This window comes from Symphalangus syndactylus, chromosome 3 (assembly GCF_028878055.3).
Source record: "Symphalangus syndactylus isolate Jambi chromosome 3, NHGRI_mSymSyn1-v2.1_pri, whole genome shotgun sequence".
NCBI lineage: Eukaryota > Metazoa > Chordata > Mammalia > Primates > Hylobatidae > Symphalangus > Symphalangus syndactylus.
Window position 1 is genome coordinate 90,765,499 of NC_072425.2, and position 1,040,874 is coordinate 91,806,372.

The following is a 1,040,874-nucleotide window of genomic DNA, read 5'->3' on the forward strand; positions in this document are numbered from 1 at the left end:
GTTTGTTACATATGTATCCGTGTGCCATGTTGGTTTGCTGCATCCATTAACTCCTCATTTAGCATTAGGTATATCTCCTAACGCTGTCCCTCCCCCCTCCCCCCACCCCACAACAGTCCCGGGAGTGTGATGTTCCCCTTCCTGTGTCCATGAGTTCTCATTGTTCAATTCCCACCTATGAGTGAGAACATGCGGTGTTTGGTTTTTTGTTCTTGCGATAGTTTACTGAGAATGATGGTTTCCAGTTTCATCCATGTCCCTACAAAGGACATGAACTCATCATTTTTTATGGCTGCATAGTATTCCATGGTGTATATGTGCCACATTTTCTTAATCCAGTCTATTGTTGTTGGACATTTGGGTTGGTTCCAATTCTTTGCTATTGTGAATAGTGCCGCAATAAACATACATGTGCATGTGTCTTTATAGAAGCATGATGTATAGTCCTTTGGGTATATACCCAATAATGGGATGGCTGGGTCAAATGATATTTCTAGTTCTAGATCCCTGAGGAATCGCCACACTGTCTTCCACAATGGTTGAACTAGTTTACAGTCCCACCAACAGTGTAAAAATGTTCCTATTTCTCCACATCCTCTCCAGCACCTGTTGTTTCCTGACTTTTTAATGATGGCCATTCTAACTGGTGTGAGATGGTATCTCACTGTGGTTTTGATTTGCATTTCTCTGATGGCCAGTGATGATGAGCATTTTTTCATGTGTTTTTTGGCTGCATAAAGTTTCAGAAGCTAAAGTGTCAATTTTATACATATGAAGAATTCGCAGAATAACAGAGCTAAAGAGAACCCTAGAGATGTCCTTTCATGGCTAGAGACTGAGGCCACTTCCAATTCTCATCAATATGAAAGACCAGATAAACTGCAACACCCCTGCCATAATGTTCAGAGATGCGAGTGGAATATTCTTTTAAATGCATAGCTAAATTCAGTGCTAGAAATACCAGGAAGGAAGGCACTGAAAAAGAAAGTGGCATGTGGGAGAGCTGATGGTGTCATTGGCTTGGGATGGGGTTGTGGAGTAAAAGTTGCCAGTATAAGTAACCAAAGGGTTTGTGTTTTAATACCTACATAAAGACAGAAGATGAACTCTTGGACTTCTTGAGAGAGATAATTGAAAATGAGAAGCTCATCCTATCACAGGCATTCACAATTGATCAGGAACCTTGAAAGGCTGCTCCCAGGTGGGAGAGTAGAATGAAAAAATGTCTTCCCACTGATGTCAGAATGATGAGGAAGTTGGTTGTTTCTTTGTGCAGACTGGGTGGGTATAAAAAGTTTCTTCTGAGATTGTTAAGCCTGGACATAGATTTTTAAATTTAAATTTATATTAGTCATATGGCCAAATAATCCATAAGCAAAATAGTAATACTAAGCATTAAAGTGGTCCTAGGTAGTAAAACTACTGAAATGCCTGTCAGAAGCAAATAAAAAACTACCTGAGAGGGATACGTCTTCAATCCAGATAACATGTAATTCTCACAGATAAAAGCCCTACCAAAAATTAGCTCATGATAAAATAGTTTTAGAGGAGTAACCAAATTAATATAAGCAAGTACTTAAGTATGAGATCACAGAGAACTCTGATAGAGACTATAAACTAAATGTGTAGAAAATTATGAAAATATAAAGTAAGAAATCTAAGCAATAAAATAATACACTAGAATAGTGGAATATTTAAAAATTAAGTATGTCTTTAAAAATGAATAATGTTTTTGAAAGTTAAAATTTATAGTATAAAAATGCATAAAATTAGATCTGCAGTTTTAGAGGAAATTATTCAAAGACAGCATAAAGAAACAATGCAGTGGAAAATGTAAAAGACAAGTTTAATGACATAAAGTATAGAGTAAGTCTTATCTATATATATCTAACGAGACTTCTATCTAACAAGAATTAAGAAAAAATGGAATAGAAGACTAGGGGAGCTATTATCAATCATAGATAACTTAGAATTTTCCAGAATACAGGAAATAATGGAATTTTTACATTTAGGAAACACAGTCCCTTGCAGCTTACACACACACACAATCACACTTGCTCACAGAGAGGATCTTAAAATGCCGAGAGAAAAAAATTATTTTCAAAGGAACAATTATTAAGCAATTACAGACACCTTGGCAGTGAAAGTAGAGGCAAGAATACAATAAAGTGATGTTATCACAGTGCTGAGAAAAAATAATTGGCAATCTAGAATTTTATACCCAGCCACGATCATTCAAGAGTGAGGCTAAAAAATAAAAAATAAATTAATCTCAGACAGGCAAGCTAAAAGAAAGTTAATCACTCCCATCCTGAAAGAAGAAAGAAATGAGGTGTAACCAAAATTATTGAGCAAAGATATTAGCAATAATTATTGACAACCTTTGTATAATACCTTGATTTATATAGTCATACATATATATCAATAATTGCTCTAAATAAAATCAAGGTTTAAAACTAAAGTGAAACTAAATGCTAGGCAATAATGAGATGTAGGATAAAATAGAATATGTAGGACTCAATACAGTTTGTGGTCCTTGTTATCTGCAAGTGGAAAGTAGACGTGTAGTTAAGACAATTGACTTTTAAGTCAATTCTGCATTTGACTAGTTTGAGTAAAATAATAGACATATAATGTATATTTTTTAATAATAAAAGTTGGATGTATAACTTTCAAATCATTAAATAGGAAATAATAAAGAAATTAAGGCTATGAGAAGATAATGAACTTGCCAAATGTCACAAGCGAGATTGTTGCAGAAATAGGGCTGGAAACTAAAAGTCTGGATTCCCAGGCCTTCATTCTCTTCTCTGGAAATACTCTGGGAATACATCTACTAAACTTGAATATTGTTAGAGTATAAACAAGATTTGTAGATTTATCTGCTTTTAAAATTGTTTCTTTTCTTTTTTTTGAGATGGAGTTTCACTCTTGTTGCCCAGGCTGGAGTGCAATGGCGTGATCTTGGCTCACTGCAACCTCCGCCTCCCGGTTGCAAGCAATTCTCCTGCCTCAGCCTCCCAAGGAGCTGGGATTACAGGTATGCACCACCACACCCGGCTAATTTTTTGTATTTTTAGTAAAGACAGGGTTTCTCCATATTAGTCAGGCTGTTCTCGAACTCCTGACCTGGTGATCCACCCGCCTTGGCCTCCCAAAGTGCTGGGATTACAGGCGCGAGCCACTGTGCCTGGCCAAAATCGTTTCTTTTTTTTTTTTTTTTTTTTTTTTTTTTGAGACGGAGTCTTGCTCTTTAGCCCAGGCTGGAGTGCAGTGGCGCAATCTCGGCTCACTGCAAGCTCCGCCTCCCGGGTTCACGCCATTCTCCTGCCTCAGCCTCTCCAAGTAGCTGGGACTACAGGCGCCCGCCACCACGCCCGGCTAATTTTTTGTATTTTTTAGTAGAGACGGGGTTTCACCGTGGTCTCGATCTCCTGACCTTGTGATCCGCCCGCCTCGGCCTCCCAAAGTGCTGGGATTACAAGCGTGAGCCACCGCGCCCGGCCTCAAAATCGTTTCTTAAAGTTGTAAACATCTGACTTGGTTTGATCTCAACACCAAGGACAATGATTTTTTAACACAGATTATTATATGGGGCACTATATACTTTTCCATCCACTTTCCATTGAGCTTAAAAGAAGTAGTGACAAGAAATGACTACTTTATAGCATCTAGCCATCCTTTATAAACATGTACTAATTGCAAAGCAGTGTTTTTGGCTGTTTGGGACTTCTGAGCTAAATTTAATAGTCTAGTGGGAGAAAGGGCACTGTATGTAACCGTGAAAAAGTAGTTAAATGTATCTGGTTAAATACAGGCTGGATTTTAAAATAGGAAAACTAAAACTTCAAAATGGTAGCACAGCATTAATGGCCCAGAGACCACCTCTAAGTACAGTCTGCCTGATTGAGGGTGTTACAGTCTATCAGGATTTGGGGTCTGATGAACGAATTAAAAAAACTGCTTATTAAGATCAGTGCTTTCAAAAGTAAAAGAGTTTGGAAATTATGCTTTATTAAGGGGCAATGGAGTAAAGCCAAAATGGTTATTAACGAATTTGACTGTTGGGGACGTGTCTCTCCAGAAATTATAATCAACTAATTTTTTTAAAAGAAAATAATGGGAGAAAAGCAAATGACTGGAATTTAGAAAGCAATTTCCAAGTTTTTTTTTAAGTATTTCTACAAAATTAATCTCCTGTCTTTATACATCTTAACATGCTTTTAAATTGAATGTTTACATGCTTTTAAATTGAATGTTGATCTGGTAGACCTTAGGGATGAAAGGGACTTGAACAAATACTCTAATCATATCTACTTTCTTGATAGGGCGGTGCCCAAATCTTTCCATGAATATAATTATATGTAATTTAGACCACACATATTTCTTAAATCTATTGTATCTCTGTCTCTATATTATAATACTATGAAGAAAAAAGAGAAGTCATATTTTTTAGAAAGTCTTAGTGTCACACAATTCTAAAGCCAAACCTATTTTGTGGTAATATTTCTTTTGTAGTTATATCAGATGGAGATTTAATGAAATTTTCATTTCCTTTATATATATTGCCAATTTTCTTGCTATTTTCCATGCTATTCTGAGAACAAGTACTGAATACTTGTGACATATTGTAGGCCGTCAGTGAATGCTGATTACATTGTACGCACTAGTTGGATAGCAGTAAAGAAGATGAGCTTTGTTCTGGCATTTAAATTGTAATTTACTCATCCATTAAATTACCCCTCTCATGGGTTTGTTGTGAGATTTAAATAAGAGCACAGGGTAAGTGGTAAATAACTATTAATATTTTTATTTTTAGAATGAATAAAACAACCAAAACAAAACCTGTTTAACAAAGGAGAAAAAATAAAAATTGTGCACTAAAAATACACATTCTTAAAAGAAACAAGCTCATTTTACATGGATGTAAAGTCTTCACATTTGGTTAAGAATAAATCTTCAAAATACATAATTAATTTATTAAAAGATTTACTTTTTAGTGTACCATTAAATTGATTCACTTTATCACATCCTTAGTTTTTAAACCTTACTTTTTTGGAAAAAAATATTTTTTAGGAAAAAATATATATGGGATTATATTATATTTTAAATGCATAAGCTTTCATTATGGAGTTAATAATACCTTTTCTACATACACTAAGACCTTTAAATTTGATTTGATCTAAGGCGAATGCAATCTTTTAAAAAATCCTCTTATTTCTCCAGTTTTTTTTTTAAGATTACAGAAGGAATTCATTCATCTTTTCATCTATTTTCCTGAATCTTACTTTCCTTTTCTTAGGACATTTGAAAGAACAGCTGTCAGTCTTTTCCAAAGTAATTATTAGGACATGTGGGGAATTATCTATTTATGGTCAACCTGGAGGACCATAGGAATTTGTATAGCCTATTGATATTACAAAGTTGAGGGGTAATTACAGTATTCAGAAATATTTTGGGTTCAGTAACCCTAAAGCACCACAGAAGTGTTAAGTAGTGAAAGATATTCTTTAGGCTTTCTTTTTCAACTACAAACTACTCTTTTAAAATAACAATATGACATTCATTCTTAATTTTTAAACATAGGCTCCACTTTTTCAACTGTTCGCTTTTTACCGTGGAAACTTAAATGAAACAAAGAACTACAAAGTAACATTTGCCATTTGACAAATCTGATTAAACCAAAGGTGTTTACCATTGAAATCCAGTCTACCCACCCACTCCATCTCAAGTTTACCTTTTGTTAGACAAAATATTACTGTCTTTTCCCAGAAGGAACCCAAACCATTGTCCATTGAAAACAGTTATATTTTAGAATGTTAAACATGCAGGGGGTTATAAAATACAAAAATAAGTATTGGTCTTGGGATATTTAAACAGTTTTTGGAGTATGTGCTCTAAAGATATCTTAGGGTTCTTGGCTAGATTAGAGAAAGTTGTTGATATAAGAGTAGAAACAACCATTTTTTAACTTGTACTTACTGTACAAATCTAGCCACAATTACCAGATCCATTTAAATAACTTAATAAAACTTAGCAAAGACTGAGCATACAGTCTGTTCTGAAGGTTAATCATAGTTTTTTAGTCAAAGAATATCTTTAGTATGCTATCTTTGATGTGTCATATATACATTTGGAGAGGATAGACTTTAGAGATAGATACATGTAGATAAAGGGTCAAATCCTGTCTGTCACTGTAACAGTGCGTTAACCTTTTTAATGCTTGATGTTCTCATCTCTAAATGAGACTAATAACACCTATGATGCAGGGTTCATGTGATGGTTAAATATCATTCAGGTACAGTGTTCAGCAGAGTGACAGGCACATGGCAGGTACTTAATCAGTGGTAGTTATTATTGTTCTTTATTCAAACCATCAAGCTACAATCAAATAGCAACTCTTTTAATTTACTTCTTCTTTTGTGAATTTTCACATTATTGTAAGGGAGAGTTACTCACAAGTAAATCTTTTTTTTTAATGGAATAGCACATTTTATGGTAATTCATATTTCATAATATTTTATTTATCCAACAAATATTCGTCAAATATATGCTATCCAGAGTCTAATGGTAGGCACCAAGGACATAGAAAAATAAGAACACTTTTATTTCAAATATCTTTTATTCACATAGGACTAGAGGAAAATCTAATTCAGTAGAAAACACAAAACAAAAGGGGATCTTTTATTCTCTTCAAAGGAGAGTCATGACATTAACAACATCAACAATAATTTGGAACACATCATTGCATTTTCAAATACAAAAAAGGAATCAGAAGAAGGTGGACATTCCATGAGCATGTTCAACAATGGTATTGTTATTAGATATTAATCCTTTATTATTATTTTTCACATGTGGGAAAATACCACTGGCAGCACAATTTTAAGAAAAGTTTGGCAACATGTATTTTTCTCAGCAGCTCTGGATGACAGATCTTGGTGATGCTAGCCAAAAAAAATTAAGGGCAAAACCACTGGTGCACAGAGGACAACAAACTGATCTTATTACAGAAACAGATATCAGACCACAATAGAAAAGACATTTTTATTTTACACTAAGCCAAAAATTCTAGATTATTGGCATACACATCAACAAGCCTGGTCTAGAATGTTTAATCACAAAAGTAATAAATATTGGTTTCCTGCCTGCCCTGCCTACCTTATTTAAAAATATCAGGATATTTGCTTTCAAATGACACAGATTGCTGAGGCTGTAACCTACAAGATGGTCACTCATTTTTAACGGCTTGTTTGTTATACCTAGAAACCACTGAAAGGACAGTTTCCTATATCATAGTTATTGTGGAGGTAGACACTGCCGTTGCTTCCCCAGAAAGAATTTGAGAATATTAAAGTGTAGGAAGAACAAATGGGGAGTTTTATCCAAAAACAACACTTACATACCCAAATAAGTGCCATTCCACTTCAGATTTTGCAATTCTTCGTTTTTTTAAAAATTATTCCATTTCTGTTGAATTTTAAGTTAATAAAACCAATAGCCAAATATTGCTGCAAGATCTCTATGAATTGTCACAAAATGCCAACTCCAAGAAGGGGCATCACAATGAAGGATTAAGGACATGACCACAATGTCCCAGGAAACATTGAACTCTCCCTATTATATTTGATATTGCGACATTTGCTTCTATTGTGCCTAAGGCCCAAACAAACAAAAAAAAAGGATTCCAATTTTCTTTGAAAAGTCTGGAAATCTCTTCCTTTCAAAACATATTGATTTAAAGTTTCTCCTTTGCCAGTTTTCCTTCAGGTGAGAGTTCATGCTTGTGAGTTTGACTCAAAGACATCTTCCAAAGGACAAAGAAATGTATGTACAATTTTCTTTACACAATAACTAGTACAACATGATTAGGTAGTAGCAAGATGATGGGAAACTATGTTTGAAACAAAATGAATAATTCTGCATTAGTAAAACAAACTGCCAAGTCCAAAATTGTAGACCAAAATATAATAACTAAATCTATCTTTTAAGAATATTTGAAAAAGTCAAGTGACTCTTGAAAAGAGATAAAAAACAAAAGACAGAGTATCTATCAAAGTGTTTATATAAAATGGCATGAAAGACAGTAGACCTAGTGGTATCTCAGAAAATAAGTTGTCAAGGTCATTTCTACTAAGGAAACATAAAGTAGAGATTTCAGAAACTTTTGATTGCTTAGATATAGGCAATTTTGTATAGATTGTTAGGCAGAAAAAGTAGAGAAGAGTTGAAAGAAAATTATTTGTTAGATTGTAAGTTTACGCCAAATCCACCATGTATTTGCTAAATGTTTCAGTTTGAGAATTAAGATGGTTTGAGAAATTGCTACAACCTTATTACCTTATCATTGGATCAAGTCCAAACAGCCCCAATCAAAAGTCTAAGGTTTGTCTGACCTAGTTATTTCCAGCATAGTAATAACTGACTCAATTGTATTTAATGTATTTTACAAAACCATTATATGAAGGCAGGAATATCATAGATAAAACGGACTGCAGTTGATTTGGAGAAACTAAGTTATGTAGTACGAGTATAGCATGTGTGAGTATACCATGTTCACTGACAAATGTCATCCTCTGGCCACTTGACAATCATGCTCTGCTTCATGAAGCATTTAATGGAGTAAAAGCAAGCAAGGAGGCAGGCAAGGACTGTGATTTTCGATGCAAATGTGCCCCAAAAAAGAAGCCACACATAGGAACTTACATATTTAATGGTGGTGTTGATGAAGGTGACAAGATACATTATAATACTTTATTCCAAAGGCAGCACATCATACAAAATACTGCTGGAGACTGTACTATAATAGTGGCCTTTGGGAACACAAGAAATTTGATGATGATCATGACCATGTTGATCAGTTTTGAAAACACAATGCCTTCACTTCTTAGCATAGACCATCTGGTTTTCATTTCTTTTGAAAGCGAAAACGCCATCTTTATGAAAATAGTTGAACAGGTGTGTTGTTTTTTTACTTCTATCTTGTTTTCCCCTTATTTTCTCAGCAGGACAAGTGATTTCATTCCTGAAGCAGGAAAAGAATGTTAAGATACATGCCACTAGAAATGACAATGTCAAACACTGACAGAGTCATTTCAAGCTCAGAATGAATCACTTTTAAGACAGTAAGGTTTGGCTTGTTTCTTTTGGGGCCATAAGACTTTTAATATTTCTTTCATTGAGATAAGTTGAGAGTAAACATTCGACAGAGAAATAGTAAGAAATATTTAAATTAATTCTTCTAAACATAAATGCTGGGATTAAAACAATAAGTTTGGCCGGGCGCAGTGGCTCACACCTGTAATTTCAGCACTTTGGGAGGTCGAGGCGGGCGGATCACCTGAGGTCGGGAGTTCGAGACCAGCCTGACCAATATGGAGAAACCCCGTCTCTACTAAAAATACAAAAATTAGCCGGACGTGGTGGCGCATGCCCAGCTACTCGGCAGGAGAAATGCTTGAACCCGGGAGGCGGAGGTTGCAGTGAGCCGAGATTGTGCCATTGCACTCCAGCCTGGGCACCAAGAGCAAAACTCCGTCTCAAAAAAAAAAAGTTTTAAAATGCTGATTGAAGAGGAATTTTTTCCCAGGGGACTTTCCAAATGATCATTCTATTTTACTTCCATACGGAGTCTGTAAAGGAACCCAGTAAATCCACGAGGCTTTATAATTGACCTTTGGAAATAAAGCAGGATTAAACTATTAAGAGAGACCAGTCCCATAATTTCTGAAGCCTTTGTGGGAGGAGATCCCCTGCTTTCAAGGCCATGATGTTGTCAGTGAGAGGTTAGTGAGAGTGTCGTGTAGGGTTGGAGTAAAAACTGAAGGCAATATTTCCATCCCCAGGATTGGTAATGGAAATGTGATTTGTAGTGGTTTTTTCATAAATATCTCTCTTCTCCAAAGCTGACTTCCATCTCCACTATTGATGTTATAAACTTGGTAAAATATTTAAAGATAGTTCATCTCAAAATGTTCTTTCCATTTACTAAGCAATGGTAACATAGCCTCCGGTTTTATCTGAGTCCATTTTGGTTACTATTTAATAAAACTATCTGTGTTTTTTAGTTTAATATACAGCCCCAAATTATACAGTTGGGAATATTAATTTTTAAGCCTTCTTTTATACCTACATTTGACAGCTTATTAAATTCCTAGTATTATTTACTAGTAGATTTATCAAAAATCATTTTTATTCACCCTGTATGAGATATCATGAGACCGGGAGAGAGCATATGTGATTTTCCTTCAAAGTAAGGATCACAAAGAGTTGCAAAATTGATAATACTCTTCTAGCCTCTTATTCAGAACAATTGTGAGCCATACAATTTAAACGTGTAAGTGAAGAAAAACTATACCAAGTGAAACTACCCTTTCAAAAAGTGCTGGTCTATTTCAAAAGAAGTGTTGATATTTTCTGAAAGCCTCCATTCTGTCCCTCAGGGCTACGCTCCATCTTATAATGGTATAATCAAAAAGCACTGGCATTCTGTTCTTACAACTACATTCAGCTGTGAATAATCCACTCCCCAGTTCATTTGCTTCTCCAGGTATCTTAAAGACTCTAAGTGCAACCAATTGGGTATGGTGTCACATGGGAGAATGTGTGATTAACTCATTAATGTGTCAAGTTTTAAATCTAAATAACCATGGAGATGTCCTAGTGATTTGGCTTTATCGGATTAATGGCTTGGCATAAACATGTGGCTAAACTGTTGTAGGAAACTAGTAAATTAGTATGTTTGCGTTACACTGTTTTATTTTCTTATTCAACATCTAAAAAATATCTGGGAGGACTAAAAAGTAATGACAGAGATTTATAATTATGAAGTTGATTTTAAAACTATACAATTATTTTTCTAATTAAAACATGAGTTTCCTTTTTAAAATGGGGGAAGAGTCTTTTGTTAAGCCTTTGGCTCTACTATTTTTTTAAGTAAATATCCTCAAGCAATCACTGCAAAATAACATAAGCTAGCAAATATGATTGGTATGAATTTCTCATGAAAATATCATGAAAATAAAATTTATAAAAAATTGATTACTACTATGAATCTAGACTGAATTTGCCCTTATGCAATGAAAGCAATTTTTACCTAATACTAAGTTACATTCCATTTCAGATTTCCTATTTCAAAGGGTGTCTCAAATTTCTAACATGTTAAACCAAGTATTGAGCCATTTTTGTATATGTAATAAAAGTCTTTAAAATTAAAATGGTAATCCTAAAAAAACCAAATGCATGAAAAATATGGTCTGACTGTATAACAAAGGGAGTTATATAATTCTACTTGAGTGAAATCTTTCATCTTTGATTTACAGGTTAGAGTCCTCTCTAACTAAAACCACATTGTTCCATATCTCTCATATCATGGCCTTCCCTAAAACCTTGTTTTAATTAAGGTTTCTTTCAGATTTCTGAATAAAAGCATGACAGTCTTCACTTATGGCTTTAATATATCCTTTGAGTTAGAAAAATATATAAAAAGAAACATCAACTCTTTCAAAAGCATTGTCAGATATTAAATACTGTGAGATATTCTACCTCAATATGTCTAGGTGTTTGAGTTATATGTTGAAATCGAATTTTAGGAGGTAGGAGGATAACCTACTTATATTTAGTAAGTTACTTTTTATCTCAGAAATAAATGTCCTTTATTTTTAACTTTTGACACTAAGGAAACTTGTTTAAAGGCTGTTTTTTGTTTTTTTTTTTTTCACATGAAGGCACAACTTCTAGGTTAAGTCAATTCAAGGTGACTACAAATAAGCAGTGCCTTCATTAACACATTTCAAACACATAGAAAATTTAGCAACGTTACTTAATGATATTCGTCTCAGCGGCTTCACAGTTAATAAAACGCAATCAGACAAAACAACTGTGTTAACCTGGAAAGTAAACAAAATAAATAGGCAAGGCCCTCAAGTAATAGAGGAGATTATGGGTAATCTTCAGTTTTTCTAAAGGAAGGAATGAATGATGAAAGGTAAGAAGAAAGAAATTGATAGAGGGCAGAAAAGGAAAGGTGAGCGCATAAGTCCTTGATAGATATTCAACAAATTAAGACCACCTTTGAAAAGTTACTTGCTTTTCAAAGACACTGAAAATGCTTGGTGGAACATTTGCTCAGATCTACTGTCATGAGAACAAGGGATGTATGTGGGGCTGGGAGGTGGGGGGGACTTCATTCTGCAACACAATTGCAAAATTGCAAATCGCCTGTGTGTGAGAACACAAAGATGTTGGTGACGTTTTAAAAAAAGTGATGTAAAATATTGCGCTATTACAGTGTGTGAGGTTCCTTTGGCATTTGGACTTCGAGATACGGTGTGGTTTATTCCACTGAAAAAAGCTTCATGCTAGTTCCTCCATCTTGAACTTTTACTAGGAACAGTTGAACTGTGTGTTAAAGTTCAGATAAAAAACCTAACAAAACAAAACAAACGAACAAGAAACATTACATTCTGGGTGGAATTACGATCCGTTCATAGCTAAAAGCAAATCTTGTAAACAAGTTAAGACTGTTTGTTTGAAAAAAAAAATTACCCCCAAAAAAGCTGATCAGAATGTCAGGAATGAATATGTCTCAGGTTTTGCCCAAAATTTCACTGGCTTGTCATAGCTTCTGAAATTAACAATATCTAGGGCTGTACTGAATGTTTCTAGTTCAAACTTGGTGTCTAGGAGTGGGTCACCCAGCATACTAAAAGCATGCTGGAAGCAGTTTCTTCCAATCGTGGTTTACTGTAACTCTAGAATCACAGCGGTTACGTTTAAGGAATCTTTAATGCCCTTTCAAGTCCATCCAAAGAACAAGTGAAGCTGCTGTTCAGAATTTTGTGCCCAGTGTTTATGTTCCATTGAATCTGTGCCACCCAGGCAGCAGACAAGACATGTCTGAGGGTGCTGGGGTGGGGGGATACACAATGATGTCACACACAGGAAATATCAGAGGGGGACTTGGCACTTCACAAGGCTGGCTCCTCTTCCATAGGCTCACCAGCAGTTCTGTAAAAATAAACAGGCAATCAGAATACGGCATAAGAGTACACAATGACATTGTAGATTTTCATGCATAATCAAAGCTGATTTTTCAGCTCTCTCTGATGTTTATTTGTGTTATTCAGTTATCCATAAATAGAATTTCTTTCCTAGGAAGTATAAACAAATGTCAAGGGGAAAAACATTTTCGATCCAAGCAATCATTGGAAATGTTCCTGTTTATATTAAAACATGTCAGAATATTTTATAATTCTAGATTCCAAAATGTACATGTTTTGTGTCTAGTACAGTTCAATAATTTATTGAAAAAAATTAACTATGATATTTTATATTAGGAGCAATTGCAATGATTTCCTATGGAACCAGTTTGCTAATGAGAGCAAAGGACCCAGCTAGCTTCTGGAGGAGACTCACTAGGGCTCTGGTTTTTGCTTCTGTTCTTTCATAACTGGATTGGCTGCCTGCCAGAGGTATTTCAAATCAAATTCTGAATTTGATTAGCAAATCGTTGCTACAGACCCAATATTTTTACAAGAAATGCACTATGGTAGTGTGTAAATAGTTTTTATTCGGCATCATCTGCGGGGTGTTCTGTGCAGGCAAAACCAAAACTAATTGCTTGAAAATTTATACTTGAGATTTAACCTTAATTTAGTAACACTTTGAGGGTGTTTTAAGGCAAACTTTTAGAATGACTTTTTTAACTTAGTCAAAAGAATAAATTGTAGGAGGAATCCAAATACATGAGGTAGTTGGATTGTCATGGGAAGATTACTGGGATATGAGATGCCGGGTGAATTGAGTTTGCGTCGGAGCTCTGCGATTTGTTAATTTTGCAACTGCTGATTTAAACACACTTTTGTGAAGCTCTGGTTTCAGGTGTAAACCATGAACAAAATGACGTTCCTTATAGAATTAGCAAAGGTGGTTAAAAAATAAAGGAGGTAAAATTGACCTGTAAATAATAAACACTATGGGACATTACTTAATACTTTAGATTTGTCCCTTTGCTGTCTAACATGCATAAAATCATGTTGCCACACAAATGCAGAGTTATGCCTTTGCTACCAGAAGGAAACAATATTTGGATGATGCTTCTCTCCAGGTAGCGGAATAATAGGGGGGTGGTTTTCATTTTCTTCTTCATAATGTTTACCTACTTGCCAGGATTCTATAATGAATTACTTTCATATTAGGAAAAAATGCTATGTTTAAACCAGAGCTGTTTATGCAAACAAATAAAATATTTGGCCATGTTATTTTACAGATTTATAAGAAAAAAAGCCAAGATTTCAATGCATTTCTAAATAAAGGTGTTGACAAATAAAGTAGTAGCTTAGCATTTGTATAACAAATCTAAAACATTAAAAGAAAGATTTTATCCATAGGATGGTAATCAAAAATTTTTAAAGCATCCTTTTAAAAATAATGATAATCATTAAGTCTTCATTATTTATTGTTATCAAAAAAGAAAATTCTAAAAGAGTCAGTGTGGAATATTTAAAAAGTTGCTCCTTAAGAAGTTATAGCTTGTCCTAGAGTGTCTGGGATAAGGAGATTGTGAGAGAGTGTTTAGAGGTGGTACATAAGATAAATGAGTCATACTTCAGAAAAGTCTTTTCTATCAAAAATGATCAGCATTCAAAGAAGAAAGATTTTAAATTAAGACATTTAAGTTTTGAAACTAATTCATATGTAAATATATAGCCTTATTTACATCTGAGAATACGTGAATAACACAGTTATAGAACTCAAACTGGATATTCTAATGGAGACAGATTTTTCCAATTTCTAATCCAAGCTGCAGCAGGATAATCTTTTCCCCCAAATCCAGGATTCAGTGTGGCTGGAATTCCAGAGACAGTCATGTGTGGGAAATGTCTCAGAGGTCACAGATGTAAGGAATACACATGTCCCTGTGGTGGAGGATCTGTGAATTCTCCACATGTCCAACCTAGGCTTAAAGGATGTGAGTAGGCTGTGTACGCTGCAACCCACTCACTGCCAAAAATTAAGCCTCTTTGGTTGAAACAGGGCAACTTGCAGGTACAATAGAAAGCTTTCCATCAGATGCTTCTCTGCCTTTTCCTCTCTTTGAACTCATTTTATATTGACCTCTTTTTTTTTTTTGGAAATAAACCACATAGCTGCCCACCTTCTATGGAACCATCTACACATATGCATAATTAACCAATTCTCTCTCTCTCTCTCTTTCATTTATTATTTTTGAGACAGGGTCTCACTCTGTTGCCCAGGCTGGAGTGCAGTGGCACAATCACAGCTAACTGCAGCCTCTACCTCCTGGGCTCAAGCCATTCTCCTGCCTCAGTATCCCAAATAGCTGAGACTATAGGCATGTGCCACCATGCTGGGCTAATTAAAAAAAATTAATTATAGATGGGATCTTGCTGTGTTGCCCAGACTGGTTTTGAACTCCTGGGCTCAAGAGATCCTCCTGCTTTAGCCTTCCAAAATGCTGGGATTACAGGGGTAAGCCACCATGTCCAGCCTCAATTCTCCCCAGTGTCTTGCAGCATAGAAGTGTTAGTAGCATAGTAAGTAGGAAAATATCCTGGAGTTGAAGGTAGATGTTCTGGGTTCAAGTCCCAGCTGTTTTACTTTCGATAATTTGACTTTGAGTGAGTCTATTTCTCTAGATTGTCAATTTTATCTTTAAAATAGAAATAATAATCCCTTACCTGCCCTCAGGGTTATGAGAATTGAATGAGTTAATGTAAAAAAACATGATTTATAAACTGTAAAGTGTGAAATAATTGTAAAATAACTGGATTATTTATATCTGCCATTGGGACAATTTATAGTATCTCCCTTCTCATATCCCTAGCTCTCAGTAGAGGTGGCATTATCTTCATATAATCCCTGTCCCTAGGTCACTATTTTATATGTCTACATTTTTAAAAAAGATGATTTTTTTTTTATTATACTTTAGGTTTTAGGGTACATGTGCACAATGTGCAGGTTTGTTACATATGTATCCATGTGCCATGTTGGTTTGTTGCACCCATTAACTCGTCATTTAGCATTAGGTATATCTCCCAACGCTGTCCCTCCCCCCTCCCCCCACCCCCCAACAGTCCCCGGAGTGTGATGTTCCCCTTCCTGTGTCCATGAGTTCTCACTGTTCAATTCCCATCTATGAGTGAGAACATGCGGTGTTTGGCTTTTTTGTCCTTGCGATAGTTTACTGAGAATGATGGTTTCCAGTTTCATCCATGTCCCTACAAAGGACATGAACTCCTCATTTTTTTTTTTTTTATTATACTTTAGGTTTCAGGGTACATGTGCACAATGTGCAGGTTTGTTACATATGTATCCATGTGCCATGTTGATTTCCTGCACCCATTAACTCGTCATTTAGCATTAGGTATATCTCCTAATGCTGTCCCTCCCCCCTCCCCCCACCCCACAACAGTCCCCAGAGTGTGATGTTCCCCTTCCTGTGTCCATGAGTTCTCATTGTTCAATTCCCACCTATGAGTGAGAACATGCAGTGTTTGGTTTTTTGTTCTTGCGATAGTTTACTGAGAATGATGTTTTCCAGTTTCATCCATGTCCCTACAAAGGACATGAACTCATCATTTTTTATGGTTGCATAGTATTCCATGGTGTATATGTGCCACATTTTCTTAATCCAGTCTATTGTTGTTGGACATTTGGGTTGGTTCCAAGTCTTTGCTATCGTGAATAGTGCCGCAATAAACATACGTGTGCATGTGTCTTTATAGCAGCATGATGTATAGTCCTTTGGGTATATACCCAGTAATGGGATGGCTGGGTCAAATGGTATTTCTAGTTCTAGATCCCTGAGGAATCGCCACACTGATTTCCACAATGGTTGAACTAGTTTACAGTCCCACCAACAGTGTAAAAGTGTTCCTATTTCTCCACATCCTCTCCAGCACCTGTTGTTTGCTGCTTTTTTAATGATGGCCATTCTAACTGGTGTGAGATGGTATCTCACTGTGGTTTTGATTTGCATTTCTCTGATGGCCAGTGATGATGAGCATTTTTTCATGTGTTTTTTGGCTGCAGAAATGTCTTCTTTTGAGAAGTGTCTGTTCATGTCCTTTGCCCACTTTTTGATGGGGTTGTTTGTTTTTTTCTTGTAAATTTGTTTGAGTTCATTGTAGATTCTGGATATTAGCCCTTTGTCAGATGAGTAGGTTGCAAAAATTTCCTCCCATTCTGTAGGTTGCCTGTTCACTCTGATGGTAGTTTCTTTTGCTGTGCAGAAGCTCTTTAGTTTAATTAGATGCCATTTGTCAATTTTGGCTTTTGTTGCCATTGCTTTTGGTGTTTTAGACATGAAGTCCTTGCCCACGCCTATGTCCTGAATGGTATTGCCTAGGTTTTCTTGTAGGATTTTAATGGTTTTAGGTCTAACATTTAAGTCTTTAATCCATCTTGAATTAATTTTTGTATAAGGTGTAAGGAAGGGATCCAGTTGCAGCTTTCTACATATGGCTAGCCAGTTTTCCCAGCACCATTTATTAAATAGGGAATCCTTTCCCCATTTCTTGTTTTTGTCAGGTTTGTCAAAGATCAGATAGTTGTAGATATGCAGCATCATTTCTGAGGGCTCTGTTCTGTTCCATTGATCTATGTCTCTGTTGTGGTACCAGTACCATGCTGTTTTGGTTACTGTAGCCTTGTAGCATAGTTTGAAGTCAGGTAGCATGATGCCTCTAGCTTTGTTCTTTTGGCTTAGGATTGACTTGGCGATGCGGGCTCTTTTTTGATTCCATATGAACTTTAAAGTAGTTTTTTCCAATACTGTGAAGAAAGTCATTGGTAGCTTGATGGGGATGGCATTGAATCTATAAATTACCTTGGGCAGTATGGCCATTTTCACGATATTGATTCTCCCAACCCATGAGCATGGAATGTTCTTCCATTTGTTTGTATCCTCTTTTATTTCATTGAGCAGTGGTTTGTAGTTCTCCTTGAAGAGGTCCTTCACATCCCTTGTAACTTGGATTCCTAGGTATTTTATTCTCTTTGAAGCAATTGTGAATGGTAGTTCACTCATGATTTGGCTGTTTGTCTGTTATTGGTGTACAAGAATGCTTGTGATTTTTGTACATTGATTTTGTATCCTGAGACTTTGCTGAAGTTGCTAATCAGCTTAAGGAGATTTTGGGCTGAGACAATGGGGTTTTCTAGATATACAATCATGTCATCTGCAAACAGGGACAGTTTGACTTCCTCTTTTCCTAATTGAATACCCTTTATTTCCTTCTCCTGCCTGATTGCCCTGGCCAGAACTTCCAGCACTATGTTGAATAGGAGTGGTGAGAGAGGGCATCCCTGTCTTGTGCCAGTTTTCAGAGGGAATGCTTCCAGTTTTTGCCCATTCAGTATGATATTGGCTGTGGGTTTGTCATAGATAGCTCTTATTTTGAGATACGTCCCATCAATACCTAATTTATTGAGAGTTTTTAGCATGAAGGGCTGTTGAATTTTGTCAAAGGCCTTTTCTGCATCTATTGAGATAATCATGTGGTTTTTGTCTTTGGTTCTGTTTATATGCTGGATTACATTTATTGATTTGCGTATGTTGAGCCAGCCTTGCATCCCAGGGATGAAGCCCACTTGATTATGGTGGATAAGCTTTTTGATGTGCTGCTGGATTCGGTTTGCCAGTATTTTATTGAGGATTTTTGCATCAATGTTCATCAAGGATATTGGTCTGAAATTCTCTTTTTTGGTTATGTCTCTGCCAGGCTTTGGTATCAGGATGATGCTGGCTTCATAAAATGTGTTAGGGAGGATTCCCTCTTTTTCTATCGATTGGAATAATTTCAGAAGGAATGGTACCAGTTCTTCCTTGTACCTCTGGTAGAATTCAGCTGTGAATCCATCAGGTCCTGGACTCTTTTTGGTTGGTAAGCTATTGATTATTGCCACAATTTCAGAACCTGTTATCGGTCTATTCAGAGATTCAACTTCTTCCTGATTTAGTCTTGGGAGGGTGTATTTGTCGAGGAATTTATCCATTTCGTCTAGATTTTCTAGTTTATTTGCATAGAGGTGTTTGTAGTATTCTCTGATGGTAGATTGTATTTCTGTGGGATCAGTGGTGATATCCCCTTTTTCATTTTTTATTGCATCTATTTGATTCTTCTCTCTTTTCTTCTTTATTAGTCTTGCTAGCGGTCTATCAATTTTGTTGATCTTTTCAAAAAATCAGCTCCTGGATTCATTAATTTTTTGAAGGGTTTTTTGTGTCTCTATTTCCTTCAGTTCTGCTCTTAGTTATTTCTAGCCTTCTGCTACCTTTTGAATGTGTTTGCTCTTGCTTTTCTAGTTCTTTTAATTGTGATGTTAGAGTGTCAATTTTGGATCTTTCCTGCTTTCTCTTGTGGGCATTTAGTGCTATAAATTTCCCTCTACACACTGCTTTGAATGTGTCCCAGAGATTCTGGTATGTTGTGTGTTTGTTCTCGTTGGTTTCAAAGAACATCTTTATTTCTGCCTTCATTTCATTATGTACCCAATAGTCATTCAGGAGCAGGTTGTTCAGTTTCCATGTAGTTGAGTGGTTTTGACTGAGTTTCTTAATCCTGAGTTCTAGTTCGATTGCACTGTGGTCTGAGAGACAGTTTGTTATTATTTCTGTTCTTTTACATTTGCTGAGGAGAGCTTTACTTCCAACTATGTGGTCAATTTTGGAATAGGTGTGGTGTGGTGCTGAAAAAAATGTATATTCTGTTGATTTGGGGTGGAGAGTTCTGTAGATATCTATTAGGTCCACTTTGTGTAGAGCTGAGTTCAATTCCTGGATATCCTTGTTAACTTTCTGTCTCGTTGATCTGTCTAGTGTTGACAGTGGGGTGTTAAAATCTCCCATGATTATTGTGTGGGAGTTTAAGTCCCTTTGTAGGTCACTGAGGACTTGCTTTATGAATCTGGGTGCTCCTGTGTTGGGTGCATATATATTTAGGATAGTTAGCTCTTCTTGCTGAATTGATCCCTTTACCATTATGTAATGGCCTTCTTTGTCTCTTTTGATCTTTGTTGGTTTAAAGTCTATTTTATCAGAGACTAGGATTGCAACCCCTGCCTTTTTTTGTTTTCCATTTTCTTGATAGATCTGTCTCCATCCCTTTATTTTGAATCTATGTGTATCTCTGCACGTGAGATGGGTTTCCTGAATACAGCACACTGATGGGTCCTGACTCCTTATCCAGTTTGCCAGTCTGTGTCTTTTAATTGGAGCATTTAGCCCATTTACATTTAACGCTAATATTGTTATGTGTGAATCTGATCCTGTCATTATGATGTCAGTTGGTTATTTTGCTCGTTAGTTGCTGCAGCTTCTTCCTAGCCTCGATGGTCTTTACAATTTGATGTGTTTTTGCAGTGGCTGGTACTGGTTGTTCCTTTCCATGTTTAGTGCTTCCTTCAGGAGCTCTTGTAGGGCAGGCCTGGTGGTGACAAAATCACTCAGCGTTTGCTTGTCTGTAAAGTATTTTATTTCTCCTTCACTTATGAAGCTTAGTTTGGCTGGATATGAAATTCTGGGTTGAAAATTCTTTTCTCTAAGAATGTTGAATATCGGCCCCCACTCTCTTCTGGCTTGTAGAGTTTCTGCTGAGAGATCAGCTGTTAGTCTGATGGGCTTCCCTTTGTGGGTAACCCGACCTTTCTCTCTGGCTGCCCTTAACATTTTTTCCTTCATTTCAACTTTGGTGAATCTGAAAATTATGAGTCTTCGAGTTGCTCTTCTCGAGGAGTATCTTTGTGGCGTTCTCTGTATTTCCTGAATCTGAATGCTGGCCTGCCTTGCTAGATTGGGGAAGTTCTCCTGGATAATATCTTGCAGAGTGTTTTCCAACTTGGTTCCATTCTCCCCGTCATTTTCAGGTACACCAATCAGACGTAGGTTTGGTCTTTTCACATAGTCCCAAATTTCTTGGAGGCTTTGTTCATTTCTTTTATTCTTTTTTCTCTAAACTTCCCTTCTCTCTTCATTTCATTCATTTCATCTTCCATCAGCGATACCCTTTCTTCCAGTTGATCGCATCTGCTACTGAGGCTTCTGCAATCTTCGCGTAGTTCTCGAAACTTGGCTTTCAGCTCCATCAGCTCCTTTAAGCCCTTCTCTCCATTGGTTATTCTAGTTATCCATTCTTCTAATTTTTTTTCAAAGTTTTTAACTTCTTTGCTATTGTTTTGAATTTCCTCTCATAGCTCAGAGTAGTTTGATTGTCTGAAGCCTTCTTCTCTCAACTCATCAAAGTCATCCTCCATCCAGCTTTGTTCCATTGCTGGTGAGGAACTGCGTTCCTTTGGAGGAGGAGAGGTGCTCTGCTTTTTAGAGTTTCCAGTTTTTCTGCTCTGTTTTTTCCCCATATTTGTGGTTTTATCTACTTTTGTTTTTTGATGATGGTGATGTACAGATGGGTTTTTGGTGTGGATGTCCTTTCTGTTTGTTAGTTTTCCTCTACCAGACAGGACCCTCAGCTGCAGGTCTGTTGGAGTTTACTAGAGGTCCACTCCAGACCCTGTTTGGCTGGGTGTCAGCAGGGGTGGCTGCAGAACAGCGGATTTTCATGAGACCACAAATTCAGCTGTCTGATAGTTCCTCTGGAAGTTTTGTCTCAGAGGAGTACCTGGCTGAATGAGGTGTCAGTCTGTCCCTACTGGGGGGCTGCCTCCCAGTTAAGCTGCTCAGGGGTGAGGGACCCACTTTAGGAGGCAGTCTGTCCGTTCTCAGATCTCCAGCCGTGTGCTGGGAGAACCACTACTTACTTCAAAGCTGTCAGTCAGACAGGGACATTTAAGTCTGTGGAGGTTCCTGCTGAGTTTTTGTTTGTCTGTGCCCTGCCCTCAGAGGTGGAGCCTACAGAGGCAGGCAGGCCTCCTTGAGCTGTGGTGGGCTCCACCTAGTTCGAGCTTCCTGGCTGCTTTGTTTACCTAAGCAAGCCTGGGCAATGGTGGGTGCCCCTCCCCCAGCCTCACTGCCACCTTGCAGCTTGATCTCAGACTGCTGTGCTAGCAATCAGTGAGACTCCGTGGGCATAGGTCCCTCCGAGCCAGGTGCGGGACACAATCTCCTAGTGTGCCGTTTTCCAGGCCTGTTGGAAAAGCACAGTATTAGGGTGAGACAACCCGATATTCCAGGTGCCGTCTGTTACCCCTTTCTTTGACTAGGAAAGGGAACTCCCTGACCCCTTGCGCTTCCCAAGTGAGGCAATGCCTCGCCCTGCTTTGGCTCACGCACAGTGCGCTTCACCGACTGTCCTGCACCCACTGTTTGGCACTCCCTAGTGAGATGAAACCGGTACCTCAAGCAGAAATGCAGAAATCACTCGTCTTCTGTGTCGCTGGGGCTGGGAGCTGGAGACCGGAGCTGTTCTTATTCGGCCAGAACTCATCATTTTTTATGGCTGCATAGTATTCCATGGTGTATATGTGCCACATTTTCTTTATCCAGTCTATTGTTGTTGGACATTTGGGTTGGTTCCAAGTCTTTGCTATTGTGAATAGTGCCGCAGTAAACACACGTGTGCATGTGTCTTTATAGCAGCATGATTTATAGTCCTTTGGATATATACCCAGAAATGGGATGGCTGGGTCAAATGGTATTTCTAGTTCTAGATCCCTGAGGAATCCCCACACTGACTTCCACAATGGTTGAACTAGTTTACAGTCCCACCAACAGTGTAAAAGTGTTCCTATTTCTCCACATCCTCTCCAGCACCTGTTGTTTCCTGACTGACTTTTTAATGATGGCCATTCTAAATGGTGTGAGATGGTATCTCATTGTGGATTTGATTTGCATTTCTCTGATGGCCAGTGATGATGAGCATTTTTTCATGTGTTTTTTGGCTGCATAAATGTCTTCTTTTGAGAAGTGTCTGTTCATGTCCTTCGCCCACTTTTTGATGGGGTTTTTTTTTCTTGTAAATTTGTTTGAGTTCATTGTAGATTCTGGATATTAGCCCTTTGTCAGATGAGTAGGTTGCAAAAATTTTCCCCCATTCTGTAGGTTGCCTGTTCACTCTGATGGTAGTTTCTTTTGCTGTGCAGAAGCTCTTTAGTTTAATTAGATCCCATTTGTCAATTTTGGCTGTTGTTGCCATTACTTTTGGTGTTTTGGACATGAAGTCCTTGCCCACGCCTATGTCCTGAATGGTATTGCCTAGGTTTTCTTCTAGGGTTTTTATGGTTTTAGGTCTAACATGTAAGTCTTTAATCCAAAAAAAGATGATTTCTTTATGGAACATTTAGAAAGTAATCTGGTGAGTGATGACCCTTTAATGGCTGTGTTTGGAGGAATGAGAAGCAGTGCTCTGAAAATCTGGGGGCTTCCCACTTCAGCCATCCCTAGATACATGCCTACTTCACCTTGATTAACAAAGACACAAGGTAGGGGAAGGAAAGACATGCAGGGAGGTAAAGACAGTAAGTTCAGAGATAACTATAAAATCAACCTAGCAAAGATAAATTTTAGTATAATGGTTTAACGAATTGAAAGACATAAGCTTCCCTCCAGCAAGTCAATGTCACAGTGAACATTGATAGTTTTCTGTCAATGAAAATCAAAGATTTCACATCCTAAAGAAGGATCAATTCAGTCCAACAGTCATAAGATAAAAAACAAAGGAAGTAATTTCACTTGAGACAAGATGTAGTATTAAATTCTTGTATTCTCTCTTAAATCTTCTTTCTTGTGGTTTTAAAAATAGCATTTGTTAATTTATATTAATACTGTTATGTAGTAAAATATTTTCTCATTTTACTGATTTAATTTAATTCTTATTTCTTACTTCTACTCCTCTTCCTCCTGAAAGGCAAGCAATACAATGCCTGTTACTTTATTTTGTTTGCAGGTGTTCTTTAAAGCTGTGTATTATTGTTTTGTGGGTATTTTTATTTTATGTAAATTTTATCTTTATACACATGTGCATAATTTTCTCTCTCAGTACTGTATTTATTAGATCCATCATGCACTTACATTTATCTAGTTTGGAGCTGGTAACTTCTACGTGGCATCTCCATATGGTGCATCCACCACATTTTAACTATTAATTCTCCCAATAATGGACACTGGGCTTTACTCCAACTCTCTATTCACCATGAATAAAGCTGTAGTGAACCTCCTAGTACACGTACTCTAAAGACTTCTGCTGAGAATGCCTTTGGTATACATTCCCAAGAGCAAAATTACCAGGTATATATTTTGTGTATATAAAATGGTGCTAAATTAGTATGCAGCATGGCTGCCATAGTTTATCTTCCCAAAGCATTTAGGCTCTAAAGCCGCACATCTCCACCCATGCTAGCAATACTTAGTTTACTAATATTTTTCATTGATTCTAGAAAAAGTTGCTGAGTGTGTACTGTGTGCCCTGGTTCTGTTCTAGGCACTAGGAACATAGCAATGAACAAAATAGATAAACATCCCTGCTCTCATAGAACTCACATTCTCCATTGACCTTATATTCTAATTGAATATTTACCATCTAATATATGTAAAACAATACCTTGTTGTTATTCAGATTTGCATTTAACTAATCAGTTTGGACAAAGATTTGACTTTTAGTAAGCCACAAAAGCTAAAGTAAAAGACAGAGAATCAAATGACTTTCATAAGTATGTGTCATAAGTAAGTCAAGTCTGTTTATCTCACAGATGACTTTTTTTTTTTTTTTTTTTTTGAGACGGAGTCTCGCACTGTCACCCAGGCTGGAGTGCAGTGGCACGATCTCCACTCACTGCAAGCTCCGCCTCCTGGGTTCACGCCATTCTCCTGCTTCAGCCTCCCAAGTAGCTGGGACTACAGGTGCCTGCCACCAAGCCTGGCTAATTTTTTGTATTTTTAGTAGAGACAGGGTTTCACCATGTTAGCCAGGATGGTTTAGATCTGACCTCGTGATCTGCCCGCCTTGGCCTCCCAAAGTGTTGGGATTACAGGTGTGAGCCACTGTGCCTGGCCTGATGACTTCTTTATCTTTCCAGTATTCACAAACTGATTTTATATATAACTAATTCATTTATTAGTTCGTGTTTTATTAGTTCGTGTTTTGTGAATTATGTTTTATGTTCTGTCTTTCATTTCCTCATTTATTTTTCTTTTTCATCTTCCCCCTCCAATATTATACCATTTTGTATACATATAGACATCCCATAAATACTTTTTGAAATGTTTATATACATATGTTGGAATGATTTCAATGCTTTTTAGAAGTATGATAATTTAAATCAAGAACAAAATAAGAATTTGCAACAAAAGAGTAAAGATCCAGAAATATTCTCAGTAGAGACTTCCTGTGTAACAATTCTACACCTAAATGTGTGATTGGAAATATATTCCCTCATATCACAAGGCTATGCAGAAATAAAAGCCAAACAAAAGCAAACATATTTATACACACACACACACACACAAACTCACACCTACCATAACAATACAACTGGCAGCAAGTTTTTGTGGGGAATTGACATAGATTTTCTAACAGTACCATTACTCAACCCTAGTTTGCCTTATTACTTCCTTTTCTCCATGTTCGCCTCTTAATTCTACAATATATAGTCACCTTCAACCAACGTCTTCCTTTTTTCTCTCTCAGCTAATGGCATTATCATCCAGACTATTAATTTGGACTTCTTTCTCTCCCCTTTCATTGATATTTCATGAATTGCCAACTACTCACTATTTCTCAGCAATTTATCTACACTAAGTTTTCTTCCTCTCCATTTCCTCTACCATGATTAATTGGCTTCTTTACCACAATTACCATAAGGATTTCTTGGCTGTCCCTTTAGTAGTATGCTGGCCCCTCCTCCATGACACTCTCTGTTCAATGTATAGACCTAAGTTGTCTCTCTCTCTCTGTGAAAGCTTAATACTGAAAACAGGGTATAACTCAAATTCCAATGGCAATATTTTAATTCCCTTCCATTAAATTTTGTGCCATGATCCCTTTCTACCCATCCAGCTTACTCAACTCTGTGGCACCCCAACTGCCCCGAGAGTCCTTTCCTTTCCCAAAGTTTGCACTCATATACTCTCTGAACTTTTGCTCATCTGTTACTAACAAAATGGATCTTGAGTACCTAATTTGTGTCAGGTAATATACTGCTATTAAAAAAATAATGCTAAGCCAAAGGGATGCAGATTCTATTCATAAGGAGCTTACAGGAGAAAACATAAAGTAATCAAATAAGCACACAAACGTATCTAATTTTCAATTATGTCACGTGGAATAATGCAGAAGTGTAAGGAGACATGAGAAAGTGTGGAGGACCTGATCTAATTTGGGGGTTAGTGGTCAGTGAATATTTTTCAAGAAGAAGGGATATTTGATCTGAAATCTACAGGATATGATGAAAAGAATGGGAAGGCCAATAAAGGGTTGGTGGAAGAAGGTAGAGGACAGGATAAACATTCCAAACAGAAGAGAAGGCATGTGCCTCCACTTTGTGGAGGACCTGATCTAATTTGGGGGTTAGTGGTCAGTGAATATTTTTCAAGAAGAAGTGATATTTGATCTGAAATCTACAGGATATGATGAAAAGAATGGGAAGGCCAATAAAGGGTTGGTGGAAGAAGGTAGAGGACAGGATAAACATTCCAAACAGAAGAGAAGGCATGTGCCAAGGAAGCCCTGATATGGACATAAGTATGACTTTTTGGAGGAAAACTGAAGCCACAATGAAATATCATTCCACATCCACAATAAAAGGCTAAAATGATAAAGACTGATTTTACCAAGTGTAGGTGAGGCTATGATGCAACTGGAACTGTCATTCGTTGCTAGTGGGAATGAAAATGGTACAGCCACTTTGGAAAACAGTTTGGAAGTTTTTTATGAAGTAAAACATATGACTTCCCTACAACCCAGCAATTCTGCTTTTAGCTATCTTAGCTATCTATCCAAAAAAACTTAGTGCTGTGACCACAAAAAGAAGACTTCTATGAAAATTTCATTGAGATTTAGATTCCTCAAGAAATTAATTAAAAATAGAATTTCCATATGATCCAGAAATATCACTTCTGGGTATGTATCATCCAAAAAAACTGAAAATTAAAACTTAAAGAGTTACTTACACATCCACATTCACCACAGCATTCACTCACAATAGTCAAGAGGTGGAAGCAATCCAAGAGTCTATCAATGGATGAGTGGATAAAGAAAATGTGGCATATACATGCAATGGAATATTATTCAGCCTTAAAAAAGAAGGAAATGTTTTCATATGTTACCACATGGAGAAACCTTAAGGACATTACACTAAGTGAGGTAATCCAGTAGAAAAAGACAAAAGTTGCATGGTTCCAATTATATGAAGTATCTAAAGTAGTCAAACTCTGAAACAGAAAGCAGAATGATGGTTGACAGGGGCTGGAAGGATGAGGGGGGAAGAGGAAGGAGCTGGTCAATAGCTACAAGGTTTCCATTTTGCAAGATCAAGTTCCAGAAACTTGTTGCACAACAATACACATATAAACACTGCTGTACTGAAAACTTAACATGGTTAAGATGGTAAGTTTTACATGTGTTTTTAAACCACAATAATAATTAATTGATCAGCGTTATTCATAATAGCCCTCAAAGTGTAAGCAAGCCAAACATCCATCCGCAGGTATACGGATAAACAAATTAGGGTGTATTAATACACTGGAGTAATGTACAATAATAAAAATGAAGAAACTTCTGATTGTCAATGGCATGAATAGATCTCAAAAACATGCTTAATGAGGTGAAATAAGTCAGATTAAAAAATACAGTACACATGCATGATTCTATTTAAATGAAATTCAAGAGCAGGCAAACATAATTGACGGTGTTAAAAGTAAAATGGTAGTTACCTCTGGAGGGAGTGGCACCAACTGGGAAGTGGCAGAAGCAAACTTTTTGGAGGTAATAAAAATGTTCTTGAACTTGTTCTGGGTGGCATTTATATGAGTGTGGCATTGGTAAAAATCTTAGAACGTGTGCATGTTATTATATGTAAGCTATACTTCCATTAAAAATTAATTAGGGTCATTGTTGGAAACCACATCAGAAAAGAAAGAGGAAGAATGTTAGAAGTAAGGCAGGAATTATAGGTATGAGTCTACTAATACAGACCTTATGGAGCCTATTGAAGATGATGATCTTTATGTTAATGGAAATGGAAAAGTATTGAAGGGTTTCAAGCAGAGGCATGACCAGGTATGCTTTCTAGTTGTTTTGTTGTTTTTGATTGAGGTGTATAAAATGGATTAGAAAGAAGGTAAAACTGGATATGAAAACCAGTAAGGAAAGTACTGTAAAAGTTTGGATGAGAGATGAAGATACTTTTGACTGAGTGTCAGCAGTAGAAGTTAAAAATATATATATTGTCTCAAGTTATTGTCTTATAAAGTAAGGGCTTCTTAAATTGTCTTGTCAAAGTAAAGACATCTTGAATCCTTTTGTCCTATTTACTATGTGAAATCTACATATTCTTCCACCCTGATTCACTTCTCCCTGGTTCTGTGATTTGCTCCCCAGTCCTTGACCTATCAGGTGTTTTGTTTTTTTTTTGTTTTGTTTTTTTTTTTTCATTTTGCGGGACCCTATTTCAATCTTATCAAAGACTTGTCATTCATTATAGTTGATTGTTCATGTTTGTTTCTGTGGTAGGAAGAATAATAGTCCCCAAAGGTATCCATGTCCTAATCCTTGGAACGTGTGAGTATGTTACCTTACCTAGCAAAAGTGATTTTGTAGTTGTGATTAAAGTTATGGGTGATAAGGTGGAGAAATTAATCCTAAATTATCCTGGTGAGTCTAATCTAATCACATGAGCCCTTAATGGCAGAAACCCTTTCTCAGCTGAAGGCAGAGAGAGATATGATGACTGAAGAAAGGTCAGACAGATGTGCAGTTGCTGGCTTTAAAGATGGAGGAAGGGGTCATGAGCCAAGGAATGCAGGCAACCTCCAGGAGATGGAAAAGGCAAGGAAACCAATTTTCCCCCAGAGCCTCCACAAATGAAAGCAGCCTTGCCAATACATTGCTTTTAGCTCAGTGAGACCTGGGTTAGTTAGACTTCCGACGGACAGAAACTTTGTGTTGTTTTAAGCCATTAAATTTGCAGTATTCGACTGCTGCTGTAAAAAAGTATGTGAATGTTTTGAGGAATACAAGGCAGCTTTGTGATCCTGGCCCCTAACACTTTATCTGGCTCCTAGAAATAATCAAAGTGTTGAAAGAGTGAATGAACTTGATATTTTCACATGTTCTTCTTCCTCATTCTGCTGGTTGGAGGATAGTCCTGATTGATTTAACCTATGAGCAGCTAAAGGTATAGATGCCCAAGCATAGGCTCTATATTCTTATATTATAGATTACTGAATGATGGCCAATATATTAAAAGAAGAAACAGGCTGGGCACGGTGGCTTACGCCTGTAATCCCAGCACTTTGGGGGGCAGAAGTGGGCTGATCATGAGGCCAGGAGATTGAGACCATCTGGCTAACACAGTGAAACCCCGTCTCTACTAAAAATACAAAAAAATTAGCTGGGCATGGTGGCACGTGCCTGTAGTCCCAGCTACTCAAGAGGCTGAGGCAAGAGAATCGCTTGAACCCGGGAGGTGGAGGTTGCAGTGAGCTGAGATCATGCCACTGCACTCTAGCCTGGGCGACAGAGTGAGACTCCATTTCAAAAAAAAAAGAAGAAGGAGAAGGAGGAGGAAGAATAAGAGTAGGAGGAGGAGGAAGAAGAAGAAGTGTAACAAATTGAGGAAGAAGAAAAATGATAGAAAAATAATATAAATCAACCTTTATCAAGTTTTATCAAGTATTTACTACATGCTAGGTATTGTTTTAAGTTCTTGTGATGTGTCGATTCTCAAAACTATGAAATTTTTCTCTCATTTTAAAGATGAGGAAAATTAAACTCAGGGAGCTTAAGTAACTTGCCCTTGAGCAAACAACTGTGAAGTGTGGAGACTCTAGAGGCAAGCTCTACTCTTCCTCTGTAGTGGTAAAAGGATAGGATCGAAGGAGCGAAGAAAAAGATGAGATGGAAAGCTAAATTATGCATCTTATTTGATATATGTTTCTATTCAATTTTGTTTCTTTTTTCAAAGTAAACACTGTTTTATAAATAATACAGAACTGAACCCCAAAATACATAATTGGGCATTGGAGGATTGGAACATCCCTAATGTTCTAAGACTTCATATGAACCTCAAGACCACATGTTAGACACGTCGGGAAAATAGAGATAAAATGATGGCCCTGGGAAGAGAAGGAAAGATAAGTGAAGAGGGGGCAGATTGTTCTTTTTACCAGGAGCTTCTAAATCTCACCTCAGTTTTCAGCTAAGGCTTTGTTGACACTGGATGAAAATTAAAAACAAAATTTATATTGAAAGGTTTGCCTGCTAATACAGTTTGGATAAATGTTCCTGCCCAAATCTCATTTTGAAATATAATCCTCAGTGTTGGAGGTGGGGCCTCATGAGAGGTGTTTGGATCATGGAGGCAGATCCCTCACGAATGGCTTGCACCATCTCCATGGTGATAACTAAGCTCTTGCTCTGAGCTCACATGGGATCTGGCTGTTTAAAAGTGTGTGGCTTCTTCCCCTCCCCTCTCTCTCTTGTTTGCTTCTGCTTTTGCCATGTGATGTACCCGCTCCCTAATCACCTTCCTCCATGATTTTAAGCTTCCTGAGGCCTCTTGAGAAGCCACGCAGATGCCAGGAACTTGCTTCCTGAAAGGCCTGTGGAACTGTGAGCTAATTAAATCTCTTTTCTTTATAAATTACCCATTCTCAGTTATTTATATAATAGCAATGCAAGAACAGCCTAATGCACATACTTAGTTATCTAAGTTGTCTAAATAAGTTCTTAGTTACCTAAACAAGTGCTTAACATAATGGTATCATGGAATAAAATAAGAGGGGTGAATAATTGTGCAACATTTAGCTTCTAGAAGCCTTTGGAGACACAATCCCATTGGATGGGCTATTTGAGGAAAATCATGTTTCTAAGTACATTAGATATGAATGTACATTTAATAATGGTCTATATTTCTATATAAATCTTAAGATTCAGGAAAATGGAGTTTTTGATGTCCTTGGAACTATTGATTAGCTATTCAAAGGTCAGGTAGATGATACTTGGATTTAGCTGATTATTGCACTTTTATATTCACAAACTAGATAGTTACTCAAAAAACAAAGAGGTCAGACTTTGAATAATATGTTTTCTCATGTTTCTGTATTATCTAATGACATGAAACCATCACGTTCATGAGAAAGGTTGCCAAAAGTTGAAAGTTAAATGATTAACGAGACAACTATTCTGGATTTTGTTAAAAAAAAAATGTAACACGATTTACAGGTCAAAATGACAACTAACTTTCCAGTTTGTTTGGTTTTTGTGTTAGTTAAAAAAAAAAAAAACAAAGTCACAAAGTCAGGCATTCTAGAGTGCAAATGTGCTCCTAAAAACCTAATAGTTGATCATCTTAAAGTATTGATTGCCTTTCCAAATCTTTTCTTGATCTTCAGCAGAGCCTGAACTGGTATCCAAGAGTAAACCTGAGTACTGCACTGACCTTTCCAAAGTAGAAGCATTTTGAAACAGATATTCAACAAATGCAAACTACAATTGTTTAAAGGTACACATTCCTAGCAAACAAGAAGAAAACTTCTTGCTTCTAAGTAGTATGCTATATGTGACCAGGCCTATATATTTAATTTTCTTTGACTATATAACTTGGATCCCTTCAAGATTTTTTGTATTGTTTTGTTTTGTTGAGCCATCGATCATTTTTTTGATCAAGTCTTTTGCCCCCGGAAAATTATGTGTTATGTTTGAAAATGAACTATCCCCAAAATGAATTCCCACATATCAGCCTTTTCCTAGTAATTTATTCTTCAAGGCCCATCAATGTAGTTATAAAAATGAAATGACTATCTGCACTGTGTTGTCATCCCCTCCCCCATCCAAGAAAAATGAACAAAAAATACTTACAATGGTTCTTAGCCAGGAGCATTTTATCCCTTATTCACTAGTGGTAAATGAGTCAGATATGAGTTGGCCAGGAAAAGAGCTGCTTTGCCCAAAATCTTAGTATGAAATGAGTCATCTCACTCCAAACACCAATATGTTCTCCAAAACAACTGGCAAGAATTTCCTATGAAAAGAATCTTGCCTTCACTCTTTTCCATCCATTTAGCGCTCTGATTTTTCTAATTTTTCAATTTCCTGTGTGCTTATAATATTGCATTCATAAGAAAAGCCCAGAAACATTTCCGCCACTTTATCTCATTTTGAAAGTCATCTTTCCTGTATTGAGTAGGGGGACAATACTGATAGTATTCCCCTGAAAAGAGTAAATGCTCTGATGCTCTGTGGCTTTTCAGAGCATTCTCTCTCTCTCTTTCTGTGTGTGTGTGTGTGTGTGTGTGTCTGTCTGTCTCTGATGAAATTCATGCATGGTTCAGTTGAAATGCAAGAGCCAGTTCTAGAAGAATTTTTCTTTTCCTCTGCTGAAAAAGGGAGTTCAGTTCAAAGCCATCAAAAATATTTCAAGCAAAACTATTTTTCTTCCCACAAGAAAAATCAATCACAATAGATATAATCTGTCTAAAAGGGGTAAACGAACATGAAACCAGGCTACACGCTTTGACTCTGCTTTCCTGCACATCAGAACATTCACATTCTCTCTCTGCCATCAGATGAAGCTTAAAATAAAAATCACTGTGGACTGAAGCCAAGGTTAAATCTCTATAGACTATCATGAGTCAAGCACACTATTTACCTGAGGATAAACAAGTTTGCCTACAGGGCCAATTCCTGCCAAACTGCTGAGATTTTTATATTACTTGAGGCTCATAACATCACTTATTATTGTTAATTATTCTAAGTTCTGCAATTTAACAGGCAAAAATATTTACAATTCATTTCACTCAGGTTGGAATTTAGCTTCTTTTTTCTATATTAAATTAATTCTAAAGAATAGCTATGCTCCTTTTATATCCAACACTAACAGATGTTAGTTTCCTCAGTTTTATGGCCCTCAGATGACAGACAACTAACTGTTTTTGGCCTTGGGAATAATTGCAACACCTTTGGATTATGAACTTGGTTCAGTTCTTAGCTGGGAACGGCAGGGGGTTAGTTCATATTATCAAAGATGTAAAGTAAGTTTTCCCGTATGCTCTAGATATTCATATAAAGATATCTTTCAATAGAGTAATATACAACTTTTCCCCCTTATTGCTAATCTGCTGTTTAAGTGGTTATGGTAAGAGAAAATAACTGCATAAAAATAAAATCTCTTATTCATTTTATCTCCTGCTGTTGGCCAAAACAAGATGTTAAATCCATTAAACTCTGAGTATCCAGTAAAAGCAAGAAAGTAGAACTGTTCGTATTTGTGCATTCTTGGGAAAATTGCCAACCTGTGCACTAGTAGCAGGATCTGCGTAATTAATGGTGATGTTATTGACGGAGGGAGTCTGATTTCCTTCTCAGGAGCAATTTAAGAGTGCAAGCTGGCAGAGCTTTAGCAAAGCCTCACCTGATTTGTTTTTAAATTGAGGAAATGTGACCTTGAAGTCAGCCATAGAAATCACCAATATTTATGTACATTTGTGGTGGCTTTGGTAGACTTCAAAGAAATTCTGAATGTACCCTTTTCTGTAGAACTGAATGATGAACACCAAATGCACAAACTGACAAACATTCCTTAAAAAGAGAACAAGCGAACCAAATCTTAGTTTAACTGAATTTTTTTCTCCAGAAATCTATATTCATAAGAAGACACATTAAAACCAATTCTGTCTTATCAGAGGATAAAATAAAGTCAGCCCCAAGTTCACACAATCCTTTACACACAGCCTCTTGTCTCCTTTGCAGGCAACTTCCACCTTTATCCAGTTGTTGGACCTCAAGAACAGCCACGTAAGGAGTGTGTATGTATTTTGGCTATCCAACGGTCTAGCATTATTTCCATCTTCTACTCTCCTCTTTCTCTTTGTTATATCAGCAATTTCAAAATGATTAGAGAAAGAAAAAGAACATCTGGAAAAACAGAGATAACTAGGAAAAGGAGTTAAGCCCACAAGCAGCTCTTTCCATAACGATCTGCACTCAATTATCTGATAAGGCGTGATTTTTCTCACCATCTATCTCATCCCCTCTATTTCTCTGTGAACTGCAACCACATGCTCCAGCTCTGCATTTCGCCTGAAGAATGAAGCAATGAATTCTCAATAGCCTAAAGCATGTGCTGTGGCATCTGTGGCTTTGGAGAGGACAGGTGGTGGAAGTGGAGGAGACAGGTGAAGGAAAGCCAGGAGGAAGAGTCACAAACATCAACGATGAGCCTGGATATGACTGACCCGGATTATTCCCCCACGTTGGATTCATACCTGCTGTCTTCCTGAGCAAAGGGCTGTTCCACATCCACTGTTAGGGAGGCCAGGGCAGAAACGGTCTCTGTCTCCTCTTGCAACTGAGCACCAGCCAGAGCACAGCCCCTTGGCACAGCCACCATCCTTACTGACTTCCAATACTTGCCTAGGAAAAACATCCATCATACTTTATAAGAATTGTAATTACAGCAGTAATAATCAGAATACTCACATAAGTCCAACTCGGAGCAGTTGTCAAGTTAAAATTCCCCACGTTATACACAGTTGTAATTTGGTTTCTTAACTGTTATGATTAAGTCTTTTTCTCAATCTGAGAATGCCAAGTGGTGAAGTGTCCATATTCCCAAGCTGAGTCTCCCCCTTGCTTACACAGCAATAAAGTGAGGAATAATCCATGGCCTACTGAACTCACCCTCAGACTGACAGCTGTCTCTGCAACTAAGTAAGCAAACTCCGGGCTTCACGCTCCCTGGGAAACCCACAAGAGACCAGGAGGCAGCACTCTTACAGAGAAAATGAATGGAATCGTACTGTTAAACATTGCTACTTGAATCATTAACTTTAAGAAAATGAAGTTGGAATATTAAAGAAAAAGAAAAGCCCAGAAATGCCAGCATGAATTAAATGGCAACTTTGCCAGAACAATCAGGTTTGTTAGTCCTGGATGTTCTTTCTTTCTCAACCTCAGGGTGTGTACTAGAACAATAATTGATTTAAAACTTTAATATATATACTGGCTGATGTTGGAGCCCATCCATATGTCATACTGATGTTTCTTTTTTTGAGGCAGGAAAGGAGAAAGAGAGGAAAATAGAAGGTCATTTCATGAGAACATGCCAATGGGATAAATATGAAAGAGCAGAGTTAATGGCTTTCTTGCAGCCCTTAGGCTATTTTTTTGTGAAATGATGAGTAGCCCCAAATCAAAGTAAGAGAATCTCCCTAGGTGCTGACATGACTCACCAGGTTAGTACTATCTCTGCAGCCTGACTAGTTGGCAAGAACTTTGGTATGCAGTGTTTGCTTACTTCTTAGAAAAAAAGCCTTGTTTGAGTGGAAAAGGCAAATGGGTGAATGCTGGATTGGGCAGTAAGATAACAGGGTTCTGGACCCAGCACTGCCATCCCAATGACGTTAGTGAGGCTTCGCAGGACTTTATTTCTGTCTCTGAAATAGGGAGATGCCTCAAATCTCTTGCAACTGTAACATTTTATGATTGGCCTTTACTTCTTACTGTTTCGTAGAGGGACAGATGTCACATTAGGAGAGGATACTCAGTCTCCCCATCTGTTCCCCATGCCGAAAAGACCATCTGACATAGGTGTCCATTACTATTTAACTTGCTGTGATCCTTTATTCTGACCAAAGTCTGAGAAACATAAGGCTTTTAATTTTAACCAAACAATGACAATTCTGTCAATGAATCCAAAAACTAACATTTTTTGAAAGCTAAGGCTTTTCCACATGTCGAGGACACAAAGATGCTTCCCTAACACCAAGAAAGGCATGGTCCAGTTGAGTCAGCCCTGTTAGTTAAGAATTACAATTCTGTGTGTAAAATGCCCACAGTGACCTTGAATGGGAATAAGTAGAATATGTATTTGAGATGATGGGAAAGTATGGGAAGACACGCCAGGAAAAATAACACTTGACTGAGTATTTCAAAGATCATTAGAAATTAGAGTGCAAATGTGCTCCTAAAAACCTAATAGTTGATCATCCTGATGTCTTGATTGCCTTTCCAAATCTTTTCTTGATCTTCAGCAGAGTGAGGTGGTGGTCATGGGATATCCCTAGAAGGGGAAACAGCACATACAAATATACAAAGACTGGAGTCTCTGTGTTTTACTGGGTGACTGTCAACTGCTGGGAATGACTAGAACATAGGAAGAGTCTGGAGTGGGATGGATGAGACTGCTGTGGTAGGCAAGGGCTAATTAATACACACTCTTGAATGACAGACCGACGATCCTGGACTTCAGTCTGAGGATGATCAGGGGGCATTTTAAGCAGACAAGGTATAGAATCAGGCTTATGTTTTTAAAAGATCCCTTTGGAGAGATTATGGGTGATGGATTGAAAGGTGATAACAGTGGGGGCAGGAAGACCCATTTCACGTCTTGGCAAAAGTCCAAGTGGGAAACCATGATGTCTAATCCAAAAGGAAGTAACAGAATCGAAACAAGACGCTAAGAGAGATTTGAGAGGTTGAATATGTATCTTTGGCCTACCCTACATCTATCAACTTTGAAAGTTATCTCTGAATTAACAGTTCCATTCCCAGGGCCTAGTTCCCCTAGATCACAATGTCAAATATTATCCAGCTCTAATATTTCATGATTGGCCTTTCTTTAACTTGCTGTTTCACGAAGGAACAGATGTCACATTAGGGGTCGGAAATTCAGTCTCACCACCCACTTTCCATGCCAACAAGACCTTTTGACATAGGTGCCCACTACTATTAAACTTACTTTCAAGTTAGTGTTATTGTAGTATTACCCAAGTTGAAAATTCCATATACCATCTATAAGTACATATATTGTAATGAGTTACACAAAATATTATTATTAAACATTATTTTAGCAGATGACATTTGTAAAGCTAGTGATGCCTTATGACATCCTTTTCTTGTTTTCTATGGCGGCTAACATGGGGACTCTGACAAACACACTATAAGTGACTAGTGGCTTATGGGTCAAATTATAAAGACTATAGGAAAGACAAACTAGCATTATTGAGAACTAAATATGTACCAAGACTGTGCTAGGTGTTTCTACATTTATAATTTGTAATTTTATTTAACCCTGGTGACAACTATTTAGGCAATGTCAGGTAGTGTTTTTTAAGATCACATGGCTAATAGGCAGAGGAGCTAAAATCCTTACTCAGCACTAATTTTAAATTGCCTCTTCCTCTGCACTCTGCTGCACCCACCTTCCAGTAGACATAAAAATACCAAAAAGCTCAATTATAAAATTCTCAGCTTAAACGAATTATGCATATTGCAAATTATTTACTAAAGAAATAATCTTTGGAAATGATACGTTACCCTTGTACTTTCGATATGTGATTCAGTTGACCCACATTTTATTGACTTTATGGTTTATTTGGACAGTGTGAGACTATCATGTTGAAACTAGTTCATTCTACTCTTAATTTCTCATAAAATTGCACTGTTGCAAGTACCTTTTACCAGGTAAATAATTGAGGCTATCATAAAACTGGAGACAGGGCTAATTGAAGTGTATGAATAAGAACCTCATCAAAGGCCAGGCTGGGATTACACAAAGTGCTGTAAACCCAGCACTTTGGGAGGCTGAGGGGGGTGGATCACTTGAATTCAGGAATTTGAGACCAGCCTGGCCAACATAGTGAAACCCCGTCTCTACTAAAAATACAAAAAATATCCAGGCGTGGTGGTGCATGCCTATAATCCTGGCTACTCAGAAGGCTGAGGCAGGAGAATCCTTTGAACCTGGGAGGCCGAGTTTGCAGTGGGCTAAGATTGTGCCACTGCACTCCAGGCTGGGTGACAGGGCAAGACTCCATCTCAAAAAAAAAAAAAAAAAAAAAAAAAAAAAACACTCATCGAAAATTGAGCTAACTAAAAGTATTTCCAGATTGGAGATATTGGAGATCCCACACTAATCCGGGAGAAGTCACTGGATCACAATGGAGCACAATTTCCACATTTATAAATAATAGTGGTAGGCTTAATGATACGAAAGTTTTATTCCTGCTCTCATTCTCACTTATTGTGGTCCTTCTGATCACATGTTACATATCAATCTTGGATGTTACAATAAATTTGCTATGGCAGAAAACCTTTTCTTTTCTATGAGCCTACGAACTCTTGAAGAGGCCAGCAAACATTCTTTGCACATAATATGCACATCTAGAATAAGCAAGGGCTTTGATTTTCAAGCATTGGGTCTTATTTCTCAAGAAGAGAGGTCTAGGCCACAAACAAACATCTTTACTTCCATAACACAATCAGGACAGAAGGTATGCATGGTTAATAGCAATCTTTAAGAAGAATGACAATGATCCTTTAAATTTTGGCCCATATGTATGTCAGTACTAGGAAGGATTTAAAATAGTTGAGACCTTTCTGGATAAAATTTAGTGTGTATAAAATATCCTGCTAAGTTAAGATTAAATATTAGAAGTTTGGCTTTTATCCACATGTATGAGTTTCCTGACTCAGAAATAACCCAAAACTTTAAATGCTATTTGGCCTCTGGCAAAGTCTATAAAAACAAGGGAAATATTCTACATTAATAATGCATTTATAGACTACTATCTCTATTCATAGAGGAGAATAATTGAAATGGAAGTGGGTACAGCACCGTCTGTGCAATATGCAGACAATTCAAACCCCATAATTTATGGGTTACATTTTCATGTGATATGTAGGGTCTTTTCTTCCATTACAGAAACAGATGTGAAAGAAAGTCATATCTATTGGCATAGGAATAATATCACCATTATCACATACGAGAAATGAACCAAGGTTGACTGCGAGGGTTTTCAGGAGCTGTTATTCGTAAAGTCAACTATTAGTAATGAGCCACAACTGGGTTGCTCTCCTATGGCTATGCAACTGGCAAAAGAGAAGAGTTTTCCATTAAAATTGGACATGCACACTCCCTCTTCAGTCATATCCTCTATCCTTATTCATTTTTCCCACTATGTAAATCTTCCCACTTTTCAGCACTTTTTAAGGACTATCCAGTCTTCATCATTCTGTATTTTTATCTGGCAAAAGTAACACAAATAATGAATCTACAATAAAGACAAAAAGTAGAGAATGGAACGTAGAGAGTCAAGAGTTAGAGGTGAGGGCCATAGATGGGGTTTTACTGGGTCACACAAGACCCAGGAGAGGGCATCCTGCAGGTACTCTGTAAACGGACTTCAGTGTAAACCAGATTGTTCTTGGAAATGGACAATTTGGAAAAATAGGCAGTTGTTGACTCATGAAAATCTGTGTTACACAAGTCACCTATCTACCAAAAGTTTTCTCAATTCAAATCCCTTTGCTACTTTGAAAACTTCCTGACCCCAGAAATCCCCCATTCCATCATCATTTTGGAGACTTAGAGCTGTTACTTCTTCTCAAATTTGCTTTTTTTTACCTTCTTTCCATTTGCATGATGTTGCCTTTCATCTTTACATACCAGGTTATCATAGGAAAAGAAGCTGCTGCTAATCTTGATCTCTTGCTATCTCCCTCAACCACAGAGATTATTAACACCTGGGGCTTACAAGGAAACTAGGTCTATGGATTTTCTAAAATTTCTTAACACGTTTTTAAGATAAATTTTTTAGCTAAATAGAGAACTTTGGCATGATCGAAAACATTGTTTAAATGCAAAAATAAAGACACATTGAAAATTGGTGCATAAATTGAGTGACCAGGTAATTTTTCATCTAAATTGGGGCTATTTTGAGGCTACATGGGGATAAAAATAAAAATTATATGTTTTGGAAATATTTGTTGGCCAAGAAATTATTTTTATCAGTTGGCCTATAAAATAGTCCTATTCAAAATTTATTGTTACAACTAAAATTCATTTCAAAAAATAAAAATTGCATAATTCATGTTTGTCAAAGCATGGCTACCAGCTTCTTCTTTATATTGATTATCTGAGCCTTAGAAAATAACATGAGCAGAATTATTACTCCTGCTGAATATCACATATGTTAATGAGTTTTGTAGCTCTATCACTCACTGATACAATATACTGACGTTTTTATGAAAAATGTATTTTTTGTTTCAATGGGGTCTAAATACTTTAGGCTTTTTGATAGAATTGCCTATAATCTTGAAAACTTAATTGTATGGTTAATAAGTTTGAAATTTTTGGCATCTTTAATTTATCCTTCTCAAGAGACTGCAATATTTTTCATTGAGAAATAGTCTCTACAACTATGGTGCTACCTGGTAAGCTCAGAACAATTTCTGCTAAAAGCAGAATATTTTCACTTTTAATTTTTAAAATACTGAAATGAGTAACTATTTTATTCCAAATATCTCATGGTTACTGTCTTTTATCTCCTTTCAGCATACTCCACTTTGGCAAACATTTTATGTAACACAAACAAGTTAAATGTCAAAAAATTTTCGTTGTTTTTGACTCTTCAAAATTTTACCAAATTCAGATGCTGCTATGTCTTCAACTTCACTAATTTTCTTCTTCTGTATTGCATAATCTGCCATTAATCCATCCAAATTGCAGACTTTTAAAAATATCAAATGCTGTATGTTTTGTCTCTAAAATGTCAATTCGCATGGTTTTTATCTTTTTAATTTATCTCTTCATTATGTTCACACTTTCCTCTTCATATTGGAAGTACATTTTTAACGTTCTGAGTCAGTTTCTGTGTATTGATTTGCCTTGTGATCCCTTTCCTACATTTTTGCATGCCTAGTAATTTTCATTTGGATGCTTGACATTGGTAATTTGAACATTTTTTGGCTATTGGATTTTGTCATATTATTTGAGAGAGTATTGGACTTTGTTTTAGCATGAAATTAAGTTACTCACAATTAGCAAAATACTTTTGAGGCTCACTTGTACACTGTGTTAGGATGGCTAAAATGTAGCCTTTAGTGTAGGGCTAATTTAGTCCTATAACTAAGATGATACCATTTTGATGTCTCTGTGTGATGCCTTGTGTATTATAAGATCTCTCCACTCTGGCTAACGCAAACTATTCCCAGTTCTGTGTGAACTCCTTGAATTGTTTAACCTACTACTTTTCGTTGGTTATTTCCGCAGCTTTATAGAGTTTCACCTCACATATGTAAAGAAAACTATTCAAATGAAACATTAAGGAAACTCCTGTAGATGCAGCACTCTGTGTGCCGCGCGCATGCGTGTGTGTGTATGGCAACTTCCTCTCCAATATTTTGACTCACAAATTCTAGCCACTTTATCCTCCTTTATTTAGAGGATAAAGTAATTCTCTCTCTCTTTTTTTTTTTTTTTTTTTTGAGAGGGAGTCCTGCTGTGTCGCCCAGGCTGGAGTGCAGTGGCCTGATCTCTGCTCACTGCAAGCTCTGCTTCCTGGGTTCACGCCATTCTCCTGCCTCAGCCTCCCAAGTAGCTGGGACTACAGGCGCCTGCCACCACGCCTGGCTAATTTTTTGTATTTTTTAGTAGAGACGGGGTTTCACCATGTTAGCCAGGATGGTCTCGATCTCCTGACCTCCTGATCTGCCCTTCTCGGCCTCCCAAAGTGCTGGGATTACAGGCGTTAGCCGCCACGCACAGTGATAAAGTGATTCTCTAACTCTGATCTCTTTATTCTCAACTCAGTAATACCACTGGACCCTATTTGTGTTCTTTTTCCCTATGCTGCAGCCTGGAAACTTCCTCTAGTCAGTTACCCCTGGAATCTGCAGGACTCATTTTGTTTCTTCATTGCCTGCAGGCCAATGTCAGAAAGACAGTGTTCCATATATGTATGGAACATTAGATATCTCTCTATCTGTATCTATATAGTTTTCTCTTGTTTCTGATCAAAGGGCAACTTCTATAGCAGTTACTCTTTCATACATGGGGTCAGAGGTCCACTTATTGAATATTTTGATGAATGATTTCCAACCAATTGGAAAAATATAAAAATTCAGAAAGCGAATTTGCAAAATAGTTCAATATTACTGGAGATGTTCAAACATTCCTAAAGTATGGTTGATAAGGGGAAGCTAAGAGAGAAATTTTGAACTGTCTTGCTGAAGTTTCTTTCTTTCTTTCTTTTTTTTTGAGGCAGAGTTTTGCTCTTGTTGCCCAGGCTGGAGTGCAATGGCACTATCTCGGCTCACTGCATCCTCCGGCTCCCGGGTTCAAGCGGTTCTCTTGCCTCGGCCTCCCGAGTAGCTGGGATTACAGTCATGTGCCACCATGCCTGGCTAATTTTGTATTTTTAGTAGAGATGGGGTTTCTCCAAGTCGGTCAGGCTGGTCTCAAACTCCCAACCCCAGGTGATCCGCCCACCTCGGCCTTCTAAGGTGCTGCGATTATAGGCATGAGCCACCGTGCCGGCCTGAAGTTTCTTTTTTGTTTTTTTGACTGTCCTCATCAGTCACATATCTAAAACAGTGTATTTTATTTACCCTAACTATGTTTAAGTAAAGAATTTTAAAATTTTGACAGTAGCTTAGATTTTCATTGGTAGAATATCAAGCTTTTTTAGGTTTTTAAGAGATTGTTATTAAATGTTAACTTTATAATTAAGTCTTATTAAATTATTTATAAAAATGGTGTGCTGCATAAGTAATGCTAAGTACATTCCTGCTCTATAAGATGTTATGTTCCACCAAAATTTAAATTTGTATATCAATGCAAAACCAAATGATTTTGTTATCAGTGTTACACTTTTACCAACATTTATAACAAATAGCTTTCATAATAACGCCCTCCTTTTTTGGGGGGGCAACTTTATTTACAAAAGCTTTACTTTGATTCCATAAATTGAATGAAAAATATAGAAGAATTATTAGAATTTAGTGATTTTTCTGTTTGAAGCAATTAAGGACATTGTATCATTAGCAAGAAATTATGCTAATGGAATCAAGAAAGAAGAATTATTACCTCACTCCTGAACTTTTCAAAGTAATACTAGAAACTGAAAATTGATTTACAAAATTTTAAATCATAGTCGTTTTATCTAAATAAAAAGTAATGCTTCACAGAGTGTTACATAAATGCACCCTCTGCAACTGCACTTCTTAAATTGTTCCTTTTGGTTTTAGTTTTTATTTTTGTTTCGTTTTGGTCAATAATAAGTAAATTTTAAAGTAGAAACTGCTGCTTCTTTAACAGCATTGTGTCTTCAGTGTTCGTCTGTGATTTTACTCTGTCCCCTTGATGAATAATGAATATTGACAAACATTTTGTTCAAGTTACATATTCATTATCAGCTCGCTTGGGAAATAGAAGTAGAGCACTCATTTTTAAAATTCACATTCACACTTGTTTGTGAGCTCATTTCAGACAATAATGTTGATAGCGAAATTAATTAAAATATGTAACAAAACATAAAACAAATAAATACATAGTGAAGTTGCAATGTATAATAATTGACAAAATCTCTGTGGCAAAAGTATTGAGAGTGTAAATGCTGTAGTGTAAAGGCTGGTCCTTTCTATTTCCTGAACATATTTTATTCAAACCTAACTGCTGATTTCTCAAATTTTCCCCTAACTCTATCTTCTTTTTGGTTTGTTTTTTAGAGTCGGAGTCTCGCTCTGTCGCCCAGGCTGGAGCACAGTGGTGCAATCTCCGCTCACTGTAACCTCTGCCTCCCGAGTTCAAGCAATTCTCCTGCCTCAGCCTCATGAGTAGCTGGGATTACAGGTGCACACCACCATGCCCAGCTAATTTGCATTTTTTAGTAGAGACAGGGTTTCATCATATTGGCAGGCTGGTCTCGAACTCCTGACCTCATGATCTGCCTGCCACGGCCTCACAAAGTACTAGGATTACAGGCGTGAGCCACCGGCTCCCGGCCCCTAACTCTAGCTTCTAACAGCTTGGTAGCTTCATGCATGTCACGAGCTACAGCACTGACTACAGCACCCGTGACTGGTGTGCCAAGTGGCAGCAATGTTGAGTATTTCTTCCTTTACCTCCCAGATCAGAAATTTAGATGTCATTTACAACTGGTATCCATGAGGACCCTGCATGCTTTTCTTAAAAGGGAAGTGCTAGTTAAATCAGAAAAGGACCTGGAAAACAGAGATTGGTTATCAATTGTATTTCATATAGATTTAACCACGTGTTCAAAGTAAAAATTATATTTACTTTCCATGCATTTCTCATACAATCAAACGAAACAATGATAGAAGCTAAAGCAAAGTACAGGTGTAACCCATACATCCTTACTCACTTAATAAAACTATAGATAATAATATTTCATTCAGAATGAAAAATCTGAAACAAACGATATCTGGATGAGATGTTGAGACAACAGACATAAACCAAGACTGACTGTGGCAGACAAGAAAGAATTGTCATCGTAGCAGCCACTGTCAGGGCCTCATCCACATGTCCTGCCCCCTACTAACTCAGTGCACACAACCTCATTTCCATTCACCAGAACCAGCATGTCTTTTCAGGACAGCTTTCAGTGCCCCTGGAGCGTTTTTGCTCTATGACTGGCCAGGAATGTCAGGGTAATATTGTCCCCCAGGAGCAGTATTCAGGCAATAACTGTTTGGAGTTGGAGCATAAATTTCTCTGCTCCCTCGCAGCTCACATGAAATAACTCTGAGCTACGTGTTTTACATCAGCTCTCAGAATTTCCCCAGAGGAATTAAGCTCTAGATACCTACAAGGATAGTTGAACAAATGACACTTCATTTCTTTTCTTGTCACACTTCACTATTCCTCTTCCTTTTCTCCCTATGCCTGCACCTGCAAATAAATGACTTGTACATGACTCCTTGGGTATCAGGATCTGTTTCTGGTAGAAGCCAAACCAAGACAGTCTCCCAGCATGTAACAGATGTGAGGAAAACCTGGTAGAAATTGTTCCTTTCATACATCTCAAGCATCCTCTCTGTCAATGTTTTGATATATTCAAGCCCTGAGACACATATTACTAAAATGCATTGAATGTTGCATTAGAAACCAATCTTTTTTTGAAAATTAACTTTTATGGAGTAATAAACTATCCCATGTCCTGGAAATAATAGTGCCAACATGAATAGTGAATTATCTCCCTGTACATAGACAAACATAGATATTCCAGTTTTCCTAGCAAGCATGAAGCCAGATTAAGGGGTATTAGATGAAATGAATACTCACCTTCTGGGAAAGAGTCAGTCTCTTGGATATGGAGCTGTGAGTGCATTAATCAGAAGCTATTTATGAATAAACTGCAAAGCTAATTTGTTAACTCACCAAAGAAGTATAGCTTTTATGAGGGCTATACTATTACTGTCAGGATGACCAGTCCATTTTATCTCAATTTCCCTACATGGGAAACCAAATTGCATTCAAAGGATTGTTTCTGTCACTCAGTGATATGGTTAGGCTTTGTGCCCCCACCCAAATCTCACCTTGAATTGTAATCCTCATAATCCCCACGTGTTGAAGGAGAGACCTGGTGGGAGGTGATTGGATCATGGGGGTGTTGTCCCCTATGCTGTTCTCATGATAGTCAGTGAGTTCTCAGGAGATCTGATGGTTTTATGTGTCCGACAGTTCCTCCTTCACACATTTGCTCTCTCTCACCTGCCACCATGTAAAATATGTCTCTTTCCCTTCTATCATGATTATAAGTTTCCTGAGGCCTTCCCAGCCCCGTGGAACTCTGAGTCAATTAAATCTCTTTTCTTTATAAATTGCCCGGTGTTGGGCAGTTGTTTAAAGCAGTGTGAGAATGGAGTAATATACTCTTACTTTTCGCTTTTATTACCTACCAAGCATTCTGATATTGGAAATACAGGATGTGGATACTTTCATAGATCTTACAGGTTGCCATTAATCAAATGATCATGCTCTATGCGTACATGTCTCACACTGAAATAAGCTACTGAAATGAAGGTACTGCATTCTATGAAATTAAAAAAAATCTGATCTTAACTGATAATCAGAAGGTTTATATCTGATCAAGGGACAATTAAGCTGAGATATGAAGTATGTATAGGAGTTAAGTAGTCAAAGAGAGGAATAGCAGGAAAAAATATATGAAGGTCTTGAGGAAGGTGGAAAAATAGCACACTAAAAGAACTGAAAGAAGCTAAGTTGGGTCCAGAGTAGAAAGCAGTAGAATGGTAATGGGCCCATTTAGGTTTGGTAATTATAAGTTTCTAAGAGGTCAAACTGCTATACATCATGACAATCTCTTGAAGACTTGCATTGGGGAAATCTCTGGAAGACCAGCATCAGGGAAAATTGTTTGTCATGTATATCCAGGGTTGAGATTTTCTTAGATCGGTAAAGTTGAAGGGCAAGATTGTTGGTAAGGTAGACTGAAAGGTAGAAGGGCAAATGAATGTTATAATTTTAATGCTGAATGGAAAAAGAAGTGAAGACAGGAAAGCGCAATGAATGAGGAGAAATGAGGAATTAAAAACTAGACAATAAAACAGTGCCTTAGGTGTGCAAGTCAACAATTCCATGACATGGGTAAAATAATAGCCTGATGTATCCATCCCATCAGAGATATGCTTACTAGTATTGCTTTAGGATTCACCTTTTCTAGGTCTGCTAAGACAGTAACAGATGGTTTCCTTGCTCATTCTTTATCCATAGGAGTTTATGTCTTTAGGAAAAAAGAAAAGTCTATTATTGTTTTAGTGGGTTTCCACGAAGAAGTGAAAATAAATGAATATTCTTTATCTATTTTCAGTATTTGAAAGTAATCCTCCTTCTCCATTTTAACTCCACAAATAAGGCTTATTATTCTGATATATCTCATTTCTGCTGACTTTCCCTAGTGCCTTGTGTTATTGTGCATTGGATTTTATTCATTTATTTAAATATGTATGTATTTATGTCTTTGAGTTCATATTTTGTTGGGCTTGATCTCTGCATATATTGAGGGTCTAAATTAGAAATACATTCCCCCAGGAAGGAATTTTACTGGCTTCCTCCAGAACCCAGGAGTGGACAAAGATCAAAACTCTTTAGTATCTATCAAATTCATATCCCTTTGATGCAGATCTTGAGCTTTCTTGTGCATTATAGCACTGATGCCATTATTTGCTTCAGAGATATTCCCCTTTTTTGTGTTACTTACTGCTCCTTATTAAATTTCAGCTTATGTTTTTTCCCTTCTCCTATTTGCTGACATTCTAGCAAGTCCACTAATGTGTTACAATAGACTGTTTTAATGTATGCAAACTCTATTACATTTTAGGAGAGGCCTGTTAATAATGTCTATCCTGTTATACTTGGGAAGAGGAAATCTGGTAGAACACTGGTCTCATTTTTGACATGGAGTGAGAACAGGAAGGTCATATAGATGCTTTAATTGAAAGAAAGTGGGCTTTGACATCACAGTAAGACCAGGATTAAAATCTTAGTTTTACTGCTTACCAGTAGAAAGAACTTAAACAAGCTACCTAAACTTAGTAAGTCTCAAGTTATTCATGAACAAAATGAGGAAAGAACTGTGCATTACAGAATTATGTGAGGACTAGAGATAATACATATAAACACTTAGGAAACGATCTTCTCTTAAACCTGACTTTCTTCTAGTATGTCCTATTCTCAGTGAATGGTATCATGGTATCATGTGTGTGTGTGAGATTGATCTGGGTGCTAACAAACACCTGAGTATGTGATCACAAAGTATTCCTACTCTTTCGTAATCCACAAAGAGTTTTCAGTCCTAGAAGCATGCATAGTTTTATTTTATTTTCTTGGTTTAATTAGTTTTTCCTTGGTAGATGTGTGAGTGAAAAAAAAAAATTGCAGATGCAGTTGGAATAAAAAATATCCCCCAAAATTGTGTCTCATAGCAGATGGCAGATTTTTCTTTTTTATTCTGATACATTCTAGTATTAGGGTGCCACCAACACAACAACCAGACTTTCAACATTTGAAGAGAATGGTTAGAAGTTCAAAATCAACTTTCACAAAGCCATGTGTACAAGTCTGACCTAGCTGTGATACAAGCGAGGGTTGGCAGGGTTAATAGCGGGAAAATGCCTAACGCTGCTTTTCTTCAATGAAGGTCTGCCTGGCCCAGGACTTTAACGTCAAGGCCTCTGTCTAAAGCCAAAGAATATATGACAAATAGCAGCTCACACCTGACAACAGTCAGGGCTTTAAACTCAACAGGGCAGGGATTTGAAATTCTGCCAATCCTTGCATTTTTTTCTGATTAGATGTATTTTACAAGTTTATAAGGGGCTCAAAAGTGGACGCACAGCTCCATGGCTCCTTGTTATTTGGCACTGAGCTCCCAGAACTGACTGTGGCTAAATCTCAATCAGCCAGAACTTCCCAAATTCCTAATTTTAACTTAACTTAAATTTTGTCTAAATATGTCACTTTGGGAAGAAATGGGAAAAACTACACAAAAATTGCAAAAGGAATGAAGTTGTTTGTGACATAGTGTAACTTAGAGGCTAAGAGGGAAGACTGGATCTAGACTGCTTGGTTTATGATCTTGCTTTGCCCACTCAGCTGTGTAACCTTGGGGAATACAATGAACCTTGATGTGCCTCAGTTTACTTCGCTAGAAAATGGGAATGAAAATAGTAACTACTTTACAGGGTTGCAGAGAAGATTAAACGAATTAATTTTTAATAGTACCTCACACACTGTAAGTACTCAATATTTTACATTATTTTATTATGTAAGATGTTATGCTAACATCTTACAGGGTTTGTATTGTGTAAATAATTTCATGCAGTGCTCCTCTGTAACTTCAATACAGTGAAAATGTATATTCCAGAGGATACTGCCTTCTCCCTAAATCGTCAAGACTTTCAATTAGCAAAGTGTCTTTTTCTTAAGTCTAGTATTTTTCATTTCCTTTCAAACCTTTTCTTTCTTCGCAATTTCCTATCCTGGGAGCTCATCACCACCATCTTCTTAGTTTTCCAAGCCAGAAAGCCTAGAATTTGTTAATCCTCTCCCTGTCAGTTAATTACCATATTATACCAATTCTACTTCTGAATTAAACTGCTCACATCTGACAATAAGCCCTGCTAATCTGCTGTCTTTAGAGCAAGCACAGTGATCTTTCGATTTGCAGGCTTTATCAGGCTTCTTCTCTGCTTGAAATAAAACCTCAAATGGCTATGAGCTAAAAGCTCCTTTCCAATATTGGGAATATCTTTTTGTCCTTCTTCCCTGGATCTCAATAGGATGGAAATGGAAGAGAGAAGAGAAGAGACATATGAAAAAAAGGCAGAAAATCAAAATGAAATAGATGGGGACAAAAAGAAAGAAGAAAAACTGAGTTTGAGTTAGAATTTTGGTGTGGAGTCAAGAAGCTAGTAAAGTCTGTGAGATAATTTATGCAGCACACATTGCAATCTGGAGAAACAACGCTTTTAGTTGTGTATGTAGCCCCATGAGGTCAAAACTTTGGATAACTTCCCCCACAACAAGAGATGTATACAAATTCCTTTCAGCTTAGAAACAATTTGGGTTTTCTCCTGGATTATCTGATGTAAATGCCCCTTCTCCTTGGAGTGGGGTAGGTAGAGGATATTATAATGATGGGAGAGGATGGTATTTCAGATAAAAGAAGACAATAGTGGTTATCTTTATGGTAACATTACATAAAATATGGTCTTATTTTACTTTTATAGCCTTTTCCTTCAATTCATAACCAGTTCTCTTAATCGCCAAGAAAACTAGGTACCACATATTTTGATTATCCATTGTAATACATTGACAGTGTTTATTTAGTATTTTATTTTACCAGTGAGTTATCTCCCATTGGAAATATAGTAAAAAGTAAAATCAACAAAATTAGCATTCCTTTGTTCTTTTCTAGTATCAGTTGTTACTTCTAAGACTAGTTCCCAGAACTACAGATATAATAATAATATTAGTAATAATAATAGGAAGACAAGGAAGAATAAGAGTAAAGACTAACAATAACATAGGGGAAGAGGAGAAGGAAGACGTCATTCACTCAAAAACACACATACAAAATATAAATCAAGCACAGTTCTGACAAGAAGTACGTGTCAAATATACTTGCTTCTCATCTCCCAGGGAAAATCTGATTTCATTCTTATTACTCTAGAATGTGTGAGAGTGTGCTCTGTGCATTGCTGATATGGAACCATGAAGATAACTGATTATGCTTTAGTCAATTACATAGTTACTTGTAACATTCTCCTGCAACAAAGGAAATCATGTCCATTTTCAAATTGTCCTCAAAAGTTGGATAAATTCTGAGGACTATAAATTCACTTCTCTTTGCCCTAAATAATACTCTGTGTGTGTGTGTGTGTGTGTGTGTTTAAAACAATAGAGGATTAGTTATACTCACAAAGTTTATATACAAGAAATATGGAAATTACTCCTCTATTTATGTAAAACACATTTGACAAGAACATACGGTGAAATTGCAGGTACTGTCCATTCCTCATTCTTGCCTGTGCCACCATTTTGCCTTGGTTGGCATAATAAGAAATTCTAAAAAGACCTCAATTCACTAAATAAGGGATAATCCCTAGAGTGGGGAAAACTGAAAGTGGGGCTACAGGAGGAAAATTCCTACTGTTCTTTTAGGATTCTTCTGCCTATTTGCCACTTTGTTGTCACAGTAGCACCAACTTAGAAAGGCAATTCTAGTGATGTGCTATGTCATTCCTCAAACAAGTGGCTTGCTCATTGTCACATGGTTGCTGGGTGGAGGAGAGGATTACAATGGAATTCATATCATTTTAAAATCTCCTACACTGGTGTTTTTCAACTTATCAGAGGCAAACCACTGCAGCGTTGCAGCAAAATTGTGAAAGAATCCTCAAATCCTTGTGCATGTATATGTTTCCTTGATCCACAAAACAAAAGATGCTATGATTACCATTATTATCATTCAAGAAGTCTACAAAATTGGTTGACACTTAAAAGGAATACTCTTCTCACTAAGAAATTTAAATAAATAAAAGGAAACTATGGCTCTATACTTGTCGTTCTCATATTTTGGGGTTTCACAGATTAATATCAATATCATTATTTGTTTTTAGAACTTAAAGTGATAGTCTTTCAAACTAAATAAATTTACTTTTATAGAAAACTCACTTCATGGTTCCTCCCCTCCCAAATCTGTGAAAAAGTTATAATGGGCCAGCACTGGTATAAAGAGTGGTGTTTGAGAACCCTGGCGCCCACCATGCCATGCAGAAAAGTGAAAGAATTCAATGGCACATGGATGCCGCAAATCACTAGGGTGGGTTTCAGGAAAGGAAACATCCATATGAGAGTTCTTTATCTCACTCTGGGCTAACTCGTTACTGGCATCACTTGTTGATTATCACAGCCAGTTAGCCAAGTGCTAGATCCAGCTCTGGGAATTGTCACCCCAAGCTTACCCATGGAAATGGCAACTCACAAAAATAATCCATGTTCTTCCTAACTTAGAAATGACTCATCCTTGTGGGTCGTGAAGAAAAGAGAAGAAATGGACTCTCATGTATTTTGCTTGGTCTTCTTAATCCCTCATTCTGCATGAGTGTGCCAAGGAGTGTAAATATGTGAGGTTAGTTACAAAAATCAATCCAGGCTTAGAAGAAAAATGTGGCAAACACTGACAGACTAGCTGATTCATTCATTCAATACACATTTGCAGAGCACCTAATACATGCCAGAGACTGTGCTAAAGATACGGCAATTAAAAATAAACAGGAACACAGCAGAAATAATATCTGCCATCAAAAGATACTGTGCTAAGTTGCCAAGTATTGCAGAATTTCCTTTTGTAGGTCTAAATAATATTCTATTTTATGTCTATACAACATTTTCTTTACCCACTCATCCACTGATGGACACTTAGGTTGCTCCCATCTCTTGGCTATGGTCGATAGTGCCGCAACGTACATGGGAGTGCTAACATCTCTTTGAGATTCTAATTTAAATTCTTTCTGATAAGTCTTCAGAAAGTGAGATGGCTGAATCATATGGTAGTTCTATTTTTAATTTCTTAAGGAATAACATGAAACTTTTTTTCCATTTTGTCATCTCAAAGATAGTTGACCCTTGTATGCCATCTATCATGTTAAGATGGAACCAGACCCTCTCCTGTCAGGAAGGGTCTTCACCTGTCAGGAGAAATCACTGTCCTTCTGCGGCCTTGTAAGGCCTTTTCTCTTCAGCTAGATGAGCAACATAAACAAGGACAGGACAACATAAATGATCCTGTTGGAAAATATTCACATACATATGGCCAGGCAAGGAGCCAATGCACCTCCAGCACCTGCATACCCTCAGCTGGGGCGCTCAGTTCTCAAAAAGAAATTCACAGGAGACCTGTCAGCACCTTGCCATGTGCCTTGGGATAAGGCTATCTAGAAACTTGCCTGAATGTTTCCCACATGCTACAGGCCTGCTTCTCAACAGTAACATAGTTTTCTGATACTGTGGTTCCAAACTGCAGCACAAAAGAACCCTTCAGAACCTGGGCTAGGAGGTGGGCTGAAATCTGAACACCCCCCAAAGTTGAAAGGAGGCACTTGTGTGACACTCAGAGACGTATGTGAAAAGGAAGTGCTCCTGTTGAACAAAGACTACCTTCAGGGGCAGCTTCATAATGGGTAACCTGTGCACTTGTGAAGCACCCCACTCTCAGAAAGACCCCATGCTTGGTTCAGTGCTTTGCTGTTACCCTCTAGAAATTATTAATTTTTTAACAAGGAAGAGTTCACACAGTTTCATTTTGAACTGGGTCTCACAAATTAAGTAACCTGTCCCTACCACTTTCTCTGCCAAAGGGGAAATGAGGAACACAGTTAGGGTCCTGGAGTCCCAAAGGAGCAGGTGAAATGGAAGCACGGGTTATAAAACAGTGAGAAGCAAGAGTGCGATTTCATATCTTGTAAGGAAATCAAGCACCGTTTACTAATCAAGGAGCCCATAATTTTAATTTCCCAAGCCATTATGAAGTTTGAGACTCTGAAATACCCACTTGATTTTATTGCTCTGTGGACATTACAGGGCTCTTTTCTCTTCCTTTAGTATAGAAGAGTGGCCCCAAAGACACATAGTTATAACCACATAAAAATGCACCACACAGTGGTCAAAGCCACGGTGCTGAACCACTTTGTCTCTACCAGTTCTCACTCCACTTCTCAAATGGTGAGAGATTGCTTTCCGATCTTGTGTTTTCTTTCCCTTTACAACCTCAACCCACTATTCAGAGCCCTCTCAACTGACATTTAAGCTGTCCTTGTGGTGATGCTGCTATCATTCCTTCTTGGTAAACGTTTTCTGACATCACCATCACCTTGACTTTCATCAGTACTGGCTACAGAATTTATAGGGCCTGGTACAAAACGAAAATATGGGCTGCTTCTTTAAAACACAGTAAGAATTTTAGGCAGCAACAGCAAGAGCCTTACACTAAGGATAGGGCCCTTCTATGTGTGGGACCTGTGTGACCATGTAGGCTGAATACCCACCCATAAAGCTAGTCCCGATTTTCACTGACCTGAATTGAGTCATGTACCCATTTCTTAACCAATCACTGTTAAGTGGGTTGGCTGACTTAGACTAAAAACAGCTCCCCTGGAGTTGGAGCTAAGTTGAACTTCCCCTGAGTTGCACGGTATCTGGTGGCAAAGATTCATAAATAAAACCAGACTCCTTCTGAGTAGATGTGAAGAGTGCATTGTTTCTGGGTATACCAAAATCAGTGTCCACTACACCATATATCCTTGACTCAGAAGGAGGAGCTCTGGTTGCTTATGGCCTTTGTTGTTTATGGTCTTGAAGAGTTATTCAAGTCCTACCTACTCAAATCTGCCTACTTTCAATGGCCAGGCTCCCATGCACCTCACACCTGCTGTCGACCCTTCCTGGAGGGACATCCAGAGACAAAAAGATATGATCCCTGTCCTCCTGATGATTATCCTCTAATTTGGGAACCAGAGCTAACAAACATTTAAATATTTGATATTTTTAAGAGAAACATTGAAAATAAATGTATCACTGAACCAACACATATTGGTCTCGAGAAATTATGGCATTATTGGATCATCAGTAATGCTCCAAGCTGGGTGGGGTACTCATTAAGAGTTTAGAAGGAAATGGATTTCACAGACAAGTGATCAGTGTTGGGTGGTGTAAAATGCAGGTTGGGGCAGAAGAGTGGAATTGACAATCCTTAGTGGCAGGATACTCCTACAGCAAGCTTTGATGGTAGATTGAGTCCTTTTCAAGAGTCAAACAGGTTTGCTTGGCTAGAGCAGACTGCAGAGGTCACTTGAAAATATCAGTGGTGAAAGGAAAAAACTGTGCAGTGGAAAATCATTACTAGGAAATTAGATCCAATATAAAAGGCAACAGTAGAGTTTCTAAAGATGTACAGGAATTATGACTTTTTATACCTATGTGGAAATAGAGTCCTTCACTTCTGTTGTTCCTTTCAAAGCATTTTCACTCTTTCTTCAGTTATCCAACATGCTGTTCAGCCCTGATGAACAAAGCTCAGGCTACATCACTGTGAAGCAACCCTCCTTACTATCCAGTCGCTCTCACCCCCAGTTGAAAGGGACTGAAGAAACAGACCACCCCTTCTCCATGACCTCAGTGTACTCTGTGAATACTGTATTGCAATTATTTACTTGGTTGTCTCTCACTCATTGGACTGTTAGCTCCTTGATGCAGAAACTATGTCTTATTCCTCTTCATAACCTCTGTGCCTTGGTAATTGATCAACATGTAATAACTCAAAAATGCCTGTTGAAGTGATATGCTCAGAATATACATAGGAACAATCAATTTTAACACTCTGTGTATATAATGGCTAAACAATGCTCAGAAAAAGATAATAATATGTATAAAGACTGAGATATTTTCATTCTATTAATGACCTGAAAGCATACATTGGATTGCATGTGGATGAAGAGGAGAATGCTGTCAAAGATCACTTCAAGATTCCTTGCTTTGAAATCTAGAATGACATGGAATAGACCCTCTTTATCTAGCCCCAGTGGAAACAAGACAAAGACAGGACAATGACAGGATTTTCTTCTCAAGCTTATGAAATAATCTCCAGCCTTCCCTGCTTTGCCTCTGTCAGTTCCTGTACTTCAGGCTTATATCAGAGACTTGAAAGTGCACCCCAGCATTTGAGGGTTTATTTTTCTATTCCCTAAAAGTCTTCGAAATTCATGGTTTATTTCAGTTATGACATGTAGTCAATAAATGTTTATTGGGTATATATGGCCCTCAGTCACAGCATGAGTGAGATGAAGTGGAGAATTATTTTTAGTTCCTGTATGGCCTGATGTGTAAATATTCACAGTATCAAATAAATGGGTAATTTAACTCCAGTCAACCTATATCTCCAAATTGCTACTGAATAAGCAAAGGCAATGACCCAAAGAGATAGCTGGCAAGTGGCTTCTTAAGTGGCACTTAATAAACGCTTCTACAGGACAGTAGCAAACCTAAGGGGTTTCCTAATTCTCCTGGACACCTAATAGTGCCCTTTGGTTTTTCTCTTCTTGCTAATCTTCATGTTTGTGCTTGATTTCAGCATGTGTGTGCACCCATGCGTGCTTAAGTGTATGTATGTGTGTGAAGGGAATTGGATAATAAAAAAAGTCTATGACTTAACCCTGCTTTGTTAAGTTGGATTTTCCCATACAGAGGCTTTCTCATTAATTTTTTTTCCTCTCTTGACACATATAAATCAGTAAATGATTGCTGAATTCCAACATCATTAGGAGATAACTACCCTTCATTAAGATTGGATTACAAAATCACAATTTCTGCATTTATTTCATGGTTCTGGGTAAATGCTTAGTGATCATAATGGTAAAAACTCCAAATACCTGAAATACATGAGAAAAACAAGATTCTAAATCTAGAGTCTCTAAGTTTTGTCATCAGTGTAAGATAAGATTGCTGCATTAAGAGCAACACAGTAAGATATATACTTAAGAACACGTGCAAATTATGATAACTCTAAATGTTTCTTTGTACTATAATTCTCAATATAATTTTAGTTAGTTTTACCTGCTTAGAATTTTTAAGAAAACTTTAAAGACATACTTTGAATTTCGATGATCTTCTGTAAGGAAATAACAGCATTCATATTCGGGCTTTGGTGGAGAATATCTTCTGCAAGTGGCTCCAGCTGCAAGAATAGTAGATAATAGTATGAGCAGAATATTATGACTTCATAGTAAGTCTCACAGAAGCAAAGCAAACTGAAACAACCTAATCCTCAGGAAAAGCTTGCTCTGAGAACTAGTTAACATTTTGCTGATATTAATTCTAAAAGTGTAGCCAGTTTTATTTTCTGTTTTGCATCCGTGTAATTGAATTCCAAGGGGCTTTTCCATTGGTCACAAGACTAATCTATGAAGTCCCTGAAGCAGGTGCATGTCTGTGCATTATTCATTAAAAATCTGAGTTATTTGTGTAATTTTTGTAGGTTCCTGACAAACCAAATTCCATCATGTCTGTATATGCAGCTGGGCCCTGCAAACAAAACCTCAGGGAAGTTGCAATAGACAGAAAGTGGGCAGTCTATTATCCATACTTTCACACTGTTTTTACATCTAACCACCTTATACATTTGAACAGTTCACGACAGAAAGCCATGAGACACAGCTGCTTTTATTCAAAGGCCATTGAATAAAGTAGTAGAGAAAGGGTTCAAATAACCAAATGTAAAATAACTGTACAGTTTCATTTAACTTCTACTTTATTCATAACTATGCAGATGTCTGCGTGTAAGCACAGGCTAAATTCCTACCTTGCAAATCTATCATAATCTTCTGGAATTACACTAATTTTTCATGGAGAAGCTCAGCAAACATTGCTTTGCAAGAAATGAAGAGAAGCTTTAAATAATTTATAGAGCCTATTTGTCAGACCTAAGTCTGATAACGCATCCCTCAGAATGTTGTGGTGATTAGTTAGGCGTGTTGCAGCAGAAAGCACATGGCTAGGGCCCTTGCAAATAAAATAGTTGTCCAGCTATTGTGACCCAAAAAGCAAATAAAGTAATAGTAACAAAAGGATTAACAAAAAAGTAGTTTTCCTAGAAACGTTAAGGTTAATCATCTCAAATAAGAACTGGTGATCACACTATAATATGGCACGAATGGGAAGCGATGTCACTAGATGCATCAAAGCATGAACTCATCTATGTCTCTTCATCTGTAGGAAAACCTAAAAAAACACAGGGATTACAAGTTTCCACCGCATATGTGAGTGAATCTTCCCCTCAGGGTCCCTCTGAATTGATTATTCTATTCTTCAATCATGAAATCTAAAACAATAGCACCTTTATTCCAGATGCCACAGGATAACAGACTAGCTCAGGGATATTTATACACGGGTAAATTCACTAACTATAACTTTCCAGAGTGTTTTTCTTAGCTGCCAAAGAAAAACTTTTAAACATCAAAAGGTTTATTTGCAATACAGCTTGGTGAGAGGAAAAAAAAAAAACATCACCACCACCACTCTGTGGCAGTACAAGGTTCTGAAATAAACTCTTAAAACTTGTTAAAATCATTTTTTAAAATCTGGTATTTCAAATTGTATCTTCAAGAATATGTTAGTCTAGTAACACTCTCTTAACTCAGAGGGACTACTGAATCATAAACTGAAGCTTACTTGGAAAACTCTTATTCATTAGACAAGGTTCAGAGGGCTACTTTGCTTATAAATAATGTTTCACTGCTTTCTTGGAGCTTAGAGAAAATAATTTTTAATAGAAACCAGGTAGATTTTACTAATAAAATATCTTGAAATGACACTCTATGTTCCAATATTTAAGACTAAAAGCACAAGGCGATGTCAGCATATTTAGCTCTTCAAAAAGCTTCCCTGTGACCTTGGGGTAAAAATCCTGACACATTTAAAGGTGCTGGCTCCTGGAAAGAAAGCTATAGGCAGATCATATATGTAAAACATCTAACTTCTGGTCTCTTGCACACTGAGGTCTGGGCCATTTTAAAGACTCAGGTTATATAGAAAGCATACGTGATTCAGAGTATTGAGAGTAAAATACAAACACCCCTAAACCCCCAATTTAGAATCTTCAGTTAGATGCAAAAGGGTTGTGTCTATTTTAAAAAGCAATTCAGAGAATTAAGGCAATTAAATTGATCATTTAAACCTCCCAAACCATTTCCCTGCATGTTTTAGTTGAATGTCATTTAAAGGATTTAACCTGCAGTAAATTGCCCCAATTTGTTTCATTTTGAGTGTACACATACAGACAGAGCTGAATTCAGAAAGTTCTCAATGTAGGTTCTTTATTTTTTCTCTGGTAGCTATGCAATGGATAATATTCTCTCCGTTGGCAAGAAGGCAAGTGGCATTTAGAGTTTGTTTTTATAAAATTAAAATCTTGTATGGCGGGACCACAGAATTGGGTTGTCTTTTCTAGAGAGTTGTTTATTTAATCACTCACAATTATAAGCACTAACAACATCTGACTGAAGCATCCACTTAATAAATATTTATGAGTGTTGGTCATTATTCATAATTTAATAACCAATGAAATGATAATAAATATTCATTTTTTATAAATTTGTAGCAGGAAATAAGAATATGTGGTAAAGTTTTGCTATGTATTTAATTTAGGTGATTAGCTACAGCAAAAACATTGGCGACTGAGGTTAATCAGCATTACCAGAAGTTATTAAAAGATAAATAAGGAAGTAATTTATACAAACAAGACAACTTTTGCATGCAAAAATTACAGAAAGATAAAGCAGATGCAAATGTAGGAAATAGTACACACCCATCATGCCATTTCTGTCGAGCAATTCTGTTTAATAATGGTAATTATCATGGAGTTATAAGATACACTAGATAATTTTAACACAACCTCTTGACACTTAAAGCTCTCATCCAGCTTAATTGTATCTAAAGCTTAATCACAAGCATTACTCATAGCAATTCTTTACACAGATTTTCAGGCTCAGTGACAGGGAAATTTATTTTTCTACATCATTTTCAGAAAGTTGTCATAACGTATTGACATGATTCAGATGTTTGTTAAGTTGCATATACCATATACATTCTAAGTACCATAGCTATTTTAAAACACCGTAAAATTGTGGCCATTATCATCTTATAAGTAATTTCCAGGTTCTTTAGAATCAGATCATTTAAATCGTCAAAAATCATTTCAGTTTGCCTAAGATTCATCTATAGAAAGAGGCGAAGGATATTCTTGGAGAAGCTGTTGAGTAAGATTTTTAAAATTTACGCTGTACTGATGAGCTATGAAAAACAGCTCACTGATTTTTTTTATTTGCATGACTCAGAACAGAACATAAAAGAAGCTAAACAGAGCCTTTGCAAATGTAACAGGTGTGTGAGGATGGATGTATACATCAATCAAGCAAAGGATCTATCAGTCTTGTTAGCGTTTTTGTTATGCGTTGATGTTTCCCAAATATGCCAAGTATTTTAATATTTCTGTACCTTATCTATTCTGTTTCCGCTGAATTCTATTTTTTTCATTCTTCTTTGAATTGGTAAAACCTTACCAAGCATTCAAGGACCACCACAAATATTGCCTGCTCCTCAAATTCTCTACTAGAGCAAATTTCTTCCCCTCCTATGGCCCCTTCCCCCACAAATATTCTCATTTACTAAATACATTATGTAGTACAAAGTCATTTTATCCCACTCTCTACTTTGTTGTGAGCCATTTAAAGACAAAGATGGAGACTGTATATGAAAGACATTTTTAAAATGTTGAATAAATAGAGAAATAATTAATTGAAAAAGTAACACGAAGAGGTGGCCTTTATTCTGCTCACCATAGCTAACAAGACAAAATAAAATGGGTTCTTCCTTTTGGTTGCCTGCTGTAAACAGGATATGGTTTTAAGATGAAGAATTAGAATGGCAGTGATAATTCATTTTGTTTTCTAAGGTGAACTGCTCTTGCATAATTTCCAGACAATTATTTTCTCCTATGCATCGGCAAGGTTTCCTGACATGCAGGCAGATATTTCTATAGATCAGAAATGCAGGGAAATGCAAAAGAAAAAAAGACCCAGGGCAAGTAGAGGCAGAATGGCCGTGCCAATTATTAGAGGAGAAAAGGTCGCTTCCAATTGAGCAGGAAGAAAAAGCAACAGAATGACAATAAAATGGAATGAAATTTTGAAAGGCATTGAAATTAATCTTTAACCCAATTTGAGGAGAACTGGGATCATCTCAATACCTAGACCTCTAATCCATAACATAATATATTCTATAATTTATTTAGATGTTTGTTAACTTCTCTAAAAATATTCTACAATTTTGTGAATAGGGTCATATTTTCAGATAGATTTATTCTAGGTATTTGGTTTGTTTAATGCTTTTGATAATTATGTGTGTGTATATATTTACACTATATATATATAAAATATGTATATTTATAATTTAATTAAAAAATTTTCAATCCTGGTGTGATTCTGTCCTGTGTGTTTGTTCTCTGGAGTAGGAGTCATTTATCTCCATTCGCCTTCTATCCCACTTAAGTGGATGCCACAAACCCATGGAAGATTTGATGGACGTGGACATGAGCCCTCTAAGGCCTCAAAATTATCTTTTCAATTGTGAACTAAAGCTGACAAAGATTATCATTTTATTGTGGATGATGATGAAAATGAGCACCAGTTTTCTTTAAGAATGGCCAGTTCAGGAGCCGGTACCTATGATGAATTGCACATCGTTGAAGCAGTAGCAATGAAATATAAACGCAGTCCAAATAAAAGTAACACTGGAAACTTTGAAAATGTCTGTATAGCCAACAGTTTCCCTCGTGGGCTTTGACATACCACCACCTATGGTCTTATGGCTGAAGCATAGTTCAGGGCCAGTACATATTAATGGGCAGCACTTAATAGCTGTGGAGGAAGATGCACAGTGAGATGAAGAGGAGGAGGATGCAAAGCTCTTAAGTATGTCTGGAAAGCGATCTGCCTCTAGAGGTGGTAGTGAGGTTCCATAGAAAAAAAGTAAAAACTTTCTGCTGATGAAGATAATGATGATGACGAAGATGATGACGACGAGGGTGAGGAAGATGAAGAAAAAGCCCAGTGAAGAAATCTATACAAGATACTCCAGCCAAAGATGCATAAAAATCAAACCAGACTGAAAAAGACTCAAAACCATCAACATCAAGACCAAAAGGTCAAGAATCCTTCAAAAAACAGAAAAAAAAAAAAACCTTCCCAAAACACTAACAGGACCTAGTTCTGTAGAAAACATTAAAGCAAAAATGCAAGCAAATACAAAAAAAGGTGGTTCTCTTCCCAAATTGGAAACCAATTCCATCAACTATGTGAAAAGCTGTTTCCTAATGACTGACCAAGAGGCTATTCAAGATCTCTGGCAGTGGAGCAAGAAGTCTCCTTAATAGTTTAAACAGCTTGTTAGAAAATTTCTGTCTTATTTCATTTCTGTATCATGTGATATCCACCTGTCTTTTAGTAACGCAGAGTGAGAACTTTACATACCATGTCTGATAAATGTTGTCCAGGTTCCATTGCCAAGAATGTGTTGTCCAAAATGTCTGTTCAGTTTTTTAAGATGGAACTCCACTGTTTGCTTGGTTTTAAGTATGTATGGAATGTTACGATAGGATATAGTATAGTAGGGGTCAGACACGGAAATGGTGGGGATACAAAAATGTATGTGTGAAATAAACTCATTATTAAAATGTTTTCTGAAGTAATTTTATATTTATAGAAAGTTTCAAACATTGTACAGAATTCCCATGTACTCTTGACACAGTTTCCCTTAATGATAACTGGTTACATAAAACCAGTGTATTCTTAAACTCTTATTTTCTACAGTTATGACAGTTATATAGATATATAATTAATTTTTACTAAACCTTTTAAGTGAGTTTTAAATTTTCACTGATTTTTAACTACCCACCTTGTTAAATTTACACATTAATTCATAATTTAAATGAACATCTTTTAATAGATTTTCTTCATACTCAATTACAAATCATCTGTAAATAGTGAAAGATTTATTTATTTTTCTCCAATACTGATACTTTTTTTTCTTCCTGTATTGCACTGTCTAGGATTCCCTGAACAATGCTGAAATGAAGCAGTAAGAGTATCTTTGTCTTGTTTTTGATTTAAAAGAATAATTTCTATATTTCACTTTTAAACTTGATGTATACTGTGGAATTTATTTTGTAGCTATCCTTTATTGAGTTAATAAATATTTTTTATTCCTATTTGTAAAAATTGTTCATTATGATTGGGTAGTTTATCAGCTGCTCTTAAAACATTTATTGAAATAGTTACATTTCTTCTTCATTGTCTTAATGTGACGAATTATAATGAATTAGTTTGGAAAGTTAATATGTTATATTTCTAGAGTAAACCCAATTTTTATGAACATTTAAGATGTTGATGAACTGCTAATATTTTATTTAGGGTTTTAACTACTATGACTATAAGAAAGATTCTCCTATAATATTCCTTTCTTATGATATTCTCTTAAGTTCTTCGTATTGGTATTACATAGGCCTCAAAAAATTATTTGTCATGTATTCTTCCTACCCTCCACTTCTTTATTCTAAAACAATTTGTGATTGGTGTTATTTTTCCTTAAATTCCTGGTAGAATTCCCTGGTGAAGCTATATGGCTTTCGTGTTTTCTCCTGGTAAATTTAGTTTTAAAAACTCAGTTTTGTTAGTAATTAAAGAACCATTCAAATTTTCTGTATTTTTATTCAGTCTTGCAAGGTTGCATTTTTATTATTTTTCCATTTAATATATTCCATTTCATAAATTTTTGAAATGTTTACATAAAGTTGATTTTAATATTTTCTTGTCATCCTTTTAATAACATTACAATCTGTAGTGAAGTCCCCTTTTCTTTCCCAGTGCAGGGCATGCATGCTTTTTCTTTATTGGTCAGTCTTACTAGAGTTCGATCAATTTTACTACTTATTTCGAAGAACCAACCTCTGACTTTAAAAATCTTACATATTATCTGCTTGTTTTCTATTTTATCATTTTATTTACATCTTTGGTTTCTTTGCATTTAATTTGCTGCTTTGATTCTCTAATGAGATATACGCTTTAAAACATTAATTTTAAGCTTCTTTCTAATATATACATTTAAAACTATATATTTCTCTAAGTTCAGCTTTATGTATTACACAAGTTTTCACATGTTATATTTCATAATGCTTTATTTCAGAATACTTTCTAATATTTCACTGTGATTTCCTTGGACACATGAATTAGAGTATATTTGAAATCTCAAAATATATACAATTTTCGAATTACCTCACTGTGGTAAGAAATTATACTATGTATGAATTCAATTAGTTCAAATTTATTGAAACTGGCTTTAGGCTCCATATACGGTCTATTTTTTAAAATGTTAAGAATGTCCTTGAAAAGAATGATATTCTGTCATGTTAGGGGATATATATTCCATTATATATTTAAATTATACCAAGTTTATCAAGTGTTTAAATCTTCTACATCACCCTTCAGTTTTATTTTCTTCATGGTTTATCAGTTACCAAGAGACGTGTACTAAAATTTGTTATGATGATTGTGGTTTTGCCTATTTTTTCATTTGGTTCTTTCCATTTATACTTAATATGTTTTCATGCTGTCTTAGAAACAAAAGGTTTGAATTGTTTTATCTTCTTGGTTCATAGAATACTTTATCAGTATGAAACATCTCTTTTGATCTCTATTTTCTCTTTTTTCTTGCCTTAAAGTCCATTTTTATCTGATATTAATATGGTCACATGAATTTTCCTTCAGTTAGTTCTTGTGAATAAATTTTTTTTCATGTCCTTCATTCAAACTTTCCTTATAATTATATTACAGAAAGCTTCCCTTTTAAGAGCATCTGTTATTACAATGTAATAACCTTTGTCTTAATTGGTGAACTAAATCCATTTATATCCACTTATTGTGATTTGTACAACCACCCAAGCTGATTCTAAAATTTTATGTAAAAATGCAGTGGGGCCAAATGTAGCCAAGACTGTCTTGAAGAAGAAAAACAAACTGAAAGATTTGTTCTACCAGACATCAAGACGTTTTATAAAACTACATTGTTAAGACAGTCTGATAATATCACATAAAAAGAGAGAAACCTGTGAAATAGAATAGACTCCCCATGTATACATGGATAAAGTTAACACTACTGAGCCATAATGAATGGGTGGTCTTTTTTTTTTTTTTTTTTTTTTTAAGAAAGAGTCTTGTACTGTCACCCAGGCTGGAGTGCAGTGATGCTGTCTCGGCTCACTGCAACCTCTGCCTCCTGGGTTCAAGCAATTCGCTAGCCTCAGCCTCCTGAGTAGCTGGGATTACAGGTGCGTGCCACCACGCCCAGCTAATTTTTGCATTTTTAGTAGAGATGGGCTTTCACCATGTTGGCTAGGCTGGTCTCAAACTTCTGACCCCATGATTCACCCACCTTGGCCTCCCAAAGTGCTGGGATTACAGGCGTGAGCCACTGTGCCCGGCTGAATGGATGGTCTTTTCTATAAGTGGTACTTGATCAACTGTATATTCACATTGAAACAAACAAACAAACCTGACCTCTATATTATGCCATATACATATTCAATGCCAGATGAACTATGCGTCTAAATGTTGAAGTCAAAAAATAAACCTTTCAGAGAAGAGGAAGGAAAGAATAAAAATAATCTTTTCTTGACTTTGGGAATCCAGAAAGAATACTTCAACAGAATACAAAAGAACTAATCCTACAGGAAAAGATTGATAAATTATACCACATTAAACAGTTATTTTCAATTATCAAAGGTCACATTTAAGACGGTGAAAAGACAAGATATTTCAACACATGAAACCAACACTAGAACCTATAAAGAATTGCTAAATCAGTAAGGAAAAAGACAATATGAAGGTGGACAAAAGTTTTGAATAGATACTTCAAAAACAGTATGTACAAATGATCAATAAATAGATGAAGAACTGCTTTACCGCATTAGCATCTGGGCAAATCAAAACCATGGGGATATACCACTACACATCCAACGGAATGGCTAAGATTTTAAAAGACTGACAATATGGAGTATTAGAAGGATACAGAACTGTGTAAACACTTGTACGCCACTGGTAGGAGTACACATTGTAACTACCACTATGGAAAACAGTTTGGTGCTATCCACAAAATTTAAGCACATGCATATTTCAGGATTCAGCAATACCACTTGTAGAAATATATTCAACAAAAATATCAGTACAAGTGCACCAAGAAACACATATAAAATGTTCATCACAACATTAGATACAATAGCCCCCAAACTGGAAAAATTCCCCTTATCTGTCAAAAGTAGAATATGTAAATAAACTGTGACATTTTCCTAAAAATTATTTTTATAGAATGGAATACTACATGTTAATAAAAATGAATCAACTATAGCTAGCTGCAACAACATGGATAAATCTCACAAACATAATATTGAGCAAAATGAGTAAGAAAAGAATTATATATTGTATGATTTCATGGATATAAAGCTACAAATTAAAATATAGTGTTAGAAATCAGAAAATTGGTTACTTTCAGAAAAGAGAAAGGGGATACTAGTTAGAAAGGGAATGTGGGGTCTTTTGACAACACTGACATTACTCTATCTCTTGGTTGATCATTACATATGTGATCGCTGTGATATTTCATTGAGTTGTACATTTGTGTTTTGCATTTTTCCGTGTAAGTGTTATATTTTACAATGAAAAACAGTTTAGCAAAAATTAAAAATTCAAAAAAAATAAGCACTGTGACATAAGAGAATAGGGAAACAAAGTCTGGATCTTGACTTCATGTTCTTTCCACTGTATTATTGTCCTTCCAGGAAACAAAGTGAGATTATATATTTTGCATAAGAGCCACATGTTATATTCTTAGATACAAGGCCACAAATTCACTTACAAAGAAAGCTGAAAGTCCCCCTGCAACATGCAAAGCGACTCAGACAAAATGCAGAAAGGGTTCAGTTGTCAGGGTCAAAGATATTGTGGAACTTTGGAAGAATATGATAATCAAGACCAAGAGGACAAGGGAAGCAGATTGTAATGAAGACCTGGCTCTCCATGCTGATGAACTATTATCAATTCCCTAGTGAGGAGGGATTGGTGGTGGAAACTCAACTCTCATTTAAATAATTGTCTTAGAGAAGTCTGCAATTAGTTGTGTATGTTTAATTTGATTTTGTAAGTAAATCTGGTTATAATTTTATCCATATTGTGATTCATGAGTCATTCTCGAAATAACCTGTTTTATTTGTTTGAAGTCATTAAAATTCTTGACCAAATAGATTGGGGGAAATATCAGAATCAGGGTGATTGTATTGACAATCAAGTTATTACACTGACAAACTATTGAAATTATTCAGATTGGGTCTGCCTGCATCCTACCTACATGTGGATGACACAGGGTGATATCAACACAGCAATAAATATCTCTGGTCAATAGCAGTGACATAAGTCTTATGAGAGTAACAGGAAGACCAAGGGGTAAAGGGAACAGTCATGGTCATCAGCTCACATGAGATATTGCAGGAATTCCTTGAATAAGGTAAGAGGGACCAGTGAGCCAGACTCTGAGATTATTACTGTAGTTATTGTTCTGTTAACTGAGTTTAATCCAAAACTACTATGGCTTAGAGAAATGTAGGTTAAAACAATACATCAGCCAATGAATGAATGGAGGAAGGCTATGAGAAGATGCCTCTGTTCCATATGAAACCCAAATAGTATCCTATAATTTCCATGATGCTTAACCATGGACAGTTTGCACATGATATATTTAAACATCTATGGCAATCACCAACTAAGTAATTAAAAATAAACCTAAAAATAAATGGAAGAAGGAATAGCGGTCTATTGGAAAGAGGATAGTGAATGCAATTTGTTGGATAATTCAGATTATTGATATTCTTGTTTAATCATTAAGGTAAGTTTGTAGATATACAACATAATGAGAAAACAGTTAGAACCACACAGTAGAGTTAGGAAAATACTATATATGTTGAAAAGTGCATGTCAAACTGAAGTTCTAACAACATTGAAGGGAAGTTCGTTCAGGGCTGTATGTGTAGTTTTCTAACATAATGTCCGTAGTTTGGATATCAGTTGTTATGAAGAAGGCTTGGCTCACATTAAATGCCAAAAATCTTGTTTACTTGCCCCTGTTTCTGCAAGTAAGTTTAAATTTGACAGTCAAATTTGGTAAGTCCTGTTTCACTTTGTGTGCCTTAGTATTCTCTTTATTTGCTTTTTAAATCCCTTCTTCCTTTAATCTGCTAATTTCATATGTTTCAATATTTTCTTTTTTTTGTTTTATTAAAGAGATTTTGTATGATACTCTTTTCCAAATGTTGACCTTTCTGCTAACAAGACCTGTTTCACATTATGTAGCAGTGGTGTGCCGGTAAATATTGAACTGCTAACTGTCCAAGAAGTACTCCTAATTTGTAGCATTTGCTGATTTCTGTGGTGTAAATATTCCCACCATGGCCTGTTTCAAGCTACTAATGTGATGTTATTGAACTTAGATTTAAGCAGAGATACACACAATTGGCTTTCACAAGTCATTTACAGTCAGTTCCAGCATATTGTGGTTAGAGTATAATTTTGTTTATTGATTATCTGGGAAAATTGCTAATAGTTATTTTCATAGTAAGCTTTGTTTTCTTCTATAAGCTTCTGCCATCTCCACAACAAACAAACAAACAAACAAAACGCTGTTTTTTTGCTGTTGATGTTTTACACCAAAGCTTGGGATTCATTTATTCAAAGCTTCCATATTTTTTCACAGAAATTCTAATTCCTTATGATATTCCATTACCCAGATTCAGCCTCAGTATATACTTTTATTCTACTCAACATACCTCTCCTCTACCAAAAACAAAACAAACAAAGCCAAACAGAGCCATCCACAATTCCAAGAAGTCTTAATGTCTTTATCTATGCTTTCCCATTATATGATAATCTTAGATATTAGCTCATATTAGTCTGATTTTTTATTCAAGACCAATTAAATATTAAAATATTCTTCCATCTCTGTAGTTATAACAATGGTTTTATGTTACATTGCCAAAGCACTTTGTTTTAATTTTACTTATATTGAAACTTTTGGGCACAAAATACATGCCCAATAAAAGACTAATGAATGGTCAGATAAATGAATGTCATTACATGTTTGTTTCACCATGGCAAAGAACTGCTTTCTTTCTTTTATTGATTACCACAACCTGTGAAATATCCAGGTCCCTGGCCCATATTCTCCTTAACACCCTCTGAAAAACCTAAAGACTACACAGAAAATTTATATAATGGAATTTTGAATTATCCAAACAACCTCCACTTCATTTGGCATTTGACAAAACATATAAACAAAAAAAAAATCCACAACCAATTTGGCTCTGCCTTGTTGAATGTAAGAAATGCAACATCACAGGCCATATCTACACTGAAAAGTATCTTCAAATAATATTTTCCCCAAACAGTTTTATTCTCTTTAGATTATCCATACATTCTCTTTCAGAGTATGGAGAGCCTTCAAAGTTTAAAAGAAAACCGTTGAAAAACATTATTCTGACGTATCATACATTGTCCCTGTATTCAGTTCCTCCATCCTTTACTCATGAATGGCAACTATTTAGGAGCCTGTAAGCTTTCCCAGATTCACACCAATTCCCCAATGGACTAAGCCTCAGCCATACATAATCTAAAGGATGAAAAAGATGGCAAAACAACTTCCCCATTCGGAATCCAATGCAAACAAACCCCTGATGAGCAACTTGGACAACAACATCTCAAGAGTTCACCTCGGGGGTGGTTGTCAACACTTACTAGAGTCAATTCAAGAGACTATTTCAGCAGCTTTAGAGCAAAACGTCATCGTTAAAAGATGATCAACAAACACAATCACTAAGTTTAGCCACTGTTTGTGAAATTCAAGTCAAATAAAAGCAGCTGAGCATACTCAACAGGAGATAGCAGTTATTAAAAAGAAAGTGGAGAGAGGGAGGGAGAAAGGGAGAGAGGGTTGAAGGGAGTGAGGAAGTGAAGACTAACAGGAGGGAGGCAGGGAGGGAAAGAAAAAAAAAAGAAGAGACAAAAAAAAGAAATCAGAATCCAAATTTTAAAAAGAGTGAGGGAAATCAAAACATGCTACATGCTCCAAGTGTAAATGCTGAACTTGCAGTACTAGACGCTTTAGCATAATCTCAACAGCTTCCAGATCTATGACAATTTGTTTTGCTTTTTTCCTCTCACAAGCTTAGAAATCATCATTTATTCGGTATCGACAGGGGATCTTCTAATGGCCATGTTCTCAACTCACTACCCAAGGCTTCTGCTACTACATGTCCTCTCCTTTCTTTGACTTGCTTGAAGTTTTTCAATGTTTTTGTTTTAGATTCCATAGGAATGGCAACTGCTTAAAGCTTTTCTCACCTCTTGGGAAAATTTCTTTCAGAGGAAGTAACCCGGGGTGCCACTAATTGGCTTTGCATAACAGTAGGCAAATTTGGCCTTAAAGCAACTGTGACACTGTTTGCCAATCAGCTCAAATACAGATTACCAAAATGAGATTTTCTGGGAACCTCACAGATGTTTCTATTACGAATTCTAAAAACTATGTGGTTATTGACACAAGTATCCCTAATGCCTTTCCAAGCAACTTAAAGATTCTTCTCATTTAAATATTCACTTCAATTTCTTGCAAACCCCAAGCTGGTGTTTCTAAGTGCTTCATTGAAAAAGATCAAAAATACTCATCAGGCACTGATTGGACTGATAAATCTAAGTTCTAAACTTTGCCAAGAAAAAGAAAAAAATGGACTTCTGGTATGTCTTCAAAATCAGTTGCCTCTAGGAATTTCCTGTACCATGCTCAAATTAGTTTTAATCCAATAGTATATTATTTTGACTGACCTTGTACATATTTCTTAAAAGAATAGTTAAGAGATGTTTTGCTAAGTAGATCATTTTCATGATAAAGATATTTAAAAAGAAGAAAATGCCTGTTTTGGGTGCAACACTCAGATAACTAAGATTTTTAAAAATCCAGTTTTTTGGTACCCATCCATGTGTCTACACAGATGCAAAGCTAACGGTTCCTGCTGATTTTATAATTACTTTGGGTTATGTAATACATATTATTCTGCTGATAATAAGCCCTAAGAAGCAAATTTTGCTGTATTGACATGGCCTGGCCAAAAACAACAAGGGAAAGAAATAGCATTCAAAAAACTGGCAAAATGTTTATGAATTCTAATCCTCTGCACATGAATAAATACATCTGACAAAGAGCAGAGGCCCTCAGAAAGGCCCCTCTTGACCTTTCTAATGTGAGTTCAATTGCATGTTCAGTGTTGAGAAACTAAAGTGGGTTCTGCCAATGTTTTAAGTTCAAGCTTTACTACATTTTGTTATTTGTAAAAGTGAAATCCCAGATAATGAGTTATAATTGCTCTATTAATCATTGAATAAAGGGTTTGGAGGGAAACTGGGATTTGAAATCACAATCTGAAAGACATCCTTTTGTATTTTTTTACCTACAGCTTACCATATAAAACTACTGTGAAAACTACATATATGCACTTTTTAAAAAATGGCGAGGTACATGCAATATGTCTTATATATTATTTTTCTAAAAGAATGAAATTTAAAACTTCAGTGTAGTCATAATTATCTTTGACCTGGAAAAAAAAATACAGAAAACCAGGCCTTGGATTATAAATTATATTGTCAATGAAAGTGAGAACTCTCCATTCTTTAATGTGTTTTATGTATTATATTTTCATTTCCTTTTTCCAAATGAATTATAATGTACAACACACTTGTATTTTTCTTTAATTTTTCACTTTTAATAATCTTGCTTTTTCTTAACTTTGTTCTTCCATATACTGATAGACCTGACACAACAAAATTTACCTTTCAAAAATTCAATAATCCCATATTCATTGTTACCCTTAAAGTATTTGCTAGGAAATCTATATTCTTATTTATGTTCCCAAGAAAGTTTAATGCAAAAAATATAGAAAAGCATACATTATTTAAACCTCCCTTCCTTTAGTTTATATTGAAATAATTTCAGGTTGTGCTTATGCAACTGAAGATCACCAACCAAAAGGGACAAGCTGGTATTTAGGGCATCATAATAACTAACTCAAATTTACCATAAGACATACATATTAATTAGTAAGTTCAATAGTCAATATAGCCAAAAATAATCATTTCAGTTAGCACTTACTGGAAATTTTAGCAATCTAAACACTCACATGGTCAGGTTTAATATTGTCCAGCGATACCTTTATTCCTTTCTCTTTCTCAAGCCTGGTCTTTCTAAACATGTAGAGAAAAGGCACAGGTCTCCAACTTTAAATCAGGTGATATCATTGTCATTCTTTCTGCGTTCTGGTCTCCAATTAAATTCCCTTTCCTTCTTAGGCCCAAGGCTCTGACTATCTTTTGCAATATGCAGTAGATTATTAATGTTCAAATTCTGACCAACTGCTGATTTTCAAACAGATGCCTCCAAGGTAGCCAACAGTTGCAGTATTCACTCTCCTTTTTCTATCTTTTTGGAAGTCATTCATAAATTTAAAAGGGTGGTTTTAATATTTAATTCAGCATTTTGAGATTTTTTTTTGTTTGTTTTGTTTTTCTGAGACAGAGTCTCGTTCTGTCACCCAGGCTGGAGTGCAGTGGTGGGATCTCGGCTCTCTGCAAGCTCCGCCTCCTGGGTTCACGCCATTCTCCTGCCTCAGGCTCCGGAGTAGCTGGGACTACAGGCACCTGCCACCAGGCCCGGCTAATTTTTTGTATTTTTAGTAGAGACGGGGTTTCACCATGTTAGCCAGGATGGTTTCAATCTCCTGACCTCGTGATCCACCCGCCTTGGCCTCCCAAAGTGCTGGGATTACAGGCGTGAGACACTGCACCCGGCCAGCGAGATACTTTCATATAGGAGTATTTAAGAATATGTAATCTCTCATATTGCCATCAATTTTAAAGTCACTAAATTGCTCTACAAAAGCAGTCTATTTCATCTCCACGAAAAGCACGTGTACTAAAATGACCAGCGTTCTCCCAGTCAAAAGGGCATAGAATGGCAGCAAGGTACAAAACACACTTTGCTTTACAGTAAACACAGATAAATTAAGAAAAACATGTAACTCCACACAATTGAATCTGTTCTGAAACATAATCATTTCTTAAAGAAAGAGATCATAGGGGAGATCACTCCATCCTCATTGGAAATGTTGGGTTAAGAGCAAAAGATTATGAGTATAGAGACATTTGAATGCAAGTGTTCAAAGAAAGCCAGTAAAATCCCTGATTTCCTTCCACATAGGCAGAAAAGTAGTTGGCTTTTGCAATCAGGTAACATTTCTTTCTGGCTAGGTCAGTTATCCATGGAGCTACAAATCCACAACCTATTCTGATTGTCTGCACATCTGGTGTAAACTTTTATAATGCAAATATTAATATTATTATGCTTCTGTAACATGTTTCTATATTTAAAATCAAATAAGTGATTTCAGAATACAGGTGACTATGCAAAAAATGTTATCTAGGGGGCAAAAAAGCACCCCAACATCAACTTATAAAATAAAAATAGCATTTATTTCTTGCACTCCCTTACTGCCACAAAAAAATACTCAACATCCTGTTTGACATTACTGGCTTACAGGAATCACAGAAAGACAGTCACATTTTAGAAAATTTTACACACGTTGAATTGTGTGTGATCTGAAAGAGCAGTACTTTGTTGACACTAACCATTAGATAATTACATCCTTTGAGTTACTGTGCTGTCTAAAACTAACAAGACAGCCAGGCGCAGTGGTTCAGGCCTGTAATTCCAGCACTTTGGGAGGCCGAGGCAGACAGATCACGAGGTCAGGAGTTCGAGACCAGCCTAGCCAACATGGTGAAACCCCGTCTCTACTAAAAATACAAAAATTAGCTGGGCGTGATGGTGCACACCTGTAATCCCAGCTACTTGGGTGGCTGAGGCATGAGAATCACTTCAACCCCGGTGGCGGAGGTTGCAGTGAGCCGAGATGGCGCCACTGCACTCCAGCCAGGGCGACAGAGCGAGACTCTGTCTCAGAAAAAAAAAAAAAAATTAGCAAGAGTAAAGTACTTGAGCAATGCTTAAGTTTTCTCTCTCATATTTTTTCTTCAAATTAACAACATACATTTTTACTTCAATATATATGAAAAATAGTCATATGGAAACACTACAGGTTTGTAAAATAATGATTACAATAAGAACTATCTGTTCTATGTGCAGAAGAAAAGGTACATTTTGTTTCATAAATACTACAGGCAAAGGCATGCATTACAATTAAAAAATGATATGAATGATAGATTTTTAAAGAGATTTTGTATATGTTTAATAAGCAAAATCATATTGCAAATTCATAAAAAAAAGGCAAAATGCATATGGTAGTCCTAACACTACTGTATAATCACTATAGAAAATAGATTAATGGATAATATTAATTAATACATAGAAACTTAGAACTATTTGCTGAATTGCAACTAATTGGTTGAAAATGTTGCCATGAGCTGGAAGTGAACCTCATAGCAATTGGATCTGAATTCTGCAGAGCAGTCAGAAAATATGTTGCAATGTAGCCATGTGATGTGAAAGAAAAAATAATGGTCTTTGGCCATTTAGATTCACGTTCATGTCTTGGATCTTGTAATGCATTCTGACTGCATGACTTTGGGTCGATTTCTCAACATTTTTGAGACTCATTCTCACCATCTGTAAGATGGAAATACCTATCTCTTAGCATAAAGAATTCTTAAATGGTGACAAAAATAGTTTACCAATTTTTAAAATAGTTTTTTTTCCCAGAAATAACATAATCCTACAAGAAACCTCCAGACATTTTCTAAAGTTTTATTTCTTATTCAATGTTTCCATACTCATCGGTTGGGTCAGTAGACAAAACGTTCTTATTTTTGAGCTCCGTGGCTAACCTGATTGAAGGGAGCGAGTGCTATGTGGATTCTATACCTGGGATAACATTGTAGTATACGAGAACATGTAAACTTATCTTATCTAAGGCTTACCTTCTTTCTTAATGGTAAGAGCAATGTTAAGCTTTCTGAGTCTGCAGAATTTTTTTTTAGTTTAAAAATATGCATGCATACATCCCTGATTCTTTACCCCTGCCCTTTTGTACTTTCACTTTTTTACCTCATTTCCTAGAAGGGCATTTACACAGGCTTCTGATGCATCACAGATGGCTGTGAGATCATGTCCTCCTTCTAGAGCCAACACCACACGTCCATCAGCCAATGTCATCAATTGCTTCGTCAAATGACCAAAACCTACCATAATACAAACAGAACATTTCAAAGTATTAAATCAAGAGAAAATGATCACTAGAATCTAGTGTTGAGCACGTATTTTGAGTAAGTCATTACTAAGCATTTTCTGTGTGCTAACTCATCCAATACTCAAAATAACTTCATGGATTAGGTCCTGTTATTATCTCTATTTTACAGATAAGGGACCCAAAGCCCAAGATCCCACAGCTAAGAAGTATCACAACCAAGACTGTCACCAATCTGGCTCTTCACCAGTGCACAGGGCTGCTTTTCATAACATGGTCTGTATGTATCTGGATAAAAAAACTGAATACTATTCAGCGGGTGTTAACAAGGTAAATTGTTCCATTTGCTTACCATATGCTTCCTGTCGCTATCATTGGCCTTTATTATAGAAAGTTTTCTATGCCCAAAATTGCTATCTATTACAAATTTACATTATCTGATATAATTATTTACATTATCTAATGTAATGTAAAATCTATTACATTAGATTTTTATAAGCATTATTTTATTATGAAACATTTGATAAATGCAAAATATGAATAACATCTAAACGTGTTATAAAATACAATAATAAGACAAATATCTGCTTTTTTACCTTCCAACTTAAGGAAAATTAAGTTACCAACACTTTTAAACCCCCATGTGCCTCTCTCTGACGCAGCTATCCTCCTCCTTGTGGGAGATCAGGATCCTAAGTTTATAATTCCATTGCTTTCCTTTGTTTAATTTCCTTGTTTTTGAACTTTATAAAAATGGTTTTACACTTTTGCAACTTGCTATTTTCATGTATTTTGTTAGCTCATCTCTGTTGATGCCTGTAGCTATAGTTTTTTTGCTGTCTAGTAGGCCATTATATGTCAACAGAGGTTATCTACCCATTCTTCTATTGACAGAGAGTTGGTTTTCTTGTTATCACCAAATTCCAGTTTTTTTGCCATTACAAATAACGTCGCCATGAACATTCTTACATGGGTCTTCCGGTGCACATATGCACATTTGAAATGGAATTGTTGAGTCTTAAAAATCTGCTAAATAATGCCAGATTATTTCCAAAGGGCTATTACCAAGCCCCACCCTCAGAAACAGTATATGTAAGAATTCCAGTTAAGTCACATCCTTGCCAACATTTGGTATGATTTGGCAAGTGGGTGGTAAAAAAAATGGCATCTTATTGTGGTTTCATTCAGTGTAAGAGGGGAGTTTTCTATTTCTAATTTAACTTAGAAATTTCATTACAAATGTAATTTAATCTAATTATTTCTTTACACAGATAGACTTTTCCCCATAATTTCACAGTGTTGTTAGTTACATTAATTAATATTTCAAATATGAAGCCATCATTGCATTTAGGAAGTAAAATAAGCTTGGTCATAATGTATTATCTTTTTAGTACACACCTGGATTTGTTTTGCTAATGCTTTAAGATTTTTTTGAGTATGTTCATGAATGGGGTTAATCTGTACTTTACATTCTTGTACTGGCTATAATGAATTTTGATGTGGTTGGGACCCTCTGTTTTTATCTGATGCCAGAATGTTGGGGAGAAATCTCGTATGAAACCATTAAGGTCTTGTGCTCACTTTGAAGAATATTTTTAGTATTGATTGAATTTTTAAAGGGATTATATGACTACACCTGCTTTCTATATCGTCCTAAGTTATATTTTTATAGGCGTTTCCTTCTTTTATTTCAGTGTTTAAGTTTGCTGAAATAAAATGTTTATTATATTATTTTGAAATTCCACATAGATGTAGGTGGACATTGTCTGTAAATATTTCCTTGATCTCTTTTAAGTTCCCTTTCATATTTTCCATCTCTCTCTGTCCTGCATTATGTATATTTTTGATTCAGAGCTGTCTTCCAGACTTTCCCTCTTCAGACATCTCTAATCTGCTACATCACATCTTTAGTGATATTTTCATTTCTGTGATGGTATTATTTAACTCTAGAATTCTGATTTTGTTCTATTTCGTGACTTATTGGTCATTATGATACTTTCTTAACTCCTTGTTTATGTTTTTATTTCTTCTTTTATTTCTTTCAGCATAATTATTTTATATTCTGTAGCTGACATTTGAAATCTTTTGGTTTAGTTTACTGTTTGTTGTTTCTGCTGATTCATGTTCATGCTGCCTTAATTACCCCTTTTTAAAAAACTTTTATTAGTTTATTTAATTTGTGGAGTACTTTGAGCTCGTATTGATTGTAACTTTATATGTGAAAAATATTTGAAGCTTGGTGCAATGGACTGAATGTGACTACACCCCAAAATTTATATGTGGAAATGCTAAACTCCAAAGTGATGTTTTTGAGAGGCAGCCTTTGGTAATTAGGTAGAGTCCTCATGAATGAGATCAGTACCCTTAAAAAAGGGACCCCAGAGAGAGTCCTCTAGCTCTCTTGTTGTCTTCTAAGGATCTAAGGAGAAGTTGGCACTCTTTAATCCAGATGAGGTAGAGTCTTCGTAAATTAGATTTGTACCCTTACAAAAGGGACCCAGAGAGTCCTCTAGTTCTCTTGTTGCCTTCTAAGGGTCCAAGCCTTTACTTGGCAGTCTTTATTACAGAAGGCCCTGACCAGAACCTGACCATGCTGGCAAGCTGTTCTCAGACTTACAGCAACCAGAACTGTGAGAAATAAATTTCTGTTGTTTATAACCTATCAGTCTATTATATTTTGATACAGCAGCCTGAACTAAGACACCGGGGTTGAATGTGGTATCTGTCTTTCAAGTCTGGCTCAAGTGTGATATTGTTTGCTTTTGCTGGATACCTGGGACACTACCATCTAGGACCTATTTTAAATTCTTATATTGCAAGACTGGTTGTGGAGTTTGCTGTTGTTGTTTGCACATGTATATTATAAATATGGACCTTAAAACTTTATTACAAATCCTCATGGAGAAGAAAGTCAGGGCATCTTTCTTTCTTTCTTTCTTCTTTTTCTCTTTCTCTCTTACATTCTTTCTCTCTCTTTCTCTGAAACTTTCTTTTGGAAATTCCCTTTATTGGTGGCAAAAGCTAAGATAGATGTGATGTTTTATTTAGGAGTATTTTCTTTTCTCCTATTTATTCTTTTCCAAAGTGTTGGCCATTTGTCATTCTTTCTTTATTCTGGTCTCCAATTAAATTCCCTTCCCTTCTTAGGGCCAAGCCTCTGACCCTCTTTTGCAATATGCAGTAGATTATTAATGTTCCAACTCTGACCAATTGGAGATTTTGGTATAGATGCCCCCAGGGTAGTCAACAGCTTTAGGATTTATTCTCCTTTTTCTATCTTTTGGAAGTCAACCATAAATTTAAAAGGATGATTTTAATATTTAATTCAGCATTTTGAGATACTGTCACATAAAAGTGTTTAAGAATATGTAATGTCTCATATTGCCAAATTTGAATGTTTCTCATTCAACATTTAGAAAAAATTATCATGGCATCCAACCTGTCCAATTTCAGGGGCAATTGCCAAAAGGTAGGGTAAATAAAAATAAATAAAAATACGTGTTTCAATAGAACATTTCATTTTTTATATGCTTTATATAAAAAATTAAATTTTTTACAGCAAAAAAATAATTTTTAAATCAATTGAATTTTTTATAATTCATAGATTTTATTTTTAGAGCAGTTTTGTATTCACGGAAAAACTGAGCAGGAAGTACACAGCAAGTTCCCATATCCAATCTCTTTCTTTCCATATTAACATTTTGCATTATTTTGGTACATTTGTTGTGATTGATAAGCCAGTACCAATGCATTATTATTAACTAAAGTATAGCTGAGGTTCACACTGTGTTGTACATTCTGTGGGTTTTGACAAATGCATAATGTCATGTATCCACCATTATACTATCAGACAGAATCGTTGACTGCCCTGAAAATTTCCTGTGATTTACCTATTCATCCTCCCTCTCTGCCCCTCAACCCCTGGCAACCAATGATCTTTTAATTGTCATAGTCTTTTGTTTGAAAAGAAAATAAATTCTCAGGATGTATTCACTAGAATTTAATGAAAGCCTATAAAATCATCAGATAATAAGAACCTGAAACTAAATTACGTTGCTTCTATTTTGAACAATAAAATAATACATTAATCCTAGTAATGCATTAAAATAATCCACTTGGTAAACAACTGCCTAGATTTTCCCTTCTGGTCTAGCACTTGATGTTCACCACGAACAGGACGAGTTAATCGCCTCAATATCTTGAAGCACTTTAATATTGATTTTAACCACTTAACTACTATTTGGATGGAAGTCAAATTAGTCACTTTACAATTATCCCATGTTTTAAAATTCTTGACAAAAATTCATTTAAAAAGTATTTAAAAATTAGTTAAATACTGTTATCAAGCATTTTAGTGTTTCTCAATTCCTATGGACCTCATTATGATGCCAATAAGAATCTTTTACCCAGGCCATTTACGAATGAGGCTGTCCACACTAAACTACCTTATTACCGGATGACCATAAAAAGAATGATAAACATTCAGAAAATAAGTAATGCCAAATTTTGATCCTAGTGCTTAGAAATGTTCTTACCCTAAGCCAAGATTAATAGCACATAGTAATTAGTACCATTCTAGGAAATTTATGTAAAAAACCTAATAGGTAAGGACACATTTCTGTTAATCATATTATTAAATATTCTAGACAGCTTTTTCTGTAACCTAAACCAGGGCTACAGTTATAATTTTAAAAGATATAATAAATCAAGCCAGAAATCTTACTAATAATTTCTAGTAATTGAGAATTCAATTATCTAAAGTCACTATAGAACAAACCAAATCACTGGATTAAAGAAAGAGAGAGAGAGAGAGAGATCCAAATCTGGTTTAAGTTCACTCTTTCCTTTGGGAACGAAAAAAAGTCCCATAAAATGCCAAATTTAGATGGGATAGTAAAAAGTGGAAGGAAAGAGTGGAATGAAGTCAATCTTTGATCTCTATCCAAATTCCTCTTTCTTTTACCTACAGGGTTTATTTCCATTCACATGTTACCCATGTGATCTCTGCAGTCAGAGATTGAGGCAGCTGAACTCTGAGTTATGCATGCACAAAACATTCAAGTGATGTATAGAAATTTCTACAAGGCCCATGCCCTTTCTTCAAATCAAAATAAGCAATTCAGTGTTTTTTTTAATTTTATTATCCTGAATTCTGCTGTGTCCATTGTTACTGTACATATTAGAAACATTAAAGATGCCAGCTAAGTGTGACTACCAAGGTGAAGGTATTATTTTTCAGGACATATTAAAGGTTTCAGTGGCATGTGTATGCGTGTGTGTGTGTGTGTGTGTATATGTGTGTGTTAGATTAGAGCATATATAACATTTTTAGTAGGCATGATTGCAAGTTTCATGTAATCATATTTACTTCTAGCTTCACTAAAGACACAAAAGCTCATCCTACATTTGACAGTAAACTTAATAAAACCTTCAGAGTTGAAAAATTATAGCAGAGACCTTCCTCAAGGGGGGTTGAGCGTTTTGAGTGTGAGGGCTGATGGGCTAAGTGATTAAGTGGAAAACATATTCCTGTATGTACCATGGTACCTTGTAGGCTCAAGCAATCACTGGACATAGAGATGGAACGGGGTTCTCAACATCCACATAGGCCATCAGTTTCATAACTGAGTGCAGAACTGAAGGAGGAACTTGGATGCCTCAGAGCAGCCACATGTGCAGGCTCATATTGGGATGCACTGACTAAAAATCAGCCTTGACAGTCATCCCTATTACCTGCATTGACTACAAAAGAATCTGTATACTTTATAGGTGTTGGTTTCTGATAAGAAATCATATTGTTTCAGATACTTTTTTTTTTTTTTTTTTTTGAGGTGGCGTCTTGCTCTGTCACCTGGGCTACAGTGCAGTGGCGTGATCTCGGCTCACTGCAACCTCTGCCTCCCGGGTTCAAGCGATTCTCCGGCCTCAGCCTCCTGAGTAGCTGGGACTACAGGCGTGCACCACCACACCCAGCTAATTTTTGTATTTTTAGTAGAGACGGGGTTTCACCATGTTGGTTGGCCAGGATGGTCTTGATCTGTTGACCTCGGGATCCACCAGCCTTGGCCTCCCAAAGAGCTGGAATTACAGGCATAAGCCACCATGCCCAGCCGTGTCAGATACTTTTTAAAAGAGATTTGGTACTTTAAGCTTTTATTTTAGGAAATATTTTAGAATGAGGCATTAATCAAACACCACAACTACTACTAAAGAATCCTACATGTAGCCTGGTTGTTTTAAAAATTGTCTATCAGCATTAAATTATAAGCATGAGAAGGATTCTACACTGTAACAAATCATTTCTTTTGATGACCAAGTGGAGCTGAATTGGTAATTACCAAGACCTTGATACCATTGAGAAAGAGAATTAGAAGGGCCTTTTCAGAATGAAATCCTGTTTGGTTTCATTAATTTAGTACAAACAAATTTAATATTTTTGATTATAAAAACAGAATTAAATAAGATATCAATATGGTAATGGTTTCAAATTATCAATTTCAATTTGATTTCCTGATACTTTATAGGGGTTGGTTTCTGCTAAGAAATCATATTGTGTCAGTATTTTCTCTAGTTTAGAAGTTGTTTGAAATGAAAAGTTGCTCTAAGAAGGCTCAAAGATTAAGCCTTATATACATATTTAATAACTAAGTCAGATAACACAAAAGGATTCATCCTTCAAGGTGGCATGTCTCAAATGCTTCTCTCTAACATTTCCAAATAGTTCCCAGAGAATAGTGGTAGTGAAAGGAAACAACCTTAACTAGCTTTAATTTAAATTAAAAATAAAACTATATTAAAAAACCAAAATTATTGCATTCTCATTGTAAGAAATTTGGAAAATGATAGAAAATATTAAATAGTATAATAATATATAATAAATAGGCTCTATGTTGTGATATATCATATGAAGTGTTATCTTTTATTTGATAAATATATAAAATAAATGATCTTCAAATAATTATAAATAATAAATACATAGTTCCATCAACCAGAAATAGCCAATTCTACCTTTGTGTATTTCATGCTTCTTCTTGTATTTTCTAAATAAAACAGAATCATTCTGTTTTTTTTTTAAACTACATTTACAAATATCAAATAGTGGATAAATTTTTCATGTTCTCTACAATATCATTTAAAATGTATCCATGCACCAAGCAGTTCTGTTTTTAGATATTTAAGTGTGTTATTAGGTTTTTAGTTTAATATACAAGATAGCAAATAATAGCCTAGTGTATAATCAAAGTGACCAATGTATGTTAGTATTTATCTTATTCCAGTGTTATTATGTATTATTAGGGTTGGAAGAAGGCTTGCTCTTTTTATTGCTAACTTCTCTGTTTCACCAGAGCATGGGCTAGAACCTAAGTAGTAAAGCACATAAAGCCAAAATGAGAACAAAGTGCAGTCAGAACTGTATAAACTTTTTTTCTTTTAGAACCCATGTATATTTAGCAATGCCTATTGTGAATAACCTAATGTTTTGATAGAAGCTCAGAGAAATGAGAGATTCTCCCACAAAGTCTGTTTCTATTACAAAATTGCAAATGGTATTGGAAGTCTCTATGGAGGCCAAAACTGAGTTAATGCTGTAGTAGGTTGAACAGGGAATTCTCTCCAACCTACAATTTAGTTACTATTGCTATCCTGCCTCCCTGTAGTAAAATAGAACAGACTCTAGAATCAGCAGCCAATTCTCAGAGAAAGATATCTTGATCGTGATTCATTTGGTTAATAAAGAAATGGTGACACATTGTGATCTATTGGATAAGTCATTTTACTTCTACTTAAACATTTGTTGACGTTGCTGATGCCAGTCTCCCATTCATGACAAGTCTTCCCCCAACTATTATTTTCTTTCTATTGAGGAAAGCCTTCAGTTAAAAAAAGAAACAACAAAAATGATTCTGGCAACCTCCATCCTCACTCTGCCATTCAGCAGCAGAGGCACTGGCATCAAGATAAGCAGGAGTGAAAGCTTTTGAAATACTGACACCTATCTCATGATGATTTGTATTAATTTGTAACTCTTCTATGACTAAAAAGTCTCACTACCAATTTACTCATTTATTAACATGTCAATTACATTTGGGCCTGAAATATTTGTGAAGACTTCACCACACATTTAATATAGTAGGGATCAAAGGAATCACACATTGTTGCCCTATTTTCATTTGAAATTAAATTTTTCTCACCCATTGAACTATCTTCTGTAGTTATATCCAGAAAGGATTACTGAAGAATGCACATCCAGGAAAGTCTAATTATAAAAACTGTAGCCATTTTCCTCCCTCTCTAAACCCCCTGGTCATTAAGTTACCATGTTATTCTTTAGGAAAATGCAGTCAGGCTCAAGTAGAGAGAGAAATTTGGGTAGCATGTGGCCGTCTCATGTATTGTGAGGCTCTCCAGCAGGACTTCAAAGCAGAATCTGATTGTTGCAGATGGGAGGAATGCTTTCCACAGAAATACCTTTTTAAGACTCATGGTGCTGTAATTCATATGGTAGGCACTTGTGATTCATTCCTGATGATGTTGGGATCATTTAACTCACAGAACTATTGTTGCTACCATAAAGTCCTTTCATCTGTAGCCAAAAAGGTTTATTTCATGCAAATGAAAAAGTTTCATTAAAGTATCACCTTAATAATGGGTAAAGATACATATTTTCTGGTGATGTTTAAAATGTAAATTTATGAACATATTCTGAAGATTCATTTCATGTTAAGATCTTTACTTATTTGATGTCCCAGGATTCTTTCCAAGTTCATTGAATCCGGAAATCAATTTTAGAAGGAATATGGAGATTATTATCATTAAATCTTTCAATTGGCTTATTCCAAGCAGCCCTATAAATACTGCAAATGTTTTAAAGAAAGCATTTTCAATCACAGTAAAAATCCTTTTACTCTTCTAGTCAGTGATGCTCCAGGAGGTAAGTTTATATTCTCAGCACCTTTTGAAAGCAAATGAATATTTGGTTTGTATCCTAAACAAAGTCTGAAACAACGGAATACTTCAATGCCATTACTTTTGTAAGACAAAATTGATCCTCAGAAATTCCTGAGAAAATAAATGGCAAGAATGATTGACTGGAACTTTAGTTATCCATCAATCCATCCATCCATCCATTCACCCATCTCTCCATCCATCTATGATCCAACTACAAATCAACTATTATTTATGAAATACCTATCCTGTGCCACAGTTTTATACATAAATCTGATACTTCTATTAGATGTGAGTTATTACAAACTCTATTTAACCTCAGTTTTATTACCTATGAATAAAATTAAATACTACTTATTCTACCTCACAGGTTTGAAATGAATATTTAATTATTAAAGACCAACTGCAAAATGGATACACAGTTTATCAAACAGAGTCTGGCATATGGCAGGTGCTCAGTATTTATACTTTTTTTTTTAGAGATGAAGTCTCATTCTGTCATCCAGGCTGGAGTGCAGTGGCACCATCATAGCTCACTTAACCTAAAATTACAGGGCCCAAACAATCCTCCCACCTCAGTCTACTGACTGGCTAGGATTACATCACACTACCACACCCTACTAATTTTTCAATTTTTTTATAAGGGCAGGGTCTTACTATGTTGCCCAGGCTGGTCTAGAACTCCTGGCCTGAAGCAATCCTCTTGCCTCAGCCTCCCAGAGTTCTGGGATTACAGGTGTGAGCCACCATGCTTGGCCAGTATTTATACTTTTAATGAAAGCTTTTCATTTAACAATTATAGATCCAGATATTAATTGCAAGTTTACGTATTCCAATTCTATCATTTTAAGAAGTGGATGAGGAAACTAAGACCCATAGTGATACCAGAAGCAATTTTTTGAGGAAAAGTAAAGAAGAGCAAGTAAAACATGAAAAACGTTATGCTCTTATGATGTATCTGCTATAGGAGATCTATTTTCCTTTTTTGAAGAATGTTTTTAAAAAAGACATTATGGCCAATATAAGTAGAAAATCCTGTTCAAAGATGGGGGTGAGGGTGAGGAGTGAGAGATGTGTGGGGAAGAAGTTCAAGTCCAAATAAATACAATACACCAAATGAAAAAGTCTCAACTCTTTCTGGCCACAAACTCTTGCTTACATCGGTCTATGGGGAAAAAAAGATGTATTTAACTAAAAAAATTTAACTTATACAAAATTTCATTGATTTAGTTTTACACCGGGTAAAACTAAAACACCATGTATTCAAGAGGACTCAAACAATAATTGTGGTAGATCCATTCAATTAAGAGATACCTACTGAGAAGCTACTATGTGACCAAGGAACTGTGCAGGCAATGAAGGCATAGTTATGAGCCAAGCAAAGGTGTTCATCATCCTTATATGGTGTATAAACTAATGTTAGTGAGACCTAATATAACCAAGTACCATGCTAAGTGTTTGAAATGCATTATCTCATTTATTCATCACACAACTTCCCAAGTAACAAGAAAATTAACGTGCCCAAGCAACAATGACAAAGTTTGGATAAGAGGCTGGGTCAGCTGACTTTAGTGCCTGTCATCCAAACCACTCTTCTGTGGCTAAATCCAAGTAATATTGAAATGCAAATTTAATGTATTAGTACTACAATCACAGTGCCAGTTGTGCCTGAAAAATAATCCTCAAACGTTAATGACTGTAACCCATTCTTCTTACTCAAGCTACAACTTACAGTAGTTAAAACTGATTTTCGGGAAAATAAATATCCACTTCGATTTTTTTTGCCATTTCTTCAGTTTGAAAAGGAAATATATCACCCCCTCAAAAAACTGATTCCTTTTCAAACTAACCCTGGCATCTAAGCTTGCATTTTAACTTTGAGCATAGCATTAATTCATGGCAGTACTCCCAAAATTCAACTCAGGTTATGATGGCCATGGCAACACTTATAATTGACCATTGCCAAAAAGCTTATGCACTGATTTGCCATACTCATCCTCATGGTTTCTTCATGCCTAATTCCTTTTTATAAACTGATATTTTCAACTAGCATAATACCTGACACACAGTAAGTTATCTGGTCTTTAAAAAATCAAACAAACAACAACAAAAATATTACTATTGAATCTCAATGTGTATATTCTTCACAAACAGATGATCATTCATCTTTAAAGTGCTAGATAAGTATCAGCTAAATTACACAGATTTGTTAAATGGTAGAAAAACAAACTATTGCCTTCTAAGGAAAATGGGGACATGTCTCATTGCCAAAAACATTCCTTGGAATTGCATTTCCCAAATGACCTGGGTTTTTAATTTCAAGACCAAAATACCTGATTTTAAAAGATAAGTATCTACCCTCTGGGCAAAACTGACAACTTCTTATTTTTCCTGCCATAAGTCGAGGTTCAGGAACCCTCCGAATTATAGGGTACAAGCAACCATTTAATTTAGATTAAATTAGACAGCAATAGTATGTTAAATAAATATGAAATGGCTCTAAATGTATTTGTTAAAGATCAAGAATTCCGTAATACGTAAGCTTCTATTATACATTTGTTATTGATGATTTTTAAAATAAATCACCATTTAATTGAAATACTTAAAGAATATTTGCAAAAGAAAGCATAACATTTTGCAAACTTCATAAGCATCGTATAAGCCCAATAGGATAGTTAGGATAGTTTTTTTTTTTTCCTTCCTTTTTTTTTTAAATAGGCAATTCTCCAACATCAGGGCAGAAAATCTGCAGTACAAACATGGCCAAGATCCTACACCATCTTTACAAATGCCATGATTCAACCTGTCAATATGGATAAAATAAAGGCTTCTTTTCAAATACTTATCACAGTGGTTTTGTTCTGTTTTAAGTCTATTCCCTCCTGCCATTAAAAAAATCATTAATAGAAAATAAAGACTGCCTCCAATTTCCATGAAAGATTTCCATATAACTATAATTCTTTGGGGAATAACATTACATATTCCATAGCATATTGGATCATTGTTTTTATCTTGCATGATTTTCCTACCTTTCCAAGTTGGAGGTGTGGGACATGAAAAGGGAGTCTTTCCTTTATTATGCCAGAGGTCTTTCAACTTAAGCCATAGTCTATTTGTGAAGGAAGTCCAATATCCAACTTATATAAAATGCTATAAAACCTTCATAATGGTAAAAATAGAGTATTTCGGGTAAGGTGGTGACACTTTAGGTCAAACACTTCAAGACACTTAGGGGATCTGAAAGAAGATGACAAGATTGTGGAACTGAGTGATGAGATAGTGAGGTAAGCAGAGGCCAGATCCAGGGTGGGGAGATCAAAGATAAAGAGGAGTTGCTAGGACTTTGGGGAATAGCTGGGTATGTACCAGAATAAATAAAAAAGCACGATGCTGGCCATTCTAGAATCATTCAAACTGAGAGGTCATGCACATCTTTCAACGAGGGTCTGTAATGAGATTAGGCAACTACTTTTCAAACCAAAGAGGCTCACAAATGCATTAGACTGGGAGTCAAGCTGGAATACACTAGGGATACGCAGCTGTTGAGTCTATTGCTCTACCCTTAGAGTGTGAGTTCAGATTTTTAAAAAATAGTTAAAATTTCAGAATCTGGATATTAATGGATAGATGTATAAGATAAAAAAGTAGCACTTTATTAAAGTGGGACCATCAGTATTTCATTTATCCCAATCACAAGTGCTATGGCTTCAGAAAATAATAGCAACTGGGTGTTCAAAATTACCTAATTAATAATAGGTGACAAAAGAAATTCATACTGACTATTAAAGGAATAAAGCTTTTATCACTATCATCATGTGTCAAAAGAGTTGTGTAACTCATCCTAATAATTTCTAACTTCAGACAAATTCATTGAAGAGGCATTACTTCTCTTAGGAGACACCCAGGTGTTCTCTGCCAGCTGCTTAAACCCTCTCTAGACATTTGTCGATTTTTATTACCATAAAAATGTTAACTGCTTAGGAAAATTATCTAGTCTACCCTGGGAAGCATCATCAACAGAGCCAGGGTGGCACCACTGATTCTGAATTTGGATAAAATGAATCAATAATTACAAATGATATGAGTAACTAAATCTAACTCAGGTTCTATAGCCTACCGGATAATTGGACCTGCCAATTCCCATCTCTGGGCTTTGCTTTGTTTCTCTAAGGGTCAAATATAAGTGTTACACTAACTCATATTTCTTAAAGTGGAGTTTAACCTTTGGTTAATCAGAATCTTTTGGGTGTTTGTTAAAATGCAGATTCATGAGCCTCATCCCAGACCAAGTTTGAATCCAAATCTCTACATTTAAATTAAGTTCCTCTATTGGGGTTTGAGTGTTTCCACTGAGGTCCTTCTACCTGCATTGAGGTTTGAAGGTCATCTGACTACAAAATCTTGAAGGCTTCCTTCTAGCTGTGTTATTTGAGTTGATCCTTTGACAACTTTTATAACTTTTTAGTAGTCGACAACTTAAGCCCACCAGAACAAAAACAAAAAACAGTCAGGTTTTGATTTGTTTATCAACAAGATAAAAAATAGTATACATTGTTACTCCAGGTCTAGGACTTCCATGAAATTGTATGGGAGGTGGCATTTCATCCTGGTCTTTTACTTCTCCCCTGCATCCCATCTCCCTTTCAAGTGCTCTTTTCTTCTTCCCTCTAATCCCGTGAAATCTGCTTTGACACAATGAATTTACGTCAATGGGTTGTTTTTATCAGGTAGCTGTAGATTTGGGAGACACATCTCAACATTTAAATGCTAATACTTGCGAAACTCATAGAAAAGTGCCTAACATTGTAAGACTTATGTAACTGCTCATTAATTCTAGAAAGATACAATATTTTTTCTCCTCCAGGAAGATTGCTCAAGTGGACTTGTGTCCTGGCTCTCACAAAATATAGTCCTAAAGGAAACTATTTACTCACATTTAACACCAAACAGGTTACCATCATATTGGTTAGCTTTATGATGAATTATAAACAGTTACATGCCAACATGAAGAAAACTTTCCAAAAATAGTAAATAAATAGTTTAGGTATCATGATAAGGGACAACTCTTTGGAAATGATAATTTGCAAAATGATACATAAGCGCCCTCTGACTTTGTGTTTCCAAAAATTATAAATTTTCCTTGAAGTGCATTGGCTATTCTTTATAATTAGGCCTTTACATTAATTGTGGCTTATTATTGATTAACTCAAGTATTTATTGAAGAAAGTTTTCTATGTTGTAATTACCTCTTTATTACCAACAACTTAAAAGGGCAAAGACTTGATTTGCACAGGGGATCTGAAACATGTAATATTACTAAACAAAAGCAACTTGGGCTCTGTTGAACCAATCAGAGAACTAAATACGAGAGGCTGTGATTCTCAACAGAAAACAATTGTTCAGGCCCCTAGGATTAAAACTAAGTTTTTAAACAGGAGAACGCTCATTAATTCCACCGTAATCTTTAAACTACAAGGAAAAGCAGGTTCTTTGGATACTTCATCATTTCAGTTAGTTGATTCAGTAGAATAATTTCAAGTTTTGTTTCTGGTGAAAACAATGGAGGTGGCACCATTTGTAGGGCTATGCAGTCAAACTGTGTATGAATGCATTACCCAGGAGTATATTAATCTTTTAGTGGAGGAGAGACGGACAATAAACGTGAAAAGGTAGTAAGACTGTGGTTATTTTTGTGGCTTAACTTAGGGGCAACTTTTAATGATCACCTGAAAAAAGTCTAAAATTCTTATGTCTATTCTTAACCTGCGTAGTAAAAGCTATAAAAATTATATATTAAGTGCACTATATAAAATATTTCTAGAATAATACTCTGTTATTAACAGTTTTATCTCTCTTGCTTTATGAAACACTCTTCTCACCTGGCCTAGTGCCATCACATTCTTGGATTTCCCCCTTTCCCCTCCTTCCCCCCCATGTCAAGCTGCCAGCTCCTCTACCTCCTTCCACCTGAGAAACATGGGTACTCCTCAGAGACTGGCCTCAGCACTCCATTCTCCCTCTGCAAACACGGTTCATCAGTGAATGTTCTCACTGTCACAGTTATATCCATTATCACTGCACCAAAGACTGAAATCTCCTTTTCTTCCTACTCGCCTTTTCTAGCCCTTATCTCCAATCAGAAATGGCCAGAAATGCATTTCTTTGCACATCTACTTGATTTTAATTGAATGTGTTTAAATATTATCCATTATCCATCATCCTCAGTTTCTCCTCCTGATGTCCCTACTTTGGCCAATAGGTAATCAAGACTGTGAAACCTTAATGTCTGTCAACGCTAATGACACACTATCTCAAACTACCCAATGACAAATGAGCTTAAACTGCTCAGTTTGGTAATCAGGGCCCCAATATGCCATTATTGTCAAAATGACTGCACTGAATAGGCTTTCCTTCACATGTATTAGATAAGAGCATAGATTTGGGGGCCTGAATTTCATCTCTCTCACTGTCATCAGTGTCATCTCAGATATATTTTTAATTTCCCTGAGTCTCCCTTTCTTCTTCAATAAATCAGGTATAATAACACCCAAAGTTAAGGTGAATACATGAAAAAAATGTACTTATTTACTTTTCCCAATGCAAGGACACAGTAAAAGCAGCAAATGGCTGCTGGAGAACCAATGTGATCTCTTCATTCATGTCCTTCTTTCCATCTGCTTTTCCTCCTCCTCTCATCTATGTCTAACTTACCACTCAAGAGCAACTCTGCTGCCCCCACCACAACATTCAGACAAGTGTCTCTGATCACTAGACATTTTGCCTGCAGAATTTGCTCAGATACTATCTTTTTTCATATATACATGTCTTTTCTATTTTCAATTTATTTGTGAGATTTTGAAAGAGTAGTTCAGCATCCCAATTCTTGGCACATCAACCAATAAATAAACACAGTAGTATTTACTGGAAAAAAAATCCCAGTTTTTTTCAAATTCATATCCAGAGGTCCAGAGGGATGCTTCAATTGTGCAGTGCCCATGCTTGATCCTGAGTTCTTCCTCATGACTGACTGCAAAAACCATGACAGCGTCTGAGCAGAGAGATCAGTGCTTGGACCTTATCCTTGCTCTTTCCTAAGAAACATAAGACGATTTCATATTTGCCAGCTTTGAAAGCATTTCAGCTCGCGTTTACTATTTTCTCTCTACCACAAATATTCACAGAACTTCTAAGAGCATATTCAAACTGAAGTGTATCATCTCTGATTGGGCACAATATACTCTCAGAATGTCTTTTAACGTCAATAAAATGTGGACTCTTCCCAGCAATACTCAGCAAAGCCTCTTAGGTTCCGGAAATAAACATTCTGGGATGCTCTGCAGGCCAGATGTGCAGACTGTTGAGATGGCATTGTGGGAGAGAAAAGAAAGAACCCAAGCCCATTAAACTTAGGATATTCCCAGAGTGGCTTTACTTTTCTCTGCTTTTCTTTGCGAAGACATGGCCAGCAGGTCCTTTACTCCTGGTTTCTATGTATGTACACTTTTTGGTTGTTTATTAATATTGATTAAATGAGGAAGGCAGAGATGTTTGGGAGTAATGGCTCTGATAGGCGGGTAGAATGCAGCACTTAAATCCAAAGCGTTTGTGTGCCTGTTTCTCTCTGAAGCTCAATAGCTTCCATATCTATCTCATTAGCCACATAATAGAATTCATCAACATTTTACACCACTTTATGTGCCTGTTTCTCTCTGAAGCCCAGTAGCTTCTACCTGAAGTTTCAGTAGTTTCTCTCTGAAGCCCAATAGCTTCTATCTCTATCTCATTAGCCACATAATAGAATTCATCAAAATTTTACACCACTTTACTAACTGTATTATTTTGAGCAAAACACTTTGCCACCCGGAGACACACTGTCCTCACTTTCTCATTTGTAAAACTAAGAAATTATTGCAGATGATATCAAAGTCCCTTTGCATTTATGATTCTACATTAGTCAAAGATTCGTCTCTACCGCCACATCACAGAGCTCTGTGGGTCAAACTCTAATTATTCTCTTCAATGCTCCAAGAAATGGCTGCCAAATTTCTGGCTAGTGACTGACATTTCATATTCACGCTAGTGCACTTTCAAACACAAACCATCCCTGAGCCCTTCTTTGTTCTTTGGAGATGTCTGCTTCCGTCATCCCAAGAAAATGCAAGAACAGCCAAATGCAGGTGTTTGGGTATGGCCTAACGACTAAGGTTCTTTGTCTTTTTCCGTTTTGTTTTTTTTTTTCCAGCAGGGGGGTGGGAGGAGGGTCTGTTTTAATGTACAGAAAAAGTCACAAAGGCTGATGCGAAGCCTTAACATCTACTCTAGTTTCCTGAAATTCCCTCTGAAGTCTACGGGAACTCTGCACTCTAAGGGCCCAGTCCCATAATTGGTAAATGAGAAAATATCCAAAGGAACAAAATTTTAAAGTTTTAAAATTAACAAAGAAAAAAACCATAAATACAGAAAAAGTGATTTTGTTGTTGTTGTTGTTGTTATTAGGGAAAAAAAATAGGAGTTAAAACGCATATTTATTTCGTTTTAATTTCTGGGCTGTCAGACATCAGCTCTGAAGCCCTGATTCAGAACACATGCGGGGTCGCTTTGAAGTTCTGACTGCTTTTTCTTTAACAATGGCAGAAAGATATAAAGAAATTAAGCTGCAACATAATCATAAAACAAAACTTCTGGACTCCTGATTTGCAAACTGTCATTCTTTCATTTGTTCAATGCTTCATTTTCAAAACTTCATTGTGGCACATAATTTTTTGTAATTTTTTCCTTTAAGCTCAACCTTAGCTATTCTTTTCCTCTCCAAAGTGAGGCATTCTACTTTTATTTTATTCAACTAAAAAAAATAGTTTGTTGCGGTTTTCTGAAAACAAGAAAGGAACAGGAAAATCCAGAGCAATATAGTAAATGGAATCTTTTTGATAAAAAACATAGCAATATAGGGTTTAGCTCTTAAAGTAACCAGTTCTCTTGGCATAAAGACAAAAATGTACCTTAAATTTTCAGGCAATCTAAAGAAAACGTCTACTTGGTTTTCATGCTGTACTTATAAAAGATCCTTACAGAAGATTTTAGGATCCTTAATAAAAACTGTGCATTTCAAATATGGCCTGACAGATGCCACATTTGAAAACACACATCCCCCACATATACAGACACATGCACAAATGCATACAAATTGATTTATTGTTGTCAATCAGTGGTCATATATCTTTATTTGAACAAGATACACAAGATTTTGTAATCCAACCATCCCTTTTAAATCTTAATACCCGCAAACAAGCTACAAGTTTCTTAGTCCCCAAAATCATGTTTCTCATTCTGTTTTTCTCCTATAATCTCTTCTTGGTTTTATTATATAAAGTATTCCAATATTTATACTCTTTCCAAATACTGCTATACCAATTCTATAGTGTAACTTCTATTCCAGAGTTTTTTTCTGCTATATCTTTAACGGTCAAGATTTCAAAAATTATGTTTCTCATCCAGTGTAATGACCTTTAGCACACTTACAGTGACTACTAGTCATCTTTTACAGCAAGTTCCAACTCAATACATCAAAGTTAAGTGGGAAATTGAAATAACTATCCCATCAATGGTGTGCTAAAGCCAGCTCATACTGACTTGCAAGAATTGACAGCTAAATCTTCAGAAATTTGTGAGCCTGGTTTAAACACAGCCATTATAAATGTTAAATTATATAAACTTACAATTTAAAAATTATATTAGAAACAAAGCATTATGTACCCCAAATTCATGATTTCTGAATTATTTTACTATATTTGCTATTATTTATGCTATTGGGGTTACTTATGTCTATTGTATAGATAGAGTTGAAATACTGGACTACGGATTGCTGTTGCATGTCTTGTCTCGGCTGTGTTAGTGACTTCCACATTGGAAGCCTGAAACGAATGAATAGCCGGGTGGAATGCCTTAGTCTGTCTGGGCTGCTGTAACAAAATACCATAAACTGGGTACCTTACAAACAACAAAGACGTATTTCTCACATTTCTGGAGGGTGGGAAGTTCAAGATCAAGCAGAAGAAAATCAGGTTGATAGCTGATTCAGTATTTGGTGAAGGCCCACTTTCTGGTGCATAGACAGCACCTTGTCACCATGTCCGCACATGGTGGGAGAGGCAAGACAGCTCTCCATGGCCTCTTTACTGAGGGCACTAATCCCATTTATTTAGGGCTCTGCCACCCTCGTGACCTAATTAGCTCTCAAAAGCCCCACCTCCTAACATTATAACATTGTTGATAAGGTTTTAACATATCAATTTTGAGAGGACACAAACATTCAGACCATAGTAGTGTGGATATTTTCCTTGGTTTTGTTTTTTTGTTTTTGTTTTTTAAGAGCTACTTTTTAAATATTTACCTGCAAATTACTAATTGTCTTCTGTACCAGAATTATTCAAAGAGCTAATTTACAATTTACAATGAGTACTTATATTGAATCGTGGATATTTCATCCTTGACTTAATACTGTTTTTTAATCCATTCACTGCTAGTCAATATATTGATTATCTTTTTAAATTCTTATCTTCTAGGGTTTTAACTTCTCTTCTGCCTAGAATGAAACTGCATTTTCACATCTACTGAACCACCTCTCAGAGCTTTAATGAAAACTTACATATACTGTGATGTCAATATTAATTAGGAAGGTTGCTATAAGATTCTTCTTATTTTCTGGCACAGGGTCAGGCACATGGAGTCCAAAGGAAACAGAAAGAAAATTACGCATATTATTTGTTTAAAGGTGGGTGGAACAAATTGTGTATTGCTATGTCATTACCTTAGAATTTTGGACTGTAAATGTCTAGAAGGGAGGTACCACGTATGTCAAGTAGCCTGATTCCTTAAGCATTAAATAATCATCAGATAAATTGCCAAACATCCTCCCATTATATTTTGACAACAGCCTACATCTATAAATGAAAAACATTTCTGCATCAAGTAGTTTAAATTCTATTATTCTGACATGAGTGACTGTCTTGAATACAAACAGATTTTAGACATGGCGAATTAAGATATTTTTATCCAGAAGGGATGTGGAAGAGATTTGGATGAGAACTGGAGAAAGTTTAACCGTGGAAATTAGCCATGTGTTGAAAAGATTGCATTATTTATATACACTTATACAGTCTTTGTTCTAGTACTCAAAAATGCTAGATTCCTCTCTGACACAAAAGAGAAATAGAAAGTTTTTAAGCAGAGAAAATATCCATTTGTATGTGCTACAACTAAATGGCAACGTTTTCACTGAAAACTCTTTAGTTTTCTGATAGTTAAGATCAGTATTATTTACAGTGCAGTGAATTACTAAACACGTTATTTAAGCTCTAGCAGAACATACATTTCAAGGTGTATGAGCATATTCTTGGTGAAATTATAATACCTACCTCTCAAACCTTCTATAAGTTTAACAGAAATCTGTCTTACCCCAACTTCTAAGTAATAGGGGATTACTCTAATTTTTTGTTAGAATCCTTGCAATTTATGCAATTTACAGTTGTCTCATTTTTGTTTTTTAAAATTAAAATTAATGTCCATACTATTGAGATTTCAGAACAGATGATGCTTTGATATAGAGAACCATCCAGTGCACTGTAGAATGTTCAGCAATATCCTTGGGCACTACCCACTAGATGCTAGTGGGACCTTCAAGTTGTGGCAACCACAATGTCTCTAGACATTGCCAAATCCCCAGGAAAGCAAAATCACATCCATTTGAGAGCAACTAAATTAGGCTAATTTTCAGAGAAAGTGTTAATTCAATGCATAACATATTTTCAAATGTTTCTTATTTATTGATAAGACAAATTTAATATTAATACTTATACCCACTTATTGGATACTTTTATAGTTTTCTACAGTTTTAAAATATTATCTCATTTTATTCTTATAAAAACTTAGGGGTACAGGTTTTTATGTTCATTTTCACAGCTGAGAAAAGTGAACGTAAGAGAGGAAATAACTTCCTAAACCTCACTCATCTATAGTGCTGGTCATTACATATTGATAATAAGATCAATTGAGCAAACATATTTAACAATTGTAAATACTCAACACTGGAGCACCCAGATATGTAAAGCAATTATTATTATATGTAAAGAGAGAGAGAGATATCCCAATATGAAAATAGTTAGGGACTTCAATACCCCACTCTTAGCATTGAATGGATTATCTAGATAGAAAATCCACACAGAAACTTTGGATTTAATCTACAGTAGACCTAGCAGACATTTAAAGAATATTTTATCTGACAACTGCATAATACACATTCTTCTCATCAGTACATGGAACATTCTCTGGAGTAGATCATATAGTAGGCTACAAAACAAGCCTCAAAAGATTTTTAAAAACTGAAATCATATCAGATATCTTTTCTGACCACAATGGAATAAAATTAGAAATCAATAACAAGAGGAATTTTGGAAACTGTACAAATACATGGATATTAAACAACATGCTCCTGAATAACCAATGGGTCAATGAAGAATTTAAAAAGGAAATTTAAAAAATTCTTGGAACAAACGAAAATAGAAAAACAACACACCAAAACCCATGGGACACAGCAAAAACAGTACTAAGAGGGCAGTTTATAGCAATAAACAATAGATGTCAAATAAACAACCTAACAATGCATCTAAAAAAAACTAGAATAGCAAGAAAAACCAAACTCCAAATTAGTAAAAGTAAAGAAATAATGTTTTAGAGAAGAAATGAACAAAATACAGACCAAAAAATATAAAAGATGAACAAAATGAAAAGTTTTTAAAAATAAAAGATAAAATTGACAATTAACTAGACTAAGAAAAAGAGACGAGATCCAAATAAACAAAATCAGAAATGAAGAAGACATTACAAATGACACCAACTATACAACTAGATGACAAGACATTACAACTGATACCAACTATACAACTATACAACACCAAGACATTACAACTGACATCAACTAGACAACTATGCAACAACTAGAAAACGGACACAAGTATAAACCAACAAATTAGAAAACCTAGAGGAAATAGATACATTTCTGGATACATAAAACCTACCATGATTAAACCAGAAAAAAAAAAGCCTGAACAGACCAATAACAAATAACAAGATAGTATCAGTAATAAAAAGTCTCCCAACAAAGAGAAACCAATAACTGGAGGTCTTCAATGCTGAATTCTAACAAATATTGGAAGAATAAATAACACTAAGTCTTCTCAAACTATTCCAAGATATTAAAGGGGGGAAAATTCTTCCAAACTCATTCTTGAGGCCAGTATTACCCTGATAATAAAACCAAATAAGGACAAAACAAAATAAGAAAACTGTAGGCTCATACCCCCAATGAATACAGATGCAAAAAAATCCTCAACAAAGTACTAGCAAAACGAATACAAAAGCATATTAAAAAGATTATACACCATGATCAAGTGATCATGGATGCAAGGATGGTTCAACTTAGACAAAACAATAATCAAGATACATCACATCAACAGATTAAAAGATGAAAGACATATGATCATCACAATAGACACAGAAAGAGCATTTGAACCTGCAGCCAACTGTGATGAATACTGAATGCTGAAAGCTTTTTCTGTAAGAACTGGAATGATACAAGGATGCTGACTTTCACCATTCTTATTCAATCTAGTACTAGAAGTCCTAGTCAGAGCAATTAGGCAAGAAAAAAACATAAGAGGCATTCACATGGGAAAGGAGAAAGTCAAACTCCCTGCTTGCAGATAATATAATCCCATATAAAGACCTAAAGAATCCATCAAAGAATTCCTTGAATTGACAAATTCAGTAAAATTACAAGATACAAAATCAACATACAAAAAATCAGTAATCTTTCTGTATACCAATAGTGAGCTACCTGAAAAAGAAATCAAGAAAGCAATCCAATGGACAATAGATTCAAAAATATATGAGAAAATATTTAACCAAGGACGTCAAAGATTTCTATGATGAAAACTATAAAACACTGATGAAATAAATTGAAGAAGACACAGAAAGTAAAAAGACATCCCATGTTTATGAATTGGATGAATTAATATTGTTAAAATAGCCTTGTTACCCAAAGTAATCTACAGATTAAATGCAATCTCTATGAAGTTAATGTAAAGATGTAAAGAGAGAGATTGATCCCAATACAACAATAGTTGGGGACTTCAACACCCCACTCTCAGCATTAGACAGATCATCTAGATAGAAATATCATTCTCTGCACAAATAAAAAAAAATCCTAAAATTTATATGAAACCACAAAAGACCCCAAATAGCCAAAGAGTCCTGAGCAGAAAACCCCACAAAAGAACGAAAGCTAAAAGCATCAAACTACCTGACCTCAAAATATACTACAAGCCTATAAGAACCAACATATCTTGGCACCGGCATAAAAACAGACACATAGATCAATGGAACAGAAGAGAGGACCCAGAATAAACCCACATATATACAGTCAACTGATTTTTGACAGAAGTAGCAAGAACATACATTGGGGAAGGGACAGTCTCCACATCATGCATTATATCCATGCAATGAACCTGCACATAGTATGTCATGAATCTAAAATTTAAAAAATAAATAAATAGTGCTGGGAAAACTGAACATCCATGTGAAGAACAATGAAACTAGACTCCCATCTCTCACCATATACAAAATTCAACTCAAAATCGATTAATTACTTAAATGGAACACCCACAACTATGAAACTACTAAAAGAAAACACAGGGGAAATGCTTTGGGACATTCAGCTGGGCAAGAACTTTATGGATAAGGCTTCAAACACACAGGCAACAAAAGCAAAAATAAAACAATGAAATAATATACTAGAAAGCTGCAGAGCAAAGAAAACAATCAACAAAGTGAAAAGACAACTTGTAGAATGGAAGACAATGTTTGTAAACTATTAATTAATTTCCAGAATATATATACAAGGAACCTAAACAACTCAACAGCAAAATAAAACCAAATAATCTGATTTAAAAATGGACAGTTGTCGATCAAAATGATCATTTCTTAAAAGAAGACATACAAATGGCTAACAGGCATATGAAAATATTCTCAACCTCCCTAATCATCAGGAAAATGCAAGTCAAAACCACAATGAGATCTTGCTTCACTGCAGTTAGAATGGCTATTATCAAAAAGACAAACAATAACCAGTGCTGGTGAGGATGTAGAGAAAAATAAACTTTTATACACTGTTCATGGGAATGTAAATTAGTACAGCCAGTATGGAGGGTCCTCAAAAAGCCAAAAATAGAATGACTGTATGCTCCAGCCATCTCACAACTGAGTGTATATCCAAAGGAAGGAAATCAATGTGTTGAGGGAATATCTGTACTTTTGTATTTATTGCAGTACTATTCACAATAGCCAAGATATGGAATCAACCTATGTGTCCATTAACGGATGAATGGATAGAGAAAATGTGGTATAAATACACAATGGAATCTTATACAACCATTAAAAAAGAATGAAAGAATGAAATATTTTTTGTTGTCATTTGTGGCTCTAGATGAGCCAAGAGAACATTATGTTATGTAAAATAATGCAGGCACAAAAAAATAAATACTGCACAATCTCACTTACATGTGGAAGCCAAAACAGTTGATGTCACGGAAGTAGAGAGTAGAATAGTGTTTACCAGAAGTTGGGAAGTGAGTGGAGAGAGGGAGAAATAGGAAAAGTTTGGTTAACGGATACAAAATTACAGGTAGATAGGAGAAATACCTTCTAGTGTTTTACAACACTGTAGAGTGACTACAGTTAACAACAATTTATTCTGTTTTCCAATAGCTAGAAGACAGGATTTTGAATGTTCCCATCACAAAGAAATGATAAGCGCTTGAGGTGATGGATATGTTAATTTAATCATCGCACATGATTTAATCATTACACACTGTAGAGATGTATTGAAATATTACTCTGTACCATGTACAATTATGTCAATTAAAATTTTTTTTAAAGAGTACAAAGAATAAAAAAATTAAGCTCTGAATATATAAAGGCACTATAATTGATGTGGCTGGGAGCTTCTATATTATGCTTATTTTTAGAATTTTAATGTTTTTAAGGAATATACATAATTTGAGAAGTACTAACTATTCCATGTGACATTTAAAAATGGTCCATATAAAGTGTTTTTCTACTATATGGTGAGAGGCAGTACAATAAATTATGCCTTTTCCTTTAGAATATTGTATCTTGGAAAAATCACTGTAAAAATGGCTAAATATACGATATATACATAGTATGTGTACACAATAAAATACACTATGATGATACCAGAGGTATAAATTTAATCAGATCCAATTCTAGGTGAGTGGCTCCCTTTCAAACTTTTGCATATGGATAATGCTACAAATGACCAGACATTCTAAGCATTACTCTCAAGATGTCACTACCCTAACAAAAGTAAACTGTAAGAATGGCTCATGCTCTCTCAAGTTTGCTCTTTGGTGAGTTTTGTTTTCTTTCCAGAATTATCTGATTGTGCATTATTGGTGGTATGATACAGAGGATTATAGGTCCACCTTTGCCCAAGGAATTATCTAGCTATAGCTCCAAAGGCCTGTGGCCCTTCCCATAAAGCCTGTGGTCCTTCCTTTGACCTTTTGTCAAATTTTGCTTGTCGAATAATATGACATCACAAAATCTGTAGGGAATTCTTACACTGGCAATAAGGCTCAACTAGGAATAAAGCTAGGTGATATAATCTTGACATGCATCATAGCATCTTATAACGTGCCCCTCTTTAAAAAGTCATTGTAAACAAAACTTCATCACTCATGAATTAAGTAATTTAGAATTCCCATTCTAGCTCATCTAGTGACAAATGTGTTTAACAGTTGTTCTGGTCATTGTTCTATTTCACTTGGGAAACATTTTTCAAATCATAGAATTCCAGTGATTTATGTGAGAATCTCCCTTCTCTTCTACATTGAGCTGAATTGTTTTCCATTCAAAAAGAATTATAAAGAAAAAATACATCTTTCCATGCTCTGCATGGGACAACATCCTGCAGGATTGATTCCTACCCTCGAGATCATTTGGGTTTAATTGCAGCTGGTTTCCATAGTGCCTCCTTGTGGTTTGTATGCTTTTGGATGCACATAGAGCTGGTTTCTTCTTTTCTTGTGAGGGTGCTCCCAATGTGAAAAGAGAGATCTTCCTTCCATCTTGTGTTTTCTCTTTCCCCAAGTATGCTTCCAAACTGTTGTACCTCCAGCACAGGAGTTTCTGGAGAATCACAGGTTTAAATCAGGGCTTTCCAGAGCTTAAAAGCCTTATGAAAAGTGCAGTGTACTCATTACCATATCAGCTGTTATCACATTCCTTTGTCAGTGGTCCTCAAAATTGATTGTGTGTGTATTGAATAAAGAACAAGCGGATTGTAATCTCTAGCTGTCAAGACAAGGAATCTGCATTTTAAACAAGACTGCTCAGGTTAGTTGAATCTATTTGTAGGAGGCCGTCAAACAAGGTCTTCAGAATCACTGCTGTATATTTTCCGGAGCTGTGAAGGAGCAAACAAACTGGGCTTCCTTTGCCACTGTTGCATCGTGTAATCTCTTTACCATCATTTTCCCTACCATAGGTAAATCATATGTACCCTTGAAGATCCTTTACAAACTCTATTTCACCATTTCATGCATTTGTAGCAGGGCAGAAAACTATATTATCTTAACAACTCAAAATGTTTCTTGGCAGAGGAACTATCTGTACTTAGAAAAAGACATTTATATCTGTATTTAGAAAAAGACATTTGGCAACATGGCTCACGTCTGTAATCCCAGCACTTTGGGAGGCCGAGGCAGGTGGATCACGTGAGGTCAGGAGTTTAAGACCAGCTTGCCCAACACTGTGAAACCCTGTCTCTACTAAAAATACAAAAATTAGCCGGGCATGGTGGCAGGTGCCTGTAATCCCAGCTACTTGGGAGGCTGAGGCAGGAGAATCACTTGAGCCTGAGAGGCGTAGGTTGCAGTGAGTTGAGATTGTGCCACTACACTCCAGCCTGCCTGAAAGATAGAGTGAGACTCCGTCTCAAGGAAAAAAATAACATTAAAAAAAAGGAAAAAGATATTTGAAAGTGAAGAATTAGAAGCAGAGGTTCTGGGTCAATGAGACAAAGCAAAAGGAGAGAAAAGAAAGGACAGAAAAGAAAGAGAGAAAGAAAGCAAAAAGAAAGAATAAAGAAAGAGAGAAAAGGAAGGAAGGAAGGAAAGAAAGAAAGAAAAAGAAAGAAAGGAAAGAAAGAAAGAAGAGAAAGAAAGAGGAGAAAGAAAGAAAAGAAAGATGAGAAAGAAAGAAAAGAAAGAAAAGAAAAAGAAAGAGAAAAGAAAGAGAAAGAACTATTCAGCATTAGAAATAACTATAAAACTTGAGGATGAGGGAGAAGGAAGAAGGAGTGTGAGTGCTAAGTAATATGTTAAGAGGTTGTAGTTTAAAATGCACAGATGGCTGAAATACTTCTAGAAATTGGAATGTTACATTTCTGTCTCATCTGCAATGGAAATCCCTTCAATTTCCCTGCACACAATAAATGCTTTCACACACAAAAACTTGCAGGTTTGTTTCTTCACGAAAACATTTTAAAAGGGTTTAATTTTACATTAGCATTGATATTATGCAATGTAAAAATGGCACTGTTGAGCTGTGGCAATAATCTTTAACATAAAGTTATTAAGAGGAAGCAGGCACACAGAGCTACAACATTCGAGAAACTATAAATATCACACTATCCTCACCACCTCACTTGTACAATCTTGGGTAGAAAAATGGACTTTCAAAAATCTACATGAAGAAGCTTTGAATTTAGCTTATCTACCTTCTGAGGGACAACGTTGTCTTAATGAATATCTACTCTGTATAAAATGCCTTATTAAACCTTCAAGTGCCCGCAGGCTGGTAAGAGATATATGGCAAGGCCACAGCTTACAACAGCAAAAAAAAGAAGTGAGCAACAAGAGAGATTCTGACAGTGTCATGAGTAGTTAACAAGAAATGCGGAGGCGGGACCGGGCGCAGTGGCTCACGCTTGTAATCCCAGCACTTTGGGAGGCCGAGGCGGGTGGATCACTTGAGGCGAAGAGTTTGAGACCAACCTAGCCAACATGGTCAGGTTGCTAAAAAACCAAAAATTAGCCTGGCATGGTGGCTCATGACTGTAGGCCCAGCTACTCAGGAGGCTAAAGGAGTAGAATCCCTTGAACCTTGGAGGTGGATGTTGTAGTGAGTGGAGATCCCACCACTGAACTCCAGCCTGGGCAATAGAACAAGACTCTGAGAAAAAAAACAAAAAAAAACAAACTCATTAAAAAAAAGAAAAGAAGTGGCCATGTGCGGTGGCTCACGCCTGTAATCCCAGCACTTTGGGAGGCCGAGGCAGGCGGATCATGAGGTCAGGAGATCGAGACCATCCTGGCTAACATGGTGAAACCTCGTCTCTACTAAAAATACAAAAAATTAGCTGGGCGTGGTGGCGGGCGCCTGTAGTCCCAGCTACTCAGGAGGCTGAGGCAGGAGAATGGCGTGAACCTGGGAGGCGGAGCTTGCATCGAGCCAGTTGCGCCACTGCACTTCAGCCTGGGAGACAGCGAGACTCCGTCTCAAAAAAAAAAAAAAAAAAAAAAAACCAAAGGAAAAAAAAAGAAATGGGTGGGTAGAGGGTTCCCCATTAACTTATGTTGAGGATCAAGCAAGTAGGAAACTCAGATGATAAATAAGCCAATGCAATATTTTATGGATCTAAATGTTTTACAAAAAAATTCATTCCTGTGACATATTTCCATATAGATTTTAGCTTTCATGAGATTTAAGAGCACATCTTATGTTACGTATACTTTATCATTACAGTGGCAATGCAGCACCCTGATCATCATAGATACTCTGTGAATTCTTTCACCTGTTAGCTGCATTTTTTTAAATCCTCCTTTTATAACATGGTTGGACTGGGAAGAAGAACGTATCTCTCATAATTATCTTCTACTTTTATTGTATGAATATGTAAAGCAGAAAACCTTACTATTTCAGTAAATTCATACTTGTCACTAAAGTAGAAAGTAAACTTTATCTACTTAAAAGAAGTCGGGAAAATACATATTTTTAATCCAAGTAATGCTAAAGCTTGTACTTGTTCCAATTGTTGGGTGTTTTGGGAAGGACAGGAATTGTGTTTATTGTAATTATGACTATCGAAACTACAGACTTCCATCAGAATCTCTGTTCCCAATCGTAGCCAGCATTATTCTCATCCTAGATTTGTTGCCAGTTGTGTAAGGGTCATGTGGAGGTGAACAGAATATGAGGTATCTGGCTCCAATTCCATCTGGAACATTAAAGTGACTCCAGATTGATAAAATAGAGAGAGAGAACAGCATACTTGACTACAAAGATCCTGAGCCAGAGTGAGCCAAATGGTACATTCTCGACTAACGGTGACTGGCAATGAAAGAGAGAAGAGATCTTAGGAGTGGAATTGAAGCTCCATTTTATCAGGGCTTACTTTAGGATGTAGGTAAAATAAATGAGAGTGTTCGTCAGAAAGATAGTGAGGAGTAAATGGGAGTAAATAGCTGACACAAAGATAAGAAAGCTGTCAACATTTTCTGCAAGGGTATGAAAATTCATCTTTTCAGGATCACATGCTGGCTGCCAGTGAAACAATGGTAAAAAAGAAAGTTAAGGAAGCTAAAAACAGAAACTCTAGGGATGGCCTCAGAATGTGGAAGAGAGGAAATTCCACTAGATGTCTATTTGAAAGATTGACAAGAGGAAGGATATGTAATAAAGAAGTCAAAAAAGATGAAAATGGATTAAAACTTGAAAGGATTATTACCGATTCCCTGATTTTGTTCTAACACCATTGCTTGGGCGCCACACAAGTATTTTACATAAACTATGAATAAAATGCAGTTGTCGTCTATGTTTTACAAATGAGAAAACTGGGATTTAAAAAAATTAACAACTTGCCTAAAGTCCTGTTACTGCTTAGAAGTGCCAATTCAGGACCCAAATGCAGGTTTGTTTAGTCCCACAGCCCTTGCTATAGTTAACCATCAGGCTGAAATTCCATCATTTCTCAAAGCACCTCCTTTCTCCTACTGTGATCAAAACACGTATTCTCTGGCCTGAACATGTAAAATTGTTTTCAAATTGCTCATGCAAGAAAATTGCTGAATATATTTGTTCATATTCCCCTACATAACTGTGTATCATGCTTTATTATATCAGACTGACCTTTCCTACTAGGCAGGGAGTAGCTCTGCTCAATTTGTTTTGCTTACCCCTTAGCACAATACCATATGTAAATAAATGCTATTACTACAGATGACTATACTCATTAGAAAACACTCCTGGAATCAGAAAACTTGTACATTTAAGCTAGAGACATATTTCACTTATAGTGTGAAATTTTTTTCCAAACTTTTCCACTCCTCAGATATTAAAATCAAAAGTGTTCCTTATTTATGTGCTAATTCAAATACGCAGCTAAATAATCATATTTTAGGAAATCCAACAAGATGTCTCCTGAGGTAAGCATATTTTTATTTATTTCAGTGATGCAGTTCATTCAATCACTTCCCCCTGCCCTTGTCAATTGTTTCAGTTGCTCACAGGCAATTCTATTAGAAATAAAATATTGTTAGAGGGGGTTCTCGAAACTGCTTTATCTTCATTATATTGAAAATTCTATTCCAAACGAATCTTTGGGGAAATCTTTTTTACTCACATACTTTTCTTTCATAGTTTTGTTTCAAACACAGAGAGTTATTCCTGCCAAAGCCTCATTTTTCTCCTTCTTTTTTGGCTAAAAGCAATCTTCTGGAGCCTGTTCATTCCCCTACCCCTCCGCAGATCTCACCATGATGACTCTCCTAAGGACACATTAGAGGGCTTTGCCCTAATCCATATTTTACTAAATAGCCCCAGGAGTGAGAAGAACCTTCACTAGGATTTGATTAAACAAATTCTTAAAGCCAATAAAATGTTTTCAAGTTGTAAGAGAAAGCAGCATTAGTGCATGTTCCCAAGCAGGGCAGACATTTCACTGTTCAGTCATCCTTAAGGAAGACAGTTTGGGATGGAGTACATTCTCCCTGAGACTCCTTCCAGAGGCTTCAGCCTCCAGCAACAATTGCCTGTGAGGGTAGCTTTATTGCATAGCACAATGCAGTTGTGACTGAAGCTGTTTCCAAACACTTTAGGGCAATTTTATGTGTAACTTTTCCTCTGCCACTTTACAGGGTTACTGAAAGGGCAGAAGAAAATACGGTAGGTAAGGCCAGACAAAGCTTGTGACTAAATTGAATCTGGCATAAAATAATAATATGACATACTCTTGGGAGAACTAAAAAAGAAAGCTGCTTGTTAAATGCAGTAGATTAGAAATGTATATATGCAGATGTGAACATTTAAAAGATTAAATTAAAAATACTGGACTGATATATGGAAATAACTTTTATGATTAAATAAGATAGGTTATGAAAACAATCCTGTTGGATGTTCAGGAAATGGTTAAAACGAACCAAGTTGAGATATAGTTGGTTCATGGCCATATTTATACGTGGTAAAATACCCATACTATACAATGAGGTTGAGTCTAGCAATTATGTGGTTAATTTGGTCACTCTCCATAATCATAGAGATTCATTTGTTGGGGGTGGGATCCCCTACAGACATTGGATTCTCCCAGTTGACTGGTAATAATAACAAACAGGCTTACCAGAAACAAACAGTTGTAAAGTCTCCACTATATTACGTGTTCAATTGATGCAGTTGAAATATCAAACCTAGCTTTTCTTTTCCCTAATGTCAGCAATGCAGACAAATAAGAGGCCTTTGGAAAAAAAGGATTTTTTTTAACTTTGAGATATTTTAATTCTGTCCCAGCAGAGAGTCAAAGAATCACAGGAACAAAATATATTATTCATACAATTTTATATATATATGTATATATGTGTGTGTGTATATATATATATGTATATATATATATATATATATGTATATGTATTATATATACAGAGAGAGAGAGAGTCTGATCTGTTGCAGTATTGGAGCCTTGGGAATAAAGTATCTTTTTGGGAATCTCTGTAGTGTATTATTAGAAGATCATGATTAATGTCACAGGACTTAAGCAATCTTTGAAAACAAGTCAAAATGTGCCACAAAAATTCACTTGATTGTGCCAGTGGGAATATTTCCTAACATAGTCCCAAACTTCAAAAACAGTATAAAGCATGCAAATGGAGTAAGGGGCGGGGTCCATCCATTTCTTCCCAAGTATATTTAATCTATTTAACAGAAAAATGTTGGGAAAGTTGCGGCTCTCATTAGCATGAGAAAAGGGCATCCAGTGGTATCTATACACTAGACTGTTCACATGTCATTTTTCCCAGGGTAGGGGTGGTATTCGTATTTCTTATTGCTTTATGTCACCAGTCTGTAACCCAGATTGTAACTTTAAGATGTTATCTTCTGGCTGCTCAGATAAACAGCCCATTACGTTTTTATGGTGGGCAGTTCTGAATCCTCAGGGAATTAGAAGATATTGGCTAAAGTTTGTGGCTCCCTGCTAGACTATCAAGGGGTCCATGGGATCTTGTCCGGACTATGACTTTAAGCAAACACCTCTCTCATAATGGTATTCTCACACTGCCTTCTTGGCCATGGACTTCAAAAGTTGATTGCAGGGAGGGCCAGAAAGGCAATAACCCTTAATATAGCAGGACTAGCCTAGAGGGGACAGACAGGGCAAAGGTAAGGCGTCTCTGAGGTTGGCATTTGTGTGTTTAGCCACATGGGGTGATTAAGGGCCATCTGTTCTTCAATCGGCTAACTCATCATTTTTACACCATCCCAGGATCAAGTACATTTCATGCTTAGAAAGCGTGAAGAAGCACGCTAGAGCTTTCCCAGTCCTAATGAGACATATTTTAAATTTATTTATCTTTGATTTCTAAATAATGATAGTATGCATAGGTGCATTAGTGTTTGTGCACCTGTGTGTGCATGTATAGATTTAAGTTGTTTTTGTAGACTTGAAATTAAGAGTATCACAATTAAAGCAAAATTCTGGTATGTATTCATATATCTTTTGGACAGGGAAAAAAACCTCTGGAATGCTATGCTGATAGAAGTCTTTTGTTTTGAATATATTGTGTGACCAGTTTATTTTTTTTTAAATTAGAGAAACTCATTGTTTGAAATTCATGTACAGAGAAATCTCTATCATCTTTCTGTGTGTGTATTATCAAGTCTTTCAAACAACACTTTATTTCAGAAAATGCACATTATCAATTTGTGGAAATAGAAACTTGAATTTTTCTGACAGTATTTCCATACTGAAGATAATTTTTTTTATATTACAGGTCACAGATAGTATGAAGCTTGTTAAAAGTTAGATGTGATTAGTGTGGATATCTGTCTTTATCCATACTTCTAGGGTTATATAACCCTAGTTATATAACAAATTACACTGATAATTTGTTAAATAACAAATTACATTGAACAGTTCAAGGCTTATAGATTGATTTTTAAATACTGTATCATTAACTCACTGTATTCACATTATTTATAAGGTAAGCAAACCACCATGTCTTCTAAAGAAATAATTAATATACTATTAATTTTAATTGGACTAAACCAAATGATTAAAATCTGTAGATTTTGAATCTATAAAATTTTTGAAGTATGATTTATTTAATTGTTACATAGTTGAAACTTACTATTGGCAATCGATAGTCTTCCATCATATCAATATCTTTAACATGATCTAGCCTAGGTTGTCAGATTCTTCATCAATCTCAGAAAAGATAATAAAAAAGAAGACATCAAGTTCATGTTTGGGTATAGGGAGAGCGAGTAACTTAGGAAAAAAAAAAAAATTTACCAGTACATCAGGTGAGTAAACTCAGTCCTACTAATTACTAGTTACCACACAGGAGCTCACTTCAAATCTAAGCACTACAAGAAAAGTGCCCTCTATTGATAAGACACCCAAACAGCATTTTTATTAATAGGAATGACAGTCTAGTTTTCATCCAAAAGTTATGTTTTCAATCAGCCAAACCATAGCAAATATATCCTAAGATTAAAACATGTTTTTTCATTAATAACAGTTCGCTTAGTGGAGATTCCAAAACCTAAGCCATACTTTGGAAACTTTCCCTATGCAATAACTTCCTAACTCAGCAATCTTCATACTTTTTGGTAGCATAATCTTAACAGAATTTGAAAAACTATATACCTTCTTTCATCTTTTAAGGGGATGTCTAATATTTTTATGAGTTAGTATTTCTTAAAGGATATACTTTTAAGCATATTGTGTAAGTGATTTAAAAACATTTCCTCAAAATATTGGACCTCTGGATTTAGCTGATTCAATTTATGGTAAATGTCCACTGTACAATCAGATAGACAATACCAGTCTTCTTTGTCACACCAATCAACTAAATCAGACTCACTTATAAAAAAAAAGTTTTATCCTTTTTTTTCCAAATATTGTAAATGTGAATTCCAACATAAGCAGACTGATGATTGATGGATAGATAAGTAAGTAGATATATATTTACTGCATATATGTGTGTATATATATATACAGTATCTATATAGATACACAGTATATACAGATACACAGTATCTATATATATATACAGTAAACACCCTTTCTCTGAGTACATACCCTTTCTCAGAGTTTGTAACTTAGATAAAACGAGATACTGCCTCTCTCAATATTTCTTAATAAAACTCACAGTATTTTGTGGTCAAAGGAAATGCCTTCAGAAATAATATGTTCTCTTAATTACTCTCCTTCACATACCTCAAACACTATCAACATGAGGCCACTCATTATTTTTCTGAAAATATAACACGCTTTTAGAATTTTTAAAAAATTTATGTAAAAAATTTTTAGCTATTTGTTCCATTTGGCTGTGTACCACTCATCTTTTTATGCCATATTCGAGTTACCTTGTCAGTGAGCTCTTTACTCAACCAGGTAAACTGATGTACTTCTTCATCTGTGTTCCCATAGAATATTATAAGTATTTTACAAATATATTGTCATAATTGTGTATGTGTCTGTCTTAATACACCATGAATGCTTCCCATATGTTAAAAACTCAATAAATGTTTTAAAACAAAACAAATAAATCAATGAATGATTCAATAATTAAGAAATAATTCCACCAAGAAATGTCTAAAATGGTGCTTTACAAGGTCAGTAGCCATGTATGACTTTATGGTCCAGAGGAGATGATTAAAGAAATGTGTTAAATATATTTTACTATTCATGCATATACAAAAATGTGTTTGTTCCTGAAGAGATTGACTCATAGGGAACATTTTAAAAGTGACAGTAAAAAACTGTAACTAGAAAGATCACACGTGGACACAATATTTAAAAGCATTGGATCCATGCATGGTTCCCTGGCCTTAGCTGAAATGGAGGGATCTTTTTTTTTTTTTTTTAAGTAACCATATTTTAAAAGAGCAATTAGATAGAGAAAAACATAACATTTGTTTTATAACCACTTTTAAAATTTCATTATACTCATTCAACACATATAATGAGTAGCAAATAAAATTTTTAAGTAGAGTCCAATTCTTAAAATATTATGTAGAGAATTATAGCCCATTATTCACCCTTTTAGGTTGCCAAATCAAGCAGTTTAGCTAGACCTTCTCCAGTAGAACATGGTTGAATTGATGTGACCTACAAATCTGATTATTCGATATTCTGCAGATAAAGGTAGCAGAGCAAACAGGAAGGATCAGAAACCTGCGCATAGCATTCTTTAAACAATTTTTAGTAAATTGTAACACTGCATTTTAGGAGTCACATTATTTTTATTTATTATCTTATAGCTATATTCTAAGAAAACAAAGGAAAAAGTTGTAAAGTCCTAGAGTTTTGACAAATCATAAATTCTTCCAAGTCTTTGTTTAGATTTTCAAGAATTATTCAATAAGCGATCATTTGAAAGGCTTTATTATCTTTTCTTCAAAAGTCATCTTTAAATCAGATGTACACATTTCTTAGCCACAGTCTGTTACAAATAATTATGTAGAAAAATGTCACTAAAGCCATTTCTGAAAAATTTAGTCAGACCAGATTTTTTCAGCCTTTATTTTCCCCAAATTTAATTAAATTTTTTTTTCTATTTTTTTAATTTATTATATTCAGGAAATTCAAGGAAGATATAGGTTGTCGTTTTAAACTAGAAAAAATGAGCATACGCATACTCTAGACTTAATGAATACATATTGCTAAATCCCTTACAATGTCATTATATGCAGAAGTGGTTCAAAACACCTTATTTTTCTGTGTTCATGTTTACGGTCTCAGGAATTGAGAATGAATTTTCCTCAATGGAAAATTTAGAGTTTATTTACCTTCACTATTTCTCCATAGATACCCATTGTAGTAAAAGTTCCAACAGTAGAATTTGCAGTGTGAAGGAATTGGGTCTGAGACAATGTTCTTGCTAGTTCTCTAACAAGCCAGGTCCACAGGAGTGGCGTGTGACCCGATGTCACTATCATTAACAAAATGGCTTTTGCACAAAAAGAAAGACCTTTACATCTAAAAATAAAATCTTATAGCACATTGTGAAAATTATTGAGTCTGGCATGGAGTTTTATTATGCTTTGTGTTATTCAGGAGGGACAAAGAAGATCATGCCCAAGAATGAAAAAAAAAAAACCCTTAATGGGGTCTGGGCAGTTTTAACAGCGTAAGTGAAATACAACACCAAACAGGATGTCTCTCTTCCTTTGAACTTGAGGCATTCCATCGACCCTAAGCTACCGAATTCTCTGGTTAGTTATGTGGTGCCAGACATTCAGTGGCACTTAATGAAGATAAGTTTCTACCTTGTGCTTTTAAAGGTAATGGTGAATGAATCCTGCCTGACCAAATTGAGTGTTTCTTAAAAGTTACTGTAAAGTTGGAAAAAATATACATATTTTTCTTGGCTCTTAAAGCAATTAGCCTCTTTTCTATGTTTTTATGATCAAATGCTAATAAATCTTCAAATTAGTAAGTAGAAATATTTCTATATTTTTATCTTAAGCATAAATATAAATATTTGTCCATTTTTGAAACATAAATAAGACTAATGGAAAATAAAATTTACATTTAAACATCAACAGATCGTATTTCATAAAATAGTTTCTTCTTTCATAAATAACACTTGGAATTTAATGTACATTAGGAAAAGTATCTTCTTGATGTTTCCCTTTGGCATTAATGAAAACTGTAGCTGCTCCTTTTTGAGATTTTCTTGATTATCCAAATAAACAAATGTTTTCTTTATGCTTGTATAGTCAAGGAATACCAAATCCACACCTAAGAAACTGCTACCTCTCCCCTTTGGAAATATGTGCATTTAAAAAATGGTTAATCATGATTAAATAATGCCTTATTGTTACTAAGCTCCATTTCAAGTCTCTAAACAGGAAACTCTTGGAAATTGAGTAGAATAAGAAGCTTAAAGCCTCAGATCAAATGCGAACTCCAACTGTCTAACCTTACAAGAGAATAGACAGCCAAAGAGAGCTGTTCGATGCTGAGGGAAACATGCTGCCCTGTTGTTTTTTATTTTTAAATCTCAGCATTAACTGAAAGTATCAAGTCAAAACTTTCTTCTTTCATAAAGAGATAACACTCATATTCAAAGGAGGAGTACACTGACCTAATAAGAATTTAAAGTGACTCACTTCATGAGTTGATCTTTAGAATAGGATTTAGTGATTCACTTTTGTAATCATGCTCTCGTCCTTTTGATTAACAAAAATCAGAACTCTTTCATACTATCAATTCCAAGCATCCTCCTCTCTTATCACCTTCTAGCTTTTCAATTTACTCTTTATTGCCACACTGCAGTATTTCTAGGATCTACAATGCATTGATCCTACCAATTTTTCATTTCTCTTATCATCTTCATTGTCTCACTTTCTTTTTAAACCAGTTTAAAATCCTTGGTACATCAGATAATCACTTGTCTCTTTCACTCTAACTCAATCCTGGTTACATCCAGCTCTCTGCCTAGCGGGGCCTGAGCCCTATTGAATATGGCTGGTGAAATGGTATTGTTATTTGACATAGTTATTCTGACTGGTCTCACTTTAAACTGGTATGTGAAATTTACACGGGCTCGTAAGTTGTTCTAAGCTATTTTCCGCTAGTAGATCCCCTTTTTCACTCCTGTAGATAATTATGCCATACCTTCTCTCATGTTTTCAAGCCTCCAAAATGTTCTTGCCCATTCTAATTCTCAGTGATTACCTTGGTTCCTGTTTCACTGAGAAAAAAGTCTGAAGCACACTTCATAAATCTCCCACCATTACACCCATCACCTGCCAGCATCTGGACCCACATACTCTGCTTTTTCAACTGCTCCTGTGGATAAATTCTCCTGTATCTAAGACCAAGCCTTCTATCTGTGTCCTAGAGCTCAATCCTTTCACAAATTCAAGGACATTTCTATAGCTATTCTCTCCTCTCTTTACAGCAGCATCAATTTTCCCTCTGTACTAGAAGATTACCAGCATCACATAAATATGCTGTCATTTTATTAAGATTATTTTTTCAAGTACTCATCAGACCCTTTTCTCCCTCTACCTACTGCTCCATTTATCTCTTCCCCTTTAGAGTAAAATTCCTCAAGAGAAGCAGTCTATATATGCAATCTACAATTTCTCTCCTCCAATTTCTCCTCTAATCAGGCTTTTAACGCATCAAACTCCTTATCTTGTCTAGGTCAGAAGTGGCCTGCATGTTACTGAATCTAGTGGTCAGTTTTTTATCTTACTTGACCCTTTAACGACATTTGATAGAGCTAATGGTGTGCTCCTCTTTGAACAGCTTGCCTCCATTGGGTTACAGGACAGCACCCTCCGCCAGTGAAAATCAATCAGGCTTCATCTGGCTCCCCCTCATGGCTCCAATGTCATAATGTTAGAGTGTCCCAAGCCACAGTCTTTACATCTCTTTTCTACCTACACTTGTTCCCTAGGTGATCTCATCTGGGCTTATGGCTTTAAATACTGTCTATATGCTGATAACAACTAAATGTAACTCTCAGCTTAAACCTGCTTCCACATCTTTCCCCATTTCAGTTAAGAGCTACTCATTCCTCTCTGGTGCCCAGACCAAAAACCCTGAAGTCATCCTTTACTCCATTCCCACCTTCTGATCTTCTCTCATACCCAATCCAGCCCGCCAGCAAATCCAGTTCACTTACCTTTAAAATAAACCAAACTATGACTACTTTTCCCCACTTCTATCACCCCGTTCTCTTGAACATCTCACACTTGCCTTCTTCTTCCTTGAGCACTGTGGGCTTGGTCCTGCCTCAGGGCTATTGCCCTTTCTGTTCCCCATGCCTACAATGCTCCTCCCTGTGATAGTTTCACAGCTTGCTCCTTTATCACCTTCAGCTCTTCAGGCAAACATCATTTATAAGGGAGGCCATTTCTGATCACCCGTTTAAAAATCACAAACCTCCCTTGTCCCAGCAAAACCTGACCCTTTCCCTGCTTTAATTTTATTCATGAACTGCTAATGTACTCTATGTTTGCTTGTTTATTTTGCTTAGGCTTTAACCACTAGACAATGCTCCCCAAAAGAACTTTCGGTGATGACGCAAATGTTCTATATCTGCAATGTCCAATGTGGAAGCTGCTAGCTGTGAATGGCTATTGGGCAGTTGAAATACACAGTTTCATTAAGTTAAATTTAAATAACCACACATGGCCAGGGAGTACCATTTTAGACAGCACGGTTTAAATATAAGCCACATGCAAACAGAGAGTTTTGACTTCTTCAAACTGATGTAGCTCCAGCACTAGGTGCCTGATGTATACCTGTGAATTGAATTAGTCACTTTCTTTTCTTTCTGATTTTATTTCTCTGGTTGAATATTGCCCCAGGCCATGGTATTTGGTTGATAAGGAGAGCGAAGGTTATGTTATGTTCCTTCACGCTGCTGCCCCTTGTGTTAAAGCACAAACCACACAACTACAGGTTGTGACCCTGAGTAACTTGGTTTTGCAGATCTCCCAGTAGCTTACAGTTTACAGCTTTCTCTCTGCTTTTTAACACTAGTATCACTATCAATATGAAAAGAACGTTAAGAGTACAGTGAGAGATCTCTAGATATGAAGGTGTCTGCATGTCTGTTGTTCTCACTGCTGTAATGACAAAATTACTTAGGGTTCTTTTCTTTTTTTTTTTTTTTTTGGCCTATTACCTACTTGAAACGCTGTGTAGGCTCTCAACACAGCTGCAGAAGAAAGGCCAAATATGAGAAGCAACAAGTAACAACTTGGGAGGAAAAAAAAAATGATCTGACATAAACTTAAGCTCCTTAAACTCATAATTAATTATCGCTAGAATATAAATCACATCTCTCTATCAAGAAAGACGATTCATCCGTCTTACATGGGGTAGATTTAATTGCATTGTATGTCTGGGACAAAAACAAATACACCTTCCTGAGCCTTCAGAATTTATTTCTGGGCAATAATTCTCCTTTTCCCCACTTTGTATTACTTTTAAAAAGTTATCCTTTAATAAAGCATCATAAGATAATAGATACACAAGGAACCAAATTTACGTCTTTCTCTCTTTTCAGGGCAGGGCTCTAGACCTTACAGTGGAAGAGTTATGCTCTCCATAAACATACGACCTCCCAGGAGAGAAGAAAGAACAGCGGGAAGGACAGAGAGGGAGAGAGACTGCCTCTCTTTGTTTTCAAGGTCAATTTCTGATATAAATGTAGACAGAAAGTATATTCCACTAGCTCTGATGCCAGACCACCTGTGAATTCCATCTCTAGCTCTTTCATAAATTTGAGCCTTTCTTATCTTTTTCATGCTTTAGTTTCTTCATCTATAAAATGGGGATCATGGTGATATTGTTTATCTTATACCATTGTTATAAAGATTAAATAGTAAATGCAATGTGCTTACTATTGATTATAAACACGTTTTAAATGTTTGCAGCTCTTGATATTCTAGATGGAGAATTTTAAACCATTGTATGAGTTAGTCCAAATAGTTCATTTTCCAGATGAGGACTGAAGACATCAATTCTTTAAATAGATACTTCGTGTCTGTAGAACGCAGTTCTCCTATTTCCTAGTTTGTGTTTCTTCCAATAAACTCCTTGAAAGCTCACTATTTCCCCTCATTCTTTTTCATTCTTTTGTTGATTGTTACATGGGAGTAAATGAAGTAATCAGAGCTTGGAAATAAGTGGTAATTGTGCCTTTGGTTGCACGTAAAAAATTACTGATTTTACTCTCCAAGATTTATTTTTTATTTTTACTTTTTACCTACATGGGTGTCCTCAAATAGATAAGCTGGATCTAATCAAATAGACCACCCCTAGAGGGAATGAATCCATTCATACAAAGACCTGCCAGGCTGTTTGACACTAGTATCTCTGTCCTATGTGTCCTATGTGGAAGGTGGTTCTAGGGCTGCACTTAAATAGATGTGAATAGTATAGGACTTTTCAGGTTCCAAGTTGATGAAACTTCCAAACCTTTGGTGATCTATTGGGATTGAAAGTTGATTGCAACTTTCCCATTGCTAAATATCTGAACACCACCTCAAGTCAGTCACACGAGGAGCTAGGGCCCCAAGCACCCTGGAAAGACTAAGAAGCCAGACTTACCAACATCCTTAGGCTATTACTGTGGCCTGGTACTTACTAGCTCTTAAGCCTGGTACTCAATGATTTACTCTTCAAGTGCCTGCAGTGATTCTTCCTAATTGCTGATCTCATTTTGCACCCAGGTGCCAAATAGTCCCCTGGAGACTACTGAGTAAAACAACAGGAAAAGTTCCAATAACCATCAGGATCCTTAGTAAAATGCAGCTCTTGAAGTAGAGGACCTTCCTGGAACCATCCCAAGTAGCCTGACACTCCTGTTTTCTTTAGGCACTTCATGTGCCTGTCAGTTACTGAAATTAACTACATTTCATAAATGATTCCCTCTGCTGGCTACTTGGGCGACAAAGTGGTTTTAGGGACTCACTTTATTTAGATGATTACCCTAAGGCAGGAAGGAAATATTGTGCACAAGGACAGTGCTGTGGGGAGAAATCTTTGACTAAAGAGTAACAACATCTGAGAAAACTGTTTATAGTAGATCCAGAAAAGTGCAAACAAATGAACAGAGCTGGCAGCTCATTCTGAATCTGAGATAAGCAATTCTAAATGAGACAGCTGGATTTTATATAGCGCACAAATACGTGCTATGAAACCCAGATCAGACAGACTCGCCAAAATATCCTAGACTGCTGGAGGTCAGTACAGGTCAGCCAAATAAATTAAATCCTAAGTACACTACCTTGGTCTAATTGCCTGGTCTCTCTGGGCTTACCTTTGTCTTTTCATCGCTAGCTCCACCTATCCTTTCATCTATTTTCTACTTTCGCTTAAAGTTTATATTATGGTCCCATCAAAGATAAGTTTCTATGTTACAGCCCGAAAGTAAATATTAATACTTCTATGTTACACTGTAGTGAATTTCCTTACTTTTTAGTTTAAAATATCTGCTTTTCAAAAGGTAATCAACCACAATGGATGTGGTATAATTCCAATCATCAACAGAAATGTTCCCTCTGTTTCATTCTTTGTATTTATCTTGAGCAGCATAAAGTCTTCTTTCCCACATATGAAAATCTTTGAAATGTTTATGGAAATGCTTACTAAATGAAGAAGTTTGCTAAATGTCCCAAATATTATTAAACCTGTACTATCTACGTGTGCCTGGCTATCAAGACTGATTCCTTGTTATGTAGATGTCTGGGAGAGTCATCCTATGGGCAGATCTCCAAAACAAATCTCCAAAACTCTATGACTCATGTATTGTAGACTTTTGGTGGTTGCTCATAATAGCAGTTTTCATCTGTTAGGTGGTTTGAAGCATTTAAAAGTCAGATAGTTATATGCTGTTATCAAAACACAGATCTAGAACTGTTCAACTCTCATGCATTAAGAACAATATGCTGTGCAGGTGTTAGAGATGTTATAATCCAGAGCTCTTTTGAGGCACATGAAAATGATAAAACTATCTAATATTGGCTAACATTTGTTGAGTGCTTGCTAAATGTCAGGCTTTAGGTTGAGATGTTTAAATGAGTTGCTGTATTTAATCTTCACAAATCTATGAGATAGATAGTCCTATTTGCATATGAGGAAATTAAGGCCCACTAAAAGGGAAAGTAAGTTGCCCAAGGTCACTCAATTAGAAAAGTGGCAGCGGCCAGGGGCAGTGGCTCATGCCTGTAATCCCAACACTTTGGAAGGCTGAGACAAGAGGCTCACTTGAGCACAGGAGTTCAAGACCAGCCTGGGCAACACAGCAAGATCCTACCTCTACCAAAAAATTTTCACAGGAAAATGAGTTGGGCATGGTGTCACAGGCCTGTAGTGCTAGCTATGTAGAAGGCTGAGGTGGGAGCATCACTTGAGCCCAGGAGGTAAAGGCTGCAATGAGCCATAATTGCACCACTGCACTTCAGCCTGAGTGACAGAGCAAGACCCTATCTCAATGACAAAACAAAGAAGAAAAGTGGCAGAGCCATGTGGTGGTCCTATAAAGGTATATATACTGCAGAGCCTGCTTTTTGAACCACTGCCAAGTAATGGTCTGGCAGGCTAATCATTGTTTCCTTTTTTTTTTTTATAGCAACAAGCACAATACAACATGGATGCTTATTATGAAAATATCTTGAATAAACACCCATGCAGCAAACTTTTCAAGTAAAAGAAAAAATAAAGAGATTGACTTTAAATATATTTTTGAATAGATCATTTTTTTTAAAATCACTCCATACATGAAAGTAAATAAATATCTTTGGAGCTTAGACAATAGCTGAGGTGATATTTTAGCCCCTGGGGACACATAGTAGTTAACAACACACAGTAACGTCAAAGAAGTGATAGAGCATGATGGAGGATGGGTACACTAGTCAGGAAAATTGACCTGAGAAGGTGATATCTGAGCTGAGAAGATAACCAGGTTATCACTGAAGAAGAGATCCTTTGAATAGGATCTTTTCATGCGAAGACCCTGATGTGAGCCTGGTCTGTTAGAGAGACAGAAAGATTTTCCAGGCTGCAGAATAGTGAAAAAAGGGATGGCAGAGGAGCATAGAGTAGGGTAGAGAGTACACAGACATCACATGTGGTAAGAAGTATACATTATTGTAGTTGCAGGAAAAGAATATAAAGCAGAGGAATGATACACCACAGATAGTCAATTGTTTGCTAAAATAATTTCTGAAATAGGTAATTTCTCCAGCTTATAGACAAATTTCACCAAGGCAGAGAAAAGAGGAAAACAGCATGGAATAAAGACCTTATCTATAGACTCTATTGTTATATATGACTAGACAAAGCCATTCCTGAAAAAGGGTTGAACATTGCAAAAGCATGCAGCAATCAAAGCCAATATTTACAAAATTCATATTTATAACCCTAGGCATTTCTGTTTCACTTCTATCATTAAAATAAATATGTATCTTACAAAGGTGGCTCATTTAGATTAAAAAGTTACACACATTAAAAAGGTATAGAGAGGGTGGAGCCAAGATGGCCAAATAGGAACAGCTCCGGTCTATAGCTCCCAGCGTGAGCGACACAGAAGATGGGTGATTTCTGCATTTCCATTTGAGGTACCGGATTCATCTCACTAGGGAGTGCCAAACAGTGGGTGGAGGACAGTCAGTGCAGCGCACTGTGCACGAGCCAAAGCAGGGCGAGGCATTGCCTCACTTGGGAAGTGCAAGGGGTCAGGGAGTTCCCTTTCCTAGTCAAAGAAAGGGGTAACAAACGGCACCTGGAAAATTGGGTCAGTCCCACCCTAATACTGCGCTTTTCCAACGGGCCTGGAAAACGGCACACCAGGAGATTGTGTCCCGCACCTGGCTCAGAGGGTCCTATGCCCACGGAGTCTCGCTGATTGCTAGCACAGCAGTCTGAGATCAAACTGCAAGGCAGCAGCGAGGCTGGGGGAGAGGTGCCCGCCATTGCCCAGGCTTGCTTAGGTAAACAAAGCAGCCAGGAAGCTCGAACTGGGTGGAGCCCACCACAGCTCAAGGAGGCCTGCCTGCCTCTGTAGGCTCCACCTCTGGGGGCAGGGCACAGACAAACAAAAAGTCAGCAGGAACCTCTGCAGACTTAAATGTCCCTGTCTGACACCTTTGAAGAGAGGAGTGGTTCTCCCAGCACTCAGCTGGAGATCTGAGAATGGGCAGACTGCCTCCTAAAGTGGGTCCCTGACTCCTGAGCAGCCTAACTGGGAGGCACCCCCCAGTAGGGACAGACTGACACCTCACTTGGCCGGGTACTCCTCTGAGACAAAACTTCCAGAGGAACTATAAGACAGCTGAATTTGCGGTCTCATGAAAATCCGCTGTTCTGCAGCCACCGCTGCTGACACCCAGCCAAACAGGGTCTGGAGTGGACCTCTAGCAAACTCCAACAGACCTGCAGCTGAGGGTCCTGTCTGGTAGAAGGAAAACTAACAAACAGAAAGGACATCCACACCAAAAACCCATCTGTGCATCACCATCATCAAAGACCAAAAGTAGATAAAACCACAAAGATGGGGAAACAACAGAGCAAAAAAACTGGAAACTCTAAAAAGCAGAGCACCTCTCCTCCTCCAAAGGAACGCAGTTCCTCACCAGCAACGGAACAAAGCTGGATGGAGAATGACTTTGACGAGCTGAGAGAAGAAGGCTTCAGACGATCAAACTACTCTGAGCTACGGGAGGAAATTCAAAATAATGGCAAAGAAGTTAAAAACTTTGAAAAAAAATTAGACAAATGGATAACTAGAATAACCAATGCAGAGAAGGGCTTAAAGGAGCTGATGGAGCTGAAAGTCAAGTTTCGAGAACTACGCAAAGATTGCAGAAGCCTCAGTAGCCGATGCAATCAACTGGAAGAAAGGGTATCAGTAATGGAAGATGAAATGAATGAAATGAAGCAAGAAGGGAAGTTGAGAGAAAAAAGAATAAAAAGAAACGAACAAAGCCTCCAAGAAATATGGGACTATGTGAAAAGACCAAACCTACATCTGACTGGTGTACCTGAAAGTGACGGGGAGAATGGAACCAAGTTGGAAAACACACTGCAAGATATTATCCAGGAGAACTTCCCCAATCTAGCAAGGCCAACATTCAGATTCAGGAAATACAGAGAATGCCACAAAGATACTCCTCGAGAAGAGCAACTCCAAGACACATAATTGTCAGATTCACCAAAGTTGAAAAGAGGGAAAAAATGTTAAGGGCAGCCAGAGAGAAAGGTCAGGTTACGCACAAAGGGAAGCCCATCAGACTAACAGCAGATCTCTTGGCAGAAACTCTACAAGCCAGAAGAGAGTGGGGGCCGATATTCAACATTCTTAGAGAAAAGGATTTTCAACCCAGAATTTCATATCCAGCCAAACTAAGCTTCATAAGTGAAGGAGAAATAAAATACTTTACAGACAAGCAAATGCTGAGTGATTTTGTCACCACCAGGCCTGCCCTAAAAGAGCTCTTGAAGGAAGCACTAAACATTTCCATGTAAAGGAACAACCGGTACCAGCCACTGCAAAAACATGCCAAATTGTAAAGACCATCGAGGCTAGGAAGAAACTGTATCAACTAACGAGCAAAATAACCAACTAACATCATAATGACAGGATCAAATTCACACATAACAATATTAACTTTAAATGTAAATGGGCTAAATGCTCCAATTAAAAGACACAGACTGGCAAACTGGATAAGGAGTCAAGACCCATCAGTGTGCTGTATTCAGGAAACCCATCTCACGTGCAGAGACACACATAGACTCAAAATAAAGGGATGGAGGAAGATCTATCAAGCAAATGGAAAACAAAAAAAGGCAGGGGTTGCAATCCTAGTCTCTGATAAAATAGACTTTAAACCAACAAAGATCAAAAGAGACAAAGAAGGCCATTACATATGGTAAAGGGATCAATTCAACAAGAAGAGCTAACTATCCTAAATATATATGCACCCAATACAGGAGCACCCAGATTCATAAAGCAAGTCCTGAGTGACCTACAAAGGGACTTAAACTCCCACACAACAATAATGGGAGATTTTAACACCCCACTGTCAACATTAGACAGATCAACAAGACAGAAAGTTAACAAGGATATCCAGGAATTGAACTCAGCTCTGCACAAAGTGGACCTAATAGACATCTACAGAACTCTCCACCCCAAATCAACAGAATATACATTTTTTTCAGCATCACACGTATTCCAAAATTGACCACATAGTTGGAAGTAAAGCTCTCCTCAGCAAATGTAAAAGAACAGAAATTATAGCAAACTGTCTCTCAGACCACAGTGCAATCAAACTAGAACTCAGGATTAAGAAACTCACTCAAAACCGCTCAACTACATGGAAACTGAACAACCTGCTCCTGAATGACTACTGGGTACATAATGAAATGAAGGCAGAGAAATAAAGATGTTCTTTGAAACCAGTGAGAACAAAGGCACAAGATACCAGAATGTCTGGGACACATTCAAAGCAGTGTGTAGAGGGAAATTTATAGCACTAAATGCCCACAAGAGAAAGCAGGAAAGATCCAAAATTGACACCCTACCATCACAATTAAAAGAACTAGAAAAGCAAGAGCAAACACATTCCAAAGCTAGCAGAAGGCTAGAAATAACTAAAATCAGAGCAGAACTGAAGGAAATAGAGACACAAAAAACCCTTCAAAAAATTAATGAATCCAGGAGCTGGTTTTTTGAAAAGATCAACAAAATTGATAGACCACTAGCAAGACTAATAAAGAAGAAAAGAGAGAAGAATCAAATAGATGCAATAAAAAATGAAAAAGGGGATATCACCACTGATCCCACAGAAATACAATCTACCATCAGAGAATACTACAAGCACCTCTAGGCAAATAAACTAGAAAATCTAGAAGAAATGGATAAATTCCTCGACAAATACACCCTCCCAAGACTAAACCAGGAAGAAGTTGAATCTCTGAATAAACCAATAACAGGCTCTGAAATTGTGGCAATAATCAATAGCTTACCAACCATAAAGAGTCCAGGACCTGATGGATTCACAGCCGAATTCTACCAGAGGTACAAGGAGGAACTGGTACCATTCCTTCTGAAACTATTCCAATCAATAGAAAAAGAGGGAATCTTCCCTAACACATTTTATGAGGCCAGCATCATCCTGATACCAAAGCCTGGCAGAGACACAACCAAAAAAGAGAATTTCAGACCAATATCCTTGATGAACATTGATGCAAAAATCCTCAATAAAATACTGGCAAACCGAATCCAGCAGCACATCAAAAAGCTTATACACCATGATCAAGTGGGCTTCATCCCTGGGATGCAAGGCTGGTTCAACATATGCAAATCAATAAATGTAATCCAGCATATAAACAGAACCAAAGACAAAAACCACATGATTATCTCAATAGATGCAGAAAAGGCCTTTGACAAAATTCGACAACCCTCCATGCTAAAAACTCTCAATAAATTAGGTACTGATGGGACGTATCTCAAAATAATAAGAGCTATCTATGACAAACCCACAGCCAATATCATACTGAATGGGCAAAAACTGGAAGCATTCCCTTGGAAAACTGGCACAAGACAGGGATGCCCTCTCTCACCACTCCTATTCAACATAATGTTGGAAGTTCTGGCCAGGGCAATCAGGCAGGAGAAGGAAATAAAGGGTATTCAATTAGGAAAAGAGGAAGTCAAATTGTCCCTGTTTGCAGATGACATGATTGTATATCTAGAAAACCCCATTGTCTCAGCCCAATATCTCCTTAAGCTGATTAGCAACTTCAGCAAAGTGTCAGGATACAAAATCAATGTACAAAAATCACAAGCCTTCTTGTACACCAATCACAGGCAAACAGAGAGGCAAATCATCAGTGAACTCCCATTCACAATTGCTTCAAAGAGAATCAAATACCTAGGAATCCAACTTACAAGGGATGTGAAGGACCTCTTCAAGGAGAACTACAAACCACTGCTCAATGAAATAAAAGAGGATACAAACAAATGGAAGAACATTCCATGCTCATGGGTTGGAAGAATCAATATCATGAAAATGGCCATACTGCCCAAGGTAATTAATAGATTCAATGCCATCCCCATCAAGCTACCAATGACTTTCTTCACAGAATTGGAAAAAACTACTTTAAAGTTCATATGGAACCAAAAAAGAGCCCACATCGCCAAGTCAATCCTAAGCCAAAAGAACAAAGCTGGAGGCATCACGCTGCCTGACTTCAAACTATACTACAAGCCTACAGTAACCAAAACAGCATGGTACTGGTACCACAACAGAGACATAGATCAATGGAACAGAACAGAGCCCTCAGAAATAATTCCACATATCTACAACTATCTGATCTTTGACAAACCTGACAAAAACAAGCAATGGGGAAAGGATTCCCTATTTAATAAATGGTGCTGGGAAAACTGGCTAGCCATATGTAGAAAGCTGAAACTGGATCCCTTCCTTACACCTTATACAAAAATTAATTCAAGATGGATTAAAGACTTACATGTTAGACCTAAAACCATAAAAACCCTAGAAGAAAGCCTGGGCAATACCATTCAGGACATAGGCATGGGCAAGGGCTTCATGTCTAAAACACCAAAAGCAATGGCAACAAAAGCCAAAATTGACAAATGGGATCTCATTAAACTAAAGAGCTTCTGCACAGCAAAAGAAACTACCATCAGAGTGAACAGGCAACCTACAAAATGGGAGAAAATTTTCGCAACCTATTCATCTGACAAAGGGCTAATATCCAGAATCTACAATGAATTCAAACAAATTTACAAGAAAAAAACAACCCCATCAAAAAGTGGGCAAAGGACATGAACAGACACTTCTCAAAAGAAGACATTTATGCAGCCAAAAAACACATGAAAAAATGCTCATCATCACTGGCCATCAGAGAAATGCAAATCAAAACCACAATGAGATACCATCTCACACCAGTTAGAATGGCCATCTTTAAAAAGTCAGGAAACAACAGGTGCTGGAGAGGATGTGGAGAAATAGGAACACTCTTACACTGTTGGTGGGACTGTAAGGTAGTTCAACCATTGTGGAAGTCAGTGTGGCGATTCCTCAGGGATCTAGAACTAGAAATACCATTTGATCCAGCCATCCCATTACTGGGTATATACCCAAAGGACTATAAATCATGCTGCTATAAAGACACATGCACACGTATGTTTATTGTGGCACTATTCACAATAGCAAAGACTTGGAAGCAACCGAAATGCCCAACAATAGACTGGATTAAGAAAATGGGCCAGGCGCAGTGGTTCATGCTTGTAATCCCAGCACTTTGGGAGGCCAAGGCGGGTGGATCACGAGATCAGGAGATCGACACCACGGTGAAACCCCATCTCTACTAAAAATACAAAAAAATTAGCCAGGCGTGGTGGCGGGCACCTGTAGTCCCAGCTACTCTGAGAGGCCGAGGCAGGAGAATGGCGTGAACCCGGGAGGCGGAGCTTGCAGTGAGCCGAGATTGCGCCACTGCACTCCAGCCTGGGCGACAGAGCGAGACTCCATCTCAAAAAAAAAAAAAAAAAAGAAAAAGAAAATGTGGCACATATACACCATGGAATACTGTGCAGCCATAAAAAATGATGAGTTCATGTCCTTTCTAGGGACATGGATGAAACTGGAAACCATCATTCTCAGTAAACTATCACAAGGACAAAAAACCAAACACCGCATGTTCTCACTCATAGGTGGGAATTGAACAATGAAAACTCATGGACACAGGAAGGGGAACATCACACTCCGGGGACTGTTGTGGGGTGGGCGTAGGGGGGAGGGATAGCATTAGGAGATATACCTAATGCTAAATGACGAGTTAATGGGTGCAGCAAACCAACATGGCACATGGATACTTATCTAACAAACCTGCACATTGTGCACATATACCCTAAAACCTAAAGTATAATAATAAAAAAAAATAAAAAAATAAAATAAAAATGTATAGAGATGATAGGAGGAGAGAAATAATAGTTTTAATCTGGCTAGATCCACACAATTTCTCATGGAAGAAGCTGATACTAAGATCTGCGGATAGTGAAGGTGGGAGGTCAATAGGATAAGGACACTTCTAAGAGAAGTTTAGCATTTTAAAAACAACTTGGAGGAAAATTAATACATCTCTATTATGTCACTTTTCATATTGTTTATTGAAAATCTATCAAATCCTGAGAGCTAGTGAAAGCTCATTTCTTATTTTATTTTTTGAGACGGAGTCTCGCTCTGTTGCCCAGGCTGGAGCGCAGTGGCATGATCTCGGCTCACTGCAAGCTCCGCCTCCTGGGTTCACGCCATTCTCCTGCCTCAGCCCCCTGAGTAGCTGGGACTACAGGTGCCCGCCACCACGCCTGGCTAATTTTATTTTTTTATTTTTAGTAGAGACAGGGTTTCACCGTGTTAGCCAAGATGGTCTCGATCTCCTGACCTCGTGATCCGCCTGCCTCGGCCTCCCAAAGTGCTGGGATTACAGGCGGGAGCCACCGCTCCCGGCCCAGCGAAAGCTCATTTCTATACAGCTCTTTCTATTAATATTGACAGATCAGGAAGAATTTGTGGCACTTTACCAAGTAACAGGTTACTTGGGATAAGATAAAAGAGGGAGTTCATAAAAGCTACTCTTGGTCTGAAACTATGTGGGAGAAATATTGGGTAAAGGAGGCTAAATTTCTATCATTCTGAGGAATTGTAAGAGCTGTTGGTATGAGAACCACTGCAACTCCAGATGACTTATCTGTGGCCACGAATCTTGGTGCTGCATGGGACAAGTCTAGAGGTTCAGTTGGAAAGGGATGAGGTAGAGGCAGAAAATATATGTGGAATCCTAGCCACTTCCTATAAAAACCAACAAAAATAACTAAATATTTCAAATGTTTTTAGAAATATAAAAAATTATGTTAAACATTTTAAAATAAATAATTTAGTATTAATTCTCACATAAGATTGCAAATGTAGTTTGACATATGAATTCTGACCCCAGCTTATATGTATGAAAACAATAGTAGATTTGGTGGGGATGATATCATTTATACCTTATTATATGTAGAGTGTCACATTTTGCAAACCATTTTATTTAGGTCCATTACTTCATTTGATTCTCATAATGGCCCTATATTTAGCCAAAGCAGACATGATTTGTACTATTTCTGTTAGGAAAAAAAATAACATCAAGACACAAAAAAAGAAGTTAGTTGGTAGCCAATTAGACCCAAACTGCAGATTAACCAAGTCAAAATCCTGTTTTCTTTTTTTCAGTCACTAGCCCAGTGGTTCTCAAAGAGTGGTCCCTAGATCAGGAGTATCAGCATCACCTGAGAGCTTGTTGGAAATGCCAATTGCAGTACCCTCTCCAGACCTACTAAGTCAGAAATTCTGGAAGTGGAACCCAGCATGCCTAACAGGCCCTCCAGGTGATACTGATGCTTGCTAATTTGGAAACCGCTGTAATAGTCCATAGTGACTCTCCAGCCCATGACAGTAGTGTGAGCAGAACTTCCTATAGAGGGAAGCTGCACATCCATTCCCCAAGATTTCCTTGATTACTTCATCAGCCACACACATATTAATAGCTGATTCTTGGTCATATGCTATTCCATACACTTAACACCGTTGGCACCAGGCCATGACATTACTTAACAAAGGATTTGACTGATTCTTTTCCGTATTGATTTGATTTGTAAGATGAATCATAAACCAATTATTTTACTTATAGCAATCATCATAATAAAGGGTCAAAATCTATGGTTATGGAGATGTCAGGCCAAGGAAGAACCATTTTTTGTCTGAGCTCAAAGCAAACTCACAGTAAGAGAATCAACTATTATTTAAAATTTGTCCCTGGCAATATTTTTTGTTCATTTTGTTATTTTAATTTTTGCTTCTTTGGGATTCTATTCAGTCACTGGAAGTCTGTAAAGAAAATATAAAATAGAAATCTAAGCTATTAGATTAGGACGGCCATTGGCTGGGATTTTACAAATATCCCAAAGAACAAAATATTATTTCCATTGAATCTAAGATGCCATCAATTGTGGCACAAAATAAATGTAACAATTATTTTATATACCACTATGAAAATAAAAAAAACAGCTCCAATCTCATGATGAAATAGCATCAAGTGTGAGAGACATTCCAATTTCAGATATGTCAAAATATGAAAAAGTATATCTTAGTATTAATGGAATACAGTACACATTAGTTGCAGTTGGCATCTTCCTCTGGGGCAAACTCTGCTTACATATTTTCTTTTCATAAGCAATGTTCATCTGGCCCGTTATAGTACAGTTATAGTAACTTTGTTCTTCAAAGTTAAGCAGTAGTCATCCTAGCCTAAGAATTGTTTCATGGCATCAGTAACTAAACACTGCAGGTGGAAAATATTCTTCTAGAATTTGGTATCTGAGTTATCATGTGGTATGAGGAAATAGGCAATTGAACAAGAAAGTGAATGCAGAGTAATAGTGAACATGGAGCACTCATTCACTTGAATAAATCTTTTGGTTGTAATTTTAAAATAAAATCATTCTCAAATTTGTGTTTTTATATCCTGACAGGTTTGCCTTCTTAATCAGCCATGTTGCTTTATGTTAGCTGTTAAATATATATGAGCGAACTCTATTACATGCAATCATAAATGTCTTGCATATTCCCTTCCTCTGTCATTGCAGGAAGCCATGTACTTGCTTGAGAATATAACAAAGAGACATACTGGTTTGCAGGAGTTTTGAGTCAAAGAGTAAGTCCTTGACTCGTTCTTGTGAAAAATGCTCCATGAAAAATAGGAAACATGGTCTGTAAACTGCTAATATATTATAAAGCTTACTTTTTTGACCTGGAAAATTTTATTTAAATAAAAAGTCATTGTTGGAAAAATTTTCTTTTCGAAAAATATTTTCACAATTTAGAGAAGCTTCTACAGCAATTAAAAAGTGCGTACATATTTATTTGAGATATTTTTAATAACCCATTAAACCTAGTGAAAATAAATGAAGGCAGAAGTCTAGAGACACGAGATCTGGTTGTGATTTTGTTAGTCTTCATCTCTGTGACTTAAGCATAATTACTTAATTTTTCTGTTACTTTTAAAATTAGAAATTTAAATGGTTGTAAAATTTTGTAATGGTTTCAGAGGGATAAGAAAATCTTAAAAAATGATATTAATACAAAAAATACAAAAAGGTACTATGTATATAGTATCTCATTTAAGCATAAAAACAAAATAAGATAGTGCAGAATATGATTTTGTTTTAATCATAAAAACAAAATAAGCATTGAGGCATAGTGCCTAGTGCATAGAAAACATTCAACATCACTGGCAGGTATCATAATTCTATCATCAATAATAACAACACAGCCAGGATGAAGTTAATGTTCCCTTTTCAGTCAATATCTGATGGCCCAGGTCAGAATTATGTTTTCTGCTGGATGACCAGGTTGTGCGTTCATAGTTATGACCACAGTCCTTGATAACTTAAGCAGAATGTTTCGAGTAGAAAGTCATCTTTTCTATTTAAATCCTAAGTCCCAAAGTATTGCTTGAAAACACCTCAAAATGATATTTTACATATCTACCACATGACTTTTGACCTGCTTTTCCCCTAAAGTTTAGATTAAAGTTGAAGAATATCAGTATACAGAACCACCCTTTCTGCCAATTTTAACTGGAACCGAAGAGGTGTGATATACAGAGTATAAAACAGTAAAGAGAGGAGGAGAGATTTGTTGTGTGGGTGTGTGCCTGTGTATTGAGAAACAGGGATACAGACTGAAGTTTAAGGAATAGGTAAGGAAGGTCGAAAACATTCTTTCCTTATTTTCCTGCCTCCCTTCATATTTTCACGTGCTACATACTAAAAAAGAAACAGAAGCCCCAACTGACTAAAAACATCAGCCTAAGGTAACTTTAACACACATGCAGAGGGAGACTTGTAAAAGGATGTTCACTTCAACATTGTTTATAATAGTAACTATAGCCATAGATCTTTTCTGCTATGTTTTCTTCTATTAGTGTTACAATTTCAGGTCTTACACATAAATCTTTGCTCCATTTTGAGTTGATTTTTTTTACATGGTATAAGACGAGGGTCTAATTTCATTCCTCTGCATTTGGATATCTAGTTTTCCCAGCACCAATTATCAAAGACTGTCTTTTCCTCATAGAGTGTTCTTGCCATCTTTGTCAAAAATCAATTGACCACGGTGTGTGGGTTTATTTCTGGGTCCTCTATTCTGTTCCGTTGGTCTATGTGTCCGTTTTTATGCCATTGTCATGCTTTTATGATTACTACAGTTTTGTGGAAGCTGTTAACGCTGGAAAGTATGGTACCTCCAGCTTTGTGCTTTTTGATCAAGATTGCTTAGGCTGTTCAGGGTCTTGTGGTTCCACACAAATTTTGGGGTTGATTCTGCTATTTCTGTGAAAAATGTCATTGGGAATTTGACAGAGATTGAATTGAATCTGAAGATAGCTTTGGGCAGTATGTAAACTTTAACAATGTTCATTCTTCCAATTTATGAACAGGGGATATCTCTCCATTTACTTACATCTTCTTCAATTTTTTTCATCAACATTTTATAGTTTTCAATTTGGAGATCTTTCACCTCCTTGGTTAAATGTATTCCTAAGGTTTTTGCATTTTTTCCCTTTTGTAGCTATTGTACATGGGATTATTTTCTTAATCGTTTTTCAGATAGGTCATTGTTAGCATACAGAAATGCTATTGATTTTTGTATGTTAATATTATATTCTACGAGTTTACTGTATTCAGTTATTGGTTTTACCAGTTTTCATTTTTTGCTGGAATCTTTTGGATTTTCAATCTATAAAATCATGTCATTTGGAAACACAGACAATTTAACTTCTCCCTTTCCAATTTGGATGCCCCTCATTTCTTTTTCTTGTCTAATTTCTCTGAATAGAACTTCCATTAGTATGTTGAATAGAAGTGGCGAGAGTGAGCATCCTTATCTTGTTCCTGACCTTAGGAAAAAACCTTTTATTTTTTCACCATTGAGTATGATGTGTTTATAGCTTTATCATATATGGCTTTTATTTTGTTGAGGTACATTCCTTCCATACCTAATTTGTCGAGAGTTTTTATTATAAAAGGACACTGAATTTGTCAAATGCCTTTTCTGCATCTATTGAAGTGATCACATAGTTTTTGTCCTTGGCATACCGTTAATCAGGTATAACACATTTGTGGATTTGCCTATGTTGAATCATCTTTGCATCCCATAGATAAATCCCACTTGATCACGGTGAATGACACTTTTAATGTGTTTTTGAATTTGGTTTGGTAGTATTTTGTTGAGAAGTTTTTTCTGACTCTCAAGTGTGTTTCAGATAGTTAACTGTCAGTTAACTAAAATTGTAGTCAATTGCTAAAAAAGCATCACTGGACGATTTATTCTGCACTGGCATATTCATAATGTTAAGAGCAGAACATACCTCAATATATCGTAACAAAATGCACAGTTTTTAAGCAAGCAATGACTGAGGTATCCTCATCACAAAATAATAATGTTTTATTTTCTTTTAAAAACGTTACCACTTTTTCAATTGTCTCTGGATTTATTATAAAGTAGGAATACAAACAGATATAGAAATGTGAAATGCAGGCACTTATTTTGCTAAACTGACTTTTAATTAAATGGACAATACACTTACTATTTACCTAAAATCCTGCATTGCTTCCAAAGATGTCTGCCCATTCTCCTTCCATTGTCTTCAAATAGGAATGTAAAATACCTTCAAAAAAGCTACAGAATTTGTGTTGTATATTTTGTGCTCAAATATATCATCTAAACACCCAGACTTTCACTGAATATTTAGAATTGTTGAAATGATATGAATAAAATTCAAAACTATTAATTCACAACCTAATCATTTATTACGTAGGTTATAGGTAAAATTATTATCTCCCTTCCCCACCCACTTTTTTTTTTGGCTGATTAGGAAACTAACTTGATTACAAAATTAGTGAGAAACATATTTGAGATCTGAACATATATTTTCTGATACCAAAATTAGCTATTGTTTACTCTCCTTTAATTCTTACTGTTTATTTCAAGTTTAATAATTAAAGGACTCTATCAACTCCCACTGTCCTGCTTTTCTGAGCAGAGATTAAATGAGTTTCTCACCAATTAGATTCAAGCAGGTGTTAACAGCCAGGTCTCCACACTTTTGCCCAAGGCCCACTGTTACAAGGAAACCATGACTTCCCTGAATACAATTCCTATTAAAGGAAAATATTAAACAAGTGTCCATTGTCAGAAACAGTTTTCAGAAAAACAAGGTTTTGTTAATTAAAATATTGTAGGACACAGGAATATGTGATTCCAAAACTCAGAAAGAAATGACAGTGATGGGGAAGATAGCAATGGCAAAAAAGAAAAAAATTATGAACTATATCAAGAAACATTGAATATAGTGGAAGAAATCATCTGACTTAAAAAAAATCATGGATTCTTTTTAGCCTTATTCATTTTTAAAAATGCTATTTAGACTATGTTCCAGGCAGTTGGCCAGTTTTTGAAATACAGCACAGAAGCAGATGAAAGAGGTTAATCTGATGGTAACTGGATAAGACAATACTTTGAAGAATCAATGCTGCATAGTATTCTTCTGTGTTCACCCTAATCTAAAAGAACTGAAGCCCTTCAAGTTTAAGGTTGACCCTAATGAAGTGGTACCTGGTAGGTAGGTGACTTCTAGACACTCCTTTTCTCCATACCTGTTTGTTGTGGCCTGAAATGCCATTATGAGAAGACACGGCATTGAGTCCCTGATTACAGATAAGTAATAAAAAGTACAACTGCTAAACACAACTACTACGTTCTGAATAGTTACAGAAGTATTACAACCATAACATTAGCTGAAATACACTTACATTTAAAGACCATAATCAGGTAATTAGTGAAGCATTTAAGTAAATATGATTAGGTTCTTTATAGATTTTAATAATGTGGAAAAAATTAGACACTTAGGAGAGCCACGGACATTTTAAGATAGGTATAGAGTCATTAGTAAAAAAGAACAAGAAAAAAAGCAGTCAACTTCACCAAAACACACTTAGTTCTGGCTCAATCTATATTCAACTCTGTGGACACAAGAAATGGATAAGTGGAGGGTATTTGAGCTATATACCCATATATGACCTTTTATTGAGTATCTGCACCATGATAAAGAATAAATATCCATTGAGAAGAGAGGACCTTAGAATCCAAACAGATTGTAATCAAGGCTATCTAAAAAAGTTTATATGTCTCATAGATGAGGAAACTAATTTATCTTATTATCTGTAATAACTGGAGTTAAAACTGAAGTGCTTATTCAGAATTCGTAGTTAGGTAAAACTTCATGAGGCACCTGGGATAAAGCATGTACATGCATTGCTAGCAGACGACGTAGACAACATGGCCTTGTGTATTTGTCAGTTTGTTTCTTGGCATTTGTTTATTGGATTAGCACTCAAGCTTTTAAAGTCTTACTTTTGGATCATTGACTGACTAATCAAAGAATCTTTGTACTTCCCTAAGAATAACTCACTGTTAAGTCTAAATTCACTTATACAGGTATCTTCCCCCAAATTATGCTTTCTCATTGTTAAACAGACACTCAATGGGGAAAAGAGAATCAGAAGATACTAAAAAGAAGTACAATTTTCTATTAAAAAAAGATGGTAATTCAAGACTCTAGGCTTTGTTATTTGATTTCCCCCCTGGCAACTATTAACTTTTCTTTTTTAAATCCCTTAAAATTTTTTTTTTAACTTTTACATTCGGGGGTACATGTGAAGGTTTGTTACATAGGTAAATTCATGTCCCAGGTTTTTATTGTACAGATTATTTCATCACTTAGGAATTAAGCCCAATAGTTATCTTTTAAGCTCCTCTTCCTCCTTCCACCCTCCTCCCTCAGGTAGACCCCAGTATCTGTTATTTCCTTCTTTGTGTTCAGAAGTTCATCATTTAGCTCCCACTTGAAAGTGAGAACACACAGTATTTGGTTTTACATTCTGGCATTAATTTGCTGAGGATAATAGCCTCCAGCTCCATCCATGATTCCACAAAAGACATAAGCTTGTTCTTTTTATGGCTGCATAGTATAGTATATATGTACCACATTTTCTTTGTCCAGTCAATCATTGATGGGCACTTAAGTTGATTCCATGTCATTGCTATTGTGAATAGTGCTGCAGTGAACATTTGCGAGCATGTGTCTTTATGGTCAAATGATTTATATTCCTCTGGGTATATGCCCAGTAATGGGATTGCTGGGTCAAATGGTGTTTGTACTTTTAGCTCTTTGAGGAATTGCCACACTGCTTTCCACAATGGCTGAACTAATTTACACTCCCACCAACAGTGTCTAAGTGTTCCTTTTTCTCTGCAACCTCGCCAGCACCTGTTATTTTTTGACTTTTACATGGTAGCCATTCTGACCTGTGTGAGATGGTATCTCACTGTGGCTTTGATTGCATTTCTCTAATGATCAGTGATATTGAGCCTTTTTTCATATGCTTGTTGGCTGCAGGTATGTCTTCTTTTGAAAAATGTCTGTTCATGTCCTTTCCCCACTTTTTAATGGGGTTGTTTTTCTCTTGTAAATTTGTTTAAATTCCTTATATACGCTGGATGTTAGACTTTTGTCAGGTGCATAGTTTGCAAAAATTTTCTCCCATTCTGTAGGCTGTCCGTGAACACTGTTGATAGTTTCTTTTGCTGTGCAGAGGCTATTTAGCTTAATAAGATCTCACTTGTCAATTTTTGCTTTCGTTGGGATTGCTTTTGTGTCTTTGTCATAAAATCTTTATGAATACCTATGTCCAGGATGGTATTGCCTAGGATGTCTTCTAAGGTTTTATAGTTTTGGGTTTTACATTTAAGTCTTTAATCCATCTCGAGTTGATTTTTGTGTATGGTGTAAGGAAGGGGTTCAGCTTCAGTCTTCTGCATATTGCTAGTGAGTTATCTCAGTACCATTTACTGAATAGGGAGTCTTCTCCCCATTGCTTGTTTCTGGCAGTTTTGTCAAAGATCAGTTAGTCATAGGTGTGCAGCCTTATTTCTGGGTTCTCCATTCTGTTCCATTAGTCTATGTGCCTGTTTTTGTATCAGTACCATGCTGTTTTGGCTACTGTAGCCCTGAAGTATAGTTTGAAGTTGGATAACATGATGCCTCCAGCTACGCTCTTTTTGCTTAGGATTGCCTTGGCTATTTGGGCTCTTTTTTTGGTTCCATATGGATTTTAAAATAGTTTTCTTCTAGTTATGTGAAGAATGTCATTGGTGGTTTGAAAGAAATAGCATTGAATCTGTAAATTGCTTTGGGCAGTATGGCCATTTTAATTATATTGATTCTTCCTGTCTATGACCATGGGATGATTTTCCATTTGTTTATGTTTCCTGGTTTCTTTGAGCAGAGTTTTATAATTCTCATTGTAGAGATGTTTCACTTCCCTGATTAGTTGTATTCCTAGGTGTTTTATTCTTTCTGTGATAGTTTTGAATGGGATTGCCTTTCTAATTTGGCTCTAGGCTTAACAGTTGTTGGCGTGTAGGAATGCTACTGACTTTTGTGCATTAATTTTGCCTCCTGAAACTTTGATGAAGTTGTTTACCAGCCGAAGGAGCTTTTGGGCCAAGACTGTGGGGTTTTCTAACTATAGAATCATGTTGTCTGCAAACAGGGAGTTTGACTTCCTCTCTTCCTATTTGGATTCCTATTTATTTCCTTCTCTTGCCTGATTGCTCTCACTAGGACTTCTAAACTATGTTGAATAGGAGTGGTAGAGAGAAGGCATCTTTGTCTTATGCCGGTTTTCAAGTGGAATTCTTCCAACTTTTGCCCATTCAGTATAACGTTGGCTGTGGGTTTGGCATAGATGGGTCTTATTATTTTGAGGTATGTTCCTTCAACACCTAGTTTATTGAGAGTTTTTATCAAGAAGGGGTGTTGAATTTTATCGAAAGACTTTTCTACATCTATTGAGATATTCATGTGGTTTTTGTCTTTAGCTCTGTTTATGTGATGAATCACATTTATTGACTTACTTGTCAAAATTTGCTGAGAGAAATGGTTTCTGTCTCAAGGACTATAAAATGTTTATTAAAGGAATGTATTTCACATGTTTATAAAAGGAACATACTTTTTATGAGATATGGCTATCATCTCACAATGATTTTGCATAATTCCAAAGGAGAAACATATTCTTGTTCACATGACAAAAGCAATTTGAACATATGAATTCACTGCCTGACACCAACAAAAGTAGTGAACGCATGTATGTGTTGAAAGGGAAGAAAAAATATATGTTGTGGCAAAACGAGTTTAAACCAAAGAATCTTTTTTTTAAAAAAATGTTAACAACACTATAAAGCCAGGGGGTGGTAGTATATGGTGAATTCACTTTATTGTTTGAATATAGCACTTAGTTGTCATGGCAACCTGATTAAGCTGCAACCTGAAGACAATTATATCTGAATCAGCATATTTAGAAAGATAAACTGATAACTTCAAGGTAAAGTTTGATGCTGGGTTTAGGGCAGGTTAAAAAGCTATCTAGTCATTTCAGGTTGGGATTTAGCCTTGGTTCTTAAAGAGCAGCACTGATAGTAAGTAATTCAGATTGCTTATTAAAACTTCAGCAGAAACCAATGCCAAAAGTTTTGTAACAGAAAACACTTAACATATAAAGAAAGGAGAGAAGAAAAGAGGAAGAAAGAAAAACATCACTAGTGAAAGGAATTACCTTTAATTTTAAATCACCTCTATATTTGGGCTGAGATATTGGTGATTACGCCAACCTTTTATTATTATTTTTCAATCAGGTAACTAATATTTAAAAACAAACAAAAGGCCGGGCGCGGTGGCTCACGCCTGTAATCCCAGCACTTTGGGAAGCTGAGGCGGGCAGATCACGAGGTCAGGAGATCCAGACCATCCTGGCTAACAGGGTGAAACCCCGTCTCTACTAAAAATACAAAAAATTAGCCAGGTGAGGTGGAGGGCGCCTGTAGTCCCAGCTACTCGGGAGGCTGAAGCAGGAGAATGGCATGAACCCCGGGGGGTGAAGCCCGCAGTGAGCCGAGATCGCGCCACTGCACTCCAGCCTGGGTGACAGCGAGACTCGGTCTCAAAACAAACAAACAAACAAACAAACACCCTAATTATTCTGACTTCATTTCTCTTTTCCTTTCAGAGATAGCAAACAAAACTATTTTAAAAGATTGATTCAATGTGCTAAGAAAATATAATTTTAGCATCTCTGACATGGATAGCATCCTCAATACCACTCTCTATAATTATCAAATATTCTACTTGGAGCAGGAATGAGTTTTGCTAGAATTGGAAAACACGGGGAGAGGAACTTGGTTGTGTATCTTGTTCCTACTTTTTACTTTCGAATCTAGCCATCTCTAACTTCTTTTTGGGATCACCCTACTCCCACAATGAAGGATGACTTCCTGAACAAGACAGTGAAAGTCCAGTGTTAATTGCCTGTACAGAACTTTTGGACCAAAGCAATATGAATGCATCTGCCAGGTGGTTAGAAAGCAAAGATACCAGGTAGGGAGTCCTTTAGGGAACAACTATTGAGCTATCTAGTAATCCCAGCTTCTACCCAGTTGTTGTGACAGCATCTCTAGAAAGTACAGCTGACAAACTCAGGCTTCCATGAGATAATATATTCAGTTGCCCAGATGTGAGGCTTTGTTTTTCACTTAAGTATCACAAAACTAGTCAATGTCTGTCATAGACTATGTTTGGGGGATTAAGGGTCATGGGCACTAATATGGTCTCTGTAGTGTGCATCCACATTCTCTATTCTCAGCTGGGCGTGGTGGCTCATGCCTGTAATCCCAGCACTTTGGGAGGCCAAGGCAGGTGCATCACCTGAGGTCAGGAGTTGGAGACCAGCCTGACCAACATGATGAAACCCTGTCTCTACTAAAAATACAAAATTAGCTGGGCATGGTGGCACATGCCTGTAATCCTAGCTACTAGGAAGGCTGAGGCAGGGGAACTGCTTGAACCTGGGAGGCAGAGGTTGCAGTGAGCCGAGATCATCCCATTGTGCTCCAGCCTGGGCAACAAGAGTGAAACTCTGTCTCAAAAAAAAAAAAAAAAACCAAGATCTAGTCTCATACATTTTATGAAACATTTTCCTTTTAATGGAAAAAATACAGAAAATGCCTGATGCAATTTCACCTAACTACTGATTTAGGATAAGAACTTCGATTTCAACCCCAGTTATTTCAGATTTTAAAATAAATTAGTTTCCTTGTCTATAAGATATGTGAAGAGTTTCAACTACAGTCTGTTTAGATTCTAAGGACCTCTCTTCTCATTGTATATATTTTTCCTTATTAAACTGCAAATATGCAAAAGGTCACGTATTATATCACTTAAAACATGTCTGCTTGCTTTTCTTAGGAAATAGGCACCTAGCAGAGAACGTATGGTTCTTGAGTAGGAAAGATACACAAGGGAAGAAATGGGTACGGAGGGACTGGGAACGAGGGGAGGGGAGTTGGAGGCATTCTAGACAAACTGATTCTAAGATGGAACACAATGAAGAGCTTCCTCTCCAATGGATAAAGATATATGTAAATGGGTAAAAAATATATTGAAGACTCTATTGTACTCTACTAAACCTAGAAGTGGTAGAACCCACGTCTCCTATACCTAATGACCAAAAGAAACCATGCGACTATTCTCAAGGTAACATTTGAGATTTGAACTTGACTTGGCCAACAATGAAGACACAAGGGAACAAAATGATCAATCCCTTTAACTAGTTCTGACAAATAGTCTTGTTACAACCTTTTCCCGTGGCAAGGAGAAAGACCTAAACATAGACACTCCTCTCTTCTGAGTGAGATAATTGGATTTAATGGCAAGGAACACCTTTTCAAGAGTTCCTTCTTTCTTCGCTAGGTATTTTGTATTTTTGGGTTTATCTCAACTTGATGTGCAAACTCTCTTTTTCTTTGTTTATTTGGACAACTATTTACCAGTTTTGACCCACAAGTGAGGTTTATTTGTGATGGAAAGACTGACTTCCATTGAGTGGAGCTCCATGGATAATAATTTTTTAAAAAGGCCATACAGACATTTAATCTGAGCAAACATCTCTCTATTCAATTTTACCAAAATCATGAATTATTTTGCTTCGTTTGTCTTTGTGGAGTTTCCTGTTAAAATATATATATATTTTAAAAATAAATATATTAAATATATTAAAAATAAATATATTTTTAATCAATGTTGACCAGGTTGGCCTCGAACGTGTAGCCTCGCCTCTCCAAGTGCGAGGGCAACCGGCCTGAGCCACAGCGGCTCCCTTAATATGTTTTTAATAGACAACAAGGCACAAAGAATCCTGGGTAAATAATACATGTTAAAAATAGTTACTACCTAACAATGTTACTGGAACAATTAGAGTGCAGAAAACTCTTTCACATGAGAAGCCAACTAAAAACAAATGTTGGCATGATGCTCTTTGGTTTTTTTAAAATTAATACAGCACATTTGCTCCAAACTCATCTCTCCCACTTAAAAGTATTTGGGTTTTTTGTTGTTGTCTGCTTTGCAACTCTCCCTAAAATACACCATTGTGGGCCCTATTCTTTGTGTAATTTTACTTTTTTCTTCTATTTTTAAATAGATACCCCTGGTGCCAATGCACATTTATATGTGAGCTATATATATATACCTTTTTTCCCCACTCAGAGAGCAAGGGAATTATTTTTAAAGAAATCCTCTTTCTAGCCAGATTCCATTAGGTTGTGTTATTCAAATACACTGTAACATAAAATTTATTTCTTCATGTGGTGTCCAGTTGCTAAGGAACACAGCCAAAAAGTTCAACTTTGCAACACAACAGAACACGAGTAGAGATTATGAGGGTTGCCCATAGACACATACAGAGGCTCTGAGCAAGGGGAATTACACTTTTGTTTTCAAACCTGGAAGTGCATAATATTATTAACAAATAGCTATTTTTATCCCATGTACAATGGAACTTCCATTCTCCTTGGAAAAGCACAGTAGCTTTTCTAGACTCATGACCTCTGAAGTCATGCAGCGTATTTTAAACAGAAGCCCTATCACTTCTGCCTTTAAATGTAAAACAGGTCTCCTGAAAAGCATACAATTTCTGAAATGTGCTGTCACGTCCACCAAACGAAACACTTTAACTCCGTTTTTCTTAAAGGCAAATTTCTACAGAAACATGAATCTGACAGCAATAAATACCATCTGAATCATTTTTAAATGTCTCACCCAAGTTTACTGGACACATGTAAAAGGTGGTGTCTATCATAAAGACCTAAAAGAAGGTATGATATCAGAGCCTTTCATAAAGTCCTGAAAGAGGTACTTACATTTTGCCGTCACTTTGTACCCTCCTAGAGGAGGGGTGTGGCCTTCCAATGCATCAAATCCAGCAGATACTAAGACCATGTCTGGATCAAACTCTTTGGCCACAGGCTTCACGATGGTCCTGCACAGTAAAAATGCAACTGGTCACACGTGGGACTGGTGAATACCTTTACAAATCGTTCAGTGAAAACGAACTGGCACAACAATAGGAACCTCCCAAGAATAAAGAAAAGGGGAATAAAAACATTATTTGAATGGGACAAAAATGTATCACTTCCTTTATAATGAATCGCTGTTATTTCAGCATCCCTATTCAGGCTTTTTTTGGTTCATCTTTTTTCCTCCAAATGGAAAAAAAAAAAAAAAACTGCTTTGCAGGTACATTCTAAAGTCCATCATATTACACATAAGTCTGTGGCTGTTTTATCCCACCGCCTATAAAAAACTGCTTCTTCCAAGGGAGTGACTAATGTTTTACAGAAGAAAGTCAAAGCTTTAGTGAAAACCCGGCTTGCTCCAGTTAGTGAGAACTTGGTGTAAATTTGAACTATAAATTTCTTTTGGGAAAAGTTTGCTTTCCCAACTTAAAAAAAAAAAACATTTTTAAATATTTATCATGGTAGGGGGTGACTCTTGCAAAGGAGAAACACGAAGTTCCCTTAATAGAATCCAGACTACAATGTTAAGTGAGTCCAAAGTCAGACACACCAGGAATGTGGCAGCCTCATCCATGACAGCAACCCCTGCTGGCCCCAGTCAGACACTTCAACACTTCCCTTCCCAACTTCAGGGCTCCCAAACCCCTTTCTCATCATTGCTAGCTTTGAGAAAGAATGACTAATGGATGCAACTGGGCTTTATAAAATTTTTAACATAGGCTTGAAGACCAGTATGCCATCATAAAAATTCAAATTTCAAAAACTATTTACTGAAATGGGGAAACTGCACGCTATAATGAATTTAAAAAGTAGTACAATCACTCTTGTGTGTTTGTGAGAGATAACTAAAACAAATATTAAAATAGTTATCCTTCAATAATGACATAATTACTTTAATTTTTATGTTTGTAAGTTTTCCAGATTTTCTACAATGATTACATATTAATTTTATATTTAAAAAATGTTATTGCATATCATAAACAAGAAGTTGTTGCAGTTATACAATAAAAATATTTAGTTGAAACTTACCTAGAAATGTAAATAATTGAAATATTTTTCCTAATGAATCCACTACTGTCATAAAAATTCTATTCTTCAAGTTCATAAGTATACATGTAAGTGACTTCCACAGTAGTCCCTCCAACAACTGGTAAACCACATAAATCTGAATTGGCTCATCAGTAAAACTAAGTGAAAACCTAATTTTATTTACTATACACAATTATATCATGTTTTTTCTTCAATAAAATTAAAAATTTCGAATACAGCTACATTATCAGGAGATATACTAGATTCTTCCCCATCCCAGTAATTACAAACCTTACATTATGGTTGTCATTAAGTGTCACATATAATAAATTCACTGTTTTTCATGAGTGAAATAGTATTGTGGTGTATGTTGGGATATTAGAGATTGGAACAAGTTTTTTCAAAGAATTAAGAGTGCTTTATCAAGATACTCAATTTAATTTTATTAATCCTATGTACTCCCTTAGAGAATGGATGCTTCTACAAAATTCAGTAAGCAGATGATTGAACCAGATTGTCTATGCAATCATAAGTATCACAGTAATCAATTTTCCATCTCTTTTCCCTCTATCAGAAGGTCATCCTTCCCTTATTTTCCCCCCAGTATTTACCCATCCTTCAAGGCACAACTCATATACTATCTTCTCCATAAAGGCTTCTCTCTACCCACAGATATTAAATATAGGCGCATATTTTTGAAGTACAAGAAGACAGGAGAGGAGGCAAGATTGCCCACATAATTATAGAACATTGAAAACAGAGATGATCTACAGAGTATAAGTGCCTACAGAAAAGCCACAAAAAGCAAGTGAGGCCGGGCGCGGCGGCTCACGCTTGTAATCCCAGCACTTTGGGAGGCCGAGGCGGGCGGATCACGAGATCAGGAGATCGAGACCACAGTGAAACCCCGTCTCTACTAAAAATACAAAAAAAATTAGCCGGGCGTGGTGGCGGGCGCCTGTAGTCCCAGCTACTCGGAGAGGCTGAGGCAGGAGAATGGCGTGAACCCGGGAGGCGGAGCTTGCAGTGAGCCGAGATTGCGCCACTGCACTCCAGCCTGGGCGACAGAGCAAGACTCCGTCTCAAAAAAAAAAAAAAAAAAAAAAAAAAAAAGCAAGTGAATTATTCTCTCTCTTCTTGGAGAAACTAACTGAAAAAGCAGAAAATATCAATAGCTTATTTTTCCAAATCTTCCTATAGTGAATCAGTGGTCAAAAAGCCCCATTCACCTTTACAGTGCCCTTTTCTTAAATATGATGAATGCAAATATTTTGTTAATAAAGACATCTTACCCACTTACAGGGGAACTATATCTCTCTATGCCACATATCTCTGAATATACGGAATCTACTGGTTTCTATCTGAAGCAAATTGCACATTTGCTATGTAGGTCACTTCTGAATTCACAAACACAACGTGTTTTCTAATTTCTTGTGGGTTTTCAAATTCCTTCACCTTATAGGCCTAATCCTATACATTTTAACTCATTCTAAAAAGTAAGAAAAAGATGGGAAATTTAGAAAAAGGATACATCACCTGATAGAATCCTTTCACTTAAAAATATACATGCCTAGAATTATGTCTGGGTGGAAGCTGTTTGCTGAATCAATTAGTGAAGTATGATGAGAACAGAGGCATCATGCTGCAATGCATGCTGTGTGTTTTCCACTAAATTGAAGAACTACATAGCAACAGATGGTTACAGATGGTGACATTGGTAAGGTTCATTCATTCCTTTCAACAAATATATATTGAGTGTCTACTATGTTGCAAACACCATCTTGTTCTAAAGATGTGCTCAATTTTGAAGTGAATATTATTTATTTTCCTATTGTCAGCATTAAACTCTTACTCTCCTCTCTGATAAATGAATGAAACTGAGACTCCATAGATCTCTTTATTTTGGCAATGACTTTACGAGTGTCCATGGAAGTGTTCACTGTTTTATTTATGCCAGTCTAGATTAATTTGTATTCAAAAAGATCTATCGTGTCTGAAAGATTGAATAATGTATTTGAGAGTACGAAGTAGGAAAAACAATGTAATTTTTATTAAAACAAATCTTCGAAAGCACTGATTTAAAATTTTATCTGAAGAATTGGGATTTCTGATTAAAGTTAGCAAACAAAGAATACATGTTTGCCTCTCATCTTTTCCAATATCCCACTGAAAAGAAAGTATAGGAAGATACATATGAACTCATGGTTCTTAATACATAACAGATGAATAATTTAGATGACTGTATCCATGGGTTAGTATATATTTCCTAAAAGCAATGGCACCCCAGTGACAAGGAGCAGAGTTAATACCCAGATCTTGCTTTCTTATATCAATCTCCAATAAAAGGACCCAGAGATCCTTGGAGAGGTGGTTGATTCCAGCACTGCATCAGGGAAAATATTACATGACTCTGGAACATCTTGTGGTGACAGAAATCAACAAAATGCTTAAAAAGAGACATGGACATGTCAGTAGGACATGTGAACCAATCTGAAAGCACTTTCAATGGCCAAAGCTGAAACAATTTGATGAGCAAAATAAATAACGATAGTATTAGATTATAATCCAAACAATCAAACACCAAGTCCATAGTGAATACATAATAATTGAATAGAAAGGAGAGAAAATAGCTCTTTCTTACAGAAAAATATCATCTAATAAATGTAGAAGAATTGAGGAAAATATATAATTACCATTGGAACAAGAAAGAAATAATTGAGGCGGGCAAGATTCAAGGATGGATACCAAAATTAGTGTAGCCAGGCATTGTGGCTCATGGCTATAATCCCAGCACTTTGAGAAGCCAAGGCAGGAGAATTGCTTGAGCTTAGGGGTTCCACCCTGGGTAACACAGAGAGACCCCATCTCTCCAAAAAAGATTAGCCACACATGGTGGTATGTGCCTGTAGTTCCAATGACTCGGGAGATTGAGACAGGAGGATTGTTTGAGCCTAGGAGTTTGAGGCTGCAATGAGTTATGATCGTGCCACTGCACTCCAGCCCAGGTGACAGAGCAAGACCCTGTATCAAAAAATAGTAATAACAATAATAATGATAATAAATAAGATTAGCGGACAAAAGTTTGCAGACAATCATTATATTTGCATAACCCCAAAGTATCTTCTGCAAGGTAATAAGAAGGAAAATAATAGAAACTTTGAAATGAAGAAAACTTCAGACACGACCTGAATAAAGTTAACATCTCCTATGATTGGACATACCAGCATCAATACTCCCTGATATGATGCATTAAAGGCAAAGCACTCCTATGGCATTTTTGCTAAAAACATATAACTTCAAATCTCATGATGAGGAAATATTAAACAAATTTAAATTGAGGAATATTTGACAAAAATAAGTGACCAGTATTCTTCAAAAGTAATGGCCCTAAAAAACAAGGGAAGATTAAGGACTTGCTACAGATTGGAGGAGATTGAGGAGGCATGATGTCAAAGGGCAATGCAGTATGCTGGATTGGATTCTGGGACAGAAACAGGACATCAGTGGAAAATTTGCAGTCCCATATAAAATCTGTAGTTTAGATAAGAGCATTGTACACATATTACTTTCTTAATTTTGATTACTATGACTACGTAAGTTTTTAATATTAGGGTACACTGCGTGTTGGCGTACAGGAACTCTGTCCTATTTTGACAGCTTTTTCTGTAATTTCAATATTATTTCAAAATAAAATCCAACAAGTATCAGAATATCAAAATAAATAAAATTATAGCAATTAAAGAGGGTAGGACCACTGCTACCAAGCAAATTTCTAACAAATTTCCAGAATAAGGAAATTGACTGGAAGTACACTAAAAACAAAACAAAACAAAACAAAACAAAACAAAACAAAAAACAAAAAATAAAGCTACTGCTTTGCATATGCGTTCATGGGACCACAGAAGAGATGAGAGACACTCCATCCAATTGAGCCTGTGTCAGGAAAACTCTCTAAACCAGTGTTTTTTTCTCTGCTCTCACACGACCACAATAATCTTCAATACAGAAGACATCTGTGATCAAAGGTGGGTGCTTTTCTCCACACGCCAAACAGTGGATGTCTGCTGGGTGTCCTCCAATTCAGTTTCAGCACTATCTACCTGGAGATAGTGAAGATCCCACAAGTTGCGGACTCAGTCTCTTTATTAGTCTGTTCTTGCACTGCTATGAAGAAATACCTGAGACTGGGTAATTTATAAAGAAAAGGGCTTTAATTGGCTCACAGTTCTGCAGGCTGTACAGGAAGCATGACGCTGGCATCTGCTTGGCTTCTGGGGAGGCCTCAGGAAACTTACAAACATGGCAGAGTAGGAGGAAGAGAGAGAAGAAGGAGTTGCTACTTTTAAACAACCAGATTTCATGAGAACTCTATCATGAGAACAGCACTAGGTGAGTGGTGCTAAACCATAAGAAACCGCCCCCATGATCCAATCACCTCCCACCAAGCCCCACCTCCAGCATTGAGGATTACATTTTGACATGAGATTTGGTGGGACACAGATCCAGACCAAGACAACTCTCCCAAGGCCCTTCCCCCCACCTCAACACACACACACACACACACACACACACACACACACACACACACCAATTGTGAGTCCAGGAAATTCCCTTCAATTTGGGGTTCCCATGCCCCCTTCTTTGGGTTGGATTAATTTGCTAGAGCTGCTTCACAGAACTCAGAGAAGCACTTACTGACATTTACTTTATTATAAAGGACATTCAAAGGCTACAAATGAAGAGATGCATAAGACAAGGTATGGGGGAAGGCATATGGAGTCTCCATGCCCTCCCTGGGAACGCCACCCTCCAGGAACCTCTACATTTCCAGCTATCTGGAAGCTCTCCAAAGCAGTCCTCTTGAGTTTTTATGAAAGCTTCAGGACACTCAGCATTCCTTCATTCTAGAGAGAGTCTTAAGACCTACAATAAGAAGGGTGGGAAGAGTAGAGTCCTGCCTTGGGACAGATGAAAGGAGAGCAGAAGATCAGAGGCCCGCCTCTGAGGCCTAGCACACCCAATATTATATTACTTTTAATGACATTACTTTTAATGGCAAAAAACACAATTACTTTTGCACCAACCTACTAAGAAAAAAATCTGTAGCAAGAACTATGGGAGTTATGAGCCAGGAACTGTGGAAAAAAACTAATGTATATCCTAACACCATGTACTCCACTGAGGAAATGGGTATGGTGACGGAAAAGAGGCAGGACTTAAAACAAGAAATTAAAAAAGTGTCAGTCGGTTAAGAATATCAAACTACATCCCAACGCCTTAATTACCTTTCCTCGATGCCAGCAACCAAGCAACACAGTCGGATTGCCTCTTTCTTAAAGAAAAGTATGTATGTGTGTGAACAAAGCTAAGACTTCTAATGCAGATACTGGGACTCTAACATGCAGTCCTCCTTATTTTGTCATTTATGGGGATCCAGAGACCAAGAGCTGCTGTCTTCTAGAATGTTAACACTAAATTGGGGTTTGACAGTCCACACACACTCAATTGACCCATTTATACAACCACAGGGAAAACTGTTACCAGCTACTTTAATATGAGTGGAAAATCAGGGATTATCTGGCATATAAGAAGACCATGTTGTATGAAAGAAAAAAAAAAGATTAAAACAAACATATATATAGAAGACTCTAAATGAAACAGATAAAGTTCAGACAACAAACATAACAAACATAATAATTTCAAAGAAATGCTGGAAAATATTTTAGCCTTAAAACAAAGACATGCTGTTATGAAAAAGAACAATCAAAGAACAAGGGAAGTACTTAAAGATAAAAACTAAAATTGCATAACTTAAAAAATTAGTAGATGATCTGAAGAAATAAAATTGAAGAAATCGCCCAGAAGAGGAAGCAAATAGGTAAAGTATAAAATAATGGGAAAATATAAGACACAGAGGGTCATTGCAGAAGTCCTATATTTAAATAATAGGAGTCCCTGAGAGAGCCAAGAAAAGAGAGGAGAGGAAATGATCAACTTACAACAGAAGATAATTTTTCAGAACTAAAAATACTCAAGTATATGAATTTGATTAGTCCAACCAGTGTGAAGCTCTATGTATTTTTTTAAAAATACACACTTGTCAGATCCTAAGAGAGCCTTAAAAAGAAAAAACGTGTCCTCAAAGAATCAGAAAATGATATTGACAGCAAAGTCCTAATCAGTAACACTGAATGTTTTTACATTCTGAGGGAAAATTATTTTTAAACTTCAATGCTGCTTGCAGCCATCACACACTAGTATTTAAGTATGTGACTTAAATAAAAATACTTCAAAACATATTAGGGCTCAGAAATTTATTTTCAATGCTCCCTTTCTGAATAACTTACTTGACAATGTACTTTTGCAAAGCAAGAAAGTGTATCAAAGAAAGAATGAGGCATGGGACCAAGTAGTGGATATGCCATCATAGGAGAATATAGAGGATTCACTGGTGATTTGCACCTACACTGCTTTGCTAGAAAACACATGATTGAAGCAATAACAATGGCATATATGCTTTTTTGTCCTCACCTACCAATGGTTATTCTGTCATGTTCTTCTTGAAGAACAACCCTCTTCCTTCTTCCCTGCATGTCTCTACCCCTGGTGAAACCCATGCTAGTGAGAATAAACCAAACTTATAAAAATAAAAGGAGACAAAAAGAGTACTACCACTAACATAAAGAGATATCAATCATGTGACTAGATGCTAAACACAGTAAGCAGAAAAGAATTCCACTTTAAATTTCTTTCCATGAGATTTGGAACAATTGATTCTGATTCTGAACTTCCTCAGAATCAGATTTCTGGAACTATTTCATCTCTAGTCAATGGCCAAACAATTGGTTGCACTGACATTGAGTCAAATGTTGTCCTTAAGTTGAACCACACTAGTAATTTCCCATGACTCACCCCAGCATGTGCTGAGTGAACGGTATAAGACGCTACCCACTCATTTGACGTGCTCAGTTGCAAGAAGGGAATTCCCATAGGAGCAGAACTCTGGCTTGGTTCCACAGCCTGCAACTCAAAATTATAAAGCAAATTTCACAACATCTTAACCTATAAAGTTACTCAACAATATTTTTATATTCATTTAGAAGTAATTTATTGAGTCCCTGCCATATGGGAAGCACTGGGATGGTGCTGGGATTCAAAAATGCAAATATGTTGTAACTCTGCCTTCAAAAAGGTCATAGGTTAGAAGGAAAGGCAGGTGGAAAACAAACCCAGGCGCACACAATGTACTGAGGGACAGAGGACAGCGGGCAACCAACAAGGAAGAAACAATGTGAAAGTCCACCACAGAGGATGTGTAAAGTGAGTTAGGACATCAGTTATAGGCCAGGGTTCACAGCAAAGTCCCTGATCTCTTGCCTTCATGGCAAGACACTATATAAATAAACAGGTAAGCATGTAATAAGGACTAAGGTGAAAAACAAATTGTACAGAAAGTCATGGGGGTGGTGCACGTTGAGACAGGGGTACCTAGAGAAGGCCATTCTGAGGTGGACATAGCCCTGAAGTGGAAGGGTCTTCCACATATTCAGGACATCAAAAGAATGTCACTGTGGCTCACACAAAGTGAATGAAAGGAAAGATGGTTGGAAATGGGATCAGAAAGGTGGCATAAAGCCAGTTCATGTAGCATCTCGTAGGCCATTGTGAGGACACTGGATTTCATTCTGAACAAGAGTGGAAACTCAAAAGTTTTGAGTAGGCAGTTATATGATCTTATACGTCACCTCTGAGGCAGCAGATTCTGATCCCCTGTATAATTTATAATAGCATATTATAATCATGCAAATGTAAATTATAGGTGTAAATCCAAGCCTACCTTTTTTCTCTATAGTCTAATTGTATATCATTGCATGAAAGCATCATATTATAAAATTATACCTTTTCAAATGGTACAAGAACTTTTATTTCTTTTAGGTTTTTCTGGCAAAACCAAAAATGCACATTATAGACTGCACATTTTTTCATGCATTCACCTATGTTTGTGCATGAAGTACAAGGAAAAGATGCTTCCAAGCAAAGTGGTGAAGGCAGCACATCAAAGAACTGTTTCTATACAGATTCCAGGCAGCTGTTGTGGCTGCTGGTGCTGCAGAACAGCCCCCAGCGTCTCACCCACCACAGGCCCAGTAGGGTCCTTGTGGGGGGCACTAAATGAAGGTTTACCATGGGCATTTGTGGAAAAGCATCAGTGCTAGGAGCTCTAAGCACACCAGGTATAATTGATGTTCTCCTCTAGCTCCACCAGCCCAGACCTGAGTAAGTCCTGCTCTTCCTCCTTAGCATTCACCCTCCAACTCTTCACACCCCCAACACACACACATTGCCCCCTTCTCTCTTTTACCACCCCCTTTTTTATTGCCTCTATTTTTCATCTTTGGCAGCTCCCTGTCTCTTTCTCAACCCATAGCCAATCTTTCAAGGAATCCTATTGTCAAACTTTCAAAATATATCCAGAAATTTACCATGTTCCTACACCTCCACTGTTCTCACCCTGGCCTGTGCCAACTTTACTGCTCACCTGGATCACAGCTGTGGCCTCCTCGGAGGGGCCCATACTACATCTTTATCCCTGTACTCTGTTCTCAAAATGGCAGCCGGCCAGCTTAACATGTTTAATCAGATCCTCATCTGATTAACTAAAAATTAAAATCCCCCCCAAAAAACATAATGTTTTAAGAAAGTTTACGAATTTGTGTTGGGCCACATTCGAAGCCATTCTGGGCCACATTCAAAGCCATCCTGGGCCCCATGCGGCCCATGGGCCGTGGGTTGGACAAGCTAAAGTCTAGCACATAGTGGATACTCAATAAATAGTTGTTGAATGTTATACCCAGTGATGCCCTCTCTGGTTTTTCGTGTTTGCAGGTCAGATTTTCTTGGTGCCTCACTCTTCCTCAGCCTCTGCACATTTCACAAATGTATGTAAAATCCCTCTTGAGTGAAAGGCCATTCACATTTCTACTGTGGCTTCATTGTTTATGAGCCTTTGCTTTAAATGCAAACATCAGAAAATCGTCCTTTCCTCTCTTGTCCAGCTGGTTCCGAATCTCTCCAGACACAAAAGCAGAACGGGGACGATAATTACAAGAATATGCAAATGCTCATTTAATTCATTTTTAATCTAGAAATTATACTACTGTAATGAGGAGAAAAGGAAAAAATTGGGCTAAAAAACTTTCACACCTTCAGAAAATGTGACATATATATGATATGGCTTCTATTTTTTTATGTTTTGTTTATTGCCTTCTCCGAATCTACATAGCTTTTCTCGTTCTGTCTCCATAATTCTTCTCAAAATGAATTTCCTCTTATCTTGCCCTATTTTTATTCATTGATTTAGACATGCTTCTAAGCTAGCTAGGTTTTTTTTTTTTTTGTATTTTTACAAATTGATTATCCAAATTGGAACTCTGTCAGTATAAAGGAAAACATTATTCTCTAACCATTTTGCTTTGATGAGCATTGGAACACTGTATAAACCAGATGGAGAGGGGGAAAGGTGAGGTTTCTCCAAAAGTCTTCAAAAAGGGGGTTAAATTCTGCAATGATTTCTACTGTGTGCCATCTCAAAATTGAATTATCTGGCTTCAGTGTACAATTGTAGGGGGTTAGAAAAATCACTTGATTCCAACTCAAGATATTCAATTTCTGTTCTTGGCACTGCCTCCACTTGGGTAACCTTAGTAAATTGTCTTAGTTTCAACTATTATATGAGACTGGGGGGATTCATTTAGATTAACTCTAAAGTCATATGCGGCTCTATTATTCTACGATTTTTCTATGTTCCAGATCTAATACACCAAAGGGACACTTTTTCCCCCTTCATATGCTCTTTCTCTTGCATTTGATAAGAAAAGTTGTTGCCTGAAGCTCAGCATCCTTGCTGATCAAAATCTTTGCCTACATATCCACTGATTTGCCCCGGCCTTTCAGATCGATTCTAAAGTGTGTCTTTCCTTTGATGACGCTAGACCCTAGAGTGGAGAGCAAACTATTTCACTGCAAGAACAAAGTTTGTATGAGCTATATTTTAGGGGCAGAATTATCACTTCTAAAGAGATTGGAGCTCTAAATGGGACATTGTGAGTCCATATCATTTCACTACATCAAAATAGCAACCCTATAGTACTATGTGCTTTTAAATGAATCATTGATGAGAATAAGGAAACTACATACAAATAGCACATATATATCATAATATAATGCAATATATTATAACTAGGAATATGTATGTGTGTGCACTCATATATATTCCTGGTCCAGAAAGTGTATTCTTTGAATTAGAGTTTCAAATATGACATTTAATAAGTTTATATTGCTTTAGTGCTGAAGAAGCCAATGCTAATTTTAAATGCTATGTGTTTAAAAAATAATGAATACTTGAAGGCAATGAGGGACTTTCCTTGCCTAAGATGTGTCATGTAGCCAATAACATTTCTGACTAATTCTGAGATATTGCCCAATGTGTCTCTGAGCTAAGAGTTGAGAGAGAAATTTTTCTCAACAGTGTCTCTTCCTGACTTTGGGACATTGTCTGTGAGAATAGTATTAGTATATTTATATTATTACATTTGGAACGCCTCTGAATATAGAATGATGCCACCTCCCTAGGCAAAATGCTATATGCAAGCATAGGGAGCTGGACAAAATGGTAAGATTGCTAGTTTATCAAAACAGATAAACTGATTCTTATCTAATTACCATATATAAAACAATGACAATAGAATTAACAGATTTTGCTTTTGTTAAACTCTGTACTAAAATCTAGTCTAGAAAAACCAACAACAAAATGTTGAAACATGCTTAGTTTGGAGTTGCTAGAAGTCATTAAGAGTTAATATTAAAATTGTATTGAAGTAAACACTCTTTTGCTGAGAAATGTAGAATCTAATGTATATATGTCCCTTCCCAGTCATTATTATATAAAAGCATAGAAATACCGTGAATTTTAATATGCCAAAAATGTGTCTTTAAGTTTGCAACAGTGGTTCTCAAGAAATATTTTATTATGATTTCAAATGTGAGTCCAGTAACATAAGGGGGCTGTTATGTATTTGGTTTCATAAGCATTGCTAAATCAGTCTTTCCACATTTGTAAGTACTAGAGCTGGAAAGGGACAGTAGTCCCGACTTTGCTCTGCTACTATACAATTAACAAAAGACCAGGTCCTAGAGAACCGAGGCTGAGCTACAAGGGTGTGGGGAGCGGGCAAGGGTCTTTGCCAGCATAATGCACTAGAACTATTGATTCTTCTTGAACCCCTTCAAAATTGCCTGTGATTGCTCAATAAAATACACCCTTCCTTATAGTTCCAGTGGGTGCTGACAAGGAGGTCAGCTGTATAGCAACTTTTAGTTTTATCTTATGCCTACCTTATTACCCCTTCCTCTTTCCTTCCTTTCTTTCTTCCGTCTTCCTTTTTTTTCTTTCCTTTATTTCCTTCTAATTTTATCCTCTTTTAGCCCAATTTATTCTTAAAGGGCATGGAAAGAGTTTAAGACATTGAGAAAAACTTAACACAAGTCAGAACAAAGTATTTAACTTTGTTTCCTTATATTAAGATCAACTGGATAACCAAGGAAGAAAGTATATTTAAAGAATAACATAATCCTCATGGTTTAGGCAAGAGACGCAGAACAAGCCCCTGCAACATATATCTTTCCAAATCTTTGTTTATTTTCATTTCTATAGCAACCTGGTGGTTGTAAAACATTGCCATAATGAATAGAAAATAGAACACAAATGACAGTAAAATGTTCTTAAAACTTACATAGCAGAGAATTATTTAGAAAATTCGGAAAGGCTGTTTTTTTTTTTTTCTCAGATGGGCTCATAGCAGGAAAAATGTCTACCCAAGTCATTAGTAAATTTCCCCTCCAGAGGGACAATAAGATGCTGGTGACACGTGCACTTTGGAAACTTAATTATGTGCCTATTTTTTGTTATTACTTTCTTTATCCAAAAAATCCCTAAAGAGATTATACTACCATCAAATCAGTCATAGGGATTTCTCTCCTTTCGGTGGGGTGCAGTGTGTAGCTTAGTACACATATTGCATTTCCCATTACCCTATGAGCAGCATATACTTTTTGCAAAGTTTCAAATGAGCCTCTCTTTAGTCTTTTCACAAGTGATTGCATTCCATAAAATATTATTGCATAAAGCCAAAGGACTTTGGCTAAAAATTAAACTCAGTATTCCAATAAAATCATATATATATTTCTCTCTCTTTCTCTCACATACATATATATATACAAGAGTGTTAGCCTTTATATTTCTTCTCAAGAGGAGAGAAAAAGAAGCTTTGTAGGCATAAAAATAAGGAAAAAGAAAGGTCAAACATTACTGTAAGTAAATGTTCTGTGGTTTATAGAATTCACAAAACAAATTACAGCATGACATCCTTTTCAAGGAACTGTTTGTGTCTTTGGAAAAAGTGTGTATTATTTTTGGTGAACTCTACCTTTTGATGTGGCCTTTCTGAGGAAGGCAACATCATCAAGTTTTTTTTTTTTTTAATTGCGTAACAATGTGAGATGAACAAGACAAAAGGCAAGCTCATTTAGTAACACATTTTTCTTGTTCCCTGAGGCATAGCCAGAAAGAGACTGAGAAGAAAGAAAGAACTTGGGGCCTGAATAGAGTTCTGAAGTACAGAGTCAGGCTGTCTTCTCAATCAGGAGACCAGCCCAAGATCGAGGAGTGTTACATGTATTCATAGCTAAAATAACAGGAGAGTAGGATTAATTCCAAAGCTAAAAAAATAGCTTATTTATGTTGGAGGCAAGGAAACTCTTTTCTTCTAGCAGCAACGATAAAATTATCAACCATTTTGACAATGTACTAGGTGCCAGGCATGAAGTTAAGAAGTTTATAGATTCCTTCTAATGTTGCAATGATCACAATATACTTGAAATTATGTATTTTGATCCCAATGATAGATAGTAAGGCTAAGACTCAATGAAGGTAAGACATTCAGTCAAGTTGTTTCAGCAAATAACTGACTGACTTGGGATTCAAACTCAGATCTGTCTGAATCCAAAGATCATGTTCTCGGAAACTTGACAATTCCACCGCCTTTTAACTGCATTTTTGGATGAAAAATTACTGTTTCCAAGTGCTCTGATTCTATGAGGCAATTAAGGCATATCATGTGTACTGAAGCAATCACTTCAGTGTTTCTATGAGTTAGAAAGGAAGTAGGTATGCCACTCAAACTTCACAGGAGATCAGGACATGGTAAAAATGAGACACTGCTGTCAATATTTATTCAGCAGCAACTTATTTCCAGGTACAATTCCAACTGCAATGTTCACTCCACCAAGTATGAACGTTCCATGGGTACATGATAGAGTAGTTTTATTACTTAAGATAAAAATATACTCTGATTAGTTAGACTATGGATTGTCACTTGGATTAGGGTGAAAGCAATTTCTGAGTAAAGTATATTCAAACATTCTAGATAGGAAATGTTAAAATAAGCTGATTTGGTTACTCTGGTGTCCTCACCCAAATCTCATATTGAATTGTTTTCCCCTATCCTGTTCCTGTGATAGTGAGTTCTTATGAGATCTGATGGTTTTAAAGGGGCTTCTCCCTTTGCTGGACACTCATTCTCTCTCCTATTGCCTCGAGAAGACGTGCCTCCCACCATGATTGTAAGTTTCCTGAGGCTTCCCTAGCCATGCGGAACATGCAGCCACATGAGTCAATTAAACCTCTTTCCTTTATAAACTACCCAGTCTCAGGTATTTCTTCACAGCAGCCTAAGAATTGAGTAATACATTGATTATCCGTTTTTCCAAATATGCAACCATGTGGATCCATATGCACAGATAGCTAGCTTTCTCACTGATTATTTTCATTTTTTGAAAAGGGAATGTTATGGTGGTATGTCGACACTGCTGTCATGATACTGTGACATGCTAAATGAACCACTAAACAGTTGGCAGAATCCAAGATTTCAATGGATAAAACATTTGAAAACTAATTTTCTTTTGTGCATGTGTATTTGTTTTAGACCAAATAATACTCCACAGTTATTAGTACAGCAGTAATATACCCTCATATTTAAAAAAATTTGCTTGTTTTTAAAAATCTTTTCAAGTAGCAGATATTATATAAATATTTTCAAATTGGTCTGTATATATCACATTCCAATTTGGAAACAAAATAGCTGAACCCAACTTTGTCAAGTTTGTCTTTTCATAGATTTTTTCATTTATTAATTTATTCCTGGAACATTCATTGAGCATCTACAGTGAATCTCAACGCCAAGGTGCCAAGTGCTAGATTTCATACTGTCAGGACAGATTCCTATGATTCCTATACTTAACAAGTTCAGGTGGCATGGATGAAGCAACTCCATAAACAAATTTCTTCCAGTTCAAAGGGATGCGTTCGTTAATACAGATATTGATTTTTTTTCTCCCAGTTCAAAACAATAATTACTCTAAAAACTACAGCTATAAATGTGGACATAGAAAATGAACTTATTAATTATTCTGGAGAACAGAGACAAGGCTTTATAGATAAAATGATATTTTAATTTGCTGTTTAAACAGTGGCTTTCAAAATTCTTAAACCACAACAAACAGCAAAAAAAGTACATTCCACTCCAGGAACCAGTACATACACCACACACACACACACACACACACACACACACAGACACACACACACACCCCTAAAACATATTTTGTGAAACAATACATAACACTATTTTATCTTCTATTACATTCTATTAAAATGCCAGTCTTGACCCTCTAAATTGATTTCATAAACTTTTAATGTGCTGCAACACACAGTTAAAAAAAAAACTAAAAAAAGAGAAGCAATTATTCAATGAAAGAAAATAAATACTTCCAGACAAAAGAGCATGTTTTAGTCATAAAACTACCAAAACTACAACACATAGAGAAAATGATAAAAATTAAATGAAGTTGAATCATGACATATATGGGAGTGAAGAGTTGAAAGCTGGACTGAAGAAATCAGAGAAAGGAAAAGATAAAGCTGAGAGGTAGGAGAAGAATATATGAACAGACTGTGAATAACTGCACTGTGATTTCCTTCAAAGGCACTTTATGGTTTGACAACAGTGACTCAGCAGTGATCATTAAGGTGGCAAATGAATACTACCTATGCTTCAGGGAAAGACAGTAATTTGGAGAAAAGATAGGAAGGCACTGAGGTGACAGGGAAAATCACAGAGACCCAAATCGATGTTACATTTGATGTATTATTCACATCCACCAAAAAAAATGTTAATAGAAAGCAATTGACTAAATACATTGTGCTATTTCCAAAGCTAAATGCACACAAATGTTTTTCTTTCCTGCCATTTATATCACAAACTCATAAACTGAAATTAAGGGAAGCTGCTAATGCATTTGTACATTTGTAATGTATTTGTAATATACATTCATAATGTACACTTGCAATGTATTTGCAATATTTGTAATGCATTTGTAGGCTTCTTTATACCCACTCTAAGTTCAATGTAAGAAAAATAGAGGTTCTACCTACATAGTTTATAAAATCAATAATATTAACACCCTTTAGGGGCAATTTCTATGCAGCAGCCATGAGTGGTGGAGAGATAACCATGTGTTCAAGTCCCACTGTTCATTATAGTGACCAAAACAGCAAAATAGATTTTGATTTTTAGGGATAGATTCTTACTTTAGGGGTTTGATTTGCAGTTAAAAAATCTAATCAGTTACTCATGGTTTCTAAATAATACTCATAGTTTCTAAGATAAGAATAGATTCTTATTTTAGGGACTTGATCTGCAGTTTAAAAAATCTAATCAGTTACTCATAGTTTCTTAGGGGCTGTGAGCCTTTAGCATGAACCTATGATGCAGTATCTCTCAGGACCAAAACATTATAAGAGCATTCTTTTCAAAGCATGCGTTTTAAGGAAACAGCAGGATTCATCTCCCATAACTAAATCTCTGCTCCAAAGATCCAACAGATGTTGGGTCTGTGTGCAAAGCAAACACCAGCCCCACTAATGTGGTCTGTGCTGAATTCTTTATAATTAGACATCTATCCCAGTGCAGAGTCAAGGTCATTAAAGTAAAAGGCTGTAATGCTTACAATTATTTTGCTCCTTGTGTTTCTCTGCATGAAGTCAAGGAAGATGACGGTGCACAGAAGTAAAAGAAGGAATGTTTCCATTACTGCAAAAGTCTCTTGGTACCATAAAAGGCTGGGAAACAGAGACCAAGTCGGTAGTAGAATCAGCTACCGTTTGGTTAGACAGCTTGACCTGGATTTGGCTAAGAATCCCTTCTCCCTCTTTTCTTCCCCTCTCCACCTTCTGACCTATGCAAGGGAAACATTAACTGACAGAACAGCAAGCAGAAAAATAAGGGGCTAACAACCACAGCCTAATTAAATTTAACATATTAAGAAGTGGTGAAACCACAGGCAGCTGAAAAGGAGTGCTGAAGTTCAGCATGGCCACCATGCCTAAACACAGTCGGTGCCATGAACTGTGAACAGTGTTCTCAAAGGACAAGCAGGAAAGCCATGTTCATGATGAAGACTTAAAGCAAAAGACTCTAGCAATGATAGAAATGAGGTGGATAGAGCTACTGACCATGGGCCAGGATAAAAAATAATAAAATAACAATTGCAACTATTTTCTGTAAATAGAGGAAATGTGCATTTATGTCAGGTTTACAGAGAATGGCCACTAATCAATCAGTCAATCTTTCCAACTCCCTTCTCTGTAATAACACTACACTAGGTCGAGATAGATCTTTAGGGGGTGTATATTTGGAAAACGTCTGCTGCACGTAATTTAATTTAAAGCAAGTGCTGAGCTGGAAGTCTTGAAACCAGTCGGTGACATTCATTGGTTGTGTGATAGAGACATGTCCTATTACTGCTCTGGTTTCAGAGACGGCTTCTGGAGAGTAGAGTGCAGTGGGATTAAGGGATGCCTTCTAGCTAATTCTTACTACCTCTGAAATCTGACGCCAATCACTTAGCAGCCAATTGCATCCATTTTCCCATTATATTATAAAAGCATTATTTTAAACCTAGGTGATAATCAAAATATTTAACAATAACAACCCAAGCCCTGCCCAATTTATGCAGGCACTAACCATGTTGCCTGCCTTGGGGATTTAAGTACACTGTCAAAATATATAGACCATAAATGCTGTAACATCAATGACCGTGATAAAAATCCCATGTTCATAAATTTTAGCATTTATTGGAAATAATGGCATTTACTATTTTTGTTTTTTTTCTTGCTATAGTGGCTCCTTACTCCCACCCATTTAAAAAATCACCCCAATTTGATTATTTACTCTTCTATTAGACTTTTTATACTTTTCTCTATTCAGTATTTTTTTCTTTTAGCATCCCATACTAGTGTTTTTGTACTCTATTTCTCTTTGTTTCTTTCTCTTACAGCCATTTCTGTATTTTCTCTACCCTCCCTATTGACTATTCTTCTGATTCCCCTTTCTGTTTAATTGGAAATGCACCTGAATTACCATAAACTTATTTTCTTTGCAGTAAGATACACCGACAGCCTCTGTATTGATTAGATGACCATTATCAACATCATTACAATCATGATCACTACCTTGAACCCCATAAGAATATAATTTACATAATATCTGTAGCCAAGATAGCAAAAATAAAATTCAGTTTTTCAGCTGCCAATATATGACAGTAAATGATATATCACCTGGCAGATAGAGCTAAGCCTTTCTCAAGAACGTGTTTTAAAAGTACCCTCACATTTCATTTTCTTGTGCTGCATATTAGCAAGTATCTGCCCAGTGACATGCTTGCCGAATACCCACAGGTACATCACATTAAGCCAAATTTCTGGTACATTTCTGGTGAAGTCTTCCCACATAGCAATGAACAGGAAGATTTTTAAAATAGAAGTTTTATTGTATTACTTTCTTAACCTTGTTTTTAAAAAGTATTTCAAAAATAGATGTCTATTTATTTATACTAGAGGAATTAAGAGTATGTCACTATGTTCCAAGCAAGTAAACTACATTTTCCTTGGCTAATTCCACTTTTACTAAATATTATAGTCAGCTGGATAAATTACAATTCAATCAGCAGTTAAGATAACCAGACATGTGAATTATTCTTATGTCTAATGTTTGTCATCAGGTAACTTCTGAGAAAAATGCCAATCAACTAATTTTTAAAAATACATTCATTTGACTAATTTAATGTCCTTGAAATTTAATTATATAATCATGTTGTAAAGGCATAGGTAAATGCACGCTAATGAAATCTAAGAGTTGAAAAGATTCTGCTGCCCTTAAATTCTACTAAAATGACTAGTTCTGTATTAGTAGAACGGCTATGACAAACAATTAAAAGCTAAACTCTTAAATTATAACACTTTCAAATAGATACTTTAAAGATGGCACATGCTTAATTCTCATTAAGACAGTAAGAAGTCTGGTATTCGATTTATAAAGATGTTCTGAATATATTTTGTGAATCGTGATTTGGGGATTAAATTTTCAGAAGCCAAACAAAACAATATTCTGAATTACAGAACAAATTATCTTACAATTGATGCTCATTTTGTAACCTTCTATTATATTACTGAACTTAATGACTTTAAAAACTTTCATTTCAGAATTGGTAAGAAACCCCCAAACTCATTTTTTTTTTTCCTAATGGATTTAACCCTTCCCAGGGTCACCTACAAATTTATTCTGGTATGGATTGAAGTCTTCCATTTGTTTTAATAAATATAATCATGCAAAAGTCCTGGACATATTTATTTAATATTTTTAAGGAGACTAGGATGTCAAGGGTATATTTTCTGTTTCATTTCATTAACATAAATCACTCTGCTTAAGATGAAACACCATACACGTGAACCACATTAAAGCAACTCTACCCCTTCGGTGGAAAGTCGGAGCCAGGCCAACTCAGGGACTAGCCTCAGTCCACATTCTGAACACGTTCACAAACAGGTGCAGACCCTTCACACCAAACCCAAAAGAAGAGTGTGTGCTCCCCATGTAAATACTGGTTGCTCCCCGCACCCCTACTATGATTTGTTTGGTTTGGATTGACTTCATTATTTTTCCTCGATGGATCCTTTCTTCTTATATATATTTTTAAAAATCTACCTTAACATACACTGGAAACAAAGGGAAAAAAAAAAAAACTCCTTTACTCTGATCTCCTCAGCATGTGCCCTCAGATGAAAAATGTATCCCAGTTGAATTTTTATGTCAAGATCATTCCCTGTCAGTGCAGTTTCTCTAAGAAATCCCCCACCTTTGTAGAATTTCTCTCTCTTCACTACCCAGCATAGCCATTAATTTTACCTAAGGCTCATTCCATGGTGCAGTGTCCGTTGCTTCACTCCAATTAATGGCAATACAAGGCGTTAGGACTATATGTACCAAGGCATATTTACCATAAAGCTAATGAATCTGAATTTTCAAAGTCCCTCACTCACGTGGACCTTTTCCAAGTTCCTGTACCTATTTTTGAATTTTTGCCTTTGTATTACTTCTTTGAAAGAGAGTTCCTGTAATTGTACAAGATTAACACCCACAAATCAGGCCTGGCCTCAAAATAGGAATGATAGTATGTCTGTAATCATCCTCCTCCTCGCCTGACTCTAATCGTCCTCAAGTTCCTGGACATGCCAGGAGGACACTGGGCTACTCACAAGACTTGGATTAATAGTCCTTTCCCTTATCTCTGTTCTCCTAGTGCATGGTCAATATTTCAGGCTTTGCTCATTCTCTAATTGTAGTGATTCACACTCCCAGCCCCAACTGTTACATGCTTCTGCATTTTTCTCCACGACAGTTAAGTCACGACAGTTAAGTTACATGCTTCTGCATTTTTCTCCACGACAGCTCAGTTAAGCACGTGGGAGAAAGTCAGCTACTTGTAAGGCAGCTTTATGCACATTCATACTCATGAAAGATACCTCAAAGCACCAAAGGCTAAATTGAGACACTGATCAAGCAGCCAGAACAGAGGTGTACCATTTCGGCACCCCTCAGCAGCCTTGTTAGAAAGACTGTCTCTGAAGACAAGTTTCCAACAATCCTTGGTTCCTAAGGTATTTCCCACACAGGCACCTACCTGCCTGCAAGGAGGGAAGAAGGCATTGCTGAGTAGCTGCTCCTATATTTTTACAAATGAAGAAAGTCTAATGAATCTAAACATTCAGGAAACCAACTTTGATTGGATGTTTCCATAAAAGAAAGAAAATGGAAAATGGTTTGCTTTCCTAAATGCATTTTACAAGACAGGAATAATTAGACATTTGGTATTAATGGAATTTTAAAAAGTAGATTGGATGATGTAATATAAATCACTATACTAACTAACATTTCAGGAAAAGGACATCATACAAATGTAGTCTTAACCTTTCAAGTCCTTTCATTTTCAATTGCAAATTAAAAATGCAGTTTCATGGGAAGGCAAATAAAAGACGATAATTACTAAGAGGTAATACTAACGTAGAGCACCTGTATTAGTCCGTTTTCTCACTGCTATACAGAACTACCCGAGACTGGGTAATTTATAAAGAAAAGAGGTTTAATTGACTCACAGTTCCACATTGCTGGGGAGGCCTCAGGAAACTTACAATCACGGTGGAAGGTGAAGGAAAAGCAAGGCACAGCATACGTGGCAGCGGGAGAGGGGGAGAAGGGGAGAGGGGGAGAGGCGGGGAGAGGGAGAGAGGGAGAGAGGGAGAGGGGGGAGAGGGGGGAGAGGGGGGAGAGGGGGGAGAGGGGGAGAGGGGGAGAGGGGGAGAGGGGGGAGAGGGAGAGAGGGAAGCTGCCAAACACTTTTAAACCATTAGATTTCGTGAGAGCTCACGCAGAGAGAGAGAGAGAGAAGCTGCCGAACACTTTTAAACCATTAGATCTCGTGAGAGCTCACGCACTATAATGACATCAGCATGGGGAAATCGCCTCCATGATCCAATCACCTCCCACCAGGTCCCTCCCTCGACACGTGGGGATTACAATTCGAGATGAGATTTAGGTGGGGACTCAGAGCCAAACCATATCAGCACCCAAGAAAATAGAGCGAACAGATACTGCAGCGCAGCTGCTCCTCATGGAAATTTGGTGAGAGCAGAGGAGACCTGCTGCTGCTAGGCAAAGGGAAGCATTGCAACCATGAGAACTGGTTACTTCTCACTACTCTTCAAAATCCACTCATGTTTGTCTTGGAGGTTGCTATGGCCTAAATGTGTCCCCCATAAATTCACATGTCAAAATCCTCACGCAGAAGGATATTAGGAGGGGGGGCCTTTGGGAGGTGATTAGACCATGGGAACAGAGCCCTCAAGAATGGGATTAGTGCTCTTGTGAAAGAAAACCTAGAGTTGCCTCACTCTTTCACCATGTGAGGCTTCAGCTAGAAGGTGCCATCTATGAACCAGAAAGCAGCCCTCAACAGACATTGATTCTGCTGACACCTGAATCTTGGCCTTCTCAGCCTCCAGAACTGTACAAAATACATTTCTGTTGTTTATGGGCCATCCAGTCCATGATATGTTGTGACAGCAGCCTTAATGAAGCAAGACAGGAATGCACTCGGTTTCCCATTTTGAATTAATGGCGAGGGAAGCCTCTATTCTAGACATGTGACTGATTTCCTGTGTGATTTTCAAAAGTACCATGTCCAATTCATAAGGATATTTGAGGACAAATAAAATATGACAATAAATGCAGAGGTTTTGAGCTTTGAGTTAAAAAATACTTCATTATGTTTGGCTCAGGAAAAATCTACTAATGGTCCACAGAAGAAAGCATTCTGTGGGTTTATTCCAGGGAATAATCCTCCCCTACACTGTCACTTTTGGAAGGACATTGTCACACCTCTGCCTCTCCCAGAACAAGAAGAACAAGGGTCTGTGCCCCATAAATATTGCATATTTCAGCCACACCATCATTGCCCAAGCACAGCCCACATTCAGATTGTTGGAATAAGAATCAATGTGCTAAAGAAAGCTGCATGCTTTTGTGTTACTCAAGGAAAGTATTTTCTCTCTCTCTCTTTTTTGTGAACCTATAAAGTGTCATAACTCATTTGTGATAATGCTATTCATGATTTCTGAATGCTTCCATACAAATAATGTTTTGTGTTTGCTTATTTGTGTGTGTGTGTGTGTTTTTTTTTTTTTTTACTCAGGCTTTTAAAGACATTGGTTGAATATATATGCAGTAAAATGAAACAGCAATTTAAGCAAACTACTAAGGACTTTGCTGACATACTGCTTTGATAGCTGTAATATCTTTTGAATAAATATGTGATAACCACAGTTGCGTTTTAATAAAGTTCAGGACATGTGTACATCTCCAAATGTTATCTTTGGAAACAAAATGGCATTGCCACACCATGATATGAACAGGGTCCACTCCCAAAACCAAGTTCTTTTCTAACCAGGAAAAGTAATACATTCTAACATTTAATGTCTTATTTCAGGGTGTGCTTTCTCATCATGGAGAGTATGAACTTAATGGAAACTCTCTCCTTTTTGACATAAACAAGTATTTTTTTCCACAGCAAAATGTAGTTACGAATAACAAATGAAGTCTTAAAAGTTTGTAAGTCGACAAATTGATTTACCCATAAAACCAATTATATGTTCACACTGCCATTAGTTGCTAATTGTAAGAGTTTTTAAAAAAAACAAAGCCATCTTTTTAATGTGTCATATCTGATCTAAAAAAGTGTGGGAGATATGTGCCCATAGTTAAGCTGAAACAAAATATACTCAGCTGAAACAAAAAATATATGACTGTAAAATATTACCAATTTACTATAATTTTGAATGGCAGTAACTTTACCCTAAGAAAATTCACTGAGTCATTTAATAGTGATAGCAAAGGAAACTGACACTCTTTTCCCGCTCTTGTTAATTCTGTTTCTCTTCCTTTCTTTCTTTGTCTTTAGGGTGTGTTATCTAAGAACCACTCACATGTAACCAGTGGAAAATGGAGAAGACAGTCTGCAGAATATGGATTGTGGTATGCTCAGCTTATGTGATAACACAATATTATAATGACACGTAATATAATGTACTTATTTTATTAAAGTGACTGTGAGAATCTTAGGGGCAGATGTGTTTTACTTACTTTTATTTTGTCATGTTTACTGAATTAGTGATGGACTGTTTAAAATGCCCACTAAGTTTGCTACTTATATCTATCAGAATTTTTCAAACTGTGTTCTATAGAATGTTAGTTTTCATGATAGTTACAGATACTGGGTGAGGAGATGTGAGGAGCTGGGAGATTCATGTTCAAATAATTTGAGGAAGAATGCGTTAAATAATGTAAAATTACTACTGGAATTCCTGTAGTTGTTAATATGCATTTACATATTATATATCTTCAATAAGAGATTTTTCACTATAGGATATTCTTTATTGTTGAGAAATACTTATTAATACTTCTTGTATCTAGTGTTTAGCAAAATATGGTTTCTAAGATACTTTTTTGGTAATTTAATTCCATTAGTGCGTTGCTTGGTTTCTCATATTAAAGATCTTCATAGTGTCTGTCTTATTCTGCTCAGGTTGCCATTCAAAAAGAAATACCACCAAGTGAGTAGTTTAAACAACAGAAACTTATTTTCTCACAGTTCTGGTGGCTAGAAGTTTGAGGGCAGTGTGCCAGGATGGTTGGGCCCTGATGAGAGCACTTTCGCCGGATTGCAAACAGCCCTATCTCGCTGCGTGCACCCATGGCCTTGCCTCGGTGTGTGTGCATGGAGAAACAGCAAGGAAGCAAGCTCTCTGGTGTCGCTGCCCATAAGGGCACCTACCCTCAAGATTCCATCTAACCCTAATTACCACCCACAGGCCCCAACTCCAAACACCATCACATTGAGGGTTAGGGGTTCAACATACATGTTTTGGGGGAACACAAACATTTATTCCATAACAATGCCTAATGAAAAACATACATACTTAAAATGAGCTGAGTATGATCAGATTCTTCTTCTGATCAGAGCTGATATCACGTTCATCACTGGCAAAAATTTGTATAGGGCCTCCTTAATTCCGCTTAGGAGAGGTTAGGAAGCAGAAGCTCAGTTTTGTCTTCCTAATACTGGTCTCCCTGGGTTCCTAATGTGGTTCGTTAGGCCCAGACACACATCATCCTAGTGGAGACCTAGGACCCAGTCCACATGTACATAACAATACCCAGAAAGGAGTATTGGATAAATGGTTAGCAGGATCATGGATGAAATTGGATCATATTAATGTCAAGTTTACTTAAATAATGCAAAAAATACTCAACTTGTTCTTTCATAACGAGTTAAGTCTGATAGAATCGCTCATGACTTTCCTAACCAAAGGTGATAAATAGGGCAGGAAATAGGACTGGACTCTGTGTCCCTTGGCTTTCATAGCATAACCAGATCTCCTCATCTGAGAGGGGTAAGGGTTGAATAGTTACTAATTCATTTATATGCATAATCCATTTTACCAGTTGGACCAAAGGCAGAGCAGCGGCCAGACTGGGGAGGACAGAATCCTCAGTAACTCCACAGCTGACCCCTCAGGGGGAGACTTCCTCGTTTTTGCTTCTTGGCTTCAAACTGGATTGGGAGCACTTTTGTGTAACCACTTTGTGAGAGATTCTAGAAGCTGGGATTTAATTTTGTAGAGTCTCCTGAGGCGTCTTTATTCCTCAGGGTGTCAGGACAACTCTCACACCACAGGAGGGTTCCTCACTTATTTCCACTTCAAAGGGGCATTAATAATAATCCTCCTTATTACAGAATCCAACCAGACCTTCTGGTGTGATGATTAATTGGGAGGTGTTGTATTCTTTTCTTTTCAGTGTATCATGTGCAATCATTTCAGCCCTTAAACATAAACGTTCTCTCTAAAAAAAGGAAAGAAAGAAAAAAGAAAAAAAAGGCACAAACAAAAATGTTTTGAAAAGTAATCACTTGTTTAAAAAATGGAAATTGGGCTTCTGTGTTGTAAGGAATGTATGTGCATAACGGTGAAATTCAACACTGGTAAATGATCTGACTACCTCAAAGTGAAGTTTTTGCCTTCCTACAGTGGCCTTTAACCCTGCCCTTTCCTCCAATCTGAGAAGAGCTGATGTTGATGGAACATATAATGGCCCCTTTCCTGTGTAGTAAAGTCAGCAATAAAGCTTAGTAATTAAGGGTACCAGGGAGGCCCAGCCCAGCAGGCTAGTGGTGTGGCGAACACTTTTAGAACTTCAAACAATATCAAAGTCACTGAGAAACGGGCCTAGCTCAGTTCTGGTTTGAATTAAGCCTCACTTCCACACGCACTTTTCAAATCCAAGCTCAAACAAGAAAGCCAAGGCCTTCTGGATTTCATTAGAGCCAATTATCTTATCTGTTTCATCTCAGGCCTGACCCTAAGGCTGGCAAACAGCTATTCAGTGCATTTGTGTGGTTGTTTGAGAAAGCCTCTAGTCAGCCAATGGCCCGAGGACCTGCTAATTAAAACACCGTTGCCCCCCTGCCTCTAGTGATTAAATATTTTCAAGCTTTTGTAAATAATTTTTCCATTCTTTGCCCCAAGCCTCAAAGGTCCAATACATGCAGTAATTTATTTAGTTTGTCAGAGAATACTGTTGGAAATAGGGTTATAATGGAACCTTTGGAAACTTTTATAAGTCTTCGTACTTCTGAAAGTGACAGTTTATAAACCAGCCAAATGTGTATACTGTTTCTGATGTAATTATGTCCTAATGGCCTTTCTCCTTTTGAAGTGATACAGTCTATAATGGGCTTACATTTTGTCAATAATCATATTTCCTCAAATGTCTACATGAGATCTAGAGTTGGAATTTAATGAGGTCACATAAGTCCTAGAAATTATCTCAAGGTATATTGCCTTTAAGTTTTTTGTCTGAGGGTGGGTCCCAGTCACAAAGACTAGCTTGGGAAGTTAAGGACTAATCAAACTCTTGCTCGCTCTTTGTGGCAAGGAACTGCTAGGGAACATTATGAATTCTTTCCAGAGCCAACTTCTGAGGAATCGGTGAATGATATGGTGATACCGCTTCAGAAAAGAAAATATTCAGGGAGGAGAAGAGCATTTAGAATTAAAATCATTGAATTAAAAACTTTTCCTAGACCTAATTTATATTCAGAATGATCTAAGATAATTATCTTGCAATCAAATTGTGGGCAGAGGGAGGACATGAAGAACTTTGTAGTTCTGAGATCCACTTAAGCCTTCGTAGGCTTGGTACACACCCCAGGAAGCCCACTACGGCCCTTGTGACACAGGGGCTTCACTGCCTCCCAGCTCCTGAGGTTTGCTATGGCCTTGTGTACCACAGTGCATGTGACTCCAAGCAAACTCCTCCTGGAACAAAACACAGAGCAGATGCACGTCCACAGATACCTCTCTTCCTTGCAGGCCTGGGCACAGCCATGGAGACTCCTAGCTCTTCTAGCCAATCTGGTCATGTTTTATTGGAGGAAAATAAAAATCAAGGGTTTTGCTTGTTGTTGTTGTTGCTCTTTGTGAAGTATTACAAGAAAAATTTTCAGCCGATTCATTAGCTGTATCTAGTATTCACTAACACAACTATGAAAAAGAACTATGAGACCAAGCAGTTCTGCTTCTGTTGTTCTTAAAATGACACTTTGGTCTTATCCTAAATAATAAGCTTTTAAAAAAACATCCACCAGAGCAAACAATTAAACAATACATAAAGCACCAGGAGGCAACCTCGTGGTTCAGTTACACTCTGGAGCTATTCCAAAGGAGAACATGTGGGTATTTTATAAGGAACAATACAATTCTCCAAAGTTATTATAAAACAACAAAATTTTAAATTGGGCCACAAAAGCCCTTCAAACTTGGTGCAGATTTCATGCTCAGCTATGACAATGGGAGGATTTTTTTTCTTCTAAAGTATGTTTAGAGACCTGTGCCAAACTCACCCTCTCTCTCCCCTTCTGTGTGTATCTTAGAAGAGAGACAAAATAATATTAATTTGTTAATTAAAAAAATTGAGACTAGTAATTTAACAGGTGAGTGAGCCTTCCTTCATATTAATTTTTTTGATTCTACATACAATCATTTGATTTTTATTAATTGTCACACCCTCAAAAAACCAAACTAAATGTTATATATTAACAAACTTTTGGCAGACTTCAGTTCTTCTAATAATTTAGAATTTAATCAGTTCATTGAAACTGAGTCAGTAAAATATGACACGTCAGATTTTATTATTTCTGTTCCTGTCCTTTTCACCTATTATGACGGTGTCATATTTATTGGAAAGGAAGATGTCACTGAATAATTTCTACAATGCTGTTTTCATTTTAGAAGTACTGAAACATAAAAGAATTTACAGTGTCAGAAATTTCTACAGGGGAGACGACATGGGTCTATAAAGCAAAATCAGAGTCCTAATGAGGCAACTCTGACTTTCTGAAACTAAAAGTACAAAAGGATAAGAAACCCATATCTCTTTGGGTAACAAAACTTTTCAAATTGTAAATCTGTGCCCGTTCTATTCTTGCTCTTGGGTTTGAATGAACTCTTCTTCATTTATTTGCTTTTGGCTTCTGTTCCAGTAAAAATGCTCTTTTGTTTCTGAAATTGAGTCCATTTCAGTAACTCCAGCATCACTTTAATTTTAAAAGAGTTAAGAACCAACTAAAAATATACATCCTAGGTGAGCCAACATTTTATTTTCAAGTGCAACAATATGTTTCTTTAATGGGAAAGATAATGTGTACATGTTATTTTCTTGATGGCCTTTCATACAAGTGTTTTGGGATATAAAATATCTTCAAATTGAGATGCAGATTTACAATTCTGCTATGCTTAAATATTTCTCCTCTTCTCCTCTCCACTTTGAAGCTGAGATATGAGTGATAATGGGACAAATGCCATTTTGCTAAGTCTTTCCCACTAGAAGCTTTGTCGTTCTTAAGCTTACCACCCTCCCTATGGCTTTACGACAGTAGTGCTGCTCTTTGGAATAGATGTTTAGATAACCAATACCCAGTACTGCAGTGCCCACAAGAAAGATGGGCAGATTCCTAATGGATACAAGAACAAGCCATTACCCTTCTAGAATAGCGCCAGAAAAGTTTAAATTTCTGCCTAAACAAAAACAGATGTTGATTTATAAGTTTCATCTATATGACATCAAATCATTGGGATGAAATATGGAAAATTGAGTCTATCATCCACATGTTTGATGTCATGCAAAAACTTGAACTACTCTCTGAAAGTCCTGGCCACCAGAAAACAGTGTGAACTTCAGCTCTGCATCTGAGATGTAATATCTGAACAGACTTTCAGTCGAGCAAAGTTTTCATGAGAATGATTCCTCCACGTGGGAAAGTCAATATGTAAATTTTAATACCAGTAAGCCATTGTATTTATCTAGCTCTCAAAAACGGGACTATAAATTTATATTTACAGTATATTAAAACAAACATTCAATCTCTTTTTTTCCACATTATTTGTCATCTCAATAAGTCTAGTAGTAGTAAACTTTAGACGTAAAATCATAGAAAAAGAGGGTAATTGCTCAGTTTCAAGAAAAATTCACTCTATGACCCAAAGACATTGAAATTTGGTTAAAAAACAGCTGTTCAAAGAAGTAAAGGATAAGTAACTTTTAACTGAGGGAGAGCTTTATCTTACCAGTAAATGAAGCAAATTCTAAAATATTCACTAGAACTCTGAAGAAAAGTGTGACTCTATAATTTATTAATTATGTTTACCTTTCATTCTGGCCATCTCATATCATCATTAACTACACAACAATTCCATTATTACTAGATTAAATTATTTAAGTCAATGAATTGATGTAAGCTCCTTGACAGTCCAAAGGTCTGCTATTTCTGGCCTTAAAATGCTCCACAATAATATCTCATAAAAAGATTTGATTTCCTGATATTTCAAAGTATTACACATACATTGAGAGGATTTTGTGCAGGCAAGGGTTATATAATTCAGTGTTTCACCTGGAAAACAAAAACAAATCACTTCTAGGCATACAAATTACCTTTTTCTTAGAGAGAACTTCTAGAGAAAAGAATTAATTAAACAGATATCCTTTTAATTAGTCCCCATTATTTGGAAAATTGTTTAATTGCTATACAGATTCCAGAAAAGTTTTGGCTTTAGAACCAATTTAAGGCAGGGAAAAAATATTGTCTTAAAATTTTTATAGCCGATCTGACCTTTTAAAAATAATAATAAAAAGTAAGTTGTAGCATTTGATCTACTTTAAATAGCTCTTCACTGCAGATACCACTTCCCTTTCAAAACTTCAAGCACTTCAAGATACTTCCTGGACTTTTTACCTGAGCTCTATACTGTCTAATAATATCATATCTCTTTGATGCTTGGCTCAAAAATCAAGTTTCCAAGTTTCCCTAGGAAGACAGGTGTGCATAAGATCAATTTACTCTCAGGGTCAAAGAGCAGAAATTCTAAGGGTATCTAGAGACACACACCTAGAAATTGTAATTTTTTGATGAAAATTGGTACAATATGTTGAACAGATGAGAGAAAAAATGTCCTTAAACTATATTTATTTTTGAAGCTGAAAAGCAGATAGAGCTGACAGCTTTCTCAAATTTATTCCTATGGATTTTTTTCTTGTGACCCGCTTTGATAAAACTTTTTGAAACATCTCAACATACTGAAACTAGAGAACGGAATCTGGACAGTGAATAATTGTGGTTCACACTAGCAATAAATTCATATGTATTGCTTTTTATTGAAATAAAACATTAATAGATGAAAATCATTACTGCTTTTTTACTAAGATTGATTGACAAGTTCAGATTGAAGCCCACATCTTCTTTATTAGTCAAGTCTTTCAGAAAGAGAGAATGTGGGCTTGATTTGTGAGGTATGATAAATAGTCTGGGAAAGATGGTAGTAGGGCCAATTCGATATGTACAGTATTTCATATTGGCAAATTGTTTCAAGAAACTCCACCCTTTTTCTCAAACTGTCTTCAACATCCTTGGGAAAATACATAATATCATGAGCTTAATATATTTACTTGTCACTAACAATTGAGAATACATTGCAAGACTGGGAAGCATCAACCACAGCTCTCATTGACAAATTAAGATCCCAAATCATTTGACATTATTAAGTATGACTTTTAGATGACAACGAAATCATGCTTTATTTCAAAATTAAATCTAAATGTTCATTTATCACTATATATTCTATTAAAATTTGATTTGGTATTTTCAAGTTCTATTACATATCCCTTCCACAAAATCTAAATGCGTACATAAGAAGAATATTTCTTTTAACAAAGATGAAAACATTTATATCCCCGCTGTAATTAGATTGGTTATTAAAAGGAAAAAAAGAACCAAGGGTTTAATTTGATAGGCTCTCTTACTACGTCAGATGAGGAGAAGACACAAGGAGAAGTGGCTTGGAGATATCAAGGGTAGTGAAAGTCTAAATTTTCAAATTTGGGGCACTTACCAGTTTAGATGTCCAAGCCAAAGTTAAATAGACTAAAATGCATCACAAAGAATTTTTCGGTATATGATTGTTTTGTTATCCCATACTCTTGACACAGGAACTACAGTTCCTGTATGGTTTGGGACCAACAAAGTACTGTCTCCAAAATCACACTTGCTGCCTCAGAATCCCTGATCACCATATACCAGCTGTGTGACATCGGAAAACCTACCAAAGCTCAAGAAGCATGGTAACTGCCTGTGGAAAACAAGAGCACCTAACTCAAGGACTTGTAAAGCTTTTTAAAAAAATAAACTACTAGCAAAAATTAAAGCCTCAATGAATACTCTATATTACTATGTTATTATTATTATATTGTTGTTTTTACAATGGTATTATTCTACATTCACTTTTCATGAAATTACACAAAATATTAAAAATAAGAACAATAACAACAACAACAAAAAAAAAACAGTATTTACTTAGTTGTCATTACCAAAAGAATGAATGCAAATATTTACTTATGGTCCCATTTTATCTCTTAAATAGAATTTAGAAACCTCTTTTTCAGTTTATACACATAACAAGAATATTTAGAAGTTAATCTTCTAAGAATTAGCCAGAATAATGATGATATATTTTATAAAATAAGAATGAGAGGAAAATATATTTTACTTATTTATGGGCCCTGCCCCAAATTATCTACTATAGTTCCAAGGTAAACCCAACCATTCTAAGAAATCTCTAGGCTGACCATTATTGACTTGTCCAAGGAGCACTTGCAGTGTGCATATGACAATAAAAGGTTTTATTTCATTCTGCACTTGAGTTAAATGCCCTTTTTACATTTTTGTCACAAGCAGGGGAGGAATCCCAGGAAGCCATGATTCCTATATTAAAGACTCAGCATCAGGAACAGAATTGCCACTTTGACTGTGAACTAAGAATAGACGGGATATCTGGACAGATTTCCAATCACAATTTTGTATTAATGGACTTTAATTTTGCTTATGTCATTAAAGCAAACAGATGTGAACTCAAGACAGGAGAAAGAGATAGAAACTGGGCTGCTTGTGTGTGCTCAAATGGTTCAATGGCTTTGACTATGTAGCAAAAACATTAAGCTTCTAAAAATTCCAGTTAATGATATGTCCAAAATATTTTAGTAATGCCTAAATTTAGAAGCACATAGCATTTTGATTAAATACAGATACTACCTACATAAGTCAATAAAATAAAAATAGGTAGTTTTCAATAATAACCACAAAAATTTTGACTAAATATGTACTACCTCTACTAGACAACTCTCTCAAAGTCCCCTTTTCAGTTGGCATACTGACAACCTCAGTGCAAGAGAGTCCTTCAGAGTTTTCCCCTGAGATGAACTTCCCTGAAGAGCTGATATGTACAGATACATTGTCTATTGAAAATATGCATCAATAACAAATATTAATTAAGGTAGCTACATACTACAACATACTGACATGAAAAGATGATATTTAAAATTAGAACTTGTTTGCATCTAAAGAACCCAGATCAACAGCTCTATGACCTTTCTTTAGCTAGTCCTCAGTATATGCCAAATGGGTCACTTTAATTATTTCATTAAAACATGCTAAATTTAAGGGGCTTATATTTCTTTTCTTGAAATTAAAAGGGGCTACACAGGAATTGTCCTCCATTCACTCATTTGTTTATTTATTTAATAAAATACACATAATTTCAAGGACTACTAAAATCTTATTCATTGGAAATTGCTACTTATTTTTTAAACATTTGAAGATATTTTTCTCAGATTTAAACGGAAGCATGAGATTCATAATTGTCTCTTGCCCACTATAAAGAAACCACTTAAATGGTCTGACATAAATAATCACTTTAACATTTGCAGGACTCTTAAAAGAATTAGTCTTTAGAAAAAATAACGTGCCCAATCCTCATCAATGGACGGTAGAGAGTATAAAACCATTGGAACATCCTTTTGAAATGATTGAAACAGAGATTCCTTAGCAGGCATTCAGCAAAAGATTTGTTCAATAAAGACAAGTCTGACATTCTTATAACAAAACAAATAGATGTTCAGAGTTCTTTGTAGAGCATAGTTTTTAAGAAGCCAAGGTAGTTCCCATACCCGAGCTTGACAATGCTCCTATTGCCACCATTATTCCCTCTTTCTTCTCTGATTCATTCATGCATTCATTGACTCATTCAACCAAATATTATTGAATAGCTCTTCTCTGCCATGTTGTTCACTAGGCATTTGTGCCTCAGGTTGGGAGGCTATGTGGGCATGAAGGTCTTACACTTTGGTAAAAAGTCACTGTGCTTTATCACTCCTGAGTATTTTAAGTCATAAACAGAAGAGAGTAGCAACATGGTGTGACAAAAGGAGCATAGATTGTAGAGTTACAAACTAAGTTCAAATTATTGCCCTTCCAATTAGTAGTTCTGTGACTTATATAAAGCACTTAAGAATTAGCCATAACGTCTATAAAGTTTCTAATCTAGGACCTGGCATATAAGACCCCAATAAAAATAGTCATAATTATTTTATACAATGGTAACCTTGGAAATATATTTTAGTTGAACATAAAAGATCTTTGATACTGAATATTTTAAGAATTCCCATGAAGAATCTTAAGTATACCCTTCAATTATTTCAGAGATGAATGATAACTGCTTGGAAGAAATAACTAGTCATTTGAAATAATTTAGTTATTCTATTATATTTTTAAAATTCTATTTAAAGCTTATAGTAAACGTGAAATCTTTGGTTTGTCTATGATTTTTTTTTTGCTATAGAAAAAGCACATAATAGAAACCATGAAGGCAATATATGTGACAAATTCTGGCTGGTGAAATAAGCAGCCCTCTTATATCCCACTTTAAATGTAGCTTCACAGGGCGAGAGATTTTCCTTCAAAAGATACTTATAAGAGTCCAGAAACAATTAAAAACTAAGAGAAAAGAAAAGGCACCATTTACCCTTTCCCCCACCTCCATTTCCTGCACCCACACACAGATGCCAGAAAGATCTTCTGGTTCAATACTAGGAAAGAAGAAGTGTAGTAAAGATAAGCTTAGAAAATAATACTACATTAAAAATTATTTGGTAGTCTAGCTGACTAAGCCCAAATTGACAAAGGAGTATATACATATATAGATGGGCTATCCTTTGCCTGCATAAGAGTTTACAAGATATGATTCATTTTCTTTCTACCAATCCCACCCTCATGTCCTTGAGTCAATACAGAAAGATCATTTCATGGCTCCATGCATTTCACAGTTCACTCTCTCTGCCCAGTCAGTATGAATAACCCCGACTCCAATTCTGTTTTTCCCCTTGAAAGTTCCCACTCATCTTTAGAAGCACAGGTTGAACAATACTTGATGAAACCTTTCCTGAAACCATTGAGGACGAGTTAATCATTTTATCTGCTCTGAGCGCTTCTGTTCTCTAGAATAATAAGTATGACTTATATTATGATCCCTGAAAGTAACAACAGCTCTGAATTCCAAGTGCTTACCACAGTGCCCAGCATATAATATGTGTTCAATGCCGGTTTTTGAAATGAATGACTTACCTGTTTGACCTAGCCGTAACAAATTCACAAGTACCTGTAGTCATAAATGATGAATAGCAGACAGGCCATAGTTCAAAAGTGGCAGGATTCTTATAAATTAAATCTGGTTCTTAAATAAATATGGACACTGAAAGCCAGAAATTTACATTTCTGCAGCCTAGCTAAATAATGCCACTTCTCTAATTAAACTCAAGTAATGGAGATACACTGGGAAGCTTAGAAAAGTTTGCTAATCTAAAGTGTCCACCTTCCAGGCAAAGAGAAGGTGCCATTCTTGAGAACAGTCAACTCCATTCAGGAGTACTTCATTCATTTACCATTTAAATCACAAAACAATACATGCACTTAATATCTGCTTTTACATTATTTAATGAAATGGTTGTGTTCAAAGAGGTTCTTTAGAAAAAAATCTCATCCACCACTCACTTTGTGATGGGAAAACAAAGGCCCAAAATAGAAGTTGCCTTTCATTGCTGTGCATACCTGATTTATTTTTATATAAAGCTATAGTACCCTAAATTGAATTATAATAATTTTAAAAATCTATGAATTCTGCATCAAAGATAATGGATATGATTATATGAGATAGTAAGGTTGAGAATTTAATGTGTATTTAACGTGAATTTAATGTGTATCATGCAAGTTACCAGGTTAACTTGGGAGGCAGACAAATAAATTCATATGTGATATAATATTGAAATCTATTATCCTGTTAAAGTTCCTACAAGATATTAATAATGTTTGTGAAATTTACAAATGTAATAGTATTTGTGATGTTGAAAAAGAGAATTCATAACATTAAAACCTCTACTTCTTAACATAATTTTTTATTTTGCTCCTAATTAAAGCAAAATATCTTCACAATCAACCCAAGTTTACAGTAGAAAAATTTATTCCAGCCATTTTTTCCTACAATATTGTGGATATCTTTGTGTATATTTTTTCCCAAAGTACACATTCCAGAATGTGGGTAGAATTTTCCTTTGTATCTTGAATGCCAAGCCAAATATATTTATTTTAAATGTATTTTTTAAATAGCTATTTTTCTATCATTTTTCCTGGACCTGCTTTCTCATGAGAAATGAACTTCAAATGAGACAACGAAGTATGCGTGACACACAGGACAACAGGAACCCACCAAAACTTCATTAATTAAAAAATTTCCCCATTATTTCCCTAAGTTTCAAATATAGGGTATCAACAGGATTTTCTTCATAGGAACTTATAAATGGCAAATTTCAAAACTATGAACACATGTAAGTTTTTTAATGTGGTTGTTTTGCTTTCAAATAAATAAAAAATTCAAGAAATTATGCATTACCAATAGGCTAAAACCTCTTCCAAAAATCTTGCAAGGGAGGCTGCTCAGGTTTAATTAACTAGACTGATTGGCTTCTGAAAAAAGACTAATGTTTAAACTACAAACTAATATTTTCTTAATTCCAGAGAAGAAATGCTCATTTTTAAAATTCTCTCAAAGAGAAGCCTTTAATTTGTTTTTTCTTATTTATATTAATACTTAGTTATTCGCTTAGACAAAAGCAGAATGCTATGTGAATACATTGTATTTAAGGTTACATTTTGTAGATTTTGTTCCAGAGAAACTGGAAGCAACGAATTAATTAGTCACTGTTTTCATGTGAAAGGAAAACTATACAAAAGTCATTTACCCTACCATCAAATGAGATTGCCTTGGCCAATGTCATCAAAATGAGTGAGCTCCCCAGAACTAGGAATGCTAAATGGTGCTATGTAAAAAAGGGATTCTGTAGTCCAATGAAGTTTGAGAAATGCTTGTTCAACAAAATTAAATAGGTAATGAAGGACTTCTCAGGGCAATGAATATGCTAATGTCTACTGTAAAAATCACATCATATGTTATAATAGGCAGAATTTTCCAGATAGAACTATTTAATAATAAAATATTTTTTTCTCCTGATTTGGGAGGGAAGGGGGAAAATGGGCCATTGGCCAATATACCTGTATAATTAAAACCAGGTCTTGATATATCTTTTCTTCTTATACATATTCCTATGTGGCTTTGAGCGATAATTTACCTTAATTAGACATTTACATTTCTCTTTCATATTTGGTGTTATTTCAATGGACACTTATTTTCCAATTTGCCACTTTCAGAGAGAAAGAAGTACTAACCTGAATGCTTCAAGGTACTCAATATCTCCCATGGGAGGATCAAGGCCACCTGTCCAGGCAATATTTATATTGTACCCTTCTCCAAGGCCTGTTCCAACCTGGGAAGAGAAAGACACACCACGGTGGGCAGAGAAGAGGGCAAATGGAAGAAAGCAAGAAGAGAAGAAAACAAGCACATGGGAGCTCTTGAAATAAACATCAAACAACACATCAAATCAGCCCAACCTTCCCTGACAAACAATGCTCTGGGTTATGCACTTGTTCTGCACTGGTTCTTGGTCCCATGGGACAATTCAGTAATCTCGTGTAATTTAAAACACCAGCAAAGGACAAGAAAATTAGGGGTAATCATGCAATGCAATTACGTGAAAGATACAAATAAAAGTGGGGCTCTAAAGAAATAAACCGAACCTCATTTGGGGCTCCACTGCCAGGGAAAAAGTTCCCTTCATCATAGCGATGAAGTGAAATGTACAGGATGCTGGGGTCAGCATAAAAGGCCTGCTGGGTACCGTTTCCATGGTGAACATCCTACAGGGAAATGAAAACAGACGACAAATACAGTCATGTCTAACTTTGTGTGGAGACAACCTTTCTGATTTCTAGTTCCCTGTCTTTTTACCACTTTCTTTCTCATTTTCTGTCTTCTCACTATGTTCCTCTTTTCTTTCTCCCATTCAGCCTGCTTCCACACCACCCCCTTTACTTCCTGAACTTTCAGGCAAATTACCCTTTAATGCACTCATTTTTTAAACTGGCTTCTAAAAATCAGGAAACCACAGCGAGCATGCCCTGGAGACTCCAGATGAGCAGTCATTGAGAAAGCCCAGTCCTTTGGTACAATTAGATATTTATACACCGGCTCTTTGTACTCTTTGCTTCAGTGATGGAATCTTGCATCCTGTTTTATGGAGGAATTTTATGACTTATTAACTGCCAACAGTTCATAACCCCTTAGGCTTAATTAACTAGCCTCATTGGCCTCTGAAAAAAGACTAATGTTTAAACTAAACTACAAACTAGTATTTTGCAGAAGGATCTATGGCTTACAGAGCATTTTCGCAATTCTTGACAGAACACTAAACATACGTGTATGCATTGATTTGCCAAGTCCCACCATTAAGGTCAAAGGCTTTGCAACCAGCTGAATAAATTGGCTTTCTTGAAGCGTTCAGTTCAGTTAGCAATCCCTCTGCAGTTAGAATCACTTCAAAAGAGAAGCCAGATGCAAAAAAACTTCATACTTCATTTTGATAAAACGGTAACACAAGAATCGAAGATACAGGAGCATGAGCTCATTAGCTCTTAAATCATTTAGGCCAAAGCAGAAAGATGGCATGGGGTTTTATGCAATCTCGTGCAATCTGCCTAATTTTAATAACATATCATAGCTTTCTTTACAGCCTCCTTCCTGCATTTTTTTCCTTTCCCTACACCAGTCCTCTTTCTCGCTCAAAAAAAAAAAAAAAAAAAAGCCTGATATAAAACTTGACAGTTCTTTTTTCTCGCTGTTTTATGATACAGACACATGCCAGAATTGATATAAGAAATGAAAAATAGAACTAATAGCATTATTTTAAATGTCTTCACTGAAAGACCTCAAATGTAAAAAAAAAAAAAAAACTCAATTAATATGCTTCATAATATCTTCTGACCAAAAAAAAAAAAAAGAGCCACTCCAAAAGTGGATAATTTATGTATTTGTATTCAATAGAATATTACTGCTATACTTTAAACATACATAGTTTCTGGTTCTGTTATTTAAAAGTTTTAAAAACTTGTAACTATATACTTACTTTATATTAGCAAGATATAGAATCACACTATTTTCAACAATGATTTCTACAATTTTTAAGTCAGGCACTATATAAATATCTGGTATGGATTATTAGGTAAACTGAGGCTCAGAGAGTTTCAGTTACTAAGACTATACAGGAAATAAGTTGCAAGACTGGGTCTTGAATCTACTTCCTATTCCAAAGGCCAAACTCTTAACAATTACACAGTTAACTGAAACTTACGTTCATAATCTGTTTGATCCTCTTGGCAAACCTGTGAGGTGGGTTGTCAGTCATTATTGCTCCACAGGAGATTTATATGACCTGTCTTCATGCCAATCTCCAGCCCAGTACTCCTTCACTAGACACTATCATACCCTCCTTTTGGTGAATTCTGAAAACCTGCATTGATCTTGCCATCCATGGCGCAGACATACAATAATCCTTTCCCCTTTTTGAATGGTACACATATCCAAAATTAAGAAATCATAATGTTGGGGCAGATACACATCATCCCAGAAAGTTGTTTCAGCTAAAGACATACATCATCGGAAAAAAAAAAAAACTTAGTCAAATTATATCAATTCCTGGATTTCTGAATCTCCCAAGGAAGGGAAGGAGCAGACAAAAAAACTATTTCCCTGTATGTAAACAAGGGTGAAAAAATTAAAGCCACAATGTCTTTTGTGTTTGTTACTGGATATCTAGAAAATGGACAAATAAAATATTTTGAAAAACAACATTAAGGGGATATTTGTATTTCCCCTCTACAATAGTAATTTTAGTCAGTTCTAAGACACATTTGGTCTGAGCATAAATGCATCTGCAATTTAAACAGCAGAAAAATATTGCTTTGATTACTTTTGTTTCTCTGGGGACATTGTAAATGTTTACTTAAAACAATCAACTATAAAATGATATGTTCTCTCAGATATAAAATTATTCGTTCTTGAAAAATCTGTTGGGTACTTACTAGTGCATAAATTTCTGGGTAAGAAATAAAATCCTGTTCACAGCATAATAAGATTTTCAACAGACATTATTATTAAAATACAGAAATCCATTCTAATATGGGCAATTCTTGATTCTGTATTCATATTCACCAGATATTTAGTGATAAAGGTTAAATTCAATTATATCTTTTGTTTGGGGGAACAACTTACAGTATAGCCTTAAGAATATCATTTTTTTAAGGCTGGGCATGGTGACTCATGCCTGTAATCCCAGCACTTTGGGAGGCCGAGATGGGCAGATCACCTGAGGTTGGGAATTCGAGACCAGCCTGACCAACATGGAGAAACCCCGTCTCTAGTAAAAATACAAAAATTAGCCAGGTGTTGTGGCACATGCCTGTAATCCCAGCTACTCGGGAGGCTGAGGCAGGAGAATCGCTTGAACCTGGGAGGTGGAGGTTGCGGTGAGCCGAGATCGTGCCATTGCACTCCAGCCTGGGCAATAAGAGTGAAACTCCGTCTCAAGAAAAAAAAAAAAGAATATCTTTTTTTTTGTTTGTTTTCCTTTCTGTAAAATAGTCATACAAAGTACTGATTGGTCAGGTATGATCTAAAGCTTGTTTCTGCATGGCAACACATATATAATAAACTAAGATAAGAAAATTATTGGTGATTGTGAGAAATTACTATAGAAATGAAATAAAATGAAACATTAAAACTCCCAAAATAGACCTTGTATCTAAGATATGTGGGGAAATGCTGAAAAATCATTTAAATATTTTACTGGTTAAAAAGCATACTGCAAACATTGATGCTGTACAAGGATTTAGAACCTGTATATTTTCACTATTATGTTAAAATAACTTTGAGTAACCTTGAATAAATCATATATTCTACCAGCTAATGTTATCACTCCTAGTTACTTAGTATAGGGACTTGTAATAAAGATCTAAATGTACTTGATCAACAATGCAATTTCCCCAAATCTAAGGACATTTGGATTAACTTTCCTTTTACAAAGACAGCTTAAAAAGTACTATTGTCAAACTAAAAGTCACATTACCTAAAAGCTACCTGAGTCATACAGTCTTACTTGTAGGACAAGTTAATCCCCTGAACACAGTGGTCAGTCTCTTGCAAGTTGAAAAGCAAGTACACCTGCTCCCTCTCCACACCAGTCTGAATATGTTTGGGATCTGCCTCAGAAAGGAACATGGAATAAATGAGCTCCACAGATCAACTAGAATCATTCTTGCCTAAAATACTCAACGCTGCTGAATTTGGCTGTGACCCAAAGTAGTAGGCGAATTAGAACTCTAACTCTGTATTTACTAAGCATATAAAAATGCTGAAACTGCTGGACAAAGGCGTACCTTTGCCATCTATTGGCGCTGTAATTTGTGGAGTTAGTTCACACCTCCCAGCTAACATTAATGACTTTGGATTTGCAGGAATAACTTTTTTGTTGTTCTTTTTTTGGCTATTGAAAAGCCATCTATTGGCTTTTTCATTGCTAACTTGCGGAATAGACCTGTCAGCCAGGGAGAACGGATGTCTCAAGGCCACGTGGCACTTTAAAACTTCCTTCTCAGCAGCTGTAAGAAACAGGAATTTCCTCAAAGAAGCCCTGCAGCTGCAGAATTTGGAAGACTTGAAAGTAAGAATATGTGGGCTGGTGGTGATCTCAGAGGCAACCCTCTGGACAGAACTCCATATATTTAGAGAATTTGAAACAAAAACTTCTCGTCTACTACAGCCTGTTGGGAAATCAGTATCCTTTCTGATTGGATAATGGAGCAAATACATAATCAAAGGCCAGGAAGCTTACAGGAAACTCCTCGGAGCTACCAAGTAACTTATTTTATAAATCGTATCAGATTTTTCCAGCAGTCTTTTATTCCTATAATGTATTACTGTACAAAAACAAAACTTTACATATACATCCTCTGAAGTACAAAGTATCCATTTATCACAAGGGAGGCATTTTAGCTTTCAAGTCTCTTGTACAATTCCCTACTTTTGAGTCTAGATATCACAAACGTGTTTTCAAAGGGGACTCCTAACAGTTTTTGACTATCCTCCTAGAACCTTAAAAAGGTAGCGAGGAGATTCTTTAGAAAGTAAACACTAAAAGATCCTTAAGGATAGGACAAACAGTTGACCAATCACCTTCTTACATAATTTTGACAAATTTAGAAAGCTTAAAAAATTCTTTCCCTACAATCTTTGCTCTTTATCTGCTTTTCTTAAGTTTCTGGCTTATCTTCCTGGCATAGAACTTACAGAAAGAGTAGCATACTATTTTTAAAGTTTTAATGTCTTACAAATTATGCAGAACAGCAATTATTAATTACTTTAGCTGTCATTTTGCATATAAATGAGAAAATGGGTACTGATGTCTTGATTTTTATAAAATTGTAACGTCTTGCTGCTGCAGTATATCTAGGCCTTCAACACATTTCTTTAATGGTGAACTATGACTGACATTGAGACTCAGGCGTGTTTGGAAAATACATGGATAGTTAGGTTTCAATATTCTTCTCTCCAAAGTGCTTGCAGGAATGCTTCAATATAGTATGTGAAAAATACCCATTCCAACGAAGCACAACAAATGGGTATCGTTCTTCCATTTCTTTTATCTTCGTTTTAACTTAACTAAGCATTTCTTCACATGGCTTTGTTTGTGTTCTCTCAACCCTTTGGTGTGCCTGCTTAACTGAATTTGAAGGCTGGAGGGTGAGGCCGTGACTTCCAATAAGATTTAATTATGAGTGCAGATATGAACAAGATTTAGACTATTAAGGCTTGCACTTCAAAAAAAACCTTTAGCATATTTTGCCTTTAAATCTTCTATCACCTGCAAAAATTAATTAAGTGCAGATGTACCAGGTTCGGTTTGGATGCCAGGGTTCATTTCCTGTCTATGCTTTGTCAGACAACCTATTACACCTCCTCGAGAACTGGAGGCAAACCGAAAACGGGGCTCATAAATCACCATTCACTTCTCTTTCGCCCTTTCCTGGGTTGGTCCTTTTTGTATGGGGCAGATCTCCAGCTCATTATTCATGAATATACTGTGGACAATATGCCAAGTGTCATCTGCTTTTAAACAAACCATTTGTTAAACAAATTATAACTTTATTGTGTAAGAATGCATCATGTTAAAATACAAGACTAGTCTAATGCCTCTAACTTTTAATCACTCAGGGTTCCTGCAGAGAATCATCCCAAACTGGCATCTGAGATTGGAGATCTTTTCAGTAAGAGTGACATGCCGACTTGTTTTAATAATACCACTGTTGCGCAACAAGCAACGTGATTGCTAACCAGGGGAAGTGGCCAATTGGTTACCAAAGCAACAGCATTCTTTCCAGCACATCTGACTATTGAGTCTATATTCTGTAGGGAAAAGTAAATTCAGGTTCTGTTGGGTTATTTTAACTGTGGAAGTATCAATTCATTTAAGGATCATAAAAGTTGCCCTGATCTGCGCCTTCTTCTCATTAAATTGCAGTTAACACCATGAAAGTGAAACGTGAATGTTTATGGTTTCAGAACTGCAATCCTGAGTTTAATGAGTTTCCACATTCAAAGGAAAACACACCCTTCAGTTGTTTGCAAGTGCTAAAAGCAAGACAACCTAACAGAGAAATACAAATCCACTCCCTTTTATCTAGAATCACTGAAAATGCAGCTCTGGCCAGGAATACATACCAGATCTACAATCAATATCTTGCTTATATTTAGTTGGTCTCTCAAGTATTTGGCGGTAATTGCAACTGAATTAAAAAAGCAGAACCCCCTGCGGAATAGAGAAGAACAGAGAAATAAGAAAGCAAATCATCCAGGAAAACCATTATAAATAATGTTCAGAGCATTTTTTTAAATGCTATATGATCTCTGAAGCCATAAATCTGCTTCTGGGAGTACCTCGCAAGATTTTTCAGTCCATCTGCTAACAATTAGAGGCTTCAGAAACATGCACGGGGCAGGTGACCGCCAGGAACCGTGGTGCTTGGAGATGGGCAACAGTCCCCGGTACTTACATGGCTGTGGATTCTTCAGCGTGATGGCCAGGGGGCCTCACAACAGCAAACCCATTCTGTGAAAACAAGACAGGTTTTCAATGGTCAGATATAATGGAGAGAGTAGGAGAGGGATTGCTTGGCTCTCTAGGCACAACAGTGCCTCAGGCACACACACACAAAACTGAAGTCTCATGTGCTTCCAAGATTGTTTTTGTTCCCCCACTGCCAGTCATAGAATGAAGAGAAACAACACATATGATCACATTTTCTCAGGTCATGTCCCAAAAGAAGGCTCCGAGTCAGGGGAAGGGCAGGATTTGGGGAGGTGCACCTCGCTGGCAAACATGCATGTCACCTGTTAAACTAGCATGATTCATTTTCAAGAAGAACTTCTTATTTTATGACATCAACATCCTACAGAGGGAGAAGAAATTCACTTTTGGTGCAGGTTTGGGTCAAAGTTTGGAAAGACCAGAGAAGATCCTAAGTGAAAATTCTTTAACTGGATCTCCTTGATGGTTATTTACACTCCAATGTCAGTAAAATGATAAATTTACACTCACACACTCACACAGACACAAAAGAAATCCCAGAAAGGTGAAAAAGAGAACAATGGAAAGCCCATATTTCTTCCAGTCTATAAATTTAGCTTGGATGACCGCCAAGACTTGCAACTTTATTGGATTCCCTAAGTCAATTTCTAGCCCACATTCTGGAATTTTATAAAGAATTCCAGGGCTGAGAAGCAAGCAGATCTATCCATGATCAAGAAATGCCTTAACCTCCAGATTAGTTGGAATGCATCACGGAAAGCTGAAGTAACTCTGGCATGAAGGCAGGGAACTATAAATCCTTGCAAAGCCAGCATGCTCAGAAAAGTTGGGTTGTTTGACGTGAAGTAATCATTTATCACATGGTTCACACCACCTTTCATTTAACTATGGTTCAAGTAATATGCTCAAAAGAGCATGTTAATGCTGTTTTATACACAATCCTAAAACTTTTGAAATAATTTCAACATACCCCAAGGACTTTTTTTTCAAAACTTTTACTGCATATATAAAAATATTGAGAAAACTAATCTATTCGCTAGGTCTTTAAACACACACACATTTTTCCAGAATGTTATGGTCATTAACACACAATGAGTTAATTTGCTATATATTTTGTTGAATATATATAATAATACACTAAGAAGTAAATTAGAGTCATATAACATAATATCAATTAGAAATCTAGTAATGGTGATAAACACATTCTCTGTTCTTATTCTTAAGACACTATCTCTCTGATGGTAATATATTAATATGAAAGAAACTATCAATGAACAACACAAGATAATAGAGACTGAAATATTAAGATGGTAGATTGACACTATAGAGTGCCACGGGACTTCTGAGAACAGAGAATTTAGTAAAGATTATGACAGATGCACATAGTTCACTGGGAAACCAATAGTTAGGATGAAAATAACAATTATATACTACAAGAATATAATTAGCATGTAAAGAACTTTCATGTAGATCAACCACACTAAAAATCTTGTGATTCAACTAAAAATATGTTTAATGGGTTAAAGGTATGACATAACAACACAAAGAAGAAAACACCCAGTAACCAGTAGCTATTAAAAAATTCAACTTAATTAGCAATTAAATGAACATAGCTTAGAACCCAAAGAGAAGCCATTTTTCTACCCTGGAAATTAAATTTTTAGAAAATGTTCTATGCTGACAATGGAGTGGGTACGCTAAATGCTCACATGCTGCTTGTAGAAGGATAACTCATTAGAGCCTTTCTAGAAAATAATTCACCTCTATATATCCAGAGCCTTAAAAAAAATACGTATCTTCTGATTTAGTCATCTAGTTAAAAAATTTCTGCCTTAAGGGTGCCATTAACTATGTACACAAGCAATTATGTAAAAGATAGTGTCTTATTTATAACAAGGAAAACTAAATTACTTTAGTGAGCTAACATTAGGAGATTGGTTAATGACTTATGGTACATTTATAACATGGACTATTAGATAGTCTTTAACATTTTGTTATCAATATTTAGTGGAACCGAAAAGACTTTATAATTTTTGAAGTGTTAGTATTAATAATATACATAGTATAATATATATGAAGGAAGGTTTAACATGGGTTATTTTATTTTTAATTTACAATTTCATATATATATATATATATATATATATACAGTTTTTTTTTGTTTTTTTTTTTTTTTGAGACGAGGTCTCGCTATGCTGCCCTGGCTTGTCTTGAACTCCTGGGCTCAAGCATTCCACCCACCTTGGAGTCCCAAAGTGCGGGGATTACAGGTGTGCACCACTGCACCCGGCTAAATTTCACGTATTTTTCAAATAGTTTTACAACAAAAATGAATTATCTAACAGGGAAAAAATACATATAACAGATAATATTGAGAGGTAGGTGTTAATGGGTCTTACCAGAAAAGTTGTGTTTACAAAGGAAGAAAAAAAAATTTAAGGCATCCTAGGCAGGGGTTAAAGCATGAAAACAAAGAAGAAAGGATTTTAGAAAGCATTATGGAAGAAAGTCAATCTGACTCTAGAGTTCTTGTTAAGAAACAAAATGGAAATGAAATCTCATAGGTAATTAACTGGATCATAAAAAAAAAAACAAAACCAAAAAAAAAGAAAAACAGACTTGAATTCTGTCTTCCTCCTTTCACTTACAGCCAAATTCCTTGAACGAAGTATCTGCTTTTCACTTTATAATCCTTTGCGGGAACCTCCATCATTGTGCTAAACTATTTGTGAAACTGCTTAATCTTAGGTTGAAAATGATCTTCTTCTCGCCAAAATCAACAAACTTTTTCTCAGTCATCATGATCCACCCAAACCTTCCATTGTGCTCTCAGGAATATCAAACTCCTCCACAATTTCCATGTATTTTTCGAGTGCCCGACTTTCCTTAGCTGAAACCTCAAAAGGCTGCTCATTCCTTACCCTTTGCTGACGACTTTTCTTCTAATTTCACTAGATAATAGCAGCAATTCAAATACAATGTCTACATTCTTCCACCAGAAATTCTGCCCACCTACTCCACCATCCCTGACCCTATGTGAGAACAGTTAATTGGCATGTGCATTTAATCTTAGTCCCTCTCACCTATTCAAGGACATCTCACGCACAGCTTTCCTCTCTCCCTCTCTGAGAGCCTGTGTTTTCTTTTATTGGGTTATTTCCATCAGAATAAAAAACATATTAAGTCTTAATAAAAACAAAACAAAATGACAAAAGTATTATATCATAGTTACAGCAGAATATACAATACATAAATAACAAAATACAAATACTATGATACATAATAAAATCTAATATTTTATTGCCCATTTAATCCTAACAACTTGTGTTAGGCAGATAATATCATTATCCCCATTTCACAAATGAAGAAATTGAGGCACAGAAAGATGAAAGAACTTGCCTAAGGTTCATATCTAGCAAGTGACAGTGCTGGGATCCTATTCCAGGCAATCAGGCACATAAGAACAGTCATTTAAGACTAGTCAACTGCCTGATTTGGTCTCTGTTCACCTATGACATAAAAAAGAAATATGTGGCCAGGTGCGGTGGCTCACACCTGGAATCCCAGCACTTTGGGAGGCCAAGGCAGGTGGATCACCTGAGGTCAAGAGTTCAAGACAGCTTGGCCAATGTGGTGAAACCTCATCTCTACTAAAAATACAAAAATGAGCCAGGTACGCTGGCGGGCGCCTGTAATCCCAACTACTCAGGAGTCTGAGGCAGGAGAATCGCTTGAACCCGGGAGGCGGAGGTTGCAGTGCGCCGTGATTGCCCCAATGCACCCCAGCCTGGGCGACAAGAGTGAGACTCCATCTCAAAAAAAAAAAAAAAAAAAAAAAAAAAAAAAAAAAAACCACACAACAGCAACAACAACAAAACAAACAAACAAAAAAACAAACCCTTGGACTCTCTGAACTCTCTGAAGTGAAAGGTGTCTTTTTGTATGTTAATGAGATGGCTGGGGGCTGGGGGATCCTAGATAGCCTCAGGATGGTGGCTGGTTTCCAGAGGAACCAACAACATGATTAGAAGATTGAAATATTTACCCCCACACCCTAACCTCTGGGGAGGAGAGAGGGGCTGGAGGTAGAGTTGATTATTAAGGGCCAATAATTTGATCAATCTTGCCCATGTGATGGAACCTCCACAAAGAATAAAAAGATAAGGTTCAGAGAGTTTCCAGGCTGGTGAACATGAGGAGAAACTGCAGGGGTGGCACACTTGGAGAGGCAATGGAAGCTTTGTGCCCCTCCTCCATACCTCTTCCCATGCATCTCTTCCATCTGGCTGTTCCTGAGTTGTGTCTTTCATAGTAAAACCGTAGTCTAGTAGGTAAACTGATTTCCTGTTCTAGTAGGTAAACTGATTTCCTGAGTTCTGGACATGCAACCGGCATCTGAAGTGGGGACAGTCTTGTGGGACTGAGCCCTTAACTTGTGAGATCTGATTCTACCTACAGGTAGAGAGTGTCAGAATTAAGTTAAACTGTAGGACACCCAGTCAGTGTCTGCAGATAATTGAAGAATTGCTGGCTGCAGGAAAAAAACACATACATATTGTGTCTGAAGTGTTCTATGTTAATTGAATATACAGAATAACAGTTGATTTTCCTTTTACCACTGCATCAGTTGTATTTTGTACCACCACCCATCTTGCTTTCTCCACCCCAGTCACACTGGCCTTTTGGATCCTTCAGCCACAGGGCTCTGCCTATGCTCCTAGTTCTATGTGGGATGTCTTCCACTTACCCACTCCCTCCCTTTGCCTGGATAAATGCCTCCTTATCCACACACTTCAGCTCCAACATCATTTCACCAGAGAAACCATTCCTAAGCCTCTATCCGTCACCATCAAGTTCCTCTGTGTTCTGGTTTAAATGTGTTCCCTCCAAAATTCACGTGTTGAAACTTAAGGGTCAATATGATATTATTAAATGGTAGGGCCTTTAAGCAGTGATGAGGTCATGAGAGCATTTCCTATCATAAATCGGATAAGGCCATTATAAAATAGGCTTCATGCAGCCTTTGGTGGGCTTGCTCTTTCGCCTTCTACCCCATAAGGACACAGTGTCCCTCCCCTCAGGTGGCTGCAGCAACAAGGTGCCATTTTGGAAGCAGAGAAAGACCTCAAGACAACCAAATCTGCTGGCACCTTGATCTTGGACTTGATCCCAGCCTCCAGAACTGTGAGTAAATACATTTCTGTTTGTTATACATTAATGCATCTGTGGTATTTTGTTACAGCAGTACAAATGGACAAAGACACTCTATAATATGCTCTTAGAGATCTCCCAACCCCGATTTCTGAGAACTCATCTCTATTTGTAATGATATACCTCTTGGTGTGATTATTTAATACATTTGTTGTTATTATGTTTACTATATGATTAATGTCCTCCTCCCCACTCCCCAAAGTATCTACTTTTTGCTCACCATTTTATCTGCTAGATTTACATAGTATCTGACATATAGTGGCCAGTAAAGAATGATAAAATAGATTTATGAATAGCTACTACCCTGGCTTTTTTCCTCTCCCTCTGGCAATTCCTCTACTCTGGCCTTTGCTAGAAAATTTTCCTTCTCTCAAGGGCCCCCGATTTTGCACCCCAGGTTTTGGGAGAAGGTTGCTGTTTAGACTTGGGAGCACCTTCTTTCCTAAAACACATAAAATATTTTGTGCTTTATAATGAATAGAATCATTGATTTGACGAAACTGTGAAAATGTTTTAAAATAAGATTACTATTCTTACAGTATCTGCTTTTCACACTGAATTCTGAGTTCCTAACAGGGAATTTGTGTAGTATTTTTCTGACATAAAGATGTGTTGTATATTATACTAGAACCAAGTTTCTCCTTGGCTCAAGAACATGTCTCTCTTCAATGAGTATTTCTCAACAAGTTTTTTAAATAATTAATTTACTGTTTTTCAAAGAACTTGAAAATCTACTAGTCTCACAAAATATAACTATCAGAAAACATATGCAAGAAATAATTCAGTGACTTAATTTCTTATTTTCTTATTTAATGGTAATAAAAATAGAAAATTTTTTCATTTTATGAAAACAAATCTGTTTCTCAAACTTCGAAGTGAATATGATATTCATATTTAACCTTTTTAAACTTATGAGCATCTTAGATAGTTGTAGTAAAACCCACGAATGCCATATTATGCAATACAATTTAGATTTTTTTCTACTTAATAATATGGAAAAACTCTTTGCTTTATATTTTATTTTAAGTTACAAAGACCAAGCAGTTAATCTAAGCAATACATCCTATAGTACTTTTCTGTGGATTTCAGTCAACTTAATGGTGATATAGATTTTATTTTAATAAACTGATTTGTAACATTTCTTCTCAAGTTTTACTTTCTCTTCAGGCATGAACATGACTAATAATAAAACTTTGGCAGTATGTTAATGTCACCAAAAGTGACAATTAATGTTTCAAGGACTGAATACTCACATTCCTACTTTCTTGTTGTTGTTTAGACTGTTGTTATGGATGTTTCTCCTTAGTTTAAAGGGAAGAAATGATGTTTTCCAGTGGGACCACATGTGGAAGTACAAGAGAATATTTGATTGCCAAATATAGCCATGTGGTATCCAGGAAAGAAAATCTATGGCATCGTCTATGTGCAAAACTGGATTTGAAGAAAAAGAATCTGATCATTTTAGACTAGTCTATTTTCATAACTGATGAAATTCACATTTTCTGGGCAAATTTATCAAAATGTCAGATTTATTTTTGTGTTCCTTATATACATAGTGAAACTCTCCCTAGGCAAATAAAGGGCAGGCAGTAAGCAAATCACTGGAACCAATTTAAACATTTATTTTTTGTTGGTTTTTAAAATTCACTTATTATTATTATTATTTTTAGATGGAGTCTCGCTCTGTTGCTCAGGCTGGAGTACAGTGGTGCTATCTCAGCTTACTGCAACCTCTGCCTCCTGGGTTCAAGCGATTCTCCTGCCTCAGCCACCTGAGTAGCTGGGATTGCAAGTGCACGCCACAAAGCCCGTCTAATTTTTGTATTTTTAGTAGAGACAGAGTTTTGCCATGTTGGCCAGGCTGGTCTTGAACTCCTGACTTCAAGTGATCCACCCACCTCAGTCTCCTAAAGTGCTGGGATTACAGGCATGAGCCACTGTGCCTGGCTAAACATTTTTTTTTTTTTAATTTCACATAAACTAAGTCTATTGCTATGGCAATGATGGGTACAGAAAATAAGAAAGTGCAAATTAATATGATCATTTTACTTGCTGCATTCATTAAGATTGTCCCATGGGCAACAGAAATGTATATTTTCATTTCCCTAACATCCCCATAGCCAAATAGTTAGTATTTGGATGGTAAGAACTGCTACAATTCCAACCTAGATGGAGTAATTTAGGCTTCAAAATCATGAAAAATAAGGGTCAAATCTCCACTGATGAGAGTAAGAACACATCGTGTACCAGAATCAGCCAATAAATACAGAATGCAGAACAAAAAAGTCAAGATGATTCAGACTTTAACAAACATTAAGCAATGAGCCAGAGCTTCAATTAATACTACCTTTGATACCTAGCAGTCCTGCTAGCTACTTACTACTTTTTATATATTTATTCTTGGTAAAGGTATAGCTGCAGTGCAGAGAATAGTAAGTCTATGTGACATTTATAAACTGACAAGAGATGAGATGATTGTGTTTCTTTGTTGGAAGTAGTTGATCAAATACTAGAATTTTACTTAAGTTTTATAAATATAACTATTTTAGGAAACTATAACAAAATAAAAAATCACACAGAGAAAAATGTTTTATGTATAATATAACTGGCTACTGTCCAAAAACTAATTGAGCATATCAGACCAGCTGATTGGGATTCTGTTTTTAAAATTTCTCTTTGAATGTACTGGTAATTTAGAGCTCAGTAATTACCTCCCAATGCTTAAGTATCAGCACTAAAGTACTTCTAAATGTCCGAAAGTATCAATGCTCAGTAAAATAATATGTATCAAAAACAAGCACAGTATGGAAAAATTCTACAGCATGTATTTCCAAGTGAAGATGTGATGGTTGAATTACTACTTCCAATACATTTGCTGAATTCAAAATTCGCATGCAATGTTTTATGTGTGTGAACTATTTCACTGGAAGCCAAAATTTCAGCTACCCAAATTCGTATCGATGCATTATCAATTTTGAAAATGACTTTAAGAAGCATTTTTTACATAAATGTAGGTTGAGGTTTTTGTTTTTATTTTTTAAGAAGAATGAGGCTATTTAATCTACTTTGCTACTTAATGATAACTATAATTATTAAATATATTTGTGCATAGGCAATTTGGGTCTTTTAGAAAAGAAGTGTTGAAAGCAGCCAGAACCTGCAGTTTCTATGACTATGCTGGGATAGTACAGTTTTTCTCCCTCAAAAATAGGTTTGCTAGCAAGTGCCCTTTCTAACCTCCCGATCATCTTGCTTGCCATGTGTACAAGTCTCTTACCTGATGACAGAACAAAAGAGTAATGAAAATAAAGCATACATTAGCTAGCTTAACATATTTAAAAATATTTACAGCAATAAACTTCTGATTTTTTATATTAAGTTGTACAGAGGTCAAGAAATCAGAAACATGGTCAGGACATAATGCTTTTGAAAGATTTAACTGGAAAAAAGATCTAAATGTTCTCCTATTACACTAAAATTTTGTTTTGGAAAATCACTGCTTCAAGCATTTGTGTTATTGGTTGAACCCTCTTTGGGTTTTTTTGGTTGTTTTTGTTTTGGGGAGTGAGTGTGTAATGATATTTGTTGTAACAGGCTTTACAATATAAATAATACTTCTCGGCCGAGAGCGGTGGCTCACGCCTGTAATCCCAGCACTTTGGGAGGCCGAGGCAGGTGGATCACGAGGTCAGGAAATCGAGACCATCCTGGCTAACAAGGTGAAACCCGTCTCTACTAAAAAATACAAAAAATTAGCCGGGCGTGGTGGCGGCACCTGTAGTCCCAGCTACTCAGGAGGCTGAGGCAGAAGAATGGCGTGAACCCAGGAGGCGGAGCTTGCAGTGAGCCGAGATCGCACCACTGTACTCCAGCTTGGGCGACAGAGCGAGACTCCATTTCAAAAAAAAAAAAAACTTCTCACCTAGGTATATTAAGTAGTTTATTTATAAGGATTTCCCCCTTTTATTCAGGTAAAGTTGAATAGGGCCCAAAAAAATACAATCAAAATTCTTTAGGTCCTTGTGGAATACCTCTGATAGGTCATTTATACGTGACTGCTTCCCCATCAAAATGCTGTTGATTACACTTAACATAGTGATATGGGATACCATTTTTCTTTTTTTTTGTCTAAAGAAACTGAACATTGTTCAGTGGAAATTAAACACAGTGTCTTTGTTGATGTCACTGATATGTTAAAAATTGTTGAGTTAGATCGTGTATGAAAATTGGAATGAATGAATACTGCCTTCCCCTGCTCTCACTCTCTGGTAATGGATTGGGGGATTTAGATAACCAGAAACCAATTTAGGAGCAGAGAGAGAAAACGAAGTCTTTCCTCCTGCGTCACCTCCCTTGGTTTTGTTGACCTTGTAAGAGCTTGTGCAACAATTGGCTCAGATTCCTCTTTTCAGAAATGGCTCAGGTATACCTATAATGTTAATATCCTGTTAAATAACTGGCAATCTCAAATTAACCAGTATGAATATGATACAGTTCATCATTTATTCAATATGCCTATACTAGCTCACATTCAAAGTTCCTGTTCAATAGTAACTATGGATCCTTGATGTGTTCTAAAGTCTTCCTCTTTAGCTACACTAATCTCTGTGATGAAAAATAGTTCCACATGATTTATATTATGGCAACAATAATATGAAAGTTGAATGCTTCCTTCTTAATTTCAATTTATTGGAATTAAGCTTTATTTAGAAGTAAAAATAAATGCATATGTCTACTAAAGATTGTAGATAGTTGTTTTGCCTTAACACATAAATCTTTATGAGAAAGGGAAAGAGGATCATTCAGTCAATAGGCATCTCTTCATATCTGAACTATTGGTATTGACATTCAGATTAGTAAATAAAGCTCACTTATTTGTATTGCCTTTGTATTATATTGCTATGGTTTACCATATGCATAATATTTCAGAATATGCTAATATAGCCCCTAAACCCAGCTAACTTCAGCCTTAAAAAAGACCTTATAAAAAGACAGTTCTTAACAAGCCTGGCATCTGCAGCCCATCATGCCTGCGGCCTTCAGCCTGTCAAAACTGGGGCTACAGATAGGACTAAATGCATTCGTGAAAAACCAGGCTTCTGGTAGGAAGGAGACAGGGCCTCTGATGATGGCGCTTCTACTACATGTAATTTAAGTTGAGCCTTTTATGAAAATAATAACAATGGATCCACTATGAAGAAAGTCTTGTGAGAGGGGAAATCATCAGGATGTGGTCTTGGTAAGGCAATAATAACCCATTGAAAGCAATTTGTTTAGTTTATCAAGCAGTGGTTTTATTTGACACAAGGCCCAACAATTCAATTGGCCAAATTTTTTGAAACATGACTGATTTTTGGATCACATTGATCAAAAAACAAAATCAGATATTTTTCATCATATAAATATGGCCCAAGTACGCAAAACTTCAAAAAAAAATTAATTAGGGAAGAAGAATATTTGTTTTTGTTTTTAAGACACTATTTTTTAAGACAGATGTTCATAGCCTTTTTGGAGATCATAACTCACAATAATAGTAATAATCATGACTTGAACAAAGATTATACTGGGCTATAAAGACTGTATCAATGAATGCCCCATAGTAATAGCTCTTTGTCTTATATTTTACTATAATAGATGTGCCTTCACTCAACAGTAATACTAATATTTTCACCATCATTCGTTACCTATAAACATTTTCAATCAGATTTATAAAATTTCAAAAATTTGAAGAGTAACTAATTGCAATGTACATTGCATAAGTATTATCAAAATGTCTAGGTTCTTTGGATAGATGATTTTAGTTTTGACTATATTATTCTAATTGTAAACGTTCTTCCTGCATTAAGCTCGAATTTTCCATGGCTATACACTAGAAGAATAGCTACCAACAAGTAAATTTGATCAATTTAGTAAAAACTAGGCAATTGAATACAAATTTTGACCAAAGAAATTAAATTACGTGGCATTAGGTACATAACAGCATTTTATATATAAAGAACACCAAAGCAATTGACCAACCCTTTCACTTTATAGCAAGTTGGGGTGGGGGGTGAGCAGGCACATGTGAATGAAATTTACTGCCATATAAAATTACAGAGGTGAAAAATACTAATGTTCTCCAAGTGTGTATGATATGTACAATTTGAACACTGGTATCAAAAAAGCCAAACAATGTCTTTTGCAGAGATTGAAACAAAAAAGCAAGGAACCATCTGCAATATACATAAGCCAGCAGATATCAAATTTAATACTATCAAAGACAAAAACAAACAAATTATTTGGAAGATATTTTTCATTTTACATTAGTTATTTGTTCTATATTTTAAATATTCAGGTAAAAACATAGCAGTAGAAAACCTTGTAAGTAAATGCTAAAGACTGTAATTTATTTCGGGAACCATTCTTTCCCATTTATATTATTTTTAAAATACCAGGACTTTGTTTAAAAGTGTAAAGTAGGTGTCAGGTACTGAGAAAAGCTCAGCAAGGTTTAGAGCAGGGAATGATGTAGAGTCTGAAGAAAGATGCAGCAATATTTAGTCAGTATAAGCTAAAGCATATATAAGTAATGAAATCCCGACAGTCTGAAGCCAAAAGCCAGATGAAGAGGCTGGAAATAGGCAGATCCAATTACCATAAAGCAGGCAGTTAAAACTACAAATGAGAAACTGAAATTTTAGTTTTCAGAAATGCAGACCGAGGGACTAAAATCCTAGAAGGAAATGGACTGTGGTGTGGGAACACCATAGACCAGACAACTAACTGACAGGTCTTGGTACCTGAACAAAAAATCTTAGTAATAAGTAGACTCACCTTTTACTTCACCCAAAGTTTTTAAGCGTTTATTTGTTTGCAACTTTTCAGAGTTGTAAGTCAGTCCACAATTTGGCTAACTTAAGCTTTCAGAAAGAGTTGGAGCACTGGTACAACAGGAGGCAAGAAGGCTGAAAACAAGGCAGTTTCCCACAAAGTAAATGTATAACTGCCAAGATTTATTCCTTTCTCAGATATTTAGGTAGCTTTTCAGCAGTGGATGTGCAGAAAGTATTTACTAACGTATTTGTCCTTTCCTCCATTTAAGTTGAAGAAATACATAGATAAATAAATCAGTGTGCCACTGTTGTCATCACTTGACTTTGTCCTTTATGAGTATGACCATAAAATTGGAAACAACAAAGAACTTCAACACCCTCTCAAATATTAATCTGTTTTGGAGATCCACACTTGACTAGGAAGAAGAAGGATGCGCAAAACCTTCAGTCTGCCAAAGTAACAATAGATAACCAAAGAAGCCCCAGAGAAGCATGTTTTCCTTTAAATAATTGAATAACTTCACAAAGAAACTTTTAAAAGAATTAAACTCCAAAGAAACAAGCTCTTTTAAGCCTCCACTGTTTCTTTTTCTTTAACACAATGCCTAGAATGTGATCAAATATTACAAGACAGGCAAAGAAGCATAAAAAAGAGACTTGTAATCAAGTGAAAAATAAGATAATAGAAACAGACTCACAAATGACTCAGAAGTATAAGATAAAAATCTGAAAATAATTATAAGCATGTCAAATAATCTATAGGAAAAGATGAATATAATGGTGAAGTGACAAATAATTTCAAAAGAGAACTGGAAAGTGTAAAAAAGAACTAAATGGGAATCCTAGAAGTAAATAGTACAATGTGTGAAATGAAAAATTTTGGATGATATTAGCAGCAGGTTGAACATAACAGAGGTCAAGGACAAAGAATTTAAAGATAAGGCAAGAAAAACAAAAGTACAAAGAAGAAAATGAGACTCAAGAAAATGAACAGAGCCTTCAATGTCCAGTAGGCCATACCGAAGTGATGAAATAAACATGTAGTAGGAACCTCAGAAACAGGACATAAAAAAATGGGGCAGAAAAGTGTATTTGAAGAAATATTAGCTAAAAGTTCTCCAATTGTTATTAAAAACAGCAAGCCACACATTAAGCTCAATGTACTTCAACCAGAAAAAAAGAGGAAATCTACCTAATCATTAAACTATATAAAGAATCTTAAAAAGAACCGGAAAAAAATATACATCTTTTCAACAACAAGCATGACAGCTGATTTCTAATTTTCAAAAAAAGGAAAGACAAAAATAAAAAAATGACATTGAAAATATATCTTTAGAGTGTGAAATAACTGTCAACATAGTTTTATATATCAAATGATAATATTAACCAAATATTAAAGGAAAATAAAAATATTTTCTTATAAACAAAAGATGAGAGAATTTGTTGCTAGCAGAACAGTGGTGCAAGGGATGTTGAAAGAAATACCTCAGATTGAAAGGAAATGATACCAGATGGAAACCTGGATCGACTCAAATGAATACAGAACACTAGAAAGGTTAAATATGTGAGCAAATATAAAAGATATTGCATAAATTATCTTTATTTTATACATATACTGTTGACACTTGTATCCATGGGTTCTGTATCTGTGGATTATACCAACTGCAGATAAAATAGATTTAGAAAAACTAAAAAAGCAACAATATAAAATTTAAAAGTACAAATAGAAAACACAGCATAACAACTATTTACCTGACATTTACATTATATTAAGTATTATAAATAATCTAGAGATGACAAAATATATGGAGGATGGCATAAGCTACATGTGTATATTACAACATTTCATGTAAGGGATTTGAGCTATTTAAGAGGGGGTTCTAAAACCAATCCCCTGTGAATATTAAGGGATGACTATGCACATATTCTGTCTCTCTCTCTTGCTCTCTCTCCCTCTCCCTTTCTTTCCTTTACTCTCTCCTTCTCTCTCTCTCTCTCACACACACACACCCACAAACACATAGCACAAACACATATAAACGTATACCAACATTTAAACTTGTTTAAAATTTTTCAACTTTTTAAGAAAATTAATAATAATTAAATGTGAGAATCTACATATGCATAAAAGTAAATATACAATAAAGTAATACAAATTGTAGGAAGAGACAAAAAATTATACCATTATAAATATCAATAAATGTAAAAGAATTAAAGCCATACAAAAAATGTTTTCTGACCCCAGTGGAATTAAATTACATATCCATTAAAGAGAGATATCTGAAAAAATGCCCAAGAAATCAGACACTAAATAATATACTTTAAAATAACTCATGTGTCAAAAAAGAACTCAAAGAGAAAATCAGACAAATGAAAATGAAAATATAACGTAGCAAAATTTACAGAATGTAGATAAAGCTGTATTTAGAGGGAAATTTATAGCAATAAATGCTGTATTGGAAAGGAAGAAAAACCTGAAATCTATGACCTCAGCTTCCACTTTGAAAACTAGAAAAATAAGAGCAAATAAAACACACTGTCTGGAGAAAAAAAAGAAATAATAATGATGAAGTCAGTGAAATAGGAAACAGGAAAAAAGTAATGAATATTAACAAAACTAAAGGCTGGTAGAAGATCAATAAAATTGATAAACTTCTAGCCAGACTGATAAGGCAAAAAAATATATAGACCCAAACTACCACTCTCAGGAATAAGAAAGTTGACATTACAGATTCCACAAATAAAGTGGTAATTACTTTGGAAACTAGTTTGTCATTTTCTTATAAAATACACACACAGTTAGGCTGTAACATTGTTTTCTCTGATAGTCATTTACCCATATGAAATAAAAACATATGTCCAAAAACAGATTTGGAAAAGTTTCTTTATAGCAGTTTTTTTCATCATAGCCCAAAACTGGAATGAATCAACAAATTAGTTCGTGTTCATACAATACTTCTCAGCAGTAAAAGTTAACAAACTCCCATGCAAGAGTATGGATGTATCACATAAACATTTTGTTAAGTGAAAGAAGCCACATAGAAAAGACCATATACTCTATACTGCCATTTATATAAAGTTCTATAATAGGAACAAATAGATTATGATGAAAAAACAGATCAGTGTTTGCCTATGATCTAGGTCTACTACCAGGGACATGAAGGAACTTTCTGGGGTGATTTAAATATTTTATAATTTGTGGTGATAGTCAGGTATAGACATTTGTCAAAAGACATTATGTGTGTTTTATGAAAATCTGTGTGTTCTATTCAGTGTATATTACACCTTAATTTAAAAAATAAATGATATCATCGATTTCTGAAAAATATCAATGGATTGTTAAACTGCTTATAGCCATATACAGTGAGAATATTAAAGAAGAAATCGACCTTGAATCTTGGGTAACTGGTTGTGGTAGGCAGAATAGTTCCCCAAAGGTGTCCACATACTAATTCCCAGAATCTGTGAATGTTACCTTAAATAGCAAAGAAGACTTTGCAGATGTAATTGAGATTAAAGACTTTGAGATGGGAAGAATACTCTGAATTATGCACATGAGCTCAATAAAATCTTGTGTTTTCCTTTCTTTGTTTGTTTTTTGTTATTGTTGTTGTTTTTAATTTCATAACCTCTCCATTTCCTTCTCCCTGCAGTTTCTGGCAACCCCCAGTTTCTATGAGCTCAACTATTTTAGAACCCACATGTAAGTGTCTGGATTATTTCACTTAACGTATTGTCTTCCAGGAACATCTGCGTTGTTGAAAATGGCAAAATTTCCTTCTTTTTAAAGGCCGAATAAGATTCCATTGTATGTATAGGCTATATTTTATTTGTAGTTCATCTGCTAATGCACATTTAGGTTTTTTTCCGTATTTTGGCTATTGTGAGTAATGCTTCAATGAGCTTGAGAGGGCAGATGACACTTGAAGATCCTGATTTCAGTTCCTGTGTATGAACATTCAGAAGTTGGATTCTGGATCATATGGCAGTTCTATTTTTAATATTTTGTGGAAATTCCATACTGTTTTCCATAATGATAAATTTCCAATTTAGATTCCCATTAACAGTGTAACATCGTTCCCTTTTCTCCACATTTTTGCTAACACTTGTGTTTTGTTTTTAATTATACCCATCCTAACAGGTGTGAGGTACATCATTTTCATTTTCATTTACATTTCCCTGATAATTAGTGATGTTGAGTATCTTTTCATGTATCTGTTGGCCAGATATATGCCTTCTTTTATCTGGCCAGATATATGTCTGTATATCCTCTTTAAGAAATATTTATTAACGTTCTTTGCATGCCTTTTCATTAGGTTATTTTGTTTTTGTTTTTGCCATTGAGTTGTATGAATTTCTTATATAATGTGGACATTAACCTCTTATCATATATATGGTTTGTAACTATTTTCTCCCATTACACAGGTTGCCTTTTAATTTTGTCGATTGTTTGCTATGCAGAAGCTTTTTAGTTTAATATAATCCCTTTATCAACTTTTGCTTTTGTTGCCTGTGCTTTTTGTGTATAACCAAAAAATCATTGCCAAGACCCTGTTAAGGAGGGTTTCCCTAAGTTTTCCTCAAGTAGTTTTATAGTTTCATGTCTTATGTTTAGGATTTTAATAGATTTTGAGTTAAATTTGGTCTATAGTATAAAGTGAGGATCCAATTTTATATTATTCCATGTGGATATCCAGTTTTCCCAATTCATTTGTTGAAGAGATTATCCTTTCCCCATTTTGTATTCTTGATGCCCTTATTGAAGATTAACTAACCATATTTAGGTGGATTTTATTGCTGGGCTCTCTATTCTATTCCATTGGTCTATATGTTCATTTTTATGCCAGGATCATACTGTTTTGATTATTATAGCTCTGCCACAGAATTTGAAATCAAGAAGTGTGATGTCTCCATCTTTGTTTTTGTTGTTGTTGTTGTTTGTTTTGTTTTTTGGGCTTTTGTTTTGTTTTGTTTTTGGTTAATATTGCTTTGGCTATTCAGGGTCTTTTTTGGTTCCATATGAATTTTAGGATTTTTTTTCTCTTTCTGTGAAAAATGTCATTGAAATTTTGATAGGGATTGAATTGAATCCATAGATTATCTTGTATATTTTACCAATGTTAATTCCTCCAGTCCATGAACATGGGATATCGTTCCATTTATTTAAGTCTTTCAAAATTTCTCTCATCAATGTTTTACAGTTTTCAGTACACAAATTTTTTATCTCCTTGATTTAATTTTTTTCTAAGTATTTTCTGTAGCTATTGTAAGTGGGATTTTTTTTTGGACAGTTCATTGTTAGTATATTGAAACACTACTGATTTTTGCATGGTGATTTGTATCCTATAACTTTCCTGAATTTATTAGTTCTAACAGTATTTTGGTTGAGTCTTTAGGGTTTTCTATACATAGAACCATGTCGTCTTCAAACAGAGACAATTTACTACTTTCTTTCTAATTTGGATGCCTTTCGCTTCTTTTTCTTGTCTAATTTCTCTGACTAGGCTTCCAGTACAATGTTGGATAGAAATAGAAAGATTGGTATGTGAAAGCAATCTGACTGCAACATCTGTCAACTCATTGATCACCAGGGTTGATTTGGCAGATCACTGGCTATGCAGAGATCCCCTTCCTCCTTCACTGCTTCATGTGCTTTTCCTGAAGCTGAGCACTTAGTTGAAGAAGATGACATTCCTCAGTAGAGGAGTACCATTCTTCGATCAAGGGTATACAAATAGCTGCACTTCCCTGCTAGAATCTCCAAACATGATCTCAAGAAGTAGCAAGATTATCTTGTTACTGATCTTACAGAACAGATCATCCACAAAAAAAGAATCAATAAGAAAACAGTGGACTTGAAAAACACCACAGATCAAATGGACATAAAAGACAGATGCAGAACATTCCATCTAGCAGCAGCAGAATACACATTCTCCTCAAGTGCACACAGAACATTCTCCAGGACAGATTACACATTAGGTCACAAAACAAGTCTTCACAGATTTATGAAGACTGAAATCACACCAAGTATCTTTTCTGACCACAATAGTATGAAACTAGGAATCAATAACCAGAGGAAAATTGGAAAATTCACAAATATGTGAAAATTAAGCAACATATTTCTGGGAAACCAATGGGTCAAATAAGAAAACAAACAGAAATAAAAAATTAATCTAAATGAAAATGAACACACAATATGCCAAAACAAGGGATAAAGCAAAAGCAGTTCTAGGAAAGAAGTTTATAGCAATAAATGCCTATAGTACTAAAAAAGTAAGATCTCAAATAAACAACAAATCTTTACAAATAACTAAAAAAAGAAGAGTAAACTAAGCACAAAGTTAGCAGAAAGACGGAAATAATAAAGATTACAGCAGAAGTAAATGAAACAAAACCACTAAAAATTAGAAAAGGTCAACAAAACGGTTTCAGACAAGATGAATGAAATGGATAATCCTTCGACTAGATTAACTAATAAAAAAAGATATCAGACTCAAATAAAATCAGAATTGAACAAGGAGACTTAACAACTGATACCACAGAAATAAAAAGGATCATAAGAGACTATGAATAACTATATGTCAAAAATTGGATAGCCTACAGACACAGATAAATTCCTAGCCACATATAGCCTGCTGAGAAACAGTCTTCACGAAGAAATAGAAAATCTGAAGAAGGCAATAGCAAGGAGATTGAATCAAAAATTTAAAAATCCCAACAAAGTAAAACCCAGGACCAAAAAGCTTCATTGGTAAATTCTACCAAACATTTAAAGAATCAATGCTAATACTTCTCAAACCCTTTCAAAAATTAAAAAGAAGGGAGCATTTCTAACTAATTTTATGAGGCAAGCATTACTCTGATACCAAAACCAGGCCGGGACACTGCAAAAAAAGAAAACTACAGGCCAATATCCCTGATGAACATGGATGTAAAAATCAAAATACTAGCAAACCAAATTCAAAGCACATCATGATAAAGTGGGATTTATCCCTAAGTTGCAAGGTTGTTTCAACATATGCAAATCAATAAACGTGATATAACACAGTAACAGGATGGAGGATAAAATCATATGATCCTCTCAATAGATGCAGAAAAAGCATTTGACAAAATTCAGCATCCTTTCATGACAAAAATTCCCAACAAATTAGGTATACAATAAGTGTATTTTCATATAATGAAGACCATCTAAGAGCACAGCTAATATCATAATTACATGCATCCTTAAAAGCATAGAACCTTTTCCAACCATGGTCACAGAGAGACATAGTGACAGACGGGGTTAGAAAAAAGACAACATGAGAAGGATTCCATGCCATCTTTTTGGCTCTGAGATGTAGAGGTACAAAGAATGGGGAGAGTACTCTAGGAGCTAAGGGCAGCCTGCAGCTGACAGCTAGCGAGAAAATGAAGACCCCAGTCTTACAACCACAAGGAAAGGAATTCTGCCAACTCCTGAATAAGGACGGAATGTAGTCCTGCTGACATCTTGATTTGGCCCATTGAGTCCTGTCAAAAGACTTCCAGGACTGAAAAGAATAAATGTGCATTGTTTTAAGCCACTAAATTTGGGGTAATTTGTTATAGCAGCAATAGAAAGTTAATAATACACTGATATATTGAATGGGGTGAAATGGAAGCGGGATTATTTTTCTCCAAGCCCTAGTCTTTCTTTAGTTTTTATCTGATGTATTCCACAGCTTTTCAGGTTACTTTTACTATAGAAATAGTCTCATTTTTAGATGTTAAAAAGTCCAGTTCAGCCTCATTGAAAACTTTAATGTCACATTTTATTTGAGGCTTCCCCCACTCCTCCGCTGTCCCACGGGATCAGGGACCAGCAGTGGGCAAATGTGATGTGTACATCTGTGTGTGTTGGGGAGGGGAGGCTATATAATTTATAGTGTATATTTTTTCCTTCTTACTCCACTTCCTTCCTGCTTACTTTACAGATCCTACAGCTCTGGAGACTGGGAAGAAGGAAAAATCATAGACTTTGGATTAGCAGTGCAAGTTGATGATCTCTCTGGGTTCTTCAAAGGCCTTCAGTCACAGCAGACATCCAGACGCTGCTCCTTATGAATGGGAACAGTCTCAGGTCCACTGTCAGTAACCTGTATCTGCTAAGTTCACTGAGATGGGTCATGTACTCACTGGCTGACCTTGCAGGCCTTCATCAGCTCTTTCACATGCCTCCAGTCTCATTCTACTGGTGGCTTTTCCCTTGCAGGCAACCATTGTTGGTGAAATCCCTTCATAACGATTAAAATTGGCTTCTGCCCAGTGTCCACTGGCCCACAGGAGGAAAAATCCTTGCCCCACCAACAGTTTTTGCATCTGTGCAGCTGCTCACTTCTCTCTCTTGGACCTAGCCACATGGGCACGTTCAGCCAGCTCTCCACTTATCTCTTCTCCAGGTGACAAGCCTGAGTATTCCTCTATCTTTACATAAGCTCTCAAACTCCTGACACATTTATCAGGCCTTCTAGTGAACATCCTACCCCACTCTGGTAACAGTCTAAAGTGAACCTACAAATTCCTATAGCTCAACATGCAGCAAGTTAAAGACTGAAAAGCTACTCCTCCTGTTTGTGGGCATGAGTGATTTCCTTCCTGTCCTTCCCCTTCTCTCGCACATTTAGTTTAAGTGGGATCAAAGCTTAGGAAGGGAACTGAGCAGGATAGTCAGAATATTTAAATTCCTTTTAAGAATCTTCCATTGGGCCAGGCGCAGTGGCTCATGACTGTAATCCCAGCACTTTGGGAGGCCGAGGCAGGCAGATCTTTTTGAGCTCAGGAGTTCAAGACCAGCCTGGGCAACATGGCAAAACACCATCTCTTCAAAAAACACAAAAAATTAGCCAGGCGTGATGGCGGGCACCTGTAGTCCCAGCTACTCAGGGGGCTGAGGCTGGAGAATCACTTGAGCCTGGGAAGCAGAGGTTGCAGTGAGCAGAGATTACGCCACTTCACACCAGCCTGGGTGACAGAGTGAGACCATGTCTCAATAAAAAAGAAAAGAAAAGAATCTTCCATCAATCACATCTATGTTCTCTAGTCTTTTGTAATATGACCTGGATTAGGTACGATAATTGCAGTCTTCTTTGGCTGTTTTAAGGAATTCACTGAAGCAGCATATAGTATGCATGGTAAATATCCATTGTCCACAGTTTAGGATTTGGTCATAATTGGAGTCAACTCAAGTATTTCAACGCATACCTTATTTGTTGAACCATTTTAGGGTAGACAGCAATATAACATTTTAAGAAACGCCAAATGTGTGGCAAAATGTATATGAAATACAATGCAGCTTTCCTTATTCACAATCAGCACTTACCACCATCGTTATCCTTATGCCCTAGCTATTAGAAATAGACTCTTCATTTTTAATATTATTTACATATGCATACATGTGTGTATGCACCACAGCGTGTTTGTGTGTATGTGTGTGTGGATGTGCACATGCATCCCATCATGTAGCCCTTGACTATCTCTCTAACCTCATCTCCTGCAGATCACTCACTTTCAGACGCTCAGGCCTTGAAGTTTCTTAAACATGTCAAGACCTACTTACTTGCCCCATCCTGAGAGAGCTTCTGTATTTGCTTTTCTTCCTGTGTGGAATATTCTTTCCCCACATATCTACATAATTCTTCCCTTACTTCACTCAGCACAGATCTCTCCTTATCAGTAAAGCCTTTCTGATAAGCTAACAGAGCTAGCCTTCTTGTTCAGTCTTCCTCTAGCTCTCTTTCATCCTTTACTTTTATTCATAACACATTTTCACATGAACTTGTATCATATGTCTATTTGTTTATCTCTTTATCATTGTTCTTCAGTAGGAAACCTAATTTCCCTGTCTGGATCACCACAGTATTTTCAGTATTTATAGTAGTTTCTGGCATATGATAGGTACTTGAAACATGTTTTTTTAAAATAAATTAATCATTGATTATTGAAATCAGCAAGGTTGCTTGCAGTCTATTGCAAGGGACGTATCACAAATTATCATTGACTGGCTGCATTAAATTTTGATTTTCCTAATACATATGTATTTTAAACAACTTGACTGAGTGAAATCCACTAAAAATACATGGTAAGCAAGATACAGTATAACGAAGCCAAAAAGAAGACATTAAAAGAAATCCAAGAGAAAAAAAAATAGAAAATCTACAAGAAATGATCATCAGACTATCAGCTGATTTTTCCTCATTAAAATTGGAAGCCAGAAAAGCATAGAAGAAATTCAAAGTGCTGAGAGAAACTGTCAACTTTGAACTGTGTACTTAGCAAAACTGTCTTTCAAGAATGAGGGTAAAAGACATCATAGAAAAATAAAAACTGAGAAACCGTCAGTAAGGAAAATCCAAAAAAATGTCCTGGAAGAAAGAAAACAATCCCAGAACAGAGGTTTCAGATACAATGATAAATGGTGATAAGAAAAATGGTAAATAGCGGGCAAGTATAGAGAAACACTGATGGTTAAAACAGTACAATCATACCTCATCAGTGATGTTATTCTTTTATAAATACAACTAAAGTCCTAAGCATGTAAGTTAGGACATGACTATTGCTTTAAAATAGAAAGACAACATAAAGTTCTTGTATTGTTGGTGGGAAAAAAAAGATAGTGAAGTTTAGGATGTTTTATAAATAGGTTAAATTTTTAAAGGTAATTACTAAAATAATAGAAAAAAAAGTATGCATTTTCTGAAAAAAGAGGTCACATAGAGAAAAAATAAACTAATTCAATTAAAAATAAAGCAATGGGTGGGTGAAAGTAAGGGGACAAACCAATAATGGAACAAAAAGAAAAAACAAAATAAGATGATAGAGATATGTTTCAGTATATTATAAATCATAACACATATAAGTGAATTGAACTCCCCAATTAAAATACACAGTCATATTAGAAAACAAATCCAGACAAGCAATTTATAAGAGATAGACCTAGTATGTAATAAAGAGAAAGTCTGAAAGTAAAGGAATGGTAAATGATAAACCAGGAAAATACTAGAAAAGAAAAAAAGCTGTTTTTGCTATATTAATATCATAAATATAATTGAGGATAAAAATATTTACTTAAGATAATTATTAAATATTAATAAAGGATTATAAGCATATAATAGTCTTAATTTTACTGTACCTAATAACGGAGTTTTTAAATATCTAAAGCAAAAATTAACAGTTCCATAAAGATAAATAAAAAATCTATCATGATATTTAGAAACTTTAACACCACATTTTTAAATAGCCATTATAGAATCCTGCAAAAATCCTGCAGACAAATATGGACTATTTTAACAAAATAATTAATAAATTTGTGCTAATGGACATATAAAATATTACACTCAATAATATGTGGATGCCGATTCTATTCAAGCACACAACACTTTACAAATAGCAAGAACACTAGTCAATAAAGTGGGTCTCATAAACTTCCAAGAACTAGTATGATACAGACCAAATTTTATGAATATCTTATATTTAAATTGAGTCAATAACAAAAATTGTGACTAAAACAATCATACGTTTGGAAATTTAAAAATACACATTTAATACACTAATGGCTCAAAAAAGGAGATAATGGAAATAAAACATTTTAAAAACTAAACTCTCGAGAATTCTTTATAGAAAACAGTTAGCATGTAACTCAAATAGTACTTAAAGAAAAATTTATAGCTCTAATAGGTAGAAAAGACTACAGGTTGAAAAATAATGAGCTAAATACTTTAAGAAATTATTAAAAGAAATATATGGCCTCCTCCCAAATAAAACAAATAATAAAAATGGAAGAAATTCATAAAATATATGACATCTACAAAGGCCAAAGTTTGCTCTACAGGAATTAGAAAATTGTCAAACTTCTGACAGAATTGATCAAGAAAAAGAAGAAAGATAAGCAATATGATAATGAAAAAGATATATTGCTAAAGCTCCTGCAAACATTAAAGTGTTAAAAGAGGATATTATGAACAGATTCATATGAGTAATTTTGAAAATTTAGCTCCAATACGTAAATGTCAAGAAAAAATACAACACTCCTAAATTGACTCAAAAAGAAATACAAATTCCAAATAGTTTCATAATAATGAAAGAATTTGAATCAGTAGTTACAAATCTTCCTAAATAACAAGGCTCTATGACTTTAGAGGAAAGTTTTACCAAACACTGAAAAAACAAATTTCCCAATTTTACCGAACTATTACTCCAAAGTAGAGAAATATAGAGACAATCTCAAATTCACTTTATGAAGCCCTGATGCACTAGATTGATGGGTCTTTATAAGAATTACAGACCAATTTCAGTAATGAACATATATGCAAAAATTCCAACCAAACTATTATTAGCAAACCAAATGTGAAAATGTATAACAATGATAATAAATCATAACCAAGGTAGATTTATCTCAAGAATACAAAAATTTTTAATATTTAATTAATATAACTTATCACATTAATAAATTAAATACAATTCACTTCATAATACCAATAGCCACCTATAAAACATTTCACACAATGTAAAATTCTTTCACGGGAGAAAGAAAATTCTTAGAAAAGTAGAAATGAAAGGCAATTTCTTCCACAAAATATAAAATATTTACAATAGCCTGTAGTAAACATAATATTTAATGGTGAAACAGATAATCTAGAAAGACACAAGAATACTCACCATGATCAATTGTCTTCAGCATTATATCAGAGATTTTAGCCCATGTAATAAGGAAATACAAAATTTAAAATGGCATAATTATTGGAAAAAAAGAAATAAAATTGTCATTATTTGCAGATGATATTAGAAAGAAACTCCAAATGACTTATAAATTATTACTAGTTTTGCCATAATACTGATGTACAATGAGCAAAACATAAACAGCCCCTTTGTACATCAGAACAGAGAATGTAATTGTAATAAGATGCCACTAAAATTCTTTTCAAAAACATGAATTACCTACATATACATATTTTTTGTCTTTGGAGAAATTATTACTATTATTATTATTTTGAAACAAGGCCTCACTCTGTCTTCCAGGTTGGAATGAGATGGCACAATCTTGGCTCACTGCAGCTTTGACTTCCCTGGCTCAAGCAATCCTCCCATCTCAGCATCCTGAGTAGCTGGGACAACAGGTACATGCCACCCCACCTGGCTAATTTTTGTATTTTTTGTAGAGACAGGGTTTTGCCATATTGTCCAGGCAGATCTCAAACTCCTGAGCTCAAGTAATCCACCCACTTCAGCCTCCTTAAGTGCTGGGATTACAGGCATGCACCACCATGCCTTGCCCAAGAAGAAATATAAAACTTGATTAAGAAACTTCAAAGAAAGTATAGATAAATGTAAACATATGCTCAGAAACAAATAGAGTCAATCGTCTAAAAATGTTAATTCTCGTCAAACTCATCTGTAGATTCAAGGCAAAAAAAAAACCTCTCATGGAACGTTTCATGCAAAATGACAAGGTGAGTTTAAGCTATACATTTAAGAAAAAAGAAAATGTCAAGATCTAGTGAGGAAGAATAAGAAAGTGAAAAAATTTTTCCTATCAGATAGTCAAGACCTCTTATAAAGTTGAAGTTAATGAGTAGTATGTGGTACTAATTCAGAGATAGGTGAATGGACTAATGGGGTAAAACAGAGCATGTATTAAATTCACCATCATTTTTGAAGGACAGATTTGCTGGACATAGAATACTTGATTGATGGTCTTTTTCTTTCAGCACTTTGATGATGTCATCCCACTGCCTTCTGGCCTACATGGTTTATGATGAGACATAAGTTGTTGATTTTATTGAGGATTTTTAGAGGTGATGAGTTGCTTCTCTTTTGTTGTTTTTAAGATTTTTTACTCATCATTGGATTTCAATGGTTTCATTATGGTGTGTCTAGGTATGGATCTCTGAGTTTATCCTAGTTGGAGCACACTGAGCTTCATGAATATGTAGATTAATGTTTTTATTGAATTTGGGAAATATTCAGCCATAATTTCTTCAAATATTCTTTCTTCCCCTTTCTCTTTTCTTCTCTGAAACTTATTATGCATATGTTGGTACATTTGATCATGTCCTACAGGCCTTTGAAACTCTGTTCATTTTTCTTCATTCTCTTTTCTTCCTGGTCTTCAGACTAGGTATCTTCAGGTTTGCTGACATTTTCATCTGCCTGCTCACATTTCTACTAAGCCCCTCTAGTAAATTTTTCATTTGTTATTGTATTTTTCAAATCCAGAATTTTCTTTGGTTCTTTTATTTTAACAATGTCTGTGTCTTTATTAATATTCTGTTTATAGAGTCATACATCCTCATACAATCTTTAGACATGGCTTAACTTACTTCTTTAAATTATTAAAAATATCTAGCTTAAAGTTTTTGTCTAGTAAGTCTGACAACTGAGCTAACTCAGGGACAGTTATTATTGACTGATTTGTTTTTCCTCTGTGTGGGGCATTCTTTCTTGTTTCTTTGCTTGTCTCAAACATTTCTGTGGAAAACTGGACATTTTAAACAAAACAGTATGGCAAAACTAGAAATCATATTCTCACCTCTTTCCAGGATTTGTTGTTGTTCCTTTTGTTATTGTCATTTTCTTAGTGACTTTTCTGAAATAGTTGTGTAAAATCTGTGTTCTATGTTTTATATGCTACTGAAGTCTTTGCATTGTTAGCTTAGTGGTCAGTCAATGATTGGATAAATATATTTCTTTTAATGCTTAAAACCAGTACTCCCCCAGCCTTTGCCGAGGGGCTCTGTGTGTGTGTGTGAGTGTGTGTGTGTGTGTGTGTGTGTGTTAGGGCACATTTTAAATATTTAGCCAGGCAGCTGACAACTCCACCTGGACCTTCACTTCCTGTTTGAACAGAGCCTCAAAATCAGCTTGAGATAAGAGCTTAGGGCATTTTCAGGTCTTTCCTGAGTAGGAACACATACCTGAGTATATATATAGCCCTATCATACATGTGGCTTTCTAGATCCTTAGGAATCTGATGTGGCTTTTCATAGACTTATGCACATTCCTCAGTTTTTTCTTTGATGCTTTTGGCTAACCTATTGTTTGCCCCATTGTTATCCACCACCTCAAGCAGCCATAAAGTTAAGCGATCGCCACTAATTTTTCATAACAAATACTTCTAAGAAAAAGGCTTTCACACTATGTGAAAACCTCATGAGGCCAAATAAAGCCTTGCAAGTAAGTTATGCAGGGAAGCACTGGACAGGTCAAATAATAACAATTCTCTAGGACTGAGGCTTTGAAGGAGTTCCAATTCCATTATCCACTCCCTTATCTCCCTGTCAGAAGTTGCCAAGTTACTAGTTTATGCTAAGAATGCAGGCTGTGATTTGGTAAGGCTACCATGGACCTAGAAAGGGGAAGATGGAAATACAATGAGTTAAAACACCACAAATCTCTCTGTTCTCACCAAGATTCAGCTGGTTTGTTTTTTGAAACATGCTTCCTGAGTTGTTGGAAGACTTTGGTTACTTTCCTGAGTTTCGAAAAATTTCATCCTGACACATTTTGCCCGTTTTAACATTGTTTTTATGGAGAAAAGAATTTTTGAACGCTTAGACTGACACTTTGCTGATGTCATTGTGGTAAAATGACTTTGGAATTCCACTTAGCATTACCTCCTGAAATTTATTGTGAGAGTAGCCTAGGAGCTGACTGTTTAACTCTTTGTTATACTCTAGTGAAAGAGCAGCCATGTTCAAGGGTGTTCATATAGCATTATTCAAAAAAGCAAAAACCTGGAAACAACTACAATGTCCTGCAGAAGAATAAATATATAAATTATGGTGCAAAGGGAATATTTTATAGCAATGAAAATGAATTAATCATATATATATATATATATATCCACGTGGATAAATCCTCATAATATACCTTGTAGGGGAAACATGCTGAAGAAGAATATACTCGATAAGGTTCCATTTTTATAAAGAAAAATCATGTTTAAAGCTATTAACAAGACGAAAGGAATTTTTTTTTTTTTTTTTTTTCTGAGACAGAGTCTTACTCTGTCACCCAGGCTGGAGTGCAGCAGTGCAATCTCGGCTCACCGTAACCTCTGCCTCCTGGGTTCAAGCGATTCTCATGTCTCAGCCTCCCACATAGCTGGGATTACAGGCGCCTGCCACCATACCTGGCTAATTTTTTGTATTTTTAGTGAGCACAGGGTTTTGCCATGTTGGCCAGGCTGGTCTTGAACACTGGACCTCAAGTGATCCACCCACCTCAGCCTCCCAAAGTGCTGGGATTACAGGCATGAACCACTGCGCAGGGCCATAATTTAAAAAAATATAATAGATTAATGACTATCTATTTTTAAAATATAGGAATGAGATAAGTACTGAGAGAATTTTAATATTGTGAGCAAAGTTCAATTCTTAAATTGGACGAGGAGTTCGTGGGTATTTATTTTATTATGGTGTTTGTTAGGTAAGAATGTAACTTCTTGTCTTTTTGTATGTGTCAAATGTTTTATAGTAATAAAAAAGATAAAATTTTGCTTACTTAAAATAGTTTTAGCCCCTTTTTTTAAATGTATATTTGTGCTATCTGTAAAAGAATGTCCTGATAGAGTGGTTGAAAGAAAATAGAGGATTATCAGATTTACATATTTTATTATTTATTAACCTATCTACAGGATCTTAAAAGGTTACTTAATGTCTTTGAGCCAGTATCCTGTACTTACTTCAAGGGTACATTGTGAGAATAATAGTAAATTACATATAAATTGGCTGCCTATACAAGGCACTCAATGAGTAGCAGTTATTATTAGCAACATGACATCATAATACACACTCAAACTCATATTCATTCAGTATACACTCAAATTCATCCATCACTCAGATAACCAGGTGTTTAGGATTTTTTTGTTTTTGTTTGTTTTGATAAATATATCCAGAAGCTAAAAGCAATTTTGACTATTTTATGAAGACATGGTAGCATTGTCAAAAGAACATCAAAGCGAACCTTTATATTAAATTTCAATAAGTATGAATCCTTTTTTATTTATGATTACAAAATGTTCACCTTTTAGAGCTATTTCCATGTCTTTGACATACTTTCTAAAATGTCCTATAAAACAATAAAACCATTTTGAGATAATTGTTCTTCCAATTATGATTTCTAATATACCAAACATGCCAACAATTTCAGAATATTTTTGTTCCTTTGTAATAGAATCTGAGAAATAGCCAATTTGAATATCTATAAATTTGAGGAATTCCTTCCTATGTATTTTTAAAAATGTATTGTTTAAAAACTTGGAAAGCCTGAAAGTCCCCATGATTTTCACTGAGCTCCACTGAGCAGGTCTATGCTGTGCCAAAAAATATACCAATTTGCTGATATAGTTTGCTGCACATGTTCTATTTAAGCATTAACATGAAACCCACCCCCTGTGCCTGGTTCATTCTTCTAATTCCTTCAGCTCATCAATATCCCCTGGGGGAAGAAAGGAAAGGACCTATCAAAAGTTAGGAGGTTAGCCATGGTCAAGTTCAGCATCAAACAAAATTTCCAAGTCACACAATTTTTTCTGGCATTTTCTTTTTTTGTGCACATTTCTTATCTTTTAGGTCCTCATCCTCTACAAACTCAGAGACCTCCTCTAGCTAGCTCTCATCTCTCATTTCCACACTATATCCAGGCCCATCATATTTCAAATAAAGCTCTTAATTTTATTCTATTTTCCAAGAAAAATTAGTGCAATCTCATACGATGTGGTATCATAACATGCCAATGTTATTTAATTAAATGTTGATTTACTGGAAGAATGGGATAGAATATGTGAGAACTGAATGTAGCTGCAGAAAAATGAATAACAAAATGCTCAAGTCTTTTCTTTTCACGTTTCTTATTACTTACCAGTGTCCTTGAATAAGCTTCCCTATTTTCTTCCAAGTTCTGAATGAATCGAATCCACAAACCATGAGTAATAATGCTCCTGGCCTGCAGGTATATCAGCCCTGTCATATTTGAGTCTGGGACAAGTAGGCACTGGGTAGTCTTTGTGGTTGTTGAATAGTGGTCCACAAACATGGCTGTCTACATCAGTTACACGTGTTCTTTACTATGGCTCCAAATCATTTGTGAGTTCTACTCTTTCCCCATGGCATCTCTGTAGGCTTACCCAAATTATTAGCAACCCAGGGCTTCAGTCTCTTGACCTGTCAGCATAGTACCAGTGCCTCTGTTATGATTCTGCCTATCTTGGACTTTTACAATGGACTTGGCAATCAGAAAGATAACCCAGCTGCACAATCTGGAATGTTCATCAAAGCAAATTGAAATTTCAGAATATCTACTGCTTGGTATGCCATAGTGTGTATAATTGAGATTCATATCCACTTTTCATTTGCAAATAGCTCAAAATGCCAGTGCCATGGATGACCTTCAATATTATCAATTCAACTTAGATGATTGTGCAGAACAAGAAATTGAGCCCCAGAAAAGTTACAGATTTGCCACAAATGACACACTATTTAAGTGGCGGAACCTGGACTAACATTTCTTGATTCTTAGGCTGGCTTTTCTTCTTTTTCATTGTTTTGTTTTCTTTTTAAACCATGCCTGCTGATTCCTTAACCAGAGGAAGAGAAGACATTTGTACCAATCCTTGTTCTTAATATAAATACCTGATGTTACTACAGCTGGTGGTCAGCATGCCCATACTATGTGTTGTTGACACATTGTTTGTAACTGGCTATTTTAAATGGATAACTTCCAAACATGGAATTATGTTTTTATTCAACTATCTTCATGCATATATTTGGCAATTCTGCACACAGTGAAGCTAATAATGATGCTTCTGATGACTGAAACATGTGGGCATTCTACTTGAGAAGGTTTCTGAATTATTGCTTAAACTTACACAAACTTAAAACAATTAGAAATTGTGAAAGCTAACATAACAAGTATCTTTGTTATCAAAGAGCTGTGCCAGCATAATCTTTAAAATTATAATATTGTGGCCTGGCTGATTTCTGCTATTTGGATTCTTTTTAAAATAAGATGTTCAAATTTTCTTTTAAAGTGTTAATGTATTGCAGTAGTGCAAGTACAACACAAGTACTCAAATAGGAAGAATTTTTCCTCAGGTTCTACTGGGAGATAGCCAAAACCTCTCCACAGGCTGATTCCTTTCCTCTTTTTATTTGCTCATTTTCAAAAGTAAAGACTGAAGAGTAAGCACCACATTAATGACCCCATATATCCCCTGAGATGAGCAATGTCCTAATACTACTTATGTCAAATATATACAGGCACATCTACTTTTTAAATAGAGCTTACCCTATCAAAATTATATTTCCGTAGGCTCTGACTCTTTAAAGAGTTAAAGACTTCTTGGACAAACGTTGCATTGTGAAGTGCACATTTCTACACTACATTTTTAATCACAACTGGAAGAGTCCCATGTAATTGAATAAAAATTCACTAGACATAAAGAAAAGTAATCCTAATTACATTTTATCTTGGTTTAACAAAACTCACAGTGCATATGTTATTGGTCATAATATATTTCCCTAAGCCCCACAATTGCTAAAAATACCGAATCAATCACCACCCAGATTGCGTCATGAAGTGTGTGAACTAGTGCATTAAAAGGCCGTGTTAGCACCAACAAAGTTTATTGGGGTAACTGCATTCAAGACGCACATGGCATACCTTTAAATAGCACTGTTAAAATACCAAATAAAATGTCAATGTCTGTCAGGTCTCTGGCTTTTATAAATTGTTTAGACTGGGAAACGCTGGGGTTTGGACATTGTTCTTTTCATACGATGTAGAAAAGAAGAGACCATAAAAAGAAAAGAACAATAAAGCATAGCTCATTTTTTAAGTTCTTTCATGGAAAAACACACTCTGGATCATTACCCTTCTAATCAACAATTTCCTTCTTCCTCCCAATCCTTCCTGTCTGGTATTTACCTTTCTCTGCCTCTCTCTCTTTGGGTGGTATTCTGAGCTTATACACACTTCTCAGTAATCATATTTTTAAAAGTGCCTCAAAAGAGAATCTCAGGATGGCATGACAGATATGTATATACTAAAGATATTTTTAACCTGAAACATAGTTTTGCTTATTATCTCTATGCTCTTAAATGCACACCGGTGGGCCCTGACTGCAGAGTGTTCTCAGGGAGAAGAAGGCCCTGCGAGCAGGATGAGCTACTCCCTGCCTTCAGATGAGCTATTATCACACCTTAGTGGCCATCTCTACCCTTTTCCTTCTGCCCTTCCTTTTATTACCACACCACACTCCCCACAATTCCCACACAACAACATCTCTGTTTCAGTTTCTTCTCTGGATTTCCCACACTTAATGCAACCCAGACCTCACCTTCAGCTCTCCTGAGGCCACTTTGGAAGCCAGCTCGATGACACAGCCAACAGCCATGCGTGCAGCACCGGACGAGTGCAGCTCATTCCAAATGGTGTCACTGTCCACCTGAGCAAACAGTCAGCAGAGTCCGAAGACAGAAGAAGAAAGCAAAAGAGAAGGAAGAGATGAAAGGGGTAGAAGGGGAAGAGGTCGTGGGGGAAGAGGGACAGAGAGAGAAAGCAAATCTGTGAGGAAGGGCTGGCAGGGTAACAGCCTATGTACAATAACATTAGTCTTCCGTCTTGGCCAGCTGAAAAGGCCTTCTGGACATGGCTTTGCTTATACTTTTTCTCTACACTGACTTCTCCAATGGAAACACATTCCTGCCATGCCTCACTGCCATTCCCTGTTTAGATTTCTCATTACAAACAGCATTACCTAGGCCGGATCTGGCTTAGTTACAGGCCTGCTAGAAACCAGGCCCCGGTAGTAGATAGAGTAAAAACTAAGAGCACTTAGTTATACATAAAAATCGGATTTGCAAGTGCTAGAGGGGGAAAATTCAAATACCTTTCTGACTGCAGGTTTACAGGGAGCCAAAGACAATTATTAGGCAGGTAGCAGCAGCAGTCAGGGAGTAGAAAGTAGCAACCACAAGTCAGGTTCTCCAACTAAATGGAAGGAGTGTGTGGTCCTCACACTTAAAACAATAATAGCAAATTGCAAGGAGAAATTTGATGTTCAAAGTATAAGCTTAAGATTTCTAACTTTCAGTATAATTTGTCAGCTTGTTTCAGTTCAAACTGGTATTGTTAAAATTGGATAAGCTAGTAAAATACATGGTTGCTTATCTACTAGAGAACATTATTATCAAAACAAAGCATGTACCAATATTCTGGATTTCCCTTTATAAAATGCTGTTTACCCTTTTTCATGCATCAATGAAAACACATAATAATGCATACATGAAAAGAGCAACAATAGTGGTTTATAATTATCATATGTTATATTTTTAATGTACAAAATACTTCATAACATAAAAAAACAGTATCAGATGGTAGAAGCCTCTAATTTTAGGACACATAAGTTATTTGAAGCACCAGGAAATAGAATACAAAGTTTGTGACTGTAAATAGCAAGACTTCCCAAATGGATCAAAGGGGAGAAATTCTGCATAAACAAAGCTTTTTTTAAAAAAAAAAAAAAAGAAAAGAGAATTTAAAAAAAAACAGAATTAAATGCAAGGGGCCTAATCACATGGAACAAATACAATAAATAATAACAACACACATTCACAGTGTAATAAGCAGTTTTCCAAAAATATGCACATGCCTTTTTCTCATGAGGGTCTTACAGACTTAAATACTACCAAGAACAATGAATGCATAAATAATAAATGAGAACAGTAAATAAGTATACATAAAAAAAGAAAATTAAGATCCTATAAACAGCAGTATAGTAGTGAAGTTTCTGGAATCAAACTGGTGGGGTAAAATCATGGCTTCATCATTAAAACCTGAGTGATGTTGGGGAATCAATTAATTAATGGCTCTGTGCCTTGGTTCCTTTATCTGTGAAAATACCAACTTTTTAAAGTACCATCTGCATACGATTTTAGTGAGGATTAAATGAGTAAGTGGTAAGCAAAAGCTAGCTACTACCATTTCAGCTACTGTTATACCTGTTTTGTAAAGCCTGGCACATAGTAGAGGCCTATTTGTTGATTGAATGAGTACACTGTGGCTTAGAGAGGCTATTCTGAAGACCACAGGACCCTCACACAGAACTCTGACCCTGTCAGCACATGCCTTTCCATCACCCTCCTGAAGAAACCCGTGCTTTCTAGGAGCCAGCATCCCCTATCATAGTCGATACCATCATGGTCTACACTGTCAGCTAAAGAGTGAAGGAATCATTGAAATGGACAGTGAGACCTAATCATTTGCCCTCTCAATTGGAAGTTTTATTATTTTACTGAACCAATATAAATAAGTAGTTGTTTAAGCTTCGTGTAGCTATATTCTTAAGGAAGATGACTGCACAAGTTGAAAAATAAAAACCATTATTTGCCATGTATTATATAGGTTTTAGTCAGTTTTCCCACCACTACAGAGCTACTAGTACCAAAGAAAAGCCTGCATTAATCAGAATTTAAGTTACTGGGGAAGCAAGCAAAAAAATAAAATAAATAAATTCCAAAAGATGTATTCGGTGACTCAAGAACCATGTAAAATTCCTAACCCCTTTTTACTCAATTTTGGAGTACATCATAAGCTTTGTTTCTTTATTTCTTAAAGCAGTAGAAAATTTCCTTCCAAAAAATTATAAATACTGAACTTGATTAGAAAAACATTCCAGCAGCAGAGTGCTGTCTCTTTGACCATACTAAAGGGCATTAGGTAGCCACAAATACCTTTGTGTGATATCCATATGCCTGTCCATACCTTTCTATCTGCCTAAGATGTTTGTGATGTTAATTTTGGTGTCTAAACTTCTACTAATAATGGTAGTTTTGTTTTAATTCAGTTAACATTCATTGAGTACCTACTGTGAGTTGCTGGGTGGGGGTTGCTTTTAAAATAAAGCTATGTTTACTGATCATAAAGTATGTTGAGCACATAGGTATCCAGTGGATGATTGATATTTTGACTTATAACCAATATTTGGGCTTATCCCTAAAGAAGTTCTCTTTAGGAATCTATGGGATTTATCATGCATTAATTTACTTAAATTTAAACAAAAACAATATTTATCTCAATACTACCTCAACCTATGTTTTACTTACATTTAGTTTATAACTAAATGGTAATGGTCAAGTTTTATGGATATAATCTCTTCATAAATGGGTAATTGTACTTAATTCTGAATTTACAAACAGGTTTGTCTTTGTCAATTCAGGTTGCTATAACAAAATACCAAGGGGTAGGTAGCTTAAACAAAATAAATTTTATTTCTCACAATTCTGGAGGCTTTGAAGTTCAAGATCAAGGTGCCAACCCATTTGGTGACTGGTGAGGATTCTCCTCTGGCTTGCAGATGGCCACCTTTCTGCTACATCTTCACATGGCCTTTCCTTGTACTAAGGTTCCTGTTCATGTAAGGATATCAGTCCTACTGGATTAGCACACACTACCCTTATGACCTAATTTAATCTTAATTACTTTCTAAAGGTAGTCAAATATAATCAGATTAGCAATTTGAGCTTCAGTACATAAATTTTGAGGGCACACTCTTCAGTTCATAGTAAGATTAAATCCCAAAAGCTTGTTCATAAGTCAAATTACAAGCATACTTTCTTAAGGCATGATGTTCTAAATGGGGTTCAGGGCCAAATTAGCTGCCAAAAGCTCCCACATGTATTTTCCATGTTACAATTTCATAAGAACTTCAATGATAAAACAGGATGCATAACTCATGAATTCTGCTATAATCTGTGTCACTAGAAGAACGTCCATATCCACTTTCCAATATTCTCAATGGTAAAAGGTATTTTTCCTCCCTCTATGTCCCTCTCATTGGTTGGCAATCTCTCCAGCCAATTTCCCTATATTAGTGATAGCATCAAGAAGGCCACTTCCTTAAGAGAGCTCTGGTTTCAACTGCTGAAGAACATCTTGACAGTAGGAAAAAACTCTGGGTAAGAGAAAACAGTAGAGTTCATCAACTGTTAGTGGTTCCTTGCATAGAATAAGATATTTTGGAGCTGAAGGGGAAGAAAAAGGGGAAAGAAGGATTTGCTTGGAATGGATACAGATATGCAGGATTAAGGGGCTGAAATGGCAATGCAATAATGATGAAAGTAGAGACCAGAAGGGTTTGGAACTATAAGAAGACAGGCACCCTCACATTTGGAAGTTGAAGGACAGTGGCATAAAGTTGGCTCTGGAAATGGAAAAATAATGCAAGACATAATAGATGAGGCTGGAAAGGAAAGAAATGACAGTGGAGCAGGGAGCCACCCTGAGCACAGTGGCCTACTACTAAGGTCTTGCTAAAGTTGAGAAGACATGCAAGGCAAATTCTTAAAAATAGAACTACTATATTCTGAAAAAATATGCTTTGTCAATTTTCTTTCCATGCACATAAATTCTCCTTTGTCTCTCCAACAACTTATTCTTTTTCCCAGTGAGAGAGAGAAAGGGAGAAAGAGAGAGAGAGAGACTGTGTGTGTGCGTGTGTGTGTGTGTGTGTGCATTAAGGAGTAATAGTACATGAGCTGAAAGGGAGATTAGGATGGATATAGAAGAAAGGTAAACAAAATGATGATCAAAATAGGATTTTGCTTCAATATACCTAAAAATACAGATTTTGTGGTGAGAGATGATATTTTCCCAAATTCCTTTACATATCAAGAACTGAACCCGGTTGTCTCAGATCATGGTCCTGTGTTAGTGATAGCATTGAGAGAATATGATTATTTCTTCTCTGAATGATTCACAGTAGAGACCCCTTCTACCTGTGACAACCAGACATGCTTGTTGATTAGGGTACATATAGAATACATTGAGTGGAAGGAAAACCTAAAATCCATCTCTTCTGGTCCTGACAGACTGGAGAAAGCTGGACTCAAGGGGTGCAGCACAAACAAGGAACACAGAAAGCGACATGTGAGCAAACGAGAGAGGAAAATTGTTTCAGGTAAGTTGACAAAATGGTCGGTGAGCCTTCACTTTGGTTGATATTTGGGTCTTTTTTTGTTTGTTTTTTTCAGACATAGTCTCGCTCTGTCATCCAGGCTGGAATGCAGTAGCTTAATCTTGGCTCACTGCAACCTCTGCTTCCTGGGTTCAAGCTATTCTTCCGCCTCAGCCTCCCAAGTAGGTGGGATTTCAGGCACCCGCCACCACACCGAGTTAATTTTTGTATTTTTAGTAGAGATGGGGTTTCACCATGTTGGCCAGCCTAGTCTTGAACTCCTGACCTCAGGTGATCTGTCCGCCTCAGCCTCCCAAAGTGCTGGGATTACAGGTGTGAACCACCCCATTCAGCCAATATTTGGGACTTTTTGAAGTCATGTCTACACTAAACTGTGGGTACCACATAATAAAGTCTGCAGAGTGGTGTGAAAAACTAATGGAAGATTAGACTACAGCATTCCTGAGATGCTCTTGGTTCCCGTATAGTGCAGCTGGAAGCCTCAAGTTCTCACCATCCTCCAAGAGGTATGACATGGGAGAACCTTTGAAATGGTTTAACAATAGGTGGAGCCAAATGGAGTCCACAGAGGGGTTCAGAGGAACCCCAGTACCAATGTGAGCCAAAGGGAGGCTACTGGAGCCCGGGAACCCTGCCAAGCTCCAGCTGGCAGAGAAGTCAGTAATCGGGAGTTAATCTGCTGCCAACCTCAGCTCCAACTTCTGGGAGATTAGGAAGAGTCAGGTGGTGCAGAGAGGTTGCCATGGAACCCTGAGTGTTCAGAGGACAGCAAGAGGATCCAGGTACCCCTTCAGGTCTCCATCCTTCCCTCAGGTGCCCAAATGCCACCTTCGAAGAGCAATCTGAGAGGCTAAGAAATTACCTAAAGACATTAAGTCCAATAACAAGGTGATCTTGAACAGACAGTTTTTCTAAACTGAAGGGAAGTTATTCAAACTGGAAGAGGCTGATAGATTATTAATTGTAGAGAGGATCACTATAATTGGGAGAAAAAAGAAACAACATATTCATCACACATCTGAGGGAGCATGGGAAATATTGTGTCCCATTTATTTCCAAGGTCAGGAATTTATTTTGCCAAATGGCAGGGGTAAAAATCTAGCCAGGATTCTGTGCAGAAGTCTCTAAGGATGTGCCGTACACATGGGCTAGTGAGGTTTAATTGTATTTTACGGCATGGCAATATCTAAAGATTCCTACCTTCAGATTCCTCTGGAACCTTTACCAAGCCTTGCTTTATGTGCCATTCTAAAAACAGTATGTTTTTAACTTTCAAATGTTTCTAATGATGTAACTAGTGTACAAAGCATGAAGGCAGCTTTAGTAGTCTGCTGAGAAATAGGTCCACAGAGGCCTTGTTTTATTGCTGGAATTAAAGTCTATCAGTCTTGAAAGAGGCGTCCCAAAGTTCAACTCACTTTATAAATATGTAGGAGGATCTGGACCTAACACACATCCAAAACTAGGGTTGAGAAGTGTAAGTGAAGCTATTCCACAGAAAGTCTTTCTGTGTGAGGAAGCAAACACACTCGGTGAGATAGGGTAGAACCCCACTTTAGGGTGAGAGTCACAGGAGCTTGGCCAATAAGAAAGATTTAGTCATCAGAGGAGGAGGCACAATCTGAAGTAGCACGGAGTCTCTCACTGAGATTCTCTCTCAGCCCACACTCCCAGAGTCCTGTCTATTTAATAGGGTAGAAAAGGGTTGAGAAACACAGAAGATTGTAAGTAACTAAAACAGGCAAAACATTTTAAACGCTCTAAAAACATGAGAATTAAGTAGAACACTTTGGTATCAATTTGAAAAATTATGACCTTAAAAGAGGAAAGGAAGCACATTTTCTGTTTCTCTATAAACCTCAGAGAATCCTGAGCACTTGACAATGTGAAGACCCCAGAATATCGGTAATGTGCATCAGCAGGGGCCAGCAGAACTCACTGGTAACAAAGAAAGAAAAGACGAGGAAGGAAGGAAGGAAGAAAAGGAAGGAAGAAAAGAAAGAAAGAGAGAAAAAAGAAAAGGAAGGAAAGAAAGAAAGCCAGACTCAAGAGGTGCAACAGAAACAGAGGACACATAAAGTGATATGTGAGCAAAAAGAAAAGGAAGGAAGGGAGGAAGGGAGGAATGGAGGAAAGAAGGAGGGAAGAAAGGAAGGAAGGAGGGAGGGAGGGAAGGAAGGAAGGAAGGAAGGAAGGAAGGAAGGAAGGAAGGAAGCCATAACCAACAGGTGTGACAGAAACAGGGGACACAGAAAGTGTATGTGAGCAAAAAGTACATGAGAGAGAGGAAGGAAGGAAGGAAGGAAGGAAGGAAGGAAGGAAGGAAGGAAGGAAGGAAGGAAGGAAGGGGCGATGGGGAAAAACATCTTGCAGTCAGAAGCATATGGTACTATTCACATTAGGCATTATCTGAAGCTCCTAAAATAATTAGGAAGATGCTCTCTCTATGGAAGCATGGAGGAACTGCAAGAGGATAGAGTTAGGGCTGGTAAAGCACTAGTTATATATCTATTTATTAAAACTTAGCTACTAAATAATGCTGTTCACATTTTAAAGAAGAATAACATGTTGCAATCTCTTTTACTAGTGGTGATCCAGAATAAGGGATAAAAAGGATGAGTGCTGAGTTAAACATAACTTAGGGAACATGAATAGCACAAACATGATCTCATATACTCAGTCATAGCAGAATGCAATTCAGAAAATACATAGAGAAAGTAATAAAAAACTAAAATTTAACAGTCCACGTTTTCAGTTTTATTATATATTTCCCTACTCTATAAAGTCATTTTCTTTTTATTTAGAAATAATAATGACAATAACAATAATATCGTCTAGCAATTATTGAGTATTTACTAAGATCCAGGCACTGTGCAAACCTTTTGCTCACAGTAACTAATACAATTCTTACAGCGACCATTAATGCAGATGCTATTATTAAGCAGTTTTATATATGAAATTCAGAGGTTATTCAGCTAGTAATTAGAGAAGGTAGAAAAAGAACTGAGAAAAGTATGAGCTGTTTACCCATAGTAATTTTTATGCTAGTAAAATCAAAATCCAAAAAGTAAAATAAATAATAAAATGATATTTTAAAAAACAGATTCTAATCATATATGTATAAAGAGTTTTCTAATTAAATAAATTAGCTAAGACCTGCAAGAATGCTTTTTCTTTCAAGGTATTGAAACCCCACCCTGTTAAAAGTGCTATATTTTTTTAAAATCAAATGTTTCAAGTGGTACCTAGAAGAGTTGAGCTTTTCTTGAGTGTTGTGATTTGTCTGCTATTATGGTAGAGCAGTGGTTCTCAATGAAAGTGATTTTGTATCTAAGGGGTCATTTGGCACTTTCCGGAGACATTTTTTGTTGTCATGATTGAGTAAGGGAGGTGTGCTACTGGCTTCTAGTGCATAGAGCCAGGAATGCCACCACGCATCCTACGATGCATCTTTTTTTTTTTTTTTTTGGTATACAACCAAAAACAACTTTAATCAATGTCCTTTCCATGAATTTGTCCAAATAATTCTGTCTACTGAACAGAATCAATGCTGTTATATATTTATTTTTAAGCATTGTTCTGCCCTTGGTTTCTTAAGTGTCACAAATGTTAGTGACAGAACCAGTAAAAACTCTTCATAGTTCTTCCCATTCCTTTGCTTCATTCTCACCTTAGCATTCCTTAATACACCAAAGGAAAGGACTGCAATTTTATTTAATGATTTCAAAAAGAGATAATTATATAATATCATTGGCAAAATAGAGGGTCAAGGAACATCATATAATTTATGAGTTTATACAAAACACACACATGCACGCACAAACACACACACACAAGCAATTGCTACCTATTAAAAGCCAAGTTTTTGAGAAATTGTTGTTCATGAGAATGTTGGGTTCATACTATACATGTGGCAGGCTGGGAGTACATGGAATGTCTGCTGCCTTTGAGTGGCCATGATTCATTCTGTTAAGTGAAAAATATGTGGGCACTGATTCTGAGTAACCCACCCTTCTAATTATTCACTATCTTTGAAACAGATTCTGAGCAGCTGAGAGATGGGTATAACATTTCAAAACCATTGTTTACACCATTTATTTATTCCACTGTGAGTTAAGAACATGAATTAAAATGATAAAAACCCATGACCACCTCAGGATTTTGCAAGAACATAAAGATGCTTCCTGAGTGCTCTCCTATCCAGAAGCCTCTGTGCTTCTGCAAATGTCTGGGGCAAGCACCTAGTGGCCTTCAGTTTTTCTTTGTCCTCTTATTGTTCACACTGAGAGCAATAGTAGCAACCTTCTCTTCTAAAATGCCTCCTCGGATTTGAATCAGGAATAAATTAAATGTTTACTAGGTTGTAAAAAAAAAAATAAAATTCTTGAGCTAGCTTTGGTGGTGTGTGCCTACAGACCCAGCTACTCAGAAAGCTGAGCCGGGAGGATCACTTGAGTCCAGAAGTTTGAGGCCAGTCTGGGTAACAAGGTGAGACATGAAAGAAAAGAGAAGAAAAGGAGAGGAGAGGAGAGGATTTCCTTGGTGTTAAAGGGATTAATTGTCTTATATATATATAGGAATCAAGTAGTGTCCATGAGTCCACAGACAGAGACAAAGAACCAAAAAATAATAATAATAATAATACCCGGAAATGCTCAAATATAGAAGGGGCACAGATTAGGGCTAAAGAAGTAGCCATGTGTTCAAATGACACCGAAAGCCACAATGGTGACATAGACATAATGTCAGGTAACTGGGGATGAGGGACAGGCTCTCTGGTTGGAACTATGGTTGACTGGAGTGTTTGTGTCCCAGCTGAAAGGACAATGGCTACACAGTTCCAAACAATTTTTGTCTTAAGGAAATGATAGCATGGTATTTATTAGTAGCCCTAAATATTGTATTCTTAGGTGCAATTTTTCTATCTTAAATATTGACAATAATTCACTTAAAAATCCCCAGCCAGGCTAAGAGAAATCTATGTATGTGTTGAATATGACTTCTGGCCTGGCAGTGCATAACTTCTGCTACCCAAGGTGATTTATTTTTACACAAAGTTTGAAAATTCTAAAGCGGGGAAGGCAAAAAAAAAAAAAAAAAGTCTCAGCAGAACTAGTTGAGTTGATTCCTTGTGTGGTAACCATCAAAGCTTAATTCAAGGAGGTTTCTCAGGGCAGTGCCCTGGGAGAATAGAAGTCCTCTAACTCTTACAGAGGTGTGTTACTGAAGGATTCCAGCCTCTGCCTGAGGACAAGGCCAGGCATGATCTGTTGAATCTAATAAAAAATAACTGAAGTTTTTATGTTCTATGTCTTTCGTATCTCACTTTTAGTAATGTGTATTTATTGCCTCATATAAAAGTATTTCTTCACAACAGATAGGAAATGAAATGTAAGTAAACAAAACCTTGCCCCTTACCACATAATAATTTGAGAAGCATTAACTTCATAGAGAAATGATTTTCTTTGCAAACTGTTTAAAGAAAGAGTTCTATTTGGATAAAAGGATAGAAAGAAAAGGTGAAGCCAGAAGTAAAATTAGAATGCTTTAGGAATTTTTATAATAAGTTACACCTATCAAGACAAATTGTACCAAGAGAGAATTACTACCAATAATTTGTCTGAGTCATACACCAATATTTGGTACCTACAGACTGGTATAAACCCAGGATTTGGAGAAATTGTTAGGCTTTAAATATACTTTTAAACAGACATTAAAAGGAAGCAAGCTTTGGGCAAATCCTCCTCTACTTTATCCTTTTCTTTTAGGTGGTAGCATTGGCAAGGACATCATCGACATTTGGTGCAATGACACCTTATCTATTTTGTTACCTTAGCGTTAGAGACCTTGTAAACCAGCAGTTCCACTTGCAAACTATTCAAACATGGGCCAGTTCATTCACTGATCCAAGACCTAAGAAAAATGGAGATAATACTCTTTCCTCATAGGATTATTGTTAGCATTCAACTAGTCAATACATATAAAGTGCTTAACACAGCACAAGACAATGCTGGAAGCAGTAAGCTCTGAGTCAATGGTAACTAAGAAAAAAGAAATCCCCGCATTTTGTTTCTAACATTACTTTCTATTTAGCAGCACACCAAAGGACAAAAATCATCTGTGATAATGCTGGAAGCCAGGAACTACCTCCAATCGGAAAGCTACATGTTTTCTAGCCACATATGGATCTAGTTCAACTGCAGTTTCCTGAATGAATGTGGGTCTTTGCAGGCTTTTCCAAGCACATCCAGCATAGCTCAATCATTGGAACCTGAAACAAAGCTAATGCTCTGAAAAGCCGCACATGACAGAAATTAAGCTACCTGTCCTGAAAGTGGATGTGAAGGTATTTAAAATGGGAAGGGGATGACTTAAAAGAAAAGGAATTTAGGCACAGTCTCCTTTGTATAATCTAAATGCAGCCTGTTGCTTCCTTGTGGAAATATTCCCAGAGTTAAATATACTATTGTGCCCATTAACAAAACAGGTTTCATATGCACTGTGCATGTTTAATGTGGTACACTATCTTTCCTCAGATGCCTTGAACATTTCACCCTGAAAGTTGGGAAATGAAACTCTCCACCCAATTCTGAGCAGTTTAGTAAGCTCTTGCTGCTATGTTATGCTGATGCTAGGGCCACAGGGCATTTTCTGAATAATTGGGTTTAAGCTTAAATAATGATCAGATGCCCCTAGAAACCTACTGACAGACACCAGACTCAACAAAGAAACAGAGGTTTTTCATTGCAGTATTGATTCTGTGCCATTTTAGCATGTTGTATTAAAGCTAAACTGCAAAATAAAATAAAAATCATTTTAACTTTCGCACTGTGTCAGATAAAGTGTATTTTTTAAATGAATCATCTACTGTGGACCAAATATTTCTGCAAACAGCATCTTGATTTGGTAACTTAAAAATTATCTAATTTCATCTTCTAATGCCAAATTTCTTTTTGTGTTTGCTTTGGGAAACAAAATAATTACCTTTTCCCACCTAAGCGGTATTTGATAAGCTCAGCATTTTCCTATCCTTGATCCTTTACAATTAGGGCTGAAGCTGACGATTCCAGTAGATATTTTGGTTTTGGAAATGGTAAGAAAATGGGTGTGAGTTGCGAGGTTCCAAGAAAAAGAAAATCCTAATTTATTAGTAGAGTCACAAGAAGAGGTAATAAAGTCAAATCTATTGCCCAAAGAAAGCAAAAAGTAAGTATCTTTGGTCAGTATTTAAAGAACAGCATAGTGGGTAAGATTGGGGCACCTACTAGGTGCTGGACCCTATTGAGCACTTTACAAACACTACCAATTTAATTCCTCATGAGATCTTTATAAAAGTATTGTTAGTCACCTTTACAAAAGAGTAAACTGAGCTGTAAAGAGGTTAAGTAACTTGACCAAAGTTACATAGTTGATGAGATGAAGAGCTGGGGTTTCAACCAAAGCCAATCCTGGACATTAATATCGTTATAGACTGAATTGTGTTTCCTCAGAATTCATATATTGAAGTCCTAACCCCATTGTGACCGTATTCAGCAATAAGTCCTTTGAAAAGGTAATTAAGGTTAAATGAGATCATAAGGGTGGGTCCCTAATACAAAATGACTGATGTCCTTATAAGAAGAGAAAGACACAGCAGGGATGCGCGTGAACAGAGAAAAGCTATGTGAGGACACAATGAGAAGAAGTGCATCCAAAGACCCAGGAGAGAGGCCTTAGGAGAAATCAAATCTGCCAACATTTTGATATTGAACTTCTAGGCTCCAGAACTGTGAGAAAATTAATACTTGTTGCTTAAGCCACTCAATCTGTGGTATTGTGTTACAACAGCCCTAGCTAGCCAAATACAGACGTGAACTTTGAAAACATATTCTGTGTTGTTTATTCTTTTTTTTTTTTTTTTTTTTTTTTGAGACGGAGTCTCGCTCTGTCTCCCAGGCTGGAGTGCAGTGGTTCAATCTCTGCTCACTGCAAGCTCCGCCTCCCGGGTTCACGCCATTCTCCTGCCTCAGCCTCTCCGAGTAGCTGGGACTACAGGCGCCCACCACGACGCCCGGCTAATTTTTTGTATTTTTAGTAGAGACGGGGTTTCACCGTGGTCTCGATCTCCTGACCTTGTGATTCGCCCGCCTTGGCCTCCCAAAGTGCTGGGATTACAAGCTTGAGCCACCGCGCCCGGCCCTGTGTTGTTTATTCTTTAGAACACGATGGGCTAGTGCAAGTGTCATAGGCCTAGGGTTATGGGTGTCTCTCTTTACTGCTCTGTCTTTAAGGTCTGACACATAATAGATGCTTAACAAATTTTGTCGAGGGAATGAATTAATGGATGAGAACAAAAGAATCCTATAGTGATACTGTTCTTTGCAGGGCTTTACTGTGGCTAAACTATGTAAACTACAAACACCACCCCTGTTTGGATCTTGCAATACATCCATGATGTAGTGATGACTGCTTCTCTCATCTTCAGTCAGCACCATGTGTAGCCTCCCAGCTCTTGCTTGCCAGCATTCAGTGCTTCCTTTGGTGCATCATCCTACAATGATACTTCTTCACTGAATCATCCTCCAACATCTGTGATGTCCCCAGTGCCCTGGATTTCTGTTGTCATGCATCACCCCTGTCTCTCACAGAAGCTTCCCCACTCACTATTTTCCCAAGAGAGACAGACTGCCTAAGACTTAAGTCAACAAAAGATCGCCAGTGACAAGCTAACGGCAGCCTGCTATCTGATCTCTCAAGAAAAATGAATTTTGTAAAAAGCTGTTTTAAATTTGGATAAAGTACTATCACACAGTAATGACATATTTGATCCCCAGAGAAGACAATAAATCACATTTCATTTATCACCTTATTTCATAGGTGAAGGAACTGAGGCCCAGTCATTTCAATGATTTGTGAGTTCATGGTCTTACAGGATCTTACCACTCAAAATGTGGTCCACGGATGAGCAGCAATGCCATCCCTAAGTACTATGAGAAATGCAGAATCTCAGCTTGCATTTGGTCCTGCTGAATTGGAATCTGCACTTTAGAGTTGAAAAAGCGCTTTTGGAGCAGTAACAATGTAAAGACTTGAATCCAGATTCTGGAGTTCCTAAATGAAGGCTCTCTGCCTAGATGCTTAATCACTGGGACTCATGAAAACAATGTCCTCCCTCCCTTTATTTGTCTCCCTGCAGTGCCTTGATTCTAATGGTAGACTATTAGCTGGATAGGTAGGTCAGGTGAGACCTCAGGGTTGCAGGGCTTTGGAGAACCTTTAAATCAGGGAGTCTGTTTACCCTCTGGAGACCTGAATCTACTCAAGGTGACCCCACAGGGTGGTGCAGTGCTCATTACCACATATAGCTGCCAGTGATAACCTACATTATCACATTTGATCCTCACAATAATACCATGTGGGAGCCTTGCTTAGCCCTATTTCATTGATAAAGAAAGTGAGTCTCAGATAAGTGAAATAATAATTAACAGAGCCTTTGCATTGCTGGTTTCTCAGACTCAGGCTGGGCAGAAGGATACTTCTCCTAAAATCATAAAATGATTCCAAGCAGTTTTGTGGACACTTAGTGTCAACACTTCAAAACTTCTAGAGCCCTCTCTAATTCTGGGTGACTGTCCCTTTTCTCTTCCTGTGGGATAATAATGAGAATCATCATTCTGGTCTGAGAACCTCTGATATTCTTTATTGCATTCTTTTTCAATCAGCTCTGAGGTTGTAACAATGGGTGTTTTCCCTTCTCCCTTGTGATACAACATGCCAACTCCTTGAATGTATATATTCATTTCATGTTAGATGTTCTGCTGAAACCCTGAGAGTCTTGAAATGGAGCTGGGATGGATTTATGATAACAATGGGTGGGTGAACCCACATGCATTCTCTCTTTTGTTCAACACTGGAAGGAAGACGTGAATGACAGCCCATTCCTTTGGGATCACTTGTAGGTTATAATGCCCACACCTTAGCTTCTTTAGTCATGGTGAGATGAAAAAGAAACAGAGCAGCTACAGGGAAGACGTTCAGATTCCAAGTAAAGCCATGGATATGATGAATGAATACTGTGACTGATATTCCATATGGAAAGAAGGTGTGAACTATTAATGTGACAGCTGGAGGAGAAAAGGGGCATGCCGTGTGCATTAATGTTCTACCACAAACCATCTCCCGGTATGATCAACTGCTTTCTGGCAGCTCCATTGACCTTGCATGTGCAATTTCTAGTCACTCTTTATCTTCAGAAAAATCTCCCTTTTGCTATTTACTTCCCAGTAACAAGAATAAGGAGAGGAATATGTTTGCTCTGGCGAAAGGGCTACATCTTGAGACTCTAAGGATCCTTACTTAAGATCCGGGAGACTCATAGATTTACCAAGTAATATATGGATTCCTGCGAGTTACGTGGCCAGTAAAGGCCAGTAAAGGAATTTGAGAGTCCCTATTGTTATCCAATTTCAGTGAACTGCTGGTCAGTTCTACCAAGACTGAGTTAGAGACAGAGCCAAGAAATACCATTTTAGTACTTTCCTACTGTTTCTTCATTTAATCTGATGTCCACACTGTGTAAAGGGTACTTCAAAATATGCCAATCTTTTTATTCACTGGACAGTGCACATTAGAGCCTCATTCCTACAGAGTGCAGCTTAATAAAATTAACTCTGACTCAGTAGGTGTGTGAAATGAGATTCTCTCTATCTCATCCCACAGTGGTTTGGTCCAAGGACAGATTTTCAGTGTTCTAGTTAGGGTTGAAATACTGTGTATAGCTGTGTAATTTTTTTTTTACCCAAAATTGATGATGTTTGAGTGCATGGATTTAATACTTCATAGGAATTTCAATAAAAAAGAGAAGGCTCTTGGCAAAAATAGCAATTGTTTTTTTCTTATGGCTAGGGCTATTCTCACTTGGGAAAGGAGTGTTGACAATCATATGAGGTTGAAATTATGGTGAGTTGTGCTGTGTGTGCATGGTATTGCGGTTAAAAGCTTGGGAGTCAGGCCCTCTCTACTCCACGGCCTACTAATTCTATGACCTGAACAAGTTACTCACATCTCTGAGCCTTTGTTTCCTTTTCTGTAGAATAGGAAACCTCAATTGCATCTTTAGCAATAAAACCTCTGGGATTATTTGGGGTTTAAAAGATATTGAGGCAGGTTATCGTTGGAAGGTTTGTGTAAAGAATGGCTAGTCTCTGCTGTGAGGCTGTGAATCAGCCCTCTTGGTTCTGTAAGAATAAGGAGGGTATGTTTTACAGGATTCTCTATTGCCCAGCCTAATCTAGGGCACCTTACCTGTCCCTTTACTTGATGGATAATCCCATCATTAAGGTCGATCCTCTGAATACCACTGGAGTCAAAGCCGAGAATTATTATTTTGCTAAAATGGTTAAAGCATAATCCTAAAAAATTTAGCCAAGTTTTTTTTCTTGATTCTATTCATTTAATATTGAGGATGCTGAGGATCAGAAACTGATTACCAATAGTAAAAATATCCTGGAATTCAGACTTTTATCTCTCTTGCACTATATAAATACAACACGAAATTGGGCATATGGAAATTGAGACGTCATCATTATTTGGTCCATTCTATGCACCAACACAATGGGACTAACAAATCAGTTACCCCAAATCTCACAGTTCAGATATAAATCAGGATGGACCAGCCAGAGCAACTGAGGCCATAATGTGACAATGTCATTCAAGAAGACACTAAAATGCACAAGGAAAAAAACTCACTTGCAAAGGTCATGCAAATGTCAGGACATTTTTATTAGATTTGAAAATGGGCAGGTGTTGGAGTACTGTATATAATTTGCAGCTGCCCAATTTAAAAAGAAAAGCACGTCCACATAACATTCCAGGGACTTGGAACCCCAAAGCATACAGTGCTGCTAAGATCTGGAACTACCCAGAGAGATATCTTACAGCCCAGGGCCTGCTATTGAGTCCCAGATCTTTGAGTGCCTGGGTAAGTGTGCCCCCACCCCCAACCTTCTCCATACCTCCATAGCCAGCTCTGAAGAGAAATGTCAAGATCTCAGGGTGTGCTTAGAAATTCAACTTGCCCTCTCATCATCTATTGCCACACCTCAATCCAGTTATCAGAAGGAAGACCAGGAGCTCTATGTGTTCTGAATAGAACAACCCTACCTCTAGACACCCAGATCTTGACCAGTGAGAGTGAGATGGGGTCCCCAAACTGTGAGCAGTCTTGGCAAACCTCCTCTCCACCTCCTGAACTTCCCTTGCTTCCCCACCACTCTGCTTTGCACCCTCAGTATGGATCTCATTATTCTCTGTACCCCTCTTTAAGTCAGTCACCACAAGAAACCGGTGCTCCCAGGTCACCCCTCACCTGTCTATTCTAATATCCAAAAAGCAACACTTCTCATTAACCACTAGCTCTCTGCCCCAACCCTACAAGACTCCACACCCCTTCCTTGCTTCCTTTTCTCTACAGCATTCATCATCATCACATACACGCACATATATTTAAAGTCATTCATTCTTGCTTATTTGTCTCCTCAACTGGAATATAAGTTCCAGTAGGATAAAACATTTTCTGTTTTGTTCAGTACTGTATTTGCAGTTCCGGGCACACAATAAGCATTCAATAAACATTTGCTGTATAAATAAATTACTAAATAAGTGAGCAAATGAATTCTGCCCCAAGTTGTGAAAATTGGAAATTGTGAGTATAGTAACTTCAGAAGCACAGAGAATAGTCTGCACCAGTGAGCACTGGTCTTTGAATTTCTTCCACATTTGCTATTAATGGAGTTGTGGATTGATGCTGGATACTGCGCTTCCTAGCTCTTGGAATGAGAATTTGCCAGGCACAGTGGCTCAGGCCTGTAATCCTAGCAGTTTAGGAGGCCAAGGTGGCAGGATTTCTTGAGGCAGGGAGTTTGAGACTAGCCAGAGCAACATAGTGAGACCACATCTCTACAAAAAAAAAAAAAAAAAGAAAGCCAAATATGCATGGTGGTGTGCACCTGTGTTCCTAGCTCCTAGCTCTTAACAAAGCTCAACCAAGAGGATCTTTGGAGCCCAGGAGGTTGAGGCTGCAATGAGCTGTGATTGTGTCACTGTACTCCTGCCTGAGCAACAGAGCAAGACCCTGTCTCAAAGAAACAAACAAAAAATTGGCTGCCTCCATCAAAGAAAGCTGATACAAAAAGGCCATCTCGTAGAACTGTTTCATGAGACAACTGAATTTGAATCTTGTTCAACTGAGTATGGATATTCTGATTATCTTCTGTCCTTAGTCCTATGAACTCCCAGGCCTTTCCTACCAGAGCTGACAATTACGAATAGAAGAAAATCAATGCAGAGTCTAAGTGATAAGTATGATAAGATACATGAGTGGGAATTGAAAAGAAAAAAAAAACACAACATAAGAAAAAATGTGAGTCTACATGTTGCTTCACACTTAGCACATAGGATGGTACATACTTGGCACATAGGACAGTACATGTTTATTTAATAATGAATGAATGGATGGTAAATTGTCTTTAGAGGCAATAGATTAAGGAGAGAAAAGTAATCTATTTAGCAGCAAAGAATTTCACTACTTGTAGGTCTTGGTTTTTATTCCTTAAATGGTCACACTTCAAAATGATACAAGTCATTTTGAGAAGTGCTTACAGATTGTCAGGAAGATACTCTATACAGGCACACCTTGTTTTACTGTGCTTCACTTTATTACACTTTTCAGATACTTTGATTTTTTACAGATTGAAGGTTTGTGGCAACGCCAAGTTGAGCAAGTCTGTGGGTGTCATTTTTCCAGCAGCATGTGCTCACTTCCTGTCTCTGTGTCACATTTTGGTAATTCCTGCAATATTTCAAAAGTTTTTCATCATTATTTTATCTTTTATGCCCATCTGTGATCAGTCATCTTTGATATTACTATTATAATTGTTTTGGGGCACCATGAATCGTGCCCATATAAGACAGTGAACTTAATTGATAAATATTGTGTGTGATTTCTGCTCCACCAATCAGTCTTTCCTCCATCTCTTCTCTTTCTCAGGCCTCCCTATTCCCTAATATTCAGGAATATTGAAATTAGACAGTTAATAACCCTAAGATAGCCTCTAATCTTCAAGTAAAAGGAAGAGTTGCACGTCTCTCACTCTCAATCAAAAGCTAGAAATGATTAAGCTTAGTGAAGAAGGCATGTTGAAAGCTGAGATAGGCTGAAAACTAGACCTGTTGTGCCCAACAGTTAGCCAAGTTGTGAATGCAAAGGAAATGGTTTTAAAGGAAACTAAAAGTGCTACTGCAGTGAACACACAAATGCTAAGAAAGTGAAACAGATTTACTGCTGATACGGAGAAAGTTTGAGTGGTCTAGACAGGAGATCAACCCAACCACATTCCCTTGAGCCAAAGCTTTATCCAGAATAAGGCCCTCAATACTGAAGCAAAACCCTGCACCAGCAAAAAGATTACCACTCACTGAAGGCTCAGATGATCATTAGGATTTTTAAGCATAGTTTTAAAATTATGTACATTTTTAAAGATATAATGCTATCGTACACTTAATAGACTACAGGATAGTATAAACACAAGTTTAGTATGCACTGAGGAACAAAACATTTGTGTGACTCGCTTTATTGTGCTATTTGCTTTATTCTGTTGCTCTGGAACTGAATCTGCAATATTTCCAAGGTACGTCTGTTTGTATCTATAGTAAATATCAATTAGAGATTATATAAATCATAATATTTAGAATATAACAGAATAAATTCACCAAATGACTTCAGGTGCATATAAATATCAAATATATTAGTCCTTCAATAGTCTTATCAGTCTTCATAGAAACAATGACTCAATGCATGCTCTATTGCTAAGAGAATCATTGCTTAGTCATTTAATTCCTTTATTTTACCCATTATTTTTTATTTAAAGTTAAGACACTCAATAGCAATAACGATACTGCTAGCCTAAAACCCAGAAGCTATGGGTTTTTCTTGAGTTGGGGAATGATTAAATCCTAGGGATTCTGCTGTGAACTGCCTGCTTATGGCTCAAGCATTCAGTGAGCTAATTTATTTTGGTTTTGAATTTTGAAAAAAAACCTGTTGTTCTCCATTAATGAAAGTTTAGAAGTTATGGTTTACTAAATTTGTGGTAAAATACTTCATAAAGACAAATCGGATAACGACACATCAGTTTTACATATTGAATATTAGTTTGTTACGGGGGTGAATATCTAGATCTGGAACTAACTATTTGGAGCGGAAATATGACAGATGAAAATACAAATGCTGTTACTTCACATTAAAATGAAAAGCTTAGGTGTGCCTGAATGTAGCTGTATTTCAGGCTGTTACAAGAATTGTTTTTTTTTTAGGTAGTCCCATTTCCTTTGTCTACTCTAAATTTTCATTTGATTTAAGCCTAATGTCTCCTTGGCAGTCAGAAGTAGCAATCAGTAGATGATCATATTTTCAAATTTATTCAAGTATGTTTTACTTTCTCAGTTTTTATTTAATCGAGCCATAGATCTTCTAAGTTAGATAGAAATTTAAAGTTTGTCAAATCCATTTACCTTCAGCAACTACAGAGCCCAAGGCTCAATTTCTTCCTGTCTCAATGTTCATAATTGTTTTCTTCCTCCCTGTTATTGACATTACTTTGGTAGAAATAGTTGCTTTTATGTGTGTGTGTGTGTGCGCGTGCGCGTGTGTGCGTGTGCATGTGTGCGTGCGTGCGTGTGCGTGTGTGTGCGTGTGTGTGCGCACGCGTGTGTGCGTGCGTGCGTGTGTGTGTGCGTGTGTGTGCGTGTGCATGTGTGCGTGTGTGTGTGTGTGTGTGTAGTTTTTTAAAAAAATAGGTCTTATGGCCCCAATAATGTAAAAAACACACATAAAGCTTTGATGATGGCATTTTTTTAGCCATCTCATTTTGGCAACAGAAGAATTTTAACAGCTTTGTGATATTCATGCTTACTTTAAATAAGAAAATGAAGTATTCTTATTTCAAAATGCATCTTGTTGTACTTAGTCATAATATCAAAGCAATATAAAGAACTTAATCACAGATGAGATGCTGCAACTAAGTGAATTAAGGAGGAAATTAAGGTTTTCTTCTCTCGTTTTCTTCTTTCCTGCAATGGACATTAGATGCTTAATGATTCTATGTATTTTCACATTTTGTCCCATACACAGAGTAATGTATACATGCGTATCTCTGTAGGGAGTGTTGTCTACATCCCGACAACTATTACTGAGTATACACAATTAGCATAATCTATGCAATACTGGAAACTTCCTTTGCAATTTAGAAGGAATTCCCTGATTTTAATAACATTTCATACTTTTTTTCCAAGTCTGAGGCAACATAATCTTTTTATAGAATTTGCAGCATGAAACTAAATTCTCAGTTTCGTTAAGGCGGCTTATCAGTTTTAATTTTGCCAGGTGCCATGGGGTGTTCTTGCTAGTATCAATTGCATCAAGTCTGAAACTGATGAAAATCCAGATACAATTAGGAAGAGGAGATATAAAAAAGAGAGATTCCAAATCAGGGTGGATCCTTTTATTGTGCTGGAGGGAAAAAGTTTGTGATACTTCTTTGATAGCAACAGTGGAGGAAATGAAGTACTGATTGCAAGCCAGGTTTGAGTTGAACATTAATAGGAGGGAAATCAACATTACCCTGATTACTGCATGTGAGAAGCAGATGCTACCCCCTCCTCTTTCTGCTGATGCAACAAAAGGCATTGTGCTTGCTCAGGATAATTGGGTTGAAATAACATATGAAGAAAGAGGTTCCTAAGTCAATATCAAAACCTGAGGAATATGCAAAGTTTTGGCATAAACAGAAGGTGGGGTTTTTCCCTCCTTTTTTGGAAGAAAAAAATTCTCTACTAATTGGCAACAGCTTGGTGCAATTGTCAGAAATATGGTGTGTTCTATTGCCTGAACAGTCAATGCCTGGCTGCCTCCCCCATGACCTATCCTCATACCACCCCCAACACACAACTCACACACATTTATTACTAATTCTTCTTGAAGATTTAGCTTATAACTGCTTGAGTAACCTCCACACCCCTCTTCTTTCTTTGCTGTTTTAAAAGCTTCCTTCTCTGTGCTCTCATAGCTTAGCATTTTTCTAAACCAGCCCAATGGCTAGGCTGTGAGCAATTGAAATTGAGAGCAGTGGTCTTGTCTCATTGGTTTTTGCATGCTGCACCTTGTCTAGTCATCAGCAACAAGCCTTATCTTATTCTTTCTGCCCTTCATGCCTTATCTGATGACACACATTATGGCTTTGAAAATATTGGTTCTGTTTCAAAGATGACCATCCCAAATCACAGCATTAAAATGCATTATTAACCAAGCTTTTCTCACATTGAGTTTAACTATATGTCCATAGATTTGGTCATAAAACAAAATCCATTCCCTAGCATTATAATAGAGAGGGAAACACCAGAGCAGCTCTTTGTAGGGCTTGCCAATAGAATATTATTTACTGGTACTGGGGAGAATAAATGTGAAGGACCAATGTGGTGTAATAATTAGAAAAACAATACGAAGATATACATGTGGTGTAAAATAGATTTTTCTCCTGATTATGTATGTATATATACAATATTTCTTGCATATATATATATACACACACACACACATATATCTGTAAATTTATAAATAAGAGGAGAGAGCTTACATTTTAATTCTGACAAGATAAAAGAAAATTTAAGACATTTCATCCAAATCTGCCTCTCGCATAGTTAGTAGAGTTGGTATATAACTGAAACGTTTGCAGAAAACCTCAGAGCAATTGAAATGGGCCTTAAATTACTACCCTCTCACAATCACCTAATCCTTCTCCCCATCTCCCCTTCCCCAATCACAAAAATGACGTTCCTAAGTGTGTCAGTTCTAGGTATAATCAAACAGAATATGAACAGAGTAAAAGTTGTAATAAAAAGCTAGCTTTGTGTTCACAGATTGACTGAGTCGCTGCTGGAGAAGGTGCCTTCCTTAAACGTTTTAGAGCCTCTTTTTGCATATCTTCGACCACTTAGTCAGGTCCCAGTTCTGCCCGTGCCCTGCAAATCCTCATTCCTCTTAGGGGATTGTTCTCCCTCGTCCACAGCTCCTCCTCTTCCAATCAAGGGTCTGACACTGCCCATTGACCACGTTTATTTTTCTGCCTTTTGGCCCTGGGAGCTTGTCTACTGTAGGATAAAAGTGGAATTCTCTGCTGTCTGCAGGGCTTTCCCCAGGGAACAGAGCATGAAACCCAAACTTATATAAAATCATATCCTGTTTGCAAACATCATATTCCCTTTGCTTCTCACTGATCTGGTCCTGTAAACCCCAGCACAGCTTGAGAGCCCATTCCTCATCTAAACAAATGCCATAAGCCCCTTTATACTTTTACAACCATGTCAAAAAATAATATTGCCTGCCAATAGTGATGTGATTGGAGTTGCCTCCTCTGAGCCATAAAAGAAGCGCAGAGTCTGTTATCAATTTCTCTAAGTGTATCAGGGGAATTACGGGTCGATTCAGTTCCAAGTTATAAATGACAACTCAAAAGCCGCAGAAGCGTTTGAAGCTGGGAGCTGATGACGACATTATCATAAAAGCCTGCTCGTCCTTACTTTTGTGGGTTTTTCTGTGGCCTATCAAGTGAAGAGGAGAAAATGAGGCTGAGAAATGACTTCAAGATTTCTTCACACAGCAGCAGGTCAGATGGCCAGGAAAATGATCACTATTTTTAGTGATATACCCTGAGGAGTGAGAACTGAAGTGATCCTGCACTGGCTCTTGTTTCCAGAGTCCCTTAATTATCTATTTTACTACACAATGACCAAGTCCTGGGATTTGGTCAAATGTTCTTTTCAACTGGTGCATTTTCTTGTAGTGCAATCACACAGGAATCAGAAATGAGTCATGCCATAATAACTGAACAAAATGAAAAGCAAACACAAAGGAATTCAGAAACCTTGACATTGTTGCTCGAAATGCAATTCTGGAGAGTACATTTCACAGCACCTTAAATATCGTTTATCCACTGAGCTGCTTGACCAACACTAAATTACCATGTGCAATTTTAGGGGAAATTTTAATGAGAAGTAGAGATGTTCTGATTTCATAATGTCCCAGGTAGTGTCCTCAAAAGCCAATTAACCCATCAGTATTCTGTAGGTATATATTAAACCCCTCTAGAATGAAGTTATATATTCTAAGGAACTGGAGTTTACTTTAACAATTGGGGATCACTGAGTATTTCAGAATGGAAACCAACAGGTCCCTCTTAGGTAATTTGAGACAGAACCGTGCCTTAAGACAAAAGTCATTTCAGTAATTTCCAAAATCTCTAGGGTGCTCCCATGTTGCCAAGTTGGGGCCCTCTGAGATCATACTGGGGATCTTTTGTATAGATAATCTGTCTGGGATTGTCCTGGAGGCGAAAATTTAGACTGGCTTAAATCCAGAGGATCCGGGGTTTCTCCTAGGACTTGTACCAAAACCAAAAATCTGAGAGGGCAAGATGGCTTTTGAAAGGCTAAGAAAACTATTTCATTCCTGTAAACAAAAATACTGAGTCAAAATAGTTCACAAGAGCATCAGCAAGTGCAAACTTGCACGCACGCGCGCACACACATACACACACACACACACATTCACACCTACCCTGACCTACATAAGCATCACCTCTCTCCAACCTTCTCTAGCACTGATGGAGTCAAACTAACAATGCAGGACTCCTTCTCCTGCCTCTGCTGGCCTACCCTAGACTTACCCACCACCACTGCTGCCACCATCCAGGTGAGGTCAGCTCTAGGGACATTACTAAGGACTTACTCTATGACCCACACTGTGCATTGTGTTTGATATACTGGTCCAGAGGAAGCAGCCAATATTCACTCCTTGGTGATTTTGAAGAGTTTACTAAAGCAGTTCTAGGTGAGAAATAAGAAGTCAATTTGGGTTTAGAGCAGCTGAGTAGAGGAACGTCGCATTGAAGGGATAGTGAATTAAAAGCACATCCCAGGTCAGATTTGGGAGGTGAGTCCTAGGGAGATGGCCTCAATTCAGTCCTAGGTCATACATTAAATATACAGATGCTCTTTGACTTATGACAGAGTCCCGATAAACCTATTGTAATTTGAAAATGTCCTAAGTCAAAAAAGAATTTAATACACCTAACCTACCAAACATCATGGATTAGCCTAGCCTATCTTATTCATGCCAAACACTTACGTTAGCCTACAGTTTGGCAAAAGCATCTAACACAAAGCCTATTTTATAAAAAAGTGTTAAACATCACATGTAGTTTATTGAATACTGTACTGAAAGTAAAAAATAGAATGGCTGTATATTCAAAGGATAGTTTCTACTGAATGCATAACACTTTTGCACCATCATAAAATAAAAAAAATCGTAAATTGAACCATCATAACTCGGGGATCATCTATACTTCTAAATGAGTGGGGTTTGATGACTGCTACCCTTTTAATAGCTTTGATTTCCTCCACATCACTGTTTCCATTGAGTTGTCATTAGGTTTGTTTCATTTTTTGCCCCATTTACAGGTAGGCAGCCATTCTTATAAAACAGCCATTTGAGATGTTAGAAAGTAAGCACAAAGCCAACGAAACCCATTTTAAAAGTCAGCTTATCCTCTGCTTTCCAGAATTATTTTGCAAGCTCCCAGCTCCACAGGAGGTTGGCTAAAAATGAGCAAGGTTTAATGCGGGATGATGACTGTCCCATGCTTGTGGTCAAAAAGCAAAAGTCACTGGTGAGCTGTCACAAAGGGGTTATACTACATCAGCCACACTGCACTGCTGATCCAGAGGGAGTGGGGGAAAGCTGAGGCTAGTTTGTTAAAGATGAAAGCCATAGAAGTGTCTAGAAAGCTCTTTTGGAACTCCTCGACAAGGATGTGTACATCACCCCCATACTTTCAGCTTTTTACCCTTTACTGTGTGACTTCAGGAAAATAATTTAGCTTCTCCTAGCCTTCACTTTCTCATCTGCAAAATGGTGTTAATAACAATGACTATTTTACAAGGTTGTTTTGGAACTTAGTTGTTTGTTGGCAAACTGTAAAGTCCACACAGAGGCAAATGGATATAGCTACCATCTTGTTTTCCAGAGTAAGCAGAATCACAGGCAAAGGAACAAAAGGCTACAACTCACTAAATCTGGCATCATCGAAATGATAGAATAAACTGAAAATATTCAAGATTTCTTTGCATCAAATTTAGTTCTCGCAGAACAATTGTTTAAAACATGATATACATGTGACTAGTTTTGTTCTTTCCCTTCAACATCGAGTCAATTTAATTGACTTAAATATCTTAGTCTTTGAAAACTTCACCTAGAATTATGTTGTTCTAACATAACACTTAGTTCTACAGGATGATGGTTTGTTACTGGTAAGGGTTAACTTTAAATAGATTTCAGGTTATAGGGTATGTTGTAATCATCTAGAAAAATGTAGACATTTTTCTTCATGTGTTGCTGGGTTCTAACAAATTTTTCCTTGAAATGTGGTCTAAATATGTTAAGTCAAAAGGCTTCCTTCATTATTGAAGACAAAAATGTCCCCAAGGGGTTCACAAACAAAATGTCCCATAATGCAAAGCTCTTTGTGAAGTTTATGCCATTTTCACCAGGAATATAATGTATGTGCATACTTAATGTGATTCTATTGAAAATGGAATTCTGCTGCAAATCTGTGTTAAACCCTCTTACAGCACCTTTTCTCCAGCTATATAAAGGCCTAGCAAAGCTGGCTTCATGAGTGTGTGACCTGCGTAATCACACAGGAACTTACAGTTAGAAGGAAGGGCCTTGCTCTTGGTTTAATTCTGTATTGCCACCATCTTGAAATTCTTAAGAATTTTTTTTAACAAGTGCTGCCACAATTTTACTTGGCACTTAGCTCTGCAAATTATGTAGGCAGTCCTGAAGTCTACCATAACTTTTACTGAGAAATAACCTTAAACATAACTGAATAGATAAATCAAAAAAGAATTTTTTTGTAATTTTGTGTTATTTAAAGGCAGTAAACCAACTCGTACTTACCCCAAGTCCACCACAAGGTAATGAGGAAAAAAACTTCTGAGAGTCATCACCTATACAGTAAGAAGACATAAAAATATAGATAAATGGGGGTTATATAGTTTTTAAAACATTGGCATTTATTAACACATAATAATATGTCACGTGGTATTTATCATTTGATGCAAAATAAATTAATAAAACTTCAGACCAATTATTCAATACAGTTAATTTTCAGAATATCATTGATCTGCCTCTCTGTATACACAAATAAGAACTAAAGGCAAATCAATATAAATATTATTGCATGTAGAGTCTACTGCCCCACATGAATAAACACATGCTCATGAGATTTGGGTCACAAGATTTTTTTTTAAGTTGGCCTACATGTCTATATTATACATTACAATTTTTTAAATTTATGGTAACCAATTCAGCTATTCACTGAGTATATTCATTCAATGGGATGTTTTGAGCTACAAGGTTTATGCCATCGTATACTGTCATTTTAAAAATATTTCAAATATTAAAATATCTTCTCAAATGTACAGACTTATTCTTAATTTCTACTTCAGACATAACTAAGTATAGCTGGTTATAAGTAGCTGTATCAACTTTAAGATAGAGATAAAGCCAAATACACCATAAGCCACTTCTAACATCCACAATTTTTTCAACAGTACACTACGAAAAATAATCCCGTTTGGGGATCTATATAACATCAATATCAATATAAAATATCTTCTTTAAAAATATATGCCCAAAACTGAATTGTGAGTATCTCTTAGAACTGGTGTTTCATGGGATTTTTAGTAATCATTTTGTTTACCTGTGCTTTTATTTTCTACATTATCTACTACACAAATAGAGAAAAACAGTAGTAACTGCTACTAAATCTTTAACATTAAAATCTGCCTGTGGAGTAATCATGGGGAAAGGCAGTGAACATTTCTATTTCGTAGTCAAATGGTTCTGAAGGGACTCTGGCATGTCACTCAGCAGTTCAGTGGTAGAACCAAGTACAAATTTCCAATTCACCTATCTCACTAATTTGTTCTATTGATGGTCAATGAAATGAGAAATTAAAATTGAAAACAGGTTTGTAGTAGAATTCATATGCCATGTCAGTAAAATCTAAATAGCTTTTATTGTCACAGAAGAGAGTTTGTTTTGAAAACAATAAATCATATTAGTTGGTTTTTTAAATGCAATTACTAAAAGATGGAAAATGATAAAGAAAAATATATGTACAAATGAAGCCATCCAGTTATAAAGAGAGATCTTCATTTTAACAAAAAGATGTGAAGTGAACAGAATTAAAAATAAACATCATAAAATAATATTAAGACTGCAATATTGGCACCAGTAAAAGGCACATCAAAATTTCCGGGGAGGAGTAAAGTTTTCTTGTGTTGTTGCTCCTAACAAAAATATAACTGTATCCTTGAATATTTTGCAAGAGTATATTCATATATCACCTGTGAAATTAAAATACATATGTACGTTTTAGTGTCTGAATTCTTAATAGTCAACAAACAGGAATGAAGATAATATTATAACATAGTAAGTAAATTTTTTTTTTTTTTTGAGATGAAGTCTCACTCTGTTGCTTAGACTAGAGTGCAGTGGTGCAATCTCGGCTCACTGCAACCTCCACCGATTCTACTGCCTCAGCCTCCTGTCAGCTGGGACTACAGGTGCACGTCACCATGCCTGGCTAATTTTTGTATTTTTAGTAGAGAGGGGGTTTCACCATGTTGGCCAGGAAGGTCTCCATCTCCTGACCTCGTGATCCTCCTGTCTCGGCCTCCCAAAGTGCTGGGAATACAGGTATGAGCTGCTGTGCCCAGCCAATAAGTTAATTTTTAAGAGTAATTTAAAAAAAATTATTAACCCCCAAGAGAATTAGCAAAATAAGTATCCTACTTAGGAGAGTTTTATTTAATACTATTATTTAATACCGACTTAGGAGAGTTTTATTTAATACTATTATTTAATACCTACTTAGGAGAATGTTTACATAATACAAAACAGGCATATAATTGATAATTTAAATTTAGAAATGGGCAAGAAACGTTTATTTCACCAAACTGACTGGATTTATTTTTAATTATATTGTCTTATCAATGCACTGAAATTTGGCCAGCCTCAAGACAACTGGAAACTGGTCATAAGAGCGACAGGAATATTAATGCTAAGGAAAACCTTGCACCAGAAATAATTGGAGAGAATGTCTTCTCCATGTAACCTTACAGGGTCTAGCGTATTTAAAGAGATAAATGATGTTCATTTTCAAATCCAATTATTTTATCATCTATAGATGTCTTTCAAGATACAAAGACTGATAGGTCTGGTCATACTGAACTTTTATTTAAACCCTTCCTCCTAACTCTAGAACACAACTATCAAGGGAAATAGCATTAATTTAACTCAGAAAAGACATCTCCCATATGTGTTGGGAGGAACTGAGGGATGTAGTAAGATATATGGAAGTGAAAGGAATGGATAAACAGAGAGAAAACATCTTGACGATTATGAATTTCTATATATTCACACATGGCAGCTTCAATCCGGTCTTCCAGATACAAACAAACAAACAAACAAACAAACAACAGCAATAAGAAAAGCCAGAAGAATCCAAATTTCACAAAAAGCAAAAAAGTATTAAAAGTTAACCTTTAAAAAGAACAGAATTATTCACTTTGAACTGAGATTGAGAAAAATTAGCTAAACTTTTGGATACACTAGGGAAAGAGAAGTAGTTTTGAAGTGTTGATACAGTTGGATTTAGTGCTCTACCTTAAGGCCTGATAGAATGCAACATCCCTGTTTCTGTGTACTTATGTAGCCCACACACAATATTGAAATTGTTGCAGTGATCACTGAGAAGTGTATATGAAACTCCACACATGTATAGAATGCTAACTCTAAGATTATCAACTGTAGGAATATTATTTCACATCAAATGTTCAAAATTAATGAGATAAATGGCTAATTTATTTAGATTAAAATTTTAAACATTGAATCATAGGTACTTGCTGCTTTCATCACATACATACATGAAAAGAACCCTTGTCCAAGTTAAAATTATAAATGGAATTTCATTTTAACATCATCAAATTTAAAAATGATATGCACATCAAATATTTTACAAAAAATAGGTTTGTTCAAAAGAGTCAAATTTTTTTAAAAAAATCGCCATGTTTTATAAATAAAAGTTTGATGTTGCAAAAATTTAAACTTCATTTATCTTATAAATATGTCTTTTCTCTTAAAATGTGGAACAATGGTTGTTTAGGAGCACCTCTCAAATATCAAGTGTGTGTTTATATTCACAATTTGATCAATCCCAGCCTGTTCCAATAAAGTTGGAAGGTTGATTTATACTTTAGGACCAGAGATTTTTAAAAAGTGGGGGAGGTTTTCTACTTGTTTTTTCTTAACTCAATTAAAAAATAATAACATGGACACAGTCTCCTATGTTTAAATGCTTGAGTATTATGACCTCATAAAGTCATGACAATTAAAATGTCTGGTTTACTTCATCTTTTTGGTTAGTTGGGTAGGATTATTGATTCATGTTAAAATAAGAACATTTATTATACAATATTTGCAGCAAAAGAGGTATTTTATATAAAGTATCTGCATGTACAGAGACTGGTTTCTAAAATAGAAAGGAAAAAATAAGCATATATGTTTAGACTGATTTATTTGTATTCATATTAATACATAAAGTTAATTCGATAGTATACATTATTTTTTATCATCAAATATTAGCAATGTACTTTCTAAAAATTGGATAATCTTTATGTATTGCCCTTTGGTCTTACTTCTCCCCAAGCTACTGCTACCTATACTGTTACACGCATGTGTGGGCATATTTATGCTCACTCATATGCCTGCACTTCATAAACTTACAGAAGCTTGCCACTTGTTTAAAAAGGTATATGGTAAGTGTTATAATGAGTAACTGTTAATTCTTCCTTACAATTGCTTTCCAAGATACCTACCTACTATATGTTATCTACTTGCTTTCAAATTGTTTAGGACCAGTTAACATAAAACTATTTTGAAATAATATTGAATTAGGTGAAAGAGTTCAATAACTTAGAGCTGACACAATACATTCATTTGAAGGAAAAACTCCTAAAACGTCTTTTTTAGTTAAAACATTTAAAACATGATCCCGTCAGCATCTATTGCCAACGTTAGATATTGTTATTCACTTATACAAAGTTAAAAAAAAATATTATCATTTCAGCTAAAATAAGGTTTGTCACTAATTTTTCTTCCAGAAACCTGTTGTTTCTATCACTCATATAAAGCTTATATAAAGTTCTGCAACATAAATTTTATTTTAAAATCTGACGATAAAGTTTCAAAAAATCATACATTAACAAAAAAACTGTTTATTAGTTTTCTAGTTTTGCATTTAATGTATTATTTAATTCCAAAGGTAAGGCAATAAATAGATTTGCAATATTGCTATAAAATGTAGTGTGATGGGCATACTAGTAATGAGTTTTCACTTAATACAACTTGTACTATTTCCTTTGTTTCTTAAGGTCATAGAACAAAGAACTAAAAGAGAAAAAAAATGGGAACGGTGAAAATAAATTTGCATAAAGCATGTGTAAATCATTTCTACTTTAAGTTTGAAAACATAATAAACAAATTCAGCAATGTAGTTTTTTCTACATGCAAAAACACATTGTACAAATGTTTTTCAAATGAAGGTTAATTTTAAAGTAAACATCATGGAAACTACATTGTCATTTTCTAATGCAGGATTTTCTTAATCTACAGTGGCTTCTATTGCAAATGACTCATTCCACAGAGCAAAGCTGTTGGAAAAACTGATTTTTTGTTGCACTACTTGCCAAGTATTTCGAACTGACACCAGCATTGACTAATGATAGTGCTGGAATGTGCTGTTCCCAGTACAGTGGAGGCCCGTACAGACCTAGAAGTATCCTGGGGTCCAGCTTCTGTCCGTCCAGGGGGTTGGTGCCATACAACAGTGAGTGATGTTCAGAATGAACAAGCTGTATTTCCTCCAGGCTGGCTTTTCGACCTTGAATTCGCTGAAAGAAAATAGCAGAAGCCAACAGTACTCCACTGACAACATTTAGAAGAAAATGAGACCCCAAGTCACATTTAAGATGATTAATAATGAGCTGAATTTCATCATGTAGGAATGTGACACTGATTTGCTTAGTAAAGTACCATAATAATATTTGAAAAATGAGTGTATGGAAGGTTCAGATCCAACAGCTTGCTTATACCTAAATGGGCAACTGACATAAAGTATATTCTTATTTGGTATGGAAGAGAAAGCTATAACACAGAAATTAATAGTTAACTCTTTTGTAAAGTGTCAGTTTAAAAACCAACAGGGGCTACTATTTAGCTGATAATCAAATTTATTACAATCTTATTTTACACTTACCCAAAGAAGTTGTTAGAACACATTCCTTATTCTTTCTTGAAGGACATAAATAAATACCATTTCATTTTAATGAACTTGATGATCACAGATATGCTAATCACTTCCAATGTGTGCACCTCACAGTAGTATTAGTTTAAATCAATGTTCCTCAACCTGTGTCCCATGGGATCAATAACAGGTCAATATCTGTTTATTAATGGTCTGTAGTGAGGTCAGTACAGAAATTCAGATCAATATTTAGAAACTTTTATGGCAATTTGACAGTATTTTTATGTCTTTTGAATCTACTATAATCTTGTATCTCTTCAATATTTATTTCACTTTTGCCACATTTCATTTTTAACATTTTTTATGAGTATTAGTCTCTGACAGATTGGAAATTAAACAAAAACAAAACCTGCTGTTTAATCAGACACAGTTTGAGACACTCTAGACTCCATCAATTTTTTCCAAACAGGCTAGGCAGAGACCTTCACTCCATCTAACAAATTACAGCCCTTCAACATAGGCAAAACTGTTTATTAAGTCAAACCTCAATTATCCAATATGCAAAGTGTTCTTTCTGGCTACATTCCTCAGTTGGCACATCTGTGAGCCTGATAAATATTGTGCTGGTGCACGAAGTTAATTAGCCTTAACTTTTGGAAATGGCCGTGCCTTCTAGTATTACAGAGACAGTATTAATATTTCACTTAAAAATATATATAACCACAAGTCAGTTGTAAGTTAATATTTAAGTACAGAACAACAGTGAAATTCAAGGAGAATTTGTTCGGGGAATGCTGCCCTTTCATGTTCCTGACCAAGGAACCACCAGGTGACCTGGAAATATCAGGTGATAACACCTATCTCAGGATGAGGACAATTCCACATTCAGCCTCCCTAGTTTAAGGTGATGCAGCTGCTGCCAGACTCTTCAATGTTAATGTGTGGTTCACTGAAGGGGCAGGCCAGGAAAATGTCAATATCTGACAATTCTTCAGCATTTACTGGGCAGGAGGCAGAGCTGTGCTTGTCACTGAAAATAAATGATCAGGTCACAGTGAGGGAGGCTTGGTGGGGGTCTGCAGGGGTAACAGGAAGGGAGTGATTAAAGCAAAATCTCATTAACACTGCCTTTACGTGCTGAATAAACTCGTGAATACTTATGGAACTTTCTTTGTATATCATTGAAGTTCTCTGTTTTTGATGCTATCATTCAGCATTGTCTAACCCAATTCAAATTAGTATAAAAAATGATTTAGAGAAATTATTCCAGGTGGGTAAGATCAGAATTCTAATACTGAAGACTAAGAAAAATTTAATGATGGCCTTCTGGTCAGCTGTCTTTCTGATTGATAAGAAAACATCTTGAACCAAGTGGCTTGCTGGGAAACATTCAATATGGGAAAGTTTATGGAAGACCAGAACAACCAAAGAAGTAGGATGTCATGTAAAGAGACAAAATAAGCATGAGAAAATTCGAAGGCAACATTAAAGGGAAACATTTTAACTGTGAGATTTCAGGGTGTGGAGAATCCCTCAAGATAAATAATGGTAAGTCCATGGTTTGAGTCATCTAAAATTGGACTGAGCGGGGCATTGGAAAACAGAATGTGGCAACCAATCCTAGTCTGGCAGAATAATGAACACCATGAAATAAGAGGGCTTCGGGCTCTTCTTTCTATGGGTCTTTGAAATCCATAGCCACTAACATCATATATGCTGATACAGCGCAACATCAGTATCTTAAACAATGTCAGTTCTGCAGCTAATGATCAGACCCATGTTTTGATGACTATCATAAACTTTCATTGATTTTTTCCCCTTTCTTCATGTCTGTAAAGATTCTTTTCATCTATAAATTAAATTTTTACCTTTGGTATAACATTAAATACCATTAAGTATATCTTGATGTGTTCATACACTAGTCAGGTAAATTTGCATACCATGCACTCTATGCTTGTCCAACACCTTTTCTTATTCTCCCACAATCCCACTGATTCTAGCTGAATGCTCAGTCACACATTTGAACACTAATCTGCTAACAAGATTCACTGTAATTGACAGTAGCTGAAGTGCTAGTAAGTCATAATAACAGTGGTTTCCAATCTTTTTGGCACCAGAGACCAGTTTCGTGGAAGACAAAAAAGTGGGGGTGATGGCTTCAGGATGATTCAAGCACATTACATTTATTGTGCACTTTATTTCTATTATTATTACATTTTAATATGTAATGAAATAATTATACAACTCACCATAATGTAGAATCAGTGGGAGCCCTAAGCTTGCTTTCCTGCAACTAGATGGTCCCATCTGGGGGTGATAGGAGACAATGACAGATCATCAGACATTTGATCCTCATAAGGAGCGCTCAACCTAGATCCCGCACATGCGCAGTTCACAATAGGGTTAGCGCTCCTATGAGAATCTAATGCAGCTGCTGATCTCAGACAGTGATGTAAGCAACAGGGAGCAGCTGAAAATACAGATGAAGCTTCACTCACTCACCTGCCACTCATCTCCTGCTGTGCAGCCTGGTTCCTTACAGGCCGTGGACCAGTAATGGTCCATGGCCCAGGGTTTGGGGACCCCTGATAAGAGGAAACCTGCTGAATCGGTCATCCCCTTATGTAAGATCAGTCAACTAACATAAAGACAGCGCATTTGGCCCAGCTATCTAGCATTGACTTATTCTGACAGTTTTCTCTGCTAGCTATACTCTAGGCCCCATCCTTGCTATAAAAATGTACCACTATTCCTAAGTTTTCACTTTGATATATCTTTTTCTCCTTCTCCTTATTCTTTCTTTTGACTCTAAGCAACTATTTTACACTGGCTCTTATTATTATTATTAAAAATATTTTTTAAAAATATTTTCACTAAATATAAGGAAGTACTTATTCTTGGCAATCACCTTCTGCTTCTTTGGTTGCTAGAGAACAGCCCACAAACATTGTGCACATGTTTCTACAGAAAGAGAGCAGTGAAAACTAATTCAGTACCAAAAAAACAAAAAATGTTTCTACCTGTAGATAGGATCTGGAGAAAGCATGTTTTGAAATTTGTATCCCACAGAGACACTGCTAGGAGAACTTGGGGGGATGATTAAGCTGAAAATTCTGAAAGAGCAACAGCTTTCTTTATTCTTTAACACATAGGATCTCCTGGAGTAATTCAGTTTTGCCTCACTTGTATAAATGCCTTAAATTAGTCACATTCAACTTTTCCTTTTATATTGAGATCTTCACCAGTTCCCATTTTCTGGTATTACCATCAGTAATTTAGTATTTTATTTGTGTAGGCTTAAATATAGATATTCCCACTTAATCACTTATATTTTCTACTTCCTGCGTACCCTTTATTCTTTCGTTTCTGTCTCTCAATGGTCTCTTGAGTTAAAGGTCAATAGCACAATGAGTCAAAAAAATAGGCTAAAGTGTTCTGATAATCTTAATTTAGGGAGTACTGATTTCTATTCTCAGAGATACTTGTATCTATGTGAAGTTATCCATGATAGTCTGCCTGAAAAAGATTTTTAAGAATTCTGAGCATATTGGGACACTCAATGCAAATAAGGGATGGATTTCTCACTTGGAGTCAATACAGGTCTCAAATGCCTTACCAACACAGGCCTAGGAATGAAACCTCATAGCTTTTGTCACCTTCTTAATAAAGAAATTTGTGATGTAGGACTGTGTTCATTGTTACCTTATCATTCCCTGTGACGTGCACTTAGTTTCTTCCCTGAGAGTCTGAAAAGGAGCTATGTTCACTGAGCACTTACTCTGTGCTTCGGAATACGATCATGTTTAGTTCAGAGCCCTAAACAGTCTATATTCAGGTTGGAAGTTTGACCAAAGTCATTTAAAATGACCATGTCATTGAGTCTCACAACGCACCATGGTTCTTTCTTAAAGAAATAATCTTTCTGAAATAGAGCCCATTAATGCATCCCGATTATAGAAGAAATGTTCTGAACATGATCTACAAAGTCATACTGTGACAGGATAAAATGCAGCCTACCCACACCCACCCACACACAGAGCACACACACGGTATGGATTCGTATTTTTTTCTGCCAAGGAGCAGGGAAAAAAGGAAACAGTTCTATTCCTTTCCCTCCTGTGTTCAAAGCCTGGATTGAGGCCAGTGTCCTAATCAGTTCTCATTGGCCCTGGAGGAATCAGAACCTTTTGTAAAATATAATAAAGGGCATAAAATCATGATAAAATGCATGAAAAAGCAGTGCCTTTGGTTAGGGAACTAGAAATAATTTAGCAGAACAGATGGATTGCATTGGTTTGGTATTATTGAGGACATGAAAGGGCTCATTTTGTGGCAGTTCCAAACTAAGAGAAAATGTCCAACTTAAATTTGACAAGTCAAAGTACCTGCCTCCACTGGGGAAAATTCCATTTTCTTTAATCATTTTCAAAGTGGTGACATACTAGGCAAGAATTTCCACTGAAATATCCCATTTTCTGAAAATATTTCATCCATTGTCTCTAAATAAAGGGATGTGTTTTTATTTATTTTCTCCAAAAATCTGGGGCTGAAGAAATTCATAGGTTAAAAAAATGAAGAAAATAAAGAATCATAAATGACTTCTTAGCGTCAAAGTTACACTCTGCCACAAATACCATACTTAATATTTAATGAGTCAATTCATAGTCTTATTGATTTTTTTGATGTATCTTTCTTTCTTAAAAAAAACATAAAAATATGATCTCATTGCTTATGCCTAAGCACAACTACCGGAGTTTTAAGATGCTCCAACCAACTGCTTCTTAAAATGTTACATAAGAAATGGTTTTTAACTGCCCCTGCAACTGCACGATCTTCCTTACAACCCTCCTCGTGTAATAACCTGTACTTCTCAGAGTTTTTCTCATAAAAAAAAAAGGTGGGGGAGTGAAAGAAGGAAGGAGGCAATTAAGCAGGCAGGTGGCCTAACAGACTTTTGGTCCTTTCTGTGGGTCACATGGAAAAAAAGAGAATTGCAAGTTGGGAGCCTTGACTTCTGGTCCTGTCTACCACGTGTCCTTAATGTGCCTACAGTCAGCCATGAGATATCTCTATGGGCCTTTGTTTCTTCATTGATGAACATAAAGATGTTTGAGAAATTATGTCAAAGCTCATTTTTAGCCTTAAGATGATAAGATTCTATGTGAAATAACCTTACACACAATAGAAATGTAATAAAACATGCTTCACTTTGATTTATGCATTTGCCTTAGGCAAGCAAATAAAATAATTGCAATGATAAATTACTGAGGTTGAGGCTAAAGAGGAAACCTGAATAAGGATTTTCAAAAGGAGTCCAGCTATTCTGTGATGCTCATTTCTTATAAGCTTAATCATAATTGAAAAATCAGAGAATTTTTCACAGCTCATATTCCTATCCCATGACAACTTCAAAATAATAAACACTTTTAATAATTTTTGAAAATTATGTACGACACTTGTGAGTTAGTGTCATCTTTGTTTCTCAGCTTAATGCTTACTTCTGTTACTTTCCAATCTCCAGATATTTGAGTCACTTGCCTATTTGTCTCTATCTTGTTAAGATTATATTAAGAAGTTGTGTTTCTGTTTCAGTAGTTCTTATCATTGGCTGCACCTTGGAATCAGCTGGGGAAGTTTAAAAGGTACTGATGCCTGGGTCCTACCTTATTACCTTTGTCTGGGTGCAATTCAGGCACCCAGATGTTTCCAACCACCCAGAGGATTCTAATGGGTAGCTTAGGTCAAGAACCACATGTTAGAGGGAGCTGTCTATACTTACTGCTCATAAATGAGTGCAAGATACTGACACTGTACTGATCAACATTTGGGACTATGGAATGGTTAAAATATTGGTGGACAGAAGGTTGGTAAGTAAAAAATTATCAATCTTCAAAATGTTAAGTGCCTTTCATGTGTCTTAATAGTGCTTGATTCAGTCACTACGACTTATTTTAAAGTATTTTAGGACACAGAGCCATTTCTAAAGCACTTCAGAAAACAGCAAATCCCAGTTCAATAATAAAGCTCTGAAATGGTGACAAGCATATATACTCTCTATTTTTTTAAGTTTTACTTCCACCTATTTCAAATCACTGTCCTCATCAGAAAGCAAGAAAAAATGTTATCCTTTAGTCTAACTGCTCAATTTTCACAATCCTTTGTGCAACTGAACCCCCTACATTGCAATTATTCTTTTTAAAAATTGTAAATAAATATTTTAATGGTTGAATTTAAAGCTCTGCATTTTTAAACTGGCCATCATGTATGAAACAAACTTTCAACAAATATTTTTTGTTACTCAAAAACTGCAATTTTCAAATGGCTGAAAATTATATAACTCTTTTTAGTAACAAGCTTTAATGCTGCTGCTTCAAAAGCTCTGTATTCCTTTCCAAATGGACTCAGAAAAACAGCCTCTCTTATTTCCTTTTTGTTGGTTGTTTTCCACATTAATTCTTTCTGTTTAGCAGACGTTTTTAAAAGAAATCCTAAATCATTTGACTATAAGCTGCACAATTAGTTTTGGTAATATTTATCTGCCTGGGTCCACTCTGTGATATACAAATATCTTTTAGAACAATGACAATGTAGCCTGGTTTACTCATCAAATCTAGATCACTTGTACTTCTTCCCAAGACTGCCATATCCTTTAGAGACAATTCACAGGGCTCCCCATTTGAGTTTCTCTCTGTTTTGTGGTTAGATTCTAAGACATAAACACATAATTTTTTTTTGTTTTGCAAACTAAGCAAAACAGTACGCTGTTACGTGCTGCCATCTAGTTAGACTACTCTATAAAACAAATGTTTAATTGAATTTCCATTAACTTGCAGTTTTCAGTGCTTTGCAGTCTTGATGTCAGAAAACCTGCACATTCCAAAGTGTTTCACCACAGATGAATGTATTTCCTTACTTAGATTTGATTTAAAACAAAGAGGTATTTTACAGTCACCTATGTGTGCAAGAAGATATGCTGGAATCCCTGCTTCTTGGCATCATAAGATTCTACACTAAACTTGCTCTCCACTTTTCTCGTTGGAACTGCCGAGAAGTCCCTGAAGGGACAACAGTAGCTTGGTTTTGGGTCCCAGAATTGTTTTGTAATTACTTTGTGTTGGCACTTGAATAAACAAGTTAAACATTTCGGCACTGTGTGTTGCTTATGGTTCTTACTTATGAATTAAGCGAAGCAAAGTTATTCAATATTAGTCACAAAAAGGCAATGCAAATTTCACATAATGTGTAATCCAACAAAAGCATTATAAAATGTTATTATTCTCAAAACAAATGTGAGAGCAAGCAAATGTCTGTGGGTGGCTTGGTGGGGCTGGGAGTCATGAGCATTTCTGGAAAAAACAACTGCAAGTGCATTTCTAACAGATGATGGGTCAACCTCCACAATTTTTTTTGACCACAGAAGAGCACATTTCTTTTCTTCAGGAGCATGCACATCTTAGAAACCCAGCTACTTAATCAAATAGCTTGTGTCTGAAGAGGACACAAAATAACCACTCCAGATCCATTTCTCATGGTGATAAGAAAGCTGCTGGTTTTGCTCTTTGCTCCCAACAGAATCACTAAACTAAGTATGAATGATTCAGTAGGGGAAAAAATTAAATGGTATTGGCATGAAGGACTACTAACTGCCTCAACTTATTAAAAACAGTGCCACATCAGGCCAAAAAAAGTTAACCCATGTAACCACTGTAATCTAATATAATGAGGACTAATGTTTTCTCTGGCTACTAATCAGGATTAGTAAGCAGAGCCAATTTACACTATAGCTTACAAACTAAGAGCAATATGTTTACTGAAACATTCTAAAAATTTAGTCTACTCTTAACCAAAGAGAGTGTTATGTTCCAAAAGAACTGCTTAACAATTCTAGTGTCAGATAGTATTACAGCTATAAGAGATGCTAGCAAATATCTTGCCTAACACCCTCATCTAAACATAGGAAAACCAAAGATCAGCAAAGTTAAATGGTCTGACAAAAGCACACAGATAATTAATGGCAAAAATAAGGTCAAATCTAATATTGAATGATCATCTTTGAGAGAATACATTTTGATTAATTTGCGACATTGCTAAATGAATTGACATACACCAAAAGTTTGATTTGTGGATCAGTCTACTGTTTGGAAATGAAGGAATCCTTTTAGTGTTTTCAAAGTGCTATTTTTTCTATTATGTCATTTTTTATTTCATTAATTGTAAAATTGACTGCTGTCTTGGTTGAGGAAAGCTGACCCTTCTCTGTATGTCAGCAGAATTGAGATTCCTTACTTTTTGTCCTGGTCAAATAGTAACCCCAATAAACAAAGAACACAAATGAAAACACAAAGAGGGCAAGTTATTCGTCACAAGATCTAAGATATTTTCCTCTTCACACTCTCACATGTAACATTACCTCCTCTGTCTCTTGGTCATAGGGCCCCACTGATGCTCTCAAGACTATAGAGGCAGCTGACCACGATCTTCCTCATTTTTTTCTTTCTCAAGCACAATCAATAAGAGTCTTCAAAATCACAGCAATATAAAATGAATGACTCAAAACCCCTTTGAAATTTGTAATTTTGTATTTATTTGTATGATTGTTTAATTGATGCCTGCTGATTACACCATATAGTAACCTTCTTGAAGACAGGGGATGTATATTTTCTACTCAGTATTATATCCTCTACTTCTAACAAAGATTCCTGGAAAACTCAAATTCTTGATAAATATCACTGAATGGATACAGTGATACTGTTTTCAACGTGTGGTGTCCAGGCCAACAGTACCAGAATCACCCAGACACATGTTAGCAATGAGATTCTCCGACCCCACTCGAAACTTACTGAATTAGAAATTCTGAGTTTAGAGCTGAGCAATCTGTGTTTTACCATCCCCTCAGATGATTCTGAAATATGTCAACATTCAAGATATCCCTCTCACCAGAAGTGGTTACACAGACCTGGTAGGAAAATAGTTCCCAAAGATGGCAGATGACTATCTGGATACTGAAAAATAATGCACTGACCCAGCTTGTATGCATTTATATTCCTATTTGATTATACCCTTTCCTGTGGAATCTAATAAATCCTCTCTTTTGAAACAACTGAGTTCTTATTTCCCACAAAAAGAGAGGAAATTGTTCATACTGCTTAGGAGAGAATGATAACCTAAGACATCCGGCCTGGTACTCAAATCCCTGGAGTCCCAGTTAGCAGAGATTATACCTCCTCATGTTAGCATGTTTTAGACACAACTAGGCAAAGGAACAAAAGTTTAACTTCCTGATAGCCCCTTCTAGCCTATTTAGAAGTAATGCCCTTGAGCCTTGATTCTCTTTATTTGGGTCCTTGGGGGTATCTTGGTAAATAAGTTACTCACACCTGAGCTGGGACCCAGCTTCCTCTCTCGAGTGAATAAGTGAACTTCAGTGGGCAGATACTATCATTATCTTTGATTCCTTTAGAAGGCTGAGAAACACTAACCAGATAGGCTTTTGGGTAGGACCCTTCTTGCTCTTTCAACTAGCCTCAATACCCACCAGGCACACAGATCACTTGCCTCCACGGTGTGCTTTTCTCCTGATTCTTCAACAACTTTGATTCTTCAGACATGTGGCAAATTGCTAAAATATCTGTTGATAAATTTGTGTTGTATTTTTCATGGCATTCACATTTTGAAAATAATTTGGCATGAAATAGGAAGTTTAGCATCTTTGTAAGATGGCTTAATAACATACTAAAATATTTGCATATATACTTAATTTGTCAAATCAAAAATGTTAGAAGAAATCTACAAGGAACATATATCAATTGCCTCCATTGTGTTTAGTAAAAAAAATGGACTTGAGAGAGCACTAGGTAATATTCTACTATTTCTGAGGGGGCTAACCTGGTTTGGAATAATCTCTGTGTGTTCCATTTTTATTTACTCCCTTACTCTTCTGGTAAAACCAATCAGGAAGAGAAAATAAGTTATGAAAATAGTGTTTCCCTTTTAGTTCTATGTTTTATCTTATATTGAACAAAAGGTCTCTACACAAGGATAACATTTGTTTAGTTAATACTTTCTAAAATTTAATTTTGAATTTTTCTAATATCATTCACACATGGGCAGAGGGACATTAAATTCCTAGGTATCTTAAAAGTGAATTAATTTTTAGCGGTTTTAGAAATTCCATTTCATGTTTGGTTTAGGTTAGCATCTCATAATTTCATAAAGTAAATAAATTTATATGGGCAATAATTTCTTTGCTAATATGGGAGTTTTGATAATGTAGGAGCATTATCATATATAATGATAAATAATATGGGCAACAAAATCTTCACTTAAGAAAGCAAACGCCTGGTAAACTGCCATCAAACTATGTTAGGAAAAGTGGCTTCTATTGGCATTGTTGCAATGTTTTGGATATGATGTTTGTGCTTGATCTTAAGAGCAAATCTGCTGATCTGGGCTTGTGAGTGTATTATTTGTTAATCTTGTGATTGAGTGTTACCAAGGAGACTCTATTCTCCTCAAGCCCATAATTGTATGATAGTGGTTCTGACATCTCACCTTGTGTTTGATATTACATCGGTTAGTGCTATACAAACTGAATTGTATGGTTTCAAATAACAAAGAACTAAAATAATGTAATGTATATAAGCAACTGAAAAAGAAGACTAACCAGAAAAGGATGATAATAGACTTTCTAATTTTTAGACCAGTGTGAATCATATCAAATTCCATTTATTCCTGTACTCTGTTCCTTTCATAAACAGTTCTCCTTCAGGTAATAGGTTTTAGGAATACTACTATCTAACAATGCATTTGAAGGCTGTGATCAGCCACTGACAATTTGAAGTAGTTGGGACCAGGCCAGCTGCTGCAGGATATAACACAAACGTGAATGTGAAAAAATGTAAGCAGCAATGCCTCAGCTGGCAAAAGCACAGAAAAATTGCAGAGCAGATGAAAAGGTGAGACAGGAATGTTCACATGAATAAATGCATTTTGTCCATTAAGACCAGCCTACCACAAATAATTCTCCTTGATGGTCTACTTTATGGACTCCATATGGGATTGTGTAGAAAAGAGAATGGTTCGGCCTCCAAACTGCATTATCAGAAACATGAAATCCTTAAAGATAACTTTAAAATTGACCAGAGTATGAAAGCCTTCTGCCATACAATATGAATGCCACTGGCAAAAAAATGAATAATAGACTTGCACGCAGGAAAGGACCAGATAAATAAATCCAGCTCATTTTCCCTCACTTTGGGGTTTCTAGGTGAAGGATACATTCAATCAAAAGCAGAGCTTTAAATATGAAAACTGTTTGATAATTCTACCATAAATATATAATAAAACTTGTGAGACTAAATCTGTACATGGTGTTACGGTATATTCATTCACAATCTCAACTACTGAACGATCCATAAGACACTCCCACAATGTTTTGATGTTTTTAAAAACCAATTAATTTCCCTTGTAACACAGAATATATTATCCACCCTTTAAAGAAACAAATCCATAAAGAAAACTTTTTATCCATAGAAATGAACAAACTGAATGAATGGCTTTGCATCTTCAAAAGTCAATTATTTTTAGTAGTTTGCAGAGGAAGGGGATCAGATTGATGTAACTCACACTATCATATGCAGGCAAGTGCACTTGACCTGTAGAAAAATTCTGTCTGCTTTGGCATTTCTATTTCAAGTAAAATATTTTACAGACTCAGTTTAAACCTAAGTTGAATTTGAATAGCAATTTTGTTGACTACATTTTGGGACCGTATTTGTCTTGTGAAATTTTATAATTCCAGTACTTGAATCATGTTTAGAACCTAACCGAGACCCAGTAAAAGAAATAATTAGTCAATGTTAAAATAATGTGAGAAAACCCATGGAGGGCATTTTTCTTTTAAAAATGCCTTAGATTCAAATGCAGAATGTTACTGGATTTCAGACAACAATGGACATTTATAGCAACTAAATCAAATAGCAGCTAGTTGTTACATATTTTGAACATTTGACAATGGGAGCCTTTCTGAATTGATATGACTGTTGTTTTTAACCTTTGAAAGCATAAAAAAGATATATTTTTCCAAATAAAAATGGTATTCACCAAGCATCTACTGAAATGAGTTTAAAGAAATAATGATAAAATGAAAGTATTCAAATCCCTTCATCAAGTTATAAACACATCAATCATTTCAATAAAAAGAAATGACTTTTAGTGGTAAGAGGACAGTTGATATTTTAAATCTATTCATTTCCATATGGCGAAATTGGCATATATCTAAATTCATAGTTTAGTTTATAACCAAAAATAATAATTACTTAGCAAAGAGTTTCTCAGAAGATCAACTCAATAAATAGTGTCTATTTGCAAACAGTGCTACCATGTGTATATAATAATACTGCAACATTGGAACACACACATCAGGCAGCTGCTCAGCTCATCAACACTGAGTACTTACAGTGTGCCCCGCCCAGAGTCAGGTGGTAAGCTCTGTGCTACTTGAATCTATGATGGTTCATCAATCATGGTGTTTGCACTATACGGTTAAGATTTTTCTATTACTCCCCAAATGAATACTGGCCTCTTTACATGATTTATTTAAGTAAGTAAAAGAGTGTGTCCAATTCTGGATTACCTCACATTTATTTAGCAGCCCAGTTTCTTGCAGTCGTGACCAGATACTCTGTATTCGTCCAGCATGCTCAGGGTGGGTGGTGGAATTGCCACAAACGCACTGGTGTTTCAGCATCAAGGGATCATAGGCAATTCCTTCAAGACAAGGGAAATACAGGACAAGATTCAGTAATGATACAAGATAATGACACATGTTAGGAGATAATATGATAACTCCAAACAAGTCATTATTCTTAAAATAAATTTAACAAAGGGGGAAATAACACATAACAAATTCTCAGGAGCACATAAGAACTATTTAGACCTGTCTATCTGGATACTTACTCAAAAACATGAACTCATGCATTAACCAGTAACCAGACCCTAGTTTAGTAAATCTGTACAGTGATGAAGATGATGACATTTTAAGACACTTCAGATTTTAAAATATATATATTGTAATCTTACCAGTATTTTACATCATTATGAAAATGTTTTTAGGCAGATGATTTAATTCAGTAGAGGTTTTAATTTCACCACACCATTGGAGCCACAAAACAAGCTGGCTCTTTAAATCTTTCATGAGTAATTCTAGCCTGACTTTAGATCGGGGTTTCATTTTTGTAATAAAATGGAAGACTTTCCCACTCTGCCTATCCTGTTTAGTAATTTCTTCAAGGTTGTTCAAAAACAGTTTCTTTGTTTATTTGTGTTTCTCCCCACAATTTATGTCATTATGTAACCAATATGGATGTTGTAGATCTTATAATATTGTGGGGCATTTAAAGTGTTTCTTTTAAAAAATAAATGTAAATTACAATGCCATTACTAGAGATTATACAGATACTAAGGAATACAATCTTCTTTTAAATTATCAGGTATTAGCATATTTCATTTTCAGGCAAGCCTTACGATGGGAAAGATTTTATAATAACATGATAAGATGAATTATTAACAGAACTTAAAATAGGATTTTTTAAAGTAACAAGTTAGATGATAATTATAACTCTGGCTCATTTAAAGAAGATTTCTACCCGTAAACCTATTCCTTGAGGTGGAAACATGTTACTTGCAAAATTGCTTGACATAAGAAATTATTTAACAAATCAAATGGCTTCCAATAAATGACCATCGAAGTATATTTGTAGATGTGGAGAATACCCATTATAAGAAGTTTTACAACAACCACCAAAAAAAATCTTCAGGAATAGATAAGCACCAGTAATTTATGCTGTAAAGGAAGTTTAATTAAATACATTTTATTCTCCTTTTGGCTTACATTATTGTGTTAAAGAAATGTTACTCAAGAGAAGAAAATATTTTTCCTTGAGTGTGCTAAAATAATGCAGAAGAATGGCACATGCATTTTGAAACCATGTGGTAAAAATTATGTCTAACAAAAGAATATAATTTTACCATTCCAAATAATATCTATTCTTAGGACTCAAATGGCTTCAAACTCTATCCCTCTTCCCCTGATTCTCACAGATTTTCATCCTCAGGACTGACCTCCCTTATGAGCAGCTTACTTACACACTTACGCATTGAATGATCCATCCAAAATCTCCACTTAGTTGTCTCACGGTTTTCATAAAGTGAAAATGTCTCTGATTTTTAATTCACGATCTTAAACCACACACAATATTACTCATGTTTACAAAAGACATCAAGATCTGCCATTGTTCATACGAGAAACCTTAATGTCCCCTTGACGCTCCCCCTCCAAAGAACCAAAGTAGTGTCTGTTTTCCCTCCAAAACAGATCTTGAATCACTCATTCTCCTTATCTCCACTGCCAAAACCATACACAGTCCAAGGTTTTATTATCTCTAATCTGGACTCCTGAGATTGGATTGTAACGCACAATCTGACTTTCACTCTATTCCATTTGCCACACAACAGTGGCCACTTCTGTTTAAATCCTTCAGGGCCTTCACTAAAGAGACAGAAATTCCTCCAGGCCAGCATAAATAGGCCCCTCCCCATCTTTCCAGCTTCAATTCATATCCCTCCCTCTTTTGTTCTCTATTTCGCCTACAAAAGCCTTCCTTCCTTTCCTCAAAAAGATCAGAATCCTAGCAGCCTCATGATATTTATACATGCTATTCCCTCTATGCCAGAAATTCTTCCTTCTTGACCTCCGTAACTCCAGTCCTCATTTGGCTAATCTTTTTTCACTCTTCAAGCCTCAGTTTTTAATGTCACCTCCTCTACCAAGCATGCCCTGAGATCTCTAAATTAGGTCTCCTACTATATGCTCTCTTAGCATCCTCTAGATCTCCTTCAAGCATTTGTCACAATTATATAATTGTTGTATAATTTTGTTAAGTGTATCTTTTCTTCATTAGATGGTGAGATCTTTGAGAGCGCAGATTATAGTTGTATTTTTACCTCTGAAATTTCAGTGGCCATAAACATGCTTAAATAAAGCAGGTCCTCAAAAAATATTTTTTAATGAGTGAATGAAAACTGTAAATGAACGAATGTATCCCAAAAATAGGTCAGATATTTCCACTAAAGCTTTCCTCAATGAATCTAATTGGTGGATCTCCTTGGATACCTGAAGGGTAGTCTTACTGGTTTAATCTTCTACCTTTGATTTTATGTCCCTTATCTTCCTACCCTAAGTGCTTCTAATATAGGTATTTATTTTACTCAGCTTTATATTTCTACATGGAATTTCACAAAGTCCTCTTTTTACATTTTGTGTAAAGTCCAATATGGATAAATATTTTTAAATAAAGTCAGAAGGAAGACATTAAGGAAGGCAGAAAAGGAAGCAGGCAAGCAGGAAGGAAGAATAACATTTAAAATACAGAGATGTGTAAGACATGTCTTCACAATTTAAATATATCAAGTATTTATGAGTTACTACTATATAAGAAGAACCGTTGAACATTTTTTCAACTATAGTTTCATAAAATAAAAAGTGATTGTTTAATAATATGGAAACAAAAAGTATAACATCCGCCACATTTTGAAAATATATTTTTGGCCAAGTACAGTGTCTCACACCTGTAAGCCTAGCACTTTGGGAGGCTGAGGCAGGAGGATTGCTTGAGCCCAGGAATTTGAAATCAGCCTGAATAACATAGGGAAACCCTGTCTCTACAAAAATTTTTAAAAACTAGCCAGGAATGGTGGTGTGCCTGCTGCTGGTGGGAAAATTGCTTGAGCCCAGGACGTCAATGTGGCAGTGAGCAGTGATTGCGCCACTGCACTCCAGCCTGGGCCACAGGGTGAGAACTTGTATCTGGAAAAAAAAGAAGAAGAAGAAGAAGGAGAAGAAGAAATATATTCTTCAAGACTAGAGAGTCTAATCATTACATTGCTTAACTTTTTCACTCTTTCATCTCGACATATCAAAGCTTACCTCCGTAGTAATGTTTTCCCTTTTTAATGACATTTTCCCCATAATCCACTGCCAAGAAAAAAATTGTGAAACAGGTTATGGTAGCTGGGAATTATTGCCAGGTACCTGAAGATCATGATTCAAAGTCCAGGGGCTCTTGGAAAGCCATTTGAATTTAAAGGGAAATATATACAATCTGGAACCCCAAACTTCCACTGACTCATCCTAATGATGTATCACTGAGGTGTTAACAGGTACACTGGAAAATGAAACCTTAACCTCATCCTTCATCTCCATTCCTTTCTTCTCTCTTTCTTTCTCTCTCTGGCTTCTCAGAAACATGGACTTATAGGGTGAGAAATAAGCCTGCTCTTCTCTTTGCAATTCATATGGAATTCAACTTTTGTTTGACCCTTTCTGGCTCACGGATTACCATTTGCAATATAACATAAGCCAATAGATTAATTAATTTTTCTCCTGATCAGTGGGACAAGAATTAAAATTAGAATTTGAAAAATACACAAAGGAGTCTTAAGATATTTACCTGCATTTTAAACAATAGTTGTTTGTTTTCCACATGTATGTGTATATATGTAGAAAATATATATTATATATACATATTTTTACATACAAGAAATCCTTAAAATTTCTAGCTAAATTTTTTAGATAAACTTGGACTTTGTGCTTTGTCTGTGTCTCAGTCTTATTAAATGAGATAATGTATTTGTAGCATCTAGTGTAGTATCTTTCCTTCTTTATTGCATGTGGTTGTCATTTTTTAGCCATATAATCTATTTCTGTCTTCAAATTTACACTCAGTCTAGTAAGACCTGTTAGCCTGAGTCTATAGAGTCTTTACAGACAATTTATCTTGTCTATAAAGAAAGCTGAGTTTAGAACATTTAGACTAAAATTATTGATCCTGATTTCTAGTTCCTAACATTCAACTTCATATTGCATTTCTGGGAACTATCTGAGGTTTCACACCTTCCCAAGGTGTTTGCTAAACAACACTTATTAAACTCCTTCTAGGGCAAGGGACTGGACAAAGGACTAGCACAGTACAAATATATATGACATGGCATTCTCCTGGAAGATGCAGAATCAGTAGACAGTTATTGAATGCTCACTATGTTCCAGATTCTAGCAGCTTCATTTTACTACATTTAACTTAAAATCTAGTAGTAAAGGCCGGGCGTGGTGGCTCACACCTGTAATCCCAGCACTTTGGGTGGCCAAGGCGGGCAGATTACAAGAGGTCAGGAGTTCGAGACCAGCCTGACCAACATGGGGAAACCCCATCTCTACTAAAAATACAAAAAATTAGCCAGGCCTCGTGGCATATGCCTGTAATCCCAGCTACTCAGGAGGCTGAGGCAGGAGAATCGCTTGAATCTGGGAGGTGGAGGTTGCAAAGAGCCGAGGTTGCGCCATTGCACTCCAGCCTGGGTGACAAGAGTGAAACTCTATCTCAAAAAAAAAAAAAATCTAGTAGTAAAAGTGAGATGTAAAAATACGACACTTTTGAAAACTCTGCTAAAGAAAAAACTTGTGAGGCTAGAGAATCAAAGAAGATCTCCTAAAAACAAACAAAAAAAAATTTAAAGGTGGAATGATCTTCAAATGGTAGAATTACTAAAAAAAAAAAAAAGAAACTATTCTGAAACAAGGTTCATGTCTAATGACCTTCAAATCACACACATAGTGGCTGTTACTATTTCTATCCATAACGCTAATCTATCCATAAGACTTATGTTGTCTTTTTTTAATTTACTTTTTAATATTTTAATTTTTTTATTTTATGTTTTTAGAGACAGGTTCTCACTCTGTCGCCTAGGCTGGAGTGCAGTTTATATTTTACTATCTGTAATTTTTTTTTTTTTTGAGACGGAGTCTTGCTCTGTCGCCCAGGCTGCAGTGCAGTGGCCTGATTACTATCTGTAATATTTTTTAACAAGAACACATAACTCAAAGTACCAAACAGTGTAATTTTTAAATTATTTGTGAAACTTGATGTGTCCTGCAAGCAAATGATATAATGTCTAAAAAGTCTGTTTAAAAAAATTGAAAATTGTACCTCTCACTAGATGAGAAGCATTTTCTAAACCTTACAGCTTTGTGTTTTTCTGTTTGTTTTTTTCATGTAAGTCATCTTAACAGAGTATCAGACAGCTAGAAAGAAAGTGGGTAGAAGAAATTCCCAACATAAGCCTTCCAACTAACACTATATGAATGTCTGTTAAGGCCTAGGAATTAGATTAAGTGTTACCATTTAACTGTAAAGCCAGGAAGGAGATTCAACCAGCATGTAAGTTGGCAAAAAGTGAAGCCAAACACAATTCACTACACATTTGCTGGCAAAATATCTGGAAAGATTTTCTACATTCAAGAATGAGTGAGAAAAAAAAACAGGGCCTTTGAGAATATACTACAGATATTATGAAGGAAATATCATTCATACTGCTTAGTTCAGTGAACATGATTTACTATAGGAAGCAAAATAAGATTTTAGAAAATGTTTTGTTCTCTTCAAATGTCAAAAGACACTGGCCCTATAACATCAGAGAACAAAGCTAAAGGCAGAGATAGAACTAAATTAAAAAGACAATGGAATGAATAAAAATAAAACTGGATATGATAAACAGGGATTGCAAGGAAATTAAAGAGTAGAAAAACTAAAATCTATACTGGAGGCAACAAAGAAAGGAATTTACATTTCAGAAAGCCAGATCAGTGCTATTGAATACAAACTTCAGAAGCCTCCAGAATATAAAGGAAAGGACTACTAGATGTACATAATAAGATGAAAATACAGTGGTTGGAAAAAAAACAAATAAAAAGTTGTAATTGCTCCTGAGGAGGAAATCTGACTAACCAAATACAGGAATACCTGGGACATCTTGCTGGTTTGATTCCAGATCATCTGAATAAAGCAAATATCACAATAAAGCAAGTCACATGAGTTTTTTGGTTTGCTTATGCATGTAAAAGTTATGTTTACATTACACTGTAACCTATGAAGGGTGGAATCATTGTATCAAAGAAACCAATGTGCATACCTTCATTAAAAATTAATTTATTGCTAAAGTGCTAACAATCATCTGAGCTTTCAGTGGGTCATAATCTTTTTGCTTGTGGAGGGTCTTGCCTTGATATTGATGGCTGCTAACTGATTAGGGTAGTAGTTATTGAAGGCGGGAGTGGCTGTGGCAATTTCTTAAAATAAGAAAACAATGAAGTTTGCAACATCCATGAACTCTTCCTTTCACAAAACATTTCTCTGTAGCATGAAATGCTGCTTGGTATTATAGCATTTAACCCACAGTAGGCCTTCTTTCAAAACTGGAGGCAATCCTGTCCAACTCTGCTGCTGCTTTATCAACTAAGTTTATGTAATATTCTAAATCCTTTGTTGTCATTTCAACAATGCCCACTGCATCTTCACCAGGAGTAGACTCCATCCCAAGAAAACATTTTTCTTGCTCAACCTCTAAGAAATAACTCCTTATTAATTCAAGTTTTATAATGAGATTGGAGCAATTCAGTCATATATTGAGGTTCCACTTCTAATTCTAGTTCCCTTGCTACTTCCGCATTTAGTTCCTCCGTTGAAGTATTGAACACCTCGAAGTCATCCATGAGAACTGGAATCAACTTCTTTCAATCACTTGCCAATGTTGATATTCCTCCCATAAATCATGAATGTTCTTAACGGCATCTAGAATGGTGAATCCTTTCCAGAAGGTTTCAATGCACTTTGCTCAGATCCATCAGGGGAATCACTGTCTATGGCAGGTATAGCCTTATAGAATGTATTCTTAAATATTAAGACGTAAAAATTTAAAAGACCCCTTGGTCTGATGGCTGCAGAGTGGATGCTGTGTTAGCAGGTATGAAAACTTAATCTCCTTGCACATGTCCATCAGTGTTCGTGGGTAAGCAGGTACACAGTCAATTAGGCAGTAATATTTTGAAAGGGAACTTTTTTTTCCCCCTGAGCAGTAAGTCTAAAAATTGAGCTTAAAATGCTCAATAAACTACACTCTAAACAGATATGCTGTCACCCGGGCTTTGTGGTTCCATTTATAGAGCACAGGTAGAGTAGATTTAGCATAATTCTGAAGAGCACAGTATTTTGAGGAAGGGAAATGAGCACTGGCTTCAACTTAAAGCCACTAGCTGCATTAGCCTCTAACAAGAGAGTCAGCTTATCCTTTGAAGCCAGTCATTGACTATTTCTCTCTATCTCTTAAGGTTTTCTCTCTATCTCTTCTTCCAATGAAAGGCTGTTTCATCTACAATGAAATTATGTTGCTTAGTGTAGCCATCTTCATCAATGATCTTAGCTAGACTTTCTGGAAAACCTGTTGTAGCTTCTACATCAACACTTGCTGCTTTACCTTCCACTTTTCTGTTACGGAGATGGCTTCTTTCCTTAAACCTCAAGAGCCAACTTCTGCTGGCTTTCAACTTTTCTTCAGCAACTTCCTCACCTCTCTCAGCCCTCTTAGAATTGAAGAGTTAGGGACTTGCTCTGGATGAGGTTTTGGCTGAAGAAAATACTGTGGCTGGTTTGATCTACTGAGACCACTAAAAGTCTCTCCATATAAGCAATAGGGCTGTTTTGCTTTCTTATCATTTGTCTGTTCACTACAGTAGCAATTTTAATTTCCTTCGAGAGCTTTTCTTTTATATTCACACCTTGGGTAACCAGCCCAAGAGGCCTAGCTTTTGCCTATCTCAGCTTTTGATGTGACTTCCTCACTAAGCTTAATCATTTCTAGCTTTTGATAGAAATTAGGAGACATTGGCCTAATTTCAATATTGTAGTGTCTCTGGGAGTAGAGAGGGCCAAAAAGAGAAAGGAAGATGGGGCCATGCCCACTTAGTGGAGCAGTCAGAACACACACAATATTTATCTACTAAGTTCACTGTCTTGATTGAGTGTGGTTCATGGTTCCCCAAAACAATTACAAAAGTACTATAAAAATATCACTGATCGGGTCCATTCCAAAATGGCCAAATAGGAACAGCTCTGGTCTGCAAGTCCGAGTGTGATCAACACAGAAGACGGGGGATTTCTGCATTTCCAACTGAGGTGCCTGTTTCATCTCAATAGGACTGGTTGGACAGTGGGTGCAGCCCATGGAGGGCAAGCCGAAGCAGGGCAGGGCGTCACCTCACCCAGGAAGCACAAGGGGTTGGGGGATTTCCAACTGAGGTGCCTGTTTCATCTCAATAGGACTGGTTGGACAGTGGGTGCAGCCCATGGAGGGCGAGCCGAAGCAGGGCAGGGCGTCACCTCACCCAGGAAGCACAAGGGGTTGGGGGATTTCCCTTTCCAGGACAAGGCAAGCCATGACAGACTGTACCTGGAAAAACGGGACACTTCCGCCCAAATACTGCACTTTTCCCAAGGTCTTAGCAACCGGCAGACAAGAAGATTCTCTCCCACGCCTGGCTTGGCAGCTCCCACACTCACAGAGCCTTGCTCACTGCTAGCGGAGCAATCTGAGATGGAACTGCAAGGCAGCAGCCTGGTTGGGGAAGGGGCGTCCACCATTGCCGAGGCTTGAGTAGGTAAAACAAAGCAGCTGGGAAGCTCAAACTGGGCGGAGCCCACTGCAGCTCAGCAAGGCCTACTGCCTCCATAGACTCCACCTCTGCGGGCAGGACATAGCTGAACAAAAGGCAGCAGAAACTTCCACAGACTTCAACGTCCCTGTCTGACAGATCTGAAGAGAGCAGTGGTTCTCCCAGCACGGCGTTTGAGCTCTGAGAACAGACAGACTGCCTCCTCAAATGGGCCCCTGACACCCATGTAGCCAAACTGGGAGACACCTCCCAGTAGGGACCCACAGACACCTCATATAGGCAGCTGCCCCTCTGGGAAGAAGCTTCCAGAGGAAGGATCAGGCTGCTATTCTACAGCCGCCGCTGGTGATATCCAGGCAAACAGAGTCTGGAGTGGACCTCCAACAAACTCCAACAGACCTGCAGCTGAGGGACCTGACAGTTAGAAGGAAAACTAACAAACAGAAAGGAATAGCATCAACATCAACAAAAAGGACATCTACACCAAAACCCCATCTGTAGGTCACAAACATCAATGACCAAAGGTAGGTAAACCACAGAGATGGGGAGAAACCACAGCAGAAAAGCTGAAAATTCTAAAAACCTGAGTGCCTCTTCTCCTGCAAAGGATTGCAGCCCCTCACCAGCAATGGAACAAGGCTAGATGGAGAATGACTTGTCAAGTTGACAGAAGTAGGCTTCAGAAGGTTGGTAATAACAAACATCTCTGAGCTAAAGGAGCGTGTTCGAACCCATCGTAAGGAAACTAAAAACCTTGAAAAAAGATTAGATGAATGGCTAACTAGAATAAACAGTATAGGGAAGACCTTAAATGACCTGATGGAGCTGAAAACCATGGCACGAGAATTTTGTGACACATGCACAAGCTTCAATAGCTGATTTGATCAAGTGGAAGAAAGGGTATCAGTGATTGAAGACCAAATTAATGAAATAAAGCAAGAAGACAAGGTTAGAGAAAAAAGAGTAAAAAGAAATGAACAAAGCCTCCAAGAAATATGGGACTATATGAAAAGACCAAATCTATGCTTGATTGGCTTGATTGGTGTACCTGAAAGTGATGAGGAGAAGGGAACCAACTTGGAAAACACTCTTCAGGATATTATCCAGGAGAACGTCCCCAACCTCACAAGGCAGGCCAACATTCAAATTCAGGAAATACAGAGAACACCACAAAGATATTCCTCAAGAAGAGCAACCCCAAGACACATAATCATCAAATACACCAAGGTCGAAATGAAGGAAAAAATGTTAAGGGCAGCCGGAGAGAAAGGTCGGGTTACCCACAAAGGGAAGCCCATCAGACTAACAGTGGATCTCTTGGCCCTACAAGCCAGAAGAGAGTGGGGGCCGATATTCAACATTCTCAAAGAGAAGAATTTTCAACCCAGAATTTCATATCCAGCCAAATTACACTTCACAAGTGAAGGAGAAATAAACTCCATTATAGGCAAGCAAATGCTGAGAAATGTTGTCACCACCAGGCCTGCCTTACAAGAGCTCCCGAAGGAAGCACTAAACATGGAAAGAAACAACTGGTACCAGCCACTGCAAAAACATACCGAATTGTAAAGACCATCAATGCTATGAAGAAACTGCAACAATTAATGGGCAAAATAACCAGCTAACATCATAATGACAGGATCAAATTCACACATAACAATATTAGCCTTAAATTTAAATGTGCTAAATGCCCCAATTAAAAGACACAGACTGGCAAATTGGATAACGAGTCAAGACCCATCAGTGCGCTGTATTCAGCAGACCCATCTCACATGCAGAGACACACATAGGCTCAAAATAAAGGGATGGAGGAAGATCTACCAAGCAAATGGAAAGCAAAAAAAGCAGGGGTTGTGATCCTAGTCTCTGGTAAAACAGACTTTAAACCAACAAAGATCAAAAGAGACAAAGAAGGCCATTACATAATGGTAAAGGGATCAATTCAAGAAGAGCTAACTATCCTAAATATATATACACTCAATACAGGAGCACCCAGATTCATACAGCAAGTCCTTAGAGAGATACAAAGAGACTTAGACTCCCATACAATAATAATGGGAGAGTTTAACACCCCACTGTCAATATTAGACAGATGAATGAGATAGAAGGTTAAGAAGGATATCCAGGACTTGAACTCAGCTCTACACCAAGCAGACCTAATAGACATCTACAGAACTCTCCACCCCAAATCAACAGAATACACATTCTTCTCAGCACCACATCACACTTATTCTAAAATTGACCACATCATAGGGACTAAAGCACTCCTTAGCAAATGTAAAAGAACAGAAATCACAACAAACTGTCTGTCAGACCACAGTGCAATCAAATTAAAACTCAGGATTAAGTTCTAATTAATTCTAATGAAAACGAAGTTCTAATCAAAACTGCACAACTACATGGAAACTGAACAATCTGCTCCTGAATGACTGCTGGGTAAATAACGAAATGAAGGCAGAAATAAAGATGTTCTTTGAAACCAATGAGAACAAAGACCCAACTTACCAGAATCTCTGGGACACATTTAAAGCAGTGTGTAGAGGGAAATTTATAGCACTAAATGCCCACAAGAGAAGGCAGGAAAGATCTAAAATCGAGACCCTAACATCACAGTTAAATGAACTAGAGAAGAAAGAGCAAACAAATTCAAAAGCTAGCAGAAGGCAAGAAATAACTAAGATCAGAGCAGAACTGAAGGAGATACAGACACAAAAAGCCCTTCAAAAAATCAATGATCCAGGAGCTGGTTTTTTGAAAAGATCAACAAAATTGATAGACCGCTAGCAAGACTAACAAAGAAGAAAATAGAGAAGAATCAAATAGACACAATAAAAAATGATAAAGGGGATATCACCACCGATCCCACAGAAATACAAACTACCATCAGAGAATACTATGAACACCTCTACGCAAATAAACTAGAAAATCTAGAAGAAATGGATAAATTCCTCAACAAATACACCCTCTCAACACTAAGCCAGGAAGAAGTTGAATCTCTGAATAGACCAATAACAGGCTCTGAAATTGAGGCAATAATTAATAGCCTACCAACCAAAAAAAGTCCAGGACCAGATGGATTCACAGCCAAATTCTACCAGAGATACAAAGAGGAGCTGGTACCATTCCTTCTGAAACTATTCCAATAAATAGAAAAAGAGGGAATTCTCCCTAACTCATTTTATGAGGCCAGCTTCATCCTGATACCAAAGCCTGGCGGAGACACAGCAAAAAAAAAGAATTTTAGACCAATATTCCTGATGAACATTGATGTGAATACCCTCAATAAAATCCTGGCAAACCGAATCTAGCAGCACATCAAAAAGTTTATGCGCCACGATCAGGTCAGCTTCATCCCTGGGATGCAAGGCTGGTTCAACATACCCAAATCAATAAACGTAATCCATTGCATAAACAGAATCAACGACAAAACCACGTCATTATCTCAATAGATGCAGAAAAGGCCTTAGACAAAATTCGACAGCCCTTCATGCTAAAAACTCTCAATAAATTAGGTATTTATGGAATGTATCTCAAAATAATAAGAGCTATTGATGACAAACCCACAGCAAAAACCCAAATGGGCAAAAACTGGAAGCATTCCTTTTGAAAACCAGCACAAGACAAGGATGCCCTCTCTCACCACTCGTATTCAACATAGTGTTGGAAGTTCCGGCCAGGGCAACCAGGCAAGAGATAGAAATAAAGGGTATTCAATTAGAAAAAGAGGAAGTGAAATTGTCCCTGTTTGCAGATGACATGATTGTACATTTAGAAAACCCCATCGTCTCAGCCCAAAATCTCCTTAAGCTGATAAGCAACATCAGAAAAGTCTCAGGATACAAAATCAATGTGCAAAAATCACAAGCATTCCTATACACCAATAACAGACAAACAGAGAGCCTTAAGAATATCATTTTTTAAAGACTGGGCATGGTGGCTCACGCCAGTAATCCCAGCACTTTGGGAGGCCGAGATGGGCGGATCACCTGAGGTTGGGAGTTCAAGACCAGCCTGACCAACATGGAGAAACCCCGTCTCTACTAAAAATACAAAAATTAGCCGGGTGTGGTGGTGCATGCCTATAATCCCGGCTACCAGGGAGGCTGAGGCAGGAAAATCACTTGAACCTGGGAGGCGGAGGTCACGGTAAGCCGAGATCGCACCATTGCACTCCAGCCTAGGCAACAAGAGCAAAACTCCATCTCAAAAAAAAAATTATCTCTTAAAAATAATTTTATGCAATTTATGCCTACTTTCTACTCTCAGGAAATAGACTGAAGACGGCATCTTTCCAAAACTGACTAAACTCAGATAATATTTCTCCCTTGGAACATTTTTTGTTCTTGTCAAAAAGGGAGTTGTGTGGCTAATCCAGTGGGCTGCGGAGGATGCACATGGATGGTGAAGGTTTAAATAATGTGCATTGAACATTATGTGACTTTTGTGTTAAATAACTTTTTAGTAGCACCAAAAAGTATAGCTCTTAGAGGATAGATTTAAGCCAGCCGCCTAGCTTTATAATATATCTGTGTCCGCTACCTTGCTATTTAGTGGAACAGCTATTGAGAATGTGAGATCATATGAGTTTCTTTAAAAAAAAAAAAATACAAATACAATAGCCTCTCCTCTCCCCCATCTGCAGTTTCTCTTTCTACAGTTTCAACTACGGTTTGAGAATACTAACTGGAACATTCCAGAAATACACAATTATATAACAACCAAACTCTAAGTTTTAAGTTGTGCATCATGCTGAAGTCTTACACTGCACTCCAGCTTGCCCAGGATGTGAATTATCCCTTTGTCCAGCAGCTCCATGCTATGTCACCTGCCCATTAGTCATTTAGTAGCTGTCTTGATGATCAGGTTGACTGTGGCAGTGTCACCAGTGCATGCTTTTAATTATTTTTTACTTCATAATGGCTCCAAAGTGCAAGGGTAGTGATGGTAACAGTTTGGATATGCCAAAGACAAGCCTTAAAGGGCTTCCTTTAAATGAAAGGTTTAAGTTCTCAACTTAAGGAAATTAAAAAAAAAAATCATATGCTAAGGTTGCTAAGCTCTACAGTAAGAAGGAATCTTTTATCCCTGAAGTTGTGAAGAAGAAAAAAGAAATTTGTGATTGTTTTGCTGTCCCACCACACCTCACACTGCAAAAGTTATGGCCACAGTGTGTGAGAAGTGCTTAGTTAAGATGGAAAAGGCCATACGTTTATGGGTGGAAGACATGAACAGAAATGGGTTCCTGTTGACCTCAACTGGTTCAATACTATTGGCTGTTGTAGGCATTCCCTGGTAGTCTTAGAACAGTTCCCATGCAGATAAGAGGGTCTACTGTATTCCTAAAGAACATATGTGAATATTCCTTTAGCTTGTTTAACATTTCTGCAACAAATAGATATTAAAAAGCCAAAAGAAAGGAGATTAGTACTTAAATATATATTTTCAATCATACTAGAATGAAAACCTTACAGTTCTCATCTGAAATCAAGATCATTAGAAATACTAAAGTGATTTTTAAGATCATGTGAATTACAGTAGTATTCAGGATAAAGGGGAAATTTAAGATTGGATTAAAGCCAGAGCAATATATGGAATAGCAGAGTGAAGATGGTGCATTTCATTTCCGTAGGATTTAGAATAGTACTAAATGAATGTTACATATCAAGTATATATATATATTTTAATCCCAATGCCAGTGGAGAAGCTATTATTATAAATTACATATGCTGCGTTATTTTAAAATATTGTGCCTTTTTCTTGTAAGATTTTCAGTGTAAAGATGCAACATTCTTGTAAGTTCAAATAAGCTAACAAATATTCCTCTTAGTTATTGTAACTTGTAAATAACTTAGTTATCCTTTAGCAGAACAATAGTTACAATGTAATTTTACTTTCAGTGTATTCAAATTTGAACTAGTAAATTCGTGTTTATTATGAAATTAATATTGATTGATTCAACCAAAATGTTTATTGAATGCCTATTAAGTACAAAATCCTGTGTTTTCTAAAATAGTTTTATATAATCTCTCATGTGGACAAGGAATTGCCTCATCAAATCCGTTATATATAAAAAGAATCTTCAGTTCACTTTCCTATTTGTTTTTGGAATACATGCTTTGATAAATACTAAAATGCTGACATTATGAGGGGGAAAAAACCTAACTCTCTGAAATGACCTAGTCTTTGTTTGAATGATCAGGGTAGGATTATGTCCTGTTTATGTTACTGGGTTTACAGTCCACCCTTCCATCTGGATTCTTCTAAGGTCTACAAACCCTATCCATTTGGCAACACAGTTTCCTTAAACTCCAGATTCTCTCTAATATTCAGATATCTTGCTTCATTCATTCAAAGGAGCATATGAAAACTAGAAGACACTGAAGTATGTCAGAAAAGGGCCACCCCTCTTAACCAAGGAAAGAAACTTTATCCATAGGATTACAGTAATATACAGCAGCAAACTTGGGGACATCAACATGAAACTTTGTAGTTAAGCTTACTTAAGGAATTTTTAAATATTATTTTTAATTTTTAATATTATTATAATATTAAGGAAATTATTTCAGTCAATGGAAACAGTTATGATAGAATGGTTGTTACTCTGTATTTTCTGAAATATTAGGGTTGAATAAAATACACTTTCAGGAGAAAGAGTAGAAACTAGGTAATTATTAAAGGCTATTGCTCTTTCTACATGCAAAAAATTATTCTTCTGTATCATGTATCTGATTTTGAGCAAAAACTCTGTGAATCCACAGGGATAGCACCAGGCATGATTGATTCAAAAGGCTGCCACTAACACTGGGCAGTGTTCCTGGGTTTTCCGGAATATCTGGGCAGTTTTGCTATGCTCCTAGAAGTAGGAGAGTCAGAGGCAATGGCTAGTACGGAGAAAGAAATAGACCCAGCTCATAGCTCCTAGTACGGAATGTTTTCTTATGGCACAAGACATTATAAAAAGTAGCTCCTATGCATACTTATTAAAGATGCCTACCAAAGTTAATTAACTTGGCCATTTTATTCATTTGTTTTTAAATAAAAGATAATATCAGGGCTTGGGAATATGGTTTTAGAAAATAGATTTAACTTTTCCAAGCATAAAGGCTTGCATGAGGTCACAGAAGCCACAAAAACAAGCTCTGAATCCTGAAAATGGATTTTAAAATAAATTAGATAACTCAAAAGAGCCTTTGGGGAAGGTACATATAAATTCTCCTTCTGCAGTATCCAAGTTATGAGTCTCTTAGGGCTACAATATCTTTCATTTGATTAGCCACAGTTTGAGAACACGAAACTAGAATGGAGTAGAGTAGACAAAAAGAAATAATTATCCACGCATATATTTACAGCACTGTTCCTTTGCAGAGGAAATAGCACCCTTTGTGTGTGTGTGTGTGTGTGTTCCACGCTTAACCTTCCTTTGGCCTTGGAATTATCTGGCTTGTTTTCCTCTGTAGTCAGGTTCTGAAATATCAAACACAGCTGTAGACAAAGGAAGACGTTGGTCAAAAAGCCCACCCAGAGATTCCATAATAAATAGAAATGAAAGTAAGATACATAGAATCAAGTAAAGTTTGCTTTGGTACTATAGAATCCCATGAGTCATTTGCATGGGGAACCAGAAGAAAACAATGAAATAAAACAAACAAACAAACAAAAACCAAACTGGTTAAAGCGCACTCTTTGGAGTCAAATGAGGAAGCCAAGCATCATCAATTTCCTACTGACTGGGCAGAAGGTAAGAGATTGAGGAACACTGCTAAAGAATGTTGCAGGGATTTTCATTTCCAAAAAACTCATGCACCTGTTGATGTATTTTCCAGGCCCTTGGATGATAGCAATTTCTGAGGCTATTAGTACTAAGCCCAAGATTTATCAGATGTGCTGTTTGTCTTATAGCCAATATAACCTCATAAAATTTGGGTTGCACTGTGTTAAAATGGAGTGTTCTGCTATTGGAGTTATTCAGAGCATTTAAATCGGTTAATCCTACAAGAACGGTGCATTTAGCCTGCCTATTAGAGAGAGTCTTTAGGGATTCCTACCAGTTGCAGAGCCAGGCTGGAGGGGGCGGTCCATTGCTGGGTGAGGTAAAACAGAGGCAGCAGGGGAAGAGTGAGTCCTGGAGACAAGACGGTGTTTCTCTAATCCATCCATGCCAACCGCAGCCAGCGGAGCTTGGCGCACAGAGAGCGCACGTGTGTGCGGGGGTTCCAGAAAAGGCTGTTGCCAAGAAAAGAGCACAGTAGAAAGAAATGTGAGACAAGGATTGAAGGAGACACTGAGCGACATGTCAACAAATTAAGTTCATCAGGTCAGAGACATAATAAACGGTGTGAAGGAAAAAGAAAAAAAAAAATAGAGAAAGGGAGAGAAAAAACAAGACCCAGTCAATAAATCCATTCAACAGATGTTTTCACACTGACGGCCAGGGCCTGTCTGCCTGGCTAAGGAGGAGGTGATGGCAGGAGGCCTGTCAGTTTGAACTGATTGAAAGAAACAGACCTTTAACCTCAAGAGTAACGTCGACTTCGACTCATTTCCTACCTAGATACCAACGTTTTGAATACAGCCCCAGAACTGCCACACAACGTGGGAGAACAATTCAACACTTTCCAACTGCCAGTGAGGCCTAATTCTGAAAACTCTCCTGAATTTATTTCAGTGAATATTGTTTATGAATTCTATGGATGTCTCTAAAAATGACCAATTACAAGATTATATTTTGACACCTTTCAGTCTTCATATATTGGTATAGAAAAAAATGAATATTTCATAGTTTGTATGGTATAATTTCAACACTATAAAATTATTTGGTTTTTTAATATACTATTAAATATATCCTCAGTGATTTAACCCTGTTATTATTCTTCATCCTTCCCAACTTACCGAATCAGTGAATCACAGTTTGGAAGTTTATGGAAGATTCACTTAGTCTCTTCCTCTGTCTCCAAGAAAAGGTATTCTCAAACACAGATAGGCAACTTATTTAATCATCAATGCTACACAGCGAGCTTTGTGCAAAAAAAAGTATATATTTCAAAATATATATTTTAAATTATATTTATATAATTTATATATTTATATATAATTATATATATTTATATATTTATATATAAATATATATATTTATATAATTTATAATTTAAAATTATATTTTAAATATATATTCTTTCAAAATTTTATTTATTAATAAAGATTTATTTATTTATTAATAAAAATATTTATCAAAAATATATACTACACTGAATATTTTATCTTTAACATGTGGGAATTCATAATCTTTATGCTGTTTTTATTTATCTTTCCTAACGAATATGAAGAATAGCTCAACAGTGGTAAAAAAACATGATACTCTCTTGTCATGGATAAAGAAACTGTTGCTCCAAAGGTTACCAAACTATTTTTAAACAAGTCTAATTCTTGTAATTTTATAAACGTGTGTGCTCTTCTGCTTCTGCTTCCTACCTGACTAGTGTTTGTTCTTTCAAGACTTGAGGCAGACATTACTTCTCCTTAGTTAAGGCCTTGCCTTAACCTTCCTGCTAGACTAGGTGCTCCCCTTCTACCCAATATGTGCCATCACAGGTCATACTCATCCTGTATTTCCACCCAAGGCTTGGTACCTGCTAAGTGTACAAATTACACTGGCTGAGAAACTTACTGAGAAAGCTAACAAATCTGTATACAACACAACTGTACTCATTGCGTGTTATGTGGTTTTATGTAATTGTAGCTTTCTCTGTACATGATATGAGTTAATGCTGCATATAAATCTATAAATTGGGATTATAAATATAGATTTAATTACAGACCATAAGAGGAGATTTCTGAATTTAGAAAAAAGAATGATTTAAAATTAACTTTAAAATAGGTTATAATTAATGTATATGTTGTTACTTCTGTTTTGCTCTACAGAATAATCAAACCATCAATCAATTGGAAGGTATATGTCACATATTGAGGCTTTGGGCATTTGCTTTGATGATTGGGATGGATTGGTCAGGGACCTAGTTCTAGCTACAATGGTTTATACACTTTTACAAGAGTCTAACTCTCCTGTTTTCTTGAGTGTCTTGTGTTCAATGTCCTGAGGACACAGAAGTAAGATTAATATAGTCCTTCCTCATATGGAACTTACTGTTACAGGGAACACAAATATATAATTATGATTTGGGGGGTTCTGTCGGGAAAAGGAAGCTTTTCCACATATGATCTACAATTCCTGGGTACATGTTTATCTGATTTTTTGTAATATCCATCTCTTCCCTTTCTTTCTACTATAATTTCTTCAACTCCCATGTAAGACATGGCAAAAGGCTCCTAACTGATCACCCAACTTCTAATACCAACCAGTCCTATTCCTTCCTGCAAGAATTCGCTTCCTGAAGCCCTGTGGTAAGCAAGACATTAACACAAAAAGACTCCAAAGGTCAACCCAAATTTGAAGAATCTCTACAGCCTGTCATGTGTACTCTCCTTTACCTGAGGCTAACCTACATTTTAAGCCTTAGATTATTTTTTCTTTTCTAAGTTCTAGCCGAATACTATCTACTGAACATCAGATATCATTCCGAGGGCTGCAGTATGACTTTCAGGGGCCCTGTGCAATTTTACCTTTGTGGACTTCAAAAAAAGTATTAAAAACTACATTTTAAGGCTACATTGGCATATATTGGATTCATTATTATATATTCATATTATTAGATTCATTTTTTTCTGATTAGGAAATGTAAAATGTTCTGTGGGCCCCTAACAGCAAGCATATCATAGGCTTTGGGCACTGTGTCTGCTGTGTCTCATGGATATGTTGACCATGAACATTCATGCTTCTTCCAAGCCATCCTTTCTAGATCACCCCTCTATGTGTGGCTATGAAGCTCCACATTAAGCACTACACACATCCTCCAAGGTCTACTTAAAATTTCACAGTCTTTTTTTGAACACTCACATTAATTGTGCTTTCCCCTTCTGTTACATTCCCATCACATTTTGTTTTTCTCTCTCCTTTCCCTGCCATAGTCTTTTATATATTAGAGTTATTGCATGCAGTAACTATTTCCTGAGCTCACACTCCATGCCGGACACTCTGCTAGTGTGCAGAACCTTTTTTATGCTTATTCTCTAGTAAGGAGACAGATACTAAATACAGCCATGCATCCCATAACAATATTTTGGTCAAGGATAGACCGCATATATGACACTGGGCCCAGAAGATTATAATGGAGCGCAAAAATCCCTTTCACCTACTGACATATTAGCCTTCCAAATGTCATAGCACAATTACTTTATTTTTAATAATTTAGTGTAGCCTAAGTGTACAGCGTGTATGAAGTCTACAGTACCATGCAATAATGTCGTAGGCGTTCATGTTCCCTCATCAGCCACTCACTGACTCACCCAGAGCAACTTTCAGTTATGCAAGCTCCACTCACGGTAAGTGCCTTATCCAGGTATATTTTGTTTTACCTTTTATAATAAACTGTATTTATATTGTACCTTTTCTATGTTTATATACACAAATTGCCTACAGTATTCAGTATAGTAACATGCTGTACAGGTTTGTAGGCTAGGAAAAGTAAGCTATCCTATATGGCCTAGGTGCATAGTAGGGTATACCATCTAAGTTTGTGTAAAAATACTCTATGATGTTCGTACAACAATGTAAGTATAAATACAGTGAGTGCTATATAGGAAAAATTCAGGATGATATGAAAAACTTTTAAGAAAAACCTGATGAAGAGGTTCAGGGAAATTTTGTTTAAGAAAGTGATGTTTAATTTTAAATATAAAAGACAAATTGGAATTAACCAGGTGACAAATGCAAGGAGAAGCTCTAAATACATTTTGCATGTGTGTGTGCATGCACATTTGTGTGTGTGTAAAATGATCTTTCCTTGTATAATGTTGAAAGCTCGTTGAACCAGAAACTGGATATAACTCATCCTTTAACTTACTTTCTGCTGCATTTTATATATTTTCTCATACTTTCTAGAAGCTATATTATTATATTTGCATTAATAAAATGCAATAGATATTTGGAAATTAAAGGCCATGTTTCTTTTTTTAGCACATGACCATGTTTTAGATGACTAGGGTTACTAAATATTTTTTGTCTTAATGAGTAGTTTGATACTATAAGGACTCCATTTAAATAACACCACCTACTACCTTTCTTTTTTTTTTAATAGTAAATAAGTATTGCTTTACTTGAGATTCACTGAAACCCTGTAAGATAAAACAGTTTGCTAACTCAAAAGCATTTTATAAATGTTACATCATAGTATAAAATTTTACAATTCAGTAAGCAGCATCCTACCTGTCCAGCGTCTACCAGAAGGAATATGGCAATATAAGTAAGAAACAAATTAACTACTTCTTCAAAATTAATTTGTTCGTTACTTATAAATGTTCATCCAATATCTATAGCTCAACCAAAAGGCAACAGTCCTTGTGCTGCATTGTACAGTCAGCAAAGGAGATTAAGGATGTTGTGGGTTGACACCCAAAATTTAGGCACTTGCACCTTAACCGCAGTTAATAAGTTCCACAAAGAGATGACCTTTGGCTGTTATATATTCCCATGCATATCTTTCCCATCCAGTGTTTCAAACATAGTGGGCTTTAATAATATATATTTTTCAGTTTAAAATGACTGCATAATAAGGAGATATATATATATAAAATCATCCTTAAGATCTTATTATAAGGATAGGATAAAACAAGAAAACATATTATAAGCAATCACAACACAAAATAATCAAGAAATGGCTGAGAAAAAACTATGAGAAATAGAGTCCAGACAAAATGATTACCAAAGGGCGAAATCCTAAAATTATTTTGTGTTGGAGCCAAGAGATAATGTGAGAAAAGTTCCAATGATTTGAGGATTATTTTTCCTTTGTACTTTAATGTCGTTTCCAAGTTTTCTGCATATTACCTATATTAAAACTGTAATTAAGAAAAAATGGTAAATGTTATTTAAACTAAACAGCCAAATCTTCCAAACACTTTATTAGGACGGATTCATAATTATTGGAACTATGAACAGAGCTAGGCCAAACATTTTCGAACTTTCTTTCAAAATAGGACTGTAGAAGAGAGTAGTTTATTCACTTTCAAAGAGTTGATTGCAATTATACACTTTTACAAATGAAATATGGCTTTCAATGTATAAGGAGAGTTATAATAATCCAGTAAACCACATGTTATTATACTGCATATTAATAACTGAGTTATCATTAAATGCCAAGTCACTTTTATTTTAGGATAGATACCCAGCCTCATTAACAAAAGCATCCTTCTTGAGCTTGAAAGCTGAAATTACATTTTTCTGTTGTCTCTGGAACTGATTGAACTGTTTCACTAAACCAGTTTTTTTACTATTAGTAGTTTAAATGAGACATAATTTTATTCATGTTTATACTTCTAAGTAAGTATGAAACAGCATGTTTCTCTCTTACAGTGCCGAAAAATTAAAACGTCAAGCAGTTCAGAATCTACTGTTAATAAAAATTAGATGAATACCCAAGTTAACATTTTACTTGTTGAGCACCATTAGAAAATGTGTTATCCCCCCTTAAATGAATAGTTAACATGCTCCCCACAAAAGCATTTTTTATTAACATTTATTTTACATATTCTCTATGGAGTCTGTTTTTTATGCAGTAAAAGTATTCATCTTTCTTTTTCAGCTGATTCAACTGGGGACTTTGTTTTGATGGGTTATTTTGCCAGATGGTCATTCTGGAAAATACTCTCAGCTAACTGAGATGTGTAACACAACTTTTCATTATATGGTGTGGTCTAAGGCCACTGTGCTCAAACATCTGTCCACTCCCACTGATAAAATTCGTGTAATTACTTTGACAGAAGAGTTGTTACACACCTATTTTGTAAATTCCTCAATATTGCCTAGTAAAACATCAATGCCTTTGTGGCCCCCACCATTCTAAGTGGTAGGGCATAGGCATTGCCATCATTTGAAAGTGGGTAGGGATAGTTCTAGAAGGTCTTTGTATGACAAGCACAGTGTTCTGGCTTAGAATGAAATATTTTCTTGGGGGTGGACTGCTAATGGAGACTATGAGGTGCTAAAGTCCCCGGGTTAAGGAAATTACATGGTTCCATTTTTTATAATTACAGTGAATTTTTTTCTGTTTTGTTTTGTTTTGTTTTGCTTTCTTGTTGCTATCGCACAGGGACCAAATGTATAGCTTCTGGGTTTTCACTTTGCTCTGGATGATCACATTTGCTTCCTGACCTGTGGGTGGTTAGTTACTCATGGGCTATAATCAATATCATCGGGCAACTTTAGCAAGAGCATAACAGAAATCATAAACCATAATGCATACTCTGAAAATACAGAGCAAGAGACACTCATAGACTACTTGGAGGAGAGTAAACTGTTTTAACTCTTTAAAGAACAATTCACTAACATTTAGTACGAATAGTTTATATTTGCTGTAAACTATTGCAAATATGGTGAGTGAAAAAACAAGCAAAAGAATATATGAAAAATTTTTATTTCCAAAGTTTGCAAATTAATGTCACATATTAAGTATGTTAATGAAATTAATAAAAAGTAAAGACATGCATGAAAAATAAACAGCAAATTCAGAAGAGAAGGAATGGGAGGGGCAATAGGAGAGACATACATAGGAAACTTGAATTGTACCTGTAGCGTTTTATTTCTTAAGCTGGATGTTATGAGTGTTCATTGTTGTAATGTTTATACATGTTAATTGTTTAATAATTTTTCAAAAATAGAATTAATGCTTATGGCATGTTTGTCATATATAAAACACCAATATTATTATAATAACTAACCTTCCACATACAGATACCTTTATTGTAAACACTACATTTTTGTAGAAGAAAAAGAAATTAAGAGGGAAAAAGTAAAAATAAATGAAAAAAGACAATAAAAATAGGCTGGGCACAGCAGCTCACACTATAATCGCAGCACTTTGGGAGGCTGAGGCAGAGAAACGCTTGAGCCCAGGAGTTCAAGACCAGACTGGGCCACATAGGGAGATCCTATCTCTATAAAAAATTAAACAACGAAAAAATTAGTTGGCATGTTGTCACATGCCTGTAGTCTCAGGAGGCTGAGGTGGGAGGATCACTTGAGGGCAGCAGGTTGAGGCTGCAGTGAGCCATTATCAGGCCACTGGACTCCAGCCTGAGTGACAGAGCAAAACTCTGCCTCAAAAAAAAGAAAAAAAAAAGAGCGTAAAAATACGTTTGGTAACACATTTTTTTTTTTTCTACTAAGGTAAATTATGTGAATTTACTTTCAGGTCATATATTCATAAGATATACATTAAATGGTATCAACTATGAAATAATATCACTGATAAATGAACATGGTAATATTTATAATAAAGTATATTTTGTCTTTAAAATTTCAACATATTATCATTTTAAATTCACTCAGTAAGAAACCCATTAATGATACTACAGGGACTGAAAAATTAAGAAGATTATAAATTGGGAACTTAATATGATGATTTGAAACAAAAGAATAAATAAAACATTATTAAAATTAACTGTAATTACAATTAAAATTAAATAAATTAATTAAAATGCAAACTTTAAGAAAATAATTCAATTCAATAGTATGAGCCAATCTGTTCAGGTGCAGAAGAAACTACCAGAGCTTCTCATATTTAATTTTTAAGTTAAAATATAAGAAAGCAAATAAATTATACCAGTATTTGCTATATGGATAGACACCAGCATTTCTACCCAATTCCTGCATCAAAGGTCACATATATAAACTCTATGAAGATATTCTAATATAGGAAGAAGAGTCTAATTTCAAAACTTACTGTACTATACAGGTACACTAATTAAAACAGTGTGTTCCTTGCTTAAGGATAGACATGTAGATCAATGGAATTGAATTGAGAATCCAGAAATAAAACTCTTACACTTACAATGAATTGATTTTCAACAAAGGTGCCAGGATAACTCAATAGGGCAAAATATTTTTAAAATTCTTCCTCCATGAAGGACTTTGTAACAAATAGAACAGGGACAACCGCATAACCATCATGGCATTTTTTGCAAAGGAATACAATAAAACTCCATTCCTCATGCCATACACAAAAGTTAACTCCAAAGGGATCACAGAACTAAATGTAAGATCTAAAGCTATAATATTCTTAGACGAAATAGAGGAGTACATTTTCTTGCATATAAGACCAAAGGCAAAAGTGACCAAAAAAAAAAAATAGGTTACTTAAGCCAGGCGAGGTGGCTCACACCTGTAATCCCAGCACTTTGGGAGACCAAGGTGGGTGGATCACGTGAGGTCAGGAGTTTGAGACCAGCCTGGCCAACATGGTGAAACCACATCTCAACTAAAAATACAAAAATCAGCTGGGCGTGGTGGTGTGAGCCTGTAATCCTAGCTACTAGGGAGGCTGAGGAAAGAGAATCGTTTGAACCTGGGAGGTGGAGATTGCAGTGAGCCAAGATCGTGCCATTGCACTACAGTCTGGGTGACAAGACAAAACTCCATCTCAAAAAAGGAAAAAAAAAATAGGTTAATTGGGCTTCATCGAGGTTAAAAAATGTTGTGCTTTGAAGGACACCAAAAAGTAAGTGGAAAGATAACCCACAAGTTAGAGAAAATATCTGCAAATCATGTATCTGGTGAGAGACTTGTATCCAGAAAGTGGAAAGAATCCTTATAACACAGTAATCAATACTAAGAGGCAATCCAATTTAAATTGAGGTGAACAGGTAAAGATAACAGGCAACCCAAATTAAAAATGGGTAAAAGTTCTGAACAGACATTTGTCTAAAAAAGATAGGCTTGTTAATAGATGCTCACTTCATTAGCTATCAGGGATTTGTAAATCAAAACCCCAACAATTTACAACTTCACACCAATTAGAATGTTTATTATAAATAAAAGATAAAAAGCAAATGCTGTGGAAGATGCAGAGAAATTTTTCATACACTGCTGGTGGGGGTATAAAATGATGCAGCCACTTTGGAAACAGTTTGTGCTTTCTCAAAGGGTTAAATATAAAGTTACCATATGACCCAGCAATTTCAATAATATGTATACACCCAAGAAAAATGAAAAAATACTTCCACATAAAAACTTGTACTTGAGTGTTCATAGCAGCACTATTCGAGAAAGCCCGAAGTACAAACAAGCCCGATGTCCACCAATTGATAAATGGATAAAAAACTATGCTTTATCCATAAAATAGAATATTATCTAGCCATAAGAAGGAATGAAACACTGCTAGATGCTACAACATGGATGAACCTTGAAAACATGAGAGAATAGTCACAAAAGGCCACACACCTGCCAGGCACAGTGGCTCACACCTGTAATCCTAACACTTTGGGAGGCCGAGGCGGGTGGATTGCCTAACCTCAGGAGTTGGAGACCAGCCTGTGCAACACGGTGAAACCCCGTCTCTACTAAAATGCAAAAAAATTAGCTGGGCGTGGCACCGTGCACCTGTGATCCCAGTTACTTGGGAGGCTGAGGCAGGAGAATTGCTTCAACCTGGAAGGCAGAGATTGCAGTGAGCCAACATCGCGCCATTGCACTCCAGCCTAGGGGACAGAGCAGGACTCCATCTCAAAAACAAAAAACAAAAAACAAACAAAAAAAAACACATACCATACAATTTGATTTACATAAAATATGCAGAACACACAAACTTATGGAGGCAAAAAGTGGATTTGTGGTTGCCTAGGGTGGTAGGAGGATGAAGTTACTGCTAATGGGTACAGTTTCTTTTGGGGGGTGATGAAAATGTTCTAATATTGACTGTGGTGATGGTTGCACAACTCAGTGACTATACGAAAAACCACTGAATTGTACATAGAAATGAGTAAACCATATAGTATATATGAATATATTAATAAAGTTGTTAAAAACACTTTTTAAAATCATAGTAAAAAGTTTCTATCCCATTAACTCAGAATTAATTTTAAAATAATGTTTATTTCATTTTTATCTCCTTTCTTGATTTCTATTGGTGTGCATGTTTTGTAACATATCACATATTGATGTAGATACATTATATAGTTTGTAAATGTATTTTTTATATTTGTACGTCTGTACAATTATATGTGTGTGTGTTTATGCTAAAATATTTTTATCGCTTGTGATTTTAAGAAATTGCCCCAGCACTTTGGGAGGCCGAGGCAGGTGGATCACCTGAAGTCAGGAGTTCGAGACCAGCCTGACCAACATGGTGAAATCCCGTCTGTACTAAAAATACAAAGTTAGCCAGGCATGATGGCACATGCATGTAATCCCAGCTACTTGGGAGGCTGAGACAGGAGAATCACTTGAACCTGGGAGGTGGAGGTTGCAGTGAGCTGAGATCGTGCCATCGTACTCCAGCCTGGGCAACAAGAGCAAAATTCCATCTCAAAAAAAAAAAAAAGAAAATTGTAAATCAATCCATAAGAGGTGGAAGGTGAAGTGCTCAGTAAAAATTTGGTTAAGATAGAGGATATCTTTAACAAACGTGTGAGGATCTTTATTATCCCCCCTCCTCCCTAGCTATGGATAGCACTTCTGAATTCTAGTATGCAAGTGTGGTGCACAGTTCAGGGAAGCTGGATTAACAGGTGTATGCTCACCAGCAACAGAATGCGCTGTTTTCTACCAGACTTCCCTCTAGGGCCAAGTGGTGGCCCCTTGTAAAAGTGGTGAGCCTCTAAGGAGATAAAGTATTGCCCCCAGGTACTCACTGGTCACTTCCAGTGAGGGTAGGTGACTCTCTTCTTCTCAGGTTCTTCTCATTTTAAACAGGAGTTTTTGCCTAGCACATTTTTTGTGCCAGCGAACAAAATACCAAAAAAAAAAAAAAAAATGTGCTAATGAGAGGTAAAATTTTTGCAAATCAAATATTGTTGTTTTCAAATCATGAAGAATTCAAAACAATAATGTGACTTATAAGACAGGACTGTTGGTAGCTGAATGCTACAAAGCTTTCAGCTACAGTACCACCAACAGAAGCAGAGGGAATTGGATTCAAGAGTAACCAGTGTTTGTATGCACGCACAATGGGAGAGAGTGTGTATGTTTAGTTAACCCACGATTCTGGATTGAGGTTTAGGGACTTAGTTTAGTGTTGGCATTGACCTATGTGAAGCTGCACCTATTTAACAACACTGTTTCTCAACTGGGTAGGATGTTGGTAAAAGTTATTACCTATATACAGAATATTTAAATTGCTTCTGGTATCCTCAGACATAAAGGTTCCAGGAGAAAATAAATTACTAATTTGGTTGCACTATGCATTTATATATATATGAAAACTAGTTGCTTTAGAAATGTTTAAAATTCAGCTGCCTTGAAGCATTCTTGGAAAATGACCACTTTAAATCAATAGAAATTTTTCTGCAGTACAAAATACAAAAGAAGCTATATTCCAATTTTGAAATTAAATAAATAACAAGTCAACAATGAGTAATTTCTTTTGCAATAGAAAAGTAAAAGAAAACAAATTATATTTTTGTTCCTTCATTTGCTTTTTAACTTCTATATCTTTACAATTGCTTGTAGAAAAAAATGTTCAAGAGAGCACACTGAAATTATTCTAATTACATAACAATCCAGAGAGGGATTAAATTGTACAATGGCCTAGATAAGCATCCCTTGTCTGGTTGGCAGCCAATGGATAGCACAGGATGAACAATAGAGCTCTGGTCTAGAAATAATAGCCCGAAGAGAAGGAGGGGAAAAAGAGGTTTCATTTGAATATGATGGATCTCTTGAGCATTTCCTTTATTCCTCCCTTTTGATAATTAGAGTCTCGATATAAAATACCATAATGAGAGAGATGACAAGTAATATAAATCATTTCTATTTAAGACACATGAATTGGACAGATTTATCTTGAACAGATATTCTCAGTCTAGGATCTGTGGAAGAATTCTAGTGGATATAAGACTCCTGAAATTGTGTGTAAAATTATATGAGAATTTGCATCTCTGAATGTTTCTGAAGATTTAGTCCATAGTTTTCATCAGAGGTCATTAATTTAAAAAATAATATTATGAAGCACAGCTTTAAAGAAAAAATGGAGTAAGTGGCCATAATAAAATCTCACTAATTACAACTTTTAGATTTCTCTGTTAATATACTAGATTTAACATTGATAATACATCATGAATGGATTTTTTTAAAACCCATGGTTCAGACAAATCACATGTTGGGTCAAGTAAGTAGGATCCCAATTCTTTCAGGATCAGACATTAATCTTTATACCCTCTCATACCAAGAAAACATCTTACTAAACATAACATTAGAAGAATCACATTTTTCATCACTGGCATCTAGACCCAATTGCTTGTGTGCAAATTACCAAGCATGTCAAACTCAAGAAAAGTTTGACTTTATCTCTATTTTACCCTTCCTCCCAAAGCATGCATGGGTCAAAGCAAAGATATTCCAAATATCTTTTGTCATTGAACTAGGAGCCAATTACTGATAGTTTATGTTAAGATGTTTGGCTAACAAAAAATTTAAAAAATAAAAATAAGACAGAGAGAATATTGTTTAACATGTATTTATTTTGGCATTTACACAAAAGTATCTGCTTTAAGAAAAAACCACTTTCCCCTTAAAATAGATAAGTGTTTGAGGAAGCACACATCTCAACTCATAGCATGTAGGAAAATGTCTTAAATAGAATGAAAACTTGTCACTGTGGGTCAGAATTGAAAACTGTGGTTTTCTCAACAACCAAACCTTTAAACAATAATACTCTGGTGTATTTGCTAAGATGAATGTAACATAATATCTAAAAATACTTGGTTTTTGAAAAGAATGTCTTTTCTGAGTATTTCCTCGAACTTAAAAATAAATATCACAAAAAGGCATTGATAATTTAAAACACTTTTGTAATTATTTCTTGGCTTTCATGGAACTCATTCTTTCATTCGTATATCCATTATATTAAGAGCTTACTAGGTGTTAGGAATCGTAGTAGAAATTAGAAGATACCACGGTAAACTCAACAGATCGAGTTACTCTTCTTCTGAATTTACAATCTGGTGAGGGAGACAAATATTCATCCAGTTCCACACAAATAATTATAAAAGAGCAATGGAGGTAAGAGTTATGAAGAGTAGTACAGGGTCCTAAATTAGGAGCAACCAAGAAAAGCTCCTCTGAGCCAAGAGATGAAGAATGAGAAGGATTTAGCTTGGCAAAGAAAGAAAGAAGAACGTTCCAGGTAGACAGCATAGCATGTGGAAAGTCACTCTGGCGACAGAGCACCTGGTAAATGCCACAGAGCAGGTGCAGGTCAGCATGGCTATTCATAAGGGTGAATAGCCCTTACTCATAAGACTCCATAAGACTGCTGGTTATGGAGATACTGGGGAATGAATAGAATTGTGGAGGCCTTGCAGTACTTTCACCCTATCTAAAGAGGCTGACTCTCAAACCTAAGAGCAATAGCAAGTCAACAAATAGTTTTAGATTCCAGGAGTTTGGGCCTGAGGATTGAATGTTTGACAGGGTTGATAAGAACAAATTTGCATTAGAAATGATTATTCCAGCAGAAAAATAACCTATATTTTGTGTAGAGTAGGCAACTTAATCTTCACACACCTTGCTACGCAAATTAAATGACGTTATTAAAAAGTGCACAGGATTCAGAAAAAACAAATTCCTTGGTTTGTACTCCAGCTCTACCATTTTACAAAGACGCAAATTAAGAAAACTTTATTTGACCTCTCAGAGCACATCTATAAAATAAATGACAGTGTATTTGATAAGCACTTTTTCTTCCAGAATAAGTGGTTTATCTGCAAAAAAGACTAATCTAATTAGCATTGTTATTTAAACGTTCATAGTATCAGGTATTTCTCCAAATAGGACAAGGAAATTAATTATTAATATATCATTGTTATCAACGATTTATTTTTTAAAACTCAAATTGACTCTATTACCAAAATACGTTATAATGAGGTGTTATTGAGCCAAACTTCTGCCTTCTTTCTGATATCCATCACTGATGCCACAGTCATCAGTTATGACTAGTCACAACTAGATATTGTTTAACAGTCTTTAACTACCTCATTAACCATCTACTATGGTGCTTCTCAGCCTCCATGATCATTTAGCTCCTTATGCAGAATTATGCACATGTTGATTTTTCTTATATATATTTTTATTATAATTTACTAAGATTTTTATATTAGTAAATCTTGCATAAATGCCCTACACCCTTATGAGGATGACAACACAAATCTTTCTAAATCTGTTGTGATGGCTCTATTCTTTTGAAAAATTAATTGTAATTGCTAAATAAGAGTGGTATATATTCATGGTGTTAAACATGATGTTTGATCTATGTGTACATTGTGGAATGGCTAAATCAATCTAATTAACATATATATTACCTCACATACTTAATTGTTTTGTGTCTCTATTCTTATATATCTTCTAACAATTGGTTTTTGAAATAGTCCATGTATTTAGTCTCATGGGTCAATAATTTTTATCAACTCATCTGCAATGCTCATCACCAAACTATTATCCTAACAACACTGTTTAATAATTTGGCCTATAGCAACCAAAGGTATGCAGATTCTGCTAAGTGGTCTCATTAGTTGTCATAAATTGTCACATCTATCAACAGTCAAATTTTTCTTTATGACACTCATTTCTCACAATTATTTTTAGTGGTCACTGCCCACAAAATAGACTCTTCTGTTCTGCTATACAACTTGCATTGCTTTTGCGTCAAGTTATGTTAACTTCAGTTACCTGATTTTAACTACGCTCATCAAATGGAACAAAGAACAAATGGATAATATAATATGATTAGACAAGGCTTAACAATTTGGTTTAAGACCTTGTCTGGTATTATTTGGTTTTAGTGCTACAGACTCAGCTCTAAATAGAATCAATAGAAACAAAGTAAATCTCACTAAAATAGTTCCTGGCTTACATGAATAAACTCTTGCATGTAAAAGTTATTTCATCTCCCTGAAAAACATAAAATAATATTATTATGCACATTTATGCACATGCTATTATAATTTGTAAAGTATCAAAAATTGCTATTCAAAATTATACTTATGGGCCAAATAAGCAATATAAATAATATGTTAAAATGGTTATATTAAATTATTGGCAAGCTTAACTTTATTTGATTTATAACATGTCAATGGACCTGCAATACCTAGGATTTACTGGCATTGTTTATCATCTGCTTGGTTCTTCAGCAGAGTCATCATCATAATATTTGTTCACAACTTGAGTAAAGGCTAAAACAGTTCTCACCATTCTTAGATGTTAGCTAAGCTTGTTATTGCTTATACCTGCAGATTTAAAATCATGCTTTTAGTAATTAGTAGCTATTTGTAAATTGACACTGAAACAGGAATTATGGTAAACTTGAAGAATAAGTGACAATGGCATTCTACAGTAGCTCTATGTACTGCTATTTGCTTGTCATGCAATAGTCCCACATGCTAGAGCCCATCCCTTCGCTAGAACATGGAGTTTGAAGTAAGGTTGGTAGAGAAGGTTGTTGCCGCTGATGAAAGAGAAAAAACTGAAAGCAGTTAAATGAAAAATTTGTCAACATCTTTAGGGATTTTAACTTAATCAGAAAACAATGAGAAGTCACTGATGTATATTAAAGAATGAAAAAATGTGATTATATTTAAATTTAAGGAAAACTTAAAGTACCCCTATTTATTTAAATTGGGATTCAAAGACTGGCTATGGGCAAACCTGATGAGCCATGACCAGTGTGCCAAGGGGTTTACTACACGTCCTTCATCCTGCCCACAGGCCCACTACATCCACTGGGCATTTGCATTGATTGATATGAGTTTGATTTATCTTTGTTTGGTTGATTGTTTTCCTGAAGGAAAAAAAAAGAGTTATGGTGAGAAATGAGAGAAGAGATGGGAAAAAACAGGGAATGGAGAGCCCCGAACAAAGTGTGTTCTCTGTTGAGCCTGGTGAATGGCTATTTGAGCTCCAAGAGAAAAGGCCTTTAGGAAGAAGTAGAAAGAACTGTGTCATATGAGATTTATAGCACAAGTGCTGTTCTTTTGGGACTTTTGTGGCAAAATGAAACAGTGTCAAAGACAGTCTCCTTTGTGACAAAAAATATCATTGAGGGCTAAAAGGAATGAAGAGTCACTTTGCATTCTGAGGACTGTAAAGTTTTGAGAACTGTGAAGCAGCAACCCCAAGTGTGGGCAGGGCTGGTGGGTGTGGCAGATCACAGCTGGTATTGGTGGCTCTCAACTGAGCACAGACTTATTCCTCAACATGTGCAAGACTCCCTCAAGGAAGACCCGGAAGTACCTGAGAGGCACTGATTATGGTGTTAGGACTATTGTGACAGCAGGACGTTAGTAATCAAAACTAATATGAACTTATTTGTAAACACTAATCAACCACTTGGGTTATTAAACTCCAGTAGTCAGACTACCAGAGACTTTACATTAACTCAGTTGACAGTAGCCAGAACCAGAGTTGCAGCAGTGGGTTGGAGAGAGGAAGGCCGACCCCTGAGATATTTAGAAGGTAGAATCAAAATGATTTGTTGAATTGAGAAGATGTTCTCTCTACTTTGGGGCAATGAGGAGCAATGACGATGACAGATAAGTTACTTAATTCCTTAAAACCTCAGTTGTCCCATCTTTTGAATTTGTAAATTTTCAATAATAATACTATCTACTGCATAGAGATTGTTGTCAAAATTAAATGATGATCCACTTAAAATATTTAGAACAGTGCTAAGCATATTCTAGGCATCCAGACATACTGAAAATTATTACTACACCTGCAGAAGATATTCAGAAGATGAGTAAATCAAATTGCCAATTTTAGGAAGTACTATTTGTATGCAAATTTGAAATGTATGATATCCTTTGTGACTGTTAGTTTAAAATCTGTATTTATTTATATGGGTAAATACACACATGTATATACATATTCCCAATTGGCTAATCTTTATCACTGAATAATAAAGCAACAAAATGTTATGCATTAACTTTTTCTCTATCCATGTGCTCTTTTATGTTATTTAAATTCAAGAGGCTTTCCCTGTTAGGGGCATAGCACGTACATTTTCACTTTGCTTAGCTCATCAAAGAGCATTTGATGTACTTTCAACTCCTAGGTATGAATGCCAACCCTCTGTTAGATGAACGGAAACCATTAACATAGACATTATCTCCAATATGCTGAATGTTAATGAGCTAATATTCTGAATATTTAACCTCTTTTGGGCTTTGATTATGCGTGAATTTTTTTACCAGAATATGTGTGTGTATATATACATACGTATGTATGTGTGTATGCATATATGTGTGTTTGTGTACATATCTGTATATGTGTGCATGTGTGTACGAATGATAAAAGCATGTGAAAAATAATCATTTTGAAGTAAAATTATGAGCTTGCATTTAAGATTTTGAATAATTAAACCAATATCAAAGTAACATAAGATGAAACATTAACAAATTGTGATCACAGATAACCAAAATCCTTCTTCCCTGAGTGATATGGTTTAGCTGTGTCCCCACCCAAATCTCACCTTGAATTGTAGCTCTCATAATTCCCACATGTCACAGGAGGGACCTGGGGAGAGGTAACTGAATCATGGGGGTGGGTTTTTTCCATGCTGTTCTCGTGATAGTGAATAAGTCTCATGAGAGCTGATGGTTTTATATAGGGCAGGTCCCCTGCACACGCTCTTTTGCCTGCTGCCATGTAAGACGTGACTTTGCTCCTCTTTGCCTTCCACCATGATTGTGAGGCCTCTTCAGCCATGTGGAACTTTAAGTCCATTAAACCTGTTTTTCTTTATAAATTACCCAGTCTCGGGTATGTCTTTATCAGCAGCATGAGAACAAACTAATACACTGACATTTCTCAGAAGACACCCCTGAGCGTAGGAGGACCCTAGCAGAACTCTGGCTTAAGTCTTGGAAGAGGGTGAAGCATAGAATCACAGGGCAAGCTGAGTGTCATGGCTCATGTCTGTGATCCCAGCACTTCGGGAGGCCAAGGTGGAAGCATTGCTTGAGGCCAGGACAACACAGGGCAAGAAAGGTGCTTTATTATATGATAATCCCTTAAATTCCCCCATTTGATTCTAAACCTTTAAGGGAGAAGAACGTGTCTGGTTTATTCACAGTCACTTCCCCAAGCACAAGTACAAACATGTTGTAGTTCCCAATCAATCTTTGTTGAATAAGTGAATTAAGCTATAATATTTGGGGTTTCAAAAACTCCAAGATATGTTTCTAAATTTTAATCTAGTTCTTAAAAAATACTTGTTAAATAGATATAATTTAACCCATTTTGCCGATGAGAAAATTAAGTTTTCTGATGTGAAAGTGTCACGTTAAATCATAGAGCAATTAAATATCTGGAATTGAAACAAACTCCATACTACGCAGCCATAAAAAGGAATGAGATCATGTCCTTTGCAGGGACATGGATGAAGCTAGAAGCAATCCTCCTGAGCAAACTAACACAGGAACAGAAAACCAAACACTGCATGTTCTCACTCATAAGTGGGAGTTGAACCATGAGAACACATGGACACAGAGAGGAGAACAATACACACACACCAGGGCCTGCTAGGGGGATAAGGAGTGAAGGGAGAGAACCTAGAGAATGTGTCAGTAGGAGAAGCAAATCACCATGGCACACATATACCTATGTAACAAACCCGCACATTCTGCAATAAAATAAAGCAAAAAAGAAAAAAAAAAGAAACAAAGTCCAGTACTCTTTTTTCTTGGTTGGGAATCTGTTGTTAACATTTATGTTATTTTCTGTATAATATTTCAAGTCATATGTATGAATATATATTTATATGTATATGTGTGTATGAATTATGTGTGTGTGCACGTGTGTGTGGGTGTGTGGATAGAGGAGAAAGAATGAGTATGATTTAATCTACACAGAGGATTTTGCTTCTTTTTGTGAGTGTTTCTGTGTACCACATATGATAGGAAACTGTGTTTTCACTGTCCAGTAGCCACACTTGCTAGAAGAGTCCATAGAGACATCATCTAATGAGACCTCTCCCCTCCACCAAGCACTCTTTCATAACTAGAATCTTGCCATCCAATATTCCATTCATAGCCCAGACCTTTCGCCACTCAAGTTCTCTCACTCCCTGTCTCCCAGTACTGGGACTTGTAGACCTCATCTGGCTTCCATTCCCTTCAGCCTTCTTCTGGCTTATTTCTGTCCCTTTCCAGCACCAACTCTATTGTTTATTACTTCAGGCACTCAAAATAATCATGTTTCCACAGGGCCTTATGCAGAAAGCCCTTATGATCAGTCTCATTATTTCTGCAAAAACTGCAAGTTATGATCAGTCTCACTATTTGCTTTGTCTATTTTTAAACATGTGACAGTGTGCTGTTTGAGAAAGCCATGTGGGCACACAAATAGGTACTGTTTGTTAAAGATCCTGTCTTCAGCCTCAGCTGGCCTTTCAAGGCAGCTGGGCAATCTCTGTGTCCCAAGTCCCCTTCCTCCCTCTTTTTCTCCATAACCACCCTTCCAAATCTCCATCATTCTCCATTCTCTGTAAACCCTTGACCCCACTCAGCAAATGACCTCACCTTCTACTTCACAAAGGAAATAGACGCCAACAAACAGTAACTCCCTCAACTTCCTGCCCTCTCCTCTACACTCTTATCAGCACCCACATCCATCCTTACCTCTTTTCCTCATTTTTCAGTTGAAGCAATGTCTCTCCTCTTAGCCAAGGCTAATCCCACCACCTGTGATCTGGATTTCATCCCCTCCTGCTCCCTTACGGATGTGCTCCATCAATCATCCATGCTCCTGTATCTTCAGCCTCTCGGGGTGTACTGTCTGTCTCCCCTCAACATACAAAAATGCTCTCATCGCTTCCAACTCAAATACAGACACACATATGTATGCACGTGGATACACACACACACACACACACACACACACACTCCTTTCCCCTCCCTGTGTTCCCTTCAAGTTACTGGCAAAACTTTCTCTGTTCTTTCTCAGCCAAGTTTCTTTTTTTAAGAAAGTTTTCTTCTCATTTTAAAAGTATGATATGCTCATTTTAGAACATTTGGAGATTAATTTCCGAAGAGGAAAATAATAATTGCCCATATCCACCATGCATGAATAAACTGTTAATATTTAATATTTTGGATTTTTTGTAGTTTTGTTCTTCCCTACCTAAAAAAAGAGCAGGTGTCATACTGAATAATGGTTGGCATCTTGGTTTTTTTCATATACTCCGACTATATTCCCATCACCTTAAATGCTCCTGAAAAGTATGCCTGTTAGTGGCTGTATATTCCTGCATATATTTATAAAAATTGTAATACCTTTTTATTAGACTGTTGGGCTGTTTTCAATTTTTCTGTTCTATAAATAATCATAAGCATTCCTCCAGAAGATAAATCCACACTTTTTCTCTCCCCTCATTCACTTCTCTGCTTAGGACAATCTATCCTCCATCACTTCTAAGACTTCCTTCACTTATAATTTCTCTCTTTAAAGTGACTAGTGACCTCTTTACCTATGTTAAAGATACTTTTCTGTGTTTATCTCACTCAGCTTCTCTGAGGCGTATGACATTGTTAGTGATTTTCTCCTTCTTGAAACAGTCTCCTTTGCTGGCTTCCACGCCATCTCGCTGCTTTCCACCCTTCCAGTTCCTCCCTCTCTTTGTGGCTTGTCTTCCTGGGCTTCCTTTTGACAGTTGGCTTCTCTGGGGCTCCACCCCTAGCTCTTGGCTCTATTTCCACACTTTCTTCTTGGGGGTAACCAGTGCCTCATTCTTCACTCCTATGCTGCTGGCTCCCAAGCTGCATACCCAGCCTCCATAACCTTGTCTGGGGAGCCTTCTCTGTCTCTCAGCCATACACTTGGATTTATTTTTCCTTTTGTGAACTCTCAAGGTACCCTCGACCTAACTCTATCAAGGCGTACATCACTTTCCATTAAGCTGTCATCGGTTGATTTGTCCTTCTCTTCCGAAGCTTTCTCAAACTCAGCACTCTTGACATTCTAGTCCAAATAATTACTTGTTGGGCTGTGTCCTATATATTGTAAGATGTTTAGCAGCACCCTTCACCTCTACCCACTAGATGCCAGTAGCAACCCACCCCAATTGTGATAATTAAAAATGTCTCTAGACATGACTAGATGTCTCTCAGGACAAAGTCCTCCCCGGTTGAGAACTACTGCGCTCAACTGTGAGCATTGCAAGGGCAGGAGCTCTTTGTTTATCACATTTTGCCCAGAATCCTGTCCAGCGTCCAGCACATAAATGATGTCAAAGAAAGAATCATTTCTTTACTTGAGTGAAATACAAGCTGGGAAAAAGTTAAAATTAGTGGGAACAGCTTGTTGTATTATGAAAGCATTCAATTTTATTGTCAATCATTAAGCAAATATTTTATTACTAACAAATTTCCTTGATCCATGGTAGGTATTGAAAAAAATCAACGAAGTCTTTAACCTCAGAGTGCTTACAATTTTGCTGGAAAGAAATGAGGCAAACAAGCCATCAGCATACATATGGAAATTTAATTATGCAAACGAAATGTTTGGGTTTGCTGTGGAAATTTATTGCTGCTCAGGGAGAATAAAGCAAAAAAAAAAAAAAGGAAAACTTTCAGAGAGGATCAAAATTTTACCACATGTAAACAAATGACCTGGTTAGCATGAAGGCAAGAAAGATGGGATATTTTCTATTCGTGTGGGAAAGACTGGGGAAAGGATTCACATCTGTGGATCAGTATCTAGGTCTCCTAGGACACAAATCTGCCCAGACATCAATGAAAGGGTTCCTTTCTACTACAGGATTAATTTAGGTCCTGAATATATCTTCTTGTTTTGTTCTCATGAAACATATCATAATGCCTAGGGGTCGGAAACATTTCTTTTTTTTTTGAGACAGTGTCTCTCTTTCGCGCCCAGGCTGGAGTGCAATGGTGCCATCTGCCTCATCCTCCCAAGTAGCTGAGATTACAGGTATGTGCCACCGCGCCCAGCTAATTTTTGTATTTTTTTAGTAGAGACGGGGTTTCAGCATGCTGGCCAGGCTGCTCTCGAACCCCTGACCTCAAGCAATCTGCCCGTCTCGGCCTCCCAAAGTGCTAGGATTACAGGCATGAGCCACTGTGCCCAGCCTAAAACATTTCAAATTAATTCAATTCAGTTAATAAGCATAGGTACATAGGTTCAGTTAATCATTGGAATAGAATATGCACACCCATTTAGATCACCAGGTGTGAGCAAATGGGTGAAATCCTGCTCCACACTCTATCCCAGTGTGTGGCTCAGGTGGGAAGTGGAGGAGAATTTTGCACCACAGAGTACATTTGACAATGTCTAGAGACATTTCTCATTATCTCAGTGGGTGTGGGGTAGGGAAGAAGGGTATTACTAGCATTTAGTAAGGAGGAGTCAGGGATGCTGCTAAAATACTACAATAAACAGAAGAGCTCCCACAATGGGGAATTAATGGGCTGACATTTTGGCAAGTCAGTAGTGTCATTAGTGCTTAGGCTGAGAAACCCTACTCTAACCTGTTTATAGATGCACAACACAAATTAGCAAGTTAAGGATCCGGAAGCCCTGCGGGTAAATCAATCAATCCCCATTTAATGTGCTTAAACACAGGAACACATATTTAATGTAAAAAATCACATATTATTAAAAATAATTTTACTTGTCTCTTTATTTTTAATTGACTACTAGAAAGTTAAAAATCATATATGTGGCCCACATATTTCCATTAGACAGTACTGATGTATATCATTTCCTCATATCAATAAAACAAAATATTCCATTTCTGGTAAAATGCTGAAAACCGTTTTTAACTAATGACAATCGATATTTTACTTCTATTTCCTCTTCTCTTTTAGTTTATTGAAGTATAATTTAGTATTTAACTGCTTGTGATATGTAGGCTATGTGACCTATTTTTAAAAATTATTATCAAGTCTGTGTATATGCAAGAGAATACCTTTCCTGCTCCTCAGATGTTTAAAATCAAATTTAATTTTTCATCAGCTACTGAAATCAGCAGTATGTTTAAACTTCAAATTCTTCATTTTATCTTTGCTCCAAATCTTGTGTTTGTCCCAATTTTGAAGTACTAAAAGTAAGAGAATATCAAGGTCAAAGTAGATGAGAATGCCATTTGAGAATGTCCATTTGTGACTTAAGGATATGACTGTCAAAGGGAAGACGTCAGTCACTTGAGGAGATTCCAAAGATACAAATTCAGTTAAGTACCTGGAATGGCTTCTTAAAATATGGGAGGAAAATTGGATTGCAATAAGAGTTTTCTGTAGTACACAGAAGAATGCTGAAGCTTAAAGTCACTAAAGGTAAGGAAGAGCCCACGATACTTCTAATATTCCTAAACAAGGAAAAGTCTCAAATCCTCCAAAGTCAACAAGCCATGGAGGAAGAAGTGTGTAAGCAAAAGTAGAGACAGTATACACACTGTACCTTGGTGAATCTGATACTTTCTTCTTTTGGGTGTCACAAATTAAATCTGGCTAAGGCTGTGTTTTGCAGGCAGGCCAGAGTGCCCGGGTGCCACTGGGTCCTGATTATACCAAGAACATTTGCGAGCCCTCAAGAGAATCTAGCAAATGCCAGTTACATGGTAGTAGCAGAGTGTACTTCTTGTTTTTAAGAGCTGTTTTTGATACTGTTTTTCTCCAAGCCACGCTCCTCTTCTAGTCCAGGAATGGCGGGGATGCCACATTAGTCAAGGCAGGACAAGGTCAGGGCTTGGCCTAAGATCTGCTTGTGGGAGTATGCAAAAGGAAGCAGCTAAAATTAGTAATGGACTGAATGTGTGCCTGTGTTGTGGTGAAAAAGGCGAAAACAGAGGAGCCAACCCAGATCACACTTGCATAGTTCTGCCTGGAGGAAGAGGTAGGAATGTGACACAGCCCAGGGCCCTGGGGGACAGGGATGGGGATTGGGGGTTATTTCTGGAAGGAGAGGGGGAAATATCATAATTTCTCTTCCTTTTGTTTTCAGAACTGTGTGTTGATCTCTCTTCATTGTTTTCTAACTCTTCCAATTTGAAATCCTTCATAAATATGCATGCATTAGTTCACTATGTCTAAATAAAATGGAAAATGTTAAAATGATAGGATAGGAAACATACCAGATTGTGCTGCTATGCAGAAAGATAGAGAAGAAAGTCAGAGAGAAGTGCAAACTAGTTTTGCTGTCACATATATTTGTCTTCTTAAAGGTCAGTTATTAATATTAATTCATACAATCAGAAACTCACCAATGAGATTTTACCCTTATTGCTACTTTTGATATATTTTATTTAATTTAAAAAATTAATTATTTGGGGAAACTGTGCTTTTTGATATATGAATATCTATATTAATCTGATGGAAATAGGAAGTCAGGGTTATAATTACAACTTACAAAATACCATACTATCATTAATTTTTTTGTTTCCTTTGAGCGCCTGTTCAGAAATGAAACATTCAAAGTACTGTTTTATATAGAAGAAACATTAAAAATAAGAATTGTGTTACATTCATAAGGCAACTATATATACTCAGTGTATCTGTTTTCTTTGATTGGCTTTAAAGTTTCAGGAAAGAATAAAATGAAACAGGTTTTGAAGAAATCATTGAAACAGATGTTATTTACCATAAAATATTTAATATTCTCTTGATTCCTCATAGCATTTGCTATTCAAATAAAATGTTTAGGATTCATATAATAGTGTGGATTTCAAAATATGCAATTGTCATTCAAATGGAAACAGTGTAGGATTCATATGAGACATGAGAATTCAAAAGATGTAACTCTTTTTTACTCTTGAGGCAGAAAATGCATACCTTCCAAAGGATGCTTAAAGTTCAACAACAGCTTACTAAATGTTAAGACAAAACCACAGTTTTGGTTGCAAAGAGTAAAGTGTGGGCAGAGATTTTTGGTAAAGGCCAGAGGGAAATGGTAATTCTAATTGTTCCACCGAGTTGTCCTTGAATCGTGACAGGTTTGTTACTATGCAGATTTCCGAGCTGCCACCTCCCATGAGGGGATTTCACCCCATGAAGTTGCCCAGATACACCCTCTTCTCCATCTCTCCTCTTTATTCCTAATTAGCTTGTCCCTGGATTCTCTCAGGATAGCATTATGGTTGTCCCAAAGTGTTTTTGATTCTGATCCACTGACAAATTAAGCCATCTAATGTTTAGCAAAAACACAAATTAAAGTCACAGAAATGGTAAAGCCTTATAGGCAGCATCCCAAAATTATGCAGACTGGACAGTAGCCGGCTTTTATCCTCCTCACTCCATCCACTCTCTGGAGGTACTGCAGACACCAGTGCATCCATAAATCCACTCTAGATTTTGGCTTTTGTGCCTTAAGTTCTCCTTATGGCCCCCAAGTGCCTTTTCCTTGAAGTATAATAATAAGCACTAGAGGCAGAACAATTTGGTTGTCAGTATGCATGGAAATTTAGCAGGTCTCCAAAAAGCAGATGCAGGGAAATTGGAGAGAGGAGCAAACAACCATAGAAAGATGGGTCTGGTACAAGCGACAGCCTGTCCCTTTTCATGGGTCAGCGAGATCTGACTAACCCAGAGCCACACTCCCAGGCTGCTTCCTTGCTTCCAAATGGTGCCTAGCTTGCGACTTATCAGAAAGTGTTCAACTGCTGTTAGTAGCTGAAGTTAAACAGTAAGAAAAAGAGTGAAAGAGAGAAGGCAGGAAACTAACACTCAGGAGACCGTCTCTGTGCCTTATTTGACTCTATGTCATCCCTATGGAAACACAGAAAACTGGAGGATTTTGCTCAAGATTAAACAGTAATTGGTAGAGCAAGAATTTTAATCCAAGTGTGTCTCCAATATGGAAGATCCTTAGTTTACACTCTTTCCAGGTGAATTTATGGGAAATCATATGTACAAGACATCACAGATATGTGGGAATCTAAGGTGTCTTTGGACATCTAATGGATGTTCCCTATTCATTTCATGTGTGAATTAGGCGTGATATTGACAGATGAGTTTATCTAGTAATTATTCAAAGTTCTCTATTCCCAAGATGAAATTATTTATAATGGGCTCTGATTTTAAAGACAGAATTTTGAAACAGCATTGTATTTTCTATTAAAAATATGCAACATATGGGCATGTAGTATATGTCTAACGGACATTGACAAAAAATAACTCATCTTTAGGAAATTGCCTTTATCTGAAAATACATGTTAAAACTAACCAGTTGAGTTTCATAGTACTGGTGTACTGTGGTACTATTGTACCGTTGTGTTTTTTTTTTTTTTTTTTTTTTTTTTTTTTTTGAGACGGAGTCTTGCTCTGTCGCCCAGGCTGGAGTGCAGTGGCGCAATCTCCGCTCACTGCAAGCTCCGCCTCCCGGGTTCACGCCATTCTCCTGCCTCAGCCTCTCCGAGTAGCTGGGACTACAGGCGCCCGCCACCACGCCCGGCTAATTTTTTTTTTTGTATTTTTTTTAGTAGAGACGGGGTTTCACCGTGGTCTCGATCTCCTGACCTCGTGATCCGCCCGCCTCGGCCTCCCAAAGTGCTGGGATTACAGGCGTGAGCCACCGCGCCTGGCCCGTTTTTTTTTTTTTTAAAACAGACGCCATAATAGAATAAATGTCTGTATTGGACATGAGAATTTTAAAATGTCTTTTTGGCATGTCAGATCACAGTTTGTAAAACATGCATTTATTATTCTCCTAAATATCTCTAATGACTAGAATGATACACCAAAACTGGGAGAAGGTTTACTTATCTCAGAGAGTTGTTTTCTTGTTTGTTTTGTTTTGCTTAAGAGGAAAAAAACCTCACAGTGGCAAGGTTTTTTTTTTATGAACAAGTTTCTATGTATTCAGGTTTGTTGATTCTAATATGAATTTTGCAGAAACATAAATTATGCAGTAACAGTCATGAAAACTTTTTAATTTGGTCCTGTATCTGTCCAACTGAAAGGGATTTCAGAAATTAGGAAGAAAGTGGTAGTAAAGGTAGCAGTACAGGTACCCAATGAAGCATTCCTCTCTATACACAAGCTTTTAAGTAGCTCCCTCCCATGATAATTCTGAGCTTGGCCGTGGGAAGTGATTTGACCAATGAGATAATAGCAGGAGTAACAGAAGCAGACACTTGAAAAGTGCTTGCCATCTGGGGCCAGAGCCTTCTGGCTACTGGGAGCACTTGTGCCATGCCCTGTGAGCACACCGAGGCTAGTCTCCCGGAGGTGACAGCCATGTGGAGAGAGGCCCTCACATTCTCAGCCAGGCAAGCTTTCCCAGACATGTGAGCAAGGCCAGCCTAGCCCTAGCAGAGCAGACTCAGAACAGAAGAACCACCAGCTGATCAGTAGATTCCTGGGTAATAATGCATGTTTATTGTTTTCATTATGTTTTGGGCTGATTTGTTACAGAGCAAAAGGTTGCCAACTCAATACTGTTCCTCCAAAAATGTAAATATAAATCTAGCAAAGGCTCAGAGTGATTGAAAAGTGTTACCAACACACAGAGGTGAGAGAGAGCCTCACTCACAAACATATCTTGATAAACAGACCAACTGCCTCAGTTACTTCTGGGAAACTAAATTCTAGAACAGCAGTTGCATTGTCACCATTATTCACTCAAAAGGCCACTGGGGGCAGTGAGGGGTTACAGGGTTGGTCAAGTTAAGACAATAAGGACAAGACAGGCATTCATAAGATGCAACTGCATTTCACAGAAATTACAGGACTTCAAAACTACTTCTCTCCCTCTCCCCGTCACCATACACAAACACATGATTGTTGAAGTAGAGGAAACATCCAAATCTCATAATTGCGCTAAGATCTCAAAACCTTTAGAATCGTTACCTCTCCAAAAGGGAGACATTTTTTTTTTTCTTCTTGTAGCTTCCAATGCCAGGACAAGTGTGCCTGTTACTCTATAACCATCATCTATGAGACTAATTTTCATAAACAGGTATTCCTTTAACGTATTTTGGCTATTCCACAAAACATGGCTTTGAGGAATATTTAGGAACACAGAACAATGTTAACATGTCAATAGAAAAAAATCACTTTACAAAATTGTACATCTAATATGAATCAAATTTTTAAAAAATATACATATTTTATATATGTATGAAATACAAAAAAAAGACTTTGAAGAAAATGTACCAAATAGTAAAAGATTTTATGGAATTAGAGGAGATTTTTATTTTCTAGTCTTAATCCTCAGTAGTATTAAAATGCATATAAAATACAAAATACATTAGCATAAACTGGAATCGATAGGGAATATCTTAATATATAGATTTCTAAGAGCCATTTAGGAAAAATCAAGAAATTTAGACCAAATAACAGACAATGAACATTCCTAGGACTAACTGGGTGGGTGTTCACTCTAGTAGGAAAAACATGTTCAGATTTTATATACATAAATAAATAGATGGAATTGTATGATATACAAGAACTTCTAAAGTTCATTGTCATGTACTTCTGTACTGATTTTATACTTCTTACACTTCTTATTTGCATTAAGGAATTCTGATTGGAAACATATTAAATTGCCTCACAGGTTTTGCTAGTATTCTACATTATTTCGACACACACATACACACACACAAACACACATACACGCACACACACACACACACACGGACTCCCCTGCCCACACTGCTCTCTGTGCTTTTAAGATTCTAAGGCACAGAGGAGGTTTGGAAATGTTACCTGTTACCCAAACTTCCTGTCTAAACCATGGAAAGATATCCATTGGATCACCCTCTATTGACTGTGCACAAAGCTTAAAACATAATTATGTTGAGAAATGCAAATTTAGAATAAGGTGTGAATCAGAAGTCCTGGGTCTCAATGGTTGCCCCAGCTAGTTGACACAGTTATGGATAGATACTGTGGATTTGAGACCCCAGAATCACTGCTGTGTCACACTTTTTTGTGTGCTTTTGAGGTGATGAAGAGGAACAGAGTCTGAAGATGAATTATTGTGCATTGCTATAATCTCCCCCATCAAGTGTAAATGAAAAGTCTACTTTTCCCCAACAAATAGGATGACTTTATGAAGCTTGTTGCTAACCTTTCATGCTTAGAACATGACAAAGTGTACCATTTTTTGCCGAAATATTTTGCAAACAAAATGTGATTTAGATCTTTAATAACTAATGTGATACAAGAATAATTAATATTGTAAAAGAAAAAAATAGAGAAATCAGAGTTGCCTCCTCCCTGAATGCAATATCCACCTATTACAGACCACTGTGACCTTTCTGGGAAAAGTCACTTCCATTGGACAGGGCAGTGGCCGCAAGGCAGCAAAACACCACTTGGAATAATTCTTTACAGATGCCAGGAACTGGAAGTTTCAAGGGGAAAAATGAAAGCCATTCACTCTTCCAATGACACAGGCCTTTGATACCATAAAGCCATTTGGACTGAGAGCTCCAAGGTCAGGAAGGCACATAAAGATTGGTGATTAGAGAAATACTATATCAGCAAAGTGTGGCAAGCTATTAAAAGAAACTATAGCTTTTACGATTGTGTCGCTGAAGCTCCCCAGGGCTATTTGTATTAGATATTGAGTTAAGCATAACTTATTTAGTCCCAGCATTCCAGAAAACATTTTGATGTTTCCAGCTACTGCAGGAAAGTAAACACAAAGCAAAGGAGGAAACAGAACTGATCTCAAACAGATAAAAATGGCGTAATTTAATTTTCTGAACCCGGGTGTTTTAGAGCATTAAGAATGAGGAATTTTAGAACAGTCCTTTCAACTTGAAAAATAAAGTGTATTTAGGCATTTGGTGTAGGGGGAGAAAAGTAGCAGAGGGCTTACATAATCGACTCATTGAGCTTATATTAAATTGTGATCAAAAAGTATTTTTGATGTATTTAGTGAAGCATTTCCAGAGTTATAATCAGCGTTTATGATAACAGATAAGTTTCCTTCTTTTTCTCATAATCACACAATTTTTGTTCATGCATCTTCTCCTGGTGAGTCTAATTATAGCATTACTCATGATATCAGTGATTCATGAGTAGAGTTCACTGAACACTTCCATGACTACCATCAAAATTCTTTTTATTAAGACAAGGCTTTAGTACTGATCACCCTCATCATGCCTCCCTAAAATTCAACCCTAAAATAACATCCAACCCTAAAATTAAAATGTTGGCAGTCATGAGCATAACAAAAAAAATCTACTGTTTACTTCCATTTCGATCCAAAGTAAGAAATGTTTGAACTCTAAACTCTCGGCTCATGCCAAGACCCCTGAAAGGAATTTCCTCACAGGTCCCATGAAGACTGAGCAAACCACGGTGACTCAAGGGCTAAGAGCCATTTGAACACATTAGGAATATCAGTGTCTAAAAGATTAGCCACATTAAACAGTCTTAACATAGGTGGTATTACAGTTGGAAAGGGAGTGGGACAATATTTTTACGTAAAAGCTTCAGATGTTACCCAAAGGAAGAAATATTTACCATCTTTCCAAACAGCAAGATAATTTTCAGCAAAAAGAGAGAGACAGAGAAAGAGACAAAGAAAGAGAGATTGAGACTAGGGAAAAAACATGTAATAATGGGAATAGTGCTTGCTCTGGGTGATGGTTTTACGGGTGATGTTTCACCTGTTTTTTATACTTGTCAGCTTTTGCCAAATTTTCTACAAATATCATGCATTCCTGATTTAAAAAAAAATAAAAGAAGAAAACACATAGGCCATTTTAAAATGTAAAAACAGGCTAATGATCCCATCTCCCATGGGCTGGGCCTCGTCATGATGAGCATCTCATCTGCCAGGATGTGATCCTAGAGAAGCTCATCCAGATTTACTACTGCTGAGGGGAAACTGCTATGCCATCCTTACAAGGAGAGTCTTCCAAGTTAAGTATTTGGGACTTTGAATGCATTCCTCAGGCATCATTTACTCTTAGCTTAACTCTAAAAATTTGCATTTGTGTTTTCACTAGTAAAGGAAGTCTCTGGGTTACTTTTATTTATTTCTCTGTAGTAAGTTGTTTGTGCTTCTGTGTGGGAAGAATAATACCTCCAACAGATATCTTTGCAATCATATCCCTTCCTCAGCGCCAATGATGCTCAACGAGAATGTGATGATTGTTATCGCCACTATCTGTTCTGTTCTGTTTGATAAGTGCCAAACCAAATGTTTGTTCAATATTATGAATCTCACCTGTAATTGTACAGCCATAGATTCCTAAGTAATAATAAGAACAACTGGCTGGGCACGGTGGCTCACACCTGTAATCCCAGCACTTTGGGAGGCCGAGGTGGGCGGATCACAAGGTCAAGAGATGGAGACCATCCTGGCTAACATTGTGAAACCCCATCTCTACTAAAAATACAAAACAATTAGCTGGGCGTGGTGACGCGCACCTGTAGTCCCAGTTACTCGCGAGGCTGAGGCAAGAGAATAGCTTGAACCCAGGAGGTGGAGGTTGTAGTGAGCCAAGATCGCGCGAGCAAGACTCCGTCTCAAAACAAAACAAAACAAAACAAAACAAAACAAAAAAAACAACTGCAGATCATTACATAACTATAACTACATAATGTATAACACAAATTTTATACATTATATAGTATAATATGCGTTATTATACTATATAATTATAACATATATAACTATATAATATATACAAGTACATAATTATAATATGGTTATGTAATTATGCAGCTATAATGTAGTTTTGCATCTTGTGACAACATTTAAGATAACTATAATTTCACAGCCAATCTATTTCAGTGATTAGTTTGAATTAAAAGTCTATTTGGTTTAAAGAAGTCACCATTTTGGAATACTATATAAATGTATCCTATTAGTGGTCACTATCTGATTGACAATACTAAGGAAAAGACAAAAATGATATTAAAAGCAAGAGCATTCTATCACATTTTAACCGTTTCATACATACAGCATAGTGTTAGGACGAAAGATATTACAGATTTCAACTTTCAAAAATAAAGTAACAATTTGAGTTCACTTTGGAAAATAGTCATATGTGAAATAGTTACAGAAAACTTTTTACCATCTAGGTCCATTATATTCAAAATACTAGCCAGAAAATAAATAAAAATGTGTGACAAAACTGCATCTAGGTCCATTATATTCAAAATACTAGCCAGAAAATAAATAAAAATGTGTGAGAAAACTGAAAAACTGAGACACTATTCTCTAGGTATAGATTTTCCTTAAGAAAAAGGAAGAATCCTTAAAGTTGTGATCTTTTTTTGGTTGTTAAAGAAAGTTCAGGTGAGGATAAGCTCCTGTTGGACACTCATAAACCACCCGTTCTTTCTCAATTTAGAATACGACGGAACACAAACCTGACATCAAGGTCAAACTAAATCCTGTATCTCTAACCTTGGCAACATTTTGAAAACACCAGAGAGATTACCAAGTAAACTATTCATTCTTTAATGATTTCTTGCTCAGTCCCATTCTGGTCACTGATTGGAAGTGTCACTATGCTGTGTTAAGAAACTCTTTCTACTCTTTCAAATCAATCTCCAAAAATGTTGAGTCAACATGGCCCGTGTCATATAAACACAATCCTCATTTATTATCACGTTTATGTTGATATTATTTGTTAAATAATTAGCATAGTAGAAAAGATAGGGAAACACAACATTCCCACGATTCCAATATTCCCTCCTTGAGCATTATCTCATGTTCCCTCCCACAAAGAGTCCCTGAATAGACATAACATAATATTCTTTTCTAACTTGAGTGGTAACCCAAGGTACGACTGCAGATGTCATTGCTAATAGTGTTCTCATTTTTGCCCTGTTAGCCTAAGGGACACCTGTTCAGATGCAAGATTGACTTTCCTCCAGTCATCTTGATCCAGTCCCAAGATGTCCTAAAGTGTGTAACTTTGTTTAGAATAATGTTAAGTGTCACTTATGTCCTTACTAATTCCATGCAGCAACCTTCAGACTAAATACAATTTGACTTCCTTAGATAAAGCATCAGGAAAATTTAGGGTTTTAATGAAACAAAATAAAAAATGTCACCCCCACTCCTATGTAAATTAGAGAAAGTGAGGAGTAGGAGGGAGGAAATATCCAACACATTTTCTTTTATTAATACTTTGAAATAGTAAAGAAACTCTCCCAAGTATATTTCCCCTTTGAAGAAAAAGTTCCATTTGCATAAACTGGAGGGGCCCCTTTAAGGTAGTTTTCATTATCTTGACTCCAAAGTGACTGATGTCAAGATCAAGGGAGTCAATCAGGGCAGATACACTCCAGGACACCACAGAGAAATAAATCAGCCCATCCTCTCCACCCAGAAGAGTCCTGCTCTACGAAAGGGATTTGCGAGTCTCTTTTCTGAAGCAGGCATCCAAGTTCCATTACTATAAGGACTGACTCCCATCTCTTAGAAGTTTCTCATTCTTTAAGATAATTGGGGCGCCCTGCATCAGTTATCTAATAGGCTAATGAACTTTGGAGATAAACCAGTTCTTGACCATTTCTTGCCCTCTGAACACTCCCGAGACACCAACCCCATTTAGCCATTTATCTCATTATGTTAAGAAGAGAAAATTAACCCTAAAGAAAACGAGATAGCCCCTTGACTGTTGGCTGAATGTGGTATGGGTCATCTTGTGAGGAGAGAGGGACAAAGGAAGGAGAAGAAATCAACATATTCATTAGATCCTTTGTGACAATTAACCCTTTGCCTCTCTCAACCATTTTTTCCCATCTACAGTTGCATTTTAGCTATGGAGTTTCTGTCTACTGGTCTTTTCTTTTTTCAGCCTCAGTTATTCAATTTATTGCATGATGAGGCAGGTCTACTGGGTCATCATAGGTGTGGGTGAATTAAAAATGTCATCATTTGGTCTTTATTTCACAAGCTTGACTTCGGGCTGTTTTCACTTGCAAAATACAAATGTGAAAACTATAATTTATTACTGTACTAGCAATTCAAGATGTTTTGCTTGGATCCTGTGTGTACAATCGGTTACCAACATTCCAGCATGTTTTGCTTTAGTTGGCTACTAGTTTACTACCCTCAATTTCATTCTCTAAATCTGTGTTTAAAAACAATTTAACTACACTTTGATTCTGTTTGGAAAAGCAGTTATGAGCTCCCCTCACTAATGCACAGCAACATATTAAATGTGGTTTGTAAAATGTCATTTTAAGGCAGATGACAAGCTCCAAATGATTTATTTAGCGATTCTTTAATTTCACACATACTATTTTATCCTAATAGATATCAGAGGCTGGGTCACTTCCGGAGTACATAAAGAGGTTATTTCGACTAAGACACTTGAGTGGCCTTGAAATCCCAGTCTACTTGAAGTTGTGAAACTTGTAGTTGGAACAATCAGCCTTCCTGCTCTATGAGCAACCCCTACTGGACAATTGCTCAATTTGTGCTGCTGGACCACCAGAAGCATCTGTTCTCTCCTCTCTCCTCCCTACTGTGAAAATTTTTTTCGTTAAAAGTAAATTGTATAACTTCTTTTCTCATATTGAATATTTAGTTAAACAAACACACCAAATACGTCCTATACAAATGTTTTGACCTTCTTAAAATATGAAGAGTACTGTTTTCTCAATCTATTCTCCCATTCGAGGACATTTTCTGTATCTAATAATTAAAGAATTCCTTTAGCTTTATAAATGTACTCCGAATTTCAATAACTATTACAAAAACATTGTAATAGACTAAATAGAAATAATGCTATTTTTGTTTGGTTTGGTTATCTCTCCTTTTAACAATTAAGTATCGGCTATAATCTTATCTCAGTGTATTGTTTTCTGTGAGTCCCGGGACTTTAATAATATCTAAGTTGATCTAGTTTTTATTCTCAGCTACTATTTAAATTTTTTTCTTTTTAAAGTTTTATTTTATTTTTAATTAATACAAAATAATTGTCCATATTTATGGGGCACAATTAGTTTTTATGTTATTTAAATTTATCACAAAAAATTAAAAAGCCAAAAAATGGCTTAGTCTTTAAAACAGTATAGTATACAGAACAACACAAAAAATGTATTTATCATCAGCTGCTGAATATGACAATTTTCTTTTATTACAAACATCTGACTGAAATGTAATATTTTTCTTTCCACAAAAAAAAAACAGGACAAAACAAATCATTATTTAAGAGTGCCCAAAAAATGCACTTACTTTTTACCATAAAATATACATGGTCACTTTTATAAATGGCTGGTGAAAGACATTAGATTGTCAGAGCCCTATTTATATACAAGACTAGCAAACAACTAAACTTAGCCACATGATGCTGAGAAAGTATTATATACTAACTAGATCTCCATTAGTTTGTGTGGCCCACAAAATCTCTTTAAAGAGAAATTAACAAGAAATGCCAAACTTAGTCTGAGATAAATAGATTTACATCCAAATCTTATTTTTCTCAAATGCACAGAAAAAGGAAAGATGGTTTGTTTTACGTTACACTTCACTTCAGTTTCGTTACCTAAAGTCTGAGATGTGAGGAATTAAAAGCTTGTTATCTATGTCCTAGGTCAGTGTTTCAAAAAGTTTGTTCCATAGAAAAGTAACATTTTTAAAATGTCATGGTCATTTTTTTAATGTCAAGTTCAATAACGTAAATAAGTTGCTGTGCTGCAGGATTTCTCAGAGCCACCAATTTGCTAAAGTACTCTGGGTGTCTCCACAAAGCTTTCATAGAATGTGACGCTTACAAAACTCATCAGACAAGAGAACATCTCTCTGGACTGATGTTTTAAAACACAATTTGGAAAGTTTTCTCTTAAGTCATCCAGGCTTTTTCCTTCTGAGTATTCTTAAGAAAAGTAATGGTTCATTCCTTCCCAATCTGTAGCTATCACATTGAGCCTTAACTCTGTGAATGGGGCTGAAATATGCTGTCTTTTCTGAGACTCGTTAACCATTTACCCCAGGAGACAGGTATTATTAACTCCATCTCATAGATGAGGAACTTGAGACTTGTAAGTGGGCAAGGCAGGTCTCAAACACAAGATGTGATCACTGCAGGGTCTGCCCTCTTTCCTTTATGCTGTGTTACACAGACTGTTCTCTTTTGTTGACACTCTTTAGTGGCTTCTCTGGTACGCCAAGGTCATGTGACCTGATTGGGATCAATATGGGCTACCCCACATTGGCAATCTTGATGGTTTCGTCTTTGACCACTGCAGTCTATGTTAACTTGAATTCTATCTATTGTGGAAAAACAATTACACATTGGTTAATTTTATTTAGAACATTATCCATTCTAAAGGACTGCATTTATGACACACAGAGTAGGGTGGAGAATGCATAAATGTTAAAATTAATCACAGATAAATTTGGAAATAACTGAAAGGAATTTTGGTTAAAGAGCAATTGGAGGTCAACATTCATGTTACAGGTAGTCTACGTTTTCTTTCCCTTTACCTACAAGCCAAATATTACCAAGCCAGAAACCACGAAGCAGCCCTTTCCATCTCACAGTAACAAGACATTAATAGCCCATGGAAAAATCAACATATAATTTAGTTTTATACTGCTTACTAAAGTCCCTCTACTCTTTGGTACTTAAATGAATATAAGATCAGAAAGAGCAATACAAAGTGACCCACAAACCCTTCAGAAAAGTTTTGGTAAAACATATATTTAAACTTCTGGATCATCATCTGTTAGCATTAATGGGGACGTGCTAAATACTTAAATTGCAAATAATGTTTTTGTTAGGAAGTAACAGGTAACCCTCTTATGCAGAACATAAACTTGAGTGCACAAATTGATCTCAGTGGTCTGCCATGTCTCCTATCTCCTGAATGCACCGTCTCAGACACTTTTTCTTCGTCATTAATTAGATGGGTTTCATTCACAGTTAAGAAAAGACCTTCTATGCATGTGTAAATACTGCAAAGCAAATAAAATTAACATTTTGCTCAGAATTTTCCAAGACAGAAGAATTCCACAGAAGTCATTTATAAATAAATATACATTAAACAAATATCTGATAATGTTAGTATTTTTTTTGTTTTCCCTACAATCCCTTAGTGGAAAACTATAATCGCAAGGTATATGATCAAACAGAAATATGATTTTGTTTCTGAGTGAGGAGAGGCAAATTCCATAAAGGACATTAAGCAACTCTATTATCAAATCTAATATATCTTTTAACATTGTACAGAAAAAAGGCATAATGCCAAAATATGCTAGTTGCATGCCGTATGTCTTGTTTGCAAAATTGGTCACTTTGTCCTGTCTTTATTCAAATTTAGAGAGTATTTTCTCTCAAAATAATTAGTCTTCTCTTTTCTAGGAATAAATTCATGCACAATATATAATATAGCCATATTAAAAAAAATAAATGGTACTTTAGCAATTTGACCCTGGTGAAAATAGAAAGGGGGCTGCTTCTCATTTTCAGAACAGCAGAAAGAATACAAAAAGAGCTCTAATTCCAGAAAAGAAACAGGGACATAGATTGTACCAAACATTAAAGAAATGTCTGGAAGGGATTGTTGTCCCACAAAAGATGGATTGGCTAAAAAAGTTATGCTCACAGACACCTTTACAGCATCAATCTCTGCAAAGGAGAGTCAAAGTTTAAAAATACCAGTCTCTGCCAAAACAAAACCAAAATATACTTATACACCTATCATATAACCTATGAACAGTTATGGGATATAATTTACAAATATTTTAGTTTCATAAATGCAAATTGCAGTCTTTGCATCTTGGCATATTATAACCAGTAATATCTCTTCACTTTATCTACTCAAAGTTCACATCTAACATTCAGGAATATAAAATATGGATAAAAACCTCTTTAGTTACCATCAGATAAAGGGGCTCTTGCAAAAAGGGTTGAGAGACAAGCAGCAATATGCTGTCTGGAAACGCACCAGTGGGAATGCTCAACAAACTTTGTGCCTCATTCTACAGTCACCGCCTCTGTTCCTTTCCCAAGGATGCTTAGGCCATTTGATGAAACACCACTGTTTGATGTCAATAAATCTTGATTTCAGGCATAAAATTACCCATGGAAGAATATCTTCTACACATCATAATGGAATTTGTGTCCTGCCTTATAGATATATGCAAGAATGTGATTTCTCTTCTTAATAAAATTTGGACAGTTTGGATTATTCCCTCTCCCTAGATATAGTTGACAAGTACACTAAAAATGCTTACTTTAAGCCAACCGTAGCCACAGAAGAAATACGCCACCAACCAAACCAATGATATCCTGTTTAAATCAAAGGGAAACTAGGCTGCTAGTGATCCTAATGGCCGTAAGCCCAAAATGGACCATAAATCCATCATGCTAAGCACTAGGCCTTGTTGCTACCATGGTTGCATAAAACCAGTTAGAAACAACATTGCTGCAAAACCATAAGCCAACAAAACTTTACCTTTAGTTTGAAAATCTCCAAGACTATCAGGCACTATCTGGTTAAGAGAACTTTCTTGATTAAGAGAACTTCTAATATATTCCTAAAACATTCCTAAAAGGACTCTTCGGTTATAATTATTTCTCTTCCTCTTTGCCTTTAAATCATTCCTCTCAGACTAGATCCTCTGCAGCAATTACCATTGACCCTTGTGACATTGTTTCTTAGCCATATCCTACTAGAAAAGCCAATGGGTGTTTCTGAATTTTGAAAATTGTAAGGAAGGCTGTAGTACCTAAAATCTCTCTGTCTCCCATGTCTTAGTTTAAACTCATTATGTATCCTACATTGGGAGGGAAATAACGTATTCATTTGGAACTTGCAATGATGTTTAGAAAAGAAAGCTCTGCCAAATCCAAATTCAGGATTTCTTCTCCAAGGTTAGGCCAGTCTCTGGCAACCCATTTTAATATTTTAATGGTGTGTATGTTTGTAAGTTATTTTTCAATGTAAGTCTTTGTAAACTGTATTTTTAATTTATCTGCTCCCACTTGGTAGTTTTAACTTATGTAACAGAATACAGGTTCAGAAGCAATAAAGTTAAATCACTTTTAAAGTAGACTATAATTAAAACTTCCATTAAGTTAAACTGTCTTTCCTTTACTTTTTCTAAGTTAGTGATATTTTAATTTATTTCAATGGAAAATGGTTTTTACCAGGTAGCTAACAACGGCCCAAGTGTCTCATGGAAAGATATTTACTTGTCTTAACCTTTCTCTGTAACCATTAGGGTCCTTGTCATTTTGACTTCCTTTCAGCTAGTGACCTCTGCCCTGCTCCAATTTAAAGATAAACTAAAAGACATTTCCCGTGAATGTGTGTTTCTTCTAGTTTTTCGGTGGAAACAGTAGGATCTACTTGTCTAACCAATTATGTCCTATTTGAAAGGACATGTGGGGTGGGTAATTGTGTATTGGAAGAAGGCTTACAAAGAAGTAAACAGGAAAAAAAGGATGTGCCAACTATAAGTGAGCCCAGAAGTCAGTATCAAAATTGGAAAATGAAAACTATTAGAGAATAAACATGAAACCTTCAGGAGTCAGCTTTTATCAGCAATATAGAGGGCATATGTAAAAATATTTCTAAAATAATTGATTGGAAAATGTCACTGGAATTGGAGTAAAGCAAATCATCTTTTGCACATTTGCACATTATTCATAAAATTTGTATATAAATACACTAGAAATGGAACCTTCATTATTTAGAAGTTTAGAAATGCATTCCCAGTGTCAGTAGTCAAACTAAGACTAGACTAAACAGACTCAGCTTTATACAACAGCATTTTTCCTCCACCATTTCTTGCTCTCTGAGAATATTATTCTTTATGATATTGCTTTTGAAATCCTATTTTTTATTCCACTTGTTGAAAACTAAAAGAATAATAGAGTAGAACAAAGTGATGTATAGAAAAATAGTATTCTAAATAATACACACACATATAGACATAGCTCATATATAAGAGTGTGTGTGTGTGTGTGTGTATATATATATATATATATATAGTCATTTTGCTCAATTTTCAGGTTATATGGGCTGTTTGTGGAGTTTCCATGTTTTCAGTTAGCTTATAAATGGAAATCTGATAGCTACCTCACTCCTTCACACATTACATTAAGGAAAAATTCTATAAAGTAAAAAGTTATCTAGCCAGAGTTTATACTAGATAATGTGGAAATTTATTGGGTAAAGACTAAAACAATCTTTATTACAAGAGACCACACCTCAATATACAATGAAGAAAAATGTTTCCCTTGTGAAAAAACATAATAAAATATGCCCATCTAACTAGTCATGAAACCCTGCAGAAATACACAGCTTTCCCTCTTCTTCCCTTTCTGAATTCCTATTCATTTTGAGTCAGGATAGCCTATTCCACCAATTAACCTTCAGGTCTTTGAGGTCACCTCCTTAGATCTGTTCTCGATATGTTGAAATAATTTATTCCATAGTGAATATCAAAGATACCTGAATATTGCCAAAATAATGATGTCCTGCATCTACTACTATACCTGGAGTTGTGAAAAATGAAAGAATGCAAAATTCATTGAAGTACTTTTGAATAGCATAGATGTTATTTATCCCAATATAGACATTTATTTCCCATCAATGAGGGTTCTATGATAGTATCAATTATAACATAAAAATATTTTTGTAAATTATATCATACACCTTTGAATATCTGTTATTTCAAGAATAGTAAACTAGCTTGTGGTTTTGCAAGCAAATACACATAAAGGGATCTGGCATGACCAGTGAATTGGGTAGAAGATTTATTTAAATGGTATCTACTTAAATCAGTTGTACTATTTACTAGCTTGTGTTACATATTGAACAGCTTATTGCCTATGCTGGAAAATGTGCTGCTGTAGGAAATGTGTATATACAGAAATAACATTAACAAGCTACATTAAGAATTTTGATAGGATTAGAAAGCATAAATGTTTATTAACTATTTATGTAAAGCACAGGGTACTTGGAAAATTCAGACTTTAAACAATTATAAAAATATGAACTCTCAAAGCATACTGTATCTGTTCCTATCATGTAGTACCTAACATCTTTTATCTAATAATTTTATATATGTCTAATTTACCCTCTTCTTCTCAGGTTATAAGCTTATTGGAGCCAGGCGGGACCATGTCCAACATTTAAAATAATGCTTTGCACATTCTGATGTGCGATCTGCAATTAAAGAAATGAAGGTTTATATTAGTTTAGTTGAATTATTTTATGAGGCTTTTTATCTATGAAGGTGAGAGGATTCCAACCATTCTTTTAAACATAGTGTTTTACTGTAACTATGTACAGAGAAGAGGAAAAACTTTTGTATAAATGTTGATAGACAGAGTTAAAATTTCAGAATCCACCAGGTAGGTTAAGGAGACTTCAGCCATTTGTGAAGAATTTATGCCAGGTTATATATCTAAATTCCTGTTTTTCTAGATATTCTAAGAGGTGAAGGGAATGAATATATATTTAGACTTTAAAACATTAATACATAAGGCAAATTCCACATCAAGTATGTAATGTAAGAATGGAAGAGTTGGGGATTTCATAAATGACAATTGCAGTCTTCCAAGCCACGACCACAAGATGTAAGACTTATGAATTAGAAATGAATAGAATAATTAAAAATGCTAAGAAATGTGTTTAATATGAAGGAAAAAAGCAGAGCCACAACTGTGAAGCCATTCATACAGTGACTTCCTGACTGATGGGAGTTTTTCACATTCCACCTTTGCCTTTGCTTTCTACAAGTGCTGGAACATTACCATCAAAATAATTGGAGGGAGTAAAGGAGACTTGGTTGAAAAGTTAGCATAGTAGCAAATGGCTTTTCTGATTTGATGTTGAAAGTACTGTATTTTGAAGTTACATTGAATAATTTATGAGTCAGACCTGAGTGTCTGTTACTGTATCACCACGAATTGACTGAGACTCCAAGCCAGTCTCTCAACTTTTCTGGATATGGATCGGGGATGGAATCTGAGCTCTACCATAGTTCAGACATATGAGTTCTGCTTTACCACTCTGAAGTCTTCATTTTTTCTTTGGTAAATATGAAATGGTGAATACATGATAAACATAAATTACTGAGTATGTTGTTTGGCAATTAATTAGCTTTCAATCCCTACTACCTTTCATTGTTGTTACTGTTGTCATTATCTAACATTCCTACCAACAATAAAATTTTGCCATTCTACACTATTTTTAATAGGGTTTAAACTTTAAATACTGGCACACGCTGACTATTTCTGCATATATTTTATGACTAATTTAGTTAGATTATTTTCATTCCTGAGGAATATCAAAAACTCTGTCAGCATAGAATGTTTCTCCCATCTCACCCCACCCCCCTTAGAAGGAAATCTATTTGCCAATTCTAGTTCAAAAATAGTAAATCAGCATTCACTTGACATTTTCTTAAACACTCAACAAATCTTTTTCCTACTAGTTAGAATTTTGAAGGAAATTATATGAACATAAAAGAAAAAGAATTTTTAAAACTAAGACGGTCATTCAATATTGGTCTGTCTTCCTGATAACTGTCAAGAAAGCTGTGGCTATATGTCATCTTTACATGTCAGCATGAGTGAGCAAAACATAGTCTTTCAACGAAGATCAAGATTAACACTTTCAATTAACAAATGAGGAAACTGAGGCATAGAACATCTAGAAATCGTATAGCTGGCCAAGAACAAGAAAAAACTGGCTCTTCTGATCTTTGCTTCTCCATCACATAGGCCAGACTGGTTGGGTAAGCTGCTTCCCATGGGTAAGTGGAAAAGGGAGTGATACAGTTAGAACACACAGTGAATGGTATAGCACAGTGCATAATGACGCTTCATTTTATGAGCTTTCCAGCAAAACACCAGTAGATTCCATAGCTAAAGAATTGCTGTTTGACAGTCTTTTTTTATTTCAGTGTACTCCAACTAACCTTTCTAGAGGTTGTGGTAAGCCACAGTGAGGGTGGAGGACAGTTTCTCTCCATAAATTATCTTCAAAAAGAGGTTCAGACAAATTTTATTTAACAACAAAAAAAGTGGGAGGACCTTGAGGAGGAAAAGTAAGAAGGAAAAGAAAACCACATAAAACCGAATAGAGAGGATCATGTTACAGAAGAAACCATTTTCCTTCAAATTTCAAATGTTTAAAATCAAGAGAAATGATGTGATAAACAACTAGAAGATTGGCTTTAGAACATAACTTAGGTGGAGGGGAGTTTTCCATGACACCATTAGGAAAAGTGTGCAAAGAAAAAAGTTCACTCATAAATATACATATGCATATAAATATATGTGTATATATATTGTGTGTAGGGGGTTACTTCATAAACCAACTGTCTCTTGGGGTAGGAAATAAAGTTCCCAAGCTGTTGAAGAATCATCAGTCTATATCAAATTTTAGGACCTTGATCTTACATTTAAAGTTAAGAGATATGTCATTTTAAATCTGGGTACCTTGCTCAAAAGTATCCAATCACACTCATTAGGACACAGTTCATCAGAAGATGCCTTTAAACCATCTAAAAGTTATCAGTTGGTGTATTAAAGCCTTTTCAGTATAGTTTTATTGTTTGTTTGTTTGTGAGTTGTTGCACCTCAGGTTGGTTTTGAACTCCTGGGCTCAAGCAATCTGCCCACCTTGTCCTCCCAAAGTGCTGGGATTATAGGTGTGAGTCACCGCACCTGGCCTAACAGGATAGTTTTGATTAAAAGAAAGTTTTTGTTGTCAGTAAGATGGATCAAATATTGTTTTCTGGTCTTCATTAGTTAAATATTCTTACTTTTCTTTTTGAGACAGGGTCTGGCTCTGTTGCCAGGCTGGAGTGCAGTGGGATGATGGGTTCACTGAAATCTCTGCCTCCAGCCTCAAGTGATCCTCCTACCTCAGCCTCTGAAGTAGATGGGACTACAGGCATGCACCATCACACATGGCTTATTCTTGTATTTTTTTGTAGAGATGGGATTTTGCCTTGTAGAGATGGGATTTTGCCATGCTACTTAGGCTGGTCTTGCACTCCTGGGCTCAAGTGATCAGCTCATTTTGTCCTCCCAAAGTGCTGGGATTATAGATGTGAGCCACTGCGCCTGGCCTAACATGATAGTTTTGATTTTAAAAAGTAAGATGGATCAAATATTGTTTTCTGGTCTTCATGAGTTAAGTACTCTTACTTTTATTTTAGAGTAAATAAAACTTGAAAATTAAAAAAGTTTGAAAAATGGAAGCATATCATAGAAATCACACACAGAAAACTCAACTCCCAATATCTCAAACTTTGATGCCTCCAGTTTGTTAACAAGCAGAGTTGAAATAAAATAATGTAAAGATTGGTTTCTGCCAGCACTATCTTTCCATTTTGAGTGAAAAAATACAACAGCTCACTCAATATACCTATAAGAAGTAAGCAAGCTCTTCAATAAATTTTTTCCATTATCATAAAACAAACAAAAAATAAACTATGATAATTATCGGTGGAAGCTGTTCCTCAAAGTAACCCAGTGGATAACAGAGGTCATGAAACTGTAGTGTAGGGAAGTAAAGATCCCTCCTACTTTCAGTCTTTAGAAGAACCAGGGACAAGATGTCAAACCCTTTGCTGAACTGTGGGTTCTGCTCAGAAGTAGCGATGTTTAATGGAAAGAACATGGAACTGTATGTAGGTTTTGATCACAGTTCCGCAACTTAGAAGCTGGAAGATCTTGATCAAGACTGGTATGGGTTTTGTGCTTTATATATATTTTAACCATAGTGGCACAAATGACACTGTATTTTTAATCTTTTTCATTTAGAATTTTAGGACAATGTGCAAATAAAATTTGGAGTAATGTTTACTACAAGCCAAATTAATTTTTAAGTTTAATTATAATGACTTTTTCTATACAGCTTGCTGTTTCTAAATCTCTATTTGAAATTGCACAATTACTTTCACTATTGTTATTAGTTTTTTGTAAAACAACAAAAAAAGAAAAGATCAGAATTTCACAAGGATTACATTTTCTAGCAGAAACAAGGTTGTATCCTTTTAATACCTATATTCTAGGGCCTTACGTTTGGTTAACAAATAAACTGTCTTTAAATTTTTTTTTTTTGAGACAGTCTCCCTCTGTCGCCCAGGTTGGAGTGTAATGGCGTGATATCAGTTCACTGCAACCTCCACTTCCTAGGGTCATGCGATTCTCCTGCCTCAGCCTCCCAAGTAGCTGGGATCACAGGCGCCCACCACCATACCCAGCTAATTTTTGTATTTTTATTAGAGACGGGGTTTCACCATGTTGGCCAGGCTGGTCTCGAACTCCTGACCTCAAATGATCCACCCAACTCCACCTCCCAAAAAATTTTTAAGGAGATCTCTATTTCTGAATTAACTGTCACCTCATGATTAATTTGATTTCAAATTTTAGTCTTGTTATACTTTATAACATTTTCAACAAAACATCAATAGTGAAAAAAAGACCTTTATAAAAAAAGGACTGCATTTCTGCCGTGGCTACATTTTATTTAGAGAATATGGGTGTTTCCCAATATTAAAAATATATTCATTCTTTAAAAGTTACCAGCAAAACAAATTTTCTTGGATGGATACAACTTTATTCTAAAATCAGTATGTAGAGTGAGTGTGAATGTGTGTAGGCATGTGTGTACCCTCAGAAATATCACACTCTATACATATAAGGAAAATAAAAATGAAAAATTAATCATACACAGAGAACTATAAATTACAATAATGAATCCCAAAATGGATACAATGATTGAAGTTTTAAGTACAATTACACAGGAGAAATGATGATAGAAAGCATTAGAAGAGAAAAAGCACAATGTTCTCTTTGTTATTGATTGTTTACTCGCCCTTAAACAAAATGCAAAATCTATGCAGATCACAGGTTTGTAAGTAAGATTTATACTTTGCATGTGGCAACTATATTATAAGGTCATTATAAATGTCTGTATTGTGAATGTAAATGATGTTCTGAGAATTGCGTTGGTAAAGAGAATTTAAATTTTTAGGTTTTCATTTCCTTTTCTTAATAATTTAACCTTTTATTCTAAATTTAAAAATGCAATCAGAGGTAAGGGCTTTTCTTGCAAATGTTTATCAAAATGAAATAGATAATAATTTGCTTTAAAAATCCCAATCTATTGAGAAGGAAGGGTTCTATTAGCTTTAGACAAAGGATATTTTCTTTGGAACAGATTGTCATTTATTCAGTGTAGGTCCTATGAGTTACTCCAAAGGCCAAGAGATGTCACAGGGTGGGGCTGTATCTTGGCACCTGGGACAGTAGCTCATATGGAATGGATGCTCTGTGTGACTTAATCTAACTTTCTTAGTGCAGTATTAAGTCCATGGGCACATCTTCTTGAAGTTCTAAACTGTGCATTTATCTATAATTGGTTAAGAACCTCAAATCCGGGACAACTAATTTTAAAATCTGGATGCTCAAAGAAATTGATCACCTTGGACAAGTAACTTTGACTCATGGAAGTTGCTGTTAATTCTGCTGGAAATTTAGGCAGAAGTTCTTACTGCAAATCAAGTTCCTACGCTGCAGCATACATTTTCAAATCTTCTGTTTTTCTTCAAATGTTCTGTATTAATTTTAAAGCATTGAAACTAAAGAAATATAATAACAAATATTGTTAAAGAGAATTTTTAAAAACTGAACACATTGACTATAAAAGAAAAAAATTTTAAAAGTACTTTAACCTTAAAAGAAAGGCTAAAATATTGAGAACAATTCTGAAGGTGCCTAAATGTATTAATCACCATCTTTTTTATGAAAACAAGACAAAACTGGAATATTCTAATTCAAAAACCACACAAAATATTTTCTTTTTCAACAATGAATTCACTGAAAGATTTAGAGATTTGGCAAGATGAAGAAAATCACACAAAAATACACACATGAACCAAAGAAGGAGGCTTGAATTAGAATGACAATTTGTCAGCTAAGTTTAGGGCTAAAGTGATGCAATGAAAATTGTCCTGAGTTTTTACTAACAAAATAGTAGCAAACTAAAACTTTCTGATTATAAAATGATAATCATCTCAATCCTGTATTAAGCCATAGAAAGCAACAGCTCTTCTTCGTGTACTCAATATTTCTTTTTCACTTCCCTAAGGCCAAATGTCATCCTTTTTTGTAAGACAAAATCAAAGCCAAATGGTAAAAATGCAAAGATTTGGTTAAACAAACAGTCAGAATTTCAGTGGTTTTTATCTTAGCATCCCAAGCAACCAAACAAAGCCAAGATATTGTTCATCTCCTTGACAGACAAAGAGCCTCAGAGGTCCAGAGTGACATGCCCAAAGGCTGGCACGTGATTGGGCTAATTAAATTAAATAGCAGGAAACAGCTTTTCCATATGTCACTGCCTGGCCACACACAAACTGTAACAGTAAATCTTTTATACTAGTCAAGGAGAAGTGTAACCATTAAAAAATATACAGTATCAACACACCATCCACATATCCACATAACCTCCCTGGGCCTGAACTTTAATGCCAAATTTTGAAAACTTCCAAATTCACTTTAGGGACCATCTAAAAGTCCATGGTAATTAAAGAGGATGAAAAAGAAACACCTCCGTCCATCAAGGTTCACTAGCACTAACTTCAGCTAATATTCTGATTGCTTTAAGAACACATTTCTATACCAACTAAAATCAAAACCTGAATAGTTCTGAATCAAAGTTAAAATAAAATCTATTGCTCACTTTCCACCACTTTTAATTTCTTCCTCCTCATTACTCAATTGAAGATGAAGAGATAAATGTTTTAAAAGGCATAAAAGCCTTTGGAATCTTTTGAGAAAACTCTCCTAGTAGGCTCCCCACAATTTTTAGGTCAATGGCACAATTTTCTCTAAGTTTGCCACTGCAGTTCTAGGCTTTCGGTCAAGAACATTTTAAACATATCTATACTTTCATGTTTCTAGAAAAGTTCCCCTTGGTTGGTAGGTCGCATTCATTTTTATCAGTCATGGTTTATATTGGCATTGATTTCTAATGCAAAGAACATGAACTATGCCATAGCAATTGTCATCCTGGATAAAGAAACCAGGAACTAAGCACTGCAGTGGAGAACTAAATGCAAGAAAACTGCTTAACAGGGATCCCAAATTAGAAGACTGCAAGGCACTTTTAACTTAGAGACATAGAAAATGTAGAATCATTGCAGAACATCCATGGCTAACCTCTTTAAATAGAAGCATTAAAATATAATATACAAAATGTAAATAATACTCAATTTTTAAAATAAAATTACACTTCTGTTACCTAGTATTTAGATGTTATAAATAGTCCATTATCTATGCTTCATACTGGAATTAAAATTTTTCATAAGACATATTATTTCTTACAATATTAAAGTTACTGAATTAACAGAACATGGTCTAATAAATTTAGTAGGATCAATGTTACTCAGAGAAGAAAAGGAAAGAGAGAGAGAGAAAAGAGATGGAGAGAGAGAAGAAAGAGAAAGGGAAAGAAAGATGAAAAGAAAAAGGAAGAAAGGAAGAAAGAAAGGAAAGAAAAAGAAAAGAAAGGGAGGAAGGGTAGGAGGGAAGGAAGAAAGAAAGTCTAATTCTTTAAATGGAGATTAGAAAAAAATTTAAACTAGATCGTATTATTGTTTTCACATGGTTTAACCAACATGATTGTAGGATGCAGAAGTCCTCCGAAAAACTTGAGTAAAAATGTCCATTCAGTCTGTGTTTGTCTGTATATGTAAAAGCAATTGTTAATGGTTGTTCCCTCATATCTGCCTTTAAAGTTAATATTTGAATGTAAAGAGTACCAAAATCCAAGAAATTCAAAGCCTGGTTGAAAATGACCAAGCCACACTGGAGAACTGACTTGGTAGGACCCAGTAAGTGACTAGCTTCTAAAGTGAATACAGGACTAAGAATGAGTTGAAGCAGCTCATTCACCCCAAAATAGCTGGACTTATTTTTTCAGATCTTTACTAAATCCAATCCTTTCTCTCCATCTTCATTCTCACACCAGGGTCCTAGGCTAAGATTGATTACTCCCTGGGGTCATCCACTCCTGTTAAATGCTCCAGAGAACTCACAAATTAGTGAGCAAGAGAGAAACCAAGTTGAGTGTAAAGGTTATGATAGACTTGCACAAACAAAACTTTATAATAAGCCTTGAATGTTTTCAGTGAACATTCTTTAAAGAAAGACAACAAATTTAAATTGTCTAACATTGAATGGAAATTTACTAGAAATTAAACAGAACAAGAAAATATGAACCATATTCAAGAGAAAAATTAAGCAGTAGTAGCAGACCCCAAAATGGCAGAAAAGGACTTCAAAGTAAACAAAAATACACTCAAGGATTTAAAGAAAAATGTGAATATGTTGCAGAGATAAATGGAAAACATATCTATATTTCTAGATGTGAAAACCCCAAGATCTTAAATTAAAAATTTACTGGATGTGATTAACAGAAGTTCATCCACTAGGAAGAAAAGATGTGTACAGCAATAGAAAAGGTACAGAAGAAAACATTAAGAAAAAAATATGGAAACTTGATATGTGAGACAGTATCAAGCAGTCTACTCTATGTGTAATTGGAGCCCCAAAAGAAAGAGAGAGAAAATAATTAGCAGGAAAAATATCAGATGAAATAACACTTGACATTTTCTAAACTTTTAAAAAGTGCAAACCCACAAATATAAGAAGCTCAGTGAACCAAAGAAGGATGTACACAGAGAAAACCACATTAAGGGCCATCATAATCGATTTGCTAAAAACTAGTGTTAACCAAAAAATCTTACAAACAAGCAGAGAAAAATAAACTACCTAATGTTAAGAGTTACTAAATAGCAACAGTAATCAAGATTCTGTGGTATTGGTGTAAAGATAGAGATCAATGGAATAAAATAAAGAGTTCAGAAATCTGCTAACATTTATATGTTCAATTGATTTCTAACAAATAGACCAGAATAATTCAAAGGAGCAAGAATAATCTTTTCAAAAAAAGAGGTGCTGAAAAATATAATCCTGTAAGATAGTAAACCTCAACCTATCTTCACATCATATAAAAATTAATTCAAAATTGCTCTTTCATTTAAATGTTTAAACTGGAAGAAGAAAGCAGGAAAACAAATCATTCTTGAAAGGACACTAAAGCACTAACCATAGAAGAACAAATTGATAGAATGGAACACATCAAGTGCTAGTGTTAGTGCTTAAATATTCTGCTCTTCAAAATGGAAGGCCAACTACAAAGTAGGTGAAATTATTTGTAACATACATATGTAGAAATAGATTGTATCCAAAATATATAATTTGATAACCAACAATAAAAACACATGCTTCAATTTAAAAACTGAGCCACATAATGCAGTCATTAGCTGCATACAGTTAGAAAAACTCGACAATATCAACTGAGAACAAGAACGCAGAGTAACAGAAACTCATACATTGTTGATGAGAATGTCAAACAATAATTAATTACAAATAATTTGGCAGCTTCCTATAAAGTTAAACCTATACTTAGTGTACAACTCATTTTCACTCCTAAGTAATCACTCAAATGAAATAAAATAAATTTATACAGAAACTTGTATAAGATATTCATGGTAGTTTCATTCACAATTACTCACATCTGAAATTAACCTACATTTCCACCAACAGACAAATACATAAACAAATTGTGGCATATCTGTACAGTGGCTAACTATTCAGCAATATATAGGACCATTTCACTGGTACATACATGGATGGATCCCAGAAGCATTTTCTGATTGAAAAAAAAATTCAGACTGAAAATATCACAGACTCTTTTTTATATGATTCACCTAAATGAACTTCTAGAAAAATAAAAACTAATATATAATGTCAGAATAACAGATCAATAGTTGACTGGGGCTGGGAGGAGAATGAGGATGTGAGCCTGCGTATAAAGAGGGCAGGAGGGAATTCTCTGGAATGACATAAATATTCTCTATCTAGATAGTGGCATATACATTTCTCAAAGTTTATTAAACTGTATGTATACATATCAAGTGGAGTTTGTATGGATATTATAGTTCAAAAAGTAGATTAAAAATCACTAAGATTTAGGAAGTTGTGTGTAAACAAAAGTAAAAATATCATTTTAAAATTTTAATTTAAACAGTATGCCAAAAACCTCAGGACATTAAAAATTAGAATTTTTTTAATCCCTGAGAGAGTCCCTTTGTAAAGAAGAAAATATTATCTGCTTCTATATCCAGAAAAAGGTTATAATGAGATACAACTGACCACTGTAAACATATAAAGACATAAAATATATACATTTTAAGATTTGTATGTGATAAAGAAAATACAAAATAAAGGAACCAAGTCGGATATTTTTATGAGTTTGTCAGACAATTAAAATAATTAAGCAAAAGTCAAATAATTTATAATTTGCAGTAGAAAAATAAACAAATGTGCTATAATTCATAAAGTATAAGTTTTTTAAAAAAGGATTTGATAGCACCATCTTCATGACCAAAATACATCTAAGATGCTAAAAATATAGTGTAAAGTAGACTTATTCTTCACCACGTTAAATGAAGGTAATAGAGAGAGGACAAATGGCTATGCAAAATTATGCAGTCAAATTACTTAAGATCAAGAAATCATTGCAAGATTTCCCATTCTAAGTTCTTTGAGCATTTACCTAACTAGAGATAGTAGGTGGGGGAGGGGGGAAGTTTCCCAGAACATTTGTTAAAAAGCAGAGACAGAAAAATCTTAGCATTCTTTATTTCATGCTGATTCCAAAGAAAGACAGAGTCCATATACAACCCCACACTGCTAAATTTGACTGGCTTTAAAAATAAAAATTAAAAAAAAGAAAGAAAGGCAGAGTCCAATGCAAATATGACAAGAGAACCCCCTGTAGGCTACTAGGCAATGCCAATTTTCTGAGTTTTGCTTTCTGATTGATGGCTTTGGTGCTGATAATAGGGTGAGAATTAAAGTTAGAGGAGACCTGGGCACAGACATAGCTTATCTAAAGATCCTCGGTGATCAACACATATTCTTAATACATCCTTCGGAACAATCATCATGTTAATCATTCATACCTAGAGTTGTTTTAACATTGGTGAATCATTAGTTGAAATCTGGTGAAAAAAGATCCAGGATTCTTTCTATGGGAGGTAAGAGGAGACAGAAGAAAAGGCAGTGGAGAGGAAGAAGAGGAATAATGTACTCAACAGGGTCTCCCAGAGAACATTCCAGCCTGAGGACTTCCCTGTAAGTCATGAAAGGGCTGCAGCTGAATCAACCCTAGACGGTTCTCAACTCTTGGGGCAGGGAGGAGAGGCTGAGCAGCCTCCTGCAGTGACCTGGGCCGTATACATATTGCCATTTTTTATGCGTGCTAGGACATTAAAAAGGTGGGAAGTACTGTACTAGAGTTTTTTTTTTATTTACAGAAGAGAAAATTATTCATTATTAAAGACTGAAATTGAGTATAAGGTCAGATCCTACCAAGGAGAACAAAGTTACTAAAGTTCCAAGATATATTAATGTTACTTTTCACAACAATAGCTAATTTTTACTGTGTACCCATTATGCTAGTACTCATTACACTATTTACACACGTTAACACATTTAAAGCTCACAACTCCTCAACAGAAAAATTTAGAATTCCTGACCACATTTAACAAACAAGTAAACAGAGGCTTGGCAGAATTCGGTAATTTACTTCACATGGAGTTGCTAGTAGGTGGGGAAGTTGGAGTTGCAACTCCTGCAGCCTGACTATAAAATGAGTATTACTGTACAACCACTAGGTGATTACACCTACGAGGCATTTCCATGCATAGATCTCAAAGACAATGCAAAATGCCACTGTTTTTGACGCGTACATAGGGTTTGATGCATACCTAGTCAAAACAACACATCAATTTCCACATTTAGTTAGTTTTCTTTAAATATGCCTAAGGAGGAGGCTGATTCACTCTCTAAGAAAGATTAATATGAATCATTTTGTCTTCTTTTTAAGCTCTCACTTTAAAAATTATCTATAGAATACATGGAAATAGAAAAATTAATACTATAAAGAGGTCATTCAAATTAATCTAGATATTGTATTTTTATCTAAAAATGTATGCTAGATATTAGAAGTCATAGTCAATAATTCATATACAAATATAAATATGGTGTGAGTACTGTTAAATAATAAATTCATCAAGAAAAAAATTTCCATCATTTACCATTGGCTGAAAATGAAAAATAGTAGCTATTTTTACTAAAGCCAGTTTAAAACATATATTACTAAGGAGGACACTGAGGACAAGAAATAGTCCATCAAATAAAAAATGACTTTATATTTCACATCGAAAACAAAAGTGAGAATAAAATTATAGTATGGAAGAAAATGGCCTTTAACCATTTACATCTGAATAAGAACAATGTAAAACAAAAACCATTAAAATAAAGTTCAGCTGAACATTTCATAGGTTCCCTGAGTGGCTCTAGGAACAATGATGAACACAATAGAGTACATTTTCCCTGACCTCAAAAAGCAAAAAGATATAATGCCACACAGATAATGATTAAATAAGAATTACATGGGAAACTATGGAACTGATTTCAAGTTGGAGAGTTCAGAAGGGCTGGAGAAATCACAGATGGCATATGGGAGAAGTGAGTGCCTCGTCAGAGTATAAAGGTTGAATTATGAAGACTGTAGCTCTCTGATACCATTTAAGTGAAATATTAGAAAGAAATTACTGTAGGTTGTACCACAGAAAATGGGAAAATGGTATTGGTATTTTACAGTAAGTTAATTGAAGTAGTATAAATATCACACTGAAATAAAAGGGGGCTACTGCAATGAGAGAAGCATGGATTTGTTTTACTGTTCACTAGCAGCTGGAGAAAGCAAAGCCAAAGGTGAAGTAAAGAAATATGATGATCTGAAATCAGAAACAGGAGGACCAACTGCCTATAGGAGATAAAGGAAAGAAGATAATCAAAGATGACTACAAGATCATCTATCCCACTGTCTAAATGGTGGTCTCATCAACAACAACAACAACAAAAAGGAAAAGCAGGAAAAACCAGCACATATTATGGATGAATTTACTAACTTTGAGATGAGAATGGAGCAGTAAGTGAATTCTCCTTACAACTAATATTGGTAATGAAACATTTGGTAGACTCTGAGTTGTCTTTAAGGTAAAGGAGAAGGATCTTTAAACCCTTAAACCATTAAGATGCCTCAGGTCTCTGCTAACACTAACATTTTATGCCTCTATGTTAAGAGCAACAGAAAGATACTGGCAAGAGCAAATATTCATCTGTTCAAGTTTTATAGCCCATCTATTTTCAAATTGATGTGATGAGATCTATCGATTAACAAAATACAAAATGAGATGAAGATAATCTAAAGCAGAAACATAAATACAAATAAAAGTATGTGAGTCACAATTGCAAGCCATATATATTCTTTTCGAATAGCCACATTTAAAAAGTAAAACAGGTAAGATTAATTTTAATGATGTTATATGACTTAATATATATTTAAAATATTATTTCAATATGTAATCAATAGACATCATCCTCAATGAAATATTAATAAACTTTTTGTGCTATATCTTTGAAATATGCTGTGCATTTTCTATTTAGGTTGAACCTCAATTCTCACCAGCCACATTTAAATGTTCAATAGGTACATGTGGTTACTAGTTTGAACAAAGCAAATCCAGGGTTTTTTCTCCAGAAATTCTGTCAACAGAGGCATGAAGATCAAAGCGAAGACATGAACATTAGTTCCACATAATTTTTTTAAAGACATGCTCTTGTTTTGTCACTCAGGCTAGAGCACAGTAGCACGATCATAGCTCAGTGTAGCCTCAAACTCCTGGGCTCAACAACCCTCCTGCCCTAACCTCCCAGGTATCTAGGTCTACAGACATGCTTCCACACCTGGCTTCAACATAAAATTCAACTGTAATTAGTAAAAGTGAGTGACCAGGGTAGGATTTTAAAAGTAATATTCGTGAAGAAAAGTAATTGATTTAATTTTTAAAGAGCACCAGAAAAAAAGGAATAATAAACATCAAGATTGTAACATTTCAGTGATATTTTGGGAAGAAAAAAGTAACTATCAAAAGTTAGAAAGCAACAAGGGTCAGCCACAGATATATCAGAAAAGCAAGACCAAAATCAACTAGTAATTGCAACTAGTAATTGCAAAAACCACAATTACTTTTGCATCAACTAATATAAATAAGGAAAATGAAGATAATATATGAGAAAATGAAGTACAATAATCATGAAGTTCATATCTCTTTAAAAATATCTTAAATATAGTTCAACCATTGTGGAAGTCAGTGTGGCGATTCCTCAGGGATCTAGAACTAGAAATACCATTTGACCCAGCCAGCCCATTACTGGGTATATACCTAAAGGACTATAAATCATGCTGCTATAAAGACACATGCAGACGTATGTTTATTGCGGCACTATTCACAATAGCAAAGACTTGGAACCAACCCAAATGTCCAACAACGATAGACTGGATTAAGAAAATGTGGCACATATACACCATGGAATACTATGCAGCCATAAAAAATGATGAGTTCGTGTCCTTTGTAGGGACATGGATGAAACTGGAAAACATCATTCTCAGTAAACTATCGCAAGGACAAAAAACCAAACACCGCATGTTTTCACTCATAGGTGGGAATTGAACAATGAGAACTCATGGACACAGGAAGGGGAACATCACACTCCGGGGACTGTTGTGGGGTTGGGGAGGGGGGAGTGTCAGCATTAGGAGATATACCTAATGCTAAATGACGAGTTAATGGGTGCAGGAAATCAACATGGCACATGGATACATATGTAACAAACCTGCACATTGTGCACATGTACCCTAAAACCTAAAGTATAATAAAAAAAAAAAACTTAAATGAAGAGAAGAATATTATTTAAAAAACAATGTGTATGACACAAAATGGATCAAAGACCTAATATTAAGTGCTAAATTTATATTAATGAAACTCTAAGAAGGCAACGTAAGTGTAAATCTTTACAACCCTGGATTAGGTTACAGTTTTTTAAATATGCTACCAAGAGCACAAGAGCAAAAGGAAAAACAGATAAACTGGACTTCAGCAAAATTCAAAACTTTTGTGCATCAAAGAACACTTAAGAAAATGAAAAGAAAACTGACAGAATAGGAGAAAATATTTGCAACTTATATACCCGATAAAGGTCTACTACACAAAATATATCTAAAAGCACAACCCAACAACAAAAAGACAAGCAAGCCAACTAGAAAATGGGCAAAGGACTTGACTAGATGTTGCTCCTATGAAGTTATAGAAATGGCCAATAAGCAAATAAAAAGATGCTCAACATCATTAGTCACTAATAAAATAGAAATCAAAGCAACAATGATAGCACTGTATACTCACTAGGATGGCTACCATCAATAAAGCAGGGGAAGCAACAAATGGAGAAGATGTGGAGGAACTGGAACCCTCATACATTGCTAGCAGGAAAGTAAAATAGTTGTTATGTGGAAAACAGGTTGACAGTTCCTCAAAAAGTTAAACAGTTACCATATTACCCAGAAATTTCACTCCTAGATATATATCCAGGAGAAACGAAAATATATCTTCTCACAAAAGCCTTGTACACGAATGATCACAGCAGCATTATTCATAATAGACAAAAAAGTGAAAACTGTGTGTTCAACTGATGAATGAATAAGCAAAATGGTGTATAGCCATACAAGGGAATATTACTCAACCATAAGAAGGAATGAAGTACTGATGCTATGGATGAACTCTGAAAATCTTCTGCATAAGGAAAGAGGCCAGGCACAAAACGCCACATAATGCATGACTTCATTTATATGAAATATCCACTATAGGCAAATCCACAGAGATATAAAGCAGATTAGTGGTTGTCAGGGGCAAGAAGGAGCGTGGAGTGGGAGTGACTGCTTAGTAGGTACAAGATTTTGTTTTGAGTTGGGGTTAATGGAAGTGTTTTGGAATTAGATACTAGTGATGGCTGCACAGCACCACGAATATTCTAAAACTTATTGGAGTAATTCCAGTAAATATAGTGAGAATCGCCTATACTTGAGTTAAAATGCAGAAGAAGCCGAGAACAATATACAAAAATTGGAGACAGGATATTTTGAAAACTATGAATCAGAGAATCTGAGGAACTTAGGTAAAAGCTATTAAAAATTAGGCCAGATTTCAGGAAGTGGTTAGGGCACCTGCATCTCCAAAACATTATTTCTGAATCGGACTCTTCAAAAGGCTTGAAAAAGGTAGATGACTGAGCTCCCAGTCAGAACAACAGACTCAGAACCTCTAGGGGTGTGGTCAGAACCTGTTTCCCTCCAGAGGATTGTTATGCATCTTTCTATTAGAATAGCACTTAGGAGGTCTAGAATGTGACAACTGTCTCTATTTTTCCCTTCCACAACGTTTTATACAGACTATTTAAGTCAAAATTATTATCAAGTGTGTCCTTGATAGGTTTAAAAAGTCTGTAAAAGGCAGCGTCCTGATGGCTTAGAAATTGGACTTTCTTTGCATTAGCTGGGGAATGAAGGTAAGAAGTCAAGGAGAGCTCTGAACCTGCTGAAATCCTTTCTCCTTCCCCCTAAAAGTTAACCAAGTATGGCCACTCTGTTTCAGTCCCTCCTAGGACTGGCTATGGTCAGAAAAAAGAAGTCTACAAATTTTCACGATTAAAAACGGTTGAACAAAAAGTGTGCAGGATTAGAACCCTCATCTAACCCTAACCCTCATTAGAATTAGAAAAAAAAAAAGAGTAATAATCACTAATCTCATAATTTATAGAAGCTATTGAAAAAGATTATTGATCAAGACAGTTTGGTAAATGCTAATGAGGAGAGAGAGAGAAACAATTGAATAAATTGGACAGAAGCAAGCATATCGGGCAGATATAAAGAATCGTTGCACCAACAGAGCACAATGGTAAAGGTTGAGAACACGGACTCTGGTGCCGAAGTGCCTGGGTTCAAATTAAAGGTAGACCTCCTAAATCAGTGACCTTGACTTTAATTTCTCTGTTGCAGTGCTCTCATCTCTACAGTGGGATGATAATAATACCTCCTTCATCAGGTTATTGTGAGGACCAAATGAGCTAATAGGTATGAAATGCTTGCGCACTGTGTGTTTGTAATAGATAAAAGTAAACATCTTTTTCTAAATCAAAATGATCCCCAAAAGTTGCATTGCCTAAACACGGTTTATAGCCTCAAAGATGTTATTATAAAATTAGATGTAACAACAAGAATATAAACGTTTTGAAGCCTACATAGATATATTGTTGGCATGACTGAAAAGTCACATTCCCAATATCCTTTTTATTTGCCCAAATTCTTTGATTGCTTTCAATATTTTCTTCTTAAAACAGAGATGAAGGAATGATCAATAATAAAGGGAATAATAGTCTCAAACTCCTTCTTTTGTATCTCCAAGTTCCTGATATAATCAGTTACAATTGGAGACCTCAAATTATTTATCATTGTAAACCTTCAATCATACACCCACAATTTATACATATTAAAGCGATTCAAAATTGTACACTTCAATTATTGAAAACAAATTAAAAACAATACTCTCTATATATCTGTTAAGTACTAGGTTTCAACAAAAGGTTTAGTGTCTGAATTCCTTTTCAACATCCTTCAAAAAAAAGAAGCATAAAACAATATATAACAATTTCTAAAAGACTGTCTTTCTCAGATCTATGAAAAGTAGCAGTCTACACTTCATCAACCACCTTCACCAATGAGAAGGTGAATTTTTACTGCCAGAAGAAAAAAAATCTAATGATTATTTATTTCAAGACTTGGCAATAACTATTTTTTCTAATGAAAAGCATTCTAATGCTAGATTGATGCTTTGTATTAAAACAGTCACCCTATATAACACTTCAGAAATCAGATATACACTATAAAACCATTTTTTAATTGATTTCTCTAACTCGTATTTTAGGATCTCTGGTACCAAGTTAGTCCTGTAATTTTATAGTTCAAAGGCAGATTTCAGGAAATTATAATTAGCAATAATGGTATTTCCAGAATTCTTACTGTATTCTTAAATTTATGGCACTATAAAATGATAATCTATTCTGTAACAGTTAATAATTATAGCTCCAGATTTCTTGATACTCTAATGCAATACTGATGTGACTTAGAGTATGGCAGAATTGCCTTTACTTGAATCAGGCTCCTATTCCTCACACTGGTATTATAATAATTGTTACCATATAAGGGGAGATCATTTAATTACTATTTTCTCTTTAAATTTATGTGCTGTCACTTTCTACTTGTATTTCAAGATCTCACTGTAATAGACATAATTATTACGACACTTGGAGTATTATTCATTTTAATATTTATTGAGTGTTTGTTATGTTCAAGGGATTATGTTAAGCTTTTTAAAAATAATTTTTTAAGTTGAGCAAAGTTAGGAACTGACATCTATTTAGATAAAGTTTTATATTTAGAAGTTGACATTTTAATTTAAATACCAAACATGATAACATATCATGAAAAAATTTACACTGGCAAAAGGAAAATGAAACAAATTTTACATGTGTTAGCTATTTGATAATTTTGGATGTAAATAGTTGAAAGTCATTATTGCTGAATTTTTTGTTTTTAATGGTATTAGGTGTAACTGCTCAAAATGTCTTTATTTTCTTGTTTCAGCAAAGACTGGCAATGTATTTTGATATATGAGATCTAGTGTGCAAGCTTCAACTTCGATTAAATACGGCAAGTTTACACAAAGCCAAGTGTATGAAAGGGGATCTTTTAAAAAAAACTTTATTTGAGAAAGGAAGAGACTTATAACAGAAGGCAAGAAGGGAAACATACAAACAATATATTTACAACACAAAACAAGAGATCACCTTCAAGGGTGTAAATTATAATAAATACAGTAGATTTTAAAAGAGACATTTATCAATTAATTCTAAGATTATTTAAGTCCAGCTTTCCTTTTCACTGGTTCCAGGTAGTTTCTTGATCAAATTCAAACAATTAACGTCCACCAACTGTACTGATGAAACTCTCTCCAATGACATTATAAAAAATAGTTTTTTTTGTTTGTGATTACATATCTTTGAAGTAATATTATACAAAAGTCTGCTCAGCCACATGTTCCTCCCCAAATAAAATGTATTTTAAAAGATGCACTATCCCTTTTTTATGAGATTGAAAAAAGACTTTGAAGAAAATGAATATTTATGAGATGGAAAAAATATACAATTTTATCTTAGGCATGCCATATTTTTAATGCAAAACAACTGACAAAAAGTCATTTTAATATGAAGGAATATACTAACCAAAATATGTTGGTGATAGGGAGTGTTCCTATTATAGCTATTTGTCAAATTATCAGAAGGACTTTCATTATATGGAAAAGTTTTAAACTTTCTAACTTCTAGTTATGTTAATTTAATTTGAATGGAGACTTTTTAAAAAAGGATAATGTATCTTTAGCAGTAACATTTTTAAAGAAATATTTTTAAATGTCACAGCAAAATGTAAACAACACGTGCCAATAACATACAGTTGAACAATGTCTACATTTGGCAAAACTGCTATATCTCCTTTGAAATAGGATACTACACCTTGAAATACCTCGGATTTAGAAATATAAATATTTTAATAGAAAAAACCTCACAAAGATTCTAGGTCAATTTGGATTATCCATATTAAAGGGTCTTAATACAATGAACCTTTAACTAGCTTAACAAAAGTAAACCTATAAAACAAAGTAAACATATCAAAAGGGAATATGAAGGAAATGTTCCAGTGAAAAGCTTCCGTAACAATTTCCCTACTTCTGGTGTTATTTTCTTAGACAATAAATCAATTCATAGAGTGCCCTTTAAAAACAGAAAGAGTAAAACACTATCCTCAGATTTTTTTCCTACATTCCTCAGTACATGAATCACTTGGACTTCCTGTTTCCACAAGGCATTTCCTGTTCAGCCTCACAGAATCACTTTTCTGTAGGAGAACAGCAGGAACCTGACAAAGAACTGACTTGAATAAACAGTGTCTTCTGTTGCCTTCAAAGTTGTTTGTATTTTACAGCATCAAAGGACGTAGTCCTCCTGAAGGTGCATTATGTACAAGTAAATTCTTTTGTTAAACCTATCTTTTCTAATTCTTATTTGCCAGAATGTTATGGTATATGCCCATGTCATTATGGAATTATACTTAACAGATTCTAGTGACAATATAAAATATGATACACCTTCTTCTTTTCAAACTGATTTTGACTTGATATCAGATAATATTCATCCTGTTACTGTGTTTTTTGCAATTGTAGATACAATATTGTATCTGATTGGACCATAATGCTGCACATTACTTCTCACCAACATTTGCATCTGCTTCATTTGCTCTTTTTTGACAGACAGTGTCATCAAATTACACAAAATAAAAGTAAAATGAGCAGTGCTATGTGAGACATAATCTAATATTTAAAGTAGTGCTGCAATTTGCATCTATATATTTAAAGCCACCTGTATTCTTAATATGTTCAATTGCAACCTACACAATAACCTAGGACTACTGGCATGGTGACCAGAACACTTCTACTTAACTAAAAAAAGAGAGAGGAAGGAAGGGGCAGACTACCTTTAACAGTGTTCAAGACTATAGTATGATACATTATGTACAGTGATGTGAAAATTAAATTCTAGATGTTGCAAAAAAATCAAAAACTAATCGAATGCTTCATTGATCAGACTGGGAGATTATCCAGCAGTCACTGATCTCAACACATAAACTCAAAATAAAAGTGATTTCCTTTTCCTTAGAAGTAATTGGTGTTGCAGGCTTTGGGATAAATTTAAAGCCTATTAACTGTTCAGATATTACGTATCATAATTTTAGTGTAACAGGTATTTCCTTACCAGTGGATTTTCAATGAAACCTTGATATCTATATAGAGATCAGTATATAGAGAGACCTCTATATAGATATATACATATATCTGCATTAGTTAGAATCCTTAAACACTGAACTCAAATCATAGAGAAATATAAACTGATAGGAAATCATATCCATTTACCAAAACTGCAATGCATTTCATGTTCAGATAATGACTTTAATTACAAATCCTGGAGCTAAATCTTTGCCTATTACCTGTTGCATAAAAGCAGCCTGCTCCCCAGATTCCATTTCCTGGATCTGAGCATCTTCATCACTGTCCACTGGTTCCTCCTTGACCTTCACAGCCCCAACTTGTCCCAGTGTGTCATCCACACAAGCACTGCTGTCGCTCCTAGTGCTGTTGCCACTAGAGGGCGCTCTGTCTTCCTGCATCGCCTGGTCCCCCTGAAGCTCTTCCTCCGCTTCCTCAAGGTGACTGCCTGGTTGCTTCAGTTGTTCAATAGATTTCGAAAGCAGCTAGAAGAGAGTGTTCAGGGGTTCAAAATTCAGTAGTTCTTCATGGTAACAGAGAAGCAAATTACACTTTGATTTCTAATAACTCATACACTGTGATTTCTAATCATTTAACATAAATTTCAGAATGAACTTGTAGGCAACAAGTTTCCTCAGTAATACTAAATCTAAAGTAGTCCCATTATTCCATATTGTATGGGTCTAGTAGGCAGGGAATAAAGTCTTTAAGTGTTGGATTGTTTTTTTCTTTTTAATGGATCACTCTTTAATGCAGTTAGAACATGGTGTAGAAAAAGGTAAATAAACTATCCATGGAAACACTGAAACTTTCAAAAGGACAGGTTTTGAAAGTCGAACCTGGGAATAATACTTCTCTTAAAAGATAAAGGGGGTGATAAAAAATGTTGTCAATATCATTTTTCAATGAATGTTAAACGCTATGAAAGCCAGAACACAAATGCTAATAGTCTTTGTCTAATTTTCTTGTACCTATACAGAGAAACGATAGTCAAATGAAAACGCAACTTCTTATATATATTTGTAAGAACTAGAAATATTTATTTTGATATTCTGAACTTTAAAAAGGTGTATGATTTTTAAAAAATTACAATAAAATGTTTTATGAACAGATTCAAATGGAAATTAATTAGAAAAGAATCAGGAAATTATTTTTTTAACTTGAAAATCATTATTTAGACATTTTATTTATTTTATAAATTAGTGAACTTAGTTTTCAGAAGTCAATGAATTAACTGCTTAATGATTTTAAAAGACAATTGACAATATGCCTAACTTAAACAATAGGAAAATAACCATAACATGAAAGCTCAATAAATGGGGAAAATGTCTCAAGATTATTTCGTCTCACATTGGCTATTTGTTTTATTCACAATGGCCCTGTGGACCAAATCATCTGTAGACCTTGGACTGTGTTTTCAAGAGTTGTTAGTTATCTGCTAAGTCAGTGCCTATGTAAGCAACATGCCAATTATTGTAACTAGCAGCACACTTATAATACTACCCCCATAAACGTGAATGCAGATTTTTCTTTGTCAAATTCATGCTTACCTCCCACTCACATATAATTACAAAATACATGTTTTAAAACGTGAATATTTAAGTCCTCAGACTTGGACGGACACCTCTGCCTCTTTAGGCTTACAGACTTTCCTGCAGTCCACACAACCTCAAATGGCCCTGAACACACTAACATAGTCCTTCGATTTCACTGCAGGTAGATTTATTAGGAATTTTCATTCATTTGTTCAACAAATATTTGCTGAGTGCCAACTATGTTCAAGACACCATGCTAAGCATTAGAAAAATAGCCACTGCTCCGCCCTCATGGAGCTTTTAGTGAATGTCTGAGAAAGGCTTCAAATACTTATTCCTATTTTCAAGTATGATAAAATGCTTTGAAGAAAGAAACACAAGGTTTTATAAGAGCACATACTGCTTGGCATAGCAGTGGAAATGGGGATTGTTAAGGGAGTTAAGCTGAGGAAGTGTTATGTTTAGGTTCAGACACAAAGGATGAAGGATGGAAAGGAGTTAGTTACATGTGTGAGGGGTGGGAAGCAGGGGTGGAAATAAGGGTGGGGAGCATTTCTGGTAGAAGGCAGAGTTTGTGGGGACTTTGCATTGGAAAAGGAGAACAGCACATCTAAGTCACCAAAAGGCTAGTGGAGTTTGAAAACCAGAGGAACACGCTGCAAGATAATGTTAAAGTACATGATACAATTTATAATATATTTGGGTGAAGAGTAAGAACCTAGAGAAATAAAATCTAACTTAGGAAAAACACATATAAGACCTAAATATCACCAAAGTAAGTGAGACATGATCAAGCTAAGAAAACATATACCAATCAAAACTCATATCACAATGAAGAAATTTGAATATGAATTTCCTTTGTGCCTACCATCTAACATCCATTGTTACTGGGCAGTCAGGAGAAGGAGGACATTCATTTAGTCATGGTTTAGATGACTTTAAGTATATTTTAGGAAACTATTTGCAGGACTTTTGTCCCAATTCTGAATACTAATCAGATCTTCTTATATTTAATACATACTACTTTGGACACTACTGAGATTCTGGAGAAAAGAGACAATATAATAGTCCTAAATTTTGACTACAAAGTTGTAGGATCCCATTTAATTGGCTGTTTAAGAAAGAATATGCAACAGCATAGAAACAAGCAAGATATTAAAGAAAAATTCCTAGTTTTGGCTGGGATGCCAGGAATAAGGACACTGGGTAACAAACATCCACTCATTATTCAGAGAGAGAGAGGGAGAGAGACTATCAGTCAGTGCTGCAACCCTTACTCGTACCTCAGACTACAAATAAGGGCAGGTGAGGGGAGCTTGTGGGAAGAAGGGATTTATCTGAGAAAAGATGCAAGCCAGGTGAAGGAGGCCGCAGGAGCCCATCAGAGAAACCAACTGTAAGAAGACTGGACAAATGCTCACTGAGCTGTAGAAACTCTCCCTCTCACTAACACAGCATAGCTGAAAAGTTATTGGGAACCTGCTCAGTAGAGCTAGTGGACCAATGACTCTAAGGAATCAAGTAGATACCCAGAGAGGTGTTCAAAAGATCCTGCCAATAAGGGCCTCTTGAGGATAGCAGAAGAACTATATGGGATGTGTGACCATGGAATAGGAACTGAGTACCGGATGAAAGATTAGCCAGAGAGCCAGTGTCCAGGAAATGCTATGTCGGAAGTCCCTGCTTAATGGGGGGTGAGGGGAGGGGGCGTGCGACTTTGAACACTAGCTAGCTTCTGGATGTCTGACATTACAGGAAATATTCAATAACTAAGAGGAAGCCACAAATATCACCCACCAAGTAAAAAGACTATTCTGTTGCGATTCTTCTCCTTCCTAATCCCTGGCCACAACATGGCCTCTCAATGTCTCAACCCCCTAACCTCCAATGGTCTTGTCCTCCACTCGACCTTATTCCCCGACCTTATGACCTTACCTGAGACCTGATCTTTATCAGTAACCCTGCATTCTTCTAAATCTCAATTTCAAACATCATTCCTTTCTTCTGGCTCTTTCTCAGAATAGTCTGACTCCAACCATTCCTCATTCTAGTGGGTTTTCCAAGCCACATTCTCACTACATATTGTCCCATTCATTTGCTCACTTCTCTCCTTTCTGGACTAGGTTCCACACTTCATTGAAAACCACTCCTTTATATTACCATCAATGCTCCTGCCCATTTCCATATGTTTTACTGGACAAATGAGACTTCTAACCTTGGTCAATACTAAATCTCTGCCAAACCCAAGCAGCTGAATGAGCTAGGAAACAAATAAACAAATTACGATCATGCTGAGTGTTCTCCAAATTCATGACTACACCCTCCAATGGGGTCTCAGTGCTGCCTGGCAACCCTATTCCACTTTTCTAGTTAATTTACTCTCACTGTCTCATACTACCTCCTCTCCCTTTAAATCTCTAACATTCTCCCCTTTTCCTCACTCCCTGCTGATACCTTTGCTTCTCATTTCATTGAGAAAATGGAAGCATCAGAAGAGAAATTCAGCCTCCTGCTACCAGCACATTTATTAAGCAATCCCATCCACCCCTCCTGCTGTTGCAATGAATGAAATGTCTGCACTCCCATCTCAGTCAACCCCTTGGCTTACACTCTGGATCCCTTCCACTCCTACAATTATCCACTGTGTCCTCCATCACACAGATCCCCTCTCTGCTGGAATGCTCTCACTAGTACTCTTTCAGCAATATCATCCATCTTAAATAAAACTTTCCTTGACCTCCTCCCCCACCCACACCATTACATACCTCCCTTCACAATAAAATTCCTTGAGTTATCGCTCTTCAGTGTCTTCATTTCTCTTTTCCCCTTGTCTTTCGAATACAGCCAACTAGGCTTTCCTCCACACCATTTAACCAAAATCTCTAGTTAAGGTCAATAATGACTGCAATGATGCCAAATCCAGTGGCCATTTAAATATGATATTAATAGATGGCAGCAAACGTGAAACATTTTAGAAAGGGAAATAAGACAAAAATCATAGCATTTTTCAAAATAAGAGACTGTTATTACCATTGTAGCCAAAGACCAGACAAACTGAGAGTTAATTTACTAGAATATTATTTCCCATAGTTAGCAAGTTAAAGAAAATCTCTAATATTAACAAACCCCTGAGTTTTCATGGAACGTATCATATGTACATTTTAACAGAAGACCTTCTGAAATCTGACCTGTGAAGTCACTGAAGTACCCAGAAATCCATTGTTCAGTCCATTAATCAAATCTGGTCAGTATTTACAACCTCACTGACACAGATATGCATATGACAGTATATATAACAATTTTTGACATGCAATACAGAAATAATTATATTTGTTCCAGTCAGTTTCTTTGGCTTCATCTACACTTTTGATGTACCAAAGGAAACGTGGGGAAGAAAAAAGCCAGAATAAATAATGTTGTGATCACTTGGCAAGAAGAACAAATGGTAAAATTATCTTTTTCCAAGAGCAGAATTCCTTCATGGTTTGTAAAAGAAATGTTTCTTGACATAAAACAGTAACTTCTGAGTAGAAAACGTATAGATATAAAATGCTGGACTTGAAAATCTTTTAATAACATTCTTAAAAACCCTTATTTTTTAAAGAAGGAATCTCATGCCCAAAAAAGACAAGTCATCTCTAAGATTGTAAGATATGAATTTGATTTAAAAAAAAAGAGTAGAAACCTAGAACTTTTTATACCGTTCTACTCCATATTTTGCTCTGAAATAGTTATATATTCTGATGACAACTGGATTAATAGGGGCAGTTCCAATCTCTCCCCTGAGCTCCAAACTTGCATAGTTAGATGCGTAACTTCTTTTCTTAGATCTAGAATATCTAATAGACATCATAAACATTAAATACCTCAGAAATAACCTTTATTCCCATCTAACCCAATTGTATTGATCACCCAATCTTTCTCATTTGAGTAAACAGCTTTACCCAACTGCACAAGCCAAATATTTGGGATTTATCCTTGTTTCTCTATCACTCATATTTTTCATTTAATTTGTGAGCAAGCCCTGGCAATTCAACCTCCAAAAATAAAGCCTTTACCTTGACATGTTTCTCCACTTCTGCTGCTACCACTGTGCTCCTAAATACCATCATTTTCACCCTAAACTACCCAAAGGCCCTACTCTGGGCTCCCTGATTGCCCTCTTGGCCCTCAACAGTACAATCTCTTACAGTAGCTCTAATAATTATTTTTAAAATATAATTTAGGTAACATTAATTCTCCGCTTAGAATCCCCCACTGACTTCCTATTATGCTTATAATAAAATTCAAACCTCTTACCATGGTCCACAGACTTTCAACAACCTGGCACCACCGACTTCTCTGACCTTAGTTGGGATCTTGTTCTCTCTTTTTCACATGCTCCAGCTACCCTGGCCTCTGGCTGCCCCGTGAATAAAAACGTGCAGAGTTTGTTCGCCCACAAGGCCTGAGTCTATGCTGTGCTCTCTCTACTCCCTCAAATCTTTACATGCCTGACTGGCTCCTTCTTATCATATTTTACCTCTGTTATTATCTCATTAATATATTTTCTTTAGAGTCCTTATTGTTGTCTGGCATCATAGTGCTATCTTTGTTTACAATATAGTTATCTCCCAGACTATAATATAAATCTCATAGGGCATGAGCTTTATGTTTTTCATCATTTTATATCCCAGTACCTAATACATTGAATAACACCTCGTTGGAGCTTCATAAGTTTCTGAAAACATTATTAATGCTTAGTAACATGCTTTGACACTTTTTCTCCTATATTACAAAACAAAGTCAATGTCTAAAGGAGCAATAACCACCCATTTTTCATCTTCTCTGGAATAAAATATGCTCTTTGTAAAGATTCACAAAATACAAAAAAGACAAATGGGACATCCGGTGCCAGTGTTGCAAAATATAAATGCAGAAAGGGAGTTAATCTACACTTCTTATTTTATTTTAGGTATCTGACTAAGGCTGTTTTTGTTTAAGCAGTCAAATTTGTCACAGTGGAAAAATTTTCAATTAACTTCAGCAAGAAAATTTACAAACAAAAGTCACAGAGAAATTCTTGCCTGCCAGATTTGAATTATTTCCTATAAAAGTTACTTGGTGCTATTTGTAAATTTCCAACTATTTACTAGGAAAATGAGTATTTGGAATTTCTTGTTTTCTATGTGTTTCTCAACTACAAATATGACCACGGCAAAGCTGGTACAGGCTAACTCTTTTGTAATTTGTACTGTCACTGAGTGGCCCCAGATGTAGTGAGGAGATGTCTGCTTACTCTCAGTGGGGTGGCAGGGTCTCTCTTTGGTTGAACATCTGGAGGTGATCCCCTAGCAAAGTCGAGCTGTTGCCTTGCTGGCTAGAAAACAGAAGACGAAACATCTGTGGGACAGATAAATGTGCAAGCCTGTGTGAATCTCTGCTGAGGCCTCATCTGTAAAACACACTGTGTGCCACTCGTCTGACACCAGGTGAGTTACTTCGGTGGGGAACCCAGCAGAGATGAAGAAGAGGGCAGCTGCACAGCTTCTCCTTTGCCTTTTGTCTGTGCTCGTACTCATCTGTCAGGCTGTCTCTCTATCTATTCTCTGTGCTACTGTACAGCAATTGGGCCAAATGCTAAGCATGCCACGGGCAGCCTATGACCATTCTGAGTTTGTAACACACACACACTTATATATACTCAAACAGATGTTCTGTGTGCCAGATACCATGGTAATGTATCCAAATTTTGAATGTCTTCAAGGATTACAACTAAACTTCAATTCTTATCAATCCCTGCTCAGGTCATAATTATAGCAAATCCTTAATTTCAGAATCTCACATTCCATGTTTAACATCATATATTCTATTGGCACATGATGAAAAATTCATTAAATAATAATTAAAGACTGTCACTAATGTTTACGTGTTAGCACTTTAAGTTCACCTCTGTGTAAATTATATAACTTGATACAAGTCTGTAAGTCACTATAAGCATATGTACTTTTAAATAAAATATGCTTAAATTCTATAATTTTAATGTTTCCCATAGAAATCCTTTGCATCCCAACAAATATCTTCAGATACAAAATATCAACTAAGAACAGGATCATATAAAGAATAAATCTGTTCTTCACAGACATCTGATTTTCTGACATTGTCAACATACCATTAAATACAAGTGTTTGAATATGATTATTAAACTATGCAAAGTGGCCTTCAATACAACTCATCACTTTCTTATTTTGCCTCAGATTTTAAGACAGATTGTACTTGGGGAATGGCAATAGCACAAGTTGTTATTGTTGTTGTTTTTTATTTTTTTTTCTTTTAAGTAAATGTAATATTCTTCCTTTGGAAAATAAAACCTTTCCCTTAAGCTCCAAGGAAACTAGATTTAAAAATAATGTTAAAATTCTGTTTCAATTCACAAATAGATTAGGTATGGACCAACTGTTCTCAAAAGCAACATGCAGAGCTTGGAGGGCTTTCAAATTGAGAGGTCTACTTGGAGTAGAACTCCAACCTCAAGCCAAAATAATACTCCATGTCATTTTGCTTCTGTGCATTTTAGGGAAGTAATCAGATGAACCAAAATTAAATAACAAGAGAAGAAAGATTTTCTAAATATTCATTCATTATTCACACAAATTGAAGTCTAAACTGAAAAATACCATTTCTAAGCAATATTAAAGAGTTTCAAAATTAATCTAAGAATCAACTGAATTTTTAATAAATGCTGCTTTATCTTTTTAACTCTAAATGATTGTCCAAAACAATGCCTGCAATTAAATTTTTTTTTTCCTCTGGTTCTCAAAACTTCCTAATATTTCAGTAACTTCAGTAACTGTTCCCTTCTGGGAAGGAAACTAAAGGTTTGTTCCAACTAGTTTGAGAACATTGCCCACCCATTTTTTCAATCTTCCAACAATTTTTTATTCAGCGTTTACTATGTGCCAGGCCTCAGGAAAAGAACGGTCAATCAAGCAAGATCCCATCACACAGTAGGGGAGGCAGAAAATTAGCAACTGAAAAATGAAACTTGAAGTGATAGGGAACAATGAAGGAATGGGTGAGCAGGTGGGTGTACATGTTTACTCTCGTTTGAATGGGCAATAAAGACTGCTCTCAATAGATGAGGTTTGAGCTGAGACAGACCCCAAAACACAATTAAACCATGAGAAGAGGTGGAGGTTGAGCCTTCCACACAAAACAGTGGCTAGCGCAACTCCTGGAGGTGGAAGGAGATTCCCCAAAGATAAGAGAGGGGGCCAGTATGGCTGGAGGCTAGAGAGAGAGGGAAGGGAGGAGATGATGAAGGCAAGCGGAGGAGGCAAGAATCAGATCATGACAGCCTTGTAGGCCATGTAAAAGTGTTTGGATTTTTTTTTTTTTTTTATGCTTTAGGTTTTAGGGTACATGTGCACAATGTGCAGGTTTGTTACATATGTATCCATGTGCCACGTTTATTTCCTGCACCCATTAACTCGTCATTTAGCATTAGGTATATCTCCTAATGCTGTCCCTCCCCCCTCCCCCAACCCCACAACAGTCCCTGGGGTGTGATATTCCCCTTCCTGTGTCCATGAGTTCTCATTGTTCAATTCCCACCTATGAGTGAGAACATGTGGTGTTTGGTTTTTTGTCCTTGCGATAGTTTACTGAGAATGATGTTTTCCAGTTTCATCCATGTCCCTACAAAGGATATGAACTCATCATTTTTTATGGCTGCATAGTATTCCATGGTGTATATGTGCCACATTTTCTTAATCCAGCCTATCATTGTTGGACATTTGGGTTGGTTCCAACTCTTTGCTATTGTGAATAGTGCCGCAATAAACATACGTGTGCATGTGTCTTTATAGCAGCATGATTTATAGTCCTTTGAGTATATACCCAGTAATGGGATGGCTGGGTCAAATGGTATTTCTAGTTCTAGATCCCTGAGGAATCGCCACACTGACTTCCACAATGGTTGAACTAGTTTACAGTCCCACCAACAGTGTAAAAGTGTTCCTATTTCTCCACATCCTCTCCAGCACTTGTTGTTTCCTGATTTTTTAATGATGGCCATTCTAACTGGTGTGAGATGGTATCTCATTGTGGTTTTGATTTGCATTTCTCTGATGGCCAGTGATGATGAGCATTTCTTCATGTGTTTTTTGGCTGCATAAGTGTTTGGATTTTATCCTGCAAACAAGAGGGAGCAAGTAAGGTGTTTTAACCATAACATGATTTGATTTGCATTTAGAAATGATCATTCTGTCTGCTATGGAAGACTGGATTTAGGGAGGCAAAAGTAGAAAGAGGAAGACTGAATTTTCAAAACATACAATCCTCAGCAAGAGTGTGGAATTCTTAACCAAGATTTATTGGTGGGGGTTGGGGCAGTGTTCTTAACTAGGACACAAATAAGCAGTTTTCCCTTCTTTTATAGCACTGCATAATTTTATGTCCTTTAAAAAATTACCTAATAGGATTTTTTCCCTGATAATCTTTAGGATCCTTCAGGTGACAGTATACTTTCTGCCCAAGTTTTCCTCCTTTTCTCTTTAAGAGTAGAAAATAGAGGCACAGTGTGGAAAGCCATCCTTATTTTCTTTGCTAATGATTGATGGTTTGGGAATGGGTCTCAAAACAGACAAAATCTCACACCAGTGAATCACTCTCTCCCTACTCATAAACATCTCCCTTTTCCCCATTGACCAGTTCCTGACTTTGGTAAACTGGAAAGCAGGGTAAACCCAGTTAAACACAGTGACCGACAAAGGAAACAATCAGCAAAGTGAAGCTAAAACCCACAGGTTGGGAGAAAATGTTTGCAAATTACCCCTCTGACAAGGGATTAATAACCAGGATATATATGGAACCCAAATAACAGGAAAAAAAATCTAATAATCTGATTTTAAAATGGACAAAAGATCTGAATGGACACTTCTCAAAAGACATACAAATGGCCAACACTATATGAAAAAATGTTGAACATCATTAACCATCAGATAAATGAAAATCAAAATTACAATGAGACATCATCTCACCCCAGTTAAAATGCTTTTATCCAAAAGATGGACAGTAATGAATGCAGGTGAGCATGTGGAGCAAGGGGAACCCTCGTACACTGTTGGTGGGAATGTAAATTAGTACAGCCACTATGGAGAATAGTCTGGAGGTTCCTCAAGAAACTAAAAATAGAGCTACCATATGATCCAGCAATCCTACTGCTAGGCATATACCTAAAAGAAAGGAAATCAGTATATCAAAGAGATATCTGCACTCCTGTGTTTGTCACAGCACTGTCCACAATAGCTAAGATCTGGAAGAATATAAATACTGTATAAGATTTTAGTGATGCTTATCATGTTTACAAAGCACTTGCAGATATGTTCTTTCAAGTAATCCTCACTGTAAACCTCAAAACTTTGCAGTTTATGGAATTATTAAACAAAAGGTTGAATATCTTGACCAATATTGCAAAACAAATAATTGTGCAAGACCTCAGAAACTTCTCTTGAAAAATCTATCAAGATGATAGATTTTGCAATTCATGTGAGCTATGCATTTGATAGAATCATATTTGATTATAATGATCTGTTTACAGGTCTTTGAGCCACTCAAGGGAAAGAATATGGCTTCTTTATTTTCATTTCCAGAATGAAGTGTAATGGTTGTTAGTAGATAAGTCTTTGTGGAACATCGTCAATTATTCCATGACTGGTGACTGTTGTAGTTTATATTGCTAGCTGATACAACTAGGTTAATAGCAAGAGAGCAGCAGTACATTTAGGATATGAGAGCATAGATCTGGCCACAATTCTGCCTGCAGGAAGAGGAATACTCTAGACCAGATGACATTTCAGGGTCACTGTAGTTCCTCAGATTTCATAAGTAGTTAGAGGAAGAGCTGAAAGATACAGGAAAAAACGAACTAATACCAGGAGCTTGCAAGTTACCAAAACATGCAAAAAAAAAAAAAAAGACTGCTACCCACTGGCAGTTTTCATGTCTACAAATCACTTAACTATATTAAAAATTCCTTAGCAAGACCTAATTTTTTCATTCTGTCACATGAAACTACTTGTCAAGGTTGGGAAACAACCAAATTATTTAGCTTCCCTTTCCTTTTGAACTGCCTGGAATCAACATCAATCAAACAATTCACGTGGTTTAATTCCCCAGATATTTTTTTTCCCCTGTTTTCTTACCTCATAGTCATGTCCAACTATGGTTTTTCTCATTCAATAAAAGCGTCTCTGACTAGATTAACAGTGCAGAGTGAAAAGGAAAGGTCTAGGTCCCTTCCCTTGGTCTCCAAGTTATGAAAGCAGCACTGGGAATGTTTATGAATGCTGCACATTAATCCACTGAAATGGTCATTTTGTTTCTTTTCCAAACACAGGATTTCATCACATCTAATAATAAAGCAACAAGCCACTTTCTGTATATTAGAAACCATCAACTTGCAATTATATAGTGAAATACATCTATATGAATTCCTTGTGATGATATAAGCTGGTATTGTATAAGTGGATTTTTTTTGGAGACCACTATGTATTTAAAAGAATCGATTTATATTGGGCCAATTATCTCAGAATAACATCGATTTAAGGGTAAAGTCAAAGATTCTTTTATAAACTTCTATAGATACATAAATAATCTAGAAGGTTTTTTACTGTTATAAAATTAAGACTGCCTTTCAATGCTTGCTAAGGTTTTTGGACATACTATCCATGTAATGGGCAAAATGTAATCCTAAATTGGTGATTAAAAGGCCCTGCATGGAAACAAGCTGTCAAATGGATGGAAAGAAATTAAACCTGACAACAGTAATGCCTACTTTCCTAAATGAAAGCCCAGTTCCAGTTTCTACTCATCCATTTTTCAAAACATAAAACAAGGCATTTTCCAACCACCCATAGATGAGATGCCAACATTTGCATTTCAGTTGAACCTGATGAAGTCAGTAACTTCCAGCTTCAGGCTTGCCCAGAAATTCTGAGAGAAGATGTTTCTCCAATCTAAAACAATGGCAATGTGACAACATGCGAGAAAGGAATGAAATGTGGCCTGGCTGTAGTTGGCTCTGTACTGCATTCACTCTGCACCATTTGGAAAGCCTTATAATCCAACAGGATATCTGAATGTCTCACCGTCAGGTCCACATGCAAAGACTGCCAAGTGAGTAACTTGAAGGAGGGCAATGTGGGGAAAGTTGGGAGGCAGGGCTGGGAAAGGGGATTTCTTCATCGTGGCAAATCTAAACCAGTACAAAAGAAAAATAAGATCACCCTATTTTTTTAAATGTTTGTTTGCCTTGTTTTTAATTGTGAATTTCCTACTTTTAGACAAAAATAAAATTAGGAAAAGCCGGTTTCCTGCTTGGTCATAAAACAAGACTGTAATCATAAGCACAAATGGTTAAGGACAGGCTTTTGTGTCATACAACCTATGTCAAGATTTCAGCTCTGCACTAGCCCTGCCACCTTGCTCAATCTACTTCAGCCCTGTAAAATTAATTTTCTTGAACTAAGAGTGAGTTGTTAAGGTTGAAGGGATGATAGATGTAAGAATTCTGGTATGGAGTCCAGCTCATAGTAGATCCTCCATATAAAAGTGAGCTGATAGTTTTTAAATGACCCTACCCTAAGGTATCTATGGAGAAGGTGCTGAAAAGATGCACAGTGCCTAGAATAAGGGGAGAAAGAGGTACACTAGAAGAAATAGGTGCAGCAAAAAGTCAAAAGTGGGTAAATGGCCCTTGTGTAATTATACTTAACATTTAATTTGCTTACAATTAAGCCACAGATAGAATTACATTAGAATACAGCAAATATAAAGTGTCTGTTTGAGAATATGAAGTATAACTTTAAAAAATGTAAACTTTTGGAATATACACACATGTAAAGAATTGTTCTTCTAATTAATCTCCTTCTCAACATACATACTTTTTTCAATAGTGCACAGAATAGTTCTACATTATAACTGCCTTCAGGGACACTTTACAAGGCAACACATTAACACACACACAGGCATGCATGCTGTTTGTATGTGACCACAAGCATGAAAGAATATACACTCTTAGGTTGCCATGGATGGATGGTTGGGGACAGGCACTGGGTATAAATCAAGAGGATTTCAGAGAATACATAACATTTATGTTAGAAAATTATGTCAAAAAAGGAATAAAACAGATACTACTCAAATAAACAGTCAAATTCTCTTCCAAAAGCTAATGAAAGCTCCGCATTTGCTCAGATCCAGCATTTGAGCATAATTATATTCATGCCTTGCTTGTCAGAACATAACATCTACCTGTTTTAATAAGGGCAACACAGGACATCTGCTTGACCTCACATTTACTGGTCTTGTCTTAGATATATTTTTATTATGATAAAATAGCACTCATGTCAAAATGCCTAAGTATCACAGTAATAAATATATAATAAATACTTATATCTAGACCGAACCTTGGCATATATAAGATATCATCTCATAATTTATGTAAGTTTTTAAAAAAGTCTTGGCTGATAGCCAGTCATAGGAATGCACAAGATATTTATCACAGAGCATATAAGAAAGAAAGAGAAAAAAAGGAAGAAAGCAAGAGAACAAGCGAGCAAGCAAGAAAGAAAAAAAAAGAAAGGGGGTGAGATATAATAAGAACAAGATAATCCAGAGAAGTAATTAACTCAAGTTTTATTTCCTTAAAGATATCAGTTTTCTTTCTCATGTCTCCTTTCCTAATACTTAACACACTGTATTACTGTTTTTGTTTGTTTGTTTGTTTGTTTGTTTTGAGATGGAGTTTCGCTCTTGTGGCCCAGGTTTGGAGCACCATGGCAGGATCTCGGCTCACTGCAACCTCTGCCTCCTGGGTTCAAGCGATTCTCCTGCCTCAGCCTCCTGAGTAGCTGGGATTACAGGCATACACCACCACGCCCAGCTAATTTTCTGTATTTTTAGCAGAGATGGGGTTTCTCCATGTTGGTCAGGCTAGTCTCGAACTCCCCACCTCAGCTTATCCACCCACCTCGGCCTTCCAGAGTGCTGGGATTACAGACGTGAGCCACTGCACTCGGCCTGTATTACTGTTTATTTGAATGATTCACTCCCCGCTCCCCATCCTATAAGCTCCATGAGGACACTGAAGGTTGTTTTCGTAGTGCTTAAAACTGTGTCTGCACACAGTATTTAATGATTTGTTTAATGTACCCATACATAGATTAATAATTTATTAAAGTAAGTACTAAACAAAGTATAAATTTTCTTAAAATTTCTGCTCTTATGGATTTAATTGAATGAATATGAAAAACAGATATTAATAAAGATATTAATATTCTAGTCAAAATAGAGACTGTTAGGCATGAATCAGTGCAATTCTATTAATACTATAACAGAGAAATAAAGAATAATGTCAAGGGGATGCGGCATGGCAGAGATCTATGTCAAATTACCTCACAACAAAAATGCCTGAAGAGATTTTGAAAAATTTCTATACATCATTCAAATAGTGAAGTGACCAGAGATTTGCCCTTTTATTTTTTAGGCAGTGCTTAGAATACTTCTTTAAAATCATCAATATGTCTTATGTATTCTGTTTTAATCAATCACAGTTTTATTTCACCAGAAAAAAATCCTGTGGTAATACTTAAACTTGAAATGGGCCCAGGAGAAAATTACCAATACCTTATTACTTTTTGTTTGTTATTTTGTATTTGAGGGAAGTTCTACTTTAGAAACTCTTTTTTCCTCCGATGAGAAAAGCAAGGTGTACTGGCAAAAGCATCAGTCTTCCCTTGATGCTGGTATAAAGAAACTCTTGATTTTTTGAAAAGGTTCTTCCATGGTATTGGGGAAAAATGATATAAATGAATGTGCAATGACATCATTGCACAAAATATTAATACCATATATTAGCAATAGAAATTGTTTAATGCATTTCTGATTGTAAAATGTCTCAGAAAACAAAAGATCAAATGTTGTAAGCCCTGATTTCCTTATGATTAAACTTCTCAAAACAGTTTCAGTGAAAAATAGAATATTCAAACTCATGAGCAGAGATAAATCATTCTGACAGGGTTTCCTCTCCAGCCCAGCACTCTCCTTTCTGACTTTCCCCATTATTTACTGGCAGATATAACAGTATAAATACTATATAAGCCCATTCCAGGGATGTTTCTGCTAAGCCCTTGAACACTTACACCATAACTATAAGAGGCAAATAATCTTAGGACAAACAAATATCCCACAAATATCTTGAATATGATATTAAAGTATAAGGCAACAGGTAGGTAAATTATTTTGTATGATTAATAACAGTTACATTATGTAGTTACACTGAACGTGAATATTTTATAAACACATTAAAATAATAGCAAGATATGAAAAACTCTTTCAGATTTAATAAGTCAATCATTGCATCAGCTATGCCCCTAAAACTATAGATTTGTTTCTAATTCTTCTGAAGATTATTAGTAATTCAAACACATTACTACAAATTTTATACCAGGAAGCCCATCATATTTAATCTGATACAGGTTTAGAAATAATCCTACTTATATTTTTTTGTTCCCACTTCATTTTTTGTTTCTCTAAATTCCTCAAAAAAGAATCATAAAAAGGAAATAAAAGAAGACATATTTAAATATGTCATTTGTATTTCGACATCTTCATGCGTGCCTGTATTTCCTGCTATAAGTATCTCAAGAGTAAGGACCATCGCTTTAGTTTGAATGGGTTTCATAAAGGTTCATCCATGGAAATGGGGAAAAATGACAAAATTTCTGTGGTGATTTCTTACTAATGGGCATTCTAAATGGTTAAATCAAGTATGTAGCAATATATTATACAGAAACATGTTAGCTTTGGGCATCTAGGTTATGAATCTGACCCAATGTGTAATAAATATCCTTGTCACCTCATGGAAGCAGGTGAACACTAGCCATTCACTTCTTAAGGGTTCTATTGTGAATATTTCAGAATAGGACACGGGTTTGATATTTTCTTTAATAAGCTTCCTCTCTGTCCCCTCAGACAACTGAGGGCAGGTAAAATATTTTCAAAATCTGGAGAATAACCAACATGCCTATGCCAACTTGATTAAACATATGGAATACATACTTGGAGAAAAGCCAACTGGCGACCTGCTTGAGTCATCTAAACACCCAAGCTGAGAGAGGTTAACACATAAAGATCAGCTTTGGACTTTGAAGTTTTCTGGTCTTCATTTTGCCTAATTAAGACAAGATTTAATAATCAAACCACTGTACAAACATGTACCTAAAAGTATAGGTTTGTTTCTAATTTTGGAAAGAATTCTTAACAGATTCAAAGGAATCAGCTCCACATGGGAAAAGCTCTCTGATAAGATTTGCTTTTCTCATTGCTAAAATGCAAATGCCTGCTTTCCATCTGAGTTTTATCCAGTGTGACTGAGGTTAGCATTCGCCTGTCAAAATCTCGAGTTTGATACTGAAAAGGAAAGATTCTGATACTAGCATACCATCTGAATCTGAAACAGTGGCAATTAGTTAATAAAAAACTGTATTCCAAAGTATTCTTAAAGGTATTCATAGAAACCATTTGTAGATGGCAATTTCAAAGGGAGTAATTTACCTATTTTTCCATAGTGCAATATATACATCCATGTGTTTCTAGGAAATAGAACCAAGCATGGCAGAAAAGTCTATCTACTATCTAATATTGGTTTTATAAACAAACGTAACTCTAGATCAAAACACTATAAGGCAAAAAATAAGATCCCTAATCTTCCCTCCCACATATATTTCTTGCACTAAACACTGGACAATTTTTCAAGAATATCTAATAATTTTAAGTTGTGCTGAAAGGCCACAAAACAAATAAACAAACCTAACTCTACCATAATATAGAAAACATATGCAGAGTCACATACAAGTCAATGAGTATTATGCCATTAGTCAGAGAAGGAAATTGGCTCTCTCCTGAAGATACTGATTTGATATAAAATAATTTGATATGGAATAATTTGCTAAATTTAGAGAAGTGCAACAGCAATAAAATAGGCATTATTTAATGACACAGAAACGGTCTGCAATGTATAGTAAAAGGTTAGAGAGAGAGTTGCCCCTGCCAGCCACCCCATCTCTAGCACCCCAATCCCACACATACTTTTGCTACTTTGAGAGTAGCAAAGGGCTAGGCTGGAAAACCTTCTGTTCAGAAGCATGGTATCCAATCCATGCTTCCTTCATGGCTCTGCCCTTGTTACAATGGAAGCCAAAAGAAGAGAAAAACTCCAGCAACACTTGCCATAAAACCAGCAAGTGATGAAGATCCCTTTCCCCTACTGCCATTAGAAAGATGATTAAGCCTCTGCCCATGGGAGTTTATTTTGTTTTGTTTTGTTTGTTTCTTACATCACAGTACAACAAAGTTATTACTAAGCCAGGTTTTAGCTATCCATTTATCAGTAAACAAAGTATCAGTTTGCAATATCATGCCTCTCATCCCTCTGTAACATAACTTGTAGATGATACAGCACAAAGGCAAGGGAATAGAATTTTAATACTCAGGACCTTAATATTTTCCAGGAATTTTCCAGGAATGAGAAGATGGTGCCTTTTTAAGCAAAGAGTAGTGGAAAAGCTGTCCAGACCAGGTTCTTTCATATCATTTTGCTTACAAACTCATAGAAAATCCTTTACTGGCCTGTCTGATATTATGCTGCAATCACTGTTTCTTTGTAGTTGCCTCAGCAGGAGAGCTCCTAAGGATGTGGTATAGTAAAGACATCCGCTGTCCATTTTAGCAACATTAAGACTTCCAGGAAGAAATGATCACAAGTTTCTGAGAAACTACTCCAAACGCTTATTGGAATGAAGTGGGGCATTCGCAAAATAAATGTAACATAGATGCATACAAGTTGCTGAGAAGTGCCTTATTGGCTAATCTTGGCCTATCTGCCATCACCTGTACAAACTTTTTGACATGTCAACGCACCACATTCAAGTCTGCCTCAAATCTTTTCTGCAACACTAAAACATGAGGCTCCACATACATATGCCCATATGGGCTTGTGTACCAAAATAGATACCTGATCATAAAAGATCTTGTGAATGTATCATCTCAATTTTGCTACAAATGTCTCATGAACATAATGGTGGTTAAAACACTGATATTGTGAGGTGTCCTTGAGCCAAGAATGCAGGCTTAGGATGATCACATCCTTTTTGCTGTGACTCCCATCAACATTCCTCTTAGATACCCATATCAGTGAAGAGATCCCCAGTTTCCAAACCGGCAGTTAGAACATTTTGACTTGGCTTGGAGACTTACTTTGTTCATGTGGATCTGCTGCTGGTATTGCTTCTGCTTCTCCAAGAATTGCTGGTGTTGCTGTTGAATGACCAGCTGAGCCAACGTGCTCTGAGGCAAAGGTGCAGACTGGGTTCGGTTCAGGGGTCTGTGACGGGGCAATTTGTGAGTACCTCTAATGCCAGGTGAAATTCTCTCTTTTGTTGCCAAGGGAGACTGAGGATGTAAGGGAACTCCACCTGAAAAAAAAAAAATACATGTATATGTGTGTATACACACACACACACACACTTACACACACACACACTCACACACACACACAAATTTTAAGAAAAGATAAGAAGCCAAAGAAAACAGATACATGGTATAAACTATAAGAAAATTAGTGAATTAGTGATACTATCAGGCAAACAACAGAAGAATAGGTCAGGTGTGGGAAGAGAGAAATGTCAAGGCATTGGACAGGTATGCATCTGACCATATGACTTGCCACAGTCTAGTCTGGTATGAATAAAGGTTAAATGAGGTGAGTCCTCCTACTCCAAGTGGATCTGAAGGAATAAATAAAGATGATAGCCTTTCCCACAGTACCAGGTATCAGGGAGACTTTTGTATAGCACTGTGGATCTCTATCAGGGTCTTGAGTAAAAGAGACATTATTCTGGGTCACTAATAAAATAAAACCCTAAAATGACCCACAAACGGTGCCATAATGAATTACCAGCTACAAGAAGCTTTTGCTGTCGCATTTGTTCTTTCAATAATAAATGCTGCAGGAGAGCCTGGTGGCTGCTGTTGGGTGGCTTTCCCTCTAAAGTAACATGAGGATGGCTGGAAGATGCCGGGATGCTGCCCCCATACTGCCCAGGCAGAGGAACACCTTGCCTAAGCGTCTGCGTCTCACACTTCTGCTTTTCTTTGAGTGAATTCGAAGCCTGTGTTGAGAAATAACAAAGATGTTAATCCTCTTTCATCCATGTGGGTCACTGGGTCTCTAAATCATTAGACAAGTTTCCTATGCTGTAGCTTCCCAAAACAAAAGCCACATCTTACCCAATGGCTGAGTAGGGAAAATGGACTTTTTAAACTAACACAATTCAAAAAAGAAGGAATAAAAATAGGGTTGGAGCACTGAAGACAATTTAATATTGTCATTGTATTGAACATGAAAGTTTTTAAAATTAAAATCAGAAGTGATGCTACATACACAATTTTAGGTGGAAAGAATAAATTCAAAAGATCTATTGTACATGATGATGACTACGGTTAATATATTGTACATGTGAAAATTTCTCAGAGAATAGATTTTCACCAAAAAAAATAAGTATGTGAGACAATGCATATGTTAATTAGCTTAAGTCACTCCACAATGTATACATATATCAAATCATTATGTTGTAAACCACAAATATATGTACCTTTTATATGTCAATTAAAAAAACAAAAAATGCTTATTTCAGGCTTAATAAGTGGAAAGTACATTTCTAAAATATTTTATACACTGTTTAAGTTAAAGGCATACTGGAGAGGTAAAATTTATTCAAACACTATATCATGGGGATTAAGAAGCTGGAGATAAGATGGACTGTAATTTTGGAGCTGCAAGCAAAAGGAACAATTTACCCTTTCTCTAAATGGCTTCTAATAATTTCACGGAGCTGTAAGTGTCCAATGTTTAATTTTTTAAATTAAATTCTTAAAATAACCCAATGAAAGGAGGTAAAAATATGCAGAAATTTGATTTAAACATTTTATATTAATTCATAACAGATACCCAAATCTCTAAATATTGAAAATGACACTCTAGATATTTCGTATAATAAACTACAAGTGAAATAAGATATCAAATAAAAATGCTATTAAGAACTTGAAATGTATGATAACACAGTAATAAGGCAATAATAATTATATCATCAATAGCAATAATGAGTTATCCTATTCAAAGGATTTAATGAATGGTGGTCATTTTGCTATTACAAAAGCAGGGCTCTAATACCTCAAAATTATGTGGCATGTTTCTTTTCAAAACTCATGTTTCATCTTTCAAAATTGCTGTGCACCAGGGAGGCGAAGCAATTTTCAGCGTTGGAGAAACTGAAGGACAAAGAGGTAAGTGGTTTGTCTGAGTCACAGAGCAAGTCAATGCAATGTTTAATCTAGAAGTGATTCCTTGTCCTGGCCTCCTTTCCTTAAAATTTCCCAGTATTCAGTGGAGAAATGGAATACTACAGATCCCGTTGGCAAAGCAATGCTAAACTTGAAAAATTAATTGTGATGGCCTCATCCACACCAAAATGGAAGCAAAGAAAAATGAAACTTTAATCCAAACCACATTGGTTTATTCATCCAATGGTACCAAATCATATTACCTCTGAAACATTAAATGGTCTGGCTTTAGTACTGGGTCCTTTGGGAAAAAATTTTCCCTGACCACATTAAAAGTGGTACATGTGTGAGTTATTCAGAGGAGTGGCTTAGAACATACAAAAATAAGTAAAAATAAAATGCCTATTCATGTGTCATAAGAAGTTTTTGGGTTGGTATTTACTTATCATTAGAAGAGACAGAAAATAGAGAAGGAAAAATAATTTTTAATTAGTGATAACTGTAAAATATTATCCATGAATATTTATTTTTAGTTTCATTCCTAATTCCTTTTTGTTTTTCATTTCATTTACAAATGTTTCATGTAGAATTTTAAGAGCATAGCTGAATTCAGTATTTTCAATGCTTTCTTTTATAATCTCCAGATATAAGACAACATCCAAATTTTGTTTTTTCCTCATTGGTATAAGAACACAGTACCATATAAAATGACATTACAGTCTACTGACAATACCAGATATAATATCTCTTAGGTTGATTTTAAAATATGTATTGAAACTATGTATTGAACATACATATGAACTTGACACATTCAACTCAGTGGAAGACTTGAAGGTAAAGATTGGCCAAACTGGTGATGAGAGTTGGAATAAATTTCTCTCTAAACCTAATGTATCATATGACCCCTGTATACATACAATTTAATTAACTAACATTTCAGAGATGAATTATTCTGGATAAGGCCCACACATTTTTTACAACTAAAACTGACACTGTTTTAGGGAATATGCATAGAATAATTATTGCCATCTTCTGCTAGTATGACAATAACATTTCAAGTTTAGCACTGCTTTGGCAAAGAGATCTCTAGTATTCCATTTTCTCTGCTGAGTACTAGGAAATTTTAAGGCAAAGAGTCCAGAACAAGGAATCACTTCTAGACCTGCATGTAACAGTATGATACAGTGACTGCTTTCTTCCCGAAAGAGCCTATTTCAGTTGTCAGGACTTTTAAACTAATTGATTCACTTTGAATCTTCTGGGAATAGTTTAATACTTTTCTTAGAGAGTTTTTCCAGATACATATTCGCCAGTACCAGAGAGTCAGTAACTTAAATTCCCAAAATAAAGTCATTCACAAAATAAATGCTATAAGCATATGCTGCTGTGCTTTCGAAGCTGTAGCTCTCAGCACTGCCCTGGCTTGTGTTCCGGGTCTGCCACTTACTGGCTCTGTGATCTTGTGCTTTGAAACTCTCCAAGTCTCAGCTTCTCCTTCTGTAAAAACGTAGGCTGTAATCTCTGTTTCACAGGATGGCTGTGTGGAGCTATTAAAATAATATATCTGGAAAGTGCTTTTTTTTTTTAAAAGCTACAAACCATTATACAAATGTTAGTTATTATGTTTACATATGATTATGTGAACCAGGATAATTCTGATTTGAAGTAAGACTGAATGTCTTTGAACAACACAGCAAATAGCAAACAGTGAAGGAGATGCTGGCTCTGTCAAGTTTTTCTAAAGTCTAAATATATAAAACATGAAAGAGAGTTCCCCTATGGAAAGATATTGCTTAGGTTGATTTAGGCTGATGCCGTGCAATGACTTACATTGAGCTGGGATGGCACTGCGGGAAGCCCCAAGGTAATGTTGGGCAAAGAAGGAGAGGTATAAAGACTTAGCAGGTTCATGGAATCTTCATGAATTAGAATGCGTTGCTGTGAAACCATTTGCTGTTAAAAAAAGAGGAGTCTCAAAATACCACAGTATCACAAATTTTACTGTAAAATGTTCTTATTTCAGAAAATGGGTCTTACCATAATTAAGAAAAGATTTTAAGCATTTATTTTATGACTTCTGTATCCAAAAGTTATAATGTAAACTTTAAATAAAAAAGTTTCTTCTGAAGACATAGTTATAAAATCTGAATAAAAGGCATCTATGTTCATTTTTTGCAAATTCATTTATAAAATTCTGGCTATACAAAATACGGTCAGCATATTTGTCATCTGCTGATAAAGTACAATGATAAAATTGGATAATTCTGATTAGTATGTCTACTTCTTTTGTATTACTCAGTGAAAAAAATATGTATATAATGCCACCATAGTCATTATCTTCATCTGAGTCTTCATTTAATGTCATTTTATTGATGGGAAAACTGACACAAGAAAAATCTTAGATTAAATATCACCATATAGGGCTTCCATAGTAATCACATCTTTTTTACTTATAAACATTTATGAATAGACAATTCTGTGTGGTGTATTTTTAGATCATTCATATTCAGAAACTAAAGTAAATGTTAAGATGTTATGAGTCCTATGCCACAATAGGCTTCATTTACACTGAAATACCCTGAATGTTTTGGCATCACTGTGCTTTTTACAACAAATACCTTTTTTTAATCCATTACTAAGAGTCATGTTTTCCCACATGTGGCCTAATATGGTTGCTTGAATTACATTTTCTGTTTAACTCTTGCTTCCCTCCCAGAACTTTTATACAATAAGAGTTACAAAGGTCTTATTAGACTAAGGAACTCTGGCCTGATATGGTCCCCAAGGGAACAACATCCCTGAAAAAGAATACTCCATGTAACAGTATGACACAGTGACTGCTTTCTTCCCAAACAAAAAGCATATGGGACTCCAATAATAGACCACCTCCAAGAGGGATATTGCACACACGGGCTTTGACTAAAGTAAATATAATAACTTGTCAAGCATGTTTGGGGGAGCTGTAGATTTTCCCCTGGACAAACCTGGGATATCAATTAACTGGGGAAAATATCATGTGCTAATACAATGCAACCTCAGAATGTCACTGAAGAGTGATGCACCACCAAAACACAGGATGTTATTCCAAAACATCATCTCAATCATATGTTTGTTTGGAGATGAGTCCTAGTCTTAACATAATAAGAGCACAGGGTTAAATGTGGAGTTTTCTCATTGCAACTTGGAACTCAAAGCTAGTTCAGATTTTGTTACTTCTTAAAGGAACATGTCAGATATTTATGGGTGAAAATCAAGAGGTATGTTGAAAGCAATAACATTACATTGACTTTATATGCAGCCCTTTAAAAAATTAGTTGTCTAAGTGACATAGCATGAAGATTGTTGGGAAATATTTTAAAATTACAATGTGTGGGGTTGCTATTTTATTTTATGAGCTATCAGACAGAGTTGCATACTTGCTGTAAACAAAAAGGCAAGCTACTCTTTTACTCATACAAGTAATAAGCTTTTCATGAAAATTGTAAGTATAGAATACATACCTGTACAAGAACAAAAGGAACATATAAGGAAGTAAAAATATTTTAACTAGCTTATTGGCAGTAAATAGTAATTTAAAATAAAAGGATATGTTATTCACTTATCTGTATTCATTGAAGAGAAAATAAGTGTGGAAAAACAAGCATTTTAAACAGTGCATAATATTCATTCAAGGTTATATCTGCTTATCATAGCACTAAGATATGGACTAGGGGATTTGACATGGACTGGGAGAATGGCACAAAAAATACCACGGACCTCACAAAAGAGTTTTCTTTGTTTCCTAGAGAGAATTTCTGTGATATCCTCCCACCTCATCACAGGAACCAGACTTAAACTAAAATGAGAAATAAATTATCTTCTCAGACATAATAATGGCAGCAACACACTGGCTCCTCACACTGGCTTTGACTAAAGTTAAGAGATTTGGGGACAGTCTTACTCTGGGATTGCAGATCTTTGTAGTTTCCTATAAAACTTGAGGGGCTCCATTTCCTCCGTCAGGGTACTGATATTCGGCACCTACCATGGTGCCCTGGGCCAGAATTTTCTGGAGGTTAACCTATTCTACACAGGCACTCTCAAGCTACCATTATGCTCATGCTGTCGATGAGGAAACTGAGTCATTTCCCCAATTTTGCTTCCATGTGGGACCAGCAACAAAACCTTTAAACTGACCAAGGCTATGAGACTTGTTGACAGCTGCTGCTACAGGGAGTATGACTCTGCAGCCACTGCGGGAAGACAGTGGAGCCACAGAAAAGTACGGAGAATGGTGGTGGTTTTGGAGGAGAAGAGGAAGCAAACTCAGGCTCTGAGGCTCATGGCAGGAATAAAGGAGTGCAACTGGGAGTCAGGGGACTTGGGCACAAGAAAAAAGCTCCGGTAACTTTATAAATGTCAGGATCTTCAAGGCATGGAGACAATTCTTGATGAAGCAAGGACGGTTCTGTGTCCCTCACATCTACTAGGTATAGTCGGTTCTTCCCAAAGACTCTTAACTGGTATGTCATCTCATAGAAACTTCAGGGACCTGGACATTGCTTAGCTTATCTCCTTGGATTACAGATAAGGAAACAAGCAGAGCATTTATGTAGACTTTCAAGGTCTAGAATGACTTCAGAGAATTGAAAAACCATTTCCCTTGAATTATTTTCTTTAAATACAGCTTTCCTCAACTATGCTTTTTGATCGGAGCAATCTATCTGTTCCACGTTTATCTCTTAATAAGACCTGGAGTCATAGTCTACAATGCTAATTGAGTACAGACACACTTTAAAGTCAGACTAACAGATTGGGAGGGGTACCATTCACCTGACACAACGAAAGATCCTGACTAGTATTCTTGCAAGGCTGGAAGACCATCCCACCTTAGCACTGCAGTGAGCTCACAAGCGTTTTCAGACAAAGCCAAGATTTTTCCAAGAAGCAGTTTTGAATCTGGCCCAGCCCTTAAATCAGTGCTTTGCTATGATGCCAATACTTCGCAGTTTAGAACATGGGAATGACGGTTTTAATCTGAAAATTTTTCAGAACCAAAAATTTTTATTGTGGTTAGATAAAATGAATATAGTAAATATATGAATGGCTATTGTTTAACCTTCACAAAACAATTAACGAGTAACTTCTCTGTGTTAGAGTAATGGTGTTGGGTGCAAGGCGTACAAAGATGTCCTATAAAACACCAATTCACGTGATAGGTAGGTGCACAAAAAAGTAAAGAACTAACTCTTTGACTTGTGATAATTACTGTAATTAGAGGAAGGAGCATTATGTTAGGACATATGATATGAAATGGGCCAAGTGCTGGGGTAGGGGTGGCCTACTCACATTTTACTAAGGCTCTTCAAAATCTTATTTAATTTCTCTCCTGTTATGTCAATAGGAGGGGCATCTCATAAATAATATTTGTAATTCAAATGAATACAAAATACATAGACTGAAACATTATGTCTCTCAATAGAGCTATTTATGTGGAATTGAAATTAAGCCACTGATTTCAATTAAAGGACTCAGAATCTCTTCCAAAAGGGACACTGGCTAAAATTAGAAAAATGGACAATGTCAAATGTTACAGGGATTTAGAAAGGTAAAACCTCTCATATAATGCTGGTGGGACAGTAGCCTGGTACAGCAATTCTGTTGAACTATAAACCAAAATAATTATACTGTATACCATGACCCAGTGATGGCTCTGCTGGGAATTCTAACTTCGAGAAATTTTCTCATTAAGCTGTAGGATGATGGGCCATGGTATATATTGAAGGGCACCAGGACATCTACCTCGGGGAATCAGTATGCGGCAGCACCCATGATGGATTTTTATGGTGATTGAAAGCACACCGTTAGACTTCTGCATCCATAAAGACATGGTGTCTGGATCTAAAAACACATGCTTAGTGATAAAAGCAAAAAAATGGAATGATGCAGATAACATTGTGCCATTTATATCCCATTAAACTCATGGATGCAAAGTAAAAAATATATATGATGTAAAAATTCATATAAACAAGAAGACAGGAGAGAATGACGCCTACAGGAGCAAGGAAAATGAAAGTGGGGAAAGGAGACAGAGAGAAAGAACCAAGGAAGGAGGGAGGTAGGCAGGGAAAAAAGGAGGAAGGGAAAGAGAAGAAGATGAACAAATACTTTTCTTACTGTTTAAGAAGACAAAAAAGTCAATGATAGCCCTTGACAGAATGCTAGTTATACTAGTTATGTAAATAATTACCTACTTTTCCTTTTTTTATTTTTTAGACAGGATCTTGCTCTGCCACCCAGGCTGGAGTGCAGTGGTGCGATCAAGGCCCACTGTAACTTCAAACTCCTGGCTCAAACTCCTGGCTAATGTTTGCTAGTTTTTTTTTTTTCTTTCTTTCCTGTAGAGACAGGGTCTTTCTATGTTGCCCAGGCTGGTCTTAAACTCCAGGCCTCAAGTTATCCTCCCACCTCAGCCTCCCGACGTGCTGAGATTATAGGTGTGAGCCCCCATGCCCGGCCAGTAATCACTCACATTTTAAAAAGCTCACAGAAAATGTGGATATAGAATTTTCAGTTTACTGTATGTTCCAAATTATCTACAATATGCATGAGAATCAGAAAAAGAAAAAATATATATATACACACAGAATTTTGGTGAGGAGCAGCCTGGACTTGTGAAACTAAGTCTGGTCTAAGTGTCTTATACTTGAGCTCTCCCACTCATGGCTTGTAACCCTGGGCAGCACCCAACTTCCCTGGACTTCAGAACCTTCAGCCTGAGACTGATGCACCTCTGCCCAGCTCTATCAGGTAACGTGTGTCTATTAGAATGGCATACAGGAAGACATGCTTATGAGTGTCAATCAGCTTTGGCTTTACAAGGTCCCAAGTCCCTGAATCCAGGCTATCTAAAAAGAATATAGCCATGTTTTAAAAAAGAAAAGCCTCAATCATTTAATATGTGCCCATGGTTTTCATTGGATTTTCCAAGATTGTATTTATTTTCTACTCTTCTTTCAGAAAATTAAAATCTCCACGTAATTAAAAAAATTGTTGAAGCAGTAGAAATCTCTCAAGTTCTCATTTTACTGGACACCCAAGAAGGTGTTACTATAAAATGGTGAGACATATTGAGACCAAAAAACAAACAAAAAAAAAAACAAAAAAAAGGAAAAATCATTTGACAGAGTTTGCTTAGCATTTGAAAGGCACTGATGTTTTGTTAAAGATCTTACTTTAAAATATTGGCTCATGTTATTCCTAGTAAATGATTATTTTGTCATAGCAACCTCCTTTCCCTGAATCGGGGGTGGGGGGAATGTGTTTTATTTGCTGCTATCTAAAACCACAGCTCTACACCCACTCAGAAGGGAGCATAACATTTACAGCAACTGTCACAACAACTATTATGAAACAACAGGCAGATGAGTCATGTGAGATTGGGGCAAAACAAGTGACATTACAGATGATTTTAGAACGCTTAACCTTATTATTAGAATCCTTTCTTAAAAGCATTTGTATCTGCTGGAAAATTTATTTTAAAAAATAGCATAACAGAGACAGCCACTAATGTTCAACTAGAAATAAACCAGCAGCTTGGCTACTGTTAAAATAGCTATCAAATAAATCTACTGAATCTAAAGTAATAGTGGTGATATCCATGGAAACATATTTGAACCCACAGGCCCACAGTATTAACAATAAAGTAACTAGATAGGTAAAGACATCTTTGACTGGAGTTGGAAATAGAAACCCCTGAGGTTTCAGCTCCCCAACCAAGTTTACAAATGAGTAAAGCAAGTAGCTCCAACAATCTGAGTTCTGGGACTGAGCATATGTAGGAAATAGAAGAAATGGAACAGAAGTGGTCAGAGCAGATGGAGACTCACTCTCACATGAGAGCTGCTGGCGTGAAGACAAACATGCTAATGAGTTTTCCCTACCAGGAGTCAGCATTGATAATAACAAAAAATGAACTTGTTCCGAACTTCACAATTTACCACCTGCCTTCCAAACACTGATTCCTTAAAACGAAGCTGCTAGTGTAGGTATTACGGTACTACCTTCTCCTAGATCAGGAATCTGGGGGTCAGGGGAAGTCTAGCAACTTAACCAATGATGACAAGGTAGCCAGTTTTGGAACCAGGTTCAGACCAAGTCTTCTGAATGGAACACCCATACATTCCACTACAATGTGCTATTTCCTGAACCTCAATTTATGAGTAAATTCTCCTCCTACTTCTGTCTTCCCTTTATCTAAATTAGGCAGGACATATGAATTACAAGATAGAAAATTTTGTTTTCATCTAGAGCTCAAGACCTTTAGACACAGCCTGACTTTCCCATTCATTTACATGGGCTCTGAAAGAATTAGGTGACATGCTTTTCTACTTACAGGCCATGAAATAAAGACTTCATTCAAATATACATTATTTTAATATGAAAACTCACCAGTGTTGCCTAAGCAAAAATAGTAGAATAAGCCAATTTTGTAAACGGTAAGGTATGCAACCATTTTTTTAGAGTGCAATATATTATGCAAATAATTCATACCCCCAAAATATTTGTTGCTATGAAATCCCGTACTACTATTAATCTTAGAAGACATCTGTAAAAATCATCCTAAATTCTAAATGATGGTTACTCAAGTATGGCTGAGAATTTTTTTTTCTCTTTTCTCCAGTTTGGGTGGAAAAATTTAGTGCTAAAAAGCTAGGATATTAATTTGCTGACAGTCTTAGTCTAAATTCCACTGTCTCCTCACCTATCGAGAATGAATTACACTACAGATCTCTGTAAATGCAATACAGCAGAAAACCACATGTTAGCCATCAGGGTTGCATTTTTTGTTCTGGGCCACAGAGAGGCTACTCATCAGTGCATAAAGGTCTGCCCACCTGGCCTTTTGGATCATAGTTCAGGCACACAATTAATTCATTATGAAGTAAGTCACTGCTTGCTTTTGAACTCGTCTTTCCAGATTTGGAGGTGAATGTCCTGTCACTGACCTGAAGAAATACCTCTACCCTTTTAAACTCCATTAAATCACATTTCCTTCTGTTTTGTTTTGTTTTACTTTTTTTAACGGTGGGGGTGAAAGGAAAGGTTTGCAGCGAGAGAATATGTTTAACAATTAGCTGAAAAGCTAGGGTACCTAAACAGATGATTTGTGGCAAGTTATGGCTTTAGAAATATAAAACAGATTAAAATAGTAAAAGCAAAATCTTTTATTTACTTTCTTCACCAATGTATACTTATTGGTTGTTCCAATATGTCATACTAAATACTATATGCACATACATATGTATTTACAATGAAGGAATATATGTATCTTCTTTAGTAACTATCAAATCATGGTTTTCCTCTTCTTCCCTCCTGAAAGGTAATCATCATGCAAATTTTGTGTTCATCACTCTCTTGCCTCTTAAAAATATACTATTACTACATATTATCAAAGTATTGTATTACCATTTCTGAAGCTAATAAAATGCTCCCATGTTGTAAGTGGTCTTCTGAAACATTGCAATGACAATGCATTTCTCAGAATCATACATGCTGCTGAATGTAGTCTAGTGTGTTGTTTTCATTTTTCAATGGCACAAAATCCATCCGGGGAATGATTAGAACCCAGATCCTTTGATGTTTTTGCAATTACTAAGAATTACATTCTTCATACTGAGACATAATGACAATCTAAAGTTTTTTGAAAAAAAAATTGTAACCAAGTTGCTCTTGTCCTGGAAATTTACTAAACAGTTGCAGAGAATGGACCAACAACCAGATATAACTGCACTAACAAAAAGATGCTATCTACAACTAATAACCCAAGAACTCCACTTATGTCTCTGGTTGCAAATATAAATAAAGTATTTATTCCATCTGCTATCATGTTTTTGAAAGGATAATGAAAAAGAGAAAGAGGGATGACAGGATAGTAAGTAAGAAATAGATGAGGGACCTGAAGACCATGTAGAGGCCAGAATTACTATTCTTTAAATAGTTGAAAATGGTCAAATGACAACATCTAGATATTTTGCTCATGTTTCTTGGAAACTTATTTGAGGGAAATTTTTGAAATCTAGAAGGAAGGTATATTCTTCCGGAGTGGGGAGGGGGGTTTCTTTGCTTTGTGCAGACTCCTAATATGGGAACTACAAATGTGGCACCATGATAAGTCACGTTAACAGCTTGAGGTTATATGATTTGGGCTACAGATCTACACAAGAACTAGCTTGTGGTTACAACTTCTAAGACAGAGGATCTGCCCTCTGCTCTGTTCCACATCAGACAGCCCAGGGCAGGGGGGTCGGCAGGGGACACAGCAGTAAGAGGGGCAGTCAACTCACCAATGTAACATAGATACGAGCCTCTGGGGTGTCAGCTTAGTGTTTGCAGGGTCTCCTATTAGATTATCCTCCTTGGTCGGTACTAGGCTTTATCTTCTATCTCTTGAGTTTCTGAGGCCCTGAAAACCAAAGCTCAGAACTCAAGTGTGCAAATGTGCCTAGAGCAAAACTGACTTTACTGGCTTCAGTCCTTTGATCATCAGAGACAACTTCTGGATTTCTGCCTTCACTTATATTCTGACCTGATAATTTCATAACTTATAAATAATTTATTATACATATCATGTTTGTGTTTGTGTGTATAAAATATTTGAAACTGCAGAGCAATAGCTGTACAGAGACATTTCTATCAGTCAAAATAACTATTTAAAATCAACTGCGTTGCCTCAGGAGACAGTGAAGTGAGCTCCCTATACGCAGAAGCGTTCTAACAGAGGCTGGATAATCATATGGCAGAAAAGCTATGGAGATGATCCAAGTATAAGAGACTTGACCAGTCCCTTTCTGTCTCAAGGTACCATGACTCTATAAAATATAAAGAAAGAAGCATGTTATATATTAGAAGTTAACACACCAGCTCTCCTTGCACAGAGCAATGAACAGTGAAGAAGGCATAATAACAGAAACAAAAATAAGGCTTTCAGTCAATTGCTGATGACTCCAAAACAGGTGATTTCATGAGTGGCTATTTTCAGATTTTTGCCTTTGACAGCCTTATACAGAAACTACATAGACAAATTATTGCTGACTTTTATATTAACTTTCCTCTTAGTCGTGTATCATTGGTTACACTAAATCATGTGTTACTTTAAACTAATATCCTTTAATACGTCATTCTTCAAACATAGAGTTATATCTTGTCCATGTTTATATCCCTACTGTGAGGCAAAATGACTTGAATATAGCAGGTGCTCAAAAAATGTTTGCTCAGTGAAGCTTTACACCCTTCAACTATAATACTGCAATTATTTTTCATCACTTTTCAGTTCAAATGGATAAAATCCACCTCGTTAGGTTCTTCCTCTGAGAGGCCTGTATGAGTTGTTTTTACTTACTGATGTGTCCACTCACATCAGCATAACCAATAACCAAGCAGAGGGACTAGTAAGTTATATAATTGTCAGGCAGTATGCACTGAGGATCACTAAGAATGTTTGACTGAGGATTACATTTCAATATTCTTCAAGCCCGGATTGCCTTCCAAACATCTTTGGTTGTCTGATTTATAAATAAGATCAATTTTACTGAATTTCATACATAAGAAAAAAATCTATAAGAAAAAAATTGGTATTTATGTCAGCTGATAAATATAAGTTCATTTCTTATAGGTTTATAATATTTACATTAGTAAATATCAATTTTTTTCAATTGGTTTACAATATGTGGAAATGAGTAAACTTCAATTCATAAATATCATTTGGATATTAAAGGTCAACTCAGAAATATCACTTTGTATTAGGTAGCTAATCAGAAATTCAATTTTTAAAAGAAACAAAATAATAAAGGTCTTACCTCAGCATGAGGGGTAGGGGGCAAAACCGAAGTCTCATTTTCAGTAACACTTCCAGTTGGCCCATTGTTTGGTGAACTGGGACCAGAGCCTGGAGAACTGCTACTGACTGAGGATTCTGAAAAATATTGTGAAGTACAAATGTGTTCATGAGGAACATTCACAGATGAACTTTAGTTACTGTAACATGTAACACTGGGCATGTTATTTTCCCCTATGTAAATGCAAGCACTATTTCACGAAATAGACATAACTAAAAATTTCTGAAGTATCTCTGAATTTTCATATCACTTATTCCCCCTTTGTTTTCATGGCAAAAATACAACATAGTATTCAACAGTTTCTAGAGAAGTAAAGATATCGAGTTAGAGAGGGTCACAGGAGCTTTGAATGAGAAAAAAGAAAACTGAAGAAGGGAATCTTTTCTTACTTGCTCTTGGGCTATTACAGAAAATAACAGTAATGAAGATAATGAACTTGTGCACATCAAAAGACAGGTCGTTAACACATGAGGTTCAGACCCATTCCATTAGGTCTGAAAAAATTTGTTCAAATGCTGTGCTGTAAATTGTTTTTTATTTAATATACTAAGGCTATACCTTACTATAGTGTACACTAGTTAAAGTTATATGAAGAAAATACAATAGAATGTAAAATCTCAACATTGCACTAATGACCTTGTACAACACCATCTGACTTTATCTCTACTCAACTTATTCTCCAGAAGATGAGAAGTTGCCTACATTTAACATGTAGATTTTTAAATATCAATATAACAAGAAATTCCTTTTAGCAAAAGTCAGGCAACAACAAGACAGATTCCTTATTTAGCCCATCCTTTCCTCTTCAGATATGAAATTCACATGTACCTTAACCTAAGCAGAAACTAATGCATTTATTAAAACATTTAATTGAAAGTACAAATTTCCATTTCCTAGAAATATAGCTAGAGAAGTCATCTTATCAAGCTTTGGCAAATTATTTATTCAGCTCTAATTAATTCCCTACCACCTTCTACAGTTCACTCATTTCAAAAGTTTCCCAGCTGCCTCATCATTACACCTTGTCAACCCAACTCTGCACAAATGATCTTGCCTCATGCTTTTCAGAGACAGTACTTTTGACATGATTTCCACCAGCATCTTTTCTTTCTACTCATGATTATGTTATCTACATTCTCTTTTCCCATTTCAAATATAAGGCATTTCTCTTCCTCTCTAATGCTCACACATTTAGTCTTACCCATGATCCCATCCCCTTAAAAAAAATCCTAAAAGGATTAGTTAAGTGGAATCTTCAAGCCCTCCTCCTACACTGGAATTGCCCCTCTAGTCTGACAGCAGGCTAGTAATTCTTGAGAAGTGGTGTGCTCTCACAATGTCTACTCACTTCTTCAAGCCCCGGCAATATAGCTTACCCACTATAGCTGCAACTTTTCTCTCAAATGCCACCACACTTGAAGGCCTCTGAGAAAACATTCCTTTCCATATCCTTTCTACAGTGGCATTCTCTACATCCATGTTTGTCTTTCCACATCTTTGACTTTTCTTCCTCCTATCAATTCCTAAATTCAGATATTCACCTAAGTTTGTGGCTTTAACCCTTTTCTATTTCCCTTGTCAATATCACCCAATATCATGACTTCATATGTCATTTTGGGGCAGAATTATCTTAGGAAAGTCATATTTCTTGCCTTTAACTCATAAATTCCAGCCCAAATTCCTCTGAAAGCTGGACCTTTCAAGCTCCCCTACATATGTGTAAAACTCAATGTATATATTTTAATATTAACTGTTTCCTGCATATGTATATTTTTTCATCACCCTAGAGTCATCCTCACTCTCTCTTTACTGCAAATCTAATTAGTTACTAGGCCCTTTAATGTGATCTTTACACTATCTCTCCATCTATGTCTGACTACAATCATTTCAGTTTAAGGCCTTGTTATTCTGTCATGAACTATAGCAAAAGTCTGCTAATATTTCTGAGTCACTACAGTAGTCTCTTAAACCTTTCTTTCAAACTCTTGCAAAAGGATCATACAGAGAGATAACTCACACCATGTCCCTCTGCTCCAAAATGGAGCCTAATATTATTTCCACCATTGCCCTTTCTGTACTCTACACTCAGTCAAATTAAATCACCTGTTCTCCTTTCATGCCAAATACTTTTCCAGTTCATGCTTTTGTATCCTCCTTTCTTTCCATTTCATTGCAGGCTGAATCCCACCTATAAGGTCCAAGCCTGGCTCATATAACATATGTCCCTCAGAGAAAGGGAACACCCAGCTTCCAGGCATTATTTTCTTACTCTCTCTCAGAACACCTATAACTTTCAACTTGTATTATAATTATATCTCTACTCAGAAATACAGTACCACTGGAAAGAATGTGAGGTTAATATAAGAATTCTAATCCTACCACTTATTTACTGTGGGATTTGAGCAAATTATTAGTATCATAAAATACTTAAACACATTTTGCTCACTGCCTTTCTGTCTATATATCTTGTTTGTATTTTGATTAATCTGTTTTTTTTTAATCATCGCCTCTTGTTTTCCTTTAACAAACGAAATGTAGAATTTAAAAATTCTTACAGGAGCTTCTTTTTCCCAGCTCCTAACTCTCGTCTTTACAATATGACTGATTTCTTGTTAATGTCTCATTTCCATATCATTTCCATTTCCATATTTTTTAAAAACTACTTTCTTAAACATTCTGTCTTACCAATTTTAAATTATAATATTTATATTATCTTATGATATTAAGACTGAAGTATTTCCTTATGTAGAAATCACTGTGATAAGCACTAAAATTCAAGGCAGCAACTACTGTACCAGAGGATTCCATGACATGACACTAGTTGGGATCTGGGAGAAGGTAGCAACTGATTTTCTGAGATCTCTGATCTCAGTGTATGATGTTGGAACTGGAGCTTGAAGAAGGGTAGCCAATGAAATAAAGATGCTGGAGTGGGGAGAATGGAAGAGAAGGCATTGCAGGCACAGGGGGAGTCAATTTTAACATTTGAAAAGAACAGGACTTTTTGTAGGGGGCAGAAAATACTGGAATTTGAAAAAAAAAAGATGGCAAGTGGGTTCCCATGTCAATGAGGTGGAATGAGTTTGAAAAGAGCTTACACTTTAATGTATGAAATGGGGAAGAGAGAAAAGATATAGAGGTAAGAGGATAACAGCAACAGCAACTGAACTGCTATGATGTTATGACAGTCTCTGACTAGATACTAAAAATATTTAGTATTAAGATCCAAACAAATCTCATCCAAATTAGATGAAAGTTGGCAGAGCAACGGGAAGGAGTACAGGTGAAGAGAGCTGTGTGCCAGTAGTCCGGAGCCTCTAAAGACATTTCGAGTAAGTGCGGTATACCAGTTAAAAATATCTACTCAAAACATCCACAAGTCCACTCACCAGAAATGTCTTTCTAATAAATGTACAAGTCTCTCTTCCAATACATTGTTTCCTGAGATGAAAGGGTGAGTGCTTATCTCACAAAATTAAGAGGAGAAATATATTTTAAATTTAAGGAAATTTGACTAAAACTCTGGTAAATCATAATCCTTATAAATAAGAACCAATCATTACTGAGATGGGTATTGAGCTAAATGCCACTGCAATTTGGTATGGAAAAAAAAGTGACTGTGTAGAAAAAGCTATGATCAAGAAAACAGACTACAGGAAAACAGAAAAGCATATTGGGATAAATAAATATGACTTCGGACATTAAGACTATGAAGCAAAATAAAATAGCATTATATTCATTTTTTCTTTTCTAGAAGTATTTCTGTTAGAAGGGGCTTACTTCCTGCAGTTAGGAAAACCACCTATCTACATTTACATTAGACACCTGATATAGGTTTATAGTTCTTCACATTCATTAAAACAAATTCACTCCCCAACTGCCCACCCCTATCAAAGACCTCTATTAGAAAAACCTAAGATTTTTATTTACTTGCATACAATAGTATTTCCTGGGAAAAAAGTCTGTAACTCCAAACTTAGAATTCAATTCGTCTAAATTAGTGATTATTTTTAATGCTGGAAAATACATATAAACTCTAGTAAAATAATTGTATTTATTATTCACTGATTTAATATTTCTTATCCCAAGGAAATATTTTCCATTGAAATCACTAACACTTTTCTTCAGATAAGCATATAAAGGCATCCAGATTGAATAGAAGACTAAATATTTTTTTCCCAAAATTATCGGCCAAACTTTTAAGTTGCATTAGAACCTAAATACATGTTTCTACCACCACTTCCACAGTCTTCCTCTATATTGCCTTCCTGTAGACACTGTCATGGCCAAAAGAGATATATAGAAAATAAAGAATTTTTAAAAAGTTACTAAAAATAAGATCTGACCTTGGAGAACTAATACCAACTGCCCACATTGGTATAAGCACAGTTTTCCTTGGGAATGGGAAAAAAAGTGGTTGCAGATTACCACTTCTTTCTTCATGCAACCAAAGGAAACAACTAGATACATGACTCTTAAGTAGTTACTCAAAAAACAGTAGTAAGTAGTAGTATTTTGGCTAGTATTTTTGGTTCTTACAGCCTTAGGTCTTTCATTTCAAACCAGGTACAACTGGAACTAGGGGTGTTGTAAGACCTCAGGTTGAATTTCATAACCCCTCTACTAAAACAGGCAGCTAAAAAAATAATTCTTCCATTTGAGACCCATGAAAATGACAGTTTCTTCCCCTTCATAAAAAGCAATATATCCCCCTCCTGCCATAAGTCCCACTTCACTAGTAAACACATAAAGTCATTTATGAGTTCTGTAAATTTGTTGAAAAGTCAAGGTTTTGCTGTTCCATGTAGTTTAATTTTCCCAGATGTATTTTGTACATTCATGTCTGAGTACAGGGGAAAGTGTTCTTCTTGGACCTCCCTCTGCTCATTTCTGATCAAATTTCATTATAAATTATTTTCTCCTGGTTGGCATTCCCAAAATGGACTGCCTGTTTCTGAAAAGAATAAGGTGAGCTTTGGTGTTCCCTAGTTATGCCTTGATTGACACATAGTTCTGTTTTTTCATTCATTTCCTGTTTAACACAGTTGGTGAATGCATAGCAAGGTTTATTGAACTACTTGTGAGTTTTCAATATAATTTCCTTTCAAGAAATATTTCTCCTCAAAATAACTTTTAATATGCAGCAGGTATATTTATTCTAAACTATTTTTTTCATTCCTACTCCCAGCATTCATATGTCTGCCCAATCCTCAATTACCTGTCACCTCAAACATTCGCTTCTTGAATGAAGTGACAACATTTCCATCCTTCCGCCTGAGTAAGGGGCTGCTTCTCCTCTCTGCCACTTTCTGTTTTAACCTGGACCGCACCTTCAAGTTGGGCTCAGAGGCTGGGGATTGAGACAAAAAAAAATAGATAAAAATTAAAAAAATAGAGAGCCAATTGCTCATGTGTTAAAAAAAAAAAAAAAGTCTCACCCTTTTCTTGGTCCATTCTCATTCTCAAATGAAAAACTCAAGCACGTAAATGAGGCATTGACTCTACATTAATGAAACAGGCAAATGTTGCAATTATTTTTATGAAATGTGTGAAAGTTTTTTCAACTTCTCTAAATATGAAAGTAAAAAGTAAACAAAAATATAAGTTTTCTACTTATTTTATCTAGCAGATTTGGGATTGTTAATGGGAAGTTTAATTATTAATTGTGTTTGGGTCACAGTAAGATTTATTATACTTCATTGTCAGGCCTCTTAATTCTCTCAAGGGTGAAACTTAATAACCACTAAAACAGTAACTTAATGTGATTTTAGAGACTCTGACCTGGCTTGCGGTAATAAGAAGACACCTCTGCAGCATATAATTTATGTCTAATTCTGACTCCTGGAATATTTCTTTGTCAGTAGTTTCTAACCTAAAACCTTGGGGAAACATACTCAGTGTAATGACACCAAACCAACTAGAATCAATGCAAATAAGACATTGCATACATTCAGTATACTATCAGCTGGAAAGAAAAGGTGGCTAAGTCTTTGAATTGAAGGTGCTGGGTTAGGTTATATATTCCATAATACAAATGCACATTATTCACATGTATGTTAGCATTTATTTCATATTCTAAACAGTGAAGCTTATTACAGAGCTTCACTATTTTTAAAATAATACCACTTATTTCAAAATAATTATACTTTAGAAGAATGGAAACATTGGATTGCATCTCTGTGCAGCAGAAGTGGATGGTGATGATGGTGGTGGTAGTAGTGATGGTGATGATGGTGGTGGTAGTAGTGATGGCGATGATGGTGGTAATAGTAGTGATGGTGGTGGTGGTAGTGATGGTGATGGTGATGATCATCATGAAAAGAATATTTCTGATAACAATTAACATTTATATAGTCTTTTCTATGTTCCAGTACTATTCCAAATCTTTTATCAATATCAACTTGTTTAACCATAAAAACATCTGGAAAGCCTATGCCTATTTATAATTTGATTAGATCAATGAGGAAACCAAAACAGAGAGACAGGGTAAGTATTTTGCCCAAGGTTACAGAGGTAAAAGGAGATGAAGCCAGGCTCTGTACCCAGGTAGTCTGGCATAAGTCTATTCTAAATACTGAAAATGTTGCTCCTCCAGCTTTTCTTATGTATTATCATCATAAAAATTATAAAATAGTTTTTCCCAAAGCACCACTAATCATCTAGAGCAGATACAATGTTATAATGTAGCCAGATTTTATCAGTGAAAATATTTTTGAAGGAATTTATATTTTTGCCAGACTACAAGGGATATCAAAGGTAGAACTTACAATTCATCTCCACTTCTTTTTTGTCTTAGTCTTCAAATATCTATACTTTTTGCTTTATGCTTGGATGGAGAACTCTTGCATTGTATGTTTTCTTGGAATTGGCTTGGTGAAATAGGAACTTAAAAATGAAGTTCAGATACAAAAAATAAAGCTAGCTACTTTTTTGTATTGTAAACCTGATTTTATGCCTGAAAATACTGAAAAGATAAAAAAACCAAAAGCCTGAAAATGCTGTAAAAGTAGGGTGTCAAAAGGTGGGGCAGAGATCAGGGGTGAGCACAAGCTCAAAGTGATAGAGATCTGAAATGTATCACTTGCCGGGACTCCCACATGAAGGCAAACAAACCAACCAATTTGGGAAAGGATTAGGATTCTTGCCAGATCTTCCAGTAGTGGCAACACACTTCACCTTAGTGTAGGAATCTATCTCAGTTTCTAACCCCCAACTTACCCAGGAATAAAGTGAGATACTGGGACTGTATTAATGTACTTAGATATGTTTTCATGTACACATTTATTTTTAAATTACTTTAAAAATATTGATCTTGCCTCCAAAAAGTTATAGATAATAAATATATTTATCTAAAACCTAGAAAGGAAAAATAAAGAACCACGAATCCCTAGGTGCTAACTACACTGGTATCCTCTGTAGCCTTGCTAATAACCATATGAAATCACAGATTCTCAGAACTTAGATGGAGATATGATTTTATAATGCAACCTGATGGATTAAATGCTGCAAATTGGCAGTCCATAGAGAGTAAATCAATTGATCACTTCAAAAGGCAGTGGGTGGACTAGAAAAGACCAAGCATTTTCAGTGAGGGATGTGAATGCAGTCTGCATGGGACCACTTTCCCGCTATGAAATTTGCAGTGAGATTATAGTGCTTTCTAAGCTTGATTCTTCATTTGTGAAACATAGCTTAATGCCTTTCCAATTAGATACCTGAGAATAACTGTGAAGATCTGGGTGAATGTAGAAGGGAAGGGTTTATGAAACATATTATTGGTACTATTTCTGAAGGCTAGTTATACAGCTAAGAGGGGCTGATCCAGAACTGGGCCCCAAATCTCCTGATTCTCAGTCTTGTCCTCCTCCCTCTCCTAATATATTGCATCAGCTGGGGCTGAGTGTCTGCAATCAAGATAAAAATGTGCTGACAGACTGGAAAAATAGCATATGCCATTTAAACATTCTAGATGAAACCTAGAATTTTCCAAGATTTTCAGAAAGAAATGATTTCTAAGGTCAGCAGATAGCTTTCACTCCTGCTTGTCTACTTGAGAATCGGCCGGATATATAGCTGTCAGATTTCCTTCAATGGTCAACATAAAGAAAAAAACACCAGAAGAGGAATGAGAACTGGATTTTAGTCATGTATCTACCACCTACTAAAATCACTAACCTTGAATAATTCATAGTCTTGCTGAACATCAGTTCATTCACACAGACCAACTAAGATGATACCTTCATTGCGCCTGGAGTCAAATAGATGCCTGGATGAATTACTTTATATCATTAAACCTCGATTTCTCATGTTAAAATGGCGATGTTGGAGGGATTTTCTTCATTTTCCCCCCAATAGATTCAATTTGCCTTCCTTCTCTGAGCCCATGGCGGCTGAATCCTGGAGCTGCAACACTCTAGTTCTTTGCTGGTTGGATTTCACTTGGGCTTAATCTACTGGCAGGACAGGCTGGTGGCCAAAGAATTAAGGAGGGAGAGGCCAGGCTGTCCTACACTCTCCCTGTCACAATGCTGCATCACTGGCCATGGCTGTGTCTCTTCCTGACTTCATCTCCCTCTGGAAGCCACTATTCCATGGCTCCAGCTCTCCAGGAAAAATTTCCTCCCCTCTCTTCTTTGTGAGAATGACCTCCCACTATTGCTATTTTCTGGGTACCCCCACTTCCCTAAGCAGTTCATTTAACCTTACTCACTTTCTTTTTTTTTTTTTTTTTTTTTTTTTGAGACAGAGTCTTGCTCTGTCGCCCAGGCTGGAGTGCAGTGGTGCAATCTCGGCTCACTGCAAGCTCCGCCTCCCGGGTTCACGCCATTCTCCTGCCTCAGCCTCTCCGAGTAGCTGGGACTACAGGCACCCGCCACCACGCCTGGCTAATTTTTTGTATTTTTAGTAGAGACGGGGTTTCACCGTGGTCTCGATCTCCTGACCTCGTGATCCGCCCGCCTCAGCCTCCCAAAGTGCTGGGATTACAAGCGTGAGCCACCGCGCCCGGCACCTTACTCACTTTCTTGTTAAGTAGTCCCTTCATAAAAGTCTATGACCCACTCTGCAAAGATCTGTTCCCTGCCAGGATCCTGATTAATATAGTCCTACATATCTTTTTTTTTTGAGATGGAGTCTCGCTCCGTCGCCCAGGCTGGAGTGTAGTGGTGCGATCTTGGCTCACTGCTGCAACCTCTGCCTCCTGGGTTCCAGAGATTCTCCTGCCTCAGCCTCCCAGGTAGCTGGGACTACAGGCATGTGCCACCATGCCTGGCTAATTTTGTATTTTTAGTAAAGACAGGGTTTCACCATGTTGGCCAGGATGGTCTCGAACTCCTGACCTCAGGTGATCCACTCGCCTTGGCCTCCCAAAGTGCTGGGATTACAGGTGTGAGCCACTGCACCCAGCCAGTCCCACATATCTTGCAGCTACTATAGGATGAAATGAAATAATGACTAGTAGAGAATAGGCCAGTGGTTCACAACCAGGGAAGATTTCTCCTCCAGGGGACATTTGGCAATATCTGGAGACATTTTTGGTCATCAGTATGGAGAGCTGCTACAGGCATCTGGTATGGGTACAGGCCAGGGGTACTGCCAAACATCCTACAAAGCACAGGACAGCATCCCATGACAAAGTATTATCTTTACCCAAATGTTAATAGTGCCAAGTGTGAGAAACCCTGGGATAGGCAATCAGTCAATGGCAGCTGTTAATAATTGTACTGCTCTGGGATGACTAAAGAAAATAATATCTGTCAGAGATTCCCAAAGAAGCTAGAGAAGGCTAAGGGAAGAAAAGAAAAGAGAGATTATTAGAAATTGAGAGTACTCTATGTAGCTTGTATATATTAAATGTTTCAATAAATTTTATACTTGGAAGTTGATTTTAAAATATTTCCAATACCAGTAATATTTCTAAAAATAATAACACTAGGCAACTTTTATCATTAGTTGGTGGAGTTATGCAAAAAGGCATAATTCTCAGTTTTAGAAAGGATAGCATTTGAGGCACTGTGATGATCTGAGGACATAAGGTTTTGAAAATAAGGAATCTCTGACATACTGTAAAGCACAACATAGATTTACAGTATACAACTTCTCTAAAGAAAGTCCCCTACTTAATGTTTCTAGCAAAACCTTCTGCCTGTATTTCAGGTTTCGGGTCATGAGAGATATTAAAATCTCAGTAGTGAGGGTGAGAGACGAGATGATAGATAACTATCATTTAGTCCTGGCAATGCTCTATAAAACTCACTCCTAACATTTCAGAAGCCCACACACCAAAGCTCAGCATGATATATACCCAAGCAGAAGAATTAATGGCCTAGTGTGCTGACTCCGTTTGCAGTTAGAGTTAATCCTATTTTTAATGCTCTGGTCTCCCCAAAGGCTGAAGATTTCCATGCCAGTGACTTACTAATGGGATGCAAATCCTCAGAGCCCAGAAAAAGATCACTAGCTGGGGAGAGGTTCTGCTTGTATATGAATGTATTTCATGCCTAGTTGCACTAATTACCTTTCCATTTTTACCCCACACCCATCATTCTCTACATCTCAATTAATCATAGAAACAGAAGGCAAGCTTTTTAGTGTGTGTGCTTGTCTGAATACATTTGCCTGCTGAGATGAAAACTTTGTATAAAAATTGACTATCATTATTTAAGTGAAAACAACCAATAGTAAAATAAACAGAACAGACCCAATACCTTTTTCTCTTCTCACCTAAAAGAAAATATCCTCAATAAAAGGAAACAGAAAATATCTGAAGAATGCCTCATGAACTAAAGGTATTTCAAATCTTTATTCTCATACTAGTCTCCATGGTACACAATAAACTTAGAGTGGCAGGTATGAGAATAAAACATGGGAGAGGAATAGTAAACCTAGGTGGCGGAAGAAAGGTTAAAAAATTAGGATTCCAAGGTACCGTGAGTGACACTGCCCAGCCTTGCCATTTTACTACGAGATTGGTATGTGTGACTGTGTACATAATTGTGGGGTGTGATTTTTGCACACACATGCATGCAGACAGGCATACAAACTATCTTGTGTAGAAGCACACAGGACTCTGACACAAATAGACCAGACCTCTCATTCCAATGCTTTTTTTTTTTTTTTTCCCTGAGATGGAGTCTTGCTCTGTCGCCCATGCTGGAGTGCAGTGGCGTGATCTTGGCTCACTGTAACCTCTGCCTCCTGGGTTCAAGCCATTCTCCTGCCTGAGCCTCCCGAGTAGCTGGGATTACAGGGGCGTGCCACGACACCTGGCTAATTTTTGTATTTTTAGTGGAGACAGGGTTTCACCATGTTGGCCAGGATGGTCTGGAGCTCCTGACCTTGTAATCTGCCTGCCTTGGCCTCCCAAAGTGTTGGGATTACAAGCGTGAGCCACTGTGCCCAGCCACCAATGCTAACTCTTTGATGTAGTAACTGTAACCCCAGATAAGTGATTTCATCTCTGTGAATCATTTTATCATCTATAAAAGAATGGTAAGAATGCCTACCATACATCCTGGTTCTTGGCTCACCTGGTTGTCTATCATAAAAAAAAAGTTGTTCATTACATAGATGTCAAATGAATGTTTCATGAAGTGCACATGTAAGATGAAGTTATGTTAAAATTAAACAAAATAAAAAATAAGTAGAGAGAGAGAGATGGCTGCAATTGGTACACTCCTTTGCCTAGTGTAATGTTTGAAAACACCATAACCATAACAATAGCCGTTTTCTGAACTTTGACTCAGTATACTTAAAATAACTTTTGGTTAACAACTGACTTCACATATTTTTCTCACTTTTTAATTTGCCTGCTTATAAATTGTATTCTGTTTAGTTCTAAGTCTTAACTAGATCATCATCCACTTAAGAAGGACTACTATGTGTATTTTGCCCCTGTTCACTTTTTTTTTTTTTTTTTTTCCAGAGACCGGGTCTCACTCTGTCACCCAAGCTGGAGTGCAGTGGCATGATCTCAGCTCACTACAGCCTCAACTTCCTGGGCTCAAGAGATCCTCCTACCTCAGCCTCCTGGGTAGCTGGGACCACAGGCACGTGCCACCAAACCCAGCTAATTTTTGTATTTTTTATAGAGATGGGGTTTTGCCACATTGTCCAAGCTGGTCTCGAATTCCTGGGCTCAAGCGTTCTGCTTGCCTTGGCCTCCCAAAGTGCCAGGATTACAGATGTGAGCTACTGTACCCGGCCTCTGTTCACTCTTAATCCTAGGTTATGAATATTCTTTACAACAATAATTTAGATTAAAAAATTTCAATACCACATAGCGTGGTATGTAGAAGTTCTTCATTCTTATTGAAAATTATCATAAGGAAAAAAGGGAAATTTTTCCATTGTGTTAATATTATATATATTATTTTAACCTAATATTTCCTATATTAAGATGATTAATTATTAACCAAGATTGAGTACTAGATTAATTAATGTTTCTTTAGGCCGGGCATGGTAGCTCACACCTGTAATCCCAGCACTCTGGGAGGCCGAGGCGGGCAGATCATGAAGTCAGGAATTTGAGACCAGCCTGGCCAACATGGTGAAAACCCATCTCTATTAAAAATACAAAAAATTAGCCGGGTGTGGTGGCACACCCCTGTAATCCCAGCTACTTGGGAGCTGAGGCAGGAGAATGGCTTGAATCTGGGAGGCGGATGTTACAGTGAGCCGAGATCATGCCATTGCACTCCAACCTGGGTGACAGGGCGAGACTCCGTCTCTAAATAAATAAATAAATACATACATATATGTTTTTTTAAATAATGAATATTTGGGATATTCAATGATTCCACCTGTAGTGAACATTTAGCTCTGTAATCATAGGTGAAGGTCAAGTCTTCACCACCAGCTTCAGATCCCTTTCTGGCACTGTCTATTCTTCCCTGCATTACTTGATATCTGTCAACTTCTCCACACAGTTTCTCCCTCCCCTGGGTTTCTCCTGCTATCTCCTCCTCTCAGGGATCCCTTAGGAGCTGCCATATTTAAATGTTTTGTTACTTGGAACTAAATACTTATTATAATCTATCACCTATTCATTCACTCTGTGTCCTTTCTGAAGGTTAGATGTCCTGGCACAGTTCCTGCCCAAATCTCTCCTCTAACCCAGGCTGGCATTGTAGAAATCTAGAAACTGTTCAAATAAGTAAGCACTACAATTATGAAAGACACTTTGGGGACACAGTAGATGCTCCAGTCTAGTTAATCAAAATACACAGGTTACTCTAATTAAAAGTTTCATAATTATACAAAAGGTACATATTTTCAAAAGTACTATTCGGCATACTACAATAAATAACACAATGTATGCTTCTTCTGGCTGGGATAAAATGAACCTTTAATGTTATGAATTAGATTTTATATATTTTGACACTAAGGAGCAAAATTTCTAATGTAACTATTTCTAATTATAACCACTTTACAGTATGTAACTCATATATAAAGTTTTCAAAAAATAATTTTGGGGGAATTTCTAGCCACATGTATGGTAATATATGAATGCAATTTCCTAAAGACATTATAATACTATTTGTCTTTTTGAGAAATACTACTGCATCTATCCCTTCTCTTATTGCAAATATACCAATTTTGTCTACTTGTTAAGATTATCATTTTTCAAAATCCATATTGGTAAATGTTACTCAATTTATAATATGATCTTTTGAAAAGTGCTAATTTTATAATAAAGTTTATTGCTTGCTTCTGATTATGTAAGTCATACATATTTGAGATTTTTACGAATGGGAAAATTTGTGTATACTCTAAAATGTTCCCTTTGTTTTATAGGTAAAATTATTTGAAAATGAGAATCATTATATTTATGATTATATCCTATTTGTTCATTTAATAATATATTATGAGTCTTTTCCCAAGTAATTACATATTCCTTAAAATTATTGCATTTATTATGTTTTTCACTTAAAAATCTATTATGTGTTTCCCCAAGCAATTATATATTCTTTTAAAAATACATTATGAGGATATACTATATATTATATATCCACACTTACATATGAATACACAATATCTCATTTAAAAATAAGACAATGTTGGACACTACATTGTTTTGCTTCGAAAGACAGCACTGTTATGTACATCATTGTGTGAATTTTGTAGGAAGTTGTATTTCCTTCTATCAATGTAAATAGAAATTTAATTCTTAGGTTTATCACAGATGGAAACAACAATGATAACCTCTTTACATATAGGGAAAAAAATGGTCATACATGAGAAAGAGAACTACCAAGTCATTGGAAGCATCGCAGAGTAGCATGGGAAGACAATATCGGGGCTGTAAGTAACAGGAGCATGGTCTAGAAGGGGAAAGGTGGGCATTTTTCCTTAGCATCTAAAGCTCATGATAGTGCACTCAGTTCCCTCTAAGAGCAGCACTATATGCTGAGACCTGTTTCCTCCTCCTCACCAATGTGCCTCAAGAGTGCCTGGCACTCGGCTGGCTCAGGTAAAACTCGGTAAAAGTTTACTGAGTGAATGAATGAATGCACAAATTTGTAATTTTTTTCCTGTTTGTTCTAGTATTAAAAAAAAAACCAGTACCACTCAGTAGTAATACTGGTTTTTAGTACTACTTTTAGTACTACTCATTACTGTTTTTTTAATACTAGGACAAACAGGAAAAAATAACTTCCTAAAATTTTTATGGCATTTTAACAAATTATCATTTTTAACATAAAAATACATTAATCAATGTGATTCAGTATAAAAATAAATTTTAATAGTAAGTTATAAAATTCTAATTATTTTATAGTTAAAATTAAAACCTACTATTTAATTAGATCTATTGTTTAATTACATTCGATTAACAGCTATTGAATAATAATATTGAGAACCAAGGTTGCAAGTTTCATGCAGACTGGAAGCATGTGTAGCCATATTTCCATTGTTCAGGTACCTATACAGTGCCAACTATATGGAATAAATCCTTTAGCTATTTATTCAAACAAGGAATCAAGGAATGGGAAAAAGGGCATGTTAAGTGCTGAGGCAACTCCCCCAGAGAAAAGACAGACAGTCTTTTTCTCCTAGGTACTCATGGTCTCAAGAATGAATAATATACTAACTGGGATCAGTGCCACGTGATAGGTATAAGCAGAGTGTTGTGGCTGAAAGGCAGAGATTCATTTGCTTTGAAAGAGGATCCTCCAGGGCTCAGTGAGATGTTGACAGGTAAAGGTGGCAGAAGTGCAGTTCTATGCAGGGGAAATAACCACGTCCAAGGGCACAGTGCCCACACATTCAAAGAATGGAGATTAAGTATGCTGGTGAGGGAAGGAATACTAAATAAAAAATAAAACTTCTAAGATAAATATCAAACACATTTTAGTTAATCTATAAGATACTTATAGAGGTTATTCAACACGTATCTTCAAATTCCCTCTCTCTTCTGGCTCCTTCTCAGAATGTAGACAAGCTCAAATATTTCCCATTCAAATAAAAATAAGCCCCCATAGACACAGATCTTATGAGCTACTTCCTGCAACTGCACTTTCATAGTCAAGTTAAAGAAATAGCCTATACTTGCCACTACCACTTCGTAACCTCAAAACACTGCAATATGGCTCCAGCCCTCGATGCTTAGCAGAAATATAATGTAGTCATTGATTTTGTGTCTATTTCCAGTACTTAACAAGAACATAGGCTCAATGGGTCTCCATAAACAGTTACTGAATGAATAATACATGCCTGTATACATCCAAGCATGAAGGAAACTTACATTAAAAGACTGAGTTTCAAATATTGTTGAGAAGAGAACTAGATGAACCTCAACTACCCTAATTTCTAAGAATTTCTTGATGCTGAATGTTATGGCAGGAGGTCTCATAGATCAGATGTGGAATGCAGAAGGAATTTCTCTTTTCTGGCAAGCATCACAAATACTACATTTTGGAGTCAAGGAAATCCATATCTCATACAGGCTAGAATGCCTTCATATGCTAACTCCTTTATATGCTTTAATTTTTCAAATGTATTTTATTTACCTAAGACAAATTTAAAAATCTATCTAGCATCATTTTGAATTATCATTTTAATAAATCGAACTAGATTATAAACATGTTTCAGTCTTCAATCCAGTTTCTAAAATGATTTTCTTTTCTACCTGAATCCCGAAGTTTTATTATAAAGTATACTTCTGAATTGGTATTTCACAAATAACATGCTACTTTGGGGGAAATCTGAATTCATACATGTGTTTATATATCTTTTTTTTATAAACAAGTCCTGTTCACTCTAAAATTCTGTATAATTATTCTGCTATGAATCTTTCTGTAATAAACTAATTCCTACACACATATATATATACACACAAAATCCTGTACTAGATATATCTTTCATATATCATTTCAAATAGAAATGGCATGAAAAGTAATTTTATTATGGATATAAAATGTTTTAATGTCCCTCCTACTCAGACAGTTCATAAGAGCTACATGTGAACTGACTGCGTGAGAGAGTGGGGCCATTTTAGTCGGTGAGATCTATTTAGGGTGCAGCCCAGTGCTTGATAGGGACACACATGGAGACAGCATGGAATTTACTCCCAGAAAATGTTATAGGTCACGATTTCATGGTCCAGAAAGGTAATACCTATCCCCTGATAATATCCTGGGTATCATCATAAACCTAAACTTTATTGTACTTATTTGTTCTCTCAGAATGAACCTCATCTTGTTACCCTCCTAAGAGTCTAGAGTTGTTTTCCAGTCTTGACTCTACCACCATAACATCTGAGTAAAGTTTTATTTAATGTCTCTGTGCCTCGATTTTCTTGCCTGCAAATGCGGACAATAATAGCCATTCCTGACCTTAAAGAGTTCAGAAGTAATGAATGGAATACATTGACTACAGTAAGTATAGTAAATCACTGTCTAATTTGAAATGCCATACAATTATCTTCTTCAAATATATTACTTTAGGTTTTTTCTCTCTGATGTTTATCTGAAAATTTTTAGCCAATTCCCATTAAATTGCAAAATCATCCTCTAGCAAGTCATTTCATTCCACAAGAATTAAAATACAATAATATTTAAAAGACTATAACATCAACTTGCTAACATGAAAAATTTTGTTTCCTTGTTTTCTTCTGATATACCCAGTTACAGTCATCCAGAAGCAGTTAGTCTCTTACCTCCAAAATGTTACTGCAAATTAAATTCTTAAAAATTATTTAGTAAAATAACTTCTAGAATTTTAAATACCTAAATAAATGCATATTAGTTCCTATTTTAGTGCATATATTCATGTACTCATATAACAGAAATTTATTCAGTGCCAATTATGAGCTCTCTGAAGATGCTGGGGACACAATAATAAATAGGCTAAAGATATTGTCCTCAAGGATTCCTCAACTGAGTAGAATGTAATTTTAATATAGAGACATATGCACAGACATATGTCAGGGCATATTTGGGCATATACATTTGGCATAAAATATGAAGTGACTATTTGGGGTGGCCTGGTGGGTAGGAAGGTACCAGGTAAAGCTTAACAGAGAGGAAGTATATATCATTTGAGCATTTAAAGATGAGTATGAACTATTGAAGAGGGCAGTTTAAGAGCAAGGAACATTTGGAAAACCAGATGAGAATGGCTTGTGTGAATGGGAAACAGAAAGATTTGTTCATGGAATTTCAATTTTTTCAGTACTGCTAGGGCAAAGGGGTATGAGGTAGTGGAGTGGGGAGAGTTGAGAGAGGTCAGAGAGGGAATGAGGAGAGAGAGATCATGCTTGCGATGGAGGAGCTTTAGCCTTGTACATAACAGAAGAGGCAGTAAATGGCTCTTTTAGAGGGTAGGAAGACTAGATTTAAACTTTAGAAAGTCAAAGGATTGACTGGACAGGAGTATGATGGAATCAGTGGTTAATAACTGGAATGGAGGCTGAACAAAATAGGGAATGAACTATAACAGTAGGCCTGATAAGAAAGGGGAGATTTAACAGCAAGCAATAACAGAAGTTAGTATTGGATGAAATAAAGGAGAACTAGGCGCCTGGTGTGGTTCTGAGATTTCTGGACAGAACATGGTTCCATTTATTTCTTTAGGGAATCACATTGTTCAGCTTAATAAAGAGGCACATGTACATTTTTTAAAGGTCTAATTACTGTTATTAATAATTGTTATCTCTCGCAATATAATTTTAAGTCTTTAGGTGCAACTTCTAAGTCTATTCAACTCTTCACAGCCCCTCAGATACATTCAGGTACCATGGATCAGCAGCACCACTGACAAGGGGTCAGCAGTGACTTCTAGCCAACAGAAGACTGTCCTCTCCCCAGTTTAAATACCACCTTGCTTCCTGCTGTTGTCCTGTTTCAGAACCTTCCAAGTCACCTGGGCATCTGTTATTATTAATTTTGCTTTGCAAGTTTTGATTTTATAACCTTTAGACAACCTTTATGGTTTTGGAATGTTCTTGGTAATTCAATTCTACCTCAACAGCATTTATAACTTTACTGGACTATATCATAAATTTTCTTTATAATATATATTTATAAGGAAACACTATTACCTATTTTGAATGGATATAAAAGGCAAAATTTCACCTCTAGATTCATTCAGGCCTCCCCTGAATCCTTTTCTAGACAGATCATCAGTTAAACACCTTCTATTTAGTCACCTTTCTCTGGATGACTGTCTGGATAAAGGCATCGCAAATAAATTTCACATAAAATGGTAAAGGAGTAGTAAGTCAAAGTACACTGTAGAAAACACCATTTTAACGAAAACTCTAAGCAGTTGGGGTAGGCAGAACAATGCCCCGCTCCAAAGATGTCCATGTTCTATTCCCCAGACTTTGTGACTATATCACATTAGGTGGTAAAGGTAAAGGTAAAGTTACAAATGGATTTAAGGTTGCCCATCAACTGATTTAAAGAAGATTAACTTGGATTATCCAAGGGGTCCTTAAAAAATAAGGAAGAGAGAGGCAGAGGAGTGTCAGTGCAATGCCATTTGAGAAAGGCTTGGTTGGTCCTAGTGGCCACGAGGATGGGAGAGCCCATAGCTAGAGCTTGCAGGCAGCCTCCAGAAGCCAGAAGAAACAAGGAGAGGGATTTGTTCCCAGAGTCCCAGAGTCCCAGAAAGGAACATGCCAGGGTGATGCCTTCATTTTAGCCCAGTCAAAGCCATTTTGGACATATGACCTCCAGCACTGTAAAATAATAAATATAGATTGGTTTAGGCAACTAAGTTTGCGGTAATTTGTTACAGCATCCACAGGAAAATAATACAGTAGTTGAATGAATTCCAAGATTGGTGCTATTTTGGAAGTCTTAATATTCTGAAATACTGGTTCTGACTAGATCAGATTTTACTGGGCTGTATTTTTAATGCATTATTTTTAGGTAATGTAGTAGGATATTAAAGAGTAGTATTAATGATATATGATCACACAGCAAAAATGCCAGGACAAAAATTTATTTAATACTTAGCACTTTGCCACATTTAATTTTCCACGCTAAAGGTTTTATTAATGTATTTGTTTACTTGCAGAAGATCCAAAAGAGAAAAAAGACAAAAAGTATAATTTATTTCCTTTAAATATTTCTGTAAAAGTTCCATAGGGTATAAGTATATAAATTAAGGATTATTTAATTTAACCATAAAATACTAATACATTAAATAGCCAAGATAAGCAATTTGCAAAACTTGAATGGGCATATTTCCCTTTTTTTGTTGCTGCTGTTTTACAGATTCCATTTGAGATATTATTAAGCCAAATACCAACTCTGTGATAGGCCTGTTTCTAAGAATAACTTCATTTTTAGTTTAATGTAAGTAAAAGAGGAGGGGGAACAGTTTAAACCTTTTAACTGCTCCAAAATAGTTAATCAAAATATTTTTTAATTTTATATATGACCTTGATAGTACGAGATACAATTCCAGTCTCTTACAACTTAATCAGCTAAATATAAAATGTAACCTTCCATCTGGTAAATCAGTTTAACAGACATAATTGTGCCCCACCATAACTCAATAAGACACTGAGGAAAACCATTGAAATGCTATTTCCTTTTCTTTAGAAGAGAATTATGTACAATTTCAGCATGCTTTGCATTTCTAAAAGTTAAAGTCAACAGGGAGGTATCATTCTCCTTTACTTGAGTTTCCCATGAGAAAATCAACAGCAAGTTTAAAGCTTGTGCTGTTATTCATGAAACACTCCATAATACTAACTTGGCTTTAACCAGAACATATTATTTGGCAGCTAAAACCTTTAATTAGAATTATGGTTTGAACAGATTTTCACTGAATTCAGATTCTGGAGGGGCTCAAAGAAGAACACTATTTTTCTAACCAGTTTATTCTATTTCAGATGGTTTAAATGTTGTACTTATGATGGGTAGAAAAAATGTTGTACTTAAGATGGGTCGAAAAAAGAGAATGTTGCTCTGATTCACATTTTGTTGGCTTCAATTGTGATTCACCATTTCTTAACAAGTACTAAGCATCAGACAAGAAGAGAGACTCCATTCAACAAATATTTACCAAGCACTTACTCTGTGAAAGGTTTACACTAGGCATTATGGAAGAAAAAAAAATACATCTGAAAAGATGCTTCCTACTTTAAAAACGAGAAAAAGTAGGTGGGGGAAAACACATAACTTGGTGATAGAGTGGACAAAAGAATACAACAAAGAAGACAACAGAGACAGAACTGAACCCAAAAGTCAAGCTTGCATGTTTGGGAGAGAGGCATTGGCAGAACTGAGAAACTCAGGAGGAGGAGCAAGTCTTGAGGTGTGGAGGATTGGAGGGAAAACTTCCAAATCTGTTACATTTAAATAGTTGCAAGATACCTTGGAAATGTTAGCCTGAAGTCTATGAAAGGGCTGAAGTTTAGAGATGTGGAGTTAGATCCCAAATAAAAGAACTTAGAGGAAAAGAAAATGAAGGCAGTCCTGATCAACCTTTTCATTTTATAGATGAGAAAGCTGGGTTAAACCCTACTATCAGAAACGACTACTGGTTAGAATGAATAACAAGTAGGATCAAAGTCTTTAAGTTGGTGACAATTGAAATAGAAAAGTTAAAACAATAGAAGAGACAATGCAACTTTAGGAACCTCAGGAACCTCAGGTTTCATGAGCTTCATATTTAAAGGATGCGGTGGTAAAAATAGAGAGGTAAAGCAGATGAATGAAAGGGCAGCCCATGAGGTTAAAATTTTAAGGAGCATGGGTTGGACAATGGGGTCAAAAGCCACAGAGAAAAAGGAAGCCTGAGAAAAATGCACAGATTTCAGGATTTGGGAGTCCCTGGTATTGTTTCAGAACACTGATTTAGAAGAGACCAAACGCTGAATCAGATGATACACATTTTTATAACATCATAACCTAGCATAATAACTACTTTAGAATAAATGCTCAATAAAAGTTATTCTAAACTCAATCCTATAGGTAATGATAAAATAGGCTCACAGTTTGATGACAAACGGAGAAAGAAAAAAAATTATAGCCACAACTCATAGTAGTAAATTTCAATGAATTTTTGTTTCTTTTTAATTCACTGTTTAGGAGAGGGATAGATTTTGAGTGTAAGCATTATAAAATTTAGAAGACGCTTACATTAGGGGTAGTTGAGCAAAATCTCTTAGAACCAGACTCTGAGCTCCTTGAAAGCAAAAATGTCCCTTAATCCACTCTATGTGCTCAGAGTGACCAGAACTTCCAGCCCAGTGTTAAGTGCAAGGAAAAATTTGCTCTCCTCCTTTTCCTTCTTTCCTGTCTCATTTCCCAAAACTAAAAGGGACAACTGTGAAAACGATCTCTTTCTTTGGAACAGCTTGAATTAGAAGATTGCTAATGAAACTCTAAAAAAAAATGACAAAACTAATGGACTGTTCTTTCCAATATATTCAGTTCCTTCTAATCTTTATTCTATGAAGTAATTGACTGTATTCAGTCTATTATAAATATATCTATTATATTATATTTATATATAAATAGATCTATTTATATATAAAAGATATATATAAATAGATCTATTTATATATAAAAGATATATAAATATATCTATTATTCAGTCTATTATAAATATATAATTAGATATATAAATATATCTAATTATAAACATGTACTTCTTAGACTATACATTTTAATAAAATTTCTTCCAACAAAATTTAAAAATATTTCCTGCTAGTCAGACTAAAGTTTCAAATTTTAACATACCTATTTTTAAAACTCAGAAACTTTCTGTAAACATAAACTTCCTGATTTTTGGCTTTCATATTCTCCTCTCAGTATCTGCCCCTTAAAAGAGAGATGAGACCTTAACAGTCATGGTCTTTCTTCATGTGGCAGCTTCTCCATTCTCTTTCTGACTAAATATTTTCCTGTGGTCTCATGTCACTCATCTCTAGGATTTATTCAATACTATCTCTGGATTATCTGATTTACTTATTTTAAACAAGGGAAAGGAATTAAGATGTTTCCAATGCTTATCTGTGAAATAGCCAACATTTTATTCCTCTTCCTGCCTTCTGTATCACAGAGTTCTTCATCATCGAATTCTGTGTCTACTCATCTTCTTTTCCAACCCTGGAGTCCTCAGTGAGACTCCTCAGTTCTCTAATTCTCTAACATTAATATGCATATCCTCTGTCCTTCCCCACCCCTTCTCTATCTGACAGTCATCTTTCACTTCTAGAAGACTCATAACATCACTGTAATAACAATAAATAAGTATATTAATTCTTAAAAAAAGATAAATATTATCCTAGTAATAAATCCAAAGGGAAATGATTTTCTACGTATGTATATGTAGTGGTAATGACAAACACAATTGATGTGTCTTTAAAAAACATTTTATAAAAGCTGGAGATATATTCTTTTTTTCTTATAACTGTACTACAAATGAATGATCCCTTTTGTAATAGCATCTATATGGAATATTTAAACCCATGTAATTAAAGTATGTCTATTATTTATGGGCCTATAAGTTTATCTATTTCCTTTAAGAAATCTAGGAGATTTGAAAAATTGTATTTTCCTTTATAGAATTAGCAAATTAACATATTTTGGCACTACTATCACATTTACAATTTCTCAGAATTCTGTCAATCATCAGCAAATTAGTTCTGAAAGTTTGTTTATGGCAAACATATTTGGAAAGCCCAACTTGAAATAGGTTTTACCTTTGAAATGGCTTATTATTTGAAAAACTTGTTAAATATTTCGATGCAGAAAGAAAACAAAAATTTGTGGTTTTAATAATTTGTTTTCCATTGAAAATATCTCTCATCATTTTTTTTTACAAAGAATATCCCAAACATATGCTATTTCTAAAAAGATTTTGAACTTTATTCATCATTGGACTGAAGTTAACTTACAAATGACACCATCTAAATTGTTATAAGTCACTACTTTTATTAGGATAGATGCTACATGGTACTTTAATTTTAGCAAAATGCCATTCTCAATGATATTAGATATCACTTATTCCTGTTCAAAGAATAAGTGTTAAGGGTTAAGAGACCAGATTCTGAAATAAAACTTGCTGTCTTCAAACCTGGCATTGTACATACTGCCATAATAAAGAAAATCAGAACTGAGGAAAGTTAGTAAACCTCTCAGTGATGGTTCTCTCATGTATAAAACTGGTGAGAAATAATAAAATCTATTTCTAGGATTATTGTATGCAGTTAATAAGATATAGGTAAGATGCCTAAAATGGATCTAGCACATAGTCACCAAAGTTATCTATTCTACTATATAAGTCTGTTAACATTAATTTTCTTCAAAATTATTATTGAACAAATAATATTGTTCTTGCTAGTTGTGATCTCAGAATTCACTGATTACCCATTTATTCCTGACCAAATAATACCCCAAAGTAATGTGCTGTTCTCTTATCAGTGTTTTACCATGGAAAACCACAGTGTGGTGTCTAAAGTAGGTTAAACATCACTGTCATGTAATAAATTATTATGCTCTTCTTGCTATTACATTCTTTATTCTCCAAATATGATTTATATTACAAAGGTCTCAATGCATTTCTCTGGAAAATACAGCATTCATCTCATAAATCTTATATGATCATCTATTATATTGTTTCAAAAAACGAAGGATTTCACATGACTCTATTGTGTTGTTAGCAGCAGTTTTTAAATAAACAGGAAAGAATGTAATAGGAAAGAATATATTATCTATCTGTACTGTTGAGGCCCCCAAAATAAAACACAAATCCTGCTTCTGAGTAAACTTGATTATTATGGAGGCGCAATGTGTACATGGGAATAGCATAGCAGCAAAGGCAAATTAAAGGAACGGAATTGTAAGATTTCAACATCACTGTTTTGGGGCAGAACACATAGAGGATTGGGAAAAGTTTCCTTGGAGTTGAAGTGCTTATGATGGCTTGTGAAGAAAGGGTAGACAATTTAGACTTGAAAAGTCCACTGAGGAAACGCCAAGTGCATTTGTGAAAATCCACACAAAACTCTAAACAGAAAAGTTTATACATCAAAGCTGTCCATTAGATGGATGAATGCTGGTTAGGATTTTGCTCTTAGTCCAGGTTATTTGAGAGGTAAACTGCAAATTCCATCTAAACTTCTAGAGGGGGCAAGTGAGATAAGCTGTCCGAATGAGATGGTCCTGGGAATTTATCAGAATGACCGGGGAAAGAGTGCTTGTTGTTGCTATCGTTGTTAAACTGTGAAGAGGCAAGCCTAGGCTTGCTCTGGGTTATAGTCAAAATTTGGAGGGAGAGCATTACTGCACATAAAACCCAGAAGAGGCAAGACTGGAACTCATACTTCTAATAACAAAGTTTAAATACACTGAATTAATAACATCATCTAAGCAGCTGGACACTAGGAAAATTCATTTAAATGACCCCCTCCAAACACCTCCCACTTTTTAAACTAATCTAATTTGTATTTGGTTCTTGCTTCTTAAAAATTAACGAGTTCTTAATCCAGTCTATCATTGATGGACATTTGGGTTGGTTCCAAGTCTTTGCTATTGTGAATAGTGCCGCAATAAACATACGTGTGCGTGTGTCTTTATAGCGGCATGATTTATAATCCTTTAGGTATATACCCAGTAATAGGATGGCTGGGTCAAATGGTATTTCTAGTTCTAGATCCTTGAGGAATCGCCACACTGTCTTCCAGCAGCCATAAAAAATGATGAGTTCATGTCCTTTCAGGCACATGGATGAAGCTGGAAACCATCATTCTCAGCAAACTATCCCAAGGACAAAAAACCAAACACTGCATGTTCTCACTCATAGGTGTGAATGGAACAATGAGAACACTTGGACACAGGAAGGGGAACATCACACACTGGGGCCTGTCATGGAGTTGGGGGAGGGGGGAGGGGGAGGGATAGCATTAGGAGAAATACTTAATGTAAATGACAAGTTAATGGGTGCAGCACACCAACATGGCACATGTATACATATGTGAGAATCCTGCACGTTGTGCACATGTATCCTACAATTTAAAGTAAAATAAAAAATATATATATAAAAAATTAACGAGTTCTGAAAATATAATTCTGTTTAGACATTGTATTTTCTTTAGGTGATGTGACTTAGAATGCTTTTACTAAGGCTTGTGTTCAAACTCAGAGGGAAGAGTTTGCTGTGACTGATTAGTGAACTCTGTCTTGGACACTGAAAGGGTTTCACCATGATGCTTATGCCATACATGTGTGTGCTTGGTGTATACTTGTGCTGTCCTACATGAAAATCACTAGACACAAGTGGCTTTTTAAACTTAGATTCAAATGAATTAGTTAACAAAATTAGTTATGAGCTAACTAATAAATTAGTTAACAAAAATTTAGCTCCTAAGTCATACTAGCCACGTTTCAAGTGTTCAATTTCAAGTGGCAACATGCAGCTACTGGCTACTGAATTGAACAATGCCAATATAGAACTCTTCCATCAAATTATATTTGGCAGTGCTGGTCCATACTATTTTCAAAGAACCACATATGTACAGCTACAATAGGCTAATACATTCTCTCCAAGAATTTCTCTTCATTACCTCTGTGTTACCTACTTTAAAATATATATAATGACATTAAAATATGCATTTTGAAATAAAGATACTGAAGGCTTACAACTAAAAAAAAAAAAAAATAACATCTTATGTCTTTTCCCAGCTATATTCCTCGGGTGTCTTGGGTCTTTGCTTTCACTCAAGAATGCCTATAATCTGAAAATATGAAATAGTAGTTCCTCAAGAAGTAAGGCGGTTCAACTGTTCAACTGCTGAATTAAAGTATCGATCAACCTATTAGGAAACTATTACAAGTGCCTCACTATAAAGACTGTGAGCTCCTTAATGTCAGAAATCCTTTTTTACTTATACTGGTTTATTTAATATTTATGTCTAGGCCCAGCACAAAGTGTGGTTTGCCAAATAAAGAAGGAAGATGTTACAAGCATTATCTTCATAGATATTTTTATCATCTAATTGGGATGAACAGGATAAAAACAACATTACAAAATTTAATATCTCATAATTGACAAAATTACCAGCTTTTATAGCAAAAATTACAATGATATGAGAATACAGATAAGGGAAGTGTTAGAATGAAGGTTCTATGAAAAATAACTTTTGAATTTATCTTGTATGTGAATAAATGGAAAATAATGGAGGAATCATTATGAATATTAAAATAAAAATGAAAATAAGAGGCTAAAAAGCAAATAAATCTATAAAAGAGGAGGCTGATAGACGTAAAGCAAAATAAAGTCGCTTGATAAAAAATCTTACGTGTCACGACAAACTGTTATTCTGTGCTGCTTTTAATAATAAGATGGTTCTTAAGCCAGTCCCCCTCCCCTCCCACTCCTCTCTCCAATTTCTTTGCCATAAAGAACACTTCCATTTTAAAGTAACTGAGTTAGAGGCTGAAAATTTAAGGAAAATAAAATCCCAAATATTTCATCATTTATTTTGTGTCTCTTAATTTACTTCATTAGGTAAGTCTAAGGACATATAAATGCATATATTTGCATGTAATATTTCCTCAATGTCTCAGTTCTATAGTTGTGAATATTATAAATTAGGAATCATTTTTCTTTCCTTTTTTTTTTTTTTTTTTTTTTTTTGAGACGGAGTCTTTCTCTGTCCCCCAGGCTGGAGTGCAGTGGCGCAATCTCAGCTCACTGCAAGCTCCGCCTCCCGGGTTTACGCCATTCCCCTCCTCAGCCTCCCGAGTAGCTGGGATTACAGGCGCCCGCCACCATGCCCGGCTAAATTTTTTTGTATTTTTAGTAGAGACCAGGTTTCACCGTGTTAGCCAGGATGGTCTCGATCTCCTGACCTCGTGATCCACCCGCCTCGGCCTCCCAAAGTGCTGAGGAATCATTTTTCAATAAATCTCAGGATTATATAACAGATGGCTAAATGCTTTTAAAGTCTTAATTATTATTTTTTGCCAATTTCTCATTCCAATCTTATCTAAAATGTCCTGCCTGTTCTAAATGAGCATTTTACGAGGAGTGAAAAATATGTCCTTAGACTTTTCTACAGTTACCAGTTATGATTAATTTGAGATACCACTGTGCAATAGCATAGTCATTTATTTCTTATACATTCTTCAAATCACTAATATATTTTTATCACACCTCTTTATGAAATGCAATTATATATTTCCTTCTTAGTTTCATATACAGTCTTAGGAATCATTTGGTCCATTTGCACTTAACTGAAAAAACTGAAATCTAAAATCATGAAGCACTATGCTCATAGTCATGTATTAGTGACAGGATTAAGACTAAAACTTAAGTCTCCTTTTGCCATTCTAGTTCTTCAATAATTACATTATATGGCTACTACTAATATTTCCTACCACTAATGCCATACTATTATTCTTAATAATTCATACTGGCAATATGTACTGAGACTTATGTCACGCACTGTGCTGGGCAGTATATTTTTGCTTACAATAACACTGGAAGGCAAATATTTTCCATATTTGCCATTTGAAGAAACTGAGGCTCAGAGAAATCCTGCACTATGTGCAGGTCACACAGCTCTCATCAAAAGTGTCAAGCTAGAATTCTCAGCCTTGTTCATCTAATGCCAAGCCAGGAAATTATTTTCCATGCTTTGTCTTTCTAGGCTACATTAGCTTTTCTGCAAGCAAAATATTTGAGTTAGATTTTTGAAGTTCTCACAAGGCTGATTCATTATCACACAACTGTCATTTGATACTCGCTCTTAGCTCCAACTACTTGTCATACAAATTCCATATGCAATCAATGAAACCAGCTTCTCACTTATTGAACTGTGAAATTTAAATTATTTTGTTCATTGACTTGAAACTAACATACTTAACTTTTTCATCAAAAATTTCATCAAAAATTTTTAGGGTTATTAATTTCTACTATGTTTATTATTTTAAAGTAAAAAAAGTATAAATTATGAATTTGTATTATTTCTTTATCATGAGGAATCTTAGTATTCTGGACCATTTAATTGTTGGGTAAATACTATGGTAATTAATCAATTACAACATTTACAAGTACCTTGTATACCACTAACTCCCTGTCACCAGAAAGCACTACTAAACTATAAATATCCATTACAGCAATTCAGATTTCAGATATGTTAGTTTAAAAAATGAGCATCTTAAAATCAACTAAATATGTTCTTTTGAAATTGCTAAGTTTTCATAATCTAAATGATTACATCTATCAAAAAGACTGCTTAAAAGGAAATTATTATCTAGTAAAAATATTATTTTAAAAGTGAATCTTATTTTGAAAAGAAGCTAAAATTTTCTAATTTGATAAGGGTCAAAAATCGGTTTGATTTTCATACCTTACTAAGTGGTTTAATGTTATGAAAACAATAAGACAAAAATCGACAAAAAGTCCTTATAATTCCCAAGTCTTGCTTACAAAATGTGACTTAAAATAAAATAATTTCAACCTATTTTCTCTCTCTCAGTTTTTAGCATATGAACTTGTTAATCATGAGCATGCTGGGCACTGATGTTCATCTTTAAAATATACATAATCATTAATTTGTAAGAATAATATTGCTCAAATATGAATCTGTCACCTCAAAAAATGAAAAAGTTGAGTTTTAAAAAGTATTTTTAATGTTTTACAGATTTAAAAGTAAGTGGTAGTCTTCTGGTTTCATTTCCACATGTGAAAAACTGGGAAATTTTCACTCCCAACCTCACCACAAGTAAAAAGCTGAACAAAGTAAAAATTAAAATTATTTTCTTAGATCTATCAGAGAATTAAGGTTGCAGGGCAAACTGCCATGCTAAAATCTGGAGAAACAGGAAAATACAGAAAATCACAGCTGAGTTCAGCTTACAGTGAGCAGAAGCCACTGGAGTCAGTAAAGAAAGAAATATTTAAATGGTAATGTTAATGAGGTGTTGGAGGCATGAATTGCTGGAGACTGAATGTGAACCAGCTTGAGAGTTAAAAACTCCAGGGGCAGCCGGGCATGGTGGCTCACGCCTGTAATCCCAGCACTTTGGGAGGCCGAGGTGGGCAGATCACAAGGTCAGGAGATGGAGACCATCCTGGCTAACACGGTGAAATCCCATTTCTACTAAAAATACAAAAATTAGCTGGGCATGGTGGTGGGCACCTGTAGTCCCAGCTACTCCGGAGGCTGAGGCAGGAGAATAGCATGAACCTGGGAGGTGGAGCTTGCAGTGGGCCGAGATCATGCCATTGCACTCCAGCCTGGGTGACAGAGCAAGACTCTGTCTCAAAAAACAAACAAACAAACAAAACTCCAGGGGCCCAGTCTCAGAAGAATCCTACATTTTCATGGGTTTTACTTCCAGGAACCCAACCAGTTTCTCTCAGTGAATATATAAGAAAAAAATCCCTTTCTGTTTAAGTGAAGGTAGGGAGTAGGGGTGGGAAAGGGAAGAAAAGTAACCATTTTGTAATACTTGTCTAATGAAAAAGTAACAGTTTTGAAATACACACAAAGGATTCTTCATAACAACAGCCTATTCTCCAAGGGAAAATATTTTACAGAGCCTTATCTGACCCAAGGGAGAAGGCAACTAGTAAATCTCAGCTTCCTCTAGCTTTCCTATCTTACTTAAGGGGAGGAAACAGGCTAAGAAGTAGTTCAAGGGATCACAGCATACAAACTCAGGCCCACTTAAAAAAATGAAATTTAGTCATAAGGTTATAGAACATTTCTCCTGTCCAATGCCTTATCACCACATCAACCAGGTTCTGTATTAAAACAGTGAATTAAAACTGAGGGAGCTACAGGACACAAATTCTATTTAAGAAGGATCTCTTAGGGAAACCCCAAAGCAATAGGAGAAGGAAAAACATCAAAGGAAACTAGAGGAAACTGAAGACTCTGACATTTACCACTACAACAGATATTAAACAAAGCCCAGCCCCAGCCAGATTAACATAAAACCTCACACCAAAAGTATAATTACTCAATTTCTATTGTCCAATATATCATGTCAAGCTTTTAACAAAAAATTATAAAGCATCCTAAAAGGCAAGAAAAACAATCTGAAGAGACAAAGCAAACATCAGACCAGACTCAGTTATGACACAAATTTTGGAATTAACAGAAAGGGAACTTAAAGACACTAAAAGTAGTATGTTAAGGGTTCTGATGGAAAGTTGGCAACATGCAACAACAGATGGATAATATAAACAGAGAGATGGAAACTCTAGGAAAGATTGAAAAGGGAATGTTGGAGACCAAAAGCACAGCAGTAGAAATTAAAAAAAGGTCTTATCCGGGCGCGGTGGCTCATGCCTGTAATCCCAGCACTTTGGGAGGCCGAGACAGGCAGATCACAAGGTTAGGAGATAGAGACCATCCTGGCTAACACGGTGAAACCCCATCTCTACTAAAAATTAAAAAAAAAAAAAAATTAGCTGGGCGTGGTGGTGGTCCCAGCTACTCGGGAGGCTGAGGCAAGAGAATGGTGTGAACCCGGGAGACGGAACTTGCAGTGAGCCAAGATCGCGTCACTGCACTCCAGCCTGGGTGACAGAGCAAGACTCCGTCTCAAGAAAAAAAAAAAAAAAAAAAGGTCCTAATGAGCTCATCAGTAGACTGGACACAGCTAAGGAAGGAATCAATAACTCTGAAGATATGTCAATAGAAACTTCCTAAAAAGAAAGGCAAAAAACAATTTTTTAAAATGGAAAAGAATTCCCCAAAACTCTAAGAAAATTGCAAAAGGTATAACATATTCCTAATGGGAATAGCAAAATAACAAGAAAGAGAGAAAGAATAAATATTTGACAAAATAATGGCTGGGAACTATCCAAATTAATGACAGACACCAATCCATAGATACAGGAATCTCAGAGAATATGAAACAATATAAATACCAAAAACTCAACATCGAGGCATATCATGCTCAAATTACAGAAGATAAAAGATAAAGAGATCTTCAAAGAAACCATAGAAAAAAAGAAAAACTTTATCTATAGAGCAACAAGGATAAGATTTGGATCAGATGTCCTGTCATAAGCTGTAGAATAAAAAAGAAAGTATAGTACAAAATGTTGCCCAAAAAATTTAAAAAAGAACACAAATTATCCCAAACAAGAAGGAGAAATAAAGCACTTTCTTGGACAAATAAAAACTAAGGGCATTTATTGCCTGTAGGCCTGCCATACAAGACATGTCAAAAGTTTTTCAGTGAGAAGGAAATGGATATAGGTCAGAAACTCAGACCTATATAAAGGAAGGAGCATATGAAGGTAAAAGAAAATCTTTTATTTTTATGATCAATTGATCTAATAGTTAACTGTGCACAATAATAATAGAAACAAAATACTGGATAATTGTAGCTTTTGGAAAACAGAAATAAATGACAGCAATATAAAGAATAAAAGGGAGAGATTAGAAATACGCTTTTATAAGGTACCTGTATTACCTGTAAAGTGGTATACTGTTATTTGAAAGTGGACATGGATTCACTATAAATGTATTCATCAAACTCTAGAGAAACCACTGAAACATATTTTTAAAAGAGGTACAATTGATATGTTAAGAGAGTAGACAGCATTGAATTATATAAAGTTCTGAACACCACAGGAGTCAGAGAGAGAAGTGAATATTTTAAAAAAACAAGTAAATATAATGAAGAAAACAGTTACAAATATTGTAGATATTAATCTAATTATATTAATGATCATTTTAAATGTGAATTGTCTCAATACAGGAAGAGAGGCTGTCAGTAAATGTAAAAAACAAGACCTAACTACATATTACCTAAAAGAAACCCACTTTAAATATAAGACACAGATCAAAAGTAAAGCAATGGAGAAAGATATAATATGTTCACACTAAACAGAAGGATGTTGGAAAAGCTATATTAATTTCAGACAGAGCAGATTTCAAAGCCAAGAAGATTATTGAAGATAAAAGTGGTGTTTGTTATATATTGATAAAATAGTCACAGTTCTCCAAGAAGATATAACAATCCTTAATATGTATGCCTCTAATAATGTCACATCAAAATACATGAGGCAAAACCTGTTAGAACTGGAAGGACAAATAGACAAACCTATTACAGTTGGAGACTTTAGTACTTCTGACCAAAACAGAATACATTCTGAGGCATAAGATGTACCTCAACAAATCTAAAGGAACAGAATGTGTACACAGTATTTTCTCAGCCCACAATAGAAATCAATAACAGAAAGATTAAAATAAATAACAGAAAGACAGCTAGCAAATACTCAAGTAATTAGAAATTAAATAATATAACTCTAAATAAAACATGACTTAAAGAAAAACTCTCCAGATAAATTTCAAAATATTTTCAACTAAATGAAAATACAACTTATCAAAATCTGTGGGATGCTGTAAAAGCAGTGCCTAGAGGCAAATTTATAGCATTGTGTATATATTAGAAGAAAAGATAAAAATTGAATAATCTGAGCTTCCACTTTAACAAAAAATAGAGGAAAAATAACAATCTAAGCTTAAAGTAGGCAGAAAAAAAAAAGTAAAAATTAATGGGAAAATCAAGACAATTATAACCAGGAAATCAATAGAGAAAACTCAACAAAACAAAAAACTGGTCCTCTGAAAGATCAACTGATGAAACTACAGTCAGGTTGTCAGGAAAAAAAAAAGTAAGAGAGAAGAAACCAATAACTAATATCAGAAATGAAAGAGGGGTCATATCATAACTATTGATGCTGTGGATGTTAAAAGGATAATAAAGCAATATTATGAATAACTCTATACTGGCAAGTTTGAAAACGCGAATGAATTATTTGAAAAACACAAATTACTAAAACTCACAGGTGGAGAAAAACATAATCTAAATAGGCCTATATCTAATGAAAGAAAATGAATTAATAATTAATAACCTTCCAAAAAAGAAAGCGCCAGGTCCAAATGGTTTCACTAGTAAATTTTACCAAATACTTAAAGTGTAAATGGTATCAATACTCTAATCTCTTCCAGAAAATAGGAGGACTACTTCCTAACTCTTTCTATGAGGACAGCATTACCATACTGCCAAAATCAGATACAGACATTATAGGAATAGACAGCCATTGATCAATTATCTCTCCTGAATATAGATATAAAAATCTTCCACAAAATACTAGCAAATCAAATCCAATGATGTACAAAAAGTGTTGTATAACACAAGCAAGTAGGTTTTCCTGGTATATGAGACTGGTTCACTATTTGAAAATTGGCTAATGTAAACCATCACATCAAATGGCTTTTTAAAAAATCATATGATTATATCAGTTGATACAGAAAAGGGACTTGACAAAACCCAACATTAATTTGTGAGAACTCTCAGAAAATTAGGAATAGAGGGAACTCTTGAATTTGACAACACAAACACAAAATCTACAGCTCATATCACAGTTGATGGTGAGAAACAAAATGCTTTCCTCTGACATTGGGAAGAAGGTAAGGATGTCCCCTTTTACCTCTCCTGCTCGACATCTCAACATCATTCTGAATGTCCTAGCTAGTGCAATAAGACATGAAAAAGAAAAAAAAAAGGCATACAGATTGGGAATGAAGAAATAAAGTAACGTTTTTGTACACAAATCACATCGTCTATGTAGAAAATCCCGAAGAATCAATAACAACAAACAATTCTGGCAATGAATAAGCTGTTATACCAATTTGCAAGACAGAAAGTTAATATACAAAAGTCAGCTGCTTTCCTATATGCCAGCAATGAACCATTTGAATTTGAAGTTTAAAACACAGTAACATTTACATCAATACCAAAAAAATTACGAAAGTATAAATCAAACAAATTATGTGGAGGATGTAAATGAGAAAAACTAGAAAACTTTGATGAAAGAAATCAAAGAAAATCTAAATAAAAGAATTATTCGTAGTCATGGATAGAAAAACTCAGTATTGTTCAGATGGTTCTTCTTCTCAACTTGATCTTTAGATTTAGCATAATCCCAGTTAAAGTCCCAGTAAGTAACATGGTCAACATAGCAAAACCTCATCTCTACGAAAAATACAAAAATTAGCCAGGCATGTTGATGTGTGTCTATGCTCCCAAGCTACTCAGGAGGCTGAGGCGGGAAGATCACTTGAGCCCAGGAGATTGCACCACTGCATTGCAGCCTGGAAGACAGAGTGAGACCCTGTCTCAAAACAAAACGAAACAAAATTCCAGAAAGTTATTTGGTGGTTATTAACAAACAGATTCTAAAGTTTATACTCAGAGGCAAAAGACTCAGGATAGTCAACACAATATGGAAGAAGAGTTGAGAGGACTGACAGTACCCAACTTTAAGAATGACTATGAAGTTACAGTAATCAAGACAGTGTGGTATTGGCAAAAGAATAGACAAGTAGACCAGTGAAATAGAATAGAGAGTCCAGAAATAAACCCACACAAATATAGTCAACTGGTCTTTGACAAAGGAGCTAAGGCAATTCTTTGGAGAAAGGATGATAGTCTCTTCAACAAATGTTGCCAGCAAAATTGGACATCGATATGCAACACAATGAATCTACACAAGGACCTTATCTTTTCATTGAAAGTAACTGAAAATGAATTATAGATCTAAATGAAATACTGTAAAACTTCTAGAAGAAAACATAGGAGAAAATCTAGTTAACCTTGGGTTTGGCAACAAATTTTTGGATATAAAACTAAAAGCATGATCCATGAAAGGAAATATTGATGTTTAATAAAATTAGAATCTTCTGTTCTATGAAAGATAATGATACAAGAATTAAAAGATAAACCACTGATTGAGGAAAAATATTTGTAAGACAAACAGCAAATAAAGAATTTGTACCCAAAATACACAAATAATTATTAAATTTCAACAATAAGAAAACAACCCAATTTAAAAAATGTAAAATATCTAAAAAGACACCACCAAAGATGACACAGAGATAGCAAATGATATATGAAAAGATGCTCGGCACCACTTGTCATTAGGGAATTACAAATTAAAACCACAATGAGAAACCACTACATACCTACTAGAATGGCTAAAATTTAAAAAAAAAAAAAACTTAAAATACAAAGTGCTAACAAGTATGTGGAGCAACAGGAACTCTGTTATATTGCTCGTGGGCATGCAAAATGGTACAGCCACTTTGGAAGATAGTTTGACAATTTTTTGTTGTTTGTTGTTCTTTTTTTAACAAACAAGTCTTACCATATGATCCAGTTAATGCTCTCCTAGGTATTTATCCAATTGAGTTGAAAACATGTCCACACACAGACTGCATATGAATGTTTATAGCAGCTTATTCATAATCACCAAAATTTAGAAGCAACAAAAATGTCCTTCAAAAGGTAAATGGATAAACAGTGGTTCAGCCACACAATGGAATATTATTCAGTAACCAAAAAAGCTTCAAGCTACCAAAATACATGGAAGAATCTTAAATGCATACTGCCAAATAAAAGAAGCCAGTTTGAAAAGGCCACATATTGTAGCTCTATGACATTCTGCAGAAGGCAAAACTATAGAGACAATAAAAAAATTAGTGGTTACCAAAAGTTGGGTGAGGGAAGGATGAATAGGTAGGGCACAGGAGATTTTTAGTGTGGTAAAACTATTCTATATTATTCTGTAATGGTGGATATATGACATGATATGATGCATTTGTTAAATCTCATAGAATCTTACAACACAGAGTAAACCTTAATATAAACTATGGACTGCATTAACAATAATGTATCAATAGTTGTTCCTTAATTGGAACAAATGTACCACATTGATGCAAGATATTTAAAAAGCAGAAACCTAGGGGTTAGCAGGAGGCAACAATATGGGAACTCAACAATATCTGTTCGATTTTTCTGTAAATATAAAACTTTACTTAAAATGAAAGTCTGCTACTTTAAAAATGAAGTTAATAGCAGAAATTAAAACTCTGGCCCTAGTGAGCACAGAACATCAATCAGACTTCCTCCTACAATGAACAACAAAAACAAGCCTGCTGCTCCCTTTTTTATTTTCTTTTTTAAGAGACAGGGTCTCTCTATGTTACCCAGGTTGGACTCAAATTCCTGGGCCAAGCAATCCTCCCTCCTCAGCCTCCTGAGTCGCTAGGACTATAGGCATGCAGCCTGCTCCTTCTTTTGGATACCACAGTGAGCTCTGAAATGCCAGAGAATATGCAAAATTAACAAATAACTTTACCCTCATTTTGACAATAGCCTTGTGAGTTGCCCGTAGCTTAAAAAGAAAATATTGATCACCTTTCTCTTAGTTTGGTTGTTTTATTAATAAAGGTAGAAGAATATAAGACATTAAAAAGACTTTCTGCAACAAAAAGAGATTTAGTTTTGGCATAATAGAAATAAATAAAATTTCCTTATACAAATACACAGTCAAGAGTAAGCACTCCTTAAATCCTAGGTATGATCCTAAGTGCTTTACATGCATTATTTAATTGAATTCTAAAAATAACTGTGCAAATCAAGTGCAATTATTATCCTCATTTGACAGATGAGGGAATCATGGCCTAGAGAGGTTAAATTAATTGCTCAAGATTGAGGACCCAAATTTCCAAGTGGTATGTATGGATTCAAAGCCTGAATTACAATGGCTATATTAATTCTCAATTCTGAGAAAACTAGTATAAGATTCATTAAAAGAAGTATATTTCAATAAAAATAAACTTTGACAAGTTTAGTCAAAACAATGTAACCAAGATAGAGTACTAAGATATATAAAAATGCTCCAGTGTTCATCAATCTTGAATAAGATTTTGAGCAAATATCATAAGCCTAAGCTATCTTTAATGATATCTTTGCAGAAATGTGTATAATGTTCATGTATGCAATGCACACATGCACAAGTGTATTCTGAAAGACACAGAAAGAGGGAGAGAGAGAGGAAGAGATATTCTAAAGCATTAAAAGTAATTATTGTGTTAATTTTTATTATAATGACTTGAATAGGTCATCAAGGTACTAGAACATAACTGCTGACTGCTATACCAAAAGGCAATTTATAAAGCTACATATCTCATCTCTGCCTCCTTTCCAATTTACTCAGTGTGGAAAATGATACTGGCCTTCCAAAACCTTCACTTATGTTTGGACTCTTTCCATCTTTGAGTCTTATTCTAGTGTTGCTGACCATTAAAATAAATATTTCAGTGGGGCTGGAAAAGTCTCTTATTAGCCCAAGCCAAGCTTTATATGGCTTGTGCACTTTAAGAGGTTAATCTAGCCAGCCAACTCACTTTGTTCAGAAGTATTAAATGGAAAGATTGTAATATTCAAAGAAAGGCAAATTTCATTGGGTAAAACCTCAATAATATAATGGAGCATAAAACTCCCAGAAATTTTTATCACAATATTTTATGAAACATATGCACACACTCACTGGAACAGAATCCAATCAAATGGTTTTGAAGGTCAGTTCAAAATCACCACATATGTAGAATCTCTGTGAGAAATATGTACCATTTCCAAAGTGCCAGCAAATATGTACTATTTCTAAAACTTCCTTTCCCTACTTGATAGTTTATTATCAGTTCAGCAGTGTACTATATAAAAACAATAAAGTCATCTACTACAGCAATGATACTATTTTCAAAGTATAAGTTTAGTAAAATATTCCAAATTTTCCTATCAACGTATCCTTGTGTTACAGAACAAAATGAATTACAATGTGTAATTCTAGAAGGAAGTACTACTTTAAGTGTGGGCAATGCATATAAAAATTAAAAACAATTATGTTATTTTCCACTTCAAAACAAGTTATGTAAAGCCTTTGATGTTGTGAAAGGAGGAGAAGTCACTCCATTCTTAACATTTTAAAGAAAAGTGAATTGGAATGGGCATGATTAGAGCCAACTCTTAATATAATTCCATGTTTGTAAAATGCCCAAATTCTAGGAGCAACTATGATTCTCCTAAGGGGAAGGAAGTAAAGGTCCACTTTGCGTGACAAAGGTCAGATTTCTGCAGGCAAATGAGGTTTCTGTAGTTAACTGTTCCCGGGTTATCACTGTCTGGGGAAGGTCCTAAAAGGTCAAGAGAGGTTTCAAATTGTCCTCACTGCTTAAGGGACATCCTAGGGCTACCTCAATCAATATAAGATCATTAGGACTTTTCTAACTCTGATTCCAGTTTTACTCTCGTAAATCTTGCTTGCTAATACATATTGCTGATGTAGATTTAAAAGAAACTAAAACAGCATCATACATAGATCAAACGATAGAATACACTCATTTAACAAATTCTTTTAACTCTAAGATTGAGTTCAATGAAATCCAAGCAGACAAGAGAGGTTTAGAATCTGGCTCTAATAACAAAGCATCACTCTACAATAGCTAGGCTGGTGTTTACACTCTATGATCAATGGCACTATTCCAGATTTCATTTAGTATGATGTAGCTTTACACAAGCTATCTTAAAGAGTTTCCCCAGTCATCACATATGTTTTATTATGGTAAAATTTTATTGTTCGCTTTATTTGTAAAGACTTTTGAGTCACTGAAATACAATAAACATTGAAGTAAAAATTATTATTTGACAACATTTCAGTGTTATTCTTTTACTGCAAATATATGTCTAAATTTTCTCACAATGGAATTGGAAATACACCAAACGGATTATATTTATAAAAGCTGAGTGCTCCACCTATTTTGTAATTAATGAAGGGCATCTCTAAGTATTTTAGAGTATAGAAAGCATCTGTATTTAATTACATCTCACTTTTCTTAAACAGACAATTGGAATTGAATTAAGGAATATTTTGAAATCCCTATAAAGATATTAAAGTATTAATGGCTGTTCAAGAACTTTATTGCTACAATGCTTGAAAATGTTTAGTTTTACAGATCAACAGCCAGACACTTCATAAATATCAGATTTTCAACATAAAAGGAAGAAACATGAAATACTGATCAAATACAGAAAAAAATACCTCTAGAAAAGACCAGGGATTTTTCACTATTATTATATAGCACACAATAAGGCACAGAAAATGTCTTGCATATTTGTACAAATCTAAATAGGGTTTGTAACATATATATCCTGAGAAGGATTTCTTTTTAAATTGTGTTGTGGATTGAAAAAATCTCTGAGAATAAATTAACAGCTTGTTATTTATTCTTCACAGAGGAAAAACCTTAAGCTGTTCGCATGGCAACAGTGGGACACAAAGTATGGGTTTTTAGTATTTCTCCTTAAGTATTAAAAATATCAGATTTTCTCTCTGGGTGCTTAATGTTCCCAAATGCCACTTCTTTTCAAAGTCACTATCAGTTCTGCAGTCAGTTTTCAATCTCCCAGTGGTAAGGATATATTCAAAGGCTCTGTGCTCAGCAGGATAGAAGTCTTTCTCTGTGAATGTGACTGTATCACTCATCAGTAACCTCCTGCCATAAGGGGAATCCATATTTTTCTTTCCTTTTAGTAACTCCTTGGATTCTTGAATGCCATTCACTGCCCTAAGACCTGGGGTAGTATCTACATAATCTCAGTAAATAGCTCCTACTCATGCTACTCACAAATAAATGTCAAGCCTGCAGATCAAAGTCCCCACATTCTAAAACTCATGTCCTTTATGGATCACTTTTCATAAACTATACTCATGTTTTAGAAATAACATAGAGGCTCACATTTTGCTTTCTTTCTTTCATCCTAGAAAAGTTTATTTATAAGACACTCTGATTTGCAGATAATAGTGTGGAATTCTGATGCAATACATAAAACTCAATTATCCTTGCCTTTGCATAGCTTTCTATTAAGGTATTTTATAATACTTATCATCTTTTAGTAAAAATGCAAAAATATTTGGACTATTTAAATTAAAAAGCCACAGGTTGCTTTTGCAATAGTTAAACATCCTTTCCTAGTGCCTACAATATACACTAGATGGCGAATAATAAATTCTTATTCATAATTGATTTTATTTTTAAATCTTCAATATGCCACAGGTAAATTATATGACAGAAAATAGCTTTGGCATGTGTTTTTACAATCTATATTCATTTTAATTACTCAAAATTGCTTGGGAAAATGAATGTAATTATTTGAAATCATTTTCACTCTGCAGATATCATATATAAAATAAATAAATCTATACCTCTTCAAGTAGATCTGAGTCAAATACAATAGACGAAGCTATCTTACGTGAATATCTTTTCAGATCAGTTGTGGAGATAAACATTTTTAAATTTACTACTGTCTCTAAAGAACTATATTTGGCAAACAACATGAGATTCAGAATAGAATGTACACAAATGCTATTTATATCTAGTTAAACATTTATTATAGCAGTAAGAGCATATAAGACATTAAATATATACATATCAGAATGCTCAGAAAGGAGATGAAGATGGAGCAACAAATACAATCCTTAGAGCCACAGAACTGTTTACTAAATTCTAAATAAAAGGTTAATTGTGCTATTTCCCCTAACTTCATGAGATTATCAGATATAATTTCACTCTAAATTCTATTATAATCATGAGATATTAGCAAGTCACTTACTCAGAAGGTAGCTTTGGCCTTACCTGCTTTCACCACAAAAACAATTAAAATTTAAGGTTTGTAAAATATTTATTGGAAAAATTAAACTTTATTATCCTCATTTTTGTGGTAAATGGTTGAGGTACGGCAGAAAAACAGGACAGTGAAAGATATTACAGAGGCCCTATCTAATGGAGAAGAGTTAGGTTTGCCGAGATACCAAATTTTTATTTTTATTTATTCCTAATAAGAAAATAATTTGGCTAAAGTTCAAATATGATAAACTTTTAAACTGAAAAAGAGATATTTTGATTATGTCATGAATCAACTGATGTAGAAATAAGTAGGGTATGTGTGTGCATGTGCACATGCTTATGAGCATGTTTGCTTATGCTGGGGGCAGGGGTGGGGAGGTATGTTATCTATGACTCAAATCCTTTGACTTTCTTCTAGAGGTGTGGCAAAATGAAACTTAAAGGTGTGTTACAGAAGAGCAAACAGAGTTCTTGTTAAACCAACTTACCAGTTTTTCGAAGGGGGAAATCATCCTTTGCATCTTGTGCTCCTGGTAATGTGTACTTGTAGGATGGAGATGTTCCACTAAGGGGTGGAGAGCTTTGATCCAATGATGTGTGGTGGGCAGCCCTAGAAAAGACAAGGAAGTTTCACTATTTACTCGGTAGTTTTTACTGCATGTTGGTCAGCAATAATCAGCTGGACATGCTGTACACGTGCCTCAGTTATGTTTATGCTCTTTCTCCTTAGTGTATACAAACCATAGCCTCACGTAACCAAGTTCACCGTAGCAGTATGCTACGGAATGATGCAGGGATCCTAAGGATGTCCACCATGTGTTTGGTCATACAGTCACATAGAAAAGTTTACTTCACTAAAATAATTTACCAAGAGTCTGAGCTTTTGACAATTTGAGATTATTGCCTATGTTCTCTTAAGAGCCATCCTAGGGGAAAAGTCATTATCTCAACCCTTTTTAATCAACAGTATAAAACAATCAAGGTAAAAGTAAACATATGCAAGGACTTCATTTAAAAAAATTGCTAGATAGTACATGTGACTACATGAGAGTAGCCTTTTTTACTGAAAAGACAGGATTGTGCCAAGGGACTCCCATCTCCTGACTTCCGGGGCAGTTTCAGTAGAAAAGAATGGGGATCACATTCTTTAATATGAAACCGATTTTTTAAAATGTTTTCTTTTTCCTGGGTGAATACAATCTACGAGATGCAATTGTGCTGCTGGAGAATAGTTTATAGGACTGAACATTGACTATCCAGTAGATATAAATATCTATAATTATATATGTAATGAAAACAATGAACAGGACATAGTATCACAATCACAATGATTGTTCTACCAGTATTATTTATTTAAATCACACATTTTTAAGACTTTATTGGTTTAAGGATATTTCTTCTAGCTATAACTGGCAAAAATGGTATTAAATTCAGATTCTATAAATTAATCATTTGTGGTTATCTGAAGTTGGACTCTACTGAAGTTCAATTCCATAAAAACAAGGTAAATACTGCTAAGTAAGAGAGCTATGCTTAATATTACCTAAGATAAGAGCTAATGAACTTTAACTGACAAATTCTTTGCATGTAGCTGTTTCTCATTTAAAAATGCTATTATATTTTCTTAGAACAGACTTTAATTTTGAATTATGAATTAGCTATAAATTATGTATGTAGTTTTAGGTAACAATCGTGTTTCTTTTTAAATCATTTGTGATATTGATTGAATACCTGAAATTGCTCTTCAGAGATTTGTTTTTCATGTCAACTGATATACAAGACAGAAATTATGAAAATCATTAAAAAGTATTTATAAAACATTATAGTATCTGTCTGTTACCTGTTTTGGGATGCAGAGAAGGGCAGATACCTATAAAATAGCCTTATAAGTACATTAACTCTTTAAACAGAACTCCCAGGCTGCTTACAATATTAATATAATAGAGTAATCAAGTACTATTCCTATCTTTAATGGTGTGAGGGATTGAAAAATATGTAAGTGTAAAATTATATGGTCATTTGGCAAACACTTTTAAGAAAGAAATAAAACTATTATCTATTAGTCTATTATCCATGTATTATTTGCCTATCAGTTCTTTGCCCTGAGTTTTAAAATCACCACATCCTCTATATTTTATTGAAATATTTGTGTATTGGACTTATGGAAATATAGTTCCATAAAAACCACAATACCACAGTGTATTATGTTGTCAGGTTGTGTGTCAGAAGCCAAGCTATTATTTTGTTGTCTGGGAAGACATGAGGTGAGGTGGACAGGGGTAAACTATTCACTGAAGACTTAGAGTTATTTATTTAGCAACCTCTCTTCCTTTCTTCCTTCCTTTTTTCTTCATTTGAGACAAAATTCTACTAGATTTTTGAAAATAGCTCTGACCTCCATCTTACACCAAGTCAAGTGTAATAAAATCACAATCTGCTAAATCTTTTGAAAGTACTATATAGATACCAGATGTACCAGTTGAGAATGGAAAAATGCAAAATACAAATTTCTTTGCCCACCTCACATTTGTCAGTTATTCATTCATCAAATAAGATATATACTTCCTTGCCCTCAAGTTGATAAATGCTACCATTTATTTAGCACTTCTCTCTGTTATGTACCTTACCACGTTATTTCATAGGACCATCCCAGCAACCCTAGAGGGCATGCACTATTATTTTCATCTTTTTATGGAAAAGGAAACTGATCCTTAGAGAAGTGAAGGAACTTGCCACAGCCAGACAGCTGAGAAATGGCAGGCTAAGGATGTGTACCCAGGTCGGCTAAATACAGAACCTGTATTCTTTACCCCGGGAATGAAAACAGCCAAACACTGAACATACGTGTACCAGAGCTTGGGATGGCGGCTCACGGAATGATTTTTTCCATTAGTTGGAGTGTCTTTCGTTGCTGATTTACTCAATAGGAATTCTTGAAGCTTCTGCTTTACTTCTGTACTTGCCACTGCCCCTGAAATACACACACACACACACACACACACACACACACACACACACACACACACAGAAACAGATGTTGATGGTGAGTTTTGTCCTCTCATGCCTCTAGAATATTTGACAAAGATTAAGAAGTAAAATCGCTGGTCACAGCATATAAAGTTTTCCTATTAAAAGAAGAAACCACAGTCCAAATTTGCTTTAGAAAATAGTACAGTAATGCTTTATAAATACTACTTAAACTGCAAATTTTCAAAAGACTTTCAGCTATTTCTTTAATTACTTTTGCAAAGAAGGAATTGCCAAAATCAACTTTTTTAAGTTTAAAAAATACTGCAGAGGAACAAAACACTGTATTTTAATAATCAAATTATCTTAAGGGATTAGATCCATATTAAATCCCTTAAACACATTAAAATAATCTTTTCTGAGTTGCTAGTTTGAAAACCTTAGTTTTAAAAAAAAACCCTTTGAGCATTAAACAAATAAATATTGCTGACAATTCCAGTTCAAGTCATCAAATTTTAAACCTTGCTACGACCTGATTTTGAACTGACCTAATACAGGGGAACTATTTGGATCTGTCTCCCTCTTGTGGATAGTTCTTTTGCATGTGTTATGCCTTAAATCTCAAAGTTTCAGTATGCCACAACTAAATGGAGGCAAGGCTTTACTTAGAGAGCAATTATTACTTGGCCAGGAGTAAGGAAGACATAGTCAGGAGATGTGGATACAAGCTGATTATTAAACAAGATGGCATATATTAGACTGCTTTAGAATTACACTATTTTTAAGGTTCAAAACAACAGAAATCAGCACCTTTGCCAGATAATGTTATGTTTGCTTCTTGAGACCCTCTGCAGACTCGATGTCAGCTGGTATGTAAATGTCAAAACTTTACAGTTGGGTCTGTAATCTATGCTTTTAATTAAACACATATAATTTTGACGCGTCTAACTGCACTCTTTATCAGGCTTTGTTCTGAATAATGATCAGCTAACGATGAGGAAAGAGAGTCCATCGTTTACCCTGGTGCCTCTTACTTTCTCGTCCTCTATCTTTGCCTCTGAGAGGAGGAAGCTGCTGTTCTCTGCGATGCCTCTCTACTTCCTGTTCTTGCCTCTGCTGCTCCAGTTTCTGCTCCTTTTCTAGGAGTTCTTGTTGCTGTTTTATGGCTAGAAGTTCCTGTTGCAACTTGCGAGAAGAGAAAGACATGAGAGTGTGCAATTTCTTTAGGCTTCATAGTCATCACTGACCAAAACTGAAATGTTATGAGCTTTTTGGAACTTGTTTGTATTTAGTTCATATTTGTACTCACTTTTTCTGTAAATCACTGAAATCTAAGGACAAGTAACTAATGCCGTGAAGGTCTTAACATCATCAACAGGCAAGTTTTAGGTAGCTCCATTATCTGTGCATCCCTATCAAAACTATTAAATTCACTCAGGTCTTCTCATTTCCTTTAATTAAATCTTTAGTTCCCTTAATAACTTTTCTTTGAACATACAAACAGGAAAAGGTAGGGACTGCCCAGAAGCCTATTTTACAAAGTCCGTCACATTGTAAATGAACAACTGAAATCTTCCATTCTTAGCCTAAAAAATGGTGTAAAAATAATCAAGGCAAATACAGAATGGTGAGATATTAAGTTAATTTGGGGGAAGTTTACCTGAAGTAAACAAATGTTAAAAATTTCAAAACCTTACAGAGCAAGTTCTCAATAGACTAATGCAATGTATATATTCACAATATGTAGAATATATTGTGTATATATATATATATATAGTCTCTCAAAATATCAAAATAACAAAAGCTTTATTCTTTCATTCAGCGCATAAAAACTTTTAGATTAAAGACACTGGTCAAGAAGAAACCACTTCCACAAAACTTCATTTTAATGCACTACTGTTTAGCTTTCTGAATCCCTTGAATTCACTCTCAAACAATGAATGACATGAATATGATGCATTCTTGCACTCTTTTTTATTTTTATTTTTATTCTTGAGACAGGGTCTCACTCTGTTGCCCAGGCTGGATTGCAGTGGCACCATTATAGCTCACTGCAGCCTCAATCTCCTGAGCTCAAGCGATACTCCCACCTTAGCTTCCTAAGTGGCTAGGATTACAGGCATATACCACCACTCCTGGCTAATTTTTTTTAATTATCATTTTCAGTGGAGACAAAGTCTTGCCATGTTCTCCAAGATAGTCTCAAACTCCTGGCCTCAAGTGATCCTCCGACCTTGGCCTCCCTAACTGCTAGGATTACGGGTGTGAGCCACCTTGCCCAGCCTGAAGCATTCTTTTTTAATAGCCATCTTGAGATGTCCATTTCCATTCAGACTGAGAAATATGTATCTATGAACTATAGTAAATGTGCTCACTGAGGAGTAACTAAAGACCTTGAGTTCTACTTAGGTTCTGACATTAGTAGATAAGAAATCTGGACAAGTTACTAAACTACTCGGAGCCACAGTTCCTCATATGTAAGAGAGAGAATAATCTCTCTTCAGCCGCATATCCATAATGTACATAAAATTTAGTTTTTAAGTTTGAACCCTACCTATTTTAATTATTATTATTACAGGTTGGGCATCCCTAATCTGAAAATCCAAAATCCTAAATGCTCCAGCATCTGAAATAGTTTGAGCACTGACATGATGCCACAAGTGGAAAATTCCATACCTGACCTCATGTGATGAGTTCCAGTCAAAATGCAGGCACACAACACAAAGTTTAGTCAGCTTCACCAAGGGAAAAAAGACCCTTCCGGCCTCTTTCAGCTGCAATATATTTTTTCCACACACACCCAGCCCTTCCCCCACATAAGCACACCCACAAAAGGTAACAAAATGGCATGTGTGTGGGCAAGACATGCCAATGGCATGTTCCTCACATTCAGACTCAGCAACAATAATGATGCCAAACAACCACAGATTGTCCACATGGGTGGCTGAGACAATGACACTTTTCCTTTGTGATGGTTCAATGTACCCAAACTTTGTGTGAAGAACAAAACTATTGGAAATATTGTATAAAATTACCTTCAGGCTATGTGTATAAGGTGTATATGAAATATAAATGAATTTTATATTTTGACTAGAGTCCCATCTCCAAGACTCTCATTATGTACAGATACGTAAATATTCCAAAATCTAGAAAAAAAAATCCAAAATCTGATATATTTCTGGTCCCGGGCATTTCAGATAAAGGATACTCAACATGTGTTCGTAACTTTCAATACTAATGAAGTTAGTAAATTTTGTTTTTTACATTAGGTATCTAAAACTCTTGATTTTACACCAAAAAGTAATAGAACAAAAATAAAAAGCTATTATATGGAATGGCATCACAGTCACTCTGGAGCAACAGAAAGCTAACTCTGTATATCAACCATAATAGCCTTATTACTCCCAGAAGGACATAGTTAGAAGCATTTCTGGTTACTCCTCATATTAAAATCTTTGGCGTTTTGGCTTCAATACACTCCCTTAATGGGTGTTATTATTCCATTGTAATGAAATAATATTCCATGGTAGCAGAAAGAATGCTTAAATTGTGCCTTACTGTTAAATTCTATACAGATACTTGGGTTGGTCAAATTAATTTGGTGCTTCACCCAAAGCCCCAATGCATTTCAACTTTAATCTGTATAGGAATCTAGAAAAGCACACAATTTAATTACCATAGCTACTATTCATTATCAAAGATTGCATGAATGAGGTTTAAAACAATAGAAAGAAATAAAACTTAAGCCCTCTATTGCTAGATGTTCTGGCCCATGAGAGAGGCAGGGCAACTTAAGAGCTTTAGAGGCAGACAGGGCAAGACTGTAAATCTTGGAGCAACAATTTATTGGCTATGTAGTATTGGAAAGGTAACATTATTTCTCTCTACCTCAGTTTACTAGGTGGAAACATGGGATAACAGCATCTAACTCAACAAATTTTGATTATTACAGAAGCTAAAGATTCAAAAAGCTAATATAAATAAAACATCATGTAATGCATCTTTCCCATAAAAATAAAATCTTAATGAAAAGCATCAACTTTTAGCTTTATCCATAAAAAATACAAGACAAAACAAAATAAAAATTCTAAAAATCAAAAAACTTCCTAATCTGAAAAAGTAATATTAATTATGTCTTTGGTTTCTAAGAAAACAAATTATTATTTTGGAAAATCATTTGAAAAGCTAAATTTTCCTTTTAGCTATCTCATAATTCTTTTTTCTCACAGGAGCCACTTTTCCAATATTTTCCAGATGTCAATAAACCGACACTATTGTTTTGCTTGTGCCAAACGAACAATTAATTATCTACTTGCTACTATAACCTTTTGAGTAAAATTAAGCAATAAATTTCTTTCTAAACAATTTATATTGATTTTATAGCTATCAAAGGCAGCAACAGAAATGAAGTATCTAAAGCAGTAACTTATCAGTATTGCCCTGTATTTAGGGAAACATGACTCACATAGAGCAGCAAAATGAACTACACAGTTCCTTACATCTTAAAGTATGGTGAAAAATGTACATTTTACTCATTTCTCTTTGCCATCTTAACATGCTGGAAGGAAAGAAACAGATCTAGATATCAATGTTTCTATTATTGTTTCAAAGGTTAAATTTAAATAATGCTTCAGTATTCATTCAAAAATAAGTCTAAAAACTAAAGAAAGGCTACCCATACTTCAAAATGTAGCCATGAGCACTGATTCCATTTGGGACAAAAGAAAATACTCTCACTTTAAGGTATTTTATACATCAATAATATACAAGAGTTCTTTTTGGAAAGTTCACTACTAAAAGAAAAAAATATATTTTATATCACTTGTCAAAGAGCCTTTTTAGGAATATAAGATAATAAAGTTCTTTTAGGATTAAGAAACATCTTGTAAACCAAGTAATATAGAGAAGAAGACAGCATTTTTACTTCCTTAGAAACTGTCATATTAATGTGGTAAAATTATATACTATTAACATTAGTTATCTATATCGACCCTCTATGAATGTGCTTGTACTTGATATGCAAGTAATGAAGTTCCTATAATACAAAATAATAAAGTATGAGATAACATAATTTATTACATTCATAAATTAGCAAGTGTTTGTCATCTTTGAAAGTTAGATATAAAAATAAAATTTTTATTGTAAATCTTTGCTGCTTTTCTCTGTCATAATAAATTCAAATTAAATAGCCTTGTTTCAATTGTCTTTGTCAAGTTGCAAGATGTTTTACAAATAAAGCTAAAGTAATATTTATCTCTGAAGATACAAAATTTAAAAAGACATCTAATATTATTTGATAATAAAATGTTATTATTAAAAATTTTGGAATATGGATATATTTCTGCTAGAATAATTTAAACAACTTCAGTCTCAAATTGTCAACTACTCCCAAATACTTTCAATAAATTCTTATCTACAGTCTATAAAAATATTTGCACCAGTTTCTCCATTTATAACTCCCTTAAGCTTTTTATTATACTATTATTTTGAATATGTACATTATGATATTTTTTCTATAAGGAAGATTAGGACATACTCAGAACATCTACTTATACACCATGTTTGTTTTTTAAAAACAGCTTTCTTCATATAAGGTGACTAATTTATCCTTTCTCACAAATAGTACATGTAGACTCTTCAGAAATGAAATATAAAATGGGTCTTCCAGGCTCGTGCTTCTTCTTGGTGGAGAGCAGATGGGGCAAATGAACATAGGAGAGAATCTAAAATTAGGATAGGAAATTACTATTCCCTACTATTGATTCTATGTGCTAAAGGATAAAGAAGGTCCCTCTGAGAAGCAAAACAGGTTTTTAACAGGTACTTACCCAAAGTTTTCACTAGTAAAATCACAATTCCCTTCAAGCCATATATCCATGTCTTAATCACAGTGAATCTACCCGCAAAGTGTTCCCATGGGCACTGTTCATGCCCACCACGGTGCAGACTCCTGAGTAAGGTCACAGACAAAGAAGCATTTGCTACCTTGATATGCTCCTGAAGCTGAGCCTGGTGCTGCCGTGTCAAGTTTTCATGCTGTTTCTGAAACTCTGCTATCAGGAGCTGTTTCTGGATTTGTTGCTGCTGCTGGATAAGAAGTAATTCCTGCTGCAACTGCTTCTCACGGACAACAGGGTCCACCACGGGCATCATCATCCTGAGGTCTGTCCTTAGGTCTAAAGGTGAGATGGGCTCCAGGCCCACAGGAACTTCTGATTTCACATCCACTAAAGAACCAGAAAAAAAGGGAAACGGGGTAGGGGAGAGTAATAGAGGATTGGAAATTAGCACATTGATTTAGAAACAAAGAAAAAGTATAAGACATTATACCCTGTACAACAAATTTTATGCCAATGACTCTAGCCATTTCTTTACAATGATGATATAAAGTCATTTGTACATTAGTTTTGATAAATGGGCCATAGGCTAATTTTCATTCAGCAATTTGCACTCTGCCATGAATCTTCCACAATTTCCTTTTACAAACAGGTGACTTCAATTGTTTACTGGTATCAGTCATTCATAAAACTTATTCTACTGAACCACTAACAAAAATCAAGTCAACGAGGACAAAAAAAAAAAAATGGAATTATGTTGAGGAAAAGATGCCCTAAGAGAGAACTTCCACCATGACTAAATTTGTACACTTAAGAACATCTTCCTTTGTAATCAGCGTCAGAAGATATCTTCAACTTTACAAAGTAAAGGTTGTAATATAATGTATTTGTAGCACTATTGGATGTACCAAAGACAGAATAGACAACTGCGTGCTAAAATGTGGAAAATGGTGATTAACCACAGCAATGGTGCCAGATCCAAACATCAAGGAGTGAAAGTAGCCAAGTTTCTAAGTCCTGATGTTTAATTGGTAATAATCTGTATCTCAGCTACCTCATTCCTAAAATAAACAAGGTGGAAAGAGTATGAGGAAACTTAAAACAAGTATTTAATCAAACCACTGGAGTAAAAAAGATTTGATGATCTGAGAATAACTATAGATGATAATATTTAAATTTATACAAATTAAATTAGATAATAGATATAAAATTCTTAGCAAAAACTCTTAGTAGATAAGAATGCTGCTTTCGGGGCCCGGCACGGTGGCTCACGCCTGTAATCACAGCACTTTGGGAGGCCAAGGCGGGAGGATCATGAGGTCAGGAGATCGAGACCATCCTGGCCAACACGGTGAAACCCCTTCTCTACTAAAAACACAAAAAATTAGCCAGGTGTGGTGGCAGGTACCTGTAGTCCCAGCCGAGGCAGGAGAATGGCGTGAACCCAGGAGGCAGAGCTTGCAGTGAGCCGACATCTCGCCACTGCACTCCAGCCTGGGTGACAGAGCGAGACTCTGTCTCCAAAGAAAAAAAAAAAGAAAAAAAAAGAATGCTGCTTTCTTAAGGAATAGTTTAAGCAGGAAAACTCACAGACAGGGTAGATATCCAGGTGTACCATTTATTTATTGTTGGTGTCCATTCTGACATTCTGAATGACCAGCATCCATGCCAAACTGATTGTTAAATATTTTGAGTATGACCCTTACCCACAAGAATCAGGAAAATTGTGTAGTTCAGTGTAAAAGATTAAGCTAAAGACAACAGGAATTTTGGAGGGGAAACTGTGGCAAACTGGATTGCATGGCTTTTCAAAAGAGGCCAGTCACTACTCAGATAAAACCAATTATTGGTGGGAGTTGTGGGGGGGAAAGAAAATACAGATCCAGTGTAGACAGAAATAATTGTTAACTGAAAATTAAACTGAAAGATTTTTTAGGTGGGTGGAGGGCTCACTTTTTCACCCAGGCTGCAGTGGAACTTCCTGGCTCAAGGGATCCTTCTGCCTCAGCCTCCCAAGTATCTGGGACTTTAGGTGCATATCACCATGACCAGCTAAATTTTTCTTTTTTCTTTTCTTTCTTTTTTTTTTTTTTTATAGCTGGGATCAGGGCAGTGGGAGCTGGGGTGTTATCTTGCTATGTTGCCAAGGCTGGTCTTGAATTCCTGACCTCAAGTGATCCTCCTGCCTGAGCTCTCAAGTTCTGAGATTATAGGCATGAGTCACAGCACCAGGCTCTTCAAAAGCTTTAAATACTCCAGGAACCAAACAAAATGCTTCAATCTTTACATGTACCAGTTTTCAAATTCTGCTCTATAATCTAAATGCTTATTTGATTCTTTCATGTGTGTAACATTGAAGATATTATTAATTTCCCTAGGCCTCTGTTCCCTCATCTGTAACTTGGAGATAATAACAGTAAGTACTAATAGCATCTAGCACATCCCTTAACAGATGTTTGTTTTTGCTTTTTTTATTATATAAAATGGAAATTTCTTACATATTAAAATAAACCATCAGTAGTAAGTAGCTAACAAAACAAAAATATTAGAAACAAATATAAAATGACAATTTCTACTAAACATTAGAAAATAAAAACACTAGGCCGGGCGCGGTGGCTCAAGCCTGTAATCCCAGCACTTTGGGAGGCTGAGGCGGGCGGATCACGAGGTCAGGAGATCGAGACCATCCTGGCTAACACGGTGAAACCCCGTCTCTACTAAAAAAAAAATACAAAAAATTAGCCGGGCATGTTGGTGGGCGCCCGTAGTCCCAGCTACTCAGGAGGCTGAGGCAGGAGAATGGCGTGAACCCGGGAGGCAGAGCTTGCAGTGAGCCGAGATTGCGCCACTGCACTCCAGCCTGGGGGACAGAGCAAGACTCCGTCTCAAAAAAAAAAAAAAAAAAAAAAAAGAAAAGAAAAACACTAAAACATCTAGATCAAAACAAATAAAAAAATACAACAACTGAAAATCACCTTCACTAGTAAAGAACTGAAAATTATGAACCAAAATAGAGCATCATTAATTATTATCATATATATGACCCATGTGTATACATATGTATGTACAATGCCCCATGGTATAGGCTAAGCGTATGACCAAACAGACAATTATTTATGGCAAGTGGAGCTGTCAGTTGGTACAAAACTTATGCAAAACCAATTTGGTAATATGTATCAAGAAGTGTTACATATTTCTACCATTTGATTCAGGTTTGTCAACTCTAGGATTATATCTCCAGGAGATAATACTGAATACGGAAAAAAACAGTTCAACGTCGTATTATTTACTGGAGTTCCATTATTGTTATTGAAATCACCAACTCAAGGAAATGTCTCAGCAAAATATGTCACATCCATTTGGTAGAAAAGCTATGCATTCATTAAAAATAATGTTTATGGGAACATTAAAAAAGTTGTTACATTAAGTGAAAAAAGTGATATTTATACTATGATAACCATTTAAAATATATACATATAAGTAATGTAGTCAAAATAGATTTATCAAGCCCCTTAAAGTCCCAGGCTTCATTCTAGATATTAGGGTTTGGTATTTTAAAAAAAGACAAAAATTCCAGCCCTTGTCGAGCACATATTCTACCACGGTTTTTAAATCATATTAGTTTTTAAATTCTGATAGCAGTGACTGGTGATGTAGAGAACAGAAGATGGCTGTATTTTAGACGGAAATATGAATGATTCTCCCTTTACTTTTCTGTATTTTTCCAAAATTGCATCTAATGCTCTATTACTATAAGTAACTAACTTAGATTTGCAGATTCCAGTTTGGGAACTACAAAGTTAATTTTCCATGTGAATTTAAGGGTTATTTTCAGTGAGTAAAAAAAGGCTAACAGAAATCCTGTCTACAGACGTTAAAGCTTCATATACTTAAATGTCCTTGCTAGTGATCTGAGTTGAATGTCCATGTATGTGCACGTGCCTGTGCATGCAGACTGATATCAATGTTGGGTTGCTAACATTGGTTATTTTGCCATGGATTGACCAGAAGTTTGCATTGATGGTACTTTACATGTCACTTTAATGAAAATGGGAAAATAATTTATAAATGAACTATAGTTTGGTGGACATTGACTTCTCAAAGATGATATTTGTGAAAGGAAAGAAATTAATCATGACAAGTTCAGATGCACATTAGAATGATGGTCTGTAAGATCTCTTTTTTTTTTTTTTTTTTTTTTTTTGAGACGGAGTCTCGCTCTGTCGCCCAGGCTGGAGTGCAGTGGCGCGATCTCGGCTTACTGCAAGCTCCGCCTCCCTGCAAGCTCCGCCTCCCGGGTTCACGCCATTCTCCTGCCTCAGCCTCTCCGAGTAGCTGGGACTACAGGCGCCCGCCACCACGCCCGGCAATTGCAGCACCCAACGTAGAACTTTTAGTCAAGGCTCTGGAGTAACATGAGATTTTGAATATTAACTAAAAGAGTTGGCATAATTCCAACCAAAAGCAATGGCAGTTAATGATATATTTCATTTTTACATTAAAAAGGCCAAGCTATAGCTTTCAGCTTTTACATGGAAATCTCAAAAAACAAAAGTCAGAACTTAACCCTATAAAGACAAAACGCAAAAATTCAAGAGACCTTGGAGTCTCTTCTTGCTGGCATTCTTGTTATCCATGAACTACAAACATCAAACCTCTAAAAAAGTTTTTTTAAAAAGATAAGAAAAAAAGTCCTACAAGTCTCTAAAACAGTTATTGCAAACCTCAAAGGGTAATTTGACTTCTTAACCTGCTATCCCAACAGAAATGATTGTGTCTAACTGCTTGCCTTTGTTCAGAGACTAATCATTAAATTGTGAAAAATCACCCTCAACTTACAAAAACTGTTCTTGATTATAAATAATTGCCCAAGACTGAGAGAAAGTGGCAGGCAAGATCCCAGTCTTTCATCCAATTTATTCAGCAGCAATCCACATTCCATTTGTCTAGACTAAATATAGCAGCGTTTATACAAGAAATCAATAGTGCTTGCAGAAAGGAGAGCAAAGGCATGAATATTTCATCAAACTCAGAGAGAAATGGCAATCAGCACACTGATGGTTCTGTGTAGGTCATCTCTGGCCTGCTAGATTAGTTCCTGTTACTTGGACAATAGCTCATCTCTGCCTAATCATAATCATATCATAGCCATTCTTTCTATTTTTAACATTAATTGCATTGTGGGTGACAAAGGCTCATCATATTCCAAAAGGAATGTTGGATTTTTCTTACATCTTTTGTGACAGGCTAATAAGCCTCCCCAGGAGAAATAATAGTAACACAATACCAGGGCTGAGTTTCAACAAGTTACAGTCACTTTTACATCCCAGTATGTTTAAGAAAGGGCATTGTCCATAGCTGCCATATTATCATAATTAGAAATCAACTTAAAAGGAAAAATTAACTGCCATTTTTAACTGTGGATAAATGGAATCATCTCTGTTCACAACATTCCTTGTCTGGGAACATGCAGATTCCTCAAAAATTACTTAGAACAGGTGGCCAGTGATGCATATGTTATTTTCGAAGGAATCTAATGACAGCAAATATTAGTATTCATATTAGTTGTAAATAAAACATATTTTTAAAACTGATCTCAAGACCTTGTGACACATGTAAGAAAGGACTATGATGAAGCTAGCTTTATTTGGACTCATCTTGCTTGTCTGAGGTTGCAAATAAATGCAAATGTATGCTATATTTATTATATTATATTATTCATATTATTATGTTCCAACTGCCCAGTCAGAACATTTCCACATAAATATTAACTGTTCTTAATTATCGCCTTACAAAGTCCTGCCCGTTCTTAACAGTGTCTGTCTTATTTGTTCAATAGTTATTCCTTCTTTTTAATGTTTATAAGCTCCTGTGATTTTTAAGAAACATTTGAGTTTTTAGTGAATTTGTAAATGAAAGAGCTCTCATTTCAAAATAAAACCAAAATCCCAAATCATGTAGGTGTTTATAATAATTACATTTATTTGAGCATGAACATGAACATTCATGTTTAGCTTTCAATTTCTGTAACAAATATTTTTTAATTCAAGGGTCGTTAAAGAGTTCATTCAGAGTACTAAGGATAATCTAGTTACCATGGAGTATTTCTTACTTCTTCACTTTAGATGCTGCTATTCATAGTATAACAAACAGAATTTTCATATGTTCAAAAACTGGACTATTTGGTTGCTACTTTATCAGCTGCCTTAAGCAAGATGCCATCCATTTTAATGTTTTAAGTAAACAACTTGCAAGCCTTACATATGAAAAAATTTTAAGAATGCACAATTTTGTGCATATACAACCATATGGCCCTTCTCAAAGCAGTAGAGTTCAAAATAATAGGTTTTCACACACACACATACACACAGGCATGGACAAAATCTCAACACAAATTGGTATATGCCAATTGTTTAGTTAGGTTTTCCACTGAAAAAGGTGCTATAAAAATTGAAACCATGTTTAACAACTTCAGTTAATATACATCATTACAGAGGCCACAACTTGGTTATATCAACAATGCTGCCCAGAGCCATTTTATTCTTAAGTTCTTTTTACCTGGGAAATGGTTGTTCACAACACTGGCAATGGGACATATGAAATAAAATTTCTGGATTTGGGGATATACAAATGTTACTCTGATTATCTATTCTGCTTCTTCTGTTCCTCCCTTCATGCGTGGAAACCTGTGAGAGTTTGGGCATGCTAACTCCATGGGAAGAGGCTGCCTTCTGTACTGTTTTCTGCTTTAACAATGTTCAACCAAATATGTATTTAACATCAGCAGTTCAGGGTCCAGAAAATATTGTGGGATAGCTGTCTCAAGGCTTCCTTAATGTGTGATCCATAACAATAGTTTACTGCAAATTCTGCAGAAAACCCCTCAGACAAAATTTCAAGAGGAGTAGATATCTTCCATCAACTCCTTTTCATTTTATTATTCTCTCATTAACATTTTCATCTTTCTGTTCTTTGTTGCAGACTTTAATCTTTGCCACAGCAGGCTGGTTCTATTAAATTACATTTACATGTATCATGATGATAACATGTCATCTCCAAAACTCTGATCAATACCAAGATGTGCACGATGCTAACTTAGCAGGTGGTGCTAGAGATTACTATCTCCTCTATGATATGTGCTGCCTTATCCTATTGTTTCTGTACTTTTTCAGCAAATCAAAATCAATAAGGAATAACTTCCTATAGCAATACTTAACACTGATTAGGAAGTTATCTGGTTTAAACTGCGACTCAAACTCTTTGCATGCACATATGCAATTCTACTGGTCATCTGGTCTGCTAACCTAACTACAGTTTTCATTGGGAGCCTTCTCCAAAAGAAAATGAAGAGGTCTTGAGGCCTGAAGATCCAAGAGTAGCACATTGCAGTCTTTGCTCTAATCATACCATCTCATGTTGAAATATTAACCCGCCTTGAAGAATCTAAAAAGAGTTTTCTCTGGGACTGCAATGAGAAATACCTAGCTTTCCAGAATTCAAGGATGCTAGTGCCACTTCTTTACTACTGGTTATGTTCTTTGGCTGATAAATGTCCCCAAAAAAGCCAGACGTGATCTTCCACACCGGTTTATATTTCCCACTGATGATGAATTTGGCCTTGGAACCACTGCTTCCAGCCATCCTGAAATATGATGATGAGGGACTGGGGACAGGCCTCTAACCCTCTGCAGAGAAGGGGCCTCCAGGGCTGGCCTACAGAGCAAAGCTACTGAGAAGGGTGACACAAAACAGAAAACAGAGGTTTTCTTTGGGTAACATGGCCCAAAATCCAGCTGGGGAAAGCTGATCACCTCTGCTCAGTAGAGCTTCTTTCCACAGGCTAACATGTGTGAAGGGGTCATTACGAATAGCAGGCCAAAACACCTTCGATGTCATTGTGTGGAAAAGAGGAGAATGAATTAGGGCCACACTACTGCTCAGAAGAAGCCCAGCCAAAGCCCAAACATTTTCCCTCAGTTTGTGGAGGTCACTCACCATCTTGTTTCTCTGGCTCCAACATCACAAAATACCACAGTTCCCTGAAGCTGCTAGGTCCGGAGCAGAGCACTCTGGGAAAGGGATCTTTGGGATTCTAGCTCCCGAAGGTCAAGCTAAGCTGGTGGGGATGAAGATAGAGATGCAGGTGGAGGCAGAAGTGGGGGCATGAATGGGGAGGATGTGTGTGTTATGGGGAGGATGTGTGTGTTGTGGGGAGAGGGGGCAGCTGTTAAGGTTTTTTTATTTTTTTATTTTTTTTAACAAGTCCTTTTTTTCAGTCTCATTCTTTCTATCCATGTTATGTATTATGGATTGGGTTTCATAAATACTGTTTGCATCAACAAATTTTATGACAGACGAGTTTCACCCATACCTCTCTAGACTTATCTCTTGCTACGTTTTTTGGGGGCTAAACCACAGTCTCTTAACACATAGTTTCCTTCCTGCCTTTTACACTATGTTTCTTGCCCATGTCTTCCTTCTTTATCAACTTAATTCAACAAACATTTTTTGAGCATATGCTATTACTCTGCTAAATACAATGGAAATAAAAATAAAAAGTATAATGTGGTCCCTGCTTGCCAAAGCTCACAATAAAGTACATATAAAATGGGGTTGGGCAGGGTGGGGCAAGGTAATCAGGTTCTGTGAATAGGAGAAAGGCATGAGACAGGCATCCAGCTGAAAAATAATGTCCTATGTTATTTGTTACAGAGAAATTTTGAAAAAGAGAAACCACTGATTATTTCAGGTAGAGTCAGAAAAGGCTTCACAAAGAAAGCATGTTTGCCTAACCCTCCCTACGCCACCGAAAACACAGAGACGTGAACTCAGAGCAGAAGAGCATGTACACAGGAACAGGAAAAGAAAAAGGAAACTGCAAATGACTTGTGATTGGACTCTACTAGGCACAGGTGGAATGAAAGGTCAGAAAGGTAGGCAGGAGATTTGGTTGTTTCACAAAACAAGCAGTGTGGCAGAAGCCACTGTCAGAGAGACAAGTTATTCAACCCCTTAGCAGCCTCTGAGTTTATTCCCTTACAAAATCTGGCCTATTTAGTTGTGAGATGTAAATGAGACTAAAAAAGTTTCCTTTATCTTATTTTGTGAACACTAACTGACATATTGACATCAAATGATTTAAAGTAGAATAAAGGCATGAAGGAACAGTTTACGTCTGGTGGAAGTATGTCATGGAATGGGAAACTAATGGAAAAGAGTCTCTCTCTCTCTCTTTTTCTCTCTCTCTCTGCAGATCCCTTCCATTCCTAGGGCTTTGCTTCCTCTATGTTGACAATTCTATCTCCAGCTTAAACATCTATTCCACCAAACGTGCAACTCATATGTACAGGTACTGCTGGGACTCTCTTTAGCAGTCTCTTACTGTTCTTTTCTCCAGTATCCCTGTATTTTTTTTTTTTTTTAATCATTGCAGACACAAGAGAAACAGAGAAGTGATAGTGACTCCTCTCTCTTTTATTATCTAATCGATAGACATTATCTTTCCAACTCCTGATTTTTTTTTTTTTTTTTTTTTTTTTGAGACGAAGTCTCACTCTGACAGCTGGAGTGCAGTGGCGCGATCTCGGCTCACTGCAACCTCTGCCTGCCGGGTTCAAGTGATTCTCCTGCGTCAGCCTCCCGAGTAGCTGGGACTACAGGTGTACACCACCATGCCTGGCTAATTTTTGTATTTTTAGTGCAGATGGGGTTTTACTACATTTGCCAGGCTGGTTTTGAACTCCTGATCTCAAGTGATCCTCCCACCTCTGCCTCCCAAAATGCTGGGATTACAGGGATGAGTCAGCCTGACTGGCCCTTACTCTTAAATAGTTTTTGAAGCCATCAAGGTCTCTCCACCACTGCTGCCTGTTTTATTAAAGCACTTCTCTTACGTTCCTGGCTAACACTCATCAGTGGAGCCTCTGTCTCTAACATGCCTGGCCTGTTTCTCCATAGTGTGCTTTCTCTGTATATTTCCAGCCTCAATACTACCTGTCCTCCACTCACTCAAGCCACACTGATTTTTCAGCTCCTTAAACATGTTATGCACTCCAGGGTCTCAGAGATTTTCCATATGTGTTCTCTCTTCCTAAAACCTTTCCCCCAATACCAACACATTTCTCTAGATTAGTCCTATCCTTCATATCTTAGCTAAAACATGATTTAATATAGATGTTTTTCTGAGTTTTATTTAATTTTCCCATTAAATTTCTCAGTTCTTTTCATAACATTCATTTGTCTATCTTTACCACTATTCCAAATTTCATGAGGGCAGGGACTATGTTTTCAGTGCTTAGTACAACATGAAAATATAGTAAGGCCTCAGTGCATGTGTGGAATAAATGAATGAATGAATGAATAAATGAATGAATAATAGTCACAAGATTATGGGAATAAAATTAGTAACACGTGCACATCTGCATGTATATGTTCACATACACACATACTCAATTAAAATCCTAAAGCAATTACTTACTGGGCGTTTTGACTGTTTGAATTACAAATATATGCTGTTTTACTAGTTAAATTTCTAAGTTAATACATTTCTGGCAACATTGCATAAGTATTTGAAAACAATCTGAAAAGTTTTTCCACCCAAGGTGTCATTTTGCATTTCCTAGACTCCACCGTATCTCTTAAAATTCAATGTGCTGACATGTGACAACATGTAGTAAGTGAACACTGAGGAAAATAAAACTTACCCATTCATGCTGTTTGGTTCAGTAGGGATAAGCCAGTATAGGTCACATGGTGAATTATTTAAATAATAATGCCTAATTTGTGATTGAATACTCTACGTTACATTATTGAAAATTACACCAGAACTGGTAAGCTGCAAGCTAAGCTAAGATTTTTTTCAAATCTTCCATTTTAAAGATAAAGAATTAAATTAATTAATGTAAATATAAAAGGTAAATCCTTTTAAAGTTATTTAATCAAAATTCCTTGACATTTTAGCTAAAATAACCAACAGTTGAATCTTTTTTGAGACATGCTGAAATGCTTATTACTGAAGGCTCTTCATTAAAATGTGTAGTCTTGAAAGGCAATTTTTTTCAGGAAAAGTAAATTAAGAAGTTTGAATTTGCTATCACCAAAAATAGAACATGGGAAAACATGTGATGGCAGTGGCTGGCCTGTACAGAAGGGCTGCTGCCCTGACACCAGCTGCAGTTGGGGCGGGGGCTGCCCACTACATGGAGCCCGCAGGAGCTGGGAACAGGCGGAAGCCCCACCCGCTTCCGAGTTGAGGGGCAGAAGCCCCACCCTCCTGGGTGCAGCTGCAGCTATGGGGACCCAGGCATCCCTACGCACAGTCGGGGACCTGGTAGGTCCTCTGCTCCTCACAGGCTTGGAAGTGCCTGCTCTCGCTGCCTGGCCTCTCCATGCTCCCAACACTCGCTCTGATTTTGAAGCAAAGTTCAGGCTAAGCCCAGGCACTGTCGCAACCCGGCTGGGTATGTGCATGCTCAGGGCAGCACTGACACGCCAGCCGCCTGTCGTCTTGGCCTCCTTTGGACTTGGGCACCAATGAGCATGAGCGGGAGATTGAGGGCAGCTCAACAGGGGCCTGCAGGTGCCCTTCGGCAACAGCCTGGGAACCGTGAACAACATGATTGATGGCGGCAGGAGGCAGACAAGCTCCTGGGCAGAAAGGGGAGGGTACCTGGTGAAGCCCCACTTTCAAGCCAGGGACAGCCAAAAGCGTGGGGGCCAGGCTGTCAGTTCCGTGGACCAGAGTGAGAACTTATGGTGCTTTATCCAGGCCCACCCGTGGCCGTCCATGGACCAATTAGCACATACTTCCTCTCCTCTGAAGCGCATAACAACCCTGGACTCAGCCAGACTGAGGCAGAGGATGGGACGACCTGCTTGCCGATAGAAGCTACCCGTTCTAGGTCACCTCTCCACTGAGGGCTGCACAGATGTCTGGACTACTGACTGTGGGAAGGAGCTACCCACTGTGGGTCTCCTCTCCACTGAAAGCTGGACACGTGTTGGGATGACTTGCCTGGAGAAAGGAGCTAACCACTGTGGGTCTCCTCTCCACTGAGAGCTGGACACTCGTCAGGATGACCTGCTTGCAGAAAGGAGCTGCCCACTTTGGGTCTCTTGAGAACTGTTCGGCCAATCAATGAAGCTCCTCTTTGCTTTGCTCAGCCTCCAGCTGTCTGCATACCTCATTCTTCCTGGGTATCAAACAAGAACTCGGGACACATCAAATGGTGGGACTAAAAGAGCTGTAACACAAACAGGGCTGAAACACGCCCTCTCGCTTGCCATGTTGTGGGCGATGAGAAGGGGAGAGGAGCTGTGGCCCTTTGGGGAGCCCAGGCCCAGGGGCTCCCTGAGCCAGGGCTGTGACACTCTCTTTGGGGTTCAGTGGTTCCAGGCATCTCCATGCTTCCGGGTGCCACCATGTTCCCCTCATCCAGACACGGATGCCCATAGCAGAAGCCGCGTGCAGTACATGTGCTCCAGCCTCAGCCTCCTTACATGGAGCTGGCACCTGTGTTGTTGCCTGGAGATGCCTGCCCCACCACAGCAGCCAGTGTGCCAGGCTGTGTGCAGTGACTAGACCCTGCACTCAATCACCCACACACCCCTCACTGCTCCACGCCTTGCTCGTACTTGGCCGGTGTGGGATCTGGGCTGGCAGCACGAGCCGAGTGCAGCCTGTTGAGCCGAGTGGGTGGAAAGAAACGGGCACTAGCAATACTCAGGCAGAAGGCACCACCTGCCACAGAGGTTTCTGGCTGATGAAGCAACACCCTAGGGATCCCGAGACACAAGCAAGATCGCCTCAGTTTGATAACAATACTGCCCAAATTGCACTTCAGTAATGCAGATATTTTTAGCTGCTTTTCCACTATTTATGACAACATTATCATGGGATAAAAAGAATTACTAAATTATCAAACATGAAAAGAATCATTTTATAAAGAGATTTATTTAAATTGATTAATTCAGAAATACAATTCTCCCTCACGGTGATTCTGTTCAAGTTATCCATGTCTTTAGTTTCTTAAAGTGAACTACTACATGGCATAAATGAAAAGAAAAAAAAATGCAAAAAGCAACCTGGGCTTTGATTTACTATTCTCTTATTTCCCAGGGGTCTGAACAGGAAACAAAAATAACCACAAATGACTAAAATATCAGTAGGCCTTGAAATATCAACATTTAAGTTAAAGCAAGCTAACTTCTTAATCAAAGCCTTTACTATTTTGATTTACTTAATTCAAACTCCCTGTCTGCAAATATGCTTTTGAATTAAGCAGTCATAACAAACCATAACACAAACATGAACTGCTAACTAATTTGTAATGGCCACTTAGTTCTAAATTATTGCAATGTTTGCTAGTTCTTTACTATTTAAGAACTGAGTAAAAGCTTTATTCAGCTCCTTGCACTGTGGAAACAAAACCAAGCCAATTTATGGGACTCCAAGGTAATAGAGGCTAAGAACCTATATTAGTTTTTAATCCATATTATTTTCTAATTTGAGATTAAAATTCAATTTGATATAAAGGTACCTAAAAATGAAATCTTGAGAAGATTCGAAATTTTAATGTTTTAAAATAGAAAATATAGGTAATAATATAGAAGAGTTACTTATTTGGCCAGATCTAATACTCTTCCTCTGGGATCTAAAGTAAATTCACTTCTAAAGGAACTACGAGGAAGATGGTGCAAACCGTCCCCTTTCCCATATTTTTTTCTACAACTTATATTTTCTTCTAGGTCACAGACAAATACTTGGAGTTATAAGGAAATCCTCTGCCTCAAATATAGGGTTTCATAATGAGAGGGAAGTTTTGTTAGTCATTTGAAATAGCTATTTGTCATATTTGAATATGACAAATAGTCATATTTGTGAATATGACATATTTATGAATATAACAAAATAGTCAAATTTGAAATTTGACTATAGCTATTTCAAATGACTAACAAAACTTCCCTCTCATTTCGAAACCCTAATATTTGAGGCAAGGGATTCCCTTATAACTCCAGAACCTAGTATATTATGTAGCTTATACTGTAAGTTTAATAAATATTAGTTGAATAAATGATTTTTCTTAGCAAATACCCTTCTCTAACAACATTCTTTCTAAGCAAATTACTCAGAAAATAAACTTTTTCAAAAATGTGTTCCCACTCTTCTATCAGGAACTCTTGCTTACAAAAAGCACATCACTATGTGCTATTTTGACAGGAAAAAAAAAAGTTTTGTCAGTTCATGCCTCCTGCCACCAGGAAACAATTACCTTTAGCCAGCACAAAATAGTTGAATATTTTCTGAAAGCCTCAATGCTTAATATGTTTAAGACAACAACATACATGAAAATATGCAGGAAAAGTAGGAGAAACAAAGCTGAAATGCCATGTGTGATACCTCCCTTCTTTTCTTCTGCGATTCATACCATATCTTTGCTTTTTCTCTGCTCTAATCTTTTCAGTCCTGCAGAACAGGAATAGGGTTTCAACCAATGCATCTTACCTTTTCTCCAGAATTTAGCTGTTTTCTAGTTCTGAGTGAATCTTTATTACCAAAAAAAAAAAAAAAAAAAAATTTAAAGCCCCATTGAAACTCCTAATATAGGACTGCAATGGCTTTTAGAAAAGAAAAACATTTCTTTAAACGGCTGGATATTTTCTTATTTTCTTCAAATAAAATCTTACGAATAGTTCCAAGATATAAAACCAGCATGAGTGGAAATGTTTTAGAAAAGAGGGAGAGGAGGAACCAACATTCTATCCACTCACTTCCTCCGCTATTCCTTTCCCCCAGGGAATCCAGGCTCCATGGAACTCAGTTTGAAAATCAGTATTATAAGGGCATTATTTGTTTATTTTGCCAAATTCAAATCACAGGCAAATTACATTACTGTTTTTCAAAGAAAATGCCACTCTTGTTTTATGAGAATTGAAATTAGGGGAATTTAAAAATGCTGAATTAAAAATAATAAAGTTATACTTTGTACATACAATTTAGAAAAAAATTGAATGTTAAAACATTTTAAAAATTCATGTAATGTGCTCATATTTCAAGCCTTGCCAAGCTAAATGGATTGGCAGCTATATTTATGTTATTGCCACATGGTGGCACCACTTTTGCTCCTAAAGAGACATACCCAGTATCCTTTGTCAGGAAGCACTTTGGATATGTGTGTTTTAAAATAGGTGAGTTTTGAGGTCCTAAGCATTCTAAGAAAATGTGACTTCCCTATATGTACTGATTCCAAGTTTGGTTTTACAAACATGGGTAAGCACAAAGAGTAACAGCATAATTTTGGCCAGTCTCCCGAGTTTCTCTTATTCTAATTTAAATTATGGAATCAACACTAATTACAGCACTTACTGTATAACAAACATCGTTCTGAATGCTTTATAAAGTAAATATTGATTCATTTGTTCTTTACAACATTATGAGCTTGCAATATCTAGTAACCTATGGAGCAGACGTGATTGGGATTCTTATTTACAAATGAGGAAAATGGAGGCCACAGAGGAGCTTGGCCAAGTTCACACACCCACTAACAGGTACAACAGGAATTAGAACACACACCTTCCAGCTGCAGAGTCCATGATCGCAACCACTCCATTCTGATTCTATTTGACTTCTACAAAATAGACATTTCATTTTATTTCTACACATTTCATTCTGGAGTATGCCTTGATACAGATGAGACTGAAAAGTTTTTGTTAAAATAATATTACATATTTTTGTTTTTAAAGGTGAAGAAAAACATTTGTTCATAATTGTCAATATATTCCACAGAGACATGTGTAATTGAATATATTCATATTTTGACACATTTGTGTATCTTCAGGTAAGTCTAAAGTATCTTTCTTAACGTGTGTATTTCAGCACTCTTTTTAAGGAACAATTCTGTACTTAAGAATTCCAAATTTGATATTTCACCCTTTCTTTTAGCTATACAAAATTCTATTGAGTCTAGGCAATTAGCATTTTTTTGTTTTTGTTTTTGTTTTTCTTAAATTCACTATGGCTTTACTCTCCAATCTGTGAATCTACTGATTCACAGGTAAAGACTGCCTGGTAATGAAGTCATCTTTGGTACTTGATTAACTAAATCCCATTGGGTTATATCAGACAGAGAGAGATACTAAGTCAAAATTAACTGTAAACAGTGTTAATGAGGTTTGGGTGTATTGTTCATAAATTTTGAGATTATTTTTTAATTGAAGAAAGTGAAGAAAGTAGTAACAAAAAGTAAGAGGCAGCTGTTTTTTGACAGCATGAGAAAAGATTTGAAAAGATAGACTGTGATGGTCTATTTTTTTTATTTCAGTTTTTGTTTTTTTTTTTTTTGGTTCCCTGTGCATTATAAAAGACAATTACTGGCCATTAAGGCACAACTAATTAGAGAAACAGAAGGTTCTATCATAAAGAAGAGCCTGAGGCTGTCAGAAAATCCACTTTTTACATATACATAAATAAATAAATATCTGTGCATTAATTGAAGACATTTATAATTTGGCATAAGAAAATGTAATAATTCTTCTCCGTGGCTTCTATTTAATTAGACTGTCATTAGAATTTCTATTTCTGGCAGAACTCATAGTATCTGTTTATGGAATTAGCCAATATTGAGAAAACCATCAGCATTACAGAATGCTTCTCAATACTTTAAGCACAGCTCTGAGATATCAGTCTGTAATTTGAAGCCATACCTCTTTGTACAATCAAAAGTATAAGAAATTATTGAAAATATTTACAATGAAGGTAACTATGCAGAACAGGAGTTAGGAAACTGTGGCTCATGGGTCAAATCCAGCCTGCCTAATTTTTTATGGCCTGCAACCTAAGAATGATTGTTACATTTTTAATGGTTGGGAACACAATTTTTTAAATAAAAATATTTTGTGACACAAAAATATATGAAATTCAAATTTCAGTGTTTACAAATAAAATTAATTGGAACACAGCCACTCTCATTCGTTGACTTACTGTGTATAGCTACTTTTGCACTAAAAAGTCAGAAGTGAATGCCACAGAGACAGTACAGCCTGCAAAATCTCAAATATTTATTATCTGCCCCTGACAGAAAGTTTGAGAACTCCTGTTCCTGAGAATCAATCTATGGCCAAATTTTATTTTATTTTATTTTATTTATTTATTTATTTATTTATTTATTTATTTTGAGACAGAGTTTCACTCTTATTGCCCAGGCTGGAGTGCAATGGCGTGATCTCGGCTCATTGCAACCTTCGCCTCCCGGGTTCAAGCTATTCTCCTGCCTCAGCCTCCCGAGTAGCTGGTATTACAGGTATGTGCCACCACACCCAGCTAATTTTGTATTTTTAGTAGAGATGAGGTTTCTCTATGTTGGTCAGGCTGGTCTCGAACTCCCAACCTCAGGTGATCCACCCGCCTCGGCCTCCCAAAGTTCTGGGATTACAGGTGTGAGCCACTGCGCCCAGCCCAATTTTTATTCTCACATGGTGAGATGTCCCTGTGACAATCAAATTTCCAAGCTACCTCTCTGCTATAATGGTTGAATGAATTAGGTTAAAAATTATCACAGTGTATTTCATCTAAAATAAAACATAATTAGGAAATAGAGTATGATGACAGGAAAACACCATGTAAAACAAGTTCTAAGTATTTTCACTAGATTGATATACTAATTTTAGACTTTGTTGCTTGCTCTTCACAATACGCAGTCAACTGGAAAACAAAAATATAAATAAGAATGATGGCACTTTAAAATGAGCAACATATGCTGAGCGCTAGCTATGACTTTTGGATGGACTTTCTCTTTGAATACACAGCTTTACTATTATCCCCATTTCACAGACGAGAATAATGAGCACTAGACAGGTTATAGTTAGCTTTGCCATTGTCACATATACAATATTATTTTTCAGTGTTTTTTATCTTGCATATTTAATAATATGGTAAATATTAATTTAGAATGGTGCTAATGAAAGATCCTGTATAATATTCCATACTAAAAGATTCAGGAGAGTTCTCCTAAATTATCTTTTTCCATGAGACAGAGATTGTATACCCTTCAATAAGCTACAAACAGAACAAATGCTTGTTGAATCGAAATTTCTTTTAATAAATTATAGCGAAAGAGATAGACTGTTCCAATCTGTGCAGCAGCAGTTGCTACATAATTCCAAGCTTACATATATATATATATATATATATATCCTATATGTATAAACTAACAAGGCCCCAGTATATTTTATAGAAACCAACATTGGAATAGGTTTTGCAAAGGGATGGTTAGAAATTAAAGGATATCCTGCTTATTTGACATTTAAATGTTTGTTAATGTGTGGGTTGATATAGTTTATTCTGAATGTTTTAAAACCTTGAGGTTTTAAAGAAACATCTTATACACCTCAAAGCTGCAATAATAATACTACAAGTTTGGCTATCGCCCTAGTAATAGATCTGTAGTCAAACCACTACAGAAATTTTGTGCTTCATACAAAATAGTTCTGGTAGTTAGGTATTGTTTAAAAACTATGGGAAAAATATTTACCCAAATGTTGTTCCAGATATTAATGCAAATTTAAATTTATATAACTCCAAATCATAGGAAATACATTGCTAATCATAGAGCTTAGCAAAGCCATTCTGAATCAAATGGCTTCTGCTTATTTTCCACAAAATTTATAATATAACTTAGATCAGACCAGTAGAACATTCAGTAGCTAGAGAACACATTATACAAAATTATAAATTCAAGCTTTTAAAAAATGCTTTAAATGAATTGCTTGGAATTTATAAATCTTGAAGCTAAAAAGGTAAGTATTATCATGGTTAAACAAAAGAAATGAGAGAATAACAAACAGTGCAATTTGTCTCTATCCTAAGGTAAATGGTCTTGTATAGGGGTTATTCAGGTTTCCTCGCCTTGCCCAGTTAGGAGGGAGAAGTATAGCGATAGAATCCCATGCGATTCCTTAGTTCAACACAGAAATTCAACCCGCCACATTAGGCCTCTCTTGGTTAGATTCATGTAGGCGGTTCACTTGGGCTTATTCCCCTCAAGATAAATTTGGCATGCTGCAGGACATACTCAAAGCCAAGGTTCAAAAACTACTGGGCATGTCTGGAGAGCAGGTGGGGCTGGCACTGCAGATGTCTATTTGCATAAATGACTAAGGCACCACCTAAGAAAAACTCATCTTTAGCAAAGAGGAAGCTAGGCCTTGTGACACACTTGACCTGATAACCTCAGGACCTGAGGGAAGGTTTGATTCTGACAGTATGGTACATCCTTCCTCTGCCCTCTCTCACCTCCAGGTCCTAGAGTACAAACCTACTAAACCCACTACACTGCTCTGAAAATGCTTTACCAAACTTGTTGGTAACAAATCTTTGCCATCTTGCTTGATACTCACAAGCATGGGATACAGTTGTTTTAAAGAACAAGTAATGAATAAATTAACATCTCTATCAGTCTACTCTCAATTGCTGGCTAATGCCCAATACCTTGTCAATGTAAAGAAACAGAATTTGGCAGAAAGAACACTGTGTCACCAGTTCTAGTCTTGATTAGTCCACATCTATGGATCCTGGGTTTCTCATGTAATGAAACAAATAAAACCAGGGAGCTAAAATAGTGATTCCCAAGGCTTTCTCTACTGTCAAAGCTATTCCCTCCCCACCTAAAAATTGTGTGTATGTGTGTGTGATTTACTTTTTTAGTCTTTATCAGAAAGTATATCTCATGCAAAAGGCAACTGCTGTTGGCCTTCATTGACTTCTTTGGGTAAATCAATAACCACCATACATAATAGATTCTGACGTAAAGAAAGGGAGAGGTTCTAGGAAGCAAGCGGGATACCTACCAGATAAGAAATGATAGAGAATTGAAAGCAGGAACTCTGAAGAAAGCTTTATCTAATTAAAAACTACCCTAGGACAGGCTTTGCCTGATATATAAAATTCAGTTGTGGTCAAAATTGTTTTATTCCTTGATTGTGGTGTTTGGAAACCTCTCCTCTAACTTTCCATAATAAATAGCAAAATATTACTTTCCATTTTCTGTCTCATATTTCTGTCTCAATGAAAACACCACTTTCTACAATAGTTGCTTCTTAAGGGGGTGGAATGCACAAAAATATCTACTTTTTGTAATGTTACTTAGGAAAACAAGAATACACATTTTCCTCACTTAAAAAGTTTTTACTATACAGTAATACAATACCCAGTTTGAGAAAAATCAGAAATATTATTCTGATCCTGTGAAATGTGATGGTTATTCAACAGCTCCCACATTGCTTAATAAAGAAACAGAAAATTGCCCAGAATTAGAAACCACTAAGCCAATTAAAGTTGCTAGGGTAAAACTGAAAAAAAAATTATCCACATTATAAATATCTTAGAATACTTTTCTTTCTTTCTTTTTTTGGTTAACATAGAAAGATTTCATTACTTGCAAAGGCTTACATAAATAAAATTAAAGCAACATCACCAATTTGCTTTTATTATTTCAGTTCATTTAGACATTTCAAAATGCGCCCTTTTTTTTTTTGGCTGAAAGAATTCCCCACCCTTTTTTTTCTTTTTTTCTACAGAAGTACCCTACACTGTCCAAAACATGTAGTCCTGTTCAACAGCTAAAGACTCTTCTCCTCCTCCCTCTCTAATTTGGCTTCAAGTCAAGGCTGTTTTTCTCATTCCAACTGTTTTGGACATATGCTGGCCCAACTAACAATGGTAAACACAGCAAGCTGTCTCTGATATGATGCTGATTAAGTAATCTTGTGAGCAAGTAGAGTTTAGATATTAAGACGCTAAGGAAAAAATTACTCACAGAAATTCTCTACCCTTTGAAAAATATTTGGATTCTTGATTTTACATTATATGATAAACAAACCATGGGATACTTAAAAAAAAATACATTTATTTGGCTGGGCACGGTGGCTCACGCCTGTAATCCCAACACTTTGGGAGGCTGAGGTAGGCGGACCACCTGAGGTTGGCAGTTAGAGATCAGCCTGACCAACATGGAGAAACCCCATCTGTACTAAAAATACAAAATTAGCTGGGCGTGGTGGCGCATGCCTGCAATCCAAGCTACTTGGAAGGCTGAGGCAGGAGAATCGCTTGAACCTGGGAGGCGGAGGTTGCGGTGAGCCAAATTGTGCCATTGCACTCCAGCCTGGGCAACAAGAGCGAAACTCTGCCTCAAAATAATAAATAAATAAATAAATAAATAAATAAATAAATAAATAAATAAAATACATTTATTCGATGCTGGCTTAGGCATTTGAAATACGAAAGAGCCTAAGATGTGGTCATTAGATTCATGGATTTTACAGTTTAAAATAAGGGCAAGTAGAGGAAACAGTGGAAGCCCAAAGATGAGCTTAAAATAACGTTCTAAAGACATTGCTTCATCTTACAGAAAAATAAAAAGGTATAAAATTGAAATTTTGAGGACTTTGAATAGTGTTTCAATAAAATCTAATGGTAAAATATTAATACAAAAGTAGTCTCTTAATGAAAAGGAATAGGTATAGAGGCCCAATGACAATCATAAGCATGTGGTACAAGATAATTGGAAGAAATATAAACATTATAGTGCATATTATTCCTATTTAGAATAAAAAAACTAAAAATGGACATCTTCTAACCTGTTTTTGAATATTAGAATTGGACACTTATTTTTCATTTAGCTTAGACTGCTATATACCAGCTTCCTCTCAGTATGCAAGTAGAATAGATAAAACCAAACTGTAAAATAAAGCCAGGAATACAAGTTGTCTTTTAAAAAATACTTGAAAGCTTAATAGAAATAAGCAAGCCCCCGGCCGGGCGCGGTGGCTCACGCTTGTAATCCCAGCACTTTGGGAGGCCGAGGCAGGCGGATCACGAGGTCAGGAGATCGAGACCACGGTGAAACCCTGTCTCTACTAAAAATACAAAAAATTAGCCGGGTGTGGTGGCGGGCGCCTGTAGTCCCAGCTACTCGGAGAGGCTGAGGCAGGAGAATGGCATGAACCCGGGAGGCGGAGCTTGCAGTGAGCCGAGAGCGCGCCACTGCAGTCCGGCGTGGGTGAGAGAGCGAGACTCAAAAAAAAAAAAAAAAAAAAAAAAAGAAAAGAAATAAGCAAGCCCCAAAAAAGGATTACCTTACACTTGAGAAAACTGTAATTTCTCATTTATTTATCAATAAAGCTCTTACTGGGTTAGTACTACCTGTAATTTGACAGACTTAAAATCAGAACAGATTAATTAATTTATAACCATGGACAATTTTTTTTTCAATTGTATGGTTGCAACTGTACTCACTTTCCTTGTTTCTAAACTATGCAGGCCTTGAACATAGAAGATGAGGAGAATAGTCATTGTTCTCAAAAAATTTATAATCTGGCCAAGTGCGGTGGCTCACGCCTGTAATCCCAGCACTTTGGGAGGCCGAGGCGGGCGGATCATGAGGTCAGGAGTTTGAGACCATCCTGGCCAACATGGTGAAATCCTGTCTCTACTAAAAATACAATTAGCTGGGCGTGGTGGCACACACCTGTAGTCCCAGCTATTTGGGAGGCTAAGGCAGGAGAATTGCTTGAACCTAGGACAGTGGGGTTGCAGTCAGCCAAGACTGTAGCATTGCACTCCAGCCTGGAGACACAGCAAGACTCCGTCTCAAAAAAAAAAAAAAAAAAAAAAAAAGCAGCAAAGCAACACGGACATGTATACCTATGTAACAAACCTGCACGTTGTGCACATGTACTCTAGAACTTAAAGTATAATAAAAAAAGTATAATCTAAGTTCATGGGGGGGTTGGGTGGTTCTGAGGGAATTGATGGCAAGAAAACATACCAAAGATATAGAGTATGATATGGGCAAATACTGGTGATTTGAATAGATAACTAGAGATGGTGACAGGTGCCATGTTTTGAGACTATTCTCTATAAAGAATAATGTGCTAAACACCTTAAATACGTTGTGTAATCCCAGAAACAGGAAAAATTAATTCTGCCTGTAGGGATTATAAGAAAATTTTCTGAGTAAAAGATATTAGGGGATGGAGAATGGGGAAATAACTAAAATAAGGTAACAATAACAACAAAAGAAGATAACAAAAGCATAACCATTGAATAACTGGAGCTTATATATTTTGGGGGGGCTTATATATTTTATATTTCAAATGCTTAACACAGATAAGATGGAAAAAAAAGATGACTTTGAGAGACATTTTCAAGGTATAATAGCAGGATTTGAAGACCAATTGTATAAAACAAGTAGAAATTCTTTTTTAAAAATCACTGATATATTGGGATTATAATAGCACTATTATGGCCACATTGAACTTTCTGAAATTAATTTTAAAGTCAGTGGGCAACATCATTTGAGAGCAAAAATGGGAGCACATAAATGGAATAAACTTTTCTTAGCCATCACAAAAGTTTTCTAACTGTCAAAATATATCATAATATATTTACAAAATCTTGGAAAATTTGATCAGTAAATACAACCAAAATAAATAACTAATCAATAAAACATGACCTACATCAAAAAGAACAAAACTGTTGGGCATAAATTTAACAAAAGGCAAACCTTGTACATCGAAATTACAACACTGTATGGAAAGAAATTAAAGGAGATCTAAATGAATGAAAAACATTTCATTTTCATAGGTTAAATATTTAATATTATTAAGATAGCAATACTACCCAAATTCATCCACAAATTCCATGAAATCCCTACAAAAATTCCATTTTTTTCCCCTGGCAATTGACATACTAATCTTAAAGTTAATATGGAAATGGAAGAGACCCAGTATAGCTAAAATAACCCTAGAATGGAAGAACAATATAAAGGACTCACACTTTCCAATCTCAAAACTTATTAGAAAGTTATAATAATAGAACAAAGAAGTACTGGCAGAAGGACAGATGTACAGACGAATGGTGTAGAATTTAGAATCCAGAAATAAACCATTACATTTATGGTTAATCAATTTTAGACAAGAATGTTAATTCAATAGGGAAAATAATAGTTTTTCAACAAATGGTGCTGGGACAACTAATCACATACATACAGAAAACCTCAAAATGGATCACGTATTAAAATGTTAAAAGTTAAAACTACAAGAAAATACATGAGTAAATCTTTGTGACTTTGGATTAAACAATGGTTTATTAGGTAACAAAATCAGAAGCAGAAGCAATAAGAGAAAAACACATAAATTAGACTACATCAAAATTAAAATTGTTGCTGAAAATAATAACATCAATCCACAGAATAGAAGAAAATAATTGCAAACCATATATCTTTAATATTCAGTGTATAAAATAAAATGTTACAACTCAATAATCAAAGTACAAATGACCCAATTAAAAAATAAACAAAAAACCTGAAAAGACATTTCTCCAGAGAAGATATACAAATAGCCAATAAGCATTTGAAAATCACTCAACATTTTTAGTCTTTAGGGTGATGCAAATCAAAACTAAAAGAAGATACCACTTCACATGCATTAGAATGGCTATAATCAAAAAGATGTATTATAACAAATGTTGGCAAGTACTTACGAGCCAGCAAAACTCCACTCCTAGATATATGCAAACAAAAAGACATCCACACGAAAACTTGTAAATGAATGCTCTTAGCAGTATTCTTCATAGTAGCCAAAAGGCGAAACAATCCAAATACACATCTGCTGATTCACTGATAAATAAAATGTGGTATATGCAAACCATGGAGTATTATTCAGCAATAATAAAAACAAGTACTGAGTTACATGCTACAATATGGGTAAACCTTAAAAACATGCTGAGTAAAGGAAGGCAGTCAGAAGCGACCACATATTTGGTATCATTTCATTTATATCAAATGTCCAAAATGGGCAAATTTATAGAGATAAAAAAATAGATGAGTGATTAATTATGGCTGGTAGTATGGAAAGGAGAATGGGAATTGATGCTAATGGGTCTGGGGTTTCTTTTAAAGGGTAAAAAGCATTCTATGTTAGATTGTGGTGATGGTTGCACAACCATGTGAATAGACTAAAATATACTCAATTGTATATTTTAAATGGGTGAATTTCATGTTATCTCAATAAAGCAGTTAAAATAATCTAATTAAATTGTTTAGATATACTGAGATCTAGGAATAACAAAAGGTTAATATACAGAACAAAATATTTCTTCATTCAGAAATGAAGATAATCTCTGGGGAATTGGTATATTTCCTTTGGAATTTTTAAAGTATGCTCAGTGAAGTTGCCAATGCCATATTAGTGTGCTCACTCTAGCTGTTCAGGTTACATTTAAATTCAATACATACTATTACCAGCTTCTTTTGGAGAAGCATATGCGAAAGCATCAACTTAAAATGCCACCACAAATAACTGACTCCTTTTAATCAAAGCAATGGATCTTTCTATTTCTTCTATTCTAATCACTTGAAAGTGAGAGAAAAATGATTCATTTTTTTGTTGTTGTTTCTTTTTATCCCCTGACACCAAAGGCTTTCTGGGGCTGACTGATACAGTATGTAAGAATATCGGTGGTATCCTTCAAAGGCACCAGTGTCTTAATAAAATAGTCATTTCCTAATGCCGGGAGGAGAGCACCGGACAAGGTGAGGTCAAAGCAAACTTCCAGATGTGTTATCTGACCTTCATGGCCTGACTTTGCCCCTTACCTTTTCCTTAACATATTCTTTCTCTCTACCAAGCTAATGCTCCCTCTCTGATTCCAGGGGAGCTAGTTCTATGGTCCCCACAATTCCCATAGCATCAAAATGCTTCATCTCTGTCCATGTCCCCTCTATCAAAACAGAACAGGCCTTTAATGAGGGTGCTTAATTTGTGCACTCACTCGTTCAACAAATACATACTGTTTACTAGGTGCCAATCACTGTGTTGAGTGACAAAACAAGGCACTAAGTTGAAGAGAAAAACGCATATCCCACTACACTGTAGTGAAGAAGTGCTATGTCAGAGATGTACACGGGGCACAACAGGCACACTTTACACAACAAGGTTTTGGAACTGAGTATATGCAGGAAACCAAGCAGTTGTCACAGAGGCATACAGGGGATGTTCGTGGCACAATGGTTAGTGTTGAGGGTGGGGATGAAGCAGAAGCTAATATGACATTACAAAGAGGTTGGGACTTTAAGAAATTAATATGTACAGAGTGAATATTCTATAACAGAAACTACTATTTCCTTTAAATCGATTTTTCTCAGTTAATTCTCACAACTCCTAGAGGTCTTTAGTATTATTATTTCTAACTCAAAGGTAGAATAGCAAGAGTGAGCCCAGTTATGGTCCATGCTCAATATTTCTCTGCTGACAGATAACATATACCTAACATTATGTCAGATCAGTCTGAGCCCAATTATTTTTTATACTCTCCACATGAATCTTGAGATTGCCAGAAATGTTTGAAATAAGAATCTTAAAAATAATAAAAAATTTGCCTCTTGGAAAGAGAAACGTTGACTAAGATTTACAACAGAAGAAAGACTTGTCATTATATAGTCTTTTGCTTATCTTAGCTTTCATATCATGTCATGTATTATCTATTCAAGTGGACGAGTAATCAAAATAAACATAAGAAGACTTTAGGATTTCGGTCAATTTGACTCATATTTAGTGTAAGACTTATATTTAGGTGGTATGGCCAGCATTACTGCTTCTAACAGACAAACATTTTTAAAAGACCTTAGAATATAATATTTGAGGATTAAAAAGTATCTCAGAGACCACAAAAAAGGGTGAAAAAGTTATATTCCCAAAGCTGTTACTAAATAATTGTTTTCATTTGGCTGAGACCCCAGGAAAGTAGGTGTCAACTACTCCCACATTCCAGACCACCTATGCAGGCTGAAAAAGGAATAATTGAACACCAGTGTGGGAGCCTTAGCTCCTTAAACTCAAAGGTATAAAAGGGATGCAGTAAAACTGGTCAAAGAGATGGAAAAAAGAGATGGGGAATGTCTTGAGAAAGAGTTGTCAGTATGTTCCACGTCCCTACCCCCTCCTCCTCAGGGATGGTTCGGGCTTGCTTGTCCCTCACCTTAACATTAGTTAGAAGGACTTCAGATAATTCATTTAGAGAGATTGATACGTTTCCTGATGTCTTGGAGATATGATCGATTGGTTTCTCACTCAAGCCTGAGAAATCTAAGGTACAAACATCAAGGATAAGAAGGTGATTGAACACACTTGGGCAAAGATGACCCACCTAATCAGCAGGACGAAGGTGTGTGTATGTATTGTGTGGGTCAAATCTGGGCTGGGAGAAAGGGAGAACAAGACTATTGGCCTTTGCTGTCTTAGAATCTGCCCATGAAGGACACCTAGTTGGAATTCAGAAGGAATATTCTGGAGGTGCACAGACTAACGTCCGAAGTGTGAAGAACAAGTTGTAACTGGTCAGTTGGGGGATGCTTCACTTAGTTCAGGGAACTGTAGATGAGTGAACCCTGGGTAAGCATCCACCAGAAAAAGAGGCAGCTTTAATCATCGGTCCAAAACAGGGATGTCACCTCACCCAACATGGAAGGCATTTCCCTGCCTTACCTGTTCCCCTCACTTCCCAATGTCACCACTCTTTAACAAGCTGGCAAAGCAGCTATGAAACACAAAAGCTGGGGCAAACAGCAAAGCTGACCATGCCGTTCTTTTCTGTTTCAGGTGTATCCATGCAGCTGGTTGAGCTAGTGAATCTGAGAAACCTTTACTGTGAAGAAAACGTCATCATTACATTGATAATTACTGAATCGAGACCATTTGAGGCTAAATTGCTTTGATGACTTTTAATTATCTGAATGTGGCCAGAAAAGTTCGTGCTCAAGTGGTGGTGAGTGAGTCAGACTTCTCTTTCAGTGCTAGTTTGAATGGGTAGAAGAGAAAGCAATTAAAGTTGGTTTTCTGTTGGTATCCTACAAAACCCATATATTCAATATAAATGTTACAACAGAGGGACTAAATCTATTTATCATCTTGGCATTATCAGAACCAAGCAAATTATCAGAACCAAGTATGTTAGGCTAAGCACAACCTGAGTTTGCCCATCTGTAGAGTATGGTGGATACATTTAGTGAGCTAACCCTGAAACGTAGTCTTGAAATGAACCCTGCTGTATAGCTTTTAGATGACCTTGGCAGAACAAAGACCTTGAGATATCATTTTTATTTCCTCTTACCCCTTATTTCTCTGTAGTTCCTTCACTTACCAATGGCCTGTGAAAGAAACACCAATAACCGGAAATACACTATATTTAGGAATAAATTGCTATGTTTATTTATTTTAGTAGCAGGAAAAATGAGTGTGTTTTCTGAGGATTCTAAGAATAAAGTATGTAAAACATGAGAAGACTAAGCATTAATAATGATGGATCGGAGAAGATGTCAGATTGCATAAAGTTCTAAATGGAAAAAAAACTGTATCCTATAACTGGTTTATTAGCTCTGTCTTGTTTGGGGGCCCTTTTTAAAATGAAAATAAATGCTTTCTGTATTTGGAGGCCAAAGGCTAACCAATATAAGAACATTCTTTAAACAGCTTTTAAAAATGTTTAAAGTCTTTATGCTTGCTTATTCTAGGTTTCATATATTGTTAAAGAACTTTTAAATGCTAGATTCTTTCAAGTTCAGCAGGTAGTAGGCTCACTTGTAAAAAGAAAAATATATGTTAGTACATGCTGAAATTCAATTAAATATTTATTAAGCCCCTAATATGCCAAAAGCCTAATACAAACCAACAATTTGTATATAAATAATATGTATCATTTTTGTTTTAAATTATAAAAATAATTTATAATACTTAATACCATTTAATATAATTGTAATAGTTTACAATATAAAAATATATATTTAAATTATAAAAGTAATTTATAATATATAATTTGCAATGTTCATGGCAAAACATTTTAACCATACAAGAGAAAAATAGGTCAAAAATTCCCTTTTCTCATCCCTTATCTTCTACTACTACTACTAGTAGAAATCCCTAGTAACAGATTCTGTGTATTCTCCATAAAGTCTATCTTTCATGAAATATTATGCTCATATCTCTATATATTATAGATGAAACAGATAACATAACTAAAATAAAGAACACACATAACAATCCCATTTTTATTTACATTTGTAATAAAGAAAACTTAGGGAGAGGTGACTTTAAAGTATAACAGGAGGATTAAGGTTAGATATAAAAAAAAAACTCATCATTGGTTTAAAGTTGTCAAAGCCCCAGGATTAAACAGCAAAAGTGTTTGCAGAATCTCCTTTGACCTACATCTGCTTTTTAAATTTTAAGTCAATATCACATGGAGAATAGATCTAGATTGTTGAAATAACAGAACTCCAAAATAGCGTCTTCTGGCTTCAAAAATAACCACAATCATACAATTCCTACAGCAGCTGGGAATCTGAGCACAGAACCTTGTCTCCTAACTTATAGCTAAAATACAAATGAGATCATTTAAAAATTCCTCCTGAATCTACTGAATTCCCTAATAAACTGTCACCAGGTATTTTTCTCATTAAAAGATATTCAGAAGCCCTCTCAATAAATAGCAATATTAATAGGTTTCTGAACTTGCCATACAGGAAGCAAATAAAAAGACTGAATAAACCAATAAGCAATTAAACAGCACTCATTAGATTTACTTAATTACTCAAAAGAATTATTTACCCAACTTAAAAAATGATTTACCACATTACCCCCAAAACTGTTCTAAATGATAGAGAATCCACTTAGTTTTCCAAGGAATTATGTATGCAGCATTACCAACAATTTAACAGACACATGAAAATGTGTGGGGAAACACTGAGAAACAGAAGTTTTATTGAGTTAAATATTAAGATAAGTGACAGTAATTTTTAAAATATTCAATTTACTTCCAGAGGAACATTTTTCCATATGTGACATTTGGCTGCTGACTTCAACACTGGATTGAGACAGAAATTAGGGAACTTAATTAAAGAGCTGAGAGAACATCTGAAAATTCAATAGACATTATTTAGATAGTAAAGACGCTTTGAATTTTTGATCACATATGATATTGCTATCGTAAGAGAATTTAACTTTCTTCCAATTTTTGCCCAAAAAGTGAGAGAAAAGTCAATTTTAGGTGTTGTTTCCTACTACATTTCTTATTTCTGGATCTTGGGCACCCAAGCCCTTGCTCAATGGATAATTATTGAATGAAGAAATGAATAAATGATTTAATAAAAAGTAATATTAAGGAACTCACCTTTATGCTGAATTTACAAAAATCTTTGTAACTGTTTTTGTCAATTAGAAGTTTGTGAAATCTTACCCCATCTTTACAAAATACACAATATAAACCCCTCCCAACACATATTTCTAACACGAATTGCTACCTGTATTTCAATACAGCCATGATTCGCAGCTATAACATTTTTGAAATGCCTGCAACAATAACCTAAAACTTTAGAAGCACGTACTTTTTTAACAGAATTTTTGATGATCTATTTATTTTTCCAATTAAAAAGATAAATTTACTATAGAAAAATAATTCAAGAAAATCCCAAGATTTTACCACATAGAAACAATCACTGTGAGATCTACTTTTGGAGTGTAGACCAACCTATGTAAAAAGGTTTTCATGTTTCTCTTTTCACTGAATACTACAACTATTTTGCCATGTTATAAAAATTTCTCATATTGTCTTTGAATATAATGAAATAACTTAGAATATAGACCTACAATAATTAATTTAGCCATATGTTACTGATGAACATTTAAATTATTTTTGATTCCTTGTTTTTTAAAAATATCCTTTATTATTACACCTGTGTAATGGGTATTGTAGAAATTAGGAAATAATAAAATACAGAAAATATCAACATCAATTCCTAATACCCAGATGTTGGCACTGCTAAGATCTAGTATATCCTCTTGGATCTTTTACATATGTACACATCTGTGTGTTTGTGTCTGTCTCCATGTGTATACTAAAATGAGGTAATATATTCATATTGTATTGTAGCTATATTATTTTGGGGGGTCAACAATCTCCATCTATTTCAGAATAATTTCATCACATCTAAAAGCCAGATCATATTCATACACAATTCCCCCACAATTGTCCCAAAATTATCCATTAGAATTGGATTGTCAATAATTAACCAAGCTCCCATTCCCCAGACTTCTTGAAGGCTTCGGAATTTTTTGCTGTTAGTAACAGTTTTGAAATGGAGACTTTTGTGTATCAGGCTTTTTCTATAATTAGAATTGTTTCCTTAGGAGAGGTTCCCAGAAATGGAATTAATGAATCAAATACCATGAACTTGTAAATCTCTTGATACCTACTGCCAAATGACTTTCCAAAAGCATTGTACCAAATTATATTTCCAACAGTGGGGCATAAGAATCTTTTTTAAATGAGCAAAGTTATATTAAAGGAGACTTTTGAACAGAATTTTAATTTGATGTCAAAAAATAATGAAACTACATTTTATATGTTTTCATCAACTATACAAATACACAATTTTATATGTTTCTGCCAAGTTCAGGTCAGTTAATTGAATATGCACTTCACACATAGAATTTAACTAGGTAAGAAAGATGTAGTATATAGTTCCTGCCTGCAATATACACATAGAAGCTATTGAGAAGATAGAAAGGACCCTTAACAGATGATATCAATAGAATTCTAGAAGACAGTGACAGAGATGCACCCAGTGATTTGTAAGAACCAGGTTCATAGTCATCCCACCCAGTCTAAGAAGAGAGAAAGCTCATGAGGCCTTCTTGGAAGGTATAACAATTTAGTTTTCTTGATGGTTAAGTAGGAGTTATCCAGGGCAGAAAAAAAAAGGAGGGAGACAGAAGAGGATAGTCACAGCAGAAGAATCAGCATGATCTTCAAGAGTGATCTGGGCAGGGCGCGGTGGCTCACGCCTGTAATCCCAGCACTTCGGGAGGCCGAGGCGGGCAGATCACAAGGTTAGGAGATAGAGACCATCCTGGCTAACACGGTGAAACCCTGTCTCTACTAAAAATACAAAAAATTAGCTGGGCGCAGTGGCGGGCGCCTGTAGTCCCAGCTACACGGGAGGCTGAGGCAGGAGAATGGCGTGAACCCGGGAGGCGGAGCTTGCAGTGAGCCGAGATCGTGCCACTGCACTCCAGCCTGGGTGATGAGAGAGACTCCGTCTCGAAAAAAAAAAACAAAACAGTGATCTGTTATACCAGTTGGTGTACACAGAGGCAACTAACCAGCCTTTTTTTTCCTGTCTTTTCTTAGCTTTTATGGTATGCATCATTCCTTTAACACAGCTTCGACAATATAGACAATACAGTTCTATAACCACTTCTTATGCGTATAGTGTATATTTCAGATCTTCCAACTGTTCTAAGGAAGAAGGATTAGAATTAATACCTCCTCTAGAGGACATCTGATAAATATATGGACTTGTTTTTTTACTGTCACAGTAACTAACGGTGCTACTAATAATTACTAGGCAGGAGCCAGAGAAACTTAACTTCCTACAATGTATGGAACGTTTCCGTAAAAGAAAAGAACTGCCCTACCTAAAATGCCAATAGTGTCCCACCCTCCCTTCATGAGAAATACCGGGCCAGATTGTAAGTCCCTTGAGGATAAAGATGGCATTTTACTTATCCATTCCTCCCATCACACCTGTAACTCTCTTCTAATTTACTCCACTATTTACCATGCATCACCATCAGAGGCATTACCAGAACATAAAGAGGTGAGGCTGTAGGATGCTCATAGGTAAGATAAAATCAGTGGCAGCCACCTATCTCATTTCAATTGGCGAAGAAAACAAATCAGCTTTAATTCCCTCTATTATTTGCCTCAGGGGGAGAAAATTCCCAGAGACATTCAAGATCTGTGAAAAACTTATGTTTAAATAATTGTGACTTAAATCCCCTACCAATAGTTACCCAGAATTAAAGCATAATCTTTCGAAGCTTAACACCTAATATGTTATGAAAAGTGCAGAATAAAATGATAAGTTCACACAAGTACAGTTTGTTCTTAATCGTTTGATTGGACTTTTTGAAGCCTGCAGCATGTATTGCCTTTAGAAGTTTCTTCTTAAAACAAAATTGCCATGATTTATTTTTTACTGAATCTTTACACATCATTAAAACACAGTCATTTAGGCTTTAAGACAACCACAGTGTTCTTGAGGGGGGAAAAGCACCCTAAAAACATAGGGTTCTTAAGGTTTTTATTTTACAATAAAACAGGCCACAGGCAAATAAACACAGTTCTGAGTTAAAAGTAGCAGGAGCATTAGGTTTCAGAATTATCGTAAAACAGGAAGGTTGTGAGGGTGTAACAGCGGATGAAAGCAGCCTCAGCCCTGGAGCCTTCCTGCTGACTTGGGCCATGCCAAAATACACAATGGTTTACACACAGCACAAATACACACAAAGGTGCGCACGCACAGTACTCAAAGGATAACTTACTTAGGATAGCTATTATCTTTCAAAAGACCTAGTTCAAAAGTAGAAGATAATTTTTTTAAAAGGTTCAAAGAGTTAATGCAACTACTCCTGAAAATAACACGCTGCCAGTACACTTGGATTAGAAATGGTTTTCAAGCATGTGCATATTAGCGGTTTTTATTAAGGTAAATGCCATCTGGAAGAATAATCTTCTCTCTTTGATGCTAATTCTACAAACACACATACACATCGAAATGCCGGGAACAGGTTTACCTCTAGTGTCAGTGTTGAATTTCTCTAGGAACAATTGCTTCTAGACCACATCTCAGAGAAAAAGTAAATATCTGTGTTGGTAAATATGGCTCAAAATATACACTGCAGTAAGGAAAATATACATTGTGGCAAAGAATGCCATACCTACAGTTATAGCCCATTCCAGTAAAAGAAGTGGGAGAATATGCCAAATGGAGGTAGCAGTTAAATTGCTCACCAGAAAAATAAAGAAAACCGGGTCATTATTTTTCCTTCCCTGAAATAAAGAAGCAGCTTCTGCTTAGTTTGGAACAGTCACTGCAAAAAGGGAAGCTTGTGTTTATTCAGCTCTGTTCTCAGCAGTCCACTTCATTAGGCTTCTAGTGCTTTTTTTTTAACTTTGTTGCAGTAATTTGTGGGTACTGTAAAGCCTACTCATTAAGTGGAAACTCAGAATACTGTAATGCAGAATATAAGCAAAAGACAATATAAATACACACCAAAAAATGCAAATTAATTTCCAAATATTCTGCAGGCTCAAAAAAAAGGAAAACCTGAAAATCTAGCTACTTTTTCGAGATCATAATTTGCATTACTAACAATTTATATTTTCACCTATAAACATAAACTTAATGTAAAAATACTTGACATTCTTGATAAAATATATGAACAAATTCAATAAGAAGAGTGTAAGCTACAATATATTTGTCACAGTTTGAAATGAATTCCTACATAATTTTAATCACAGTTACCACACAGGATTACTTGATAATTCCAAGCCAAATGCTTAATCTTTTAAAAATGCACAAGTCCACAATAACATGTGGCCTCAAAAAGTACTATTTATAGAAGATGCTGGTAATAACAAATGTGATCATAATAAAGATAAGATGCTTAATATATTTTTCCTAAAATAATAATACATAAAATACATTTCAATCCAGCCTCCTAGAATAAGTGTAGTGGTTACCTTCTGCTGTAAATAACGGCTCAAGGAAATTCAGACTCACCACAGAAAAACTGTTAACACCAAATCTAGTTCTTCAAACAATTTTAAACAATGTTGATTCTGTTTGAAACTTAAGCAACAGCAACAACAAAGTCTACTTTTTCTTAGCAGGCTAAATTCCAAACAAAAAATGATCCTGTTTTCCAGTATAAAAATAGAATAAAAATAAAATTAGGGATACAGGAAGATATTGAATCACATCATACACATTTGCACTGATGGTAAGAGATATAGTATAGTAATTGGATCGCTTTTGATACTTGTTCTTCTCTTGGCTGAGAGGACACACATTGTCAGGTTTTCTATCTCACTAGTTGCTTCTTGTCTCATTTTCTGGTTCCTTGTCTATTCCCTGACTTCTTAACTCTGGTTCCCTGGGGTTTAGTTCTTGGTCTTCTTCTCTACCTATAGTCACTTCCTTGATAACCTCATCTAATCTCATGATAAATATCACTATGTGTTGGCAACTCTCAGATATGTATCTCTGCCCTGGATCTCTTTCATGAACTCCAGACTCATATACCCACCTGCCTACAAGCAATGTCTACTTCTGTGTCTAAAAGATATATCAAAGTTACCATATCTAAAAAAAGATCTCCTGACATTCCCCCTCAAACCTGCTCCATATGCCATCTTCTCCATATTGGTTGTTGGCAACACTAACCTTCCAGATGCTCATGCCCAAATCCTTGGAATCATCTTTTTACCCCTTCCATTCTCTCACAATCTGCATTAAATTCATCAGGAAATCCCTTTGACTCTATCTTCAAAATATCCTGAGGGTTTTTTGGTTTATGTGGCTGTTGTTAATAATATGAATAATAATTCTCTCTTCCTTCACAGCTAAGAGTATAGAATAAGCCAATGTCTTTCTCAACAGGATTGCTAGGGTCCTAAACTATAATTGAGATCATGTGGTCTTCTGCTGAAAGCCCTGCTATGGCTGGCTATTTTGCTCAGAGTAAAAACTAACACCTTCAAAAGCCCTGTGTAATCAGACCTTTCTTTCCTATCTGACCTCATCTGCACCTACTCTCCTCTCACCACTCTACTCCAGCCACTCTGATCTCCCTGCTGTTTCTTAAACATTCCAGGCATCTCACATCCTAGTGCCTCTGGCCTTGCTATTCTTAGTGATCAGAAAATGCATCGCTCAGATAAATTTATGGCAAAATTCCTTACAGTTTCTCACACCTTACCCTGTTTGAAAATTGTAACTTTCCCTCCATTCCCACCTGATATCCCCCATCTGCTTAACTCTTTCTTTATTCCACAACACTCACTAACTTCTAAAATTTACTTACGAATTAAGTCTATTTTGTTTCTGTCTCCTCCTCTTGTAATGTAAGCTTTAGAAGAGCAGCAATTTTTTGTCTATTGTGTTGACTGGTACATGCCAAGCCACATAGACTAACACCTGCCACATACTAAACACTCATTAAATATTTATTGCATAGAATGGAACAGAATAGGATGAATGGAATATATATAGGTTGGGAAATCATAAAATAGAATGGAATGAATAAAATGGGATCAAATATAGTACAGTAAAAAATAAAAGAATAGAGCAGAACAGGTTGGTAGGGCAACTGGCTGTTTTCAGTTTTGTTACTCTACTTCATGCTTTCTATCACTAGCTTTCTCTGCTTTAGTTTCTGATCTGTTAAAAAACAAAGAGTGAGTTATAAAAGAATGAGATAGCTATGAAATGATCTGCACTTCTCAAAGAAGTTATATATCCAAATTATAATGACAGAAAAATTAAATAACTAAAATTGAGTTGAAAATGGTAAAAAAAAAAAAAAAAGAGAATGCCTTTCCAAAAAATGAAGGCATTCCTAAGCAAGAAAAGTAAGATATCTCAGTATCCTACAAAACAAACAAACAAACAAAAATAACTGGGAGAAGGGAGAGAAAGAGGAGGAAGAAGAAAAAAAACCTGCAAAAGTAGAAACAAATGATTTTGGAAAGAATAAATGAAATGCCTATATTCCCAATTTACTTCAAAATAACATTTTCCCATAAGAAACTGTGTGTATGTGTGGGTGCGTGTGTGCGTGTGCGTAAAATATGACTTTACCAAAAAAAACCCCACCTTTTTATTTTGAAATAATTATAGATTCATAGACAGTTGCAAAAGTAGTACAAAGAGGAATCTTGTGAAAGCTTCACCTAGTTTTCCCCAATGGTTACATCTTATATAATAATAGTACAATATCAAAATCAGGGAGTTAACATCCTTAAAATGTTAATAAGTTGAAGCATACCATATGTAAACTGTTGAAATTGGCTTTTTTTCCTTCAGTATAATGCCCTAGAGGTCCATCCAAGCTGTTGTCTGTATCAACAGTACATTCATTTTTATTGCAATGCAGTATTCCATGGTATGGATGTACCACACAGTTTGTTTAACTATTCAGCTATTGAGGGACACTGTGAATGTTTATTGTTTTGAGTTATTTCAAATGAAAACAGCTGCAACGAACAACTGTGTACAATACTCTGTGTGAACATAAGTTTTAATTTTTGTAGGACAAATTCCCAGAAATGCAATTGCTGGCTTATATGGTAAATTTGCTTGTTTGTTTATTTATTTATTTCAGACAGAGTCTTGCTCTGTCACCAGGCTGGAGTGCAGTGGTGCAATCTCAGCTCACTGCAACCTCCACCTCCCAGGTCCAAGCGATTCTCGTGCCTCAGCTTCCTGAATAGCTGGGACTACAAGCACGCACCACCGCACCCAGCTAATTTTTGTATTTTTAGTAGAGATGGGGTTTCACTATATTGGCCAGGATGGTCTCGATCTCTTGACCTCGCGATCTTCTCGCCTCGGCCTCCCAAAGTGCTGAGATTACAGGCATGAGCCACCATGCCTGGCCTTTTTTTATATCTTTAAAGAACCAGCCAAACTATTTTCCAGAATAGCAGTATCATCTTACATTCCCAATACCAAGGTATGAGTGCTCCAATTTATCCACATCCTCACTAGCATTTGACATTATAATTTGAATTCTAGCTATTATCATATATATATATATATATTTACCCACTGATATTTAATATATTTTTGTGTGCTTACTTGATATTTGTATATCCTCCTCAGTGAACAGTCTTTTATTATTTTTGCCCATTTCCTTATTGCTCTGGTTGGTTATTTTACTGTTGAGTATTGAGAGTTATTTATACATTTTAGATATGAGTCCTTTGTCATAAATGTAGTTACAGAAGTGTTGCTTTTTTATATAGTGAAGGTTACACCAATAGACTCATAAACACTTATTAAAGCAATAAATCCAAGAGCTAATTACATATCAGATACAACTACAGACATATCTCATTTTATTTTGCTTTGCTTTATTGTACTTTGTAGATATTTTTCCTCTTACAAATTGATGTTTTGTGGCAACTCGGCTTTGAGCAAGTGTCAGTGCCATTTTTCCAGCAGCATGTGCTCACTTCATGTCTCTATCAAATTTTGGTAATTCTTGCAATATTTCAATTTTTTTCATTATTATTATATCTGTTAGGGTAATCTGTAATCAGTGATCTTTGATGTTGCTAGTGTAATTGTTTTGGAGCACCACAAACCACACCCATATAAGACAGCAAACTTAATCTGTAAATGTTGTGTGTGGTGTTCCGACTTCACTGACCAGCAGTCGGTCTCTGACTCTCTCCCTCTCCTCAGGTCTCGCTATTCACAGAGACACAAGAATATTGAAATTAGGGCAATTAATAACCCTACAATGGCCTCTAAGTGTTCAAGTGAAAGAGAAAGAGTTGCACATCTCTCACTTTCAATCAAGAGCTAGAAATGATTAAGCTGAGTGAGGAAGGCAGGTTGAAAGCCAAGACAGGAGGAGAGCAAGGCCTCTTGAAGCAAACCACCAAATTGTGAATGCAAGTGGAGGGAGGGAGGGAGAAAGAGAGAAGAGGAGAGAGGGAGGGAGGGAGGGAAGGTAGGAAGGAAGGAAGGAAGGAAGGAAGGAAGGAAGGAAGGAAGGAAGGAAGGAAGGAAGGAAGAAAGGAAGGAAGGAAGGAAGAAAGGAAGGAAGGAAGGAAGGGGTTTCTTGAAATAGAATCTACTCCTGGTGAAGATACTGTGAACATTGTTGAAATGATGACAAAGGATTCAGAATATTACATAAACTTAGCTGATAAAGCAGCAGCAGAGTTTGAGAAGCATTGACTTCAATTTTGAAAGAAATTCTAGTGTAGGTCAAATGCTATCAAACCACATCAGCATCACTTGCTATAGATAAATCTTTCATGAAAGGAAAAGTCAATCGATGCAGCCAACTTCATTGTTGTCTTATTTTAAGAAAGTGCCACAGTCAGCCGGGCATGGTGGCTCATGCCTGTAATCCCAGCACTTTGGGAGGCTGAGGCGGGTGGATCACAAGGTCAGGAGATCAAGACCGTCCTGGCTAACATGGTGAAACCCTGTCTCCACTAAAAATACAAAAGATTAGCCGGGCGGGATTGCAGGCGCCTGTAGTCCCAGCCACTCGGGAGGCTGAGGCAGGAGAATGGCCTGAACCCAGGAGGCGGAGCTTGCAGTGAGCGGAGATCGTGCCACTGCACTCCAGACTGGGCAACAGAGTGAGACTCCATCTCAAAGAAAAAAAAAGAAAGTGCCACAGTCACCCTATCCTTCAGCAACCACCACTCTGATTGGTCAGAAGCCACCGACATTGAGGCGAGACCCTCCACCAGCAAAAAAGGTTGTGACTCAGTGAAGATGATCATTAGCATTTTTAAGCAATAAAGTAATTTTTAATTAAAATATGTATAGTTTTTAGGCTAATGCTGTTACATACTTAAATGACTACACTATAGAGTAAACATAACTTTTATATGCTGAATAAGGTAAGTCAGCCAGATTTCACAGGCAGACTGCATTTTAGCTGCTCTAGTAAAAAGGTTTAGTAGAAGTTATAACTATTACAAAAATTTAGTTTTACTGGTTACCTTGGAATATGATTATCCATAGGGTCTCTAATCTCAAATTCTTCAGGACAGGCCATTGCAAATAAGCAAGGCCACAAAACACACAATGGAGAGAAGTTTCACTGTGAACATTCTCAGGTGAGGGGAGACTGGTGACTCAGTGATTCTCCAACTCTGTCCCTGCTGGAGAACTTTCTATGGATATATTTACATTTGTTGATGTACTACATTATTAATAGGAAAAATACCACCCCATCACTATGCAACACAAAATACCAACAAAGCAAACAACTTTCCTATTTTAAAATGGTAATAAGTTCTATAAGCTTCATCCTAGGTGTTAAAGTCAAACAAAAGACTAAGAGAATGAGAAAAAGGAGAAGGAAGGTGTCAGGATAGGTCAGGTTGAAATAAAAGGAGAAGCTATAATTTATTGAGTATCTCCTTGTGTCAAGCACTGTGATAGGTACTTGTCGTCAGCTAACTAGTCTAATCCTCATAAGAACTTTGAGAGTTCATATTCCAAGTTTACAGGAGACAAATCTAAGAGTCAAAGAAACTTTATGCCTTGTTCCAGATGTTACCCAGTGAGAGTGAGATGCATGGGACTATATATCCCATTCTAAAAGCTGACTTCTTGCCACTATACCAAGAATATTTCCACAAGTTTATATTCTGAAATCATATTCTTACACTGTAAAGATTTTTTTCAAAAATAAAATAGAATCACTAACTCTAAAAAGAACATCTCTTTCCAACATCTATGCAATCATTAGGCTAGGGCATGTAGTGCTTGGCAAAAGGGGCAGGAAGAAAAGCAGCCAAAAATTTAGGAGATATTCAAATTACTCCCGTTCACATATTCCTGCAGAATAAGATCACAGTTTTGTCAATATGCATAATATAAGTGAGAATAGAAATTTGTATTGGGAAAAAATAATGTAATCTGAGGAAGTAAACTTGCACTAAACTCAAGAAATTTTAGTCTAGAGATTCACAGGCCAAAGAATAAGAAAGCAAGCTTTATTCTTTTCCACTCTCTTATTTTATCCTATATAAGTAGGGAGGTATTTAGGGATGTTGTAGTGCATAGTGAACCAGTAGGTAGAATTTTGCCACTTAACATAGAATTCTCTTGACACTTCATTCATTTCATACCTGCCATTTTATTTCTCAAATTTATTAAATTTCCCTCAATCTCCTTATGGATATCTGTTTGGCATTCTTGCACCTCGCACTTGTAGCAGGCACTGTTCTGGGTGCTGCGGATATAAAGTACTAATACACAATGCCTATTTCCAAGGAACTTAAAGTCAAGCCCAGTAGTTCCAAGCCTTCTGCTTTATGGTGCCCGTGGCATATCCATAATTTTTTACTACACCCCCTAGGCTAAAAGATATACCTAATAATTGAGTTTCTTGAGTTGTCAAGTCCAAACAATTTAATAACTATTTACATCCTAAAAACTCAATACCTTCTGGTCACTACCCAACTTCACAAACCTTGAAGTCAGATTGGAAACTGCCATTCTCACTTCTTATTCCACAATGATATTCACCAAGTATTTGATTCTTATCTCAGCAACTTCCAAAACCAAGTTTTACAAAGATACATTATTTAGAAAAAAAAAAGAAAGCTAATGTTGAAACTGTGAACTATCTTGAGTTAGTAGTTTATTTAGTGCTTGACAGATGCCATTGTGTTTCCATTCACACTTTAAAATATCCTACAGCACTCCTATGTCCATCCTGGGGTGTCTGAGCACACACTTTGGGAACTACAAGTTTAGTGCAGGATTTCTTAACTTTGGAACCATTGACGATTGGAGCCAGATCATTTTTTTGTTGTGGGGGGAGCTGCTCTGTGCATTGCAGGATGTTCAGCAGCATCCTGTGCCTCCATCCATTAGATGCCAGTAGCATCACTCCACTGGACCCCACTCAGTTCTGACAACCAAAAATGTCTCCAGATATTGCCAAAGGTTTCCCGGAGGGCAAAATCATTCCTATGTGAGGTTCACAGGTTTCCTGGAAGAAACGGATAAGTAAATCAACATTTGCCAAGGAATAGCATCATGGCTCTGACAAAGGTAGCCATTTGGCAATGACCTCCACGATGCAAATCCAGTGGTAAATTCTTTATGTATTTGACCTAGATGATCAGCTTCCCCTTCCTGAAATACTGTCTTTCCTTAGTTTCTAATAGTCCGCATCCTCCTGTTTTCTTAATTCATTAACCACTCCTACTCATTTTTGTTGTTGTTGTTAGATTCTCTTTCTGCTCCCTAAATGGTGGAGTGTCCCAGAGTTCAGACCTCAGAACTTTTATCTTCACAGACTATGCTCACAGCTCTGGAAGGCATGTCAACACCATAACTTTAAGTACTATCTATATGAGGATGATGCCCAAATACATATCTCTGTTCTGACCCTTTTCCTAAACAGTGTCCCTTCAACATCTCCACATTGATGCCTGGTTGGCATCTCACACCTAATAATACAGCCAGAATCTATTAACATGTTTTCATTCTTAAACATCTGGCATTTAGTGGTATCTCAATTCATATTTTTAAACAAATGAATACCAGAAAATACGATGAACAGATCTGCATGTGGTGTCACAAAAGTACAGAGAAGAAAGGCATGTGCATCTGAACAGGGTGATAGGATAAGTTTCATAGAGCAGGCAATGTTTTAGCTTGGTTTTGAGAAGGGAAAAGCAGAAAGGGAAGGAAAGCACTCCAAGTAGAGGAAATGGCTTGGTGGGTCAGAGCTCAGAAGACAGAAGCAGCAGGGCTTGTTCAGGAAACTCTAGGCGGGTGAACAGAGCTGGGCACTGAGCAGCAGTCCTCAGCCATTTTGGGTCTCCACATCATGCAAATTCACCATTCACATGTCCCTCAGAAAATCTTCCATGTCGTTTTCATGTAAAGATGTATGTCCCTCTATTTATGATGTATCAGAATCTCTTAAGGTGTGGGGGTAGAGAATTTGGAAGGAAACCTAGAGAGAAAAAATGACTCGATAAATACACAGGGTCTGCCAAAAAATAACTTTAAAAGGTGTATGTTTATGTGTGCATGATAACGCACCCTTAAATATTTTTATTATCTTGAAAGTGATGGAGGCATTTTGAACTAAGAATTACCATAGTCAGAGCATTCTCCTAATTTATTATTTGTAAAATGTGATATCTACATATTGCATGACATAAATATACCATGAGCTATTTCTTCATCCCCGTTATTGAGATTTTAGGTAGCTTCTGATTTTGCCATTATAAATAACAGTAATTAATATACTTCATTAATTTTTGAACATATTACACACTTAGGATAAATTTCTAGAGCTAGATTGACTCTGTGAAAGACTATAAATATTTTAATGCTCTGATACATAGTGGTAACTGATCCTCCAGAAAGAAAACAGACACATATTCTCCCATCAGTAGAGTATAGGGCCTTTCGCCACAATCTTATTAATATGAAGTATTTTTAAAAATGTTTCCAAATTTAATAGATTTATATATCATGATGTTATTTTGTGTTTTCTTGATTATTAATGATGTTGAGCTTTGTCTCATGTATTTACTGTCACTTATTAATCTCTTTTTTAAAAAAGTATCTGCACATATTCTATACAAAGAAAAATCTTAGAATTTTCCTGTACTGTAGGACTATTGCTAACATTTAATAGTATTAATTGATTATTCAAACACTAACTTAGGCATCCTATGTGCCAGGAACTGCTTTAAATGTTTCATATATATTAGTTCATTCAATCCTCATAACAGTCATATGAAGGAGGTTTTATTAACGTATTTATATTAGAGATGAGGAAATTGAGGTATAGAGAAGTTGGTAATTTGATCAACTTCCACAGCTATCAAAGCAGGGAGGCAGAATTTGCTTCAGATATGCTCCTAATCCCTCTGTAGGAGAAGCTCTAAGGGGAAAATGAGTTTAATTTTGTATATGTCATTTTTCATAAGCCTATAGAACATAAAAATCAGTGGTTCTTGAAAAAAGATGATTTTATTGCCCAGGGGTCTTTTGGCAACTTCTGAAGACATTTTTGATTGTCACAACAGAGTGGAGTGTTATGCTACTGGCATCTAGGGTGTAGAGGCCAGGGATGCTGCTAAACCTCCTACAATGGGAAGGATAGCACCCCACAACAAAGAATTGGCCAGTCCAAAATGTTAACAGCATCAAAGCTCAAAAACCCTGATCTAAATGGATATATCTGTAGGAAGTCTGGAATTTAAAAAAGCGGTCTAGGCCAGAGAGAAAGATTTGGTATAAATAATACAGATTTACCATAAAGGATTACATTTTCATGAATCACTATGAACATATGTTGTTATCTAAAATTCCACTCACAGTCTGCTTGCCATCAAATTTATTATTAAGATTTACAGAATTAAATAGACTATAAAATCTGAACATTTAAACACATATAATTCATTTAGAGAGGGCCCTTGTATTTCAGTCACTGTACAGATATAGAATTCCTGTTTCTGTTCCAACAAAAATATTTCTAAACAAAATTCCACATAATTAATTATTATGTTTGTCACCACAACGCTTGCAAGCAAATAAGGTCATTGCTGAGTAATACAGAATGGAATATTTTAGACATTAGGAAATTACAACCATAGAAAAACATAAAATTAAGGAAAGAATGTATTAGAGAGACAGTTGAGCCCCAATTAGAGTCATTAGCTTAGGAGCCCCTTGTGAAAGGACTAGTGCCACATGGATAGATATGGCAAGGCATAGTTGGTGATTCAAAGAGTTTCTTCAGCAAGTTAAGAGCTACTTTCGCTCTTCTGGAATCTTGGCTGGCACACCGGGCTGCCAAGGTCACGTTCTACTGGCAGGCTGCAAAGCAAAAGGCACCCATCCATGCACATTAGCAAGGGGCAAGGTGCCAACTGGAAGGCATGGCAAAGGCTATCTGCTTCCAGAAAAAAAAAATGTTATAACCAGTTGTATTTTCAATCAGAAAAAAAAAAAAAAAAGAAAAAAAATATGGTTCCTTGGATATTTGAAACACTTTATGCTATTTCCAGCTGGGAAAGTTAAATAACCATCACTATAGATGCCATGTATTTAGTAGGGTGGAGTGTGTGCTTTGGAGTCAAATACCTGGACTCAAATTCTGGCTTTCTCACTTACTGGCTGTATGATCTTAGGCACATTACATGCTTGGTGTCAGTTTCTTTATCTATAAAATAGGGGAAATAATAGTATCTATCTTCTAAAATTCTTACAAGAATCATGTAGATTAACATATGTAAAGTCCTTACAATAGTGTTTTACTTAGGCTAAATGCTCATTAGTGTTGGGTATTTTAATATACTTTTGAAATAAAAACATTACAATGTTTAAAATTCAATGTTCCTTTTCTAAATATAATAGTCTTACATTACAGACAAGAAAACTGCAAGTTCTTTGTACCTCCTTCACAAAAATTCTTTATACATCCAAGGCTGTCTTAAGTCTGTTATGTCATCATAATTCACTTTGTTTAACAGAGTACCAACATTATCTTGAAATATCATGTAAATATTTCATGTCTGTTTAACCCCTGATATGTCTACACCCTGACTTCATGCAATAACTTTTTAGTAGTATATGCTGGCCTATCTTGGAATAACGGCTTCTTTTAACATCTAGAACACATCAAGTTCTTGTCTACTGGCAAGCCTTAGCACACTACTTGACACACCATTGGGATTCAATGAATATTTGCTAAATGAAAGAATAAATATATTTAATAAGGTTTCTTCAATTTGATGATGACAGTATTATATGTAAGAAAGAAGGCAGCAATTTTATACTGTCTATAAACTTTCCCCCCCAACCTTTTTTTTTTTTTGAGATGGAGTTTCACTACTGTTGCCCAGGCTGGAGTGCAGTGGTGAGATCTCGGCTCACTGCAACCTCCGCCTCCCGGGTTCAAGTGATTCTCCTGCCTCAGCCTCCTGAGTAGCTGGGATTACAGGCGCCCACCACAATTCCTGGCTTTTTTTTTTTTTTTTTTTTTTTTGTATTTTTAGTAGAGATAGGGTTTCAACATGTTGGCCAGGCTGGTCTCAAACTCCTGACCTCAGGTGATCCACCCGCTTCAGCCTCCCAAAGTGCTGGGATTACAGGCATGAGCCACCGTGCCCAGCCAACTTTTTCCCCTTTTGCCTTATTTACTATAAAAGGTACTTATGCTTCCCATTGACATTTGTTTCTTTTATTTTGTTTTATTTTAAACAAATTGGCATACGGTAAAATTGACATTTTTGGTGTACTCATTTTAACACATTTATAGATTCAAATAACCATAATCACAAGCAAGATGTAGAAGAGCCTCATCACCCCTAAAATCTCCCTTATGCTCCCCATACCCTAACCCCTGGCAACCACTCATCTGTTACCTACCAAATGTTTTTCCTTTTCAGTTTAAACAACAACAACAACAAACTTTTTGTTTGGAATAATTTCAGATTTTCAGACAAGTTTTCAAGATAGTATAAGTTCCCATATATCTTTCACCCAGTTTTCCATAATGTTACCATCTTATATAACCATAAGACATTTGTTAAAACAAAGAAATTAATGTGAGTACAATATCATTTACTAAACTACAGATTTTATTTGAATTTCATCAGTTTTCACTAGTATCCTTTTTGCTGTTCTAAGATCTAATCCAGGGTCCCAGTTTGCATTTACTTGCTGTCTCCTCTGATCTGTGACAGTTTCCCATCTTGTTTTTCATGACCTACATGCTTTTTGAAGATTCCTGATCAAGTATTTTATAGAATATTCCTGAATTTGAATTTGTCTGGTGTTTTTTTATGATTGGACTGAGGATATAAATTTGGGGGGAAAAACAACGAGGAGAAGTGCCCTTCCCATCACACCCACATAAGTAGAGTAGAGCCACATGACTTATCACTGGTGATGTTCACCTTGATGACTTGGTGCCATTGTTTGAACGTGTTGCGTGTTCCCTAAATTTCATTTGTTTGAAATTTAATCTCCAAATTCATATGTTGATAGCATTTGGAGGTGGGGCTTTTGGGAGGTAATTAAGATTAGATAAGGTCATCAGGGTAGAGGCCCCATGGTGCAACTGGTGGCTTTACAAGAAGGTAAAGAGAGACCTGAGCTGGCATGCTCTTGCCCTCTCATCATGTGATGGCCTCCACATCACACAGTAAAAAGCCCTCCCTAGAGGCGGCCCCTCCGCTTTGAACTCCCTATCCTCCTGAACTGTAAGAAATATATATTTTTTTCTATAAATTACACAGTCTCCAGCATTCTAACACAGAAGTAGAAAACAGAATGAAACTTGGTTAAAGAGGTTTCTTCCAGGTTTCTTCACTATAAGTTTACAATTTTCCCTTTCCTATACTCCATTCTTGGAAGTGAGTCACTAATTTAAAAGTATTATTATGACTATGCTATTGCAAGCATAATTTATCCATACTCCTATCATGTGAAAGTCATCATGTTAAGGGTGCTTTCCTTTTACTTAAACTGCACACATGAGTCAAGTATTACCATCCTGACTTCACAAGGGAATTAAGGCTCATGGCCATTAAATAGCTATTAGTTAGTAAGGGGTAAAAGTAAAATTCAAGTGTATGAATATCTGATTCCCAAACACATGCTCTCTTCTCGTCAGACTGTCCTTTCATCTACCACAACATAAATGTCAATGAGAATGAAGCGATAAATTCCTGTCACTGTTTCTAAGTATGCAACTCGCAGACTTTACTTTTACTCCTTAACATAGTGCCATACTTAACTAGTGTGTTTATTTCACAGGCTGTGGCTGAGCTGTGTGATAATTAGCAAACTGATAGACAGGACCTGTCATTAGTAGGATACCAGACAACACAGATAAACATCATCAAGTCTGGGAACAGGAGGACTAAATGGAAAGTGAGACCCCACGGGAGAATGTAAGTGAATACACGACCAGAAAATAAATTCAGGGTGAATGCCAGGGAAATGTACAGAAAATAATAGCGGACAATTGTTACAGAAAAAAACTACTGTAGTTTCCCTCTTTCCGTACAATCAAGGCTGTAGAAGAATGAGGGGTCTACTACAAAGTAAGTCCATTAAGCTTGTGAAGCACAGAATAGAGCAGAAGTCATGTTGGGCACAGAGGATGATGCTGCCTGAGATTATGAAGGACTAAAGGCAAGGCCCATCAACTGAGGCCTTAGGAAAGCTGCTGGTCTACCTCTTCACTCTGTGGCTAAAACTGAAGTGCTCAAGTTCAAGATTTGGGCATTTTCAAGAGTTGCAACGTCTGTGGGCACTAAGTAGATACTTAGACATTAGCTACATCTCTCTGGAACTGAACTATTCTCCCACATAACTTTTAGGTCAGACTGGGATGAACCAGTATTCCCTCTATATGCAAAATCCAATGGCTTTCTCTGTATGTAAGGGAATTTCCAAGGACTTAGAACCTTAAGGTTACTTCTGGCTTTAACTTCCTGTCTCCACTAAATTATTGTTTTTGGCTTTGCATTTTCCACCTTTATCCCTGACAGAAATTAGAAAAAAAAGTTTCTGCTTTTGATCCCTATTTATTTTATTTATTTAAAAATAAATCACTCATTAATTTGTGGCCTTTTTGTGGGCGTTTGATTTTATTGTAGCATTAGAGATGAGTGCAGCACAGTCACTGTAAAATGCAATTCGATATAAGTTATTTTTCAAGTCTATTGGCTCCTCTCTCTTATTCCTTTTCCAAACCTTTTCTCCTCTGTCCCAAACCCCTTAGTTTGGTTCCATTCCTCTAGAAACAACAATGATAACAGATACGTTTCTTCCATTCTCCTGGCAGAGAGATTCAACTCTCTCCTTCACCTGTCCCAAAATTTAGTCCTTAGTCTCTTCTGGTAGTCTCTGTTAGAAGATGAGAAAGCAGAATGGAGAAGCATGGAGACAATTTTTTATTCAGGATACACTTAAAATGTTTGCTTTACGATTATTCCTGTTAGTTAAATTTTTGTAGTAGAGTGAGAGTAAGTTAGCCCTATAGTTCAGATGATCCCAAGAGAGTCAGGAGAAAGTGGGAATGTGTCAGCAATAAGGATATTCTAGTAAACTAATTTCCAGGGGAAGCTGGGAGAAAGCACACACAGATATACACATAGTATTTTGTGCAAGCATTTATTTCATAAATGTGTTAACTTTTTAAAAATTTTAGAGTATTCTATCTTCATAAGAGTAGTAACTATGACTAACTTATTTAATACCCTCCCTAGTATATGCTCATGAATTTACAGAGGCTTATGGAGGATTTTTGTTGTATACTATTTAGTTAATAATCTCCTATTTCCTTAAAGCACCTTAACATTCACACATGTGTTTTCCTTAACCCAAGAGCTCTTATATATCCAGAATTTTAATCAGATGAATCATTCAGGGTGGTTTAAATTTCCATATAAGTAAAGGTCAAACACTGGAACTATAATATATTAGCTAGATTAAGTAGAAGTCTCCTTAAATATATACATAATCCTCATGTTCTTAAATAGAATATATTGAATATAACTGAATGTTTCCTTACTGAATGTGGGTCATCCTGAATATTAAATATTTTACTTTTTGTACATATAATAATGTCCTGTTGAGGAATATATAATTGTTCTCCAAATCTAAATAGTTCTTTCTTATTTTGGGTTCTCCCAAATTAAGTCACAAATTTTAGTTCAAATTTGTGGTTTAGTTGGGAGCTGATTCGGGAAAACATCATGCTTATAGTAGAGTAGGGGAATGAGACAGTAAAGGAAGGCAGCCAAGAAAGCAGGCAGATTACCACAGTGACAACTGGAGCTTCATCCTTCCAGGGACCTCTGGTCACCAGTGCACAACACATACTTTAGACTTAACCAAGGGGCAAGGAAGCTGGGATATTTACACATCAACTCTGTCAGTCATTCATTGCAGGCTACTTCCTGGTGGCATTAATTCTCTGGCACTTTTAACCTGTCATGCACCTGGGTTGCAATGTAGGCTTGAACTACAAAAGAAAGCTTTGAGGCAAAGAGAGATTTATGCAGACAAGAGCCAGGCCAGGGAACATAAAAATGACAGAGCCCTGGGAGGTTTGAGTGGGGCACCTACACCTTCTGCTACAAGCTCCTAATAGGAATGTGAGTTTCTTTGGCTACCATCTGGTTCCCCTCTCTTCCTCTTTATTGTTAAGAGTTTCATTGATCATTCCTTGCCTGTTCACAGGCTTCCCTCTTATTTTCTTCTGTTTTGTTTGCTAAGTTCTGTGTATTTGAAATGTAAATTTCAAAAGCTGTTGTACTTGGTTATGAAATAGAAGTAAATGCTTTTTTTTTGCTTAATGCCTTTATGGGCTATCCCCAGAGAAATGTTTGTAGATTCAATGCAAACGTTGTTTCAAAGCCATTTCTGATACTTTCTTTTTCTAGCATTTGTTATCAATAAAATAAGATTGTTGGATAATTGAGTTCTGGATGGATGAGCTATTAATAAAGAAATGAATGTATGTCGATATAGTAGAGATCATCATTGAGAGAGATCACAAATGTCCATCACAAATTTTAATCTTATGACATCCTCATTAAAATTATAGATGTAAATATATCAGGTCCCTGGCAATAATGGGCTTCCTCAGTAGTCTATTTTAGGAAATTTCTCAGAATGGCTCCAGTATTATTAACTTAAAATATTTCATATTATAAATAATAAGAAGAAGAACATCAACAATAATATTTATTATATCAATTTGGGGGTGATTTTAAAATTGTATGACTTCTGAATAAAAATGATGGATTGACCAAATGCATTTATTTCTACTCCCTTCAGAAATGCCATAAAATGACGTAAAAGAATTAAAATGCTATAAACCTACAACAAAAAAAGAAGAGGGAAGAGATGACAAGAATGAGCAAGAGAGTTCAGTGAATTTCTGAAGATGGAAAGTGAGCTGGACAGTGATTTACAGCCCCATTGAAAGGAGAAAGCACAACCTGAAGTAACTGCAGTGAGTGAGCAACAAGCAGCCTCATGCCAGAGAATCCCTAAGAGGTTCAGAACTTGCAGAAAGGCACAGAGGAAGAAGAGTGGTCAAGCGCAAGGTCAAAAGCGCAGCGACTGGTTTAAGGTCTGATTGTAGCATCCTTAAATCACCATGTCCATTCCCTCACAGCCAAGACATTTCTTTTCCTCTCTAAGTCCCTGCCACTCTCTGTACTTACTACCCTTCTTTTCACTAGAAGAATAAAGAGTTATTCCCTGGACAAACAAAACTGAGGTGAGGCCACAGCTCTAGCAGAAACATGGGACACAAGAGCTGCACAGTGGTGGATTGAGTGCAATTCCACAAAGCACACTCACCCATCTACTTCCCCAGCTCCGGCAAACAAGCACGTCTCCTTCAAGCTGAAGCTGGGAAAATTCTTTTCTTGAGACATCTAACAACTCATGAGATGAGAAATACACACACGAGTATGCAAGGATTCTCTCTTTCTCTCTCTCTCTCTTTTTAAATTTTTTTTAGACAAGGTCTTATTCTGTTACCCAAGCTGAAATGCAGTGGCACAATCATAGCTCACTTCAGCCTTGACTTCTAAGGCTCAAGTAATCCTCCTGCCTCAGCCTCCAAAGTAGCAGGAACTACAGGCATGCACTGCCATGCCTGGCTAATTTTTTGTTGTTGTTGTTGTTGTTTTGTAGAAACAGGGTCACACCGTGTTGTCCAGGCTGGTCTCAAGCAGCCCTCCTGCCTCAGCCTCCCAAAGTGCTAGCATTACAGCTGTGAGCCATTACGCCTGCACATGCAAGGATTCTTTCTAACCACATACACACAAACACACATGTGCCCACTGAAAGGGCTGCTAAATGCCCACGCCGTCTATACCAGAACCCCTCTATGCTACAACTGCCACACAACTGATGAGCTTCCAAAGATCAAATGCTCACTTTCAAATATGAAAGCTCCCAACATGCAGGAGAGATCAAAACAAACATGAAAGGAGGAGAGCAGAGAAAAAGTATAAAGTGCACGCAGAAAAATTAAAATGTGGTTAACTATAATTAATAGCCTCTATCAAATAGAGGAAGTTACCTAGTACGTTAAAATAAAGAACCGTGCACTTTGATGAAAAACTTAAAAAAAATTTAAACTCTTTGAAATTAAAAACTCAGTAACTTAAATTAAAATGTCACTAAATGTTCTTGAAGACAAAGTGAACTAAATCTACCTGAAAGAAAATACAATTAGACTCTAATCAGAAAGTCTAACACTGAACTAGTAGGAACTGCAGAAAAATAAGAGTAGAGAACACAAAGGAGAAGAAGTTATATTAAAGAAAGGAAAATAATTCGAGTAAATATCTAAATACTGAAAACATAAGCCTCCAAGGTGAATGAGGCCATAGAATTACTGAGAAAATGAATAAGGTAAGACACACTGTTATACAATTTTAGAACCACAGAGATAAAGAGAAGATTCTAAAAAGCTTCCAAATGTGTTGGGGAAGCCAAATGCAAAGGAAAGAGAATCAAATTGGGACTAGAACTCACAATAATTTTCCACAAGGGTTCTATGACCAGTCATACAAATCTATCATTGAAAAAGATAGAAAAATGACATTTTCAGGCATGTAAAAATTCAACAAATATAAGCTATTGTAAAATATTCTTCTGAAAATTAAAACAAAAATAAAACCAACAAAGGGCCGGGCGCGGTGGCTCACGCTTGTAATCCCAGCGCTTTGGGAGGCCGAGGCGGGCGGATCATGAGGTCAGGAGATCGAGACCACGGTGACACCCCGTCTCTACTAAAAATACAAAAAATTAGCCGGGCGTGGTGGCGGGCGCCTGTAGTCCCAGCTACTCGGAGAGGCTGAGGCAGGAGAATGGCGTGAACCCAGGAGGCGGAGCTTGCAGTGAGCCGAGATCGCGCCACTGCATTCCAGCCTGGGCGACAGAGTGAGACTCCATCTCAAAAAAAAAAAAAAAAAAAAAAAAAAAAAAAAAAAAAAAAACCAACAAAGAAGCCACAAGAACCCAAGAAAGAGAGGGTTACACAAGAGAACAGCAAAGGAACAGACCCAGGATGAGTGGGGAGCCTAAAGAAATTAGTTCCCAATAGAGACAGAAGGCTGGAAACTCCAGGAGAAAATAGAGTTGAAGTGTTGCAGGTGTGGAAAATATTTATTTTTAAGCACATGGTAGAGACACCCAAGTATACAAAACCAGATAAATAGAGGGTAAGATTTTGCAATGAACTTCAGAAAAAAAGGCGAAGTTGAAAAGTGACATGGTTATAAATAATACATGACTTGGTTCAGCAGTAAACATTTGACTAGTCATATAAATACTGTTGATTTGATTCAACTACTGGGAAGAGTAGAGAAGAAAAGTGTACATATTTGTGTGTGTGTGCACACACAAGCACACTCCTGTGGGTGAACATGTATGGGTACAAGGGAACCTCCTCATCTCGCAGGCTGAGAAAACAATGCGTAGTGCTTACAATGCATAAACAAATAATTTTCTATATGGATACATTATTTAGAAACATTAAAGTTAAAAAAAAACAGAAGAAAGCAAGAATGGTTGAAGGTAGTTGTCGCTGTGGGGTGAAAAGGAGGATTGGGGAGAGGCAGGGCAGAGAACTGCTATTTTCATTAAAAGACCTTTTCCTTTTTAAACTAAATGCATGACTTACTTTGATTTAAAACAAAAACAGTATAGGACCAATATATAACATTTTGATAATTTTACTTGTTCACCCATAGAGAACCCAAAATTCAAATCGGTGTTTAAAGCCTGAACAGCTCTCACGATAGTCAATATTGAGAGTAGACAGAAGAGGAATAAACAAGATGTTTATGATGTTCTAAGAAAATCATATAATTAAACTAGAAAGTACAAATTAATTTTTGGAATTGGTATATTTTAAATGAATAATTAGACCACTTCTCTTCCCATCCCTGTATCCAGAAATAATCAAATACATTAATCTTGCTTTAGAATCATACCTCTAGGAGAGCTCATAATCTTACTGTAGGCAATAGTGTTCCTGGATAGCCAAAATGTGATGCCTTAGTATGGAAGTATTTTAATTCTTTGTGGCTTTTTGTTTGTTTTGTTTTTTGTTGTTGTTGTTGTTGTTTTGAGATGGCATCTCACAGGCTGGACTGCAGTGGTGTGATCTGGGCTCACTGCAACCTCCGTTTCCCAGGTTCAAGCAATTCTCCTGCCTCAGCCTCCCAAGTATCTGGGACTACAGGTGTGCACCACCACGCCCAGCTAATATTTTGTATTTTTAGTAGAGACAGGGTTTCACCATGTTGGCCAGTCTGGTCTCGAACTCCTGACCTCAGGTGATCCACCTGCCTTGGCCTCCCAAAGTGCTGGGATTACAGGCGTGAGCCACCATGCCCAGCCTGCCTCGGCCTCCCAAAGTGTTGGGATTACAGGCGTGAGCCACCATGCCCAGACTTTTAATTCTTTAAATATAAAATGAAAGCTTTAGACCAAAAAATGTATTTGACAATTTTTTTTCCAGAAGCACCAAATTTTGACAAAACATAAAAGAGTTCATTTTTCATCACACGTCAACTTTTTAAACATTTCCTTTACTTGTTTGCATTGAAATGGAGTCAACAGAACTCAAACAGTAGAAGTGTGGTTCTGGGAGGTTAAAGGTATTGAGTTTTGCTTACACAAGCACATTAGAGGCAGAATTACACTGTATAGTTAAGGAGTTAGGGGGTAAAAGTATGAAAGGAACAGAGGATTTTTTTCCTTTCCATTTTCTTATTTATAGGAAATCCAGTACTGTGTCTATTAAAGATTGTCAAGGAGCAACATATAGGTCATGCATTAACTTGATTTTCTTTAATCATAGGGGAAAATGACTTTTATATTTTTATAAGCTTTTCAAAACTTAAAGTTTTTTTCAAGAGAACATTTCTCATTTGGTTCTTAATTACATACATATTAGCACATCACAGGAAAGAATTTAAAGAAACTAAATTAAGATAAATCATTCAACAATTTCCTGCAGTTTATGTCAAGTGGTTTAAATTCTTATTTTCTTAAGTAAAAGAGTAATTTGAGTGTAACCACATTCCTTAATAAAGCATATTTATATGATGTTTACAGTTTGCTAGTCCACTTACTTACTTTCCAAATCATTCAGATCCACACATATCTCAACAACTTAGAAACCAGTTAAGAGAATTATTCTTCCTGAGTTTTCTGAACACTAATTAATAATAATTATTATAATAAATGAATGAACTAAGAATAATGTAAGTATATTTTGAAGCAGGAGAGAAAAGAGAAAAATTGGTGAGTTATTCTTATTATCATGCATTAAGTCAATAGACAATGTTGAAAGTGAATAAAGCACGAATATTATTTAAAGACAGAGAGATTGTCACTAGAAGCATAAGATTAAAAAATTGTTAAAATGGCTAATATGGGAGGCAGGGCTGGAGTACTGAAACGAGTCAGGCTGAAGTTGAAGTGAAATAGAGGATAATTTCTTTTCACTGTAAGCCTTTATATACTGATTGATTTTTTTAACTATGTATCTATATTTAAATTCTCACACTTTTATAAGTGTTACATATATGTATTTATATACACATATACACATACATATATAAATATATATTTTATATATATATAATTAAGCATTCAAAACTTTTACAAACATGAAGTACATCAGAAGATTGTGACACTGGGGGAAATCCCTCAGGAAGCTGGATGGAGCCAGATGGTGAGTTCACAATGCATGACCAATAGCCTATTTCTGAACTTTGAATAAAATAAAAAGTTAATGAATGTAAAATAAGAAACTTCACACCCTTTCAGAGACTTCTCAACAAGTTTCTTTTTTTTTTCTAGAAGATTTTGCAGTAGCTAAAAATCCTCCCTGCCAGCTCATTAAATGGAAAACCAGTATAAATCATTTGTTAGAGCTACACAGCATTAGAAGTAGCTTTAGCAAGGGCACATTTTTTTTTTGTTCAACACCACTGAACATTGTTTCTATTCTGCAGCAGTCATGGGTTGGCTAACTTCACATCAGCAAGTGTCCCTCAACTCTGGGGACAGCTTCCATAAAGTGTTAACGACATTGTTTTCAGATAGAACATACATTATTTTGTAATTGTTCCATTCTTTTTTGTTTTAAGACAGGATCTCACTCTGTTGCCCAGGCAGAAGTGGAGTGGCATGATCATGGTTCACTACAGCCTCAACCTCCCCAATCCTTCCACCTCAGCCTCCCATGTGCCATCACGCCTGGCTTATTTTTTTTATTTTTATTTCTATTTTCGTAGAGACTGGATCTTGCTTTGTTGCCCAGCCTGGTCTCAAACTCCACTTGAACTTGGGTTCAAGTGATCCTCTTGCCTCACCCCCACCAAATTGCTGGGATTTGGAAGTGAACCACCATGCCTGACCTGTAATTACTCCATTCTTAAAGCACTAAATGTGTATTTTAAAAAAATAATTACAGTAGAAATTAAATCTAGTTTTTATGGGTAAGTAATGGGACAAGTAGAGCAAAATGCTGGATTTTATGATTCATTCTAAAAGAGTGAATGTCATGAAAAATCATGAACCACATCAGATCAATGAAAACCAATAAAGATTTAAAAAATTGGTGAATCCAATGAGTTCAAGACTCTTTCCTCAACAATGTATGAATGCATTTTCTTCATTCTAAAATAACTAAAGAAATGACTGAGAAAAAACAAGTCTATGGATGAAATAAACTACATAATGTATATAACCATAAATATACAAAATACACACAATAATCAGTTTTCTTTTCTGTTATGTTAAAGTTATTATGGGAAGCTTCTCAAATTCTTTTAACAAACAAACCCTAGGGACTAATCTACTAAATTCCTCAGTCTACTTTGGCATCTACTTTGGAAATCTATACAAGCATTCATGTAAATACCAAACTAAGTGTTGGATGAAAACTTAACTTGGAATTGGCTAAAGTAAAATCTCTGTCCTCATTCTGGGACAATACCTCCCCATTTTTATTGGCTGGTTTCCTACCACTTTTGATTTGCTTTTATGCCCATCTTTTTATTTACTTTTATGTCCTATGCCAACTGACAACCTTAGGAAGATGAGGAAGGAAAAGAAGGGGGAAGGAGATGAGAGGCAGCTTTCCTTGGAAGGTTATCTGGATGACATTTGACCATTTTTCAAAAGATTTTTTTTTCTTCTCTGGTTATTTTCTGTCTCCTATTTTTAATTTTCTTCTTGGCTTACAGAAATTTTCCACTCATTGTTATTTTGTTTAGCTGTTTGAGGCTCTCTTACATTGAGTCATATAAGAAAAAAGGTTTAATACTCAGACAAATGTTTGGGAATAAAGAGATGCACATGACAGAAGGATAAAGACACCAAGCAAGAAAACAGAAATGTAATATAAATACCCCAGAAAAACTGTGAAGGCTAAAATAGCTAATTTATCTCATGTTTTTTACTTATGTGGTTCCTTTGTAAATAGGCATAATTCCAAATATGCACACCCTAGACTGGGCAGGAAATTGTTAAAGTTAGAAAGAAGAGTGGAGATAGAGAGGTATCACCCTCTAATAATACTTCATATGCTGAAACATGATCAACTATATTCCATAATAAGTCCCATGCTCATTGATTCCTGTCTCCTTATGTATCTATCACTACTATAAAATTCATTGTCATTAATACTGTTAGTACAAAAGTATTTTAAGTTGGTAAAATTTTATCACTTTTAGAAATGATTTCCTAGAATAAAGTTCCTACTAAAGGGAATTATTCTAGTACATAATTATGAGTTTGCTAAATAATTTTTAATACTCTATTAAAGACTCATGAAAAGTAAGTAAAGTGGCAAAGAAGAAAAGAATAAACATTAATTTTAAAGGTGATATTTCAAATTTTTAACTAAAGGATCTGACAGTCCATTTGGTCTGAAAACCCAGAAGATAATTCATTCCATTTCTTTCATTGGGCTTATAAATATATCATTTTACTTAATTTTTTTTGTTTTCACTTATATAAAATATTATTTGTTCTAATATGCTATATTAGTATTTCTCATTTCTTCTTACCAGCTCCAAAATCTATTTTCTGAAAAATAAGCAAATTAATTTGACGTAATTAAAAAAAAAAAATACTTCATGGAAAACTGTCTTCTACAGAAGCACCCTCAACCTCCCCAGTCCTCCCACCTCAGCTTCCCATGTGCCACCACACCTGGCTTACTTTTTTACTTTTATTTTTATTTTTATTTTCGTAGATACTGAGTCTTGCTTTATTGCCCAGCCTGGTCTCAAACTCCACTTGAACTTGAGTTCAAGTGATCCTACTGCATCGCCGTCCCAAATTGCTGGGATTACAGAAGTGAACCACCATGCCTGACCTATAATTATTTCATTCTTAAGGTACTAAATATGTATTTTTAAAAAATAGCTACAGTAGAAATTAAATCTAGTTTTTATGGATCAGTAATGGGACAAGTGGAGCAAAATTCTGGATTTTATGATTCATTTTACAGAACTGTAAACTGTAAACTGTCTCCTACAGAAGATAGTTTCCATGAACTTTAAACAACTTCTGTATAGAAGTTGTTATAGATAAACATTCCAGTAGATTTGAAATTAGAAAAAATAATAAAATTTTCAGCATTTAGATCCCACATGAATATATTAATACAAGAAAATCATAGGTTGATCCCTTAAATTTTTAAATTTTAATTTGATCAAACATCTTCTGTAAAAATTATTTACCAAAAATAACTACCAAATTCTGTGTAAAATGTCAGACTCCTAACTATAATTCTTAGAATGACTTTTGTATTGTGAATGCTAATTTAGATAAAACCAAAAGAGGGATTTTTTTCAGTATTATCACAAATCTAACAACTTCCTCATTGAGCCACAACTTATCTTTCAGTGACTTTCAAATCTAATTCTGAGATATTACCCAGACACCCTCAGTAATTTTCTCAATGTTTAAATTTTTTTCCAACATTAACTTACTTAAATACATATAGTCCATATAGCAAAGGGAGAGGGAGGCAACTGTGAAAAACAAAGAAGGTAAAATTGAGATCATTCACCTTTAAATAAAATTATCCAAAGACACGCAAGTTTCACTCTCCAACAAATTTTTCTCAAAAATTAGTATCAGGTAGCATTTCAAAAGGTAAAACAATAACATTAGAGCCACTACCACTCCCTAGTCCTTTCTCTTAGTATTCTTCCATTTTTCTTCTTAATTACAGTCCAAAAAACAGGGCCTAACTGAGGATCATGTGGAAATGGTCTTTCATTATTAAATCCATGTGAATTTCTACTTAATAACCTCAAGAACCCTTTTCTATCCATTATTCTTGTAAAAGCTCACCTTTTTCTATACTAAATCATTTCATACTGCTGACTTTTATTGTTATAATCTCTAGAATGTAGACTGCTACTCTTCATTCTGGCTTACTTTTCTTTCAAAGACATTGTCTCTGAATTTCTTATTGACTAGACAGAACATTTTTTAAAGCTCAACCTAAGACCCCCTTGTCTTTGAATTAGTTACTATGCTCCATGCTCCTATCTGACCCTATCTATCCTTTTCTCTCAGGCTGTACTTCAGGATACTGTTAAGATCTAGTTGAGTTTTTTCTTTTTAAGTTATGTAGGCTATCCTAAGCCATAGATCCTTTGTACTACAAATAGAACTGGTGCAGTTAATTGAAGGCTTCCTGCTGCTGTATATAGTCAGCTACTGAGGTAGTTTAAAATTTCAGTCAGTTCTTATAACATGCAGCCAAAGGCAACTTTAATTTCCTCTGACACCCTTATGAGATTAGCTTTGATAATATGTTTTGGTGACACATTGACAAGAACTAGATGTTCTCACTGTTTGCATCTATTGTATTACAACTACTAGAGTCTGGATCTTCAGATGTAGGTACAAAGTAGTAATAAAGGCACAGTGTCACTTGAAATATCTACAACAAAAGTTTCCATTGCTCATAAAATACCACCCCTTTAGTATTTTACTATCTTTATCAGTAGTGACCATTAATTTCTAATAGTTTACTTTGCAGTGTTCACAGCATGCTTCTTTTTGGAATTGGGGGTGGTCAATGGGGAGACTTGTATATCAGTCTAATAGGAAGATGATTTAAGACACAAGAATTCTCAAATAGTAACAACTTATAAATATTGCTATACAATTCCAACAAAATAGTATAAATTACAAAGCTCATGTGATAATCCATTATACAAACTTATTAAATTATTTCAAAATTGCTTTGTGAACCTTTCCTATGCAGATTGCTGGCTTCTTGAAGGAAATAATTATTTATGTACCCCTAAAAAGTACCTAAAACAATAACAATGACTTTCATTTGGTGCAGAACAAATGTTGAGTAGCAGGCAAAGAAATAAAAATGGGGAAGCCACAAGACATTATGTCTTTGGTGGTGAGAGAATGTGGACTGCTGCAGAGGCAAGACTGGCAGCAAGAACTTAGAGTCAAGTAAGCCAGAAATCGTATGCAGAAAGTAAGTGAAACATGTATAAAAACTAGGGATTGTAATTTCTCAAAGTCAGGTAGAACCAAGGCCAAAGGATCTAAGTTCCAGGGAACAGATATACAGCATCCTACTCTGTTCTGAAAGACCAGACTTAGTTTTACAGGCAACAGTCTTATGCTCAAAGAGAGGTCCCATTTCATCAAGGATTAATATATTCTATGTTTCAGCAGCATTTCTAATTTTAAAGACACAATACAGTATATATGAAAAACTGGGAAATAGGACTATATAAACAGTAGCTTTTTTTAAAAAAAGCAAAGCAATGCTGTTTACAAAAATATGGATTGAGCAAAATTATTTAGAATGAACATTAATATCCATACAAATTATTTTATTAAGACTGCATGTAATTTAGAGAAGTATAGTTTAACCAAAGAATTACATTTATTTTAAGAATACTCACACAGTAATTTCAAAGATTTATCTTGTATGATCACCAAAATGATTAAGAAATTTCAAGTAGAAAAGGACAAAAGATACAAAACCCTTGGTATTTTTAGGTACTTTAAAATATTTAACCCAATTAGATTTTTTTTCATCAGTTACTATTTTTTTAAGTCGCCAATAGTATTTGTTCTAGTGTTATATCTGGTCTCTATCCAAGTCATTACATGTTTTTTCAGCTGTCAACACATTTGCTCCAAAATTAAATTTATCAAATAATTAGTAATTATTTTCCTGTAAAAGCAACTGAGGAAACACATTATTGCATGGAAATCTATGAGGCTTTACTGATTCAGACTGATTTATTAGGCTTTTTCTAGTTTGTAATGAATAGTATACTAAAAAAATTAAATCCATTACTATTATTAAATCTTAAAATGATTTTAAAGTCTCATAAGATTTCTTGGGTAGTATATTAAAATCATTATACTACATTTAGAACAGCAGTATTTTCCTTGTGTATACATATTTTTCCATATATATACATATCTGTAATATATATGTATGTGTGTGTGTGTGTGTATGTGTGTGTGTATGTATGTGTGTATATATATATATGTCACTAAGTTTTATTTCAAAATCTTCTACCCAAAATCTTTTACACAGGCTCTCCATCTATTCTTCAACTCAGGTGTTTGGGAAGTAATAATCGATTAGGCAGTGCTACATAACTCATATCCATTCACTCCAATTCATTCTTTCAATCTCTCTGTATCTCTCAATCCCTAGAAGACAGAGTTAAGAATGAGAAAATATATATTCGTATCTTCTTAATCTTCCTTTGTCCCAAACATAAACTTTATTTTCAATAAAATTATTATTTTTAAATGTTATGCTATTGGAGTTAGATTTAAATATCTTGCAGCCACAACACATAATATGTTGCTATCCTGAATCCAACTTTGGTACATGTTGTATGATTGTCTTTACGTGGACAAACTACTAATAACAGCAGAGAGTGAGCACCCCTCTCAACTACAGCTGACTGCAGGCCTCATCACAAAGTCAATGGCTGAAGCAATTTCACTCCCCGAAATGAGAAAAAGCAATAATCCGCATCTGAAGTTTACAACTGAGGAGTAATTATGAGTTTAAAATCCCTGCAATTCTTGTTGGAGACTATAGTTAGAGTTCTCTTAGAGTATTAATATACAAAGTTGTTAACTTTCAGTCCTACAAGAAATATGGCAGTTAATTACATGAATTATCATGCTCACATTCACTACATAGGTAAATAGATGTATCTGTGTAGATATGAGTGCATGCCAAGGCCCAATCTCTATATACTTTCCATACTTGAGTACCTATCCCGAGAATAGCTAACCCAGCCAGAGGAAGAAGTGCTTCTTTCCCCTGTATGTTTTCATAGTGTAAGGTTTTCCTACTCTCAGTGTTGCTCTACACTTCATTTTGTGATAGTCAGTCAATGTTACCTACCAAGCTCCACACTTACTCTGCCAGCCCAGGTGAATAGCAAGACAAGCCATGGGAAGCAGGGTGGAGGGCGGGGGAGTGAGGGAGTGGGGGAGGGCGGGGTCTACATTTAAATCTCCTCATCTGTCTCTTGTGTAATTCCTCACCTTAACAATCCTTCTCCAATCCTTTGCTGAAAATCTTACCTTCATAAAAATTACCTACTCTAACTACTCTGTGATGGTGCACCTTTCTCCCCCAACTCATGAACCACCTTTCTCTGCCCTACCTTTTGTTCATCTAATAGCACCATTTCTAACCAACTACATAATTTAATTATGTATATTCATAATTTATTATCAGTCTCCCAACACACACACACACACACATACACATGTGCAAATAGTGTAGATTTCACATTGCACAAGGGCAAATACGCAAGGTTGTTTTGTTCTGTCATCTATTTTGGCACAAAGATAATGTCTGGCACAAAAGAGACACTCAAAAAATAATGAATGAATGAATAATGGCAACACATCTACCCAGTTATGAATGTGGAAATCTCAGACTCTGAATTTGTCCCTTTACGTTTTGCATGAATTCCCAATTTATCTCTTTCTGGTCCTTCCAGTTCACTCTTACTATTCTCTCCCTATTCCTTGCTGGGCACTTCTAGTTAATAGTTAGAGGTTATGTGATAATTACACAACCCATTTTAAGGAGTGTCCCATCCTTTACACAGCAGCTAAAGTTACTTTTCCAAGAAGTATTTCTGATCATGCAGCTCTTCTTAAAAATCCTTTAGAGGTTCAAAGTCACTAGCTTTGCATGGAATTAAAGGTCCTTAATCATCTGTCTCCTGCCTGGTTTGCAGTTTCATCTCTGGCCATGGCAACATTACAGATCATGTCCTCCAACCATCTTCAAAAACACTGAACTTCCCTTCATTTATTTCCTTTGAAAGGCTTCCCAGGCCTTCTCAATATTGCAAAGTCTAGTTTTGGCACCTATTCTCTCATGTTTACTTCGCCTTTTTCCTCCACTCTAGACAATGTGCTCTTGGAAGCAAGAAACTACATCATTTACTTTGGCCTAAATACAGTGGACATGCATAAATGCTTGTTAATTAAAGTTATTCAGCCTCTTTGAGCTCAGTTTCCGCACTTATTAAATGAATTTACCACCTACAAAGAGGATTCCTGGGAGAAACAAATAAAACATTATACATTGAAAATTCATAGCACTTAATGTTCACTGAATGTTATTATTCCTTCTTAAGACATATCATGGGCCCCATTTCAATTACCTCACCTAGAGCGCTTAAATAAAAAATAGGACAAGAAATAAGAGAGGCATGTTTGGTTTGTTTGTTAGTTAGATGTTTGTTTGTTTGTTTGTTTTTTAAAAAAAAAACCACCCTGCGCTTTTTTTCTCAGTATTAACAAATGAGCTTTATGATGTAGAAGCTAAGATACTCTGTCATGTCCAGTTATGTGCTTGGAAAGAAATTGGACTGGAATTCATGATTAACCCTCAGGATTGAGAAAAGAAATGAAAATGTGGCCAGACAGCTAGGGGTGCACTCTTAGCATATTGTTGGGAGGCCCTGGCTCCTTAGAGTTTCCCAGCCGGGAGCTTTAGTCCTCTCCATCCCTATACTTTCTTTGTTAAAACGTCTATCCCCACATCTAAAGAGCACTTACTAATCAGGTATCTTTTGGTTTAGTCTTTCAGAGTGTGTGGCTGTTAGTTCTGAATGGCCCTAAGTGCATTTTTGTACTTAGTGGAGCCAACTTAGCCATTCACAGAGAAGCAATCTCTCTATAAATGAACAGATTTTCACACGTGGGCTGTAATATATGCATAACACATTTCTCGCGGTGTTAATTTTGGTCTAACATCCTCCTGTTGGTCTTGATTACCTTGGAGACTTACATCCTGTCTTCTGTATATATGTAGTTGTTAGTCACTTCTACTAAGTTGTCTCACCACCATTTCTCAAGAATGATAACAGAAGACACAATATTTCAATAACTGATTTTCCCTTTCAACAAATGTTCATTCAACCTCCTGTTTCCAGACATCGTACTAAGGCTTAGTCAAATCTAAACCTCATGTAAAACTCTAAAATGCTGTAAAGGTCCAGCTAACTTCGTAGTAAAAATAAATGGAATCATTTCAGAATATTAATTGAATGTTTTTTTAAAAAAATATTAAGTAAAATGTAAATCTGAATACAGGTTCACTTCAAATTTATTATCGTTTTTCTAAAAACTGGAAATCCTAGACTGTTGTTTATGATTAGTCATATTATTGATATGGCTGCAAGTCAAACATAACCTGAATTGAACGTATCTTGAGAAAACAACAGCATACGAATAAATATGATGAGACAGTATGGTGATAAATGCCATTTGGGATAGCATATTAATGGTGAAAAAACAGATAGCAATTTTTTTAATTGGGAGTATTAGAAGCTTTATCCATTTTGCTTATTTTATTCATGGTGTGCTAATCAAATAGATGGGCGACTGGACACAAATTCTGTGTAAATGATCTATATTGTGACAAATCGCAAGGCATCTGGTTAAGTGAGATATCTCCCTTGGGAAATGAAACAAGAAGTGTTTTTGTTCTTAAAAATCTGTACCCTGGTAGATAGGATCCAACATAAAATTAAACATCTCATCTAACTTTTCCAATGCCATGTTTCCAAAAGGAAATTACATTAAATTTGTCCATTCAAAATGCAAAAAGCAAGACATCCAAGAACGAGGTTTGTAGCAGAATGTAATTTTAAAGACATGATTTTTCTCCATTACTGGAGATATAAAATGTTTTAAAAGCCTGTTCTTTCCTAATTGGATTCCAGATCATTATTTTTTTGGCCAAAAAAGAAAGGTTTTCTGCATTCTTAAAATAATTAGGCAAGATTTCAAATCAAATTATCCAATTTCAAACCTCTATTTTTCTCTCTAAAATGCCTGTTAGAGGAGGACTGCCGATGACTAAGCTTTGTGTCATTCTCATGGCTTTATTAGGAGAATGTTCTAAGTCCTTCACTTTCTATGTAATCAGAACTATAATTTCTTCAGGTTATTTTAAGACCCAGCTATGGCTAAAGCAGGAAACTCAATTTTATTCTGAGCTGTAGACATGTCGACACAGCAGAGCAGGGCTCCAGCTTTCTGGGCTATCTTCCTTCATAAACCCTCTTGCTTGGTGTCAGACCAAGGCTCTAGGCTAGTTGTACTTACTCTCTGGGTGTCAGGTAACTGTTTCCAAGACATTTAGGGTAGTAGGACTGTTATTTTGGAAAATATGCGTTGACATATTATTATTCTACAAATGAAGAGCTAACTTGTCCAGAGAGCACCACTCTTCATTACATCAATTTGAAAATCATATTCAACAGAAGGGCAGTTGAGAAAACCCAGGTGCCAGAAACATTTGATAAAAAAGCAGAACAGAAAGCTCATATGTCTACACGGTTCATCATACTCCCTTAGAATTTTATAACTTAATTAACCAACTCCATTTAAGCCTGCTTAGTTGCCTCTAATTATTCAGAAAAATTTTCTGTGTTGCAAAGTGATATTAATAGTGAGTGACATTTCTGCAAGTAACAGGTAACCTATTTCTTCTATAGTTGTGATATGTAACTAAGTAAAGAAAAGAGAATAGAACAGTATAATAAAATATAAAAAGTTACCTACAAGAGGTGGTCTTCAGAATGAAAAGAAAAATATAGCATGATTACTTCAATATTTTGATGTATATCATGAAGTTTCTCACAGATATGTAAGTTAATCTTATTCCTGAAGTAAACTTATTAATACTTTTAATTATTAATTAACATACTGATATAAAAACACTTTACTGAACTGTGATTTTCATGCTAGCATTTTTTTTCTTTGGGTTAAAATACTTTTACTACTTTTCTACTCCTACTACAACAATAAAATAATGGAAACAAGTATCATGAATCCATTAGTTGAGCTTACTATGCTATATGTACTGTATACAATTCTACATTTTTTGCATTCATTAATATATTGAGCTCATCCTTCTATGTTAATATATTCAGACATTAATAACTTTAATGACTTGTATTTCAGAATATGGATTATGTATTGACTTAATAGTTAGATTGCCCTCAATTTTCCATTATTATAAATAAAACTGCTGATAAATATCCTGGTACATAAATTATTGTGAATTTGTGCAAGTATTTCTGTATACCAATTAAGTAGAATTACTAGATTGTCGGGTGTGTAGATTTTTAATTTTTATAGTACTGCCAAATTATGCTGCTCCAAAATTTGAACAGTGTGCTCTTCCACTAATATATGACAACACCCCTTTCCTCCAAACCACAATCAACACTAAGCATCATCTAGTCATTTATTTTTACTCCCATAATGTTGACAAAAATGGCACCTCACTGATGTGTTAATCATGACAGAGATTGATCATCTTCTCAGATACTTATTGCCTATTTTTGGTTATTCCTTTGTAAATGTGTTATTCATAGCCTTTGATTATTTATCCATTGAGTTACTAGTATTTCTTATTGATTTACAGTTTATATTTGTGCTTTATAGATATTAACCTCTTGAGCATTTAATATATGGTAACTTTTTATTTGTCTGTCATGTAAAAAATAAGTGTCATAATTTGTCATTTAACTTGTTTCTGACTAAGAATACCAAGTCAACCATTATTCTTTTTTAACTTTCTCTAGAGAGGATTACACTGACCTAGATCTTTCCTAGAATGAGTTGTGATGACATCATTCATAAGCTCGCTAATATAAATAGAAATACTTTTCCAAGGCATAATATCTAAACTATATCTTTTTGCTAGCATCATTTTCATATTGATCTATGAAGTAGGGTCTTCAAACTAAACTTTAGGTTCATTCTATACATAGTATTTATCAATCACTTAGAGCCCACAGATGTTTGCAAAACTAATAATACAGACACTGGGCTTCTGGACATAAAGATTCAATTTCTACCACACTATAGCTTCAAGGGGCAAATGACACATCCCACAGCTTCATACACATGTTTGCTTTCATTCTGGAATAAGAGGATCTAGAAAATAAACATTTCAGAGGTTGGAAGCCTTTTCCTTGAAATATCAAAAACAATTCCACTTTAATGTTTTAAGGTATGCTTTCCAAAATGGGTTAGATACATCTCTGCTTTTAAAGACATCTATAACATGGAGGAGCCAGGGCTATTACTGGCCTATCAGTAACTGCACTGTGAAACTCTGGTTCCCTCAGGGCCAGTTAACTACAACATTCGGCTTTAATGGAGATGGGACAGCTTTTGCATTAATTTCTTGACCTTTTCTACATTTGGAAGATGGGTTGGTTTTCTTCTTGCTTTTTATTGTGAGCTGTGGCTCTAGTAAGTCTTTAGGTAAGTCTAAATCTAATAAACTCCCTTGCTTGTAATCTGTGCCTTTTAATCTTGGGCTGAAAACCCAAATAATCAAATTGGTTATCACTCTTTCTAAAATTGATCACTTACGTTTGCTAGGGACACAAACTTCTTTGAGTATTAAGACACAGAATTGACAGTCTCTCCCGAAAAATGCACAGTACACAAATATATTTGTTTGCAGACAATTTTCTTAGATTTAGAAACTGCCTAAAGCTCATTCACAGATCCCTTGGGCTCTCCAAGTCTCTTTCTGGGTTACTTCAAACTCCTGATTTTGATCCATATAGAAGAAGTTCCCAAATAAATGAGTCATTAGAAGTCAGTCTAGTTGGAGAAGATAAATACCAGTAAATCAATTACTGTGGGAGGGAGTAAATCAATAAATGCAAGAGTGTGTGAAATAATAATAAATAATGTCCCTTTAAAAGCTCAATTAAAACAAATAAAATAAGTGATTATTTGCTTATGGTGAAAATTTCTCACAAAATTTTATTTCAAATGAGAAAACAATGAAAAATGTATGTGTGAACACTGTATAACTGTAAGTGTGAGCATGTGAGTGAAAGAACTGGGAATAGAAAATGAGAGGGACCATTTGTATTTTTAAAACAAAAAAATTGTACTTCAGCCAGAAAAGCTGTCATTCCAATTACTACTTCAGAAGTATAGTCAGGAGTTTCTTAGCATGTGAAAGAAGATTCTTGTCTTCACTACCCTGTATCTTGTCAACTCTGCACGAAAAGCCCATTTTCTGCCCTGCTGTCACAATTCTGGCAGAAACAGAGGGGTGAGAATGCAAGAAAATAGGAGTAAAGGCCTCTTCTTTAATTAAGGCACCCTGTCTTAACTTGTACTCTTCTACCTGCAACATCGTGTTCTGAAAGATGGACAAATGTTCAAATCAGTGTTGAGAAAAGAAATTTGAGTGACAAGAGAAAAACAAAGTTGGTATACAATGTGTAATAGATTACAGCTAATTCTTTAGAATGAATGTATAGAAGAACTATGATAGCAGCCGTACTAGACTCTAGACTGTAAAAGAGGAGAAATGGAGGGGAGGAAATAATGCAAGCAGCTCTCGCATCACACAAGCTGATCCTTTAGTTTGTTCATTCCCAAACATCGTATTCAGTTCTTATCAGGTGTAAGGGACCGTGCTTTACATGAAACTACAAGTGGAAAGTAGCAAGTAAATAAAATATCCTCAGAACACATTTTCATAATGTATTCTTTGAACTTTTATCGTAAGAACAGAGTCAGGTGGCAAGCAGTGAAATGAGGCAGTCACGAAGATGGACTCTTAAAAGATATCAATTCCTGTAAGCACGTGACGTCCTGCAATGCATAACCTTTCTGAATATGTTTTTCTTTAAATACCAGAAAGTAAATCTGTCAATGTGTGAGGTCATCAGTTTTGAGCCAAAAAATTTATCTTGGACTAAATATTCATATTTATTTAAACATAAATTAGAAATATAGAGAATGCTGGCTGTATTGGGGTGATGGTGGTTGTTGTTGTTGTTGTTGCCAGAAAAAGAAGCCTAAAATCAGATGTCTCTTTAAGTAATCTTTCTATATAATTTTTTACTACTATGCCAGATGTTTGATTTTTCTGCTAAGGCAGATCAGATGCTCAATGTATTACTATCTCTTTTTTTTTTTTTTTTTTTTTTTCTGAAATGGAGTCTGACTCTGTCACCCAGGCTGGAGTGCAATGGCGCGATCTCAGCTCACTGCAACCTCTGCCTCCTGGGTTCAAGTGATTCTCCTGCTTCAGCCTCCCAAGTAGCTGAGACTACAGGCACACACCACCACGCCCGGCTAAGTTTTGTACTTTTAGTAGAGACAGGGTTTGGCCATGTTGGCCAGACTGTTCTCAAAACTCCTGACGTCAGGTGATCCACCCACCTCGGCCTCCCAAAGTGCTGGGATTACAGTCGTGAACCACCGCGCCCAGCCTAATATATTACTATCTAGAATGTGAATTTGACACACATCAGAACATCCTCTAGGTGAGAGGAAGGTTGAGTTGTCCTTTCCCTGTTTCTGTTGTTAAGTAAATAGGATATTGACTAGGGCGGTAAGGTGACATCCTCCTTTCTGGAAATCACAACTCTAATAACATCAGCTATCCAGAACATACCAAAGACTCAAGTGATTTTGGCCTTTTATTGTCCAAATTACATTTTCTATGGATATAAGCATAACTGAATATATTTTACCCAGAGGAAATCCTTCTTAAAGGTCTTTTAAATTTCATTTTAGAAACCAATGCAATAAGCCCAACCATCTGAGGTTTTATTCTCTAACTATACTGCACATAATAAATTAGGATGACACAATGTGGCCCTACTAGAAAGAGGCCTGCAGGCAGGATGAAGAGTATAAAATCACAGCTGCAAAGCCATTTTTGTCTGAAGAAAACAACCCAAAAAATTATAAGTGTGACTGAAGAACCTCCATATTTGAAGTATGACATAGTTAATATTCATAAAAATAATAATGTGTCCTTAGTAAAAGCATCATGAGGAATGAAAAGAAATTCTTCTTCCATTTAAGTTTTAAAATTAAAAATTGGCTTTTAAAATATATTCTTTATATATCTTATGCCTAGAAAACCAGGATAAAAAGCCTAGAACATTTAAAGTGCAAACGCACATGTGCACTTGAAATATCAGCTGCTGTAAATGGATGATATTCAATCCATTCATTCATTCACTTATCCCATGAATATTCATTAAGCAATTATTAGATGTCAACCAATCTTCTAAGCCTTAGGTTTGCTTATGTTGAGACTCCATGTTTTAATTAACTTGGAGATTGTATTTTTATTTTATATCTATTTCCTTTAAATGTTAATGAATGTGTTCAGGGATGGAACCCACTTTGTTCTCCAAAATTATAATGCTCTTTGATCTCATCGACAAAATAGAAGACTGCTTACTGCTATTCTGTTAACTGGCTACAAATCTTGGTCCAGGATACTGTAGCCTGAAGGGTCCAATGTATCTAGAACTCTACCTCATGTTTTGGGAGCTGCTACTTAGCCCTGGATTCCACATAATATGTCTAACGCTGTAGGAGTTAGAAATCTTTGCAAACTGGCTTTCACCAACTACCCAAGTAGCTAAAAAAAAATTTCATTCTCAGAATACTGAATATTTGTGAATGACTGATGTGTTTTTGGCAACGAAGTGAATACTTCAGTGAGGCACACTATATTCAGCAATGAGATACACTTAACATATGAAAGAAAAATTTCCATGCATTACATTTCAAAAGATTGGAATGAGGAAGAAGGAAAAAATACTCTTGTTATCTTGATTGCAACATGTAGCTTTGGCATCATTTAAATATCACCATAGTAGGTGTAAAACCCAATAAAATATGACTTTAGAACCAATAACCAATATAATCTCTCTTTCTGTTTTTAAATTTTAACCATATGACTATAAACTGGAGTTTAGAAAAAGTTATGAATAAAAATTCCTAAGGACTATGTAGTACTTATCCCACAATACTAGTTTAACGAAGAAAATTATTTTTATTGTTATCATTATTTTCTTATTATTATTTTTAGAGACAGGGTCTTATGTGTCATCCACGCTAGAGTGCAGAGGCATGATCATAGCTCACTTCAAACTCAAATTTCTGGACTCAAGCAATCCTCCCACCTCGCCTTTGGAGTAGCTAGGACTACAGGCACACCCCACAACACTCAGCTAATTATTTTTTGTTTTTATTTTTGTAGAGACAGGGTCTCACTATGTTGCCCTGGATAGTCTCAAACTCCTGGCCTCAAGCTATCCTCCCACCTTAGCCTTCCAAACCACTGCGATTTATAGGCATGGGCCACAGCACACAGTCAAGAAAATTATTTTGATTAAAATAAACTGGGGAAAAAAGATAGCTGTAAATAATTATTTACTTATTAAGCAGCTGACCTGCAGCAATTAATTATATTAAGTGTTAATATTTAACTGGAATTTCTGCTTTTTTACAATAATTTCTGTTATTGTGCTAAACTGAAATTTCTGTTATATTTTAGCCCAAAATAAGTCCAAATTTTAAAAAGTGAAATACAATTCTAAATTGACGTAGAAAATTCAAATGTAGTCACTGGGCAAGGAGATTGGAAGAAAAGCATGAACGCTAATGATACAACTTTATATTTCTGATAAACAATCAAATAATAATCTTCATTACTAAGATGGTAATAAATAGTTCTAAGCTATAAGAAATTTGGTATATAGTCAAATTTTCCATCTATTTCTTTCTACTTCTATTAGAAGAATGACATAACTCTTGCTACACAGAAAAATATGAAATAGTTCAATTATAGTTGTAATACATGCATTATATATGCATATACACATACAACACATATACACACCAGAGAAAAAGACAGATTGATTCAGATTGTTTTGAGGTATCAAACTAAGCTAGATAAGTCATAACAATTAGTGATAGTTCTTTGTAAACAGGTCTATAACAGACCACAACACTTTTGTGAAAAGGCAATACATTCTAAGCCAAAGTCAGACACAGCATAAGCTTCAAAATAAGCAATAATGTTTAAAAAAGCTAGAAGTGAATGGGTTTCTAAACCTAAAATCTGTAGGATTATAAACTAGCAGTATCAAACAAATTACTGGGGTTATTTGCCCACTAAATTAAAATTACTTTGGAGGTTCAAGAACGACATAGTCTTGTGATATGATCTGGTTTAGGGAATTAAAAAGTCAAATCCCTAACATTTTTAAGGATGGCAGGGACCTAACGGTAATCTAGGCAACCCATCCTAGCTTACAGATGCCAGAGAAGACAGCTAGATTACCTATCTTCACACAGACAGTGGCAGATTTGGCTAAACCTCCTGAAAATCCTCTCTGTTGTGTTGAAAGTAATGTAGCCACGGTGGCCTTCATTCTGAGAACAGCCAAATACATAATGGTCTCAAGGGCCTTGGCACTGGCTGTTCCCCCTGCCTGGAATTGCTGTCCTTTGATCTTTGCATGGCTAGGCTCTTCTAGTCACTCAGGCATCAGCTTAAAAGTCACTTCTTCATTGGTCTTTTAAGGTACTATTCAGTGAATAACTTGGTGAAGCTTTAGGATACAGTTATCTACCTTTCTTCCTTGACTGAATTATCACCTCTCTATTTCACTCTATTGTACTCTTAGATCTGAATCTTTTATTTGGTCTCAGTTATTTTTTGAGAATTCAGTTAGATTAACATTGTGTACTCCTGTCACCTAGTTTAGAACCACTTTACTAAAGTCCCTGCCATATCTTCATAAAATTCCTTCCTGTCCCTCTATACAATGCAAGATCCTATATGCATGATACAATACATAGGCTTTGCAGGAATTTAAATTGTAACCTGCATAATTGGATAACAACAGTATTACAAAAATAGATATTTGAGTACAAAATCATTTGGCTACGAGTTTAGAAACTGAATATATTAATTGTTCCCAAACTATTTAATTAACAGCTTGTCCTCTTTCCATTGATTTGTGATGCAAACTCTGTCATACACAAAGCTACTAAAAATAACATTGTATTCTATTCCTTGTCATCTATGTGAGCATGTCCCTGCCCAAACCAAATAATCATTATTAATACAGCTTTGTATGACTTGACATCTAGGCTTCTTCTCTCCATTTGTTGCTTTACAGAATTGCCATTTGTGCACACTTACTTGTATATTTGAATTTTTGGAATCAGTATGCCTTGTTCCCTCATAGATCCTGTCAGGATTTTAATCAACATTGTGCTGAAATATAATACACATATAATGTATAGAAGAAATTTATAGCGGACTATGTATGAGGCGGGAAATTGAATGGTTAGTAGAGTTGAGGTGGAAATAAGATTTACTTCTTCTTATACATCACTTAGTATATCTGACTTAATACTATTCATCAAGTATCTTTTTTAAAAACTTTTAAAAACAAAGAGATACATAGATAATTTGGGAATAAATAACTTTTTAAAGATGTAGTCTTCCTATTCATGAGCATAGCATCGCTCAAATCTCATCAAGTTTTCTTATATGTCCTTCAACAATGTTATTAATTTTTCTATAAAATTTCATTTACCATGTAAATGCTAGCACTATTACATTTTGTGTTTGGTTGTTTTTTATATAAAACAATCCTTTCAATGTTTTATTTTGTACTGACCTTGTACTGAGCAACATAAGTGAACTCTTTATTATTTCAATTATTTTCTTTTCCTTTTAATTTCTAATACAACCTGTTGAATGTTCAAGTCTTGAAACATTGACTAGGACATCCAAAGACAATTCCTGACATTAAAGAGAATGTATTTTAATTTTACCATTAAATATAAAGTTTCAGATAGGGTGAATGGGTTTTGGTTGATAACACTTACTTCCCTCTTCTATTTTTTAGTTTAATAAAAGTTTTTATGCTGGAAGTATATTGAATTTTATGGCATGTTTTTCTACATCTAATGAGAAGATCTTTTTTTTTTTTTTTTTTTTTTTTTTTTGCTTAATTCGTTATTAACAGGGCAACATTCACTGATAGACTTTTTTCCTTTAACCAATCTTGCATTCCTGGAATTACCTCTCCATAAAAGAAAACCCATATGGCTAATAGCATATGAAAACCACTCAAATCCAACAGTAGTCAGAAAAATTCATAGAAAAAAGTGATTCTCTACCATTTTCATCTTTAAGATTGACAAAAATATCTACAGTCTGACAATATCCAATATTGGCAGGGGTGTGGAGAAAATGGGTCTCATATATATGACTGGTGAAGCATAAAGATAATCTCTGTTACCTGTTGGTTGAGTGCCCAAGGAAGTTGACTGGGCAGTAGATAATCAAATAGAAAGATGTTGTCTCCTGTGTCTACTAAACAATTTAATATTTGTCTTTTCTTTCATTTGTTTATTTATTTATTTGAGACAGAGTCTCACTCTGCTGCCCAGGCTGGAGTGCAATGGAGTGATGTCGGCTCACTGAAGCCCTGACTTCCTGGCTCAAGTGATCCTCCCACCTCAGCCTCCCAAAGTGCTAGAATTAAAGGCATGAACCACTGTACCTGGCAATTTAGTTTGGTTTCTACTCATCTAAGACTGAACTGAGACAGAGGTTTCTAACGTTAGAGTTATATCTATATTCAGATTTGAAACTATGTGCTGGAAAGAAAAAGTAAAAAAAGAAAAAGATATTGATCTTTCCAGATCAAGGATGTGGAAGAATGTCCATTTAATTATTGGGATAATAAATAGTGAGAGACTAGGGGTACTATGGGTATCAGTTGTTTGAGGGTTGTTTTCCTTCTTACAATATAAAAGTTAGGTTAAGTTGATATTCAGATAATTTTTTTCTAACATTTTTATGTTCATCTTTCAGCAAACAAATGAACAATGATAAGAAAGCCTAATTGGCAGCCTTCACAAATTCACTAAAAGGACACTGGCATACATTTGTTCACCATGATATACTACACTGTGTTCAACACCTATGCTGTAAAATTTGGTTTTATTATCGAACTCCTTTCTCGGCCCACACATATACTATCAACGAACTCAATTAATTTTCTAAGTCTTAATGCCCTTATCCTAACTTATGCTGTTTTAAGGATAAAATAGAGCAAAAAGACTACCCTGAAAGATTTATATCCTATTCCCTATACCATTCCTTTCCCACATACACATAAAGATAATTTTCTCATTCTTCTCTTAGAAGAGTTGTATATAGAGATTGATTCACCCATTCCATCTATATTTCCTTAGTATCTCACTATGTTAACTCCTTGTTCTGACATTTTACTTTAGATAATTTTTCAAATTACTGATACCCTTGGCATTGAGATTTTGATTAAATTGTTCATCAAAAATCATCTTTCCTTGCCCCCTTGTCAAATAATATAGCTAATTAAATAATGCTAGAATAAACATAGATGAGCTAGATAGCAATTGTGGGGATAAATTATTTCCAATTGATACTATTATTAACAGAAAAATCCACTTGCCCCTTATCTGAGAAAATTGTCTCTACATAAAAATATAAGAGAAGGGAAAAATACTATTAAGTGCAAAGTGGTATTTGAATAACATAAAAGTATACCTGTAATCATTTTCACAACTAAATTTATTCTTCTGTTGGCTTAAAAAAGTATGCATTTATATTCAGGCAGTCTTAAATTAGCTATTTCACATTTCACATTTTGAATGCAGACACATATCCCAGGAAATTTCTATTGGCATTCATTATTCATTGAAAAATCAAATCAAATAAGAATATTCCCAAATTTCCTTTGTTAAGAATAACTGAAGCATTTAAAGGGTTATATACACATTGTTAAAGCACTGGAGGTCATTCCTGCTTATATTCTATAATGAATAATTTTAATTTGGGGGCAAAAGGCTCTAACACCTCAAAAATGTCTACATTTTTCAAATCTACAAAGAAACTGAGGAGTAATTTTCTTCATAAAAGAAGAAATCATTTTTTAAAAATACCAAATGTATAAAAACACATTGTGCAATAATAACACTGTACTCTTTAATCACTCATTCATTCATCTAAAAATAGTCTCAGGGATCAATTATATGCTAGGTACTGTAGGGAATAAAAATAGAAGTAAAACATGATCCTTTTCCTCCTGGAGCTTGTAATATAACTAATTGGGGGGATGAGGACACACATACATAGTCACAGTGTAAGACAGAAAGTGGAAATGTTCTAAAGAGAGTAATAAAAGGACTATGAGGATCGAGAGAGAAGGGAGAAAGAGAAAAAAAATACACGTAATTAGGCAAGTATTAATATCACGGAGGTAAGGGGGAATCAGTGATGGTGTCAGACATTAGATAACATTTGCATTGGGCTTATAAGAGAATTTTCCCCAGTGATGACCAGTTGGGATAGAGCATTAAGGTATCTCAGAAGAAGGAAATACCTGGTAATTCTTAGAATAAGAAATCAACAACAACAATAACAGATAAACAAGGAGCCTCGTTTAAAAAATACAGCTTTGAAGTACTCAATAAATACTGATTGAATGAGATAATCACTCGGGGGAAAAAACAAGTCACTACTAACTATTTTTCTCAACCTACACTGTTAATCCACAAAGCATGTTGGCCAGGAGTTTGGCTCGGTCTCAGTCTTCTTGAGGCTAGAGAAAATTGTAGCTGACAGTCTTCCCCTGGTTCTCCCACCTACCCATTGATAAAGGCTTCCCCGCCCCTTCCACAAGGCAGAAGTAGGTAGAGATTAAAATAGCTCCAGAACACTTCCTGCTCTATTCTAACTGTGCTTTGACTTAGACCAATTGGAATGTTGAGGGAAAACCCCATGAGGCATCAAGCATGTGAGATAATGTGTCAGTCCCTCAAAAATGTTTGTCCAACCTACTCTGTGTATCCACCGTTGTTCCCTATTCACAAAGCATAATGTGTGGGGAAAAATAGCTCTTAGCTGTTTCTCCCTTTTAAAAAAATAGATGTGTCACCTTCATGAAATACTTCCTTATACAACTATTTTTTTGTAACAATGTGTCACGAATCTAGCCAGTTGCTAACCCAATGAAGACTATGTATGCTAAATATTTTCTTGGGAAGTTATGATTCTCTAGCTGCCTAACAAAGGTGTGATTTGACCCATGATCTACCTGAATTAAATACCTGGCACATTGTAGGTACACAGTAAATGCCTGTGTGATGAATACTGTATTTTATACCCCTTTAAAAAGTGTGCAATATTGTGTTTATGAGAAAATGTTCTAAGACTTCTAACTTCAGCTGGCGAAGATACTCTGCTCCCCTTCTTTTGAGTTTCTGAGAAAGAGAAACTGTTTGCTTCACTAAACTACTAGCAATGACTCATACTGCTTGGGTAAGAAATTTAAGCACAATTGACAGTGCAGGTGAGATGAGGGACAAGGTGAACCTTAGGAACAAGGAAAGGGAACAAGTTCTAAAAGAGCCTTCACTTCAAGTTAATAATATGAATACAAGAGAGAGGCACTTGGTTCACGATCTCTATGAAAAACAGAGAAAATCATGGCTAACAGCCTTTCTCCAGTTCCCTTACCTACCTACTGCTAAATGCTTCCCCATCCTTTCCACAAAGCAGAGGTAACAATATTGAAATCGATCCAGACCATTCCTAATCTATTTTAACAGTGCTTCTGTTCTACTTGACTTAGACCAAATTAAATGTTGAAGGAAAGTCTACTTTTTTTAGAAAGATACCCTTTACAGCTTAGCATACTCAAAAGCCTTCACTTAACTACCCTAAGTACCCTAGCTAATACTGCCCTATCAGTTACTTTCTACCCCATTGTCTTATTTTATTTCACCTTAATACTAATTCCTATCTCAAGTAGCTTTATCTATCCATCCATCATTCCATTGAACAACCAACCATGTATCTCCTTGTTTTGTTTAATACCTGTATTTTCTGTGTCATATGGTTGGTTCTTAAACAGTTTTGGGTGAAAAACTGAACCAATAAATGACTCTTTCACCTCAGTTCCCAAAGCTTCAAACAATTTCATCTTCCAAAATCTTCGACCCGCTCATTAAAAGAGTGGTCAGGATGCAACATATTATGTTGTTCCTTCAGTTGCTTCCACTTCCGCTCCCTGAATTCATTTCCATCTTGACTTCTTTTAAGATAATTTCAATTACTGTGTGTTTCCTATTTTTGTCTTTCATTTTGGAAATTCCTAATGGTCAGCAGATAACCAAACAACACACAAAACATATTTATCTTTTTTTTTTTTTTTTTTTTTTGAGACGGAATCTTGCTCTGTCGCCCAGGCTGGAGTGCAGTGGCGCAATCTCGGCTCACTGCAAGCTCCGCCTCCCGGGTTCGCGCCATTCTCCTGCCTCAGCCTCTCCGAGTAGCTGGGACTACAGGTGCCCGCCACCACGCCCGGCTAATTTTTTGTATTTTTTAGTAGAGACCGGGTTTCACCCTGGTCTCGATCTCCTGACCTCGTGATTCGCCCGCTTCGGCCTCCCAAAGTGCTGGGATTACAAGTGTGAGCCACCGCACCCGGCCAACATATTTATCTTTTAAAAACACGGGAGGCCGAGGCGGGTGGATTACCTGAGGTTGAGAGTTTGAGACCAGCCTGAACAACGTGAAGAAACCCCATCTCTACTAAAAATACAAATTTAGCCAGGCTTGGTGGCACATGCGTGTAATCCCAGCTACTCATGAGGCTGAGGCAGAACAGCTTGAACCCGGGAGGCGGAGGTTGCAATGAGCCAAGATGGCACCATTGCACTCTAGCCTGGGCAACAAGAGCAAAACCCCATCTCAAAAAATAATAATAATAGCCAGGTGCGGTGGCTCACGCCTGTAATTCCAGCACTTTGGGAGTCTGAGGTGGGCGGATCACGAGGTCAGGAGATCTAGACCATCCTGGCTAACACGGTGAAACCCCGTCTCTACTAAAAATACAAAAAATAATCAGCCGGGCGTGGTGGTGGGCGCCTGTAGTTCCAGCTACTCGGGAGGCTGAGGCAGGAGAATGGCGTGAACCCGGGAGGCGGAGCTTGCAGTGAGCTGAGATCGCGCCACTGCACTCCAGCCTGGGCGACAGAGTGAGACTCCGTCTCAAATAATGATAATAATAATAATAATAATAATAATAATATGTAATGAATATTTGAAAGACCGCTATAAGTTATCCATTCTATAGCATTTGGCAAATGTTTAACATAAAATGCACTCACATCCATTTTAACATTTTTATCATTTAGGAAAAATGAGTTAATAGTAAAAAAATATAAAATGCAAATTTAACATTAAAACAATTCTAATTTTAGAGCAAAGTAACAATTGCTAAGGTTTGAATTAAGCACACAAAGTAAATTGAGAGAACATTTCTCAAATGTAAAACTGCATATTTTACTGTATATGAGACTTTCTGGGAACATCTAGAGGTAGTAATACCCAAACAGCAAGCAGAGGCTTACACTTACTTTTCTCATATGCTGAGAATTTTATCTCATCTATTTAAATCAGTAACTCACATTAGTGCATTATAATGACAGTATCTTTTATAGCTATATTTTATATATTGTGGTAATAAAGCTAGGAGCATTGGTGTTATTTATTATTAAAAGTCATTCATGATGTATACTTGCCTTTTTCCCATACCTTATGGTTAACCTGTATATTTATTGTGCTTATAATAGTCAACTGTTTTTCATAAACCAATTCTTAAACCCAAGCTTCACGGGATTAAAGAAAAAAAAAAACAACTCCAAATCTACTGGAGAAATTGAATAGAATTTAGATTTCTTAGTTTTTAGAAACGGATATATATACACTTTTAATAATAGAATCATTCTTACAAAGTGAAAAAAGAAAACAGTATGTGTGCTTAATGCCATATTCACTAGAAGGGTCAACAGCCCCAAGGAGCTCCGTTTATGAGCCATATTAACACCAAACAGAGAGCTTAGCAATGTCTGTTTCTAAAAATAAACCCTGTGTGTCTCTTGTTGTCATCATCAACCAGAGTCCTGTGTGCTCTGAGATGGCATCAAGGCTGCCTCTTTGCCTTTCCATAAGCATGATACATCATTACCAGAGCTCTCCCTTTTCTCTCAAGGTGGCAGAGATAAAAAGAATTCTGCAATCACCCGAAGCAGACATTTAAACAACATTATTGCCCCTTAAGTAGACAGTTATCATGTTATTTTGGCAGCAGGAAGGAATCTGTGGTTTCACTTGAATGTTATTCTTCTTTATTTAAACTACTAGAAATAACCCAAAAATGACAGAATGCTCTTTCTATAAATAATCATTCCAGTGTAGAGTTATATTAGGAGGTAACTCATATGGCATGATAACGCCTAACAAGCTAATCTTAGACCTGCGATGCCATAAGATAGAAATACCGAGGCTAAGAATAACTGACCCAAAGGAGTCAGGCTGCTAAAGAGAGGCACAGACATGTGGACATCTGCAGGTTTTAATGCGTTTAATGATCTTCTGAAAGCTTCTTTCCCCTAGGAAGGCAATAAATTATGTCAATCATTAACGTGATAATCAATAATGCTTTTACAATGTATTGATTCCTGAAGATGGCTCAAGATTCTTATAGCAAATAAGATTATAAAAATTACATGTTGGAAAGCAAAGATTGGGCTTTTGCATAATTGGATTAGTAGGTAATGGGTGAATTTTATGCTTAAGCCACCTACAGAACATATAATATTCATCCAATAAAGTAAAATATAACTCAAGATAAAGTAAAATGTAGTATGATGATCATACATATAAACACAGCCATCCAGTTTTCACCTAAAATGTCCAAACTGGACCCAAATTGGACAGATATATATTCAAAATAAGTAGAAACTGAATTATGTTAGCTAGATCTTTATCTTGGCTAGAGAATTTCACATTGCAAGTTGAAATTAGGATTTGAGTGGTGATATAGGCTTTATTACATTTCAAGGTAAATACCAAGGTGAGCATAATTCAAAACTTTTGGTCAAAATAAATGAACCCCATAATGCTAACATTTAAAAAAAATTACTTTCTCCTGCCAAAATACATTAATAATAATTTGCTATTTTGAAGCGGGGCTAACTTTACCCTCATGATCTGTGTATCATGAACACTGGCAAACAGGTGCCAAATGCATCAGGAATGCTGCTTCTGTCCACAGCATCTGCTCCAAGGAAAAGAGCACACTCATAGAAGCTTGGTTTCCTTAAGCTCCTCTCAGTCCTGGGTAGTGCTAACTTCCTTGAATTTAATTATCTAGCACTGAGAATATGAGAAAGGATCTTCCAGCAAAACTTTCAACATATTTGCCTATTTGTGCCTTAAACCTCCCAGGATTAAGAAGTCTCCCTAGGTATTTGTTTATACATATATAAATGTGTCCACATTTTTAGTACCAAGCAGAATTATCCTATGCTAAATATTTTTTGAGAAAAAGTGGCAGGATTTTAAACACGACCCTGCCGTTTCCTACCTACAGTAACCATCAGTAAATTTCTTATCTCTCTGAATATATTTCCTCAACTGTAAAATACCAATATTGCTGCAACAACTACTGCATTATTAAACTGTGGCGAGGATTAAATGATAAAGTGATACACAGAGAAACTTTTGAAACATTAGCCATTGTGTCAATAATAAAAGAATGACATAAAAATTTTTGAAAAAAATAAGTTTACAATCACTGACCTCTAAAATTGGAACTAGGCTGGGCGCGGTGGCTCATGCCTGTAATCCCAGCAGTTTGGGAGGCCAAGGCAGGCAGATCACTTGAGGTCAGGAGTTCGAGACCAGCCTGGCCAATATGGCGAAACCCCATCTCTACTAAAACTACAAAAATTAGCCAGGCATGGTGGCACATGCCTGTAATCCCAGCTACTTGGGAGGCTGAGGCAGGAGAATCACTTGAACCAGAAGGTGGAGGTTGCAGCGAGCCAAGATCATACGACTGCACTCCTGCCTGGATGACAGAGTGAGACTCTGTCTCAAAAAGCAGAACAAAATAAAATAAAATAAAATTGGAACTAAGCAACTAGAAGATCAAGGAGGAGTATGACAGAAAAAAACAAAAACGGGTGGTGATAACTTTCTTTCCAACTTAAAATGAATAGTTCCTAATGTAAAAATCATGTACTTAAAATACACTCTTGAATTTTGATTATGAGATTTCAAAAGCATCATCAAGAATAAAGTTAATACAGTGCTTAACGCAACAAGAGCCTTTTCTTATTCACCCTACGTTGGGTTCCCTGAAAACTTTCTGGGTAAACACATTTTTACTAAAGCAAGAACTCCCAAGCTATGATGTCATTTAATGAAAACTCAGTGAAATTTACTTATTTTTTGTTTTCTGGATTTTGGGGGGTTTATTTTGTTTTTAATATCAAGTCTCAAATTTTGAAACAACTTCATGACATTCTCATTTGGAAATGTCATGCCTTAGACATTCACCAAAATGTACCTCAAGCAAATTGAAAATAACATCCACATGGCTGCAACTGGGTCAATAATGAACATACATTATGAATTTAAAAGTTTCTGATACAAGTGGTGAACCATAAGGAGAAGCAGGAAAATAAAGTAGTGGGTATTTCCAACCTTATCAGCATGCAAAAAGTTTAATCATAAGCAAATGACTAGTTACACTCTGTGGTTTGGTAAATTTCTTTCTTCCTTAAAAGTGGTTTTCATTGGATTTAATTAATGGGTATTTAAGAAACACTATACACGAAAAGCCCATCACTTATTTTACTATGGAAAAGTTAACATTATGATAATGAATGGAAAATATATTCTTATAAAAACATAAGAAGTACTTATTCTTATATTCATGAATCATAGCAACTTAGAGTAAACCTAAACATAATGTTCTCTGATAACACTTGAAAGTGTAGGTCGTTTAGTATTGTGAAAAATGTTGTTTAAATTAAATTTGTTTTGTGCAACCGACTTAGTTGAAGAAGAATGGAACTAGGAACACCAGGCATTTCCTCTTTCTTTGCTTCCTTATTGCCAAATTACTGGGAAAAGAAAAGGGGAAAACTGCTAACAGGAAGGATACCACATATCCCAAGCTAACCACTCACTTCAGCTTCCTTTCAAAAACAGGGGGGGACCATGGCACAGCACAGCCAACACTGATTTGAGGCAGAGGCCAACATATTTTTGAATTTCTTCTTGAAAGCTTCTTTTCTAAAGTCATTTGCATGAGTTTTATTTCAATTAAATTATTTTCAAAGCATTCAAATTCAGAAAAAAATGTTAAAATGTAGTTATCATTCCATATTGTAAAAATTGTTCATGATTCTTAAAATGTAATATTTGTGACAACCTACTGGCAAAGACATTCTGAGTATTTTTAAGATAATCCTCCTTTCATATATTGAAAACAATTCATATATTATTATATTTCTCAAAAAAATTTTTGTGTGCCTCGAAGCCAACATTAAAGGAATACTCTATTCAAGTTTGTAATAAATGCTTGTAAGGCATGAGGCCACAATGTTGACTCTCCTTCCTTCAGAAAATATGATTAATAGCTTAGAGAGATCCAGTTTATTCTACAATTATTTTAGTCTCTTTATTAGGGGGCTTCTTCTAACAATCTATTCAATATTAATAAAAAACTTATATTCAATACTAGTAAAAAATACTTATATTAGTATTTAAACAGATATATTATCTTCATGAAAAGAAAGTCAACACCCATAGTTCAACTGAAAGGGAAATTATAAACATAGTCCATTTATTATATTTGTGGAAACTAAAAAGTAAATAAAATTGCAAAGAAGAAACTTCTAATCACCAATATACACGTTGTAGCAAATACTGCTAGTGCCTAGCTAACATTTATTCCTCTTACTTCTTTGTTCTTCCCAATAGAAACTTGAGCAGGTTTAGGTATCCTGCCTTCCCAGCTCAGTCATGGGTCCCACTCCTCTGGAAAACAAGTGAAAGAATAGGCAGGTGACGCTATTCTAGTCAATATAGTGTAAAGGATAATTTGCTGGAGAAGTGGGTAAGATTTCCTTCCTTTAAAAGAGATGCCAAGACAGCAGTTTCTCCTCTTTGTCTCTGGAATTTGTGATGCATAAATAACAAGATGCTTGAAACTGCTACAAGTCAACTTGAGACCATTGGAGGATCCAACCTTTGTCTCTGCAATTTGTTATGCATAAATATACATAATGCTTGGAACTGCTACAAGTCAGTTTGTGACCATTGGAGGATCCAATCTTAGGATCACACCAACCAAGGCTAAGACCAGCAGAGTGGGGCTATATGAAGGACCTGAATGCTGCTGCCATTTTTGACTACCTGGTGCTGCCTAACCACCAAACTACTTTATCACATGATAAATGTCCTACTTGTCTGTCATTTTGACTAGAGTGTTCTTTTATTTGCAGGAGAAAACAACCTAACTAATATACCTACTACTTACAATTAATCACTGTTAGTATTTTGACATAGTAGCTTTGTGTGGGGGTGTGTAACGAACACTTCTCATAGAATACATGCCTATTATAAAAAATCATACACTGTAAAGAGGTATGATGCTAAAAGAAAAAGCCCCTCCTCTTCACCAAACACAGCACAGCATGTTTCCTTATTTCTTCCTATCTTTATATGAATTCTTCAGGAGATGGATGGATAGATTTAAAAAATTATAAAAATAAGAACATATCACTGATGTTATATTTATTTTTAAAAACTGAAATTAAACTTAACTGAATTTAAATTTAAATTTAACTGAATTAAGCAGATTTAAAACTGCAGTTGAAGGAACTATAAATGTACTAAATACTTCCTTAACATAAGAGATACTATTTCCAAAAAGACCTCTTTAAGGTTAAATAAACTATTTTTAAAAATCAGTGCTTTGAATCTTTTTTTTAAGTATGTGTTTCTATTTTAAGCAGCAGGGAGTCTGTCCCTGCTCAGAAAGGGAAGGATATTAGCATTTCTCACATCCTTCCATCTCAACCTCTAACACCTCACACTGGCCAGCTTTATTAATATTTTTACATTCCCCTACTTTATAATATCTGCTTTCTGCCCTATAAACACAATCCAATAGTTGTTTAAATGCATTCAGTGCTCCCTCATTACTTTGATAATCTTTTCTCTACTTCTCAATTTAGTTTTTTGTTTGTTTTAAGTTCATCTCTTCACTGTGTGGCTTTCACTGTCAAGCAGCCTCTTTCATGTTTGAGAATTTCTACTTTGTCTAACTATTTTCCTTTTTCATTCATTCTGATTTTCTTCAAACCTTTCATCTTTATGTGTAAAGATTTTTACCTGGGCCTATTCTGTTTTCTTCTATTTCTAATGAATATTTTTTCCATAATCATTATGATTTTCCATTCTTAATTCATTTCCTGAGATCTATATCTCCTTTCTCATCTCATTCTCTTGTTTATCATCTCACCTTTCAGCTTTTTTTTATATAAAATTTATGTAAGGTGCTCTATTTGTAGGAAGCAATACTAAGACGTCTAATTCCATGGGTTCAATGAGTTGATGATTTTCTTCTTGGTAGAATCTCTAAGGTTAGTTGGTGAAAGGTACGTCATTCCAAAGAGCTGTGGCTCGATCTTTCTCCCAATTTAGTATGCTGCTCTGAAGCCTTCATTTCTACGATTTCTCAGCCACAAGAGAAAACAAGAACAACCCAAAATGGTGAGGATACCTACTCAGTTTTCTTCTCTTCAGATTTGGGAATCTTAGTGAGAATCCTCAGGAACTGGTCAACTTGCCAGTAAAATTCTAAGACAGCCCAGGAGACAGGTCTCTCTGTTACGATCAAAGAACCTCTGCATCCATTTTTTCTTGGCTGTTAGCCTCTGAGGTATGTTGCATTAGGTTTTATCATTTTCTTTGCTCAGTTACTGTTGAATATATTGGGTGACAGGGGTGGAAGGAGTGTTTGCTGGCTGACATGCTATTTTGGGCTCACTTCATTATTTATCAGTAGTGAGAAATTATGAGGCACATTTTAAAATTACTCACCTCCAAAATTAAAATCATCATTTAGAATATTTTTTGAATTCAGAATTTGGATTAATTTCAGTCTTCTAAGGGGTTTTATTGGAATTTTCTTACTTAACGGACATAACAATAATTATGCCTCCTGTGTCATCCTTAGAAATATGAAATACTCATTCTTGTCTCCATTCTCAATGAGCCCATTTATAATTATATTTCTGATTGATACCTATCATCTATCTCAATTGATAGCAGACTTGCAAGTGAAGATAACCTGAGTTAGAGAATGGCAAAACAGTAATTATGGGGAATACCAGAAGTGATTCTTGACATGACAGGAACATTTCACAGACTTACATTTTCATAATTAGATTCTGCTTTTCAAGTAGACATAAGTGACGTGACTACTGAATCTAAAATGTTCCCTTCCCCTCAACACCATACACTAAGGAACAAAAGGATTCAAAAAAGGGTGAAGATATATAAAAGAATTTCAGGATTTTGATTTAAATGTTTTTCTTTTATACCCTAAAATAAGAATAGATGGCCAAAATATGAGCTTTCCTTATTGTAAATATATCTTACATTACTTCTGTACGAACTCTAGGAAATTCCTTCATAATAATTGTTCCAATATTGTCTGGACAGCTCTGCTGCCCAACGTGTTAAGCAACATGCTTGGCAACAGGAGAACACCCCTAATCCTGCCAGCTCCTGCAGAGTGACCTGAGTCAGTATTTGTACATGCTTCACTTTCTGCTACAGTTATCACTTACCCTGGCCCATACAAGCCACAAAAGTAGGGATGTACTTGACAAAATGTGTCACTCATACTGAATTCTAAGATTTAATATTATAGAACTTTAAACTAAAATATATTAGTACAATATTATAGAACCTGGTTCTACCAAACATGTTTAGCCTGGCCGAGTCAATATCAAAAAAAAAAAAAAACCATAAAAAACACTTGTATTCCAATAGTATATAAAGAGCTGCGTACAAAAGCCATCAATATTAGTGCATAATATCCAATATAACTAGAACAACAAATGGGAACTCTAAAGCAATTGCTAAAGAAATTACACAACAGAACCAATGTTTTAAAAACAATCTCAAGAAATCTGCCATTGGGGTTCACTGTTCAATCACATACTGTGCAACTTCTTTGCCTTTATTACATAATGAGACATTTCAGAGAACACACACACACACACACACACATACACACCCTACTCTTACCTATAGTGATAATCTGCATAGGAAAGATCTTAACTCTTATCAAACCAAGGTAACAAAATAAATAGTTGATTTATAAGATAACTAAGGCAAATTGATTATCAAAACAAACAATCATTTCCCCCATGTGACCTACAATGTAACTCATGTGGCTTGTTCAGCAAGATAGAACATGGCATTGAAAACCAAGATCCTAGGTTCATTTCACTAAAAACAACAATTATAATAGTGAGTATATGTTTTAAAGACATATTGATACATTTGAACCTCACAAGAATGCTAAGAGGCAAGCAGGAGGACATCATTATTCTTCAGTTTGAAGATAAGTAAAAAATCAGTACATAATCGGCCAGCACTGGAGCTCATGCTAGAATACAGAGCGTCTGACTCCTAGAACAGTGCTCTCTCCACTCCTCTGCACTGCTGCCAGGCATCCTATCTCTCTTTCAAATCCAAAGACTCTGCTTCTAAGCCTATGAATCACATCCAGACCACTGGTCCAAAAGGGAGCTGAACAAGATTTGTAGCTAAATTAACACAAACATACCCCTAATTTAGCAGTTAACTCGAAGGACAAACCCTACTGATAGTGGTTCACCAGCATCACCATCCATTCCCTAGCCCTACAGCAGGGAATCTCAGTTTGCTGAAGGTTAAGGTGGGCAGATTTTAAAAACCTCAATCCCCAGGCTGTTCCCCATACCAATTAAATCAGGCATTCTGGGAGTGGAATCTAGGTATCATATTTTGTAAAGTGCTTCTGGTGAGTCCAACTTTGAGAGCCAGTGCCTCACAGGAAGTATACAATAAAGACTAGGTAAATTAAATTTAAGAACATATATGAAATATATGGCATGGTAGGAAGGGTGCAATTGTTTTTATGCTTCAAATTTTAAAAATAAATAGAACTTAGTGATTATGTTTTTATACCAGACAGGTTTTGGGAGTCGATGTTAACCTACATCACCTTTCATTTAATAGCTAGCTGGTGCTTCAATGTTGCTTCTTGTAGAACTGGCAAAAGCATGGACAGCCTGAAGCACTTCCCTGTCTGAAAATCTTGTTGCTTTCTATACAAACCATTAAATGCTAGGAAAATGACAATCTCTACTGAAATGGGTGTAAAGTTGTATGTGATTATCAAAGATGTAGAGAAAAAAGCAAAGCTTGCAAACACCTGTAGCCAGCCTTAGCTTCAGCAGACACTTGCTACTTGGAAGGCATGTATGTTTCTACCATATGAAAAAAATATCAAATTTGTAACACAGAAGTGAGGACTAAAAGGATAAAGCATAGGGCTGAAAAGATTTCTAAAATAGTTATTTTCAAAGGGTTCATCCAAATTTTTAAAAATAAAATGCTAAGTTAAATGACCAGTCCCATTAGAGACATACCTGTTAAACCCTCCTGGAGCCCTTGTCAGCTTTGCAGCTATAAGAATAAACTGTACTGAAATTCTGGTAGGTTTGCTTTTGTTAAGCAGGCACTATTCATTAACATAATTCCTGTCACTTAAATGTATAAATACCAAATTATGCAAAATTGATATTTTATTCTGATTCCATGAAAAGATTGGGTCAACAGAAGGATCTTAAAATTATCATAACTAACCAAGGTTTAAAGAAAACTAGCTTTAAACATAGATCCCCATATGGGAAGGTGTATTAACACCAAAACAGACATCATGCCAACCTGTGGAATATTTCTTTCACACCTAGCTCTACAAAGTAAACACTGCTTTATGTGGCATTCTTATCATGGAAATCTAGGCGGTGATCTATAATTACGATTAAGCCCACATGGGAAGTGGGATCTAAGTGAGAACTTTAAGCCAATTTTAGGTTGAAACATTCAGAAGAGGACAGAAACAAAGAGTTCCCAAAGCTTTAGGAAATAGCCATAGGAAATAAATATGAAAGGCAATAATTACACGTAAGTGATACTGCCTGGAGAGTATGTTCATTTAGTAAGTATAAATTGACAAGGCTGACAAGCTCCATCTCCCACCAGCTCATCTCCTTGAGAAACTAGAAATTAGAATCTGTTCCTATTATCCTTTAAAATGCTGCACCTGCTTTTAACACATTTACATGTGTGTTATGCCATCACATCTGCCTGACAATGCTAGACTTCCCACATGTTTCTGAAGAAAATTAAAATAAGCATCTGCTAATAACAATTTTATTTCATCCTAAACAGTTTCATTTGGGGCTCATGAGGAAAAGCCACATAATGGAAAAAAGAAAACTGCCTTTATAACTCTGTAGCAAACACATTTTAGAAGGTAGGTCTATAAATAGATGTGCTTCTGTAGGCACAGAGTAAATATAAAATCGTCAGGCTAGTGGGGCTGCAATTTAAACTGACGCCCCAATATGAACTTACCTGATTTTTAAAGTCCTATTAGAATAGGCTTACAATCAGTACAGAGCTCCTTTTTCTAGTTGCATAGTAAAGGCAAAACACCCCCAACCACATTTTACTTATCTCAGTCTCATCTTTCATCAGAAGCAATAGTTTGCAATTTCATTCAGAAGCTGCTGTCCCTAAGCAGACTGAATATGCACAGAAACAGTAATGGAAGGGATCTAAGTTAAACCCTACAGACGCACCAAGAAAATAGCAACATCAACACGAAAAAGCAGCAATTTCCTTAAGAGAGGTGCTTTTCTTAGCTGCATTTCCCAAGCCAGCCCCCTTTCAAACCTAAAACGTCTCAGTTATGAAAGAGGATCTTACCTGAGCTGATCATACTGTGCATTCTTTGCTGAGCCAAGAGCTGCTCTCGTCCAGCCACCCCATCTGAGGAAAAACAGGAGTCACTCTCGTAAATTGTCTGCAGCATATTCCAGTCACTCTTACTTCAGCTACATGAAACATTCATCACTGCTCAGTGCACCGGCCCCAGGAGCTACCCTCGCTGGTTCTCCCTCCTCCCTGAGGAGAAGCAGCAGAGGATCAACTTCGACAATGATTTCCTTTCTGCTCAAATGGGCATCCACTTTTAAAAAGACCTGGACACTTTTCCCATGTTACCAACCTGTGTGCAAAGCAGAAAGGACAGAGTGGATGCTATAGCTCTCTGGAGTTTAGGTTATCCCGGAAACTACAAGCAGGTGGGAAATAGGAACGTGCTTCGGGGTTATTTCTTTGTCAGAATATGTAGAAAATTATTAAGTCTACCCATGAGAAAAAGAAACCAATTAAACCTGGCTTAGAGTTCTTCAGGCTGCTAGGGTTTTGTTGCAAAAACCCTCAGTCCTGCAAGTGGCTCCAGCCGGTGCCCTTCTCCTATCTGTGTCTGTGCCTCTCTTCCCCCTTTCTCAGTCTCTCTCAGCTCAAGTTGGCTAAAGCGAGTGATAATCCATTTGCATATGAATCAACAACAGCATGGCCCACAGGCACAGAAATAGAACAATGGTCGGCCTGAGCCAAAAATAGGTCAAGCATGGCCGAGTGATTGGAGCCTGCATTAATGCATTTAAAAATACCCCAGCAAACCCAGCTGTCCAGCCTCTATCTTTCAAACCATAATTCTCTATTGCAGGGCCCTAAAAGCAATTAACTCTTTCCTTCCTCGAAGCTTGCTTTACACACTGTGTTTCCATACTGGCGATTTGCTTCCAAAGAAAGGAAGGCAAGAAAAAAATTAAGAATCATAATTCTAAGGGGGCAAATGCACATACATTTCATTTCATTTTATTTTTGTAGTATGTGTTTTTGGAAGAGAGAGGAGAGAAGTGCAGAGCTCTGTATTGGTTCTAAAATAATACTGGAAGCTTTTGCTCATAATGTGGTTTCTGCCTCACCCACGCACAGCAATCCTGGTGTTCTATTTTTGTTGCCTGTTTCTCAGGCTACACTGCAGTTGGCTGTAGCACTAGAAGCTTTTCTGCCTTCTAGTTTCAGGACTAACAGGAGATTTAGTAGAGGTAGTTTTGGAAAACAAGCACACCCCAGAATAAAATTTTTATGAAGGACAGGCTTGATTTTTTACTTGCTATTTATGCAAGACAATTGTCCATTTCACAAATCCTATTGTATCTTAGTACCACCTATGAATTTTATTGCACCCATCCAGTTAGTACTATATCTATAAACAAAACAAAACACAAAACACAAAACCATGGCTTATATGTGAAAATTTCCCCTCAGCCTCTCAGGCTAAATTCAATTTACTTGCAAAAGGAAAAGAAAGTACTCTGATTTCTTATGGATACAGAATTTCTGAGCACATGCACCTGTTGATGGATAAATCATATGGTTAGTACTCAACTATGACTGCTCTGCGTTCAGCTATACATTGGTTGCCCGAAATATGGACCTCCTAACTTTTCTGTAGAAATAGCATTTATGATAGTCAATAGATTACCAGACACATTGTGGCGTTCAGCTATACAGTACAGTAGATAGTATCAGAGTTTTATAGTCTCTGGTGCACATTTATATCAGTTCTATATAAGAGATAAATTTTACATTCCAAAGAGGGATCCTAGCATCTTGTCACTTCCAAGAGCAAACCCAAAAGTGATAATCTACTAGTCATGGAAGCTCTTTTCTCTTTTCTAAACTAAATCAGCGAGGAAAATGTAATTCTAAGGCATCGGAAGCAACAGGGGAAAGAGAGGAAAAAGCAGATTATTTCAAAATTCCCAGAACAGTCCAATGGAAGAGGGAGCTTGGTCAACTCCAGAGTATGAAGTCAGAGGGGGCAAACAAGGGGACACAGAGTTTTGATGAAAGGGAAGAAATAAACATGTTAAATCATTCATCAAATAAGCCACTGCTGAATTCCTCTTCTTTCACAGATTAATTTCTACTGAATACTCCTTGAAAAATTGTATTTGGATATGTAAGTTACAATTTTTAAAAAATATATATTCCAAACTGCATTTGACTTAAGCTACACAACAAAATCTTATGTTCCTGTCAGTGGAAAAAGCAAAAAACAAAAAACAACGATCTGATTCCATCTGATATTACAAATAAACTTTTGATTACAAAATTTATGTGTAAAATTCAAAGGATAGAAACAGTGTGGACCTAATAATTTTCCTTAAGGATGATGTATTGAAGTAGTAACTATCATCACATGGGAGGAAATTTAGAGATAGTCAATTGTAGTTTTCAAACTCTGCCTCATGACATAGGGTACCTGCAAGTTGCCTAAGTTTCCTCAAAAAAAGGTTCTCCGTGGAACCAGGGGCGTTCCGCTTTTACCTGATTCCATTTGGAGATATAAGATTTCTTTTGAAGAACTTTTTTTTTATTCCACAAAACATTTATTTAAAGAACATTTTTTAAATTGAGGTATATTTGACAAATCAAGATTCTTTATATTTCAGGTGTACAATTTGATGATTTGATACACCTATAACTTGTGAAATAAATACCATAATCAAGCTACAAATCTATCATCTCAGCTAGTTACCACTTTTTTTGTGGTGAGATCAGAACAAGAACTTCTTATATTAAGAAAAACAATAATTGAAATTCACTCATGAGGAAACTAAGGAGGCTTGATTACAAAAGGACTCACTATTGGAGTCAGGCTTTAAAGACAGTAGCTTGGCCGGGCACGGTGGCTCACGCTTGTAATCCCAGCACTTTGGGAGGCCGAGGCGGGCGGATCACGAGGTCAGGAGATCGAGACCACGGTGAAACCCCGTCTCTACCAGAAATACAAAAAATTAGCCGGGCGTGGTGGCGGGTGCCTGTAGTCCCAGCTACTCGGAGAGGCTGAGGCAGGAGAATGGCGTGAACCTGGGAGGCGGAGCTTGCAGTGAGCCGAGATTGCGCCACTGCACTCCAGCCTGGGCGACAGAGCGAGACTCCGTCTCAAAAAAAAAAAAAAAAAAAAAGACAGTAGCTTAAGGAAATACAGGTAATTAATAACTAACCATATTGGTCTAGCATTTATATTATCCAGTCTCACCATCTTGTCCCTTACCAAAATGATACAAATCATTATCTGAGATATTCCAAATAAAATTTAATATGATCTACTGATGAAAAATGGACCCACTGTCTGTTTCAGAGTGATTTTTAACAGAATACAAAAATTCATGATGAATATACAAAAGGGATAACAAAATCACCATATTGATATAATATGCCTATGCATCTTTTGTCTTTTTAAGTTTAAATTACACCTTCAAACCACAACTGATAAAAAAAAAAAGATCTCTCAGTTTTTATAATAAAAAATAAAAAATAGAATAAAACTCCCGAAGACTGAGTTAGTAATTATCCTAGTTCTTAAAGGTTCCAGGAAAGGGCATTCCACACAAAATACTGTAAATAATGTGTCTTCTTCATTTTGACCATTATTTAACATGAGGTTTATTTACGTTTCATCCCTGCATTCTTGCAGTATGTTTTTCCATTAGCCATCTTCTCTTTTATTTAACTCTTGATAATGAAAAAAATATTTTAGAGTGAAAAGACATTGGATACTTACAAAAAACCCCACTTGTTTCTCAGAAGAAAAATAAGTATCATCAAAACAACCATCAACTATATTGATTACTATATTTCCATTATTAAGAATGTTGAGTTAATTCTTCTCACATCATCTCAGTAATGTTAGTAAAGAAATGTGACTCAGTTTCTTTTGGGGTATTTATAAAACTACAGTTTACTAATTTGGGGGAAAAAAATATATGTTCTATTACAAGAACTATAACAAGCTAATACAAATGTCAGGCTAGGTAGGTGAGTAGTTTAAAAAGTTTCAATATAATAAATTCAAATTCAATTAAATAAGCATTTATTGGAAACTAATCCAAGTATTATATTTTATATACATATAGGTCAAAGAAAAAGGTAAAAAAAGTAACAAGGGCCAAAAGTCTCAGGTTCTCAATTTAATAGTAAATGAAAGTGGGAATTAAATCCTAATGTAAAATGTTATTTCAAAGTTATCATAATCCCATTTCTTTTTATGCAGACATATAAGCAAAAAAAAGTATTAAATAACCTGTATGGCACCAAAATATTTCCAGAAATATCCTCGGACCTCTAGCTCATGATGACCTTTTCTAAAATGGATTTGGATCACAATCCTGAAAGACACAATCCCACATGCCATAATCCTGAATGTTGAAATCTGAAAAGATACAAAATCCCTAAGGTCTAAATCCCTTAGGTCTAAAATCTCTCATGTCTACAATCCTGAAAATGACAATCTCGAAATATTAAAATCTCAAATATGAAATCTTGAAAGCTGAATTCTGGGGAAGGGATTAGTTTTTGGTCGTATGCAGGATTATTGCATCATGTTAGTTGCATCATGTTAGGTGGCTGTTACAGTCTTTATTTGGAAATTAAGTATGGTTAAGGAGAGACTTATGGGAGCCAAGTTGACAAGGGGTGGACCTATGGATTCAATTTTAGATGTCACTGGATTAAATACTTAGAAACCTATTAAAGCATTTTTTGGGTGTGTCTGTGAGGGTGCTTCCAGATGACATTAGTGTGTGAGTTTGAGTGGATTAGGTGAAGAAGATCTGCCCTCAATGTTAGCAGGCACCATCCGATCTGCCGGGGACCCATACAGAACAAACACAGGAGGTGAACTGGTTTCTCTCTGAGAACTAGGGCAGGCTTCTCTTTGAATTCCTTGGACATCAGAAATTTGATTCCACGAGAAGTGCATTATCACAACGTTGACTTTACATATAAGCATTGTTTCTGAACCCAAACATGTCGAAATTTTTTCAATAAATGAAAGATTTTGTATGTCTGCATTTGTGAAAGAAAATTTATCAGGATCTCGGTTCTTTGGGTAACTACATGTGTGTTGGTGACCCACTGAATTTTTTGATCCATCTTGCTAAAAAGCTTCGCTTGTTCATCAGGAAATTTAAGATGACTACAGTTATATAAAGCTGGGTGCACACAATTATTAACCACAGTGATATGCATTTATACATTTCCATTTTTGACCAATTTCTTTATAAACACAGTTTGTCTGCATCATAACTGTTATACTGGTGTGACTATTGCTAGTATACCTGAGTGTTTTTGCTTGTAAAAATATGTGCTATTATTTCTTATTTTATCGTGTACAGCATATTGTTTTGTTGTTATTTTTCTCAAACAAACCCCCTTTTAAAATGTAAATAAATATAAAGAATTATTATTTTTTTCAGAATTATATTTTCATCTTTTGGGATTTCAACACTTGAGATTATGGAGTTCAAGTTGTATTTTTCTGGATTATAATAGGCTTTCTTCTAAAATCAATCTCAGTTGATAACTGGAAACAAGCAAGGGAGGTCATGTAACCCAATTTCTTCTACCACAACGATATAACATCAGTTCATCTGTAATTAAGCAGAGACTTTACATGTATTAACAAACCCTATGATTCTGGAATCTAAATGAAGTAAGATCTAAAACTTAATTACCTCAAATACTGAATTTGTGCTCTACAATTGTAGTATGCTGCAAATTACTCACCAATAACTGGTGCTCCTCCAATCACTCACTCACTCACTCACTCATTGATGTTACCTCTTCTCCCAACCTCACATTCCTCAAACTATTGTTAAAGCAATAAAACTATATGCATTTGCCTGCAGTCAGTGAGCTTGATTCCCTTAGACCTCCAAGGAATGGGATGGAGGGGAAAGTACAGTGTCCTAATTTTTGTTCCAGCTGAAGACCTTATTTATCTGAATTTTCTATTTCTTAGAGGAACAGCATCAATTCCATGTGAATAAGGGATACTCAATTAACAAGTGATTTCTCCCCACTTAGAAAGCCTAATTAGATAACAAATGGTCTTCTGAGAAAATCTTCCTCATCTGAGGAAAGATTTTATAGCAGGTAAAGGGTCTGAGAAATCATGTTGGCATTGAAATTTCAGGGAGACTGTTATATTTGAAAGCAAAACAAATCAACAACAAAAACTTTAGAATCATTGGCCTTGCAGTGATTGAAAATAACTCTTCCCTTCAAATGGGATGTGTTGAGCCAAGATTTATTCTATTTTTAGAGGATTACAGAGGATCAAAATCACCTGGGAACTTGCTAGAAGTGCAATTTATTGGTTCCTACCCCAGAAGTACTAAGTCAGAATATCTGGAAGGAATCTGTATTTTTAACCAGCCCTCCAAGTAATTCTGATGCACAATAAAGTTTGAGAACCATAAGATGAGATCATCCTTTCAAAAGCAGGAATTATATAGCAAAAATATAAAAGAATAAAGTATCTTTTGGTGTGATTTCAAATTAGCCAACATTTTTAGAGAACAATTTTTTAAAATGAAAATAATTAGACTAGGTAAGGCTAGGTAAGAACAAGGCTATTAATATTCGGAGTATGAAAGACTAAGGTGGATTGTTAAGAAAGGGATCCTCTAGCTTGCGAATGAGAGCAGCATTGTACTCTAAAGATGATGGGCATGTGTGCACAGCTTTTCCCTGCTCAGCCATTTTGTTCCAGGTTCTATTTTTTTCTGAGTGTTTTCCAGTTGCACATCAGCCCTTCTCTGCAGCGCTCAAGGCAGCCAGCACAGGAGGAGAAATCAATATGGCCCTGTGCAGTCCTGTAATTAGAGATAAGTAAAACTTAATGGTCTTTTGATAGAATCAAGGGAAGTTTATTTTTTCTATGAAAGTGAGTTATTTCATATATTGAATATCAACTATTTCACAGCCACAGTGCAAGCCCTGAAGATATAAATGTATACAAGAATGATACAGGCTCTACTTTCATGGAATTTTCAGTTTTAGAAGCAATACAATCAAGGTGATTACTATACAGTTTGATAAGAAACTCTGTAACTAAATTTTCTTCAAATCTTCCCTAAATTTTAACTTATAAGCATGGATTCAAAATAATAAATTTCTCAGGATTGTTATAAGGATGATAGAGAATTATATAATACCTGGCAAATAGGTATTCAATAAATACTAGCTATTATTACTATAACTGGTTACTAAAAATATCCTTCTATGGGCCTTTAATTCATGATTATTAAAATGTTGAAAAGCTGTTACTCATCTGTTTTTCTAAGAAACTGTATAAATTCTAAAGAAAGTTATATAATTGATTAAATGTTGAATTATTTACTCAGAGTTATAAAAAGTTTCATGCATCAACTTGAAAAAATAGCTCATTTTTCTTTCTGCTGTATCACCAGAGCTTAGCATAATGTCTGGCACATAGTATGTCACTCAATAAATATTTCTGCAATGAATAAATGATTCCTTCTTCAGATGAACCTATTAAGTTACTATTGATCTTGAGTAAGTCACTAATATACTATTCAACCTCTAATATTTCATTGTTATTCATTTTTATAGTTTCTTATTAAAATATTAATTTAATAACAAAAATAAACCATAATTAAAAGCTAAGTATATAACTGAATAAAGAATCTCATTGAAAGCAAGTGCAGTTTAATCGCACTTTCACTTTTTGCATTTCCTTTGCCTTGTTGTTGTCCCACAACATAGACCAACCAGTGAAAAAGACTTGGCATCAGACTGTAGCAGAAATGATCTCAGTGTGACCATCATTATCTAGTACAAGTTGAATGAACAAAGTATTAAAATATCTTTCTTGTGAGGCATTTATAGCAGATATCAGCACTAAGAAATTAATATAAAAATGTGTTTGTAACTCTGCTTTACAGTAATGAATCTAGTAACCTTGTAGTCATGACAGAGCTTCCAGAAAACTCTAGTTATGAGCTGCATTGGCTAATGTCTTCATGCTCTATCTTTAACTCATGAATTTCACTGAATACACCATTTGCACTCAAAATTCTAGAAGAAATATATTACAGCTTCAGACCCAACTTTGCCTCCCTTCAAAGGTCACTAGAGAAACTTATAACACAATTTTTATACTTTGTATAAACAGTATTTCTGTGACCCTAAAACTAATGTTTCATATAAGATAACTAAACAACTTAATATCATTTTGCATTAGTATATGTACTACATATGCCTGAATGTATCAGTACACATCAACTAGAAATCCTTGCTTTTCCTCTAAGTGACATGTAATGGTTCATGCTGAATAATGAAGCATTATTTTCTTTATTTAACAGTGTCTACTTTGAAATGCAAGCTAACACTGACTAACCCATCCTATGTTGACTAAGTCATGTACATACAAGGTGTTCACAGGATCAGAAACTTAATGGAAAGCTCTGTTTCAAGAAAACACTATTTTTAGCTACAGGGCTATGAAAATTAAAAAATTCTAGAAGTCCAGTTAAGGATTAGCATTCTGATCTTCACTACTTGGTATGAATCAAAAGTTTATTTTATTCCACAAAATAAGTCTCCTTCTTATGTAGCTGCACATTTAATATTTATCAACTTGGAAATTCTGAACACCAAAAATTCTGTCGTGTGTAGCATCTGAAATATATACTACATTTGAGAGCTGTGATAAGACTAAGTTACTACTTGCTAACATAATTGTAGCAGATACCAAAAGTCAACCCAGAGCTTTTTGCATTATTTCTTGCTACAAAAATCAAGTTGATAACGTGGTATACCACACCATGATCTATAACCAAGTTAAATCAAGAGGATTCTAGAAAGCTTGCCTCTGAAAATAGCAACAACTTTTGGTTAATGCTGCAATTCAATTCTGACTTCACAGTTCAATCCAGTTGGGTGTGAACTATTGAATTTAAGAAATAGCAAGTACCTAAAACATATTTTACTTATGTTTCGACAGATCAAGAGCATTTATAGCAACAGCATATAACTAAATACAAACATTTACAACTGGCCATATCACTAAGTTTATATCATACATCCTATGGTTATGGAATCTTCTCTATTTCAGGACTTCTCTTATTTCAGTGCCAAGAACAGAGGCAAACACACTCTAAGGCCACTCAAGTTTTGACAACCACCTGACCTAGGAGTTTAACCCCTAACTTTCTTTTGCAAACATCATGCAACAGACACAATTACTGGATATTACCCACACAAATTTTTCATTTTCCATGTCTCTGAACATGATGTTCTTGTATTCACTCTTTTTCATTTGGGAAATTCTTTTACATTTTACCAGTATATAATGTCCTTCTTTGTCCCTTATGATGTCTTTTGCCTCAAGACTACTACAACAGACTTTCTTTTTATTCACATTTGCCTGGTAGATATTTTTCTTTCCCTTTATTTTCAATCTTTCAATGCCTTTATTTTAGGCATCACTCTCTTTTATAAGCAGCCTACTTTTGTATTTTTTTCCTTATATCCAATATAACAGTCTCTGCATTTGGTGAGCTCACAGAAGGGAGATAGAAGCCCTTGCTGGTGCACCATATTCTCTGGAGCTAAAAGCAGTAAATCCTTTTCATCCCCCAAAACACTCTCCAAAGATGAGCTCCTTGGCAAAGCCACATGTTGGTTGAATATATATATATGAATCTACAGAAATGTAGATAAAACATTTGATAACTATACACTTCCATTCATACTTATTTTCACAAATAAATGTCAGGCACACAATTTTGACCATCTTCTGCATTATCATTCCCCATTCCACCTACCACCCTTCCCCAAATCTAATGTTTTTTCTGGACAAAATTATAGCCATACGTAAGTTTCATATTATCAATATAAAACATGGATATTATAAATTATATTATGCTTTATTTTCCTATAATTAAACACAAGGAATTAGATATTCGAGAGTCCAGAGAATTTACTTAAAACATTTCCATTTCTATACTGAAACTATTTTTACTGAAAATAATTTTAACAATTGTTTCTATGCTCTTAAGGGTCTCCCTGGTTCTGTCTAATGGCCATACTGGCTTCTATTACAGTTTTTCTACAGAACACATTGATCAGACACTCTGAGAACATCAAAGCTCTAATAAAAAGAAGTTCCACCTTACATTCTCATCAAGTTGAAGGCTGTCTTTTCAGCTTTAAAGAGATCCTACATGGTCTAAGCCTTTTGAAGGAAGGGCCTTATGATCATATACTTTCTAGATCAGAGAGATATATTCTGGAAAATGTGGAAACTTTGGCTTCAGATATTAATTTAAATTTGATTCATGAGAATCATGGCATCTCTTTTATATGAAACAGAACTATATAACTGGTATAGTTTGCCCTCAAAGTTCATATGTTGGAAACTTAATTCCCAATGCAACAGTGTTGAGAAGTGAGACCTTTAAGAGGTGATTAGGTCCTTCACGAATTGATTAATGTCATTATCATGAATGGGTTTGTTATAAAAGCAAATCTAGCCATCTCTTGCTTTCTCACGCTCTCTTGCCCTTCTGCCTTCCACCATGGGATGACAAAATAAGAAGGCCTCACAAGATGCCCTTACCATGCTCTTGGATTTCCCAGCCTCTGGAACTGTAAATAAATTTCTTTTCTTTATAAATTGCCCAGTCTGTGGTATTCTATTACAGCAACACAAAACAGACTAAGACAATAACATTTCAAATAATGTGGCTTATTGTATGGATAAGAGGCCTGGATTGAGACAGAATTTGATTTGAATTTTGTCTCTGCCACTTATGCAGGACTGTACAACTTGGATATGTTACTTAGCCTTTCTGAGTCACAATTCTCTCATGTTATAAATGGGGATATTAACATCTGCCTTTCAGTATAGCTTTAATATTTAGAAACGGTAAATATAAAGTTCCTAGCATTATGATAACATAATAGCACTCAATATACAGTAGTCGTTATGATTATAATATAATATTAATACATAAATTAGAACTAAATGATTGAAGGACTACATAAAATTCTGTATTCTGAACTAAGATAATTGAGTTCTGTATTGCTGAACTAACATCAGCTGTAAACATTATAAAACAGAATATAAAAATCATTAGTCTGCTTTGTTTCTTAAAGAAAAAATAAATATATATAATAAATATATATAAATTAAATATGAAAAGTTAGAATGGAAATTTTTATCATATGAATATCACTCTCCAGGCTGCTAAACAAACCATTTATATTCAATGATTCAATGATTCCTAACTGCCAAATAAGATATGGAAATAATGAACAAGAAGGTGGTGGAATATGCTGGGCTATTTGCTATATTCTTTTTATAAAGCCAAATCTGACATTTTAATATGAGAAGCGAAGCTTGATAACAATACTCACATGAAATACAGAGCCTTCATTAGGTACAATGAATTACGTCTGTGTTTGTCATTTAATTCGAACCTAGGAATATCTTCAGTAAACAATGTGTTCCCCCCGACTAATGTTTTCTCTCCAGATGGCAGGGACAGTCTATTTAAAAATCAATAAGCTAACATTAGTTATTTCACCTGAGGCTGTAACAATCTGTTTTTTGTAATGAAGCAGGGACTGTTGTCTTATTTTGGCTATGTCTGAAGGAAATTCTTAATGGTACTTGCTTATAAGCAGAAGGGACTCTTTGGAACCCAAGTTTAGTTATTTTAAATTCAAAACCCTAGTTGAACTAAAATTTTTTACGTTTTCCTCTTTTTTTTTTACAGGTGGGGTCTTCCTCTGTCATCCAGACTGCCATGCAATAGCAAAATCATAGTTTACTAAAGCCTCAAACTCCTGGGCTCAAGCAATCTTCTCATGTGATTTCAGAGTAGCTGAGACATAGGCATGCATCACCATGCCTGGTTAATACTTTTTCATTATTTCAATTATGAATAATTATGCGTTGACTTCAAAAACCGAGGCCTAGTTAAACGAAACTAAAATCTAGGAGCTAAATGGTTCTAAGGGCTAATTAACAGGGAATCCACAAACATAAGTAAATGCTATCCCCTTCAAAAGCTAGGGAGAAAACACTCAGCAGATGTAATATTCAAAAACTTCAGGCATTTGATTTCATTTAAAATATGCACTTCACTCAAAACCTGCATATAGCATTACATGAACAAAAAAACTTAAACCAATATGGCGGTTGAGAAATGAGAACCCATGATTATCAAGTTCTATGATAATGGGGCTACCTTTGTATTTCAATGCCTACAGATATTTACTTTTTTTTTTAAATAGGATCTTGCTCCGTCACCCAGGTGTAGTGCAGTAGTGTAATCATAGCTCACTGCAAACTCAACCTCCTAGGCTCAAGGGATCCTCTCCCCTCAAGCGCTGGGACTACAGGCACACACCACCACGGCAGGATATTTTTTTTTTTTTTTTTTTTGAGAGATAAGGTCTTGCTTTGTTGCCCAGGCTTGAACTCCTTGGCTCAAGCAATCCTCCCACCTCAGCCTCCCAAAGTGCTGAGGTTACAGTGGCCACCATGCCCAGCCCCATAACAGTATTTTAAATATTTAGCCATTAGGGTAAAACTAAAGTACTCTTTTTTACACTTTCAAATGAATCATGAATTATTGTAACATCTCAAAACTATGTAGATCATTACATAGTAGAATATATTGGCCTTCAGACATTTAAATGTATGTGATTCAAATCAGGTGATAGAAAAGAGAAAGATTAAAATAATACTCAAAATTTTGAATTTTGAATCTGTGCCAATAATACAATGTTTAGACAATCATGATATAAGCCTTTCTGGTAATAAAATTTGTTAATTTTGAACTTTAACAGAATTGCCAATGTAGCATCAGTTTTAGAAAATTTGAGATAAATGAAAAAAACAGAAAGAACTTGATTTGTAAAAATTTTCAATGACTTTATTTCCAGATGAGAAAAATTCTGCCAGAAGTTCTTATGTGTATCCAGAAGCAATTTAAAATTTTCCAGAATTAAGCTTCTTAACATAGGGTGACCTGGGTAAGAAGACACATTAGACAACACAGCCACTCTTCATTCCAAAAACTCTCTTTCCCAGGATTTTCCTATGATCATAACAACAACGCCTACTGATACAGGTCATAAATAATCCTCAAAACACATCCACTATCAAATAGATTACTGGTCAAAGTTCTTCCAATTCACTGTTTTGGGTTTATTTTCCTTTATTCTGCTTCTTCTGAAAACCTTGCTCTCATTTTTACTTAGGTTCTTCAAAATCACTGTATCCTGTCGGTATATCAATGCTTTCGCATGTCCTTTCTAGTTGCTTAAGATGATATTTCCCTCATTTCAGCAATCATTACCTGTTCTTGAGTCACCCATTCACATAATACTCTTTGAAGCCTTTGTTTTCTTTTATAGAAATCAAAATTTGACTTTCTTGCCCCAACTTAAGCACACATTTCTTACCCATTAACTTTCATTTTATTTTCTGCATCTTTCTTCTTTCTTTGTAGTATCTAAAGCGTAATTTACTGTATATAACGCATATAGTACGTAATGCATAATTCACCATCTTTTTCTTTTGCTAATTCTTAATGTAGCAGTGGAAAAAGTTACACTTCAGAGCAGGACTTCAAAAAAATCTGTCTTATAGAGTAATGTGTTAGACTTTGTTCTGTTTTTAAGAGTTTCCTCATATTTACATAACAAATATGATTTGCTTTGACAAGTGCTGGTTCTTCCAATGGCTCCTGGGAAGAAAGGCCTTCAATGTTCACACAAAGTGGGCATGACCAGAGAGGGCAGCAAGCCACTGGACAGGACACCCATGAGCTGTAGAGCCAGGCACACCTAGCTGTTAATGCTCCCTTGGTAATGCTTTGATTCAATAGCCCAGGAAGAAAAGTTATGCTCTGTGATTCCAAAAAATGTCTTAAAAATGTGTGATGCTTCTCTAAGAAAAAAAATAAATAAAGGCATTGCTCAGTTACTTTTCTTCTTAATTTATGTTTTAATCCTTCAATACAATTTTCTATCCTTCTGTAATAATCATTTGTAAGATAACTCTAATAACATCTCAAGCATTTATTGCTGGAAGATAACTGAGATCAAGACAAAAATGCAAACAATATCCACATTACGGGAAAATAGCTTTTAAAAAAATCCCTGAGATGTGGCAGCCAAGGAGAATTTTTTTTTGCTTGTTTGTTTGTTTTTTTTTTGGTGAGTCCAGGTCTTGCTATGTTGCCCAGGCTGGTCTCAAACTCCCAGGCTGAAGTGATTCTCCTGTCTCAACCTCTCAAGTAGCTGAAATTGCAGGTACACACCACTATGCTCAGCAGCCAGGGATACTCTTTAACAGTGTGACAGAGCACATGAGGGTCCATGGTTGTGCCCCTGTTTTCAGTTTAGACCTCTTCCCTTCTCGCCAGAACAAGTAGAATATGATCTTTTCCATCACCTTAATTTTGCAGAGAAAGTACAGAGCACAGTCAGAGTTACAGAGGCTCCTGACTGAATGATCATGCCTCAAGGCATATACAACTTGGCGATAGGCAATTGATGAATGGCTTGAAAGGAAACCAAGCCCTTTGGAAATGCTGGTAGTGAAGACTTGGCACATAAAGTCACCCAGAGGCAATTACAGACACAGCTAATAATCATTTTTCTGCAAATAATCACAAGGATCTGGACATGAGGAAATAATAACCAGACAAAAGTCATCATGCAATACTGTGGCCCATCCAGAACTGAAACTCAAGCAATCAGACTACACAAGGCAAGTAATCTAGACTGGACTTAGCTCCATATGCTAAAGGTATACACTAGATCCACAGTGAGGGGTGAACTGAAGATTCATATCACAGCTCATCATTTGTCATGTATAATTTTGCTTTACTTTAACTATATAGGAAAGCAGGCCATTGTGCAGTTGATTAACTCACATTACATCATTTTATCATCTTCCCAAAGCCTAGAATGAACATAAATTTCCTAGGTATTATAATGGATACTGGGGTGACACAATCTGACTACTGAAGACAAAAATACCCTGGTACTCAAAGTAAAGAGAACCAAGTATAACCCTTATAACTATAACCCATAGTGTTCAGCAGTTTATAGTGGTGTTGTACTTAATATCCATTTGAGTAACCCAAAAGTAATATCTAAGTAAGTAAGGTCCATTATTTATAATTTTTGAACACTACGAAGGAAACAATAGACCTGTAACAGTACAGGTATGCAGCAATAACACAATAATTGCATTTCAGAGAAAATTCATATTCTGTTAAATATGTACTCTAAATAACAAGTTTATGAGATGATGGGATTATAAGCAAACTGTTCAAAGCCTATGTTATTTGGTAATTATACCACCATGTCCATCATCACTATCATTATCATATAATATTATTATTATTATTGATATTTACAGTTGTTAAGTGGGGATAAAAGTTGGATTGCCCTCTCCAAAAAACCAGCAGCTCAGCTTGGCCAGAGGCCGCCACAGTGGATGGACAAATGCACAAAACAATAGAGAGGACAATGAAGAGGGGTGATGGGGACTGAGGCACTGCTGGGAGAACTGGAGCTCTGCGGCGGAGCTGCAGCCTAGGTGGGCTTGGAGGAAATGTCCCCTGCCATGAGCCTACAGCATAACAAGTTTGGGCACAAGGAACTGAGATAAGCAACTCACTGGATGCAGATACTAGTTTTTAATTTCTTAAACATACTCCAAATGATTCCTGTTGGCAATGTAGCAGCCCAGTTGATGGTTTTTTCTTTCCCATTTATTACTAAAAGTTATTATTGTATTTCTACTCTTCTGGTTCCCCATGACTAGAAAAAAAAATCACATAAGAACCAACATCACTTTATACTCATTATCATCTATGTACCAATCACATTTAATTTTTGTTATAGAAACACATGTTGCAGCAGACCAGGCTAAATATCTTAAAACTCTCTTTATTTCCTTTCCTCAATCTGCAGCTCTGACATACTGGAAACGCTTTATTCAGCTCACTACAACCACCTTTGAAAGCTTCCTGCAGCTCTGTCCCCCAGGTATCTCTGTCTCTCCTACTTACCTAGCCACTCTCCCTCCCTACAAACTTTCTGGCACAGGAGTTGCTCTATGGCCCCAAAGTTAGGGAAAGGTGCCCATCCTGCCTCAGAATCAGGTTGTCTGGTTTTAGAGTTGTACAACACATTGTCTCTGATTACACTTCAGTGTTAAAATGTTGTTATATGTTAGAGGCAGGGTGGTGCTAGGAGAAAAAACATAGATTCGGACTCAATCCTGACTACACAGCACTCTAATTTCATAATCTGGGGCATGTTATCCTCAGTTTTATCTATCTACTGGTGATTACCATCTATCCCTAATAGTAGTGTTGCTGGAAAAACCTAGAGTGTCTAATACAAACACTGGTGCACAGTATTTAATCAACAACTAGTAGCTAATTAATTAGTATGTTGTAAACCTCATACTCAAAATAAATTTACTTTTATCTCAGAAAAAAATTCTAAAAAGCTCGTTGGCAGCAGACTAGGAAAAAAAAATAGAAAGGAGGAAAGGGTTCTGCTAGAAACAGGCAATCTTCCAGAAAAAAAAAAAAAAAAAAAAGAGAGTGGAATTTATAAAATAAAGGAGAAAGAAGAAAAGCTAAAATTAGCAGATTTTAGACCTCTCTTAGCATTGCAATCTAGGATAACTGAGTGTTGGCACACACAGGCCTACTCTCACACTTCAATATTATGTAATATAATAAACCATTACCATATTACATAATATTAAAATAATGTTAATAAAATAGTCTTGAGTGATAGTTAAACCAAGTAAAGTGTCCTGAATTGAAGAAGTCATAGATAAAAGACAATAAAGAAAAAAATTAATAGGGAGATACATTTTGTCCATGGATAGAAAAAATCAATATTTAGTGTTAATATTATTCTTAACTTGACAAGCTACTTCTATATTTACATGAAATAGCAAAATTCCAAGAAAAGTCATAATTTTGAAGGAACTTAAAATGAGGGTATGTGCCTTATCAGATTTCAGGAGTTATTTGTTAAGCTATATAAAAGAGAATACATTATTGGTTCAAATATAGACAACTAGGTAAGAGAACAGAATAGACCAATGACAATCAGGCCCACATATGTGGAATATAGTTCCACATACATCAATACTAGCACTATAGAGAAGGGAGGATTTTCAATAACTGGTGCTAAGATAATTGCTACTCTATGTTAAACTCTTATTTTTTGTATTAAACTATACATACACATATACATGTACACTCCCACTCAGAAAATCAATTCCAAGTAGATTAAACATATATACAAAAAGCAAACTTGAAAAGTTTTACAAGAAAAAATGTCAAAGAATACATTTAAATTCTCAGGTAAAGAATTGATTTAAATGAGACATAAAAGAACACAAATCATAAAGAAAAAGATTGATAAACATGATATAATAATATAATTTTGTGCAAAGACACTTTTAAAAAGGGAAATGTATTAATGACAGATTGAGAGAAAGCATTTACAGTGAATTTAATCAATCAAAAATGAGTATTCAGAATATATATTAATAATGGTTAAAAAATAAGTTAGAAAAGACAACCCAATAATAAAGTTGGCAAAAGAAAATAGGCAAGTGATGGAAAAGAAACTCTAATGTCCAATCCACATATGAAATATGTTACAGCACATTAGTAATCAGAAAATTGAAAGTTAAGCCAAAATGAGACACCATTTTAAACCCAGCAGACAGACAAAAATTGAGCCTAACAATACCAAGTATTGGTAAGAATGTTGAGTAATAAGGACTCGGATACATTGATAGTGAAAGTTTATTTTGTTACAAACATTTCATTTAACAAGGGCTAGAGTTTCTCAAGAAATTTTCATTTGAAGTAGCAATACTTTGTATTTTTTAAGGGAACTAAATATTCTGGTACAATCCTAAATTGAATCTTGGCTAAAGTTACCTTCCTCTTTTCTTTTCTATTTAATTTAAACTAAATGTATTCTGTTCAAGGTTTTCTCATTGTAATTCTGTTATCAACAGTGAGAAATTACTATGGCACCTGAAACAAAAGTTGATTTTCAAACTAAGTAATATAACATAAAAGGAATGAGCTAATAATGCGCAGCCCACCATCCTGAGAGTGCAGCACAGAATTAGAAAATGCATAAACTGCCTTAAATATACAGTATTTTCGCCGGGCGCGGCAGCTCATGCCTGTAATCCCAGCACTTTGGGAGGCCGAGGCAGGCGGATCACGAGGTCAGGAGATCAAGACCATCCTGGCTAACACGGTGAAACCCCATCTCTACTAAAAATACAAAAAATTAGCCGGGCGTGGTGGCAGCTACTCGGGAGGCTGAGGCAGGAAAATGGCGCGAACCCGGGAGGTGGCGCTTGCAGTGAGCCGAGATCGTGCCACTGCACTCCAGCCTGGGCGACAGAGCAAGACTCCGTTTCAAAAAAAAAAAAAAAAAAAGAAAAAGAAAACAGTTTTTTTTGTTTGTTTGTTTTTTCCTAAAGGTGATTGGTGCTTTAAGGAATCATTCATGTCTGTTTACAACCCTTGGACAATTAGAGTACTGACTGGTCTTTGTTTTCTAGTGTGAAAAGCAAGCATAGAAAAATGCAGGTATAGTTGTGGTAGGCCAACACATTTTAACCTAAAATGAAAAGTATTAGAATTGTTATTAAAATACATTAATAAATACACCATTGGCAGAAAGGGCAGATGGTAGTTATAGCCTGTGAGTCGTTAATATTAGATAAAGGAATATATATAAAGAGAACTTTATTCTAAAGTTCTCTTGATTTTCATGAATGCATGTGATAAATATAATTTGTGAATAATGGCCAATTTTAAGAATCGACATAACATTAAATTCTGGAACTCTTATGTAATTTGTCAAATGATAAGCTCCTCTCTGGCTTTAAGTTTCAAAGGCTCATGAATGCTGGAAATGTGATGAGAAATGAGTTTTGAAACCATCTTAAACCTCTTAAATTATAAAAATATCTTTTACTAGTAAAGAAGTATTTTTACCATACGGAAACAATTTGGCCTTAATTTAATAACTATCTCCATCTCAAATATATTTTGTAAATGCAGTCTTTTGGCTCCTGAAATAAATACACCTGTGTGTATTTGTTTCACACACACACACACACACACACACATACACAACTGATCACCCTGTTTGTCAGCCTTTGCTTAGAAATTAGGACATACTGGATTAAACTGTGAGTTAATGGGGACCAAGTAAGGTCTCAAAGGCTATTATTATTGCCCTAATATTCATGTTCTTGGGGAGCTAACTCAAATTAGAAAATATATAATAGATTGCAGATTAGTCATAGTTGACTATAATATAATTAATGACTTTAATCTGTTTAATGAAGGATTCATCAGAAGGGGTGTGTGTTAGCTTTGGAGTCAGAGAAAATGCAGAGCACAAAGGTGAACATTGTCAAAGTGAACACTGTCAATGCCCACCTAAAGTCTACTTTGAGGAGAGGGTGTTCAGTACCAAAGGCATGTGAATTCCTATATTTGTAAGTAGTAAGTATTATTTTTCTTAGGAGCAGAATGTTTTCCTAGGAATTATTAGGTAAATACTTTGAAAACCTATTTGGCATGGAACATGAGACCTCCAGGAGACAAACTTAAAAAGCAGAACTTTGCAAACAATAGAAAGGGTTTAGCTAACTGCAGGCTTTGCTTTTCTAGGTAGGAATACAAAACTGGAGCCAGAATTTAGTTGTTCAAAATAATAAAATCTATTTGGGATCTGTGTGGACAGAGAATGAAGAAAAAATTGAAACAGAGATATACAGATAAGGTTATTGCCTTCTATGGAGAAATATTAAGGGAAGAAATAAGATATTTAATTGGGGTTTTAAAATTAACTGTATGATAATCATTTGGCTTTTTTCTTATACATTATGAAGTCTGAAATACTAATGCTTCAGGCCTTAAAGTTTAAAGAGAAAGTCCAGAAACTTACGTCATGTTGGGTTTGGGGTCACATCTGAGGCTGTCTGTGGTGGTCCTGCCACATTTAAGTCCCCTAGAGGCAGATCTAGTCAGCCATCTTAGCCTCATGCTACTAAACACTCAAACCATGTAACTAATAAGCATGGTTTTGAGTCAATATTCTGCCATGATACATCTAATTATAATCTGGTTTCTTAGAACTTGTTGGTCATAAGTCATGAGGATATTGTCCCTTGGGGAAATACTTTTTATTGTGAGTATTCATTTGACATTAGGATTGAATCTACTAGTCGTTGTGGGCATTACTGATGTGAATTTGTCAAGGTGATGCCACACTGTGGGAACTTATCCTTAATCAGTGTTTTCTGAGCCCACTATCCCTGCAGAGTAACACAGTATAAACACTACACCTGCTATTTCTATTTAAATATAATAGCATCCAAAAACAAAATGTAAAAATTGAAGTTTAAGACTATAATAGAGAGAAGTCTTGATTTCCAAAAATTGGCCTGTCATCCCTAATGGAGACCAAACATGCAATAAGAGGTCTGCCTTATAAACACATAGTTGGGTTTCAAGAGACATAATCTAAACTGGGCTACAGAAAACACATAAAAAGTCACATATGGTTGTACCACAGAACATTCCTAACTATGCCATTTTAATCTTAAAATCACATAGAGCTACATACAGAGCAAATAATGCTGAAGTTGCATTGAGATGTTCTGGATTGTTAGTGATTTTAGTGGATTTTGCTGATATTTTGCTGTTTATGACTGACATTTACAGAAGCTAGCGCCTAACACAGTCATTCCAGAAGAAAATTTCCCTGCAGTGAACAAAGCCCTTTTGTGCTTCTGGTAAAACATGACTCCACTAAGGCAATTAGCTGTTTTAAAAATAAACTAATTCATTTTGGAGATCTGATGTATAATTACGCAGCTGCATGGGCTGGGACGGCATGGTGACTGGCTACAGTGTTAGTAAAATTAGAAAAAAATGCATCTCCATGTTGACAAAGTACTGATTTATTGTCCATTTGCCACCTTTGCCTTGTTTGGGGCTACAGAATGAACTTCTTTCTACAATAATAAAAGTAATTTCTGATAATGATAGCAAGATATCTCCCGGGACAGGGGAAATGGTAACCAAAAATATTTATCCACATTCTTGCTTCTAAGAAGCTTGGCACACTCTATAAAATTAACTCTTAAATCTCTGTAAAAATGTGACTCAAAGAATTTAACTTAATCACTTTATACACAGAACAATTCCCTACTAGTTCAAGAAACAGAATATTTGGTGACATGGCACTTTGCGTGGGATCAGGGGTCAGAAGAGTCCATGGCTCTTGTCCCATTTGCAGAGATTTGTTACTAAGGCAGTGGCTTCCCTGGGTGAAAAGATCATTGACCACCACAAGATCCTTCCAAGCTCGGTTAGGCAAAGGATTCCTCCTGACCATGACACTACGGCAGGCCTTGCTTGAAGCCTGAGCTGCCACAAAATCCACAGGGTAAATCCACACCATATAATGAACTTTAGTTTAAAATTCTATTAACACTTACTGTGACTATCTTTCAATTACATTTTATGCTTCCCAATAAGTGACATCAGCAACATCATACAAGGTGTCTTTATAGATTTCTCTCTTTTTGACCACTCCTTCTTTCCTTTCTTTCTTTTTTTTTTTTTTTTTTTTTTTTTTTTTACATTAATACATACCGGTTTATTATACTTTAGGGTTTTAGGGTACATGTGCACAATGTGCAAGTTTGTTACATATGTATCCATGTGCCATGTTGATTTCCTGCACCCATTAACTCGTCATTTAGCATTAGGTGTATCTCCTAATGCTGTTCCTCCCCCCTCTCCCCACCCCACAACAGTCCCCGGAGCGTGATGTTCCCCTTCCTATGTCCATGAGTTCTCATTGTTCAATTCCCACCTATGAGTGAGAACATGCGGTGTTTGGTTTTTTGTCCTTGCGATAGTTTACTGAGAATGATGTTTTCCAGTTTCATCCATGTCCCTACAAAGGACACGAACTCATCATTTTTTATGGCTGCATAGTATTCCATGCTGTATATGTGCCACATTTTCTTAATCCAGTCTATCGTTGTTGGACATTTGGGTTGGTTCCAACTCTTTGCTATTGTGAATAGTGCCGCAATAAACATACGTGTGCATGTGTCTTTATAGCAGCATGATTTATAGTCCTTTGGGTATATACCCAGTAATGGGATGGCTGGGTCAAATCCACCCTTCTCCTCTCCTCTCTTTCTTCCTTCCATACTACCTTATTCATTCACTTTTTCTCCTCTAGATTTTCCAGATTCTTGCTATGGAGATGGTTTTAAATTTCACTGTTTTTGTGTCTCTGACTTTCAGGTTTGATGCTGTGTTTATTAAGAAGTAGTTCACTAATACCTTGAAACCATAGAATATGAATTTCAGCTGAAGATAAACACATAAAATAATCATTATCTATTTCAAACATGCTTTAAATGCTCTGAGAATATAAAATCTTGTTAAAATTTGCTAATAAACCTGCCTTACTCCCCTAAAGGAAAAAATCATAGTTCAAAGATAATAAAATATGTACAAATAAAGACATGTATTAAAATTTGATTATTTTGTTTCCCTGAATGTCTGATTTCATCAGTTTAGCTCAGCCTACCCTAGAGATTATTGTGGCTACAGTCTGGTAGGAAAAAAACACATGCCACAGGGGCAGCTATAGATGGATACCTGACATGCAAAAGCACGAGTATGACCACCTTGGATGCTGCTGATAGTTTGTTAAACATTTTTCTAGACAACTAAAAACTTACAGTATAGGTACAAGACTAGTACTAAGAACTCCACATACCCTCTACATAGATTCACCCATTATTAACATTTTGCCATATTATATTGTTGTTTTTAAATTTAATTTAATTTAATTTAGCTTCCATAAAATGCATATATGTATGCACATAGAAAAGTTGAGAGAGATTACCAAGGCTCACAATCAGCATTGGGTGGAAAGAAATAGCCTTCCTCAGAGAAACGTTATCATGCCATACCCTTCCTCCATTTCTTCTTTGATGGTTTCCAAGAACATAGATAAGAAGCTGAAAAGTACAAGGGCTTGGCAAGTTAAGAACAAGTTGTTTCATTCCTGTACCCTAAGTGATGTGTGTGGAGCACCATTAACTCATACAGGAGCCTTTTTATGCATTATTTACTGTACAGCTAATATAATGCTCCTCTTAGACTTTACCCAAAGATATTGAAGGGTTTGATTTCTGAACTATTTTAAGACCATTTAACACCATTTCACCAACAGGTTGATCCATCAGTATGAAGCTTTAAGGAAAACATAACAAGGCTCTAGTCAGTGAGAGGTAAGCTGTATTACTATTTGATATGCAAACTTAAGGGTGCTATCCAAGAAGAGCTACTGAGGAAAAAACTCAGGGTTGCTAAAGACCACTTAGTGTATGTTTTGTCTTTTATCTTTACCTTAAGAATTTCCAAAATAATCTCTTCTTATATTGTCAGAGGTTGTCTTAATGAGTTATGCTATGGCTTGGCTTCTGCCAAAACTTCTTAAAATGCAGTCACTTGTCTGTGCATTCATGCACATGTGCATCTGGGCTATGAATACACATATTAGTGGAAAAGAAATATTGTCTCCTAGAGACTTGTAAAGCTGATGTGTATATAGGTACTGTTGATTTAGCAGAAAATAGAAAGGCTGGGTTTCATAAAAGGAAGAATCGAAAACAAGTCCTCTGAGTTAATGTTAGAGGCATGCCTGGTGCTAAGGTTTCATCACAACTACCATATGTTACTTCCTCCTAACCTGACAAAATTCTCTGCTGAACTCTACAAACATGCTGATACAGATACTGAGAAAGGTGACAAAAGAACATGGGTATAAAAGTTGCTGCAAATCCCCAATGCCTTTCTTTGAATGGGTGTTAAGTAGTGCTGGCGATCCCTGTCTGTATTTGTTTCTGGGACCAGAGATTCAGCAAGGCCAGTGATCTCAGCTCCCCACAGTCTGAAAAATGCTGATTGCTGAGTTTTCTTCTCCCTGGCTTTGACATACCCCAGACAGGTGAGTCTCTCTGGATTGCTGTGCATATGGATTGTTGTACATCAAAGGTGATTTAGAAATTGCTAAGTGGCTTTAATTCATTCATTTTTACAAGTGAACACCCAGTACACCGGGTGCTGTTCTAAACAACTGGGATAAACCAGAGACAAGATCTCTGCCCTCCTGGGGCATACACTCTAGCAAGAAAACAAAGCAATAAACAAGTATACAAAGAAGTGACATTCTACATAGGGATCATTGCAACATTAAAATATAACAGGGTAAGGGGATATAGAGTGACTCAGGAGGCATGCTCTATATATATTTAGAAAGGGTGGTTGAGAAGGCATCTCTTGCTAAGTTGGTGACACTTGACCTGAGATCTGAAAAACATGAAGTAGCCGGTCTTGTAAATATGTAAGGAAGGCCCACTTCACGCAGAGGGAATAGACCTCTGTGTGTCTGTAACAGAAAGCAGGCCAGTGGAACTGTATCACAAAAAGCAGTGGGGAGAAGAATACATGATGCTTTTGGAGAAGACAGCAGTCAGAACCTGTCAGTAGTTGCAGACTGCAATAAAGGAACAAAGAGAGAGTTTGTGGGGGTTGGGCATGTGAGAGATGGGGACATAAACTGGGAAAGAACTCCATTCTCTTTCTAGGATCCTTATCCTATGGCTTGGATCTAGGACCATGCTGGGGCACTCTGTTTGGGTGGCAGCTACTCAAGGACAGAACCAGAGATGAGTAGATTACAGGGAGCAGTCTGAAGATGATCTGTGTCATTTCTTAGCATGGAATTTGATTTTAAACCTGGAATTAACAATCGTTTCTTGGAAGTAGACAGGGATAGATATTATAAATAAATATAATCTAAAAGCAAAAACAGGACTCAAAATCAAATCTCCCAGCTAAAGGCAGCTAAAGCAAGGCTCCAAATCAAATCTTCAGGTTTAGAGGAAGTCTGTAACAATTAGAGAACAGCCCTGTTCACAGCAGACCAGAGGCCTGGAGAGAAGAATCAGCATGGACCTCAGAGGTCTGCAGCCTGGTTTGCATTAATAGCAGCATTCAAAACAGGGCTTTGGCAAATCAGAGCACAAATAGCTATTTACAAAGCTTTTTTTTTTTTTCTTAAAGGCACCAAAATCAACATATCTAAACTAGTTGCATCTTCCTAGCATCTCTCATCTCTTCTCGCACATTCTTCTGGTAGTAATCTCTGATTTTCTCTCCACAAAGATGGTTACATAATGGTCCCCCTGACCCACCAGCCAAGAAATTAAACCAAACAACAGGCACTTGTCCTTAGCTGGGCCAATCCCAATCTCTCAGAATTAAAAAAAACTGGCACACAGAACAGCATGTGCACAGGCCTGGAGGTAGGATAAGGTTAGGAGCTGAGTTATGTTGGGTGGCATTCCAGAGAGAAGTTCAGCAGGCCCCTGATACTGAGCTTTCACCTAACCCATTTTCCTGATAGTTACCTTTTTTAAGTTGACCATATTGATTTTCATTGATTATAGTCAAAAGATCCTTAGCTAATATAATCATATATACTTATAGATGTTGCTTTGGAACCATGAATGTTGAAACAGTACAATTAAGGGCAGCATTCATAACCCCAAAATTAATGCAAACAGGTGGAATATTGGATAAAAACTAAAAGATATTGTGTAAAAGCAGAAAGGCTATGGCTAGGACTTGATTACCCAGATATCAAATACAGAGACAGTCCAGCCATTTGGATTCAGGCCATCACTGTATGCTGAGAGTGAAGTAATACAAATGTGTATTCATTCATTACACAAATATTTCTCAAAACACCTGCCCTGTGCCGGGTATAGTTCCAAGTACTAGAAATATAGCAATAAAGAGGAAGAAAAAGGTCCTTGTTCTTTCAGCATTTCCATTTTTGAACTTTAACTGAACAGAAACTTACCCTTCATATTTTCTCGGTAAATTATTTGAAACAGAGGTTCCATCTGATAAAGGTATACTCCATAAATATAGTTCAAAGTAAAAAAAAAAAAAAAAAGTTCAAAGTAACTATTCAAGCTAAATGAAAAATCCCCTAGCAATACTGTAGAGACAAATTCAGGACTCACATATACATATCCTAGTATATAAATAAAATGAAAGTTCACAAACTTGAGTATAAGTAGTAATAATAATATTAATAATATAAGCAACTGGTTAAGCACGCAGATTCCAAAGGCTTACTTCTCTGAAATCTAATTCAGGAAGGTGTAAGAACTTGGTCTTTGCATTTTTAATAAATCCTTCAAGTCAGGGGTTGGGCAAACTATGGCAAATTCAACCTTCCGCCTATTTTTCTAAATAATGTATTACTGGAATATGGCCACATCCATTTATTTACATATTATCTATAGTTCTTTTCCTGCTAAAAAGCAGATAAATCCTTGTAGCAGAGACCATATAGCCTGCAAAGCCCAAAATATTTACTGCTATCTGGCCCTTTATAGAAAAAGTTTGCCAACTCCTGCCTTAAGAGATTCTCACATAGGCTGTCTAATATCTGTAGTGAAAGATTCTTTCACCTCTGCATTTTAATGATTTAAAAGAAATAATTTTATTTTAATACCATAAAAAAGAAAACTCCACAAGTGGCTAAGGGTATGGAAATAAATACAAGGAAACACTGAAATTATCGTTACAAATTAGAGATTATAGTAGCTTAAAACAACTGGCTTTTTGGTTTGGTTCTTTTTTTTTTTTTTAAGAGTTGAGGTCTCCCTCTGTCACCCAGGTTGGAGTAGTGGTGCAATCATAGCTCACTGCAGCCTCAAACTCGTGGGCTCAACTGATCCTCTGGCCTCAGCCTCCTGAGTAGCTAGGACTACAGGCATGCACCACCACACCTGGCTTATTTATTTGGTAAAGACATGGTCTCGAACTCCTGGCCTCAAGGGATCCTCCCACCTTGGCCACCCAAAGCACTGGAATTACAAGTGTGAGCCACCATGCCTGGCCTTGTTTCTTAAATTCAAAAAAACATATACTTATCTTAGAAACCATAGAACATTTGGAAAATCACTATTAATAAGCTATACACAGAGATCACCTCCATTAAGTTTCTGACATAGCTCCTTATATTCCACTCTGCTACTGGTTTATTAAATGCAAGAAAACACATCTGGGCATCAAGCTGGGTGACATGATTTTACTCTCCTGGTTGATCTCACCTATAATTCATTGTTTCTATAATACATAATATGAATGATTTACCTATAAGATCTGAGTTCCCCTGCTAAGCTGAGCTACATGCAGGAAAGAATTGTAAAACTCACTCATTTTTATTTTCACAATAACCAGGATCCTGCCTGCTACTTAGTAGGGACTCATAAAATGTTGATAGAATAAGGATAGAGAAAACTACTATACAGTTGTGTTCTTGCATGAGGTCCTACTTGTGGGAACTTTGTGAATTGCTCCCATTCATGAAATACAATGTGGTACCATTAGGTTGTTACTATTGAACACCTACACACTTTCTCTTGCTCTGTTAAGCTCCCTGTTAGATGCGTCACCATTTAAAATGTGCTTTTTTTTCTTGTTAATGTGAGTTTTGCAAGGTCAACCCACAGTTTCCCAAAATAACGCTAGATCTGGTATTTCCCAGAAATAGCATTTACAAATATGACATTTAATACTGCTTTTTGATTTATGAGATCTATAATTGATGGTGAATAATAATGTAAAGTTCCCATATTTGACCATGAAAATGTACTTTTCTTTCCCCAAGGGAAAGTAGCAGAATATTAAAAATAAGTTATCACTATTCTTTCAGCACACATCCAAAAATTTTTAAAAATTACATACACGTACATAGGTCCACAATAAAAAAATCTTAGCTCCATCCCACAGGTTTGATTTAGTCACACTGGCCAATGGAGTAAAACTAGAAATCATAAAAACCTGGTGGCTATCTGTGGGAAAACCCAGAGGCCACCACAATTAGATGTGGGTCTGAATCAATATAGAGTAGGTGATTATAAGACTTAGAGAAATGGAAGGGTGAGTAAGATGCATGAATAAAAGTCTGGAGTGAGACAGATGCCCAAGGTAACAATGATGTCATCCATCTAAACTCAAGGCTGACAATACAGATATTTATCTTTTAAATTGATTTTTGTGTCTCTTGGTTTGTACTTATACCACAGTCTCGAGGCTCAGAGAATATAAAGAAATATCTGGCACTTACAAATGGAAGACGACGCAGGAATCATTCAACATTAAATAAGCACAATGATATTTTCTCATCTTTACAGATCCCATTCATTCATGAATTGATTTTTACACACCAGCCATCAGGCTTCTCACTAAAATTTTAAAAGACCTGAAGCCCATCCTCATGTAGTTTACATTCTACCCAGGAAAAGAGACATTTAAAGAATTATACCTCCCAAGCTGGGCCAAGAGACATGTGCCTGTAGTCTAGCCACTAGAGAGACTGAGGAAGGAGATTCACTTGAACCCAGGAGTTCAAGGCTGTATTATACTATGATCACACTTGTGAATAGCCACTGCATTCCAGCCTGGGTAACACAGCAGGACCCCTCTCTTAAAGAAAAAAAAAAAAAATTACACCTTCCGATGGTTAAAGCCATAACAATTTGAGCAACAAAATAAAGCAGTATTGAATTGTAACACAAAGAATAAAATTAATATCCATGTGTGTCCACACTGATCTAAGTAAGTGGTTAAATAAATAAATGGAGAAGAGATAAATCTCCCATACAGAAGAATTCTAAATGATTTATGTGAATATCCTCTTCTCAAGGAGGAGTTTAAATTTCACCCCCTTGTGTATGAGTTGTGCTTAGTGACTTGCTTCTAAAGAGTGGAGTATAAAAAGGGAGAAAAAAGTAACTTTAAAGAAGTCTACCAAACATTACCTCAGCCAAGTGGTCAAAGTTCATATCACCAGCGATAAGTCATATTTATACATACCCTCTGCATCATTTGAGGGAAAGGTACTTCACCTCCATGATCTTTCTCTGAAAACCTATAACCTAAGTCTACCCAGAAAGAAAAAACCAGATATAACCCAACTGATGGAATTTTATAAAATATTTGAGTAGTACTACTCAAGATTTTCAAGGTCCTCTAAAACAAATAAAGTCTGAGAAAATGGCATGGACCAGAGGAAGGCAAGGATACACGATGGCCAAATGCAATATGGTATACCAGATGGAATACGGAACAGGAAAAGGACAAAAGGGGAATACTATTAAAATCTAAATAAACTGTGGAGTTTGGGCAACAGTAATGTGCCAACGTGGGTTCTCTGGTGTAATAAATGCAATAAATGTAATATAGTGATATGAGATATTAACAACACATAAGGCAATAAGAATGAGTAATAATATATAGGGACTGTAATATCTTGGCAACTTTTCCATAAATCTAAAATTTTCAACAATAAAATGTTTATTTTATGAAGTTACATAAATTATCAATCATTTATAGTTACGGTAATATAAATGGCAAGTATAGAATTTTATGACAGCCCTGGGATTTGTGGAGAGCTTTTCCAAGAAAGTGACGTTTATCAGAGGTCTAAAAGATAAGTATAACTTAGGCAAGAAAGCAGGAAAAACAACAATAGTTGTTTCAGGCAGAGAAAGCAGCAGAGGCCTGGAGTGAGATGGAGACCAGTATATATGACAGTGAGATAAACTGGAAACATTCAAAGGATAGTTGATAGGAAGCATCAATAGGTCAATGACTGATGGAGGTAGGGTATGAGAGAGAGGGAAATATCAAACATGATTACTACATTTCTGGTCTGTATAACTTACTGGGATTGTGAGTCCATTAACTGACAGAGAACAAAGAGGAAAGATCAGTAAGTTTGGAATGTGTGATGAGGAAAGAAGATGGTGAGATATTTTGGCCTTATTAAAGTTTATTTGACTGTGAAATATCCAAACAGGAATGCCAAGTAGGCAGTTTTACAGATAGGTCTTGTCGGCAGATAACAGATTTGAAAGTCACTGGTGTATAGACAGTAATTGAAACTCCTTGAAAAAATAAGAGTGCCTAGAGAAAGAGAAAATAGTCAATCATAAGAATGAATAGATATTTTATAAAAGAGGGAGGTAAATTATAAATGGTAGAAATAAGGAAATTGAGCAGCATAAGGTTTCCCTGAAACAGACAGATGATCTTCAGAAAAGTAAGAAGAAGGAGCATTCAGTGCATGGCAGTGGGCAGACCACAGATTGCGGCAGGCAGAATTTTTGACCACATGATTTTCACCCCCCAGGCTTACTTCTCTGAATGTGTTACACTACATGGCAAAAGGGAATTAAGATTGCAGATGGAATTAATGCTGTAATTAGCTAAATTTAAAATAGGAGATTATCCTGGATTATTTGGGTGAGCCCAAGGCAATCACATTGTCCTTAAAAGTAGGAAAGGAAGTCAGAGGAGCTGGTCAGAGATGTAGAATGATAAAGAGACAGAAGCAATTTGAAGTACGAGAGGACATCTACCCAATATTACTGGCTTTGAAGATAAAGAAAAAGGGCCGTGGCCAGGCGCAGCGGCTTATGTCTGTAATCCTAGCCCTTTGGGAGGCCCAGGTGGACAGATCACTGGAGTCCAGGAGTTTGAAACCAGCCTGGGCAACATAGCAAAACTCATCTCTATTAAAAATACAAAAATTAGCCAGGTGTGGCGGTGCATGCTTGTAATCCCAGCTACTTGGGAGGCTGAGGCAGGAGGATAGCTTGAGCCCGGGAGGCAGAGGTTGCAGTGAGCTGACATTACGCCACTGCACTCTAGCCTGGGCAACAGAGTGAGACCCTGTCTCTAAATAAATAAATACATAAAAGAAATAGAGGTCATGAGACAAGGAATGTGAGTAACCTCAAGAAGCTCAGAGTGGTCATCGTTAAGAACACAGTAGCTCATTCTTAGACAAACAAAGAATTGAATGCTGCCACCAACTTGCATGAGCAACAAGCTGATTTCTCCCTTACAGCCTACAGTAAAGAACATAGCCAATGTGCCCCACTAATACTTTGATTTCAGACTGGTGAGTTCCTTACTGTATTTCCAGATCACAAAACTGTAAAATAATAAATTGTGTTGTTTTAACCTGTTAAATTTATGTTAGTTCCTGATGGCAGCAATAGAAAATTAATGTAACATCTAAATAGATATATCTCCACATTAGAAAAAGAAAAAAAGTCCATCACTGGATAAGGGATTTTTTAACAAATTTACAAAAGATAGAAGTGGAAAGGGGTGGAAGCTTAGTAACTGATTAAGAAGATCAGACACAGCTATAAATTATTGTACTTTGGGAAAGAAATATAGACAGAGGAATACAGACTTTAGTCTCAAAAAAAATCAAGGAATGAAAAGGAAACGGCTAATACTCAGATCTGAATGTATGAAGAATTATTCAGATTCTGTTTCCAGAAGAGTAGATCCTGCTCCTATTCCCACTCAGCAGAAACTACCAGCCCAGAAAAAAGAGTGTATTTGTATTGTTTACATTCTGTTCTTTAAAAAATTTTAAATGAAACCTGCAAAATTCACAAACCCAACCCACCTCCACAGAAATCAGACTCTAATGTATTTCCTCTTTCTTAATAATGAATGTACAATGAAGGATCACAGTGAAGGACTTTGTGGGGAAAGTAAGCAACATGAAAAGCAACATCAAAACAGGAGGGAAATCAATAACAGATGAAATACAAATAATTCAAGAAATAAAAGAACTTATAAGCAATTTAAAAATAATGGGAATCTTTAGAAATACACAAGAATATGTTGTAGATATACAAGGAGAAGCAATATAAAATTAACCAACATAAAGCAAAGAACTTCAAGAAACTAAAAAAATTTTAGAGTTTGTTAAAAGAGGAAATTCTACTTCATATAATGGCGTATCATGTAAAAAGAATCAACACTTGTAGAAAGAACTAAAAAAGCTCTACAAATATTTTTAAAGGCAACTAAAAATGATAAAAGACATCAAGCTAAAGATCCTAAGTGCCCAAAATATCCCAAACATACAATAAAGTATTAAAGGGATAAGATACAGGATAAAAAGGAATTCAGAGGAGTAAGCCTAAAATTTGAGATCGCATTGACCTTGGAAAGTTTAGTGATTCCAGAAAAGGTAGTTGAGAGGCTAAACAAAGGTGTGACAATCTACTAAATCTTAGAGGGCATAAATTTAAGTCCAGAACTCACCAAAGAGGGGGTTATATCAAAATGCTACATGTAGGATTGAGACTCCAAGATGTTATAACTCAGAAATAAAAGGAAGCATAAAATATTCCTAGATAACATAAAAGTCCACACTTGAATCATTTCAATCCCAGAATTTTGATTAAACTGATCCAATATAGCAATACTGTATAGCAATGCTCCCTGTCATTTGAAAAATGACTTGTTAATTTCAAACAACATACTAGGCCGCACATTGTTTCTGAGAATTTTAACATAGAATATCTGACATGCAATTAAAAAATGACTAGGCATGTGAAGAGACAAGACAATCTGACAAAACTCAAGATGACACAGATGAACCTACAGGCAATACAAATAATGTGTTATCCAAAGCAGATATTAAAGTAAACATACTTAACATATTCAAGTAAGAAAAAGGCGACTTTGAGAACTTTTTAAGCCACTACCTACCATTTAGAACTAAAAAATATGATGGTAGTTTGAAATCCAAATGTAGCTGTAATCATATTAAATGGAAGTGAATTAATACTACAATTTTAGAAGACAAGTATTTTCACTCTGGACTAAAACATGCTGCTTAAAAGAAACCTTAAATATAAAGATATAGAAAGTTTGAAATGAATGAGAGATACATTATGCAAACACTAACCAAAAGAAAACCAATGTAGTTAAATTAGCACCATAAAAAAGTACTATTAGATACAAAGGAAAATGAAATATGTTTAAAATAAAAGTCAAATAGACAAATCGACATGCTGGGAGATTTTAACATATTTCCCTCAGTAAATGCCACACAAGCAACAAACACTTAATCACATGACTTCAAGTACATACAAACCCTTGATGATAATTGACCAGAGGAGTCTCAACAAATTTCCAAGTATTAAAATCTGAGTATGTACTATACCCACAGTGGAATTAATCCAGAAATCCATAATAAACAATAAACAGATAACATCTGTGTGTTTGACAAGTATTACACTCATAAGTCAAAAAGGAAATCAAATGGAAAACAAAAAATTATTTTATTTGGATGATAATAAAACTGGTAAAAACTAAAGCATAATATGCTGAGAGGAAAAACTATAGTTTTCAATATATAAAAGAAAACAAAATCAATAAGCAACCAACCACTTCAAAAATTAGAAAAAGAAATAAAAGTTAAGGAAATTTTTAAAAAGGTAACTGCAGAAATTATTTAAATAGAAAAAATGTGCAGAACAAAGAGGTTCAGTAAATTCAAACGAATAATGCAGGAATTTTTTTTTTTTTTTTTTTGAGACGGAGTCTCGCTCTGTCGCCCAGGCTGGAGTACAGTGGCGCGATTTTGGCTCACTGCAAGCTCCGCCTCCCGGGTTCACACCATTCTCCCGCCTCAGCCTCTCTGAGTAGCTGGGACTACAGGCGCCCGCCACCACACCCGGCTAATTTTTTGTATTTTTAGTAGAGACGGGGTTTCACTGTGGTCTCGATCTCCTGACCTCGTGATCCGCTCGCCTCGGCCTCCCAAAGTGCTGGGATTACAAGCGTGAGCCACCGCGCCGGGCCAATGCAGGAATATTAAAGGAGACTTCAAATATATTATAATAGGATTTTCCATTATAAAAATAAAAATGGAAAATTTAGGTACAAGGGACTAGCCAAACATACACAATTGACATATAAGTAAATAGAGTATTTGAATAGTCATAAAATAATTTTTAATAAATCTAACCCATAATTTAAAACCTCCCCTTGCCCTCCACACACACCTGCAGGCACAGATAATTTTATCAGTAAACTGTTCCAAAACTTTAAGGAAGAAATAACACCACATTCTTCCAGAAAAGAGAAAACACTGAATAACTCATTATGTGGGTATACCTTGGTGCCAACTCTAATAAGAGAATTTCAAGATAGGAAAATTACAAACTAATCTTATTCATAAACATAGAGACTAAAATCCTAAACAAATGTAAGAAATAAATCCAGAAATAAGTTAAGGATGAGTTCAATTTATTTCAGTTATGGGACTCTTCAAAAAAAATTTTAATTAAAACTGAAACTATATACTCAGTAGCATAGCTAAAATTACAAAACTGTGGACACCAAGTATGGACAAGGAATTGGAGTGACCAGCACTCTCATACAGTACCAGTAGGACTATACATTGGCACAATCACCCTGGAAAACTGTTCAATATTGAGTATTAAATTTGACTATATTTATATGTTATCCTATGGCATATAAATGGCATATAAAGCTTTCCCTATGAATAGGAAAAACAGCCATAATAAAAACACTATTAAACATGGTCAAAACTGGACACACCTAAACACTCATCAAGAGTAAAGTGGTAAGTAAATTGTCATATATATTCACAGTCATGGAGTAGATACTGTACAGCAGTAAAAATCAACAAACTAAAGTTATAAACGACATTGTGAATCAATCTCACAAACTTAAGTTTCAATAAAAAGGCCAGTCACAAAAGAATCTATACAATATCATGACATTTTATATAGCATAAAAACAGGCAAAATGAAATAATAACATTGATAGAAATCAAGATAGAGACCACCTTTAGGGAAGAAGGTTGGATTGGGGTTGGGGTTGGGGGCTTGCTTGCTATAATTCTAATGTGCTGGCATTATTTTATTTCTTCATCTGGGGGTTAAGAACTAGAATATGTTCATTGAGCATTTTCTGTATGAGGGTTTTAATTAAGAAAATAAATAAAGGTTCCTGACTTTTAACAGCATTCTTAAAAATAATGGAGTAATAATGTGAACCTAGTGTCTGAGTAATTTTATAAAACAATTCTATGAAGAGTGGTTGAGAACCAGAAGCCTAGACAAAGGAAAGAAGCTAAGAGGCTGTGTGTAATAAACAATAATTCATTTATCAGAGATCAAATACTGGGGGGTGACTATGAAGATGGAATTGCTTATAACATCATTATTTGAAGGTTAAAACATACTTTTATATGACAGTCATAATTTCCAGCTGATTTTTTTCTAATGTTAAGACCAGAAGTTGTAAACTCTGAGTTTTATAACTATTTAAAGGAGATAGATAGCATTACATGATAACAAGAAACACTCAGTCAAAACATAACCATTTACTAATTTAGTGATCATGACCACACTGCTCAGGTTCTCCAGGCCTCTGTTTTCTCATCCTCACATCTGGGAGGATGAAATGAGATAATCTATGTCAGCTGTCGAGCTGAATGTCTGGTACATAAGAAGCATCCCTTACATGTAAGCTACATTATCATCATAGGAAACTGACTAAAGTCATATTAGTTTAAACACATTTTTAGTGTAATATTTTAATAAAATATTTCATCTAAATATTTATTTAAAAAATCTAACAGTAACACAGTGATCTTAAAATAATTAAGGGAGATCTCTGATCAGATGCTGCCCTGGAGATAAAGGTAGGCAATGACAAAAGTGACAAAGTGACAATTTCAGTCCAAATTTGCCAGTAAAAAATGTGATACTTTTTTAACACGCAGTTGCTTTTCCTAGTACTAATTTCAGAGTTATATTTATATAATAAAAAAGAAATTGTATTATTAGAGAGCATAATACATCTGCCAACAAAATGAGGGGCAAATGTCACACTACCAGGTTACAATATTACAAACATTTTAGCAAATATTGGATGTGACTAAAACTTTTTAAGCATTTTGGACTTTTAAAAAAATTGTAAGCAAAATATTTTAATATCCTTCAATTTTACAATAAACACTTTCACTAAAATTCTCCCTTTACCATTTTAACTTAAACTTAATCCAAAATTACCAATATCTACTTAAGCATTACATAACAGATTTTTATTTTTAAATTTTATGAATTTTATAATAGGATCAATCTATGTCAAAAAGGGTTAGGTTTGCATTCTAAAAATCAATTAAGTACTGGTTCCAACATTTAGCCTTTTTTTTTCTGACTGAAAAGTCCGCGTATGTCTGAGAGAAATATATGTGTGTATGTATGCATACACATGCACACGTACACATACGCAAGATTTGTTGTAGGCTTCTTTTGCCTAACTTTGTTATTCTTTTCCACGGTTAATAGGCTTCCTCACAGAAAGAGTGGCACTCATTTAATTTTCTTCTTCTGGCTTTTTTACTCTTCTCTAGAAACCATTGCTTATTTTCCAGAGCCTATTAAATAGGTTGAGTTGCAAAATGTTAGTCACAGTAGATCATTAGGTTGTTTTAATAATTTTTCTGCTCAATCTACCTTACAGGAAAATATAGTCTTTCCCTTCAAATACTTTCTATTTGGGTTCAGGATAATCCACTCCTTTTTTTATTTTTATTTATTTATTTTTTTTTTGAGACGGAGTTTTGCTCTTGTTGTCCAGGCTGGCGTGCAACGGCGTGATCTCAGCTCACCGCAACCTCCACCTCCTGGGTTCAAGTGATTCTCCTGCCTCAGCCTCCCGAGTAGCTGGGATTGATTACAGACATGTGCCACCACGCCTGGCTAATTTTGTATTTTTAGTAGAGATGGGGTTACTCCATATTGGTCAGGCTGGTCTCCAACTCCCAACCTCAGGTTATCCACCTGCCTCGGCCTCTGAAAGTGCTGGGATTACAGGCGTGAACCACTGCACCTGGCCCCAGGATAATCTACTCTTAATACAACAGAATGAATTTGAATTCCATAAAATACAGAAACCTTTGAATTTTGGTCCTCAAATGCAATTGCTATTTACCATAATTCTACAAAATTTTATATAATTGAACAAAACATTGTTTATTCTGCCCTGAAACCAAGCTTAGCCCCTGTCAAAAGATTTGTTTCCTCTCTATAATTCCACACAGGTTAAACTACAAACACAAGTACAAATAATGCTATAAATTATCATCGGTATGGTGATGGGCTGGAATTATGCCTTCTACTCATGAACAACTATGATTATTAGAAGCAAACATAACTTTGGGAGGCCGAAGCAGGAGGATCACTTGAGGCCAGGAGTTGGAGACGAGCCTGGACAACACAATGACATCCTGTCTCTACGAAAAGTAAAAAAGATTAGTGGTGCGTGGTAGTACATGTCTGTAGTCCCGGCTACCCAAGAGGCTGAGGTGGGAAGATTGCCTGTGCCCAGGAATTTGAGGCTCCAGTGGGCCATGGGTGCTGAGCAGAACCTCTGTCTCAAAAAAAAAAAAAAAAAAGCAAATCTTTAGGTTAACATTTCCAAAACCGTTAACTTCATCCATAAGCAGTATGCAAACTGACTATCTGAAATACTTGCTATAAGAAAAGCTTGATATTTAAAGTGGAATAGATGGATGCCTTTCCTAAATATGAGGACAGGAAGATAAGCTGTAAGAAAACCAAAAGGGAATTTCCTTTCACTTTAATAAGGAAGTTACATGATGTAGCCCAAGGGGACATACTATCCTTAGAGAACTCTACTAGGCTTCAGCATAACCCCCAAATCTACACTTGCAAATGTTAATTTGTAATTTGAATACCATGAAAATTAAATCATCACCCCAGGCAGGATGATTTACTGGCAAGGGAGAAAAAATTGAAGGCTAAGGGCTATTTTCTGTGGTTGCCATTAGTCAATTATAGTCAGTCAAAGGAAGCTTATATTACCTGTTATAAAATTGCTTCCCCGGAAGACAAATGCTTTAAAAAAAAAAAAAACAGAAAAATAAAGCATTCGAGCATGTAAACTACCAAAATGCTATTTATTTACTCACCGCTTTTGTAGAAAATTTTTTCACCTACCAGTTTAATATAATTTTATGCTTTCCTATCAAATTCCCACTCCACTGTAGTATCTTTCTATTAGAGTTTTCTGGAAAGAGGAGTTAATTCTTAGCATTTTAACCTCAGTCTGGTTTATCTGCTAAAACTTAGTAGGAAGTAACAGATACCAGGCACTTGTGGCTAAAGAGAGGAAGGAATGTAGGGGCCTAAGATAAAAAATTATAACAAGAGTAGAGAGGGGTGAAAAGACCCCAAGATACATCTAATCGATCTGAGTTTTGCCTAGCTGGTAACCTGCTGGTAACCTGTTTCTCTGACTCATGCCAGCTCCGAACAGCAACTTCTTGTTCAGTAGCCCATGGCAAAACTGGGTCAAGCATATCTTGGCCAAGTTGTTGCTGACCACAGCTTTGACCAATAGCCTGGAAAAGGAAGTCACCCACTCATGTTCAGCTCAACTCCCAAGAAACCGAAGAAACAGGATAAGGTCTGGTTCTACCTGGGAAGATCCTACAGCAGCCACAGAATAGCAGCCATGGTACAAGGTTCCACATGAGGTCTGTGGGGATAAGAAAGTCAGGCTGAAGAAGGAAGGACTCTCCATGGGAGTTTGGGTGAAAAGCAAGAGCCACTACCTCCAGCTCTCTCTTTGTTACTACTCTGAGTAGAGGTCTACAGCTTATCATGTATTAATCGAAGTTTTGTCTAGTTAAACCACAAAAAAAAGTTTTGATAGCAAGATATTATTTTGTGACCTTTCGTCATGATACAGAACACTGCAAAAGGAAACCAAAATTCATTAGTTAAAATACAGTAGCACTGGCTATGAACTTTTAAATAAATTCAGTCTTTGTGAATTGTTACCCAGTACTTAAAAGGACAATAAATCTTACTTCCTTTGTAAACAACCTACAAGAGTATTAATAATATTAGTGGGTTACTAATGGTTTTAGCACAAACTGATCTGAATTCTATATTTATTGGTATAGCTTGGAGGTCACATAATTGGAGGGTTTTTTTATGGTTTCCTAGTAACCATTTTCTATCAGAAGCATTAGCCATATTTCACATATGCTCATCTAAGTTACCAAGCCTAAAAGAGCTCTCCTCTTGCTCATTAGACATAATGCTGCCTAGCTCAGGTTTTCTTTTCAAGACATTCTTTTCATCATTTTCACCTGTGAATTCTGGTCAACCATCCACGATTTAATTACCAGCACCCTGGCACTGACACGGTGAGTGCCTCTTTTGATAATGCAACACTTCCCCGGGGCAAAATGCCAAGGAGTTGTCAGCACAAAGGCACCTACTCTTTGATGGCAATGCAGCAAATGTCACAACACAACAAATGTGACTCAGCCTTAACATTTTTATAAAAACTAACCCCATTTGAGGTGTGTATGGCCATACACAACCTCAGAGAGTGAGAAAGAACACACGAACCGGACTCCGTAGTGTCAGTGTGTGCATTTGCATACACGTGTGTGCTTCTGGGAACACATGCAGACTCTCTTTCAATGGCAGTGATCTAGCTACCACCTGGCAGAATAAGACCCATCCAGGGACAAGGAAAAATCAATTTAGAAAGTCTTATCACCTGAAAATAGGTGATTTCAAACACCATGAAGCCAGTTTAACAATACTTTTGACTAATCAACAAAATGAAGCTCTATGTAAACTATTTTTAAAAAACTCATTAATGCCTCAACAACAACATTAAATTCAGTTGATATGAAAGAAAATTAATTAGAGCAGATGTTTATAACCTACAGTTTATAAGACTATTAAGGCCTATATGCAGAGATCAACCAATTTGTAAATATAATGGGTCAGCTGCACAGAGGCAGACAGCAACTAATCAGAAAGAAACTCTCAATTAAAAGTTTATGAGTAATTTGATTATTTTTTAAAACTATATTTTGTAACTAATTTTAAAAGTTAAATTAAAATTTTGAAGGCAAATACAAATGTATAATATCTCATGAATTTTATTTCTTCACAAATATATTCACTGAAGCAATTTCCCTTTCAGTTAATGACAGTTCTATTTCATATTAAATTAAAAGAGTAAGGCAGTATATGTTGATGGGATTGTCACTGAGTAGTTCACTTGAAATACTGTAGGAAAAATGGGAGCAGAACTGCATGCACATTTTCTGGGATATGAAATGAAAAAAGCTTTATTGTCTTCTTTCTCATTAGCAAGGGTTAAGAAATGGACATGCTGAGTTAATCAAAATCTCTGAGATTCAACAAGTATCTGCAAGGAATCCTGGGAATGGAAATCTACTAGACTAAGATCTCAGAAAAGGCAGGCACTTGAGCTCTACTGCCATCTTTCTATACCAGAAAATCTGAGTTTGAGGACAACACAATTTGTAGCAAAACTGAAGGTGGATAAAACTATGTGTGACTCCCGAGTATAGTTATATCTAAAGCTGGTTCTACTTCCAGGGCCATCATTTATGTGAGCCAATAAATACCCTGCAACTATTTGAATTGAACATTTTTAACTTGGAACCAGAGTTCTGCATGGTACATCACTGCATATTCAATTTAGAAAATAAAAAACAATTTGAAAAATCTCTTGTGAACAAGGAACTTGCTGATCATCCCATTTAAGTAAGTACACAGTAAGGATTGTTATTCCCATTTTATAGACATAAGAAGAGAGGTGGTGTAGAGAAAATCGTAACTGAAATAGAGAGGCCAAACCTTAAATTTAGTGTAATGTTATACATAATCTTATTTTCTAATATCTTCCATCAACTGTTTTTCAGGTTCATAAATCATATGAATGAAAGTGGTGAGTATATATAAGCTCAAAAACTAAAGGTGGGCTGGGCTTGGTTGCTACCACCTGTAATCCCAGCACTTTGGGAGGCCGAGGTGGGCGGCTACCTGAGGTCAAGAGTTCAAGATCAGCCTGGCCAGCATGGTGAAACCCCAACTCAACTAAAAATACAAAAATTAGCCGAGCATGGTGGCATGTGCCTGTAGTCCCAGTTACTTGGGAGGCTGAGGCGAGAGAATCACTTGAACCCAGGAGGTGGAGTTTGCAGTGAGTGGAGATCACACTGCTGCACTCCAGCCTGGGCAACAGAGCAAGACTCCATCTCAAAAAAATCAATCAATCAACCAATCAAATCAAATCAAGTCAAAACTAAAGGCGGACAAATAATGCAAATGACTTAATTTATGGTAGAATGAAATTATTTTATCAAAATTTGTTCTAGCTCAGCTGTAATTATTTCACCTAATACTATCAACAAGGAAATAAAATGTGCTGGGGACTCTATTTATGTAATATGTCATTACATTTCTATCCCAAGAAAATTTTAGAGATGGAAACTCACAAATATTTCAAGGAGTTAAATCTCCCTAGCAAGTAAAAAATCTTTTTCTGTTTCTTTTAGAAATAATTTCCTTACTTCTTTATTTTATCCTTTAGTTTCAATGTTTTCTGGTTATAGCTGATGTCATCAAGGTTGGCACTAATTGATGATAAAGGAACATTTTTAAACAGCAAGGAAAACACATTCTAAAGAATGCTTTATAGCTTTCAGTAATCTAATTCGTGGGAAATGGAGAGAGGAGTACCACAGAGTGCTTTTCAATAATTTATGGTGGAGATTCATCTCCTAAATTTAGAAACATAATTTGTGACCCAACTGTGCTGTGAATCTATTTGTGTAATTAGATGGTTGGCCACATCCCCAACCCAGTCCATTCTTGCACTGTCTTCTGGCCACATCCCCAACCCAGTCCATTCTTGCACTGTCTTCTGGGTGTGCAACAGATTTTGTGCTTCAATCCATCCTTTGGAAAATGATTAAATAAAAATGGAAAATGATTAAATAAAAATCATTCATTTATATTTTTTAAATACGATTATAATCAACACTGAGACCTGGCTGGCAGATTCTCACTGTAAGAACTGTTCCTTCTCAGTTTGGAAAAAAAGATAAACACCAGTAACAAAATTCTTTTTTCATTTCATTTAAATGCTGTAATTATACAGGATTCTTCAATTGTGTAATGAAATCAATGTCCTGGCTAAAATTTCACAAAAAAGTGAGAAAAAGGGACAAGGATATCATAGCCATAAATACTTCCAGTAAAAGTTTTACAGGATTCTTTGGGTTTGACTTAACTTTTTTTTTAAAAGCTATTTCAAATATCAACTTGAACTTAAACTGAAAAAACAGAAGTCATTTTATCTTTATTTACATGACTATATACAAGCTACAGAATATTAAGTTTCTTAGAGCAAACAGGAAGATATCTGGCTTTTTTACTATGCTTATTTCCATGTCCCTGACTCCTTTTTATTATCCAAATATTGGGCTTTAAATAAAGTAAAAAAAAATTCAGTTTTCAAGGAGAAAAAAGAAAGAAAAAATCAAGACAAAAGGCAGCTGTGAATTATGTGAGACCTGTGTGTTCAGAGACAACTTATTAGAAATCAGTTAAGATGACAGTAAATTCTGACGCCATCCTCCTCCATTTTTAGGTAAGATAAAGCTTTTATTTTGAATATTTTCATCAGCAAGAGCCAAGATACACAGTGAAAATTAATTTATGATGTTTTCCTTTACAAAGCTATAGAAAAATAATTATATTTAACCCCATAATTAGAACAACAAAACTGTTAAATAAAACTCATATAATTGGTTAATTATCCAATGCCACATTTTTTAGGATAAATGCTGAAAATAACAGGTGCATAACAAGGTATAAGATAATTTTGTTTAATTAGGGAATTAAAGAAAGTTTCTTGCTGTTCACAGGTTCTTCACATGGTGAGCAATAAGAAAAGTAAGTAAATAAATTTTATTTTACCTTATAATGATGTATGTTTCTAAGTTGCTTTCAAGAATATATTATGTTGAGCTTACTCTAACATAAAGAAAGGATTTGGAACTAGAAAGCCAAGTATTTGGGTTTGACTTCCAACTCCACTGGCTTTGTAAACTAGAGTAACTTGTTTAAATTTTCTGAGCCAAAGTAGCCTTACACAGAAAGTGGAGACAGTACTTGACCTATTTATATTACCAAGTAAAGTATCTGAAAACATAACGCTTTGCAAATTTTAAAGTGCTATTCAAATATAAAACACTGCTATTATAAAGTATTCTAGAGTTTTAATCTTAAAATTGGAGTGACCTACCTAAAATTATAAGACTAATTACACTGTCCAAGAAGAACTTCAATTTTTTGAGCCCAAAAATAAAAAAATCTCCGATTTTGTAAATCTCCAGTATTTTGATAAGATTAATAAATGTATCAGACAATTCCTAGATCTTTTTTGTTACATCTAAGCTGGCTTTTAGTAATTCCATAATTAACACTTTAGAAAATTTTAGCAATTCCATAATTATTAATTTAGGCAATTATACTTTGGAATAATATGTCTGTTTTCACATTAGATTACGAGGCTCTCAGTGCATAATCTAATTCCGAGAATATCTTGGTACTTGCTAAATAAATATTTCTGCAACTGAATTGAAAAGGAACAATTTCCCCATTTATTCAAGGCTCGTGAGTCCCTTCCCTTTTGTCGGCAGGCAATTTTTTTTTTTTTTTTTTTTTGGAGACAGAGTCTGGCTCTGTTCCCCAGGCTGGGGGGCACCATCTCAGCTCACTGCAAGCTCCGCCTCCTGGGTTCATGCCATTCTCCTGCCTCAGCCTCCCGAGTAGCTGGGACTACAGGCACCCGCCACCACGCCCTGCTATTTTTTTTGTATTTTTAGTAGAGACAGGGTTTCACTATGTTGGCCAGGATGGTCTCGAACTCCTGATCTCGTGATCCGCCCACCTCAGCCTCCCAAAGTGCTAGGATTACAGGCTTGAGCCACCGTGCCCAGCCGTCTGTAGGCAATTCTAAATGTGACTCTGGTTTTCATCTGTAGATTGCTTTAGCAAGTGTATTGTTTGATTTAAATCATATTTATAAATATTGATAATTTAGTTCCAGATACTTGCATAAAATATCTGACATTTACTTATTTGTAATAATCTATAGAAAAATTTTGGAAAATAATGTAATCTCTATAGACAAATTATGAAAAACAAAATAAGTTATGATATTATATAGTATTAATGAACTAGCTAAACTAAATGGTTAAGGGAAGCTTTAGACAAAGATTAGCAAATATGTGGCACTTGTGTCACCACAACCTCCCAGTCACTAGTTTAGGCACTCCCAGATAAGCACTACTAATTCTTTTCCAACAAATCTCAGCCTCTTTCTTAACACAATACTCTAGGCAGCTACTGTTAATACTGTGAATTTAACATCCAAGGAAAAAAATACTTGCCTATTTATGTCTTAGGCTATTATGTGCTTGCAGCAGCCTATTAATGTATGTCCTTGATCTGTTTAACTAAATGGATTTTAGCTCCAGAATTAAATTCCTCCCCCACTTTTTTTAATCAATGCTGACCTTTGTGTACTTATCATCATTACACCTGGAAATAGGTTAATACTTTAGAATTAATACAGTATAAGAAATACATAAGAAGTAAGTGAATACCTTCAGTAAATAAAAAGATAAATAGCACATTCCAGTCTTTTGAAACCACAGTCACATACAAAGCAATTTTTACCCTAACTACACAATTAGAGAAGTTCCTAAGGAAAATTCTGATTAGAAGATATAAATTCATTCAATGAATACTTTATAATTTATTTTATAAAAAGTATCACAGGAATGAGAAAAAAGCAAAATCATGGTAACTTACATTGGGAAAAAAAGGTAACATTTTATTGTTCCCTTGATAGAGCATCCTAGTTTATATTATGTATGTCCAAGTTTATATTATTGTATTAGTCTGTCCTAATGTTTCTACTAAAGATATACCCAAAACTGGGTAATTTATAAAGGAAAGGAGGTTGAATGGAGTCACAGTTCCACATGGATGGAGAGGCCTCACAATCACAGTGAAAGGTGAAGGAGGAGAAAAGGCACATCTTACATGGCAGCAGGCAAGAGAGCGTGTGCAAGGGAACTGCCCTTGATAAAACCATCAGATCTTGTAAGACTTATTCACTATAATGAGAACAGCATGGGAAAAACCTGTCCTCATGATTCAATTACCTCCCACTGAGTCCATCCAATGACATATGGGGATTGTGGGAGCTACAATTAAAGATAAGATTTGGGTGGGGACACAGCCAAAACATATCAATTATATATTGATGCATCTAAGTCTGCATCTTATAAGACTGTTCACATGCTCTTTCTCTTTCTCTATGCAAATGGCAGGTCTTCCCACCTGTAGTTTCCCACAAAGGTCCTTTGACAAATCAAGCCCACACTCCAGGTTGTTACCCTCAATTGGAAGACAAGAGCCTCAAGTTCCCAGGCTCACTTCTGATATTTCTGCTTGTTTCCTCAGAGTGTCATATGCGTATGTGTTCTCACTGACGTATCCTGGACAATGCTCCTGCTGCCACTTCTATGTTAGCCTCGGGCCACATTCTTAGTGCTCATTGTGGTTGTTCCTGGTCTTGAAAGATCACTACAGAAGGCTCAGGGAGTGTGTGGCTACCACAGTTCAGCCTAGGACTCAGGTCACTTTGCTGTTGACCTTGGAACTCTATCTTGATAATCTGCCCAATGGCCACTTAAACTGCCCTGGCTAGCATCTCAAGGCTGCTGACTGAAGTTCAAATGCTGACTCCAGACTTCAGATGGATCCCACAGCAAAGTTACTTGAGACCTAATACTTTAGTGAAGCATCTGTTTTAGGTTCCACACAGTCCTTAACATCTGGAATATGGATCTACCATAACGATGGCTGAACTGGGGCAGATTTAGGTGAAATTACCATGCTGTTCCCAAAGCCATAATTCCCCTAGTCTCCAGGTGCCCTTTAATTCCAGGTCACTGAGCCAGACTCTTTGAGTGAACTTTTTCCTAGGGACCACAAACTCCTTCCTAAAATGTGCTGCCTGTTCTCCAAGCCATCTCACATCACACAGTTCACCAAATATGCCAATAGGGCTGAATAGCAAATGTTTCCCCCCACCCAACCCCCGCCAAAGCACCTCTATATCCACATAAATCAGTGGATACAAATAATATCCACATAAATCAGTGGATACCTCTATATCCACATAAATCAGTGGATACCTCTATATCCACATAAATCAGTGGATACAATGCATCAGTGGATGCATTATATCTGGGAAATCCATATGTCAGATGTGTACTGTATAATTTCTACTCCTGGACAATTGAGATTCACCATTATTTATGTATATCTAATGTAATCCAATATACTCACCTATATGTACGCATATATATATATACACACATATACACACACACACACACACACACACACACACACATATACATGTGTCTTGGTCCATTCAGCCTGCTATAACAAAAATATCTTAGACTGGGTAATTTATAAACAACAGAAACTTACTTCTCACAGTTCTGGGGGCTGGGAAGTCCAGAATCAAGGGGCCAGCATATTTATGTCTGGTGAGGGCCCATTCCTCATGGATGATGCTTTCTCTGTGCCCTCACATGATGAAAGGGCAAAAGGGCCCACAAGCTCCCTCAGTCCTGTTTCGTAAAGGCACCAATCCATTCTTGAGGGCAAAGCCATTCTGACCTAATCACTTTCCAAAGACCTTACCTCTTAATACCACCACAATGGTGATTAGGTTCCAACATAAATTTTGGAGGGGCACAAACTTTCAGACCACAGCAATATGTACATGTATACATAACCTATATGTGAACATATATCCACGCAGAAACACGTATGACATTTGACATCTACTACTCTTTTCCCTTTGACACTGTCTCCCTCATTTTCTATGTCTTGTTGCATAGCAGTCAAAAAGTAAGTGTATGAGATATCTAAACAAACACTCTTTTCCTTTTGATTAAGAAGCTGACCAATCAGAATATAATCTCTGAAGCTTCACCTCTTCCTAAAAAATAAAAAAATAGCATAAAAAGTTTGGTATTAGCAATAGTAGTTATGGTATAAATATGAAGAAACAATGAAAGCACAATTCCAAGTCAGACCTCTGAGTTCTGTAACAAAAGAGAAGCACTCTTGAAACAGGAAATAATTTATTTCTTAAAGTCTAAATAAATAATGATAGAATCATTTATCAGACAAGCAAAATTACTAAAAGTGTCTGCCCTGTAACCAGAACTGGGAAAGGGACGGAGACTAAAAATGAAATTTACAAGCTCTGTTAGAAATTCTTCTGCCGCTAAAATAAAGTCTTTTTGGAGACACCTTGTCTACCCTTTGCCAAAAGCAAAGGCTTCCATCAGTATTCATGGTGCTTATCATCTATCTTTAAAACAATGGCAAAGTTGGCGAATAAATATCAAAGAGCTGGGGTTGAATCAGTAATCACAGATGTTGATGTAATAATTAGAACCAGGCACTGTTATGTACTATTTAGTGTCAGTGAGTGAGCATTTCACAATAATCTTGCTGACTTTGCTTATTCTAGGCAATCAGGGTTGGAAGGACTTCCAAAAACATTAATTCATTCCACAGACACATTGAACAGCCCAATATTTGCCAGGCATTGATATCTTAGTCTGATTCCACTTACTTCTCCCATAAGTGGCCATGCAGCCTCAACTCAAATATTTAATAGAGGTAGCATGATCTTTTGTGATACTTGTTTCATTTGTTAACACCTTTGTTAGAATGTATTTCAGTTGACAATATTTAATGTAATGAAAAATGGCAAAAACAGAATAATAGATGAAACATATTTTAAAAGTCTAATTCTAATTTTGTTAAATAAAAAAGACATAAGTATAGAGCAGAGGTATAAATTGGAGATTTTCATTATCTGAGATACTAGTAACAGATAATTAGTAAACTTAAATTTTAAACTTGAGGAAGACCTTTTCTCAAAATTAAATAAAACATTTAAAAAGTATATTTAAATATATCTTTAATAAAATTTTCAGTAATATTTATAACTCTGAGTTCCTTCTTTAACGGACAAAGTATTTTTTGTGGAGGGTGGAAGAGCCATGGTGGGGAAACTTTTTTATTTTATGTAAACTTTTATTCCAGTGCTACATACATCCTGAAAAGTGGGCAAACCATAGGTGTATATCTTAGTGTATTCATATAAGTAAACACTCTCAATAAACCAGCTAGATCAAGAAAGAAAACATTTGAACACCACAACAGCACTCCTTGTGCCCTCTCTCATTAATACCCTCAAAGTAACTACTAGCCAGACTTTTAACACCCCATATTAGTTTTGACCATATTTTTAACTTTATAAAAATTGAGTCATACAGTAGGCACTCGTGTTTGGTTACTTTCTTTAAGTATTATATTTGTAAGGTAAACCAATATTATTGTATGTAACAATGGTTCATTCTTTTTCATTGCTGTATGGTGGTCCATTATATGGATGTTTCATAATTTATCCACTCTAATTTTGAGGCACATTGCTTTCACTTTTTGGCTACTACAAATAGGGCTGCTACAAACATTCTTGTGCAGGTACTTTTGGAAAACACATTTAGTGTAAACATTTCTATTGGATATGTATCTAAAGGTGTATGCTGGGTCTTAAGGTATACATACGTTCAGACCTACTTATTATAAAGTGTTTTGGGTTTAATTTTGCCAGCAAAAAAAGGTAAGATTTTATATCACAGTCTTCAGTTTTGACAAAATACTCTAGGGTCTATCAATTGTCCCAAGAGCTTTTCTTATTCCTCTGACATGCAAATTATTCTCTCTGCCCCGATTCTGTCACTTTATTATTATATTTTGAAGCATCTACTAGGCCACAAATCTTGTAGGTTTGTTCTTCTTGAACTATCAACACATCAAATTTTACCAGAATTTCAGGAGCATTGCAGTCCAAGTTGTTTTCCAACTTCACTTTTAGCAATAAAATCCTAAATCTTTTCCAAAAAAACACAATTTGACTTTGCAAATTAATTTGTACCATTTTTGCAATATATCTTTGAAAGGAGTCTCTTCCAAATTGTCTTCAGCAATGAATAGGAAATTGACCAAGAAGGAAACTGATGGAATGGGTCCGTTTTAAAAAGTGGAATATTTAAATAAAAAAATTATTACAAATGTTCAATTTACCATAAAATAGTTATGTTACCCTCTCTTCCCTATGCAATTTAATAACTGTTAGAAATCTAATAATTAATACTCAATTTGAATACAACCATACATATATAAGATCTTTAAAGAAAAGGTACCAAACCATTTCTTGGTTACGGGATCAAAGGTGATATTTTTTCTTTTAACGCTTTCTTGCATTTTGTACGATAAATATGCATTACTGGTATTAATATAAGCAGAACATATTCTTAAGGATTAAACTAAAAGTGAACGTTGCTCTCCTTTCCAACATCTACTCTTTGGTCTTAGTTGACTTTATGTAGCTATACAGAATAAATTTAATGTGTTTCCCACATAAGAGTTTATGGAATATTTTATAACAGTCACAGTTGTCTCTTTTTCACAGGAGAATACCTCCAGATCACCAGGCATGGTGGCTCACGCATGTAATCTCAGCACTTTAGGAGGCCGAGGCAGGTGGATCACTTGAGGCCTGGAATTGGAGTTGGAGTTGGAGTTGGAGTTGGAGACCAGCCTGGCCAACTTGGTGAAACCTCCTTTCTGCTAAAAATACAAAAATTAGCCAGGTATTGTGGTGCATGTCTGTAATCCCAGCTATTAGGGAAGCTAAGGCAGGAGAATTGCTTGAACCCAGGAGGCAGAACTGCAGTGAGCAGAGATCATGCCACTACAGTGTGGGTGACAGGGTCTTCTACGATTTAACCACTCCCCTTTGTATATGCTCTAGTTGTGTTCTTTCAATTGTATATTCTAATAGGAATACATACATTATAGGAGCCAAAGGAGTTGTTAAGCAATCAAATTCACAGATTTCACAAAATTTATGCCAGCCTTCTGAGGTGTATATGACAGTTAACTATAAAGTTCTTGCTACAATACTCAGCCTGGATAATAAAGCATAGTTAATAAAAACTCTGAATACAAATGTTTAGGTAATGGTGAAAATAATCTCAACTTTATAATTTAAATTTGCATGACTAAGATCATTAATCTGATGTATTTCAAATTATAACCTACACATGAATAAAAGGAGTTATGGACGTGGCTGCATTTCTGTTTTTCCTCTACATGGGCTAACAATACAAACGGCTCCACAACAATAATAAAACTAGACACATCTCAAGGTCTTCTGTTTTATAAGCAGCATGACTTTATTGATTTTATTTTTATCTCTGAAATTAAAAAATGGTAAATGAAAAAGGTTAATATTAGTGACCATAATTGTGGTAAGGGATATATAAATGTTTCTGTAAAATATAAAAAATATATTAAAATAAAGTGTGAAATATTTCTTCACATGGGGGTTATTTTAGGTGTCAGTATATTTCATCATAAATAATTTTAAACTCTGTTATTTTTTGTTTTCACACCACTGACTCATATCTAGATTTGGATTTTTTAAAAGGTCAATGATACCATAGATACACTAGGGCCAATAAATATTTCCATTATTTTAAAGACATCAGTAATCCTATCTTATTTTTAGGGTTGAAAGAATCTATCAAGATGGGAATTCAACATTTACCCAAATATTCAAAACTTTTTGTTTTTAATGTAAGGCTCACATGGTCACAAGCATTATTGATTAGCATGTACTTAGATATACATTGAATCTTTTTTTCATAATAGTGAAAAATTTTAGAGAGACTAAACATCCAACCTTAGGAAAAAAATTAATCATGTTACACTTACATTGTGGATAATGTACAACTGTGGATAATCTGCTGAAAGTATTTACAGCTTTTAACACAGAAGGCAGCCCTTGATATTTCCAAGCTTTTTTTTAAAACCACATGATTGTCTCAACAGATGCAGAAAAGGCCTCTGACAAAATTCAACAACGCTTCATGCTAAAAACTCTCAATAAATTAGGTATTGATGGGACGTATCTCAAAATAATAAGAGCTATCTATGACAAACCCACAGCCAATATCATACTGAATGGGCAAAAACTGGAAGCATTCCCTTTGGAAACTGGCACAAGACAGGGATGCCCTCTCTCACCACTCCTATTCAACATAGTGCTGGAAGTTCTGGCCAGGGCAATCAGGCAGGAGAAGGAAATAAACGGTATTCAATTAGGAAAAGAGGAAGTCAAATTGTCCCTGTTTGCAGATGACATGATTGTATATCTAGAAAACCCCATCGTCTCAGCCCAAAATCACTTTAAGCTGATTAGCAACTTCAGCAAAGTCTCAGGATACAAAATCAATGTACAAAAATCACAAGCCTTCTTGTACACCAATAACAGACAAACAGAGAGCCAAATCATGAGTGAACTCCCATGCACAATTGCTTCAAAGAGAATAAAATACCTAGGAATCCAACTTACAAGGGATGTGAAGGACCTCTTCAAGGAGAACTACAAACCACTGCTCAATGAAATAAAAGAGGATACAAACAAATGGAAGAACATTCCATGCTCATGGGTTGGAAGAATCAATATCGTGAAAATGGCCACACTGCCCAAGGTAATTTATAGATTCAATGCCATCCCCATCAAGCTTCCAATGACTTTCTTCACAGAATTGGAAAAAACTACTTTAAAGTTCATATGGAACCAAAAAAGAGCCCGCATCGCCAAGTCAATCCTAAGCCAAAAGAACAAAGCTGGAGGCATCACGCTACCTGACTTCAAACTATACTACAAGGCTACAGTAACCAAAACAGCATGGTACTGGTACCACAACAGAGACATAGATCAATGGAACAGAACAGAGCCCTCAGAAATAATGCCACATATCTACAACTATCTGATCTTTGACAAACCTGACCAAAACAAGCAATGGGGAAAGGATTCCCTATTTAATAAATGGTGCTGGGAAAACTGGCTAGCCATATGTAGAAAGCTGAAACTAGATCCCTTCCTCACACCTTATACAAAAATTAATTCAAGATGGATTAAAGACTTACATGTTAGACCTAAAACCATAAAAACCCTAGAAGAAAACCTAGGCAATATCATCCAGGACATAGGCGTGGGCAAGGACTTCATGTCTAAAACACCAAAAGCAATGGCAACAAAAGCCAAAATTGACAAATGGGATCCAATTAAACTAAAGAGCTTCTTCGCAGCAAAAGAAACTACCATCAGAGTGAACAGGCAACCTACAGAATGGGAGAAAATTTTTGCAACCTACTCATCTGACAAAGGGCTAATATCCAGAATCTACAATGAACTCAAACAAATTTACAAGAAAAAAACAAACAACCCCATCAAAAAGTGGGCGAAGGACATGAACAGACACTTCTCAAAAGAAGACATTTATGCAGCCAAAAAACACATGAAAAAATGCTCATCATCACTGGCCATCAGAGAAATGCAAATCAAAACCACAATGAGATACCATCTCACACCAGTTAGAATGCCATCATTAAAAAGTCAGGAAACAACAGGTGCTGGAGAGGATGTGGAGAAATAGGAACACTTTTACACTGTTGGTGGGACTGTAAACTAGTTCAACCATTGTGGAAGTCAGTGTGGCGATTCCTCAGGGATCTAGAACTAGAAATACCATTTGACCCAGCCATCCCATTACTGGGTATATACCCAAAGGACTATAAATCATGCTGCTATAAAGACACATGCACACGTATGTTTATTGCGGCACTATTCACAATAGTAAAGAATTGGAACCAACTCAAATGTCCAACAACGATAGACTGGATTAAGAAAATGTGGCACAGATACACCATGGAATACTATGCAGCCATAAAAAACGATGAGTTCATGTCGTTTGTAGGGACATGGATGAAACTGGAAAACATCATTCTCAGTAAACTATCGCAAGGACAAAAAACCAAACACTGCATGTTTTCACTCATAGGTGGGAATTGAACAATGAGAACTCATGGACACAGGAAGGGGAACATCACACTCCAGGGACTGTTGTGGGGTGAGGGGAGGGGGGAGGGACAGCATTAGGAGATATACCTAATGCTAAATGACGAGTTAATGGGTGCAGCAAACCAACATGGCACATGGATACATATGTAACAAACCTGCACATTGTGCACATGTACCCTAAAACCTAAAGTATAATAATAAATAAATAAATAAATAAATAAATAAATAAATAAAGCATCTTGCAGGAAAATATATGTTTGCAATGGCACTTGGAATATATGTTCTACACCTACACACACACAAAAGAACATGTGTGTATTTGTAAATGCATAGCAAAAAGGTTGAAAGAAACTATATCAACAGTGCTTTTGCTGAAGATGTGGACAAAGAGGCAGAAAGACAGTTTCACTTTTTAAAACACAGCTTACCCATAATATATTTGAAAACAATAAGTGCCTATTACTTTTGTAATTAAAAAAACTAAAATATTTGAATATACGTTATATGAGAAGCAGCGTTAGCAGAAAGGAAAAGATTCAACTCAAAAGTGTGTCCCTAAACCTTTCCCCATTTTTAAGTCCTGTCAAATCTATGCTCAACACTTTCTTTTTTTAAACCCACCCCCCGACTAGGCATGAGAAAGAACAGCGACCAACGCTGATGAATGGCTGGGTTTAAAGCAGTGATGTCATACACACCAACCTAGAAAACCGTGAATATAATATCTGAATATGACAATAAACTATTTATTTTTGGCCATCTTCTGAATTCCAAATTAGATACAGTTCTCTCACTTTAGTGGAAGTTCTGTGTGTGTGTCTGAGAGTGTGGGAGCCAACAAAGGGTAGTGTTTGTCCCACTGAATTTAAATGTCTCTGCACATTATCCTTTTTGCTGGCCAGACGACAAAGGCCTTTGCCAGCCCTACTCTCTTTAAATAGAGACCTACACTTTTTAAATAGGGCTTACTTGTTCCAGAGAAAGGTTTTCTTTCCTTGTGCTCAAATTTTGTTCTTTAAGGAGCAAATGAGCGTCTATGTCATCAGCAGCTCATGCACAATCCTAAGATATGTCTGACTTGTAAACCGGCTTTTGTTCAAAAGGTTAAATAAAAGTCTTCTTTTAATTCTCTGCTTTTATTTCTAGCACCTAATGAAAAGGTCAAACCATTTTCAGGATATTTCCAAATATTGCTGTCAACTGTCTTTTTGGCTGATTTAACTAACCATTTATAAAAGGAGGTTTTTGATTCAGGCAAGCTGAAGTTTCAAAACATTGTTTTCATGGCTATCTATAAACAGCTCTGCCTCGGGGCATTTGGGAATAGATAGGCCCGGTTATAACATACAGGAGAGCAATTACTGGCACTGATAAACAGTACTGGGTTTAACTTTTCATTAAAATTTGCTCCGAAAATTCTATGAACATTAATTGATATCACAGGTAATTCTTTCAACAATGGAAGATGCAATCTGAAACAATCACAGAGGCCGCTCAGCCCCTACATATTTCAGCATTAAATTATGAGTGCTTTGACAATATAGTTAGGGATATTATTTAATGAGCAGAAAATTATTATCCTCTTAATATGTCAAGTTGATTAACACTATCATAAAAAATCATATAAATATATAAGCAAATTATTCAACTCATTGAAAAATAGCCTATAGTAGAAAACTATAGTCATGAAAAAAGTTAACTCAATGTACTTAGATTTATTTTACTACTTAAAGGAAGTTGTGAGTTGAGCTAACAGAACTAACTTTACCTTCACAATTACTAAAAGCTGATTACAGTTGATTAAGTAGGTAATCTGTTGCCATGATATGACTATTGTCTTAAGAAAATGTGTAATTCATTTTTCTGCAGCTGTGAATTCTTGTTTCGTTTATTTGGTGAATGTAAACTCCTGCCTTTCTATAAGACAGATAATGGCCACTATGCAGGAATTTTTCAGGCCATAGTATGATAAAGCTCTTGCATAATTTGAGAAACTCACATGTACCTCACATTTCCAGTCTTGGGTCTTAGATCACTTGTATATTCTAGGGAAATTTAGTCATTAAATGAAAGAGATGAGAAAGATAGTATTTTCTATTGCTAGTACATAGAAACTAAATAAAAAGATTATAAATAGCTTGATAGTAATGGTACTTGATGGTAATGGTCAAGAACAGCCTCAGTAAGACCTTACTTTGAGAAAAATGACAATACAACAGTGTTATCAGTCAACCAATGGGAAAATTTATATTCTGGTGCCAAACATGTATCTTAACATTGGCACTTTTTTATTCCGGTATTCATGCCTCCTTTGGGCATAGCATACTATAAAGAACTATGAAACTATAAACCTGTGGGGAAAAAAAAAGTTCTGGCAAAATAAAATAATGAGACTCCTTTGTATCTAGGATACCATCAACTCATCCCATACGATTAAGAAAATGAATGTATTTGGAAATAGCCATTTAACTACTAAGATGAATATGGGATATACGTGGTCGGGGAATAAAAAATACTAATCTACCTTTCCCCTTTTATTTACAAGGTATGTAACTGAGTATGTAGAAAATACAAACTGAGATGTCTATTCAGATATGTACTTCATTATTGATGTTGATAGCACATCACTCTTTTTTTTTTTGAGACAGAGTCTCACTCTGTCACCTAGGCTGTAGTGCAGCATTGGCATGATCATGGCTCACTGCAACCTCTGCCTCCCAGGTTCAAGCAATTCTCCTATCTCAGGCTCCCAAGTAGCTGGGACTACAGATGCACGTCACCACGCTCAGCTAATTTTTGTATTTTTAGTAGGGAAGGGGTTTCACCATATTTGTCAGGCTAGTCTTGAACTCCTGACCTCAGGCGATCAACCCGCCTTGGCCTCCCAAAGTTCTGGAATCACAGGTGTGACCCACCGTGCCGAGTTGCAAATCACCTTTATTAGTAGTGGCCAGCATGAACTTTTCTCCTTCAGATAGACACATACATACACACATACATGTTTACATGCATACATACATACATGCAAACATACATTTGTATTTTATATATATATATATATATACACACACACACACACACACAGAGGGAGAGATAGAAAGGACATAATGTTTGTGTGTGTACAAGTTAAAACTGGTTCTACTGTCATCCAACACATATTTAAGATCTTGAATTCTATTTTACAAATGAAGGGTGGTACTCTGCTATTTAACACAAAGTTAAATATTTAGTTTTAAACCAAATATTTATATATAAGATGTCTTGAGGGTTCACTAATATTCATCCCCTGAGGATCTCCTCACTGTTATAAGAGCATAACATGTTTTTTAGAATGGACCATAACTAACAATTGAAAAGAGAAGACTTTTTAAAAACTATTCACCCTATGGTATAATTAGTGCTTACTTCTTGTTGATTTAATTCTATTTACTTTTATGAGGTGCATGTGTGTTCTTCCTAGAACACACCCAGTTTCCAACCTGGTATTTACAAGAAAGGTGAGACTAGTTACCCATTGGTCTTCTTTGGTGTAATTTTCTAGCAAAGCAAATACAGTTACATTTAATCATTAGATAATTTTCCCAAATCATGTTGCCACGTACACAAAATTAATGATAAAATATAATTTATCTAATCCCTGTGGAAATTTATAATCATAAGCAAAATAAGAGGTATTTTCTTCAGAAAAAAAATCTCAAGTCAATAAGCCAATTTAGGTCAAAGCAGGTCTTCACGATTCCTGGCTAGTTTGTGATTACTGAGTTTTTGTTTCAATTCAGTGGAAGTGGATTTGTATCAGGGAAGAGACCACTATTAATTCTCTTTCTGTTTATGATACCATAGCAAATCAGTAGCTCCCATTGAGTTGTGTTGTTTTGAGAGAATAATTCAGATTATTAGGAGTCAATCAGCTATCAGCCTGGATGCCTAGGCCATCCACTGTAGTTGAAGCCCCAAATATAGCCCCTTGTGATCTTATTAGACCCACATCGAAGTCACCTTCCCTGTTTGAAGCTGTGCTTTTGTGGCTGGGCTGGGACGAATATCCCTCTGGGGATGTAGACAAACCAGCTGCTAATTAACCAGGCACGATCTTGACTATCCAACCACTGAAAACCTCAGAGAGAGGAAAAAATACAGCTTTTCCATGACACTAGAATCTAAAGAATTATAAATAGATATTGCAAAGTAGTAAGACAGTATAAACTCCTTTCACTCAAAAAGATAAAATTTAATACAGACATAGGTCAGTTCAGATAACTCTGAGGACAATTGTAGTACAGTATTTCAGATAATGGAGGCTCCAATGCAGGCTAAGGTATCTGACTGATTTTGGGCCTCCCTAATGGAAATAAAATGAGCACATGCATACATTAAGCAAAGGTCCGGGAAAGGTGGAGAGGGAGATGTACCATGATAGCACGGAGTGGAAGTCTCAGCTTTGAAGGAATGTGAGTCCAGCAACTGGTGGGGAAATAAATATTTGGTCACTTCTATTGTCTCAAATTTATTTCCAAGCATTAATGTGAATCTTAAGGCTACAATAAAATAATGTATCTTGTAAGAGAGATGAACGGACAGGAAATAAAATTAGAAGTCTTCCCAACCACTCTTATACATAGGGGTAGAAAATGCTCAATGTTGACAGGAAAGAAATCCTGTAAATACGATGTCAAAACATTGTCATTGGTAGTCATCTATCATCTGTAGGTTGCTCTGACTTTGAAGAGTCCCTGCATTGGGAATTGAAAATCTGTGGAAACTAATTTCCCCTCTGTGTCACTGTATCTCTTCCAAATATGTAAGTTCCAGCCAGGCGCAGTGGCTCACGCCTGTAATCCTAGCACTTTGGGAGGCTGAGGCGGGCAGATCACGAGGTCAGGAGATTGAGACCATCCCGGCTAACACAGTGAAACCCCGTCTCTAATAAAAATACAAAAAATAATTAGCCGGGAGTGGTGGCGGGCACCCATAGTCCCAGCTACTTGGGAGGCTGAGGCAGGAGAATGGTGTGAACCCGGGAGGCGGAGCTTGCAGTGACCTGAGATGGCACCACTGCACTCCAACCTGGGCAACACAGTGAGACTCCGTCTCAACAACAACAACAACAACAACAACAAAATACATATGTATATATATCCCTTTCTGGATGGAAGACAGGTGGAAGAAGAGAGGGATTCTTAAGTAATTTTCTTTCTTTTGTTTTATATTTCTGAAACATAAGTCTCCTGAGAGTCTCACCTCCAAACAAGTGAATACTGAAGAATGTCCTCAGAATGTAACACAATTTGCAATCTATATTATGCATGTGTGAAAATAAGAGCTGAGATAAATCACTTCATGTTATTTCCAAGAAAGTGTTGTACCACTATACAGAAAAATATGGAGATTTTAAATGTGCTTATATGTGTGTATTTTATATGCACCTAATACTTCTCAATATATTTATTTAAACATTTAACATTTTTCATTGCCACACAAGTGCTAAGATACTAAAAATTCATAAAAGGAAAAAGGCAATCCAAAAATAAAGAGAAAGATAAATGTTCCAGTAAAATATTACAATAAAAGCTGGCACGTGATGTGGGAGAAGCAATGGAATACTTTTTTTTCTTTAAAAAAGGTCAGATGTCTACACAGCACCGGATATAAAAGAGTTTATGAAGTTGCTATTAACAAACGAATAGAATGACATGTTGTTTGATATACAAATGTTAGACCTAAGAAAGAACTTTGAGTATCTGGGGTACCCCTTCAGCTTTTACGAGCATTTGATATTATCATATCCATTTTATAGATAAAGGAACATGATCCAGAGAAGTCCACTGAATTGCCAAATTCTCCAAGAGCACACAGTGATAAATCTGGAACTAGAAGCCAAATCTCTTTCCCCTAATACACTTAATTAAAGCAGTTAATATCATTAACTCTTGGCTTACAAAATATTAATATGAAAGACTGGAAGTCAAACAGCTTTCGGAAAAGATAGTATTTAAATATAAAAGATCATCAAGGTTTGAAGACATATATGAGGCTGTACTAAGAAAGAGAAATTCCTGAGTTTTACATGTCTTGTGTTTGTTTATTATGGCAAACAAAGTGATGGTGGCATCTTAGAATCATTAGTATCTGTGTATGTCTATCTTTTTTTTTTTTCAAAAAACATTATTTATTTTAGAAAAAGAGTTAATACAATCTATAAGGGTAATGAAATAGAGAGAAAACAAGAGTAGATTTATAAAATAATATCAGAAATAGCAAAGGGAAACAAGAATAGAGATTAAAAATGTCTGAAATAAGGCAAAGTAAAATGCATACAAAAACCCTTAGATATTCACTTATGGGTGAATCAGAGCATTAGTTCTAGTTTATTTAATTACAATATAAAGAAGTAAACAGGCTGGACGTGGTGGCTCATGCCTGTAATCCCAGCACTTTGGGAGGCTGAGGTGGGCGGAGCACTTGTGGTCAGGGGTTCGAGACCAGCCTGACCAACATGGAGAAACCACGTCTCTACTAAAAATACAAAAATTAGCCAGGCATGGTGGCACATGCCTGTAATCCCAGGTAGTCGGGAGGGTGAGGCAGGAGAATCACTTGAACCTGCAAGGTGGAGGTTGTGGTGAGCCAAGATCGCACCACTGCACTCCAGCCTGGGCAACAAGAGTGAAACTCTGCCAAAAAAAAAAAAAAAAAAAGAGGTAAACCTAGTTAAGAGAATATTTCACAGTGTCCCAAAGACAAAACAAAACAATGTCCAGTTATTCTTATATTTATACCATACAGGAATTTCTCTTACAGTCTCCACGATGAAGTGATGTAATGAATAACTTCCTTGATAATGTACTAAGAGTGGGTACAGTGATGAATTTCATAAAATATTTTATCAAGCATCAATACAAGCTGAAGATATTGCTATCATTAAGTGAAGTAGTATCTACTATCACTAAGTGAAAGCAGTTCAAAAAATAGAAGATTTTGAATTTTTTTACCACAACCCATAATAGAAATACATTTTACATTTTGTGTGTGTGTGTGTGTGTGTGTACATTCAGAGAGAGAGAGAGAGAGCATCCCTTTTGTGTGTGTCTGTATGAAGAGAAAGAGACTAAAGTTTTATGAAATGATACTTCTCTTACTCTTTCTACATATTATACATTCTGATACTTTCAATCTTGTGTTTAAAATGCCAGTTTCAATCCACTAAATTGATTTCTCAAACTACAAATAGGTCTCCATGTCAATAAGAAGACAGTAGTAATGAAAGCTAGTACCTTTGAAGTTTTTGAGCCAAAATTTTCCCAGGGTTCCTTCGAGGAATGAATCGGGGAAGGTGTTGGTGGGCATATTAGCATTATCGGTGCACAGGATGTTGGGAATCTGATGGAGCAGACGTGAGATGGGCAAAAGTTCTTGAGTCTTTACCTAAGTGAGAGACTGTAACAAGACTGGCAGCCAGACAGGGTTTCATTTGTGGTCTTGATTTAACCAATATTAAGCACTTCAAAGTTTGTCATTGCTATTGGGAAGTCAAGTTACAATGCACTTCCAGTATTTATATAAAACCGTTTTTAGAGTTAGAGACAATGAAAAAATAGATGAAGAAAAAAGCAGAATAGGAAAACACTTTGTAGTCACAGAGAAAGAGAGAGAGAATGAAACAGACTGAAAACTCCTATGTGTGGCAACCTTTTCATTTTGATTCTCTGGGATGATCAGAAGCGATATTTAGCATTATTCAAAGCCACTAGATCCAATAAATAAAGATTATGTAAGATAAATTAACACTTAAGTAGAGGGTACTCACACTCATCCAAAGTTACATCTAATATACATTATATGGAAGTACAAATACTAAGGATGATATCATATCCACGGTATGCACACACATTGTTTTGTACTATGCAGTGTTCGAAAATAATTTTCACTTCACTGATGCCCTTAACTGTTAGCATCATCACTGTAATGCAGGCAAAGATAATTTATAATTTCTGTTGGTTTTAAAAATATTATTAAAAGTTTAGTCCCATAAAATGAAAATAATTCATCCATTTATAGAATAAAAAGGGAAAGTCCCTCTCACAGGATTATAGGATTAACAATTATTAACATTTTTGTGTGTATCTTTCCAGATCCCCTTTTCTGAACATTTACACACATGCACCATACACACACATACAGACACATTATATAACATTACACACACACACACACACACACAGCATATCACTGTCTTTTCACTTAGCAACATGTCTTGGACATCTTTCCATGTCTAGACATATGTTTCTATTCTAAAGTATAGATATATTCTAGTTTAATCTTTCTCCAATTGTGTTGTGATTGAAAATAAAAACTCTATATGCATGAGTTTGCAGAAATGTATAAATATTTCACTACAATACATTGATTCTAAAAAGTCCAATGACTGGCAAAGTGTTATATTTAAAATTGTTAAATGAAAACATGGTGCTTCAAACTTTTCTAATAGTATATCAGAGTGCCCAGTACATCCCATAACATTACCAACACTGGATAACAGCAATCTTTTTAGATTTTTTATCAATCCTCAGAGTGACTAAAGGTATCTCATATTAACTTTTTCTTGATAACTTATTAACAAGCATATGTCATATGTTTATTGACCATCTAATTTCTTCTTCTATGAATTGTGTTTGCATATCCTTTGTTCATGTTTATATTCAGTTTGATTTGTGAGAACTCCTTATATACTATTTATTTTTAATATATATTTAAATATTTAGCCACATCTAATAAATTTATTATATATATAAACTTTATATATATATACCACTTTATATAAAGTGTATATACATATTATAAAGATATCCAAGACATGTTGCCAAGTGAAAAGACAGTGATATGCTGTGTGTGTGTGTGTGTGTAACGTTATATGATGTGTCAGTGTGTGTGTGTGGTTCATGTGTGTAAATGTTCAGAAAAGGGGATCTGGAAAGATATACAGAAAAGTGTTAATAATTGTTAATCCTATAATCCTGTGAGAGGGACTTTCCCTTTTTATTCTATAAATGGATGAATTATTTTCATTTTATGGGACTAAACTTTTAATAATATTTTTAAAACCAACAGAAATTATAAATTATCTTTGCCTGCATTACAGTGATGATGCTAACAGTTAAGGGCATCAGAGAAGTGCAAATTATTTTCGAACACTGCATAGTACCAAACAATGTGTGTGCATACTGTGGTATGATTTCATATCATACTTTATTTAAAGTTTATATATATATAAACTTCCAGATTTTTATTTTTATATATATGTATATAATCTGGAAGTTTACAACATATTAAATTTGCAATCTTTTTCCCTTATGACTTCTGAAGTATATATTTTGATGGGAGCAATCATTTAAAAACAGAGCATAGATGAGCACATAAAGATGCAAAAGCTTGAAATGAGTTGTCCATGGTCACAGAGATACACACTGGTGATTCAGGGGTCTGACTTTGGTTGGCTGAAGTTCCTCTGGCTAGAACTCAAACAAACTACAGTAACAAAAAAGCCGTATGATATTTTTGGCAGGCTTTATCTTAGTGTTCTTGAATATATTATATGTATATAAACACACACACATACCACATGCACACATACACTCTTTCACAATTCTCCTTCTACCCTCAGACCTTAAAGGCTACTTTCTGCAGACCATTTTAGCTTCAAATGAAGTTAAATTGAGCCTAAAATCAACTTTAATTAAAATCAGCTCAGAAAACCTGATACTGGACTGCTAGTGCTGTGAGGAAATTTACAGAGCTTTAACTAGTATATAAAACTCCCAGTCCCATGGGAAGACAGTCTTCAAAATACCTCTGGCTTTACATGACCTTCATCCTAAACAGAATCTTCACTTAATAATATGTGTATTTGTGCTATCTGTTAGATTTATTCATCAGTAAATAATATATAACCAGGCTTGAATTTCAGGACCAGCAATCCCATTATTTTCATCACATCAAATCTATTCCTTATTCATCTACTTCTTTCCTCAATAAATAAACAATGCTGAACCACCATCTACATTTCATTATCTGGTTACTGCTAACACAGAGATGATTTAACTATAAATTGTGTATTAAAATGAAGCCTCACTTAGCACATGCAAATTTTTATGAAAACACCATCTATTGAATTTACAATTTACAAGGTACAACCATTCATAGCAGATGCTAAATGTTTTACACCCTTTCCCGTGCAAAGACGTTAAATTAAATGTTTATTGTATATGTGAAGCACCAAATAGTCCCTCATGACAATTCCACAACTTAAAATCATTAAGACAGATGGATTCATAAAGATCAGTCTATCAGAAATTAGCATGAAAACAAAACCACATATGGATTTTTTAAATGAAAACTGAATGAAATTGGGAAATCTTTTCCCATTTACCTTACCATTACTCACAAGAATTCCTAATATGATTACACCAACTTTCAAAAACTGCAGGCTTTTTCCATTAAGATTACTGCCTAAACCTTTGTGGGGTAGCAATAATAAAATCTGCATAATTTTATTTGAAGTAGAAATTTTTAAAATATCATCTTAATTAAACTTTAGACAATACCACTTAAGATTTTAGCAGTAATTAATTTTTATAAAACTACTTCATGTATGTTATGTACATACATATTAAAAGAAAACTATTAAAAGAAAATACACAGGAGTCATCGATATTAGTACTGGAAAATCGGCCAAGTGCAGTTGTTCACGCCTGTAATCCCAGTACTTTGGGAGGCCAAGGCAGGTGGATTGCCTGAGCTCAGGAGTTCCAGACCAGCCTGGGCAACATGGTGAATCCTCGCCTCTTCAATAAAAAATATACACATATATTTCATATATATGTATACTTTATATCTATATAAATTTTTCAAATCTTTCTCTCTCTCATTATACATTATATATTTTATTATATATATACACATATATATATATATATATATTGCATATCACCGTCTTTTCACTTAGCAACATGTCTTGGGCATCTTTCCATGTCTAGACATATGTTTCTATTCTATTCTAAAGTATAGATATATTCTAGTTCAATCTTTCTCCAATTGTTTTGTGATTGAAAATAAGAACTCTGTATGCACGAGCTTGCACAAATGCATAAATATTTCACTACAGTAAGTTGATTCTAAATAATCTGTACACCAAACCCCCAAGACATGCAATTTACCTACATAACAAACCTGCAAATGCACCCCCGAATATAAAATTGTAAAAAACAAAAAGTCAATGGCTATGTAGACTATAGTAACTAAGGTCAAATGAATAATATTTGTACTATACTAGTAGCAAAGTTTTCCAATACTTTCTCTCTCTCTCGAAAGTTTTGCTACTAGTATAGTAGAAATATTACTTAATTGACCCTAGTTACCGTAGTCTATATAGCCATAGACTTTTTCTTTTTTACACTTTTCAGTTCCAGGGTACATGTGCAGGTTTGTTATATAGGTAAATTGCATGGCTTGGGGATTTGGTGTACAGATTATTTCATCACCCAGGTGATAAGCATAGTACCTGATAGGTAGTTTTTCCATCCTCACTCTCCCACTTACTTCACCCTCAAGTAGGCCCCATTGTCTATTGTTCTTCTTTTTGTGTTCCTGTATGGTGTATGTTTAGCTCCCAAGTATAAGTAAGAATATGCAGTACTTGTTTTCTGTTCCTGCATTAGTTCACTTAGGATAATGGCCTCTAGCTCCATCCATGTTGCAGCAAAAGAATGATCTTGTTCTTTTTGTGGGGGGGCGGGGGCTGTGTAGTATTTCATGGGGTATAGATACAATATTTTCTTTTTTCAGTCTACTGTCAATGGGCATATAGGTTGATTACACATCTTTGTTATTCTGAATAGTGCTGTGACAGACATACAAGTTCATGTGTCTTTATGGTGGAACTATTTATATTCCTTTGGGAATATACCCGATAATGAGATTGCTGGGTTGAATGGTAGATCTGTTTGAAGTTATCTGAGTAATCACCAAACTGCTTTTGACGATGGCTGGACTAATTTACATTCCCATCAACTGTGTACAAGTGTTCCTTTTTCTCCACAGTCTCGTCAGCATCTGTTATTTTTTGACTTTTTAATAATAAGCATTCTGATTGCTGTGAGATGGTATCTCTTGTAGTTTTGATTTTCATTGCTCTAATGATTAGTGATGTTGAGCATTTTTTCATATGCTTGTTGGTCATGGGTTTGTGTTCTTTTGAGTAGTGTCTGTTCAAGTCCTTTGCCCACTTCTTAATAGAGTTGTTTGTTTTTTGCTTGTTAATTTGATTAGATTCCTTATAGATTCTGGATATTAGACCTTTGATGCACTCATAGTTTGCAAATATTTTCTCCCATGTCTGTTTATTCTGTCGATACTGTCTTTTGCTATCCAGAAGCTCTTTAGTTTAATTAGGTCCCATTTGTCAATGTTTGTTTTTGTTACAATTGCTTTCGACATCTCTGTCATGAAGTCTTTGCCAGGGCCTATGCCCAGAATGGCATTTCCTAGGTTTTCTTCTAGGGTTCAGGTTTTACACTTAAGTCTTTAATCCATCTTGATTTGATTTTCGTATATGGTGACAGGAAGGGGTCGAGTTTCAATCTTCTGCATATGGATAGCTAGTTCCTCCAGTACCATTTATTATATAGGAATCATTTCCCCTTTGCTTGTTTTTGTCAACTTTGCCAAAGATCAGTTGGTTGTAGGTGTGTAGCTTTATTTCTGTGTACTCTATTCTGTTCCATTGGTCTACGTGTCTGTTTTTGTACCAGTACCATGCTGTTTTGGTTACTGCAGCCTGTCTTATAGTTTAAAGCAGGTAATGATGCTTCCAGTTTAGTTCTTTTTGCTTAGGATTGCCTTGGCTACTCCGGCTCTGTTTTGGTTCCATGTGATTTTTAGGATTTTTTTCCCCAATTTTGTGAAAAAGGTTGGTAGTTTGATAGGAATAGCATTGAATCTGTAAATTGCTTTGTGCCATATGGACATTTTAACAATACTGATTTTTCCTGTCAATGAGCATGGAATGCTTTTCCATTTGTTTGTGCTGTCTCTGACTTCTTTCAGCAGTGTTTGACAATTCTCATTGTAGAGATCTTCCACCTCCCTGGTTAGTTGTATTCCTGGGGCGGGGAGGTGTGTGTGTGTGTCTATTGTGATTGGGACTGAGATCTTGATTTGGTTCTCAGCTTGGATGTTGTTGGTGTACAGAAGTGCTACTGATTTTTGTACACTGATTTTCTGTCCTGAAACTTTGCTGAAGTTGTTTATGAGATCTAGGAGCTTTTGGGCACAGACTATACTGTTTTCTAGGTATAGAATCATATTGTCTACAAATAGAGATAGTAGACATCCTAGTAGGCATCCTATTTGGATGCCTTTTATTTCTTTCTCTTGCCTGACTGCTTTGGCTAGGACTTCTAGTACTATGTCAAATAGGAGTGGTGAAAGTGGGCATCCCTGTCTTGGTTTGGTTCTTAAGGGTAATGCTTTCAGCTTTTGCCTGTTCAGTATGTTGTTGGCTATGGGTTTGTCACAGATGCTCTTGTTATTTGAGGTATGTTCCTTCAATGCCTAGTTTGTTGAGGGATTTTAATATGAAAGAATGTTGAATTTTATCGAGAGCCTTTTCTACATCTATTGAGATGATCATGTGGCTTTTGTTTTTGGTTATGCTTATGTGATCAATCATTTTTATTGATTTGAGCATATTACAGCAATCTTGCATCCCAGGGATAAAGCTTACTTGGTCATGGTGAATTAGCTTTTTGATGTGTATATAGTCATAGACTATGATCCTCCTGTGCAGAACCCTTCCAGTGGTATTTCTTTTTTTTTTTTTTTTTTTAAGATGGAGTCTCATTCTGTTGCCCAGGCTGGAATGCAGTGGCGAGATCTCGGCTCACTGCAAGCTCCACCTCCCGGGTTCATGCCATTCTCCTGCCTCAGCCTCCTGAGTAGCTGGGACTACAGGCGACTGCCACCACACCCAGCTAATTTTTTTGTATTTTTGTTTAGTAGAGACGGGGTTTCACCATGTTAGCCAGGATGGTCTGGATCTCCTGACCTCGTGATCCGCCCACCTCGGCCTCCCAAAGTGATGGGATTACAGGCGTGAGCCACCGTGCCTGGCCTTCCACTGGTATTTCAAGCATGCAAAATGAACATTCAAATTTTCAACAGTGTTCAGTAGGTAGACAGTAGCACTATTCCCAATTATAGGGGAAGATGCAAATGTCAGTGCATGAGAATGCTTTAACAAAGGCCCAGAATCTGAAGGAATAGGAATAGCTACAATCATGAGGATTGTGATGAGAAATCTATGTCAATTTTTATTTAGTGTTTCTCCATTCATTAATTCAACATTTGTTGACTGTCTACCATGTGCAAGGCCCTCATACTAGGCTCTAAAAATCCAAAGGTAAATATGTTAAAATACATGTCCTCGTAAGAGTTCACAATCTATTAGAAGCAGACAGGTATATGGATGGAATGCGGGAGCTGCCAGTGGGTACCCAGAGCTAAAAAGAAATGCTTCCCAATGGCAGATAGTTCAGAGCTTCCCAATCAGTTCAGAGCTGGAGCCTAGTAGGTAGCTGGAACCTAGTAGGTAGCTGGAACCTAGTAGCATTTGTTGAGTGGATAGATGGACAGGTGGATGGAGGTGCAACTCTTAACTTGGAGGAAGAAAGCAACATTTGATTGATAGAGATTTTGAAAGCCATGATTGAATTTGTCAGACAAATAGGGCTAAACAGCTGGGCTAAGGCACAAAGGCATGGATACATGTTTTATTCAGGACACTTCAACCAGTACTTGTCCAGAAGGATGTGAGGAGGAAGGTGGAGAAGATGCGTTTGAAGAGGTAAAAAGGACACATTCTGGAATTCTGACTTTCTCATGTAGGCAATGAAAATGGTACTCAACACAGTGTTCTTTCTGCACATACCAAGTTCTCAATAAATGTTGAATAAACTGACTGCATGATTTTTCTTACAATAGACAAAAAAATTAATGTTCCAGTCTGAAGGAATTGATATGAAATTCACAGTCATACTCACAATCGTATTTTACAGTATTGAAAGCAGCATATAAGTCCCTCATTCATCAATCCAGTATGTATTTATCTAGTGTTTACTTTTTAAGGCATCATGGGGGTATAATAGGATAATAATAATGTTAGCAGCAATGATATTTACATCAGGAATGAAGTATTGCCTAGAAGCCCTCTCATTTAAAACTATCTTATTTGGCTATTCCTTGAATTAAAGCTCTCAGAGTTATTGGGGAAATAATACACACACATTAAAACACCTATAAAATTAAAGTATAACAGGTTTTGGTTAGCTATCAAAATCCATGTCATGGACAAAGAAAAACTAAATGGAAAAGTTACACAGGCATGATGTAACTACATTATGGCAGTCGTTTCCCTAGTTCTCATGACTTCATCAGGCTGGGACCCTTGAAATTATCCGAGAAGAGTGATTCAAGGAATATCTCCTATTTTGGGGCCCTAATAGAAGTAAAAGAGTCAAAGGGCTTTAACATTTAATATATTATTTCACACCATTACCATATCTAACCATTAATTTTCATTTATCTGTAAGTTCCTTACTATTTATTTTTTTCCCATTTTGTATCCACAGTCTTTCAAGCATATAGAAACAGTGTATGGAACAGTAGGTGCATCATAAGGCCAATTTAGTGGGTTCTGAGATGGGATGGGCTGGGAAGGAATGGGACAGGACTGGACTGGCCAGAACAGGACAGGACAGGACAAGATAGGATAAGCAATGCAAGGCATGGCAAGTGTAGGCTAGATGAGATTAGTCTGGAACAGAATAGAAAATATCAGTGTGTTACATATGGTAAGGTTTAGTTTTGTTTTGTTTGGTTTGGTTTGGTTTGTTTACATAGTCTCACTCTGTTGTCCAGGATGGAGGGCAATGGCACAATCTCAGCTCGCTGCAACCTCCACCTCCCAGGTTTAAGTGATTCTCATGCCTCAGCTTCCCAAGTAGCTGGGATTACAGGCATGTGCTGCCACATGGGACTATTTTTTTTGTATTTTAGTAAAGACACAGTTTAGCCATGTTGGCCGGGCTGGTCTCAAACTACTGGCCACAAGCAATTTACCCACCTCGGCCTCCCAAAGTGCTGGGATTACAGGTATGAACCACCATGCCCAGCCTGGTGACGGTTTTACTTAATGAAACTTTCGCTTCAATTATATGTATGTGTGTAGATAATTATAATTTAGAATTTGAGGTGAGGCACAATGACTCACACCTATAACCCTAGCACTTTGGGAGGCCAAGGACGGAAAATCACTTGAAGACAGGAGTTGGTGACCAGTCTGGACAATATAGCAAGACTCTCTCTCTACAAAAAATTAAAAAATTAGCCAGGTGTGGTAGCACGTACGTGTGGTCCCATCTACTCAGGAGACTGAGGTTGGAGGATCACTTCAGCCCAGGAGTTTGAGGCTGAAGTGAGCTATAATTTTGCTAATGCACTCCAGCCTGGGCAATAGAGCGAAACACCATCTCAAAAAAAAAAATCATTTAATTACTGTAGGTTGTGGTCCACAGTTTGAGAAACACTAGTCTAGGAGAACAAGTTCAAGCTATAAGTTCAAATTGGGTCAATTTCCAACCTTTGGCATTCCTGGCTTTGTGTATTTTGTATATTTTGGCAAACTAATCTCTTGGAAGCCTCAAAGTCCTAATATTAAAAAAGGATGATATTCTTTATCTTATAGAACTATTATAAATTTCAAATATTAAATATCTAATGTATGAAATGCCTATAAGATTTCTTGACACCCAAGTGGTATTTATAAATTATTAACATTAGTTTACATTGTAGTCCCTTAGGCAATGCTGGTTGAATGTAACTGAAATGAATTGCTTTAGTATTTTCATCAAATACTGACAAATTAATTTAAAGAAGAATTCAGTCCACTGAGAAAAATGTGTATTCTTTGTCAGCTCTCTACTCAATGGAAGTGTATCTAAATAACATAGGAATTCCATGATTCGGTTCAAAGAAATTTTGAATTTCTGCCTCTCCAAGTTTAAACTTTATGCTTTGCATTCATTCTTGAATGACTTGCAACAATATGAGAAAATTTTACCAAAAACACGTAATCTATAATCTCCTTTGTTTTTATTGCAAACACTAAAAGGTAAAGACAAGTTTAAAATACACACACACACACACACACAAACACACACACAGAGTCAAACTTATGGATAGCCATCTGCAATTGAGGACATTAAATGATGAAGCCCAAGCATCCAGGGGAAAGTTAACTTTTCTATAAAAATGGGTGAGGGAGTATTACATTTACAGCTAACAAGGAACAAAACACCACATTCTTGAGACATGAGAACTTGGCAGAATGTAGAAAGGTGGCAGTGGGGAGGATAAGATAAAAGAAAAAACAAGAGAAGAAAGTAGAGGCATTAATTCCTACTCATTTATTATTTAATTTTTTCATTCAACTAGTATGAAGTAGGGATTTGTTGAACTCCTAATTCATATCATGGTAGACATTTGGTCTAGGCACTAGGAATACAGCAGTTCCAAAACAAATTCTCTGCCTCTGCGAACTGTATGTTCTAATGGGGGAGATCGATTGCAAGTAGCAAAACAACAAGCCTTGCTAGTTGGTGATAAGGACTGTGGGGAAAGCAGGGTAAGGGGAAAAGGAGGGTGCAGTAGGTTGGAGGTGGGTAGGATTGCTATTTTCTACAGGGTGATCTGAAAAACTTCTCTGAGAAGGTGACAATTGAGCACAGATCTGAGGACATGAGGCGAGGAGCTACACAGATATCTGGAGGTGAACTCTCTAAGCACTGGGATCAGCAAATGCAAAGGCACCAATCTGGTGTGTGTTCAGCAAGGCCAGCATGGTAGGAAAGAGTGGTAGGAGATGAATCAGAGCTAGGGGAGCCACAGATTCTGGTGGACCCTGGAAAGCATTTTTGCTTTTACTCTGAGGCAGATGGGAAGATACTAGAGGGTTCTGAGCAGAGAAGAGACATGGTATGTCTTCTAAAAGCTCACTGGGGCTGCTGGGTTTAGGATAAACCAGGGCTCCAATTTCTCCACATACTTGTCAACCGTTCTCTTTTGTTTTTGTTTGTTTGTTTTGAGGTTAGCCATCCTAACAGGTATAAAGTGATATTTCACTGTGGTTTTAATTTGCATTCCCCTGATGATTAGTGACATAGAGCATCTTTTCATATACCTGTTGGTCATGTGTATGTCTTCTTTGGAGAAATATCCCTGCAAACCTTTAGCCCATTTTTAAATGAGATTATTAATTTTCTTACTGTTGCATTGTAATTTTGGAAATTAACCATTTATTAGATGTTTAGTTTAGTTTACAAATATTTTCTTCCATTTTTCTAGGTTGCCTTTTCACTCTGTTGATTATTTCCTTTGCTGTGTAGAAGCTTTTCAGTTTGTTGAACACTGTTAGTGGAAATGTAAAATGGTGCAACTGTTATGAAAAACAGTAAAGAGCTTCCTCAAAAAGTTAAAATTAAAACTATCATACAATCCAGCAATGCCACTTAGAGTATTTATATAAAAATTGAAAATATAAATGTACATTGACAGATGAATGTACATTTTTAAAATGTGGTATACATATAAAAGGAATATTATTCAGCCTTAAAAAAATGGAAGTCCTGCCATATGCGACAAAATGAATGGAACTTGAGGACATTATGCTAAGTGAAATAAACTAGTCACAGAAGGACACATACTGCATGATTCCACTTACATGAGGTAACTAAAACAGTCAAACTCAAAAAGCAAAGAACAGAATAGTGATTCCAGGATCTCGGGGAGAGGATGGGGAGTTGCTAAACAATGGGTATAAAATTTCAGTTATGCACGGTGAATAATTTCTAAAAGATCTGCTGTACAACATTATTCCTACAGATAACAATACAGTATTATACATTCAAAAATCTGTTAAGCGGGTGGGTCTCACCCTCTTAAGTGTTCTTGCCACAATAAAAGAAAATATTTAAAAAAAAAAAAAAAAAGGAGAAGAAGAAGAAAGAAACTGTGTCCAGGGTGGGCGATGAGAGGTGGAGGGGAAGGGGATTAAGGACAAAACCAAGGAGATCAATGAGAAGGCTACTGTAATAATCCAAGAGCCATGGTGGAGGCCAGGATCAGCAGGATTATGGTAGAGGTGGAGAAGATAGGATTCAAAGATAGATTGATTGTGGAATGGGAGAGGGAAGAGGAGTCAAGGGAGGCTGCTTGTGTTTAGATATACGGAAGTCAAATTCTAAAATGAATGAATGAGTAAATAAGTAAGGAGGTAAAAAAAATAAAGAAACAAAAGCAAGCAAGGAGACCTAACCTTCAAATGTTTAGGTCTAGAGAACCCAGAATACCTCTTACCCCTGCTAATGACCGAGTATTCTCTGGCAGTTGGGGAGTGGGTAGCTAGGTAACGTGCCACGAAAAAGATGAGGCTGTCGGTGTGAATGAGTACCTATACTTCTTTAAGGACTTACCTTAGTTCAATAGGAATTTAGGAATAGAGAGAACAGAGCTTTCAATTTGAAACAGTCGGTCATTAAAGGCAAAGCATATTAGGGTGTTGTTGTGCCTGCAACAATTGGTTGTTACTCTCCAGCCAGTTAATACCAGCTAGGCAATGAAGTTAATTGTACAAAGGATCAAAGAGTTGAGCTCCTACAGAGAAGCAAGTGCATACGTTGCCAATATTTCATCATTCAGAGCTACTTTCTTCTTTTCCTAATATGAAAGCTATAAAAAGAAAAAAAAAGAAAGAAAACAGCCCCTGAAAGTGCTATTGTTAAGACCAAAAACTAATTAGTCATTGCTTCCCAAAGTGTTATGTGAAATGTCTCCAGAAATAATGGTCTGCTTTCTCAGATTTTATAGGTTTGCTGAGTCTAGTGTTCTCTGGAATTTCCTGTTTCCCTTGCTAGGGAAGATTGAGTAAACTTTACAAGTCATCTTGAATAACACAAACCTTTCAATAAAGGCAATCATTTGCAGATTCATAAAGTATACAACTAGACTCGAAATAAGGATGAGAGTGGTAAATAAAAGCAATTTCAAGATGGTGTATATGAGTGTGACTAAACTTTTCGGCTATTAGATGCCTGAGGTAGTCATTTTCTACTCTTTGAAGATGCTGAATACAAATTTCACATTTCCTTTCAGTGCATTCACACATCAGATAAATTATGATCTAAATATGGTAACCCAATGCCCTCAATGTATGTAAATAATTTGTGCCAATTCAATTGTAAATTATATAGCTATCCCTGGATAAAAGCTGCTATTTAATATTAAGTATCATTGTTATTGTATGTTAGCAAAATATTCAGGTTCTCTGCTTCTCACTAAGATTAAAAACTGCATTAGCATTTGCGTAAACGCCGCCACTTATATGAAAGCTGACTTGGCAAACTGGCACTTAGTGGAAAAGAATGACAAATGACTTGCATAACAGCTGCTTTCAGAGATTGCTATGAACAAAAAATAATAAACATAAACCACTAACATTTCTCTCTTAAAGCTCTCGATATATGTCAACCAATTCCCTGGAATTACTCTATCTGATTTAGTCACATGTGGCTCATAATTATGCTTGATTTATTCAGAAGAAACACTATACCAAAAAATCAAATGAAAATACTGCATCTGCATTTCTGCAATTGTGTGTCCATATATCACTGTGCTAGTGTTATGAAGAGTCTATTCCCCACTGAGAGCCTGCAACTACTCAGTCATGTCCAAAGTGAAAACAAATCTCTCTTCTGTTGTGTCCTCCCAAAGTTAAAAAATATATTCCAACTTGGCAAAAGGCAGGCTGGACTTGATCACAAGGGGTATAATTTCCGAAGGACAAAACAAACCTGTTCTAAGATATATGATGATCTCACCTATATGCATAGATCACAGGGATATTGTTAAAGGGACTTGCAGTTCATTCTAGAAAGAACCCAAACCTTGCATGAAGCCTGCCAGGAAGAAATTTCCTCTCAATCTTTTCTATAAATGTAATGTACAATGAGTATTTCAATGCTAACTCTCCAGAATCCACTACCCACATGGCACTTTCTGCTTCCTGCCAAAGCACTGGTAATTTAGTATTAACTGGCGAAGGAAGATCCTCCTCTGGAGCCATGTGTAAGACTTAGTTAAATGTTAAAATATGCCAAAGACTTCATCCACTCTGATATTTTGAAAACTCCAAATACAATTTAGTTGACAAGCTTCATCAGCGGAATATCAGATAGCAGCTCTCTCCCTAACACGTGTCACCTGCCCACTCAGCTGTGAATGGGAAAATGTGTCATGCCACCTTCAGCTCTGCATTTTTCTCTTTCATGGTGACATGAGTACTTGTTGAATAGTCTTATTTCTTATTCAACTCTGAAAACAGTGTCATTGTGATACACCTCAGATGCAAACTGGCGTTTTACAACTATTTCTATATCTACTTGGATGAAATTGTCTGCGATAATAATTTTGTTAATAATATTTTTGCATTTTTCTGAAATTTTAAAATCTACTTGGACACAATCCTGCAAGCTCTCTGCAAATTCTGTCCAATTAACTTCAGAAAAAGCCAAGGTTCAACTTTCTGCATGCTATTTTATGACAAGAAAAAAATTGGTGTACTACACCTCAAGATTAAAATTAATAATAAAAATATTTTCATATACCTCTCTCCTAGGTAACCCACAAATATCTTTGACACAAAACACATAAGTAACGTGTAATTTGAATACACAATAATAGAATATTCCGAACTAGGAAATCATAAAATATATTCTTATTACTATTATTTTAATTATTATTATTATTTAATTGAGATAGAGTCTCGCTCTGTTGCCCAGGCTGGAGTGCAGTGGTGCTATCTTGGCTCACTGCAAACTCCACTGTCTGAATTCAAGCGATTCTCCTCCCTCAGCCTCCAGAGTAGCTGGGCACGCCCAGCTGATTTTTTGCATTTTCAGTAGAGACAGGGTTTCACCAGGTTGGCCTGGCTGGCCTCAAACTCCTGACCTCAGGTGATCTGCCTGCCTCAGCCACCCAAAATGTTGGGATTACAGGCATGAGCCACTGTGCCCAGCCTATTTTAATTATTAAAGCCTAATAGAAGAAAAATATCTCTTTAGATTTTTTTGTTGTAAAAGTCATATAATCACATAATAGCCATAAAGGCAAACAAAAATACTACTACATGACTTCCACTTCTGAGCACTGTTGTCATTATATAAAGTAAAAATAAAGAACTTTGAAAAATGAGCCCTCCGGTATAATGTCCAGTGACTGTCCTATAATTATTTTATTTCATCTTCATAGCAACCTGATGAAGTAGGTATAATTATTTTCATTATACAAATGAGTAAAATTACTCCCCAACATTTTAAATAACTTGCCCAAATGTCCACAGTCAGTAAGATGCAGGATTGGTATTTGAACCTAAATCTGTTTGCCTCTATATTCTTTTCACTACACTGGTGAAGGGGATGTTTTCAAAAATAACTCAGTTGATTGCCAAGTGTGTAACAGTAAACATTTGGAAATTGACTTGAATGAGAAGTCAAGCTCTTTTTTGTCAGACTAAAGATCAATAACATGGAATGTCATAGCTCCAAATCAAGGAAACAAACTCATATTACAAGATTAGGAGTGAATACAAAATTACTGCATATTTATAGGTGATATGTATCAAAACTACCTTCATAATTAAGAAGGTTTCTCATTATATTCAAAATATTTGTTAAAAGGTTATGCTAGAGTCTCCAAATATGGCAGCCAACAGTTCCTTCCCTCCTTATAAATGTGAACAATTCATCCCAAAAAACTGTGAAGACCACTTTCCCTCACTGTGAATCTGGTCTGGCACTGTGACTTGCTTTGGTCCATATAATGCAATATAAGTGGTACTGTGCCCATTCTGAGTCAAGCCTTTAAACAGATCTAGCCTACAAGAGGCCTGGCACTTTCTACTTTTGCTCTCTTGGGATCCATTCTCCATGTAAAAAGCTTGGGACTACAAATGCTAGGAGGCCATGTGGAGAATGGCCCTGAAGAATGAGAGGCCACCTTAGGCCTGTCAGCCCAAGCCTCCACTAAATGCCATGAGAGCAGAGACCACCATTCTGGTAAATACTGTCCAAAATGCAGAACCATGAGCAAATAATTAGTTGTGTTTTATGTCACTATATTGTGGGGATAATATTTTACAGACCTATAGAAAATGAAAACAATGCTTCATTAAATCTATACTTTTAAGCCACTGCTTTAAGCATCTTGTAATATTTTATGAATAAAGCCCTGTCTTGATGGTATTTCTAATACCAGAAACTAAGCTCTTTTAATATTGTCAAAGAAATAAATTAGGTTTACTGATTTTCTCAGTCTTAAACTATGTACATAGCCTCGCTTAAATAAAAAATATCTATGGTTACAAATGAATCACAGCAAATAGACATAAAAAAATCAAAAATTATTTGTTGAAATTTTCACTCTGCAAAAGCATAGAAAGCTGTTAAATTTTAAACATTCATAAAAATAATCAATGTACTTTTTGAAATAAAAACAAAATATAGCTGTTCTGAATAAACCATAGTGTTCTAGGTAATTGGATTGTAAAAACAAAAACAAGTATTAATAAAATCCACTAGTTTAAACCTGTTATGGTTTTAGTAAAGTGCATCTAAATTACCCAATAGCAGTCTGCTATAAAATAACTTTTGATAGAAAACTGACATATGTGTAGCCAAATAGAACCCTTTTCACATTATACTTTAAGGGCATACCTTGGACTATGAGATTGAAAGTTTTGAGACCTAACCTCTCCATATGCAAACTCAGGACTGTAGAGAAGCAGTAAAATTATTAACATAAACTTAAGATAGGAAACCAGTCTTGAGAGGGGAAAAAAATAACCTTTAACCCAATCCATTCTGAGGTAAGCGGTGGCTGTGTGTGTGTGTGTGTGTGTGTGTGTGTGTTAAAGCTAATGACAGGTTGGCCTGTGGCCTGCTGCTACTTTTTCTCTCCAAGTCCAAACCCCACAGTGATTCCTTCCTTTCCCATGACCTATTGCCAGACTTCTGCTTTCTTTCCCCACAGGCCTGGCTTCCCCCTCCTTTGAAGATTCTGTTTTATAAAATCAATGCCTCATTCTTGCCTAAGAGTGCTCTTTAGAGACCACCACTATTAGTCCATGGACAGAAACTGGGTAAAGCGGAATAGATTGAGATTTTCTGCATGCGTATAAGTATTTGTTTATGATTGATTTGTAATTTGCATATGCATTCTCCAACCAGGCTACCTCACCTGACAATATTGAATCTCTTGTTGCTATTGCTTGGCTGATTGTTAGTTGCCAATGTCTTCTCCTTTCTAGTCTTTCTCCCTTACAATAACTAGACCGAGTTTCCTTTACTGAAATAGAATAGGATTAAAAGAAGCAACAAAATAGGGGGAAACTGAGGAGAAAGGGAAAAATTTACCGACTCTTTTCTTACCATTTTATTGGCCACTAGAAGACCAATGCTAGGAAAAGAAAAAGTCTTTAGTGTGCTTGGAGGGAGAATAAACTAGAACCAAGGCATTAACTTCCAGATGTGACAATGTGTCCTCTTTATATCATCTGGAAAATAAGTGGAGTAAAAGTAGAATAGAAAGATCTACATTTAGGCACAGAAAAAAGACACAAGGATATGCAGTGGCTCCTAAAAATAGATTCCAACAGACAACACAGTGGCAGTCACAGAAAAACATGATCAAGCACGAAAGATACACCCAGATTAGGAGTCACCACCACCATGATCCCTTCTGGGATTAGTCCAGGCTCAGCCTCCACAAACAATAACAACCAGCCTTTCAAGATTTAGTGCTGTCCTTACAAGAGACTGTTTTCACTCAGGGCTGTCATTAATCTTGTGCATTCACCCTGAGTCTAATCACGTGGTGAGCTAAGGTTAAGAGTCTGTTTTGGGGGAGCTAAATGCTTACTTGTGAGGTAAACTCACTCATCCGTGACACTGAGCTACCAAGAGGGCAGTGAAAGAAATAATTTAGGAAATTATGCCCTGGAAGTTTCACTTTATGAACGTGTGAATCTGTCTCCCAGCTTCAAAGTTACCTCATTTGGGAAAAAGTTCCCTGTATCTTTCCAGACATAAAAATAATTGTGTTCTTTCTGTTTTATTCTATTTCTTTCTTCTTTCTCTTTCTTTTCTTCCTTTTCCTTTTCTTTCTTTTCATTTTTTCATTCTTTCTTTCTTTTTTCTCTTTCTCCCTTTTCTCTTTCCCTTTCCTTCCTTCTTTTCTTCCCTCCCTCCCTTTCTCCTTCCATCCCTCCCTCCCTTCCTCCTTCCTTCCTTTTTTCTGTTTTTAAGAGATGTCATATTTTCTCATTTTAATGCAAGTTTTGAGATAAAAGGTTTTGGAAAGAAGTGTTTTGAAATTTACCTATTTCTTAAGGAACTACTTTTAAACTAACTCACTTTGCAAAATTATTCTAAATATGAAATAATTTCTTGAAAACACTACAGAATCAATTATCTAAAATAACAATATTTCTATGGTCACCTAACAATATAGTTTTCACTAAGAATACACAATTTGAAGGATAATGAAGGGTAAGGGGAGGTAGGACATACTACAGAAGCAGAATTTTAAATGGTAAAAATGAAAGCAAATCAAGGTACAAGGAAAGGCATTATGATGCATGTCTAGGCATGTCCTCATTATGCTATATCTTTGCATTAGCTGTTACTTCTGCCTGGAATGTTCTTCCAGCAGATCTTTGCATAGCAGCCTGTTTCTCATTCAAGTATCGGCTTACACGCTAGTCCTTGGAGGGACCATCCTTGACCACACAATCTAAAGCAGGTGTCCAAGCACACTTAATTGCTTCACTTTGTTTTACTTTCTTCTGGGTAGTGTCACTACCTGATATTTTCTTGTTTGGTTTATTCACCTTTTATTTAAGCCCCTCCCCCAATTAAAAAATGAGTTCTGTAATATCAGCGATATTATTTTTCTTCTCACCACTGAGTCTGCATGATCCACAAGAATGTCTGCCAGAAATTGGGTACTTAATAAAAATTTATGGAGTCAGTGAATAAACAAGTAAATGAATGTATGCTTTCAGAAGAGTTTACTTACCCTGCAGCATGAATTTTATGAGTTTTAAATATGAAAAATCTTTATCAAGAAGAAACTGAAGTATCACTGATACAACACTGTAACTAAAACCATAAAAAGAACAGGAACTCTGTTTATTGTTAGATTATTATACCAGGGCCTATCCTTCAAACCTAGAGTGATTTACTAAGATTTTACTATTACAGACAAGGTGAGCACATTGAACTTTGATATCGTTACCTCTAGCAATCACAAAAAGTAACATGAGAGAAGTCAGTGATTTCTGAAAACAAAATAACTGCAGAAAGTACACCTATTCCTAGGCCTGAAATGCAGACTTCATGTCAACAGTCTAGAAGGATAAATAAATCATCTGGGGTAATCAGATAGTACGCTTGTCCCAAGTGCAGGAAAACTACATTTAGGAAGAGAATGTTTGTTCCTGCCTGGCCTTCCAAACAACTCTAACAATTTATCTAATCTCAGTGGTTTGTGAGTTTTGTTTATCTCACGCAGGTCCGCTTCTCTTTCCCAACAATTTCTATAGAAAAGCAGAGCTTTTCATTTTTACAAAACAGGGGCTATTCTCATAGTGCCTGTGCCTGAGGCTGTAATCTGCAGGTGCAGGCCTCCGAGATTCATGGGCAACCATCGCTGGAAAGCTGCACCCTTCCCAACGTGCAGGAAACAGGCTATAGGAACTTTTCATAGTAATGGTGTATGCTTGTAATTTTTAATGAACCTACCCAGTGACATATCCTTGCAGCTATTTTCACAAAGAAACCAGAAGGCTTTTATAAAAATGGAAATATTTTAGGAGATCTTAAGCAAAAGAAAAGATTTATTAAAAAAAAATGGGTCACACTTCTTCTGGAATGTCTGTTTCCTTTGGTTTCCAACCCTCTTCAAAGGTCTACAGGGCTTATTTCAACAAGAGTGTAATTTATCATTCTCCCCTTTAAATAAAGAGTTCTGTATAATAACCGGAGTAATAAATTGTGCATAGAATAGAGTCGTTTCTCCTCTTTGGAGATTGTGAATAGCATCTGGAGAGAAACACTGCCAGGAAATGCTTAGTGGAAAACACTAAAACTTATCTTCTCACTTGGAGGCAGTAGATGGAGCACAGTCTTTGTCTGACTCAAACAGGGGTCTCATATATGGCTTTACATTTGCTGTGACTCAGGGGTCTCATATACGGCTTTACATTTGTTGTGACACCTTGAGCAGTTACTTAACTCTTTAAGCCTCAATTTCTTCATTTGTAAAAGAATAATAATTGTGGCTACTTCCAATAATTGTTATAAGTACTGAATGATATACTTCTTAGTACATCAATAATTGACGCATACTTATTATTAATATCATAGTTAAAAAGGCATTTTTTCTCATTGGTCATATGTTCATGACAAAGAGGGCAGGAACCAAATCAATTCCTGTTTCCTTGTCATACAATAGAAAGAAATAATATTAGGAAACAATGAAAATTAAAAATCCATCTCCAAATAGTGCTTGTAAGTATTAAGGAAATAATTGATTTCCATATCTTCTACATGGTGTAAAGAAAAGGACATATAAAGATGACACAAGTTAGCCATTCAGACATGTGCCATTGTCCATAAAGATTCTATGAGTTGTACAGGGCCGATGCTCAAAAACAAAACAAAGAAACAAACAAAAAACATTACTTCTCTGAATAGTCTTAGGTAATCACTCTTTGAATAAAAATGGGTAAAGTTAAAGTATTTGAGCATAGCCAAACAGTTGTTTCCAGACTATTGGAGTACAAAAATGTTATGGGGACTCCACATAGCATGCACCCCCTCTTGTACTTTTGCCAGGTAATGAATGAAAAGAAAAAAAAAAATCTTACAATCCATCAGGTATCATATTAAAAAAATTCTTAAGATCCATCAGCTATCACATTAAAATTCAATTAAGCATAAAATTTTATCACTAATAAGAATGGCATGGTAAAAAAATAAAGTCCTTTAAATGGAATAAATTTAGTTTTGTGAAAAACTTCCTAATTCTCATTGTTCTGTGGCCTGGTAAAATCATCCTTAAAGGTAAGTACCCATACATACATTCATGTGACTTTGGAAAACACTTCCACAATCTATTAAATTACCTACAATCATACTATTTCATTATCTTATTTTTAAAAACTTTAAATGTTTGTGTGGCTGTAGTTTTTTTTTTGTTTGTTTGTATACTTTTCCAATTTTAAAAAGAGGCAAGTTTTTATTTTCTGAAAAGAAAAAAGTAACTATAAAGATGTATTCAATAGACAAAATACTAGGATTTATTCTCTTGAGTTTTACTCTCTGAAGTGGACACTTCAGTAGTTAGTCTAAAAGTTTTCCCACTTCAACTCTGCGTGAAGTGTCAAGGAACTTCTCCCTTCAACCTGTAGTAGCAGGAACTGAATTTACCCTTCTGCCTGAAACAACTAAAACCCTGAAGCGAACAAAACCAAAAGCTGAGCAATGATTTTCAAGATTCTAGACTTGAGGCATCAAAGGATAGCAATCCTGAGAGATGAGAAACAAAGTTGGTGAGCTCTATGATTGTCCAAAGTTGTTGCCAAGAGAGCATTTCTATATGATGGCATAGGGAGGGAGAGTTTGGGGGAGCGTGGTGGACATCCATCCATACTTGAGGAAACAGAGCTGAGATTTCAGGGACAATAAAGCAGTTAGTTTTCTGGATACAGCACCAGAGACAAGGGCTGAACAGGGACAGAACTCTAAAAATCTATAAAAGATCTCTATTAACTATTCAGCAGAGTGCAAATTAATACATACATGTATGGGAACTATTTGAGGCAAGAGAAAGTACCATCTGAGAGGCCTAAAGCTAACAGCGACCAGCACTCACACAGGCCAGGAAGAATGCTGTTCCTACCAGCCATGCTAGAAAACTTCATAATGGAAACTGTATTCAGTAGAGTATCCAGAAGTGTGTTGTATCAGTACTAGAAAATAATTAGTCCAAAACTAAACACTGCATTAGTCCTGATAAATCTTAAAAACAACACTCAAGAGGATAAAACTGTTTATAAGTAACTTAACTGCACTCCAAAACAAACCAAGATTCATAGGATTATGAAAATATCCAGCACCCAAGAAGTTAAAACTCACAATGACTGGTTTCCAATAAAAAATTATCAGGATTGTTAAAAAGCAGAAAAATATGACCCATAATGAGGAGAAAAGCCAATGAATTGAAAATGATCCAGCACTGAAACAGATGTTAATAGCAGACAAAGACATTAAGACAGTCATTGAAACTGTAATTACATGTTTAAAATGTTAAGTGGAAATACAGAAGATGTAAAAAAGATGGAAGTTGAACTTCTAGAGTGAAAACTACAATATATGAGATTAAAATATACAATGGATAGGCTAAACGGCAGAGGAGACAATGCAGAAGAAAAGATTAGTAAATGTGAAGGCATAGCTATGGAAATTACCCAAAAGAAAACACAGATAGGAAATTAAATAATAAAAAGTCAGTGGGCCCTGGGATAGCTTTAGGCAGTCTAATATATTCATAATTGGAGTCACCAAAGGCAAGGGACGGAAAAATATTTGAAGGATATTATCTAAATTTAATGAAATCTATAAACTCACCCATCCAAAAACCTCAGCGAACCCCAAGCACAAGAAGCATAAAGAAAACTTGACCAAAATAAACCATAATCAAACACTCAAAACCAAAGCTAAAGAGAAATTATTTTACAAATTTACAGAAGAAAAATCACACACAAAGGGACAAAATATGAATGAGAGCTAATATTTCTTAGGAAACAGTATAGGCAAGGAGATAGTGGGTCAACTTGTTTAAAATACTGGCAAAAAAGGAGATCCAAAGGTGACATTACTACAAATACTATAGATATTATGAAGATAATAAGGTAATATTATAAACAATTTTTTTTTCAATTGAATTGAAGAACTTGAAGAGGACAAATTCTTTGAAAAACCCTATCAAAGCATACTCAAGAAGAAATAAATAACCATAACAGCCCTATATCTGTTATAGACATTAAATATTTGGCAAAACACCTTCCCACAGAGAAAACACGAGGCCTGATGCCTTTGCTTGCGAATTCTATAAAATGATTAAAGAAAACATAATACCAATTCTACACAGCTCCTCCAGAAAAATGAAGAGGAGGTAATACTACCCAACCCCTATGAGGTATTACTCTAATAATCAAAACCTGACAAAGATGTTACAAAAAAACTACAGAAAATAGTAATATCCTTCATGAACATAGATGTAAAATTCTCTTTTTGTTGTTATTTTTTGTTTTTTTTGAGATGGAGTTTTGCTCTTGTTGCCCAGGCTGGAGTACAATGGCACGACCTCAGCTCACTGCAACCTCTGCCTCCCGGGTTCAAGCGATTTTCCTGCCCCAGCCTCCTGAGTAGCTGGGATTACAGGCATGCGCCATCACGCCCAGCTAATTTTGTATTTTTAGTAGAGACGTGGTTTCACCATGATGGTCAAGCTGGTCTCGAACTCCTGACCTCAGGTGATCCGCCCACCTTGGCCTCACAAAGTGTTGGGATTACAGGCGTGAGTCACTGAGCCCGGCTGCAAAAATTCTAAATAAAATTTTAGCAACTCCAATCCAATAATATATTAAAAGGATAATACATCATGACCAAGTGAAGTTTATCACAAAAAAATGAATAGATGATTTAGCATTTGAAAATCAGTCAATGCAATTCCCTATAACTAAAAAAAAGAGCAAGAATACAGTAAAGATATAACAATAGTAATCCCATACTTGAAATCTGTAAAACACATATACTCAGTTATTTCAGAATTAAAATGTTTAAATGATCTCTAAAGGGAGCCACACTTGCAAAACTTTAAGTGAACACAGGGGCTAGAAAACTTTGATACTGCATCATAACATTCTCATATACTGCTCAGGCACTTTTCACCACATGAAGTTTTTAAAAAACAAAAACCAGCAAAACCTGAAATCATTCTTTGAGCAGAATAAATTTTCCCTCTCATTATTATTATGAGAAGAAAACAAACCAAAAAGATAATTATGTTAGAGAGCGTTGCTCTTTATAAAAACATGAAGTATTACACTAATCATCTTATCCAACTATTGGTAGCTAAATGCCTCTCTTTGATTGCCACTGGACCAAGTTGTGAGGTTCCTGATGGATTCACTAACGTCCTCTAAAGAAGGAAGAGGTACAGCTGAGAGGCTCCTAACAGTAGCTACCAATTAGCCAATGTGGAAATATTTCAGTATGTTTTAAACTAGCACAGTTGTACCAGTGTGAACTGACTTAATATCAGCCCCATGGATTCTAGTTTACACAGAAAAACACTTACACTTTAAGCAATCAAGAAGTACATCAAAGTCTATCAGCATCATGTTCTACGACAAGTAACTCCATTAGAAAGAGCAGTGTACCAGGAGGGAGAGGATTAGAGTTGAATACAAAGAGCTACTTCTAAGATTTTCGGGCAAATGTTTAATTTAGCCAATATTTGAGGAGCTTTCTATCCTAAGATTACATGTAAAATATAAGAAAATCGAGTTTCCAAAGAACTACAATCCCCTTATCACTTTTTCCAAAATTTAGTTCATTATGTGGAATCACATCACTAGCCACAGTATATGTCTTTGTATTTCCTAATGAAAAGATGGACTCGAAAAAGGAAACATACCATCTATTAAATGTAAGTAAAATTAGGCAAACACGGTCTTTTGAAAGTAAAAATAAAATGTCAGATTTACAGTGTTTCATGTGGTAGAAGCAATTTCTGAGACAAGGGCAGTTTCTGAGGGTTGGGAAGCGAATGCAGAGGGTGTCACTAAACTCAGTCTCAAAGAGGCACTACCAAGCTAATTATTTTCTTCTATGCTTGTCTATAAGCATTACACTTTTCACTTTCTATGAAAAAAAGGCCCATCGTTAATGAGATCCATAAAGATTCCTTAATCAGCTTATACTGCAAAAGAGTATTAAAGTCTCCATTTTCACAACAGGCACATGAAATACACACTTTTATGATATATTACTAGCACAGGAACTTACATCTCTCTCCCCTTGAACCACCTGCAAATTTTAATAGTCATGTATCGCCAGGGTACCAGAAACTCATAAAAGTTTAACCTGCCAATTAACAAGTAGGTAAAGTTCCACTCCTGTACCATAATTTGTTTGCTTCCAAGGCATAGACAGCAAAACCTAAAAAATATTCCCTTGAATTTTTTTGCAAGGCAACTACATTCCAGGACTGACTTCTTACAAAAGTCACCAACAAGTAAAAGCACACAAATGCATATCACAAATCACATCCTTACGGAGGGCATAAAGTTAGGAAAATGTGGAAGTCTAAAAATGGATTTGATTATCTCCAAAAAGCTGCTACCTGAAGAGTTTTATTTGCACTAGGTCGCTCTTGTTTCAACTGCGCCTTTTCTAATGTTGTGCTGTAGATCTGTGCCATTTGTTGCGTTCTTGTTACCAAGGAGCTGCATTAGAAATTATTACATACTTTTAGGACTGTTTGCTCTTATGTAAATACCCAAACCATGATCTCAACCATAGGACCCATAACACAAAAAAACTAAAGAAATCATTGCAAGAAAGAAAAAGCCTCCCAATTCTTTTCTGTAACAATGGTGATGGTTACTAAGGACATTCCGATAGGATGACTTCAGGCTATGTAAGTTTCATAAACGGCCCATTAGTGTCAAGGTCCTTGGTCTCAGTCCCAGCCCAGCTAGTCATACAAGGAATTACTGCCATATTAACAAATTGGTTATTTTTTGAACTTACAGAACCAGGAAGAACTATTTTCTTTTTCTAGTGTTTTATTTATGTGAACTAGCCTCCTAAGAAGGAAATTGAAAGATTTATGTCAGAAAGCTAGTAGAATTATTATCATAATGTCTGATTTTCCTATGGCTGTGAAAATACCTATATACTCAAAGAATATATACCTATATGTATATATAGGTATATACCTATACCTATATATATATAGGAAAATACCTATATACTCTATAGACAGACGCAAGTTAGGAATTTGTTCATTCATTCATTCATTCATTCTCTTCCTTCATTAAGTGCCTTCTATAACTCAAGAATTATGTATTGTAGAAATAATAATTTTTTAAAAGACAACACATACTTGCCTTCATGTAGCTGATAATCTAGTGAGGAAAAACCTTTAGGCTGGTTCTTCAATATTTGCTGATTTTAACACAATTCATCACCTTTTGTCATCAAATTAACAAAATCATCATACTAATAAGTATTAACACTTATTGAGTACCAACTTTGCACTAAGTATAATGCTAAGCATTATACATACATCATCTCATTTAATCCCCTCAATAATTCCATGATGTAAGTACTATGTAAGTATGAGGTTAATTTGTCCATCGACACACAATTGAATATGGCCAGAACTCAAACCCACTCCATTAGAATCCAAAGTGTTTCTTCTTATGATTTTATTATCTCTATCTGAAAAATAATTTAGGATCAAATCTTAGCAGATTCTAACCTACCGAAAGACATTTTCTGCAGAACTTATATATCTAGAACAAAGGAAACACAATAGATTTCCTTTAACAGCGGGGAATAGCAGCATCCTTTTCCTTAATGGTCTCCAGAGCACAGTCTTAATTGACATACGAAAAACAGTTTTGCCAGTTTTACTATTGTTCTATGGAACTGGTGCATCCTAGTGCTCTAACATTTAACTCATAAATGCTTTGCAGGGTTTCAAGAATTCAAACTGCACTGTAATGTTATTAAGTGCCTACCCACATTCTGCTAGAGACTGTGTGAACAATGGGATGATTTTTTTTTTATCCAAGATCTTACCTGGTGAACTGATGAGTCACAGAAGGCTGCACATTGACTTTGAATTTCCTGTTTCTATTGGCTGTTCATATGTTTTTAGGTTCTTTGTTTGCCTAAACATGTCACCCCACTTTGAGATTTGTTACAGTAGCTTGAGACATTAGAATACAATACACAAGGAGACAAGATTTTAATGTGCAACATTATTTGTCCCTGATGAACAACTATACTTAACTGCAGGGATGTTCAAATAACATTTTGAACAAATGACTCTTGGGTCCAAGAAAGGAATTGCCGGATAGCACTCAGGAGTTTTTCTAGATATAGAGCAAAGAACTCAATAAATAGGTGAACAAGACATGAAGATTAGGAAAGTGGAATCTTCTCCAACAGACTGAGAGATAAATAAGATCTAGAGTGAAAGAAAAAAGGATCAGACCTTAGACTTTGGAAGTTTAGAAAGAAAGAAATACATATAGTGAGATCAGGAGATTTCAGTAAGAAAGAATACCTAAGCTGGGTCTATACATATTGATATACCTTTAATTGCTTATAGACATATTGTTTATATATTTTTATTATTATTTTCCAGGCATGTAACCAAGTTGTTTATTTTATCTAAGAAGATATATCTGATTATTGCTGGGAACCTATCTTACATAAGTAATTTTAAGCAATACATCTTTATGTGTATAAAGAGAGTCCTTCATCACTCTATTATTTTTAATAACTAGAAAAAGAGAGAAAAAAAAAGAAGAACCTAAAACTCTAATCATAAGAGAGATGTTTCATACACTATGGTATAGTTACTAGACCAAAATTAGGCATCCAAAAAAGCTATATGTAAAAGTATTTTAGAAAAAAAGGGAAAGGCCGGGCATGGCGGCTCACACCTGTAATCCCAGCACTTTGGAAGGCCAAGGCGGGTGGATCACGAGGTCAGGAGATTGAGACCATCCTAACACGGTGAAACCCTGTCTCTACTAAAAATACAAAATATTAGCCGGGTGTGGTGGCAGGCACCTGTAGTCCCAGCTACTTGGGAGGCTGAGGCAGGAGAATGGCATGAACCCGGGAAGTGGAGCTTGCAGTGAGCTGAGATCACATCACTGCACTCCAGCCTGGGTGACAGAGCAAGACTCCATCTCAAAAGAAAAAAAAAGAAAAAAGAAAGAAAAAGAAAAAAAGGGAAATATTGATTGGGTCGGTGCAAACATAATTTCAGTTTTTGCCATTAAAAGTAATCGCAAAAAACTGCAATTACTTTTACACCAACCTAATATTTGTCTTATAAAAATGTTTGGATGAGAAAGTAGGACAATGTTTTGTGTTAACTCTACTTACAATTATGGAAAAGTCATATTATTTTGAATCGATTAAATAATTTATAAACCAAAATGATACACTTTTTCATGTTATACTAGCTGAATTATCAGTATTTTTAAGAATGTTTTCACTATTCTAAAAACTTTAGGTAACATAATTGTACAATATTGCTTTTAAATTTAAAACATATATTTACAACCAATGATTGGTCTAAAAGTAACTGTTTGTGTGATAACTTCCGGTAGACAGGATTCATGAATCCCAGCAGGGAAGGGAGGCCAGTTACCCAGAAATCTGGTCACAACAGAGAGGAACTGCCAGGCGCCTGCACAAAACCCAGCTAGAAACCACAGGCAACTAAGCAGAATCTGCCAAAGGTTGTTTTGTTAAATTGTTTTTATGCTACAGGTTAAAGTGCTAAAGTAGTACTTTAGTTCAAGTGCTAAAGTTGAAGATGGTAAATTATTATCAGAACTTTAACTATTTGAAAACAAAAAATTCAAGTGTACCTTTTGTAACACTATCAATTCTGCCTTATTTCTTTCCCTAGCATATTTTTTTTCTCTCTTGAAAATCCTGCACATTCAAAAGATATTTTCTTTCTTCTCATACCCCAATCTCCATTACCTTTCTAAGAAGGATGCCCAGGTAAGCTGGATATTATTTTTCAGATTTGATGAAGAAAAGTTGCTCAGTACCGGGAGGAAAGGAACCAAATGGCTATTCCCACTTTATGGGTTACAGATGCTTCTATACTGGCTGTGCTGTATTTTCACTTGCGGAAGGAAAAGTGAATAAGATAGGGGGATGATTGTGGGGAGAAAATGTGTAGAGAGACACTGAAAAGCAATCTAGAACCGGAATCAATAAGCAGAATTAAATATGGCAAAAAATACTTGGAAATTGGAGTTATATTTGAGCATGTTTAGGTAAAAATAGGAATGTAAAACTAGTCCGAAGCAGCTCTGTTTTAAGGGAGAGCTGAGGAAAGTTTACTAGGTTTTCATTCCCAAATGAAGCTGTCTATGTACAGCATGTCCTCAAATAATGTTGTTTTGTTATAACTTTGATGAAGAAAAAAATCAATCCCCTGCCGGGGGCCACTATCTATATGGAGTTTGCGCATGCTCCCTTTATCTGCGCGGGCTTTCTCTGGGTCCTCCTATTTGCTCCCATAGCCCAAAGCTGCGCATGTTCGGTGAATTGGTGTGTCCACATAGTCCCCATCTAAGTGAGTGCGAGGGTGTGTGTGAGTGCACCCTGCAATGGGATGGCGTCCTGCCCAGGGCTGGTTCCCTGAGCTGCTGGGGTGAGCTCTGGACACCCACAGCCCTGAAGTAGAATAATCAGATAAACAATAATCGTACTTGTTTTTATTAATCTTTCTTTTTATACATTTCTACATATAGCTTACATTTATTTCAATAGTCAATATTAGAAGTATTTAGAAGTTTGGTGATTTTTGTGACCATAAATATACTGCAGAAACTTAACTATTTTTTATATCAATTAGCCTATGGTAAAATTGATTTTGTTATACAACGTTTCTCTTAAAGTTGCAGTTTCCAAGACCTATCAATGATTAAGTGAAGATTTATTGTATTTTGTGTTTCTAAGCTTAACTATTAATAGTATAAGAAACCCTAATTTCAAGAATACAAAGTGAAGTAAAATCAATTCAACATTAGTAATTGTATTATATACCTGCCTAGGCACTAAGCACTGGAAACAAGTTAGACACAGCCCTTACCCTGTAGAACTTACAGTCTAGCATAATCCTAGCATAATTCTCCAATATACAACCTATTCTCATTCTCCTTCTTCTGATTTGACATTGCTCTTCCATTCAGGATAAATCGTTTACATGATTTATTATTTTTCCCTTTTAAAAAAACATTACATTTGTCCTGCCCATATATGTTATATACCTCTTAAAGACCGGATTCCTCTTATATTTTTGCTGGCTTTCAACTTGTCAATCAATAGATACCTTTTGGTGGACTAACTAGATATTAAGTATGAATATAAAACATCATTGCATTACACGACATTATATTTGTATTGTTATATAACAAGTACATGCTGTCAAAGAAGAAATTTGAAGATACATATTGCCTCATCCTTATTGATTTCTGATTAAGGTCGACTCCCCTTTTCTTTTCTGCATTGGCCTGTCAGTTTCTCCAGCATGCCGCCTTCCTAGCCTCCTCAAGAGCTCTAAAAGACTCTTCCACTGCCTGCAAGGTCTCGCCCCTCTTCATGGAACTAATGCTAACTCATTCTTCAGGTCTGAGCTTGAAGACTGCCGCTTCACAGAGCTTATTTATCCTGCCCTACCCGGGGTAGATCAAGTCTCTCCATTAAATAGGCTCATGGCAAGCTCTACTTTTCCTTCCCAATGCTTACAATATGTCTTAATTACATATTTTCTTCTATAACTATTTGATTAACATATGTCTTGATCTATAAAGCAAGAACTCAAAAGGCAAGAACTGTTTTTGCCTTGCTCACCATGGTGTACCAGATCAGAACCTTGGACATAGTAGCTACTCAATAAATGTTTATGAGTGAGCCAAGCCCACCTAGGGTTCATTTACTAATTTGTTTATGAATTTATTTATTTTTATTTACTCATTATTCACTTTGCCATTTCATTCTCACAAATATACGTGGATAAATTACTAGGACTAGGCACTGTGCTGGACTCTGATGCTACAACCAAATACACAACAGGTGTATTTGTGAATATAGAAAAAAGACTCAGGAAAATAACAAGTGCAACAGGGTGTTTCGATTTTATGATAGAAAGAAATATGGAAGTGCGTGGAAAGAAATAGTTAAAAATAGTTAAACCTGTTCTGCCTCCCCCCAATAAATTATTATTGATCAAATCATAAGAACTAGTATGCCATTCTATAGTAATGATGACTTTACTGTAAGAGTCATTGAATTCCACTGTTATATCTTGGATATGTTTCTATTTGAGATAAAATGGCAAATTAGCATTATCTTGCTATGTAAGTATATACCTCACTGAATTTATACACTTAACTGGGAAATTTAAGTCTGTATGTACACACAGTCAATATAATTCCCAGCTCCAAATCTGTAAATAAAGATATTTTATATCCAATTCTCAAAACATGCAATCAGATGTACAATATGAAATGAAATGTAAACATATTTCCCTAAGCCACTAATTTACTATCAAGCAAGGGACTTTTCAGGATCAAGCCGACTCTGACTCACAGCTAGGCAATTCTGTGATTGCGTTTGCTTAAGCCACAGCCAGCGTTTTATATAATCGCTCTGTTTAGAACATCAGATTTCCTGTGGATTTTTTTTTAGATTTGCTATGCCACCCAAAATTTTCTCTGAAGGGTAATATAATGTATATGGCTTTTTATTGAGTCTGTTCTTAAAAGAGGTGCCTAGCCAGTAAAGAAGTGCCTGAAAGCAAACTTTCATTCAACTGTTTTACATAGAAAATTCATCCCAACCATCAGCAATACCAAATATGAACCAGTCTCTCGCCTCTATGTTCATTGTTCACATTGCTACCAGAGTGAGTTCTCCAAACCAGAAATCTTATCATGCCTCTCACTTGCCTGAAACCTTCTGAGGGCACTCCAATACATTCACGATAAAAGTCCAGTTCCTTGGCTTGGCAATCAAAACCCTCCATGAACTGGTCTCTGTTTTACACTCCCAGCTCACCACCCACCTCACTCAGTCTTTTACTTTATACTACATTGATAGTGAGAAGTTAATGGCTTCTCTATTCCCCACGCTGTCTCATGCCTTTGCACAGGCTCTTTCCTCAGATCAGAACCTCCTCCTTTTCTGGCTTAAAGATTCCTACTCATTCTTTAAGATTTACTTCAGTTCATTCCTTTAGGAGGCCTTTGTTGAGCTCTCCATCCTGGGATAGATGGCTTACTCTGTTTTCCAGAACAATTTGAGCTTACTGTATTTTTACACCTATTATATTATATTGATATACCTGTTAACCTGCCCTACTTCTGGCTAGACTACAAGATCCTTGAGAACTGAAGAACAGGGATATAAGTCATATTTTTCATTGTATCCACCCCCTCCAAGTCAACCATGGTGTTTAACTGAAGATCAGTACCTAACAAATATTAGTTGTTTCCTTTCTCAAAAAGGTACTGAAGGCATTTACAAAAATAGATTATTGAGAAAAGAATGAAACAAGTATAAAAACAGTCATAAATCAGGAAGTGGATATGAGAAATGCCACAAAGTAGTGTGCAAATAAAGGCCAGTGGGAGCTGAAAGAGGAAACAACAGATTGAGAATATCAACAAAAGTTATATTCGAATTGTGTTTCTCAGAATGAGTATAATTTTGATAGAAGAAAACGGAAAGAGGGCCAGAGAAACTGCCTGTATAAAAAAATACCAGAGGCAGGTAACACCAGATTGTGAACTGTGAGTAGTAACTCTGGCCAAGAGAGCTGTACGTAGCAGAATATGGAAGAAAAATAAAAAGGAGGATAGGACTAGAGCATGGGTTTTTTTGAAAGCTCATGCATTTAAGTTTAGTCTATACATGATGTAACTAAGGCAAAAACCAATGCAGGTTTTTGAGCACAATTATAACAAGAGAAAATTGCCTATCCAGTTCTGCTGAGGCATTGAGGTTATTCTCCATCATGAATACCATGATCACCACCATGATGATCACCACAGTATAACCTAGCTCTGCCACTTTATGATTGAAAGGGATGGATTAAGTCTTATCATGCAAAGTGCAAAGCTCCCAGAAGAATGCAGTGTTTTGCACAATATGGCCACCCCAACCACCAGCATAGCCACTCTTTGCTCCTCTTCCCAACTGCATGTTCAAGTGAGGCAAACAGCCATAGAATCATGCAAAGCAGCTGTGCAGAAGTGAGAAAGGGCACGCAAAGGATGTATACAGAGTAGGGAGGAGCTGACCTTTCCTTGAGTATAAGTTTTTCTCAAGGAGCCCTGGAAGTGACTATCAAGCTGTTTTGTTCTCTGCTAGCTGTAATTTCACAATTATACCACACTTTAAATGGATAACACTTCATTAAAAATACCAACTAACGGCACTTTTCAAAGAGAAAACCTTTGACATGCCATGACCAAAATGATTAAAAGTAATGACAGCTGAACAAAAAGTAGGAAGACTTATTTTCTCCAGAAAACCCATAAACAGCCACAAAAGATTAAATTTAGATGAGTTTCCCAGTGTTTTTATACCACAACTAAGGCATCTGAGACTAGCTTATGCAAATTATACTACTGTTATTTAGCTTCTGATAGCTCAATCTAAACACTCAGGCCTCAATCCATTAAAGAAAACCTAAGAGAAAAGTAAGTTTCACAAAATGCAGCCTTGGTTTGCAGGATTCAACCTCCAGTTTTTGAAGGGGAATGTCACTGTAGTCTATTCCGCCTTTTCTGGGCCTCAGGATTCACAGCTTTCATCGTACATCTACTTTCTTGTTCTTCTGCCTCTCCTATCCAGTAGAGTCCTAATTCATCTTCATCCTCCTCTATTTGACTCACATAATTGCATGTATAAATTGATGCAGGGTTCTCAACTTTTCTATGTGCCACTTTTCAGCATCTGTTCCCATTCCAGAAACTGTCCACTTTCCTCATCCAGTCTTTTCAAATTCCCATTCATACCTCCTGGCTATCCTCTCAATGAATGACCCCATGTCCAACTTCACAGTGAAACCAAGGACTCATCTGGTGGGAGGGAATACTGCCAACCCCCAGTTTCTACAGCAACATGCTTGTCTGAGTCTACACCCATCTTGATCTCTGTCTTCCACTTCAGTATTGTAGTAAAACATGTCCTCTTCCCTGTCAATCACTCTCCAAACCATTTATACAGCTGTTGAACAGCAGTTATGTTGGAAATTTTACATTTTTCTACCTTTACAATCCAAAACCTCTCTCACATCTACACATCACATGCTTTTACCTTTATTAAATGAAACTAAATAAGAGAAAACAGTCTGTATCTTCCAAAGTCCTTATAATTGTTTTTCTCTCTTTACCTTCATCTAAGACATGACTCCAAAGTAGCATGGTACTTCTTCCATCTAATGTTGTCAGCTACAAGTCTCCATGCTAGCTGCTAAAATAGAAATCACAAAAGAAAGACTCACCCATCACCTCTCCAAATTCCTGTGGTTTCTGACTTTTCCTTTGGGCTCTGATACGAATAGGCCAGTGTAAGAAGGCCCTAGGTACCTTGACACAAGGACAGAAAAGAAGGGATCTGTGATCTCCTAAGCATACACTGCTGCTGTGCATCCTCGCTGTTCCCCAGCATGAAAAACTAAAGAAAAGAATGTGACTTCAAGCTTGCTGGGAGCAGATTTGCCAGCTACACAGGTGCCTGGGAGCCTTATGCAGCCCTGCTCCAGCTTCTTTCCTGGAATGTGGCCTGTGAATATCTTGGAGAGACAGGAGGGATGTGTTATTTCTCTATCATGCTCTGCAAAGCACATAGCAAACACTCTGCTGAACCTCAAGGGAAGCAGCTCCAGTTCTCTTGATTAGAATGTCTTCTTAGCACTCCTCTGAGAAAATGTGATGCTTGGGGAAAAGAAGCCTTGCATATTTATTTGAATGACAATCGCTTTCCTGGTTGCTGTGATGTGCCTTGCCCCATTTAGCCTATTACTATGAGATTCCCTTGTCGACAAAACAACAAATGAAAGTTGAGTTTTATTGTGCTTTAAACAATGAGTGCCATTTGTGTCCGAATTTTAAAATCTAAATTTAGCTGAACACGTCCATACAATTTAGTTCTTCCTTTTGTACCTTTTATAATACAGAATTTTTCATTATTGTACTAGAAATTGGGAAGAAAAAGTGTCATTTTTTTTTCTTTTTGTGACACTGGGGATAACCCTCACCCTTGTAAATCTGGTACAGAAGGGTGGGTTTTTCAGTTTCCCATATTGTTTTACTCAGTACCACCTGATAAAAACCTTATAGAAATTAGCTTTGCCACACACCACTGACCTGCAGAGTCATTTTTCAGCTTCATGAACAAGTCCAAAGGAGAGGAAATTATTTTTTATTAACCAGGTACTAAAAACTAAAGCCTTTTATAAGGTTTGCTTGCTTCTTTCCACAGAGACCAGTGGGCAAAGGAAAAGAAATCCAACTGCAATAACTTTGCCCATAGGCAGCTTTATTAAAATCTATAAGGTGAAATTTTTTAATACAATCAAATCATCATAAAATATGTTAGGTATTTATGGTAAATACAACTATTATTATACACCTTTCTCCTGTGACACCACCTCTGGGAGAAAGGGATTTCGTATGTTTCAAGAAAAAAATGAGCCTTTTTGTAAGGTGCATTTTGGTTCCTCTAGTTAAGGTCAAGTTGCATTTTCCATTATAAACATGTTTCCAGGGGTTTATTACTTTGTCATAAAAATCTGCTTGGGGCTAAAATACGGCATATAGAGTCTTAGCTCAACAGCACATTCTTTTTAAAAATGCATCAGAATTGGCTAAACTTAGTTTAGCCATATTTAAATGTAAAATTATGACTGAAATATATCTTAAAGAATTCAATGGGCTAACACAGCTCAAGCACTGGATTGAGCAAATGCTCATACTCAGAATCCTGTATCTTTCTACTTGTCCAATCTAAGGAACCATAAAGTCCATCACAACGTTTCCAGGCTAAAAAAAAAAAAGGCAAAGGTTTTAAGCTATAAAAGACAAAAAGAAACAAAAACAAAACAAAAATAAACAAATTCAACTCTAAGGCAGTGCTTTACTTTCTGAAATTTGAAGTAAAAGGGTTTCCCAAGAACAAAATCTTATTTTGTTTCACAATGTTCACATTAAGCATACCTTCTTTTCTACATGGAAAATACAAAGACATCAGTTAAAATCTGAGAAAAATATGGAATCAATTGAAAAACGGATATTATTCATTATTAAATCATGCTAGTCTATGTTTTTTTGATTTGTGCTTTACATAGTTTTTGCTTATTTTGAAATACTGTTAGTTGAAGAAGGACAGCACTTTGAAGCAGTTGTGGAAAACACTTATAAGTAGAAGCTACAAGGGATGACTTCTAGGATTCGGGTTTAGAAATAGATCATAACACCCTGTAATACAAATTTACTTTAGAATAAATTTGGAAACTCAGGTTGGGTATTTAAACCTTGGACAAATCTCTGAACCTCAGTGGGTTTCAGATCCCTCATCTGTAAGATGATGTGGCTGAATCAATGGGGATCAGGATCTTGCCAGCTCCCGCTTCTTAGGATGAAATACACAGACAATACCTGTTTGGGAGGCTGCTACTTTGTGAAATTGTTAAAATCACACAAATTTACAGAGAAGGCGAGCCCTTCTCTGGCCCTCCTGACTGATTTAATGCTACCAATAGGGTTAATAACAATCAGGAATGTGGAATTTCTGTCTTTCAAATTCTGATGTAAATTTCACTACAACTGGCTTTTTGTTATCAGGCAATGGAGAAGGGATGTCATAGAGAATGTATTTCCATATGGCAGAATGTTTAAAAATCACTTATATTTTAATTTTTCCATATATTACATGAATTTTAAAAAGCAGATTGCATTTCTGAATGATGTCTGGTTTAGTTAACATTAAAAGAATTTTGCATTCTCAAAGACACCCACTAACACTGGGAGGATGGGAAGCTAAATGTTTTCTCAGGAGGTAGGGGTGATTACATTTTCCTAAAACAGTGGAATAACACGTACGATCCATCTCCCAAAAATTTGCCTAGGGAATAATCCCTATGCTGATTTTCCTTAATGAAGAGCTTTGATTTCAGATTGCCCCTTCAAGATTTTGTGACATGTTTTTCTTTCTGTAATAAAAAAGCATTTGATGCCTCTCAGTGCATTCTGAGTTGAAAATACACTGGATTTTTACCAACAAATTTCTTAGGTAACTTAGTGCTAATATGTCAATGTCAATTTTCTTTCTTTGAAAAACAAAAACTATGACCACTAATATACAAGGACCACTCCCTTCTGCCCCCGTATTCTCTTGTCCACACATTTTCACCCATTTAAAAGCTGTGTGCCTTCTATTTCCATTCACATCCATTATATCCCTTAATCACCTATTCTCATGCATCCTAAATCTATTCTCTCAATACCCTTTTGTTTCTGCCTAAAGATAGGAGTCGAAGATGATTTTTTTTTCCAACATAGAGTGGATTTCTCTCACTCAGAAGACTGAATTCTTGGGCAAGTGTGGGGAGCAATGGGTATTGGGAGAAAAGATATTACATTGTAAGTCAAAAAGAAATGAACAAGCAAACAAATAAACCAAAAAAAAAAAAAAAAAATGTGTTTTACAACACAATGACAACCTTTGACCCAAGTAAATTCACCCATCAAAATCAGCTACAAGGAATCAGGAGAACCTGTGGGATAAACATGCTAACTGAAGTATTTTTCCCATGTAAAATTCCAAATATTTAGCAGTCTTTAATATATTGGCTAAACACAATTATCACCGCTGATTAGAAACCTGGAATTTTTAAGCCTGGTCTCCCTAAAGGAGTGTGAAACTTAGGGGCATTGTCTCTTAACAGTGACAATCAAGGGTAAAAATTAACACCTTGACCTCTATCCCTTAAAACAATTTCCAGGATAGAATCTAATTCAAGTAAAAAATCAAGAGCAGCCTAAAATGGAAAATCAAGTTAGAGAGAAGAATATATGGAGAAGGTGGGGAGGGGGGAATATCAACTCCTCTTTGCTTCCAAGCTATTGGGAATATTAATAAACTAACTATATATCCTGTGCTGAATGCAATTAGATGAGCTCATCTACACGATCCCTCCACCCTTCTACAGCATCCTGCCAATACCTATGTAGTCCTTTTCATTTCTGTAATCATCTTATAAGTTTTTTAGCCTATTTATTGTCCATATTCCTCACTAAAATGTAAATTCTGTATGAGTGGGGAGTTTGTGTTTCTTATTCACATCTACTCCCAGTGCCAGTGCCTATTATAGTACCTGGCACACAATGTCCCTTGGTAAACATTTGTAGAAGAAAGGAAAGAGGGAAGGGGAGGGGTGGGGAGGGGAGGGGAGGGGAGGGGAGGGGAGGGAAGGGAAGGGAAGGGAAGGGAAGGGAAGGGAAGGGAAGGGAAGGGAAGGGAAGGGAAGGGAAGGGAAGGACAATTTGAGCGTCATTGGCAGGACAATCTACTCAGCTAGAAACCATATAAAAAGACTGGCTTGTCCCTACATCTTTCCTAATAGAATAAAAAGTGTAATTTCAAAATATTATAATTTATCAAAACATAATTTAAAACAGAATCAACTACTAGGCCAATATATAGGCTTTCAAAAGAAGGTAGCTACCTCCTAAATTTTTCTCACATAGAAAAATGGTATCAAATGTTAATGGTATCAACATGAAATTCTACAGATCAAAACTTTTTGAGGCAAAATTAAAGGCTTTAGGCTTTCTCTGAAATAAGGTAACAGCCTTGGGAGAGCAGTGGTTGACTGTTTAAAAAGGTAACATGTTTAAAAAGTCTAATGTGTCTTGGCAATGTCAAGTTTCCAATACATAAAATGTATCTTTGTTGTGATCATAAATAATATCAAAGAAATCCAATCTCAGGAAAAAATAATCAAACTTGAGAATACTCTAACAAAGAATTCTCTCCTTCCCATAAGAGTGGAGAGGTATCTAGTTATTTTTCTTTTGAAGCCTTAGGTTACTAAAAATATAAATGTGAAAATGTCTGCCATAATTCATTTATTCTGCAATTCCACAATCTATATGCACAAAATTACCACATGATAGTCCCATACATGCATTAATTCCAATAGAGAAGAAGTGCAAAGGGAGTCCAGTCCACACAATTAATGATACTGCTTTAATTTTTATGTTGCATTTTCACACATTATCTCATTTAATACTCAAAATTACCTAGTCAAGTTGAGTATTAAGTGAGATAATGTGTGAAGTTGATAAAAATTAGCCCTATTTTAAGGTTAAATTATTTGCCAGGTCACACAGCTGGTGGAATAATCATGACTCAAAGCCTGAACTTACCTCAACTATCATCTTCCTTCCAGTTTCTCATAACTGTCTCCATACACCACAGCATTTTAACAGGTACTCCTATTTTGGTAGAATGTCAAACACAGTGCAAGTATCAATTTAAATCCACCTTGTTAAATTATGATATTATCATTTTTAATGAAAATTTTTGGTAAATCACATTGACCATCATATTGAGTCAGAATACTATTAAATGTCTGAATACTTGTGTATTTAACTCAGTGGAAGTTTTGTTTTATTTTGTTAAATTATGTTAAATGAAAAATTTCCAACTAAAATATGAAACTATTTAATAAATACATACGTAACTGTGTTGCTGATTGGTCTGCAAAGCGTCATTTGGTATCAGAAATGACACACTCCTCCATACAACAGTTCAGCTAAGACTTTACCTTGCCATCTTGTATGCAATAGCCTTGTTACAGCCTGACATGGTAAATATCCAGAGTACAGTTCTTAAATAATGAATTTCAACAGAAATGAAATATAGTCTATTGTACTAGCCCTTGATCCTCAGATCTACTTTAAAATAACTTGTGAAAATTTCCACACACAGATACACACACACACACAACCACACATAACACACATGCATACACACCCAGGCTGAGTCCCCTTGGACCACTGATTCAGAATTTCCAAAACAGGGTCCCAATATGTGTACTTTTTAAGAACTCCACAGGGGATTCTGTTTAAGAGTCAAAATTCAGAAGCACTCCTAGGAAGTGTAACATTTGCTTCCTCTGACAATTTTTAAGAACAGTATTTTATGGCATTGTAGGAAAATGATGCTGAGCTGTATCTCTAAGGATTCTAGACTATGCTCCCTCTTAATATTTCCAATCACACCACCTGCAATAACCCTAACTTTTCCAGCCTCTGTTTTAATTTGTTAAAATAAATGTGACACCTACAGAATTTAGTAATAAGACTAAGACAGCCCCAACCTTTGAGTGTCCCTTTAACAAACAAGGTATAATTGTAAAAGATAGCCTCTTTCTAAATATTTAAGGCCCCTTGTAGAAATGCTAAGTGGAGATTATTTAAAGACTAAGGTACACAGAAACCTGACACACTCACTTTTAATAGGGAGGTAGACTGTTGTTTATTTAGCTTTTGAAATCAATCCTAAATTTGGCTTTATGAAACCAAAAAAGTCTAGCTTTAAATTAACAGACTGCCTTCTACTGTCCAAGGGATAATTTGAACTTCACTGAGACATGTCTATGAATGGAAATAAAAATAACTCACATTAAACTCTAAGTACTTCCCCACACGCATTTCACTTGCCACAAGGCCCATTGTTCCGTGCGTGGCTTTTAAGCAGCCTGTAGGAAATTTTCACTGAAACAATTTCCCATAACCAAGAAAAGGAAGGCCAAAATGATTTCACTCAAAACAAATAAAACAAAACACAAAACACAAAAAAACAAAAAGCTTCCTAAGCTTTCAGCATCTAGGGTATTAAAAGTAGCTCTGTCAGGGTAGCAGGAATGGGAAATGGGAGGTTCCCATAATACTCTAAAATTCTGTGCCTTTAATTTTAGCTCACTTTCCTCCTGCACTTCTAAACAAAAATCGACTCCAGATGAGTCTTTCTGTTCACAGTTCTACATACCTCCCCCTCCCTGCCTCACCTCATCCATCCTTTTAAAAACTTAATTTTAAACCTAGAAATATTTCAAATATCTAGAAAAGTAACAAAAATAGTAGGAGAAGCATGCCTGATTTAAAACAGGTGACTATTTGGCTGTATTTGCTGCAAATCTCCTCTGTCCCCTCTACTCCTTTACTATCCAGGTTTAATCCATCTCAAGAAAACCTCCTTGATCCTATCTGGTCAAGATTATCTCTCCTCCAAAACACATTTTTCTTAATTCTAATTTTGACCAATTTTATGATTCTTCTCTTGTCCAGGATAGTTCTTATAAACTTTACTGGTTTAATTCACTCTTCTCCTCAGCCTAAATTAATTTCTTTAGTGATTACTGTTCCTCAGGTTTTCTATTTCATCTTGAGACAATTTTTCTTTTTAAAAAAAAATCCATTTTATCTAAATTTTTAAAATCATCAGCAATTTTTTTGTATTTATTTAAGATTTTAATACCACAAGTAAATCACTGTTCTGCCCATTCCCATTTCTAATAATGTTCATACATCCCTCCACACTTAATTATTTTCTTTAAAAATCTTGGTAAAATTTTGTCTATTTTATTAGTATTTCCAATTTTTTTTTTTTTTTTTTGCCAGTCATGGCCAGACCTACATTCACACCTTTTTAGTGAACTGTTAACTCTGAATGTCAAGTCCAGCAAATAAACAAGGTGAGAGGGAAAGTATGTTCAGCTGCTTCCCTTAGCCCTCTCTGGTTCTTTCTAGTCTAAATCATATCTGAGTGACCCCCTCCCATGTGAAGAATGAAATATCATGTCCTCTGGAAAAATAAAAGCATAACTCAAATACTTTGTTGATGACAAGGTAAAATACTAACAATATCAATAATAAATGATCTCGATGCACAACACACAGAGGTCAATCTCTTACCATTCTCTGGAAAATTACATTAGTTAGATTGCAGGTGTCAGAAAAGGTGCCAGAGTGAGAATAGGATTTAAGCTAATAATTATAATAATTATAAGAATATCAAGTTTGCATTTACCAAATTCCTCTATTTACCAGTAAAGGATTTTAACATAATTAGCATCACCCATAAAGAATACCTACCTATCTATCTATCTATCTATCTATCTATCTATCTATCTATCTGAGACAGAGATTAGATATAGACATATAGTGTGTGTGTGTGTGTGTGTGTGTGTCACAGAGAGATAGACAGAGACAGAGAGAGAGATAGAGAATGTATAATCATGTGCCTGAAGGTTCACAGCACACTTGTGGATCATATTATAATAATCCCAGATTGCCAGGCAATCTAAGGTCAAGGTAGGCTGAGAAACTCACTCAGGTAATACAACTTGTAAATGGTCATTCTAGAATGAGAATACAAATCTGTGTGACTCAAAACTGCTCTCTTTTCACTGTGTCTTGCTCACCTCATTAAAGAAATTGCTAAACTATGAGGATGAGGAGGTCATTTTACATAAGGGAAAGATACAAGTAAAGGTAAAGTGTGGGAAAGTGAAAGGCACCATGGAGGAGATACCGCCTATTGATAATGGGCAATGCTTACTACATACCAGGCTCTGCTCTGAGCACTAGACCTGTATGAACTCATGGAATCCTGTAAATAACCCCATGGTAAAAACTTCTATTGCCCTCATTTGATAGAATAAGAAACCAGAGAGCAAAAAGGTTAAGTAACTTGCTCGAAATTGTCTGTGTACTAAGTGTGGGGTTTATATCCAGACATCTTACTTCAAAGCTGCCATTCTTAATAAGTGATAAAGATGAAAAAGTAGAGAAATTTTCAGAAGCTCTCTAGTGTCCTCAACCTAGTTCATTATTTCTAAGTGTGTCTTCTGGGTAACACTATTTGTGTGGAGGTGGAATGTTAATGTGTTGTGTGAATAAAAGGTTTTGCTGGCCAATTGGTGAAGGCTATGCAAGGTTTAATGCAGGTAAACAGGTCGCTTTGTGACAGGATTTCCCAAAACATTTAAAATATACCACTATACAAGTTCAGATGGCTAAGAAAAGGATGTAGGACACAATGTTCTCTCTTTTTTTCTTGTTGTTTTTTTTGTTTTGTTTTGTTTTGTTTTTAGATGGTGTCTCACTCCATCACCCAGGCTGGAATACAGTGGCACAATAGCAGCTCACTGCAGCCTCTGCCTCCCAGGTTCCAGTGATTCTCCTGCCTCAGCCTCCCAGGTAGCTGGAATTACAGGCACATGCCATCATGCCCGGATAATATTTGTATTTTTAGTAGAGACGGGGTTTCACCATGTTGGCCAGGCTGATCTTGAACTCCTGACCTCAGGTGATCTGCTCACCTCAGCCTCCCAAAGTGCTAGGATTACAGGCATGAGCCACCGTGCCTGGCTGAACTTTGTTCTTTGAGATGGAGTCTCACTCTCTTGCCCAGGCTGGAGTGCAATGGCACAATCTTGGCTCACTGCAACCTCCACTTCCCGGGTTCAAGCAACTCTCTCACCTCAGCCTCCCTAGTAGCTGGGACTACAGGTGTGTGCCACCACGCCTGGCTAATTTTTGTATTTTTAATAGAGACAGGATCTCATCATGTTAGCCAGGATGGTCTTGAACTACTCACCTCAAGTGATCTGCCTGCCTTGGCCTCCCAAACTGTTGGGATTACAGGCGTGAGCCACCACGCCCAGCCCAGACACAATGTTTTCTAATCTTCCTTAGAATGCTTATTGTTTCACAGAGAAGCTGGGGATAGATATATTCTCATAAGTCACTTCTCCTTGGCCATGCAGCTAGTTAGTGGCAAAACTGGGGCTAGAACTGAAGACTTCTGGCTGCTGGACTAGGCTTTGTCTAGGCATAGACTGAAATACATCCTTTGAACAATGTACAGCAATTTAACGTTTTATGAGCAGGAAAAAGCCAGACACAGAATACACTGAAGTGGAAAGGGAGGAGCAGCCTGTATCAAACTACTACAGAACTCAGGAATGACATGCAAAGTGGCCTGGTCTAGGATGTGACAGGAAGGAAAAACAGGAAGTAAGAATAAAACCAAACATTCAAGAACATAAGTAAACCCTAAGGGTTTCTAGGAACCAATGGCTGCTGTGAGAGACAGACTTTGCTGACCTACTGGGATCTCAGCCATAATTCTGAAAAACCTAAGAGCAGGCACTGAAACCCCCTCTCCAGCTCTCTCAGTGTATTCCAGGGAGTGATCAGTTGCCAAGAGCCATGCAAACACTACTGAATTGTGTCTAGCCATTATCCGAGAATTACTTTTAAATCTAGCTATATTCTTCCTAACAAAAGCCAAGAAAATCATGGTCAAACCTTTGAACAAACAAATGTTCGGTTCTCACCCCTTGCCTCATCCCCCATTACTTCCCTTCTCAACGACATGTGTGTGTGAGTGTGTGTGTGTGTGTGTGTTGTCTTTCTCTAGGGTCAAACACAACTGAGATCTAAAAATACCTTATTTTTTCAGAACAACTACACTAATTGATGTGTATGGAGAACATGTTAGTCATGTTCACAAAATGCCAAAATAAATATAAAACTGTATCCTCAGGAAGTCACACACTCTCTAAAGTATACAATCCTAGAGGCCAACTTTTATTAACCCCTCTTTGCCTTCGCTGCATTTTTAGAAAATCAAAATAGTTATCTCTTTCAGAGTATCACATGATATTAATGATTAGTTCACAGTTCCTTTTCCATATTTTTGTCCCTTATCATCTAATCATTAAGTCCAATTGTCTTTAAGGTAAACATTTTCTTTTTGCTTATGCATGTACTTGACATACATAAATTCCTTCCCATCATCTTGTGTCAGAGACCACACGCCAGCCACGAATGTTTCTCTCCTCCTACCATATACATCCCAGCCTCCCTTGCAGTTAGGTAAAGTGACAACCTTGTCTCCAACAGAATGTGAATAGAAGTAACAAGTGCCATTCCAGATCTAGCCTTTACAGAATGACCATGAGCACTCATCCAGATGCTGTTTCCCTTCCAGTGCCTGGGATGCAGACATCCTGAGCAACACTGGAAGCCATGTGTTGATTTCGAATCTACCATCACTACAGAGCCCTGAAGAATACAGGAGAGCTGCTGTGCTGTCCTAAATGCCTATAACCCCAGGACTCTTATGTGAATGAGAAATAAAATATTATTGTGATTATCCACTGATTATTTTGTGGTCTCTGTGCTACTACTCCTAGCCTAGCTTAACAGAGAAACTGAATTGACAACTTAAAATGAATTGGGACTGTAACAAAGGCTCAACACTTAAGTATTAGCTTAGTGGCTAAAATCAGGTAGTAAAAAAACAGACAAAACAAGCTGGAAAACTAGCAACTCCCACCAATGAAAAAACATTCAGTAAAACTAAAGCCTACAATTATTCAAAAGGCAATCCAATTGCCTAGTGAAACTGCAGCTTTAGCAAACAAGAGGTTTCAAGAGCCCATGATGTTCTTATATATTGTTGATTTTTGCCACTGATTGCAAGGTACGACAAGAAAAAGGTTAGTTCAGACAAAAATTAACTAGAAATGGAAAGGAATGAGAGTGTCAAGAAATTTGATACTTTGAAGAGTTGAAAAATTACACTGCATCTGATTTCCAAACAGCAAAAGTAAATATAACTATAAAAGCTTTGAAAAACAAAATTCCATTAAAATTCCCAATTCACCAAAAGACTTAGTTCTGTGACAAAAATAGTATTGAAGCTAAGAATAAGGCCACCCCACCAATTCCTCCAGTCTGTTGTTTCAGATGGACTCATGGTGGCCACCACTGAATGGAGAAAGAAGCACGGGGCATAGAAAGAAAGAAAAAGAGCAGAGTTAGGAACTACATTTAGAGCAACTTTTCATGTGTTTCCTGGTCACAGAGCTGACTGGAAGCAATATATCAGAATCTATTAAATTTCTGAGGGAACTAAAGTATTAAGAAACTACAAGTCTATGTTTTAAAAAAGCAAACTCTATGATTAAAATTTCAAAAAAGCACTGTGAAACTAGTTCTCAAAAATACTTCCTTCTTCCCTCCTCCTCTATCCTCAGAGGCTGCACAAAACAATATTGGGGCTTCAAACTTACATGGAAGGGATGGGGGCTCTGAAAGCTACACAAGCCCTCACTATGGACACCTTCCCTACCAGCTACTTCAGATGTGCTCAGGGAGGATCAGTGTCAAGGGAGAACCTCTCAGGGAGTCATGACAGGGGGTACTGGGAACATAAATAAAATACTCTAGGGACAATTTGGGAATGGTCTTACTTGATTATCTTAGCCACACGTACAAATATAGCAGGGTGTTTTTTAGTCATAATATTTATGTCGTTTTTGTAAAACAAGCCTACGTGAGTATGTGAAATAAACTCTCTCCTGGATAAGATGGGCCCTCATAGATCTTATGTATAATTTAAAAATATTCTTACTAGAATTTAAAACTAAAATTTCAGAAATTATTTAAAGTACAAGAAATCACTGGGTTACTGCAATCTAATGTGAATGGAAAGCTTTTTTCTTTTTTTTTTCTCTCCACAGATTATTTTATCCTCTGTAACCTACTTTAAGACTTATAAAAAATGTTAAGATGTTTTTCAAATAATGACATAATAAAACTTATTGCTTTACTGTCACAAACACAGTCCCCAACAAAGACTATAACCATATCACACTATTGGAATTCGTATAAAAAATATCAAGAAATGAGATGTTTTATTCGCTTATCCCTATACCAACTGCTATTATTATTTAATCATTTATTTTGCCACTGAAATAAAAGATTTTTAAAAGTACATACTGCCTTAGTTATTTCTAAAATTCTAAAGATGAGCAATGGTGCTATACCACTGGCTTGGCTAGGAGTACTACTTCAGTTGGAATTTCTCTCTGTTCAGCCTACCTCCTTCCTCATTTTCTATGAGTAGTCAAAATAGCAGAGTATCACTTTTGGAGTGACATGGCATTTCGGGAAAAGCCCACACGACAACTGTTTAAAATATTCTTTGCAAGCTTCTGACTGAGAAATACAACACAGGCAATTTGGAGAAAGCTTTAATTGTACTCAGATTCTATAATAGCAAAAGAGAATAAAATGTGGGACTTTTTTTAAATGGGCAGGATTATGAATCCAGCATTTAATTGAGCCCTTTTTATATGCAAAACTCCTCACTGGGTACCAATATATTATATTGGCTGAAAATCTACACATAAATAGAACAAGAATAGTGATGGACAGAAAGCTGTGGCAGGGTAGATTCCCCCCTTGATCCAGCCCATGCTGAAACATAGAAAAGATTCAAGTTATAAAAATGGGAGCTTTTTAAAGCAAAGAGAGACAGGCCCTCTTTGAGCAGGAGATACTCTTCCTCTTTTAATCTTCTTTTATCCTCAGAAATGGAAGCTCCACATTCCTTATCTATCAGCAGAACTAGGCAGAACTGAGACTGGCAATCTTCATAAAAGGCCAGACCCAAGAGGGTTACAAAGACATAAAAACACTGATGAGCTGCCACATTGCGGGAGGTGAAGAAAATGGTAAGAGAGAGCTGAAGGGAGAGAATCCATGGTAGATATTTCTGTCAAAAGCAGAGAATGAATTTGGCCATGTGGTGTATCCCAAGAGACCAGACTAAATTCCATTAGTGGAATTCAGTAAAAGAGCTGAAAAGACAAAAGAAGGCAGTGTGTAATCTTTTCCCTGGGGACTGAATACAAGTGGGAATAGATTGTTTGAAACTATAGCAATGGAACAGTCTCTTTTCTAGCTATGGTTTAATCGTAATGAGTCGCTTTGATTACTCTAACTAGGCTGCACAAAAGGGACTGGGGGACCACCTCATAGAGTGTAATGTTACATGCAATGTTCTTGTAAGTGTTTAATTCCCCTCCACTGGTAAGTGGGAAGGTTCAAGGTGAGTGTGACCTGGGTTTCAAGTTAGGGTGTGGCCTCAAGGTTCTTTTGGCTTCAAAAGGTATTAAGTAACATGCATGGGGGACCACAAGGCTTGTCTTAGAGAGGCCATTGCAAAATAACATTACAAAATAAGATTTTCTATGCAAGTTCAATGAAAATAAGACCTCATTTAAAGGTCTAAAACTGGAGTTGATAGAAAATACAAACCAAGTGAGGTGAGGAGTAAGGAATTACTCAAGGAAATGAAAACCATAAAGAAGTGAGAAAACTGCATATATATGATACAGGTGCCCAGGGTGCACATTATGGGGCTGCCAGAAAGTTAATTTATGAAAAGATCTACACAAGGTACATGGTGTCAGAGGTGCAAACAAGCAATCTATGGGAGTTCAGAGTTGGAGATCGGGGAGAGCTTCATTGATGAGTTAAGCTGAGCCTGAATGGCTTTCACCAGAGAGAAATGGGGTAGACAGATATATCAGGAAATCAAAAGCACGATGATCAGAAGAAATAGAAAATGAATAAGTATAATCATCTAAATACTAAATGCTAAATTTTTGCAGAAACAAAGAGTGCGTTAAACATTAAAAGCAGTTTGAAAGGTAGTTTTGGGTATATGGAATGTGACTTTGTTTTTGACAAGCAAACTGGGAAGAAGGAAAAGAACTCAGTGAAATTAAATATCGTCTGCTTTATGACATACTCAGCAGGTCCTATGCTAGGAAATTTTTTCTTCCAGCTCTTAGAGAATGCCTATAATGACCTCAGTATTATAAAACGTACCTAAAAATAAAAAGATTCAATGCATTGGTTTTGTTTTGCAATAAAGTGGTCACTATCGTGTTGTTTAGAGGTATATTCTAAAGCCAATTTATGAGAAATGGCCATTAGCGAATAGTTCCAGAAGAACAATATCATAAGTATGACTATGGCCCTTATTTTAGTCAATTTGAAAATTGTTATATCTGATAAGATGTTCCCAAATAATACTCTCCTGTCAACAGAAGAGGAAGGGAAAGACCCTACCACAGACCAGAAAACAATACAATGTATCTATAGTGATATAGTGATGTATCTTTCAAAAATACACTCAGATTAATTTAGTAGGTTAACATATCCCAGACCAAAATTGAAAACTGGCTACATTCATTAGCATACTAAGGCAAATTTATTCATTTCTTATGTTGTTATTATCCCGAAGGAAAATGATATGATTTTAGAAGCACACATACTGTGAGAAGAACGTTATTGAACATACACCTATCTAGTATAATTAACTGTCTTAAAACATTCCTGCATTTGAGAAGTGCTTATTTCTTACCTGGAGCTGTAATGTGTTTATTTGATTCTATCACTTTGCCTCTTTTTGCAGTAAGGTGCCTATCACACATAGAATTAAGGGCTCTGGAATGTCTATAATAAGGAAATAAACCTTTTATTTTTCAACGTTAACACTTTTGGCAACCACACCAACTTGAATCCAAGCTTTACACATTGGTGGGCCAGGAAAAGAAGGATTGAAGGATTATCTCAGGCAGAGTCTCACATTTGCAAAAGGTAAATAGAAACAGAAAGGGCTCACTTTACATCCAACTGTGATGTTTTGTCTCAAAAGCCTAACATCCTTCACAGGAGAAATGTGTCTATCTAATCACCTCCTTGAAGGACTGAATAGGAGCTACTGGGATGGAATGAGGAGCAGACACAGAAAGTAGGATAAAATAAACCCCCTTCTGCTGATGAAAGATCAGGCCTGGACTTGAACTTAACCTTTTTTTTTTTTTTTTCTTTTTTCTCCCCAATCCTGATATCAAGCAGGGCAGAGATCCATAACATGCTGGCTAATGGCTTATGGGATCACTCAATACTGGTTTCCAATCACAACCCTGCTGCTTTCTACCTGAGTGATATTGGAGTATTTACTTGCTCTCCCTGAATCTCAACTTCTTGATGTTTAAAAGCAGAACGCCATTATGTATTTCAATAAGCTGTTAAGGGAATTCAAAAATAAGCTAAGGAAAAAATATTGAATATTTGATATTGAAAAATATTAGTTTCCAATGTTTCCCTTCATAATTTTGACAGGCACTCCCTTTCAGAATTACATAATATAGAAAGTAAAAAATACAATAAAATAACCTATAATATCTCAATCTTTAACAAATGACTATAAATATTTTAGCATTATTCAATTTAATCCTTCTAGTATATATGTATATGTTTTGGGTGTATGCGTTTTTTTTTTTTCTTGAGACAGGATCTCCCTCTGTCCCCCAGGTTGAAATGCAGTGGCACAGTGACGGCTCACCACATCCTCCTCCTGGGTTCAAGCAATCCTCCCACCTCAGCCTCCCAAGTACCTGGGACCACAGGCACACACCACCACGCCTGGATAACTATTTTATTCTTTGTAGAGATGAGATCTTCCTATGTTGCCTAGATTCATCTTTAACTCCTAAGGTCAAGTGATCCTCCCACCTTGGCCTCCCAAATGGCTGGGATTACAGGCATAAGCCACCATGCCTGGTCTATGTGTATTTCCAAATAATATTTTACAAAACATTGTAAAACATACCCAGTATGTTTTGTAACTAGTACATTTAAGACTTAAAGAAATTTAAAAGGTTGTAGTAATTTCATCAGTTCTTTTTTTTTTTTTTTTTTTGAGACAGAGTCTCGCTCTGTCGCCCAGGCTGGAGTGCAGTGGCGCAATCTCGGCTCACTCCAAACTCCACCTCCCGGGTTCATGCCATTCTCCTGCCTCAGCCTCTCCGAGTAGCTGGGACTACAGGCGCCCGCCACCACGCCCGGCTAATTTTTTGTATTTTTTTTTTTTTTAGTAGAGACGGGGTCATCAGTTCTTTCTTGTATTGATTTCTGCCTTTTCTTTCATGCTAAAAAAGCTTTCTTTAATGTTAGATGCATATCTATATTATCTTCAAGCTTTTTCCTGCTTTCATTTTTACATTCAATACTTTGATCCGTCTGGAATTTATTTCAGTATATAATGTGAAGTAAAGGACTATTTTTTTTTTCCAAAGAGTTAGCCAGTTTTTCCCAGAATCATTTCTGAAATAACCCTTCATTTCTTTACTAATTTAAATGCCAGTTTTATCATATACCTAAACAGGGTGCCAAAATGTTTTAATCCACGTGCCAACTTTGATAGCCTAATAGTGTTCATCCAGAGTATTCTGAGATCACGTCCAGGCCCAGCAGGGAAATGTGACAACATCAATTACTAGTGAATGTCTACAATGGTAACAATATGGGGAAAGAAGGTAACTGTGCCACAAATGTGCCATCCCTGCACTAGCGCATCGATTTCTGGGTTTTCTAGTTCATTTCTATTGCAGCTTTATGATATGCATTTTAATATCTTGTAGGCTGGGTGACTGTTTATTTCTCTTCTTAATCAAATTATGTATGGTTGTTCTTTAATGTTCATTTCAGATGAATGTCATTTTCTCTTTACAAGTTTCCTTAAAAACTTGTTAGAATTAATTTATAACAGTACATTTATTTTAAAAGTATGACAAGTACATTTATTTTAAAAGTATTTAAAAGTATGACAAGACATGACATCTTTACCACAATGAATCTTTCTACCCAGCAATTTAAGTTGCTCCATTTAGTCATGGATTTCACAAATTAAAAAGAATATATGTATATTTGTATTTGTGCATTTATATACATATACATACACACTCATACACATATACAGATATATATTTCATGTTCTATACTTCCTTAAGTTTGTTTCAACATATTTTATGTTATTTGTTGCTATCACGAATGGAGATATTTGTCTGTAACTGTTTCCAAATAATTATTTTAAAATTATTACTTTTATATGTATTTTACATCCTCAGCTTACTATTCCTTCATGTCATTTCTAATAATTTTTCTGCAAACACATTTTGACTTTTAGGTGGACAATGACATTTGTATCTGAAATTATTAGATTGCTATCTGAAATTTTCTTGTTCATTTGTTTCCTTATTGTCTTTCTCTACATAGTCACTCTAAATAACACACTCCATGGGAGCAGGCCTTGCCTGTCCTGTGCACAGTTTGATCTCCAGGGCTTAGAAAAGTAACTGCCACATGGCAAATACTCAATACTTAATGAATGACCCTGTTCCTTGAAATAAAATCTTGCAAAAACAATGGCAATATTCCCTTCATATTTCTAAGAATTATATCTCAAAGGTTTTTTTCCTGACATAATACATTCATTAGAACTTCCAGAATACCATGGTGGAGGTGGCGATTTTTCCTTATTTTTTACTAAAAATGTAGTAGTTCTCTATTACATATATAATTGATATTTCAATGCTGGCTTGGGAATCACTTGTTACTATTAAGAAAGCACTTTCTATAACTATTTTTGTTTCTTGTTTTATTTTGTCTTATCTTATATTTAAGATATGGAATAGATATAGAACATATTTTGGATATTTCCTAAAGGAAAAATACCATGTAGGTCTTCTCCTTTGGTCTACCAAGATGATTTACTGTTTGAGTGAAAACAATAACTGGATTTTTTTATGAGGGAGTTCCAGACCAGTTTGAGACTCTCATATTTACATAAGAAAAACATTATTACTACGTTTAGAAAAATGTTACTCACACACACGTTTGTATTTAACCTCGGAGATGAACTGGCATTAAAGTCTTTCATGCATGGACTATCCAAGAGTCCATATACCTGAGGCGAAAAATAGGAAACAAGTAACAACAAAAAAAGTAAGTTAAAATATTTTCTAACGTTAAATATACTGCCAAATCCTGAAATAAGAACTCTCTTGCCAGCATGTATTTTCCTAAAATATACTCTTCAACCTATTTGTCTACTCTGTTAAAGTTGTCTCTAATTAATATTTTATTATTTAAGTTATTTTTATTTTCTTCATATTATTTCAGCAGCATTATTTATCTAAATTTGAGTATTGAATGCATAGTTTATTTTCACTTTTTCTTACTTAATAAAAAACAGGCCTAAAATTTGTCTATTAATTATAGTTTTGTCCTGTGCCATACATTATGATATTTTATCCCATCATTGCCACTATTTTCTTGTTGGTGATTAGTTTTTATTTCCTTTTGATCCCAAAATTTAGAAAGTTGATTTTTGTTTTAAATCTCCAGTGATTTTCTTACATAAAGCTTTGATATTAATTTATACTTTACTGCTTGGTGGTCAGATAATATAAACTACGCTCTTTCTAGTTAGAGAAATTTATTCAACCATGTTAATTATATCCTCCAAATTCTTCCCAAACCATGTGGCCAAAGACCCAGAATAAAATTGTGTTTGTAACACAATTACTCTTTTTCTTTTCCCTTTTTTTTTTTTTTTTTTTGGAGACAGAGTCTTGCTCTGTCACCCAGGTTGGAGTGCAGTGGCATGATCTCAGCTCATTGCAACCTCCGCCTCCTGGGTTTAGGCAATTCTTGTGCCTCGGTCTCCCCAGTAGTGCAGGACTATAGGCAGGCACCACCACATCGGACTAATTTTTGTAATTTTAGTAAAGATGGGGTTTCTCCATTTTGGCCTTGCTGGTCTTGAATTCCTGGCCTCAAGCGATCTGTCTGCCTTGCCCTCCCAAACTGCCAAAGTGCTGGGATTACAGGCATGTGCCACAGCACGTGGCCCTAATCATTTTTTTTTCCCCAAAAGTTTTGCTTTATAAATATGAAGAGACAGCTTTCTTAAACTCCAGAATGCTGGAGATAAAGATGTTTGGGGATCCCTAGAACTTCTCTTTCCTCCTAGATGAGAAAGCAGCTTTGAAAATCATGCACTTGTTTAAAAACAAACAAAAAACCTCTAAGAGAAGCCTATTGATGTTTGGTGTGAGTTTGGTGAAGGACACCAATGTGTAAATGGATTCCAATTTCCAAGTATTTGGCCTCCCTTTCAACTCAGTGAAGACCATCGCTAGACCATACCTGTGCCAGGACAGTCAAGGGCAGCAGCGTGAGGGCCAAAGGAGAAGCCATACAATCAATTGCTGCATCCTTCCTCTCTATACAGACGACTCTCTTCTGTTTAACCAAATACTCTTGAAAAATTTTATGGCAAACTTATAACAACTAATGCTTTGGTCTCTTCCTGCTAATCTTAATAACCAAACTGCAACATACAATTTAATCAATGCAGTTTAATTTGACACTCTTTTCTTTGGTGTTTGGTACATAAACTACAACAACTGTGTTTTCACTGTGGATGTTTCTTTAAATTATTTAAATAGGTCCTTTTTTCTCATATAATGCTTTTTTGTCTTATATTCTATAAGTTGTTATATAATTTTCCCTATTTACTATATATCAGTTAAGATATATGTTAACCCATTATTTGATTTTAATCTTATCGTGTCATTTTGTTTCAGGCCTTCTGCAAACAATTTTCATAAAATCTAATTTGAGAGAGCCTCTACCTCTTAAAGTAAAATTTGATACATTTGTATTCACTAGCAAAATTAAATGTCTCATTTTACTTAGGGATCAGAGACTTTAAGAACTCAACTGGTTTTAGAGAAAGACTAAAATGTGTTATTCCACTCATTCTACTCCTGGTGGGGAGCAACAGGAGCGATTCTGCCCCGACTTAGTGGAGGTTTTCTTGAGTAAGAGCCAGCTGCAAGACTCAAATCCAAGTGTGTTCCAGGAAGTTCTAACTGATCCTTTAGGAATTCTGCAGCATCTATGTGGAAATAAGATTCCTTAGATCTGTTCAGGAATCATACGTGAGGGCCAAGAAATAGAGACCTTATAATTATTTGCCAATAATGTACTGTGAGCCTCAGAAAAACTACACAATGAAGTCAGACAACAATCCTCCCAGTAAAACAGAAGAACAAATATTGGGGAAAAATTCAGTGCCCTTGTGACAGGTTCTGAAACTAAGACAGAAAAGGATTACATACTTAAGGTTAATCTTAAAATTTAAGAACTGTTTGTGAAACTAGACTTTTAAATTGTTTGTGAGTTCAAAAAGGCACAATTGGCACACTAACCAATTCCTTACCCTAACTCGGTTCAATTTCTTTCATAGGACAGGAGGCCATTTAGAGACAGAATAGTGTAATGCGTTCAAGGATTCAAGAAAAAACTAGTATCGATTTCCCTGAAAAGATGCTCACAATACAAACAGATTTCTCATTGCAAGACAAAGCTGTCGCTTGTCTGGTATACATGGATTTCAGGCCTACTTGCTACATTATCAAACTTAATTGTTTTCTCTACTGACAGAACTTCTAGCAACTAAACAGTGACCACTAATGTTAGATAATGTGGTTACGATTTTAATCTATACTTATCTAAGAATCAATATAACCTGATGACATATTAAAAATAATGTAGAGTTTGTATTCATTCTCTTAAGTGCATTTTCTATTATTCACAGAATCAGATTTTTGAGTGGTAGATTTTCAAAAGTATTGTAAAAGAGAGAAGTTATTTATGAGTTATAAAGTTATAAATTTCAATAGCTGCATTTCAATTACAAACACAGAGCCTCATGTGTAGTAAGAATAATGATTTCTTTAGATACAAATCTTTTAAAAAGCAAACTTTGGTTTTATTTTGGTGGGTATCTAAGCAAAACTGATGTGCCCATAAATCAAATAACCAATTACAACATTAGATAAAATTGAATTAAGGGAAGGCTTTCCATATTTAGTTCTACTAAAAACAACACAGATGTCATTTAAATAAAAACAAGCTCCCTTTGCTATATGCTTTATCGCTGCAATTGTATAGACATATTGAAGTGAAGGCATTTTGTTTTGTTTTGTTTTGCTACGGGCTATGCATTTATAAAATGCGCGTGTTTACTCCAAAATAGAGACTATGCATACACATAAGCATATTTACATGCATATAAACATATGTGCATAAATATATATCTACAGTTAGGTGTGTGTGCATATATTTCCATATATATATATATATAATTTCACTTTGCTCTAGTAAACATCCACATAAAAATTAGATTACTAAAATTTGACTTTCTGTGGTTAGGCTCCTTTCTCTCCTAACTATTCTTAATGCGAATTTAATCCATTCTCAGATATTTTTATCTGGCATTATTATGAAAAAGCTATACTGTAATATGATTAGCAGTGTAGTAAAACAAAATAAATGTGGTTTCTAAGTATACACATAAAGTTTTTTATATAATTTATTAAAAATAAGGTTTTTAATATAATACATACACAGATATAAACAAATACATACTAAATTAATTTCTCAGAAATTTAACTGTGGTATATTTGTTTGTACTAAAAGAAAATTTCTAATTGCTTTGACATTTGTACAATTGAAACTCCTTTGACTTGTCACCTGCTGATTACTCGAATCTCTTACATTTTCCTAAGTCTGCACTCAATCATTCAGTCAGTGCTATCAGTATGGGGTCACTGGAAAATGGCACCTAATTTAGTTATGCCTCTTGTTTTTGATGCCTCAAAACTCTTCGAGCACTTCATTTTGCTGACTAATTATTTAAAACACCATCTATTTCCAAGTTTCTAGGTTTACTCATTTTCTTGCATCTACTGGGGAATCTGAGACCTCCTTTAAGTCTTCTGGAATGAAAGTTAAGTATTTCTTAAGATGTAAAATTAAACCACTTTCTTGTTCCCTACTCTATCTACAGGACCAAATGTCTACTTTAAATCTGGAGAACAAAAGGAAAAATAATAAAAACAAAATTCTTATCTTTGTATGGATAACTGCAGATTTTTTTAATGCTGAAATGTAACGAGATCCTTAACAAATCATTATTACATTATTATCTTTGGAGGACAAAACACAGGCGAGATAATCAGAACAGCTGCTCAATATAAATCCATAGTCCACCCAATTTACTGAAAGAATAAAGTACACCTGAACTCTGGAGCCTGCTATTTAAATTTCAAATCATATTAAACACATTTGCTATACTCACTTTGATTAGAAGATTTTAAAACTTATATTGAAATTATTGTCTTTATTTTAGCTTCAACAAATCAAGTGTCATGCACATATATGGATAACGAGTTTATTTCTCATTCTTAAAGGGAAAAAAAGAAGAAATCTTCCTAGTTAATATAGTTAATAAATACTACTGACTAGAAAAATATGGACAACATTTTGTACATAAAACTTATGTTCATTTTTAAAGGAAACCTCTAGAAAACCAAACACTATATACTGAATATGTTAAAATTCTAACCTCCAATGTGATGGTTTTAGGAGGTGGGCCTTTGGTAGGTGATTGGGTCCTACCCAATCACCCATGGCTCTACCCTTATGAATGGGATTGGTGCCCAAAAGACCCCCGAGAGTTCCATCACCCATCCACCATGTGAAAAGGTAACTGTCTGTGAATCAGGAAGCAGGCTCCCACCAGAACTCAACCACGCTGAGACCCTGATCTTGGACTTCCAGCCTCCATAACTGTGAGAAATCAATTTCTGTTGCTATAAGAACAGAAACTGGTGCTATACCAGCACTGTCAACACTGTATCTCTAGCCAAGAACTACTTTACAGTCTCTCTAATTCATCAATAATCATATGCTTGTTCCCTTTAAAAAGCCATTAATGTCTTCATCAGCTTAGGTTGCTATAATAAAATACCATAAACTGGGTGGTATAGCACCTAAGTTACACTGCTATAAGAAAATACCATAAACTGGATGGTATAGCACCCAGCAGCCTATCACAGCAGCCTAAGCTGATGAAGACACTGATGGTTTTTTAAAGCAAACAGGCATATGATTATTGATGCATTAAAGTGACGGTAAAGTAGAAGTTCTAGGCTAGAGATACAGTGTTAATCCATAATTTCCAGGTTATTATTAACTTGACCCTAGCTTCAGCATCTCTGATAGCTCTTTCTCAATTTAAGCAAAAGGAAGGGAGGCTCATGTTAGTTTTATGGTTATTAACCAGAAGTCTGCACCCATATGGTGTAAGAATTATTTCATGACTGCCAGTCACCCGAAACAACAGAAATATACAATAATTAATTCAGTAATTTAACATTAAAATGGAAATATGCATCAACTTAGAGTGCCAGAAATCCTAATATACCAAAGCTGATAAATCAAAGCATTCTGCATATGAAGCATGAGGAAGTATGTACTCATTCTATGAAATCAAAATTATGGCATCAGGGCAAGTTTAGTCACATTTTAAAATAATATTTATGTCCTAGAAATAGAACCATTACAAATGTACACATTTCAAATCTTATTTAGAAGAGAAATTATCTCTACTTCTAGACTGAATTTATTTTGATAATTTTTTTAATTGAGCAGAGTACCCACTTCTCTTCTTTCATGGCCCAAGCAACATCAATGTCATGCTCTAATCATTGCTTTTCACAGTGGTCTTCCATGTATCTCTTACTCCCTCCAAGGCCTCATTTCTTATACCTCCTCCTCATTACCAAACTGCCCTCTGGCTCAGAAGGGTCACAAAGATCTCTTGGCCCCTTCTTTAAAACCACCCACCTAACTAAACGATAACACTCAATGTCAATAATCATGTTTTAATGATCTTGCCTATTCTGCATATAAAAACTATTACAATGGAAATTGTACAATACAGTCATTTTATAATTATTTCTTCATAAACATGATTCCATTTCATCTTTGAAATAAATGACATCTGAATTAGCATTAGGGACAGATCCTAATGCATTTCCTCTAGATGAGGCATGGATACCAAGCTGTGAGGTGGCATACCCAGGACCTTGCAGCTGGTTAGGGCCAGCTAGGATTCAGTCCTGGATGAACTTCTGATTCTCAACCTCAGAGCCCTAGGGGCAGGGCCACCACTAACCCAGGCTAGTGTGAATGCAGCTCCACATTGGGGCTTTAGGCTTACTAAAAATGAGAGCACACTGGATTGCAGCACCCACTCACCCCTCAGCAAAGTGCCAATGTGCTGGGTACCATCTGCACCACATATGTGGTGGTCTAGCTAAGGAGAAAAGGAAAGGACAACTTAATAAGGGCCTACCAATACCAACCGCACTATATAAATTATCTTTTGTTTTTTTGTTGTTGTTTTGAGATGGAGTCTAGCTCCATCGCCCAGGCTGGAGTGCAGTGGCGTGATCTCGGCTCACTGCAACCTCCACCTCCCGGGTTCAAGCAATTGTCCTGCCTCGGCCTCCTGAGTACTGAGATTACAAGCATGTGCCACCATGCCCAGCTAATTTTTGTATTTTTAATAGAGATGGGGTTTCACCGTGTTGGTCAGGCTGGTCTCAAACTCCTGAACTAAGGTAATCCGCCTGCCTCAGCCTCCCAAAGTGCTGGGATTACAGGTGTGAGCCGCCTCACCCAGCCAAATTATCTTATTTATTATCCCAAACAATTTTATGTAGTAACATGCATGGAGCTATCATCTCCTTCTGAAGGACCAGCCTGAGGCTATTTACAATTAACTTTGCTTATATAACCACATTTTAAAATAATGATTAATAGTATAGTAAATTCATAAACCAGTAACATAATTGTTTATTATCATTATCAAGTGATATGTGTTGTACATAACTGTATGTGCTAGGCTTTTATGCAACTGGCAGATTAGGCTTGTTTACACCACCATCACCAAAAAGCACGTGAGGAATGCTTTACACTATGACATTAGGACAGCTTGATAGCAGCAGGCAATAGGAACTTTTCAGCTCCATTATAATCTTATGGGACCACTGTTGTAGATACCATCTGTCATTGACCCAAACATTGTTATGCAGCACATGACTGTATGTTATGCTGCCAACAGCAAAGCATCTAAATATATAGACTTTATATATTTTATATATATAAAGATTTTAAGAGGTCTGAAGACACCCAGCATAACAACGTTTCAGTCAATGACTGAATGCATATACAGTGGTCCCATAAGATTTTTATGGAGCTGAGAAATTCCTATAACCTAGTGACGTTGTAGCCATTTTACTGTTGTAGCCAAATGCTCTAGAGAGACAAATACTTACCATTGTTTTACAATTGCCTGAAGTATGCCATACAGTAACATGCTGTACAGGTTTGTAGCCTAGGAGCAACAGGCTATACCATATAGCCTAGGTGTGTAGTAGGCTATACTCTCTAGGCTTGTGTTGTAAGTACTCTCTAAGATGTTCACACAATGAGGAAATCACCTAACCATGTATTTATCAGAACCTATCCCAGTCAACAACGTATGTGTGTATTTGTGTGTATATATTCAAAACTATATATACACACCTACACCTATACTACACATATATATAACTTCTAAACTGTACCTATATATGTGTGTGTGTATATATATATATATACATACATACATACATACACACTAGATTTATACATGTACTACATATATCTAGTATATATGATGTGGTTAAGCTATATTTTTATGATATACATGCATAGTATGATTTAATGAATAAGCATTTTTTCAATGTAAAAGAAACACACCTGAGAGGGAACTAGTGACATTTTAACTCCATTTTGTGATTTTAGTAATTTTTATATTCATATTCTAACATTTTTTACAGTATCAATAAATTAATATCTCCTCCATTATTTTTAGAAGTACTTAGATTAAATATCTAATTATAGAGTGCTTTTCATATTTCTAAAAATATCAAATGTCAACCACAAAAAAAATTGGAGTCACAAGTATAAGTCTACTATTTCTCTTTAAAAGTTAGCATGACTTAAATGCCAGAAAAAATATATTATCATTTTTTTCCAAAACAACATATCAAGGCAGCCTAAAAAATGTCAATGATTAGAAAAGAAGGGTTACCTGAAGAGTTTAAGTTTTGGCATGTTTCATTCAAAGCTTCTTTAGTTTCACCTGGATTTCAAGGGAAGTAGCATTGCAATTGTGGCATTTACACCTCATTTCCTGGCATGGAATCTCTCACCTATTATGAAATCCCATTAAAGTAGAAAAATGTTTTCAATATTCAAACAAAAAGAAAGTTCATCAGGATGTCTGAACTACTTGGACACAAAGCTCAACAAAATAGTTTTCACTGTCATTGCTAAGACCCTCCAAATACACATCTTTTTGTATTGTAATAATCCCATATGGAGTCACTATTATTATCCCCTATTTTACAGATGAATAAATAAATGAAGGATACTTAAGCCATCCTTTTTTTTAAGGTAACATATACCATAGGTCTTCATTAAAAATGTTCTAAAACCATATGAAGTTTACATAAACTATAACTTGAAATAAATGAAGAAACATACCCACCCACCTTTTCTTACTACACCACCTTTTCTTACTCATTAGTGCTCAGCTAGAAATTACTACAAATACAGAGTAGTAGACTTACACTAGACTTATACTTGTGACTCTAGTTCTTTTTGTGGTTGACAGTTGATATTTTTAAAAATATGAAAAGCACTCTATAATTAGATATTTAACCTAAGTACTTGTAAAAATAATGGGGGAGATATTAATTTATTGATACTAGTAAAAAGTTAGAATATAGTGAATAGTAAAAATAATCATTAAAATTACAAAATGAGGCCAAAAAACTCAAGTCTTTTGACTCCAAGTCTGAACAAATATCAGACAAATGACTCTAAATATGCAATTTCCAGTTTATTAAAAGTAACCATTGTTATGAATAGAGAAATCTGTTATATGGTTAATACCTCTGTTTGCCTGTACCAAATGCCTTGTCCTTTTTACAATCTGTAACAGCCAGTCACTACCATGGCATCACCGACATCACCATAAATGCCATCAAACACAACCAAGTCTGCCAGAAGCTGTTCAGCTAGTCAAAAAGCTTTTTTCTGTCAACACTGGTAGATCATAGACTAGACTAGGTCTGGGCCTAGCGAATAATCTTAGGGACACTGTCATGATGTTCTCATGTTTAAAATTTGCAGAAAATAATAACATCTCTGCCCCTCTTACTCTTCTATCAACATATTTTAAACCATTCAAGAATGACACTAGGAGTGGGAAGAAGTGTCTATACTAAGCAAGCCAAAGCCTTTAAAGGGTCATAGTCTTCATTTAACATCTGACGTGGTCTTCATTTAAGGGAAAATACAGACCTGGAAAATAGACTACCTTGTCTCACCAGCTCTCTGCTGTGGTTCAACCCTCTTCCTGCCATGCCTGTCCTGGTTTGGAGGTTTGAGAAGCTCTTGGTAGATCAGCAGGGCTTGGTTTGCAGGTTTGAGAAGCCCTTGGTAGACCAGCTAGCTCTAGATGTCTCATGGGTGTCCATGTATTTCATTCTGCCTGGAAAGTTTCATATTCATACAGTTGCAATGATTCTGTTCAATCTGCCTAGCTCAGTGGCTTTGAACTTGGCTTGCACATTAGAATCGCCTGGGAAATTTTCAGAACTACTCACACTTGAGCCTTGTCAAAGACCAAATCAGTTTGTTGAATGTGAGTTACCTTACTGGGTTAGCTGAGCTCATTCAGCTTCCATGAATGCTTTATTTGTAGTAAGAAAGTCATTGATTCAAAGATCATCCATGTCATTGTAGGTTACTATTCAATTTTAATCCAAAGGGTCCCTAAGTTAGCATAAGTTCTGTCGTTACCTCGAGAAGCCCAGGATACAGCAGTTAAGAGCACCAAAACTTCAGTCTCCAGACTGAGGAAAGACATATGACCAATGTCAAAAGATCTCTGAAGTCTGTTTTTGCCCATTGCAAGGCAAGTTAACCTGGGGAATTGAAGCATTATACATTTTCTTGCCCACAGCATCATATCAGTGGAAACTGATATCCTTAATCATTTTAGACAACTTTGAAGAAAAAAAACCTTGATCCCATAATTATTTTTTATTTCATACATATGAAAAAGGTATGAGAGAAGAGAATGGATAGCTGTGACAGAATGCAGCAACTAATAATTCATCTATTGTTTCTGCTATTGTGTCTGTATAGCACTTTTCAATGTAATTAGTTCCTATTTTTGTTTGTTTTTGGTTTTGTTGTGGAATTCCTAATGCGTTCTAATACATGTATCATAATAGACATAATGGATACCAAAATAGACTATCTTATACTAGAATGTTAGAATCAATGAGATAAAATATACACACAAAAAGATATTTCAGCCCAAGCATACATTTAATTATTCATTTAACTAGAATTTTAGCGGAAAAAAGTTGATTTTGAAAAATTCATTTATTTTCCTTCTTAACATTAATTTTAACAGTTAACAATAAAACTGCTACATACTTTCTACAGGAAAAACAAAACAAAATAAAATCTCCTACACCCAAACATCCACATTAAAGTTGTTTTTGAAGGGGAAAAGTGTGCACCTACATATCATTAAATTGAAATCCATACTTCGATTATTGCTGCAGAGCAACTGGCAAGGTTTGTTTAGCAAATTTCATGCCAAGATTCTGAAGTATGCAGCCTACTCCTTTCCACACATAATTCAATATAAACACTTTTCTTCTGACAGACATTCTGAAAGATCAAAGTGCAGAACAAAGGCAAAGAGTGACATGATGCGCGAGTTCTGGACTATTGAGATGAATGGATAGATTAGCCAGAAAATGCACGATGACACCTCAGACCTGCAGAAGTGGTTCTGTTTATGTGATTACAGTTTCAATGCTTAGGAGACCCAAACCTCTACACCCCTACAGGAAACTCTGCAATATTTCAACAAGTCCATCCATCAATGCCAATCAGTGCAATTCACCTGACATCTCATTATAGGTTTTAAGCAACTGGCTGTCATCTAGAAGAGAACAAATAGTTCATTACACAAACCATTATGGATCAAATAGAACCCTTATGCAAAATGCATCAAACAGAATCCAGTATATTGCTGGCAAGGGCTAGATAAAAGTCAAATAAAATAAACTGGCTATTGTGGAATATGCTCCTTACAGAGCACAATGATCCAATTGCCTCACACTTATGATTTACAGACTAACATTATAAAAGGCAGTGTTCAGCTTGCTAAACAAAGAAATATGGTTTTATGCATATATACTTGAGGTAGAGAATTAAATTAAGAGTGAAGTTTTAACTACATGGACTTCTCTGATCTAGAAGTAGAAAAAAAGGAAAATGTTTGAGTTCACTAGCTACAGTTCAATATTTTCAGCAATTTCCAGCCACCCTCTAAATTAATGTTTTCAGCAATGTCGTATACCATCATGTTGATTTTAGAATATGGCAAAACATCAAAATCCTGGCCAATGTTACTCCTTTCACTGCTAGCTTGGAAGGATATGCAATTAATTATGTTACAGATTTATGGGATTCTAACTAGAACCACACTGACTGGATTGCTAGTGAGTACAAGAAGAAGGTAACCCAGTTGGGGCTGGAATAACCTATAGAATACATGCACAATGGTTTGCAGGAATAAATTTACCTTCTTAATAGTCTGTGCTCCATTCATTTAAAATTCATACTTCTTTCCCTTTCAGTGTCATTATCTCTACTGACAAGTTTCGTTTGTAGTTACAAAAAAAATGAACTGAAAAAGTAAGTCTTAAACATCTTTTTTAAAAAACTCTTCTTGAACATGCTTTCAGTCTACAAAAAAAAGTTATTGCATTGGCAGGTGATGGGAAAGTTGACCTTATAATTTTTTCCTACACTGGAATAATTTAAAGATTCTCTATAAACTTTATTTCCCCTTAGAGCAGCAGTTACACTGATGCAAACAATCCCATTTGGGGATGATGGCAGGGCCACACACAGTGAGAAGCACACCTCCTCAATCATCCCTCTGAGTCTCTCCTTGATGGACCTTGAAACACTTTTCATGACTTGCTGAATCTTGAAACACTGTTCGTGGCATTTAGAATAACAATAGTAGGTATCTTGACTTAATCGGTTTCCTGTACTGCAAAGTCCACAGCATTTAGGGAAAATGTATTTCATTTATAGTTAGAAATTCCACTAAAGGAGTCATTAAATAAAGTCCAGACACCAAGCTCAAGATAAAATATTCTCAGGATTTCAAGGTAAGGACATTAATTTACAAATATTTAAAAGAGAAGAAAAAAGGGAGGAGAAAGAAAAAAAGGAAAAAGAAAAGGTAAGGAAAAAGAAAAGGTAAAAAAAAGAGGAGAAAAAACAGAGAATAGATTTGCAATATAACTCTCTTGGTTAACTTTCAGAGAACATGGTAAGCATATTATTACACTTAAATACCACTATAGAAAATAATGATACAGTTGATTTCTTTTTTTCTTGAATTTGAGGTCTCTAAAAGAATTTTTTAAGTGTAAAACAATTATTTCCATGAGAATTCCACTATTCTGCTGTTACACTGAGACAAAACAGACTCAAATAATTCATTTACAACAATCTAGAATTGCATTTCTAATTCAAAAAAATAGAGCGACATGGAAGGATCTACTAAATTATTTTAAATAGAGATATGTGGAAATACTTTTCACTTTAAACATATAAAAGATCCTGAAGTAGAGCAAAAGGAAAAAAGATATAAGAAAACCCTAAATGCCTCATACATAAATAATGTGAAAGCACTTGGCCAGGTGGTATATTTTTCATGGGCTGGAAAATGGGTTTAGTAGATTTTAAACTAATAGCAGATGGAATACAAGTTTAATTTATAATCACTATCTAGATATTTATAAGGATTTTTATCAACAATATATTCAAGCATCAGGTTGTGGCCTACATAGTGAGTTCATCAATTACAACCCCTGTTCCTCCTCAGGGGCACCACAGAGAGGCATTTCTTTCTTTGACTTGGCTACTACTTAGGTAGGAATTTCTGTATTCCATTTTGCCTCCCTGAGCGTGTGTCTGAAACCTGGACATGTTCTTCCTTCTTTTCCAATATTACTCAAGTGGATCATCATAAAGCTTAGATAGCGGAAAGGGTTAATCCTTATAATCAGCATAAAGGGGCAGATGGGAAAAGGTATAAAATAAACTGACAGCCATTTTTTCATAAAATTAATATAAACCTTGGGTTTTTTTTTTTTTTCCCCAGAAAATACAGCATGGTTTAGCAAAACAATATGTTTTGCTCTATAAACACAGTGTACATGAGAAGCAAAGCTCTCAGCAATGAAACCAAACAGAGTTCAGAAACAGAAACCGCGTGTTTGATATATAAGAAATTTGATACATGGCAATAGTGGCACTGCCGATCACCGGTTAGTCAGGGATACTTGGTTAACCATATGGAAAACAAAAATGAAACTGGATCTGCACCTCATACCAAACACAAAAAAATCCCAGATGGATTAAAAGGTAAAGTGATAGATCACTTTCATCTTAGAATAAAATATGGGAGGATATCTTTATGACCTTTCATAGGAAAGAATTTTCAAACAGGACATTAAAAAGTATTAATGGTTTAGTTAAAAAAAAAAGTTTGAATCCATCAAAAATAAAGCTTCCATTTATCAATGACACTAAATGGAAGTGAAAAGATGATATGCAATCTGGGAAAAGATATTGGTAATAAAATTGACACGGGATTAGTATCAAATTATTACAATGACTTCCGTAAGTCAGCAAAAGATAGAAACAACCCAAAAGAAAGTAGACAAAGCAGGCATTTCCCATAAGTTGAAACACTATGTTGAATAAGTATCAAATCAGTAAGTTTCAAAAGATACTCAACCTCATGCTAATCAGGAAAGTGCAAATGATCACATGAACATTCTCCAAATGACGAAAATGAAAAAATCTAAATATACAAGTGTTGGGAAAGATGGGAAACACTAGGAGCTTTCATACACTGCTGATGGGCATATACATTGGTTCCAAACATCTTCAAAAATAACTTGGAATTATCTTATACAGTTGAACATGCACCCACCCTATGACTTAGCTCAGTAATTCCACTTCCAATATACCTTATACCCATACATGTACCAGAAAACATGCACAAGCATGTTCAGAAAATGACTGACATCATAGCAAAGCCTAAAACAATGCAAATGCCTATCAAGAGGAAATGAGATAAGCAAATGTCATTTATTCAAGGAAGAAACACTAAAGTGCAGTCAAAAATGAATAAATGCAAACACCATTGTAATTTCTAACATTATAGTTTATATATACAAAAGAAACAAAGCAAAAGGTGTGCATACCTATTCTGTTTGGTTTCTATAGTCTTTACCAATTTTTATCACATTCAAATTTCAATATCAGATGTGTTACATAAAAATCTGATACCCTTCTTCTCCTGAAAAATAGGAAGAACAGGGCACCCAGGCCCACACGCTTGCAAGGACTAGTCCCATGGCCCCCATCCAGCTTGATTTGTACATTTATGATATCAACTGGGCTTCTCTATGCATCTGAGTTTGCAACCCCTTAGAATGCACTGGAATTAACAATGGCTTTCTTGGAATGGTGGAATTAAATATGATTGTATTTCTTCTATTATCTGTTGCTTTTCATTATTCTGAAATGAACATCTATTACTTGTGAAAAAGAAACAAGAGCATGATTTTGATGTATATTCTGAAAGAAAATGAAAAAAATCTCATACAGATGGGAAGAGAATGAGAAACTAGTTATATAGAAAGGTAGTGAATGCTACGTATTAAGAACTGCATGTTAATAAAACTAGCCAAATGTAAGAGATTTTAATAGGCATACTTCATCGAAAGCATTTTCTATAGATTTTTTCTTACTAAACTGATTAAGTACACAATATATAGAAGATGTGACAATCTAACTAAAAGCATCACTTTACATAAAAATAGGAGAGTCAATACATTTGAATTTCAAGCTGAGAATGAAATATGAGCCAGGTGAATAGCTATGAGGACTTCTTTTAGAAACCAAGTTATAACTCTGCAACTACAAAGATGGAAAACTGCCTTGTAGCAAAGACCTAACAGCACTGCCAAAAAAATGTCATCTGTCAGTGTCATATATTCTCAAATTTTTTGAAGGATAAAGAAAAAATGTGGTTATGGAATTAATGCATCCCACTCCTTGGCTCTCAGCTGTGCTCTTTTATAGTGTATCCATATAAAAGTTCATCAGCCAAGAAGGTTCCTGGCCAAATGTAACTGAAGGACCAGAACCCATGGCAGTGTAGGCACAAGTCTTGATTGGCATTGTTGCCAGTTACTTTGGGGAAGAGAAATTCCATTGGTGCAAATTCTAGGTCTGGTGTCCTGGGCCAATTGCCATGATCCAGAAACTTTTATTCCCAAAGTTTTATGCTATGTCAGCACATTATTTTCTTCTAAAGCACACAGAATACTGCGAAGTAATAACTGACCCTGGTTGTGACAGAACCTCCACTTCCATGAGTCACTTTGTAATAGATTTGTCAGTTTCTGAATAAGCCTTGCTTACAGCAGTTCTGCAGTTATCATTACCCATGATCAGTTTCCCTCCAACTTATCTCTATATAATACATAAAGCAATGGAAATTAAGGAGATTAGGAATAAGCATTAAATTATAGCAGTGGGGAATTTTATTTTTCAAATAAATTTTTGAAATAAATATTTTTCAAATAGTCTGCCATTTGATTTTTCAACCATAATCTATGATTCCTGTTGCTTTGGGTGGTGACTGAAAACAATTTTTAATGGAGAATAAATTGACAAGAAAAAAACAAAAAACAACTGAAAACAGCACTAAAGGATAAAAGTAACCAGCAGAAGAATGCATCAGGCATGATGTCAAATTCATTTAATCTTCTCTTCAACTCTATTTGAAAATTACTATTAGTTATTATTACTACGAATATTAAACTCAGAAAACTGAGCTTTTCATTCTAGAAAAAGATTAACTATAATTTACCCAAAGGCATAGCTAAAAAGTAGTAGATGAGGTGTTCAAATTCCATAGTCTGTTCTATACAAGAGCCCACACTTCTTAAAACATAAAATTGTTCAACTGTAGGCTTTATTTGCTTTTTTATAAAAAAAAAAGTCATAGAGACTATAAAAGTCAAGCCTTTCAAAAATAAACTTATTACTGCTCGTTAGTCCCTTGACTGCATTTTCTATTCCTAAGCTAAGGATTATTGGAGAAAGAAGAAAAAATACTGCAAAAATGATTCATCACACTTTCATGTTACAGTTCTTTATTTCTACTCAATAATTTCATACAATGCCAGGAGATCCTTTATACCAGGGATGGTGAATGTGCAGAGCATACACTACTATGTCTCCCTAATTATAATGCCAGGAACTGCTCATTACATACATAGCTCTTATCTGTTTATATTATGTTGGCCTCAGAAGCCTTCTCGACACAATATTCCATGCAGCTTCTACCTATCAGAGTTCACACTAGATCTAAAATTTATTTACAACTCTAGTTCTGTCTCACTCACCAAAGTGGTTCTAAACCTATCAAAACACCAGTTACCAATAATATTCCTGCCCTACTTACTCCCAGCAAACAGCCCTGAAGACACCTAATTACATATCTTCTCTTATTGACCTCACTCTTTCCATCTTTGCAGTAGTCTATGAAGGTGTTTTTCTGAAACTTCCCAGCTGTCAATGTTTTTCAAACACTCTTTGCCCCATCTCTTAGCTATCCATGCCTTCATATATTCATTACTTTTCAATCTTTTACCCTGTGTGACACTTTAGCTCCACCTGCACACAGACTCAACTTTTTCTTGTTCATAAAAATAAATTTCCCTTCAATTCCGCTCATTTTAAATGTATTATCTAACATGTTTTCAACCCTGATTAATCTTTGAGCTTCTTGAAAGAATTATCAATACCTGATTTCTCTCTTTTATTTGCCACCTGTTCATTCCTCCCTGTTTTCTCCACTAAAGGTCTAGCAGGAAAACTCGAAGGTTTGTTTAGTCTTAACCTTATTTGTCAACTCTGCTGCATGTTAGGTTGTAGACCAGGCCTTCTCAAACTTTAAAATGAATCTCCTGGGGATTTTGTTAAAATGCAGATTTAGATTCCTGGGGCTTTGGGGGCCTGAGATTCTGAATTTCTGGAAAACTTCCAGGGTGCCCATGCTGCTGGTCCAGGAGCCATTCTGAGTAGCAAAGGTATGGATAATTCTCTATTTTTGAATGACTGTCTCTTCTTTTTTACTTTCAAAACACACCCCATGCTAATTCTCACCATTTTCTGACTGTTCTTTTTCTTCCACCTTATTGCTTAATTTTTTCTTCCTTGTGCTTAAATGTTTATTTCTAATGTTAATACAAGTAATAGTACTATTTTGAGCATTTATCATATGCCGGTGACGCAGATCTTATATTATCTTAATCCTCACAGGAATCCATGAGAAATTTTTTGCTTTAAAGGTGGTTAAATTGAGGTGCCATTACTAACACTGCACAGCCAGATTAGAACAGGGATTCAGCCCCAGGCAGCTTAACTCAAAAGCCTGGGATCTTCAGCAATCCTGCCTCACAGATGTTCAAGAAGCCATGAGCAAGTCAGTGATGCCAACTTTGCATCCTGAAAATAAGTGGACAAAAGAAGTGATAAAGAAGGAGAAAAGGCTGCTGAAAAGAGGATTATGAACTATTGTGGGAAATTTTATAGACAGACATTGTAAAAGAACGAATGGCTTGTTATTGAAAAATAATCTCATAAAGCCCAACCATTCAGAATGAAATTCTGGGACCTGAAGATCTTTAGGAAAAGTTAGACTCCGAAAAAATATTAATGTTAAGGCATTTCATTAAGAAAATCAAATGAATTCTCGGGCAGTCAGTATCCTTTCAATGCAAGTCATTGGACCAAATAATACAATGAGATGCCCTTTGTATAAAAAAATTGAGATTGAAGATCAACCAAGAACAAAAAGATGAGGCACCTGGTCATGTCCCCGTTTGTCTCTATTTATGTCTTCCTCCCTGTTCAGCCATTGGCATTCTCTAATTAATCCTTATAACACTGCACTTCTGAGGGGCAAATTAGAAACAGAAAACATCTCCATTTTGTAAATAGGAAGCAGATGCAGAAACTTAGTGGTTCTTAGTGAATCAATAACAGCACTTCAAAATCAAGTCTAACTTAGATGCCACTGATTTATTTACATAGCACGGTACCAAATGCAAATAAATAATAACAACCAGTTCTTTCTTTCTTAAGAAAATGAACAATCAGAAGTCTCCAAAATTTATTTTTTTCTTTGCGAATCTAGGTCAAATTCTACAAAAATGGACAAATGTGTGCCAGTTCTTTCTCTAGGATTAGTATGTTTCTTCTAAAACCCACAATTACTAGATAGAATCCTTGTCCATTAATCCTCACAATCAGCTTTAGAAGTGTCTAAGATCAGACACCAGGAAGTTACAAAAGATATATATGCCTCATCTGACATTAAGAAAAAGGAGGGAAATTATATGGAAAATCTACCATGGTGAAAATAAAAGCCATGGATTAAAGGCTTTAGGAAAACCCACCTTATTAAATCCTAGCCTTCCTTAAAAAAGATAAATAGAATTAATTATAACTAATGGTTGTAATTACTTTCAAAATATGCTTTTCTTGACATAAACATTCTTTAATCAATCCAAAATACAAAAATGCTTATTAGTGAGTTTACTATTTTAATAAGCTGTATCAACACACGTCTGAAACTGGTATCTCCAGGTATTTGAATCAATCTGGGTGGGATAAGTCTCTTTTGTTTTACCATAAATTCAGCACTTTCAGTCAAGCATAGATTTTTACCAGAAGAAATATACAAACTAGATATAACAGTGCATATTTCTGACCTTTAAAGACGTAAATCAGAACTCTTTACTATTCAAGATTCTCTACCTTCAAATATGAGACTCATGAATAATTATTGCTAAGATATAAATGTAGCATGAAAGCCAGTATATGAAATTTAAAGTCACCAGCAAGTTAAGTTGATATCAGATTATTTTTCAATAGCAATCCATTCACTCTTTTACAATGTCTGTCTATAAAATTTCCTACAACATGAATAAAGGTTAAAAAAATATTTCATCAATCCAGGGTCAATTTTGGCTTATTTTTTAAAGAGGAATCACTGCTTTTACACTTAACATTTACACTCATAATTCCAAGCTATTTAGAACTGTATACCATATACCTATTCATTTTTTATAATGCCTTTAAGAATCATAAATCTCCAAATTCCCCAATATTTAGAATCTATATCATGATTTTAATGACTGGATCATCTAAGTTACCAAGAAACTTGTTTTTAAGTTACCATGATTGTTAAAAACCAAGTATTGGTATTTTTGTTAAAAACCAAAGTTCTTCTACAAAGATAATAGAAAAATATAACTTTCCTCTAACACAGATATATAGAGAAATTAGGTTTGCAACACATAAGCATCACAGATTTCTATTCTGTGACAATAGAATCTTACGATCTCTGAAATTCTGTTAGTGAAATTTGGAAATGAGGACTGGAATAAATGTGGAAAGTCTACATGGTCAAGTATGAAAGGTTAGATCATTTGCTGCCTAACAGCTCATTCTGTTCTCCCAGAAACAATTCATAATCAGTGAGGAGAGCTACGACACCTAGGAGAATTGGAGAATGTGCTGGTGCTCCATTTGCTCCCCCTCTGGTGACTCCTTAGGAGCAGGGAAAGCAGAAAGTTAGCCTAAGAAGGTGGCCCATGCTGAGTCAGCACTTGTCCTTGAACCAAGAAATTCCAGAAGGGTGAGGAGCTGGCAAGGAGAGAAGGTAAGAAATAAGGAGCACTTGGAGGAAAATAGCATATCATGTACTGACGGTGAGTCTCCCGAGTGTATCAGTAATAAGTTGGCTTTATGCCAGAATTTTTTTTCAGTAATAAGTTGGCTTTATGCCAGAATGTTTTTTTTTCTCTCTCTCCTTGCAATAAAGGAAATAATACATTAAAGCGTTTTGTGGACTATGGACAATTTGGAAAATTACACATTTGCAATAGCATTGCTCTGTGAATTAAAGTTAAGGTCTTTTCCTTAAACAGAAGTAGTATTAACCATATATTCAACAGAAATCTAACCCTCAGTAAAACTTTATGCCTATTGAGTCAGTTAAAATGTTTCTAAAGTAAGAGAAATGAACCTTTCTTTTGGTTTCCCTGGTGTAATATAACTGAGTATAATTATTTACCAAATATACAGAATAAGAATGTTTAAAATGATGAGTTCGTGTCCTTTGTAGGGACATGGATGAAACTGGAAAACATCATTCTCAGTAAACTATCGCAAGGACAAAAAAACAAACACCGCATGTTCTCACTCATAGGTAGGAATTGAACAATGAGAACTCATGGACACAGGAAGGGGAACATCACACTCTGGGGACTGTTGTGGGGTGGGGGGGGGGGGGAGGGACAGCATTAGGAGATATACCTAATGCTAAATGACGAGTTAATGAGTGCAGCAAACCAACATGGCACATGGATACATATGTAACAAACCTGCACATTGTGCACATGTACCCTAAAACCTAAAGTATAATAATAAAATAAGGCCAGGCGCGGTGGCTCACGCTTGTAATCCCAGCACTTTGGGAGGCCGAGGCGGGCGGATCACGAGGTCAGGAGATCGAGACCACGGTGAAACCCCGTCTCTACTAAAAATACAAAAAATTAGCCGGGTGTGGTGGCGGGCGCCTGTAGTCCCAGCTACTCGGAGAGGCTGAGGCAGGAGAATGGCGTGAACCCGGGAGGCGGAGCTTGCAGTGAGCCGAGATTGCACCACTGCACTCCAGCCTGGGTGACAGAGCAAGACTCCGTCTCAAAAAAAAAAAAAAAAAAAATAATAATAATAAAATAAAATAAAAAATAAATAAATAAATTGAAATAAATTTCAATTTAAAGGTTTTCAGGTCTTCTTGAGGTGCAGTGGTAAAGAAGGGGTAGGGAAGGCAGTGAATACTACTCAAATAAATCGACATGCAATAGATTAGATGTTTGAAATGAATTGAAAGCAGTGGTCTAGGTAACTTCAGGAGAGAGGTGTGGGTGGATAAGAGGCTTTCATCACCATTTACTTTCACTTACTTATGTATTGTTTGAGATTTTTAATGAGTACCTGTAATTTTTGGAATTTAATATTTTAGGAGAAGAAAACCTAGTTTTTCTCCTTCCTAGGCTTCATCAGACAAAGGAATACATCTCTCCAACTTTCAATATCTTAGTATAGTCTATAAAATACATTATTGTTCATAGTTAGATGGTATGTAGACAAAGAACCACTTGGGAGGAAAAGAAAATTTGCTAACTAAAGCACTTTCTTACAATTCTCAGAACAGGAGAAACACCATTCCATTCTGGAACTAGGCTCTTTTGAAAGAAGCTTAATGAACTGAAAATTTGCCTCTTAACTGTGGCATGTTACAAAACTGGTCCCAGACAAGGGTAATTATTCTGCCATTTCCTTAAATAATTTTCAGGTATATAACTTACTGCTAATTAATTTACCCATTGATCATTATTGGTCTAGTATGAAAGTCAATCATTCAAGTATTATGTATAAAGAAATGCTCTAGACACTGAAAGTAAATAAGTATAAAAAAAAGTCAACTCCTGGAAAGTAAACATTTTTACTGGAGTAACAAGACAAATAAAAAAATTGTCAGCAATGTAGTACATAATAATTTTGAAATGAGTGGTGCCAAGAGTGCTGTAGTAACTAAATGAAAGGAATATATTATTCTTTGAGGAAAGAATATGGAAATCTTCAAAAAGGAGATGAGATTGAAGTGGACCTTGAAAGATGAAAAGAATTTATTAAAGTGACAGTGAGAGGAAAAGCACTGAAACGGTCATTCTTAAATTCTCCTTTTTTTTTTCCATAGCAAATGGGGAGCCTCTGGAAATTTTTGGCTAAAGAGATGTTCAGAAAGTATAGGGGAAAAGATTAAAGTGAGGATAACAAGTCATAAGGTTGATGCATGTTTCTAGAAAAAGGAAAATAAAATAAGAAGAAGATACTGAAAAATATTACCAAAAGACATTGGGTCTAAATGACTGAAGGAGTACGAAAGTACAGAGGAAAAACTTGAAAAATTCACTTATGTAAACTAGAAAAATGATGGCACAAAGGAAGTCCATCCACTTGGTGGCAGATATGAGTTTTGTCATAAATGTTTAAAAGTAATTGAAAATGTAGGAATATACATAGGATAAGAGGTTAGGACTGGAGATTAATCTCTTAATTACAATTATAGTTGAGTCCAAGAAACCATAAAAACTTTCTGAAAACAATCTAGAACAAGAAGAGCAGAAGAGCAAGAAGCGAGGGGTTTAGAGAGGAGAATCTGAGGGTGGAAGGTGACCGTGTCCTGTGACAATGCTAAGGCAGAGGAGAAGGTGGTGTCAGCAGGAGCCCTAACTGCAGAGGAAAATGAGGGTTAAGAAAATGCTCTTGAGTGTGGTTAGAAAATCACCAAAGTGGCCAGGCACGGTGGCTCACACCTGTATTCTCAGCACTTTGGGAGGCTGAGATGGGCGGATCACCTGAGGTCAGGAGTTCAAGACTACCCTGCCCAACATGGTGAAACCCTGTCTCTACTAAGAATACAAAAATTAGCTGGGCACGGTGGTGCACGCCTGTGATCCCAGCTACTCAGGAGGCTGAAGCAGGAGAATTGCTTGAACTCATGAGGCAGAGGTTACAGTGAGCTGAGAGTGTACCACTGCACTCCAGCCTGGGTGACAGAATGAGATTCCGTTTCAACAAAAAAAATCACCAAAGCAACCTTGCTAGGTCCCTGTAGACACAAAGCAGGTGCTGGCGACTACAGTTACACGCAAGTTCATTGTACTATTTGCTCTACTTTTATGCAATTTTGAATTTTTCATTCTCAAGTTTTAGAAAATGTGAATGAGAGTTGAGGAAAAGCAGGTTAGTGGAAGAAGAGAAGTAGGAGGATAGTTTGGGACAAGAGCAAATATCCTTCCTTCCCTGTCCCTTCACTGCCACAGTTTATTATTTAATTTATTTTATTTTATTTTAGACAGAGTCTCACTCCGTTGCCCAGGCTGAAGTGCAATGGTGCGATATCGGCTCACTGCAACCTCTGCCTCCCAGGTTCAAGCGATTCTCCTGCCTCGGCCTCCCAAGTTGCTGGGTGTGCACTACCACGCCCGGCTACCTTTTGTATTTTCACTAGAGACAGGGTTTTGCCATGTTGTCCAGGCTGATATTGAACTCCTGACATCATGTAATCTGCCTGTCTCAGCCTCCCAAAGTGCTGGGATTACAGGCGTGAGCCCCTGTGCCCAGCCTCACTGCCCCAATTTAAGAAAGGAGTACTGGACAGTGATGAACAGTGCAGATTTTAGCATAAGGCCTTCTGGGTTGAAATATTAGTGCTACGATTTATTAGCTGTTGTCCTTGGACAAATCATGGCAAATCACCTAATCTGGTATTAATTGAATACTACTGACTATGTGACAGATACTTTGCATAAATTTTTTCACATAATCCTCACCACATTCTTGTAACGTGGTTATTATATCTCAATTTTCCTGTTCAGAAATATCAGTGAGGGGACAGGTGTCTAAAGTTATAGCTAGAGTAAGTAGTAAAGCCAGGAATCAAACGTGTATCTGTAAATTCTAGTAATGCCTAGTTTTGTGTTAAGTACTAAATGATATAGAGAAGGAATAACCTATGGTACCATGTATTTGATTAAAAGATAAGTTCCTAACAATGATATCAAAGGATATGTAGGTGTACTTATCAAGTTCTTCATGTTCTCATCTGCTCCCATATTTCAATTTTTCCAAATTCCAGCCCTCAGAGAGAAAACACTCATTCGAAGTTGCTTAAATTGCCTCAGCTTTTAAAATCAATGCCAGATTGCATAAAATAAAAATCACAAGATATTCATGTTTCCAAAATCACTTTTAAATATCCCACTAATCATTAACTACTGTCTCAACATAGCCACACCTAATAAGCTAAAAGCTATTTATAACTTTATAGAAAAAAAAAGTGTTTCTTCTACCTCCTACAAAAGTGTTTGTGCTCCCAACATCAGTGGCCTCAACACATTACTTCCCATTCTTAAATTACAGGTGAAACTCAGTTGCAAGAGCATTTTTGTCTAGATCACAACCACCTTCTAAACTTCTTTGTTGTTGTTTTGTTTTGTTTTGTTTTGTTTTTGAGATGGAGTTTCTCTCTGTTGCCCAGGCTGGAATGCATGGCACCATCTCAGCTCACTGCAACCTCTGCCTCCCGGGTTCAAGTGATGCTCCTGCCTCAGCCACCCGAGTAGCTTGGATTACAGCTGCCCACGACCACATCCAGCTACACCTTGTAAACTTCTGCCACATTCATATGAGCCCCTCTCCAATCCAATCTCCATAAAGAAACCAGAATAATCCTATCAAAAGCAAAATCAGATAATGTCACTGTTTTTCTTTTGCCCTCTGAAGCCATCACTCAACCTAGAAACAAATCCAAGCTCCTCACAAAGATCTTTCAGTCCTGGCCAGTTACCTCCCCAAGCCACAACCTAGTTTACTTCTTGATTCACAGTGAAACACTCAGACACTAGTTCAGTTTCTGCAACAAGCCATGCTCCTTCCAGACTCAGGGCCTTCTCATACTCTGTTCCTCTGCCTGGAGAACTCTTTGCCCAATCCTTTATGTGGTAGGGCCACCTAAGTTCACCTCCTCAGAAATTCTTTCCTAATTCTCTAGCCTAAAGTTGGCCCCAAGAGTTATATATACTTCCTGACCTTTTTTTTCTTAGAATTGATTTCAATCTGTAATTATGTATTGTTATTTTTTGTTTATATACTGTTTTGTCTGTCTCCTACACTGGCTATAATTCCACAAGGGCAGAAATTGTCTTTGTGTTCTCTCCCTTCTCCTTTATTTCTTTCTCTCAATAAACAACCAAACAATGCCTAGCACACAATTAGCAAGCAATCAAAGTTTACTGGGGAAAAAAAAGAAGAACAGAGACGACAGAAGGAAAGAAAAAGTCAATTTAACTGCTAGGATCACCCAAATACGATTTTTTAAATCATTGCTTAAAGGTCTGTTCAGGCATTTCTCATTATTTCTTAATATTGATTGATGTCTACTCTTTTTCACATATATATTAGATTGTATATATAGGAAGAATGTCAGAAACAAAGTAAAAATAACACATAGTGAGGGGGACCTAAAACTGTTTCAGGTTCCTACACTAAAATCAACTGTGATAAATCCTGTAAGATTCTATAAGATCCTAGAATGGTATGAATTTCCAGGTATTTTTAAAATTCAATGATCATAAGGAAAATGCCATTAATTGTGGGGATGAGAAGAAGTAAGGCATTTCTTAAAATGACTTTCAGGTATATACCTTAATGCTAGTTAATTTATCTTTCCAACCCTTATTTGTTGGCTTCTACTGTACATAAGACTAATAACAAATAATTAAATGAAAAGAACAACAATCAGAAAACACGCCAGGATGCTTATGTCTTACAATTTTAAAAATTCTTAGAGATTTTAAATCCTGCATCCCTAGTTATTCATACATTGAGGAGAACTCTACATTTATCTTTTGGCATAGCCTGATTCTTCTGATGTGATCTGAAGAACTTATAAGTGTCAGGAATTCTTTTTTTTTTTTTTTTTTTTTTTTTTTTGAGACGGTCTCGCTCTGTCGCCCAGGCTGGAGTGCAGTGGCGCAATCTCGGCTCACTGCAAGCTCCGCCTCCCGGGTTCACGCCATTCTCCTGCCTCAGCCTCTCTGAGTAGCTGGGACTACAGGCGCCCGCCACCACACCTGGCTAATTTTTTGTATTTTTAGTAGAGACGGGGTTTCACCGTGGTCGCGATCTCCTGACCTCGTGATCCGCCCGCCTCGGCCTCCCAAAGTGCTGGGATTACAAGTGTGAGCCACCGTGCCCGGCCCAAGTGTCAGGAATTCTTATGACAATCTCCTGGGCGTCAACCCTCCCCCATGTGCAAATACCAGTTTTATTCATTAACTGACTATTGTCTTTACCTAAAAATCAAGCTCTCTAAAGGAAAAAGGTTGTGAAAGTCTCAACTGAAATTACTTCTATGTTCCCCCGTGGAGAGAGCCGAAAGATCTTTAAAGGACATTAAATAGCCAGAGGTGAAAGGGAGCAACTAACAGGAAGGAAGGGAGGATTCATTCGCAGGAGTCACTATAGGAAGGTCCTCCACTGTGAGGTCGTCAGGATGAACTAAAATTGGAGGGTTCATCTAAAACAACTGGGCATTCCTGATGCTTGGGAGTTACAAGTTTGTTGTCTTTCAAATAAAAAAAAAAAAAAAAAAAAAAAAAAAAAAAAAAAAAAAAAAAAAAAAACACCTATGTGCTGCCCTCTAGAGGCTACAAAGAATAATGGATCCACCTATTAACAGAAAGGAAAAACTACAGGCAGGAAGAATTTGTCTTTGCCAAATGTATGACCTAACGTGTTACATTTAGTGTCATACTTCAAATTAGAGAAGTAAATTAACATCATGTATGGGAAATTCTGAATTTGATGTAAATAATGATTCTGTCTGAAGACACAATTCTGGATCTTCCTTTTTTTCTTTTTTAGTCTTTTTACATGCATTTTTAAAAATGACTGTACTAAGTATATTTAGATACCATAAATTTGGTCATTTAAAGGGTACAATTCAATGATTTTAAAGTTCATTTAGACCAGGTTGTGCAATTATCACTATAATCCAATTTTGGAACATTTCAATCGCCTGCAGTAAGATCCCTCTAGCCAGTTTATGGCTAATACCCATTCCTGCCCCAGCCCTTGGAAACCATGAGTCTACTTTGTTTCTCTATAGATAGGCCTCTTTTGTTTTTAAAATAGAGAGGTTTAGAATTAAATGCTTCATAACATGACAAGGCAATTCCTCCTTTTTGTAGTGCTTTTCCTTCAAAATGTCCTGCCTTGATCAGTGTCATGAAATGGGAGTTAAATCCCTCACCAAACCAAACTCTGGGGAAAAGTACCTGTAAATGCCTAATTCTCAGTGCCTCACACTCTGTATATTTAACCTTCCACAGATTTGAGGGTGATGTTAAATTTGTCTCTAATGTCTCTGAAAATTCACTCTGGGTATACTTTTAGCATGCAGTCCAACAGTCCATTTCAAAATAAGCTTTCACATCCCAAGGTTTTATAAAGGATTCATGGTTTAAATATCTGCCTTCATTAATTACGAGCAACCCATTTTTAACAGAATTTTTTTAATCTAAGTTATTGACTTCTTTAATAATGAACTTATTAAAAGTCTCCGTTTTGAATATCTGAAGAACATGCTAGTTCTGGTAATATAAAGAGCCTATGTTGAAAATGAAGATTCCCAAGAATCCAGACTCTTGGAAGGTTAAGACCAGAGGCTCTAAACCATCCTTTGTGGTAAAAATCCAGCTCTTGAAATTTCTGTGTAACCCTGAGAAGGGTACTTCATTTTTCTGTACATTGGTTTCCTCATGGACAAGTGGAGATAATAAGAGTTTTTATTTCATGTGTAAAAATGGTAAGAAGTGTACTTGGAGCATAGCCTTTGGTGACTGTCTGCAATCAACATTATCTGAAAGTTATTTTACCAAGGATAATTATCATCACTTCTATTTGAGAATAAAGACTAGATTTGTAACTGGTGGTAGAAAAAATGACTGACAATAAGCGGATTGAGGATCTGTAATTATTAATTTATCATTCCTTGTATCACATCTTCTATGGCTCTTCAAGACCAGCTGTGGTTTCAGTGCATTTCCAAGCCTAAGGAACAAACCAGGAAGAATGCAAACACTGGTCTCAGAGATAACAAGTCACATCAGAGCTTACGTGCCCCGATGTGTTGACTGTCTAAAGCTTTTTGTATTGCCTGTTTTAGATCCTTCTGAAGGGCATTTCCCTCACCACATCCAACTGATGAATTGCCTTTTTCACAGAGGTCAGGTTTTGGGATCAAGGCAAAGGGAAAGTGGAGTAAATCTGGGCCTGGATAACTAAAATAAAACAAATTAAACAAAAGAAGAAAGCAAAGATAGATATTAATGGTTTGATTTTTAAGTTCCTTTTTCTCCTAAGCAATTGATGCTTTCTTAGGAACAGCGCATATCTTTGCGAATCAAAACCAGTAGAGAATCAAACCACTATAATTAACATAACAAGGCCTGCTGACTCACCTCCACTAAACACAGTCTCTAAAAGCCTAAATCTGCACATTAGTTGCGATAAATTCTTCTCTCCTCTTTCAAGCACCGTAGAGCAGAGCTTTATAACCAGCAAAGTGTGTTAATTTAAACAAAATATAAGAAACCAATTTTTTCAAGGTGGTAAAGATTGGCCTGCATATTTTCATTATTGCATAATGGTTACCTTTAGCCCATAAACTACAAGGTCATAATAAGGTCACAATGAAGTGGCAAATGTAATAAATGGGAAGAAAAGTAACTAGAGACCATATTTAAGGTGACTTTTTTCCCTAACTAGGTAAATAAATGTTCTTTTAGTATAGTTCATTCAGTAGGGCTGATTTAAAATAGGTTTTCTATTTGCATCATTCATCCACACCCTGTATGATGATAAAATGTCTTTTAAATTTTCTTTTTAGTGCTTTTTTTTCACCTTAAAACATACAACCCAGAATTTGCTAAGTCCCAAACGGTTTGATTTAACTTAAAGGGTAAAGCCACCCTTGGCTTAGAATGTGCATACACTAACATTCAAAATAAAAGAAGGTGAAACAGGTCACAATGTTCAGATTGTGAAGATAACATTAAAATAAACAAAGAACAAAACGAAAAGAATAAGGCCATGCTCTTTGTGTTTCTATAAAACCTATCCCTTACACCAGGTGGTGGTAATCTAATGCTAGGAGTTCATAATTTTAAAAAGTTGTGTACGTGCTACTTCACTATAAAACACAAAGGTGCAAAGTCTGCTTAGGCAGAAAATAGCTCGAGATCTTTCAGATCCAAATGTGTAGGTCAATGTGGTAACACAGGCCAGGCATTCTGCTGTGTTTTTCATTTATATGCTGTTGATACCCAAGATACAGCAAATAATGTCATCAATTTCCTTCAATTACCTCATAAAGGATTCATTTGCACTCAGGGAATAAAAAGGTTGCGACAGTAGCTTTAGGATCACTCAGCAGCAAGAATCGGCATTAATAACTATCCTCAGAGGCACAGAGGGAGGGAATAAAGTCATTTACTTAACATTCTTTAATTCTTTGTGGTATAACAAGACTATGTCATGATTTAGAGCTAAAAAGCACAGTTGTTTTGCTCAGGAGAAAAGTCTTTCATAACCTACATATTTTTTGTGACACATGGAGTTATGAGATCTTAGGCTACCTTTAAATATGGTATCCCCCTGCTGAAAGCTCTCAAACAGCTTGCAGAGGAAAAAAAAATCCCAATATTACTTTACTCCTGAGACATCAAATATCCCATGTCTTACTTTATAAAGAAGTTTCTTTGTACAATAGCTAGATAGTGCTGAAGAAAATAACTTTTGTATGCCTGTATCATAACACAGGGTCATGTATAGCTAATTAAGCATTCTTCCTTAGGTTTGATTACATAAAGAGTTGGTTTTGTAATATAATAGCACATGAAGGTCAGTATGGTTATGAGAGAAACCTTAGATGCTATGACAAATCCAATAACTATCAGGGTATTTGTTCATAAAAGTAAAGCAATTCTCAAAATATTTTGCTGATTTGTTAAGGTACTGGAAGATATTTTGCTGGCTGCCAAGCTGACCTTCTGCAACACCCTATATGGTGAGGCTGTTAAAAGATTTTCTTAGAAGATACAGATTTGTATTTTAGAGTAAGACAGAGACAAAAACAAGGATCATGAAGTTGAGGTTCACAAGTATCTGAACCAAAGAGGGGAAAAGAGGGGAAAAAAACAAACATCAGCTGGCTCCTTATTTGCAAACCGAGATTCACTAACTCTATATGATAAGTCCTATTTCCCGTCATTTTCCCTGAATCTAGCATGCTAACCATCATAACAAAAAAGAGCTTATTTTCACCTTTACGTTCCCTTTGAGTATTTAAAACGGGGAATGACTCACATCTCACAAGGCCAAGAATCATTGAGATGAACTTCTGGAAAATTTAAAGGTACCTGAAGCTCCTCCAACAAATATAAGACTGCACTGCCCTCCAGAGGTGACTCCCTGGCAATTACCTTTAATCAATTAATGATATGAGGACCAAGTAACTGTGTTGCAGTAATCTTCATTGCAATTTTAGTCCTTCCGTCTCAAATAGTTTTCAAAATATAGGACTAAAAATCAGTGGCAACCTACTGTTTCCCTCTAAGCAGAATATTATATTGCCTCAGCTCTTCTATCTTACTTCATTTTGTTTGAAAATAATATTTGCTACCTCTTTGGCTAAATGTTAAATATTAATATTTTTGGTTGGAGGGCCTATTTATTCATGTACGTTTTTCAGAAAAATCAGATTAAACAGAGAGCCTAAGGAAACCTTAAGAAAGCTGAGGATCCTCAGAGATAACTGAAGGTCACACAAAGAACAGTTCAGAAACAGAATATTTTACTGTCTAATTATGTTGTCATCACTTAACTGAAGCTCGAAGGGTGCCTACAGCTATTGTGAGAAAAATATAAACTCATTTCGAATTTTTTTCTTCTTGAGCTTTTGTTCTCCACAGCTATGTGATCTAGTTCTGTTCTGTTCCACACACTCCTTCAAATAGTGGATAATCTTGTATATTGTCACTTTCCACATATTCATCGTCAGTTCAAATTTTTTGAGATTTAAGACAAGGCTAATAATTTCTTGATAAAATTGTAATAACCTGTGTGTGTGTGCCTGTATGAAAGACTCAAAACACATCTTTTAAAAGTTCTTGACAAAATTAAACATTATCTACACAGCAAATATTTATGTAGGGCTTTTCAAATGCTAACTTATTTAATAATCGCAACAGCTATGTAATAGATAGTTTTAGTATCCTTCACCTTTTTTTACAGATGAGACAGATTTTGAGAGGTTAACAAAATCATAGAGCTGGGACATGATAGAGCTGAGATTCAACTTCAGTTTAGCTTCAGCGTCCTGGTTCTTAACTTCCTCACTTTGCCTTAAATGGTCATTTAAATATACAAATCCTCCCTCCCATTATAAAAAAGCATTAATAAAATTTAAAATAAAGTTAATACTTTTAATATAGCTGTCTTTTTTTGTTTTGGGGGATTTTTGTTTTATTTTACAATTCATAACACATAAGAAATTTTAAAAATATTAAAACTCTGGGAGATCAAAATGTTGGAAGACAGAATGAAATTGGAAAACAAATTTTTTGTGTGATTACTGCAAATTTTACCAAGTCATTAATCTTTAAAGGGAAAAATATTGAAGCAACATGGAAAAATGTTAACTATCTTACAATGATAAATAAAAATTATATAAGTAAATCAGGTAATGATGTATTAAAGTCAGTATTACATTTTATCTTGTAAATACCAAGCAACTGTTTAGTGTTTTTGAAATAAATCATTGTGATTATGTTTAATGCAATAAAAAATAAAGCAGAAAAAACTATTTACAGCCGACTACTAAATTCACAAAGGAAAAAAAGGAGTTAAGAGGAGACTTTGATTCAATCACAGAAGCTCCATCACAGACCTACAGTCATTTAACTTAGGCAGGGGTTATAAAATGTATTTCAGGTTGCACTTACAAAACAACGTTCTTGCACCAAGCACGGGTCGACCAGCTACCCAGCGGCTGGGTTCAGAAACTAGAAGGCCCCTGGGAAAGCAGCTCAGTAACTACAAAGCAAATGTGGTCAATGCCCAGTGTCGTTATGGGGATTAGACAGGGGTCACAGCTTCACGGCAGCACCTGCACAGCTATGACATAAGCTTATATTCGACATAAATCATATTCCCTCTGTTTTGAAAGCAAATAATAAAAGAGTTGTTCCATGTCTCTTGACCTTTATTTCTGGGAAAAGTGGATTTTTCCCTTATAGCTATGGAATGTACTAACCATTCCCAGTGGGACAGACTTAGAAACCCCGTCATAGAACAAATGTATAAATATCCACCTTCTCACTTCCAAAGTGATTTGCATCTCACACATCAGTAAAGTATTACTATTTTCTAAAGTAGCTTAAAATAAGGAGAGAAGGGAGAGTGAGAAGGAAGAAAACACACAAAGAGGATACCTGAAAGAGGAAATTAAAATACTTGTATTGATGAAAATACGTGATTGACCAGCTAGTGATAAAGAGAAATTAGATGAGTATTGCCACTGACAGTTGCTAAATGTTGTTTTGCACAAATGCCAGTAAACCTGGTACACAATTAGCTCCTGAATCCATTTTTTTCATGGAATCCAATTACTCAAAATTACTGCCTCCAAAAAGAAAAATTGCTTTTCAAAACTTGGCATTAACATTACTTGAGAGTCAATGAAATGATGTTTTCAGATCTTGAATTTTTAAAATAAATTCTAATTTGTTAAAGGCTAATGACTTTTGAACCACTGAATTACACACATGTACAATAATTCTGAATACCCACAAATACAACTTGAAATAAAGGCAACTTCAAAATAAAAGATAATAACAGGAGGGAGAAAAAACCTGGAAAACCTATTGAATTAGCATTACCATGCTTATATACTACTACTAATAATAATGAATGATGGCCAGAACTGGGACAAACGAAGTATTCTATCAGCAAGTAGAGGACCTCCTAATACTGAAGTAATACCTAATTCTCACATATGTTGCAAAGCCCTAATTTCCAAAGCAAAGAAAAAGTGAAATATACTAAGTATTAACACTGAATAGCCACTTCATTACTCGAGTAAGGGATCTTTCCAAAAACCCTTTATTCTAAATATTCTGTATAGAAAGATATATTTTTTCTGCATAGTGCTATTCCTGTTGGTGCGAAAAGTAAAACACAAGACCACATTTTTTTTTTTTTGTCAGGAACTTTGTTTAGAAAAGTATATTTAACAAAGACAATATTAGGGTAACCACCAAGATATCACATATGAAGTTCAAATGCTGTGAAAATTATTAAATTACTAATATAAAGAATATCAGATACGTCCCCCAATTCAATGTTTGAGATTCAAATATTTATTGAGTCCCTGCTATTGCTGGGCAGTAGGGATAAAGCAGATAACATTAAGCTACCATTCTCAGGGACTAACATTATACTGGGAGAAAGAAAAAATAAAGAAAACTATATAAGATGTTAAGATGTTAGCTGTTGATCACTGCTACAGAGAAAAAATAAGCCAGCAAAGAAGAAGGGCAATGTGTGCGTGTGTGTGTGTGTGTGTGTGTGTGTGTGTGTGTGTGTATGTGTATGTGTGTAGATGCTCTCAAGTATGGGAGGTCATCTGGAAAGACATCTCTAATGAGGCCAGGGAAAGGTGCACAGCTTACCTAAGGCAAGACAGTTTCAAGCACAGGGACCAACAAATGCAAAAGTCCTTGAACATGAAAGACATATGGCGCAGTGCTTTGTAGGCCTTAGTAAGGACTCTGAATTTTACTTCGAGTGACAGGAAACCATTAGGAAGCCAATGGGAGAAATTCATGTCCTAATCTTGGGAAAATGACTGTATTAAAGTTATGGGAATAGCTTATAGTGGACAGAACTTGGGCTTGAAGACAGATGTACAGGGATTAAAATAATTTCTGTTCTTCACAGCATCATACCTATAAGATGCTGTCTCAATTACTGAGTTCTCTGTTCTCAGACTCCATTTAAATAGTCATAATACCTAAACTGCAGTACTACTGTGAAGATAAAATAATACAAGCAGCATCCAGGACTGTGCCTGGATTACAGTAAGTGCTTAACAAATAGTAGCTGTAATTTTAATAGTGTTTCAAGAAGTTGAAATATGTGAGTTTAAGTAGGAAATACACCAGTTTTAAAAGGGCTAAAGAGAAGGCAGAAGGAGAAAGTTTGTGTTAGGAGACTTTGGATCCTAAAAGTTGTTAAAGGATTCTTTACCTCTAAATACATCTCCAAAAGATGCCACTAAGAACCACAGTTCAGAACAACAGATGTGTGATTGCATAATGAAATCTTGGTATATAGTAAAAATACCTAATAGAAATAATTAAATCATGACCCCTACAGTATAATAGATGCCTAAAAACAGTGGTATTTTTCAGAAAAATTAAGCATTTCTTGGGGCATATCTAATTGAACCTTCCCAAAAATCCATGAGTAAGGTATTAAGCTCATTTTTTAAATGAGAAACTGAGATTCAGAAAGGGTAAAAGACAAGTTCAAAAATCACACATGTAGTAAGTATGCTCAAATGTGGTCCATAGTATAAATGCTCAGTAAGTGTTGATAGGCAAGTGTTTCCTAAATGAACATACGAATCTCTATACTCCACATCTTACCTCTTAATCGCTGACATTGCCTCTATAATTAATTAAATCAGATAAATGTTTCCCAAATTCTCCTGATCATAAGAATTACCTGGGGTGCTTGTGCTTTTCATGTCCAACTGCAGGACCCAAAATCTTTTGTGGAGCGGCCTAGAAACTGATATTTTAAACCAGCAATTCAAGAGATTCTAATGATGAGGGAATTTTGAAAAACAGTTGCCAGTTACTGCATGATCCGTCTTTCAACTCAAAAATTTGCTACCTACTTCTTTACTCTTAAAACTAAAAGCAAGAATCTATGACTGTCAACCCTTTACCTATTTCAAAACCCAAAACTTATCATCTACTTTGTAAAAACAGAGGGCACTGAGATACAGATTAAAAACATACTGCAGGCCGGGCGCAGTGGCTCATGCCTGTTATCCCAGCACTTTGGGAGGCCGAGGTGGGCGGATCACCTGAGGTCAGGAGTTTGAGAACCCCGTCTCTACTAAAAATACAAAAAATTAGCTGGGTGTGGTGACACATGCCTGTAGTCCAGCTACTCGGGACCCTGAGGCAGGAGAATCACTTGAATCTGGGAGGCAGAGGTTACAGTGAACCAAGATTGCATTCCAGCTTGGGCAACAGAGTGAGACTCTGTCTAAAAAATAAAATAAAATAACATAACATAAAATAAAATAAAATAAATAAAAACATGTTGCAGTTTATCAACTTGGTCTAAGATCCCTTTGTTTATTTTAACTGAATAGGAATAAACACAATTTACATAGGAATTGTTTTTGTTAGTTTTGTTTTCCCATTAGTGGTAGAAATCCAAGCAAATGGCTAAGTAAGGATGTTCTAGTATTAAAAATTTCTTTGTGGACTCATTATGAAAAACATCCTCCCCTAAGCCTCCCCAGGGAGTCATGATGGAGTTCCCATAGTATCTAGAAACTTTACTTCATGTTTTATTTCTTGGCTGCACAACTAAGAGGGTTGCTAATGAAGTGCTCATTTTCCTTGACTTTCTGCTAAGAGTTGGAAAATTTATAATATGCTTTAAAAATACACATAGCTGCATATTCTGGCAGTTGTTGAGTGGTGTGTACTTTGCAGTGCTGGTAACTAGGATTGGAAAATGTTACATTAATATGGTGAATTTTATTTTTCACAAAATTTTGTGTTCTAAAAAGAGGTACCGTGAAATATTCATTCAGTATGGTGCAGAAAACAAATAAGAACAATTTTTAAAACCCCCATCCCATGGTACAATATAAAGAAATTGATGCATAGATGTCTTATTTCCTTTGTGTCACCAGCCTCTCCTATGAATGCCACACCCATGAATTAGGAAAGACTGAACAGAACATTTTAGACCTAGAAAACAAAGTGGTGGATTGGCTATTCCACTTGCCTCAGATGAAGAAAAACGACCTGCACTCTCAGCCTCTGGCTCCCAACCAAACAATGGGAAATTTTCTCCTGTTGATATGAGATTTCGATGAAATATAACTGATGAGACCATACCAGTGTCTATTGTAATTGTAGGAGAAAAAAGTATCTTTCAATCCCATTGACCATTATCTTATCAAAAAGTAAAAACATCTTATTTTCAGATGGGAAAGAGAAGATTCTGAGGGTATATTTACTAAAAATACTATTTCCTAGTCAGATGATTTTTTTTCTTTTAATGACGGCAAAAGAACAAAGTAAAAACTGCAACTCTTCTCTTCAATCTAAGGTAAATAATTTCCAGAAAATATTCACATATATCTTTTAGTTCAACATAAATAAAAGGAAAAAATACAAGTTGTGTTAATAGAGGTTGTGGCATCTAACAAAAGCAAAACTACAAAAGCTAAAATAGCATGTGACAATTTTTGAGAGTTAAATTATCAAAATTCTCCCATAAAAATAGTCATAAAGATGTAATGACAATGAGTGACCCTTGTTTCAAGGCAGTCAAGTTAACTGTACTTTGAAATCTAGTTCAATTTATCTGCAACATCAAGCCATAAATTTCAAAGGTTTTATAATTCATAAGACATTTTTAAAATAGAAACATTTTGGTTTTTTTGCAGCACAATTACTGCTATCCTAGGAGGGAGAAAGAAACTTTCTTCATTATGGGCCATAACATAACTTTTCTTTAGCAAAATGATTTGTAATTAAACAAATTACATTTAGCATTCAGAAATTCAAAATGTTGTTTCTATATTTTCTAAATTAGCATTGGTCTACTTTAGTCTCTCTAGAAAAAATTGAGAAAAATGAGTTCCTGAAAACTTAAAATACCTACCTTTAAACTGATGTCGTTTCTGCTGTGTTTGGAACATAAATGTACTATATATGAGCCTCCTTGAAGAGAAACAGACAGAAACAGGAGTCGTTGGAAAAGAGTCAACTCTAATGCATGCCAGAGGCCAGCAGGGGGAGTAAAATCCCAAAAATACAGGTAAAAGGGGAAAAAAAAAAATGCTGAATGAAGGTATAGGTAGCACCAACTTGTAAAGAAAAGAGAATCAGTCACCCAGTCAAATAAAAGGTGAAAATCACATTTTTCAGGGCCTTGGCTCAGGAAGATAAAATGAATTCTCATCCACCTGTGAGAAACAAATGCACCTCTTTCTATGTATGTTCCAGGGAGCATAATAAGCTAAAAGGGCAAAAAATTGTCCTTGAAATTTTGTAGTTTTTTTTTTTTTGTCTTCTGTTGAATAATAAAGGGAACAAAGTGTCCTATGAGAACAAAATCATGTACTTTCACTAAACAACAATTCATTAAATGAACAAGCTTTGAATCCTGCTGTGTGGTTGGCTAGGAGAATTGTGATTCCTAATGTCAATAACCTCTTAATCAGATATTTGTTCTAATATATGAGAGGAAATAATGCTTAGTATGATCTGCATGGATTAACAATTTAGAAGCACAAAGGAGGGAGAAATTCTTGAAAGCAACGAAGAACTAAAGAACATTTTAGGCTAAAATATATTCTAAATTCTAATGTTTCATTTTAAGTCGTTTTGTACACAAGGACACAGTATTATCTAGAAAAAAGAAAATTCCAGGCTTTGGAAACACAATATCCCTTTCAGGTCATAGAATTACCAATGCATCTGATTAAATCATTACCTGTCATACCTCTCAGGAGCACCTACTACCATCTGACAGGTGTTTGCTTGCTGGTTATTTCACTCATTACATAAGTCAAGGGCTATAAACTTCATCTTCTCTTATTTCCATTAAGATGTGAGGTCGTGAGCTTTTAGTAGAGAGCCCAAGATCATCCAAATCCTGATTATGCAAGCTTTCTGTGGAATGACCTGACTGATTACTTTTTAATAGAAGATTTGTTCATTAAAGACCGCAGCTCGTTATGGATTTTACTTATCAATCCTTAGAATTTGGTGAATTTTTTTCAGTGTTAAAAAGAGAAAGTTTTGCTAGAAAATCTTCAACTGTGCAGTTAACACTGAATTTGATAAACAGTACAGTCCCAGTAACAGCCACCAAAATTCCAAGTTAAATCTGTGCCCTTGGAATAATGCCAAAATGCCACAGCATATTTGCACTTTGAACAAATTGCAAATTTTTAACTCCTATTTTTTTCTGCCAAAACAAAGGCTGAAAATATGTGGATTCTATCTTCCCTGAAAACTTTACAATGGTAATTTTGGATGCAAAGAAAAATGATTTTAAGACCAATAGAATGGTAGATTAATTTGATTTACCATTTCAGTACAAATACTACCTGAACAATTTCTGGAAGCCATTTGTAAACATAAGTGCTATGAAACAGTCACTATCATAATCTATATTTGAAATCAGACAATATTATTAGAATTCTTTCTTTGCTACTTGGCCAATATTCTTAACCATTCAACCTCAGTTTCCTTATCTGTGAAATGAGGATAATAATACCTTATAAGCTTGTTGGAAGAAGTCATTAAAATAATATCTGTAAATTGCTTGATCTAGTTCCTAACACATAGTACATAATCAACAAATAATACCTCTATTATGATATCTTATCAGACATTTTTATCTATGGGGTTCAAGACACTAGTCATAGCATTTGCAAAACAAAAATAATTTTTGAAAAGACATTTCTAGTTTTTACTTATAATATACCCTAATTTTTCACATTACATGTGCTAAGAAACTAAATATTTTCTGTCAAAGGCCACTCCCCCAAGAAAATTACTCATTAAGACCCTAAAAAGTGATATTGCTCACCACAGAAGAAATTGAATTGCTCACCACAGAAGAAATTGTAGAGAAGGCAGATGTGACTTGGTCCTGACCCAATACAGTTGGGTTATTGGAAAAATAAGGGTTTACTAAACTATTTCTGAACTATACTAGACTAGACTAGGCTATGTATTACTTTATTGGGTATCCTAAAATAAATATCATCTATGCTTACTTTTTGATAAAACAATACTATGATTCTTTTTGTTAGAAGTAAATACATAGCTCTTTTTCCGGCTGGAACCATGCAGGGTGTAGAGAGAAGAAGAAGGAGGTTCCTGCTGTGCCAGAAACCCTTAAGAAAAAGCGAAAGAATTTCGCAGAGCTGAAGATCAAGCGCCTGAGAAAGAAATTTGCCCAAAAGATGCTTCGAAAGGCAAGGAGGAAGCTTATCTATGAAAAAGCAAAGCACTATCACAAGGAATATAGGCAGATGTACAGAACTGAAATTCGAATGGCGAGGATGGCAAGAAAAGCTGGCAACTTCTATGTACCTGCAGAACCCAAATTGGCGTTTGTCATCAGAATCAGAGGTATCAATGGCGTGAGCCCAAAGGTTCGAAAGGTGTTGCAGCTGCTTCGCCTTCGTCAAATCTTCAATGGAACCTTTGTGAAGCTCAACAAGACTTCGACTAACATGCTGAGGATTGTAGAGCCGTATATTGCATGGGGGTACCCCAATCTGAAGTCAGTAAATGAACTAATCTACAAGCGTGGTTATGGCAAAATCAATAAGAAGCGAATTGCTTTGACAGATAACGCTTTGATTGCTCGATCTCTTGGTAAATACGGCATCATCTGCATGGAGGATCTGATTCATGAGATCTATACTGTTGGAAAACGCTTCAAAGAGGCAAATAACTTCCTGTGGCCCTTCAAATTGTCTTCTCCACGAGGTGGAATGAAGAAAAAGACCACCCATTTTGTAGAAGGTAGAGATGCTGGCAACAGGGAGGACCAGATCTACAGGCTTATTAGGAGAATGAACTAAGGTGTCTACCATGATTATTTTTCTACGCTGATTAGTTAATAAACAGTACCTGCTCTCAAATTGAAAAAAAAAAAAAAAGAAAGAAGTAAATACATATATAAAGGCGAATTTACTAAGAAAATAATTTTTTCTTCAGAAAATGCAGCTCAGTACCAATAAAATCTATGCGAAAATGGTTGTTATTTTTACTGAATAATAGAAAAGTAGAGAAGGCAAATGAGCTCTCTAGTTAGATCCAAGGTAGAAATTTATTTCTATGTTTTATATTTTGCTGTTTTTTTTTTTTTTTTTTGAGACGGAGTCTCGCTCTGTCACCCAGGCTGGAGTGCAGTGGCGCGATCTCGGCTCACTCCAAGCTCCGCCTCCCAGGTTCATGCCATTCTCCTGCCTCAGCTTCCCGAGTAGCTGGGACTACAGGCGCCCACCACCACGCCCGGCTAATTTTTTGTATTTTTAGTAGAGATGGGGTTTCACCGTGTTAGCCAGGATGGTCTTGACCCCCTGACCTCGTGATCCGCCCGCCTCGGCCTCCCAAAGTGCTGGGATTACAGGCGTGAACCACCACACCAGGCCATATTTTGCTGTTTTTAAAAATGTACATTAAGCACAGTACTCTTTAATATAAAAATATGCTTGAATTTCTGTTTTAATTTTGAGTTTAAAAAATCGCTCCTTCTTCCCTTTCTCAATATTCTGTAGAGACACAGCAGAGCTGAACACACCATACACTAGGCAACATTTTCTGTAGATAATCTGAATTCTATGATGATTTGAAATATGCCTAATATTGTTTCCATTAAACTCTGTCAAATATGTTATAACTGTGTTAAGAATTTATATACCATAAATTTCCTTGGACATTTTAAATACCAAGTTACTAATTACCTTCCCTGCCAAAAGTTCATAAGATATAAAGTATTTACTGTTAAGTAGCTTCTACATTTCACCTTAGGGAATGGTGAAATGTTTTCCAGTGGGTAGCTTTAGTGACACATGCCTAAAAAAACTGATGAGTAAGATACCATAGAGATATGTTAAAATCCCATGCTTCTGGTTTAACAGCCCAACTTTTACTGAGAAAGATGGAAATAAATGTGTGTCTTCCTTGACAGGAGATTTTATACAGGAGGGTACAGAGAGGATCCAAGTCATAAATAAAGGACTTGGCAAATTGTTACTGGGAATCTTTTGTCTGGACAGGGAATTTCACTCTCAGAGGAAAATTTTGAGCACCATGTTAAGTGTCCTTAATAAAATTTCTCCCAAGAAATTTTACCCAACTAACTATATTCACAGTTACCACCTGTCTTTCAAGATGTATGATTCTTCTCTCTCATTCAGTAGATTCACTTCACTCTTTGCTTGCACATAACGTAAATATTCAGCTTGTTTAATAGAAATAGAAATTGAATTCAATATAAGTGGACAGACAGCATTTACAAATGAAAGACTGTTTCATGTGATTTGTAATATAAAATAGTGATAAAATAAGTAATTTATTGGGTGCTTGCAATGTGTCTATTCAGTGCTTTATACCATTATATCAGTAAAATTTCTCAACCACTCTGAAAGTAGGCACAACTATAATTCTAATTTTTAGATAAGGGAATTGAGGCAGAGAGGTAAAGTAATTAGCCTTCTTAGTAAAAAGTGAAAAAGTAAGCATTTAAAACATTTTTCTTGTAACATAAAAATTACTATGAGTCAGAAACTCCATTTCCTGTCAAGATGGCATAATGAACCAGATTTACTATCCCACCTGAAATAATTAAAAATGGACAAAATATTTGAAGCAAACATTTTATGACACTGGACATGAGGCAACAAAGGAGAGTAATCCCTGTGAGATGTGAAATTTTCAAGGTGAGACCAAATATTGTTCCAGTTTAATGCCTTGAAAGATTTTCCAGTGATGGGGCAGTGAGCAGAAACCGAAGAAGAAGTGAGGAAACTCACAGAGTGGAAGAAACAGAGCTGAAAGTCTGACAACACCAAAGTGTTCACAGGAGGAAGAACCAGAGAGGAGAGGGAAGCACCAAGCAACACAGAGAATTCCAGGCCTATACAGAAGTTCTTCCCTTGAAAAATCAGCAGGGTACTGAGCTGTACACGTGTGTAAGGAAACTAAATGAGGCTAGGGAAAGAATAAGCCTAAAGAGTTAAAGGTAATAGTTCCTGATGGTCACAGAAGGCTAGAAATGAGAGGAAAGCCTCTTTGATCACGGGACACTGAGTATGGTAAACCGAAGAGGCTTCCCCCAGTGGTGAGAAGTAATAGCCCTAGACAGCATTACTCTAGTCATGCCTAACTGGAACCAAAAGGATAAAACTGTTTTCAAATAACTGCCCTTAGATAAAGCTAAGGAAGAATATTTATAGAAGTACAAAAAATTTTTCAAGACCCAAGAAAGTAAAATTTGCATTATTTCGTATATAATAAAAAATTACCAGGTATGCAAATTAGCAGGAAAATATAACCCCAAATAAGGAAAAATTAATCAATCAAAATAGGCCAAAAACTGATAGAGATCCTAGGATTAATTGAAGAGAAAACAGAAAAAAACACATTGAAACAGTTGTGTCACTGTATCCCCTATGCCCAAAAAACTAAGTAGTGACATAAAAGACTTTAAGAAAGAACAAAATAGAAGTTCTAGAGATGAAACTATAACCTGTCAGATAAAAAATACTTTGGATGAGACTAACAGCCAATTAGATATTGCAGGGAAAAAAGATTAGCATACCTGAAGATACAGCAACAGAAACTACCAAAATATGAAACACTCAGAAAAGAGAATTAAATTTTTTTAAAAAGAAGAGAGAATTGTCAACATGTGGGAGCATTTTAAGTGATTTAAAATACATATATTTGAAGCCCCCAAAGAGTAGAAGATAATTTAAAGAAATACTGGCAAAAAAAAAAATTCAAATTTTGATGGAAAATATAAATCCACAGAATCAAAAAGTTCAACAACCACCAGGCACGTGTGTGTGCGCACACACAAACACACACACACACACACATAAACACACAAAACACGAATAAAACTACTCCAAGGCACATTATCATCAAATTTCTCCGAAAGAGTCATAGAGGTAGGGGAAAATCTTAAAAGTAGTCAAGGGGGAAAACACACACTTTAAGTACAAAAGAAAAAAGATAAGGATGGCAGATATTTTATGTCAGAAACATTGTAACCAAGAAGATAGTGGAGCCAACATTTTCAAAATACTAAAAGAAAAAAAAAAGTCAACTTTGAATTCTACACCCAGCCAAAATATCTTACAGAAAATGGAACAGACTTCTTCAAACATACAAAAACTGAAAGAATTCATCACCAGCAGACTTGTACTTCAACAAATGTTTAAGGAAGTCCTTCAAGCAGAAGGAAACTGATGCCAAATGGGAAAATTGATTTATACAAAGAATAAAAGGCACAGGAGAAGGTAACCATATGAAAAAATAAACATTTTTAATTATTTAAATATCTAAAGATACTTGAATGTTTAAAGAAAACTCATAAAAATTCAGCATGGGATTTATAACTAATATAAAGTAAAATCTATGACAATGACAGCACAATAGGAGGGAGAAATGGAAACACACTTTTGGTAAAATTCCCATGATATACATGAAATGCTATAATATCACTTGAAGATAGATTATAATTTAAAGATGTATACTATAAATACTAAAGTAACAACTAAAATAACAAAACAAAGACTTGTAGACAATAAGCCAATAAAAGGAGATACAATGGAATCATTTTCAAAATAACCCATAAAAAGGTACAAAAGTAAAAAGGGAACAAAGAATGGGCAGAACAAGTAGGAAATGAGTAGCAAAATAATAGATTTAAACCTAACCATATCAATAATCACACTAAAGGTACATGGTCTAAACATTCCAATTTAAAGGTGGAGATTATCAGATTGGATTAAAAAAACAGTACTCAATTATACGCAGCCTTCAAGGTACTCATTATAAACATAATGACTCAAATAGGTCAAAAGTGAATGGAGTGGAAAAGATATACTATGCTAACACTAATCAAAAGAAAGTTTAAGACACATAGCTTGCAAAGCAAAGAATATTACTGGAGATAAATATCATTTCATAATGGTAAAGGGGCCAATTTATCAAGAGGATGTAGCAATCCTAAATGTTTGCGTACCTAATAAAAGAGATTCCAAACACATGAAGCAAAAATTAACAGAATGGCAAGGAAAAACAGACAAATCCACAATTATAGTAGGAAATCTCAATACTATTTTCTCAATAACTGATAGAAAACATAGACAGAAAATTAGTACGAATGTGCAAGACTTAAATACCACTATCAACATACTTGAGCTCATTAGCACTTGTAGAAAACTCAACAGCATAATACACATTCTTTTCAAATGCATATTGAATATTTACCTATAAATGTGGTCTTATAGACCAAATTGTGTGCAATAATACATCTCAATACATTTAAAAGAATTAATGTCATAGAAGTTATGTTTTTAATCCCCGGTAGAATAAATTAGAAATCACTTACAGAAAGATATATGGGAAAATCTTAAAATATGTGGAAAATAAATACAACATTTCTGAATAATCTACAGATCAAAGAATTAAAAAATAGGAAATATTTTATTTTTATGTTTTAGTGTATAACTGTAAGGTGTACAATATAAAGTTTTGAACTACATATACACAATGAAGCTACTATGCAAATTATCATATCACTTCACACAGTACGTTCTTTTTTAATTTTTTTAAAATATTTTAAACTGAATGAAAATGAAAACATATCAAAATCTGCAGATTGCTGCTAAAACAGAACTTAGGGGAAAATTTATAGCATTAAGTGCCCATAGTAGAAAAGAAGAAAGATCTTAAGCCAATTGCTTCAGCTTCCACTTTACGAAACTAGAAAAAGAGAAGCAAATGAAACCCAAAGCAAGTTGAAGAAAGGCAATAATGAAGATCAGAGTGGAAATCAGTAAAATGGAAAGTAGAAAAACAATAGAGAAAATCAACGAAATCAAAAGCTGATTATTTTAGAAGATCCAGAATACTGACAAACTTGTAGCCTGACTGATCATGGAGAAAAAAAAGACAAGATACTAATTACCAATATTAGGAATGGAAATCATGATGTCACTACAGATTCTACATATACTCAAAGCATAATAAGAGAATATTACCAACAACTTTATGCCTATACATTTGAAAACTTACATGAAATGGGCAAATTCCTTGGAAAACACAAACTACCAAATTCAAGAAGAAATAGGTAGCATGAATAGCATGATATTTATTAAAGGATTTGGTTTCAAAATTTAAAATCATTCCACAGGAAGAGCTCTAGGCCCAGATGGAGTTAACTGTTGAATTCTACCAAGGATTTAAAAAAATACTAATAATGTCAATTCTCTGTAAACTTCCATAAAATTAAAGACTAAGGACTCTTTCTCAACTTATTATATGGGATCAGAATAACCCTGATACCAAAATCTGAGGAACACATTACAAGAAAAGAAAATTATAGACCAATGTTATTTAAATAGAATACAATACTATATAAAAGTATTATATACCTTGACCAAGTAGGATTTATCCCAATAATGCAAGATTGATTTATCATCTGAAAATCAATAAATAAAAGATGCCATATTAATAGAATAAATAACAAAAACCACATGACTTTTCAGTAGAAGTAGGAAATACTAAATACATTCTTGATGACATGAACGTAGGTGCAAACTTTTTGTTTACGTCAAAGTAAGTGATATTCATTCAGTAATATTGCCAAATATTTATTAAGTACCTGCTATGTACCTTGAGCCTAATCCTTGGGTCTAAGAAAACATTAAGGAAAAAGAGACAAAAACCTGTGCCTCAACAGAGATTATATCTGTATTGTTGTCATTATCACTGCAACATCGTTGTCATTTCTCTTCCTCTGTTCAGGTATTTCTTTGAATAGCAATGGTACTTTATCACCCACTGCAACGTTGCCAACATGGTGAGTTGTTACTGCATACTGAGTTGATTATATATAACTTACCCTGTATCATCATAGCCTGTGCACATTCTATTTCTACTTCTGAAATGTGAATTATCTTAAAGATAATAATTTTATTTTTCCATTCCTGTTTACCAGGAAAAAGGTACTTAACCCTGTTGTAGATTTAAATAACAAAATAGTGAAAAATAGTAATGCCTTAAAGTTGCACAGTGCTCTATACTTTTCAAAGCATTTTCACATTGATTATCTCATTATCTCATTTTTAAAACTATTTGAACTCACCAGAGAAGGATAATGTTATGTTTATTTTACAGATGAGAAAACTGAAGTCCAAAGAAGTTAAGCGATTTATCCATCATTCACAGCTATTTAATTTTTATACAAAAATATACGTTATTTACCCATCTCCTTCAATTTTCAGAAAGATAGCTGGTTTTAAAAATATGCATCATCTTTTTTGAATGTAGTGGCACATGCCCAATCATTTCCTAAGCGGGCCACTTCAAATACATTCAATAATGAAACCCTTTTAATATGGCGACTAAATATTTCTACTCAATGGTAATGAAGTTCAGAACATACACACGCTGCAAGTCTTACACTGTTACCAGATGATCAGGCTGGCCGGAGTGAGCAAGTGCCCTTGTGAGGAAGATGAGATCAGGAACTAAAAATGCACATTATTATAACATTAGAATCCAAACGTAAAAAATATTCATTACATGTCTACAAAGTTACTCTGTAAAAATAAATTCCCCTTACTGAGGGATGTTTTCAAAGTATTATACAGGAATGTTAAAAAATAAGCTGCTTTTTAGACCTATATCATGAAACCATGTAGTTGATTTAGCTAGAAAAATAATCATCTTACTCAAATTATTGAACAGAGGCTAACTCAAAGTGCTAAAGCATATTTTGGAGATTCTTTATCCAATTTCCGTAGAACTGCTACTGCACAGCTGACAGGAAGAAAGGAAGAAAGGTTTTCCTCTGCTATAAATAAAATACAGAAGTATAAGAAGGGGGAGCATTTGAAAGTTGGTTGATTTGCTGTTCCTCTTTTAAAAGTCACTAAATTAATGTGAAAATAATTAATATAGTAAGTTGTTCATGGATTTCTCCAAAATGACTGCAAATTTTTGAAAAATAATCTTACTCTATCACTATCTCTGAAATAAATTAAATATATTATAAAATAATTAAAGAAAATCTAACAAAAGCATTAAAAATTATGTTTCTAGGCACATGCAGAGCTCATTTTACTTTAATTATACACTTCTTTAAATTGGTAATTATAAAATACATCCTGACAAAATTAGTTTTAGTTACAAACTTAGGCATGTAAATTTCACACAGCCACCATTTTTTTCTGACACACTGTCAGAATGTCACAGTTTTAAATAATGACAGTACATGGTATGACACCACTACTTTTTAAAGAAATACATCCACAAGAACTTAACGTTCAATTGGCTTCCTCAAAAGAATATAGACAAGGAATAAATCATGACAATAGCTTGTCATCTTATAAAACATGAAATTAGCATAATGAAATATTATAATAAATATCCTGAACTTGGAGAGTGACTTTTTGAAATATTTTGCATGAGATTAAACTAGCAATAATAATTAAATCTCACCCAAATGGCTAGGATTGCAGCCAAATTTCTATCAGTTTTATTCTTTAAAATATAGAGACAATTTTACATATATTCATAGTGAAAAGTACATATGTTAAAATGAAGATGTTATTTACAGCAGAGAGGACAGTATAAATCAACAGTCTTCTCATTACAGAATTCATTCCACAGAGCCTTGTTTGCTTAACTGTGCTTATGTATGTGGACTGCATTTGGGTCAGTGGTTGAATGTGAAAACATGGGACACAAAGAGAGGGGTTAGGATATAGCACATGGATAACCAGATCTAGGCAACATCTCACGAAGGATTTAAAATGAGGCTAGGCCAAAATGCTTATAATAATAACAACAACATTAACAATAACAACTATTTGACCTGATACAAGATATGCTATGTGCTATTAATTTCCATCTTGTAAATGGAAAAACTGAGGCACAAGAGGTTAAAATACTTGTCCAAGACCTGATATCTAGCAGGCATTTGAGTGAAAATTTGATTTCAGCCATTCTGACTACAGAAGGTAAATTCTTAATTTTCTTAAGAGAAAATGTAAAAGCATTGCTCCAAACTAAATATTTTATAATTATATCATTTACATCATCAATGTTACATCATGAACAATAAAATAAGTAAAAAGACAAACTACAAAATGTCTGTGTGACTGAAGTACTTCTTGAAATATACTAGTTCATGTCTTATACTTGCCCTTATTTATGGATTGGCCTTCCAAACAAAATCACTTCCCCAACATTGGATCAGCCATGATCCTTTCTTCACTCATCAGTTCTGCTGACAGCCAGTTAAGGTGATGGTTTGGTATCATCCCAGGTACAGCAGGGCTAATAATCCTGCCTTTTTCTTTACTTCCTTCTATGAGAAAGAGATTCTAAGCATTCTTAGAAGGATCAACAGTAGCTCAGCATTTACCTCCACCCTTTACCTGAGAATGAATCCACTTTCCCCATTAATCTTTTCAGACTCATTAGAGATGTCTAAAATTAAAGTTATCTAATTCTTGCCCTTTTACTCTCCCAGGCTCCGATAGACTCTTGCAAGTTAAAGCAATGAAAAACAGCTAATAGCCTTCCCAGAACTGCACTAAGATAAGAAGAAAATCCATGTACATCAAGACCATTGTGGGCCTGATGAAACCTTGGAACATGGCAATGAGCAATCAAAAAGGAACCACGAGATGGGATCTCTGGGTCACAGTCCTACCTGCTGAAGAAGCCACAAGATTAGGACCTAAGATTATTGGTGGCATAAAGATCAGTATTTTTTATCTCTCTGCAGCTATTGCTAAATTGTTTTAATTTTTCTCCTGTGCCCTGCATTAAATGCATTTCTTCCAAGTTCCATTTTTTTGCTTCTTCCTATTTTCAAGGTTTTATTTATCTCCTTAGGGTTGGAAAATCTTCTGAAAGATGGTGGGCGGGAAGTAAGTTGACAATTCTCACTTTCAATATGAAGACTTTCTCTTAATCCCTTTTCAATCCCTCACTTCCAGCTTCCCATATTTCAGTTGTCTGAAAGTCTCAAAATCTATGGATTAATTTCTTCTAATAATCAACTTCTTAAACCCTGCTGGACAAAAAGAAAAGTTGTCTCCTAAGTGTGCAGGGTAGTGAGCCAAAGAGGGGAGAGAAGTGATCTGGTGATCTGTTATTTACACACATTTTTAACCTACCATTATGTACTCAGCCCTTAACCCCCTGCCTGTAATCTCTGGACCCGTTAGAGTTTCAGAGAGCAAAATAGCTTGCTTCTCAATGTCACTCTCCTTATAGACATTGAACCTGAATTTCCTCTGTGGTGCTAACTCCTCCACCCTCTTCATATATTCCTAAAATTTGCTAACATTCCTTCTTTACAATTATCTTTGTTCCTATGCTTTTTCCTGTGCATTCATAATTTAAATTCTTATTACTACTTGAGTGGAGTTTCTGAAAATAATGGATATAAACATATATTTTTATTAATGTACTGGAAAAGTTACTTGATTTTTGAAAAAGTGACCATCACCAATAATCTTTAATATAAAACATGCCCCGATTGTAACAAGAATGCCTCTGGCATTTGACAAATTATGAAATAGATTGAGATACATTTTCTTACATAATAAGGATTATATTATTTCTAGTTTATTAATATTTTCCTGCAGGAATAGTTTTTTTATCCATCTCTAGTGAGATGTTTTTTTCTTTTGATCTAGTTCTGTGATTATTAATGAATTCCTGACTCTAAGCCATTCCTGATTCAGGTGAATTATTATTTTAAGATATTGCTAAATTTAATTTGCTACTTTATACTTACACTTTTGCCTATAAAGTCATAAAAATTATTGGTCTGTAGATTTTTTGTGATATGATATTCTGTCAGTTTTAGATTCAGGAGTATGAGACCTTCAAAAACAGTCGCTAGAATACTTTCTAGCAACTTCTATTCATTAAGAATTTATCTCTTGAAAATTTGAAAACCTAACTGGTAAAAACATTTTGAGAAGTAATTCTCAAATGATATTTTTCCAGTTTTTCCCTTTTCAAAAGCTGTATTTTTCTACTCTGAAATTATAAGTAGTCATTGACTTTTTTCCTGCCACCAAGTTTCACAGTGTGTTAGCTTATAATTTCTATTTTTATTATAATTTATATTTCATTTAAACTTCTTTACTCATTTTTAAAATGACTACTTAACATTTTTAGCTACATTTTCAGACATTTGTAATTATTATTTTTAAGAACCAGCTCTTGCATATGTGAACTCCACTTTTTACTGATTCTTAAACTTTATATTTATCGTACCTCATTCCCCTTACATTGTTACATTATGTTTAAATTTTACATTAAAAAATTCCTAAATGATTTGCTGGGGTTTTTATTGTTGTTTCATAGTGAAATTATTTAATACTAATATATTTGCCATAAGAACAGCTTTGGCTGCATCTCATAAGGTGCACCGTTTTGTTTATTCCCTTAATGGTGTTACTATTTTCTAAATAACCTATGATTGCAAGCTTTTTAAAAACACATTTCATGGTGTGTATTTGAGGTTTATATCCTGATGACATGGGATATAGAGAGATAATAAAATGGCTATATAGTGAAGCAGATGAACATAGCTATCATCTCACATAGTTACTATTTGTGTGTGACAAGAGCAGCTAAAATCTACTTAACAAAAATCCCTAATACTATACAATTTTATTAACTTTAATCCTCATGTTGTACATGAGATCTCTTAATTAGTAATCCAACACATGTGCTATTTTGTGTTCTTTGGCCTAAATCTCCCCATTTCCTCTCTCCAACCTCACCCCATCCAATGGTAAAGACTGTTTTAACGTTCTCTATTTCTATCTCTAGTTGAGCTCTGTTTAAAAACTGCCTCTGACCCAGTAGTTTTTAATGGCTTGTTTCTTCCATATAGTTGTTTATTTTGTGTTACTGTTTTTCTTACTAATTTCTGCTTTATTACATTGTGATCAGAGAATACAGTATACAGAGTATCTTTTGGCATATAAATTAATACCTAACAATATCAGCAACTATATTTGGCATGACATAAACATAAATTTCGGCATAAAATAAATTAAGGCTTTTCAGACTATAGTAAATACTCTGAGAAGGGATCCTTGTGTAAATTCATTTCCTCACAGTAGAATATTTCTGTCAAAGATTCCTGCACTTCTGAAATTAAGCCAGGTTTCTGCTTCTCCAATGCCATAAGGTGTATGTTGATTTCTCAGCCCCTAACAAAACTATTAGCTCACAGTCCACTGAACATGAAAAAAGATTACATCCTTTATCTTCAACACAAAAACATAGGCCAAATTGAGATGTAGTATTTTTCAACTATTTAAATAATCACCATCTTGAATTTCTGGAAAGTATTTTAGAAATGTATTAATTGAAATCCACAGCAGCTCAATGGCTTGCCTGCCATTCCACACCTAATATAAAGGAGCCAGGTGCAAAACATTTTTTTATCCCTGTGCCATAGCTCCCTTCCAATGCATCCCCTCTTTTATTGGACCAATTATGGAATATACTCGATTTTAAGTATTTTTAATTTATTTGGTTAGAAAAGCTATATGCAAGAAGAAAAGCAACAGTCAAGCTTAAGTGATGAGGAGAATTTTTTAAAGTAAAAATCTCTCTCTCTCTCTCACACACACACACACCCACACACACACGCGCACACGCACAGCCACAATTCACAGACACTTGGAAAAACTAAAAAATGGTCTTTGAGGTGGAATGAGGAAGGCTCTTAGGGGAACTCTGTCTAAATAGACCAGTTTATAATATTTACTTGTCAACCTTACCTTATTTCTACCAGAATATTTTGGTTGTTAGTTTGAAAATCTCTAAATGAAAAAATAATCAGGGAAATTATTAAGTATCTGGGTGAATTACTCACTCTGCTAGAAAGAATTTTTATTCGAACTCCAAAGAAAATAGATGGCACTGTTTTAAACAAATTTAAACATCTGAATGAGTGGCAAACGCCATGAAAAGTATATTGTGCTTGACAGAATTCCAGTATCTGTGTTCCAGTCCTGGCTCTGGAACCTGAGCATCTAACTCAATACTTCTCTAGGCCTCCTTTTCCTAAGAGGCTCTGTACATGTGATCACCACTGTGCCACTGAACTCAAATTTTGTGAACCTGAGTTTGGAGGTAATATTGTTTATTATTTCAAGCAATCTCTATTGAGGATCTACTGAGTGCCAGACAAAAATGCTATGATATAGAATATAACATTTAAAAGGACAGTTCTAGTCCCTCTCTGCAACAAACTTGTAGCAGTCCACTACTTCATCACTTCGAATAAGGTAGGTAGTATACGTAAGATAATCATTATTCTAGTACATTTTTCCTGTGTACACAATAGACATTTTGTACTTCTTTTTTAAAAATTTTTTTATTATAATTTAAGTTCTGGGATACATTCTGAACTTCTTTGGGAGTAACTTGAGGTTGATGAAAACAAAAAGAAGAAAAGTTAAACATTTCTGTTCCATTCTGCAAGCGATACTACAGGGTCAAAAAGTTACATTTTACTACACAACTAATAAAAGGTAGTGCTATAATCCTCAGCTCCATTTTTGTCTGATATTATTAGAGCTATTCTAATTTTAACTGAAAATATATATTTCCTGAAAATATGTTAACTGAACTCGTCTTCTTTTCATTAAAAAACACAACTTTTCATTATGCCATATCAGAAATTAATAACAAAAGTAAAAGATAATTAGGCAAAGATATTTAAAATAAATGAAATTCATAAATGTATTACATGCCTGATTGTTTGGCTAAAATTAAACAACTAATCTGAATATGACTGATGGGAATGATGCTGAAGGAACAATTAAAACAAAGGCTAAGAGGCTCTGCACATGTGATCACTTCAGGTTAGGTCTCTTGTTATTTTCCATTTACCTCTTGATAGTTATACCTATCAAATGCAAAACTTATGATCAGTTTCCCATCTCTGTCTATGGTTGTGATGACAGAGAAATCAGTTGTTAATTGGTCAGCTCAAATTGTATTCATGTATTACTGTATGTCTGTGTAATCCTCCTTGATCTAAAATTTCCCTGATTCTCCTCAGGGTTATTTGCCTTATGTTAGTAAAACCAGGATGCCACGATGCTAAACTTACTGTTCTGCCATTTGTTTCAGATTATTCTTCCTACATGCTCCAATTTGCATAACTTTATTGTTTTGTAGATTCTAAGTTTGTGAATTTATTACCAAGGCACCTGCCAGTGTTACTGTATTTAAGGAACTGTCAGCAGTTTCTATTTTGGGGTTCTAAGTTGGCTACAAAAATTCACTCTGGGATAAATTTTGGCATGTGTTATAAGGTAGCAAACCAAAAGTGACTTATTTTTAGAAAACAGGGAGGGAGTAGAGGGGAAATAGTTTTTGGTTGTTTTTTTTTTTTCCCCTCCTGAGGTATAGAAATATAAAATCAAAAACAGAAGTTGGTGGTTTCAGAAGTATTCTAAGAGATTAATTCTCTTTGGTTTTCCTGAAGTTAATATCTTTTCAACCCATTAGTCAACATTACAGACTTATGATTTGGGGGACTGTGACAAAATATTAAAAATATCTGTTCTATTTATAGACAATGTATCTTGTATGTCCATTAATTTTAATAGTGGAACAGCAGTTTTAGGAGAAAAATATAATCCATTTAGTGAAAATTAAATGTGAACTAACAAGTTTCAGATTTCTGGCAAATATCTAAGTGTCTGAAATACCACCCTAAGTGTCCCCACGCCACACATCTACTCACTATTATCACAGAGCTTCACTAAAGTGTGAAGAATTACAGATGCCCTGGGTTTCATTTAGTTTTGAACCTATGTCTCTGAAAAGAATCTTCACAATCTAAATCTTCGTTTGGCAAGCAGAAAAGACTGATAAGTATAACTAGAACATCTGCAAAATAATATAATCAGAAAATTTTTATTTTCCCAAAGCATCAAGGTATGAGAGGTGGGTATCATACCTTTCCATTATTCTCACACACATGAAACACACACACACACACACAGACACAGACACACACACACACACAAGCTTTAGAATGTAGCAATAAAATATAACCAAAGTACCTTAGAAGTAAAATATATACTATTCCGAAAGCAAAACTAGTAAGAATGTTGTGGCTAGCTAAATGGTAGTTAAACATTTCTTGAGTACTTCTGGGGGCCAGGCACTAAGCTAGAGAGCTGGGTTAGTAAGCCTACATAAAATGCATAAAAGGCAGCAAGGAGGGTGTAATGTGAAATGCAGGAAAGAAACGGAAGGCTTCAAAAGACATAATCTGGATCCAAGTGCCATCAACAGGAATTATACTCTACCCATGTTCTTGAGCAATCTGATCCCCTGACAGGCACATCACTTTTGTGAATCAGAGACCACAGAATATCAGAGACCAGTATCATCAAACATTGAATTATACAATTCATTCCATTCACTGTTTTTTTTTTTTTTTTTTTGGAGAGATGACATTTCTTTTGTTTACTAATCGACAATTATTCCATTCACTCTTAAGCCGACACTTACCAAAGTGGCCTTCTAAGTACAATTTTTACATATTTATTTTAACTGACAAATAATAATTGTATATTTATGGAGTACAATGTGTTATTTTGATTTATGTTATACATTGTAGAAAGACAATGTGTTATTTTGATTTATGTTATACATTGTAGAAAGATGCATCAAGTTAATTAACATACCTATCAACTCACCAACTTACCATATTTCGTGGTGAGAATGCTAAAAATCTATTCTCCAGTAATTTTGAAATATAAAATACATACATTAAAACTGATTCCTCCAGTCTAAAATTTTGTACCCTTTGATAAAAATGAACAAATCTTTAGCCACACTAACAAAGAAAAAAAGAAGACCCAAACAAAATCAGAAATGAAAAAGGAGATGTTACAACTAATACCACAAAAATACAAAGGATCAGAAGAGACTATTATAAACTATTATATACCAACAAATAGGATAACCTAGAAGAAACAAATGAACTAGAAACATGGAACCTACCAAGACTGAACCAGGAAGAAACAGAAAATCTGAACAGATCAATAATGAGTAAGGAGACTGATTCAGTAATAAAATATTTCCTATCAAAGAAAAGCCCAGGACCTGATGACTTCACTGACAAATTCTACCAAACATTTAAAGAAGACCTAATACCAATCCTTCTCAAACTATGTTAAAAAATTGAAGAGGAGGAAATACTTCCAAACTAATTTTACAAGGCCATCATTACCATGATACCAGAGGCGGACAAGGACAGTACAAGAATAATAAATAAATAAACTACAGGCCAATATTCCTGATGAACATAGATGCAAAAAGTCCTCAACAAAATACTAGCAAACTGAATTCAAAAGCACATTAAAAAGACATCTCACTATGATCAAGTGGGATTTATCCCAAACATGAAAGGATGGTTCAACATCTGCAATCAGTAAATGTGAACACCATATTAACAAAATGAAGGATAAAAATTACATGATCTTCTAATTATAATTTGATTTTCCCTATAGAGTGACTTTCAGTTAGTTAGCACAGAGTGGGTTTACTTGTGTATTCTAAATTACTTAGTGCAAAGAATTCTTATTGTAAACCAATAAATTTGCATTTTGGTTGTACACTAATATCTGGTGAGTTTGGTTAATGCAAGCCTCTCCCTGCATGAGAGCTCTACTCCCAATATCCTAACCCAGTAAGTGTCTGGATCTCCCTGGCTGAGATCTACACCCTGGAAACTGTGAGTCCAGCACCAACACATAACAGGCACTCTTTAACAAACGAGTAAAGGCAATTCCACAATTGCAAAAAGCCCTGGAAGGCAGCTGACATCTCCTGTGATCACCCTTAGATTACTGTGTAGTTTTTCTCTCCAATTTCAATAGGAACTAAAGTTCAAAGAGAAAAATACTCACGGGTTAAGTTTCTATAATTTCATTTTATTGTAATGAACTCCAAAAAAAGCTAAAAGCAAAAAGGTTTCTAAGCCATACTTCATTTCCATTGTGATGTTCTCCAGTCATAATTACTGCTTAAATATTGTTTTATACCACGCTAGACTTTTCCAATTGGTATGGCAGCCTATTGCTGAAAGCCACCTTAGAACACTTCTAACTCAACACCCTCTTTTACAAAGGAGCAAATTGATGTTACTATTTCATCTAATACTATAACAATAAAAAAGGAAATAAGTACCAAATGAATATTAAAATAACCAAAAAACTGTTATCTTACTAATTAAAATCAGGAAGTTTGGTGAGTTTGATAGTAGGAAATAAAAAATTATTTCAGAGTAACTCATCTATATTATATTTTGCCATTTATTCAACTTTGGTTGGTATAGGCTCTTCAATTTTATCTTCAATTTTCTGGTAATTAATAGTTTTAATTAGCTTTTTCTCATTTATGCCAGATATAAAAACAAGTTCCTCAGAAATATGTGTTTTTCTTTTTGTTTTTCTCGTTTTTTTTAGCACAAAAATTTGCATCCCAAGATGAAGTGTCGCACATTCCATGTTCTGTTGTGTAACGGTTTTAATTAGTGTAATATTCCATGTTTTGGCTTTTCATAGTAGGTTGAATCTATGCAACTGTCATATCTGTAGGTCAGAAATGATCAATTATCAGCAATTTCATATAGTTCAAACAAATATTTACTGAAAATGTGATTATTACTGCAAATTAACTATATTATAGCATTACATCTTCTGGCCATTATATCTAGGTTCTGATATGTAAACTAAAAATAATAATATTTTAGTTACCGGATTAAATATAATCTATAGTAGGTAACTGCTTTTCATAAGAAATACGCTTATTTCCCTAAACACAACTATTTTTAATCTTATAAGCCTTCCATGCACTAATTAAAAATGAAAAAGAGGTGTTTCCTTACTAAATGAAATAGTCCAATAAATAATAAGTCAAATGTAAAGCCAGCTAAAATAAAAATCAATGTAAGAATTCATTTATAAATATTTTATAATATATCTGTATTGACTTTAATGGGTCATCAGCAGACAGGAACTAAAAAAAAAGAATTCCTTCAACTCTTAATTGCTTTTACAGATGTAATGAGGCATCCAAAGTCATAATGATGAAATGACAGAAAATAAGGTATTCAGGGGAAAGGTTCATGTTTACCTGAATAACCTTCAGGACTTAACCCATCAATAGACTACCTATAATCAGTTCTCCTCTGAATTCTAACTCTGAAGACCTCGGATTTCTGCAAAGTTTCTACCCTGTACAAAAGGTAGAAAGAAATAGCTTCTAGAAAGAAATAGCTTACAAAGATAGATGTGCACCAAAACAACATAGCCCATGCAGTACACAAGTCTTAACTAGCCCTACTATTAGGGCTAGTTTTTAAAAATCTCAACAATTTAAAAGTGATGATAAATCCAAAGTATACATTCATCATGGTTACAGATGGAGCATGTACCCTGTTAACATGTTGCTTTTCCTAATCAGATCCTTCATTCTGAGCACAGAAATTATGGCAGCATGTTTGGCTATTTGGGACAAAATCAAAAATATGTAAGTGGTGAAGAGGAATTGAGAATTGGTAATTCCTATAGAGAAGTGAAGCATCTACTGCGTTAGCATAAAATAACCAAGAAAATAATATAAATATTTCGGAATATGTGTTATCCAACGTCTACTTCTTTCAAACAATTTTTGCTCCAAACAAATTACAAAAATTCCTAAGTATGTTGTCATTTATAAAAAAAACACTTTCTTTTAGATGCTTTTATTCAAGCATACCTTATTTGAAGAATGTAGGGAATTTCACTTTAAGTTCTTGAAAGTAAAGGCCAAAACCTTTTGCCAGCAAAAATGAAACTTGAAATAAGACAATAACAGATCTTTACATTTACTAAAAACAGAAAATATTAAACGTAATTTGCTATGAATAATTTCATTTCTGCTGTGTCAGAATATCATTGGTCTAATTTATCACCTGAAAAGCAATAGTTTTACACACGTGTATCAAGAACAAAACCCAGCAGAATGTGTTCACTTTGGTTAAATATAGTGATGTGTGGCTTAACAACAGAGATACATTCTAAGAAATGGATTGTCAGGCAATATCTTCATGTGGACATCACAGAGTGCACTTACACAAACCTAGATGGTATAACTTGGCTATATGGTATAGCCTATTGCTCCTAGGCTACAGACCTGTAGAGCATGTTACTGTTCTGAATACTGTAGGCAACTGTTACACAGGTATAAGTATTTATGTATTTAAACATAGAAAAGCTACTTTAAAAACATATTATAATCACATACATGGTCTATCACATGACTGTACCATTAATTACAGCCAGTGACAGAAACAAACACTTATTTTATTTATTTATTTTTTTTGCTTAGATTACACTAGACCATGTGATTTTTACCACGAACTGAAGTTAAATAGCCCCAAACTTGAAAATTTTGTGTGTCTGTAATCCCACCTGCTTGGGAGGCTGAGGTAGGAGGATCACTTGATCACAGGAGTTTGATACCAGCCTGGGCAACACAGTAAGACCTCATTTCTTAAACAAAAAGAAAACAGCAAAATTAATTTCAAAAATAATAATTACATTGTGGTGACTATATGGAACTTAAATTGCTTTACTCTGGCTGTTCTAGTAACTTGTAATGGTAAACATGACAAGATGAAATCAGTCCTATTAAAAGGAGAATAATTATTAAATTGATATTTTGATCATAATGTCAACTGGGGAAATTGAAGACTTCTTTTTGTTTTATTCATTGCTGTTATATTTAAAAAATAGGGTTTTCTTTTGAAAAGCACTGAGCATCAAAAATTAAGGAAACTAATATTTATATTCACATGCTTATCTTAACCTTGATCTTTCTCTAGATAGTCTACTTCATCTCATAGACAAAATTATTGAGTCTTTTTTTATTAACTTCTGGTACATCTTGTTCCTTTTATTTCAGGCAATGGATTCAACTCGTACTTGTTGGTCAATTGTTCCTAATGTGCATAAACAGATGTAGCTCTCTGCTTAGATATTCAATAAGCTCTATGGTTTACAGCAGTTGAAGGATGGCAGAAAGGGAAGGGGGCTTATTATAACTTTAAGAACTTTCATAATTTATTAGATAGAAAAGGAACTTTATACTATTTTCAACTGGAGCTTAAAACAATCTGCTATATTTTAGTATTTGGTGAGGACGTCTCATGTCATTTATCACATTATACCCTGCATTATAATTATTTCTGTAAATGCTAAAGTTATTAAAGGGACCTCTAAGCACCACAAGGCAAGAGTTATTTCTTGTTCACCTTTTTATGCTCTACAACAATGCTTCTCAAATTTAATGTGCACACAAATCATCTGGGGGATCAATCTTATTAGAATGCAGATTCTGTTCAGTAGTTCCACAATGGGCCCTGAGGCATTGCAATTTCTGCCAACTGCTGCCCGTGCTGGTGTGAGGACCACACTGAGTAGCAAGGGTATACAGCACCCAAGAAAAACCATAAGCCACTCAAAAGGTATTTCCTTTACTTTTCTTTGAGAGAAATGCCTAATTAGCTATTGTAGAAAGTTAACATTATGAAGTATCTATAATATGCCAAAGACAGTTGATAATTCTTACATCCCTATGAGACTGGTACTATGATTATCTCCATTTCAGAGACAGGAAAATTGAGACACTAAGAGGTGAAGTAATTTGCCAAGAAATTGAACCGGGGTTTGCCTAATTTGAAAGCTTCATCTATAATCACATCAGCATGGTTCCCATTAGCATTTTTTAGCCATAATAAATGAGGTCATCTTGACTGCACTTTCCTCTCTCAGGGAAAGCCTTCCTCATCCTTCAAAGTCCAGAAAAATGCCACTTCTTTGACCCCCCTCCACTTTGTATAGTTTTGGAGATATAGATTGAATGTCTATGTGCCCCCAGCATTCATATGTTGAAGCTTCATCCCCAGTGTGACTGTATTTGGATGTGGGGCTTTTGGAAGCTGATTAGGTAATGAGAGCTGAGCCTTGTGAATGAGGTTAGTGCTCTTATAAAAAAGATCCTATAGAATTCCCTCACCCCTTCAGTCAGTCATATGAGGACAAAGTGAAACAAACAAACAAACAAACAAAAAAAAAACCACAAGCCAGGAAGCAGGTCCTTCCTAGGCTCTGAATCTGTCAGCACCTTGATCTTTGACTTCCCAGGCTCCACAACTGTGAGAATAACTGTATGTTGTTAAAGTCAAGTGGTCTATGATATTTTTGTTACAGCAGCCCAAACAGACTAAGACACCTGACTTTTCCTGAGATTCCCCAGCAATTTGCTTCTTGGTACTCACCAAAGACTATTAGTCACCAGGGTGGGTGTCCCTGGTCTTCCTTGCCAGGTGTCAAAAGCTTAAGACTTGGAACTAGGTCTTCTTCATTGTTGATCTCCAAAACTTAGGACATGGGAGCTTTTAAAAGATACAATGCCTCTACGCTCCACTTCCAGGGATTCAAATTTGTTAAAGCCCAGACATCAGCATGTCTATAAAAATCCGTTGAGGATTCTAATGTGCCCCCAGGTGAGAAGCCCTGACTTTGGGCTTCATGAGAGATGGTGAGGACTGGAGCTTTCACTGTGAGTGAGGTGTGTATCCCTTTGAGAGGTGTGACTCTCCACTAAAGTGTTGAGAATAGTCTATATGGAAACAAAGGCCCAAGCCAAGAACTGGGCCAATAAGTCAGAGGCCACTGTAATAATGTGACAGAGAGAATAGTGCTTTGGATCAGGGAGGTAGCAATGGAGGTGGTGAGAAATAGTCATGGGTCTAGATATATTTTCCCTAGTAGAGCCAATAAGAAAGAATTGGAAATCAGTGGATATGGAGTCTGGGAGACAGAATGGGTTCAAAGATAACTCGAGGTTATGGGCCTGAGCATCTAGAAGACTAGGTTTGCTATTTTCTAGCATGAGGAGGCCTTAAGAAAGGATAAATAACATGTAAACCTTTGATGCTATTCATTCCAGAAGTGGGCCAACCATTCTTGAGGTTGGTGTTATTTAAAATGGCATCCACCCTTTAGTAATGGAGTTCTTTTCCCTGTCATACTTTCTCCATCCTGACACCCTTCTCTAAACTAGGCACCTTTCCTTCCCCAAGCCAACTACCAAGCCCTTCCCAGAATCCTCCTTTCCCCTCATGAATCCTTTCTCATTTCCCATATGCTTATTGGAGGTATTTTTCTCCCAAGGGAACATTATTCTTGCTTCTTTCTTCATCTTGAAACGAGCTGTTATTTTTCTCTCTCCTACAGTGACCCCACACTTTGCCTTCAATCCTGTTCTCAAGTGCCGGCTTACTATTATCCATGACTGTCTGCTTTCTCCTCCTGTGCACCTAACAAGAAAACCACCTTGGATGCCCCTGCCAATTGGCCATCAGCATGATCCTCACCAGCATACTGCAGAGGTGGAGACAAACAAAAAACATTCTGCGTCTGTCTATAGAATTAGATCCTTTCAATATGGAAATAATAATCTCTTGCTAAGTAGAAGATAAGGGCTGCAGTATATCAAAATGACATGTTCCCATTAAGTAAGCGTTGAAAGTTATTCTCACTGACAAATCAAAGATGTATCTAACTATACTCTTGAAGGTAAAATGGATTCTGTGATATCTGATATGGTAATCCACAAAAATTAGTTACTCTGTGATAGCTTAGAACCATGACAGTTACACTCAATACCCCTTTCTCAACATCCAAAAATCTTTCTCTTATGCCCAAAGTTTGTGATTATGAAAAAGAAACAGGCCAAGTAATTCAAATTGTGATGCTCACATTCATATCCTAAAGTATGGGACTAGAAAAAATAATTTTCTGATTGTGCCCCAAATTTACAGATGAACAGTGTTTAATGCTGTTAAATCAATAGTGAAGAAGGGATTATTTTAATATTGGCTTTACATGTAGATGATATTGTTCTAAATGTTATTGTCAGGAGATGGTTCAAATAAGAGAGAAAGGACCTAAGAAGGCCGAGTGACATGGGAGCTTTACATTTATTCCACTAGAAATCTCAAAGGCATTCTCACCTCAAAGAAGAGTAAAATAAATTTAACTAGTTTGAAATGTTAAATATCTCTCTGAAAATGAGGCGAATACATAATGGAAAGCAGAAATATTTCAATTTCTGCCCTACTTTTTATATAAATTCTAAATGAAATATTCAAAGCTACAAAAAAGTTACAGCTCTCCAATTTAAAAGAAGTGGATAACAACATTTATATGGTTCTATTGTGCACCAGGGCGCATCTCATCTGGGGCACCCTATACAATTTGATTGGAACTTGGCTTAGTTCAGGAAAGAGAAGAAAAGTTAATAAGGCAATTATTCATGTGCTACCTAAAATCAGACAGGAATTTGAAACTTCTTCGAAAAGGCACAGTATATAAAGGAACAGACTGTCCAAAACTCACCAATATGTACAATTTCTGAACTAAATCAACCACTTTCCCATGTAATTTTCTTATTCCTGTAATTCCACAATAACACAAACTTTTTTTAAAAAAAAAAAAGCATATAAAATGATTCTGTGGTTAAAACGGAGTATCTTCAGCAACATAAAGGCATATCACCTATTTAGAATGGCCTGTTATTGAGTTTATGACCATTCTCTAGCTCACCTTTTTCCTTTCTATTGTATAGTACATGGAATATGGTAAGTGTTAAAAACACATGTGAGACAAGTAGGGAGATCAATAAGGTAGATGAACTAATGATGAATGGATAGGATGGAAAGAGCATGAAGGTTTTTAAGGTCTGGAGTTAACCAGGGAGGAGAGAGAATAACATGTAAGGGAAGAGATAGAAAAACAATTAGTTGTAAATACTAAGGACAATTTCCACCTGCTCCACTATTTAGACTCAAGCCAGATCTGACCTGAGTAGGGAAATCTCTGACACATCTAGATAACTTGCCTTACATATGTTAGAGTCCTTAGGCCTTGAGGTGTGGATAGAGGAACCTAATTGGTCAAGTTCTATACGTAGCCTACAAAAATGGCAATTGCATATGTTCGACCTAAGACAAATATTCTTATTCTCAATACTAGTTATTTCCTTAATTATCTCTCTTCTCTCTTCCTCTCAACCATGACTTAGATAAATGTGCCAGAAAATGGACAATCGGAAAGATCTCCTAAAAAGTTTATGGGACTGCTTGAGGTCACACAGCTGGCCACAGGCAGAACAGGGGCCAAGCAACCAGGGTTTACCCCCAGCCCAGTGCTCTTTCCACAACACTATTGTGACAACTGGGGTGGGGGGTGTCCAAGGAGAGAAACAAAGTGGGAGGAAATGTTAGACTTATCTGCTCACTCAGAAATTCACTAAAGGACGTAATTATATCTACCAAAATAGAGATCCCTTCCTCCTCATATACTAGAGAACAATGAAGGAATAAAAAATGAGTCGGCAGAAAGAATGACAGGTCCTTCAAGTTCCATGAGCTAACAGCACTTTTAAAGAGCAAATCCCAAGTTTGCCAAATTCAAGAGTCCTCTGCCGGTGATTAGTTAACGTGATTGACAATAAGGGATACGCTGAAGGGCCACCGATCCTGCAGCAACACATCTTTCAAGATTGGACAGGAGAGCCAGTGCAAAGGATTTTATTCCCTCAGTCATTATTACTGTCCTGAAAAATAAGAGCTTGTACTATTCACAGCAAGCTCCTCCATTAGCTGGAAGTTAAAGACAGATTTCGAAGTCTTGTGGAGGTGTCACCACTGGATTTAATGCGAAATCAACCACAGAGTACAGGGAGGGGAGAAAAATACAGTCCAATCAAGTATCTGATGAACCCAAATTAATCTCATAAGCAGATAAAAGGAAGTTAATAGGCTGCTACTGCAAGCATCCTTGATGATCAATGGGCCCCTCAGTGTGGTTGCATGTCCTCAAGACATTTCTTCCACAGATTTGCTGATGAGCCTGTTAAAAGTCAGGCTGCCTATAGTGAGTAGCAGGTGCTAAAGTAAGTTGGACTAGGGAGTGAGAAAAAATCTTTAGTTCCCACTGCCCCTCATGAATTGTTAAGGTTAAAATTTGGAACTGAAAATTGGTCATCAGCAACAACAAAAACCTGCTACAGTAACTAAAATAGATTCTATATGTGAAAAAGAAAATTACTTTTCTCACTCAGTTTGTGCTCCAAGAAAAAAAAAAAAATCAAAATACTGGATGAATGTTGTGATTGCCTGCCATTAATGGCAAAGCTGTTATTTTAAGTAACTGCAAAGAAATTTTCCAAAAGCCTTCAATAATTTCGATAATATTTAAGACCAGCTGTAGATGACAAATACAACTTTACCTTCCAAAGTTGGATGGCTAAATATTTTTTTGAGGAACACAACAGAAGTGCCTCTTAAATTTAGCCTTTTTTATATTTTTGTCAGAGCTAAATTACAAGCAATATATTGGTGAGTTTTAAAAGTCAAATAAAGAAAGTAAATTTAGCACATAGTTTACAATGGCAATTTCTCATTCCAATAATGATGGGGAACTCATAAAACTTAGGCTTTGCAAGAATAGCAGATTTGTTTGACTTATTTTTAAATTTATAGGCGTCAACAAATAGCATAGTTTCCAAATATTTGATCTGATTTTTAAAATCTGGCTGGGAATCTGCAAGTTTCCATTTTATTGGTTGCTAGATGAGCTTTTATTTGTAGATACATTGTGCCTAATTTTAAACTGCATTTTGGCTTTATAGTTTACGTTTAAATGCATAAACACAAAAAGAAGGAGATAACTAAAAGATACTTAAGATCTAAAAGGCGATTTTGAAAGTTTTACTGAACCCCAAACAGATCTTCACCAGCAACAGAAACTACTCTAGTTAGTATGAATAAAAAGAAAATACCAGAAAATAAATACCACAAAGTGTTTTTGTTTCAACCATCATGGTGTTTTTAAGATTATCAGCTCAGAACTGTAAAAGCAATCAACAATTATGGTAAATGCTACTACACTAACAAACATTTAACGTTTGTTTGTATCAGTGCTTGTCACACTACAGGTTACAGAGGAATCCCCCAGAAATGCAGATTCTGACTGAGGAGGTCTGGAATGGGCCTGAGATACTGCATTTCTTGGATCTCTCTGCTGTGATACAAATACTGCTGATCCCAGGGTGAGACTTTGAGGAGCAAAAGTCTGTAATGTACTAAGCACTATACTAGTCATTATGTTTTTACATTTAACCTCCACCACCCTATGATATAGGGTGTATTATCCCCGCTTATCACATAAAAAAAAACAGAGGAAAAGAGGTATTTCATATAATTCTGTGACAGACCCAAAGTATGAACCCAGGTCTCTTTGAAGCCAAAGCACAGACCTTCTCTATAATAGTTTACTTGCCTTCATCTCTCAAGAAAAGAATTGATCATCATCAGTAGTTAACGCTACTTACTAGCAACTTGCTAATTCATGATGAATTGATTCAAATCAACAACAGAACAGTTTAAAAATCCAGATGCTGACAGCCCACTCCACTTTACTTCTTTTTCCATGAATGCAGTAGGAATTGTCAGTTCTAAATATTTTCACCATCTCCACAGGTGACTCCAGGTATCACTGAAGTTATTCCTTAGTTATTGCTGTCTGTAGTTATCACTGAAACAAACGCCATCTGCATTCCATTTGTGACTGAAAACAGTAAGTGTGAGGTGTGCTTGCTGATCAAGCTGATCAGCAAGATGGAAAGGATTTCATATTTTTAAAAAGGTAGATGTTTATGTAGCATTTTTGTATTGAATTAAAAGATACAAAATTTAATCTTTCTATTAATCCCTTGGCCTGAGCTACAGTCCTATTGTAATTCTCCCTTACTTCATGAAGGGCTCTGATCCAAGAGATGCTGGCGTATCTTGCAGCTGCAAGTAAAAAACCGTCCCATTCTAACACCTCCCTAGGAGGCCAGGACACTGGGATGAACCAGGCTCTGATATAATTCTTTTCTTCTCTCTTTGATGTTGTTTTGATGGCAAGCACATGTCATCAAAAAATATATGATTAGTCAGAGCTCCTACAGGCGACCATTATCACATTTTCTGGAGATTAAGTAGGGCAAGACTCTCTTCCCATTTCCACTCTTACAGGAAATTTTTAGTTTAACCAAGCATTTTAAAGAGCCTGTATACTAGGCCATTTATGCAAGACAGAGCAATAAAATTTATGAAGAACTTTTGACAACACGGATTTCTGTTAGTCTACTAAGTATTTCTGTTAGACTACTTTTGACAACACAGAAGTAGTCTACAGAAACGAAACACAAAGGATTGCCTTACACCATAGATTTACAGATTTTCCCCAAAGTAGAAAGTCCCATCCCCCGAAACAATTCCACAGGTGGCCAGAGGCTTTTCACTGCCTTGACACTACTTTAGGCAGCAGTTGATTTAGCAGTTATCAGAACACAGATATGGTACAAGCATGGCATGCCATCAGTAACAACTGGAGCCAGTTACTCAACTCACGTTTGGGAAATACACACGTGAGTCATAGGTTCTACTATTTTTGTCAACATTACAAGTGACTGGATATTCCTACACAGTTTTTCTTCCTATGTTTTCAAAAGTCTGTTTTAAGATTCAAATTTATCAGACACAAGTCAAGCATACTTAATTTCAGCATTTTATTATTCAATATATATTAAGAGCAATGCCCTCAAGATAATAAATTCACTTTTTAGAATAATCAGAGAGCCATGACTTATTATTGCTTTAGTCAAGAAAATCTGGCTGCTAGAAATAAACATATGATACAAAGTTACTCAATCACATCTTTCATTCATTACTACACTCATGAGTCTTTTAATATGGCATATGGCTGAATTTTTATTTTTATTTTATTTTATTTTATTAATTTATTTATTTATTTTGAGACAGTCTCGCTCTGTCGCCCAGGCTGGAATGCAGTGGCGCCATCTCTGCTCACTGCAAGCTCTGCCTCCCGGGTTCACACCATTCTTCTGCCTCAGCCTCCCTAGTAGCTGGGACTACAGGCACCCGCCACCATGCCTGACTTATTTTTTTGTATTTTTAGTAGAGACAGAGTTTCACTGTGTTAGCCAGGATGGTCTCGATCTCCTGACCTCGTGATCTGCCTGCCTCGGCCTCCCAAAGTGCTGGATTTATTTTCTTATTTTTTATTTTTGAGATAGAGGCTTGCTCTGTCACCCAGGCTGGAATACAATGGCATGATCTTGGCTCGCCACAACCTCCAACTCCTGGGCTCAAGCGATCCTCCTACCTCAGCCTCCTGAGTAGCTGAGAATACACCATCTGAGTAGCTGGGTGTGTGCCATGATACCCAGCCATTTTTTTTTTTTTTTTTTCTGTAGAGATTCGGTTTCACCATGTTGCCCAGGCTGGTCTCAGACTCCTGGGCTCAAGCAATCCATGTGCCTTGGCCTCCCGAGTATGGAGATTATGGGTATGAGCCACCGCACCTGGCAACATGGGTGAATTTTTAATGGAATCTTATTCCAAAGAGGACTCCAAATTTATTTTTTATCACAACGCAGCACAAAACCATTATAGAATGCATTATTTCCCAATGAAAAGATTCTAAATGCCATATTTCTCAATACTTATACATTATATGTACATATCTCAGCAGACAACCCCAAACTGAGTGCAAAGTTATCAACAGAAATGTTCTGTTAATACAAACTTTAAGAGCTCCTATTAATAGAAACATTTCTTCTATGCATCTTGTGCAGGACCTTGTGACTCAAAGTGTGGTCCCTGAACCAGCACAGTATCATTTGAGAGCTTGTTAGAAGTGCAAAATCTCAGGCCTCACCCTAGATCAACTGAATAAAATGAATCAGTGTCTGCATTTTAAAAAGATCTCCAGATGACTTCACAGGTACTTAACATTTTGAGAAAAACTGGTATAGCTCTTATTGCAGCTAGGGTGCTTATAGATGTTTTCACATTTCATTCTCACAACCACCCTATGAGCTAGATATTTTCACTTTTATCATTACCATTTTAAGGAAAAGAAGAAATAAAACTCAGTAGTAACTTTCCAAGGTCACATAAATAGAAAAAGACAATTGCAAACACAGGTCCATCAGACACTCAGTCTCTAAAGGACTCTCTTCCGTGCAGACACCCAGTTTGTGACTGGCTCTCTTGTGATCTGTGACAGAAGCCATCATCATAAGGATCCGTCCAGGAAGAAAGTCAGTTTAGACTGAGCAGGTAGAGGAAATGCACACTTCCATAAACATGCATCCCTCAACATCCAAAGGTTAGGGTGTCATCCTCCTAGAAACTCCCCCCACCTCACCAAAGGGGATTAATTTAATCACTTAAATTATGTAGTGCTGTGAATACTTACATCAAATAACTCAGCCTTTTCTACACAAATAAATTTCAAGTCTCTGATCCTAGCCTAAAGCCTGTATTTTTCTAGTGCAAATTGGACATCTATTTAGGCTTAAAGCAGAGAGGTGTTAACTAATATGAAGTGAAATGAGAGAAAGTATAAAGCACAGAGGTTAAGAGTGTTGACTCACAAGTCCTGTGGCTTGTTTTTCCAGCCTGGTTTCATGAGTTATGAGCTCTGTGACCTTGAGCAGCTAATGAGCCACGTTGTGCCTCAGTTCCTGTATATATTCTAAAGGGACGATCATAACATGCCCATCTCATGAGATGTTAAGGACTAAAGGAATTCATACATATGGTAAACACAGAACAGTGAATGCCTGACACCTACTAAGTGCTCAATAAATATTAATTTTACAATAAGATATAGGAAACAGAACAAAAAAAGTTGGTTTATTCTGTCTTCATTAGTCTTATAAAAAGAAAAGAATCCATTTTCTTTAACATAAGGATTACAGAAATGCATTCTGTTCTGATACTCTGCCTAATACCTACAATCAGATCATAACCTGTGTGTGGTTAATGTTATTTATTTCATGTACTCTTGCCAAGGTTTTTCAACCATGTTGCTGCGAACCATTGAAGAGAGAACCTTTCTTACTGATCTTTGTTTCTCACTGTTCCTTGCTCATATTAACTACTTAACACATATTTATCTGTGATGATGCAACATGAAGAATAAAAATCTGAATTATAAAACACAAATTTCAAACTTCATTTATTTAAAAAAAAAGACAGCCACAAAGTTAGAAATATAATCATGTAGCTTAAATATTACTAAACCTATTTTAAATTTATTGCTAAAAATGCATCTACTCATCAAATAATTTCTGTAATATCAACCATGACAACTCAACCCAGTTGTTTGTTTCATGGAGCTAGAATAAAATCTCACTCTTAAAACACTGTAAATAACTTACTCTTCAATAAGTAAAAACCTGTGTATGACACTGAACATAAAGAACGATGAAGGTTATATCATCCAGCTCTCCTAAAACTCTTCTAGATTTTCTTGCCAGTGCACCAACAGAGATAAAAAGGAAAGTTATTACTGAAATAAAACCTCACTCCAATTTACTGCCACATTTCCAGGCATCTCATATCAAACATAACTATCAATAGCAGGATTCTCACACTGCGAGTCCAGTCTAATTTAAAATTTATCTCCCCGACTTTTCCTGTTTTTCTGTCCTGGGATTTTTCAGCCTGAAAGAAACACCATCCTGTTTTATAGGTTTGGTTTAGAAACAGTGACTGCAGATCCTCTGCAAATGGGACACTATCCCTTTGGCTGGGCTATGATCTGGAGATAGGGCAGGCTTATTACTATCTCTAGAATACAATGGCCTCCTCACCCACCTATCCCACCCCTCTGTCTCACATTGCGAACAGCATAGCTATGAGTTTCTATAGAACTTGTCACCAGGGAACTGTCCAACATATTTTGGCAAAGGAATTATTTTGCTGCCTAAGGAAAGAGGATAGGAGGATAGTAAAAAGAATAATCTCTTGCTTGGAAGCTGGCCATCTAATTAAACTCAGAAGAGTATTGATTCTGTCCACTTAGATTAACTTTAATTTTATGTATAACCAAATTATAGATTCAACTTAACCAATGTAGATCCCTGAAATCCCTCCAAAAATACATCAAATGTCTCTAAGTGAAATTTCCCAAGTGAACATGATTGCAGTCCAACTTGATTTATTGTTTATTTTCTATTTTAACTTAAAATCTTAGCACAAAAGGATACATTGAGGCAGTGTATTAAGTAGAATGCAGCCCGCATGATTTAACAAAGGAAGAAGAAACAGTTTTATATTCATTAAGGGTATGTTATTATTCCGGTGGTTTATAAAATATTCAAGAGTAGCATTTTAAATTAAATTGTTAGTGTGTGCAATAATTTTCACCTAACACATCACACATTATAAAAGCATTTGCATATATTAAAATCCAAATATTCCAAAGTTCACACATGGAGACAAGGATATGAAATCCTGAATTCTGAGCTTGACTAACCAGTATCTGACTAGTGTGTTCCACATCTTTACTAAATGCTGAGCAAGAGAAAATGAACTAAGTATTTGGATCTTAGCCTTAATAATTCTCAGTGTCAGGTCATAAATCTCCTGACAGGAAAATATTAAATTCTGAAATCATTTCTGAAAGAATTTACAGCATTATTTTCTTCAGATTATTTGCTACATAGCACCAATTTTGTTATCTCTGAGTTACTGTGGATATAATTGAATCAGAAAAATGCAGAATGGACCAGGTCACTTATCTATACATTTCTACCAAGTTTCCACTTGATTGCTTTACTGGTCTATTTTTCATATAATTATCGCCCACTAATATTGAATACTTTTTCCCTGAAATCAGCTAAAATATTCTTAGAATGCATGGGTGACAGAAAACTCAGGTGGTGAAGAAATGTTTTCTTTGTAAAGCTGAACCAACTGTTCCCAGAATTGTCTTGAAAGGATAGGACAAAGGAATAGGTAACCATACATTTAAGAAAATAGGTGCCTTATATCTAATTTTCCATATCTGTATGAATTATAGGAAGACAAATCTGAAAAGTTTTTAATGGCTATTGAGAATAAAGTAGCTAGAACTTTCAGAGAAACAAAAATATTTCTCCTTCTAGAAATATACCCTCAAGTCCCTAATAAATGTATTAAACTGTTAGCAAATTGCATTTCTTAAATCTTTTAAAGGGGGCCACTTTAATCTTCCAAGAGAAGATTGTCTAGGACAAGATACAAAGATTTCTTACCATGATTACTGTTCACAAGCTAAAAATAGCCATCTGAGAAAATTGAGATCAAGCAACTTCCTGACACAAACCTGACCTAATTCAACAATTTGATCTTTATCAGTCCCTGCTGAAGACCCAGAGAGTTGTGAAGCTTCTGCTAAGAATAAAAGACCACATAGAGGACTCAGAATCCTAGGTGCAATTTAAATGTAAAATAATCAGGCTTGCAAGAGATTATAAATTACCTAATGTCTGCTAACAGAGGATCTGTCAAATTAATTTTGGAAAACCCACACAACAAACTACTATGTAGCTGTGAAAAAGGAGGCACAAGGCACTTCTACATGTGGAACAAAATCTGAAACATACTATAAGAGGAATAAATTCAAGACACAGAAAATGTGTAGTAATATGTTAATGTTTACTACAGATACACAGACACACACAGCATAGCATTCTGGAAGGCTGCACAAGAAAGAGACAAGAGTGATTGTTTCTAGGAAAGAGAGAGAAAAGAGAGACAATCAAGGAAAAGATGGAGAAATATAGATGTTTCACTCTATGGCTCTCCTATCTTTGCATTTTGTGCCTGCTCATCTGACACATATTTTTAAATCACATTTAAAAGCACCAGGGAAAGAATATGTCTGTGTTCAAAAATATGCAGCCATGGTAGCAGTCCTGCACCTCTAACTGTATGCCCTAGAAGGAGTCAGGACAATAGGCTCTACAATCACTTTGTCCTCTCCTCATTCACCAGGAAGCTCCACGTAACAAAGATTTTGTTTTAAATCTGGGTACACATCTTTTCCACCTACTGTTCTTTAGATTGTTTAAAATAAATTTCCCGTGGTAGTGCCAAGAGGGTGGTTCAGTGGCAAAAGCCATTTCCCCCCATATTAATCTCCATCAGCCTCTTTACAAATATTTCCTAAAACAAACACACATCCTAAATAAAAGGATGCCTTCAAATGGAAAAGTAGCTCTAACACCAGTCTACAGCCAGTCTCCATTCCTTCATCTCTAAATCCTTCTATTTAGAAAATTTGAGGCTGTCACTATATTGTCCCCGTATTTGGGAGAAAAACATTCCCCATTTGGTTCATCCCTCCTCGACAGTAGTAGAATCTGAAGGAGCTGACTAGGTAAGACAGAATATAGTACTATGAGTGAGGGCTTTAGAGACAGACTGCCTAAGTTTGAACTGTGGATTTGCCACTCACTGTGTAAATTTGGGCAACTAACCTAACCTCTCTGTGCCTATTTCCTCATCTGTAAAATATAAATAATAATATTATCTGTCTGATAGCACAATTTTTCATTCTGCAGGCTGTGACTATTAATGTGAATAATGAAATCAATTTTCTGAATCTCAACTGGACTTTTAAAAATGAAATTAAACATAATAAAATGGAATGGAATAAAAACTCATGAGTTATTAGACATAATAAAAGTTGATTCATTATTTATTTTCCTAATCATATACAATATATACATAAAGGAAGTATATATGTACTAAATCTCAATTTTTTCATTGGGGGTTATGTTCAAAAGGTTAAAGGCTTTTGTCATAGTAGGCTGTGTGAATAAAAAGTATTAATAAATATAAAATACTTAGAACACTGTTTGGTACTGTGTAAGACCTCTAAATGTTAACTGCAGAATCCTTGTTATAGAAACAGTAACCTATTTTTGTCATCATCATCATCATCATCATCACCTTTCTCCAGAACTGAGAGGTAAACAAATAATATCAATATCAAATTGATGTGAGCAAAAAGTTACATTAACATAAAGATCTTATTACAATTTAATTAATGATATTAAAAATCTATATAAATAACCATCAATAATATATAATATTTTTAGAAATCGAAATTCGAAAGAGATAATAGAGTAGATTTGTATAACATGGTTCAGAAAGACACTGAATTTAGCAGCCCTCAGCAATTTAGTAAGAGTGTGTGTGTGTGTGTGTGTGTGTAATGGATTTGTACAAGTTGATAAAAATCTGTAGAAAATGTCAACTTCTCTTTCCCCTGATTCTATAGTTGTAAGTTAACAATGCTGTATGATGTCTATGTCACGCCTGCAGGAATATATCAAAGGTGGAGGCCTGAATTGGTATCATGGACAATTCAATCACTGGACAAGGGATTGTTGGGATATCCCCAACTCTAAATGTTAACTTGTGCACAGTGAGAATATCAGGAGAAGTTAAACGTGAGTGTACGCATAATTTTTTGTTATGCCTCTGATTGTAATTAGAAAAATAAAACTGGCATTTCTGATTTGTACATGTGTTCCTTAAGAGACTGGTTAACATGAGGCTGTCACTGACACACAGGCTAACTCTTACTTTACTGACCAAATTCAGTTTCAGGACACACATAATGCTAAAATGATGTGAACACAGCCAGAGATGCTGTCATTCTCTAAAGATCTTCTGGGCCATGGTATATCGTCCTCCAAAGAAGTATCTATCCCAGTGTTTTTCAAAACCGTGTAGTCACAGAGCCCAACATAAAACTTTGTGATATGTAAAACAGAAAATCAAAGTTGCTACAGCTGAAATGGACATGGGGAAGCCTGGGAACCATTCCTGATCATCCTCCCCTACCCCCTACCCCCACCACAATCCTCCCTCTTTCCAATCTGGCAGGCCTTGGGATAGCTTGAAAGTCTGTACACTATCTGGGCACTTATCAAGCTAAAATGTGCATCTGAATGATCAAGAACACGAGTTAAAAATCCAGATGGCTGGGCTGCACCAGTGTCTGAATCAGAAAGCCTAGAATTTGCATTTCTAATGGTCCAGGAATGACACTTTGAGGACCACTGCCCTATCACATTGCTTCAACACATTTGTTTAATATCACAAACAAGGACCATGTGGATTTCATCCTTTGCAACTAATGCAAAATATTTAAATATTTTTTATTATAATAGCATATTTTTAAAAACTCTAGATATTGAAGTAGGTAAATTTGAGCTTTTTTTTTTTCATCCAAGCCAGTTTTAAAATCTAGTGATTTAGTTTTATTAATTGAGAACAATCTCACCATGGCATGAGAAGGCTCTGATAACATGCTACCACAACAAATGTTCCTGAAAGTTCTTTAGGTTCGGTTTGCTTACAGAACAATAAATGTTCCCTGTTTGGAAATAGTCCCCAAATGTTCTCTCTTGTTTAAACTGTGTGAATTCTTAACATACTTAGCACACATACTGTAATCTATGACTGAATGGAGGCCTTTCTCTCCTCAGGGAGAATGGAAGGATGTTATTTTGGGGAACAGTGAGGCTACCTTTACCACTTTTTTTCTAACTCACAAAATACTGCAATAAAGTATTGCTCAACTCAGACTGAAACAATTTTCCCATCTGTCAAAATATTTTAAATAGTATCAAGCTGGTATTACTTTGTCAAAACATTTCATCAGAGACAGTATCTAAATTTAAACAAGCAGTTCCTCGAACTATGTAAGTAAGGTGAATAAGCTGCCACTGACACAGTATATTTTTTGGAAAATCCACAAGGTCTCATTAGAAAGTCCTTAAAGGAAATGGGTGTTTAAACCAAGGACAAGTGTACCTTGGGCTGAACACTTCATTGTCCTTGAAATGATTTATTTCAACTCCTCCCAAATGCCATAAAACAAGCTCAGCTTTACAATACTTCTGGTCAAAGTCTCAGTAAACTCACAATCATGCAATGAAATGTGGGTAATATGGATTGACTTAGAGATCTCCACAAACATGAGCAGGTAATTTGCATATATTCTCCAAAGGAATTGGAGTTAACACGAATTCTCCTCTCACCAGCCATGTGACTTTGTTCAGGTCCCCTGGTGTTTCTGGACCTGTTTCTACATCTACGCACACAGGTAAAGCCTGCCTTATAAAGTGGATCTGAAGAAGGGATCATTCAATGAACCCTATCTTCCTGTCTTAGTATTTACCCATAAAAACTCATACGAATCCCCAGAATTTGAGTTTAAATTAGAGAACAGCATGAATAAGAGAAAAAATAATGGCTAACATCTTTTCATATTCTATAGATATATATACACACACATACACACATATATATATGTAACTTATGTCCTTGCTTAATATAGTTTCCACTTCTTTTTGTTATAAATCTGACACAAGAAAAAGATTAATAGAACATTCTTTCCAGGTCAGACACACCTAATATATTTTTCTCCATGAAGTAGCGTATCTTCAATCACCTACAGAGTATGCCAAAACTTTTTTATATCTTTAAGAAATTTAAAATCCAATACCACATACTAAATGCAGATTAAATATCATTTTGAAAGGGAGTATGGTATATTTACAGCAAATGATGATTAGGCTATGAACTGTCCAAAGCTTAAATAATTACAGATCAGAGTTCAAGTGTATCTTTTCCTCAAAAGAAAAGTTCTTTTCTTGTATATAGTTAAGCAAATTTATATAACTATGAAAGAAACAAGGCTACAACAGTGATTTATTTTCTTCTGATGTTTAAAAGTATTCTACGTAGGCTTGGTTTTGCAAATTTCACATTTTAATTAACCTAGTTCATATAGATTGCTAAAACCAACTTCATGAATTGGATGAAGTCTAACAATCAACATCAGTCAGTGACACTATTAAAATATTTAAGCTACTTGGCAACATAAACATAAATTAAGGCAAAGTTCTTAAAATTACATTTGAGTTTGAAAACGTGTTTTTATATTTGTAACACTTTCATATACATGTATATTTGTAGGTATCAGAAATGGTTTTTCTTCTAGAACTTTTTGAAAAGCTTCCAAGTATTTTCATTTCCTGGAAAGTATATCTAGTCAGATGGAGAACCACTGGTGCATATATTCCACACCCTGATCTTTGGTGTTAGTGATATTGGCTGTTTTGTTAATGTGTGATAATTGTTTTTAAAATATTACTATGACTTTAATAATTATGATTTTTTTCAATTTTACAATTTTTAAAAAAAATTGAGACAGAGTCTCACTCTGTCACCCAGGCTGGAGTGCAGTGGCACAATTGTGGCTCACTGCAACCTCTGCCTCCTGGGTTCAAGTGATTCTCCTGTCTCAGCCTCCTGAGTAGCTGGGGCTACATGTGTGCACCACCATACCTGGCTAATTTTTGTATTTTTAATAGAGGCAGGGTTTCACCATGTTGATCAGCCTGGTCCACAACTCCTGACCTCAAGTGATCTGCCTGCCTCACACCCCCAAAGTGCTGGGAATGCAAGCGTGAGCCATGGCACTGGGCAATAATTATGATTTTATAATGTTAGAAACTAGTTTTAGAATCTAAGAAAGAGCAAGCACTTTATTTGTGAAAATGACATGGTAACAAGAAGAACTTTGGAGGAAAGGAATTTTTTTAAAATGGCCTTTTACAATTACCATTATTTTCACAAAACTCAATGTGTTCAAGATGATTCTCATATTCAGAGCCTTTCTAATACACGTCAGACTTTCATTTATGTGCCCTCCCTTTGTACGCTTGGATTAACAGGCATAAATGTTCATGCTTGTTGAGGTGTCAATTATTTGCCCATGGACTCAAAGCTCATAAACAGGGAAGCCAGGATTTGAACTTGACAGGTATGGCTTTAAGACAGATACTCTTGCCTCCCCCTATACATACACACACACACACACACACACACACACACACACACACACACACACACAGAACTGCCCTCCTCTAGCTGAGGGGCCAAGATATAAACACACAATAAATTTAATAACATAAGAAAAAATTAACTTCACATTAATAGGTAGAATACATGTCACAATGTTAACTGTGGAATGAGGTCCAGGAGAGAAGTGAGATCTCAGCCTGCTGGCTCAGATGACCAGGGGAGATGGCTGCATGAGGGAGTTTGGAAACAGACATGGAGAATGGGAAGAATTTAAGTAAGTGGGGGGTGTCTCGCAAATCCAAAATAGCACGAGCAAAAAGGAGTGTGAGTAAATAAGTCTGGTTGGAGTGAAGAATTTATATTCAGCAATATTGATGAAGCTAGAAAAACAGTTGAAATAACTGTAGAAATCTTAAAGTCTGAGGAGTTAAGACTTAATCCTGCCAGCATGAATATCCATCCAAAGATCGTAAGCAAGAAAATGCCTGGATCAAAAGGCGTTGAAGAAAAGTAATTACCAGCAGCACAAACAGCACCATTTGGAGAGAGACCAAAAGTATGTGTAGAAGGCTTCAGAATCTATTGGTCAATTCCAAACTACCCCTATATTACTCAGTCTTAATTAAACTTAGATTACTATCATCTTTTCTTTCCTACAAAGGCTGCTGCTTCGAAACCATGTAAACATATTTCTGGAGCATGGGTAAAACTCAAATTTGCTTCTGAAAACACATCATAGCAGATGCTATCAACAGTCCACCCATATCTCCTTGTTTTTGCGACTGCAGTACACACTGGCCAGACATTGACTTCTAACTGTAACGATTAGATGTATTTTTCAGTGGCCAGAAGTGCTGATGAATTAACACCCCCACCCCCAGTCTGAGTCCTACCCACAGCAGCCCCCAACCAGTAACGATGGTCAGGAGTTGATATTGAAATACCCCAGCTCCTCACCCTGTGCACCTGTTGTACAGAGATTTCCAGAGTTCCCCAGCAGAATTAAGCTTTAGTTACCTAGCACACCAACTTACATGATAACGTATTGTTTTTGGGCTGCCTTCCATTCCTTGCCTCATTTCCCCTATTGGAGTTTCCTGGGATCTCCTCCCAAATAAACAACTTACACTTCATTCCATGTCTCAGGACTGGGGAATGAATTGCTGGGGGTGGGAATAAATTCAAACTAAAATACATCTTGGTGTTCTAGCTCACTCATCTTGGCTCAGGTTACCTTCCTTGCTCTAGTTAGTCCCTCAAGACCTGGAAAGTACTTCCCTTCACCAACCCATTCCAAGCTCTCCTGATCAGCCCAGGCCAGTGTGCCAACTTCCTTTCCTAAACCCTTAAGCAATTACTGCCTGCACTCTTTACTCACTTTATATTACATGGTGTGCTGCTATGCATATGTCTTGTCTTTTCATCTATTAGACCCCCGCCTAGAGATCAGAAACTTTGTTTCTTTGTATGCTCTACAAGGGTACAGCAGAACTATGTGTCATTCAAACAGTTCTAGATTACTACTTCTCTGGTTGACTTACAGACCAGAAAACCTGATGATAAAAGGGGAGTCATGCTTTATTTAGCTTTGAGTTATGTTTCTTTGGACACATATGGGTTGGTACAGTGGAAGAAGGTGAAAGGACTAGTAAATGTGAATGTGGATTTCTAGCTTCAGTGGAAGCCAACTATTCCAGAACATGTTTTCATTTTCCTTTTTCAGAATTAGTTGAGAAAGTGGGGAAACTAACAATATTTCTTTTTCTTTTACTCAAACCTAATATTATTCATATATTTTCATATCTGATGACTGTTTATTGAGCACCTGCTATGTGTCAGGCACTGGCCTAGGATATCTGCATGCACTGGTTGGTGGAGGGTATATGATTTTTGCTATTGTGGCACTTAACATCAAGAGTGAAGATGGAAAAAGATACACAATGTGCAAGTAAAAACAAACACAAACATTACAATTACAAAAAGTGGGCTATGGAGGAAATATACAGAATTCTGGAAAAGAGAATAACCAGGAGGGAAAGGTGCTACCCAGATTGGTGGGTCAGAGAAAGTCTTCCTGCCCTGAAGGAAGATTGTGTGAGCAAAAAACTGGTATCTTATCTTATAAAGAAACACAATTTAGAATTTTCCGGTTCTTAAACTTTTTACCCTATTCCAATAAAATCAGGGACCACGGCATCTGGATGTGTTAGGAAGGATTCACTAGTCGGGAACAGCGGAGGTGGGGGTGGGGGCATATGTGAATGTCCGAGGCAGCATGGATCATTTTCATACATTTTCCACTGAGGGTTCTATCCTTCTGATTTGCTGGAGAATTTCTCTTAGAGAAATCACAAGACATATTCTTAAGTCTTGGAATACGTAAAAATGGCTTACACACTCTGCCCCCATTAAAAAGTGATATATGGACCTTAAATACTAATTTAATATAAACAGTGTAGAATATGGCATATTTTGTGATCGTACGGTAGGTGATCTAGTTTCTGAGATTCATTGATCCCTATTACCTCTTTGTCGAAGAGAACCTACTTTTTTTCAACTTTCATGCAGTACTTGTACTCTGATGACTTTTTTATACATGTGTGTCCCCTGCTAAACAGCCTGAGGGTCCCCAAAGCACAAACCACATTACTTTACCTGTAACAGGGGCTCCATGATGTTTGCTAAGAATTAATAATACTATTAGCACTTACGGAATGCTTAATATTTTCCAAACACTTTGCTAAGAGCTGCTGGTATTGCTTGAGAGTATGAGCTCTGAAGTCTGGTAGTCCGAGCTTATTAAAAACCTGGCTCTATCAGTACCAGCTCTAGACCTTTGGGAAAGTAATTTACACTCATCATTCCTCAAAGCTACCATCCATAAAATCCAGATAATTCCTAACTCATAACTTAGTCATGAACACTAAATGACAGTGTATAGAAGGCACTTAGTACAGTCCCTGGTATATTTAAATGCTGAACTTTTAAACTCTTACATAGTATAATCTCACAATAGTACCATGTAACACTTGAGGACCCTGGGGCTTGGAGATTCAAAACACTTTGCTAATGCTGGGCAGAGTCCAGGTCAACCAAATTCTATGGGACTCTCTATCAAGCCGGGTTTATACTAAGCTGCTGTAACAAAGAAACCAATTAATACAGTGTTGTAAACAACAGAGAAGTTTATTTCTTTCTTGTGTAACACTTCAGGTTGGCAGGACCTCAGCAACCAAGGTTCTTTCCACCTTGCTGCCCTGACATTTCTAGAGCACTGCTACAGCATAAGGTTGACACTGGACCAAAACCATGTGAGGTTCCAGCCAGCAGGAGGGGGAAGGAACATGGAGCCTAACTAATATCTTAAAGCACAGATCCACAAGTGACACAAATTGCCAAATCACTCACATTCTATTCATAAGAACTCAGCCACATGGCCACACCTATCTCAAATGGGAAATGGAAGTCACAGTGCCTAGCTGGCCAGCCATGTGCTGAGGTACTGTTTCCATGGAACAAGAAGGAATGGAATTTGGTAGTCAGCTAACAATCTTACCATGGACTCCAGCACCTATGCTTTTCAACATAAAGAATGTAAGAATCTCACTCCGGCCGGGCGCGGTGGCTCACGCCTTTAATCCCAGTACTTTGGGAGGCTGAGGTGGGCAGATCACAGGGTCAGGAGATCGAGAACAGCCTGGCTAACACGGTGAAACCCCGTCTCTACTAAAAATACAAAAAAAAAAAAAAAAAAAATTAGCTGGGCGTGGCAGCGGGTGCCTGTAGTCCCAGCCACTCAGAAGGCTGAGGCAGGAACCCGGGAGATGGAGCTTGCAGTGAGCCGAGATCACACCACTGCACTCCAGCCTGGGCGACAGAGCGAGACTCCATCTCAAAAAAAAAAAAAAAAAAAGAGTCTCATTCCATAACTACCCTTTGCCATCTCTGAAAACTTAACAGCTTTATGCTAGTGACTTGACCATAATCCAGGTGGGATGAATTTACTATACACTTAATCATTATATTAACTGGTGTTCTACCCTTTCTATGAAAAACTATCAATATTTTAATGGCTTCTTTATGCTACTGCATCCAGTAAAATCAGGTTTTTAGGAAAAGCCATGAAAAAAAAAAAACAATTGACAAACAACACTTTATATTATACATTATATATGTATGAAATAAGACCTGAAGGAAAAAGTTACTTAACTGAGATGATTAACTATTGTTAACTAGTAATTCAACCAGTTAAAGAACTCTGGAAAAAGAAGATCACAGAAATAATATTTGTTTAGTATCTGTCAGTATCTAAGTGCCTAAAGTCACTCAAATGACTACTGGGCACTCCCTAGGCCCCAAACACTGTACTATAGACTAGACACTGTCTATGCCTTCCAGAAGGTTTGTTTCTAGCTTTACAGAATGACTTCATCATACAATTACTACTACCTTACAGAGTAGACATTTAGATGAAGAAACTGAAACACATGAAGGCAAAGTCAATTTGTTCACGTCTTCTAGAAAGTAGGTTCAAACTTTACATAAATTTTTTCCTTTTAGTTTACTACCACCTCACAAAGAAGGCATTACGGATGAAGAAACTGAGACTTGGAAAGGTAAAGTTAGTTTGCAAATATCACTGAGGTAGCTAATAATATGCTTACGTAAAAATCTAGATCTTCCTGGCTCCAAGACTAACGCCCTTCTTTGACACCTCAATCCTCATAACCAGCCACACCATACACATTAACAATGGCTTCACCAAAGGACAACATTGCATACTTCATATCATCATCTGGATTTCTTCTCATTTTCTGACTGAGATGATGCATATAAACTACATATGCCAAGTAAGTCCCCTTCAAAACCACAATTAGAGAACTAAGCATATGGGCATACATCACAAGGTGTCAATTAAGTGTGTAAGATTACTAGCACTGACCCAAAAGGGCAAACAAACAAACAGACTGGAATTATTATTAATCACATGTACATTTTCTACTTAATTGGTGTACAACTTGCACCCTTAAACTCTTAAATTTTCACTTAAGGAAATCACCAACTGATGGTAAGGCTGCTGTTCTTAACACCTGAGTATTTTAAATTTTTAAGAACCACCCATATGACTTCAAAAGCAGTAGAGTCATTGGACATTTAAATCATTTAAATTAATTACTTGGTCAAATGCATATGCACAAAAATAAATAGATCTGAAGATTTATACAAGATCCATTTTCTTGAATTCTATGGTGATTTAGAGGGAATATGGAAAACACAGGTGTATTAAGACTTCATCATCTGAGAACATCTAATTAACAAGACAGACCTTTATCCACTGCATCATTCATTCATTCTCATTATTAAACATGAGTGTCTGGTGGGAGAAATGGGAAGCGAAGAAGCTGGCACTTCTCATTTGAGGGCAGATTTATTTTGATCTCTTGGTCTCTGTAGCAAGAGCTACAAAAAATATAACAGTGATTTTTTCTATACACATGCTTATTGTACATTTTTATATATGTAAATTCATACATTCAAATGCACTACGAGTCAAAGTTTTCATCTACATTTCTGCATTTAAATAGATAGTAATATGAAAGAAAGTATTACGCTATTTACTACCCCAGTGGGATAGTAAATGAAACTTAAATAAGTCTCTGGAATAAAATAGAGGATTAAATCACTTTATGCAAAAAAAAAAATTTATAATGTATCTAGATTGCTTTTTCCTATAATTATTTTCAGGGTAAGGTTAAAAAACAAGACAACAATGTCCTGCTCTATCATAAAATGCAACTTCAACTACCATATTTAAATTAATCTGCTCCATCTGAGAATATAGACATTCTATCTTTAAATCACTTAGTCAATAGCTTCTGATATTATGACCTTAAAGTATTATTCTGATGCTTATATTGAGAAGCAGAGAAGTTTCAATTGAGCAACTTAACTTGAGGGAATATTATTTTTTAAACAATTTCACACAAAATGAGTATAATAAGGTCATCAAGATACATTTGCAATAAACCTTTTATTTATAAAATTGCATTGCGGAAAAAAACAGTGTTTTCAATCCAGAGAACAAAAATGTTTGCATTTCTTAACTTCAGTTTTGAAGAAACAAATTAATTTCTTTAACTCAACTTAATAATTCTTCATTTGACAGGAGTTTTCTCAGCATGATTCATGAGGAATAGTGTGAGCTCTCCCTTATTATACTGTATTAACTAGCATCCATGACTTTAGAAGTTTCAACTGCCATTTCATAACCTTTAATACAATAATTATATTTCTCCTAGAAGTATTTTTTGTCAATTACATATACAAAATTATCTTTGTCTTCTAGAATATAGGCAAAATTTATTTTCTAGCAAGCATAGACAAAATATGGCTTTGCTAGTTTTAATATAACATGTCTGTTTACGTGGAATAGTGTGTGGTATATAGTTCAAGAACTTTAATGTTACATTTATTGAGATCTTTGCTTATATTTAATTGGGAAGATAATTGCAAACTGAAAAACTAAAGTCAATTTGTTCTTGTAGTATGTCTTAATTTTATTGTGATAAAAATAATGTCTACATATAATTAACATATTGTGAAACTGCTTTTTTATACTTATATGCAGAGACTAGGCATTATTCAAACATTTTTAGTGGCTTATACAACCTGCTTTTAAAATGTCCTTCAGTTCATTGTTTCTTCATGAAGGTATTGATAAGTCAAAGAAAACATGACATGTATAGAAGAAAGCCTTCCACCAGAAGTGGAACCAATTAAAAACGGATCTTACCTCCTGACCTTCCTTGGAAAAGTCAGTATATCTAGAACAGGAGCATCCAATCTTTTGGCTTCCCTGGGCCACACTGGAAGAATTGTCTTGGGCCACACATAAAATGCACTAACACTAATGATAGCTGATGAGCTAAAAAAAAAAAAAAAAAATTGCAAAAAAATCTCATAATGTTTTAGGGAAGTTTACAAATTTGTGTTGGGCTGCATTCAAAGCCACCCTGGGCTGCACATGGCCCACAGGCCACAGGTTGGACAAGCTTGATCTAGAGAGAGGCTGCTGTAAGGGGAGGAAGACCTGAATTTTAGGGTGGTGATATCTGAGATCCTGGGAAAGTTACTTAATGTCTCTTAGGACCTCAACTGCTTCATTAATAAAAGGAGATAATAAAGAATATCTTGTTTGTCATGAGAGTCTCTTGAGAAGCCTTCAAAATTTAACATATTTCACTAAAATACGTAGCTCACTGGAATCAAGAAAAGGAACGGTGCTTGCTAAGATGAAGGTGGATTGGTAGCCCTTCCTCCGCGCTGCTTCAGATCTACATTGTAGAGCCCCTGAATGACTAATTCTGGAGATTTTCCTTTACCCCTCGGCCAATCATACTTTTCAACCAAGTTAGAATTTGTTCCTGCCTTCTTGAGCTAGCACCAACCTGTTTTACAAATGGCATCAAGCCATGCATTTCATTCAGTGATAACCTTTCTTTCTCTAACCTCTCAAGATGAACAAAATCTTTTTTCCTGACTGTAAAAAATCAAATTATGTCACCTCATTTCAAGGAAAAGATCAGTAATGGCGGCCAGACCCAAAACACCATTTGTATGCAAAGAGAGTTAAACTGCTGGAAAAGTACCCTCGCCAGTAAAGTGTGGTATCATTAAACACAGACCAAATTTGAAGCAGAAGTTCTAGGAAAAAAAATATATCTTGAAATGTGATAGGGTCCATTACGCTTCTTGATGAGATTACTTGTCCCTCCAATACATTACCCAAAGGTGCTTACAAAACAAGGAATATATTACGTTGGAATTATCAGAACTTTTCTAAGTAGGTCAAATTTTGAAGCAAAAAATACTTCATATTTTATGCAGTGTTGCAAAAAAAAAATCTTAAGAGTTGTACAGCCAAGGTGCTAATCACTTTTTTAAATAAATTTTTTTAAAAATCTTACTCTTGCATAAACATTAAATGTACCACTTTACAATGCGGAGTCCTACACCTGAGGTTATTTACTGTCATCTTAATTCATTTTTCAATAATAAACTGAATTTGTATTATATAAATATCTTTATTCATTTGGAAACTCAAGAATAGTTGGGCTCCAAAATAAGTTTAAAATCTAACTCATCATTTTGAATCAAACAGATAGAATCCTAACTATAAATACAGAACACTTTCCCTCCTACTTACTGGGTTTTCATTCACAGTGTTGTTACAAAATCACTGATATGAAATTTTTAATAAAATTTCAGTTTTTCTATAGGTAAATTCATAATAACAGCTTTACTATTTGTTTTTATAACTTTTTATATGGGATATTTAAACCAACTCACAGCTATAGCTATATGACTAAGAGTGTCCTATGTAGCAACATGATCACATAAAAATTGACTTAAGAACAGTCAGTCAATTCAGATACAAGCTAAACAAAGAAAGTTCATCAACTGGAAAGTAAAAACTTTTGAAAATTATCTCAAGTAAGAAAAACATAAAAATGTAGGTCTTACATTTCTAATGCTATGTTTATAAAGGTTAGATAAATATGGATCAGAAAAGTACTTGTGAAAATAAATAATAACAATATCACCCTGCTTAGCTTACCTCTGCCATGCTACCATTGAGCACCACTTTAGGTTCAGGCAGTGAAACCCCCAGTGAAGAAGCCATCCGGGAGTGAATATATTAGGCCAATCATAGCATATTGTGAATTACTGGAAATAATACAGACTTGACACATTAGCATTAGTAAGTAGCAGGACTCTGAGAAAAACGAATTTAGAGCTGTAACATTTAAATGGCCTGTGAGAGAAGAAAAGGCAGAGTGAAATCCCCCAAGCACAGGCCTTAGGCAGGATGGAAGGTCATGAAGGTTAAAAAGCAGAGTACATTTTTTCAATGATTTGACACATTATCCAGACCAACTTCTTATTGTGAAGATGAAAAAATGTAGGACCAAAGAAACTAACAAAAAGGAGAATGGCAGCCCTAGAAACAAACTTTGTTGATGTCACATTTTTAGGTAGCACTGACATTTACTGTGCCACTTGTGGTTCTTCTGATGACTAAACTCTTTTGGATCAGGACTAAAAACTGTTCCAAATCTTACAAGAATTCCAAGCCAAACCATAATATCCTATTTACTGTCACAAGAATCTAATCTAGTTTAGAATGTTATTGTAGCATTCAAACACTTAACATTTTGTCAAAATTCCACTATGTATTTATGTATCCCCAAACAAGGTATGAAATTCAAGTTTTTAAATGTCTATGCCTGTAGGATGGATTGGCAAGGACAGCAGTCGGAAAAATAAAACAAACTCAATGGCTATTTGAGAAATGCTGACACATGGACCAAATAATTGGTGCAAAATTCTTTGGTCCACTCCATTTAATGGCAAAAACCGCAATTACTTTTGTGCCAGACTAATAATCCCCTACCATAACATATATTGTAAAGACAGCCCAAGGAAGCCTATATGTGGAAATAAAACAGTTTTTAATTAAAAGTTTTTTAAATAAAACAGTTTTTAAATAAAAATAAGCAAAAGCTTATAATGTGTTTTCAATACCACCATTAGCTATGGGCATTCCCTAAGCTTTTTGTCCCCAGGTTTCTTCCTTTCATGTGGCTTCAACTCGTACCTACACTGAAGTTTCTCAAATCTTCACCTCCAGCTCTACTGCTCAACAATGACGTCTCTAAGTCTCTATTTTGAATTGCCCAGACAGAGCAAGCTCTCAGATGTCCTGCTTCCACGGCAAGTACAAGTCTAGACAATAAACATGGCACTTCAATCTTCCTGAAAGAAGGCACCGCATACAAAGTCTGTCTCAGCCTGTGTGCTTCTTGTCCCCTGCCTCCTTCTGTGATTCTGTTCATAAAACCTCCATTCTAACACTGTGTTTAAACCATTATCATCTTGACCTTAGGCTCCCCCTTTCTCCACAGAGGCAGACAGTCACAGAAATGTCTACTTCTTTCTAATGGTGCCACTGCCCCCACGCTTGGTGCCAAGCCTCAAAGCCATGTGTCTGCATTTCTCAAATAGCCATTGAGTTTGTTTTATTTTTTCCATGGCTCTCCTTGCCAATCCATCCTACAGGCATAGACATTTTAAAAACTAATTTCATTCTTCGTTCGTTTGGGGATACATATATATGTAGTAGAATTTTAACACAAGGAAACAAGAAACAAAATATTCAGAATTGTGCTTCTCCTTGGCAAAGAGGGGAATTCACATAGGAGGTTTTATTGATAATGGTTAAATTCCATATCCTGCCTTGGTTATGGGTATCTAAGACTTTATTATAGTTAGACACACACACACAAATATGAGCTATATGAATTATGTTATAATCAAGAGAAAATAAAATTTATTATTTTTAAAGAAGTAGATCTTTACAGGTTTTAAGAAAATTAATCTATTAAATGTTTAAAGTATGTTTTAATACTGAAACTTCTCTAAAATGCACTTCAGCATAGGAACTAACTTTGTATAAAGAATCCAGTTCTGTTGTAAGAAGTCTAACATGCACTGGGTGGAGCACTGTCCTCTATTTTTAACCACATAGATAAATTCTATTGAAAATTCTGCAGAGGTAATTCACATGAGTGCACAATACTTTTATTTATTCACTTTGTTTTTTACAAAGAAGTTTCAAGATAAAAAACAAATTCAAAGATCACTTACTACACAAACCTATCGGTAGACCACGAAAAAAAGGCAGTAAAGGATCTCCCACTCTCCTGCAGAACAATTCTAGTGAAGATCTACTATTGCCAAGGCCTGATGTTAGGCACTGAGCAGGTCTGCATTAGTCTATGTCAAGGTTTCTCAACTTTAGCACTATTGACATTTGAGACCAAATAATTCTTTGTTGTGGGAGGCTGTCTGGTGCATTATAGGATATTCAGCAGCATCCCTGGCCTCTTCCCCCTAGTGCTGCCCCCTAGATTACCTGCTGCCAGCTGTAATAATCAAAAATATCTCTAGACATTGCCAAATGTGCTCTGGGGTACCAAACTGCCCCCGGTTGAGAACTACTGGTCTACGCAAATGGTTTCCTCAGCAACGGTACCTGGTAATCTTGATATTGGGAATACACAAGAAGAAAGTGCTGAATTCAAGTACTTTGCACTTCCAGGGAAGTAAGTTTAGACCAGCATAGTTTATTACTGCTTCCTTGTATACCATACAGTTACGTAAAGACAGAAGTAAGATAATTTCTAAATATACTGCCACTTCGGAAAATAGTATGTCTCTTTTATTGTCTTCATATATTTATTCAATTGGTCAATAGTAAAACTGATTAGTCAGTATGTTAAAATGCAATGCAATTTTAAAGAAATTACATTTTCTGCCTATTTATTTTATGTCAATGAGCTCCATGATACCAATTCCACGGTGTTTTTTGATTATTTATTAGCTCCTTAGCATTTGACATGGATAATCACTCCTTTCTCCTGAATATGCTATTTTCTTTTGTTTTCCTTAAAAACCACAACTTTCTTGTTTTCCCTTTTCTCTGACCATGACTTATCCACCTCCTTTACTGGCTGCTTCTCCTGTGACCTCTAAATTTTGGAATTTCCAGTGGTTGAGTACTGGGCCCTCAGCTTTTCTCACTTCATCCCATCTCTCTGAGTGATAACATCTATTTCCATGGCTTCACTTAACATCTACATGACATCTTATGCCTACTTGACATCTCCTCTTGAATGTTTCAAAAGCATGTAAATTGAGAAGTCCAAGCCTGCTCTTCTTCCAATTTGCCCATCTTCATACAAGACATCTCACCAGACCCCGCTGCTGAACACCATAGGATCATAACTGATGCTCCCCAATGACATCCAATTGTTTACCAAGTCCTATTAATTATATAGGATTTCTCACTCTGTCCACTGCCCTATACCCCTGACACTGTTTAATCCAAGTGGCCATCATTTTTGGACTAAGCTATTGAAATAGTTTTCTAACCTATTTCCATGTGTCTACTCTTGTTCTTCACGAATCTATTCTCCACTCTGCAACTAGTTTAAAAATATTATTCAGGTCATGCAACTCCCTGTGTAAACCTTTCAATCACTTCTGATTGCACTTGCACAACATGCAGCTGCATAACATGACCTACTAGGCCCAGCAAGATCAGGACTCTGCCAGTACCTCTAAGCAACTTCCCCACTTTTTACATGTTTCAGCCATGCTGACCTTTACTCTCTTTCTCAAAGAGGCAAAACTCTTTTCCATTTTGTCATATCCAGTTCCCTGTGACTAGAAGCATCTATGCCATTCAGGTTGTTTAAAGTTAACTTCATTTGAGAAACTATCCTTGATCCCCCAAAGACTATAGGATATACTATATAAATACTTAACATGTATCACATGTTAAATTAATACAACACCCCTAGCAGCTCAGTATCATTTTACAGGTGAAGAAACCACGGCCTAAGAACATTAGTTAAATACCCAAAACCAGACAGTAATGGGCTTTGAACCATGATTCTCCAATCCCAGGGTCTGGGATTATCCATACACACACACCCTCTCTCCCAATGTAGACAGTACAATGTAGTTAGAATATATTTTGTGAACTATAGCGTCGCTTATTTCATACAACTGTTTTTCACCCCAAACGTGTGAATTTTCTGAGGGCACAAACTGTGATTATTGATTTCTGGATCTCCAGCAGGAGATGCTAAGCAATTGTGAATAAATGGACAAAAGAACAAATGAGGACAGAATTCATCTCAAGGGAAAACAATGCTTTATCTATTCAAGACTTTTAATACATTTTATTATTAAAATTTAAATTGATTATTAAGTTAATAATTAAATCAAGCACTAATGTTTATTGATTTTTAAAACTTATTAAATTTTTACATTTAATAATAGCAGTGACATAATGCATTGACAAATGTTAAAGATCAGGATAGAAAACAATCTGTAAACATGAAGGCACTAGTACGCAGTAATCCCATGGATGACCAACCCCACCAGAAATTACATTAGTGCACAAAGAAGTGGACACTGACAAGCTAAATGGCACTCTGAATCTGTCTCTAATGACAGACAAATACAGAAATTTCCAACCCTAAACCCTGCTTTACAGGTTGTGAATATGTTCTTATGAGATAAAGACATTAGAGACAAAAAGAAAAAGAAAAAAACCAAGATGATGGAACAATTCTGGAAAATGGTTTGCAGTGGCCAGTACTAAAGAGCTGCTCTGATTTCTCAAAGGTTTAAGAATCTAAGAATGCCCCGGTGTGTGATGTTCTCCTTCCTGTGTCCATGTGTTCTCATTGTTCAATTCCCACCTATGAGTGAGAACATGTGGTGTTTGGTTTTTCGTCCTTGCGATAGTTGGCTGAGAATGATGGGTTCCATATGTAACAAACCTGCACGTTGTGCACATATACCCTAAAACTTAGAGTATAATAATAAAAAAAAAAGAATCTAAGAATGCGACATAACAGTGACCCTTCCCACTTCACTCCCCGCAACACTGGAAGCTGCAATTCCCTTTATCCTTTTCTTTTTCTGCAGAAAGATCATATGATTTCAAATCTCTTCCAACATTTTTATAGGTAAAGCTTGGCTGATTCTGTCAAGATGACAAAAGTACTATAGCCAATGAAGGAAAAATGAACAATTGCAAATTGATCAGATTGCCTGATAAAAGGCAGGTCAATCATTTATATCTGATGTTTCCATTTTTAGCTCTAAATTTTAGACCATGTCCCCTTGAGTGAAGAAAAAAAATTTTTAAAACACCATTACTCTATTGGAGGGGAAAAAAATTCTCCAAAGTTGTGAAATTAACCTCTCTCTTCATTCACACATTCAGTTCTATTTTTGCAGTTGTACCCGTAATGTAAAAGATAAAGCACTTCAAGTCAATTCCAGGTTTCTAAAATGTCTGACTGTGCATGTCCCAGTTCTCTTCAGCACCTCCCAGAAGATTCAGCCAATTTTTATTTCTGCAGCGCATCAGTGTTTATCATTTGTTTTACAACAGCACTGCATGTTCTCAAAAACTGACTTAGATGTATTTCACCCTCCTCTACAAAAACTCAAGAGAGACAAATGGCCTTAAAAACAAAATCCACCACTGAAGCATGGTTAATTTACTAAAAGAGCATTTCTTTTTTTTACCTGTCAGTTCAATATTTACTTTTTACAGTGGTAACTCCACACCACCCCCACCCGCCTCTGTATTTGTCAAAATTTATGACAAATTTCCAGCTTGTAATTAGGCATTCTGAAAATTCACTGTGGGAAAACTATTACTAGAGAAAAGGTTTTCCATTCAGCTTGCTTTATAGGAATACTGACGACTTTCACCTTCAGGAAGCTTAAGAGCAAAACCACAGATGCATTTTGAGTGCACGTTTGAACAAACCTGTTTCTTGTGGACAAATGCTCTAAGAAGTCAGACAGACTTGGAACAAAATCCTGGCTGTCTCTTATGAGCTGGTGAGTAGCTTAGCTTCTCTGCACCTTAGTTTCCTTTTCTATAAAATGAAGATATTAATACTAAGTATTACATAGGGATATAGGGAGGAGTAAATAAGAAAACCACACAGCACAGTGCCAGGTGCATTGTAAACGCTCAATAAATGACAGCCATTACTATTTGATGAATAGTATAGAAAAAAAAAGCTTAGGGAAGGTCCTCACCATCCATTTGTTGCCATCCTCAGAATTTCACCATTCTCATTAGCAGTGAAAAAAGTATCTGAGCAACTTGCAGCCCTGGAAGACCTCCACATCAGAGATGGATGCATAAGAGCTCAGATACGAGGCAGCCTCTCAGGCCCAACAGTGTTGCCTAAACCCAACTGCAGCACCCCTCCAAACAGACATTAGAGGAGCCCATGAAGCCCATGACAGGGTCTTTTCCATTAGATCTACTCCTTGCTCTGTGAGCTTAGACCAATCTCTACTCCCTCATCCTCAAAGTGAGAGGGTGGGCAAGACAAGCTCAGATGCCTTTTGTTTGTAGAGAGAATTAATTCAGAGCTGGTGGGGGAAAGCAAGAGCAAGGAGTTTTCACAGGGTGCAAAAGCAAGCAAGATATCTCAATGGAGACTTTTCCTAGCCTGGCATTATAAAATAATCAGGAGAAAAGCAATGGTCAGAAGACAGCCCAATATGCTCAGATACAACCTTTGGCTTTCTGCTTGGACAAATCACAACCCTACCATCACTCTAATAATTTTGACCAACAGTTGTAGGGCTAACAAACATGAACACTCTATGTTCCCAACAATTTTCAGAGTCTTGGCATGCACTGGTTCATCATCCCTCATGCTCAGGAGATCAGTGCTATTGTATTCATTTTCAGGTGAACAAACTGAGACACAGAAAGGTTAAGAAATTTTCTTAAGGATACTGGATTGTGATGGAACCAAATTTGACCCCAAACAGTTTGGCTCCAGAGACTACAATCTTAATATCTACTATCCTCTACTCCTGCTCCCACTGGTAAAACAACCATTGGAAACTCACTTGTGCTTTCTATGACTCATAATTCAAATTTATGTAATAATATTTCTCTAAACCTTACATTGCTGAGCTGGCATGAGCCTTTAGGAAACTTTAGCCCTCTTTTATTTAATGTTCACAATAGGCATATTTCAAAATGCTGCAATTCAACTAGATTGAAGGAGGGAGTGTACCACAGAGGTGTGGATTATACAGCCTGGGCTCTGAAGTCACAGCTGTTGAAGCTATGTGATAGATGCATGGGAAATCTCTACACTATTCACTCTATTTTTGCTTGTGTTTGAAATTTTTGATAATAAAAGAGTTAAAAGCAACAAACATTTTCAACCACAAAGAAGACAACAGAAGACTAAGCTGTTTCAGGATCCAGACGGATATTCAGCTTCAGTAGATTATTCCCCTGCTGACAATTCCAGGCTAAATTTCAAAAAATCAGAGTACAGGAACTTATTCATCAATATTTTTACTAATTCAAGAACCCTCTCCCCAAAATCCTTTAGTCCTATCTCTCTGAAATAATAAAGGCATTCTCAGAGTTGAATTTTTTGCTCAATGTAATTTTTGTTGTTGTTGTTGTTACTACTGTTACTGATTGGAAAACCTTTTGCTTCCCTCCTCATGACAAGTTTATCTTTCCACAGCCTACAAATTATTAAAGATGATTTGCAGAGTCAGACTTAAAAACATCTACCCCACTATCTTTTTCACAGTTCTCTTAAAATATTAAAAGAAAGAAACTTACCCGTTTTGTTGTGCATTCCCTCTTTGCCAAAGTATGCTGTGGTTTCGCAAACTAGCTCAGTCCTTCTGAACTTTTCTGTATCCGTTATAATATTAAAGAGCCACAAGGAAGGGAAGTGGTTAGTCAACTTGCTAATTTTATCAGTCCCTCCCACTGGTTAAATAGTACCCGATGTTACAGATGCAATATCAGTTTTCCCAGCTCATTTCCCTGCTACTGAATGACTTCATAAAGACTGCATAATTTGGGGGCAAAGAGAGTGACTATAGCTGGTATGCAGGCATGAGAGAGTTAATGAATGAACATTTTATTACTACTAATAAGAAGCCTAATAGACTACAGAAACCAGCAATTCAACAGAATGAGGAGGAGGAGAAGGAAAGAGAATGTTTGTCAGCTCCATACTCTAAGCATACTCAATTTGGGTAGGAAGGGGAGTGATTTTTTAATGCAATCAGAGGACGTGTGGGAAGTGGCTGGTGTTTCATTTGTTGATAAATGATTCTGCCCTGGAATGGATCCAATTTACCGGATATAGAAACTTCCACAACTGGGGGCCCTGGCTCTGACGACTCTCTTTCTCTGAAGCTTATTAATTAAAGCACAGGGCAAAGTACCAAATGTGTCCCTCTGAATGAGGGAAAATTAGACATCCTCTGAAGAAGCAGCTATGAATTGTTTCTTAGATGGAAAGGCCTGCAGTGAATGAGAGGAAAAAGAGGAGGCTGAGACCGATTTTAATGAAATAAAATGATTTTGCTGTTTCAACCCCACTCCAAAAGATTTCAACATATAAAACACTGTCACTCCAGAACCCTAGATTATGCAATTTTCTGAGCTACTTAAATGGGCGCATTTGAATTAAATCTGGAGTACTCACTTTGAAGTGCCTTTCCCACCATATCTAAGGATTGTGGCATTAGAAAAAAAAAGTCTGAAAACCAAATCATCCTGAAGCCTCATTAGCTCTTGCTTTTGATTGGCTAAGAAAATGTTTCTTCAAAGAAATTCTAATTTTTAAAATATATTTACATGTGGTAATAGTTTCACAAAAAGATTTAAATTTGGTAAGCTGAGGCAGGTTGAGGAAACTAGCAATTCTGTCACTAATACCCTTCTTAGTATACCCCCAATTCAGTGATACTTAGCTTATAAAATAAAGAAAGGAAAAACTTCGAAGACTTATTGAATTTATTTTCCACCTCCTAAGTCTCTTTTATAATTAGATCTAAGAAAATGAAAATCTAAATACTACACTGAAGGGAAATACAAGCAATGCCTTGCTCTGAGATCTCTCCAATAATTTCTCTTGAAGAACAAAAACTGCACAATTCTAAGCCCCCAAGGTCATAATTTTATATTTGGTTTGAGTTTAAGGTGAGAACAAATACCTGAAATCAATACTTCACAGTCATGACTCTGGCTTTAGTCCCTCTCACTTACATCTGTAGCTTTTGCATCTTCAGGAAAGAAAGAAGAAAAGACACAGTTCTAGAAGAAAAAGAAGGGGGGAAAGTGAAAAAGAAAGGGAGAGAACTTTCCTTCATTGTCCCCTTCTCCAAAACTCTTAACAGCTTCCCCAAGCACCTAGGTTTGGTGGCACCTCCTCGGCTTCATCCACAGGCCTTCCTCACCCATTCAAACACACCTACTTGCCCCTCTCTGAAATCTTGGAGCATATTTCATCATCCTCTCAGTCTAGGCATAGCTTATTTCTATGTAATGTCTTTCTAGAAGCCTGTAAGCCTCTTTAGGACCAATGTATATTCTCAATGGTCACGTAGAGCATTAAGTTGCTCAAGCACAAAGCTTCACTTTTAAAAATAAGTATTTTGTAATGCCGCTTTTACTAACCTAACACAAAGCTCATAGTTTATACAAACAACCTCTATACATAATATTCTTTTTAATCATAAAGTGCTCCAGGCATGAGCATAACTTACATATTGAGGAAGTCATCTGATGCCTGCCCTACTACCAACAAGTAAATATGAATTAAAGAGAAGTAATAAGCAGCCAGTACTTTCAAGAAGGGTAAGAAAGTGAAAGACTGGAGGGTTGAGTGGTTACATGGACATTAGGCTAAAATTTAGTATTAGAATAAGAAACAATAAAGCAGGCTTACAGGCAAGTGATAAAAGGAAAATAAGAGTAACTGAAGTCTAGATAACATGCCAAGGCAAATTATAGGTGGTAAAAGTAAAGAACACACAAAGAAGAATTAATATTCTCTCATAAGATCTGATATTTATTTCTTATTCATAAAAAATGTTAAAGGAGTGTTAATTTTGCTTTTTGTTATACTGAACAAGGGTGGTACAAATGAACACTGATGCAGCTGCACTGTGTTGGTTATTCAAATACCATGAGCCACCTTGTTCTCAGCAACATGGTTTTCCAAATGGTGAACAACGCACAGTAAACCTTCCAAAGCAAAGAACAGTTTTACCTGAAAGTATACAGTAGCTGTAGTCTTAGGAAATTCAACATATACTAAAATTGAATTAAAGCAGTTTTTATATGTGCAACCAGTTTTGTTTCTAGGCTCAAATAATTATAAACAAGTGTTTCACCTATATGAATACCCAAAGGGATTGTTGAAAATGCAGGACACAACTTCCAGGTCCAGTCCTCTCACATAACAGGACTGCAGTCCACTAAATGCCAGTAGTGCTCTCCAAGCATTGTGGCATCCAGAAAACACTTTCAAATCTTCCCTTAGGGGCCAGTACAGCCTCATTGAAAAGCACTACCCTAGACAAACTACTACCCTTCAAACAGCTGGCTTTGGGAGTCAGGTAGGCACATCAAGATGTGAAGGAGACCAGGGCAGGAATGCGCTGAATGCAGAGTGCATGCTCCGGCTGGCTAAGGCCAACTGTGGCCATCTGCTCTCAACTGTGGCCAACCAGGAGTCTCAGCCCCAGTAGCACAGAACCCCCATCTATCAAGAGAAGGCGGACATCTGGATTTTTATGTAAAATATCCTTTTAAAAAAAAGGTTGGCAAACACTCTTTGAACTATACAAAGTTTGTCTCCAGGCTAACATGATTACTGGTTGCTCAATCAAAAACATAAAACAACATTTACAAAATATGTAATGTCAGAGTATGGTATTCAATGTAGCAAGTACTTTGATCCCCTATTGTATATAGGAATTATACAGAATAAACTGGAGTATCTGCCAACATGTTAATGAGAATTCTCTATTAATATATTATTTTTTCATTTTTCTTTTTTCTTTGCAGTATTTTCTACCTTTTCTAAAATAAACACATAAGGCTTTGCAGTAAAAAAAAATAAGCAATAGAAAATATATTTCCATTTTAAAAATTGGAAGATGGTAGTTATAAAAAGCTCTTTAAATACACTCAGAAAAAAACTACCATTAAAATGGGCAAAACAAATTAAATTCCTTTCAAATACCCAGTTCTGCTTCATCTCAAGCACTAGTTAAAGATCAGATGTAAAAATTAAACTGTCTGCAAATCAGAACAGGGATATGCCTAGGTAATGGAATCATTACCTTGTGTTCTAGATATGTAAGTCATTACATTATCTCTTTTATTAGATAGTCAGAGCCCACACAGGAAGGATGCAAGTCTGACTGCATGTCATAGAAAGCACTCAAATGAATTGTGCAACAATTTAAAAAGACCTAGGGTTCTAAAAGTGGTAAAAAATAAACTTTCCTATGAGCAATAATAATAAAGTTAACCTTTAAAATTAAGGTGCTTTAGTAATTTAATTACCTTTTTCCTATTTACAAAATTAATATTAGAAGCTGAGTCATGATGGAATTCAATAAAATTATTTTATTAACTTCCTCTAAGGCTTAAAAAATACTTTATTAAACCTCTCTTTTTATAATTCAGTCTTATCCTTCACTCTGCTGAAGACTTGGACCACATTTTATTCCTATAAAAACTGATTTTCCCCCAAATTAGAAATATGTAACTAGAAATGATTCAAAGCTGATCCTCCTAGGTACCAAAACACAACATCCTGAAAAATAAGCTTACACCTTGAAATATCATACATAATAAGACCACTTAAAACACACATTTATATACACTATATATAATTATTATTTTACATAATAATTATATATTTATATAAATACATATTACTATGTATGTAATTATTATTGAATTTTCACAATTTAGAAAAATGTACCACCAGACTGTATAGAGAGGGACTCATTGAACCACGGTAACCGGTATGAAAAAAAGGATGACACAATTTTTAGAGATATTACCTTTTCTTTTTTTATTAGGAAGCATGGTCATGCATGGTGCTTATTTTGAAAGGAAATTCAACCTTTTCCCTGTCTTAAGTTATATGGTGACTAGAGCTTGAGTTCTTAAATATGTGTTCAAGTTTATTCATTTCAATTCTGCAGAATCAGAAGATTACACAGTTTGTGAACTAAATCTTTCCTTTCAATTGTATCTTTCAATTTTGATTACAAAAGCAAATGTTTGCAGGTTTGAAAGTTGCTAGTTCAACATTGTTGGGGAACCCAGGGTGAACAACAAAATTACCAATTGCCCAGCATAAAAAGAAAATCTCATCAGCATAGTATCATGTTTTTCTGAGATGCATCCCAAATTTAGTCTCTTTAAAATGCCTTTGACACTTGACTAAATTTAGTGCTAATGTGATTATTTTTAGCCAAGATTTTGCTTATTGACATATATTCAAATAAATGAGAAAAACTACCACTGGAACACAATGTGTCTAAATATATACTTGCTGAAAAGAAGGAGCATTCCAGTGTGCCTGTCTTCTCTAGTAAACATAAGACATAACACTCAACTTCAGTGGTAAGAAAATAAATGTAAATTATGAAACATTAACATTTTTATATATCATTGATGCTAATAGATAATGACAAGCACATGATGTGAAAAACACTGCTGGTAGGAGTATAAATTGGTACACCTTTCCCAGGGAAAAAAATGTCACACTATATCAAGAATCTTTTAAAACGTTCACACTCCTTAAGAGTGATTCTATTTCTAGGAATCATTTCCAAAGAAAAAAAATCAAGGATGTGGATAGTGATTTATGTAAACGAATGTCCATCACACTGCTACTTTAAAGTGTCACTGAATAACTGCAAATGGTGTATATTTCCAATATAAGGAAAATAATAAAAGAAATTATGGTATAATTATGTCATTATTATAAAAACTTCTACAAATCATGATACTGAAAATACTGAATAACACTAAAAACTGAACAATACTGAGTAAGAAAGGGGATAGAAAAATATACATTATGACTTGGTATTAATGACCCAAGTCTTAGAACCCAAACATACACTTGCCATTCACACCCTCACAATTTCCCCCAAATTTTATCCTACAGTCAATGGAAAGAAGACCAAAAGAAAAGCCCAGAGTGTGAAGACTGTGTCCTTTACTTGTCCTTTAGCTTCTGGAATTTAATTTCATTTTGCTTTGGTTTAGTGGATTTTAATTTTTCTCCTTGATAAAGTGAAGCTTGTCTGGCAACTCAGAAGCTTCAGGGTGAAATCCACCTCACTTTAATGTGGAAACAACTGTCAGTGGGTCCTTATTTTAGTTACTCCACAAGAAATCACATTACTTTTTAAATCAGAGTGCTGAAAATCATGTCTGACTTACAGCAAAATGAATTTTTAAAATTTTACCTGGGACAACAGTAAGAGTGAGTGTTGGATTTAAATCAAATGAAGAAAGAAATCTACCTATATCTAGTCCCTATAAAACCAAGCACTGGACAAATTGGAGCTCTTTTAGTTCTCACAACAACCCTAAAGGTTAAGTTTTCTCATTCCTAATTTACACATGGGGAGACTAATTTACCCAAAGATTAGATAAATTGGCCAAGGTCTCACATTTGGCAAATCAAGAACCAGAATTGATTACAGTCGATCCTGACCACAAAACCAAAGACTAACACTATATACAAAGATTTTATAATGGAATACAGGTAGTTAACCCGTGGTAGTCTTCAAACACACTTTTCTTGTCTGAAGTTACTATGGTGGAAGATGAATAGGAGATAATGGAAAATTGGGTAAAAGTACACAATTATGGAACATTAACTGAGCCTGTATTTTCTGAACCAAAAGTCAGGACACAGGATCCGAACCTATGAAACAGAAGTAGTCCCAGAGTTTCATGTTTCATGTAACCACCATTTGCCTAATGTTTAATGAAAAAAAAAATATATATATATGTGTGTGTGTATATGCATGTTGTAAATACCAAATTAAATTTATAATTGTTTGTATTGACTTTAAAGGTAAAGTCACACAAACAATATATGATCATAAAATCAAGTAATAAACAAAATATATATAGACAAAGCAAAAATTGCCTCATTATTCCACACTACATAAAAAGCCAATGGGAACAATTTGGTGGCCTCCTGGACTTCTTTATATTAACATTCACAAAATTATCGTAGCACTTAAGGAAATGAATGTTGTGTAAATTGTACAAGTGACATGAGGCAGGGTTTAACTGAACACATTGCTTTAACTTCCAGAGGATCTCCTTTCTAACTTTTTATTTTGCTGGGGCCAGAGGGGAGAATACTCCACAAACAAAGAAATGGAGAACTTTGTTGTTCTGATACTTTCCAAAAATCCAAAGTATTAGGTGGTTGATTCTGCCATTTATTCCTGTTTCCTTTTGAGCATATCATTTAATTTTGCAGCTGAATGTTTCCCATCTATAAATAAGGGTGATTACCTACAAGAGTTCTGAAAAAGTCAATGACTCAGTAACTATATGGAATTATATTTCAGTATCTTTCTTTTAAAATCTGTTTTAGAGTAATGCAACATGCTTAACAAAAATGAAATGCAAACCTTTAGAATTTCAAATGAAGAATTAAGATACCATTGAGCCACATGTACTCACAACCTATTATGCAAAAAAGAATGATAATCAGTTCACCAAATAATAGCCATACCACTGTTATACTTTCTGCTTTACATAAACTTGGTATTCCACTACATTTAAAATAAATCTCTAATTCATCTTGCTTTACTCAGTCTCTTTGATATGGTTTGGCTCTGTGTCCCCACCTACATCTCATCTTGAATTGTAATCCCCACATATCGGTGGAGGGGCCTGGTGAGAGGTGATTGGATTATGGGGGTGGACTTCCCCCAAGCTATTCTCTTGATTGTGAGTTCTCAGGAGATCTGGTTGTTTGAAAGTGTGTGACACTTCCCCCTTTGCTCCCTCCTGCCACCATGTGAAGAAGCTGCCTGTTTCCTCTTTGCCTTCCACCATGATTGTAAGTTTCCTGAGGCCTCCCAGTCATGCTTCCTGTCGAGCCTTCAGAATGTGAGTCAATGAAACCTCTTTTCTTCCTAAATTGCCCAGTCTCAAGTAGTTCTTTCTAGCAGTGTGAAAACAGACTAATACACTCTTCTTATATTATTACTATGCCCCACTATGAAATATCTCCCCTTGCTGGGTTAGAGTGTTGAGTATCTAAAAAAATGAGACAGAAATTTCAAGGCACTGAGAACCAGAAAAAGGTCAAAGAGTTTCACATGCCCTATTTATTACCTTTCAAATGCAGGGCCTAAAACATATTCAGAATTTCCAACATGTCTTTCAGTCCTAATTTTAAGGGTGGGAATCTTTAATCAATCAAATAGTCCTGGGCTCTAGATAGTTCTGTTCACAAGGTGACTGGCTATATAGAGTGAAGATTACAACATCAACCATGTGGCCAAGAGAAGGGAGTACCCAGACTCATTTATTATTTTTCCCCCCGGTAGATTGGTATGGATGCACTGTGAAGTGCAACTGCAACATCCTTTTGCCTCATGGAATACATGGGGATAAATTCTTCACCAAATTACACATAATCCAAGTGAGCAGAATTCTTAGGGAAATGCTCAGCAAGTGATAATCAGTTTCCCTCAGTGCAAATATGTCATTTCCCTTTCAAAAAAGGGTCCTGGGACCTTGCGTTGTCTTGTTTAAGAATAATAATCACAACGTATCACTCTCATCTATTTCCCCTAAGAAGTAAAATGTTTTTATTTCTCAAGGACAGGGAGTCTTGGGCACCATTTTGAGATTTTCTTGAGAAATATTCACAATATACTTCCATTTACTAACTATATAATCTTAAGAATGTTGTTAAACTTTCTGGACTTTATTTCTCATTTACAAAATGGGATTTATAAATACCTATTCCATAAAATTGCTGTGAATATTAAATAAGGTTTCTTATATACAGGGCCTTGCACAGTGACTAACACATTGTAGACAGTCAAAAACTGATAAATACAATTACTGTAACTACTAGCAATAAACGGTATTTAGTTTTTTCCTCCTCACACTAAGAAGGATATTATGATGATTCTCTGTGTGTGTGTGTTTCTTTCAATATTTTTTACAGTAGCTGCAGGCTTATTCAGGCCCTTTTTCTAAAAGCTTTACTATATAGTTTTAAAAATCCTTTTAAGATCCATAATCCTATTGAGTCAAGAATAAAACGTGTACTTAGTTTCAGGCAAACAATTGTTCAACAGAAGCCCCTTCAATTTTTAATTACGCTCTCTTCCCTTTCCAAGTTCACTGTATTCTCTGATTTTTAATCTTAAAAGTCAGTCAGGGTACATTATTTATGTTATATTCAATACGGAGAAAAAGAAGAAAAGGGATTTTATTCAGGACACTAACTCTAACCTTGAAATGTTATTTTCTGAACATTTGTTCTGCTCACTGAGCAAATTTTAGTCTTCAAGTCAGATGTCTAAATACAGTGCTTGAGCTCTGCTTAAAGGCTAAAAATACAGACTTCTGCACAAGGTGATGTTACAAAGGAAGGTGTTTAGAATATGGTTCAATAGAAGCTAAGGTAATTGAGCATTAGCTATATAGTTCAGCCAGAAGAATTCCTCTTCTACACTGAAGCTTTGGAGTCAAATCGTAGGCTATTATCCTTTGAAATACATTTTACATGGAAAGAGAATCAATTAAAGAAGTGGTTTCCTGAAACCTTCACCAGGTCCTCAGTTTTGATCATTTGAAGACTAGAAGTTATGGAATCCTTTGTCAACCTCTCTCTCTCTCTCTCTAATTGAGCACTTAAGCAGAGTAAATCTGAACAGGAAGACTGGCTGCAAAACCCATGCAGTATTTTCCTCCTCTTAAGAAAATACATGAATAGAAGTCAGTGAATAGTTTTGATGCTCACTAATACCACGATAAAACAAGGTCATCATATAGAAAGTTTATTATCCTCCAGGAAACATACTGTGTATCACTGCCTAATTCTGCTTCAGACTCACAAACTAAGCTTTGTTCCACCTTGTATCATCTTACACTAAGTCTTCTCAGACTCACAAACAAAGCTCTGTTCCACCTTGTATCATGTTTTTTTTTTATTGTACTTTAAGTTTTAGGGTACATGTGCACAATGTGCAGGTTTGTTACATATGTATACATGTGCCATGTTGGTGTGCTGCACCAATTAACTCGTCATTTAGCATTAGGTGTATCTCCTAATGCTATCCTTCCCCACTCCCCCCACCCCACAACAGTCCCGGGAATGTGATGTTCCCCTTCCTGTGTCCATGTGTTCTCATTGTTCAATTCCCACCTATGAGTGAGAACATGCGGTGTTTGGTTTTTTGTCCTTGCGATAGTTTACTGAGAATGATGGTTTCCAGTTTCATCCATGTCCCTACAAAGGACATGAACTCATCATTTTTCATGGCTGCATATATTCCATGGTGTATATGTGCCACATTTTCTTAATCCAGTCTATCGTTGTTGGACATTTGGGTTGCTTCCAAGTCTTTGCTATTGTGAATAGTGCCGCAATAAACATACGTGTGCATGTGTCTTTATAGCAGCATGATTTACAGTCCTTTGGGTATATACCCAGTAATGGGATGGCTGGGTCAAATGGTATTTCTAGTTCTAGATCCCTGAGGAATCACCACACTGACTTCCACAATGGTTGAACTAGTTTACAGTCCCACCAACAGTGTAAAAGTGTTCCTATTTCTCCACATCCTCTCCAGCACCTGTTGTTTCCTGACATTTTAATGATGGCCATTCTAACTGGTGTGAGATGGTATCTCATTGTGGTTTTGATTTGCATTTCTCTGATGGCCAGTGATGATGAGCATTTTTTTCATGTGTTTTTTGGCTGCATAAATATCTTCTTTTGAGAAGTCTTCCTCAGGCACATCTGCCCAAAAGTAAAGTGTCAAGGAGAGGGGAAGAGGAAAATAAAACAGAGGCCTGGAATGGATACTGTCTCTGTTTTCAAATGACATGTGAGGTTCATTTAATTCTTTTTCCTTTTGAGAAACTGGAAAAGATAACATTAAGTGAACAAAGAAGAAAAGGGCAGATAAAAATGTTGATGTGCTCATGATAAATAATGCCTAAATAAATGATTAAATGGTAGGAGAAGTCATAACAATATGAAACCATCTCAATAAGTTATTTTATTATCCAAATCCCCTCTTTTTTATTTTTATTTTTTTGAGACAGGGTCTCATTCTGTCACCCAGGCTGGAATACAGTGGAACAATCATGGCTCACTGCCACCTTGACCTCCTGGGCTCAGGCCTCCTTGAGTAGCTGGGACTATAAGTGCATGCCAACATGCCCAGCTAATTTTTTTTTTTTTTTTTTTTTTTTTTGAGACAGAGTCTCGCTCTGTCGCCCAGGCTGGAGTGCAATGGAGAGATCTTGGCTCACTGCAACCTCCACCTCCCGGGTTCCAGTGATTCTCCTGCCTCAGCCTCCTGAGTAGCTGGGATTACAGGCACACACCACCATGCCCAGCTAATTTTTGTATTTTTAGTAGAGATGGGGTTTCACCATGTTGGTCAGGCTGTTCTTGAACCCCTGACCTCGTGATGCGCCCGCCTTGGCCTCCCAAAGTGCTGGGATCACAGACATGAGCTACTGCACCCAGCTGCTAATTTTTAATTTTTTTGTAGAGATGGAGTCACACTATGTTAACCAAGCTGGTCTCAAACTCCTAAGCTCAAACGATCCTTCCACCTTGGCCTCCCAAAGTGCTCGGATTACATGTGTGAGCCACTGTGCCTGTCCCAAATTCCCTCTTTAAATACTAATTATAAATTAGTCTCATGAACCTACCCTGTCTTTTTCAATATTCATTTTATTTCCAGTGCCTAGAAACGTAACTGACGTAGGTCCTTAAATATTTGCTAAATGGATAAGTATATTTTCATTTTCTTTTTATTTGCTTTTTAACTTTTCAATCTTTTTAAGGGTAATTCAGTTATTTTTTTACATCTCTAAGAATTCCCGTTTCAACACTCAGAATGCCCCTTTCAACACTAGCCAGAAGAGATAAATGAAAAATCACATCGTAATTCCTTAATAAAGCTTTCATGCAAGAAATAATATTTGGCCAATTTACATAAAAAAATGAATTAGACCTCTTTGAAACTAGTTTCTAGGCAATATTTGTCTTTATTAAATGAGTAAATGCGGCCGGGCATGGTGGCTCACACCTGTAATCCAGCACTTTGGGGGGTTGAGGGGGGTGGTTCACAAGGTCAGGAGTTTAAGACCAGCCTGGCCAACATGGTGAAATCCCATCTCTACTAAAAATACAAAAATTAGCCAGGTGTGGTGGCGGGCACCTGTAGTCCCAGCTACTCAGGAGGCTGAGGCAAGAGAATCACTTGAACCCGGGAGGCAGAGGTTGCGGTGAGCCAAGATCACGCCACTGCGCACTCCAGCCTGGGCGACAAGAGTGAGACTCTGCCTCAAAAAAAAAAAAAAAAAGATGCAAACATACATTCATACTAGATATATATCTGACCAATTTTTTGCATCATCTTCATCATGAGGTCACTGGGTAGAAAAGATCAAAATATGAAAATTTCCCTAACCATTTCATTTATTCTTATCCCATAACAATCAAACTTGCCTACAAATTTACTCTTTAATAAGAACAAGGATAAAATTGGTGGTGGAAAAGCCAGGCAGGCAGCGAGATGAAGTAACTAACATTGGGACAACAAAAATCTGAAAGTCGAAAGCACACTGCCACCTCCTTGTGTTGTGTCAAGTACGTTTAATAAAAAGCAGTTTGCTACAGTCAAACATTTCTCTGTAAGCGAGCTTTTATTATGATTGGATTTTGTTATTTGGTAGAGATTTAGTTGTGGTTTATTGAATGATGAATTGAATTCTGTCCATGCCTGAGATTGGTCCAATATCTTTCTAATTTATTTCCAAAATGACATATAAAATTGACTTTAAAATTCCCCAAACGTCCATATCTGTGTTTCTGAATTTCCAGATCCTGACTTTTAGAACAGAGTACCTACTTCCATAGCAGAGAAAACTCTTGTTATAGAATGTTCAATAGAATATTCAATAGGAAAAAAATTATTTTTCTTCCTTGAATTACTAAACACCTCTTCATACTTTTCAAAGTGATCTTTTAAAATCAAATGTGGGATGCATAAGAGATTATGTCTCTCTTCATATGCATAAATTCACAGTGTCCTGGGGCACTGACTTCAGCACAGAAAATTCCTGATATTTTAGTCAATTTAAAACAAACAAAATGTTTAAGAAATAACTGCATCATATAGAATTGTAAGTACTTCTCTTTCATCATATTACATAAAAGGTATGTCTAAATTTAGACATATGTAGATAAACATGCCAATCCCTGAAAAACCCTAGACCACAGAAGTTCTAGGGAAAAGTCTGTATTATATTAAATATGAGACTCCATTTCCTTGTTTTGAATTATTGGTGCTGCTGTGGCAACAGCACAATACAGAACTTTGTTGCTCTCTCAGCAAAGCTATTTATACTATTTAAACTCTTCCCAGGGAGTTCTTCCTCTACCATGTTCTTCCATTATTTTAATAAAGCACTCCATTCAAAGTGTATGTTTTTGTTTTTAAATCATTGCTAAATGTGAAATAAGGAATCTCACCTTGGAACTGTTTAGGCACACTCTAGACACGAAGCTATCTCTTGATGTGTTCTAAAGTCACTGAGTACCCATTTCACAGATCACAGTGTTCTGATATAAAAGGCCAATTTCCTGAAACTGAAAGGGGTGATATGTGACTTCTAAATTATTGGAAAATTAACCAAAATATCCAGAAGTGAAACATAGCTGGTTAAGTAATGATTAAAATACTTCCGAAGGGAAGAGGTTTCTGTGGAAGTTCAAGATGGTGCTTCTTCTTGTTTGTACGACGTTGCTAGTGAAGTGAAGGTTCTGATGTCACTAGCTGAAGAAGCAAGTGCAATGACATAGACATGGAAAAGGACTAACAGTAATTAGTTGCATAAAGCTACACGATAACGAGTCTTTTTAAAACTTGATCTCTGGGATAGTTAAATTAACCAAGCGAAAAGAAGAATCAGTCAATTTTATTTAAACTATTAACATGTTAATTAACTATAACTATAAAGCATTTCCTATTAATTAGTAAATTGGCTAACCATTTAGCTGAATCAGAGGCAAGACTTTTTAATAAAATCTTTGACCATGGTAACTGAAAATATTCCCATATTTGGAAATTAATCAAGACAGTTGAAAGAAGTTGTCAGGAAATGAGAAAATGAGGTAGGAAAATGACTTCCAGTAAGTCTTCTTTCAAATGACTGGGAGATATTTGCGGTTGTGGGTGTAAAATAAGATATTAGATTCAGGCAGACAATATCAAAATGGAAGAAAAGAACTATAAGTTCTATGTATAAATAAAACTTTTACTTCTCCAGCTTCATCTGTCATCCTCCTCCTCCCACCCTGCACACCTACTACTCCAGGTACAAGTAATTTTCATCTTTCTTTCAACAGGCCAAAACCTTCCACTCTTCCAATTTGCACCTGCTGCTCTGCTTGTCTGCCCCATCTCGTCTCTTTTTTGCTGGTAAACGCACATTCATTTTTAAGACATGGATCAGTTGCCTTCTCTGCCAACTTGACCACTTGGCCAGTGTTCTCCATCCAAGCAGAGCCTGCCACTGTTTCTTCAGTGCCGCAGGCGATCGTTCCTACCTCCTCTGGAGTATACGAATTTTGTCATCATTTCTTTCTCCTTCTCACACTAAACTTGGGTCTCCTCTAGGGCAGAGTCCACACAAAGCTCATTCATCTAGCTTTGTGCCTGTTTTTTTTTTTTTAAAAAAAACAATGTAACTATCTATGATTACTGAATGGTAAAAACAGTATCAAAATAAATTTCAAATCAAATTAATAAACTATATGTTTCAAGATTAGAGGCAATTTGCTCATATAAAAGATGAAAGAAAAATTTAGGTATAGAAAAAATGATAAGGATAAAAAGAAAAATTTAGGAGAAAAAGACAAAGAAGCCATTTTTGTCACTGTCAACTATGAACACAAGAAAACTTATTTAGTAAATATTGTCCTATTAAAATGTTTTTGAAGTAAATATTAGACAGGCTAAAATGAATAAGCTTTATTTCTAGTTTTATATTTGGCTCACAAAGAAAGGCAAATTGGGTAAGCTGTCACTTCAACTATTCATTATTTCATTATAAAATGTAACACCACTCACTGTCTATGGAAGAAAAAAAAAAGTCACATATTCTCTCTTACTAAAGCCTATGCCCTCTAGAGGTGCTCTGTCAAGCTGAGAAATGGCATGTCAGGAGACATAATATGCTGCAGAGACAGATGTCCCTATTCAAAATGCATGTATGATGATCAATCACAGCTCAGAACACTCCTGAAAATTCGAGTGCCACACTTAAAAAACAATTACAGAAAGATGTGTTAAAATAATATCAAGAAGCTGACACAAACTGAATGCATTAGGCAAGACATTCTAAAGTATTTGTAGAAAATAAGAGAATTTTGTGTTTTTCTAAGGTTCCATATAAGAGTTTAAAGGGTATTATAAAGGAAATACTGTATCAATACCACACCTGCTCTTGGGAAAGCTCTTTCTTGCCTTTTCCTTCATTGCTATGAGCTACCTATTCAGTATGCACACCTGGCCTACCATTAATTCCCTTCCTAGGTTCATACAGGTTAAAAACGGAGTCAAGTTATAGTATAAGAATAGATATAAAATCTGATAAAAATGTATACTATGTTTGCAATTATTTTTTAGTATCTACCACTGAACCACGGCATCTTTCTCAACCAGATAGCTTTCTTTAAATTGTTACATTATAGATACACAGAGTAACATAACAAACAATTGCATATTCATTCATTCATTTATTAAACATATGTTTATCGAGAGTTTACTATACCTGTACTCTTCAAGGTGCTGGGGATATGCTTGTGGACAAGACAGACAAAAATCCTGGCTTTTGGCTTTTGCAAACTTTATGTTTTATCATGGGAAGCAGACAATAAAGAGTGTATACTAAACAGAGGTAAATGACAGGTATGTTAGAAAATAGGAAGTGCTATAAACAAAAACGAAGCATGGAATGAGAGTGACACGATCTTAAATAGAGTGGCTAGTGAAGGGCTCAATGGTATGGTGACTTCTGAGAAAACACTTGAGGAAGAGAAAGGCCACGTAAACAAGCCCATAAAGGTACTTGACCGTGCAGATTGAGAGAAAAGCTCAAGGATAAAGTATGTCTGGTGGGAGCACTTGAGGCAGGTCCAGTGAACATCAAGGGGGCTCTTGCAACCGCAGCAATTCGATGAAGGGGTGAGTTAAAAGAATAAAGTGAGACAGATGGCAAGGACCATACCATACAGCGCCTTTGAAGTCTTGTAAGACTTTGGCTTTTTCTGGAAGAGAAATAGGGAGCCACTGCTGGGCTTTGAGAAAAAGAGTAATACAACATGATTAATACTTAACAGGACCATTCTGGCAGCTGTGTTAAAAATAAATGGTGGGGCTGGGAAGAGTTTCTGGGGTGAAAGCTGAGAGGCCAATTAGGAAGCTATTTTGAAAATCTAAGCAAAAGATTGTGGTGATATAGATCTGTGAGGGTAGCTGTAAAGTGAGAAGGAGTGACATTTAAATGAGAAATAAAATTCTATAATGATAGTAGAGTATAAACATACTATTGGATATTATTTTGTTTTAATTTCAATTGAGCTAAGATTAATATACAAGAAGAATGCAGGAAAGAATTTCCCACAATTCTAGAGACCTATTTCCAAAGAAGCTGTCTAAAGAATGGGAAGAAAATTTTGCACAAGGCAACTTTCAGGCAACAGCAAGAAGAGTAAGCTAAAACCAGGAAAGAAAATATTAAAAATATATTTTTTAAAGTCAGACTCATATTAAAGGGTTTGGAAATATTTATTGTAGAAAAAAATTATCCCTACATCCTACTGACTCCTTCTTAAAAAGGTTTTGCTGCAACACACTATATATGTATTTTTTAAAAAATCTTAAATATGCCCCTGTCAAGAAAGAGTTAATTATACTTACAAGGTCTAAATACGTTCAGGAGGCTGAATGATGTGCTGCTTTCAAATAGAAAAGCACCTATGCAAAACTGGTGAGATTCAGAAACAAGGAAAATATTTGATGAAACTGTTAATACTATAATTGCTGGTAGAGTTAGCACTCATCCTATAAAACATAAACATTTGAAATACTGCCATTCTATAATAATCTATGATATTACTAAAATTCACATTTCCAAAATTTCACATTTCCAAATCAGTACATTGGTGATGAATGCGCTTTCAATGGCTGTTATTGTTCAACAAGTATTGTACTAATCTCTATTATTTGAGAATTAATTTTTGATGCTTCTGACTCTTTCCTACCAAAGATGTTGGAACTGATTCCTTCCTTCATTTATGGATGAATTCATTCATCATTTACTAAATGCTATCAATGTTCTGGGCACTTTGCTAGATGCCCGAGATACTGTGGTGAACAGGACATGCCTGATTTTTGCCCTCATAGGAGCTTATAGACTCCTGCAGAAGGCAGGTATCAAAGGAAGGTTCTCCATCCTATATTAAAATGCTGTTGCAAAGGAAGCATGGGGTGTCAGGAGCACAACTTAGCATCCAAGGAAGAAGGCATCACGAAATGTCCATCTTGAAGAAGTGCTTTCAAACTAAGGCTTAATAAAAATGTAGGAATTCGGGTGAAAAAAAAATGTGCTTCATGCTGAGGGATGCATGAAATGGAAGACTGCAGCATCTCTAAGATTCAAAGTTAGTCTATACAGCTGGATCAAGAAAAGCAAGGGGGAAACTGGTACCAGATGTTTGCTCTTACTGAAACATATGGCAGGCTGAATACATATACCACTTGGGCTGTTCAGTCCAACACGATAGTGAGGAGGCAAAACTGGGAACCACTAATGTTCTAAGTTGTGGATCCTTGTAAAATATATGTATCTAATGTGTGCTTAGACAAGACAGCTGGGAGTATTTCACAAAAAGCTCCTGTACAATCTCACTTCAATATACAAATCAATACATAGAGTATATATACATACAGGTATATAGCCACATTATCTCTCTAATTGAAAACAGGTAATTCTTTTAAAATCACACTGTACACTTGCAACATCTATATTTTCTTCCCTAATTACAGGTTCTACAAGAAAGCATTACCATGATATAATCACAAGGAATAATAGTGAAAAATAATCAATATTACACTGCAATGTTGCAATACAGACAAACTTTGTAGAAATTATTTCTTCTACATTTTAAGAAACTTCCATATAGTAGTTACTAAATATCATGAGCATTTTTTCCAGGCTATGTTTAGCATACAGAATCAATTTTAATGCTAAATTTATTTTTGCAAATTAACAATGTTACACAGAATTGAATAATAAAATTAAAGGGAAAATTTTGTTAACTTGTTATTTATTTTTCTTTTCATTAAAAAATGAAAAAATCTATTTCCAATGATGATATAAAATTCACTCAGACTTGGCTGGTTTTCTATTGGTTTTATTTAGCTTGTCAAAAGACCAAAGAAAAAGAAGGCATCTTCTCAATAATTACTCAGAAGGTACACATAAAATGTAATCATATTGCCAAAAGCAACCATGACTAATAATTTAGCATTTTTCCTCCTACTCTTTTTTCACCAAGAAATAATATACTACGTATGTATACACATACATACATATTAAAAACAGATGATTATGTAAGTTTATAGCCTAACTTTTTACAGAAAAAATAACATTTAAACTTTTGATAGACAACCTGTTTTATGGAGGTAGTATCCCACAAAGGAAATGTACCATATTAACTTGGCCTTTTCTATATTATTAAGCATCCAGAAGTTTTTCTGAGCTTTTGCTTTTTATAAGTAATGTAGCATTGAACTTTTTTATTCTATGCCTATTCTACCAATAACAGGAAATCAGTAGCAGAGAAGAAAACAGGAAAAGAAATCCCCTTTCTTTTCTAAGTCACAGTTTTTTTTAATTTCTACAAACATTTATTGAGAAGCAACTCCATGCCAGGCCCTTTGAAGATATCCCACTGAGGATACACAGATGACCAAGAACCAATATCACTTGCTAGGAGTTCACTGTCTATTACAGTGGGTTTCAACAAGGACCATTTTGCCACTACACAGTGCCCCAACCCAGGGGACATCTAGCAATGCCTAAAGACGTTTTTGGTTGTCACTATGTGGGCTGAGTGTGCTAGTGGATAGAAGCCAGGGATACGACTGTACCTCCTATAATGAACACAACAGGCCCCTACAACAAAGAATTATCCAGCCCAAAATATCAATAGTGCTGAGGTTGGGAAACCCCTGTCTAGCCCTTTTGCGTGGACTGCTTATCTCTATCAAACTCAAGAGATCTTTTCACCTCAATGATAACACTTAATAAGTTATAAGAATCAAAAGGCACACCAACTAGGAGCAGGCAATCCTGGTTCCCATGTATATATATATATATATACATACACACACACACATACACATATATATGTATTAGACAAGGTCTCCCTCTGTTGCCCAGGCTAAAGTGCAGTGGCACAATCATGACTCACTCCAACCTCCAACTCCCGGGCTCAAGCAATCCTCCCACCTCAGCCTCCTGAGTAGCTGGGACTATAGGCACACACCACCACGTCCAGCTTCCCATGCTCATATTTCAAACACAATGACTTCATATACTGATCAGTAAACTCTGGAGACTGGTGAGTGGTGAAGGCCTTCTTTTCTGGTGCATACACTTCAGGCCCTATTCAGTGTAGTTCCTTCTACTCTCTTTTAAACCTTTAGACTTTAGGATTTTCTCAGGCAAGGAAATGAAAACAAGGTATTTTTAACTACCTGCTCAATTGCTTGGAAAATTACCTCTTAAAACATTTAAATACCCACTTCTCATTTTTTCCAAAGCCCTAGAGTAGCCAAGTGATACAAATCACTAGAATTCCTTATTGAGGAACTATAATTTTTCAAAGTTTAGAGTTTTATTTATATATATTCCATGTTACATATTCCATATATGTGTATATATATATATGTGTGTATATCTGCAAAACAAATAATCATGAATTTGCTACAAACCCTGAAGCAGCACATTCCCTGAACTTCCAGAAGACTTAATTTTGATAGACCCACTTATTAACCCTCAAAGGGCAGCAAACTCATCATAATGATGGAAATCTAAGTAACTATAAATGCAATATTTATTAGGCAAAAGAATCCTGATTTTGTGTAATGCTGTATAAAACGAGATTGTACCATTACTTTAGTCTTCCATTTGTTCAAATAACCATAGCACAGCTGGCGGCAATAAAAGCTGTTCAATTGTTTTCTTACTGTCTGAGTTTGGAATAAATGGTCCAGCTCTAGAAAAGAAATTGTTCTTCTGATCAGTTCCTTTCAAGTGGCTATCCATTTAAGTAGAGAAGTCAAAGTAGCCCATCAGTAAATACCTCATTACATAAAACATCAAATACCAGCAACCCCCATTACTGAAAACACTGGCTTGGAAAATAAACAAGGGCAAAATGGCTCACTGCCTTTAATCAGTGTAATGAATACTATTAACTCAAACCACAAACTCCCTATTCACTAGAAGTGAATTATTTAGTTCCAATATCTTTCCAATAGTTTCTTTTTCTCTTTAAACTTTAATTAAAACCAACCATATTTGAAAATTGAGGCTCTTGAGCCTAAGAGAGAATTTTCAGCACAACTTTTTTTTTTTTTTTTTAATTTGGTTCTTGTAACCTCTCTGACACTTGAAAACTCTTCAACTCAGCTGGAAATGAGTTCATAAACTCAGGCCTATAAAGTGAAATTTAAAATTCAAACTCATAACAAACTTTGGTCATGCAAATTCTATGTGCTAAATATTATAGGTATATGAGAAATAAGATATAGCCATCAAAGAAACTATCATCTCAAGCAATGCATGTATCGATTGTATGTGTGTCAATAAAACATGGACATGGACATAAACTTTTTGAAAATAGCTGCAAAATACACAGCACACTGGATATGTTAGATGAATTTTATAAAATATTTTCTACACTTCCCCTTGATTTCTTCACATTCTAATAGGCTTAGTGTTTTATTAGATCAATTAAATAAGTGAGCTGTAATGAAAATACTAATTGATCAAGAAAGGCACATTTTAAATTATTCCAATAACTGAGTAGCACCAACACCAATTAAGATTGTGTTAATTCAGGGTGCTCAGCATTCTATCAAGTACTATGCAAAGAAAGAGTAAAACTGGAAATACACTACAAGAATGGTGTCACAGGTTTTTTTGTTGGTATTTTAAGAGTGTTTAGGTATCTGCCTAATATTTATTGTCTATCATAAACAGCTATGTAAGGACAGAAGCAGAAGCACAAAATATTTCTAGTCAAGATCTAGCAATCCCACTACTGGGTATGTATCAAAAGGAAATGAAGTAAATATGTCAAAGAGATATCCGCACTGCCATGTTCACTGCAGCATTATCACGACAGCCAAAGTATGAAATGAAACTAAGTGTCCCTCAAAGAAAGAATGAAGAAAATGTGGTATATATATATATATATATATATATATATATATATATATATATATATGGAATACCTTTCAGCCGTAACAAATAAAAGGAAATCCTGTCATTTTCAACATGGACAAAACTAGATGGCATTACGTTCAGTGAAATCAGCCAGGCACAGAAAGACAAATACTGCATGATCTCACTTATAGGTAGAATCTATAAAAATTACTCTCACAGAAGTAGAGAGTAGAAGGGTAGGTACTAAGAACAGTGTTGTGGGGAAGAGATTGGGGAGCTCTTGGTCAAAAGATATAAAGTTTCGGTTAGATAGGAGGAATAAGTTCAAGAGATCTATTGTACATCATGGTGAATACAGCTAATAACAATGCATTGTAGTATTGAATATTGCCAAGAGAAATATTCCTAAGTGTTCTCGCCACAAAAAAAAAATAGCATGGAAGATAATGCATATATTAATTATCTCAACTTAGCTGCACCACAATGTATACATGTTTTAAAACAACATATTATACATTATATATATATAGTCAATTAAAATAAATTTAGAAATAAATTTTAATGTTTCTAAACTACACTATCATAATAAAGCCATGTCTTTTAGATATGACCTTGATTTAGCAAAATGTACTTTGGAGTACAGAAGCTGTAGATTGGTCCCCTCACAATTTATATTAATAACATGGTTTTATTTCACAGTTGAACAGCACAGAAGTCAGGTTAAAACCTAAATATGTGATTTTTATAATTTTTTTCTCAGTTTGAAAATTCTTAAAACCTATGTACCTTACGTTTTTGCATCTCTAAAACTGGATGGCTCCATCATAAATATAAATAAAGCACTAGTTCTCAAAAAGCATGGCACATGGGCTCTTGGGCATCAAAATTACTTTCATAAGAAGACTAAGATGTTATGTGTTTTCTCACTGTGTTGATACTTGCACCGATGGTGCAGAAGCGATGGCAGGTAAAACTGCTGCTGTCAGTTATCAACAATCAAGGCAGTGGTATCACATTGTATTTACAGTCATTGTATCCCTTAAAACTGTACCCTCACCTTCAGGAAAAAACCTACAACATACATTTTATTTACTAATATTCTTGATGAAACAGGAAAAAATTAATTTTATTGAATGTCAACTGTTGGGCATGCATCTTTTTAATATTCTGTGTTATGAGATGGGACGGGCACATAAAGCCTTTCTGCTGCATACAGATGTACAATGTCTGTCCTGAGGAAAGGTACTTGTGCAATTGTTTGAGTTGCAAGCCAAACTGTCGTCTTAAAAACAGAAAAACATTTTTACTTGAAAGATTCAATCAACTGATTATTCGGACCTGAGTATTTGGCATATATTTTATCAAAAATGAACCCAAAGTGCCTGTCACTGTAAGGAAAATAACTGAGAGTAATTGTTGCTAATAAAATTAGAACTTTCAAGGAAAACTTCAAATTTTTGAAAATGTGTGTTGGCCACCATGATATCTTGTCAATACTTAGAATTTTCTAATGAGACAAATAGTGTAATTAATGAAAGTGTTTTGTTAGATAACGTATAATGAAGTGTGTCAGCATTTGGAAAATCTGTATAATTTAGTGACACACATTTTTTCCAAATGACCAATGCGTGATACAATATCAAGCATGGTTAAAAAGCCCATTCAAAGTGCAAGATAGACCAACAAATGTTAATGTAATAAGAGTATTAAAAAATTATTGATATGGTGTCAGATTCTACATTGTGACCAACCTTTAGGAAACTACTACTTTTGAAGTTTGGGTGTGTTATTAAAGAATAATCTCCATAATTGTCTGCAGAGATTCTTAAAATACTTCTTCCTCTTTGAACAATATTATCTGTGGAAGGCCAAATTTTCCACATATTCTCAACCTAAAACACATATTGCTACAGATTGCATGCAGAAGCAGATATGAAAATCCAGCTGTTTTGTATTAAGTTAAATATCAAAGCTATTTGCAACAATGCAAATACTGCTACTCTCCTCACTAAATTTTTTTCAAAAACATGGTTATCTTTCATAAAAAAAGTTTCTCATGTTAACATGTAATGGGCATGTTATTTATTTATTTAAATACCTTTAATTTTCTTCTAAATGAAAAAAACTTGTGACTAAAGAGCCATTTATAAGAATCTACTGAATTATCATAAGGAAAAAAACCTCTCAGACTTAAGAAATGTGCATAGACTCTTTGTAACCCCAACTCTAATTTCTGGTGTTTTCTAGCCACATGCTTTGTCAGAATAAAACTATACAATATGCTTCCTTGGTGGGTACTTTGGCATTCTAAATAAATGGCTGATTTTGAACCTAGAAATTCTGTGAAGGTAAACAGCATGAGCAGATAGCTAATAGCAGATAGTGCTTCCAGCAACATTTTTGTGCATATCATGATTTTTGCTTTGGCCTGCCCTTCAACTACCATGAAGATTATTATAATTGAAAGTGCATCAATTCAATTGAAACACTCAATATTGATTTGTCCTTGCCCTGAAGAGACAGGTTTTCTCTAAATTATTGCAGGACCTATTTTTTCGTCGTTTAATGTAAATTCGAAATTAAATAAAATCCACTATTTGTAATAAAAGTCCTTGCCATTCTTCAGCCACCATTGAGACTCTTAAACACATGTGCTCTGAACTTAACGACGTACCATGACAGACATAACACAATCATTTCTGGGAACAATGTTTGGCTATTCCTAGAGTAACTAAATCGTTTTCCCTTAATGGCACTAAAGGCTATAATAAGACAAAAAGTCCATAAAAAGATGTGGACTATCTCATACCACTGAGATATACTGCCAATGTTTTTAAAAGCATAGATAGCTAAGTTTCTAAATTCACTTACATAAACAACTTTTCCTTGTAACTTAAGATTTTGTCTAACTGAACCATAAATTTAAACCAAGGACTTTGAGATGTCAATAAGATAGATAGTAATATAAATCAGTCTATTCTATTAGAAAGAAAATCCAAACAGCAGGTATGTATAGGTAAGAATGTCTTAACAGGAGTCATCCTTTCTAAAATAAGAATGTTAATCCTTCAAAATTAATTGTTAGCCTTTTAATGTCCCTCTTACATAATAACTATATGTCATTTTTAGCAAGCTAACATCTCCTGTATCCAATTTCATCATGGCAATGAGGTTCTTTATTTGAACAATAGTGAAAAATTATTTTTAAACCATAATGTGACTAAAAATTCTTTAAATTAATTCATTAATATGGATATACATGTATGTTTACCCTGCTTTGTTCTTTGACCTATTGGTTATTTGGGAGTATATTGTTTAATTCCCATATATTTGAGAATTTACTAAATTCTTATGTTTTTTATTTCTAATTTCATTCCATTGTAGTTGGAGAATATACTTTGCATGCTGTTGGTCCTTTAAATTTTCCTGAAACTTATTTTATGGCCTAGCATATATGGCTTATCCTGGAATAGTCCTTGAGCACTGAGAAGAATATGTATTCCACTGTTGTTGGGTGGACATGCCTATTAGGCCTAGTTTTTAGCGTTGTTCATGTCTTCTATTTCCTTGTGGATCTTCTGTCCATTATGTAAAGTGGAGTAGTGAAGTTTCCAACTATTATTGTTAAATTTTCTATTTCTCCATTTAATTCTGTCAATTTTGCTTCATACACTTTGGGTGCATAAATGTTTACAATTCCTATGTCTTCTTCATGGTCTGAGCCTTTTATCATTATAACATGTCCTTTTTTGTCTGTAGTAAAATTATTGTCCTTTAAAATCTATTGTGTCAGCCAGGCCCACGTGGTGGCTTACATCTGTAATCCCAGCACTTTGGGAGACTGAGGCAGGTCAATCACTTCAGGCCAGGGCAAGACCAGCCTGGCGAACATGGCGAAACCCCATCTCTACTTAAAAACAGAAAAATTACAAAAATTAACCAGGTGTGATGGCACATGTCTCTAGTCACAGCTACTTGGGAGGCTGGGGCATGAGAATTGCTTGAGCTTGGGAGGTGGAGGTTGCAGTGAGCTGAGATCATACCACTGCACTCCAGTCTAGGTGACAGAGCAAGACTCAGTCTCAAAAAAAAAAAAAAAAAAAAAAAGGTCAATTATAAACTCTTACCAAGCAAGATTCTGAGTCCATAGGGATGAGGACCTGGTAAATTCCCAAAGGTCATGCCCCTTATGGAGGTAAGGCATATGAGCTCAGGTAGTTTGTTCAAAGCAACAGGTGAACAGAAATCAAGAGTAGATGCCTGAGTCAGTAAATGTTTGGTTCCTTTTCCACCTCAGTACCTTTCTTTTAACATCCTCCTGCCTGCCCTCCTGATGTTGTTGAATCAAGCTGTGGACCAGAGTGTTAACGAAATATTGCAGAAGAGATTATGAGAAAATTGGTATATCAAGCAGATATTATATAAAATCTTCTTGTAACATAAAAAATGCAGTTTTATTATTTAAAAAATCTATTGTGTCTGATACACAACATACTGATATTAGTGTAGTCAGCTCTCTTTCAGTCACTGTTTTCATGGCATATCTTTCTCCATTCTTTTACTTTCAACTAATTTGTGTCTCTGAATCTCATATGTGTCTCTTACATACAGAATACAAATAGATAATACTTTCTTATCCATTCTTTCAACATCTGCTTTTTTGATTGGACAATTTAATACATTTACATTAAATAAATTACTCATAAGGTAGGATTTATGTCTACCATTTTGTTATTTGTTTTCTATATGTTGTCTTTTTATCCTCTCTCTATTACTGCCTTCTTTTATAAAAAATCTATATTTTATAATGTATCATTTTAATTCCCTTGTTATTTCTATTAGTATGCATTTTAGTTGTTTTCTTAATCCCTGGTGATTAATATTATCTCAATGTATAACAGTGTAGTTAGAATTAATACCAAGTTAATTTCAACAGTATATAAAATCTTGCTTCTAAATAGCTCTGTTCTCTACCCTCTTCTTTGTGTTATTGTTATACAAATTACTTCTGAATACACTATTAGCCAAACACATAGTTTTATCATTATTGCTTTAATGTCATTGTATTTTAAATCAGATAGAAGAAAAAATGTTACAAACAAAAATACAGTTATACTGTCTTTTATATTTACCTATGCAGTTACCTTATTAGTGTTATTTCTTCATGTGGATTTGAATTATGATCTAATACCCTTTTATTTCAGCCTGAAGGACTTCCATTGGTATTTCTTGTAGAACAGGTCTACTAGTGGAAAATTCTCTCAGGTTATGTTTATCTGGAAATACCTTAATTTCTCCTTCAAAATTGAAGGAGTTTTTCTACAGATAAAACTTTTGCTTGACAGCCTTTCCTTCAGCACTTTGAATATGTCATCCCACTGTCTTCTAACCTCCATGGCCTTTGAAGAGAAATCAGCTGTCAGCCTTATTGAGACTCTTTTAAGTGAGATAAGTCGCTTTTGCCACTTTCAAGATTCTCTCTTTTGTTGTTTAACTTCTGTACTTCCTTACTCCCCTATGTTTAAATATGTAACCTTTGCATTGGGTTAGTATAGCCCTTTGCAGTTAATTGCTTTGTTTTGGTTTTATTTTTAAAGAAACAATAAGGGAACTGACAGTTTTTAGTACTATCAGTGTTCAAATGGTCCTTGATGGTTTTTACAATAATACCTTAGTAAGAGGAGTACATTAGGGGATTTGTTATATCTTTGCTAGGGCAAAGATGTAAACAAAATATTAGCTGCTCGGCTAACATTTTTTGCCAGATTGCACTAATAAGCAGCAAATCGCTATGTTAAAATGAATTGAGAGAGACATTTTCATTTAGTTGTATGATTGTATGTTTAGGACAAGTAGCCACAATGCACACATGAAATCTTTAAAGTGTCCTCACCCATTTATTTCTGCAACAAAAACAAAGGGAATATGGCTTTTACTTCACTAACTCCATTCCACAAAACTCTAGCAGAAAAAACAACTAAATTTATCTTCTTGATGTTAATGGAAAAAGTATGCTCCATGAAACCCTAACTATCCTAATCCATGCTTGTTTTCTTCATAAGCCTCAAACCTTTTGCATGGGTACTTTATATTGCATCTCAGTTCTAGAAAGTAAACCTTACTTTGGAGTGGGAATGAAGATAAGAACCCTTCCCATTATTCTCACAGAGTAACAGCCTGACAGTTTCTGGACTTGTGTGACTATCCTATAATATACTGGCCCAATGGACTGAACTGTGGTATATGTTTATTTCTCGGGATTCTTAAGGATTTATCATTAAATGAGTGGGAGAGAGTTGCAGTACTGGATTCACAGAAGCATAGAGTTTCCATTAGAACACATTCTGCTAAGTCAGAAACAACTATGTTTTATTTTATTTTATTTTGTATTTTGGAGACAGGGTCTTGCTCTGCCACACAGGCTGGAGTGCAGTGACATGATCATGGCTCACTGCAACCTCAAACTTCCAGGCTCAAGCAATCCTCTTACCTCAACCTCCTGAGCTGCTGGGACTATAAGCCTGCATCACCATGCCCACCCAATTTTTTTTTAAATTTTTTGTAAAGACGTGGTTTCGTTATGTTGCCCGGGCTGGTCTCAAACTCCTAGGCTCAAGCAATCTCCCTGCCTCTGCCTCCCAGAGAGTTGGGATTACAAACATGAGCCCCAGAGCCAGCCAGGCCAGAAATAATGATAAAGTTGTCCAGCATGTTTGCTTATATTTCAGAACCATTAGGCACCTATTCTATGGCTGGATCTGTTGTTTTAACATACCGACTGTTACCTTCTCTATACACAGCTCTTTATGACTTCTGAAGTAAGAGCTTGACCATTCCACCAAAATCAGTTTCCAGGAAGAAAGCATTATAGTGTCTCAAATCAGCCTATTTTGTATATTCATGCTCTTTGAGAATAAATGGCCAAGTCATTCATTATCTCCTAGTTATTCATTTACTCTTACTCTTGAGCAAATAAATTATTAATTCCTTATAAACCTGTTTCTCTATCTCCACTACAGACAGTAAGAGTTCCTAGGACTGCTGTACTGACTAAAGGAAAAAATGTTTTAAATAGCATCTGTTGGCCAGGCGCGGTGGCTCATGCCTGTAATCCTGGCACTTTGGGAGGCTGAGGTGGGCAGATCACGAGGTCAGGAGATCGAGACCATCCTGGCTAACACAGTGAAGCCCAGTCTCTACTAAAAAACACAAAAAAATTAGCTGGGCATGGTGGCGGGTGCCTGTAGTCCCAGCTACTCAGAAGGTTGAGGCAGGAGAATGGCATGAACCCAAGTGGTGGAGCTTGCAGTGAGCTGAGATCATGCCACTGCACTCCAGCCTGGGTGACAGAGTTCACTCCGTCTCAAAAAAAAAAAAAAAAAAAGTGTCTATCACAGAATTAGCACCCAGTAAATGCTAGCCCTCTCAACAGCAATACTAAAAATACTCAGAAGCATGGTCATAGATCATCTTTGACTAGCAAGGCTTTGACCAGGTTTAAAAGGCAGCCATTGGGAATTCACTATAAAGGCACAGGTTGCTGGATTAGATTTGACTTAAAATAATTGTAGTGATCATCATTAATTCTTCATTTAAATACTTAATGACCATCTTCTGAGTACACACACCTAACACTAGCCCATATAGGAAAGAAAAATATAAAGATTTCTCTAAAAAGCTCATACTATTGTGGGAATATAAGACAAATATACATATCAGTATGATATGGGGGCAACTGTGGCCAATGCCAACTGAAGTATGAAGTACATAGTGATGGGGAGTTCATATATTGTCATGACAATTGGTACACTATAAAATGTTTCTAAAAGAGGTAAGATTTTTAAAATTCTAAATATATTCCTTTCATTCTACTCTTTTATTACCCAGTAAAAGTGGGCTCCAAAGGTGATCTAAAGGGTAAATATTAAATTCTTTTACTCAATCAATATTTATTGAAAATCTGCTATGTGCTAAACACTTCATGAATCCTCACACAACACTTGAGGATAAAACTGGCTTGTTTGCCAGGCATGGTGGCTCACGCCTGTAATCTCAATACTTTGGGAGGCTGAGGTAGGTGAATCGCTTGAGTCCAGCAATTTGAAACCAGTCTGGGTAACACGGCGAGACTCTATCTCTACAAAAAAATACTAAAAATTAGCCAGGCATGATGGTGCATGCCTGTAGTCCCAGCTACTCAAGAGGCTGAGGTGGGAGGATCTCTGGAGCCTGGGAGGCAGAGGTTGCTGTGAGCTGAGATTGCACCACTGCACTCTAGCCTGGGTGAAAGAGCAAGATCCTGTTTCCATAAAGAAAAAACAGGTTTGTCTTCATAAATCAATAAAATCTTACTTTTATTGGGGGGTGGCAGGGGACTGCAATCATGGCACTGTTTATTTTGGCAAAATTTAATCCCTTGGCTGGACACTGTGACTCACACCTGTAATCCCAGCACTTTGGGAGGCCGAGGCGGGTGGATCACTTGAGGCCAGGAGTTCAAGCCAGCCTGGTCAACACGGTGAAACCCCATCTCTACTAAAAATACAAAAATTTGCTGGGCATGGTGGCGCATGTCTGTAATCCCGGCTACTGGGGAGACTGAGGCAGGAGAAGTGCTTGAACCTAGGAGGCAGAGGTTGCAGGGAGCCAAGATCATGCCACTGCACTCCAGCCTGGATGAAAGAGTGAGACCTTGTTTCAAAAAGAAAAAGGAAAGAAGAAGAAGAAGAAGAAGAAAAGAAGAAAAGAAGAGGAAGAAGAAGAAGAAGAAAAGAAGAAGAAGAAGAAGAAGAAGAAGAAGAAGAAGAAGAAGAAGAAGAAGAAGAAGAAGAAGAAGAGGAAGAAGGAGAAGAGGAAGAGGAGGAAGAGGAGGAGGAGGAGGAAGAAGAAGAAGAAGAAGAAGAAGAAGAAGAAGAAGAAGAAGAAGAAGAAGAAGAAGAAGAAGAAGAAGAAGAAGCCCTACTTTATTACCTCCTGAGGAAAACTGCAGGAGTCACCTCAGTTTACATTAACTAAAAACAGCACTTGCTCCAGGAGATGTAATTCAAAATTATTACCTTGTCTAAAACACTGGAGTTGAATAGAGAAGCTACTGATTTATAGTACGATTTTTCTCACTTTCTGAATTGTTTTCCCTTTCTTTTCTTTCAAGAAGCTATATTTCAGAAGTGTAAACTGAATTTAGTATCATATAGACCTTGAGCTCAATTCTTAACTTTGTAACATATTAGCTGTGTAATCTAAACCAAGTTATTTCTCTGAGCCACTTTCTTCTTCTGTATAAAATCTAGAGAATAGAAAAAACCATCACAGCATTTTGTTTATACCTTGTAGTTTCCTTCCCTCAACTTGTTTACAACTAAATTGCCCCTGCTAATGGACTCTGGGGACTTGGGAAAAAGAGTGGGAGTGGGGTAAGGGAAAAAAGACTACACACTGGGTACAGTGTACATTGCTTGGGGTAATGGATGCAACAAAATCTCAGAAATCACCACTAAAGAACAGTATTCATTTAACCAAACTCCACCTGTTCCCCAAAAGCCTACTGAAATAAAAAATAAATAAACAGTTACTATGTCTGTCTTGTTCATCTTTACATCTCTCATTTAATCCAGTGCTTCACCCATATTAGATAGTAACTGAATGTCTAACACCCTTCCCAATGCTTGGGTAAAGGCAAAAGCATTAGATCTACGCTTAACCAGTAAAAGAATTTATATTTATTTCATTTCCTTTTCACAAAGAAAAATCTCCAAATTTACTGCTCCATAATGTTTATCTAAACTCAGTTAAGGGAAATATGATTGATGAAGGCTTATCTAACTGTCTTTTAAGTCACCTTAGATACTTTAATATGTACTTCTCAACAGTGCCTTGAAGATTATGATTCAGTGAGTCTGAGATGGGGTTGGAGAGTCTGCCTTTCTAACGAAGCCACAGATGATGCTGCAGCTGCTGGCCAGCAAGTGGCACTGACTGGCCCGGCTCTAGGTCCCTCCCTTACAGTTTGTGTCTAGTGTACATTTTTTTGACCTCTGTAAAAGTTTTTTCTGGATGATGCTTAGGCATTATGCAATTAACCCAAAGCATTATAAATGTGTATTTTTAAAGTCCTAAAACAAGTTTTCTCTATTTACTTGTAAGGATGTTTTTAAGGATATTCATTACTCATTACATTCTATGGGGCTTCTCTCAGAGAACCTACAGAAAAGATTTCTTTCTCCCTAGAGTTGGTATTAGGAACGGCTGTGCTCTTCCTGAGTAGCTGGTTTGTTTTTATACTACAGACAGTGTCAATCTTATAAACCTCCTACCGTTCACTCTTTTGTGTGGCTAACAGAAAACTCAAGAGACAAGTATGTGGGTCATTTATTTATACAAAATGGATAGTACCTTAGCACCTGGATTCTATGTATAACTTCATCTTTAATTCATGCAACTTTTTCTTCTTTTCTTTGTGTGTGTGTGTGTGTGAGAAAGAGAGAGAGAGAGAGACAGGGTCTCGTTGTGTCATCCAGGCTGGAGTGCAGTGGCGCAATCACAGCTTACTGCAACCTCCACCTCCTGAGCTCAAGCGATCTCTCACCTCAGCCTCCCAAGTAGCTGAGACTACCGGCATACACCACCACATCTGCCTAATTTTTGTATTTTTTTGTAGAGATGGGATTTCAACATGTTGCCTAGGCTAGTCTCAAACTCCTGAGCTCAAGAAATCCACCCACTTAGGCCTCGTAAAGTGCTGGAATTACAGGTGTGAGCCACCACACCTGACCCAACTTTTTTTTCTCTTATTTTTGTACTGTTACATTTATACATTTATACAAACACACACACACATACACATACACACACGTACACAATTTGAGACAGAGTCTCACTCTGTTACCCAGGCTGGTGTGCAGTGGTATAATCACAGTTCACTCTAGCTTCAACCTCCCAGGCTCAAGCAATCCTCCCACCTCAGTTTCCCAAGTAGCTGGGACCTCAGATATGCACCACCATGCCTGGTTATTTTTTTTACTTTTTGTAGAGATGTGGTCTTACTATGTTGCCCAGCCTGGTCTCAAACTCTCGGGCTCAAGCAATCCCCCTACCTTGCCCTCCCAAAGTGCTGGGATTACATGCATGAGCCTCTGTGCCCAGCCACATTTATGTATTTTAAACAAACTTAAAATCCTGTTCAAATAAGAGAGCAATGGAACTAGAACATAAAAGAACAGAATTGTTCAACTTTTAAGAAACAGAAAATATACCCACCACAGTTCCTAAACATTTCACCATTATCTGTTGCAAAAACTATAAAGCAACTAAAATTTTTATTAACACAATTATTTTTTAAAAGATTCAGCTTCAAAAATTCCTTATGATTGTTCCCAGTACTGGTGACAACGAATTATGCTAAAGCAATGCCACAGAAACACTAGTTGTAGAGGTAGAAAAGGCTCTTCATTGGCTGCATGATTTACCTGAAGCTCCTTGATGATACACCATCAATTTCATTACTCAGTTTTGGGGTTAGAGGTCCTTTGAACTCTTCCATCTAGCTCCTCTGAAATCCAATCACAGCTCCAAACTCCTACAGAATTGTATTTTCTATCCTATTTATTTGCTATTCCCCAAATGTTATGCAGTATTATTATTATTATTATAACATCATGGTTTTATATATTTGTGTGTTCCTCACTTCACCTACCACCCTACTTTCCCTGTAGTCAGAATCAATATTACTTTCTGCTTAAGCAATAGCATTACAATCTTTTGTAGGAACCCTAAAATACGGGGCATTGTATAATAATCTCAGATACGCGACATAAAAATAGGAAGTGAAAACCTAAAAACTGGGGCAAACAAAATTAGCTCTTTAAGATATTGAGAGAAGTCCTAGATATGCTGAGATGTCAAGGTTTCTAAAGAAACAACAATAATCATGAAATCATCTCAGCAATTAAGGCTTTTTAAAAATGTGCTTTCAATGCTCTCTTAACCACATCACATGATGTGGTGTGAAAACTCATCAATGTTGGGCCAGGCATGGTGGCTCACACCTATAATCCCAACACTTTGGGAGGCCAAGGCGGGTGGATCACGAGGTCAAGAGATTGAGACCATCCTGGCCAACATGGTGAAACCCCGTCTCTACTAAAAATACAAAAATTAGCTGGGCGTGATGGTGCGTGCCTGTAATCCCAGCTACTCAGGAGGCTGAGGCAGGAGAGTTGCTTGAACCCTGGAGGCAGAGGTTGCAGTGAGCCGAAATCACGTCACTGTGCGCCAGCCTGGGCGACAGGGCGAGACTCCACTGAAAGAAAGAAAGAAAGAAAGAAAGAAAGAAAGAAAGAAAGAAAGAAAGAAAGAAAGAAAGAAAGAAAGAAAGAAAGAAAGAAAGAAAGAAAGAAGGGGGAGGGAGGGAGGGAGGAAGGAAGGAAGGAAAACTCATCAATGTCACATCATCAAAACTGTCCATAAAGCTGTGATCTTTTAAGGTTATCCACAGTCTGGCCACCTATGTTTCCGAGCTGAATAATTTTCCAATATTCTTGTACTTATTTAATTCTCCAGGTAAATCAAATGGCTCCTCCCTTTGTCTTGCTCATACCATGCTCCCTGCCTGACTTATAGCTGTCACATGACTAAATTTTTTCCATTCTCCAAGAATCAATGAAAAACTTCCTTCCTCATGATGTTGTCTTGCCCGGCTCTCCAATCTGAAAAGAATCTCACTCTGCCATATTTATACCACTTATCTGTCTCCTGGTCTCTTCCAAAATACTGGCTTGACTACATTTTATTTTTCTTGTATATGAATATCAGTTATGTGTTTAGCTCTGTGATGGAAGTTATGGCTGCTTTTTGTTAATATCCTGAAAATACCTACTGGGCTCCCTACTACCAACAACAACTTAGTCTTTAAATGTCTATTAAATGAACACATCCAACAACCAAGAGGCATGCATTAACAGGTCGATATAAATAAAAAAGGGTTGTTTGCTTGTTTGACTTATGAAACAAGTCACTTTTAATCATACTTATAATTTACATATGTATATGTGTGTATATGAAAAGCATATATTCATAATTTTATAAAACATATCAAATATAAAAAATGTTTAGTCTATATTTTTCAGTTTTGATTATTTATGGCATGGTTTTTCTTTACAGAAGTTGAAAAGAGCTACTCATAAAATGCAAATCCACACAATAGTACTCAACTTAGTATTACTGCACTTAATAAAGTACTTAAAAATTCGTATCAAAGTACACAGTGCTCTAAACTGCCAGATTTAAATTATTTTAAGTGTGTGATTAAATATGCTATAAAATTTCCCTTCAGAACACTTATTTTATTTGTTAAAGAACATATGTTCTACCTCAAAATAATCTGCTATTTTTGAACAATTACTCAGCTACATACTTCCAACAAGCAGCAAAGGTTACCTCAGATAAACCTTGATTTTACAAATTTGAAAGCCTTTCTATGCTACTCTAGCCAACTGGAAATTCATGAGTCATAGGTGAATAACAGAAGCGGTCTTGGAAGTAATTTTTCCTTAATGCAGCTAGCCTGAAAGAAAACTTGTTTAGCAATTAATATTTCACAAACACCCTCATATATATAATTGTTTGCTTCACAGCAAGCACGAAAACATATATTAGCATCATGTCCACTATTCATACAATGCAATCAAGTCTTAGAGAAGATAAGTGAATAGTCCAAGGGTGTATGGCTACTTAATGGGGATTCCTAGATAGGTAACTCTTTACACTATTTCATTTAGTCCAAGATTTGAAATAGAGTTACTTGCCTTTCATTTCCACTAGAACTGTCTTTGGACAGCCATTTCTTTTAAAATAGGTGCTTCCAAATTCACCAATTTATTTGATATGCCTTCCTTCTTGTTTGTTATGTTTTTGGCTATTCCTTTTTCATTTGACTTTGTGTTAAGCTGGAAACTTTTGATGAATATTGAAAGTCCAGAAAATTTTACATCAATGCATGATGTTTAAACACTATGGCAGAAGCAGTGCTGCATGTTTCAAAACTCTGTTTTCTTTTCCTCCCCAGCAAAGGGCTAGATTACATTTCCCAGGCTCCTTTAAGTTAAGTGGAATGATGTGATTAAATTTTGGCTAAGGAAAGGTGGTCAGAGGTGATGGCTAGCACCTCCAGTTCAGGAAGAAAAATGAACCCTTCAACACAATCCTCCCTTATTTCCAGGCCAAATGCAGAGGATCCACTGGGACTCCATAGCCTTCCTTGATAGTGAAGCCTATCAGTGGAAGAAATCGGAATTCCTAAAAGATTGGGCAGAACAAAGGTTCCCAACACCTGTCCCCTTACCACAAAAACTAACTCAAATTGGATGATGACATGGTGAGAAATAATTCTTTATTGTATTAAGCAATCAAGATTGTGGTTTGTCAATTCCATTAAAACATGGGCAAAGGACATGAACAGACACTTTTCAAAAGAAGACACACATGTCGCCAACAAGCATATGAAAAAAATCTCAGTATCACTGATCATTAGAAAAATGAAAATGAAAACCACAATGAGATACCATCTCATACCATTAAGAATGGCTATTATAAAAAGTTAAAAAATAACAGGTGTTGGTAACATTTTGGAGAAAAAGGAACGCTTATATACTATTGGTAGGAGTGTAAATTAGTTTAACCACTCTGGAAAACAGTGTGGCAATTCCTCAAATACCTAAAAACAGAAATACCATTCAACCCAATAATCCCATTACTAGGTATATACCCAAAAGAATATAAATTGTTCTATTATAAAGACACATGCATTCATATGCTCACTGCAGCAGTATTCACAACAGCAAAGACACAGGATCAACCTAAATGCCCATCAACAGTAGATTAGATAAGAAAATGTGGTTCATATACACGATGGAATACTATGCAGTCATAAAAAAACAAGATCATGTCATTTGCAGGAACATAGAGCTGGAGGCCATTATCCTTAGGAAACTAATGCAGGAACAGAAAACCAATTATTGTATGTTCTCACTTGTAAGTGGGAGCTAAATGAGGAGAACACATGGACAGATAGAGGGGAACACACACTGGAGTGGAGGATGGAAGAGGGAGAGGGTCATGAAAAAATAGCTAATGGGGACTAGGCTTAATACCTGGGTGATGAAATAATGTGTACAACAAAGTCCCGTGGTGCAAGTCTACCTATGTAAGATTGTGGTTTGGGAGTTAAATTTACCTACCATAATATAAACATGAGCAAATAACTTAATTTCTCTTTTAATAATCAAACAAAAATATAAACAAAAGTATGTGATTTTAGGTTCAGATTCCCTAGTTATTACTAGCTTTCACAATTAGCTAAGTGCTTTTATGAACGTGCTTTGGTGTTAAGTAGGCTTGAGACAAAGTAATACATTCAAAGTGTTAAAAAATGAATTATATACAACTCCAAAAATCTTACCTTCAAAACATGGCAACAGAGAAGGATTCCTAATTTTGATATTTCTAAAGTCATTCCTATGTTTCATGCACCTTAGGGTATATAGGATATATATCCTACATATAGGATAGGTTCATTATATATATGTAATTAAGCTATACTTTTGCAATTATAAAAACATTAAAGTCTAAGATTCACATGTGTAATGTTCACATTTTAATAGTGCATCTGTTACCCATGAAGAGAGGAGAAGGTTGACATGCTCTCTGCTTTCAGACAATCTGCCTGTAGTTCTCCAGGCCATTCCTGGAACCAGTGGCCACATTGACTCCCACCACCCTTCAGGATTTGAGGATCACTGCAACTGGTTGTAGTTCCACATTTCTCTTGTAGATGGCAACAAATATTTCATAATTTTTTTGTCCCAACTTCTCTATTGAATGCTAACTTCATGAAGGCAGAAGACTTCATCTTCTACTTAATTTATTTTGCTCTATGACAGTAAATGCTGCATGCTCTCAAGACTAGCTTACTGACATTTAAAATTATTTGCTATTTGCAATTATTTGCATGATAGTGATAGAAGTGAAAAATCTAGGGAAATGAGAAAATGCAAGCCATCATTTATGGAGAGTGCACTCTTGGGGACATACGTATATACAGTGCATCTAATTTCCTTCCTTTAACTCGTCTAACCACAACAAAGTAAGTTTCTAATACTAACTTCATGGTAGTTTGCAGAATTGGGAAATATGTAAGCCACATATGCATATACAAAAATGTCATTCACCTGTTATCACTCAGATAAAGAACATGCATTAAATGGAAATTTTATACAAGGTAATGACAGTATTGATGTGATACAAGATTAAAGGTTGTCCATCTTTTCTCTTTAGTTGCAGGTAAAGTCCTACCAGAAAAAATTCAAAAGCTCAATGACTAATGTCACTTTCATTTGTTTTTAGAGTGTCACAAAAATTTGTTCTTAGAATCTCCCTGCCCTCCATCTTCTCCAAAGTCCACCCTAGAATTTTTTTTTGTATTTTTTTCCTTCAACATTTATATGAAGTTCAGGGGTACATGTGCACAATGTACACATTTGTTACATAGGTAAATACGTACCATGGTGGTCTGCTGCACAGATCGTCTCATCACCTAGGTATTAAGCCCAGAATCCATTAGCTATTCTTCCTGATGCTCTCCCTCCCCCCACCACTCTTCTCCAACAGGCCCCAGTGTGTGTTGTTTCCTCCCAGTGTGTCCATGTGTTCTCATCACTCAGCTCCCACTTGTATGTGAGAACACGCGGTGTTTAATTTTCTCTCTCTGCATTAGTTTGCTGAGAATAATGGCTTCCAGCTCCATCCAAGTCCCTGCAAAGCACATGATCTCATTCCTTTCTACAGCTGCATGGTATTCCATGCTGTATATGGACCATAATTTCTTTATCCAATCTATGACTGATGGTCATTTAGATTGATTCCATGCCTTTGCTATTGTGAATAGTGCTGCAATGACCATACATGTGCATGTATTTTTATAATAGAATGATTTCTATTCCTTTGGGTATATATCCAGTAATGGGATTGCTGAATCAAATGGTATTTCTACAAACCCATTAAAAAGAGGCCAAAGGACATGAACAGACACTTTTCAAAAGAAGACATACATGTGGCCAACAAACATATGAAAAAAAAGCTGAACATCACTAATCATTAGAGAAATGCAAATCAAAACCATAATGAGAAACCATCTCACACCAGTCAGAATGGCTATTACTAAAAAGTCAAAAAACAACAGATGCTGGTGAGGTTGCAGAGAAAAAGGAATGCTTTTACACTGTCGGTGAGAGTTTAAATTAGTTCAACCATTGTGGAAGACAGTGTGGTGATTCCTCAAAGAACACTCTAGAATTTAATACAAGAAAGGCTTTGAGATTTGCGTGGTAACTCATTTGCTAAAAAATATTTATTGAGCACTGACTATGTGTAAGGCTCTCAGCTAAGTGGTAAACATACAAGATGTTGATCTACTAATCTTGCCCTCATGATGGTGACAGACTACCAAGGAATACCTACAGTAAGCCCACAACCATGAGTGAGAAAAGTGGGATGATGGAAAGCCAGATGTTAACAACCAACAATAGCAACTGAAGGCTCAGGGACATAAAAGTTGGAAGGTTTGCTTGGTGAGAACCATTCTCTTTTCGTCTTGCTGAGGATTCATACTGTACTGGAAAGAACATGCAACATATGTTTCTGGTTGCCCAGGAAATGTATTTACTTTTACTGAGACACTAATTTCTGTGAGGGGCAAAATAATCACATTGTTTTAGATGTTGCCTCTAAACCCAATGCTGTTTGCTCTTCTGCTTCATCTATCTTACATGGGCCCATCCCAACTTGAATCATATGACAATGCAGAGAAATAAAAGCATTTCAAAATCTTTATACAAATATCATATCTAAATAAGGTATGGTTTTCCTGCCTATTTCAATAGTCCACCACTGATCCCATTGTTTCTATCTCACTGGCAGGGCTTTTTAATCCAATTCCACCTGAATAATGCGGGGTTCACTCTCTTACTCTCACTAGTTGGTTATTCACTTCACAGCTGAAAAGACATTTATTTTCTTTGTTTCTTTTCCAGTTCCTAGAGTAGAATCCTGCCTAAAATTAGCAGGAATATTTATAATTAATTAAACCTTATTTTAAAAATATTTAAAATTTCTCACCTAAGTGTTCCACTTGCAGGGGAGTATAACCTATTCATTAAAAGGAAGATTACAATATTATAATTAATAAGGTATGAATAAGAAATGTTAAAGACATTAGGTACCAAATTACCTAACTACTTAATTGGTGTTCTCTCCTAGAAAAAAATGGAAATACCTTTCATTGATAAGAAAGAGTTAATTTGGGGGTAGAATGGTAGGTGTCTGTGGGGAGCAGCAACCTGACAGATTTGCTCACTTGAAGGAATGTTAGGAAATAACCTCTCCCCTATAAAACTACCCACTTAAAAAATAGATTTGTTCGGAAAGTTGTTGTTTTTTTTTTTTTTGTTTTTTTGTTTTGAGACAGAGTCTTGCTCTGTCGCTCAGCCTGGAGTGCAGTGGCATGATCTCAGCTCACTGAAACCTCCACTTCCCGGGCTCAAGCGATTCTCACACCTCAGCCTCCCAACTAGCTGGGATTACAGACACGTGCCACCACACCCAGCTATTTTTTGTATTTTGAGTACAGACAGGGTTTCACCATGTTGGCCATCCTAGTCTTGAACTCCTGACCTCAAGCAATCTGCCCACCTCAGCCTCCCAAAGTGTTGGGATTACAGGCGTGAGCCACCACACCCATACTGAAGAAAGATTTTATGAAAATATTATTTTATTTTAGAATTCACTAAATTTTTCTTGTTTTAAGAAAATATATACTAAAATATGAAAATGTAAAGAATATAAGTTAAAGATTAATTAGGATTTTTTAAGAGCTTTGGGAAAACAGGTATAATAGCACTTTCCTCAACTGTATCCCTAAGATTCCAGCTGAAAGTAGTTTGAACTCAAGACTTAAAAAGACAGAAAAGTAAGTTAGAGCAGGTAGCATAGTTGTTTATTTGATTAAATTACAAAGCAAAAAATAAGCTTTAACTCTATTTTCAATTGTTGCAGGATGACTGTCTTTAGATATTTTTTGAATAATCCAAATGATTTTGGATAAATGTTGACTGAATGAATAAATTGCTGAATGAATGAATCTAGCTCTCATCTTTGCATCACAGAATTTAGCATAATACTTGGCACATAGTAGATAAATAAGCCAAATAGTTACTGGAGGAAATGCTCCTTCCCACAGCCTTGGTGAGAAGACTTTTACAGACCAATCCTCTAAGACCATTTATTGCATTTTAGCCTCCTCCATCTCATGTAGTGCATGAAAAAAGCTGATTTTCATTCGGAAATTGTAAAACAATGATCAAATGAGATAGTAGAGTAGCATGCAAGAAAGGAATGAGACATGAACCAATGTGCCTGAAGAGACTGTGGAAAGTGACACCTCAAAAACTGCCAACAGTTCCACCAAGTTTCATGTCCACCATGTTCAATACATTCAAGGGCTTTCTCCCCTTTATGGTACAGCTACTTTTTCAGAAAACTTGTCTCTAAAATTTTTTAATGTCATAAGAGCATAAAACTAGCTAAAACAGGATCTATTTATGTGCAATACTAGTATGATGGTTGTTCAGGTGTTTGCCTGCTTCCCAATTAATTGAGCATGTAAGAAATGTTAAATTCATTTCACTGCAGCAACTTTAGAACCCTATTTGTGATTTAAAAAATTAAAAACATCAAATAGCAAATTCAATTAGTAAATCTGCAATTGCTTTCTTAATCTACCATATTTTTAAAATTTAATTATCCCAGACACAACTTTATTAGTTATACATAATACATTTAATAAGTTATACATAATACATTTTTATGTACTTAAGTAAATTAAACATTGTAAAGGCCTTAAAATAAGTCTTGCATATAATTTCCTGTTCTTCCAAGAAACTAGGAGGAAAAGCTATTCAGATATTCTCCCCATGACTTCAAAATTTTCCACATTTTCTTAGTTTTTATAGAAACAGTTATAAGCTAACCTATAAAAAGTACATAAATAAGACCTTTACAGGATAGTTTTTAGAAGTGTTTTATTTTGTAAAATATTAAGCTTATTATTAGTGTTCCAGAAAGAGAATCTTCTCTCAGATCTGTTTCTTTTCTCTCCTTACCTTGCTCATTAGTTTATTTTTCTTTTTAAATGATGACAAGGAGCATCCTGAGAAACTGTGAGGAAGAAACTGAAACAAAATTTTGCAAAGAAATGTATCACTCACCAGAATTAACTATAATTATTTGTTATAATAATTAAGAAATATGGAGCTTTCCAGTGAAGCTGAGGCACCGAAGAAGGGGGTACTGCCCTCATTTTTTTCAGCTTTTGTAAGAAAGTCTTCCAAATATTTGTCCCCACTCACTGTTTCCAATTCTCCTTTTTTCATTTTCCCTTAAACCCATTCCCATATGACTTTCAATCCAATCACAACCTGCTAGAGCCAACTGTCCATCACTTCAGCAGCATCTCATTCAGTTGACCTCTCCTCCTCAGTTTACTTTCATTACATGGCTTCCAAAACACTACACACCCATGATTTTTCTCCTACTTCAATTCTTTCTTTTATAGTTTTTTTCTGTGCACTAAAGGAGAATATGCCCCAGTGCTCACCCCGTGGGCTCTTCTCATTATCTGTTCACACTCAGTCTCTCAGCAATTTCCCCCATTCTCATAGCTTTAAATACCATCTCTATGCTTATGACTCTCAAGTTTTTTTTTCTCCACAACAGACCTCTTTCTAGAACTCGAGACAGACATATCCCACTAACTGCTTGACACCTTTATTCAGATGACCAGACATCTCAAACTCAACCTGCCCAAAACAGTATTCCCTATATTCCCCAGCAAGCCTGCTCCAGCCATAGCTTCCCTGTCTCAGTTAACGGCAACTCCATCCTTCCAGTTGCTCAGGTTAGAACAACTGGAGAATCCTTAACTCCTTTCTGTCTCATCCCAAATCCAAGCCTACAGCAAATTCTCTTGGCCCTAGATTCAAAATCTTACTAAAATTCAACTCCTTCTAGCATTCTCACTCTTGCTACCCTGTTCTGAGCCATTATCTCCTCTCACCTGGATTACACTGATAACCTCCTAGTCAATCTGCCTCTCACCCTGTCTCACATATACGACCTACTCTTGCATAGAGTTTTGCCCCTTGGTATAAAACTCTGGAATGTTCTCCATTTCATTCAGAGTAAAAGTCATAGTTCTCACAGTGGCTTACAAGGGATCCGGCTCAGTCCCCATTACTTCACTTTCTCCCCTATGAAACTCCCCTTCATTTACTAGACTCCAGCCCACACGAGCCTCTTCACCTCCCCAAAATGCCAAAGACATCCAGAGAAGTAGAAAGAAGATTAGGAATTTCCGTGAGTCTGAGGGAGATGGGAATGGGGGGGGGTGACTATTTAGTAAATATGGGTTCTCCTTTGGGGTGATAAAAATGTTCTGGAACTAGGCAGTAGTCATGTCTGCACACTGTGAATTTACTAAATGCCAATGAATTGTACACTAAAAATGGTTAAAACTGTAAATTTTGTTATGTGTATTTTACTAAAGTAAAAATGCCAAGCAGACTTCAAACCTTTGCTGTAGCTGTTTCCTCTGCCCAGAGAGTGCTCTTGCCCTAAATTCCACTTGACTACTCCCTTCCACCTCTGAGTCTCTGTTCACTGTCATATCTAATGAGGCCAACCACCTACTTCATAATGCAAACTGCTCCTTACTCTGTATCTCCCTTACCCTGCTCAACCCTTCTTTTTCCCATAATACCTATTTCCTAGCATACTAGATAACTTACTTTTTCAATAAATTCATTGATTATTGTCTCGTGGGCTAGAATGAAAGCTCCATGAAGGCAAGGGTCTTTGCCCTTGTGTTCAGTGACAGATTCCAAGTGCCCAGATAAGCACCTGGTACATAGACTCAGTGATTATTTGTGAATTAATGCTCTTCAGTGTTCCCAGATATAAGCAATGACTGATCCAGTCATGGTAACTAACTTCTGGAAACATTAAGCCTGATTCATTCACTATTATTTCAAAAATATATATCAGGCCTCCTGAGCCAAGCAGTTTGCTGAATGTTAGGGATTCAATGGTGAACAAACGAGCATAAAACTCCCTCCTCTTAAGTACAGGAGGGACTTTGTGGAGAATTCAGGGTGGCAGAATGAGCTCCTGAGAATTTATCTTATCTTATTCTTCTCAAATTTAGCTTCAATGAAGAGAAATGAAAGCCATTGTTTTTCATTCTCACATCCCCCAGAAAGTAACATTGAAGGTAATCTCAGTGTCCTTGAAGTTAGTCCTTTTGAGTGATTAAGTTGAAAAGAAGTTCTATCTTGGTGGGCTCCCCTAAAGCCTAATGGGCCTTTACATTGGAAGGTCAAAGGCCAGGTTCACACCATTCTCCCACCTCAGCCTCCTGAATAGCTGGGACTACAGCCCATGAGGCTACTGAGCTAGAGTTTTTGTTTGAAGATGGAGGAGAAGAGGAGGTCTCAGTGTTAGAAGTGGTCCCATCCCTTGGGGTGTCTAATAGCTTCTAGATACATAGAAAAGTCAGGGGTTGCAATTCAACAGGTTGGAAGATATATGAACCCATTTGATAGCATAGCCTCTGATGTGACGATACCACAAGGGGATGCCTGCTGGCAGCCTGCAAGGGAGAAAGAATTAGTACTAAGCACTAAACCTTTGGGAGATGAAGCAAAATTTTCCCTGCTGTCCTAGAGTGAAACCAGCTGCCAGTGGAGTCATCCAAATCAAATTGGCCCCACATGCCTAAGCAAAGAGCCCAGGAGAAGTCACATCAGTATGAACTGAGGACTGAGTTCCATCCCTCCTCCATTTTCTAGAACTGAATAAGCTTGGAATGCATCGATAGATAGACAGACAGACAGACAGACAGATAAGATAGATAATAGAGAGATGTATATATATGTTATGTCCATATATAGATACAGATATAGATATATTTATATATATATATATCTCTATATATCAGGAAGGAGGAATCCTCAGACTGAGTGACATTTACTTTCCAGTCAATCCTGAATACAAAAGAAAAAGTGAAGATTTAGCCCTTGCAACCTTTTTTTTTTTTTTTTTGAGACGGAGTCTCACTCTGTCTCTCACTCTGTCGCACAGGCTGGAGCACAGTGGTGTGATCTCGGCTCACTGCAAGCTCCGCCTCCTGGGTTCACACCATTCTCCCGCCTCAGCCTCCCAAGTAGCTGGGACTACAGGCGCCCGCCACCACACCCAGCTAATTTTTTGTATTTTTAGTAGAGATAGGGTTTCACCATGTTAGTCAGGATGGTCTCGAACTCCTGACCTTGTAATCCACCCACCTCGGCCTCCCAAAGTGCTGGGATTACTGGCATGAGCCACCACGCCTGGCTGCAACATCTTATTAAGCAATACCAATCTGTAAGCTCATAGAAGTCAAGGACAATATGCCATTTGTCTGTAACCGCTGTTATAATTACAGTCCCTTCCATGAAGCAAGTTTTCAAGAAATGAACGAACAGTGATTTAAAATGAGATGAATGGAAATGTGTTTGCATTTTGCAGTAGTGTAATACTTTTCTAGAAAATACCACTTCATTTCAGCTGCCAGTTTGCATAGTAGTGGGGTTTTGTTTTTGTGTTTGGCCCTGAAATTTTTTTCTCATATGACTAGAACTCCAGTTTTTGTTGCATCAAAAGAATCCCATCCCCACCCCTCCAGCCCCTCACCCTCCTGCCTTATTGGATTTTCTTTTACCCTTGCTCAGCTGTTCACTTGTTCATATTTGGGAAGTTGCTCATTTTATTTTAAAAACTTACTTTTGAGCTCTTGCCTCAAAAAAGAAAAAGCCTTACTGTCATGCTGGGCTATTCAGCAACAATCTATTCCCCTCCATGGGATAAACTCAGCCTTCTCCCCCATAGTTTACCTGCTTTTGGGAGCTGGATTACTGTCTCATAAAACAGCACAACAGTACTATTATCACATAATCATTATCATTACCTCACTTTCAGCCATACAAATCCTTCCAATCCTGAACATCTTGCCTCACTAATCTTGCTGTATCTATCTTCTCCTGTGAAACTGGTGCGTTCCATTTTCATGGAAGCTTAATGTAATCACAAATAGAAAAATAAAATAATTTTTTTAACTAAGCTGCATTTTATTTACACCATTGTGTTATACAGACATTTAAAATAGCTCCATATTTCATTCAAGTAAACAAAACAAACATGTAGGTGGCAGTGGGGGAGAGGAGATGATCTTAGCCTAGGTCCATGTTTTCTTCCCCAATCTTACCTTTTGGCTTTTGCCATATTATTTAAGGGAAACACTTCTGAACGGAGACTGCTCAGCAAGCAATAGAGCTGTCCCCACCCTGAGTGGAATTTGGAAGGAGCATAGCCTTTCTATGACATTTGTCCAGAGGCTACAAGTCATCACTGTGTGACTGGGCCTTCTCCATGCCCAGGTAAAGCTGTAAGGGACATCCAACATAGGGCCCTTTCTTGAACACTTTGGCAAAACATGGATCATTCTAACTCTAAGAGGAAGACATAATCCATGCCCTCCAAAGCTCCAAAGAAGTAGGGATTATGCTTTAGTCCTTAGAACCAAAGAAAAGGAAGTCAAGAATAGTTTTATAGCACCATTGGTGCTATAAACGTTCACAATTATTTCTTTACATCCATAGAACATTTTTTCCTGTATATTTTCCCAATTAGTGTTTGCTTTTACACTAATAATACAGAAAATCAGAAAATAAAAATGCACAGAAAAAGAATGAATGTGCGAATGAATGCATGAAATAGTGGGGAAAAAAGAAAGAAGGAAACTACAATCAACAAGACTCTAAACATTCTCAAATAATCAGTTAATATTTTGATAAGTAACCTTCCACATCTTTTCATATGCAAATAGCTAAAACAAAATATTTGTTTTTCCAGAAGTAGAGCACTCAGTATCTATTGCTTTGTGCTATTTTACGCACCTAACAATAGAGCATGAAGGTCTCTTTCTGTCAACAAATGTGATGCAGATAAAAATATTTTTTTCAAGTAAGACCCTTCCATTCTAAAGGTACATAATAGACCAAGAGATTCATAGAAATCTCTTGAATTGTAGAGACTAGGGAACTTACAGAAACATTTAAGGAAAATGTGAGAGAAGCACCTGAAGTGGAGATAGAGTAGAAAAAAGCAGAAGGCAGAAAAAGAGAAAACATAAAAAGCTATGATTAGCACACAATTTAATAGAATTTTACTTTGATGTCACTATGAAATACAGATTGAAGAGAAAATAATACTGTCTGTATTCCTTAAGAATAGAGAATGGCATAAATATATGCCATAATGCTATAAATATATGCTTCACTTTCTCTAAAAGAAAATGAAGAATACCAGAAAAATTGACTGAGAAAATATTACAGATGGATGATGTTACATTATCAGATTAGATCATCTCAAGGATTTAAATTCAACTCTATATCCCTAGCTTTGTTATCCAGTCATTTTTCTCAGAACAAATCAATCGGACTCCTGTTTCTTCCAGTAACCTAGGGCTTACAACCTTACAAAATTCTACTCATGCAAATATAGTACAAGGATTAATGAAAAGAAAATACAATAGTCGTAAGTCACACAGTTTCATTTCTTCATCAAAGTGTATCAAATGCCTTACATATACAAGGAGTTGGGCTATATGTTCAGAAAGCCCCTCAGAGAATTGCAGCTAGTGGGGGAAAACAGTGATAAGGAAATTCTAAGTCAGAATGTGGTAGAACGCTGTGTATTGGGGAATGACAAGCAGATACCCAGTGATTCCCTTACCATGGACTGGGGAAATGCATGGGATCCAGGAAAATCTGACACAGGTAGAACACCCTAGTGGTTGGAAACCAGCTGTTCAGAGCCATCACCTAAATCTCAGTCCATGCTATTCCCAAAGGTTTGCTAAAATCCCTGAACTGACTTGCTGTGGTTATATAACAGAAGCAGCCCAATCCCTAGACAGACCTGGGCTCTATCTTACCTTCCTTCATATCCCAGCAGAGCCTTGTGGCATATATTTAAAAGTGATTGCATTTTTTTGGCTCAAGAAGCAACTGCCACTATTCTCTTTTCTTCAGCATGTTAATATATATACTGCAACTGGCCACGTCATCCCACCATATGTATAACCACAATGGTACTCAGGCGATTCAGTGTCAGGAAACACTGAAACTTGGCTTGCAGGCATGGTTGAGCCAAGTGACCAGAACACTTCTCGCTAAATTACACTAAAATGTTGTTGACTTGGGCTTTTCATTGAATAACGGCATTGGACTTTTAAATCATTAATAAAATAGGAAACATTTTATTTTATTCTCTTGTCTTATTGTGACACTGTGGTCTACACGTAGTGAAAACAACAAAGAGGCAGCAACGTGAGGAGATCACAGATTACTTCATAGAAACAGCTGTACACAGAATCTGAGCAGCTACAGGGCAGGAAGAACAGAAACAATAGAAAGAAAAGAGCTCCCAATAATGGAAAGAGGAAACATCTTTTCTCTTTTTAACACCAAGGAAGGCTATAAACTAACTATGACAATAATGGAGCATTTCCCAGAAGGAATTCCCAAAGAGACGATTAGATCACATTTTCATTTGGGAAAAGATATGCCTTATGAATTTTCAGTATATACTTTGTTTTGTGGAGTAACAATTAACAAACTAAATAACTACAGACACACAGTTGATAAACAGCAGCATAACTTAAGTGAAAGTATTTGTATTTTGAGGTTACCCAAATTTTAGCTGGGGTCCCCTTGCCTTTAAGACCTAGAAAGAACTACCTTCTCAATTCTAGAACCTGGGAAGCCCTAAATCCCCTAAGGGTATCTCCTAATTTCTGAGATCAAAGATCTCACGGTCTGGACTCTGTATACACCTGAAGTACTGGTCTTATTTAACTCCAGATGGTCAAGGAAGGTCTCAGTGACACAGTGACATCTGAGCAGAGACCTGAAAGAAAGGAGGAGAGGCAAATCATGCAAATTTCTGGGAGAAGAGATAAAGGGAAATGTAAAGGCCCTGAAGTAGGTCTGTGTTTGCTATATGCAAGAACCAGCAAGGAGGCCAGTGTGGAGAAGGCCTCCTTGCTGGAAGGAAGAGGGTTTTTATAGATGAGGCCAGAAAGATATATTTGAGGTACATACCACTTATAGAACCGTGGAAGAGGATGACTTTTCTAGATTTTGTTCTGATAAGATGGGAAGCCACTGGATGGTTGTGAGCAGAGGAGTAACGTGATCTGGCTTTTAATAGGATCACTCTGGATACTGTACAAAAAAAAATTAAATCGTGGAAAGCAGAAGCAGAAAGATAAATTAGGAGATGACTGTGAGAGTCCAGGCAGATATTTTTTCTCAGAGGAATTCTCTTACCAGCTGTTTGGAAAATAGAATAAAATATTCTTCAAATTTTAACATTAAAGATAGAAACTAGAAACACCGGGGGATTACAAATTACAAATAACTGCAATCTTTTAATAAATTCCAATACAAGGAAGGTACTTTTTCCATAGGGGAAAATGCAGTATAGGGTAAGAAATCAGAACACAATGTAAATCCAGGACCTCAATAGAAAATATCCCAAATTACAACCTACACTCAAAATTCTAACCAGCTATGGTTGAATAAGGCCTTCATCAATACCCAAATAGGAAGAATCATGAGGAATACCATGGTGGTTTTAATTGTACAGTATTTGCAGTTATAAATCTAGGAAATAGCCAGACTTTTTTAAAGAATTCACCCCAAATGCTTACATTTAGATCTTAAACAATATTTTCTATTACTTTTACCAAGTTCCAAGTTAAAAGGTCTCTTCTGACATTGTTAAGGAGATGAGAACGACTAAATAAACTTTAGAAACACCAAAGTTTTCTGTCCTGGACAAAGTCCAAATTATCCAGAAAAAAAAAAAAAAAAAAAAAAACATGCAGCACATATCACAGGAAAGGCGAGCTGTACAAGGATACTTCTTTTAAATACGTCACCTCTTAGATTTCATGCAATATTCCTTTAAGTATTATTTGCCTACTTACCTTGGAACTTTTACCCAGTATTATGATAAAAGGGGATTAAAATTCCAGGAACTATTAACTGTTCCCAAAAGTCATTCCCACTCTCCTGTGGCAACTTAATATATTTGAAACTGAGCCCATTTTTGATTAAACTATAGGAAGACTCTGCCAGGTCTCTGCTAAAATTTATCACGTATTTCTCTTTCATGTCATCTAAAATGTTTTTGAAGAAAATCAAAGGTACATCTAAAATAGAATTTTATTTTTAACTTCTTTTTGCCACTTGAAAAGAACACAGTCATCAATGACGCTGATCTATGGGTGAAGGAAAAAAACCAAGGTGGTCAGGAAGGCAGCCCAAAGTTTTCACAAAGTCCTTGGTCAGCTTTTATGTACATCAAAACGAAACCTATGGCCCCTGATGACTGAAAGCCTTCATCCACTCACAGCCTCTCTCCTATCTCCTCTCCATGCTATGTAGTTGCAGGGGCCCTTCCTTTTCAAGTCAGAATGTCAGACAAGAGGGTGCTGGTGGTTGAATTCATCCTTTGTGAGAGTTACATCTGTCAAAGTAACCCAGATAAAATGGGTTTCCTTCTATTTCTAATGGCAGTTTAAACTATTTTAAAAGGATGTATCCTTCTGTTTGCACATGATCTCAGTTTTTCTCCAGTGTGCCAGGGATATTCTATCACCTTGTGTTTTGAACACTGTCTTTTAGGGGGAAAAGAAAAAAACAAAATGTGTACTCTGACACTCAGAGGTATTGTGATAAACTAGGCAATTTCCAATCATAAGTGTAAAGCCAGTGAAAAATCTTTAAGATACACTTACAACACCCATTAAGAGGAAAAAGATTATGCCCAGAGTTAAAAAATTATGGGGAAAACAACTTGTAAACATTACCAATTTGAAGCTGAGTTCCTAAGGCAATGTTCCTGACTTGCACAGGAGCCAGTGATTTGCCTCTGGAGTCTGTTCCACACCTCCCTAATAGGTCTGGAAGCTACAGACAATTAATTATTAGATTATGTAACTCCCACTGCTAAAAGTTAGCGGAACATTCTATGGTTTTCCTTCAAGTGTGCTGCTTTTCAGCTAGGGGTGCAATTTCATCAGCTCACTCATCTTTGTCTTTGTGCTACTTAATCCTGGCGTCCCAGGGTTTTCTTTAATTGACTCAGCCTTCTTCTGCCCTCAATCAGCCTGATTTTATTCCTGGGTTCTCAGTGAAGATGACTGAATCTAAAATTTGTGGTACTAACACCTTATAGCAATGTCAGATATATTTATCCATCCACACTTCTATATATAGAGGGTCTATCTTTCTCTGATTAATGAAGGCATGTCATCAAAAGCTTCTGAAATCTACACTGTGCTGGGAAAATACTGGAGCAACCTCCCACTACACTAGTGTTAATGTGTGGTAACCAGCAAATATGGCACTGTGGAAAGTGCGTTGGTCAAGGAACTAAAAGACAATCTGATGTGGTTATGATTGATGTTACTACATGCCTTTGCAAGCAACGCACTCACTCTGAGACTCAGTTTACTTATCTATAAATTAGAGATAAAGCCAACTGTCTCAAAGGGTTTTGGTCATTGATAAAATAATAAAATGCTTTGCAAATTATAAATGCTGTAGAAATCAAGGGATCACACTACTATTGGTATTCTCAAACTCTAATTTCCTTATCATCATGGAAGTAAACTACCTCTTGAGAACTTGGAGCTTTTATTATTAAAAGTTAATTAAGAAGATCTTCATTAGCATGTGCAATCAAGTTCACTGTTCTAATTGGTTCACTGAAATTTCACTGCTAAAATAGCATGGAAGGAACCACAATAAAATCCTGAATAAATGTTAATTTCATAACACCAAATGTATTAAGGACCAAACAAAAGATTTATGGCCATTGACATTACTCAACTCAGCTGTCTGCTTTTGATGATCACCTACATACTGATGCAAGAATACTACACCAACTCCAGTGCTTCAACCATCACCTTTGATAAGATGCTCACAAATGAACATATGCAGCCCACACCTTTCTCCTGGGCCTTAACTCAAATCCTTAACTGTTTGAAATCATCTGAGTTCCTGACACCAGTCCTAAAGTTTAGTTCATTGCAATTGTCTAAATTTAGGCTTGCTTATTTTTCATTAATAATGTCATCATTCTCTCAATTACCCAGCTCGGTACTTCATCCGTTCTTCCTTCAAAATATTTCAATAATTTTCCTTTTATTCTGACCATTAACTCCCTAGTATGCCTTTATCATCTCAATCCTAGACTAACATGTGTTCTCCCATGAGCCTCCATACTCACAGTCCCTCTATTTTATTCCACATATGCCAGAATTAATTTTCTTAAGATTCCACTTTCAGGTATCACCCATTTATTCCAAATAACCAATACCCCAGTACCATGCCAAGTTTTCAAATTCCACCCAGAGTGATTTTCCTTAATTGAAGTCACTCCACAGCAAGATGTTTCCAAGCTTTAATAAATTGCAATTGGTAATTTATTAAATTACTATGTCAGTTACATGTGACTAGATGTTTCCAAATCAGCAAGAAATACTTAACACAGCCTAAAAATAACTTCTAATCATGCTTCCTACAAATCTTACATGTACAAAAAGTAATAGTTGACTCTTTCACAGCAACTCTCCATAGCCAGTTGCCCTGGCAGCTCCCCAACCAACAACAGTTTAAGCTGGGGTTGCCAGCCTGCCAAAGATGCGGGACCAACCTGCATCAGTGGAAAAAGCAAAGAAAACACCCAGTGGAGGTCTTAAGTCAAGTGGGATACAAACAGAGTGACTAACTCTACTGGCTTGCCCAGAACTAAGAGGTTCCTGGGACATGAGAATTTCTATGCTAAAACTGAGAAAGTCTCAAGCCAGCTGGGATGAGTCGGTAGCACTAGTTAAGACCATGATGCACGTTGCCAAGCTGCAGGAGAAGCACTAAGCACAATCAGGTCAGGAAAGTCAAGGCCATGGGGTAGGGGGCCGGAGTCCATGGTGCCAAAGGCCAAGGAAAACGCACGTGGATCATATTTTGCCACAGCTTGCCATTTCAAAAGCTTTGCTGCCCCCATCCCCACAGCTGTACATCATGAATCTTAATTCTGCCAAGTGTATGAACTACCTCTTGACACTATGTGAGGTACCAAGGTCTGTCTGTTCACTTCATCTGTTTGGTTCACTCCAGGACAAAATTGCAAGTGCATCCAGAGTGTACATAGAAAATTCTACTTTATAAGCTACAAACCCAGGTGTGTATGAAGTGTAACTATCTTAATTTCCTTAAACTGAACTTAATTCCTGCCTTAAACCCCCAATTCCAGCTAACAGCAGACAACTTAATTGAGTCACTTCAAGTAAATGCAATCTAATTAGTGACTACTCAGTTACTTCTGATTTAAACTCTGTCAACTTGGAATAAAACACTCATGCCTTCTCTTCTTTAAGATCCCACAAACTTCTCTAGGGTTTCTGGGTTGGAGGGGATGATATAGGGCTCTTCTCAAACTTCAGGAAGCAACAAAGTCACCTAGAAGACTTGTTGATTACAGCCCACAGTGTGTGCAGGTCTGAGGTGGGGACCCAAGGATCTGCATTTCTAACAAGTTCCTAGTTGATGCTGATGCTGCAGGAGGTCTCAGGGATCATGCAATGAGAGCCACTGGGACAAGGATAAGTCTCTTTCAGGTGACATTAGCTCCTCATTGGTCTTTTTCTAGTCTCTGAACTGTTTCTCTCAAGTTTATCATCTCTGTATTTGACAATAAAACAGCTCTAGTGAGAGTGCAAGGAGTACCCTACCAATCTCAACTTGAGGATGATTCATAGAGTATAATGCAAAGAAATGTGCAGTTGTAGAAGCACCTCAACTAATATACCCAAATTATGATTTCACTATATCCTTAGTGTCAGTATCTTAGCATTGTACACAAAGGCCCCCTTGGTTGCATCCTGTAGCTTGTTACATAGTATTGATCCAGTATAGAGTGAAGAAAAATGACCAGAAATAATCAGTCTTTGTCTCTTAACAGCATTGTGACCTTAGGTAAGTTCTTTTAAATTTACTTGCTCTCAATTTTCTCAACTACAAAATAAGGCTAATATCTTCCCTGCCATGGCAATCTCACAGAATATTTGCAGAATTCAAAGGTAATGTATGAGATCATGCTTTGAAAATAGTTAAGGATTAAAGTTAAGTTATGTGCAAATAACTTCCAATCAGCCTAAGTGGTTAAAAGTTTATAAAACCTGGATACATATAAATATTTTTTCTTGTAAATACTCATTAACACTTCTAATACTGCCGGTCACTCACTGGTCAAACTCATAGGCAGTTAGGCAGTGGGGAACTGGACCCAACTATGTACATCTCTTCCCAACCCCATGTTCAGTGACATTAAGTTGGTACCTTGAAATCAACAAATGCTACAAATCAAAACTTGTGCATTGTTTGTTTTTAGAGAGTTGGTTGTTAAAACATTTACCAGAATACCACTGCCTATAAGACACACTGGGTCTCTCAGGTATATTTCCAATATACCTCTGGTAAACTTTAATAAAGTGGTAGTCAGATTTTGATAAAGTGATAAAGATTTTCTCTTTTTATACCACACAAAAATGTTTTCATTTAAGCAAAACATATTAAAATATAAACAAATATGATGTTTTACCATATGTATTCCTTTATCTGCAGCAGTGATTTTCCACATCAAATGGGATAACAATCATCTAGGGTGCTTGATTAAAATGCAAATTTCAGAGCCCTACCCCTAAGAAGAATCTGAACAAGAGCTCTGGGCAAAGGATCCCGAAGGGGCTTTTTTCACAAGCTCTGGGGGGATCCCAAATAGACGGTCCTAAGATGACATGTGAAGCTATGGATGAAACAAAAACCCCACATTCTGGCTTTCGAAGTCCTCTACCACCTGGTCATTAACTTCCTTCTCTCCATCTCCAAATGTTCCCATAGGTGTGCCTCCCCTGAATTCAGAAGCTATCATCACTGTCCTGCAACGGAATCCTTGGCCTTCAAACTTACTTCTATGATTTCTCAAATGGAGGGATTTGGTTCCACTATCTCTATATCCCAGCTGTCTCTGTGAACCTACTACTTGACAAGATGTCAGCAAATGTTAGGCAAAAAACAATAGGACGTGCTGGTTAAGAGCCAGGCTCTGGAGTACACAGACTTGGTTTCTCACCAGTCTCTTCCACTCGTTATCAAGTTGGTCAAATGCTATGCCTCGGATTCCTAATCTGCAAAACAATGGCATATTAAATGAGTTGTACATATAATGCTCAGTGCCTGAACAGCTAAATAAAGGTTAGCTGCTTTTTATTAATAAGGTAGTTAATAATAAATGAGTAGATGGAATAAAAGAATGAATGAGGAAAACTGTCAGTTCAATTTCTAAGAAATAACATTAGTTTGGCCACTCTAGCCTACCTACCCCTTCTCTAAATTTCTATAACACTTACTCTCCCTTCTACATATTGGCAATTTATCAGTCACTGCTTTTTACTGTTATTCACAATTTTAAATACAATTATGCTCCCCAACTACACTTAAGACCCTTGAGGGAAGCATCCAAGATGTGTTCTTGGTTTTGGCCCTACTTTTCCCAGCACAGGCTTAATTACCAGCACTCTGTAATACCAGGTACACTGCCTCCCTGATATAACATGTGTCTGGAAGGGAGAAAGCTCTCCCTTTGTACACACAACTACGTAATCTAACACACATCACCCATCTAGGCAAACTGAAGAACCAACAAAATTGAAAACGTCCAGATTAAGAAAGCAACTCTTACATATTTTATGTCAGTGTTTGTTTGGATTATGAAACTATGAATGTAATTGATGCAGATGACTATATAAAATGAAGACCAAACTTAAGAAAAAAAAAAAAAACTTGGTTTACCTATTTGCCAAGTTTCTTACAGTATGTCTTGAAAGCGCTCCAATGTGGACCTTGTGTTGACAAGAAAAAACAGATTTCAGAACATTTTATACTAGCAAACTTAGTAACTGTTTCAAGGGCACATTCTGGCAACAAGTCAGGACAGGTATGCAAGTTGAAATCTTGCAAAAAGTGGCAAGGAAAGGGGGTCAAGAAAGAAGGATGAAGGTCTGTGTGTACTCCGTTCCCCTACGGGCTACAGAATATTGCTGAGCCTTTTGCCAAAGCAATTTTACTTTAGTCACAAAAGTCCTGCTGTATGCAAATAACTTGTTTTATAAATTAGCTGTCAAATCCTTGGAGAAACCAACCATGAACAATTTGTTCTTGGTTATATTTCCATTATTGTCACTATTTAATCCATAGTTTAGTGATTAATGGTTTTCTAAGAAAACTTGTTTGAAGTATAGAGAATGAAATCCGTTAAACCAAGTAAGACCCAAAAAGATTTATTCCTCTTGGGGTCTCATCAGTACTGAAACCGCCTTGGCATAATTAATGGTCCAAGAGATGAAACAGGACTCCTATTCTGTCATGTCTCTTCTATTTAAGTCCTCAAAAAATGAAAAATAATGAGTAAAGGTGTAAAACAAATTGCTTGATGCCAAGAGGCAGAATAATCTCATTAAAATAATTAGAATTTCATCCCAAATTATTAGACACTGTTTCACTGCAGGAAAAGCCCAGTTTAGGTGATCCTCTGATGTATATGGGCATCAATTATGACCTGCCATTAAAAATGTTCAGAAGGATGTACTTTCTAAAGCTTGATAAGAAACCTCTAGACATGCTTCTCTCAGAATTTAAAGGCTGTTTGGGGGCAACAATTTTTCAGAAGTTTATACTCATAGACAAAATTGCTTATTCCTTTAGTTTAATTGAGTCTCCTAGATATCTGAGAGAAGAGTACAGCGCACGCAAAACTGTTTATTATGAACCTATGCTCATAAATTCATGGAAATGATGTTTGCATGGATAGCAGATTAGAAATGGGAGCAGAGAAAGATAATAGTGGATTTATTCAGGAATTGGGCAAAGGGCATTAAATTTTCTGTTATGCAGTAAACATGAATTAAGAATGCTGACAGTAACTCAACCTGGCTCTACAGTATTTAGGGCCAACAACCTGTGTCCCTGAACTGGTGGCATGTAAACCATTATTGTAATCCAATCTGATTTGTGTAGTATGCTATTTTTTTGAGTAAGTACCAACTATGAGAAATGCATTCTGCAAATATCATGAGCAATAGAGATACAAGAATTAATTAGAATCCATGCCTCTAGGGACATTGAAACCTAGTGGGGGATAAAGACACAAATATAAATAACTATGACAGAAAAGTAAATTTTGAGGCACTCTGTTAAACACCAGGGAGGAAGTGATTAGGTCCAACTAGGGGGACAGGTAAAGGTTTTACAGAAAAGAAAGCAACAGAGAAAAGTTTATAATTTTCCTGAGATGTGGAGGCTTGGGACAAACTTGGTTAAAAGGCACATCTCAGGAAGTGTTGGGGACTACAGTAACAAGGAAAGAAACAGACTACCATAAAAGGCTATAATTACACCCCATATTAATTACACTGCAACCCTGGGAGCTTCTGGTTTGGGCTTTGGATCCTCTAGCAACAAACGTGGCACACGGTAGTCACTCAACATATATTGAGGGAAGGCAGCCAAGCCGGATGGAATCAAAGAGGGAGACGACCCCAGCTAGGGCAGTTATTTCAGTGTAAGTTCCATCCAGAAGATCACTAGAGTTTTAAATGTGAAAGTGTGCTTATTTTATATGTGCTTAAATATAATGTCTCATAATTATGACGAGTAAGCAACAAAAATCACAAATGCATTCATTATTTTACCTTTGATGGAAATTAATTTGTTCTCATTTAATATTACAAAAATGTTAACTAATTTTTCAGTTTGTATCTTTCCATGTCTTCATGTATGATTTCACCTGTTTTCATCAGTTTTAACAATGGAATACAAATATGATTTCTTTGTACCAAAGGATAAGAAAAACTTAGGGAAAATTATACTCAAATATACAAGTAATAGTTAAATTAATAAATCCTTTAGGAAGGAGGCATGTAAACCAAAGCCAGTGTAATGAGAAACGCTATTTCCTTCTGCATCAGTTTTCTGCATTTCCTAGCTCCCAGCTCCCACATAGAGGCTCTGGTCCTTCACATCCCATAATCTTATCAAAAAGTGGAGAGTAACTGCTGTTACAATTCCACTCTAATTAGTACTCATTCACATTTAAAATTAACTCAAAATATTTTCACTTTCTAGAGCTCTCTAATTGGCAATGTTTTTTATTCCTAATAAGGAAAGGCATTTTCTCACTTTAAGGGATTCTTGAATACTTAAGTTGCCTACTAAGCCTATCTAGCTGACTCAGGTAGTTCTAAACACTAGCCCGTATGGTGCCTCTTCTTGGGACTGGTGTAGTGGGGAGCACAGCCCCATGAGAGGGGATGAAGCTTGATCACCATAAAGTGGGGAGAAACGCAGATGCCACTGCCTATCACCCAATGAGTCTATGCAATGGAAAATCTTCCACAACTGAACATGGCAGCCCTGCTTAAAGGGCAATCCAATTTAATTCTTGTGGGATGATTGGCGAAGAATGCACAAATGCACACTGTAAGGCCAGACTGGTTCCTTACTCTTCTGGGATCCCGGCTAAGGCTCCTGGAAACTTCAGGGACTAAAAGAGCATATGTTAAATTTTCTGAAGTGAGCCTATATCACCACAGCAAAGGGTTGTCTGCCAGCAGGTCCCTTGCTCTAAGCTTGTCCCCAGTGGATTTTCCATTCCCAAGTATAAACTGAGCCCCAACCTTCACCTCCTTTAACCTTAGTTGCCTAAGCTTTGCTTAAGACAAAGATATTTTTCTCACTATTTAAAATTTGTTATATATTCTTGCTTATGTGGAACATATCCTTCTGCTTCCTGGATTATTTCTGCCTGTAGTTATGAAGTCTCTAACAAATAATTATGTTGTTGGAATGCATTAATCTCATTAATAGAGCTATTACTGCATCCAGTGAATAATGTTGATGATAGGCTTTTAAAATCAACTTTTAAAACTACTTTTAAGAGTTTTGTTTACTTATGCACTGTCTCTACTTCCAAAAAAGGATTTGAGATGCCTTAAAACACAAAGACCAAAACCCATTAACATTGCATATAAAATCAAAGTCAAATAGCAACAAGGAAATGGCATCCCAAAACCCAGACTGAGCAAAATGACCTCATTTGAGCACAACATTTAATTCTGGTAGCTCCTATTGCTCAATCACAGGAATCTAATAGGTCATTTCGGGTGATAAATGCTATTCTGGTGCTGAGAACAAAGAGGAATTTATCATGTGAATTTTTCTTTGCAATTCACCAGGTTACATAGTGAATAAGGTCTTTGACAGCAGCTCTCAGGAACCACGCAAAGGCATCTTTTAAGGGCTAGCTTCATGGGCACGTAACATGTGCCCCAAGCTTAGAAGAGCCCCACACTTGGTTCAATGCTCTGCTGTTGCTGACTTGAAACTATTAACAATTTTTAACCAGGATTCCCACATTTTCATTTTTCACTGGGCACTATAAATTATGTAGCTGGTCTGGACATCTTTCATCCAGCTTTTTCTTAAATCAGCCCCTAAGTTTCTTGTTTTAGGATGTTTCTCCTTTGGCAGAAAAAGTATAGTACTTGCAGAATTTATCCTATGTTTTTCTGAGTATTAAAAATAATCCACCATGGTTATATAGATCCTCATCCTACCCTGCACCCATTATTTTTAAATCTTACAAACACTAAACTTAAGCAATAATAGAATTATTTGCGGAGTAGAGGAAATGCCACTATTTTTCTCTCTCTTATTTGTTTAAGTTCACGACACTGTTCATTAGAAATAACATTTATTATGATGACTTGCAGAAACAGTTAAATATCTTTGCTGTAAAATTAGTAAATAGGCTTCTGGTTTAAAATCAATGACCCAGTTAGATGAAGTGTGACTTCATCAAATTGAAGAATTTGATCTTTGAATCATGCTTCCCATGATTTTTTCCCTTGATCTAATTGTCTTAAAAAGTAAATGTTCAAAGGTGTTCAAAGACAGCAGCAGCTCTCAGGAATAAGTAAAATATCCTCAGAGGACATTTTGTATCTCACTCTACCTTCAGATCTGTTATAATCACTCCTTCCTACCTGACGGATGGACACCTAGCCGGTCCTTTACCAATTTTTGTGCATAGTTGAAAGATATCTTTGCCATCCATAACTCACCAAGTAAAAGAGAACTTGGCAGCTGCTGTCCATATGATTGATGAAAACTGTGCCTGCATTGTAATAGCACTGGAGGCACCTTTTGGCACATCAGGCACGGCACCGAGCCTGCTGCTGGAATATGTTTGAAGGTGTCGTGACTCCAGCATCCCTGCCCTCTACTTTTAACAGCTACAATTTTCTAAGCACTGTGCTAGGCACAAGAGATACAGCAGTGGGCAAGACATTCTAGCCAGTCTGCAGCTTAGAGTCTAATGAGCAATTAGATGAGTAAATGGATCGTTACCACACCATGTATATGTGACACAGTGGCATTACAAAGAAAGCAATCAGGGAAGGTTTCCTCAAGAATGTGACATTCAATCTCATTTTAAAATATTTAGCTGTATTATCAATTCACAATTTAACTTATTAGATACAGGTTTATGTATGAGGTTAGAGGTGAATTTATTGTGAATTAATGAAGTTTAAGTACAGGGCCCTTTCCTTGCATAGGCCCCATCCGAGATCTTTTCACTAATTTTGTATTTGTAATTCTACATTCTTTTTCTTAAAGAGGGCCCCATGAAACTGCACAAGTCTAATAACCCACAAAACCTGGAGCCTGCCCTGCATGGGTTCCCATACTGGATTTTGACCTCAGCACACATTAAGTCCCTTTCAGAATGACAGGCTCACATGACTGTATTCTGTTAGAAATGTTGGTTCCATTTTACTACCTCATAAACTTATAAAGATAATAGGCTAGTTTGGAAGGCTGCAAACTTTACCCTGGTCAGCCTAATTTTTTCAGGCTAAACTTTCTTCCTGAGTTCAAAGTTGTATTGCTCATGCCAGCCTTCCTCCTACTGGGAGCATAAAGACAAGAGAAGGTGAGCACATGCATTTTGGTGTTGATCTGAGAACCAAAGAGAGGTTAAAAATATATATATATATATATATAAAATGCTAAGAATAAAGTCCTTCAACTGCAGTTCCTTTCAGGCACTAGAACTTCTCACTTCTTGGTCTCACCTCATGGCCTGGATGAGCTTTCTAGACAACTTCATCAGGAGAAGGAAATATAATTTGCCTATTTTTCTCTAGAATATTGCTATCTAATATCTTGGATTTCCTTTGTCACAGTGATAGTGAACATCAAGATTGTTGAATGGGTAAAACTGTGTTTTCAGGGATGTGGTGTTTAAGATAACTTTTAATCAAAAGAGTATGTACCTACCACAAAAACTGAGTTTTATGTATCATTTTCAGTAAGTTTATCTGCTTTATTTAAAAAAAAGGGTTATCTACTTCTGGGATCATTTTTCTTTTTAAAAAATGACTTGGCAACAATAGAAATAAAATTCAAATAAGAATAGTAATTCTTGGAGTATTAAACAACCCCCTTTATTCTATGAAAGTGTCTGTGACTAAAGGTGTGTTAAACAGTATTTACAATTCTTTTGCCACTAAACATTAACATTTCCACCAGATAAAGCACAATGATTAAAAATTGCAAGCTAAAGAAACTCAATTCACATGATGCCATTTCCAGCAAAATTTATTTTGATGTATTCTGGATAGAAATGCAAATAAATCTTTTCAGCATATATAGACTAAAGAAGATTGCCATGAGACTTAAACATAGTTATTATAACACAAGGGAAAATGAATAAAAAGTGTATTAGCACAGTGGCTTAGAAAAAGAGACATTCAAAGAATATAATTCATCCGATAGGCACTAACAGGTCACACTGTTTCAAATCAAGAATGCAAACAAAAGTTCTCAAAATATTAGGGGAAAATCTTTAGAAGCTATTATAACATTACACAAAAGGTACAAAAATAGTAATATGATAATATTTCTAATAGTGAAAAAATGACAGCAGGCAGCAGGCTACATTGTTAAGTTGATACTGAAGAGCCTTCAGCTAAGCAGCACAAGATTACCTTTGCCAAAGACTTTCTGGTGTAAACTGGGAAGGGTTTTATCAGATATGGTTCCAGGCTCTTTATCTGCACCTAAGAATGTTAACAAATTATTATCTTTTGAAATAGTCCAGCCTTTAAATAGTTGTATATTGGCAGCAACTAAAAAAAATAGCTGTGCAATCACTTTGTGTGTGATCATGCAATTTTAGCAAGTTCAATTTCAATGGAAATGTGTCTTCCCAAAAATGAACTTAAACTTTCCTTTCTCCTCCCATAAACAAGAACACTTACCAGATATCAACAGTATCTTGTAGTAAACAGTGGCAGGAAACAGCGAATTTTTATATTCTTTCAAAAAATTTTTTAACTGAATAATTTTATTTAAATAAGTAGGTTCATCAGAAAACTAAAGAAAATACTCAGAAGGATTATAAAGTCTCTATCAAAATGGGAGAAGGCTAATTAAATTTATGGCTACCCTAGCTTTAACATAAACTCATTGATCAGTATTTCAAATAAAAGGCATTCACAGAAAGACTTATGTGTATGCACCCATCTAACTTTCTTAACAACTTTATTTGAATGTCTTGCTCTTCAAGGGCAAAATTTATAAAACTATACTAATCTAATTTGTCCCCTCTCACAAACCTCCTTTCCTTGCATACCACTAATAGATCTTCCTCTCTCTAGCTTTGCTTCCCTCCAAATTACAGTTAGAATGATCGTCCCCTCAAAACATAAATATGATTCTGTCATCGCTCTATTTGAAACCTTTCAAATGTTTCTATTGCCCTTCTATTTGAAACCCTTCAAATGTTTCTGTTGCCCTTTATTCATCTGAATTTGACTCACAACTCACTCTGAGATCTGGTCACTGCCTACATATCCTGCTATATCACTCCTGATTCTGTCTCTTAGTCTAGGCTGTAACCGGCCATGCTGAATTGCTGTAAATTCCACAGATGTGTTAAAACATCTTTCTTCTTGCCCAAACCCACCTTCCTCAATCCTACTCCCCATTCCTTCCGCTGAAATATCACTTCCAATGAACCCCTAGGCTAGACTATGTTCCCACCATATTCCATACTTCCTTTTCATAAGCTCTGTCTTACACACATCATTATTGCTATGCGAGGGAATGATTCTTCCCCACTCCTTTAGTTTTTTTTATGGAAGGAGCACTACTAGCGTGACACTTATTCTTCCAGGAGGAGTGACTGACCTGGTAGATTTAATAAGGGCAATGCATAGTCAGCCTCTTCTATCCCTTTTTTTTTTTCCTGGGAGTTAGCTTACCTACAGGGAGCATGTGCTCAACCTCTAGGTGCTGCATGTCTCACAGGGGCCAAGTCTTTTCCCTGCAGGGGAGCCTGCAGTTGTCCACCACTCCCAACACTGGATGGGTACATCTCTCTAATTCTGGGGTTTAATATTAGAAAGATTATTTGCTCCTTGATACAAGAAACATGCTCCAGTATCAGCTATAGCAGTCTAAAGGTGATATTTTGGGTTAAAGAACAATTCCACAAAATATTTCAGCCTTAAACTTCACATACTCTAAATTTATCTTATTCAGTGACATACATTAAAGTATAGATATGTTACAGTTAAGTACATTTCAAGATAGCTGGAAAGAGGCAAGTTAGCATTTTGGAAGATGGAGTATTGGGTTAATGAATTATATTATGGTAAAATTAGGAGAGATAGATTATTATATTTTGAGAGTTTCTGGTACCCTCATTTTTACTTTATAATTTTTCTTGAGCATAACAGAAAACAGTTAATACTCTAAGTATGACTTAATAAATTTCATAAGATTACTATTTTGTGTTTAAATATGTTATTAATGTATTTCTGAATATGACTTCTTATTTAAAAATCAAGGAACAAGTTTTCCCTTTGATAAAATGAAACTCTAACTTTATCATGAAATCCAACAGGAAAATATAAATCATATAATAGAAAAACCTGTCAGTGAATTTTTTCTCCTCCAAACTATCTTTTAAGTGAAAGATGCCTGCATAAACTAATTTGTGGCAACTTAATTTTTATTCATTCAATTATATTTAAGATTCCATGTATATGCATGAACACATAATTAAACTTTCTTGTAAGATTTGTCTCTAGACTTGAAAGAAAAAATATATATTCTCAGAATTTGAGAATTATGATGCAACTGCATAAAACATAATGAAGGATTATATGTCAATAGCTTCCTTTTGTATTTATGACAAAAAGAAAAACATTCCAAAAAGAATTATAAATGAAAATCTCAGTTGTACAGGACAGGAACAAAATGTGCAATAAGCAGAAGTCTTTTGGGATGTATTTTTAAACAGGAGGTTTTGAAAACTCCAAATTTAGCTTCATAAAAAGAGGTAGTGCAAGTGTGAAGCATGTGGTCATTTTGGCATACTCAGTGTATAACTTCTCTCTTTACCTATATAAGGATATAATAAAGCTTCAGAAATGTGCAAAGCAGAAATCTTCCAGTTCTGTTTATCAACTTTCAGTCAGGTAGTAAAATATCCTAATGTTCTATGAAGAAATCTTCAAAATGCACTACTGAAAGAGCCTGCTAAAGAGAGAGAAATCAACAAGTTCTTTATTTAGCTACTGAGCAGTTTAAAGGAAAGGATCAGTGAGGGTTTTTTTTTTTTTTTTTTAAGCCAACTATGTCTGTATCAGTCCATTTTACTAAACTTCCATCATCTTTACTTTGCTGCATTTTCCTACTGTCTTGCCCCTTTCTTCTATCCTCTATATCCTCCAACTTCCTCTGCAGCTTTTTTGGGGGGAACAAAGGGAAGGTTCAATGTTCTTCATGTTCTTATTTACCTCCTCTTTATTATCCTTTCTCCACCTTCTGACCTTCTTTGATTATTTTAATTACTTTACATCCTCGTATTTCTTTTAGAAATTCAATTTCCTATACACTCTCCATTCAACTTCTAATTCTACAATCTTTGGTCATGCTTTGTAAAGAAAGGCCTCCTTTCTCTTGGTTATGGGAGACAAGTAGCAGTAATGGAGGGAATAGGAAAGAGCCTCCATGTGAATGTGTGTGATGTTTCTGTGCCTCCCAATCTCAAGAGAATACTGAACCCTTCCCAGGACCTACTGTGGCACAAGCACCCACGCTGGGTGGCGGGGCAGGGAACAAACCTGTTTGCAGAGGTTAATTTGTGCTAAGAATTTAAATGTGACTTCCTGCCTATTTCCATGGTGCTATGTGACTTTCAGTTCAATTTTGAAGAATTTTGGGCCCCTAAGGACCACTATGGTTTTAAATACAATTTTAAATTGATATCCAGAATTTGAACCAACCAAGAACTATGGGTCATATCTAAAGGAAACTGGACTTTCAGTCACCAACAGCTGGTTAAGTAGAGTCTTGGCCATCAAGACACTAAAATTATTCCTCACTGTCTAACACTGAATGTCTAAAAAGAGGACATGAACTAGCATAATATTCATAAAAATGGACACTGACTTCATAAACATTAATGAGTTAACATGTACCCACTGTCAAAATGGTATGCAGTCAGACATTTGAACAATAATGAGCACAATCAAAATGTAACCCAGGAATATACCTACAATAGCATGCCCCAAATCTAAATGAAGTTAACTATACAGCTTTACTAAAAAAGTTAATTAAAAGACATACTATTTTCTTGAATAGAAAGATCAATAGTGTAATGACGATGATTGTACAATTACAATTAGGGCAATTACAGACTATTTGAAAAGGAGAATTTGTACATTAAATTTTATATGTTGATTCTGGAAGAAAAGATATGTGTGAATAGTCAATAGAAGTTTTAAAGACAAAAATAAAGAGGGAGACTTTCCCTTAGATATAAAAATCACTCTAAAACCAGAATAATTTAAAGAATGTTTTACTGATAAAGAAATGATGATGATTATAATAAGAGTATATAGTAAGCATGTAGACACATGTGCATATATAAATAAACAGTATAAAATGAAAATGAAATTAAACAGGTGAACCCCACAGGAATTAAATATTTAACAATTAAAAAAAGAAAACACAGTGGCAACAATACAGGAGATATTGTTGTTTGTTTGTATTAATAATCTTGGGTCTAGGGAGATATCTGACTGCCTGTATTTGTGTTATGGCACTATCATTTAAAACTGTGTAGCCTTGGATAAGTGATTACCCACCATCTATAAAAGGGAAGCTAAAGTGTTCTATTCATTGGGTTGCTGGGAGGTTTCAATAAGAACATGCACATAAAGTGCCTTGGCATCCAAAAAAAAAAAAAAAATTGACTGGGGTTTTTACTCTTAGCATGCAAACAAAAGCCAGAAACCATAAGCAAAAAAGAATGATGTGTGTAAATATGTCAACTTTTAGGTATTTTGTGCAACAAATATCATCATAAGAGGTAAAAGAAAAAGATGTATGTAAATATTTACAACATACATATCAAAGCCTATATTAAACGCTCTTTAAATTACTAGAAAAAACAAACACCCGTAAGAAAAATAAGGTACATGTCATGAACAATCTGTTCCCGAGAGAAACATAAAGGTCCACAAACACATGACATTCTTCTCAACTTCACTAATAATCAAAGAAATACATTTCTTTTTTCTCACCTGACTGGCAAAAACTGTTACTCGTATTATTGTAAAAGAGTTAGTCAAAAAGGACTTTCTCCTGCAATACTGACGAGAGAGTAAATTGGCAAAACCTTTTAGAGAGCAGTTTATGAACGTATATTGAAGTTTAAAATATGCATTACCTTTCCCTTAACAGTTCTGTTTGTAAGAACTTCGCCTAGGGAAATAGAGAAGTGTGCAAAAACATACAAAAGAGGTATTTCTTCACACTGTTATTAAAATAGCAAAACAAACCAACAATCTAAGAAATAGAACTGTCATTACTGAAGAGGAAATAGATCAACAACAATTTTCAATAAGAAAAAGCAAAATAAAGAATAGTACACATAGTACAATCAATCCCATTTAAAATGTTTTAAATATGTAGACAGCAATAGAGGTTTACAATTGCAAATAACAAGTTCTGGAAAAACGTGTTAAACTGTAATCAGTGGTCATCTGTATGTGGTAAGATTATGGGAAACATTCACTTTTTAATGTATACTGTTTAGTATTGTTTCAATACTTTTAAACATTTAACAATTCCTTTTATAATAAGGAAAAAAATAGGGACATTTCTATTTTGGAAAAAATAAAAGATTAAGAAGCTCATAATAATTACTTTCCTAGTTTTAGTTTCTCACATAAAGCTAACAGCTACCTGCCCTTTTGAAAACACGTTGCTTAAGTTTAATAAGCTCCTTGTCAAGAATTAATAGATACTTAAGTGTTAACTTCCTTTTTAAAAGAACTACAATTAAAAGAGCCACTTACAAAAGAATAAAGAAAAGCATGTTTCTCATTTCAGGGTTTAACTTCCAAGTAACATTTCCATTAGTATTTGAAACCAAGAATTATGAACCAGATTAAGCAGCACATAATTCAAATTTCAAAATGTGTTTTATAATTTAGAAACTCAGAAGTTCCCCATACTATCTAAACCTTGCACCTTTCATCATAGTTTTTAAAAGGAGAAAGTTACCTTTGACCCACTACTAGCAAACTAATCTGCTTCTTTCAGGAACTAGAGTGGAAAATTCATGATCATTATAGTAGAAAGGAAACAAGACATTCTTTTTTCATTAATGAAGGGTATCAGAATCTTCTTGAGATCAGATATTTTGCATTTTCCAAGGTTTTTAACACTTTTACTAAAGCAAGCTGTAACTGTATCTTTAAATATGGAAGGTCACTACCCAATTTAGTGAATTTCACTTCCTCAGGAAGCAAAGGAACAGCCCTGTGACTAGATATTATATCCCTCAGAAAAAAATCAAGTTGGATTCCTCTGAGGGAGACTAACTTCCCTATCTCTAAGGCATAAAAAAAATTAACATTGCTGTTCTTAGTTTAGTCCCTATTTCTCCTGCCAAAAGTTGTGCGTTCCTCAGATTCTCTCAGGCAGCATCATGTTATAAAGCAGAGCGTTCTGCACCAACACTTACCAGTCATCTAATTTTCTGGAAGCTCAGTGTACACATCTGTAAAATAGGAATAACATCATCTGCTTTATAAGGATACTGTAAAGACTAAATGGGATGCTGAGACTAACATGCATAATACAATGTAGGAGTTTCATAAATGCTACTCCCTTTCCAGCAGGTCTGTAGCCAGAATAAGTCATAGGAAACACCTCCAAGAAAGGAATACAATTGGGCTTGTGCCTGTAATCCCAGCACTTTGGGAGGCTGAGGTGGGCGGATCACCTGAGGTCAGGAGTTCGAGACCAGCCTGGCCAACATGGTAAAACCCCATCTCTACTAAAAATACACAATTAGCCAGGCATGGTGGTGGGCCCCTGTAATCTCAGCTACTCTGGAGGCTGAGGCAGGAGAATCACTTGAACCTGGGAGGCAGAAGAGGTTGCAGTAAGCCCAGATCGTGCCATTGTACTCCAGCCTGGGCAAAAACAGTGAAAGTCCATCTCAAAAAAAAAAAAAAAAAAGGAATACAAATGCAAAATATTATAGAAATTGTCACTGTGGAATTATAATTATACGATTTTTCAAAGTATGTGTTTTCTTGAAAAATAAAGTGTAAAAATAAAAAGTAAAAGTGAGGTCAACCAAAGGAAAGCAACAGCTATGTCACATTTTAATTTCTTCTTTTTAAAACAACATATTCATAAGAGAACAAGATAACATTACTAAAAGCTTCTTGAGTAGGAAAAAAGTGAGAAATTATGGTTCCAGTGTTTGGAATCTGATTGCTTTCTTCCTGAGTTACTGAGCTCACTTTAAGAATGCATCCCATGTCTGAACTATGACAGAGACCCTGCATCACTGCTACATTAAAGTCCCTCAAACCTTTCAACTGATGGTCTATAGTATGCTTCATCTCTTTTGCCTGACAATTAAGGTTCTCAGTATTCTGATCAGACCTTTCCTATCCATACTGCATCCCAAACACAGATTCTCTAGGTTAGGACAATTTATTCACAGCAAAACACTACATGGTTATCTGTCTCTGTGTAGGTGTCCATACTATTCCTGGGCTTATGACACTCCTTCTCCCTTACTCTTGTGCAAACCAACCCATTCTTCAATTCCAGTTCAAGACCTATGATCATCAGCCTCGCCCAGTGAAATCATGAACATCTATGTATCTATACACTTAAGAGCTGGTTCCACAGAATTCATCACATCTATGAGTTTCAAAGTTCATACTGCTAGTCTATTGCTTGCTTTGCTTGGCACGGTCTTCAGTTCTGAATAGTCATGGCTAATATTATTCTATTTTTAATCTTTCAGCCAACTTTTATAGCAACGTAATAATTGCAAAATTCTTCACTGGTGCAAAAAATAAATATTTGTTCCCCTCCCTCCCATCACATACACTCTTGGTCAGAATTATAGCATAAATTTAATGTTCACCTACAAATCACTGAATTTTTCATTTTGTTATGGTCTTGTGAAGATCTCCCTTTCCAACTACTTATGTTAAGAATAGTACACATTTCCATAGTTATTCCTGTTGCTTTATACACGTATCATGCACTTGTGTGTGCCAGGCACTATGTGTACATTATATAACTTAGTTTTGAAAATAATCTGGCAAATCTGGCAAAATGTACTCCTTTTGTATAGATGAGAAAACAGGCTGAAAGGACCAAAGCCACAAAACAGGTAACAGAGTTGACTATAAAATAAGTGCCTTATTCCAAGGTCTCCCTGCTACACTCTTCTCCTGCCTTGCCAGACAACGTGTATGCTCATATTCTACCCACTCACACTGTTAAACTTGCTTAACAACTTTCAAATTTAAAATCAATTATTATGAAAATATCAAAAACCAAAACAAAGTTTTTTGGAAATACAGAAAACTGTTCAGCAAGCTATTATTTTTTTTCTTTTTTGTACAACACAGAGAACATCAGTTATATGAAAGTCCTGGGCAGGAAACTTTTCAAGTAATAACAGTCATTCTCATTCTATCACATGGAAACACTGAGAGTGTTTTTATTATTTTTTCAGACTAGACAACTCTCAATTATGATTTTATTCGTTGACAAATGTTCCTCAGCACTCACCAAATTTTGGCAGATGGCTTACAACAAAAGTAAAAAAAAAGCATCTTCTCACTTTTTAACTCATTATTCTAGCAAATGTTCAATCAATAAAATGTAAGTTAGAGAAACTTAGTTTAGTCACCAACAAACTAATTGGCATTTTGAAAGTGCTTAAGTTATTCAATTATTTTTCAACATTTCCAGGTTCATTACAGAACCACTCCCATTGTATAGCCTTAATGAAAACATCCAGTGAAATATATTTTGAAAGAAAGCAAAATATAATTTTTTAAAGAGAACTAATTACAACTTTAAAAGTAATTATGATGAAGATACCTTTAAAAATCAAGAAGAAAAAATACTACATAGATTCAAGAATAAGAATTTTAAAATAATTCCCATACCTTATTAGTAATAGAAAATTAAAACTGCCATGAGATACTATATTCCTTATCAGGCTCCTTATATTTTTAAAATATTGTACCTAGTATTGAAAAGCACCTAAGAAGTTAGGCATCATTTTGTTATGGCAATACTAGTATAAATTTGGTACAAATTTCTGCAGAATATTTTGACAATATGTTTAAAAAGCCTTAAAATGTTTACATGCCTTGACCCAGGAGTAACATTTCTAGGAATCTATTTTAGGTAAATGGCAGGAGATGTGCTCAAGGACTTGTAGACAAGAAATATTGTTATTTATAATAGTCAAATGCTCAAAACCACCTAATTATAAAATAATGTTAAGAAACTGGTAAAATAAATTGGCATGCCCTAACAATGGATACTAAGCAAATATATAAAAATCTCATTTTAGAACACTACTTCATAATATAAGAAATGTTTATGGTCTGCTGCTATGGAAGGGAAAACAAAAACCTGGAAGATCCACAGGAACTGAATGGTGGACCTAAGAGTAACTTCTATGTCCTTCTTTGTGTAGTGGATAGCTTTCAAGATGGCCCAATGACCCCCACCTTCTGGCATTTACTCCCTTGTGTCATTATCCCCCACACTGTATCAAGGTTGGATAGTAGGGTCAATGGAATACAGTAGAAGGAACAGTATGTCACTTCTTTTTAAATTTTTTTTTTTTTTTTTTTTTTTTTTTTTTTGAGACAGAGTCTCACCCTGTCACCCAGGCTGGAGTGCAGTGGTGTGATCTCGGCTCACTACAATCTCCACCTCCCAGGTTCAAGTGATTCTTGTGCCTCAGCCTTCTGAGTAACTGGGATTATAGATGTGCACTACCACGCCTGGCTAATTTTTGTATTTTTAGTAGAGACGGAGTTTTACTAAGTTGGCCAGGCTGGTCTCAAACTCCTGGCCTCAAGTGATCCGCCCACCTCAGCCTCCCAAACTGCTAGAATTATAGGCACAAGCCACTGCACCCAGCCAGTATGTAATTTCTGAAAGTAGTTCATAAAACACATTGTATCTTCTACTTTACTCTCTCTTGGATCACTCACTCTGCAGCAAGAAGAGGCCCACATGGCAAAAAACCAACACCTTTTGCCAATAGCCAGTGAGGAACTAAGGCCTCCAATCAATAGCCACGTGAGTGAACCATTTTTGAAATGGTTCCTCCAGCCCCATTCAAGCCTTCAGATAACAGCAGCTCTAGCCCACAGCTTGACTACTACTTTAGGAGAGACACAGCCAAAATGGCCCAGTTAAACCTCTCCCAGATTTCTGACCCTCAGAAACTGTGTGAGAAAATTAATGTTTGTCATTTTAAGTTGTTAAATTTTAGGGTAATTGTTACATAGCTAAGCATGTTTCTCTATATTTTCCAAATATCCACAGATAACATGTACTGCTTTTAAAATCAGAGAACAAACTGCCATTTTAAAACACTAGACATTGTCAATACAATCCTAATACAGATTTTTAAGATTAATTCCAGTGTTTCAATTTGTCAAGCTAAATGTTTCCAAAGGATTCTCACACGGATAGCATACCTATGCTAGTTAGTTCAACTCCAAATTAAATGTTCCAGTTACAGTAAATTAGCAAACTTTAAAAGTACCCAAAAAGGTCCTTTGAAAATAAAAAATAAGAGAAAATAAGAAAGCTAAATATTCAATGCAAATACCTTTCTAAAAAATGAACAAACTATATCTAAGGAAAGCAAGAGGAAAAAATAATAAAGATAAAAACAGTTATTAATTTCAAATACTAAAATATTACATTCCAGTAAATAAAGCCAAAAGTATTTGGAGAAGGAAAGAAGAGGAAAACAAAAGGCAAATCTTAATATTCAAGAAAAAGATAAAATAGTAAAGTAATAAAAGGGGGATGAAAGGCCGGGCGCGGTGGCTCACGCTTGTAATCCCAGCACTTTGGGAGGCCGAGGCGGGCGGATCACAAGGTCAGGAGATCGAGACCACGGTGAAACCCCGTCTCTACTAAAAAAAATACAAAAAACTAGCCGGGCGTGGTGGCGGGCGCCTGTAGTCCCAGCTACTCGGAGAGGCTGAGGCAGGAGAATGGCGTGAACCCGGGACGCGGAGCTTGCAGTGAGCCAAGATTGCGCCACTGCACTCCAGCCTGGGCGAAAGAGCAAGACTCCGTCTCAAAAAAAAAAAAAAAAAAAAAAAAAAGGGGGATGAAAAACACAGAAAAGAGTAAAAGAATTATAAAGAATATCATGTACAGTTGGTTGTTAAAGAATGAATTTTAATAGTTCAATGAAATTAAAAGATCATCCCAGCTGAGTAGAATATATAAACCCTAAAGAGATGAACAGTTCTAGAAGAAATTTAAGTAAACAACTATTGTCAAATAAACCTCACTGATTTTTTGCGTGGATTCTTTTAAACATTGAAGGAATGGAAAAATATGGAATTTTTTAAAAATCTGTTTTAGAATGTTACATTCTGCTAGTTGATATGGTAAGTCAATATGGTTTTTTAAAAAAAGTCCCTTCCTCAAGATACTTTACTGTCCTCCTTTGTAAAACTGTCATAATAACTATGCAAATTACAATATTATAGGTGGCAGTGTACAACTTGTATAATCGCAAGTGATGGGCCTAGTAACCCTGACACTAAAACCTGATAATCAGCTGACAAAACAGAAAACTACCATTCAGTATCACAAATATAGAGGCAAAAATGCTAGATGAAATATATTCCAAAAGACCCAACAGCATATTAAATAATAATAAAACATGTCCAATTGAGTTTACATCAGAAATCCCAGAATGGTTTAATACTCGGTAATCTACTAATGAAGTTACGACATCAATAGGTCAAAATATATTAAAACAGAACCTATCCCTGCCTGCTAAATAACATGTAGTCATCTCAATACATGTCCATAGGCCAGGGTAGTTCTATAATATAACAAAGACTCCCTGTCTTTAACTTACAATGAGCACCTTATTAAACATTTAGCAGAGTTGTTTCCAACAAAGCCAGATGTACAGATGCCTATCACCAACATTAGGAAGATTGTGACATTCTTACCAATACAATAGAAAAACAACTAAAATTTGAAAATATTGGGATGGCAGATTATGTATACTTATAATATTACTGATTATCTAATAAAAATAAGAGATTTCAGTGAAATCCATGAACTTTAATGAGATTTTGTTAAACTTTCAAATATGCCAATAAGACCAGTTGGAAAACTTTCTGGGAAAAGCTCCAACCAACCAACTAATCAATCAACCAATTAATCAATCTCTCTGTTCTATCTCTCAAACTCTCTCTCTCTCTCTCTCTCTCTCACACACACACACACAGACACGCAGGCACGCACACACACATACATTTCATGCTGCATACACCTAAAAATAAAATTATGGTATTTACTGAAAAAAAAAAGGAAGGGTGCCTTCTGAAGAGGTGCGAGACGAGAGAAGCCATAGTGAAGAAATGACACAACTCTAGAAAGCCATCATGCATATGAATATGATACACTAGATGAATGACTTCTTTCTTTATGAGAAATGTTTCAGAAATTGTCTAAATATGTATTTATATGATTGACAAAAACAGCTTGGAATACGCCAATGGTGCCCAAGGGTATATAACAAACATTTTCAGCCCAATGCTTATCTTTTCTTCAGGAAGACCAAGACAAGAAAGACCCCCATGGGATGAAGTAAATACGTTTTCCTTTCATCTACTATTTCCTTTGGAGTCACTAACCTCCAAAAGCCCCACTATTCGGGGATTACATTTTATGTCACAAGAGAGCAGTGCCCCCTTTTGGTGCCAAATGCCAAAAGTTCTTTGAGGGCAAGGACACAGTCACTTCTGCAGATCATCAACACTGCCACATGAAATCATTTAAGCGAAGCAAACTATTAAGCTACCAATCCTTCATATGGTAAAAGAGGAACAATTTACCCACATTAGCATAAACATGGATATATTTGGCAAAGATCACTTTTCATGTATCATGTTCTTTTCTTGAACACCAACTATACGACCTTACATGCTAAGAGAAAACTGATGTATATTAATTGAGTGCATAGGCCTTGTTGGCTCATTCTAACACAAATCTCTTGACATAAAGAAAGGACCGAGACTTTCTCTAGAACTAAAATGTCTATAATGTCTCTCATCTAATGATATCAAAATGCTTTTTTCGACTGGCCCACAGAGGTATCAGATTTCATATTCAAATCCAGATCTTGCGTACAACTCTGTGAAATATGAAAAATAGGGTTAAGTAATTGTTTAGATATAAAATTGTCTAATAGGATAGGGTAGAATAGAATAATCCATTTATTAGAAAGGAATATTATCTGTTTCTCCCTTTCATTTCCAAGAAACAACAAATAACATCAACTCTTTGCTAACAAACAGCATAAGCCCATTATCATACCATAGTACTTAAGTATAAACTGTTCTATTATTTTATGGTATCTTTCAAGAAGTACCATTTTATAGCTGCAAATGAAAATAATACCAACAGTATGGTCTTCCAAAATAGTCAAAAGTAATAAGATCTTTTCCATGCCCCCATCAGTTTGCTTTGAGTGGACAGAATCATAACAAAGAGGTCTTTTTATAAACAACGCTTTGCTTTATTTCCTGCTACCTATGACAGAATTTGCAGGTATGCCCTGCTGCATCCACTAATGAATTTATCTCACTTTGTTAAATAAAAACATAAAGGTATTATTTTGCTTTTGTAAACATTATACACATTATATATAAGCTTATATATGATGGCTATTATATATTATATATAAGTTTCCTATGCTGTTTCATATCACACAAGTGCTTACCAATTTCTTCAATTACTACCCATCAGCGTAATTCTTAACTATATACTGGAAAACCACCAAAGTCAGATTTTTCCCCAGCAGTATGAATTATTTTTAAAGCGCATCAGTTATAATTCATCTAACAAGGTGGGATGAGAGAGATCAGACCCTTTCACATATAATCTGAGCTTAAAATAAATGCTAAGAAGCAATACTGTAAATTCCTTGAAGTATACGAAGATGGCCAGAGGCACACATTTACCTCTGAAAAAGCAGCCCTAGTTAGGTCAAATGCCAATTTTCATAGCTTAACGGGTGGAATTAAAGATCCTGAGCCAGATACACCATTAATACAAGAGTAGCTTCAAATTCTGGCTGTAATACTTTCTGTATGATGTTGAATAATCATCATTCTAGTGATAATTCTAGAATAATTATACTCTATTAATATAAAAATGTCATATTAATAGTGACATCCTTATCTGCAAAACAGAATAAAAATATATACCTTATAATACTATGTTGTAGTGAGGCTTAAATGCAATAATGTATAAAGTGATTAGCATAGTTCCTGGTAAGAGTAAATAAACCTGTAGCTACTATCATAATGATGTTTATGTTCTAATATCACTTATCCTGGAAATGAAATACCCCTCCTCTTAAACTGGGTAAGGAAAAAAACAACTGCTGGGTGATTACTAAACTTACAAAGCTGGAAGGCCTGGAATTATGGAAAAATTATGACTCAAGAGATCCTTCAAAGGTACTTCACAATCTGTTACATGCTGCCTGGTAGACATGTCTCAAGAAATAAAGCACAGAATATTTCAGTTCCTCTAATGGGAAACCAGGGCTTAAATATGCTTTTCCAAGAAGTGTTGTCACCAGTGAAAATGGAAGAATTGATACTTTCACATCTCCTAAAAGTAGGCAGTATCTGAGTTTAGGTCCTGCAGTGTAAATAGCTTAGACATTTAGCTTTGCTATTTTGTTTGAATAGGAGCTGAATAAAATTAGAATTCAGCCAATATCAGTGACTATGTTTGCAGTCCTCAGCTGATGAAAATCAGTCATGGCTACATCAGGCTAATAGAGAAAATTTCTTCTCAAAGAATATGATCATAAAAGTAAAATCCCAAGAACTACCACATTAATAAGCATCTGTAAGCAAGCAATAATTCAGCAACTATTATCAGAGTTTATAGTAATTAGACATGGGTAGAAGAAAGTTAAAAAATAGCTAAACCATCTTTCCACAAGTAAAGCAACATAATTTCAAATATGAAAAATCCTGGTCTCTTATATATACATGAGGTTGTAAGGAGAAAAATGGAGGGGGAGGTCATGAATACTGCTCATCATTCTCTAAATGCCAAATTGAAAAATTAATCACTGGCATACAATAACTTTTGAACAGTACTCTGTTCCAAGAACAGATATTTCTGTAACCTATTAAAAGTATTCTTTGTCTTGCCCTAGAGGGAAAATTTATTAAAATAAATTAACATTTTACTGGGTCTCTAATTGGAAGTGGCTGTTCTCAACAAACATGTTTATCAAACACTGTGACTGGCAAAATGTATTACTGTAGCTGTAGTTATCTAAATTACATGCTGTCTAAAGCAAAAAGGGCAAAAGCCATCTGGCTCATATAACTTGCATTTTCTAGACAGCTTGCAGCTGGTTCTGATTAAGCAGCATCTCAGAACTCCCAGAAATCTATTTTTATCCCTGGAAGTGTATTTTTAGGACTCACACATCCAAGGCACAGGGCATTTACATTAATAAATGAACAACCACTTTGATTAGGAAAAGGTTTATGTGACACTCTGGTTTAGTCTCCAGCTGCACAGATGGACTGCAAGTTGTATATGACAGTCTGAAACCTAATCTTTAGAACTTACCTCCTCCCTGGCCATTTTAGTATCTCAAGGGAGGAACATAGAAAAGATGCCTCCTCTGTTTTATGAAATAATCAAGGAAATATATCGTAACAAGAAACTCCGCTGCAATATCTTAACTATCCTAGGAGGCTGGTACAATTATTATCCCATTTTACAGATGAATAAACAAAGGTTTTGAAGGCTAAATAACATATTAAATGTAAATAGTCAGTGAATGATACAGCCAGGACTCACACCTGTATCTTTGATGATGCAACAAGAATTCACACCCATATTTTCTGGCTACAGAGACTGAGCTAATATTAACCATAAGATTATGCTGTCTCATCACAGACAGGGTTAATAGTGAATTTTAAAAATGTATTTTATTGTAAGAAAATGTAATAATATTATATGAGGTAAAGAAGTAATCATAAATTTGGATGGAAGAAGCATATTAGAACATTCTAGAACTGAATAACAATACAGATTTGTATTAATAAATCTTACAATAATAAAAATGATAATGAAGCTTTTTTCTTCTAATTTAAATCTCCATAGTTGTATTATTCATCATCCTGTTTATCATCATCCTAATCATCAAATTGGGATGAAGTCAGACATGGGTGCTGGACAGAAACATGCAGAAAACATTTAGATAGCTATAAAGACATGGACATTCCAATTTTTATAAGCCTCTCCCCCAAAGAAACACAGTCAGTGAATCACTGAGCAACGTGAACAAATCAATTTTTTAGTAACTCAAGAATTCTCTTTCTCCTTAATCCCAGGTGACTTTCCCCTTTGTTCACTCCACCATGACGGCCATTTGTCCCTCAAACTCCCACTCTCCCCTTCCCTCCAGAACTTCTGACACCCTCTTAAGTCCCCTCCTTACCCTTCCTTCTCAGCTAAATGTCCTCATAGGAGGCTTTTCTCACTCCCTCCACGTTATTTACTCTCACAACACTCTGTATTCACCACAATAATCACAATGGACACAGCACATTTTTGCATTCTCAGAGCTTAGGGAAATGACCAGCACTCAAAAGTGTTTGCTGCATACATAACCACAAAAGTCATTCTATCCAGGCACAGACGCAGAACATGTGGTTTACCTAGTTATCTCCAGATTACAGTTTTCTTCTTGTTTGCCATCAATTAAGTAGACACTAGTGGATGTCTCGATAATTTTGTGATAAGAATCAAATCAAATGGCCATGGAATACCGTACGATAATCATTTTAGAAGGAAGTCATGAGTATACAGACTTCTATAGAAGCAAGTCATTTTCACAGGCAAGGACAAAAGGTCAAATCAATTCAGATATCGTTGACATTGGCCTTCTCTCACTGTACCACAGCATTATCAAGCTCAAAGTTCGCCTACTATGTGCTATATTTAAATCCAAGAAATAGCCTCAGGGCCTAAATATTCTAATTTGTGTTTAAGCTCAGATTTGTCATGTTGAAACTATAGGTAAGTGGGCTTCTACGATGAGCAGATCTTCATACAAGCACAAAGGTATGGAAGCACAGCTCAATAAGAGCTTTGTAAAACAACAGGTGAAATGCTGCTGATTAGATAGTCACTGATGGGATTCCTGAATCACTAATCTAAAACTGACATTTTCTCCTTTTATTATTAGACATTCTCATTCCACAGCTATAATCACATGCTTCTGAGTTTCCAGGGAACTTTATACATCTTGACTGGTAACTATTTGCATGCATTTTAAGTAACTGTGTTCATATTTACCATCATGACTCCAAAGGAAAGGCCGTCCTGTACAAAAATGTCCCACCCTTGACATCATTGCTACACTCCCCCTACAAATAAATACCTTCTGATGATAAAAACAGATAATAATGAATGGTTGCCAAGTTTCCTCTCCTCCAGACTGTCATGGAAGATTAAGTGTTAAAATGATGAACTTGGCTATAAATAAAAGGGATTATTTCATTACAAATAAATAAAATTTGTCATTTTATAACATGAAAAACTACTTCATGTCCAAATCTAGAAGTAGAAAAAAGTGAATTTCTATCTAATATCCTACCTTGAACTGAAAATTACTTAGTCATATTAACTTGGCTTTGGTTACACATAATATAGCAAGTCCCTAAAAACAAAAACAATACTTCTCTGATTCTGGAAGTCTATGTGTCACAGAGTGCAAAGTAAGAAAAGGAAGTAACTGGTTTTAAAATAGGCTTGGTAAGTGACTCAATCACATTATAATGAACTCTTCTCGACATATCTTTAGTTCTAAAGGTAAAATGCAGGTTATATTTGAAAAATATTAAAAGTTATGGAACAAGCTGATTTACTCTACATTGTGTGAAATAGGAAACCCTCTTAACTGAAACTTATGTTCTTCATTAGAAAAGTGTTAAATTTCCAAAGCCGATGATGCTAATAAGCAACTTATTGAATTTTAATTTTTGAAAATTAACAATCTAATTATAAATTCAAAGTTTGCCCCTTAGTCTATAAATATTTTGAGAGCCAGATCTATGTCTTGTCTTATTTAAGGTTGTATCACAGAATACCGCAGAATATCTGGATTATACTAGGTGCCCAATAAATGTCCAGTGAACAAGACAACATTTTAAAGAATTCCTACTGTGCTTCACTTTCTTTACTATTTCAGAAAAAAGGTTTACAGAATGTATTGTTTGTAGTTGTCCTTAGTAGTCAAAAAGAGAATTAATGTCAGTGTTAAAAAAAAAAAAAAAAAAAAAAGTACCTTCTCTTGGGGGGGTGCGGTGGCTCACGCCTGTAATCCCAACACTTTGGGAGGCCAAGGAGGACAGATCACGAGGTCAGGAGATCGAGACCATCCTGGCTAACATGGTGAAACCCCGTCTCTACCAAAAATACAAAGAATTAGCCAGGCATGGTGGCGGGAGCCTGTAGTCCCAGCTACTCTGAAGGCTGAGGCAAGAGAATGGCGTGAAACTGGGAGGCAGAGCTTACAGTGAGCTGAGATCACACCACTGCACTCCAGCCTGGGCAACAGAGTGAGATTCTGTCTCAAAAAAAAAAAAAAAAAAAGTACCTGCTCTTTTACCTTAAGATGTTCTGCTTTTTTATTAAGCTCCAACCACTCTGATTTCAATAAAGGAAAATTTGATCTGTCTCATCTCAAACTTGTTGAACAATCAACAATTCAATCTGCATCTCAGTGATTCAATTCCACAATTTTGCCCAGATAATAGCAGCAGTCTTAGATTTCATAAAAGATCACAGTTTACACCAGAGTAATTAATAATCAAAGAGAAGAGTATCTTAAGTAAAAGTCAGAAGTACTTAGCAAGAGACATGGCTATAGAAAGAACACTGGCTTCAAGCATCAAGATGGGTTTGAGCCAAAATTTAGCACTTACTAGCAATGTGATCTGGGCTCATCTCTCCTTGAGGCTTATTAGCAGTGTCCTATGTTAAACGGGGACCATAAAGTATTTACCTCATGGGTTTATTATGGAAAGTAATATGTGATAAGACATGAAAAATCTCTTGGCATAGTGACTGTTATATAAGCGGGTGATTAATAAAGTTTTGTTGAAGCAAAATGTAAAAGGTCACAAAACCAGAAAAGTCACTAGCCCTTTCCATTAAAATGTCTATGCCTACAATGGTTTATGGAGATTACCGACCAAAAGGCCTACAGGAATTTGGAAATGACATAATAAATAAACAAAATAAAATTTGAAAAAGATAAAGCTGCTAAGCAAGGTATGTTGACAAATTACTTTTGTTTATTCAATGGATTAAGACTTAACTAAGGGACAATTAAGTTGTATATAATAAAATATTAAATGCAAAAAATGCGTATATGAGTAAGGCAGGAGTCTTTTCCTGACTCAATAACATTTCAAAACTCTTAGACTTATGAGCCACATAATTTATGTGGTATCTTCCAGTCTCTCTTTAGTTTTCATTTTCCTCATGCTAATTTAATTTTCATTATTTAGCTTGCTTTCCTTCTCATTGACAGCTAGATCAAATTTTTCTTTAAATTATTTTCTATACTCTATCTTATCAATGATAACTTTGTTTACAATTTAAAATATATACATGCTGGGTGCAGTGGTTCAGGCCTGTAATCACAACACTTTTGGAGGCAGAGGCAGGTGGATCGCTTGAGTCTAAGAGTTGGAGACCAGCCTGGCCAACATGGCAAAACCCAGTCTCTACAAAAAATATAAAAATTAGTCAGGTGTGGTGGTGCGAACCTGTAGTCCCAGCTACTAAGGAGTCTGAGGTAGTAGAATCGCTTGAGCCTGGGAGTTAGTTAGAGGCTGCCTGAGCCTTGTTCATTCCGCTATACTCCAGCCTGGATGACAAAGTGAGACCCTGTCTCAAAAAAAAAAAAAAAAAAGATACTCTCAGACATTTTGGATACAAATGACTAGGTCCATTCCATAAATTAAAATTGGCTTCAGATTAGGGGAGTCGTTTTGTTTGTTGCAGGTGATGTTAAGGGAGAAGTGGTAGCTAGGATGAGACAGAAAATGTGAAAGGTGGTCATCTGGGTAACTATAAGAATTTGAATTTGTCTCTCAAACAGAAGAACTTAACAGGTTGGTCTGAAATCACCCACAGGTAAGCTAGTTCTTTGAAAGGAAAGTACTACTAAGCATACATATGAGAAATTTATTTTAGAAATTAGAGATCCACATAGCTGTGCCGCTCCTAAGGAACATGAAAGCAATTTGCTTTTTAAAAATAACATAAATAGGCCGAGCACAGTGGCTCACACCTGTAATCCCAGCACTTTCAGAGGCTGAGGCGGGCAGATCACCTGAGATCGGGAGTTCGAGACCAGCCTGACCAACATGGAGAAACCCCATCTCTACCAAAAATACAAAATTAGCCAGGCGTGGTGGCTCATGCCTGTAACCCCAGCTACTCAGGAGGCTGAGACAGGAGAATTGCTTGAACCCAGGAGGCAGAGGTTGTGGTGAGCCGAGATCGTGCCATTGCACTCCAGCCTGGGCAACAAGAGCAAAACTCCCTATCAAAAATAAATGGATAAATAAATAAATCTAATAATAAATAAATAATTATGAAAGAGAGTATGTAAGTGTGTGTGTGTGTGTATGCATGCACACGTGTGTGACAAAAGACATGGCATCTATATCTATCCTTCTATGCCACAGCACTCTTTTTGTTTTTGCTGCTAGAAAGCTCAAATCAAAAAAAAAAAAGAAAACAACTCCTTGGGCAGATGAGATGAGAGGACAGATTAAGCCCAGGAGTTCAAGGTTGCTGTGACCTCCGATTGTACCACTACACTCCATCCTGGATGACAGAGTGAGAACCTCTTTATTAAAAATAAATAAATAAAAATAATGAATCAAAACAAAATTGCGTGGATCCTAAAATATTTATTTTCTTGTTTCAAGTTAGGACTTTCTACGTATTTATACTTTTCCAGATAATGCACCTTTTCCTCTATGTACATTTTATTATTATTAAGTTGAACATGTTCTTAGAAGATATTTCAAATCAGGGCCAGTCGCAGTGGCTCATGCCTGTAATCCCAGCACACCGGGAGGCTGAGGCAGGCAGACTGCTTTGAGTTCAGGAGTTCGAGACCACCCTGGGCAACACGGCAAAAACTCATCTCAAACAAAAACAAAAACAAACCAAACAAACAAACAAAAACAATTCCCAAGCTACTTGGGAGGCTGGGGATGGAGAATCACTTGAAACTAGGAGTCAGGGGTTGCTGTGAGCCAATATGGCACCATTGCACTCCAGCCTAGGCAACCAAGTGAGAACCTGTCTCAAAAGACAAAAAAAAAAAAAAAAAAAAAAAAGATATCTCAAATCATTTTTTCAATGATACAATACATAAATGAAATAAGATAAACATTTGTACTAAATTTATTATCAAGTTGCTGCCACTCCTCTTCCTACACTTAAACTAACTTTAAAGGCTTGGAACTGGGATTACCAACACAGTTTCAATGTGTCCTCAAAAAGCATTATGCACCCCTCCAAAAAGTGAATTTTTTAAGGGCCTTCCATTTATTTAAGTCAATGGCCCTGTGTATACCCGTATTATATTTTTATGATTCACATAGGAAACAAACTCATTATTCTTTAATTTCCTGCAACCACAAGAATAATCAAGTAATTGAAAGGCTGAATTTCTCTGGGAATATTCACCCTCCCCCACATCCCCACCTTTTCTTTTGTATAATGGGATCCTGGCCAAGGATCCTGTATATACAAAGAATTACACAAAAGAGAAAGTCCAAAGACAATCTTCCATTGGGATTTATTTACGTCACTGAGGCCCTGCTTACTCCTGACCTAATTTGTAAATACAAACATATTTTTCAGTAATATACAGTTTAGAAACTGGAATAATGAAATAAACTTTATTCTATATTTTAATAGTCAGGTTTATACAACTGATATGAGCAGAATTCCAGAAATGATTGCTATTTGAAATGTGGTTAAGTTTTATTTTCCCAAACTCCTTAATGCCTTTAATCCCCTCCTTGTTACCAATTAACAGCTGCAATGATAGAAATTACAATTAACATTCCAAAAATGATCATCAGTCACAGGTTTCCATGACTATTAAAACAAAGATTGTTTTCCATAATTCCAATCAGGTTTTCATAAAAATATAGCTTTCATGGCACACACATTTTTCATTGGCCTATCATTCATTTCAAAAGCAACCATTCAAAATTTTAACTATTAAAAGTTACTATTAAAAAAATCTCAATGAAATTTCTACATTGTATCTGTGTGCAGTATTTCTTACCAAATCCCAAAGGTATTACCAATGAATGTTTGAGACCCCACACTCAATAAAGAAAGATAAAAAGGTATGGGCTCCAATTTTCCCTGTGAATGTTAAACCCCAAATATAGGCTTCTTTAAAGGAATAAATCAACTGAATTACTTGTAGACTGTCACAAATAATATCCATAAGATGCATATGTTTAACATGAAATGTTTCTAACCAGTATTTAACATTAAGGAAAACTACAGAATTTAATTAGAATATTAAAAAGATGAAACAGACAATAACCCTGAGGGAGAAGTTTACAGAATTTTTAAAAATCAAATTTTTCTAAGTTATTTTGTAGATATAATAAATTAGCAATTTAGATGATAATCAAACTTTCATTAGAACTAGAAAATATAGGGGAAAAAGGTAAAAATATACTGTCACCTTGGTGCTATCTGTGCTTTGTTCATCTCTCCATTCTGGATTTGTAGGTCTGTTTTTCCAGCAAGACTTTGATTACTATGAGTGGGGAAACCGTATAATTTTAATTTTCATATTCACACTTTGTAACACAGGAGAAGCTCAATGTTCTTGGAAAAGAAGACCTGAACCTACTACATTTAAAGCATATTATCAAGCATTAATAATTTGAAGAATTTAAAAAATATTTTTATATCTAATTTGAAATAGATCAGTGAATAAAAAAATAAAGCCCAGTAAAATATCTAATTATATGTTAGGATGTAATAATATGATAAAGGGGAAATTTAAAACAACTAGGGAGGAGAAGACAGAAAGCTATGTAATCAATGAGGCTGACATAACTGGCTAGTAATTTGAGGAAAAAAATGGATCAAAATTTATGCCATATACTATCATTATAATACTAATGTCTCTAACTCCCTATGTGTATTTGTGCATATATGTATCTGTGGGTTTATAAACACACACACACATATATAAATCAGTTCACTAAACATTAGCATAAAATGGAATTGAATATTTTTTTGTAAGATGACAACTTTTTAAACCTAGAGTCAATAAAAGAAACAAAATAATATAACTTTTATAACAGTCTGAGCTTTAACACTAAGAAAAGTAATAGTCATGGTAAAATAAAAAAACAACATATTGAAGAAATATGTTTATCAAACACAAGAGATAAAATGTTGATTTATATGTTACATACAGGGGATAAACAATCTGACAGAAAAACAGAAAATCAAGGAGAAATATACCTCAAAAACATGAACATGCACAACAGGAAATTAAATTATTAAGGACACATGAAGAAAAAAAGAACACACACGCATTTTATTTACCAAAGCAATGCAAATTGAAACAACACTGAAGTTCCACTTTATATTTATTGAATAAATACAAAAAATTATTTAAAAAAAGCAATATCGATCACTGCTCAGGGTCTCAAAAAGTGAAACTGAAAAACCCATACATTATTGTTAACAATTTATATATTTATATTAGAAAGCAATTTTGCAAAGCACTTCAAAAGCCATTTGTTAAAATCTACATCCTTTGACTCATAAAGATATGCAAAGACTTTAACCTAATAATATCAGGTCAGAAATTTTAAACTGAGTAAATAACTTCAAAAAAAAAAAAGGCAGATTCAAATAGATATTTGTGGTGCCCTAATTTATTAATAGCAAAACTTTATAAATCTGTCTGTAACACCATAGGAATGATTAAGTAAACTACAGATTATCAAACAACCACTCCTGAAGGAATATCATAACGTCATAAATATAAAGGAATATCTTAAACAGAAAAAATATATATTGTTTTTAAAACTTTCACTGCCACTAAATTTTTTTACCTTTCCCCACTAATGTAGGTCCCTCTTTGTTTCTCTGACCAATAGTAGCCCATTGATATCTAACTAGGAAAAGCAAGATGGTTACAATCAGCTTTTGTTTGTTTACATTCACCATGTGGACACACGCTTCAGTATGCATGAGCTTTCAAAACATTGAAAGCTCATACATAGGTTTGGAGAAAAGGTAGGCTACCCCCTGTATCTCTACATTACCTCCAAAATACAGTGATCCTTCTACTTTTACTTTCATTAAATGTAACCAAAAGGAGAAAATTTGTTCTGCCACAATCACAGGTGTTCACACAACTCTACCAGATCAGCCTCTGTGTTGAGACACAACTGGTGTGTCAGAAACAAACTAGGAAGTTGTGTGTGGGAGGGAAGAAAATTAAAAGTTGTTAAACATATTTCTTTAGGCATTCAACATAATCTGTTGTTCTAATTATTTTCCTGGCATTTATGCAGCTGAGTTAATTATTACACAACCTAAAGTAAAACTTTAGGTTCCCCCAAAACTTTTCCTTCATTATTCCTTTCATGATGAACTTTGCCTACCCACATATACCACATACATATAAATGCATTATATGATGAAATTTTCTACTTGGAATAGTATGCCTCTGTGTCTTATATTATCCTACATTTCTCCAAAATACCAAACCATTTTATGCTTCTTAAGATCTGTCAATAACTGGAAGACTACTTCCTCAATACTTCCCTTCTAATTGGAGCAACTGTGAAAACCGCACAAAATAATTTAAAAATCAAAATGCCAAAATCAGTGCCAATAATGAAGACAATATACACAGTTTGGCTGTGGAAACAAAGTGCTTGAAATCTTCATATTTCACGTGGACTATCAAAGAAGTCAGGTTATTTATTAATATTAAATTACACAAAATTTAGACTCACAATCTTTTAATGCATGGTTCACCTTTTAAAATATCAGCCAGGAACACCTCAGAAAACATCTTTTTAGTCTATTTTTCCTAAATAATAGTGTACTGAGGGAAACACTTGAAAATACAGAGGAACCTTGATCTATTCACCCAATTAGGCACGTGAGGACTGTTTAACGGCTCACATTTATAAAGCATATATAATGTTCAGACACTCGTTTAAACTGCTTTACATGTATCCATCCATTTAATCCTCACAAGAACTTTCAAGGTAGATATCTTAATTAGTATGCCCATTGTGCAGACGAGCAAACTGAAACAAAGGAATGAAGAGCTGAGTTTCAATCCAGACAAATGGCTCCTGAGCCCATGGCAACCACTTGAGCATCATTCCAGGTGTACTGTGACAACTTCTGTGCTATTTCCTGTATGCCCTCTCTCAGGTTCCACTATAATAGATACTTGACATGCCCACGAAGCAAAAACATTATGGTGATTCAAGAGAAGTCTGTTAAGCCGCTCACACAAAAAGAATTCATCTTAATAATCATGATTTCGGCTCCAAGTATGCTACTGGAACACCTTAAATCTTAACATCTTAAATCGTAATACATAAACTCTTAAATCTACTAGTCTGCAATTCTGTATCTTTTTTATCTAAATGGACTTCAACCTACTAAAAGGAAGTGAAACCTGCAAGCATAAAAACAGTGAAGGTGAAAGTATGAGCATCAAGAATATTAGAATTGTAAATTACTTTTCATTTACCTCTGAATTAAGTACAAGTGTCTGTGCAACATGCACCACAAGGCAAGAAATCTAAAGGAAAAAAAAAATCCCTTAATATGAAGAAAACTTAACTATTATCTGGGCTCTCATAAGTAAGTATCTTGAAAGCTAATGTAGAAGATTTTAAAAAAGAGATAAACAGTGGAAAAATATCTGGAACAAAATGGAATAGTGAAACCTACAGAAACCTACCTACATGAGTCAACTAAAATTTCCAAGAGAGTTCTGTGATCTGAAATTTTACTTAATTCAAAATCACAGGAAAATGAAAGTAAAACAAGATCATGTGAATCCACCTATAGAGGGCTGAGAATATATTTATCAAAATACAATGGTGGGTGCTGGCAGAGGTCTAGAGCTTAAACAAAGATGTAAACTGAGAGGTAAAAGTCTTTCCCAACTTTCTCTTCTTAAAAATGTGAGAACAATAGCCTGGTCAGGAGAGAACAGGAAAAATTATTCATCTTCCACTACTGGAAAGTATTCTGAGCACATTCCCATGGTGCCATCTCTCATTACCAGCTACTTAATTCTTCATTTATTTTTCTCTATTGTAAATAATCAGTTGCCTAGGCTGATTTTGCTACCTTTGCTTTTTCAACTGTACTCAGGAGAATAATGGGAAAATAACTCATCTTACAAGGAAAAGAAATATAATAATATTGGTTTCAGAATACCAGTGTGAAACAGGAATGCTAAAGCAAGGAAAAGAGAAAGACACTCACCAGAAGGTGAGCCATTGAAGGACACTGCTTTCCATGAGTGGGTATGGACTGCTCTACTTGGCCAGACTTGAGAAAGAGGCCCTTCCCTTGGCAGGAGGCCCTTGGCTCCTGGAGTCTCTCAGAGGTGCTGCTCAGCTAGTCCTCCCTGAGGGTGGGCCCTGCAGATGAGGGCTGGACCAGTTGCTGCAGGTGCAGTTGCACGCTTCTCTATGACTGATTGGCTAAGCTCAATAGGGGACTGTTAAAGGCATAAGAAGCTGGCTTCCACCTTGGGTCCACTATGTGTTCTAAAATTTAACACTGTTTATAATAAAGCTATTATTTTGATCTCTGTCTTGTTCCTATATTTATTTCTTAGTGACTCAGAACACGAAGAGAATGGTATCATAAATAACACCCTACAATCCTAACAAATGTAAAACTAATTTGTTGGCTGGTTTCCCAAATTAATATAATGTATGGGGAGCTACATTTAAAAAGCTGTAAGGAAAAAAGGAAAGCTACCCAGAGGTACAAAATCTGAGACTGGGAATGGGGAGTGGATCTTTCAGCAGCCGCATAGATTTGCAGAGACTCGTTCTGTTGCGAGGCGGACGCGAGTTCCATCCTAACAGTGCCGTAGCTTCCTGTGAGAACTAAGGAACTGGGCCTGGCTCCCCTTATGTGTAAAACGAGGAGGCTGTACCAAACCATTTCTAGGGCACCTACAGGCTCCAGCATTCTATGATGGTATAACTAAAATTAACTAGCTTTGGCAGCACCTTCAAAGTGAAAAATGAAAACGCACATCAGTCCCACATCACAAGACTAAAGTCAGCCAAGAGCCAGAGCCATCTCACTTTAAGAAAGAAGAAAAAGCTGTTGATCTGCAATAGGTTTAGAAACTGCTGAGGGGGGGAAAACTATAATAAGGAATTAAAATAGGACATTGACCTCTGTGAAAGAGACCTCTGAGAAAAATAAGTGCTGGGCTAAAGGAAAAGTAGCTTCTCTTTGTATTATTTTTCAGATAGATATGTCCTTAGAAATATCATTCATAATATTGAACCCCCAACTGCTCGATGGTGTTAGTCTACTACCAAACCCCAATGAAGTCCCATATTAGTTTGCAGATGAATTACGGCTTTTAGGGTTTATCTGGAATCCAGTGTGATACTATAGATTGGTCGGGCCAAACTCCACAGAAAATGCCAAGAAACATTTGAGCCAGGCCAAAAAGTACTGAAACATTCCACTGACACAGAACCCACAAGTCAACATGAAGCTTTCACAGGAAGATACAGCCTTTGAGTGAAGTTTTCCAGGGATCCAGCCAAAACTCATAGAATATTTTAAAAACCCCTCAAATCTAAAATGGCTCCAAATGGAGGTTTATATAAGAGGGGAATTATGCATGGAAATTTATCATTCACAATCAGTGGATTCAACTACTGATTCAATTACATCAGAGGATTTTAATTCTTCCTGGAAATTCATTACAAATTACAGGTAACTGCAGTCTGAACAGACCTGTGTATTTTTAAACAAGTCAATTGTTTCAATGAGATAAGTACATTATTTCCAGCAGACAGATAATTGTTTTCTTGTTCAATTGCATTACATTTGTGTATCCAGGTATAAAATGTTACAAATGGAAAATTACTAAGAAGCAAAGCAGTCATTAGTGTGACTTATAAATGGAAAAAAGTTGTCACAAAAGTTTTACTCTTGCTTTTTTATGTTTCTGAATACATACATCTTACTATTTTTTTCTCTCTCTGTTTTTTTGTTTTAGCGACAGGGTCTCACTCTGTCGCCCAAGCTGGAGGGCAGTGGTGTGATCATAGCTCACTGCAGCCTCAAATTCCTGGGCTCAGGCAATCCTCGCTCCCATCTCAGCCTCCTGCGTGGTAGGACTACAGATGTGCAACACTAAGCACAATCTTTTTTTTTTTTTTTCCGTAGACACATGACCTTACTGTGTTGTCCAGGTTGGTCTTGAAACCATGACCTCAAGCAGCCCTCCTGCCTCAGCCTCCCAGGGTGTTGGGACTTCAGCATGCCACCACATCCAACTAATTTTTTTATGTCTTGTAAAGACAGGTTGCACTATGTTTCCCAGGCTGGTCTCAAACTCCTGGCCTCAAGCAATCCTTCTGCCTTGGCCCACCAAAGCACTAGGATTACAGGCATGAGCCACTACACCCACCCTATTTTAATCTCTTATCTATCAGACTGCAGAGCAAACAATAACAGCAGATCCTTGGGTTTATATAACGAGACATTACATTATACAAATGGAACTAAGAGGTCAGCTGATCAACATGAATGGCTAAATGCCTTCTATATAAATATAAACAAAAATAAAATGAATCCAAGGATAAATTATTAAACTTCACAAGAGATCCAGAAATTGGGATCTGTGGAAAATAAAAATAAATAATTTTAAATTATATCTATTATAAATCAACAATATTTCTAGCATTACTTTGTAGATAGAAGAATTGTATCTGAAAAGTCTATGTGTGATTTTTGCTGTGACACTATTCCCCAAGAAAACTCTTAACGGTTAGTTGTCCTCAGTAAAGAAGCTCTAAAGCAAATTAAAACAAACAAACAAACAAACAAAACCTTAATGACAAAAAGCAAAATCAGCACTTTGGTAGTTCAAGGCAGAAGATTGTTTCCCGATGGAAATTTTACATTGTAGGTGATAAATGACAAAGAATGGTCATGGAGAGTACCCCTGCATACCAGAAAGTGAGAAGGACAATTATAATGTTAATTAATATCTAAAACAATGCATGATCCTGGGGGCACAATAAGTTCTATTTGATAAAAAGAAATGTTGGTTGTTAGTGCTAGTAGTTTAATGCCTTTGAATTAAAGTTTATGACATCTATTCCTGTTTGACAGTTTCTATGTCAAATACATGATATCAACATAAATGCACTTTTTAAAATAGAGTTCATATTTTCTCCAAACTATTTTTGGAAATTCATGATATTTCAAATTGCACAATTAGGAAAAAAAGTTAACCATCTATAATTTAACCATCACATATTGATCAACTACCTACCCCAAACTGACATTGGATATAACCTAGAATAATGTGCTATTCAAAACAGAAAGTATTCTTGCATAAATTAAAAATGGATATTGTGAGATTGTATGATGTTAACATATCTAGAAACATACGAGGAGATGCAAGAGAATTTTGAATGAAGTATGGTAAACACAGGACCATTTGAGCCACTGATTCTTCCCTTTGTTTTAAATTACGTAATCAACTCTACAAGAAGATTTTAGAGTTGGAAGATTTGTAATAGAATAAAATTTCCACAAGAACCAAAATTTCTTTATGGTGTTGATATTAAAAGAAAAATGCTGCTTATATATTTTTTTCTTTTTTACAGTTACATTAATTTAATGCTATATAAAGTGGGGTTAGGTCCTGTATTAAGAGATTTTCTTTAAAAATCACACCTTTAATATTTTGCGAAGAAAATTTTTAGCCCAAAGCTGCTTCCAGACAAGATTATATGTGTTTTGATTTATTTAATCTATTACAATATTTTGATTGATATTAAATAAATAAAACATCCAAAAAAGGGGTATAAAAGATGATTTGCTGTAATGTTTATTTTCTGAAGTTACTCAAGGCCATTTTTGCAGCTTAGAACAATTTTCAGCCTATAGATATTTTTCTCCATAACTTTTGAGTTGTAAGGAATCCTAGAAATTCTTAATCCAATCTCATTTTTTGAAAAAGGAGTCAAAATCCTAGGAATTAAAAAGTCAAACCCCAGTCTCTATATCTAAGTGCAAAGTCAAGATTACAGCAAATAAATCCTAATTCCTGGTTCAGTTTTCCTTTAAAAGGCTTTGTCTCAAGTGGAAAATGAAGAAAAAACAATGTCTAGAAATCTCAAATATCTGAAGTACAACACTTAAAGCTAGGGAAAAAGGACTGAGTAAATTGTTGGCCTCATGGATCTTAAATTCTGGTGCAAGAGGCTGACAAACCAATATCAAGAGAGCTCTGCCACCAATATTTTTATATTTTATACACTGGCTCATCTTTCTCCTCTAGCCCCATAATTCCCACCTGAAGAACCTCAGTCAAATCCTTGCCTATGCTTGTCTCTCTCATTCCCCTGTGAACTCTGTTCTGTCATATAACTTCTTTTGCCCTACTTGTAGATGATTCCAAGATGCAACATCCATCCTCACCCACACAAGCTACCTACCTCACTACAGCTGCTTACAGTAATTTAACTTGAATCTCCAATATCACTTCAGAGTCAACAAAATCAAAACCAAATATATTTTCCATCAAAATTGACTGCCCTTTTCAATTTCTCCATTCCTATTCCTAATTGTTAATTCCTTTCTCACCCCCTGTGGCTCCCATATCTAGTCAGTCTCCATATACTTCGTGTATTAGTCAGGGTTCTCCACAGAGAAAGAGAGAAAGAAAGGGAGACTGATTATAAGGAATTGGCTCACATGATTAAGGGGTCTGGCAAGTCCAAAAGCTGCAGAGCTGATTTCCCAGTTTTGAGTCAGAAGCCAGAAGGCTACTGCAGAACCAGTCAGGGTCAATGTCCCAGTTTAAAGACTGTCAGGCAAGAGAATTCTCTCTTACATAAGGGAGGTCAGCCTTTTGCTCTATTCAGGCCTTCAACCAATTGCATGAGGCCCATCCCCATTACACGGGGCAATCTGCTCTACTCAGTCTACTGATTTAAATGTTAATCTCGTCTAAAATCACCCTCACAGGATCACCCTAAGTAGTGTTTGACCAAGTATCTGGGCAACCTGTAGCCCAGTCCAGTTGACACAAGAAATTAACTGTCACACTATGGTTTTACTTTCCAAAAGTTTAACACCCTTTTCTCCAGTCTCATTATTGTCTTCTCGGTTCAAGTCCTTATGATGTAAAACAGCTCAGCCCCACACCCCTATACCCTTTAGTTCAGACATCACTGGGTACGCTGTGGACACATTTATTTTCAGAAATGTTTTTTATCTTAACATCCCTGTTCTACTCCTTAACTTATAATGACACCTTACTCTGAATAGATCCAATTCTTTTTCTTATTATATATTGCTTTATATAATCCAGCACCATTTGGCCTACTGACCTTTTCCTGCCATCATCTCATAATTCAGAACTTCCATTATAATTTGCCAATAGCTTAAATATCTTGTTCAGCCACCAATGCCAATTCGCTCCTCAACATACTCCCTTCTCTGAAAGCACTGTACATTCTTCTTTGCCTGTTCCATCCCAAGCTCATCCATTTGCCCAGGTTTGTCTGAAACTTTACCTCCTTTTTGAAATTTCTCCATTCTCCAAACCATATATATCATTTAATTTCCTAATCCCCGTGTGCACATAAACTAAACAAAATCACTGTTCCTTTACACTATTCTGTCTTGCACTCTAATTTATTAAGATTGTACATCCCTCTTTCTCGTGTCTCCAATCTTACCGCACTGCCTCCAAATGTGCACCTTCTATTTATCTTGAGCTGAAAAGCTTTGAATCTGTATGTGCCAGGCACTGTGCAAGGCAATGGATATATAAAGAGGTATTACTCTCAAGAAATGTGCAATCTTACGTAAGAGATGAATAAATATTCAAATAATTATGGAGGAATGTAATGCGTGCTAAAACAGTGGTAGACACAAGGCTTTAAAAGAATATAGAGAATATAATAGAAGGAGAAAATAGGTTATCCTAGTACAATGATGTGGTAGAGGATAAATTAATAGGAGGAAGACAGAAAAAGGCATTTCAAGTATTGAGAATAACCAATGCAAAGGAACAGGGATGATGATGAACATAATATATGTGTTCACGTTGTGATGAAACATTTACACATAATGGCAAACATATTGAGTATAAAGAATGAGAGCCCATATACAATATGGCTGCAAAAAAGAGGATTAAATTCATCAAAAAATGACAGGTGCAGAACCCCAGAAGCAAAAATGTCTGTAACAGTGAAAATGCTAAGTCCATGACTTGAGTAGGGCTGAGGAGAAGCAGGCCCGGCTGGAGCACGGAGCCAAACCACTCCTGACCAAGGACAGTGGAACCTCCTAGAGTATAGGTGAAATTGTGTTTGTCCCTTATCACTGATCCTAAAGAACAAAAGATTTTTCAGAAATCTTATGGCAACAAACCTCAACTTATCTGGCAGCAAAAACTGACGTACACAGATGTGAGGCTATTTCATGTTTTTATTTATCTCATTTAAAATTAAGATCTATGAATTTAACTGCAGAAATATTATTTTTTGATTATAGGGAACCATCCCAGACCCCATTAAAGGTGATAGGTAATATGGGCATATATGGTACTTTTGAAAACCTAATACATTTTTTAAATCATACTACCTTTTTAAAATCTGATAAATTCTTGATTCCAAAATGTACCTCAACTAGGGTTTTAGATAAAAATATGGGAACCTTAGGTTTTGAAGTTCCACAGAATCTGTCAGATACACAAAGAGGTCTGTTGTCCAAAAAAGGTTTCAGAGTCCACGTGCGATCCATTTAGTATTGTTGTTTCAGATAGAGAATAAGTTTTCAGTGCCCCATACTTCCTATTATTGACAGCGTTTGTGACCAGTGGCAGAGTTTATTTAAATAATATTAGTTAAAAACAAAAATTGGCAATCATGAACTCTTAAATCAACCTTTCCTCCTTATAATGCCAAGAACACCACACACACACACACACACACACACACAACTATAAAGCAACATTCTCTTTGCCTCCTATAACCTTAATAGATAATTTCCTGGAATTGTCTACTCAAATAGAAAATTAATTTCCATGCACAGCTGGAAATACCACATTGGCAAGCAAGGAAAACATCAAACACCAGTAGATTAAATAACAAGTGGAAGAACTATAAAGACTAAACAAAACAGAATTTGCTCAATAAGATGGTCATATGAGAACAGCTGTTTGCCTGTTTATTTAATGTATGAATACATCTTTAAAATGAAGTTGCAATCATCATGGCAGCACCGGATCCAGAGAAATAATTAGGGGATTAGATGATTCAAGAAGTGTTACTAGTGTTGTGGGAAAAAAGAGAAGGTTAGCATCTCTCTTGTTAAGAATGGAAGAGGCCCTCAGGCCTATTCTTATAGCACCCACCACGGTTTTTTTCAGTTTGGGATAGTGGGAAATTTCTGGAGAGGGGACAGTTGTGAGGGTGGCAAATGGTGTGAATGTACTTAATGCCATTAAAGTGCACACTCAGAATATGTTAAAATGGTAAAATTTAACCACAATGAAAATGATTAATTTCAATAGGATAGAAAAAAGGTCTGATAAATCAGTAACAAAACAGAACAGTCTAAAAGAAAAATAACCAAAGGACACAAACAGAAATTCCCAACATGGAAGAAAATCCTACAGAGATATGTAAAAAAGCTCAAAACTACTAATAATCAAGAATGCAAGTAGAAATGACTACAAAATATCATGTTTAATCGTTATAATTAGCAAAGATTTAAAAGATTGACAGTTAATAAAGAAGCAGTTTTTCTAGACCCACTAATGAGATTAGGCTGTACTTATACATCTCCTTTCTTTGGCTTAGACCTACCTCATGGGTGTCCCTTTCCACAGTGACAGCCATCAAGAAAAATCAGGCTCATGGTGCCATTTGGGACTATTCCCTGATGCAGTAACTGCTTCAAGCAATAAGTTACATAGCCGATAACTCAATTAAGAAGCAAAGTAAAAACAGAATAATATGCTTTGCACAAACACTTTAAAAACAAAAAAGAGATAAAACAGAACACCACCTTCAGGAATTGCCAGGCATAAAGGCAAACAAGAAGCATAACAAGGTGGGAAAGACAAAACCTCACATGGCAAGTTGGCCCCCTTGGCCCTGATGCCTCGATTCTCAGGTAGTCTGACTACCTGAGAATCAGCTCATAGAGCAGAACTGACACTGTATAAATAGCAACAAGGAGAAAGCTCAATATAAATCAATGTGTTATGAAAGCAAATATAGAGAAAAATATTATAGGTGAGCTTTATATTGCAGGACTTCCTAATGAGTGAAAGGTGGAGTTCAAGATATTAGGAACATTTCTAGATAAGGCATAACAGATTTCCAAGTAGCATATTGTGTTATAAAGCACGGTGCTACACCTCTTTCACCTTTGATAAACAAAACCCCCTTTTACTTCAGTAAATCTCCCTGTACACCACAAGCAAAGGGAGAGAATAATTTAATTGTATGACTAATTAATTTATCATAAAGAAGGAAGTAAGTGGCTAGCTTTTAAAATACCTGATACTAAGTAGGAGCTCAATAAATATTTGTTGAACTGAACTGAAACAAATGGTAGAAGCTAATGATGATTGGTTGTATCTATTGATGAAATGTATTAGATTATTGTTCCACCTTTTCATCTGACTTTACCTAAGATAACGGATCTTATCTCTACAGAGAGCTATAAATATTCTGTTCTTTTCCCCTTGGTATTACAAGCACCAACTACCCCTCCAACATGGTGCTCAGAGACTCAGCAAAGATTATCTCCCTCGAATCAGCATATTTGATCCAATTTCTGGTCACAAAAATATAGCAATTTTTGAGCAAGGGAGAAAAATTGTAAAAGATGCATAGGTAATTAAACAGATTCTAACAAGAGACCCCTGATGATAGATAAGCTGCCTCAAGGAGACTCACTCAAATAAAATGAGAATCAGCCTCTTTCAATTTCCTCATCTGTAAAATGGGAGAAAAAGTCAATCAGTGGCTTTTAAGCTTTTTCAACAGCTACTCATACTGAGAAATACATTTCATATTAAATACAATGCACATATATATAGAAACATGCTTATCTATACAAAACTCATGCAGTCTCATAAATTAATTCTAAATCTTACAATGTGTGTACACTCTGGCATGTTGTATTTTAGCCTATTCTATTCCATTGTTGAATTGCAACCTACTAAATTGATTTCATGAGCACTGGACTAGATGATTTCTTGGCCTTTCATTAAAAGAAAAATCGTGATTTTACTTAGAAACATTCTAAAAATACCTACCATCCCCAAATACAATTTCCTTAATGACATTTCCAAAAGCAAATTCCTGAGTGAAATGATATAACCCCTACAACATCTTTACCTTCCCTTCTCCTCACAGTAAATACCCATGATCCTTTCCACTCCACTGCTTTGCCAGTGATTTTCCCAGGGTGCATGACTACTACCAAATCTGGCAACATAAGTGAGCACAAGAGGTTTTGCAATAAAAGTTGAATCTACCCAAGGAACTCCCTTTTATCCATAACAAAGTGCATTTGAATATTTACAAATGCAATAGCTATGCAAAAGTCAGAATTATGCAGCAGCAGCAGCAGCAAGTCACATCAATCTTAATTTTAATTAAATGAAAGACACTTCTAAGAAGTTGCATTCTTCCTGCCAAATATATAGGATTTGCTCCCTGAAATAAAAAAAAAAATTAACTTTCTAGAATAGCATTTACTGTCACTTGTAGATTTTCCTAAACCACCACCTTCTACTGTGCACCCCACCGGGTTCATCCTACCTCATTTCCAGGAATGGACAGGAAACCCTGGTGAAAAATGAGTTGACTTTTGCGTCAAGCAATACTGTACAATCACAATTAAGGGTTTTTTCCTAGCACATAGCTGGGGAAAGACCTTGTTTATGTCTTCTTGTCTTCTCATCATAGCTTTAAAAGCACCTATAACGTCTCCTCAAGGGTAGCAATACAATCTTGACATAGAATCTAATAGTATTTGTGCTTGTCAATGATTTCAAAATGCTTTACTCTAAATCTTTTCTCAGTTTTCCAAGTTTACAGGGCAAGGAAGAAATTAATGGATTTGGATATTTTAATCATTATAGTTTATAAAATGTAAAGCTGCAAATTTATAAGTTTTCAAAACATTTTAATTCATAAGTATCAAAGAAATACAAATGTCAAAAAAATTAAATTCATTGTCATCTTGTAATCAAAGAATTCTGTGTAGTTTACAAACTTGGCAAGCCACATTTTTATTTTTAATTTCTGAACTACTAATTCTGGAGGAAAAACAAACACCATTAACTTCCCCTTCAGTCACTAGCTGTCTGTGCCATGTGTGTTTATCGTTCCTGCCACAAGGAAATACATTTGAAACAAAGAATGATATTCAAAGAGAGTTCTCTGGGTTTGTCTAAAATCATTCTCTCAGGAATTGAAAAACAGTGTAAAGAAACATGATTAAATTATGATACAGAGTGATAAGACTATGGAGAAAACCTTCACGTTTTTGTCTTATTACATTATTTCATCCAGTGCTTACCAGGTCTGCAAAGATTATTTAATGAATAAACTGAGCGTAGTCAAGTAACTTTTCTTCACCCACACAGCTAATAAATGGCAATATATCTTCCCTTATGATTTTCTTAATATTTTTTGTATAGCTTACTTTATTGTAAGAATACAGTATATAATACATACAACATAAAATAATGTGTTAATCAATGGTTTATGTTATCAGTAAGGCTTCCAGTCAACAGTAGGGTATTAATGGTTAAGTTCTCAGGGAGTCAAAAAGTTATACATGAATTTTCCACTGGGGGTGGTGATGGCACCCTTAACCCCTGCTTTGTTCAAAAGTCAACTATAGTTTGATGCCTGTGATTCTAAAAAATTATCACTCAATAGTATTCAAGTATTTATTGGTGATAGGAAAGTAGACTTTTGACAGTGGGTGAAATCCATGAGATAAATAATATTCTCCATGTTTTACAAAGGTAGGAGGAGTTTACAAAGGTAAAACATGCATAATATTTAAATATTTAAAAGGAATTTGGGACAAACAAATTTCTGAGAAGCAAAATATCTGTAAATACACAGTGAGATGATACAAGTGATTTTAAAAGCTGAGTAATTTTACTTAATGAGAGTGAAAATTGGGAAAATAAAAAGAGAAAAGCAACAATCTTTATTTCAATATACTATTTAATAGCTATTTCAATGGTAGTGTAGAAAGTTTTAGAGAAACTTTTTCCACTCCAACTTATTTTCTGGTCATTATTTTCCTCTTGCATCATAATCTTACAGTTAATGCCTTTTACCTTGCAATATTAGGGGGTCTTTTTATAAGCCAGTTTATAATTACAATTTTTTGACTCATAATGGGTTTATCAGGATATAGCCCCATTGTAAGTTGAGAAACATCTGTATAATTTTTGGCGAAGGCAAGTCATCTATGCAGGTACGTGTGTGTCCCTATCCCCACGCACATATATTCAAACACACAAATACATATGCCCATAATCATTTATGTACACATATACACATATTTATTTATATACAATTATATATGTATATCTATCTATGTATACATGCCCAAAATTGGACAATCATGTATGAGCTAAACAAGTTATTTATGGCCGTGCATGGTGGCTCATGCCTGTAATCCCAGCACTTTGCGAGGGTAAGATTGATGGATCAACTGAGGTCAGGAGTTTGAGACCAGCCTGGCCAACATGGTGAAACCCGTCTCTACTAAAAATAAAAAAAATAATTTGCCAGGCACGGTGGCAGGCGCCTGTAATCCCAGCTAGTCGGGAGGCTGAGGCAGAAGAATCTCTTGAACCTGGGAGGCAGAGGTTGCAGTGAGCTGAGATCGTGCCACTGTACTCCAGCCTGGGCAACAAGAGCAAAACTCTGTCTCAAACACACACACACACACACACACACACACACACACACACACACCACACACAAGTTATTTACAAGTTAAATCTTTTTATGTGTTTCACATTGTGCTCACATAAAAATATCTCATGCTCTTAAAAATGTGAGAAAACCACTTCTTTGGAGGATTCAACTTAATTAATGTGTCTTTGGATTTTTTGGCACTTGGTTTGCACCTCAGTAATGCGTGAGAAAGGGTGACTGGGAGGTCTCAGATATGACGAAGTGTCATCGTATCAGATGACACTGGCTGACTTCCTCAACACACAGTGCTAGCAAGAGACCTAGGATGGTCACAGGCATGCACCTGTGTTCTGGGTCTTTGGGAGGAACACCAGTCTTACCATGCCCCAAAAGGCTCTGTAAATCCTTGCAGATTCTGGCTCAGTATGATCAAGTGGGGCCTGGGAACTCACATACTAATAAGCCCCAGGTGATTCTTTTTTTTCTTTATTTCTTCTAAAACAAACAAACAAACAAACAAAACAAGATACCTGTACAGAACGTGCAGGTTTGCTACATAGGTATATATGTGCCATGGTGGTTTGCTGCACCTATTGACCTGTCCTCTAAATTCCCTCCCCTCACCCTCCACCCCTCAACAGGCCCTGGAGTGTGTTGTTCCCCTCTCTGTGTGATGTGTTCTCAATGTTCAACTCCTGCTTACGAGTGAGAACATGCAGTGTTTGGTTTTCTATTCCTGTGTTAGTTTGCTGAGGATGATGGCTTCCAGCTTCATCCGTGTCCCTGCAAAGGACATGATCTCATTCCTTTTTATGGATGCACAGTATTCCATGGTGTATATGTACCACATTTTCTTTAGCCAGTCTGTCATTGATGGGCATTTGGGTTGGTTCTATGTCTTTGCTATTAAAATAGTGCTGCAATAAACATACATGTACATTTGTCTTTATAGCAGAATGATTTATATTCCTTTGGGCATATACTCGGTAATGGGATTGCTGGGTCAAATGGCATTTCTGATTCTAGATCCTTGAGGAATCACCATACTGTCTTCCACAACGGTTGAACTAATTTTCATCCCCACCAACAGTGTAAAAGCATTCCTATTTCTCCAAAGCCTCGCCAGCATCTATTGTTTCCTGACTTTTTAATAATCGCCATTCTAACCAGCATGAGATAGCATCTCATTGTGGTTTTGATTTGCATTTCTCTGATGATCAGTGATGTTGAGATTTTTTCACATGTTCGCTGGCCATGTAAATGTCTTCTTTTGAGAAGTGTCTGTTCATATCCTTTGCCCACTTTTTGATAGGGTTGTCTTCTTCTTGTAAATATGTTTAAGTTCCCTGTAAATTCTGGATATTAGACCTTTGTCAGATGGGGAGATGGCAAAAATTTTCTCCCATTCTGTAAGTTGCCCGTTCTGATGATAGTTTCTTTTGCTGTGCAGAAGCTCTTTAGTTGAATTAGATCCCATTTGTCAATTTTGGCTTTTGTTGCAATTGCTTTTGGCATTTTTGTCATGAAGTCTTTGCTCATGCCTATGTCCTGAATGAAACTGCCTAGGTTTTCTTCTAGGGTTTTTATGGTTTGGGGTTTTACATTTAAGTCTTTAATCCATCTTGAGTTAATTTTTGTATAAAGTGTAAGGAAGGGGTCCAGTTTCAATTTTCTGCATATGGCTAGTCAGTTTTCCCAACACCATTTATTAAACAGGAAATCCTTTCCCCATTGCTTGCTTTTGTCAGGTTTGTCAAAGATCAGATGGTTGTAGATGTGTAGTGGTATTTCTGAGGCCTCTGTTCTGCTCCATTGGTCTATATGTCTGTTTTGGTACCAGTACCATGCTGTTTTGGTTACTGTAGACTTGTAGTATAGTTTGAAGTCAGGTAGCATGATGCCTCCAGCTTTGTTCTTTTTGCTTAGGATTGTCTTGGCTACACAGGGTCTTCTTTGATTCCACATGAAATTTAAAACAGGTTTTTCTAATTCTGTGAAGAATGTCAATGGTATTTTGATGGGAATACCGCTGAATCTATAAATTATTTTAGCCCCAGGTGATTATCATCAGACAAGCCTGGGAAACACGAATTTTGTGCACAGAAAGATGCACACTGAAGAAGGCTGAAAATATGGTTTGCCCTATACCCTTGACAGTAGGAATGCCTTGTGATTACTGACAATTTCTGTAGGCCATGGCAAGCCATGGAAGATTTTCGAGAAATTACATAATTAGATTTGTGCTTTAGTAAGATTCACTAGGCAACACTGTATGGATTAGGCTGAATGGAGGGGCGAGGGAAAGTAGACTAGTTGTAAGTCTAGTACAATAGTAGTAGCAAGGATTAATAAGTGCTAAAGGTTGGCAACAAAAATGGAAGACAAGGTTTGTCAAGATTGGAACAGATTTGATGCGGAGGGGAATAGAGTAAGAGTTTTAAAGATGGTGCCACAGTTTTAACCACAGGTGGCTAAGAAAATATCTGTGATGCTCATAGAGAGAAGAAAGTCAAAGGACTAGACTGAGTGAAGTGTGAATAAATGAATTAACAAATAAATGGTCACAAGAAAAGCCACTTGCTAGAAAAGAAAATAGAATAGGGTTTTAATCCCAGTTCTACTTTTCTCCTTGCTAGGATGTGCCAGACATGCCTCTTAAACTCTCTGACCTTCAGTATCCTCATTTATTAAGTAATGCCAGTAAAACCTATGTCACAGGATTGCTGCAAAGATTCAATGAGATTATATGTAACACTTTGTCCACATTAGGTGCTTAATAGGCAATTTCACTTTTGCCCTCCTTTATTTTCACTGACTGTTATTTACAATGACTTAAACCCATTCCAGGGACATAGTAGGTACTCAATGTACACTTATTGAATAATAAATTATTACTGCTATAATTCTATGAAGACTGAGAAAAGATCATGGAGTTTGCCCATTAGGCAGTAACTAGTACACTGAAAGTTGCTTAAATGCCTAGGGGTTTTGAACACTTTGGGGAAGTAAAAGTCAGTCCAAGTATACCACACAGGCATTCTAATTTAAGTAGTTTTGTAGAGTAAATATTGTTTTACTTTATTCTGCATGTTAAAGAGATAAAGTCTTCCAATTAGAAAATAAAAATCTGCTTTTATTGACATTAACAGTTTTCAAAACCACCTTATGATTTATTTAGAGTTTTTACAGTACATTATCTTATTTGATCATCTGTCCTTTGAAGTATGGAATTCAATTACCACATCATCATTTCTATTTTAAAGATGAGAAAACTGAGATTCAGAAAAATTGAGTGACTTTCAGGGCATGAAGTGCAGAGCCAGGAATTTAATTAAGGTCTTCTGACCACAAATTTTCCTGGCTTCCCACTCCCAACATTCCTCAAGCCAATTCATGTTAATCCAGATGAGCTCTCTTCTATTTTTCCCCCACCCAAAGTTTTCCTTAAGATTTGGTAATGAAGAGTGGGGCAGAGTCTTATGGGCTTTGGGAATTTTTGAGTGTCATGCTCCTTCCTTAAAACCCATCCAGCACCAGAAAGCACCATCCTACCACAAGTCTGGTGCCAGCGGCAGAAGCCAACACCAGCAGTGCACCTGTTCCTTGTTGGCTTCAACAGAAAAATCTGTTGTTCAGTTGGGAAATATCAAGACTGTCTTTTTGGAAAACATCCCTGTAAAGAAGGCACAAGCTTTAATTTTAGTCTTAACCAGTCAGCTAAACAGAAAAATTTGTCTTCACAGAGGGTTAGCACTACCTTGTTACCACTGGCTATGGTGTTGGACTGCCTAAATTCAGATCCTGGCCCAGTCGATAACAGGAAACAAAATTTTAGACATGTTAACCTAGCTAGGCAAGTCTCTAAGGCTTGGTTTTCCATCTTCAAAATAGGATTTTAGAAAATAGTCCTTACTCCATAGTGTTTTCAATCTGATAAAATGAGATATCACATATAAAGCACTTCATACACTTAGAACCTGAAATACAATGAACACTCAATAAATGGTCACTGCAATTCAGCAATATGTGATAACCCAGTTTTACAGAAAAAGCAATATAGGCCCAGAATGATCAAGATACTTTGTACAAAGTGACAAAATACCATTTTGTAAGAGTAATCATGCTTTCCTTATGGAGAAAAAAACGCCCGAGATAACTGCTGGATTTTTTCATTGATTGCAAGTGTCCCATTTACTCCATTGATTTTAAATTATTCATTCAGAAATTAACGTACAATTTCAATTCGTAAGTTGGAACAATGTGGAGGTAGGGGAAAACAAGGCCCATAGCTGAGATTTAATAATCTTGAATATAAGAAGATAAGTGAGTTTAAATACAAAGAGAAAAAAAGGGGCTATTTAAAAAGTATAGATATGTACTCTTACCTATGCTTGTAACAATATTTAAATGAGATTAATTTGTCTCTTTTCAAAATAGAACCAAAAGTTTAGTTTTCATAACTAATCAGACAATATTTTCTCTTTTAGAAAGGATATGTCATCTCCTAAATGGTAAGGATTTTGTATTTATTTACTTTATCCTGTTCTTTGTGCTTTCCTGATGCTTGCTTTAATAGCAGTCCTCAACATTAGTTGTACATTATAATTACCTCAGAGATTTAACGAATACTCACACCTAAGCCTCATAAAAGTCAAATTAAGTCAGTATCATTGAGGTGGTGGTCCTGGTTCAGACTTTTTGTTTTCATTTTCAGTTCTCCAGGTTATTTTAATGTATAGTCCAAACTGAGAATCAATGGCTTTCCTGATGTCTTTCAAATAACAAATGGACTTTTTTGCCTCGATCGCTGTCTAAATAAAGTTGTTTTACTTCTAACCATAAAAATCACTTGCTTTGAAAGCCAGTCTTGAGCTTTATTGCAAATTAGTTTGATTTCCCATGATTCTAATCAAACACTTTCGTGATATTGCGATATTGTGATATTGCGATATAATAGATATTGTGATGTCTATTAATTTTCCTAATAAAGTTAGGTGGGCAGAATTACATAGGCAGACCACATTTTACATAGCAACTCAATTACAGTACTAGAAAAAAAAATAGGACATGCAGGATACAGACTAAGGCAAGCTCTGCAGTATTTTTTAAGAGATTAGGTATAAATTATAAATCTTAATAAAAATGTGACTGATACAATAGCACAAAAATACAGTACTATAATATTAAAATATCTGACACAACTATATAGCTGTTCTGAAATCCTTTTTATTCAATACCCTACACCTTTCAAATGAATATGCTGGATTCTGATTGTGAAATAATGAGGGTCAAGAGAACAAGACAAGCTTAGAAAATTTGATCTGGTTAACATAAGTTGAATATACCTATTTTGAAAATCTGAAATCCAAAATATTCCAAAACCTGAAACTTTTTGAACACCAACATGATGCCACACGTGGAAATTCCTCACCTGACCTCAGGTATACAAATTTTGTTTCGTGCACAAAATTATTTAAAATATTGAATGAAATTACCTTCAGGCTATTTGCATATGGTATGTATGAAACATAAATTAATTTCATGTTTAGACTTGGGTCTCATCCCCAAGATAGCTCATTATTTATTTTTTTTATTTATTTGAGATGGAGTTTCACTCTTGTTGCCCATGCTGGAGTGCAATGGAGTGATCTTGGCTCACCGCAACCTCAGCCTCCTGGCTTCAAGCAATTCTCCTGCCTCAGCCTCCCAAGTAGCTGGGATTACAGGCATGCGCCACCACACCCAGCTAACTTCGTATTTTTAGTAGAGACGGGGTTTCTCCATATTGGTCAGGCGGGTCTTGAACACCCAACCTCAGGTGATCTGACTGCCTCGGCCTCCCAAAGTGCTAGGATTACAGGCATGAGCCGCCACGCCCGGCCAATAGCTCATTATTTACATGCAAATATCCCAAAATCCAAACAAATACAAAATCTAAAAACTTCTGGTCCCAAGCATATCAGATAAGGAATACTCAACCTGCAATGACAGGTAACAAAAAAATTTATAATTTATATATTTTAAAGGCAATAGTTTTATTTTCCTGGATTATTTAATAGTGACTTTTTATGCATACTCATTGTGAGAATGGTAGAATGAAAAAAGTTTCAGTGCACTCGAAGAGGAGGGGAGGAGAAAGACACTCAACAGCCCAGGATACTTTACAATTTATGTATTGTCACTTTAATATCTTAGTTTACAAACTGTTTAAAATGGCCAGGTGTGATGGCCCGTGTCTGTAATCATAACACTTTGGGAGGCCAAAGCCGGAGGATCTCTTGAGGCCAAGATTTTGAGATCAGCCTAGGCAACATAGTGAGACCCCCATCTCTACAGAAAAATGAAAAATTTAAATTAAAGAAACTGTTTAAAATGACAAAAATAGTGAACTGTTCTGCCAATCTTCTTATGCTAGGATAACCTTCAAAAAGCAGCTATCTTCTGTTGGGGAAAAGATGGAGTAAGGTGAAAAAATAGAATCCAAGGAAGATCCCCAAGGATTTGAAACTGAATCAGGGTCACAAAAACAGGCAGCAAAAGTTGAGGAAACTCTTTAGATTTGTCTCCTCCTAGCCATCGTAATTATTATGTATGTAGAATCTGAAGCACAGGTAGAAAAATTCACGATTGAGGGATTGGTTCATTTGCTTACTTAAATATTCAAGGACTTTTAAAAAAAAAAAAACCATGGCCAGGCGCAGTGGCTCACGCCTGTAATCCCAGCACTTTGGGAGGCCAAGGTGGGCGGATCACGAGGTCAGGAGATCAAGACCATCCTGGCTAACACGGTGAAACCCTGTCTCTACTAAAAATACAAAAAATTAGCCGGGCACGGTGGCGGGCGCCTGTAGTCCCAGCTACTCAGGAGGCTGAGGCAGGAGAATGGCATGAACCTGGGAGGCGGAGCTTGCAGTGAGCTGAGATCGCGCCACTGCACTCCAGCCTGGGCGACAGAGTGAGACTCTGTCTCCAAAAAAAAATAAAAAATAAAAAAACCATATGTTAAGTGACTGGCAGCCATAAACAGGTATAAGATACTGCCCTGAAAGCTTCAGTCTTGTCCCTCTACTCTTCTCTCTTTCTTCCATCTTTTAATTGATAAGGTGATGCTTGCTGATTTGATACTACCCAAGTTTTTGACTGTGACCTCTCTTCTGATGATTCTTAAATTCCTGTCTTTGAATTCAACTACTCTTCATCAGCCTTACTCTCAAGCCAGTCTCCTGACAACTAGCAGAACTGTGGTTAACAATACAAACTCTAGAATTAAGGTACCTGGATCCAAGTGCTAGATTTACTGTAAGACCTTGACAGAGCAAGATAACTAACCTCTCAGTCTCAATTTCCCTGTCTGTAAAATGGGATAAGAATAGTACCTACCTCAAGGCTTATGAAAATAATTCATTGACATAAAGAAAACGCAGTGAAAGCCCCTGGCTTGTGAGAAAAACTCAACAAATGCTAGCTATCTTTTCCATCAATATATCTCACTCCCACTAATTCTACTGTCATTCTTGAACTTCTAAATTACCTTTGTTACCTCCCACTGTGTTTGTCTGTTTTCCAGTCAGTCATCACATATTGGCTATTCTTCTTTTGAAACACTTTAAAACATTCCTCTCCATTTTTATTTCCCCCACAGAAGCCTGCTCCTAATACTTGTAGGACATAGAGCAAGAGTACAAATGGAAGCCCAGAAATCATGTTTCTAAATTTTTAAAAAGTATAAATCAACCTATCACCTGTCAAATAAAATACATTTTACCCTCCTGCCTTGAAAAAATATACCTTCACAATGACCTAGAAGACCAGATTTAAATTTAGAATTCTCAAGCTCTTCAAGTTTCCAGGCCAGAAAGTCTCAGCAAAAGGAGAGAGAATTGGTGCCTAGACCTTGGCTCCTGGGCCCTGCTGCTGGCCATGACACACACCTTTTCCCCTACTCCAGACCTCTGTGGATTCTCTTTCCTCCACCCTCCCCTAATCAATGCCTGTTGAAATTTTACACATCCATCAAGGACATTTCAAACACTTCCATCTTCAAATTTCCCTTGAGCCACATGTGATCTCATTTTCCTCTGAGTATCCAAACTATTTTGTTTCTATATATCCTGATAAAACTTACAGCACTTTGACTTGCATTTGTACCAGTACCCTTGTATTTGGTTTTCCTATTATTCAGACCACAGGTTCTCTCTGTTCAATGCTCTCAGCATGTAAGAATCTGCTAATAAGATTTTTTTTTTAAAGGACCCCTGGGCTCCACCCAGAACCAAGTACAAGGTGGGGTGGGGGGACAGGTATGAATAGTTTGTAAAGGCCTGCTATTGATGCTGATGTGCAGCCAGGGTTGATAAAAATTGTATAATTGTGGTGGAGGTCTAAACTTTATTTTTGTACTCGATATATTCATCTGAATTGAATTTAAGCTGATGCATGCTTTGACCTCTGTAAAATACTTTCTGGTCCACAGGCTACACATAATCCTTATAGTTACTGAAATGATTTACAAGTACTGAGGCATGCTGGTGGCTTGTGCTCTAGAATTGTGCAAAAGGAGACATACAAAGAATTAATCCAATAGTCCAAATTGTCTCTTTTACCTTTATTTTAGCATTTATTCTGTATGGTAATCTCACCAACAATATAATGAATTTACTAAAGGCATGATCAGTGGGTTATTCCTAATGCCTAGAACAGTGTCTGGCACATATTAGGCATGAAATAAAAGTTTGGTGAATGAACAAATGAATGAAATGAATAGCAATTACAAGCCAAGTCAGCATGACTTCAGAAATTATTTCAGGTGTTTAGTAGCTGAATAACGACCTCCCAAAAGATACCCACATCCTTATCCCTAGAACTTGTGAATATTACCTCTTAGGGAAAAAAAGGACTTCCCAGACGTGCTTAAAGGTTCTGAGATGGGGAGATTAGCTCAGATTATCCAGGTGGTCCCAAAATACAATCACACATAATGCATATAAGAGTGAAGGAGGAGGAGATTTGACACACACACAAAAGAAGGCAATGTGATCCCAAAGGCAAAGACTGGAGTGATACAGTCATAAACCAAATAATGCCAGCAGCCACCAGATGCTAGAAGAGATGAGAAATAGATTGTCCCCTGGAGTCTTTGTGGGGAGCAAGGTCCTACTGACACCTTCATTTCAGCCCAGGGAAACTGATTTTGGACTTCTGGCTTCTGGAACTGTGAGAAAATACATTTCCTTTGTTTTAGGCCATCAAGTTTGTGGTAATTTGTTACAGCAGCCACAGAAAACTAATACAAGATAGAAAACTGACATCCAGAGAGATAAAGTAACTTGTTCTCAAAGGCCCAAAGTTAGGGCAGATCGGGGTTTCTAACAGGTATTTCTTGGCTCCTTCTGGTATTCTTATTCTTTCCAATTTACTCTGCTACCTGCCACATGTTATACAGCCCATTGAGTTCTGACACTCTTTGATCTAATCTAGGTACCAAATACAACCCCTCGTATGGCTGCAGGACGGAAATTGTAAAATGATCAATGTCTCATACTCATCAATCTTATCAGTGACTTAGCTGATTTGGAAAAAAAAAAAAAAAGAAAAAAGAAAATCACTTGACAAAAATGACAAAACAAAGTTGCTAGTACAAGGTCCAGAAAGATACACAGAGCAAACATTTTCATTGCACCATATGTAATGAATTTACAGCAGCAAATGTCCATAGGTTAAGAGTGTGTGCGTGTGTGTGTGTGTGTGTGTGTGTATGTGTGTTTGGGAGGGTGCTCACAAGAAATGTTGGCATGACGAACAGTGTGAAAACACACCAAAAGATGAAGCAAGGCAACTAAGGCGCTCACTACTGGGGGTAGGATAAAGTAGGGAGCTGACATGTAATTTGAAAAGGATAGCATAATTCTATGTGCTCAAAAGTGAGCAAACCTAGAGACAGAGACAAATCTGGAAATTGTGACACGGCTGGGAGATGATGGCTTTAGGCCTCAATCTCATTAGTGTGGAAAGGCTTATAGACATGAGATTTTTGTGACATTCAAAAAAGGATAGTTACAGGTCACGGTTGAGAGAAAAAAGCACATATTTATGTGTGATCATTCTAAATGAACATGTGATACTTTACTATCTCTTTTACAATTACATCTTTCATGATACCAACATAACAAATTCATGACATATTTTCCAAATGAGGAATCTGGGACAAAGAGAGATTTACTAAATAAAAGATAGATGACAGGTGTTTCCAGAGCTGTGTTTAAGTCCTTGGGCTTTTACTAAGAACTTCAAATATGCATTTGTATAATTTCTCATTAATAGATAAACAGATAAGGTAATAAAATATTCAAAGCAAAGACGTTTGGGTTTATTTAGACCCAATGAGTGTGAACACCATTTTTCCTTAGGAGAGGGAGGGTAGAGAATGGAAAGAAATATAAGAGAGGTAGAAGCAAAAAGACCAAAGCTTCTTCATCCTTATATAGTGGTTAAGAACATAGAACCCCAACAGGATATAAACATTTCCTTAATGATCCTGCAGTAATAACAAGCAAAATAAACAGTCAAACCTTAACATGTCCCTCCTCCCTTAGGACCTCAGCTTTACCTTGTAGTTTAAGAATTAGTCACTCATTTGGACTGGGGCAAGTCCCTATGGATTCAGAGAGTTTGCAATCAACTAATGGGTTACGGCATTATTGTTAGTGGATGATACCCCACAGGAGGCTGGACTATTGCATCATTCAGGGTAAAGACATATTTGTTATGTGTGTGACAAACAAAAGCCTACCCAAGGTGGTTCCTCAGAGACCTCTGAATGAAAGACATGCAGTGCTTGCCTGTTCCACATCTGTTCTTTCCATAATCTTTAGAAAAATGAGCTTCCTGGGCAAATAAGAAAGGAACTCCATTTGACCAGATATATTCCAAAGTAAGAGATCCTGTTCTCCATCAAATGCCATACCACAACACTGTCAAATAATGAAGCCAAAAACACATCTTTGATGGAGACACACAGAAAGTTTAAGATCCTAATTTAATCTTTATAAAGACTTCAATCATTATATTAAAATATTAGTCCACCACTTTAAATAAGAGGAACTGAAAATGTATACAGATTGAAAAGTCAGGAATTTTAAGCCGGATGTTTTCCCTTCTATATATTTTACTGAAGGTCCTCAGAAACATAGTATATTTAACAGTTACTGCTAATTATACAGTATGCAAAACTGTATTACTTTTTAAAAGTATAAAGAATGTTGGATCAATGAATTCTCAACTAACTTAAAACAATTTCCTGCTTAACGACAATTAAAAACCATTTTACTCTTTCCACTATTCTTAACTACAGTACATATTTGTTTTGGGAGAGAGGTGGTTTATAAGCATTGAAACAGGGAGAAGTTCAAGTTACTAAAAGGAAAAAGGGTGGTAGGTCTGCTTCTACCACTGTGCTAGCTGAAGGAGAGCCAAATTTAGCAACTTCCCCACATTTAGAGAACTCAGTATGAAACCACAAGTCTTGCAAACAATGACTACCCTATTGCAATGTTTGTTGTTCAATGAATAGACAAGCCACCTTAGAAAGAGGGGGGCCGGGTGCGGTGGCTCACGTCTGTAATCCCAGCACTTTGGGAGCCCAAGGCGTGCAGATTGCCTGAGGTCAGAAGTTCGAGATAAGTCTGGCCAACATAGTGAAACCCTGTCTCTACTAAAAATACAAAACAATTAGCCAGCATGGTGGCATGTGCCTGTAATCCCAGCTACTCGGGATGCTGAGGCAAGGGAATTGCTTGAACTAGGGAGGTGGAAGTTCCAGTGAGCCAAGATTGTGCCACTGCACTCCAGCCTGGGTGACAGAGCAAGACTCTGTCAAAGAGGAAAGGGGAGGGGGGGAGAGTGAATGGGAGGGAAGGGGAGGTGGGGAACCGGAGGGAAGGGAGGTGGGGGGAGGTGGGGGGAGGAAGTTCAGTGGATAGCACTAGAGGTGAAAAGAACTGAAAGTCAACAAATGAGTAAGCAAAAAGAAAAGGGATATGATTCATGACACATATGAAACAGTTTGCTTTTGCTCAGGTATATTCAACCGCTTCTCTCCTCCCCAATTCCACACCCCCAACACCACTATAATCAGCCTCCTCACAAAGTGCCCTTTATTCTTCACTTATTTGGCTCCTTTTGTGTGCTGGGCAGTATATTACTTAACTAAGAGAGCAAACATAAATACAGCTGCCAACTGCTTCGCTCTATATATCCCCCGCAAAAGGTACTTAGATGTCCCTTGCCCTCAAAAAGCTAAGCCTATTAGAGAAGACAACCCCAATACTAATATAAGTTCCAGAATTGAGAGAGGTAACAAATGTCAGCGTCACCCAGGAAGGCCTCACAGAAGAATGGAGTAGGAGCTGGGTGTTGAAGATAAGTAAACAGGACACTCCCAGTGGTGAGAAAGGGTCATTCAAAGGCCTCCAAGCAAGAAAACTGGACCTGGGGAAGGTAAGCAGCTCTACATGTTGAACAGAGTGGGGTTCACTGAGGAGAAAAATAAGATAAGCCTGAAAAGGGTACGGGTCCTTGTATACCTTAAATAGATGTGATAAAGAGCCATTGACATTTCTTATACAGGGCAGTGACTATATCAGAGTTAGGCTGAAAAAAGATTAATCGCACCATAGACAACAGACTTGCTATCAGGAAGCTCAGACACAGATCCATCCGTCTTCAAGCAACTTCACAGAATTTAAATGTAGGTACTAACAGGGTGTACCCAATTTCTCTTCATTTCCCTTCCTCCTCATGTATTTCATTTTCCAAAACTTACTTATATAGACCCCAAATCTTTTCTGGACTTAGGCAGAATAAAAGAAAAAGAAAGAAAGAAAACTAAGAAAGGTAGGAAGGCAGATGGGTAGGCAGATTATCAGTTCTCCCAACAGAAGGGAAAATGAACTCTACCTTGACATACTTTATTGAAATTCAAAGACTCGATAGTGTACATTACCTAACACAAGTTATGATATGTATTATTTTTCCACTTTCCATAATTGGCTTCCTGCATTTTTCTGCTAATTTCTAGGTTCTTTCATTGACATACCATGACCTGTTAAAATCTTTCAATTTACTGTTTCATTTTAAACATAAAGCCAAAGTAAGATACATCCAACTCTTCTTTAATAAAAAAGGAAGCACAATAATATAGACAAAAGGATAAAAATGCATTCAAAAATAACATAAAAATTACCCAAACATGATGAAATTATCTGTACACCAAAGCCCCGTGACACATAGTTTACCTATATAACAAACCTGCACATGTACCTCTGAACCTAAAATAAATTTTTAAAAGAATTACCCAAGCAGAATTTTCATAGCTGTATACTTCTATTTTCTAAGAGTTTAAAAAATATCTCTAATTATAATAATTTTTTAATACAACATATAATGATAGGAGATAGGGCTTTTGGAAGATCTAGTTCACAGTCACTGGGTTAATAACTTATTTTACAGACAGTATACCCTAAACAATAGTAACATATCCCAAAATTTACATGTCCATGAACCACCAAGCAAATATTTGGAATTCCAGTGACAAACCAAACAAGTAACTACAATGACTTGCAATATTTTTTTTCTTATCAGATAGAGATTTCAAAAAGAGAGGTTCAAGATAACAGTCTGGCTTTTCCCATTTGTATGGCAGTCCTGGATCTTCAGAAAGCACTGGAGATCTCAAGACCAGAAAAATACAGCGAAGGAAATCAAGCAGGCTTTCCAGTAACAGCAGACTGAAAAACTGTCAGCAGCTTTTATTAAACATGTTTACATTCCTAGAGAGTCCAAAACTCATGACTAGTTTTTCTCATGAATAATTTGTCATTTTGACGTTTCTTTCTGAAGAACGATTTCTTCTGAGAGTTAAAGATAAAAGGTGAGTGCTTGGTCATACACCACTATGATTATCTGCCCTCTCACAGAACTCACAGAATTCCAAAGAAGGCAGAATTACTAGGGCAAATTCCAACTCCAAAGGAAAAATCCCCAGCTCACCCAGAGCACTTTCCAGTGGAACTACAGTACTGGTATGAAGAGAACATTTTCTTGGACATTAAGAGCCTGGGAGAAAAGGTTAATTATGCAATGATATGTGAGGAGCAATCATCTATCATAAGCAGCAAGAGCCTTATATAATCAAGTGCCAGGAAGTTATTCTAAAAAAAAGGGGGGGGGTTAAAAATAATTTTACAGACTACCTCAAAGCTTATCAATTTCCTATAAATCAATACAATATTTTTTAAAAGCTCACCAATAATATGGTCATGAGTCTTTCATTTGGATATTAAAGCAACTCCAAAGCAACACAAATCAACACACAGGCATGCAGTATACAACTTATGGATTGATCCGTTCCAAGATGGCCAAATAGGAACAGCTCCAGTCTGCAGCTCCCAACGTGATCAACGCAGAAGACAGGAGATTTCTGCATTTCCAACTGAGGTGCCTGGTTCACCTCATTGGGACTGGTTGGACAGTGGGTGCAGCCCACGGAGGGTGAGCTGAAGCAGGGCAGGGCATCACCTCACCTGGGAAGTGCAAGGGGTTGGGGAATTCCCTTTCCTAGCCAAGGGAAGCTGTGACAGACAGTACTTGGAAAAACGGGACACCACCCAACCAAATACTGCGCTTTTCCAATAGTCTTAGCAAATGGCACACCAGAAGATTATATCCCACTCCTGGCTTGGCGTGTCCCACACCCACGGAGCCTTGCTCACTGCTAGCGCAGCAATCTGAGATGGACCTGCAAGGCAGCAGCCTGGCAGAGTGGAGGGGTGTCTGCCACTGCTGAGACTTGAGTAGATAAACAAAGCCGCCAGGAAGCTAGAACTGGGTGGAGCCCACCACAGCTCAGCAAGGCCTACTGCCTCTGTAGACCTCACCTCTGGGGGCAGGGTATAGCTGAACAAAAAGCAGCAGAAACTTCTGCAGACTTAAACGTCCCCTTCTGACAGCTCTGAAGAGAGCAGTGGTTCCCCCAGCATGGTGTTTGAGATTGGAAAACGGACAGACTGCCTCCTCAAGTGGGTCCCTGGCCCCCATGTAGCCTAACTGGGAGACACCTCCCAGCAGGGGCCGAATGACACCTCATACAGGCAGGTGCCCATCTGGGATGAAGTTTCCAGAGGAAGGATGAGGCAGCAATATTTGCTGTTCTGCAATATTTGTTGTTCTGTAGCCTCTGCTGGTGATACCCAGGCAAACGGGGTCTGGAGAGGACGTCCAGCAATCTCCAACAGACCTGCAGCTGAGGGTCCTGATTGTTAGAAGGAAAACTAACAAACAGAAAGGAATAGCATCAACATCAACAGAAAAGACATCTACACCAAAACCCCATCTGTAGGTCTCCAACATCAAAGACCAAAGGTAGATAAAACCACAAAGATGGGGAGAAACCAGAGGAGAAAAGTTGAAAATTCTAAAATCCAGAGCACCTCTTCTCCAAAGGATCGCACTCCTCACCAGCAATGGAACAAAGCTGGACAGAGAATGACTTTGATGAGCCGACAGAAGCAGGCTTCAGAAGGTCAGTAATAACAAACTTCTCCAAGCTAAAGGAGGATGTTCGAACCCATCGCAAGGAAGCTAAAAACCATGAAAAAAAGATTAGACGAATGGCTTAATAGAATAAACAGTGTAGAGAAGACCTTAAATGACCTGATGGAGCTGAAAACCATGGAATGAGAACTATGTGATGCATGCACAAGCTTCAATAGCCGATTTGATGAAGTGGAAGAAAAGGTATCAGTGATTGAAGATCAAATTAATGAAATAAAGCAAGAAGACAAATTTACAGAAAAAAAAAGAGTAAAAAGAAACAAAGCCTCCAAGAAATATGGGAGTATGTGAAAAGACCAAATCTACGTTTGATTGATGTACCTGAAAGTGATGGGGAGAATGGAAATGAGTTGGAAAACACTTTTCAGGATATTATCAAGGAGAACTTCCCCAAACTAACAAGACAGACCAACATTTAAATTCAGGAAATATAGAGAACATCACAAAGATACTCCTCCTTGAGAAGAGCAAACCCAAGACACATAACTGTCAGATTCACCAAGGTTGAAATGAAGGAAAAAATGTTAAGGGCAGCCAGAGAGAAAGGTCAGATCACTCACGAAGGGAAGCTCATTAGACTAACAGTTGATCCCTCTGCAGAAACCCTACAAGCCAGAAGAGAGTGGGGGACAATATTCAACATTCTTAAAGAAAAGAATTTTCAACCCAGAATTTCATATCCAGCCAAACTAAGTGAAGGAGAAATAAAATCCTTTACAGACAAGGAAATGCTGAGAGATTCTGTCACCACCAGACCTACCTTACAAGAGCTCCTGAAGGAAGGACTAAACATGGAAAGGAAAAACCAGTACCAGCCACTGAAAAAACATGCCAAATTGTAAAGATCATCGATGCTAGGAAGAAACTGCATCGACTAACGGGCAAAATAACCAGCTAACATCATAATGACAGGATCAAATTCACACATAATAATATTAACCTTAAATGTAAATGGGCTAAATGCCCCAATTAAAAGACACACACCAGCAAATCGGATAAAGAGTCAAGACCCATCAGTGTGATGTATTCAGGAGACCCATTTCACATGCAGAGACACACATAGGCTCAAAATAAAGGGACGGAGGAAGATCTACCAAGCAAATGGAAAGCAAAAAAAAAAAAAAAGCAGGGGTTGCAATCCTAGTCTCTGATAAAACAGACTTTAAACCAACAAAGAGCAAAAGAGACAACGCAGGCCATTACATAATGGTAAATGGATCAATTCGACAAGAAAAGCTAACTATCCTAAATATAAATGCACCCAATACAGGAACACCCAGATTCATAAAGCAAGTCCTTAGAGACCTACAAAGAGACTTGGACTCCCTCACAATAATAATGGGAGACTTTAACACCCCACTGTTAATATTAGACAGATCAAAGAGACAGAAAGTTAACAAGGATATCCAGGACTTGAACTCAGGTCTGCATCAAGCAGACCTAATAGACAGCAAGAGAACTCTCCACCCCAAATCAACAGAATATACATTCTTCTCAACACCACATCGCACTTATTCCAAAATTGACCACACAGTTGGAAGTAAAGCACTCCTCAACAAATGTAAAAGAAGAGAAATTATAGCAAACTGTCTCTCAGACCACAGTCCACAGTTCTCTCATAACCACAGTTCTAATCAAATTAGAACTCAGGATTAAGAAACTCACTCAAAACTGCACAACTATATGGAAACTGAACAATCTGCCCCTGAATGACTACTCGGTAAATAATGAAATGAAGGCAGAAATAAAGATGTTCTTTGAAACCAGTGAGAACAAAGACACAACGTACCAGAATCTCTGGGAGGAATTTACAGCAGCATGTAGAGGGAAATTTATAACACTAAATGCCCACAAAAGAAAGCAGGAAAGATCTAAAATCAACACCATAACATCACAGTTAAACGAACTAGAGAAGCAAGAGTAAACAAATTGAAAAGGTAGCAGAAGGCAAGAAATAACTAAGATCAGAGCAGAACTGAAAGAGATAGAGACATAAAAAACCCTTCAAAAAATCAATGAATCCAGGAGCTGGTTTTTTGAAAAGATCAACAAAATTGATAGACCATTAGCAAGACTAATAAAGAAGGAAAGAGAGAAGAGTCAAATAGACGCAATCAAAAATGATAAAGGGGATATCACCACCGACCCCACGGAAATACAAACTACCATCGGAGAACAGAATACTATAAAAACCTCTATGCAAATAAACTAGAAAATCTAAAAGAAACGGATAAATTCCTAGACACATACACCCTCCCAAGACTAAACAAGGAAGAAGTTGAACCTCTGAATAGACCAATAAGAGGCTCTGAAATTGAGACAATAATTAATAGCTTACCAACCAAAAAAAGCCCAGGACCAGACAGATTCACAGCTGAATTCTACCAGAAGAACAAAGAGGAACTGGTATCATTCCTTCTGAAACTATTCCAATCAATAGAAAAACAAGGAATCCTCCCTAACTCATTTTATAAGGCCAGCATCATCCTGATAACAAAGCCTGTCAGAGACACAACAAGAAAAGAGAATTTTAGACCAATATCCCTGATGAACATCAACGCAAAAGTCCTCAATAAAATACTGGCAAACCAAATCCAGCAGCACATTAAAATGCTTATCCACCACGAACAAGTTGGCTTCATCACTGGGATGCAAGGCTGGTTCAACATACACAAATCAATAAACATAATTCATCACATAAACAGAACCAACGACAAAAACCAAATGATTATCTCAATAGATGCAGAAAAGGCCTTTGACAAAATTCAACAGCCCTTCATGCTAAAAATTCTCAATAAACTAGGTATTGATGGAACGTATCTCAAAATAATAAGAGCTATTTATGAAAAACCCACAGCCAATATCATACTGAATGGGCAAAAACTGGAAGCATTCCCTTTGAAAACTGGCATAAGACAGGGATGCCCTCTCTCACCGCTCCTATTCAACACAGTGATAGAAGTTCTGGCCAGGGCAATCAGGCAAGAGAAAGAAATAAAGGGTATTCAATTAGGAAAAGAGGAAGTCAAATTGTCCCTGTTCACAGATGACATGACTGTATATTTAGAAAACCCCATCATCTCACCCCAAAATCTCAAGCTGATAAGCAACTTCAGCAAAGTCTCAGGATACAAAATCAATGTGCAAAAATCACAAGCATTCCTATACACCAATAACAGACAAACAGAGAGCCAAATCATGAGTAAACTCCCATTCCCAATTACTACTAAGAGAGTAAAGTACCTAGGTATACAACTTACAAGGGATGTGAAGGACCTCTTCAAGGAGAACTACAAACCACTGCTCAAGGAAATAAAAGAGGACACAAACAAATGGAAGAACATTCCATGCTCATGGATAGGAAGAATCAATATCATGGAAATGGCCATACTGCCCAAGGTAATTTATACACTCAATGCCATCCCCATCAAGCTACCAATGACTTTCTTCACAGAATTGGAAGAAACTACTTTAAAGTTCATATAGAACCAAAAAAGAGCCCACACTGCCAAGACAATCCTAAGCAAAAAGAACAAAGCTGGAGGCATCACGCTACCTGACTTCAAACTATACTACAAGCCAACAGTAACCAAAACAGCATGGTTCTGGTACCAAAACAGAGATACAGACCAATGGAACAGAACAGATGCTTCAGAAATACCACCACACATCTACAACCATCTGATCTTTGACAAACCTAACAAAAACAAGAAATGGGGAAACGATTCCCTGTTTAATAAATGGTGCTGGGATAACTGGCTAGCCATATGTAGAAAGCTGAAACTGGATCCCTTCCTTATGTCTTATACAAAAATTAATTCAAGATGGATTAAAGACTTAAATGTTAGACCTAAAACCATAAAAAAACCCTAGAAGAAAACCTGGGCAATACCATTCAGGACCTAGGCATGGGCAAGGACTTCATGACTAAAACACCAAAAGCAACAGCAACAAAAGCCAAAATAGACAAATGGGATCTCATTAAACTAAAGAGCTTCTGCACAGCAAAAGAAACTACCATCAGAGTGAACAGGCATCCTACAGAATGGGAGAAAATTTTGCAATCTATCCATCTGACAAATCTACAAAGAACTTAAACACATTTACAAGAAAAAAACAACCCAGCCCATCAAAAAGTGTGCAAAGGATATGAACAGACACTTCTCAAAAGAAGACTTTTATGCAGCCAACAGAAACATGAAAAAATGCTCATCATAACTGGTCATCAGAGAAATGCAAATTAAAACCACAATGAGATACCATCTCACACCAGTTAGAATGGCAATCGTTAAAAAGTCAGGAAACAACAAATGCTGGAGAGGATGTGGAGAAATAGGAACACTTTTATACTGTTGGTGGGAGTGCAAACTAGTTCAACCATTGTGGAAGACAGTGTGGCGATTCCTCAAGGATCTAGAACTAGAAATACCATTTGACCCAGCAATCCCATTACTGGGTATATACCCAAAGGATTATAAATCATGCTGCTATAAAGACACATGCACATGTATGTTTATTGCGGCACTATTCACAATAGCAAAGACTTAGAACCAATCTAAATGTCCATCAATGATAGACTGGATTAAGAAAATGTGGCACATATACACCATGGAATACTATGCAGCCATAAAAAGGATGAGTTCATGTCCTTTGCATGGATATGGATGCAGCTGGAAACCATCATTCTCAGCAAACTATCACAAGGACAGAAAACCAGACACCACATGTTCTCACTCATAGGTGGGAATTGAACAATAAGAACACTTGGACACAGGGCAGGGAACATCACACACCGGGGCCTGTCGTTCGGTGGGGGACAGGGGGAGGGATAGCATTAGGAGAAATATCTAATGTAAATGATGAGTAAATGGGTGCAGCAAACCAACGTGGCACATGTATACCTATGTTAACAAACATGTACGTTGTACACATGTACCCTAGAACTTAAAGTATAATTTAAAAAAAAAGAAAAAAAAAACTCATGGATCATAACTGCAAGGAAAAGTATGGCAAAATTAAAACCATAACAATGCCTCACCCACTGGAAACTCAAAATTTTGTAAATCTATAGAATAAAGACAGAAGAACCAGGAAAATAAGAGGGGTGCAGTGGATAAGGAGACAATTAAAATGCAATTACAGTATGTAAGAAAAACAAGTACATCTATTTTGTCCATAAAAAATACTTTTGCAGGCTGGGTGCAGTGGCACATACCTGTAATCCCAGCACTTTGGGAGGCCGAGGTGGGTGGATCACCTGAGGTCAGGAGTTCAAAACCAGCCTGAGCAACATGGTGAAACCCCGTCTCTACTAAATACAAAAAATTAGCCAGGCATGGTGCCACATGCCTGTAATCCCAGTTACTTGGGAGACTGAGGCAGAAGAATTGCTTGAACCCAGGAGGCGGAGGTTGCAGTGAGCCGAGATCACGCCATTGCACTCCAGCCTGGGCAACAAGAACAAAACTCCATTTAAAACATACCCACACACACGCGCGCACACACACACAAAAAAAACAAGACCTTGCACCTCCTCAGAACTTGTGATCTTTTAACAATTTTATTTAACATAGTTCTTAGCTTTCTAACCCTACAACAAGTTAGAGGCAATGGATTATAAATGGAGAAAACTGCTATACGTTGACATTCTCAAAATATGACAAAAATTAAGAAATATGCAGAAAATCACAGAAAGTAAAGCCTTTGGGGGATATTTAGTGTAAACGTACAGGTTACATGCTTCCACATACCTTTGTATTCCTCTAGAGTTATTATAGTACTGCAACACAAGCACACATGCACCACACACATACACAAACACACACACACACACACAGAGTTTTTGTACTCTTAAGAATAAACTCCAATCTATACAGACAAAAAAATCCTCCATAAAGGTTCCACATAATATTATAAACAAACGGCTGTACATGTGTATTTGCAGAGGTAGCAAGATTTTGCTTATGGGGCTTAAGAAAATATATAGTCTAGTATTGTTTTATAATAGTGTTCATGAAAAGATCAGTGTAAAACAAGTATTTATCAACCACTGTATATTTGGCCTATATTTTCATCATAATACTTAAAACTACAGAGGTGTTGAAAAACGTGACCCCAAAATGCAATAAAGAACAAACATAAGAATTGTGATTATAAAGTTTAAAGTACTTTTTCCTCAGCATATGTGCAATTATAATTTCAGATAAATTGACATTATTTTTAAACACTAATTAAGGACATATAATATTCAGCATACATTTTACTCCCATTTTCTGCAGAGTTCCCACTAACAGGAACTTGAATTTTCTAATAGCTACACTGGGCATTATCTATTCTGCATGATTCATAAAGAAAGGCTTAGGCAACTCTTAGAAAATGTTGGTAAGCTGATCTGCCCTGATTTTAATGTGTTTCAATCTCTTCAAAGGAAAATTACTTAACTTTTTAATGACTGGTTAAATCAAGAGTGCATTATAAAATACTCCACCTCTTGGTAAGCAATACCATATCTGCAGTCCTAGGTATAAACTTTTAAGACAAATGTGGTAGAGAGAGGCCAGCTGTTCACCAAACCTGTCTCCTCCTCTTCCTGGAGTACTGCTAGACTACATTTCCCAGCCTCCTTTGTAGTTAGTATGGCCATGTGGCTAAATTCCACTCAACGAAATGTGAACAAAAGTGATGTACCTTTGGAAACTTCCCACACTCAATGCACGTCTTCCATTTCCCTCCCATCAGCTTGATGTGGAGATGCACAATGACCTTAGAATACATGAACTGAAGAAGCACAAACCAGTTAGAAGCTGTCTGGGGCAAAGGGTAGCCATTAGAAAAAGAGCAGCTCGCTACTCAGGAAAACCCTTTTAGTCTTTATATGAACGAGAAATAACCTTTTCTGTTTGGCCTGCATTATGGAGTTTGTTTGTAGTGTTACAATAATGAAAATTATATAAGTTGAATTAACCACCAAAATTAATTGTGAAAAGCAAATATAAAAACAAATAAATGTGCAAAACAAATTTATTCTGAACATTTTCAGAAAAGGTTTATGCCTCACTTATTAAAGCATTGTCCTTCAAAAACTAGCGAATGAATAAAATGCTTTATTTGGTTTATGTTTCAAACTTGAATATCAGATTGAGAAGTTTTGACTTACAAATAGGAAAAGAATGAATCACTTAACTGTGAAGTTAAAGTAGTAAAAAAAAAAAAAAAATCCAAAACAATAGTTAATAACTTTAACACACAGTGTTTCCTATTAATACCATACCCTGTGATCAACTTCTGCTACAACAAACATCAAAAAACTAATTTGTTTTATTATCCTGGAATATTTTTCTTGAATATTACTTGAAATAGATAATTGGCCAGCGGCCTGAAAATATTTTAGTTATATAGAGCTACTTGTCATGGGATTTGACCTGTACTTCATTAAAAAGCTAACTGATTATACTCATCTAGGGAAGCCATAACCTATTTGATTTGCCCTAAGACTATTTCATTTAACATTCATTTTTTTGGTAACACACTACGAACAAACTGAAGAAAAAATACCCACTTGGACATTATGATATTTGTTTGTAGCTTTGTCCTGGTTTTAGTTTCCTACTTAATGACTAAATGGCACCACAGTGGGTAATGCACTGGGGTAAAAATGGTGAATCATTAAAGAGTTCGTAAATTTTAAAAACAGGGGCAGGCCTTCTGGGTCCCATATGCTTCTAAGAAACCCGATGTTGTGCTGTATTAATTGAACCATGAAGCTTTTATTAGTCCTCTTTAAAAATGCTTGCAGAGAAGCTTTTATTAATGCTTGCCCCTAAATTGTTTATACTACTTAGCATTTCCATAACAATTTATATTTCAAAGAACTTTTTGATCATTAGTTACATCTACTCTACATTTCTATAGGGGAATTCAGCTGTTTAGCAAAACAGAGGCATGAAGATAAATCTCTTAACTAATTTTTGCCCAAGACTTGCCAATAAGAAAATGAATAGAATATGAGAAAATGAACAGAATATAAGATCTTGCTATAAATCTTTCACTTCTATAAATAGCTTGGTCCTCTCACTCCATATGAGTAGAGTAGTTGTAAGTGTTCCCACAATGGTGAAAAGAGAGATGAGCTAGCTTTATACAAGGGGCTTTGAAAACTAATGTTATAGGACTTTGCAACACAGCTTTGGCCACTCTACCTTCCAAACGTACCTAAAAGCACACAAGGCCAGAGCATTGCACAATTCTAAGGGCAACAGGCACATTGTGTTCTATGCTTGGAAAATTCCTTTGGATGCATTTTCATCAAAATTAATTACAAAAAATAGATTCACCAAATTTAAAAATCATACTGGAATCATGTTAGGGTTGATGTAGCCCAATTTATTTAAAAACATTCAGGCTGAAATTAGGTTTTCTATAATCTTGAGATCAGACTAAAAAGCTGCTCTGGGTTAAAATATGCTTAAACTTCTTTTGAGGAAAATAAAGGCACTCCATAAAAATCTCTTTGGTCCATCCACCTCCCCATAAAAATGAGATGGCCTAGATAGAAGCAAAGCCACTAGAATGTTCCCCTCAAATTATTGCCTTCTCTAGGTTTCCACAGTGTTAGCTTTCTTTCCTTTTTTTTTTTTTGAGACAGGGTCTTGCTCTGTGGCCCAGGCTAGAACGCAGTGCAGTGGCATTATCATGGCTCACTCACTGCAGTCTTGACCTCCTGGGCTCAAGCAATCCTCCCACCTCAGCCTCCTAAGTAGCAGGAACTACGGGCATGCACCACCACACCAAGAAATTTTTTAAAAAAATTTTTGTAGAGATAGGATCTCACCATATTGCCCAGGCTAGTCTCGAACGCCTGGGCTCAAGCAATCTTCCCACCTAGGCCTCTCAAATTGCTGGGATTACAGGCATGAGCCACTGCACCTAGCCAGTGTTAGCTTTTTATTTATCTATCATCAGAGAACAAAATAACTAAATTAGCATAGTTTTGCTCACAAGAGAGACACTTACTTGAGATAGGACTTAATGATGTATTTTTTGTGTTTATAGTCTCCAAATATGAAACATTAGTGCTGTTGAATGGACTAAGAGCATTTCTACACTTTGCCAAGTCATAGTAAAGAACAATATACATTCTACAATCCAGTATCCTTCCCCCAGGCAACCACACGATACTCTTCCAGGGAGGAGTCTGGAAATCTGTATTTTTAACAAGTCTCAGGAGATTTTTACTATCTGACATGTTTGGAAAATGCTAGATAAGATGAGTCCTAAAATCCTTCCTTCTGAGATTTGGCAATTCTGATAAAAATTACATTACTAGAACTAGTATCCATACTGTTGTACAGAGGAAATAAATTTCTGGTCATAAATTTATTAAAATACTTCAGACAATGAATGGACTAAAGCTATTAATATTTGTCTCTCCCATGAAAGGGTGCTGTCCATAGGGTAGAAACTATGTTTTAGTGCTCATTGTGTCCCTATTGGATAACACACTGGCTGGCACAAGTTAGATGCTTAATAAGTTTTGAATGAAGAGCTCAACTGCAGCAGCTAGCTGCCAATCTTATCCAGATAGTCCTTCCTCCATTCAGGATCCTCAGTGCCCAAAAGCAGTACCCAAGGCTCTAACTTTGAACATAACTGGGCAGCAAAATTCAAATAAAAACTATTAAATTTCATATACAAAAATCAGCACTTATTGTTTGACTGAATACATGATTAAGACGGTAGCATTTTGTATTTCATATCAACCATATTTGAATATGGATGGAGAACTTTTCTAAGAATGATGTTAATGCATGGGAAAAATAAGAATTCACACCACACCAGAACCAATTTTGAAGACAAACATACTCAGTCTGAAACATGGACTATTAAAGAATTTCTGGAACTACTGAAGTGAGTCTATTTTTCTTTCTGGTGCACAATAACTCCTTAGAGCCATTTGTGGAACAAAAGCAAAATAAATGGATGGTGATTGCATAAGACCAATTTAATTCTCTTTTTAGATAGTGGGGAAAAAAGATGTGAGAAAAACATATTTTTTTCTAAATCAAACAATCAGGTTATTTCTCAGAATATATATGGCACCCTAAGATGCAGGCTAATAACAGGAGAAAAATTTTTTTATGTTTGTGGCAGGAACATTTTCCTTTATCCATGCAAAGTGAATTTCAGGTCTCTGATCATAGTTTTTTTACTTGCAATAAATAGAAGAAACTCCTACCCACCTGGCACATTTACTATCACTTTCCTCAACTTCAGATTTCATTCATAAAAACTTCCCAAATTGAGGTGATTAAGACTTCTGCATAATGTTATTGTCAACACAGCAGAATGATTTATAAGAAAAAAGTACACGAGGAAATTTTGGTGACCCTAAAGTCAAGTGAGCTTCACTCAATGGTTGTCTTATTTATCCATCACCTTTTCTCTTCTGGTAACTGAACAATTATCACGACTGGCAAGAATTTCCTCATCAAAATAGCAGCTTCAAGTGAGATTTTCATTTTATAAAATCAATATTCTTGGGGAGCAGGGTATACCAACATCCACTGCCAAATATTATCACAAGAAAAAAATACTTGACCATAGTGGTTCTAAATTAATGCCTCTTTTAAACAATCCAATTTTGAAACACTGAATTTATATACAAATAAATATACATAATATTTAAAATGCAATATATACCTATATAAGGCAAATGTTATTTTAAGTTCATCCCAACAGAAAGAATAATAGTACTAGACTATAATTGTAATAAGCAATGCCGCTCACAGAACACACTTCAACAAGGTTGTTTGTAGAGGCTGGTAGGGGATGGGGTGAGAAATGGGCAGAAGAAGCTAAACCAGTGATTCCCAAAGTGTGGTCCCCAAGCAGCAACAGCATTGCCAGGGGAACTTGTAAAAATCACAATTCCTGGGCCCCACTCCAGACTTACGAAATCAAAAACTATGAGACTAGGGCTTGTTTTAACAAACTCTCCAAGTGATGTCAATGCATGCTAAAGTTTGAGAACCACTAGGCAATAAAGACTCAGAGATAACAAGCATAAGTAACTGTCATCTGCTTAACCTAGTGACATGCCAATTATCAAACATGGTTGTGACTAAAGACTCAGGGATTTCTTGACTGCACCATTTAGAATCAAGTTCCAAATTCAGCATACAAGTTGGCGGCCTGTTAGGGATGTGGGAAAAGGTTGATGAAACAGCAGAATTCCCAAACAGCTAACTTGGGTGTGGCAATCCAGGGAATGAAAATTTTGGCAAGTTTTCTCCCTTATAAGCCCTGAATATGATAGTACATAACCTTCAACTTAGAGAGTTAAATAAACCAAGGATATCAATATGCTAAAGAATCTATAAAGAAATAAATGCTCCTATAAGTATCCAAGCAGAAAATTCTCGTAAAACTTGTCTGTTACTAGTATGAGGTATCTGATCCTACTTCATCATTCCCAAAACTTGGATTGTGTTTGTTCCAAAAATGACAGCCTGTTCCTGGAGGAATGGGTGTTGGCTGTGCTGATCACAGCACTACATGAGCAGCACACATCACTGGAATAGGAGGAAGCAGGTGCTGAGATTATAATTAAATATGTATATAGGAAACAGGAGTGGCAGCAAAGAAGGGTGGGGAGGAAAAATATCCTTCCTGTGTGTCAAAGAGATAGAGGTGGAGTCAATCCACAAACTGACTTCCAAAGCCCCACAGTATAATTTAAAAGCATACAGACACGTGTTAGGTCAGAAAGATTATGGGTGCAAAATGGATTCCTATATAATAGTTCATATTCATAACTTTATGAAGTTCAATCTGAATGTTACTTTGGAAGCAGAAGAATTAAAGTCCTATGCTCAGACTACAATGCAAATCAAATCAGTTGTCCAGGAAGCAAACTGGGTTAAGCAACAGAGAATTAGCTATCGAATGCAAAATTCAAAATTTGTTACATTAAGCAATCTTTGTTCAAAAAAAAAGTTCCTTCATAAATTAAATTACTTGGTTTGAAACAACGCAAAGCAACATCTTTTACATAAAGTCTATTAACAGTTTAAGAAGCAACCAGACTGACCAGGCTGTGCAGGTGAGCTCATCATGAGAATCAGAGGGACTGCTAAAACCAGGATGCAGATTCACAGCCTTTGTCGTTCAACTGCTGACGATGATCCAGGAGGGGTTGGCAGAGGAGAAACCTAGAACATAAGAAAAATGCAATGTTTAAGATACAAGCTATGTCAAGTCACACTGAAAAAGAAACACAGAGAACTGGCCTTGAGTGTCAACTCAGCCACAGCACAACCATATGTCTTTGAGACAGTCATATCAACCTTCCAGGTCTCTAAGTCTTCATCTAAAAAGGAGCAAATTTAGCAGTCTCCCTTATAGCACAGGAATATTGTGAACATAGAAATAAAATAATAGGTCTAGAAGGAATCTGTGAGGGAGAAAGCAATTCACATAATTATAATTAGCTTACTGTTTACTGTTCACTATAATTTGCTATTATCATTATTATAGAAATTAAAAATCTTTTTTGGATTTTTGGATATAAGTATCTCATTACATAGCATTTTAAACTATCATTATCAAAGACTTCCTTTTACAGATAGGACTTCTTGGCAAAAAGAAATGTTTAACGGACTAAAAAAAGAACAAATAGGCCATAAACTATAAGAGTGACAGAAAACTCCCATGATAATTTCCACTTTTTCTTAAAGTCTTTTGTAATCTTGTTCCAGCCCAAAGTAACAGCAACCATAGTCTTTCTAGGAGTCAGACTAACAGGATGGACTTCTTAAAAGGAATTTAAGGGACTTTCTGCTTTTAATTTGAACGTACTTCCACTTCTAGACACTTAGAGGAAAAGCAACTGGAAGGACATTTTCCTAAGAGTTTACTGGAATGTCAAACTTAAGAAAAAAGCAGCAGCTTTTAAAATTACACTCAATGAGTTTCTTACTAAAATAGTATATCCCAATTGCACTATTTTTATAGACAGATGCTGTAACTCTGAGAATTATATACTCCTTTATCTTCAGAATCCAACATATTTATTATGACTAGTTTTTCCATCACTATTTTGAAAGTGTTATTGCTATTTTTGCCCAAATGTATAAAGCCAGATATAAATACATACTTTCTTTGAAGAACTTTATAACATCACCAAGAATATCTATAATACTTATACGGTCTCTAAATAGAAATGTGCTATTTAGTTATTCAAACAGCTAAGTAGTGTCATTAGACCTAGCAGGCTACTTCTCATCACATCCGTGGTGCTCAATAAGTATTAAGATTTAGTGACAATTAAAATGTACATTTTTATAAATCTCCTTCAAAAATTATATTGATGTGCTGTTTTATTAACATCATCTGAAGAGTCTTGATTTCTATGTCAATGAAAAAGCAACATCTCTACAGAAAGATAAAAATGAAGAGCAAAGTTTTTTATTTTTATATCAAGAAATGGACATTCTGACATTAGTTTTAGATAAAAATTGTTCAATGTGATATTTACTATAATAATAATATCACCCTTTGGGAGGCCAAGGCGGGTGGATCACTTGAGGTCAGGAGTCTGAGACCAGCCTGGCCAAGATTGTGAAACCCCATCTCTACTAAAAATACAAAAAATTGGCCAGGCATGGTGGTGGGCGCCTGTAATCCCAGCTGTTCAGGAGGCTGAAGCAGGAGAATCACTTGAACCTGGGAGGCGAAGGGTGCAGTGGGCCAAGATGGTGCCACTCCACTCCAGCCTGGGCAACAAAAGCAAATCTCTGTCTCAAAAATAATAATAATAATAATAAATGTAAACATCACTCACATTGTTCTTTATAGTTACAAAGTGCTTTTAGATATGTCACCATATTTGATATGACTTTCATAAGAACCATGCTAATAGATAACTTGTAACTCTCTCCTCTCACCCTGGACCTAATAGGTGAGGAAACTGAGATGCTATCTGCTTCATAATTAAAAGTAAATAAAATAAAAGTTAAATTTACTTGAATTTGAATTTATAGACTATCTTAAATTAACAAGTGTAAGCTTCAAGATTTCGTCATTCTTACTTTTTTACATTGTAGCCTGAAACATTTTGTAAATGCTCTTGATACAATCTTGATTCTCAGTGGCACAATTTGATTTTAAATTAAGAATAACGAATAGAAAGCAACAGGAAACCTTTAGAGAAGGTAAGTGAAGCAGCTCTGAAAGTTACCTTCCATCAAGGGCATAGTTAGTGTGATTTTTAAAAAAATGTTTTTCATCTTTAACGTCACTTTGTACAATTGATACTTGTGTATTTGCAAATATAACTCAAATTTAACCAATAATTTCCAACAGTTCGACAGCAGTTAACTTCTCCCACTTATTTCCACAAAAACACACATAACAACTCTCCATGACATGCTGATTTGTGGCTGGGCATGTAATAGTTGGGTTTTGACTTCACAGCTCCAAACCTGAGTTGCAAAGTAAATCTGGGATGGAAATATAAATTTGACTTACAAATATCAAGTCTTTTTGAAAGTTAAACAACTCCCCTTGCCTTCAGTCTTTTTAATAACTGCCTCCACATGACACATTGCTCTAACATTTATGAAAATGTTATCTGAATACTCTTTTAATGAAAATGAATAGGCATTTCTATATTGATATACACTAGTTTCCATTTACTGCATTTCCATTTCCAATAATCCACGTTAAACCAAAGTTATCATTACTGCCACAGCTGCACAAGTAGAATATGGTCATTTAAGGAGTTCTCCTAAAATGTTTCAGGGATACCGATCTGCTGTACATATGTGCACATCACATGTATAGATACATCATAGGCTATACATGCTTCCCTCTCCTCATGCCCACAAAATCAGATTAGCAGTCTGATCCACATCTTTTAGGGACAAAATTGATATATAATTTTATACGAATTAAGACCACTTTAAGTTGCTTGGAAAAGAAAGAAGGGTCAGTGGTCAACATCTGTCGATGAGAATGGGGAATTTATTCTCAAATCTTCCCACACTTCTTTATCCAAATGGGCTGCAGAGTAATAAACTGTTTAGAAGTTCCCCTCATATACTAGTCATTCTTATGATAAGCCTGAACTAGAAATAATAGGAAACTCGCCTTCAGGTGGGTAGATGACAAAAAAAGAACAGAAAAATAATACAAATTGTTTGTAAGTACGGATTATCAAAACATATAATAGAAATATATCTGCTTTCAATTAATGGTTTCAATGAATTTTAACATGAGTTTCCCCATGCTGTAAAAAACATATACATATAGGCGTACATTTAAGGAGATAAACACAAGTGCATCAAAAACAACTGCTGCTATGAATCCTTTGTCTCTTAAGATCCAGCAATGATTATTTTGGTTCTTAACTATATCCCTTGAGCTACATAAATCCACAATAAAAGACTAAGAGTCCTTTGCTTCAGAAAGATCATCTCTGACTACAATTTTGTCAGCTCTCTGAAGGTACTCTGTAATATCCTCAGATGTAGCACAGGGCAACAACTCAAGACGGTGACATCTTGCAGTCTCAGCTTACCCATGCAGCCAGAAAAAAGAGAGGGCACTACCACATTTCACTATCCCAGCCTATTACCGTCCTTAACATCATACGTAGTGGTCTTATCGGTCCTTTAACCATTCCATCTATGTGGCCTGCTCAATACTAATAGCATCACAAGTCAGCAGAGCTTTATATGTCACAAAGAAATTGTACATGGAGTATCTCTTCTGATCTTCACAAGAGCCCTTTGGGGTATACCGAATCAGCTGTTATTATTCCCATTTTACAAATAAGGCCTCTGAGGTGTAAAGAGGTTCAGGGATTTGTTTACAGATATGTGGCTGGCAAATGGAGGGCTGATCCTGTAACTCTCAGCCCAGTGGTTTCTTCGTGGCATTGCAAGGAATTACAGGCCACTTGAGCAGAGCTGTTTGAACATCAAGACCTTGCCTATCTACTCATTACAACTTCAGTAATGGCTCATTGTGATACAGGTCTTCTTTACTAAAGGACGTATCAAGCCACTGAATAAATCAAACTCAGTCACAAAACATGATACAATGAATCCAAAAGTTGCCATAAAAGTCTACAAATCATCTCACAACAGAAGCTTTCAAATTTGACTTAGACTTCATGTTCCTTGAATATCACAATAATCATTTTGGTTTTTAACTATACTCTGAGCTTCTTATTACAGTTGTCTTTTTTCCTCACTTTTGGGTAATTAGTATTATTTTTGATAGGGTGCTACTAAAAAAGCAGAACGCTTTTGTAGTCTATGTAGGTAACAAAAACCTTGTCTATTTAAATCTGATATATCTTTCTCATGGATAGGGCAAGCCAAAATGTACAGTTCAGTCTACACAGCCATTCACACTTATCTACAGGTCCTTCTCTTCTCAAATTGAGCCATTAACCATGGTTCCTCCATAGAGTATGCTTCAAAAACTCAGTTTATCACAATCATCATACAGATCATTTACTGGTGGGAAAAGCTTACTGTGCCAACACATTGAACACCAAGAGATTCATCAGATACTCAGTCTCTCTCTCTCTCTCTCTTTCTCTCATGCCTTAGAACGTGAAATTCTGCTGTAATTTCAACTTTGGAGAAAAGCATTAGAAAACTGCTCTTAACACTGTGTTCAATTCAACAACCCTTATTGAGCACATACAAGACACACTGTTACCCAGTATGGAAACCTTAGATTCTATTTCATTTCTCTGTTTCTTGCTTTTACCATAGACAGTCACCAGAGTCAGAAGACTGACCTCTTAAAAATATCTTTCTTATCTGAATCCTCCTTTCCATTTCAATTAATACTGCCTTAGCTCAATTAATTGTTTGTTCTTGATTGGATTCTTAATCTAGTCTTCTATCTGGTATCCCTCCCTCCAGGGAATGTATAAATAAATGAATGAGTCAGTAACTATGATTTGGTGACACACAGCTCCTTAGTTGGTATTCAAGTGCCTTCATAACTGGTCTCTTTTCATCCCACTTTTTCTCCTTCCTTCTTTTCCTCATGTATAACCCCTATGGTTTCAGGCAATCTGTGATTACTCCTAGAGTGATGTTCAACATTATTAGCTACTACCGAGGCACAGGCTACTCAGAATGAACACCTGTATGAGCACTGGTGGAGCTTTACTAAAACATATCAGCTGACTATGAGTCCTGACTATTCCTGCACAGTATCATTCGCATGTCCATGCTTTTGTGTCTCTGTCTGCAAAGGATACTATTACCTTTTCTGCATCTCCCACCTTGAATTCTTGGGGTTTTTTTGGTTGGTTGGTTTTCGAGATAGGGTATCAGTTTGTCTCAAGTGATCACAGCTCACTGCAGCTTCAACCTCCTAGGCTCAGGTGATCCTCCCACCTTAGCCACCTGAGTAGCTGGGACTACAGGCATGTGCCACGATGCCCACCTAACATTTTTACTTTTTTTATAGAAACAATTTATCCCCATCATCCTGCCTCAGCCTCACAAAGTGCTGGGATTACAAGTGTGAGCCACCGCACCCAGCCGTATCTTGAATTCTTTAAAGCCATACTGAAATGAGAATTCTTAGCCAACCACTCCAAGTAAAAGATCAGTTTTCTCATCTGTCTCCATTGTATCTTGTACCATACCCATAATAACATCACATATGTTAGACAATAATGATGCATCTTATGTTAGTGGAGTACATTCACCCATGATGAGACTATGTTCTTCAGTTCAGGGACTGCACTACATTCATCTTTGTAACCCCCAAGAACTTAACCAATGATTCTGTAGTTATGCAACTTTGAGGCAGAATCACTTAATCCAATTTGTTAGTATAGATTTCTGAAGGACTAGAACATAGTCCTTGGATTTGGATCAGAAAAAGAAAAATATTCTTGAGTTTGAGCCACCATCTAGAAAAGGCAAACCCAGGTGGGATGGGTGCCTTCATGGGCTGGGAAGTCACCAGACATCCCCAAACCTTGCCCATGAAATATGTTGACCAAGATAGGGTCACTTCTCAGGCTTTTCAATTGAAGTAATTTCTTAGCTCACTGAAAGGATTCTGTTTCTCTCTCACCTTATTAGCCTCAGCTTTTTTTCCCCAAGGACATCCATCTTTTTATTAGACAAGCTCTACAAACTCAAGTTGGCCTAAAAACAATCAAACCACTTATTCATGAAGACAGGGGAACATGGGATACAGAGATGTAAGGATACTCATTTCTCTTCAACTTTAAGTAGCAGAAGTAGGACTGTGCTCACAGTGCTCCCAACAATATTTATGTTGTCCTGAGGAAAAGGATGATGACAGTCTAGGACTCTGGGGGTTCTGGGGACTGGGAAGCTGATGGGCACAACAAGAGCCACACCAGCAATGCAGTCGGTGATTTAACCTTCCCCAATACCGTAACAGACACCTGCTGCTCTGATTCACCAAACATGCTGGCAAAGACTGGCACATCAATTACTTTTGGCTCATTCTGGACTCTGGGGAGTTATCTATGCAAGACTATTGGTTTCACTCCCCACCCGCACTGCCAAAGGTTTGCTGACTTCACCCTTAGAGTATACCTAGGAGCAGAACATGTCACCCAGAAGGCCACACATCTAACATACAGTCTCTGTGCTTACATTTTAAAAGCAAATAATAAGCTCCATTCTAAGACTTTTAGGAGAACCATTTAAGAACAGGCTACATTGTTGGCTGTAATATAGAGCAGGGAACGCAGCTTGGGAGGTTAGTTATGCATATATTTTGCATATTTAAGATAAGATTCAGTAGTCTATACTATAAATATAACTCAATGGTAACATCTAAAAATACATAACATAATCAGGAGTGGTCTGCTGGATATTGCATTTCGTAAGAAGAAATCTTGCCAACTACAGTACCTGCACTAATAAAAATAGACCTTTTCATAGTAAGCCTTGATTTTTAAACACTGGGCTTAGCCCCAGGGTATCCAGTACCCAACCCATATTCCAAATGCCTCTACATCATAAAGATCATTTTATCAAAAAGTCTTACTCCACTGATTTTTATTGGATCATCTTTGAAGGCCCTATCTGCAACTCCCTTCCTTGGACAATAGGGAGTCACAGTCACCATTATCACCAATTTGAGTTTAAAAGGAGACTCACAATGCCCAGAAACTGCAGGATATACAGGCTTCTTTTCAGTCATGGCAAAGGGGTTAAAAAAAAAAAAAAAAAAGAAAGAAAAAAAGAAAGCTTTGTCTACCTGTAAATACACACTGGACAGAAGTCCAAAATAGAATTGTGAAAAGGAAGTAATAGTCGAAGTGAAGGAACTTGTAACAGACAACCTCTGATACCTGTGCAGCAGGAGGGCTTTGTAACTCACACGCTATAACCTTCCCTGCAGAAAACTGCCGACCAAGCACGTTGAAAAGAACCCGTCTCCCCTGGTCTACTACCTCACCTGTGTGGAGGCATGGGTTATGATCAGCTAGCCAAACACAAAAGACCTTTAGCCATCATTGTAATTTAGAGTGATATGATTCTCTTTTTCAAGCTTCAATATTGTGTATATTTTTTAAAATTCTGTGATTTCTTTAATCACATTTCTTTAACGCTGCAACTCAACTCTTGAAGATCTGATAATCCCCACGTTGAGCAAAGTGCTCTTGTAAAGTGTTTCACTAGCTGGGCAGTCTGGAAGTCAATTAACCTCTCTGAGCCTCAGTTGCTTAAACATGAATTATTTAACTTATGAGGTCGTTGTGAGGCTTGAAGGAAATAAATGTAAAGTAATCATCGGTAAGGTGAAGGTGCTCAAAAATATTGGCTGTTATTATCATTACAGAAATTTTATTTTACTTCAGGCCAAATTTCATCCCAAGAGAAAACAGTGACACACAGTGCCTCTCACTGTGGAACAGAGTCCTGCAGCACAACTATTAATCTTTCTCACTCCACTAGGGTTACAACAGGTATCTAATTACTAAAGCTTTTTTTCATTCTTTTTCTTTCTTTTAGAAGGCAAATGTGTACTCTAAGGAAATATACTGTGCTATCCTTTGCTTGTGAATATACCATGTTTACTTTAATCTTTCACTTGTGTTAGCTATATAAAAAAATCACTTGGATGTTAATAGAAAGAAAAACATTCAAATAGAAAAAAAAAACTGTAAGTTAGAAACAAGTATCATTTTGTAGAAATGTGAAGGGACGCATGAAGTCTATTCCCCTGATATTGTATAGATCTTTCTATAAAGAACTTGAATATGTTTTAACAGATTGGCTTGGGAATTTCAATAGACCCTAAGGTCCCCCTATTTTGGGAAGGATATCACTGATCATTTTACTCACTGCTCTATCTGTTGCTAGCAGTCCATACAATTTTAAGCCAGCCAAGACACATCTCTAGGCACAAGCAGATGTGCCCCTCAGGTGAAGAAGTGATAACAGAAAATACCCACACAATGTAGAAGGAAACCAGTATGAGTCTTAAGTCACCAGGGCCATTGCCCAAAGATGTGAGGTACATGGCACCCTCCCCAGCCAAGACCCACATTGACACTGATTCTGTTTACTCCTTAACCCTCCATCTGAGGCAGGAGAATAGGTTCTAGAGGCAGGGACCCTAAAGCCGATTCGCACTGACTTCCTAGAACTAAATCAAAAGGAAAACCCCAACTTTCCATGCTCAAGTAACAAAAGGACCAAAGGCTACTCCCTTTGTAACCCTCCCCAACTTTTTCTGCATGGCAGATGAGGAATTGAAAGTACCTCTGATTGGACCCCTCCCACAACCAACCAGGCTGGTAGAGGGCCAAGACTTCATTTGCATAGAACTTTATAACTTCACTTCAGCCTCTGATTGGTCACTTTCTGCAACCAATCAGACTGGTCATGGGCTACTACTTCATTTAGATAGGGTGTATATCAAGTAACCAATGGGAAACCTCTAGAAGGTATCTGAACCCCAGAAAATTCCATAACCAGGCTCTTGAGCCCCTATGCTCAGGCCACTCCCACCCCGTGGAGTGTACTTTCATTTTCAGCAAATCTCTGCTTTTGTCACTTTATTCTTTCCTTGTTTTGTCTGTGCGTTTGGTCCAATTCTTTCCACCGCTAATACATCTGTGACCCTCTTTTCTACTAGGTTTCTCCAGAATCCCTTGCAATTGATTAGGCCAGTGGTTATTTGGCCCCTTTCCAAAGAACTTACCTTCACTAATGAGTTGAACCAACCTCATCTCCCATCTTTATCTCCATCTCCTCCTCCCCTTCCAAAGAACTCTATTTTATACCTACAACTTACTTCGATTCAGTCCCTCTCTGGTTCTTTTCTAGCCAATACTGTTCCTTTGTCTACAGAAACTTCCTTGTGAAAATGCACCAATACACCCAATTTAGGATACACCTAAATTTCCAGAATACACCAATTTGTAAACAATGAATCATATCAGATATTGTGTTCTTTGAACTTCACCCTATCAATTAGTATTGACTTTTCTAACTTACACAAACTTTATATTCAAGTTAAGAACAACCCAAGTTCATGCTATGGAACCTTGTGGGCTATATTTTGCACAGGAGCAAGTTAGCTCTGCTTGAATGTAACATGTACTTATTGAGTGCTTGCTATGAATGTTCAGAGCTGGGAGAGTTGTTCAGATAGCTCCTGTCTCCCAGATTTCATACCAGTGATTTCTCAGAGTACAGTCAAAGAACCCCTCAGAAAATGCAGATGCAGACACTCAGGACGTATCTGAGACCTTCTGAATCAGAATCTTTAGGACAAGGGCCCAGAAACAGCATTTTAAACAAGTTTCCATGGTGATTCTTAACTAAGCTAAAGTATAAGAAGCACAAGAGAAACAACATATGCATAGGAACAATTAAGAAACAAAATAAACATATATAGAGAGTAGCACGAGGAAAAGTACCCTGACTTTGGAGTCTGGCTGACCTTAATGCAAATTCCAATTGCTGTATTTTCACAGGCAAATTATTTACCATTCTGATCTTCAGTTTCCTCACTGGTAAGTTGCTGGCTCTAATAGCTACTTGCAGGGTCACTAGGGATGAGTGATAATATATTTAAAATACTTAGCATAGTGCTCAATATATGTGAGACATTATGACACTCAGAGCCTCTGTGTTACAAACTGCCCCTCGAATTGTGAAACACTGCAGCCCTGATAGCTATTTACTTTAAAAAAAAAAAATGGGACAGCACAAGTGCTACAGGAATTAGAAGAAGGGAGTTCTCACTGTGATTAGAGGTAGAAGAGAAGATACATGAAAGAGCTGGTGCCCAGCTTTAGGAGACTGAAATTTATTCAAACATGCATGGGTGGTAAAAATGTCCTCCTTTCCCAGAAGTTCTCCAAGTCATAGCTACTACGCTCAGTGAATTGTAAACAATTGCAAGAAACAATTTAAAAATTACCTTACTGTGTCCTTCAACTATTCTGTGAATTAAATGATCTATTTTTGTATTCCTCATATCATAAAACATTTCCACTGTCAAAATTATCCTCAAAATTATCTCAAGTTTTATGCTAGTAACATGATGATAGTTTGTTGTATGTAGCACATTCCATTCCCAAGGAGATGGTGGAATTTTATACAGACAGCTTCACAAATATGCCATCAGTTATTTATACACAAAATGATAGTACTGACCTCCTGCCAGAAGAGGGAACTCTGGGTTACTATACTATCATGACAGTACAATATAGGCTGCAGCTTTTCTACCATCTCTTCGAAGAACCATGTGAAAGATGTCTAGTGAGGATCAAGGAGGCTGCAAAGACATTCACCTGCTCCAGGAAGCTAACTGGCCCATGAGAGGATAAAGCCTCCTAATGATCCCATTAGTAAAACAGGCTAGTTGATTAAGCTAACTCACTCAGAACCAATCCTATTAAACCTCATTATTCCTGTGAAGAATCAAAAGTATCTGCAACTCCATCTCAACAAATGGAGTAAAGTTTCAAATGATAAAACCTGAAAAAACAAGGTAACCATTACTGAGTATATAAATACAGTGTCAGAACTCAAAACAAACTCGGCACTCAATCCACAGGACATCTATTCCCCCTGAGTGAGAAAGTCACCTTTGAAACTGAAAATCTGTATAAAAACAAGGGGACCAAAACAATTCATTTTATTGAAGGCAATTTCTATTAATGTCATATAGGGGAAGAGATACAGCCTTTGCTTTTATATTCCAGTTCTACAAAAAAAAAAAAATGCATATATATATGCATGTATTAAAATAGACTGAGACAGATCAACACATATAAATAGCTCAATCCAACATCTGTAGCAGCCCTTTAGATTGTATTAAAGTCCTAGCTGTTTATCAGGCTGGTAAATCATATCAGCTCCTAGTTATTTAAATTGCCAGTTTCCAGGCAACCATTTCTTTTTGTCAACTGTCACTCACTCTTAAGTTCCTCTGCAATACTTCCTTAAGAAAAAAATAGTGAAAAAATCTTGACACACTTATTTTGGGCATAAAAGATGCACTTAATTTTATCTCTGATCTTCAAGAGTCTGAGAATCGAGTGATATTGGGAAAATAAAACCTGTTTAGTGACTTGGAGGAGGAGCAGTGTTGGAACAGGTAGTGATGTGGATGAATACCCAGACAGAAAATTCGGGGACTTTGATAAAGTAAGGATCTCTTTTGGGATCTGGCCCACAGTAGAGGTATGTTTGTGACAAAAGCCTTACAAAAGAAAATATGCACTCCAGAGATGAGAAGATTATCAGCAAAATTGATGTCCAGTTATTATTTTTATAATCATGCTTTTCAAGGTAAGGCAGAGTCCCTTAGCCAACAAAGATAATATTGCAGTGTGTATGCAATTCACTTTGTCAATACAAGCGCTTCTAGAATCGCCATTCCCTGTCTCTCTGGACATCAGTTTCAGACCAGATCATCTATAAAGTTCTTGCTAGCAATAACATTTTATAAACCCATCAGTCTTTAAATTACACAGTTCTCAATTGCGGCCTATATAAAACTGGACCAACTTAATAAATCAGACTGTTTTGTTGCTACATCTAAAAAAAAAAATAGAAACATACATATCTAGATACAAAGAAAATTATTTCAATGTATAATGGTGCTCTTTATTTAAAAATGAAGAGGGATATCTTACTTCAAGTAGGAAATGGCAGAACTTGTCGACTTTGAAATTAAAATCTTTGTGCACTAAAAGAAAAAAAAAACCCTAATAAAGTGCAAAGACAAATCACATTGGGAAAAATATGGGAATGCAAATAACCAACAAGAATTAGTAATGGGATTATGGCTGAGCACTTTAGAATACACCTGTAATCCCAGAATTTAGGGAGGCTGAGGTGAGAGGATCACTTGAGACCAGGAGTTCAAGATCAGCCTGGGCAAAAATAGCAAGACGTCATTTCTACAAATTTAAAAAAATGAAAAACTGGGCTGGGCACAGTGGCTCATGCCTGTAATCCCAGCACTTTTGGAGGCCACGGTGGGCAGATCACAAGGTTAGGAGATCGAGACCATCCTGGCTAACACAGTGAAACCCTGTCTCTACTGAAAATACAAAAACAAAATTAGCCAGGCGTGGTGGTGGGCGCCTGTAGTCCCAGCTACTTGGGAGGCTGAGGTGGGAGAATGGCGTGAACCCGGGAGGCGGAGCTTGCAGTGAGCCGAGATCAAGCCACTGCACTCCAGCCTGGGCGACAGAGGGAGACTCTGTCTCAAAAAAAAAAAAAAATAGGCTGGGCACGGTGGCTCACGCCTGTAATCCCAGCACTTTGGGAGGCCAAGGTGGGCGGATCACGAGGTCAGGAGATCGAGACCATCCTGGATAACACGGTGAAACCCCATCTCTACTAAAAACACACAAAAAAAATTAGCCAGGCGAGGTGGCGGGCGCCTGTAGTCCCAGCTATGCGGGAGGCTGAGGCAGGAGAATGGCGTGAACCCCAGGGGGTGGAGCCTGCAGTGAGCCGAGATCCCGCCACTGCACTCCAACCTGGGTGAAAGAGCGAGACTCCATCTCGAAAAAAATAAATTAATAATAATAATAATAATAATAAATAAATAAAAATAAATTAAAAACCTTAGCCATGCATGGTGGTACGTGCCTTTAGTCCCAGTTACTCAGGAGGCAGAGGTGGGAGGATCACTTAAGCCCAGGAGGCCAAGACTACAGTGAGTTATGATCACACCACTGCACTCCAACCTGAGTGACACGGTGAGACCCTGACTCTAAACAAAAAAAAGAAAAAGAAAAAATTATTAATTATTATAAGAATTAATATGTTGTTAAATATTATAATTAACTACTAATTATTTTTTCTTTTCTTTTTTTCTTACCTATAAATGAGTAAGAAAACAAAACAAAGAACAATTTAGAAATAAGAAAAGGACAGAAACAGGCAATAAATAAAAAAGACAATTTCAGCAGCTAATAATTATATGGAAAGATGCTCAATGAGATACCAAAACACATCCATCCAATTGGGTAACATCTTAAAGTCTTATAATCCTCATGTTGGCAAGGATATGGAACAGTTAAAATTTTCATACACTTTCAGAGACAGTATAAACGCACACACCATTTAAAATAGCAATTTAAAACTATCCTGTCAAGTGGACAATGTATGACACCCTATGATCTGTGTAGGTACAATACCATCCCCCTGCAAAGATATTCATGACCATATCCCCAGAACCTTTGATTATATTACCTCATATGCCAAGGGGAATTAAGGTTGCAGGTAGAATTTAGGTTGCTAATAAAATGACCTAAAATCATAAGATTATCCTGGATTATTCAGAATGGCCCAATGTATTCACAAGGATTCTTAAAAGTGGAAGGGAGACGCCAGATGTGGTGGCTCACACCTGTAATCCCAGCACTTTGGGAGGCCAAGGTGGGAGGATCACCTGAGGTCAGGAGTTTGAGACCAGCCTGGCCAACATGGTGAAATCCCATCTGTACTAAAAATACAAAAAAATTAGCTGGGCGTGGTGGTGAGCGCCTGTAATTCCAGCTACTCAGGAGGCTGAGGTGGGGGAATCGCATGAGGCCGGGAGGCGGAGGTTGCAGTTAGCCAAGATCGCACCATTGCACTCCAGCCTGAGTGACAAAAGCCAGACTCCATCTCAAAAGTAAATAAATAAATAAAGTAGAAGGGAGAGGCAGAATAGAGTCAGGCGGAAGTGGAGATGTGACTACGGAATAACAGTCGATGCAGCAGTGCTGGTTCTTCAGTCCTGCTGAAGATGCAGGAGAGAGACCATGATCCAAGGAATGTGAGCACTCTCCAGAAGCCAAAAAAGGAAAGCAAATGGATTCTTCCCTACAGGTTCCAGAAGAAACAGCCCTGCGGATACCGTGAGTTTAGCCCAGTGTGAACCATGTCAGATTTTTCATCTATAGAACTTGAAGATAATACATTTCTGTTGTTTCAAGCCAGCACACCTAGGGTAATTTGTTTCGGTAGCAATAGGAAACTAGTAAGTGACCCAACAATTCCACTCCTAGAGAAATTCCCCAACATCTTCTTGAGAAAAATCACAAAAATATTAACAGCAAGACAATGTAGAACAGAAATTCTGGAAACAGTCTAGATATCCATCAACAGGAGAATGAATATGCGAAAACTGTAGCAGTTTATATATTAGAATAATACACAGCAATTAATACAACGGACCTAGAGCTATATATGTCAAAATGGATACACCTCAATACTTACAGTAAATTAATGATAATAAAATCAAAAATGATTTATATAATATACCACATATATAAAGTTCAAGAACATATGAAATAATATCGTAATATTTATGAATAAATATTTTATATTTAAAAGAATAGATAAATGGGAATGGTAAACACCACATTCAACTCAGGATAATGGCTAACTCTGGGCAGTGAGTGAAATTTTACAAAGAGCACTTCAACTATATTTTAAATGCCTTATTGCTTAAAAAAAAAACCAAGTCCTGAGGTAAGACAAAACATAAACATATAATGAGTAGATGAGTATTTATTAAATTTATTATTCATATTTTTCTGAATTACTAAAATATTTCATAATAAAAAAATAAACAACATATGCTCCAATGATGTATTTTCCATGTGTCCACCAGCGAACAGGCAAACTGATTCTTCCCAAGTTCACAGAAAATGATCTCACCCAAGGAAGTATCCCTATTAACTTGCCAATTAAAAGACAAAAATACCTAAAAGCAAACATCAATATTTAATCCAATTTTTGTAACCGTCCAAATGTGCACTAAAACAAGCAGTGTATTTTTATTTTTCCTTTTATTTTAAGCAATTTCATCTTAAGTCTGCAAAGTCAAGAAGTAATTCACATTGGGAGGGTTTCTTCTGCATGTCTCCAAAGAGGCACACCCAGGTATGAAGAGGTCTATTTGCAAGCGGGTATTTACAAAATGGACCATAATAAATATACTGTCACCTTTCAGACAAAAAAAAAAGGGGGGGGAGATGATTCATTTAGGAAAAAGAGTTTAAATAAGCTGTAGGTTGTTAAATAGACAAAATAACATTCTACATATCCTTGTCAACCCTCCACCAATGAGGATCAATAAACCTATTTGCTAAAATACACAAATATTGAGGAAAAAATATAAATCCACTTTTTGTGGTTTAATATTTTTCCCTTGTTACTTATACTTCTATCAAACATGATGCAATTTCTATTTTTCTCTTTTTTAAGGGACAATATCTGTCTAATGCCCCCAGGGCATTATGAGAAGATTAAGAAATGACTGTTCTGCTTCTTGGGAAAAATGTTAAAAATGAGGGGGTTTTCTGATTTGAATGCTTTTCCTCCTAAACTGGAAAACTTACACTTGTTCTCTAGGAAGCATTAATAACTTAAAATACTGGAACCAAATTGTTTTCGCTAGAAGGAGAAAATAAATACAAGAAGAATCAAAAATAATGTGTAACTTAAATATATGACACGAATAAAAGTTAAAAGCATTGTTTCTGCAGCCCATTGTTGCTGAACTAAAGCTTATTCAATGTTTTAAAAAGCCAAGGTCTCTTTATTTTAAGCCTGAGAAAACTAATTTTATGTAGTTTTGGGTGGTACATAACTTAATACCTGTGCTGCCAAAATGCCAACCACAACATAAAAGCATAAACATAGCAACTCTGAAGGAAAACTTTTTCCTTTGTTGTTTTCCTGACCAAGCCAAGCCTGAGTCCAAATAAATTTATGTCTCAATCAACGACTGTGAATATTGAAAATGAAGAGCTGCCATATCATACCTAAAATGGAAGGTAAACATATTATTCTAGATTCATTTATAGAATACTATTCAAGGTACTAATGGACTATTAGGTAATAGACTAAAAACTATTACCTAAGAAACAGTGATGTAAGAAATAGCTCAGCCAGACATTAAGTTATAATCAAAGCTCTTATCCCTTTAATTGATGCCGCATTTATTCACAGCATGACAGCATTCAGCATTCTGGAATTACTTGATAGGGCCCCTCTTCTTCAATAAGACGTTTCCTTTTCTTGATCTCTTTTTCTTCTGTTTCCTTTTTCTCCCAACCAATCAGCATGAAGATTCTTTTGCTGGTGAATCAACAGTCTTACATATTTGCTGTGTGCCCTTTTTCCAGAGAAATATCATCTCTTGTTCCATTGACCTCTTTTGTGAGGTCTTTCTGTTCTGCCTCAGATTTGCTCCTCTCGGGATACCTCTATTTCTCCTAGGTTGAGCTTCCTCAGCGTAACACAATAGAGATCTCTGAAACTATGTAGGCTACTTTGCTCTCCTTTAGAGGAACTTCCTCACTCACCTCTGACTGATCACTGGTATCTGAATACAACCTCTATCAAAGATTCAGCACATCCATTCTATTGATGAGAAAACCATAAACATTTAAAAGATGTTCCCTATATTAAGTTAAAATGATACCCCTCTGTAACTTCTATTTTTTGGTTTGCTCCAATCAGTCTTCTGGAGTGTTCTAGAATCTCTTTGTTATAGTACTAATATATAGTCATTCAATTATTTGAATGCTATCATGTTTCTTTCCAATCTTAAATATCCTCTATTAATTCAAATAAGGTTTTAACCCTAAAACCATTAGCCCAACAAATATGCACAGCTCCCACTACCAAATGCTGTTGACTTAGTAATATGATTGACATATGTCTGGATAATACACTGGTAGGTACTACAGCACAGCCCTTACCAGCTCAGTCAACTTGAAACCATATAACTGCACCCAATGCCATTACATCACCCTGTATTTATTACTTCAAATTATCTCCATGAGATTATCTTGCTTATTCATTGCTTCTTATTGAGTGCCTGCCTACATCAGACTATACCAGACTACAAGCTCCATGAAAGCAAAGATTATGCCTGTCTAATTCACAAGAAGCAGAGATCAGTGCTTGACATATAACATATAGTCCCGATCAACTGTTGACTGTTCAAATAAAATCAGCCTAAAATATTGCTTCTCAGGGATGTCACCTGAATAAATATTCAGGATCACTTACTGACCTAAAGCCTAAGTGTTGTCCATAAATTGTGGAAACACAAAGCAAGTGAAACTTAGTCTTTGTGGCTAGGGAGTGTTCCCAGAGTTGGTGATGACAAGCTGACTTCTACAGGAGGAACAGAAAGATGTCATTCAAAATACATTTTTACAATAAACATACAGTACCACAAGGTCTTTCTACTTCATTCCTCAGACCTCGGGGAGTTTGAAACTTCAAGGTGGTTAGAAGAAAAGGTACAGGGAACAGCATGTATGACTGTGCAAGCAAAAAAGAAGACGATCCAGAAACTGCTAGCACAGTGACTGAGATGATGGCTGGGGAGGAGATGGAAAGAGAAAAGGCAGAGAGTGAGGCTAAGGAAGAGATGGAAAGAGGAAACTTTTAGGGCAGATCACGAAAAGGAGAGCAGAGAGGCTTTCAGAGGCTTAAACAAGAGTACAACATCATAGGGTTAACTTTTAGAGAAAAAAGATATGATGGTCTCAGAATGGTGCATATAGCAGAGGAGGGTATGACTAGGGACAGGAAGGCTGGGCAGAAAGCTGCAACAGAATTCCAAATAAGAGAGAAAGGGAGACTGAATTAGAATAATAGGAGTGGAGTTGAACCAGAGGGAATGGGCAGGGAAATCCATAGAGGTAGGACCTACCCAGAGGTAGGACCTGCCAAAAGATGACAGGGTGAGTGAAAGGGGAAGTCCAAGATGATGCCGAAGGTTTCTGATTTGGTGGACCAGAAGAAGGTCCCAGTTACAGAAATCAGGAACAGAGAATGAGGAACAACAAGCAGTTCAGAAGCCTTCACTTTCCACGAACTGTGGGAAGAAAATACCTCAAAGTGTTAATGGATCCCTCTTAGAGCTGGTATTTAAGGTGACTTTATCTTGTTTATCCTTTTTTATATTTCCAAATTTTCTAAAATAAACATGTATTATTCATAATCAGAAAATGTTTTTATTTCCAGAATTTTTCAATAACACTGGTTTTATTATTTGTTTATTTCCTTCCCACTGAAGAGTCTGAAAGTCATTAAAATCAAAACCAGGTGTGACACGTAGATAGACATGAGGGTATGAAGTTTTTTTTTTTTTTTGCATAAATAGATCCAGCAATAGAGAAGACTGTGACACTACCAGGTGATCCATGTCGATTTAGGCTTTTTTTCTTCTTCTAATGAGATTATCTGGCCACATGGCACAGGATTTTTGTATAATGCCTACAGTAAGAATACATCATGCACAGCCATACTGTGCACCAAATTAACAGGTAAAATAAAAAGAGACACTTTCTTTTTTTTTTTTTTTTTTTTTTTGAGATGGAGTCTCGCTCTGTCACCCAGGCTAGAGTGCAACAGTGCGATCTTGGCTCACTGCAACCTCCGCCTCCTGCCTCCTGAGTTCAAGAAATTCTCCTGCCTCAACCTCCTGAGTAGCTGGGATTACAGGTGCCCGCCACCAGGCCTAGATAATTTTTGTATTTTTAGTAGATACAGGGTTTCACCATGTTAGTCAGGCTGGTCTCGAACTTCTGACCTTGTGATCTGCCTGCCTCAGCCTCCCAAGAAACACTCACTCTATATGAATTTATTACATTGCTTTTAATTTTTACTTGATCATAGCAGCAATTCATCTTATTTACATACTTAAAAACATGACATGGTAATATAAAAACAGCTTCTGCCATCACCCTATCAATAAATAGAACTTCTTCTAAAACATACCATTTTCATAATCAGACTGACCAAAAGCATCATACACATAGAGCTTTTATAAAAATGTCTTAATGTAGTCAGTTGTGTGGTAAGAATTAACAAGTAATATAACTTAATTTCCTGATTTCTTTGAAGAATGTTCTTCCAGGTTTTGGAAAGAATTACTATCAGCAATTGCTACAAAATGCAAATATGCCATTATAGAGATTTATTAATTCGACAATAGGCGTAGGTCCACAGGATAGACCAGTTTACAAAAGCGGGGGGGATCTTTGCCCTAGTGTCACATTTGGGTGATGAAGCAGAAGGGGATGGAGTTTTGGAAGCATCTCACCCAGGTTACTATAAATCAAAAGTGATTCAAAACTAGGGATCCAAGGATGGAACTGAAGGACATCCCCTGCCCTGGAGAGACTGAATATATCTCACAACTAAGTCCAGGGTGTCTGCGGATGCAGCTGTTATAATGGAAGGTTATAAGGAAGGAGGCTCCCTCAGCATCATATAATGGTGGCTGCTATCAGTTTACGCCACATACTTGGGAGCAGGGAGAGGAGGAGTCAGAAGTTGTGAACGTGAAGCTGAATACTCTTGACCTGCCATATCCTCTAGGAGGATGGTTGATGGAGCTTCACTTCAAGGGAAGTAAAAGTCTGCAGCCCTATGGGCCACCTGAGATGAAAGGCCTGGGCCCAAGGGCAAGCTGCAAAGTCATTAGAATGGCCTAAGATGAGCTGGTCCCAGAAAGGACAAAACTCTCTGACCAGTTGTCCCTCTGATTAAAGCAGAGAAACAACTAGGGAATTAACAAAACTCTAATTCCCTTGCATGGTGAGGGAGGCACAGCAAAGTTCCATGTGGTGACGTTCACTTCATCCCAATAACAACAGAACAGATGTCTCCATAAGACGTCATGGCACTGCATAAGAATCCAGTATATTTCATCTTCAAACTCGTATTTTTTCAATAGGGAGAAGAACCTCAGGGATAAGAATGAGAATTGCCACTGGGGGGACAGAAGGATGAGCAGAAGTGAGGGGCTCCCTGGGGGATCACTCTCCTCTTACCGACTGTTTTGGAAACACAACGTATTTTAAGGGTAGTTTCATTGGGCCAAATTAAGTTACTTATTTGGGCCAAATTAAGACATGTCTAATCCTTTCTATATCACCTAAAATATGCTTAGGGGCATGGGAAAATGCAGGAGACCCTTAGGGGTACAGGCTCTTTGTAGCCTTGCTCTATACTCTCTAGGAGACAGAAAAATAACTCATCTACACAGAGAGTGGTGAAGTGCTGGAATTCTTCAAATAGGACTTGTCACTCAATTAGGATTTAGGAAAAAAGTCCTGACACAATAAAGGACTAGGGTCAATTCGATAAATTAAGAACCCAAGGATTTATGTGGGGAAATTATGATTCAATGAACTGATAGAGTATTCTAGATCCAATCCAATATTTGCCTCCTTTATTCCAAACTCTGCTTACCCTAAAATATTTCAAATCTATAAAGCCACAGTCTTGGTCCTGCTCTAAGACATTATTTATTGAAATAAATAAATAAATGAAATGAATAAATAATTCAATAAATTTATTGACAGCAGGACCAAGATTGTGGCTGTTTCAACTTGGTAATACGGAAATGATAAAAGTCACTAAGAATAACAGACATGTGGAAATGAAAAGAGGTTAAAAAAAAAAAGCTCCAATCCCACCTGTGCCCCCACTATTCTGAGAGCCCCATGGACATTGGATCAGAAAAATACAAATGGGCTCCAAGTGCCCCAGCAGTTTAAAATTTTATTTGAAAAACTAGGCTGTCAGTATCTATACAAGTACTCTGGCATCACGAAATTTTGCTCTATTCAGAGATGTAGTCCTCACCTAGATTTAATATTGCTCTCTGAATACCAAAGTTTTAAAGTATTTACTATGCAAAATTTCCTGCTCAAGCAGCAGCTCAGGCAGCAGAGACCTGCCTATAGACTCTGATGGGTTTTTAGACTCTCTGCACCTTGGATCAAAGGCAGGATTTCCAGATAATTTTAAACCTCTTGCCAGGATGCTCATGAAATGTTCAAGGTTTTAAAATTTATCACCAGATAAAGGGAAAAAATGTTTTTTAAAGTAGATAATTTTTCTGCAGTCCTGAAAGTCCTTTTTAAGGAACATAATCACCTCACTCAGATGTACTGAAACTAGCAAGGGAACAATACAGTTTACTTTTGAAAGGACTCTGCAAAACACTTATTACAGAATAATACAAGCTGTGCTTCAGCAGGGCCCTCAGTTCAGTTTTAAAATGCTTGAAGTCTAGTGTGGCTTTCTTGCTAATCAGGGCACACAAATTCTCACCAGCTGAAGATGCTTGTTTTCATAGAGGCCAGTTTATCCTAAATAAAAATGCTGCTCATTGAGAATTTTAGCTTTATGAAGGCATGGGAAGTCAAATTCTATTGTAGACACTCTCTTTAAAAAAAAAAAAAAATTTAAAGTTTGGCTTCCCATTTAAAATATGAGTGACCTCCAAATTAAAGGCTGTGTCAAAGAAATTGCTTTGTTTTTAAGGTGATATTTTATTGCTAAAGAACTTTAAATAAAAAACAGAATATATACATATTCAGTGTATATATGTATTCTATATATATGTATGTTCAATATCATAGGCATGTAAGTTAAAATCCTTGATAATGGAAGGAAAAAGTTAATTTTATTCTTTCAAATACTGCATACCAACCAATAACTTATTTTAAAAATCTGTTATCATAATTAGATGGATATAGTAATTGCACAACTAAAAAGAAAATATTCACCAATCAATAGCCTAAGCATAATGTATAACAATTTTTCCTACATAATATGAAGTATTGACAGTTTCTTAATTTTGCTTATTTGAAGTAAAATAATAAGAGATGGGATAAAATCTGGATCTAGTCTAAGAGTGACTTTTTTAAAGTTCTGTGGAAGACAGTATTTTTTTTCTTGTTTTTGTGGGCTCAAAGAGAAAACCCTGTAAAATAACTTTTATGCAGACGTTTCAATCTTTAAAAAATACAACAATATCCACAATTTCTTCTTTTGCCAGTTCTGTCTCCCATGGGATGGAGGCCATATCCCTGTTGCCAAGAATTCCCCAAGCAGTAGACTAATATGCTGTCACTGTTTTCCTATCAGAAGGTCCTTTCCCAGGTAGAAGGGCCCCGGGATGTTTGCAGATTTCGTTTTGGGAAGATATGAATTTTATTTGAGTAATGAGTACCCTGGCTTTGGGGGAGAACACCTACATCTAGCTGTGGCTTTCATCATGGACTGAGGTTGCTTATGGGCTTACACTTCTGCACAGTGTTGTATTCATCTCTTGTGGCTGCCATAACAAATGACCACAACCCTTGTGCCACAGAACAACAGAACGTATGTTCTCACAGTTCTGGAGGATAGAAGTCCCACATCAGTTTTCCTGGGCCAAAATCAAGGGTCGGTGGGGCTGTTCTCCTCCAGAGGCTCTAGGAGATAATTCTTTCCTTGAAGCCTCTAACTTCCGGAGGCTGTCCAGTCTTTGCTTTCATGATCACATTGCCTTCTTCCCTTCTGTGTGTATTAAATACCCCTCTGTCTCCCTCTTTATAAGATACATGTGACTGCATTTAGGGCCCACCTGGACAATACAGAATAATCAGAGTAATCTCCCTGCCTTAACCATATTTGCAAAATCCTTTTTGGCCATATGAGGTAACATTCACAGATTCCAAGGATTAAGAAGGTGGATATTTTATGGGGTGCCATTATTCAAACTACTAGAGGTGTCTCATACAATCCAACATATTACAAAACAGTTTGTAAAACTTGCTACTTTACTTTTCCCTGACTCTCAGGGAAAAAAGGAATAGCATAGTGTGTATAGATTATAAGTAAAGCATCATAATTACTTGGTGCCACGGGATAAAATAAAGTGTCAAAAGAAGTCCAGGGCCAGGCACGGTGGCTTACACCTGTAGTCCCAACACTTTGGGAGGCCAAGGCAGGAGGACTGCTTGAGCTCAGGAGTTCTAGACCAGCTTGGGCAACATGGCAAAACCCCATCTCTACAAAAAATAACAAAAATTAGCCAGGCGTGGTGACACATGCCTGTAGTACCAGCTACTTGAAAGGCTGAGGCAGGAGGATAGCTTGAGTCCAGGAGGTCAAGGCTGCAGTGAGCCAAGATTGTGCCACTGCACTGCAGCCTGGGCAAGAGAGCAAGAGCCTGTCTCAAAAAAACACAAAGTCCAAATTATAATTATATGATGGTGATACCCAACAAAAGTAAATATTTAATATTCTTTTTTTTTTTTTTATTATACTTTAGGGTTTTAGGGTAGATGTGCACAATGTGCAGTTTTGTTACATATGTATCCATGTGCCATGTTGATTTCCTGCACCCATTAACTCGTCATTTAGCATTAGGTGTATCTCCTAATGCTGTCCCTCCCCCCTCCCCCCACCCCACAACAGTCCCCGGAGTGTGATGTTCCCCTTCCTGTGTCCATGAGTTCTCACTGTTCAATTCCCACCTATGAGTGAGAACATGCGGTGTTTGGTTTTTGTCCTTGCGATAGTTTACTGAGAATGATGTTTTCCAGTTTCATCCATGTCCCTACAAAGGACACGAACTCATTTTTTATGGCTGCATAGTATTCCATGGTGTATATGTGCCACATTTTCTTAATCCAGTCTATCGTTGTTGGACATTTGGGTTGGTTCCAACTCTTTGCTATTGTGAATAGTGCCGCAATAAACATACGTGTGCATGTGTCTTTATAGCAGCATGATTTATAGTCCTTTGGGTATATACCCAGTAATGGGATGGCTGGGTCAAATGGTATTTCTAGTTCGAGATCCCTGAGGAATCGCCACACTGACTTCCACAATGGTTGAACTAGTTTACAGTCCCACCAACAGTGTAAAAGTGTTCCTATTTCTCCACATCCTCTCCAGCACCTGTTGTTTCCAGATTTTTTAATGATGGCCATTCTAACTGGTGTGAGATGGTATCTCACTGTGGTTTTGATTTGCATTTCTCTGATGGCCAGTGATGAGGAGCATTTCTTCATGTGTTTTTTGGCTGCATAAATGTCTTCTTTTGAGAAGTGTCTGTTCATGTCCTCCGCCCACTTTTTGATGGGGTTGTTTGTTTTTTTCTTGTAAATTTGTTTGAGTTCATTGTAGATTCTGGATATTAGCCCTTTGTCAGATGAGTAGGTTGCAAAAATTTTCTCCCATTGTGTAGGTTGCCTGTTCACTCTGATGATAGTTTCTTTTGCTGTGCAGAAGCTCTTTAGTTTAATGAGATCCCATTTGTCGATTTTGGCTTTTGTTGCCATTGCTTTTGGTGTTTTAGACATGAAGTCCTTGCCCACGCCTATGACCTGAATGGTATTGCCTAGGTTTTCTTGTAGGATTTTAATGGTTTTAGGTCTAACATATAAGTCTTTAATCCATCTTGAATTAATTTTTGTATAAGGTGTAAGGAAGGGATCCAGTTGCAGCTTTCTACATATGGCTAGCCAGTTTTCCCAGCACCATTTATTAAATAGGGAATCCTTTCCCCATTTCTTGTTTTTGTCAGGTTTGTCAAAGATCAGATAGTTGTAGCTATGCGGCATCATTTCTGAGGGCTCTGTTCTGTTCCATTGATCTATGTCTCTGTTGTGGTACCAGTACCATGCTGTTTTGGTTACTGTAGCCTTGTAGTATAGTTTAAAGTCAGGTAGCGTGATGCCTCCAGCTTTGTTCTTTTGGCTTAGGATTGACTTGGCGATGCGGGCTCTTTTTTGGTTCCATATGAACTTTAAAGTAGTTTTATGATTATCTCAATAGATGCAGAAAAGGCCTTTGACAAAATTCAACAACCCTTCATGGTAAAAACTCTCAATAAATTAGGTATTGATGGGACATATCTCAAAATAATAAGAGCTATCTACGACAAACCCACAGCCAATATCATACTGAATGGGCAAAAACTGGAAGCATTCCCTCTGAAAACTGGCACAAGACAGGGATGCCCTCTCTCACCGCTCCTATTCAACATAGTGCTGGAAGTTCTGGCCAGAGCAATCAGGCAGGAGAAGGAAATAAAGGGTATTCAATTAGGAAAAGAGGAAGTCAAATTGTCCCTGTTTGCAGATGACATGATTGTATATCTAGAAAACCCCATTGTCTCAGCCCAAAATCTCCTTAAGCTGATTAGCAACTTCAGCAAAGTCTCAGGATACAAAATTAATGTACAAAATCACAAGCATTCTTGTACACCAATAACAGACAAACAGAGAGCCAAATCATGAGTGAACTCCCATTCACAATTGCTTCAAAGAGAATAAAATACCTAGGAATCCAACTTACAAGGGATGTGAAGGACCTCTTCAAGGAGAACTACAAACCACTGCTCAATGAAATAAAAGAGGATACAAACAAATGGAAGAACATTCCATGCTCATGGGTTGGAAGAATCAATATCGTGAAAATGGCCATACTGCCCAAGGTAATTTATAGATTCAATGCCATCCCCATCAAGCTACCAATGACTTTCTTCACAGAATTGGAAAAAACTAATATTCTTAAGCATACTTTCCACTGTCTAGAATGAATCATTTAAAAGAAAATTTTAACACATCTGATTACCTGATTATCAAGTTTAGAAATGGAAGATTACTAGAACTGCTAGTAAGCATAAACATAATCATAACATTTATTTGTTGAGATTCTACCATGTCTCATGCTAGAATTATTATTTTAGAGTGCCAGGAAGGTATAATAAAGAGAATCCAGTACTCTGAACTGAGAGACTTGGCTCTGCAGTCCATCCTTGCCCCTGATTAATTGAATGACTTCAGAAAAGCATTTTTTCTCAATTTCTTACACTGTGATGTGAGCAATGTCCCCGGGCATTTCCCTGCCAACCTAGATTCTTAATGAAATAGACTTGAGCCCCTAATTTTTTGGCTGGTACATGTCCAAAGGAATTCCTAGAAAGGTTGCAGCCTGTCCCACTCTAATTCTTGGGCTTTCTCCAGCACTGTATCCACTTGAGCCAAAACCCAAATAACTAAATGAGCATGTGTATGCGCACGCGCGCACACACACACACACACACACACACACACCTCTCTCTCTCTCTCTGTCTCTCTCCCTACAGCTTCCCACCATCTTGCTATTTGGCTCCATTTCTTTCTCCCCCTCTCATCTCTATTCCACACTCCCTCCATCTCCTAAAACTAGGAGTTCTAAACCCTTCTTACACCATTTGCAATCTAGATCTCATTCTGATGTCTTGGCACCAGCAGAAGATGTCCTTGCAAGGAGAGAGGGAGAGGGAGGCACACAGGTATTAATAGATCAGGGCTCATGGTCTCCTCAGAACCCTTACAAAGAAATTTTTGCAAACAAACACAATTATCTTCCTAAGAGGATTTTGTATTTTTGTCAAAATGGTAAGACATTTCTTACCTCATTACATTTTAAATGGGGTGAATACTATCCCCTTGAAAAGGTAGTTGTGAGAACTTAAGGAGAAAATAGATGTAAAATAATTTATCACAGTCTGTCACATATGATGAACTCATTATATCACTACCATTACTACTATTACTACTATGCTTCCAGGATTTAAATTAGATCTGTTTAGATACAAACCATATATAAGAAAATCTATAGTGAATATTCGTAAACTGACTACAAAAATCATTGAAGTCAGAATCATAGTTTGATTCAATGCTATATTCTAAGGGATTGTCATGCATAAAAACAAATGCCAATGAATTCCACTTTGAAAACAATTTTGCATAGCTTTATTTTTAGTTCCTCAAAACTGGCCTGATTTTCTTTTTCCTGGATGAAAAGAATTCCCTCTGAAATCCCTAATGTAGCAAATAAAGAAAGGAGAATATTTCTAGTATCAGTCAAATATTATTTGGGTGAGGGTAAGAATGGGCATGGAGATGAGGGTGAGAACTAGAAACAGAAAGCTGATTTAGAATCACACCTAGTGCTTAAGAATGAGTAATAATGTTGTTCACTATGTTGATAACTTACAACTGATCCTCTTCTTTTTTCCTTTTATGCAGTCCTTGTAACTAATTTCTGCCTTTAAAAATTCATATGAAGTTTCTACTGCTTCAGACAGAGTCATGCATGAGAATTTCTAAACTATGTATATTCAATCCATGAATTTTGATAATGACAGGTATAAGTACAGCTAATGGTGAAAATTAAGCATCAGCTCCATTGGTCTTGATCTATCAGAGTTACAGAGGAATTTATATGGTCACCCAACGGCTCATTTCTTTCCCTAGCAGTCCTTAAATAACAATTAATATATACCATGACATTAATAAAAAATAATATGCTATCCAGCAGAATTAGGAATAAAGCAGGTATACTTGGCATTACTCAGCCACAAGATAATTTAGTCTCTGAAATACCAAGGCTCTTGATAAGGAGAGTTGAACTTTAAAGCAGTCCCACAGTATGAACGCTGAGAACACTATGGTACCAAGGAGCCAGCATATTTACAGGAAACTTTTACAAGGTTATTCCCACAATGGTTGTAATGAACCAATTCCAGGAGGGTGAACATTATAATCAAAGCTAAGTTTTACTGTGTTGACCTTGCCTAAGAAGTGGTGCTCAGACACATTAAAAAACAAAAAATAGATGGATGAAAGGCTAGAGATGTGTGTGTTTGTGTGCGCACGCGTGTGTATTCACACACAGATATACAGATATAGATATTTTTAAAGAATAACTGCAAGCAAGCAAATAAGAAAGTAAAATGTAATGCCATGGAAATGTTGCATGCTTCCCATAGCAACTTCCAATAGTCAAATGGTGTTTCTCTGAGTTAGCGACACGAAAGCATTTACAGAAACATGTTGCTTTCCCATTTTTCTACAATAATCACTTTTTCCATTCTATGCTTTTGGTTATCTGTCTCAAGTGCCATTTTAAATTCAAAACAACCAACAAAACTCAAGCCCACTAAGTCATTTAAAAAGGTGTTCACGTACACAGTTTGCTAAGTGAAAACGTTCATATCTGCTGAATAACATGTGCATCCTATAATTGCAAAATTGAGCCCAGGGATAATAACCAGGAAAAACAGACATCACACACTGCTAAATATAAGCTGATGCCAAAGCTACCAGACTTAGCTCCTAAGTCTCCCTAAAATGACAAGAAGTCATGCTGTTTTTAGTTTCAAGTCATGGATATTTGACAAGTCTTCTCACATGTCATCTAGAATATCACCACTGCTTAACTAAATGCTCAGTGGATTTTTTTTCTTAAGAGGGTGATAAGAGGAATGAACAGCTCTAAATATATTATGAGATTCTTATATGTTCAAAGACTATAATTATTTTTTGTGATTAATCCTGTATTTTACTGATATGCCATGGGCAATTTTTGTGGAATTTGTTCTATTTTGAGCCAGAGTTCATATTTCTGTGTTTTTGTGTTTTTCCAATGTATTTTCCAATGCAATTTGTGACAGAAGCTAAGGATGGTGAGCTGAGGGTGGGGAGAAGTCTGAATCAAGACTTGCTTTCCTTGACAAACAGACCACTGCTATCAGCTGTTTCCATGGTGAGCAGTTTCAGCTACATTAAAGACCAGAGGACCAGGACTCAGGCCAGGGCCCAAAGTTCACAGCCAGTTGATTTAATTCTGAGAGTTATTTTAAAAGACTGTTAACCTTAAGGTGCTATATGAAAGTAAAATCAAATAAAAAATAAAGTCACTTTATTTAGGGAAGGGGGAGCAAGGCACATTGGGATTCTGATATAAAGAAACAATATCATTTGAAAAGGTCTTGCACCAATCACCTTACTAAAAACCAATCTAGGCCAAACTCTTTATTTTACTGATAATAAAACTAAAGCCTCACAGGTCCAAAGAACTCAGCCAAGGTCTTTTAATGATTGTAGGCCATTTTCTGAATAAACTTACTTGAAGGAACATGCTGTCTTTTTTGAAAATTATTAATTTCTTCCACTTAATGCAGAAAGGAATGTTTTTGGATCCCACAAAAAGGAAGCTAAAAACTTTAATCAAAGCCAGGTGAGGTAGTATGTGCCTGTGGTTTCAGCTACTCAGGAGGCTGAGGCAGGAAGATCACCTGAGCCCAGAAGTTGGAGGTTGCAATAAGCTATGATCACCCGCTGCACTTTAACCTGGGCAACAGAGTGAGACAAAGGCCCTGTCTCTTAAAAACAAACAAACAAAAACAAAAACAAAAAAAAACTTCAATCACAACTTTTGAATATATTCAGATATGACAAAATATTTTACCTATTATTCTTCATATTATTACAATCTTATGAGAGTTTCTAAACACCTTGAATGTAGTTCCATTTGACTTCTGTAGTTAGTAATTTGGAGATCATCATGGATTTTGGAAGCTACTAATTGTCTGAAGAAAAGAGAACATCACTGGGACACACTGGCACAATGAAAGGAAGAAAAAGCCCTTAATTGCTGTGACTTGGGAGCAAAGGGAGGGAAGTAAATGAACACGCAACAGAGAATTTCAAAAAGAGGCGTGTGAAGGTGTTAGAGAATGGAACACATTCAACTCTTATATCTCTAAGTCTGTAATTACAACCTGGCCCACAGAAAAAGTAGTGATTCTCCATAATCTATCTGTTGCCATTAGCTAAAATAGCTCTTAAATACTTGACGTCAGCCTCTTCTTTGCCTAAAACATACTGGGGAAGAAGGTGTCTTAAATTTTGACTCCCAATTATCTATAATTCCAACCATAATTCTTAAATTTTGTATTGCTCAGAGTGCAAAGGCCAAAGATGTGTGAACATGACTGCCTGACTAGATCTGCTCTCCATGAGCGAGTGTGGGTCTAAAACCCTTTGCTAGCACTGAGGCTTTCACCACCTCACCTTCACCCTCCTCTCTTGTTCATAACATCAGAGTTTCTGTCCTTTGCTTAAAAGGAAGGGAGTAGTGACAATGACCAAAGCTTTGGCTTAGGAAACACACTAACTCTTCCTTTTCTGCCTTCAAAAAATGCCCTCTACAATTTATTTCAGAAGATAGTTTAATAGTGTGTATATACTTTACCCCCTACTGTATCCCACAAGTTGTCTAGCCAAAAACAAATGAAGACTATTATACTTCTTAATTCCTTTTCTTTGGTAGTAAAGAAGCAAACTCCTAATTTCCCAAGAAACCAGGGAATTCTGATTAGTGCTACTAAACTAGTTCTTTAACCATAACATTTTGATTTTCAGCAGATTAGTCATCAATCAATCAATATTTGTTAAGTTCATACTAATAAATATTGGGCACTGAATTATCACTGTTCTATTTTTAAAGCAGAGAGCTCACCTTTTGAAAAATCACCAGAATAGATTTGGGTAAGTATTTGTTCTTTACACATACCATCTAAAATGTCAAAACGTATGCTGTCCAAGTTTTCCTTTTATTTAGAGGTGGATGGAAGCTTTGTGCAATTTGTCTATTATAGTACAAAATCTCATTTGGATTCCTAATTCTTTTAGGTGAAAGAGCACAAATTTGAGCAAAAGAAAATGACCAACTGGTGATTTGTAAAGATTTCTAAACACTGGATAATAAGAAACTAAAAAGACAACTTTTCATTAATATAAATTTTATGACTTCATTTAGCAATATGGAAACTCTTTGAAGTTTGGACATTGCTAATGGTGTAGGGAAACAAAAAGAGAAATAACATCACTGGAACAAGGTAGCACGCTGAAGGCAAGAAAAAGTCCATAATTGCGGTAACTTGGGAGCAAAGATGAAAAGCAGATGAACATGCAACAGAAAATTGTTAAAAGAGGCATGACACAAAAGATCACAAATTATATAATTCCACGTATATGAAATATCCAAAATAGATAAATGGGGAAAAAGTACATTAGTGGTTTCCTAGGGCATCCGGAATGGAGGGATTTAGGGGTGACAGCTAAAGAGAATAGCGATGAAGTTGTTCTAAAATTGATTGTAGTGATGGGTGCACAACTCTGTGAATGTACTAACAACCACTGAATTGTATGCTTTAAATGGTTGAACTGTATGATATGTAAATTATATCTCAATAAAGCTGTTACCAAGAAAGGAGGCATATGAGGATGTTGAAAAATGAAACACCAAAAAAAGCAACTACAACGGAGTAATTTAGTAAGGGAATAAAACATTTGGGGAATTGGGCACTATGAACAGCATCACCGTCCCTCATGACACTATTCCTCATGCTTACCTTTCAATTCTTTGAGTCCTCATGGCTCTTTCCTACCTCAGGGCCTTTATATAGGTTGGGCATTATACAGCTTGAGCATTGATCTGAAAATCTGAAATCCGAAATGCTCCAAAATCTGAAACGTTTTAAGCACCGACATGATGCTCAAAGGAGACACTCATTGGAGCATTCTGGGTTGTGGATTCTGGATTTCAAATTAAGGCTGCTCAACTGGTATATATTCTGAAAATATTCAAAGGATTTTGGTTCCAAGAATTTTGGATAAGGGATACTCCATCTGTATGTACCATGTAATATGTCTGATCTACTCTTCATCCATTGTGTTGTTTTGGTTTGGTTTGGTTTTGTCTAGCAAGAACTAATCATCCTCAAGAGTAGATCTCTCTTAGCTTAAATGCCACTTCCTCAAAGAATTTAAATATATCCATTCTAGAGTGGGTGACACTGTTATTCTCATTCATTTGAAACCGGATGCTCTCCTTAACACTTATATCACTTTGCCATTACATATTCACTTGTGTTTACTTATTTTATTGTCTTCTCCTCCATTGACTATAAGCTTCATGATGTCAGAATTTATATCTGTTTTGTGCCTAGCACAATTCAGAGGACAGTTAATGGGGAAAGTAACTATTGGCTGGATAGATGAATGGATTAAGAATGAATGAGTGAGTACCACAACCAATGTCTTACAAGACTGCACAAGCTACAGATAACTGAATATGCAAAAAGATAGTAAAGTATTTAATCAACTATAATAACAAAGTTAAATATTCTGCTTTCCTCAGGTTTTAATATTGTATTAAAAACTGGACAGAATCATAAGTCAAACAAAAATTAGTTAAATTTATGTGTACATGCCTTCAGACACATTAGTACACACAAGACCCTACTAAATGCTGACTCATTTTATAAGTTCTATAGGCTTATTAATTAAAACTTTAAAGGTAAATAAAACAAGGTCCTTCTCTCAATGAATTTAGAGTCTAGCATGAGAGAAAGACACATTATAACAACTCTGGGATTACAGAGAGAAGAAAGAAAACAAACCTACCTAGGCACATGAAAAAATAATTTCCATGGTATATCAGTTTAAAAACTGTTTTTCAATAGAATCTCAGTATTAACGAAATCCTAAGAGTTCAACGAGGATTATACTCACATTTTAGACATAATGAAATGTATTCATTGACTTCTTCAATAGCCATACAAATAGTAGGTAAGAGGAAGACACGGAAGTCAAATCCCAGTCTCACTCTCCTTGCTTCAATTACAGCATTGTTCTCTTTAACATATTTGAAAGGATTAGGGGCTTATGTTATGTTTTCTCTCTTGCGAAAAAGCACATGAGGAGAAATGCGCTCTGGAAATCCAGATAAGGCAATGTAACTATATCATTTCTGGAAAGCTAGCTCCTAAAAGTCCTGTTCTCAGCTTGTTAGAGTGGCAAGGAAGGAAGAAAAGGGAAAAAACGAGCAATGAGAGAGGGAGGGAGAAAAAAAGAGAGACAGGAAGAGAGGGAAGGAAGACAAGGAAAAGGAAAAAGAATCAGGATTCAGCTGTACTAATCATAAGGAATAAAGAGACATGGCACAAAGACCCATTAAGAAGCTATCTTCCCTAACCCCTACCATTTAGGTAAAACATGCCATTCAATTTTTTGAATACATCTGCTTTGTCTGTAGTCAAATCTAAGTGCATGGCTGACTGAAGAGACCTTGGGGAACAGCCTTTCCGGATCCATTGCTTCTATTCAAGGGATCTGCACATAGTTCAGATGTTTTTTGTAATCACTCAGCTACCCTAAGGTGTCCTGAGAAGCAGTTCTGAGAAAGGTTCATGTGGCTTGAGGCTTCCCAACTTTGTTGAAGCCAGTAACAAACTAATAAAGACCTCGGCTATCATTCAATCCCACCCCTGCTTGATTTTACAGACAACAAAGCCAAGATTCAGAGAGATGAAAGGAGCCACATTCATCCATAGTATGCTGTTAGCTGACCCAACGCTATCATTCTTATTGCAGCCACATTATGGCTAACAGCACACGCTTCCTGCTTAGTGGTCTGAAAAGAGTTTGAGGTCCCAGTTAAAGTCCTTAAGGTAACTAGATAATAAAACAATCCTACTCATTTACCCAGTGGTTTCCAAGCCAGTCTCTGAGATTTTTTGGTAAAGATACAAGTTTCCCAGAGTTTGGGCAGAGAACATAAGGTGCTGGCTTGGATTAGCTTCACTGAGAAGCGTCTGGTCTGCTACTATGTTGGTATATAGCTAAATGGTTGGATACTGAGAACCGTTAACTTTTCCCTCTGTATTCTTGTTACTCAAGAAATAAAAATTGTATTGTAAAAGTGTTACCTTTTACTAAGTGAAAATATAATTTAAGAATTGTTAGAGACCTCAATCATCTACTAATTCTTTAAAAAGTATTTTATAAAGTTTATTTTTTTAATGCACCAAAATTGTCTTCAAAATTTGTTTAGTATACAAGAATCAAAAGCAAAAAAAATCTGAATAATCATAATAATCAAATTTTAGATAAAATTAAAAACATAAAGTCACCAATAGGTTCTGTGGGAAAAATACCCTATCAGAATAACTAAAAGAATGGTCTTAAACTGTTCTTTTTCTTTGCACAGGGTCTAAAAATTTTGGCCTCTGGAGATACCCTGCATTAAAGCATGGCTGTGTTAAGTAAATACATAACTTGAAAAATATAATCACTGAAGACATTAGCTCTGACAAACAGGCTAATCCTATTCCTTTATTAGAATAGTCACTAGACACTTTGAAAACCAGAGAGAATAAGGTCCCCAGTTAATGTTTAAGTTTACCTGAGCAGGTAAACTTCAAACTAAAGAAGCAAAGAATGGGGTTAATAAGCCAAAGCCAGAAGCACAGAGGGAGTAGGGAAGCAGATAAAGGGGTTCCTGGACAGACTTAATGCCTAGAGAAGGAGAGAGAAGGAAGGGACACTACTAAGGTTTACAAATTTCACAAGTAATAATAAAACGTGACACCCACTTAAATATAAATTTCAGATAAGCAACAAATAATTTGGTAATATATGTATGGCCCACACAATATTTAGGACAATAATATTTGGGACATACTTATGCTAAAAAAGTATTTGTTGATAATATAAAATTTAAACATTACTAGGTGTCCTATATTTTTTTCTGACAATCTAGACACTGGTGAAGAGAAGCACAAACTCACGAGTCACACTAATATTGATTCATACCCCAGCTCTATCAATGATCTTATGCAAGTTCTTTAAATTCTCTGAGAGTCACTTGGAACCTAACAGCATTGCTGCAAAGCCAAAATTAGATAATATTAAAATGCCCATGCATCAATAACTATTCATTATCCTCTTGTGCTCATGTACTTCACAGTTTTGTCTGGAGCTAATTTGGATTAGAAAGATACTTTTCCATGCAGATTACTAATTTTAATCCCAATTGCTCTTCCTTGAATGCAGACAATATATAGGGTGCTTAAAACCTTAGCTTATAATCAAACTACTACTATCTTTAATCCAAACAGAAATATAGTTTGATTTGGGGAAAATGTTTAGAGCAAATTGACAGCCAGCACTAGTAAACCCCTCACTCTCAGAAATTGGTAGTTTCCACAGAATGATTGGACTTTCTGTGGCCAATAAACTAAATTGAAAAATCTCCAGCCAACTGTAATAAACACAGAATTGAAGCTAATAAAACACCACAGGGCATTTCAAGGTAACTCAGCAGGAGAGAGCTCACCAATATAGATGTGTTTACAGATGGTGACTAAAGATATAATAATTAATCTGCTTTTGAACTAATGAACAAATCACATGCTTCCTTAAAATACAAAGCACAAAGCTCTTAGCTGCTAATTAAGTTCAGGAGTGGAATAAACACTTGATTTGCAGGAAAGGATAAGGCTCATAAACAGTAATATACAGCTATCCAAGTCTTGCCTGTATGACTCAGAAAAAACACGTGCTCTATTCAGAATGTAAAAACTGACCCAACACTATCATTCACCTGGGGTTTTCAAGTCTTAACAAGATCCAAGATAATTTTTTATTAGATGTAATGTACTTTCTCAAGGATCTTTTACAAAGTAATTATTCTAAATTGGTTGTAAGAATGCTAAATGTAGTATTTTAAAATAATAATAATACATAAAGCTTGTACAAGTTCAACCACAGGACACAGTGAATCAATACCAGAAATCCAATAAATCAGTTATTCTCTATCCCCTTTGTAAGTGTTTAGAGTAGCTGACTATATAAATAGGAAAGAATTTCTCTTACAAAATTTAATGGAACCAGATTTCTTCTCCTAGATGAAAGAAGGAAGAAGGAAAACATACAGGTAGATAGACCAACAAATAAACAAATGATAGCCAGACAGACTCGGGGTTGACAAACTACAGCCTGCAGGCCTGTTTTGGCACCACTCACAAAGTAAGAGTGTTTTCATATTTTTAAATAGTTTTTTAAAAACAGAAAAATATTTTATGACACATGAAAATTATATGAAACTGAAGGAAACACAAGGAAGTTGTCCATAGCTAAAGTGTTAATGGAACACGGCCAACTTGCTTAGCTATTGTGCATAGCTGCTTTTCTGCTACAAGGGCAGAGTACTTGTAACACAGACCATATGGCCCACAAAGCCTAAAATATTTACTATCTTGCTGATAGTAAATATGAATGGTATGCCGACCCCTGAGATAGATAAGTAGATAGGTAAGCACAGATTGTAATCCCTGTCTACATGTCCCAAAAGGTTTCCAAAGTGTTGTCATTAAAATCACCATAGTACTTCAGAATTTATTTTATCATCGCTTAAGAAACAAATCATATATATCATGAGCCAGTCCTCATCTTGTTGCTCCATTTAACACACACACACACACACACACACACACACTCATATATATATATATATATATATATATATGTGTTTGTGTATATATACACTGCCTTGGAAAAAAGAGATTCAGGAAAGTCCTAGAAACTCAGCGTCTCAACAGGGGATCTCTGTGCCATCTCCCCTCACAGCCCCCAAACCTTTGATGTTGCCTTCACAGCCCCTTCCCCTCTCCAGTCCTTGATCTTCACCTGCACTGCAGCCTGTCCTAGGCAGTGTCCCAGGTGGCAGGAATTGATATGGCTGAGACAAAGGGTAAAAGATGGGGGGGTACCCTCATTCCCCAGGACTGCTGCAGCTGTTCTCAGCCACCAGTCAACTTCCTCCAACACATCCTTCTCCCTCCTCCTCATCAAATCTGGCTATTTATCAAAAATATGAGAAGATAATATCTCAGTATTACAGACTCAAGAACACACTCTTTCTGCTTTAATGTTCTTTTATCTTTCTCTACAGTGCTAGGATGAAAAAGTGTGAAGGGCAGAGAAGCTTCCCCCAACAACCACTGCCCTCTATTCCCTTTGTTGCTAACAATATTTAAAAAAAAAAAAAAAAGAAAGAAAGAAAAACTGAGAAAATATCAATCATCTGTTCCTTTTGGGATCAGAGGCAGAAGTGTAAGAAAAATGCAGTGAGGTTGTGTGTTGCTCCAGAATGGGCAATATGGAAAGCAGAAACCCTGTCAGTAACAGCAGCTGGGGGCAAGGCAAATGGGAGGAACCAGATCAATCTCTTGGATTCTTAAATAAATAAATAAATAAATAAATAAATAAATAAATAAAGTGAAATGAACCCATGAAGTCCAAAAACTCCCCCTAGAGTTGACAGTATTAGAAGGCCTCACGGGTGCACACCATCCCTACACCAATGCCCATAGCTTTACCAAGACCACAGCTTCTTACATGGAATCACGTAAAAACATAAGATATCTGGGAAGAACTTTGGAAGGTTCACTATTGTAACCTCCATGCATAAAATACTGTTTGTAACAAAGTAAGTGCTCCATTAACATTTGTTGAATGAATAAACTGAGGAATAAACAAATCTATCCTATCTCCTTATTTTATAGAAACTGGAGTCTGCAGAAGAAAAGCACGTGACTTTTTCAAGATCACACAGCTACTTGGAAAGCTAAAATAAAAACTCGGATTTTTCTGACCTTGCCCTTGCCCTAGGCCATTGCTGTATGGAAGCAAACTGTAAAAGACATAGATAACATTCACCCAACAGATATTCCACCTTCTTCATCTACAGATCTCCAAATGAGCTTGGCAAAGTGATGAGAGAAGGTGGCCACCTGTCTATCCCCCGAAGGTGAACTATACTTGAACTAGAACTTAGACTCTAAGCCACTTCTAACAATCTGATTCTTGGTGGCCAGTGTTTAGTTTGGGGCAGGCTGTGAGTCAGGGTTCTGGCCAATGGTATGTAAAGGGAAACTTGCTGGAGGTGGGGCTTCTGGGAAATAGCTTCCTATTTAATAAAATTAAGAGAGCACCCCTCATTCTTTCTCATTAGGAGGTTGTTATGTATAGACAAGATTCTTACATATTTAGTGGACATCTTCCAACTATAAGGTTATAAAGGTTTCTAGAACCCTGACTTCAATGAGATGTTAAATTAACCACTGCTTAAACTGCCTGTTTTAGACTTATTATGTGAGAGAATTAACTCTAGTAATCAAGTTCAATAGTCTCTTGCCTGTAGCCAAAAGCATGTTGAATCATGAATTTACCCTTGGAAGACACCCTGTTGCCTGCCCTAGCCTTCATCCTGCTTCACCCCAGGTCATGGGAACCAAAGATACTTCTTAGGGAAAAAATGCTGATCCTCATTGCCAAAATGGCAGGAGGACTTTGAAATGCCCAGTTCTATTCCAGTGAAACTCTAGTCTATTCCAAGCTAAACTCCAAATGCATTTTCCCAATAGAAATATTATTATATATGTTGTGTGGGCCCCGTGATGATTTTAGAGCAGAAATTGTACGATATGGTTTAAATAGGCTTTTGTGGGTTGGCCTGGAAACCTAACATTGTTTCTATGGAAAAATGTTTCAAACTTCATACGACTCTGTTCCAAATGAACTTTTGAATGCCACCTGTTTTAAATCGGGGGGTTACATATTTATTTATAATTAAAATAGGCATGAAACTGAGTTATCAGCTGCAAAAATCACATTTGGAGTTCTGGCTTTTAAACTGATAAATGTTCCTTTACCATTTTAGATAAAATAGCTCTGAATAAAAGGGGGTTGTGACCTCTTGCAGTACCAACTTGCAATGCAAAATTAGAACTAAGATAGCCTACTAGCTTCCATTTTAAAGTAATTTTCTGTTGGAGGAGGGAATTACTTTACAAATTAAACAGGTATTGGGTTATTCATTAGGAAATAACCACCCATTGTGACAAAACCTGTCACTGCAACCAATGTCTCTTTAGGGCCACTGGGAAATATTTAAAGCAGTAATTTGAAAAAGCATATGAATTCTTTGCCCTCAAATAAAGAAAAAAGCCCTAACTAGCAGAAATCTTTGTATTTAATGATAGATCCTGGCTGGGCACTGTGGCTCATGCCTGTAATCCCAGCACTTTGGGAGACTGAGGCAGGAAGATCACTTGAGGCCAGGAGTTCAAGACCAGACTGGCCAACATGGTGAAACCCCATCTCAACTAAAGACATAAAAATTAGCTCGGTATGGTGGCACACACCTGTAATCCCAGCTACTCAGGAGGCTGAAGCAGGAGAATCACTTGAACCCGGGAGGTGGAGGTTGCAGTGAGCTGAGATCATGCTGTTGCATTCCAGCCTGGGGGACACAGCAAGACTCCGTCTCAAAAACAACACCACAAAAATTAAAAATAATGATAGATCCAAATCCTTAGAATTCCGTGTTCGAGTCAACCAACAACTAAAAGTTGCCCCCACTAAACACACACATCAAAAAAAATATATCCATTTCTTGACTCAGATAAGGATATAGTAAGAAAAATACTTCCTAGTTATTTTGGCTTTTTTCTTCAGCTATAAAATGAAAATAATATCATCTAGGTCCCAGAGACATTGTGACAATTACATACCAAAGCATTTCCCAGCACTGTGTCTGAAACCCAGTAGGCACTCACTGTCAGTTCCATTACTTTCCATCTTCTTCTCCCCCTACAAGAATACTGCCCTCATATAACATATTCATATTCTCACCAACCTACACACATAACTGACAACCAGAGTTTATTCAACTGGTAAATATGCATATGGTCTCTAAAGAAAGTCAATTCCATCACAATCTTTCAACTGCTTGTAAAAATGTATTAACTTAGCTCTCCCAACCTTAAATAAAATATTATGATTGAATGCTATGGGGGCTTTTCAATACTATAATTACTGTTACTTGTACTTAAATTCTGCTGATACCATGGATCTTGAAGTTGGTTTTCGGGGAACTGGCATGTTGAAGAAATACAAGAATGCCTTCATTTCATAGAAGGTTGAAAAACAAACACAAAATAATAATTCCGATTCAAATCACGGTTGGATATGACGTAGAAAAGTTCACCTTTTCCTCAAGATCTCTTCATCTCTTCTTTGTAAACTGTTAAGAGTTTCAGAGTGTCTAATACTACTCTCAATAATAACCTTTTTTTAACTTAAAAATAAATTGCAATCATTAGTAATGCCTGTAAAAAGAATGTAGTTGTTATAAAACAGTAAGACTCTTTTTAGTATAAGACAGTAAGGGTTAGGCCTCAGTGTTCCTGATGCTTTGAAATTCACGTTGAAAAGCTGGAATTCATTCTTTTGGTTAACTTGACTGCCACACTGAGCACATCTTTGTGTACTGCTCCCTTAAAAGGTTCAATTACTGAATGTTGATTAAAAGCTGTTTTCAACTCCTTTATAGATAATTTCAATGGTTTTTTTTTTTTTTTGCATATTCTTATGGTGCTCACCTTACCTTGGCTGTATTAGCTACATGTCCTGTCCTTTCTCTCTTTATTAAATCTACCGATTGACAGTATGAACACCTAGTAAATTACTGAGGTGCCTTTGCTCTGTGTGCTGATTATCACACAAAGCAGCTAAAGCTGCTTCCACTAGTCTCCAGAACAAAACCCGACTCCCTGTGGAAGTGTAAAACTCTATGGGCAAGTATAGCCCTACATAAGGCAACTGCCTATATTTTTCAATGTGCAAGTCCCAAAATACTCTATTCAAAAGGTAGTTTTGGCAAAAATTTAATATTCTGGAGGAGGGAGTCTTGCCAATTATCCTAAACCACACTTCCCACTCATAAAATGTAAGTTTTCAAATAAAATAATTTAAATTAACTTTTTCTTACCTCTTACATTCCAATAACCTTACTTATCTGTCAGGATTTGTCCCAAAATTGAGATTTATCAGTGACCAGAGATGTAAGTAAAACACAGTTTTCTCATGGGGTTCTCCACACTTCTTTCTCTAAAATGCAATTTGGCCATTCTGTCATCTCTATGTCTTCTGTTATGCTCTAAGTCCAAAACCCAAAATCGACCTTACTGCCAGTGTGGAAGTAAACTCTCATCCTTAAGAACCCACAAAGAGTCTTCGATTTCTCAACAACCAGCAAGCTCTACAAATCACCATCATGCCCAAGAGAAGAGCAAATCAAATTGCTTTTGAAAGATACAAAGAGAAGCAAAAACTAAAAGCTCTCATTCTTAATCTAAAAACAATGCATATGTATGAGCAACACTAAAGTCTAAATATACATTTTGTATTTCACCCACACTGCTTATGACTACAGATTTTTGCCAAAAATATTACATTTAAGCATAATACCTCAACTTTTTGAAAATCTCCAAACCCCCTGTCTTTTCTCCCCCCTGCCTACCCCCACCCAAATATACTACTACAAACTTCTGGTAAAGGACAGATCTTCTTATCTTAAAAATGAAGAAACGAGGATGAAGAAAACTTCCCAAAGCAGCAAAATAGAAAAGGCTTGTGTTTGGGGACCATCCCTCAACTGGCTTTACAGACTGGAATGGAATGCTGGCTCCATCTCTAATGAACGGCTTGACATTGAAGAATTTACTTAACCCTTTTGAACCTCAGCTACAAGATGAGCATAACATCCTCTATGATCAGCATGCATATTTATTAAACAAGCTGTAAAGCTGGATTTCTCAACCTTACTACTACTGGCCTTGTGGACCACATAATTCTTTGTTGTGGGGGGGCTGTCCTGTGCAATGTAAAATATTTAGCAGCATCCCTGGCCTCTGCCCACTAGATGCCAGTAGCACTCCTCCCTTCTGTTGTGATGTCTCCAGACATTGCCAAATGTCCCAAGGGAGCAAAATCTTCTGCTGTGGAGAATCTGGTGACTTTTCTACCCAGTAGTAAATGTTTACTAGACAGTAGTCACTCTCATCATTATCTATTAGACATTGATTTCCAGATACAAACTGTGATATAATTCACATTTCAAACTTCCCATACATTACCCCTAAAAACATTCTTTGGTGGCAAAGATGGAAAGCATGACAAGATCATGGCAAACACCCCAAGGATTGATCAATACTTGATGAAATGAATTCTCAATATGACACCTATGGTCTTTTAAGTAGAAAAGAATTTTGAGAGAAGTTTAAGGGATGTAAAATCCCACAACTTTGACTCACGGAGAAAGTTATGGCCGCAAACCATCACTTCCCAGTCATAATGTCAATTTGTAGCAGAGCTGTGACCAAAATAACTGACACACTTACTTTCAGTCCAACAGATATTTCACTTCACCATGACAGGTATATTGGGAAAACCCAAATTAGACAGTCAGATTTTCCAGTGTCTATTCACTGTCCAAGTGTGTTTTCCCATTAAATCCCTCTGATCAACTGGCTAAGCTCCTCAAACTCTCTTCCTGTTTCCTTCACTACACTGAACAGTTCTCCAGAAGACCGACAGTTCTCTAGAGTTTAGAAGACAGGAGACAAATTCAACCAAGACAAGTTTGGGTGGTAAGAAACTGGTAGCTTCGGTCACTCTACTGTGCCATAACAAACATTTTCTATGGCAAATGTCCTCAGCTGAGATAGAACAGACTGCCTTTATATTTCACTTAACCAACATACATTGCTTGGTCAGATCAGTTTTGCCTCTAAGACCTATTCCAACACTGCTGCTTGCTGTATTTTCTAAGACTGTTTAGTATTACAGGCATGTGACAGTATCTAGACTTGCAAGGAAATAGCATGGAGCATGGAATGGACTTGTGCACTTTGATTTCAGATATAGCATCTTTTCTGTTATAGTAACCTACCATTTACTAAAAGGTCCATGTTAGAAATAGAGTGTAAAGTTTGTTATCATGTTCTTGACTCAGAGAAAATAAGCAACCAAAAGTGAAGTAGGAAACATCCAATTTTTGCTTGGCCCTAATTATGGTAATTAAGGAAATTAGTCTAATTCTAGAAGAGCTTTAGATAAAATATTCTGAAAGAAGCCAGGTTCAACTCTGATATCCCCATATTGACAAAAATGGGGTCCTCATGCTGTGCCCCATCCTTAAATCTAAGCTGCCTGCATTCAGCATGCCACTTTTCAGGTGTTTTCCGATTTCCCATACTACCCTGTCTTGGCCAATATTCTCTTAAAGCCCAGATGTCCAGCTTCCAAGTTGATCATTAATGTGATAAATTAGTCCATGTCACTGTAGTAATGGCTTTCCCTAAAAAGAATATACAAAAATAGGCTCTGGATACAAAATAGACATGGATTTGAAGGCTAGTAATTTGGACCATGTTACTTTCTTAAGCCCTGGACTGTCAGGTGTGGAGTAATAATATCACCCATCTGATAGTCTGCTGTACATAATGCTGTTCCTAGCACAAGGTGAATGTCAATAATAGCAGCTATATCATTAAATTCCTCTGTTATATCCTAAGTAGCTCTGACAGTGAAATTGTTAAGCAAGCTAGAAAATAAGGGAGTTATATTAAAATTATTTTCCCCAATAAAATAGGGGAATATAATGAAGAAATAATTTTTATAAAAAATTTCTATGTTCTATACATGAAGAAACTGTGACATGGCCAAAAAGAACATACCATGTTGATGTAACACCCCTTTCCAATGGCCTTCACCCCCATTCTACCCATTAAGTAAAGTTAGGGATCTGCTATATTTCCCATCAAGGAACCATAAGGACCGACAATATTCCAGTTCTGACTCTCATGTTCAAGTCTCTGAAGGAACAAGGCAAGAGAAAGCAAGATGTCATAGAGAAATGTGATTACTTGGCTCATTTGTGAAGTAGTGATAATAACAATATAATCCTCATGGATTCTGGTGAGGAGTAAATGAAATAATGCATGTTAACCCTGAGCCCTGCCTTTACTATGGGGTTAAACTCCCATAAAAGTTGGTCGTTATTATTACTCAGAGGAGTTTAAGATCCTCATCACACTGACAAGGCAAATGAGACTCAGAGAGATCTGTAAGTGATGAAGGGGGAGGAAACACAGCCCAGTTGTCCAACGTGTATGATAATAACATAAGAGAGGTGGAAAGATGTGGAACTACAGGAGAAAGAGTCAATCCAGGGAGCACTACCACTGCTGCTGACTCTTCATTCTCTCCATTGTCTCTCCATTCTCAACTCCTGAATTCCTTTCCTAGGGCTGCCGTAACAAAGTACCACAGACTGGGCAGCTTAAAACCACAGATATTTATTTTCTCACAGTTCTCAAGGCCAGAAGTCTGAAATCAAGGTGTCAGCAGGTCCATGCTCCCTCTCAGACTCCGGATAGAGTCTTTCCTTGCCTCTTCCTAGCTTCCGCTGGTGGCTGGCAATCCTTAGCATTCTTCAGTGGGTACATCATCCCAATGCATCAATTCAATGCTGCATCATCCCAGTCTCCACCTCTGATGTCACATGGTGTTTTCCCTGCGGGGGTCTCAGTCTCTCTATCTGTTCTCTTCTTTTTTTTTATTTTAATTTTTCATTTTATTTTATTTTTTGAGACAGAGTCTCGCTCTGTCACCCAGGCTGGAGTGCAGTGGCGTGATCTCGGCTCACTGCAAGCTCCGCCTCCCAGGTTCACGCAATTCTCCTGACTCAGCCTCTCGAGTAGCTGGGACTACAGGCGCCCACCACCATGCCTGGCTAAATTTTTGTATTTTTTGTAGAGACGGGGTTTCGCCGTGTTAGCCAGGAAGGTCTCGATCTCCTGACCTTCTCTTCTTTTTATAAGGATACCAGTCATATTGGATTGATAGGCCACCCTACTCCAGTATGATCTCATCTTAACTTCGTTACATCTGCAAAGACCCTTTTTCCAGAATAAGGTCGCATTCACTGGTACCAGGGTTTCAGATTTAAACAGACCTCTTGGGGAAAAACAATTCAACCCACTACAATCCTCTCACCTGGAAATAGTTTATAATGTTGCGGTTTAGTTTGGTCAATCCTAAAGCTACAAACGTGAAGTTCATTGAAATGTTATTCATGCTAATGGACCAATTCAGAATGATTGTAACAAAAAGGCAACTATGCCTACTTAACTATGTTTACTTCCCAAACTCATTAGTGGTTCCATGTGGTGAGAAAAATTTCCCACTCACTGTATCAAATTTAGCACATTTATTTAGTCTGAGTCAATACCTGAAATATCCCTTCATACATTTAAGCCAATTTTCCCCCGAGGTCATGCAGCAAGATAGAAGTCACAGATCTTTCTCCTCTGAGTCAATCACTATAAAATATAGCACTGAATTTGGCGAAGGGGAGTTAGGCTATGAAATGTGCCTAGAATAACAGAGTTGATTTAATCAACTCTATTATTAGTTAATAAAAAACAAATTTTTATTACTTTATTTGATACATATGTTAACCAAAACCAAAGCACTATTGATCTAGAATGAACTATAATTTCATATAGCTGTTTCTATAAAGAGGTAGGTTATTTTTAAACACTGAATAGCAATCACATTTTTCCCAATCATAATTCACAGTATAAGGGAATACACGGCATTAATATCATTTAATCAAAGTGATAGTTGACAGATAAATTGATCACTTTATCCTTTTCAAAAAATTTTAGCAAGTAACATAAAATGTAACTTTTCCAAGCAGGCATAATTTTCATAATTGCTGGAATTTGTGTCCAATTTCTCATTCTGTAATTTTTCTAATATAAATTTATTTTTTATTCTCAAAAATTCAATCACCTAAAAAATGAACTAATCTAAATTATGGTTATATATGCAAGAAACAAAGCAATGCATATCAAATTTTCATTAACATACACCAGGAAAATTGCTAGCAAATTTGATCTAACACAGGAAAATTATCTCAGTATGAAACCATTGAGAAACATGGGAAGGCTTTTCTTGAATTTCAAACCGTGGATGAATTTTTCTCTATAGAAATAAACACTACATTTTATAGAAAACTATAGAGATACAATTCAATGTGTAACTAAGTATCAATGTAGTGAAGTGGTTAGGGTCCACACGGTGTCAGATGACCTGAGTCTGAAGCCACAGGTTAGCCCTGGAAGCTGCAAGAAATTGAGACAGCTACTGAATCTCTCTAATACTATTCTCAGCTTTAAAACAGGAATGATTATAGTAGTATCAGCTTCTAGGATTTTAATGAATAATAGATTAAGTGACTATAAAATCTTTGGCATAATGCCTAACTGTTATTATTACTAGGAGCACAGGTCCACAGCTGGCAGGTATGGCAAACTGCTTGGTTTCACAGTATAGCTGCTATGAGTTACCGGCACTAAACATTGGTCAAATAACATAACCCATTTGAACATCAAATTCCTCAAAAGGAGAAAATAATAGTAACTCCTTCAAGGATATAAAATAATGTAAAATGTAAATGACTTAACCCAATACTGGAATCTACTACATTTTCAGAAAAACTTATATCTCATTGTATCTTCATGGTGGAATGTAATTTTGCAAATAACGTAATCATTGGCTTTTCATGCACTTGTGCAACCAATTTTTTTGTCATCTAAAAATATTCTCACAAATCTAAAAGAATTATTATTTGCCTAGAAGATCAGAAGTATTATATTTTTGCAAATGTGAATACTGCAAGATTGATCCATATATGGATTTTTTTGTTGTTGTTGAGACGGAGTCTCGCTCTGTCACCTAGGCTGGAGTGCAGTGGCGCGATCTCGGCTCACTGCAAGCTCCGCCTCCCCGGTTCATGCCATTCTCCTGCCTCAGCCTCCCGAGTAGCTGGGACTACAGGCGCCCGCCACCAAGCCCAGCTAATTTTTTCGGCATTTTTAGTAGAGATGGCGTTTCACCGTGTTAGCCAGGATGGTCTCGATCTCCTGACCTTGTGATCCTCCCACCTCGGCCTCTCAAAGTGCTGGGATTACAGGCATGAGCCACGGTGCCCGGCCATATGAATTTTTTAGAAATATACACTGCTAATCTATACTCTATGCTCCCTGGGAGTGTATGAACAAATGGTTGCCTTAAATTTCACTCGTTTCTAATATTTTTTAGCTGTGAAGAGGCTAACATATTTCAAACAAGAAGTCTGAATATATAGTCCCACACAAAACGGAAAACCACCCAGCAACGTATGCAGCTATACTTGTTTAAATCGTTCAGATATAAAAAGTATTATCAGGCAGATTCTCAGATTACTTTCCGCTTTGCTTATCTTTTTTGCAGAAGCCTTCCCAGCAGCCATGCTTGAGAATGAGATGTCATTAATATTGGTTCCCTTTCAAGTCTGGGGTTACTTCCTGGACTGCTCTATCTAGATTGACATTGAAGAATGGATCCTCTCCACCAGAAGGAATTGTGTCAGGTCTTCACTTATTAATTAAAAAAGTCTAGATGGAGGTCAACAAAGTTTGTCCCAGGCCTGCAGGTAAGGACTAAAAAGGCAGCCTTCCAGGTGAAATGGCATTTAACTGATAGTAAGAATGCAAAGGTTGGAGCTAAACAGGACTTGAGATCATCCCCTTTGGCAAACACTACTAGTTGGCTAACAACAGTCATTCTCTACCAACTTCTCCTTTGCTGTCTCCCAATATAGATGTGGGAAAGCTAAATATTCACATTCCCAAACTCTCTTGTAGCCGAGGGTGGCCAATGAGGTCTAAGAAGAACTCTGCTAAGGACATCTCTCTAACGCGTTTGCTTCCTTGATTAAATTAGACACACACATGGCTAGTGCTGTGCTGATTCTTCTTTTTTCTACCTTGAACATGATATTTAGACCACAGTATCATCTTGCAACCATGAATTAATCAACAAACACAAGGACCAGCTGTCTGAGTGGGCTACAACAGTATTCTAACTCTAAAAACATACATGCAGAGTTATTTTTCCAAAGTCTTGAGGTCCTCAGCCAGATGTCTGAGGTGCTGTTAGACTGCAAGGTGAGGGGGAATGTAACTACAGTGTTAGGCTCAAAGTGATAGCTACAATGGCGCACTAAGGGCAGATTACATATGTATATTCATTATCAACAGCCATATTTAGCATCATCAATACCAATATCTATGAATATTTAGGATAATTAATAAATATTTCAGAAAACAGATCTGCAAATATTTGAAACGTCAAACTACCATGCAAATATAAAAAAAAGCTCTGTATCTTATTATATTTCAACTGAGAGAAATATAAGGACTGTAAATTTTAATAGAGGAAAACTAATAGAACTAAGACAGTGTAAGCAAAATGTTATGCATTTCTTTAATTGAAGCATACATATATAAATAAGAGTGTGTTAAAAGCAAGAATCCAAGTGAAAAAGTCATAAATTACAATGCTGAAGAAAGTCATGTTCCAAAATAAGACTTGTTTTCTTCAGCAGTCTGGATAACATTTTACCTTGTGTTCAAACTATCCAGGCATGCAATGAATGTAGTTTAGTTAACCTCAAATTATATCCCTTTTCTGATCATCTCATAGAAACTTAATCCGTGTCCATGGAAATGTAGCATTACATTGCAAAGCTAAGTAAAAGAAATAATAGTTGGCATTTAAATGCAATGAGGCGCCTTTAAATTGTCTCTCATTTTTTATTTAAATATTTCAGCCTAGAAAAACAGACTAAAAATACAGCATAATAGTTCAGAGATTAAATCAGCATGAAATCTTGCCATGGTCAATCATAGTATTCACCTCTTAATCTATACTTTATTCATAAGTTAACTGGTATCTTTCTGAGCTTCTTTTCCTGACCTCATCCTTCTTATTTCTTAAATTACAATTCACTGATGTACATGATTTTAATGTACATGTACTTAATTTATCACATCTTATGTTTATCATTTCCTCATCCTTACAAGAATAGGGGTCCTTCCTGTGTTCAAGGTTAATTTTCCCACAATAGTCTATATCTTATTTCTTCCTATTTCTTTATCGCCTTCTTCTAACATTTACTTCAACCTTCGCTTGTACCATCAATCTCTCCCTCTCTACTGGCTGCTCACTTTCCACTCAAGGAAAAACACAAACAAACAAACGCTCTCCCAAACCTGTAAACATCTTCTGACTACCTACCAACCTAGTACCTATGGAACATCCCTTCTCTGCCATACTTTTCAAAAAAGTACATGTGACCTGCTTCTTCACATCCCATATATATAGCCACTGTGTGCTGATAAATGTTAATAACTGGTTCTCATCAAAATAAAAGTGTATATACACACATACATATGTTCATTATAAATTGTACTAAAATAAAGGAGATATAGCACACAATTGACAAATAGTAAAACATATAATATCCTTTACTGAAAATTCCATAGAGCCAACTGTTTCTCACAAGATGCTTTCATTAATACTTACCAAACATGGTAGGTTCTGACACAAATAATATTTTCTTTTGCATTAATAAATAAGAATAAAGTGAAACAATGTGTATATCGGAACTTCTCTTACTCATCAATATTGATAGCAACTTCTTTATTGAATTGGATAACAGTTCACAAGTACCAAAAGACTATTTCCTCGAATTTTTGTGCCATTCACAATGTAATTGTTGTATACCAACACAAGTTTAAGTGTAGTCCGCATTCTTAACAATTTCTCTATCACTTTCTCAGGTCTAGAAAATCAACAAAACAAAATCTCCAATTTGTGGCATTTATTTGCCAATTTCCACGGTGTAAATACTCTCACTCTGACTAATTTCGATACGCCAACAGGAGTCAATAAAGATAGACTTGAAAAGAAATGTGCAGTAGTACACCATTGTATAGTACATCCACCCATTCAGGAAAATAATAGATATAAATAACCTTAAGAGCATAGATAATAGGAAAATGTTGTAAAATTATTAGGGAGGATGAGTTTTAATATTTTTTATTACATTTATTCTAATACAATTTAATTGTAAGTGTACACACTTTAATTTTTACTAATGGCTATTTTAACAACAAGTTTGCATAATTCCTGAAAATTTAACAATCCAGCTCTCTCAAGGCAGCATAAGCTAGATCCAGCACACCACTGGGAGGAAATACAGCTTGTACATACACCACTCTACTGCACCTGCTCTTGCTAGAGCCAGCATGGAACTGCAGTTTCAAAGCCCATGGCACCTCTTACATTTACTTTATGTGACCTCTTGGCAACATTCCCCTTTCCGTACACCTTTAAATTACAATTGGCCTTCCGTATCTATGGGTTCCACATCCCCAAACTCAACAGCAAATGCAAAGTATTTTTTAAAAATAAATAAATAAACAATAACAATACAAAAATACAAGTTGAAAAACAATACAGCATACCAACTACTTACATAGCATTTATACTGAATTAGGTATTATTAGTAATATAGAGACGATTTAAAGTATACAGTGTGGATTATATGCAAACACTATACCCTTTTACCCAAGAGACTTGGGAATCCACTGATATTGCTATCCAAGGGAGTCGCTGGAACCAATCCACCACAGATACCGAGGGGCAGTGATACTCTGCCACTCTTTTCCAGCTTCATTTTAGGACTTTATCTAACTTTCTCCTTAAATATTCACATTCTAACCTCAGCCTCCTTTTCTGCCCATTTTGCAAACCTAGTCTGGGCAATCTCACTAATGACTTCAGTTAGCAACTACTCACCAATCATCCTCAAATCTCTGTCACTTTGCAGACCAAACTATTTTGCTAAGTTCCAGAATGGACAGCAGACTGCCTTATGAGTTAGGTCCCCTTCTTCTATACTTACTAATGAAGTAATTAGTTGGGTAATTATTTATGTCTGTCTCTCCCAGTAAGCTGTAAGCTTCGCAGGCACATGGAACATTCTGACTCTTTTCTTGCCACATCCTCAGAGTCAAACACATTGTTTGGCACAGAGTACTTACTCTAGGAACTGATGAAAATACAAATGAATAACCCATAAGCACTTCAAACACAACAAATACAGAATACAACTCAGCAAATGTCCCCTAAAATGTGTTTCTCTCCTGAATTCTAATTACACTGACTGATACCAACATCCGAACTCTTCCCCATGTGAAAGAATCCCAGACTCCCCTTATCATCTCCCTTCCTCATCTTTTAAATATCTATCATATCCATTTTGTCTTCCCCATCATCACAATTACTACCTTAGCTTAGACTCCCTGTTGGCTGGACCACTGTAATAGCCTCCCAAGCTCCTGGGCCCTGTCTTTCCTCACACCAACTCAACTGCATAGTTGCCACTTACCAAATTGCTTAAAATTGTGACTATGGCCATCTCTGTCTAATAATCTATCAGGTGTGCTCTACCATCTAGAGGCTAAACTCCAAACTCTCTACCCCAGCACTCACACAGCCCTTTATGGTCAGGACTCCATCTGGCTTCCCAACCTCACTCACCATCCACATTCCCACATGGAGTCTACACTCCATTTGCACTCACATGGAGTTCCTTGTCCTTTGTCACATCTCTGGGCCTCTGCACATTTACTTCTATCTGCCTGGAATATCTCTATTGTTCATGTGGTATTCAAGGTTCATCATAAGTATCTTTGCCACTTTTCTTGACCCCTATGGAAGACCCCTCCTCTGTACTTTGATAACACTCTGAAGCTTCTATGACTATATCTATCCTCTTCTACAGTGGTTACTTTTGAATACTTATTTTTTTCCCCAGTAGACTATGAACTTCTGCCCAAAATAGACTACATCTACCAAAAGGACAAACACATAGTAGGAATTCAGAGCTCCTTCTATGACTATAAAAAGACAAACCATTTGTTCTGCATAGAAAGTGCACGTCCAAGAAGCTGCTGTCCCTTTTAAAACCACTCACCTTGAAAGTCATCCACTTAGTTTAATGATGATGGCATTACTCCAAGTATTTTTGGAAGTCAACTTTCAGAATTGTCTTGGGAATGTTCTTTAAATTTCTCAAGTGAGGCCAAAAAAACATCATTCTGAGCAGATCTGAGGCCTGGGAGAAATCATGGGGTGAGCAATATAATTCTGTGTAGAAAATGAGGAATGAAATATGTAAAGCACCATACAATGATTGATGTGGGGGCAATGACTAAGAAACTGCTCAGAAGCATGCCTAGAGGGAGAATCACAACAAGTATTTTGAGCAAAGTTTCTTATTATTTCAAGCCATTTACAACTCCTTAAGATAGACTGACAACATTAAAGTGGACATATAAGTATTGGTAACTTGGTTGGCCCACCACATGAAGCTCTTCAAATTCACATTTTACAAAGAATGTCCAATATGAATAAGTATTACATTAAGGGGAGAAAAGAAACCAGCAATTAAAGAAATTTAATACACAGCATTAAACAGGTAAAAAAAAAAAAAAAAGGTTTATTTATTGCCGCACTTCTCAGCACTGTTAATATCTTAATGTGCCTCTCTATGAAATCCATCTATGTATGGTACACAGGATTTCTCAAATTCTTTTAATGTCATAATCCTTTTTTCTTGCAGATGTTGTAGGGTTTACATCCCATATACTTTAGGAAACACTGCTTTCTTTGGGACTGGATAACTTATAATCAGAAACTACACTGACACCAAAAGCTACAGATGAAGTTAGAATTTACCCTATCCTACCTACCTTATATGACGTAGCTCATTTATCCTTACAAGATATCCTTACAACAATCTTATAGCGTACAAAGTACTAATATCCTCAATTTGTAGTTAAGGGGGAAAAAAATGCTTAACCTGGGCACTGAGTGGTTCTCAGTTGCACTGCCTCTAGGACTTTGCTCAAGTTCTCCTGGAATTCACTGTTCCTTCAGAAATTCCCTGTTTCCACATGGATAATTCCTATCTATTACTTTAAGGTCCATTTTATCCACTTTCCCCAGGAAGTCTTCACTGCCAACTGGCTAAAAATAACCATCCCCATGGTACCTTATTCCTTTCATGAAACTTTTAAATTTACTGTCTTATATATGCTTCACAGAGAGGCCAAATTCACATGGCCTAATAAGAAAACAAGCTTTTGACTGGCTAACATATTCCGGATAAGAGACGAGTGTGGCCAGGCGCAGTGGCTCACGCCTGTAATCCAACACTTTGGGAGGCCGAGGAGGGCGGATCATGAGGTCAGCAGTTCAAGACCAGCCTGACCAACATGGTGAAACTCTGTCTCTACTAAAAATACAAAAATAAGCTGAGTGTGGTGGCACGCACCTGTAATCCCAGCTACTCAGGAAGCTGAGGCAGGAGAATCGCTTGAATCTGGGAGGCAGGAGGCAGAGGTTACAGTGAGCCAAAATCACGACACTGTCACTCCAGCCTGGGCAAGAGTGAGACTCCATATCAAAAAACAAAAAAGGGAGATGAGTGTAAAATGCTCTCAACATTGTAAAGTATGTTCAGGAATACTATCTCATTTGATTCTCCATTTTGAAAGAAAGAAAATAAGTTCTCATTTGAAATGAAGAAACTGAGCTTTAAACAGCTAATTGCCTCTACAAGCGAATTCATACATCCCATTACCTAGCACAGCCTTTACACACACTAGGTGCTTACCTGAGGACTGAGTAAATGCTTGAGAAAAACTAACTTAAATTCTGGGCTTTTTCACACTTGAGGACTCCTCCCATGATGGCGCCCATCTCCATATACAGTGAACGCTGTTGGTACTCCCCCACACTCCCTGGTCATTGCTACTTGAATCTGTGCCCACAGACTTCCAACCGTCAACCCTTTTATTTCTTTACTGGGGGGTTTTCTCTGGACCTGCACTGCAGTTGGAAACTCTGGGGATTAACACCCCCTAGAAGAGCCCTCAACTAAGGACTAACAGGTTCTAGGATATCATATCCCAACTCCCTTGCTTCTCATGTAGCTACTTCTAGGCATATTTTTCACAGGTCCCCTGAAAGAATTAAAATTTCAGTTGCTCAGGTCAGTAACTTGCTTAATACAAACAGTTTACTGAATGCCTCCTTAGTAAACTACCTGCACTCAAATCTTTATCTGACAGTCTGATTCGGAGAACCCAAATAAGACATATAGGGTCGAAACAAGAATTTCTAGTTTTAAAAACGAAAGGTAAAAAAGGAGGAATCATTTATAAATAACTAAGTATAATCACATTTTTGAAAGAGAAAACATTAACCAGCCACTATTTACCACTGCATAATGAGCAAGTCCAAAATGGGAGTTAATGTTAGTACATGAATGTTAACTCATGAATTTGCTGACATGAAAAAGAAAAGCTGTTTTAAAAAGTACAGAAAAGACTTTAAAAATATGTTAGGGGAAGTGTCAGTTTAAAATCCACTTTAGGCCTTAAATCTAACACCTTCCTCAGGTGTATAGGTTGAGAAAAAGTTTTAAATCTCACTTTTTTGCTTTCTACTCTTTTTGAAATAGCTTTTTAAAGGAGGTGTCTGTGTGTGTGTGTGTGTGCATGCGTGTGTGTGTGTGTGTGAGAGAGAGAGAGAGACAGAGAGAGAGCGAGAGCAAGAAAGAGATCAAGTTGTATTTCAATGAAGCCATCTAATTATGCATTTCTTAAAATGTCCTCAGATCTCTGATCTTCAGTAGGGCAAATGCTAGTAGTCTCTCTCACTTGCCTACATTTGACCACAAAGGATGTCTAATCATTTGTTCAAAACTTACCAAACACTTTCTATGGAGAATTACTGGAATTCAGTTGTAAAGATTTTTTTAATGAAAGACACAGCAGCTATCACTAAGGAGTTCCCAGTCTAGATGGAGAGACAGAAAAAGAAACAGATAGTTACCATTTAGGGTAGCAAGGAATGCCCAGGGTATTTGGGAGGCGCAAACACCCTAGGTTTGCTCCTAATCTATACAGGGCAGGGGAGAGGGGGCAGCAAAGCTAGATTAATATTGTGACATGATGCTTGTTCTAAAATACCATGGTTGCATACCCAGTCCACTATATTTTATTTAAAGTTTAAAAAATATGAAACATAACACTTACATGCATAGTCAAAAGAGCTTCTTTCAAGATTTTCTGATTGCAAAGCTGGGATAAGCTCATCAAAGTTAATCTATTTTCATTTGTAGGGTACTCCTGCCTGCCCTGAAGAGTTTACATAATCACCCTATTAAGAATTCCAGCACTGGTGTATAAGGGATTCCAGGAGAGGTGAAATATGAACTTAAAAGATCAGGAATTTAAGAGATGAATGTGAGGAGAAGAGAGTGGGCAGGACTTTTCTCATAGAAATGTGTATACAGGGCCAGCCACGGTGGCTCACACCTATAATCCCAGCACACTGGGAGGCTGAAGCAGGCAGATTATTTGAGGTTAGGAGTTCAAGACCAGCCTGGTTAACATGGTGAAACCCCATCTTTACCAAAAATATAAAAAATTAGCCAGGTGTGGTGGAGTGTGCCTGTAATCTCAGCTACTCAGGAGGCTGAGGCAGGAGAATCACTTGAACCTGGGAGGCGGAGGTTGCAGTGAGCTGAGATCGCACCACTGCACTCCAGCCTAGGAGACACAGTGAGACTCCATCTCAAAAAAAAAAAAAAAAAAGAAAAGAAAAGAAATGTGTGCACGGATAATAAGACTCATAGACAGCATGGAACTCTTGGAAGAGTTTGTAGATTAGTATACTAGTGCAAGGGAGAGAGGAACAGACAGGCAATGGATATGGAAAGACAAAGTAGCCAGAAATGAGACTGGAAAAACCAGCAAAGGTCAGATCATGAAGGATCTTGAGTTCTAAGGAGCTTTCGGTTTTTGTTTTGTTTTTCACTGTGTTCCCTGACTTTTTCTGAGGTATCACTCACATACCTAAAAATTTACCCTTTTAATCTATATAATTCAGTGATTTTTATTATATTCACAGAGGTATACAGCCATCAGCCCCATCTAATTCCAGAAAATTTTCATTGCCACAGAAAGAAACCCTATATCCTTTAGCAGTCACATCTCATTCCTCTTCCCTTTGCCTCAGACAACCACTATTCTACCTTTAGTCTTTGGATATTTCCTATAAATGGAATAATATAGTATGTGGCCTTGTAAGTCTTGCCTCTTTCACTTAGCATAATATTTTCAAGGTTCACCCAGGTGTAGCATAAATCACTGCTTCATTCCTTTTTGATGACCTAGTAATATGCCATTGTGCAACTACACCACATTTTGTTTATCTATTCACCAGGTGGTAAACATTTGGGTTGTTTCCACTTTCTGGCTATTATAAATGGACATGAATAATCATATATACATTTTTGTCTGGAAATATGTTTTCAATTCTTTTGGGTGTATACCTAGGTAATATAGTAACTCTCTGGTTAGCTTTTTGAGGACTACCAAAATTGTTTTCTGAAGTGGCTGTGCCTATTTTGCATTCATACCAATGCCAGAGTTTGAAATCATCTAGAAAGCAGATGAGCTGATCAAAGTTTTGAGGCTAGATAGAAAAATATTAAAATTTCATTTTAGAAAGGCTATTCCAAAAGTAATATTGGTTAGAATTCTATTGCAAGGAAGCCAGGTAAGACAACATGATTGTCTGATTAAGATAGTAGTAGAAATGATCTGAAGGAGGAAATGGAATTGAAAACAAAGGGGCAGGAAAAGGAAATAGTCTTTAGAAAAGATTAATTCAAAATTTAAATTACCTAGGAAGATGAGTATCTTCTCCACTAAAATGTCTAAAATATCAGGCAAGTAATGAAAATAAATAAAACACAAGATGTAAGCAATGGGGAGTGGGGGGACTATAACAAAAAAGAAAGAACACACCTCTCTAAAGGAGGCAGCTGTAACTCAGCTCCAATCACCTAATGCTACAGGGAATGTCTGTGCAGTGCAGTGAGATCGTCTCCTTATTTAAGAAGAGCCAAAATCTGTACCTTCATGTTGGATGTCCTGATTTTTAAACATTGTCAATTCAATATTTCTTTGAATTCTGTGTGGCATCAACAAAACATGTCTATAAGCTGCCAATCTGTGATCTCCCTTACAGAGTAAAGGGAAAAGTGAGCCAAGAATCAGAATATGCCCACATTGAGGGAGTGAATTAAATACGGTACCAAGGAGGAGACAAGGAGAGAGCAGAGGCAGAGGAGGAAACTGGAGAGTGTGATATCCCAGAAGCTCTGGGATGATCATTTCCAAAAGGGGAGTAGTAAACAGTGTGAAATGGCATAGGGAGTCTTTTCACACTGTGAACTGAAAATTGAAAAAATATTTGGTGTCTGGGGGCAAAGTAGAAAGCTGAATAACTTAGCATTCTCTCTTTTCCCAACCCTTATTTTTTTCAAAAGTCAGCATAAGGATTTAAGTGCCTCAAATCTTTTTTTAAATTTCTCAGAAAAGAGCCAAATAAGTTTAATTATATTGTGTTCCTTGCCTCAGCTGATAGATATTGAACTAGTCTGGTTTTAAAAAAAATGAAGGCCTTTGAAAAAGTTTAGATCTCTATGATGTATGATCACTTGGTGCTTTCAAGCTTATGGTTACAAAAAGAAACTCTTAATGTGTCTTATAAACAAAAAAAAAATACAATTATGGGAACAATGTACAGCAGGTTCTCAAATAATGTCATTTCATTTGTTTCATTATAAAGTTGATAAAAGAAAAAATCACTTCCTAGCCCGGGCGACTGTGTGCATAGAGTTTGCACATGCTCCCCTTGTCTGCATGGGTTTTCTCTGGGTACTCCGGTTTCCTCCCACATCCCAAAGCTGTGCATGTTAGGTGAATCGGCGTGTCTACACAGTCTCAGTCTGAATGTGGGTGGGTATGAGTGTTCCCTGAGATGGGATGGCATCCTGTCCGGGGCTGGTTCCCAGCTGGTGCCCTGAACTGCTGAGATAGGCTCTGGCCACCCAAGACCCTGAATTGGTGTAAGTGGGTAAACAATTTTTTGACTTGTTTTTAGGAATCTTTCTTAAATGTATGTATAGCTCACATTTATTCTGATGTTTTATATTAGAAATGTTTGGGTCTTTATGTAGAAGTTTGGTGATATTTTTGTGACCAGAAATATGCCATAGGAGCTTAACTCTTGTTTATATCAATTAGCCTGTGGTAACCAGTGGTTTCCTTATACGTCATTTCACTTAAGGTCTCAGATTCCAAGAACCTATCCATAATGGTAAGTGAGGACTTACTGCATATAGCTTTGGCTGTATGTGACAGAGACTGAAAATAATAGTGGCTTAGACAAGACTCCAAGCTGTTATGGCAACTCTGCTTCAAGAAGTCATCATCTATGAACAATAGGCACTGGGGACTCCAAAAGGGAGGAGCTAGAGAGAGGGCGCGAAGGGCTGAAAAACCTCTATTGGGTACTATGTTCACTATTTGAGTGATGGGATCAGTAGAAGCCCAAACCTCAGCATCACGCAATATACCCGTGTAACAAACCTGCATATGTACCCCCTGAATATAAAATAAAATAAAACAATAAAGTAAAAATGTCACTATCACGGTGTGATATGGTTTGGCTGTGTCCCCACCCAAATCTCACCCTGAACTGTAATAATCCCCATGTGTTAAGGGAGGAGCCAGGTGGAGATAATTGAATCATGGGGTTGGTTTCCCCCACACTGTTCCTGTGGTGGTGAACAAGTCTCATGAGATCTGATGGTTTTATAAATAGGAGTTGTGCACAAGCTCTCTTGCCTGCCGCTGTGTAAGATGTGCCTTTGCTCCTTTGCCTTCCACCATGATTGTGAGGCCTCCCCAGCAACGTGGAACTTGAGTCCATTAAACCTCATTCCTTTATTAATTACCCAGTCCCAGCTATGTCCTTATTAGCAGTGTGAGAACAGATTAATACACTGCCCTAGGCCTTCTTTAAAAATCTTGTTGCTCTGCCATTCTTAAAGTGCTGGCATCCTTAGCAAAGTCTAAGATAGGCAACCATTATTCCCACATTCCAGCAAATGAGAAGGGAAAGGAGACAGCACACCCCTGTCCTTTAATGGCCTACTTGGAAGTTGCACATAATCATTCTGTTTATATCCTGTGGTCAGAACTTTGTCACATGGTTTATAATTCTTAGCTGCAAGGAAGGCTAAGAAATGTCATCTCTATCCTGTAGGAATTTGTCCCCAGCTAAAACTTAGGGGCTTTATGTCTGAGGACAGTGGGAAAAAGGGAGACTAGGAGACAACTAACAGTCTCCCTCACAGAGTAGTATTTGCTTTTTCAAGATTCTATTCTTAAAATTCTATAAATTATTTATATTTTGGTTCAATTTTGCAAGAGAATATAAATCTGGCCTAACCTTTATTCTTAAATATTGGAAACATAGCCATGTAACACTGCCACAATTTTGGCTTCATGGTGCTGATATTTATGACAGTGCTGAAGAAAAAGTTAATTTTAATTTGTTCTTACAAAATTATTTTCCTAAGAATTCTAAAGTAATTCTAGTCTTCTTGCCATGCTTAACAACTAGCTTTCAAAAGACTACATTAAAAACTCAAATTGCAAAATTAAAAAATCATTGACATATTCCTACGGCATATGGAACTATACCACCTCAAGGATTCTTTTAAATTATCACAGTCAATTGTGCCCTTACTGCCAGAAAACTCTTGAAGTAACAAGATGTATTCACTATAGCAAGATGTGCTCCTGAATTTTGACACTTTATTCTCATATTAGTTCACAGTAGTATATTTTATCATTCAAATATGAGAGAGGATTAAAAATAAAATAATTCACCAGCACATAGTTCACTATTGCTTAACATATGAACAATCTCAAGGCCTATCCATGAACTATAGAACCTCCTAAATAAATATAAAAGAGGAGCAATCCATAAGAAGTGATCCAATTTAAAACATAGTAATTTATGAGCTGTTTTATGATCATTCACATTTACTACATTCAAGAGTACATTATTTCAAAGCCACTTGGCTTCTATCCTTCTTAAAAAACATGGTACTTTCCCATAGTGGCATCTTTTATCCACTTAAAAGTATGTAAATTATTATGTTCAACAAATTTAACTCCTTATTTTATGACCCGTTTGCCTTAAGAATGGTTTTGAATGGCTAGGACAGTGATAAAAGCATCAAGCATAATATAGAATATAACTGTGCAAAATGGGTTTTTTAAAATATACTTGTAATATAAAATGTTAATTAAAGAAAATTTGGAAACTGCTGAAAAGAAACACGTAGAATATCAAAATAAACTGCATTAAATTGAGCATTAAATACTTAAGTAGTCTCCAAAATGATATTGACCAATAAGGTTTTACATGGAAGAGAAAAGGAATGCGGGAACCACTTCCAAAGAAGACTGAGTAAGAGGGACTGGAATTATCCCCCTGCCTAAGAAAATGAAAGTTCTGTACAAAATATGAAGCAATAGTTTTCAAGACACTGGACACAAGGCAATAATCCTTGAGAAATGGAAAACATATGAGGTGAACCCTAAGAAATGGGAAACTGATGACCTGAGCTCTATGACTATTCCAGCTTCCAGATCGTGGCCCAGGAAAGGAAAACCCAGGGAGAGCCTAGCATAATCCCTGAATTGAGGAGATGAATTGGAGGAACTAAGGAGATCAGAGCAGCTGGATGTCACAGGCCAGAGTACTGGAGGGGGGGAAGGCTAAATATGAAGAGATATCCAGAGGTCTACAAATGAGCTCCCCCCTTGAATATTCAGAAGTGTAATGATCAGGACACAGATGTGAGAAAACAACCCAAAGTTAGGAAAAGAACCACCTGAAAGTGTTAATGGGAACAGTACCCAGCACTCACACAAGTCTGGGAATTGTGCCTATTCCTACCAGCCAAACTGGAAAACTTCATAATTCATGGGGTGTTGGGTAGAGTACTCAGAAACTAATCTTAAAAACAAGACCTGAAAGGATCAAGCTGTTTCCAAGTAACTAATTGCATCCTAGAAAAAAAATACTCAAGAAGATTTACAGGAATATAAAAATATCCAGCACCCTACAATTCACAATGTCTGGCATCCATCAAAAATTACTAGGCATGCAAAGATATAGGAAAATATAACCAATAGCAACGATAAAAAGTCAATCAAATAAAATTGACCAAGAACTAAAAAAGATATTAGAATTTGCAAACAAGGTCATTAAAACAGTTATTATGAATCTATTCCATATGTTCAGAAAGTTAAATAGGGACATGGAAAATTTTGAAACACCCAATTGAACTTCAAGAGATGAAAACTACAATGTGTGAGATGGAGAACACACTAAATATGACTACTTGGTAGTGAACTTGAAGACACAGCAATAGAAACTACTCAAAATGTAACATGGAGAAGAAAAAATAAAAATAAACAGAGCATCAGTGATCCTAATATACATGCAACTGGAGTTCCTGAAAAAGAGAAAAAAAAGGAGGGATTCCTAAAAAAATTCTGAAGAAATAATGACTAACTTTTTTTTTCAAATTTGATGGAAACTATTAACCCTCAGGCCCAAGAAGCTCAATGAACCCAAAGCGCAAGAAATACAAAGAAAGCTATATGAAGATACATTAAAATCAAATTGTTCAAAACCAGGAATAAACAGAATATGTTATAGGACTTGATATCTATAAAGGAGAATAAAAGTAAGAATGACAGCACATTTCTTGTAAAAAAAAAATGCGAATGAGAAAACAGTGAAGTAACATCTTTAAACTAGTAAAAGAAAAAAACTGACCTAGAATTCTATATCCAACAAAAATAAGGTGAAATAAAGACATGTTCAGAAATACAAAAGCAAGCTGATAGGATTCATCACCAGCAGATCTGTGCCACAAAGAATGTTTAAAGGAAGTCCTTCGGGCAGAAGGAAGAGGGTATCAGAGGAAAGTCTGGATATAGACAAAGGAATGAAGAGCAGTGAAATGGTAACTACTCGAGTAAATACAAAAGATTTCTGTTTTACATAAATATCTTTTTTTTTTTTGAGACAGAGTCTCTCTCTGTCGCCCAGGCTGGAGTGCAGTGGCGCAATCTCGGCTCACTGCAAGCTCCGCCTCCCGGGTTCACGCCATTCTCCTGCCTCAGCCTCTCCGAGTAGCTGGGACTACAGGCGCCCGCCACCACGCCCGGCTAATTTTTTTGTATTTTTAGTAGAGACGGGGTTTCACCGTGGTCTTGATCTCCTGACCTCGTGATCCGCCCGCCTCGGCCTCCCAAAGTGCTGGGATTACAAGCGTGAGCCACCGCGCCCGGCCACATAAATATCTTTAAATAATTACTGTTTTAATAAAATACCAATGTAGTAAGGGCTTTATAACATATGTAAGAAAAATAGAATAGAGTATAAAATATATTTTAATGAGTTTCCAGTAGTATAACACACAACAATATTTCAGATCTGCTATTCTAGAGAAATTAAAACTGTAGCCGTTATTCTGAAATATTATTCCATTTGGCCTACACTTTCCCACTTGGCTTGAGTAGTCTTAGCATTATATTTGTGAAAATATAAGTTAAGGTGAATATATGATGTTTGTTCTCACAGAAAAAAGTAGTAAGTAACTCCAAAAGGGTGTTCTGGTTAGTAAACAAGTTATCTCATAAGTTTAAGCAAAGGCCTTTGATGAACTTTATTTTTTTTTTCTTTATTTTTTTGAGACAGAGTCTCACTCTGTCACCCAGGCTGGAGTGCAGTGACGCGATCTCAGTTCACTGCAACCTCCACCTCCAGGGTCCAAATGGTTCTCCTGCCTCAGCCTCCCAAGTAGCTGGGATTACAGGTGCCCACCACCGTGCCTAGCTATTTTTTATTTTTTTTTATTTTTAGTAGAAACAGGATTTCACCATGTTGGCCAGGTTGGTCTCGAACTCTCAACCTCAAGTGACACACCTGCCTCAGCCTCCCAAAGTGCTGGGATTACAGGCATGAGCCACCACACCCAGCCTGATGAACTTTATAAATAAAAGCAAACTATTGTTTCATTATAATACTAAATTTATTTAATATTTATTTTAATGTAGGTAACTTTTAAAAATTGGGTCAAATAGATAAATAGGAGATTTTAAAATATATCTACAGCACAAGTCACAAAGGAAAGTTCCCTTCCTCATTTCCCCAACCTGTCAAGAATGAACATAATGTATCATTTACATCATTAGGGCTTTTTAGGAGAATGTTTATGGGGAAAAATTGGGAAAGAAGATAACCAAGCAGTACTATCTTCTCACCATCGAAAGGCATATGAAAGTAGTAAGAAGATAAAAGCTCAACTGGGGATTTACAAGTTCAAAATTCTATATATTGATACTGAATTTGTCTCCCATTGTGTGTAATCTATTCAAGAGCACATCTACAAGTCCACTCAATGAGCAGCTGTGTGCTGGACTGAAAGTGGAATAGAAGGAATAAAGAGGAGATGTATCTTTGGGGTAATGAGGGAACGGTAGGTTCCAAGATGAAAATCTAGTATAGACAAAACTGCCTTGAAAAGAGGTTAACTTATCCATAAAGTATAGTTAACAATCTTTTGTGTGTATCGCCCTGAACAGAAATGCTGATGCACACTCAAGTTTGGGAACTACTAAGCTAGACTAAAAAAATGAACAAAAGGCAAGCTTCCATGCTGAAGTCTGTGCATTCAAATTCTGCCACATAAGAAAACGATTAAATCTCTAGCAGTAAACAGAAAATGAGTGGAAAATTCTAAAGTATTTCTGCTAGTCAGCAGAGCTGATTTCAACTTATTTGCATAGATAGCCTCTATAACCATTACATACTACTAGATTCAGTACTATTATAAGAATTAAAGGAGAATTGAATATACCCAATACTGAGGTTCAATATATGTACAATAACTTCCAATAGAAGTCTTGCTCTAGCAGAACTACAAATTGCATAAAGATCTCAGCCATTTGCAGGAAGCAATTCCTGTCTTTCTAAATGACAGTCCTGTAGTATCGATTTCACGGATTTGGCAACAGCAGTGAAACTTGTCACGATGGGATTACATCTTATGTAAGGACTGAGTTGTAATGTTTAAATGCATATGATGCTACTTCATTCTTCTGGACCAGAAAGGGTAAAAGGGCAAGATAAGCAAAGAAAACAATTGGAGAAAAAGAATATTCAGACATTTTTCAGATTATAATAAATTTGAAATGTGTTTAGACTATCAGTAGACATTAGTACATAACATCAAATATGGGCTGGCAAAGCATAAACACCAGAAATGAAAATGATGATGGTGGCATTACAATGATAATATAGGCTGGGTGCAGTGGTACACTCCTATAATCTCAGTTACTCCAGAGGATCACTTGAGGCCAGAAGTTCAAGACCAGCCTGGTCAACAAAGCAAGATTCCATCTCTAAAAAAGAAAAAATCTAATAAAAAATTAGCCAGGTGTGGTGCTACATGCCTGTAGTCCCAGCTCCTTGGGAGGCTGAGGCAGGAGGATCAGCTGAGCCCAGGAGTTCAAGGCTGCAGTGAGCTATGATCACACCGCTGCATTCTAGCCTGGGTGACAGAGCAAGACCTTGTCTCTAAAAATGATGATAATAATGTAGATAATCCAAGTTTAAGTGGTTTATTAGGGGAAAAAAAGGACTAAAACAGAAAGACAAGCAAACGCAAGATAACCTGGGTCATTAAAAAAAAAAAGGTAAAAGTGTACATAAAACTTATTTGGTAAAGTGGTGTCAGGCCTCTAGCCTAATAAGGAAATGATGAAATACCAAAATAGATGGTGGAGCAAGTGAATAGATGACATCCAATGTTGCTGGTCATTTAGGAAAGAATGAAATCAACTTGGTGGACTACATTGCCCTATTTTTAAAGTGATAAACTCACTTCATCCATCCAATACAACAAAATCAAATAACAACATCCAATTATAACCAAAAATATAATAATGTTAGATATGAGAGCAAATAAGTTTGAGAAAGTACATTTTATCATTTGGGTCTGTGCTGCCCACTAGCCATGTGTGACTATGTATTCATTAAAATTAAATAAAACTCAATTCAGGCCATTGGCCACATTTGCTAAATTTCAAAGACCACATGTGCCTAGTGGCTATGATGTTGGAAAGCACAGACACAGAATATTTCCATCATCACAGAAAATCTTACTGGACAGCACTGATCTATACAACCATTAGAAGTGCCCTGTACATGAGAGATTAGATCTAAAAGAATACGAATACACACACATACACACACACACACACAAAGCCAACAAGTCATCCATTCTTTCATTCAGAACATTTATTAGGCATTTCTCATGTGAGAGTTGCTGTGCTACGCATTCAGAGACCACAGATTAAAACAAAATAGTCCCTGCCTTTGAGTCACAGAGCAATAGGAAATAACAATATATTAATAATTGGTAAATCAGCAAACACTTGTTGGGCACCAACTATAAGAAATGCACACAGTGCTATGGAAGAAAACTAAACAGTAAGCATATAGTCTCACCTCAAGGAGCACACAATTTCATTAACGACACACAACATACAGCAAGATGTAAAATGTTTCAAGTGGCCAATTAACATTTGCAACTGTGTATTTCAAACTGAGGTCCATGAGCTTGATGTGAAATTTTTTTTCCATTTTGGGATTTCATTGGGATGATCATCTAAATATATATTTTGTATGCTAATCAGTTTCTGAATAAACGTTTAAAAACTAAATACTGCCACCAAATTTTCATCATGTTGTTTGCACTTGGTGTTTTCAATCATGCATATACTAAGTGGAGATCAAAGAATATAAGGTTTGTGAAACAAAGCCTGTTTAGAGAAAAGGTAAGGATGACGTGAGTCTTTACGGAACACATGGTAGCACAGGCAGGCAAAAGTACCTGTACTATAGAGGTTATAATCATCATGAGTGTGAAGATAATGCACGCATCCTATCTCTGTGTAGCTTCTACACAATCTGTTCTCCATTCCAGAAATCTTGGAATACGGCTTACAGATTTGATTTAGAATTCGATGACTCCACAATACTAATCACATTTTCAAGGGAACAAAAAGATGTTATAGAGATCTCAGGTGATATCTCATTAAACCTGACATTTGAGGATTATTTGAGGAATTTTGATCATGTGTAAAGTCTGATTATCCTGAGCCATACACAAAGCCTCAAAGTTAATATTGTTTGTTTGGTTTTAACCTACTTATAAAAGGACATTTTCTCTATCTATATTGATATAAAACATAGAAACAGATTAAATAAAAACAGAATCTGAGACTGCATCTTTATACTCTTAAACTGGATACTGGCAATGTAATTTCAACAATACAGCATCATTTGTCACAGAGTTCAATGTTGTTTCTTTTAATTTCATCAATTCTGTTGTTTACATTCAACATTTGTTTGTTGGGTTTGGTTTTATAATTTATGAAATCTATAAGCAAAACCATTTATATTTTATGTTCCTATATACTTAAGTAGAATGTTTAATAAAAAATAAACACATTCATACTGTACAGACCTGTAGTCTTAGTCAAAACCGGCCCATTCTTCCTGTGGTGTTTTATTTGGAGAAGGTACCCATTAGGAAGCCAAATCTTCTCTGCCCTCTTTTCCATCTAAGTGGTGGGAGACTATGAATCTCTAGCAAGCCACAGGGTAATTGCAAGAAGACCATAAATACACATGTAAATCCTCCTGTATATTAAATATAGCACTATATTTCAAAAATATAAGGATGCTGTTTGGGGTAATAAAAATGCAAATTCCTTTTAAAGACTTTCCTAATACAGTAGCCTTTTTATTATGGATTATCTCAATTAATACTAGAATTCCATTTGTAAGCCTGCGAAAACATAGCCATAACCCTAAACTACAGTAGGAATTCAGAGAGGAATGAGATCTCAGTGTGTTGTAGTAATCAGAGGAAGCATCACAGAAGAGGTGGGACATACATTGGGCTCAGTGAAAAAGTAGGGCAGAGAAGCACAGCTTCCTAAACCCCCAACAGAACCCCAGCAGAATGAAAGTCTGATTTTGGCTACGAGATGATCACTCATAGAAACCTATGCTACATAGTTCTCTTTCTGTTGCAAGACGCAGAAACTCAATTTATGGATAATTTATTGCTCACATAACATATCCCTGGAAAAAATCAGCTATAGAACGAGACCTAAGAATGACTGGATGCAGGAAGTGAAAAATTGAAATGTTCTTATTTCTCTCTCTCTCATCTTGACTTTTCTTTACACGTTGATTTATTCTCTCAGGCTGGCTATTCCTGTTTATCTAAAATCAAAGCCACTTGCTAGCTCCAAGTTTAGGATTTAAGTCCTTAATGATTTACTGGATGAAAGGCAGGGAGTTGCAACAGTTAAAAATGTAAGGGCCTGGCACGGTGGCTCACATTTGTAATCCTAGTGCTTTGGGAGGCCTAAGCAGGAGGATAGCTTGAGGCCAGGAGTACAAGACCACTCTGGGCAATACGGAAAGACCCCTTCCACAAAAAGTGTTAAAAAATAAACAATAAATAATTTTTTTTAATTAGCCAGGTATGCTGGCATGAGCCTGTAGTCCTAGCTACTTGGGAGGCTGAGACAGAAGGATCACTTGAGCCTAGGAGCTCAAGGTTATACTGAGCTGTGATCACACCAGCCTTGGGAGCAGAGCAAGACCCTGCACCTAAAAAAAAAAAAAAAAAAAAAAAAAAAGTAAAGGTAATAAAGATAGGCTGCTTCCAGGCTGTAAAAGCACTGGTGTCATGCTAAGAAGTTTGGGCTTTTAAAGTCAAATCTGGCCTAATCTAGTTTAGGAAATCTAAAACCTATATGAAGAAATTAAGTTTACTTACAGACTTTCTGAGCTACAGTGTGCTCCAGAATAGATTAGTACTGTTGACCCCTGTCAAGCTGGGGCTGGATCACAATTTCCTTCTTTGAGAACAGTAGTATTCTAGAAGGGCGGACACCCGAACCCAGATGGAGCAATAATAAAACTCCCTTTGCCTGGCCACAGTGGAGCAGTCCATAGGTGTGCAGCTGATCTAACACAATCCAATCATACTCTTCCTTGAGGTATTCAGTTTTAAATGTTTACATTTTGACTCAGATACCCAGGGAAATCTTAAAGGCTTCCTCATACTGTGCTGGGATGTAGAGTAAAACTCAGTAAAATTAACAGAAAATAGATAAGACTTCCTGGGTACAGTGGAGCAGCAAGGGGATCTGGGCCAATGATTCTGATCAATGGAACTAGATCCATCTAAAGAAGATATTTAAGTACATAAAACAGAAGAAAAAAGTAGAATATCTATGAATAGATTTCAGAGGCACCACAGAGTAGAAAGAGGGACTGAGTAATAGAAGAACAAAGGAAGAATGTCTCCATAGACTTTTCAAGATCAAAACAGTGGCATCTACTGAAAAAGCTATAGAAAGAATCCTATGGCCAAAGAGGCAATGAGAATTCATAATGTTACCTGATTTAATTTAATAGTAGAAATCTACATATAGGGAATAAAGGAGACACAGCACTTTTGATTTTAACCAAAATGATAAGTAGAAATAAAAATGCATAGCCTCTACTCCCCATTCTTACTTTTAGATCTAAGAGAGACCTATAATATGTACTTCCTGCTGAGAAAATAAAAGAAGGCATGATACAGCACACTCTCTCACTCCTCTCTTTAACCCTCATCTTGCAGTATCCAGTTCTCTCAAGGTGAATGATGGAACCCAACAGCAATTGTAGCACTGACATCCACTTCAATGTGAGTAACAGGCTTTCCCCCTGGAAACTTCACTTACTGCTTGTGAGTATGGGATGTGTACTACAAGACTTCAGGCTCTGGAATCAGACCTGGATTCAAATCCTATTGCCACCCCTAGCTGAACGACCCTTGGCAAAGTATTTAGCCTTTCAAAGTCTCTACACACCTGCCAGGGGAGAAGGGAGGCAGAACTAGGGGAATATAAACTAAACTGCCAGAGTTTGAGATACAAAACAGATAAAATATGTCTGGCAAAGCGCTTAGAGCACAGGGTGTGTTCAATAGTCCCCAACCCCCTACATAGCACCCCATAGTCACTGGGCCACAAATATAGTACAATGGTCCTTAGCTCTACTCCCTTCTATAAAATGAGGGTAGACCACACTGCAGGCCTCCAAGTCACAGCGCTGGTTCCCTGCAAGGATTAGTGGCATCAGTCCCTTAAAAGTCTTTCATGCGTGGAATATATTTAGGGACTAATTAAGTCAATACCCAGACTAATGTATGTGTAGTGATTCATCTTTCAAAGGTCTTCTACTCCTTTCTTATCACTACCACTCATAAATGGACCCTCATTACCATTATTCTCCTAAATCCTGGAAGAGTTTTCTCTTCCAAGAAGTCACCATGACTTCAGTCACTTTCCAATTCAATCCCATCCCTAGAAGGCTATCATGCCTATCCTGGCCAAAAACTCAAACATTTCATTAAGCAATCATTTTTTCTTCTTTCCCTCAGCAGTGGACACCTGTCATTCTTTTTGGCAATGGACAATGGGACCGCATTATTATATGTGGAGAATACTCTCTTTTATGATATGGAGCCCACATTCAACTGTAGAAGCTATATGCCAGCAGCGACAGCAGCAGTACCTCACAGGACAAATTCTGCAGAGGGATTTGGAGCCTTGTTTCTACTTGAGTGGCTTTGAAGTCAGGTCTGCTGACTTTACCAGAGGTTCTTTTTTTTTTTTTTTTTTTTTTAAAAAAAAAAAAAAGGGTCTTACTGTGTTGCCCAGGCTGGAGCATGGTGGCACGATCATGGCTCACTGTAGCCTCAAATTCCCAGACTCAGGTGATCCTCCCACCTCAGCCTTCCAACTAGCTGGGACTTCAGGCACACACCATCACATTCAGGTAACTTTTTCTGCATTTTTTTGTAGCGACGGGGTCGCGCCATTTTGCCCAGGCTGATCTTGAACTCCTGGACTCAAGCAATTCATCTGCCTTGGCCTGCCAAAGTGCTGGGATTACCAGCATGAGCCACTGTGCCCCCCCCATACCAGAGATTCTATGAGCTAGTCAATGTGGTGGATATATCCTAAGCTGACCTCCAAGGAGTCATGCCCTTGTATAGTCTGATGTCACTCTCTCACTATTATATTACAGTATATAAGACTCTTTCTTATCAGACTGGAACAAGAGAGACTTCCTTGCTAGCTTTAAAAAGTAAGATGCCATGTTGTAACAGTACCTATGAGAGGGCCACATGGCAAAGAATAACAGCAGCCTCTAAGAGTTAAGCGCAGCCTCTGGCTGACAGCCAGCAAGAAAATGGAGGCCTCAGTCCTACAGCCACTATGAGATAAATTCTGAAAATTAATAGAAAAGAGCTTGAAAGTGGATCTTTTCCCATTGATCTTCTGTTGGGATTGCAGCCCTAGCCAACATGGGAGAAGATCTCTGGCCAGAGGACCTAGTTGAGCTGTGTGGACTTCTGAGCAATGAAACTGATATGATAAAGGGGTGTTGTGTTAAGCTGCTAAATTTGTGGAAATGTGTTACACAGCAAGAGAAAACAAAGTTAATATCCTCTAATAAATTTATTTGATGCTTATATTAACTAAAGTTAGTTTCCATGACTTGCTACTGAATACCCTGAGTGACACACAGACTATCCAAATCTTACCCTTCTTTCAGCGGTCACTTCAAATTCCAGTCATCACTATTGTACTAGAACTAAACCAGTCCACACTCAACTCCTTCTTATCACAGCTTCTGTAGAGATGTGAAGAAAGTACCATTTCCAGCAACCGCAATGCTCCTCAAGCTCACCAGCAACATGTTATACTCTCTTTGGTGCAGCAAACAATAGATAGTAGTTTTCCTCTCTTTGAAGCTCTAAACAAAATTCATCATAGTAAACAGGAAACCACATCTGAACTTTTTTTCAGTAATTGATACTTAATGATTTGGATGAGTTCCTATAAACCATTTGTAATTTAGGGAATGGAAGAGTAAGAATATATATATTAGCTTAATAGAGAGCTCTTGGTACTGTCAGCTTATTCAAAAATACTTGCATAAGATTACGTATTACCATTTTCTACAGAATTACAATGCTTCCTTCTGCAAGCTGGATAATATATTCCACTGTTAAGTGTAATAATGCAATATCAGAAGTCTATCACTTTGGCTGTTAGAAATCATGTGGGCAATTATCCTAAAAAAATTCTAGCGGGATTTGAAGGAGAGGAGATTTGGTGAGATGAAGAAAAAGAACAAGTTTCTGTCCTTTTCTTTTTTAAAAAACATCTGATTTATTCAGATGAGATCTACATGGAAAGAAACGACTAGATAATTCCATAAACCTTCTGTTCACTTTGATACCTGTAAGTTTGCCCAAAGAAGCAGAGCTGATGAGAGAAATGGACATCCCGACACCCAGAATATGATCTCTGACCATTACTGGCTGCCTCTGGAGTGAACACTCCATTACTGTCCCCCGTCAATACTCTCTCTTCCCAAAAATCAGGTTCTGACTTTTCTTTCCAGTGAGGCTGATGATCCTCAAGCTTGACAACTGTGCTGATAAACTTCAAGAATTGCTTTGATCAGTAAAGGGGCAGTAGGTAGTTGATAGGGTGAGGCCAGCAGGGGCAGAGAAATATGTGGACTATGGATTGATTGCAAGAACAAATATTCTGCAGAGGTGTGTGTGCTTCTTTGTTTATTTCAGCAGTAGCTATTAAAGTCATGGTTCTCTCCCATCAACAGGCCAACAGTTTGATCCATCCCCTTATGACCATATTGACTGATTTAAAATCTGATCTGCACATATATAAAGATGATCACTTTAAAAATCTAGAAATACATAAATTTATGAAGTTATAAGATACAGGAGCAGCTTGCTCTCATAATTAAAATACAGGAAATATAGATGTTACGCTCAGCTTCACACTGATTCACTATGGTGTAACGTTGGGTATATCAGTGTACCTGCCGCCTCCTTCCTAAAATGAGAACAATATGTCACCCTACCTGTCTCTCAAATGTTTTGAAGAATCACCAAAAAGTGTAAGAATTATAATAACAAACTGGGAAACAATTGTATATATCTGCAGATGCATGCAATACAAATTAAGTATGATGTCTATTGAAAGCAAAAGGCTTCAAGCAATCAGAGCCCCCACCAACTTAAACAGTAATATAAATTATATTTTAAAACAAACAAAAAAAACCAATGAAGCAAAAATAAAAGGCCACATTTGGATGTAATAACAAAAAATGTCCATAACTACAATATTTCACTAATGAGAAGGTACAGATGCTACATACAGAAGGATTTTATGATGTCCATATGTTTCTCAAATGACTCTCCTTGTTAGCTATTTCTCCACATCTCTATTTAAGAATAACCTGCACCTTCCCCACTGAGTGTGTACAAATTATAATGTAATATGTTGTAATATTTAAACAAATTCAAAAAAGAAGTAATTCTCATAAAAAGAAAGGAAAGCTACATAAACCTAGATGTAGATATTAATAAAAATCTGAATTCTGGTGTCATTCAAATTAATTAATTAAATAGGTTTATATCTGGTCAGCTGGCCTTAAGATTCAAAACTCCTAAACCTCAAATAGAGTTCATCTATATTTTAAATATATAATTATTTATATATAGTGGCAATAACTTCATAAAACAACTCTTTCTACTATAATGACGGTTATAGTTAATTTGGTCACCAATCACAAAAATCTATAACCATGTATAAAATTACCTTTTAATTGCAAAAGAGCCATCATTATTTTTACAGAAGACAGCAGTTTAATGTGCTAAACACTCTCTAGTCAGAGTGCTGGTCTGACTCTCCAGTAAATGCCAGCCCAACAGGCTGAACTGCAGAAAGAAACAGGAAGATCAAGGTTAAAAAAAAAAAAAATCTGTCTCCTACCCATAAACTGGTATTTAATTTAAAACTCTTAACTTCCTTCTGCACAACCTTATGTGCATCTAACCATGTCCATTTTGTAGTAAAGATTATCAATTCACGAGCACAGCTAAGAAAGCAACTCTCTCCCTCTGGCTGGCAGTTTATCAAAGGTCAGACAGGATTCCCACCTTACATGCATCTGTTTAATAGCTAAAACACATATGAAAACACTAGCTTTTTCCCACACAGAAAATGGCATATTCTAAGAAAATGCTGCTGTTCTTCAAATGTGCCCCATTCAAACAAAATGGATGAGAATAAATTACAAGCAAGTTTTACAACTGACTAAATTATGTTGTTTTGGAAATATAATATTCTTATTAGCCATTTTAAACATAAATGGTTTCCAGAAGGAACATCAGTAATTTGATGTTTGGGGAATTAAATTGGTCCAAACTGGAACAGTGGTTTAAAAGGATAAGGAGGACTAATTATCTGTGGTAAAAGGCGAATATATTAAACAACAAATTTTCAGTCACAATAATTTCCATAATAAATATCAAAAGTACCAAACAGAAGGTCAAAAGATATCCTCTAAACATGATTTCTAATTTATTAAATGCAACTTATTCTGTGTTGTTGTTAATTATAGGATTAGGAAGATTTCTGGAGCATCAGAAAACATCCAGGCCTTTTCAAATGTCATAAGGTTTTCTTTTGGAAGATTTTTAATTTTTTTTCCTTTAATATGGGTTCTCTATGTACGTACTCCCTTTTTCCAGATTTCGATAGTGTCTGCAACATTTGAAAACATGACAGTGCTCTGAATACTTGTAATTCCTAAATCTTACTCCTTATGAGAAATCTCAGCATAGCAAGAGTATTTCGTTGTATATGCATTGTTATACCATTTGGGGAGAAAAAAATTAACTCTTCGCTTTCTTTTCTGGTAGAAGTTAAACTTTTTAAGCCTTTCTTACCCCTTTCCCATATTTTACACACATACATACACACCCCACATACATGTAATAATGAATATATGTAGATATCTCATTTCTTATAGGATTTCAAAATGCTACAGTTACTTAAAGCTGAAAGTTCCTTTTAGGAGATTACACACATCTCCCTGGAAGAAAAAACAATTGACAGATCTTCCTGAAATTAGAGCACAGGAGACACACTAGAGAATTCTCCAAGTCCACATCACAGGAACTGCATCCTCAGCTCTCCGTCGCAGGCCACCTCTCCTGACAACCGCGCCTCGGATCTGGAGACAGCTCGGTCCCGCTCTGTCACATCACAGACACACAGGCCTGACACCAGCACCTCTCATTGCGGACAAGTGGATAACGGCTTCAAAGCCAAACAAACGCAGCCTGCTAGGCGCTCAGGGGACGCCCCCGTCCTCCGTTCCCTCTAGTCCCCACTGTGACACCCTCTTACGGCATCTAATTAACCATTTTACCTTAATAAGCTTACGATTCATCACTCTCCTTCCACTAGTCAAGGAACTGCTTTATCTCCCATCCCATCCCCCAGCCTCCTGAACTTTTCTTAAAACCCAGGTTTCTGATGTATTGACTTAAAACTGAAGTCCTCCACGAAACATCAAAGGTACCCCCCAATAAGCGTTGCTCCCCTCAAGCAACACGTTGCCAGTACAAACTTTTCATTCATAGCTCGGCTCCAACATAAACTGGGTGTGTTTGGGGGCGGGAGAGAATCACGCCACCGACCGCTCGCCTCAGTTTGCCTAGCCAAATGTCAGGGTGTGCACCACAAAGATCACCTAGCACCCAACTTCTGACAAAGGTTCCCTTAAACCCACCGGTCTCCGGGCTGCGAGATGCAAGGCAAGTGGCATCAGAGTCCGGACTGAGATGCTGTTAACCTGCGGAACCCGAGAAGGGAATACCGCGGCGCATCCTGAGGACCGGTGGCCCCCAATTCCCAGGGCTTTCCTCGAGCACCAGCCGGGGACTCTGCCGTGGTGCCACTCACCTCCGCCCGCTCCTGCTGAGGCTGTCGCGCCCTCCTTCGCTCCGCGCCGGCGACCTCCTAACTTCTCCCCCTTCTCCAAACAGCCATCTTTCGAGGAGGAGAAGAGAATGGTGAGGCAGAAGCAAAAAGGGAATGAAAGTTGACTCGGGGGCCGCCGCTGCTCCTTCAGCCGAGATTTACCGGCCGCGACGGGCGCTAGAGGAGGAGACCGCGGCGAGAGCGGCGGGCGCGGCGCGGCCGGCTCGGTGCGCGCTGCGCGATGTGCGGGACGCGCCGCCGCCGCCGCCGCGCGAGGGGGGGCTCAGGAGGGCGGCAGCGGGCGGCTGCGAGCTGCGAGCTGAGCTGGTGGCGGCGCGCGGAGGATTTGCTAAAAATAGCACTTCTTGGGGAGGGAAGTAGGGGACGGAGGTGGGAGGAGAGGCTCGGCCGGGAGCCCCAGCGCCGCGGAGGCTGGGCGGGGCTGGGTGGAGATAGGAGGAAGGACCCGCGGCGAGAGCGCGGGCCCAGGCGCTGGAGACCCGCAGGGCGGGTCGGGAGGCGCGAGCCGGAGGGGATTACGGGCGCGGGAACACCTGGGCGCGCGGCCGACGCGCTGGGAAGGACGCGCGGGAGGCAGGAGGGCAGCAAGGGCAGCCAGGGCAGCCCAGGGGGGAGCGGAAGAGGGTTCTGGGCTGCACCAGCGTTTTTTTTTTCTCCCAGGGGAAGGACCAGGGAGCCTAAGACGACTTGGGATTTCTGAAGCGAGACATGCCCACGCGAGGCGCGGGGTGATGGTCAGGCGGAGGCCGTGACAGAGAACGGTGCTGAGGAGAAGCCAGGCCGCTGCCTCGCCCTCTCGCGCCCCCCGTGGCTCGGGGAGCCCCGGCCGCTCAGGTGCGCGCCACACAGCGCCAGCCCGCCCCAGCTGAACGACTTCTTTTTAAGAGGAGGTAGCATTGTGGGGCGGTACCTGGAACGTCCCCACAGATGCGTGGAGCTTGAAGAATCATTCAAGAGAATTTTAAGAGAAAAAATGCTACATTTGGGGTTTGTCAAATGGGAAACGTGAGGGAATATGGTGACTGCTGTTGGAAACATGACAGGTATGCCGCGTTTTAAGGCTGACCAGGGAGGACCATTCGTTCTGAAACCAACCCTGAAAGAAGGCGAGCACAGTTAGAAGGGCCGAGAATTAACGAGATGATCTCCTTCAGTGGTTAGTATTCTTACCTTGGGGATTTTTTTTTTTTCTGCTATAAATGAAGTCTATACTAGCATCACTAGTAGCTGTAGATTCCTTTATGAAGTGTACAACATTAAAATATTTTTTAAGTGTAATCCTAAACATACTTGGCTAAAGCTAACTGTTGATCACTCAAAGAGGCTAGTATTTATGGTGTATGTAATTTGACCGTCAAACGAATTAAAGCTGGTGTCTCTGCTTTTATATTTATGGTTTTCCTCTACGTCAGCTAAAACACAGCTAGCTTATAGATTAATTATATGGATGGAAAGATCAAGAAAGACCTAACCCAGTACCCTCATTTTTAGAGGAGAGAACTGGGATCCATGGGAGTAGTGTGATTTGCCCAAGGTCTCACAGTGGCAGAGTTAAGATTAAAATTTAGGATTAGGGCCTAGGCCCGGTAGCTCAAGCCTATAACCCCAGTACTTTGGGAAGCCGAGGCTGGAGGATTGCTTGAGCCCAGGAGTTCGAGACCACGCTGGGCAACAAAGTGAAACCCCCATTTCAAACAAAGAAACAAACAAAAACCTCAGGAATAAAGCCAGACTACCAATTTCATAACAGCAAGATAACTCGAGAAAAGGAGTGGTATGGTAGCTGTACTTTTAAAATAGTTCAGCATTCTTAGGAGAATAAAAGTGTATGATGGCTAGATTTATCCCTCACTTTGCTCTGATCAAGAATTCACGCTGCAGGAGTGGTCAGCTAGCTTTAAATAAGAATTTAAAAATAAAAAATAATAAAGGTCATACTCCAAAGGCTGTTGGTGCTAGAGCTTCTGCTTAACTTTCTGTCCACACTGAGGATTCTGTTCATTAGCATGATGAATCTTAGTAATGGGTTCTCATGGGTTCTCATTTCGTGGGTGAAATTGATGATACTGACTCAAATAGAGATATTTCTGATTTCTATATATGCCAGATATAACCATCTAGTGACCTTTCACCCTTTACCTTTCAAAATGGAGTTAAGAAATGGTCAAGTGTCCAGCCTTTAAGTTTTTGGAGGGTTTTTTTGTTTGTTTTGGTTTTGGTTTTTGTAGGGGTTTTTTGTTTTGTTTTGTTTTGTTTTGTATTTTGAGACAGGGTCTTGCTCTGTCCCCCAGGCTGGAATAGAGCTGTACCATCAGGGCTCACTCCAGCCTTGACCGGGGCTCAAGTGATCCTCTAGCCTCCCAAGTAGTATCTGGGACTAACTTTTTTAGAGACGAGGCCTTACTTTAGTGCCTAGGCTGATTTTTTTTTTTTTTTTTTTTAATGATTCTGTTAGCCTACCATTGACTTTAAGGGAAAAATTCTCCCTCTATTGTCTCTTAAGAAACCTTTCATGTAAAGTATGGCTGAAGCACATAAAAAGAAATGTCCCTGGGATTTCAGTAGGCATCTGAAACAGATTTTGTGTAGTAAAGATGTATATGGCAAAATTTGAATTGAAACTTATTTTCACCTTTTAGGGTAGTGATAACAGGCATAGTTAACCTTCACTTAGGTCTAATTATTTAAGTATCCCATGTCCGGGTCATTTCACAAATGGGAGCAGTCCTCCTCATCATTCTGCTAGATATTTGAATGCTGACTTTGAGTAAGATACATGCTGGGTGCTACTAGAGATTCAAATATTTTAAATTATGATTTAGTTGAAAAGATAATTTATCTTAAAAATTTTGGTTGGGTTGGCATGTTCTCTGTTCAAACCTATGTTATTGCATATATGACACTACATTATAATTTTTTCCTGGTTTTAGTCTCTTGTCAACTGAGCTCTAAGAGGACAAAGATAACTCATTCACATTTTTTGTAGTTTTTAATAGACTATTTTTCAAAACAGTTTTACATTTACAGAGAAATTCAGAAGATAGTACAGTGAGTCTTGAACAACACAGGGGTTAGGAGAGCAGACCCCCTGCAAAGTTGAAAATCCACATATAACTTGACTCTTTAAAAACTACTAATAGCCTACTGCTGACCAGAAGCCTTCTCAAAATATCAACAATTAACACACATTTTGTATGCTATATGTATTATATACTGTGGTCAAACAATAAAGTAGTCTAGAGAAAAGAAAATTTTATGATGAAAATCATAAGGAAAATATATTTATTATTCATTAAGTGGAAGTAAATCATCATAAATGTCTTCATCCTCTTCATCTTCACGCTGAATAGGCTGAAGAGGAAGAGGAAACGTTGATCTTGTGTCTCAAGGGTGGTCGAGGTGAAAGAAAATGTGCATATAAGTGTATCCATGTAGTTCAAACCTGTGTTATTCAATGGCCAACTGTATAGAGAACAATATACATGCATACACACATACATACATAATTTCTCCTGCTATTATCATCATTCTTTAGTATGATACATTTTCTACAATTAGTGAACTGGTATTGGCACATTATTAACTGAGGTCCATAGTTTATCAGATTTTTTTTTGTTAGCTTTTATTAATGTACTCTTTCTGTTTAAGGATCCCATCTAGGAGGCCACAATATATTTAGTGATCATGTCTTTTTAGGCTTCTGGCTGTGGCACTTCCTCAGACTTTCTTTGTTTTTTATGACCATGACAGTTTTGAGGAATTCCAGTCAGATATATTTTAGGATGCCCCTCTGTAGTAATTTGTCTGATATTTTTCTCATGGTAAAAATAAAGTGATGGATTTTGGAAAAGAAGATTATAAAGTTCTATTTTCATTACATTATATCAAGGGTGTATACTAGGCAACATGGTTTGTCCCTGTTGATGATGATCTTAATCGCCTGGCTGAGGTAATGTTTGTCAGGTTTCTCCACTGTAAATTTACTCTTTTTTTTCCCCCTTTACATACTATATTCTCTGAGAGGAAGTCATTATGTGCAGCCCACACTTACGGAACAGAGATATGACCTCTTCTTTTAGGGCAGAGTATCTACATCATTTATTTGGAAGACTTAGTCATTCACTTTTTATTTCCAAAGATCAGCACAGAGCCCTCAACATAGTAGGTTCTTAATACATGTGAAGTGCAAGAATAGGATTAAACAGAATTTTTCCCCTCAAGAAAGTTTATAGGATCTGGATGTCACCAAAATGGTGAATAAGACTTTCCAATGCTTGTACTCCTGCAGAAACATCAATCTGAACAACTATACATGCACAAAAATACACCCCCCAGGCCATCTGCTGTGGTCCTATACGCCAGTGAACCCACAGTTCGGGCCTGCTTCAACAGACCTTGGGTCTAGGCCTATCCTAGTAGACACCAAGCTCCAGGCTAGCTTTCATGGCTTCAAGTACCAAGCCAACACCCATGATCCTTGGCTCCAGGATATAACCCAGAGACTCAGAATCCAGTAGACCCCAATGTCAGGCCAGACCTCATGGACTGAGACTCCAGAACCAACCCTGCCGACTCAGGCTACACAGTGGCCATGGTGGACCCAGGACCTAGGCCTGCTCCTGTAGACTCAGCCTCCAGGATCACCCCAGTGCCAAGCCAGTTTCCAGCCCCATCTTAGTGCCTGCCTATCCCCTGCAGATTGAAGCTCAAAGCACACAGCAGTACCAGGTCAGCCCCTATAGACCCAGGATTGGGGCAGGATCCCATGGACACAGACTGTAGAGACACCCTCATGAACACAGGCTCCAGGGCCACCCCCATGGACTCAACATGTCCACCCCAGTGGATGCAGACCCCAGGTATAACCCCATAGACCTGGTCACCAGGGCAGCCTCCCTAGGAAATCCAGCAGTAACTACCTGTGAACCACACCAGATAGCATGCCAGAATCTCTAGACAGACTGACTGGTAAAAGCTTTTCCAGATAAAGTGTGTCTGCAAAGATTTTAATAAGTCCCTATTTATTCAAATTAACACACACCAATACATACCGATAAGGTTCAAGAAAAATCAGGGAAACATGACACCACCAAACAGGGAAAATAAAGCACTAACTAATCCTAAAGAAATTGAGATCTATGAAATGATTTACAAAGAATTCAAAATAATTCGTTTAAGGAAACTTGGCAAACTTGAAGGAAATGCCGAGAAATAATTCAATGAAATCAAGAAAATAAATGATGAAATGAGAAATTTAATAGAGATTAAGATTATCTTTAAAAATCAAATCCTAGAGCTGAAAAATATAGTGAATGAAATAAAAAATACAATAGAGAGCATCAATAGTAAAATTGATGAAAAAGAATCTGTGAACTGGAAGACAGGTTATTTGCAAATATATAAGGAGAATATGTAAATAAGAGGAGAAAACAGAAAAAAAAAATTAAAGGAATGAAGAAAGCTTACAGAATTTATGGGAAAGCATCAAAAGACAAAATATTTGAATTATACCATTTCAAGAAGGAGAGAAAACAGATAAAGGGTCAGAAAAAATATTATTTTTTTTGTTATTTTGAGAGGAAATCTCACTCTGTCATCCAGGCTGGAGTGTGGTGGCGCAATCTCAGTCACTGCAACCTCTGCCTCCTGGGTTCAAGCAATTCTCCTGCCTCAGCCTCCCAAGTAGCTGGGATTACAGGTACCTGCCACCACACCCAGCTAATTTTTATATTTCTGGTAAAGACAGGGTTTTGGTGAAAAATGTAATATAATCCGGTGAAAGATATAAATATCACTGTATGGGAAGGTGAAAAGTCTCCAATCAGATTCAATCCAAATGAGACTACACCAAGACACATTAAAATCAAACTGTCAAAAATTAAAGAGAAAGGGAGGATCCTGGAAGCAGCAAGAGAAATTAAGCGTATCACACAAAGGGGAGTTCTAATAAGGCTAGAAGTGTATTTCTCAGCAGAAACCTTATAAGCCAGGAGAAAGTGGGATTATATATTAACAATGCTGAAGAAAAAAAGAAATCTTGCCAATTAAGACTACTGATATTCAGCAAAGTTGTTCTTTAGAAATGAAGGAGAAATAAAGGCTTCCCAGGCAAACAAAAGCTGAGAGAGTTTATACCACCAGAACTGCCTTACAAGAAATGCTAAAGAGATTTCTTCAAGCTGAAGGAAAGGACCCTAATTAGTGACAGAAGTATATATGAAAGTATAAAATTCACTGATAAAAGTAAGCACAAAGTCAAATTCAGAATATTCTAATCCTGTAATAGTGGTGTGCAGATCATTTATATTTAATGTAAAGGTTAAAATACAACACTATTAAAAATAATAGCTACAATAATTTGCTAAGATATACACGATATAAAAAGATGTAGATTCAAACATCAAAACATAAAATATCAACATTATTGACTCAGAGTGAAAAGTTTTTAACATAAAATGAGTAAAATAAAAATACTGAGTTTTTCTATGCAATAATAATTAAATAATTATCATCTTAAAGCAGCCTGTTATAAGATATTTTATATAAGCCTCATGGTAACCACAAAGCGAAAACCTACAGTAGATACATAAAAGATAAAAAGTAAAGAACAAAGCATACCACTAAACAGAATCACCTAATCACAAAGAAAGACAGTAAGAGAGGAATAAAGGAACAAAGGATCTACAAAACAACCAAAGAAAAAAATAACAAAATGACAATAATGAGTCCATACCTATCAATAATTACCTTGAATGTAAATGGATTAACTATCCAATCAAAAGATAGAAAGTATATTAACAAATAGGCCCAACTACACGCTTGCTAGAAGAGACCCCTTTCACCTTTAAGGATACACACAGATTGAAATGAAAGGATGAAAAAAAAAACAAATTCCATGCAACTTGAAACCAAAAGATAGCCGATATGGTTTGGCTGTATCCCCACCCAAATCTCACCTTGAATGTAGTTACCATAATCCCCACATGTCCTGGGAGGGGCCCAGTGGGAAGTAATTGAATCATGGGGGTGATTACTCCCATGCTGTTGTTTTCATGATAGTGGGTGAGTTCTCACGAGTTCTGATGGTTTTATAAGGGGCTTTTTCCCCTTTTGCTTGGCACTTCTTGCTGCCACCATGTGAAGAAGGACATGTTTGCTTCCCCTTCTGCCATGATTGTAAGTTTCCTGAGGGCTTCCCAGTCCTGCTGAACTGTGAATCAATTAAACCTCTTTCCTTTTTAAATTACCCAGCCTCAGGATGTCTTTATTAATACAATATCAGAGGCAGCTATGCTTATATCAGATAAAATAAAGAAGATCATTATATAATGATAAAGGGGTTAATTCATCAACAGGATATAACAATTATAAATGTATATGCACACAACATCAAAGCATCTAGATATATAAAGCAAATTTTAATAGTTTTGAAGGAAGAGATAGGCTGTAATATAAAAATAGCAGAGGACTTCAGTACCCCACTTTCAGCAGTGAACAGATTATTCAGACAGAAAAGCAATAAGAAAATCTTGGATTCAAACTCCACTTTAGATCAAATGGGCCTAATAGACAGTACAGAACATTCCATGTAACACCAGGAGAGTGCATATTCTTCTTAAGTGCACATGAAACTTGTTTAGTGGCCTAGACAAGAATAGATCATACAGTATAGACCACTAAACAAGTCTTAACAAATTTAAAATTGAAATCATATCAAGTATCTTTTCTGACCACGATGGAATTAAACCAGAAATCAATAACAGGAAGAATTTTAGAAAATTCACAAATACGTGAAAATTAAACAACATGCTCCTTAACAACCAATGGGTCAAATAAAAAATTTAAAGAGAAGTTAAAAAATATCTTGAGACAAACAAAAATAGATACACAACATGCCCAAACTTATGGGATGTAGCAAAAGCGTTTCTAAAAGGGAATTTTATAGCAATAAATGCCTACATCAAAAAATAAGAAAGATCTCAAACAACAAATCAAGGAGGTAGGGGGAAAAAGAACAAACTAAGCCCAGAGTTAGTATAATGAAAGAAATAATAAAGATAAGAGCATAAATAAATGAAAGAGATTAGAAAAACAAGGAAGATCAATGAACGAAAGAGTTGATTTTTTTGAAAAGATAATCTTAACTGACAGACTAAGAAAAAAGAAGACTCAAATAAAATCAGAAATGAAGACATTACAACTGATACTGTAGAAATACAAAGGATCATAAGAGACCACTGTGAGTAATTATACCCAACAAATTGGATTACCTAGAAGAAATTAATAAATTTCAAGACACATACAACCTACCAAGACTGAATCATGAAGAAATAGAAAATTTGAATAGGTGAGTAACAAGTAAGAAGACTTAATTAATAATAAAAAGTCTCCCATTAAAGAAAAGCCCAGGGCTTGAGGTTGTCACTGCTGAATTCTACCAAACATTTAAATAAGAACTAATACAAATGCTTCCAAAAAATTGAAGAAAAGGGAATACTTCCAAATTTGAAGCCAGCATTACTCTGTTACCAAAGCCAGAAAAGAACACTACAATAAAAGAAAATTATAGGCCATAGCCATAATGAGCATAAATTCAAAAGTCCTGAACAAAATACTATCAAACCAAATTCAATAGCAAGTTAAAGGCATTGTTCATCATGATCAAGTGAGATTTATCCCTGGAATGCAACAATAGTTCAACATATGCAAATCTCTAAATATGATGCACCACATTAACAGAATGAAGGACAAAAACCATATAATCATCTCAATGGATGAGAAAAAACATTTTACAATATTCCACATCTCTTCATGATTAAAAAAACTCACCAAATTAGGCATAGAAGGAATATACCTCAACACAATAAAGGCCATACATGACAAATCCACAACTAACATCATACTCAATGGTGAAAAGTATTCAAAGCATTTTTCCTAAGATCAGAAACAAGAGGAGGATGCCCACTCTTGCCACTTCTAGTCAACATAGTACTAGAAGAGCAATTAAGGAAGAGAAAGAAATAGAAGGCATCTAAATTGGAAACAAGGGAGTTAAATTTTCTCTGTTTTCAGATGACATGATCATATATATTGAAAACCCTAAAATCTCCACTAAAAAATTATTTGAACTAATAAATGAATTCAGTTAAGTTGCTGGATACAGAATCAACATACGAAAGTCAGTAGCATTTCTGTACACTAACAATGAACTATCTAAGAGAAAAAAATCAAACAAACAATATCATTTACAATGGCTACAAAAAACAAAATACATAGGAATAAATTTAACCAAGGAAATGAAAGACATGTATACTGAAAGCTATAAAACATTGATGACAGAAACTGAAGAAGATACAGATAAATGGAAAGACACTGTATGTTCATGGATTTGAAGAATTAATATTGTTAAAGGGTCCACACTAAATGCAATCTACAGAGTCAATGTAATCTCTGTCAAAATTCTAGTGTTATTTTTCATAAAAATAGAAAAAAAAACTAAAATTCATATGGAACCACAAAAACTCCCAAATAGCCAAAGCAATCTTGAACAAAAAGAACAAATTTGAAGGCATCACACTCTCTGATTTCAAAATCTATTATTAAGCTATTGTAATCAAAACAGCATAGTACCTACACAAAAATAGACATATCAACCAGTGTAATAGGATAGAAGGCATAGAAATAAACCCAAGTATTTACAGTCAATTGACTTTCATCAAAGGTGCCAAGAACATACAACAAAGAAAAGATAGTCTCTTCAGTCAGTGGTGTTGGGAAAGCTGGATGTCCACATGCAAAAGAACAAAATTGGACCTTTATCTTAAACCAGATACAAAAATCAACTCATAATAGATTAAAGACTTAAACATAAAACTTGAACCTACAAAACTACTAGGAAAAAAATAGAGGAAAATCTCCATGACATTGGTCTGGGTAATGATTTATTGCTTAGGACCCCAAAATCACAGGCAGCTAAAGCAAAAGGAAACAAGATGGGATTAAATCAAACTAAAAACCTTCTGCACAGTCAAGAAGACAATTGACAGAGTGAAAAGACAATGCAAAGATTAGGAGAGAATATTGCAAACCATACATCTGATAAGGGAGTAATATCCAACGTATATAAGAAACTCAAACAGTTTAATAGCAAGAAAACAACACAATTTTTAAAATAGACAATGGATCTGAACACACATTTCTCAAAGAAAAACATACAAATGACCAACAGGTGTATGAAAAAATGCTCAACATCTCTAATCTTTAGGGAAATACAAATTAAATCCACAATGAGATACCACTGCATACCTCTCAGAATGGCTATTGTCAAAAAGATGAAATATAAGAAGTGTTAGGATGTGAAGGGAACCTTGGTACACTATTGGTGGGATAGAAATTAGTACAGCTTTTTTGGAAACTAGTATGGAAATTTCTCAAAAAACTAAAAATAGAATTATCATATCATCCAGTAATCCCACTACAGAGCACATATCCAAAGGAAATGAAATCCATATGTTGAAGAGATATCTGCGATCCCCTGTTTACTGCAGCATTATTCACAGTAGCCAAGATATGGGATCAAGCTAGGTGACCATCAACAGATGAATGGATAAAGAAAATGTGGTATATATGGTATATATACCCAATGGGATACTCTTCAGCTTTAATTAAAAGGAAATCCTGCCATTTTCAACAATGTGGATGAAACTGAAGGACATTATGTTAAGTAAAATAAGCCAGGCACAGAAACAAAAATACAGCACAATCTCATTTATATGTGGAATCGAAAAAAGTTGAACTCATATCAGAGAGTAGAATGGTGGTTACCAGGAACAATGCTGGGGTAGATGTTAAGGAGAGGTTGCTCATAAGATATAAAATTTCTATTAGACAGGAGGAATAAAGTCAAGACATCTATTGTACAACATAGTAACTATAGTTAATAACAATGTATTATATTCTTGAAACTTAATGAGAGTAGATTTTAAATGCTCTCACCTAAAAAAAAAAGGATGTAAGGTAATGCATATGTTAATGAGCTCAATCTAGCTATCCCAGAATGTATCCATATTTCAAAACATCATTTTATACACAATAAGTATACACAATATGTACTTGTCAATTAAAATAGAATAATTTAAAAAGAAAGGTGATGCTATTCTCTGCATTTAAGCAGGAAAAAAGCCTGTGCTAAATTTCCATCTGAAAAAAAAGTTAGGTATGGTGGGGAAGATAAATGAGGTATTTGTGGTGATGGTGATGGTAGATGTTTTCTAGTTTTCTTTAGAGGGAGAAGTACTGTGTACATTTTACTATTAGTTGAAATATTTGTGGCATTCCCTAAGGGGTCATACTTCCCATACAGCCTTCCCTTGGTTTTTCCATTTATCTTTTTGTCCTCAGACACTAAATCAGCAGTTTTCCATATAAAGGAAATTGCTCCCTTTTCCAGGAATGAAGGCCACATGAGCAGAACCTTTTCCAAATCACTGAGGATATAAATGTGACCCAGAAGTAAACCACTGAGATTTGGAAGTTTGTTGCTATTACAACATTAGTTAGCCTATCTAGTCTGATTGCAAAATCCTAAGTTACTAAAATGAGACCACCAAATGCTGTGCTTGATTCAATTCTTATCAGTGATCACCTTTGGGGTGCAGCCTTTTAGGACTGTTTGTGTTTGGTTATGATACAAGTATGTTTTAAAATGTTTTCCCATTATATTTAAAATTAAACATTGTTCTTTATAAAGCAACAAGCCTCATCTTTTGTTGCAACACTGTCAATAAAATTAATTGAACCCCCACTGTGTGCAGAACACTACGGCAGAAACTGTAATCATTTTTCTGAATATTAATTTTAGGATGACATCATTTACTTTTCATTTACCTGAAAAAGTAAAGATGCAGTATTTAGAAGTAATAAACAAAGAAATTTAATTAGAATAATATACTATCAGAGGTGGATTTTACCATGACACTAATGAAGCTTAGGCTTCAGGAAGCCTCATTTGCACAGGTACCTTCTAAGACTGTATTCGTAATTTAGTATTATTTTACTTAAAAGGGTCCCAGATGCGTATAAGCTTCAGGCCCCACCAAACCTGGCTCTTTCCCTCAATACTACCAAATATGAAAACATGAAAACAAAGAGCTATAAGAGTCCTAAGAATAAAGGGCAGCACTCCCACACTGGAGCAAGTACACAGAATCTGTACATCTCAGCTCCCAGAAATAGGGTTTTTGGAAAGGTGAACCTGAAGTTTGAGTTCTGTAGTGAGATTTAAAACTGAGTCAGCATGTGCATCTATAACTGTAAGGCAGGAGGATACATTCAGCCTCGGGCAGAGTCCCCTTAATCTGGAAGCTACCTGTATTAGTCTGTCTCACACTGCCAATAAAGACATACCCAAGACTGGATAATTAATAAAGGACAGAGGTTTAATTGACCCACAGTTCCACATGGCTTGGGAGGCCTCAAAATCATGGCGGAAGAGTAAGGGACATCTTACATGACAGCGGGCAAGAGAGAATGAGAGCCAAGCGAAAGGAGAACCCCTTATAAAACCATCAGATCTCATGAGACTTATTTACTACCATGAAAACAATATGGGGGAAACTGCCTCCATGATTTGATTATCACCACCTGGCCCCACCCTTGACATGTGGAGATTATTACAATTCCAGGTGAGATTTGGGTGGGGACACAGCCAAACCTATCACTACCCAACATGCAAGGCCAGTGTCAGCGTACCCATCATAGCATTTTCCCATCATGTGGCTTTCATTTTATCATCCAAAAAATATTTGAGCAAGTTATTAGTCTTCTTCATAAAAGTTCCAGTTTTTACCGAGATTTTTTTCTAGAAGTCATTTCATCTTGAAAATAAGCTTTCTTATGGTTGCTGATAATACTTTTCCTTGAGGTTTAAGTAACAATTTTTCTCAATTAATTTTGTCAACTTCTAGGTCTGCAACGATGGATATTGTACTGCTCATCATCTCTGTTCAGGAATTCCCCATTGAAAGGACAGGTCTGTGCAGTAATAGAAGTTGTAATGTGACCCATTAAGGATTTCTTTCTCCTGCTAAATTTTGAATGGGAACTGAATGAATATACTGCCTCTATTTTTGATAATTCCTTTCTTATGCAAAAACATGTGGGTCATGGTGAAGTTTAATCACAACCCAATGTTCATTTATGAAATACTCTGAACTGCAATTAGTCATGTACAAATATGAAGGACCATTATCATGTGCATGTTAGCAGGTCCTCAACAAAGTTTTTGAATTATGAAACAAACAAGAGCCTTTGCATATACATGTATGCTTTCAGGGTGAACTTAAAATATTCCTTTTCATATCTATTATTATAAATACTTTATGTTAAGGTGATCCATGTACCTCAAATCTATAATCAGCTTACGTTGCAAGAAAAGATTTTAAAATCTAGATATATATTTATATGTATATGCCTACATTTATACATGTAATATTAGTAGGTGAACTAAAACCCTTATCAGAAAATAACATAAATAGGTTTTATACCAATTAAGTTAGAGGAATAATGTGAGAAAATAAGTACTATTTATGGGCTGTTTTCAGCGGATTTGAACTAATCATTAGGTTATATTTCAGCTATAATATAATATTACCTTATGATGTAAAACATAAGTTCGTGTTGCCTTTTGAAGTTGGGATGTTCAACCAGCTTGATATAAAATCTTATATCCCATATGAAAAAAATAATACACAAAATTTAGGATGCCTTTTTGAAGGGATCCATTTTTAGTCCTTTTAAGAGTTAGAGTTTGCTAAGCTATGAAATATCTAAATGGTGGCTCAATCAAATTAAGTTTTATTTATTTAATTTTAACATAAGAAGTCTAAAGACAGGAAGCTGTTGATATTGATTTGTGGTTCAAGGATAGAAGGCCAAGGTTGATAATTTTTGTGGCCTTTTCTTCATTAAATGGCGATTACAGGTTCAGCCATCAAACTAATTTCTAGACAGTAAGAAAAGACAGAGGAAAATATAAAAGGGATAGTACACGCATCAGGAAAACAAGGGCTTTGCCAGAAGTTCAACATACTTCTGCCTAGTTCTCACTGGCCACAACTGTGACACATCATCAATGCTGTCTGCAAGGAAGACTGGAAAAGAGAACTCCCTTTCTTATTCATTTATTATGTATTTTTCCAGCCCCCATACTAGAGAAAGATAAGGGAAAGAGGGTTAGAATGGATGAGCGACTCAACTTATAATATCTTCCATAGTCCTTAAAGTTTCCTAAAAAATGTTGTATTGACTGTAATAGGAAAATTGTTATCCAACGATATTTGAAGAATGTGCTTTGTTACAGAATTTCATAGAGTTTCAGACGTTCATTTACATGACTTTAGTGACCATATCTAACCCATCTAGGTTTTACAAATGGGAAAGCTGAGATCCACAAATTCTAGCTGACTTGCCCAAGACAACAGTCCAGAATTAGTTATTCCGGAACCAAGAGCCCACTCTGATTTATCGCACGGCTTCTGTGTTAGCATCCTCCTCCTGGTGTAACCCTTGTCCATTATGCCTTTTCTGTGTAAGTACTTTTTAAAAACAGTTTTAAAAAGAGAGAAAGAAAGAAAAGCGTGCATCCCATACTCTAACTTATTTCCATCTACTGAGCCAAAATTCCAAATACATAGCAAAAATGTCTCAATATATTGGTATGGTTTTGATTAATATGAAAAGACAGTTTTACATTATAACCCTCTTTTGCTGCTGCCCCCATTCTAAATCTTCTGCTGTTAACTTTGGAGTATTATTTCTGAACATTAAGAATACTAGAACGAAACTTCCTTTACTAAGGATAACTGTAACTGCCTATTCAGGAGTACAGTCTCATCTGTACCTCCTTGGAGCTGTCTGAGAAGACAGGATACATCCACAAAATAGTCTTAAGAAAATTTAAGTTTAGAAAAAAAGATTAATTTTGAGAGCAATTAAAAAACATTTGTTTTACAATAGTTTTGATCATTAAAATCTTCAATCATGTTCTGTTAAATATAATTGGAAAACATAAAAATTTTTCTTAGAGTTTATTTTTTAAATTTTAGTCTCTAGACTTTATTATGTAACAAGCTCTACTAGTTATTTATAAATTCCGAATTTTTATTTTCATGTAATTCAGGAACATTTAGAAGGCATTAAGTAGGCCCGGCATGGTGGCTCACGCCTATAATCCCAGCACTTTGGGAGGCCAGGGTGGGCGGATCACCTGAGGTTGGGAGTTTGAAACCAGCCTGGCCAACAGGGTGAAACCTCATCTGTACTGAAAATACAAAAAAATTAGCTGGGCGTGGTGGCGCATGCCTGTAATCCCAGCTACTTGGGTGGCCGAGGCAGGATAATTGCTTGAACCTGGGAGGCAGAGGTTGCAATGAGCCGAGATCGCACCATTGCACTCCAGCCTGGGCAACAAGAGCGAAACTCCATCTCAAAAAAAAAAAGAAAGCATTAAGTAAATTCTTATCATGTCATTGTCTTTTAAAAAAATAATTCATTGTAATGTGGATTTGTTTAAAATATATAAGCTTTATTTATTCTAAGCTAAAGAACTCCAACAAACAGCTTTTAAATGGTCTCAGTCGGCAGATAATTTTTAAAAGATAAAATACAAGATTGTATAGCTAAATTCACATAATTACCATGTTACTCTAAACAGAGTATCAAGAAATAAGACAATGGTGGAACAGAGCAGAGGGTACCATGGACTTGACTTAAGGGTGGCATTGCTCAGAGGTTTTTTTTTGTGTGGTTTTTTTTTTTTTTTTTTGAGATGGAGTCTCACTCTGTCACCAGGCTGGAGTGCAGTGGCACATCTCGGCTCACTGCAGCCTTGCTCAGAAGTCTTTCACTGGCCAAGTGGGCAAATTTACTATGAAAGTAAAAACATGTCTTTACAGATATTTCTGTCATTAAAAAGTAAACATAAACAAAGACCTACAGATAGTGAACAAGTAATAGTCTGACAATGAATTCTGATGGCATGAGGAATATATTTGCTTTTTAAAAGTTATGTAAAATTATGAACACCCCCCCACACACACTTTAAGGGTTTATTTTATGTTCATGAAATTGGTCCTTGGCAGGTCAGCTATCAGTCTCTTCTACAATGTCTCTATTCCAGGGCCTAGGCACATAGAACATAGCTATCCTGAAAGTGCATTCTCATAATGGAGGAAACAAAGCTATGGTGGATGGGTGCACTGGCTCTAAAAGCTTCTACATGAGAATTACATACATCTGCTCTGCTCATATTACATTAGCAAAAGCAAATCATTTGGCCATGCCTAACTTCAGTGGAAAGAAGTATAATCGTCTCATGGGGAGAAAGTTCAAGTAGTATTGAACGTATTGTAATATTTATTAAGGATTTCCTGTATACAAGGCATTAGACTAGGTGCTAGCACATAGATGATCTCATTTAATTTTTATAACCCTACAATTTGGGTACTAATAATTGTCACCATTAAAGAAGAGGAAATTAAGACAGAATAAAGTTGACTAGTTAAATCTCACAGCTAATGAATGAATAACGAAGCCTAATTCAGACACAGACAGTCTAACTTTGGGGCCTAGCTCCTAACAAATTATACCGAAGTAGCAACACAAGGTTCTACTGCACAGTTTATTGAATGCAGAAGGCAAAAGATGCAATATTCATAAATATGAGCAAAACAAAGGAAGCTCATAAAACTAAGTCAGCAAGTCTTGGTAATACAAATATTCAGTAAACTTGATTATTTGCAAAGGCAATCCAGACCCACCTTGCAACATCCGTAATAGCACAGAAAGAGGCATTCCAAGGAAATGAGGCCAAGAAGGCCAATAAGGATACTGTCAAACAGATATTTATTGAAAAAGACCAAAGACTAAGATCAAGAGGACTGAAAAAATTAACCAAGATGTGGATCCCCGGCCTTTCAGGGATCCCTGGTTAGGAGGAATTTGTGGTCAAAACTAAACTCATACTGAATATTTCTTTACTTATAGGTGTCTATATTAAAATGTTATCTTAAATCTTAATTTAGTAATAGTTTTATTTATAATACATACTTGTGACATTCTCAAATAATGCCATTTTATCAAATCTAAAATTTAGTGGATATTGCTCCCAGCGAAAATAACAATCAGAACCATCCTAGACATGGTCATTGGTGTTGTGATCATCATCATCACCACAGCTAACGTTTAATGAGAGTTCATAAGTATCATATGTTTCTCTCTATTTACATTATCTCAATCAACCCAAATAATAACCTTGTGAGAAATGTACAATAATCAACCATGAGGTAACTGAGGCTTAGAGGGATTAAGTAACTTGCCTAAGTTCACAGAACTGGTAAGACATGAACCAAGATTAGACTCCAGGTCTGTCGGACTCTATGGTTTGGCTTTCACACTGGTGCTTAGGCAGTTCCTTCCTTTGTTCACTCCAGAATGAGTTAAGAGAAGTAGGCAGGAGTATATAGAATCAAGCCCAAACTGATACAATTACATGAAAGGTACATGGGATTAATCAATCAGTTTATTTTCCAAACCCAAAACTTTACTTTTCCCCTTTTTCACTCACATCCATCAAAATAAAAACAATATGATATTTATTATATGCTAGTGCAAATACATTTCCGTTAATTTCGTCACCTTAAGCAGGATAAGCTTACTGCTGTAGCTATAGAATTGTTTCTAGGGACAAGTGTGGACACACTAATATGTGAGCTGCTACCAGCATTTCCAGCTGGTCGAGTCCACTCTTTTCCTGCTCACCCAAATCAACCCAGTCCTCTTTCTCATTTGTCCTAACAGGCCCAGTTGCTGCTGCTGCTTTCTCAAGCTATGCAACATAAAATTGTTCAGATATGTAAGTGGAACTCAATTACCACATAAACTTATTAAATAAAATGCTGCATATTTCTTTCAGTCCTATTATTCCTTGGTTCTAATCCTGGCCCTCTGATATACTAACAAAGGATAAAGTTTTTTAAAAATTAAAAATTAAGTTAGACTTTGAATATAAATCACATTCTACAGTAAACCACTTACCTTGAATAGACAAGTAGATGTCTGAATGGATAAAGAAATGAACACAATATTGACTGAGCACATTATTAAACGTGCCAATTCATTTTGGATTCCAATCTTAACTGTTCATTTATGCTCAGCTCTTCATCATTTGTGGCTTTGTGTAATCAGTAATCAGTAAACGGGTCACATTTTCAGTTTAATTTCAATGTAGTTTCAGTTTCATGGTAATTGGGTCACACTTTGCAGTTTAAAGAGAATTATTTCATTCATTCTCTTCTCAGTCAGCCCAGATGGCTGACCTCTGCAGACTGCATCACCTAGCTTCCTTGCCTTTGGGCACCTGGTTGGGTTTGGCCAATGTGAGGGTCAGAAAGAGAGGTCACATATTATTTAGTACCACCACTCCCAGCTTTGTCTGCTGGGCCATAGCTTGGTAGTGACTGCATGCCTCTTCAGCTTAAAGTTTCCAGAGCTACGGCTCTTACAGGGTTTGTTAAATTGCCCTCACTTCTCAACTCTTTAGACCTAGGGATACTAAGGACTTGCTGCTTTTGCTGCAAGAATACCAGAAGTACCCAGTTCGTAGGTACTTTATTACTTGTTGATTTTTTTAAACCTTGCCTACACCTCTATAAGTTGTCACTGAAGCCCTTTTTACACCTTTGATTACACCTTTGATTGTGCTATCTGTTTTTCTGCCTGGACAGAAACACCTAAATAAGGCTAAAACCACCTATAATAAGAATAAGTCTTTTTTTTGAGACAGAGTCTCGCTCTTTTGCTCAGGCCGGAGTGCAGTGGTGCTATCTTGGCTCACTGCAAGCTCCACCTCCCAGGTTCACGCCATTCTCCTGCCTCAGCCTCTCCGAGTAGCTGGGATTACAGGCGCCCGCCACCACGCCCGGCTAATTTTTTGTATTTTTAGTAGAGACGGGGTTTCACCGTGTTAGCCAGGATGGTCTCGATCTCCTGACCTCGTGATCCACCTGCCTCAGCCTCCCAAAGTGCTGGGATTACAGGCGTGAGCCACCTCACCTGGCCAAGAATAAGTCTTTAAGTCAGTCAACCACAAAATATTCTGACTGAGGCTACCATGTTGCTCTATCATCATCACTAGAATAAGATTGGATACCTGTTTTAAGGCACATCACGCAGCTCACTAAAGCTTAAAATTCCAAGGTTTCCCAAGAATGCTGGATTTTCCCACCTAACTGCATTAAAGGTATCTAGGACATGCTTGTATTTATCCAAGCTTTAGTCTCACTGGCCAGGGAAGAATCACTTTGAGTGTGTGTGTGTGTGTGTGTGTGTGTCTGTTTCAACTTAATTATGAACATGTGTATCTTCAATGCATATATCTGATACAATAATAGTAGTATCAATATGATAAGTAGAGCATTGCGAGGAGATGGATCCTTCAGTTAAAATAGGTAAATTGTGGACCAAAAAGGAATTTGTTTTTGAAGTACTTATCACAGAAAAGCATTCTTTCCATTATAGTGTGTTATTAGGGGCTATGGTTGAAGAATCAATAATTCTATCAGTCTTCAAAAGACAGTGTCAATACTCCCAACCAGGCAATTTTAGAATAGATGATCTGAGACCATAATTAGGCATTAGAAGAACTGGAAAAACAGGAAATTTCATATTTGAGGATATCCACTACATATAAAGAGGAAAAAAATGTGCCCATAAGGTTATTTTATTAGCATGGTGGTTCATATCAAATCTACTAAACAGCACAAATAAATGAGCTTGTTGGGAAAAAAGAGATCAAAATCATAAACAAAAGTGATCTTTAATGATTTCAAAAGTCATTGACAAAATTCAGATGATTCAATGAATGGGGACTAATCTCCTAACGCAGTAAGGAAAAGTTTAAATTAATTCTCTCAGTTTGGGGCTGTATCTCCATATTGTACCTCCAACCTTGGTATTTATTTGTATTTTTAAGGTAATGTCTGTATTTTACCTCTTATGGATGCATTTATTTTTATGCTTTAAAGAAACTGACTTTCTCTAGTTGAATCCAGAGTATTGTAAATCCCCAGTACCATCAATAGCATCTTCCTACTCTTTTAAAAGAGATTTTGATCTTTTGTTCTTGAGCAAGAATGTTCTAGTGTCAGTTGAAAACCCTTGAAAAACATATTTCAGCAGCTATATTTTACAGGGTTTTACTTCATAACAGTTGCATACTTTAGTGCTTTAAAAATCATTTTAGATTGGTAATATATTTCTTAAATATGTATCCTCTTCTCTCCACTGCCCCAGGGTTTGTTCAGACTTGTCCATTTAATACTCAAAAATGAAGTGCTACTTTCCCTAAATCTTTGGCTGACTAGTAAGAAAGACATATTTTGTCATTTTTAAATATGAAATGCATCCATAATTTTAAAAATATGTTACTTTATAGCCTCACAAAGACTGAAGTAAAAAATATAGGGCACAGGAGACATAAATTATGTTTTCTGAGAAAAGCTTACTGGGGAAAATATTCTTTTCTGCTTGTTTTTCTCACTTAGAAGTTTTAAAGGGATGAAGCAGCTATTTCCCCAGAAAGGAGTAGAGAATTATAGGACAACTGATAGGCTATCTTCACAAATCCTTATATTGAAATGCTATTTTAATATATTTCATATGGAATTATAGCAAATCCTCTTTTCTCCTATTTCAAATTGATTTAACCTCAATAGTAGCCAAAATATTAAGCCAAAACAGAATACTTTTGAAGACTAATTCCTATATTTCATCATTATGACTTTTCTTCAATTTTATTATAAACTTAATGTCTATAATGGAAAAGTTTAAATGTTTGAAGGTACTCTATTTAAAACTTTGAGTTAAATATAGTGGATTGAACATGTACTTATCTTAGCTTCCCCTAAAACCCCATTAAAATGACAGTGAAGATTTTTAAAAGCATAAATCCATGAAAATATAAAGAGTGAGAAAGAAGATGAGAACACCACAATTTTAGAGGCTGGAAAACAAAGCGGATGAATGTAACTGACTTAGAAGCCAAGAGAAAGCTAAAATCAGAAGTTAGTCAACCCACAACTCATGAGTCAGAAGTAACGGGTACCTGTAAAAGTGAAATTGCAAAGGGGCAAGAGTTGAAATAATGGAAGGAAACCCTGGACAATGTTTCACATTTCAAGTTCTCAGTAGCCACGTGTAGCTAGTAGCTATGGTATCAGAAAGTGCTGAGTTATATATACTGGCTCTGAGAATTTTCATTTGCTTTTAGGAGATGACATAATAGTGGATCACTGAATGGCTAGGGAAAGTGAGGAGACATATCTGCACATTACATTGGTAACTAGACCACATGGTGAGCTGACTTGAAGTGTCAGACCCCACTTGGCTCTGTCCAGTTGATGCCCAGACTTTAGGAATTTGATTAATATGCCCTGGCATGCAATGAGTGTGATCCTAGAAATCTTGTAGTTTGAGGATAGGATTCTCTTAAAAGAGAAGGAAAAGGTTCATTCTGGATGTTTGAAAAATGAGATGCTTAAGAGGGCAGAATTTGAAAATAAAGAGCATAATAAAGGCTGGGCATGGTGGCTTACACCTGTAATCTCAGCACTTTGGGAGACTAAGATGAGCTGATGCCCGGGAGTTTGAGACCAGCCTGGACAACATGGTGAAACCCATCTTTACAAAAAATAAAAATAAAAAAACACACACACAAAATACAAAAAAACAAAAATTAGCCAGGTGTGGTGGCATGTGCCTATAGTCCCAGCTACTCGGGAGTCTGAGTTGGGAGGATAGCTTGAGCCAGGGGAGGTCGAGACTGCAGTGAGCCAAGATCACGCCCCTGCTCTCCGGCCTACGTGACAGAGAGACTCTGTCTCAAACAAAACAAAACATACCCACAAACAAATGACATAATAATAAAGACCCAGGATGTGTTCATGAGGGTCCTCCAACGAGAGGTTTACCATTTTGTGCTTCTGCCCTTTACACTATGTGTTCAATCACATTTGGTTGTAATAACTTCTGTTGCCTGCAATGCTTCAGTAAGTCTGATATATCCTTGTAGCTTGATGTAGGTGATATTGTAGGGGAATAAAGGCTTAGGACAGAAAGGGGATGATGCCTACCTAACATAGAGAGCTGTAGAGAGCCTCCTGCTGGGAAAAGGCAGTATTGCAGAGTTCCCAGAAATGACCAGCTGCAAAGAGAGGGATTGAAGCAAAGAGAGAAGATAAGCTTTTGGTGCAGTCACAACAAGGACTCAGCTGACCCCATGGGAAGCTCTGAAGCTGGGACAGCCCTTCCAGATGTCCTGAGTTGGAGTGAGGGATCTGAGCCACTTTTATCCTTAGTTCAACCAATTAGATGCAGGCTGGCCATAGAAGAGAGCATGAATCTGGACAAAAAGACTCCCTTCCACAGATGATATTTCGTCCCATCAGCTGAGAGAAGAAGACCCCCAGTTCTGAATGGAAGATTTGGACAGCACAGTACAGCATCCATGAAAGTGGAGAATACTGGTATATTGAAAAGTGTTAAAATTTTAAAAATACAGATTATATTCAGTTATCCAATGATACAGATTTATATGGCAGGGGAAGAGAGTTTGAAAATAATTATATACATGAATAAGAAATTGAATGGTAAAAATGAGTATAAAGATTGTGAAGATATCAAAATTTTCTTGGCATTTTATAGTCCTCTTTATGCAAATTATGACCAAATAAAAATAATACATTTTTATCCAATGTTGTAGTCTTTATCCAGACTTGAGAAAAAAATGTGTATTGATTTGGAAAGTCCCCTCTTCAATACCCAGTCTCTGTCTCTCTCCCCCTTTCTCTTTCTCTTTTTCCCTCTCTTACACACACATATGCACATATACTCTTTTAAAGAGACCTGTTTTGTCTGGCAGACACTTGGGTGAGAAGTGTGTTGGCATGGATGATTGGCTACTTAAAAGACAAATGAATTAGTGTAGAAGTTGCTAAACTGCTTTGTGAGAAAAGTAGATTTGGTTAAATATAGGGAGAGGTTTTGTTTTGTGGAGGGTGGAGGGTAAGCAAACCTGAAACTAGAAATGACTCGTTTGGGTGGTAAGGAAGTTTCTTTGAGATAGTGGGGGATCTGGGGAAGAGAATGGAGGTGACTGCTGGTGGCCCAAGAGGAACTTTGGGAGGAAGAACAAAGAAGGAAATTTTTATTACATTTTATCTATGTAGTATGCAATGTCAACTTTCTCATCTGTCAAACCACAAAATCTGCAATACATTCTTCATTATTCACCAATACATTATGGAGTTGAATATTTTCTGTTCTGCTTCATTTTGTTTTATTTTGAGCTGCAACAAGTGTGAGTACTGTCTTCTAGTGGCCTTGAGGTTAGAGGGCTTAGACTGCTCACTAGTAACCAGCTGCACTTGGCAACAAATATATTTATAGCCAAGGTGATGGTAAAACTGGAAGCTGAAAATAGAGAAAATGCCTGTGTTTTACGTTATCCTTAGACCAACTTCAAGTATGTCAAAACACCTAAAAATCAATCTATTTGCACCATCACCATGAGAAAATACAACTGTATTAGAACTGAGAATTTGATCTAGTGAGTACACCAAGCTTATCACTTTAAATACCATATATACATGGATGACTTCCAAATGTATATCCTAGCCTAGATCTCTCCCTTCATTCCACGTTCTGTGCCTGCTACCAGACAAGTCTGCTGAGATGCCCAAACCGGGCATCTAATTTTCCATCTGCAGTAAAGTTCCACTTAACAATTATTTCCCTCAGTTAATAATAACTCTAAACTTCCATCTACTCATGCCAAAAATTTGGATTCATGTTTGACTGCTCTCTTTCTCTCACAAGTGATATCCAGTCCATTAGCAAATCTTATTAGCTTTACCTTCACAAAATATCCAGAATCTGACCACATCTCTCCACCTCCACCATTCACTCTCTAACCGTCATTACCTGGATCGTTGCAACATCCTCTTAACTGGTCTTTCTGCTTCCACGCTTACTCCACAGCTTATTCTCAACACAGAAGCCAACACAAATAAAAGCCAAAGACTTAGCAATGGCCTACAAAATCGCTAGATGATCCATTGCCCCACTGACTTCTCTGCACTCGTGACTTATAGCTGTCTCATTTTCCACGGATCTGACTGTCCCTTGAACATGCCAGACACACCGCTGCCCAGACCATTTGCGCCTGCTGCTTCTTTTGCAGGAATGCCCTTCTCCCAAATATATGCAAACACATCCCTTTTAAAACTTTAGTATTTACTCACAAGTCACATATTTAAATTTACAAACCAGCACCCCCCATTCTGTCACTCCTTATTCCCTTCCCTGCTTATTTCTATGGTACCAATCTCCACCGATGTACTACATTTTTTACTTATTTATTGGAATACTATATGTCTTCACTCCACTCCCACTAGAGGCAAACTCGACAAGGACAGAGATTTTTATCCTGTTCAGTATGGTATCCCTAAGTGCCTAGAATCATGCTTGGCGCATAGTAGGCATGCAATAAAATTAATAATGAATTTAACAAATTAACTTTACACTGTGAATGTTTGAGAATGTTAATGCCTTCATCTTGATTTTTCTTTTGAGAATTTTATCATGTTTCAATCTACGTATCTTTTCATTGTTGCTCTACAGATAGGAGAGTTTCATTTGGCGATTTCACTTTCTAGTATTTTTTTAAATCCAGTCTGCTCAAGTTTGCTGTTATGAGGCAGATTACCTGCTGAGCATAATTTTACTGTGAGGATATGCAGGAGGCAATACAAGAGATGCTTATGATACAAAACCCCAAATCCCAACCCCTCTCTTTCAGTTCATTCCTTGTGTAAAACACAAAGTTGCATATAACATTTCTAACAAAATGCAATCTTCTGGGGAAGGTAGAGTGGAAAAATAAGTGGCTGGCTTGAAAGAAAAACACTGGAAGTTGCAATTTGCCTTTCATAAATTCACACAGTAAGAAATTCATCTAAAAATGGAAATTCTAAAACAACTAGAAAAAATACATGATGTTACAAAACAAATCTTTGTTTTTGTATCTCTTCTTTTGTGCAAGTGGCTTCCATTTTCTGTGATTTCATCACCCAGAAGGGACTGTCTGCATTGGTAAATACACTCCTGGGACCCATCTGTCCTTTCATCCGCGTCAATCAGGAAAACTTAGTGACTGTCCACTGCTGATACAAGATACTGTGATGCATTTTTTAAAATTTCTTTTTGTATACTTTAAGTTGTAGGATACACGTGCAGAACATGCAGGTTTGTTACATAGGTATACTCGTGCCATGGTGATTTGCTGCACCCATCAACCCGTCGTCTACATTAGGTATTTCTCCTAATGCTATCCCTCCCCTGAACTAGACATAATCTTTTTAGTTTTTCCAATTGGAATGAGGAACATTGGAAAGACAACAATACCTCGTGAATTCACACTCCACTAAAGCTGAATTTGTGATTAAGAAGGCCAGACTAATGTTTATACTATCTCTAAAGAAAGTCTTTGTTTTTGTTTTTTGTTATTGTTGTTTTGTTTTGTTTTGTTTTGTTTTTTCCTTTTTAGACAGAGTTTTGCTGTTTCACCCAGGCTGGAGTGAAGTGGCGTAATCTCAGCTCACTGCAACCTCCGCCCTCCAAGCTATTCTCCTGCCTCAGCCTCCTGAGTAGCTGGGATTATAGGTGCCCACCACCACACCCGGCTGATTTATTCTTATTTTTATTTTTATTTTTTATTTTTTTTAGTAGAGAAGGGGTTTCACCATGTTGGCTAGGCTGGTCTTGAACTCCTGACATCAGATGATCCACCAGCCTTGGCCTCCCAAAGTGCTAGGATTACAGGTGTGAGCCACTGCACCCAGCCAAGAAAGTCTGTTAAGTAGATGAATATTTTCACAAAATTTTATGAAAACTCTTTCAACTATTTTAGACCACTATTTTCAAGTACCTTTAAGCATTTAAGGACACTCACTTAAACATGGCTCACTGTTATGCTATTTAGAAATAATTTTGATCTATTTACTAAAAGCAAGTCAGTAAAACACATCTAAGCCAACTTTTCCTTCAGACCCAGTTACGGTATCTTCTTTAAAAGAGGAAAAATTGTAATTATTTTCAAATATCATATTGACACATCAAAAATTTAGTTGGGGCTCTTTAATGCTAAATATAAATTGAATGCTTTTTTAAATACTTGTAACAAATTTTTAAACATTCTTATAAGTAACTTAAGTTATATAGAAATACATATAAGTGCTCTGTAGGTAGGCAGAGAATGGCAAAAAGAAAGAAAGAAGAAAGAAGGAAAGAGAAAGAAAGAAAAAGAAAGAAAGAAAGAGAGAGAGAAAGAAAGAAGAAAGAAAGAAAGAGAAAGAGAGAAAGAGGGAGGAGGAAGGAGGGAAGGAAGAAGGAAGGAGAGAAAGAAAGAAAGAAATAAGAAAGAAAGCGAGAGAAAGAGGGAGGAGGAAAGAGGGAAGGAAGAAGAAAGGAGAGAAAGAAAGAAAGAAAGAAGGAAGGAAGGAAGGAAGGAAGGAAGGAAGGAAGGAAGGAAGGAAGGAAGAAAAAGAAAGAAAGAAAGAAAGAAAGAAAGAAAGAAAGAAAGAAAGAAAGAAAGAGAAAGAGAAAGAGGGAGGAGGAAGGAGGGAAGGAAGGAAGGAAGGAAGGAAGGAAGGAAGGAAGGAAGGAAGGAAGGAAGGAAGAAGGAAAGAGGGAGAGAAGGAAGAAGAAAAAAAAAGAATCATAAATTTAGCGTCAATGACCATATGCTTTATCATTATATGTGAGGTAACTGAAACCAACTATGTTACAACTATAGACTACACAGCTGTACAATCAAAGCCATCTGTGAACTGGTCCTGTCTTATTTAATTCATCCTCCAAATAAAAATATTTTGTGTGCTTATTTGGTAGTATTATAAATTTTCCTAAGATGAAGACCATGCAATTTGCATATTTTGTATCCCCAGTGAGTATATTGATTTGGACATAGCACATACTTAGGACTTATCATCCAAGAAAAGCAATAGACTAGGCGTCAGAAGTTTTACTCCTAAATCTTCTGTTTAAAATTTTTGGTCAACAGCATAGTATAGGTGTGTAAGAGCTCTAGATCTCCATCCTTGGGTTCGTATTCTGCTTCCTTCTCTTAGTAGCTCAATAAGCATGTCATGATCTCCCTGCCTTAATTTTTTCATCTGTAAAATGGGGGCATAAAATTTGTAAATACTTAGTAGGTTTTTGCAAAGATTACATGACTGCTGGCCTGGAAAGCTCTTGGTACTATGCCTGGTACAAAGTAAATGCTCTATAAATGTTAGTGCCAATTTTTACTGCCATTGTTATTATGAATGTGATGTGTATATGTAACTCACTCAACGACTCAGTGTTTAGTTTCTTCGTGTACTTAGTGAAGGCAACTGCCCTGTTACACATCTGCCCTCCAGTCAAGCCAGCAATGTCACCAAGGCTCATGGAAGCAGGCTGGGCCCAATCTGAGCTGGAAGAAGTATCTGCACACTCAGTCAAGTGTTGGAAGGGAACAGTCAGTTGTTGCCCTGGAAACCGAACATGGAGATAGACCCATGCTAGAATAGCAGAGCAAAATAGCAGCTGATGATACAAGGAGAGTATAAAATGACCCAGCCAAAATGTGGTGAGTTATGGGTATTAGTTCAAGGCTGAGAAAGGAGCTAATACTCAGGTTATTGAGTGTTCACTCTGGGGCTGTGTGGGTTTGGGACCTGTTTTTAAAGCTGAAGGTAGAAGGAGACAGCAGGTAGGATGCCTGAATCTCCAATTTTGCCTGCTCTACACCTCACTATCCACCCTTTCCTCCATTCCCTTGCTGCTTCTTAGCTGCTGACTGCTTATTTTGTTCTGTCTCCTTCATTCTTGGTGCATGAACCAGTTTGCCTTAGCGTTCAACTCCTTAGCTATGCTAATCTCCCAGTTATGCTAATCTCCTCCTCATCTTGGCTAATTCATTGACAACGATCAGGAACACACTTGTCCAGGCTGCAACTGTCTTCTACACAAGACCCAGAAAATTGTATAAAATCAATGAACATTATAAAATTAATTTTTAAAAACATTTTATTTTACATTCCTGATACATGTGCAGGATGTGCAGGTTTGTTACATAGGTAAACTTGTGCCGTGGTGGTTTGCTGCACCTATCAACCCATCACCTAGGTGTTAAGCCCTGCATGCATTAGTTATTTTTCCTGATGCTCTCCCTCCCCCTGGCCCCATCCCTGATAGGCCCCAATGTGTGTGTTTTTCCCCTCCCTGTGTCCACGTGTTCTCATTGTTCAGCTCCCACTAATAAGTGACAACATGCAGTGTTTGGTTTTCTGTTCTGTATTAGTTTGCTGAGAGTAACAGCTTCCAGCTCCATCCATGTCCCTGCAAAGGACATGATCCCATTCCTTTTTATGGCTTCATAGTATTCCATTATGTATATGTACCACATTTTCTTTATCCGGTCTATCATTGATGGGCATTTGGGTGGATTCCATGTCTTTGCTATTGTGAATAGTGCTGCAATGAACATACACATGCGTGTATCTTTATAATAGAATGATTTATATTCTTTTGGGTATATATGCAGTAATGGGATTGCTGGATCAAATGGTATTTCTGGTTCTAGGTCTTTGAGGAATCTCCACACTATCTTCCACAATGGTTGAACTAATTTACATTGCCACCAACAGCGTAAAAGTGTTCCTATTTCTCTACAGCCTTGACAGTATCTGTTGTTTCTTGCCTTTTTAATAATAGCCATTCTGACTGGTGTGATATATTTCATTATTGTCTTGATTCACATTTCTCTAATGATCAGTGATGTTGAGCTTTTTTTCATATGATTGTTGGCTACATGTATGTCTTCTTTTGAGACGTGTCTGTTCATGTCCTTTGCCCACTTTTTAATGGAGTTGTTTGGTTTTTTCTTGTAAATGTGTTTAAGCTCCTTGTGGATTCTATCCATTAGACCTTTGTGAGATGGATAGATTGCAAAAATTTTCTCTTATTCTGTAGGTTGTCTGTTCACTGTGATGATAGTTTCTTTTGCTGTACAGAAGCTCTTTAGCTTAATTAGACATCATTTGTCAATTTTTGTTTTTATTGCAATTGCTTTTGACCTGTTTGTCATGAAATATTTGCCCATCCCTATGTCCTGAATGGTATTGCCTAGATTTTCTTCTAGGGTTTTTATAGTTTTGTGTTTTATATTTAAATCTTTAATCCATCTTGAGTTAAAAATTAATTTTTAAAAATCCTAGGTATTTATTCAAGAGAAATGAATACTTTTACTCACACAAAAACTTGTACACAAATGTTTATAGCAGCTCTTAACTGTTTTTGGCAGCTTATAATCACCCCAAATTGGATACAACCCAAATGTCCTTAAACCAATGAATTAATAAACATACTCTGACATCTTCATGTAATGGAATGTTACTCAGCAATAAAGAAGAAAGAAGTGCTGATTCACATAACAACACAAATCAATCTGAAGTACCTTTGCTAAGTAAACAAAGCCAGACCCCAAAATCTACATAGTGTATGTTTCCATTTGTATGATTTGAAATGTAAAACTCTAGGATCAGAAAACCTATCAGTGATTGTCAGATGCTGGAGGAAGGTGAAGGCTTGACTACAAAGAGACAGCATGAGGGAATTTGGGGGTATGATAGAACAGTTTTGTGTCATAATTGTGGTGATGGATACATGACTTTATGCATTTATCAAATCCAATAGAACTTTATACTACAAAGCATGAATTTTACATGACGTACAAAAGTAGAATAGTGCAGTTCCCCCAGATTAGTAGTAATGGAGCTGTTATCACATTGAGGCCTAAATAACCTCAAGGTAAGGATGCAATCACTGGAATCCAGCAAGAGAGTCCTGTAGAGGAAAGGGCCACCTTGAGAGAAGTTGTATCTTTTAATTGAGGAACATATGCAACCCAAGGTGATGTTCCAAGGAAGGATCCAGAGAAATATTGATAAATATGCCAAACTTGCTCTCCTCTAACTCCTGATGAGATGCCTATGAGCTGAAGCCTACTGAAAGCAATAGATGAAGGAAACCCACAGATGTAGTCTGTACAGCGCATCCTTGCAAGGCACAGAAGTGGATGCAGGAAGGTGGAACGTGAGTCTGGAGAAGCCAACAGAAGATAACTGCACCTTTAATAAGGCAGTGAAGATAGGAGGTAGGAAATTAATACCTTGACTTTTCTATTTTCCCTTAATGCCTTAGAGCACACATTGTATGTTATGAATTAACCTTTTTCCTGTGCATGATGAAGGGTACCATCCATGAGAGATTTGAAAAAAAATAGTCACTCGAATCACTTTCTATAGGGCTTAGTTCTCTCTTGCAACTCTGTTGAAAAAGGCATGTATAGTTGGACAGAAAAGTAAAAATTAGCTTTAAAAAAAAATAGGCCAGGTGTGGTGGCTCCTGTTTGTAATCCCAACACTTTGAGAGTCTGAGGTAGGAGGATCAACTGAGGCCAGGAGTTAAAGACCAGCCTGGGCAACACAGTAAAACCCTGTCTCAATTCTATTTAAATTAAAAAAAGGAAAGGAGAAGGAACAGAAGCTGCATCTTTCAAAGGTTTTTAGTAGTTGGGTTGTCAAGAGCAGAAGACAAAGGAGATCTGACTAATGCACTGACTGCCAGAGGAGAAGGGAGGGTTTAGCTTTGGATAGAAGAAGAGGTACTTTTTTCTTCTCACAGATGAAAAAAGAAGATGGAATGGATGCTGGTAAATTTTAAGTGCATATCAGGAAATAGAAGAAATTCACACATGATAAGTCTTATTTTCTCTGTGCAAGATGAGAAAATTTGCATAATCCTACTTCATTTCCCTACTCTGTTATGACTATCACCTATAAAATGAAGCCGCTAGGAAACAGCAATGTCAGAAGATCACTTTGTCTTTTTTTAAACAAGTAATTCAACTTCAACTTGGCACTTGAGTTAGCATTGGCTAATAATCATTTTCTGAAGTATTCTATTTCATTTACATCTCTTGTCTCCTAGATGGAAGAATGTTAGTGGTGAGGAAAGCTGTCAAGTCTCTGATTACTGCCTACAAATGTTATCACTTGCTACTGTTAAACAATGTTCTGATGAAAATATTACTACTAATGGAACAACGTGCATATGTTCTTAGGATAGAAATAGTACTGCTACATTCTGTTTGCTTACAAGGAGAGCAAATTAACATTGAACTGAGGTGAAAAGTAATTTCTTGAGCAAAGTTCTTGTGAAAATTTAACTCTGAACACACGCATTTCATAGAAGTTTGTGAGAGACTTCAGAGTTGAGCATGTTCCTAAGTAAAACTTCATCTAACATTAGGAATTGTTACAGAATGAAAGCAGGTAACGCAGCTCCTGAAGACTAATTTCATAAGTCTGGGTATACTACCCATATGTTTAGTGCCATAAACTTTCCCAAAAAGCCTGATAAAGGGCAAAACATAGGGCTAGAAACCACCCTCAACTCTATCCACAAGCAAATTTCACACATGTACCAGCCATCTTCACCAGTTTTTCTTAAATTTATATTAAATGATATAAAAGCACATCCAATGTATTCAATGAAGATGACAGAAATGCAAATTTGAATTTTAAAAGACTTAGGATATAGTGTATTAAAAAGCAACAGGGAGGTAGATATAAGCATTTTACATAAAATAAGAAATAGCAAAGAAATTTTAAGATTAAAACCGTATTTTTTACAATGTGGTATATTCTTTAATTGGTACACAGAATCATCTAAAATATTAAAGAATTAAAGATTACCACATTAAAAGCTTCCGGCCGGGCGCAGTGTTTCACGCCTGTAATCCCAGCACTTTGGGAGGCCGAGGCTGGCTGATCAAGAGGTCAGGAGATCGAGACCATCCTGGCTAACATGGTGAAACCCCGTCTCTACTAAAAATACAAAAAATTAGCCAGGCATGGTGGCATGTGCCTATAGTCCCAGCTACTTAGGAGGCTGAGGCAGGAGAATCACTTGAACCTGAGAGGTGGAGGTTGCAGTGAGCTGAGATCGTACCACTGCACTCGAGCATGGGTGACAGAGCAAGACTCTGTCTCAAAAAAATTAAAAAAAAGAAAGAAAAAAAAGAAAAAGAAAAAGAAAAAAGAATTAAAAAGCTTCCTTACAGAAGGCAAATGAAGAAAATCCTAAAATGCTTTTTCACAAAATTTTTGAATATTATTCAAAATATTTAACCCTCTGGGCAGAAATTCTTGTTTCATTGGCCAGTAAAACAATTTAGATCCTGATACCCTATTTTAAAAAATTTATAAGGTTGATCAAGAGTCTTAAGCTTTTTCATGTCTTAAATTAATAATTCTAACAGTGGGACTCTATCTTAAGGAAATAATTTTATACGTGGACAGTTATTTATGGGTAAAGATGTCCACTGCAACATTGTTGTCAGTTTAGCATCACTCTTAGTTTTTAAAGTTAAGAAACAAACTAAGCCCCCATCTCCATTAATGGGGAGTGGGAGTGGACAGTGGGGAAAAGTTAAGGACACTGTCACACATCCATTCAATACAACAGGGGTGTCCCATCTTTTGTCTTGCCTGGACCACAGTGGAAGAAGAAGAATTGTCTTGAGCCACACATAAAATACACTAACACTAATGATAGCTGATGAGCTTCAAAAAAATTGCAAAAAACATCTCATAATGTTTTAAGAAAGTTTACGAATTTGTGTTGGGCTGCATTCAAAGCCATCCTGGGCCAAGTTTAACAAGCTTGTAATACAATTTTATGTAATTATTAAGATTTTTTTTAAGATATTGCACTATGCAGCTGTTAAAAGGGGTAAATAATACATAAACGTGAAGATGATAGATAGTAACATATCCAAAATATATTAAGTATAAAATGTAGGTTGCCAAACTCTATACAAAGTGTGATCCCAATGCTGCATGTTTACACATATATTTATCTGTATACACACATACAAGTTTGTGTTTAAAAGCATGGGCAAAAATTTGGAAGGATATACACTAAATTTAACTGCAGTTATTTCTGTGTGGCGGATTACTGTTGCTATATGCACTTATGTATTATTTGGAATTTCTATAACTAGCGTGAATTATTCATATCATGAGACTAGGAAACAAAGAAATATTCATTTTTGTTTAAAAATTATGCTTGCTAGGCATTTTAAATGGCTAGAAAAAAAATCCTTATGTTATAATATTAAATGCAAGAGCTAGAACTGAGACTCCATGTATAGTAAAGTTTACTATACTATATACAAGTTTAAATTGAGGAAATATGCCAAAATCAGTGGTGGGATTTTCAATGACTTTTCCTACTTATTTATACTTTTTTATACTTTGTAAAATTTTAACAATGAATGCTTATTAATTTAAAAATAAGAAATAGACAAACATAAAACTTCACAGGAAGTGTGAAGTCTCAAATAAAAGTACTAGGAACTAATGTTCATTGTTGAAAAATGTCACTAGAACATGCTCAGGTATGTATATTACACAACCGTGTGATTCAGTGTGTCATATGCTGTTTGTGACAGGCACTTTCTGCCAAGTGTTCATTTATTAGTTTTTGAAAATGATCTTGAAAACTTTAGCATCGACTAGAGCTTCCAGATTTCTAGGTTCTGGGCTGCTGCATGGTTGGCCCTATCAAATACAAACTAATCAGAGGCTAAGGTGACTAAGCCTCTGATGAAAGTCTAACCAGTTGCATAATGTATCCTTGAGCCGTTGTCAAATGATAGGTATAAAATATAATAACAATGCTTTAAATTCAGAGGTTAAAAAAGGGGTTGCTGCTATGACTTAAAGTTTAGTAAAGTGGGGTTATGGGAGTTTAGGGAAGGTAAACGTGTAGGACTTATATTGGGCAATATTTGATTAAGATGAGGAAAGTATTTCATGTAGTCATCATTTACATTGAAGTGAGTTAAAAATTAACATCTTACAACCCAGATATGCAAAAATAATAATAATAATAGTATCTTTGTGTTTTGTAATGGCCATCCTATCTATCATGAGCCTGGTCCTGCAGGGAGCTGGCCAGGAGAGTGCTGTAGGTGAAGGACACACACCTACCAAAAGTTGGTTTCTCAGTCTCTGACCCTCTCATTGATGACTCAGTATTTTTAAAATTAATGCTGAACCTTTCATAGTTCCTTCAGGAGGTAAGAGGGGAATGAGCTATTCTATGTAAAAAGAATAGTTGTTATAATTGTTGTAATCACCAGGTTCCTGACCAATTTCTTTCACCACAGACCCATCAAGGTAAAATGAAAGTGGTGCCATAGCCTTTAATTTTTTGAGACAGTCTGGCTCTGTCGCCCAGGCTAGAGTGCAGTGGCATGATCTCAGCTCATTGCAACCTCTGCCTCCCAGGTTCAGGCAATTATTGTGCCTCAGCCTCCAGAGTAGCTGGGACCACAGGCGTGTGCCACCATGCCAGGCTAATTTTTTTGTATTTTTTCTAGAGATGGGGTTTCACCATGTTGCCCAAGTTGGTCTCTAACTCCTGGGCTCAAGCGATTCAACCGCCTTAGCCTCCCAAAGTGCTGGGATTACAGGAGTGAGCCAATGTGCCTGGCATATCCTTTAAATAATGGACTTGCATTTAGCCATTTTAACTTTCCCAAAACAGATGTTAATTAGGGGATAGCATACTCTAAATCCATACTAAGAATAGAAATCCTGTCTCAATTAGTGAGGTGTCTTCCCCTTCCCAGATTACGTCTCATTTGGTTACTTCCATCTGAGGGATACTACAGATAAATAATTTCTTCTAAGGAGTTATAAAGCACTCTAAATGCTGTTCCCTTGTTTCTATTTCAGATATTTATTTATGTTTAGTACAGATAATTGCACATTAGGCCGGGCGCAGTGGCTCATGCCTGTAATCCCAGCACTTTGGGAGGCCGAGGCGAGCGGATCACCTGAGGTCGGGAGTTCAAGACCAGCCTGACTAACGTGGAGAAACCCCGTCTCTACTAAAAATACAAAATTAGCTGGACATGGTGGCACATGCCTGTAATCCCAGCTACTCAGGAGGCAGGAGAATCGCTTGAACCTGGGAGGCAGAGGTTGCGGTGTGCTGAGATTGTGCCATTGCACTCCAGCCTGGGCAACAAGAGCAAAACTCCATCCAAAAAAGAAATATTGCAGATTAGCATTGCCAACCTAACAATCTGAAATGCTCCAAAACCCAAAAAGTTTTGAACACCAACATGAAACCACAAGAGGAAAATCCTGCACCTGACCTCATAAGATAGAACAAAGTTTAAATGTGGACAAAACTTTATTTCATGCACAAAACTATTTAAAATATTGTATAAAATTACCTTCAGCCCATGTGTAGAATGTGTGTATGAAACATAAATAAATTTCCTGTTTAGACTTTGGTCCCATCCTCAGATATCTCATTATGTATTGCAAATATTCAAAAATCCAAAACAATTCAAAATCTGAGACACTTCTAGTCCCAAGCTTTTGGATAAGGGATATTCAACCTGTAGTTTGGAAGTGTGAGGAATCAGCAAAACAGGGATGCCAGGAATTCTTTTCAAAGCATCCTATTCTTCCCAGTCAGCTTTCCAACAACTCTGTTGCCCCTTTTAAAGGTTCAAAGCTTCATCTCTGCATTGCTGACTAAAAGGACTCCTTGCCCATCATTTGCTCAGTGGCTCTCAGTTGTGTGTCGCTTTTTTTTTTTTGAGACTGCAACTTCTGCCTCCTGGGTTCAAGTGATTCTCCCAAGTAGCAGGGACTACAGGCACGCACCGTCCTCCACACCCAGCTAATTTTTGTACTTTTAGTAGAGACAGGGTTTTGCCATGTTGGTCAGTCTAGTCTTGAACTCCTGGCCTCAAGTGATCCGCCCGCCTCGGCCTCCCAAAGGGCTGGGATTACAGGCATGAGCCACCGTGCCCGGACTACCTTCTGTCTTAGGAGACCTCTTCCTGGGGCTCTGCCACAAATTCTGAGGAAGAAAGGAACTGGGGAGAGAAGAGCCGGGCTGAAGGGTCTGCTAAGTGTTAGGCTTCATGATTCACTCAAAACTGCCCTTCCCTCTGACCTTCAGCCACTGTCTCTGGGGCAAGTCTGTGAAGCTCAGCTCTGTGCCACTCAGGATATGCTCCTTCTCCATCAGGCATACTGCCAGGGAGCTTTGGAGAGAGGTTTTATTGCCAATTTGGAGAGACCAGCCAGTGACTCCAACAACTCTTGCAACTGCCCTTTCCAGGAGGCCTTCAGCCCATTTCATGAAGGATAAGCTGTGTCTGGTTTCTCCATATCTGCTCCATGTGGCCCTCTCTTTGAGTCACCTACCATTAATCCAACGTAACCTGACCACTGCCCACCTGCTAGGTCCTGAGCTTCAGCTTTAGCTGGAATAAAAATGTGTGAAAAGGCATGTCTGTACACTAAAATATGTCAGAGGCAAAGAAGAAATTAAAGGCAGAGGCAGAAAAATTTCATCATAAAACTGCAGTGTAGAGGTTCTGGGAGTGGGTGGGCAGTGGAGGTTTCTGAAAGGTAAACTGGGGCTAGAATATGGAGGACCTTTAATTCTGAGTGAAAACGATGAAATGCTACAAATTTTATTTCTTAAGCAGTGGTATTTTTGTGATTTATGTCAACAGTTTATTTTTGAATCTTAAAAAAAGTTATTTTGGTCACTTTAAATATACCACAGGCACATTTTTAAACTCTTAGATTTTGTTAACACCTGCAGCTTTGTCATTGTACAAAATAAGTCACATTAAATGCTAAGTGGAAAAGCTTAAATTAAGTCTTTCAAGAATAGCCTTATCTGGAAACCAGTACTTATGGTGAGGTTTTGGAGCACTATTGCTCTAATACCATGCTAATCACTCTTAAATATGACTCTGAGATAAATACTTAAGGAAATGTAAAGAAAGAGACCAAACCACTTGCTGATCGCTCATCAAAATCATCATCAGCTATCTATTAACACATACTTCTATGCTATGTGCTATTTAGGAAGAAGTTAAAAGCATGGTTTTCAGTTTTTCACATCTATAACCTATAAATCTATAAAATAAATTTAATTCTAAAAACTCTGTCATAATTCATATTGATTTTTTAACCTACATCATAAATCTGTTACATGATCTTCACTTTTTCAAAAACCCCTCAATTAATGCTAACCACATTTTAGTTATTGAGCTCCTACTCTATTATTTATTTATTCTGTATCAATTATGCGCTTGACCTTTGCATATGCTACCCAATTTAATCTTCACAACACCTACATGAGATAGACTTTACTATCCTCATTTCAAAACAAGCAACCTGACTTTTGGCAAAGTTAAGTAACAGGGCTTGGTTACACAGCTAAAACGTGGTCAAGGAAGGACCTAACCCAGTTTTGTCTGATTGCAAAACCTGTGCTCCTTCTCCTTCACATATTGTCTACTCATCAAGTTATGAAAAAAACAATGTGGAGAGAATAAATACTGGGCATGGTGGGGTCATAAACATTGGCGTGCCTGGCTATGCCTAATGGAGTCAGAAGCAAAGAAATCTCCCCACAGAGAGGCAGAGACCTAGGTCCAGATTAAAGGAATAAATACTACTGGATAGAGGTATCAGCATTTTCAAAGACAAATATGAGTGAAGAAGCATGTTGGCTTCAGGAACCTTCAGGTGATCTGATAATGTTAGCGTACAGAGTAAAGTGAATTACTCAGACAATAAATCATAAAAAGCTTCTGGAGTTTGACTTCATAGGAACGTCTTGTTTCCAGAAAATGAAAGTTTCATTTAGGGGAATTCTATAGTTGTAACAGGTTCCTTTGTTTGGTGAAGTTGCCAAATGGAAATGTGGCACCCAGGCAAAAATGATTTGTTCATTCATTAGCCATTTACTGAGTATTGTTATATGCCAGAAACTGTGCTAGCTACTGGGAATACAAAGATGAGTAAGATACTTTCCTATTTAGAATATTGTACTGTAATTGATATTGACTCTCCATCATCCATCCTGCCATGCCCCTTGTGTACCAGCAATGTAATTTTGAGGATTGGCCCCAGTCACAATACATATAGTAATCCGATCTCTCTTTCAAGTGATTGGTTCAGGAAACCAGACTTAAGTCCACCAGTTTCAAAATATCCTTGAGACAATTCGTGTCCATAGGTGAATTCATAGTCCAATTTTTTTTCCAGATCCCATAGAACTGATCATAATCCCATTGTTAAGAGACTGATAGATTGATTGATACACCACTTTATTCTAAAAAAAGGTTTGAGGCAGCCAGCAGATATGCATGCAAAATAACAGGATCAAGAATGAACTGATGGGCTGGGCGCAGTGGCTCATGCCTGTAATCCTGGTACTTCAGGAGGCCAAGGCAGGAGGATTGCTTGAGCCTAGGAGTTTGAGACCAGCCCTGGCAACATAGCAAGACCCTGTCTCTACAAAAATGTAAAAATCAGCCAAGAGTGGTGGCATGTGCCTGTAGTCCTAGCTACTCGGGAGGCTGAGGTAGGAAGATCCCTTGAGCTTGGGAGGTAGAGGCTACAGTGAGCCATGGTCACACCAGTGCACTACAGCTTGGACAACAAAGCAAGGCCTTGTCTCTAAATAAATAAATAAATAAATAAACTGATGAAAAATTGGGAATAAGGAGAAAAAGAACGGTGAACAGCTACTTGAAGAAGCAAACATGATCCTAATGCTCCTAGGAGAAAAAACAAAATGGAAAACTTGAATAGTTACAAGAATCACCAATTCCATGATTAAAAAAAATAAAGGTTTACATTTTTAATTATTATATTCCAAGTACTATTCTAAACACTTAAGATATATTAACTCACTTAATTTACAGAACAGCCCTACAAAGTGGGTAAAATTTTTATCTCCACCTCTGAAATGAGAAAGTGAGGTCCATGGATGAAATAAATTATCCAAGTCTTATATCTAATGAGTCTTCATAGTCCAATTTTTGTAGGTGAGGCTTAATATCTACTTACATTTCAACCATGGAAAGAATCTGAGGGATATAGTCACTGAATGTAGGGGTTATCTGAAGTCGGCAGGGCTTACCAATTTAAACATATACTCCAAGTTGAGGGAAGAGATAAAGGGAGGGAGAAGCAAAGGGAATAAAGTTCAAAAGTGACAGTGCTAAGAAAAAGTTAAAAAGTGAATGAGTGAATGGGTGCTTAGGGGAAGCACAGTATTCCTAATACATTGTCAGGAGAAGAAGATCTCTCATGGGTCCTCATAAATAAAGTTTGTACTTTGATCTTATAAAAGTAAATATTGCATTCTAATAGCTAACCTGATTGTGAATTAATGCAGAAAAATCCCAAGGCAGATAAACAAGGTTTTTTTTTTTTTTTTAAGTATAGGGGAAAGCCCATGAAAGAGAAAGTCTGGAAGTAAGAACTGGATGCTCTGAAAGACCTTTGTATTTTCTCTCAGTAGTTATGATCCTTTTCTCTGCCAGATGAGTGAGGTTTTCAGTTTCAAAAATATAGGCTTAAGCTGATTATGAAATGAATCCTTCAATGGGGACTGGAAAATCTACTTGCCTAGCAACTACCTTTCAAAGATAAATATATCTTTGAAAGATAATTATATATATATATGAATGCCTATAAATATGCATCTATAAATATATACCTATATACATATATATGTGTGTATGTGTGTATATATATATATATGTAAAACTATGTATACCCAATATATACCTAATTTGCTATCTGAAGTTTCCAGTAAAACTACTATTTTGATAAATAGTAATTTCTATTTTTTCTTACAGTAAATAAAATTCAAAAATACCTTAAAGCCTCATATATTTTCAGTGCAATCATCTTACCTTTCCTTCATCATCAAATGTTTGGGTTGTTTTCCACTTGGATAAAAATTCTAACACGAAAATCACAAGTAAATCTTTGGTGCTCTATTACCAGGCATGAATCCCAGACAGACATGGCCCCCTTTTATGATATCCCCTCTCCACAGCTGAATCACTTCCTCCCCTCAGGCTTTCCTCTTCTCTCTTTCATTAAAAGCTGTTTTCAGGAAAGGATCTGAACAAATCACTCCCACTAAAGTTAAATGCAGGTGAGGCTTAATATCTGCTTACATTTCAATCATGGAAAGAACCTGAAAGGTCTAGTCACTGAACGTAGGAGTTATCTGAAGCTAGCCAGGCCTTGCAATTTAAAGATATACTCCAAGTTGAGGGAAGAGATGAAGGGAGGGGGAAGCAATGGGAATAAAGTTCAAAAGTTACAGTTTACATTTCACTCTTATATTACATTATAAAGAAATACATTTTCTGCAAATGAAGAGTATGTACTAGAATATTGCTGCATTGTAAGTGTTGTAATATACTTATTTTTGCTAAAGATTTCAAATTTAGAAAAACGATAAAGTCAAAACTTGCCTTTCAAGACCAATGCTACTCAGTCTTGTTCACAGAGTACCGTTCTGTCAACTCTTCGCTATGACAATTATAGATGCTCACTGAGAATAAAAATTTAGAGACAAAGAATTTTAGAGCAGTTTGACAGAATAATTTTATCTTTTGCATCAAATGATAAAAAATTTGTATTTGCATTTTTATGCCTTCTTAAAAACATTCTTTTTCTAATAATTCATTTTTTTGTATTGGTAATACAATTACAATGGATTGGTAATTTTAAAAAGAACTGTCTTTACACCACAGTTAGTTTGAGAAGCTCTCTATTAGACCAGATAAATGCTTCTCAAATCTTAAGAGTGTACAAATCGTCTGGGGATCTTTTTAAAACAAAGATTCTATTTCAGTAATTCAGGGGAGAGGTATTTCTAATAAGTTGCTGCATTTCTTTTTGGCACGTTCTCGGCTCACTGTAACCTCCACACCCTGGGTTCAAGCAATTCTCCCACCTCAGCCTCCCTAGTAGCTGGGATTACTGGCGCCTGCCACCACGCCCGGCTAATTTTTGTATTTTTAGTAGAAACGGGGTTTCACAGTGTTGGCCAGGCTGGTCTAAAACTCCTCACCTCAAGCGATCCACCTGCCTCGGCCTCCCAAAGTGCTAGGATTTCAGGAGTGAGCCACTGCACCCGGCCTGCTACTGCATTTCTAGTAAGCTCTCAAGTGATGCTGAGGCTGCTGGCTGTAGAACACACTTTGAATTGCCCCCCTATTGCTGAATCAAAATTTGCATTTTTAATAGGATTCTCCCAGATGATTCCCCTCTATGTTCACATTTGAGAAGCACTGTTCCAGAGTTTATTGTGGCTAGAGAAATAGCACTTATTGATAAACTTGTCATCCTGCAGCTGCTGTTTGGTGCGCTATAGGGCCTAGAATTTGTGGAAAGGTATACCACCTGGAAATCTTGGGGTCTTTGTGACACGCCATGGAACACAGACATTGTGTCAGATAAATACGATGGTATGCACTGTCTCATATATTCCCTTGGCCTCACCTATTTCCTGTACCTTAAACGTCATTGTGACTGAGTCTGTGAGAGCCTGCTTGATTTCTCCTTCTGCAAGTTGCATCTTCTGAAACTGACTTGTGTCACTCCTGTAGAGTGTATTTTGACCAGTGGGAGAGTCAGTAGATAAAGTCCCTTGTTTTTTTTTCTGTTTGATGGACTGTTCTGGGGTTAATTTTTTATACAACTCATGTGAAGACTTCATGCAAGGCTGGGCAGATGCACCTGCCAAGGAGTAGCCATGTCTCTTCTGGGCTTGTTAGAAGCTGTGGTCAGAATGGTAAAGCACCACCTTGTATTTGCTTCCCATCTTTTTCTGCCTCAATTTTCTTTTCTGTCACTTTAGCTGCTGTGTGATTGAATATTTCAACAAAACATTACCATGTAAGCCTTGCCTCTGGTTCTGTTTTCTAGAGAATATAGGTGCTAAGGCAGATATATTTTGTATGAAATTATAATATAAACAATTTTGCACTGCATGGAACACACTATCGTATTTTGTTCTAATGCAAACAAATGGTGTCAAGTGTCAGAGGTTTTAAAAATATTTTATGGGAGAAATCTTCTATCCATGAATTCAACTTTTCTGGTGAATTTGGAAAACATTTCCATGATTTGTATAATCAAATGTATGTTCATAAATCAATATTTGAGAAACACTACACTCAGGTAATAAAAAAACTAGATGATAGAAGATAAATGAATTTCCAGGAGACGTTAGGGAGTAGCCAAGGGATCTCTAGGCATGGGCACTCTTGCATTTTGGCAAATGGCTGTTAACAAAAACTGAAAGATTAATAGAATCAGAAAAAGTTAGAAATCACAGAATCCTACTTCATTTTGACAGATGAGCCCATAATAAGGAAGAAATTGTTGGAACTAAAAAGATAGACTGGTGGGTGAGAACTGCAGTTCCCAGTATATGCACAGTTTACATATATAAATATATCCTTGTTGCTATTTTGTAATATCCAGAATCACACAATATTAGAGTGAGAAGAAATCGTTGCTATCACATAATATAGCTTCTAAATTTTACATATAAGACAACCAAAGACATAAGAGGGTGGGTGACACGCCTGAAATTACCCAGTACTTAAAGAAGGAAGGCATGGAGATTAGAATCCAAATATTCTGACTCCCATTTCAGTAATCTTATGTGGCACCATGGCATGGGGAACTTCTAAGTGAGTTACCATCTTAATTCCTCAAAAATCTTCAGCGTAGTACCTGGAGTGTAGTAGTATATTTTATAAGAATAAAGCTTTGCTTTTCTTATGTAATTTAACAAAGAAGACTTATTTCACAAATTAAATGATTAACCATAAGGATGGGAATAGAGGAATTTTGTCATGGAAAGATAATGTATCTGAATGAATGGTACAATTTATGAAAATTAGAGAATTTCAGGACTAGAATAGGCCTTAACTAATCTACATATCCTGGCTGGAGCTACTTACTATCTATCCTACCCACCAGAAGAATGGCAACAACCTCCAAAACCAAAACTTCCATGTTTTTAGATGCACGAATTTCACTGACATAAAAACAAAGTTATTTCCTGAGTACTTTTATAATCGAGACACCAAGATAACCCATTTAAAAGCCTCTTAGTAACCCTATGAGGCAGGTACTATTGTTAACCCCATTTTACAAATTGGATCATTGCAGCTGAGAGAAGTCAAGCAAATTTTACATGTTTACATTGCTTATAAGATCAAACTTCAATCTGCTTCCATACCCCTCATTTATATATATTATACCATATTATAGTCTAGCTAGCCAGTCAAAATGGCATCATAGGCAGCCATGAGGCCCCTGGAGTCAGAGAGAGTTCAAATCCTGCCTCTACTGTGCACTAGCTATGTGACTCTGGGAAAATTACTCAACCTCTCTGTGCTTGCCATTTCCTTTCCTGTAAAATGGCGGTGGGATTTTACATGTCTGGTCTATAGTGAGCACTCAGTAAATTAGCTATTATTACCAGAGGTTGAAGAGCCAACTCAAGCTAAAATAGACCTCCTGGTTGTCCTGGGCACAGCAAAATCAAATTGACTCTACCATCACTAATCTCCCTGCCTTTAGGCTCACCGTCTAGTGGGAAGAAGCTTCTGTAATACTTCTGAAAGAAGTCATGTATTTATCCTGCCGAGATAAACAGGCTCAGACATTTCCTTATGCCAGAACTTGCTTGGAGGTGTCAGCCTCTGCTTCTCCCAGGGTTCATCAGTGTCATTTTATAAGTTAAAAAAAAAGAGAAATATTTGAAGATGGTAATGAAATTGTCAAATTGTAAACCAAATCAATATTCACTACAGGAAACTCTGAATATTGTATAGTTTAGAGTATTTGTAGTAGACTGTATTCACGCAGCTATAAAGAAGTGCTTGAGACTGGTTAATTTGTAAAGAAAAGAGTTTTAATTAACTCACAGTTCTGCATGGCTGAGGAGGCCTCAGGAAACTTACAATCATGGCAGAAGGGGAAACAGGCACACCTTACATGGTGGCAAGCGAGAGACAGAGAGAGTGTGTGTGTGTGTGTGTGTGCAGGCAGGATAAACTACCACTTATAAAACCATGAGATCTCATGAGAATTCACTCACTATCATGAGAATAGCATGGGGGAAACCATCCCCATAATCCAATCACTTCCCTTCCTCGATGCATGGGAATTACAATTCGAGTGAGGTTTTAGTGGGGACATGGAGCCAAACTACATCAGTAACAGTTCTCAAACATGGCTGGACATTAACCTGAAAAGCTCTTAGGGTTAGGGTGACCCAGAACCACACACCTCAGAATCTCTGGGGTCGGGGCTGTGGCATCAGGGTTTTTTAAGCTCCTCAGGTGATTTTAATGTACAGTCAAGTTTGAGAATCACTGGTCTAGTGCTACTGAGTAAAAAAAATTCCCGGAGTTGGGAATGGAAAAAAATATTTTCAAAACATGGATGATTGGCCACACGGGCAGTCACTGGTTTAGAAAAGGTATCACCCCAATAAAATGGCTGAGGGCCTACGTTTTCAGTTATGAAATCTGAAGACACATTGCCAATGGAGTTTTCAGACAGGAAATATGTAGTAAGATTTTGGTTTTATTTATTTATTTATTTTTTTTTTCTTTTTGAGACAAGGTTTTGTTCTGCCACCCAGGCTGGAGTGCAGTGATGTGATCATAGTTCATTGCAGCCATGACCTCCTGGGCTCAAACAATCCTTCCACCTCAGTCTCCGAAGTAGTTGGGACTACAGGTTCAGGCCACCACACCCAGCTAATTTTTGTATTTTTAGTAGAGATGGAGTTTCACCATGTTGCCCAGGCTGGTCTTGAACTCCTGGGCTCAAGAGATCTGCCTGCCTCAGTCTCCCAAAGTATTTGGATTACAACTGTGAGCCACTGTGCCCAGCCAATATTTTGTATTACAGATCACGAAATTTGAAATCGCTTCATAATATCTTACTATTTACAAGCCTATAAACAACATAGAGGATTTGAAGTTAAAAGAGAACTTCATTTTATTTTAAATTTTTTGAGACAAGGTCTCACTATGTTGCCCAGGCTGGTCTCAAATTCCTGGGCTCAAGCGATTCTCCCATCTCGACCTCCCAAAGTACTGAGATTATAGGCAGGAGCCACCATGCCTGGCCTAAAGGAGAACTTTAGATTTGTAGTTTCCCTTCTGTTTTACTTAAATCATAACCCTTAACACTGGACCAACATAGTTTATCTTTTACCTACTAGGAATTAATTTTGTATGAAAATTGGGTGAAACTCAGCCTTTATAGTACAGAAGAGACAGCATGAAAATCACAGCTATGTAGCAACCAAGCAAAAACAGTGCTGATTTATGAAACTTCACAGACTTAGAAATAGAAACAAAACACTAAATATTCATGAAATCCCATACAGTGCTTGCACATAAGTTACATCTCAGGGATTTGTAACTTAGTTATAGGAAAAAATAATAAGCTGAGCACATCCAAACATACGAAACTTCTCAACTGTTAGGTTTCGCTAATTTCTGGTCTCATTTTGTTTCGAATCATAAATAAACCATAAGTATGCTATAAGTGGTTGGCCACAATCTAAACCTCCCAGTGAAAAGTAAACAAAGATTTCATCAGCAAAAAAAGGAGTAACGATGGAAAGAAGGATTTAATATCAATCTTCCCTGATTGCAAGGTTTTTTAAAAGTGGTAGAAGAAGCTCTTTAAAGACACAAAGCCACAAGTGAAAGAAGCAAGTAAAATTCTATCATTCAATGAAGCAACATCACAAACCTATCATGAAAACATTCAATTAAAAATAAGAAAATCTGTGCCATGTACACTTTAGAGTGAATCATAAATTCAAGAAATTATCTGAGAGGCTAATACAATAATCAAGGGAATCTTAGATTTCATTGAGTCACTTTGTCAATTTTGGTCTCAGTTTCATACCACAATTAGTCGGATTTTATTTAACTATACTAATGATAGATGCAGACTTCAAACACAAACACTGTGCATACAAGCCACATTTCAAGTGAAAAGATGAAAAGTAGCTCACTGATGAAATCTAACAATTCAACTCAAGAGCCATTTATTTATTTCAGACACATTGGCTTTTTAAAATAAGTATTATTCAATGAATTATTAAAAATCCATCATTTTCATCCTGTTTGCAACTTGTGTTTTTTATCCTTCAATGTGTAATAAGTCGTAATTAACCCCAAATCACTCTGGAACATAATACTGTTTTTTAACAACTGTTAGGAACTTGTTTAATTAGAAAAAATTTACCATAAAGATACACTGTGTGTGTGTGTGTGTGCATGTGTGTGTAAGGGAGAGTGTTTTCAAATGGCCTTAGTTTACCTGCGACACAAATAAATGCTAGGAGATAATGTATCGCCTCCATTGAAGTGCTTTTACTATTCTTAAAAAAGCACGTATGATACTGGAATGTATAAACAGTAGTTAAGCATTAGGAATGTGAAGTGACACATCCAGTGTAATACTACACTGGTCAGACCCACAAGAGCTCTATTGTTTAGATACAGATATTTAAGAGAGATGTGGAGGCCAGTAAAAATGATCAAAGAATTTAAAAATATGACTAATAATGAAGGCCTTGACAAAATGAGATTATTCAGCAAAGGGGTTTTTAAATGAGGGTTCTCAAGTATATAAAGAGGATGATATCAGCTGCTCTCCATCTTTACTGTGGAATGAATGAGCAGGAATGAGATTAGACTTCAGCAGAGAGACTTAAGCAAGATACAAGAGAATTTCCCAAATGAGTTATATTTTTAAAAATAGAAAATCATCAAAAGGGTCTATGGAATTTCCTTCCCCAGAGATATTTATAAATAAGGCATATATTTTCTTATTCAGAATGTTCCAGCGATGTCTTGCTGTGAGGAATAGTCTGCTACCATAGAATCTCAGCAGAAGAAGAGTATGTTTCCCAGTCATCATTTATTGCTATAAAATATACTAAAAATGGAGACTTAAAATAGAATTATAAGAAGTAAGCATTGGCCAGACGCGGTGGCTCAGGCCTGTAATCCCAGCACTTTGGGAGGCCGAGGCAGTCTGATCATGATGTCAGGAGATGGAGACCATCCTGGCTATAGTGAAACCTGGTCTCTACTAAAAATACAAAAAAATTAGCCGGGTGTGGTGGCAGGCACCTGTAGTCCAAGCTACTTGGGAGGCTGAGGCAGGAGAATGGTGTGAACCCAGGAAGCGGAGCTTGCAGTGAGCCGAGATCATGCCACTGCACTCCAGCCTGGGTGACAGAGCGAGACTCCATCTCAAAAAAAAAAAAAAAAAAAGTAAGCATTAAAACAGTAAAAAGATTTTTTGATCTACAGTTTAAAATATGCTTAATTCCTGTAGGATAAACTGAGGAAAGCAAGAAGCTGCCCTCTTTTGGTTAACCAGAAATTTTTCACATGGCCTTATGACCAAACTTTTTTAAAAGGGAACTCACTCTATCCCTGCATGAGGAGAGAGCCTGTTATTACAAGGATCCATTAAGATGTCAAAGTAAACACACCTCAATCCATGGAGAAAGGAAATAAAAACCTGCTCCACCTATAGACCCAGGCTTCACTCTCACCTGAAAACCCTCCCCAGGCACAACATAAAAATCCTCCTTTCGGTCTCACACCACACCACTCGTGGTCATTTTGCTGCCATTCTTTAGGCCACACCATCCTGCTTTCGATTTTGCAGATCCCTACCCTTTTGATTAGTCTGAATGTTCTATCCTCCCAACTCTCAGCTGACTGGAGAGTTTTTGGGTGAAGACTCACCTGCTTTGAGGAAACTGACGGAACCATGAACTCTTTGGAAAAGAGCTACCTTCAGTGTGTTCCCCTCTCATCACAGCTCACTCTCACTCCCTGGAGAGAAATGGACACAGTGATAATTTACCTGTTCTACCTCACGGTTCTTGCCCCTTTAGGAGGAAGATAAATGGCAAGTAAAAAAGAACTTGGAGTGGGTACCTATGTAGACCAGGACTCTACTATCAGTTTTCAAAAAATTTCAACACCTATCTATATCCTGTATACAAATTAGCTTATATGTGTAAAATACATCTGGTACACATATAATGCATAAAGTTCCTAATCCTTTACATTTGATTTATTTATTTAATTCTAACAACCCTAACAGGTTAGGACTATTATTGTATTCATTTTGCAGATGAGGAAAATTTGGCAAAAATGTGTTAACTAATTTGCCCCAAGTCACCCAGATCTTAGGTTAATGAGCCAGGACTCAAACTCAGGCAGTCTGGCACCAGGGTCTGTGTGCATACCCACAACACCAAACTCCCCACCTGCAATTAGATTAAACTTAAAGGACATAAGAAATCAACTATTTTGCTCTGCTAGTACTTAGAAAGATCATTAATTACCATTTTTCTGCACTCCAAACAGATAAAAGAACTAAAGTTAGTGACAATAAAATATTGCTTTAAAAATAAGTACATTTTTAAGAAATAAAGTATTAGCTTAACCACTGGCAAAACCTCCTTTTCCTATGTCTACAAAAGGAATAAAACAGATTGACACTAATAAGCTGTTTCTTATTTTTCATTGTAGTTTGTTTGAAATAAGAGCTCATGAATTGAATTGATAAGAAGCAAATTAACATATAAGGATATGAAGCAGAATGTATTTATACAAAAATTGACTGTTGGTGAAGTAAACTGCTAAAGTCAACAACAATTACAAGTAACATTTTAAAGATGAATTACTGGAAGGTAGCATGTAGAATATATATTTATTATATATATTTAGTGTCTGTTAGTGTTACCAGTTAAGGGTAGTTGTCCAGGTTCTTGATGTTTTGAACAAAGAATTGGACAAAACACACAAACAAAGCAAGGCAGCAAAAGCAGAGATTTATTTTAAACAAAAGTACACTCCACAGTGTAAGAACAAGCTCGAGCAAGTGTCTCAAAAGCCTTGGTTACAGAAGTTTTGGGGCTTTAAATACCCTTTAGAGGTTTTCTGTTGGTTCACTCTATGCAAATGAAGTAGTGGCCTGCGACCAGTCTGATTGGTTGCGGAACAAGAAGAGTAGGCCCATAACCAGTCTGATTGATTGCAGGAGGGGACCAATCAGTGGTACTTTCATTTTGCAACTGCCACACAGAAAAATGAGGGGTTGAAAAGGGAGAAGCCCCTAATGTCCAGCTACCATGAAATGGCCTTAGGTTCCCTGCCTCCAGACCCTATTCTCCTGCCTCATTTGCACTGACCTGGAGTATATTATAAATACAAATGGAGACCTGATTTCCAAGGTCCTATCAGGCATGGGAAAACCAAGTTGGAATTTTAAATATAATTATGACACAAACTTAATTCCAAAAATTACCTCATCTCAAAGTGTCCTACAGTGAACTATTTCTGACAGTTTCTCAGACTACTAGTTTGTTCTGTTTAATACAGGATCTCACATATTTGTCCACTCCAACCTCCTCATCTGCCCCATGGCACAGCCTCTGCTACCACCGATCTTCCTAAGATGGCTTCTTCTCAGGACACAGGTGTTCTCTGCCAGTGGCCATTGTGGCCTGTGGCTCCCATCATTCAGCCCTCAGGGAGGGGATATGAGCACAGACTCACTCTAAATTATTGATAGAAAAGCTAAGACTAGATATAATCATCTCAGGCTTCATTTTTAAAGACTTTATTAGCCAAGGGAGATAGAAGTTAAGGCCCAGGGCCTGCGCAAGGTGAAAAGTCTGATAGAAATACCTTCTGTTCATTAAATTGGGACCTGAGAGTGCTCTATCTTCAGAGTAATGGTGAACCAAAAAGAAGCCTGTCGCCACAGTCCATAGCAGAGAGGAATGACTTGTGAGCACCGCAGCCAGCAGATGAAAATGATGTGAGGGAGTGCGAGAGAGAAGACACCTAAGAAATTGTGACCTCAGCCCACCCTTGCATAGTTCTGCCATCTGGGGTTGTATCACCAAGATAATCTGGGGAAACTGTAGCACTGTACTTGATTTAAGGTAGTCCCAGATAGTAGCTTCTCCAGGCAGGAGTCAGAAACAAATTATCTCTGGAAAAAGAAACTTTCATTTTAGACTTCAAAGAATTTTAGTAGAAATAAATTCTATTTTCATGGAGGTACATAGTTAAACATAAGCACAAAAGGAAAAAAGTCATCATGAGGAAAACAAAATAAATAGCAGATACAGACTCCAAAATTTTCAGATATTGGAATCACCAGACACATCTTATAGAACAGCTCGTACATTAAGTATTTTACAAATAGTTTCAGGCTCAGGCTGGGAGCCGTGGCTCACGCTTGTAATCCCAGCACTTTGGGAGGCCGAGGTGGGCGGATCACGAGGTCAGGAGATCGAGACCATGGTGAAACCCAGTCTCTACTAAAAATACAATTAGCCGGGCGTGGGGGCGGGCGCCTGTAGTGCCAGCTACTCGGAGAGGCTGAGGCAGGAGAATGGCGTGAACCCGGGAGGTGGAGCTTGCAGTGAGCCGATATCGCGCCACTACACTCCAGCCAGGGCTACAGAGCAAGACTCCGTCTCAAAAATAATAATAATAATAAAATAAAAATAAAAACAGTTTCAGGCCGGCCGCGGTGGCTCACGCCTGTAATCCCAGCACTTTAGGAGGCCAAGGTGGGCGGATCACCTGAGATCAGGACTTCCAGACCAGCATGGCCAACGTGGTGGCAGGCGCCTGTAGTGCCAGCTACTCGGAAGGCTGAGGCAGGAGAATCACTTGAACTCAGGAAGCAGAGGTTGCAGTGAGCCTAAATGCTCCAATTAAAAGATACAGAATAAACATATTCTGTTATATAACAAAACAAAAAAAGAAAACTACAGGCTAATATCCCTGATGAACATAAATTCAAAAATCCTCAACAAAATACTAGCTATCTGAATCCAACAGTATATCAAAAAGATAGTACACCATAATCAAGTGGTTTCATACCAGGGATGCAGGGATGATTTAACATACACAAGTCAACAAATGTGGTACATCGCATAAACAGAATTAAAAACAAAAATCAAATGATCATCTAAATAGACACAGAAAAAGCATCTGTCAAAATCCAGCATCGCTTCATGATTACCCTCAGCGGAACTGGCATAGAGGAGAAATATCTCAAGGTAATAAAAGTCATCTGTTATACTGAAAGGGGAAAAGTTGAAAGCATTTTCCCTGAGAACTGGAACAAGACAAGGATGCCCACTTTCACCACTTCTATTTAACATAGTACTGGAAGTCCTAGCCAGAGCAATCAGACAAGAGAAAGAAACACAGGGCATCCAAATCAGTAAAGAGGAAGCCAAACTGTGACTGTTTGCCGATAAGATTGTATACCTAGAAAATCACAAAGACCCATTCAAAAAGCTCCTAGATCTGATAAATGAATTCAGTAAAGTTTTAGGATACAAAATTAATTTACACAATTGAATAACACTGCTATACAACAACAACAACAAAGCTGAGATTCAAATCAGGAACTCAACCCTTTTTACACTAGCTGCAAAAAATAAAGTAAAAAAATAATTTAGCAATATACCTAATGAAGGAGGTGAAAGATCTCTACAAGGAAAACTATGAAACACTGCTGAAAGAAATCACAGACAAACAAACAAATGGAAACACATCCCATGCTCATGGATGGGCAGAATCAATATTGTAAAAATGACCACACTTCAAAAGCAATCTACAGATTCAATGCAATTCCCATCAAAATATCATCATCATTCTTCACAGAGCTAGAAAAAACAATCCTAAAATTCATGTGGAACCAAAAAAGAGCCCACATAACAAAAGCAAAAAGGATAAATTTGAAGGCATTAAATTACCTGACTTCAAACTATATTACAGGGTATAGTTTGGTAACAGCCAACTGATCTTTGACAAAGCATACAAAAACATAGAGAGGGGAAAGGACACCCTATGCAACAAATGGTCCTGGGATAATTGGTGAGCCACAGGTAGAAGAATGAAACCGGATCCTCATCTCTCACCTTATACAAACATCAACTCAAGATGGAGCAAAGACTTAAATCTAAGACCTGAAGCCATACAAATTCTGGAAGATAACATCAGAAAAACTGTTCTAGACATTGGCTTAGGCAAAGAGTTCATGACCAAGAACACAAAAGCAAATGCAACAAAAACAAAAATAAATAAACGGAACCTAATTAAACTAAAAAGCATCTGCACAGCAAAAGAAATAATCAGCAGAGTAAACAGACATTCCATACAGAAAATATCTGCAAACTATGCATCCGACAAAGAACTAATATCCAGAATCTACAAGGAACTCAAACAAATCTGCAAGAATAAAACAACTAATCCCATCAAATAGTGGGCTAAGGACATGGATAGAAGATTCTCAAAAGAAGATATGCAAATGGCTAAGAAACATATGAAAAAATTCTTAACATTACTAATTATCAGGGGAATGCAAATTAAAACCACAATGAGATACAACCTTACTCTTACAAGAATGGTCATAATTTCAAAATCCAAAAATAATAGATGTTGCCATAGATGTGGTGAAAAGGGAATGCTTTTACACTGCTGATAGGAATGTAAACTAGTATAACTACCATGGAAAACAGTACGGAGACTCCTTAAAGAACCAAAAGTAGAACTACCATTTAATTCAGCAATCCCACTACTGGGTATCTACCCAGAGTTAAAGAAGTCATATGAAAAAGACACTTGCACAAACATGTTAATGGTGGCATAATTTGCAATTGCAAATATATGGAACCATCCTAAATGCCCATCAACCAATAGGTGGGTAAAGAAAATGTGATATATATACACATGCACACACCATGGAGTACTACTTAGCCATAAAAAGGAATGAGATAATGGCACTCACAGCAACCTGCATGGAGTTGGAGACGATTGTTCTATGTGAAGTAACTCAGGAATGGAAAAACAAATATCCTATGTTCTCATTTATAAGTGGGAGCTAAACTATGAAGATGCAAATGCATAAGAATGCTGTCATGGATTTTGGGGAGTCAGGGGGAAGAGTGGAAGGGGGCATGACAGATAAAAGGACTACATATTGGGTACAGTGTACACTGCTCAGGTGACGGGAACACCAAAATCTCAAAAATCACCACTAAAGAATTTATCCATGTAACCAAAAACCACCTGTTCCCCAAAAACTATTGATGTAAAATAAAATAAAATAAAATAAAATAAAATAAAAAGAATGAGGGTGGAATGAAGATGTTATCAGAAAAAGAGGAAAAAGTGGAGTTTTTCACCAGTAGCACCTCGAAAATTTGTAAGGATATGCTTTAAGCAGAAGAAAAGTCATGCCAAATAAAAGCCTTAAGATATGACAATAAAAGAGGACCAAAGACAGCAAAACATAGGTACATATTTCTAAAGGGACACTGATTGTATAAAATATTAATAATAATGTGAATGTGGAAGTAAAAGAAAGAAAAGAAGAAAGGAAGAAAGAAAAGAGACAAAATGATAATAGCTGGCTGCTACTGTTTATGTCAGGAGGGAATAAATGAAGTTAAATGACATGAAGATCTTTGCATTTTCTGAGAGGAGGGGAAAGGTATTCATTAACTTATAACTTTGATTAGGAGATACAATAAAATCTAACCGTATCCTATTTATAAGCAACACATTTAATACATAAACATGCAGTAAGATTGAAACTAAAAAATAAGAAAATAAACCAAATGCCATCTAAAAAGATAGCTAATATAATAAAATAATCACCAGGCAAAATAGAATTTAAGGCAAAAGGCATTATTAGAAAAAAAAAGTGTTACTTTAAAGTAATATCATAGTTCGTCAAAAAGTTATGACAAATTAAATTTCAGTAACTACTGAGCCTCAAAATATAGAGAAATAAGAAAGGGCTATGTAAGAAGAAATAGATACATACCAACGGTCACTGTGGAAACCTATTTCTTTCAGTATTTGATAAAGCAGACAAAAAATTGAGTAAAGCTATAGAAGATGTAAATAATACTACAACAAACCAGATCCCAGATCTATTGCATGAGTAGGTATATCGCACCTATCCACTCAAGAGTACATTTATTCTTCAGCACGCACAAAATATTTATGAAAAGTGACCACTGAGGACGATAAGAAAAGTTGCAGTAAATTTCAATGGACTAAAATCACAAAGAACATGTCTTTTGGCTATAGTGTGATTAAGCAAGAAACCCAAAACAACGAAATATCTAGAAATGCCCCATATATTTGTAAATTAAGAAATAAACTTTAAAATAACCCCTGAAATGAAGACATTGCTATCCAAATTGGAAACTGGCCTTATCTGCACAATAACAAAAATACTACACATAAAACTTCAGGTAAAATAGTACTTACAGGAAAAATATATAGCTTTACTAGTGATAAATAGTAAGCTAAGCACACATCTCAAATTAGAAAAGGGACAGCAAAATAAACTCAAAGATGAGATGAAAGTAAATAGTAAATAATCTTGAAGTCAATAAAGTTAAAAACAAGCAGCCAATGAAGTATGATACATCAACCATTAGGTATACATCAAAACATTAGGTTTTTTAGAAAGGGCTGATAAAATTAACAGACTGCTGGTGAAATTGATCAAAAAGAAAGAGAATAATTACACAAATCTAATACCAGAAATGACAAAGGGAATTGTACTAAAGATGTTGCAGACACTAAAAATATAATAGGAGGATCTTATGGAAAGCATCTAGCCAATAAATTTAGATAAAATGAAATAGATTCTCAAACGTACCAATAGAACAACAGCATCAGTCTTGTCTAGTGTCTTGTTAGAAACACAAACTCTGGGCCTTCACCCCAGGCCTACTGATGAGAAACTCTGGGGATGGAGCTTGGGAATCTGTGTTCTAACAAATCCTCCCAGTGATCCTGATGCTCTGAAGTTTGAGAATTGCAGAACCATTCCAAAACAAACGGTACTCAATTTTCGCTTAGGCGAGTGCACAACTAGTCTCAATGTTTATTGTTAGAATTAAATAAATGGTCACTTTTGAGGAGGAAAGAACTGTCTTTTTAAAGGGGTTTAAACAACATAAATGAAGCTTGCGTTTTGTCAAAATAAACACATCTTTTTATTAATTTCATGAGACTGACATTGCATGTGAGAAATGAAATATTCACTATCAAACACTGATTTGAAATACTGTAAAATATTTCACAGAAATATTGAAAAGATATTTTCTTATTTGCAATTTACTAGTTATGGAAACTCTCTATATGTTCCTTTGTCTGTCTTTTACAATGACATATTCAGCTTGTGTAACCTTGCTGTCATTCCAAGATTATTATTTTATACTAACATTTTTAAGTGCACCAAAGTTTTTTTAATTCCAAAGTGCATTGCAAAAACACCCTCATGAGTCTAACACTCAGAATTAAAGCCACATTTCTGAATCACAAAAATTTCTCCTATTTGTTTCACTCAGCTTTATTTAGTTGCTATCTACACATTTATTGTATAAAACGACAGATTTCCAACCAAAAGCTCAGTAAACACTCAGAGTAGTCAACTTTAATCGTAAACAATCACAAAACAAACCTTAAAGCATTTATATCAATGTGAAGCTTTGTAGGAAATTGTTTTCCCAAAGTATTGTGGATGATTATTACAAATAAAATAAATGAGGTAATGTTACAATAATGATCTGGAACTGTGAGTCAAATGAGTTAAGATTAAAGGCACACAGAAACTCTGCCTAATAAACAAGCAGATAACTGCTGGAAAGAAAAATATGTTCCTCGTTTGAAATTAACTGCTAAACATTCTCAACCTACACAAAGCTGTCATAAAGGACATCTAAATCTGTCCTTGTTTGTAACATGTGTTGTGACAAGATTTGACAGTTTATCAAAAAACTATAATTGCCACCTAAACATCTAGCATTTTGTCAACTGCAAGTATGTTTAGTGAAAGCATTTATTTCATTTAAAATACAACATCCATTTTTCTTCACTTTCTGAAAGAACTGACTGAATTTCTTTTTTCTCTAGCAGATCAAGCTGCATCAGAGCTCTCTTTGAATTATTTATGTTGGAATTGTGAAGGGTAAAAGAATAATCAGTAAAGCAAGAAACTATTACCAAGGTCATATGTGTGTGTATATATATATATATATTCTGGGTATTGACTCAAAAACCTTCAGAATATAGTAATTCTCACAGATCCATAGAGATGACATTTAAGTATGCTTGCCTTGGGAAGGAGAAAGATAAGGCATTGTCTCTATATCGCAATTTTTGTTTCCAGAGTAATTTAAGAAACAATGTCCTTAATAGAAGATGCTGTTCAATAGGCATCATTCCTACCTGTAACTTGTGAAATGCAGTCAATGATAAAACAGATGTCCCTCTCAACCTACAGAGACCAAAGTAAACAGACGCTAAATTCCCTTGCAATAGACCAGGTAGGTAACAGAAATGTCAGAATAACAAAGCTACTTCCCTGACACTACTAATGGTTCATTTCTTTCTGGGAAAAGTTTTTTGTTTTTAAAGCAAAAAACTTTCCAGTCTCATGTTTGGGATTTTGTTCTTTATTGTAGTTGCTTGGTAAAAGAGAAACAAATTATGCAAATATTTTGTAGTACTTTTAAATTTTTCCTTTATATTGATAAATCTCACAGAAAAGGCTTAAAAGTGTACAGTTGATGATGCCCTACTTGGAAATTCAGGAGTCCCACATTCTAATCCACACTCCGCCTCTATTTAGCTGATAGATCCCAGGCAGGTTGCTTCATTTCTTTGAGCCTTAGTTCCCTGTCTGTGAATTGTGATATCAGACTAGGTGGTCTCTAAGGCCATATCTATCTTTAACATTTTATGACTGTAGACAAATTTCTGGAACTATAACATATAGCAATAGCTAGAGCTTGAAACAAAAATAGCAGCAAGACAAAAATTTCTCCTCCTTAACACCTCAAAGAAAATGCAACCAAATATGGGTTTTAAATGTTTACATTAGCATTTAATCCTATTTAGGTAATATTAAACCGTTTAGAATCTGTTTTTTTTTTAAAAAAAAAAAAACACTGAAAAATGTGTGACACACTGAGAATAGTAAGAGAAAAATAAATTGAAACTACAAATACTTTTTGGTGCTTCTAAATTAAGCCATGGGATTTTTAAAAATCACTTTATGTAGTCTGGCTAAGGGTGAGAATTATGTGGTATAGGTAGGTCTATTGATTTTTTTTGTGATAAAAAGAACATGAATGAAGGGTTATGGACAGAAATGGGCTGGCATACACTGTCAACCAGGAAGAGGCTAAACTAGGGAGAAAAGCATGTTGATGTCAGGAGAGAAATGACTGGATCAGCAGCAACTCATTTTGGTGTAATATTTAAAACATAGCTGTTTGTTTGAGTTTATAATAATACCTCATTCAACATATAAACTACCTTTTTATAGCTAAGTAATGTTTTTCACAGACATTGCAGAATCTTACCCATCTTTGTTGCCTACCCCATTTCTTATTCCATTTCTGAGCTTATCCTGTTCATGAACCCAACACATTAAGGAAGCCCAGAAGTGTAGTGAGAAAATCTATTACATTATTTGGTTATTTTACAATATGAAAAAAGTGATGATTTGGTTTTAGGCTAAATGAAAACACCCTGGTATCCAAATGTCAGGCACACAATTAGCAAGATATAAATGGTTGATCTGTATCTGGTGCCTCCATTATTTTTATGAAATTATTGGCATCTATCGTCCTTTCTGCCACCTTCCTCACTATTTCCAGCCCCGATACACCATGGAAGCTGTATACTTAAAATTTGCTAACAAACATTTAATTACCAAATATATTTTGTTCATCTTTTTTATTATAAAAGTAATAAATGTTCAAATGCCACACTGATAGCAGTAAAATGTAACAGTCCTCCTTCATTCTCAACTCTCACAACCTACTCCCCTCTCCAAAGGTAACTATTATAAAGAGGACTTCCATGCTAATTGGATGCTTTCAGTATCACATAATCTTAAATACATAAATATAATACTATGCATAATTTTGTGACTGACTTTTTACTTTTAAAAAAATACCTAGGAGACATTTCCACATGATTACACTTAATCTATTTAATGGTAGCATATGTATACACAATAAATTATTTGGTAATTTACCTATCAACGAACATTTGTTGGTGTCCAGATTTTGCTTTTATAAACAATTCTAGGGCAATTACTATTTGTCATGCACCATTTTTATACCCTAGAAGTGGTATAATACTTGACATATAGGAGATGTTCACAAAATATTTGTTGAATGAATGAATACAGCAACACTACTATGTAGCCATATATATTTGGGGTGCTTGTGAAAATTTCTCTGAAATAGATTCCTAGAAGTCTACATGATGAGTCAAAGTTTATGTGCAAAATTACCCATGCAAAATCTACATATTTATACATTCCATCCGAATAGAAGACCTTATCCATCTTAACATTTTGGCTACTTGATATGTGAAAATAGCGTTTTCTTAATTACTTCCATTGTTGCATGTTTCTTACCCATTTTTTTTTTTTTTTACTGTGATTGCCTATTTATGCCATTTTTCAACTTTCTATTTTATTGTCTTTTTCTCGCTTCATTGGGGAAATTCTTTCTAAAATAATCCTTTGCATATACTTTAGTAGGTAATTTTCCTTTTAAACTTGGGTTTTGATTTGTAGAAGTTGTATGATTTTATGCATTCAAATTTGTTTAAATAGCCCCAGGAAACTAATATAGGTGCTAATAGAAAAAAAACTCCATACACTCTAAATACTTGATTATTTAGTCTAAAAGTGTGAAGTGGGAGGTGGCAAGCAGGGATTTTTTCAAGAGACCCAGGGTCAATTTGGAACTGCGCGCCGCAACGGGGAAAGGACCCTAACGGTTGAGTAACAACCGGAAGCCGTTAGAGTCGGTGCTTCACTTCCGTTCCAGTCTCAGCGGCAGCTGGATCGCTCTACGGAGTGCCTCTGGTAGTTGGCCGAGATGCCGAATATCAAAATCTTCAGCGGCAGCTCCCACCAGGACTTATCCCAGAAAATAGCCAGCCACCTCGGCCTGGAGCTAGGCAAGGTGGTGACTGAGAAATTCAGCAACCAGGAGACCTGTGTGGAAATTGATGAGAGTGTGGGTGGAGAGGATGTCTACATCGTTCAGAGTGGTTGTGGCGAAATCAACAACAGTTTATTGGAGCTTTTGATAATGATTAATGCCTGCAAGATTGCTTCAGCTAGCCGAGTTACTGCAGTCATCCCATGCTTCCCTTATGCCCGACAGGATAAGAAGGATAAGAGCCGGGCCCCAATCTCTGCCAAGCTTGTTGCAAATATGCTCTCTATAGCAGGTGCGGATCATATCATCACCATGGACCTACATGCTTCTCAAATTCAGGGCTTTTTTGATATCCCAGTAGACAACTTGTATGCAGAGCCAACTGTCCTGAAGTGGATAAGGGAGAATATCTCTGAGTGGAAGAACTGCACTATAGTCTCGCCAGATGCTGGTGGAGCTAAGAGAGTGACCTCCATTGCAGACCAGTTGAATGTGGACTTTGCTTTGATTCATAAAGAACGGAAGAAGGCCAATGAAGTGGACTGCATGGTGCTAGTGGGAGATGTGAATGATCGTGTGGCTATCCTTGTAGATGACATGGCAGACACTTGTGGTACAATCTGCCTCGCAGCTGACAAACTTCTTTCAGCTGGAGCGACCAGAGTTTATGCTACCTTGACTCATGGAATCTTTTCTGGCCCAGCCATTTCTCGCATCAACACTGCATGCTTTGAAGCAGTGGTAGTCACCAATACCATACCTCAAGATGATAAGATGAAGCATTGCTCCAAAATACGAGTAATTGACATCTCCATGATCCTTGCAGAAGCCATAAGGAGAACTCATAATGGGGAATCTGTTTCCTACCTGTTCAGCCATGTTCCTTTATAACAGAATATCTTCTAGGTTATGCTATTTTCAAATAAAATAAGATTAATAAAAACAAACCTTGCCTTCATTTTTTCTTAGGTTTGATTAAAAGTTCAGCAGAAGATCCAGCTTGCTCCAGTGTTAACTTTCTACATCCTACATCAGGTATATAAGAGTTTACCTCAGCCTCCCCACTAGCTGGGATTACAGGTGTCCGCTACGACGCCCTGCTAATTTTGTATCTTTTTTTTTTTTTTTTTAGTAGAAACAGGATTTCACCATGTAGGCCAGGCTGGTCTTCAACTCCTGACCTCAAGTGATCTGCTCTTCTCTGCCTCCCAAACTGCTGAGATTATAGGTGTGAGGCACTGTACGTGGCCAAAGGGATTTTTAAGAAAAGAGAACTTGACACAAGCTTTTCTTAAAGTTCATCTGGAAAAGTAAATAAGCAAAAATATTCAAGATCTTTTCTGTGTCACAATACATTAAAACATTTCAAAGCTACAGCGATTAAAATGTGGTATTGATGCAGGAATGGGCACATAAATTAATATTGCAGAATATATATTCCTGAAACAGATTCATGTACACTTACAGGAATTTAGTACACACATACTCTATTTAGTGGAGGGACTATGTTACTGGAAGGAGGTATATAACTGAATCATCTCTATCAGAGAATTGCTATCACAAAGTCCCTATGGAGATGCTTTCCTGATATCCTGCCTTGGCAACCACTTCTGCGGTCTACTCAGATTCTCCGAAGTGGGGATAAGACTCCTGCCATAGTTTTTTCCCAGCTATCTTCATACAATTGTTAGTCAATCTAGATCACCGTGATGCTTAGGATGGCCTTTTTAATGTCAGTTAGCACTTATCAATATCTAGTTTCTGCATGATCTTAACCTTCTGCTTCCTTGATTGTATCCTGGAAAGTGCCTCTTCAAAAGCCTCGCCAAGGCTTCTACTTTTAAGACCCATTGTAACACTATTTTCTTGTTTATATGAAGCATAATCAACATTATTATTTCCACATAGTTAATCAGTCATTTGGGACAAAATTCTCTACAGAATACAAAATAAACAAAAGACAGGCCATTGAATAGTAAATAACACATCCTGCAGAACATATTCACCCTATGGTAGCTAAGCAGTGGGCCTCCTAGCTGAAGCTATAGTGTTCTTATGCTTACTGCCTGAGAACTGTTTTATACAGTTCATCACACTACACATGAATTCCCATTGGCTGAGAGCTCACAACCATTATTTAGAGAAAGAGAGAGAGAGGGAGGGAGGATTCTGTTAAAATGTCATTAAATCGACTCAGGAATGGTGGCACATGCCTGTAGTCTCAGCTACTCCGGAGGTGGAAATGCTGAGATGAGAGAATCACTTGAACCCAGAAGTTAAGAGACCAGCCTGGGCAACATAGCAAGACCTCATCTCTTTAAAAAAAAAAAAGGCATTACATCAAATATTCATATATATGATAAAACTGGCATATTATAGATAAATAAGGCATTGATCAATCAATAGGATCAATAGGGCCAGATAACTAGCTACTGATTGGGAAACCACACTTTTATCTCATCCTTAAATGATGCACAAGAATAAATTCCAGAGGAATGGTTATAAAAAACAGAATTGTAAAGCATGAGAATAAAATGTGGAATCACATATACCTTTACAGTTAAAAAGGCCTTTTTTTTTTTTTTTTTGAAACAGGGTATCCCTCTGTCACCTAGGCTGGAGTGCAGTGGCTAGTGATCTCGGCTCACTGCATCCTCCATCTCCTCCAGGATCAAGCAATCCTTCTGAGTAGCTGGGATTACAGGCACATGCCACCACACCTGGTTAATTTTTGTATTTTTAGTAGAGATGGGGTTTCACCATGTTGGCCAGGGAGGTCTTGAACCGCTGGACTCAAGAAATCCTCCCGACTCAGCCTCCCAAAATTCTGGGATTACAGGCATGAGCCACCGCACCTGTCCAAGAAGTCCTTTTTAAGAAGGATATAAAACTTAGAACTCATAAAAGATAAGATTGAAACGTGACTTCTGGGATTTTACAGCCAGAAACAGACTGATAGAGATACTCAGCTACAAATGTGTGCTACCCTTTGAGAGAGGATGAATGACTCTAAGGGCAGAGTGGCACCGAGGCCAGCTGGGGCTGCTGAGGACAGCCCAGAAGCAGACTGAGCTGCCGCCATAGGCCCAGAGGCTAATGGAGCCATTGCTGCAGACTCACAGGCTAGAGCTGTGACCCCAGCAAGTGGAGCATCGTCTTAGTCCACTCAGGCTGCTGTGATAAACTACCATAGACTGGGTAGCTTGTAAACAACAGAAATTTACTTCTGACAGTTCTGAAGGATGAAAAGTGCAAGATCAAGGTGCTAGAAGATTCTGTGTCTGGTGAGGGCCCACTTACTGGTTCATGGACAGCTGTCTTTTCACTGTGTCCTCATATGACAGAGGGGTTAGAAAACTCTTGGGGGTCTCTTTTATAAGGGCACTAATCCCATTCATGGGGACCCCACCCTTATGATCTAATCGCCCACCAAAGGTTCCACCTCCTAATACCATCATATTAGGGGTTAGGATTTCAACATAGGAATTTTGGGGAGACATAAACATTTTGTATATAGCAAGCATCAAGCCACAGATAATTAGTCTTAGGTCTTGAAACTTAATTAAATTTCTCCTACTAGATTTCAGAGTTGGGACTGACAACCTTTTTATTCCTTCCAATTTCTCTTTTTTGAATAGGAATGTATAAGGATATATATTGTAAACCCAATTCATGCATAAGGATATTCAATGCCTGTCCCACTCTTTTATTTTGGAAGTAGATAACTTGTTTTCTGTGTTCATGATCCAAAGATAGAGAGGAATTTCTGCCCCAAGATAATTTATACCCATAGTCTCACCCATATCTGATTTAGATGACAAGATCTGAGGCTTTTGAGCTGATAATATTTAGGTGAGATTTTGGACTTAGTGCTGATGTTACCATGGGCTGAGATTTTGGAGATGTTGAGATGAGGTGAACATGTTTTATATGTGGACAGACATGAAATTTGGGGAGCAAGAGGGACAGGTAAGCTGAATAGTGGCCACCAAAAGGATATATCCAAATCACAACCCCCAGAACCTGTTAATTTGACCTTATTTGGATAAAAGATCTTTACAGATGCAAATAAGTTTAGGATTTTGAGGTGAGATCATGCTGGATTTAGGGTGGGCCTTAAATACCATTACAGGAATGAATAGGCAAAAGGAGGTTAGAGAGACAGAGACACAAAGGAGAAAGTCATTGATGATGGAGGCAGAGATTAGAGTGATATGTCTATAAGCCAAGAGATGCCAAGGACTGCCAGCAGCTACTAGAAGCTAGGAAATACCCAAGAAACAGATTCTCTCTCAGTGTCTCCATAAAGAACCAACCCTCCTGACACCTTGACTTTGGACTTTTAGCCTCCAGAGAATAAATTTCTGTTGTTTTAAGCCACCCAGTTTATAGTAATTTGTTACTGCTCCCCTGCCCCCCAGGAAACTAATACAGATTCTGGTAGCAGGAAGTGGAGTCCTGCTATAACAAATATGTAGGAATGTGGAAGTGGCCTTGGAATTGGGTAATGGTAGAGGCTGAATGAATGCTGAGGTATATGAAAGAAAAAGCCTAAATTGCTTTGAAGAGACTGTTGGTAGAAATAGAGTTGTTAAAAGAGATTCTGGTGAAGGCTCAGAAGGAAGAGATGCTTCTCTCATCTTAGAGAATGTGTGTGTCCTTGCAGATTGTTGGTAGGAATATCAACATTAAATATGCCTCCAGTGAGGTCTCAAAAGAAAATGAAGGGTATGTTATTTGAAATTGAAGGAAAGGCTTCAGTGTTATAAAGTGGCAGAAAACATGACTGAATTGTGTTCTACTGTTGGGTGGAAGACAGAACTTCTAAGTGATTAACTTGGATATTTAGCTGAGATTTCCAAGCTAAGTGTTGAACATGCAGCCTGGTTCCTCCTTGCTGCTTATAGTAAAAGGGGAGAGGAAAGTGATAAATGTGGAAGGAATAAAGTAAACAGGAACCAGAACTTGATGATTTGTTGAGTTTCTTAGCCTATCCAGATGGCAGAGAATGTGAAAATTAGGAAATTCATTGTTAGAAAATCATGCTCTGGATAGAAGGCCAAGGGTGTGGCTAGATAACATTTCCCTGAAGAAATTAAGTGTGTGACTCATAGATCTAGTCAACCATCTCAGCAGAAGGCAAGAATAGCGTCTAAATAGACTAATAGAGTACTAAATAGCTATTGTGCTTTGGTTGATTTTTAAAAATTGATATAAACCTTACCTAATGATAGGTAAACCTAGGAATAACTAAGTAGGCGTCTATAATACCAGCCTAAGGATTTTTCATTTATTTAAAAAAGCAATGAGGAGCCCTTGTAGCTTTTTAAGTGGATTTTCAGTAGATGGCTGATGCAATGGAAACAGTACTTTCATTTATTTTGTTTATTTATTTTTTTTTTGAGACGGAGTTTTGCTCTGTTGCCCAGCCTGGAATGCAGTGGCCCAATCTTGGCTCACTGAAACCTTTGCCTCTCCGGTTCAAGCCTCTGTCTCTCCGGTTCAAGCCATTCTTGTGCCTCAGCCTCTGGAGTAAGTGGAATTACAGGTGTGTGCCACCACACCTGGCTAATTTTTTGTATTTTTAGTAGAGACAGGGTTTTGCCATGTTGCCCAGGCTGGTCTCAAGCTTGTGGCCTCAAGCAGTGTGCCCCCCTTGGCCTCCCCAAAGTACTGGGATTACAGGCATCAGCCACAGCACTGGGCAAAAACAGTACTTTCTAAAGAGAATTCAGCAGTATAGTGCAAACTGAACTGCAGTGGAAAGATTCTGCAACTGGGCTGGGAAACTACATGTGCCTCGGTGGTTTCCATTTTGAGAAATTGGGCATAAACAATATTTTTTTAGTGTTATAGTAAACAAAGAAGCTTTCATTTTTTTCTAATCCCTAATGCACACGGGAGTTGTTTATGGGAATTTAGTCTGGGTATAAATTTCTAAATGTAATGCTGACAGAATCTCTTATCAATGACATGATTAATGATGTTTTCTTCAGAGTGGCTTCAGTTAGTGTTTATTAAGATGCTTCCCAAATCCTAATTCTATTTCAAAGATACAGTCAGATGATTATACTTATGAGTACCCTGTAAGAATGAGAAAAGATAAGGCAGTGATTGAATGGTTCTAAATAACACATTTTATCCTGATTAATTATTATGCAACTAGTGACTTTCTTCTTGTTTTTGTAGGCATCATTCTCTTTCTTTCTTTTCTGGGAAAACCATTAATTTTTTTATCTTGATTTCATTGCAAATGCTATGTAATGACTGGCATAACTCACTGCTTAGGGCATGAGAAGGCAGCTTCCCTTTTGCAACATTAAAGAGTCTCTGGTTGTGGAATAGGCAATGAGTAGTGTCTGTTTCACAACTGAAAATTGTGCTTTTCTTCTTCCTCCTTGCTTACTGATATGGTTTGGCCTTGTCCCCACCCAAATCTCACCTTGAATTGTACTAATCTCCATGTGTCAAGGGTGGGGCCAGGTGGAGATACTTGAATCATGGGGGCGGTTCCCCCATACTGTTCCTGTGGTAGTGAATAAGTCTCATGAGATCTGATGGTTTTATAAATGGGAGTTTCTCTGCACAAGTTCTCTTGCCTGCTGCCATGTAAGATGGGACTTTGCTTCTCATTCACTTTCCACCGTGATTGTGAGGCCTCCCCAGCCACGCAGAACTGTGAGTCAATTAAACCTCTTTCCTTTATAAATTACCCAGTATTGGGTATGTCTTTATTAGCGGTGTGAGAACAGACTAATACACTTACCATTTGGCTTTTCCACTTAATAACCTACCAGTTAAGGAAGGATTAGAAAAACTAGCCCTGTGAAGGTCTCCAGGCATAGCATAAGATATGAGAAGAACAGCAAGAGCAAAGGCTGACCTAAGTCAACTCTACCAGTTCCCTTGCCACTAATAACGTATCTACACACTTTCTCCTACAAAATGCTGATAGTAACCTTCAAAGGCATCCTTTTAATCTTATCATTCTGATGTTCAAAAACCCAATATTAGTTTTCTATTGTCTACTGCGTTTGAAAAATTCTTCTGTTTGGCTGTTAAGAATCTCCCAGTGAGGCCAGGCGTGGTGGCTCATGCCTGCAATCCCAACACTTTGGGAGGCCAAGGCAGGTGGATCACCTGAAATCAGGAGATCGCAACCAGCCTGGCCAACATGGTGAAACCCCATCTCTACCAAAAATACAAAAAATTAGCCAGGCATGGTAGCGGGCGCCTATAATCTCAGCTACTCAGGAGGCTGAGGCAGGAGATTGCTTGAACCCGGGAGGCAGAGGTTGCAGTGAGCCGAGATCGTGCCATTTTATTCCAGCCTGGGCAACAAGAGTGAAACTCTGTCAAAAAAACAAGAAAGAAAAAACCTCCCAGTGAAACTATCCTTATAAACTTTATAAAATAAACTGAGCTTGCAGCACATTCAGCATTAATCATTAGGTCAGCTTGCCTTCTGACCTGCTTCCTCATAGTTGTGTGGTGCCTGTTGTCCTAGAATCACATAGACTCTGGATTATAGTTCCCTTAACTGCTCTATAGATAACAACTTGAACATTATGAAAGGTTAAGTTTTCCCTTTGAGATATTCCTTCAAGTCCTACATACCAGCAAAACTACTGACATCAGTTGAAGGACCCCACGAGGAGCTGACTCACCAAAGAATGCAGTTTTCACATCCTGATGATTTTATACCCCTCACCCTGGCCAATGAATAACACCAATTTTCTAGCCTCTTGCCCTCCATGATTCCCTTAAAAACTTCAGCTCTGAACTCCTTCGGGAGATGGATTTGAGGGTCTCCTCCCATCTTCTCACTCAGCCACACTGTGATTATTAAACTCTTTCTCTGCTGCAAACCCTTCAGTGTATTGGTTTATTACTGTACAGTGGGCATAAGAACCTGTTGGTCCTGTAAAACCATGGTCCATTCAATCAAATTTCCCAAGAATTCCCAAGAGTCAGATATGATTAGCTCACAGGCCAAGTCCTTTTCTTACGCTGTTGGTTCCACATAAACTGCCTTCCTTCCTCTTCCCTGCATGTTCCAGTCCTACTCATTGCTCAGAGGCAAGCTCCAGTAGGAATCCCAACATAAAGTCTTTCCTGTACCCTCCATCTCTTTGGTACATTGACCCAGTATATTTATTTTAACAGTTTAGTACTTCTTTCCTAATTGCTTCATACGTTTTGTTAGTCCTGCCATTCATAGGAGGATTGGAAGGATTCTGTAAGAAATGACCATTTGCTCTACTTTTTTATTTCTTACAGTGCTTAGAACAGTGATAGGAGGCATAAAATAGACTAATATCACAAGTACAGTTGGTTTTAAAATTGTCCTATAGGCAAATCTTTTCTTTGCATTGAAAACACATTGGTCGAGAAATGGATTCAAGATGGCCGAATAGGAACAGCTTCAGTCTACAGCTCCCAGTATGATCAACACAGAAGGTGGGTGATTTCTGCATTTCTAACTGAGGTACCCAGTTCATCTCACTGGAACTGGCTGGACAGAAGGTACAGCCCATGGAGAGCTGCCGAAGCAGGGCTCGGTGTTGCCTCACCCAGGAAGCACAAGGGGTTAGGGAATTTTCTCCCCTACCCAAGGGAAGCTGTGAGGGTCTGAGCCTGAGGAACTCTGGCGCAGATACTGTGCTTGTCCCACGGTCTTCGCAACCTGCAAACCAGGAGATCTGCTCCGGTGCCTACCCCACCAGGGCCCTGGGTTTCAAGCACAAAACTGGGCGGCCAATTGGGCAGACACTGAACTAGCTGCAGGAGCTCTTTTTTTTTCCATACCCCAGTGGTGCCTAGAATGGCAGCAAGACGGAACCGTTCACTACCCCCAAAAGGGGTCCTGAAGCAAGGGAGCCAAGTGATCTGGCTCGGCGGGTCCCACCCCTATGGGGCCCAGGAAACTAAGATCCACTGGCTTGAAATTCTCACTGCCACACAGCAGCAGTCTGAGATCCACCTGGGGCATTCGAGCTTGGTGGGGGTAGGGGCGTCCACCATTGCTCAGGCTTGAGTAGGTGGTTGTACAGTCACAGTGTAAACAAAGCCACTGGGAGGTTCGAACTGGGTGGAGCCTCTTGCAGCTCAGCAAGGCTGCTGAGGCCAGACTGCCAGATTTCTCTTGTCTGGACAGGGCATCTCTGTAAAAAAGGCAGCAGCCCCAGTCAGGGGCTTATAGCAGACTTAAACGTCCCTGCCTGGTGGCTCTGAAAAGAACACTGGAACTCCCAGCACAGAGTTCGAGCTCTGCAAAGGGTCAGACTGGCTCTCAAGTGGGAGCCTATGATGTAATGACTGGCCCTCATGTATACTGACTGGGAGAGAACTCCCAGTAGGGGCCAACAAACACCTCATACAGGAGAGCTCTGGCTGGCATCTGGCAGGTGCCTCTCTGGGTTGAAGCTCCCAGAGGAAAGAACAGGCAGCAATCTTTGCTGCTCTGCAGCCTCCACTAGTGATATCCAGGCAAACAAGTTCGGGAGTGGACCTCCAGCAAACTCCATCAGACTGGCAGCAGAGAGGCCTGACTGTTAGAAGGAAAAGAAACAAACAGGAAACAAATAGAAAGGATTAGCACATCTACTCAAAGACCCCATCCAAAGCTCACCAACATCAAAGACCAAAGATAGAGAAATCCACAAAGATGGGGAAAAACCAGCACAAAAAGGCTGAAAATTCCAGAAACCAGAACGCCTCTTCTCCTCCAAAGGATCACAACTCCTCGCCAGCAAGGGAACAAAACTGGATGGAGAATGAGTTTGACAAACTGCCAGAAGTAGGCTTCAGAAGGTGGGTAATGACAAACTCCTCCAAGCTAAAGGAGCATATTCTAACCTAATGCAAGGAAGCTAAGAACCTTGAAAAACGGATAGTTGAATTGCTAACTAGAATAACCAATGTAGAGAAGAACATAAACGACCTGATGGAGCTAAAAAACACAGCATGAAAACTTCATGAAGAATACATAAGTATCAATAGCCGAATCAATCAAGTGGAAGAAAGGATATCAGTGATTGAAGATCAACTTAATGAAATAAAGAGAGAAGACAAGATTAGAGAAAAAAGAATAAAAAGCAACAAAACCTCCAAGAAATGTGAGACTATGTGAAAAGACCAAACCTACATTTGATTGGTGTACCTAAAAGCGACGGGGAGAATGGAACCAAGCTGGAAAATGCTCTTCAGGATATTATCCAGGAGAACTTCCCCAACCTAGCAAGACACGCCAACATTCAAATTCAGGAAACACAAAGAACACCACAAAAATACTCCTTGAGAAGAGCAACCCCAAGACACATAATCGTCAGATTCACCAAGTTTGAAATTAAGGAAAAAATGTTAAGGGCAGCCAAAGAGAAAGGTTGGGTTATTCACAAAGGGAAGCCCATCAGACTAACAGCAGATCTGTGTGCAGAAACCCGACAAGCCAGAAGAGAATGGAGGCCAATATTCAACGTTCTCAAAGAGAAGAAGTTTCAACCCAGAATTTCATATCCAGCCAAATTAAGTTTCATAAGTGAAGGAGAAATAAAATCCTTTACAGACAAGAAAATGATGAGGGATTTTGTCACCAGACCTGCCTTACAAGAGCTCCTGAAAGAAGCACTAAATGTGGAAAAGAACAGCCAGTACCAGCCACTGCAAAAACATACCAAATTGTAAAGCATATCAACACTATGAAGAAACTGCATTAACTAACAGGCAAAACAACCAGCTAGCATCATTAAGACAGGATCAAATTCACACATAACAATATTAACCTTAAATGTAAATGGGCTAAATGCCCCAATTAAAAGACACACACTGGCAAATTGGATAAAGAGTCAAGACCCGGGGTGGAGCCAAGATGGCGGAATAGGAACAGCTCCGGTCTCCAGCTCCCAGCCCCAGCGACACAGAAGACTGGTGATTTCTGCATTTCTGCTTGAGGTACCGGTTTCATCTCAATAGGGAGTGCCTAACAGTAGGTACAGGACAGTCGGTGAAGCGCACTGTGCGCGAGCCGAAGCAGGGCGAGGCATTGCCTCACTCGGGAAGCGCAAGGGGTCAGGGAGTTCCCTTTCCTAGTCAAAGAAAGGGGAAACAGACGGCACCTGGAATATCGGGTCAGTCCCATCCTAATACTGCGCTTTTCCAACGGGCCTGGAAAACGGCACACTAGGAGATTGTGTCCCGCACCTGGCTCGGAGGGTCCTAAGCCCACGGAGTCTCGCTGATTGCTAGCACCGCAGTCTGAGATCAAGCTGCAAGGCGGCAGCGAGGCTGGGGGAGGGGCGCCCGCCATTGCCCAGGCTTGCTTAGGTAAACAAAGCAGCCAGGAAGCTCGAACTGGGTGGAGCCCACCACAGCTCAAGGAGGCCTGCCTGCCTCTGTAGGCTCCACCTCTGGGGGCAGGACACAGACAAACAAAAACCCAGCAGGAACCTCCACAGACTTAAATGTCCCTGTCTGACTGACAGCTTTGAAGAGAGTAGTGGTTCTCCCAGCACACACCTGGAGATCTGAGAACGGACAGACTGCCTCCTAAAGTGGGTCCCTCACCCCTGAGCAGCCTAACTGGGAGGCACCCCCCCAGTAGGGACAGACTGACACCTCATTCAACCCGGTACTCCTCTGAGACAAAACTTTCAGAGGAACTATCAGACTGAATTTGTGGTCTCACGAAAATCCGCTGTTCTGCAGCCACCGCTGCTGACACCCAGCCAAACAGGGTCTGGAGTGGACCTCTAGTAAACTCCAACAGACCTGCAGCTGAGGGTCCTGTCTGGTAGAAGGAAAACTAACAAACAGAAAGGACATCCACACCAAAAATCCATCTGTACATCACCATCATCAAAGACAAAAAGTAGATAAAACCACAAAGATGGGGAAAAAACAGACCAAAAAAACTGGAAACTCTAAAAAACAGAGCACCTCTCCTCCTCCAAAGGAACGCAGTTCCTCACCAGCAACGGAACAAAGCTGGATGGAGGATGACTTTGATGAGTTGAGAGAAGAAGGCTTCAGACGATCAAACTACTCTGAGCTACGAGAGGAAATTCAAAACAATAGCAAAGAAGTTAAAAACTTTGAAAAAAAATTAGAAGAATGGATAACTAGAATAACCAATGGAGAGAAGGGCTTCAAGGAGCTGATGGAGCTGAAAGCCAAGTTTCGAGAACTACGCGAAGATTGCAGAAGCCTCAGTAGCAGATGCGATCAACTGGAAGAAAGGGTATCGCTGATGGAAGATGAAATGAATGAAATGAAGAGAGAAGGAAAGTTTAGAGAAAAAAGAATAAAAAGAAATGAACAAAGCCTCCAAGAAATTTGGGACTATGTGAAAAGACCAAACCTACGTCTTATTGGTGTACCTGAAAATGATGGGGAGAATGGAACCAAGTTGGAAAACACTCTGCAAGATATTATCCAGGAGAACTTCCCCAATCTAGCAAGGCAGGCCAGCATTCAGATTCAGGAAATACAGAGAACGCCACAAAGATACTCCTCGAGAAGGGCAACCCCAAGACACATAATTGTCAGATTCACCAAAGTTGAAATGAAGGAAAAAATGTTAAGGGCAGCCAGAGAGAAAGGTCAGGTTACCCACAAAGGGAAGCCCATCAGACTAACAGCTGATCTCTCAGCAGAAACTCTATAAGCCAGAAGAGAGTGGGGGCCGATATTCAACATTCTTAAAGAAAAGAATTTTCAACCCAGAATTTCCTATCCCGCCAAACTAAGCTTCATAAGTGAAGGAGAAATAAAATACTTTACAGACAAGCAAATGCTGAGTGATTTTGTCACCACCAGGCCTGCCCTAAAAGAGCTCCTGAAGGAAGCACTAAACATGGAAAGGAACAACCGGTACCAGCCCCTGCAAAAACATGCCAAACTGTAAAGACCATCAAGGCTAGGAAGAAACTATAGCATCTAATGAGCAAAATAACCAACTAACATCATAATGACAGGATCAGATTCACACATAACAATATTAGCGTTAAATGTAAATGGGCTAAATGCTCCAATCAAAAGACACAGACTGGCAAACTGGATAAGGAGTCAGGACCCATCAGTGTGCTGTATTCAGGAAACCCATCTCACGTGCAGAGACACACATAGACTCAAAATGAAGGGATGGAGGAAGATCTATCAAGCAACTGGAAAACAAAAAAAGGGAGGGGTTGCAATCCTAGTCTCTGATAAAATAGACTTTAAACCAACAAAGATCAAAAGAGACAAAGAAGGCCATTACATAATGGTAAAGGGATCAATCCAACAAGAAGAGCTAACTATCCTAAATATATATGCACCCAACACAGGAGCACCCAGATTCATAAAGCAAGTCCTCAGTGACCTACAAAGGGACTTAAACTCCCATACAATAATAATGGGAGATTTTAACACCCCACTGTCAGCATTAGACAGATCAACGAGACAGAAAGTTGACAAGGATATCCAGGAATTGAACTCAGCTCTACATAAAGTGGACCTAATAGACATCTACAGAACTCTCCACCACAAGTCAACAGAATATACATTTTTTTCAGCACCACACCACACCTATTCCAAAATTGACCACATAGTTGGAAGTAAAGCTCTCCTCAGCAAATGTAAAAGAACAGAAATTATAACAAACTGTCTCTCAGACCACAGTGCAATCAAACTAGAACTCAGGATTAAGAAACTCATTCAAAACCGCTCAACTACATGGAAACTGAACAACCTGCTCCTGAATGACTATTGGGTTCATAATGAAATGAAGGCAGAAATAAAGATGTTCTTTGAAACCAATGAGAACAAAGACACAACATACCAGAATCTCTGGGACACGTTCAAAGCAGTGTGTAGAGGGAAATTTATAGCACTAAATGCCCACAAGAGCAAGCAGGAAAGATCCAAAATTGACACCCTAACATCACAATTAAAAGAACTAGAAAAGCAAGAGCAAACACATTCAGAAGATAGCAGAAGGCAAGAAATAACTAAAATCAGAGCAGAACTGAAGGAAATAGAGACACAAAAAACCCTTCAAAAAATTAATGAATCCAGGAGCTGGTTGTTTGAAAAGATCAACAAAATTGATGGACCGCTAGCAAGACTAATAAAGAAGAAAAGAGAGAAGAATCAAATAGATGCAATAAAAAACGAAAAAGGGGATATCACCACCGATCCCACAGAAATACAATCTACCATCAGAGAATACTACAAACACCTCTATGCAAATAAGCTAGAAAATCTAGAAGAAATGGATAAATTCCTCGACAAATACACCCTCCCAAGACTAAACCAGGAAGAAGTTGAATCTCTGAATAGACCAATAACAGGTTCTGAAATTGTGGCAATAATCAATAGCTTACCAACCAAAGAGTCCAGGACCTGATGGATTCACAGCTGAATTCTACCAGAGGTACAAGGAGGAACTGGTACCATTCCTTCTGAAACTATTCCAATCGATAGAAAAAGAGGGAATCCTCCCTAACACATTTTACGAAGCCAGCATCGTCCTGATACCAAAACCTGGCAGAGACATAACCAAAAAAGAGAATTTCAGACCAATATCCTTGATGAACATTGATGCAAAAATCCTCAATAAAATACTGGCAAACCGAATCCAGCAGCACATCAAAAAGCTTATCCACCATAATCAAGTGGGCTTCATCCCTGGGATGCAAGGCTGGTTCAACATACGCAAATCAATAAATGTAATCCAGCATATAAACAGAACCAAAGACAAAAACCACATGATTATCTCAATAGATGCAGAAAAGGCCTTTGACAAAATTCAACAACCCTTCATGCTAAAAACTCTCAATAAATTAGGTATTGATGGGACGTATCTCAAAATAATAAGAGCTATCTACGACAAACCCACAGCCAATATCATACTGAATGGGCAAAAACTGGAAGCATTCCCTCTGAAAACTGGCACAAGGCAGGGATGCCCTCTCTCACCGCTACTATTCAACATAGTGCTGGAAGTTCTGGCCAGAGCAATCAGGCAGGAGAAGGAAATAAAGGGTATTCAATTAGGAAAAGAGGAAGTCAAATTGTCCCTGTTTGCAGATGATATGATTGTATATCTAGAAAACCCCATTGTCTCAGCCCAAAATCTCCTTAAGCTGATTAGCAACTTCAGCAAAGTCTCAGGATACAAAATTAATGTACAAAAATCACAAGCATTCTTGTACACCAATAACAGACAAACAGAGAGCCAAATCATGAGTGAACTCCCATTCACAATTGCTTCAAAGAGAATAAAATACCTAGGAATCCAACTTACAAGGGATGTGAAGGACCTCTTCAAGGAGAACTACAAACCACTGCTCAATGAAATAAAAGAGGATACAAACAAATGGAAGAACATTCCATGCTCATGGGTTGGAAGAATCAATATCGTGAAAATGGCCATACTGCCCAAGGTAATTTATAGATTCAATGCCATCCCCATCAAGCTACCAATGACTTTCTTCACAGAATTGGAAAAAACTACTTTAAAGTTCATAGGGAACCAAAAAAGAGCCCACGTCGCCAAGTCAATCCTAAACCAAAAGAACAAAGCTGGAGGCATCACGCTACCTGACTTTAAACTATACTACAAGGCTACAGTAGCCAAAACAGCATGGTACTGGTACCACAACAGAGACATAGATCAATGGAACAGAACAGAGCCCTCAGAAATGATGCCGCATAGCTACAACTATCTGATCTTTGACAAACCTGACAAAAACAAGAAATGGGGAAAGGATTCCCTATTTAATAAATGGTGCTGGGAAAACTGGCTAGCCATATGTAGAAAGCTGCAACTGGATCCCTTCCTTACACCTTATACAAAAATTAATTCAAGATGGATTAAAGACTTATATGTTAGACCTAAAACCATTAAAATCCTACAAGAAAACCTAGGCAATACCATTCAGGACATAGGCGTGGGCAAGGACTTCATGTCTAAAACACCAAAAGCAATGGCAACAAAAGCCAAAATCGACAAATGGGATCTCATTAAACTAAAGAGCTTCTGCACAGCAAAAGAAACTATCATCAGAGTGAACAGACAACCTACAGAATGGGAGAAAATTTTTGCAACCTACTCATCTGACAAAGGGCTAATATCCAGAATCTACAATGAACTCAAACAAATTTACAAGAAAAAAACAAACAACCCCATCAAAAAGTGGGCAGAGGACATGAACAGACACTTCTCAAAAGAAGACATCTATGCAGCCAAAAAACACATGAAGAAATGCTCATCATCACTGGCCATCAGAGAAATGCAAATCAAAACCACAGTGAGATACCATCTCACACCAGTTAGAATGGCCATCATTAAAAAATCAGGAAACAACAGGTGCTGGAGAGGATGTGGAGAAATAGGAACACTTTTACACTGTTGGTGGGACTGTAAACTAGTTCAACCATTGTGGAAGTCAGTGTGGCGATTCCTCAGGGATCTAGAACTAGAAATACCATTTGACCCAGCCATCCCATTACTGGGTATATACCCAAAGGACTATAAATCATGCTGCTATAAAGACACATGCACACGTATGTTTATTGCGGCACTATTCACAATAGCAAAGAGTTGGAACCAACCCAAATGTCCAACAACAATAGACTGGATTAAGAAAATGTGGCACATATACACCATGGAATACTATGCAGCCATAAAAAATGATGAGTTCGTGTCCTTTGTAGGGACATGGATGAAACTGGAAAACATCATTCTCAGTAAACTATCGCAAGGACAAAAAACCAAACACCGCATGTTCTCACTCATAGGTGGGAATTGAGCAATGAGAACTCATGGACACAGGAAGGGGAACATCACACTCCGGGGACTGTTGTGGGGTGGGGGGAGGGGGGAGGGACAGCATTAGGAGATACACCTAATGCTAAATGACGAGTTAATGGGTGCAGGAAATCAACATGGCACATGGATACATATGTAACAAATCTGCACATTGTGCACATGTACCCTAAAACCCTAAAGTATAATAATAATAAAAAAAAAAAATAGAGCTCCTGGGATCAGAGCAGAAGCAGGAGACGTGACAAAAAAAAAAAAAAAAAAAAAAAAAAAGAGTCAAGACCCATCAGTACGCTGTATTCAGGAGACCCATCTCACATGCAGAGACACACATAGGCTCAAAATAAAGTGACGGAGGAATATTTACCAAGTAAATAAAAAGGAAAAAAAAAGCAGGAGTTGCAATCCTAATTACTGATAAAACAGACTTTAAACCAACAAAGATCAAAAGAGACAAAGCAGGCCATTACATAATGGTAAAGGGATCAATTCAACAAGAAGAGCTAACTATCCTAAATATAAATGCACCCAATACAGGAGCACCCAGATTCATAAAGCAAGTTCTTAGAGACCTACAAAGAGATTTAGACTCCCACACAATAATAGTAGGAGAATTTAACACCCCACTGTCAATATTAGGCCGATAAATGAGACAGAAAATTAACAAGGATATTCAGGATGTGGACTCAGCTCTGGACCAAGCAGACATAATAGACATCTATAGAACTCTCCAGCCCAAATCAACAGAATATTCATTCTTCTCAGCACCTCATCACACTTATTCTAAAATTGGCCACATAATTGGAAATAAAACAGTCCTCAGCAAATGCAAAAGAATGAAAATGATAACAAACAGTCTCTCAGACCACAGTGCAATCAGATTAGAACTCAGAATTAAGAAACTCACTCAAAATCGCCCAACTACACGGAAACTGACGAACCTGCTCCTAAGTGACTGCTGGATAAATAACGAAATGATGGCAGAAATAATATGTTCTTTGAAACCAATGAGAACGAAGGCACAATGTACCAGAATCTCTGGGACACATTTAAAGCAGTGTTTAGAGGGAAATTTATAGCACTAAATGCCCAAAAGAGAAAGCAGGAAAGATCTAAAATTGACACCCTAACATCAAAATTAACAGAACTAGAGAAGCAACAGCAAATTCAAAAGCTAGCAGAAGACATGAAATAACTAAGATCAGAGCAGAACTGAAGGAGAGACATGAAATAAACCCTCAAAAATATCAATGAATCCAGGAGCTAATTTTTTGAAAAAAATCAACAAAATAGATAGACCACTAGCCAGACTAATAAAGAAGAAAAGAGAGAACACTCAAATAGATGTAATAAAAAAATGATAGAGGGGATATCACCACTGATCCCACAGAAATAAAAACTACCATCAGAGAATACTATAAACACCTCTCTGCAAATAAACTAGAAAATCTAGAAGAAATGGATAAATTCCTGGACACATACACACTCCCAAGTCTAAGCCAGGAAGAAGTTGAATCCCTGAATAAACTAATAACAAGTTCTGAAATTGAGGCAGTAATAATATCCTACCAACCAAAAAATGTCCAGGACCAGACAGATTCACAGCTGAATTCTACCAGAGGTACAAACAGGAGCTGGTACCATTCCTTCTGAAACTATTCCAATCAATAGAAAAAGAGGGAATCCTACCTAACTCATTTTATGAGGCCAGCATCATCCTCATACCAAAACCTGGCAGAGACACAACAAAAAAAGGAAATTTCAGGCCAATATCCCTGATGAACAGTGATGCAAAAATCCTCAATAAAATACTGGCAAACAGAATCCAGCAGCACATCAAAAAGCTTATTCACCACGATCAAGTTGGCTTCATACCTGGGATGCAAGGCTAGTTCAACATATGCAAATCAATAAACGTAATCCATCACATAAACAGAACCAAAGACAAAAACCACATGATTATCTCAATAGATGCAGAAAAGTCCTTTGATAAAATTCAACACCGCTTATGCTAAAAACACTCAATAAACTCGGTATCAATGGAATGCATCTCAAAATAATAAGAGCTATCTATGACAAACCCACAGCCAATGTCCTGCTGAATGGGCAAAAACTGGAAGCATTCGCTTTGAAAACCAGCACAAGACAAGGATGCCCTCTCTCACCACTCCTATTCAACATAGTATTGGAAGTTCTGGCCAGTGCAATCAGGCAAGAGAAAGCAATAAAGTGTATTCAAATAGGAAGGGAGGAAGTCAAACTGTCTCTGTTTGCAGATGACATGATTGTATATTTAGAAAACCCCATTGTCTCAGCCCCAAATCTCCTTAAGCTGATAAGCAACTTCAGCAAAATCTCAGGATACAAAATCAATGTGCAAAAATCACAAGCATTCCTATACACCAATAACAGACAAACAGAGAGCCAAATCATGAGCGAACCCCCATTCACAATTGCTACTAAGAGAATAAAATACCTAGGAATACAACTTACAAGCGATGTGAAGGATCTCTTCAAGGAGAACTACAAACCACTGCTCAAGGAAATAAGAGAGGACACCAACAAAGGGAAAAACATTCCATACTTATGGATAGGAAGAATCAATATCGTGAAAATGGCCATACTGCCCAAAGTAATTTATAGATTCAATGCTATCCCCATCAAGCTACCATTGACTTTCTTCACAGAATTGGTAAAAAACTACTTTAAACTTCATATGGAACCAAAAATGAGCCCACATAGCCAAGACAATCCTGGACGAGAAGAACAAAGCTGGAGGCATCACGCTACCTGACTTCAAACTATACTACAAGGCTACAGTAACCAAAACAGCAAGGTACTGGTACCAAAACAGATATATAGACCAATGGAACAGAACGGAGGCCTCAGAAATAATACCACACACCTACAACCATCTGATCTTTGACAAACCTGACACACACAAGCAATGCGGAAAAGATTCCCTATTTAATAAATGATAAATAAACTAAAACTGTACCCCTTCCTTACACCTTATATAAAAATCAACTCAAGATTGATCAAAGACTTAAATGTAAGACCTAGGACCATAAAAATCCTAGGAGAAAACCTGGGCAATACCATTCAGGACATAGGCATGGGCAAGGACTTCATGTCTAAAACACCAAAAGCAATGGCAACAAAAGCCAGAATTGACAAATGTGATCTAATTAAACTAAACAGCTTCTGCACAGCAAAAGAAACTATCATCAGAGTGAACAGGCAACCTACAGAATGGGAGAAAATTTTTGCAATCTATCCATCTGACAAAGGGCTAATATCCAGAATCTACAAAGAACTTAAGCAAATATACAAGAAAAAAACAACCCTATCAAAAAATGGGCAAAGGATATGAACAGACCCTTCTCAAAAGAAGATATTTATGCAGCCAACAGACCTATGAAAAAATGATCATCATCACTGGTCATTAGAGAAATGCAAATCAAAACCACAATGAGATACCATCTCATGCCAGTTAGAATGGCGATCATTAAAAAGTCAGGAAACAACAGATGCTGGAGAGGTTGTGGAAAAATAGGAACACTTTTACACTGTTGGTGGGCATGTAAATTAGTTCAACCACTGTGGAAGACGGTGCGGAGATTCCTCAAACATCTAGAACTAGAAACACCGTTTGACTCAGCCATCCTATTACTGGTTATATACCCAAAGGATGATAAATCATTCTATGATAAAGACACATGCACACATATATTTATTGCGGCACTATTCACAATAGCAAAGACTTGGAACTAACCCAAATGTTCATCGATGATAGGCTGGATTAAGAAAACGTGGCACATATACAACATGGAATACTATGCAGCCATAAAAAAAGAATGAGTTCATGTCCTTTGCAGGGACATGGATGAAGCTGGAAACCATCATTCTCACCAAGCTATCACAAGATCAGAAAACCAAACACAGCATGTTCTCAGTCATAGGTGGGAGTTGAACAATGAGAACACGTGGACACAGGGAGGGAAACATCGCACACCAGAGCCTGTCTCGGGCTGGGGGGCTAGGAGAAGGATAACATTAGGAGAAATATCTAATGTAGGTGATGAGTTGATGGGTGCAGCAAATCACCATGGCACATATATACCTATGTAACAAAACTGCACATTCTGCACATGTAACCCAGAACTTAAAGTATAATACAAAATGTAAAAATAAAAGAAAAAGTGAGATCACATTTAAAAAAAAAACACACATTGGTCACTAAGCTGAGGAGTGATTCCATTATGTATGATACCATGATTCAACGATGCAGAGCTTTCCTCTGTCAAAACTATCCAAGTATCAAGGAAAGCATAAGGTGGTGCTCCCCACGTAAAGCAGAAACATGTTATCATTGTGGAAACCTGTCTGGAGTGGTAACTGGGATGGTACTTGACTCAGCTGAGTTAAAAAGCCTGGGAACAACTGTCCCCTGATTGTTTCACTCAGAGATTTTCAGGGGTATTTATTTCAAAAATGAATTTCTAGTATGCTTATTTCAAACAGGGCTGAAGACTAAGGAAAGGTGAGAGATGATGAACTATTTATGTTCTTAGGAAGAGAGAGAGGGAGAGAGAAAAAACATAAATGTAAAGATTCTTCTACTATGAACTAGTTAAGAGTTAAATTGGAAAGGCACCATAAGAGAGCCATGCCTGGCCGGGTGCCATGGCTCATGCCTGTAATCCTAGCACTTTGGGAGGCTGAGGCAGGTGGATCACGAGGTCAAGAGATCGAGACAATCCTGGCAAACATGGTGAAACCCCATCTCCTACTAAAAACACAGAAATTAGCAGGGCCTGGTGACGCACGTCTGTAGTCCCAGCTACTCGGAAGGCTGAGGCAAGAGAATTACTTGAACCCGGGAGGCGGAGGTTGCAGTGAGCCGAGATGGCACCACTGCACTCCCGCCTGGTGACAAAGTGAGACTCAGTCTCAAAAAAAGAAAAAAAAGAACACAGAGAGAGATCCATGCCTAGCAGCATTTACCTCACATCTAAACAGTGGAGTGCTGGTAAATGTTTAACAACCAACTCTCTGGAAAATAAAAGTCCTAATTTGTACTTTTAGAAAATTTCTGTGAAATATGTATTTCCATTGCCAAATCCAAGCTACCAACGTACCCTCACTGAACAAGAAATTGGGAAGAGCTTTGCACAATTGGATCTAGTGAATGAGTGTGAGCTGTCTTCCCAACCACCCTACATAAAAGGCAAGGACAGCCACTAGGAGAACTTTCTGAAATTAACTTGAGGGCCTATTGACATCCCTCATGTTATTCAGTTTCCTGAGGTGGCAGCCAGTGCCTTGTTATTGAAAAAGGCCTAAATGCTTTTATTAAAATAAAATCAATGAAACAGTATTCCAGAAAGACTGAGTCGCATTCTTCAAATGCCTATGGTAGAAAGCAATGCAATGCCACAGGATATATAGAAACATTTCTCATCTTTGTTTCTGGATCTGAAATAATCTGTTTTATATCTAATATTATTCTTTCATATAGCGTTCTTGAGTGGACTTTTAAAGTTTACTGAGAGCCTACTTGGTCCTAACTACTTTTTTAGGTGGAGGTATTTAAAAATAAAAAGTGGCTTGGTCCCTTTCTTCAGTACCTATAAACGTCTTTCCTCTTGTTAGAGGCCCTAGAAGATTCTTGTAAGAAAAATTTAGTTTTTTACGGTAGTAATCCTTTCCATATAACCAATAGAAGAAAGACCAGGAACTGTGGCCAGGACTGGGGACAAGTGGGAGCTGAGGAAGGGGTAGGCTACGGCAGAGAGTCTGATGAGAGATACAGCTTAACTGAGAAAAGCTTTCTTCCTCTTGTGCAGAGACAATAACTGAACTATGATCATTTTAGAAAAGTTAACATACAAAATCATTTAAGAATTAGTTGACCCAAAAAGTAAGTAAACTGAATCAGTTAAAGGTTACAAATATAAATTGATATTATGTGATATACAAATATAAATTGATATAAAGTGGCCTACACAAAATAAGTTTTGACAACTTTGACTTATTTAAATGAATAAAAACAAAATGTTAATTTATGGACATAACTTGGTAGCTAATTAGTCATGCAGTACAGCATTGCCCTTCCACAGTTTATTTCCATCAGCAGAATTAATCACAGCAGAGCAGATGTAGTAGGGACAATCCAAGGTTAAAACAAACGATACAAAATAATGAACTAGAGCACAAGATGATAACCTGGAGAAAGTCATGATTTATTATTCTGCCAGGGTCTTCTGTGGATTCTGCAGCCACTTTATGCAAGCCTGTCTCCCTTTTAACCAGATATCTCTGATTGCAGTGATCTTTTACTTTGCATTAATTTTATCTGCCTTTGAAGGTAATGTAACTGTGATAACAGCCAATTAGTTTTGCACCATCAAGAAACACAATGAAATGTGACTTGAGAAAACAAAGATAAAATTAACTGTCTAAATGAGACTACAAGGCAATCTAATCTTTGCTGTTTTCTTATAGGACTAAAGCACCATATGTTCAGCATCATAAACTGAAGGACAACTATAAGGATATTTGAGTTGGTTCAAAGACATGCTGTAATGAACACAATTCTTCTAGAGTAACATTAACCACTAATTTAATGCTAACTTTCCACAGGACTTGAGAACTATATCTACAGATTACGTTACACACAAATACAAATGCCAGGGTACCAATACGGGAACCAACTTCTTTTTAAACTTTATATTTGGGAATTTGCTTATGAAATAAAATAAGCAAGATGGTCTTCAATTGAACATTATCTGGCTTTATTCTGCCATTGTTTCCCTATTGTATATTTACTGTATGCCCAGGAAAATTCCAGTGTCTCAATTTCAGGGGTGTTGCAATAAGGAAACACTTTTGGTGAGATTAAACTTTTTCGTGTCTTTCACGTTTTTTAGTGTATACTTCTAGTAAGACTTGGATGCAACTAATGGTTCAATAATACAAACCAGTTACACTGGTCTCGGTCTCATTTATTTGTGATAAAGATCATACCACAATAGTCAATTTTCTATCCTTTTTAAAAAATAACAAACAATTTTGGTCTTACAGAGGTTATTTTTTGAAAGGTGGTAAAAATAATATGAAAGTTTTCTTTTCTGAGTGGAGACACAGACACCAAGAATTTGAAATAATAAAAAACATTAAATTATTTTACTTTCTAAAAACTGGCAAGGCAATAATGAAGGCAAAAAACAAGCTGAAATATGTATAACATATATGACAAAGAATCTATAGTGTTAGTATGTAAAAATAAATAAACAAATCAGCAAAAGATGATCACCTAAGAGAAAAATGAACCAAAGAAAACCCAAATATAAATAATTTACAGAAGGAAAAATAAAAGAGCAAAATAAACTGAAGAGGGGGTGGAATTCAATCTCCCTAGTAATGCAAAAAATAAAACATACTATTTTTTACTTATCAAATAGAAAAAATTAATAAATAATATTAGCTTGGAATAGGAAAACATCCATAAATCACTTGCAAAAGTGTAAATTGAATCTTTTTTGAGGGCAGTTTGGAATAGTCATACTTTTTAATTCAATAATTTCAATAGTAGAAATTTGTTCTAAGTAACCATAATTGTGCAAAAAATTTTTGCTAAAAGAATGTTCATGCCGGGTGTGGTGGCTCACGCCTGTAATCCCAGCACTTTCCAAGGCTGAGGCAGGCGGATCGCCTGAGGTCAGGAGTTCGAGACCAGCCTGGCCAACATGCTGAAATCCTGTCTCTACCAAAAATACAAAAATGAGCCAAGCATGGTGGCAGGTGCCTGTAGTCCCAGCCACTCAGGAGGCTAAGGCAGGAGAATCGCTTTGACCCAGGAGGCATAGGTTGCAGTGAGCCAGGATCGCACCACTGCACTCCACCCTGGGCAACACAGCAAGACTCCATCTCAAAAAAAAAAAAAAAAAAAGAATGTTCTTGGTAGTGTAGTTAAAAATGGTGAAAACTTAAGCATCACCTTAAAATATATCCATTGAGAAAATATTCATTAAATAAGTTATACTGGTCCTATTCAGTAACACTCTGCTGCCATTAATGTGGTGTTTCCAAAGTTGTCTGCAATTTAGAATCACCTGGGGATCTTTTAAAAATTCTAAAGACCCGGTCACATTCCACACAAATTAAATTATAATTTCTGGGGATGAGGCATTGTTATTTTTTTAAGCTCCCCAGGTACAATGTGCAATATCATTTGGGAGCTATTGCGTTAAAACAATATAGAAAAATGTTATCATGAAAGAATGTTCACAATATATTGTACTTTTTTAAAAAATCAAGATGCAAAACAGTATTATTCAGGACATGGCTGTGTTCTATAGAAATTTTGTTCTACTTGCAACCTTTATGGAGGGACAGCCCCAAGCCTCTAGCAACATGCCCCACCTTCACCAAATCTGATTGTATCAAGAGTGAGCTACTGGGACAGCCCCAAGCCTCTAGCAACATGCCCCACCTTCACCAAATCTGATTGTATCAAGAGTGAGCTACTGGTCTACAGGCTCAGTGTAGTTTGGCATCAAAATCCCTAACCAGGCAGAAAGAAGCTGTGTCAATCAGAATTTTGCTCTAATTAAATTGCAATTGTAAATATTGAAGGAATCAGGCAGTGAGACTGAAGCTGAAATGATGTGCGAAGAAAGGTCACGAGGCACAGAAAGGGTCATGAGAAAATAAAAGTAATGAAGAAGCAGAAAGCATTAGTAAAATGTGGCGTAAGTGAAGCTCCACAATACTTGTGGAGGGTCTTCAGGGCTTCCCTGATGCTGAAGACCTACCTGGGCCCAGTCTCCTTGAGGCCAAGTAGAACCCCAAACAGAATTGTCAAGACAAGCACTATGCATGACAGGGAAAGTCTCAGTCCAGTTTTGAGGAGTGCAGAAGTTAAAGACTCCAAATACCAAGATGGCAAGTTACGAAGGCAGAAACCAAGGAAACAGACATTGATAAAAAGCCACAAAGAGACCGGGCGCGGTGGCTCACGCCTGTAATCCCAGCACTTTGGGAGGCCGAGGTGGGCAGATCTCGAGGTCAGGAGAACGAGACCATCCTGGCTAACACGGAGAAACCCCGTCTCTACTAAAAACACACAAAAAATTAGCCGGGCGTGGTGGCGGGTGCCTGTAGTCCCAGCACTCGGGAGGCTGAGGCAGGAGAATGGCGTGAACCTTGGAGGCAGAGCTTGCAGTCAGCGGAGATCGCGCCACTGCACTCCAGCCTGGGCGACAGAACGAGACTCCGTCAAAAATAAAAAAGCCATGAAGAATAAATGGATATGGTGATGACACTAAGACTCCATCAAAAATAAAAAAGCCATGAAGAATAAATGGATATGGTGATGACACTACAATTCAGGTTCTGTGGAATTTAGATTAATTTCCTAGCAAGAGGGAGATGGCAATTTTTAAATTCCTGTTTGAAACTATATTTAGGCTAAGCTTTAAAAAATAAATGAAAAAGAATTTTTCTATGATTCGTTAAAAAAAAAAAAAAAGGCCTTGGTTTCCAATCCTCAGTACTCCGCTACTACTAAGTATTTAGGAGCCATGGAAAGACTCATTTCCCTCTCTGGGCCTCACGGGTTTCCATATATGCCCAGGAAACTGAGCTAGTCTCTACCAGCCATAAACGTATCATGGAATATTTTTTAAATTTAGATAAATATGTAAGTAAATCTAGGATGCTGGAATTTCCTCTGAGTGGCTTTCTTAAAAACAAAAATGATTTACTATTAATCACTTAAGTCAATATACTTAGGTAAATGTTTTACTATTTTATTTTTAATTTTTTTTGTAGAGACAGGGTCTTCCTGTGTTTCCCAGGCTGGTCTTGAACTCCTGGACTCAGAGGATCCTCCCACTTTGGGCTCCCAAAGTGCTGGGATTACAGCCATGGGCCACCACGTCTGGCCTATTTTTGTTTTTTTGAGACAGGGTCTCACACTATTGCCCAGGCTAGAGTACAGTGGTGCAATCACAGCTTAGTATAGCCTTGAATTCCTGAGCTCAAGTGATCCTCCCACCTCAGCCTCCTCAGTATCTGGGATTACAGGTATGCACCACCACAGCTGGCTAATTTTTTAAATGTATTTTTGTAGAGATGGGGGGATCTCACTGTGATGTTTTACTATTAAAGAACTAATGCGCCAATGATGTCCAACCCAATGTTCGGTATCTTTGGGGATACCTGAAGGGGCTCCTTATGGAACACAAACAAGTAATGACACTTTTAAGAAAATCAATTTCCAGATCTTCATTTTTCAATGACTTTTTTTCCTAAAACTGATGCACCTTACAGTGTGCTATGGTCAAAGTATCATGTCTGTTTTCCTTTTCCACCTCCTCTTTCTCTAATACCCTTGTCCGCTTTACCAAAGAAAGGCATGCCTCTTACCCATCCTGAGCCTTACAACAATTACATTTCCTCAGATTGTATAAAGACAATGGAGTGCCAAACAAAGGGCAATTCAAAATTTTGGTGCCTGTGAAGCCTCATTTAATCAAGACATGATTTGGGTCTCATTTAATCAAAACACCATGTGGGTCTCTGTTACTTTTTTCAAAATGACTTAAAGGAGGAATGAGGTAGTAATTTTGGGACCAGCCCAAACTGAGTCTACTCTGTTAATAACAAAATGTTGAGTTAACTTTTAGATAGAAGAGAGCCCCAAACTGCAAGTCATATTGTCCAAGCATGTGCAACAGAAAAAGCTTTGAGCTCTAACAATATCTGGAAACAGTGAATTCTCCCCTTGGAACCAAGAAGACCAGGACATGACAGGGACCTGAACACCAGAAGTTTATCAGAAGCAAGGGGTCGGTGGGCCTGGAAGATCTGGGGCTAAAATCCACCTCAACGTATGTTTCCATAAACGGTCAAATATAAAGTCCTCCAATCAGACCGTGTGAAACCAACATTCCTAAATCCTTTTCCTTGCTCTCTGAGCCCATAAATTTGTCCCAGGCTCCAAACTGGGGAAACAAATCTGAGTTTGCTCTTGTCTCCTTGCTAATCAGTTTTGCTATAAAGCCTTTTTTTTTTTCTCAAAAGCACATGCCTCATAGTATTGGCTCATATGAGTATCAGGCAGCAAGCTCATTTGCTTCGTAACAAAAACTTCCATTTTTACTTCCAGTAGTAAGGGCCTCAAGTTTGAGAGAAAAGAACAATTGTGGAGGTAAGTTAGTAGGTTGTTGCCTTTTTAACATATATTCAGGCTTATAAGAAAATATTTTCATTAACATTTGCTAAAATATTACTAGTACTGTAAATTCACATTTCACTTTGGAAAAGTCTCCTGTTCATCACATGTCAACTACTTCTCTGTTTATTTTGTTACTCCTATCACATAATTATTCAATTTGGACTACTTTAAAGGGAATCTGTTATAGATTCTTCTGAAAATAATGCATTTAGAAACATTCATGGAGAAACCTCATAAAAGCTGTACACTAGGCCGGGCACGGTGGCTCACGCTTGTAATCCCAGCACTTTGGGAGGCCAAGGCGGGCGGATCACGAGGTCAGGAGATCGAGACCACGGTGAAACCCCGTCTCTACTAAAAATACAAAAAATTAGCCGGGCGTGGTGGCGGGCGCCTGTAGTCCCAGCTACTCGGAGAGGCTGAGGCAGGAGAATGGCGTGAACCCGGGAGGCGGAGCTTGCAGTGAGCCGAGATTGCGCCACTGCACTCCAGCCTGGGCGACAGAGCGAGACTCCGTCTCAAAAAAAAAAAAAAAAGCTGTACACTTATTAGTGACCATTTTGTTAATTTCCACTAAAAGTCTCATTTTAGAAATAAGGCACATTTATTGATTGATATACACTCTATTGAAAAAAGACTTACATCCATCATATCAAGATATGCATTTCTGATAAAATCTTACTGTTAAATGTTTAATAATAATTTATAAAAGCATATGTTTAGAATTGTTTGATCAATTATTCAATATTAAATGTAATCATAACTCAATCCAAAATAATTTTTTTTTAAGACTGAGTCTCATTCTGTTACCCAGCCTGGAGTGCAGTGGTGTGATTGTAGTTCACAGCAGCCTTAAACTCCTTGGCTCAAGCGATCCTCCTGCCTCACCCCTCTGAGTAGCTGGGACTACAGGTACGCACCTCCATGACCGGCTCAAAAGAAAATTTAGTGCTTAGAGCTCTATGGTTACCCACGGTATATGAATTTTCAAGTGCATTTTATGTGTATAGTTTTGTTTCAAAGAGGCGTAAAGATATAACAAAAAAAACTTTCAAAAAATGAATACTTTTAAACATAAAAACATTACATTGGAATAAAAATCAATGGGGTAGGTGTATGGAAATATAAGGAGGAAAAGGAATAATGCATGCAGTGCTTTCTAACTAAAAGATCTTGATGTATTTCTCAAACACATGATCGTCAGCATGAAATCACTATGATACTAGTTTCCATTAGCTATATTTAAGAGCATTTTAGCAGTTTTAATTTAAGATGTTAATATTTTAATATTGAGGAAATGGGGCACTTTGTAACTATTAAGCCCATGATAAAAAATTTAAAAGTTGACTTAAAATTAGCAATGGGGCACCTAAATTTTTCAAAACATTTTAGGGAATAATAAAACCAAAAAAAGCTGAAAATCCATTAAATGGAACACTTTATATTTGGCATTTAATATTTTCATGGCCATTACTTACTGAAGGCATGGAAAAATATTCAAAATATATTACTTATTAAATGACTGTTATGGTATGATACATTGCAATTTGAAAAATCTAGAAGATGTTGATATTTTAAAATTATTGTTAATATTAGCATATTATGTCAATTATTTAAAATATATTAATTAGATTATAATATAAATACTAAAATGTTAACAATGATTATCTCTGGTAGAATTATGAGTGACTTTTTATTTTCATTTTAGTTTATCTTTTTTCTAATTTTCATATCCCAAGCACACATTATTTACACAGTAAGAAAAGATTATTTAAAATAAAAATAGTAACATGTATTCTTTGATCTGGACATCAATAGCTTTACTAAACAAAAACAACAGCACCAAAAGGAAAAAAATCAATGCCCTGAAGAACTTGATTCAATGATTGTAATTTTCAAGGTTTAGCCATGACAAATACTAAAATAAAATCTTCCTTCTTGATCCTAAATTCAGCTATCTTTTATTCTGAACAAGGAGTGCAGAATCAGGTCCTGTAATAGCAATGGCACTACATCACTAGAAGTATGCTGCATAAGTCTTTGTAAAAAGGCCAGTCAGCAGAAAACATATTTTATAAAGGCATCTCCTGTGTGGCTCTGAATTATAACTTATCTTAACTGAAAAACATAGAAATTAAGAACACAGAAACAGTAGTCAACTTACAGTCTACATTAAGTTTGAATTATTATTCTTCAAGGAGTTCTGAGGCTGTTCAGTGTGTATTAAATCTTGAACAAGTTATAGGTTTTTGGAACTGAACAGTAATTGGTATGTAAAACTGGCTTAAGCATTTCCATCTGCACACATAAAATTTTGATTAATTTTCGTTCTAGCTATGCGGTGAGGCATAGCAATCTGTTTTGACATTGAGCTCTTATCCACATTTAGCGGCCTGAAAGGTCATTATACTTTCACTCTCTGTGAAGACATTTCTTGATAATAATAGACTGTATAAAAATAGTACCAGGTGATACTTGGCTAGCAGTCAAATGGGGCTCTGCTTTGTCTATAATTATAATTTCTAAAGAACTCAATTCCACAAACACTTGACTGAACACTTTGATTGTGTTAGCTTTATCCTGCATATTTTGGAAATATACTGGCCAGAGAATAGCCTGATAACCCTATGTCAATATTTTTCTTCATCTTAACCATTGATTCCAAAATTTCTCTTTAATTTAAAAGCTAGAAAACATAGAGTTACAGGGAATGTAAATAAAAACATTCTAGTAAGCAAAGACTAAATTTTACTGAATCTGGCTCAGCAGGTATGAAATAGAACTTTGAATGCCAAGTGGGTGAGTTAGGCAAGATCATCATATCTTGACTCTACACTTATTTCAAGTGTACAAGTTATGGTATTCTATGGATTGTATCTGAATACTGAGGGAAGAGAATATTTGAGTTACATTTTATGTAGAGATAGATGTTACTCTCCTAGAAGTGGGACTTTACTTGAAATAGAAACAGTTTAGAATAAACAGGAATGAACGATTCTAATGCACTTTGATTTTAAATGAGGACTCATGGAGAGGGAAAACTGTACTCAAACTTGAACCGGCCACCAAGCCAATTCTCATGTACTAAAAACTGATTTTTCATTTTAATATATGATTTACTTGTCCAAGATATTGCTGAATATTATTTATTAATATATATAATTCTTTATAAAAGGTTTTTCTACTTGATTTTGTTATCTATTCTATGTTTTTCCATCAGGCACTCACCCTATAATTGTTCAGAAAGTCTCCCACCAAAAAAACTTTCCTAGTTTATTTAGAGACTAATAGTGACTACCATAATTTCATAATTCCTTCCAGTGAGATGTTAGAAACAAACACCAGAATTTGAATCCCACTTCTAATACTGACTGGGTGTTTGATGTATGACTAGTACTTGCACATCTTAAATGTTGGTTTCATCATCATTTAAGTGGAAATAGTAATATTCACTTTATGCTGCTGCAAGAAATAAACGAAGAAATATTGGGGAAAAAAAAACTACCACTATGTCTAACACACGTAATAGTTCCTCAAGAAGTGTTCTGTGGCCGGGCCTGGTGGCTCACACCTGTAATCCCTGCACTTTGAGAGGCCAAGGCAGGAGGATCATTTGAGCTCAGGAGTTTGAGATCAGCCTAGGCAACATAATGAGCCCTCGTTTCTACTAAAAAAAAAAAGAAGAAGAAGAAAATGAAGAAATGTTCTGTTACATTGAATCTTGATATAACACATATTGCCTTACATTTGTTGAAAATTTGCCAATATCCCTACAGCAATAACATTAACATATCAGTAACTATGTGAAATTAGTATTATTTTGATTATCAAAGTCCATTGGATCAGGTCATAGATGAATCTACATTTAACTGAATTCCATGCCATAATTGATTTGATCCAATGTATTCATCCTATTGGTGCATTTGTTTAATGGTGCCTTTACTAATTCTGTTACTATCAATGCTGTTTACTTTAAACATTTTGATTGTCTTTGTACTTCAGTTATTAAATAAGAATATAAGTGCTTAAGAACTTCAGTGTTCAACAAATGTGGTTTGATTTGGCTAAAATTTCAAAAGCAAATGATGAAAAAGAATTTGCTGTCATGGGCAGATTTACTTTCAGTGAATATCAAATTATTGAAGGCTTACTGCAAAGGGGAATGTATTAAACTTTATTAAAAGTTCTCCTGCAATGTAGGATTAAGCACAAAGCAATTAATGAAACCAAGTATCACTCATTCACATGTAGAAAAAGTATTATATAATCATTTCAATGCTGTTGTGACCTTTGTTTTCCCCAGGGAATGACAACTTTGGAAGCAATCAAAGCTTAAGCAATAATTACATTAGTAATTGGGCCAGTTCCCATCCAGAATTTTTCCCAAGACTCTAAATTCTCTTTTCCTGGTGGGGCTATTTTGAAAAAATTAATTGTGCTAGTCAATTGTCCTATGTAATGCTATTCCGGAAGCTTCTATGGATATGTTAAAAGGGCAATTTAATTAAAATACAGAGAAACAGCTATTGGTTTTCTTTATCAACTCCCATCTGTTAAAAATTCATAATTACAACATACCTTCATTGAAAAAAGCACAGACAGATACAGGAAACAGAAGGGAGATTTACAAACCCTTTTCCTATTGGAAAGGTTCTAGCTCAGTTCCCTCTAACTAATACACTGAGAAGATAAAAGCTCAGTGTAGTAAAATCTCTACTTATGCAGTTCAGCATCACCATGGAAACATCTCCCCCTCAGTGAAATAATGAGATGGTAATGAAAACAGCTGCCACATTATGAACCTAGGCACAAACAGAGGCCGAGTTACTCATGCCAAATAGTGAGTGATGGGCTAGAATAGATGGGGGTGGGCATGCTCAAGGAGTAATAAGAAAGCCCATCAGTGGGTGTTATGGGAAGGGGTGGGAAAAACTACCTGAAATTCTAATATTGAAACTCTCAATTTGATTATTGCAAATTTTGGTAGTGAATTTGTGGCATTCCCATTGCAGAGACGATGGGTATATAACTTGAGTTTTGATTATCTGAATTCAACCTAATATTTCACATGTCTATCACTTCAGACTCAAAATATGTGGCTTGACAATTTAGGATTCTGTATTCTGCTTGGTCCTAAAGCACATGTGTAAGATGGGAACAGCATTAGGATGCCAGGAGGAAAGTTCCATTTTGGAAGACAAATGGATATGATGTCTTTCCTTAAAGAACTCCCAAGTAAGTAGAAATTACACTCTCTCCTTCAAAGATGATCTGGGCCCACAGATTGGAACTGGTGATAGACTTGGATGCATAGAGCAAAAGGAGACAAATGAAAAACAGTCTTGTGGAGAAATTAACATTAAAAGGCATTAATCCAAAAGGTCTGGACCAAGAGAGAGAAACAAAGTTCAGTATAAGGCAATCAGGCAAATAACAAAAAACCCAGAATATCATGTGGACTATATATATATACTGTACATTACATATAGTAAAATATATTTGGATATGTGTACATTAAACATGTATGATTTACATTATTTTTAATTTAAATATATCACATGTATTTGTATATATGCATATATATGAATATGTGTGTATATATATGTACATGTGTGTATGTGCATATGTATAATACACAAACTATTGGTTTAAAAATCTCCCATGAGGAGAGAGACACTTTTTCTGAATGAAGTCTTTAGATCAGTCCCTGGGAGACCGAGCCTTCAGGGTTATGATACAGCTGGTCCCTAAAGGTGACCAGAAAATCATGGGTCTTGCCCTATATTTCATCAAGAGATAAAGTGGAAACTAGTCCCAGAGGAAATATTTCAAAGGAGAGTGGGAGACAAATATAAATGTGTTTATTTTTATATCACACATGCTTGCTAGTTTGATGTAATAGTTTCACCTGGTGACTTGTTGCATATACATGATGAGGGAGGAGAAACTAATACAGAAGGAGAGGTAAGCACGAAGAGGGGAATAATGAGTTTGGGTTTAGAAGAAGCAGGGCTACCACAGCTTTCAAAAACTCATTGGCAATAGAAATCTTATTTATTTTTTCCATGCATGTCTGCATCTTTTCACTAATTTAACAAAACTTTAACAGATGCTTATTAGGGTAGGAACTGTGCTTAGCATGAAGTGTAGGTGGGTGGAACAGTAAACAAGACAGGTGTGGCCTGTGTCCTCCTAGGTCTCTTAATCTGGAGGATTGACACCAGTGGTGCAGACTACTCCCATGAAGCTTGACTATGAACATGAAAAAATGGAAGTAGCTAGAAGGAGTGGACAACTTAATGATTTTTTTTTTTTTTTTAAGATGAGAAAGGTTTGATCATGTTCATTTTCTGTAAAGGAAGAGCTAGTAGGAGTTGGGCGTGGTGGCTCATGCCCATAATCCCAGAATTTTGGGTGGCCAAGGCGGGCGGATCACCTGAGGTCGGGAGTTCAAGACCAGCCTGGCCAACATGGTGAAACCCTCTCTACTAAAAATAACAAAAATTAGCCAGGTGTGGTGGTGCGCCCGTAATTCCACCTACTCGGGAGGCTGAGGCAGGAGAATGGTTTGAACCCGGGAGTTGGAGGTTGCAGTGAGCCGAGAGATGGCGCCACTTCACTACAGGCTGAGAGAGCAACAGAGGCAGACAGTCTCAAAATAAAAAAATTAAAAAAAAAAAAAAAGCATTAGTAGGGAGAAGTTAAACTTAAAGGAAAGAATGAATGCAAGACCTAGAAGAAGAAAGGAGGATCTGGACTTGACAATTCTCACGTATCTATTGGGGGAAAGACGCTGATAGATGTGGGGGAAGGGGAAGGTGTAAACAGTTGTTCCAGTCAGTCCTTCTCCTGCATTGCTGTGGAAAGTTAAGGACACTTGCTGGAAAGAACTGGAGGGCGGGAGTCCTGGAGAGCTTCAGGAGAGAGCAGGGAAAATGTAGAAATGCCTGTTGAGAAGAATGCGAAGCTGCTGAGTGGTTAAAATGCGTTTTTTGTCGACTGTGACCTGCAGCAAATGACTTAATGTCTCTAACCCTAAATTCCTTCTTCTATAGTTTGAGATTAATAGTAGTATCTGTTGCTGGTATGAATATGCAATTCTTGCCAAGGGAGGGCTATGCTGGCTAATGACTATAATTTTTTAATTTTTTCCCCAAGTCATCTAAACAAAGTTTTTTTCCTCCCCTACATGATGCAGGGGCCCTAGGACCAGAGCTGCAACATAACTGCTGAAGCAGGGATGATTTCTGTAACTAAGAAACTGTAACTGTGTTTTAAAATTTTATGTCAGAATTCCTATGGGCCTGATGGGAGTGGATTGTGACTTCGCCCCATCTGGCAAATTGGGGCTAAAAGTGAATACAGTTGTATTTCCTAGTAGTAGGGTGGCTCACGAGTTCAGAACCCATGTAACCCTACCCTCTGTGGGCGGGAATGGTCTGAGAGAGAGGCACTTGTTAGACTAGTATTGCTACCAGCAGCGTGGACCAGCACAGTGGCCAAACCTAATATCCCTTCCTAAGGTGGAAAAGTTTTGGTAAAAAATAAATGACAAATGGGAGAAAGGAGTACTAATAATAGCTGAGGGTAAATAAATGAAAAAATGGGTTATAAATGCAGGAAAATCCAATATTACCTTAACAACTTGAAAGGGTCTCAGAGCAAGAGATAACATTGTCTCTTAGTTCAATTATTCCAGATGCATGAAAAGGTGAAGCTATATATTTGCCAGGGCCACTTCTGCTTTCGGAACCTGACACGACTGAAAGAAAGCCAACAAACATAAATGGCCTCACCCCAGAGGACATTCATAAAATATGATGGACTGGACTAATTATTCATTACTGTGAATATTCTGTTGATGTAGTGGATCTGTGTTCGAAAACCAGGGGGGTGGCCTGTGGTGTTATGATCTGTTTATATATGTAGATATACAAAAGATATCTATCTATCTATCTATCATCTATCTATCATCTATCTATCTATCTATCTATCTATCTATCTATCTATCTATCTATCATCTATCATCATCTATGTATCTATCTATCATTTATGCTTCCATCCATGGTTTCTGGCTCATAACTCTCATAGCCCCTATTACAGTCTTTTGCTGTAATGTTGGGTATGTTAGGCCTCGGGGTCAGCCTCAGGAAGCAGAATCTCTCTGACTTTCTCCTGCCCTCCTTTCACCTGCTCCAAGGTGGAACTCTAATCTTCCCCACTTTTCTGATTATGGGACATAAAACTCTCATTCCAGAGAGAGTCTTGCCTTGTACCCAGGGGGAAGGAATGCTAATATCATGAAGCATCCATAATAACCCAAGAAAACCAACTTCAGAGAGCTTCCGTACAGCTGAACGCCTGGAGGTTCCCGGAGGGTAGCGAGCCCAGGTAGAGAATGGAAGTTCTGTATCTCTTCCCCCGTATCTCATCCTATGCATCTCTTCATCTATAGCCTTTGTAATATCCCTCATAATAAACTGGTGAATGTGAAAAAAAGAAGAATAGTATCTGTCATAGAGTTGTTGTGAGGATTAAACGAGATAATGCTTATAAAGCACCTATCACAAGAAGTGTTCAATAAATATGAACTATTATTTATATTAATACAAATAAGAGGACTGGCAGGTTACTAGAGCTTTTGGGAGAATGTATGTCAACACGTGCCATTTTTTAAAAGAATTTCAGGCCGAGTGTGGTGGCCTACACCTGTAATCCCAGCACTTTGGGAGGCCGAGGCAGGCAGATTACCTGAGGTCAGGATTTCAAGACCAGCCTGGCCAACATGGTGAAAAACCTTATCTCTAATAAAAATACAAAAATTAGCCAAGTGTGGTGGCAAGCACCTGTAATCCCAGCTCCTTGAGAGGCTAAGGCAGGAGAATCACTTGAACCTGGGAGGTGGAGGTTGCAGTGAGCTGAGATTGTGCCACTGCACTCCAGCCTGGGTGACAGAGCAAGACTCTATCTCAAAAATTCACACAATATTAAAGTACCAGTTGAGATTAGGTAGCCTGTACATGAAATGGTCCTATTCTATACAGTTACCCAATAGTTTACAGATGTGCTTTGTAACCTGGATATAACAGAAAAAAAAAAAAAGGACAAATTCCTCAACTGATACAAAGTTGAGGCAGGGATACCCAAAGAACCTTTAAGAGTGCTAATGAGGGCAGATTTGTCATCTACCATAAGGTATATTGTCTACAGAGAGGCAAGTTTAGTGGGCAGATGTTAAATAAAAGTGAAGGTGTTAGGAAAAACACAAGTATCCTTCAAACTGAAGTGGGCCAGAGAGGAAGCTAGATGGAGTGATCTAAGAATTGGAGGAAGAAAGTGGTTTGTGAGAATGGAAAGTAGTGACTCATCAGAGTTTCATGAGGGCTGTGTCCATAAGGAGGCAATGTGCCTTTAAAAGCAGATAGGGCAAGTTCAGAGTTCAAAATGTTATCAATGCTCAGGCATGGTGGCTCATGCCTATAGTCTCAACTACTCCGGAGGGTGAAGCAGGAGGATGGCTTGAACCTGTGAGGCAGAGGTTGCAGTGAGCCCAGATCATGCCACTGCACTCCAGACTGGGTGACAGAACAAGATCCTATCTTTAAAAAAAAAAAAAAAAGAAAAAAGAGAAAGAAAGAAAGAAGAAAGAAAGAAAGAAGAAAGAAAGAAAGAAAGAAAGAAAGAAAGAAAGAAAGAAAGAAAGAAAGAAAGAAAGAAAGAAAAATGGTACCAGTAAAACTCATATCATGAATTCAACTTCATAGCTACTCTTGACCAAACTAGCTAACTAGCTCCTGTACACAGCCTGTCTCCTATTTAGCTGGCTTCCGCAATGGTTCAGGGTCTTCCTCCTCGGTCACCCAGCATTGGACCCTAGTGTGTTCCCATTGCACTGTTCTCATGCCATAAGAGGTTCAGCAAGTGTTCTTTCTTGGGATTCTAGTCACTGCTTTGCCCCAAGGAGCTAGTCAAACTCTCCATTTCAGATCTCCCTCTGTAGCCCAGGCTCGTTCTGGATTTACATTATCCTCACTGATGGCCTTCCAGTCTTCCCTGCCTTGGCCTGGCTGCTGTAGTGCCCCAGCTACCTCAAGAGATCACCATCAGTGGCTGCTGCAGCATCGCCTCCCTCTGGCTATGTTCTGCTAAGGTAAACAAGAAGAATAACAAAATTTTCATCGTTATGTGTATCATTCAGAGAACCTCTGCTGATGATGGAAGACGCTAGCCATTGGATAATGTACTACTTTGGCAACTGTGTTTAGTAGGTTTAAAATTGGCAGTCATTGCTCAAATGTACAGAAATGATGGTAGAAATCTCATATTCCTGCCTTTTCAATATCTTTAACTCTTCTTTAAAATTTCACGTCTTTCAGGCAGGTAGTGTTTTTTAAAGTACCACTTTCCTTTTCTTCTTCTTCCCCATCTTTGGTCTTGTCTTCTCTCCCCTAAAGTGAACTAAGTTCCCTGGGGATTTATGATCACCCTGGTGTATTTATGTGTTGAAGGTGAGAATAGGGAATATCTGGTCCAAGGGCTGTGCTCCATTTAGATGTGTCTTGTCCCACCTAGTATCTTAACTTGGCATTTGCTGTGCCTTAGCTGCCCCTGCTTGGCCTTGGGGTATCATGAGCTGACATCTGCTGCTGCTATCTGTGGTGCCTGATCTGATGCATTTAGAGGTTTTCTCTCCCAGTGTCAGAACATTTCTTGTCCAGGCCTCTCAGTTCTTCTATATACCACTTGAGAACTCAAGGACACTGAGCTGTGTCCGTTCCTGTGCTGGAATGTATGGGCCTGTACAAGTGTGCTTTCAGGCCTTGTATCCCAGACAGTCCCATCAGCTGTCGTCACAAAAGTTCTATCAAGCCGGGCGCGGTGGCTCACGCTTGTAATCCCAGCACTTTGGGAGGCTGAGGCGGGCGGATCACGAGGTCAGGAGATCGAGACCACGGTGAAACCCCGTCTCTACTAAAAAATACAAAAAATTAGCCGGGCGTGGTGGCGGGCACCTGTAGTCCCAGCTACTCGGAGAGGCTGAGGCAGGAGAATGGCGTGAACCCGGGAGGCGGAACTTGTAGTGAGCCGAGATTGCGCCACTGCACTTCAGCCTGGGCGACAGAGCGAGACTACGTCTCAAAAAAAAAAAAAAAAAAAAGTTCTATCAGCACCAGGGTTTCTGCCAAGCCTCTCTAAGGGGCCTGTGTTCTTCTTAGATGTTTTTCTTTAATTCCTCCTCAACCTATTTGGATTTTCTAGCTAAGGCAGAATGAAAATCTTAGCCATGTCCGTTTCGTCTTCTTCAACAGCTAGTTGACATTTTATCTCTTTTCATTGTGGTGAAAAAGATGCCCTGACATTTAACAATAAATTCTTCCCATTTTATGGTTTGTAGGATCAACCAGAGATTTTTTCACACCGCGAATCACGACTCATTAATAGTTTATAAAATCATTTTTGTTAAAATTAAATAAAATCAAACAGAATAGAAAATATAACTCTGTCATGTAATAAGGGTATGTATTGTTTTGTAATACTTTGTGTGTGTGTGTGTGTGTGTGTGTGTGTGTGTGTGTTTTACACTGAACCAAGGTGTAAAATATTTATTTCTGGGAGTCACTGTCAAAAAAGGTTTGAAAGTTTCTGGTATAAACTTTGCTTAGTTCTCTAAGTTCTGACTTTTGGAGACCTAAAATAATTTTCTCCTTCAAATTGTTCAATTCTTGCAAATCAGTATGCTTTGACATATTATTGGTTTTTACCGTAAAATTTCAAAGCCAGTATTAGTTCTTTATTCTGCCTCTCTTTACTTTTCTCTGAGACAATAAATAGCACTGACTGATTGGGTAAAGATGTTTGTGACAAAAAGAAAAGAAGGAAAAATGAAACCTGGGGCTAAAATCTTCATAAAAAAAAAAAAATGCTCTCAGAATGCATACCAATGATTAACTCTTGAAATGGGTGAAGATAGGCCAGGCGCGGTGGCTCACGCTTGTAATCCCAGTACTTTCGGAGGCCGAGGCGGGCGGATCACGAGGTCAGGAGATCGAGACCACGGTGAAACCTCGTCTCTACTAAAAATACAAAAAAATTAGCTGGGCGTGGTGGCGGGCGCCTGTAGTCCCAGCTACTCGGAGAGGCTGAGGCAGGAGAATGGCGTGAACCCGGGAGGCGGAGCCTGCAGTGAGCCGAGATTGCGCCACTGCACTCCAGCCTGGGAGACAGAGCGAGACTCCATCTCAAAAAAAAAAAAAAAAAAAAAAAGAAATGAGTGAAGATAAAAGAATCTCCACAGTTCCACATACGTTAAGCTATGGTCATCTTATACAATAACTATATCTAACATTTATTGAGCACCTAGCATGTGCCAGGGAGGAGAACACAGAAAGGAGAAGAAATTTCTGCTCACATTCTAACTGGGTAGACAGACATAAATAATTAATCATCCAGTAAGTGCTAGTAATGTAATTCAGCACAAAGTCCTAAGGACCCATAGAGGAAAAACACAGAATCACAGAACTTTAGAATGGCTATTCCATTTAAACATAAACATGGGAACAGCAACATGGGAAAAGTTCATGAATGCACAGTGCATGTTCAAGAGGACTAGACAGAAGGCATGGGACAAACATATAATAAGGTGAGGCTGAAAAGAAAGATTGAGGATAGGCTGAAACATGGGAGTTCTTAACTCAGTCCTGGCAGCATTATACATTGCTAATTTTATTGCCATGTGTCATGCTTAGGAATTTGTACTTAAGTTTGTAAGCAAATGGGAGCCAGCAGAAGTTGTAAGCAAGTGTGTGCTATTTCAATGTATTCTGGAAAGTTAAGTGCAGGGAAATAAGTGCAGGGGTGTGTCATAACATGGAGAAATTTGGTAAAATAATAATTTTTTGAAAAACATGATAACCAATTGGAGATAGGGAACACAGAAGTGAAAGACATCCCCGAGGCTCCTAACTTGGTTTAGTGTGTAGATGGTGAGAGTAGTACCTGAGATGCAGCTCATAAGAGAAAGAACACAGTTTGGTACAAAGCAGTACTAGGGGAAAATTTATAAAGTTTTTTCACAGTGGAAGAAAATTTACTCTAGGCCGGGCACAGTGATATTTTAATGTAATCCCACTACTGGTATTACAAAGCTCATGCTTGTAATCCCAGCACTTTGGGAGACCGAGGCTGGCAGATTATTTGAGGTCAGGAGTTCAAGACCAGATTGGCCACCACGGTGAAACTCTGTCTCTACTAAAAATACAACAATTAGCCAAATGTGGTGGCAGGCACCTGTAGTTCCAGCTACTCAGGAGGCTGAGGCAGGAGAATCACTTGAACCCGGGAGGCAGAGGTTGCAGTGAGCCAAGATTGCATCACTGCACTCCAGCCTGGGTGACAGAGAGAGATTCCATCTCAAAAAAAAAAAAAAAAAAAAGATTTACTCTAGTGGGGGCTTTCAGGGAAGGAGGAGGGACAATAAAATGTGCATTTATCATAGGGACATTCCTTCTCCTGGGATTTTATTCAATATGTCTGGCTGTATAAGCATGGGCAGAGTAGGAGAACATATAACCTGGATATAATACTGTGTTGGGGGGCACGTGCTGTAGTGATAAACCCAACTGAAGGCTGAGGAAGTCCATGGTGCCTGGAGTCGATAGAAACAGGCAGTAGGTGGTAGTAGAGGCAACCCCAGGTCACGGGGAAGTCTATTGTGGTCTGAGGAAGGTGTCCAATGAGCAATCAAGCATAATGATATAGAATCCAGGGAAGAGTAATACCTGGGAATCCCCACAGGCTGACAACTACTAACAAGGAAGGGTCAAAAGGTGACCTGTTCACTGGTGGGTACTCAAGGGAGAATTCTAGTGCCCGAGAGAAAAACCAGCAAGGCAAAGGACTGCAGACCTATGGACATGGAATACTAGCTAGGTATGAAGTAGGGTCAAGTAGAGGAACAAAAACAAGCATCCAGGTAAAAGCCTGAGGGTATAGTTTGTGAAGTGGGTTTTGGAAACAAGGTAGAAGCCTGTTACCAGCTGATCAGGAAGACTGTGGAGAAAGGACCTGACGGAATATTAAGTTCAAAAGTGTCAGCCAGTGCTTCTTCACCCAGCTAGTATGTTGTAATCACTTGGAGAAGTTTAAACAAATATTTTTGCCTAGTATCCATTCTAAACCAGTTAAAATTGGGATTTCCATTGGTGGAGTCTAGATGTTGCTCTTTAAAACAAAAACTATCCAAGTGTTGTAAGCAAAAGTTGAAAAACACTCATCTAGAATGTACTCAACCATCGTAATTACCTGGACAGCTTTTAAAAAAACCCTGAGGTCAGGTTCTACTCCAATAGATTCTAAGTTAAAGTCTGGGGTTCAGCTTAAATGTAAGCACTTTTCAAAGGTCCCCAAATGATTTTAATATGCAGCCAAGGTGAAAAGTCATGGTCTAGAACTACACTGTCCTGGTGACTAAGGTAGTCACTAGTCACATGTGGCTATTAAGCACGTGAAATGTTGCTAGTCTGAACTGAGATGTGCTGTAAGCCTAAAAAACACACTGGGTTTTAAAGACTATGAAAATAGTAATGTAAAATAGTCGTTAATAATTTTTATATTGATTACATGTTGAACATTTTGAATATATTGGGTTAAATAAAATAAACTATGAAAAAAAATTTTAGACCAGGCACAGTGGCTCAAGCCTGTCCAACACTTTGGGATTTCAAGGTGGGTAATTGCTTGGGCCCAGGAGTTTGAGACCAGCCTGGGCAACATAGCAAGGCCCCACCTCTACAAAAAATACAAAAATTAGCTGGGTGTGGTGGTGGTGTCTGTAGTCCCAGCTACTCAGGAGGCTGAGGTGGATGATCGCTTGGGCCCGAGAGGCGGAGGCAGTGAGCCAAGATTGTGTCACTGCATTCCAGCCTGGAAGACAGAGTGAGATCTTGTCTCAAAATAAAATAAAATAAAATTTCCTTGTTTCTTTTTATAAGGGGGGTTGGAGAGAGGGAGGTCACCTTGGCCTCCCAAAGTGCTGGGGTTACAGGTGTGAGCCACTGTACCCAGCACCTATTTCTTTTTACTATTTAAAATGTGACTACTAGAAAACTTAAAATTATATATGTGACTTGCATTATATTTGTATTGTTTTAGAGCTTCTTACATGATTCCAGCCTAAAGTCCAGATTGGTCCTAAGGATGACAGTTGGGCTGAGCCTGGGTAGTCCAGATGTGGGAGGAAAAAGGCTGCAGAAATTGACACCCTGTGGCCAGAAATATCCTTCCCTTTTACAACCCTTATTATGTTATAAAGTTAAAGAACATCAGGGGTAAAGGGAATATGAAAAGTCATCCAGTTTAACTCTTTCATGTTATGGTAGAAACTATTTATTTCATTTCATTTTGTTGTCCTGAATGAAACTCTTCCAGCTGGTTATCCTGATTAAGTAAGAAGCATTCTCCTTTAATAATGTAAACAACTTGAAACTGAAGAAACTATTACACACTGATACAGAATTCAAACTAATTCAATCAGATTGCACTCCTCATAATACCCAAAGGAAGGCTGTGGGGCTGAAAATCGAGTTAGACTCAGGGAGGAGCGATAGGACTATTGGGAACAGAGAACACCTTGGAGAGCAGGATGGGCCCCGAAAGAGTGCTACAAAGGGCACTTAGGGCAGGAAGAAGGTACTGAAGCTGTTTATCTGGGTGGTCTTGGAAGTGACGGTGAAAAAACAAAAAGGGATACTACTAAAAGGGCATCCAGAATTTTTTTCTATTTCAAAATTTTGCCTGTTTCCAAGGAAACAAGAGAAAACTAGACTTCCTTTTTTGCAGCTCCCATAAGCCTGACTAATATTGCAGTATTAAAGTTTAGTAATACTGAAAGTTAAATGGGCTTTTAAAAATCAGGAATTGCTCATATGCAACACTGACTGCTCAATGGAAAATTCCTTACAAACCTTTGCTTATAAACTGCACCTGGATTTGCTAAACGGTAATAAATCTGGACAAAACTAAGCACATAATATACTCAGTGGGTTAGAGTTTTATAGCTTGGAGTTACTGTTTCTTTGACCGCTAACAGACTTGATTGGATCCTTTGGACAAGAAGGAAAGCATTGACTATCCCTTCATAACTCAGAGTCTGTTCTGATGGACAGTTTAAAGTCAAGAACAGTAAAACGGGTGTAGAAATCTAAACTTGATTGGCAACTTTGACAACCAAGGTTTTCTTTCGTAAAATTTTGTTTTGTTTACCTTGAGAAAGAGATTTCTATTTCTCCTGTCACTTCCTCATATGAGATTGTTAGTTTTATCTGAGTAATATGTAGCAAATGAAAAATTCTTCTTTAAGATGAGTCATCATTCTGCTTTTGGATACCAAAAAAAAAAAAAAAAGAAGAAGAAGAAGAAGAACCTCAGGAAACTGATAAAAAGAAACCCTAGACAAGCAAAGAGGGCTATGTGAAGAAAAATTTTAGATTAGCAAAACAATTTTGAATTGATATCCTGCCTTAAATGTATTATTAGCTCACAAAACAAAATCCTCAAATAAACTTTGTGAGAAGACTCAAATTTGTCTGAAAATTTGACAATACAGAAATTCCTAAGATTACGAGGGTAATGTGCTTAGTTAATAGGTTTAGGATAGTTTCTTGTAAAAGCTTAGATCTTCATTGACACAAACATACATCATTTTATTGTGTTACATTTTATTGCACTTTGCAGATGCTGCATTTTTTACAAATTGAAGGTTGTATCAACCCCAAGTTGAACAAGATTGTTGGTGCCATTTTTCCAAAAGCATGTACTCATTTCATGTCTGTGTCACATTTTGGTAATTCTTGCAATATTTCAGCATGTTCATTACTATTATATCTATTATGGTGGTCTGTCATCAGTGATCATTCATGTTATTATAATTATTTTAGGGCAACATACACTGTGCCTATATAACATGGCCAATTTAATCAATAATGTTGTATGTATACTGACTGTTCCACTGATTGGTCTTTCTTCCAGCTCTGTCTCTCTCCTTGTAACTTCCTATTCCCTGAGATACAACATCATTGAAATTAGGCCAAGTGAAAAGAAGAGTCACACATCTCTCATTTTCCAATCAAAAACTAGAAATGATTAAACTTAGTAAGGAGAACATATTGAAAACTGAGATAGGCCAAAAGCTAGTCTTCTTGCACCAAATAGCTAGCCAAGTTATGAATGCACAGGGAAAGTTCTAGAAGAAAGTTAAAAGTGCTACTTCAGTGAACACATGAAACCATAAGAGAGCAAAACAGCCTTTGGCTGCTAAGGAGAAAGTTTGAGTGGTCTGGATAGAAGATCAAACCAGACACAACATTCCCTTAAACTAAAGCCTAATCCAGAGCAAGGTCCTAACTCTTCAATGCTATGAAGTCTGAGAGAGGGGAAGAAACTGCAGAACAAAAGTTTGAAACTAGCAGAGGTTGGTTTAAGAGGCTGAAAGAGAGAAGCTATCTCCAGAACATAAAAGTGCAAGATAAGCCAGGCATGGTGGCTCATGTCTGTAATCCCAGCACTTTGGGAGGCTGAGGTGGGTGGATCACCTGAGGTCAGGAGTTTTAGACCAACCTGACCAACATGGTGAAATCCTGTCTCTACTAAAAATACAAAAATAAGCCGTGTGCAGTGGCAAACACCTGTAATCCCTGCTACTTGGGAGGCTGAGGCAGGAGGATTGCTTGAACTCAGGAAGCAGAGCTTGCAGTGAGCCGAGATTGCAGCACTGCACTCCAGCCTGGATGACAGATGAGACTTTATCTCAAAAAAAAAGCAAGATGAAGCCACAAGTGCTGATGTAGAAGCTGCAGCAAGTTATCCAGAAGATGTAGCTGAGATCACTGATGAAGTTGACTACACTAAACAACAGATTTTCAATGTAGATGAAACAGCCTTCTATTAGAAGAATATGCCATCTAGGATATTTATAGCTAGAGAGGAGAAGTCTATGTCTGCCAGCTTCAAAGGGCAGACCGACTCTTGTTAGGGGCTAATGCAGCTGGTGAATTTAAGTTGAAGCCAATGCTCATTTGCCATTCTCAAAATCCCAGAGCCCCTTAAGATGCTAAATCTATTCTGTCTGTGCACTAGAATTGGAACAGCAAATCTTGGATAACAACACATCTGTTTAAATCATGGTTTACTGAAAATTTTAAGTCCTCTGTTGAGACCTATTGCTCAGAAAAGAGGATTCCTTTCAAAATAGTACTGCTCATGGACAATGGACTGGATCACCCAAGAGCTCTGATGGAGATGTACAGGAAGATTAATGTTGTTTTTCTTGGCTGTGAACACAACATTCATTCTGTAGCTCATGAATCAAGAAGTAATTTTTACTTTCAAGTCTTATTCTTTAAATAATATATTTCATAAGGTTATAGCTGCCATAGATAGTGATTCCTCTGATAGATCTGAGCAAAATAAATTGAAAACCTTTTGGAAAGGATTGACTATTCTAGATGCCATTAAAATATTTGTGATTCATGGGAGGAAATCAAAATATCAACATTAATAGAAGTTTGGAAGAAGCTGATTTCAACCCATATTGATGACTATGAGGGGTTCAAGACTTTAGTGGAGAAAATAACTGCAGATGTGGTAGAAACAGCAAGAGAACTAGAATTACAAGTGAATCCTAACGATGTGGCAATCTCATGATCAAAGTTGAATGAATGAGGAGTTGCTTCTTATGTATGAGCAAAGTAAGTGGATTCTTAAGATAAACCTACTCCTGGTGAAGATGCTGTGAACATTGTTGTAATTACAACGAAGAATTTAGAATATAACCTAAACTTAGTTGATAAAGCAGTAGCAAGGTTGAAGAAGATTGTCTCCATTTTTTTTTTGAGATGGAGTCTCACTTTGTCGCTGAGGCTGGAGTGCAGTGGTGTGATCTCAGCTCACTGCAAGCTCTGCCTCCCGGGTTCACGCCATTCTCCTGCCTCAGCCTCCGGAGTAGCTGGGACTACAGGTGTCCACCACCATGCCCAGCTAATTTTTTGTATTTTTATTAGAGACGGGTTTTCACCGTGTTAGCCAAGATGGTCTTGATCGCCTGACCTCGTGATCCGCCCTCCTCGGCCTCCCAAAGTGCTGGGATTACAGGCATGAGCCACCGCGCCCAGCTGCAATAAGGTATTTTAAAATTAACATATGTACATTTTTTAAGACATAAGGCTATTCCACACAATAGATTACAGTATAGTGTAAACATAACTTCTTTTTTTTTCTTTTTTCTTGAGACAGGGTCTTGCTCTGTCATCCAGGCTGGAGTACAATGGCTCAAACAAGACTCACTGCAGCCTCAACCTCCTGGGCTCAAGCGAACCTCCTGCCTCAGCCTCTGGAGTATCTAGGAACACAGGTGAGTGCCACCATGCCCAGATAACTTTTTAAAATTTTTTGTAGAGATGAGGTCTTGCCATGTTGTCCAGGCTGGTCTTAAACTCCTGGCCTCAAGCAGTCTTCCCGCTCTGGCCCCCCAAAAATGCTGGGATTACAGGTAGAAGCCACCACACCTGGCCTAAACATAACTTCTGTATACACTGAAATCTATATACACTGAAATAAAAAAATTAGTGGACTTGCGTCATTGTTACGTTTGCTTCATTGCACTGGTCTGGAATCAAACCTACAATATTGCTGAGGTACGCCTGTATCTTGACTTACTCTTCACAGCTTTATAAACCAAGATCCACCACCCAAAACTTTGAGTATCAGGCTGCTCCTTGCTTTCTGAGTCCTATAAATGTCTCTTCATGTAATGTAGTTTATTTTAAGCCTGAGGCTTTATTTCTTTACTTTTCTCAACTCTATATAGAAATGGTTCCATTTGACTAGACTGACTAGATATTCAATTGCCTCTTTTCAAAAAGAAACACTTTATTGCCCCCATATTATACCTCTGTGAGCTTAACAGATTTTTCTTCTCAAATGTAGACTGATTTCTTTCTTTTTCTTTTTCTTTTTTTTTTTTTTTTGAGATGGAGTCTCGCTCTCTTGCCCAGGCTGGAGTGCAATGGTACAATCTTGGCTCACTGCAACCTCCCCCTCCTGGGTTCAAGCAATTCTCCTGCCTCAGCCTCCTGAGTAGCTGGGATTACAGGTGCCAGCCACCACGCCCAGCTAATTTTGTATTTTTAGTAAAGACAGGGTTTCTCCTTGTTGGTCAGGCTGGTCTCGAACTCCTGACCTCAGGTGATCCGCCTGTCTCGGCCTCCCAAAGTGCTGGGATTACAGGCACGAGCCACTGCGCCCGGCTGATTTCTTTCTTGATTAAAAAAAAAAGTCTGAGGCCAGACGCAGTGGTTCATGCCTCTAATTCCAGCACTTCAGGAAGCTGAGGAAAGAGGATCACTTGAGGCTGGGAGTTTGAGACCAGTCTGGGAATCTGGGAAAAACCATGAAATCTTATCTCTACACACACACACACACACACACACACACACACACACACACACACAAAGCTTTTTTTTTTTTTTTTTTTTTTTTTAATTAGCTAGATGTGGTGGCACATACCTGTAGTCCCAGCTACTCAGGAGGCTGAGGCAGGAGGATTGCTTGAACCCAGGAGTTTGAGGCTGCAGTGAGCTATGACCATACCACTACACTCCAGCCTGGGCAACAAAGCAAGACCCCACCTCAAAAAAAAATTAATTTAAAAAAGTGTGAGATTTTCAGAGTTAGAGCTAGAGTTAAGGCGTAGAGAAGCAACAGCAAGAGGAGTGTAAACTAGCTTACCTAACCTATGAACACCTCAGGAAAATATGGCAATTATGGAATTTGTTAGTTTTTGTTTGTTTGTTTGTTTTCAGACCAAGTCTTGCTCTGTCACCCAGGCTAGAGTGCAGTGGGGAGATCTCGGCTCACTGCAACCTCCGCCTCCCGAGTTCAAGTAATTCTCCTGCCTCAGTCCCCCGAGTAGCTGGGATTACAGGCACGCACCACCATGCCTGGCTAACTTTTGTATTTTTAGTAGAGACAGGGTATCACCATGTTGGCCAGGCTAGTCTCGAACTCCTGACCTCATGATCCGCTCGCCTAAGCCTCTCAAAGTGCTGAGATTACAGGCATGAGCCACCGTGCCCGGCCCCCAGTAGGGCTTTTACAGTTTCTGTTTTATATGAGGTTACTACTTTTTATTTTTATAAAGCATACAAATCTAACATTAGAATTGGGCATCATTCCAAATGAGCAGAGTGTTATAATAATCTGTCACATTTTCTAAGTAACTTTTTAGTAAAACAATATCACTTTCACTTATAATTAGTGATGGAATGTCTGGTGTTTAATTGAGTACATGTCCGCTGAGTAAATACTACATTTCTCTGCTGCCCATGTAGTTAGGTATGGAAACTAAATAGATTCTATCAAAAGTGAGAGGGTACAATGGGTTCAATTGTGGCTTCTTGAAATAGTTAGGTATGGAAACTAAATAGATTCTATCAAAAGTGAGAGGGTACAATGGGTTCAATTGTGGCTTTTTTCACGTGGAAACGAGAAAAAGAGTCTTTGCATGTGTGATGAAGTGAAGGATCCTGAGATCATCATCCTAAATGTAGAGGAACATTTTAAACACAGAGACACATGGTAGAGACAGCAATATGAAGACAGAGCAGAGACTGGAGTTATACAGCCCCAAGCGAAGGAATACCTGGAGCCATTAGAAGGTAGAAGAGGCAAGGAAGGATTCTCTAGTAGAGCCTTGGTGGAAACATGGCCCTGTTCATGCCTTGATTGATTGCTTACACCTTGTTTCACATTTGTGGCCTCCAAAACTATAAAAGAATAAGTTTTTGTTGTATTAAGCCACCACGTTTGTGGCACTTTCTCACAGCACCCCTAGGAATCTAATATGCCATTCTTGCTCTTCTTCTTCTTCTTTTTTTTTTTTTTTTTGAGACAGAGTCTCGCTCTGTTGCCCAGGCTGGAGTGCAGTGGCACGATTTTGGCTCACTGCAAGCTCCACCTCCCAGGTTCACGCCATTCTCCTGCCTCAGCCTCCTGAGTAGCTGGGACTACAGGCGCCCGCCACCACGCCTGGCTAATTTTTTTTTTTTTTTTTTTGTATTTTTTAGTAGAGACGGATTTCACCGTGTTAGCCAGGATTATCTCGATCTCCTCACCTCGTGATCTGCCCGCCTCGGCCTCCCAAAGTGCTGGGATTACAGGTGTGAGCCACCACGCCCAGCTGCTCTTCTTCTTTCCTGCTCATTCTGAAGGCTGGAACTCCCAAAACAGCATGAGACCATGAAGGAGCCTTGGAAATGAAAGCTAGACAGGGCTAGACATGGCAGAGTAACCCTGTCACCATGGTTCCCACCTCTACACATCTTAAAATGGAAAAGAAATATCTTCTTTAATCCATTGCTATTTTGAATAATGCTAATCTATACCTCTTGTGTGATATTTATTTTGTGTGGTTAGCTTGTCATCTTCCTGAGAGCCAACCTGACATGGGATTCATCTTTGTGTTCATTTTAAGTATTGATGTTAGTCATATTAATCTCACTCAACAGGCAATTGTTGAATGGGTGGGTGGATTCAACTTTAAATCTTCCTGTCAGTGTACAGAAGATTAAGCTTCTGAGTTTCATCAAAACCTGATCAAATCTGAGTTTTAATGATAAAGCCTGCTCTATGGTGTTAGGCACATAAAAGGAAGTCAAACAAAATTAGGAGATTGTAGCCGTTATAGAGAGAATGTAAGAGACAGAGATACAATTTATTTTATTTTTAAATTCCTGTAGTATTTAGTTCCCACTCCCCTATTCTTCCTGTTCTTGCCCAAATGGAAGGCCTTTGCTTCCCAACAGTATATCTGTGAGTTGTTAGAGAAATGCTTTAAACCTTCATGCAGACACGAAACATGATAGGAAGCCTTAGAGGCCTAAGCTCTAGTGACCAATAGAAAGAGAACTAGAAAGTGAAATTCAACGGTCTTCCTCCCATATCACAATCTAAGATGGAGCTAGGGAACTCGAATTATAAATTATAGTGTGTGGGGATACCCAAGGGGATATGACCTAACTCCTCCAAAGCCAACATTTTTCATTATTGGGAGTGGTAGTGAAGGAGTATATGTTAGAAAGCTTCTTCAAATCCAAGTAGCTTTCAGTGACAAGATGACATAATCTGTCACTGGCCCAGAGAGAAAGGAACAAGAAAGACAGTAATCCACATTTCTTCTTTTAAATTACAGTTGACAATCCCAATGCTTCTGATAATCAGCCAGGGTCAGATTTGTGAATTTTAAATCCGGACCATTGGCTGGGTACAATGGCTCACGCCTGTAATTCCAGCACTTTGGGAGGCCAAAGCGGGTGGATCGTGAGGTCAGGAGTTCAAGACTAGCCTGGCCAAGATGGTTAAATCCCGTCTGTACTAAAAATACAAAAAATTATTGGGGCGTGTTGGCAGGCACCTGTAATTCCAGCTACTTGGGAGGCTGAGGCAGGAGAATTCCTTCAACCTGAAAGGCGGAGGTTGCAGTGAGCCGAGATTGTGCCACTGCACTCCAGCCTGGATGACAGAGCAAGACTCTGTCTCAAAAAAGTAAAAAGTATAAAAATAAATCTGAACCGTACAGATATTTGGAGTGGAGCAATAACAGTAAGCTTGCCAATAATGGCATTTAAATTTGACGTTAGCACAAGTATAATACACATGATTTCCAGATTTCCATTGCTCAAAATATTTGGAGTAATCACTTTCATCTCACTTCCCTATATTTATTTATTCTTATTTTTATTTTTGAGACAGAGTCTCACTCTGTCACCCAAGCTGGAGTGCAGTGGCACAATCTCGGCTCACTGCAACCTCCCCCCACCCCCACCCTGGGTTCAAGCGATTCTTGTGTCTCACCCTCCTGAGTAACTGGGATTACAGGCATGCACCAATACGCCCAGCTAATTTTTGTATTTTTAATAGAGACAGGGTTTCGTCACGTTGGCAAGGCTGGTCTTGAACTCCTGACCTCAGGTGATCTGCTCACCTAGGCTCCCTAAAGTGTTGGGATTACAGGCACGAGCCACCATGCCTGGCCTTACTTCCCTATATTTAAATATCATTTTGGTTCTCAATGTCTTGTAGGCATGTGAGCATAATAAGATAAAATCAAAGCCAGGTGCAGTGGCTCACACCTGCAATCCCAGCACTTTGGGAGGCTGAGTCAGGAGGATTGTTCAAGCTCAGGAGATCCAGATAAGCCTGGGCAAAATAATGAGACACTGTCTTTACAAAAAAAAAAAAAAAATTATTGAAGCATTGTGGCACATGCCTGTTCCAGCTACTTGAGAAGCTGAGGTGAGAGGATTGCTTGAGCCCAGGAGGCTGAAATGCAGTAAGCCATGATTGTGACAATGCAGTTCAGCCTGGGCAACAGAGCGAGACCCTGTCTCAAAAATAAAATCAAATGAAAAATAAAGAGAAAATAAAATCAATGCCAGATGTATTCAAGCTCAATATTCAATGTCACTTGAATTGACAGGGTCAATAAAAGTGCAGAGGACTAGTATCCCCATGCCTTACTCTTATCCATATATTTGTTCATTCAATATTAATATATATGACACTGCTCCTGATTCTAGGATTATCAAGTTAAATCAAATATAGATTAAATGTATTGATTTATGTTACAAAGTTAAACATAGATCAAAAAGTTTATACTTCTCATAGGTAAATGGAACAGAGATTAATAGTTGTACCTATATCATCCTCTCTTTATGCCCTATTAATATAACCCCTATATTGTTAAACTCAGCATATGGCCACATGGAATAAAGGCTGCATTTTTCAGCTGCTTTGGTTGCTAGATATGGACATGTGATTCAATCCTGGCTAATGTAATATATGTGGAAGTAGTATATACAACTTTCAGAATGGGTCCTTAAAGTGCAGAAGTGATGCTCTTCTTCCTCTCTTCCTCTTTCATGCTGGTTAGATTGTGGATAAAATGGCCCCAGCTTGAGCAACCGTTTTAGACCCTGAGGTTGAAGCCACGTGCCAAGGACGGCAGGGAAACAAGACAGAAGAACCTAAGTTGACACTATGGAGCAGTGAAACAGCTTTCAGCTGCCTCCTTCTGGACTTCAATATGTGAAAGAGAAAAGAACGTATGTGTTTAAGCTATTATTATTTTGGATAATTTTCAGTTACCTGTAGCTGAGCTCAATCCTAGTTAACACCAAGATTTAAATTATTGTAGAACATGAGAATAGCCATACAGAGTGACAAATGCTCTAGAAAAGGAGGGGATTCATTCTGGTTGGAGCAATCAAGACTGTGTAGAGACAGTTGCATTTGAACCATGCAGGATTTGGGCATTTGGAAATGAGGTGGAAACACGGCATATGTGAGATGTGGAAGGATATTGATGACAAATAGACCTGGAAGGGCCTGGCGCCAGGTGGTGTAGGGACTTGAATAGCACCATAGGAAGTTTGGCCTTTGCTCGACAGGCAATGGGGGAACATATTCAGACCTTGATAATGAGAATACCTGGCAATGCTAGAATAGTTCTTTCCAACTTTTTTCACATGAGACTACGCATAGAAGAATATTTTTATAGCATATTGGGTTAAATAGATGAGGCTTTTAACTGTTGAGAGCAACTGGCCCCATCCACAACTGCTACTGCCCCACCTGGGAGCCCTGAGGCCTTCAAGGATGAACACGTTAATATAGCTATTACTTATTCCTATGTGGCATGCCGGTTGGGGAACTATGCCATAGGGGATCAATTCTGTTGTAAGATAGAGAATTTTTTTTTTTTGAGACAGAGTTTCGCTCTTGTTGCCCAGGCTGGAGTGCAATGGCGCCATCTCGGCTGACCACAACCTCTGCCTCCCGGGTTCAAGCAGTTCTCCTGCCTCAGCCTCCCAAGTAGCTGGGATTACAGGCAGGTGCCACCACGCCTGGCTACTTTTGTATTTTTAGTAGAGACGGGGTTTCTCCATGTTGGTCAGGCTGGTCTTGAACTCCCAACCTCAGGTGATCCACCCGTCTCAGCCTCCCAAAGTGCTGGGATTACAGGCGTGAGCCTCCACGCCTGGCCAAGGATGTTCTTATTTAGATATATTTATGTGAATAATTTAGAAATGGAACTTGAGTGAAATGAGAGATTACATTCTATTAATAGGGTTGGTACCTTTGACTTCTACATAAATCCTGAAGAATATCATTCAATAAATTGAGAGTGCAGATGGTGATGACATTAAAATGTATACCTCTCTCTCCATCCACACATATTATAAATATATATGCATTTATATTATATATGCACATATATATATACATACACATAACACACACATATATATCAAGGAGAAATGCAGAAACGATTCCAAGTTTTGCCAAATATAATTTTGTATTCATTTTTATAAACAATTAGACACATTTTGGAAATTGTTAATTTTCACACTCCAGTGACTAATATCCTCACCCCCTACGCCCATGCCATATGGCTTTTTCCTATGTTCCTTTTACACATAGGCGAGTATGGAGACAGGGATAGGCCCAGGGGAGCCAAAGGCAGGCAACTCCCTAAATAAAAGCTGCTCATGAGTTTGCCACATTGGCCAGTCTCTTTGGGATTGTAGTTAACATTTCTTATTAATAAAAATAAGAATAGTAAGAATAAGAATAACTAAGATGCAGAATGCCAGGTGCCAGTCACTGTATACAAACATAATCTTATTTCATGCTCACAACACAGTTATTACCCCCAATTTAAAGAAAATCTAATTTTAGGACAAAATTTAAATCCTTTATACATTTTTCTCCTGCTAGAACTGAAACAATGAAAGAACTGTGAAGTGTAGCAAGTTTTTTATGTGATAAGTGCCCAGGAGTTGTTCTGTGTATCCTATCATTGTGGCTCTTGCAAATATAAATTAGGACAAAATGCCTCATGAAGGACTGTTGGGGTGTGTGGTGGGGCAGTTTTTGTTTGTTTGTTTGTTTTTGAGACATCCGCCACCACGCCTGGCTACTTTTTGTATTTTTAGTAGAGACAGGTTTCACCATGCTGGCCAGGCTGGTCTCGAACTCCTGACCTCCAGTGATCCGCCCACCTAGGCCTCCCAAAGTGCTGGGATTACAGGCATGAGTCACCACGCCTGGCCTAATATATGCTTTTTTTTTTTTTTTTTTGAGATGGAGTTCTGCTTTTGTTGCCCATGCTGGAATGCAATGGCATGATCTCAGCTCACCAAAACCTCTGCCTCCCAGGTTCAAGAGATTCTGCTGCCTCAGGCTCCTGAGAAGCTGGAATTACAGGCATGTGCCACCACACCTAGCTAATTTTGTATTTTTAGTAGAGATGAGGTATCTCCATGTTGGTCAGGCTGGTCTCGAACTCCTGACCTCAGGTGATCCACCCGTCTTGACCTCCCAAAGTGCTGCGATTACAGGTGTGAGCCACCACATCCCGCTGATATATTGCTTTTGATTGGGCAGCCCGAGTATTTTGGTCCTTAACAACCCAATTAAACTCCAGCTTTGGCTATTTTCATCAATAAGATGCAAAGAAACACAGCTATGAGTCATTTTCCTTTTCTATAGGACGGTTTTTCCTTCAATTAAATCAATACGCTTAAACAATCTCAGAAAACCCAGAGTCTCAAATATCCTTGATAGTTCTGAAAATCAGGGTATTCATGGAAAAATTATTCATACTAAGATCTATTCTGCATGATAGAAACACAACTTTGATGTAGAACTATTGCTATGATTTTAAAATATTATATTTCTCCAAAAAATTCGGTTAAAACATTCATTTTTATCTATTTTCTTTTGCTTTATTCTGTCGGCTTAATGAAACCAAGAATGACAAGATACATGGAAAACCTGCATCTCAAGCCATGATTTTATTCCTAAAATCAAATCTATTTTTAACAGATACCGAGAGCCAGGGACTAATTTTTACACAAAATTATGCATTCATGGAAAAACTGTGAATGAATCTACTGCTTGTTAAAAGAACTAAAGTAAGTGATGGTGTAAACTGCCACCTAGAGTTGAGATTTAAATTCAGTTCAATATCTAATATAAAAATGACCCTATCAGTCCAAGATTTTTAAATGTCTCACATATGTAACATGTACACCAAAGACCTTCACTATAGAGTCCATTTAATCCTTTATCTGTAGAGTCCATGTCTCTATAAATTTGGAAGTTCTGCAAAAAAAAAAAAAAGGTTTTTATTGAATATGTAAAGTACAAGATTACTAGAAGTAAAAGATGTTATATATGTTATTATCTATTGGCTATATTTTTTAAAATAGTCTTTGGGAAAGTATATTTAATACACTAACATATGCAAATTATTCATAGACAAAAGGTCAAATTACTTAGAATGTCTTATGTTCTAAATTCCTTGAACAAAAATATATTCAGCCTGGGCGTGGTGGCTTATGCCTGTAATCCCAGCACTTTGGGAGGCCGAGGCAGGTACACCACTTGAGGTCAGGAGTTTGAGACCAGCTCGGCCAACATGGTGAAACCCTGTCTCTACTAAAAATACAAAAATTAGCAGGGCATGGTGGTGTACGACTGTAGTCCCAGCCTATTTGGAAGACTGAGGCAGGAGAATTGCTTGAACCTGGGAGGCAGAAGTTCCAGTGAGCCAAGATCATGACACTGCACTCCAGCCTGGGCAACAGAGCAAGACTTCATCTCAAAAAAAAAAAAAAAAGTATATATTATATTATATTATGTTATATTTATTAATTATATTCAGCCCAACTCTTTCAATCACAACCTATTTGTCTTCCTGCTTCACTTACATCTACACTGTGGGTCAGAGGCTTCCACCATTCAGTAGGATCACTGTCAAAACAGTTCACTGTGTGAGCTATTCAAATTTTTTTTTTTTGAGACGGAGTCTCGCTCTGTCACCCAGGCTGGAGTGCAGTGGCGCGATCTTGGCTCACTGCAAGCTCCGCCTCCCAGGTTCACGCCATTCTCCTGCCTGAGCCTCTCCGAGTAGCTGGGACTACAGGCACCCGCCACCACGCCCGGCTAATTTTTTGTATTTTTAGTAGAGACGGGGTTTCACCGTGGTCTCGATCTCCTGACCTCGTGATCCGCCCGCCTCGGCCTCCCAAAGTGCTGGGATTACAAGCGTGAGCCACCGCGCCCGGCGAGCTATTCAAATTTAAATAAAGCAATTGCCCGGCGCGGTAGCTCACGCCTGTAATCCCAGCACTTTGGGAGGCCAAGATGTGCGGATCACCTGAGGTTGGCAGTTCGAGACCACCCTGACCAACATGGAGAAACCACGTTTCTACTAAAAATACAAAATTAGCCAGGCGTGGTGGCACATGCCTGTAATCCCAGCTACTCGGGACGCTGAGGCAGGAGAATCACTTGAACCCGGGAGGCGGAGGTTGCAGGGAGCCGAGATTGCGCCATTGCACTCCAGCCTGGGCAACAAGAGCAAAACTCTATCTCAAAAAAAAAAAATTAAAAAAATTAACAAAATAAAACAGTTAATTTTTGTGAGGTCTAGAAAGCTAGTATTTCACCTCCTTATCTAGGTTACTCTAAAATCATACTCTTGTCAGAATCCCTAAAATTAATGGAGTAGCTATAAAGAACCCAGACAGTTTCAAAAATTAAGAACAGCCATTCCTACCCCAAATTCTCACCCAGTCACAAGTAGAAAAAGGATTTCTACATCTAACTACTCGTGCACAACATGGATCAAGCCTTAAGTCTGTGTGTGTATGTCATGGTAGAGTTGAGCTTTTCTGGGTCAAGCAGATGGTGTCTATGAGATGAAGATTTAGAAGAGAGCCAACGCTAATACGTCCTCTGAAAAATTCTACTTTGTCTGCCACCTGACTACTCTAATTTATTTTATTTAGTTACTTTTGAGACAGTGTTTCGCTCTTGTCACCCAGGCTGGAGTGCAGTGGCTCAATCTCGGCTCACTGCAACCTTCATCTCCTGGGTTCAAGCGATTCTCCTGCCTCAGCCTCCTAGGTAGCTAGAATTACAGATGCCCACCACCATGCCTGGCTAATTTTTGTATTTTTAGTAGAGGTGGGATTTCACCATGCGGGCCAGGCTGATCTCAAACTCCTGACTTCAAGTGAATCTCCCACCTCGGTCTCCCAAAGTGCTGAGATTACAGTAGTGAGCCACCACACCTGGCCAACTACTCGAATTCTTAACCCTGGCTATGTACCTGGTTTATGTTTAAGCCTGTCAGAGCATGGAAAATAGGTTGTTAACTCTTTCCTGCCAAATATAATTTCCTACTTCTTTCTCCTCTAATACTTCCTCATTCTTATCCTCCCCACTCACTTTCCTAGGGCAAGTTTATTATCCTCATTTCCTCCCATAAAGCTATCTTTCAACATTCCTTTCCATTATCTCTTTGTAACTCCCATGGCCCAGTCCTCTGAGGGAAAACCTGTGTTTAATCCTGTCTGTTTCTATAGCTTCCTTCCATCTCCTCTAAACTCTTCCCATGTCTTTGCATCTTCCTCTGTGAAGCTCTTGCCTTCCACTGCTTCTATAAACAGCCAAAATGTAGGCAAAGCAAGCTTCCTCCCTAGTCCCTAGAAATTTCTACATTGTTAAACTGCATTCTTTTCCTTTTCATTATTTAACACTTACACCTTATTTGCTCAGTCAGCTCGCCAGCACATACCTCTGCATCTCTTCTGTTTCTTCTATCACTTTCATGAAGCCATTTTTGTCTATTTTAGAGGATTTCTATCCTCATTGCCTTCTTGGTTTTCATCTCCATGCCCAATCCTAACAGTGTCTTACCATTTATGTTGAAATATCTTGCAACGTGACTTGAGCATTCCCTGTGTGAAAAGGATTCTTCTACATGCTTTGCAGTTTTTATTACTTTTTCATTTATTTATTTATTTATTTATTTATTTATTTATTTTGAGACGGAGTCTCGCTCTGTCGCCCAGGCTGGAGCGCAGTGGCGCAATCTTGGCTCACTGCAAGCTCCGCCTCCCAGGTTCACGCCATTCTCCTGCCTCAGCCTCCGGAGTAGCTGGGACTACAGGCGCCCGCCACTACATCCGGCTAATTCTTTGTATTTTTTTTTAGTAGAGACAGGGTTTCACCGTAGTCTCGATCTCCTGACCTCGTGATCCGCCCACCTCGGCCTCCCAAAGTGCTGGGATTACAGGCGTGAGCCACCGCGCCTGGCCTACTTTTTCCTTTAAAAAAGCTCTATGAGAGTAGTATTATTATTGTGCTCATTTTGCAGATAAGGAAAGCTATGCAGGAGTTCAAGTAACTTGTCCAAAAGAAAAGTCAGTAAGTGATAAAGCTGGAATTTGAAACTCAAAAAGTTTAGACTCCAGAGTTCATAGATTTCGTTACTAGGCTATGCTGCTTTAGCTTTTCTTCCTAACTACTTCTACCCAACACTAGCCATGAATCTCAAAAGACATGAGAAAACGTAGATTTAGGCTGATTAAAGAAGGGTTTAGGAAGTCATCTCACCTTCGACTTTTGCAATGAAAAAACATGTCGGATCCAGGCAGCACTCTTATATAATAATAATTTTTAAAAAATGGTAGAAAGGATTTGGAACCAGCCTCCTGGAATTTGATTCCAGGCTTTACCACTTGTGTAACTTTGTGTGGTTATTGATCTCTTAATTTCTGCTTGTGTGAAATGGAAATTATGTCTGCCTTTAGCCGATGTTATGATTCTAATCCAAAGTTGTGACTCTTTTTTTCTTTTTCCTTCTTTTGTACTCCCAATTATGTCTCTTCCAACATAATACTGTCTTTTGGTTGGCTGTTGTTTGAACTGATAAAGATCCTAAGCCCCAGGCACAATCCTTTCCTCCTCTAATCTCTCCTTATGGTTCATTCTGGTAAATTTTGACTCTTGCTAAAGACTGCTAAATGTCAGCCTAATTTTCCTGATAGAACTTGCTGGAATAAATGATCTAACTCTTAGAGAACAAAAGATATTTTCTATATGAAATAGGTGATAAGGGCGAAAACTGCATGTTAATGTAGGGCGACTAGATAAATTTTCATAGCCCTCATAAAACCATATCAATGAAACATCTGTTCAGTCTGTATAATGGGAATACGTTCTGCCATCTATCAATCAGCGTATCAACTAGCATATGAAGTATTTATATATGTATATATATAATATAGGTCATAGAGTTTGGGAGGTATTAGATGATAATCATGCAAACTGAATGCTTAGCACGGTGCTGGGCACATAGTAAGTGGTCAGTAAGTATTAGCTATTGTTTGCATTACTGTTCTGTAAGTGAATCTATATTTAATTATTAAATGTCTGACTAATATTCCATGCAAATAAAAATAATTAGACATGCCCACTAGAGAAGCAGACACAATTCTGCTTTCATAATTGAATCTTTTCATATTGATCTAATCGATTATACTGCTCACACACTGCTAGTTATAATTCACTTGAATTTTGATTGACATTAGCTTTTCTTTAATGCTATAGTCTGAATGGGGGCCTCGGAAAAAAGTCTATGAAGGGAAACATTAAGCAATACTAATATTGTTTGTTCAGTATGTAGATCACAGATGATTTCCATATTTCAATACATTTGAGAACACTAAAAATATGCTACAGGAAGGTGCATATTATTGGTGTTTAAAAAACAGAAAATATGGGGGATTATTTTAGTGTGTATTATTGCTCAATATCATATGCCAGCATGGGCAAAGAAGAAAGCTGGTGACTGGTCTGGTCAGTAAAATGAAACTATGGCAGGGTTTCTAGTTTTGTCTCAATTCTAGAGACAAATTAGAGACAATAGTAAGACAGTGGCATTAATAATTATAATTCCTAATAAGGAAGTGGCATTAAATGTGGGCAGAAGTTTCAGAAATAGTGGTGCACAAAAAAGACATATCCACAATTGTTCCTGAGAAAAATCAGAAATTTCCCACAATCTTGAGGGAAGCTAAATTGGGAAACAGACGGGTCAACTGAGTACTGTCAATAAAAGTGGTCAGGGAAAAGCTGAATTCAGATGAACTTTTCTATATCGTTTGCCTTCTAAGATAACGGCTTTTATTAATCTGGTCATATAAGCAGAAATTTTACCACGAGTATAGAAATACCTTAAAGGTACTATTCTTCCCATAAGCCCTAAAGGAAAATTGTGGATGTTTTAAAAAGACACAGAGAAACAGAGTTTCTCAGAGCCACACAAGTACTCAGGAATACCACTAGACCCATAAGCCATCAGGGTTA

At 36.4% G+C, this 1,040,874-nt stretch overlaps 3 protein-coding genes, 1 long non-coding RNA gene and 1 pseudogene across 10 annotated transcripts; 4 read left to right on the top strand and 1 right to left on the bottom strand.

Moving 5' to 3' along the window:
- Window positions 1–6,603: 6,603 nt before the first annotated feature.
- On the bottom strand, window positions 6,604–920,678 carry HDAC9 (histone deacetylase 9). 7 transcript variants are annotated; one of them, XM_055272501.2, is made up of 26 exons: window positions 920,309–920,678; window positions 845,652–845,772; window positions 512,679–512,741; window positions 422,779–423,020; window positions 417,828–417,969; window positions 416,671–416,797; window positions 414,315–414,436; window positions 372,825–372,940; window positions 362,818–362,940; window positions 359,603–359,816; window positions 358,903–359,120; window positions 340,294–340,557; window positions 278,196–278,373; window positions 261,226–261,359; window positions 248,118–248,238; window positions 243,179–243,228; window positions 216,490–216,597; window positions 184,085–184,140; window positions 183,753–183,840; window positions 177,719–177,838; window positions 177,308–177,405; window positions 139,895–140,013; window positions 74,269–74,402; window positions 56,101–56,185; window positions 34,394–34,541; window positions 6,604–13,005 (listed from the first exon to the last, which is right to left on the bottom strand). In XM_055272501.2, the coding sequence occupies exons 2-26, from the start codon at window positions 845,674–845,676 to the stop codon at window positions 12,966–12,968; spliced, it is 3,135 nt and encodes a 1,044-aa protein (XP_055128476.1). In that variant the 5' UTR covers window positions 845,677–845,772; window positions 920,309–920,678; the 3' UTR covers window positions 6,604–12,965. The 7 variants fall into 7 exon arrangements, with proteins under 7 accessions (XP_055128476.1, XP_063493112.1, XP_055128478.1 ...); XM_063637042.1 differs by lacking the exons at window positions 845,652–845,772; window positions 920,309–920,678 and adding exons at window positions 378,082–378,213; window positions 718,645–718,800 and having other exon boundaries at window positions 12,765–13,005; window positions 417,828–417,978; XM_055272503.2 differs by lacking the exons at window positions 6,604–13,005; window positions 34,394–34,541; window positions 56,101–56,185; ... (9 more) ...; window positions 261,226–261,359; window positions 278,196–278,373 and adding an exon at window positions 378,082–378,213 and having other exon boundaries at window positions 337,941–340,557; window positions 416,677–416,797; window positions 920,309–920,560.
- LOC129479426 (large ribosomal subunit protein uL30-like) lies at window positions 664,555–665,310 on the top strand. The gene has a single exon (XM_055272507.1). It carries the CDS (start codon window positions 664,669–664,671, stop codon window positions 665,293–665,295), a length of 627 nt encoding a protein of 208 aa, XP_055128482.1. The 5' UTR covers window positions 664,555–664,668; the 3' UTR covers window positions 665,296–665,310.
- LOC129479980 (uncharacterized) lies at window positions 813,318–813,410 on the top strand (annotated as a pseudogene).
- A 337-nt stretch (window positions 920,679–921,015) lies between the features above and the next one.
- On the top strand, window positions 921,016–934,901 carry LOC134736313 (uncharacterized). Its single transcript, XR_010120259.1, has 3 exons — window positions 921,016–921,503; window positions 933,313–933,377; window positions 934,769–934,901. It is a non-coding gene; the product is annotated as an uncharacterized lncRNA (long non-coding RNA).
- Window positions 934,902–979,378: 44,477 nt separating this feature from the next.
- Window positions 979,379–980,495, top strand: PRPS1L1 (phosphoribosyl pyrophosphate synthetase 1 like 1). Its single transcript, XM_055269968.2, has one exon. It carries the CDS (start codon window positions 979,478–979,480, stop codon window positions 980,432–980,434), a length of 957 nt encoding a protein of 318 aa, XP_055125943.1. The 5' UTR covers window positions 979,379–979,477; the 3' UTR covers window positions 980,435–980,495.
- Window positions 980,496–1,040,874: the final 60,379 nt, after the last annotated feature.

What these genes read in the sequence shown, in the direction of transcription:
- HDAC9 (XM_063637042.1), bottom strand. An exon ending in GGCTGCTAAATAAATGTGAG is followed by an intron (nt 248,239 to 261,225) that starts GTAATCCAGAAT and finishes ATTTTCTTTCAG; the next exon opens with CGAATTCAAGGTCGAAAAGC. An exon ending in GAAGATCATCGAAATTCAAA is followed by an intron (nt 34,542 to 56,100) that starts GTATGTCTTTAA and finishes TGTTTTTCCTAG; the next exon opens with GCAAGTATTGGAAGTCAGTA.
- PRPS1L1 (XM_055269968.2), top strand. Translation starts at nt 979,478, where the DNA reads ATGCCGAATATCAAAATCTTCAGCGGCAGCTCCCACCAGGACTTATCC.
- LOC129479426 (XM_055272507.1), top strand. Translation starts at nt 664,669, where the DNA reads ATGCTTCGAAAGGCAAGGAGGAAGCTTATCTATGAAAAAGCAAAGCAC.